The sequence below is a fragment of the Artibeus jamaicensis genome, unplaced genomic scaffold (assembly GCF_021234435.1).
Source record: "Artibeus jamaicensis isolate MK-2021 breed Jamaican fruit bat unplaced genomic scaffold, CSHL_Jam_final contig_354, whole genome shotgun sequence".
Taxonomy (NCBI): Eukaryota; Metazoa; Chordata; class Mammalia; order Chiroptera; family Phyllostomidae; genus Artibeus; species Artibeus jamaicensis.
Genome location: NW_026521803.1, coordinates 23,037,426 through 24,190,858, shown reverse-complemented (window position 1 = coordinate 24,190,858; position 1,153,433 = coordinate 23,037,426). Strand labels below are relative to the sequence as shown.

Here is a 1,153,433-nt window from a genome sequence, read left to right as displayed (position 1 = left end):
TCAGGCCAAAACGCAGTGTTGAAAGGTATTAAACTGTGAGGCTTTTTCTTTTCCACTGTTTATCTCCTCTGCTCACACATATGCTCCATTGCCCCATCAGATATAGTTATGAAACACAAGTTTGAAATAAGATGATTAAGAAAAATAATAAGAACATTAAAGTAATCATGGGGTCTTTCAGGATGTGGGACCCTGTGTGACTGCTCATAAAGCCTGATTGTAACCCTGGCCTCTCACTGATTTTAAAGATGTATAATGTACAGGAAGTCTGCAGATAACTCTGCTTATTAGGGAGAGTTGGGATGTGGCTAATTGAGGAAACAGGAGGCATTTACATCAAAACTAAACATATTAGTAGCTTGATCCTTTGGAATATCCTTGTAATAAGTTTCAAATCTCCACAGTTATTACCAGTTGGTCAATTTTTTAAAATTTCCTTGAAGCGGTCATTGGCTAGCCTTAAAATTCCCTAAGACTCTTAAGTGAGGCCTTTGAGGTCTTTGACACATGTGTAAAGAAAAATATGATACATTGTATATTGTATTTATGTTCTAATTAGAAAATACATGAATTCTATTGAAAGACATATAATCCCATTACTATAATGATACACGAGGGAGTTCTAATCAGTCAAAAGGATTTCTTGGTATATTTTCTAAACCCATTTGCAGTATTTTTGTTCATCTAAACACTTCCAGAGGGGAGGGTGACAGTCCTTTACCTCTCCCTCCCCTGTGCCCTCATTGCCACTGCCTATGAGGAACACTGAGAGGGTGCCTGTGCCAGAAGCCAGATGCCCCTCAACACATGTACTGTCTCGAATTCTAATTTTAGGTAGATATTTACTTTCCCAGATGATAAGTTCTTTTTAGGACAAACTGATTTAATTCTGTGTCCTGCCCTTGTGCTGGGTGTCTTCTACCAGACATGCTGGGCACACTTCTGTAGCAATGGTGACAATGAATGTTTGTGTACTCTAGGATTTTTTTAAAACCTTTTTTTATTTCATTCTTATTGTGGTTCTTTACTATCAATCCAGCAGTAAAAAAATGTCCCTATTTTGCCAATGAAGAAACAACCTAAGGGAGGTTACATGATTTGTCTAAGTGTCTTACATGTTAAGCGATGAAGCCAGGCTTTGAAATTGGTCTAATTCACTCTGCTACTTTGGAGAAATAGGCAGAGGCTTCAAAGACCTTTCAAGGTTTCCTCCTATTCCTTAATACCTGAAAAGTTGAAAAAGGACACAATTGCCAAAGTCTTATAAAACTCGCCTCCTAAATCCTCACAACTTTTCTTAATCCCAGTCAACAGGGCTGGTCACGGTGCTGCAAAAGTACACAGCATATGCGGCCTTCTATAGTGCTCCACCCTTACTCCTCAACTACTGAAGTTTGCCTTTCCTTCAAGGTTAGGCTCAAGTTTAGGGTCACATCTACAATGAAGACTTTCTGCAGTAGAAGTAATACTCACCTCCCGCCTCCATACAGACATACTTATGGCTTAGGTTTTGCTTAGGTACCTCCTGCCTGGACCTCATCCTCCATCCTACTGCAGCTATTTGTGCACCCAGGCCATTTTTCTTAATAGGTTATGAAGGCATCAAGACATCCCACATACCTAACACATAGCTTTGGCCCTACTAAGGGTCAATGAATGTTGATTGGCCACACTTTTGAATCACAGCCATGTCTTTCTGGTTGTTAGATTTCTGTCAGTCTTGTCTCTTTACTCATTTGCTATCTCTTTTAAGAGAGAAAAACATACCTTAAGCTCCCTTCTGTATTCCTTAACACAATTTAACACAGAGTAGGCGTGCTGTCCATACTTACTGAATGAGTCATTAACCTTGTGTTAGCCTATGCTTTTCTTGGGGACCAACTAAAGTCAACCATAGTTCAAATTAGGTGGCTCATTTTTCGCCATTCATTTATTTCCTTCCCTTAACCACTCGGTTACGTGCTCTCCTCAACTTGCTGTCTGACTCAACTTTCTGCTGGCCCTCTCTAGGCAGCACCCGTGGCTTCAGACCCTTCTCTTCAAGCATGGGCTCTCCATCCCATTCTCTCAGGGTCCTGCTTGGCCAGTGCTTTGGTGACCACTGTTTGATTCATGTGGTAGCCTTCCTAGAAATAGCAGCATTATACTGGAGTTTTCTGAAGATGAAATGCTTTACATTTTAGTGCTTTTAAAGCAGCTTTTTAATGGTGAAAATTTTAGACACCTTGATAGGCAAATGGCAGGGAGATCTCAAGGCACAAAAGTACTTTTTTTAGTTCTTGTAAACTGCACATCACAGGCATCTGCAGAAGTACGGATTTGGTCCTGTTGTCATTCCTGTTCTTCAAAGAAGAATAGGAGGGTGTAGAAGGAGGCACTCCCTGCAACTGAGCTCACTGTGGGAAATGGGGTTTTAATATTGAATAGAAGTCTTTTATGGGCATAGACTGCTTTTTACTTTATTTTTAAGTTAGCTGGATCTTAGGGGCATTTTCTCCCAGGAGGCAGTAAGGAGTAGGAAGAAATGAGGCTGCAACACCTGGGTGTGACTGTGTGATCCTGAATCTTTGTTTTGCCTAAGTGCTCTCTGCTCTGAAGTACATTATCTCTTTAAGGTTTTTAAGAGTCCCTGCCATTAACATTTTATGTAATTAGTTTAACAGGGGAAGTGGTGGCCAGAGAAGCTTGTGAATCTTGGTAAATCTTGTCCTTGGGAGTCTTAGCTTCATCATAAGAGGGGTTGGAGTTGATCTTTAAGACTTCTTCTGGCAATAAACTTATAGTGACTTGAAAATAGTTATTAATTGTCCTTCAGCTATTGCTGGATGAAAAAATATGAATTCCTCATTTCTCTCTTTAAAATATGTATAAAAATATTTTTAATTGGATACTTTCAAGCTACTAATGACTAAACTGAAGATGAAATATTTAGGCCTCTCAGATTTGACAATGTCTCTGCAAATTGCTTTTTTCTCCCATGGGGCTAGAGCCACATCTGTAAATGTCCAAGTTGTGCTGCCAGCCAGCCTTGCCTACAGCTACTTGATTCCGGGAGAGCCTTCCATAAAACTGATTATAGCATTTCCCTGCCTCACAGTGAAAAACAATGTCGTGGGATATGATAAAGCATGAACTGGATACAAGGAATATGAAAGTGTCTGTCATCAGATTGGAAGGGGCACAAAGAGTAGCACTCTTTTTTCTCTGGGGTGAGGTAGGGATGAGAATTGCATAGATATTCATTGAGATTAACTCCCTGGTCTTTCCTGAGAAATCACTTTGTTATCAGAGTTTTGCCCCTTTCAGCGACCAGTGAATATTGTCAGCTTCCTAGAAGTCAGAGTGTGTGTGTGCTGTATGCAATATGGGAAACAAAAATTGAAAGAGGTTTAGTATTTGCCAAGTATATACTCACTGATCATATATATATATATATATATATATATATATATATATACACATGTTAGTTGAGAGCCTCGTGTCCCCCTAAGTATCTGACACCTATTAAGTACTCAATTAAACTATTAGATGAATAAAAACATAGGTTTTAGTAAAACAAAACAGATATTTTATTCCAGGGTGAAATGACAACACATGCACTGGGTTTGAAGTTGTGTATATGGAATAAGCAAGGATTTTGGTTTCTCTCCTCGGGGATTATACCCCCATTGTATAAGGAGCTCGTATAAGGATTAATAACAATGTGAACCAGTGGTCAAAATTACAATAAGAGTGCTGTTTTAAGATAATCAATTGCGAATGTTGATTGAGTGGGTGGTGCAGTAAGGCAGGAATGCAGAGTAGAAAGCTTTACCTGGGACGGCTTTGAAGAGAGGAAAACAAAAACAGGATATACTTAAATAAAAGCATTTATTTAGCAGCTACTACAAGCCAAGTACTTTGTTAGGCCCTGGGCATAAAACAGTAAGATTTAGGCCATGGAAAGACTCAGATTTAAAATTAGTAGTTCCCAAGCTTTTATGGGCTTAATCCTCGCTGAGGATATGACGCAGACATCGGCCCGCAGTGTCCGAGGCGTTATGGATGAGACACGAGATGAATTCACACGGACCGAGTTCTGTGGAGGAAAAGGGGCGGCACTGCTACTCTCTCAAGGGGAAAGCACCTCAGAGCGGCCTGACTATTCTCCCAAGGGGAGAGAGTGCTGACCCTTGCCCTGACAGGGTTTTATTGGATTTCAATGTACACAGGAATACAGGTAAAGTTCATTAATCATTGTCAGGCAGTAAGGACCAAACAGTAGATAACATACAAAGAACTATTAGGGCTTCTTCTGAGTCAGGGTCTATCAGCTAAAAGGCTACAAAACTTTGGGAAACACACTCATTTCCTGCTCCCACCTTTATCATTTAACTAAGAGCATTCTTACCAAGCAGGCTTCACAGGATTTTGCATATCCTTTCTCAGGCTTGATCACCTGGAGAGCCTGCCCTTTCCAGCACAGGGCTGCACTGCCCTTTGTCATTGTTTTAGGCTTAAGTCAGGCAGAGGAAGTAAGGCAGCCAAGAGATTAGGAGATTTCCCACAGACACAATGAGGACTCAGGCTTTGTCAAAGCTGAGGGGCAAGGGTTCATCACCCCCTTTTTTCATAGCCCCCAAGTCCTTCTTTGGGGCCTCCTCATGATCATACCTGTCTTAGATCATTACCCCCTTAGGGAATCTTACCTGTCATTGGCTAACTGGTCAATCATTGGAGGTCAGTTATGAAAAAAGGAGCAGAAGCAGTGCTCCTGCCAGGGAGATAAGCTTTGTCTCCTTAGTGGCTTATGGTCCAGAGATCACACACTCAGCCTTAGCCGTGGGGGGGTTACAGGTCCTGAAACCAGGCAGGGCAGTTCCCAAAAAGGATACTTTGGACAATTCCTAGGACCCATTAAAGTAGAATCATACCAGCAAGTCTGGCATGGGGATTTAGGAAGCTGCATTGTGACAATTGCCTAAAATGACTGGTTATACAATAACTTGTCTGGGGGCTATGTGTCAGTGTTACTGAACAAAAATTTGAGTTCATTTGCCTGCTATGACAAAAGGCAAACTCTAGAGGCAGATGCTGGTGAGAAAGAAAAGGGATTTTTATCTGGGTACTGAATGTTCTGGGAGAATGGGGGCTCTCTGTTTCAAAGATCATGTCTAGAAAACCCAGACAAAACCCAGCTGTCCTCAGCAAGACCAAAACAAACTACAGTGCCCAGACTTCCTGATCCATTTTAAAGTACCACCCTTTGGAGCCTGAGGCAGTTGCTAAGGAACCACCCAGGTAGCTTAGCTTGTTCCCAGCTGCTGTCCAGCTTTAGGCTCCCTCCTGGAGGCTGTGTGTGAAGCTCATGCCACCATTGGACATGCAACTTCTAAGGCTGCAAGGTCCCATGCTCTTAGGCCAAGAGTGTGTGAATGCACCAGTGAAAGCTCCACCAGGTCAGCTAGAGAGATAGAGATAGAGGAGACAGAGATAGAGATAGATAGAGGTAGAGAGAGAGAGAGAGAGAGAGGGGTAGAGATAGGGATTGAGACTCCCTCCTGGAGGTCCTGGGTCACAAGACAGATAAGATCACGTCATTTATGGAGAGAACAGGTCACTGTACCACCTGGATAGTGAGCTACAAGCAAGAGTTTCTTTGTTCACCTGGGTTTATATTAGTTTTGGGTCCAGGATAGACCAGGTGCTTTCTCAGAATGATGAATTAACTTCCTAAACTTTTGTGTGTTTTGAGTCTGTCCACTTCCCAACCAATCCCTTTTCCCCCATGGCTAGATTGACAGGCCTCTTTCATCCAGAAGCTCCCCCTGTTGCCATTTTGACTTCTATTGTGTGTACACTTGCCTTCCTCTAGTCCTACCCCCAATCTGATACCAGAAGTTGGTAGGAGAGCTTTTTCCAATTACATCGCTAGCCTTGTGCATCCTCAGTGTTAAGAACCTCCCCTTACCACCATCCTGGCCAATGGGGGAGACTTCCATGGTACTCTGTCAACTCCATCCCTCCCATGCCCTAGTCCCCATTTGAACCAAGCTTTCCACACTCAGGGCCCACTGACATAGAGAGACGGGAACAAAAGTCTAACTAAAGGGACCCTGGAAACCCTGCATGGCCTCTCTGGCAGTGAGGACTGTCCCAGCAGGAGTGGGGTGGGGGCGGACACCTGCAGCCAGTAGCAGGACTTCTGCACCAGGGGTGGAGTGTCTGCAAAGACATGGTTGTCTGGCATTGCGTCCTTGCCTTGGCCCTGGGAAGTTTTTGAAGGCATCGACTTGCTGCACAGTGCACCCTCAGTGTTCAAACCTCTGACCTCCAACCCTGAGGGGTGCTCCAGTCCCATTCCATAGTGCACCTCCATCTCCCCCAGCAGCCCCTCTTATTCCCCACCCTCAGCCTGCTCCCAGCGATCTAGACAGGCTGTGTATTGGTATCATTGAGACACACTGTTATAGGATGGTATGCAAATTATAGACTCTACTGATATAGGAAAATGTTCAAATTAAAGATTCCAGATCAGCAGTGGCACCTAGGCATTCGTTAGTAATGCAAATTATTGGGATTAACCTATTAAGTCAGAATCTATGAGTTAGGTCCAACAATTTGTGATTTTGGTACATACGAACATATGAGAACTTCATCTTTGGGGGAACTGTGGATAAATTTCACCTCCTTCATAATATGTCTGGACACACCAGTGAGTAATGTTTATCCCTTGAATATGTTTTTTTTATTATTTAGTTCAATCCAAAGACATAACATATTGTCAAAAAGCCTACATGCCTTTTTTTGAGATTGAAATGCAGAGAACTGGCTTACATTAAAGAAAATAGGCTTAATTGGGAAGAACTTCCTAACATCAAGTGTGTGTTCACCTGTTGGTAAACAGCAGATCAGATGTTGACTGCAGCAGAGGAGAGCTCAGCCAGCAAGGAAAATCCTTTCTCCTTCTATTGTCTTGTGCATGTGCACTTCTGCCCATGTTTATGTGGTTTTTCTTCACCCCACTCTCAGAGGGACAGTCTCATGTGGGGCTAGCCCCAGGCCTCGAGTGGGGGTGCCTGAAGTTGATGGCCTCCATAGCTCTGTCACCCTTTGTGACTAACATAATTTATCTCAGCCCTAGTTTTCTCTTTAATGTATAAATAATGTGCATCCTAGCTACCTCAGAGGGTAGTTGTAAAGATGGTCATAGGAATAGCTAACATTTACTGAGGGCTTACTCGGTGCCAGACACTGTGCTAAATGCTTTACATGAATTGGCTCTTTTAATCTTCCCAAGAACCCCATTATCATTGTACAAATGAGGAAATTGAGGTTTGGCTAGATGAGCAAATTGCCTGAGGTCACACAGCTGGAAAGTGGAAGAGCCAGGGTTTCATTTAGACTGTCTGACTCAGAGCTCAAGCACACAACTGCCACACGCTGAATGAGAAAGTTTGGAAGGGGATAATGCATTAACTGTACAGTGCAATTCCCACTGAGGAGAAAGAAGGTATCCGAGGGCTTTACTTTATTTAATCATAATATCATCCAAAATGTTGTACATGTAAAAGGACCTCGATAAAAAGCAGTTGATAGATGACAATTAGGTGTTCTTTAACTTTTTTTGTCCTAAATAAAAGGTCAGGTCTTATTATGTTCTCAACGTTATATAATGGGCTACAAGTGATAATTAAATCAAGAAGCTTAGGACAGTTTCTAGGGTAACAGAGGCACAGAGGAAGTTCTCTGAAGTTTCTGTCCTGCTCTCGGATCCTAACATCTGCTCATGTCAGACAGATGGTACTTATGTAGCCTGGTTTTATCTCCTTATCATAATTACAGCTCTGTGGATTAATCTTTAAGATCTAGGCTTTCATATGTATTGAATAATCATCAGTAAATTGGTTAAGTAATAAACACCAGAACTGTGCTAAGGCTTGTAGGACATAAAAAGAAAAAACAAAGTTTACACCATGGAACTACCCAAGGACATTACTATCTATTGGGTACTTGAGGAAGGATTAAGCATGCAGAATGGAACAATAATTAATAATAGAGTCTATAATGGTATCTTATTGGACAAAATAAAGAATTAGGAGAACACAGTTACCAGAGCCATTGAAAATAATTCTAGGGAAGAGTCTATATATACTAGGAGCTTAATAATGTTCGTTGAGTGAATAAATGGAAGGGCAGCTAAGATTTGAAAGATTTGAAATCTAGTTAGTCCTTAGTATTGTTGGTGTGATTTAGAAAAAGTCACTTAATCTTTTCGGGTCTCAGTTCCCTTATTCACAGACTGGTAAAACAATGCCAATCCAAACATCTTCCAAAGTACATGATGATAATTAAATAATATAATGTACACAAAAATAATTTGCAACTGTTGAGTAAAATACAGTTTTAAATCACTGTTTTAAAATGTGCTAACAGTGCAATAAAGGTAAAAAACAAAACATATAAAAATAAAAGGAGTTAGAACTCTGCAGACATATACTCAAGTCGATGGGCTTTTTGACTGAGGGCGGATTTGAAGAAGGGGCAACAGTCCCCTTCATAGAGTTTGATTCCTGTTCTCTTGAGTGATAACTCAAAACTTAGGAAGCATTGAGATAATTCTCTCAGAGTCAGGAGTCCAGTATCTTTTGTCCAAGAGCAGTTCTTAAAATATTTTCTTTAGATGCAAAGCAAACAGAACCAATAACCAGCTATGCAAACGTTTTGTTTTAATTTTGGGAATTTAAAATATTACAGAAGGCTACATTGATTTCTTGTTTAATATAAATAATTACATAAGCAATTTGTGAATTTTAATTCTCCCTTTCAAAGAGAAAAATTAGGATAGTAAGATAAATTCACTGTCTTCACTGACCATCACTTTCAGTTCTGATCTTTCACCTTCCATACTGCATCACTTTGTGGGTGTGCTGTGTGTATCTTCAGTTCATTTTAAAAAGAACAGGTTTTGTACATCTTTAACATCCACATAAATAGTAAACAGTACATATTATTCTATTATTTTTTTCACCCACTGTTTTGTTTTATCAGTCAAAATAAAATAATTTAGCTAATTTCCCTTAACTAGAAAATGACCTATTAAAAATACATTTTAAAACCATGTCCGATTGGGTCCCCCCAACAGGCTCATTGCATTTAAGAAAAGAACACATTTAGCACAATTCTAGGATGTATCACATCCCATTTCCAATAGGACAGGCAGAGACTGACCAAAAAGGTGAAGAACTACTAAGGATGATTCCTAATCGATACTCTGAAAGGCAATTCAAACAATGGCCTGCTTCTGAAAGCCACTGTTCAGCTGACCTGGAAATAATCCCTCCTGCTGCTCCCTGCCTGTGCTGTGTTCTCTGCCCAGTTGTGCCCTCCCCAGGTTTTATGCGCTGAATCCAAATGAGTTGAGGTTGAGCTCTAGCTGCTCCCCCAAGAGTATGGTTATTTTCCCCCTTTCAACTTAAGGGTGCTAATTAATGTAGGAAAAGTTATATGCCAAGTTGACTTTGCCTGTGGTTTTTTTAGATTAAAGGCTACTGGCAACTCCAGCTCGGTCAAAAGGGCCAGTGCTGTACTCTTATCCCCTGAAGGAGGCTTCAGCTCTGCTGACTCAAGAAGACTTCAGCTTTTGATTCGGAGTTATTGGATATTGACCCGTCATTCACAGCAGAGTAATGGACCTGCTGCCCTGGATCCAGGAAACTGGGCTCCGGCTTTGCCTGCAGCATCCTCCACCCCTCCCTTTTCAGTTTCCGTTGAACCTAAGCTTGCAAATACCAATTTCATTTTCTAAAGGCCAGGCAGTTGTCAGTTATTCTAGGGGATTCAGGCATAAGGAGCTCAGGACAATGCCCTCAGCATCATTTTACAGTTTTACTACAGCTCTTCAAATGCAGCCCTTTTCTCCATCCTTCTCTGCCCCAGCCTCACCCAACCCATCACCATCTTCCCTTGACAAGGCAACTATCAGTAAACCAGCTATTCATTTGGCCCGACTACAGATATAACCAGTTTCAAATTACTCCAAAGTCTGGCAGATCTATCATGATACTACTTCAATACAAAGAAAGGTTTAATGAAAAGAAAACTAATTTGTTGGGGACAACTTCTTTGTAAGGGACTGCTCTTGATAAAAAAAAAATCCTAGTTGATTGGATAAGAAGATTTATCAGAAATGGTCATTATGATCATCTTAGGGTAAGGAAAACCCTTTTGAGTTCACAACTTCACAACTAGCCCACAGTTACTTCTCTTTAATTCTGATTGTGGCAAGGTGCCAGTTCATGATGAGCTTCACAATGAGCAAATACAGAACAACTGAATTTGAGAGCATGCCAGAAGAATTTCATGAAAGTTCAGTGGTCTCTTGGGAGAAAAGCCATGTTAAGGGACGAAGGAACCAGTTATAATGATTTTGACCCATTGATAAAGACTTGTGTTTGGAAGTAGTGCTGAGGGCCACAAATAAAGGACAGAAAAATTGGTTCCACCTGAATCTCTGTAAAACAGAAGGCACGAGCAACCTGGGTGTAAAACCCACCAATAGACTTTGACACAAAAATGAAATAGAAGTTCTAGACACCATTGGGCATGGCCTGATGATACTTGCAGGCTGTGGAGGGCTCATGGCAGACATTACTTAAAGGGACAGGAATGGGAGTGGAGGGCAATTCTGGAGACCACCCTACCAAGTGTAGTGGACACCTTTGGGGAATCTAGTTCACACTGTCCCTCTGTTCTCCAAATTTTGGTCACCAATGCCCACCCCCTTTTTTACTTTGTTTAATTTGTGCTGAGCATATGATCTAGGCCAGGCTAATTGGTCCCCATTATCTATGAATATACAGTTGGGCCCCAAGGAGTGATTTATTCTCTCCTGGTAGTTTGTTCTGTGTCCTGTACTCTCTGAACAGTGGTCACAGGGACTGATTAACAAGGTGGCCCACTGCAGAGAGATGGAGAATGAGGCAGGGGCATGGAGAGGAGCCCAGAACAATTCAAGGCTTGGGCTCTGTGAGGCCTCCTGTGTTCTTGTAGTGTATCATTGTAATTTTAATTTCACAAGGAAGATTGGGTTCGGATTTGTTACTTGCAACCATGGCAGTCTTACATTCTGGCAGATTTGAGGTCACATAGGAAAGAGTAAAGAGTTCCCAAAGCAGGAATGAAAGGTCCCTGGACATTAATGACAAAGAGCCCAGGAACCAAGAACAAAGCAGAATCCCCTCAGTAAAATCAAAGACATGGACTTGAACCTTAGCTAGGAGAGTGGAAACATTTAGAGTGCAAAGATAGATCAAACCTGGGTCAATCTGATGCAGACACCGGCCCGTAGTGTCTGCATCATTATGGATGAAATGAGACATTCACACAGACTACCGAGTCCTGTAGAGGAAAAGGGGCAGCGTGGCTTTTCTCTCAAGGGGAGCAAAAGCCGAAGCCTCCACCATGACACGCCTTTATTGGGTTTTCTCTACACATTACTGATGGTCCTCATTTAATATGCCCGGGTTGCTTTAGGTGGTTACCTTTTACAGAAAATAAAGGAGCCAATGCTGCTAATCACTTCACTGAAAAAGGATATTTGCAAATGAATAGGGGACAAGTGGTTGGACCTGTTACATTGGTCCTAGGAAGGTTTAGCATGGATTTTAGGAAGTTACTTTGCAGTAATGTTTGCCACCAATCCAGATGAGGGAATTTTTAGCAAAAAGCAAGACTCAAAGTGGCCTAGGCATATTGTAGGCCTACTTCCCCCGGGGGAGAACCTATCCAAGGGCATGGGTCCTGTGCATCCCCAAGTGGGAGCTGGGCCCATGCCACACAGAATGGTCTCCTACACAATCTTTCTAGCTCAAAAGCTGTTCTCTTCCTCCTATCCCAGGCTCTCCCTGTCCTCGTGGTTTTCTGCGGTGTCCAATGCCGAGTGAGGAAACTGACAGTTCTACCAATGGAGAGGATTCTCTTGAAAAGTCTGGGATGCTGGTGAAGTAGAACTGGAATTCAGTGGAGCAGAGCCATCTGAAAGAAGTGCCACGAGGTTTAAGTTTGTATAGGAAGCTGGAGCAGGGCATTGTAAAACAAGGTTTGTGAACAAATTTAGGAACTGAGAGGATACAGGGGTACCTCTGTGATGGTGACCTTAGGCTATGCCTGGATGGGGACAGAAGAGTTGTTAGCACTAAGCACTTACCCAGTTGTACAATTTTGGAGCCTGGAAAAGTTCCCTCCTGATCTAGGATCGGCTTAAGCCCTGAAGCATGAAATGTGAATACCTTTTGCTCAGCATCCATTAAATAAATGTTATTCTTCTCCCTGGCAGCAAACACAAATTTCTCTGCTCAGAGCTGTGGTTTAGCAGAAGGAACAGAATTTACAATATCCCTCTTTACGATAATGGCTCTCACCTTCCAAGGAAATGAGCTTAGAGGAAAGGAGCACCATTGAGTGCCCAGTGACAAGTCGACTGGGCTCGCTGCTGCTGCTAATTATCTGGCAGGGAGGGATGGCTGTGTCCCCGGAATGCGGAAAAGAGTTTGTGAACTTTGGAGAGTGGGCAAGGCACTTTGGTGTCTGCGTCATGCAAACTGGAGAAAGGCCCCCACCGGGTTGTGTCTGACCTTTACCTCCTCTCCACTGCTGAGAAGACATTTTTGCCAATTATGATCCCAACCACGCTGAAAAGTACCCTTGGCCACTGACAGTTTGCAAGGGAGAAACAATGCCTCTGGAATAATACCACTGCCAGGACAAAGAGGAAAGATAAACAAAGCATTACTATGTGTTGCAAATAGATGCCTTTGTTAAATACTGGAGAAATCCCCTCGGTGACCACCTTAACGCAGCTCTGAGAAAAAATGCATTTGCAACACGCTCAGTGTCAAGAAATCACATCTTACTGGGCCAAGGAGGTTAAGAGCATCTCCCCAAGTACAGAATAAAACTCATTAAAATTGTCTTTCCAGCACGAGAAGGCCCAGTTTCCTACTCTTTCCACACCCTTCTCTATTTTTTTTTAAACTAATGCATTGCAGAAATAGCGACATGGTCAAAAGAGTCTAATCCACATTTGTAGTAAAAATAATAAGCTTGGTGACGACGGGAAAAATTAATGGTAAACAGCATCAGAAAACAAAGCAGAGGCAGGAGTTAGCTTAACAGGACATACTTGACCGACAGGTAACACATGAAAATGCTATTTTGGCAGACAGAATTGATGGCAGACTTGCTGAAAGAAAATCCCCTCCGAGAAGCTGACAAATACAATCCTAATCCCTTTTTTTACTGCCACATGCTGCAGACTAGTGAAACCCAGGGGGAGATTCTTATTACAGCAAATGGGTGTGAGTTCAGAGGAAAAATTAAGTCAAGTTGACAATTTACACATTTTCTTTCAAGCATGACAGAGGACTGGAAACCAGGTTATTTTTTTCTAAAATCCCAAACCTGATGTTTGGTACCTGTCAACATGGCTGACTGAGAATAGAGGTATAGGTAGAGGCTTACAAATGCAGGAATTATCTCTTGGAAATAAAGCCAGAATGAAATAACTTTTGTCAGACAAGCAATATTAGAAAACCTAATTTAGGGAAGAGATGCTGTTCCTGCTGCCCAGTGGGGATGGGCAGACTGGCAGCTTGGGTTTAGTTATGGCACTGCTGATAATTAGAGGAAGAAGCACAGAGTTTCTGGACAGCTAACTATAGGACTGGCAGGGTCTGATAACAACCTCAAGGACACCTGTCTTCTTCTGGGGCCTGGTGTGGTCTCCGAGATTTACATGGGCTGCACAGCTGGTGTCTTTGCTCATCCGATGGAAAGGCACCTTTAACACATTACTGAACTCTCTGGATGAACTGAGTGTCACAGGTGTGATGAAGTTGGAGCCTCAAGCTGGGCCCTCAGGATGAAGGCTGGAGGCTGACGTTCTAGTATCCCACTTTGATATTTCTAGTCTATCTCTTTCCAATGTTAACTTTCATGATGTAGACAAGACCTTTTAACTAGGGTGGACATATATCCCTGTATGTCCTGGTTTATTTCTAACGTAACTGTCAGTGATCCCTCTTCACTCTCAACATATTCTGTTCAGGGTGAGATTATATGATCACTCTACTTGTAAACTCTCTGGGATTCAGTTACCATATTTGAAAATAAAGATATTGTTTTAAAAAATATTCAAACATACAGAGGCACTTCCTGTGTTCCACTCTGTTAAGTATGCTATTAATCACTCGTATAGTTGATAAGCATGAACCAGTACAGTGTGGTAGATTAGGATACTGTCCCTACAAAGGATATTTACCTTTTAATAGGGGACTTTTGAAAATAAGCTTTGTGTCATACATATAAGTTCTTTAGCTTCTCCATTTCCCATCCTGTTCTTAACCTGTCTGTTTGGCACAGAGTGGAGGGGAACCAAGGGGAGAAGGAAATGGGACAACTATAATAGCATAATCAATAAAATATATTAAAAAAGAAAATAAGTTTTTGTAACTCAAAATATGAAATGTTAAATGGTGAAATTATAGGAAATCTCAGTTTATATCAGCTATTGTGTCTTCTTTGAGGATCACTAAACACTGAACACTGAATCCACTGGTGATCTTCAGTGGATTACCCAGACAATCCTAAAAACCAGTGCTGGGTAGACTATATCCCGATAATCTGGGAAATAGAAACAAACACGTGTCCTTGGTCCCTAACCCTCAAGATTTAAATTGCCCCCTAGATATTTCTGATACACAGCTGACTTTGGAGACACAATTGAATCCCAGTATCTTTCAGGAAGCAGTAGCAATAACAATGAGTATGTGGTTATTTTGGTTTTTATTAAGTGCATCCGTGAACAGAACTTCCTTTAAGCCTTATCAGAGTTCCATGAAGTTTAAAATATGGGCCCATTTTTTCAGGGATAATATGAGACAAAATAAAGGAATCTGCTCTAAGTCACACAGCTAGTTAGTGGCAGAATCAGAATTGGTTTTCATGTCTCCCGATACCCATTCTGGATCTATTTCTGTCACCCCATAATGACAGGCTGTTTGGGAAAAGTGTGCACTCCTTGACTAAAGTGCTCAGCTCACTTTCTTTCCTTGTTTTCCAGAGAGATACACATTTAGAAGGTAGTTGTTTTCGTCCTGGTCTTTTTTTTTTTTCTTTGATGAACTGTTAATTCTGCTTTTCCCCCTCCCTGTGTGTGTAGTGGCCTGCCTGGCAGAGAAGGCAGGAGACGTTTTCATGGGCAATCAAGGACATAGATGCACTGGCTGCCAGCCTCAGGCAGGGAAACAGACTTGTCTCCCACCAGCAGAGCGATGATGCATTTCCCCAAAATGTTCCAAGAATGGCCTGGAATGTGACTAGACAAGGTCCATGCGGTCTCGTGAATGGCTTCACACTGCACCAGCCAGAAAACAAACACAACGGTAATTCTTGGATTACTATGAGAACACTTCCAAAGGGGGCTCGAAGACAGCCTTTTGTCCTTCTCATAAGAGGGAAGAGATGAGGTGTGACAAATGGCTTGTTGTATGGCCTTCTGTGCCAGGCAGAGGTCATTACAGAAGGGCGCCACAGATACAGTTTGATAGAGAAGAAATGGACTCAAAGCAGAAGGACAAAGAACATTTCGGAAAAGACAAGGTGGTGTCTGAAGAAGACAATTTAAATTGAAATGCAATAGTGAAGAAAGACAGCATGACTCACACATTTACAAAAAACACACTGTCTTTTGCACTGGGACCTGGTGTACGTAGTACATGAGGGTTTATAGTCAGAAGACATAGGTATCCCATCCTTAGCCAAGATGCTATGATGTTCTGGGCTTCAGTTTCACATCCATAAAATAAGGCTGATGATACCTACTTCGCCTGGTTGCTGTGAGGATTCAATGAGATCAGAGGTAGAAAGTCCGGAGGATGTGGATTGCTGAAGGACATATGTGCGGGAACACAAGCAATTTGCATTGATGTCTTTGTTTCCCAGTGACTAGATGATACAGGTCAAGTCATTTTGCCTCAATGGTCCCCAGATTTTTCAGACCTTTTAGGTTGTGTCTGTGGAACCAGAAGTTAACAAATTATTTCTTAAGCAAAATCCTAATATCTGAAACACATGTGGAGCTGTCCTGTGTGAAGCACTGGTGGGTTGGGAGGAGGTGTTTGGGTTTCTCCAAACCTTTTCTCTCCTTCTGTCATCTCTTCTTCCTCCCAGCAATGTCAGAGGCAGCTCTGTTTTCTAGTTCTAGGTAAATGAGCCAGCATGAACTGATAATTCTTTCAAAATTGCTCTCCAAATATTCTGAAATGTAAATAGAATGGCCAGACTTTGTCATCTTTTCTGGTGCTCATGGAAACAAATAGAGGAAGTAGCTCCAGGTGGATGAATGTTTAGGTAACAGAGTTAAACACCTCTGATTGACTTAGTGCTGCTTTCCAAGACATGGGGATTTAGAAAGCACCTCTGGATTCATACACAAGATCATTGTCATTGTCCAGCATGCTTATTTGTTTATTTTAGTAAAAAGAGGAGTAAGAATCTAAGTTTGACTCTCATAGCCAGGAAGTCTTTAGGTGTTGTAGTGACTGTGTAAGTGAGTAGTCCTGTCAATAGTGCCACATAAAATAATTGTGATTCCGACTTTATTAGAGCATGATCATGTGTGGCCCTTCTCTTATTTCATGTTGATATGTGCATATATACACATTTCTCCTTTTTCTCTCTCTCTCTTTCTCTCTCTCTCTCTCTCAAACCATCTATCAGCATCAGGAGCACCAGGACCGAGTCTTATGAAATCTGAATGAACCTGCCAGAAGTTCCCATAATGTTATGTTCTCTCAAAAGCATTTCCTTTGCATTTGCTTTAGGATCTACCTATGTCTTAATTTATGGAGGTTACATAAACCTGCAAAACTTTGAAGACAGACAAGGAGAATGATATATTTGAAGCCATTTCAAGAAAAATAAACAAAGGACCTCTTTGCATCATATAATATAAATATGTCTTAATTCTATGTCATGAACCCTGTTTCTATCATTATTTTACTGTGCAGTCTTGGGTAATCACTATGAACCTGTGACTCAGTTGTGCTCATCTGTAACAATGGGGGTAAATAATGTCTTCTGAGGATCAAATGAGACAATATATGTTTTGAAAAGTATGCAAATTTTAGTCAAATGTAATCTTTATGATTAAAAATATAATTGTTGTTACCTGGGTAATATATTTAATATTGTATTTATTTATTTTTAAACAGAGGGGAAGGGAGGGAGAAAGAGAAGGAGAGACACATCAGTGTGTGGTTGCCTCTTATGTACCCCCTACTGGGGGCCCACAACCCAGGCTTGTGCCCCGACTAGGAATAGAACTGGTGACCCATTGGTTTGCAGGCCAGCACTCAATCCACTGAACCGCACAAGCCAGAACTACCTGGGTAATATTTTCAAAATAAAGGTAATAATGGAGACCTGTTCCTCCTTGTGGTAATAACCAGAGCAGCATACTCTCATGACTGATAATAAACAGAGACATTGATATTCAGCACATGCAGGATTTTATTTTATGGAGGGTTTACACAAAGTGGCTCAGAATGTAAGCACAAGGTCTTCTTGGGCAATAGAGTTCTCTGAGACCTTGCTACTGGCAATTTCTGGTTGGATCAGGAGGACTCCGAGTTACTAAATTGGACTGTGTTCCGCAGCTATTGCCTTGTGACATCTGGTGGCAAGCCTTGGGCCTCCTCTCAAGCCTTGAGCTTTCAAGTCTTTTGAGGAGGTAAGAATGGAAACTATGCATAGAGTCAGCTCCAAACAAAAAAAGAACTGTATATTTGGGGTCCTGGGTTGAAATCCACCTTCAAGTTGCCTTCCTGTTGTTAGTATTTCTCTTCTCTGGGAGGAAAGCAGTCTGATAAATATATTTACACTGAAGGGTTTGCAACTGAATCTGTAAGGAGGATGCATGGAGCTGGCAGTGAAGCCAGATCTACTCCAAACTGAATGGTTGAGAATGGGAGACGAGAAAACTGGAGGCCTGCTAGGAACCGGAATGGCTGCTAGAAAGTCTCAAAATAGCAAATATTCATTCTCCCTTTTCCTTTTCCTTTTTTGTTCCTGCTAACAATTTGAGCTAGGTTTTCTGTTACAGCTTCTGTCATGGACAGAGCACTCGGCTGAATGAATCAGGAGATAGGGGCTTTGGTTCTCATAGGTCACTGATGAGCTAAATGACCTTGGACAGTACCGTTTTACCTCCCTGGTTCTGGCTTTCCCTTTTTGTAAAATGAGTTTGGACATGGGGACTTTTTCAGGTTGTCTTCCAGCTCTAAATACGGTAATTACTTAACTGTCTATCTGCTGAGTTTTGTAGAGGGTGAGCAGCTTAATTGTGATTTGTAGGTCACTACTCAAAGGAATGAGAGAGATGAAAAGCACCACAATGAAAGTTGGCCACTGTGTGGGTGTCCTTCACCTGGTTTCTTTTCACCCCCAACACAGGAGGGCAGGAGTGATGTATTCTCTGTGTGCTGCACAGATGAATCTCTGACATCTGATTCTTGATCATTGTAAGTGATGTTCGGATCAGGATAGCTAAGGTGAGCATAGGATATAACTGGGAGGGAAACGTTATTGCTCCAGCAGCAGTCTTCACTCTTTTAACTGCTGTGAAATGAAAAACTACTCCATTCCAGAAATGTAAATGGAGAAAGTTGACTGCTTTTCTTCTTGAATGGCTTAGATCGCAGCCTCAACCGGAGGCAAGAGGGTGCAAGAGTTGACCTCTGGGAGTCCTGTCTTAGCCCCTCCATTCTCCAAAATGCTGGCCTGAAGGAAAAGTGTCACAAGCCTTCCCACATGTCCTGTCTCACACTGAGTAATGTTGCCCCTGTGCCCCTGGCGGAGCATTTTAATGATAACGGCTGTCTTCGGGGACAGATAGTGGCTTGTCTTTTAAAGGAAGATGAAATCTATTAAGACAGTGAGGACAGAGAAGAAAAGCTATGTCCCTGAGAAGAAAGCTGTAAAGGAGACCACCATTACTCCCTTTCTTGTCTCCCTCCCCACCATCTCTTTCTCTCTTTGTTAGAAGAGTGCACCCTTCAACTGCTCTTCTTTGTGTCTGGATTATTGTGGTTGTTGGTGTATAAAATTGCTGGTAGAGTGTGTAATTTATAAGCTCTAAAATTATAAATAATCTTAAGTAAGAAGAGTTATTTGTGTTAAAGTCCTCAGGGTACTTTTGTAAAGGAATTTAACTTCTGGAGGGAAATTGTCTATAACATTCTGTGGAATATTAGTTAACTGGTTCATAGCTGGGATTTGTTTTTTTAATCTTCCTCTGCCCCCATTATTGGTTTAGATAGGACACCTGGGCAAGTGAAATTATACAGCAAAGTCTTGAGGAAATGGGAAGCTTAGAGAGGCTAGTTAATACTTTCCTTAGTTTTGTTTTAAACCTGTTGTTCAGATCCTTATGAAGTGTGTGTGTGTGTGCATGCTATAGTCCAGTGGTTCTCAACAAGGGGATATTTTGCCACCTACGAACATTTGGCAATGCCTGGAAACATATCTGATTGTTGTAACTAGGGGATGATAGTAGCATCTAGTGGGTAGAAGCTATGGGTGCTGCTCTACATCCTCTGATGCACAAAACCGCTCCCACACCACCAGTATCCCAGACCAACAAAGACTTATTAGACCTAAACTACTGATGTTGTCAAGGTTGAGCAGTCCTGATGTAGAAGGTAGGCTCCAGGGAACATCTGGAATATATTTCTCAAGAAAGAATGGCCAAGCATCAAAACTCATGACACTAAACTTGCACTGTGTGTAAAAATATAGAGATCAAGATTTAATGTTGGGCAAGGGTATTTCATAGTGGGTGTAGGAGCTCAGGTATAAAGATCACTCTGCCTAATACCCAACACTGTACTTTCCCCAGCATTGTACCTAGTGGTTATTACTGAGATTAATAGATTGACTGAAAATGCAATAAGCGCTTTCTGCATGTTAGTATTCACCTATACAAATATAAATAACCTTAAACTCCTTGGTTGGTGTTTAAGTCTTTCTACCATCTGATCTCAGCATACTTCTTTTTCACTCTCCGACTTGATCTTCTGCTCTAATTTTTTAGCAACTCTTATTACCCAGTGCCTCATACAACTCAGGTTGCATATTTATAGATGGTCATATACCCATACTGTTGCTTATAACCATCCCTTCTCCTACTAGCCATTAACATGTCAGCTACCCTCCAAAAGTAAGATTAAATTCTATCTTTGTGAACCAGCTAGCCAGAAATACTACTCCCTCCCTCCCCCTTTCCCTCTATTAAAAATTTTAGAAAGTACACAATGAGCTTGCACAAAAAGTGTGACAATGAGTGTCAAACTGACACTGACAAAACTTGTTTTCTAACCCAGAACATGTCACTTAAACTCTCCAACCCTCATTTTAAAGAATTTCATAAAATAGGCAGAATAATACTTATTCTACTTTTCTCTCAAGGCTGTTTTGGATCAAATGAGATAATGAACACAAAAAGCCCTTTTAAAAATATAAAGAACTACGAAATATAAGGCATTATTATTGTCGTCAATTCACAGAACCATAGTGAATCTCACAAAGTGCTAATGCTGTATATATTCTGCAAAGCACTTAGCTATGGTCTGCACTTAATAAATGAGAGCTCACACAAGTGAATTGTTTCCACAGTGAAGACAGACAGGCAGGAATAGCAGTTAGAGATGGAAGGCTGGGTAAGAGGTTACTACCTGTATTGATAGAGAAGCTATTAAAAACAGAATGTGATTTTTAACATCCCCAGGACCATGATAGAAATGAATAAAATTTTGTGCGCTTTATCATTTGTGACCCAGAAAAGAGAACCCTGAAGGCATAAAAAGCCTTAAAATAAATTATTTGGGTGCAAAAGGAGGCAACATATTCCACTGATTTGACAATTTTAGTTTCTCCATTAAAGATACAAATAGGAGATGGGGTCACTTAAGTAAAATGCTCCCTGATTTTTTAAAGCCTTTCTTCACTACAAATTCATAAGCCTGAATTTATTTTCATGGCTCCTATGTGGCTCAGTGCACAGACTTCTTTTTGGAAGTTGATTGGTGGGAAAAGGGTGGAACTGACTGAATAGGTCAGGGAGGGCGTGGTCTGGGAAGTGGGCAGAACTGGCCTTCAGTTGCTCAGCATGTAGCAAAGGAACAATTTCAGAGCCTGGGGCAGCTCCTGGGTGAAAAGTACAAGGGGGAGGGGAAACAAGACTAGAATCACCAATGATGGCTAATGGCTAGTGGGTGGTAGGGAGCTACCTCAAAGTCTGGCAGGTTAGATAGTAGATACTCCCTGAGGCAAAGTGGGAGGGAGTTTTCTAAATTGCCTGTGTCTTAACCTTTCTCAGTAGTTGGGAGGAAACTCTGAACTATTTCCAGCCGTAAGAACTTTAGGTGAACAATAGATTAATCAATTGCCTTGAAACTAGGTATGACTATATTTTTGCTATTTGAATAAAATATAAAAATAGGATGGTGAGTATAAAGAGTTTAGGCTCTAAGTCAGACTGCTTTTGGTCAGTTTCTGTCTCTGCCTTGGATTACCTAGTTGATGTGACCTTGAGCAAGTGACTCATCCCCTCCAGGCCCCAGTTTTCCCATCTGTAAAATGGGAATAATAGTCCCTACTTCAGAGTGAATCATAATCTGCATTTTAACAAGGGCTCTAGTGGGCCCTGCACCAATTAAAGCTTGAAAAGTACCCCTCTACAGCCATGACACCGTTTTTTGAAAGGAAATATAAAAGAGAAGCCATATATGTTGAGCAATTCGACATAGATTGGTCCTACCATATTTAATCAAAACACAAAAAAGTAAAGTGGTGGAATAAGAATGAGACGTAGCACAAGCACCATCACTGCTGTAGCATGTTGATAATAAGATTTGGTTAAGGTTGGGATCATACAGCAAGACCTAAGCAGAGCATGGCGTGTTAGACAACTGTGAGAGTTGTTCACCAAGTATCCATGTCCCTCTAGCAGGAATAAAGAAATAAAAGGAGTAAAAGAAAGGAATTAGGATCAGGTTGCTTATTAGGAAGAGAAAGAACTGATTAGAAGGGAAGTTTAGGGAAACTATAGAGGAGAGTATTATCAAATGATTGTCTTATACATGAATTTATTTCTTTAGGAGAGCCATGTGCCACATAATGATGTTTTGGTCAGTGACAGACCAATACTACAATGGAGCTGAAAAACTTCCACTGCCTAATGATGTCCTAGCTACAAAGCCATAGCACAACATATTGCTCACATATCTGTGGTGATATTGGTGTGAACAAACCAATGTGCTTCCAGTCATATAAAAGTTGGCACATACTATTATGTAGAGTACATAGTACTTGATAATGATAATACATGACTATATTACTGGCTTGTGTATTTAATGTACTATAGTATTTACCATTACTTTAACATGTTCTCTTACTACTTATAAAAGGAGTTTTGCTGTAAAACAGGATGCCATGTTATGCCTGCAGCAGCCTCATATATCTCATGTTTACAGCATCTCTTGATTGCATTATTTTCTCCTGTGCTTGATTTAATCTCTATGTTGTTTTGTTCATCATGGCCCCTGAGCATACAAAATCTACCATGAATGTTGCAAGTAAGAGGCCACATGGAGTGACTGACCTGAAAACAAAATTAAAATTGATTAAGGATTATCACTACAGAAAATCACCGATGGTTTTTGCCTGCCAGTTAGGCATATTCCACACCATCAGAGGTAGGATCTTCCATAACATGAACAAAGTGACAGAGTTGTTAAAGATTCAGCTTCAGTGAAGACAGTGAGACTAAGAACAATTTGAGAAGGTCCTGTATTAGACATGCAGAAACTTCTAATGACTTGGAAGACTGGGCACAGAAGTGTATCCCTCTCAGCACTATTGCAATCATGGCCAAAGTGAAAGTTTGTCGGGGACGTTGGAAGAAAAAGCTGGACTCCACTACGATGTTAAATTTATTGCCAGCTCTCAGTGGTTTCAATGACTCAGGAACAGTTATTCCATACCTAATGTGAAAATGAGTGGTGAGGCTGTGAGTGCCCATGTAAAGGCAACTGCAGAATTTCTGCAAAGTCTAAATTAGCTGATTGTGGAGGGAAATTACTTGCCAGAGCAAATATACAGTATGGGTGAAAACTCTCTATTCTGGAAACAGAAGCCTGAAAGAATTTTCATGCATATGGAGGCCAAAGCAATGTCAGGTCTCAAGGCTTTCAAGGACAGAATAACAGCCTTGATTGGGGTCAATGTTATAGGCTTCAAGTTAAAAATTGTTGTCATCTGCCATAGTGAGCACTCCAGGGCCTTCAAGTATATCAGCAAGCACACACTGCCAGTATACTACAGGAGCAATAAAAAAGCATGGATGGAAGCTCCTCTTCCGAGATCCCCTCCTGAATTGCTATGCCAAAGAAACAGTACTGTTTGGAGAAGAACATACCTTTCAAGATTTTGCTTAGTGTTGATAATGCTCCTGATTATTGTCCTTTATTGGTGATCTTCAACCCAATATCGAAGTGGTGTTTCTCCCTCCACCCACCACCTCCTTGATGCAACCAATGAATCAAGGAGTTATAGTAGATTTTAAGGTCTACTACTTGAGGAGGACCTTTGCCCAAGATATTACTGCAACTCAGGAAGACATTGAGAAGACACTGCTACAATTCTGGAAGAATTACAACATCTGTGACTACATCAAGAACTTTGTTTAGGCTTGAAGTGATGTCACCAAGGAGTGTATACATGGTACCTGGAAGAAGACATTCAATATGTTCTTCCATGACTTCAAAGGATTTGCCAAGGCTAAGGAGGTTGCAAAATTCAACAAGGCTGTGGATGAGATGGCAAAATACTATAACCTGGGTGTGGATAAGGATGACATTGAGGAGCTTTTGGAGGCTGTTCCTGAGGAATTTTTTTAATGAGGACTTGTTGGAACTGGAACAGGAACACAGAGCTGAAGAAGCAAGAGGAAAGAAAGCTATAACAGGAGAAAAAGAAGAACGTCCAAGGGAATTCACAATGAAGAGTTTAGCAGAAGTTTTTGCAAATCTCAACAAGCTCCTTTTAAGGTTTAAAAGGTCTTAAACTTTTTAAAGTTTTAAAATTATGGAGCCCAATGATGAACAGTTTTCATTAATGGAGAGGGATGCTCATGGGGCACTATCTGCTTATAAGCACATCTATGATGAAAAAAAGAAATAAACCAAGCAAATCACTATGGACATATTTCTGAAAAGAGTGATATGTCTTTAAGATTCTCAGGCAGGCCCTGGAGGGGGTATTCAAGAAGAAGGCATTGCTATCATAGATGACTCCTGCATGCATGTTATTGTCCCCGAAGACATTCCAGTAGAAGATGTGGAACTGAAAGACAGTGATATTGATGATCCTGTCCCTGTGTTGGGCTAGGTTAGTGTGTGTGTGCTTGTGTCTTACTTTTTAACAAAAAAGTTTAAGTTAAATTAAAGTAAAAATTAAATTAAAAAAAAATAAAAACAGAGAAAAACTCATACAGTAAGAATATAAAGAGCTGTATAATGTGTTCATGTTGTAAACTAGGTGTTATTGCAAAAGAGATAGAGAATAAAAAATTCGTTTATGAAGAAAAAGGGTTACAGTAAGCTAAGAATAATTTATTATTGAATAAAAACATTTAAAAATAAATTTAGTGTAGCCTAAGTTTATAGTGTTATAAAGTCTACAGTAGTGGACAGTGATGTCCGAGGTCTTCACTGTCACTCACCACTCACTCACTGACCCATCCAGAGCAACTTCCAGTTCTTCAAGCTCATTCATATTTATGTTCCTTACATAGGCATAGTGTTTTTCTTAATCTTCTATAAGGTCTATCCAGAAAAAAGTCCAGCTATTGTTAATATAATGAGAATGGTTTGCACAATATTAATATGACCTGGCAGCCAAGGAGAGTGGACTGGCATGCACATGGGTGAATAATGATGACTTTATTCTACGAGTCATGGGGACAGTAGATGCCGCTGAGTGAGCCTGTTTACTGTGTACCCATCACATTCAAAGTGACTGAGCAAGTAGAGCAATGAATCTGCATCAAACTTTGCATTAAGCTTGAATATCTCTCTTTGGAAACTATTAGGATGATTCAGAAAAGCTTTCTGAGGCAATGCAGTAAGTGCAGCGCGAACACTTCAAAGATGGTCAAGAATCTGTTGAAAGTGATCCAAGCTCTAGAAGGCAAAATTCTGGAATATTGTGCTGCAGTTGTTAATGGTTTGATTCGAACAGCTACCAATGAACCAGATTTCCTCAGGAAGGTCATTACTTTGAAGGGGACTGAGGTGTCATTGTCCTGTGTACACTGTTTCTTGTATCTTGTATCTTCTACAATAAATGTCTCTATTTTTCATATTACATGGCTGGATACCTTCTGCACAGACTTCATATACTGTATTTTTTCTGTACCTTTTTATGTTTAGATTATTTAGATAAATAAATACTTTTTTAAAAGTGGGGGAAGGAAATAGATAAAAGAATCGAAATGCCCCCCCCCCCACTTGTGACTCAGGTGGGCCCTTCTCTCTGACTTAAACTGCTTCTTATGTTCTACGTCCCTTGTTGGAACCTTCCTTTGTAGGTTAACTTCTTTCATCTTTCCTACTAATTGCTTTACCCTTCAGATTTGAACTTCTTTTTTCGTTTTTTAAAACAATGAAAATAAAACAACCATTATTATTATTATTTTGACTATCTAATTTACTCTCTAGCTAACTCAACAGATGCTATTCTGGGTAGAGAAGAGAAAGATTTCAGAATCTATATCATTTGATCATGAGATTTCTCAGTGTTGGAGACTGGGGCTAGGAGTTTTGGCCGAAATCATTAAAAAAATCCAATCAAAACAAAAACAGTATAGGAAAGCACAAATCTGAAGATCCAGGCTGAGGCCAGAGAGTCATCTGAACCAATGTGGACTAGAGCAAGTTTTATAGTCAGGGTATGTAGTTGAGAATTCCAAAATGAGATAAATAAGAAAATGCAAATGATGATCAGGGTAGAAGGGACAAGTAGACTCCAAGTAATTTGTAGAACATTCACTGTCTTTCCATAGTTCTTTTTTATTGTTGTTATGAGCAAGACAAAGGCAAGTTATGATCTTCTAGCTGAAAGGGCTCACAGTGGGATAGATTTTAGTCACCCTTCCTTTACTAGTAGAATACAGGTTTAAAAATGTTTATTTAAAGTCAGCTATGTACTAGAAGCTGTGTGAGACTTTTACCTTCTTTTAAACTTTTTAAAATACAAAATTAGGCATAGGTATTGTGAAAACCCCAAACAGAGATAAATAGATAGATAGAAAATTTTTATGTGTGTTTGTGTGTGTGTGCACACACAAGAGAGGGGGAGAGAGAGAGAGATAATAGAGACTGGGGGTGGGGAGGACAGAATTCTTCATCTCAGTGTGCTTCTACCCCAATCAGAGCCCCCTGTGTAAACGCTCCATTGTGAACAACAATGCCACTATTGCTAAGACTCAAAATATTCCATTCATTTGATATGAGAAGGGACACATTTCTTTCTCTTTTTTTTTCCTGATCACTAGAGGGAACTTGTCTTTTATTCTCTCATGAAATAATCTTCTCAAAGCTTCCTTTACTCATGACCTGTGTTTTCAGACCCCAGATGTACTCAGATTTAAATCTATGGACAGTCCTCAAGGGCCTTCTGTGCTATTTTGTTTGCTGAGACATTGAAGGCTTCTATATGGGCAGGACCAGGCTGTTTTGTGCTGTATTATTCACAACAGGAAATATTGGGGTCATGAAAAGTTGCCTTATAGGTCAGCCAAGCCATCGCATATAAGCCCTACTCTACTGATGCCTTATTATGAGTTACTGACATAGAATAAAAGAAGTGATTCTTTTAAATAAGATGAAATGCATGGTTCATTGAAGGAAGCAGAAATGTCACTTGTTACTTTCAAAATCGGAGCATTTGGTTGAATATTTGTGTTGCTTTATTGGCTGCTTTTCAAAAGACTTAGATAGGTATTACAAATTCTTAGGTGAACTGCAGAATGGAACCATAGAAATAGAAAGTAAAAAAAAGAGAGAAAACCAATTTTAAGAGGCAAACTTCTATCTCAAACTCTGTGATTTAAGAATGGTCAAGCAGGCCACATAGTGTGTGAAGGAACCTAGCAATAAATTGAGGCTTAGAGACAAAGAAGGGCTGACTGAGACAGAACTGCAGGCAGTGAGGTTGAGGTTCCATCTCTACATTCTTCAGGTACCATTCCCTGGTTTCTTCCCAGAGTTTTGTTAATGCCCAATCGGGAAACTTTGTACTCAGTATTCCCTGCATACAAACAAGAAGCTATGAATAATGTGACTGTATTCCTTCCCCTCCCCCTTTTTCCCCAGAGACGGAAGAAATGGGCACATTTCAGGTGAGTGAAACAGGTTGTGTAGGTTAAAAAGCTTCTCGAGGATAAGGACCTGATCTTTACTGATTTTGTGAATTCCCTACCACATTTAGCACAGTCCCTGGCACCAGACAGATAATTATATGCATTTTGTGTTTGCTTTCACTTGTTGTTGTTAAATATAAATAGAATTGATGGACAGTTTTATTCTGATTGGCATGGATTGAGAGCTATAAAAAAGATACATGTCACACTGAGATTGTTTAGGTGGGTGCTACATCAAGGCTGCAGAAAGAGCCAAATGACCATTCAAATTCTTCTCTCATCTAAGGAGTCCACTATTCAATCTAAATACATATGAAAAACTATGTAATAGGAGGAAACAATAAAAAAATGATCTTTTTCCAATTGCTTCAGAGACGAGCACATTAACACTTTGTCACAGACCCATTTATTTTAATTGTTCTCTCCTAGGTAATATCAGAAAGTCAACATGGGTAGAGGAAACAGGAAAAAAAAAACAATTTGTTCCTCATTAAATGTTAGAAAAGTCCAAGATAAACCTATTTAAAATTGATCTGATAAGCCCTGAGAACTGTGATGCACTGATGTGTTTTCCTTGGCTAATGGTCTTCAGCTAATATTTATCCATTGCTTTGAGTAACCATTAATCTCTTGCATTGAGAAACTCCACAAATGCAATTTCTGGGGCATTTAACCTTTCCACGTTTTCTGTATCCTGAGTTTGGGTGACTTGGTTGTGGTGTATACTCAATTTCATTTAGTTTTCTTGGGTCCCAATTGCCAAGATAATAGCACTGAGTCCATTTAAAATTAGTCTTTCTCTTTCCACGACACAGCGATATGTTCCGGAGGTGTAATGAAGTTAAATTTATTTCACCTTCCTACACTTACACTCTTATCCATTACTACCTTCTCTTCCCTGTAGTGCATTCCCTGCTATTTTTCTCCTCCATAATTTGACATCAGGAATGGCCACACAGGAAACAGCTAAGCAGTGTAAATGTGTTTCTAATGATCTCAAAGCTTCACTACAAGCTTAATAACATCAACATCCTTGGATCAATCTTTAGGTGGGTTTTTTATTTTTATTTTTTAATTTTGTTGCTGTTGAAAAAATTTCATGGCTTAAATGTGCAGCCAACTCAAGTTCACTTTTTAAACTGAAGAGTGTCATCTGCCTCCCCACCCCCCTTTTCTCTCTCCTGTTACCCCATTCTGGGGGCCTGACAAGTAAGGCTGTTGAAAAAATGACTACGGTTCTGAACAAAGCCTGTTGTTGCAGGTAATTGTCGAAATATCAAGGGTATTGCGTCCTCCATTACTTAAGCTCTCATTTGTGGTTCTCATGGTTTTGAGGAAGGTTTATGGCTGACAGTCCTTTCTTTACTGCTCTATCCTTCAAGCTCTGGCTGATACTGCTGAGAATGACCACTTGAGTGACTGATAAAATGTCAAGATGCCATTATTTCCAAGAGAGTGTTTGGGAGCAATAAGATCTGTTTCAATTTATCTCATCTACCTGAATTTAAGTTTTGAAGTTTAACTTCGTTGGTGGCTACAACCAAATTGTCTTCAGGTTTTGAGAGAACAGCCATTGTGAAATGCAAGAGGGTTATAATGATGGTCATGCCATGACATTTGTATTGTATTTCACTGTGCACATTGGTGCAATATTTTGGACTTAATTAATACACTCCAGGAACCTCAGTTTATGGATGCAATAACCATATTTTAGGTCATGTGAAATACTGCAACAAAAATTTAATTCATAAGGCAGATGGCAAAGCCTAGTTTGAAGAACAACAAAACAGGAAGATTTACAGTGAGTTTCAGAACTCTTCAACTGGAATCCAGCCGCTGCCAAAACTCTATTATTTCACTGGAGGGTAACAATCTGTGAGGGTCATTAGTGTCCTCATAAAAATGGAGATTAAAAAGTAGTCAAATAAAATGAATAAATAGTCAAGGCTTTGCCTATTCAATGAAAGTTTAAAAAGCAAAGTTTCCGACTGTTTAAAAAAATTATTCTGCAGTCATTTGTTCTCAACCTGGAATTTACTAAAGTAGTAATTTTTAATGAAATGAGAAGGCTCTTGTTATATTTTCAAGTGTGCAGCATATAAGAAAATGTTTCATAAGCAGGCATATTTTTTTCTCTCCTTCAGAGCTCAGAAAAGAACTCAATGTGGAAACAGTTATGATGGAGAAGAAAGCCTAATGAATAGAATGTTAATAACATCAGGGCCCTGTTGCCTTGTTTTTTTTGATTTAGGCACTGCCACAAGGACCTTCATATAAAAATGAAGTATGGTTCTAATAGGTTTTAATCTGATGAAGCATAAAGTTCGTAAATAGTTTAAATGTCTTTCGAGTTTTCCGAGACTAGCTAGGGAAGGCTACTGAGACTGAGCTCTGCCCACCATGGGCTCGGCAAGCACATCGTCTCTGCCTGACTGTTGAAGAAAATGGTACAGTGAAATAAAAAGTTTTAAAAATTGTAGTGAGTAAGAGGCTTTGAACATCATAGGATTTTAATTATTTCAGGATAGAGTTTCATGAGCGCTTGTGTGTATGTGCATAGAATTTGTAGCAGTTATTCATATTAATACTTTTTTTATTTAAAAAATCAGAATTTTGTCTAGTTAGCGTGGATGTTAGTGGATGTGGAGGGGAGAGTGGAATGAAGCAATGATTTAAATTTGCAATTTTGAAGGCTAGAGATCTTGGACGAATCTAAAAAGTAGAGCCGCTAAGTAGTTATGCAAAAGGCAACTGGAAATCTCTTAAGGAACTACCATGTGCATCCCACAAACCCTGCAAGGGACCAGCTTTCCTCTCAGCACTGTCCCCGATCAGTTGGCCAAGACAATACAATTACCTTATGAGTAGTGAGCAATTCAGATGCTACTCATGTAAATCTATTGTTTGAGTGTGTGGACTCTAGACCAGAGTTCCTCCTTGAAGTGCTTTTGGCCACACTGGGGTACTGTGAATGGGTTATACATGCCAAGATATTGATCCCAAGATAGTGGTGGCCGAGCAGGGCTGAGGGCAGCCAGTTTCCCCAGATGGTCATGAGCAGCCTTTATAGATCATCCCGTTGTGCCATTAGAATGTGTTCTCTTTCTATGTTGTTGTGACATGAACATGGTTGGGAAGTAATGCTCTAGTACTTCCTATGAAATGAGAGGATTGGGCAAGTTGATTCCCAAGGCCCATTCCATTCCTCTAATTCTATGAGCATATATCAGCCTGCTGTTACAACACCCAGACTCCCTGTTCCTTTAGCCATAGTTTTCTAAGCCACAGAGGCTCATAAAAACTGAATTGAAAAACATGGAAAAATATAGTAGAGTATATTTCATATACTGGAAGTCTACTACCTGATTTTTATTGGATTCTGTGCACAAAAGGCAGTCCTTGTTTTTGTGGTAGCAAAGGGGCCTGAAGAACTATAACATGATCTATTATTTAAAAATACTGTTATAATAAAGGCCTCTGTGACGTGTCTCTGTGATCTATCTAGGCCCCTGCCGCCTCTGTATGATTTGCCATTCCCAGGATGTCGGCTAGATGAGCTCCTAGATTCAATGCAGAGAAGGCCCTAAAAGGAGAAAAATAGTTACTGGCCCATTTGATTAGTCAACAAGGGTGTGTGTGTGGAGAAAGACAATGGAATTGGCTGACTCTTCCATGTTCAATAACATTCTCTTTCTAAGAAATCAAGTTCAGTTATTGGTTGAAAAGGAGAGAAAATCTTTTTGGGCTTCATTTTATTTTTAGTGGCCTTTCAGAATTCCATGTCAGGTTTGCAATCTTCTTCTAACATCTTCAAATCCTGCCGATTCCCTTGGCGAGTCATCGTTCTTCATAGAGCTCATAGACACAAAGGAAAAAGATATCATTTTCACTCTACAAAACATCACTTCAGCACACAATTTCTTCTGAACCCTTCCTTGACTGATTAGAATAAAGTCGGTGATTCATTCCTCAATATATAGCTTCAACAGTTTTTCAATTACTCCATGTTCCTTAATATATCTTTTGCTAAGATAAAAGCGATAATGGTTACGAAAAGACTATGTAAGCCATATGACACTTTATAAACATGACTATTATTATTACTATCATTTAGTTCATTAGAATATAAATACAATAAAATGCTATATTAACTTGTTCAATATTTTTCCCAATTTTTGCCATCATGCCTATTTCCTTTAAATGTTACTCTGTGATGATCTCGTGTGTGTGTGTGTGTGTGTGTGTGTTTTAACAAATGCATTGAAGGCAGAGGTAAGATCAAGACTTACAATCTGTCTGGTTAAGCATTTCTCTCTCTGTTCTATGTTCTCACTGTGTGCGAGGAAAAGGAGCAAGAAGTGAGTTCATTGCCCTTCTTACCCACAATGATACCATTTCACTGAGGAAACAAGATCAATATATATAGAACCATCACAAAATATTATGAGGAAAACATGAATACTGTTCTAAAGTGCCCTAGACACTTGATGTCATGGGATCGTGAGATGACATAGTAGCTCATAGATTGCTGTGACCTTGGAGGACCTGGGCAGGTCCTTCTAGAGTTGGTGCCAACCTGGTCCTTAGTGGAGAAATAGGATTCATATTTACAGAAGGGGGAAATGTATTTAAATCCTTTTCTTAAAATTACCGTGACAACTGTTTATACCAAAATGTCTACTCTTTAAATACCAATCACATCTTTTGAAATTGCTACACATTCATAAAACTTTTTGAAAAGATTATTAATAATAGGAATCGAACTCCATCTTCTCTTAGACTTGTCTTCCTCACCTCCACCCTCCATATGCGTACCAGGAAAATGAATTATAGCTCTAATGTGATGGTGGCATTCTCTTTACAATGTATGAGGGCCTCGTTAAGATTTCTGTGAAGGCAAAATCCCAGTTCTTTAACATGGTATAGAAAGCTTTTTGTAATCTATGTTCTTCCTCTTTAGTCTTCTCACCACTGCCCTGGATCACACTGAAATACCTGTCGTTTCCTGGAAGCACCGGGCTACCTCTCGCCTCTGGGAAATTTGTTGGTACCTATAGTTTCTTTAATAGGGAACGTTCTTCCTTGTCTCTTTGTGCTGGTCCCTCTAATTTCCTGGAGGCCCCCCTAACTCCTTCCCTTCCTGCCATCCCTTCTCAGGTTTTCTGTGAAGCTCACGTGCACCCCAGTCACCAAACCTCCATCATGTCTATATCTGTCACCCCTGCCAATCTGTAATTTATCTGGGTTCAGACACTGCACTGCATTCGCTTTTGCTTGGAACATAGAAGGCCCCTGATAAATATTTGGGAATGAATAAGTCCATGAGTGAACTGCCTATGTTGTATGTTTTACAATAGTGCTAACTCATAGAAGAGAGATATGGACAAATGATTACGGGCCTGGAAAGAAGAGAGAGGTTAGCACTGGCTAGAGGGGTTGAGTTAGTTAACTTCTGGTGAGTGAGTGAGATTTTAGAGGGTAGTAATAGGGAGGAATGTAGTTCTAAGCATTTAGCATAGAAATGAGAACAAAGACAGAGTCAGAAAACTTGGCTTATTTTAGATCATTTTCAAACTTAGTGGTGTTGAAGCCCTGGCTGGCGTAGCTCAGTGGATCGAGCGCGGGCTGCGAACTAAAGTGTTGCTGGTTCGATTCCCAGTCAGGGCACATGCCTGGGTTGCAGGCCAAGTCTCCACTTGGGGGGCGCACAAGAGGCAACCACGCATTGATGTTTCTCTTCTTCCCTTCCTTTCTCTCTAAATATAAATAAAAAAATAAAATCTTAAAAAAACACTTAGTGGTGTTGAAATAAATTTATTGGCTTGAGATGGAACCACACCTAACTGGAGTACACTGTCAGTAAACCAAACTTGGTAACTTTTTGTGTCCTTGTAAATGCTTTGTTTAGCCAGAAACATAGTATATCCTGTCATTCAATTCCCCAGCACCAAGCCAACTCTGGGCCCTCCATTTATTTCCTTGTTCCTTCTTACCCCAAACAAGCTTGACTCTGGCCCCAGACAATCAGATTTTTAAAAAGATTTTATTCGTTTGTTTTTTTAGAAAAAGGGGATCGGAGGGAGGAAAAGAGGGAGGGAAATGTCAATGTGTGGTTGCCTTTCACATGCCCCCTACTGGGGACCTGGCCCACAATCCAGGTATATGATGTAACTGGGAACTGAACTGGTGACCCTTTGATTTGCAGGTTGGCACTCAGTCCCCTGAGCCACACCAGCCAGGGCCAATCAGATATTTTCTATTTGTCACTCCACTGTTCTTCTTTGTAATAAAAGCTTCTTGCCTTATGTCCCATTTTGCAATTCTTTGAAAGAAAGATGTATACTTTAAGAAATATTAAAGTTGGTATCAACTAAATTATCTTTTTAAAATGATTGTTTTCAAACAATGGCTTTAAAGCAATTTATTATTTTCTGTCAGGACTCTAGGGGTGTCTGAAGCAGCTGGTTTCAGAGAACAGCTGGGGCTGGAGCATCTGAACGGGATGTCCAGGATGGCTGGCATTGCCCTCACACGGCTGGGGTCTTCGTGCTTCTGCAAGCCCCTCTCTATCAAGATTAGCATGGACTTCTGACACGAGCTCCAGAGGCAGGAGTTGGAAGATGCTAACTCAATGAATGATTATGTCAGGCAGGGTCACAGACTCTCTGTGCCCTGTTTTCTCAGTCAGGGCTGCTCTAGGGCCCATCCAGACTGAGGGGGGTGGGGAAATAGGTTCCTGTCATTGTACTGGGTTGGAACCACGCTGGAGAACACATGGGATAGAAGACATTGCTGCAGCTAGCTCCACGGACAATATGCTCTACGGCAGACTGCTTTTCTAGAAATAGGAAGGAGTGTGTGCAGGCTGAAGAGGAGGAAAAAGTGCTCTTACACAGTAAGGAAGGTTGAGCCCAGAGCACTGGGAGTGCACGATCTCACTGCAGATTTAGTAAAAGGTGTGCCATTCTATTAGTAGGCAGTTCCTGTGCTATTTCATTCTCCTGGAGTAGTTGCTCTCTTTCAACTCGATTGAAACTTTTTGTTTTAGTATAGGTTTGTTCTACATTGACCTATTTTGCTAAAATCGTGTACTTTATGATAGGATGTCAAGATGTCTATTTTTTATTTTTAACACAGTCATTCATCTTGAGACAAAATGCAAGCTGAGCAAACTTATCAAATAGGCATATCTTCTGTAATATTTGATAGATTTCAGTGAAATTTAGTAGGGGTTATAGAAATAACAGATTGCTCTGGGTGACGGCTACAGTTTACTGAACTGCTAGGATAGTTGTCGCTGAATACCTTCCGAAAAATGGCTCTCGGTAATTGATGCCCTGGGAGAAGATAGCGTATTGGCAGAGGGGATAGAGCTGCAAGGAAACGATGTAGTGATTTGGTTGATGACAGAGCCAGACTATATAAATTTAGACACAACTGCCATTTTAGTGAAGAAAAGTTATTTTTTCCCTGCCAAAGTTTTTAAATAATTATATTCCCACTTCAGGATACTCTGATAAGTACAGCTTCTGGGTCCAAGAAATCTTCGGAAGCTTTTCAAAAAGCCAGAGCACTGTAAGTAACACCCCATCTGTCCCCTAATTTTGAGTATTTTTTTAGAGAAAAATCTCTTCTGTTTTCATGCTTACCTCTAAGCTGCAATGCAAACGATGCTGCAGGCCACCCTGATAGGTGATGAATACATGTTACTTGCTATTTCCTCATCTCTTGTGCAGCTTATCTGGGCCAGTAACAGCAGCACCACAGAAAATGGTGTTACTATGTTGCACCTTGGTGCCATGTCAATAGCTACACTAAGAGACTTTTGAAGAAATAGCCCTATGAAATTTACGACTGCTTTCATAATGTAAAAATATTTATTTTTACAAAAAAAGACATTGTTCACTTCCTGAGAGCAACTCTTTCAAAGGGCTCTGCTCTTATTACCAAAAGAATCAACTACTGTGCACCTGTTTTTTCTTCCAACACTAAGTGATATGACTGCTAGCTTTCCTTTTTTATTGCAGTTGTCTTGGAAAGTTAAAGACAAATTCATGCTTCATTTCCAGCAAAGTTGCTGTATTATACTATGCATATTTTGAATTCTATTTTAAATTCTCATGTACAAAATAAGTAATCAATTATCCAATGAATTAATCTTAAATTTATTGGCCTAAGATCCACTTACCATAACAGGTGCTTAATCCTACATATGGATGTCAACATCATAGAGTACTGGGGGATTAGGAAGCTGCAATCCCGCTTCCTGTTTCATGCAAGTGTATTAATCTTTAAGATGAGCTAGAACACACATAGGTTGGTGGTTTACCCAAATAGTGTGCGGTTTTGGTGATGGGTTAGGAAACAGCCAACGGTTTGAAAAATCATGTGGTAATGTGGTTAGGGCTTCTGGCTTCCCCATATGGGGAATTTACTTCCAAATTGACTTCAGTTGGTAAATATTACAGAAAACTGAATTCCGGCAGGAGCTCTAAATTACTTTTCTGTTCATTGACAGAATATCTACACTAACCCCGCATTTTTTATGGATCGCCTCACCTATCTTTCCTGCCTAGGCTGTCAGGGAGCTGTGAGATGGGAAGCCGAGAGCAGTGTCCTCTACTAAATATGTGCCGGGGGAAGTTGGGGGAGGGTTTGGTGGCACATACAGTGACTTTTTGCTCCACTGACTGATATAAGTGAGGAAAAAGGCTAGATTAAAGGGAACAAATCCTCTGAATGAAATATCCCAACTTGGATACCAAAACATAGTACTCATTCCAGAGTGTTCATATCTTTAGTCGTACAGTGCATAAAGTATTCTTGTTGTTTAGCCTATGAGTTTCTGCACATTGTAAAACCAACAAATAACAATTCATGGTGAAAATAAACCATGTCTGTGGTTCACTACCACCCAAACACTGATGAGACTGACTCTCAATCTCTTTGACTCGGGACTCAAAACATAGTGACAAATGCTACCCAGCTGCCTGTCAGAAATAAATTTCTGGATTAAATCAACAGGGCTTCAGCTCTGTCCAGGAAAAATTGTGATGTTGATAGCTCAAGGGCGAGACTCTGAGGAACTCACCTGACATGCATCTTCAGCAGAGGCTCATGCAGTAACACTTCCAAGAACCAATACAACCCAAATGGGTTTGGGTTCGTCTGCTGGATAAGCAAGGGGATACACTCCCTTCCTTACCTCAAACCTTTGTTCCACAGTAGGGAATGCACATTGTTTCTCTGTGAAGAACATGAGAGATTTGAATCCATTGCTTAAGTGATGACTAAGCTGTAAATGCCTACCAGGGTATAATAAATATCTCGGTGGCAGACACAAATGTGTCTAAAACACTATTCTTCCCTTTGACCAGTTTAACATCCACTTTGGAAGGTGATCTATAGGGATAAAACACAAGCAAATTACAGACAAGTTGTATTAAGAGGAAGCCTCATGGAATTTTAAAAAGAGAGGAGAAGAACCTGATAAGGCAATTGGGTTATGTCTCTGAGAAGAGAAAGTGGATTTTTTTACACCCTTGTCATCTCTCCTTTGGTTTACTGGTGCTGAGGGACTATCTATCTCTGAACTTCTTGTGCAATAAGCAATCATGGTACCTTAAACGTCTGAGCCCCTTTCAGTCGGGTCTTTGTTACCTGCAGATAAAAATATCCTGCCATGTAAACCAGCTGTTCTAGACGTAATCTCATGAGAGTACTGACGTTTTTGGCTTGTGCAGAATTATCTAAGACATTCCCTTGGGATGCTGCCATTTTTCAAATATTTAGTGCTTTAACCCAGTTAGAGCATCTATTTACTAATTCATAAAATATACTTTTATTGAATTATATTCTAGGAGAGAGGCTCCCTGCTGGACACTGGAAATTTAAAGATTAATGAGATGTCCTTCCCCTCACAGAACTCATAATCTACTGGGTGTGGGGGGTGGGGACACAGAAACACCTAATTTCAGTGAATTATGCTGAGTTATGATAGAAATACTATAAGTAATGTGCTCCGAGATAACAAAAAAGAAAGAAGTGGCATGGAATGGGAACAGTGGGAATGGCTTCCCTGCAGAAAGTTTCCCCAGGATAGTTCAGGGAGTCCTTTAATGCTGAGAACTGTAGGCAGGATGAAGCCATTATGTGACAGCCATTTTTTTCTCTTGTCTAGAAATAATGCTTTGTGCAGGGCACATGGAAATATTTTCTGTTCAATAATGACAGAAAGATCTCTCCCAGGAGATGAGAAGAACACTGAATACAAAGTTATGAGCTACTGAGATCTGGTCCCATCTCTGCCATTCGTTTACTATTGAACTGTGGCAGTCACTTCCATTTTTTGAACTCTTTATGCCTCATTTCTAAAGTGAAGGTTATTAAGTCCGCTTTTGGACACAGGTATGAGTTTGGCTAGGAGGGAAGAAGGTGGGGAGGTGCATCAGAAAAGTTGTTTCTAGTGACAGAAGGAGGGCAACTTGGTGTTGGGCATAATAGTAGGCCTAAGAAAATTACAAGGGGAAGGAATAAACCAGCTACAATAATAGAAAAGGCCAATGGATTTTGCAGTATGCCAGGCGTTTACCTAAGTGCTTTACTTCTATTAACAAATGTTGTCCTCACAACATTAATGTCTTTTGAGGTAGACACTATTCATATCCTCATATTACTGATGAGTTAACAAAGGCCCAGGGTTGTTAAATGTCATACCCCAAGTGACACAGTATGTATTGTAACTCAACCAACCATATTGGCTTCAGAGCCTACACTCATAACATTTTCTGTATTATTGTGCATGGGTTGATTAATACAAGAAGTGAAACTGTGAATGAGATAAAAGATAAATTCATATCACAAAATTAAGGATAGAACACACTGTTGTGATGCTCTTGAGTATCTAGCTTCATTTTTAATCTGTAACCAATTTGAAGGTCAAAGTAAAGTCACTACATAGAACTGTAACATGTTTAGGTTGATAGAAATAATTTGGCTATAAGAAGAAATTAACGACTGCATTTTAGGTCTTAATTCTACTTTATTTTTTAAGGCTAAGTGTGAAATGGAGGAAATTGTTCAAATGAAAAAAGATGATAAAATGAATTAGGGTATCAGCAATGGGAATAGAAAGATATACATAGAGTTTACTTATAGAATAAAGGAAAACAAGGTGATTTGGTGATTGGTTAGGTAGGGGTGTGTAAAAGAAGAAAGAGAAGAAACAATTGGTGATGGTGACCGGGTTTCTATTCAGTGAGTGGTTAGATTGTCTTAACGTTCATAGAGATTAATAAAAAAGAGGTACGTGTTTGGGGGAGTGGAATTCTGAGTTCATTTTTTGACATGTTGAATTTGAGGTGCTCAAATGGAGGTTTTCACTGCATGGTATTTTAGTTCTGTAGCTTAGGAGGAAGATATGGCTGAAGATTGTGAAAATCATCAGTGCATAGGCACTTCTGAATCATGGAAGTAGATGAGTTCATCCAGGAAGACAAAGTAAAATGAGAGAGGGAATGAAAACAGAAACCAAATATTTAAGGTGTTGTAAAAGAAGATAAGCCCCTGAAGAAATGGCTAGAGAGGTAGAAGAAAAACCCAAAGACTGAGATTTCTGGGAAGCCAGGGAAAGAGTGCACAAGCATTTCAGTGAAGGAGTGGAAATGGTGCCCATTGCCCCGGACAAACCACATCACATGTGCCCAGTAAAACCCCCACTGGATTTAACAGTAGAGACCATTGCTGACCTTTGGCTAAATAGATTGTCTGGAGCTGTGCAGTGGAGAGGGCCTGGGAGGTGAGAGGCAGTGAGCACCATGATTGTGGACAACACTTTCAAGATACTGAGTGGTAAAGGTAAAGCAAGAGAGAGGGTGGTACATAGGTGGAACAGACTTGGGCTTATTAATGCTGGCTAAAAGATCCATAGAAAAGGAATGAGAACAGAGTGAGAGTATTCTGAGTCATGAGAAAACAAATATGAAGTAAACAGTAATGAGTAAAAACAAATTATTTTTATATATGGTTCTGCATCTGGACACCAATAGGATTTCCTGTCTAAAAGTGCTTCCCTGGTTTAGACATGGTACATTTGCCTGCTTTAGAGAACATACTTTTGCTCTCTGAACAGAATCAGAGGACCAGTAAGGCCCTCAACATACTCATAATCCTCTCTGAGGAAGTGAAGTGGTTTCATAGAGAATATCCCAGCACATGCTGTAGAGGTGAATGTACATCAGAAATAAAAGGTGGCTTCTGCAGTATGGGGAATGGTTCAGCACAAGGATCCTGGTAGCTGTTCCTTCAGTTCTTTCCCCAGAGCCACCGACCCTAGGCTCTCCTAAAGCATTTCTATTCCACTCTGTCTTCCCTCTGCTGGAGCCCAGGATAAGTGGCTGCAAACAAAATTTTGTGCATTGGCTGGCCTTTTAAGAGGCTCTCTGTCTCTAGCTGTCACTCCCTGGCAAGCAGAAACTCTGCTGCTTTCCACAGCTGGCTGTTATCTGGGGTCCTTTCTGGCTCTGGTGCTGTAGGTAGGGAGCTCAGCTTGGGATTTAGACCCAATGTTTCTCTGGGGAATACCCTGGTCACTGAAATATCCCTCCAGAACTTCAGCTGCCACCCATGGGCACACAGCCAGCCTTCTCACGCTTCCTCCTCACTCCCTACTAATCTTGTCATGGTGAAGTGGTTTCTTCTGTCTGTCTGTGGTTGTACGTCTTCTTTCCAGCTGTTGTCCAGTGGTTATTCAGGATAATTTCTCTACAATTTACTTGTAATTCCAGGTTGGTCGTGGGAGGAAGTTAGTGTAGCTTTCACTTACTCCTGTGCTACCTTGGGTCTCAATAAATAAAATATTAAAGAAAAAAGGAATGACAGGCCATCCCTGTGCACTGTGGCAACTATAATTTAAAAACGTTAGACAAGAAATGCAGAAAATTCCATATGATCTCACCTTTAACAAGAAGCTAAACAACAAAACAATCAAGCAAGCAGAATAAAAACAAAGACACTGAAATAGAGAACAAGGGGACAGTGACCAGAGGGGAGAGGGAAGGGAAGTTAAGGGGGAAAAGGGGGAGGGATTTGGAGGAACAAATAGGAAGGACACAGGGACGAGAACTAAGGGGGGTGGAAATGGGAGGGAGGTGGGGAGCACGGGGCAGGGGTGGGGGAGGCTGGGATGGGAGAAATAGACAAAAAACTGTACTTGAAAAATAACTAAATAAAATTTAAAAAAAAGAAATGCAAGATCTTTTCCTTAACTTGAAACTACCAAAATAAGTCTATTATAGTCATGCTTTTTCATAAAGGCATTTTTCCAGATTAAAAAAAAGTATCTTTTATCTTAATGAGGAGCTTTTATACCATTTACACTGGAGACAGGGAATAACACATCCAAACTGAGGAGTCCATGGTTAGTCATCAGCCTTGTTGCAATGTGTTTTGAAATATATGTTTTAAGATAAAAACAAGTTAAAAAGACTAGTAGTAGACTCATTCAGTAACACCTTTCTTTTTTTTTAAAGATTTTATTTATTTATCTTTAGAGGGGAAAAGGAGAGAGGGAGAGAAATATCAATGTATGGTTGCCTCTCATGTGTCCCCTGCTGTGAACTGGCCTATAACCCAGGCATGTGTCCTAACTGGGATTCAAACCATGATTCTTTGGTTCGCAGGCATGTGCTCAATCCACTGAGCTACACCTGCCAGGGCTCAGTAACACCTTTCCAAACCCCACTTCTGGAGATGGTGAAATATTTGGGTCGGGGTTGAAGAAAATGTAGATAAGAATTAGATGCAGGAAAGGAGGGGTGGTGATATTCAAGGGAAGTTCCCCTCCCAGCATCCAAAAATATATGTGCAAATAAAACAATATAATCATAGGGTATTAGTTTTAGAATTACTATCAGACGTCATATTATTTAACACTTATTTTATAGATTGGAAAACTGAAAGAGATTTGCCCATGTTTCAAGAGTTTATCAATGACAATGTAAGTTTGTGCTTTTTTTTTTGGATTCTAAGTCAAGTACTTTTTGTAAGCCAATGGAATAATTCTTGTGCTACTTACAATTGCCATAAAGTAAGACAAGTACCATTGTGGACAAAAGAAGTAGGGAACAGGTTACTATCTTAAAGACTTAACTTATTTGGATTTTGTAGAAAAAAATACAATACCTTAAGTACCCTTAAACAATGTGGGATTTAAGGGTGCAAACATTAGTCAAACATTAAGGGTCCCCACAGAGTCAAACATTTTCATATAACTTTTGACTGTACAGTCAGCCCTTTGCAGTTGAGGATTCAGCCAACCAAGGATTGAAAACAATATTTTCCATCTGTGGTTGTGAAACTGCAGTTGGGTATGTAAAAATACTATTTTTAATCAGCACTTGGTTTAATCTGCAGATGCGAAACTGTGAATACAAGGACGAAGACCACATGAATGTTTTAATTGTAAAAAAGTCTGTGTGTAAGTTGACCCTAAGTAGTACAAACCCTTGTTATTTAAGGCTCATCTGCATAGACTCAAGAGCTTGGTTGTGCTTTCACTTGGTAAATCAGGTGAATTCACTGAAGGCTGCTTTGGAAGGAGTGGAACTTGTGGAGGTGGGACCTGAGCTAGCTTTAGAGAAGGGGTGAGGTTTGAACTGGCAGGTGGTAACTGAGGGGGAGTGCTTTTCAGCCAATAAGGATTAGCATTGCCACAGGAGGAACCTGCAACTGCAGAGAACATTGATTTCATTCTTTACAATAGTTTTGATATTCTTAGTTTAATCTATGTGAATAATTTTGGAAGAGTTACTTAGCCACTCTTGTCCTCCAGGTTTTTTTTTAGAAGCAAGAAGGCAATAACAAAGCAGGACTGCATTACAGGGAAACCAGGAGGCATCCTGAATATGAAACATTATAAAGGGTTTTAGTCACATAAAGGGGCAGGAGAATATGCTCCACAAAATTCTACAGCCAGAATTTCAAAGCATCATTGTTGCCTAATGATGGTTTTAGCTTTGCTCTTGGTGGATGTATGGTTGGAGGTTTGCAACTGAAAAATATCTTTGTTATGTTTTGCCCGGATCAAAGCACACAGAAAGCCTGACAGAATGGGTAAAAAGGCGAATGACACAGGCGAATGACACAGGGGAATGCCTCAGCATGACAATGATCCACCTTCAAGTTTTTGCTAATGCCCCAACCAGTTAAAATGTTCTGAAAGCTTCATAAGTAAGGACTGAAAATCCAACGAAATTACCATATATCGTATCCAGAATGGGTGCCCATGCCTTACTGGAGATCAGAGTTGCTACAGATAGAAAAACAAACACTTTGAGCCCTTCTCTCAAAGAGCCCTTCTCTCTCTTTGAGCCCTACTCAAGTAGGGCATGAGGCCAGGTCCCCAAAGGAGAGATATTTGTTAGATGAAACTGCAAGAAGTTGGAAGATTGTAAGAAACAGTGAAGATAAAGAAATCTGTTTTAATAATAATGAGTCCATGTAACAAAATCCAGATTTTTCAGTTTTAGGTACACAATGAGGAATTTTCATGAACAAATGAAAGTATCTTATAAAAAAACATATCAATGATTTATATATAAGTGATATACTTATTTTTTATTATGTTTAAATATATTCTATTCATTATGCCATTACAGTTGTCCCATTTCCTCCCTTCATTCCCATCCACCCTGCACACCCCTCCCCCACCATTCCCCCCTTTAGTTCATGTCCATGTGTCACAAGTTCTTTAGCTTCTACATTTTCCATACTATTCTTGCCCTCCCCCTGTATATTTTCTACCTACTGTCTATGCTACTTATTCTCTGTACCTTCTCCCCCCCCTCCTCTTCCCACTCCCCTGTTGAGGACAAAAAAAGTAGGGAACCATTCTTTTGTGATGGTTCCCTACTTTACATGTGAAGGGAGGGTTCCCTAACCCTCCATGTGATCTCCATTTCTGTGGCTCTGCTCCTGATCTAGCTGTCCTCTTAGTTTGCTTTGTTTTAGGTGTGGTTGTTAATAACTGTGAGTTTGCTGTCCTTTCACTGTTCATCTTTTTTATCTTATTTTTCTTAGATAACTCCCTTTAACATTTCATATAATAAGGGCTTGGTGATAATGAACTCCTTGAATTTGGCCTTTTCTGAGAAGCATTTCATCTGCCCTTCTATTCTAAATGAGAGCTTTGCTGGATAGAGCAATCTTGGATGTAGGTCTCTGGATTTCATGACTTGGAATACCTCTTTCCAGCCCCTTCTTGCCTGTAAGGTCTCTTTTGAGAAATCAGCTGACAGTCTGATGGGAACTCTTGTAGGTGACTGTCCCCTTATCTCTTGCTGCTTCTAGAATTCTCTCCTTCATTTTAATCTTGGATAATATAATTATGATGTGCCTTGGTGTGTTCCTCCTTGGGTCCACCTTCTTTGGGACTCTTTAAGCTTCCTGAACTTCTTGGAAGTCTATTTCCTTTGCCAGATTGGGGAAGTTCTTCTTTATTATTTGTTCAAATAACTTTTCCACTTCTTGCTCTTCCTCTTGCCCTTCTGGTACCCCTATAATTCAGATGTTGGAACATTTAAAGATGTCCTGGAGGTTCCTAAGCCTCTCCTCATTTTTTTGAATTCTTGTTTCTTCATTCTTTTTTGTTCAGTTGTTTCTTTCTTCCTTCTGGTCCACTCCCTTGATTTGAGTCCCAGTTTCTTTTCCATCACTATTGGTTCCCTGTGCATTTTCTTCATTTCACTTAGTGTAGGCTTCATTTTTTTCATCTTATGTCTGACTAAAATTAACCAGTTCTGTGAGCATCCTGATCACCAGTGTTTTAAACTGTGCATCTGATAGGCTGGCTATCTCTTGGTCACTTAGAAGTATTGGCTCTGGGTCTTTGAGCTGTTCTTCTGCTTGAGCCATAATGTTTTGGTCTGTTTGCGCCTATTACATATGAGGGGTGGAGGCTTATGTGTTCACCAGGGTGGGTCAATCTAGTTGCTGGGTTGTGACTGGGGGCAGGGTCAGAGAGGTAGCAATGGTGTTTGTTCTCCCCTCTCTCAGATTCAGTCCCCTCTGCCACTTCCCATAAGCAAATTGGGCCATTCTGGTGCTGGTTCCCAGGTAGGTGGGCTTGTGTATGTTCTAGGACTCTGTGGGTCTCCTCAACAAACTCTCCTGTGAGGCTGGGAGCCTCTCCTGGGAGCTCACCCCAAAGTTTTTCCAACTGGTGCTTTTAGGCTTTATTTCCCATTGCTGGGGCCCTGGGTTGCACGGTCTGTCTCACTGACCATTTTTAAACCTACCTGGTTTATCTGCGTGCGAATGTGTGTCAGTCAGCATGTGAATGTCTGCAGTCAGCCAGCCACCTTGTGAGCCTTACTGGGCTTTTGTCCCACACCTTTTCCTGCCAGGACCCCTCTCCACGAGCCACCGACTCCACCCCTCTTATTGGTTTGGATGAATGGTTCATTGTTGTTGGACTTCAGAACAGTTCAATTTTCTGTTTGTTTTGGTTGTGTTTTTATTTCTAAATCTTTGTTGTCCTTAAATTTGCTTGTGCAAGGAGGTACAGTATTTCCACCTATGCCTTCATCTTGGCCAGATAAGTGATATTTTAAAATGAGAACTAGAGAAACCTTTCTTAAGATGAGTGAGATTAGTGTTTCTGTTAACACTGGGCAAAGGGACAACTTCCTGTTCTCCCAAGCTGCAGTTTCTAATGGCACTCATACACACTGACGATTATCTTTTACCGTAATTCCAGACAGAGAAATGAAAGCCAGAGCTGATACCATTAGTTCTGTAAATGCAACCAAACCTTGGAGAGTAGCATCAGGAGTGAGAATTCTTGATGCATACTGCTTGCATTATTGGCACCTTCTTCTTTAAAGAACTAATTAATGTCTAGTTCTTCTCTTTGACTTTCTGAGCTTTCTCTCTCCCTTTCTCAACAATATTCTCAAGATCTTCTAGCAATATCATGTTGTTTATTTTTTTCTTAAAGGATAATTCTTTAGGCTCCCAAAATCCCTTTGCTATGTATGGGCTATGTATAAGAACACAGGTGGGAAAGTAGAAATTTAGTTTAGAATATGGTTCTTGAACTCCAAAATTACAACACGTGCATACACACACACACACACACACACACACACACACACACACATCACTAATTTGACTGGCTTGTTCTTTCTTTCTGAAACAACTATTTATATAATAAAATTCAACTGCATTATAACATACCGAGGATAGACAAAATTTTCTTATGCTTTCCTTTTATTTGTACATCATTTCATTTCTACCCCACCACTTGAATATTTAGCATAAAGTCTTACCTTCAGGAAATTCTTAATAAATATGGGTTGACTGAATAGTTATTTTTTTAACTGAATTGACTTGTTTATTAAATTGCCATAGACATGGAATAGTTGGGGGCTTTTGTGGAGACACAAGAAGGCTCTCAGGGCCCTTGACATTTTTATCTTTATCTTCCTTCTATTCATTAACCTCATGCTCTGTGCTTCCTACAGGTAGATGCTTTATTTCTGTTTATTGAATAAAAATACTTTCTATTGTTGAGCAATAGCTCCTCAATTAAGTTCTGTTATGAGAACTTTTACCACCAGATTTAATTTAAAAACAAAACAAAATTGTTTCTGTATGACCTGACCTTTTAGTATTGAGAATCTAATGTAATAATAAAAGGTTATTTCCTTCAGGGGGTATTATCTCGCCAGCCAGATGCTCATTGTTACATATACAACAAGCTCCTTAGAGCTAAAGTGTTCTCTCTTATGTGGGTAGAGAGAAAAATGAAAACCACTTACCTGGTCAACATTATTTCATAGGGTGTTGAGGAATAAATCAGGCCTGGCATGACCTTCATTGAAATTTCAGATTTATTTACAGAGGTTGGTGCTGATCGCTTTATCTACTAGAGGCTTCGTTTCTTCTTGGTGACTCATAAGTAATGTGGTCCATGCAAACCTGTGTAAATATAGCTAATATTTCAAGGGAGGTCATGCTATACACTCTTCCCCTGAGAATAGATGATGGCTGACTACTGGGCTGATATGAAATTTATCTTGTGAGGGAGAAGAGGAATTGTGTGGCCCAGAGGGTTGTATCCTGCATGTGTGAGTCCTATGAGAGACGGAGGTACACTGGACTCTAAGGGTGTTTGTGTTGTGTGTTTCCACTTACAGGGAAAGATTAATAAAAGAAAACAAAATAACTCAGTCAAGTCAAGTCAAGTCTTCAGCAGTCTACAAAGTCATCATTGATTTCTCTCAATTTATTTGTGTATATATTTTTTCCCTTTGAACCACTAAATTGAGTGGTCTCTCAAGAAGAATTTGGACCCACCAATGAAATATATCTTTAAGCTGAGCTCCTCTGTCAGTTCCTCTTCTTTTCTTTCATCCTGCTTTCAGTCCCTCATTACATTTCTCTTTCCCTGCTCTCTAATGTATTTTGCTCAGCTTTCTTGCATATAAGTAGTCCCTTTACTCCATTTCTACTTAGGCCTCTACAGCAGCAGCCCTCACAATTAATCGCTTAGAGACTTCTCCGTATGTATCAGAGAAACACCCGCCCACCCACATGCATGCACAGGGTGAACGGAAGTCTCCTGAAAAAATAAAAGCAATTTTCTGTTGTTAAAATGATTGTGTAAAATATGAAATCCTGTGCTCTAGGCATTCTTATCTCTGCTTTATAATGTAATATATTAAATGTTATAAATATTATTGACTAAGATGTCTAAAAGGTAGCCAAATAGGTGTAGTAGAATTAATCAAGAAATACACATTGAGCACATTCCATGGCCTCAGTATGTTGCTGATTGATATGCAAGATACTGATCTTGACCTCATGTAATTTACAATATGTTTGGAAAGACAAGACTAATACTTTGCCAAAAAAAAAAAAACCACCGAAAAAAGCAAGTCTGTATAAAATTAGCTGTGTTGTATAAACTTCGGTAACGTTCAAAATACATATGTGGTCATGCCATTTTCCTTAAAGTCATCCTGGAGGATAAAGTCCAGCCTTCTTTAGAGCTCCTGGATCCATGAGAGCTTTGTGACCTGGCCGCAGCTCATCCAACAGTATCTCCTTCCTGCTCAAGAAACTTTATATTCCAGCTGTACTGGACACATCTAAATTATTATTATATTTATCTAGGGATAAGGAAGCTAAAGATAAATAACTTGTGTGTGATCATAAGGCCTATTAGTTATAGACTTTTCCAAATGTATTACCTTATTACTTTTATCTTCTCTTAGCTTGGAACATCCTCCACCACCATCTCTGACTGCGAAGTATCAGTGTCTCAATTCCTTTAAGAGCCTATTCAGTTTATCACCTTCCCTGTGCTCACATCTTGCCCTGGCTTCTACTCTGCTGCATTTTAAGTCATCTCTGTATCACACTTCCCCCACTAGACTATAAGCTTTTTGAGGGGGAAATACTGTGTTTTATTCACTGTGGATTCTCTAGTACCTAGCATCATAAACATGATCTCCTAAATGAGTAGAGAGTACCACCACCTCTTAAATACTCACACTAAAATATAATACACACTGTCTCTTCATCCTGTTTCTGTAGCAACAGAATCCACTCATCCTTCTTGGTGTTAAGGTTGCTATGGTCCTGTTCCTGGGACAAGCCACCACTACTTTTAGCATAGTATCTTGTGTTGTCATTATTTGCATCATCATCTTCAGCAACAGTAGCAAAGGCACATTTACTATGTCTCTGGGACCGTATCCCAGTCACTGTGTATAACCAGTCTCTGCCCTAATATAAGAGTAGAAAATAGAAAGAAATATTATGGAAGGGCACAGTTTTCCAGGGAATACTACTACTGTCTCAGGAAACTTTGAAAAGGGAGAGTTGTCTGGACAAATAAGGTGCAATATCCACTTTATAGAGATTTATTATGTACAATAACATGAAAAAAACTTTCTCATGATTTGTGATAAAGACATATTGATATAATTACATACAACAAAACATACAGAATTTAAGTATATAGTTTGATAAGCTTTAACAAATGAATACACTCTTGTAACAAAAGCTTAAATAATGCTTAGAATATTTCTATCAGTCTAGAAACTTTCCCATGATACTCGCTAGTCAGTCTTCTTCCCTTAGCCCGCCCTTCCCCCAGGTGACCACTGTTTTGATTTCCATCTCCATTGATAGAATGGTTTTCCCCTTCTTCACACTTAGTGGGCAATCCTTTTTTTTTTTTAAACACAATAGTTATTAATATTACACATTATTATACTGTGGAATATGCTTTGAAAAATACTGGGCTATCACTTTACAGCTTTCAATGGATTACCATAGCCATTATCTGATTTAATTCAAAATAATAATATAAGGATATTTTAAGTGCTAAATGAACGATTTATACAGTGGTTGCCATAGGAATTTAGATGAAAACATGTCATTTGGGGTTAGTTTGAATTGGGAAAGCTTCCCAGCTCTTGTAAATCAAATTTCAACTGGACTTTCAGGGTGAGTAGGATATAGACAAGAGGGGAGTAAGAGAGGGGAAGTTCTAAGACCTTGTAATGGGCTGGGTGAAGAGTTAGCAGTGGCGGTATGCACTGTGCACGCACTGGAGGAGCAACAGGGAGCCTAAATCAGTGGGAGTAAAGCTGCATTTCGCACTCTACAGTTCCTGCTCCCCCAGAAGGACCTACAGTTCCTGAGGGCCCTTCTGTGCACTGGAGAGCACTGTGGTTCAGGAGCCCTGGTGCGCATGCTTCCTGCACAGCCTTCTCGGTTGTGTTTGCTGCATGAGGGTACAATGCCTGGATCACAGTTCATGCTTAGTGGCTACTTCTTGGTTAAATAAATAAATATGGATCGAGCTCTTATATAGAGCCTGAATGTTCCAGTCACTTCCACAAAAAGACACAAGATAGAGCATAAGCACATTTCTGTTATTTAGGTTTTTTAAAAATTCTTTTGTTGTAATTGTTACAGGCAACTCTGGCTAACTAAAGCAAAAATGAAATTTAATAGAAGGGTATTGCTAACTCACAGGAAAGTCTAAGAACCAGGCTTGGAAAAGGGACTGAGACAGTTACCGAGGAACAGAAAGGGTAATGACTGAAGTGGTATCATAGCGGGGACAGCTGGGTCAGATGTCACTGTTATAATCAGTAAAATCACACATTTAAAATCTCTTTGTCACCAGGAACAAGTTTCACACACCAGGGAAGGATCACCAAATTAGCAAAGGTTGATTCTTCTCCTTGGCCTGTTGAGGAAAATGTAAGTTTCTCAAAAGAACTTCTTATTTGGTACAGGAATGACTGGTGAGTGACTGAGAGAGAAAAGCAAAATAAGACACATGTCTGCTCCACATATACACAGATGAACTGCCTCAAATCAGAGCTGTGGGTATACCTCTCACACAGGTGTACAATTTTGATAAGGTGTCTGCCCTCCCTATGAGGACATGAGCTTCTGAGGCTGCCCCATAGTTGGTATATGATAAGTATGTGTTGAATAAATGAAAGAATGAATGACATAAAAGTGAAGTGGTGATCATCAGAGACTGCTATCAGAGAGGAAGAGGGGGACAGAGATACTATAAAGTAGATGTGGACAATAATAACATTTAACGTCAGGTGTATATTCAGTTCTCAAATATATCTCAGGACACCTTGTAAAATAGGCAGGACAGTTATATTCCTGTTACTGATGAAGAAATTAGACTTAGGGAGATTAAGTCATTTACTCTGGGTCGCAAAAGCAATTATTTGTAAAGCTAGGATCACAATACAGGTCAGCTGTCTTCTGCACTCTAATGCCTGATATAATGGTTGAGTAATTTTATTTTCAGTTTTTTAATTCAAATGTTTGGTGATGGATGATAAGTCAGAGATGACTATGGGGTTTTTGCAAAGGAACAAAAGAAGCCTGAGGACATTTGAAAATAATGAACAGCCTTGGAAATGAAGCTAATGAGAAGTACTATGATTATGTGTGTACAGAGTGCGAGAGTGAAGGAGGGAGTGTGTGTGTGTGTGTGTGTGTGTTGAAAGTGGAATGTTTAGGTAGATATTTCCTTGGGAGTAGAACTCCAAGAGTGTAAGTAAAGAAATAAGAATGTTGTGGAGTCTTCTAAAAGTTCCATTTCATGGTTCCTATCCATGAGCATGTCTTTGTTGTTGTTACTGAATTATTATATTTTTAAGGACTTATGGAAACAGATGCCTTTACTGTTTATGTTATATAATATATCCCCTAACAACATCAACCACAACAAAAACAACAGAAAAGCAAATCAATTATTAAAAAGAAAAGTGTGTATTCTTGGAGAAACAGCTTATGAAAATAGAGAACTCAATTACACACACATGCAAGATATTTTAGGACGATTTCTCTTCAGTTTGGGTGTAATTCTGTTTGGTTCTGGGAGGAGGTTGGTGCAGCTTCCACTCACTTCCCCACCACCTTGGATTTCTAAGATATTTTAGATTGAGTAGTCATGCAGGATACAAGTATTGCTATGGGAAAAAAGCCCTTTAGAGAATATTTGTGAGTAACTAAAGACAGACTAAAGACCTTTGGAAGGGCAAGGAAAGTTTCTAATATTGCCCACAGCACACTTCATGATCCTATCACTGTCCTGGAAAGGGCAAAGTGGATCTTTGCTCCAGCAGCCCAGGTGGGTGGGTCAGCTCACCTCCTTCGTTGTAGACAGCATCTGCCATTGTGAAGGGATAATAGTAGGTGGGACCCTCTCAACTCCTTGCTTTGGCAGTTGAAACACAAAGCATCCTAGTTCTGAATTTTATTATCAAGCCAAATCACTCTCAAATCCCCATTCTGAGTTAGATTTGTTATCTTAAAGCAGTATTTTAATAATTTAGATTATTAGTCAAGCTCTCTGACTAATTTGCTCTTTCCTAACTTCTGTCTCTGGCTCCAATATGCATTTTGGTGAATTAACTTCTGAGTGTAAGAGAGAAAGGAAAAGAGATAGAAAGATGCAGAGCAATGCCTATGCTTAGCCCGGATTCTCAAAGATCAGAGGAAAGCAATATGGAGGTTTCTCTAAAAACTAAACACAGAGGTACTGTGTGATCTAGCAATTTCACTTCTGGGTATATATCCAAGGGCAATGAAATCAGTATCTTGAAGGTGTATCTGTACTCTCATGATCACTGCAGCATTATTCACAACAGTCAAGATACGCAAACAACCTAAGTGTGTGTCAATAAATGAATAGATACAGAAAATGTGATAATATCCATATAAAATAAAACATTACTTAGCCTTAAAAAATAAGGAAATCCTGCCATTTGTGTCAACACGAATGAGCCTGGAGGGCATTATGTTCAGTAAAATAAGCCAGACGCAGAAGGACAAATACTGCATGAGCTCATTTATATTCGGTGTTCAAAATAGGCAGACTCATAGACACATGGAGGAGAACGGTGGTGATCGGGGCTGGAATGCTGGTTAGATGTTGGTCCAAAAGGAGCACAGGTGCAGCTACATGGAATACGGAGTTATGGAGATCTACTGTACTTGTTGACAGTTAATAATGCTGTGTTGTATACCTGAAATTTTCTAAGAGAGCTGATTGTAAGCATTCTCACCACCCCAAAATATTGTAAGTACGTGAGGTGATGGATCCGTTAATCAGTTTGACTGTGTCACTTATTTCATAATGTATATGCCCATCAAAACATCACATTGTACACCTTAAATATACAGAATATTTATTTGTCAAGTATCCCTCAATAAAACCAGAAAAGAATAAAAATATTGAAGCAAGCTGATTCTCAGTGAACATATTTCTGGAAGCAAAAAGGGCAAGGAACAGGCAAGAAGGAAAGAGAGCAAGAGGCAAATGGTAATCTAGGCAAGAGGCAGACATGACCAGTAGGCAACTGCCCGTGATGGAAAAGAGACCCCAAATGATTTTTCAGCCAGAAAAGGTAAAGAAAGTTATTCAACTCCAGTTCCATTGGATGCTTGAGAAACTCACCCGCAAAGAGTACGCTATTCAAGGGTTCTGGCGGGGAGAGAGGCAGACGTGGAAAAAGAGTATGTCAGGATGTATTGTTTGCAGCATTTTTTAAAATTATTTATTTTAGACAGAGAGGAAGGGAGGCAGAAAGAGAGGAAGAGAATTATCAATGTGCAAGAGAGACATCAACACGTTGCACCTTGCACACCCTCAGCGGGGACCTGGCCCACAACCCAGGCATGTGCCCTGAGGGGAAGCAAACTGGCAACCTTTTGCTCTGTGGGACAACCCCCAAAGCACTGAACTATGCAGGTCATGATTGTTGGTCACGTTTAATATCAAAATAACTAGAACCATGGTTCTAGTCAGAGGTTTAGCAAAAAAAAAAAAAAATCTCTCATTTAACAGTTTGGAAGTTTGACAACTAGTGTAAAGAAGGAAAAGTCATTTAAAATTAGTGTCTTACCTTTTTTTCCTGAGTTCTCTTAGCTCCAGTTTTTGACGCAGAAGAAAAGGCACATATCCCCATAAAATTCTAACATTCTTGCAGGCTGGATGTATAAAGAGAAAAGGATTCCTGAGATGTATGTTTTGCCTTTCTATAGAGAGCAAAATTAGCATTCAGCCTCCTTGTTACAAGTCCCATATCTTTTTTTAATTAATTACCGGTGAAAAAAAGTAATGAAGAGCACTTTTAATTTAGCTGCGAAAATCCTACAAATGATAAAAAAGGCCGAGCTGACAGGTGCACTGACAATGGTCATGTCTCGCCTCTCGTTTTGAATCTAACTATAGCTAACAATGGTCTAGAATCATCCTTTGAACTTCTGGTGACATCTTTCATCTGGAGAGTTCAAAGCCCTATACAAACAAATTAAGTCTCACAAAAGGTCTCAAAGTAGGAACACAAACGTTACACTGTACCCATTTCACAGTTGAATAAATAGATGATTACAGGCCCAGACCTAGCCGTGGAAACAGTCTTCTCCGACTCTTCCGTCCTTGGCTGCTTGCTCTCACTTTGGGGGCCTCTCCACCTCTCACCTACCCCTAGGATAAGCCACCCTCCAAATTCTCACCTTTCCCCTGTGCCAAAGCCACTGCTTCAACCTCTCTTTCATGTGCTGTTTTTCATTCTGACCATCCCTCTCTTCTGCTTATTTCTTGTCATCTAAACATTGTCTCTGCTGCTTTATAAGAATTATTACATTTCTGGCATAACCTGCACTTAACAAATTACAATAGGGCTTCTGCTCTCTTTTAAAATACAATTAATGAATCAATAAGTATTTCTTTGATGTCCCCGTCTGTCTGCAGCAGTGGCCCCGGGCGCTGCAGGGGACACAGAGGAAGCAGGAACCAGCGATCCTTCCTCGGAGAAGCTGCAGCCAGGTGAGGTCGACAGGACCAGACCCAGGGGGTGCGAGGCGAGTAGCCAGGTCCTGCCTCAGAGGCTTCTTGTGTGTTGCCCCATTATCCTAGGGATACAGGAGTTTGGAAGGAAGGGTGTGGGGAGTTCAACAGGATTCTTGGATGAGCTTCGGCTTGGCGGAAATTTTGAAGACTGGGTGAGTAGAAGATACAGATGTTTTAGGTCCAGGGCCAAAAAAGTGCTCTGGGGTCAGGGGGACTTGGGTTGTTAGGGGGTGATGATGACAAATAAGTAAAGTCAGAGGGCATCTTTCTGTAGCATGCAGCTTAGGCCCTTGACTATGTTAGGTGCCCCAGAAAATGGGGGCTGTGACTGACACATGGCCTAGAAGGTACCGAGGTCAGCACAGCCGCTTTCACAGTGGTTGGATACTTGATCTAGTATCCTGCAGAAGAATTTTCTTCGGTTAAGCAAACTCAAGGTAATTTTCCCTTAATAAAATTTTTCATCCTTACTTGATTTTGATTTTAACCGCTCTTATGCAGGGGATCTTGAGGCTTGGTTCATGTGTCTGCGGGCAAAGGTAGGGCTCTGTTCCATAGCAGTGTCCATAAATAAGCAGTGTTTGTAAATATAAAGCATTCGAAGCCAGGGCACATATGTGAAGAGAAAGTTCCCTGTCAGGGGCTTAGTTCAGGGCTGGCTTCGGGGAGGAGATGGCACATGGGCGGAGCTTGGCTATGGGTTGATTGAGAGCAGGGTCCTGGCAGGGACAGAATGAGGACCCACAATGTTGCAGGAGGAGGTGGTCATACATAAAGTAGGTAGCACTTCACGGTTTTCAGAAACCTTTCTAGCTGCATTATTTCATTTGATCCCTGTGATTTCCTTGGGAAGTAGGCATGCCAGGTTTTATTACCCCATTTTAGAGAGGAGAAAGAAATGAGAGAAATGCAGTGTAGATCGCCCCTAACGATAATGTAGCTCTCTAGTGGCAATTTGGGTCCAGAATCTGAGACTTACCTAAACCCAGAGCCCTTCCTGCTCAGGAGCCGAGTCAGGCAACTCTGAGTTCGGGATGAGCAGGAAGGGGTGGTTGGAAACACCCTGGATGAGTCAGTCATCAGGAGACTGTTTCTGTTCCTGATTCTGGGAACGGAGAAGCCTCAAGATTCCAGGCAGGCAAGCCGGTCCAGGCTCTGTCTCGGGTTGAGCTAGTATTTTAGCAATGTTTCCCTGTGAGACAGGGAATTTAGTGCAGGCTATGCACACAGTAGGTGCTCCGTAAATATTTGTTGATGCTGGGGATGCAGTGTAACTGGCTCCCAGCAGGCCCACCAAACCTAAATTGCCTCCAAAAGGACTGGGAAAGAGATTGAAAATAAAAATTTCATCAATAATAGAATCTGTTGTTTTCCCTTCTCTGCCCAGGGAGACTTTGGTTCCTCAGTTGCCTTTCCAGTATTTTAAGATGGGAATAATTTTCACAGTGGCAGGTACAGCTGGAGAGCTGCTGTTCTAATACGAAGGAAAATGCTAGAATAGAATTTAAGAATATTAAGAAGGGATTTGGTTTCTGACAAATATTAGCTGTAAAGGCCGGTATGAAGATTTTAGAGAAATTTAATTAAAATTTAATCTTCTTTCTAATTAAAGTTTCCTTTAATTAAACTTAAAATTAAATTTGCTTTAATTGGAGGAATTTAAAGTGTATTACCTTTTGAGTGTCAATCATTTTGAAAAAAATTATGCTGCTTTGTCTAGTTTCAAATGAGGGTCGGTGTCAAATTTCCAGAAAAGTAATAAAAATATGGTATTTCAATATAAATCAGCCCTCCTTGGTGTTTGGTTTCCCATTTGCCCACTTCAAAAACACTTGGCTTAAATTGCAGTTTTTCTCTGTGTGGGAGAGCTCTGGAGAAGGTCAGTTTAAACCACCAAGGACCTTAATCTGAAAGTTCTGTGTTTCTTCATTATTCAGGCTCCTGGGGAGCTGTCTCCCTTTTGGCTTGATCACGCAAGGCTTTCTCATGCCTGTTTCAGAGAACCTGCTCAGTGGAAAAATCTGGGGAAATGGTTGCCTCCTGTCTTTCTTTGTGGCTCCAAGCCCGTTCATGCTAATTTTCTTTCTCAAAGCCTTTTCTATGTGATATATTCGAATCCTTTCAAGCCCCAGGTGCCATTACCTCAAAAGCTGAGGCTGAACATGAGTTCATTTCTTCTCCTAGGTTGGCTCCCTCTTCTGACTTCACCATTTCCTAAGACAGCATCTCAAAAGAGGTTCTTCACTCTTCCTTTATATCCCCATCCTTCAGGGTAGCCAACACAGCCACAGCTTGGTGTAGCTCCTGATCTCAACCCTCGATAAATGAAAGCAATCTCTTCTAATAGGTTCTGTCTGCTCCTCATCCTATCTCTGATCTATCCTGCATACCATCGGCAAATCATTAGTCTGAGAATACTGTTCCTTGTCTCCCGAATAAATTGCAAACCTCTAACCTTGGAATTCTAGGTCTCCACCAGTGTGGGCTTCAACTCACCCTTTCCACATTCTTCACCCTTGACTTTGCTGACACATTTTGTCTGTTCCAGACCTGCTATTTCTCATTGCTCCTTAAGCATACTATGAGCTTTTTGGTTTCGGCGCTGTGTGCCACACTATTCTTCCAGCCTAGAATGTTTTCTCTTTCTTCAAGATCCTGATGAAATTCCAAGTCATTCACAAAACAGCCTTTTATCAGTCTGTCCTGGCATTGTTCTCCTGCAGCCCCTTAGTGTTTGTTCTATACAATAATAATCTTTATTCACATGTATCCTGTATTTGACAATTTCTGAAGCTTGAGGAATGTATTATCTTTTCATTTGATCACTGGAGTCAGCTGTGGTGTACGTTGCAGAAGTATTAATATTCATATTTCATATTTGGCCAATATGAAGCTCCAAAGGGTTTTGGTTTCCTCAAGAGCTGACAGCTAGTGAATGATAGGATGAGAATTAGAACTCAGGCTCTCTTCTGGTTTATTTCTGCAGTTTCACTTTAGTTTCTCTCCTTTGGTAAGGTTTCCTGCAAAACTGGTTTTGGGCTGTTCTGTTTAAATAGTTTAAGTAATTCACCAGAGAGAAGGACAAAGACTGTTGAAGAACTCAGATTTGAAAACTATAGGGACTATCTTTATCATTATAAAGATAATCTTTTACTATTTTTATTCAAAGTAAGTATGATACAAATAAAGATCTTCTAAGGAGGATAAATGACTGTCTGCCTACTGACTTATCATCACTAATGGAGAAATATGTTTTCAAGGGCATCTCCTCTGTTTCCTCGCCCCCCCCCCATCCCTTCCTCTTTCCATCTTCTTTCTTTCTTTTGGAAAAGAACAACATTGCAGTAAAAGACACAGGTGCTTTGGGGAAAAGAAGTGGTTAAAGCAGCAGATAAAGTGGACTGGGCTTTTAGGGTGCAAAATTAGAATTCAGACCTGGAACTTGAATCTTCCTTTGGATACTTAGAGTCAGTGAGATACTTGGTGCAGCTACAAAGCCTAGAGCAGGGTAACCAGAGCACAGGCGCTGAGGTGGAGGCTCCCCTGAAGTCAAGGTGGGTCTATTGCTTGAGGTGGCCTGGGCCTTGGGCATCCTTTTTACTTGCACCCTGGGGAGGAAGGAATCCTTACAGTGCTTAGGGGCTATTGCTTTCCCATCTCCCTTCAAAGGAATGTGCCCTCAAGCAGTTCTTGTGTATTGGCTACAGCTTCTGCTCTGAGTGTTCCAGAACAACAGAACCTGATGGCCTGCCATTGTCTGGGCCATTGAATGGCCTCAACCAAGGGCAATGGTGGACAGGCTGGAATGTAGGGAGCTAGCTGCTGTACTTTGTGGAATAAGGCATGCTCCCTATTAGGTTGCAATAAATCTGTCCAACAGATAGTCTCTCTTGGGGAAGTGAGTGCTAGAAGCCAGAGGGCTGGTGGCTTCCCTGAGGTTGTGGTGAGTCCTGGGGTAGATGAATCGCTTTTCTTGAAGCTTGGAAGTCGGGGAACCCTGATTGAACCAGTGCCGTGCAGTTCCATTTCTATCTGTGAACTGAATAAATGATCATTATATAAGGCATCTGAGAATGTCTTTTCTTTGTACTCTTAAAAATCCTAGGATCCTGATTATGTAATTTTATGTCTCAAAATCTTTCAGTGTTCTAGATCTAGTATCTTTCAAATTGTGAATGATCAAGGTGGTGGGAAGGGGTGGGGAGAAAATACAGACAACTGTAATTGAACAACAATAACAATTTAAATTAAAAAAGCAAATTATGAATGACCAATCCTGTTTTTAAAGACTTCCTGTCACTTACCTACCTTTCTAAACATCCCTTTGTTAGTTCTCAAGATCACAAATCAGTAAGCTTTTTTTAAAAATAAAAGGTAAAACAGTGGTCATTTTAGGCTTTGTGGGTCCACAGTCTATGCTGTAACTACTCAGTTCTCTGAAAGTAGCCATAGACAATACAAAATGAATGAGCATGGCTGTCTTCCAATAGAACTTTATAAATGGATGATGAAATTCTATATGAGTTTATACATTTCATATAATTTTCACAGGCCATAAAATATTCTTTTGGGAAAATTTTTTCAACTTTTTAAAAATGTAAAAAGCACTCTTTCATCACCATCTGTACGAAAACACACAGTAGGCCAGTTTACGGCCTTGTACTTTCCGTAGCTGTCGCGCTTGCTTCTCTCTGGGTCACTGCTCTCCCCTGACGGTACCTCATTTTCTCATGTTCACATCTTTGTTGATGCTGTTAATCTCTTAAATTGGAAGATCTTATTCTCAGTCCAGGTTTGAAATTCTGCCTCATGCTCAAAATCTAGCTCAAATATAGAACTGAGGTTGAATCTCAGATTTCCTGACCTCAGACCATGCTAGGAATGGGGAGTGATTAGGACTTTGAAATTAGACTGCCTGTGTCTGAATCCTGGTCTCACTGCTTACTAACCTCGTCGTCTTGGGTAACTTAATCTTATTAAGCCTCATCTGAAAAATGGAGATAATAGCAATACTGTACTCAATTCACAGTTCAGAGGGCTATTGTAAGGATAAAACACTATAAGCAGGTAAAGAGCTTTAGCACAGTACCTGACCAGGATGGAGTAATCTGTCCATATTAGCAGTTGTCAGCTCTGTGTCTTGGGTCCTGTGCTAAACGGTATACTATCCCTCTGCAGTTTAGAGAAGAAACAATTTTGCAGTGAGGACAAAGTCAATGCCATATCTTTTGTTTTACCAGGCATCTTCATTCTTACACATACATTTTAATTTCTCCCACTTGGTTTAGAAATAGCTGAAAAGAACAAATGTATTTTTTCCTTTTTTCTTATTGATGCTCATTCCCCACAGAGGAAATGTAATTTTCTCTTTATTATCATTATATTTTAAAGTTTAGGTTTGTTGTATGTGGTGATAGAATTAATGTAGTTTCTCCCTCTAACAAAAATTTATGCTCTCAGAGTCTTATCCCTACCACCACATCTTGGTTGGAGTACTAGAGGCATCAATTTATATCTTCCCAGTTCCAGGAATAATGTTGGTTTATTAATTCTTTCTGTAGAGTACAGAAGCAGGGCCAGGAGATGCTGCAGAAAGAATTTATTTCCTTTCAGTTGCCTTTTGATAAAGTATAAAGAACAGCAGATAATTAGGAGTAGGAGGGCAAGATTTTATTTATTTATTTATTTCATTTAAACTCATCTTAAACCATGTCAGGTACAAGTTGGGAACCAGTTTACACTTTTAAATTCAAGGATAGTTTTTAATAATCAAAGGTATTTACCTTTTATGGTTACCTCATCTATCATTTCATTCATTCAGGGTGTTTAATGAACACTTAGAGATAACCTCAGCTAGGTTGTCTAGGAGAAGGAAGATAAGTGAGAAACAGTCATAATTACCTCAAGTAACTTCCAGGCTATAAGAGCACATAGCTACACAAACAATGAACTATACCATCAGGCAGCGTGGGATGCCCTGGGTTAGGCACACAGCCACTGTGTGGTAGGAGGCAGTGGCTAACAGTGGTGGTGCCAGGGGAAAAATCTCCAGAGCAGTTAGATTGGTCTGTGGATTGATGGAAGGACAACCCCCAACACCCTGCTTCATGGAGCAACTTGAGTGTAAAGGTGTATGGCAAGTTCAGGGGGAAAAAAACAGCAACACTGGTCTGTGTGACTGCAGCAAATAATGCATAGGGGGATATAATGAGGGATGGAACTGAGAAATCTATACCCACCTTTGCAAAGCTCATTGCAATGACCTAGCTACCTTGAAGAAGGCAAGGTAATTCAGTTAAAGATAATAGTCATCTTTCTAATTCAGAAAAATGTTAGAAAACATTATTCATAGACCCAGATATAGAAATGTGAAAATTCCTAATTTTTGAAGGTAAATTATAGAAACTGTCACCACCAAATGCAATTTCTAAGAATAAAGCAGGCGTCTTTTAGAAAGCATTGTCTAGTCATCTATCCAACTTCAAGCCAAAGAATCACAAAAGTTTTGAGTATGATGGAACCATAATAATCCTCTGATTTAATATTTCCAAATGCTTTTTTATGTGAGAATCCCTGAAAAATGACATAAAATTTTCCAGAGTCTTCATGTCATAGTTGTATTCTCTGTTTAAAAAACTCACAATTACACAAAAAGCAACTATGAGTTTAATGTCACTGTTAAGGGAATCTGAATCTTATTCATCTCTGCATCTACCGTGTGTTGAAGAAAAATCATCATAAAAATGTATGTGTACAATAAATGACTTGTTCAGGCATGGCCAATGCTAGTACCCAACAGATATGTGACTTTGTATAACTTGAAGAAGAGAGTGCCTCCCCATAGCCCAGTCCTGTCGCCTCACTGAGTTTCATAAGTGGCTTCTCACCTAGTGGTAGAGTCAGGACCAGACTCCAGAAATGTTCGGTTAAATTAAGCTTTCGTTGATCTAGTACTTCCTATGCATTTAATGCTGTGCTGAGACTCTGATGGGCACAGAGAGAGACAGAGGAGTTAGCGACTTGATTGTTGTTGCTCATTGGATATCCTTTCCATAGTATATTATTTTAATTCTTTGCTGTAAGAAGTCAATAGTAATGAATGATATAGGTTAACAAGTAAGAAACATTGAAAATAGGCTTTGTAGGTTTTTTAACCATGGACTCAGTTTGTAACAGGAACTTGCAAACACCCTGCCGAAGACTTCAGGAACAACTTCCTTCCAGCTCAACACCAATTCCTGTAAGCGATGTGCTGTCAATAGCGTTACTTCTTTTCTTTACCAAAGGTCATGTTCAGTGTATGTTGGAATTCAAAAAAGGTAGAGAAACAGTGTTAAGCTGTCTTGATGAGGTTGGCTGAAACTTGCGTGGACTTGGGATAGACAGTGAATGAAACTCAAAGGAGCACTTCTAAACAATTATGGAATCAGCAAATTATGCTGTAATGAAATGACATGGGGCCAGATGCCCGAGGACCTAGATTTTCTTCTTGAATTTTCAGTTCTTTCATCTGAAAGGTGAAGATCACAGGCACAGTACTGAGCCCAGGTGCAAACCCCAGCTCTGCTCCTTACTAGCTGTCTGGCCTGTTCTTTGATGTCTCTGTGTGTTGGTTCCTCATCTGTAAAATGGCTATAGTTCACATTGTAATAGTGTTTGCATCATGTGCTAGCTAACATACAGGAAGCACTTAGCCCAGTGTGCACTGCATAACATTTTAAAAAATTAGCTCCTATTATGTGCTATAAAATAATACAGTTTGGATTCTCTGACCTGTGGAGCTGGAACAGCATTATATGGGTTGGAATTCTGGCTCTGTCACTTGCTAACTGGGAAAATTTAGGTAAGTTTATATTTTTTAAATTTCTCTAAGCCCCAGTCTCTTCTGTGAGGACGATGATACCTAATGCATGGTTATAAAGATTATATGAATTTCTTAGTACACATACTCTCTAATACACAGTGCATGGTTCATGATTTATGCCCAGTTCTATGTATAATAGCATTTGGTGATTGTGATTTGGGGGCATATTTATGATTGGCTACCATGTAGAAAATTCAATACTAAAAGTTCTGAGGAATAAAGGGTCCTGGATCCTCAAAAAACTTACAAGCACACTAGGGAGCTAAGACATACAAATCACCAACAGTAGAAGTGTGAAAAGTATGTCATGCAATGGTGGTACAAGACAAAATATGATTAACTGTCAAAGGGCATACAAGTTCAAAGAAGGCAAAGACCCAGCAAACACCTATGATTCTGTGAAAAACGAAGACTTTATCATAGAAATGTATTTAGGAAAATTGCAGCTGGCCACCCCAGGTTCAGGGATTCTTCACCAAATCTACAGAAAATGAATAGCAGTTTTTTCTCCTGATCAAAGTCTGAGAATGACAGATGTCCAGACTGGGAAATCTGCCGTTACCATGTGCTGACAAAATTGGGCCCTTTGTGTAGAACATTAGTTACTCCTGCTTTATTTCAATCACTTTGTTGGGTTTGTCTTCGATGAACCTGCTACTGGAGTTCTTGCCATTTCTCCAGGGAAGCCATCCTGCAGTCTCACCGACTCTTGGTTAGGAACTCTTTGCTTGCAATAGGGCATATATTTACTTTCTCTCAATCTCTCATTTCATTGTTCTGACTAATACCCTCTTGGGTGACATAGAACTTTTTTTCCTCTTTGGGGACTTTTTCAGTACTTGCCTATGGTTCCCTCACACACACTACCCCCCCATCTCAATAGCTTAGCTCGGTTATTGTATAAATGTTCCCAATTTAAATGCTAAATCACTAGGGTATTTTTAAAGACTGTGTTGTGGGAGAAGTCAGGTGGGAACAAGAAAAGGCTGTTGATTTAGAGGAGCAGGTTGCAAGCTGTAGAGGTAAACGACTGTGTATGTCTGATGAACTACTTGCAGTGTTGCTTAGCTGGTGAAGAGGGAGAAAAATGGCAGGAATCAACAAGAGACCAATTAAAGCCTGACCTCCTTATCGGCGCAGGTCTTGGCTGCAGGTATCTGGGCCAGGCAGGTGGCCTCTAACTGCCTCTCAACCTATGCAACTAGTTTAGAAGCTTCTATTCTGAGGCTAGATAAAGGTGGGGGTGGAGGGGCATTCTGGAGACTGTAGCTTGAGAGTGGTTTTCAATAACATAGCCCCCCTTGGAAGCAGACTGTGAAGATGACTAAAACCTTCAGGGAAATAAGCAGAAGGAATTGGGAGGAAAATGTGCAATGGAGCAAACTGGGCATTGCCAATTTGTTTTAGAGAACAAGAGGAAAGAATTTTCAAGGACAAAGGGTGAGAAGCAAGAGGGGAAATGAAAATACACACACACTGTATTCAGGGGGTTTCTCTGATATTCCATGCAGCTGGACTGACAGGTTCTTGTCTGCAGTCTCTCTTTGTCATCCAGAATCTATCAAACAGGCAGTTTTGAGAAGGCACTTTTCTGGGATGACAGTGTTTAATGATTAAGGACCTTCTTGTTGAGTTTAGCTTTTCTGACAAACGGGTGTTATCATAATTAAATGCACAAACCTCCCTCCTATCCTTCAAATTACATTACATGTTTTTTTTTTTTTTTCTGTTTGCTTCGGTTGCTCCTGGCAACTCTCTCCTTGAACTCCTTCCTCCAAGAAACATTTTTGAAGAATATTTCTTTTTTTCTTAAAATGACCTCATTTCTTTAGTCCTGCTGAATAGAAGTTGGGTTGTTGAGTATCTCCAAATGTATTGTGCTAGATGTATTTCAGGCTGGCTGGAGCACCTCGTGTCGAAGGTGAACATTGCTCAAGGCTCCTACTAAATTTTCTGAAATCACATGCCGTGGCTCTGAGAGCTTCAACCTCACTATTAATTAGTCCTGCATTTTGACCCTAATTGAGCAGGCATGTTACAGCATAAATTGGTAAGATGATGGATGTTACAATTTTAAAACAAGAACTTTACCTTCTAGTTAATCCACTTTTCGACTTATTTCCAAGTACTTTCCAATATGCTCTTTTTGATAGTATGAGGATAGTTTCTTTGAAGTCTAAACATTTTGGGCTCCTTTGCTCATTATATTGCTCTGCTTTCACTAAGTGTACACCAACCGTACCACCCACTCAAGTTCCAAATCAAGGTCTGTCCCCTCCAGGAAGCCTTCTATGACTCTCTGCCGATTTTTATCCTAAATGAACTTCTACATCCCCATCTTTTAAATCATCTATCTATCTATCTATCTATCTATCTATCACATATCTATGTATCATCATATCTACTTATATAAATAGTTTATTGTTAGAAAAGTTTTAGGTTTATAATAGAATTGAGTGGAAGGTACCAAGAATTGCCACACACCCTTTATCCCCATACATGTACTCCATTTATTTTTCATTTATTTGGAATAATTATATATATACACACACACACACACACACACACACACACACACACACACACAGTGTGCACATGTGTCAATTTCATCTTCTTGTTGAGAAAGTAGGAGTCTTGTTTTCTCTTGGTATCCATGATGATGCTAATGGATAACAAGATAATAAATGCTCAAAAATGAGACATTGGTTGATAATGTCATTGTTCTTTTTCAGCTGTAGAAAAGGTTAACATTTACGGTACATTTTTTCCTTGTACCTTGCTTATCAATGTTGTATTGATGTTTTCATAATACATGAGAAATAATGAATGAATGGCTAAATGTTCATAATGTACAATGTCTCTATTCATGTTTAGTCTTAGGGCAGACACCAACCCTGCTCTAGGCTCATCATTTGAAGTAGAAGGCTATCACAAGAATACCTATTGCACAAGAAACTGTGTAGCTGGTTCTCTTCAGATATGTTCATACTTTCTCATTTGCTAGAAAAAGAACTTTAATTGATGTTCCAATTGTGTTAGAGGAATTCCTTTGTAAACAAATGACTATGCCAAATGAAATGAAAAATTTCAAAAATTCTTTGCTTCCTCACTAGAGCAGACAGCTTTAATCTATTTATGCACAGAGGAGAGGAAAAGTCACTCATCTAAGAGCCTATGACTGCAGCTAGTTATTGAAAGGCAACTCAAATACAATGCCCTCACAAGAGTAGGATCAGAAAAGAACTAATTTTTGAATCTTATGCCCCAAATGGGGTAAAAAAATCCCCTACCCAGACAGCTCTATTTTTTTTCATAACAGAAGTTCATGTTGGAAGTCCTTAAAAATCACATCTGTTCACCTTATGTGACGGGAAGGAGAGGCAACTTCTGAAGCAGTGATTGAAATGGAAATGCATTCAAATAAATGGACTCTGGAGCTCTACTTTGTTCTAAATAACCTCTGCTGTAAGTGATCAGCTTATTTGAAAGTATGATGGGTGGGCTATCGGGGCAAGACTGCGACTGACTTTTTTTTAATCATTAGTCTATCTTCCCTTTTTATTCAGCCTTTTGGAAGAAGGTCTTACACTCAGGGCAGAACAGGAATGGGGGAGCTGAGCCTTCAAAGGACACAGCTCATGTTTCTAATGGGTTTTCAAGTGCATTCTTCTCCCTTTGGACTCTGTCTTTTTCAGAACACCTAGATTTGAAATCTGCTGAATTACTGTTAGGTGGTCAGAAACCAAGATGCCATAAATACTGATTTGTATATAAGGGGCAAAGAAATTTGATTTTTTCCTTAATCAAGAAAGCCACGTGCTCATACCCTGTAACACTAACAATTATACCTTGCATGACACAAATAGGTATTATGGTTCAACACATCCGAGCTGCAAGGGAACAAAGGATTAGTTACAATAACATGTACATATTTGCATATGATTAGCTCATATTTTCCTTTATGAAACTCTGCCTACACCTTAAACGAGACTCATGTTTTATTTAGCTTGATCTGTATATTGTTCCTATCACTTGAATTACCTCTTCTACCCTTTTGCTCACTTGAATGCCCCCCTTTTTTTTTCCAAGCAGAAAAGTGAAGAGAACTTTTCCACTCATTGAAAACATGGTACGTTTTAGGCATTATATTTGGAGTTTTAAATATTGCATCTTATTTTATCCTTTTAGCAACCCTAAAAACAATAAAGTGGTATTTTACTCTTCATTTTATAGTCAGGAAATTGGTAGCTTAAAAAATGTTGAATGATTTTTCAAGTTTATAAAGCTCACAGGTGGTAGTGTCAGGATTCCTATTCTCTGTAAGTTTTAGTCATCTCCTCCTTTCCTCCTAACTTTGATCTAAATTTTATTTATTCATGAATTTAACTAGTTTTTTTAAGTTTTGGACTAAACCATTTGTCCTTTCTCTTTTCCTGCTTTCCCCCTTCCTCCTTCCCTCTTTCCTTTAAATTATATGCTGTTAGCACAAAATCTAAACAATATAGAAACTTGTAGAGCCCAAGTTTTAATTTTATTTTACCTTCTTGCCCCTATTCTTTCTCTTCTCTCTTGAGGTAACAATTTGCAACTGATCATGAGTGTTTCCAGACAATTGTCAGTGTACTTTGGGCTATACAAAAACACACAGACACATAGAGGTACATAGCAACACGCATATATTTTTACACTTATACATACATTTATAGTTTGGATTAATATTTTTTTATGAATGGGATTATACTGGATATATAATCATGAGACTTCATGTTAACCATGTAAAATATCTGTTCTAGTTATTTGGCTCCATAGTAAATTAGCCTAGAATTTAGGGGCAGAAAACAACCATTTCTTGTTTTCCTGGAATAGGTGGGTCAGAAATTTGGAAAGAATGCAGTGTGGAAGGTATGTCTTTAATTCCCAGGGTTGGGCTTGGAGGACTTGAGAGCTGGAAGCTGGGATCATGTGAATGTTAATCCCTCATGTGTCTAAAGAATGGTATGGCTCTGTTCCTCTCAATGTAGGCTTTTCCAGTTGGTCTCTTGTATGGAATAGTTTGGGCTCACCCACAGAATAGTGGTGGCTTCTTCCAGAGTAAATATACCTCGAAAGGGAGAGAGCCAGGTGTATGCTGCATCTTCTTTTATGACCTGGCCTTGGAGGTTGCATTGCTCCCACTACGCACTATTGGTCAGAATAGTTACAAGTGACCCAAATTCAAAGAGAGGGAACATAGCCCCATTTCTAGGTAGGAAGAAAGACAAAGTTCCATTGTGAGAAAAATGTGGGATCAGAGATATTCTTACCTTTATTTAGGAAAAAAACTGCTACCAAAGCTTAGATTGATTTCTAGGTCAGTATGGAGTCCTATATAGTATTCTATGTTACACATGGACTATAATTTATTTGACCTTCTGTCTATTAGTAGATATTTATTTATTTATTAAATATTTAAAATTATATTTTATTGATTTATGCTGTTACACTTGTCCCATTATTTTCATTTTATCCCCTTCTGCCCTGTACCCCCTTTCCCTCCTGCATTCCCCCCACTTTACCTCATGTCCATGGGTCATACATATAACTTCTTTGGCTTCTCCATTTTCTATATTATTGCAATATTTCTATATTATACCAACTTCTTTGGCATTCTCTGAGCTCCTGGGACTTATACGTCTACTTTCTTCACCAGATTGGGGAAGTTTTCTTTCATTATTTGTCAAATAAGTTTTCAGTTTCTTGCTCTTCCTCTTCTTCTTCTGGCACGCATGTGATTCGGATGTTGGAACATTTTAAAGTTGTCCTGGTGGTTTCTCAGCCTCTCCTCATTTTTTTGAATTATTTTTCTTCATTCTGTTCTGGTTGAATGTTTATTTCTTCCTTCTGTTCCAAATTGTTGATCTGAATTCTGTTTTTTTTCCCTTCTCTGTTGATTCCCTGTATATTTTTCTTCATTTCATTTTGTATGGCCTTCATTTCTTCCTCTGTTTTGTGTTTGTACTCAGTCATTTCATGAGCATCCTGATTACCAGTGTTTCAAACTCTGTATCTCATAGGTTGGCTATCTCCTTGTCACTTAGTTTTTTTTTAACTCGACTTTTCTTTTTCTTTTAAATTTCTTTTTTTATTGATTATGCCATTACAGTTGTTCTATTCCCCCCCTTCATTCCCCTCCACCCTACCCCCCATCCCCACCATTACCCCCCCTTTAGTTTATGACCATGTGTCTCAAGTTCTTTAGATTCTATATTTCCCATGCTATTCTTGCCCCCCCCATCAATTTTCTATCTACTGTCTATGCTACTTACTTTCTGTACCTTCTCCCCCCTTCTCCTCCTCCTACTCCCCTATTGCTAACCCTCCTTGAGATCTTCATTTCTATGTTTCTGCTCCTGATCTAGCTGTCCTTTTAGTTTGCTTTTGTTTTAGGTGTGGTTGTTAATAACTGTGAGTTTGCTGTCCTTTCACTGTTCATGCTTTTTTAACTTCTTTTTCTTAGATAAGTCCCTTTAACATTTCATATAATAAGAGCTTGGTGATGATGAACTCCTTGAATTTGATCTTATCTGAGAAGCACTTTATCTGTCCTTCCATTCTAAATGAAAGTTTTGCTGGATAGAGCAATCTTGGTTGTAGGTCTTTGGATTTCATGACTTGGAATACCTCTTTCCAGCCCCTTCTTGCCTGTAAGGTCTCTTTTGAGAAATCTGCTGACAGTCTGATAGGAACTCCTTTGTAGGTGACTGTCCCCTTAGCTCTTGCTGCTTCTAGGATTCTCTCCTTCATTTGAATCTTGGCTAATATAATGATGATGTGCCTTGGTGTGTTTCTTCTTGGGTCCAACTTCTTTGGGACTCTCTCAGCTTCCTGGACTTCCTGGAAGTCTATTTCCTTTGCCAGATTGGGGAAATTCTCCTTTATTATTTGTTCAAATAAGTTTTCCACTGGTGGCTGTTCCTTTCCCCCTTCTGGTACCCCTATAATTCGGATGTTGGAGCGTTTAAAGATGTCCTGGAGGTTCCTAAGCCTCTCCTCATTTTTTTGAATTCTTGCTTCTTCACTCTTTTCTGTTTGGCCATTATTTGCTTTCTTCTGGTCCAATCCATTGATTTGAGTCCCAGTTTCCTTTTCATCGCTATTGGTTTCCTGTGCAATTCCATTCATTTCAATTAGTTTCGCCTTCATATGTTTGTCTAATTTGTGGTTATAATCAACCAGTTCTGTGAGGATCCTGATCACAGTGTTTTAAACTGTGCGTCTGAGAGTTTTGCTATTTCTTCATCACTTAGATTTATAGGCTCTGGGGCTTTGAGATCTTCTTGAGCCATTTTTGGTCTGCTCTCGCCCGTTAAGTATGAGTAGCGGAGCCTCGGACTCTCAGGTCGCTGGGTTGTGACGCTGTATGTGGGGGCGTGGTCAGAGCGGGGAAATGGCGACCTCCTCTGCTGTTTCTAGCCATGGGGTGAGGAGCAGAGCCTTAGGTGGTTCACCAGGGTGGGGCCACTCAGGTCGCTGGGTTATGACGCTGTATGTAGAGGCGGGGTCAGAGCAGGGAAATGGCGGCGCCCTGTGCTGCCAGTCGTGTGGCCTGCTCAGTCCCGTAGTCTCACCGCCCGCTTCCTTGCTTGTCTATCCGGGCAGGAAAGTGTGACCACAGTCATCCCGCAGCCCTGCTCCCTCGCTGTTTCCACATGGTCGCTCGTTGAGTCGCTTACTAGGTCCAATCCTGCGCCTGGGAGTCCGTCTGACCGAGTTTTTCTGTGCAACCCCGCTCCAACAGCTGCTGGTTTCGTCCCTCTTACAGGTCAGGCTGAAGAATTTGTTGTTATCAGACTTCCGAAAAGTTCAATTTTCTGTATTCTGGCTATGTTTTCTGTTGCTAATATTAAGTTGTCTCTAAACTTGGTTGTGAGAGAAGGCACAGCCATTTCCACCTATGCCTCCATCTTGGCGCAAGTCTCAACTTTTCATCTGTTCTTTTATTTAGACCATATTTCTTTGTCTCACTGCAGCTGTTACATTGTAAGGGACAGAACCTTAGGTGTCCTCCAAGGCAGGGCAACCCACATTGCTGTGTTGTGGCACTGTATGTTAGGGAGGGGTCAGGAAGGGGACAAAGCTGCTTGCTGGGCTCTTGCCGTGCTTTCAGTCACTTCCCCCACTACCCACAAGTGAATTGTGCTCTTGTGCTGATTCCAAGGTGGGTGGGCTTGTGTATGTTCAAGGGCCCTATGGGCCCCTCCAACAATCTCTCTTGTGAGACTGGATGTTTCTCCTGCCACTGCAACCCTCACAGACAGCCCCAGGCTTTTGAAACTTTCTGTCTCACTCCCCAGTTGTTCCTCCTGGTTTATCTGCATGCTAATGTGGGACTGCCTGGTCCCCCAGCTGATTCCTTGCGGAGCTTCCTCTCTGCCCCAGCTGCCCATCTCCACTCCTCCTTGATGAATGTTTCTTCTTTAACTCCTAGGTTGTCCAACTTTTGTACAGTTCAATTTTCTAGGAGTCCTGGTTGTGTGTTTTTTTAAATTGTTTGTTATCCTTGATTTTGTTGTGTGAGGAAGCGAAGTATATCTACCTACACCCCCACCTTGGCTGGAATCTATATTAGTAGACATTTAGATGGTCTCATTTTATTTCTTAGTATAAAAATGTGCCAATAAATATCTTTGTTAATGTAATTTTGAGCACTTGTGTATTTCTCTAGATTTGCATCTTAGAAATAGAAATTCTGGGCCAAAAAATACATATATTAGATGGTGCAAAACTGCCCTCCTTAAATGATGTTTGAAACTACCCCACAGTGTATAGATGGCGTGTTTCCATACTTTCTTACAAGGAAACTATTTTTGATTTTTGTGTATATGAGTTGCAAAATAGATTCTAGTGGTTGTTTATAATTTTTGCCCCCCTGCTTGGTAGATAAATTGAGTATTTACCTTTGAGTTTATGCTTATTTTGTGAATTATCTATTAACATATTTTGGCTATTATAGGGTTACTTTTCTTTTTATAAATTGGAAAAAAGTTATATATTATAGATATTAACTTCTTTTGTTTTATATGTTGTCCAAGTATGTTTCTTGTCTCACTGTGTGTTTAGTGGTCTTATGAAATTTATAAGTTGTATGATGTGTACATTACAGTGTTCTCTTTTATGCTTTCTGGGTTTAGTTTTACATAGGAAGATCTTTCTTGGCTCAATTTTATTCTATATAGTCTTCCAATGTTATTTATGGCTTTGTTTATGTATACATATACACAAACAAAGTATATACATATACTTTGTATTTAATGCACATACATCATATATAAGTGGGAAAGTACATAATCAGAAAAGACCTCAAGCTTGTACCTATTGGTCCATGTTTTCTTTCATCTTACATCTAAAAACGTAAGTTGGACAACTGAGTTCATGCCATTTAATGCCTATTTTATTTTCCATGGAAATTAAATTTAATGGTTAGAATGGGAAATGCTTTTGCTGACGTCTTTGAAGTTTAAGAATGTTAGCATTCTTATTTAGAACATGTAGTTCTTTTTTAAAGATTTTATTTATTTATTTTTGGAGAGAGGGAAAGGGAGAGAGAAAGAGAAGGAGAGAAACATCAATGTGTGTTGCTTCTTGGTGCCCCCTACTGGGGCCCTGGCCTGCAACCCAGGCATGTGCCCAAACTGGGAATCAAACTGGTAACCCTTTGGTTCGCAGGCCAGTGCTCAATCCACTGAGCCACACCAGTCAGGGTGAGAACATGTAGTTCTCTATCAGAAGCTAGTAAGGAAGGTACTAGCATTATAGTAATACCTCTGCTCTTCAACCATATGCCCAGGTTTGGGTTATCTTTTACCTGATTTGTGCTAGAAGCAAAATATCCTAATTTCCACTCTGTAGTCCCATTCCACTGTTCTGAGTTAACCTTTCAGTTTTTCTGTTGACATCAATAGACTCTTGAGGGAATCATAAAGAATCTCTAGTAAGAGCTAAACTCTATTTACTTCTAGGATCCTTAAAATTGTTTTCAGTTTGAGAATCAAGAACTCTGTTTTGTTGTATGTGATGTCATTTTGAGAAGCATCTTCTCAAGAATGTCATTGCCTTTGCATCCTAGGAAAGGGGGTTCTACCTTCCATAGCCACACTTATTCCACAGTGAAGCCCAGACTGCTTCTTCTGGAGTAAGGTAGAAAGCTTCTGGGGGAAGGTAATTACAGCCATGGCTCTCTTAGTGTACACTGCATGCCTGATGTTTCACATGTACTTTCAACAGCTTGCTAAGATAGCCATTAATATCCACATTTTCAGGCCAACAATCAAGGCTCAGCAGGGTTAAGTAATGGGACATGAGTCATGTCAGTGGAAAGTACCTGAGATAAGACTCCAGGTCAGGTCTGTCTTACTCCAAATTCCACAGCTTCATACAGTGCCTCTTGTACTTGTGTGCTTGAAAATTGTTATCTCACATTAATAAAATAAAAACAAAATGTAATACTTACTTAACACACCATTTTAAGCTTTTACATACCATAATTCATTTAATCTTTATAAGATAACCACATGAGATAGTGATTCTCCATTTCCAGAGCAGAATCATAAATTAAGTAGGTACTCAAAATTTTTCTAGCTAATAATTGATGGATTGGGATTCCAGAGATAATAATGTCCAAAGCCATAAATTATTTTAAAGAGTTAATTCATGAATTATAGCTTTGTAACTATTGTTCCAGGGATGTTAATCTTGAGGCTACACTGTTACATCATGTAACTGCTACACCACCCCACCCCTCCAAAGGGCTACTCTTGGAGGAAGAGTTCTGACTTGGATGGAACCAGCATGTCAATGTATGCACTGTTCAGTTCTGAACGTAAGTAAACAGAGGAGTCTGGCTAACTCACCCACAAATCTGCTTCATCTTGAGCAACAGGATTCTCACCCCGCCTGAAGAATCTAATTAACCTGCCTAGCCTTCTCACTGTGGCCAGATGAACACCACCTTGGCAGAACAGAGAATGACCTCTGGCCTATTGGAATGTGAGGAAGAGGCTGGGCACCCTGGAAAGACCTCGTTTGGAGGTCAGCAGCATTATTAGCAAGCAATTTCTTTAACAGAGGGAGGGAATTTGGAATTGAAAAGTTTCTTCTTTCCAAGAGAACACATTACAAGGAGGTAATGTCCAGTTGGCGCTACTGGCTCAGATGCCCCATGGTAAGCCTCAGCATGGGCAAGGCTGTCAGTTCAATGTGTGAAAGAAGCTGTGGAGGAGCAGTTACAAGATGCTCCTACTGGGGAAATAGCTCTGACTCCAGACACTTGGCTTTCAAATGAGTGCCCACAGAAGAGGGAGTCAAGATAGTGGCAGGAACATGGTTCTGTGGCCTCAGCCCTGTTCTTAGCATCCCAGCTTTTCAAAGTTAGTGTGGTTATAGTCCAGAGTTCTCTATAACCCCCTCATTTTTTCCAAAGACAAATTAAAAATTAAAAAAATGACAATAGGATGTACAAGTTTGTATAACAGTTAGATGATAAAAGCGGACATGGAATCCAGTAGGTGCTCAATAAATACTTGACAAACTAGTGATTTTAATAAATGCATACTATAGGATAAACTCTGTTCTTCATCATTCTTCCATTGTTAAAAAGCAGAATCTAACTAATTATAACTCTACTAATTTTTAAAGTTATTGGTATTTAAAATCATAGCCCTGTGATAACAAGACTGTGAGGTATTATCTGATTTGTTAAAGATTAAGTTATATCCAGTAAAATCTATGGGTTAAATTGTATTATTTTTCTGAAGACTTTTAATCTCTAAACAACTCAAAATGATTCCATCAACCAGAAAATTTGATGAATTAATATAGCCCCTTTCAAGCAAATTGCACAAACAATGGAGTTCATTGAATTCTAAAGCTATATTTGGAACCCTTTGTCAGATGACATATGGACAAGATGGAGCCAGTATGGACACCTTGTGTCCATATATTCTTTTTTACACAAAGACCTTCTTAAGGTATAACCATTACTGTTAAGAAATTCATATGGCTTGATTGGTTTTGATAGAAATTTAATTCTAATAAGGGCCCCAAATATCATTGATTCAAAAATATAGATGTTAATATCTCTCTCACATGAAGGTTCAGGCTTGTCTGGAATTTTCAAATGCCCACAAAGCTATAAGGGGCCCAGAATGTTTGAGAAAAGTCCATGTAGTTGACAATGTTCTTGAGAAGTAATGTTTTTGTTGTCCCCTTATCCCCTAATGAGATGTCTTCTTCACCCACATATTTCAAGCTAGCTGTTTATATTTTTACTACTTCTATAGAAAGGGGCTTTATCCTTTTCTTAAGGGTACAATCCAAATTTGCCAGCATCAATTGAACTAATATTCCATTGATAAGGACTTAACCGTATGGTTGGAAAATGTGTTTCTAGCTGGATAGTCAATTGCCCAGCCAATAATTCAACTACCATGTAACAAAGAGAGGATGAATAATGAGGGATAATTGGAAGTCTTCCTCATAAAACTCTATATAAATAAGAGAGATGAGTAATTTCTTTCTTTTACTTTGTATCACAGACTGCTCCCAAGGATAGGCCTGATAGCTGCCTGGTATCATGGTATAGATATCTGTCCAACTGACCCTAATTCTGGCTCTATGCTATTGAGTTCAAAATGTACTTGGACCAGACTATACTGTCCTGGGGGGCTTATAGAGATACAGGAAAGCTGTTTGTGTTTGAGTGTCTACATTGTTCCACATTGCTCCCTATAGTCAAAGTGTGTAGGCATGGCCGAGGATTGCTGAGAGTATCTGACCCAGGTGATGTAGTCTCTGGGAGTATCCAGGCTCTTTAGATCAAACTGCTCCTACTGAGAGTCTGATTAGGCTCTCACTCACTCAGGTGTCACTACTCATAGTCCACTATCCTATCACTTAGCGGTCTGAAACCTTATACTTGCATTTTTCTGTTGGTGATCTGGGTCCCGAACATGATTACTTTCTTCTGTGTCATAGATAGATAGATGGATAGGTAGATAGAGAGACAGACAGACAGACAGCTAAATAGATTTTATGAGGGATTGGCTCACATGATTATGGAAACTGTGAAGTCCCATGATCTGCCATCTGTAAGCTGGATGGCCAGGGAAGCTGGTGAGATAGTTCCAGTCTAAACCTAAAGGCCTGAGGACTGGGGGAGACCATGGTGTAAGTCCTGGCTGATCCCAAATGCCTAAGGACCAGGAGTACAGCTGTCCAAGGGCAGAAAAAGATGGACGGCCCTATTCAAGCAGAGAGCAAATATTTGTTTTCTTTGCCTTTTTGTTGCTATTCAGGCCCTCAAAAAATTGGATGATACCTACCCACACAGGTGACTGCAACCTTTGCTCAGTCTACCCATTTGAATGCTAATCTCTTCTGGAGACACCCTCACACACAGACCTAGAGGTAACATTTCACTAGCCATCTGGGCATCCTTTAGCCCAGTCCAAGTGACACATATAACTAAATGCTACATTAAGTATATCTGGTTTGGCCCAAATGATGTCTGTCAAATACAGTCTCACTTATCAATATTCTTGATGTTCATCTGCACAGGTTTTTATTCTTATGAAAAGAGTTGGTGGGAGGGAGCTCACATGGTATAACTTGGTTAGGAACAGCTCCCAGATCAGATGATCCTAGGGGTAGCTCCCTGAGTGTCTTTATCCCAGGACTGGGACAAGCCTGCATGGCTTAGTCTCGGCATTTAATAAAGGATCTTCCACAAGTAGATGCACAATAAATAATTTTTATTAAATTTGGGGTACTCAAATACAAGAACATTATAGAGGCCACCCTGGAGCAATATTAATGACCCTTTAATATAACCTTTTATTTCTAAATCAGAATTTGACTTGAAAGACCATGCTATTTCTTTAATATGGATGTTGGATTTTTCACTTATTGGTCTAAACTTTGCTAGAAGCCTATTTATAGGGATATGACTTTTCCGTGTTTGTTCTTTGGAGAACAATGTGAATAACCCAGTGCTATTTTGACCCCAACATTTAGACAGTGATGATAGTTGAACTTTGTGTTAATAAATCAGAATTATACCAACAATAATGGATTCTAATCGATGAATTGTCATTGAAAAAGCCTTTTGAGAATGAACTCAAGCCAATTTAATGCCTTGTTCAATTTTCTACAGAGTGCAGTTAAAGCATTTACTATTTTGCCAATTCTATTTTATGTCATTAAAAATGTTTTCTTCAGAATAATTCATCATGCATAAAATTTATAATAATGATTTGATTCATCAATCATCTATAAAAATTCTTGCAATAATGCCCCTGCCAGTCTGAATTTTCTTTTATGGCAGTTAGTCCTACCAGGTCCAATTTTCCTGGATCAGATACTCCAGATCAAAATTTGGGCAAGAAAATTAGATTTTTCTGTCAATTTTTAGTTGATAACACTTTTTTTCACAGTACAGCTACAACCGCTGTCAGTTTGACTTTGCAATGATTATTTCTACTAAGTCTAATTTTCCTGGGTCAATTTTTGTGGTTTGGGAATGTATTAATGTGATGGGATTTTTCAGTCAATTTTTCTATTAATTTTGCTGTGTGCAGTGAAAAATCCTTTTTCAATTTAACTTTGTTGATTTTTTAAGAAATATTTAGTTATGTCTTGGAACAAAAATTCTTACTGGGTTGAAAGCCTTGCATGGTGGAACCAAATGATGGGTTAAACTGAGAGTTCTGGTTCACCTAGAAGTGTCTCCTTGAGGTTCTGACTGAGGGGCGAGAAGAGCCCTCCTTACACATGGTGCACAGCAATTCTTACTTTGTGAATTTGTACTTAATTTTCCCTGGAGACAGAGCTAAGACTAATAGGAATCAGGAGGCAGTATTGTTTCAAAGTTTAAAAAATAATCTATCAACTAAAATGGTGCACTTTAAAATCATGTTGGTGAGTTTCTACTTAGTACTCAAACAAATAGCACTCAAATGGGTAAAAATCTGTCAGAGATCCCACTGGGTTTTCTAAATTTATCTTTTACAAAGTCCACATCAATAATATTTTGTTTACCAATTGACATTGCATATCATTTCAAATTATCTTTTAAGGAAAAATTTGAGTTTTCCCTTCTTTCAAAAGCCTTTGTGTTTCTAAATTATAGAGAATTAATTGTTTTTTTGTCTTATTTTTATTTCTTTCACAATAGGCTCTTATTTTCTCTCCTGCTCCACTTTATCTTGCCCCAACCTGAACTCGTAGGTCCTGTTCTTGGGTCTGTGTGAATGCTACACCCTCTTTTTACTTTCACCCTGCCTTTCCCAAGCTCCTCTGGTCTTGACCTTTAGAATTCTGCTCACTTCTCAGTAGGTTGGAGAAGCCTGTGTGTGTTGGTCCCTCTGAAGGTTAGCTAGGTACTTCTTCAGTGTTTAGCAACAAGTGCATCGGAACATCTGTATGACTGATTGATTTTCAAAAGTTTTATTGTGAATACATATTGATGATGTACAGCCAGACCAGTGTAACATACTTGGTCAAAACTACACAAATAATTTTGCGTGGCTTAAGTGAGTCAGAGTATACAATCCTTCTCCAAGAGCTTCCATGCATGTTTAGGAATCAAAATATATCTTTGTAAACATTTAGAAAAATTACAGGACACTAACTAGCCATTATAGATAAAGTTTGCAATAGAAGTTTAGGAAATAAAGATTCATGTGGGCTGGTGCTCTCAGGGAAGGTCTAATGGAAGAGGTAAATTATTAATTATTTAAGAAAGCTTTGATATTTGTGTTGTATTTACTGCAAAGGTAATTATTCTTCAGGATATCCTGCCAGACTTTTGATTTAAAATTGGCTGTGAATCATAACAGGATAAGCTGTTAAGTGTTCAGCTGGCCTTTGGGGTGTGTGGTAATCACACATCCAAATCCTCACTTTACAGAAGAAATATTAGAAAATCTAGACTGTAAAGAAGGAAATGGAGAAACTCTTTGGCCAAAATTCTGGTCCATAGAGATGGTGGTTGAACCCTAAATTTCCTGGGAGGACTCCAAGAACAATAGTGGAGAGAGACCCCTGGTAGTGTGGGATGCATTCATTCCTGCCACAAATATTTACTGAGTATTTCTCATGTGTCAGATGCTGTCCTCAGTACTGGGGAGGCAGGGATGGACTACATCGAGGCAGCTGGGCTTTTTTCTCTCCTGCTTCTATCACCTACTAATAATACTTATTCTGCCTTTAACTCTACCTTGCATGTAAAACATTATTTTTTATGAAAGAGCAAGTGAAGTGGCCTAGGAAAAGGGAAATGAACCTAGTAACCTCTAGATGCCCCTTCCAGCTTGAGTGATCCATGAAGCTCTCCCGTTCTCCATGAGCTGTAGTTCTGGGGAGCTGGTCATCTTTCCCTGGTCTTCTCCATGTTTACCGTGGTGCTGGGGCTGTTCCCCTGAAAGGATTGAAATTAATCATCATTTAATAAAGCTCCTCTGTTCACTTTTAAAAATGAATCTGAAAACCCATAATGGGAATCATTCTCACTGTATATGTATGTGTTTTCCTTTGAAGGCAGTGAGATATAGAACAATAATTATAGCAAATTTTTTGCCTAACACTATATTTAACATTTTTTTCCAACATGAAATATGCATTTTTAAAAATTCTTGGCCCGGATCAATGGTGTCCTTTCAAATAGCTAAAGCATTGTTGACTTCTCCAGCACTATATATTATAGGTTTAATTAATTAGCCTCCCCCTGCTCATATATCTTAACAAAATGTTTCCCAGAGCAGCTAAATCTGGTGATCCGATGAGGACACTATTGGATTTAATGGGCCCCTTTCACGTTTCCCCTTCTAAACTATAGCTGTGGTGTCTGTGACACTCATCATCTCTCTCCTCTTCTCCTCCCCTCTTGCTCTCCTCCTTTACTTCTGCTCTTCATTTTCCTCTTTCTTCCTTCTTTCTTTCTCCTTTTGCTCTTCTTCCTCCTTCCTCTCTTCCAGGACACAGCAGACAGGGATTGCATCCTTGATTGTCTTTAATACATAAACCATGGTAAATAATTTGAATTCCCTGCTTCTTCTAATGGTCTGAAATTGGGTCAGTTCTTCCAAATTGCTACTGTGTCAGTACCCCTTTCACAAGGAGTTTGGGACCAAAGAGCATGTGTTTTCCCACCCTCTCCCTGATTTAATTCTAGTTCAGTTTCTACCATACTGCAGAATCATTCCCTTACCACTCTGAAAGGACTGGCATTCTCAAAATTTTGCAGCCCTGACTTCTCTGCTTTGCTTATTTGGTCCTTTTCATTTTCTGCACTGCATTATTCATCAACTTCCTCCTGAGTAAAATTTAATCTACCCAGGGAAGAAAAAGGGAAGATATTTCATGGTTTTGAACTTCTGTTATAATCCAGGTAGTGTTAGAAACTTCACATAGATTATCTTCTTTACTTCTGATAATAGCCCCATAATGTGGGTCTCATCCTTTTTCTAAGTTGAGAAAATTTAAAGTTCAGTAGAATTTGAGACATTTGGCTATTGCCATTTTGACTTGAACTGGGGTCTATGGACTCCAAAGGAAATGCTCTTATTTCTAAGTAAACTTGTTTCCAACCATGTTACATCCAGGTGGAGACTTTTCTTTTGAATTACTTACATTTAGGATAGCCTTTGCATTTAGGAAGTATCCAAACATTCTTATTGACTACTTCTGTGTTCCCCAATATCCCAGTTGTTTAAAAATGGGTGCTCTCCTCAAACAATTATTGGTTAATCCATTGATAGATTTTTACATACCTTCAAATATTCTCAGATATTATAAATTTTTAAGATGCATATACTAGCTATCCACAAAATCCACATATCCTGTTATTGATCACCAAAAAAATGTTTATAACCACTCTTCTTTCTGATTTTCAGGTAATCTCTTTAAATAGGTAACATATTTGCTTTCTTTGTTTCTATATTCTTAACTTTAGTCTTGTGCTTTATAACATCTAATTGCAGTCCTTATCAATGTTAGGGATTTCAGGATGAGGCTTTCATGCCTCATTTATTCTCTAAACTCACCTCCCTCTGGCATTACTATAGGGGACATATATACACAACTAACCACAGTGAAAAATGGAAGATAAAAAGAGTACCTGCTGATGTCTGGACTACTATATTTTAATTTGCAGTACGGTGCTCTAAGGAAAGCTGAATATGACTAGGGAAGTCCTTGCTTCTTCCATCCTCTCTGAATCTCAAATAGTCAAGCATTGCCAAGGTGGTTTTGGATCCAGAATGTTACCCAGTCTGTTCCTTCCTTGCTCGGCAGTGAAGGAAGCTAGAGAAGAATGGAAGAGCCATTTCTAGGATAGAGTCCCTGAATATATCTGCTTAGCTTATTAACCACGTAGACAGTTAGGAAGGCAAGTAAGATGCAGGGTGGCTGGATGGACTATAGAGGGACAGACCCCACCCTGGGAGTTAGCACTGGAGCAGGAATTGGGTTTGCTGCCTCCATACTTGGGCTTTGATGTGTAACACACAGTGACCTTGATCGCTAGTGAGAAAAATGAAAATGGCTTTACATCTCAGACTCATCAATCAGGTTGAAAGTGTCTCTTGTTGGAAATTAGGAAGGATGATAGGAAGATGTCTGGGTGAGGTTGCTTTGTTTTGTTTTGTTTTTGTTTTTTAAATAGTAAGCACGAATACCCAGTGCTCTCTCTGTAGTCACTGGAGACTCCATCCAAAAGTTGGGCACTGAAAAGGACATCTGGCTTTTCCCTGTTAACTTGCAGAGCAACCTGCATTTATTTCGCCTTTTACCGTTTGAGTAGGGGCAGGAGAGCAGCAGTTGTGTGCTGACCCTTCAGGTGCCGCAGCGCAGTGAGCTGCAACCACGCAGGTTTTCCTGTTCAGCATTGGCCAAATCACCCAGCATGCTGACCTTGAACATAGTCAAATAGACTAATCTTGTTTTTATGTCATTGTAATACTGCATTAACAGTGGTAGAGATGTTACTGGAAGTTCAGTTCTTCTCACTGATGCAGGGAAGAATTACACATCGGCGAGATGAAAATGGATGACTAAGAGTTTTATTAATGTGTCCTCAAGGGAGAGAATGGGCCTGCTGACAATGGTGAGAAACATTTAGCATGGAAGAAGCAACTGGAGTGCCTGGGCTGGGCTGCCTTAGCTCACCGGGAAGTTAGAGAAAAGGGATTTAGGGGTGGATTCAGGGGATTAGCCTGGAGCAAGCTGCCAGCTGCCCATTGCCTTAGAGTTCAGGACATGTGTTCCTGTGAAGAGAGAAGTAGGGGAAGAAGAAAAAGGAAGATGGTGCCAGCTATTCCCTGGAGGGAGAGCTCGTGGGCTTTGTCATTTGTCTTGAGATTTTTATCTCTTTCTTGCAGGAAGGACTCTTAGGGCAGGTCTTGGGGAAAGGTTTCAGCAGAATATTTATCAGTTTTCCAGGTGCTCCCTTTCAGAGTTGTGGTCTCCTTTGATTGGTCAGTGGTAGGGCAGTTGGTCCTGGACTTGCCCACTGGTTTTGCTGCTTTTCTGGGCCAGGAGCTGAAATACTACTGGGGCCTAGATGTTAGCTCCAGAGAGGCGACCTTTTTTTTTCTGGCTGTAAAGTGCTTGGCCATTGTGTTCAGTTATCCGTCTCAGTTTCCCTATTCTACTTGCCAAGGAATTTTTCCTCACTTCTTACTATTCTGTCTCAGAAAGATAGGTATTATTTCTTAATAGTGGGTTCAGCAGTGACTAGCCAACAGACAAAATCAGCCAGATAATCAAGGCAAGAAGGGGAGGTAGATTTGGAGTTGTGACTACCAGAATTTGAGGCAGGCCAGAGATCCAGGCCAGCTACTCCTGCCATTTCTCTTGTTCTCAGCCCTCGGGGTGTGTCGTTTTCCTGGTGCTCTGTCCTTCCTGCTGGCTGACTTCAGCTCTCCAGCCCACACCTTCTTCTGAGCCTTCCCAGAGCCTCTGCTCTGCTGCTTTCTGCCTTCTCCAGGCTGGGCTAGGGAGGTCCCTCGGGGTCCTCCTGAGGTCCTGTTCTCATCTCTAGCACTTTGTTTTGTGATGCATTTAATTGCATCTCCCCCGCCCCCACCTCCCTTGGCTGTGAGCCCCCTAGGGCAGCTCCTGGAACAGGGATTAAGGTTTACTGCGTATCTTCAACTTGCCAGACGTAGTACCAGGTCTTATCCATTATCTTAATAAATCTCTACAACTCTTCCCTGTGAGGGGGATTTTATTATCTTTATTTTATGGATGGGTAAATGGTGGCTTAGAGATATTAAGTAGCTTGCCCAAGGCCATTTATTAAGTAGTAGAGCTGGGATTTGAAACCAGTTTTCTCTTAACACACCAGCCCTTGCTTTCCTCCTGGTGTTGCCCTTCAGATTCTCTGGTACAGGTTATGGGCAGTCCTGACTTGCACATTCACTGCTGCCTCAATTAATACTGCTGTCTTCATTTCCCTTTTCTGACCTCCTAGCAGGGGCACCCCCAGCCACCGCTGAACCTGTCCACTTCTCCCCTTCCCGTTCCTGCTCCTAGGTTTCCGCTGCCGACTAGAAGATTTGCAACTGGACTGACAGAGAGTGACTGATATCATCCCCACTCATTTCACTGTCAAGGGTTGGGCCTGTCAGCAGTTGGTGAATAATATGCCAGTGATGGGCTGTGATCATAAATCGTTCCCCATTAGCTGTCACAGTCACATTCACCTCCCCAAGTCCTAGAGTTCCAGATGGGCCACTTCCTGTGCTTGTGCTTTAAAGAAAAATCTTCACTATTTGGCTATTTAATCTTTCACTGGCACAGGAGGATCTCTGATTCCCTAGTCGGTTTTCATTTTTGTATCGGAGAGGAAGATGCAGATAACTCATGATGGAGCACATATTTGTTTCTATGCTTAATGTCAGTTAACACTTATCAGATTAGAAATGCAATTAGCAGCTTTATTTTCTTCTCTTTAGATATGCAATCAGCACAGTGACTCTGTTTTTGTTTTTCTTGCTCTTCTCTGCTTCTTCCTTTTGACCATTGTCTTACCAAATCTACCATCACAATAATTTATACTCACTCAGTGTTTATGAGCTGTCAGGCTCTGGTCTAAGTGGATCACCTGGTATAGTCCTCAGACAGCCCATGGAGCAGGTACACTCCTCCAGGGCATCGTTAGCACAAATTCGGTGTGAACAACATCCCTGGATCTGTGTGGTGCTGCAGCCCTGGCACTGTTATCGCCTCCACTTTAAAGATGAGATGGAGAAGCAGAGAAGTTAAGTAACTTGCCCAGCCTCACACTGCTGTGGGTAGTGTGTGCTGGGATCCAAACTCAGGCAGCCTGGCTCAGAGTCCGGCTGCTTCTTCTACTCTCTTGTTTACGGTAGGGCCTGGGGAAGAGAAGGTTTTGTTTGGGTATGTATTTAGGGTAACTGAGAGTATTAAAACTTTTTTTCTGTTGTTTAAACAAATGGTCCTTAAAACGTTTCTAAAATGACTCTGTTGACTTCTGCTCTAATGAGTCAAGTCCTCAGTGAACTGTATTTTTTCTGTGTAAATGAGGGTTTCTGTGAGTACATGAGCCCACACTGAAATTCGACTTCCATCTCAGAGGAATTTCCTTGTAGATGGAGAAAAGAGGAGATTAGAGAAGTCTCCACAAAAAGGGCCTGATTCAGACTTCTGATTGAAAAATTTCTTATCTCCATATATGAGCTCCACTGAGTACCTTAAAATAGTAGGTTTCCTTATTTTGACATTACGCTAGGTTATAGCTGATCACCAAATGTACTTGATAGAACTTTACTTCAAATCACCTTTCAATGTGAGTATTGAAAGGTTAAATAAGCATATATACTCTGATAATGGGATAAAAGCATTTTTAACTATGCCTTGATTATAGTACTCCAGGAGACCTTGGATATCATGTAGTTCAATCGAATTTACAAATCACTTCACTGCTTGTGTAGATTTTAAAAATGAAATCTCTGCTTTGGTATCTTTATTCACAGGAATCTCACCAGTACGGAATATTGCTATGGTCCATTTAAAGGGCTTTCACTTAGATTAATTCTGGCCCAACCAAATCCTACCACTCTTGGGCAGAGAAACGGGGCTATGTGTTTCAGAGCAACCTACCAATCACAAACACATGCAACACAGTAAATTAACTTTAAAGTGGGTGCCTCTGTTTTGGGGTCTGGTAGCAGTAGCGTGATCCTTGACTCTGAGCAGCTGCTTTTACAACTAACACCATTCAGGCCACATGGAAAGTCCTGTCATCCATTCCCCTGTGCCCCTGTACATAGAGCACTCTTGAGTGCCATGAAAACTTGTAGGTTGAACACTGGATGCCAGAGGCAGACAGCGCTTTAGAATATGGGAAGGATTGGAGCAGAGAAAACATGTAGTTCAGATAAAAGACAAATTAATTAGCATGGCAAGTCGTTTCTCTCAGAAGGCATGGGGATAATCAATTTCTGCCATACAATTGGGGTCTATTTTATATTGCTGTAAGGTTCCACCTTGTGATTCTGGAGGTACTCGAAAGTTTTCATGGTGGCTGGAAACTTTTGCAATATTAAACAATTTATATTGTTTTCAAATTTGCAGGTAGATAGTTTTAGCTAGATATAACCTATGAAGAGTGATACTGATTATATTGACAATTAAATGAAAATTAGTACAGTAAATATTTTTGCAATGTTTAATATTATATTTTGAAATTATTAAATAGTTCAGTCTATAAAATAATTGCTTCAAAAATTTAATTCGCTAATTATAACTGATATTTTACTTTTAATTTTTGATATTTTAGAAGAAAATGAACTGGAAAATATGTAAGTAATTAAAAATTTTTACATTGTATTAATTTGCATTCTATCAAAATGCATTAAAATGTATTTACTTTGAATCCAATTACATTTAAAAATTCTAAATCATTATGTGCAATAGAATCCAAATTATGTAAAAATATTGGTAACAACATGGTAATTTTATTAAATGAAATCAAGAAGAGACATTTTATGGAATAAATATATAACATGAGTTGTGAATATGTTTTTAAATATTGTGAGCCCCATTCATAGGACATTCAGACTTAAAATAGTAATTATTAATAATAATTCAATTCAGTCATATTTTATATTTTGCTAACTTTTAGTCATTAAAAAGTACTTTTTTATATATTGTGGTTTGAAGGCACACTTTACAAGTAAGAGGCTTGGACATATTTAACTGTTTCTTGCTTAATATATAATTTTTAAGTGTATGTGGGTCTCCAGTTGTACTTGTGCCCTGGGTCCTGCCAATGTGTATCCTGGGACCACAGACTAATCTCTGTAGGGCTCAAACTCTTCAGCTATATGCTGAGCTCTCATGGTTGCAGTGAAAACTGATAATCCATATCAAAAAACTTGTAAATTACAAGGTACCATTCCAATATGTAAGTTATTGTACAGCACTATCTAAAAGCACTTTTGAAATGTTGAATAAAAATCTATTTCTTTGTAGCTTAAATAACAGTATCTTTAAGTTGAAGAAAACCCAATGTAATGTAGACCACTTCTCTTTTCTTTCCTTGACACTTTCTGAGACAACCCATTTTATTCTTTGATAGCTCAGTTTTTAGGGAGTTGAAATGTGTCCCTCCTTTCGTCTTTATAATATGCCTTCATCAGAGGCATCGTTACTGGTACAAATTGCTCTTGAATGTTATCTCTCGCCTACTTTTAAAATTGAGATAATTTTCAAAGACATAATACATTGGAATTTAAAAACATTTCCAACTCTTGTGAGCTTTATTCTTTTAAAAAAACACTCACCAGGGCACTGTATCTCTATTTTTCCTGACATTAAATTTTCCCCCAAAATACACATCTCCAAGTACTCCTCTCTTTTATTGTCATGAATTCCAGGCTGATATAATCACTTTCTCTTCTGTACTATTTCTAAATTATTAGTTTATTTTTCTCATTGGTCAGAATTAAGCCCAGAATAACAACTTCCCTCTTTACTTCTTCCTCCTTCTGAATAACCACATTTGTGAGTGAGACAAGCTCAGTGTACATCAAATACTATACCTTTAACATAGATGATTCCCTCTGAAGATGAGAACTGTGCATGTATAAGCAGCTTAGGTGAGGAAATTGCCAAAACGATGCATTGCTTTTCATTTCACATGACTGTGCAATCATTCTCACCCAAATCTAGCAGGTGTCCTGAACAAATACAATTGAACATAGTAGGAGCAAGTGGTGGGAGGCCCATGATGAGTTAGAGAGATTTTCAGATATTTGTTTTAGTAAAATTCTTGCCCAAACCTTGAAACACTTTGTTTCTTCCTCCCTGCAGAACATTGTATTCAAAGATCTACATGGATAAAGAAAAGCACAATTGTATTATAGAGCTGACAGTGTGTGTACATAATATTAACGGCGTGGGGTACCCTGGCAGCAGTTTAGAGGGAAGTTATGGAGGCTCACATCCTCCCCCTGCTGCCTCCCTTCTGCGTTATCAAGTGATGGCTCATTTGAAGTCAAAAGTAAACCCTGTTGAATTTCTATATCCAACTTAGGGTTGTACCAGAAATAATTATACCTTCTGCTATTTTGCAAAGGACTGTCACCAATAAATTCTAATAAACAGGAGTAGAAAGATTTTATTCATGCCATTCCAAGGGAATTAGAACATAGTGGTGTTACTTAGCAATGCAGATGTTATATTATTGTGTTGTTTGTATGAAAATGGATATGACATGGAGAGGTATATCAAATGAGTAGGACAGGGATGGGAGCTGGGCTCCTGCTTTGATTATGCATATTTATTCATAATGCTGAAGTCGCTTCATGGAACCTCTTCTCCTAAGATGGATTACTTATTTTTAGAAGCCTTATTCTATTTTTCCTTCATATTTAAATGTGTCAATACCACCCTGGTACAATATTTATGAGTGCCTTGTTTAAATTGTACCTTAATTGGTTTAGTCTCCAGAGTTGTAAGACATGATGCTAATACCTGGTACTGAGTGAGCAGGGAGATAATAATGTGTGCTGTCGGTTGGCTGCTGGGGAATGGTCCTTGGTGCATGTTCTGAAAACAATAATTGCACTGTGACTCTGATTTGTTGTTCCGGACATAGTGTTGTTTTACCAGTAGATCACCTCATTTTCTATTATGATTACTCTGTCAGGACCATAGTCCCATGCACATATTTTATTTTATGTACTCAATATCAGTTATGCAAAAAAAAATAGATTTTTTGTTAACCGACTGATTAAAGAATTAAAACAATTAGTTCAATGACCTCTATGCATACATACACAACACCATCTTTCACTCTTTCTCCCTTTTGTTGTGTGTGTTTCGTTTGTGTGTGTGTATGTATTTCTTACTTGAAATATTCATGGCATTTGTGGTCAAAGTGATTTAAGGAATACTTAGAGTTATCAGTACTGTAACCCAATATTTTGTCCCTTTCTTTAGTGGAATAATCACACCCAAGTAGTCTATTTGTTTCAACAAGAAAGATAGAGAGTAATAAATTATTATGGACTAAGAAGTTAATATCTTAGAAGTTAATCTCCTATCTGGGGCAGATTAGAAGGGTCAAGAGAAGGAAGGAATACCTTACAAGAACTTTGCAAATCATTTTCGACTTGGTACAATGACTACACCTGCCTTTGAAATTGGACCCTACAAACATCATAGGCCTTATACTGCCAAACTCGTTCCCACTTCATGTAACTTACTATCTTATCAAGCTCAGAACAGGGCATATCAGTTTCAAGCTTTTACTAGCTACATCCTACTTTGACCCGAACATGCTAATTCTTCCAAGCCTGCTCAGTCTACCTCTCCAGTCTACGACACCCTGCCTGTTCTCTGTGTTTATAAATCCCAAGAGGTATTTCATGGGTTCGAGATCCCTTTGCAGTTCTCCTACATGTCTCTTTTATAACCGGTTATACGTAGCAACAAGGTCAAACAAATATTGTATAACATATTTTTACATCAAAAGAATACATTTGCCCTGGCCGGATGGCTCAGTTGGTTGGAGTGTTGTTCTGTACACCAAAACATTGCATATTCAATCCCCAGTCAGGGCCCATACCTAGGTCATGGGTTCAACCCCTAGTTTGGGAGTGTATGAGAGGAAAACAATTAATATTTCTCTCCCACATAGATTTCTCTCTTTCCCTTTCTCTCTCTCTTAAATCAATAACCATACCCTCAGGTGAGGATTAACAAAACAATACACATTTGTTTTTCTTTCCACTTTCAACAATCTCTTAGCTAAGCAGGTAAGAGAAGGGAGGGACTTAGTTCAAAGGTCAACGCTGCAACTTCAACCCTTTGATGGTAGCTGTAATTCATCAAAACAAAGAAAAAGAACTAGCGGCTTTCCTACAATCTCCAGATTCTCTGAAGACTCTGGGATATTTTTTTCCCCTAAGTCTCTGGGTCATCTTCTTATAGGCAGGGGACCGGCTGCACTTCTCCCTGTGGTTGCAGTTACAAAGGCCCAGAGTCAAGCTGTCCTGAGGAGGAGCTGTAGCATCTGCCTATTTTTGAAGCTTCTTACGCAGTATCGGTGAGTTTTACAAATTACCAACAGATGTTCCCAGGTGCTTCACTTCTTTGACAACTAAGTCATTACAATTAAAAATTTAAGGCAACACTTGCTTCATTATAAAAATGTGATAGAAATTTTAAAATTTCTATAACTGAGTCTTCAATTAGTTTAACCAATGGTATAGTAAATTACACAATCTAAAAAGGATCTGATTACATTGTTAATACAAGACAAGAAAATGGAATAAAACTGAGGCCAGAGAGACTTTCCAGGATTTTTTTATGGCTTTTGTGGCTTCAGATCTTAATTCCATCTTCCATGGAAGCCCACACTGACCATTCCAGTGCATCAGTTTTAGTCTTTAAAAGCATGACTTTCTTACATGCTGAACATATTCCTACTTATTTAAATGATCTTTTGTAGTATCTTTGCTTTTTCCTCTCACTTAGGGTGGGAGCTACTTGAATGCAGGAGATGTAGAGCGGATTCTTTTTATTTGGGGTATTTATATTCTATAAAGTCACCAAACCCCTGAATTAGCAAATATTGAATCATGGTTCTTAGGGAAATTATATCAGAATTGTTAACTGACTTACCTGAGGCGACTCCAGTAACAGGTGCCAGAGTTGTGTTTCCACCCACTGGTCATCTTTGTATGATGATAAAACGATGGCAAAGCATCTTTTTATTTGACCTCAGCTGAGAAATGCAGGTGGGTAGGTAACTATGAGAATTTGCAAATATGAAATTCATAAATAATGAGGATCAATTGCATTAGTTATATTTCTTTGGATGTTCCAAACACTGAATACAGCTATTTGCCCATGGTGATTATTCAATAAAATTTTGTTCAGCGATGTGTTGAGTGAGTGAATAAGTCAACAGTGCAAAATCAAAGAGCAAGAGCTGGGTTTATTTTCTTTTTTTGTAGCATCCCTCCCACTGTGTTGAGAAACACACAGTGAAAGTGTTGAGAGCGTGGGCTCTGGAAATACAGGGTCTGGGTTAGAGTCCTGACTCCACTGTTTCATCTGCCTCAGCTCCTTCATTCATAAATTAAGGGTAATAATAGTAGTGACTCCAGGAGTTGTTATAAGGATTAATGTGTTAATATTTAAAAATAATTTAGAAAATACCTGACACACAGTACTGTATATAAGTGTTTGGTAAAATAAAGTAAAAACAAACAAACAAATAAACCAGAAACAAAACTAAAACCAACCATGTTCTGAATACCTAGCGTTGCAATCATCAATTTTCATTGTATTTCTAAGAACTAAAGTCTGTCACCTTTTTATCCTCGTGGAGATAAAAAAACATCAAACTTTGTCATTCCTAAGAAGACCAGGAGAGCACCAAAAAAGCTGAACTGAGTCATATCAACTTAAAGACATGCAAACTACTACTGGGTTCTTTCATATGCACGTTTGGCTTCTTCAAAATCAGGATGTGGTCTCTGGGGTCAGTCCTAGCACTGCTCTGAAACTTGCACTTTGCAGTTTACCCGGTACATGGACAGGTAGCAATTTTGTTGTGACTTTCTCACACGTAATGTCTCTGAAGAAGCTGACAGAGCTGCTCCACTGCCAGGAAATAACCATGTAGGGTGGAACCGTATACATTTCTTCCCTTTCCACCAATCAACAGGTTGTAACTTAAGATAGAAACGAGGGCCCTGAGTTCATGCTGTAAGTGGTGGGGGGGAGGGGAAGTAAGAAATGATAGGTTGTCAGCTTGCCTGAAAAGGTGCAAGGCATCAGAACTGAAAATAAAGACTTTATTGCTTTGCAAAGAAGGCTTGGTAGCATTCAGATATTACCTACATCTCCTTTAATGATTCCATTTAAGCTGTCATTTTCTGCATTTACCTTGCAGCATTCAAAAGCCACTCTACTTACACGTTCACAGCCAACGCATTGACAACATTACAAAAGTGGGGAGTGGGGGAGAAAATGGTATATGATGCATTTCAAACAACAGTTTACTTGCAGAAAATTAGCGGTAATTTTGAGGCCACTCTTAAAGGAAAGTTTCTTTAGAGATAAAAATGCTAACGTTGAACAAAAAATGGTAAGAGAGTGAGGCAGAATTCTCTCTCCTGTTTTTTTTTTTTTTTCCTCACCACCCATTTGCTATTTGCTGGCACACCTGGTCAAGCTTTTCTGTGGGGACTGCAAAGAAGCTAGCAAGGAGTCATCACACTTTGATCCCCAACATGACCAGTCCTGATGGGTAAAGCGATGACTTTCCCGGGGATTCACTTGGCTGCCTTTGGAATTGAGGCAGTGGCGGCTGTGGTTTCCAAAGGGGCTGTGAAAAATGTCCCAAGATTTTCTCAAAACTCCTTACAGTCTAGATATGCAAATCACTTTGATAATGACAACTTTAGAGTGGCTGATCAAATATCCTGATTCAAATGCTGTAATTTCTTCTTTAAATAGGCTTCATTTCTCAAGTTTCAGCTTAAATCCCACCAGCACTCTCTCCAACCCCCGCAACCTTTGAGAAGTCTCTTCTTTCTCTAGGTTCCTATGATTTTGCTCTGCCCTTTGAGTGCTGAGCTAGGGCATTTGTACACCTTCAGGTTTTTATACCCATGTTTACTTTCTTAGCTTTCTAACAAAAGTTTAATTTTGTGAATTCATAGTTGCACTTCTTGGAGTTACTCATGGCTCTTGCATGGTACATTGCAAAGAGTAGGTGTTTGAAACAATAATTGTCTGCTATTTTTTACTAGTGGTGAGCCCTAAATTCACACGGTGTACAAGACTATGTCTATTTACTTTTTAGATTCCTTTACCTAATTGTTTGGGCTGTTAGGGAGTTCTAGTTTTACTTTAAACATTCAAATGGTTTTTAACACATTATGTTAGTGCTCCAAACAAACTTGAGCTGACAATTCAGAGTAAGCAAACTTGGTTTAGTGAAAAGAACACTGGCTTATGACTAAGCAGACCTGGCCCATCTGCCTTTGATTCTCTACTATGGGACTATGCAGGACCAGGTAATGGTGTGGCCAACTTCATGGTCCTCCTTGGTGCTGAGAACATAGAGTGTTTGTGATTATACAAAGTGGGATTTTATACATCATTTTTTGATAAATGAATACATTAATGAATTAATATACAAATTCAGCATCCTTGAGCAATTTGCTTAGTTCCCTTTGATCTCCTGTAATTATGGGAATAGCACTTAGTGTTCTTTTAATCTCAGTGCATAATTCAACAGGTTTATATTCAATTCTCAGGAGAAATCATTTTCAGTCTTTTTTTTTTTGTTAGAAATGAATACTCTACCAATGAAGACAGTTCGTGATTTTAAAATAGTTGGTAGGGCCAAAGGCATAAGCAGAGGGGGAAAGGGGCAAAGCCATAAGCAGAGGGGACAATTTTTAAAAAATTAATGTTACTCTAATAGCATCTTATTTTCTAGAAGGTGAGGTAACTCTAGGAATGGTGGGCTAGAGTTGAGTTATGGATTTTAATTGTATTTCTCTCTGGACTGAAGTGAAGAAATCTTGTTTTACTTTGCTTTTGCATCCAAGTGTCAAGCATGATGTCTAGAATATGGTAGGTCTCCAACAAGTTCTTTTTGAATAAATAAGGAGGAAGCATTAGGAGAGAAGTGTCAAAAGGTAGGTCAGGTGGATGGAGGTAGACTATAGGCCGAATGCAAAACGTGTCTGTGTTTCTCTTTACCCAGATGCTCTTCCATGTGGGAGTAGGGAAAAGAAAGGAGTAGATTTTTGACTGCTGCCAATTTTCTCCCATATCTCTCTCAGCTCCTGGCTCTAATTCATTCTGTTCAGAATTCATCAGGGTGACTGTGTACCTCACCCCACCCCCAACCTCTCACATCTCCTCAGCTCTTTTCTTTTGTCCTGTTGGAGAGAATTTGAAGAACTAATTGGTATGGTAGCATTAATAATTGAATGTAGACTGTGTTATTTTAAAAAAGTATTTGGCTTTATCAGAAAACACATTCTGATACTGAATATCATGCTTAATAGAACTCAAGATATATAATATAATATATTATAATTAGTATAGTATTAATATAATCAGAGGGATTAATCATTAATTATATATATATATAGATATACATACAGGATGGGAGTAAAAGATAGAAAACTGTACTTTAACAACAATTAAGATAAAATTTAAAATATATATACACACATATTTTTTCTAGGTTCAAATACGTTTGAAAAGGGTGCTTAAACACAGTTAAACAGATTGGAATTTTCCATTTTTATTTTTAATATATGATATTCTATGTGAATCTCCACATCTCTCAAAAGTTATTTTCCCACAGGACTTTTTTTTTTTTAGCAGAATGTTTTGAGAGCTTAGCATTCTATGCAGAAATCTTTGAAAAAAATTGTAATAAGCCACCTCCTAGCGCTCATTCACAGAGTGAGGGCTATAAGCCTCAATCCTGAAAACAAGCTGAAATGGAATAATTTTCTGATTCATTTTTTTCTATTTCAGATTTCACACAGCATTATTCATCTCAAACTACAAGAATGTTGAACACCACTTCCCCTTCACCAAAACAAGAAAGGATATATTATAGGTGTGTGCAAGAAACTTTGAGGTATAATCACCTGCCCTGCATCATGACTGGTTTAGTTATTGGTAAGTTTGGGGACAATAACTCTCTGAACTGTATGCTGTAACATTTCTTATAAGCCACATCTTCAAGCCGCTTCAAAACAATCAGTGAAGAGTTGTATCTTGAATGCAATAACTTCCAAATAAAAAATACAGGTATCAGACCAAAAGGATAGAAGCTGATCAAAATGTAACATTTTTTTTCCCATAATCATGGGGAATCATTTGGTTAGTACTGAAATTTAACGTTAACTTTTTGCCGTTCAACCCAAGGAAATTTCAGTCCAATGTTGCAGACACTCTGGAGGCGCTGCTCACCATGGACGTTCCATCATCAGGGATGCTCTTGGGGAGCAGTGCCCACAGATGGCTGGCCAGGCCGGCGTCTGCGGGTGGGGAAAAGCTAGTAGTAGCGGGTAGGGAGAGGCAGGTTGGAAGAGCATCTAAATCTGGACAAGCTCCAGGAAAATCTCATCTCGAATTTCACACCTTTGCTATTTGCTGTGAGTCTTCCTCAGAAAGAGCCATTACCTTTCAGGGCTCCGCGGGGGTTGATGGGCAACCTTGAACGTTTCCCCTCGACTTCACTGCGTCATGAATGGACTTCATTAAAGCCCACACCACACTTCTCTTGGTTGAATGGGCATAAATATAGCTACCCAAAGAGGGGAAATACTCACCTATCTGTGAAGATATTTCATCTAAGAAACAAAAGGAAAACCTGCTAATTGAGAATCGCCCTTCAGTTTAATTACCCAGATGCTAAAATAATGTAACTGAAGCGCTTTAAAAATATAATTATCCACTATGCAATGCTTGAGAGCCTGTTTTATCTTTTTTGCCTTTAATGTGCATGATCAAGGAAGAGTCAACAAAAGAATCATTCCTGGGTAATTTGGGAAACTGGGACATGTTTGGGTTTGAAAGATATTTCAGAAAATGTCTCTCATTGGGAAAGAATCATCAAAGGTATTTTGTGAGTAACTATATATAAATCCTCCTTTACCTGTATGTTCTTCAAAGACATTGGAGATTAAAATAAATAACAAATTTTAGGGTAGCTCAAAGCAATAGCCAATTATCTCCTTCCATAAAGTAAAGAGTGAGGACTGCTATACATTTGGAAGGACATCCTGGATAAATGGTGGGACTTGAAGAAGATCTGGAAAGCGATCATGATTGGCTTGGCTAAGTATTCTTTCCAGCTTTCTTTCCCCAACCTTAAGCCTCACCCTGTTGAATTTATTGGTAATACAATGCTGACTTATTATGTATCTCTCCAAAAATTTGCATAGAATGCAAATATCTCAAGTCACTATTAAAAATAAACCCGATTATGCAATGCTTTCCAATGCTATGTACTTTTCACTTATATGTACTTTGTGTTTTTACATGTGTTTTATTCTCTTTGTAGATGCTGCCTATTTCTATAAAGTAGTGTTTGCTATGGATTATAGTAAACACTGGTTGACTGATGCTAATATTATGCATTTATGATTAACACGGTGGGCAGTGCATATTACTGCTGTCCTTCTAAGAAAAAGTCTCAGGCAAAAAATATAGAGACATTTAGCAAAGGGAGAGCTGATAAAGTCTACTTCTATATAGCAATGTAGAAGTGGTACTGAAAGAACTTCACAGACCTAATTCTAGCCTTCAAGAGGTCTCAAATCTTCTAGACACTGGAAAGAGATGGGTGTAGTCCTGAGAGGAGGAAGGAGGAAGCATGAAATGAAACACATGGAACTTCTTCAGGCCAACATGAAGAGGAGGACTATGGGTTAGGTCATGTGTCCACAGACCATCTTGTTAAAGCCTTAATGAATAGGCTGCAAAGGAGGGCATGTGGCAGAGAAGACTACAAAGAGCCCAGGCATCATTTAAGCTGAGGGACCTGTTGGTTTCTCCTGGTGCCCCTTGAAGACCTAGATTTGTGAAGGAGAGCAAGGCATGAAAGCTCAGGCTATGGATGCTAAACAACAGGACCCTAATCCTGTCTCCATCTGACATTAGGTGTGAAGCATAGGAAAAGTGACCCACCTGTCTAATCCTCAGTTTCTTCTTTTGCAAAATAAAGTTAATAATGGTGTCCACTCGGTTGAACTATTGTGATAATTAAATAAAGTACTCAAAATAATACATTTAGAAGAGTGCCTCTCCTGTTGCGATCACTCAGAAAAATTATACGGCATCAGTTTCCTGAAGCTCAGCCTGATTTTACTGTGCCGAACCATGTATACATTTCAAACACCTTATGTGTGAACACACAGAAAACGGCAGTCTGTAGCTTTCAGAACTCTGGAGAGGGAAGAAAACTCATAAAGTTTGAGGAATCTTGGATTTTAAATTCAGTGCCAAGCCGGTCTGTATGCTGCTACATCCTTGCTCAACTAGGAAAACAGCAGCATCATAGCTAAGAAATGGGGTTAGAACTGGACTGGACAGTTCCAGGTTGGATAGTCACAGATGTGTTTACATGCACATTGAGAAGGTACATGGCTCATTACTTCAGGGTGAGAGGCTACTGTATACATGTGCATCTGCTAATGAATCTGGAGCTGCCCCAGCAGACTGCCTAGGCAGTTACATTTTTTTGGATGATGTGTATGTTTTGAATGGAGTAAGAAAAGAAGAAAGAAAGGTATTTTGTTAAGTGCTAAACATCTTGAATACTCAATTTTTCTAGTTAGTATTCTCTCTTTTCTTAATGATAAAATTGTGATAACAGCCCAAATCTATAGAATGCTTTGTGTGTATTATCACTTTTATCATAAAAGAAATTAGGAACATTAATGGCATCTTTGTAAAGGTGAATTTGTAAGCTCATTTTAACAATGTTACTCTCATTATTTTGCCACTGTTTGACATAGTGTCTTGGTAAAGTTTTCTTGCCTACATTGGTTTGCACCCTTCTAGTCTTGAGTCAAATGAGAACTCACTCTAAAGAGGGAGGTGCTAAGTATGAAGAAATTTAGGAGTTAAGTGTAGCTGGGTTGAATCTTAGCTCCACCACTTATTAGCTGTGTGACCTTGAACAAAAGAGGTTCACCAAGTCTCTAATATGAAAATATTAACAATACCTACATTTGGGTCTCTGTAAGAGTTAGAACTAATTATTTAAAATGCCTGGAATATAGCAGGCCATAAAAATATTAGCTACTTGGTAGGTTTAGTTTCCATCTCTTATAATAGCACTCATGCTGGGCATAAGAATGCTGGTCAAGCCCCACCACACAATCCCTGAACTCCCAAAACTTCCTCTCCAGCAGCAAGTGCAGAGAACCAAGGCTATCGATGTTAATTCCGACTTTAAATGATATTGTAGACTTGTTTGCTTCTCTCCTTCTCCACTCTTCCACCCAATGCTTGGCCACCATCCCCTCTCCTTTCAGCTTCTACAGGAGCCTCCTCACTAGTCTCCCGCTTATACTTCAGTCATGTTCACTGTGTTCCCCACCAGTGTTCTGAATGTGAGTTTAACATTTAAACCAAAGTATATTGTTCCCTTGCTGAAGACCTATCTACAACTACCTGTTACACGTGGACACCTCGATTCTACTGGGAAGTACTTCCTGTTCTCACTTTTTTCACTGGTGAAATAAGTGAATTGGTCCAGGTAATTTCTAAGTGATTTTAGTTCCAAGATTCTAAAATTCCACTATGTTTTGTATTTTTAGGTACCAAAGTCACCTGCCTGAAGCAAAATTATGAAATTTTTTTATTAGTAAGTGTGACTAATGCTAGTTGCTATAACGAATACCTTCAGTTCTCAGAGAGTTAACCAGTGGTATGGCAGTAAATATTTAACAACTGACTATCCAAACAAAAAGGAGGAAAAAAGCCTGGATTTGTAGCATTTGCTATTTTTATGGAGCAAATACGCCCACCATGGCTGATGGGAAGATTTAAGTTAACAATATTATGCCACCGCATATGGGGCTGGGAAGAGATGCTAACTAACTACTGGTTTTTCTGAGCTGGTAGGAACCATCCTTCATGTACCATTGAGCTTAAAACAGTAAAGTTTATTTCTCATTTCTGTGTCAGTTCAGTGTGAGCAGTGGGATGCCCAGTGAGGCTCTGCTGCTTGCAATCAGTCAAGGGTCCTGGTTGACAGAGTCTCTGCTCTGTTCATTGTGTCGCTCTTTCGGCCATGGAGGGTGTTGACATCTGCTGCAAGGCACAGGGCAGAGAGAGCATAAACAATCACGGCACCTGTGGGCTGCCAAGCCTGGAATTTGCAACAATACTCCCATTTTTCTTTGACTAGAAGTCAATCACCTAACCACATAACTGCGGGGAGATTGGGGAATGTAGGCTAGCTGTGTGCGTAGCAGTAAAGAGATATAGAGCATTGTCCGTGACAGAGACTGGCCTCTGGTAACTCGTCTGCCCCCGTGTCTCCCTTTTCCTGCACTAAAACATACTTGGCCTTAAGAGGTAGGGGTAATCTGTCCAAGATGAATCCCCTGCCAGATGACTGTATTAGTGTCTTAGATCTACCACAACAAAGTACTGCGAACTGGGTGGCTTAAAATAAGAGAAATTTATTTTCTGACAGTTCTGAAGGCTAGAAGTCCAAAATAAAGTTGTTGGCTGGACTGTGCTCCCTCTTCAGTTTCTAGAAAAGAATTCTTCCTTGCCTTTTCCAGCATCGGGGGGTTGTTGACAGTTCTTAGTATTACTTACATTGTAGATGCATCACTCCAACCTCAGCCTTCATCTATACGTGGACTTACTTGTGTATCTTTGTCTCTGGGTCTAAATGTCCCTTTTCTTATAAGGGCACCAGTCATTGGATTAGGGCCCATCTTAATCCAGTATAACCTTATTTTAACTTGATTACATTTACAAATACCCTATTTTTTTAAATTCACATTTACAGGTACTCGGGGTGAGGATTTTAGCATATCTTTGGGGGGGGGGTGCACAGTTAAACCCATAACACTGGCCTCCCTGCAGAGGATTTGACTTCTTACAAATCTCTGTACACCCAATGCAATCAAACTTGGTAACTTCCAAGGCTTGAAACCCAGAACCATAATGACCCCAAGCAAGGCACTAGTGTTTTCCTAACCATCACTGCCAAGCTATCAGGAAAGGGATGGGGTTAAGTTTCCCTCATTTTCTATCGAAATTGTCTCCTATCTACTGATTGTGCTGGGGGAAGGTCTGGTGTTTCCCAGTGTCTGAGTTATGGTCCTTCTAGATCTCTGTGCATTTTTCTATACTGAAGGGACTACAGGGGACCTGCACACCTTGTACTGACTCTGTCTCTGGAAGTTTTCACTAGTCAGTGTTGTTTCAGGGTGCAGCTGTGGGAATTATCTGGCCTTGTGCCTGGTTTGCATGACACCTCTTTTTAAACAGGTAGCTCAGATGCCACCCAGTCACTGCAACCAGAGCTGACCAGCCAGTTATGCCGATTGAGCTTTGGTATGGCTCTTTTTGCTCTGCATGAAGAGAAAAAAAAATATCTGTGCACCTTTCACAGCAAAACCATACACAGTGGTTGAATAAGGACAGGGTTATGTTCATTAAAACTCCCATTTGGGAAAGGAAAAAAACCCCACAAAACACAGATTTTTATTGGTCCACAGTAAATTGAAATTCTTCAGGTCAAGAGTTGTGAAGTTTTCCATGGTGGTTGTGGGGAAGTTCCTGATGAGATTCCAGTTCTGTCTTCTGGGAGTGCTTCCATTGTTCATTGACCTGCCTGGCTCCTGGCACCACCCCTGGGGGAAGGGCTTCTTTCCATTTCTTATCTTCCCTGTAACACCTGAGATAGGTGTATCAGAGTTTTGCAGAGAAAGAAGAAATGAGATACAAAGGAGATTTATTATGAGGGATTGGCTCTTGCAGTTATGGAGCTGAGAAGTCCCATTATCTGCTCTCTGAAAGCTGGAGACCCTGAAAAACTGGTGGTGTAATTCAATCAGAGTCAGAAGGCCTGAAAACCGGGCAGTCGGTGATATACGAGTAAATTCCAGTCTGAGGGGAGAAGATGAGATATGTCCCAGCTCAAGCAAGGAGTCAGGAAAAAGAGCGGTGGGGGTTAACGGAGAAACTCCCCCTGCCTTAGCCCTTTTGTTCTCTTCAGGCCCTGCACAGACTGGATGAGGCCTAACCATTCAACTTGACTGAGTCCATTCAAATGCTAATCTCCAGAATCACTCTCATAGACACATCCAGAATTAACTCTTTGGAAAAGGTTTATTTACCTATTTAGGGAGAGGGAATGGAGGGAGAGAAACATTGATGTGCCAGAGAAACATCGATTGGTTGCCCCTTGCAGGTTTCCTGACAGGGGACTGAACAGGCAACTCAGGCATGTGCCCTGACCCGGAATTGAACTGGTGACTTTTCTCTTTGGTGGATGACACCCAACCAACTGAGCCACACCAGTCAGAGTCAGAAATAACTTTTAGCCAGCTGTCTGGGCATCCCCTGATCCGGTCAAGTTGACACATAAAGTATCAGTGTAAGCATTGGCATATATGTCCTTGGATTTGTGGATCTGTTGGAACCCATTGAGAAGGCAGAGGTCACAAGGATTGTTTTCAATCTTGGATGATCCAGGGGTTATTGTAGTCCTAGTTTATGGTTTCTCTAGCAACACAAGTCCCTTGAACATTTAGGCTGTTGATCTCTTTGCTTAAAGTCAGCCTGACATGCCAGTAACTGAGGCACTTGAAGTATCTCCCTAGGCAGAGTTCAGAACTGCATTATTTCTTTGTTTTCTCCATGTCATGCTTTCCTCTCACAGTTCAGTGGCAGCTCCCTTAATGCTATGGGGTTATCTTTAACCTTATATTTTCCACAAAGCTGGTCTTAGTGAGACTCTGTTGCTCAAATGCTTATTTGGTCTTTTTTCCTACTACTGGGGGCCCAAGAAGAGGTCAATTAATTTAAGTCCACGTATTTCTGGACTTGTTACTGAACTAAAGGGGTCTGTTTGCCTGAACACTTCAAAACCCAATCAAATGCAAACAGGAGTGTACATCCAACAAAGTAAAAGTTTATTAGTTGAAAAAATGGTACCAAACCTGGAGTCACAGGTTAGCTAGTGCTCAAAGACTTGGCTCCCTGAAGGCTTCCATGGGATGGGTTATATAGAGAAAGAATCATTAGTCATGATTGGCCACCATGTTGGAGTCCTGGGCCCTACTGACTGGTTGGGGCCAGGGCAGGGAGGGGTTGATCATTTGTGTCAGGTCCTGACGTCAGCCATGGCTGTTTTGTCTGGTTTCCTGAGGGTGTGGTCCGTAGGGTCATTTCTGCTTTCACTGGCCGGAAGCTGAAACGCTGCTGAACTCAATGTGCTATCTTTTGTTTGGCCTGAAAATGTTTCTGGGGTCAACAGACCTGAGGCTTTATTCTTGAGAGACTTTGATACTGACCAGAATCTGATGACTTAAGGGCTTAATGATTAAGGAAGGCAGTAGCTAGATAGAAAAGATAAAGGCTTGTGTTAAAGGGACTCTATTGTTTTACTTGCTTTCATAAACTGACCAATTTCTCTGGAACTCCTCATTTTATTATAATTGCTAGCCAAATTCAGCAGTAATGGCAAAATGTACAAATACCTACTGTCCTTTCAAGCACTTTCCTTAGAGCCACAGGCTCAGTAGGTATAAAATCTTCCTCCCAGGTTATTGCATGTGTGGCACTTGTATATCATGAATCACCATCTTTCCAGCTTCAACTTTACATTAATGCCAGCCACTTTATTTTTGTTTTAATAGCTCTTTATTTCAGAGTTCTAGTTTCCATACTAGTGTAACTAATCCTAGTTGTCGTAACAAAATTTCTCAATTCTCAGTGGATTAATACATTAAAAATTCATTCCTTACTCATGATTGGCAGGAAGAGGAGAGGAATCTGGCCCTGTTCCATATGGTTAATCAGGAACTCAAAACCCTTCCACCTTTTGTCACTACAATTTTCAGCAGGGGACCTCTAAGCTTACCAGTGAAGCAGGAGAGAAGACCCTTCTGCTCTAGCCATCTCAGTCTGCAAGTAACCATAAGTTTTCTTTACATTTCTCTGGCTCCAATGAGATCCCAAGAAACTGGGAAGTGCAGTTTAGCTCTATCTAGAAAGAGAAAATGTATTTGGTGAGCATCTACAATGGCCTCTGCCAGGGAGCTAATTGTTTATATCATTTATGATAAGAATAGTTTTGTCCCATTCATTTCTGAAGAGGGCAGCATGAGGAAAAACAAAATGTAGGATGAGAAGTATAGATTGAATAAAAAGAACCTAAATCAGAACCACCCATAATTCAACACAATCAACATTTACTGAGTACTCACTATGTCCCTAACTCTTGTCTGGGTAGTTTTGATTGTACTGAGCCTCTTCTAGTGCGATATCTCTAAATGTCAGTTTCAAACTAAATGTGCAAGATACCCCAAGATTGTGCCACTTGGTATTTATTCTCCTGTTTGGGGTATAGAAATAAATCTTAGCAAGGTGTTAGGATAATTTTTTATCACAAGGGACACTTGTCCATTGATTCTCTTTTCTCTAATTAACTACACTATTAACCCAAAATATAAGAGAAGAGGCAAATATTATTTCTTAATTAAATGCCTTTTAGGTCAATTATATCTATTTCTTGCCCTGAAAACATAGCCAGGTAATGCCCAGGTCCTGGGGCACCAAGATAACCAGATACTCCCTGACTGAAGCTGAGCTGAATAATGCATGAGCAGAGCTCACACTCCCTACCCTCCCTGCTCTCTTTGAGTGAAGTGCTTCGTTTTTCAAAACCTCCTTTGGGAGGCTCCACAAACAACTGCTATTTAGCTCATAGATTCCAAAGATGCTAAACAGAGGCTTTTTCCTGCAGGTATGGATATCTTCCTTTCTGATGATTGAAATCTGATTACTGGCATCCTCCCTGCAAATGACCCTGCCCAAAATCAAACAAAATCTGAGATATTCAAAACCAAATGAAAGAAGACTGAGAGTGTAGCAAAATTCAAATTAATGCTGACCTCTACTAGCAGAATACATAACATGGTATACTTATTAAGAGGTGTATTTGAGCCATTTGGGGTTGAGAATTATGCTTTGCTGATTTTCATAGAAGAAAAAAACATAAGAACTGAGACAGCTGCCCTAGTTTCTAGTTGAACACAAGAGTATTTACTCAGCACAGAGCCAATAGGCGCTAATGGTTCTGAGTGCCTCTAATGGGCCTCCCGGTTGGGTAGAGCCAACTTGGGCATGAACAGAGAGATGGTGATCTGAGAGTGGGCAGGTCTGCTCAGCTGTGGTCCACTGCCTACTCTCTCCTTGGGAGCTTCAAGATCCTCCCACAGAGCACGTGTGCATGCTTCCAAAGCTCAAGAGCTTGGATCAATACCTAAAAGTTTGGAGGTTTATGAAATCTTCCAAATTGGAATGAAAACATCTCCCTGGGTATTCTGCAGTGCTAGTAAATGGAAATGAAACATCTGAATGAAGGCAAAGCATTCCCCAGACCTTCATCTTATTTCCGCTCAGATGTAATCCAAAACTAACACTTGCTCCAGACACCCAGCCTATTAGCGCCAGGAACAATTCCTCAGCTTCAAAGAGGAGGGCAGCAGCTGGGGGCCTGGGTGAGTGGTGAGGGGCTCCCCCACTTGGAATTCTACCCTGGTAACCCAACAAGAGGCGCACATTAGCATTTAATTATAATGACAGAGCAGATGTGGTAACAAGGTTGTCTTCTCTGGCTCTGTTCCTGATGTCACCACAAGGGTTTCCAGTTGTTGCACTTTCTCATTTCGGGCTTGCTCATTAATCTCGGCTCCTCCAGCTGCCCCCTGCCCTCCTGCTCTCCTTGCTGACTTGTCTGATCACACTTTGCATGAGGTAATTGTAGCCTTTCAGAGAAGGGGTTGCATGGAGCTGGGTCTTCCGCTTAGTGTGGCTCCAGCCATCTGTGTTTCCTGCAGGCCACCTCACGCTCCTCTCCAAGCTGCCTGACTTTATCTTCACCAAATTGTTGTATTTAAAAAAAGAGATTTCAGACCAAGATTATTCCTTTGTGGCATCCGTGAAAGGACATTTTTTCCCAATTCTGTGACTTGTTATTTGTAATTTTCTCCTCATTAGACTCTTGACCACCCCCAAGCTCCCTTCTTGCTCTTTTGTCTGTTTTCCCAACTCCCAGCTTGAATAGGATATGATCATTTAATTTTGCCCAATGTTCAGGCTTACAAAGCCCCAAATTAGGAACGAATAAAATGGGTTCATCACTTTCTGATAAACTGGAATTCTACATCGCTTTCTGTAAGAGTGAAACCTGAGGATGAAGGTGATTTGGGTAAAGTCGTGGATAAGTAGTTCACTAAATTTATAGTGCTTGAGATTTTGAACACAGTCAGGCATAAGTATATTTTCAAGTTTTTAGTTTTCTAGTCCTTGTGGGGTAAACAGGTGGTGAGGTACAATAGCAAATATGAAATAATGGGTATATGTAAGCTCTTTGAAGAGAAAAAACATGTCTTTTTCTCTCTTGTGTTATTCCCAGCCTGACTTATGATAACCAATTCTTCAGTGAGTAATAATAAGCTCTTACTTTTTTTTTGGAGCAGTTTGCATATATCCAGTGGGGTGCTAAGCTTTTTATGTAGAGAATCTCATGACAGCTCTCTAGAGTCAGGACCACTATACTGTCGCCATTTTGCAGATATGGAAACTGAGGTGTTGGGGAGTTAGGACTTGACAAAGTTATTAGGAAAGTATTGTTGGAAACTGGCTGGAAACCCAGGCAGAGTATTCCTGTACCTGGTAATCATTCTACAATTTTGTTTTTCCTGGAAGAGTGGAATAGCTGTCATGATGAAGCATATAATCATAGAAGCAAATCTCAAGCTTAGTAACAGAAAAGCCTATATGTGATATGTGTGACCAAAACTATAAAGTTTCAGAGACACAAAAGGATGTATTTTTTGGTCTTTAGAGGTGGACACATGAGATCTGAGAAAGTACTTCAGGTATGGTAACACCTGTTGCAAACAAAGGGAAGGCCATTTGATTGCAGAGGGTGGGAATGGGGTCACCGTTCCCATGCCTCACCTGTGTTCTGCATGGGGAGTCACACACTCCTGTTCTTTTCTGAGGACATGTTGCAGCAATGGAAAGAGTGACAGATTTGAGGGCTGGATTCTTATTTAGAGAGTTTATTATTGCTGCTCATTTTGTAGCCAGCAGACTAACTTGTGCTATACTTGCAGTTAAAGTCTGAATGCAGAGGCATCTTTCATACTCCGGGGGTGAATTAAGGAGAGGAACTAGAATCCCTTGGCATTTGCAGGTGAGCTTTTCTTCTTTAAATCCTCTGCCTGCTCTTTAGGCTGGAGTTGTAGATGTACCCAGCAGGCACACTGGGCTGTAACACTGCTGATCTGAGGCCAGCTGTCTTCTTGATCGATCCCGACAAGATCAATGTGGAGTACTCATATCAGAGGTCATTCCTTAAAGCTGCAAGTTTAGTTCAAAGAAAAGGAAATATTATTGTACATAAAATGGAGAAGTTACAGATTTTTAGAAACAATGACATCATAGTAGAGTTGAAAATATGAAAAATTTCAAGGAGTGAAATGTATTTATAGATATATAAATCCTTAAGTAGTTAATATGAACTCTTTTTAACGAATCTTATCCAAAGGTGCAATCAATACTGATTGTAGATCAAGGTGGCTTGTAATTGTGTTCTTGAGTTGGGGACCCAGGTATTCAGGTATCAATGATTACAAATTCACTGAGCTGTATGGTTACAAGACTGTCTACAGAGAGATGTGGGGAGAGCCAGAAACAAAACCACTTAGCCCATTTCAAGTTTATTGTTGTTCCGGTGGTGTGGCTCTTGGTAATTTACGAGACTGTCTGTGGGGTTCAGCTCTTGAGACCTCCCGTCTAATAAAATAGCCGTGTCGTTTTTCCTGAGTGAAGGGACCGACATATATCAAGACCTGCAATTTGTTTGATATCCTTTTGTGCAGGAAGAGGAAAGGTTGCAGCATTTGTAGGTTAGTAAAAAGAAGGAGGAAGTTAAAGTGTATAGGTGTGTGAGAGAGACCTTGCAGTTGTAAGTACACAACAGCCCTTGTGTATTTAACATCTTGGGGGCATAGGACATTATACTAAGGATACTAAGGCTTCAAATAGTGAAGTTGGAGCCATCAGTTTAAAGATTTCAATGTAGCCCATTGCATATTCTTTTAGATGTTAAAGGCACCACAACATCTCTTTCTTTCTAATGATTGGTTAAGCTGCCCCTTACCTGAAGACACGGGTAAGGGGTAGCTTAAAAAGCTATCGCCCCGATTATGGAAGATGGCATTCCGACTAGTCCACATTCCCACTGAGCTGCCATTTTATAAATTACATTATAAATTACATTTTATAATGTAATTTCCCAAAGAAAGGTTTGTAATTACATATTGGGTCACAGGATACAAAGATTATGTCCTGAATGAGCAATTTGACTCAGCACTATCCCAGGAAGTGAATATCCACTTAGTCCGTTGTCGAAATTATAAAATTATTATTTTTACTGACAAAAAATAAACCTGTGCCACATAAATTAAAGATGTAAACATTGAATTTATCCTAGGCTAAATTATCCTAGGCAACAGATAGGCCTGGATTTGACACAGGGCATTTACTTAGAAGTATGTTTATATGCTTGTGGTGTGTGTATGTATATTTACATATGTGGATGCATGAATGAGATACTGACATTATAAGGCTGAGGGTAGAAGAGGGTACTGTTAGTACTGGGGTTCTCAGTGGGCACACGGAATTCTAAATAGGACAGTGAGATTTTCTGACCCAAAACTGTGAGTTTCTTTTTAAAAAAAATTATTGACTTGAGAGAGAGAAAATACATCGATTTGTTATTTCACTTACTTCTGCATTCATTAGTTGCTTCTTGCATGTGCCTCTACTGCAGACTGAGCCCACAACCTTGGTATAATGATATGACACTCTAGCCATTGAGCTACCTGGCCATGGCAAAATTGGGAATTTCTTGTGGGCAGGAGATAAATGTACAAATGAATGTGTGTTTGACCATGGACTTTTATAACAGCTCATTGATGGCAATGATGTCATATATCCCACACACACCTTTTCATGGCAGGGTAGAGGATAGCTTTCTTCTTCAAAAGGTATTTTTTCCCTGGCTAGTGCTTCCCTCAACAATGCTGGGAATGTGGTTAAGACACAGTTTGGAGCAAAGACATCTGGTTCTTAACAGCTCCTGTCTTTTCCAGTAGAAATCCTTTAGCCAATTCCTTCTGGGGTGGTCTCTACTAATAGCATCGTTGAGTCATTAGGGAGCGATTATGGGAAGAGCCCAACTGCATTCTTCTTGGGGATCCCTAAGAATGGGGATACCTGGCATTGGGCGAAGTACTAGCTAGTAACTCATGTGAAGCCCAGACAGCTTTGCAGTAATTCTTCCAACTGTCTGACTCAATAGCAGCCTATGGAAAGGTATTTTTTATCTATGACAGTTGCAGCTTTCAATCCTAGATTGGATCTCTTCCTGTCCTCCCAGAAGATGTTTTAGTGATGTACTGGCTTTAGCATATGATTGGTAAGGCCTTGAAATAAATCCCCAGCCAAAAGAGAGGCATGGTAGAGCATGGTGGGAATGGGCGTTCAAATTCACTAGTAAATCTAGTATCCTATAGTGCTATTTCTAAGAAAGGAGAAACTTCTTCATTTCTGCATTTCTGTGTTTCTTTCTAAGTTCCTTAACTCCTTTTCCCTCTTCTCTTTGTATTTTCATTCATCTGTAAAATGGTTTTATCAGATCAACTATCTGTAATTTGTGATATCTGGTTACTATGTGTGGGTTACATCTGAGGTGGTGTGTGGGACCAGTCAGTGACATGGTACTGAGTGTCTGTCCTCATTGGTACTAACTTTCTGCAGCCTTAAACAAATACCTTTCCTGTCAGAGCCTTAGTTTTCTTTACCCTAAAATACCTGGTGTTATTCATAAGCCACCTACCAAGTAGAAAGGAGATTGAAAGATCCAACTTGGAGACTGATGAATAGATGAGAAGACATTCAGTTAAAAAATAAAAATTACATTCAAAGCAATGGTCAATGAGTGGAATTTTTTAGAGAAAAGCAAAAGGAAAGGCAGAATAGGAAACACTATGAAAAGGGAGAAGTAAACAAAAAAAAAACTGCATCGAGACAAAGGAGAAAGAACAAGCTGATAGAAAGGAGATTTGGTAGATGTGCAGAGAGAGATGAAAAGCAAAAGTTTCTTTAGTAGGAAAGCTCTCTGGGGCTACAGAACCTCTCTTGGGCACAGAGTGCCTGCCTGGCCGACGTGCCACACACAGACAATGTCACTTTTTCTGGTGCCTGGCTTCTTCAGGACAATGTGTAGGTGAATGCCACCAGGCATTTCTACCTTTAAAGGGTGTCTTCCAAGGACCCCCCATAATTTCTGAAATTCTGAACAGAGTTATTAGATAAGAGCAGAAGCAATGTCTCCTGAAGATTCCTTAAAAATCCATGTTATCCTCTTGACATGAAGGGGCAGTTCCAACAATAAACCTAGCATAGTGAAGGTGAGGGGCCAAGTATGTGATGTGCCCTGTCTTTGCAGAGTTTCAGCCAGGGAAATACAAACCCAGACATATGACAAAGGTGGTAGAAATGTGCACATGTATGTGTGTTTGCGTTTAATTAAGTGACTTAAAAACTAAAGGGAAAGAACACTAACGACTTGAGAATCAAAGATATCTTCCGGGAAGAGGAGGAACATGAGAATAATATGGAAGATTTGAATAAATGGAGAGGCAAGTGGTGCAACATTTTCTGGTGATAAAAGTGAGAACATACCCAAAGGCATAAACAGTAATGGCATGTACAAGCGACAGTTAAGATACCCTGCTTATAGCAAAATAAAGTAAATAGATTCACATGAGGAAAGGCCTTAAATGTCAGGATAAAAGGTGGTACCCTGAGTACATAGGATAAAAATGGCCTGTGATTTGACAGTGTGAAAAGCTATGAAGCCTGTGTTTTCTTAGTACAGTTTGCTTTGAATTTTCCAAATAATTTTAAATTTGTTTCTGCTTTGAGTATAGAAAAAATTATTTTTTGGATGTATAGATTAATATTATGTGTTCAGTTTCATCAGTTTTGAGATCTGTAGGTGATGGCCACTCAGACTCCAAATTCTTATGAATTTTTTAGATTTAGTATATTATATTTTATCAATAAGGACTGCATTCAGCTGCAAGTTACACAAACTTGATTATAGCTGCTTATTATGCAAACATTATTATATTTTTCTCACACAACAAACATCCAGAGGTAAGCAGTTCCAGACATTGGGTCAGTGGTTTAGTGATGTTGAGACTAAATTCTCTGTGATCTCTTAGTTTTTCCCATATTATCTTAAGGGGTCTCCAGCCATTATATCCGCAATCCAGACAGAAAGACATTGTAAAGTAGAAGTCCACAATCAGGTCACCCAACCTCTCTCAGTCACAGAGAAGCTAGAGAAGGGAGTTCTTGGCTTTGCAGAAAATTCACTGAGGGGAAGAAATGGAGAAGAGGGGTGGAAATATTTTGTCATTACCACAAATGCTTATCTGGGTATTTGCTAATTATAATCTTTGCATATCTTTTAAATATGAAAACACCTGTACAAACAAAGCCTGTGGTGATTGGTAAGTGTTCAGATGTTAATATTATATACCAACCAACTGGATTTTTAAACTTTCATCCAAGGTTTGTTATTTGTAGTAGCTTTACACAGATTATTCACGAATTTTCTATTTTCCAATGCACAATTTTAATGCCAAATATAAGATTTCTTTCAAAACACTGACCAGTTCTTTAGCAGACTTTCTTTCCAAGAATTTTCTGCCTTAAGTCATGATCACGGTCGTCTTCATCTTCCTAGTTGTCAACATTTATTTTGTCCTTGATATGTGCGGTCTTTATATTCATTATTCTCGTGTTCATGATGCTTCAAAGTACTTATTGTTACCCTTATTTTTAAAAAATAAGGAAACTGAGGCTCAGATAAAAGCAAAGCGACTTGCTCAAAGACACATGGCTAGAAAGTGGCTCGATAAATTTAGAGGCAATTCTGCATGTTTCAATGTCTGCTTATTTGGTTGGTTTATTTTCAGAAAGCTGTTGCTGACTTCCCTGTGCCATTTGAGAGAATTTGTACTTTGTAATATCTACTTACCAGATCCCATCTGGGTTAAAACTATGAGGATGAATTCAGGATAATTTTTACTCTAACTCAACCTTGGGCTATAATTATCTGGAGTCAAAATGTAAAGTGCCAACTCCAAGAATTGTGAAAACAGGAGCTAGAATAGATATGTCTTGCTTCAACCACTAGGCAGAAGATAAAGATTGGGTTATTAATAACTTGAATGTCTCCTTGTCCTCCGGTGCTTCATTTTGAAGGTGTGGTTTTTGCTCTTGAGGAGATTCTCCATGTCAGCTTTTCATTCAGGACTTGTTTGAAAGGGACTGGTCAAATGTCTTCTTGTTAATGAACTTCCATGATGTGTTTGGAACAGGGTCCTCAACACACACATTAGAATCATGCTGGAAACCTGAAAAATATGAAAGCTTGTGCCAACCTCTGGAGAGTCTGGTTTAATTGGTGTGGAGTGGAGCCCAGACATCAGTATTTTATTTTGTTGTGTTTTGTTTTGTTTTTTGGCTCCCCAGGTGATTTTAATGCTCAGCGTGAGTAGAAAACTACTGGCCTAGATGATTAATAGTGGTACTAATGGAGAGGAGGGAAGAGAGAGCCCCAGAGTGAGTGGTTCTCAAACCTTTTGGTCTATGGACCATTTTATGGCATGTTGAAAGAAATAGGTCTCTTCAGAATTAGTAGAAATAATTGCCTGGCTTTTGATGAGACACCAATGAGTGAAAGGATAAGTAAATGACTAACAAGAGAGAAGTTATGTGTAGAGAGTAACTTTATTGTTTCCATGATGCTTTTTATAGTTTTTTAAGTAGCATCATCCAAGTTTACAAGTGAAAAGAAAAACCAAACACTTGGGGAATAAATGCATTAAACAGAATATAGTTTTAGTTAGCGGCAAAACTTGAATTAGAACTTTAGTCTGATAAGACTTGGTCCAGCTTCTGCTTCATTTATTCTGGAGATCCTCGGGGCCACCCCAATGGGGAGATCACCCTTCATGAACACCTCGGGGAGCTCTTGCTGAATGTCCAGATTTGTACTGGGGGAGAGAATAATAGATCTGATTTGGTACCCAGGTTTCATCTTACAGGAGCTCTGTCCTCAACAATTGTCTCCCAGTGATGACAGAGGCCTGCTGTGTGCTTTAACCCAACACTGTGTTGGTGTGGGTGCTTGCAGGGCTGTTTTCAATTTCCTGGGCCTAATGTATTTCCTTTTCGTTTGGTGTCAGATGCTTTGTTCTCCAAAGCCCATTTCTTACACTTTTTTTTTCTGTTCTAAAATTTGATTCATCTGAAATCTATACATTATTTCACAGACATCAGTGGCTTCTCTCCAGATTAAATTATTTAATGGCATTGTTTCACTGAAGTCTTCAGATTAGCTGCTGACACTTATCGGCAGAAAGAAACACGTTTTTACCATTGGGATAAAACATATTTTTTATTAGAGAAAAGAGCAACTAAATTGAATTTCTGTCTTTTAAATCTTAGCTGTGGAAAATGAAGACATCAGGTACTTTAAAATGACAATTTACCTCTGAATCAAAATTAAGCATCAGTCACCCAACCTGTATTTCCCCTCTTTCTCCCTCCTTCATCCATTTTGCTGTTTCTCCCTCTCAATTTTCTCCTCTTGACTTTCCTTCATTCCTTCACCCCTCTGTCTCCTATGTCCTTGATCACTCACTCTCCCCCCTGCTTTTCCTCCTCCCTTCTCTATCTCTCCCTCCACATCTCCACCCCTCCTGCGCTCATCTCATTCATTTTCTTCGCTCTCTGTCCTTGCTTCCCCCTCCTCTGCTTTTTCTAACTTACTCTATTCTGGTTGGCATATCTTCACATCTTTCTAGCCTTTATTCCTCTGGGTTTGGAGTTTTTAATTTCAAATGCCACTCATCTCGAGGAATAAATAAATCAGGGATCTGAGAGGAAACGGGGGGAAGAAATGAGGTCTGATTTCATTTCTTTCTTTTTATGTCAAGCACTATCCTTGGGAGTTTTATAGAAACAAATGAAAAGAACATAAACTTTGCTTGTTTCACTCTCCAGGTGAGGAAATGGGGGCATGGAGATCAGTGGCTATCTGAGCACTCCCTCCTGGAAGCCTGTACCTGCAATTAGGCATCTGGTTTTCAATCATTTCTAGAGAATTGCTCTATGTGCCTGGAGTTCCGTGTACTATATATGTTCGTGTATTTGCCAAAACAACTCCATAGCTGCAATCTGATATATATCATTACAATAACTTCCCTGTGTGGCATGTGCCCATTTAACGAATGAGGTCAGCAGCCTAAGCAAGCATTGGTAGGAAGAGTCCTCAGCTGTTTGAGAGGAAAGTAGTGTCTTATATTGCAGAGTCTGGAAACTGGAGTCAGACTTGGCCGCCTTGAATCACATCTTTCTGGATGCCAAATTCAAAAGGGGCTTCATGCGTTGAGGGAGAGTGCACCTGAGGGGGTCTGGAACATGCTGCTAAAGGAAGGAGGGAGCAGGAGCAGAAAGGAGAGGTCAGGAGGACTTTTCACAGATTAAGTTCACAATGCTGGAGGTTCCGAGAGCCCCCTGGAAGTATAAGAGGACAGCCTGGCAAAGGTGGTCCTGTAGTGGGATCTCTGTTCTCTGAATACAGGTACTTGGCAAGGGACTAAATGAGGCTGAACTCCCAGGCACTCTCAGATCTCTAGGGTGGACTATAGACCTGGAGAGAGAAAGGTCTTTATCTTGGCAGCTAAATCTCATAGGCTTACCTAACCAGGATCTACAACTTAAAATGTAAAAACAAACAAACAAACAAACAAACAAACACCCCCCAAATCTAAGTGGCAAGCTCTTCTCTTCAAAATGATTTAAGAAGACAACCTCAGAAATTTCTTTTAGTGAAGAATGTAGCAATCTCGTGGAGAGCAGGCATTTTCCATGCCTGATTTAATCAAACACTTTTCAGTCACACTGTGCTAAAGACAGCACTTGACTGCTATGCTACACGCTCTTAGTCTTAATGGTGCTGCCATCTCCGCTTCACTGGGATTCCTCAGAACTTGCTTAGCCATGGGTGTAGTAATTGGACTCAATTATTCATTCCCAATAAATGAGCCGAGTAACTGGGAGTACATAGGATAGAAGTGGGGGGGGGTGGTTATCACCTTGAAACTGACAGTCAAGAAAATAGCATGAAAGTCTTCTCGAATATAAGGAAAGTTAAGAGTATTTCGGGGGGGAGGATGTGTGGTCCTTGTTTGATCCTTCATTCCAGCTGAACTCAAAACAAAGAAGTGATGAGGGGTTGTCAAGATGGAAGGTTAGCACGATGGATTGTTGTCAGATTATCAGTTGAAAAAGAGTTAAAAACGCTGAGTCATTACAAATGCTGAGTTAAAATCTGGAATTAGGGGATCTGCAACCCACTAGCTGGGTCAACTCTGTAGATGTCAAGTTTCTCATCTGTAATATAATACGTAATATGTATGTGGCAAAACAGTGGTGTGGGGGGAATAACACCTATTCTGGCTGCATCACCAATCTAGCAAAAATGCATGCAAAAAAGCACATTGGACAATATAGCAAACTACTGTGCAATTAAAGACATTTTTATAATTTTTACATTTCTTATTTGTTCGTGGTCCCTTTTCTAAGCCCATTACTCCTATGCCTTCTCTCCTGCTTTCACCATTTCCCTCTTTATCTGCAGACTACAGCTGTCTGATTTGAGGAGTGACTCTTGTACAAACAGATCGCAGAGCTCTTATAAATGGCATGCTCAGCAGGAGAAGGAAAGTATGAATCCATGTGGACTACCTTCTTTAAAGTGAAGGACCATAGAAAATATTCACTGATTCATTAATATAGAAATTTATTCATTAGTTATGTATCTATAGAGGGTCCAGTGTATCATAGGCACTGTTCTAATACTTAGGATATGGCAACAAATAATACATAGTCATCCTTTTGAGGATGTCAGAATCTAGTACCTTCTTGGAGGTCTTCCTAGAAAAAATTTTATTATATGTTTTCTAAAAGAAGTCCAGAAGTTTGGAAGCCTGTATAGGGACCTTCTAAGTAGGGTGTGTGTGTGTTGTTTTAGAGGGATAGACTTTACCATACTACATACACGGTGGGGCAAAAGTAGTCTTACAGTTGATCTCAGAAATCTGTGAACAACTGTGAGCCTACATTTGCCCCACCCTGTATGTTGAGAGTGCCTTTTGTATTTACTGTTTCTTTCTTCCTCTTCCAGGAAGCAAAATACTGATAATCCATGTACCTAGGGAGTAAACCCATGATTTTTCCTATTTTCTGTATAAATCAAACAGCCACCGTATTGGGCCAAACTGGTGAGACACAAGTGTTGCCAGAGAGCTAACCAGGTTCCAACTGTTTAATCACATGGTCAAGACAAAAACAAAAGGGTGGAATAAACATAAAGTTGGCCATGAAGTTGGGTGAATGGAGTAAAGAAGGAGAAACTCTAATACAGCAGCACGTAAGGTAGAGACTTTCAGAAATAAAGTAGAGGACCATATGTTAGGATATGGGTGAATCTGCCATGGCTGAATTGATTCTTAAAAATTCCAAAGAATGGCATTTACTAAGTGCTTTCTGAGCTAAATCACACCATTTAGAGGAATTCAGAAAATGATTCCAGTATTCTCTATCAAAAGGAAGGGAACATTTTAATTTACTCCATCAGAATGTTTACCCAAATTTCTACCTCTTTTATAATCAATAACAAATTAATTCAACATATATTTACTAGGAGCCTCTCTGTATAGGAACCTTAGGGATTCAAATATACTAAGAGTGCATTTAGCTGAATGGAGAGTCTTCATTTCAGTGATTAATTGTATATTGCACTGTCCTAGAACCTGATATTTAATTATCCCAAATGCTTTATGAATATAGATTATGTGTCTCTAGGATCATATGAGTGGGTCAGGGATGTTTGTTGAGTGATCTTTTCTCTAATCAATGTAAATTTTTCCAGAGACAGGCAGTGACTTGTTCATTGTCTGACTTTGAGCTGTAGCTATATCTGAAGAAAAGGACATACCACCATAGGGCATCCTTTATCTCAGGCCACAGCTGGAATTTGGATGCCTACACCAGTTTCAGTGGACAATTCTGGCCTAGTTCCTTGTCAGTTAGGCATACATATGTACACACATCATTGGCAACATAAAACATAAAATAAGTTTTGGTTTTGTTTTGTGTTTTTCTTGTTTTTTTTTTTTTAATTTATTTATCTATTTTTTAGATGGGGCAACACCAAAGAAATTGCTTGCCATTTACTGGTTAAAAATCTTTGGGAAGAAATTCCTCTTTGTTAACATCACCACCATCACCCTCATCATCATGGCATTACTGTCAACTTCATCATAAACATTTTACTAAATGCACTGATGTATTTGGCTATTTTATTCTCTATAAAAGAGATATATCAGCATTCTTTATGGACAAGAGATGCCTTTGTTATCTCTATATCAATAGACTATTCTCTCAAGTAATAGATTCAGACCGTGCTCTTGGTCGAATGACTTTGCAATATGACTAACTGTGATATGGAGCTTAGCCTGAGGCCCCAAGATATAACACGTGTAAAGTTAGGACCTGAACTTCTTTATGGGTTAGATCTTATTCACTCTGTGCAGAATCCACTGGGCTAATTGCCTACAGGCAAATAAGACAGTGAGAGCTAATGTATTAGGTGCCTAGGAAGGCACTAAATGTCTTCTCAAAACAGCTGCTTCCCTCAAAACCTTTCTTCATATTTTTCCTCCTATGGGAAGTTCTTTGTGGCCTTTCTCAGCCATACATTAAATCAGTCTTAAAACTGGCACAGATACAAGCCCACATCTGGAAGATATTAGTCTTTCCAGAAGAACTTAGCTTTTAAACAGGTAGGAATTTAAATAAAATATCTGAAAATTAGATTTATTCCCTTGTACAGGTATTTATATTTTCCAGTTTAGCAGCCACATCCCTCAACATTGCTGAGTGTGAAAAGGGTGTGTGTGTGAAAATGTTGTGGGCTGACAGGTGTTTTGAACTTCTCTATCTCCCCAGCTGCACCAGATCTAACAGCCTGGAAGTGATTTCCCTTTATGACATTTCATACCACATTGCAAATCTAAATTGAGGCCTGTTTCTTAAATACATTTAAATATTAGCTGAATATAAAAATGTGAATACAGCCAACAATCCATGAATACGCAAATGCATTTTAAAACATTCTTCACCCTGAGAATCAGGAAATGGCATATCTGGGACAAGTGAAAATGGATACAAAAGACCAAAATGGAAACGTGCCTATCTGTGTATCTAAGCATTACTGTTGTGTCTATCACCAGAGTGCCTGGGCCTATTGTTGAGAAACATTTCTCCTTCTTAATGATGATAAACTCAGAAATATGCAGGAACAAAAGAGCTAATTTATAAACAACCTGAACCTCATCTGTAATGGCCAGTATTGGGAGGCCATTATGTAGATGCATCCAGATCATTAAGTGGCAAGGCTGGCAACACTACAAATTCTTTACCATGAGCAGAGGCCAGAAGAGAGAGGAGATGGGAAGAAGGAGTGAGAGGCAGGTGTTCTTTTTTTGTTTGGGGATCACCACTGTGATCTCCAGCCACAAATTTTAGCAAGGCTTGCCCCTGTCATGTATTGCTGCCCTTCACAACCAAGGTCTTGGTTTACAGATCTTCTTTGTGAAAATTATTTCTAGAAATGAAAGAGGCCGAGATGGATTCAATAAAAGGCATATTACTTATTTAAATGCCATGGCTTTGTTTTTACTGTGGTTTACATAAAATTTTCCATTTACATAGTTCCCAGTGATTCAACTAAATCTATGCTGATATGTTCTATCTGAAAGATGTAGAAATCCATCCTGACTGGTGACTTGACCAAGGCTGAGTCCAATGTTGTAGTATTCCCTTTAACTTTTTAATAGAAAACCTCTGTTCCCCATTTTTCCCCCTGCGGAGGCAGTTTTCGTTGTGCCCTACACAGAATAAGGATTTACTAATTAGCTTTTGGTATAGAGCAGATTCCAGAAATAAATATTTGTTAATGGAGTAATTTTTTTTTAAAGATTTTATTTATGTATTTATCTTTAGAGGGGAAAGAGAGAGGGAGAGAAACATCAATGTATGGTTGCCTTTCATGCATCCCCTGCTGGGAACTGGCTTGCAGGGAACTGGTCTGTAACCCAGGAATATGCTCTGACTGGGAATTGAACCGTGATCCTGTGGTTCCCAGGCTAATGGAGTAATTTTTTAATGGGCATGAACTCCTGTTTTTTTAATAATCACCCAAAGATCAAAAAAAATTATGAAATAAATCTTGTAACTTGAATTGTTTTTCATTTCATATTTCTATATAATTTTCTATTTTTATTTATACATTTCATTGGAGATTATTAACCACATAAAGATACACTCTAAGAGAACATATAATGTTCTTTTTTCTCTTTAAAGAGTGAACAAGGTGGTTTTTTTCTATCATACTGAAAATAACTTGTGGACACTCCCATTCTTCTTGCATTTGTCTAATGTGACCTGTACTTCTACAGGGTAGAAAGGAGCAGGCGTTCTTTATATTTGCAAAACCCAAAAGGAAAAGTGTCATTTGCCTTTGTGTAGATCCCCAGGTGCTATATCAAATTCTACAAATACAGTGAACAAATGACTGATTCTGGACCCTACTGTGCATAAAGTCTAGGGACAGTACTGTATTAGATGCTGAAAAGAGGATGACTTATTTAAAACATAGCTCTTGATCTTGAGGCTTTACATTTAGAAAGAGAGAAGAGGCCTATATGTGTAGATAATTAACCATGTAATGTAATGTGTGATGTGGTGGTAGAGATAGCAAGCACTATCGATACTCCTATGAAGGCATTTTATATTGAGACTTTCAAGGAAGACTCCTTGGGAGAGGTAGGGAATGACTTGGAGTTTGGGGCAGACTTTGATTGGTGGAGAGGTTTGCAGTGGCTGACAATTAGGGAACAATGTGGGGCAATGTGTGAAAGCACAGTTACGTAATGTGTATCCAGAAGGCATCGTATAGATCAATGTCATTAGAACAGATATATAGGAGGACAATGAGAAAAATTGGACCAATTTTTGGGCACGATGGTGAAGGGCTTTGAATAGCCTGTTAAGGAGTTTAACCATATAGGCCAGAGGAGTCCATTCAACTTTCTTTAAATAAAATAAATGGCTTCAGAATTATGTATCTAAGAGCTGGCAGGAATCTTGTGAGACCATCAGCTTCTAGCCCATGTTCTCATATAACAAACCTGGACAGGTAGTATTTCTTGTGGAACATTCTAACTCCCAAGTAGATCCCTATGTTCTTTCAGTTAAGATGTTGAGTCACTGCAATCCCAAGTGGACAAACTGATTTTCACAAATTTGAGCCTAGTCTTGTTCGTCTTGGACGCATTTATGGGATAACTTTGATTACCTCAGACACTTGAAAGCCTGTCATTTGTCAGAAGTCGGTGTACTGGTCACCCAGCCGAATTTCAGCACATTTTATAATTGTGATATATAGAGATGAAATGAAGTAATAACACTCTACTCCCTCACATGAAGATCCTTCTTACCCACCTGCTCTGATGTCTCTGTAACAATATTATGAAGTTGTATTTGACATGATGATCCAATGATGAGCAGGGTGATTCTCAGTGCAGCAATCTGAGTCTCATCTCTTGCATTCCTTTTTTACTTCCAGGCACTGTGTAAGTTAAAGCCAGGTAAGCATTATTTTCTTTTTTAAGTACAGTAAGGGTGGGCAGTGGGCAGCCAGGAGGATAAATTAATTGTCTGCTTAATGCAGCAGAGTGCATTATCTTACCCAGAAGTGGAAATCTTTAGCTCCCAGGTAGCAATATGATAGGAAAAACCAACCATCTACTTCTCAGGGATTGAAAATGTCACGAAGTGGGGCCGTCAGGGAGGCCTTGGACAAAAGCAAAACGTGTGCACTTGTCAAGATTGCGCATTGGTCATGTTCTGGGCTGTTCAGTATTTTCTTCTTTTTACTCTGATGGCTGTCCTCTGGCCATTTTCTGCCCTAGAAGTGGGCTGGCCTCATTGCTCTCAAGTACGCTTATTTCTGTTTCTCTGTGACCCTTAGAACTTACAGCCTGATTTCCTGCAGGAGCGCAGGATGCCTGCACCCATCTAGATACCTGCTCCTTTGTTCTCGCTCTATTTATCTCCCACCCATTCTTGAAGGTCCGCCATCTCCAGGACACTTCCTGTGTCTATACTAACCCTCACTCACATTGATTTCACCCCTCAGGTACACTGGGCCAAGGTCCACACGGCACCACCTGGGACTGCATTGCATATGCTTCTTCTCATTTCCGGTAGCTCAACAGAATCACCCATGCAAAGGATTTCTTTCTTCCTCTTTTAAAGTATTGAATCACTGGCTTTCACCTTGGCTCTGCATCAGAATTAGCAACGGAACTTTGCAAAAACAAAGAGGCTGCATCCAGAGATTATGATTCTGGGTGGCCTGATCCTCTGCATTTATATAAAGTCCTGTAGGTGATTCAGAGGCGTAGTTACGGTTCAGAAATTTTGATTTAAAGTTTTGCATAGCCTATTTTTGTTTTATGTGAGTAAATCTTTTCTTTGTAACTGAATTATGAGGCACTGCAGTTTCATTGGAGTATTTTATCTTGCAGCATTTGCATTGTCAATAGTATAGTATATTGCTTTGGTTAATTCACTTGGCAGAGAGATTGGGAGAAGACGTGGTTCTGGCCCAAGATCTTATTTTCTAGGGCAATTATTAAACAATTCTGATTACGATGCACGTACAAAGACCCCCATCCAGAAGAGCCCTCACAGAGCACACACACTTCAGAAGAACACTGTTTATTTTGCCAGGAACAGAGAAGCCTGAAGGCATTTTTAGATATTTTTGATTTAGAGTCCAGAATTTATATGAATAACAATAACCCCTGATGAAAATACAAATTTGGGATGATATGATAATGTATGCCTAACCCTGGCTGTTATAAAATTTACTTGAGGCCCTGCCTGGTGTGGCTCAGTGGACATTGAGTGCCAGCCTGCAAAATGAAAGGTTGCCAGTTCAATTCCCAGTCAGGGTACGTGCCTGGGTTGCAGGCCAGGTCCCCAGTTGGGGCTGTGTGAGAGGTGACCAACTGATGCATCTCTTGCACATCGATGCTTCTCCCCCTCTCTTTCTCCTTCCCTTCACCTCTCCCTAAAAATAAATAAATAAAATCTTTAAATTTTTTTTACTGGAGGAAAGGGTAGAGTTCCATAACCTCAATCAGAATCTCCAAAGAGACCAAAGCAAAGGAAAAAGAAGTAGGTATAGCCCCTCTCAAGTGCCTGTGCCCCTATGCATCCAAAATAAATGAAATTGGGTGTGGGGGAGGATTTCATCCCACCCCATTCCCACCCCACGGTCTTCCCTCTCTATTGCGGTGCGTATTTTATTCCGCAGTAGGAGAGCACCGCCATACATGATCTAGAAATTCACCAGTGTGGGGCATGATGATAAAAATGTACCCATCTCTGGGATAAGGACAGATGACCATCCTTATACCTTCTTCAATAGCCAGGCTGGTCAGACCTGACGTAGATAGGCTACCTGTGCTCAGAAAGCGGCACCCTTGTTTGCTTGTCACTGGACATTGCGCCTCATACCGAGCTGAACCACGTAAGTTTACGGTACTGCCTTCTGATGTGGCCTCCTCATCCGCCACCTCCACCTCCCATTTCAGCTCCACCGTGCGAGAATTTGTTGACGCTGGGCTCAGGGTACTGAGGGGTAAAGCAGCTGCCACTGAAAGGCCCCACTCTTGCCTGGCTTTTAGGTCATGGAGTCTGCTCGTCTCCTCTGTCTTAACTAGTTTTAGGTCCCCTTCTGTCTCCCCCCTCTGCACTGAGGGGAAGCCGATTTTCACATACGTGCTCAGACACGCAGAAGCGAACTCCGAAATGAATGAACTGGAATAGCTCTATTAATTTATGCCTCGACAATAATGACCTTAAGACACAGAAGAATTATATATTAATTTGTTTCTAGTGTATAGCACTGCTCAGTTAACACATTTAGGAGAAGACGCTTCCCTGTCTCCAGCTGTGAGGGTAAATGAGGCCGACGGAGGCTGCAGGCGGAGTTCAGGCAGCGCCCCGCTAGATGGCAGGGTGGCCTCAGGGATGGACGGGGCTGCCGGCGGCTGCAGAACACTTTGTTTGCAGACATTATTTGACACACTCAGAAATCGACAATTTTTCTCCCGTTGTTCATTTGGATATTATATTTAAGCTTATTTATTTATGTGGGCACATACATCAGATGTATATTTACAAACAAATATGCCTGCATTGTCCGAGATGAGCGCGTTGCGGAAAGAACGCCTCCCCTGCGCCAGCAGGCCGGCTTCTGCGAGATCTCCTGCCCTGCAGACGCCCCGCTGCGCTCCGCAGCATCGCGCACACACCGTCAGACCTTTTTGATGTTGGGAAGGGGAGAGATGTCTTTGAAAGTCAAAGGGCATAATCCCTTCCAGGAGGGAAACTGTTTTTAACACATGGCTTGGTCAGTTAGGGGCGCTTAGAAAAAAAAAAATGTGGAACAATCAGCATTTTACATTCAAACCTTCCCCGCAAAGAAGATTAAAAGTAAAACCAGATTAGAGATTTGAATTGTATTCAAATCCTTTCTCCCCTTTCCTCTCCCTGGTCCTCTAATCTCTTCAACTCTTTTACCTTCCCGTCTCTCCTCTCTTTGTCCCCGTTTCTATCAAATCTCCCTTCTCTTTCTTTTCCCTTTTTATTGCGTCTGAGTCGCCCCATCTCCCCTCTCTCAGTCCTTCCTTCTCTCAGAATTTGTTGCTGCTTAGATGCTCCTGAGCCGGCACCCCTTTATGCAGTCTTTTCCGGTTAGTGAATTGTTAACATTTCATAGGAAGAGGTAACTGCTCTTCTCTGCTCCTGGATGCGGCGGCTTGCAAACCGCTTTCGTGGGAGCAGGAGAGTCCCAGCTATGAGCCGCTACCCCTAGTCTGCAAATAGCTTTACAGGGTTTAGACATTTAGTATGCAGGAGGGTCTTTCATTATTTTGTTCCTCATCCAAGTTTAGGTCGGATTAAAATTTCAGTTAAAAAAAGGCTTCTGGAAAAGGGAGACTATCCACGGCAGAACGAGCAGAGTCTAGCAGCCTTCGAATAAGCCTGGCTTGTGCAGTTGTCTGCTGTGGGAGCATTTCAGGAAATTCGTGCAAGCTGGGGACCACTTTCCCTCCACTCCTGGAAGCGTCTCTGCCTCAGTTGTCCAAAAGGCAATTCTGTATCAGAAAGTTTAACTTTTACTAATTTTCTTTCCAGATAAAATTAAAGTCGCCTTCTTTATAGTCTTCCATCCAATTATTCACACAAGCTTCTGTAGTCCTGTATGCCTTTTGTCTTTGTGGCTGTAGGATAATTACCTTATGAATAAAGTGAGGGTAAAGAAAAATAGAACAAAAAATGATCAACAAATTTTGGTCTAGATTAGAAAGCGATGTTTCCCCCTTAAATACATACATGTGGAATATGTAGGCAGTTAGTTACATGCAATTCTTTGTGACAGGTACGAATATAGTTAAGACCTGCTTTGATATTTACATAGTGGTATATACCTTTCTGGAATTTGGTGTTGTCCTCACATCTCTGACCTACCACAAATTAAAAATTTCACAGCTGTGAACCACAGAAACAAATAGATATTATGAACTTGCTACTGCCTCCCACTTTATTACCTTGCAAAATTGTTGTTCATGGTAATTAATATACATTTAAGAGCTTGAAATTCTGAAGTTCTTTCAGAAGTTTTCAGAAAAAGTAATGTTTAATTGAAGTTTCTTTGTTAAACGTATTGTGCCGTATTTTTAGTAACAGGAAAGCTATGTCAAGGAGTCACAATACATTCAGTTGTAAGAAAATATTGCTAAACAGACCATCCATCTCTTAAACATATTGGGTATCAGTATTTACTCTCCTGGCTTTCCTTTTTTTTTTCCTTTTTTTCCCTTTCTTCTCCCCCTTTCTTTCTTTACAGCTTTCCTATATGTTATTGTGGTCATTAATTAGAAATTCACGTCAGCTGTTTGTAGATTTTTTGAAAAGCCACTGAATTGCCTTGTTCAAGTTAGCATTTTCTTCGACTACAGACGCTGACCATCTCCAAACCAGTAGGCACGTTATGGCATTTTATAAATGCATGTCCTTATTATAAATCTCAACCAAGTTCCCTAGATTATTTCAAGGAAATTTTTCTTCTCAGCCAATACTGGGCACATTTAGAAATGTAAGGAAAAAAATTGTTCTGCTCCTGGTGGGCTGTGGGAAGCTTCCTGTTGTTAGGTGAATAATTGAGCAGTTTACATTAATCAGGAGCTCTTTGCAGAGGAGGAGTCTGGAGAGGGTTAATTACTGAGGTAAAACAACTACAGAGTTCAGCTTACTGGGGTGCTAATTGGGTAACAGGTGAACATAAATAGTGAGGAGAAGCAGGAAATTAGAACATAGGAGGAAAAATGAAGATGTTAAGTCCACAACCCTTATAAATGTACTTAGGTCATTGGTATGGCAAACCGAGCAGCAAGCTCTTTTTACCCCTTTCAGAAATTTCAGGCTGCTGTGCTATGCCTGGGATTGGTTTGGGAGAGAAAGGCTTGTGGGTTTCCTGTGGAGTGAGTGACCTCAGCTGGACCAAACGCCTGCATTCTGGGCTTTTGGCACTATTGCTGTTTGTGGCAGGTCAAGGGAACTGTGGGTGAAGCCTGGCTTACTGCCAGTTATGGTCTAACCAGGAGGCTCCAGAATAGCCCTGTGTTCCTGTATCTACTCAATGCCTGTGTATCCTTTAATAAGATTAGACATTGTTCACCTTTCAAATAAACGTTAGGTTTAAATTATCAACAGTTCTGGAAGAAGAAATATGGTGATTTGTTTTCACTTTTAGGTGTGTTGAATTGAGATCATGTCTCTTCCCTAGAGCAGATTTGAAAGAAAGGACCAGCAATCCTCAACCTGGGCTGCAGGGGAGACCACCAGGAGGTGCTTAAAACTCCCCGCACCCAGGCTGCACCCCAGATGAGTTCAATGAGAACCTCAGCTGATGGGACTCACACATCAGTCAACGTTAGAACATCCCAGGTGATTCAGACAAGTCAAGATTAAGAGCCATAAACCAGAGAGAAAAGCAGAGTTTAGAAAACAGCAACTATCCTATGACATAGTGTAATTACTCTGTGTTTAATGTCAGACATTTGCACGTCTGTGAGGGATACAGGCAGATTGTGTGCTAGGGCTGCAGAGATAATTAAAAGGTGATATAATTCCTGTGCTAAATGCTTGGGGAAAGCGGTGGTATTTAAGACTAGAATTAAGAACTGGGGACCTGTAGAAATGGGAGCAGAGACTTTGTCTCTCTTGGTCCAGAGTGAGATGGATATAAAAAGCTAAGAATGTTCTAATTTCTAAACCACTGACCATCTCAATTTTCTAATCTCATCACTGGGTGATACCCTCTTCACCGTTTCTGCCCACTGGGGAAGCCACCTTGCCTAATGAATGTAAGCCTTAGACCAATCCGGAGAGGTGCATTTGAATTTTAGCAAATCTTTCAACCTCTCAGCATCTTTCATTTCCCCTTTGGTGATTAGTTATTATGAATAGTTTCCTGTGGCTACTGTCCTAAGTTATCACCAACTTGGTGGCTTAGAAATTTATTTTCTTACAATTCTGGAAACCAGAAGTCTAAAATCAGTGCTCGTGGACCAAAATCAAAGCATTGGGAGGGCCGTGCTCCTTCTGGCAGAGAATCCATTCCTTGTTTCTTCCAGCTTCCAGCGGCTGCTAGAGTTCCTTGGTTCACTACCTTCAAATCTTTCTCTCCTCCGTCTTCCCATCGCCTCCTTCTCTGGGTGTGTGTCAAATGTTCTTCTGTCTTCTTTGTATATAAGGACACATGTGAGTGTATTTAGGTCTGTCCGAGATAGAATAGTATTCCTATTTCAAGACCTTAGTTTAATCATATCTGTGAAGACTTTGCCATATAACATGTGTAGGTTCCAGGGGTTAGGACCTTTTTCCTCCAGCTCTGCCTAAAAGAGTGGAATGGGTAGTTGGGCAGCTGCTGAATTCCATTCGGCACTGGAGTCGTATCTATCCACAAAGAGAACAGTAGAGTGGCTGCAAACCCTCTTTTACCAGCAGTTTTAATCTCATTCCTTATAATCCTCTTCACTGGGGCTTCCTAACAGTATTAGTTAATTAATTTATTAATTAATCCGTCAAAGGCATTTATCAAGGACTGTGTTCAAGATGTTGTATAAGCACTGGAATACAGAGATTAATTTTGGAAACCCCAAATCCAGGGGACTGCAATAGTCGTAGTCGTTAGTATATTGTTAACTATTGTTCACAATTAGTGGTGCAAGTTTCCTTCCCACTCCCTTTCTCCCCCCGCCCCCACACCGCCTTCCCTAGGCTTTTCCTTCCTGTCCTTCCAATAAATTCTCTTCCCCCCATACCCACAGTGGAAGCTGTTTTCAGAGATGTAGCTTTGAGAGAACAGTGTGTTGTTGGTACCATGTAGATGGTATACTGAGACCGAACCTCATTAAGGCCTCTATATAAACTTTGAACATTCTGGCTGGTGGATATGGACATCTACATGTCTTGCAGTTGTCAAGACAAGCTTCTTATATAAGTTTTCTTGCTTATTAAAACTGCCACCTGTTGATCTGGAGTGACCTGCCTCTTTCTCTGGTCTCTCTTCACCTTCCTTGCTCAGTAAGGATCTGAGTGTTTCAGATCTCCGCCAGGAAGCTCCGAATTTGCTGATCAACAATGTGTTTAAGAATCAAGTGTCCTTAAACTTGGATGTATCCTTATGGACTACATATTGTTAATTCATATGTATATACAATTGTATTTTTTCAAAAACATTGTGCTATAGGACTGATAATGTTTCTTAATGCTTAAACTCAGCATTTTGGTTTTAATATCCATTCATTTTGATGTATGTACTTTGGTTGTAGCCATTGCTTCTAAGGACTATGTAATATTCCAAAATATTTATCAATCATATTTTACTTTTCCTTTCCTCCAGTAATGAATGCCTAACTTGTCTCTACCTCCCTGCTACAAGGCATATTCTTGTCCATGTCCTGGAGATTACGATGAATCACAGAGTATATGATTACTTAATTGGAACAGGTATTGCCAGATTGCTCTCAGAAATAGCTATTGCAGTCTGTCTTCCCATTAACAGTGAAAGAGGGTAATTATGTTTCTAACCAATACTTGGCATTTTCCGGTGTTTTAACTTTTGTTACTCAGATAACTGTAACATGGATCACTATTTTGATTTTCATTTCTCTGATTGTTTTTGAGCTTGGATACCTTTCATATATTTGAGAGGCAGTTGAGTTTCTATTTCCGTGAATTATCTGTCCATATCCTTTGGCCATTTTTATTTTGGTTTTCTGTCCTTTTCTTGTTGGTTTACAGGAATGTCTTTTACATTATAGAGTGATGCTGTCAAAATACAGAAGCAACTAGTCACTTAGGACTATTTGAATTTCAATTAACTAAAACTTAAAATTAAAATTCAGTGACTTGGTAAAATCTATATATCAAATGCTCAATAGTCACAGGTGTGTAACATACAGCTACTATATTTGACTATGCAGAAAATATTTCCATTATCACAGAAAGTTGTTTAGGACAGTGCCCTTCTAGAGATGTTAGTTTTGTGTCGGTTTTAAATATAGCTAAAAATCTACCAAAAAATCTTCAAATCTACATTGTTTTCTGTGACATGACAGATTAAAGATGGCTGGGCCATTCTTTGATACTTTTCTTCATGAGAAGTATAATCTATGTCCCTTCTCCTTGAATTCGGGACTCCTTTAGCCAACAGGATATGGTTTAAGGAGTGAAAGACTTTAAAAAACTGGCAGTTTCTAACTTCTGATTCTTGGAATACTCTCTCTGAAAGTCCTGAGCTCTGCGTAAAATATAGTGTAAAACACTGTCTGACCACTCTAAAAACTGCCAAGTTAGAGGTGTGTGGTGGTGCTCTGGTCAACAGTCCCAGCTGGCCCCAGCCTAGCAGCCCTGCCTCCCCAGGCAGGAGGCATTTAATGAAGCTGTCTTGCTGAGTGCTCTGCTAAGTACCACCAAGTGGGTTCAGTTAATGCAACATGAAATAGAATAATTCAGCAGAGCCCTTCCTGAACTCCAGACCTACAAAGTCATGAAATATTATAAACTGGGTTCCTTTAACCCACTATATTTCAGGGTAATTCATTATGCAGCTATAGATAACCAGATGGCCTTTTTTAAAAAAGAACAATTTCTTTTTAAAAAAAGAATCAAAATTGTAAACTGCATTGTAAACGAATGCAGTTTATAATATGTATGCTATTGCATAGCAGCTAAGAATGATAGAACCTTAGCAACGGTCAGACTGGAGTTTGGATTATGGCTCCGTCAGGCTGAATCCTGAATCATGGAGGGGGCTGTTCTAATGGAAGAATGTGCAGAGTATAGATATGGCACAAAGGATAGATGACTGACTCTGCTTGGCCGAATGAGGTGGGGCACAGTCCTCAGGCAAACATCCTCAGAATTAAAGGGTTAGCTGTATATCAGAGGTAGTACAGGAATTTATCGGACTAACTCGAGGAGGAGAAGGTATCCAAGGTAGAGCAGTTATGGTATGCTAAAGCAGACTCAAACTTTATTTTAAATCTGTATGTATATTTAATTTATATCTGTATATATTTAACACATCTATCCTCATATATTATGTACGTAAATATATAAGTGGTATATACACACACACACAGCAGGTCCTCAAAGAACATTGTTTTGTTTAGTGTCCTTTCATTATAATGTTGGTGAGATGCTATAGGAACTTAACTCTTGTTTATATCAATTAGCCTGTGGTAACATTGGTTTTGTTATACATTGTTTCACTGCAGTTTCAAGAAGTTATTGACTACATTAAGTGAGGACTTAATGCATACACATTACTGTTTTTTCATGAAAACACATGCCTAATTTTAAATATTTTTCTTTTGGTTTTGTTTTTGATGTCTTATTTTAAAAAGAAAAAGAAAACCTTACTTACCTAGAGGTATTTCTTTTTTTTAAAGAGTTTATTTATTTATTTTTTAGACAGAAGGGAAGGGAGGGAGAGAGAAAAACATTGATGTGTGAAAGAGACATTGTTCAGTTGCCTCTTGCCTGCCCCCAGCTTATGACCTGGCCTGCAACCCAGGCATGTACCCTGACTGGGAATCAAACCGATGACTTGCTGGTTTGCAGGCCAGCACTCAGTCCACTGAGCCATACCAGCCAGGGTGAGAGATACTTTCTTACAGATTCTTTTATAGTTTTTTGCCACTTAATGTATAAATTTTTAACACATACTGGAATTCTTTTTTTTTTTTTTTGGTGTGGTTTAAGGTAGGAATTTGATTTCACTTGGATAACCAAGTATCCTAGAACAACATATTAAATAGTTCATCCATTCCCATTGATTTGTAATGCTCATTATGCCATAAATCAAATTTCTAAATAGACATCATCTATTCTTTCTACTCTTCTGTATATTTATTGATATATTACTACCTACTGTACAGTGATCATGTCTTAAGATTTAATATGGCAAGATTTTTCCTCTCTTCTTGCCTTCCTTCCTTTCTATTAATGTTTTAAAATAACATTTAAAATGTTTTAAAATAACTGCATTTTAGAGCAATTGCAGCTTCACTGCATACTTGAAGGAAAGGTACAGAGATTTACCATGTAACTTCCACGCATGCACAGCATCCCCCGTTATCAATATCCCTGACCAGAGTGGAACATTCGTTACAACTGATGGACATAGATGTAACTCTGTTTTTATTTTCACATTTTGAAGTTTATTTAATTATGAAGGAAAACACTCATTGTATTGTTAAATGAATAAAATAGACACACAACAGCCAGATTTCATAATCTGTTAGAAATTATAGCTATTTGTATTATTAAATGGATAGAAGAAAATAGCTTAAAGTACTTACCATGATTATTTCTGGGTGATGAAATCACAGTTTATTTTCTTAACTATTTTCAAATTTTTTTGTGTTTTAAAATTTTTATGTGATGAGCATAATCACTTTTACAATCTGTAAAACCAACACATCTTGAAAGATAGAACATTTATTTTGGAAATATGTATGTGTAGGGGATTTCAGCCTTCACCCTGTGGGTGAGAGACATCTAGGGAGAGACACTGTGGCTTTTTCATGCCCCCAAACTCATGAGGAGAAGGAGGCAGCTGCTTATTCCAGTTATGAGGGGGATGGATTACAAGCCTGAGACTTCTTGTCTTCTACAGCTTGTAACCAGGCTTGGAAGGCAGTTTCTATAGAAGAGTTCAAAGTTGAAATAGGTAATTAGCCCCCTGAAGTAAATACTTTGAAGTGCAATACACATTTTTGCTTATGCTCTGGTATATCTGATAAGAGTCAATTAAATTATTTTTCTCCTCGAGGAAGATTGTCACATGACAACAAAGAGGAGAAAGAGCAAGAGCTCTGACAAAGAAGACAGAACTGAGGCTGGCTCTCACACTCGCTCGCTGTGTGGCTTTGATTTAAGCCTCAGTTTCCATTCCAGTAAAATGGAAACAATATCTACTGTGTCGGGTTATTCTAACATTTATTAGAAAACGCAGTGGTTGTTATAGATGAAATCCTAATATTTAAAAGATAATGAGTGACATTGGCAGTGCCTTTCTCAGTACTGGCAAACTATAAATAATTGCAGTATTGGTTCATGTGAGATCAACCGAGATCAATTGTTGATCATCTTCAAATAATTATTGATCAAAAGTAGGTTAAAGAAATTAATTTTCATTGATGATATCTTGAACTAAAATACAATGTTAAGGAGGAATAGATTCTCCTTCAAGAAAATTCTCAACCCATCTGCATCATCTACATATTTGATGATTGTTACTTTTCATTAATGTTGTACTATTGATGGCATTTTTATTTCCTGATTTTGGATTTTTGTAATTACTTTTCTTACAATAAAGTTGTGTATATATACATATTAAAAGAACATATTTGTGCAAAGAAGTCCCAAGTTAAGAAGGTGCTCTTTTTACTGAAATGCCTCACGGTTCTTCCCTTTCCTCTCATTCTTTCTTTTTCACACCTGTGTCCTAGGGCTGCCTTATTAGACACCTATGTAGCTAATATTTTTGATAATCTTAGCACAAAGGACAGATTGTTGCATAAAATAGTATCCCATCTAGCAAGCAGTTCTTCAGTTGCTCAAATCAGATTTGGGTTCATAAACTCAGTGGGACGAAGATAGAAATTGTAGAATTCTCTCTCAGGTCTTTGTCATCAATCTGCTCTCACTGAACCACCTCTGCCTATGCCGGGTGGTTACCTCATTTGAGTTGGATGTTGTTGGACTAGTTTTAAAAAATATTCCTATATAATTCTATTTACTCCTCTGTGTAGTCTCTGTTAACTTTTGTATTCCTACAAGAAGCAATACTACTTTTTAGTCTGATTTCTAAGTCAGTCTCCACTCTTGCTTCTTGTTCTGAGCAGAAATGTCTGTACTTGTGGGATCCAGAGGTCATCACATGTGTGTTGATGGCAATAGTGGTCAGCCTCCCCCTTGCATTCTAACTATTTGGCTCTGAGTCCCATTCTTAAAGAGACATTGTATTGATTGAGAAACCTCCACTATCAAACCAACCCTAATCTTAGGTCTTGGCTCACAGATGGAGCTGATAGGACTTCAGTGGGTGCCTGGTTCAATGCTCAGAGACAACTCCTGAAGGTCATTGCTTCTTAATTATGTTTGCATTTTGTCAAGTTCATCCACAACATCGAAATTCTGGATTCTGGAAAGATCATTGAGAATCACTGTGCTTTAGAAAGGTACTAAGCCAGATACTTGGAGGTTTCCATGTAATTTTCATTCTTTTACTGTCCTTTGGCCTATTGCCTATTCATATTGTATTTCTCACATTTGCAGATAAGACAGATTTATATACTTTGCAGGTTGTTGGGATGTCAATGATCCTCTGCTTGCTTTTTTTTTTACTTTCCATTTCATAAAAAATAAGGTCTTTGCACTAGAGCACTTCCTTTAAGGCTCTCAAAACCATGACTCCAGTGGTGCTTCTTTATACCTCCTTCCTTATACGCTCTGGGTTCATCACCAGGTTCATCACCACAACAATACTGTGTACACTTTCAGTCTTATTCTCATGTTGTTTGCTGAGTCCAAAATATCCTTCATGTTTCAAAATCTTAGAAGTCTTTCTTTTCTTTATCCATATCTCAAGCAAATTTCTCATTTTCATTGAATCCCTCCATCCACTGTAGTACTATTCCTGCAGACATTTAGGTAACTTACACAAGAAAGGGAAAAAAGGTACTTTTAGAAAGGCTTAGTTTAAAACAAACTTGGCTTAAAAAAAAACAACTTTTGTGTATATTGATGAGCCCATCAAGTTCTATATGGCAGGAAATGAATCAAACTACAAATATTGATCAAGAAACATGTTTATTGCTGATCAGAGATAACATTACTTGTAAAAATGTGCATTTCGGTCAATATTTATTCCTTCCTAAAATTACACAATTATGTTTTCTTCTGTTAAACTCAATTTGTCCAATTTGCCATAATGTAATTTCCTGTACCCATGTATAATTTATTTATATGATTAGTGTATCCTCTATGGGAACTTAAACTGATATAACCTCCTTTGAACAACATATCTGGGGCAGTTATGATGTGTTATCATCAGCTGAGGGAAATGTTTTGCTCATGAGTCACAAAAACAAATGTGAGCAAACAATTGCTTATAGTGATCAATTTTCAAGCAAGGGCAAGGGTGGACAAGATTTATGCTAGTCATATAACTAAATTCGCCCAATCTTAAACATAGTTAAATTTAATCTTTGGTAATAAGATAATAGTAGCTAACAAAGTAAAAGATTTTTAACTACCATTTATTACCTAAGGCACATTATAATCATTAACTGATTCATACAATGTATACATACTGTTTATGCAGGTAAAAGAGCTGCTAAATGAATAATCTGGTGACAGTGTAGACAGTGTTTCCTCAATGAGTATTTATAAGGTGTCTGGAGTATGCACAATGCTGTACTTGTTGCTGGTAGAAATATAAATAAGTTGATATGTCCCTGCAAGCTCATGGGGAGGTCAAGATTTACACCAATGAACATACAGAGTCTAAAAGAACCATATGGCATGTGATGTGCTTTAATTTCCTCACCTGAAAATGGTTAATGCATATTAGCTATTATCAATATTATCAACCATACGTAAAACAGAAATAAAAAGAAGTCCGGTCACTCTAGATCTAAGAAATAAAGGACATTTTTATAAAAGCAATTGAACTTGAGATGGTTTTGAAAGTGGGTAGTATTTGTATGTGTGGAGAGGCAGTGAAAGGACATAGTTGGGGAGCTGGGTGCTGCCTGAGCAAATTCAAGTTGCTAAACTGACAGTTGCATTTGAGCGTTAGGCCTACTGAAGGGAGACCAGGGTTGCTTATTAAAATAAATTAGAAATACTAGAAATATAGAGTGGGCTTAATTGGTGGACTATCATATGGTAGGGGACAAAATGGAAATTAATAGTGGATTAGTCAGAAGAAATGATTTTAATCACTTTCTGTGGATTTAAGCAAGTCATGTAGCTTTCTTGTCTCAATTTCTTCACCTGGAACACATTAATGTTGTAAGATAAATCTGTTTTTCTTAAGTATAATACAAGGTGGTTTGTGATCACCCCTATAATATGTAGCGACCTACATGGGAGCACAACACTGCTTAGTACTTTATACTTGTGCTTTGTAAATGTACTATAAATTCTATGTGTTGTATGAATATTTTATCATAACAATAATCACTATTATCATTATTGTTAATAACATTTGAAAGTTGAGAAATTGACTTAATTCCATAGGTGATAAAGAACAAATGGATTTGTTTTATAACAGATAAATGTCATAAGAAAAAAAACATTGAAGTAATTTCCACCCTGAAATTTATTAGCATGTCAGGTTGAGGAAATATTTATGACATAGAGACAAGAGTATTCTTATACTTCCTATATAAAAAGCTCCTATCTTTCCCAAGAAAATTGGACAAAAGACATAGAATAGGAAATTCATGAAGAATTTCAAGTGACTGATAAATTTATGCATTAATAAAAATTTTAATTTTTGTACAAAGAAATAGAATGAAAGAAATGTAGCATTTTAATCATCAGAAGGAAAAATAATAAAACTAAATTGTGACTTTGGTGAAAATATAGGGAAATGGTACTTTCATACATTGTGGTAAAGGTAAAATGTGGTACAACCATGGAAAAACAATTTGGCAATATTTGTCAGCACTCTTAGAATTTTTTTGCCCTTTAATCTTAAACTACCATTATAAAGAATTTAGTGTAAGGAATTATTTATAGATGCATATGTGAAGTTGAACTTCATGGACATCACCACTATATTACTTATAGGAAGAAAGTTGAAAACAACTTACATTTACAATATAAGGAGTTGTTTAGCCAAGCAATACTAAATCTATAGAAATAAATGTATTGCTGGCATTTAAGTTATATAATAACAATATATAATAATACCAAAATACTTATATGCATAATTAAACAAAAGCAGATTCAAATCTAACTCTATCATTTCTATTTATAATATATACACGTATAGGCATATACACAAAATATATATGCACGAAAGTAAGTGCATTATAACATTTATAGTGATCATTGTGAAATGCTGACTTATAGTATGTTATTTTCTTCTTTTGACCTATCTTTTTTGAGGTTTTCTTTACTAACCCTATATTCTGTAACTATAAATAATGAAAATTTTGTGGCATGGATGAGATCACAGGCTGAAACTTCCTGAAGAGAGAGAACCACATTGTCATGGTTAATCTTTCTCATTCTGGCTCACTGGTAGGATGCAGTGAAACTCTTGTGACTTCTAACCTATGGTAAACTCAGGTTTATTATGTATTGACCTGTATTTGATTTTCTGTCCTAATGGGGACTTCATCTGAATAGGAGTGATCAGTCAGTTAATTTGACTATCTCACCATGCCTAGTCAAAGACAGTTACATCACTGAGGTTTATTTTGTGACAGTTCCCTACACATTTCAAACTTCAGAAATAGCAAACAAAAATCTCAAAAGCACTAGGAGATAGGACTCTCAGCTTTTGAAAATCCTATACTAGAAATTAACTCAATGACAAAAATGACCTGGTTGATGTGTACTCATTTAATGTATTTGTTTATTTAAATGGTCAGTTCACACTGAGTCTTGGCCAGTTTGATCGAAGAATTAAGGTTAACACAGTTCTATTATTCCAAACAATTGACCTTGTGTCACAATTGTTAAAAGACTATGCATAAACACTAGCACAATTCATAAAAGCCCTTTTTCCATTGCATTATGGCACACAGAATAACAGAGATTTCAAGGGCAGCTGCCCGAGTCAACACCCAACATTCTATAATCTCCCAGGAATGATTAAAGTCGGTGGTGTGGGTAAATGTTTAACAAATGGTTATCCAAGGGTGGGTGGAGCGTTCTGATTTGCACATTTGCTTATTCCCCTGGTGTAAATATTCCCACCATTGTCAGTTTTGAGATCTCGATGGGAAGTCACTGAAAGCTGTTGGAAAGTGATGTGCACAGTCAGTTCTCTTGCCAGGGTGAGTGAGTTGTCCTGAAAGGACCTCTGACTGCGTGTAATGTGCCTGTATGGATGGCTGTGCAGACCACACTGGGTTCCTTATGCCTGTCTCCTCCATGTAATGAATTGTTCATTTGTGTTTCTCCAGTGCCTCACAAAATTCTGGGCACAAAATCTGTAAAGTTTATTTTTAAGAAAAGGTTTTGAGTAAAATTATGCCAGAGTTAGAGAATACATGGGGAGTATATGGGCTAAGAATAGATTGCAGAAATTAATTTATACTAGAAATATTTTGGCAGAGGATATTTTCTATATAACTATATAATTGTTGTATATAACATCAGCCTTACTTGAATAAATGCAGGGGGTACCAAATTTTATTTGATGAGTTAAGAACAATTAGTATTGTTATTAACTCTAAGGCATTCTATGTGGTAGAATTTGCCTTAGAAACAAAGAAAATGGGGTAAATATAAAAGCGCAGTATGAGAGTAAAAGAGAAATATTCTCTGACTAAAGCTAAATGCCTGGGAAAAAAAGCAATTCAGTTTCCCAATATTAATTATTGGGCTATATCCTACTATTGATCTATGCATGTAAAAATCAATGCAAAGATAAGGACCTTCATAATTGACAGGAGTAATTTTGAGGTATATACTCATTGACATTCACAGAGCCAGGAAACACTAAAGACATTATAGATGGGCAAACTTTGGATTTATCTGAAGTTTTAATTACTACTTTTCAAACTTTTAAAGAAAATGTGGGAGGGAGACATGAGAAGCATATTATTTTATTCCCTATTCCTCCCAGGTTTGCAAAAAAAAAAAAAAGAAAGAAAGAAAAATGTACAGCTGACAAGTTACAGAATACTGCATTCATAGAGCCTCTTTTAATTTTACAAAATTCTGTCTCATTCACATTCACATTTGATTTCATTTCAGCCTGTGGGTAGAGGCCAGGCAGGTGTTTTTCTCCATTTCTAACACATGGGGAATGAGACAGCGACCCTGAACTGTGACTCTTGCTGCTGTCTACTTTTTATTAGAATATATTTTCTCCCTGATGAGTGTGTTTGAATGAGTATATGGATTTTTTGCTTGGAAAGACAAGGGTGTGGAAAATTAATCAGGAGACCTTATTCAGCTTTTATTTTCTTCTGGGGAAAAAATTCTATTTTTTTCCTGCTCATTCCACTCGTATCCTCTCTGGTTCATGGCAGCTCTTGACTTGGCAATCTCATGGGAAGCGCTTAGTAAGAGAACAGCACAGTCAACCAGAAAAGAGAATCTAATCTTTTATTGTTTACTGGATTAATTTTTTCTTCTATTAGGTGTGGTGCACCCTAAGACTTCTTTTTGTAGCCCTCTGACTTTATGTTACTCCTCATCAAAACACTCAAACGGGTATCTTGATTGTTTTTATTTCTTTCAGGGATAAAGTAAACAAATCCCTCCACTTTATCTTTTCCTTCTTTTCATCAAGCTGTAGTTGCAAACACTTCCATTTCTTTATTATGAAAAGGAAATATTATACAATTATCATTCTTTTGCTTAATTTTAAGTACTGAATAAAAGTATTAAAATCAATACCACCATTTTTTAAAATCATACTCCTTTATTATTTTTTTCCTGTGCAAAGTTTTAGAAGCTGTGCTGGTGGAGAGTGGTTAAGACCCAGCTGGACTCTAAGAGAAGGGTGAGGAGAGCCTGCAGGTGTGTTTTAGTCAAGGCTCACTTTGCTCCGAGGGAAAAAAAGCCTGCCCACCAGGCTCAGATGAAAAGAGAGTTTATTAAAAGGACACCACAGGCACTATTGCAGTCAGGAAAGCTCCCCAAACTAAGATCTGCCTGGACATCCACAGCATGGTGAGGTTGGGCAAGGTGTGAACCGAGGATGCCCTGTCAACCACTCATTGGGCCACATGGTCTCTGGCTTCTGTGCCCCTTTTGTGCTTCAGCCATTTTTTTCCTTCTCTCAGCGGGTGTGTAAGACTCACTGATGGCCTGCCTGTTCCTCTTAACTTTTCTCTGCATTGGCCTTCCCTTTGCCTTGCTCCTTACTCCAGCTCTGACAACACAATCTCCCTTTTAAGAGCTAACTGTCTTCCAATTGACTATTGTCCAAATTCTGATGTGGTCCCCTATCAAGCATAGGTTAAATATTCACCATGAGGGCTAGAGCCATGAGTTACTCTTCACAGCCTCTGAGGGTATGGCAACTTCCTTAAGAAGGGGGTATCATAGGAGAGGCAGTAATTTGGAAATTTTAACACCCCAAGATTAAGAGGATGAAAGCCAAAAGTTAAAACTTTTTTGAAAAAATTCTTTGAAATTGTAATCATCTTTAGAATACTGAAGTCAAGGACACAGGTAGAGAAATAGTATCATTTAAGGATAAAGAAAATTGGGAAATTTACATTATTGTATTTCCCCCCCCTTGGTATTCAGGACACATTGATGGATTTTGGATCAGGAGAACTGTGTGCAGGAAACATCTCCTCATGATTTTGTGGGATAAGTTATATCCTGAGAGGGGTAAAGGTTTGGAACCATGGAGGAAGAGGTCACTACTCCATCAAAGGTGTACACGTGGTATAGCTATATATACAATGTTGATTTGTATTTCCTCATCTTGTGGCTTTTTAGTCATTGCTTCTTTTGTCTTCATATGGCAGAAGATCTCTCCCTCTCTCTTTCTCCATCAGACAGAAATTATTCAGTTCTCCTATATAGCTGTAAACTGTTTGAATCATATTACCGAATAGTACTATTACATAATTTTGCCCTATATTTATCCATATATTAACTGTATATCTTTTTCTCCAATAGCCTGCAAATTTCTTGAGGATATTGTGATGTATTTCTCACATTATTGTATCTTTCCCATCTTGCATTCAGAACAGTGCCTGACGCATATAAGACCCTCAGTAAATGACAATTCTCTTTTCTGTTCAGGGCATGTTTTGCTTCCATTAAAAAATGGTTTTCAACCTGGAAAAAGAAGACCACATCCTGATTAAGAGGAGATTAGACAGGAAGATAGCAAGAGGTGAGCCACATTCTGGAAGAACCAATAAGTATGATCACAACCCCCATCACAAGTACGGACCTTGGGGCATCTGTGGAGAATGTAAGAGGTGGTAAGGAATGACCTTGGGGAAGAGGTTGTCCTGAGGTCACGATTGAGAAAGATATAAACCTTTGCACTGGCTTTACTGCTCAAAATGACCAAGCTAGAACTTAGGAGGGTGAAGTTAAAGAAGGTGGATTTCAATATTAAGTAAGGAATAACATTTAGGAGGTAGAGGTACCCCAAATGCAATTCTTTCGAATAACTTTTATTAACAGAAAATGTTCAGACAGAGGCTAATTGCCTGAGAAAGAGGACATAGAGATTCTTTCACTGGACTGAAAGTTTTAGTAAATTCTAAGGAACTTGTAAATTTAGTGTTTTATGATGCTTTGTTTGTTGAATTGGATTGAAACAGTATGTGCCTTTAAGATGCAATCCACACATGTGGTGATGTCTATAGTCCTTTGAGGACACTCACTAATCAGATTGAATAACTACTTCTTTAATGCATTTACATGATTTTTTTCACATGAAAGTCAAGAAGAGACATAAAAAATAACATTTTAAATCATCTTGTACCTAGAGAAAAATATTTCAGAGAAGGAAGAAATGACAGGCTTGTTAAGAGTAAAGAAGGCTCCCAAGAAGATTAGCAAGTATGAATCATGTGTCTAGATCAGAAGGGTCAGTTCAATAAGGCAAGTTTTAAAAAGGTCCATTGGTTCGATCCCCAAAAGACAGGTTATGAAATGACTGATGCCAATCAAATCTTAACTTGAAGGCTCTGCGTGTGAGTGGGGGTGAGTATGTCTGTGTATTTCAACGGCTGAAATGTCAAACCCAAACCACCGTCAGTCAGCATGGCATCAGTGTGGTGGAGATGGCGTTGACATGTAGCAGGAGATTAGGGAAACTGAAAGGTCTCTCTAAATGTTGAGAATTCATGTTAAAGTATCAGCAAGCCAAAAAGGATGTAAGGCACAGTATATAATTCTAGGCACATTTATGACTGGAAAAGTTTCTACATTAATGATGGAAGGATATCTATTTATCATTATTGAACACCTTCCCATAGACAAACTCTAAAAAAGGCTTCTCATTTCTAGTTAATTTAACTCCAGCATTATTATCCCACCCTTCCATATTCTCCCCTACAACCCTTTCTCTGCAGTTTCCTAAGCTGACAGTTGTCATATTCTTACATGTGACTTATTTCATTTTTGAAATGTTCTTATACCTCCCTTCTAGTTATTCATTACAACTTAGAGTTAAAAAAATTAAAAATATGATATTAAAAAAATGACGACATAAAAAGTAAAATTATCATAGCATGTTCTATATATCACAGTATATCCAGACAGGTTTCATATGCATCCCAGAGCTATCCCCAACCATTCTTGGAACAGCTCTCCCTGTTCACTGACCTGGTACTGAAGGGAAATGCAACACCTTCAAGAAGAAGGAAAAATAACATAACAATTACTTTTTCTTTAGCATTTGTGTTGTGACATCAATAAGATACTATATCAGTTTTAAGTCTAGCATATTTCTTACAATTCTGTTGTACTTCTAACAAGATAATTTTACAACATACCACATGAAATTGATTTCAGTCATAAAACATATTTTAAAACCAACAAGGCTTTTGATATTAAAATATGCGGGTCAAGGTAAAGACTGAAAGTATCCACCCGTCTTCATCTTATTGAGTAGGTTTTGCCTATTTCATTGGGACATGAGATCATCAAGGTAGGAGCTGTGATTTATTTAGCTATTTTGGAATAGAACCTACCACAGGGGCCAGTGCATGAAAGGTATTTATCCATTTTGGAAATATTTTTGAGCCTTAACTATGGTGCGGATATTGTGCAAGACTCAGTGGAACAGCAATATAGAATAGGACAGCCTGATTTCTGCGACCCAAGACAGACAACATAGTACCCTGGTTGGAAACGATCTGAATTTGAACACTAGAGTAATTCTACCACTTAGAAAATGTACAATATAACCTGGAGAAAACTGCTCGAGCCTCCATTAAAAAAATCAGATAAAAGGGGAATCTCATTGGTGGGGAGACCTTGAGGATTCACTGAGTTAGTACAAAGTGCTTTGACCACCGTCTGACATTATACATGTTAATCCTTTTTAGGATCATGGAATTGATGTTCTAGATGAAGGATGGATTATTTAAAAATAACAGCATGAAAGTATGGGAAGGGTTTTAAGAAAGGAAATCTGGAGTACTATGGAGAGTCCCACAGAGGTTCACTGACGTAGTCTCAAGGGTAAGGGAAGTATTGGGGGAAAGTCAAGTTTGCTCTGAGACCTGTTCAGTTAATGCTATCTCAGTGAATGCCAACAGCAACTTTCCATTTCTTGAGGGGATATTACTGAGTTTGAGAGTTATTCTGTTTTTTTTTTTGTTTTTTTTTTCATTTTACTCACTAATTCCTCTTCTGCTAGCAGCAGTGGTGGCCATTGTGGCCTTTTGTACCCTTCAGAAGTTTCTGCTTAGCAGATGATATGCACAATCTCCTATGTATGTGTATTATTTACTTGTGTGTTTTTCTTCATTGATTTTCATTGATAGTTAGAGGGGTTATAATCAAATATGAGAGATTGTGCATTACATTTCACATGTGAGGGTAGAAGGGCTGGAAACCAGGGATGAGTAGTATAAATGGCCCAGATCAGGTCAGGGCTAAAGCAAAACTGTGAAATGGGTGGCACTCATCTTTAGTGCTCATTACTCCTCTCTGATGAGCATGTCAGTGTAACCAAAGACTTGTCGTCATCCTCTTTGTCTAGGGTCTCTTCTGTTACTAGGATAGCAAACTAATTGATTAAAAGTATAGTATTTATAGGGTGAGTGTAATTTATTATTTAATATGACTTTTAAGCATGAAAAGGGTTGCTATTAATTATTTCAGGACAATAGGCATAATCCAAGACTGTTTTGGGCAAATGAGGATGTATGGCCATCTTTAAATATTAAAAACTTTATATATTAGCCCTCTGGAGATCTTTTGGTGTCTACCTAACAAATGCTACCTTTTGCTTTGAGCAATTTTTACTTAGAAATAAAAAGGCCAAGTGAGAAGACAATGATTGACCCAAATTAATGCATTTTTAAGGATTCAATTTCAGATGTTTTAGCTCACAATGAGGAAGATATTTATTGGTAGATCACATTCTTCTCAGCTGTTGAGTTTATACTTCATAAGTGAATCCAAACTGGTTTATCATATTATCAAATACCCATAGACAAACTCTAATAAAGGCCTCTCATTTCTAATTAATATAACCTCAGTATTATTGTCCCCAGTGTTATTGGGGCATTTGTGTGTCCATGGAAATACACAGCCAGAAGAGTTGGCAATTCTTTTTTATTTCAGTTCATACACACCAAGATAACTTACAATTAGGACTGGGATCAAAGCTAAACTATATTCAGTGGTAAATAATTCATAACACTTCCTTTTCTCATCTCCCTTGCTTAACCCAAGCTGAGACCCATTTTGTGTTCCATTGCTCCTTTGAGAAATAATCACTCACCACCTCAGCCCTTTTCCCAATTTCTGTCTTTCTGACAATGTCCGCTGTTTCAAAATACCTCATTATCTTCACTCTCCCACTGAGCCTGAATGTGATGGCATTTGCCTTGCCTGAGGAATGAAGAGACAGTTTTTCCTCTTGCAATAATGCTGCACATCAAGATCTGACCAGCGCATTCTCACTGATTCCAAATGCATTCCCTGGAAAGGGGAGGGCGGACTTGCTCGTACCCATTGCCATCAAGTGGGAGAATGTTCTGCCAGGTCTCCTGACAGATTTCCTAGTCAAAGAGAAAAGCTCTGTAGTGCTTAGAAAACAAAGCTATTTCAGGTTGTTTGGCTGTGAGCTGATAAACAAGGCCTGGGGTGAGAAACACAACACACACACAAACACACCTGCCTCCGGTCAGTTGAAGACAGAACTGATGTACTTAGCAGTCAGGCCGCATTGCCTTCTTTCTGACCTGTTGGCTACATAGTCAGTTGATAGCTTCCCTCTACCTATCACAAAACAATAAAAATCTTTTGAGAAGACAGTCCAAATTGCTTTGATACCTTCTTTTAAAAGAACAAAAATGCAGAAAGTTAGCCTGTAGGGACTTTATTTTTCATAGATATGCAATTTGTGGTGTTTAAACATAAGCTTTTGATTTCAGGTTGAAATGATCTTGTCAAAAAGGTACATGAAAGACACTTAAACTGGGCTCCTTTCTACTTAGGGTGATAGCTGATCCTTCTCACGTAGACTTTCATCCCAGAACACTTGACTGGCACCTGACTTGACTTCACTTTGGTAGCTGATGTAGGGAAGTCTGTTTTCTGTTTTCCCCAATTTCCTTTTTTCTTTCCTTTTAATTTTTTTTATTTTTTTTATCATGAAGAGAGGTGGGTTCAGGGGTGGCAGTAGTGTGAGGTGAGTAAGGGCTGCTGGCCATAGCCCTTGTAAAGGAACACCTAAGAACACAGTACTTAAGATACTTTTTTAATGCAATCTTTTAAAAATAAAAATCAATGAAATAATTCATAATAAACAAAATATCAAAATTTTAAAATAAAACAGGATCTTTTTCTTCAACCTCAGGCTCCACTATAATCTGCTGGGTGGATTATAATGACAACAAACAGGAGAATAAGGTGGCCTTTCCGAAGTGAGTATCCTCTATTTCTTTGGTTTTACCAGGAGCACAGTGGCTGAGGGTGTCATGGATCAGAGTCAACTGAATCACAAGCATTCACTGAGCAACAATTCTCCTCTGCTCTTAGGTACTATAATCATGCACAATAGCCCTGAAGGTACAGTTCTGAAGACTAAAGAGAGAGATGGGGCAAAGGCAAACCAATTAAATAAGGGATTATACCTTTGAGTGGATTTGCTCTGTAGAAAAGTGGAAAGGGAGGAAGGAATAGGAAGTTGGAGTAGGGAAAGGGTCCCGCTGTTGTGGAAGGTTTAATGGTAAGTCACAGTTGTGAACCAGAGGGCGTCCCCAGTATTTTAGGCGATAGTTATGAAAAAGATGCTGGCATATGCATTGCAAACTATAAAACAACCTTGGACACATTGTTAACCTCTCTGAATCAGTATTTTTATCTGAAAAAGTGACACTTATGATATCAGCTAATTAAAAGCAAATGATGCAATATTCACATAACTAGTTATTGTTTTTAAATCTTCACACTTCCTATGGAGACAAAGGAATTGATTCGTAGCTGGGGTTTGTGAATCTCCTTCCTAGAACACCTCCCTCATTTTTTCTTTTTGTTGTTGTGGTAAAATATATATAACATGAATTTGCCATTTTAACCACTTATAAATGTGCAATCCCATGGTATTAAGTACATTCATATTATGCCACTATCACCATCATCCAACTCCAGAAAATTGCCATCTTTCCAGACTGAAACTGTGTTTGTTAGATACGACCTCCCTATTTCCTTCTCTTTCCCTCCTCCGGGAACCACCCTTCTGCTTGCTGTCTCTATGAAGTTGACTCCTCTACTAGCTCCTATAAGTAGAATCACACAGTGTTTGTCCTTTTGTGTCTGGCTTATTTCACCAGCATAATGTCTTCAGGTTCATCCACATCACAACATGTGTCACATTTGCTTCCCTTTTAAGACTGAATAATATTCCACACAATGGATATTCCACCTTTTATTTATTCAATCTTCCACTGGTGCACCCTTGGTTCGCTTCCACCTTTTAGATATTGCGAATAATGCTGCAGTGAACTTGTGTGTACAAATGCCTTTTTCAGTTTGGACTTTCAGTTCTTTTCAGTTCATACCCAGGAATGAAATTGCTGGGTCACATGAAGCTGCCGCAGTTTTTCACAGAGGCTGTATCATTTTACATTTCCACAAAGAGTACACAGGGATTTCAATTTTTCCATATCCTTACCTACACTTAATTATTTTCTACTTAAAAAAATTTTTGCCGTCCTAATGGGTGTGAAGCATCTCATGATTTGACATTTTTCTAATGATTTCTTATGCTGAGCATATTTTCAGCTATTTGTATATTTTTGGGAAAAATGCCTGTTCAAATCTTTGCCCATATTTAAATTGGGTTGTGTGTTTTTATCATTGTTTGGGGGTGTAGGAATTCTTTGTGTATTTCAGATATCAATACCTTATCAGGTATTTGATATGCAAATATTTTCTCCTGTTCAGTGGGTTGTCTTTTCCCTCTGTTGATGCACTAAAGTTTTCAGTTTTGATGACGACCAATTATCTATTTTTTATTGTTATTGCTGTTTGTGCTTTTGGTCTTATTCAAGAACTCATTTTTTCATGTATATATATCACCATTTACCCCTTCTCAATCTATTGCCTTCTGGCTGTTGCTCCCACCATTCACTGTGGCTAAGTTTGTCAAGCTCATTAAGTATCTTTCTGTTTCTAAATTTAGGAAGCCTTACCCCTCCTGACTTTTATCAACGTATCTTGAGATCATTAACTGCTTCTCAAGTCTCAGAATAGTCTTCCTTTTTTTCTTTGAAGTCCACACCCTCTAATTTATTCCTATGTCTTTAGCTTTTCCTTCCCAGTCTCCTTCTTGGGCTCATCTGACCATATTCTAGAATTCTTTCTTTTCTACTTAGTAGTTGATTTTAGGTGATCTAATGCAATCTCTTGATCTCAATGATTTTGTGAACTTAATTACCAAATTTAAAAATGTATTAAAAATGAAGCAGAAGTATAAAATTATAAAAGCACATGGAAATATCAAAGCTAAACAGGTATAACTTCAAGCAAAAGAGAGTTTAGCTTAGGCGTAAGAAAATATTTCCTTATTTGTAATGTTTTTATTTTTATTTTTTGACTTAGTAGAAAGAGCTTCTGAAGTTATTGTGGAATTTTCCTCCTGGGATATTTACCTGCTTGATATATATGTTGACTGAAGTCTGTGGAATTGTGTAGAATTCATTTAAAATACATTAATTACCTGAAACACCAATCCAAAAGAACCTATGCATCCCAATGTTCATAGCAGTATAATTTACAATAGCCAAGTGTTGGAAGCAACCTAGGTGCCCATCAGTAAATGAATGGATCAAAAACTATGGTACATTTACACAATGAAATTCTATGCAGCAGAAGGAAAGAAGGAGCTCCTACTCTTTGCAACAGCATGGATGGAGTTGGAAAGCATTATGCTGAGTGAAATAAGCCAGGCAGTGAAAGACAAATACCATATGATCTCACCTTTAAAAGGAACCTAAATAACAAAACAAACAAGCAAGCAAAATATAACCAAAGACACTGAAATAGAGAACAGGCTGACAGTGACCAGAGGGGAGAGGGGAGGGAATTTCAGAGGAAAGGGGGAAGGGTTTGTAGAAACAAGTATGAAGTGGTCAAAAACTAGCCGGGGGTGGAAATGGGAGGGAGGTGGAGAGCACTGGGGGGTTGGGCTGGGATGGGAGTAAAAGAGAACCATACTTGAACAACAATTAAAATAAATAAATCAATTTAAAAAATAAATGCATGAATTAAACCACCACCATATGAAACTTGGTTTTCCTTTTTTTTTCTTTTACTACATTTGGCATTGGTTCTAATATTCTTTGTGGGCAGCTAGGGTAGGTGTCCCAAACTATATCCATGACTGTGTGGGCAAATTACTCAGCCCTTTCTAGCCAGAGTCATTTCAGATTAATTGAGGTGATGACTATCTAATACTACACGGTTCCATGTCAGTACTAGAGAATATTTATATAGTGGGGCCTCATTTTTGTTCTTAGTGAAAATCCAGCTATACTTTTTTCAGGGAGATTTTACAAAGGGAGAGAACACCATCCTCCCCTTTGTCCATGGGAGAAGGAGGACAAACATGAGCAGACATGGGACTGATGGCCCTAATATACTCTCTTGAGAAGGAAAGATTTAACGTAGGGGGCTGCCTGGTATTCGAGTTCAGAGAGGAGATGAGGGGATATTGAAAGGGTCAGGTGCAACATCAGATTACCTTTTGAGCCAGGCCCCTCTGACCAAAATCAGAGTCCACCCTAAGGGACTTTAACTAATTATTAAGTCAGATAAAAAGATTTCAATTTGTAATGTTTCGTAAGGCTGAGCTACTCAGATAGCCCTGCTCGATGGCTTGATAACTGGAAGGATACACAGAAGTATTCTTCACAGCCTGCTCTTGTTACAGAACAACAAGAGGTCCGAGGGAGGGGCAATACAATATTTGGCCCACCTAGGGATGCCAAAAATTGTTACACAACAGGGGCCCTTCCCAAGGACAAAATACTAATATCTACTGGGCTCTTCTGTCCGCTGCCAATTGGAAAGACATCTCTCAATGCCAGAGATTTGTGAAAAGGAAACAAAATGTTTATTTAATGCTATTCAGGCCTAATGCCTCCACTAAAATATCAAAGTCCTTTAGGGTATACACCTACACCCACACAGCGCTCCCTTCTCCCACTGTCCCAACTCTGGGTACCGTAAATCAGGAAAAGAGCACACGTCTGTGTTATAGGCCGCTGGCACTGTCAGCTGTGTCACCATGCAGGCAGGATCTCTAGTTAATCCAAAGTACTGTGGTACCCTCTCATGGTCCACTGGCAAGAGTTCTTTGTACCCAGTTCCAGTCAAAGTCTCTCTTGTTTTCTAGGCCACATGGCCAAAGGAAGCACCCCAAAGCCGCGTGAGCCTCTTCTACCAAAGCTGCAGGAGTCCGCACTCCACCAAAAGCATGTGGCTTTCTTCTTCACCTGGCTGCAGGGATCTCCATTCTGGCAAAGCTGCATGGTTTTCCCTTTCACCTGGGCAGTTATCCCCTCATGTCCCGGAGCCAGTCTTTTCCAAGCTCCCACACACCGGCACTTCTCCCAGGAGCAGGCACCTCACTCAGGGGCACAGCCCCTAATTTCATCCTCGGTAGCAGCCACTCCCTTCTCCCTGGATCAAAACTTGGCCACAGCTATTTAACATGTCTATGAAACCAGTTAAAGGTTATAGATATGTTAAATAATCATTACAGAGGTTAGCTGCAAAACTATTGCTATGCAAAACAGCCCTCAATGGCCCTGGCTGTATTGGTCCCTTCCCCCTGGGGGGCGGTGAGGACATCTTATATGTCTCTCTAATATTCCTATACACTTTGAATTCTGGACACCATTCCAAATGGTTTTTTTTTGGGGGGGGAGCCCCCTTGGCTGCACCCTGTATCACTCTTTCTATTTCACTTACCCTGCATGAAAGCTATAGGTACACATTTCCACAGAAAAACCAAGGGAATTTAAGCATCGATAGGTAGATTCTTCCATTCATAGAGGCAGAAGCTGCATCAGGAAAATAGTCAGGACACGTACCTTGAGCCAGAGTGAGAGGGATTGGAGAGAAACTATGTCCTGGTAATTCTTTATTTTCTGTGTGGAGTTTTCCTGTTGTAGCAGGATCTCTCAGTGCATTAAAATGCCAGATTATGTGACCCAAACCACACAGATCACGGACTCCAACAAGAAAATGAACATGACTGTCCTCCTGCCCAGACTGCCAGCTCAGCACCTTCCTTTCTCTTTGGTCACCTGCCCAACTCACCACCTGGTCCATTAGGCTGGCTTTGAGTATCCTGGTCCCACATCTGCTGCATTTTGCTTGGGCCTGGTGGCCTTGTTTTTTTTTCTTTTTTCCATTTGGGATCAAAACTATACCTTTCCTTTGTTCTACAGTGTAACAAAAGCTCCTATGGAAATTTATTTTAAGCCAAGGTATTAAAGAGCTAATGCTTTATAGATTGTTATTCCCGTAGAAAATGTTTGTCTTTCGCTGGGGCCATTTAAGTTCTTGTCTTATAGCACCTAATGTTATGATGCAAGTGTTAACACTCGAGACAAGTGAGGTTGTGGTGAGATGCCTCCTAGAGTGGGTAATGGTTTGGGCTTCTTTGTCCTTATCAAGAAGTGAGATTTATTTTTTAGCTTGGAGCAATGGCTAGAGCAAAGCATCAGCCAAAGATCCAGCTAAACTGACTTTATTTGCTTTCCTGGGGGTTTGTATTGGGGAAAACTTGGAGAGTTAGGGGGTTGGTATTGCTTTGGATGTTTAGACTGATTCCCTCTTGATAGTTAAGAAATCACTCTGGCATAGCCATTTGCCGTGGTATTTTTCACATTTTATCTAGCATCCCATGTCTCTCTTGCCTGAGAACTGTATTTATATTTATACTGTGAAGCGTGAATATGCTGCTGTCCTTTGGGGAAAGGGATTCATCAAATAATCCTTTTGCTTGAGTATTATTAAGTGGACCATGGCACTTCTGCTTGTTTTTGCCTGGAGCCCTTGGGACATGTGAAGTGGCCTTGTCCAGTTCAATGGGTTTTAGCAGGGTGAGCCAGATTTAAAGAAACATAAATTCAGTTGAGAAAGAAGGTAACATGTCATAGCTAAAAAATGGACTTTAATAGGCAAACCAAATAGTTAAATGCAAGATGCTTGCTGCATGCTAAAACTTAAGGAATGCATATTCAATGCAATGCATTATTAAATACAACATTGAGCATATGGGTACCCACAATTAATGTATATAAATAGCTGATAAAATTGCTCAGTATTAGAAAGCTAGCGGCAAAAATGACCTCATATGTCAAGCAGACAAGTAGGCAGCTACCATTTTCTTTGTACACCTTACAGATGATAAATTAGTTTTATGGTCTGCATGGGGCCCTTATCACACTACAGCACCAAGTGCATGATAAAGAAAAAAAATGCCTCGGCTCAAAAATCGAACTGGAATTTGGAGTCCCAGCGGAGCTCATTTTTTAAATGTAAAGAATTTTATCCCGCTTCCTTTGGGGAAGATTTATTGTGGCCAAGAGAAATGTAGATCTTGGTTATGTGTTTTGATTAAAACTTGATTTTTGTTTTTATTGACACTGGGTACAATGTGAATCTGTCATAACTGGCTGCCTATTGATTGAAAGCAGTTTGGTCCAATGAACACGGGACAGGAAAAAGAAGGGGGAGTCCTGACTTTTATTTCCAGCTCTACTACTAATAGGCAGAGCTGACCTTGGATAAAACTTTGTAACTCTTTACTAGCTCTGCCTGCTCTGTTTAATTCTCCTCCACACTGGTGAATAAACACCATCGTTTGCTTTATCCTAAGTTCACAGGATCTAGGAGAGCTGTTACCCACTTTAGAATTAGAGGAGGATAGACTAAATTGTCCTGATATTATATGGGCCCTTTTTTACTCTTTTCACTGAGGTGATGTCTCTACAGTCTTAGCAAAGTTCTGGCATGAGTATACACTTTGAATCAGAGGGTTTTGTTTTTTTGGGGGGGTGCCTTTTTATAGTTATAGGAATGGTGTGTAGGGGAGTTGACTAGCTCCCTAAACTCTGAGCAAAGTCAATATTTCTTCTTGATTCTCAAAAATTTCTAGGATTTCCTATATGCCCCTGATATTTTATTCACCCATGCATATATTCAATCTGCATATATTTATTTAACAATCACTGTAGTAAGAGCCAGTGATGCAAAACCCTTCATGAGCCCATCTGTCTCTTCTGCAACCCCAGTTTCCCCCCTTTCTCACCAACGCCACCATTCCCTGTGAAAATGATTCCCTCCAGCTCTACAGTACGTCATCCAGCCCTTGAGTGTGTTGTGTGCTCTCTTGCATCTGAGCATCTGTACGTGATGTTTGTCTTGGCCCAAACTGGCTTGTCCCTCTTCTCCTCTCACTCATTCCTAGTCATTCTTTGGGTAACCAATTAATTCATGAACACTTTCTCCAGGAAGCCTTCCCTAGACCTCTTAGAGTAGGTCGGATGCTCCTCTATTATAATTAATCATTAATAAGATTGATTACTACAGTTCTTCAGTTGCATTTCATTTCCACTAGATTATGTGTTTTTTGAAAGTGGAGTCCATCCTTATCATTATATCATTATATCCCCAGCATCTACATAGACCCTGAGGCACAGACAACCCTGACTAAATACGTTTGAATAAATGAATGCAAACACAATGGTTCTGTTTCATAAGCTGCAGAAGGGCATAAAGCTGAAGTTTTAAGCTCTAAAGGAGCAGATATACCTCCTCCTGGATGGGTTGTTTGTGATGACAAAGATTCAGAAGACTAAGGAGTGTGAAGAAGCTTTTAGTTTACCAAATACTTTAAAGCACTGTTATTATTTGCAGGTTTCTGCTTAGAACTGATCCTGATATACATAATTACATGCTGATGTCATAAATATCATTCAGCACTAGTTTATTGGATGATGTATGTACAAGTTATTAAATCCTGGGAATAATGAAGAAGAAAGGCTATATGGCCCTCTTTCCTTGAACTGTTAAATCTGGGGAAAGCTCTATGATGCTGTATAGGAACTCTTGTCTAGATTGTTTACATGACTACTCACGTGGCTCCACATGGCAGTTGTCATTCTCTTTGGCTGGTGATAAACTTGTCATCACTTACAGGAAACTAATCTGGATAGGTAATGACAGGGATGAATAAAGTCATTTTGTAAATGTGCAACTGTGGTCATTAAAAATAAAGCAGACCCTCCTCAGGGGGCTGCTAACCTTGCCAACTAGTTGACATTGTTTAGATCAGAGGACACTCAGCCTGTGTCTGAACAGAGAAAAAAAACAGCAGGATTCCCAAACAAATGCTCACTCTTTTTTTTTTTTTAAGTTTTATTTGAATTTATTAGCAGCTGTGGAGCTAATTTAGAAGGGAAATGAAATGATGCCCACAAGTGGAGTCCAGCCTCCCAGTTGTTAGGGGCATAACGTGGGGCAGACATTCAACAGTCATATGCATCGAGATAACCTGATAAAATCTCTGCCCTTTATCTCAGTTAATCGCATTGGTCTGCCAACCTCCCCTCCTAGCAAGGATTTGGGCCCTGGAGATACTTACAGAAGGGACAAAATGCTTTGTCCTTGTTTGTTGGTAAAGTCACTCCAGAAAGTGCAGCTGACAAGAGGGTTACGGATTGGTTTCTTTTCACAGAGATTCCAAATGAGCACACAGACACACATGCAAAAAGTAGGATTTATGCCTCTGAATATGGCTTGTAAGGAGGGAGTAAACCTCCTGAATTTAGCAATCAAATTTGTTAAGGCTTCTCTAAAGCCTAAACTTCCAATTAACAAGCAAATCATCATCAGACAGCCAGTGAATGGCAAATTCATTCCATTCAACATCTTTTCAAAAGTGGATTTTGTGCACTTATCTCCATGAAAACCCAGCAGGAAGATTTTCCCTGGGAGTGCTCCTACATCTGCCTGGTTTTAATGACGGTAATGGCAAGCAATATTCTACAATTACTTGGGCGATCTCATTTCAAGCATGCAAATCATATTATTGAAGAGCCCAGCAAAAGCCATTTGTTCCTTGGAACCACCAGATAAGTTCTGTGGGGTGAGCAAATGCTGCCCAGAGAAGGCCAGGCCCTTCTGTCTCATAACCTCGACTGCACAGTGGTAGAATTCGCCTCCCAAGGTCAGAGAAGACGACCTAAGAATAGACATCAAAGGAGAAGTGAAACAAAATTTCATTCCTAAAGTGAAGGATTTCTTCTTTCTGTTTTGTTCATGAAAGAATAGCTTTGTGACTCATATGCTTAATTAAAAATAGCATCATTTAAATAAAAATAAAGAAAAAGGAAAAACACATGCTGTTGGTAAAATTCATGAAGTTAAAGCCAAGGACTTGCTCAATGGTCCTGTTGCCTTTTCCATTTTTTTCTTGCTTCTAGCTTACTCATCTGAGCTGTAATAGAGTCAGTCTTATTAGCCATGTATTTAGAGGCAGCACACATAGCTTAACTTTAGTTTTTCTTTATAAAGGCATTTCTACCTGCTCTCCCGAGACACTTGCTCACTTCCTGAATGTGGTGGACATGATGATGCTCTGAACCCCCTTCAAGAACAAAGGATTTTTCTGCTGAGAGTGCTGCTGGTGGACAGTATTCAGTTATCTGCCCCCTTTAAAAATGTGTTAACCTCTTCTTCCTGGGTGTCTTACATCAATGACTGATCAATGGAGGATCTTGCATCAGTGACTGATCAACTCATACAAACCTCTGAAGGGGCATCTCATCTTCAGAACTTTCTGAAGGAGAGGCCTTGTTTTGAGACTGCACTGAGGATCAAGTTTTTCTTCTGCCCAAACCTGCTTCCTTCTGGTGTCTTTCACAGGTGTCACTCTCAAGAGCACTCCCTAGTAAACCTCATGCACACTCATGCCCATCCCAGAGTCATCCCAACATGAGACCCTGGGTGAACCTGCCATTGTACCACAAGCACTTTATTCTTTTACTGTAAGATTTGGGCTGTGCTAAAATGCCAACACTTGGTGCTGTTTTTAAGCCATTTATACTTTAGTGTGAATGATTACCAGGTATTTTTTCCATAGGGAATTTCTTGAATACACAGAGTAGGAGACTATAGACATGTAGGCAGAGAAGAATGTGTCTGCATCAGGAGATGGAAAAAATTTAAGGCTGTTAGACATTGTCCCTAAACATCTGTCAAAGAACCAGATATTTAGGGACAATGTCTAACAGCCTTGAATTTTTTCCATGAATTTTAGTCCGATTTTTTTAGTAGCAAGTGACAAGTGCCCCTCATTCTCTTTCAATAATAGGGCAGGGAGCTTTGCTGTTTTAAGGAGGCTTTGGTGCACTAAAGGACATGGAACCTCATGCTCATTCAAGAAGATCCATTCCCAACAATGCCTCTATGAATTTGGAACTTGTGGATTGCAGGAATTCAGTAACAGGGGTTTCAGAATGTGAGGTTACCACTGTACTCTTAATGTGACGTAGGTCCTCTGCCTGACGTTGTCCTGTTTTACCAAAGGACTTCTCCTTCATAACACCTGCTTTCTCAGTGTCTGCTGCTTTATAATTTCATGCTGCTCTCTCCTGCAAGTGGCCCCATCTTTACACATTCTTTCTATGCAAACCTTTTGCTATAGTGCTCTCTGTTTACTGATTCTGTCTCCAACAGCAACTGAGAAGGAGAATCTGAATCCTAACCCCATGATTTGATTTTCTATAGGTTTCTAGTAAGCCCAGGAGTTGGCTGCTCTAGGGGCCAAATGCTATTCCAGGGCAGCCAATTGTCTGTACCTTGGTGGGTTGGGGAACAGTGATTCATCACTTGATGTAGGACATGTTGGCTTCAGATTTTTAAAATCTATAGTGTTGGCAGGCTGAGTTTCTCCTCCAAAGGTGGAACTATAAGTATAGCAGGTACCAGAGTCTGCTCATCTAGCACACTATCACTGACCTCGTGCTTAGAAGTTTTGGGCCCAGGAAATCTGATGGAGTAGTTTGCCGTAGACTGCTCTATTTGGCTGAAGCATTTCAGTGGAACCATCAAATTACCCTATTTAGAATCCATGTGTCCTAAAAACAGGATGTTGCAAAAATCTTAAATAATGAATGGTCCTTGTTCCCAAAGATTCTACATATTTCTGGCAAAATAAACTAGACATATATGCAAAGGAAATGATCCTAATGTAGTAGCATTTGTAAGAGATAAAATTCATCAAAAAATACCACATGCAAGGTTCAGTGGAGTAAAGGAAAAAACAAACAACAAGGCAAGTCCTCTTAACTGGCTCACAATTGTAAAATGGTGTGTGTACATGTGCCAGGAGTGTTCAACCCGTGTCCCGTCGGCCACATCCAGCCCTGGATGGTTGTGAATGTGGCCCAACATGAAATCGTATATTTACTTAAAACATGATTAGATTTTTTGTGTGTGATTATGTGTCACAATGTATTTAATGGGTGGCCCAAGATAACTCTTCTTCCAGTGTGGCCCAGAGACGCCAAAAGTTTGGACACACCTGCTAGACTGTGATGCTCAGGAATGATGTTATGCAAAGGTAGTAATTGAGTCTTAATAGAATGATACAATTTCAATAAGTGTTGAGGACCATGAGATAATATTCCAGACCTGAGAAACTGTGACCCATGTCAAAAGGTAGAGGGACCAGCTTATCTTTATAGAAGCGATGCAGAATATAAAAGGGAATAATGGCTGCAGGAAACACTGCAGAAGGAAAATAGAGGCCTAGGTGCAAGTTCATTGTTAGGGTTTCCACACTGTTAAGGGAAACTTTTGTAGTAGGTGTTCCCTATCCAATTTTATCCACTTTAGACACCAAGATCTAGGCTCCAGTCATAAGTTAGGATCCTACTCTTTCTAAAATCTCCTTTAACATCTGTTGGAAGGTTCTTTAACTTGGAACTTACTAAGAATACACATAAATTTGGCTAAGACTAACAAAACATACACATGATATATGTTCTCTCTTAATGTACCATTCATTTTAGTGAAGTAGGCGGAATATTACGGTCTGTATATGAATGTAACCTAACATAAACTTCCAGTTAGCTCTCCAGGAAGGAGTTAGTGAGAAGGTTCAGCCTATGATAATTGGGACTTTTCTCTTTGTTGGGAACCATAACCCCTGATTTCAGAAGCTGTAACTCCCCCAATGGCTAAGGCTGAGTAAAAAGATCTTGGGACCATAAACCACTAAGGAGATAAAGCCTATCTCCTTGACAGGGGCGCCAATTCTGCCCCTTTTTACTTTACCTTGCTTGGCCCTGAGCGGATGACCAATGATAGGTAAGATTACTCAAGGGAAGGATGACCTAAGGTAGGCATGGTCATGGAGGGGCCCTCAGGGAAAGACTTAGGGGGCTATAGAGAAAGGGGTGATGGACCCTCACCCCTCAGCTTTGACATAGCCTGAGTCTTCATTCTGTCTGTGAGAAGTCTCCTAATCTATTGGCTGACTGAGTCCCCCTGCCTGACTTAAACCTGAAACAGTGACAGAGGGTGGTGCAGCCCTGGGCTGGAAAAGGTGGGTTCCCCGAGGGGGTGATCAGGCCTAAGAAAGAATGCATAAAATTCTATGAAACCTACTTTGCTAATACCCTCATTTAAATGATAAAGGTCCAAGCACAAAATGAGTTTGTTTCCCAAAAGTTTTATGGCCCTTTAGCTATCTGACCCTGAGTCAGAATAAACCCTCATAGTCCTTTGAATGTTATCTATTGTCTGATCATGACTGCCTGACAATGACTGATGAGCTTTACATATACATCCTGTATTCCTATGCAAATAAACCCAGTAAAAGCTCATTGAGGAACAGGCTCCTTTGAGAGATCAGCTACCTTTCCTCTCCAAGTAGATCATGTCTTGTAGCCAGAGGCGGGGCATGGTGGTGGAGGTGGTGGTGTGAGGAGGCCCTGCAGGCAGAGCCCCCCACATCTCTTTAGATCCAGTGTGCATTTTTCAATATTCAAATGCTGCTTGCTAATCTTTTTTCTCTGTTTTTATTCCATGGCAGTTTATACTAGGTTGTAATTTCCTCGTATTGAGGCCCTTGCCATACAGGCAGGAAATCCTAATTGCAGTTTGTGAAAAAATGCTCAAAGTTACCTCCAAGCAAAGCAATGCCTAAGGGTGAAGTTAGACATTGGAAGGTCTCCTTTTGTTTCTGAGGTTCTGGGGCCCATTTGTGCTCTCTTCTGAGTGCATTTGATGCTCTTGGCAAAAGCTCAGTTAGTTTGTCTATGGGTGTAAGTGAAGGGGAGGGTGCTTATATTTGCCTTTTTATAAAAAGAGTAACTCAGAGATCAAGATCTCAGCTGATAACAAATTTTAAGTGTGCACAGCATCCTGCCTCCAACGAAACTCTGCTAAGAAACCTCCTTGGTTTAAGTAGTTTAGAACCACTTTTGTTCAATTTTTTTGAATCCCTCTTCCTTGAACAGAAGAGACCAGTAAATTTTTGTTGACCTGAATGGAGTTTTTATTTAAGGAATGGGAGGTTTCCCAGAAGACAATGGAGCACATTTCTGAGCACAGTATTATTTCATGAGGATTTATCTACAAGCACTTGGCAGAATGTAATAATAATATTAATAGCTAACACTTAATAGGCCCTGACCAGATAGCGTGGTTAGTTAGAGTGTTAGTCCAATATGCCAAGATTGCAGTTCAATCTCTGGGCAGGGCACATATAAGAATCAACCAATGAATGCATAAATAAGTGGAACAAGAAGTTGATTTTTTTCTTTCTCTCTCTCACACACACACTCTACCTTCCTCTCTCTCTAAAATCAATTAGAAAAAAAAAACACAATAATACCATGTTCCAGGGTCTGCTTTCAGTATGTTATCTATATAGTTTTACTTAATTCTTACAATAATTTTGTGAATAGATATTATTATTATTTCCTTTTATAACTGAAGAAGCCAAAACACAGCTAGATTACAGAGATAGATTAAGATCTTTCCAGATAGCACACAAATTCAAATTCAGGTTCTTTGGCCCCAGAATTCATGCTTTTTTTTTGTGTGTGTGTGTGGGTAAAAGACACGTCAGGAGCCATTGAAATGGTAATCATATGAAATGATTAAAGGCTCACATATTTGATTTTTTCTTAAGAATCTATGTGCCATAGCAAAATAACTTAGTAATTTTTGTAGAGACTTTGCTTTTAGGAGACAGGGGCTGCTGGTATTACTCTAAGGCACTGTGTCAGCATATCAACCTTTCTGACAGGTTGGTCACCATGGCTGTCCCCAGACACATTAGAATTGCTTATAGCATCTGTCTTCTTGGTCTTTGAGCACCTGAGTTACATTCTGAGTGGTCATAAAAGAGTCATAGAGTGAGTCCTTCAGTCATCACCCATAACTGAGCTGCCACAATTTCTTAAGTGTAGAGAGCCAGGAGAACTGTTGATTCTGTTCTCCTGAAAGCACGCTCACACAACTCACTGGCCTTTCCTACCTTCCCTTCCACTTCTTTCTTACATAAATTCTCATAGCAAGTCTCCAGTTCCTCTGAGGGTTTGAAATGAAACCTTTTGGTGATAGAAGGAAGGTAACTGTGAAAGTATAAGAACAAATATTCTTGTGTCACTTTCCCCTCCTTCTCAAGATTTAGAACCAAAGGCACCATCCTTTTCATTAGAAACTTCATCCTAGATGAGAAGACAAGAGTATCTGTAATGCTTAAGAGCTCTGTGCTCTAGAAGTCACTTCTTTTTGTCTGTAATGGGAGCCCATAAATCTTTTGAGTCAAAATGATAAAGACGAAGCACGCAACAGGCGGATGACCATAGACACATTGTTTGTTAACTCAGGCATGGGCTAATTAGGCTATAGAAGAAAGTGAGGTGTGGTTGGGTGGACAAGTGACCAAGCTCTCAGTACTAATCCAGCAAATACTTACTGATACTGAACATTTAATGGCTTAAAAAGTTCCAAGACAGTGACTTTGAGTTTCTACTCACTGATTATTTTAGGAAATAATCAGGTTGAAGGAACTGTTTCCCTTCCATCTCTAACTCTGAACTTTTGAATATTTGACATTGATTTTAACTTTGTTCATCCAGTGTCTTGATATATTGTGCATGTATTAATTGTGCTTTTCTCTTTACTCTGAAACCCCTTTTGTTTGGTAGGGATAGCCAGGGGTTGGGCTGCCTTTTGAACTCTATTAGGCTGGAAAATAAATGATAGTCTCTTATCTGGAGCTATGAAAGATGTGGAACTCAGGCAAGGGTGCAGAGTGGGAGGTCATGAGGGAACCCATTTTATTAAACCAGAATGGAGAGTTTGCATGAGTTTACAAACTGAGGGGATAGAAATAGATATTGGTGGCCAGAGTATAGGGTTATGGAGGCAAGCAAGTCTGAGAGTAGAGTTGGACAATGATCCATAAATGAATTTCTGTTTATAGCTGGCCTTTGCCTGAGTGCTGTGTGGTAAGGGGTAGTGGTTGTGCTGGTAATTTTATTTTATTTAAAAAATATATCTCATTGATTATGCTATTACAGTTGTCCTAGTGTTTCCTTCTTTCCCCTCTCCTCCACCCAGTAACCCACAATCCCTCTGGCAATCTCCCCCTTAGTTCATGTCCATGGATCATGCATATAAGTTCTTTGGCTACTCCATTTCCTATTCTGTTCTTAACATCCCCCTGTCTATTCTGCACTTGATCCATCCAACTTCCCCCCATTCTCCTCATTCTTCCAACTGATAACCCTCCAGATGCTCTCCATATCTATGATTCTGTTTCTCTTCTGCTTGTTTGCTTAGTTTGTCTTTTAGATTCAATTGTCAATAGTTGTGAATTTATTGCCATTTTAGTGTTTATAGTTTTGACTTTCTTTTTCTTAAATAAATGTCTCTAACATTTCATATAATAATGGCTTTGTGATGATGAATGAACTCCTTTAGCTTTACCTCACTTTACCTTACTTTCTTGGAAGCACTTACCTTATTTGCCCTTCGATTCTAAATGATAGCTTTGCTAGATAGAGTAATCTAGGTTGTAGGTTCTTGATTTTCATCACTTTAAACACTTCTTGCCAGTTCCCTTTAGCCTGCAAAGTTTCTTTTGAGAAATCAGCTGACAGTCTTATGGAAACTCCTTTGTAGGAAACTCTATGCTTTTCTCTTGCTGTTTTTAAGACTCCCTCTTTATTTTTAAACTTTTACATTTTAATTATGTGTCTTGGTATGGTCTTCTTTGTGTCCATCTTGTTTGGGATTCTCTGAGCTTCCTGGACTTGCATGTCTATTTTCTTCACCAAATTAGGGAAGTTTTCTTTCAGTATTTTTTCAAATAAGTTTTCAATTTCTTGCTCTTTCTTGTCTCCTCCTGGCACCCCTATGATTTGAATGTTGGTACATTTGAAGTTGTCCCAGAGGCCTCTTACCCCATCCTCATTTTTTGGAGTCTTTTTTTTTCTTGCTCTCTTGATTGAATGTTTTTTTTTCCTTCCTTGTGTTCCAAATCATTGATTTGATTCTCACCTTCATCCATCTCAATGTTGATTCCCTGCATTTTTTAAAATTTCACTTAGTGTACCCTTCATTTCTTCCTGGGTCTTTTTATGCTGCGGAAGTACCCAACGAGTTCCTTGAGCATCCTAATAACCAGTGTTTTGAACTCTGCATCTGATAGATTGCTTATCTCCATTTTATGCAGTTCTTATTTTGGAGTTTTGATCTGTTCTTTCATTTGGGCCATATTTTTTGTCTCCTCATTCTGGCAGCCTCCCTGTGCTTGTTTTTATGTATTAGGCAGAGCTGCATTAACTCCCTGTGTTAGTAGCCTGGTCTATTGTAGAAAAGGCACCTATAAATTGTGGGGCAGAGCCCTAGGTAATTGCCAGGGTAAGGCAACCCCTGTGAACCAGGTGGATGGAGTCTCAGATATGATGGCTCAGCTCTGTCTTTCTGTGTGGGGGAGAGCTCAGAAAAGGAACAGTGGTCACTGCCTGCCCTCTGGAGTTTTGTCCAGGAGGAAGTTGTCTCTTGGTACTTGCCCTGATGCCAGACACTACACTTTCTCCTGTATGCCATTGGTGCCATTGCAGCTCCTGTCTCAGTCCTGGAGCCCAGAGGGAGTGAGTCTGCATAAGTTCTAAGTACACTGAGGTCCATTCATGCTGATTTCTTAAGAGAAGATGACTGAGAATCCTGCAGTTTCTTCTGCTTCTTCAACCCCCCACCAGATTTTACAGCCAGACGTTATAGGGACTCAACTTCCTGGTATTGGAACCCTGGGCTGGGGGTCTAGTGTGGGGCTGGGATTACTTGCTCCTGAGGTATCCCTCCTAATTTTTATCTACTACACATGGGTGTTGGACTGCACTTTCTGTGTCTCCCATTTCTGTGTCTCTACACTTTCTATCCATTGGGATGAGTGTGACTTCTTTAATTTTTTTGGTTGTTGGATTTCCATACAGCTTGATTTTCTGATGATTCTGGGTGATAGTTGTTTTGTAGTTTAGTGGTAATTTTTGCTGTGGTTGTGCGAGGAGGTGAGCTGTGTTCACCTATGCCTCCATCTTGACCAGAAATTCAATTTTAAAAGACTAGGGAAAGGAGAGTATTTCTCTCAAAGTAGTCCTCTTTTCATACTTTGCCATATCCGATACTATTCTTTTGACTTTTATTATTTACTGCATTGTTTATAATTAATTACCTTTTATGTATGCATATCTTTGTGCTCAACTACATGGCAAGCCCTTGGAGGGCAGGAATCTTCTTTGTTTTTCATACATCATGGAGATCGTCTTGAACATTTCAAGAATTCAGTGAATATATATGATGGATTGATCAAGACAGGTCTTTAGGACTCACTGCTATGAGCTGTCTCTAACAGTTTTGAACAGATGGTGTTGGTTTTGCTGACTTCATGTGAACATAGTATGAGAACAGGAAACACCTCAGACATGGCTAGGAGCTGAGCCAGTAGAACTTGGACTCCGAGTTATAGTCAGCTTGGCTTACAGTGGTCCAGTCAAAAATGGGAAAGTATCTATTACTCTGGTAGCACTGAAAAGGCCCTCTGTGTTCATTATCATTATAATTTAATAATTATCACTATAATTTAATGAAATATCTTTAAATTTAAATACATTTACTTACTAATATTTATTGTGACTACCAAACAACTATTATATTGACACATATCAGACAAGCATCATAAAGTAAATAATTCAGGCCCCAAAGTCTATTATTTAAGTTTTCCAATGTATCCGTTATTATCTACTAACTAGATAACTGCCTTTACCTTCAAGGAGTTTTTGAAATCTGTACTAAATATAAATACTTCAGCCCATACTGGTCTCTCTCTGATCTGGTCTCATTTAATTCATATTACTTGAATCCCTCACTTTGGCATTGAATTATATGTAATTGCATCTACAGTATATTTTTATTTTGTATGCTCTAGTGGAGGCAAATACTACATCTTGTGTCTACTTCATATTCCCCGGATCACCTGCCACAAAGATTGAATACAATAAGTGTCCAATATTTAGTTTTTGAGTTAAAATAAACAGTAATGGGAAATAAGTTATGTGGATTTTTATATGTATTTCAAAGCTTACACAGAATTATTCGACTCTTCTTATTTGATTTCAAGCTCCTCAAGGGTTCTCTATCTATTCAAAATATAATATCCCTTAATTCCAAAGCAATGCCATTGAAGTGTTATTTGCTTGGTAAATATTCATAGTCTATGATGACTATGGCTTTTAAGATGAAGGAATATGTAAAGAGAAAAGACATTGAATGTAATAAATAAATAAATACATACATAAATAAATAAACAAACTAGTAGCCTCCAAGTAGGATGTCTTCGGCTCATTGCCCTTTAACATTAAGTTCAAAAATGGAGCAGCAGAGCTCAGGAAACAGTAATGGTCTTAGGGGCCTCTCACCAGTAGGTTGCCAATTCACAAGTATCAAGTCTTTTTCTTCTGATGGCAGTCTCATGGTATAAGAAAAAAGTTTTGTCTAACTTTTAGCTAGGGTGTATGTGTGTATGCAGGGGTGGGGTGGTATGTGCTATAGCCATCTTTTTAAAGCCAACTTCTCTTTTTTTAAATTGAATTTATTGGGATGACAGTTTTATGATAAATCACCAGTATATTGTACTGTGTGTTTACCCAGGTCAAGCCTCCTTCTGTCATCATTTATCCCCCTTTTATATACTTCTGCCTGCCCCCACCCTTTCTCCCCTCCAATAATAACCATTTTGTTGTCTGTGTCCATGACATTGTTTAATTTTTTTACTTAGTTTCTTCAGCCTTTTCACCAAGCCCCTTAACTCCTCTCCCCACTGACAGCTGACAGTATGTTCTCTGTATCTATGAATCTATTTCTATTTGTTAGATTATTTTGTTCATTAGATTCTACATATAAGTAAAATCATACTGTATTTGTCTTCCTCTGGTTGGCTTATTTCACTTAGTATGATATTTTCCAGATCCATTCATGCTGATTTCTTAAATATCACTGCTCAGTTGGTTGCCATTTAAAAAAATATTATATTTATGTATTTTTAGAGAGGGGAAAGGAGGGAGAAAGAGAGGGAAAGGAACATCAATGTGTGGTTGCCTCTCATGTATCCTCTTGTAGGGGACCAGTTTGTTTTGGTCTGGCAAATGTGACTCAGCTCTGTATGGAAAACCTGCAGAAGTGAAGTGGTGGGCAGGAGCCAAACCTTCAAACTGAGTTTTCCCGTGGGAATCAGGCCCAGAAAATGCACACAGACTGTTTTGGCTTGCTCTTGCCAAAACTCCATCACCCTAGTCTAAAACAGCAAATGTATATTGTCTATCTTCAAGGTAACTTCCAAAGCCTGTATGAGTTCTCCCAAGGACAGAGCTAATTGGTTCATCGCCTTTCCCTTCTGCATGTTATTTTCATTTTCTTGATTGTACCTAAAATGTAGACAATAGTATTCTATGTAATAGATACTATTCTCTGATGTAAGACTCGAGGAAAACAATAAAAGCCTGTCTAGGCAAGGGTCAGGTTGCTCCCCTCTTAAGGGAGTGGCCGGGGCACCACAGGCGCTCTCCCCTTGAGAGAGTAGTCGTGTCCGTTCCCTTTTTCCCCACAGGATTGTTGTCTCCTGTGCATTTATTCTCATTGTGAGCCACAACAGGTGGACTTTGCTGGCCAGGGTCTACCACATCCCCCTACTGGGGACATGGCCCACAACCCTAGGCATGTGCCCTGACTAGGAATCGAACTGGCGACCCTTTGGTTCACAGGCCAGCACTCAATCCACTGAGCCACATCAGCCATGGTGGTTGTCATTTTTCTGAATCCAGTAAGCGTTTCTAAGAAACTATTAATATGTAATACAAGTATGCATATTATTCTTTTCCATCTACTGACAAGTTGTTCTCAAATTACACATGTGAAATTCCTGAGTAGAGTCATTATGTCCTTTCTTCTACTTACCTAAGATGAAGTTTGTGCTCAGTAAATACAATGCCTTCCTGACTGCCTCATCTGCAAATGAATGATTTTATCAGAAATTCTGCTATGTGAAAGTGGTGAAAGTATCCATACAGGGAGCTCTCTGTCCTCTAATTTCTACTAAAGACACTCACTCATTTGTAGACTTCCTGACTAGCTTTTTCTCTCTCCCTAAAGTGTTTTGAGGCAATTATTAAAGGCAAGTGATTATTCTTAAAATCCAAACTTTTCTATATCTTCTAGAAGTGGGTTCAGAAAGTTTAATACTAAGGCATCAGGGCCAAGCTCCTCCCAAATATGGCCATCTTGTCTCTCAATTTCCCTAGAGTGAGGACCTTCAACTCTCCAAAGCTGTCAACCTGATACTTTTTAGCAATGTTGATGAAGGCCACCAAACAGCAATGACAATCCCCTAAAATAAATTCACAGGGTTTGTGGTGGCTAAGAGCTGGGTTTACTAAAAATAAAGCTGCTCCTGCTCCTTCCATCGCCCTTTTTCTGCTAGACTATAATTAAAGTCCACATCCGACATTCTTATTGAGTGGCAAAGTCCCATGAGTGATTGGTATCTGGCATCCAAAAATATTCCACAAAGAACAGTGTTCTCAGTGCCACGTCTGACAGGCTTGGCTCGCTTTCAGTGCTCCTGGCTTCCCAATGAGTGGCAAACCAATGGGTGAACAGGAAGATTGCTTCAGCCCAACATCAATCAATCAGTTGGTTCTTCCATCAATGACTTAAAGCAGTTTCCCAAGCCTACCCTCACTTACCCTACACTGGCACAGGAGAGCAGAGTGATAGGAGAAAAATTAGCCTCACTAATTGGAACACTTTTTGCCTTGCCAGTGCTGGGAAAGAGGAGCTCAGCTTGGTTGAGAAAATGTGGTTCCCTGGCGAGATAGAGAATTACACTTGCCTGCTGGTCCAAATAGCATTAGTTTTTGCATAGAAATTCCACCCAATTAAATGACTTTTATTTGAACCTGAGATTTGTAGTTTTTCTGGAAGGGAGAGATTAGTTTTAGGGAGAAGGGGAAAAGTCTTTTCCATCATCTTGTTTTACATGCTTTTGTCATTTGCATGAAAATGAGACAATGTGTGATTGTGCGTGTGTCACTCCTTGTAGTATCCTAAGTAAGAATGTGTTGAACAATGAGAGAGATTTTTTTTCTCCTTTGAGCAGTCAAATAAACTTAATCATATGAATATACAATGGAATAAAATATCAGTCTTGCACTGAAAGGTTCTGTGATTTTAAGTAGACTTGTGCTAAACTCTTATCATAATTGTAATTAGAAAGAGCAGGCCAGTTTCCTGCTGCTCTTGCTTGCATTTGACATATGAACAGTATGAGGTTAGAAGCCTGAGTAGAATTCTTGATTTTTCAGTAGTTTAGAGTTGCTGTTTTCTAGGTTGCATGTAGAGATCACAAAATAATGTTAACATTGCTGAAAACAAGTATATTATACTTATATATTTGCTAGAGACAGCTAGTGTTTCAACCTTTCATTGCATCAAACTGTTAGTATACATTAAATAATAGAATGTCCTAACTAAGGAGACTTAGCTATATAAGAATTATATTCTTAGGATAGAGACAGTTATCCCAATATTTTGAGATGTGTATAATTCACTTGAAGGGTAGGTGGCTAGGGGCATATATTTCTGCAATTGATAAAATCCATTACCTAGGTCTTAGTTTATCCCTGTGTGTCAAAGTGTGAGAAACAAAAATAATAGCATCAAACTTTTTAAAAAAGAGAGGAGGAAGAAACATAACAGTAGTTGTAATGGGGAAAGTATCACAGAAATGAGTTTAGAAGAAAGCAGGAATAGTGTGGAATGCCAGTTATAGACATTTTCTGCAGAAGTGACTGATAAACCAATACATATTGACAATTTATGCTTCACTTGCATCTTTTGGTGAGTTTCAAACAGCCTTTAAAGATGTTATTTAAGGAAGTACTTGACACAAATACCAAGGTCAGGTACTTGCCCATTATTGCAAAGCCCATTTCTCTCTACTTAGACTACTAGAAAGATGAATGCTGGAGGGGAAAAACTTCTTGAATATGCTGCTGTTCTTTTTTCTTCAGATGAAGGAGCTGTGACAAAATTAGATTAAGGGATAGATATAAAATTTCTATTGCTAATTATGAAAGATCTAAACTTGAATTTTGGTGACTTGAACACAATCCAAGTGCACTTTCTAGTTTGGATAATCATCAGAAGTATGACATTGAATAGAATACGAGAAAGGCAGGGATGTCTCAACCACTTTGCAATAGTACCACGAAGTACTACCATAGGTTCACTTGAAGCAGTGATGTGATGAAGCTGTTTTTGTCTTTGAATCTAAGCTTAGTAGAGCTGACTAATAAATCTTCAGGAATTTTGTTGATTAGATGATGTCATGTTGGAAACTGAACTCTGCCATAATGGGAAGTGCTAGAATCCACACCCTGGAGAAAAACATTTACCAGAATGTTGCTGGCTGTAGGTATTACTTAAGGAGTGAGGGATTTTTAAGTAATTAAGACCAATGCCTGAAATGACAAATGTAGTGTTTGCTTGTGTAAGTATACCAGGCTAACGCTATATGCCAAAGTCTTGCTCAATATGAAAGAAACAGTGACTTCCACTCCTTTAACATGTGCTCAGAAAAATGGCATCATTTATTGGAGACAGAATAAAGCACTGTTAATATTGAAGAGAATAACTCTGATCTGGAGATGAATGAAGAGAGATGATTCCTATTCTTCATATCCTAGGATGAACAAGTCAGTCTCTCTTAAAGCAGTCTAAGAAGGAATTCTGAGACAAACGTGGAAAGTTCAAATCTGTCTCTGGACAGCTGTTGCTTTTTTTGTCAATGGGAGTGATATTTACAGAATTAATCTATTTGAGGGCTGCCTGGAGAGACAAGATCTTAAGGTATTTTAAAACAGAGAAAATCACCCATCTTAAAGACAGTGGGATATTCACTGGCGATCTGGAGCTGACATGCACTGGCTCAGCAGCCTGCGTGTGCACATCTCCTCCCAGCTCTGCACTCTGTGAAATTACCTTGGGAGCTTGAAATCGGCCATGATGGAACTATTTATACCACGAAAACTGACAAACGCTATAAATCAGGGGATTTTTTTTTGTTTTCTACACAAAGATGGTTGTTAACTATTTACCAGGACATCAGTAGATATTATAGTGTCCTAATATTAAACCTACCAACAATAGTCAATATTTTATTCAGAAGGGTTTTTTCTTTCAATATTATTATTTTAGAAAAAAAATTAGCTAAATCTATAATTATGACCTAGAGACATGGTGAAGCCCTTATAGAAGAAATGAGAGAATTCTCTCATATGGAGATATAGGCAGGTGTATTGAAATGCATCGTTAAGACCAAACTAGAAAATTGGACTGATACCTAATGACACAATATAATGTAACATTTTATTTAAGAACCACACTACACCTAGAAATATGATAGTTGTTTCAGGGAATGCAAAAGATGTATAAATTTGATATTAGAGAGATTGGAATCTAACTAAATAAACTCCTTCCCAATAAAATATTGGAGAACAGTGACACAGAGTAAATAAGTAAAAATTGAGAGGAAAAAGAGCTTAATATTGGGTAGAATCATCAGACAAGAGTCCACACAGTAAAATTGAGACTGGAGAAGAATCTTAAAGGAAGAGCAGTATTCAAATAATGTTTGGGACCTGGAGAGGTGATTGAGAACACGATGAAGGAGCCATGTGAGCAAAGGGACTATTGGAGCAAGTACAGCATGTATAGGGTTGGTAGATAGACCTTCTTGGCAAGAGTGGAGGGTGTGGCTGGGAAATAGTAAAGACAGTGGGATATAGGAAAAGGAAGGAAGAAGGAAGAAAGGAGAGAGAAGAAAGACGAAAGGAGTTAGGTAAGAAGTAAAGCAAAGGAAGAGAAGCAGAAACGGACCTGTTACTCAGTGAAGGGCATTATGTGAAACAGCCCTCATGTGTATCACAAGTAGTTGTTAAAACATCACTGGGAGCAGGCACTGTCCTCATTTCCCAGATGAGGAAACCGAGGCTGAGCCAGGTGAACGCTCTAAAAATTGCAAAGCCTCACTGGGGTGGAGCTTGGTGTCTAGTTCAGCTCCTCTGCCTCTGGGACTAGGGCTCCTGCCACAATACCACATGCTGTGGCACTTCGTTCCTTGAAAACTTTAGCAGTTTCCTTGAAGTATTGCTTTAATTAAGTGCCAATTACAGAAGGAAATACATCCTATGAAGGTATACAGGAGGTTGAATCAGCTGTATTGCAGGCAAATAAACATTTAACAAGTGGTTTGATTATCAAAACATCCTGTCACGGTTGTGTGAAGGTTAAGGTTGACAAAAGGTCATGACTTCACATCTAGTGGAGAACACACCAAGGGTAAATAGTGATATATTATAGAAGGAAAGAGGTTGCAGTCATTGAAATGGAAAGAGACAGAAGATTCAACTAAAATGAAATACTGAATTCTGAGCATTTATTATACACTGTACCTCTAAATTTATCCCAAATGACAGAATTACTGCAAGTTAGCTCACCAGGGAACCAAGGATACTTTTGACAGAAGTACACAATCCCCTGGTAAAGATAAATGGGGTGTAATTTAAGTAGTCCCAAACTTTTCTGCAAGCTTCAAGATCACTGCACATTGTTGGATCTGTTCATAATGGCCTGGACGGTATCCCAAAAATACCAGTGGGAGAGACTCAAGCAGACTGGCCAGACTAGAAAAGGAAAATGAAGCCATTTGGACTTGGCTGAGGCTATGGATGATCTGACAGTTTGCAATTTATACTTTTTTTTAAGTCCTTTTAACATTCCTTATCTGCCTTTATTTGCTCAACAGCCCTTTGCTGAAGTTCACGCTCAGCTTACCACATTCGGTGAAGCACACAGCAGTGGACAGGGGAATTTAATCTAGAAATCAGCCTGACTTGTCTTTGCAATGTATTTTAGCTCCCAGGACTGTGCTATGAGGATGCATTAGCAAGAGCCCCGTCTAGGTCAGGTGGCCTGAGAGCCCTGCCAGCATCCCTAACAATGCCTTTTAGGCAGTGCTGTCAAGCAGACTACCATGTCCTTTACTGACAGCGATGGGCATTTTAATAAAATGGAGTTCTGGTTGTTTTGAAGCATGAAGCCTAGTAGAAAGGAGAATCTGATCAGCTTTCACCGTGCCTTTCATAATTGTGAATCCTTCCATCTGACTGCCAGTAATTTGCCTTCCCAGACATTCAGAAGAGATCATTCTCACTTCGAGCTGTCTCAGGCACATTGCTCAGGATTCTTTCAACCTGCCTCCTAGCTTTCAGGTGGGAAGGTGGCAGGCGTCCAGTCTCTCTGAAGAAAAAAGCCTCCATTGTTCATTGTGCCACTGTATCTCCCAACCCCTTTTGTTATATCCCGGAAACCTATTTGCTTTTTAACAGCTGCCACATACTGGGAAAACATCTTTATCAAGCCCTCCTCAATGCTTTGGCTTGAGTCCTTTTCATCAGGGGGCCTGTAAGTCCCTAGCTGAACTAAAAAGTCAGAATGTTTCTGTCCACCTGGTTATCTTTATGTCAAACCAATTTGAATGTCATCGGTCCTTGTGCTTCTTCTGTTGCTAAAATTTCCCTGGAATCTTCACCATCTTCCTGGGAGGCATAATTCAAAACCATTGGTAAATTTGCTCAAATTCCTCTGCTTCTAAATACAGTATCACATTAACCGTGTCCCACAGGAGGGTCTTTTCCAATATAACGAGAAAATTGTGGATCAAACATGCCACGCGAGTGGATACTTGTGCACATTGCCGGAAAAAAACGTGCAATCTCTCCCCTGTATTACCTCAAATCTTCTTTCCCCTTCAAGGCATAAAAAAGCATGATTTCTATGACTAGAGATTAATTTGGATTTTAAATATAATCTGACACTCAACATATATATTTTAAGTATTTGTTTTCAAAGTGAATACTGTTTTGATAAGATCAAGAAGGTATCAGTCATTCACACCTTAGATAAATTTAATTATATTGCTTCTCTCCTGATATAACCAGAGAAGAACTACCCTAAGGAATGTAGTTAATAATGTGTGGCAGAAAACAAAAACAGAAATTAGGAAGTAAGCAAAAAGTGCCTTTGAACAAGTAACTCTGAGGAAAGCATTTCTAAGAAAGACTAAACAGGTCTTGAGTGTCTGGAAAAGCATGGTGGTGAGTTTACAAGCTGGAGGGGGAGCTGTGTGGAAACATGTCATTCCAAAGCCACTTTTTAAATTTATCATTTTGGAGAAGGACTGCAGAAACTCATGATACCTTAAATTAATTGATCCAAGCAGTTAGTTTATGCCTGTTCTTTCTCCCTAGTTTCAGGAGAACATTGCCAGCTTGGCATACATACCACTCAGCCCCATTCTCTAGAGTCCTACCTGCCTCTTCTTTTGAACTCTGTTTTCCATGTTCTACGGCTACTCCCACTAGAGGGGAAATAGGCTCATTCTTACTGAATATGTATTATTTTGTAGATTCAACCTATCAACGTATATGCTACAAACAAAGTGCTACAAGGAGCTGAGTATGGGAGCAATCCTTGTGTGATTGCAACTACTAGAAGTCTTCGTGGAGAAGGGGAGCCAGTGCTCCTATGTTATTTCACTTACAGAGCAGCCACTGTGTCTGTATGCCTCTCCTGAACTTAACCAATTTAAGAGTTGACACCATATTTTTGCTTCTTTTGATTCTTAGAACAGTGCCTTGCACAAAGTGGTTATGATAAGAATGAATATTTTTTGTGTGATCGCTATATGTCAGACATGGGGCTGACCCTGTTGTGGGAATTACTTCATTTAATCATTACAATAGCCCTGTAACCTACAAGATGTTACCCCCATTTTGGCAGATACGAACACTGAGGCTGGGAACAATTAAGTGACCTGTCAAAAGTCTCATTTCTCTCGTATAAAGATCAGAATTAAGTTCACATTTGATAATGAGTACTACCTGGGTTTTTGAAGAAAATAATTCTCATCTTTAAGTGGAACCTAATCAACAAAACAAACAAGCAAGCAAAATATAACCAGAGAAATTGAAATTAAGAACAATCTGACAGTGACCAGAGGGGAGGTGGGAGAGCATAATGGGGGGAAGGAGGAAGGGTTCTCAGGAACAACTACAAAGGACACATGGACAAAACCAAGGGGGTTGGAAGCAGGGGGGGAAGATGGGGTGGGGAGTAAATGTAGACAACTGTACTTGAACAATAAATTAATTTTTTAAAAAAGAAAAGAATTCTATCAATTCCATAGACTGAGTTTTGGGGGAAATCAGAAATCCCTAAAATTCCACATTTGCAAGGCCACCATGATCTCTCCTTCCGAAAGATGACCAACACCTACCTGTTCAGTGTGTCTTCCCTTTTCCAAGTAGTTTCTCTGAGCCCATCCAGCTGATCTGGCATTGTTTTCCACAGCTTATTATTCTCCCCTTTGCCTCCCAGTCCTTTCTGCTCTTCAGGTCCTACTGAGGGTCTCTATGAGGGGTTAGGTAGAGGACTTGACTCTACTGGATCATAGTCCATGACAAACCTTCTATCTGCCTAGTTATGTGACCTTTTCTAACCTGCTTTCTTAATCTGAAAGTGAAGGTAATGATAGTATCTGCCTCCCAGGTGTCATGTGAGGATTAAATGATTTTAGGCACTTAAATAATTTGTTAATATATAGGTTATATAATAATTGTAATAATAATTATTATTACATCAGTAAATATTATCATTATAGTTGTGTATTTATGTCGACCATCTTCATAACTCTCTTCTTTGAACTTTCTCAGAAGCAGTGTTTAGTAGCACTTATGTTTGACATGTGTGCTATTTTATTCCATCTATGAGTGACACGGATCCGTTGATGACAAGGAGTGGTTGTATACAAAATCTCTGCCTTCACCTCAGTTCTAATCACAATGTTCCTGGGTGACAGCGCTCTGGTCCCCAGCTAGGGGAGAGCTTTTTCCAGATCCTGAGTCATCTACAAGTGAACAGAAAATATATATGACAATTGCCAGATGCCAAAGGGGAATCCTTTTTGCTTTAGGATTAAACTTGCTCTTATTTGTTATTAGTGTCAGTATTTTGCTTACTTGATTCCCAGGCTTCATGATATGCACTTACTGTAAGCACAAGGCCTGGTTATTCCTTCACACCTTTGAAGATGTGAATTGTGGCTTCCAGACCACTCACTTGCCCATGATAACGTATCTCAGCTGCCTGGCTGCAGATTTGCCTGGGAGTCCATTCACTGTGAAAAATTTCTGTAGCACCTACTAGAAGAACAAAACCCTCTGTTCAAGTTTTTTTGTGTGTGTGTGTGTGTGGTGGTGGTTATTGTTTTTAACAGCATGTGTCTGCTTTTAAGAAATTTCTAGTTGGATTATGTAAATACATGTCTTTGTGTAATAAATTTAATCTCTTCCTTAGCCTCTTGCTTCTGACAACTTGAAGTAAATACTTTGACTAAAAACACTGTGCCCTGAGTGCCTGGTAAACTAAGTTATCTCAGCCTAAAAGATGGATAGGGAGTCAGAAATTGTGTTTATTAAACAACTTCCTCCTTTTTATCTCCAGAACCTACAAACTGCAGAAATAGGGGAATTTCCATGGATACTATTAAATGTTGTTTACAGGGATGCTAATGAGGATATATAATCCATTTGACATTCAGTAAGTACCAGAAACTATAAGAACTGTTGCAGGCATATGTAGTGATATATTACATATCTTTTTTTATCCCAAGTTTAATACTAGTTTTATCTGTTGTAATTGAAATTGTGGACTCTGCTGGAGAAAATATTAAAAGAACTCAAAGTTTACCTTTCAGTATTTCAGTATAGTTGAGAGAAGGAGAGCATCATGAGTCCGAATTTTAAAAAGTAACTGCCAAAGGAAACCAAAGATAAGATGTGGGGAATTCAAGGTAAAGAAATTACTTTGAGTGGGAGAGAGCAAAGATAATAATATTTAAACACATACACACACACAAAATATAATTGCCTAGGTCTCCATTGAGACTTACCAGGGCAAGATTTATGAATGGAAGGACGTAATTTGTTTTCAAGAGACAGAGTATTGTTTTAATACACAGAGAAGAGAAAGTTGTACATTTTCGAAATGTCTATACTTGTGAAAAATCAATGAAAATGGAGTAGTGGATATGGTGGGAAGCATTTGAACTCAGATAAGAGGCATTAGTCACAGAATCAATGATGTAGCTAGAGTATGCTGCAGAACTCATGCAGAGGGAAAACATGGACAGTACTTTTCAAATGTGGATCCTAGAATGTCTGTATTAGGGATGGGTTACTCATATATATGGAAGAACTAATTTTGCTAAAATAAGAGCTACATATCAAATACAATCTACTCTCCATTTAATCATTATCAAATGCCGAAGGAAATTATATTTCAGATGATTTTTTATTTTAAAGGAAGTGACAAGAACCTTGGACAAAGTGATTACAGCATGCTAGAATTCATAATAAAGAGTAAGAAAAGACCATTCTAAACTAGAGGCGCCCACTGTGATGGAGCAAGGTGAAGGTAAAGATGCACGAGACCCCCTGGAGCACATTGTAAATTGCATATACATTCCTTACACATAATGGATAATGTATCTGAATCTCTAGGGTGTCAAGGCTTGGGGAAGAACCCTGGGTGGGGATGGGGGAAATGTCTCTTACAGAAGCCAAAATTTCAGATCTTCTTTGTCACTGACAGGACTCCCAGCAAGCTCTTGTCTGAGGGAATCCAGTTTCAGATTTCTTGTATGACCAAAGATAAATAAATGAGCAAACAAATAAATAAGAATGATAATGTCAGTAAGAGGCCTTATTAGACTTTGATTGGAAGTAAAAGTTGAGATGATCCACTTTGGATACTGTACATACTTCTGGCCTTTTTGTTTTAACCAGTCAGGAGGAGAACCTCAAGACCAAAATACTGAATGTCTCTTTCTGCAGGCGTGTTGAGTCTCTAGTCAGCTCTCTCCGTTTGACCATATTTGTGACCTGACTTTGTGGACCTGTTCAAGAGAAATATAACCCTGTAGAAAAGGAGCTAATTTGGATCAATATTGGTTAACTAGGTTCTGGGCTCATGGATTTTGAGTTGCTGGTGGGCCATCAAGTCAGAAATGGAATTGGATAATGTGCTAAGGAAGAAAGTCAAGAACAAGGATAGATTCAGAAAGAAGAGCTGTATTGTTGCTGGTGGTGGAGTATTAAGACAGTGGAAGCAGAGACAGAGAAAGGGAAAGAAAAAGAATAAGACTGCGAAGAAACCAGAAGAGTCTCTTCTTACTATGAATTAAACAGACACCATTAGATTAGTATTGAGGCAGATGCATGTCTAAAGAGTGGACAGGAGAGTCTGAAGAATAAATAAAGTTCAGCTTATACATTCAGTGCATGAAGAGTCAAGTAGAGAAAATTTGACTATGCTGGTTTTAATGTGAGATGGAGTCAAAGATTAGAAGGATGGAGGAGGAAACAATTACACACCTAAGAGTAAATGCAGAAGAGAACCATGGAACTATTTTTAAAAAGGGGGTTTTAAGAAGCTCAGAGTAATAATATTTTAAAATATAATACCAAGAATTTTTTATACTATGTACAAATCAAGAATAAGGAAAGACCTGGTGTAATGCTTGGGGACAAAAATGTAAAAGGAGCAGACAGCAAAAAGAAGGTCAACTTTTTTTTGCTCTGCTTCTATTTTACTTACACATTTTCTGACAAGCAGAATGATTATTACTTTTTAGGCTTAAGTCTTTGGTGTAGTGACACCGGTCATTGTCCTTTCTCTGCTGTAATTAATACCATTGTTATTTTATAAGTCTATATTTACATATTTTTTACTAGTAGAAATATGTTTGTGAGTATTTAGTATCTTTGGAGTGCATTTCATCAGGTCCTTTACAGATCAAAGTCAGTCAACTGATATAGCTCAAGGTCGTCAACACCTCAATAACTTGAGTATTGCTTTGCCCTTCATGAATATACATCACACTCATTTTGGGCCTAATTTTTCTTTCTTTTCTTTTTACATGTAAGAACTAAAACCCTAGGAAAAAATATGAGTTTCTTATTTTAGTGCGAATGTTATCTGAAGGTAGTTAACCTTGGAAAGAAGGTAGAAATGAAGACAAAGTTTCCTCTGGCCTCCTGATGCTTCTGTGTGAATTGATGGATCCCTCAAGGATGAATGCGACACCATGACAAGTGTGGAGGGAAAAGTGATGCTGAAGCTGACATTCACAGGGTATATTAATTATAAGTATTCATCTCCCTAGTGATCATGTACTCTTTTTCCCCAGGAAGCAAACCAACCAAGAATTTTACTTTTGATGGAAATGAAGAATGTTTGGAGTTCTTGTTAAGTTTCAATACCTTGAAGTTAAATTCATCTTCACAGTAAGTTTAGAGACCTGCAAATCTCAAACTTACGTATAAAAAGTGGAGGTGGAGGCAGGGTGGGAATGCCTATATTCTTTTTACACAGGCCAGCACAGAACTTGAATTGAACACCAAATTCAATGAATTTGAATGGGAAAATATTGGACTTTTTTGGAGGCTGAAAGGGACAAAAATTCTTTGTCTATAATCAAGAATTTTTTATTAAGTTTTGAGGTAACATTCCTTTGCTTAAATTGTGTATACTACATATATTCACAATCATGATGCCAAAAAAGAAGGTTCTGTGGAATTAGCACTTCTGTGAGGTGAAGCTTCATAAAAGATGTCGGGCTTTTCCACACCACCCAAGTAGGGGGATCACCTCCTACAGACTCAGAAGCCATGGTCAGCCACTTTCTAAAGGGGGAAAAATGTATTTGGGAAAACCAGTCACTTTGACTGACTGTCATATTTTTGGTGAAGACATAAAAAGAAAATGGTGTTGACAGTATGTTCACAGGAAAGTTCTATGGCAACAAACTATATATACCTTTATTTAATCTTCTCACACCATTTGCTGATATGCAGACACAGCTTTAGGCAGCCTGTCTGGCTAATTCAGGTCAAACTTGATGCATTTTCTCCACAGGTTCTTTTGCACAAGCCAACATTTCACTGGCACATGCATATTTTACTTCTCCTGATTTCCATATTTTCTGGGGGCTCTGAAATTATGTCATTTTCCTAAGTAGATCCTTTATTCCCTGAGTAGACTTTGTTGCTGCTTCTGTTACTGCTCTGTTATTTGTTTTTTTCCTCCTGCCATGTCCATAAAAGCAAAAGAGCAGGCTTTTAAAAAATTTGCACATAAGTTTTTTTTTCTTATATGAAACTTCTTTATAGCCCATTTTTGGGGGGCTATAGTTATCTTAAACTTTTAAGAAGTTTAAGATAATTGATTTCCATTTTAATGAAATCAATTATTTATCTTAAGTGAATAGGCATATGCAAAAATGTTTGAGAGATAGTCTACAAAGTTGTTTCTATCTTTTTAAACCAACCACTTCTCATGTGTTTTTAATTTATTGGAATAAACATATTAAACAGCATATATTTTTTCTGAAGTGGTTAATCACGTTTGTAAATTGTGTAGTGCCTATTCTCCACCACTTTATCTAAATGTCCATCATTTACTCATAGCACTTAATTTTCCTTCCTTTACAATATGAATTTTATAATGTTCAGAAGCATATGAGCTATTTTATTTTTGTCAAATGTTTTTCTGCTGGAAAATGTCACCATGTAGATAAGTCACAGTAAGATCAACTCATGAATATTCACAGAGCATATTCTGAATACTGTATTACCCATTTAAAGATCTTTGACTGGCTAGATCACCCTTATTCCTGATTACTTTCCCCCATTTAATCCTTAATTGTTATTTAAACCAAGAAATTTTTCATAGCAATTCCTGCCCAGTCTAGAGTTTGGGAATTGCCACTTGTTATTACATATGACATATAATTCCCTCTCATTCTTGAAATTTATGTGTGATTCATTTCTGGCTTTGCTTTTCAAGTCAGGATGTTTTAATTTTTTAAAATTCATTGGCCGTAATTTTCCAAAAGAGAGAACTTTTGAGCTGTCTTTGGAAAACAGAACCTAATATAGAAGTCCTGTAACATTCCCCATTCACATAAGAAGATTTGAGTTAGTATAATCACTCAAAACTCTTCATTTCTCAATTTAGAACAAAATATTTTGCAGTTGGATATTTTTTATACTTGGTGCTAGACATGTAGCTGCACCATTTTAAGTGGCTTTTCCTCTGTAGGAGGTCCTAGAAGCTAGTAAATGTCTCAGAATTTATATTTATCCCTGACCACTTACCTCTCCAGCTTTTGCTATATGGCTTCTTGCTAACTAGTTACCAAAGATATAAACACTCTTCATTAAATGTCTTCAGAAATACAATCTCATGTTTATCCTTTTTTTTTGTTTAGGTTTTGGCTAATGTTTTGGGGTGAGCCTGCAAATTTTGAGGAATCTTGGCTTTGTCTAGACAGGTAATATTTAGTAGAGTTGAACTTGAATGTAAACTTCCTGATAAACGGAAATTTTAATTTTTCTCATTAAGTTGAAAGATTGATCATATAGCATTTCCAATATCAATCTGTTTCTATTTATAAAAATATGTTTAAATTTTATATTTTGGCCTGCTTGGAATATATGAATATGAATTAGTGAACACAACACATATGATTGTGTTCACTTGAATAATTTAGGTAATTTTCTGTCTTCTACATGAATTTAACATATTCCATACTCTGTGTATCTGGTTTCAATTCTTACTTCTCAGTTTGAGTTCTGAGTGATAGTCTTTGTTTTATATTTGGCAGACTGGATCACTCCGGTGCAATGGACCAGTCACGCCTGATGTGCTCATTGTACTTGATGTGCTTGTTGTACTATAGTTCGCTAACTGCCTTATCTTATATTACAGTGAAAACACCCTGAAGACAGGTAATACATTACATAATGATATATTTCATTTTTAATTTTATGAGAATGGTTTTTTGGGGGGAAGATGAGGTCATTAGAATATAGCAATTTTGGAGTCAAACAGACTTGGGATTTGGCCCTGGTTCCCACTTTTTTGATACACGTCTCTGAGAGAGCTGATCAATTTTTCCATGCTTTTGTTTTCTCATCTGTTAAACTTGTATAGTAATACTTACAGATAAGGACTAATCTTTTCAAGCCTGATTACTTGTCAAGGAGTTGGCTGCCTTCAAAGCTCCATGGGTATCAGTGTTGGGCCAGTGCCCTGTGCCAAGGCTTAGATCCCAATCACCCAACCCTATCTATCACATGGTATGAGGAGCTGGTGCTTCCTTAACTGAGGGTGGAGACTCAATAGATCCTGCCATTGTCTTGACACATTACCTCATTGCAACTACAGAGCTTGGATTCTCGATCACTCCGGGGAGGAGGCTTGTTCTCTTTTAAATCAAGTCGTTAAGCACAAACATTCCAGAAAAGGGCTAAAGCTAATATGCTGCCATATATTATTTCTGTTTGTATCCTGCCTCCCAGTGATGGCAGCAGAGATTGATTACTATCATGTAGTTTATAAAAAACAACCCAAAAGTTGAGTCCCTGCTAGGTCTCTTGAGACAGCACTAAAATGTAATGAAGAAATGGAAATACACACACCTACTTCTGCTTCTGGCTCCATGACTTTTCCCCAAAGAAAGATGCTCCAGCAGTCTAGAACAAAATTTTAATTAAACAAAGTCACTTTCTTTAGTGTTTAAATTCATCAGATAATTGCTCAATTATCCACTTTGTTTGGTCTGTGTAGATATCCTGGCTCAAGTCCATTAACCAACTAATGTACACCAAAGATGAGAAAATTAGGAGACTTCGCCTCTGTTGATATTTCTGTTTTCAACCCAATGGTTTGTCTGTATCATTGATGTCTGCTGTCCTCATTAAGAGTTATCAAATCAAAGTATGTTTGCTGCAACCCACAAATAAGTTAAATTAGGTTATTTTCTCTTTGGCTGCCAGCTCAAAGAGGCATTGTTTTTATATTGGGAAAGAAAAGTAAAGGTTCCATTTAATGTTAGAAGGCATGTCAGATAAGAAAATCTCAAGGTAAAAAGGTAAGAATTTGAGCATTGCTACTGGTACCCAGAACAAATTGTATCTTAATTTTGGTTTCTAATGGACCACTATATCAGTCCCTCTCAGATGGAATACCTGATGCCTTTCCCTCATCAAGATCACCTCTACTTAATTCCTGAGATGGTCCAGACCAGCAGATGCCGGTGTCAGTGACTCCAGCTGATCAGTTGGTGGCACCTGATTTCCAGTGTGCTGATAACGCTAGTTAACCTATACGATAATGATCTCACTTTTGTTAGAGAGCCATCTTTTCCCTCTGGAGCTATAACTCTGTTTTGAACTTAAGCTTAGCTGGGATTGCCTGCCCAAGTACATGAGAGAATCTTGTGTTCAGCATGGCTTAATGGAAAGGTCATGGGCTTCAGAATCAGAATCCATAGAATACATAGTCTGCTTCTTTTAAGTTATTATAAGAGGATTCTGCTTTTTTGCATCTTGGGCAAGTTCTTTACCTTCCTTGATTATCATTCTCCTTATTTGTAAAAATATAATACTCATCTCACATTCTTTGTGGGCTAAATATGTTAATGTATAGGAAGGAGCAAGCACAGGGCTTGACATCTTTTGGCACTCTATTATTGACATGGTCTTATGGTAATAGATTTATTACTTGAAACCCTATCTGCCTACCTTGAAAATGACCTGGATTGCTGCCACAATGTCTACCCAGACTTGCCTGGCCTCTTTAGTAATTAAATGCTTCAGTCCTAGAGTAGTGCCTGCAACATATTGGAATATTGAACGAAGGGTGGGTGGATGGATGGTTGGATGAATAGATGGACAAATCTTTGGGCTACACCCAGTATTAATTTGTTTTTCCTTTAAAACACAGACCTCTGGACTTCTGACTTCCTCAGAGAGACCAGAACCTCCATTAGTTAATTTACCCATGACCCTCTCCTGCTTTTCCTTGTCCTGAGCCAGTGTGAATTATAACACACCGTGGGTGTTTTCTGGAGATTCAGGCAGCTCTTTATCTTTAAAATGCAATATAAGAGACTAACAATATGGATAAGTCATGATTAAATTGACTAGAGATTTTTCTTTAAATTAACCATTGTTAAAGCACACAGTATGTTTGACCAGCCAATGTCCCGAAGGAAAAACCTGAAGGGCAGGCCACAGGAGCAACTTCCTTTTAATATATGAGCAAATACTTGATAAGTCCTTCTTTGATAGCACAGAACAACACAGTATTCCCCTTGTAATACTTATAAGAAGAAAAAAGAATATAAACATAGAATATTCTAACATCTTTGTGTCTTGAACTGTGTTGTAATTTTCTCACTGTTTTGCAATCACTATAAAGGGATTTTATCATTCAGTGTTCATACAATAAAAATAACAATTGTGATTAGGTGCGAAGATTGTTACTTTTCTTAGTTATAACAATTGTGATAAATATCTTAAGAGACAGGCCATGTCGGAGGGCCTTAGCTTGGATGAGACTCTTTTCCCCAGTTGCCTAAAAAGGGACTGGTGGTAATAAATAGTTTGAAAGGGGTTCCACTTCTGGTTGTATCCATGAAATAGTAAACTTAGAAACCAGCATAAGTAATACTGTGATTATTTTTATTGAGATATAATTCACATACCATAAAATTCACCCATTTAAAGTATACAATTCAGTGGTTTTTAGTATTCTCATAGGCTGTGCAAAACACTATGTAATTACAGAACATTTTCATCACCTTGAAAAGAAACCCTGTATTCAATAACAGTCACTCTTCATTGTCCTCTCTGTACAGCGCCTAGTGGCCACTCATCTACATTCTGTCTCTAAGGACTTTCTTATTCTGAAGATTTCATGTAAATGTAACCATACATTATATGTAGTTTTGTGCTGGCTGTTTGTTTTCAACAGTATAATGCTTTCAAGAGTCACCCATATTGTAGCATGTATCAGTAATTAATTTATTTTTATTGCCAAATATCCCATTAGATGGTTATCATATTTTGTTTACTTATTCATCAATCAATAGAGGTTTGGGTTGTTTATACTTTTTGGCTATTGTGAATAACACCACTATGAACATTTATTCTGTAAACGTGTTTTCAGTTCTCTTGGATATTTACTTAGGAGTGGAATTCCTGGGTCATAAGCTTCCTCTGTGTTTACTTTTGTGAGTAACTGACAAATCAGTTTTCAAAGTGGATGCATCATTTTACAATTCCTCCAGCAAAGAATGAGAGTTTCAACTTCTCTGCATCCTCAATAATACTAGTTAGTGTCTTTCCTTTTGGTTATAGCCATTGTGCTTTGGGTTTGCATTTCCCTAATGATATCTTTTCGTGTGCTTATATGTCATTTGTATATCTTCTTTGGAAAAATGCTTTTTCAAGTATGTTGCCAAATTTTTTATTGTATTATTTGCTTGTCTTTTTATTGTTTAAGAGTTTGAAATGTTCTTTATTAGGAAATTAGGATATTAGAAAATTATTAGATATATGATTAGCAAATATTTTCTGTGATTTTTTTGGAGTGTATTTTTATTTTCCTTATAGTGTCCCTTGAAGCACAAATGTTTTTCACTTTGATGAAGTCCAATTTAACTATATTCTGTTTTGTTGCTTGTGTCTGGATGTCAAATCTAAAAAAAAAATCCCAGTTCACAAAGATTTACTCCTGTATTTTCTTTTAGGGCTTTTATAATTTTAGCTCTTACTTTTAGGTTTGTGGCCCCTTTGAGTTAATTTTTATATATGATTTAAGATAGGACATTCAAGATAATTTTGTTGTTGCTGTTATTATTGAAACCACTGTTCTTCCCCACTGAGTTATTTTGGAACATTTGTTGAAAATCATTGGACATAAATGTAAGAGTTTATTCTAGATTCTCAATTTTTTTCATTCATCTATCTGCCTAACCTATGGGCTTAACAATCATAGCTTTGCACCAAGTTTTTTTTTTATTGATTATGCCATTACAGTTGTTCTATTCCCCCCTTCATTCCCTTCCACCCTATCCCCCATCCCCACCATTACCCCCCCTTTTAGTTTATGACCATGTGTCTCAAGTTCTTTAGATTCTATATTTCCCATACTATTCTTGCCCCCCATCTATTTTCTATCTATTGTCTATGCTACTTATTTTCTGTACCTTCTCCCCACTTCTCCTCCTCCCACTCCCCTGTTGCTAACCCTCCTTGACATCTTCATTTCTATTTTTCCACTCCTGATCCAGCTGTCCTTTTAGTTTGCTTTTGTTTTAGGTGTGGTTCTTAATAACTGTGAGTTTGCTATCCTTTCACTGTTCATGCTTTTTTAACTTCTTTTTCTTAGGTAAGTCCCTTTAGCATTTCATATAATAAGGGCTTGGTGATGATGAACTCCTTGAATTTGATCTTATCTGAGAAGCACTTTATCTTTCCTTCCATTCTGAATGAAAGTTTTGCTGGATAGAGCAATCTTGGTTGTAGGTCTTTAGATTTTATGACTTGGAATACTTCTTTCCAGCCCCTTCTTGCCTGTAAGGTCTCTTTTGAGAAATCTGCTGACAGTCTGATGGGAACTCCTTTATAGGTGACTGTCCCCTTATCTCTTGCTGCTTCTAGGATTCTCTCCTTCATTTCTTGGCTATTGTAATGATGATGTGCCTTGGTGTGTTTCTTCTTGGGTCCAACTTCTTTGGGACTCTCTGAGCTTCCTGGATTTCCTGGAAGTCTATTTCCTCTGCCAGATTGGGGAAATTCTCCTTTATTATTTGTTCAAATAAGTTTTCCACTGGTAGCTGTTCCTTTCCCCCTTCTGGTACCCCTATAATTCAGATGTTGGAGCGTTTAAAGATGTCCTGGAGGTTCCTAAGACTCTCCTCATTTTTTTGAATTCTTGCTTCTTGACTCTTTTCTGTTTGGCCATTATTTGCTTTCTTCTGGTCCACTCCATTGATTTGAGTCCCAGTTTCCTTTTCATCACTAATGGTTTCCTGTGCAATTCCATTCATTTCAATTAGTTTCGCCTTCATATGTTTCTCTAATTTGTGGCTATAATCAACCAGTTCTGTGAGGATCCTGATCACCAGTGTTTTAAACTGTGCATCTGAGAGTTTTGCTATTTCTTCATTGCTTAGATTTATAGGCTCTGGGGCTTTGAGTTCTTCTTGAGCCATTTTTGGTCTGTTCGCTCCCGTTAAGTATGAAGAGTGGAGCCTTGGAGTCCCAGGTCGCTGGGTTGTGATGCTGTATGTGGGGGCGTGGTCAGAGCGGGAAATGGCGGTACCCTCTGCTGTTTTGCACAGCTGGGTGAGGAGCAGAGCCCTAGGTGGTTCACCAGGGCCAGGCCACTCAGAGTTGCTGGGTTATGACGCTGTATGTGGAGGTGGGGTCAGAGCGGGGAAATGGTGGCACCCTCTGCTGCTGCTTGCCGTGGGGACCCGCTGGGACCCAGTCCAATCGCCTGCACCCTCGCTTGTCTATCCGAGCACGAATGTGCGACCACAGTCAACCTGCAGCCCAGGTCTCTCCCTGTTTCCCTGCGGTCGCTGGGTCTCTCACTAGGTCCAACCCTGCGCCTGGATTGCGCGCGTGCCTGAGTCCGTCTGACCGAATTTTCCTGCGCTACCCCGCTTCGCCAGCTGCTGGTTTCGCCCCTTACTGGTCAGGCTGAAGAATTTGTTGTTAACAGACTTCCGAAAGGTTCAATTTTCTGTGTTCTGGCTGTGTTTTCTGTTGCTAATATTTAGTTGTCTCTAAACTTGGTTGTGTGAGAAGGCACGGCATCTCCACCTATGCCTCCATCTTGGTGGAAGTCCTCTGCACCAAGTTTTAAAATATCAAAATGTAAGTCTTCTGTCTTTGTTTTTTTCTAATAAAAAAAATCCTGTGGGTTATTTAAGGCCCTTTAGGGTTAGCTTATTAATTTCTGCAAAGAGGTCAGCTAGAATTTTGATGGATTACATTGAAACTGTAGATCAAGTTGGGTAGTACTGTTGTTTTAACAAAGATAGATGTTTCATTACATGAACATGGATGTCTTCCCATTTATTTAAGACTTCTTTCATTTATTTCAACAATATTTTATAGTTTTTGTTGTGCAAGTTTTCCATTTTCTTTGCTCCATTTATTACCCCAAATTTTTAATTCTAACTATTTAATGAAATTGTTTTCTTAATTTCTTTTTTGGATTATTCATTGTTAATATATAGAAATGCAATTGATTTTTGTATATTGATCTTGTATCTTTGAAAGTATCTTTCAACCTTGTTAACTTTTTTTATTAATCTAAGATTTTTAAAATGGATTTATGAAGAAATTGACCAAATTTATATGATTCTATAATCTGCAAATAGTTGTTTTTTTTTCTTTTCAGTCTGGATGACTTTTTTTTTCCTCTGGTTGTTAGCTCCAATACAATGTTAATCAGAATTATGAGAATAGGCATCCTTATCCTGTTGCTTATCTTAAGGGATAGCTGTCAGTATTTTACAATTAAGTATGATGTTGATTGTGTTATTCATAGACCACCTTTATCAGGTTGAGGAAATTTGCTTGTAGTCTTATTTGCTGAGTGTATTTATAATGAAGGGGTGATAGATTTTCTCAAGTTCTTTCTGTATTCACTGAGAATAGAGTGTGTTTTTTGTCTTTTACATGTGCTAATATGACCATATTACATTGATTGATTCTCTTGCAGTGAACTAATCTTACATTTTCGGAATAAATTCCACTGGGTCATGATGTTTAAGGCTCTTTTGTATTTGCTGGATTTGCTTTGTTAGTATTTTATTGAAGTTTTCATATCTGTTCATAATGAATATTGGCTTGTAGTTTTCTTTTCTTATGATGTCTTTGGTTTAGGTATTAGAGTAATACTGACCTCATAGAATGAGTAGGTATGTCCTTCCTCCTTTTCTGTGTTTGCAAGAGTGTGTGAAGGATTGCTGTTAATTCCTTAAGTTTGGTAGACTTCGCCATTGATACTATTTGGTCTTTGGTTTTTCTTTGCAGGAAGTTTTTTGATTAGTGATTTAATCTCTTTACTTGAGATAAATCTATTCTGGTTTTCTGTTCCTTCTTAAGTCAGTTTTAATCATTTATTTATTTCTAATAATTTGCCCATTTCATCTGGGTTAGGTAATTTTTTGGTATAAAGTTTTGCCTTATAATCTATTCTGTCATACAACCATTTTTATAGACTGGTTTTAATAACTCCTTCTTTTATTCTTTATTTTAGTGATTTTATTCTTCTCTATTTTTAATTGGTCAGTCTACCCACATTTTGTTTATTGTGCTTATTATTCTAAGTAAAAAATATAGGGCCTGTTCAATATCTCTTCTGACTGATTCTCAGGGTCTAAAAGGTGTACACATTGCCTTATAAAAGTAAATTAATTATCTTTAGCTGACTATTTTCTTAAAGCAGCTTATTACTCACTATGGTTGTATTCTCTGGGACTTAAGAAAAGTTTTCTAAAATTATAGTACAAAAATTATATTCCTTTTTGGGTTGCAACGATCAGGAAGTTCTATGAAGTGAATTTAACTCTACTTTTTGATAATATATGCTATGTCCATTTCAAAAGGCTAACAGTATGGACTCCTTGATTTTCTGTGTTCCTGACATCTGACATTTGCTTATCCAATGTAAAATTGACCTATTCATCATTTATATGATGGTTGTATTTCTTTCTGTTTTTGGATTGAAGCATCCCCTTTCTCCGAGTCTGTTCTTACACAGAAGATCCTTAATCTGTCTGTGTAATTATTTGGAACTTTTCTACTGTTATTATATCTCCCTCGAAGTAAAGTGCCCAGAATTACATGCTGTATTTCAGATATGTAGGCATCATGGCTTTGTAATAGTAGAGGATTTGTTTTATAGAAAGAAGAGTTCAGGCAATATGAGATGGCAATTTTGTGAATAGTTTACAGGATGGTGGATTTGAAGTGTTTGGAGAGAAGGAAGACAGGATTTTCTGTGTTCTCCCAGAAACAGATGCTTCAAATAAAGACAATGGAACACATCTTTCTCCAAATGGTTCTGGGACAAAAGTACATATTTTTTGTGGAAAGTTCCTATTGCCTACCAAAGCATTTTTCTGCTGTCTGAGATCAAAATCCAATTTGAAGTCTGAATGCTCCATCATTCATCTTAGCATTCTTGTTTGCACGACTTCTGCTGTTCAGTAGCCAAATGGAAGATTAATCACAGAATTAGCATTTCCAAATCACCAACAATCTCCTTTGCAGATGTGCAGTTATATTACTGAAGTCTGTTGTTTTGCCCTACTTTTATTGTTAATAATTAATGTACATTTCTGGGTGAAATTATGTGCTACCACCATCTGGTTAATTTAATAGAAATAGTCAAATCTAAAGCACTTTATTAAATATGTTGGAAATAATAATCATCATGTTTTTTCAATTAAAAAATGCCAAGAAATAGAACAGTTCACCGTATGCCAACTTATTACTGTTACTACAGACTTATTTTTTGAAAAATAATCTGCCTGTATTATGTAGTTGGTGTGCAAAGTTCATAGATTAAATAGTAGAATATAAATGGTTTATTAAATTTTCAGTAAAAAGCTTGGGTAATAAAAGTAAACTATATCTGATAGGTAAAGAGAAATTATTTTTTACCTCCTCATATTAGTCTTTATATTGAATAACAAATGAAAATTCTGGAGAGTAACAAGAATATAATTATTTGCCATTTTTGTTCTTGAAACTCTAAGGAAAACAAATGGTGTGAGGTAAGTGTTCCTTTCTGAATTTTAATGTGCTAATATAATGAAGAAAACATCATTTAGCCATTATACAGTGTGTCTTTCTTGATACCCTTATCTCTGAAGATTGAAACATAAAACACAACTAAGTTTTTAATATCATCTTATAGACACTTATGTCATGCTCAGTCTTTATGTCAGAGAAGTATAGGTGAGCTTTTAGAGATTCCCCACCCCATAATCAATATTGCCCTTATGTTAAAGACTGTGGCATTCCTTGAAACTTCTCTTTTCCATATTTTAAATGTGTTAGAGCACACCCTTTCCTTCCCATTGTTCCCCACTAAGGCCAGCAGCGGACAGAATGGTGAGGTTGCTTGGTATCTCATTTCCCTTTGTGATATGCCTGTTATCACTTATTTCCCAGGTACACATGTCTTGTCCTATACAATTCCCAGTTGATTTTTTCTGAGCTGTGAGTGGATAATGGTTTACAATGAGATTTGATTCTGTGGGGTTATGCATTTCTATATAGCCAAAGAAGGCCCTAACTGCTTTATAATTATAAATAGAGCATGCATTAGTTACATGATCTCATTTGTATGGTGAGAATAAGTACAAGGCACAGCCCATATCTTTGAGAGAAATGAAATAGAAAAGACTTTTGTTAATAATGCTAGCTCTCATTCATTGAGTTTTATGTATGTACTAGATGGTGTTTTAAGTACTTTTTATTGATCATCTCTTTGAGTCTTCTTAACAACCTTGTGAGAAAGGTGCCATTATTAACCCCATTTCACAGATTGGATGACTAAGCCTAGAGAGATTAATTTACTTGAGCACAAGTAAGTGGTGGAGCTTGGATCTGAATTTAGGCAGACTGACTGAATCAGTGTGGTTCTTACCATAAGCTGTCCATTAAAATCACCTAGACAGCTTTGAAATATTACCTATGGCCAGATTATTATCTGAGAATCTAATGAATGTGAGTAAAGCCATTGGATCGGCACTTTGTAAAATTTATTCAGGGACTCTACCACATGGCCAGAGAACTCAGACTCCAGAAGCTGCAATCTTAGAGGAGATTAATTGAGATTTAACCAGAAGCAGAGGTGTCTACACTGTGCAAGGTGCAGCGCTACGAGCTCTCCATGAAAGGGCTCTTCTACTTCTCGCTGCAGCCCCGTGAATGGCGATAGACATCATTGTCTCAATGATAATGAGAACTTCTCAGTGCAGCCCACCCTGAATATAAGCAGAGTTTCTTTAACTTCCAAATCTAGGTCTTTTTAAAGAATACCATAGTGCATATAAATGGACAAATATTTATTTAGTACCTCATATGTGAGGGGAAATGTGCTAATCGGTGTGATGGAAATACATGAAATGACAGAAAATACTATCAGAAAGTTTAGTACTGAGCAGAGTGCTGAGGAGTTCAGTGACTGATGGTGATTAATCAACCACCTATGTTTGGTTGCACAATTTGACTCAGAGAAAGAAAAGGAAATATTTATTTGCAAAGAGAATCAAACTTCAGAACTGGATCACTTAAAAAAAAAGAAAAGAAAAGAAAAACCAAGAATTTAAAAGATTTTAAAAAACAAGCAATATTAACCAAGATCATCACACTTACCTTAGATGATAGTGAAGAATTGTCAGTTGCCTCACTTGGTTACCATACACACCAAGACTATGACTTATCCTTACATATCAGTGGAGAAAAAGCAACAGTTTTTTTCTAGAGAATTATATTTATGGAAAATGTTGAGGATTTCTTTTCTTTTGGTGACCACAACGAGATGGATATGTTTCTGATTACGGTGTGTGGCATGCTAAGACAAATAGGATACAGAGTGACCTGTCAGTTTTTGCTTGCATGACTTCATGAATGAGATAGTTTTTTTCCCCTGAGCTTTAATATTTAGGGATTAAATTTAAGCCCCAATGGCATTCAGTTTAAGGATTCTTCTTGGGCTGGATGACATGCTTAACCTTCCTCAAATTATATCACTGATATCTTGACTAATAACTTGAGCCCCAATTTCCCTAGATTTTTTTGTGGAATTTACTGTAAAGTAGCCATTTTATTTTCAGGCTTAAATGAACATTTATTTAGTACAATTACTATTCTTACATAAATATGACAAATTTTATTGCTTATCTACTATGCGCCAGGCACTGTTTTAGGTATTCAAGATTAGCAGTGAACAAAATAAATTTCATGCTTATGTAGAGCTTACCTTCTGGTGGAATTGATGGGGAAAGAAAAATCATGAATAAGTAAATAGACAGTAAATTAGATCATGAAAGTGCAATGGAGATTAATGTATTATAAGAATAAGCATAATATTTTTTAGAGATAAGGGGAGAAATAAAGGAAAGAAGTGATGAACCATTTCTATAGCTGGAAGAAGATTCTTCTTGGCCAGAAAAATAGCAAGAGAAAAGGTTTTCAGACAGAAGTAAGTTAAGATATTTGAAAAATAGAAGGAAAAAAAAAAGCAGGGCTAGAGCACAGTGAAGAATGGGGAAAGGTTAGCAGACGCATGCAGTGAGGTAGTGGGAAACCAATTAGGTAAAACTCTATAGATTACAGGGAGACTTGCCTCTTACTCAGGTAAAATGGGAAGCAGAAGAATTTGAGTAGGGGAGAGTTATGATCAGGCATAAATTTTAAAATAATTATTTGAATTTCTGTAGGCAAAAGTAATGATACCAAATGAAATGCTATTTCAATGTTCTTGTGGAGGAATGATGGTAACTTGTACTAAAATACAGTTGTGGGTAGAAAAGTGGTTACACTCTGCTTCTGTTTTGAAAATTGAATCAGTGGGATCTATTTGGGAGTTGGTGGTAAGTTATGAGTTAAACAGAGGAATCAAGCTTTCAGACCTAAGCACATGACAAGATAAAACTACTGTTTACAGAGATCAAGAATGCATCAGAAGGAACAAGATTAAGGTAAAATCAAGAGGTTTTACTTTATATGAGTTAAAGTTTAATACCTATTACACATCCAATTGGAAATGTTGAAAAGACATTTGGTTATAATATAATAGAGTTCAGCTGAGACATCTGGATTGAGAACTGGTATCATTCAGATCTTTAGAGTCACAGCTTGGATGCAATGTGTGGATATAAAGAAGCTATTCGAACAATAAGTTCTGGAATAGCCAGATGTTTAGAGTGTGGTAAAATGAGGAGAAAGTGTAAATGGAATCTAGAAAGAAGCAGCCATTGTGCCAGGAGATGAATAAGGGAGCAGGGACCCAAAGGCCAAAAGAAGGAAAGACTTCAAGGAAGAAGGAGCGATTTACTTGTGTCAAATGCTGCTGGTGGGAGGGGCCATCTGAAGCCTTAAACTTTGATCATTGACTTTAGCAACATACAGGTTATTGTTGGCTTGAACAAGAGTTGTTTTAGTGGGTTTATCAAGGTTTTCCAAAGTTGAATTCTTACTTGTAAAGATATAAATGTTACTTTCTTAGATGGATAATTAAGGAAGAGATTCTCTTATGGGTTTTTCATTTCTGAATCCTATTGCTATCTTGATCCTATATAAGGAATTTTTTTTTCGAGTTTAGTAAGACACATGAACACATTTCCTTGTATGTGGAAAACTTCATTTTTATTTTTACTCTCACCTGAGGACATGTTTATTGATTTTAGAGGGAGAGGAAGGGGCAGAGAGAGAGAGAGAGACAGAGAGAGAGTGAGAGATATACCAACAGAGACATCGATCAGTTGCCTCCTGTGTGTACCCAAACTGTGGATCAAACCCACAAACTAGGTATGTGCCCTGAGTGGGGATGGAACCCACAACCATTTGGTACATGGGATGATACTCCAACCAGATGAGCCATCCACCCAGGGCTGTGAAAAACCTTTCAAATGAACAAAGTCAAATATAACGTGTTGAAAGATAGGATGCAATCAACCTGTAGTTTGGTCCATGTTACTCCAAACAACCAATTGAACTGCAAGTTTACCCACAATGATTCTAAGAAGCATCATCCAGAATCAAGATGAAGGCCTGAGGGACAGGGTTTATAAAATCTAAATACTTGATGTCACTCAACATTTTTGTAACAATTAAATAAGGGGGGGGGAACAATCTGAAAGGTCATTATTACAGAAATCTCTGGGAGTTTGCCCGCAGACATAATTAAGTCTGAACACTGATTATAATGGAGAGAGTTGCCAAAGTTAGCCAAACATAATGTATTGGTGAAGCTTTGGTGATGAGCAACTGGGACATCCATCAAGAGAAACAGTGTTTTGGTGGGGTTGACACTCATGTTGGTTTGGAGGTAAGCCTGTGATTCCATAGTCTGTGTTCCTAACTTTATGACATCTTACCTTTCTCTGTGTGCAGGGGATGATAAATGTCAGATAAGTGGTTTATTTTAAACCATATGAAGGTAACTAGCACAGTTCTGAATCAAATCTTAATTGGCCTGTGATTCAACACCTGTTTCCACTCCATCTTCTTTTCCCACACCTAAGGATGACCCTTTCCCTCATTTCTCCTTAAAGCCAGAGGCCCTCCATTATTGTTTATTTGATGTAAGTTTCTCTTATTCCAAGAATTTTGTGTTAGAAGGAGATATTTAATTTTTCTTAACCTTAGTTTCAGCTTTTTAAAGTAGAAGTTCAGGTTAGCTGATCTCTATGGTCCCTTCAGGTGCTGAAAAATTGTAAATAAATATCATGAGTATATGTGAATAAACATGAAATCATGCTGTTAGTTATGAAGAGTCACTTGAAGTGCTTTTTCCCCCATAAGGGCAAGAATAGCTCTATGATGGTGCTCAGTCACATTAGAAAAGTAGGAGAAAAGGTTACCAGTATCTCATAATCCTGAGATGTGCTGTGTAATTATCCATTTGCAAAGGCTTCCTTTATGTTCTATTTCACTGGGAAAGTTAGAGCAAAGTGAAAATAAAGTTCTGCAATTATGAAATCTGCTCACTTGGCTCTTTCTGCTCTTCAAAGTAAATTCTCTGTTAATAGAGAAAAGTTAGTTAGTGTAGCAGACCCCTAATTTGTTACCATTGTAATTATTTTTTTTTCAGACCCATTAACATTTGTGAATGAATCCAGTCCTCAGTAAAATGACGATCTCAGCTGTGGTCTGATGCAGGCATGGCATCAGCCTGCTGAGATAAGAACCTTTTAAATTGCTTTCAGTATATCTAATTTTCACTTAAAGAGTGTTCTCCTTTTAAACCTTTGGAGACTTGCATACCTGAGATTAAATGCTCTGTATATCACCAAGTAATCATTCACTCCATATTTATTAAGTAGTGTGTGTATGTGTTGTTTTAAGCACTAAGGATCAAGCAGAGAACAAGAGAGACCTTCCAGTCCTATGAAGAAGACAGTGCTTACGGCTGATCTGAGAGATGCAAACACTTTTCTTAAATATTGTTACATATATCAGGTGCATAGATTCAAGGTCATGACTAGCTCTGCATTTGTTCATGTAGGTGACTAATGTCAAGCCACAACATTGAAGCCATCGGTTGGGTTATCATACATGTTTCCAAGGGTGTGTGATATTTGATCTATGCTGTAATTTTTTGGACCACAGCCTTGTGCAGGGTTAAAAAAAACTACTGTGGAGTATGGTGCATATTATAATGCAGCAAATAAGATGCTATGGAAACAGGGTCTGCACTTAGTCTAAGGTCAGGAAGACTCTGGAGGAAGCAAGGTTTAAAGCTAAAATCTGAGGATGAAATGGAGCTCACTGTGTGAAGCATGTGTGTGTGCCTATGGGACTTTGAGTGGGAAGAGGTCAATAAGGATTCAAACAGTAAAAAAGTATGGACAAAGAGAATAAAACATGGCAATACATGGGAATCCAGTAGAGCTCAATATTAATGTAATGTTAAAATGGTAGAATGCAAGGGGAAAGAAAAGTATTGGGAAATGTGGTTGGGGGGGATGAGTAGGGGGAAAATGGGGGGAATCTTTGTAACATGGTAAGCGGCTTTGTACTTAATCCTGAAAGCAATGGTAAGAGGAAAGATACAATTAGTGAGAATTAAGAATCATCATATAGAGGCTAATGTTTATCTTGGATTGGAGGAGAGAAGTCAGAAAACCAGGGCCATCATCTGGGAGATAATGGAATCTGGGACTAGGGCACCAAAAGTCTTGAGAGTATTGGATGGCTTTAAGAGCTGTTGAAGAGACAAAACCACCAGGAGTTAAATGGATGTAAGAAGTGAAGGAGAAGAAAGAGCCAATGATGACTCCCAGATTTCTGGCTCAAGTAACTGAGTTGATGGTGTGGGGTTTGGTGTTGCCATTTACGAAGATGAGCAACTGAAGCCTGTTACTGATACATATAACTCAGGAGGACTGGGTGTGAAAGATACAGTATGGATTTAATTTTGGACTTTTGAAATTAAGAAGAGCATAAAACATCCAGCTGGAGGTTTCATGCAATAGGCAGCTGGATGTGTGAGTCTGGAATGCAGCAGCTAAATCGGGATGAAGTTTGACAGTCATTAGTATGTAGATGCTCTTTATTTGTGAAGCACTGTAATTGTCCCTCCTTTGTCATGGTGCTCACCTTTGAATAATGACATCAGTGAGTATTTCTCACCCTTCTACTCTAGAGAGGGTTCCTTAAGGACAGAAACTGCATTACCTTTCTTTTGTTTCTTTTTTTCTACCCCCATAGCATTTTACTCCATGACTACCTCCTACACGGAGCTGTCTTCTGTCATCACCTGACTTCCCAGTTGGGCTGGCCATGACCTAATGAGCCCAGCATCTTGGTTCTTATGCCTGTGCTGAAGGAGTTCTTTTTGATCTTGTACTTTAAATATTTTTTTCCCTCAGACGGTTCTTCATAGTCTAGATGAAAAATGTAATGTACAAAAGGACATTAAATTGGATGTAGGAGACACATGGAATGCTATCAGTCACTAGTCTTCTGAGTCGGGCTATCGTGAATGCATTGCATTATTTCTATGGGTCTCTGTTTACCCATCTGATAAAAAAATGGCATCTCAGATACCTTCCAACTCTGACAAACTCTAAGTCAAGTTTTTGTTCTTTTTATATAATTTCTTTAGTTTATTCCCTTAAGTCTTGGACTGTGCACATTGGAGTTTATGTTCTTAAATATATAGCTATGTATGTTATGGACTTTCTTTGTTCAGAGAGATTAAAAGCTTATAAACAGTTTTATTTGCTTGCACTCCATACAGCCTTTAGTCTAGGGCAGGAGTCCCCAACCCCTGGGCTGGAGACCGATGTAGGTCTGGGCCTGTTATGAACCAGGTAGCACAGCAGGAGATGAGCTTGAATGTAATGAGCTTGAATCATCCTGAAACCATCCCCACCCCCAGACTCCCCAAGTCTGTGGAAAAATTGTCTTCCACGAAACTGGTCCCTGGTGCCAAAAAGATTGGGGACCTCTGGTCTAGGGAAAGAAAACCACAGCGAGATGCTCAAGAAACATGTGCCGAATGGAACTGGATAGAGGAAAAGCATCACAGACATGCATATGATAAACCTGTGCTACTTGTCATGCCTTTGCCTCATGTGCAGCCCCAGCTCAACAAGGTATTATGTGGTAGGAGTTAAATTCTGTTGTTTCCCCCATACTTGCTCAAGGGAAAGTTAGATGATAATCTCTCCAGGATGCTATGTGAAGATTTCTCTAAGTTTTGTTTTAAGCAGTGGAGAGCTTTTCTTCCAAAACAATAATCTCAAATCATCTAATCCTTCCAAATATTTAAAAATTAAATGAGAGTGCATCTGGTTAAAATAGTGATGAAACCTTGTGCCCTGTTAACATAACTTCCCCTTTGTATGTCTCCTTCCTGGGCATTTTGGCAGAGTGGTTATATTTCTGTCAAGATTATGTAACCTTTTAGTTTCCAACTACTCAACTCCATAATTCTGACTGCCAGCTGATGGTATGAATCATCTCTGTTTCTCGTGTACCCAGGCTTGTGCTAAATGCTCTCGGGCATTTAGAAATGAAGCAGATGTAGTCACAGTCATCACTTAGAAAGAGAACCTGCCTCACATACATGAAACAAGTAAGGGACCCCATGTTAATAGCACTATATACTTTTTGTGTCCATGGAGTTCAAGCAGGTGATCCTCGAGGTCTCCTCCAGTTTTCACATACTATGATTGTGAGCCTTAATGATGGTGTGGCCATGTGCATTAAGTGCTTTGAGCTCAGGAGTAACACACTATATAAATTCAAGGACCATTACATGCATAATCACAGCTGCTAAGCAGGGACAAACTCCCTATTTGCGTGATATCCTCAAGAAATCCCAGGGGAAGCATTATTTGGGACCAAAACAGTATTATCTTTTTTTTTTTTAAAGAAGAAGAAAAATAGAAAGAAATGGAAGCCCCCTCTACTCCTTAAGCTTTTTCTCAACATGTTCTTGCAGGGAAATCATTCATTTGTCATTCAGGAAAATATCCCCAATAATATTTTCCCCTGATTCAAACAAAACTTCCAGCACTGGGCTGTGTTGCTTGCCAGAAGTGTGTCTGGGTTAATTGCACACCTGCATTTTATTTCAAGTAAATTGCATGGAGCCCCCCTTCTCTGCACCCCTCACAAAGCAGGAGCCCACCTGTCTGGAGGCTCTTTGGGCAATGAAGGGCTGCAGGAAAAAAAATTAGTCATTCTTTTTTCTTCCCCATGACTTCTTTGACCTTGAGACTTCTAATGGCATCTCAGACAAAATGAACATAATCTAATGGACAGCGGGGAAGAGGGAACGGCTGGGTACATCTGTCGTATTACTGGGCTGTCTGAACAGTCAATGAAGCAGGGCCGAACCATAAGAGGCCTGTTCAGTTTAGCTCCAGGGTCCGCAGAGAAAGGAGCACAATCATTTATCTTTATTTACTTAACTCTGCTTTCTGTTTAAGAAAAAAAATTGACAGGTTGACAAAAACCCGTGTTGGCGCTGCCCGCTGCCCAGAGATAAATGCTATTTGTGCTCTGGAGAGTCAAGGACAGCTCACAATGCCCTTTCCCTTGTTTCAGTGGGTGCCTATTATATGGAAACAAAAATGCCAAGGCACTTGGGTCCTCTTTCCCCACAAGAATCTCCACATCTTCTCATACCAGGATCCAGTAGATGGACCCACAAGAAAGAGGTCTAGCAAAGGTTGGGAGGCATGATTCCCCAAGGATGCAATCCCAATTGAAAGAATTTGGCCAAGAGACTCAGGACAAAGGCAATTAGGAATTCTTGGCTATCTCATAGGTTTATTTGTGATGAGATGGTGAAAGATCTATCCATAGCATCTATGAAAAAATACATTTCAACTTATATTAATAAAAGGGAGACACATATAATGCATATCCCAGGTGCAGAGAAAGCTTTTACTTTCAGCCATACTGCAAAAATTAAAAAAGTAGAATTTTAAAGTACTATCCATCTGTGTCTATTCTTTGCTGGCTGATGCTGGTCACGTCACTGACTCTTTTAATGTCACATCTACAGCTAGCTACACTCTTGTTAGAATGGTCCTCACTAAAGTGGCGTTACTGTGTCTCAGAGTATTACAAGACAGTCCACTGGGAGTGAGGAAAATATGAGTGCTTATTTATTTGCTTTCTTCTTTCTCTTTCATCTTGTCTTTTAAAATTTCCCTTTGTTGTAGATATTTTATAATATTCAGAATGTATTTATACAATAGTATATAGATATAATTTATACATATATAAAAGGAGATATATGTCCTTTAAAACTTTTTACAGATGGAAGGCACAATTAAACAAATCTGAGGCTGCCTTGGGACTTTGGAATTGCATTGTTCCTTTTTCGGCTAATTCCGCCAGCTAATTGCTCAGACTCAAGGTGCTCTATTGTGTATGGAGATATTTTTTTTTCCAGAAATTCTAGTAAACAGCCACCTTTTTATACCCTCTAGTTCTTGAAATAAAAAATGCTGCATACTGCAATTGTTAGAACATCACTCTTCTCCCCTCTGCTTTGGTAATCCATGTGTCTGTTAATATCACTGTAGTTAATTTTGGGGACAATTTCTGCCTTTGTCACTTGTCTCATGCCATTTACATATAGTCCCCCAGTTCCTTTATGGGAGAGAGGTTAGGGTTGGAGGCCAAGTGGTACAAATATAGGAAAGGCTTGGTGGCTCTGGTTTCCTGCATTTGGGCGTAGGAACTTATCTTAGCAGCAGAGACCCTGTGTGCCAGGGGAACCCTGCTTTGGGGCATCAACAAGGGCAGCTTAAGAGTTGGCCCATTTTTTTCATCCTCTTGACTAACTTCACTAGTCCACGTTTTAAGGATTGGTTTTAACTATCAGGTGTGAGGTGCAGGTGTGTGACTGTGAAGTCATGTTAGGAGATAGAACAAAGGTCTGAACAGAGGCAGAAGCTGTGCTCTGGGGCCCAGGCTGGTGCAGAGCAGCCCACTGCTGGCAGCAGGGTAGCACAGATGAGAGTCACTGCGCCTGTTCGGAGGGCTGGGATGGGTGGAGGCAGGGTGAGGGTGGAATCCAGTCAGTGCCCAAGAGGCCAAGCAAACTGTCTGCAGAGAAGGTGGAAGGGACACTACTGACAAATGTGATCTCATCACATGGGTGTTAATGAACCAGACATCTGGATATGGGCAGACCAGGAAGAGGGCACTCAGAGGGTGTGAGTGGAGTGAGGTTAAATAATAGTGACCTGGATTGAATTAGGTTAGGTTTGTTATAACCGATCCTTGAATTCTGAGCAGTAGGGCTTGGAGGAGGAGGCTGGTACATTCTGCAGAGACAACGCTGGCAGCTGTGGAGGCCAGCAGAGTGGGGAAGGTATGCCTCTGAAAGTCACTTTAATAGTCTGTGACCCGTGGTGCCTGCTGGCTTGTAACACGTCACTGTGTCAGGGTTTGTCATGTTTAGGGAACTCACTTTGACTGATGCAGCAGTATGGGGCCACCAGAACTTGACACTGCAAACCAAAGTCATTGAAGAAGTAATTTTATGAACACAGGGTTGAGTGCTGTGAAAGTCACAAAGCCCAGCAAGTCTGACTTCCCTTGCCCTGAGCTGTTTGCTAAAATTATTTACTAATATTTCCTAACCCCTTCAGGAAATAATCACCAGGGCTTTTTTGCATTGACTAAGAAAACAATAAATTTGTTCAAGTGTAGCTTATATATTTTATCCATTTACTTAATGATTTACATAAATAAAAACAATTTAGGAAGACCATTTTGAGTATTTTATGAAAATGTCTCAAATAATTGTCTTCTATTCACTTTGTTATAATTGAATAATTCAACTCATGCCTCTTCAGAATAATTATTTTAAGATATTAAACATAATTACCATTTTCTTTCTTGATGTTTGTTTTTTATATTATTGAACGGTTATTGTGCACTAGTATTTATGAATGGCTATATACTTTTTGTTCATTAAAATCAGTTCATATTGGTTTTTTCCTATTTAATTTAATAAGCGCTGAACATTTAGCTGTACGCATAGCACTCTGCTAGGTGCTGGAACAGAAGGTGTAGGTTTGGAGGGCGCTCAAACAGGACGCCCTAGGGCATACTTTGATATCTAAACCAACTGCAATGTCCCAGGTTTTTAACACAGGTTATTTCCTTTTCATTTGAGAGTCTAATGCAGGTCTTGGCAGTGTTCCTTGGAGACAAGTTCTCCAGTACTTGTCTAGGGTCTTTCCATTTTAAGACTTTGCTGTCTTCTACATGAAGCTCCCAAGGTTTCTATGGAGGGAAAGAAAATCAGAGGACTGCGCAGAATAGATTTCATGTGCAGACCTGGCAGTGGCTTCATTACTTCTGTGAACATACCGTTAGACTAGAAACAAATCGCCTTTCCAACACACACTGCTAAGTTTTCCAACCTTTTCTGGTTTGGTAAGCTCACCAGGCATGTGATCTGCTTTCTAAGTTATACTGCAGTTAACAGTCCTACCAAGAGTTTTTCCAGGGCATAAGACTCACAGGCATCATGCCTGCCTCTCACATTGGTTTTATTGACTGTCATTGCTTAGTTCCTACATCAGGGGTACACATTTTAGGTGTTAGAAGCACCCACTGCAAGGCACCTACTTCCATACTATTAAGTATAGCCATACTATGATTTAGCAACAAATAAAGTTTAGGACTAGATAGAGGAGAAGAGTGAGGTTAAAACTAGAAATGTCTGCAGGACCCAGACCACAGGAAAGACAATAATATATGAGGTAGGAATGGTAATCTGGCACGGGCGTAGAGGAATGCAACAAGGAGAAATTGAGGCAGAGTTACTAATTTGGAGATGACTGCTCTAACCTGAGAAAGGGTATCAAGGGTCTAAACCAAGGTTGTGTGGAAGAAAGAGGAATAAAAAAAGGAAGCATCTGAGAGATATCCTGAAGGAAGAACATCTGGCTTACTAGAAAAGTAGTCAATCAAAGTCAAAAGTTCTGGTTCTGGCTCCAATTACTCAGTTTACTGACTGCTTAATCCTTTATCCTTTGTTGCCTTACTCTAAAGACTCAGCTGATTAGCTCTGGCCTGTGGGTTTCTAAAGTTTATTTTGAGAATTGCATGATATTAAATAGATAAAAACATTATTTTGGGTTTTATTCTTTTTAAAAAATATATTTTTTCCATTTTCATTTAGTTCCCTTATACCCCTCTCACAATCACCATGCTCTTATCCATTCCATGAGTCCTTTTTCCTTTTTGCTCAGTCCCTCTACCTCCTAACTTCCCCCTACCTCTGCCACTAGCTGTCATCTGCTTTCTGTCTATGAGTCTGTCCCCATTTTCCTTGTTATTTCAGTTCGTTCATTAGATTCCCAGATGAGTAAAATCGTATGGTACTTGTCTTTCTCTAATTGGCTAATTTCACTTAGCATAATGTTTGCCAGATCCACCCACACTGTTGCAAAGGGTCCTTTTGTTTTTTAGTGGCTGAGTGGTATTCCATTGTGTAAATGTCCCAGAGTTGCATTATTCTCTCATCTACTGAGCTGCTTCCATATCTTGGCAGTTTTAAATAACACTGCAGTGAACATAGTGGTGCTTATGTTCTTTCAAATTAGTGTTCTGGGTTCCTTTGGATATATTCCCAGAAGTGGGATACACAGGTCAAAAGGCAGGTCTATTTAAAATTTTTTCCTTTTTTTTTTTTAACATTTTTTAACTGATTATGCCATTACATTTGTTCTATTCCCCCCCTCCACTCCCCTCTACCCTGCACACCCCTCCCCCACCATTCCCCCCCTTTAGTTCATGAACACGTGTCTCAAGTTCTTTAGATTCTGTATTTCCCCTACTATTCTTACCCTCCCCCTTATCTATTTTCTATCTACTGTCTATGCTACTTATTTTCTGTACCTTCTCACCCACTTCTCCTTCTCCCACTCCCCTGTTGCTAATCCTCCATGTGATCTTCATTTCTATGGTTCACTCCTGATCTAGCTGTCCTCTTAATTTGCTTTGTTTTAGGTGTGGTTGTTGATAACTGTGAGTTTGCTGTCCTTTCACTGTTCATCTTTTTTATCTTCTTTTTCTTAGGGAAGTCCCTTTAACATTTCATATAAGGGCTTGGTGATGATGAACTCCTTGAATTTGGTCTTATTTGAGAAGCACTTTATCTGTCCTTCCATTCTAAATGAAAACTTTGCTGGATAGAGCAATCTTGGTTGCAGGTCTTTGGTTTTCATGACTTGGAATACCTCTTTCCAGCCCCTTCTTGCCTGTAAGGTCTTTTTTGAGACATAGACTGACAGTCTGATGGGAACTCCTTTGTAGGTGACTGTCCCCTTATCTCTTGCTGCTTCTAGGATTCTCTCCTTCATTTTAATCTTGGCTAATATAATGATGATGTGCCTTGGTGTGTTCCTTCTTGGGTCCAACTTCTTTGGGACTCTCTGAGCTTCCTGGATTTCCTGGAAGTCTATTTTCTTTGCCAGAATGGGAAGTTTTCTTTTATTATTTGTTCAAATAAGTTTTCCACTCATGGCTGTTCCTCTTCCCCTTCTGGTACCCCTATAATTCGGATGTTGGAATGTTTAAAGATGTCCTGGAGGTTCCTAAGCCTCTCCTCATTTGTTTGGTCATTTTTTCCTTCCTTCTGGTCTACTCCCTTGATTTGAATCCCAGTTTCCTTTCCATTACTATTGGTTTCCTGTGCATTACCATTCATTTCAATTAGTTTAGCCTTCATATGTTTCTCTAATTTGTGACTAAAATCAACCAGTTCTGTGAGCATCCTGATCACCAGTGTTTTGAACTGTGCATCTGAAAGTCTAGCTATTTCTTCATTGCTTAGATTTATCGGCTCTGGGGCTCTGAGTTGTTCTTGAGTCTGTTTGCGCCCATTATGTATGAGGAGTGGGGCGTTAGTTGTTTACCAGGGTGGAGCCACCCAGGTCGCTAGTTTGTGACGCTGATGTGGGGGCGGGGTCAGAGAGGGAGCAATGGCGGTCCTCTCCACTAACCCAGTCCGTCCCACCACTTGCCCCCTCCTATTTATCTGAGCGGAAATGTGTGAGCCTGCTGCCCTGTGCTGTGCAGTCTCAATGCTTGCCTCTTCACTGGTTTATCTGCGTGCAAATGCTTGACTGACCGCAGACAGCCGTGCCTCTTCCCTGTGTCCACCCATAGCTAGCCTGCATCTGGGATCTGCGCCTTCGGCTGCTTGCGCACCACCCGGTAGGGGATCTTTTTGGCCAACCGGCTCCGCTGCTGGCTTTGCCCCTCTTACTGCTTTAGCTGAGCATGTCGTTGTTTTCAGACTCCGTATTGTTGATTTTCTGTGTGGTTTGGTTGCGTTTATTGTTGTTAAAACTTTATTGTTTTTAGATTTGGTTGTGCATGGATGCAAGGTGTTTCCACCTACGCTTCCATCTTGGCAGAAGTCCTATTTTAAATTTTTTGAGGTATCTCTATACTCCTTTACACAGTGGCTGCACCAGTCTGCATTCCCACCAACAGTGCAAAATGGTCCCCTTTTCTCTACATCCTTGCCAGTACTTGTTTGTTGATAGACTTGCCAGTACTTGTTATTGGTGATAGACATTCTGACTGGTGTGAGAAGGTAGCTCATTGGGGTTTTAATTTGCATTTCCCTGGTGATGAGTAATATTGAACCTCTTTTCATATGTCTATTGGCCATCTGTATGTCCTCTTTGGAGAAGTGTCTATTCAGGTCCTTTGCCCATTTTTAAATTGTATTGTTTGTTTTTTTTGGTGTTGAGTTTTGTAAGTTCTTTATAAATTTTGAATATTAACTACTTATCAGCTGTATCTGCAAATATGTTCTCCTTTTCTGTGGGTTGTCTTTTTATTTTGTTGTTGGTTTCTTTTGCTGTGCGAAATCTTTTTAGTTTGATATAGTCCCACTTGTTTATTTTTTTCTTCTGTTTCTTTTACCTGGAGAGATATATCCAATAAAATATGGCTACAAGCAATGTTCCAAATTTTGCTGCCTATGTTTTCTTCTATAGTTCTCATGGTTACAGTCTAACATTTAAGTTATTAATCCATTTTGAATTATTCTTGTGGTGAAAATGTTTTGTAAACTATACAGTGTAATACAACTCTTAATAAAGTCATTAAATAAAAAAAGAAATAATTCAAATAGCTCCAAAGCTCTGTGCCTGGGTAACTAGAATGTTTGTATTTCTAACAGGAATGATGGCTGGATGGGCACAACGATGCTTTGGCTTTGGCTTTGGCCACAATAAATTGGAGTTTTCATCTGGATCTTCAGGTGGGCACATCCAGCAACAATGTATCTTAGCTGGGATCCCTAGAAGGTCCTAACATGGTGAAATTGAATGCGAGTGATCTGTTAAGAAGGCTCTAGTAAGGAAGTGGGGAAAGCAGTTCAGGAAAAGAGAAGGACCCCAGAGGCTGAGATTTCTGAGAAGGAACCCAGAGCTGTTAACCTCAACCTGACCCAGGAAAATTTAAGTCATGCCTCAGGGTTCATCCCACTTGAGGCAAGGGTGGCAAGGCCTTCATATGTAGGTGTTGACTAAATGCCTAGAGACACAAATTTCTAGGCACTTTTTGTGCTTTGCTTGAGCTAGTAAATCACCTTTTGGAGGCAGGGGTAGAAATTCATCAGGTGTGGGCAGTTTGGACCAAGACAATGGGAGCTAGAAATAGCCAAAGGGATCCAATTGGATTTTAGGGAAGTTGCAAAAGGGTAGTTTTTGATTTTAAGAGAAAGAGTGAAATGAAAAATCTTTTTGTTTTGTTAGCATCTAATAAGCAATTGAAGTTAAGGGTTCTACATGTCAATGGGATTTTAAGTATCTTTTAATTATTATCTCTCTTGGAAAAAATGTTCAGTTTGTAGATTATTATTCTCTCTACCCCCATTTTCCTTTCTTATCCTTGGAGATCTGCAATGTAAGAATTGTGACTTAGGCAGTCAGTTATCTTTAATGCTCTACCAGACCTTTGGAAAGCCCCTCCACCACCTTCTCAGTTATCACAGGTATCCCACTAGTCCATGTCTTCCTGAATACCCCGGACACCCTGTCTTCTCCACCAGCAATATTCTGATCAAATTCACATGTGGTTATGGGCACCTAATAGAGACTAAGCTTTTCTTTTTATCATGTCCTGCTCTTTCTCCCTTCTCTTGAGCATTGAGGGATATCATCATTCAATAAAAGATTTATTTCTGATAGTGAAATTTTAGGTAATGCCAAAAGGCTATCAGGCAGATTTTAAAAATTCTTACATTTTTACTAGTTCACAATTTTTTACTAGTTCACAACTTTTTACTGAATATCAAGTTTGGAAGAGATTTAGCTTGATTCTAATTCCACACATCATTTGATATTTTTTTTTGATACATTTGATACTTAATGAGCAAATTACTTTTAGGAAAAGTTTTGTTATTCTCACGGTACTTTAGTACCATAGAGAATTAAATGAAAAGTCTGGTGACTTCTGAGAATCAGTGAGGATGTCGAGAAAGAAGATGCAGGGCTTGGACGTGAGGAAGTGAGGCACAGTTTGCAGGGACCCCTGGTTTTCTCATTTATGCATTGACTTCTTAGATGTATCTGGAAGGCGAATCTTCTTCCACAGGCTGCTCTCTGAGCTCTCAAATGAGGTTAAAAACTTTTTTTCTCTCCCTGGGAAGTGAGGATTTATGTGGCAGAATTTTTACTTAGTAATTAATTTGGACCCCAACAGCGTGGAGATAGTGAGAAAGGGACCCTATTAAGACTTGATATTAAGTTAATAGCAGGTGACAGTGACTTCATCAAAACCCCAGTGCAAAATATCAAGTAGATGAAAATTTCAGTTCTGGTACATTGCTCAGCTGAGTATCATCAGACCTGCTTACAAGGGTCATAAAGACTATTTGTACATTGAAGAAGGGCCTGTCCATCAAGCTCAGTAGGAAAGCAAAGCAGGAAAATTATCATCTCATCAAGTGCAAAAAATACCAGTGCAATTTTACTAATGAAACACTCAATAATTTGGAAAAATTTTTACTGTTTTTTTTACATTATTTCTTTAGATACGCGTGTGCCCATGTGTGCACTCACTTACACACACACACTTGCTGTAAGAATGAGTGAGGAAGAGACAGAACATATACCATTATCACTTCTGTGTCTTACGTGTCCACGTAAACCACCGCAGGAAGATGGGCATGGGAGGGACAGTGGGAAATATGGCCACTGTGATTTAGACAAAACCTGATAGCTAAATAGATGGAACGGCAAAGGTCACTGGATGAAATGGAGGCTTGCTAAGGCTAGGATAAATAGAAAGAAAAATCACAGCCTCTTCGAAATATTAACCCCTCTGGTTCATAGTTGTATAAGGTCATTGCTTAGAAATCAGACATCAAGAAAGAAAGCAATAACTGAAAATATCTGAATACAATGGTCACTAAAAGGACAGCATTTCCAATTGTATAAAAAATATAAAATGGTGATTTGATTATATGTTCAGGATACACAGGGACTTGGGAGGTCGGTCACAGGAGGCGCATTTCATTTTGAAAGCTCTGAACAATCATTTAGCAGGGAGGCTGAATTTTCTTCTCTCTGCTGAGAATCGAGCCCTCCATTTAGCAGCAGTTCTTATCTCCTGAAAAGGAAAATGGGAAGTTTTATGCAAGTGGTTTGCATCAGGAATATCTTTGTTTCTTACCTCTGTCCCTTGGTACCTTCTATAAGCCAAAAGGACATTTCTGATTAATATGGTAATTAGAAAGTTATTAAAAACAGTAATCATGTAGAAATTATTTGGTGCCATAAACCTCCCATACGGAGAAAATATTCGAACATTTAAAAGTTGAACATTACAATTGGCTTTGCATGCAAGAAGCCAAAGGGGACATAAAGAATTTTTAAGTTCCCAAGAAAGCACTCACATTAGAAACAAGTTGTCTTCTTGATCAGGTTGGAAGTTAGTGCCACACATCCAGTAGATTCCCCTTGTGACCAGTAGCAACGAACCAATTTCTATTAATGAAGAGCTCATGTTTATGGCTAATATAGAAGAAAATGTACTGAAGGGGGAGCTCAGTCACTCACTGGAGATAGCTTAATTCTGGTAATTTCCAATTTCCAAGCTTGTTTTAATTTGTTATCAAAGTAATCACTCATTCTGGCTGGAGTCAGAAATAGCTTTTTGTCATCTGTAGCCTGACAGATTATTCAGATGGAACCCCGTTTTTTAAAGCTCACCTGCTCAGCATCTGTGATATGCTCATAAGTTCCAAGAGGTATGGTTTGTAGCATCAGAGCCAGACTGAAAAGAACCGGGGCTGCTTTTGTGCAGTTGTCTGAGCCAGGGAGTACGTTTCATGACTAAATCCTGATCAAAATTTACATACAATGAACAGAATATCATGGGGAGCAGAGAGAAGAAGATGGAATATGTCCCGGACTTCATTATGCCTGCCAACATAATCCTACAAGCTTCCTTGTCCACCTTGCCACAGGGAAAGTTTATCTGGATTTTGCTGCAAACACAAGACTGCTCTCATGGGACTGACCTTGGCTTGTCTAGTACTAGTCCATGTTACCTTCCATCCACAGTGTCCAGAAAGTGGTCAACAAAATGTGTTTGACCAGCTGCATGGCAGCTTAGCAAATGATGCTGTGCAAATACTAAACACTACAGTGTTTAGAAACTGAACTTTGAGGTCCGTATTGGGTTATATAATTTACAAAGATGATTCCACAACTGGAAACTTGGGCATTACTCTGCATTGTTTTAAGAGGAACAAAATTATAAACCAAAGGTTCCTACTTAGTGTCCCACTTACTTCTATGGAAGTAGAGGGCACATGGGAAACATATGGAATTTTATTTCTGTACTGCATGGAAAGGACTCAGGGCCACTTCCACTGGAGATGCAACTATAGCCTTGCTTGATTGACTTGGACACATTTACACAGCTTGGCAAGGCCACAGTGAGGATTAGGACCCCAAGTCATAACCAATTGTCTTTATATGTATATATAAAAAGTTGAGACAGAGATGGCAGGAAAAGAGGAGATAAACAACAGAAGGTTGTCAAGGATGTGGTGGGAATTAAAAGGAAGGAAAGAACTAACTAAGGCAGAGGACTTATTTTTCTCAAAGTTTGTCAGCACTGCTGAACTGGTGGAAGCTCCAGTTTTTAAAAGCAAAGCAGGGGAGGAGGATGGTTCAGAGAGATGTAGCTGATAGGCACTGAAACCACAACTTCAGGACATGCTTTCTGAATACATACAGCAACACAAACAAACCCAAGCCACAGCTCCCTCACTGTCACTGAGTACCTTCCAGGGATGATAATAAAGAATTGTCTTCTCTTTATTGCTTTGGCTGATACTTGAGTCTGTAATGCCAAGAATTTGGATCTCCCAGAGCCAGCCAGTGGAAAAACAATACATTAGCATTAAATAATGGGCTCTCTGGTGCCTGGATTGTAACGGAGGAAGGGTTAACCAAGCTGGGGCTTTGTACAGCGGGAGCCTCCATCTATAATCTCTTGTTTTTCTAGGCAGGGAGGAGGAGAAAGGAGCCTTGGGGGAGGAAAACACAGAGTGCCCTAATCTTATGATAAAAATAATATGATTTCTATACCTGCTATCTCTCCCCACCAGGTTTCTGCTCCCTCTGCCGAACACTAGTAATGCCCATAAATGTCGGTTAAAATAAAAATTTCTGTTCCATTAAACATATGAAAAATATGTTACATTGAATACAGTTGGTTTGGGAGATCTGTTTTTATCCCTCCTAACCGATCGTCCATACTAACTGCAGCTGCCACGAGTGGAAGTGGGGTGGGCTGGGGCTGACCGGAGCAGGGCCAGGCTGTGTCCAGCGGGAGCCGTGTGAGTCTGCACACCAGACTCAACCTACTCAAGTTCTAAGGTCCACAATTTGGCCAGCCTGCTCTGAGGATTCATATTGTGGGTTTCTATTGTCAAGGGAAACATGGTCAGTCTGCTTCTGTTTACATTTTGAGAAGTTTGAACCACAGGGGGGCACCCTGAGCCTGGGTGGGATACTCATAGCACATGCCACTGGACTTCGAGGCCAGTACGTGCTGACTCCTTATCTGTGTGACGACAGCAATGGCTGTGCCCACTCACTCAAAATAGCAGGTGATGTAGGAACATTAGTCAACCAACCATTTAAGAAGTATCTCTTGTCTACCCACCATATGCAAAAGCCCTATCCTGGGGATGCTGTTAAGTTGCTAAGCATTTGCCCATGTGACCTACCTCACAGGGTAGTTGTTATCTTTTCCTCTATTTTTATAATAAGGAAACTGAGTTAGAAAAGATGCTCGGTTAGGGTCATGTCTTTTAATAAATGATGCCTCTCCAGTTGAATTCCTCACTTTCTGCCTCCATAAACTTGGCTCTTTGGTCATGGAAATTCCATGATCATATTCTTCTGCCTCTTCTGTGTGTGAGATACTTTCTTCCTGTGAAACTTCTTTCCATGTGCATCTTCTCCCTCTTTCTTTGCCTGCTGTTCACTCTTAAAGCTTATTTGATCAAAGGTAAACACTGAGCAATAAGGAAACTTACTTTTTTGGGGTTATTGCAGTAGGAATTACACTTCAGATCTGAAGATCAGGTTGCTCAGGAGGGTGGTGTTAACTCAGACTTTTATAGAAAGAGGTGGAAAAATTATGGGGTGGGGCTGATTTTACAGCTGGGATTGTTTTTGAAATCACAGGTCTTATCCGTCAGCTAAACAGGAAATATGATCTCACTGATTTCAGGAGGACAACTTTTAATCCGTTACTAATTCCTAACAGACAAAGAAAAGGCACTTGGGGGGTCTGTGTCTTTTCAGCAGTTTTAGGCAAAAGAGGTAAGATCTGTTTGGTTTAGTCACAGATGACATAGTCAGCTGCAAACCTTATGGGAAGTTGTGAGGAAGAGTAAGCTTGTGTGTCTTATCTAAGTCATAGGGGAAGTGTGATTCTTGGTGGTAAGCCATTTCCCAGAACACAAAAAGGGGTGTGTGTGTGTGTGTGTGTGTGTGTGTGTGTGTGTGTTGGGGAGATTTCTTAACCATTGCTGTTTTCATGCTGCTGGTGAGGTTCGAAACTTTCACAATTTTTAGGAATTATCACCCATTGCCCCCCGGTCTTGGCCAGGGGCTTCCACTCTCTCATCCCAGAGTATTCTGGGCCTGCATCTATTATCACATTTGTTACACTGTATTTACTAATGTGTTTCTTTGACTGGCTTTCCAGTTGCCATCAGCTTGAGGATGATTGTCTTCTTGCCTTTGTGTCCACACCCAGTTAAGTGGCTGGCCTACAGAGGGCACTGATTGTTTATGATGTAAAATTGATAGATACTGGTTAGTGGGGGGTGGGGTTGGGGTTTCAGGTAAGGAGAAAGTCTGAGCAAAAACACAGTGAATAAACCTGACTGTTGGCAAAGGTGACTGGTGAAAGGTGAGGCTGGGGAGCAAGCCCCATAGTTTCTGTACAGGCCTCCCAGTCCATTCCTGAGTCAGGGCAGAGGATGCTCTTCAACGCTTCGTGATTTTTCCTGGAGCTTGGTCTTGAGTGAGCCTTAAGAACTTGGTAGTCACGTTCATCCTTTCCCCCATGGCTGATTTTTCTGCAGTTCTGATGACACTGATGTCACAAAGTTTTTTCTTGCAGTTCAGCAAAGGGAAGCAGAGGGTGTTGTATTCCATCCAGTTACTGAGTAGCACATGAATCCCTTCTCTTCTCACTGTTTCCGCCCTACAAATATTTATAGATACCATTATGCCTCCCTTAGCTATCATTTATCCAAGCACTAACAGCACTGGTCTTTCCATCTTGCCCATAAATCAACCCCTCCAGCTCCTGTAATCATCTCTCTGCTCTTCTCTGAACTCTCCAGGGTCTGTGAACATCTTAATAAGGTACCCCAACTTGAAGGCTCCTTTCCACCAGTATACCAAAGCAACTACCTGCCCATTAGGGGGACTGCATATGCTAAGATGACACTTTGGCCTTATGGATGCCATCATGAAATTCAAGCTCATTCTTATGAGCAGCCCCTTCTCTCCTCCAGACTGTTTTTCTGTGCAATTGCTGCTAGTATGTTCCTTCTCTGCCTACTGCTGCTACCAGACAAAAATCAGAAGTAGGCAGGCTTTGCTCCCAGCCTCTTCCCCTCTCCTTCAGGACCCTCCCTTCCAAATTTCACCTTTACATTCTCTAGGCTTTTATCATAGCCCATCATGGGCCTCTAAGGTCTTCATTGTAGTGATCTGTCAAAACCTCAGGCTTTTCTTTCTCCCCGGTACCCTATCAAAGCATAGGGTTTTTTCCTTGTGATAAGAACTTTTAAGATCTACTCTCTTGGCAGTTTCAAAATACATAAAACATTATTGTTAAAGAATAAATTTGAATAATTGTTAACTAGGTAGAAGGTGGTAAACTACTAAAAGGGATAAATGAGAATTTTAAGGAATTAGAGAAGTAGCAACTACTACCTCTAAGACTGAAAATAATATGAACAAAATCCAACCCCCCCTTGTCCAGCTGAAAAAAAAAAACCAACAATGTCCTTTGAAGTATCCCAGCTCTAGCACCACAAAGTCAAACAACAAAATGTGGGTTTGAAGTTAAGTAGCAAAAATCAATAACTGGTAGATGTACAAATCTTACTGCTCTGAATTTTCATTGGCCAAGTTTTTACATTTCACCTTTTAAGTCATGAGACTGTGCTAAAATTCAAGACAAACTGAAGCCGGTATATTTGATTAAGGCTGAAACTACAGGCAGCCACAAGTTTGGCCCTGGATATTCTAGGTCTTGAAAGCCTCCACCAGGTATGATTCATTACTCTAAAAAGCTGCTAAATATGGAGTCTATCTTGATTGAATCGACAAGAGGAAATTCCCCTGTCTGTGGGCAGAATGCTGTAGTGGGAACTTAGAAAATTGCTTTCCTCCCCTCTTTGCTTATCTAAGTTGAATCCTTGCTTCAGGTTCCATTGAAGTCCCATACCTCTGCCCAGCTGACATCATTTCTCCCTCAACATGACTCTTTTTATGGTGTTTTTATCCTGTACCATTTGCTTGAAAAAAGCCTAGTCGTGTGTGTGTGTGTGTGTGTGTGTGTGTGTGTGTATAATAAGCCTTACTTACCTCAGCAATCTTGATTGTCAGTGCCTTGAGTGCCCTGAAAGGAAGCACCTTGTCTAACAATTGCCAAACTCAATGGGACAAGCAATCTGAGCCCTTTGAATTCTTCAAGTCTGAGAGAGGTTTATGCAAATGGTATAATACTTAAGCTCGACCACACCTTGCAGGTGATTTGAATTTTGGCAGATGGAAAGGAGCTTGTGCACATGTGAGTACATGCATATCAGCATGAGTGTGATGGGATTTGTTTTTACGTGTGTCTTGTTTATGGTGGGGGAGTGGGTTTTATTTCTAATTGATGGAAGCAGACTTTGTGATGGGGAATATAGGGACTTAACCACCTAGGCTGAAGATCAGTAAACAAATAGACAAGAAACAGACAGGAGACTGTGAGGCAAAAACCAAGACTTCGGGAAGTATTTTTGTCCTTTCTTCTGATCTCAAAACCCTGGTCCAGTACCTTTGCATATTGAACTCAAGAGAGCACATGGCATCTGCTTTGATTAGCAGTAGTCTCCTATCAGAAAATTGTTCTCATTCCCAGCATGTTGAGAAAACTTGGGCTCTTTGTACTGTTTGTCCTTGCTGAACAAGTGTGAGAGATGGATCTCTCAGGGCATCTCTTCACCATCTCTTTGGAGTTGCACTGTTCCCAGCATAATACAGTCTCCTTCCCTGCCTTTTGTCCATTCTGGTTTTTTATTTTGAGAGCAGAAGCTACCTGCACTTAGTTGGATAGATTGTTCCTGACTAAAACATCTAAGCATCAGGCCCTGCTTCTTTGTACTCACCCAGAATTTTAGTCTTTATTTTTCTGAGACTGGTTATGCACTTCCTCCAGTCATTATCTTTCCTATTATGGTTTTAGCTCAGGAATATTCTCTGAAAAGCAAATGGCAGTGATTGTCCCAGGTACTGTTCTAGCTCCCAATACCACTGCAACTTGGGGACATGGTGTGTTTAAAAATAAAATAAAAGAAAGCAAAGAACTCAGCTTATATAACCTTTTTTTTTGGCTCTCCAATCCCCATTTCCAAATAAATTGAAATACGCCTTTCCCTGTATCTTCCTCCCCTAAATATTTTCACTGTACCTCTATCAAGAAATTTATTCAAGAAACATATTAACTAGCCCTGGCTGTTGTGGCTCAGTGGATTAAGCGCCAGACTGCAAAGCAAAAGGTTGCCAGTTAGATTCCCAGTCAGGGCACATGCCTCACTTGTGGGCCAGGTCCCTAGTAGGGTGTGCATGAGAGACAACCAGACATTGATCTTTCTCTCCCTCTCTTTCTCCCACCCTTCCCCTCTCTCTAAAAATAAATAAATAATATCTTTAAAGTAAAAGAAACATATTAGTAAAAACAGGGATTATTATTTTTTTAAATAATTGCTATTTTCCAGGAGCTTTGTACATGTTATTTTTCACAACAACCAGGCCAAATAAGAATTACTTCCACTTTACAGATGAGCCTTAGAAAGTAAAATGTTTGGCCTGCAATCACAAAACTTTGAGAGGCTGAGCCAGACAAAAATGCAGGTCTCCCAAAGTGCATAGTTTCCACTCTTGTGTGGTCAGAGCTCACGTGTGGACAAGCACATGGTCACAGTGAAGCAAATGAATGCTGGAGGAACAGCACACCGGCACAGCACCAAGGACAGAGATGAGCTATGCATTCCTCCAAATCCTTTTCCCTTCATGGCTCCTCTTGGTGGTCTTTGTAACTCAACTTTTCTTTAGGGAAAACATTGGGAAGAGGGTTGTCCAATGGGGACAAGGTAGCTGGTTACAAACAGGGGCAGGCTATAAATTTGAAAGAAGGACAGGTCCTTTTCCTATATTTTCAGGGCACTAGACAAGACCAAAAAATGCCTGTTAGAGGAAGAATGACAGTGACTTAGAATCAGGAAGCTCATTATCTGATTAGAACTGCTCAGAAATGGAATTGGCAGGGGAGGTGCATCCAGCTTCTTGCCACAGGGAGTGCTGAGCAGGGCTCAGACTCCTGTGTCCCTTCCACCTCTAAGAGTCTGGGATAAATAATTTCATATTCTCCCTCAGGCTCCACGATTCAGCTCTCAATGGGCAGAAATCACTTCTTTTAGTGATCATTTATTTTTTTTAGCTTACGGTTGAAACCAAGAGTGTGAAACTCTAGGAGCCCCAGTTTCTAGACAGAGTTTGTATAGCTTGGTTGAAGAAAATCAATACACTAGCGTGTGTTCTCAGTAGAGCAGACACACAAGGAAAACACCACTGACGTGGTGTTTGTTAAGCAAGTTGGTCCTCTGCTGCTGGTTGTGTCTGTGTCAAGGTGGACAAAGAAAGTATGCAGAGTAAAAAAAATTAAACCCTGGAGTTGGGCTAACATCTGAGGATGTATCACTGTTTTATCGGCTCCTAAAGCAAAAGGAAAACAGTTTCTCACATAATCGCAAGCATTTTGAAATGCAGTCTTGAATTTTTTGAAGAATCAGTATTTTATGCTATTGCCTCAATGTACATTTAAATTTGAATTAGTTTACAAACATTGGCTTATTATAGCCAATCTAGAATTTAGTTCCAAATGTTTTAGTCATGAAAAAATATAATTCATAAGGAAGATTCTAGAGTGACATTTCTATCATTGCTGAGGCAAAAATGTTTTTTATTAATACTATTGGCTTTTGGTCATTTCTGACAGAAATAAATTTAACCAACTTAGGCTTAAAAGACTAAAAAAATGGTGGTTGTTTATTCCTTAAATTAACCCACCACTCTTCCTAGATTCCTTTCAACTCCATTTTCTGGGAAGTAGTCAAGGATTTATTCAAAATCATACAATGCCTAAAATAATCATTATTCCCTCTATTATAGGTGGTATTATATCCGGGGCCCTCTCACTTACAGGCATGTCTGTCAAAGGGACCATTTTTCAGGCTCACAGTTCCCAAGACTCTGTCACTTTCTTACTTACAGAGGCCCAAAATGGAAACTATTTTTCTTTTCATTATGAGCTGTCACTTTTTCATCTTGGCACTGCAATGATAGACTTTCATTCATCTTCTATATTACCTTTCCTGAAACCTCTGACACAGACTGACACAATGCAAAATGCAGGAGATCTTGGAGCATACGTTCGCAATTTTGAGGGAAGGCAGCAGCTTGTCTCGCTCCGTTATTTTAAATATATATTGAAAATGCCAAGATTCCCGATGTGGTAGACTGGAAATGCTAATGTTCCATGGTCTGTTTTTACCCGTCCTCATAATGTCTGCTCCCTGGCTCCAAATCAAAGTGAAGAATTGGCAGAGGGCAGCCTTTACCAGAGTGGAGGGTAAAAAGTTTGCTCTAAGTCCGTGAGGCCATGAGGCAGAAGAGAGGAACAAGTTACATTTTCTCAGTTCTTTCCAAGGTTACTGAGACCACTGATTCTTAGGTGTGTATAGGGATGCTCCACCACTAAATTAAGTCCCTAGGCAAGCCCACACCTCTCACAACCCCAGATATTGGGTAGAAAGCCAGTGACATCTTGGTATCCAACATTGGGACCCAGATGAACTTCTCTGTCTCTGTTCTCAATCGAGTGGTTCCTGAAGTATTTGTTCCACATGGCACAGGGGAGCCAGGTTAGAGAAGGATGCAGACACTGAAAGTCAAATCCGGTGTACTCCCACTGCTCTCAAACCACACTACCTTTTTATTTCACACCTTAGAAATATCAGTATTCAATGTATCATTGGATTCTTGTCATGTCTGGATTGTGTCAGAGGAAAAGGATTTCACATTTTCGATATTCACATTTCCAAGACATAGGGCTATAATTAAAATTGTGAAAAAGACAAAGTTTTGCATCACTTGTTACACTCCCAATTGAACCTACATATTTAGGGGATCAAAATGTTCATTGAGGTACATATTTCTGTAGCAAAATAAGCAGAACAGGATCACCCATCAGGAATGAGACAATGCCATCACAGCCCATGGTCTGAGAGTTGAGTCTCCCTCTGCTCTTTAATTCTGTGCTCTGTCACTCTGTTTGGCCAAGCCCCAGTAACATAAAACCTTAGCAATCATCTCTTCTGGAAGTCTCACTTTACTTTCTCAGACAGATACATGTTTTGTCCTCCAAATGATTTATAATTAAGCCTGTGTCTTATTCAACGTCATATCCTCAGCGTTTGACACACTTCTTGTACCGATTGGAAGTATGAATTGTAGAAGAGTCTGGTCAGACTCATTGCCCATTTATTTCCAATTCTGACCTTGGCTTTGGCCACCGGAGGTGTTTTCTTTTCACTGGTTTAAATCTTTGAGTTGGAGTGCCCTGAGGCTGGGCATGCCCTTTGCAGTTCTCCACCAGCCTCTTCATGTGTTGAGAACTGTCTGACTTAGTTGAACTTGAAGTTTGGACTCCCCCATTCCTTCTTGGACTGACATTCTAACACCCCAACATTCACAGTGGTTTTGATCTCTTCTTATGGCATACTTTGGGTACCTTTTTCTGAGCCTGACAAAGACCAAAGATGTTCTACTCATATAAACTTATATCAGATGCAGGCCTCCCCTCAGTTAGATGCCACTCAGCCACACGTCGGGAACCTAGCCTACTCGGTACCTGAATAAGCAACCATCTTCTGTATATATCTAAATTTAACTCTTAGAGTTGAATATTAAAGTATTATGGAAGCTGGAGGATGAGAAGATAAGAGAAATAAGTAACAGTGAAAGGAAAAATTGAAGAAAGCCAAGTTTTACCTGGAAAACTAAAAAAATCAACTGAAATTTATTTTAAAATATGAGGACATTATATGGTGAGTGAATGCCAAAATAATATACAGAAACAAACAATTTTTATATATTTGTCAAGAATCTATGTAATAACAAATTAGAATATATACTGGAAGAAAAACACATAATCATGATTTAAAAATAATTTTATTAAGGTGTAATTGGCATATAATAAAATGCACATGTTTAAAGTATATAATTTCATACATTTGACTTACGTGTACATGCATAAAAGCATCACCACAACCAAAATAATGAATGTATCTGTCACCCCCAGAAGTCTTACTATGAAAGTATTGATATAGTCAATGTAGTAAATAAAATGGCAAACAGCATTCTAACTAGAATTTCAATTTATATAATACATGAAAGGTATGTTATCAAATATATAAAGCATTTCTACAGATTAATAAGAAAAATATAAATAGTTCAATAAAAATATGGGAAAAGAGACTATTATACATTTCATAAAGAAGTAGCTTTTTAATAAACATGGTCAATATGACTGAAGCGGGGAAGTACAGAGTAAAGCCATGATGCTTACTATTTTCTACCTAAAAGATGAAAAATAATTTAACAGATAGATAAAACAGCATATTAATAATTATAAGGGAAAAACTTTCTCATCCTATTATGGTTAGAAGACATTGTGGGAATATTATTCAGTTAAAACAAATACATTCCATTGAAGCCAGATTAGGATTTCTAGGCATTTATTCTACAGATATTCTAGCACATGTGCTAAATGATACATGTGCAAACATATTTTTGTGACATTATCAAATAGCAAAAGATTAAACTTGAATGCCTTAACATATGGGACTTGTCACATAAATGACGGTCTATCAGAAACATAATCCCATGCAGGTCTTAATATAGGCTAATACATGCACATGGTACAAAATTCAAAACATATAAAATCATATACGATATAAAGGAAATCTCTCTCTTTCCTACCAAAATCACACAATTCTCCTCCCAAGACAACCATTGCAACTGATTATATCCGTTACTTAAAAAAATATACAGCACAATATTGTACAACTCATTAAAGGAATGATGTGGTTCTATATAGAATTCTAAAAAAAATATCTGCCATTAAAATTTAGTGAGAAAAGCGAGGTACAGAGCACTGTATACAGTGTGTGGAAACTTTCTATAATAATGCTGGTAACTGTAATCACATGTCTACTTCATATAGGGACACATTTTTGAGACCACAGTTAGATTTCATCACCAATCAGAATTACTCTTCTTCATATAAATCACATACACTGAACTATCAGTCTTTTCCTTGCTGACTCCTTAATTTAAATAAAACCTGTTCTTCATTATCATGACTTCAGCTTCCTCAATTCAGCTCTGGTTTTATGACTTTAACCCCTATTTCAATTTTGCTTCTTTAACGCTCCAGCTAGGATACCTGAACTTAGTTACGATGATGTCGCCTTTCAATCAACATCATCTGGAGCTAGACCACTGGCTCTCAATCTTGAGCATCAGAATCACTTGGAGGACTTGTTAAATCACAGATTGCTGGCCTCATCCCAAGAATTACCAATTCAGTGTATCTGGTTGAGGAGTATGTGAACTTGCTAGCAAGTTTAAGGTGATGCTGATGCTATTGGTTTGGCAATCATAGTTTGGCAATCACTGGTCTTGAGCATTGAACAGTCTTGAGCATTGAACAGTGACAGAATCCATCCCATACCCAGCCTCAGTTTAAATGTGTGCTCTACATGTGTAACCAAATTTGCATCTTCAACCCACCATACACATATTTAGGACTAATGGCTTCATCCATATGGGGGAAAAATGACATTTGGTGAAATTCTGTTATTCAGTGCAGTCCTCTTTTCAAGGAGCTAAAATTTATTCTGAAAAGGATAAATTCCCTTTGGGACACTGTTTAAAAGGTCCAAAGTGTGCATAGTATTAATTGCCCAGGCTCAACACTTTGCTTATTGTTAGGGATGGGCATTTGTGCCATTTTTTTTCTTTACAATTGAAAGAGACATTTGCAGTTACCTAAGAAGTAGCACATATGGGGTGGGTGTTTGGCAGCTCTGTTTTCCTGGACCTAGAAGGCTTCATTAACATAGATGTGAGTAAGGTAGACCTATGCCTTCTTTTTTTTTGTTTTTGTTTTTTTTCCTATGCCTTCTATAAATAAATTGAAAGACTTTTTATTCTGTGCTGTCTGTCCCTTTTGCCCCTCATAACAATCCAGTTTAAAATTTGCTGGCAGAGAGCAAAGTAGCAGAGATTAAGAATTCTGGCTTACGCAGTTCAACAGGAATGGCTTAGGACCCAGAGGCAAAGGAATTCCCCATGGTATTCTTTTTTCTCTTTGAAGTCACATCCTTTTACTAATAACAAGCTTATTTTCAATCTTGCCCTGTCTCATGCTGTTCTGGGGTTGGGGAGAGGATGACCCAAAACCAAAACCAAAGGCAAGTTTGCAAAATGGGAAAAAGGTGGTGGGAGTGTTGGAGTTGCAAGCTGGAATGTTAGCCATGGAGGTGTGCTGCTTAGATCTCACTTGAAGACAGAACTCACAATTTAGGTGCAAGAAGCACAGTTATCAGACATCATGCTGCTTCAATGTCTTCAGGACCTGCCTCAGCTTTTGAACGGATGTCACATTCCTGATGGGTAGTTCCTGGCTAAGGTCTGGACCCAGCAAGGATCCTAGTGCTTAGCTCTTTCCGTCCAGTGAAGAACTCCTCTAATGGGCCATCTTTGCTCTGAGGCTCCTCTCAGGTTGGCTGAGAATCTGTCAGATCTGTATCATGATCTGAGGCTCTCCCAGCCCCATCCTGCTTCCTCTACCCTTTTCCTTCTCAGGTGTCATATTTGCACAGACTCTGAAGTCATCCCCTGCCTCATTCTGTCTTTTCCCCTTGCTCTTTTATCTTTCACAGAAGTAGGTTCCCCAGTAATCATTTGTACTACTGACTCCATCTAAGGACCTGCTTCCCAGAAGACCCAATTGACACATCTGGAAATTAGGAACATATGCTTGTTTAAAGAAAGGAGATGTGATTTCTCAATGATAGCTGAGAAAAGAGATAAAAGTATTACATAAATAAGAGGGAAATTTCAAAGTGCAAATGAAAGCAATATTGACCACTAGTTTCCTCTGCAAAGGCTGCTAATGGCTCACTATCTCCAACAGGATGGGTACAAGCCCTGTTAAGTCTCCTCTATAATATCTTTCCATGTTTCTTTCTAAAATTTCTTTTCTCCTCTCCTATACTTTACAAACCAGCTGCTCTACTGACTTCTCCATGTAGACACAGACATAGAATTTTAAAGCTGGAAGAGGCATGGTTTACATTATGTCCTTCCTCATTTTATAGAGGAGGAAACAGATTCACAGAGAGCCAAATGGCCAAGCTTTCTGCCCTCTCTATACACAAACATATGCACATTTTCAATAGTCTAAGCCAGGGCTGCCCAATGGGAAAATTCTATGATGCTGGATGTGTTCTATATCTGCTCAGTCTGATATGGTTGCCACTAGCCATGTGTGGCTAAGTACTTGAAATGTGGGCAACGGATTGGCTACATGTGATTAGTGACTATGGTATTCAACAAGGCAAGTATAATATCTTGCTTATCCTCTTTCATCTATGATGTCTATTCTGACTGCTCTTTGTCTTTCTAAATTCAACCCATTCAATGTTCCTCTTAAGGTAGTCATTTTTCCTTAATGAGGACTCCCTGGACCATTTTAGCTTACTTGGAAAACTTGACATTCTCTATACTATTATCTTTGTTGGCATTGTTTATCATTCAACACATGTTTAATGAATACATACTATGTTCAAAGCTTTATATGAGATTCTTCTTTTAATCGATTCCCAGTCAGGGCACATGCCTGGGTTGCAGGCCAGTTCCCAGCAGGGGACGCATAAGAGGCAACCATACATTGCTATTTCTCTCCCACTCTTTCTCCTTCCCTTCCCCTCTCTCGAAAAATAAATAAATAAAATATTTTAAAAAAAGATTCTTCTTTTAAAAACAAAAAACTATAGTATTATTATATAACTTTAATTTTATTATATAATTTAATTTATAACTCTTAAATTATTACTGATTTTTGTTTTGAAGTGTAGTATATCTCATTCTTCTTTCCAACACTAGATTTTAAGTCCCATAAAGATGGAAGTTTGTCTAATGATTTCCTGATTTGCACAAAAACAGGCATCTAATAACTAAGCTAGTCAATTTGATTGATAAATTATGTCCTGGATACTACTAACTAATTTTAAAGTAATAAAACTGATTGTCTTTGATGAACCAAGACTCTAAGTTAAAATACTAACCTTTTTGTCATCTTATTTACTAGATAATGAGGAAGGAGTGCATTGGGATAAAGGAAAGAAATATAATATTTATTCACTTGTGGGGTTCAAGTTAAAATTCTATAGTAGATGGTCCAGAAGTCTAATTTGCTAAATTATTTTCCAGAGAAGCTTGGAAATATTAAAACATCTGCTTCTTTGAAGTAGATTATTACAGTTTCATACCACTATAGAAGAAAAAGAATTTTTTTGGTTGAATGTTATTAACATAAGTATAAGCATATCCACCATCTGTCTATCAGTTTTCTTTGCTCTGTAGCCTGGCATTGGGAATTGGTGACTCTGATGGCTGCTGGGCTGCTCTTTCCACAAGAGCTTTGTGGTTCTTTTAGGAGACGTGAGCAATCTCAGCACAGTAACACTTGTACATCAGTAGCACTTCAAGCTCTTTGACGTTGTGGACCAGGAACTTCTGGAAGTCACTGGGTAGCATGTGCTTTGTTTTCTTGTTGCTCCACTAACCAGGTGGCACCAGGTCAGGCCACCTGGATCTGGCCCTCGAATCTTCTGTGCATACTTTTGTTGATGCCTCTGGGTTTACAAAGCCACTTCTGCTTAATTTTGACATACCAGTCTGAGAAAGAATTATAGTTTCTTATTGACAATTTCTATTCATTTTAGAATCACCAAGGAAACATGATGTTCTTTTTGACTGTATAATGTGCCAGTCATGGTACCCCAGTGGAAAGAAGTGGGTGGTTTACATTCTGTGAAATGTCTAGAATCTGTCTGGGATCCACAAAATTGGAAAGGTCTAGTTAACTCAGTTCCTATGCCTTGCATTGTTCATATTTTTTCCCCTCAAACCTAAGCTCAAACATTCATTACAGGCTGATGAGTTTTAAGTGTTCAGCTCTATTTTTAAATTTAACACATGATTTGGTAGTTTGCACAGGGATTGACAGATGCCTTAAGTATATCAATAAAAATGTATTACATTTTAAGAAGGACTGGATTAATTTGACTGCAGTAAAAATGTCCTTTCTGAAGTATTGAGAGCCACTGTGAGATTGGGGATAAATAGTGATATAATTTAGCTGCTCACTGACAAAGACTAAATAGTCAGGATGTTTTGAATAAAAGAGGTCTGGATTTGCTTTTCTCATTTTCTGTCCTAACCCGAAGAGAAATCAATGTTGGGTAGGAAGCACTTTCTTTTCTTTGCCTTCTGTTCTTCCTTTCAAACCCACTCAAGTCTCACTTCTCTGGGAATTTCTACCTGTTTATTCATCTTATGCAAACTCTTCTTCCTCTAAACTCTTATATGTAATCCTCTCTGTATAACCAGGTACAGCCTTTCATTTTCTTTTTTTTTTTAATCTTTTATTTCTCTTCTCCTTCCTCCCTCCCTCCCTCCCTCCCTCCCTCCCTCCCTCCCTCCCTCCCTCCCTCCCTCCCTCCCTCCCTCCCTTCCTTCCTTCCTTCCTTCCTTCCTTCCTTCCTTCCTTCCTTCCTTCCTTCTCCTGTGTCAGAACTCCCAGCTTAGATGATATGCTCCCAGAGCAACATGAAAGAATGTGTCTGTTGTTTGCCTGACATGGGATGCATAAAGAAGAGGTACTTAAATATTTTGTGTTGATTTACTACACCGATTTTTCTTTGGAGCCTCTCAAATCTCTTGAGCATTCTATGCCTCACCCTACTCATGTATTTGCATAACTTCAAGTGAACACTCCTACTCCTATGGTGTGCACACTCCTATATTTACCTGAATCACAGGTAAGCAGATGAAGGCATTGCTTCCAGGTGTTTACCAGAGGAAATCACTGCTTCTGGAAATCATTGTCAGTAAGCCAGTGACAGATCGGTGATAATTTCTCAAAAGTAGTAAGTAATTAACTCTCAGGAATCTTGGTGATGTATTTTAGGAGAATAAATCTTTCTCGTCACTGTCTCCTGGGATAATATTTGTCTATGCACAAATAACACACAAACCCAAACCTCAGCTTTTTGGGACCTTCTCAGTTTATAACTACATTCATTACTTGGGTCACTGGCCAAAATAGTACATATGCAAATGTTTACTGGCAGAAACCAGGTTATCTGGACTTTACAACAATAAAAGCAAAAATAAATAAATGAAATGAAGCAATAAATGTTATGTGCAGCCCCTCTTTGGGATGCATCTGTAGAATCCAGTATTCTCTTTACAATGGGATTTTTGTAGGCAGGTACACGTAATATCTTCTCTGCAGAATGCCTGGTTGGAAGGGAACCCCAGGAGCATAAAGGGAACAGGCAACATCTGTCCCTCCAGGTAAATCAGTGGGACCAGTGCCAGGGCCACACACTGATCCACAGTATAGCTCCAGATCTCGGTGCTTTAACCACCTTTAACAGAGGTGACTAAAAAATAACTTCCAGTAAAATAATAATAATAGCAATGTTTTCATTTATAAAAGTCAACGAATATTTTTTTCATACTGATGTCTGCTGTGTACCTTGTACCTTGTACTGGCTGGTGAGGGTCCAGGTGGCAAACATTTTGTCTTCATGAATAAGATAAAACCACCATTATGAATGAATTAATGAAACCACAACTTAATTCATTGCTGATTTACACTGTAAGTTACAAAGTTTTACTATGGTTGGGTTAGTGGTGAGAGACTACCTATATCGTCAAGGATCCAGAAATTGGCCTGAGATAATGATCTTCACCCGTTAGTGTGATCAGATTTACCTGGGAGGGTCCCCAAAACAGACAGCAGGGTCACACCTCTGGGATCTCTGGTTCCTTAAGTCTGGGGTGGAGCCTGAGGGTTGGTTTGCATTTCTGACAAAGTCCCAGGCGGTACTGATTTCTGGTTCAGAGACTTCACTTGGAGAACAAATGACTGATATATAGCTGTGATTAACCATCCCATATGGCAGAAGTTATATGGCATCCATAAATATTCATTGATCACATTATTTCCAAAGTAGAATGAGTACAGCATGTTTTCTGTTCTCAATGGCCTTTTAATCTAATTGAGAAGAAACACTTTAAAAAGTGAAATTAAAAAAAAAAACACAACAGGATTCGAATTGCATGGTGCATGTCCTCCTGCTATATAAATGAGAGCACAGAGTTCCTGGAGTCCTGACCTGAAGCAGAGACAGACCGGGAACTCTTCGGGCAGGACAGGACACACGTCACCAGAGGAGTGGCAGATACAGTGAGTATTGACACTCAGATGTAGAGGACAAATAACAGTGAGAACTCTTTGAATACCAGCGCTCCATAGAGGACAAGGGCAAGTTTCTGTTTTAACTTCAAGAGAATCCAGGAGAGCAAAAGCAGTGACAGGGAAATCCAGTGGGCCTTTTGAAAATGGATAGCTATATTGCCCTGGACAAATAGTGTTTATCTTGCTTGAAAACAAAGTTTCACTTTCCAAAGATAACACTTTTTAATCAAAATGTCTTTAGAATATTAAATTTGTCCAATGGTTAGCCAGTCATTGCACTCTGCAGAGTGCAACTGGGTTCTGCCATTCAAAACCTCTGCGCCTCTTAATAAATCTATCCATGGACAAGGGCAAGCACCTGCTGGTTCTGGCTGCTGCTTCTTATCTATAGTTAGGTAGTGAAAATATGTGAGCGCTGAGGTCAGCAGAATGAAACACAGAGGGGCAGGCTGCTGAATTCTAACAGGTGAGCCACATTCCCTCAGAAAATAATTAGGAAAATGGGAATGCGATGTGTGGTTATTTATTTATCTAGACTATCAGAACTACAGGAAAACTAAAGGATGAGCTAGGCTGATACATTTCTTTTGCAAACCAGGGAAACAGAGTTCCAAATAAGTGAATGACTTGTCAATAACGGCTCATGCCTTAGAGGTCCAAGTTCTCGCCCTTGCCCTGAGCCTGAAACCAACCCCGGTGACGACCCTTTTCCAGTCATTATGTGAATCTCATTTACTCATGGCTAAGAAAAAAAGCGTGTGAGGGTGCTTGTATCATTGAGCAATGAAATGTTTGTTCACATTATGGCACTTGACTATAATTTTTTCACAAACATTCTTGAAGAGTCCAACAAACAAAGGCATTGTTGGTAGGCTGCTTTTGAAGCTGCACTTATTCACAGAGCTCAAATCACAAATTCATGCCGAAAGCCCCCATACTTATTAACTGACATGTTCAAGCAGAAAAGAATTCTGGGTCGCTGAGGCTCCTTGCCTGTTTATAGCTCCAGCTACAGCAGGACAGTCCTTGTAAATGTCACAGGAGATAATAATTACAATAGTAAAGAAAGAAAATGTTTAGAGCTTATGAGAAAAGATCAAAGCACTCCCAATCACAGGACTGCAGAGGTCAAAAAATTATCCCTTGGGCAAGAGGGATGAAACATCCCCATAGTCAAGAAATTAATGCTGACACCCAGTCAGCTAAGTAAAGTGCAGAGCAGAAAGACTCGGCCTGGCCGTGTTTTGGCTATGGATAGAGCTGTGTGTGTACAGTCCAAAGAGAAACAAGTGTAAAGATCATCTTATCACTGTAAATAAAAATCACCCTGTTGCCCAAGGGAACCAGAGCTCAGTTACAGTCTGGTCAGCTCCAGCCAGGCCGTCACTGTGTCATTATTGATGGTAATACAGGAAGAGGGTCATTTTCTCTGTGGAGAGGGAGGAGGTGGCTAGGGAGCTAATGTGCAATTACGTTAATGAACATGAAATTTGGCTCTGTGTGGGCATTTCTTCCCATGCTCTCAATTAGATTTTAGAGGATAAAATAAAAGATAATAAAAGTCCGGTCTTCAGCACCATTTTTCTTTGGCTATGGTTATAGGAATATGTGTGATAGAAACATAAGTATTTCAGTTTATTAAGCCCAAATGCACTCAATCTAGTGTTTAACACAGGCTGAAATTCTGGAAGGACAGAAGGTCACTCTTATCTCTGTCCTTTGGGGAGGTTATAAATAATTCAGAATCTGTTTACCTGAATTTGGGCTGCTTTTAGAAAGCCAGTGTGAAGAGCTCAGTGGGGTTCTAAAGGAGAAAAAAGCTCTGCAAAAATGTGTGATTAGACCTACCCTATCAAAGCCCACTCTCGACTGCCCTCAGGGAATTTCCCTCACTAGGTGAGGGACTGTGTTTGCCCCGTGGTGAGAGTTATTTCAAAGGCTGGGATGATATCTCTGAAGTCCATGACAATGTGGGCTGGCGTGGGGGGAGGAAATCGAAAACAAACAAAACAAAAAGCGAGGTCCAGTGACAATGCTGGACTGGGGGCAAGAAAAACACAGGAAACAAAACAAAAGAGTGTAGTAGGCAGGATAATGGTTCTCGAACAATTTTTCTACCTATTTCTTCACTAAACATTTATTTGTTAAGAGGCAACAAATAACTTTATCTGTGGAATCTGTAGACAGATTACATTTTAATATAATCACAGGGCATTAGATTGCAAAATGGATTTTGCACTAGGCAGACGTGATTAGGTTAAGGAATTTGTGGATGAGATTGTCCTGGATAATATGGGTGAACTCTTTGGAATCACAGGGACACTTATAAAGGAAGGAGAGAAGCAGAAGAATTAGAGAAGACACGATCACAAAAGGTTAATGTGATAGGTGTCATTGAAGAGAGACTAGACTGCCAGCCAAGAAATGGAAGCAGCATCCAGACGCTGGAAAAGGTAAACGATTCTCCCCTACATCCCCCAGAAGAAACCCAGTTGGCTCTCTGCCTACATTTTGATTTTAGCACTGAGACTTCTGACCTTCAAAACTATAAAATAATGTATTAGTAATGTTTAAACCACTATATTTATGGTACTTTGTTACAGAGAAATGGGAAAGTAATACACAATATGGAAGGAATGTGTGTCTAGACTCATGGCCTCACTTTGCCGCCATGTCATACAATCTTAATCTGAATTAATTAAAAAACTTTATGTTAATACTCCCTAAAGACTCTGGTGTCCTTACCCCTATATGGTTATCCTCTTCTCTTCAGCCAGAAATATGAAGCTAGAGTAGAGGGAGGGTTGGCTTCCTCATTCTTCTGACTCTGTTAAAAGTTGAGGAAGGATAATTTATCACAGGGATGAAGCTGCTACAGATGGTGTGCCTGGAATTGTACTGAGTCCTGACAACGTGAGGAAATGTGAGAGAAACAACTTTTCAGCCGTATCTGAACTTAAAATGCATTTGACCACAGCTTCGAAGCATGCACATGCACACGCACAGAAATTCGTGGAGCACTTTAATGTTTACAAGACATTGCTTTTAGATCATGCCGTTCGACCCCACTATCACTCCCTCATAGAGATGCCATAGCTCTCTCCACGTTACAGAGGAAGACATGGCTCAGAGCACCGAAAGCCTTGGGCACTGCCTTTCAGTCACTAAGAGCGGGAGGAAGATTTGGTGTGGTGAAAGTTCATGTTCTCTTCCCTCTTCCCCACTGTTTCAGGGTCTTCTAGTTCCATGGCAATGGACCTAAATGGTTCATAATGAGCACTTAATAAGTACTCTCATGCATAGCTGGATGTCCCTTTTCAGAAACCCTAAGGCCATGTCTTTCTAGAAAGGTTTAAGTCATTTATGTATTTGGGAAGAGGAAAATGAACCTTGAAGACAAAGATGACATTTGGAGCTCACCTGTTTCAATGAAGATGTATAATTACTAAGATTACAATTACAAGGAGAACATATTTGCATTCTCTTTCCCTGGTGAGCGTAAACCAACCACAAGTCACTCTATGGCCTCATTCTGCCTCTTCCTCAACCCCTCGACCCATTGCAGAATGACCTTATTATTCCTGTGTGAGGAAACATTCTGATTCTGCATGTGGAAGAGGAGACAATTTCACATACTTCAAGGATGCCCAAAGGTTCCGTCCTGCCTTCTCACCATGCAGATCATTTGCAGATCCCATAGCTTTCACATAGCTGCCCTGTGCCTAGCACGCGGGCCACACAGTGCAGCGACATGACAATGGTCCACCGATTCTTGATGTTTGCTGCCTGCCAGCACCTGGGAGCTATTTTTGCACATCATGCAGAACTCAATAATAAAACGAAACAAAACAAAACACCACATCCTCCTGATGAAAGCAGAAATCAGACCCAAAGCCACAGTTCCTGTTTTCTGTCATTTAGAATGTAACAACTAGGACTGTGATTTAGTCCAGTGAGTTGTGTCTAATTTCATCTGTCATCTAATCATGAGACAAAACAGCATAATGTTTTGTTCTTCAGGGTATAAGTTCTTCATTTATTTATTTAATAGATATTTATTTGTTGAGAAGCAATAGAGAAAACCAATGAAGAACATGGCCTATGTTCTTGTTCTGTTATCAAAAACTGTGTGACTTCAGTGAAGTTCTGAACTTAAGTGCTACATCTCAGTTCATCAGTTTTCAGTGAGGATTAAATGAACTTCTCTATATAAAGTATTTAGAACAAGGTCAGACACACAGGAAGTGCTCAATAAATGTAAATTATACATGTTATTTTTTATTGGACATCCGCTAAGTGCATCGGTCTCTACTGGATATTGAGGGGTACAACAATAAATGAGACAATCAGCTCACCTCTCCTGGCATGTCATCTCCATACTCAGATCCTTTGAATAGCTTTGTTGTAATGTATTCTAAACCCTTGTAGCACAGGCTTCATCTCTCAGGACTCTCTTGCAAAGTTATGCTCGGCTCAAGTTAGACAAATCCATCTGCTTGGCAACGCCCCTCACTTTCCTATTTCTACAGTGTTGTACATGCAGTGTACTTTAATAAAAATGTCTCCACCAGCTGCCCCTGTTGAAATCTGTCCAGACTGTCTGGCCCATTTCAAAGAATGCTTCCTCCATGATGTGTCTGCTCCATTGTCTGCACCCTTGGAGTTAGTCTCTTCCTTCCAGACTCCTTGGGTGGTTTTTATTTGCCTCCTTGTGGTATATTTTACTTTCTACTTGGAAGTAAGATTTTTGAGTCCTTAGTTTCCTTCTGCCCCTGTGTAGAGAAGAGTCTATGACTAATTCTTCTTTATAGCTTCCATAGCATCTAATTTGTGGTGCATCATAGGTGCTCAATGAATATATAATGAGTAAGTATTTGTTGAAATGATGAATGATGAAAATATTTGTGTTGCTAAATTCCTTCTCCATGTGTGAGCACCTCTGTGTAATGACACTAAATGATATGATGTTTTTTATGTATGGTTTCTGTAAATTCTACAATTGTGCATGCATATACACACATCAAGTGACAGAACGTATTTGAGAAATGGCTATGCACTACCTCCCTAACTGTACTTTCATGTTAGAAATCCTGTTAATGTTTTGCTTGCATCTTGTGTTCTGACCAATCTCTCAGAAGCCTATAGCCATTAAGAATGCCATAGTTATTGTATCACATGTTCAACAGACAATGTAATATACAAGGGAAGTATTCTAGAATTGTACACCTGAAACCTGTATAATCTTACTAACCGGTGTCACCCAAATGAATTCAATAACAAAGTAAATAAAACTTGGGCCAGCTGAGTTTACATTCCATGTGTAAAACTCATCTATTTACTTTGTTGTGATTTAATTACATGTTTTTACATCTTCACTCATATAATTTATACATGCCTGTGTTTAGCATTTACATAGTGATTTTTAAAAAAGATCACCATGGTTATAACATCTCAAGAAAAGGACATTGCTGCAGATACAGAGACCTCTCTGTGAGCCGGGGAAAAGAAGATAAATCTGTCCATGGTATAAATCAACACATAAATTAAGAGGGAACACTAGATGGACAGGGGCCAGTGAAGTGGAGAGTTTGCACTGGTCCCCAGCCTCTGTCAGTTGCCTGAGTTATTTTGTTTTGTTTATTCTTCAACAGTCATCAAGGTGCCAGCTTCTCCTCCTCAGTGGAAATAATTTTAGAAGATGAAATCTGTCCCCGAGACCTATTTCTGACACAGTTACCATAGCGTAATCAACAATACTGCAGCCTCTTGCAGCAACTTGGACTATTACTCATGTCACTGTAATGTCCCCACTTAGTCAGGATGGCAATTCATTTTAATACTTCGGTCTAAAAAGAAAAATGGTTTTGATTTTTCTGATCACACATGGGTTTGACTATGTATCAATTTATTTTTAAGTTCAATATTTGTATTTTTGATTTAAGTGCAAACGTGAAATCAAAGAGAGAGAAAAAATACCCAAGCAAAAGAACAAGATGCAAATAAAGGCAGAAATATAAAGCTCACAGTCTGGACAACTTATCTTTAGAGTTTGAGCAAATGAGGCAATGCAATGACTTAGAAAGGGCTAATAGTTGTAATATCGATTGCTGTGTGAACAGCCTTCACATTCTTCATGCCTTTTTTGCTGTCGTTGTTGCTGCTGGTGGCAGTTCTCTCTCTCTCTTTTCCCACCCCTTCTGTCTTATAGAATAGAAGTTTAAAATATGAAATAAAGGAGATCTGGAGGAGGACAATTCAGAACTGGAGTGGTAGGTCACTGAAGCTCACAGAGCCCGAGTTTTTCAGGTCACAATTCTGCTTTCCAGCGAGACCACAGAAAGACTCTCATTGTTCGATCAGTTTGCCATGGTGTTTGTGGATCGTTTTTTCACTCCTTCCCCACTTCTTTGTTGAATCGATCCTTTGATTATTGTGAAATGTTCCTCTTTATTGCTGATAATACTTTGTGTCTTGTAGTCTGCATTGATTGACATTGATATAGCAACACCTGCTTTATTATACTTTGTTGTTGATCTTTCTTCAGTCCTTGGAATGTCACCCTCTCTGTTTCAATGCACCTTTTATACACAGTTGTATGTATGGTCAAACTTTGTTTATCCAGCTTGACAATCCCTGTTTTTTAAATTAAATATTTGAAGTTGTAAGGCTTGCTAATATCTTTTATTAAATACTGAGTAAAGAAAAAGGGATACTCACAAAACATGTCTACAATGCAATGAATAGCAATAAAATGAAACACACAGGTTGGCCACCAGCCAGTTTAAAAATCATCACACACACGTTGAAATACACTAGTTGTCCTTCCTTTTATTCCGCTCTTGTTCCACCCGCCCAAGGTGGAACAAGATCACTAATCTGAAGTATGCACTTATGTCCCTGTTGCGTTTCTCTTTATTGTTTCACAACACTGACAGATACACCTCAAACAGCATATGGCTTGTTTTTATATTTTTATAACTATAATAATATTGTTTGTAATTCTGTGATTTGCCAGTTTTACTATGGTCTGAAATTTCATCCATGTTTTCCCATGTAAGTGTAGGTATTTCCCCCCCTTTTCTTTTAGATTTTATGTATTTACTTTTAGAGACAGGGGAATGGAGGAAGAAAGAGAGAGAGAGAAAAATCTATGCCCAAGAGATACATCAGTGGATTGCCTCTTACACGCCCCCAACTGAGGACCTGGCCCTCAACCCAGGCATGTGCCCTGACTGGAGACCTTTGAGTTCACAGGCTGGCACTCAACCCACTGAGCCACACCAGCCAGGGCTTTTCCCCCCATTTTTATTGCCATATGGCATTTAATTTAATCAAATATTATTTCTCTATTTTACCGTTGATGGCTATTTCTGTTGATTAGATTTTTGCTTGTACAGTTTTACTGTGAGCATTCCTTTTGAAAAAGTTCATGAGGTATAATTGGCATAAAATAAATACTTTAGGCACATTTGATACACTTTGAAATATGTATACAACTATAAAACAATCACCACAATTGACATTAGGAAGGTGTCCATCACTCTCAAATGTTTCCTTGTTGTCCTTGGCATAGAAATGTTACTCTTTTTTAAAAAATATATTTTATTGATTATGCCATTACAGGTGTCCTATTTCCCCCCTTCATTCCCCTCCACCCTGCACACCCCCTCCCCCACCATTCCCCCCCCTTTAGTTTATGACCACGTGTCTCAAGTTCTTTAGATTCTATATTTCCCATACTATTCTTGCCCTCCCCCCTATCTATTTTCTACCTACTGTTTATGCTACTTATTTTCTGTACCTTCTCCCCCTTCTCCTCCTCCCACTCCCCTGTTGCTAACTCTCCATGTGATCTCCATTTCTATGGTTCTGATCCTGATCTAGCTGTCCTCTTAGTTTGCTTTTGTTTTAGGTGTGGTTGTTAATAACTGTGAGTTTGCTGTCCTTTCACTGTTCATCTTTTTTATCTTCTTTTTCTTAGGTAAGTCCCTTTAACATTTCATATAATAAGGGCTTGGTGATGATGAACTCCTTAAATTTGATCCTATCTGAGAAGCACTTTCTCTGTCCTTCCATTATAAATGAAAGCTTTGCTGGATAGAACAATCTTGGATGTAGGTCTTTGGATTTCATGACTTGGAATATTTCTTTCCAGCCCCTTCTTGCCTTGTAAGATCTCTTTTGAGAAATCCGCTGACAGTCTGATGGGCACTCCTTTGTAGGTGACTGTCCCCTTAGCTCTTGCTGCTTCTAAGATTCTCTCCTTCATTTTAATCTTGGCTAATATAATTATGATGTGCCTTGGTGTGTTCCTCCTTGGGCCCAACTTCTTTGGGACTCTCTGAGCTTCCTGGATTACCTGGAAGTCTATTTCCTCTGCCAAAATGGGGAAATTCTCTTTTATTATTTGTTCAAGTAAGTTTTCCACTCGTGGCTGTTCCTCTTCCCCTTCTGGTACCCCTATAATTCGGATGTTGGAATGTTTAAAGATGTCCTGGAGTTTCCTAAGCCTCTCCTCATTGTTTTGAATTCTTGTTTCTTCATCCTTTTCTGTTTGGTCATTTTTTTTCTTCCTTCTGGTGCACTCCATTGATTTGAGTCCCAGTTTCTTTCCCATCACTATTGGTTCTCTGTGCATTTTGCTTCATTTCACTTAGTGTAGCCTTCATTTGTTCCTTTAATTTGTGACTAAAATCAACCAGTTATGTGAGGATCCCGATCACCAGTGTTTTGAACTGTGCATCTCATAGGTTAGCTATTTCTTGGTCACTTAAAAGTATTGGCTCTGGGGCTTTGAGCTGTTCTCCTTGAGCCATAATGTTTTGGTCTATTCCCACATGTTACGTATGAGGGGTGGAGCCTTATGTTTTCACCAGGGCGGGGCTACCCAGGTTGCTGGTTTGTGGGGGTGGGGTCAGAAAGGGAACAATGGCAATTGTTCTGTCCTCTCTCTCGGATTTTGGTCCCCTCTGCTGCTTCCTGCAAGCAAATTGGGCCCTTCTGGTACTGGTTCTTGGGTGTGTGGGCTCGTGCATCCTCCAGGACCCTGTGGGTCTCTCCAATGAACTCTCTGTGAGCCTGGGAGCTTCTCCCAGCACCTCAACCCCGAAAGTTTTTACAATTGGTGCTTTTGGGCTTTAATTCTTGTCGCCCGGGCCCTAGCTTTCCCTGTCTCACTGCTCACTCCTTCACCTGGTTTATTTGAGTGCGAATGTGTGACTGCATTCAGCCAGCTGCCTTGTACTCTCACTGGGTCTGCCTGTTGCCACCCCATGCCAGGGATCTGCCAACCTCCACCTGTGTGGCTGGGTCGATCCAGCCGCCTTTTTCCTGCCAGGACTCCGCTCCACCAGCTGCTGACTCCTCCCCTCTTACAGGTCTGGATGAAAGGTTCGTTGTTGTCGGACTCCCGTATAGTTCAACTTTCTGTGTTTTGGTTGCATTTTTGTTAGTAAAACTTTGTTGTCTTTAAACTTGGTTGTGTGAGGAGGTACAGTGTTTCCACCTATGCCTCCATCTTGGCCGGAGGAAATGTTTCTAATTATAAACATTGCAATAGAAGTGTAACAATAGCCCACTGTACTTCCTATTTGTGTTTCCTAATGACTAATGATGTTGGGCAACTTTTCATGTGATTTTTTTTTGGGGGGGGGCATCAATACAGTTTTGGTAAAGTGTTTGTTGAAATTATCTGCCTCTTTTTTATTTGGTTATTGTATTTCTCATTGAATTTTGAGAGTTCTTTACAAATTCTGGATTCAAATCTTTTATCAGATATATGGTTTGCAAATATTATCTTCCAGTTCATTTTGTTAATAGTGTCTTTCAAAGAGGAGGAAATTTGGATTTTGATGAAGTCAAATTTATCTACTTTTTAATGAACTTAATGTTATCAGCAAAAAATCTTTAAGCTGAGATCACAAAGAAAAATCTATGATTTCTTATAAAAGTTTTACAGCATTAGATTTTACATTTAGGTCCACGATTCATTTTTAGTTAAGTTTTGAACATGGTGAATGGTGGCAGGTTGGAAATGGACATCAAGTTGTTTTAATACCATTTATTGAGAAGATTCCATTGAGTTACCTTTGACACTTTGTCAAAAAATCAGTTAATTATATATGTGAGAGTTCACATTTTATTAAGTTATTGCTATGGTTCAATTATTTTCTATTTGTTCAGTCTATCATAGTTGGTGTTCCTTGGTTCTTTCTTTTCTGTCTTCTTTTAAGCCAAATAGAATATAATTTTAGTATATTTTTAATTTATCATCTTTTTAGTTATACCTCTTTTTATTTAAAAAATAAGGATTGGTGGGATTACAGTATGTTTCCTTAACTTGTCATAGTCTACTTAAAATTAATATTATACCACTGCAATAAAATGTAGGAAGTTACAGCAGTATTATTTCATTTATTCCAAACCCACTCCATGCTCTTCACTGTTACTGTCAAATATTTTATATCTACATGCATTGTAAATTTCACAATAAGACACTATCACTTTTACTGTAAACAGTCATCTTGTAAAGAAATTGAGGAACAAAAAAAATGATAAATTTTGTATTTACTCACATATTTACCATTCCCACTTTCTTTCTATGTATCTGTATTTCTGTCTGTTGTCATTTGCCTTCAGGATGAATAATTCCTCGGCATTTCTTCTTGTGAAGGTGTGCTAACAGCAAATTCTTTCATCTTGTATATATCTGAAGGTACCTTCATTTTTATCCTTATTTTTAATGGACATTTTTCACAAATGTACAATCCTAGATTGACTCTTTTGTTTGTTGTGTTTTTAAAGGACTTGAAAGATACCTTCTCATTGTCTTCTGGGTTTCATTGTTTCTGATAGAAATTAGCCTCCATTTTGTTTTGCTGTGCCTTTTTCATTGGCTGAATTAATGATTATTTTCAGTTCCAATAGTTTGATTTTGATGTACTCAGGTGTGGTTCTCTTTATATTTATCCTGCTTGGTATTCACATTAGATTCTTAGACCAGTAATTTGATGGTTTTTTTAAAAAAATTAATTTTGACATTTCTTCAAATATTTTTCTTCCCCATTCTCTTTATCTTTTTAAGTGACTTTAGTAACATGTAACTTAGCTCTCTTAATATGGACTCACAGATTTTAGAGTCTCTTTCCATTTATTTTAAAGTATTTTTGTCTCTGAATTTTTAGGTTTGTTTGTTTCTATTGATCTGTCTTCAAGTTTTCTAGCTCTTTGCTTTAAGTCTCCAAAACACTGTTGAATCCATCAGTGGTGTTATTATCACTTCACCATTTATATTCACCAGTTCCAGATTCACCTTTTGTTTTATTTCTCATTTCCTATCTAGTCAATAATGGCATCTACCACCCCCACTAACTAGTACAGTGAAGTTGGCATTGTTCATGCATGCATGTTCCAGTCCACTGTCCTTGGCTGCCAGGTGACATTGATGTTGTGCAAATCATTCTCATTATTTATTATACCATGTGTAGGGAACACTATGGAAAATTAGATTTTGCTTGTGCTATAGATAGCAAACAATAGAATGCAGAATCTTTAGTCAATTATCTGACTGATGCCCAGTGGTTTAATAATTTATTTTTATTAAACTCCATGTTGAGGTAAACTGAATAGATCCTTTATCTCAAATATGTTTAGACAAGAAAGAACAGTAAAGAGCAGGTTCCTTGGTTTGTAAAGTTAACTGACCCACTTTGGTGGTGACCAGTAGAGGCCCAGGTATGAGTGGTACAAGCTGGATATCTCTTGCTTCACCTTTTTATCAAGGTGTATGACTGAATCCTCATATAAGATTTATGTACTTCATTTATCTTTGAGTCTACAAACTTTGATGTAAAGGAACAAATTATGTTTTTCATTTAGGAAAATATGCAGAATTAGTTGCCACTAAATACCTAGAAAAAAGAGAAAAAATAATACTTATTTTTAAAAAAATTATCTTACCCACAGCATATAACCAATGAGCAAAACACCTTGCATATAGTCAATGCTCAAAAAATATCGGATGATTGAGACAGATTAAGCTTGAATTGCCTATAAAAATATTATAATAAATATTGTTTTCTTTATTCTGGCAGAAACTATTTAGCAGAAATTAAGTAACCAATATCTAAATAATATATTTAGAATACATTATATGAAATTATTGTCACATCCCCACAGACAGTGTAAATTTATTTTTTTATATATAGCACTGTGGTTAAGATCAGGTAGGACAAAATGAAATTTTGGAGTGTGAGGGCAAGTTATACCTGGTCCTACACTTCTATCCTTTATTGTTGCAAGCCAATTTGTAAAGGAAATTTTTTACAAGTTTTCAAGGGATATCGTGGCCAAATTTGGAGGGAACTGGGAGTGTCCAGGCAGAGTGGTCAGACTCTCAGAAAGATGTCACCATTTGTGGTGGTAGAAAGTTAGTGCCCCAAATGTCCTGGTCAGTGGACTCCTGCACAGGCTGAGAGAGAAAGGACAGGAACACTTTTATTCTTGAACAAATCTGAGCTAAGACTCACCCGAGGGCCTCCAGAAATAACTGAAAGATGATCAAAGACCTTCAGGTGTGGGTCAGGGGAATGAAAAATGAGAATCTCTATTTATTCAGGTGTGGCTACAGACCAGAAAAAATATATTATTAATATTAATGTGACCTCATTTTTACCCAAAGACTGCTGAGACTAGGAAATTCAGGTTACATATAGTATATTTATTTTTATAGCACTTTTGTCTAATCATATTCATATTCAAGTCTTATGATCAAGGCCATCTCTGGGGTATATGAATCCAAGGCCAAATCGTACTATCTAAGACATTTGTTCCCCATCATTTTAAAAAACAATCTGATTATAGTGAATATCAAGAGAATCCCTGAGAAGCATGTAAGTCACAATAGCCACATAATGGAAGAGCTGGGCTCCCACTCTTCCCTGCTTGTACACTGCTTGTAAATGGGGAGAAGATGCATATTGTGTGGGTAACAGGGAACTCAGTCTCAGCATGGGCTGTGTGTACTCCTGGGTTCAGACATGTTAAGTGTGATGAGAAACTGTGGAGGGGCCAACCAGTGAGTTTAATTTTATGAGGATATGAGGCTATTCCCATCATAAAATGTTACTTCATGTTATGTGCTAAATTGTGTGTCTCCTGCACATTCATATGTTGGAGTTCCAACCCCCAGTGCCTTAGACTATAACCATATTTGGATATGAGGTTATTAAAGGGATGATTGAGTTAGAATGAGGCTGTTAGGATGGGCCTCTCATCCAATATGACTGATGTCCTTACAAGAAGAAGAGAAGCCAGGTGTATACATACAACCGAGGGACAACTGCGTGAGAAGTCAGCAAGGTGGTGGTCATTACAAGACAAAGAGGAAGGCCTCAGAGGAGACCATCCGTATTAGCACTTTGATCTTAGACTTGCTGCTTTCAGAATTGTGGAAAAGTAAGTTTCCGTTGTTTAAGCCACTTAATCTATGGGATTTTCTTATGGAACTCCTGGAAAATTTATATAGTCCATAAAATGTATGTATTCATAATGAAAAAGACATTTTCTGTCCTACTTCCTGCTGTATTCCTGTTACCTAGAAAAGTTCTTGGCAGGCAGCTGGTGCCCAAGAACCCTTTGCTGAAGGAAGAAATGGGACACCTTTTCGGAGGTCTTTCATACCAATGGTACCTATATTAGTCCCAGGAGAAGAAGTCTGTTTTGGGTGCTTAATATCAAAGTTTAAACACTCCCCAATTCAAAACCTTCCATGTTCTGAATTTTCACTTTACAGTGTTAATATTCAGTGTTCTTGTCTTTGAGCCCTTCACATCAGTGGTTTGACCTATAGATTATTCCCAGCACAGAATGATTATCTCACCTGTGCCCAGGTCATTCTCCAGTCTTCCCTACACATGCCTATGCTTCTCCTCTATGGTCGAGCTAATGTTCTACCAGCAGCTTGGTGTCTTAGAGTCTCTTCTGACTGCCCTGTTTCTGCTCTGGAATCCTGTGTCACTTACCACCTATCTTGTTCACCTGAGAAACAGCATCTGCTTATGTATGTTGTTATTTACTTACTACATCACTCTATAGCTATTAGTATATATAAGACATAAATAAGCATGTAATAGGACTTAGATTCTGACATAATCATGATGATGACATAATTATGATGATGTTAGATTCTGAAGCAATTATGATGATGTTGGTGATGAAAAAGAAGAAAGGTCTCCCGATACTGCACTGAGCCACTGAGAACAAAGTAGTCCTGACCACTCCATTCCACCAAGTCAATTACAATAGGAGGTTGAGCTGAATTTTTCAATAGCAGCCATTGTGGCCATTTCCATCAAATGTCAATGGTAGTCTCTGTATCAGTTCTATATGCTGATCCAGCATCATTAATCATCTCCAGGCATCCCAAAGGAGTCAAACCACCATTTCTCTATCAAAAAGTCTCCTAAAAGCACTAAGTCAGGGGTTTAGGGGGAAATGGACCTCATTCTGCAATAGTCTAACAGTGAATATACAGAGCAGGACTTGCAGGCTATTACAATGATAATTGCTTATAGAATTGCTAAAGCATGGCATCTTTTCAAACAAGTCCACCTGAGAAATTCAACTCCAGTACACCTGAAGAGTGACTGAAATAAATTAGGAGATGGGAAAGATTCAGAACTGCATCAAGCTTAGACAAGTCAGGGGAAGTGAATCAGATAAATACATTAACACACACACACAGTGACGGATGAGGCAGATGACATTTTATGCTCCTTTAAACTGACTGATGAAGATCAGACAAATTAGAAATAGCTGTGGACAAGTTCAGGAATGTCTTTCTGGTGTGTACTGAAAAGGAATCTTAAGGAGCAGAGATGTGAAGTAGCCCTAGAAAATGAAAAATGAGGTAATGGAAAGAGTATTACAAGAGTCACATCCCTGTGCCCACTTGTTATAAACTTCAAGAAGATAGTTTTAAATGTAATCTTTTGAAATATGGTATATATTTTTAAAGGATGTCACAGCAAAAAAAATAATATTAAAAAACTAGAACCATTTTTATGTAACCTGAGCATTTTAGACACCAAGTAATAGTATATAACCGTACAGTTTTTTTTCTTTTCTTTTCTTTTCTAATCATAGAATATGAAGTTATTAATTTAAGCCATAATTTATATTATGAATACTATCCCATAGATACTGACTTTTAGTGTTTCTGTATCTAGTCTATGTTTTTAGTGTGGCTAAAGATGATTTGATGTCAGTATTTGCATAAAAAATGAAGTATATATTATTTACTTAGATTTCAATTACATATATGCAGATCATAGAGCACTCCTGATTTGAAGTTAAATTTTCTCCACCAGAAGACAAAGATTTGTAACCTGACTCTTTTTCAACCATGTAGGACTGGCCGAGTGTGTCTCTGCTTATGTTATTTTATCTTACACTGGAAGTTCACAAAGCTGAGAAATAAAATGTGGTAGCCAAAAATGAAAGAACTGGAGTTGAAATATGTGGCTGACGGCAGTCTGCATTTTGAAGGTGTATTAATTTTGGGAAACTAATATAAGTTAACCTTTGAGTGGAGAAGAAAAAATACAAAGGGCAGAGATTGTTGGCATTTTCTCTTCCCTGAGTTGCTATGCTGTGATGGCTAACCCCTTCCATTACTGAAGTCATAATGAATTTTTCCCTTACGGATGCTCAGATACAGCAGAGTCATTAGCTAATAAACATGCAGTTGGTACATGCTTAAACAACTGCACAGAGGTGGGAAAGTTAACTTTAAGGTCAAAGCTGGACAAAAGTGGAATGATAATTCATCTAGAATGTAGTGCCTTATTTGTATAAAAATATGAGGAGTCATTGCATAAGACAAAGAGGACAAAATCATGTTTCTGCTTTCTAAACTTAACATTATCATTTTACAACAAGAGCCCTCATTTTAATTAGATTGAATAAAATCCAAAATTCATCTCCTCCAGCCATACCTTCCCTCAGAAAGGCTACCAGAAAATGTGTCTGAATTTGTGATGGTGTCATTCTTTCATTCTGTAATGGCCAACTTCCTCTATTTCTTCCAGCTGCTCATTTTTTAAACATCGCCCATTTCATGTTTCATGTATGACACTTCATAATGTGCCCATTAACGTGGATTTCATCTTGGCTTCACTGTAAGATTTTTGGGGGCACATGCCGAGCTTTTTGGTTCTGGATTCTGTGATTTGCTTCCTGAAAGACGTTTATTAGAGAGAAAAAGTAATTATTTAATAAAAATTCAATGAGTTTTTGTCTATTTTTGGACTTTTAAACAAATATTTCTAAAATCTGGGATCTAAGAAAACATATTTGAGGTTTACATTCAGGAAACCTTTTATTGAGGATTTATTTCTTGAATTATAGATCCATGTGATATAGAAACTTCAACCTTGTACACAATACAGGCTTTTGGCATTTCTTACTGAAAACTCCATGATGTAATGTGCACTACCATTACTTGTCCAGAATAAACTCAGAGCATTCCAGGATGAAAGGAGAGTTTGACATGGCAGAGATGTGAGAAGGAGCATTGTAAGAGTAGGAGGTACTGTAGGGTGTTTAGGGGAATTAGAGCAGCAGTGGATCATGTAAATTTGGTGTCACCATCAGGGAGCTTTGAGTTATGAGATTGGACTGGTAGGCAGGAGGCCTGGCTCTCTTACTGAGTGGCAAATGTATGGTAGCCTGCAGTGGAGGAGGAGGTCAAGGTTAGGTGCATATTTTATGAAGACTACCACTCGCTATGGTAGAGACGTTTGACTCATTTTCTCATTTGGGGGTCTATAGCCATGACACTTAGTGATGAATTCATTTAGATATCAAAGTCCACCCACTTAGTCTGTTAGGGCTTGTGACTAGCATTACATGTCCTAGGCAGAACTCTTACTACATGAAAGAGAGGTGGGGTACAAGCATACTTCATTTTATTGTGCTTTGCCCATGTGCATCACAGATGTTGTGTTTTTTTTTTTTCCAAATTGAAGACTATGCCCTCCACCAACTAAAAGATTACAACTTGTTGTATTGTGATACTTACTTTACTGTGGTAATCTGACATCTAAATAGTGGTATCTCCAACATATGCCTGGATTCTCAAATAATTCAAATAGGTTGACTAAGTACTGAAGATTATCTTGATGTTTTATTCATCACAAGTGGGAGAAATGCAATAGATCTATCTAGGTGGGAAAACTGCTAAAACCATAGAAGAAACTAGTACGCCATTTGTATCAGAAGCTCATATTTTAAAGATGGAGACATACTGAGTTGTAAAACAAAGGGAAGAACAAAAACTCCTTCCCCTTTATTTATATACATTAGCAAACAAATAAACAAACAAAAAATAACTCCTCATTGCTTTTCTAATTAAAGGTTCATTTTGATTTCCCTAAATCCCTGTCATTGCTCTTTAAGACAGGAAGAATGTGTAGGAAATTTAAGATATTGACCAACGAAGGAAGATGTGGCAGCTGGCTTGGAAATAAATCAATTAGAACTTCCTAATTATCTAGCTAGTGACACCTGCCCTAAATCGCCTCAGTCCTCCGGATGTCAAAGTGGTAGATTGGGAGAAATAGTTGTAGTAACTTGCCATAGGGGTTTTCTTTTGTTGGTTGTCCAGAAAATCTATGGTGTCACTGTATGTGATACTAATGATTACAAAGTGTTTGGAAAAACAGGAAAGCACAAGAGAGATTTGAAATCCAATAAACCTGGTTCACTGACCCATGAACTGGAATTTGGGCTTGGGAAAATTTGAAGAGTACAGATGTGACTTTGCTCAAATGTCATATTGAAAATTTGGAGATTTGTCAACTGGGGAGACCATTAGAACCTCCCTTTATTGGACTGCTTTCATTTAGTCATGTAGTAGATAACCCACTTTACAGAATAGGGATGGTTGGTCATATTTTTGAAGTGCGGGCTTGGAAACAAGATCTATATTTTACCTACTGACCACCAGGATTGGTAATTGCTTTCAGAGGGGCCTGTTCTCCTCCAGTGAGTTGACAGGCAGCAACATCATTAGTCATCAGATACTTGTGTTCAAAGGTGAGTGAAACCATGGTATTCAAACCACTGTCCAATGTTTTGATGACAGATGGAGCCTCTTGTCTAGAAGTGATTTGGCGTATAGGATACAAGGTGGAAATCAAAGCTAGCCCAAACTCAGATTCCTTGGTGATAATAACCCGAGGGGCCATTTTGTCATCATAGTCCTATTGTACAGCGTTACATGACGTCTCAGCCTGGACACTAACAAATGCCAACTGATAAGTGTGGTAGGGGTGGTGTTCCCTGTTGATAGAGATTAGGAAACTTCAAGTTTCAAACACCAACTTTGCTAAGTTGTCTAGCTGGTATAAATACAGCAAATAGAAACTACTTGTAATGTGTTCACTTACTTATTCCCTCCTTCATTTAGGCAGGTGTCTTTGTTTTACTGGAATTCACACACTGCTGGATTTGAGAAGCCATTCATTGCTGGTCAACAAAATAATAAGAATAAAACCACTGACAGTCAACTTACATTATTCTAGTCATTCTACTTTGTCTTATTCATGTTTTTATCTTTGAGATAATTTCTATTCAACATGTAAAGTCTTATTGTTGAGGGGGGTGCTTTTTAACTGACAATTGGCTACACAACCTTGCTATCTTATTTCTCTCACTATTTTTCTTATTCCTCAAACAGTTGATTTTTCTGGTAGCATGGAGAAACATCTGAGTGGTGAAAGTCAGAGAGGAAAGATTGTTGCCTACAACATTAAAACAGACACATAATTTTTTAGTGTTCCGAGTGCCATGATACCCAAGACTTAGAATTGTGCATTTCAGTTGACATTTAAGTTGCATTTTCTTCCTTAATAAATTTCAGAATTTGTGGAACCAACTGGAATTACCTCACTACAGGTAGTAAGAGTCCACATTTTTTTGTTCCAATATTGGCCAAAACTTATTTGTGCAAAGAATTCTCCATAAGGGTACATACACTTCTTAATATCTTCTTGCTTCTGGGAAAAATCAGAGATGACACAGACACCCCACATACACATATCCTGCTGCCTTCCAGAGATGAGACAGACCAGGCACTCTGACAGTGATCTCTCTCTCTCTTTCTCTCTCACCCTCCTTCCCCTCTCTCTATTTTCCTCTTTCTCTCTCTTCTGCAATTGCTATGTGGTGACTATGTAAATTTTCATAGAACATACGAGTACGATGAACAAATGTATCTGTAGAACTGGGTGTCTGCATACTCTTCTGTCCTGTGCATATGATTTCTTAGAGCTCTGTGAGGAAGGCTTTCATATCCCCCGTTTGAATGCTGCATCCATCTTCCATAGAGAAGGATGACAATAGGAGACCAAATCTCCAGCTGTTTCAACAGAAAACTTAAATAATTATTTGTCTTGGTTTTACTATTTTTTGATTTTTGGAATGTGACATGAAGCTCCCAGGTTGACTTTTCATTTCAGATCTGTTTTTGTTGTCTCTTACTACCATTGTTTCATTTCTGTCTTACTCTATTAGGCCATGTTTTTCTTTTTGATTACATTTATTGGGGTGACATTGGTTAATAAGATTATATAGGTTTCAAGTTACATTTCTATGATACACGATCTGTATATTGCATTGTGTGCCCACCACCCAAAGTCTTTTGAGTATCTGGCCATATGCTTTTCTGGTTGAATTCACACTGTCAAATGTGCTAATGGGCAAAAACACACAGCGTGAGATGTTAGCCTTCTTGTCTTTCAGCATGTTCCCCTGAATATAATTTTTCTAATATTATTGCAACTGTACATTTGACTCACAAATTCTAAAGCCCTCCAGAAAGGGCAGTGGGATTTTTATCAGGGGCATGTTGTCTTTTTCTGTGGTTCCAGTTATCTTCTTTTTATGAGGTCACGCTCAGTCTGGAGACACAGAACTGGAAAAGAAGTCTGGCCACCTTATCCCCCCTTATTTCGTAGAGGAGATCACTCATATTCCATTTATGACCTTTGCTGCTAAACCTGGGCTGCCTCAGAAGGAGCCCGGACCTTGGCTTGGGTACCTTTTGTGCATGAGGCTATGTCCCTTTGCATCTCTCAAACCATCTCCCTGTGGCGTTGTTACTTCCCGCCTCTCTCTCCCTGGCACTGTCGCAAACCACCTTCGTTTTCTCTTTTCATTTCCATTCTTAAAGTCAAACTTTCTTTAAAGAGTGCAGGTTACCTGGAAGGTCAAGGGCAAATCTGGGCTGTGAGAAGTTCTAGGCCCTTCCTGTGTCTGTGGCAGACACCCTCTTTGGCCTTGTGCAGGTCATTCCCGTTTTCTCCACTTCTGCTTTCCCATCTGTTAAAAAGTGGATAATAATATTTGCCTCACTGGGGTGTATTTATGCTTAATTACTGTAATTGCTTGTAAACAATTTGCTATCCTGGGATAAAACATATGACTGAAGAACAAAAATTAGAGGAGACAATTTAATATCTCTTTATTTATTTTTAAAATTTATTACATGATTGCCTTTTCCCAGGCAATTTATTTTAACAGCATGCATAGCAGCCTCTCAAGGCAAGGGATAATGTGGCAATGTGAAAAAACACCTTGTTCTGAAAGTCAGGCTCCTTCTCTAGTTCCTGGCCTAAATTGCTGTGTGACTTTTAAACTTCTCTGGGCTTCAGACACTTATTTCAAAGGAGATAGTGGTACCTGCCCAATTTAGCCTACAGAGGTGTGAAGAGTATTGCAGGCAACAACAGATGAGAATGCTTTAGGAAATTAAAAGGCCTATTATAAACACTTTCACTCAACCATATAATAGCAAGATGAACCTTAGAACTGATGCATAAATGAGAAAATAGTTCTTGGGTATATGTCAGATACTTTATACAAAGATATTCTATATGTTCATGTGCTGTGTGACAGTGATTTTGTCAACAATGGGCCACATATATGATGGTAGTTGCACAACATTATAAAGGAGCTGAGAAAATCCCTATCACCTAGTGACACCTTAGCTGCTGTAATACCACAGTTCAGCACTTTACTCACATGTTTGTAGTGATTCCTGTGTAAACAAATACTTTATATGACTGGCTGTGCTGTCAGTCAGATAAAGTATAGCACATACAATTACAGTAGTAGTCTATACTATCTGGGACTGTGTAAATTTGTTCTATGATGAAAAATTTCTTAATGACAGATTTCTAAGAATATAGCCCTGTTAAATATTGCATGCCTCACTCACTTATTTCCAGGTCATTCAGAAGACTGCATGCATGCCATTGGACTCCATGGTACATATAAGTTGTGGGGTTTGGTTCCCTTGAATCTACCTTTCCCACCCATATAGCAGTAACTCTACATGAGAAGAGCAACGCATTTACTGTTGTTGAAAGATGCTGTGAGCCTTATCGAGAACCTCTAGTATGTTCCCTATTCACTTTGAATCTTTTAGAAAAGTCTGTCATCAGAAGTTTACTTCTTTCAGTCATTTCACAAAGGAAAATTAACCCTGAGACAGTTCATTGAAGTTACTATTGACTTGAAGATTCTTAACTTCAAAAGGCAGGAATGGTCTGGAATGAGTGAGGATCTACCTGGGAAAGTCTGAGAAAAGATGATGGAATGAAGATCCCAAAGGGAATATGGAGATAGGATGGGATAGGGAGGGATATTATTATGTAAAAGAAACAGAGAATGATAAAGTAGATAGGAGAGTCCTGCAAGGGAAGAAAATGCTAACACTCAAATCTGTGATGATAGCTAGCCAGCTAGATATACAAATAAATACAATAGAGCCATATATTTTTTATGATATATTACTGTTCTTATTCAAGTCAATGGGGTTTAACCTGGCTCTTCAAAGTCAGTTTGATTTATAAGCATGTCTAAGAAGAGGCCAGGTGGTGGCTTAAGGAACAAATATCTCCATGCTCATTAAAACATCTTTCTATATAAGAATCCCTTAACTCAGGATTGTATACAGGTGGAGACCCCACATTGGTAACTATATACACACTCCAGATGTTAAAATTTATTTTTCTCAGCTTTCACAATGGGCGGTATTAGATAATCTTGGGCCCATGAATTCTGTAGATCTGTTTCAGTAAAGTCAGCTATATCAAGTTTTGGGGCCCAGAATTGGAATGGTGCATCGATATATGGCTGTTGTGAGTTTGTCCTTAGGAGAGCAGAGAACCTTGGCAGTCGACTCTGAAAAGATTTTTTTGTCACTGTATCCAGCAGAGGAATTCAAAGGCTCATGGATCAAAAGAGGAAAGTAGCATACACATAAATGTGTGGTCTGTTTGTGCAAAAGGTGTTCAAAAATGCCCGCAGTGCTTATCTGCAACTAGGGGAAGAATTAGCATAACGACAGTGGGACTGCAGCCCAGGTGAGCTGTGTGAAAGCCAGCAGGGCTGAGTTGAGTACATATGAGTGGAGTTAATCTCCTATACCTATTATGTGTTTTATTGTATGACTGAAAGCCCCTGGACAGGTCCAGACAAAGCCACTATTGATTCCTCCGATCCCCTTCACGGGTTTGCATGCTCGTCCCCGAGACCATTATCTAAAACACTGTCTGCAATTAATCTTCAAGGCAGCATCTAATCAGCCAAAGGCTACAAGACTAGGGTTTCAAACAGTCACAAATGCTGAGATTTGGGACATGTGATGGGGTAGATTTGGTAGAGAGTTAACTAACTGGTCAAGCTTCCTTGGGCAAAGTAGATTATTATGAGTAATGAGTTGGGACATGAAAACATGAGGATATAGGATATGAATGAGTGTATTTCCTTATAGATGTATCTGTCTGTGGAGGTGGGGGAAGTCAGGGTGGGGGCCTGGAAGGTGAAAGTGTCCAGATGCTGGCGTGCAGTAAAGCATTCCTGGCTGTTAGTTCCAGTAGGTCATTACTGCATTCATTTGGTGCTTAATTAAATGCCTGTGCAACAGACCATTTATTTGTTATCTAATATTAGCTTTAGTTCTTATCAATTAAATGCTAGCTGAGGGCTTGATTCACTTACATTTTATGTCCCCTTATACTCTTTTCAGAAACAACATCCAAACCCAACAAGACCTCACTGTGCCTGCGAAGATTTATGTACACAGATTTTAGTTCGGGGAATACAATACACTGGTGTTATTAGGTGAGAGAAAGGGAAATAAAAAGAAGATGCCATTTTGTTTTGAGAAAGCAATTACCCAAATACATGGGCTGTGGCCTCCCTCCTTCCCTCCTCCCCCTGTCCTCCTTACAGTTGGAGATACTAAGGGCGAGGGGGGGAGTTGGATGGGGCATGCATTTCCCATCCTGTGTGGATATATTTTCTTCCCTGCCTTTATTCTGCCTTCCCCTATGCTGAAGGAAAAGGCTACTGACTTTCTCCTTGCTAAATTTCTCATTACTTTTAGTGAAACTTGTAGCACTACAATGAGATGCATGAATTCTAGGGGGTTGTGTACTTACTGTCAAGCTAATCAAGGTGTGCTTCTACTGTAATATTATTTTGGGCAGAAGAGAACAAATAGTCCAGGAAGGATGAAAGAAAGGAATTCTGTTGCACAGTGAAAATGCTGAGAATATAACCTAAGCCAGTGTTTGTTACCAGTCATTTGTGTATCACTGGCAACATCTTCTCTATGCCTACTGCTACATAACACCTGTCTATCATTTATTTACATTCTTCTTCAAACCTATTTTTTTATTAGAAGCTTATTTTTAAAGAAAAGTTGATTTCACTATCTCAAATACATTACTGGTCTTGCTTTTTCTGAGATGACAATAAGTAGGAAAATAGATAAAATACAACCAAACAATGTTATCAGTAAATGGGAACATACCATTGCCTGTCAAAGGCTTTGAGCTTCAAGCCTGCACTGTCTTTGTTAGAGAGAGAGAGACAGAGAGACACAGAGAGAGAGAGTGAAGTGTCTTCATCCTTGATGTCATCAGAAGGATGAAAAAAGAACTGAAAAGGGACTAACTTTCTCACTACATGATTCAATTTTATTTGCCAGACTGAGCATCACCTAACATTATCTGTAGTATTTCACACTTGGAGAAATACTGCTCTAAGCCATGGGAGTTCAGTTCTAAACTTCTAGGAAACACTCAAGAACATTTTGGGATGGAATAATCAGAGGGGAAAAATAGGACATGTTGGGAAACAATAGTTCTGTTTTAGAGAGCATGTCAGGCAAAGGGATATTGCCATGTGGACCTTCCAATGGTTATAGTTGTTCTGGTGGAAACCTAGTCCCACTCCTTCCACGCTTGGTCTTCCTTCCCCTTGTCCTGCTGCTCCATCAGGGATATAGCACTGTACATATAAGTTCTCCCTTATCATCTATCCATAGCTTTCAGTGCCTTACACAATGCTCCATTTAAACATCATTCCTTTCAGGACCCTTTCTGTGAAAACTTGTCAAATATTTTTAGTATCAGTAGTGTATCAAACCACAAGAAGTCATAAATTTTATTGTTTACAGCTGGGTGAGAAAATGTTTGTAACAGAACTAGTGTACTTTGAAGAAGGAAAACGTTGGAAAAGTCTGGAGAGTACAGGTGTGACCGGACATCTCAGTGAGCCCCACATAACAGAGTGAGTGTCCCAAAGCTTCCTGTACCTGGATCCCTCATGGGTCTTTTGTCAGATCTTAACCATTTCTCTCTCATGGCCAATCCTGCACTGGCACATTATTCTAAATGTGAATCATCATTCAATCATCTAGCAATAGCTTCTCGTTTTCATATCACATGATAAAGCTTGTGTTCAGGGGCTAAGAGGAATCAAAGAAGGAAGGACAGAAATCAGGTCCCCAGTTTCCACTGAGATTAAATAAGTGCAGTGAGAAACTCTACTATAGGTTTAGGGAGAACACCAGATACTAAAGAAATATGCCAGAAAGTTATAATCCAAGCATGTCAACTACTTTGGAGAGATTTAATGAAAAGATCTCAACAGGCAGGAAAAAAAAAAACGCTCACAACTTCGGAGAAGGACAAGCAGATGACATGCCAATTTAGGTGGACAAACTGACTGGCAGGCAGCCAGCATCACTAAAGCATTTCCTGGCAGTTAACAGATCCCCAGCCTTTGGGCTGGGGGTTCACATGGCTACTTCTGTGAGTGGAAGAGACTGTCCAGAGGCTGTGGTCCTAAAGGACTCAGAGAAATGGGTGTACGATCAAGACAGGAGTCCTAGGATTACATTGAGGCATAAGGCTTCATAGCAAAATTCAAATAGATCAGAGTTATTGCTAGATACTGGGGAGGGGCAGTGTTGGGGAATGAAGAGATGGGAATGTCAACACTGAGAATGTCAAGACCCCCATCAAACCCTCCCACTCCCGTGTTCACAGATCAGTTATTATGGTTTGGGGAAGCAATAACAACTTGTATTTAAGAGAACTATGACCAGGAGAGAGGTAAGTTCTAAAGTAGAGGAGGGAAGGGGAATGGTATCTATAAACCTTTGTTTTTTTAAGTTAGGGTTCAGACTGGAGGAGTAACTCTAATAAAGGAATCAGGAAAGAATAGGCTGGGCCAGTCCACTGCCGTAGCTTCCTCTCCTGTTCACAATGCATGGCTCAAATGATCCCCAAACAATGTGTTTTGTCTCCCTTTTTCTTATTAAACTCCTGCTCTTTTCTTTTCTCCATGCTGAGAGTCATATTATAGCTATTGTAGCTATTCATTCTTCCTTCCTCCACTTCACATTGAACATTCACCTTTCCTTGCATGTTTTGGGTGCTAGTACCTCACCACTGACTCACTGATGCCATTACTTACTCTTAGTTGGACCCCACAGCCTGGGTCTCATCTCCACACAAGTGAAACAGGTGTAATTATACCAGTTGTGCTCTTTTACGGGTTGCTCTGAAGATCCAGTGAAATACAGGTTGGGTAATACTTCGTGAAATTAAGAATGCTTTGTAATTCCAAGAAAATTCCTCCCTTAGAATTATTTAGTAAATCGACAAGTGTCTTCACTTTACTCTGCATATGTAGACCCAACTGTGGATGTTGGTGGTTCAGGCCCAGAGGGAGTTCTGGCTGCTCCGCAAGGCAGCTCCCCACCGCCGCCCGTACTGTTGACAGGGCCTCAGCGGCAGTGGTGGTAGCAGGTGGTGCTGTGATAACGTCAGCTCCAGTTGAGGTGCAGGGAAACAGAGAGGCTGCAGACTGAAATCTGAGTGATAACAGGAAATGGAAAATGAGGCAAAGTTATATCTTCTTCCTTCATAAAGGGTCCTGTGACAAATGGAATTGCAGGCATCACACAAACTGCCTTGCTGAGCTACTGGAGGCCAGAGCTATCTTGATGGCGTGTACTCATCCTCTGGTTATCTGTGAGGAAATAATAAGCAAATGGTGAGAGAGACACAGAGAGAGAGAGGGAGCCAGAGAGCACTTTGTAGTTATTCACCAAATATAACTAGTACCTATAGCGTGAAATAGCCATCTATACCTCTATGCTGAAATTTAAATATTTAATAAAATTTGTGGTCTTGTTGAAATGGTACTACTAGCACATGGCAACATTTGCTAAGTTGTTTTTCTGGGTTAAATACAAAATACGAGAGAGCGAATCCAACCAAAAGTAAGTAGCCCTAACAAACACACTTGTTTTCTGATGTCCGTGACTGAGGCTGTCATCCTGACTAAAGATGCTAAGATTTAGCCTTTTGAATAATGGTGTGAACATAGACTTCATTTATATGTTTTATAATTAGCACCAGGTTTGAAATTCATCTTTTCCATCCACATAATACTCATATCCATGCACAAATGTGCAGCCAAGAAAAAGCAATCTCTTTGACTTTTAACTTATTTGAAAGTAAGTCATAATGCAATATTGTGTGGGAAAGATGCTAGATGTTCAATGAAAGTGTATTAACTAAATGAATAAACATATTCTTAGAAGGGCATAGTACCAAAGTGAATTCACTCTGCGTCTTGCCACATTTGCATCCAGAAAAATCAAGTGAAAGTGAGTATTTAGAATTTTGAAAGAGAAGCAATTTACAAAATATCATCATGTATAAACAGAGTTGTTCTTGAGGGATTTAGAAAGGTACAGAAGAAAAGCCATGCCATATGTTTGCCCTGGGAATGGGGAGGGTTACCACCAGATCTCTTCAAGTACTAGCTAGTAAACTGCTTACCCAACTGGATGCAGACTCAAATTGCCATTGAGGAATCTGGGTTATGGAATACTTCCCAAATAGCCTATGTGGTGCATTGGTTTGCTATACCATGTAGGAGAACATATTTGGGTCTCTGCAGGAATAACACCACCCTCTGAAGAAACTGAAATACGTAGCTGTTCCGGCTTATCATGGCTCATTTTTTGCTCTTTGACTGTCTGCCTTGGAGGCCTATAACAACAGAACCATTGAGTGGACTGGCCAAATACACTGAAACAATTTAGAATACAGAATTTAGCTTAAATCAAATTCTGTCATCACTGGGAAGTTTAGCAAACTTGAAGGGTTTTCCTTCCAATGTAGTTAGTTTCTAATTTGTCTGAAACTATTTAAAAAGAAAAACCCAAACTGCTTGCTTTATTTTATATGTTTTTAATTTTTCAAGTCCCCCCCCTTTTTTTTTTGCTTTTTAAAAATAGACACACTATATATTTTAAAGATGCTAGATCAGTACCTTGCCTTAGACAGGATCATACTCCATTTTACTTTTCAGGGAAAAGTGTGGTTATTTCCAAAAAAATTAGGACAATATTTATCATAGTTTAAGTGAACCAGTGTAAATTTGTTGAAGACGGACACTTGAAAAGGCATGTGTTCTCTTACATAAGCAAATGAAAAAAAATTTGGCTGACTGATTCAGATAATATTCTCATTACCTAATGGCTCAAATTTATTGTTTTAGTCTTTGGAAGCTGTGTATCTTACATGTGTTTATTTAAAAGGGTCCCAGGACCTGGGGACTCACATTCTCTAGAAGAAACTGAATAAGACTTCACTATGTCTCCGAAGAAATAAAGTGCTGTAGTACCTGAAAGATGGGAGTCTTTTCAGGTTCTGCTTAGTATCCAAGTCTTTGCTTACATAAGAATGAGCTGAAACCTTTAGGCAGCATTGATTTAAAGCAGAAGACTAGACATCATTTCTAGAAATCTCTGTCTGATTCTGGCTTGCATTTGTCTTTTTAGTGCTGTCCATGAAGAGTGGTCTCTTGTCACTTATAGTAGAATCACCTGGGTATTTTTTATAATGCAGGTATCTGATGCAAAGCAGATAACTGTGGAGTTAGAATCTTTGGATGCAAGTTTACCAATTAAAACTTTAAATAAGCTCCCTAGACAGTACTTAAAAACAATGGAGTTTGAGAGCCACTTCTCTATTAGCTTCAGAAAGTGAATCTGGGTTGGTGGGGTCTGCAACTATTTCCAACAATGTGGAAAGTTGAGAAAAAGGGACATGTTGCCTCTCTGAGAGCCAATCCTTTACAAGGCAGATGGACCCACTTCTTCTAGTGGGCTGAGTGGTAACCTGAAAAAGATATGTCTATGTCCTAAATCTGGAATCCGTGAACAATGTCTCATGTGGCTGAGGATGTAATTAAGGTAAGGATCTTGAGAAGAAAGTATTATCTAGGTGGGCCCTAAATGCCATTATAAGAATTCTTAGTGAGGCAAAAGGAAATAACCTGTACACACAGAGGGAAAGACAATGTGAAGACAAAGCAGGAAAGATGTGCCCATAAGCCGAGGAATGTTGATAATGCCAGAAACTGTAAGAGGCAAGCAATGGGTTGTTTCCAGTGGAAGTGCAGCTCTGACAACACCTCAGTTTCAGACCCTAGACCTTGGCCTACAGAATGGAAAGAATAATTTTTTTTTTGTTAGCTACCCAATTAATTTATAGTATTTTCTTACAGAAGCCACAGGAAACTTAGGAACAACCTATGCTGCTTAAAGCAAACAAGGACTTCCTCAGAATTCACAGTTTAATAAAAAAGATCATTAAGCACCTTTCATGTACCAGGGATGTAGTAGACACATGGGTCTTAAGGCGTGTCCCTGGTCTCATGGAACACACTGATTTGTTGGATGCCGTCAGTCATTCCCACTCAGAAACAAGCACTGCAATGTGGAAGATCATGACTTTTTTACCTACCATAGGCCCTAACACATGGAAGTCCCTTACACGTTTTAGCTGTATGAATAAATGAAGCAAACAAGTTAATTCTTAGTTATACGTTATAAAATATAGGGAATAAAGGAGGAAACATTAATATACTACAGTGTTTAAGAGTTTGGCCCTAGATTTAGACTATCTGGTTTTGAATACTAGAGCCTCTGCTTATAAGCTGGGCTGTCCTTGAATAACTTATATCACATTTCTATGTCTTAATTTCCTCATATGATGCATTATTTTTAGGGTGTTAAAATATTATATAATGTAATTCACTTAAATCTTAGCTAAGCATCTGCAGCACAATATACACTTGTTTATATGTATAGAATTTATATTCTTGTATATGTACAACATATATTATATATTTGTATATTACATATTATGTGTAATGTGGTAGTGAGGGAAGGCCCCAAGGAGGTGATGGCTTTCTGATGGATGGAGAAAGCAGCATTATGGAAGCCTACCCCTGGTGTATAGCATGGCAAATGTGGAGACCTTAGGAGGGGAAGAGTTTTATATATTCAGGAAATTGGAAAGAGGGCTCAATACATAAAGCACTGCAAGTAAGTGGGTGGTAGCACGAGATGGGATGGAATAGTAAGAGGCCATTGGCCATGCCAGGGAGTTTGCATGTGATTCTAAGTGCAATAGGAAAGTACTGAATGCTTTGAGCTGGACAGGGGCATGCTACAGTTAACCTTTTTATTTTTATAACTCACTTAGACTTTGACTTTTGTGTGGAGAAAAGGCAGATTTGGAGCATAAGAAAGCAATTGGAAAACAAGAGAGGAAAAGTTTTTTGCAGTAACTGAGGGAGAAGTGATGGTGTCTAGGATTAGGATGTGAGTTCTAGGAATGGAGAGAGCTCAAAGCATTTGAGATATAGTTTGAAAGTAAAAGGGGTAGAATTTGCTCATGGATCAGATATAGTTTCAGAGAGAAGGGAGAAAAAGGGAATGTCACACTCTCAGGTTTCTAGTTTGAGAAAATGTATGGATGGTGATGCCATTTACTGAGATGGGAAGCCTGAGAGAAGGATCAAAAAGTTGTGGTACATATACACAATGGAATTCTATGCAGCAGAGAGAAAGAAGGAGCTCCTGCCCTTTGCAACAACATGGATGGAACTGGAAAGCATTATGCTGAGTGAAATAGGCCAGGTGTTGAAAGACAAATACCACATGATCTCACCTTTAACAGGAAGCTAAACAACGAAACAAACAAGCAAGCAGAAAAAAAAAATACAAAGACACCGAAATGGAGAACAAGGGGACAGCTACCAGAGGGGAGAGGGAAGGGAAGTTAAGGGAAAAAAAGGGGGAAGGATTTGGAGGAACAAATAGGAAGGACACAGGGATGAGAACTAAGGGGGGTGGAAATGGGAGGGAGGTGGGGAGCAAGGGGCGGGGGAGGCTGGGATGAAAGAAATAGACAAAAAAAACTGTACTTGAAAAATAACTAAATAAAATTTTTAAAAAAAGAAAGAAAAAAAAGATAAAAATCAAGAATTGTATTTGGACAAGCTGGTAGTTGGATATATGAATGTGAAACTCAGAGGAGTCCATGCTGAGAATGTAAATTTGGAAAAGTATTAAATATAAATGTCAAAGCTATGGGAATAGAGGAAGATAGTCTAGAAAAAAATGGGAAGGGAGGGGGAAGCCCCAAAGGATCTCCAACACTCACCTCTGAGGGACAGAAGGAGCAGCCAAGAAGGAAGGAGAGAAACAAGTGGGTAATGGTGTCCGGGAGGTCAAGACAGGAAAGAACACAGGAAGAAAGTTTATTGCTGCTGAAATGTGGAGCAGTTGCAGTGGAATGATGGGAAGGAAGCCAGGCTGTGGTGGGATGTTCAGTGAAAGGGAGCTCAGGAAGTAGAGTGTCAAAAATTTCTGGTACCAGAGAAGGAAAGCAGAGAGGTTGTATTGTAGCTGGTGGGAAACTATAAGGTATTGGGAGGCTGTATTATATTATATTATATTATATTATATTATATTATATTATATTATATTATGTTATGTTATGTTATGTTATGTTATGTTATGTTATGTTATGTTATGAGAGACACCATGTTTTTATGCTAATGTGAACACTTTGGTGGAAGGAAAGAGGTTGATGATTTAGAAAAGAAAAGGGACAACTGAGAATGTGAAGCCCTTGAGAAGGTGAAGGAATTTGTCATGCAGAGCACATGTGGAGAGTCCCCTTGACAGGGGAGAGATACTTAACCACCTGAGACAAAAGGAAGGAATGGGGAGAAGGTATTTACACAGGTAGGCTAAGGTATTTGGACATGGGAACACATGGAAGCTCCAGGCTGATGGCTCCCAATTTGCTCAAAGTGTAAGATCAGATATAAGTGGTGATGAGAAATAATTAAAAAAAAGATTACAAAACCATCTTTAACTGGAATCAAAGAGTAAGTATTGTAGAGAAAAGCAGTGAGACGGTCAGGCAAGGCTGGAATTCTGCTTGAAGTTGGTTATTATCAATTTATAGTAACTTGTCCTCAAGTTATGTGATCCATGAGAGCAAATAAGATTTTTGGGTTCTTCCAGCATTGGGGTTGGCACAAAAATGTAGACAATGGAAAGAGTAGTAGGAGAGTTGAAAATGTTTGCAAGGAGGTAAGTGTGATGAGAAACCATGAAATCTGTGAAAATTTGTAAAATCAGAGACAAGAGTAGGTGATGGGTAGAAAAAAGGCAAGAAACTAGGCAGCTGAACAAAACAGATTCTTTGTTTTTGCGAGATGCTTTAGCAAGTGAGACAGTTGGACAGAAGGTTATAGCTGGGGGGTGGGAAGTCCAGGTAGTGATGTAGATGGTTGCTGCCATTGTTGTGAATGACCAGGTCTAGGGATGGACCATGATGAGCCTGTGTGGTTGAGATGTAAAGAGAAAGGACACTGGAGATGAGGGGTCAAGGACTTGAGAGCAAGAGTTGGATGGGTCTTCCATGAGGAATTTGCAGCTTTAGAGAACGCCAGCAAGCACTGAGGTGAGAATTATCTAGGAGAATATAGACATCAATAATGGGGGCGGGCAAAAGGTTGTGCAGCTGGATGTTATAACTCAGTATAAGAAGGAGGAGCAGTAATTACCACGGGCAAAATTCCTTTCTGCTTCTGACTCTGAGGTACAGGGTGCACAGGGTATAAATGTCCTCTCCTTAGCAGGTCGTAAGTGTATGTAGTCCTTAGTTTTCAGAGGCACTAGAAGTGGTTTTGCTAGAGTGGTCTGGAAGACTTTTCACAGTGGAATGGGAAAGAGGGAAATCATGTGAAGGACTTCAGTGCGATTTGATCTAGTCAGGTGAGAAGTAGTGGACACAGCCCTGAAGGTGAGAGTGGGACAGTGTTTGATGAAATCCCCGTGGGTCAAGAAGGCAGGCTAAGTGATATGTGCACCTATATAAACCATCTGGTCCATGTATTTCCTACGGCAACCTTTTCATCAGGTTCAGGGCATAGCACCAGTAACAAGGGATGGGGAGAGCCTGATTAGATGGTGCTTCTGGCAGTTTGATCTTGGAGCTGATGATCATGAACACTTTGGTGGGATTATCTAAAGATCTCAAGCTGGATGGTGAAAGTGCCCTGCTCCAGGATGGCAAGTCTTTGGCTTGTCTCTGCTGCTCTGCCTTGTGTTCTCTATTTGCCTTCTCCTTAATGTCAAGGGCATTGTGACCCAAGTGAGTGAAGCCCTCTGAAGCCAGGTTATTTGGTTCTAATTCTGTCTTGCTACTTACTAGTTGTGTTGATACTTACTTTCCATATAAGTGGCTTCAGTAAAAGGGGGATAATATCACTTAGTTTATGAGGCATAAATAAATTATTAAATCTGAAAAGCTTGTAACAGAACATGGAATTAAGTACCATGGAGATATTTATTATTGTTGTTTATCCAGATTCATTCTGTAATTGAGACAGAAACTGTTGTCTGGACTTAATTATACCAGTAGTTTTCCAACTAAGTTTCTTAAAACATTAAGAAAGTACCTAAATGTTTAATTGAAAATATGTATCAAATTTACCTTAAGTACTTTTATAAAACTTGTAAAAAAATTAACATAAACTCAAATGTCCTATATATGAAATTTGATATATTAATACATTTATTAATTTTAGCTGATAGATAAACTTACTTTTGTGTAGATTTTGGAATAAACTGTTCCCATAATTTCTGTTTAATTAAAAATCATGCTTGGAGTTATAAGGCAAAATTTAAAACCTATTATATTTATTCAACTGATTTGATACCAATACAGAAAAAATAGTGAGGATGAGTCTAATATAAGACTGCAACCATATTTCTAATGTTTGTGGCATTAAAGTAGTTTTTCAGTGTTTTCATTAGTTGATTTCTAACTAAATGTTATATATTTATATTTATAAAATAAAATAACTCTAATAATATACCACTTTTTAAAGTTTTTACCTCTTGGATTCAATATAAGACTATTTTGAAACAAAAAGTTCTACTGCTTATACAAACGAACACAGTTTTTGAAGCCATGGGTTACATCATTGCTGTAGTTACCCTCTTAGGCAACTGAATGAGTTTTAACATACAGTATATGCTAAATTTATACTTAAAATACAGTCTCCTGGTGAAATTCAGACACAGTGGATCCCTGTGAGATATCTGACTTATTTTCTTGTTCTGGAATGTGTTTTTTTAAATTTAAATTTGGATCTTTGCAATAGAAGGGAAGAGCCTTCTGGATGAGAAGAATAATATTACTTGATGTTAGCTTCTGCCCCAAGTTGTTAGCTAGCCTAAACAGCATGGCCCCCATTTACAGCCTGAATGAACGGCCTGAATATTTGAACAAGAGCTCGTACTCTTGGTGGAGGTAGTGTTCCCCTTATAAACATGTTGACTTTTCTAACTGGAGGAATACCAGCAATTGCTTAGCACAGTATTGACTAGTGTGCCCCTTTTCCTAAGGCCCCATGATGCCATTCATTTCTGTTTCCTATAGATGCTGACAGTTGTTTGTTAGGGGCTTGTGGAGCATCTCTTCCTGTTTCCAAGAAGCCCCCTTAGAGCTCACTGTGCAGCCTCCAAAGGATTATCCCCAAGGGCCATCAATCAGGAGAATATCCCAGACTCACCGTTTCGGGAAAATGGAAAGGACACCAGATGAGCAGTCTACTGAGTAATAGGGACAAATTTGAAGGGGGACCAGCCAAACATAAAAATTCTATTTTTATGGCCATCTCATTCCACCATCAAACAAGTCGTTATCTGATCAGTGGGTGAATGTTGGAGGTATGTAGGAGTAGAGACAGTTTTGGTTGTACACAGTCATCATATTCTCTTTATCCACCCCCCCTTGATTGGCATGAGATTTGGCAGGTCGTTCCAGAAATAACCTGTCCGAGCCCTTCTTTCATCACCACTTCCTCACCTTTCCCTTAATTCTATGGCCTCCGAATCATGCTCTACACATCCAGTGATAGAGATGGAACCTGCAGATATTTTAAGAAGAGGGTCTAGCCCTGGCTGATGTGGCTCGGTGGATTGAGTGTTGGCCTGCAAACCAAGGGGTCACCGGTTTGATTCCCAGTCGAGGGCACATGCCTGGGTTGTGGGCCAGGTGTCCGGTGGGAGGTATGCAAGAGGCAACCCCACACTGATGTTCCTCTCCCACTCTCTCTCCATTTCCCTCTCTAAAAATAAATAAATAAAGTTTTTACAAAAACAGAAGAGGGTCTAATTATCCTGCCCCTAACCTCCCTCTCCATTAATTCAGAAGCAACCCATAGCTTAAGGTTAAATTCAATTTAGTCATATCAGAGAGGGAGGGAAGTGGCTTCTGATCAGAGGGCATATTCTAAATAAAGCAGAGATGTGAGGATAGGCAGATTTCATTTAAAAAAACTACAGGTATTTCAGAAGGTGGGATTTCAGATGGGGCAGTATGCAAAAAAGATTTAAGGCTAGTCTAAGGCAATTAGCTAGGGATAAATTTTATAAGATCTCATAAATCTCATAGAGATTTTGCAATTTATTCTAGGGGTGACAGGAAGCCCCTTGATTTTCTCACTAAAACTCACAGGAAAAGGTGAGAAAAAAATGTGTTACGGTGTTGCTTGATAATTTTACTTTTTAAGAAAGACAGCTCAAAACACTGATGAAGATTTTCAAATTTTGACCCAGTTGTAAAACTTCCTTTCCTCTCTTCCCTCTGTCCCTTCTTCCCCTCCTCCTCCTCCTTTTCTTCTTTCATTCCTTCCCTTTCTCCCTCTGGCTTTCCCTTTTTCTCTTTTATTTCTGTTCTTCTTTCACCTCATCTCATCACCCCTTCTTTCCTTTCATTAGTTTTCACTGCCAGCTACTAAATAAAAACCTGCCCGGCTCCCAGGTGTGTGTGAGCAGTGGCTGCTCTCTGCCCTCCCCATGGACTCAGTGTCCATCCCTCCTGCCCTGATGACTCAAGTGTGTATTTTATTGGCCCTGCTATTCTTGGCAAAGAGGCCAATAAAATGAAGATAATAAGTCCCAAATCCTAGTCTGCAGGGAAGCTTCACTGTGTCAATGAGAGATTAAAAAAAATAACGATTGGGGCCTTGGCAACAGGGGCTGCAGCCAACTTGAAAAAGTCCAGATCAGACCATCTGGGCTTTTTTTTTATTTTTAAGGCTTTTTTAAAAATCTAATCTTCCATAAGGTCTTGAATTTTCCTCATTAAGTTTTATGGTTTGGAAACGGAAAGGAAAAAGTAGGTATATGGTTCCTGACACCAGTTTTAATCATTGAAGAGTCCCCTTTGAGGTCATCAGGTTACAATTAGATTGCACTCTGTCAAAAGCGAATCAGATAGTTTTGCCTTTGGGTTCAAAAGCTGTGAGAGCTTTCTGTTCCCCAACTCTTGTCCAGGGGCTTGACAGAGGAGCCCACACTGTCTGGCCACCTTTCCCATGTGAATTTCAGTATCCCTGAACACCAGCTCTCAGGGTGAGCAATTTCTACTGGGCTGCTTGTGCTCTGGACAGGTGAATGCCATCTCCTGTTGTAAGTGCCCATGACCCTCCCTATTATGCAAGTGTTTAGAGGATGGTAAAGCCCAAAAACACATTTCCCCAAACACCTCTTTCTTTTCTGAATTCTTAAAGTTTCAGACTTTGAAAAGAAATGGTTGCATTCTTCATCAGGCTGTGTGTCAGCCAAACTCCTAGCCCTTGAAGTCTCCCCTTCTCCTATTATTGTCTCCATTCCACCCTGTACTCCATTTCAGTGCAATACTTTGTTCCCTGCCAGTTCCAAAGCTTGAAATGATGTGTTCTGCATGGTGTAACTGATTACCTCACAGAGGGAGGTAGATTTCAGGGGTCAAAGGACTCACTCACCAGATTAGGTGCCCTGAGTTAAGTGACTGATAATCAGAGAGAAAGACTCAGGGTAGAAATGTTGTGCTAAAACATCAGATCAAGGGAATGAAACATAAGATCAGACAAAGACACAGGTCAAGTTTGCGGGCAGGTCAAAGTGAAGGAGAGCATATCAAGCCATGTCACAGATCAGGATCCCAAATGGAGGAGCTGTGTGGACCTAACAGCCTTCATATAATCCCTGTGGTCATTTTCTAGTTGGCAAGTCTCTGAGGGGTTAGATGCATGTTTTGTTTCCTAGCTCCACCCACCTGGTCAAATAGCACCAGAGAAACCTGCCTGTATGGTGGACTCTTGCTCAGTGACTATTAACTGCTCAGATAATAACCTCAAAAGTTAAACATTCCACTTCATGGGGGAAAAAAACTTTGAACTGCCTCCAGTGAAATAGAAGGCTCTGCAAGATAGGCCTTCTTCATCTCCTATCACACTTCTTAATCACAGACCACTCTTACAGGTTGAGTTTCTGCTTGGTTCTGGAGACCATCAGCCACACAGCTGCCTCAGAGCCTTAGCAGGTGCTTCTCTCTGCTGGAGCTCACTTCTCCCTCTTTATTGCACCGTTGGTCTCTGTTAAAACCTCTAAAGTAAGTTAGAACCCTGGGTTTAACTAACTTAAACACCTGTCTCTGCCAAAGCCTTTTCTATTTCAACACCTTCCTTATGTTCATTAGGCAAATTGTACCTCAATTTGTAAATCTATACTTTTTTATTTGTATCATTTTTTCCTCTGTTACCACACTGGAATAGACACTCTGAGCACAGGTCTAGAATCTGTCTGTTTCATTAATGTATCCTCAGACTCTAGCCTCTCTCTGAGTTCTCATTTTTAATAAAAGAATAAATGAATGAATAATTTGATTTTCTTTTATTGAGAGCCTGGGAATATAGGAAGTGTGTCTGCTGGGAAGGCACAGAGGCACCATTCTGCTCTCATATCTTAACTGCCTTGCCTATGCTGCTCGCTAGCCCGTTTATGATGCACAAAGACCGTTAGCTGAAGGTATTACTTTGTTTAAGGAACACATCCAAGCAAGGCAGAATGCAAAGGGCATTTTTTTAAAAAAGTCAGTCTGAGAATAAAATAAATATTTCAGAGGAAATGGCAGCAAATGATCTAGATTTTCGACTTAAACTCTCCAGTTCCCTGAAGATCTTTTCCCCTCTGCTAATGGATTAACTCTAATGGCCTACCACAATGCAATAGCAGAAAGCTTGTTGGGTGGTAAATATCCAACCTTTTTTTTTTTAAGACACCGGGGGAAGAAAATCATGCTCTGAAATGGAGCCAGCAGTTGCACTTGCCGGGCTGAGAGTTACAAGGGCTGTCAGGCCTCCTGCTTTAGGGCAGAAGTTGGTCACCAGCTGGGCTCAGAAGAGATTGCTTCGAGCCCCCTGCCCTGACATCGCACAATTAGGTGCATTTTAGTAAGGACTTTTGCCTGTTTTTCATACTATTCCACACTAGCTACTCTCGGAGGCGAGATCCTGGGCTGGATGGACCATTGGGCCGGCTCCACTGGGGCAATTCCTGTGCTTTGATGGTTTTAAACAACCTTGCTGAGAGATAAATGGGATTCTAAGAGGATTTTGAGATAAATTCCCACAGTTCTAAAGACAAAAACATTTGACTCCAGTTTTGATATAAACAGCAGCCCCAACTACTTAAAGTTGTTTGCTTCATTTATTTTCTCCACCATCTCTGTGTGAAATGAAGGATACGCCTTCCTTGACCTGAGTAATTTCTCCACCTGGTCCTCAGAACACCTTCCCCAGGGCCCCTACAAGCCGATTCATTTGTAGAAATGGCCACACGTGAATTTTTAATGTAAATATTTTATCGTTTATGCTGTTACAGTTGTCCCCGTTTTTCCTCCTTTACCCCACTGTACCCTGGCTGTCGCCCTGCTCCTACAGTCAATCCCCACACCGTTGTCCATGTCCATGGGTCATTCATACATGTTCCTTGACTAGTCCCTTCCCCTTTCAACCAGTCCCCCCATGCTTCCCTCTTACAGCTGTCAGTCTGTTCCATGTTTTTATGCCTCCTGTTCTATTTTGCTCATTAGTTAATTTTGTTCATTAGATTCCACTGGGTGGAGTTTTTTTTGGGGGGGATGTTTATTCTGTCCATGATTCTGCTCTCTTCTCTAAACTGTGTATTTAAGTTCAAATATCCCTATCAACACATACTTTTCAGTTAGTGCTGTTTCATATGAATACTAGCATTGTTTAGTATGAATACTAGCTAGTATTCATATGAAAAAAGCAGTTTTTCACTGAGTGATCTTTCTTAGGCAGATAGGCCTATGTGACACTGGATTTTTCAGCCAAACCATAGATGGTAATCTGTTCCAGTTAACCTTGCTTCGTGATCCTAGGTTAATTGATTCAACTTAAAAATGGATGGGGTACCTACTATTCGCTGGTGCGGCAGTGCCTTCTTTCACAGAGAGATGACATTCTAATGTCAGAAGACCGCCATTCACTTCTAAGTCTATACCCAAGACAAATGAAAACATACACCTGTACAAAAATGTGTACACAGATGTTTGTAGCAGGATTTTATAGAATAACTCCCTCCAAAGAAAGGATACAACCCATATGTTCATCTACTGATGAATGGAACAGACACACTTTGACATATCCACACAATGGAGTATTACTTGATAGGGCAAAAGATATAAGTGCTAATACATACCACAATGTGATCAGTCTTGAAAACATTATGCTAAGTGAAGTAAATCATATGTAAAAGGCACATATGATATGATTCTATTTGTATGCAATGCCCAGAAGAGTCAAACCTAAAAATCTGAGGTAGGGACAGAAAGTAGGTTAATGGTTGCCTGCACTGTGGGAAGGAAGAATGGGGAAAGACTACTAAGGGGTACAGACTTTTTTTGGGGGGGGAGTAGAGAAAGGAGGGGTTGTTCTAGAATTTGTAGTAGTGACGCTAGTATAACTTTGTGAACATGCTAAAAATCACTGAATTGTATGCTTTGAATGGGTGAATTTTATGGTATGTGAATTATATCTCAATAAAACTGTTAAAAGATAACATACTAAGCAAGGAAGTAGAAAACAGAAATGTTAGGTAGTGAAATGAGTTCTATTTAACCAGTTGAAAAATGCCCTAGAGGGAGGTGCTATTTTTGATTAGGGGGTCAGAATGGCCTCTCAGAGATAACATTGAGTTGAGAAATAAAGGAGGAAAAGGACGCTGTTCTGTGGAGTTTCTGGGGGAGGTACATCCCAGGAAGGGGGAACAAGCTTAGCCTATTTAAAACCTTCAGGAAGGGCAGGGTGGCTGGAGCAGAGTGAACAGTGGAAAGAGAATGATTCAAAATTAATTCAGAGATATAGCAGAGGACAGTTCTGATAGAGCCTTGTAGAACATGGTATGGAGTGTTTATTTTACTTCAGTGGGAAACCAGTGGTGGGATATAATCTTATTTGCTCTTTATAAAGACAACCATTTCTGCGGTGTAGGGCATGGATTATAAATGCAGAAACTGGTGAGGAGTCATTGCAGTATTTTGCATCAGAGATAAGGTGGCTTAGACTGAGTTGGGAGCCGAGAAGCCAGAGGCAGTTACTTGGATTTAGAAATGTTTAGAGGTGGAGCTGATAGGACTGAAATAGATTCATGATTCAAAAATCTTTTATTGGTTGTAACAGAAAGCTAAACATTCATTTACAAATACATGCACAGATTTCATAACAGCACTATTGTTAATTGCCTTGAATGAGGAACTACCCAAATGTTCACCAACAGTAGCATGGCTAAACACATTATGTATTGTAGACACACAGTGCAATACTATATCAGCAATGAGAATGGGCATGTGTTAAAGGGAAGAGATAAGACACCAGAGTTTATCTGGCATTGTCCCACATGTACAAAGTTTGAAAACTGGCTTACATAATGTATAGTATTAGAAGTCAGAATAGTGTTTCGTTGCTGTTGCTGGGGTGGTGGCAGGTAGAAGGCACAATGGGGAGATCCTGGGGGTGTTAGTTCTGTTCCAGTTGTTTTTTTTATTTGCATGCTAGTTACATGGGTTGTTTTGTTGTTGAAAATTCATCAAGCTGGACACTTAATTTTTACTTTTGTGTGTGCATATTTTATATCAGTGTAAAGTTAAATAATGGACCCAAATTGGCATGTCAATATTTATTAGAATTTGTGGACATCTCTGCTTCTGGACTCAAAAAAACAAACCCAAATAAACACCTGGAGTTAGAGTGATTGGAATCCACAGCATGCAGAAACTATTTGAGGCTGACTACAGTCGTCATGTGATACCATGAGATGAGTGCTGATAGCAGCAAGTGTATGCAATTTGGGCTCTGTAAATAATGAAACATTAAGCCTTGAGGTTGTTCCTACATCTCCCAAGACACCCTTATCATTTTTCTTGGTACATATACTTTGAGGCTTAGGGACCTATTTGTGAATATTTTATAAAAGGCTCTTGATTTAGGAGTGAAGCCTTGAATTGTTTAATAACTTTAATAATCTATTCATTTATTTATCGCCTTTCATTTACTTAATACAATGGGTCTTGAGAATATACAGGTGCTATGTTGGTGCTATGGACACACAGATGATTAAGACATTGTCTGGAATCTCAGGAGTCCTAGTTTAATAAAGGCGAGACAGGTAACTGAGTAACTGTTACACACAACAGTGAAGAACAATGAAGTCTGGTGTCCATGATCATTTGAGATCACGGAGTAATGGTATCTAATGTCTTCTATGATTCTAGTATTTTACATTTGACTTACTCCTGTGTTGAAGGATTGGGTGAACTACCATCCTTCCCATTTTATAGATGGGAAACTTTTGGACAGAAAGTAAGGAATTGATCCAAGGTCACCAAGCACAGACCATGTTTTTTCTCAAGGATTTGTCTTGTGTCTTCACTGTTCCCAGGAGACCAGCAGGCCTTCCCAATAATCCTGAGCATGTTGTTATTTCCTTGGAAACAAAACACAAAAAGTCTCTATTGATTGTTTTATCAGTTTTTAGCAGATAAGAATTGGTGCTGACAGTCATTCAAAGTATTAGCTCTTTGTGAAGCAGTTTATTGTGCTTGTAACCAGGCAGTGTTTAGGGAGCCCCGAGATCCATCAGGTTTCATTGTAAACACTTGGAGTCAATGCAGTGACCTATTCTTGATTGGAGACAGATCAGGGCTGCAAGCATTGTAAATGACTGCACTCACTCTAAGTATGGTTTGAGAACCCAGTTCTGCTCATCAGTAAACAAAACAGGAAAGAAATTGTGAGTAAGACTGACAATAGTTCTGAGCTTTAAGGCCATTCGGGCCCAGGAGACTATACCTTAGAATATTACTACTTTTCTTACTAAAGTCATAGTGACCTTTTCATTTTTATCTGCAAGAGCAATATTTCTCAGACTCTTGGCTAAGAAACTCTCTGATCAAACAAAGTTATAGTATGAAGCAGAATCAGTAGCACTCTAGTACAGTGGAGGTGGGGTAGGGAATTAGGAGTTTGACTCCTTGAGTCTCTTCTTCCTCCAGTAGATGATTAGGTGGTAGGAATGGGGGTTCAGAGGCACTACTAGGTTTTTATGGATGTTAATTCATAAACCATTATAAAACTAATAAACAAGTTTTAAATTTTCTTAGAACCACAATCTTCTGTCTATATATTTCATTTGCTCAGTATTCTAGACTCCCAAAGCAGTTTTATCTATTTTGTACCATTAGCTACCATTCAAATGAGCATCTTGGTTAAATGCTTAATATACATTATCTCGTTTAATCCATCCCTGGTCTGTACTGCTAGGGTGGGAAGTGTGCTCTAAACCAGGCTGGGCTCAAGGCAAGCCACTGCTCTCAACTCTTTTGCCTCCTCTGTCCCCCTAAACCAGTCAGGGAAGAAGGTCAGGGCATCATCCAACAGGCCTCCCTCTGAATAAATCCCATCATGCCACCAAGTACATCTCCTCACGGTCAGCATAGTTTGTGCAGAAATGTAATAGGGGATTTCCATCCAGAGCCCCAAACGTGGACCAGGGCAGACATCGCCTGACTTCAGCATCATTCTCTTGGAATTATGAAGCTCGTTTCTTCCTTGGGGAGGACCCTAGTCAGGGGAAAGCCAAGCACAGAGCCTGCCCTGTAACTCTTCCTCTTCCCTTCTTTTTTGAAATTCCTACCTGCAAAGACACAGGCTGCTCTGGCCCCTCATCCATCCCTGTTCACCTTTCACAGGGCTCTATCCCTATACTCCTGGACCTGCTCTGTCAAATGAAAGCTGAGGCAATTTAGGAATTCCTATCAGGAGGTCTTTCTTTAGGTGGTTGCCCTGTGGCTGCTGTAGCCTCCTCCTCCCTCTCCTTTCTCTGTTCTACTGTCCTGGTGCTTCAGGAACCTAGTCAGTGATTCTGAAAATTTAATATGAAACAATGACTTCTGGGATCTGTTATATGTGCTGACAGCAGGGTGTCTCCATTGAGTTTAACTCCATAGGTCTGTGTTAGAGCCTAGAAATCTGCATCTTGAAGAAAGATGCTCCCTTTTCCCTCATGTCACTTTTCTAATCAGGTGATTCCTGTGTTTGACTTTACAGTCAAATTTTGAGAAGCACTGTTAGATCCAGGAGAGCCACTGTCATTACATCTATAAGGAGTTCTCCCTGTTTGGGGGAATTTTTATTAAATAATATTATGGGCATATAAGCAAGACAAGCACTTTAGTTCATCCAAGAAAAGAGTTGACTCCGTGAGGTGAATTTACATGGTGCCACTAGGCTTGCCATGTCCAATTTAGTGCTTGGATTGGGGAGTCCAGATAAATTGACAAAACCAATTAAATAATTCCCAGTCTCCTTTATTCATTTTTTGTGCTATGAATATGAATATCATATTTTGAAACAGGCTCAATTTATAGAGAATCTACATAGCAGCATCTAACAGCTCGTGGTTGACCTGCTCAAAGAAAGTCTTCACTCTGCACAGCAGGGGCAGCCTCAGCGTAAAACAGGAGCACAGAACAGGTTGTGATTGCTGAATGGAGGAAGACTCCAACCAGAAGCTAACCTTCTCCTCTGACCACTTCTTTCAAGTAGGACATAAGCCAGGGACATAGTACCTTACCTGGCAATTTGGTTAAATATGTTGACTTGACATCTGGCAATTTAAATAATTATGATTTTACCTCAACTTTCTTTTCTTCAGCCAAATAAGTGTGCTGGATCATGCAAGCCTACTCTACAAAAAATCATCATCGTTAAGAAAATGATATTTCTTAACTTTCTTGACATGTCTTTGTCAAAATAATGACGACCTGGAGTAAAACTCTAAAAGCAAGTGTGTTGGGGAGTATCTTGTTTCTCCATTGTCACCTTCAAAGACATTACCAGAAGGAAGTGTTCTCTGTAGCTCTTGGTTAGAGTGACTTCACTCTGCTAATAGCATAGAAGTATCAAACCTGCCACCTTAGATTGGAATTTACCCTGTGCTCACACTGTATGTTCTGTTGCCAGAAGTTGGAAAGGCTAAAGGTACCATAAGCTTAATGGGGATCATTTAATCCATTTCATTTATTGCAGATGGAATGTGTTGAAATCCTCTTCAAGGGATCCATAAGAAACTTCCATTGCAAAGGCGAGTTCTTCAGGTAAGAAACCCATGGTTGTTAAAGTCTGGGTGCAGGATAAGGCCTATCGTACCGTTCTGTACCTTAGCCAAATTGCCTGCATTTCAGTAAATAGGGTGGAGCTGGAAGTGCATCTCATGAGAAGTTAGATTTAGAAGTACCTCCTGCCACTTAGAAAGTATGACCTTGAGAAAAAAAAAGCTTCCACACTTTAACTCTTGTTTAGAAGAGCACATTTAAAAGTATTACATTTTCATTCAATAGAACTAGATGCAAGCCACAATTTCTGCCACTTACTTCCTATGTGATCTTGAGAAAATAGCAAAAGTAGCTCAGATTTTTAAAGCCGACATTTCCTGATTCATAAAATGGGAATAATAATTGTAGCTACCTTATAGTGCTGTTGAAATAACTAAATTAGCTACGTGTAAGTGTTTAGAAGAGTGCCTGATATAATTTTCAGCAAAAGTTAGCTAGTTGCTATTTCAGAGGTTATAGCATTCTCTGTAAACCTGGAATAATAGATCCCCTTGCTTCATTTCCTTTTTGGTTTTTATAAATAAGCAATTATATAAGTAAGTGTGTTTTGGAAACTGTAAAGAACTGCATCATTGCGCTTTTTTCTTTTCAGTGTTAGTATCGAGGCTTTTGGTAGAAGGAGCTTTGTTACAGATGCTCTGGGACCCCAAAAAGAGGAAAAACGATGTATTCACAATTCAGTTACACTGGGCCCCAAGACAGGAATGCAGGGACACCCAGAGAACAATGACAAGTGAGCGTCTGATGTGAGAATGGCATATAGGTTAATGCCTAGATGCCATACTTTTAAAGGAATTCACAGTGGCCTCCATGGTAATTAGAGTTATCTTCCTGGGATGGAGAAGAGGGGTGGGGGAGGGCTCAAGAAAACAAGGACCATGGCAAATGACTTATGTTACCGGTGCAGATTGCTGGTGTGGATCTTCTTGATCTACCCTGAGGTTGTACCAGCAAAATTGTGGCATCAGTACAGTCTCATTTTTCTTTTACCAACTTCCAGTTACTACTCTTATTCTCTCCTTTCAAAATCCTTCTCTTTAGTTCGTCCAGTTTCCCTGAACCCTCTTAATTTTAGGTTTAGAGAATGTTACCTTAGTGGGCATTAGTTCAGTGTTTCTGGGAGTATTTGCAATTTAAAAGCTTCTCCCTGGGTAAAAATTCCAAGGACTGAATTGATTATGGTAACATTTGAGAAAACAGTGACGAGCAGCCCTGAGTACTTGACTGAGCCTGCTCAAATTGTAGGTGTCCAGAGAAGTGTGTGCTATTTATGCTGAGGGCCAGCTTTTCTTAGCGTGGAGGGAAAATGAGAACAGGAAGCTTTAGCACTAAGTAGGACTTTGCTTTGGGGCCTTTTCTTATTACTGATTAATAAATAAGGTCAAAGTTCCTTGGTTAAAAAAGAGAAAACTCTCATGTAAATTTCAGTAAGCCTTTGGCTATGGGGCTCATTGCATTCTCCCTCGTTCAGGATTCATTTTCTTCCTTACCTATATTTGATTTCAATTAAAAAAAAAGACAGCTTGCTTAATCTTTGCCACAAACTGATACGGTATATACCTGAGTGAATGGGACAATTTTCCTTATAAATTATGCATAAAATCCTCAACTGCTGCCTCTCTCTTAGAGACTCAAAAGAAAATTCAATTTCTCTCAGCTTATTTTTTCATGGTTCTTGGGATATTCATTTCAGATTTTCCACTCATTTTTATAAATGTCTTATTTATTCAAGCTCTTCATAGAGGAAAGTAATGCTGCGCATTGCTGATTTCATTACTCTGGACAGGTTACAATATCTTCTCCAAAGCCAATACACTAATTGATTTTAAACTTCCTGTAAATGTTGGGAAGTCTTCTCGCCACACACTTAAGCAGGGGACGTGTGGCAGAGTGGGAGGCCCTGGTCCTACTAAGCAATGGGACAGACACCCTGATCCCAGTCTATCCTCCCTCCGTTCCTCACCCCGGAAATGGCTCTGGGCCTTAGCTATCTCCTCCTTAACTGCCCTAATGCAGTGAGAGCAGAGGGCGTTGGAGAAGAAGATTCCAGGGGCTTGTTTAGTCTTAACAGTGCAAGGTTTGTTCTAGAAAATTCTTCTGTGGTTCCTCTGGAACTCCTTTAGATGTCTGTCATGATTCTGCTCATAGCTTTGCTTGGAAGACATTGCTTCAGTGAGTTACTTCAGCCATGGAAGTGAGAGGGTAGCCAATTGATATCTTTTCCCTGGTAGGTATCCAATTGTCCTTTATCATGGTTCTAAGTCATGGAAGACTCTGGAGGAAGGAACTCAGGGTGGTGGGAAGGACTCTGTGGTGGATGTGAGGAGTGAGAGGTCACTGTTTACTGAACTGCCTTCATCTTGGTTTGTGGTCACAGCTGACTTTACTTCCATTTTCCTCATTGAAATACTTTGCTGTTTTAAATCTTTTTTCACTAACCACTCAAAACAAAATCCCCAAGTTTTAAGAATCTGGTAGTTTTCCTTTCTTTTCTCTTTGTGTGTGTGTGTGTGTATATATATATATATATATATATATATATATTTATTTATTTATGAGGTAGATTTTTATATGCTGCAGTTTATATATGCATTTTTATATGCATCCAGTTCCTTTGAAAAACATTTCCAGACCCACACATTTTTGGGGGGCAACCCCTACTATTTTAGGACCTTTCATGCTCATAACTGCGCAGCTGCTGAGACCCCAGCTCACTGGAGACGCTGTGCTCCATTCCTGTGTGATTTTCCGGTCTAGAGGTTCCAGAAAACCTGGCTGATCACCTTACCAAGCTGTGAACCCCCTCGCCTCATCCCTTACCTTCCTGCATACGCACATACACACAAAATAGAGTAGTAGACAAGGCATAGTCATGGAAGTTATAAGTCATAGACACAGGGCTATTTTAATTACTTGAGGCCAGTAGGGAATATCATGCATCTTTCCAGGGTGAATCTAGGAGACTTGGGACCACAGAAATGTGTCAAGTTAAAGTGCTGATTCACAAGCATCATAAGTCAAAAAAGTAAAAAAGAGAAGTCTAGGAAGGTGATGCTAGAATTGGAATTTAAGAATCATTAAGAGAGAAAAAAAAGAGAGACGAAGAAACAGGTTTTAAACCAATGTAAACAAACTTGAGTTTGAGCCTCAGAGAAAGTTAAAAATCTGTTCAGTGACATCAATAGCTTTGCTTTATTCCATGACTGTGTTTTGCCTTCTCATGCTAGACAATTCAAAATTACCTTAGCTTCTGGGCAAGTGTCCATTTAAACTGCGTGAAATAGAAAAGCAAAAGAAACTAGTCTGGAGTCTGTGTCACTGACCTTTTCCCACAGCTGGTGTGCTACAAGGGAGAGAGCGCTCACCACTGTGCAGAGGCCCCAGTTCTCTGGGGCACAGTCCCCACACAGGCAAAAGAAGGAAGCTGAATGGGGAGGGAGCCGTTCTCTGTAGTCCTTTGAATTCTGACGTTCTCTCATCCTTTTACCTTCTATGCTCACTGTGTGGAGAAAGTCTGCCATTGTATTCCTTAGATTCAGAAGTACTTTTCTACTTTCAAGTTTGCAAACATAAACAGAGCCATAAAAAAGAAATGGTTATTCTATTTCCCACGAATCAAGGGTGAGAAGGAACAATTTCAAGTTCAGTATGGAAGCAGTTAAGTCATTTTTTTAGGGAAGAGTTTCCTGACAGGATTCTGTGCTGTGAAATAGGGTTTTAGAAGGACAGTGGGAAAATGAGAATATATGGTTCATCTTCATGGGACATTTTAGATACAGACTTACTAGAAGTAGAAGATGGTATAGGGGATGGACATCCTGGTGAAATGCTAGTTATTTACAAGCCCAAGCAACAGCAAAATCCAAAACAAAAGCCAGCTTCTGAAATCGTTTCAGTTTTGAAGATGGGGACCCTGACTTCTATTCTGAGGTTCTACAACTACTTTATCAAGGTGATGACCTGTGCATCTAAGTATTTTTAAATGATTTGTTGAATTTGAATCTATTACCAGAAACAGCCAATGACAAGTTACTGCACTTTAAACAAAAACAAGCCCAGTGAGGCATGTTATTGATACTTGAGGCTCTCTGCGTGCCCACCTCGTGTTTACAGGGCCCTCTTCTGTATGGCAACTGGGGAAGACTCTATGCTTTACCATCCTCAGGCCATTTCCTCAAGGTTCAGATTCTATAGCCTCTCTGATGAATGCATTTGAACTGGGGCAGGAGGCTTAGCAGCATAATGGCGCTAACATTTTTCTGCCGCCTTTTAAGTCATAGCTCGGTGGTCTTGCCCTTTCCTATTTCATGGATTTGCTTTCTCCATTTGTTCTTAGTTGATTAGGAAACTGCTGAACACAGAACTTCTCCCTATCCATAAATATCACCCAAGTTACACAGCATGGGGAGAGAGCCGCTATTTGTTTGGTTCACTGACTTCGGGACTTTTTGCAAATTAAAGGATTTAAAAGGATCTAATATGGCCATATCACCAGATAAATCTTTAGGGTCATGTTTTCCCCTCAGGGTTTTCATTTAAGTTAGTGTAATAGAAGGTGTTCTTGGGCATCCAAGGACAGGAATTAGTCCTCCGTTAGTAACCAGATGCCACCGTGCTGGGGATGTGCCTCATTTCTGAGTGTGCAGCTTTGCTTTGTATTTCAGGATTTCAAATGGTTATGCTCCGCTGTGCAACATGGTTTCACTTCCTAGAAGAGTTTAGAAAAGTAATTGCTGTTTTTATTGGCACCGTGTCACGTGTTTCCTTACTGAAAGATAGCGGGCTTTGGAAATGTAGTTGGATTTTGTGGTGATATTCGGAATTTTAGTAAGTCTAATGAAAAATGTGTTGCTGGCTCTCTGTGCAGTCTCAGGTCTATTTGGGATTTTTCGAAGATGGAAAAAGTCTGTTTCTGAAGGGAAGTTAAAATTTAGTTAGAAACAAAATGATACACACAGGAAACCATAAAGAAGGCAGAAGCATCTACAGAAGTGCTTATCTCTGTGGTCACAGATGGGAGGGATCACAGAAACCCAAGAAGCACCGTGATTAGGCTCGGGAAGTGGCCCCCAAGGAATTCGTTATATTTTACACGTTTCCGGCTGATTGATAGACCATATATTATAGGAAAATAACACCCAAACTCTGCAAACTGTTTCTAATCGCAGCCTTGTAACGAGAACCACTTGACGTTTTCAAAAGGTTTATTTCCTCTGTGAAGCCTTTGCCTCGAAAAATCCAAACAACTCAGTTCTTCCCTGTTTCCTAAGAGTACTGTATTGTTTGTTTTTATACATTTAGGCTTTTGTTTCAACAAGATAATCTGTGCAAAGCGTCTTGGAAGAGTGTTTGACTCATACCAAATTTTTATAGTCTTCACTGCTGTAATGAACTAATTTCTACTTGGTACATAGTGGTTATGAAGTTGTTGATCAACACTATTAACTTAGCTTCTACTAAATGACACGCACTTTGCTAGTTTTAAAGAAGATCAGCAAGAGGGCAAAAGTGTACCCTCTGGTATCAAGGAGTTTCATGGGGAATGAAAAATAATGGATGTGGGTAACTAGAGTGAAAAGGGTTCTTGGAGACCACAGAATATAGTGAAAGATGGAATGATTATAGAATTAGAGAATTGGGGCTTTTAAATGTGGGTGGAATTTGGAAAGGCAGGACGGACGTGGTGTGTGACCCAGGTTTCAGATGAGCAGCTGAACCTGTCAGCAATACTTGTCAGGCGTCCAGGAGGCAAGTACCATAAAAAGAAAGAAAACAAGAAAAGCCAAAAGAGCAAACATTTACTATTTTATTTTAATTTTTGTAATTAGGAGTTGGGTGGAATTATTCCTGTTTTGTAGAAGCAACTGCAGCTCAGAAAGGACAGTGGCCAAGTTGGTTTTAGACCTGAATCTCTGTGCCTTCAAAACCCTCTTGTTGTGTGCCCCCATATTACCTCCCAACACATTTTGCCGCATCTCATGGACTATAACAGTAAGATGTGGTTTCAGATGCAGAGCGCCCTGTATTTATTCTACTTTGGGAGAAACGATGCAGATATGGAGAACTGCCACGCAAGGCAGCCCAGTGTGGTTGGAGTAGGAAGTCAGAGAGATTCATGGGCTCGGGGCATGGAGAGAGGTGGGAATGGGGTGGGGCACTGGGGGGATGGAGCTTACAGGATGACTTAGGACCAGACCATATTTTGACAGATTTTATAACAGCCTGAAATGGTGGCACACACAGGAATTTATGAGCTTTCGTAATCCATGTATCCTGTATAAAGGAGTCGGTCCATGTGCTGCTCCTGGTCTTTCAGGTATGAGTCTCAGATAATGCCAAACAAGCAACTTTAGATAGTATGGGAGAAGGGAGAAAAATGCATGTGCCCAGAAATCAGAAGCCTGGGAGCCTGTTTATCTCCCTAAACAGGTCTGGGAGAGGGAGGGGATTGCTGTAATGGAAATAAGTAGAAAAGGCAGTTTTATGTCCTAAGTATTTATATCATCTATTAAAGATATTGCTATAGTCCCTTTTCAGTGATTTGCTGGGCAGTTAAATTCAGACTTCAGTTCTGTTTAACACCATGAAGTGGTTGTTTTACATAATTTATGTCACCAGGATTTTTTTTTGAACTATAATCTGACCTTCACAGGGTGAGAAAGGCTGCAGTGTAAGACCCGCTTTGGTCCGTTCAGCAACCTCTATGCGAGCATCACCAGTCCTGGTTTCTTTATATAGACGGGTCAACCCCAGGCCTAGGAGCTGTTTTGTAAACACAGATTTACAAATCTGGAGTATTGAACTTGGAGTATTGAACTTGGTTATGTGTTAATCTGTCAGCATCTATTGTTAGACAGCTTTCTATGTGTATATGTCTTGTTTCCATAATTAGGCTATGAACTCCACAAAGGTGGGCATCAAATCTTGTGTCAAATCAACCAGGTTAGTTTTTGTGCTCATCAGGCCTTCAGCAAAGGTTTTCTGGTTCATCTTGTAGGGAGAATGATATACAACGGGTGTCAGAAAGAGGCAATAGAGTAAAATCCCTGCTCATACTTTCTTTTAAAATCAGTCTGTGTGTACTCACTATACCACAACCTCTTTCTCTTCTCAAATATACATACCATACTCCTCTCCCCATTTATAACTTTCTTAGTCCATTTGAGCTATTATAGAATTCCATGGGCTAGGTTGCTTTAAGAAAAAACAACAGAAATTAATTTCTTACAGTTCTGGAGGCTGAAAGTCCAAGATCAAGGTGTCAAGTAGGTTTGGCATCAGGTGATGCTTCTTTGTTTATAGATGACCATCTTCCTCCTGTGTCCTCACATGGAGGAAGGGCAAGGGCTGTCTCTGGGATTTTTTTGATAGGGCATTGATTTCATTCATGAGGATTCCACCCTCATGACCTAATCACCTCCCAGATTTCCCACATCCAAATATCATTACATTTGGGGATTAGGCTTCAACATGAAGTTGTGAGGAGTACAAACATTCAGTCTATGGTATAAATTTATTCATACATTATTTATATATTTTCCTAGCTTTCAACCTTTTCTTTTTTCTTTCCTTTTCTTGTTAATAATTTTTAATTTTAAATTCTAGTTGACATATAGTTTTTATTTAATTGTTTTTCAACTACAATATTCTGTCTTCTACTCCCATCCCAGTCCAACCTTTTCTTTCTGCCTACTCAAATTTCTTTCAGTTGTTTGAGCTTCATAGATATGCATTGTTTGCACTTGCCCAGTGCCCCCCCCTTTCTATTAGGTAATTGTCTCTTCCCCAGTGTATGGGTTTTGAGGAGATTGTCAGTCATATTGCTCCACTCACTGCTGGCCTCAGAGATGGGCATTGGGCCAGGCTGTGATGCCCCCACCCCTGTGCATGGCGCTCTGTCCACAAGGTGAACTTACAGCCAGGCAGAGCCCATAGGCATCCCTCCAAAGGTCTTGACAGGTGAAAATGGAAGATGGGAGGTGTCTTTGTATATAGAGTCACAAACAGCAAGAAATATGTTTGCTCTGAGCAGGGAGTGGCCCTCTTTTTGCAATGTGAGAATAGCTGCTGGAAAAAGAAAACAAATAGGAATTTAGTGCTGAGGCAGGGTGGAGATGAAGAGTATTTATAGAGTTTTGGTCAACCTAATTTCAGCTGGATTTCTATCATCAGTGACTAAAAGATTTCTGGCCATTTTTAAAGGTCAGTGTACAATTTCGTCTGCCTCCACCTTGCAGCCTTCCTCTATGTAGTGTCCAGCTCATAAGATCTACTGCCCACCTGCCTCACTATTATAATGCAATTCTTTCTGTTTGCATTGAATGTGTTGATGTTTTCTACAAAATCATTGAGTTCTGGGACAGTGTTTTTATCCACTGTCTGCAGTCTGATGCCTGGCATGGGGCAGGGCCCTATAACAGGTGTCCAATAAAGATCTGACTGATTCCTAAAAGGAGGCCTAGAATAGTGATGCTAGTTCCAGAGAGTGTGACTGTGATTCTCTTGCCAAAACCCACCCCCTATAAGCCCTGCAACATGGACTGTGTGAGGTTGGGTGATGATAATACCGGAGTCTTCCCTACCTTGTATCCTGCATTATTATGTCTCATTATCTCTCCCACACATTTGCTAATGGGGTTTGATCCTAACAACTTTACGGTGCTCCTAGATCAGAAGAGAACACTCTAGGCTATATGGCTAGAGTACATGCTAGAGTGAGCTCACACGAGGTCACAGCAAGCCAAGCTTCACACATGGGTTTTCTGAATCGAGGCCCATGTTTCACACTCAAATGAAATGATCCTAAAATTCAAATATGAATAAAACGAAAACTTATCCTGTAAATTTATTTATTTATACTTTAAGGAAAACAATTTCACAACACAAATATTTAGGAGAATGTTATAATCTATGTTTGGAGGGGAATAGAAGGCTATAATAAATAAAAACAGCGGCCAGAAGCCCTATAACAGTACAATCTGAAGGATGTAATTTATTTCTGGTTCACACATCATCTACTGTGTGTCTTGATCCATTTCTGTGTGGCCACAGCTTCAAGTAGATGGTGATCTGTAGATCGAAAGGTCCCTGTTTTAAGGCTTTTGTGCTCCCTACTGTCCCCTTGTCCCAGTAAACACACTGACTTCCTGGCACGGAGGTATGTACACACTGGGCAGGGGACAAGAGTATTTTTATTTTTAATTTGCATTTGTAAATTATTTAAAAGGATAGAGTCAATGTAAAATGGCTGAGTTCTGTAAATCATCTATCCCTCTCTGCCCCTCTTTTGGGTTCCTATATCATTTTGAATTCTCTTCTGAAGTAATAGGAAACATTGTAGGGCAAAGAGACTTCAGTTCACAGAAGGATGGATACCAACAACTCTTTCAACTCAGGTCCCAGGATCCCTTGAAGATGCACTCTAACCCTGTTCATTCTCCAGAGAAATGCTGATCCAATGAATGTCCAGAGGTCCTCCTGGATGATTCCAGCAAGGCTGAGTCAGTAGGATGCAAACCAACATTAAGAATCAGGGTGACATTAATCTTCTCCTGCATCACGTCCAGCCCAGAAACACCCTAATAGCTTAAATTCTATCTTTTACTCATTTAAACCTTGATGTTTGCTATTCTTTAAGTGCTAGATTTTAGAGGGTGGAGGCATCTCAGAAGCATAGTTGCCCAAGGTGGGTCTGAGGGTTAATAAGTGAGTTGATCTTTCATTTCTCTCTCTTTCGAAGAGGCTCTTGGAAATGACATTAAAATGGTGGACGAAAGTGTCTGTTCTTTTACCTACATCACTGATATGCAGTGAACAAAGAGCAGAGTGTTGTGATGCTTTGAAAGCATTTAAGAGCTTCAGAAATGCAGACAAGGCTATTCATGTAATTCACAGAACATTTTAAAAATATCTTCTAGATTAATTTTTAGTTAACACATTTTTTACTAATGGTGCATTTTATTTATAAAAGCTAACCACCGCTCAATCCTTCATGCAGTTATACATTTCAGTGATTTGTCTGAAACTTTACTCTTTCAGAGAGACTTTGAATATTTATGTGAATTACCAGTAACTGTTAGAAAGTTATTAAGTCATATGTTGATTAAGGCAAAAATAAAGAGGTAAGAGAGTAAGACAATTCTGCATAGCAATTAAGAAACTGGGCTCTAAGTGAAAGAAACCAGACACAAAAAAACCATATTTTATATGACTTTGTTTTAATGAAATATCCAGAGTAGACAACTCTGTAAAGATTGGTGGTTGCTGGGGACCGTGGGTGGGGAGTGACAGCTAATGGGCATGAAGACATTTGAGAGGCAATGAGATATTTTAAAATTATAATAATGGTTGCACAACTCTGTAAATATACTAAAAAACATTGAATTGTATACATTAAATAGGTAAAGTATATGGTATGTGTGCTAGGGTTGCTGTAACAAAGCATCACAGACTAAGTGGCTTAAATTCATTTTTTTACAGTTCAGGAGGGTAGAAGTCCAAGATCATGGTGTCAGCAGGGTTGCTTTCTTTTGAGGGTCATGAGGGTAAGATCACTCCTAAGCCTTTCTCCTTGGCTTATTTAAGGCTGTGTTATCTCTCTTTGTCTTCACATTATGCTCCCTCTGTACCTACCTATGTCCAAATTTCCTTTCTTATAAGAACAGCCATCATACTTGATTAGGGCCACCCTAATGACTGCATTTTAATTTAATCACCTCTATAAAGACTCTATCTCCAAATGTGATCACATTCTAACATCTTTGGAGTTAGGACTTGAATATATGAATGTCAGAGGAGCACATAATCAATCCTATAACAGTATGTGAATTATATTTCAATAAACCCCAGAAGGAAAGAAGGAAGGAAGGAAGGAAGGAAGGAAGGAAGGAAGGAAGGAAGGAAGGAAGGAAGGAAGGAAGGAAGGAAGGAAGGAAGCTGTGGAGTCAGATTTCCTGGGTTCAGGTCCTGATTCTCTCATGACTAGTGATGTTGAGCCTGTTAATAAGACTCCTTGTAACTTATTTTCTACATTTGTAAAATAATGATAATGATACGTTATGATTATTAGAAAGACTAAACAAGATCATACATATATGATGCATAGAGTAGTATTCATTTAATGTAAGTTAGCTGCAATTACTACAGGTAAGGGTATAGGTTAGTTGACTTATTTTATGAAGAGCAACATGAAAATGGAAATCTGATGGTTAGTACTGAGATTCCTATGCTTTTCTCCTGATGGTCAAAATTTCTTTAAGGAAAGCTACTTTTCTAAACCTATTCATGAAGTTTTGAAAATAAAATTTTCTAAGACTAATCTAGGAGTAGAATGCTTTGGTACTATCTGTTAATTTATTCAACCCATATTTATTATGGCTTACATTTATAAGAAGAGACAGTATACTATTAGTTTTATCTTCTGTTATTAATATTTTTTCAGGATTTACTATCTTCAGTTTTCAATGAAATACTTCAAATATTTTTTAAATTTTTTTATTTATTTTTCAAGTACAGTATTCTGTCTTTTACTCCCATCCCAGCCCATCCCCCCCATGCTCCCCACCTCCCTCCTATTTCCACCCCCCTTAGTTGTTGTCCATGTGTCCTTTATATTAGTTCCTGTTAATCCTTCCCCTTTTTCCCCTGAAATTCCCTTCCCTCTCCCCTCTGGTCACTGTCCACCTGTTCTCTATTTCAGTGTCATTGTTTTTATTTTGCTTGCTTGTTTGTTTTGTTGTTTAGCTTCTTGTTAAAGGTGAGATCATATGGTATTTGTCTTTCAATGCCTGGCTTATCAAAAAATTATGGTACATATACACAATGGAGTTCTATGCAGCAGAAAGAAAGCAGGAGCTCCTACCTTTTGCAACAGTTTGGATGGAACTGGAAAGCATTATGCTGAGTGAAATAAACCAGGCATTGAAATACTTCAAATATTTTTTAATGGAGAATATGCATAGGAGGAGCCATTTGTAGTTTTCTGTTAAAATACATTTCTCAATCAAAATTTAAAAATTTGTTTCTGATTCATGCTCAATGGTCATGTTCTCAATTCTACCAGGCTCCACTTCTCTCCTGAAGAAGAGTTATGAGGATTAACAGAAATGTCTGAGATACAAAAAGTCTCAAGGTAGACTATTTGAATATATATTCCTCAATTTCTTTCCCTGACAGCCAGGGTTATATAGTCCTCACTTTGTTCTGGAGCATATGACATTGAGGTCTCTTTTATAGATTCACTGGGTCCTCCTCATAGAAACCAGCCAAATCAGACTGATAAGCAGATTTCATTTCTTCTTACTTATTTTCATATACCTCTTCTACAAGCTTATTAAAAGATCTACCCTCTCTTCCTACCCTTCTTTTTTACCTCCCATTTTTGTTTCAAATGTGCTGTTATTTATGTTTTATATTATTCTCAAGACAGTTCTCACACATTAAAAACAATTGTTTTGAAGTTCGAAAATGTATTTGGCATGGCTAGATGAGCCTTCAAATTTGGTTTAAAGAGAACTTCAAGCTCGTGTTACTTCCATACCTCTTTTCCTTATGTGTATTATATTTTCATTCATTAGTAAATATTAACCAAGTGTCTAGTAGAGAGAGAAAGTAAAGATATATAAAACACTGTCCCAGTTCTTAGAGAGTTTACAATCTACTAGGGAAAATAAGAATAAATATAATGTATAATATAAGGCACATAGGAGAGGTGCCACAAATGAGATAAACACACTTTTCTTTGGAACAAAAGAGAAATCCTTATGCTGTACACAAGAATAAACACTTATTATGGACTGATCCATCTAATTGTAATCCTCAAAAAATCACTTCTACATCTTCTCTAATTTCCTATTATCTGGAGCATCATCGTGGAAGTAATAGGGATGTTAAACCAAACCGTAGGTCTAATGAGAATACAGACAAAATTATTCTTTGGGGTGAAATAAATAAACTAAAATAAACCCGTCTCCTATAAGAGAATGCCCCAGCAGGTAGCTTACTAATGAAAACAATGATTTCCAAGGGGTTGTGCTTTCGAAAAGTTTTGGCAAAATGCTCGTTTCTCAGAGGCTCTTCATCTGAAAAAGCAAACAGTGGGATTAGATGACTTCAGCCCTGCCTTCGCCATCTGAAATTGGAGGGAATGATGAGGACAATTACTCACTCCCCTCAGCACATCTCCTCAAAAGTGAAAACTTAGTTGGTCGGAGTGTGGCACAAGCTTGACATAACTAATTGGGGCAAATATTCAGCACAAGGCATGGGAAATTAACCACCGAAGTCTCATTAGCATTAATGGGAATTGCACAGCTAATTCCCTCCCCTTTGTGCACAGTATTTACTTCATAATGTTTTCCCTGACACTCTACAACTTCCAGCAGGAAGCAATGACTTAGGAGCATGGGGCACAAAGTTCTGCTGGGTCCCTCGTCAGATCCTTCTTACCCTAGCTGGTGGTCTCCAAGGATGACCTCTGGGTGCTCTCACTGGCTTGGTGGCATGGTAACCTCTTGCACCCCACAACCCTTTTCTCCCTAATCCTGCAGAGCTACAGATAGACACTACAGGAATACAGATAGAATTTACCTTGATGTTTTTTCCAGAAATCAAAGAATTCCAAACTCAAGACATGAGCTGTGAGGTATGATTGGCTCAGCTTGAATGCATGAAAAGGCACCTCTAGTATCATTTCTGCCCCTGTCTCTGCACTTCTCACAATACCCCTCCTGCACGGTCAGAATCCCTCGTGGCTACAACCTCCCTAGACAGTGCCAAGCTATCTTTTTCATTGCAAATGTGTTTTAGAGGCTCTGTAGAGCCATATTATCTACATTTTTTATATTCTAATATACTTTTTTGAAAAAGTGGGAAGAGTTTGGATTTTTTTTAAATTTAATTTACCCCCTCCTGCCTAAGAGTCTCTTGTCAACATGAAGTTTTGGGCCGCACCAATGTGGTTTACGCGAGCACTGTGGTCTACGGTGAACACCTGTTTCAGTGTGCCTGGGACTTTGGGCCATACTGAATCAATTTGACCTCGGTAGGGGCTGGAGACTGAGCAGTTAATGTTCATGCCCACAAGATTAACCCCAATAAAAACCCTGGACACATTTAGTGAAGAAGCCAGAAATGTATAATTCCAGTTACATAACATTCAAAACACAAATGAAACCAAACTGGAGTATTCAGAGATGGGTGTGGGGGGTACAAACTACAAATAAATACAAAAATATGATTATATATAAACAGGATACTGGTTACTAGAGGTGCAGGGCAGTGAGCAGGAGGGGCTGGAAGGTGCTTTCTGGACCTTGATTATTGCTATATATTCATTTTGTAATAAATCTTTGATAATTGGTCAAACCTGTACATTTATGTTTATTTCACTATCTATATATAGTGAATGCCTTGGTACGTAGACCTCTCCCTTTCTAGTTATTTTCTTTTTTTTTTTTGTTCTAGTTATTTTCTGATGACAATTTTATGAAACAGTTATTATCACCATGTTAATTTTTTAAACTGGATATATACCGTGCAGAGAAAACCTCACCATCTTTCTCCATGTTTCTTTGTTACTCCTACAAGAGATGATGGTGATAGGGACTGTTTAATGTTAAAATGATTATAAAAAAGAAAACTTGGTAAGTTGTAAATGACTGATTCAGTTTTAGAAAAGTTAGTGGCATGCAGTTTTGAGTGCTGCCTGGGAGGGTAACCACTGGCTGGACACCTCACCCTGCCTTGACTGAAGGAATCCTGTCTCTTAGTGATATGCTGCTTACCTCGATTCCTCTAAAAGATCGGTAGAGGGAAATTCAGTGGCGAGAGCTCTGCCAGAAGCATTTATTCTGAAATTGCAATATGAGTAACTGTGTCAACACACTGAAAGCCTGGACTGGAAAAAGCTCTTCTTATTAAAAAATCAGCTTCCAAATCTTGCTTGGGGGTTATCTAGTGGAAAATGTGGCCTTTCACCTGTCAGACCCTGGCTGAAACCTCCAGAAGGGGTTTACTGGGAGAGCAGCCATCGGCAATGCTGCTTTATTCAGTAGGCATCAGAGTAATAAGAATAATAATATTTATTATGCCCTGGCCTCATAAACTGTCTTCTTAAAAACAGTATAGGCATTTTAAATTCACTATCTCATCACGCCTCCCCTGGGCCCTCTGCGGCAAAACTGCTTGTTTACCTCATATTTACATATAAGCAGTGACACAGTGGCCGGGAGGCCTATGCAACAGTTTTGACCTTCACTTCCTGGTCTGTGTTGCACAGTCTCCTCAGATAACGGGTAGCTCATCTCTGACCTATTCATGAATATAAAAGTGTTGCTGAACTGTAGAAAAAGGAAAAGAAAAAAGAAAGCAGGGGGCATCAATATAGTGCCACTTTAGGTTTTGGAAATGAAAAAGTATTAAACAAATTAAAGATGAATGAGAATTCCCCACCCCTTGCCCCTTTTTTCCTGCTACAACATTTTCCAAATCAGCAAGGGCTCTGAGTTTTCCCTTGTCAGTCCCTGTGGTCACAATAATTAGGTTTCTGACCTTAAGTTGAGGCACTTCTACTTCATTGAATGCAATTTGCTTTTTTCAGGACACCACTGAACATTAGATGTTCTGCCCACAACCTGTAGATACCAAGAGAAGGATCAGAAGATGAGTTCAATTTATAAAAATCCCACTCTCTTGCCTTTCTCTTCCTAACTGTGTTTAGAAGAATCCAGTCTCAGTATTTGAGGCAATCTAAGACTTGTCTGCATTCCTGTCCTCCCTTCAAAGACGGTTCTGCAGCTGCTGGCTCAGACATGGCGCCGCCTCCTTTGTCCACATGAGGATACATGCTGCTTTATGAGCCACTAAAAGGATCAAAGTGACCCTGGGCTCACGGAAGATTTATATCATTCATGCACACATTTAATAAAGGCTGAGATTTGATAGTTCTCAACTATTCTAGATTGACTGTTGCATCAGGAATGTTTGGGCTGAAAGGAATAAAATGAAGAAAATGCAGTGTTAACCCTTGCATGGATGCATTTCTACTCTCTACAACTTCAGTCAATATATTACTCTTTGTGACATATATTAGGGGTTATTTTTCATTCTTTATCATCTCATACTTTTCTCAGATTTTACATTGATTGCTTTTTTTAAGATTTAAAAAATAATATTGTAATTACATTTGACATACAGTACTGACTTCTTTATTAAAAGCTACCTGTAGGTATGTATAGGTGTTCAAAATTAAACATGCAGAACTCTTGTTTATGGCATGCTAGAATCAAAAATTTGGAACCACATATTTTGAAACTAGGAGAACAAAATTGTTTCATTTTAAATAAACATTTATCTTGTAGGTAGTTAGTAGCAACTGCATTAACAATATTAGCTTTTATCTTACTGTTGAAGTGATGCACAATCATAGACGTATATGGTTAGTTATCTAGGACTAGGCTGTCCTCTTGCCGATGTTCTTGGTATTTTCCTAAGAACATTGGAACCGAAAACATATCAGATGACTGAACATCCCAGAGCTAAAACAAGTTCAGAAAGGGGAGAATCAGGCTCTTCTCAGTCAGTGTGTTACATTCCAACAATGGTCTGCTTACTAATTTCTAATCCTTCCAGCACCAGAAGCTATGTCCATGTGCAAGCCTTGGGAGCCAAACTCATTGGGTGGAATTTCTTCCCCAGATATCTTTTCTACAACTTCTCATATCTCCTGAGTGAATGAATATGCAAATCTGGGGTAGAACTTGGCCACCATTAGCAGCTCTTGCAAAGGGATCAGATCAGCCTGCCTGGAGGACTCTCTAATTAGATGTTTATGGTACTGCAATTGTTCCCCACCTGCGAGGCAGCTCTCAGCACTCCAAGCGTGCAGGATGAAAAGAAGCCAGGTTGATAGACAAGCCATCCCAACCCAAACTTGTTGGAATGGCCCAAAGTCAGCCCATCTGGTCTACCCCATAACTCCAAACTGGTGTGAATTCCTGTCAGTCCTGATGCAAGAGTCTGCAAGCTCAAGGGGCTTTGTTGTTTTCATGGAATGTTGGGCTCAAGATCTTTATTCAGGTAACAGAAATGACAAGTGAAAAAGGTGGCTCCCAATCAGGACCTGCTGAGGATGTAGCTTTACTTGAAATCACATAGGGTGTGAGGGTGGAGGAATTACTCAGGCCTATGGAGAAAGTCAGAACTGGAAATGATTGCACACGTGGAGGGAAGGGTTTGTGTCAGGGTTTTTGTCTCTGCTACTAGGTAGCTGTCAACCAGTTCACTGGGTCTCAGCTCAGTGCAGTTTCAAATATGAAATAGCCTTTGTTTTCCCAAATACTTCTTTCTATTTTTCTCAACTACCTTACAGCTGAGTAGCAGATCCCAAAACTTCATGATAACTTTTAATTGTTAAAATTAATCCAGTACAGTTTAAAATGTCACTCTGCTCTTCTTTTCTTACCCACTCACAGCATAGACTTGAACCATGGTCCTGAGAGTCTTCCAGTGAGTGGGGAACATCATCTCCCATTGCAGTCCTTGCTCAGTTCTGGGTTTCTCTCCTTTCCAGTGTAGAGCTGGAAGAGGAGGTTGGGGAGGCTGATCTCTTCTTCTGAACTGGGTCCCATAGTCAGAGGTGTGTAGACAACAGCATTCTCTGGTCTGCTCTGGATCTGGAAGGGGATGTTGGTCTCTTCAGGGAGGTGGCTTATGCATAGATGGTGTATGTGCTTTCCATTGAGAAGGGTCTAGGAGTAATACTTTCCTTTACTTATTTAACTATATTTTGTGAAACATTATGGAAAATTAAGTAACCTGTGTGTGTGTTTCTGTGTCACTCTTTCTGTATAATTATTGCCTAAGACTAAAAATGTAATTTTCCCCTTTCACTTTACAAGATGAGCAATATGCTCTGTCAGTTCTTGATTTCTGGGCTTCAGTGACCCAGGTAGCAGTCACCACATTTTTTCACTACAGGGCAGTAACTCCTCTTATTTCTGTTTTGGTGGCACAGGCTAATGATTGGGTTAATTCTTCTCCCTAGGGAGTGTTTGGAAAGTACTCTATGGCGGTTTTGACATTCAATGGGGGAGGTGCAGGAATGCTAAATATCTGGAAAGGAGCAAGACAATATTGCAAAATAAAAACTTGTTCTGTGTCCTGTATGACTTTCAAATACTCCCTCAATTAAAACAAAAATAAAACAAAATAAAGCAAAACTACGTAGAATCTAGAGCCACTTAAGCTTCAACTATAAATGCTAAGTGTATTTAGGTGCATGGAAAAGTTGACCTCTTATCTTTTTCTGGCAAACTGAACTTTTTCTTAATCTGACGAACTATCTTTGTTTTTGGTAAATACATTTTTTATTGTTGTTCAAGTACAATTGTCTCCATTTTCACCTCACCACCACACCCATCTTAACTGGAGTGTTTAGGTCATTTGTATGTAATGTAATTTTATATATATATATATATATATATATATATGTTTAAATCTATAAACTTACTCTTTGTTTTTTATTTTCTTGCCTATTATGTTTTTCCTTGCTTCCTTTTTTAAAGTCTTTCTTAAAAATGGCTAAGTCTACATATCGCTTTACTAAATTCTCATATAAATGAACATTTTATTCATTCCCAAGACAATTCAAGGACTTTAGAATAATTTTATTCCGATTACACCCTTCTCAGTATTCTGCTATTATTGTAATATAATTTAAAATTTCCCATAGTATAGTTCCATATATTTACATATATATTTACCCTGCCCAGTGTTCTTCATTTTTCTAAGTCGAACCATTTTTTTCTGCTTTTAGTATTTCTTTTGTGGTGAGTATGCCAGTGATGAACTATCAGATATTTATTCTCTATCAAGTTATTTACTTGACCTTCACTTTTGAAACATTACTTTTTCCTCGCTGGATATATGAGGAGGGCCCCCAAAATAGAATTTACTTATAAAATTGTATATTTATTCTTGTATGTTTAAACTTCAGTCACCCCTGTTGGGTACAAGACACCTATCTAGACATTTGTCCCTCTGCTCCAAACAGTTTATGAGCTAGCTCATTGATTTTGATGCCTTTTATTGCTTCTGCCATTTTTTGTTTCATTTTTTTTGCATTGACAAAATGTTTCACTTTGAGGACTTTTTTCAACCAAGGAAACAAAAAAGTTGCTCAGGTTGAGATCAGATAAATAGGGAGGGTGGGGCAGGGGGGGTCATGCCATTTTTGTTCAAAAAAAACTGCTGAACAGTGTGGGTAGGTGTGCTCATAAATCACCCATCATGAAATGACCAACCATGTTCAAAGAGTCTTCAAAAAAACTCACCAAAACCCAATTCAGCCTCTCACAACGACAGCTGGTACATGGATACAGATGGGTTCCTAGAATACTCCTCCAATGGGGGAAGCCTGGACTACAGGGGACCTGCTCTCCAGAAGATAATTCCATTTTGGGGAGGGAGGTGACCCCTCTTAGTTATGTTCTTTCACCACTTTTAAGATATACCTTCATTGTCTTCTGGCTTTTTTAAAAAAGGATTTGCTATCATTTTTGAAGGTAATAGGGTTTTCTGTCTATATGTTTTTAAGCTTTTTCTCTTTCTGTTTGGTTTTTAGCAGTGTAATATGATTTTTTTAAATTGTTTCCTTTAGGTGTCATTATCTGTCTTGAGGTTTGTAGTAATTTCTGAACTTGACTGATGCCTTTTAGTTCTAGTTTTGGGAAATTCTCAGCTATCATCTCTAAATACTGCTTCTTATCCATTTATTTCTTTTCTTTCTGGGATTCCAGTTGCAAACGTGCAGAGATATCACTATATCCCATATGTCTTTTTTTTTTTTTTTGCTATATTCTCTATTTTTCATTGTTTTATCTCTCTTTACTCTGGCCAGAATATTTTATTCTGAGATATCTTCCACTTCTCTAAATCTCTATTCAGCTAAGCCTAATCCTTCTTCACACCAATTTTCTAAGTTACTGATTAGTTTTTTTTATTTCTTCTTTTTACTTTTAACATTTCACTTTGATTCTATGTAATAGTTTTAGTTCTTTGCCAATATTATCTGTTTTTTCTTCTAATTTATGGGATATAGCAATCATAAACAATTTAAGTTCCTTTTTAGGTGAGTCTATTGTTTTCATCTCCTCTAAGTCTATTCTTATTTTCTTTCTTTTTCTCTTGGTTTGTGGTGACATTATATTTTCTATATAACTGACTATATTTTGTTGTGTGCCACAAGTTATGTATTAAAAAAGGTCAATTAAGGTGTGTCCCTAGTTTATGTTTGGTCACTTGAGGTGGTAGGGGTGGTGTTGGTGACGGGTAGCTATAATGCTCCCAGATTAACTTAAGTAGCAGTTGAAGATTGGACTGCACCAAGTCCTCACTGAATGTCATCAATGAGTTCTTGGAAACTGCAACTTTAAGTGGAACAACATGTAATAACAGCAACTTTACCATAGGCTTATTAATATAAATAAGAATTGAGCCCTGGCTGGTGTAGCTCAGTGGATTGAGCACGGGCCCGTGAACTAAGGGATCATGGTTTGATTCCCAGTCATGGCACATGCCTGGGTTGCAGGCCAGTTCCCAGCAGGGAACACATGAGAGGCAACCATACATTGATATTTCTCCTCCTCTTCCCCTCTAAAGATAAATGAATAAAATCTTTTTAAAAAAAGAATTGAGTTTCTATGGCATATTTCTGGCCATAAAAACACCAATCTTTTTGATAAAGACCTCAAACACTTATAATATTAATCATTGAAATAAATGTGAGCTATAAATACACTTAGAAAGATTAACAAAAACAAGTAAGATAATTATTTTCCAACCTGCTTATTTCAATTCAGGATCACAGATAAACAAGTTCATCTCTGCAGCTCTGGGAGCAAGGCCAAAGCCAGCCCTGGGCAGGACACCATACTTTCACAGGGTGTGCTCCGACTGGGGCAATTTAGACATGCCAGTTAACTTAATGCGTACGTCTTTGAGGTGTGGGGAGAAACCCATGCAGATGCGGGAGAACCTGAAAACTCCACACAGCAGCCTGGCCAAAAATCAAAAGTTTTTTCTTGTCAACATTGTAACCAAACAATTTTGAATGAAACGGTGTCATTCAAGGACCTGCTATCACTGGAATCTCATATATAGACACTGAGAAGGCTAAGTTATTTCTGATTCACTCCTATTACTAGGGTTTGCTTTTTGACATCCCTATGCCAAGGCTCCTCATCTTTGAGAGTTACTACTTCATTTATTTGCTCACTTCATGATGGGAGTTTACTGAAAGTTCTGCTTGGTTTCTCAGTTTTTCAACCTGTTTCTAAACTGGCAATTAAGTATCTTAAGGCATTTCTCCTTTTATAATATAAATAGGGCATTACCTTTTTTTGAAATCACGTGATAAGGTAGGGCATGAACTTTATATCAGGTTAACACATCATGTATTATCCAATATTGATTATAAAGTAGATGCTGTGGACCTGATCAGGTTGTGAAATAGTGACTAGCTATTTTAGGTAGGGATGGGTGTGGACTGGATCACTGGGGACTTGTTCAAGTGCACAGGGGAGTGCTTATCCCTAGAGACTGACTTTCTTAAGATTGAGAAAGAAACCTAAAATTTGTTGGTGCTGTTAGTGGTAGAGGCATGTGGCCTATTGCATGTAGCCCTTGCAGAGCCGAGGAAGTGCTGGACGGAAGATCCTTGGGCCCAGTGAATGAACATGGAATCTAGACACGAGTACTTCAGCCTTGAGAATGGCCTTGAGAAGAGTACTGCAGCCTCCTAACACTGGGGGTTACAGTTGGTAAGAGAGAGTGACCAGCCCTCAGTATTGTGGGCTGTGTTGGTGACCAGAGGCCTTGCCACCATTTCCTGGCCTTTTTATCCTTCCTAGTCCTGTCAGGACCTAAGAGTATAAAATCAGTGCATAGAATATCACCCTTAATAGATTTTTCCAAGCTTGGTAAATGGAAGCTTGAAGTAAGATTGACCTGAGTTGGAAAAATATGTCATTGTAAAATACTATTATGGAACTATGTGTGATTTTTATACATCCAACTTGGATACACTAGGGATGTCTACAGGAGGTATGTAAAATAGGCAGACGTTGATCCCTTCTCTCAATGGAACTTAATATCTGGTAGGATATGGGATTATATTATACATTCCCTACACCCCACCACACACACATACTGAACCTAGATGCAAACCAACATGGAACATAAGAAAAGTGTTGAATATGTGCTGGATACCAAAACAAAAGCAAAAAAGCAAAGAAATGAGACTCATGTTTGCAACCTGGAATTTATTGCTGTGTTACAATCCAACTTGGGAACTTCTAACATCTTTGTCATGGCAGAAGGTACAAATGGATCTGTTTTATACATCTTTGTATCTATCCCAACATATGTAGTATAGTAAACATCGACTGGAGGGATCATCTGACTACCTATGTTTATATGATCAAAGGAATTCTCCTTATGTTGTAATTTCCATTCATTACTTCAAAAAAAAAGGAAGAAAGAGAATAATCTAGAACCTATTTCTTGACTACAATCAAAGAAAAGTAAAGATATTTATTGTTGAGATAAATGAATAAAAACAATGTGGACAAAAACTGTTCCAGATGCCAGGGGAAAAAACAAATGAAAAGAAAAATCTTCCTCATTCATGAGGTTTTCTAGATGTCACACCTAGGCAAGCGATGCTACATAAAATATTAAGCAGCTCTAATGCTGACCAGAAAATTTATGGAGTCTGAAGTACCTGTCTTAAATCATATCCACAGCTTACCTCTGTTTCTCACTCTTAACCAAGCTTTTCTGAGGGCTTACATTGTGACTTTTTATGTCTTCAAGTTTTGCACAAAGGCTAAAATTTTCAAGAAATGAGGAACAGCAGGTAGAGTGTCTGAAACGCAGAGAAGAAGGTTATTTCCATGAGAGTATATGCTCGAGCTGCTGTTGTCTGGAACTGTTTACTTCATATGCTGAGCTTATTATCATATAAAAAGAAAGGTACTTTGTTCCTTCATTTCCTCCTAATCCATTCTTTCATTTATTCTTTCAACAATTATTTATGCAGCAACTGCTAGGTTGCAAATAATGTACTGAAAGCCATGAGAATGTATTCTTCACGCTTCAGAATCTTTCACTGTATTTGGAATAATAAATCTTGTACATAAACAACTAATAAGTTATAAGTAGGTTCTTGTTTAATTGAATTGAAGAGTCATTAGTGAGAAGGGAAGGAGAGTATTGTCTTTTATTCACAACTTTACTTTGTCATTCATCCACTATTCTTAAGAAAAATAAAAATTATTGAGCAACTGTTATGCCACAGCCTTTGTTTAGACAGTGAGGATTGGTGATGTACAAGAATTTGATTTTAGTGAAGAAAATTATAAACAGTTAATAAATAATATCACTTCAGATAATGATGAAGCTCTGAAAGAATTAAGCCAGGTGGGAAGTTTGAGGGTGATCATGAGGGAAATCATTTTACATGAAACAATCAGGGAAGGTGTCTCTGAGGAGGTAGCATTTGAATTGAAACCCCAGCCAAGTAAAATAAACAGCATGCACAACCTCCAAGAAGAACATTCCAGCAAGAGGGAAGGGCACCTACAATGAAGCTTCCCAAGCACGAGTAAACTTGGGAGCTCAAGGAGTGAGAGGGACGGAGGATGGTGAGAGGTCAAGCTGGCCATTCTGGAGAGGGAGGCAGAACCTGATCTTTTTGGATCTTGTAGACTAGAGGAAGGAATTTGAATTTGATCCCTAATGCAGTGGGAATTTGGATCAAATTCCCAATGGAAGGAATTCTAATGCAATGGAAGAAATTTAGGAAGAATGCAGGATTGGATTAGCACTTGAAAATGTTCGTTTTGCTAGTGGTCTAGCAAGTGATTTGGAGCAAACAGAGAAGAAGCAGAGAGATCAATTACTTCCTGAGACATGTTGGTTGTTTGGACAGAAATGGCTGTGCACAGTAGGAAGATTTCATGCACATTCTAGAACCAGGAAGAATCTGCAAGATTTGATGAAGGTTTTTAGGTGGAGGATAGCGAGAAGGGAAAAGACAACACGACCCCTGCTTTTGGCTTCAATAACTCAGTGGCTGGAGATATCGTTTAATCACTTCGGAGAAATTAAAGGAGGAGCTTACGTTCTGAGGTGCTAAGTTTTCAGATGTATGTGAGAAACTCAGTAAGAGCTTTAAGGTAGGGAGCTTGATGTATGTGTCCGGAATCTACCAAAAAGGTCTGGTTTGAGTTTAAAGAAACTTCCACAGGATATGTGGAGAAAAAATGGGGTTCTGTGGGAAGTCATCTCGGAAACTGACATGATCATAAATTCCTAACTGGGCACATCATGGTAGGTAGTCATGTCCCAGGCCTGTAACTTTTTCTTAAAAGGTTGATCTTTGCCTTCAGCAAGCCCTGTCCATTGCTTCTGCGCATTTAAGTTGGTACACCTTTGAAATAACAACCCTTGAGAGAGCGCATAATTTTGTTAACTTTCCTGTAATCCAATCCCTGCCTTGCTTTCTCCCACCTTCATCTAATCTTCATGTTCTCCCTTAATTCAGAATGCATAAAAGAAGCTGCAGACTGCTACTGTAGGGAGCATTTTTCTCAGTTTGTTGAGATCTTGCTTCTAGGCGTTATCCTCTGTTTGGCTCAAATAAATTTTATAAAAATTGTCTACAGGTTTGGACATGCTTATGTAAACCGGACCCACACCTCAATGATTATTTATTAAACTCCTCTGTTGTATTGCCTGGAGATGGCCTGGTAGCCCTGAGACCCTCACCTCCATACTTTCTCCCATGCACCTCTTCCATTTGATTGCTCCTGAACTGTATCCTTTGTAATGAACTGGTAATTTCACAAGGAAAGCAGTTTCCTGACTTCTACAAATCATGAACTGATGAGAGAGCCTAAGGAGGAAGTTTTGGGTACTCTGGAATTTGTAGTCAGCTGCTCTGAAGTGTGGGTCACCAGGGGACCCCAGTTGTACGTGGCATTTAAAGTGGGGATAATTGTATGGAACTAAGCCCTTTACCTTGGAGGATCAGGCAGATAGTGTCAGAAGTGAATTAAATTGTTGGGCACTCAGCTGGTGTCGGAGAACCAGTTCCAGGTATTGATAAAAACGTACATCAAGCTGTGGTACCTATATGCAATGGAATATTACTTGGCCATAAAAAGGATGAAATTTTACCATTTGCAACAGCATGGATGAACCTACAGGGTATTATGCTAAGTGAAATAAATTAAAGAAAGATAAATACTGTATGACTTCACATATATGTGGACTCTAAAGAACAAAATAAACAAAACTCAAACCAATTCATAGATGCAGAGAAAGAACTGGTGGTTATTGGAGGGGAGGGGTGGATCGGAAGACACTAAGAAGCACAAATTACTGCTTAAAAAATAGTCATAGAGAAGTAAGTAAGCACAGGGTCTATAGTCAATAATATTGTAATAAATATGGGTGATGCCAGTTGGGGTATGGAAGTATTGAGGGGAACAGTATGTAAAGTATATGATTGTCTAACCACTAAACAGTACACTTGAAACCAATACAAAATAAAATAAAATAAAATAAAATAAAATAAAATAAAATAAAATAAAACAGTCACAATTTCTTTCAGTTGGCAACAAAGTACCTTGGATTCCAAATGGTCACAGGGCCCATTTGCATGAGCTTTGCCCATGCCTCTTCCCAGTGGCTCTCAACATTTTCCAAGTAAGCAACCTGAGCCATCTGACAACGCTCCAATAATTTGGGTTGTGGTCCGGCCTCCACTGGACACTGCACGGTGCAGGGTCACCACTGCCCCATGGGCTTGCCACGCCATGGCACAGGAACCCCTGGGCAGTAATTGGAAGTTTGATAATGTGAAACACCTCGAGTGTTTTCTCTGTCCCTTCTTTCCCTCTTTCTTTGTAAACTGGAAGGATTTTAGCTAATGCTCCATAAAAACCGGCTTAATATACAATTATTACAAAGCTTCAGATTTTTGGCAGATTAAGTGCTATTAAATCAGCTTACTGTGAAGGCACTAAAAGGTCACAAGATGAATTAGTTCAGGCCATCTTCCCTCAGTCTTCAGCAACCAGCTCCTTTCAGACCTGCCTTTTCCCACCAAGAAAAAGAAGGAAGAATAAAATGAAAAGGAACTGGAAATTATGACCCTCTAAATGTCTTCAGGATGGGAGCGTGTGAAGAATGGCGCTGCCTTGTCATGGGAGGCAGATGGGTTTTTATCAGCTCGGAGGGCAATTTTCTACTTTATTCTTTTCCCCCTTTGGTTGACTGTGATCCATAATGTTGCATTTTGCCCTTTAGGAAGAATTTTCCACTTGACAGACTCGATAGCCATATCCTTCCCCAGTGCTTGGGAAGGGCAGGAGAAAGGACTTCAGCTGGATTCAATATTTTTAACAATACAGTCACAACTTTTTAGAATTTCTTTTCTTTCTGTGGTTATTGCTAGGAGAAATAAACCTCAAATTTATAGAGCAGATTGATACTCCCATAAATGCAGTTTTGAAGGTGCTGATAAAAAAATAAGGCAATGTATCCCATACATTAAAGATTACTGGTAAGAAGGAGGTGCATGGAACACTGTTACTGAAGCGTGGCAGGACCGATCAAGAATTACTAAGCGCTGTGGTAGTTGTTGTAATTTGAAAACAGTAGCAGTGTTTATTTTTCTGCCTTTTTACTTGCCTGAATAGCCCATTTACAGAAAAACCTCAGACAGGGAAAATATAAAAGCCAGTTTGAGAAAATAGGAACATTATTTCCTGCAACGGCAAATCTGAAAGTTGTTTTTATCTATGCAGGTGAAAATTATACAGAATTCTAGATTGTATCTCTGTCCTTACCTAACCTAGTTCCACGTCTCAGTCAGCCTGGATCCTGGGTAGCTCTGGCAGGGCTTCGTTAACACCCAGGGCCTTGGTCTCGGTCTAATGGTACAGTTGTACCGAAAGGGACCTGGGGACCCCTCAGCATATTCCAATTACACACACACACACACACACACACACACACACACACACACACACACACACACTGTATCATATTGATCTTTTCCCTTCCAGCTAATTTATTAAAAAATCCAGATCTTACCAGAAAAATCACAGCCTCTCACTCTTGTCCATATTCACACACACATACACACACATACTTACTTGCTTATTGTATCTCCTAATTTCATCTTTCTTTAATCTTAAGGTTTTAGAGGCTGTGGTTTTCTAACTGGGAAGAATTTCAACAGAAGACCCATTTAGAGTAGGATGGGCTGAACAATAATCATATGACTTGGGTGCAGATTTCACTAAGTGTAAACCTACATCAGGGAGAACGTAGTAGGTGGATGATAAGTTCTTTTGAAGAAAAAATAAAGGAAATAACATTTCATTCATGTTCCTCACCCTGAGCTCAGCCTGTCCTAGGTGCTCTCACTTAATGAGTCAGAAAAGCTCCGGGATCACCCATAGTCATGCGATAGCAGCAGCAACCCAGTTCCTGAACCCAGCTGTCTCCAACTCCAGAGCCCACTCTCTCTGCACAGCACCACCCTGCCCCTTGAGACATTGTTTACTTACTAAATGAGGAGTTTTACTTTTTTTACAATGTGCCAGGGATTGTGCCAGGAGATCTCATTGAATCCTCACAAGCACACAGTGCCCCCCATGAAATGGACTGTGGGCTGCAGTGTGCAGGTTGGTGGTGGCCAGGCTGCCCCCATATTACTGGTGAAAGAGCCATGGTCCTAAGAGGGTCCCAGGTAGGAAGTGGTGGGCTTAGGCCTGGGACCACAGCTTCTGATTCTTGATGCAGGATGTCGTTAGTTACTTTTGGCTGAATTGATTCAGGCGTTTCTTAATTTAAATGTCTTACTCTTAGTGTCCATGTGGTAGCTCTGTTTCTCTAACGTGACAGCAGGGGAAAATAAAGTGCCATATTTATTTATATGATTCCTTTTTTATTCTGATTATCTTATCAACGAAATAAGAGATGAGATGGTTTGAGCATTTTTTCAAAGTTAATTCCAGTGAAAACCTGTCCCACATGGTTAGTGATGCTTATAAACCTTGTCATTTTTATTCAAAGCATTGGTTTTGATGGTTCAATAAGAGAGGTTCAAGAGGCATGATCATAATTAACTCTTTCAGGTACTTTCAACCAAAGTGATTTGATGAAACTTAATATACTTACCCTTAATAGGTCTTACTGAACATTCAAATATTCAAGAATCATCAAAAAGAAACCGAAGAGAGGATAAAGGAAGAATGCAGAAAGCTGAAGAAATGTGTGTACAATTTAGGCTTAATATCAAACTCAACTTCATTATTGCCAGGTGCCATAATTGGCAAGCACACACTGCCCCGCATGCAATGGACTGAATAGAACCATGTGATAGAACCTAACACTGACCTAATACTAGGTAAGAAGAGGTTGAAACCTCTTCTTTTCCCTTCAGTGGAATCTGAGAAGCAGCATCTCCAGAACCAGCACAGTCCTCAGAGCTCACCCTTGTGGTTGGAGCTGAGAGAAGACCTGTGTTTGAACTTGCTCCTCTCTGAGCAGAAGCATCCATCTGGACTCCTGAGTGTTCACTCTTGGTGGGTCTCCATCACTGCCTCCCTTCTTTACCAACCCACCAAGGCCCTCACTCAGGTAAAAAGAAATGAGGGCTCTGCTGGGTTCTGTTCACTGGATAATATTCGCTACCAGCAGGAAGGAGGCCTGCTGCACACGTGCAAGCCTTTCTTCTTCCTCTCCCTTGTTCCTTCTTTCAGAAATACCCTTGGTCCAGGTCTCCTCTTACTAACTCTTATCAGTGTTCTAAATAAACTCAGATACTCCCTCCAGGACCCTTGTCTATGTGTTCTAGATATTTCCTGCATCCTACCTTTCTAATTTGACTGCCTTGTCTGTACTCAGTCTTCTGACTCCATGTGTAATACTTGATCCCGGTTTGTTGAATAGGTGAACAGATCACTGTGTTTATTCGTAGGCAGCATTTTGCAGTAGGGGAGGTTGTAGTGCATCTGAGTTTTAACTGGTTAGCCTTGTAACCCTTGAGAACTCACATTATTCTCCATGTGAAGAATAAGTCCTTAACTGAGAAAACACATTTACACATTCCCACACACCGGCTCACTTACACTTTCTTCATATCACCTTTCCCTCACATTTTAGCCCACATCCAAATTCTTCTACAAACCTATTCAGCCGTCCTTCCTGCAAACTATCACATCTTCATATTTTGGGTTACTCAGTGGGCATTTACATATAATGCTGTACTTACAGTATTTTTAAAAATGTCTTGTCTTCTCATTTGTACACTGAGCAACTGTGAAGTGGTTAGTTCTAAGACATACACCTAAGACATTTTCTTTGTTTTTGCCTATAGCACCTGGTGTTCCCAGGCATCTCCCATCCAAGTACTACCATACTCAGCTTCCGAGATCAGACGAGATCAGGCACAGTCAGGGTGGTATGGCTGTAGACCTAAGACAGACCTCTTGATGATAACAGGTGCAGGATAAATACTGTTTCTTGCTGTTAAAATTTACTTTTATCTTTGAAATCGACCAGATACTCCTTCCATTACAGTTCCCCTCAAGGAGACGATAATGCCTGTCCATTTCTGTACGCTGTTTCTCCAGCGGAGGGCTAGTCTGTCTCTCAGTGCACAGTGTGGTGCCCTGTCCACAGTAAGGGCTCAAAAAATACTTGCTAATGAACTGATCTCCCTGGACTTTTGTTTTGAGCATCAAACAACATAATGCTCATGAAAGCGATTTGCAACAAAAAAGTAAAATGTAAATGTGAGGGATTAATGCTGTGATTCAATGAACCTAGTCCCAGGCTTGCATGTGATTTAATGGTGATGATTTAAATCCCATGGGTCAATATGCAACAAATCCTTCTCAGATTCACTTCCCTTCAGAAGGCACAATATTATCCTGCTTTATAATCTCAAGTTTCCTGGTTAAAAAAGTACATTTCTAGCTGAGTGTGTGTCACGCTCTGGGGCCCTACACATCTAAATATTTAACAGGATTGCTTTATATGCTCTTATGCCGATGTTGCCGATATGAGATTTGGCTTTTGCCCAGTGGGTCCTAGAGCTTTTCATCATCCAGAGCATATATTGGCTGCAGAGCGCCTGGGCAGAAAGAATAGTGGGGTTGCTGAGGCATCGAATGCAATCAGAATGTTATTTAGAAAAGCTGGCTTTGGCAGCCAAGCCTTGCACACATCTTTTATTACACTGTATCTTTGTGACATATTATTTCTGCTTCACAAGGTCACCTGACCCTGAATGGGACCTGTGGTCCATTGATAACACGGCTGGATGACGGCTGTGGCATGAGTTAGCACTGGACACAGAGCAGGATGAGACTCCAAAAGTGCCAGCCCATCTTGGCTGAGTTCTCACATCTCTCTTCCACTCCTTGGTTCTCTCTTTTTCTCTGTTAGAATAAACAGACAATGGTTAAATCAAAAGCTTTTTTTCCATGACTGGGGAGGTGGGGACGAGGTGGGAAGCACAAAGAATAGGTAAAATTCATTACTTCCTGCATGTGAATTGAAATCTTTAGTTGAGAATCCATGCCCCAGCCTCTGGAGCAAGATTTCTTCCACTGGGTCTTTCTCTTTATCTTCATATGTTGGGTCCTTACCACTGGCCCTCTCTCTATCACAAGATCTGAATTCTACTATAAAGAATTTATATATTCTAAGTGTTTGGTTCACATCTAAGCAGAGAACAATTTGCTCTTTGACCAGTTTATTCAACTGCTATTTATTCCACATCTACTACAGCAACATGTTTCTAGTTGCCAAGGAGACAACGGGGTCAACAAGACAGTGGCGGCCCTTTCTTTCATGGAGTTTATGTTCTTGTAGGGACAGACAGACATAAACAAACAAATAAGCAAATCAACAATAAAATGCCAGTAATAACAAATGCTACGATGGAAATATAGTAAGGTGAATTGATCTAATTTTGATCAAAGGTGGTAGAAGAGGACCATCCTAAGAAAGGGTGGTTCACCCGAGATTTGACTGACAAGGTGTCAGCACTGCAAAGGGCCTGGGAGAGAGAGTTGTGGGAAAGGCCTGAAGGCACAGCAAGGCTGCTGTGCTCTTGGAACGGGCTGACGTCAGCGTGCGTGGAAGGCAGAGATGGAAGGAGATCCAGTCAGGGGGCTGGGCGGCGCCAGATCCCCACGCACCTGCGGGTCAGGTAGGCAGGGTTTATTTCGTATTCAACAACATGTTTCGGCTTACATTGTTTAAATAATCACTTCATTTCTTTCTCTTAATAGTTTTGTCACACATGTACATATCTCTAAAAATAGAGTTTTATTTTTAACTTTTATAAGTGGAATTGCAGTCTATGATTTTTTATATCTTGCTACTTGTATTCAATGTATGTTTGTGAGGAAAATAAAACGGGGAGGGTATTCTCTATGTCAGGATAATGGTTTCCTTTACTGGGTAGAGAAAGGGCCACCTGGGAGCTTCTGAGGTGCTGGAAGCCTTATTTCTTTAACCTGTGGAGTGCTTACACTGGTGTTCGTCTCAGACATAATCCTGTAGTAGTACAGCTTGGTATCTACATATTTCTAAACATATATTTCATATAAAAATTGTAAAAACAAATCTGGTTCAGCACCACATTTAATAAGCTTTTCCATCAAAGACTAAGCTTTTCCATAAAGTTAAAAACAATTTCCTGGGAAAGACTAATTATCCTTTCTCTTACCAGAGAAACAAAGAGGAAAGTCAGGGGAAGGGAGACGGTTTCTTACTGTGCGGCAGATGTGCAGAAAGTTTGTCAGTGCTGTGGGCAGAGGAGCTGGTCACAGTGACGGGCGTGCTGGGAAGCCAGGAGAGCCTGGACTCAGCCTTAGCCGGGTCACTAGCTGGCCTTGTGCTTTTTACTACCACATGTGCCCTCTCAACTTGGTTTCAGCATCTGTGAAGGGAGAGATGATTCATCCAATCGCTTGGCACGTGGTAGCTGATTCGGGCTTACTTATCTATCTGGATACCTTGGCTGTGATAGAACTAACACTAAGCTCCTCTCCACAAGGTGAGCCTCCAGATTTTTATGCTGCAGTCTAAGCTGGACTACCTCACTTGCATAGCATTTTGTTTCCACCTCAAGCATAGCAGTTATCACAATATGACTTGACAGCCTACTGTGTACACATGGCTGGAATTCCAAGAACCCAGCACAGTCCTGAGCTCATGCTTAGCAAATGATTTTTAATGCAAAGCCCTTCTTTTGTAAGAGTGAAGACTTTATAGGGGAGCTTAACTAAAGTAAGGTCAGTATCACTGACATACAATACATAGATTTATCATGAATTAGAGTCAGAACTGAGTTCAAATCCTGCTGATTGGTAGCTGAGCCACCTGGGTCAAGTTTGCCTCTGTGAAGATTTGATAGTGATAGTTTAAATCCTGTAGCTCAATATACCATAAATTCTTTTCAGATTTTTCTCTTTAACAGGAACAATATTGTACTGGTTTATAATGTCAAGTTATAACCAGACCACCAGTACCCACTTTGCAGCTCTTTGCTGGCTAATGAGTGCAGTATGGTGCAAGATATACGGTGGGCCCTCTGCCCACACTGGTCTCCTCCCTGATTTGCTTCACAGGTGTTCCGAAATCAAATCAGGTGTTACGAGTCGAGCAGCCGAACATCTTGACTGTCAGATCATTTTCATCATCAACATCATGGTGATAAACAACAGTGTCATTTGCACTTTGGGGTGGGATGCATGGGGAGGGTCAGTGCATAAAAATAATGATATGCCTTCCCTTTCAGAAAGAAATGTGCTGTTCCACTTGGTGACAGTACCCTGCTTCTTTCATAGCACTGGGCTAAAGTGTAATGCTATTTTTTTTCAAAAATATATTTTCCTGACCAAGTGGGTACATTCTGTCAGGTCGGGCAGCTGCTGACAGCTATGCAAGAAAAAGAGAGGAATTATGCAGACATTTGGCAGTGTAAATGTTAGAACAACTCAGCTGTATGTGTGTTCAGGAGAGTTCAGTAGCTTAGGTGAATGCAACTCCAAGAAATAAAATGACAGCTTCTCTTAACCATTATGCTAATGGATGGGTGGGAGGGGGTGTCTCTGTTAGAGCAAGCACTTGGGAGACAAGATTTCTGGGCTCAGATCCCACCCCCAACAACATTTCCCACTGTGATCTTGGGCAAGTTGCTGAACTTTACTGTACTTTAGCTCTATTTCTCCATCGACAAACTGAAGCTAATAATAGTTACCTCCGCTGCAGGGATGGTACAAAGATTAATGAATTAATGAGCAGAACGTGCTGTGGAGAGAAGGCAGCCTGTAGAAATGTGATCATTCCCACAAATCTCTGATTTGCACAGGGTCTGCCACAGCAGCTTTTCTGAATGTTATGCTCATTCTCCCCTTCTTCACTGATAATGAACTCGTGCATCCCATTTCTGCTCCTGTGAGATAGGGATGCTCTTGTCCAGGAAGTGATGAGCTCTTCCATGGCCCCCAAGCCTGGGCGCAGTGCACAAGTGATAAGGAGAGAGAGCTGGAGTCACAGAATGATGGCAAATGGAGAAAGATATGAGAGATGAAAGAGCCTTAGCTCTAAAATAAATATATAGCTTAACTACCTTCAAATTCTGTGGTTCTGTGTGGAAGAACAATAAGCAGTGATGAGTGGAAATGTTTTTTTAAATGAGTGTCAAAATGCAGAGAATATGAAAAAACTTAAATTAAATCTTATTTTCAAGTTTATTCATGATGTATTATACCAAGAAGCAGTATGGTGTATAAATAGGGTCCAGCAGAAGTAAGGCCTGCCAGAGTGTGGTTGGTAAGGTAATGATATGGGTGTAATAATTTATAGTTTTAATTTGAACATTTCACCTAAAATGTCATATGGTGTGCTTGAGTGTGATATTGTTATGTTACAGAATTATATGCATATGATTTTGTAATAAAAATCTAATTAAAAAGGGCATTATTTGTGCCAGTCTCTGTGTATTAAGGTGTGCGGTAAGATGGTTCCCCTATTATGGTGCTTTGTGTGGCGTCCTACTCCCAGAAGATGTCAGGATTTTTAAAAAAACAGCAACACAACTAATATCAGGTGTGGACGAAAGCATCAGGAACTCTAATATGGTTTTAGGTCTGGAGAAAAAAAGTTCAAACAATCAATAAAAATCCTGTTTTCAGATCAGGTATGGAAAAATTCTATCAAACAGTCTACTCATTTACTATTCTTCATCTTGGAAAGTAAATTTATAATAAATTTTAAAGACATTTTTTAAAGACAGAGAGACTGAGGTTCATAGATTAAATGATCTTGCCAAGAGTTACAAAGCTAGAGTGGCGAGCTGGGTTTTGAACCCAAGTCTCTGTGATGTCAACATCTATGTTTCAACTGACTTTCCCCAACTTTCTACAGAGAACAGGGCTTGTGGCTTAGGAGAAAAGACATTATCTGACAGATATTATATGTTTTCCATTGCAAATGCATTCAAGTGTTCATCCATTTTTCTAACTGTCCTCCAAGTATTTGACAAACACCATCAATACACTATGACCAGTGCTAGTTTACAAAGTTGAACCAAGGTAAAGAAGAATACATCCTTTCCCTGAGTCTAGCAGGGGAGACTCAATTAATTGCAATGGTAAAAGCATCAGCAAGTGCATCCAAATCCAGTGGAATTGGGATCTTACCCTAGAATTCAATTTCCTTGAACTTGGCTGGTGCAGTGTCCCTGGGATCTGAGACTCTCTTTAATTCCTGGAAGAAGAGAATTCTGGGGTAGAGGTGCTAGAATGATACTTGGGGAAAGGTATAAAATATATACTCTGAGTCTTTGTAACCATTTCCTTATCAAGAATGTGAGCAGTAAAAGAAACTGCAGTCTGAGGGGAAAAAGGACACCGAGGAAATTAGTTTACTCACACTCAACAAAATTCTTTCTAAATAATCTGACCAGTTTGCAACACTTTTTTTCTCTTGAGGTCGTATTACTTTTTGATTGCTCTACTTACCCGACACAATCAGATAGACTTTATTGTTTGTGTCTTTCTTCACTGTTAGTTTAGCTCCAGTTGTTATAAGAAAATACCGTAAACTGGGTGGCTTAAAAACAACAGAAATGTGTATCTCAGTTATGGGAAATGAAACTCTGAGATCAAGGTGCCAGCGTGGTCAGGTTCTCGTAGGAACCCTTTTCTGAATTGTAGACTCCTGACTTCTGCTTATATCATCACATGTTGGACAGAGAGCTCGCTGGCTTCTTGGCATTCCTTTAACAAGGTTACTAATTCCATTCATGAGGTCTCCCCCATATAACCTAATCACTTCCCAAAGGCCCCCAACTCCAACCACATACCTTCCCACTGGCAATTCTATTTGAACATATGAGCTTTGGAGGGAGCGGAAGCTTGGTGTCCAGAACAGTTGCTATTTAAATTTTGAATATTTTTATTCAACTTTTACACTGTTACACAATTTGCTGCATATTTATACCATAGGTCCCAAAGCAAACCATTTGGACTTTATGTTAGAAACTGAATCTTAAGTAACTTTGGTCTCCCTCTCTCCCCGGTATGCTGTATACCTTGAATATTTAAGCTTCTTAAAATATTTACTTATTAACTCATAAAATTAATGACTCTACCTGATGCTAAGGACTGGTTTGATGTGAACTTCTGATATAGTAAAGTTTATTTTTTGGTGTTCCTTGGTCTTGGTATCAAGAGATGATATTTCCTCACATAAGTCTTTTAACACAGGCCTGATTGCCAAGGTGCTATAACCAGGTCAGAGCTGTAAGATGTTCTGATCACTATCTTAGCATCTCTTTTACCAAAAGTTTTAGTAGTCCACTCATTTATCCATTCATTCATTCATTCATTCATTCAGTTGCTTATTTGTTTATAAACAATGTAACGGCTACTACTATGTGCTGGGCTAGTGCTAACTAGCTGGTTTAGCTACATCCTGGGGACTCAGTAGTTTGTAAAAAAGACAAGAACTGCTGCCCCAATTGAGCTTATGTTCTAGTGGCAGAGGCTGATACTATACATGTAAAATACCCATAAGACCATTCTAGAGGGCTGAGCATCATCGGCCAAATAGGGAGATAGAAATGAGACTGGGGAAGTAACGGCAGGTTTCTCGAGTGATCCAAGGGAACATCATCATCATTATCTGATCTCAGAATTGGGAAAAAAAAAAAAAAAGAAAAAGCAGGGATAGCCAAATTATAACCGATGAAAGGGTGTTGCAATAGGGCAGAGATTGTGTAAGCCAGCAGGAATCAGAGCATGTGAACCTTGCAGGAGCTGCTGAGGAGTTTTTATAATAAGGTCCAGAGAGAGCTAATAGAAAGGTTTAAGCAAAAGGATGAGAAGATTGAATTTAAAGCTTTAAAATTTTTTCTCTGGCTCCTGTTTCCATGGCATCATTTTTTCCTAAACTACCTTATGAGAACTAATGGGTTAATGGAAATTTTACTTTATAGAAATCATTTTAAGGCCAGATTTGTTAATCTAATATTTTGCAAAAAGTCAGAGAATCTTGTCAAAGAGACTATTTAGCTAGCTCACAGTAGGCCATATCGCAGATGCATGCACCTAGAATACCTGTCTGAATGCTATGCACATGCCTGACTTAAGTTTGCTGTTTGATGCTGAGCACATCACAAACTCTCTGGGCCTTAAAAACAAGGGAGTTTGAATGAGATAATGTCTAAGATGTCTTTCAGCTCTAATATTTTATGACCATGAAATTAGCGCATTAGAAACTGATTAAAATCTAAAAAGCTATAAAATATCCTTTCTCATCAATCTTGTGAGTGAAATGTATCAGAGATATGACTACTACCTCATGAATCAACATGCATGCAGCATCATTTTATAGTCTGCTAAAGACACACCCCTTGTGCCTTTTGAAATTATAGAATATTGAGAAGGAGCCATTATTATTATTTCTATTTTATAAGCGAGAAAATCGATGTTCAAAGGAACTGTTTCCTATAAAGAAAAGAAACAACTAGCTAGTGGAAGAACAAAGCCAGAAATTGACTGAACAGACAAATCAAAACAATTTTGCTTTTTGTTTCTTTTACAGATTTTGATGGTGATATAGGCTTATCTAGAAATTGACTTTCAACTTCCTTAGCACACAATTATACCTGGTTTATTTCTTTGCTCACTTATTAACAGTGATTCAGAGGGACATTAAGGTTAGAAATTCTGCCCTTTCTTATACTTTAAAACATAAGAAAGAATGAAATAAAGAATGTTTTATTAAACCCACAGATTTGGTTAAGGTCTAACATACATGTAATCTGTTGTTAAAGTCATTGATGCAATTATTTAGACAATGGCCAAGTTTTTACTATTTTGAGTTTTGGGGGGGAGGGGTTTGGTAGAGGGATAGCTTTTGAGTGTAGTAAACACATGCATAATATGCACAGAGATCTTCTTTGAAGTTTTCTTTCACTCCAGGGGCCCCCCTGGCTCCAGCTCAGTGACGTGTGCTGATAGGTATGTGCAGACACGCCCCTGCGCCACTGCCGTCTGAGCCTTTGAGCCTTTGTGAGCCTTTGTGAGCCGGAGTCAGTCTCTTCTGTGACAGAGTCACTGCTAACTGAGATCAGAGAGTTTATTTTACATGCTTTTCCTATCACGCCTTCTTGCTTCCAGGTATGCCCTTAAAATTTTGACTGCATTTCTTAGCTGCTTTTCAATACTAGAATGTTGTGTGTTAATTACTTCATATATGCCCATGTTTTAGTCTGTAGATGGCACATATCATTACATATAATGGACCCAAACTACCAGAAATCAAACAACCAAGTAGCCACGTATAAAATCATACCAGGACTGGGTCCAGATTATATTAGAAGACCCAGAAGAGTTTGGCAGTAGAAACATTTCAAAGACAAACCTGTTGAAATGGCTTACTTTTGACAGGCCTTTCTAGAGGTTCAGCAATTTCTTCCACTCCCCTCCCCACTCCCTTTTCTTCCTTCATGTCAGATTGGGCCATGTTTGAAATTCCTGAGCCCACCACACTCCTACAGCCTTAATATATACACTCATCTCTCCTGAGGAAAGATTTCAACTTCATGGCAAAACTGAAGAAAGCATGTCAGAGGGCTGTCGGAAAAAGAACCTTCTTTTCTACAACTGTTTTTGGATGCCAGCCAACGTTTCCCTTTCTGGCTTTTACTCTTGACACTGTCTCCCCACGGAGCAGAAGGGATATTTTAGCAACTGGCAGGTTTTAACAGTGGCCCTCAACGCCCGAATGGGCAGTCCAGAATTCAGAGCCCTGACTCTATCTATCTTCATGTCAATATTAAATGAGCATGCCGTTTAAAGACAACGCCAAGCAACTTTTCTTTTGAGGCTATCTGGGGAGATTTATTTTATATTATTTTATAAAGGGTTTTATATAAGACATCAAATAGTTATGAGGAACGTGGCTGTTCTTTTTATAACACAAGAAAGGTTAAGAGCAGAAATTTTTATAGACACTGTAAGAACTTTCAAGGGACTAAAAAGGTTCAGCAGACTCTGAAGACTGATTTCACCTTCAGGAAGAACATTCAAGTTCACCTGAGGAATCAGCAAGTTATAAAGGTTGGGATACCTGGCTAGGTCCCTGTTGTCGGTTGGGGTCTCCCTCTGAAATGTGCTTCGTGATTAATTGAAAGAGGGTTGTTTCATGTGAATAGATTTTGGAACAACACAGCGACAGGGGGCCGCTATCTGGAAATGGTCAAACAGTATGATTTGGGCTCTGGATTTGCTAGAAAGGAAGGCGTTGTCTTTTCTTGGTGGTCCTCAGTTGCCTAAGCCAAAGGAACCCCTGGTATGGGTGTACAAATGAGTGTTTCTTTGGAAGATGCTTTTTCTCTGGATCTTTTTCTTACCCTCTTGTACACTAGAGAGGACTTTTGTTTCACTGTGGGTCACGTGTAGATGACACATACTAGGCACATGAAATTCACTGAAGGAGGCAGAAGAACCAGGTACAGAGAAGACTGCAAAAGAAAGAATGGGCTGGGCATGAAGGTGAAATAGAAATGCAAGACACAGGGGGAATGGAAACTAAGAAATGTCGTATGAGAATAAAGATTGAGATCATTAATGATACACACTTCACTGGAATGCCTGTTTCAAGCAGAATATATTCTTAGAGAGTTACATGCTAATCATCTGACTCAAGCTCAGCCATCTGTATAGCAAGAATTCAATGATAAGGAATGTTTAGCCGAGACTTTGGCCAGATGAGTAAGTAGCCTGTGACTTTGGCCAAGACATAAAGCAAAGAATGAGTTAAATTAACTAAAGTGAAATTGTTGCCTAGTCTACCCTTGGATTTTTCATTTTAGAGGATGATCCATTTAGTGAGAGCTACCAGGGTCTCTGAACTAGAAGCCCAGGAGGCTGACACAATTTCTCTTCCACCATCCTTCCTAGATTCAAAAACACCCAGACTGGAAACCAGATGGCTAGATTGTTTACTGGAAGAAAGAGACTTGTAGAGAAGAGAAATTTTCTGCACATGTGTAAAAAACGGCTCTCTGCACACAAGCTTCTCTGCAGTGTTATCTTTTATTTGTTTGTTTGTTTGTTTTTTTGGTTTTCTCTTTATCAGTGATGTTTTCCAATTTCAAGTCTTTACCTTGTCTGCTTGTCAAACGCTCTTCAAGGACTTGGACAAGTGTTATTTCTACCAGAAGGCAGACCCCTGGACTTGGCACTCATATTGACGTCTCCCTCCTCAAGGTCCTCATATTCTAGTCCATGTGTAATTGTCCCTAGATGTTGAACTGTGGTAACATTTTTCACTTGACCCAGAAATTACCTGTTTGTATTGTACTTTGGCTTCAGCAACAGATATCCTATTAGTTTTGTTGGTAACCATGTTATTCTTTTGCTCCATTATTAAACAAACTGCCTATTCATATTTTAGATTTTTTATTAGTGATAACTTAGTGTTACAAATATGTGATTATCTAAGAACACTTGAGGAACACAAAACAAAATACAGATAAATAACATTAATTCATAACTGTATTTTCCAGATATAAATATGTTAAAACTTTAATATGTTTATTTCAAACTTATGTTTCTGCAAATGTGTTAGTTTAGCTGTATAGATAGAACCATACATATATTCTTAATAAAATCTAATCTGTAAATATAGCTTGTTCTTAAAGTATAAAGACATATTTTAACAAAAAAATTTATGTGTGAGATTATATCTCATTTTTTATTTATAGTTACATCAAATATATATTTGTAGCCTACATTTTCCTCTTGTTCACTAAACATCAAAAGTGTATCATTAAATATTATTCTGTAAGTGTGTATTTTTATTTAATTTGACCAATTTGCCCCTCATTGGCACATAGAACCCTCCCATTTTAGTCATTTGCTGATACATATTATGCTATGATGAACAGTCCTGTAGATATGTTTGATATGTATGGTATCTTTGAATTAAGTTTTATTTAATTATTACTGGTAAGTTTGAATATCATAATCTAGTTTTCCATTTATTTGAATTCTGCAAGGTTATTTTCTGTTCATGCTTTTTTTATTGTTTTCTTTTTTTAAATGTACATGTCTTTAACTTATTTTTTTTGCTATTTATAAAAACAGTTATATAAAACATTTTCTTTGTTATCATTTGTTTTTAATTTGGCTTCTAATATTTGTTGAATTTCAGAACTGTTATTTTTTGATACAAACACATTGATTGCTTCTCACACCCCCAAATGGCTTTCTTCCATAAATTTTATGCTTAGAAAAATCTTTCTTATCCTGGGAAAATATTGACATTTTCTGATACTTTCTTCTAACTTTCTCTTGTTTTTTATTAAGGAGAAAGGTTTAACACTTTTATATATCAATACTTTTCCTACACATTCTCAATGGCAGTTATAAAATAAAACAATCTACCCTTTTGCCATTGATTTTTGATGCTGTGTTTATTTTTCTTCAGTATTGCTATTATTGTTTCTGTGCCTTTTTTTTTCTGGGAGAAGTCTTTCTTAACACAAATACTTGTCAACCCCAGGGTATGACTATAGCCATTTGTCTCACCCTATCACCCTGAACAGAGGCATCTCTTTCTGAACCTGTAGCTGGGCTTCAGGTGCATGCTCCCAGCTCCTGCTCTGAGAGGTACACTGGCATCCAAAGCTCTTTGACCTTGCCCATTGCCTGTCTCGAACTCTGAGGTATGTGAAACTACACACTACTGGAAGTCTTGCTCCCAAGGCTTCTCGTTTTCTTTCCTTAGCTCATCCATCCATTTCAGCGTTCTGCTGTTAAGTGCACTAACTCTGTCCCTTACAGTGCCAGCTACCCCTGCTTGTACTTATCCCTGAAACCCTTCTCTAGCCTTCTCAGTTTTCCCTCGCTCCCCAGTTTTCTGGTTGGTCTGGATCCTTTATTTATGTACCAAAAGGACCAATAAGGCAAAGAATAGACGATGTATTGACACGCAACCATTTTAGCTCTTTCCCAAAGGACATGGTATAGAGCCGTGCTATCTATTATGCTGAACATTTAGCTCCATGGGACAACTGAGAGGTTGAATACAGTCTAAATTGAGAAGTGATTTAAGTGCAAAATATACACCGGGGTTATAAAAATGGAAACATCTCATTAATTCATTTTTATACAGTTTATATTATGAAATGATCATAGTTGGGGTGTGTCAATACTATAGACTGAATGTTTGTGTCCTCCTTACCCCCAAATTCATATATTGAAACCTAATCCCCAATGTAATGGTTTTTGGAGAAGGGGCCTCTGGAGCATGATTGGGTCATTAAGGTAGAGCTCTCATGAATAAGATTACTGCTCTCATAAAAGAGATGCTGGATAGCTCCCTTATACTTCCTGCCATGTGAGGACTCAGCCCTCTTTGAACTATGAAATAGAGCCTCACCAGGCATCGAAACTGCCAGGGTCTTATCCTGAACGTCCCAGCCTTCAGGACTGTGAGAAAGAAGTTTCTCTTGTTTAGGAGCCACTCAATCTGGGATACTTTGTATGAAAGCCTGAACTAAGACAATTAAGTTACTACCATTTTATTTTAAAAATTAGTTTTGTTTGTTTCTTTTTATGTTCTTAATATGGCCACTGAAAACTTGAAATTACATGTGACTCACATTTGTGGGTTACAGTTTTGTAAAGATTTCATCTATCTATCTATCTATCTATCTATCTATCTATCTATCTATCTATTTATTTATTGTTAGAGGGGAAGGGAGAAAGAAAGAGAGGGAGAGAAACATCAGTGTGTGTGATTGCCTCTTATGCACTCCTACTGGGGATCTGGGCAGCAAACCAGGCATGTGCCCCAACTGGGAATCAAACTGGTAAACCTTTGGTTCACAGGCCAGTATTCAATTCACTAAGCCACATCTTATGAGAAGTGGGATTGCATTATATTTTTATTGGACAACACTGTATAGGTGTTTTCACTATTTTTAATAATTTGACTATGTCTTTGCCATTAAGAGCAAAATCTTTCCATGTCCTGGAAGTATACTGACTGCTAATTTTTTCATGGCATATGTGTATGCCCTGAATGTTTATAAACTGATGCTTATATGACACTTGTTTCTCCTCTAGTGGTTTCTGTTGTGTTGGTTAAACAAAGTGGCTGTGTGATCTTGCTTCTCTCTGCCCCTAACTAGGTGCTCAGCCCTGTGCTTGTGTTTGTGTGTGTGTGTGCACTCATTCTTTCAGTAAAATTAGCAGTGGAGATTAGGACATTTTAAAAATCCTATTCAACTGAATGCTGACTATGTGAAAGAGTAGATTCCTTGATGCGATGTTTATGCTCAGTGTATTCTCTCCATCTGTATCATTAAGATGAGAACACAACACAGTCCTTGAAGCCAAAGAGTCCTGATATCCAACATGACACTATTAAGCTTTGTGGTCATCACGTAAATTACTTACTTTCTCCTGGCCTCAGTTAACCGATCTGCAATGGAGAACAATCATGATTTTCCTGAAGGGTTTCATTACTCTACTGCACCTGGCCAAGACCTCGCCCCTCTCTTTCCTTCTCTAATTTCATGCATTTAAACCAACCTGGCACAAAATGCATTGTGAGCAAACATCTATTCGATAAGCGACGCTGATGGCGGGGGTGTGAGTTACGGAGAAGGAGTGCCCCAGTGGCTATTAGACTAGGACCTAATTTCAAATGCAACTGTTAGAATTTTACATATTTTCATGCACTGGATTACAGAAAATAACGATTCAGCATGCCAACCTTGGCATCAGGAGTGCCTGGAGCCTGGGGGTAATGCCAAGCCCTTTAGGAGATATGAGGAATGGATTTACCTTAAGCTTCTTTCTTGAGAGAGGCCAAGAAATTTCAAAGCTTTTCATTTTTGCCAAGTAGAGCAAAGATGGTATGAGTCTCTTATATACCCTCATAAAAAATAAAATTTCAGCAAGACATTTGATGAATTATCATAAATGGGAGACCTGTAACTGCCTTGAACAAGAATGGTAGCCTCTCTGCCAAAGGTGCAATGTGTATGGGGATGATTGCAGGGCAGTGTGTGGCAGGTTGTCATGGCAACAGGCCATTTTGGAACGAGGAAATAAGTAATGACGGATGAATGGTGAAATGTTCTGACTGGGTGGATAATACCCCAGAAAGTCTAATATTCTTCTTTCCCATCTGAAGCCCAGTACTTTGAGTTCTGCCAAGTTTGTCTAGAAATCTCTGAGTTGACCATTTTGGGCTATTTATTAATGTCCATCAAGTTATAGAATGTCAGCAAAATGAAAAGAGTATGCGGTAGAAGGGAGTCTGTTCTTTATCTTGGACTAAGAAGAAAAAATGAATCATGTTGATTTTTAACTCTAAAAATCTCCTTTCTGATTAATACTTTAAAAGAGACAGAACTTTTAGTATTGGATGGTGCTAGTGCTTGGGCAGCTCCATTGGTTTCCAGTTTGGGTGTATTTACGTTTCTTTAGTTACCGTAGTTTATTATCTGCCTCTCTCTGTTTCAGGCCCTCAGGGTTAAATCCTGAACCAAACCCAAAGTCAATGGCATAGCAAGATAACCAATGTAGATTAGCCCAAGTGTAATACACAAGATTTTCACAGTGTGGAAGCAATAGAATATTAGGAAAAGGGGGAATTTTTTTGAGTCAGGGCTTAAATATGCTATGAAACAGCCCAACATTATCTTGTCTCAGGTGAATTATGAAGTTCATATGTGTACTCACTCAAGGACTTGTAATATTTACGTGCACCTACATGAACATGTGTATATACACCCTTCAACGGGGCCAGTCTTTTAAGGTGGTTTATGCAATTGCCAAATTGATATGATTTCAGGGCTCCTGATGGAGGGCTTTTTATTCCAAATAATATTCTCTGTTTATTTGTCATTGAGGTAAAAAAAAAAGTGCTTCTTTCAGAGCAGCAGGTCAGCACAGTGGAAGTGGCATGAGTTTCAGAGCTAAGGGAACTGGGTGTGAAACTAATCTGTGCCACTTACTAGCCGGCTGACCTTGAGCCTCAGTTCCCTCGTCTATAAAGTGGGGAAAGTAAGTGGCATAGCATGGTTCAATTTTAAACAATCCTTTGAATGTACTATGCCTACCATACCATATGCTCAGAAAAAAATGGTATTTAACAATACTGCCCACACTGATAAATTGCCAGCAGCTCAGTACAGGGTCCACTGAGCCCTGCCAGCCATGCATCATTTGTGGATAGTGGATAGATGTATTCAATTCCTTTAGTCTTCCATGTTGCTGAGCCGGAGTTTGGCCACGGAGTGCAAAAGAAGATAAAGAAAGGGCGTCAGACCTAGGAAAGCCATCACAGAGTTGGACACAGGACACTGGTTTCCATAAATCAGTGTGTGTGTTACCAGTGACTGGATTTCTGCACGTGCTCCTACCCTTCTCAGAAATCATATGTCTTTTACTTGTGGCTGCTCTGGGACCCAGCTGCAAAGAAGAGAGTGGTCATTGTCTTCAGTCTTCTCCTGTAGCTCCATCCCCACCCCTGTCTACCTTGCCCTGTCTCCTGAAATCTTTCTATATTGATTTCCTTTCCACCAGTCACATTTGCTTTATAAAAAAAAAAATCTGGGACCTCAATTTCCTCTTACAAGACATGAAAATTTTCAGTTTATAGAAGATGGTCTGTCCTGAATGTGGAATTTCAGACATGTTGGACATGCAGACCTTGTTGGGTTGCTGGAATCTTAACATTTTCCTCCATTGAGCTTCTGACATCTTCTAGCCCAATGTAGTTATTATAGGTACTGCCTTTATTAGTGGCAAACTTCCAACAGGCAATACCTTTTACCTAGATTTTTTACAGACATTTCGAAGGGCAGTTTTGAGCAGGCAAGAAGGAAGTGGATAAATGCAGAAATGGGCCGCATTTTATAGGAAGATCAGAACATTATAAAAGTAACTGTGAAAGGGACAAACAAAACTAATATACATATACATATACATATACATATATGTATATGTATGTAAATACATATATTACATGTATATTAGGGGGTTAGTTTTACTACAACAAGAGAAAAGTATAAATTAAATAATATACCTGTAAACTCTTACATCTTAAGAGTTTTCAGGTGTGACTAAGAATAATTGAGGAAAATTGTTATGCTGTGTTTTGTAGACCAAAATAGAATACATTAAAAGTATAGAGTTAGAGGAGCACATGTAAGGTAACAAGTTTCTCAGCCATATGTTAGTGCTATGAGAAAGTTAAAGGGAAAGAGACTTCATAGCATTGGCAGTCTTGTTCCAGTAAGAGAGTTAGGGCCTGGGGTGAGGTTTGGGGGGAATTTGAGACAAAGGTGACATATTAGGGGGAGCTTTTTAACTGTGAATGAAGTGAGTGCTTTGCATCTGTGCGTTCTTTGGGGTCACTTGCCTTTCATCTCTTCCACTGCCCTGGTCCCAGGCAGCATCCCTACATGCAGCATTCACGACTGCACGAGGCCTCTCTCTCCGCTCTCAAGGGGGAGGATTCTGGAAAATGTCGGCAGTTCTCTGAGGGCACCTGAACTGGTGAGGAACTTGTCCTGGTCAGTAAGGCATTCTTTGGAAAGATGAGATTGCCCCAGGTGAATGTTCGGTTTCTATGATTTGGAAGCAAAACTGCCTACATGAGAGCCAGGTGTGACCACCTCTGCTTGCCCACATCCAACTTGGCTCAAGTTATCATCTGCCTTGTCCCTGGGCTAGAGGACATATAGTCTAATAGTTTACTAAGGGTAAAAAAAAACAAACAACAATTCCTCATCCCTAATCCCTCTTCCCTCAAGATAATATATTTTTTAATTCTTCCAGCTATATCTTTAAAAAAATTTAGTTTTATGTTTATATACTATTTTTATTCACTTATATTTTCCAGAAAAATATAGTATCATCCTTCTTTCCCTTTGGAAAATGAATTTAGGCCTGTTACACGTGCTATCCTCTGCACACACACACACCTCAGCACAGACCATTCTTTTTCCCTACTCTCCCAAGATAAATAAACCATAAATTTGAGATTACTGCACAATATTTACTTTACCGTGAACCTGTAAGATTTATGCATAGCTAAGGCATGTGGAGTTTCTTTTCTTCAGCATGTTTTTTTTGTATTTAATATTTTTTACTTGTTAAAATTTTTCAAATTTATCAATCAATCAATAATCCTCAAATAACCTGACAGTTGATTAAAATGAATCAGATAGTGTAGTCTTTATTCTTCTCTTTACACTCTTCTGTCCTTCCCCACCCTCCATCCCCACCCTGCTCCCTCTGCTCTTCCTCCTTCCCTTCCTACTTTGCAGGACCTGAGCTCATGGTTCTCCACACCTGCTGTCGTTCTGGGATCTCCCTTTATGGGAGTTGACATGTGTTAAAAGTTTCTTTTTCTCCCCTTCACACTTGATCAATAATGTATTCTAGATTGAGAATCATGCCCTTCAAAATTTAGCAAAGGAATGTTATTGTTGGAAAGTTGGATGGCCTTACATGTCCCGAACCTTTGTATGTAATCGATGTGTTTCCTCTCAGCAGGAACATTCAGCATCATTGCTTTGTCCACAGTGCTGAGAAATTTCGCACTTGTATGCCCCCATGTGGGTCTTTCACATCCATCATGATTGACATTCAATAGACTGTCTTAAGTGCTTCCAGAAAACTGTATTATTTCTAGAGCATTTTAAGAAAATTTTAATATTTTATCTCTGAGGGTTTTTTTTTAGATATTTGTGCTTCTGAATTAATATTCTTAATTTTTCATTTGGTTATGATATTTTTAATTTTTAAGCTATCTTTCTGACCACTGTTGATGTTCCTTTTTAATAAGCCTTCCTTTCTGTTCAGTGATATGCACCGTGTACTCATTCATTGATTCACTCAATGCTCACTCCCTTCTTTGCTAACTGTGCAGTCAGGGAACTATTCCTAGAGAAACTAAATTTTAAGCAAAACCTTGACAGCAAATACCTGGGGAAACAAACACTGAGAAATGGATTTAGCAAAGGTCTTGAGATGAATGATAGGTGAGACTATTTGGATGGACTTATGCTCCTATTACAAACAACCAAATATTCTGGGAAAATATATTTTAAAATCTTAAAAAGCAATGAAGAACTATGATCTCAAAGTGCCATTTCCCGCTAGGAAAACAAAACAAAACAAAACAGAACACTTTGGAGAACTAAACAAATTCGGGCCTAAGGCTGGAAATGTGAAGATAGGCCTGGAACATCTCGTCAGGTCAGAAAGCAAAGTTGCCAAAACTTCCAAGCTGTGTTACAAGGACTCAGGAGCAAACTTGAAGAAGTTGTGAACATTGATAAGAACAGAATTTCATGATAGATTGTTGCATATCAATGATGTATAAGTATGGGTTTATAATGCATTTAAGGAAAAAAACTTGTCTTTGCAGGTGGATACAGAACTATCTTGCTGTGAAAAGCTAACAAGGTAAAAGTTAAGTGCTTATCATGCTCTTCCTATTTATATAAATGTATCTCAGGGAAATCAGATATTAGAGGAGAGGAGGTTTCACCTTATAGGTGTATCTAATAAAAAGAAGAATTATAGTATTAGGGTACTTTACAACCTTTAGTGAAATAAAACATTTAGTTATAGACAGTGATTTTTAAGCTTGAAATATTGCAAAAGACAGACAACCAGACATTATGCCTCTCCTAATGGAAATACATATCAAGTACACATGGAGAATTCTTGCCCAAATATTGAACCTAAGTTTGCCAAGTCTCTAAATCTAATTAGCCATAAATAGGGATTATCGGGGATAGAGAAACATGTTTAATAATACCAAAGGGATGCAATTAGCAAAACCTAGACTCTGAGATGCTCTCTAGGAAAATGAACCAATTTTTCAAAAATAAATTGCAAAATGGTTAAAAAGGGGGAGAAAGAAAGAGCAAGAAGAAGGGAACCCTACAGATTAAAGGAGGACTAAGCAACCTGGATGACGATCACAATGTTGAAATTTGGATCCTGATTTCAAGTAAAACTAAATACAAAATAAAATAAAGCAGTGAGACAACCAGATATTTCAAATCTGATTTTTGATGATATATTTTTTTGGTGTGATAATAGCATTGCAGGTATATTTTCTTAAAGAATAATTATCTTTTGAATGTATGTCCTGAAATACTTATGGGCAGCATATTATTAGTCCCATATTTTCTTCAAAATAATTTAGGGTGGATGGTGGGCAATGTTTTACAGATAAGCAATTAACCATAAATTAATAATTTTTAAGGCAACTCACAGGCACACAGGGTTCATTATATATATTATTCTGTCTACTTTGATATATTCCTCCAATTTTTCATTATTGCTGTTATTTACAGGAGGGTTAGACAATATTTTGTAACACTGAGAACATGCGTTATAATGAAGTTTTAGTTTTCTTCTCCTAACAAATTTTCTGTTTTTTTCTTCTTATTTGTTCCTGTTTGAATGTTTGTTTTGGCTCTCATCTTTTCCGCTGGAGGCTATGCTAGGCTATTTAGACATTTCAAGCTCTCTGCTCATATGCCGGAGCTGTTGAAACTCTGTATGTATAAATGGGACTTAATAGTGATGAGTTTCATTACAAAGCCCAGAGAAGCCCCAGAGCCTTAATGGCCAGAATCTACATATAATTTCTATTGGATTTGTGAATTTTCTCCCGAAGAGTATCTTCCAAACCTCTTCTGCCAAAGGGAATGTAAGTCTGGTTGCCATTGTTCTGGAAGCAGGATATAGGCCATAGTTTTTAATATATAGACTTTTCCCTACGTTTTTTATGACTTCCTTTTCAGGATGAATCCATGCTCTCAGCTGGGGCTAGAGTTCCTGAATACAAAGAAATAGTTTCTACCTCTTGCAGGTTACTTGCTACTTTTCTGCTGGGAGCTGGGAGTGTGATATCTCTGAATATTGTTTCTAACAAAGAAAATGCTCTTAGAATTTTTTAAACTTAGGACCAGAAATGCTTTTAAGTATAGTGGAGCAAGCCCTCTCATTATCTTTCTAACCATCTATAATACTAACTATAATATAATAACCAACTAACCAATATTTAACCAAATATAATAACCAAATAAGCAATTATAATATAAATATAGGCAGTGGTCCACAGTTAGCATTTAAGCACTATTTTTTATGTCTTCCTTTTTTTTCTTGCAAGCTAGCTTCTAGGTGCAGACTTTCCTAGCTTTTTCTTGTGTTTGCTCCTCCACAAGCAAATAAACAAATCTGAATAAATACTATATACACATTAAGAATTTATTAAATGATTATTTTTGCCTGAAACAGCAACTAGCTATTCTCTGTTCAGAACCCTGGCAGGGTGGACCTGAGCAAAGGTTGGTTCTTCATTACCCGCTGTTCCAAAGCCCCCCTGTTTTGGGCAGGAAGGAGTGCTTGCCCAGTAATTATCCTTTTAAAGCTCATCCTGTAGCTTTAAATTTGCCCTGAACCTCTGTCTTATGTCTTTGTAATGTTAAGTCTTTTGTATGCTTGCTAATTTGTGGTGCTCATTATGTAAGTCACCAGTTTTATTTCGTCAGTACATTTCTGCAATTTACCTGGGTGCACGGTTCACCTCCTGTGCACCATCAACTACTTCTCATCTTGGATCTGTGTCTCCGCGAGAGGATTGGCTGGTGTCTAGAAGACAGAACGCCAGCTCTTGTGATATCTCTTGAAAGCAGCCCTCCCAATGTGCCTCTTTTCTTTTCAAATATGTAACTTAATAATATGTGCCTTCTTTTTTTAATCTCTTTCACTGAAACGATACCTTTAGAACATAATTAAAACCTTAACATTGGTATGGCGCTTTGAGCTCTTCAAAGCACTAATTCTATTATTACCCTGTGTTTTATTTTTTGTAACATCCAGTGAGTAGGAGGAGCAGGCTATTGTTGTTCTCACTCAGAGATGCAAAAGTGAAGGTAGAGATAGGTAACATGATTTCCTGGAGGCTGTGCCGATGATGAGTGGTGAACCTGGGACAGGAACGCCACCTTTCTGACACCCTGCGTCACCCTCTCTTTTTCATCTGCTTCCAGTGCTCACTCTGTGCCTTTGGATCTGAGGCTGAGTGGCACGACCACTGCCACCCCAGAGCCCACTACCTTGTTGCTTTCCTGTTGAGTTATTTCTTCATTTATCATCCTGTTGTGGCACCTACTGTGACTCTAAACTCACATGTGGGAAGGAGACCTTTTAAACCTGCCATAAATCAGATACATTTTACCTTGCTGTTGTCTGTGGTCTTTGAAAAATCTATTTTTTAGTTAAGACATTTTTCTTAGGCAAGTAAAAGTCTCTTCTCACTTTAATGAAAACATCAAGTTCTGTTCGATGTCATCTGAGTTTTCTTATGGGATGAGGTCCGTCTGCAGGGTGAGTGATTCTGCCCAGATACGGATGAGGTGCATCAACTTCTATTGCTGGCACCACCTCCCTCAACTCTGACCCCCACCCTCTTTCCTTCTAAAATGTTACATTTCTCGAAATTTATGGAATCAGTGTGCATCAGTAATAAAGTACTGCATAGATTCATCAAAGCTCCCTTGGTATTTTTCTTCATCTATCTCCATCCCATTTACATGGAAGGAAAACAAGAGTCAACACATTGATTTGTCACCTCAATGAAAGAAAAATAACTGTATTTCCCAAGAGAAGGTCAGTTTGGCAGTAAGACAAATGCCTGGGATTTGGAAAGGGTGGAGCTTCCTCCGATACTCGTCTCTGTCCTTGGGCAGGTCGCACCACACTCTCTAGTGATACACAGTTTGGGTATTAGTGATATGGAACTTCTCAGGGAGCTTTGGTAGCTGTATCTAGGCCTTGAAGGGCAGCCTAGGGTGTGGGCCAAAGCTTTGCAAGAATGCAAGGTTCAGTCATGGAGACAATGTCCAGGTAATTCAGGTCTAAATGTTAGTTTGTTTGTATAGACAACCAATGTGTGAAGTACTGCTTTTCATTCTTTGGTTGCTTCCCTTCATGGTTTATCTTTTTTATTTTAGTTTTTAAATAATAGTTATATGCTATACCCTTAAAGGCAAGCAGGACAGTCAAATTCCTTGCTTGTTGAGGACAACAGGGAGTGAAGTCAGAACAACTGTGTGGTAAAATATTTCTTTTATAACTAACTTTGTGCCAGGAAATGTCAGTGGTATGGTAACAGTGAGCCTCTGCCTTGAAGGGCTTATAAGCAAGTTTTGAGACAAGAGACCCTACCTGTGTATAAATGCACCCACGTTTTTGGCCCAAACGTTTAGGAAAAACATCTTTTGTTTCAATTATTTAAATTCAATTATTTATTTACTTATATTTAGATAGTTGTTTTTTTGTATTAAAAAGAAATTTTAGCATTTATTTTGGAACATGTTATGGTACAAGACATTTTATGTATCAAATAATTACAAAACACAAGAGCAGATACAAGGAGTCTGGTACATTAAAACTGTGATATACTAGGGTATTATTTTGCATATGGATATCATTATTGCTTTCTAGAGTTACACTTTAAATGCATAGGCATAAATAAAATAATTAAAAACATTTATATAGATACAGAGTTAGTACCACCCATGTATAATGCACATCCTTATATTTCTCTAAAGATTTGGGGCAAAAAGTACGCAGCATACATGACAAAATATGGCAAAGAAGTATAGGGCAGGATGAGCAAACAGTACCCGAACCAGGGCCAGGCTAACCCAGGACTGGTTGTTGCAGGGTCCAAGTGCAGTCGGGTTACGGAGAACAGAGGGATGGTCTGCGGCGGAGGAGACAAGGCCGCTCCATTGTGAAGGTGCGGTAATGTTTCCTGTGAGGGGAAGTCGAATTTGGATAGACAGGGGGCGAGGAGAGGCCCAGTAAATGGCATGATCAAAGGCAGGGAACCGGAAGGACTGTGACATTGCAGGGGACCTGAGGGAAAATGGCTTGTGTGGGGAAGCAGTGGGCTCCTCTGAGACCTTAAAAACCTCTGGAAATGAAGCCTCTCAGGACCTTTTCAAAGATCTTTCCTTTAACTCCCAGTGGATGACAACCAATTCTTAGAGAGCCCTATTTTAGTGTCAAACTTGAAAAATGACATTCAGCTGACATTTAACAATTTGCACACATTTTGCAAGGGCTTTTTTTTTTTAATCTGTAAAACCAAACTGAGAGAAGACAAAATAATGTTGTATGGCAACAACCAATATGAGGTTAATGCTGAACATTGATTCTGCTTACACATTCTCCCATTTAAGGTTTCATGGGTAGGGGTTACCCCCGGAACCTAAGTCTCCTGACAGCGAGACTTCTAGCTAGGTACAATTGTTTTTTTTAGACAATAAAAATGTCTAGTGTTAGGTAGTTATTTAAATGGTATGGATTTACGGAGAATCCAAGGGTTTAAGAACAAGAAAGGAATTTAATTAGAGATGGCTCATTTCAGAACCCCAACCACACAGATAAGGAAGCCCCATCCTTATGGGGCTTCCCATGAAGGTGATGTGCTTCTCCAGTGTCACAGGTTGAAATGTGGAGCCAGGATCAAGATCAGGGCTGGCATTCTACCTTGTCATTCAGGGCACTTTCCAGAATGGGGACAGGGTGCAGGTGTGTTTGTGCATGCATATGCTTACATACAGACATACAAAATGACTCAAAATAAAATGCATCAAAATAACTTAAAAGAGTAGAACTTTCAAACCTCACATTTATCACGTGCCTGTAAAGGCCCACCAGGAATAGTTGCTGAGTAAGTCTGATGAAATTTTGCAAACAGTAAAGAGATAAACAATTTAAATACACTTAGAATGAAAAGGTTTCTTCCTGACTTTTAATTACATTATATTGATGTTCCTTTGGAGACATCATCTGTTGACTGTGATTATTTATCTTCCATTCTGTTTTATTTTCTTCTTTATTTAACCTGAAAAAAGTCATTATGCATATGCCTCCAAATCCATAATAAATACTGATTTAACCATGCTGAGGTAGCAGATAGTAACTTCCAGGCAGTTCTGATCTAGTTTACTGGTAATTGTTAAATAGTGTTTCTCCAATGTAGCTAATTGGCTTGGAGACAACACAGAGATTACATTTCTCCTATGTGTTAATTTATTTCACCTGAATGACATTTATTTCATTTAGCATAATGGCTTTTTCCTTCATGTTCAGAGAGTACACAATATAAGTTAGGTAAGGCACAGGACAGCCCATTCCTGGAAAAAACATTGCTTAAACTCCAACTTGTTGCAAGGGACTTACCAGATCCTTTTGAAGATTCAGATAAATAAGTAGCAATCCCTTTCCTTGAGCAATTCACAACATGTTGGGAAAGACAGACATATCCAGAAAGAACTTTACTAACAATCTCCTCAAGGCTCTTTTGAGTGAGATAAAAAAATTTATATGCCATAAATCTGTAACCAGGGCATAGTCGCGTGGGCCCCACCTGAAGAGACATTTGTTGTGACTGAGCTCTGGATGCCACTTCAAAAAAGAGATGTCCTTTAAGGCAGAATTTAAATAGTTGAACATGTGACAGAAGGGCATCTCAAGGGGAGGTGTCTGGGACAATGACATGGTAGTGTGCATGCCCAGTTATGAAAATGGCAAGAAGCCCCGTGAGCTGCCCAGGTGTGGCTTGTCCTGGATGGTTAGGTAAGGACTTGGAGCCATGGAGGGCCTTGGGTAAAGTACGCTGATTATGGATCTTAAATTGTATGTGTGTGGGGGTGTGTGTGGGATACACTGGATGATGGGGGGCTTAGAAGGATGGAACACTGGCATTGAGGTCAAACAAGCTCACACACCCTCTGAGGGGCATGTGGCAATTTCCTTCTCTTTATGTACCCTTTGCCTATACTCTTGCCTAACTTGTAGAAATAGGAGGACTTTTGCTTCTGTGCCAGGTGTGTTTTTCGGGGGGGTCTGTGTACCCCAGATTGAGCCCTGGCACTTGTTGCTTTTGTCACTGTTGACTGCTTCACTCCATGTCACACCAGGAAAGATAGCATTTTCTTTATCCAAAGACTGCAAAACACCTTACTTGTTCTCCTCCCTTTCTCCTTCAGCCCCTCCTTCCCTTCTTTGCTTCCTGTAATATTTATCAAATTGCTTCCACTTATAAAGCACTACAAAGACCCTAGAAAACAGGGGAAGAAGAGCTTGGATTTAGGATACTTTGGTTCTAGTTTCAATTCTATTACTAATTCACAATATAAACTTGGCTAATTTTCTTGGTTTTTCTGTGCTAAACTTCCATGCCTATAAAATGAAATATGTCAGTCATATGAATTTAGGGTCCTAATGTTAACAATCTTTGCAAAAAAAAATTTTTAGCATAGTCTTTATACTTGTACACCCTAAAATCATTTGCTTCTAGTGGCAACACTCACTGCTGTGAGAGGCCTCTTTATCTTCATCAATTTCATCTCTTTTCATCCATTTTGTAGATTGTTTCTCTATTGATCTGGCATAATCTCCTTTTGCTGGCTGTCAGGAACACCCTTTTGAAGGTGCTAAGAGATAAACCAATGACAGGTAAGTGTGAATGTAGGTGGTGGTTGCTCAGACCCAGAAGTAGGAGGACTCAAAACTTGAACATGATTTTCACAGAACCCTGAAGACCCAAACTGGCTGCAAATGGCGAAGGGGGAGGATCGCATACTTGGCTCTGTAAATAGGTAAATAAATGCGGGTGGGTGAGCCAGGCAGTACAGGTGAGCCAGTTTGACATCATTGCTGTGCATTGGTCTATGAGCTGGGCACATCTTTTGTTGTTTGATTTATTGAGTAGCTATTTGTTTAGACACTTTTTCAAAAGACGGATTTTGTTTATTCAAGCTGCAGCCAAACTGATAGTACCCTGAGATAAAAGCAAAGCATGGTAAAGTAATTTTTTAAGATTTTTAGTCACACTGTATGCTATTTGTTAAACTTAAATGTTTTCTCTGATGCCTCGTACATGCTGTGGAAGAAAGTTCAATTGAAGTATTGCAAGTTTTCTTTTATTTTTCTCTCCTAACTGACATGTCTGGGAAGCTTTAGGTTATAATCCATTACACTTAGCCCTTGTTTTGTATGCATGTTTGTGACACAATTAAAAAAAAAAGTGCCACTTAAGACTGGGATGGGAGACTGCGTTTTTCCAATCGACCTTCATGGGTCCTGAGTTTAGAGCTAAACTAGAGCCTGTCCATATTCCAGTCCAATTATGTCAGTGAAACGTGATTTCATTGTTCAAAATGAAATGGCTTTTTTTCTAAAGGCCGTCAGACATCAAATAATTTATTTTAAAAATAAATTGCAAATGAGTTGGGCCAATGCAGAATTAATTCTATGAAATATACTTGAGTTCTGCAATTAAAAAGGAAAAAAATCCTCAGCAAATTATGCAAAGAACTTAAGACATCAATAGCATTTATTGACTTCTTACAGCAGACTGTGCCCTGGCATAGCATTACCGGGGCAACGAGAGGGAGAGAAGCCTGTGTTCTTTCTCTGACTATCTACTGACCTTCATAGTTAGATTAATTTAAAAAAAATAAAGATATCACTCCACCTACTCCAAGATTCTTTATCTTGAGGATTCTATGAGCATAACTCTGAATAAGTACAAGGACATTCTGACATGGGTTGCCCAGTTTCAGGTATAAGGCATAATCTTAGTTTGGAATATTTTGATCTATCTCTCTCTGGAATAATCATTGGTAGGATGGGAACACAGGAAAACTGACTTCCAAGGAGGTTAGTAGCAAGTACCTGAAACTCAGTGAGAAAACTAGCCAGCGAATGGAAGTCTGGGGCTGAATTTATTCTCCAGTCTAGTAGGGTACAAGGTGCTGGAAATAAAAAAACACTAGAATGGCCTAAGGTAATGGCAGAGTGTAATATGGTCCAAGTGTTCCCTCTAAAAAAGTATATGTCTATGCAAGGTGTTTTAGTCTATGTTGGCTGGTATGAAAAGTACCATAAATGAGTACTTTTTAAAATTCGCATAGTTCTAGAGGTTTGGAAAGCCAAGATAAGGATGCTGGCATATTCAATGTCTGGTGAGGGGTTGCTTCCTGGTTCATAGACGGCCATCTTTTCCCTGTGTCCTCACCTGGTGAAGGGGTGAGGACGCTCTCTGGGTCTTCCTTCTAAGGGCATTAATTCCATTCATGAAGGCGCCACCCTCATGATCTAAACACCTCCCAAAGGTGCCACCTCCAAATCCAGTCATGTTATGGATTAGATGTCAACGTATAAAATTTAAAAGCAGTCTATAGCAGAAGGGCAAGGGAAAGAGAAGGGAACCAGAGAACCCGTTAAGGATCATTTTTCTCTTCCTCTTTACCTTCCAGATGAATCTAGACTCGGGCTCATAGACAATGTCAGACATCCAGGTCTCCACTTGAGCTACACTTAAAATAATGGGGAGACAGAATAAATTAGCAGTTAACTGAATGAACTCTGGAGCCTGGCTGCCTGCATTTGAATCCTAGATTTACATCATGCTAATTGCATGTCTTTGGGCCATTTACTTAACTGATCTCTATAAAGGAGGAAACAATATGATTTTTCTGTCAAGATATGTTAGAATCGAACTGGTTAGCTCATGAGAAATACCTTGAAGAGTGTCAAGAACAGAGTAGGCACTCAATAATACTATAAGGATTACTATTACCATGGTGTCCACTGGTTAGTGTAGTGTGAGAAAATTGCAATTACTGACATGTTGGATGAAGGAAATCTAGTAAATGATTTCAGAGATAAGAGGCTAGTTTTCCAAACAACATTCAAAGTCTCATCTTTACCAGATCATCAGTAATTTAGATCATTAATATGGGGACAGAACCCATCAAGTCATGACTCAGGAATGATTCAAAATTCAAATTATCTGTCATTATACCAGATAGTGAGCCATGGATAATATCTATGAACCTGGGTCAGATTTTGATAAAGTAAAAGCAGAAGATTACTTTTATGATAGTGAGCCTAGGAGAAAGGGGGGTTTGGAAAGGGGCCTACAGATCGAAGAAAGTAGTTCCATGGAAATGGAGAAGCAGCTGCCACTGCCAAGGCTAGAGGCAGTAACACAAACCTTGTTGACCTTGCACTTTTGCCATTGGGTGCTCTGAATCCAGGTATGACTATTAGTAATGCTTACAGTAGCACATAAAAAGGAATGGTTTTAAGAAATTGAAGGCTGGAAGTGTTCAAACAGAAATTGTTTTCCCCTTTTTGTCCTTCCTTAAGTCTTGAGTTTTTAAATATGTTTGGTAATTTTTCTTTTCATGCTGCTGTTGCTTTACATTTTGCCTGTGGTTTGTGCATGTGCTAAATATTTATAGAGAAACTCAATACACTATAGATCTTGTAAGTGCCTGGAGGGCAGGATCTGGGTTAATAAAGTCATAAAATTATTCATAACCATTCTGGGTGAGAGCTGTATAGTATTACAAAACTATATGAATGTTAATAAAAAACAGAAAAAACCCTAAATCACAGATCACTGAAGCCAAAATGGTGGTCATAGGAGGTTTTTGTGTTCAAATCAACCTGAAATCTTGTTTTAGGAAATAAAGTGGTTTGGGAGAATTTAAGAGCTTGCTTCCTAGCACATGTCATCACTTTGGTTCAAATAAACTCTTATAAAAATACTCTAAAAAGAAAAAAAAAGGAAGAAAATAAGATGGTTTTATACACTAGTTAGGCTAGGTTATTCTGTGGGTAGCAAAAATCCTAGTGGCTTAAAACAGGGTTAACTTTTTACTCATGTTAAATATCCATCTGCAACCAGCAGAAAGCTCTGCTCCACACCACCTTTGTTCTGGGACACAGGCTACAGGCAGTCCCCATCTGAAGCATGGCAAGTCACCAGGACAAAGCAAAATAAGTGATCATGAGTCCTGTACTTGTTCTTAAAGCTTCAACCAGGAAGTGACATGCATCACTTCCACTCATATTTCCCCAAGCAAGTCTTATAGTCAGGCTTAACTTAAAACGGGGTTGAAAAGTGCAATTCTATTAGTGTGCCTGAATAGTAGAGCTTGGAAACATTTGGAGAATTTCACTAGTGGCTACCACAGCTGAGGTCATAAATAAATATTGCACTGCCAGGATTATCTGTTTACTCAGGATAAGTAAACCTACATAGGTCAGATGTTAACAGCTCCATAAAGAACATACCATAAAATAAAGAACATTAACATTTATCTACTGAGTGTCTACCACATGCAAGAAGAAAAAAAGAGTCCTAACTACCATTGGTAAGCAAAATCTGTAAAATATTTCATGTAATAAACTTCCTGAGCATATGGTCAGTTAGGCATGCTCTCACTAAAGTGGCTGAAATTAGCAAAACAAGTTTCTTCACATAATAAGATGTCTGGAGATCAGCATTAGTTGTCAGTCATGCCGTCAAAGACTCATGCGTTTGCAGTGCTGCTGTTCTGTCATTCGTAGCATGTTAGCCCTTGGTTCTCACACTTTGTACTTCCAGGTCATAAGATAGTCATTGCAGGACAAGGTGTCCTTCCACTAAAAGCTGAAGGAAGAGAGAAGGTGCTAGTATTTGCTACAGCTGAGGGTTTGGAAGAAAATTTGTTCCATGCATCTTCCCCTGCTTCTGATGATTTACCAACAGTTGTTGGAGTTCCTTGGTTAATATCTGCATCATCCCATCTCTGCCTTCTTGTCTCATGGCTTTTTCCCTGTATGCATCTCTGTCTCCAACTTCCCCTCCTTATAACCACATCACTTATTTTGAATTGGGGCCACCTTAATGATCTCATTTGAGGTTGCCTTGTGAAGACCCCGTCTCCAAATACAGTTACATTCTCAGGTACTGGAAGCTAGCACTTAAGTAAATGAACTTTGGGAGAACACATTTTAATCCATAACAAGAGAGAAAGGCATAAACAAAGTCTCTGAGGAAAAAAACACAAACAAAAATATAAAAAAACTAATTTATGTAAAATTACCATCTATGTAGTATTAAAATATATGAGGAGAATAAGAAAGATGGGATAGATATCAAAGGATCTTAAAAACCAAATAGATCGATGCACCTGTGGGTTGGTTTACCTACTGGATGCAGTAGAAAATAGAAACCTGCACAGGGGAATAATCAGAGAAAGGAAGGAGAAAAGTGAGAGGGATCAGGTATTGGGGGATGTTTGGGTAGATGTCCAATGATGAGGACCTAGAGCAGCATTCATAGAAGGGAAATTAGGGACCAGCAACAGACATGAGAGGCACGTGCAAAGCCCATAACTAGTGTTTTGAGATGGTGACCACACACCGGAAACATGCAAGAGAAGAGTCAACAGTGTCACCAAGGAAACATACAAGACTATAGCCACGCTTACTTCCCATGGGAGTTTTGGATAGAAGTGGGAGGAGAGATTTTTCACATCTTTAAATTTCACATCTTTCTTAGTGCTTTAAAAAAAGCACAATGAATATCCAAATCTGTCTTAACTTTCAAGAAATTTGATGATTACTTTTTAAAAAGCTGAAAATGTTTGCATTGCACATACTGCATTGAGATAATTCTAAGGCATCTGAGTAGAGGTACCTGGTTGGAGATGAAAAGACTTGAGGTCACATAGGAATCATTCACACAGAAGTGATTGATGTAGTAAAAAATTAACAGCGGGGTGATGATAATTATTTAGATGCTTGAATAATAATAGTAATTATTGAGTGCCTACCAGGTGCCAGAAACTTTATGTATATTGTCTCATCTAATCCTCGCAATTACTCTATAAGATAGCTGCATTATTTCTGCTTTACAGATGAGAAACCTGAAGCTTTGAGACATTAAGCAATTTGCTAGGGATCATATAGCATGTAAGGGTTGGGGGAGCCAGCCTTTGAACCCATCCCTGTCAGACTTAAAAGTTTATGTGCTTCAACTCTACTCGACTTGAGGATAATGACTTCATCTGAGGATAATGAATTCCTTTCACAGGGCAATGTATTAGGGATCACATAGGAAATAAAACTTAGCAGTTTTCTACAGGTGGCTGGAAATTACATCTCCTCCTCTTTGTGTGACACAGGCCAGATGAGGGGCATGCAGAGTATGAGATGCCTGACAGGGGGAAATTATAACCCATTAAGCAACAAAGTTCTGCTCAAACTGAAGACGCAATTGCTCTTGAATGGTGAGGGGGACTTCCCCAGCAGAGAGAGCGAAGTTACTGGGCACAAACTCACAGTTCCCCGCACCAGATCTGCGTGTGGGATTCAGCATTTCCTCTAGGGGAGAAATCTCACATGATCCTATGCCAAAACTATTTTGAGCAAGAATTAGCCCTTTGAAATAGGCACGTAAACTTCTCATTTCAATAAAAATGCCATTGTTCCATAGAAAGAAATGGAGAGCTAGGCTAAATTTGCTACTCTTTTGAAATGGACACAGTAGGAAAAAACTAAAGAATTGCTGTTTTGGAGTCTCTACAGAGTGAATGAAGTAGAAATTCGACATTGTATCAACAAATGTGTACGTGTTGACAGCAAAATTGGAAGAGAAAATGGGACTTCAAATGCTCTGCAACTATAAATTTGAGTTTCTCTAATTATTTGGTAAAAACCAGTAAGCATTATTTTGAAAAAAATAATTGTAACCCATTCTTGACCACATTGATCAAATCATCTGACTTTTTTTTGTGATATACATCCATACCCATTGTGAATTGAAGGAAGGAGATGGCCCATATCTAACATTTTCAAGGCTGGAGAAAGAACACAGAAGGAGGCCTTCATGCCACCTGACTTAATATTCAAAAACTGTAAGGATGAAACAAATTTCTGTTAAGGACTGGAATGCAGTATTCTCAGACTTCTTGGATCCATGCAGCGTGTGATGGTGCAGGGAGACCTGGCCCCGGCCCTGGGGTGCTGAATCTGACCTGGGCCCTGTCCTTCCCACCCCCAGCTCCATTCTGCATTGTAAAGAACCTCATGCTTGTACATGCGGACACCTCATCCTTTATATCTGGCCTCCATCCACAGCACTGGACTGTCCCGGGCCAGGGAGGAGGTGGCATGCGCTCTGAGATTATGGTTGGCCCTGAGTGGAGAGACCTGAGAAAGAGGCACTTGCAGACTTAAGAAATGGGTTTGGGGCAAATTGGGCAAAGCATTTTGAGGGCCTGATTACCTGAGGGTAATATTAGAAGGAAATTTAGTAACATCAGGCTTAGAGCAAAATTCCCACTTTTCCTGACTTGAATGGTCCTTGACTTGTCTCCTTTAATCGTTCATGGAGAAGACCCTAAACAGAATTGTTGTTTCCACCAAACTATTGATACAAAGTGTAAGAAAAATATCATAGAAATTCACCTGAACACTCATCAAAAACAAAGCATTGCAAATATTTATGGGAAAGTGGGATTTGTTCTAGAACCTTTATAGCAGACAACATGTCTCAATTCTCAGTCTTGAGTGCAAGGACACACTGAAAATGACTTTTCTCTAGTTAGGCCTTTTACAAGGAAAGGGATGATACAATTGCAATGTTATTCTTTTCAAACTACCTGTTTATTTATGATTTGTAAAAAAAGAATGTGAATAAAATAACTTATTTATGCCCAGGTCTGATTGATTTTCTAGGCATGCTTTCCTCTGAAGTGAAAAACATGTTCCTGCTCTGCTGTGGCAAACATGCTATGTTCTTGCTGCTGGTGTCTAGGGAAGTTTTTGGAAGAACTTACTGATTTCATTGTTGCTCTGCCTTTGATTTACTACGTGACTTTTGGGAGATCATTTGCTTCTTTGTATCAGTCTCTTCATTTAAAAACGAGACTATTCAGCTTATTTTTACTTAAGTGGGGAGAATGCCAAGCAGGTACTAAACATAGCAGAGAACCTGGAACTGAACATGTGCTCTGAAGGCTCACAGGAGAGGAGTCAGTCTGGGGTGAGTTGAGAGATGGCAGGGTCATGGACACAGAGACTTTTTATATTACTGGGTAGGGGCCATATTCACTATACTGGTCCCTTCTGTTTTCTTGATAGATGTAGACAGAGGCAGAAGATCTTTTATAACAGGCATGAGGGAGTGATATTATCAGAAATGTGGTGCATGGAACTGAGGGGAATTAAAGGATAGATGTAGGAATCTGGGAATAAACTTGAAATGATTAAGATGAGAAATTCTCTTGAATGTGTGTGTATAGATTCATTAATGATTAAAATGTATTTTAGTGATTGTGACTACCAATAATTTAGTATTTCTTATCATATTTAATGCTTCTAAATCAAATAGAAGCTAGTACAGATGAGCATTAAACACATGTTATTAGAAATGTGTTTGGTGGAAGGAAGAATATTGACAAATTTAACCTGAATAGTTTCAGAGTTATCTACAGGGTGATAGACAATATGGTTCCTGACTCTAATAGCTGAAAAAAAAAACTTGATGCTTTTAAAAATAATGTGGAATTGCTTTGGACAGTCCTGTGATTTTGTTCAGTGTTGATTTGGGTCCTGTTGCATGTAGGCCAGATGGGACAAACTGATAAAGACTAAACAGCAGATGCTGGTAGATATCCTGGCAGCTGTTTGCTATCCAGCCACAGGAATTATCCAAATAAAGCCTCATCTATAGGGATTCTGGCAAAACTGAAAATATTTTGGAATTGTGCTACAACAGTGGATTCTGTTGTAAAAACGGTTTGAAGTTCAAGTTTCCTAGGGCAGAATATAGATTTATTTGGTGGGAAGTAAAAAAGAAAAATGAATCTTCAACCCTCCAATATGGTACTTCCTATAACTACAGTAAGAGTTTTATCTGGTTTCACTGAAGAGACACTTAGGCTTACTTTTCCCAACATAATGTTGTAATTCTAGAATTCACTGTAATTGGGGAGCTCTCTATAATTATTTTTCTGATAATTCTTACCTCCAAAAATTCTTAATAATACTGTTATGATGATCAAATTGATTTTTAAAGAAATAAATTTGGTGTTTTTTGCTATTTAATTTTTTTCTCTATAGCCACAAATATTATTATTTATATATGTAGAAAGGCAAACTTACAAGATATAATCCAAAACACTCAATAATTCTTACTCACTGTCCCCCCTACTTTCTATGATCCTTTCAAACAAATATTCTACGCCAGCAAGATGTACATTTCTGCTCTTCAAGCCCATCTTGATCACTGGGCCCCTGCTGTTCATATATCATTTCTTCTGTCAAGACAGTTATCACATCGATTATCTCCTGCTCATACCCCAGCATCCTTCAGAGATATGAAAGCTATTTCCCCACAGGCCACATTGGACCGCTTAGGCTCAGGAGCCCTTTGGATGGTTCGAACTTCCACAGGAGTACCAGCGAATTGAAGTCAACAGGAAACTGGCTTGCCAGGACCTATTTTGTGTATCTCTTCCAACCCAGTGTTTAGTGACCTCATGTCGGTAGCTTGAAATTAGCCAGTGTGAGAATATTTACAACATGGAAATTGGCAAATGCTACAAATCTGGTTATTTTCCCAGTTGGAAAGTCAGTTGTTAAATATTTGCCAGTAAACCATAAGACAGCAGGTAAACCAGGAATTTGGTGTTTATTATGCATTACCTTGAATTGTCATCTAACTGTTCATGTATACATGCGTTACTCTCATGCAAGATTGGTGGACATTGAGGACGGAATCCTTTCCTTACACTCTTTATATTTCTCAAAATGCCTTCTACAGGGTGAGCAAAAGTAGTTTTCTAGTTGTGAGTAGATGAAACACAGGATAATTCTTGCATTGTTATTTATTATTGTATTATTTTCCATACAAACAATTGTAAACCTGTGTTTGTCCCTCGCTGTATAGTGTTCTTGAGTGCTGAATATGCTTAATAAATATTAACTGATCAAGAAACTCTTAAACTTTAAAAAATCAGGGCTTTTGTTCTCAGTAGAATTAGATTAATCTTGCCATAGGTCCAGGAACCACAATTCGATTTCCTAAACCAGCAGTATGATTACCAGTCAACTCTTTAAATATGTATAAATAGGTGGCCCAAATAATTAACCAAAAAATAAAACATGAACTATACCAAAAACTGATAATAAATACTGCCCTTAATTCATCTTTTTACTCAATAGCATTATGCCAAGGTGCAAATACTAGTGTGCGTACACATAACAGACTTGAACAATGGAGAAGTTATTCCTAATTATGAATGCTAGAGAGAGGTCAGTTGTAAGGATGTGGCTACAAGAGATGCTTGAAATCAACTCCTTTGTTTTCTTGAGAATACAGATGCTCAAAGCAGAGATGTGCAAAACTGAGACTAATTCTCTTACTGCCACTAACCTTGTTTTCTTTCACTAATTCTACTTCAACCCTTCTGTAATCCCTCACTTTGCTACTTTATGAGTATGAGGGGAGTAATTTCTTTGGTCCACCAAACCTCTTCTTTCCCACTGCATTTCAGTATCACTGCCTTGATGATATCATCAACTAGAAGAATCATAAGCCTGTTTTCCCTAAATAAATAGCAAATTCTGCCAGTGTGATTTGGAATAGAGCATATCAGGTAGGAATTATGTCTTAAGTTCTAGACTCTTCCACTGATTGGTGTGAGCACCAGCCCCCATGTATGTATACATACAGTCCTATTTATCTGTGATGGTGATTGTGAGGATTAATCATATTAAATATAAAATTACTTTGAAAAATAAAATTAACAGTTCTACAATAGGGACTTTCCTTTGACTTCATAGGAAAACATAGGGATCTATAAATATTTATATTTTAGTCTTTGTATGCATTTAAACCTGACCTGTAGTTAAATAATAAACCCAATATTTAAAAATTTTTATTTATTTATTTTTAGAGAGAGGGGAAGGGAGGAAGAAAGAGGAGAGAAACATCAATGTGTGGTTGCCTGTTGCACACCTGCTACTGGGGACCTGGCCTGAAACCTGGGCTTGTGACCTGACTGGGAATTGAACCAGCTACCCTTTGTTTTGCAGGCTGGCATTCAATCCACTGAGCTACACCAGCCAGGGCCCAATATATATATATTTTTTAATTAAGAATATGGGATCCCTGTCTGGAATGCTCAGTGGTTTGCACACGGGCTGCAAACCAAGGGGTCACAGGTTCGATTCCTAGTCAGGGCACATCCCTGTGTGGCTGGCCAGGTCCCCATTGGGGGCTATGTGAAAGGCAATCACACATTGATGTTTCTCTCTCTCTCTTTCTCCCTTCTTTCCCCTCTCTAAATATAAATAAATAAAATGTTTTTTAAAACAAGAATATGGAATATGTCATGTCATGTATTAGGAAGGAAGGCTGTGGTTGCTCATCTTAATTTGCTTGACCTCTAGTTGGAGAGAAAACTGATGAGGCAAAATCAAGGAAAATATAATTAAAACAAAAATTGTACCATACAGATTACAAGAACTTTAGGAGTTTAAAGAAAGAGGGGTGAGTGAGGATAGCAGGGGGAGTGGGGACAAGTTTCTATGGACTAGGGATCTGACTGGAACCTTTGACATGGTGCCCACTGTTGATGTGTGAGTGAATGGCCATTGAAAAATGAAGAAATAAAACATTTTCACTACTCTGAGGAATCCTTTCACAAAAGACTTCCACTTAAAACCAAACTGTTATTTTGGAAACTTTACACTTGCTTTAATGAAAGCACTTTGGTTTCTGAATGATCCTGAATCAGCATCTGAGTCATTTATGGTTTATGCCTTTCTCAACAGGTCTTGCTGCCCATCTGTGTCAGAGGGAAATAAATAAACAGTGGAAGTAGTCTTTTGCCTTTAGCTAATTTCTTGGTTAAAATGATGCCATTGGAAACTTGGTAAAATAACCTCGCTCATCCTGAAATTGCAGAGGCCGCCAAAGCAAACCAAGATAGACAAAACAAAGGGCACATCTACATAATGTACATATTGTGGGGATTCTTGAAGGTCAGAGCATGATCTTTTACTTTTTAGTGACATATAATGCCAATATTTGTCAGATCTTTCTGAAGACTAAAGCTCAGGCAAAGAAAAAAATGCATTACATGACATTTGTTTTCTGTCATATAGCATTAAATATCCTATTGTTATAAACAACCTGCTTTGATGATTAAATGGTTGGGCTTTTTTTTCCATGAAGCACCATCCAGACACATTTATAATGAATTACAAGAAGACAGCCCAAAGTTCCAAACTGCAGTGAACATCCTTTCAAATTCCACTACTTAAAAATTAGATAAACATGTATGTTGTAGTTTTTTCTTTCATAATATCATACAGCACATGATCTAAAAAGACTGTCCTCCCCTTGTTTGGGAAGATGTGTTCTCTAGACCTCACAAATATCAAAGTTGCAGAATTCTAATACTGAGCACTTGCTCCTAAGTAAAAATGGAGTGTGCTGTGATTATTTGTAGGGGTGTGGCACTAGAACTGCAGCCCACCGGACAATCTAGAAGTTAAACATCCATATTCAGAAACAATTGAGGACTTGGGTTGTTTTTCAGCTGTTGTTTATATTTTAAAAAAATCAAAATTTGTGGATCAAATTGAATTGGGAATCTATAGGCAATGAGCCTATTCGCTCAGGACATTTTGTGTTTTTGGGTGCCATGCACTTGTTAACAAAACAGTGAATGTTAGGGATGCAGAGGATAAACTCATGCTTGCTGGGAGGAGCTGACAAAATCTGGTCATAGATCTACAGGGATGACTATGGTCAGTAATTACGGGAGCAACCAGGTTCCAACCAGTGAATGAAGAAGGGCTTTCTAATGCTCTCACTTCTGTGTTGCTTCTAGGCCTTGGTGACTTCAGTTAAATACCAAGAATTAAATATCGCTTACAGGCTATGGCCAGGAGCAGGTTTGTGCTGGTAGACTAATTTCCTCTCTCAGTAAAACAAATTGTGTTCACATAGCAACAACTCTGCTGATTATCTGCTGAAGAGGAGGGGCAGAGGGATATATAACACAAAAGTAAAATATTTCAAATTACCCCCTAAACAAAAAAGCATGTTGTTCTTTGAATTTGAAAATAAGAGATCAGCCTAAATATTTTAAAGCTACAAGGACCCTGCATTGTAGTGAAAGCTGTACAATCTAAGAAGATGTTTTCTCTTCGTCATTTGGTTTTCTTATTTACCTCTATACCATTGCTTATCCCCAAGACTCACTGCATATGCCAGTGTTGAAGGAAAACTCAAAAAATTTAAATTCAAGATCAGTTCTGAATAACTGAACACATGGCCTTACTCAAATTCAAGAGCTTTAGTAGTAGAAACTGACATACACATACGCACACAAAGCAGCTGTTCCCAGTGGTGGCGGGCCAGGAAGAATTCATACCCTTCCCAGGACAGGGTCTCTTCTACAGGGATTAAGAGTGAAACCATATGGTGGTGGTCATGTGGACCACCAGAAGGAACAATGCATTCTTAAGTTAACAGATAACAGCAGGCAGATATTACACTCTCTACATTCATTAACCTCCTTGCCGGGGGCACGACATCCATCTTTGGGTGGCATTCCTGTTTTCTGGATAGTCAGCCAAGCATGGGGTTACAGTGTGGAACAGTCGCAGGGAGTTCAACAGTCACTGAGAGTTCAGCATCTCCCAGGTGCCTTTGATGCTGGAGCCACATTGTGTCTCTAAAGTGAGTCCTGTTACACCCAGTTTGTAAAAACCGTACATTAATCACCTAGAGCTGATTTTTGTGTGAGGTATAAGATGCAAACCCAACTTTTTATTTCTCCTATATGGAAAAACATCTTTTTCCCAGAGCCTGAATTTCAATCAGCTGCCATCAGTTCCTGATGATAAAACTGTCTGTATGTGGGTGAATGCACACTTTTTATCATGAGCAAATGCTTCAGCTTCATATTCCCGGTGAGTTGATTAGACAGTGTGCAAATGTTAATATCTCCTTCACTTTTATTTATTTATTTTTGCCTAAGCTCTGTCTGATGACCCCCATCCTGGCCATTTGTCTTCCAATGGCAGAAGAACCTTTTAAAAAGTGATAGGCAGTTTTCAATATGCCTTTAAATAATTATGGCATGGGGGAGAAAACAGAGCAAAGACAATTCAAAAAGAGTCTTTAAGGAGAAACTGAATTACAAAGAAAAATATGTTTTATTTCTGAACTTGTCCTAGCAAGCATTGCATCTACCATATTGGCCTAATTTTGTAACCTTGACCAGTATCAGAGTTCTTTCTACCAGAAGGTGTAGCTGATGTAAGTGACCATGGCACTTCCTAGAAGGAAGGATGTGTGGAAAACACATTTGCAACCTGGAAAACAGTTGGAAAGTATTCAAGTGCACATCAATAGTCTTTGCCATAATTTAATGTCTGGTTTAAAGCAATTTATATAAGGAACGTAGAGTCTATTTTTTCAGCACAATTCTCCTTTCCTCCTGAGTGCAGGCTGCTGGGCGTCACTTTCCAATTCTTATGCATGAGTAATCTCACTGTATTCAGTAATGTATTCCTCTTATGAGAAAGTAATCAAGTACAATATAACTGATGACTTTCCTGATTCAGTAATCAGTAATTTGTGATCAATTTTACCTGATGGTGACAGCCTGGTGTATAAGTTAGTGCTAATGTATATTACTGAATTTCATTTCTGGGGAACCTGTCAGCTGAGTGAAGGGGGGGGCTGCAATGGAGGACTCCTCCCCCTCCATCCGTAAGTGGCACAGAACTGGCCCTCCTGGTGTTATTAAAGGAAAATTGGAAAAGTTTCCAGAAGATTAAGCAGAAAGCTTACAACTTGCACAAGACTCTCAATTTTCCAGTGGCTCTGACAGAAGAATAAATCTTGAGCTGTTTTAACTAAAATGTAAGCAAACCCAATGTCTAACTACAGTAAACAAAATTTATTATGATTCGGACGTGGCAGTGGTGTTTACATCTAGGTTGACAAAATTGCCAATGTGTGAGACCCTTAGTTAAGAAAAATGTAGCATGCTCTCTCGTATCCATCAGGCAAAGAGGAGGGGGGTTTGTGAGAGCTGTGGACATACAAAGTGACTTTGAACAGTACACTTTGATTATTTGTGCATATAAAACCTGGTCCAGCTTTAAGCAAAATTGAAGTATCTAATTATATAGCATGTGTTACATCCACCTCTGCTCTAAAGTAAATGATCGTCTAACAAACAACTAATGTATTATTTCTCTCCTTATCAGTCCTTAAATTATTACCAAGGTGTGGTTTATTAAGCCCTTATTGCCCTGGCTTGAAAATAGTTACTCATACATGCTTCGCTCACCAGAAAAAAAGGATCTTGAGAAGGTGGGTCGAAGGAGAGGTTGAAAACAAAGGTTAAAAAAACAGCACTCAGAACGCCAGGTTGTCTGGACCAGGTAGCTCTGCAGTGGGAGGCCTTTGGAGATTCAGGGAGTTCAGTATGGGGAATGATCGAGGTTGATCGGAAGGAAGATTTTCAATTGACTTCACATTTTGACTGACCGTACCAGTACTATTGGGTTAAATTTAAAAAAAACAAAACATGCTGGGCACAGCAAGCAAGACTGGGGTTCGGTAGTATTCACCGAAAATCAATCTTGAACCGTGGCAGCACTCACTGTCCAGCCACGTAGCCATTTCTGTTGTAGGGCTGAGCCTAGGTGAGCCCAGGGTTGACTGAGGGCAGATCTTCGATGTAGATCACATTTGACAATTTCATGGACAATGTAAAGCCTATATTCTTCCCTATAAAAATCTCAGCTTTCTGCTGATACATGAAATATTTTCATAAGAATAATTTTATTCTATAATTAGAAGAAAAAGATTAAAACTCCAAGTAGACAAAAAACTGTACTTGAAAAATAACTAAATAAAAAAATAAAACTAAATATAAAAAATTCCATTTGAGAACTATACCATGGTAATTTCAAATAATACTTCAGTATATTTTCTTAATGTCAGGAACTTTGCTAAGAAGCATTGGAAGGCAGATCACTAGGATTTGGAGAAAAGAAAGAAAAAAAAAACAGAAGTGGGTAGAAGAGAGAAAACAGGGAATAGATATTTCATTTTTTTCTCATCAGACCTTGGACTGACACTATTGGGAAATGGTCTGTAACTTTCCTAGATTTACTTTTGTTTCAGTTGGCACCAAGATTCTCATAAATAAAAAGTTTTGTTCACGGTGGAACTCTATGTCGGCCTGGCTCCAAGCTTTCACTCCTTAAAAGAAATTTCTCATCTGGGATTGGAAAGAGAGTATGTCTATAGACAATTAAAAGAAGTCTGACCATACACAGTGGAGAGCATATTATTATACCAAAGAGGATATAAAAAAGTATTCAACTTGTGCAATGTAGTAGCACACTCCACATGTTTTCTAGTTCTAAGGGTTCAGTCACGCACCAGGATGGGTACTTTCCAACCCTTTGATTTCTTGTTAATTATTTCAATGTTTATGTTACCATCCTGGGTACCAAAGCCATACATCCAGGGTTGGGTAATTTAGAACATGTACGTACTTACCCTAAGTCTAGTAACTGCTCAGTCAGGAGCATAATTTCACTAGAACCATAAATTCACTAGAATTTATTCAAAATTTTCATGAGTACCCTATTTTTATCTGGAATAAATTTCTTTCATCCTGTTTTAGATTTCTTTTTCTAAAATGTGTCTTATTCCAAGTATATAGACATTCCTCTTATTTTTGCCATAGAGTCAAGGTTTCTAATGAATTATCCAAACAACCATTGCATGTTGTATAGATTTGTGGGCTTTTTTCTTTCTTTTTTGCATTAATTTATACTTTATATTTTTCTTCACCCTTCCTTTCTTTTCCTTTTTCACTTAATTTTTTTTATTATTTTTTTAGAATACCACAATTCTATTTTGGTTCTTTCCCTTTACTTATTTACTTTGGTCGTTCACATCCCTTTGCTTATTTTCATAGACTCATTGTTCTGATTTCTACAATTTCTTCTTAATATTTTATGTACTAGTTATTGCACAGTGGCAATTTTGTTTTATTATAGAACTAAAATTTGCTCAAATATCTCTAAAACATTAATGACTTTAGTTACTTCCTTTGCCTCCTGTCTATTTCTCCCTCTCTACTAGGATTTGTTTTCCACTTTCATATTCATTATTTATGGAGCTTATTTAACTGATATTTTAGTTAACGTAAATTTTCTGAAATTTTAGACTTCACACATTTTTAACAGCCAACTAGTTTATTTTCTTATAACAATTATGAATTATACAACTATACAAGCTTTTCTTTTTCACAAATATTAGTTATTTTGCTTTATTTTCTAGATTTTTAAAATTTTACAAAAGAATGTATACCTCATAAACACATAAACATGAATCAAATAGTAGCTGTCCTTCACACAGCTAAATGGCTCCTGATAATTTCTTTCAGCCTTTTTATGCATAAAACACAAATGAAAATCTCCAGTACAAAAATTATTTTGAAGATTTTCTAATGGGTATAAACCTTGGTAGTTGGAAATGCTCCAGGTATATGTCATTCTCTTCACCTCCCAACACTGCATGTGGTTTATTAATTTCATCCCAACTTCTGTATGTATGTAGGTATATATTTTAAAATTATTCATACCACTGTTTCAATTCCCCCACAGTGTTCATGTCTAGGTAGTTTTATGTATTTAGAAGAAACAAAAGGAGACATTATAAAGGAGAATTAAAAAACGATGGCTCTTTATCTGCTTTTAGAAAGCACTGCTTATTTCTAGCACTAATAGACTTCACATTCTAGAATAGAGCATGTCTTTTACCATTTTGACCTGCTGGCAGTTACCTACATTGTTCATTTTCTTTAACTTTTTACTGACAATATTTTACCCATCTGAGACTTTGCTTAAATTTTCAAGATTTAAAATTAATAATAGCTTAAATATATATATATACCAAATACCCTCAAACCTAAGTTACCAATAATCATAAAACACACAATAATTTGATAACAACTTTTTGGGTAAACATAAACATACCTGCTATACTTGTTTCCTATGTAAATGTTCATATATACACATCCCATATATTCATATTCATATAGAAAATACATATTTATTCAAATAAATAACCTCTTCTTCGTTATCCCTCTGAAATTCTAAGCTTTCTTTGCATTCTGGTTCTAAAATTTTCCTGAAGCAGTTTTGACTAATATTGATTATTGATCCAAAAGGTGGGTATCAGTATGACATACTGATTTTCAAAGCCCAAACCTAAAATCTTAACCTTATTATTACCTTTTGAGACATATTAGACAATTTAATACACATTTACTATTTATCATATTACAATTTTTACTTTCAATTTTCTTTAATTAAAAAAATATTGCTTAAGGTTTAATAGATGCTCTTAAATGTCGCTGGGAAGTTACTGGCTGATAGACATTTACTACCTCAGGGATAGTTCTTTAAAGTATATTGTCAGTCACGCTTAGTTCTCCTAAGACTGAAAAACCTCTGATGTAAGACAAGCAATTTGGTTAATTTCTGTTGCCTGCAGATGAATTGGCTGTCAAGTACTATTTAATATCTTTTCATTTTAGTATTGCATCATTATGCAATTAATAAAAAGTAATGCAAACAACTCTATGTAACACAACTATTATACAACTAGTAATTCAACATTAAAATAAAATTTCATATGTTCTACATAAAAATATTTAGGTATTTTGGCTGTGTAGTTAAAACTCTAGGGTATACATCTAACTGACTTAAGTTCTAACTTATTTTCTCATAGGGATAATAGGGAGAGTGAGGGATATTCTATAGGGAATAAGCAAGAAAAATGAAATGTACTTTTAGCATGGTACTTGGTATAAAATAATAATTCACTAAATGATAGATTTGAAAAAATAATAATGCAAAAATAACATTTCATACTTGTAAATACTCGAAATTTATATACATTCATAGACACATACATATGTATATTTTAAGCTGCATTTGTTTCCAGTGTGTTATAGTAGCTCATCTCTATAGTAGCTGTGTGAGTTATGCAGGGGAAGTCTTGACCTCATTGAATAAAGCAGAAACTGATACTCACAGCATTACTGATTTACTCAGTTCTCCAGGGCTGGTATGTTGGGGACTGGGACCAGATGCCACGTCTCTGGCTGAGCTTCACTCTGCTCTGTTGTCTCTCTGGTCAGGAAGTGCTATGTGGAAGGAAAGCTCTTAGGACCCTAATTATATTAATAAGAACTGAGGAAATCTCCTTACTAAAGGGGAAACATAAACTGTTTAGAAACATAAACTGTACATCTAATTTTAGCTGGAACCGAGACGGATGGACCCACACTCATGCCAGTTTTTACTACTTTTAACTTGATGGGGAAGGTGAAGTTGTTGTTCATCACAAAGCTAAATGCACCTGGTCAGGAGGCAGAGAACTAAAGGTAGACCCAAGGGGAAGGGGGTGCAGTTTCAAGGCCCCTCTGCTACCCACATAAAGATGGGAGCCACCAAGTAAGTGACAGCATATACAAGCTACAAAGTGGCTGCTGCTTTACTTTTATCCTGTAAATATCAGGGGGGCAAAAAGTCTCTTTGGTAAAGGTAGTTCAGCCTAGCCAAGTTGACATATTACAAAGCTACAAAGGAGGTCATAGAAAACGGTGGATATTCATAAATGCTCATATGGCTACCAATACAATCATAAAACAGGAAATTGTGTACACAGAGACAAAATGTCGAATGCACTGAACTTAAGAAATGTCTCTCTGATTCATTCTTTTATTCATTCCACAACAGTTTCTTAGGCATCTACGTCATACAAGGTGCTGAACTAGTTAGAATTTATAAATTTATGATTTTAACAAATATTCAAGTGGTGACTATGTTCCAACTTTGCTCAGTGAAATGGGGATGGTGAGACAAGATACAGTTCTTTCCCTTCCTATGTGTTATGTTCACATGAGATGTATGGCACCATTATCTCCGCATCCCAGGTTACAAGACTGAAGTCTCGAAATGGTTAAATTACTTGCCCGAGATCATCCAACCAGTAGTGGTAATGTCAAAACTTGAGCCCAGTTCTGTCTGAAACCAAAGCTAGTATTGTTGGTATTTATGTGGTATGGCCTTCCTTTAATCATGTATGAACACTTCTGCCTTATCCACTATGTCTGAGGCCAATGAGTATGTCGCACATCATTTTATACTCTTTTTCCAGTTTCTGCTACAGTACAGTATATTTCCATCAAATCAACTTCTTTTGTATTACAACCATGAGACACTAATCCATTGGGAACTCTACTTCATAACATTCTAACAAGTATTTCTTGAGACCTTCCTACAGGTCCATCCCCATTTTAGGTGCTGTGATAGACATTATACAAGAACCTGGCATTTCTAGAGGTTCTTGTCCAGGAACCTCTAGAAATGCCAGAGAGAACAAAATTAACCCACCAGATTTCTTAGAGCCTTTCATATGCTAGTAAGCATTTGGGATTCTTTAAAAGGGACATAGTGTACAAGACTTTCTCAAATTGTCCGATCGAAAGACACGTTCCATTCTTTGATTACACTCTGAATTGTTAATGCCACTCTAAAGATGTGATTTCCAGAACTTTGTACAGAATCCATATTTTTAAAAATCTGGCAGAGAATATGGTGGGACCTTTATAAATAGAATAGTTGCCTAAATTTTTCACTGTGGCTCATATTTCCAACCCTGGTCCTCATGCCTGATTCTGGTAATAGTGTTTGTTCATAAATGATAACTTCTCTTTCAGATTCTAACACCCCAGTGGTACCTCAGTTCCTTAGTTTTTCAATCAGTTGCCCAATCAATCATTTAGCCAATGAAGGTAGAGCTGTAATACTTCCCACCACCAAAACAAAATATTTTCTGAGATCCAAGAAAACATACCTTAATAAATATTGTTAAAGCAACTTATGAGTAAGTTCCACTTCTAATATTACATGAGTAGCTGCTTACAGACAAGGCAAGTCTCCTGCAACACAAACCACTGGCTCACAGAACAGGGAACAGCTGGACATAGATGGTCCAGCTTTTCCCAGTGCAACAGCTGAAAAAACCACTGGGATAATGTTTACTGATGATGATGAACCAGAAAAATTATTACCATAAGGAATATCAAAGCTCATGGTTAAGAGAAGGCTTTGAGCCATACCAATAAAATCCTTACTTCTTATTAGGAGTATGACCTTGGGAAGATTTGTGGTCTCTCTGAACTACATTAAGTAACATAGTGTATATGAAGTATGAATGTGCAAGGGATAGTCCTTTGTAAGATAAAATGCTGATGATCACCCAAACAAGAGAGAGAGAGAGAGTCAACTCAAGTATCTATAACAGACATTTTTTGTGTGTGTACTTAATGCAAATTGAGCAACACAATAACATATTTTTCTTGGTAAATACTGAGATAGAATCCTAACTGTCTCTTTTTTTTTAATCTTTCTGTTGTTCATATCTATACATATATATAGAGAGATAATGACATTGATATATGTAATATAAGTAATGTAAGTGTCTCCATTTGGCAGATGAAGAGACAAATGCTAAAAGAGCTACCCATGATAACACAAGGAGTAAACAAAATAGACAAAACTGAAAACTGGACATAAGAACATAATTTATATTGTCCTCCCATTCTCTCCTCATTAACTAACATTAGTGACTCACCGTTCTTCCTTTCTCAGTTTCTTTTTCTGTTAGAGAATGGGCATCAACATGATTTCTACAGTGTCCTCTTCAGTTCTAATTCTTTGAAGACAAATATAATTCTCTTTAGTCACGGCACCTCCTGTGAGGCTGAAAAAATATTCATACCATCCATCAATTTACTGTCTCCATTTTTATTTTTTTCCCTATATGCCTAGGCCTCCTGGTTCCAGCACCTCTGTCTAACACGTCAACTTTTCAAGTGAAGTAATGCCTTTCATTACATTTTGGATGCCACACCAGTTTAATCCCATTGATAGAAGGCTATGCAATCAAGTTGACAGTTGGATGATGATTTGAATCGTCCCCGACTCATTACTTTGTGAAGGATTTGGCATGCCAATCAATGGGGAATGAGGTGCTATGCCTTGAAGAATGACAGTAATCCATTTTCCACCAGTTGACGTGATGAGTCCTTGACAGAATCACAAGTTATGGGGCCAAAGCCAAACATGACTTGGCACATGCCTCCCAGCACTGCCATTTTGCAGACCCTTAGGGTATTTATCAAAGCAGTAGCCTTCTTGTCTTCTGCTGTCATTAGCCACACATTCTCAGGAGGCAGGCCCATGTTAATAGGCTTTTGCAGGTGAGTAATGGGATGACTCTCTTGACCTCACCTGGTGTACTTACTCAAAGTGTTTCTGTGAAGAAATAAATTGGACCTCCTAATTAGTCCCACCCAAATTTATACATTTGAGTGAGAGCTGTCTTTCAAAGTAGTCATCATTTTGGGAGTAGAGGCTGTCAGCATTCAAAATGCATTTCAGAACTAGCCTTCAAGTTCTACTACTTCAAGTAACACCTTTTTGAGGTCAGAATTGTAGCCCTAACTTGATCCTCTTCCATGTTAATCTAATTTGCCTTTTGTCTATTTCTCCAAACAGTTTATCTTAGGGTATTGAGAATATTCATAAGAAGAACTTTGAGGCCAAGTAAAAATTCAAAAGGAGCTTCATAAATTTTTCTATTAATATCTGATCACTGTATTAAGAGTCCATGTTCTTAAAGTGGTTAATTTTAGAGCTTTGATATGACAGATTTTAATACATACATTCCCATATATTTCTTAAATATTAGTAACTCATTTCTGATAGAGGATATTAAGCACCATCAAATTGCTCAAATGATTATATAAGCTACACAGTTTCTCCATGCCATTGCCTCAATTACAGAATACTTCTGGAATATATTACCTTGTCACGAACTATCAAATCCATAAGCATTTTCTCCATATTTTCTTTTTAAAAATGACAGCTAATCCTGTATATTACAGAAAGATTTTAGTGCTTCTTCTAGATATATTGACTACCCCTGAGGAAAGGATTCCCCATAAGCAGCATCTGTGACCAAGTAGCCTAAAGAAGAGCTTCAAGAGAAGCCCACTATTTAAGCCATGTCCATATGTACTGGGCTTTCCATAACCATTTTAGTGACCTATGCTGAAATATGAACAAATGGCTAAGGACCACTTGACATTTGAGGAAAATGGACTTTAATGGCTAAATTTGTGTTTAGCAACATCTCTATAACCCCACTATCCTTTTTCGTCTGTAGAGTTCTTTTCATGGCATGTCTTTGTTGGATTTTGATATTCTTAGTACTTCTTGTGAAGAAGTCACTTCTTCCATTCCTTATATTCGCACCGTTCTGCTTTTTCTCATTTTTTTCCTGATCATTCGGGGCAGAAGTTAAATGAAACCAGTTTGGTTTCATTTATTTTTTTCTATTATTTTTTATTTCATTGCTTTTTTCACTCTGATCTTTCCTTATTATGTTTACTATGCATTTAATTTGCTCTCCTTTTCCTGGTTTCTTAAAGTGAAAGCTAGATTTATTGCTGTGAGACACTTTTCTTCTCATATAGACATTTATTGCTATAAATTTCCCCCTAAGTACTGCTTTAGTGGCATTCCACAAATTTCCATATCCTTTCATTTTTCATTCAATTAAAAATAATTTATAATTTCCCTTTTAATTTATTCTTGGAAACATGGGCTATTTAGTGTATATTAATTAGCTTTCAATTATTTAAAAAGATTGTCTAGACAGCTTTCTGTTACATAATCTTAATTTAATTCCATTTTAGCAGAGAACATACTTTGTGATTTATAGCCTTTTAAAAGTATTAGCTTTTACCCTGGCTGGTGTGGCTCAGTGGGCTGAGCACCTGCCTGCGAACCAAAGGGTCACTAGTTCAATTCCCTGTCAGGGTACATGCCTGGGTTACAGGCCAAGTCCCCAGTAGGGGGCATATGAAAGGCAACCACACATTGATGTTTCACTCCTTCTCTTTCTTCCTCCCATCCCCTCTGTCTAAAATAAATAAATAAAATCTTAAAAAAAATAAAAGTACTAACTTGTGCTCTGGCCAGCGTGGTTCAGTTGGCTGGAGCATGATCCCATAACTGAAGGGTTGTAGCTTCAGTCCCTGGTCTGGGCTTTTATGGGAGGCAACCAATCGATTCTTCTCTCTTGCACAGAGGTTTCTTTCTCCCCTTTGCTCTCGCCTTCTCTTTCTACAAGCAATGAAAGAAATGTCCTTGGGTGAAGATTTTTTTAAAAAGTATTAACTTGTTTTATGACCTATTTGGGTCAAGTGGGTTAATTATGTTGTTCAAGTTTTCTACATGCTTACTGATTTTCTGTTCACATGGTCTACTGATTACAACAGAAGGGTTTGAAAGTTTTGACTATGTGCATGGATTTTTATATTTCTCCTTGTGTGTGTATTCATTTTTGCTTGATGTATTTGAAGTTATGTCCTTAGGTACCTAAACATTTAGGATTGCTCTGTCTCTCTGATGACTTAATATTTTATCATTATAAAAACGACCTTCTATATCTCTGGTAATATTCTCCTCTCTGAAATCTACTTTGGTGTTGATATACCTACTCCAGTTTTCCTTTGATTAGTGTTAGCATGTTATCTTTTTTCCATCTCTTTACTGTTAACCTATCTGTTTCTTTTATGTAGAATTCACTTCCTACAGGCAGCATATAGATGGGACTTCCATTTTATCTAATCTTATCATCTCTGACTTCTAATTGAAGTGTTTGGAACATTTATAGGTGATGTGATTAGAAAACTCGAATCTTGCTTTTTTTGTTTTCTATTTGACTCATCTGCTCTTTGTCCTCTTTTTCCTCTGCTTTCTTTATCATGAATTCAGTATTTTCTTATTATTTCATTTAATGGCTTATTATCTATTATTCTTCACTTGTTATTTTGGTGGCTATGTTAGGGTTTACAGTAAGCATTTTTAACTTATCAAAGTTTATCTTCAAATAATATAGCACTTATTTATGTATAGCAAAAGAATACTGCAATAGCATTCTTCTTTTTCTATTGGCTTTTGTGCTATCTTGCATTTTACCTTATGTTATAAACCTGCTTTTGTGCTATGGTTGTGCAATTTACTTTATTTTATGTTATAATTATTTTTGTTTAAATATGCAATTATTTTGTAATACAATTTTTGAAAAATATGAAAGTAACTCTTATACATTAACCCACATAATTATCATTTCTGGTATTTTCCATTTCTATACATATGTTTGTATTTCTGTCTGATATTATTTTTCTTCTACCTGGAGACAGTCCTTTAAAATTTCTTGTAATAAAATTCTGATGGTGATAAATTCATTATGCTTTTATGTGTCTCAAAAGAGTCATCATTTGGCCTTTGTTTTTGAAAGATACTTTGGCTGGGTATAATTCTTCAGGGAAATAGTAAATATATTGCAGCCAAGAAACAAGGATAGTATGCTAAAAAAAAGAAAACTCCTGGAAATTAATATGAGAGCTGAACCTTTAAAATATCTTGGAAAGACTGAAAGAATAACTTGAAAAATTTATCAGGATGATCTAAATGCCGTGTGAGTAGAACCTAGAAAAAAATAAGAAATTAAATAGTCTAGGATATCTATAATTTCTGTAATTGAAATTTTACAAAAAGAGAAAATAAAAAATGAAGGGGAGAAATTTTTAAACATATTGTTTGGGTTTACATTGAATGAGTCCATTGAGTGCTTACTGTAGTAGATAAAAAAGTGACTACACTAAAAATAAAGAGAAGATTCCAGAAGCTTCCTGATTTAGGGAGAAAATACAGGGTGGAGAAAAGTAGGTTTATAGTTGTGCCTATGAAAAATAATACAATAATAAATAAATACCAAATTTTTTGGACTGTAAGATGCACCAAAACATAAGATGTACCTACATTTTAGAGGAGGAAAATAGGCAAAAAAATTGAAACAAAAAATGTGGTAAAATATTTAATAACATAAATAACATAGGCTGCTGCACCCCCCCCCCCACAGTGAGCCAGGTAAGCTACATTAGGACTGTAAGAGGCATCCCCATTTTCTTCCAAATTATCTGGAGGAGTATGTCTTATAGTCCACAAAATGTGGGTAAATAATAATCAAGAGTAAACTGTGTTCCACATACTCACCATTGTAAACCTACTTTTGCCTACCTCTATAGTTTTCACATAAAGAATCAGGAATCGAAATGATGCTGTGAAATATTCACTCTGAAAGCTAGAAGACAGGGGAGTCATGTCTTTGAAATGTTGTACCTAGCCAAATTATCAGTCTGGTGTAAGCATTCAGATAAGAGAATATTTTAGCCTTTACAGTCAAAACAGTCTTACATGCAGTTACCTGATTCTGCCATTTAATATGACAAGAGACAATAAGTAAACAGGAGGACATGGCTGCATTTCAATAAAAGTTATTTATACAAATTGGCGGGTGTTAAATGACCCCTAGAATAAAGATGCTCAGAGAAGCAAAATCATAGAAGAGAAATCTTGGTTTTTGGACTCTTTTCCAAATTTGTTGCGTAAATATACCCACCAAAATTTGGGTTTACAACAATAAGGAAGAAATAAGAACCATTAGACATGGGGGATCTGATTCAAGTGAGACACAAATCTCCCAGGTTAATAGCGAAGGGGTGTATCAGGATAATAGTGTTGTAACAGCCTAGAGAATAATCAGTTCAGACTAGAGCAGGGGGATGGAAAGCCCCAGGAGGGTTGTATCCAAATAAGAGATGAAACCAACAAAACAAAACAAAACAACAAAAAAAAGAGATGAAACCAACAGAATACCTGATATGTTTAAACATATTTAGACTAGATTTCAATTTTGGTGGGAGAGTTTGATGTGAATTACAGTTATATAGAACACTAAGCAACTGAAAATAACTAGGTAAATATTCTCCTGCAAAGTTCTATAAGAAAGGCAATCTAATTATACGCCAAAGGAGTTCAGTTGTGAGTTACGTTTATGTAGTCAGAATTATATAAACTGAACATTGCTTTCACTAAAAATTGTGACAAACTACTGGGAGGATGAGAAAAGTAGAAGTGTAGTGTGTTTCCGAATATGTGGAGAAATGAAGAAGAGAGCCAGATTTTTGCCTTCTGTAGCAGGAATTCAACACATAATAACAAAAACTGAAAGTGATAAAATAAGGAAGTTATCTAGATATATGGGATAGGGCAGGGGGTAAGAGGGCTCAGAAAAAATACAAAATAATGCAAAATAATTACTTCCAGAATTGGAGATTTAGAGCACAGATGGGTGAGGGTAAATTTATTTATTATTCTCATAAATTTTGAGAAAAGTGTTGCCTATTAAACTATATACACACACATAAAATTAAAGTAAGAACTAAACTTATGTGGAAAAAAAACAACCTGAAACTCTGAGTAGATCATTGTTTTTAAGAGATGAATATTTAATCTAAAAAATGTTATTCTTTCAGCCAATAAAATAATGAAAACCATATACTGATGATAATGACTAACATTTAAAAATTGTTTTTGAATTTTCAATTACAGTTGACATTCAATATTATTTTACATTAGTTTCAGGTGTACAGTATAGTTAGTACTTAGACGTTTATATAATTAACTAGGGCATCTCCCCAATAAGTCTAGTGCCCACCTGACGACACACCTAGTTATTAAGCTATTACTGGCTATTTTCTCACTGCTGTACTTTATGTCCTTGTGACTACTTTTAATAACATTTTTGAGCATGTACTAAGTGCTAGAGATGGTGCTAGGCAACTGCCTTACGTTACCTTAGTTCAAGTACTATGCTTTTATTGTCGTCATTTTTGTTGATAATAAGTACCCAGAGTCTTAGGGAGGATGAATTAAAAAACAAAAACAAAAACAGCTTCACAGAAAGAGCAGAGGCAGGGTGCAAGCCAGACCTCCCTGTTTCCATAGTGGGCACTTGAACCTGTGAGCTGACTTTTAGAAGCATTCATTTCAGTCACTCATCAAAACTGTGCCAGCTTCTTAAAAAAAACAGCTCATTTTTTTCCTTCTCTATCCTGGTGATGATTCTTTAAAATAATGCCACTAAATTGACTACGTATTTTCTCTTTAATTTAAAGAGACATCTCTTTAATCAAACCAGCAACCCGGGTATGTGCCCTGACCAGAACTTGAAGCCATGACCTTTCATTCTAGAGGGACCACACTTCAACCAACTGAGCCACACCATTCCAGGGCTAATGGGTGCCATATTATCACAACTTTTCTCCCAGGTTTGGTTTTAATATCCTGTTTTTACTTGGAGTTTTCTAAAAGTATTTGGAAGAAAATACAACTAAGTGGCTAAGCAAAGATATTCATTTTCCTTTGTCTGGATAAGAAAAGCATGAAGACTTATGAGGGCGACAGGAGAAGTGCCCGTGGGGCGGACGTGTGGAGAGGGACGTGAATAGAAGAGAGAACCCAATATGAAGACACAGAAAGGAGGAGACAAAAATAACAGGCAGAAAGACAAAGGAAAAAGAGCTGAAGGTGAGTGTCAGAAAAAAAGAGGCGTCCAAGTGATGGCAGGGACTCAAGGTCTGATGCCTTTCAAATATTTTAACTGAAAACAGCTCTACGCATATGCAATGTTACTAATTTTATGAAACAAGGAAACATTTGTTTTCTTGTTTTCCTGATCCGGAGTTGATTCTACAACTTCGTTTTGGGAGAGTGGTGGAAAGGGAACTATACAGTAGCTGTGGCTGCATACCTTGAACTGTTCAGCAAAGCAAATATAAGATTGCCCTTCCTTGTGCCATTTAAATATTATAAAATTCTTATGAATAAGAAGAATTGGGAATGACAGAGGAATCTACTAAAATCTTCACATAGCCAGTTAACCAGGCAAAGATCTGTCACTTGTCAAATTTTAGAGATTTATTAGTTCTTTTTTTTTTTTTTTCATATATCTCCCCCTCCTTCCCAAGGTCTGAATTGTAAAGGCTCATCTGGCACTATAATCTTCAAGGACAAGAGCCGCATACCTCCATCCCTTTATTAAAAAATTCTGGTGTTATATTTTTAACTGAATTTCATATAGTCTGGATGGAGCAGTCAGACCCTTTTATTGCTTTGCTCCTCTCCTGCATTATAGCCTCTGTGAAAAAGGCTCTTGTGTCCTAAACTGCTCTTCTTGAGATCCTGCATCAGAGACAACTCAAGATGTCTGATTTTATATAAAAGATAATAAATGGGTACACATAGATTGCAAGGTTATAAACCAATCAGGATTTTAAGATATACTGGGCCTGGGTGTATTACCAAGGTTTCATGTAATCAGCATGTGGATGGAATCCTGAAAGATTTAGCTCATCGAAGATTCACATATTATGTTATTGTTACCATGGAGGTTTCAAGAGGCCACATAATGTTATAGAAATACTAGCTGTAGGCCACATAAATATGCCTTGTGTCATCATCCACATACATGTAATCTGTCCAAGTCTCCAGTTTTGATTCTGGGAACCCACTTTCATCACATGATTAATTTGCTAAAAACTTTCCTTGAATTCCCTTTGTTTATAGTAAGTAAGTAAAACTCCCACACTTATGTCATCTCATTCACTGGTTACCCACTTTATTCTTCTCTTTTATTAACCTTCCCTTCCCAGTGAACTAGAATATTTACCACCCATCCTCTAAATCTAAAATCTTAAAACAGTATCAACAGGAACCACCACCAAAAAACCTGAACCGAAGCCCCTCTATACTCCTTTTCACGGCGTGTTTTCAAATTACCTTATCATTTCATCTGGTCTCATGCCCTTGTTACTGAACTCAAGGGGTTCACCACTTGGGGTACTCTATTCAAGTACAAGAGGAGATGTGATTGTACTAGCTGTTACAAGCTAGTTTTATTTACTTGTAGTAAGTGAAAAAGACGGGAGTTTCATATCCAAAACTCCGTCTCTCCTAAGGGAGGCCTCGCCATCGCTTATACACACTATTTGGTCAATTACACATTGATTTCTTCTTTGCAGTTGGCTACACTTACTAGGTTGGGTTCCTGTCAAGCTCATCCTTTTTACAGCAGGTCTGCAAAATACTGTGCTACATTTTAACATTTAGCAACAACAGCATTTGGTAAAAACGGCCCAGACGTTGAGACCCATGTCCTCATACACTGACGATAGCTTGAAATAGGGTGTCATCTGACTCATAAGTAAATTTTCTACAAAACTAATATCAGGGAGTTTTATGACCTATGAGGCGTCTTGGCCAATTTTCCTTGTCATTCAAAGGCTAGCGTTTTGAGACTGAAGGAGTGAGACACTCCTTCAGGTCTTAAGGATTCCTACCCCCCACTGGGGGCTGGGGCAGCCTGTCTTTCTGGGCAATACCAAGAGCCTCAGTCACCTCACTGGTGACAGTCCTCGGTAAGACTTCCCCTCCTTGACCTCCTAGACTAGGTATTTTCAGAGCCACTTATTTGATATTTGTCATGTATCAGCTTTTGGCTTTTGACAAAATTTTCACTAAAAAATATTTGTTGAAATTTTAGTATTTATATTTCCAACAGGCTTAATTTCAATTTCCCAACTACATTTTAAACACCTTGAGGATCTAGGCTACGTTAATTACAGGGCATTTTGAAGCATATGTTTTGATTTCAGGTTCCTTCTGATGCTCTTAAAAGCAAGCATTAAAGTACGGAGAGGAGGGTTGATGATAGAAGGTGGTCTGGGATTGAGATGAGGGACGATCAGTTTCAGAGATATAAGGTCCAAAATGGTATGAGGGATGGTGGGTGGCAGGGCTTAGGCATGGTGTGTGACATGCATGAGACAAGGATCATGAGTACATGTCATGTGCACAGTTAATGAGGTGTTAGCATGTTTTACTTTCTTTACTTGGCTGTTTAAATGGAATGCATAAAAACAGTGCCAATCACAATGTCCAGCTTTAGAGCATGTGTTAAGCTTTTTGAACTCCTCCAAATGGTTCTCCTAAAACTACGGAGCACATGGAGTATTACTGCCTGACTGTAGGGCCTTCTAGAAGAGGCAATTCTTCCATCACACCCATAGTTAAGGATTCATTACCTTGAATTACATTTGTATTCTGGCTGAATGGTGCAATTGCTCGGCTGTAGTTAATGCATTTCAGAATTGTTCATATACTGCACTTAAACTGCTCTGTGGCTGGGTGTGAAGGTGACAGCCCATGTGGAAATAATTAAGGAAACCCTAATGGACAAAGAGACCTAGGGAGCCACGTCCCTGAGACATCTTCTGGGAACAGGGCAACTATGTGTGCACCATGAGGGTGCTGTCTCTCTGCTGCGCGTGCAGGGTGGTGGGCCCACTCCTGGCTCCCCTCGTTCTCCTGACTTATTGTTTCAGAACATTCCCGTGTGGTTCTGTTTCCATCCTGATTCCCACTGCAGGTCAGGTCGAGTAAAAATGGTCTCACTGAAGGACTGAGACACAGCTTTGTTTCGCAGTGGCAGTGGGGCTAAGACCCAGAGAACTGGTCTTTTAGGAGTTAGGCAATTTGTCAGGTATAGTTGCTGTAGCTAATGGAAACTAGGTGAATCCGAGGTCCTTTGAGATTCAGCATGTAGGGGGCTTTTTGTGGACTTCTAAAATCACTCTACTCATGTCCTATAGCTTTATGGCCTCTGTGTGTGCCTGGCTGGGAGTGGGTAAGCCTTCCTAAATATAGGCAGGTGTCCCTTCCTTCTGATAGCTGCCTCCTTACAGCAGATGCACAGCTTGGTGAGCCGCCCTTTACTCTCTTGACTGTAACCCTGTATGACACATAACCTGTTATAACCATATTAGGGAAACACTATCTGGTCAGTACAATGTTATAGTCGTTAGCCACAGAACATTGGTAATTTGTTACTGTATGCAATGTGCGTGACTTGATTTACATAAACATATCTATTGTTTAGTCACATAATGCGTGTCTTTTCTTAATACACACCTCCAATCTTCTAGGAATACTTGTACCAGAGTTATAATTACTAGCTCCAGCAAGTAGGATAGAACATAAAACAAAGCAGCCTTCAGTGGTTCTATGGGGAAATACCACAACAACTAAAGGGAAGGGAAAAAAGCAACATATTTCTAAGTGGATTTATAGTGATAATCAAATGGGAATAGAAATTAGAGGCATAGTAGCAAGCACATGTCTTAGTATCTAATGTGCATTTCCTCTTTTTGAAGAAATCACTGCTCCCGGCAAACATAACTTCCGTGGTATGCTCCGTTATGTAAGTCACCAGTGTTTTCCCCACGTTCTAGCAACTACTTACCAGTAACCAGTGGGTCCCAGAGGAACATCTGAGTGACTGCTTAGTGTTGAGCAGCAAGTACCCAGAAGAAGTGGAAAATGGATCCCTCTTGTTGAAGAATTTATATCTGGTTGGGTTCATGACAGGACAACACAGGTCCTATTACACCTTATTTTTTTTATCTAGTTGATAGAAATTAGGGCTAAGTTTCTGGCCATCTGAGAGAGAATTTGAATGAATATTTGATTTATTTTTACTATTACTAGAGGCTGAAGAAAGTGCCGTCCTGGGGTTTCCCTCCGGGAATAGAGCAGCAAGAAAGGCTAGCTCATGCTGCCCCGGCTTCCTCAATGCTGGCAGCAACGGACTTCTCTCCGACAGAACCCAGGTGACAAGTGGCTAACAGCAGCCACCAGAAGAAGGGAAATCAACGTTTCCAGGGGTGTGAGCGTGTGTCCGTGCTTGTATGTGTGGTCGTCTTTATTGTGTAGTGGGAATATTGGACTTTATAAGCTGGAAGGTACCATAGAAACTGTAACATCTTATGCCATCATTTTAGAGATAAGGACACAAAGACCTTGAAGTGGCTAAGTGATTTGCCCAAGGTCACACATTTTAGCCTTCAGCTCGTGGGAGTTATTGTTACTTTTGGTAAAGCACAACTCAGCACTGTTCCAAGGGGCCAGAGCTCTGCTCCAAACTTTCCCTTTTCCAGTATCATCAGAATCTGCCACTCTGCACTGCGATGCCGCAGGAAGAGGCGAGGGAGTCTTAAAAACCACCCAGCTCTCTAGATTCAATTGGCAGGTTAATCGAAAACAATTTTTTTATGGCACAATAAAGGACCTGGGAACAGCGGAACATTAATATTTGTTTCCCAAAGAGTGGACCCTGAGAGAATAAAGCTGCATGCAGTTGAATTACAGTACCCAGAGTGTGGGGGATGCATTTTGTGTGGCTTCATTTTACATTGCCATTAATCAGGCAGCAGAGAGCCGAGGCTGCATCGCCAGCCGCTGCCAGGGCACCCCGAGAGAGGTGTCACCCCCAAGCCGGGGGAGGCAGTCAGCTTTCCTAAGTACCTTATGTGATTACAATATACTTTTCATGAGGCATTCTTAATAAAACAAAAGGTGGCCCTCTGACAGAAATGTCATCTGGTTTTTATAATGTAAAATACAGCAATTTTATCAGCATTAACACTGATTGGCTGCCATTAGCCTCTTGCCTTCTAATAAAATTTATGATACCTTTCAGGAGCCCAATTTGATAGAAAGTGAAGTGATTGCACCCTGCTTAGATATCTCTCTGGCATCTATTCCAACAATAATGCGGTAATTTTATGCATGAAATAGCACAATTGGCATAAATAGTTATAATACTGAGTGCTGTCTAAGGAAACTGGCTGGTGGAAAATTAGAGAGCGCTTCACACTTTTGAAACAGGTAATTAGGATTTTTCCTCGTGCTCATACAAGGCAGACTGGAGTTCCATTTTATATTTCATGTTTCATTAAAATATGGGTGTTAAAGATAAATGTTGAATTTAAAACTGCATATATTATGAAATTAAAGGTATAGTAGAGTGTAGGCAGTGCAAAGTTCAGCGTGATATTGGAATGTTGTATTTAGTTGCTGCGGGAATTTAAAAAAAATAGTGTGGAAAGGTAATGTAGTCTTATTTCAAGTGTGTTACTTTGGGGAAAAATGACTTAGGAAAAAGTTGCACCCAATTGTTAGGTCTTTAGCCCAAGAAGCCATGTGCTCCCTTGATTTAAACTCTAACTGAGGGTGAGCTCCTTCGTTTAATTGGCAGGTGAAGGCAGGCACGGGTCTGGGATTCACACTGAGCAGTTGTGAACTTTGCACTGGGCTCGGCAGCTCCCTGTCGATTCCACATTTCCATCTTGACCTTGGCTGCCCGTTCAGACCTGAGCCAAGCCCCAATGGAAACTTTTTGATTCTCTTGAACTGTGTTGTGGTTTTGGGAGGAGGGCAAGGGGTTGTAATGACACCATTGTATTAACCTCTACTTGTGACCCAGCTGAGTGCAGGCTTTTAAGTTTTCTCAGCTGTGTCATTCAATCTGTTGCTTCGGCCCCACTGACATGACACCATCACAATCCCAGCCACAGACTAATGACCACAGTTGTGAAGGCAGCGTGTTATAGAAGACAGTATACACGGTTAAGAGGCCAGAAAACTGGGCTTCTGTCTTGTTTTCTTGTAACTACCCATGTAGAATGAGGAAGGACACTGAATGTTTGTATGCCTCAGTTTCCTCATCTGTAAAATGGCAATTGTGCCCTTATTCCCTTTTTTAGAAGTTTGTTGCGAGGATACAGATCACAAAACAGGTTGAAAAAGAGATAAAGCAAATCCCAGGACTCCACAGAGGCAGAGTATTGCTACATTCTAATGAAAAAGTACACACAAAATGAAAAGAATAGTATTTTTGTATTATGAATATATTTTTTCCTTCAGTGTTTGGAGATATGAGAGCAAGCCGTGTCAGTGATTTAGAAAGATATTATAAACCGCTCTCATAATTTAAGATGTACAAGCATAATACCACAGAAAGAGCAACAGCATTTATTGTGACTAAGTAAAATTGTAGGGTCCTTGGCAGTTACTCTAGTTTTCAACAGAAGATCGTAAAGTAGGAAAGAAAAGCAGCATTGCTAATAATCTCCCTGTAAATTCTGTTTATTATTTCTATCATATTTTCTAGTGATTGCAGTGTAAAACTGTGGCCTGTTACTATAACAATGTGCTCACATTCTCAAGCAATTCTAGAAAAAAATATCGAGTCCACCAGAAAGTTGATCATGCAAAGGAAATTTGGGGCTGCATGCTATTTTCATTAACCTTTATCAATGACAGCAAGTTCTACACAGAAGTCACTTTATGCTACAGTCATTGTGCATCTGTAACTAAGACAACTTGTCCAGAGATTTTAAAGATAATCTTTTACAACAGGCATTGAAACTAACGTGTTCCTCTTCACTTTATTCTTCATTCTGCCAATAGGACAATATGTGTAATTCACAAGCCGATCACATTATTTTTTTCATGTTGTAGAGGGAAATTATATTCCCAAGGAAAGACTGTCATGGGAGAAACATGTCAGTCTTTTTCTCTACGTTCTCTCATGTATGACTCTGGATGGAGGAAGCCAATGATAGAGGAGATTTTAGAGAATAGCCTGTGTCCCAGCCCATTCGCTTTCCCTTTTTCAGATCTGACCAGCTGAAGAATGGGCATAATCTTACGAGCTTCTATCTCCCTGTAGTGAAAAACTTTGAGTAGAATGACTTTGTTTGGTTTACCATAGGAACAGTAGCATCAGGAATCTGACACATAGTAGCTGTACGGTCAATATATACTGGATGAATGAGTTAGTAAACACACCAGTGTGTAGGGCAGTGATCCCGGGGAAGTGCATCAAACCAGAAGATGCAAATTCCCCTTGGGGTAGGTTGTCTTGAGATCTATACCGAAAGTATAGGGAGTCTTACAATGGCATCCATCTGGGCCACATTCTCGGATACAATTTTGTCACATATAAATGGAATACTTGCTCATCTGCTTGACTAGTGTCTTTTTTTTCAAGTTGATTAAAAATTTGTCCAAGGGTAGACTGTGATATACTTTCATTTCCACACACAAACATTCATTCTTGCTTGGTACTAATTCTAATTATTTTATTACATAAAGAACAGATTTGTTAGGATGACCAAAGGACTTCCACAACTTCACACAGTTTCTGTATAGGAAGACAGTGGGGCCAGGTGGGTAACTGAGAAACTCAATCAGAGAAAACTGAATGAAGAGAAACTTATGAGGAAGACTAACAAGCTATATATATATATATATATATATATATATATATATATATATATATTTAGTAGAGAAGATATATCTCAACAAAGCACACATGCTAAAAATGTGCTGATCAAAAATATTTACATGACATAGGAAAATATTGACTAGTAATAGATGCTATTCTTACATATTTTAATAGATTCTGCACTTTTAAAAATCAATTTTAAATGTCATTACATCTGACATTCTTCTCTTTCAAGACAGTTCTGTTTAAGTTTAGATATCCAAGCCATGTGTTTGTATCTCTAATATGAACTTTGGCTTTCATCACAAAGAAACATATTATAATTCCAACAAAATAGTGCAGAATATGCCTTTAAAGAAATACTCACACCATTGGAAATTGCCTTTTAGATTATCTCAAACCCAGAAAGAATGTTACTGCAACCCCTCTAAAGTATAAATTAAGGAACATACTGGTTTACAAAACAGAGTCTATTTATCCCACCTAGGTATGTTCATCACACAGATTCAGTTTGAAAATTAGCAGTGTGCCTTATGTTCTAAAGAAAGAGAAATTGATCAGTAGAGAAGGAATTTCCACTGATAAAGATCAGTCATTCTTGCTACATAAATTTCAGAGAGAATGGCATATAGGATTTTGCTTAAGATTCACTTTTTTTCCAAAGAGTAAAGCTCCTATACATAAGACTGAAGAGCTAACACAAAACTGATTTTAGCCTCCAAAAGTTCCATTATTCATTAGTTCACTTATTTAATATATGCTTATTGGGAAGAACAGTGGGAACATGTAAAACATGCAAGCCGTGATGTGAAACAAACTTACTTTGATTTGTTTTGTTAATCGATTATTTCACACATTATTTACCCTTTTCAGGACTCATTTTCCCCCATTTTGTAAGCTAAGGATAATAATAGTGACTTCATTACGTTATTGTAACAATTAAATAATATATAAAAATCAAGTAGCCAGGACCCAGAAAATTATTCCTTTTTATACTCAACTCTTCCTCATCTCCCCATTCTAAACGTTGGAGAAACCGAGATGACCCAGATATTTCACTGCTCTCAAGAGTTGGTAGTCTAGCCCTGGCTGGTGTAGCTCAGTGGATTGAGTGCGGGCCTACAAACGAAAGGATGGAGGTTCAGTTCCCAGTTAGGGCACATGCCTGAGTTGCAGGCCAGTTCCTAGCAGGGGATTCAAGACAGGCAACCATACATTGATATTTCTCTCCCTTCCCTTCCCCTCTAAAGATAAATAAATCTTTTTAAGTTGGGAGGAGCACAGGTGTTGACTTTGAGAAAGAAATTACCTACCAAGAAGGCTAATTGAGCTCAGATCTTAAAACGGAGTCTAGAAGCTATTGTTAAATAAGAACCTCTCACACAAGCTACACTTCAGGGAGAATCCTGCACTAAATACCTGCTGCCTGTATTAAACTCCCTGCCTGCACTGTGCTCCTGCCATTTGAACTGTCTTTCTAAAGGAGTTCCTGGAACCATATTTCGACAAACAACCTAAGAGTTTCCTCGTCCTATAGGAGCTGTGCAGCTATAGCCTCATTAGCATCTTCACTCACCAATCAGATCTGCTCCTTTCCAAGTAATCGGAACAGTGCTCTTCGGACCAATCAAGTTGTGAAGATTTGGAGTGCTCATTTGCATGAAAACAGACCAATGCGGAGCCAGGGGTGGGACTTCTCTCCATTTAAGTCAGCTCCCCTCTGGCTCAGGAAACCTGCTTTCCCTTCTCACCAAAGACTGTGTGTACCCTGACTGGAACTGCTGAAGATGTTTGGCCAGACCAGAGTGGAGCTGTCCTGTGTCGGAGGGCTACGATGGAGCAGAGTCCTCTCAGCAGACCTGAGCAGACCTTCAAACAGAACTATCTAGTTGGAGAGCCACTGGGCTGCAGAACTGCCGAGCTGCCTTGCCCCAAGGGCCTCCCTGCTCCAGTTGCCATATAGCCATGCTGTTCCACAGCTGTGTGGTCTTATAATTAAGCTGTAACACAACTGAGCTGTTCCATGGCTGTGCTGTTTCACAGGTCAGCTGCTTTCACTCAGTAGTCTTCTCCTTCACCACATCCCAGATAGGGTATTACTGCTGGCATTGAATTGGAACCAACGACCACCCATTGACACAGGTAATTCAAGAACAAAATCATCAGTGTGGTAAGTGCTGTGTACAGGATTCTCTGTGAAACCCTAACTCTGCCCAAAGCTTCTAGAGAAAGCTTCATACAGGAGGTGTTACAGAGGCAATGGCATACATGAAGGCACTGGACAGACAGTCCGCTAAAGCCAAAAAACAATAAGTGGTCTAATACAACTAGAGAGTAAGGTATTCATGGAAGGGCAGTATAGGCCATGGAGCTGGGCGGATAGACTGAGCCAAGCCAAGTGATGACCTAGAGTGCCATGCTAGAAGCTGGGGAAGTTTTCTCTGTGAGTGATAGGGACTCTCAAAAGCTTTAAGCAGAAATTTGCTGGGTCAATTGCATTTTAGAGAGATCACTTGTGACCACATGGAAAGTAGAATAAACACTGATTAGGAGTAAACTGAATTTGTTCAGAAAATTTTCTTAACAAAAGAAATGCAGGTAAGGAAAAGCAGATTTGAAAGATGTAAAAGAAAGTTACATGGAATTGGAGATATTTTGAAGGGACAACACAAAGTATCCTCTTCCCCAAAGCAAACATGTAAGGAGTTTTGAGGACTGGATCCAGCTGGCAGAACACATTGGCATTGTACTTCAGTGCTCCACCTTCCAAGAATCACCCAAGTCACCGGGTTGACAGATACACTTCAGAGATGGTAGCTTCTACTGATCCAGGGGAAGCTGTGATATAATTATTCACAGCTTTATAAGTGACTTCTCTGGGAAATGTCATCATGCAAACCATAATCTTTTAAGTGAGGGGTATGGAAAGAACGGTTTCATGACTGTTCCCTGGTGATGTATAGTAGCAACCAATCCAACCCTTTGTGTATCAGAGAAAGTAGGTTTTGCACATGGTTTGCTTTCTTCTGCTAGTGTACTGGAGTCTAGATAATTATTTTATTCAGTGAAGTCTTCCTTAATAATATCCAGGGGGATTTACTGCTTCCCACATACACACTGACTTAGACAATAGTGATTCTCCTCCCCACATGATTGGACCCCCTGCTTCACTTCTCCCCTTTTAGGTCCTTCACCCTTGGTTATATTATCAGACCTTCCTTCCTCTCCTTCCTGGAGATTAGTTGAAAAGGTGCACTCAATATATCAAGGAGATGCTGAAATATTAGCTATGCAGAACAGACTTTTCCCTCCCCTTAGAACAAGTTCCAGTTGTTATTTTCTATAATCTCCAATGTTAAATCCATATATTTTTTTAATACCAGAATTCAATATCCTGGAAGTACTAATGAATCATGCAAATGCTGTTATTTAATGTTGCACTTCACTTAATCTTCTTTCCTTATCAGAATAATTTTTGTAGCATTGCCATCTTTAGTGCTTTTTATGGCCTCCAGGTGCATAAGCTTTGCCCCAGAACTGAATAAATGGAAAGCTATTTCAGATAATATTAGAGTGTTTCTAACTCTGGGATCAGAAATAATCAGAAGAAGCCCTTAGTGCTTTAGAAGCACTGTCCTTTAGTTTCAAAGTTCAGAACACAATGTAAGGAACTAAGAGAGATAGGGAAGTAGATATGGTCTCTGCCCTCAAAGGACTTTACCATTTATGTGGATAAAAATATATAAATTCATGTAAATGTGAACATATAAATAACAACACACACCACTATTTGATCAACTGCCAGATTATATGTTTATATGCTAAATAAAATTTTGTAGAGTGAAAATAAATACCCCTCAAACAATTATATAATAGCATGATGTTAAACTTGCAAAACAAAACTATTCAGAGATGGAAGGAAATCATTCATTCATTGTGAAAATCAATATTTACCACCACATGAGAGATACTAATTTATGTAATGAGGTATAGTTGTGATTGAGCTAGGAAAGGTTTCAGACCTAATGGGGTTTGGAGACTAGAAAGAAGGAAATAAACAGATAATTATGTAATATGTTTTGGGACAATGCTGTGAGATCAAGAAGCAAATGAAGAATAATCCTTAGGTTTGCAACTAACTGAACTGTGGGTCCATCAGTGAAGTTGGGGAATGACCAGATTTGTACAGGAGTGTGAAATGGTAGAGTCCTCAAGATTTCTGTATCCAGCTATATTGAGTTCCATGCTTATTCATCAATCAGTTCTAGGGTTAAAGAGGAAGGCCTGGGCTGGAGACATAAACATGGAGGTATTAGTGGGCAGATGATGCTCAAAGCCATGGACTGGGATGGATGCTGTGAGGTAGGGAGTAGTTATTGATAAGAGAAGACAGGAGACGAATCACAGGTTGGGAAGATGAGGAGAAGACTAACCAAGGTTACTAAGAAAGCAGCCAGTCATGGAAGTGAAAAATCAGGACAAGGTGTCCTAGAAGCCAAGTGACTACAGTGCTTTAAGGATGAGGGAGTGATTAACTGTGCCAATGCCTCTATAGAGTAGAGAAATATTAGAATTCAGAGCTGACTCATGATTTAGCAACAAGGAAGTGGTTGGTGACTAGAACCGTGTCATTGGAGTGACTAGATGAAAGGTTAATTGGCTTCAAGACAGAATTTAAACTGAAGAAATGGAAAGAATGAGTATAAATAACTTTTCCACAGGTTTTCCTACAAAGAGGAGGAAATGTGTATGTAGGAAATGTGAGGTCAGGGAAGAGGCATTACAACCAGTGTACAGAGTAATCAGCATAAAGTTACAGAGAGTGAGTGATGGTGCAGAAAAGAGAGAAGTAAAATTGCAGGGACAAAACCCTTTGAGTACTTTAGGGAGGATGGGATCCAGAGTGCGAGAAAAATAGCCTTCAAGGTAAAAGAGAACCATTGTAAAATGAGAGTTACAGGTATGTTGGCGACTTTGGAGATGGGAGATGAGGATTCCTTCTCTTATGAGTTCTGTTTTCCCACTAAAATGAAATCATCAACAGGGTGAGGAAGATGAGAACCAATGGCGACAATGTCCCAGAGGAAATTCCTTACAGTGGAGGATGTAGGGGAATATAGAAAGACGGAAGGGACATTCTGAGAACCCACAGGGGTTGGATGGTTATAAACTTAAAGTGACAGCAGTCTGCATTACCATGGTTTTCCCCAATTCACATTCCATAGCTGTAGTGTACACGTGGGATAGGTAAGGATGTTTCACCAAGGGGAGAGAGAAAGGCAAGTGAAGTGAGGGTACACAAAGCAGTGAGTGCTTGAGCCTGGAGTCTATCCTGGGGAAGGAGGGGAGAGAAGATTCAGAATGGGTTTTGGACAGGGAAAAGGTTAGGGACTACAGACTGGAGAACAGTATGGATGAGTTGTTGGCTTGGAGATAGTGGCACAAGTGTATGGGGTTTTATGAAGTGGGCTTATGGCTGAAATTCTGGAGGGAATGAAGTTACTGGTAGGGAAAAGTCTAGGATGTGATATGAGGTCAGTATAATCATGTGTAGCTTGAGAATGGTATTATTTGGAAAGGCAGATGTGAATAAGCACAGGAACCAATTGATTAAGAGGAAATATGAAAGAAGACAATTGAATGTGACCTTGATACCCACGTGTAATAACATTGGCAAACAAATAATGGTCATTTCTATTCTTAATCTCTTATTAAAATAAACAAAAGCACCTAGCATCAGGAAAATATACAAGCCCCATGAAATATATCCTAAAAAATTTCTCTGTTTTCTCCTGTGGTTGTCTAGTCTAATACTATTTTTTTAAGAATTAGAAAGCATTCAGTTTGCCATAATTTCTGTAAGTGAATCCACACTGATTTCTAGTAATTCTATCTTATCTTGAAGTCCTAGGGCCATTGCAAAATTATAAATAAAAATAATTACATGGTTTTTAAGAAGCTACAGCTAAGCCCTCCCTAAATTTAAAAGAAAAGTGTGTGGAAAGCAAAAGTGGCTGAAAATGGTTCAGGAATTAGTAAGAAAGATAATAGTTTTTATACCCAATTTCTTCTTTATATTTTAAATGTTGACATATTTAGTTATATTATTGAACAGTTCTTACTTAAGACAGAATTTTCATATAAAAATGTATCTTTCCCTCTTTTATTTATTCCCATTTTAAAATCTGAGACTCTCTGCCATAAGACCCCAACCACAGACCCTCGCCTCTGTCACCTGCCGTGTGGCAGTGGAAGGACGCAGGAATGTCAGACTTGTGTTCGTGACTTATAAAGTGAGGACAGGTAAAGTCACCCAGACGTGTGGCCTCTACTTGCCAGAGGCTGCTGATGACTGCTTTTCTCAGACTAGCCATAAGCACATTGCTATCAAAATAAGAACATGTGCTTGAGATAAAATTATATTCATTAATACAAGAAAAAATAGCTAATACAATTAAGTGCTATACCAAATAAGGTTTTTTTTACATGTAAGTTTTTTGTTTACTTACAAAAATTAATTTTCATTGTTTGAAAAACCCTAATGGGCCTAAAAGAGCTAGTTTGGCCTTTGGCTTAGAGACTTAATTATCCTGTCTTGTGAAGTGCCTGCCGAACAGACTTACTGTGTAGCAAATTGCATTGAGAAAGACTCCATTGATCTCAAAGGTGATGGTGGTCCAAGTGAGGACAGTTGATTATCTTTGTGTATATTACTGAAACTTTTTGATTTTTGCACAATTAGGCTAGCCTACTTATGGAATTAAACCCCCAGGAGCATCTCTTTTTAAATGAAGGGGCGTCTTGTTTCAAGGAAAGGGAGCTGTATCCAAAACCAGTTCCTTAGCCATCTGCTCTGTTCCTGGTTATAAATAGGATTATAAGACAAACACAATTTGTAGCTGCACTAAATATTTACATGTATTTGAAATTATCTATCTAAAGATTAGGTTTTTTGTTTTTGCAGAAAACTGCTAAGGAAAAAGAAGGGAGAAGTAAATGATTTTTTAGCACAGTCTGTGTGCCTGTCACTTATAGGCAGTGTTCACACATTATCTCATTTAGGACTCGGCTTCATATTTACTTGGTGCTGGAATTCAACAGAACTATTGGTCCCAATCCCCTTTTCTCCCATTCACTGTGGAATTTATAGTTATGACAGAATATAAGCAAACAAATTAACTTGAGAACAGTATAATAGTGTTAATAAAGTATAAGACTCCAGTATGGGCTGCAGGTTAGATATGTATGGCAGATATGATTGGGTTGGACTTGGTGCCTGAAAAAATGATTAGGATTACACTAGAGGAATGAATATACATTAAAGGAGTTATTGATGGATGTGTGGAACAAAGACACACACACAGAGAAGCACTCGGATAATCAGATTTTGAATGGGGGATTAGGAAAAGAGAGTAAAAAATCTATTTCACTTTCCCGAACTTCTGGGAAGCTCAGAAGAGCACTTCACTCTTTAGTCTTGTGATCAGCAGAGGTAAAAGTTGTTCTAGAATAATTCACAAGCTGATTAAGAATATGGGTCTTACACATGGGTAAAGTTTTACCTATGGGGATAATATTCCATTGGACACCATTTCTGTAGTTATTTTTGTTGTTGTTGATACAAATAACTTTGAGAGGAGCATCAAGTATTTCTGTAGTTTCTAAAATCAATTTTCTTCCTGGCGAAAATATAGCCACCTGAGTGAATTGGGCACGTGGGGCACGTGGTGGCCTCAGCGTCAAGTGGACCTGCCTGGCTTTCTGTCTTGGCTCTGCCGTTTCTGTACATCTGTGTCTCTGGGAAAATTCCTCAACCACTTTAAGCTAAGTTCCTTCAACTCTTTGAAGTCAAGTCAAAACTAATAATCAATTTTAGTTGTAGTTGTGAGGATTATAGTGGTACTCTATGGAAAGTAGTGTAGTTCCAGGTATGTAATAAGCAATATATAAATATTGACTATAATTAGTTTTTAAATATATTTTATTGATTATGCCATTACCATTGTCCCATTCCCCCCTATTAGTTTTTTCATCATGAGAAATGGTAGTGATCAAGAGGAAGAAAGAATAGTGAAGGTTATAAGGATTTTGGCATCAGAAATGTCCTGAGGACACTGAAGCAAACCAAAAAAAAAAGCAAAAACAAAAAAGGAAAAGGAAAGAATGCCTTGCCTAACTTTGTAATTTTTTATTGGACTGCCCTGCAGAGTAACTCAGAAAAGTGTTTTGTGAATGGGTCACGAGACTTCCCACCAATGTACCCTTTCACAACTTGGTAGCCATCACGACCTAAACCTGTGGTATTGCGGAATGCTTCCTATCCACTTTGGCTCTCTGAGGGTCTTTGGGAAGTAGTGCATCCAGTGCTTATTCTTACAGAACTAAAACCATCACTGCCTACTTATGGAATTAAAGGCTCACACACCACCCTGGGCCTGGGGACAGAGCGTTTGCTGACCATCTGTATGGTACTTGTTCAGTTATTTTCCCATGTAGAATTATCAGTCATAGGCTAGCAGATGACCCAGCTCTGCCAGAAGAAATCAGACCAATGTATTAGCAAAAGGAATGAAGCCAGAGCAAAGCTGATAGTATGGGCATTCTTCAGCTGCGTCAGGAATTTCAATGTATTGTGGTCGGGGCAATGTGGTCAGAGCAGCTTTTTGAGGCTAGCCTCGTCCTCAGTTCCACCAGATAAGCTGACACTAGAAAACATAGAACTATAGTTGTTCTCCCTGGTTACTCTGGTCCAGGCAGCAGGGTGCGTTCTCTCATTGCAGGGGTGTGGAAAATGCTGGAGGTGATTCTTTCCCTCCTCAGAATGAGACGCTCAAGCCAGTTTGAAATATCTATTAAAAACCCACAGCATTTCATTTTAAGATCATTGATTCAGAATGTTTCTAGCCATTTAGAATTTTTAAAAATCTTGTAAAATATCATAATAATGCTTCTAAAATATCTCATTTTTGAGCAGAAAACAATATTAAAAATTTAACAATCCTTTTAGGGCTATCATTCTAGATATAAAATTGTAGATGAGTTATTTGATCTCTCATGGCTTTGTTCACCTTTAAAAATGCTCAATCTATATTAATCTATCCAAATTTTAAGTTAAATCAGGTTCTAGGAGGTCCCTTGGTTTTGATGGGTTTCCAGACAGGTTAGAGAGAAAAGAATAACAACAACAATAATTAGAGAATTGAAGAGGAAAATTGTAATCTATTGCCAATTTGTGAAGCACTGAGGGTAATTAGGCTGGGAGGATTCAGGTGGGAGGGATTAATGCCAATTGAGTAGCCAGCTATGGTTTCACAGAGGGTGAGAAATTAAATTGGGCTTTGCCAGATGGACCCACTATAGATTGGTGTGGAGAACATAGGAGGGCACTAAATTTAGAGAGAACAGCATAAGCAAAGACACAGGGTTGGGAAGGATCACAGGGATAGTAATAATGATATTCACACATGCCATTAAGCAATATGGCTGAGACAACATTGTGACCAGGGGAACGTTCCATTGATCATAGTTCTAAATATTCCTCATGGGCTTTACAAAATACTTAAATATTGGGAGTTGGTATTGGCCAAAGCAGTGGTAACACTGGCATCACACAATTCTGGGCTTAAATTTTAGTTCTGCTACTTATTAGCTGTGTGATCATGGCCACAGCATTTCAATCTCTCTCTATTAGTTTGCTGATTTCTAAGATGGCAGTAATAATGTGCCTATGTGGTAGGAATTTCATGGGGAGTGAAAAAAAATGAAAGTGAGACACAGTGTTTGCTGTGAAGGAAATCCATGAGTGGTTGCTAGTATTATGATTGCCATTGCTGTCATAATTTTTAGTAGTAGTGGTAGTGTTCTGACCTTTACAATACGATTAGATTAATTTTAAGTAGCATGGGATAATGGTACATGCATACAGAAAGCAAGGTAGGGAGTTTATATCTAAGGTGCCCATATGCCCCTGTTTACTGAAGGCAGTCTTTATTTACACCTTTGGTCCTAATGTAAACATTAAAGTGCTTTTTTCACTCTCAAATATGTCTTGGTTTGGCCAACAAATTATGTGGTCATATCTCTTATAACCAACACAGGACAATAAAGAGCAATGTAGCTTTTTAGGCAGGAGGGATGACAGGATGGAAATAGTATTTAGGAAGATGTCTGTGGTTATGGCACGCAGGGGGCTTAGAGAGGGCGAGAGGCAGGAAGAAAAGCAAGGGAGCTCCTCTTACTGATCCCACCCTAGGTTCAGGCAACAATGGTAGCGACAAAAGAGGAGAGTTCAAGATATTTCACATGAATAAAAGCAAGGACCAAGAGAAATGGGGGCTCTTTCTTCTTCCTGCACTGACCCTGACCCCTCACATTCCTCAGGTAGTTCTCAGACCCCTCTTAGTACAATTGCTATGTGGAGTCAAAAGCCTTTATTGATGGAAACCCCAGGGTCAGACACTCAGCTCCTGTCTGTCCTAAGAGTAGAGTTGAAGCTCCTAATCCCTCTGACTTTACCTAAGACCCAGTGGCACGGACAACTCAGAACTATATAAGAAATTCATAATCCTTCTGCAATGACTCTGTGACGGGCAGGGAATATGATAGTTGTCCTCTCTTCGAAGCGCTCTGAACATTTATGCAGAATGTGTCATGCTCCAAACGGGCCTGTTCTATTTGATATTTCAGAGCATGCCAGTGTCAGAGGGAGCATAGTTCCCTGGTAAAGGTGGGCCAGTTTAAATGAAATAAAAACTCCTCTGATACAAAAGAAAAAAGGCAGAAGGTAGGAGGAGGAATTCTGGTGGTTGGAGAGCTCTTTCTTAGCTGAACACGGTGATGGGTGATAGGAAGGAGGTAGAAGCTAGATTGAACAGGACAGAATTTTCTGGATGATTTAGGGAGAGCAATAGAGACAGACTCCAAGAGGATGGAGACCAGAGAACAGAGGCTTGGCACTGCGTTGGGGAGAGCAGACAGGACAGGACCTGTGCCGTTTGGAGAAGGACTTGAGGGAAGATGCATCTCTGTGGTTGTGCATTATGGGGTACGTACCGAAAAACCTTCCATCATCTCCCAAAGACCATCGCTAGAACACACAGAACATTCCACATTGCTTCCTGGTGCTTTTGGTGCCTGGGCACTGTGGGAGGAGTGGGGTCTTGTGGCTGAGAGGGGCTGGTGAGGACATGGGTGAGCCTGTTCAGATCAGGCACAGCAGACTCGGAGCTGTACTTGTATGTACCAGACTGAGATGGAACCTGGGTCGGGAGAAAATGAGAAGAAAAATGCTGCTGTTGGGTGTTATGTTCCCAACATTTTGTGCACAGACTTTTAACCAATCAAGTCTGAAGGAGGACCATCTTGTCTGAATAAGGTGTTTCTTTGGGAGTGTTTTCCTGAAAGACCCAAACTAATTAAGCTTATAAACTTTTAAAATGCTGCAGAAGAGCTCTTAATTTAAAGAAAAGCTAAAGTGAACCCTCTGGTAAAGCATGGAATCCTTTTGTAATGCAAATAACCCCTCCCCTGTGCCACCGTGTTATCTTGTAAGTTTCTGAGTTGGGAAAATGCTGGGTCCACCTGTACTCCATTCACAGCACACTGAGAAAGAGGAGCATAATGAATGGTGAGCCCTAGGAATATTTCAACCCTAGCAGCATGGTTCACTGTTGTCTATGACATGTTGTTAAATTATTGATACCCAGCCAGGCTTTGGGATACGGGCTTTGTTGTTCTGAGCTAACAAAGCCACCCGAGAGAAAGCCATAATGAGAGAGCGGGGACTTAGCTGTGGTGGGGTGAGCTTCTGGGCAGCGAATTTTGCCCGTAACAGGAGAGGGCTACAAATTATTTTGGACTGACCACTCTTGCAAAAAGGAAGAGAAAATAGGTGCATTAATGAAATTCTTACAACAGATGGCAAACTGTCCTTGGATGCTCTGGTGGGGGAAAAGAGGAAAAAGAAACCCACAAAACTTTCAAAGAATATTTTATGTGAGTATATCACACAGACTCCACTTACTCTGAGGACTCACAGAGAGCTATCTAAGAGACATTCAGATAAATTATTTAACAGAAAATGACAGAAAAGAATTAGAGAAAGACATTTTCCCGTCTCAAGTTAAAACAACAATCCACTCTCTATCCACGGGTAAATCTCTGGGTCCAGATGGTTGCCCAACAGAATTTTAGCAAACATTTGGAGAGATAATAAGGCCTGTAACAGTAGATAATTACTCACTTATATATGGCTCAGTGCCCCCTCATCTCCATTAGTTTCTATAGCAGGTTTTTTGCCAAAAGAAAGGAAGCGGACCCCTGCTCTATTTTCTCATTTGTAATAATCTCTTGCTTCACTCTGCACAGATGCCAGGAACCATCCTCTTTATTTCAGTGTCCTTATGAAGACCTTTGAGCACAGTGGGAAGGTGACGAGACATTAAATATTACTGACATGGGGTATGAACACAGCCACTGGGAAGTCCTCCAGGAAAATAGGTAAAGGTCCATTTCAGTTGTTAAGAAGCATCATCCAATGAATATGTTTTGGAGAGGAAGCTCCCATTTACACTTGTTCCCACTTTCCCTCACTCATTTTCCCAAGAGACGGAGTAAACACTGGAATTTCAGGAGCACATAGTGTTGAATGTCCACCCCAGAGCATCCGGAGCAAAGGTCACAAACCATTTCGAGAGTAACTAGTTCACAGCTTTTTTTTTTTTTTTTGGCCAGGGGCTTAATGGAGGCTGATGAGTTTAGTTACAATCTGTGCTCTAAGGCTGAGAAGCAAGGGTGAGGCTCCAAACTGCAGGATTCACTGACCAGACTGGCTATAAATGTCTCCACAAATTATGGACACTTCCAGGAGACCATAATCCTTATCTCCTGTTTTCTCTGTCTGCAGAGCAGCTTACAGAGATGAACTAATTCATCCTCTTACTGACCCGATGATTTCAGAAAAAGTGATTTTTCCCATTTTATAGATGGAGAAACTGAATGTCAAGAGTCTCGCCTTTTAGCTGTCACCATGTTGAAGAAGAAACAAATTTGATACTGTCAGTAATTACTGAGTCATTTCAACCACAGGGAGGCCAATCTTTCTACCCATTTTCTAACTAGATTGTGACATGCATGAACAGAAAACACACTGATGTTTATTGATCAATACAATGATCCCAGTTATCATTTCTTGAGGGATTAACATGGGCTACACCATACATATGTTGGATTATTCCATCTTTACCATCCTTCAGAGCAGCAGGTCTCACCCTTGGCTGTGCATTACACTGGGGTTGGGGTGAGGTGGGTGGGCTTTAAAATCACCATGCCCACTTCCTAGATCAATAAAATCAGAATCTCTAGAGGCTGGTGACCAGCCATCAATAGTTCTTAAAGCTCCCCAAGTGATTTTAATGTACAAACCAAAGCGAAGAACATTTTCATTAAGAAAGCTAGAAGAGAAATAGAGAAATGGAAAGATGCTTGGAGTTAATAAAGTCATATTGTTTTGTCTTACTTTATTTTATTTTATCTTTTTTTAATTTTATTTTTGGTGAAAGAGACTTGAGTTATAGGATGAATAGCAAGAAACGTAAGAGAAGGGATCATTAATAGGACAAGTTTCTGGAAGAAAATAAGAGAAGGAGGATTAGCGACTTTATGTCTCTTCTGTGTATTTACAGATTTCTGTGGTAGCATCTATTATCCTAATTTTTTGTTTGCATGTCTGTTTTTTTCTCCAGACTATAAATTGTTTGAGGTGTGGAGCACTGGCCTAGTCATTTCTTATGTCTAGCACCTTGAGTAATGTCTGGGGTATAATAGGCTCTCAGATGCAGAATAAATGAAAGAATTAATTTGCGAACTTTAAAAATCTTTCCTTCGTGAGAAAGACTCTCCAACTCTCTCACACCAGGCTTGAAGAGCATACCATTCATCAGTCTTTTAGACTGAAGCTGTGATAACCTGAGTTAGGGATTGGTTGCAAGGACATTACAATGCATCGTACCACCTTCAGTCATTTATGCCTCTGCATAAATTGTTTTGACGGATTAGCCTATCAGTCACCAACCAGAAACCAAAGGGAATAAGGATCTGGACAGGCTGTCAACATTTGGTGGGGTGAAGCAGAGGACGGTAGAGCCCAGAGCATTGGGGTTTGCTCTCAAGCCTCTGGGAATCGACAAGAGGGAGGTCTGAAAAGTTATGACCAGGATGGCCAAGCCAAATGTATGGGTGAATCAGGGAGGTCAACTGCACCCAAGTACTGGTGTCTCAAAGGCTGTCTCTGGAGCCAGAACCACACATCAAGCAGCCATGCTATCTCTTAGCATCATTTGTGGTCCCCAGTTTTCTATGTATAGACTCCTCAGGAAATTGGTAATAGAAGACACCACTTTTCATGTAGATGGGATGATTCATCTCAGAGGAAACTTTTTTTCGGTGAATTGTCGTATATTCTTTGTAAATACAGAAAAACATCCCATATAATATTCCAGTTCATGACTGAAGCCCTCAGAAGCACTCACCCAATGCTCAAGTCTGTGACTGGTCAATATGCAAGGGGTAAATCCATCTTGGTCTCACACCACATTAAAAACTGTGCCATTCTGCCAAAATATTCTGTATTGCCTTATCTGTAACCTAAACCCATTCTTTTCTTTCTGGAATGTCTGCTCTATAATCAGCATATTTTTTCATAGTCTCAAATACTTTTGTAAATATTCTTTCCAGCTTCTTACCTTCATAGTGAAACAATTTCACTTTTAAGATCACTATTTAAATGAACTGATCTCTAACTTCAACATTTCTTATTTTTAGTTAAGTTAGTTGCTTCTTCAAGTGGCCCTAATGTGAATATTCAGACCTTCACTTTGCTCCTTATTTATTTGTTTAATCTGTTCATTCATTTATTCATTCATTCACTCATTTAGTTTTGCTACTCATGAGCTTTTAACCTTTCACTCTCCTTCCTCTTTAGCTCTGGTTGTTTGACCTATCATTAAGCCTTATACAAATAATAAATTCTGTTGCCCCTCTGTCCTTTGTTGCTGTCATCTGGGATGAACTCAAGTGTTGAATGAAATTATTTTGGGAAATAACATGTTTTGTGGGAGAAAAAAATCACATAACAGAATAGTGTAATTCCACCATGAATTTGTGATCATCGAGCTCAACTGAGTCCAAATAATAATTCTGTTATCAGGTTAATTTTTTTTCAATTTCTAAATTGCCTATTTCAAACCTCTTCCATTTTTATTTATCTTCTGGCTCCTCCTATCTGCTCCTGTTCATTTTCATCAAATAATTTTATTCTTCATTTAATAGGAAAAATCAAGCCATCGGATGGGCTTTCCTCTGACTTTCCATCCCCACGTCCATGTATACATGTTCTTCTCTCTTTATGTCGGTTCCTTGCTGCGTATTTAGGAACAGTATGTTCTTGGCAAATATTCCCTCGTTTGAACCTTCACTACATCCTTTTATAGAATTATTCCAATTAGCAGTTAAACAAGTACCAGTTTCTCATAAATAACATTTTGCTTTCAACTCCACTCTTACCTCCCAATACTACCCCATATCTCTCCCTAACTTAAAATGAAAATATTCAACAGATTTTCACGTTGTTTTTATTTATTTATTTCCCATGAACTCTTAAGCTTGTTTTGATTAGACTTTCATCAAAATCCCCACTACTTCACCAAATGCTCTGGCCACCGGGGTCTATCCTGTCCTGAAATTGATTGAACACTTGTTCCCGTGTGTGTGTGTGTGTGTGTGTGTGTGTGTGTGTGTGTGTGTTGTTTGATGTCTCAATAAAATCACACATTCCTAGCTTCTTCCCCTAGAAATTCTCTTTCTGTTGTTGACACCAACACCATACTCTCCTGAATTTACTCTTACTTCTTTAAAAATGTCTTTTCAGTTTTGCCTTTAAATATCATAATTATTTAATGTTTAGTCTTAAGTATTCCCCCCTCTTTTAACCTCACTTTCTATTCTCCCCGGCAATTATATTCAATCATAGAACTTTCTGATTTGTTCACTAATAATTTGAATTTGAATCCTTACCCTAGGGTTTTTAAATTTTATTTTTATTATTTTAAAATTTTATAGCCATATAGTATTCAACTCTTAGTGTTATTTCCAATACTGTATTTTATAGGTGCCTAAAAATGTTGTGCAAAGCTAATTCTATGATGTCCCACTGCCAATATGTCCACCCTCTATGGCACAGGTGGCAAACACAGGGCCCACAGGCCGAATCTGCCATCCACCTTGTTCTGTCTGGCCTGGCACTTTGTTTCGTTTAGCTGTTAAGGAGTAGTTATATTTCTACACTCCTAAAATTGCATTCAGCCCTTTGAAGGTAACTGCAAGGCTGACGTGGTCCCTGGCGAAAATGAGTTTGACATCCCTGTTATGTTTTTCTCTTTTATTCTTTTCCCTACATCTACTGCTTTTCTTGTTATTGCATAGTCTGGAACCTCATTTCTCCAATGAGCAGAAGCAGTGGTGGTAGACATTATTAACCTCTCCTGACTTTAACTGGAGAGCTTCTAAAATATCAAGTTGAATATGATGATGGTAATCCAGTAGCTGACACTAGTTACCTGTGCAATATCCATTACCCTCCTCCATCTTAATTGCTTTTTTAAAAAAGCAGCAATATGTACAAAATTTTTTTAAAAAATTGTTTTAAACTCCATTGTAGCTAAAACACAGTTTGTGATAATTCCATGTAAATTGAGGTTTCTGGGAAAGCTTTTTGAAATCTTGACATAGGCACTTCCGTTTTCCCCCACCACTTCCTTTTTCCTGTCTGGAGTGCAGCTATGATACATATGAGATTAGCAGCCTTTTGCCACCAAAGACTGTGTGGCAGAAAAGAAGAAAAATTCTTAATGTTCTGGACTGCTACTTTTAAACTTCTTATATTATGAAACAAATGAAAACTTCTTGTTTAAACCCATTTTGATAGGATTTTGATTATTTCCAGCTAAAAACAAACCTCCAACATATGGGTTTATTTATGGTAGACAGAATAATGGCCTCTCAAAGATGTCCACATCCTAAAGTTCAGGGTCTGTGAATATGTTACAATACAAGACAAATGGAATTAAGATTGCTGACTTTAAAGTTGTAAAAGGAGATTCTCCCAGAAGTTGAAGAGGATTGTAGAAAATAGGTCAGAGGGATGGAATGTGGGGAGGAGTTCACCCACTGCTGCCTTTAAAGATGGGAAATGGAGCCCCAAACTAATGAATGTGGGCAGGCTCTAGCACCTGGAAAAGGCAAGGAAATAGATTCTTTCCTAGAGCTTCCAGAAGGAATGCAACCCTGTTGACATATTAATGTTAACCTAGTGAAACCTGGGTCAAGTTCCTAACATACAGAACTGTAACATAATAAATGTATATGGTTTTGAATCATGTAGTCATCAGAATTTGTTACAGCAGCTCCGGAAAACTAATATAGTACTTTATATGAAGTTCAGGAAGTTTCCTGCTGTTTTTGTTCACTAAAACTTTGACCATGAACATATCTAAAATTTAATTAATTGCTTTTCTGGCTCTCCTAAGAAATAATTATTATGAGAATATCCTATTTTTCATTACTATAAAATTATTAATATGCAGTATAATATTGGGATTAGTTTAATAATAATTTAATAATAATTTCACAAACAATACAGGAACGTGCTGTTCACCTTGGTTTGCTAACATTTTAGTTAGAAATTTGCCATTATGCTCAGCCATCTAACTGGCCCGTAATTACCTTTTCTTATACTTACTCTTCTTTCATTTTAAGATAAGGTTAAATTAGCCTTGAAAAATGTCTAAGCCTTGGATGGGTTGCTCAGTTGGTTGGAGCATTGTCCTGAACACCCAGAGTCTGCAGGTTCAATCTGTTGCCAAGTGTGTACAGAAGGCAACTGATTAGTTTTCTCACATTGAAGTTTTCTCTCTCTCTCTCTCCTCTCTCTTCTTTCCTCTCTCTCTCTAAAACTAATAAAAACATATCCTTGGGTGAGGATTAAAAAAGAAAGATAGAGAAGCCCTAGCTAGTGTAGTTCAATGGACTGAGCACAGGCCTACGAACTAGAAGATTGTGGTTCAATTCCCCATCAGGGCACATGCCTAGGTTGCTGGCCAGTTCCCAGCAGGGGCCAGTTCCCAGCAGGGGATGTACCAGAAGCAACCATACATTGATTAAAAAAAAGAGAGAGAGAGAGAGAGAAATGGCTTATTAACATTTAAACTTAGTCACATTTCCTTTTGAATGTCTTTAAGAAATTCTGAAGACCATATGCATATATGGTTTTTTTCTTTTTAGAGTTTGGCAAAACTTGGCTCTATGTTCATCTGAGACTAGTTTCTTTATTAAAGAGTTTTATTGTAATTTATATTTCAATTGTTATTTAGTTTTTTAATTGAGTTATTTTGGTTACTTATACATTATTTACCAATATTTTATCTAAATTGTGTATGTATATGTTTTTCATATTACTCTTTGATTATTAAAATCCTTATTATAACTACATTTTGTTCCCTTTTTAAGTTCTTGTAAACATATGTCTTCTCTCTTTCTCACATTCACTATTTTTATGTTTCTCTCCTCTTTCTTTCCTTCCTTTATTTCATCAATCTCGATGAAAATTTGGCCAAAAATTGCTTTTAATTTCATTGTTGTTTTTCCCTCTAACTTTTGAAATGTACTGCTTTTATCTATATATTTTCTTTCTTTTTTTGGAGAATATTGCTTTTGATGCTAAATATAGCACTGGTCCTATGTTACTTATAACTCCAAAATTTATTTTGAGCATGGTGTAGTATCATTTAGTTCTAAATATTTTACAATTATCATTTCCCTGAGAAGCAGAATTCCTGGCCATCACCATTCTTAAATCTTGGGTGAGAAGACTTGTAGTTTTAACATCTTTCTTCATGTGTTCCATTTCTGGCCCATGGAAATAATTTATGTTATTTTTACCTAAGTTATATGTTTTTTGTTTTTCTCATTATGTGTTTTGTCCCAAATTACTACATGGCAAAGCAGAGGGGGTGATCAGAGTATGGACTCACAGAGCCATCTGGAACTGGAAGCACCTGGAATTCCCAGAAACTCCCGCCTGTGCAAATGACTCTACCACATACCCAACTGAGCAAACCAGACAACTGAGAGTTATTCTCAATATCACCATTGTCCTCAGCTTCCATGTATAATTAAGCACACATTTTATTGGTTCTTACTTTGTAATTGCCTCTCAACTGCTTTCATACTTTTCTACCTCCTGCCTCTACTTTGGTCCAAGCACCTGCCATCTCTCACCAGGTCTCCACTGCCGCTTCCTAAGTGGCCCTCCCTGTGTGCCTTCTCCTCTTCCCACTTAACCCCTTCCTCACAATGCAGTATGTTTTAATAGATATGTGTGTGTGTATACATACATACATTCTCTTGCTTTGAACATACTGTGGCTTTCATTGACCTGTTTATAAAGAAACAAAGCATGGGGGAGGGCTCTGTCTGTTGTCTACCTGATAAACCTCTTGTGGATTCCCTTCCCTCACTCTGTGTGTTCCATTCATGCCAATCACCTCTCAGTTAGTGCTTTTTAGGTGTTAATCTTTTTGCTTCTCTCTTTCCAGACTCACTTTCATATATAATTTCTCCTGGAACTTAGTAAAAAACCTTCAAGGAAACCTTCCCAGACTCCCCAAACTTCTTCAGGTCCTTATTATATGCTCTCATTACACTTTGTACACAGGGCAACCTTTAAATCTATTGTTGACTTTCTATCTTGCTTTCTTTGCTGATCACTATAGCTTTATAATTTGACAATACCATGTTCTCACTAAATACTTCTGTGTAAATGAATAAATAGCTACAAAAACACTTTATATTTTAGGAGAGTCGTTTAAGTGGTATGATTTGATGGATGCCAAGTGCTTTTCTACCTTTTAATATCTCACCTGCTGATCTCTGAAAGTATATCAGTCTTCACTGCTTTTGATTAACCACTGCCATGCCCAGAGTTCTCTTTTAAAAGGCAACTCCTTCTAGTGAAGCTAATGCATGATGTTCTTAACACCTTAGTGTGATGAGATTATTAGATTGCTCTCATTCCTGAGGGACAGACTGTCAGATGGCATAGATAACATTATAGGAACATTCCCAGGTTAAGCTCTTACAAAATTGGGATGGTCAGATAAAAGTGAAACTCTACTGCCTAGTTCTTTCCCTAATGCATGAAGTAGTTTTTATTGTGATGGCTTCACTCACATCTTAGACTAGTCAGCACAATCTATTATTGTGGAGTTGATTGACAACACTGTCTCTCTAGGCTTAAACATGAGCCTGCCAGTTGAGCCATGTATTTGGCACCTATGACCCCCAATAATTGGACTTATAACTTGGAAGAAAATTCTATTCTGCCAGCTGAAAGCCTTCTGAATAACCAGCGAGATTGTTTCACAGCATTTATTATGGCTTTTACATTTTCATTTATGTTTACAGTAAGCAGATATTGGAACAAGGAGCTTCTGACAATCATTATAATGCTGCAACCAAGGGGTTCTTCCTACTGAGGGAGTCGCGGAATATGGTGACATGGAAAATGTCAAGTGTACATTTAATTAACACCTAACATTAACTGAGTGTAGAATATATGCTAGGTGCTATAAATAGCTATTTGTATTGCATTACTGTATTTAATCCTCAGCTGTATCAGCTAGTTACTATTATTCTATTTGTTTTTTGAGAAAAATAATGATTTATTTCACAGGATCTATTTCAAATAATGGGAAAATTACAGTAATTGTTGTGAAGGAAAAGAAATCAATATAATTACTCTTAAAGAAAATAAATTTGACTAAGAATAAAATTCCAAAATTACTTGTATCCCTGTAGGATATTCTTCATTGTATCAATGAGTTCATAATAAATACCCCAAGTTACTCTATATCTCAAGACAAAACTCAGATGATTGTACAGAGGTAGTGTCTTGAGGTGCATGAGATTAGGCATATGAGAAAGTAGAATTTTTCACATCCTTGGGTAAGCCAAGTTTTCATTTAGACCAGGCCATGCACCCTGTAGTGCTGACTTTCACGTTCTTCACACTGTATTGGGGAGAAATGGAATGTTCTGAGAAAAAAAATCGAAGTCATAATCTTCAAGTACTTAGCTTCTTGAATTGCCTGTATTTAAGGCAAAAGAAATTTTAAAGAGAGGTTTTTGCTGGGTTATATAATAATACATATGTATACCACTTACATTGAGAATTTTAAGTCAAAACCCAAGCGAGCAAGGTTGGTTTTGCTGCAGATAACATCCATCATGTAAATGTTGCACAACTTTATACCTGCAGCTTGGTGTAAACTGGCCTGTGGGAAGGCTTTTTGGTTCACAGTTAAAGTGGTGTGTGAGGGAGAACTCAAAAAGAAAACCAAACAAACCAGAATATCTTCTGGAGGGCGGGCCCCTTGTAGTACAGGCTTCCACCACTAGGTGGGTGTTCTAGGAACATATATGTATCACTGCACCAGCTGGTTTTGTTGTGAGGGGCTGCATTCAGCTTCAATGAAATGTTTAAGACTCTCTCAACATATTTGCCCATTTCACGATGGGTAATTTACGAGCACACCTGCCCACACTATGCTGGGTATTCAGCAGTTTTTGGCCAACAATGGCATGACCCTCTGCCCCACTCCTCCTATTCACTCATTTTTGCCCTGAGAGACTTTTGTTTTGTTTCACCTGATGAAAAAAAGGCCTCAGAGGAAAATGTTTTGCCAATCTAAAAGAGGTGAAACAAAAAATGGCAGAAGCATTAAAAAGAATCAAATTCAACGAGTTCAAAAACTGTTTTGAGCTGTGTAAAAATGTCACGGTAGGTGTGTTGCATCAAATGAAGAGTACTTTGAAGGCGACTGAAGTTTAAACATCTATGAGTAAATACACAACTTTAAAAATAAATTCTAGGACTCTTTTGGTTCCCCCCTTGTATAATACCATGGGATGGTGCACAGATGCTTTTGCATGACTTTTTTTTAGCATTTTCTAAAATACTTTTTGCATGACTTCTATGTGTCCTAATGCAAAAAAGTTTTGATTTGCTGAGCCCTGTCTGGGAAGTTAGAAAATGCTATCAGCAGGGACATATATGATGTGTGGCATTCCCAAGGCATTATTCTTCTACTGTATAGATGAGGAAATTGAATACCAGAAAGGTTAAATAACTTAACCAAAGTCAACTTGCAAGTCAGAATTGAAACCTGTAGGGGACCGGTTTGTTTTAGTCTGGCAAATGTCTCAGCTCTGTATGGAAAACCTGCAGAAGTGAAGTGGTGGGCAGGAGCCAGACCTTTAAACTGAGTTTTCCCGTGGGAATCAGGCCTAGAAAATGCATACAGACTGTTATGGCTTGCTCTTCCTAAAATTCCCTCACCCTGGTCTAAAACAACAAATGTATATTGTCCATCCTCAAGGTAATTTCCAAAGCCTGTGTGAATTTTCCCAAGGACAGAGCTAATCAGCTTGTCGCCTTTCCCCTCTGCATGTTATTTTCATTTCCTTGATTGTACCTAAAATATAGACAATAATATTCTATATAATAAATAATAAATCTTTCTCTGATGTAAGGCTCGAGGAAAACAATAAAAGCTCATCTTGGCAAGGGTCGAGGTGCTCCCCTCTTGAGGGAGTGGCCGAGGCATTCATAGGCACTCTTCCCTTGAGAAAGTAGCTGTGCTGTTCCCTTTTTCTCCACAGGATTGTTGTCACCTGTGCATTGATTCTTGTCATCAGCCACAACAGGTGGACTCACAAAACCACAGAGTGATCTTCTCCCCAGGTGCAGACCAGAGTTCCAAGGGGCTTGGTATGTGCCAGTCACAGATGATTGTAAGTTGGCTGGCAGCCAGATTCACGCTTGCTGGGAAAGAAATTATTGAAGGGAAAAAAAGTCACCACAGCTACTTATATGGGTCAAGTGCCTGACTGGGAACAAAGGAAGCAAAGTGACATAAAAATTTAGGATTAACCATTTGTCGTAACTCCTCTGATCACAGCTGCCTGCTCCACAGAGTGGGGGAGATAGGTGGTCAGGGCGCTGGGTTTGGGCCCCATGTGGAGGAAACGAAACACTGTCTTTTGCTCTTTAGGAAATAGTATCTAGAGGACTTGAAAATAAGTTTAATTTCCTACATTGCAAAAGATACATATTAAAAATTTGAATTTAACCCAAGATCTAACCTCATGTCACTGTAGCATAGCTGAGGGATCTTGAATGCCAATGTGACTCCTTGCCTTCTCCAATGCCATGGGCCTGGAAGCTTCCTTTTCAAACTTTATTCATTTAGTCTTATGCTAAAACCTTTATTAAAATAGACATTTTCTTTAGAAGCTTCTCTTATACAGCCAGTGATTCTCAGGCTGTTTTTTTTTTAACCCAGCACATCTGAAAAAAATATCATACTCTTATCAGAAACGGTGGTTCACTCTGGCATTGATCGTTGCTGCTTCTGAGTACAGCAGATAGATATCTGGGCTTTAGGGGAAGTTGATGGAGAAGGAATAGAAAACTAAGCCCACGGTCAGGAGAGGAACTAAATGTGGATTTGCGTGTGGGAGAGAAGCATGGCAGTGCACCGTTGTGAAGGGAAAGAGCAGAGGAAAAGGAAAGTGATAGAAACCTTTTCAATGAGTTGTTGTGGCTTCACAGTTTACCAAAGATGTGTTGGCTAGGTAGAGTGAAGGAACAGTTTATAAGTTTCCTTAGTAGCACCTGTTGTCATCTAGTTGATGTCAAGTCCACTTGAAATATCACTCCAAGGTGCTAGCAATACTCTTATTAGGGAGGCTGTTGCTTGGGAAAGGGGGGTAGAGTTTGGAGGAAAACAGGTACTAGCTGGTTTCTGCATCATCATGGATTGGCTCAGCAGTCTGGGGTATATTATTGAATTTCTCAGGGAATGTTTCTACTATTATGTTTTGTATGGATCGCAGTATTTATATTGCAGAATTTTTGTGTTGTTCAAGTGAGGTACAGACTCCAGAGAATGCTTAAGAGAGTATGCCTGCTCAGAGTTCACATCTACCAGCTTCCTCCTGGCCTTACGACCTGCCTTTCCTCTCCTCACATCTCCTTGCTGCATCCTGGTGTTCTGAGAGCATCCCTTCGAGAGAACCACACACCTGAGATCATGCTTTATGTGTTTGCTGAACTTTCCAGCACCATGTTCTCTTATCTCAAGGAAGGTCCTGGGCACATAAATTCACACCAACATATTGATAACTAAAACCTAGTGAATGTTATTCTCTGACACATAGCTGGATTTTTATAAAAGTCAGCAAATGAAGAGTTAGAGTTTTAAGAAAAAGATTAAAAATGAATACGAGACATAAGTGACTGGTTGATTATTGGTGAGTATAGGCTGTATAACTTCCAAATGTTGGCCTCCAGGATTTTAGACTGGAAGGCTGATTTCAGCTTGAGCTGCAGGATACTTAGAGGAAAATTTTAGAGATGGGTTGCTGAGGGTTAAGCGCAGAATGCCAGACAGGCATTTAAGAGTCAGGAGATGAGGAAGGGGTCTGAGAAGGAGCAGCCAGCAAGGCTGGAGAAAAAGCAGATATTGATCCAGAGGTTTACTCCACTCACATGTTCCTACTTGCTCAGCTTGAAACTGCCCTCGGCCTTGCAGAAAGAAGGGAAATTGGCTCAGAGTTGTTATATGTTCTTACTCTTCTGTCTTCACCACAATCAAACACATCTCTGTTTCATTTCTTTACTGTGAGTCACCTGTTCAGTCCTCCATTAATTTTTCAACTTTGAATTGAAATAATTTCTTCTACTTAGTTGAAGCTGAAGTTAAAGATATTGCTATAATACTTTTGAACTTGTTTTCATGTTCCATTATAAATCCCTAACTCCTCTTCACAGGTTAATGATTAATGGTCGGGGTTTTAAATCAGGCAGGTGTGAGGTATAATTCTACTTTCATCACTGACTAGCTCTATATTATTTCACCCAAAGATAAGATTACTATTTTTTCCAAATTTCTGGAGGCGCCTCCTTATTTCTCTCTCTTCTCTAAGACATCATCAGAGATGCCCAGAGGTCAGTCTTCCATACAGTTCTGCTCAAAGGGTTTGGGGCCAGCATCTGGAGTGGGGAGAAGCTGGGGCCCCAGGAGGTCAGAGATTCTATAGCATAGATGATTGATGGCAGTTTTTTGTACTTTTAATGTTATCAGCAAAATATATATGATCCACGGGAAGAAGAAATAATGTTACATAAGTAGCAAAGCAGTCCATGGGTTGTAATTATGATTTCTGTAAAGAATGTCCAGCTCCAAAGCCATAGTATACTTTACCAGATATATCAAAGCTATTCAAGATGTTAATGCAAAGTGTTAAGACCAAGTCATGTACACAACTGAGAAAATTAATTACCCTGGGGAGGAGGTAACTTCAGGGAAAGTGGAAACTACTCCAAGCACTTTAGGAGCTATTGTGTGGAGGAGGAAGAAGGGAGGGCAGTATAGTTGGTATCAATTGGTAGAAAGTGAGTGAACTTTGGCTCAATGGAAAAAATAACTCTTATACTATGAGTTATTCAGCAATGGAACAGGCTACCCTATGAAGTAAAATTGGAATTTTATTGCCAGGGAAAATTCTGAAATCATTTCAGTTCCTCTTCTTAATTGACCTGTGAGATGTCCGAGGCCAGATTGGGGTCAGAGGCTTTCACAGAGTCACACAGAAGGGATATAGATTGGAACCCCTGACAAAAGTTTGTGCTCCTGAGAAGAGCTAGTCATAACATCTTATTCCCACACAGCTTTCAGTCATCCTGAGAGGAGCCAAGGACTTCAAGAGATGAGATCTCAGCCTCCTGCCTTTCATCAAAGGCATGACTAGAATGGCTTGGAGAAGCAACCAAGCAGGTGATGCTTTTATATCATAAGAATATTAGCATTATTCATTCACCTGTAATTAAAGCAAAGAACGTAAGTAGAAATAATATTACTTTCTCATGCATATCACTTATCAAGAGCTCATCATTAATAGTGAACGTCAAGTTGTGGCCTCCTCATATCAGAAACCGAGTGAAGGATAACTTTGACATTTATCACAGAGAGGAGATATAAAAATTACTAGATGTATATATAGATTTAGGCCTGAACATTTCTGTGCCATGCTTTGGGGAGCAGGGAAGGAACCCAAGGTGAGGACGGTGGTAGAGGAGGAGGGTTGCAGAATGTGGGGGTCGGAAGGCGAGGGTTGAACTTGTAGGGAGTCAATATGAAGACTAAATCCAGAGGCGTAGGGAGAGTCCATTCAACCTCCTGAGATTTTAGGCAGTCGAGTTGCTCCCTTTTTAATGCTAGGGAAAAATAAGGTCACTACAGCAGGAACATAATTCCATCATTTACTCAAGCTTGTGTGGCTTTGAACCTGACACAAATCTCTGGACATATGTATTCTGAAACCTTTTTTGGGCAAACTTCCCTGGTTTCCATAAAAGGAATAGGGATAGTCCCTTCTGCTTGGTTACCAATGACCACATCAGTGTGGATCACAAGACAGCAAGGGCTATTTATCCATGTGCTTGAGGCAGAGAAGGAGAGAGGACTCAGGATGTTTTACTTTTGTACCCTCTCATCCTACCCTCAATCCAAAGGGTAGAGTGAGAGAAACCATGAAGGACAGAAAGTCACAAAACTTAGGAGCCTAATTTTTTTCCTACTTAGGAAATTAATATCATGGCCACAGGCACTTTTTGTGTTGTTATTTTTAGACTCACATTGGATAATATGTGGCACCGCCATGATAACTTCTACCCATCTATGGGGTTATCCACATGGGAGGCAGCCAAAAAAAAAAATGATCTCGCTGTCTCTCGGGCCCAGGATGGAAATTATTGCATTGGGTGGCACATGGCAGATGTGTTTAAAGTTATACTCAAAACAATATATGGCATTTAAAATATTTTTTAAGGATGGGAAAACAAGGAAATCTGCTTGGTATAAGAATAAGAAAGAACCCAGGATTTGTAATTTAATGGTGTATTTTTTAAATTTTTGTTTTCTCATTCTTCTTTGGGTGACCATGGACAAATCTTCCTGAATCTCACATGATGTTAGCACTTCCACCCAACTGAGGGAGAAGTAAGCTGGTGGGGTTGAAAGTGTTTTCCTAACTGTAAAATGATATACTACTCTTCTTCAGAGCAAGGAAGGAGACTTAGAAAGCATCTATTAACTTACAATGTTATTAATGTAAAAAGTTTATCCATGAGATGTCAAAGACAGATGAATGAAGAGTAACTCATCAATTATCTCAACCAAGGCAGACTCAGCCAAGGTTGAATAAATATTAAATTCATGTTTTAGCTATACAGCTAATGGGTCAGGGAGAGAGTTTTATTTTACCGCTTTCCTTTCTACAAAGGTTGGGTTCAGACCTAAATACTTGTTACAACAATGTGACCCCAAAAAGTCTGCTATGCTAGGATTTAGGAGAAGAGATTCAAACATACTTTGGCTTGGGTATGAAAATGGAAGGAGAACTATGTGATGGTGAGGTGCCCTTTCAGACACTTCAGATTTCCAGGACAACCCCACTGATCCCTCACTCTCAATTCGGTGCACGGCTCTCTGAGGCAGTGGCTGCATCAGCTGCTCTTAGCCATGAACCAGAGCATCTCAGAGAGGATCTGCTAAGTGCCTCCTGGGTCTGTGGCATGGAAAACATGTCTGCAAATGTAATAGAGGGCTTCTGCTCCGGGGATTGAGAGATTTCAATTACTTGTATTGTCAGTGAGTGAAGATGATTAAGGCCATGGTGTGTCCTTGTCTGGGGAAAAAAAAGAGCAGAAACTTAAAAAAAAGAAAGAAAGAAAAACTTTGCTGCATAGGCGCCAGGTCCGGTTGTGAGCTGGTGCAGGTGTGTGAGCTGAGGAGCTGGACCGACTTCCTCTCGTGGAGGCCCTCCTGCAGGGCCATAGCACTCACTCACTACAGCTCCGCTGCTCAGAAACAGGAGGTTAATTAGCCCAGGGCTTGATGAGAGCATCTGAAGAACTGTGGAGAAAATAATAAAAAATAAATGAGATGGAGGAACGATGGAGAAAAGACAGAGGGTTGTGAGGTGCTCTGAAATGGCTGGTGGGAGAAATAATGCAGCTGAGGCAAATCGAGAGTGACTGTGCATCTGAGGCTGTGCCTCAGTGTCACTGGAGGGGTGCTGCTTTAACAGAAAAGTAACACAGAGATGGAGAAATTTGGGAAATTTGGCAGCCATAGAAAGATACATGAGTGTGTGTGTGTGTGTGTGTGTGTGTGTGCGTGTGCACTTAGGGGGTTGTGTGGAAAGGGGGAAAAGCTGTTTTTTCATTTTCAGGACTTGAGAATTATAAGACTACCATGGCAAAGAAATAATTGTCTTCAATTCCTAGAATCATTTTTACTGACTTCTTTTGATGCTTGGCACTTAGTCATTGACAATAAATATTTGTGGAATAATTGAAAGAATAGAAAAATAAATTAATTCCACTGTTAATGCCATGGTTTCATTAAAAAAAGAGAGACTAGACAGTTTTTAAACTATGCTCTGAGAAATCTAGAACTTTGATGGAGCTATGTCAGGAAATACCATAAAATTGTTGGCCAGATATATTGGATGAGTGTGTGGCTCTTTGGGGATATGCTACAAAGACCAGACACTCAGCAGGGTTTAATTTAGTGCTAAAGGTCTAACTGAGGTGGACTTTAGCATGGCTATCATAGCCTGAGATCATAGGGAAAGCTAGTAGCTGAGTTAAGGATTAAGTCAAGAACTTCTGACTTGAACTCCAGTGCTCTTTCCAGTTCACCATGTTTGAGGCTGACTAAATGTCAGAAGAATGAGCCAAAAATACATTTGATATTCATAAAAAATTGTCAGTGCCTTAGAAATGTGACAAGACTTAAGAGGGCAAAGTGAGAATTCAGTCAAATGTTCAAGCAAACGAATGTCTAGAAATGAGGATTTAGACAACATCAATGGGGTAAGGGCAGAAGACACAGTAAAAATGCACATATAAAAATAGCACTGGCACAAAGAGATCTTAAATTTTAGAAATCCTGCTTCTTAAAATTTGGACTACTATTCTAGGAGGTAAATAATATACCAGTATTAAAGGTGAGGAAACTGAGGCTCAGAGAGATGGAGTAACTCAACAAAAGTCACATTGCTAGGTTATGGCACATACATTATGGATTCAAGCTCAGGCCTGCCAAGCCCCAATGTCTGCATTGTCTCTAAGTGGAATGAATGAGCACGATCTAGAGGTAATTAATAAAGTTCCAAAACAAATGGGAAAAGTAATCAGAAAATTTAAGATTTATCTTCGTGCTGACAGAGACTATAGTGACAAATGAGAACTGAACCTGCACGTGTATGCTGGACTGAGAATAAAACGCACACATTACCCTCTGTACCAACATGGCTGTGCCATTCCTCTGTCTTTGTTAATGTGTCTTTGCTGTTACTCGGTCTTCATTAGTGTGACCTACTTCTTCCAAAAGTGTCCTGCCTAGGCAAGGATTTTCATGGTTTATTACAAGATTTTCCTGAAAGACTCAACTTTTCAATGAAAAACATCAACAGTCTATGTCTTAAAATTACTTGAGTCTCTCGACTCCAAATATTTACCTTCCTGTTTCCATCAATCCTATGATACAATCCTATTGTATCATAATCCTTATCCAGTCCCAATCAAACCCCAACTTTAAAAGACCTGCCTAAAATCAATAAATTTTTTTTTACCTTATCTTCTTCCCCAAGTTACTGTCAAAGATTTTGTAGGTGATGTTCCTAACAGCAATCAATTCAGGTTTGTTTTATCAAGAAGTTATGTTTGTAATATTTGCAGATCCAGCTTTTGACATAAAATTAGCTTTGAAAGGTTTTCAACTACCAAAACCTCTTTGCCCTTACTTCCTTGATAAAGAGTGAAGTGAGGAACCCAGACCTGGAGAAGAGAGCTTGCAAAAAAACTCCACTATGCTGCCAAGAAATTTAAGTTCAGAAGAAAGAAAGGGACAAGTGTTCTGTCTTCTGTACTACCCCTTTCCCTAAACCCAGTATATCCTTTTGCAGTCATAGTTGAAATCAGTGCTGTTGGTAGGGAGAGAGAGAGAGATGATATCACCTGGAGGAACTAGAGACTAAGGACAAAAGGAGGATGTCCACTTGTGCCAGAACCTGAAGATAAGAGGGTCTAATAGCATTGCTAGGGTTGCCATGCTGCTCACTGAGGCTTACTTAGGATGCTGCACTGGTGGAGAGGGAGGGATGGATGCAAAAGTCAGTTTCTGAGCAAAAGGCAAAGAATACAAGATATCTTTCCACCCAATCATTTCACACTTTAAAATTCTATACCAGACTAATTTATGGAAGTCAAAAGCCATCTTTAAAGGCATTATTATTCATCTATTTTCAGAGGCAAAGGTAGGAAATAGGAAAAGTCTAGGAATGTAAGGACACAGACTCAAGTTCTATGTGAGGGCAGGGCTCTTGGATGGGAGGCTGCTGCCTGTCTCCCTGCCATTTAGTTCCCACAGTCCTTGACACAGCTGAAATCACAAGACATACCTGATGGTGTTGCAACTGAAATTTCAGTGGAGATACAGGTGAAGTCGCTAAAGTTCTTTCCATGTTAATTGGCTTAATTTGATTATTTTACCCAATTGAGCATGGTTCATCTGATTATTCAAACTAGCTAGGGCTCTGAAGGTGGCTGAGTATAGTGTGAGATGCATAGTCCATGGGTCTGTTTACTGAATATTTAAAAGGAGTCACAACAGGCCAAGATCACTTTAGGCACTATAAGAGATGCTAAAATATTGGAGTGAGAAATCAAAAAGGGTGTGGAACATGCAGGCAAGTCCACCTGGTGCCAGGGAAACAAGCAGGGGGGCAGGAGGCAGACTATTCGATGCTCCGACTTTCTCTGAACCTGGGACTTCTTTAGCTTTTATAGAAACAAAAGGAAAAGTTCTATTCTTGTCCTTAATGGCTTCTATGTTCTCTCAAAGCAGGGCTGGGGGTATGTTCTGTCCTTTGGTGTCAGTTATACCTCCTCTGTTTGCTTTCCACCTTCTAGAAATTTATAGGTATTTTTTTAAACTGATGATTCTACTCCCATTGTATGTGCTGTTACTTTTTACATTTTATATTACTTTTACTGCTTTTTAAAAATATATACTTTATTAATTATGCCATTACAGTTGTTCTATTTCCCCCTTCATTCCCCTCCACCCTGCACATCCCCCACCACTCCTCCCCTTTAGTTTATGACCACATGTCTCAAGTTCTTTAGATTCTATATTTCCCATACTATTCTTGCCCTCCCCCTATCTATTTTCTACCTACCGTGTATGCTACTTATTTTCTGTACCTTCTCCCCCTTCTCTTCCTCCCACTCCCCTATTGCTAACACTGATCTAGCTGTCCTCTTAGTTTGCTTTTGTTTTAGGTGTGGTTCTTAATAACTGTGAGTTTGCTGTCCTTTCACTGTTCATCTTTTTTTATCTTCTTTTTCTTAGGTAAGTCCCTTTAACATTTCATATAATAAGGTCTTGGTGATGATGAACTCCTTGAATTTGATCTTACCTGAGAAGCACTTTATCTGCCCTTCAATTCTAAATGAAAGCTTTGCTGGATAGAGCAATCTTGGATGTAGGTCTTTGGATTTCATGACTTGGAATACTTCTTTCCAGCCCTTTCTTGCCTGTAAGGTCTCTTTAAAGAAATCTGCTGACAGTGTGATGGGAACTCCTTTGTAGGTGACCGTCCTCTTATCTCTTGCTGCTTCTAGGATTCTCCCTTTCATTTTAATCTTGGCTAATGTAATTATGATGTGCCTTGGTGTGTTCCTCCTTGGGTTCAAATTCTTTGGGACTCTCTGAGCTTCCTGGATTTCCTGGAAGTCTATTGCCTTTGCCAGTTTGGGGAAATTCTCCTTTATTATTTGTTAAAAAAAAGTTTTCCACTCGTGGGTGTTCCTCTTCCCCTGCTGGTACCCCTATAATTCGGATGTTGGAACATTTAAAGATGTCCTGGAGGTTCCTAAGCCTCTCCTCATTGTTTTGAATTCTTGTTTCTTCATTCTTTTCTGTTTGGTTATTTTGTTCCTCCTTCTGGTCCACTCCTTTGATTTGAGTTCCAGTTTCCTTTCCATTACTATTGGTTTCCTATGCATTTCCCTTCATTTCAATTAGTTTAGCCTTCGTATGTTTCTCTAATTTGTGACTAAAATCAACCAGTTCTGTGAGCATCCTGATCACCAGTGTTTTGAACTGTGCATCTGAAAGTTTGGCTCTTTTTTCATCACTTAGATTTATCAGCTCTGGGGCTCTGAGTTGTTCTTGGGACATGTTTTGATCTGCTCATGCCTATTATGTGTGAGGAGTGGAGCCTTAGTTGTTCACCAGGGCGGGGCCACTGAGGTGGCTGGTTTGTGAAGCTATATGTGGGGGCAGGGTCAGAGGTGGACAATGGCGGTTCCCTCTGCCACTTCTGGCTGCTGGGGCCTGTGCTGTCTGTCTCACTGCTTGCTCCTTCACTGGTTTATCTGCGTGCGAATGTGTGACCGCGATCAGCCCTCAGTGGGTCCGCCGCCTTGCACCCTCAGTGGGTCTGCCCGCTTCTCTAACCTGGGATCTGCCCATGGCCACTGGTGCACTTGGGTCACATACCCAGGTCAGTCTGGTGGATCCTTCCTTCCTGACCCTGCTCTGCTGCTGGCTCTGACCTTCTTACCAGTTTGGCTGAAGGGTTTGTTGTTGTCAGATTTCTGTGTAGTTCAATTTTCTGTGGTTTGGCTGCATTTTTGTTGCTAAAACTTAGTTGTTTTTAAACTTGATTGTGAGAGAAGGCATGGTGCTTCCACCTATGCCTCCATCTTGGCGGAAGTCTCTGCTTTTTAATTTTTAATGTTAAGAGATGTTGGGATGATATGAGCAAAGGAGATGAGCATGAGTATTGATCCATTGCCTTCTACTGAAAAACCTTGCTTATAAGAGCAAAAATTTTTAATTTGAATGAAGTTCACTTTATCAATCTTTTATCTTATAGTTCATGCTTTCAGTCTGTTGTCTTAAGGAGCTGTTTATATGGCATTATACTTAAAGTCTTTCCCTGAATATCTATAGGATATGCTGAATGGTATACAAGTAATATAAAGTTCTATAAGAGTTCAGGGGAAGGAGATATCACTTAGAAGTAGATAGCTTTACAATGATGCATAACAGTTTTCCAATAAGATGCTGCTGACTCCTGAATTTTCCAAGTATTGAGATATATTGTTAATGTTTCGAGATTTGGCATGAGCACATAATGTTTAAGCAATGTACATACTTGTGGCCAGTGAGTCCAAAACAAAATCGTTAGTGACGTAAAGAGCCACCCATGCTCCTGAACTCACAAGCCACGCCCAGCTTCTCTGCCCCTTACCAATCACGTATCCTTTTATTTCATATGACTTTCTTTAAAGTGTCATTGGACAACTTTGGTTTTATACATGTTCTTCCATGATTTACAAGAAACAAGTGATCTATGTGTTTTACTTCTTGCTGTGATCCTCTTCACTACACTGAGATCTTTAATTCTGTTTACTTTAAACTTACATTTGAGGTACTGATGCCTTGTCTAATGAAAAAAATATTTATTTTCTTAGTAAATGCTTTCATATGTACTTCAGGTTCTCAGCATTGGTATTGTCAGAATTCAGCACATAGTAGGTACTCAATAAATCATTGATGAGAGGAAGACTGATTGAACTCCTGACACAAATAGAAAAAGAGTTGAACAAAACTTTTACTCCTACACCTTTATGTCTATTCATATCAATATGTATATAAACACTAAACTAAAGCTGTTACAAATAATTGTCAGGATTAAAGAAATGTTTTTCCTTCCTGACACTGGCGAGGAAAAAAATCTAATGTTTCTCCAGTTGTAAAACAAAGGACATTTTTTTTCTTTTCATTACAATTACCAGTTTTATTTGAAATGCTGCTTTATTTAGCTGTTCTCATAAGGCTCACAAGAAATCTAGGTGTGGTAAAGAAAAAGAAGCCCCAGGCCATGGCCTCCATGCCCATCATTGGTCAGTTGGATGACACCAGCGCTGTAGTCCTTCCACTGAGGTGTCTGCACTGGAGCCTGGTCCTTGCCTCCTGATGGTCATTGTTGGCAATCTTGCTGGGGAAACGCAGAGCCCCGCCCACTCTTTTGCCCCCATCTTCCCACAGTACTCATAGCTAGCATATGTTCTATCTGAATGACCTGGCTCCATTCACAACTAAATCAGTACTAAAGCAGTTTGAATGATAGATAGCAGCTTATCAATAATTGAAAAGAAAGGCTCAGAGATGTCCCATTATCTGAATAATTAATGCTCCACTTGGGCTTTGTAATTCCTTAATAAAACTGACTGATTGATTTGCTTAATTAATTCCTCCTCTGACAGGCTTATTGCTTTCTTTGGAGACAGGGATGGGCAAAAAGAAAGAAAAAAGAAAAGATAATCCAAGCCAAGAGAAAAGATTTAAAATCTTCATAAACTTTAACCCCCACAGAGAATTATGAAAATAACTTTCCCATCAAACCTTCTCCCCCAGTCTATGCTGTCTTGTAAAAGAACCCCATACCCCTGTGAGCAGGCACCAGGAGTGTATTTGGCATTGCACCTGATGAAACATTATGCTCCGTGGTAAGGGCCCCAACCACATGTGTAGTAATAAACTCAACTCAACCTTAAACACTTTTGAATAAATCGATCTGAATGAACATTTTAAGCTGACTTCCATTTAAAGCAATGAGCTCTGAGCAAGACCATGGCAGCCATCACCATGCTGAGTGAGGGGACAATTTTGCCTGCACAAAGCATCCCTCTGGGTTTAGTGCACCTGCTCTGACTGAAGAACAGTGCCTGACACTAGAATTTGGTCCAATCCAACTCTGCCACCATCCTTCCTGTGATGGCTGGAGTTGACCAGAGAAGGGTCAAATCATCCCCAACAATTACATAAAGAAATGGAAAGAAACAGCTCATATGGGGTGAGGGCTGGAGGATGGAGACTGAGAAAAAGAAAAGTTTGAGTTAAATGACTGACTGTGAAGTAATACATGGCAGGGGAAAGAGAATTAAGACCATTTCTCTTAATTTTGGATCTCATACAATTTGCGGTTAGAAAAATAATACAATCATTCTAGGAAAAAGGTTGTAAAAGGACAAAAAATAGATGATAAATTACTCAGTTGGAAGAAGAGTCCAAGCCTTATTAGCAGAAATTCCAATGGTTATGTCAAGTTAAACAACCAGGATACACAATGGGATGAAGTTTTAGGGCTGGATTCTGTTCAGCCATCAGTAGTCCCATGGCATTGATCCCTACAGTTTTCTTAAGAACTTTGTGTTAGTCAGCCTGGGCTGCTATTACAGAACACCGTAGACTGGGTGGATTAAACAACAGGCATTTACTTCTCACAGCTCTGGAGGCTGGGAAGTCCAAGATTAAGGTCCTGGACTATTTGGTTTTGTAAGGCCCTGTTCCTAGTTTTCAGAAGGTCTGCTGCCTTCTTGCTATATCCTCATATGGGAGCAGAGTTTGGGGAAGGAGAGAGAGAAAGCCTTTTGGTTTCTTCTTCTAGGGGTACTAATCTCATCACAAGAACCTCACCATCTCATCTAAACCCTATCCCCTGCCAAAGTCCCCACCTCCTAATACCATCACATTGTTGGGTATTTGGTTGATAGTAAACTTACTAATGGAGACTTAGTGATAAAGGTGGATAGGGTGCCCTGACCTGGGGTGTCTGTGTAAAAACTCTGGCAAGTGTTTGTGCAGTAGTGAGAACTGGTTTCTTTCTCTCAGATTTCATAAAAAGTAGGCAGATTTAAGTGAAATAGATATCATGGAACGACACCACCCACTCTCATAATGTGGGTGCTCAGCTGACTATTCTCATCAGCAAATGGTGTTTGTGGTCTGCCTCACAAGGCAAGATGGAAAGCACATAACTGACATCTGACACAAAATGCACCACTTGATAAATGATGGGTATTAATGTTGTAGCAAATAGTTAGATGCAAGTTTTGCCTGTGAGGAAAATAAGAATGCCTACCAAGAGTTAAATGGCAAAATCCATACATTGTGGACTAGATCAAGAGATTAAGTCTTTCTGAAAGAGACTCTTTCCTAAGCTCACAACCATTGTCTGTGATCTGAAAGAACATAGAAATCACAAAGAATCGGGTCAGCCATGGAGGAATAAAGTTAAAAAAACAAGAACCACATGGACATACATCAGCAGTGCCTTTCAAGACACTGCTCAGAGGAGAAAGAACTTTAGATAAAAGGCTTTGGGTTTTTGGATGCTTTTGGCAAGTCAGTCCTGTGGAGACAGATCCCCAATGTGACACTCAATAGATGTCACGAGTTCTGGTCCTATTGACAAGCCCATTCTGATCTCAGACTGAAATTAATTTCATTTTTCTAAATTAAAAATTCACCAATTATGACTATTATCTGGTTTTCTACATATACCTTCTCCCTAAAACAATTGGTCCTGTAGACTTTTGCATGTTTCATTTCCTATGAGGTGGAATTTATTCTCCCAATAGAAGGTATTGTTTCCAGTAAATAAATAAGCTGACACCCTGGATTTATTGTTCAGTCTCACATTTGGTTAAAGTGAATATGTTGGAGAAAGATGGAGGCAGTCCCTAGGTGCTGACAGGGAAGGTCACTGAGGATGTAAGGGTAAGGGCCCAAAGCTGAGCCATTACAGAAAATTTACCAAGAAAATAAATAAATGCCACCCTGTGAAATATCTTGGAAGAGATGGTTTCCTAGAGGTCACGTGCATGAATCCTCAATGTCATCTGGAACTATCTTGTTTGAATTACTATAAATATTAATTTTGTACACTTTAGTTAAATCTCTACCATGTTCCTAGCATTTTGTTAGAATGAAGGTCTCTTAGATATGGTATCTGCCTCCAAAGACTTCTAGACCTCTTGTCAGTGAAGACATTCTGGAGACAAATCGCTACTGTAGAGAAGTATACATATTCAGAACTTAAAAAAAAACAGTTTTGAGGCAGAAAATGGTATGTCATATTCTCTGGAAGGCTCCACTTCCCACAAGTTGTTCAAGATCAAATAGTCCAAGTGGCAGTAGTGGAATTTTTCTTCTCTTGCTTCCCTCAGATTATTACCTCCCATACGTTTTAAATTATGATTTCAGATGTCTTAAAATTATTGAATTGATCTTGATTTCATATAACCAGGTTCCTTATTCCAATATATTATTAAAGTGCCTCAGAAATTATTACAACACTTCAAAAAATTGTGTGAACCCCCTACACAGAATGAAAAAATATATATATTTAGACTATGGTTTGATTTTTGTGCTTGAAAACAAAATCACCTACTTCATAGTGCCTACCACAATGTCAGCTACTTAATGGACATTCAAACTGAAAATGTCTGGGTTGATTTTTAATACAGCATGGCACTTTAAGATAATCTCACTAAAGACATGGAAGAATATTGGACTCTATCATATTCATTCTGTGTCTCAGAGTATGTTATTGGCATCTTGGCATGACCATCACAGACCTAATGTCTCATCTCATTGCTGATGTAAATCCAGAAGCTACATTTCCCAGAATCCCCTTTTCTGTATAGCACTAGATTTAGAGGCTAAAGAAAAACAGAGAATGAATGTTATTCTTGGGAAGTCATGGAAACCAAGCATAGTGGCTTCTCAGACTCCTGTGAGCCCACTCTGATGACATAGACTGGGACGGTGGCAGACCTTTTCTGTAAACTTGGGAACTGAAACAGTTTCTCAGCCAACCATTCTCTTCGGTACTACAGACTGATGTTATCAATGACAGTTTTGCCATCCTTGTGACTACAGCCATCTGGCCTTCTATTCTTCTTGCATACATGTAAGCTCCAATTCCTATATTATTTTCATCATCCCTGTAGTTCTTGGAGAGGCTGTGATTCCATGGCCAAACATGGACTCATTTATAGGGAATTACCGATATGACTCACATGCCTTTTCAGCTACTCCAGTAAAGCCAGCATGGGGTTGTAATTCCATTCTGATGGCCAGTTGTACACCAACCAGGCAACTTCCTCTGATGAAATCTCTTTGGAAATCTTAGGAAAGGCTAATATGCAAATATCTCTTGAGTAGGCCTTTCCTTAGAAAGGCTGAGGTCTAAGAAAACCCAAAGAAAGCCCAGGCAGGTTGGCTGTGAAATACCTATTTCATGGAGAACTTTTAATGCCCCAAATATTATTTTTTCTAGCACTCCTGAAAGAACTAAATTGCATAGAAAAGAACTTTTCCACAGAATTAAAATTTAACTTAGATGTCAAAATAAACCCCTAGAATTTAATTTATCATAAAAGCTATATTCTCGAATAGAGTCTAATGGACCAAAACAGATAAAGCAATTAAATGGGAAATGCTATGAATTAATCTTATTTAAAGAGGCAGTTCAGATGGAATTCATATTTTTAAAGATACAATAACCAGGAAAAAACTTTTCAGCTCAGCTAGTGGGGCCATAATTTAAAATAATAAAGCATTATAAGAACCCAATTTATTAATTTTCTGCAGGTGCTATTTGTTAGTTTTGACATTCCCCTCAGTTTTGATTGCTGGTGACTTTCCTCTCTTTGGGTTTTACTTTTTCAGTTATGTGCTAAATTTTAATGGTAACTCTGTGTGTGTGCCCTGTAAAGTGGAAAAGTACTGATATTCTGAAAAAATTCTCATGCTTAAATCCAGTACTTTCATATCATTCTCTCAGATAATCTGTCCATACCTTAGTTTCTCCTGCCAAGTGATGAGAACCTTACACAATAATATAGTGCAGAAAGCGGTCTTTAAAAGACTCTATATCATCTTGATTATCACTGTTATGTTATTAATAGAGTGACTGTGTTTTATTATCTTTCCTTTTATAGGAATTATATATAATTAAGGGGTACAACTTGGTGTTTTGATACAAGTATACATTGTGAAATAATTACCACAACCAAGCTAATTAACATACCCATCACCTCATATAAGTTACCGTTTCTTATGATGAGAACAATACAGTTTTGTTAACTGTAGTTTTAGAGGTGTGATGCATGTATAGCAGAGTTACGGTGTTTTGAGGTTTGGTGTTAGATTTCCTTTATTTTGCTTTTTTGGCTACATCGCCTGGTAGAGGCAGACTACCCAAATGCTCATCCTGATTCTGTCGGGTTCTAGCTCTAAGATTTACTACAAATTTATTCTCTCTGTGACTTTTTTCTCCACAGTCCTTGCCTTATAGAGGTTTTTGTGCTGATTAAAAAGATTTCACAGAGAAATAACTGAGAATATTAGCTGATACATAGTAAAAATTCAATAAAGGTTAACTATTATGATATTATTGTTTTACATAATGTTTCTTTGACTCAATTTTAATTATGTACTATAATTTCAAAGAATTATTTGTAAGTTTTATATTTTCCTTCAAGGTTATAAAGAGTACACAAGCAAAAATAAGGAAAACTAAAACCATTATCTTATCAGTAGATCTTAAAGTAAAAAAAAAACTCCCATTAACCCTAATGTTTATGAGATCTCATGGTAGATACTGTAATTTAAAACAAATCAAATAGTAAGACAGGGCACTTTGCTCCTCCCCATCCTCACAGTGGGAAGCTGACCTGCCCTCCTTTACCTACTTCACCCCACACAAAAGTCATGGTTATGAGGATGCAACCTCTAGTCATTGTTAGTTTAACTTTTTCTCTCTTTTCGTTCCTATGGTCTTTCTCCCTCCAGAATATTTTGCATATTGTCACCAGACTTGTCTTTCTAAAATGCTCCTCCTATGGTGGGGCCTCCGCTGTTCACATACAGAGTCTGGTCTTCAAAGCCCTCCACAGGCCGCCTGCGCTGCCAATTGACTGCTCCCCTGTTCAGCATCAGCGCAGTTCTTCCTATCGGCTCAGCACACTTCTGGTCACCTCCACTCACATGGGCCCCAGGCCCCACTGGGTTGCAGATCTCTAATCCTTGGACTTCCTGCTCCGCACACTTATCCAATCCTACCCACCTTTCGAGATGGCACCCAATTACCTAACACTTAACAAAGCCTCTTCTGTGCTGACTCAGAGGTTTCGTTTCTGAAACCTACAGTGATTATGAAGGGTGAACCTCTGGTTCACATTATTTCATCTCCCAAGCTATGTTTTAAGAGCCTTTGAGGACAATTCTATGAATCAAATATTTAACAACACAAACTTACTGGCTGATTTTTTTTACTGTATTAATTTGTTAATGGTGATTTTTGTTTTGTTTTTTATTACTTGAACTGTTCTCTGTTCCTTCTCCTCCGTATCCCGTCTTACTTTATGTATCTTTGGCAGATGATAATAGGGTTTCCTTCCACAAACCAAACTTTGTGTTTATTGAAATTAGCTCTTACACACTTTTACTATCAGCATATATTTTCTTAATAGTTACTCCTTAGAGTCGTATTAAGTTAATGGAATTTCAAAATTAACACTATGGATAAATAGCAGTATAGCTTAAGTCAAATTTGTTTATGTAACAAGTTTGGCTTCATAATTAGTTTTGCTAATGCTATATGATTTTAAATAGTTTTTTCACAATGAAGAATAAAAATAAGTACATTGATTATGATAAGAAAGCATTGACTCCATTTTTTCCCCAGAAAATGGACAGAAGTCTGTAAGATTCTATGAAGAATGAAAAAACATCAGCCAGTCATTGAAGAGACATTTCTAAGGTAAGGAGAAAATAGTAGAACTGCCTAGAATGATGAATGCTACCTGAGAATGACAGATGAATATTTGCCTGAAAAATAAAGAAAAAATTAACAGGAAGTTGTTGGTCAGATTGTTAGGCAATGTATTCTGAGTAGATTTGCCTGAGTTGAGTTATAGAAGACCCAACTCTGGATTAATTAGACAATTATGAAAAGAAGGCTTATGGGAATGAAAATAATTAGTTTAAAAAACCTCACAGCTGGCTATAAACAGAGATAAGATTAAAGTGAGGGCACATAGTAAAATCTATAAAATCTTGGTCAAATGAAGTAGAAACATATTTTATGAGATAGCAACAGTACAGAAAGAGTCTCATTTCATTTGCGACACATTAAAATTGCTAATTATGATAAAATTTTGTTTGGTTTCCATGTGTATCAGGTAGCCCCTCTGTTACAACTGGCCATTTAGAGTGTGTGGGTATGAGGGGGTAGCGTCTGAAGGTGGCAGTGTAGAGGAGGCAGTGTGATCAAGGTGCCCAGTAAGCACACGGGGTGGAGGGAGGTGGGCAGATTACAGGACTCAGACTTTAATGCAGGGGAACCTAAAAGACTCAAAGAAAGATGGGTGCTCCCTATAAAATAACACTGAACAAACCCGAGAGAATAAACAAAAAGGTAATATCAAATTTAGACCTATAGAATATAAAACAAAAGACTTTAAAAATATTTTTTATTGTGGTAAAATATACATAGCCTAAAATTAATGGTTCTAACCATTTTAAGTGTACAAGTCAGTGACATTTAGTATATTCATAATGTTATGCAAAGATCACCACTATCCATTTCCAGAACATTTTATCATGCCAAACTCTAAACCCGTTAAATAATAACTCCTCGTTCCCTCATCCTCCCAACCCCCAGTGACCTTTATTATGCTTTCTGTCTATAAAAGTCTGACTACGCTAGCTATGTCAAAAAGCAAAATCATAAAACATTAGCCCCTTGGTGCCTGGCTTATTTCACTTACATATTTTTAAGATTTAACCATTTTATAGCATATATATCAGAATTTTATTCATTTTAATGTCAATTAATGTTCCATTGCATGTACCACACTTTGTTTATCTGGCATTCTATTGACAGACATGTGGGTCACTTCCACCTTTAAGCTATTGGGAATAATGCTGGTCTATACCTGTGTCATCACTGGTATAGCGACCCTTGAGGAGTCATCACTTCCTATAATTAAGTAATCAGTGAATATCCATGCTATTTATTAATAAATGCCTACCACATGTCTCTTTTTGTAGCTAATTCAAAAGAAGTGTATTATCTGTGCATAGGTAGAATTTAGTTTGTGAATGCAAAGTTGATATAGCATAATACGACAACATATCATTAGGTGTTGGGATAATGTGGTACAAAGTCTAAGTGCTGCAGAAATTTCATAAAGGAAGATAAATAAATATGTGAGAAATGCTTCAAAGTAGAGTTAAGGATAAAGCAGAACCTTGAGAGATGGGAAGGTTTTCTTTAACTGGAGGAGGAAAAGATGAGCTTTCTGGTTGTGATGAAAACTGTGAACAAAGGCATAGAAATGGTGAAAGCAGTGCTTGTAGAACTTAGGAGATAAATTTAACAGAACTGAAATAGATACACTAGAAAGCTATGGAGAATACATAATAGCATAACAGGAAGTGGTTTATGTGGACTCTTTATTATGTTAAATGATATAGCAGCAAATAGGACATTTTAGCTGGTGGGACATTGGAGTATGATACCTCCCCAGTTAGCCTAGAATAATGATATTGAAGAGATCAGACACCTGTCTACTTTGTTCCTTGTAGGTTGAGTCAATAAAACCAATTTTTATTTACCTGGAAGTAGAATTACCTGGTGAGAATAATGAATAAGGTATTTATGGTGCAGTGCTTCTTGGTTGAAGAGTGGAGGTGGGAGTTGTCCATTCTGGGAGGCTTGTAGTTCAAGTTCTGAATGTAAAGCTGTGTTTCACTCTCATCCAGGCACTGAAGCATGCTTTGAATGTACAGTCTGCTTTTATGCAATAATGGTCTGCTTTTTCTCTTCATGAAAGAACAACCACTTTTGACACAGCTTTAGAGAAAAGTCAGTTTTCCAGAATTTCAGAAATACATTTTATTCACTTTAGAAGAGAATGATGAAATCTGGTGCTGGGGGCTAATGCTAATAATAAAACTGTAAGATACGGGCTGCTCTCCTTATTCTCTAAAGTCATTTTATATGACAATAATAGTGTAATTTGAGGAGTGCTCTAATGAAACTCAGTTACAGAAAAACTGATACTTGGGAGAAGAAATAGCACAATGCAGATTTTATTACACACAGACGTGCCTTCCTTCCCACACACCTCAGGTTGTTGAAAGGTGAACTGATGATGAGAATGCACATCAGTCAGCCCTTCACCTCAGAACCTGAGAGGAGAATTCAGAGAGCAGTGAGTACCCAGACATACAAATAATAGAAGTAATACTCCAGATATAGAAGAGAAAACTTGTAAGTGTATTTATTACAGCACATATTGATGCTAGATTCCCAGATGCCCTCTGACTACAAATTCATGTCTACATAATTTGAACATGAATCTCAATAAATAAAATAATAAAATTTATTTTTATTCTATACATAAATATGCAGCATTGCATGTATATTTATGTATAAGAAAAATAAATTATATTTTAAATAACAATTGACTATGCTCTTTCTGCAATCTTTCCCACTTACAAATATATTGTATACAACTATTTTAAATAAAGCAAAACAACAATAACAAATGTATTGTGGAAAGATCTTTGGGTCAGTAAATTAGAAGATCTCTGATTATTTTAACAGCTGCCTTATATTTGGTCTTGTGGTTTGTATTATGCCATGTTTGTCTTCATCATTTGCTATTACAAACATGGCAGCTGATATGCTTATTTGTGTGAATTTTTCTATCAGATAAATGTTAGAAGAGGGACTACTGGGTACACATACATTTCCATAATTTGATGGATACAGCCATCACTTTCCAGATAGATTTTATCAATCTATGATCCAGCAAAGAATATATAACAGTGATTATTTTCCTACACACTTGCAAAACTGGGTTGTTATTAAATAAAATTTTCCAGTTTGGTTTAAAAATCATTGCTCTTGTTCTAATTTGATTTTAACTTTCTCTGCACTTTTTCTCTAAGCTGCAGTGATACTAGCCTGCTGTGTCCTTTTCTACCCCAAGGTCTTCCCTGTTGCTAAACCCTTGACCTACAATGAGCTTCCTCAAGCTTTACATGCCTGATTCCTAGATATTTCTCCTTGAAAGTTTGTTCCATCATCCTGTTAAAATTTCCCACCATCCCTACCCTGGAGTATATTCTATATCCTTTTAGTTTCTTTCATTTTTGTAGAAATGCCTGAAATGATCTTATTTGCCAGTTTGTTTGTTTTTTCCCCATTAAGATATATGTTCCTAGAATAGGGCCTAGACTTAACTTTGCATTTTTCAAATATATAATTATCTTTCTCAATATCATTCATTGAATAATCCATCATTTCTCCTCTTACTTGAGTTGCTAACTTTTTCGTCCGCTGAATTTTCTTGAATTCCTGAGGCGGTTTCTTAATTCACTACTCTTTCTCACTGGTCATATTTGTGTTCTACAACAGAACCACATTTTTTGATTTATTGCACTTTTCAATAACTTTTGATATCTGATGAGAAAAGCCTTCCTTCATGTTATTTTTTCTACAAAATACCTTTGGCGAAACTCATGCATTTATATATTTAAATAAATTTTAACAATCATTATCAATAATGCAAATTGGGAATAGAGAAAAACACAAGTTATTTTTTTAAATTTAAAAATAGCTATAAGAAGAATTTAAAATTAAATTTTTACTTCCCAAATTATGAGATCAGGATATGGAGGTAAGATATAATTCATTTAGCCAAAAATAGAAAATCAAGGCCATCTCAAGGATGTATATAAGCACAAAGAGTAACAGTAGAAGACTGATATAAACTAAACATAACCATTTGGCCAATACAATTAATAAGACATTTATCTAATTTATTAGATTATAACTTTCAGTTAGGTAAAAATAAAAAAAATCTTTGATAAGATACATGGCTAAATAAGGACATTTGAAAGATACAAAAGTGCCAAGCATGAGTAAGTAATGAAAGAAAGGAGGGAGGAGAAAAAAGTAATGTTCTTTATGCAAATATCAGAATCTTAGACATCTGGAAGACTCATCCTGTGTGACAAAGAAGGTCACCCTTATACAATGAAGTGTACAAATTACCTTGCAATTATCTTTCTAATATAAAAATAAAGTATGTAAGGCAAAAATTAGTATAGCGGAAAATTTTAATGCAACTCTCTCAGTCTTTACAGATTAAAGAGATAAGATTATAAACTGATTTAATAAGTATCTGCCTAACTCTCTATCTTTGGGTAGAATAGCAAAAATAAGTTGTCTGGGTCTCATACTAAGATCCTCAAAAAAACACAGCTCAAAACAAAATTAAGACAGAGAACATGTAATGAAATGAAAATTTATAAAATATTTTTCTATATAATTCTTAAGTCAAATGATGCACATTTGAGTTTTTGGGGAAGATGGAAATAATGAAGCTAAAAATAAAAAGATTAAAAACTGGGAAGGCAGAAAAGGAGTAGAATTAATGTCAGTTTAGTTTCTTTGAAAAATTAAATAACCATGAGAGGGAAAATGTTTACTAACAAGCAATAAAAAAGAATATTAGTATTTAAATTAGCAAAATAAATAGACTATATACATATATATAGGTGCAATGGCAATAATATTGAACAATTATGTGTAATTATATTGGAATATATAAAGCAAATTGATTTTTGAGAAAACTATGGTTATGATAGGCTCAGAAGATCTTAGTAGTTGAAATTTGTTTCAAAAATTTAAAAACTATTAAATTATGTTTTAAATGTTGCCTGACCTACTAAATGTTTTGGTGAGTACATTATTTCTAGCGTTCACTGAAAGATAATTTCTTTGTGATACTGGAAGATGAAACATTTCTTAATTCATTTTAAGATGCTAATATAATGCTGACCATAGACCAGATAAATGAAAGATTAAAAAAGGAAAACTATAAATAAAATTTACTTTATAGATACAAATGATAAATAACCTAAGTTTAACATTAGCCAAAAAATGCTTAGTGAAATAAAAATAAACTATTTTCTAAATATGATACAGAATATTTATTTCAAACCAATGCTAAAATTAGATAATGGTGGTTGCTATTACCACCATTTAAAAAAGTATTCTTTGAAATGAGTACAATAAAAGTGGAAGGATAAAACAATAGGAAAGTAATGAAAAATTAGAAAGATGATGCGATTGTCCATTTAGAAAAGCAATTTTAGAACTATTAAAAATAGCAAACACACTATGTCTTCTATATCATATTATGTTATTAAAAATATAATAAACAGGATGGCTTGCTCAATGTCCCACACTCACCTGCCCTCTGTCAGATGCTGGACCACTCCTGCCTTCCTAAGATCTTTGGTGTCCATCAGTTACCTGGAGTGCTACTTCTCACTCCATTCATTTCCATTCATCCCTAACTCTTCAGTGTAAACAACTCATTCTTCAAGAGTCTCTTCCTGTATATTCTCTATAAAGTAGGCATTCTCATTACTTTCTCCCATGCTATCTTATTTGTTTACTTTTTATTTCTTTATTTGCTTGTATACTTATCTTATTCATTTCAGCTACATGAGGTCTAGGTACTTAGAAGGAACCAGTAAAGTCTTGCAGCAAGACAGGCTTTACTCTTCATCAGTTCTGCTGGAGATGCTGCTGGATGTGGGTGAACATCCACTGGAGGGATACCTGCCAGGGATGACCCAGGACCTCCTCTGCTCCAGGGAGAATCCAGTGGGCCCTTCCTAACATTTGAAGTGAGGAGGGCCAGCATCCATCCTCTCTGGGAAACACTGTTTGATCCCCAACTCACTTCTTCCACCATTCTCTGACCATTATCTTTTAGGAACATCCTTTCTTCTTACAGTGTTAAATTTTTCTTGAGTCCTGTGCTCTTGGAAAACAGAAAAAGTTCAGAAATCCTCCCCCTCTTTTGTACTCTGGAAATAGCTTACTGTTATGAACCACCTTTCCCCTTATCACAATGATTGTATGACTCCCAGGTGCTGCCCTTGTTGACCCATGAGAACGCCAGACACAGACCCTCCAAATTCCCATTCTTTGCTTCATAAATGATTATCTAAACTGTTTTGTCCCCACAGATCAATATAGTGCTTGTTAATCAAACTTCTGCTAAGAGTCTCTCCATGCCCCCAAATTCCTGACCTTTAACCCATCCTCAGCTTGAACTAGACTACAGCCCAGGATTCACTGTTCCAATGGAGAATACACTAGTTTCAGGGAAAAAAATGTTATTTGATTTTCTGTCCTATCACAGGACATCTTTTCATCCCTCTTTCCCACACTTGGTTCTTTTCAGCCTTATTTACTCCTCCTTATAAAATAAAAACTCTTTTGGCCTAACCCTAGAGATTCTTGCAAGCCTTTGATGAGAGAATTCTCCCTGTTGCTGTAGTCCAACTCTCCTTCCCAGGATAGCATCCACCCCCCACCTTGTGATACCCCTTTCAAAGGAAGTCGCTCTACAAAGACTTTTGTATTTTTCCTATTCAGCACTTCCCTCTTCCTCCCTCAAGGGCAATTGCTTACTCTGGCCTTCTCCTTAAAGCCTTTTCTTTTCTTACTCTTTCACGGTAGATTTCATTGTTCCTTAGAACCTAGATCCCAAGTCAATAGCAATTCCAATAGCATAGAAACAGTGACATCATCTTCTATCTTTGCAATGTGAAAGAAAAGATGTCTAGTACATTCTTTTACAACAGCAATAAGTTTTAAAAAATGCTGTTTTTAAATTTCGTCTTTGTTTTTATTAAAATATAAGTCTGTGTATTTCTCCTAGCTCTCATGCATGTATCTAAAGCTTTGAAAGGATACATTTCCTTTAATCCAATAATTCTGGTTATGAAAATTGTTCTAAGGAAATATGATATAACCAAAATTGTATACATATCCTTGTAGTGTTATTTATAGCAAGAAAACACTGAGGAAAAGAAACAAATGTAAAATCAAACAACTGTAAAAAAAACCTGGCACCTTCACAGAATAAAACAATCTTTAGTGGCTTATCTGTAAACAATATTTTTGACATGAAAAGATGTCTGTGATGTACCAATTATATACAAATACATTAAAATGTAAATAGTAAACATCTTAATTTTAGAAAGATTATTACATAATTCATAATTTTATTTTTAGTATTTACCCATATATTTTATATTTTATAAAATAAACATCAATTATTTTCTACATTTAAAGACTCCTTTGCTTGTTTTTGCTGAACTTCTGGTTCTTATGTAAGAGTTTAGTTCATCTCTATACAAAACATATTTACCTGCTATCACATAGAGCTTTTTGCCTTGTCTCACATGTAAGAAAAGTCATTCTCTCTCCTTGTCCCCACTCTGAGTTATCTACAAGAAGCCCCTTGTAGCTGTGAGAACACAGTTCCAAACAATGGTAATGGGTAGTAAGGAACCGTTAAAGACTCTTGAAATTATGTGAAGAAGGTTTTAGGTTGCTTGTCACGTGGATGAAAGAGGTGAAGGCACAAAAGGCCTTAGTGGTCACATTTGGATTCGTACAAACTTAAACCCATTTGGTTGATCCTGGAGTTGTCAAATTCTCTTCTCCACAGAAGAGAAAGTGAGTCTCTGCTACCTTCACTGTTCAGAAAAAACTACGTAAGCAGTTCTGCCTTCTTGTTGTAGTAGTTCTGGAGTAGGAGCTTTTGATATATGGAAAAGGTGGCATTACAGTACTAGAAAAACAACCAGATAAAAACCCAACAAAACAAAGTAAACCAAAAAGATGATCTGCTTCTTTGTAAATTCCTGAGGAGGCTGACACATTAGTAGTGAGATGAGTATGACGATCCAATATGAAATGCCGACTGTTGTGTAGCAGGTTGTCCAATAGAAACACAGTGTAAGCCACATGCATCCTTTACTTATTTTAGTAGTCATGTTAAAAAAGTAAAAAGAAGTGAGATTAATTCTAATAATATACTTTATTTAACCGGTATTTAAAAAAATTGTTCTAAATATTATTTTGATATAATCTATATAAAATTATTAGTGAGATATTTTACACTTTTAATGGTTCCTTTACTGTGTGTTTTACATTTGTAGTACATATTCCATTTGGAGTAGTCATAACACAGGCATTCCATTGCAATATGTGACTCGTGGCTACCGTAGTACACAGAACAGGCTTATGGCTTGGTTGCAACTAAAACATAATAGAGTAAAAAAATGGAAAGGTTTTTTTGGAGTTGGGGACCCTGGGAAATTTTCTTAGAGGGCATGGTGTTTCAGCAGTGACTGTAAGAGTGGGGTGACATGGTAGGAAAGGCATTAGAGGGAGTGGGCATAGCATAAGAGATGGGCAAGAGACAGAAATGCAGGATGTCCCTTGTGGCTGAAGTGGGCAGTTTGTGGGGTCTAGGAAGGCTTGTAGACGGTGAAAATGAATGTAGAATTTAAGTGAAAACTGGTGATTCATGATTGTATCCATATGCATTGTTATTTTGCTGAGGGTATTTTTGAATTATACCTTTGACTAGTGTGTAGCATCAACAGAAACTGACACAAACCAGCAGCAGGAAGGCCAAAGAGTGAGATCCTCAGCAGTGCCTGTCAGTGGAAATGAGGGTCGTGGCACAGGTGTTCTGGGTAAGAATGGAGGCAGCAATTGTGGGAGCATCACAGATGTGGACTTGGCAGGATGTGCTTCATAACCAGATAGAAGGGGAAGAAGTCCTGGTGTCCCTAGGTCAAGGGTTGAGCTGCACAGCGGAAGATGAGTCTCTTCCCACCTTCTGGATGGAGAAGCCAAGAAGTTATCTCTTGAACACAATGAGTTTGAGGTATATATCCAAAGGAACCTAAGATTTTACTTAGTAAGGCCTTAAAAAACACTGGAAAATTTACTTTATACCCTTACTTAAGATGGGAAAACCTAGACTAATATGTTTGTTTGGTGGTTTGGAAAAGGAATTGAATTCATAGTAAGAGGTCCAGTGTTTGAGTTTAAATTCATCACAATCAGAGGAGATTACACATTCTTGTAAAATTATATATCCAGGTTCTTGCACAATCTGGACCTCATATAAAATTAGGTTCTGATACTCCAAGTGCCCAAAACATTTCTGTTTATTTTGGCAAGTGGGCAGCAGCTAAGGTGTAGAATTTCCCTCCCTCCCTCCCTCCCGCCCTCCCTCCCTCTCTCCCTCTCTCCCTCCCCCTTTTCCTTCCTTCCTTTCTTCTCTTTCTTAGTTCTGTTGGCCCTTTTCCTAGGTTCTTCCAACCCCTCCTCCTGATCTGAAAAACTTTTTTTTTTCCTCTAAAGAGAGCCAGTCCCCGGTAGACTCACTCCCTTTAGAGTTTTCACCAGCCGCCTATGACCTCATTAACCGCTGATTTCCCACTGAGGCAGGTGTTGTGCAAGTCCCACAGGACCCCTCAGAGGGAAGCTCGCCTTCGGTTTGTCATGTCTGAAGAGCTGCAAGACGGTGCCCAGGGTCTCAGCATCTATCTCAGTGAGGGTGATTTATGAGTCCCCAGCAAGTCAGCCAGAGGAGGAGAGATCCCAGATAGGGGAACCTGCTAATTGTCCCTTTCAGTTCCTGGCAGCCACTGGTGAGAAGCTCCCTGGGCTCAGACTCCTATGTCCTTTTCAAAGGGCAGAGAAACAGATTAGCTCGACAAATTAAAGAAGAAGACAAGCAGGAAAAATTGCCCACTCTAGGGAGAGACTGTCATTGGCTTCACCCAGCTACATGGCCATCTCCTGACTACAGAGGAGCCATGCATCTGATACAGGCTTTTGTTTTGTGCAAGCCAAAAGAGAAACACATTTCCTGCTAGAGAGAGAGGAGTCAAGCCAATTGATTTAGACTCATGTGCATCTGATTCCCAAGTTCAGTAGCTATTTGGAGCTCAGGTGCAGCATGGGACAGCCCAGAAAGGGTAGTTGCTGGCACAATCAACTTTGTCTGCAGTTGGGGGGTACCACATGAGGAGCCAGAGCTAAGGGTACTCAGGTCCCCATAGGGAATTTCATGAGGACATGGCAAAACTTATAGAGGACTAGTAACACATTATAGCTGTGTCTTACCTGTGCCAGCCTCTAGTGGTTAACTGATGAAAACTGCCTTTATCCTAACTGCATGGCTAATCTCTATTTTCTTGCCACCTTAGCAACCCCCCCCCCCCCAGTATCTACTTATGTTGTTTAGTTGACCCAGTTTCAGCCACACACACACACAAAATGATGCCAACTGGGGCAGGTGGAGTGTGAGTGAATGTTTTTTCTGGAATGATTCATGCAGTTTGCTCCTAGAAGTGGCCTTTAGCTCAGGGAACCGTTGAGGGAGCTGTTCATTTGGGTAGAAACCAAAGGCTGACTGGACTAGCACCCTTTCCCAGAGTTTGAAACAGAATTCCAAGAGAGTTACCATTACAGGTATGATAAGAGGTGAAAATACTTGAATTTCTTTCAAAGACTTTTAAACCCACATTGGCTAGTGAGGATAAGAAAAGATATTAGAGATCTGTATTGATTGGGGTTATGAGACATACTCAGATTAAAATTGGTTTGGGCCAGTATGTAAGTCCCTTCGCAGAAGGAATCAATGATTTTCTTTCTGATGGCATTATGGTCACACAGTGCCGTATGTCGTGCTGGTGATGAGTCAAGAGCTACTGTTGTTGAACATAATACTGAACACAATCTCTTAACTTTGCCTAACATTATTATTATCATATATTGTTTTTATAAATCCTTTTGTTTCTCTGTTAATATCTTCACAACAAAGCTGAGAGAGAGTAATATTCATAACTATGATACCTAACATTTATTGTGTAACTACAGTGTGCCAAGCTTCGTGCTAACAAATTAATATCCATCTTTTACCTATAAAAGCCCTATGACTAATACATATTAATTCAACTTAATTTTGGAAGAAAGTTTGTAAATGTGTATGAAAAGACTTAGATTCTTGGCTCAAGCCTTAGCTAACTTAAGCAGCTGTGTGACTATGGGCTGGCCACCTAATAGTTCTAGGCCTCATTTTCATCCTCATAGACAATCATATTCCCTTGACCCATCAGAGCATAGTACAAGCTTTCACATGTGCCATGGCACTTTGTTACCCCAACTGTGTAAGGTCAGTGTGCATTGCACAGATGAGGAAATTGAGACCCAGAGAGGATAAGAAACATGTTCAAGACCACAGAGACAGCAAATCTGTATATCTGAACTTAAACTTCAGGATTCTGATGGCAGATGCTATGAAATTCCCTTCTTTAACATGCCCCCTTTGGTATCATCTTAAAAACTAGCAAGTTAGGGTTTCGCCAATATGATGTTTAGTGACAGAAGGAATACTTTGCAATTTTGGCAGGACCACATATAGTGAGGCAGTTTGGTTCTGAGAGCATGTGCCTCAGAGTTCTTCAGTGGGTTGAACATTCAAACTCCTGTGTTTCTCGCTAAAGCCAATAACCAAGCCATCAAAAGGGCCTCTTGCATGGGATTGTGGGGAAGATTCAATCTGAGGCCTTAGCTTCATGTCTAGTGTTATCAGAGCATTCAACCATTAGTTACTGTTCTTATGATAGAAGAGTCCTAGTTACTAGCCACATGGAATCTGCCTGCTTTGGAAATGTGACCCATCACTCAAGACCAGAGAAAACAGCTGAAGGTGCTTTGAGGACCACGGTTCCACAGGAGTTTGTTTCTCTCCCCTAACTAGACACCATTGCTTTGGAACACATCCTTTATAACCCAGCTGATAGTTTACCAGCAAGAGTTGAGATGTTGGCCAAATTAAATTAAATTATGCCTTTGCAGTATTAAGATGAGGCAAAAAAAGATTCTAATCACATCACTTCATGCCATTATAGAAACCACCAAGATGTCCATAAGTTACTCTGGCTGGAGGCTTATGTGACATTCGCATATTGATTGTTTTCTCTTAATTATTGACCAGGTGTCTCTAGCACATTGTAAAATGTCTACTCTTGTGCAGTGACATGGTGGGGGTCATCCTTTAAATCTTCTTAAACACTGGTCACATTCTCCCGGTCTTTGTATATCCAGAGATGTAATTTTAATAACAGTAGGAAGGGAGAAGGAAAAACAAAAACAAAAACAAAAACTAAGCTAGACACAGGCCAAGATCAAGATTCTCTTTTCTCACAATCTCCTTTGGAAATTTCTCCAAGTCTAAAATGCAATTAATCACTCCTGGGAGGAAATTTGGAATTGATCAATACATTTCATCATCGCTTTAATTATCCTTAAAGTTGTTTGGAGAAGAAAGTTTTCTGCTTTTGGAAAGTAAATGAATAAATAGTCTTCATTAAGACTCTACTCACTCTTCCTTTCACCCAAGGTAATGTTATGAACAAAGACACAATATAGATAGGGGTTATTTTTCTTCTTTCTTCCTTTCATTCCTGTCCAACACTCTTTCTTTCCTCTCCTATCCCACACCCCATCCCATCTTTCTAATGAGGAAACTAGAAGGTGGTTTTCTTTAGGTTCCTTAAGCAGTAAGTGACAGAGAACTGAGTGTAGAGACTAATTCTTGAATTCAGTGGGTGAGTAGAAAGGAAGAGGGGAAGATTGTGGAGGGGGTGAGGCAGTGGGATTAAGTTCCAGAATTTACCAAACTCATCATTCAGTACATTCATGGGGGATTTCAAGAGAAACACACAAGGTAGATTACAGTGGGCAGATGGTGCACCAGTGTGTGCTGAAATTTTAAAGTGTAGATCCTCTGTGTGGTGCCAAGACTTTTGTTTCCTTATGTTATCATTAAACAAAACAGATACAGCAACCCACACGTACATACACAAAAGCTTGACTTAGTTACCATAAGGCAATAATCTTGACTCACCACTCAGGTTATGGGATAAAACTTTGCCACCTATCCCATAAGTCCCTCTGTGGGTTGAGTACCAATACAACCTCTCCCTCCAAAAGTGACACCTTTTGTGATTTGCTTAGTAATTACTTCTTTGCATTGCTTTATGGTTTTATTATTTAAATGTGCATCTTCAGATTATTCTAATAGAGTTATCCTGCCTATTTTTTAACTTAGTATGTCTTATTTGATCTATATGTTCTCTCTTCATGCCTTTTTGTCTTTATAATTTGCCTTGAAAATCTGGCTCATTTGACCTGTTAAGTTTCCCATAGCCTTCATGCTAGTACTGCTGAGTGCATACACATGATGCAGTTAGACCTGTTCTTTTGTCTTAGAATCTCCTACCAACTAGCAGGTGGATCCAAAGAATGGATCAAACTTGAGTTTGAGCTTCTTGAATCAAGCTCCTTTTTCTGCATGTACTAAAAATTGAAGTAAACACATATGTGCTGTAACATATGGTCTTGCTTTACAGTTTTTATTTTAAATTACCTTGAGTTGGATATAGTGATGTTTGTTGTTCTCTTCAGCTCATGCCCTGCTAAAAACACAAATGAACCACTAAATAATTGACTCCTTTAGTCATTCAACAGCTACTTATTAAGCTTATGTTAGATGCTGTTCCTGCCCCCAAGAATAACACAGAATCCATGTTCTTGTGTATTTTATTTTTAGTTGGAGAGAGATAGGCCACAAACAAGTAAATGAATAAAGAAAATCATTGGAGATGTTAAGTAGACAATAAAACAAAGCAGGGTCAGAAAGATTGGGAGGGACAGTTTTAAGGGACTGCTATTTTATATAAGAAGGTCAGGGTAGACTTTTCTCATCAGGTGGCATTTGAGTAGAGACCTGCTCCAATGAGCCAGGCTCGTATTCATGGGAAGAGCCTTTCAGCAATAACAAAGCTCTGAGGGAGACTGTTCTTGAAGATCCGAGGAATGGCAAAGGGGTTCCATGGTAACTAGTAGTAAATATGGGTCTGATGAGGAAGAGACGAAGTCAGAAAGCTAATCGTTGGACAGATGATGAAACAAGTATTATCTATTCAAACTTCTTTTAGAGCTTCCAGATGTATGGAGAGTAATAACAGAGAATGCAGAGTTCTAGGAAGAGGGTTGGAGTATAGGGAAAAAATGAAACTTGTGTTCAGAGGTGTCCAAACTTTTGGTGTCTCTGTGCCACGCTGGAAGAAGAGTTATCTTAGGCCAACCATTAAGTACATTGCAACATGTGCCCTGGCTGATGTGGCTCAGTGGATTGAGCATGGGCCTGCGAACCAGAGGACTGCAGTTCGATTCCTAGTCAGGGCACATGCCTGGACTGCAGGCCAATTCCCAGCCGGGGACCCATGAGAGGCAACCATGCATTAACGTTCTCTCCCTCTCTCCTTCCATTCCCCTCTAAAGATAAATAAATAAAATCTAAAAAAAAAAAATTAAAAGTACATTGCAACATGTAATCATAAAAAACAGTCTCATAATGCTTTAAGTAAATTTATGATTTTGTGTTGGGCCACATTCACAGCCGTCCTGGGCTGCATGTGGCCTGTGGGCTGCAGGTGGGACACCCCTGACAACAGTCATTGGGATTTGAAAGCAGAGCTGATTGAGTCACTCTGGCATATTCCTACCTTACATAAAAATAATTACATAAAATACAATTCAAGGCAGCATGCAACTGGTGTTGCATCATTAAAGGTCCTTTAGAATTCAATAGATTATAACAATAATACAAAGCTTCCAGAAGAAGACAGCAGTTGACTTGGGCCTTGAAGTCAAGGGTAGGAGAGGGGATTAAAGAACTGCCATGAGCAAAGGTGCAAAAACAGGAAGACAGAGTGTATTCTAAGAAAATGGCCAAGAGATCCATTTGACAGGACTTGTCACAGACTGAAAAGGCAGGTTGAGTTAGACTGTGGATGGACTTAAATGCTAGGATAAATAAGTTTATGCTTTAGAAAGGGTAAACAATACGGAAAACATTCGAGCTAGTAAATGGCTTGATTAAAGCAGAGTAAGAGAGATTTGAGAGAAAAGAGGCAGTGTTGAAAAGAGGAATTCATAGGATATTGTCCAATCTAATGAACCAGTCCAGAGCTGAGGACCTCAAAAAGGGTAAGGGAAATTTGATTTAAAGAATGGACTACAGAGGTACCGAATTTCAACTGCAACTTCAGTCAGTTAAGAACAGGAGCTATGGACATGTGTTATTACCTCAGTTTTAAGAGCTGTACAACTGTACATGGGGGACTAAATCATGATGCAGATTATGTATACATGCATGTTATGGGGTAGATTATTTACATGTGCAATGTACTCATATATGTGTGTATGTATAGCATGTATTTAGAAATTCCTTGCTTTTTTCTTTCATTTTTCTGGTGTTCTTGACTCTGGAATTCCAGTGCCTTCTTTTTGTCTCTATATTCCTGAAACTTCGTAAGAGTATAATTTAATCTTACTCTGCCTTTCTAGATAAGTCCTTGCAGGGAATGAATTCTAGTGTTGCTTCTCCAGGCACATTTCAAAACTTACCCACTCTGATTCTTTCTTTTCCTCTAGAGCTTTGTTTTTTCAGAGTGGCAATTATTTATAATGATATATGTAACCGATAAGTTTAAATAGTACCTTTTTATGTAACATTTTTGAGTTATATATATCTCCATCTGCCCAATTAATTAGCCAAATTAAAAAAAAAAACTCTGCACAATCACTATGGCAAGATTTTCAAGCAGAAATGTTCAAGATGTGCCTACCCACAAACACATTCACACACAAACACAGTGGGGAAATGAGAGGATTTAATATATATGCTCCTGCTGACAGCACTGCCCAGATTCCCTGGAAGTTTCAAAAACTCATGAAATAAAGAAAGACGTCCTGGGCTTTTCTCTCTATTCAAATTGCACAGTGTACATGACCATCCCTGGCACAGCAACTCCACAGGGAGACGAGGCAGATTGGCAGTGAGGAGAGCAGCCCCGGAACCTTACCGCTCAGACTGCAATTCAACTTCTGTCGTTACTCATTGGTATTGGACACTTATCTCGAATCCCAGTTTTCCTCAGTCTGTAAAGTGGAATATGTGTTCTTCACATCATTTTCTGTATTGAGGATTACTTAAGGTTAATATATGAAAACAGAACTGAGATGGGCAGATCAAGCACTCAATAAATGTGAGCAGCTTTTGTTTTGTAAGTAATCCTTTTATTAAGTCTCACCCTTCATCACAAAACTCGTGCTCTTCACACCAAAAGCACTTTAGGATCCTATGAACTATGTATGGCCCTGGGTCTCCTAAAACCCATATTATTCACTGTGTTAAATGTACAAAATTAAGTTCAATCATAATCTTTGATTGGACTACCAATCTACTCCAGACACTGGGAAGCCCATCAGTGGTTTGCCTAAGGGCTGTTATGGGAGAGAGATTAGTGGACAGCTGCCAAGTTCTCGTTCTGTCACTAACAAAGTGGGCAACTGTGGAGCAGCCATTTCACTCACCCTGGACTTCAGGCTTTCCATCAGTACAATGAGAAAGTTGGATAAATCCTAGAAATTCTTTGGGATTGGCCTCTCTGTGTTTTTATCTTTAGACTAACTTTAGGGGATTCAGGAAAAAAATTAGCAAAATGAGTAGTTTGTCAAACCCCTCCCTTCAGTGGAGATATAAGCCCATGCACATGCATGCCGTGGAGTGTGTTTTCTTGATCACATTCCTTGTTGCAGGAAATTGAGGTTGTTTCCCGTTCATTCTGTGTTACTGTCAGGTGGCACCGATTGTACACATTTTGGTACACAGACTTTCTATCTCTTTGGCTTTTCACTTTGAATTAATGCAAGCCGGCATGGGAGCAGATTATATTTGTCATATTTGTTCTTGTATATATTCCTGGTCTGGAGGAACAACTGTAGGGCAAGAAAAATGCAGAATAATTTTCTATCCCTCGGGGGCAATGCTGAAAAAGTTGCGAGGTAGGACATACACAATGCTTTTATAAATAGGATAAGCATACGTGAAGCCTAAAACCAATAATAGATAAAACCAAACTGAGAATTTATCCCAAACATTATCTAAACAACTGCAGGAGGGAACAAATACCACCCCTTCCGTCTCTGATATCACAAAGACTTATGTGCTGCAGGTAATTGAGTCCTGCTAGCATTTATTCCCACCTGAGACATTCATTCAGACCTCGAATTTGGCAAATGCTATCTCTACCTAACAGTAGGATGAGTTATATCAGTGCTGGGCCTCTTCATGTTGAGCTATTTCTTTAAGAATCTTGAAATTAGGCTGAAATGGTGATAGAGTCATTGACCTTCAACTAAAGAGGGAGTGATTACCCCAGCCAACTTTATGAACCTATTTCCTTGCTGGTCTTCCAGGCTCCACTTCAGACACCCCGCATCTTAAACCATCTCATACCATGTAACCAAGAACTGCTTTTTAGAAGGTTTTTCTTCATCCTTGACTGAACTAAGACTCCATATAATTTCACACACCAGAACTAATAGAGCAAGAAATTTTTTTTTTTATATTGGATGGGATCTCATGTATCTGAAGCAGACTGACCTGGAGTTTTTTACTTTTCTTGATGCTAACTTTGAGGAGTCCCAGGGAGCAGGGCTAAAGAGAGCTTCTGTCATGTGGATGCAGGTCAGGAATTAGAGAGGGGACCAAAACCAGCATGTGCTGGAATAAGCTGTATCTCATAAAATGGACAACTTAATTCATGAAAATATTGTTTACTTGCTGTTTCTTATTGCACATTCTTTATACATGTGTTAATTAAATAGTTTTGCCTTCTCTCTTTTTGTACAGAGTACAGAAGGAGGTGATATGTCATTTGGGGGGATAGAGCATTACAAAGAGGGAACAAACATTAGATGGCATTGACTTTGCCATAATTCACTAGACACTTGGAGAGAAAAGGGAATGTCAGTGGGCATATTGCAGGAGGTGCAGACCATGTACCTCTCACCACTACCAAGAGCTGCTTCTCGTGCCAGCATCTTAGGTTATAATTTTTCTTTCTTTTTACTTAGACAATATTTTTTTCAAAAGGTAGTCTGGTGGAGGAGTACAATATTAGGAGCTAAAATATCCATCTCACCAATGAATTAGCCAAATAACTCTGGGTACTCACTATGGCAAGATTTTCAAGCAGGGATGTTCAAGATATACCTACACACAAACACAGTGGAGAAATTAGAGAATTCTTTACATCATTCAGTTGCCAACCTACCTGTCTGAAGGTAAGTTCACATACATTATCCTTCTCCTTTAAGTAAAAATCATTCTCACATTTTCTTGCCTAGTAATATGCCCATATCAGGGATAACTCAAAAGAGATAGAACAGATAAATTTGAGGGGAACTTGACAGATGACTGCTGAATCATATTTGCATATATTCCCTTTGGAGGGGTCCAGAGCCAGTCATTTGTATTAGCAAAAATAAGTTGCCTCCCATGCTTTGGATTTTAAATCTGTCCCCATTTTACTCTCTCCTTATATAACATTTCTTTACTTCCCAATTAATGATTGATTTATAATAATAAGGTCATATTTGCAAGTGTATATAACTCTGAGAAATATAAATATGTATAAATTGTTCATTTTTCTCCTATCATTTCATGGAAACAGTAGGAACAGAGGGTCAGAGAGAAAGCTAATGCTTCCTGTAAGAAATGCTACAGGGCCTCAGGGTGGATATCAGGGTGGCTGATGGAAGGCTCTAGGCATGTGGGCAAGGAGGAGTCTCAAGTTTGCTCAGGTGAAGGCCCTAGCACTGGTCCCCGCAGAGCCCCTTATAGTTCCGGAAAAGAGGCGAGGTGAGAGCCCCGCCATGTTCCCTTTTGTATTGCCTTCTCTCTACCAACCAGAGAGTACAAAGAATCCAGGGCTCTTGCAGGTGATTGAAAAGAAGAGATGACCTGTTAGCATTTTACTTTAAAACATACATTTCCTTCTGTTTACATCTGCATATATCTTCCCACTGATGTGGCAGCTTAAATGCTTTATTTACTTTTTAAAGCTCTACAATTGGCTTTTAAGTTGTGGTTACAGCTCCTGTCCTTTTCCAGATGCGATCCAATTGTACACAAACACATAAACAATTAAAATGGTGAGATGAGGTGGGGAGAAGGGCAATAAAAATGGTCAGAGTCAATTAAACCAGTGAAATAAAAAAAATTAAACCATGGAATGGTGTACACAATAACCCATATTTTACTATTTTCCCCTTACAACATTGTAAAAAATACATAAGCCTTTGATGTATGTACATTTCCTTGAGAAAGGTGCTCTATGGCTCAGAGGCGGATTGGCAGCATGTGATGTGGGCAGCTGTAAGGTAACAACATGTTTTCCCATAAAAAGCAGAGGAAATAGGCACATAAATTCCATATAAACTGTCAGTGTGTCAGCTATGCTAACACTAGGGGAGCTGGCGCCCTGGAGCTACGCTAACTTATGCACCTTCATTTTTCAAACACACTCTTCTTGAATTCACAAGGCTAAGCTGCAGTCAAGCTAATTTTTTCTCCTCCTCCTTCATTTTCTTCTTCATCTTCATCTTCTTCTTTTTCTTCTCCCATCTAGCCATTGCTCCTATCCCCGACTCTCCAGACAACTCTTGCTTTAAGAAAGCAAAGGCAGAGGGAAGAATAAAAAAGAGAAGCGGGTATCAGGGTGTGATCCTTACACGTGGTGGCCATCTTGGGTAAGCATAGCACTTTCTGGATCCTTTTTGTGAGCAACCAAACCCCACTGAAGTGAATCTACAGAGCATCATGGTGCTAAATCTATGGCTGAAGGTCAGGAGCACAGAGGGGACTAGGAGGTATTCCTCCTCCTTCTTTTTTGTTTTTCTGTTTATTGTTTTTTTGGAGATGACTTCTAGGATCTAAAATAAACTTAGTTTATTGGAAAATAGGGTGCAAGAGATAAAAAACACTTTCCTCTTGATGGTAACTCTATGTATAAAGATATTGACAGTTAATATCACAAATCTGAATTCACGGTAATAGGTCAAAGTGAAGGCAAATCTTCTGCCTCTTCCCTGGTATGGTCCAGGTTTTCCAGTGGGTGTGTGTATATGTGTGGGGTGTGTTTGAAGAGTGCTGTAGTGAGTCTGGGGTCCCAATTTTTTGAATCCCATTTTCCTATTTCTCTATTTGAAATGTTTTGACAGCTATGTTGTGAAAATGTAACATAAACTAATTATCCAAACTTAAAATTTCCCTTATATCATGGCAACTAACTGTGTTTAATTCAACAATGCAAGGTCTCAGTGCTCAAGACCTGTATTTTGTATGTAAAAGAGTTTCCTGACTAACCTGGGCTTTAATTTTTTTTATCAGCTCACAGGGACTCAGCATCTGTGCCTTATTGCATTGTAAGGCTATTGTGATTACCAAGCGAAATACTAAATGTGAATGGTACATAAGAAAAATTTTCATGGGATCTTCAGGTGCGAAGAATTATTGACAAATACTGAACTCAGGAATCTTAAGGCATCTGTAGACTATATTGAATCAAAATATACTTATTCTTAAACAGAAACAGACTCATAGATACAGAGAACAGACTGGTGGTTGCCAGATGGGAGGGGATTTGGGGGACTTAGTGAAAAAGGTGAAGGTTATTGAGAAGTACAGATTGGTAGTTACAAAATAGTTGTGGGGATGTAAAGTACACCACAGGAAAGACAGTCAATACTATTGTTAGGTATGGCACCAGCTAGCTACTGAAATATTGGGGGATCACTTTGTAAACTATATGATTGTATAAGCACTACACTGTATACCTGGAACTAATATAGAATACTATTGAATATATGTGGTAACTGAAAAATTAAAAATTAAAGAATAAAAAAAGAAGTGTAATAGCTACTTCTGGCTTCTATGAACCTTGTAGTTTAAAGGAGAAGCTAGAGCTTAAACTAGTAATTACTTATTTTGTTTGAGGAATAAATTATATATCTATATTTGTTAATAAATTATATACACACATATATATGTATATATATATATATATATATATATATATATTTGTTCTTTTTTCCTTAACTATAGAGTTCTAGGCTCCCACAATTTAAAATATGTCCAACACAATCTGTTGATTAGGCAAGGTTAAAATGACAAAGAGAAAGAAAATAAATTAAAAACAAAATAACAGATAAATAAAAATCATTTCAAAAGAACAAGTAGAATAAAATAAATAGGACGAGCTCCTGGTCATTATTTTTGTACATCAGCAATGCAGGGGTTTTCAAATGTGTCTTTTACATTAATATCTAAACACCTCTTGTCATATTCTATACATTGATTTAGTCCATATTCATTCTTATTTTGGTTTGGTCATTAAAATCCTATAATTTTTTATAGTAATTACCTGAATCAATCTCAGGCAGCAGTGGACTTCTAAGAAATATATATCTAAGACTACCAACAAAATCATTTAGATATGATGAAATCTAATCACTTATTAATCACTCTGTATCACAAGATCATGATTAACCTTTGCTTCATTATCATGCATACTGATAAAATGAGACATAAAGATATTATTGGACTCTTCATGGATATCTGGAAGAAGTAACTGTACCAGGATTTAAACTTTAATTTCAAACTATGGATAATTCTATCTATAGCTCATTTTGGTGTGACTCTCCAGTCTTTTATACTTCTAAGTTTTTCGTTCACAATTCTAAAACAGATCAAATTAGGAGGAAAGCAATGTGTTTACCATCATAATTTAGAATTAAATAACAGTAACCTTTGGAGTTGAAAAATAAAGCTGGAGAAGGATGCTTAGTGATTGGCTTCCCTTCTCTGCCTTGTTCAACTCTCCATTTCAATGTACTGTGTAACTGGAAAGCCAACTTCTTATTCGCAGTCAGCTTTGCATATGGGGCCTCTCATGTTCCCAGCAGGCATATCTTGCACTGCTGTTGGACCAAAATGCTTTAAGTTTAATTATCTAGATACATTGCTCTCTGCAGTAACCTCGCTATTGTTCTCACTGTAGTCTACCACATTATTAATGCCAGATTTTTCCTATTAGCTTTTAAACTGTTCTTTTACACTGAACATTTTGCCACCAAATTGTTACCAATAAAAATCCCCAAATGCCTAAAGGTTATTTTAAACACAGTGTGAGTACTGCTGGTTTCATTTCACCATTTATTTTGTGGAGTCATTATCGGTATGCATTGTGTGAACTTATTGTATGCATTTTTTATGCTGCTGGAGGAATGGCAGTATATTTTTAACAACCCCATTTTAATATGACTGTCCTAAAAAAAATCATTAAACCCAGGGTTTAACAAGGACTGTGCAAACTTCACCTATCGTCTCTCCCTGTGTCAAATATTGTTGAGTGATAACTTTGGAAAACCAATATATTTGGAAATCTGGGCTTCCATTTCTTTTAGAGCTATAATGCATACTAAAGGATGCTATAAAAGAACATTTTCCTTGCCGTAAGTGCTCTCTGCATCATATTCTCTAGTAGTCAGATAACCAAAAAGCTCAGGCGTAGAATAACCTTCTTTGTAAATGTCAGAAAAAATTTAGGCACATGGTACATGTTTTAAGAAAACTTTTAAGTCATTGAAAATCTGATTCAAGACCTATCTTAAAAACCAAAGTCATATTCAGAGCAGTATTTTTTCTTATGGATATACACTGTGGCCAGTGACTATGTCACTTTTAGCTAAAATCTCATCAGGTGTTAAAAATTAAAATTGAACTGGGATAATATAGAGGGATCTTAGTGGAAAAACAAAACAATTAGAACTGGGGTAAGAAAACATGTGGTTGAATGTTACCTAGAGAAATATGCTGTGTTACACATAAACTCACTTTCCTGGAAGATAAAGGTGAGCTAAAAGACTTGATATTTCCCCTAAGTTGACTAAAAATCTCCTAGTTCATAGATCTATCTATAGGTGTTTGGTCCAGGAAGTAGACTGGTTTGATGTGATATAACAGAACCCTAATTCTAAAGGGGGCTTTAGAGTTGTTACTCTTATCTTTAGGACAATGTGTGTGTGGTAGTGAGAAAAGAAGAGGGTAGTCCAGTCAGGAAGCATGTCACTCATTCATTCATTCATCCCTTCAGCCTTCCAACATTTACTCAATCAAATATTTATTGAGCACTTACTCTGTGCCATGCTCCATAGGTAGCTTTCAAGGTTTACTAGTAAACAAGACAGATGCACGCTATACACAGGAAACATAGTTTGCAAAGTGAATTTTTCTATTTGGTGGTTAATATAATTAGGCATAAACATGTCAAGGTTACAAGAATTCTTTCAGTCATGATATGATCACTGAATTTAGTAGTTAGAGGTTTGAAAACTGGAATCACTTATGATTCAGTTCTCAAACTTTGATAATGCATAAGAAAATTACAGCCCAACCAAGTGCTTCCAATCAGAATGGGATTGGTATGGGATAGGTAGTAGAGAGAGAAGCAGCAATTTTCCCTTATGGTTTTGATGGGCTATGTGAGAAGCAGTGCTCTACTTGGAGGGGCTGAGAGCTAGGAAGGCATATTTATCCTACTATAAAACTAAAGTTTCTGGCATGACCTCAGCAGGAGAAGAAGAGGAGTAAATTGGATGGGTGATAAAATGGATCTAAGACACTCATGCCACGGGTACTAGTTTGACAAGTGTACGGTAGTGGGGGTGGAGGGAATCACAAAGGGGTTACAGTGGAGGTATTATTACAGCTGTAAGTTCCTTTCAAGACATTCAGATGCTATGACATCCAGATGCTATGGCCATTTGTAGGAAGAAGTTATTAAATCTCACTTTTGGCTGTCCTTGCTGACCAATTCCTCTTTCACAACAATAGCTTGGAAACCTGGCTGGTTTGGGTTATACCTAAGGTGCTCCTGGTTGATAAAGTGCATGTGAAAAACAAAGACAGGAAGGATGAGGCTTCAGCAGACCACTCATTATTTTTACATCTTCACCATATCAGAGATGGCTCTCCAGTCTGTTGAAAGAGTTCAAACCATGGCAGCAGTTAAGAGAGCTATTTAGATGGCAACTATAGGGTCACAGACCTGGTTAAAATTCCAGCTCCAATACTGTGTAACTATGTGGCTTTGGTGAAAGTTACTTAATCTCACTAAGCCCTAGTCTCCTTATTTAAAAAAAATGGGCTAATTTTTATTTTACATGGATGCTGAGATTCTCTTATTTTTTAGAAGTAGCAAGGTCTATTTAATATATATTACAATAATTAATATACATTTTTCAAAATTCATTAAAAATTTTTTGTTTGTAATGTAATTTTTTACAAATTTTGTTTTGTGGTTGTCATTTATTTTAAGTATATTTTATTGATTATGCTATTACCATTCTCCCAATTTTTTTCTCCCCTTTATCACTCTTCTGCCCTGTACGTCCCTACCTTCCAGCATCCCCTCCCATTTTAGTTCATGTCCATGGGTTGTACATGTAGGTTCTTTGGCTTCTCTATTTCCTGTACTATTCTTAACCTCACCCTGTCTATTTTATGCCTACCAATTATCCTTCTGATTCCCTGTACCCTTTCCTTCCATTCTCCTCCTCCCCTTCACCACTGATAACCCTCCATGTGATCTCCATTTCTGTTATTCTGTTCCTGTTATAGTTTTTTGCTTAGTTTGTTTTTGTTTTTTAGGTTCAGTTTTTGATAGTTGTCAGTTTTTTATCATCTTATTGTTCATAGCTTTTGATCTTCTATATCTTACATAAGTTCCTTTAACATTTCATAGAATAAGGGCTTGGTGATGATGAACTTCTTTAACCTAACTTTATCTGGGAAGTACTTTATCTGCCCTTTTAAATGATAGCTTTGCTGGATAGAATAATCTTGGATGTAGGCCTTTGTCTTTCATGACTTCAAATTCTTTTTTCAAGCCCCTTCTTGCCTGGAAGGTTTCTTCTGAGAAATCATTTGATAGTCTTATGGGCATTCCTTTGTAGGTAACTCTCTCCTTTCCTCTCACTGCTTTTAAGATTCTCTCCCTATCTGTAATCTTGGGTAACTTAATTATGATGTGCCTTGGTGTGTTCCTCCTTGGGTCCAACTTCTTTGGGACTCTCCAGGCTTCCTGGACTTCCTGAAAGTCTTTTTCCTTTACCAGATTGGGGAAGTTTTTCTTCATTATGTTTTCAAATAAATTTTCAATTTCTTGCTCTTCCTCTTCTTCTTCTGGCACTCCTATGATTCAGATACTGGACCATTTAAAGTCGTCCCAGAGGTTTCTGGTTGCTGAGATTCTTAAAATATTTTTTTTTTTTTGTTTGGAAGAAAGTAAATGGTAACTATCACTAAGTCTTTTGCTCTTTCATTAACAATAAAGTACATTCTATATGTCAGTGCTATACAAAAATTAGTCCAATAAATTATTTGTGAGTTAAATAATTATGCTAACCTCTTTGCTTTTATATACTTTTACCAACCTATACAAATATAGTCACATTTCTGGTTGGCTGACAGGTAATAGAACATATAATTCAACCACCGTGGAAGTGGCTGTGTTTTGATAATACTGAAAAAAAAAATTGTCCTCTGGCAGAGCAGGTATCATCACCCTGTAAATAAATCATCAAAGAATGAAACAGGATTAAAGTTTGATGGGATTTTCATGGCATTTTCATACAGATTACAAGATAAAAAAGAGTTTGACTATATCTGGAAAAGGGTTTCAGGATTTACATAATGAATTAAAATAAAAAGGCAGACTTAGACCTGAATCCTTTAACCAATGTGCATCCATAGCAAAGTCAATGGTCTTCATTGAGTTCCTTCTGCATCGAAAAGACCTGCTGCATCTTGTTAATGGTATTAATGGTGGAGGAATATCCAAACTACCAAATACTACAAAAATCTCAACTTTTTGAAGGGCAGATAAATGGAAGGGACTCAGTAACTCAATTGTCTCTAAGTGCTATAAAATCTCAGACATCTTAGGTAAACTCTATAGACAGATCCTTGGTCAGACTGTCAAATTAAAAAAGAATTGATTCATTACAGTCCTAATCATTCTCTTTTAAAAATGCCTCACTTCCCAAATACCCATAGGGTGTTGTTATGAATCTTTCTCAATCTCCACTGTAGAACGTCCAAATAAGATCCTTACATCCCAGCTATTATTATCCTAATATTTATTCTTGTTATAATTTCTCTGATTTACAGAATAAATCTAACTATAGGTTTAATGTCAACCAGTAACTGAAGATGCTGATGCACATGGATGTCATTCTACAGGGAGAGTATTTGCATTTGAATGTAGGTCTTAGGTAGGGATGACTAATGCAGGCACTTCTGACTGCAGAGCACTACACTTTTACAGATCACTTAGGGATGTGGGTACTCCTCTGATTCCCCATATAGTACACAGCCACCTTCTTCCCATCCAATATGTAGAGCTAGACCTAGATATGAGATAGGACATGAGTTGGTAGGAACTCCTATCATTTATTTATCTATCCATCCATCCTTCTAACTGCACATATGGAGGAGGTAGCCAGGAGTGGTCTCTTCATCTCTTCATTGGTGAGATGATTTCTTTGGTAAAGTAATTGCTTCACCATGAGAACAGGGATGGCATTTCTACCTGGATGCAGGGCAAGCTGTCTTACATGGGCACATGTAATAAATACACTTGTTGAAGTTAGAAATGTCAAAACCTGTAGAGAAATTTTATAACAGTTTGTTTGAGCCAAAGTGACCACATGTGCTGGGAGACAAAATCTGAAATGCTCCAGAGAATAGCAGTTTTGCAGTTTCTCTTACACATTTGGAATTAAGGAGGGAACATAAGGACGATTACATGGAAATGGGAGAAAGCTAGATGATGATTGGATTCTAAGAAAGTTAAGATTTTGAGCCCTTTTGAGAGTGGTTAGGGCTTATTTCAAAAGTGAGCTAACTCAGATGCACAGAAACAATAGACAGGACTTGCTTAAGGCAAAGATAAACATTTTAATGAAAAGATGTATGCCTTGGGTGTGACTACTAATTTTTTATCAAATCTCCCTTTGGGGTTACATGATGTAGACCCCCTTTTTTCATCCATACACCTGAGATCCAGGAAAGAGTTCCACTCATTTGATTCCACTCAAAATGGTTACCCTGAACTTGAAAGGGAAATCAGAAGCAAAAGTTCATACTATTCAAAGTCCATATATTGCTATCTAATAGATCCAAATATCAGTAAGATGTCTCTCAGTAAATGAAAAAACTATGGACTTTGGAAAAAGATGAAGTTAGGGAGGGAAGAGGACAATAAGAGGACTTCCAAATGAGACCATGGGGTTGATTTCGCTGGATACAATTGTTCTTGATTTAGGGTGTGGTTCCTGAGTCGGGTAGTAGAACTAGACCACCTCTTTTCACTTCCGTGAATTGTTTCCTTTGTGATCTGATGAAGGTTACAGATAGTGCCTAAAGGAAAGTTTAACAGTCTCTTCACTTGTAGCTCATCAAGTAGATGTACAGTTCTTCAAATTTGGTTTTATGGTATTGTAATATATTGGTAAGAAACAGTCTAAGTATTTGATTCACAAATAAATTTGCATAGCTTATACATTTAACACTTTGACATTCCTAACAGGTATATAGAAACTTGCCTTTACACTTGGGAGGTAATTTGTTAAACGGGTTGAATTATTTAATATTTTCTGAGCTGTTACTTGCTGCATACTCATGAATTTCCTGTGTTTTTACTAGTGAACTGTTATTGCTCTTTTATTATTAATACAGCTTTCAAATGATTAACTCTAATCTCTGTAGAAAGATTTTAAGTATTTTGAAAGGGAAGCATAATTGTAAACTTCTTGTATCTACAAAGCACCAAATTGGTTCTTTTTATAGCATGTGTTCAATATATATTTGCTGTGAATATGCTGGTGCTCCATAGATATTTGTTGTAAATAACCAGTACTTAACATATAATTGTTCAGTGAGTGCCCAGTAAGAAAGGAACTTGGGTTCAAATCTTGCCTCTAGCAACAAAATTGTTCAAGGTAGTCTAGACCATAAATAGCACTGATTGTAGCTTGTGATTTAATTTTTAATTAGTTTAGTTAATGGATTCATAACTGATTCTCTTTGTTCTTTCATCAGAATTTTATTGAACAATACCTACTATATTATTAGCTCTCTACAGGAACTTATATACAAAAAATTTACAGTGAAAATATATTCTTTAAGATGTCAGGAGGTTTCATACCCTGCCCCTTTTTAATTTGGCTTTCTGTAGCTTCCAAATTACAATTCAGTCTTTACTTCTTGTGTTTGAGGACCTTCCTTAACTGACGCAAATTAATCTATTCAAATTTTACTCACTTACTTCCCAACATACATAGTCAGTTTAGCCACCATGGAGTCCTTAGCATTCTTTAAACACAGCATTTCTTCCATTGCCATATTATTGATCACATAGAAATAGTGTGATGTTTTGAAACAGCACTGACTTTAAAGTGAGATGAATCAATTCCAAGGTGTGTCAAATGTTTGGTAACCTAGGTTGATGAATATAGACTTTTAGGATTGTGATGATGATCAGAGATAAGATACAATATGTAGACCATGGGAGCCAAACCAAACTTAGCTTGATAAAAACGAGTCTATTGATGGGGACAGCAGGTAAGAAGTAAGGTCACAGTGAGGTAATTTAGGTGTGTGGCCACCTAAGGTAAAGGAACTGACTACACACACAGCCTCTCCTTTTCTCACACAATTTCTTTCCAGTTCAGCTCAAATTTCAAATCTTCTGAACCCAATGGCTCCCATAGTAGATGCTTATATTATTGATTTACATTGTTCTAACTAATAAAGTTAAACAAGAGCTCAAAGGTAATAATTGGTTTCACATAAAAGATTTTATTTGAATATTTGAATATTGATAAGAAAGATGATCTTGCAACACTTTGGCTGTTCCGAGAATCTAATCCACATATTTTCTATAAAAAGGGAGTTTGTCAAATGGTATAAATCAGGAAAACAAAAGGAAAAAAGGGGAACAAAATAAAGGGCTCATTTTGAGACTTTGGTAATCTTAATTCCATTAATCTAGCATCTAGTGTTTGTCAGATTTCCCTTCATTTCCTCCTACTTAGCTTTAGACCTTGGTTTCTCAAACAAAGTAGGAAATTTTGATCTGGTCAGTTATAGCAACGCAGAATGGAGCCCTAAGGTAATTTTCAGGTAAGTTTCAGCACGAAATAAAAAGCAGAACTCTCTGAAGTATATATTACTTTCTAAATAAATCATTTTTAGGGTCTAAAGTTTCTAGGTGGTGATCCCAATTCCCAACTAGACTGTGTGTAGAGACCCGTCCCGAGCCCAGGAATTCAAAAGCAGAAAATGAGGCTGCTGTAACTCATGACCTCCACCTCATCCTCTTCCCTTTTAGAGATGGTGCTGAGCCTCTTCAAATAGACTCTGGCCCAGAAGAGAAAGAATAATCAATGCCCCAACTACAAGAGGTTTCTCTGGGGTTAATCTTACTATTTATTGCAAGGCACCCAGGACAATTGCTATTCACTCTTTTCTTACGGGAGAGAAGAATCCATGTCTTGCCATTGTCTTGGAAAACAAACTGTAGTCAGTCGCAGTGCCATTTCACTACCATCTAAGTTTAGGGAGTTGGTGGGGTACAAAGAGAAGCAAGCAGGCAAACAAAATGTAAGGCAATCAAAGTCTTGTGTTGGAACACTTTGTGGCAAAATGATAGGTCATGTTACCCAGATTTCTTACATGCCTTACTATCACCGTATACTTTCCCTTTTAAATGCATTTTTCAGTGTTTTAATAAATAACTGAAAACCTGTAAGTTCATATATTATTTTAATTATTCATCTGCAATCCAGATGTTTATATAGATAGGCTCTAGTTAACAGCCAAGACAGGATTGCAAATGTCAATGGAATGCACATTATAGATTTTATTGTTTTTTATTTTAATAGTGTCTTACATTTGGTGAATAAAATAGATTTTATAAAGGAGAAAAGAACCCAGACAGACACATGTCTGTAATCATAGGCGTTTAAGATGAGCATAATTCCAACCCCATTCTTTAAGCGTAGAGTGTATTGTCCTGCTCATCAGACAGGTCATTTGTCTGTGAAGTCAAAGACAGAAATATTTAATTACTATCAGCAAACAGAAACCCAGTGAAGAGCATTTGTGTCAGTTAGATGCCAATGAAACTAAGCCTTTCCGAGATGGAGAAGATCGATTTAATTTTTTTTCCCTTCTCCAGATTTTTGCTATGACAGAATGACACTCTCTTCATTCAGTCACTCAAGCAAGAGAATGACCGACGATCCAAGGTCAAATAGTTTTCCAGCCAGCTGATGCTGTTTCTAGACTTAACTCTCTTCAACAAAATGGCTGGACCAAAAGTTTGGCTCTGGAGACCCTGAGAGCTACCCTTCCAAAGGCAACCTCCCCTCATATCCTATGTCCCCACACTATGCTCTTAATGAGAACTTTGCCATTGGGTGGTTTTACTTTCTCACACGGGTCCACCCTTTGTGTGCAGTCACAACATCTTGTGACTCTTTCATTCTCCTTTGCTGGCACTTTCTTGGTCTCACACGGTTGTTGGGCTCTGGCTTTATTTCTCATCAATGTCAGTGAGCCCCAGGGAATTAGTTTTTCTATTTCCCTGAATAAACAAATGTTTTCCCTAAATGACATCTGGAAATGTATGGCCGTTCTAACAAAGTCATAAGGGAGAACTCCCCAGGAGATGGGAACATTTACATAAAACACAATCTCAAAGGGACTAGAGTGCTTCATTTTAGAGCCAGGAGAGATTTTTTGTCTCTGACCTCTGATTCTTTAGATTGCATTTTTTTTTTTTTTTTTTCAGTATAGCTTCTCATTCTAGATAGCTACACTGAAGGGAGAAGGTCAGGGAGGAATCTACCAAATATTATGTAATGTGCAAAAATGTGACAAAGACTAATAAACATGTGAGTATAGTGGATCTTCACATTTTGAAGTATATAATCCTACACATTATTAGTTGAAATTTGTGGGTTCTTCAAGTTGTATTTTGTGTTGTCTCAGGAAGTCAGCGCCTGCCACAGCCAGCCTGCCTCTGCTCAAACCCCACTTTTTCACTTGGCCAGTAGGCCCCTCTCTAGCCTGTAATTTCTCTACCAGCCTCTTGGGAAGTATATCTTCTCTTTTTACCCTCCTATTTCCTGATTTAAAAATGTGAGGAATTAGTGGATTTCTTTAAAATGCCTGTCAAGGTAAAGCAAAGCAATGTGTTTTGTAATTAGTGAAAGCCCTCACACAGACATTAACTCGTTTAAGCCTTTGCTCTGTCTTTTACAGATTACAGCATTTCTTATAGCTGATGGATGAGGAAAAAGAAGCCCTGAGTGACTGCATTGTTTGTGTAGATTCACCTCATAAGTCACTGATAAACCAACAGTGTGGATAGAGCTTCTTAACTCCTTGTATGGGATTTTATTCTGCTGTGGGGTGGTTTTACCTCTCTCTTTTTTCAAGTCGAGTTAAGCACTGCTGATTGAAGAAGTCACTCATGTGAATGACTATTAAGTGCAGTTATACCCCCACTTAAGGATAAAGAGAGTCAGGTAGGAAACAATAGATTATACTGCACAAAAGCTACCAAGGGCAGAAATTCTGTAATTAGTAATTAGTAAATAATAACTCCACCACTTAAAAAAAGTAATGCAGCATTTAGTAACTGAGCTTACCAAATAACCTTAGCTTTCCTACTGAGTTGGAATTGATTGAATGTCAATAATACAATATATCCTTAAAGTGAAGGAAATGTTGAGTTTGATAGGAGGTAATTGTGCTGGTTGATTTGGGTTTTGGTGAATGTGCTACACATGCCAATAAACCTGTAGTGTCCTGCTGCTTCTGGTTGCAGGCGTGCCCCTGGGTCAGTGATCTCATGCCTTTTCGGGAGGCAGTGACATGATAGGTGTGCACACAGGCGTGGAGGTTGGTTTCACCTGTGCCATTTTTAAACAATGAAACTCTAAGTCAATTATGTCATCACTCTTAGCTTGTTTTCACATTTCTAAAATAAAGGGACAAAAACTTCTATGTCAGTGAGAAGATTAAGTTAAATAATCTACATATAGTACATAATGCTTAATAGATGCATGGTAGTATAATATTTTATCATTCCTGTGCGTTCCATTTTCCCACAAAGACATAGAAGATGAAGCAGCTAAAAATATCTCTAATATTAAATACCATTAATATTAGAGAACAGCCTTTATCAAGACTTGTCTTTGGATACAGTGACCTTATCTTAAATTTGGCTCAAATTGTAGGTTATTCAGTTTATTACTTACCCCATCATATCATGATGCAAAGTAGCTGAGAATGTAAAGGTCAGTACAGTTCCAGGTAATCTGTTGATTCAGGGGGAAATGTACTGTATTTTAAGGTAGGTGAACTCAGTCTAAACTAAATTTTACTTGAAAAAAATGAAAATCACAAAAAATGGGGCCTTGTTTTTCAGCAATGCTATAGTGTGTAGAATATAAGCGGAGGCTAAGAAGGAAAAGATGGGCTAGTTTTTGATGCTATAAAATACCTAAGACTCATTTTTATATGAGAATTTTGAATTTTGTCCCTGTCTCAAATCCCTGCAGTATATATTCATTGCATTGTTTTTGCTTTGCTTCTGCTCAAATCTCCTTTGTTTTGGAAATTGCCACATCTCACCTGTTACGTGACTGCCACTGGAACTGCCATGTGAGTGTAAATATGCAAATCCGAGTAACATCTTCCACATTGCCTTTATATAGTTTGTAATGTAAATGGCACCTCCTTCTGTAATTAAGCAAGCAGTGGCCCTGGTACAATATGATTCTGCCCTTAACTGCAATTGATTGATCCAGGAATTTACACAGGATTTGAAAATTAAAATATACAAAGAGAGGAGGTTCATTATCTGCAGCTGCTAAGACCCATTAATCCGACAGTTTTTTTTTTTCCTTCTTGAGGTTTGGATATTGAATATCTGTTTGGATATTCTGAGAAATCCTCATATCTTTCTGGTAGATTCTCTGTTGCTGCATAAAGTAGCAAGATTTAGTAATTCAATTTGAGTGAAGCAACAGAGAACCTTGGCTGATAAAAACCTCTCCAACCTCACCATGAACACCCTCACACATGGCAGACATATGGAACAGATGCAATGGCTACTTATTTTTCAAGACTTAGATCACTGAGATTGAGGATGTAGGCTAGGGGTTCTAATTTCCTGTACCCGAATTCTGATCTCGTCATGAACTCTAATGGCCTTGTGCAAAATACTTCATTTCAGCACCTCAGTTTTTTAATCTGTAAAATAGGCGTAATAGTACCAGAGGATTGTTGAGAGAATTAAAGGATTTGAACATAGCCCAGTTTGCTCTTTATGAGTCAACTGTAATTATTACTCTGTGATTATTACTCCCAGAAATTTTTCAAGTCCATTTGATATTATTTTTTGTTACTATTTTCTCCTGAACTCTCTGCCATTATATCTCTTACCATATTGCTTTACAAATATTTACTTATGTAAATAATCATGTACTTATACTAATAATCCACTTCCCTGTCCTATTTGTGATCTCTTATAGGGGCAAGGTCTGTGTCTAATTCAACGTTTACCATAATGCCCAGCTAAAACAATGTGTGTCAAATTATAGTGCTCAATAAATACATTTGAAAAAGAAAGTTAGCAAGATTACTGAAAAACTACCATACAAAATGCATTCTACCTTAGTAATTAGAAGTTTTTTCTCATTATTGATCCAAACATTTCTTCATTCTTCCATTTATTTATGGGCTTATTTGGCAAAATGTGGGTAGGAAATTATAGTATGTTCTGTGGAAATATAAAATGAATAACAATCTCTCTACTCTAAAGCAGTTTGCAACCCAAGAGGGGATAAAACAGGTACCCAAATTGCTGTAATATAAAGTGGAAGGTGATGGGTTTTATAATAGAGGCACTAGGAAATTGCCATAAAATCTAAAAGATGTAGAGATCATTTCAGGCTGCAAAGCTTGAAAAAGACTTCAAGGAGGAAGTGTATGTGAGGTTGTTTTTAGAGAAATGAGTATGCTTTCGATGGAATGATAAAATATTTCTTCAAATGGGAAAGGTCTGCAGGTTAATGAATTTTTACTAAATTTGACTGTTACTGACAGTTCCTGTCTGCCAAGTGGACTTTGAGGGACACAACCTCAGTCTTCAGCTTGGGTTGGACAAAAGGATGAGGTCAGGCTGAGAGATTCGTGTTTGCTTAGGCTTCTACTTTCCCAATGAGCCACTTTAACACTACCTAAATCTCTCACAGATTGAACAAATCAGTCTGTTCTAGTTTTGCTAGAACTAGGAATCGATATTGCCAAAATGATTTTGATATCAGTTATGAACAAAGATGATACGATCGACCCTTTGAGTTGTTTCCTCAATGAGCTTTACCTCTTTACAGGGAAAAAAATCACTCTGGAATTCTTCCTGAAAATAATATCATCTGATACATATTTACTGAGTGCCTACTATGTACTGGACATTGTGCTCTCCATTGGCTTGTTTGGGTCAAGAACATTTGACTGTTGTATAATCTATGTATAATGAAATGCACACATTTAAAGGAGTACAGTGTCATAAGTTTTGGCACATGCATGCCCCTGCATATTCCATGCCTTCATCCAGGTATAGACCATTTTTATGACCCCAGAACACGTCCTTCTTTGTAAATCCCTATCCCACTTCAAATACAACTACTTATCTGATTTCTTTTACCAGAGTCATCTTGCCTGTTTTAATATTTCTTGGAAATGGAATCATACTGTGTTCTTTTGTATTTTATTCTTTCAATCAATATAATTTTTTTGAGATTCATCTGTTGTAGACCGATCTGCCTGATTTTAGAAATTGTATCTCTACCCCTTGTAGCTAAGGGTGAGAGACAACCTTTGGAATGCCAGCTGCAGTAGACAAAGCCTGTCTCTGGTAGCAAACACTGCCTCAGTTCCTCTCCCTGCCCCCAGAGCTTGGTCGGAAGTCAATGACGGATAAGACCCCTCACAGTGGGGGGCAACCTAAGCCAGACTCAATCACCTGGGAAGGCTTCATGGAAGGACTCAGAGGGCTGGAACAGAGAGCAACGGACTCTCACCCCCCAGCTTTGTCAAAGCCTGAGTCCCCATGTCCTCTGGGAGAAGTGCTTCCTGGCTCTAATCCCCTTAAGCCTGAATACCTGATGGGGAGAGGTGCAGTTCCTTGCCTGGCCAGAGCTTGCCCTGGGGAAAAATCTGGCACCACAAAGACTTGCTGATAAACCTGTGAAATCTGCTCTGCTAAGAGTGCTTTTGTTTATATGATAAGGGTCCGAGAGGAAATGAATATGTCTCCCAAAGTTTCTGCAACTCTCTTCCTGACAGACACTGACTCAGACTGAAACCCTCAGACCTCTTTGTAATGTTATCTACTGTTTGATCCTTGCCGCCCTGTATTCCTGTGTATTACAACCCAATAAAAGGCCCTGGAGGAGGGTGCTCGAGGCCTCTTTCTCCCCAGAGAAACAGCCCACTCCCCCATCCCCAAACAAATCTCATCTTGTCTCAGCCATATTTATTCACTTACGCATGTCTGTGGCACTGGGGGACCTCGCGAAAGTAGTCGCCCCCACATTCATCCATCTTGCTTCATGTATGAGTTGTTTTTGTTGCAACATATTATTCCCTTGTGTGAATAAAACAGTGTACTTTTTATTTGTTCTACTGATGGGCTTTCAGGTTGTTTTTAGCTTTTAGCTATTATGACAAAAGTTCCTATGCACATTCTTGTACAAGTTATTGGTGGACATATTTCTTTTGGGTAAATATTCTATGGTGCAACTTTGCATCATATAATGTATGCATGTTTAATTTTATGAGAATTTGGCAGACCGGTGTTCAAAGTGTTTGAACAATTTTACTTTTCTACCAGCAATGTATGAGAGATATGTTTGCTTCATATTTTTACTCACAAATACCTGATGTTGTCAGTATTTTTAATTTTAGTCATGCGGTGAGTAATAGTCTTATGGGAATTTCATTTTACATTCCCCTGATAAGACATAATTTTTAGTGCTTTATCATGCTTATTATACATTTGCATGTCTTCATTTGTGAAGTGCCTATGAAGGTTTTTTGCATATTTTAGAAATCACCTTTTTGTCTTTTTATATGGACTTTTCTATATAAATTGTTATTCTGAACAAGTCTTTTGTCACATATATGTAAAACAATTATTTTCCCCAATACATGGTTACCTTTCATTTTCTTAACAATGTTTCTTCTTAATGAAAAGTTCTTTTTTAAAAAATTTTATTTAGTTATTTTTCAAGTACAGTTTTCTGTCTATTTCTCCCTTCCCAGCCTACCCCGCCCCGTGCTCCCCACCTCCCTCCCATTTTCACCCCCCTTAGTTCTTGTCCCTGTGTCCTTCATACTTGTTCCTCCAAATCCCTCCCCTTTTTTTCCCCTTAAATTCCCTTCCCTCTCCCCTCTGGTCACTGTCCCCTTGTTCTCTATTTCAGTGTCTTTGTTTTTATTCTGCTTGCTTGTTTGTTTTGTTTTTTAGCTTCCTGTTAAAGGTGAGATCATATGGTATTTGTCTTTCAACACCTGGCCTATTTCACTCAGCATAATGCTTTCCAGTTCCATCAATGTTGTTGCAAAGGGTAGTAGCTCCTTCTTTCTCTCTGCTGCATAGAATTCCATTGTGTATATGTACCACATTTTTTTGATCCATTCATTTACTGATGAGGAACAACAATGAAGACAGCCCAGGACAAGCAGAAGGAAGGAAATAACCAAGATCAGAGCAGAACTAAATGACATAGAGACTAAAAGCACAATCCTAAGGATCAATGAATCCAGGAATTGGTTCTTTGAAAAGATAAACAAAATAGACAAGCCTTTAAATAGGCTCATCAAGAAAAGAAGAGAGAGGACTCAAATAAACACAGTCATAAATAAAAGAGGAGAGATTACAACTGATACCATAGAAATAGAAGGGATTGTAAGAAATTACTATGAAGAACTGTATGCCGAGAAATTTGAAAACCTAGGGGAAATGCACAAATTTCTAGAAAAATATAATCTTCCAAAACTCAATGAAAAAGAAGCAGAAAATCTGAACACACCAATAACAGCAAAATAAATTGAAGCAGTCATCAAAAAACTCCCATCACACAAAAGCCCTGGACCAGATGGTTTCACAGGACAATTCTACAAAGCATTTAAGGAAGAGATAACCCCTATTCTTCACAGACTATTCCAAAAAATCCAGAAGGATGGAAAACTCCCAAATTCTTTTTATGAAGCCAGCATCATCCTAATTCCAAAACCAGACATAGACACAACAAAGAAAGAGAACTTCAGGCCAATATCGCTGATGAACATAGACCCTAAAATTCTCAATGAAAAGTTCTTAATTTTGATAAATTAGATTTACCAGCCTTTTAAATTATGGTTAATGCTTGCTATGTTCTAAGAAATCATTGCCTATCCTATGACCTCTTATGTTTTCTTCTAGATCTTTATAGCTTTAACTAATAGTAGAACTATTAGCCATCTAAAATGTAATTTTTGTGACATAGAGGATAAAGTTCTACCTGTTCGTCTCTCCCTCTGTGTCTCTATTTCTATGTCTCTCTTTTTGTGTCTCTTCTGTGTAGCTGTTTCTTAATACGTTTGGGGTGTTTCCCTTTCTCCATTGCATTGCTTTGAACAAATACTAGTGGGTCTATTTCTATAATTACTCTTCCCTTCCATTAATCTATTTGTGTTTTATTATGTAACACCACATTGCTTAGACTGATGCAGATTTATAATTGATCTAAAATATTGATATGTTTTTGAATGTTATTCAAACCCTGCATTTTTTTACTCAATTTCACTTGGCCACTATGTATTACTTTAAAAAAATATTTCTGGATTTAATCTGGTAATATATTGTTAGAAAAATTGTATTTAAGTTCATGAGGAATATTGGTCTCTAATTTTGTTTTCTGGTAATGATCTTATCTGGATTTAGTATCAAGGTTATGTTGACCACATAAAATGAGTTAGAAAATCTTTTCTTTTTCCTCTAGTTTCTGAAGTTTGAATGGTTTCTATTACCCTATCTTCAAGTTCACTGAGCTTTTCCCTCTTTGGTTTCTATTAACTTTTAAGCATATATATATATACTTTTTATTTCAGATATTACATTTCATTGTATATATTATATTTTTTAATTCTAGAATTTCCACCTGGGTACTTATATATGATTTCTTTTTCTCTATTTAGGTATTCCATTTTTTCCTCTATCATATTCATTTTTTCCTTTATGTTCTTGAGTATAATTGTAATAGCTCTCTTTAAAGCTCTAACCTGCCAGGTCCATGGCCTGTTTCTCCTGGCTTTTAATGTTTTTCTTCTTCTGGTTATAGATTATTATCTCCTGATTTTTCACATGTCTAGAAAGTTTTGATTGTATGTCAGGTATTATGATTACTATGTTGTTGAGTATCTGGGTATTGTTATTTTTTTTCTTTGAAGACTGTTGTATTATTCAAGCAGGAAGTTAGGTTACATGTAAATGAGCCTCCTTTAAAACTCTGTTATATGTTAGAATAGGCTTAATCTAGATTAGCCTTTACTGTAGAATCAAAGTTCTCCTCTCAAGGTTTGGTCTTTCTGGGATCTGTACTCAGTGCCTTAGCTGTTGAGTAATTTCTCTTTACTCTGGCAGTCAGAGTTCAACATATTCCAGTCCTGTGTGACACTTAGTAATGTTTTGTTCACAGCTTCCCCACCGCTAATTATTATTTTTATAGTAATGCTTTTGCTCAGCTTTATCAAGTTTCATTCCATACATGCCTTGATTAGCATTTATTTAAAGACTCTAGGGGTCCCTATCCAGGCTTGAGGAATTCTTTCCTCTCTGGAATCATGTCCTACAAATTTCACCCATCCTTTCAGCCCCAAATTCTGATTTTTGTCTTTTGCCTCATCCTGTAAGATCATCATGCTGTAGTCTGGAAAATGTGTCCAAGCATAAATAATGGACAATTATGGAGCTCTTTCATTGTTTAACTTTTGGGGGGATTGTAGTCATATACTACATTTGGTTCTTTATCTGAAAATTATATGTTTCATATGTTTTGCCCAAATTTATCATTGGGAAGGCTAGCCTGGTACTAATTATTCTCTTATAACTATAAGCAAAAATCTCCATAGAGTTTTATAAAATGTTTTGTCAAGAGTAGTGATGTGGTCTAGGGCTAAGAATTACAGTAAATAAACTAGTCAACACAAATAATCTTATGGCCTCAAAGGTAAACTTGTAACAGGTGGCTACAAGTTTAGCAGCAGCTGAAAATCACTATCACAAAATACAGCAGCTGAAATCACTATCACATAGGGTTATAAAGATCATATGCTGTTGGATTTGTTTTAACTCCAACATGGAAGAGCAATGTGAAGGTCTGAAGACAACATAGACTCAGGTATGTCATGTATGCTTTTTAGATGGCTCATCCCTCTAAAATTGGAAAGGTAGCTAGACCTATTGTATAGTCTGCCCTATTAACATTTAACATTGCAATAATTTTATTGTAGCATATCTCTTTAATTGTGCTTTTCATAAGAAGACCAGAGAGGCCTGACCTAGCAGTCATTTAGAGAAATAAAAGTTAAACACTCTGGTATTGGGAATATTTATTTCTCCCAGAGAAAAGCAATGGTCTAGTGTTCATGAGTTTAATTTTGCCAGCTATATTCCAAGCTTTACACCACAGAAATGTCCCTTTCTCATTGCTATTCCTCTACATGTACAAAAGGTTAAGAAGAGTTATTTCTAATGATATTTTTTTTGCAAATTGACTTCTGAGGCAGAAAGTATTCCCTTAAACATGACTATTGTATTTAAATATTCAGGTTTAGTATAAAACTCAGATTTTCAGGTGTGTTGTGAAAAATAGAGTAAATGATACAAAGCTTTGCTGTCAAATAGATCTAGAATCTAGTGTGGACATGTGATTTACATGTTTTGTGACTTGAGGACATTTATTTTACCTTACTCAGACTTAGTTTCTACATCTAAAAATTGGAGTCATGACAATACTTATTCTATAGGATTATTTTGAAAAATGAATGAGGTCATAAATGTAAAACATTTAGCAGAGTACCGGGTGCTTGCTAAGCCCTAAACAGATATGTACTGTATTTTTAATGCATTGATCAAATCCATACAATAAGATAATATGTGGTTAAGTCTATACAATAAGATAACTAGTGGTTAAAACCATATAATAAGATAACATGTGGTTAAATCTAGAAGTTATATATATATACACACACATGTCAAGAGCCAATCAAGTTTTGAACAATAACAAGTGTGTTGTCTAATTTTATTTTACAACTTGACTGGGTCACAGGGTCAAACTACATGTGTATGTGACAGTATTGATATTAATATTTGAATTCATTCACAGAATTATTCTGCTTATCCTCCCTAATGTGAGTGGACCTCATCTAATCATTGAGGACCTGAGAAAAACAAAAAAGTCAAAAAAGAGGGAATTTGTCTTGCATGACTTAATGAGATGGGGCTTCAGTCATTTGCTGCCTTCAGACTTGGACTGAAAAATTTATTCTCCTTTGGTCTCAAGCCTGTTGGCTTTCAAAGTGGAACTACAACATAGGCTCTCCTAAATCTCCAGCTACCTGAATCTCCAGCAGGTGTTGAGACTTCTCAGTCTCCCACTTGCATGAGCCAATTCCTTATAATAAATCTGTCTCTCTCTCTGTGCTTCTCTACTATATTCCAAACTTTATACCTCAGAAATGTCCCTTTCTCATTGCTATTCCTCTCTATGTGTGTGTATATATAACCTCCTATTGGTTTGGTTTCTGGAGAATCCTAACTAATATGCCAAGCCTTTGTAACTTTGGCTATTCAGCCAAGTTCTCATAGATCACAAGACAAGAGGGACTTTTTGCATTTCCAGGTACCAAAGATCTAGACCTATATCTTGTTTAAAGATTTTATTTATTTATTTTTAGAGAGAGAAGAAGGAGGGAGAAAGAGAAGGAGAGAAATATCAATGTATGGTTGCCTCTCATGTGGCCCCCACTGGGGACCTGGCCTGTAACCCAGGCATGTGCCCTGACTGGGAATCAAACTGGTGACCCTTTGATTCACAGCCTGCACTCAATCCACTGAGCTACACCAGCCAAGGCTAGCCCTTTATCTTGATGTTTGCTGCAGTTTTTACCTTATTACTGTTACTGTAAAAATAAAAACGATAATTACCTATTTATTTGCATATACTGAGCAGTCATGAAGTAAATAGCTTGGCCAGGTGGGTGGGTAGAGGGGAGATAAACTGCATCAAGAAGTAATTGTGTTTCTGTTCCAGATATAGACAAGATGAATATATAATATGAACAGTAAGGGGCCACCCATCTCTGACTTGACATGCATTTGTCTTGGATATTCATTCAGCCCTTTATGATATTAAAGTGTTTTAGTCCCTTCAAACAAAGCAGGGATCCTTTTAAAGGCATTAAGGTTGAAGGGCAGGTACAATTATTCCTCAGGCGCATTTAAACTGCCCCTTTGACTGGCAGTTAACACTTACTAGAGTGGCAGGAGTTACCAGAGAAAGAGCATACTGACTCTGATGCTGGAAAATAGAATTTGAAAGCAAACATGAAATGTCATGATAATAAATGACAACCCTCCCTTTAAATGATATTTTTGGGGGAATACACTATTCTGATGAAGAATATGATAAATGTAGTTGTCTGATATATTTCTCATAGCAAGTAATGATCTGGGTTCTGTATCTGAGCCCCAAAACTAGAAATAAGGTATGATGTACTCCAACTTAACATTCATCTTTTAGAGTGGAGCTCATGTATTTTCTCCTTACTTTAAAGCAACAAATAGTCATTGAGCTCCATCGATTTACAAAGCATTGTTTTAAGTATTTTAAGGATGTAAATGTGATCAAGATATAATTCACTCTTTCAAAGCAGCTTATAACTCACTGGAACATTTTAACGAGCATTTATTGATCACCCTCATGTGCCACATTGTGTTCCAGGTAAACTGGGTACATGGATGTAGAGGATGTATTTTTTGCTCTTGATAAATACCTATAGAGGAAGAGACATGCAAAATACATAATGTGAGTAAAATAGAGGTGTATACCAGGAGTCAAGGAGGAGTGAATAATTCAGTTTGGAAGAGGAGATAGACTTGGTTACAAATAAAATATAAATACGAGAAAGTGTGCAGATGTGTATTCATAAACTCAGCCCCTTTCTAGAACTCACATTTTTAAAAAAGTATACAGCATGCAGGAAAAAGCCATGTTGGTTAAACCCAATCCAAGCAAGGAAGATATCATCAATCCCCATGGGTCTGGCATGTCTGTTTTAATTCCAGACCTGGAAGATGTTTTTTTTTGAGCCCCTTCAGCATGGATGGACTTTTACGTACAATTGACCTCTAACAAAACACTTGTTTCACAGAGGGTTAGTCATAAGACTTTACAGCCTTACTCAGAATTAGCGGGCAGAGTCTATGAACTATATTTCTTCTGCAATCATCAAACTGTTTACACAAAATTAACAGGGTAGGTAAAAATCGAATAATGAAGACAGTCTTCCCTCCATGATATGACCATTGAAAGCTTGTCTTCCTCAGAGAAGACAAAAAGACCCCTTGGAGCGACATAGGAGGCACCAACCATGCTACGAAATGCCCTCAGAGCATTATCCATCTTGCTCCAAAGGTTTCTACAGTCCATTGTGATTATGTGTGTGACCAATAGAAACATAAAGGCCCAACTTAAGAAATAATTCACTGTTCAATAGCTAAGGAAAGAACATTTTCTTAGAACATAAGGAACATAGAATGCCTGCTAAGTGGAGAATACATAAACAATGATTTTTGTGTACCCATTATCTTTTAGTTAAATTAAAAAATAATAAAACACAGATAGGCCTAATAGGGAGAGATAGGCATCTACTGATACGTTGCTGGCCCAAGAGGTTGTTGGGAGTTATCAGAGTTCTTAAAGCTTAGTTTGCTTCTAGTAAAATAGGATGTATGAAAAATTATGAACAAAAAAAGATACTTTTATGAGATTTATACATACTTAAAGTAAATACAAAATTCATCTAAATATTGCTGGAAGATGTTAAGACAAGGTATAATATAAAAATTCTACCTACTTCTATAATAGGGACTCGCTAACTATAAAATAATATAGATTTAAAAGTAAAAGTGCCTGCTTTTCTGCAGGTTATACTTAGTTAATTATTGGTTCCTTAAATAATCAAAAAAGATGCCAGTGAGATGTATTTAAGTGCAAAAAAATCAGAACATTCATTTTACTGTCAATAAAACCAGTTGATAAATGTTTTTAAAAAATTCAACACCTCATATGTACAAAGCACTGTTCTGTCCCAAGGAAATTCAAATAAACATAAAAAGTGCCCTCAAACACCTTATAACACAGTTGCATTGAAAATATGATCTCACCTATAAGTGGAACCTAATAAACAAAACAAGCAAGCAAAATATAATCAGAGACATTAAAATTAAGAACAAACTGAAAGTAACCAGAGGGGAGGTGGGAGGGGGTAATGGGGGGAAAAGGGAGATGGGTTGTCAAGGAACATTCTAAAGGACACATGGACAAAACCAAAGGGGAGTAGGATCGAGGGTGGGAAGTAGGGATGGCTGGGGTGCGGGGGAGGGGAGAGGGAGAAAATGGAGACAGGTGTACTTGAACAACAATACAAACAAAGAAAGTATGAGACATAAATTGGCATCATCCCCTACAAAGTATACACCCTCAGTATTTAAATAATTATCCCCACAGATATACAAGAGGGAGTGGATGCTTTAGTGCGTGAGTTTGTCAGGGTTCACTCTACAAGGTGTAACACTGCAGGGGAATCTTAAGGAAGAATATTGTGGAAAAAGAAACTTAGAAAGGGCTTGGGGAAGAGGCATCAAATGCCTTCCCTCACTGGAAAGGATGGTCCCTGTATAAGATTACTGGGAAAGGAGCTTAGGGGCAGGTCTGCAAAAACCTCGGTGTAAGGGTTGAGAAATACGAATTTTAACTTGTGAGCAACGTGAAAAACTTTAAGGACTTTGAGCAATAAACTTTAAGAATATTTATAGAAGGCACTTTTGGATTTTAGAGCTGAGTGAACTATGCAATGTGATTTTCTGAGAAGAGATAGCACCTAGTGTGGATGATGAGAACTAACCCAAATCTGAGGCTCTGAAGGTCAGAATCAAGGGCTCCAAAGTCAAGTGCCTGACCTTGCCTGAATCCAGGAGTTAATCTGAGGCATTGGGATGTCTTTTCCATTCTATTTGCAATTCTTTTCTTTCTCTTTTTTTTTCAAAACTTCATAGATTTGATTATAAACATCTTCATTTTTATAGGACACAGAATTTTGAGAATGTATTTTTCACACTAAAAGACCCAAACCAATTTCCCTAGACAAAGATTTGCTTAGATGGTCAGTCCTGCTGACTGAGCTGTGGATTGTATATTCCTAGGATACTTCCCTAACTAAACCTTACACATCTAAAGATTGGGGTTTAGTCAACAGTTGAATTTAAGAAGTTTTTCTGTTTCTGACCATGTGCCCCCCCACCCACCATCTCCCCTGCTCCCCATTCCTGGGTAGCCAAGGTCATGCTTCCTGGGAGTGAGGTTGTATTTTTCTGGAAAGAATCCAAGACTGTTGAGCATTCAGAAGGAAATAGTATGAACTTTAGCAAAGTACATTCATTGCATTTAATTCTCATTTTAAAAAGAATAGGCTTAACAGGAATCCAACCCATTTCATAGCCTCTCATTCATTACGCTGGTATTAAAAAGCTATAGGAAAGCTGCATGGCTGAGGACGTCTAAGACAGGCCTGCAGGACCTCGGCAATCAGAGCCTCACACAGGCCTGCAGTCCAGGCAGGAGAGCAGCCAACAGAGAACAATCCCAGGAGCTGCTGCGTCTTCCTCTGACCAAAACAGAAAGCTGTTCCTTTTCCTTCCTTTATACCTTTTTCCTCTTTCCCTCTGTCCTGTCTCCTACTTCCCTGTTATCCTCCTTTTCTCCCTCCATTCTTTTTTGTCTTCACATCTCTGTTTTTGAATAAAATAATTTTATTTTTTAGTTTCAATGAACAAAAGGTTGAGGATGGCATATTTCTAGTTGTTGCCATTTTTCATATCCTTTAGAAAGGGAGGAAGAAAGGAAGGAAGGAAGGAAGGAAGGAAGGAAGGAAGGAAGGAAGGAAGGAAGGAAGGAAGGAAGGAAGGAAGGAAGGAAGGAAGGAAGAAAGGAAGGAAGAAAGGAAGGAAGAAAGGAAAAAAGAAAGAAAGGAAGGAAGGAAGAAAGAAACAAGAAAGAAAAGGGAAAAAAAAGACCTTTCCCTTTGGAAGCCCAAAGGTGGAGCTGTTGCAAAAGGAGAAAGGCAGATTAGCCAGACACACAGGCGGGGCCATCAATACACACATCTCAAACACATGCATGCTGGGTTTGCATGGAGCTGCGGATCCTGGAGGCTTTGCTTCCAAAATATAAACATTTCCTTTTTTTTCCCAAAGAGAAATAAAAATCCTGATTACAGCAGATGCATTACTGCCAAATTGTGCAAAATAGAACAAGTATTAAGTGTCTGCTTAACCCCCTTTAATTGTTAATTCCATGCACTTTAGTAGATTCCAGTATTATCAAAATAACTGCAGGGAGAAGGGATTGAAATTCATTTGGATTCATTAATACCATCATTTATCAGCATAATGTCCTATAGATAATGATTGGAGGGTCATTCTGTTTTCTCCATTTCTGCACTCTGTGTAGTGTGTGGAAATGCTATCGGCGTGGTTACATTTCTCTGGGAAAGACCTAGACACGGGCATCTTTTCAGCCTCGGAAAGGGGGCTTCTGCCTCTGCCTTTGGGGGCCTCTCACGAGGTTTTCCACAGAAGCAGCATTTACCTTTCAGGATCTGAACATATTTTGCTTTCACATCCTGAGAACAAGCAGCAGATTTTGAAACTCATTTTATGGAGAGAAATACACACAGTGCTTGCTGCATTGTTCTAGTTCCTCCAGAAGAATGGGATGAGTTATTACTATCCATTTCCGTAGTCTTAGCTCGTGGCTTTGTCTAATAGTTTTGACTCTTCTGCTCTAAAGACAGAACCCTCCCCCACCCAACTTGTTTACCTCTTCCTTTGTCTCTATCCCTAGAGCACAGGCCTTCAGATTGATATCTTGAAAGCTATCAAAGCAAACATTTCAGCTAATTTCAAAATGTCCTCGTTTCCACTCAAAATATGATTTCGCCCTCGTCACTTCAGTGTTTACTTTCAACTCAAGTTGCTGAAATAAACAGGGACGAAGTAACCTGAGATGTTTTATGCCACAGAGACAAAAAGGTATTGATCCGTTTTGCCTCTGGAAAAAAAGAGTTCTAATAATTTCCAGATATATTGTAGATTGCATTGCTATCTTTAATTAAAACATGACACAAGACAGAAACCAATTATTTACTTTTTTTAAACCATAGAACCTCCCTTGTCCTCATGAACTCTGATGTCCCATCTGCAAATTAGAGTGTGGTTTTCAGTACCACTGTGTGTGTGTGTGTGTGTGTGTGTGTGTGTGTGTAAGCATGCACACCTATGCTCCCACGCCCAAAGACAGACATGCTTGTGAATTTATTTCTGGCTTTGCTACTGGTGACATTTAAATGTGGGTTTATATCAGGTAGTTAAAAATATATAAAAGGCTGAGTTATACCAACACTGACTATCATGTGTGCCCCAAGATGACTGGAGAGGGAGTTTCCAAAGTGGTTTCATTTATGCAGTTTTGGTGCACTATGAAACAGGACTTAGGAAGCAGGGGCTAAAGCAAAGTGGAGTAAAAAGAAACATTCTGAAAGGGAACTGATTTCAGATACAGAAATAAAGCAACCTTATCCTATTACAAGAATACTTGAACTGGCTCCGTCTCTTCCTTATTTCTTATTCTCTCCCAGCTGTTTCAAAAGGCACATCTCATCCTACATCTCAGGGGCTTTTCCTGTGATCCCGATGTGGCCTGTGTTCTGTTCTTTCCTTTCAGACACTGCTGGTCTCCAAGACATCTCGGCAGCTTTTGCCATCTGGAGCTGTCTGACTTCAACTCTGCTGTGCAGACTCAGGCTCCTTGAAACTGTCATCTCAAAACATATTTATTACTTCCTCATGCCCGGGTTTCTTGGTGCCAGGTTACTTCTGCTCTTTGATTATGCAGGGGATAGGCAGTGTTATTTTACCATCTGAACTAGTGCTAAGGGTGTTGTTGGTGTGAAGAGCACAGACTCCGAAGGAGAGCAGGGCATGCTGGGGGCTGCCTCCCAACAGCCCAGGCTGCCTGTGTTAGGTGGTACCCCATGCAGCTTCCAGGCTGGCAAGCACAGCCACCTCTTCCTCACTCAGCTGCTAGTATCCATGCTGTACATTGCAACAGATGTGAAATGAATCTACTATGACTGTTTCTCCTTCTCAATAGTCTGGTAACATACCCAGATACCTTAGGTGGCAATGCTTTTTAGGTCATTGCCTCTATCACCCCCATCATGCACAAGAACAGACTCCCAGAAGGGGAAGTTGTTTTAGGGATCAGAGAACATGGGTGTTCTGAAAGCCCTTTCCCAACAAAATGGCAAACTTGCTGATATCTTACAGACAAGGCTGGTCTAATCCACCATTAACAAGGAAATACATTTGGGCATTTGTATTTGCAAAACTATCGTTGGGCCCCCATCTTATGACCTAGTTACAGTTAATTTTATGGTATTGTACGTTCTCTCTGTGCTTGCTTCTAGTAACAGAAATCACATTGCAGGGACTTATGGTAAATACATGGGACTGCAATTTGAGTGCATCCTCTAACACTGAGTCTTATCTCATAACATAGAATAATGATCGTAATAGACTTTACTTTTAAAAAAATTAAACTTCACTTGACTGCATATCTTCATTTATAGCACTGCTGCTTTGATTATGCTCACCCTTAACTGGTAATGTTAAATGAATGAGGGGGAAAGTGACCACAAAATGTGTCCCACTGCAATTTATGACAGATGCTCTGTATGAGGTGCTGTCATAATGGAAAAGGAAGGGAAGAGCTCTGAAAGGATCTCAGAGTTCAGCTTTGGCTCAAGCAGTATCATTAGTCACATGCTAGGAATATTAATATTTTCTTTTTATTCCAAAAAAAAAAAAAACTTCCAGAGCTGACATGGAAATACAATGGGATGAGAGGAAAGGAAGAAACTAAATTTTTGGAGGGATTAATAAATTTCAGGATCAATTCTAGTTTTTATGTCTATCAGGCTCACAAGATGGAACAACCATACAGGACATGTATTATCACCATTTTGCACATGAAGAAACTGAGACTTAGAGGACTAAGATCAAGGTGGTCTGCTCATAAAAACTTACACTGAGGGTGTGAATGTATCAGTAAAGCAGCTCTGCTGGTCTATCTTATCAGAGACCCTGGCCAAAAATCATAACTACATCATTAGAATCCCAAAAGAGCAAAGGATGAGAGATAGGAACCGTGAAGGACAATGAGTCAAAAAAAATAAGGTACACTTGGATTCTACTCAGCCCTCAGGGTTGCAGGACTAGAGAGGATGTATTACAACCCGTTGGATCTACTTGCTTACACCTCCCTACCGAGGGGTGGGCAGCGGACCAGGGCAGACTGGAGGAGCCTTCTTCCAGAGCACTCTCCAGGGGCCATTTCTGAAGTGGAATAAAGTTGTTTTGCCTGATTCTTGGCTGATTCTTTCTTAGCAAAGAAAGAATTTGTATTGGACAGAGAAATAAAAGGGTAAGTTACTAACACCCTCCTGACGTGAAGGATAGAATCAGGTTTCAAATGTTATTAAATTTTCACCGAAAACTGAGAGGAAGTGAGGGGCCTAATGTTGAGTTATTATGATTTTTTAATCTCTATTCTCATTCTTTATGCTCTTAAAAAAGAGATGTGCCAATGCTCTCAAAAGTAAGGGAAATAGAAAAAAGTGCAATGAGACACTCAGACAAATAAATAAAACATCAGGAAAATATAAATGGTGCTTTCTGAGCAATGGAAACCCAAATGACCCTTGTCGTCTTGAGATTTATAAGTCTGCGTATCACAGATGCCCTGTTGCTTTATTCATACAGTTAAGAAGGAAAGGCAGCCCCTAACCATCAGAACCCATCATTAAATCATTACGGAAGTTCTATTGTTAAAGAGACAGGGCTTTGCAAGAGACACACATACAACATTGTGCGGTTTTATTTTACTAGAATTTGGGGTATTTAGATACTCCTTGTATTGCCTGCCAACACAAAGAGCCTTCAAAGCCACTGTTTTAGAGAATTAAATATGCGCAGATCAAGTTCTGTATTTGTTTCTTTTCCAGTTGGATCATTGTTTGGAGACCTGGATCAAGGGCAGGTTTAAAATGGATTGAAGAGAGAAAGACGGATTGGAATAAGATGCATTTATTTTATACTGATGCTTTATTTTAAGGATGTTAAACTGACCACTACATATGCACCTGCTGACTATGCCAATTTTAAGAAGGACACAGGTCAAGAACACTGCCATATCCCATGAGTGCTGACCCCATTTCTGAGGCTTCTTCTCTGCTGGTTTGATTACACAGTCAGAGTTGCCTGGAGAAGCTGTTGAATTCAGCACCAATGTCTACCAAACATTCTAATGTCTCCTAAATCAAAGCAAGGACACCTAGTAAAGGTGTAATCTGCTTTTGGTGTCATCGTAGGTCTTAGCTTTTGAAAGTAAATACTATGTGCATGTGGTAAACAGTACAGAATTCCTTCTATATGTGTTTTATGGAAACACATATAAAATTCCTGGGTCTCTTGGCCTTCGTATTAATGGATATTCCCCACCCATTATGATCTTCCATTTTTATAAATTGGCATGTATAAGTTAATTTGGTTTACAACAAATTAGACACCAAGGCATAACTCAAACTTTACTTCTTGGGGAAAATTTCTTGATCAATCAGTCCCCAGAACCTGAACACCTCCACCTTGAATTCTTATAGCATCATTATATCTACTGTCTACTATCTTTTTGGACCTTGGCCTAAACTTAGATCTTAACCTAACTGGGCATATCTTTGAAACCTAAACTAAGTGTTAAGACCTAGTCTCAATGATGGAGACTAGGTCTTAAATTTTCCTTCAGTTTACCCCTGCGCCTACAAATTCCTAGCACCATGTTTCACAGCCTCATTTACTCATCTGTTCACTCAATTATTCATCCATCAAACATAACTGAGAACCTATTCTCCTTGCTTATTGAAAATGGAGAGATTACAGTTGCATCAAAGAGATATTTTAATCGATACAACTTTTATGAAAATAAAATGAATATATTGACAGAAAGAAGCAGAGTGTCCCCTAGTTAGGGCAGAACAAGGACAAAACTGGGGTAAAACTTTAAGGTAAAACTGTTTACCAAACAGTTTGTTATCATCCTGGCAGATATGAACAGAGTCCTCCGAACACTACAGAAGTTCCACATGAGATCTGTAACTGCCAAGACAGCCTCATTCGCAAATATATGCTGTTGGTTGAGGTTTGTAAAAAGCCCCGGAGGCTTGTGTTGTTTATCAGATGAACCTCTTTTATTCACTGGCTATTCCACTATTTCTATTGGACTTTAGGAACAAATTTAACATAGTTTTCAAGTGTTACTTTTTTTTTTCTTTTGGGGGGATGTCCTCCTAAAGGAGAGAAACCTTAGTCAAAAATTGGAAGTACATTTTATGTGTCTTTGACCAAAAGAAGAAATGAGTGAAAGAGTTCTACTGTGACATTTTGTATCACTTCACCCCATTCAGAGCCACTTTTGGTGGTGGTAGGAGGTGGAATGTCGGGCTGAGGTGCTAATGATTTTTTGATGAACGATGGGACTTGCTGAAAAGGGACCTTAGGTGCCAGGTGGCTGTGCCGCACAACCTGGAGGTGTCATTCCCGTCAGAGTCCATGTGAATGGCGCTTCCTGGAGCTGTGCAGTGGAGCCGTGCAGGACACAGCCTGCAAGGTCACCTTGCTGAGTCGCCTGGGTCTGATCTTAGGGTTGCTATCTGGGTGTCAGCACTTAGGACTATTTTGAGGTCCCATGTGTGACAGTTTCAATCCAGGGCAGTGGTGTCATGAGTGCTCAGAGAGAATATCTGTAGAAAAATTCACTCGCCTATCATTGCTCCAGAAAATTATGTTTCCTCTTTGAAAAATGTCACAGTTCATGTGCATATTCTTTGCTTTTTCTTTCCCTTGGGTGCCACATACTTAATGTGAGGCATTTTTCCCTTCCTTTTTGGCAATTAGAGTGCAAAGGTGCCCATGAGGACTGAGGCTTTGGCAGAATTTTACTAATGAACGCAGGGGTGCCTTCTGCTGGCAGACAGGACCACAACTTATTCTGAAAACATTCATTTGGGCTAAAAATGATAAATCTGTATTTATCTTCTTAAAATGCTCCCAAGGGGGAAGAAGAAGGAAAAGAGAGCTTGGATTCATAAAGCGTAGAGACCAGAGAAAAGAAGAAGGCGAAATTTGCTTTTCCCAACAATTTATCATCTTTGATACTTCCCAGTGGGCATAGGGTACATTTCCAGTCTGTATGTTGAAAGATAAAATAAATATTTTGTTTAACCAGCTGTATTCCAGAATATGTAACTAACCAAAGCTTCATTATGAAGGGACAGGAGAGACTGCTTTACTTATCATATATAAACCAGAAGAAAGTGTTATTTAAATAGGGAATGATAGATAACATTCCTGGGCATCACAATAGCTGGCACTTTTGATAGCAATAGTTTCCGATTCTTTCTGGTAAAGTTTGTCATGGTTTCTAATATGTTATACATATCACCTAAGGCCATTCCCCCCATGTTTATATATTTTATAAAGCAAAAGCTAATTAAGTATTTTGAAAGATTAATTAGAATGAATGAAGGAATTTTGGATGCTCATGGTAAAAGAGAAATGGTAGCTCAGTTATCCCAAAAATGAATGATAGATTGTTGAGAATTAGTACAGTTATAATACCATCATATTATAACATATCACTAGGTATATAAATAAATTTTGTTTCTATAACCTAAATGAAAAAAATAGTTTTGGTGCTTATCCAATACTAATGTGCCTAAGAATGAACTGGAAATATTGATCAAGAGGCATTCTGATTTGAGAGGCCCTCCCTAGGTGCCAGTGCTATTGGCCAGCAGGTCACACTTGTGGTCGTGAGGTTTCTCATCCCACCCCCAGGCATTTGCTTGGCAAATAATAGATACTCGATGCACTTGCAAACAGGTAAATGAATGGATCAGTCAATGAATCTCAGTCAAATTCTTACTTTCTAATTCCTTTTCATATTCTTTCCTAGAAGCATTAATTACTGAATTTAGCTTTACAAAAAAAGATTAGTAATTATACCAACCCAGCGAGTGCTAAAATGCCTAGTTTTTTTAAGCAGAAAGTAGTACTTTCTGTTGTAGAGGAAATGGAATTAGAGTATGTAATGCCATTGCTTTATTCAAAAGAGGAAAAGAGAACCAGAAAAGTCAAGTTCAAGAAGCCACATGATACAGTTAAAAATAACAGTTGGAAGAACAGGATGATTATGTAGGACACACCTAGGGTCGAACCTACATACTCACCTTGTGTGCTGTGTGGCTTTGGGAGATCATTTCACTAATTCTCGGGATTCTCCTCAAAAACTTGGGGAGAACATAGTCTTGACCTTAATTGTAATTCTATAGCGTAGATAGTTAGAAGTAGAATTGTGGCAAAAAATTCATTATACATTTAAAATATTGACATAGGTATTAAATTGTCCAGCAAAATAAGTTATTTTATTATGTTTGTATTTTGTTATTATGTGCATTAAGATTAAATAATATCAGCTGCTTACTCAGATGCCACTGCCTCCCCCATAACCCAAATCACCTCTGCTGAAAATAAACCTTTAACTGAGGTGCCTACCCCTCCACTTGCAACCTGTTTTTTAAAGAACATTGATCCCACCTGTTCCCCAGTTCAGGGACCTGGTTGACATAAACCGGTCAGCATATCATATCCTCCTGGCCATAATAATTATTCTTTTCCAAGGGTGTTTAGCCTTTTGGCTTCTCTGGGCTACAGTGGAAGAAGAAGAGTTGTCTTGCGCAACACATTAAATACATTGCAACACATAATCACCAAATCTCATAATGTTTTAAGTAAATTTACAATTTCTGTTGGGCCTCATTCACAGCCATCCTCAGCTGCATGTGGCCTGAGGGCTGTAGATTGGACACCCTGGTAGCAGCCTAATCAGAGTCAATTTCAGGACTCTAATTATGGATACCTGGGGAAAGTTCTCTTTATTTCCTTGAAGTTGGTATTGGTGTGGAGATGTGAGGTCTGGAAATGCAAAAACAAATTTGTCCTCACTGAGGAGCCCAGTCCCGGAGTGAGGCTGGTACTGTGAAAGCATGTGGGAAGGTAGAACTGAGCCAGTTCTGAAATAGTCAGGTCCTGAAGGTTGATCTGTGGCAGGACTTCCCCTTGCATTAAGCCAGTTGAAGTATGTTTTCTGACATACATCTTTACAATTCCTCTCTTTCATTCTGTTATTTCTTTCCCAATCATCATGGACAGAAAGATACCCAGGAAGAGAATCTTTAAAGCAACTCACCTTCCCAAATACCTCTAAAAGATTTGGTCACTTGAGTTTCTTTTTGGTCCTCATGTCCCATCTTCTATTGTGTTCAATTTTCTATGAAAATGCTTATCAATTGCTCAGGTATGGGGGATACTGTGCCAAATCTCCTTTTCATTTTGTTTTCCTTCATCCCCTTTAGAGGAGAGGCACCCCCCTTCGTTGTTGGTGTCAGTACAGCAGAGCTTGGTCACAGTCTGGCTCATGACTCAATCTGAACCCCAGCCAAAAGGAAAACTTCCTTTGTGTCTAAGTGATTCAGATGCTGTTGCTAATAAAATAAAACTTAGAAAGCCTGAAAACAAAGCTTGGCCTCTGAGTCATCACGGAGCCAGCCAGTCTCTCTCTTAAACATAAAGAGAGGAATTATTAAAGTCCAGGGAGCAGGATGACACTTAAAGTGCAGAGGGGGTGGAGAAGTTCTATTAGAAAATAGCACTTTAGTTTCTTGACATGGGTATGTCCAGGCTGGTCACTGCTCAGGCGAGACCAGAACATCCCACAAGCACCAGAGTTAACACAGCATAGGCACAGCCATTAGTGGATGAAACTTGGCCTAAGAAGTGGAATACAAAGGCCTGAAGGTATTCACCTGCTGAGGAACCACCTACCAGTGCTGTTTCAGTGGCTGCCCTGCAGGCCTCACTTCTGTGTAAAGCTGATCTTGGTGTGCCCGCCATTTATTTCCCTTCCTTTTCCTTCCCTCTTTCCCCATCCAGTGTGTTTTCAGACAAAATCCAGGGGCAACATGAATCCAAAGATATACTGTAGCTGGATTTGGGAACCTAATACAGTGCAGACGCTGTAATACAAAGCGTCTCTACCTGTTTTCAAATGAGGAAACATTTTTCAGGTGTCTGGAAACAATCTCCTTAAATATTTTTTGAATCTATCAATGTCTCTCAGTGCATTGTTTTACCTTGTTTGTTGCAGCAGCCAGATTCCTAGGTAGCCCAGATAATCCTCATGTCCTAGTATATTTGCACACAGGTGTAGCGTCCTTGCACACTGTAGGAGAGTGGATGGAGGACATCACTTTTGATGCCTGGCTTTTGGTTTCTCTAGAGGTGGGAAACCATGAAAGCATAGATTTATAACCAAGAAAGTAAGTCCAGAGCCACTTGAGATGAAATGATGGGAAGGAGGGGTCATCCTCTCACTACGGCCAAGCCTAAAGGAAATTTGTAGCCCCTCGCAAGGTTCACAACATGACTCACAATCCTAGAAAGTGGGGAAATGGGCATGAAATTAATTATATTGCAAGATCTTACATTTTAGCTCAACAAAAGAAATGAACTGTGTGAGAGATGGAAGAGTAGCTCTTGTGATTGAGATTCTATTGATATTTCTGTTTGTATGTGCATGCCGTCTAGTCCCACATGTGGCAGACCCCTTAGTGGATGGAGCTTCTTCAGGTAGCTTTGGAGAAGGAAGAAATGCTTCCTCATTATCTCTTGACATTTCCAGTAGGACAGGGGAAGGTGATGTATGCCATATAGCAAGATTTCAAGGTTTAAATTACCTGTTGGAATTTATAAAAATTTTCAGAGGTGGATATGTTACTCATACTAAAGAAAGGTTGTCTCTTGTACTGTAGAGAGGACACTATTATTTTAAGTTTTGTTTCATTTTAATTGGTTTTGAGAGAAAAAGAGAGAGAGGGAGAAACACTGATTTTTGTTCTGCTCATTTATGGTTGATTCTTGTATGTGCCCTGACTGGGAACCAACCCCACAACCTTGGTGGATTGAGATGACACTCAAACTAATTGAGCTACCCAGCCATGAAGGAAAGATATGTTAAGCAGGCATTGATTGAAGTGCTTATTTTGCCAATCATGCAAGGGTGGTTTTTGGTGTACTCTTGACTTTGAGACCCGGCTTTTGCATAAGGAAAGTGGGGCTCTTTCAAGAAATAGCTTGAAAGTTCTTGACTAGTTTGGATATCCTGAGATTCCATTTCTGTTATACCATGAGTCTTTCAGTTACACAACCTCTGTACACAATTACAAGAGAAATGCTCCCTCAGCCCCTACACATTATACCCTTAGCACATTGGGTTCTGATGGAGTGAACACAGCCTGGTGCAAGCAAGGTTCCAGGGTGATGCAAATGGTCAGGAAACACAGTATTTTATTCCCCTTAAGTCAGTAGTACAAGGTTATGTCAAGAGTTCCTGTGTTACCAAGGATAGTCAGAAATTGTAAGTGACTGGCCCTTAAAAGCATGCATGGCTGTTTCATCCAAGTGAAATGGATCCAAAGATGAAAGTCCTATCTTTTTAATAGTCACAAATCCAAATTAAGGAGAAGTGTCTGCAAAAGCCTTTGATTATAGATCATAAAATCTCTGGCTATGTCAGACACTGTAAAATTGCTCCATGACAAATGAAATGCCCAGGCACTAAATATATCTCTTAAGCACCTTGAAGTTTGGGTACGTGTATCTCTGAGATACAATAGTACGTCTCCAGGTCACAGGTACAAGGTCAGGAACGCTGGTTCTGCTGGTTTTGAATGTATCACGTAATGGCCCATTATTTGAGGACATAGGCAGAGGCTTCAAGCAAATACACAGACTATATTTCATGTGGAAACTTCAGAAGCCAATAGACCAGCCATATTTAGAAATAATGATAGACTAGACCCAGCATGGGCATGTATGGCTCAAAAACCACAGGGACCCAACGGGATTCAGCTTTGTAACAATAGCTTGCATCTGTGTAGTGTTTTGTAGTGTTTCAAAGAACTTTCACATATAGAACCTCATTTGATCTTCACAGCAACATTGTGAAGTTGGCAAGGCAGGAATTATTATCCTCGTTTTATAGAATAGGAAACTAGAATTCAGAGAGGTTAAGTGACTTGACCAAGGTCACCCAGATGGCATTCAATAGAGTCACAGGATTTGAATATACATCCTCTGATTTTAAGTTCAATATTTCTTCCATTACAACAAGCAAACAGCAGCTGATAATATTTATGCATCTACATTGGTGGCCACTTTTGGTTCCAAAAGTCTACAGTGTGGAGTCAGGCAAGAAAATGTAGTAGGCATTTGACAAAATTGTTTTTCTCTTCTCTTGCCATTTCCAAATGCCTAGAGGTAAAACAGGTATATTTTGACAAAAACAGTAGCAAAATATCTCAGTTGGATAGCTAATATGAGAGGTTTCCCCAAGAACATTTAGATCTACAAAAAGGAGAGAAAGCAGAGAACCACTGGACACTGAAATACGGGAATGACAGCAAGTGAGAAAGAGGAAGTTAATAGTAAATGGAAACTGAAATATCGAACACATACCTTTTGATGTTACATTGTAAGTCAGTGAACACTTGCTTCATCCTACTCCAGTCCCTTCTCCAACCATTTGTCATTTAGTGATGGTTTTCATGTACCTCTTTGCTGTTTTTTGGCTGTTGAGGACCCAAAGATATATTTCTCTTTCTTCTGACAAATGAGTTAAATTTTGCCCCACCTCTCTCCTGCTTCAAGTGGCCAGTCTTTTCTTACTCCCTGGAAGCCCTCCTGTATACACTGCTAGGCAAATGAGCCAGTCCACTGTAAATGTGATATATGAAAGAGTCTTCCAGGTCATGTGCAAATACCCTAAGGAAAAATGCCAAGTGGACGCTGACTATGGCAGATCACCATCATGGATACGGACCTTCTTACTCCTGGGGCATGCACTGTCAGTAAGCCCTAGAACTTTCTCTCCTCTGGAGCTCAGTCAGGGTACCAGATGACTTCTTTACTGGGTGTTTTAGATGACTTCTAAATAATCAGAAGAGACAAGAGGGATGGGACCTATGTAACTTTCTTTTTTGACCAAATATCTCGTGAGGGGCAGGTAGAAGATTTTTCCATAATCCCCTTCCCACCCAAATCCCAAACCACATGTTTGACCTAGGAGGCAGATTCTGTTGTAGGCTTTCATTTTCTTAGTATCATTCTAGTCCATCTTGGTTTAATGTATTCAGAAGCACTAAAGGAATACCTTGCAACCCATGAGTGAGAGTGAGAACTCTGAATCTTGTAAAAAATTAGGAGTCTATCAATCATTCAAATGAGTGTTTTGTTTTTAATACATTTTTTCTCCCAGTAATTCTAATTCATGTGATCTAAATCAAAATGCTAAGCAAGGCAGTAAAAGGGATAGCTAACTGTGTCAATTGGTGACTTCAGCCTTAATATCTCTCATTTTCTTAGATATTTTCCAGAAACCGAGAAAAACTCTTCCTTTAAATTTGGTTTGTTGGAGACTAATGAGAGGTTGTAGATGTGAGTGTTTGGTAATTTTTGCCTTCTCTGTGTAGGGAGAGGCATGGAGATGCTGCTCCGACTTTGCACAGTGAACCTCTGGCATTCCCTTTCTCACCTAGGAAGCTCAGAGGCCCAGATAATAAAGAAATTTGGTAGACATAATCAATAAAGGACTCCCAATTGCATCTTCCATCCAGGATGGCACTCTGTAAACGCATGCTCAGAGGGTATTGGAGGCAGAATTGGGCGAGATGCAGATTCTCCTGCCAGGACTGCTTGCATTACATCTCCAAAGAGACTTGGCTAGTGAGGGGCTTGCTCCTTCTAGGGGCTTTGTATTATGTTACGAACAGGTACCCAGGGAGGCAAGGAACAGAAATATAGAAGGAAATGCATTTAATAATAAAAAAAGGTGACTACATTCAATCGGAAAAGAACCTTGTAAGAAGTCTGCATTCTGATTTATGGTGACTTGTGAGGAACAGCAGGAAGGAAGCGAGGCTGGATTTGTAAGGCTTTATAATGAAAGGTTTCGATCGAGGCTGTGAATAAGCAAGAGAGGGCAGTGTTGGCACATCTAAAGCAAGTCAGGGAGGCTTATAGGCTGATCCACGAGAGACATTTTTTTGTTCAAAATTTATGAATTCTTATTGTTGTTTGTCTCACCCCCCCAAACTATACCCCTTTACACACATTTCTCTTGGAAGTTCTGCCTGACCCCCATCACAGAAGAAACCCTAAAGTAACATTAGCCAAAAATGTAGCAGAGATTTAACTGTAATGACGTAGTTAAGAGTGGAAAGCAAACCAAACCTGGAAAAGGAAAGAAAAACATGATAATTACTTGTAACTAAATGGAATCATTTCAATCAAAAGCATTTTTTAAATGAGTGAACTCGCTTCTTTGCTTGATTCTAGCTTTTGCAAGAAGATCAAAGAGATTTATGACCTGTGTCTCTTCAAGCCTGATGCCAGAAATGAACATGTTCTCATTAATAGTCATTTTCTCGTCAAAAGGAGGCTTTTATGCAGACAATGTGCATTGCTTCCATAGCTTGCACATTGGCAAAAATTTTTATTAGAAGCTTGATGGCTTGTCTGAGGGGGTGATGTGTTGTATGTTGGGGGCATTGAATTGCTTTCATCATTCATATGTATGTGGCCTGTATATATTTCAACTTTCAGAGTCCCGCCTATTTTGTTGATGTAGGAGATACACTGACATGGTGAAAAGTTCCCCAGACAAAGGTCAATCTCTAGTCGTTGGGGGGTTTTAAGTCTGCTGATGTCAGGGAATGACAATTCATGGGGGGATCCAATTGTGCACGTTTTAGTATGGTCAGCTTTAGGCGGAGACTCCACGGGGTGACTCTTATGGAGATTTTCACAATCGTCTGCTGAATTTAAGCTACAAAGTACAGAATGCTGAATAATGGAAAAGTGAAATAAAGAAATACAAATCTTTCTTACTCCTTCAGGAACAGGATGTTTTGTTCCTTCTCAGTGAGTGGTTTCTGTTGGCCTGTTTGTGGAGTACATCTGCCCCATCTGTGTTTGACTGTGTCCTTAGACACACAAAGAAGTTATCAAGTGGGGATGACTGGAAAGTTCAGCTACACAGCCAGCTTGAATTTTTGTCACAAAATTAACCAATGGACCAATTATATGGGATATTTTATAACCACCGGCAAAGTAACTGCATATATTTGGAGACATTTTTCAGTTTGACTTTAAAGCTAAGATGATACCAACACATAGAAACTATTGGCCTCAAGTCACTGCAGACTGGCTTACACACACACTTGTACATCAGGGGTGGCCTCCACCCATTGTAGCTTTTCAACGTTATGTTACTGGAGAGACCATTTTTCCAAATGGACTGTTTTCTTTCTCTTTAAACATTCTATTTTGTTTTGCTTTTATGATACTACACACTCCTAATTTCTTTCCAGTTTTCCGACTACTTTTGCTCACCCCTTTCTGTTCCTGCTTTATTTCTCCAGCATCTAAAAATTAGAATCCCATCAGTATTCCTCCTGGGTGCTTCTGTTCTGCAGTTCTGCCCAGGTGGTCTCATTTGCCTCCATACCATTAGACAGTGTTGGCAAGGTTCAGGACGTGCTACCCCAACATGTGGCACCTTGGCACATTAAATATTTAAAGTTGAAGGAGTTTGACAAATGGCAAATGCAAGGAGGACCTTTGACCTGCTCCATCTCCCCTGAAGCAGGTCATAAGACACTCAGGTAAAAAGCGCCCTTCCTATACCTGTAGGAAAGGAAGATCAGAAGATGGAAGGATGCCCAGAGGAATCGGAACGGATAGGACTTGTTAAGTTTCCTCCAGTTCACTACCCTTAGCTTATAACCTTTTCTCCTATCACGTTTTCTCACAACTTTCCACTCTCCGTCAAACTGGTTTTAGACTAGTGTCTATAACAGTGCTTACCTGATGACATAATGTGGATGGCTTGCAGACATCTCAAAATCGAGAGGACCCAAATGACATTCTCAATTTTTCTTTTCCCTATACTCTTTCCCCCAAACTTTATCTGGAAAGGCTACTGTTGTTTAGCTGCAGGCTCAACTAATTTCTCTCTCTCATCACACGACTCTCTTCATCTTCCTGTCCTCATGTGTGTCTGCATGTGTGTATTTCAAATTCATATAATAAGTAAATATATTTCACCACCATCATATTTCACTCAGACTGTTGCAAGATTCCTAACCATTCTCCCGGTTTCCAGCCTTAGTCCTTCCAATCCATTCATCATATAATAATCAGTCATCTTTTTAAATAGTTGCCTGATCGCTTTGCATCCCTGCTTATAATTGTTAGGCATTTGCCCTTTCAATTTGACTTATATTTTACCTACATACCGTGATCCATAAGATCCTTGCCTTTCTTTCCAACTCCAGCCCACGCCTCTGCTCCACATTCTCTATTCTCTAGCTCCTTGGATTTTCTTTGAACACACTTGCTGAATTCTTTTCTGACTCAGGGTGTCTGCAGATAGTATTCCCCTTTGCTCTTCCCAGAACTGGCTTCCTCTCAACCTCCATGTTTAACTTTAATATCAACTCCTCACCACCTCTGACCAGCAACATCACAACTGTTTTCCCCCTTAAACTTCTCTGTATTGTTGTATCGTACTTTGCTCTCACAATACAATGCAGGAGAACAGAGACAGATTTTTTTTCTCCAGGTGTTTACCCAGGGTCTAACAGTGCCTGAAACATATCGGACCCTCCATAAATATGTATTGAAGGAAGGGATTTAAAAAGAAAGGAGGGTTGGGGAAACCTTTCATAATGAGTGAAATGGCTACTTTTGAGGGTGGGCTTATAATTTTTCTTAATAATCTAGAAAGGCATCTTTTCCAGCCTCACACATAGCTTTATATAAAGAACAAAGTGCCTTTTGTGGTTTGTAGGCACTTTAACATATAAACTGTTCTCTCTCTGTCAGGTCTGAGACTATCTGCCTTGATATGGAGAAAGCAAATGTCACTTGAAGATACTATCTGTCCCAAAGATCATGGCAGTTTTTCTCTAATGCACTGAAAATTTCCGCCTGAAAACATTTAATGTGTTAGTGCAAATATTACATTTAGTTAATTCTACAATGAAGGTATTGATTAAAAACCACCTGTCTAAGGTGACAGGAACAATCATTTAAGATACATGTATGTGTACATGGTTGACAATGGACCCCTTGAAACTAAGGCATGCCCGCAATTTGCTGTAGCCCCCCCCCAACCTCGTGGGGTGGTCTCGCTCATTTATATAGTCAAATGTGTTTAAATGCCTCACTGATAGTGAGAAATTATCATATTTATGAAATAAAATGCAACAAAGAATAAAACCTAGAATTGGTCCAAAGAGTGAAGACTTTAGAATGAATCAGAAAATTTCAAAAGAAAAACAAGTTTGTGGGATGTTCTGTTTTGTGATTTGTGTGATACCACTCTGGACACTGATGTGCCCATCATTGTCTGGGTTGTCCTGTAGATTTTTTGCAAAACCTATAATATGTGCCTTTCCTATTTTCCTCTTATGGGAAACATGAACTTGTATTGGGAACAGCATATTAAGTAAATTTAACTTGAAAAATACATAGAGTACAGATTGAAAGAAATTGTGATGCCGAAGTTCCTAATCAAGTCAATTTTAAAAAAAGCTTTATTCTTAATTTCAGCATTACACACACAATGAATAAATAATACATTGAGAGAGCTTTTTCACATTATAACATCAGAACAATACAGGACACTGAAATAAACTGAAAAAATTGTATCAATCTGTGAAACCAGAATACATCGAAAATCAAAGTGTTAAAGTGTGATTAATTGGTGAGTCTTTACTGAAATTTGGGCCAGGCCTTGCTCTCTGGCAGGAGATGGGAAAGGATGTATAGTGTCAAAAATATGAGAGGAGGCAGAGAGCAAGAGACCAGTATGTGTGCTGCTCATACAGAACATTTCAGATCCGCAGATGCAAGGGAGTTTAAGAGTAAATGTCTGCCTGCCTTTTTCTATGTTAAGTGCACAATCCATAGATTGACATGGTAGGGCCAGCTCTCTAATTGGAACCCTCAGAGCTTTCCAATCTTATTTTCCACCACGCCTTTATACAAATTATGCCCTTCCTCCACGTCCTGGAGGCAGCCGCCCCTCCCCTCTGCTTTCACTCACACTTCCTCCCATCTTGGACATCTGGCTCTTCTTGCTATTGTTTATCCATATCAGACCCGTTCTCTGTGGCCCAGAGGACAACTCTTCTTTAATTAAATGTTTTCCTGGCATTTTATTTAGAAGGAAAATCTTTCTCTTTTGAATTTCTATAAAATAATTACATATACAGTTCAATTCAGTCAGGTAATGCCTTTTGACACGTCTTCCACTATTATCTTGAGCTCATATTTACATTCTGAGCTATTATTTTCATGTACTTTCCACAAATGTATGTTTTGATATTAAAGTTGGATTGTAGATTTAGATGCCGAAAGTCCATGACTGATATTTATTTTGAAATTTCCATAAAATTTATTACAGCATTTTGCAAGCATTCATTTACAACGTCAATTTTCCTTTTTTTTTTTTTTCCTTTCAATGCACCTCCTGGTCCTGTGAAATCTCCTGCAAAGAAATCCTATAGAAAGAGGATTTTGTGTCAGACTCTGTGAACTCTTTTGCCTCATGTGAAAAGAGATCAACTTTTTAAAATTTTATTTGGGGTCTGGCTTTTCAATTTGATTTTGGTACCCATTCACCACCCCTAAAATTCTAGCACTGGAGATTTTATTGCTGGAGGCAAACCAGTGGTGGTGATACCGGAAGGGAAATGACTCCGGAGGTGAGAATGTGCCAGATTCCTCCGCCTGCCTTGCAGGTTGTGCGGCAGTTGTCAGTTCTTCTTCTTCCCCGTTTGTTTACTTTTTCTGGCTGTCTTTATTTACTTGGGTTACAAAGCATGGATCTCATTGGCAGGAACAGGTTTTAGCTTTGCTCCTCTTATGGTCGTGTGTCTACACACAGTAGTGCAGGGAATACGCATGCTCTCCCAGGTGAGGTGTCTTATTGTCTCACTTCATGGGTGAGAAAGTAGGACCTAGAGAGGGTGTTCTCTAGGATGTCTTGAGTAAAATTGCAGGATTGGTGTTTTGCAATTTTGTTTTAAAAGACTATGGAATCTGTGACATACCGAACATGAAAAATAAACCCCTCTTTACAAAAACACGGCAAAGAAATAAACTGCTCTTAACAGAGACCAAGGTGGGGCGCTCCTTGGATCCCACTCTGGGGGCCCCCAGGTCTTCTCTCCTGACTCCAGTAAAAATGCCATTTCGACTGTCCTGCAGTTTTAGGAATTTAGGCATAAAAAGAACAAAAGGTGGCAGGTGGTGGGGCTTTACAAAGCACGGGGCTTCTGTGGGACGAGTTGGGGCTGTGTAATTTGAAGTTAAGCACCCTGGCCATAGTTTCTATCTCTGTTTTGTTTGTTTGTTGTTTTCAAGCCCTGCTACCACTGTTAGGCTCGTCTGGACAGGATTTGTGTGAGCAGTAGAATTTGACAGGTGTTGATCATCTGAGTTACAGAAAGGGAGCATGTGAAAGGATTTCTGTAATGACAAAAAATTACAGAGCAGCAATATTCAGTGTGATGCAGCACAAAATCCTCTCTGTGAGAGCTGAAAGTGTGCGTGAAGCCAAAGCTTTGCCGTTCTGTGTGGAGCGGGCACCGGCTACCTTTAGTGATAACGTTGCTAGGATATGAAACTCCAAACACATTGTTAGTGCGAAAGTGGGATTTCTTGTTTAGGGGAGAAAAGGGGGGGGTGGCAAAAAGGAAGAAAGAGAAGGAAAGAAAGCAAAGAAAAGTCAGGAAAACAGTCAGTCCCTGGTGCTTTTCCTGGGCATTAGAGGCACAGGGATGACATCACCAGCAGCCTATCAGAGCTCTTCTGCTTTGTTCAGGTTCTGAAGCCATGTCATCATCGCCGATGTAGCCCAGAAATGAAAATAGAACCATCTCTAAATATACAACAATGAGAGTCAAGCTCTGCTTTAAAAGGATGAGAGAACCAAGAAAAACTCCTTAAATCATAGAGTCTTTCTTTCAGAAAGTAGGCATAAATCTAGAATTTGGCTCCTGGAGCCACTAACCTTGATATTTAATTTAGCCTGCTTGACACTTTACAAACTGGCAGTGAAAGCTAATTAACACACAACTGAGACCAACACCCACTCATCCTGGTTTGCCCCTGGATGTGGGGCAGAGGCAGGCTGACTGGTCCATAAAGGCAGCAGCAGATAATGGTGCAGTGTCAAGGGGACAGTCTGCACGGTTTGGGGCTGACATGGGGATGTAGGGCTGCCCCGCAAGGTGGGTGTGTGGCTGTCATTGTTGATACGTTTCACTTAGCTAAAAGCACAGTTTACAATTGTTGAAGTTTGATTGATCTGTTGATAAACACTAATGTTTTCCAGTTGACAATTTCTCCATGTTAATTTCTTTAACGCTGGCAGACCTGCCTGGCAGGGCCCTATAAATAGTATCAGTGTCATCATCCTTTTTAAGTTATTAATGAGCCATCGTGTTTCAAGGGGCTGGGATCTGGGGACAGGTTGTGCTTGACTGCAGTTTCTGACATTGACATGTTAGCATTTAGAACTTGGTTGAGATGAGGACATGTTTCTTTAAAAAATTGCAGCACTGGCCAAATGCATCCATAATAAAAGAGAGTTGTTTATAATTAGTGACTAATTAAACTTTGAAGAGAGGCATAAACTGCCAAGCCCCTCCACGCAGCATGTCCTTGATGCCGGGGCTTTCGTACTGTCCCCACCTCAACTGCAGCTGCCCTCTGCTTTCTTTGCTTCCTCTCTCTACTCGTACCCTGTTATCACTGAGATAAATGAGTGCCTGACTCTGGAAATCAGCTCTGGCCCAGACTGTTCTGTCTGCCAACTGGTGACAGGGGACCAGAGCAGACTTCTCCAATTAGCAGAGTCCCCTATCAGGCAGCCAGACACACTGTGTTTATGTTTGCGGACAGCACGCGGCAGCAGCTGAGCCTCTGGCCGAGGTCTCCTGCACTGATAAATGTGAGTCTAAAAGCAAGACAGATAAACAGACAAGGTAGCATAGCACGATCCCGTTGATGACATTCTCTCAGTCTAACTCTCCTTTGCCCCTGTGAGGTGGTTCTAAAGAGCACCCAAGGCATCATGCAGTAATGATGGTAGAGATGACTTGCATCTCGGTGGTAGGAAGGCTGGTCAGGTGCACTGCTTCCTGATGGACGATCAGTATGAATGGGACCTGTGACCAAGTGAGTTTGTTATTGTGAAACTCAGGTATTTATCTAGTGTTGAGTTCTTGCATTGCACAGAGATGACTCTTTGCAGGACCAGAATTTTCTGTTTAAATTCTTGCCCTCAAATTTTCCTTCTAACTGTTCTATTTCCCTCACTCTGCACAATTACTTTCTAATTGCATTAATCTATTTTCTTCAGAATTGATTTTGAGTTCTTGACTCATGCATGAATACATATTCCTATTCAGGTTACAAAAGTTCCTATATATATTTTCAAAGTAATTTAATAAATTTGCTCCCACCCAACATATTACATTCAGAAGATTCTTCTCATATATCCTAATTTCAGGAATCACTGGGACTGATGCTCTGATGTTTCAACCCCAATAAATGTGGCCTGGCAGCCTAGGAGCATGGAAATACAGAAAAGAATTTACACATTTGGTGTCCACTAAGGAGATTTAGTTCAGCTGAACAAAAATTAAATAAGCTCTAAGTTTCCCTGCTGGGTATACCTACTTCGTACTTCTTTGCAAGGGAACTTGGCAAAAATAACTCAAGAAAATAAGCAAAGCTGATAAAACAACTTTTTTATGTGCCATCTGAAGAAATTATGGAATATTTGGGTTGGTTCCTTTTTGTAAACTAACAACATCCAGTATATTATCTTTAGTCATAAACTGGCACACACACACACACACACACACACACACACACAAACCCCAAATATGTGAGTTCAATGATCTTAATTATGTTTAGAAGCATTGAAACACACTTTTGAAAATAAAGGTTAATAATCTGTTCACCGTCATAATAAGAAATGGTATCATAAAACTGAGATTTGCTTCCTTATATAGGGATATAATTTGAGATATATAAGGAATAAAATCATATTAATGAAAGTTAGTAAATCCAAACATTATATGGGGCTTGATTAAAGTTGAGATGTGATTATAAAACAGTAGCAAAAGAAGAAGTGAAGAAGCAATTGCATTCATTTTTCTTGGGTGAATTCTGAAGTGGCTTCAACAATAAGAGCTGCCAAAATCTGCCTTATTGGGGTAGCTGCATGCCCTCCTGGGAAACAGATGTGAGGAGGAAATGCACCACACCAAACGTTTAAAAGAAAGTAGACATATTCACAGGTAGCCACTGTCTATTCCTTAAGACTACTATGAGAAAATTGTCCAAAGTAATCACTGGCAGAAGAAATTGTGGAAAGATGAAGAGGTGTCAAATAGTTATATTTATTTGGTCCAAAAAGCTAGCAACATGATTGTATATATGATTTTATGAAAATCTCTTAAGAGTTAGGGAAAGAAATAGCATGTTGCCATAATTCAAAATAACAAAAGTAATGTGGATATTAGATAATGTGTATGATTGCAAAGACAGAGATGCAATGACTTGTAGAGGTCAAATTTTCTGGATTTTTTTCATTGGTCATCTTCAAAATGGGAGACAAAATAAATGGCCTCTGTTATCATTGGTGACCTTGAGATTGTATTATTTCATATTTAAGTATTTAAGCATATATGAGGTCTGTCTGGGAAAAGTCCAGCCATTGTTAATATAATGATAACAGTTTGCACGATGTTGAAGTAACTGGACAGCCAAGGATAGTGGACTGGAATGTGTATGCATATACAATGACAACTTCACTGTACTCATCAGTGGGGGCAGTAGGTGCTGTTGAGTGACCATGTGTACTCTGTGACTGTCACATTCAAAATGGCTGAATGAGTAGAGCAATGAATCTGCATCAACTTTTGCATTAAGCTTAGCCAATCCTCCACAGAAACTATTTGGATGATTCAGAAGCCCGCAGCTATGGGCAACTGATGATTGCCAGCTTCGTCACGACAATGCAACCACTCATGTGCCACATCACCTGCAGAGTTTTTTGGTGAAACATCAGATCAGCCAAGGTGACTCTGCCCTGCTACAGCCAAGATTTGGTGCCCTAAAACCTCTGGCTTTTCCCCAAACTAAAATCTCCTTTGAGAGGGAAGAGATTTCTATTTGTCCATGAGATTCAGGAAAATATGATGGGGCAGCTGATGGTGATAGGGAGAACTGTATTAGGTCTGTCCATAAGGTGTCTAGCCATGTAATAGGAAAAAATCAAGACATTTATTGAAGAAGATACAAGATACAAGAAACACTGTACATAGGACAATGATGCCTCAGTCCCCTTCAAAGTAGTCACCTTGGGACTTCACACAGTTCTCCTAGTCACCATCAGCTGCCCCACCATATTTTCCTGAATCTCACTGATGGTCTGAAATGACCATAGCTGCGGGCTTCTGAATCATCTGAAGAGTTTTCCGTGGAGTATTGGCCAAGCTTAATGCAGAAGTTGATGCAGATTCATTGGTCTACTCACTCAGTCATTTTGAATCTGATGGCCACATAGTACAGATACTCACTCAATAGAGTCTTCCACCCCCACTGACAAGTATAGTGAAGTCATCATAGTTCATCAATGTGGATTCCAGTCCACTCTCCTTGACTGCCAGGTTAGATTGATGTCATGCAAACTGTTCTCATTATATTAACAATAACTGGACTTCTTCTGGACATACCTCATATATCTGTATATACATATATATATAACTTTGTACATAACTATCTAAATTATACCATGTATATGTGTATATACACAAATATATATACATAGATATATTCATGTGCATGAAAATGTATAAAGAAATGCATGAGTAATATGGTAAAAAATAACATCACTGTTGAAACCAAAGTATAACTAACCAGTCATAGCAATCATCTTCCTCTTTATAACTGTGGTTTTAATATGGCTTATGACAATCTGCAAAGGAAGTATACATTTTTATATTTCAGCATACATTCCTCCCCCAAATTCTCTTGATATTTTATTAAAATGTCTCTCATCATATGTAGTGTAATTTAAAACAATTGAGGCAAGCAAGAAAAATTTTGATTTAGGGAACTTCATTCTATGACCTCAGGTTCCATGATTCCAGGTAACAACAATATAGTGAAATAAGACTTAGGTAGGCTTTACTGAGGGGAAGTGGAGGAAGTCTGTGGTAGTAACCTCTCTTGGCCTTGATCTAGGGAAGACCCCTTTTTTGCTCAACAGAACCACATATAGTGTTAAAAAGAGGCCTGCTGTTTTCTTTTCTCTTCATTGAAACACAGACCAGCAATTTTAAATTGACACTAATCATACTCCTGCTTCTACGGGAAGAAACCTCAATTAAATTTTTTCCCTAAGAGTTCAATTTTAGAAAAAAAAAAAGCCCTAGCTGGTGTACCTCAGTGGATTGAGCGCGGGCCTGCGAACCAGACAATCGCGGTTTGATTCCCAGTCAGGGCACGTGCCTGGGTTGCAGGCCGGTTCCCTGCAGGTCAGTTCCCAGCAGGGGAGGCACGAAAGGCAACCATACATTGATGTTTCTCTCCCTCTCTCCTTCCCTTTCCCTCTAAAGATAAATAAATAAAATCTTAAAAAAAAAGAGTTCAATTTTAGGATAAAAAGGGACACGTTACAAATAAAGAGATACCATTAGGGATATAATTTTGTTTTGTTAAACACAATGCCTGGTTGTAGGCTTTGGTCAGACTCGTTCAGACTATTTTCTACGCCACATGTTTAAAACAACTGTCATATCATACATACCTGAGATAAAAATATATTGGTTGGCTGATGCCCACTCCCTGCTGTGATGAAGTCCTCCTCTGCTGCAATTGCCACCCAGAACACGGCTTCCGTCATAGGCTTCCATGACCATGACAGCAGGTGTGTTCCCCCGTCCCCTCCTCGCAGTGAGAGCACTATTTACAGATTCTGCCTCACCTGGTGAAGACACTGCGTGGACGTCTCAATCTCCCCTCGACTCAGACACTCCTCACACATCAATATTTCTAGTTCAGATATTATCCATTCCCTAGTAATCCCTACTTTTAAGTTGACAATGACAAATAGTGACTATGATGCACAGAATGAACCAATGATTACATCATCATCAAAGAATAATGCAATTACAGTCATACAATTGCCTGATTGAAACAGACCTAGCAGAGAGCATAGAATAGTTGGTCAAATGCAGCTATTTTTAAAGAGGGTCAATACTTCCAATGAACAATTGAAATGGAGAAAAAGAGGGTTTCAGTTTTACATTTTATTTGGTCAGAAATTAGATAAATCTCTTTAATCAAAGTTTTATAGTAGCTGCCATTTAATTCCAGTCTGAATTAGTCTGTCTGTTTTATCATCATTATAAATAAATATTTGTTAAGTATCTATCAGAAAAAAATATTTTGGAAGTTATAAATGTTAACAATACATACTGTATTTATAAGTGTAGGTGGTATTTTTTTTAAATATATATATTACTGATTATGATGTTATGGTTGCCCCAATTTCCCCCCTTTACCCCCATCTTATCTATCTACCCCCCCACTCCCTCAGCAACCTCCACGACATTGTCAATGTCCGTGGATCATGCATATGTGTTCTTTGTCTACTTTATTTCCTATGCTGTAATTTACCTTCTAATGGCTATTCTGTAACTACCAATGTGTACTTCTTAATTGCTTCACTTTTTTCAGCCATTCTCCTGACCCTGGTCTCATCTGATAACCATCAAAATATTCTCCGTGTTGATCAGACTCCCGGCCGAGATGGAGGAGTAGGTAGACACACTGTGCCTCTTTGCACAACCAAAATAAGGACAACAAAAATTTATAAACAACAAAAAAACAACCAGTACTGACAGAAAATTGAACTGTATGGAAGTTCAACACCAAGGAGTTAAAGAAGAAATATTCATCCAGACCAGTAGGAAGGGCGGAGTCAGGTGGCCGGTGGAGAGGACTCGCAGCGAAGCGGTGGCTGGCAGACCTGGGAGTGCAGGTGGCAATGGGCAGACCCAACGAGGTGGAGGATTATGGAGGGGTGTGGCACACAAGGCAGCTGGCAGGCCAGGTGGTCCCACATTGGTGCACAGATAAACCAGGTGAAACTGGGGAGTGAGACAGACTGCACAACCCAGGGTCCAGCTCAGGGAAATAAAGCCTCAAAACACTGAAAACACCTGTGGGGACTGAGGTGCTGGAAGAGACTCCAAGCCTCACAGGAGAGTTTATTAGAGAAACTCATAGGGTCCCAGGACATACACAAACCCACCCACCTGGAAATCAGCACCAGAAGGGCCCAGTTTGCTTGGGGGGAAACAGGAGGTGAATGAAATCTGGCAGAGAACAGAGCAAACGCCATTGTTCTCTCTTGGACCCTCCTCAACATACTGAGTTACAACCCAGTGACTGGGTTGCCTGGCCCTGGTGAACACCTAAGGCTCCTCCCCCCACTATGTAACAGGTGTGCCAAGACAAAAAATGGCCCAAATGAAAAAAACAGATCAAAGCTCCAGAACAAATACAACTAAGAGATAACGACAAAGAGATAACCAGCCTATCAGGTGCACACTTCAAAGCACTAGTGATTGGGATGCTCACAGAACTGGTTGAATCTGGTCACAAATTAGATAAACAAATAAAGGCTAAGTGAAATAAGGGAAAATGTACAGGGAACCAATAGTGATGGGAAGGAAACTGGGACTCAGATCAATGGAGTGCACCACAAGGAAGAAAAAACATCCAACCAGAAAAGAATGAAGAAATAAGAATTCAAAAAAAAAATGAGAAGAGGCTTAAGAACCTCTAGGATTATAGGGGTACCAGAAGGAGAAGAGGAAGAGAAACAAGTGGAAACGTTATTTGAACAAATAATAAAAAGGAGAACTTCCCCAATCTGGCAAAGGAAATAGACTTCCAGGAAGTCCAGGAAGCTCAGGGGGTCCCAAAGAAGTTGGACCCAAACAGGAATGGAACAAGACACATCATAATTATATTACCCAAGATTAAAATGAAGGAGAGAATCCTAGAAGCAGCAAGAGAAAAGGAGACAGTCACCTACAAAGAAGTACCCATAAGACTGTCAGCTGATTTCTCAAGAGACCTTACCGGCAGGAAGGGGCTGGAAAGAAGTATTCCAAGTCATGAAAGGCAAGGACCTACATCCAAGATTGCTCTATCCAGCAAAGCTTTAATTTAGAATGGAAGGGCAGAGAAAGTGCTTCTCAGATAAGGTCAAGTTAAAGGAGTTCATCATTACTAAACCCTTATTATATAAAATGACATAATAATTGTTTGGTGAAATTATATAATATCCCTTATTATATAAAGGGATATATACAGTAAAGGGATATATACAGTATTATATACAGTAAAATGACAGCAAACTCACAATTATTAACAACCACACCTAAAACAAAAAGAAAAACTAAGCAAACAACTAGAACAGGAACAGAACCACAGAAATGGAGATCACATGGAGGTTTATCAACAGAGGAGTGGGAGAAGGAGAGAGGGGGAAAAGTTACAGAGAATAAATAGCATAGATGGTAGGTAGAAAATAGACGGGGGGGGAATACTATGAGAAATGTAGAAACTAAAAAACTTTTAAGTATGACACAGGGCATGAACTAAAGGTGGGGAATGTGGGTGGGAGAGGGTGTGCTGGGTGGAGGGGAGTGAAGGGGTGGAAAATGGGACAACTGTAATAGTATAATCAATAAACTATATTAAAGTATTCTGTGTCTGTGGCTTAGTTTCTGTTTTGCTCATTTGTTTATTTTGTTTATTAGATTCAACTTTTTGATAGATCTATATCTGTTGTCATTTTATTCATATTTTTGTTGTTGTTCTTCTTGAAGAAGACCCTTTTACACTTCATACAATGCTGATTGCACTGTGATGTACTCCTTTAGCTTTTTGTTATCTGGGAAGCTCTTTATCTGTCCTTGATTCTAAAGGATAGCTTTCCGGGTAGAGTAATCTCACTTTTCATCACTTTGAATATTTCTTGTCAGTCTTTCCTGGTCTGAAAAGTTTCTTTTGAGAAATCAGCTGACAGTCTTATGGGGGTTCCCTTGTAGGTAACACTGCTTTCCTCTTGCTGTTTTTAAGACTCTTTCTTTGTCTTTAACCTTTGGCATTTTAATTACAATTTGGCTTGGAGTGGAACTTTTTTGGTTCATCTTGTTTGGGATTCTCTGTGCTTTCTAGACTTGTATGTCTATTTCCTCTACCAAGTTTGGGAAGTTTTCTTTCATTATTTTTTCAAATAGGTTTCCAATTTCTTGCCCTCTCTTTTTTTTTCAGCAAGCCCATGATGTGAATGAATGTTGGTACACTTGAAGTTTTCCCAGAGGCTCCTTATACCATCCAGTTTTTTTTTTTATTCCTTTTTATTCTTGCTGTTCTGATTAGATGTTTTTTGTTTTTTTTTTGCTTTCTTATATTCCAAATTACTGGTTTGATTCTCAGCTTCATCCACTCTACTGTTGACTCCGTATAAGATGTTTTTTAATTTTAATTAGCGTATACTTCACTTATGACTAGTTCTTTTCTGTGATTTCTGTGCCCATTTTTATGCTGTTGAAGTTTTCACTAAGTTTGCTGAGCATTCTTATAACCAGTGTTTTGAACTCTGCATCTAGTAGCTTGCTAGTTTCCATTATGTTTAGTTCTTTTTTTCTGAAGTATTCTTCTGTTCTTTTATTTGGGCTATGTTTCTTTGTCTCTTCATTTTGGCAGCTTCCCTGTGTTTGTTTCCATGTATTAGGTAGAGCTGCTATCTCCCAGGCTTAGTAGAGTTGCCTAATGTAGTAGGTGTCCTATAGGGTCCAGTGGCACAGCCTTTCCTATTATCCAAGCTGGGTATTCGACGTGCACCCACTGTTTGGGCTGTGTACACCCTCCTGTTGTAGTTGAGCCTTGATTGCTATTGGAATACCCAAAGTCAGCCACCACTTTGTGTTCTCTTTGGGGTCACACGCATGAGCCACATAGAGATCTGAAGATGGCTGCTACTTGTGCTGGGCTTGGAGAGTTTCAGGTGAAGTCAAGCTGTGAACCAAGGTTTGCTGCTTCTAGTGCTAGGCCTGGGGGTAACTTAATAAGAGGTATGGGGCTCACCAAAGCCAGTTGCTGCTTGTTTGAGGTAATTTAGTGTAATCTGAAACATGAGTCAAGATGAGCCATTTTATGGTAAAGTCACTGGAAACAGCTTGAGTGGTACCAAAAGTTGGGTGGGATGGAACCTCAGGAAATCACCAGGGTGGGGCAAACAGTGTGAGCCAGGTTGATGGAGCCTTATCTGCCAGCTCTGTAGCTCTGTGGGTTGAGGGCTCAGAAAAAGAACTGTGGCTTCTGCCAGCACTTCTGTCTGAGAGAAAGTTGTCCCCCACCAGCTCTTTCTCTGGTGCTATATAATTCAGTTCCTCCCCTAATGTCTCTGATGCTTTTTAATCTGCTTCCCCCATTCTGGAGCTCAAAGGGAGCGAGTCTGTGCACGTACCATTTAAGAGGACCTGCGAGGGAGTCCAGCAGTTTCTGTCTTCCCTGTCTTCAATCCCCTCTGGTTTTTATACCCAAAAATTATGGTGACTTTTCTTCCTGGCACTGGAACCCTGGGCTGGGGACTGGGTGTGGCCCTGGGATCCTTCACTCCTTAGATGTCCCTCCTAATTTTTAATTTGTCACACATGGGTGTGGGACCAGCCTGTTCTGTGTCTCTGCCCTTCCTTCCAGTCTCGATGTGGTTTCTTCTGTAAGTCTGTAGTTGTAGGACTTCCATTCAGCTTAACTTCGGGTAGTTCTGAATAATAGCTTTTCTATAGTTTAGTTGTAATTAATTTCTATGTGGTCGTGTCAAGATGTGAGTTGTGTTTACCTATGCTACCATCTTGACTAGAAGTCTCTAGGTAGTATTCAAGTGCGTAACAGAGACTGTTTTCAGAAATTTTACCTAAGTCTAGAAAAAGATTTGTGGTCAGCTCAATTATAAAATGATTGGCTAGTTCCTATTGCTTGTTTTAGCAATTAAGGCCTCTACACACACTGTGGAGGCCTAATGAATACCCTGCCAGGGTTTCAGTGCAATGCAGTTTGTATTAAAACCTTATAATGGAGTCCTGCAAAGGAAGGTCACTACCATTTGTTTTTCTTATGCGTATTGCAGAACACAAAGAAGAGAGAGGTGTTCTGATTTCTCATGTAGTAATTTTTCTGTGATTGTGGTGCATTAGCTCACATGGATGCCAGTTGTGGAACTAGCTAAGTTTCAACAGTGTGGCCATTGTGTATTATAGGAAATAGATGGATAGTAGACACTGTTGTGTGTTATTGCCTCTTCCATCCTGTGAGTAGCATATATTTAGAGAGACACTGCCAATGCCTCAGGATAAACACAGCCTTAAAACCTTCCACTCCAGAATATAAACTGCATGCTCCCTCAAGCTAAAGCCTTCCTGGAATACTCTATGCTGTATTGATTTTCTTCTTCTCTGAGCTCCCACAGCTCTTAGTGTTTGTATCACCCCATTAAGAATGCTTTCATATACCATCTTGTACTATTAACTAATTGTTTCATGTGTATTGGCCTTGCTCGATTTGATTGTTAGCACCTCTTGGGTAGAAATCCTTCTTCCTCTTTTTACCACCAATCACTGAGAATATCCTAGGAAAGTAACTGACACGAATAATCTATTGAATTACTGGTTGATGGATTAAAATATCTAAATTAAAAAATTATATCTTATATTTGTATTATGCTTCTGGTTTTGGCTGAATTTTGATAAGAAGGTGATATAACAAAGGGTCAAGAGTCAGGAACTAAAATAATACCTCAAATGTCAGCCAGCTGCCAGGTAGCCTATTCCCAAAGAACACAAAATTGGTATTTAAGAAAATTACTTTGTCTTCCCAGGGAAATTTTTTAGAACATGAACATAATTAAAGAAATGATTTCAAACTCAGAAAATTGCTTTTGAAGAAAATTAAAGATTTCAACCCAAATTACTAGATTCAGTATTTACCTCAATGCAAAATAACCCCGTAAATGTTGAACTCTTCAATGTCAGCTAAGATAGAGTCTCTGTCCTTAACCAGACACATAAATGAGTGCTTGTGGTTCTGCATCAGAAGCATAATGTTACATATAAGGTGTTATGCAAGCACAGGGTGTCAAGAGAAGGCAGAATATTATTGATGAAACTCAAAAGACATTTGAGTAAAGGAGGTGCTTACAAAAGTGTAGCTGGGGTTAATGGGACCAACAGGCATGTTAAAGTGTGCAGGTGCTAATGACTGTTAAAAAATAATACCATTTCTAGGCCTGAAGTATCAGGGCCAGGAAATAGTGTTACTAGACCACAATGAGAGCTGGAACAATGGAGTATGCGCCACCTAGATGACATGCAGTCATGGACAGAGGCAACCACTGACAGATACATGGTTTTGAAGCAGGAAGGAAGTGGAAAGGAAGCTGTCCCTCCTCCTACCTTTTGATGTCCTATTTTGGCCCTATTAACTTTCCAGTTCTGATTACATTTACTTGGCCAAAGTAAGTCACATGAATAAACATATTAAAAGGGCAGCAAAGCATAATCCTCACCCAGGTTAGGACAGGTAATTTTTGTGATTGATAGTAAAATTCAACGAGCTCACTGAGTCCAAATTTGGTGGAGTTGGAGGCAACTGCTGGAGTGATCTGGCTACTGGGGTCAGTGATGCAACAGATTGGTTATTCATTTAAGGACAGTTTTGTAGCTTCTTGACCTTGTAGGTTTCTGTGTCCCAGATGACTTCTCTGACTTTCCTGAATATTCAGGTGCCAAAGGGGTGAGTCGTCCCCTTCTCCTGCCATGTCATCTCCCTATATGACCTTGTACATCCATTTTCTGCACTTTTTCCCCTTGTCCTGTGACCCAGGAGAATGCTTCCCTGCCTTGCTTTGTCTTGCCTCCTTCTGGCTGGATTTAGCCAATGGGAAACTCTAGGAGGAAATCAGAGGGCAAGAGCAGCAAGATAATTAAGGCTATTTTTTCCAACCTTTCTACCCCCCTTTGGCATCTGGTGGTGGCCACATTCTCCCCAGCAGATGGAAGTCCTTTCTTTTTTTTTTTAATTTTTAAAAACATTTTTATTTAGTTATTTTTCAAGTACATTTTTTGTCTATTTCTCCCATCCCGCCCCTCCCGCCCCGTCTCCCCCCTCTCCCCCATTCCCCCCCCCAGTCCTCATCCCTGTGTCTTTCATACTTGTTCTTCTGTGCCACGTGTGCGTCATCTACACCTTTACATCTTAATAACTATCTGCATGCTGATGGGAGTGTTTCTAGTCATGCCCAACTGGGGAAGTTTTACTGCTGAAAAATTGTTTGTAGAAACTTGTTTGCTGGTGGAGGATGGAAAAATGTTTTCATGTTTTTGGTGAAGTATCAATTTTCCATATTTATAGCATGCATGGTATCATAAGCTGCCTGTTGTTATATTTGAACATTTGTTTCTTGAACACACTTATCCATATGTGATGAGATTCCTAGGGATAGATTCCTTTGAAAATCACATACCTGCTCGTACCACTGAATAAATACATTTCAGCCTGCCTTCCAGTGATGGTGGCACTATTCTGTTATTGCACACGATTCAAGACATCTTGTTCTTAGGTAGATTCATTGTATTTACTTATTTTGGTATATCTAACTTTTACTTTTGGTTTATTACCTAAGCAAAAAAAAATTAGACTTCTTGCAAAATATTTCTCAAGAAGTATGTTTGCTTTAGAGTTTCCTTAAAAATCAGTCACCTTTATATAGAGAATCTATGAATCTTTTTAGAGTTTGGAGAGATCAAACCTTTTGCTTTTACCAGTTACAACCAGAATTAATTGTCATACGAAATAATGATTCTTTAAGAGAAAAGGACTAGAATAATTGCTTGGAAAGGTGGTATTTTGCAGTGGGTATTTAAAAAAGGAAGAACAAAATAATACAGGAGAAACAGGAGGAGCCAAGGACCTGCTAGTTGTCATGCTACTTTGATGACAGGGTCCTATTAGAAACATCTAATGTCTAGGTAGCATTAGTTATCTAAGTAGAACAACCTTCAAAATTGCTAATGATTCCCCTATTAAATCATTCTTTTGAAAAGACAGATTTGATGCAGCATTTCTAACAGCTTCTTTATGAGCAGCTCTGTGGCCACTGCACATGTGTTGTTTTCTCCCTTAGTGTTCCTTGCTCTTCCCTCCAAGAAAACTTCCTTTTGCCTCTCTACCTTTAATAATTCTCACCATTTTTCAAGCCCCAGTCATGCATTATCCTCTCCAGTGAGCCTCTTCAATTCACCCCTGTCCAGATTAACCTCTTCTCTAAACTCTAAGACTTATTGCTTATAGGGTTGCTAGCTAATTAATCATGTACTACTTGCATTGCTAGTACTGTTTCCTTGTATTATTATTGAATATTTCGTGCATATGTATTATCTTTCTACCTAAGAAAGGTGTATAAAATGTAATATTACAAGGCCAATTCAATTTAATTCTCTGAAGATGGTACGGTGTTGTGTGGTAAGACACTATGTGGTTGAGTAATTGTGGCAGTTCTGCCTGTGAATAGAACTGCTCGTAGTACTCTGTGATCTGCAGTATCTTAAATGATGCTAAGATGGCCTTGTAATTTGATTTGTAAGTGTGGAAAATGCTTCTGATTTTTCTTATTTGTTTAGACTGATAAAGAGGAAGATAATTTTTTAACCTAATGAAAAACATAAAAATTATGGATGGAGAGTTGGTGATGCTATGTAAAGGAGGAGATCTAGGAAGGAACCAGTATTTGGAAGAAAGCTGGAGTCAAAAAAGGGTGGGACCTATGCAACTGAACAGTGCTCAAGAGGGCTTTGTAGGGCTTCCTAGATCTACCATGGCCTGTTAAAGAGGGTTGTTTGCAAGGCCTTCAATGCAGAAAACATTCAGGGAATAAGACACATTATAGACTTGTAAAAAGCTAAGGTTTCTGGTCCAAAGACATCAGTTAATTGACATCCTAAATTATAAAGGCTCAGGACCTGCTAGTTGTCATGCTAGTTGGGTGACAGGCTCCTCTTAGAAAGGTCTAATGTCTAGGTAGCATTAGTTATCTATGTAGGAGAACCTACATAGTGTCCCTTGCTCTTTCCTCCTAGAAAACTTCCTTTGGCCTCTCTATCTTGAGAGGTAAAATACAGAGCAAGAACATACCCTACATTGCAGAGAAGGATGAGGCAGTTTGTGATAAATCCCAAGAACATAATTTCTGATGGGCAAATAAGTCTTAATTGGAGAATTACTAGAGAATTACATGCAAATAAACCAAGGTCCTTAAATTGTTTATTGTCAAAATATTTTTTCTGCATAAAACATATATATGAATCTATTGGTAAATTATATTAAAAAGTACACTAATATACCTTTACTATTTATAATGATTTTTCCCTATAATAGGGCCTGTTTTTTAAGCATGTCTTACAAATGTGTTTTGCTTCAGCTCTTAATTTTTGATTTAAGCCTGCATCCTCACACCAAGGCCACTGCATAAAAGAAGGTCCTGGGCTCTCTTGCTGTTCACAGCCTTAGTTCTAAAATGTTCTTGACCCCATTTTTGTGTGTGTGTGTGTGTCTGCCACATTCCAGCCTGCCATGATCACCTCACCCTCAGCCCTGATTGCTTTTTCTCTCCTTTCTCCCATCACCTTGCCTCACTCTTTATTCTCAATGTGTCTCACTATCATTCCCAGTTTTCCTCATCCCCCACCATGACATTAATGCCACTGCCATGGGTAAATGGTCCTCCTCTTCTGATCAGGTCCCAGAAGCCCCTGAACATGTGCTGCTCCCTTCAGTCTCTTGTCACTTCTTCTGCCCCCTCTCTCCAGGAAACACACCATGCCCCATAATTACTTTATCCACTGTAGTACCTGTCTAAAGGCTGAACACAGGTGAAGAGCCTGAGATATGTGTCATAACATATGACCAACTAAACCTTAAGAACACAGAGAAAGATAGAATTGTAGAAAAGGAAAGTGGGTAAAAAGCAAACATTAGATTTTTGCAGTGTCGTATCTGTACAGGCTTTTCATTAACTGTGAGCAAACTGGCTTTAAGATATAAGAATGTGTCAGTGACAGTACATAATGAAGAGCAGAAGGTGTAGCAGGTGCCCATGGTCCAACATGTTCTGAGGCAGGTTCAGCCATGGTCCTTCTTGACCCTGACAGTGGAGCCACATTCAGATATCAAAGTCTCTTTGCTCAGCTCTGCTCTGCTCTTCCTACACTGGACCAACCTACTTACTGAGCCAGTTCAGAAAAGGCTCTCTTAGTTCTCCAGCATGAGGTTGTTGTCCTAAAAGTTTTGTTCACCAGCCAGGTTGAATGAGAAATGATCAATTACTCCATAATTGTATTACTAATTTTTTCTCACCTGAAGTAGAATGGCAGTTGCTACGGTATTCTTCATAGTCAACATCTTCAACATTGCTTTATATTTATCCAAAAAGCAGAAGAGGGAAAGTCACAAAACTTTGGAAGTTAGGGCAAGGGAAAATTACAAACCCAGACAGTCAAGACATAAATACTTTGCTGTCAAGTGCAACATTAAATTTTGCCACCTGTCCAGATTTGGAAGATACTCAGATAGGTGGGATGATGTTAGTCCACAAACTCAGCAGTATGGAAATAGTACATTTTTCCTCCTCAAAGTCAACTTGAGAATTCCAAGCCACCACCATTTTGTCATGCTGGTGAGAAATTGAATCTCAGTCATTCTGGGAGCTCCTTGCCCTAGGAGGCCATTACTTGTTGCACATGACAAAGATGACTTCTTGTCTTTGATCATTGTCCATTCAAGTTCTTACTTCAGTCCCAATGCCCTGTTAAAGGAAAAGGACATGAAGAAATAAGTAACTTAGAAATGAGTGAGGATGTGCCTCCAAATGTATTGGAGTCATTTTGGCAATATATTCAAACATATGTAACCTGCTATATATGACTTTTTTGTACTCCTACCTATGGCAAAAAGAGTAAGGACTATAGGAAGAGACTTGTGGTCAGAAAAATACAGCAATTGCCAATTTCTAAATCCTGTGATTCAGTTTTCTTTGTTAGTTTAACAAGGTAAAATAATTACTGATCAAGAAGTTCCTGCCATTGAGGGTATGGTTGTGAATTAGCTTAATATGTGTTTATATGTAGTTAAGAAATTTGCTAAAATTAAATTAGGATACTCATCTCCTTAGAAATATTTCCAACTCTTCTGAGAAGTACATACCTTGGCCATCATTTATATAGTTTCTTTAAACAGAAAGACAAGTTTTTGAGGAGAAAACTCATCATACCCTCAGGTTTTGGAATTCCTTCAGTAACCCAGAGCTGAGCCATAGTAAGGGTTCAGTTAATACGTAAGAAGTAGACTGAGTCAAAAACATTGTATGAAATGTGTTTTAGTCAGTTTGATTATTTTGTCACAACTTGTACTCAATTTGCATATTTACCCTAATTCAAACAAATCCAATGACAACACATTTGTAAACCCAATAGTATTATTTCACCATAGATATTTTACTTCATTTGCTTCTAAAATGTAAACTTGCTCATATTTTAAATTGCTTCATATCTCCTGATATGAAAAGATGCCTTTAAGGGGAAATATGGCTGCAAATACCACAAACTCTAATATCAAGGTGTCCATATGTGTCCTGAAGCCCTTTCTAGGCATTAGTTGAGGAGAGGTACACAGAGCTAGGAGATGCAAATAAGAATAGTACTTGGTTCAAAGTTTAGCTGACCAATAATCTCATAGATTAATGTAAGTACTCAGCCTATAGCAATAGTCATTTTATAAAACTTATTATTCTTATCCACATTTTGTGATAAGTGTGACTCAGAATCATGGTTCTGTGTCACACCAGGGAGCAGCCAGATAATTTAGAATGCACAGACTTGGGGGCCTGGGGTTTTGTCAACCTATGATCCCATAAGGAAATTGTACATTTGGCCATGGGACCCAGGACAGCACCCTTTACTGGATTGTCCTCCTGTGTCCTTGCTGGTGGCACCGTGTGAAAGTCAGTCAGCACAAGAAAGCGTGAAATCATGAGACCTAAAACTCTCAGACCTGGAAGCAGGTGAGTTCCTGAGAACTAGAGGTAAAGCAAGGACTAGGTGTGAATAAAGATGACTAAATCTCCAATCTAAGTTTAAACAGGACACATTTTGCAAACTTTATTTTGTCTCTCTTTCCATGTTTTATAGTTTAAGGCCGTGTTCCACATACACTGATCCTCAAAGAAGCCGTTCAGGTGTTTAAAAGCCTTGTGCAAGAGCCTTCCTGAGAACTGGGATTTGCCACTGTAAGAGAAAAAAGAGATAGAACTATATTAACATCATGCATTCACTCCCGCCCCCATCCTAGACCCTCAGAAAGTCAGTGTTAACCTAGAGGGAAGCCAAGTAAAGGACGAACATCAGAAGTGTGAGAAAAAAGCAATTTTGGACTGCATGAGCCCAAGCAGATAGAAGCAGAATGAGAGCTGTAGTCCAGAGGAAAATCAGAAATGAGATTTTCTTTTCCTAAAACAGGAAAGGAAGACAATGACTGTGGACCTGGTTGGCAGATTTGCTTTGAGATACTAATTCACGCTGAGCTGAGCCTCACTCCTCACCCTGAAGGGATGGTAGAGAAAACAGGATTGTTGCTAGAGGGGAAATCAGAGCCTTGTTTCGTTAATCCCGCAGGGCCACTCCCTGTGGAACTCCTTAATTCTGGGTTTGCTTTAGGCGGTCTATCCCACCAGTACACAGCCTGGGGCACAGCTCTGCTGGTAAGCTTTGGTCAGTGGACTGGAGTAGGAGGAAGAGTCCCCACAGGAAGGATGGGGGCCAGCAAATCTCTGCTTAGACCAGTATAGAAAACTGTTTTAAGAGACCTGAACAGGTATTTCCTGATATAACAGTTTAAATTCACTAAGAAGTAAAGGTAGAGTTTGGAAGAAAATCCAGATAGTTTTTTTTTTCCCCCAATTTATTTTGCTGCCTGTCAATATCTACCCACCTATGCAGTGGTTGGCTTTGATAGCATCCTCCCAGTCTTAGTATGGAGGGTCCTAATTTTCTAGGAAGGAACTCATAGACTTCTTTGAGAGTATATTTGAAGCTGTGAATTCTTGTGAGTGCAGAAAGCAAAGGATAAGTGACAGAATCAAATGCAAAGAGACTTGTGCATTCAGTTTTAATGGATTAATAAGGTATTTGAAACCCATCTTTCAATACCTTAAAATTTTTGGATATGAGGTTATGATCCTTGCTCTCAACATACACAAGCCAACTGATTGTGTGCACATGTTTAATGTAGACTCAGTCAACCAACATGTAACAATTATGGAGCAGAACAATCCAATGGTTAAGGGTATAGAACCAGCCGGTAAAGCAGGTGCATTACAGGATTTGGCAGTCACATTTTATTTGCACACTGGCAAGTCAGTAGCATCCTTGTGGCTATTGTTGGTTCATTTCTGTGACTCCTTAAAGAAGGAGAAAAGACTTGCGATACGTGGCTTCTGATGTCAAAGCATTTGTAGAGAAGGTGAGGGAGAAAATACCAATGGACAAATTAGATAACATAATAAGATAACAAGTGACTATTGAATGCAGTACAATGAATATGTGCAGAGAGAGAGGACACCTCTACTAATTGGAAAAGACTGAGACTTCAGTAGTTCCCTAGCTGAAAAGAGGGAAAAAAGAACATGAAAATTAGGAAAAGGTATGTGCAAAGATGCTAAGGTGGGAGCTAGTGAGTGGGTACTGTCAGATAAGGATGAGTAAACCTGATCTCTGAGAAAGTACAGAGATCCCTATTATTTTGTTGAACTGATTGTATAGAACCCTGAAAGCTAGCATGAGACTCTTGAACTATATCTGAAGGACATAGGAGAACTTTTTCATGTTCCCAAAAAGGACCAACTCGTTTAATCGACTGTGAAACTCATTACCAATAGATGATCACAAATCTAGGAAGATGTGGCCCCAGGAAATAAATGAGCAGTCTTTACCAGTCAGGAATAAAACCATGTCTCATTTAAGTCAGGAGCCATAGACACTTGGAAAGTTCAAACAAGAGTTTCAACATATTTCTTGTGCTTAAAATGATTAATCAGTAATAATATTAATAACTCAGGTTGTCAGCCTCCATGGAGAACTCTCACTGGAATGGAAGCTACATCCTGTAGCCTCACAATTGGGATGGAAATTGGACTCAATCACAGCAGAGGAAAGGAGAAATTAAATGTTATAAGCCTGATAGAAATGAGAGGGCATAGGCAATGAGAGTTGAAGAGCAAAAGGAAATTTAATAAGGGTAATGTAATAAGCTCTCTTGTCTGGCAGACATTGAGGGAAGATGACTCCCCCACCCAAAGGAGACAGGCTGACAAAGTTGTCTAGAGACACTTGTTCTTAAAGGGAAGTTCAGACTATGTCCTAGATGAGCTGGCTATAATGTCCAAAATGCCAGAGCTGGGTACTGATACTTACACAACTCTCCCAGTAGCTACTCTATCTGAACTGCATCTGTGTCTCTTGTTACACAGTTTTAATATTAACTCTGGTGGACAACTTGGTCCTTACCCTTGTCCCATCCAGGTCACTGTTCAACTAAAAAAAATATCTTAGACCCCTTACATATCTATCACTACATACTTTGGGGGGGGAATATTTTTATTCCTTGCCTTAATCTTTACAATAACTCTAGGAAGTTATTGAATCAGGAATTATTATCTATATTGTACAGATGAGGAAATTTAAATACAGTATGGTACATGAGTTTTCCGAGGTTAATTGTGAAGTAGGAACTTGAGATTCCTAGTTCAGGGTTCTGCTAGCACATGTTTCTGTTTTCTCTAACAGTGGCAAGGGGAACAATAAGTATTATTTTCCCTCATGCTCTCAATACAGGTCAGAGAGCAGGGCTCTGTGCTGCTAGCTATGTAGAATAAGTGCTGTCATAGTAAAATCTGATTCTGGCAAAAGCTCTACCGAGAGGCATTTTGCATAACAAAGTCATTCTTGTATCCCAGGGGGAATTTTTACAGTAACAGCATTTTGTTGATTTGGTCACAACAAATAATCTATAATTAATAACACTGTATAATAAATGTTTCCTCTCTTAGTTGTTCATAAAACATGCAGTTTCTAAAATAAAATACATGTTGGTTTATTGTTTAATTATAGCTTTTTTTTAGAACAAGCAATTAATGGAGGACTGTATTTTGTTATAACTGTAACTAAGAAGGCAGGATGTTCAGCTCCGTACCAGCCCAACACTTCCAAACTTAGCTTTTTCTCTGAAACATGACTAATGAATTCTTCTAATCTTATCCATCCTGTGTCTATAACCATTCAATTACCACTGTATCAAAAAATAAAATGCTATGCAAAGTCTACTTATAATAAACAGATAAGGCACACACTCTCTGCCATCTCCAGAAAGTCAGGCTCAAATTGTCTGCTGCTGCTGCTGTTGCCCCCAACTCCACCTCTGGGAGAGAACCCAAAGAAATGGTGTTTCCCAGCAAGAGATCTGCACTCTCTTATCAAAAATCAGACGAAGGAATCAAGATCTTTTGCTGACAGTGAGTGAGAGAGTGTGAGGAGGATGTGCAGGATAGCACTGAAGTTAGGGAGTTGTCATTGGGTAGAAGGAGCTAACCCAAAAGATTAAGACTCTCAGTGGACTGTTCAGTTGGTTATTAAAATATTTCAGCAACAGTGACCCCTGTGGGGTGATGGTAACAACATTCTCAGGATAACTAATTCCAGAAGATACCTCAACACTCACATATACAGTTTCTAGATTCTTACATTTTAGGGATTTCAAAGATGGTGGAAAAGTAAGTGGAAGCCACACTAACCATCTCCCAGGACCAATCTGGAATTACAATTAAACTGTAGAGAAATCATCTGGAATAGCCAACTAAATAATAGCTGGAGAAAAGCCTTGTAACCATGACAGACAGAAAAAACTACTTCATCACAATGTGACTAGCAGGGAGTACAGTGGCTGGGCTGTCGATGTACTGGAGGGAAATTTCAGTGACTAGGGGGTTCCGCTTGAGAAGTGTGGGGTCTAAACTCCAAGCTTCCCTCCCCAGCAGACAGCACCAGTGCCAGAAAGGAACTCAATTAAGATACAGCTGAGAAAAGCAGCAGGGTTTCTGTCTGCCAGGGAGAGATAGCTGGAGACTCAGAGAGCTTCTTAAAGGGCTAATGCATAAAATTTGATTTGCAGCCACTTACACTGGGCTCCAGTGAAGGCAGGGCAGAATGAATTACAGATGTTTGAGGAAAATCTGGGGATGGTGGCTTTGGGGAGAGAACTGGGAAAGCAGCTGCCAGGATCCTGGTGCTGAGTCATCCCCAATACTGGAGGAGCCACCTTGCTCAGGCAGACCACTTCCCTCCACAAAGCATCAGCTGGAGGGGAAGCAATAGCCCCACCTACAGGAATTGGTCTGTCCTGCCCTGTGGTGCTTAAGTCTGACTGCTGATTACACATTGACTAGATTAACAACTGAAGAAGACAGCCATAGCCTGTGGATCACTGGTTGTCTTGAACAGGCTGCCTAGGGCCAGATGAGGACACCATCTGATATCATCAAGGGCAGATCCAGAAAGAAAAAACAGTGGTAAAAATGAGATTCTACTGAGATGAATTCCACCACTGTCTTCTTCATGAATTGCATTATTTTCTTTCCTTCGTAGCTTTTTAACATTAATTTCTTATCCTTCTAGTTTGTGCCTATATTAAGTCACTTTTTTAATATAATAGTTTCTTTCAAATCTCATATTTTGCTCCTCCCTTTTATTATTCCATTTTACCTTCTTTTCTCTTCTTATTTTTGTTCTAAATTTTATTTTATTTCTTGCTATGACTGTTTCCTTTCTGCACTCTTACAATTTCTCCCTGCTCAAGCCTCTAAAAAACATTTTTGTAATTAATTATCTCACATCCTTTTTCCCATTCTTAAAAATACCCTTATTCTCTCTTCATCTTTATCAGTCTTTGTTCATTTGTTGTGCATATGGTGGTGACTGTTGCATTTCTTCCATTTTATCTCTAGACCTTTACTATTTTTTTGTATTTCACACTTCAAATTTCACAAGTCCCTTCTCCTACTCCATTTTTCCTTTCTCCTGCCACTTCTTTTTTCACTATAAATTTTAGTTTTCCCTGATTTAGCCTGATTTTCATGTTTTTCTCTTAGTATTTCTTTTCCCTCTGTCCTCTCAAAATTACTTCTCTTTCCTGCAGACATTTCTTAAGCTTTTATTTCTTTCTTTCCCCTCCTCTTATTCCCATCCCACCTATATTAATCTTTGTTCATTTTTTTGTTGATAATGCTGGGATGGATCTTTTTCTCCAAGTTGGTTCCTATTTATTTTCTCTCTCTCAATATATGTATTCTTTCAAAATTTCTGTTTAAACCTAATACTATGCACTTCCCTTCTCTTACTTCATTCCTCCTTCTTCCCTCTTTTTTAAGTTTGTGATGTAAATTTTACTTTCTTTTTCTCTTCACCTTGTCTCCATTCCCTACTCTTGCTATTGCTTCTCCTTCGACCCTCTTAAAATCATTTTTTCTTTCAGTTAGTCATCTCATATTTATTTTTCCTTTCTTACAATAGTCTTACTCTCTTTACACTTTTATTAATATTGGCTCATTTGCTGTTAATAGTGTGATTTTGGGGAGGGAATTACTTTGCAGGGGTGAGTTTGTTTCCTGGACTGTTTAGTTTTGTTCTGGCAGCACCTGTACAACAGCGTACAATATGTGGTAGGCAGAGTGACTCTCACTCAGCCAGCCAGAAGGAAGGACCCACCAAAGAATGACCCAACAACAACCAAAACCCAATTACTTTCAGAGAGCCCATGTAAATAGCATAAAGCCCATCCTAAGAGTATCCACCTAAGGAGATCAAGGACTGCACCCCTGAATCCCATAGGTCTCATACCACAGAAGGTCATACCATGAAGATAAGGAGTCAAAACAAATCAACCTAAAAAGCAGAAACAAACAAGAAGAGTCACCTAAAATGAACAATTTCCAGTTGGAAGAAAAAGAGGAACCCCCCAGAAAAAGTGCAAAATAAAATAGAGGCAGCCAAACTATCAGACAATAAATTCAAAATTATGGTTGTAAGGATGCTCAATGAGCTCAGTGGGAACTACAAAAAACTCCGGCGAGCTACAAGGAACTTACTGCAAACTACTCCAGCATGAAAAAGGACATAGAAACTATCAATAAGATCCAGGAGAAAATGAAGAATACAATATCTGAACTGCAGAACACAGTAGAAGGAATTGAAAGCAGACTAGATGAAGCAGAGGACTGAATAAGCAAGCGGGAGGACAAGGCAGAAAAAGTCTCCCAGAAAGAGCAAGAAAATGAAAAAAGACTCAAAAAGAGTGAAAAGGTTTAAAGGAGCTTCTGGACAACATGAAACATAATAAAATCTGTATCATAGGGATAGCAGAAGGTGAATAAAAGGAGCAAGGGATAGAAAACCTGTTCAAAAAAGTAATGACAGAAAACTTGCCTAACTTGACAAGAGAAAAAGTCATGTAGCTCCAGGAAGTACAGAGGGTACAAATCAAGATGAACCCAAAGAGGCCCACTCCAAGACACACCATAATTAAAATGGCAAAATTTAAAGACAAAGAATCTTAAAGACAGCTAGAGAGAAATAGCTAATAATATACAAGGGAGCTCCAATAAGGCTATCAGCTGATTTCACAACAGAAACAGTACAAGCCAGAATGAAATGGCAAGAAATATTCCAAGTAATGAAAAGCGAAGGCCTGTAACCAAGACTACTCTACCCAGCAAGACTCTCATTTAAAATGGAAGGTGAAATAAGAATTTTCCTAAACAAAAAAGCTAAAAGAATACATCTGCATCAAACCAGCATTGCAACAAATGCTAAAAGGACTGCTTTAACAAGATGAAGAAAAAGATAGAGAAAAGGAGGAACACAGATACAAAGGGAAAAAATGGCAATGAATAAGTACCTATCAGTAATAACCTTAACTGTAAATGGATTAAATGTTCCAATCAAAAGATATAGCATAGCTGGATGGGTAAAAAAAAAACAATATAGCATATATGCAGTCTACAAGAGATCCACCTAAAAATAAAAGATCTACACAGACTGAAAGTAAAGAGATGGAAAAAAATATTTCAAGGAAACAGACATGAAAAGAAAGCTGGGGTAGCAATACATATATCAGACAAAATAGATGTTAAAACAAAGGCCATAAAAAGAAATGAAGAAAGACACTACATAGTACTTAAGGAAATAATCCATCAAGAGGATATAACCCTTAAAACATATATGCACCCAACATAGAAGCACCCAAATATATAAGGAAAATCTAGGAGGACTTTGAGAAATATATAGATAGCAACATACTTATACTAGGGGATTTTAACATCCCACAGTCAACAATGGATAGATCTTCTAAACAAAATATCAACAAGGATACTGTGGCACTGAACGATGCACTAGATTAAATGGATTTGATTGATATATACAGAGCCTTTCACTACAAAGATCCAAAATATACATTCTTTTCAAATGCATATGTAACATTCTCAAAGATAGACTGCATGATAGCACAAAAAAATCCTCAAAAAATTCAAGAAAATTAAAATTATATCAAGCATATTCTGGGATCACAACAGCTTGAAACTAGAAACCCACCTCAAGGTAAAAACTCAAAAACATTCAAATTCATGGAGACTGAATAACATACTATTAAATAGTGAATGGGTTAAAATGAGGTAAGGAAGATATCAAAAAGTTTCTTGAAACAAATGAAAATGAACACACAATAGCCCAAAACCTGTGGGACCCAGCAAAACAGGCCTACCTAAAAAAAAAAAGAAAAATATCAAATATACAGCCTAATCCTACATCTACGAGAACTAGAGGAACAACAACAAACAAAGCCCAAAGTGAGTACAAGGAAGGAAAGTATCAAGATCAGAGAAGAATTAAATGACATAGAGACTAAAAGAACAATTCAAAGGAACAATAAATCCAGAAGATGGTTCTTTAAAAAGATAAACAAAATTAATGAACCTTTAACCAGACTCATCAAGAAAAAAGAGGGAGGACCCAAATAAATAAAATCAGAAACAAAAGAGGAGAAATTGCAACCAACAGTACAGAAATGAAAAGGATTGAAATTACTATGAACAACTATTTGCCAAGAAATTTGACAATATGAGCAAAATGGGCCAATTTCTAAAAGCATACAATCTGCCAAAATTGAATCAAGAAGAAGCAGAAAGCCTGAATAGATTGATAACAACTAGTGTTATTGAAGCAATAATTAAAAAAAACTCCTGGCACAGAAAAGCCCTGGACCAGATGGCTTCACAGGCAAATTTTACCAAACATTTAGGGAAGAACTAATTTCTATACTTCTCAAACTATTCCAACAAATTTAAGAAGAAGGAAGACCCCCCAAAAAACTTTTTAATGTGGCTAGTATTATCCTAATTGCAAAACCAGGTAAAGACACAACAAAGAAAGAGTACTATAGTACAATATCATTGATGAACATAGATGCTAAAATGTTTAACACAATACCAGCAAACTGGACCCAGCAATACATATGGAACATTCTCAAAGATAGACTGCAAGGTAGGACAAAAAAAAATCCTCAAAAAATTCAAGAAAATTAAAATTATATCAAGCATATAAAAAGATCATACACCATGATTATAATACAAAGGATGAAAGTGGGACCCAGGGATACAAAGATGCTATAATATCATGTATCAATAAATGTCATACACTGCATAAACAGAATGAAAGACAAAAATCACATGACAATATCAATAGATGCTGAAAAAGCATTTGATAAAGTATAGCATCCATTTATAATTAACGTTGAACAAAGTGGGAATAGAGGAAACATACCTCAACATAATAAAGACCATATATAGGAAACCTACAGCCAACATTATACTCAATGGGCAAAAACTAAAAGCTTTCCCCCTGAGATCAGGAACATGATAAAGGTGTCCGCTTTCACCACTTTTTATTCAACATAGTATTGGAAGTTCTAACCAAAGCTATTAGACAACAAAAAGTAATAAAAGGCGGCCAAACTGGAAAGGAGGAAGTAAAGCTGTCATTATTTGCAGATGATATGATAATGCACATATAAAACCTATAGGCTCCACCAAAAATTTACTTGACCTAATTAGTAAATTTGACAAAAATGGCGGGATACAGAGTCAAAAATCAGAAATTGAAGGGATTTTTGTACACCAACAATGAAATGTTAGAAACAAAAATCAGGAAAAAATCCCATTTGCTACAGCAACAAGAAAAATAAAGTACCTAGGAATAAACTTAACCAAGAAGTTAAAATACCTGTACTTGCAAAACTACAGAATGCTGAAGAAAGAAATTAAGGAAGATATGAATATACAGAAGCAGATACTGTGTTCATGGATTGGAATAATTAACATCATTAAAATGTCCATACTATCCAAAGCAATCTATAGATTCAATGCAATCCCTATTAAAATACCAATGGTATATTTCACAGATTTAGAATAAGTAGTTTGAAAACTTACGTGGAACTAAATATGACCCCTAATAGCCTCAGCAATCTTGAGAAAGAAAGAGTAGGAGGGATCACAATACCTGGTATCAAACTATAGTACAAGGCTACTATAATTAAAATAGTCTGGTACTGGCATGAAAACAGACACATAGATCAATGGAACAGAATAGAGAGCCCAGAAATAAATCCATTTCTCTATGGTCAATTAATATTTGACAAAGTGGGCAAGAAGAATAAAATGGAGTAAAAATAGACTCTTCAACAAATGGTGTTAAGTGAACTGTAATGGTACATGCAAAAAAATGAAGTGAGACCAACTTACACCATACATCTGAGTAAACTCAAAGTGGGTAAAAGGCTTAAACCCCAACACCTTAAAAATCCTAGAGGAAAACAAAGGCAGGGGAATTTCACATATTAGTGTGGCAATATTTTTGTTGATATATCTCTTAGGGCAAGAGAAATAGAGAAAAAAATTAAAAATGGGACTATATCAAGTATAAAGCTTCAGCATGGCTAAGGAAAACATTTAAATGAAAAGTGAACCAACCATATGGGAAAACATACTTGCCAATGATACCTCAGACAAGGTTTGATCTCCAAAATATATATAAAACTCATATGACTCTGCACCAGGAAGACAAACAATCCAATTAAAAAAATGGGCAAAGGACCTGAACAGACACTTCTCCAAGGAAGACATATTGAGGGCCCCTGGACATATGAAAGGTTGCTCAACATCACTAGCCTTCAGAGAAATGCAAATTAAAACCACAATGACATACCACTTTACACCAATCAAGAGTGGCCATATTAACAAATCAACAAACAAGTGTTGGCAAGGATGTGGAGAAAAGGGAACCCTTGTCTACTTTTGGTGGGAATAGAGACTGGTGCAGTCCCACAATTGTAGAAAACAGTTTGGAATTTTCTCAAAAAACTAAAAATTGAACTGCCTTTTGATTCAGCAATGGCACTGTTGGGATTATACCCTAAGAATCCTGAAACACCAATTCTGAAGAACCTATGTCCCCCAATGTTCATAGCAGCATTATTTACAGTAGTTAATTGTTTGAAACAGCCTAAGTGCCCATCACTACACGAGTGGATCAAAACACTGGGGTACATTTACACAATGGAATACTACAGAGCAGAAAGACAGAAGTAATTTCCAGACAGCACAAATGAAACCGGAGAATATTATGCTAGGTGAAATAAACCAGATGGTAAAAGACAAATACCATATGACCTCACCTATAAGAGGAAACTAATGAACAAAATAAACAAATGAGCAAAATAAAACCAGAGACATGGGAACAAGGAATAGACTGGCAGTGACCAGAGGAGAGGGAGATGGGGAAAAGTGGGAAGAAGGGGAGGTGTCTAGTCAAGAAACATGTATAAATGAGCCATGGACATGGACAACAGGGTGGGGATTGACTGTGGGAATGGGCAGGTAGGGTGAATGGGGCAGGGGAGAGCAATGGGGGGGAAATTGGGACAATTCTAATAGAACAACAATAAAAATAATTAATTTGGAGGTAAGAAGGAAATATAAAGTTAATCTTATCAGATGACATCTTTTCATTTGTGAAGTCACTTAAGAACATAAATATTCTATAAATGATGGATTTTTGTTTTGTTTTGTTAGCCCTAGATCATACCCAGAGTGAGTATGATTTACAGAAGAAAGGTCATTAGGGACTAAATAATTAATATTTTTTGTTTTATTTGTTATAATGAAGTATAATTGGTATATCTTTCCATGGTATACTTTCATTCAGATTTGAAAAATAGGTAGTTAATCCTATACATTTGCATACCTATAAATTTTTTGAATGCTGATTAATTTTTCTTTTAATAATCTTTCTCCAAAGTGCTTACTTCTTTGATCTTTATGTGTCTATTTATATTTGTCTATATTTATCTCCATGTATATGTATACATACATACATGTCTATGCATGTTTTTTGTTAATACATTGAGGTTGAAATAATAACAAAAAACAATTGAATAAGGGAGTTCCAGATTATAAAATTCAGTCATCTTTCATTCATTGGGAAGATTTTAATTGGTTTTGATTTGTTTTTAAAAGCAAGATTGTTATAGCCTCCATGTAGAAATGGTAATCCTAAACTGAAAGTCAGAATAATCATAATAATTAAGGCTACACTGACCTGGAGTGTTTAACCTGTGCCAAACCCTGAATGTCAAGAAGTGATAGTACAGTTGGGGAATCCCAATAGCTGACACTCAGTCACGAGTTTGATTGAGATGACACGCAATTTGAGTTTACACTTTTAACCATTAAACCACACAGGCTAGATTAGATGTCTCCTACTAAAGTTCCTCCAAACTCTACTACATTCTGGTTCTGTGAATTTTTATTCTGTCCAATTTGTTGCAGTACTATTGAACACTTTCTTGCATTCAGTGATAGTAAAAGTGAAGGTTTTTTTTTTTTTTCAGTGAATATATGGCGTAAAAGGGCAACAGGACATGACCTCATGACTACAAGGGGGTCACACAGTGGCTACTTTTTTAAAGTCCTTTTTAACTCCTCCTACCTTCACAGGCATGTTTCTCATGTTATTAACCCAATAATGATTGGCCATTAACTATCAACAAAAATTGGGAAGAGGAGAAAGAGAAAGGGGTTGGGGACAGAAAAGGAAGATAAAGAAATAACCACCAGAAAAAAGCATCACTTGGCAAAGAGATTTAAGAAAATTTGTAAGGAGACACACCAGCTAAACAAACAAACAGCTCCTGTATTTTCATGGATAAAAATTTAAGAGAACATTAATTTTGAAAAGATATTAAAAGTCTTAGTGGAACTGGTTATTTATAAGCATGTGAGTTTCTCATCATACCTAACTAGTGGCTGAAAAGTTAAGCTAATTGTTTGAATAGCTCCAATGGCTGAAATCCTCCCTTATTGATTTCCAAAGTTTCATATGAAATGGATTTATTGCCTTTTTCAGAATTACCTGATTCTAGTACTTGATTTAATAGTAAGAAGACCCCATGGTTTCTGCTTTCTCGGAGATTCTGGTCTAAAATATATCCTGTTGATATAAGAAAATCATATATAGGCAAAAGCATCTTTTCTATCTCAATAAAAAGCAGCTCAACATTAATAAAGTAGATTATTGAGCGGCTACCATATACCCTGCCCTGTGCAGAATGAAATATCAAGAGTCTTTGGGAGAATGCTATAAAGCAATCTTTTTCTATGAGGAAAAAAAAACTGCTTTTGGGGGGACAACATTTACTCTTTGCATGTGGCATGTGCACCAAAGGTGTGAACTGTGCCATTTGTACTAACCTGAGACAAAGCCAGAACAAAGTGCACTTGGATTTGTATAAACTTCTTTGCTCCTGCTTCTTCATTGAGGAGTGAAAGCCTCAGCTGGAATGAGCTACTCTAATTCCCAGCCCTTCAAACTAACCACCAGAGGATAACCACTCATAACAGGTATTGACTTTCCATGCATAAGGATTCATTTTATGTGCAAAACATTTCATAGTGTTCCAGGCACAGCTCACTGGTTGTTATTCCAGAAAGCATCTGTCTGAACCACTGATTGGCATTTCTTAAGCAAACTACATTAGGCATCTTTTACTTGCTTTTGAAAATTTAGAGAAAAGGTACAAGATTTGAAAAACTTCAGTACCATTATCAAGAATATTATCAAATATGCCCAGTATAATAAGGCATAAGGGTAGGGGTCTATTTTCTTCTGAGATTAATAGAGATTTCACGGAGGAAGATAAGTTTCTCAAAATGTATTCTTCCAAAACCTACAAAATAATCTTTGGTTAAATAATTCTGGGGAATAATACATATGCATATCTCTCAGATATTTGCAGACATGCCAACATACTGTTAAAGAAACTAGCTTCGTGACCTTGGGCTCAATGTTAGCTTTTAGACTTGGTTTACTTATCTGCCAGATTCAGGTAAGTATTTAGTATTGTCAGACAAGATACAGAATTTAGAGAAAAAGTGATTTTTCAGGATCTATGAAAGCATTTTAAAGTTTAGAAGCAATGTATGCATTGAAGTACTTTTATATCTCTGAATCTTGGCTTCTGACCAATTTTATACATATCACTGAAGCTTCTTTTGTTGTCTTTACACTCATCTTCATAACAAAACATTTCCTAAAACAATAGTTTACAGCTGGTTAGGTCCTTTAGACAGCATTGATGTTAGACAGGATCTTTTCTGCTTTTTCTCAAAACTTAGACTGCTATTGATGTCAGTAAATCTAGGAGGATAAACTGAATGTACATTCAGTTAAACATTGCATAAGATCCTCCCCAGGTAGTGGTGACTGATTACAATGTAGCTACTTTAGAATGATGATCTGGTGTGAGAATTTACTACCTTTAATTATGTAACTGTCTTATATCTATCTGACTTTTACAGTATATACCTCTGATGTTTAGGAGAAAAGAACAAGTTCTTGGCAAATCAAGATTCATGACATAACAGGCAGCTATATTATATCAAGTGACATAGGACTGTGAAAAGAAGAATATTGGCACATTCCCTTGTTTTCTTCAGATTTTTCCCTAAACATGCGTAATGATTGATGTTACCTGATAGATTCAGGTTGTAAGACCTCTATTCCAAATTACTTCGCCTGTTATTGGGTACGTTGTCAAAACAGGCCTATAGAAGTGACTGATTATGGTCCAAATACTTTGGATTCCAACTACTCAATCAACTCAAAGTTAATAAGCATTTCTTGTTAGTTGATCCTTGATGAAATCCAATCAACAACAACAAAAATCTAGCTTTAGCTACAACACATAAACATTTGCTAGACAATGTGTTAATGCAAACAATACACAAATAAATCATCATGTGCGTATGTTCTACTTTCTCATTAATCATTAATAAATAATTGTCCACTCCTACTTAATTTCACTGATTTACTCCAAGACTTGAATGAAATGATCTCCCTCTGAATTTGTAAAATTTCTGTGATTTCTCTGTGGTTTTATGATGCTCTGGCCCCTGGAGACCCCAGTGGAGAAATTTTTTTTTTCAGGTAAAGAAAACAAGGCCTAGAAAAAGTGATCTTCTCTAGGCAGCTCATTGGAGTCTGTCTTTCAAAGCAAGGTCGATTTGAGACCTTAGTTCCTGACCACTCTTTTTTACCAAACACCCCTATCAAACACCAGATTTATGTGAGGTAAATGGAGTTTATTAGTGGTAGTTATGCTATGTTTTACAGATGTCATGAAATATTTGTCATTTCTATTTTTAAATTTTCTTTTTTGATTTGGATCTACCTTGTTTTAGGTCTCAGGCATCATTAATGTAAGCCCACATGAACCTCACAGGTTTCCAGCTCTGTAACTACAGAACCTAAAGGATTGAAATCCTTGTTTCAAATACTCACATTTTTCTAAATATAGTAATCCCTACCACCCAAGCGATCTACTCTGCCCTACTCCCCCATCCTCAGCCAGTGTGTCTAGCAAAATCATCTATTTTTAGGGCCAAACTCAAGTCTCCAGCTCTGTACTTGAAATCTGAGAATCTACAACTGAATTTAATACAGTGTCACATTTTTCCATAATTGTTTTCTGGTGGTGCTCATTTCCTCTGGTTGCCTGTGAATTTTCTACATGAAAGAGCAGGATTTTATTTCTTCTTTCTCCCTGAAGAGATGGACACACACTCCAGGTGAAGGTATAGAACTTTAGGGTAGAGTCATGGATTAAAATATCTCCTGTGGTGTGGAAGAGCAGGTAGTGCAGTGTATGTCCAGAGAATGCATGCAGCCACGCTGGTCACTACTGTCCCTGAGTGCTCTCCTTTTCTTCACACGACCTAAGACACTAGCTATTAAAGAAATGCTGCACAAGGCTCCATGACTCACTTAGTTTTCCACAGTTTGCTATCCCCTAATCTAGGGGGTGTAGGAACTAGGACATACTGTTTAGGACATACTGGCCACAGAGTTGAGAAAGGGAGATTTGAGATAACCTGAGGAATATACTGGCTTCCCATCTGACCAGCATCTCAACAGCTGAATTCATTAACACTTAGTTTCCTATTGTTTCCAGTGGTCCAAAGGTGGTCTAGAGAGGTCTTGCTGCAGGGCGGGCTTGAGAGTGTGCACCACCAAAGGCCTACACTCCCTCTACGGCCTGTTAGACGTTTGCAGGCTTTTAGGAGGATTGGCTCCGATGGCATGCCTTCACAGCACAGTCCACATTTTACTCTACTCAGAGTGTTCTTGTTTGACCTCTACGGAACAACTGGGAAGCAAAAGGCTTGGTTTTACTTTGAATCTCTGGATTTAGCAGTATGCTGACTCTGGGATTTCCCTGGAATTTGGAATGCAATGGGATGATATTTTTGAATAGTAATTCATGACTTTTAGCTTGTGTGTAAAAGCACCAGCACCACACTTTTTCAGGTCACACACACATGCAAGTGTGTGTGCACCTGTACACTACAAACATAAATGCATGCTGTATGTACCACATATGAACATATGCCACACACACCATGCAAGCCCACACATGAGCAGCACATATGCTCACCACATACACTATATATGAGTACTTAGCACAAATACACACACACGGAGAGCTTCTGCTTCAGTACCAGCTCTGGAGTAGCAGGCATATTGCTGTATAGGTTGCTTCAGAGTAAGCAATGTGCAGGGGTTAAATCTGAATGCTGGATATACAAAAACAGCCCTGAATCCCATATATTTGCATTGGCATATCACTTTAGATCTTTTAAAGTCACGTACACTGTGTCATGTAAAAGTTTAAAACTACTCTGTCAGGGACAATCCCCACCATACAGACCAGAAAAGAAAATTAAGACATGGTTAGTGACTTAATCAAGCTCTAAAGGGAGTGAACTAGATATCCAAATTTTCAAACCAAGTCTCTTGTGCCTATTTTAGTGCTATTTCTAGTGTTTATTATTTTGCCATTAGAAATAGTGTCTTGTTGGCCAATATCACGTATTGTTGCTCCCCAGCCAGCCTTGCCTTTATTGTCCTCTCCTACCTTCCATTGGGGCCTCTTTCTCAGATGACTGTAGCTCACAGGATCTGTCATGGTTGAAGCCGGGGAAAGATCAGATAAGTTCACTGCATGAAAGGGTACAACAACGATGGAATGCAGTGTGCTTCTACTCCCAAGAGTTCGAACCACATGGGCTTTCTCCCCCCAGGATACTTAAAATGCTCAAAGATGGAAGCTTTCACAAATGCTCTTTCTCACTATGCCGCTGGTTTCCTGTGTTTCACCTGCATGTTTACGACTCTATTTGGGAGCTCAGCTCACATTGCACTTCCTCACATGGGCTTTTCTTCACTGAAAAAGCTGAGTTAGATGTCCCGGTTACTCCTCCCATAGCACTCTAGGAGATTTGGACTTACTAATTTCAAAGACCCTTCAGCATTCTGTATTTGTTTACTCGTTTTGTAAATGTCTACTCCCACTCGGGGGTAACTGAGCATAGGATCACACCTGGCTTTTGTTGTTGTTTCACCAACTTCTAGTATAATGCCAGATAAATGGTAGGATTTCAATCAAGATTTGAATACATTTTGGGAATAATAAGAGTTCTTCACTCAAGCTTCTTTGTCTAGTTTCCATTAAAACACTGCATGGAGAAGCATTGTCTTCTCCAAGTATCTAGGAGACACGTGGTTTTGTGGGTTTCAGTGAATTAAGTGATCAGTCTAGTCCAAGCTTTCATGTAAAAGATCTAAATCACCTTCATGAATAAACATAGCTGTGAAAGACAATGCGTCAGGGATTTTAAGAGGGGAGAGATCATGCATGTCGAGTGGCTCAAGAGGGACCATGAAGAGGACAGCATTCAATATGGGACTTGTGATGGGCATCTGTCTCTTAATTGTGGAACTTCTCCACCACATCACTTTTTCCCTGGAGAAACTATTTCTCTGCATGCTTAATTGTATTGTTATGTTGAGATATCTATTCCCATAACCCCTGCATTAATTTTATGATATATGTGCAGCCATTCATAGTGCCCTATTCTGCAGATCTGGCTGGAATTTTCAGTGTTCTTCTTTGGGAATTTTCAAAATTTAGAACTAGAAAATCAGAAGCCTTACTTCGGGGATGAAGGAGTTGAAAGGACCCTGGCTGATGTAGCTCAGTGGTTTGAGTGTGGGCCTGTGAACCAGAGTATTGCGGTTCAATTTCCAGTCAGGGCACATGCCTGGGTTGCAGGCCAGTTCCCAGCAGGGGACACATGAGAGACAACCATACATTGATATTTCTCTCCCTCTCTCCTTCCCTTCCCCTTTAAAGATAAATAAATAAAATATTTTAAAAAAAGAAGAAGTTGAAAGGAGGTAAAGCCTGAGCTGTTGGCAGGCTTGGAACCTACTGCCTTCTTCTAATGCTTTCTTTTAGTAAGAGTTGGTTAAATGAAGCAGAGATAAACCTGACAGAGACATGAATGAGAGGGCGTATCAGAAAGAGTGCGACAATGAACATGAGAGGAATGGGGTGCGATGATATCATCTGAGTTGGTGTAGACCCTAAGAGCCAGAGACTCGTACAAACTATATTTCTAGTTATGTAATTCACTAAATGTGCTTTGTTGTTTGTTTGACTTCATCGAAGCTAGTTTTAGTAGTGTTTCTATTAAGTTATACTTGAGTGATAAAGCTGTTGAAATATTTATCAATTGAAGTTACAAGGTATATAATAAAGGAAGCAAAGTAAAACAGCACCACAATTGAAGTAAAACAACTAAGCAACTGAAGTAAAACAATACAAAACAAAAAAAACAAAAACATGGAGTATGTTCAGGAAATAGAAGCAAGGTCAAGATCACAGCACTTTTCTGATCATCTAGTTGCAGTTTATTATCTTTCAAGTCTATGTCTTTCAGTTGTGTTGGAACAATGCCCTGAGTGTGTGAGGAACTTAATATATGATTGCTAAATGAATGGGTTCTGGAGATAAATAAAGAAATAGCGAGATAAAAGTTGGTTTTGTGAGACTGTTTTCAGATTCTGTTTTTGACAGCTAGGATGGAAGGATTTACAACAATAGAAAAAATACAAAGGCTTTAGAATTACACAGATGTGGGTTTATATTCTTTCCCCCTTAATTCGCTACTTCTATGAACTTGGATGGTTTCATTTGCTTCTTTTATAAAGTGAGCACAATAAAATCCAGACTCAAAGGGTTGAATAGTATGGGTTATATGAGATCATCTATGTAAAATGATTCTAGGAATGTCTGGCTCACAATAAGTATTCAAAAAGTCAGATGAAATTCTGTAGTTCTTGAGAAGTAGTCTTCCAATCATTTGGCAAGATAGGAATTCTTATGAGATCTCTGTTAGATGCTGACCATATCTCTGCTTAAATATATTTAGCACTCAATAGGCCCCTGTTTCTATTTCCATGTTTGGACTACTCAGGATGTCTTGTCCCATGTTTATCTGTGACTTAGAATCCTTCTAATTTTTGCCCAGCATTTGTATTCAGCTGTGGAGGCGCACAGCTACCAGTCATGACAATCTTTGTAGATGTTTGAGCTGGAGAGTGACAGGGCCAGGCATGGGTTTAAACAGATGAAGCAATGAACATTTTTGAGCATAGGTCTAGAGTGAATTTTTTCCTAAATTAGAAATATTAAAAATATGTTTATTTAATTTCAGTTTGGACTCAGAGTATAGGTATTTGAAATTATATTTTGTTATAAATGAGAAGGAAAAAATGCCACATATTTTATTTAGTTCAGTCGGTACTCTACAAATTAGTAGGGATGTTTTGAAGTTTTTTTCCCCCATAATTTGGATTTATAAACTGAAGTTAAGCTGATTTTATGAAAGAAAAATTCAAAGTTTTACACTGGCCTACAAAGTCCTACATGATCTATCCCCTCTCCTGACTCTGGCTGTCTCTGTCACCACACTTTTCTTTCTCACTGCCCTCCAGCACTGGTGTCTGACTCCTTCTCATTTCTTAGATATCACCTTTTCAACTAGTCTTCTTAGGATTATCATTTTAACATGCAACTCGCAGCCCTTTTTCTTCTCCCTGCTCATATTTTTCCCTTTGGTTTCCATTGAATGGCTCAATTCTACATGTTGTATAGGCCCTTTAGTGTGTTTCTTAGCAGTCTGTTTAGCAGTCTGTTTCCCTTTGTTTGAATGTCAACTGTATGAATCTGGAGCTCTTTACCCTTTTTATCCATCAATATAGTCCAAGAATCTAAAATGGTACCTGCGTAGAGCAGCTCTTGACAAGTGTTAGCTGAATGAATGAATGAGTAAATTAATGAATACACTCACACATCAAGGGAGGAGGAAAGAGAGAAAATCAACATTTTACTATGGGAGCAGTTCCCTTCTCTACATTGAGGGATGAACTTTGCCCATGCAGAGAGGTCAGTGAAGGGATCAGAAACAGACCTCTCAAGATGTGCCATTTTGGCATGTAGATTATTTTGAGCTGAAAACATTGAAGACCCTGAAGACTGACAAGAAACTTCTGCCTCTCCTTTAACTATCTAGAAGAATCTAAATTGTTAGTCTTGCCCATATCACCAGAAATAACTTCTTATGACCTATCTATGTGGCAGGGCAAACTTTTACTTACTACTCTTTTCATTGTCCTGGGAATGACCCTCCTCCCCTCTATATCCTTGGGACTCTTACCTTGTTTTTTTTAGCTCAGTGTGTTATATGTACCCCTTTCAACCTTCCTGTCTCTGAACCTCACATGTATGTGGGTCTCTGACTCTCTTGTGTATGTGGCATTCTCATACATATGTATGTAATTAAAATTGGCCATTTTCTGTTAATCTGTCTTATGTTGATTTAATTATTAAAGCAGAAGAAAGAACCTCAAATGATAGAGAAATTTTTTTCCTACCCCCACCACAGTACCATGAAAAAGAAAGAACCGAGGGTGGATATCTCAGAATATGAGTCCAGAAGACTTGAGCAGTGGAGAGATCAGGCCAGTCTTGATGAGCAGGAGGAGGGGAATGGTCAACAGGAATGCCCAGTTTCCTCATGGAAGTGTCAAAATATGCCTTCACTCTCAAATCAAACCCCCCACCTCATAAAAAAAATAAACCGCTAAACACAAAAATCAGCTCATGCACCTCATTTGCTTCCCCTGAGCAAAAACCTTTAGGATAGATCTTTGTCTGTGTTGGTATTGTTAAAGGCCTCCCAAGAAAATTACTTGCAGACATTTATTGGCAGCACTAGGGATTTCACACTTTGTACTCTGTATTGCAGACTACTCCACTTGCTGGTCCAAAAGTCTTTACTTCTATATTCACTTCTGTCTCATGTGTACAAGTCAGGTGCCTTTCTACTGAGAGTTCAAAAATTGCTAAAGACTAGACTTTATGCTTCTTTTATTCACCAAAACTTCTAACATGTTGTTGCTCCAAAGATAGAACTGGTCAGTTAACAATAATCAGTATTTTATAAGTGTATAACTGGCATTGTATTTAGTTTGTAGTGTGTCAGAGTGCTCATTCAGAAGATCACCAGAAAGAAAGACATATTTCCAGGGTACAAGTGGGCAAAAAAATCTAATGATTATTTTGCAGAGAGAGCGGGACTTTATATTTTGCCCTTGAATGTATAAATAAAGATGTATGGCATGGGACGGGGGTCCCAAGACTCTAAACTACGAGCCTTCCCATTCTCAGATATCAGTGAATCTCTAAGGGAGGCCATTCCCTCTCAGTTGTTCCTTCTATGCTCTTTCTTGCCATGTTCTTTAAACGAAAAGAAATAACCGAGACCTTTAAGAGTTGTGAACCTTGTGTTTGGCACTCAGTGCATTTTAGGAGGCCGACAGCAGCAGTCGTGTGAATTGACCAGTGCTTTGCCAAAAACTATTTTAGAAGAATCTCTGTCACTCTTTTCAGTCTTACCCTCAGCTGACTTCCAAACCTCAAACCATATACAAAAAAAAAAAAAAGATGGGTACCTTAAAAAACAAATGCAGTAGGTGAATCTACCACTTACTATTTCTCATGCCTAATTATCCAGAAATCTATAGTGGTGTCATGCACATTTGCTTCAGAAACTGCTCTTTCAGACTTCCCAATTGAAAAGCTGACTGTGTATTAGCATCCCCTTGTTCTCTCATGCTGCTGTTCTCAGGTTGTATCTCTTCTTCTTTTTAAATTTCATTTTCTTTTTTATGTATTATGCCTTTTTTACCACATAGTCTTCACTTTCTCCCCAAAGTTTGTGTGTGTGTGTGTGTGTGTGTGTGTGTGTGTGTGTGTGTGTGTGTGATTTTGCCTGTCTGGAAGGATCCTGCAAGTAACTTTGCAATTTAAGTTTAATAGAATTTCAAACTTGCCTTTGGAGATAGGAGCAGTTTTCCTGGCCAAAGAGGAAGAAATATAGCTTTAATGAAGCAGAGAGATAGTGCCAGTGAGAAATAAGATGCTTCAATTTATGAGTTTTCTAATATATATGTCCAAAATCTGTTCCCAAAATTATTTTCATCAATGCAACATATTCTATCATTGACCAAAGAGAAGCAAAACAGAGCAAAAACTTTCAAAATAATTAAGTGATTGGAATACATCTCAGGTTGGAGTTTTATTTTACTCATTCAAAGCACTAATATGAATCTTCAACAAAGGGGAATGGTCTGATGTTAATCCATTTTTAATAGTCTTCTTTATAGGGCTTCAAACAATTTAATAGCTGTTAAAAAGAAACCAGTGTTTTTATAAAATAACAAAGATGAAATTGTTGTGGAAAGGAAAAAGAAAAGAAATGCAAAGATCAATGAGAAATTACAAAGTCCTTCCTAAAAAATGATCTACAGTGTTTAGAATATTATAACAAAAGTTTTGTTCCTAGCACATGGCAGCTATTTAGTGAAAATTTGTTGAAAAAGGGGTGTGAGGAAGAAAGAATTGAAGGGAGGGAGTGGGGAGGGAGGGAGGGAGAGAAGAAAAACAGAAAGAATGGAAGAAGGGAAGAAGATGAAAGGCAGGGGAAAGGTGAAAGGGAATGAAAGGAAGGATTTTGTTTTTAATTCCTTTGAGCTCTTTCAATGTGTAAAGTAAAGCATTCTGTTGCTTCTGGATGAAAAACCTTCAAGAATTAAAAACAACAATAACAACAACAACTAAGCAAACAACTACAACAGAAACAGAATCACAGGAATGGAGATCACACATAGGGTTATAGGGAAGGGGGAGGAGGGGGAATGGGGGGAAAAGGTACAGGGATTAAGAAGCATAAATGGTAGTTATAAAATAGATAGGGGGAGTTAAAAATAGTATAGGAAGTGGTGAAGCCAAAGAACTTATATGTACAACCCATGGACATGAACTAAGGGGAGGAATGTGGGTAGGGGGGTATGCAAGGCAGAGGGGAATAAAGAGGGGAAAATGAGGTAGCTGTAATAGTGTAATTAATAAATTATATTAAAGAAAGAATAGTTGGTCAGTAAGAGAATCCTGAGACGTCAGCTCACTATAGTCCTCCAGAGTTCTTTATCCTGTCCCAAACACCTCAGCATCTGACCCACCAGCTGTAAAATTGGGACTCCAGCCAGGAGACTAAGCAAACAGTTAAAAGTGAGGTGTGTGATGTAACAGAAAAATCTGGGGTAAGATCTGCCCACATATTTCTTTCCCATTGGAGGACCCCATGGTTTTGTGGTCAGGACACCCTACAGTGGAAAAACATTCACTTTGGAGTCAATGAGTTTGACTGAGTTTGCATACAAAATCAGTTAGAGCAATATATTTACTTCATTAGCGTCAAAGTTTCATGTGAGAACAACTTTCTTGTCCTCTCTCCCTTACCTACTACTTAATGTTCTCTAAAAGATGTGTCCCTTGTCTATATGGTAAAATTGAGACTCATCTAGGTACACCCATCTCTGAATTCTCTGCTGCTCTCAGGACCCCTCACTCTCAGGAGTGTTCTAGGATGCTCTCAGACATGCAGAGGGGAGGGAGGACTGTGGTCATCCTGTGTGCCAGTGACCAAGTGGGGCAAAGCTATTTCATTAATGGAGTCCAGTATGAGTATACATCCAAGCCATTCTCTCCGATTGTACTGTTACAATCTCCACTGTAATTTACTGCTGGGGCCTGGAGTGAATCACTCATTTCTTCTGAAAAAACAATAAATCTGTTTTTAAATTATAAAATATTGTAAATAAAACAAAGGCAATGTCTACATAATGCCTAATTCAGTGCCTAATACATCATGCATCCTTTCTAAGTGTCTGCTGACCATTCTTTGTGTTATAACCATGACTCTTTTGTAGTAAGTGTTCAGTAAATATGAGTTAATTCACTACTGTCAAGTATGGTGCCCAAGATTAAATCAGGTAGAAAGCAAGATTTTAAAAAATGTCCTTCTAATCTTAATTACTTTTTAATGTAACTTACTCTCTAGTAACCCCACAAACCTGAAGCAATATAGGAAAAGCAAAGTGTTAATTTAGGCACTTTTTGGTGACGTTGATTAATGCAGAAAGATATTACTCACTAATTACAGACAGAACCTCCTCATTTGAACTCAATAAGAGTTTTAATTAAAATTCTTAGTATCCCAAAGCATGACTTCCTTAACCTGGTTTAATTATTTTGTGGGTCTTGCCTATGACCTTGCATTAATTTGCATGGTGCTACATGTTTCTCTATTTGTCTGGCTATGTGCTATTATAAGCGAATTTCACATTTTAGCTAAAATCAACATTAACCAAAGGTACCAGCTGATTAATTGGGCTTAAAGATATGTCACACATGCACTTAAAATGCAAATAAATGGTGAACTTTAATGGTGACTATTTAATAACAATGTGAAATATTTCAGCTTGGTCATCATTTTTAGTAAATGTAAATCTGTTACCTGCATTCTGCTTAAATTGAGCACTATCAGAAGGCAGTCTTCTTTTAAGGATTTTGCAACCTGTGTTATGTCAAGATGGTATACAAATGAGTTGCAAACTCATTTCAAACATACAAACAACTTCAGGAATTTACTCTGTATATATGTAAAACATGTACAAGAAAGTTTAACACAGAATTATCTGTAATAAAGAAAACCTAAAATTGCCCAAATGTCTATCAATAGTATGCATTTCTACAACAAGGCAAAATGAGCAAGTATATTCATGAGCTCGTGTTCATGGTATGCTGCAGCACCGCCAATGGGTTGCAGAGCTGAGAAGAGATCTGATGATTGTTATAAGGATGTAATCTCTTTGCCCAAGGATGCAGGACTCAAGGAAAATTAAGCGATAGCAGAGGGAAGGAAAAGGCACAGCTTGTCCTAGTGCCATTTGCCCCTTGCTCTGGGTTCCCTGTAAGAAAAGCCACTGATGATGATCGAGAAACTGAATTCTTGCTTTGCCCCTGAGTTTGTATATCCCAGTTTCTGTTGCCATTCTAGAAGAACTGAGACTATGAAGCTATGCCTTCCATTTAGGGTCATATTTACAACAGGGAGCCCTAGTGGTCTTGACCTGAACTTAACACCAGCTAGACCCCCTCCCATCAAAGGAACAAAGACAGACTCTTGTTGCCCAAATGACCTTATCCAGCCTTTGTGCATCTAGTTCTCTGGGGTACCAGAAAGACTGTCTCTCTTAAAAATCATTTAAATATAAAACTACAAAGAAAAAAAGCTTAAGTAAATGAAAAAAACAGTATTGATAGTATATACTAATTAATTTATATTCATTGCAGGAGCAGTAGAAGAAAATGTATGAAATCTCTGGCAAAGGTAGACTTCTGGATGGTGAGTTTATACTGTTATATTCCCTTTATTTAGCTTTTCTGTATAATTCAAAAATTTTAAATTGAATTAACATTAATACAGTTGATCAAAATCATTTTAGTCCTCCACAAATTTTCATGACTCAAAAATATTAAAATCATTGTTTCTTGTGAAAACAATAAAAATATCTCTACCCATGAAAATTCTATAATTGGCCTAAATCAATGTAGTGGACACTATACTTTGTCTGACTCAACACTATTCCCAATTCCCTTCTCCATTGCTTGTCTTTTCTAGAGAGTGTTTAATATTTGCTTCCCTCACCTCCTCATAATTAAGTAGTGTCTCCGTGACCCAGGACTGACCAGTGTGACCTAAGTGAAACTCTACTGGAGAGGATGTTGGGGGAACTTCAGCTTTCCTAAGAAAAGCAAGGGACTCTGTTTCTTTCTCTTTGTCCTCTTCTGTCCTGCCTTGAGTGAGGACTCAATGTCTGGACTGTGGTAACTAGTTTTTAATAGTTTGTAAGTCAAAGTGGTGAGGCAAAAAGTCATTAGCTTAGAATGAGGAAGGGAAAAGGTCATATGTACCTTAATCCCTGATGACATTTCTAGTCTATGGGAACAATGTCAGTGGCCAACGACTTCCAGACTCATTGAGTAAAATAAATAAATAAATAAGTACTTTCAGGACTAAGCTTTGGTCAGCTAGCTACTTTGTTGTGTACAACCAAATATGCTCTTCAGTCACTGTTCTTAAAATTGGACTGCTCAGAAGAATCGCAGGGTTTTTGTTCAAAATATACTCTCTTTGGTTTCTAGAAATTCCATGACAGTAGGTTTGGGCTGAGAGCTGGCATCTGTGTTTTTTACAAATATATCAGGTGATCCTTAGGTCGTACATGATGCATGAAGAGATACATTTGGTAAACAAAACATTGTCAATTATCTAGAAACTTGGCTTATCCTTCACTCAGTGTTTGTCAATTCAGCCCAAAGGTAAACCAGTACAAACACAGGGCTGAGAATTTTTCACAGGTGCTTCTAATTACCTTCCCTCCTCTGATGCCTGGGTCCCTGCCACCTTCACTTGCTCTCCCACACCACCATCCATCACCTCTCCCCTGCAGTCTTTCCTCTCGCCTGCTGGAATTATCACTTTCTCTGGAATATTTACCTCTCACGTGTCGGTTTCTCTCTTTACAACTCCCCTTCAATCCTTCCGTTCCTCTTTATTCTATGATTGACTCTCCCTGCGAAACCATTTGCAATCCCCTATTATGAAGAATTCCCTATAAAAATAAATTATATTGTGCTGTGTTTGGAAGATAAACTTGATGGGGGTGAACAGCTGTACAAAGCAGCTCTGTGCAAACAAGTTTAAAGCAAAATCCAACCAGCTGCTCTGCATGAACCCTCTGAGAGCTGAGATCAGCTGTTGTACTAACCAACAGTTGCCCTACAGAGAGCCAGGCTTGCTGGGAGCAAAATGAAAAAACAGTATTGCCAAGTGATCAAAGCAGAGGAAGTGAGTGAAATGCATACTGTCCAAAAAGGGATGCTACGATGATAGTTTTCTTTACTCACCTTGGCCTATTTTATCAGGAGCAAACCAAAATGATTTTGGGAACTGTTTTGCTTGAAGGAAGACATGCTACTGGTTGGCACTGGTGAGGCGTTTTGATACAGACACGTCCTACCTTTGGAATTAAACACCAGAGGCTGATAGTAGAAATTAAAATCGCGTCCCCTTTAGGAGGTCACAGGCGTATAAGTTTCTGATAAAACATCTTCAAATTCAACTTGGAGATTCCTAAAGTTTCATTTTCTTCCTGTAAAGATTGTGCATGTGTAGGTATGTGTGTGTGTTCATATTTAAGGTGAAAATTAATCTATATTTGATTAAAAATCAAATATCAAGGATTGGTTGGACCTTAGTAGTTTTCTAGTCCAGCCACTGTTGAATGTTCAGACCTTTCTACCATATATATTCAGGTGACTTTTAGGGAAAGAAAAACCTTTTGTCTACTGGCAGAGACCATGTCTGATAGTATATCTTTGCTGAGAGTTTCCTTACACTGATCTAAAACCTGCCTCTTTTTTACCTTTTACCCATCAGGTTTCTTGCAGTTAAACGGGATAAGTGAACCTTTGTTGGTACAGCTTTTACTCCTTTGTTTGAAGCAACTAATCTTCATGCCACAATATACCAGTCTCCTTTATTCCAAGCTAAACCTTGCCAATTGCTTTAATCGAATTTCCTAGGCCATGAATTCAGTTCCTTCCAGCATCCATCATTTGAACAAGTCCCATGTTATTTCATTTAAAATTTAGGCTCAGAATTATGTAACATATGCAAATTGAAGTCTGATAAGTAGAGAATAAAGTGTGATTATTATTATTCTTTATTTAATATTATACAGATGTTAGTCCCAACCTTTGTTGATTTATGATTTTGGAGATGTTTTATTATATTGTTGATTTATTTTTGGCATCTTAACTATTCTTAATAAGTACCTTTCCCCTAATATTACATATTATTCTACCAAAACTCTAACTTTTTATAGATTCATGGGACTGAATATTGACTCAAACTTTTAGGAATTACCATTAGTCCTGTTGAATTTTACATCATTATATTCAGCACATATATTCAGATTTCTATGAATCCTAATTCTGCCATCTGATATACTTTCTACTCTCCCACCTTCAAGCCATCAAAAACAAATTGCAAAATTATTCTATCAATTTCTCCATCACATTTTCAGTTCTTTGTTAAACTAGTCCATCATCATAAAGACACATATCAAAAAACACTTTATCCTTTTCTCGCCTTGCTCAGTGTACCTTACATGAGGACTCCTGAAGTTACTTCATAAAAATATAATTTAACCACCATTGGTAAAGGGATAGCTATGTGTTGAACACATGTTTTGCTAAGACAAGAAAACACAAAACACAAGCGTTGCTCGTTATGTTGTGCAAAGCCTCTGTATGCAGTTTGTTCTTTTCAACTGATTCTCTGAGTTGAGCAAAATGAAAAGCTAAGGGAAATGACATCATTTTTTTATTTTTTAATAACAAAAATGAGAACTATAGGCTCCATGAATGTTTCCCTTTTCTCACTACTAGAGACTCAGAATAAACATACTTAGTAATTACCTGTACTTTTTATTTGCATGGATGTTTTAATAGTTTTTTCTCTACATATCACCATTTATCATTTTGCTTTTCTTTTTAGTAGTATTAGTTGTGTGTCATATTTTAACCATATAAATATACCAATGAAATGAATGAGTTAGGATATTGGTGCAGTTGTTAAATGAGAAAGAAGTAAGATGTGACTGACTTTTGGCTGGTTAATCTTAGTCCATTAGCGTTCTTTAGATATCCATAGTCATCTGGTTACATATATTTAGTATAATGTAGCCCATACTTTTTGTTGCTGTTGTTGAATATGTCCATATTCACAATCTTCATTTCTCCACCTCACACTAACTCTTCAAATATCTCCAAGCCAGCTTTCTTCATAGGAACTCACTAAGTTATAATTGTAAAGACCACAAATGGACTCACAATTAAGTTCAATAATTACCTCTTAGTTTACATCCTACTCGACTTCTCTTTGAACACACAAGCACTTTATTTTCTTGGCCACTACACAAAGCTGATTCCCTTTTCCTAGATAGCATTTCTCTCTCAGCTTCACCCAACTGGTTCTTACTGTAATTTAAATCTCTAACCATATCTATTGGCTTTTTTCATCAAATAACTCATCAATATATATTATTTTTTCTTGGTGCCTGACAAAATTGTATGTTTCATGACACCAGGAAGTTGCCTTTGTTACTTCTATATTTTCAGTGTCTCAGACAGCCTCTGGAAGATAGTGGATACATCAATAAATCTATGCTGAAAGAATGAATAAATCAGAGTTTGAATTCACCAAAAAAACTTCAAGTGAACCTTATACAAATTGTATAACATTTACACATTGCCTTCTTTTTCTGTATACCAAAACAAGAAGCAAGAATTTCCCGTTATCTAGTTATGATGATGAATATATGTGGGAGCAACTTTGCCAGCAAGTCCTCCTGTCTACCATGGATGAAAATAACACTACCAAGACATGATCTGCTTGGGGAGGAGGGGTGGCCAATCTCTCAGAGGAGAAAGGCCAGGAGCCCCTTCCTCAATGGCTTTTATTGTGTTGTAATACACAGGAATACAGGCAGCAAGGATCAAACAGGAGATAACATTTCAAATAAATCTGAGGGCTTATCTGAGTCAGTGTTTGTCAAAAAAGGGGGTTGCAGAAATTTTGGGAGACATACTCGTTTCCTGCTTGGACCCTTATCATATGAGTGAAAGCACTCTTAGCAAAGCAGGCTTCACAGGACTTTTAGGAATTCTTTCTTATGCTCCATTACCCTAGATCCCACTGTAGCCTGGCAAGAGGCTGCACTGCCTCCCCCATCACAGATTTTCAGGCTTAAGTGGATTAGAGCCAGGAAGTGCTTCTCCCAGAGGTCAAGGGGACTTGGGCTATGTCACAATAGCCATGGTGGTGGGGGTGAAGGTCCATCACTCCCTCTTTGTTGCAGCCCTCTTGAGTCCTTCCATAATGGCCTTCCAAGTGATCATGTCTGGTTTAGGTTGCCCCTCCTCTGAGGGGTCTTATCCATCATCAACTATCCGGCCATGCATTGGGGGCAGGGAGATGAAGCAGAAGCAGTGTTTGCTACCAGAGACAAGCTTTGTTTCCTTAGTGGCTCATATTCTGGAGGTCGCTCACTCAGCCTTAACTATGGGGAGCAGTTACAACTCCTGAAACCAGGCAGAGTGGTTCCCAACAAATATGCATTTAGTTAAAAATGATGTTGGTGCTTTCAGCATCAGTATATAACTGGTTAATATATTTGAGTAGCATTAACAGCTTTCATAATCATATGACAGTCATAAGTTTTATTTCTCATATCAACTAATTTGAATCTAACATTAGCATAATAAAATAGCTGGATTAAGATGATCTTGATTTTTCAGATGAAAACAAAACAAAAACACTGACAGGAATAGTTAAATTATTTACCAAGAATATCCCTTGTCAAAACCTGCCATTTGTATTTTTGCTTAGTAATGCCAGGAAAATGCAGAAATATCTATCTTAAATGTGGTTATATTGTTAAACTAAATATGTGACTTAGGCAAGTCAATATAATTCACTGAACTTCAATTATATTATTTATCAAATTGGAACTAAAAGACCATCTTTCCCAGTTTTTTGGAGATTGTAAATTCATTTTTCATTTAGGGAAATGAATGTAAAACATATTTGACAAATAAAATCTATAGTAATATATAACTTCAGAGCAGAAGAAACTTTACAGATCAGTATATGAAGCCCCTTACTGTTAATAAAAGGGAACTGAGGTCTGGATGGTTAAATGAGTTTATAAGGGACACTGAGCTACTAAATCCTGGACCCTAAATTTTGGGGGGAATGGGTTCTTCCCACTATACCACCTTTGTCTTTTTTCAAACAGAGGTCTAATACCATATTTATAGGATAGGCACATTCCTTTTACTTCAACTTCCATACAACTTATTATTTTAAGTAATAATATTTTGATTTAATAAATTAAATAATACTATATGAGAACAGTGAATTCCAGATTGATTATCACACTGTCATAGTCTATTATAAAACTTGTTGTCAAAAAAGTTCACTCGTTTCTAACATAACAAGAATGGTTTGTGTGACGTAGATGTAACCTGGCAGCCAAGGAATGGGGACTGGAATGTACATATGTGAACTATGGCAACTTCATTGTACTAGTTCATGGATGCAGCAGATGCCACTGAGTGAGCATGTGTACTGGGTGGTTGTCACATTCAAAATGACTGAATGAGTAGAGTGATGGATCTGTATCAAATTCTGTGTTAAGATTGAATATTCTACAGAAACTACTCAGATGATTCAGAAGACTTTTGGGGACAGTGCAATGAGTGTAGCACAAATAAAGTGTGATACAAACACTTTAAAGATTGCCAAGAATTTGTTGAAAGTGATCCATGTTCTGGAAGGCCAGCAATAAACAGAACACCTGAGAATGTTGAATGTGTATGGCCTGCAATCAACAAAGATCAGAGACTGTGTGATGTCCCAAGGTGCCTTCTTTGAAGGGGACTGAGGTGTCATTGTCCTGTATACAATGTTTCTTGAACCTTATAGCTTCTTCAGTAAATGTCTCTATTTTTCACATTAGATGGCTGGATACTTTCTGGATAGACCTTATATATTTGCTCTATAGAACATGTTCATTCCCCAAATTAATAACTGATCATTTCTACATAGGGATGGAATTTAGCATAGAAACTTTTTTCCTATGCTAAAGAATTAAAATTGTAATAAGATGGCATATACATGTTACAGAAGAAAGAGAAAATAACATAAAAAGTTGGTTTGAAATTTCATGTAGTGAGGAATAAATATCTTTTAGGTTGGTTAAAGTTAAAACTCAGATCAGCAAATGGCTTAAAAGGTTTATATGACTTCTACCATGTCCTAGACAAGAAGCCTTTTATTGTCTTGGTATCCATGCCAACAGTCTAATTATCCTGAAACATAAGTTCTAGATCTTCATTTTCCATCATCTCTTCCCTGCAGATCATGTGAGCTTAATTGTTTTTAGTGGTTAATTGAAACACAACATAGAAATCATTCACATTTACTTATTAGGAGGTTTATTATTTACTATTCTCAAGAAAAATGGTAATATTTATAATAGATACTAGCAGAAATGGGATGTGCTTATGACGGCTTCAAACCATTACTATCCTACTTTTACTGTTCTCTTCAGGCCATTTTCTGAGAGCCATCAACAGTTCCAGTATTTGGTTTTTAGAATGTAGCAAAGAAAGAAAATTCAGAGGCAGCTTTTTTAATGGGGTGATGGGCCCCCAAATTATACCATTTGAGTCTCACAGTGAACTTCAATCACTTATTCAGTGGTCAGTGCAAATGTGTGATATAGGTAATTACCCAATAGATAGAGAGTAAAGGGAGGTGGGTATTGGTGGGGTCAACTCCTAACTGCAGGAAGTCTCACATCTGAGAAGGCTTGGGATAAAAATAGAAGATGAACAAAGAATAAAGAGATGTGGGGAAGAATTGAACTCTGTACTCTACTCTGAAGTTTTTCTTCAGTGTCTGTTTCAATGATTATCCTGATTACAAGGACATGATAAATGAGCCATTTTAGGCATTTATAAGGGTGATTGTATATAACGAGTGTGTTTAACAAACTATATGAAAAAATTCATACTCACTGACTTTCTTGGGGCCCAGGAACCCCTAAGAATGAATATTTATAACTATGATGGACTTGGGAGATAAGAGAAACTCTTTGGAAGGTAAGTCGTCCTGGAAAGGGAAAAACAGATTTGAACAAAAAGCAAAGTCCACATGATGAAAGCATGGTGGACCAGACGTTAGTATCAGGCCTTGGGTACAGGAGGACTAGTTATTCCCAGTAGAACTCAGAAGCTATCTCTGAACACTCTCTGACCCAGACACAAGTCAGCCACATATTCTGAGAAAGAAAAATCCGAGGTTAAAACTGACAAAGTGACTCCATAAAGATGAAGCTTGTAACAAAGCAGTATGTGAGGAAGACAAATTATTTTCTTATCAGAGTGCCAGATATCCAAAAACAGGTTTTAGTGGTACTTTAGGAAATGGTATTAGAAAAAAATTTTGATAGCCCAAAAGATTCTGGCTGCTCTTCAAGTTAGCATCACTGTGGTGGTGAGCTTAAGAAGAGCAGGTGAATTGGAAAGATATTCAAGTGGCAAGAAGAAGGAAAAGGGAAAGAAAAAAGACTTGCTACCTTGACATAAGAAGGTAAGGGTGACGGTAGCAGAGAAAACTGGTATGCCAGCTTGAGTTGGAGAATCAGACCCAGTGTCACCAGGTGGGCAGCTCTGCCAGAGAATCAGTAGTTTATACACCCTAGAGTGACCTCAAAGCCACGGCAGTCCAGAGGGAGAGAAATGGCAGCCAGAGCAGAAGGGTAATGCAACCCAGGCAGGGTGATATTGTCTTGCCTGCCCTGTCTGACCCATCTGCTGTTTGGGGAGCTATGAGGGAGATGTCAAGCTCCCACATTGCTGCCTAGGAACACTGACGCGGTCAGTTATTCAGGTGGATTTACCCATGATCCACAAACACACTTTTATCCGGATATGCAAATTTACTTTCCCATAGTTAGCTTGGCAGTCATATTTGCTTGATGTAGGGTATTTTGTGAATAATTGCTTATATCTCATTTCAGAAAAAAATAGCAGATTGCAATATAATTTCAAATTCCAAGAAAGCCAACTTAGTCATATAATTTTGTCATAAGTTCTTCTTACTAATATGTAAGATCACTTTTTCAAGGATGATCATCTTCAGGTGGAGGCCAGGGTGGTTTCCAGGAAATGAATGCATTGAGGGATATCGAGTACTGACTCATGTTTAATGCTGAAAAAAAATTGCAGTTTATACTTTTTGGGGAAGTGCCAGGGGGAACACTTGCATTTATGAATACTTCCTTTCTGCCTTGAGTAGGATGTTGAAAAATCAGAAATTAAAATAGTTCAGGGACTCTCATATTGCTTTGTCAAATGAATGAAGACAGGTAGGTACTTCCTGTATGACTAGGTCTGGACTAGTGGACCATGAGGTAGGAGTAATGGTGAGAACAGCAGGGCCTAGTTTTATTTACATTTAGTTTGGAGGGAACCAATAGCTCAGAGCCAGCATAAGGACGGTCATAATAAAAGTAAGACCTAAGAGCCATTTGATTTCTCCTATGGAAATGTTACTGTAACAATGTAGCAGTAACCATATAACTAACAATGACTAGTGGGAATATGCTCAAATTTCACAAACAGTAATAAGGCTAAATAGTAATGAATCCTGAACAAATGAGGTACTATTTTTTCTTCTCACATCTCTACACTCCCACCTGTCTAAAGCACTTATTCATAAAATATATCTAATACCTCTTATTATATTAGAGCTCTCCATTTATATTGTAATATGGACTAATCATACACATCATTTTGTGTAGGAGTCCAATTCCACACATACACTGAATTCCTTCAGGAAGAGGAAGTCTTCTAGCTACTTGCATGAATTTACTCATTTATTCATTTATCCATTCATTTATTCATTCAGTAGATAATTTTGAATACCCAGTATGTGCTAAATATTATATCTAGAACTTTAGCATAAAAACAGATGGATACAAGACCTGAAAAAGCCTGAAATTCTGAAAATGACAAATAAATAGCAAAGGATGAATATACAAGTCAATGAGGAAACTCTTAGTTTCAATGGGACTGTAGCACAGGAACCAAACTTTGTTCCACATACTCAAAGGTCCCCCAAGGAAGAAGATACAGGAAACTGAAGTGTGAGTGGAAGTTATTCAAATAAGTATTTGGGGAAGAAATATTTCAGAAAGAGGAAACGTCATGTGTGATGGCTCAGCAACAAGGGAGAGTAAGGTCTATTGTAGGATCTTAGATAAATGCATTGTGGCTGGTGGGTAGAAAGCAGGTGGGAATAGAGAAGGGAAAGATGGAATTGGAGAGAAAAGTGAGGAGTAGGGTAATCTAGGTTGTGAAAGTCCATGCAGAGCAATACAAACTCCTTACAATTTGTGGGACCTTGAACAAGTTATTGAACCTTTACTATCTCCATTTCTTCAACTCTGCAGCAGTGGATCACAGAGTTTCAATGGCATGCCTTCAGGTGATTGTCAAGGTTGCTCTCAGGACCTCTGGCATGAAAGGCCAAAGCTCTGTGTATGGTGCTATAGGTCTGTGCACTTATGAATAAATTAAATTATACATTATTTTCCTCAATATCTCTAGTATGTAAAATGTGGGTTTCATCTATATTTTTACTTTTGTCCAAAGAATGGTGATCGGAACAATCAGTTGAAAATGGGAAGGCTTAGGGGAAATATAACTTTTTCAAATCAGTGAAATCCTGTCACTGGAAGGTATAATAAGATTTTACTGCCCTTTAGGGTATAAGTAAAATATAAAGGTCAAATTTACAGATAAGTAGATTTCAGCTCAACTAAAGTTTTGAATAATTTGTAATATTCTCAGGTACAGTAAGTTGCTTTAAAGATAATAAGCTTTCCATACCAAAAAGAGGTTAGATGATCATCTGACAAACATGCAATAGGTAAATGTCAATTTGAACTAGACGACCCTCTGGTAGATAGATAGTGGAGTTACTTCCTTGACTAAGTTTCCCTCAGAGAATTTGCTTTTACTCACAATGCCAGCTGAGCCATCTAAAGGCTACATTATTGCCTTCATTCCTCATGACCCAAAGACATGTTTAGATCACAGATGACTGAAAAAGAAGTACCCAAAATGTACCAATCAGATTCACCCTGAAGAAATCAGACTAATAGATTATTATCACATGATGGTCCATGCTCAAAAAGAAAGTTTCTATGATGTTAGAACCAGAAAGTGAAAGTGTACCAAATATTACCAAAACAAGAAATATTAGAGGAGAACAGAAAGAACATACACAAACAGAAAAAAATGAACTCCAGAAGTAAGCAGGGATTGACATAGCTATACAATAGAATTCTAAGCAACCCAGTCAGAGACTGAGGAGGAGCTCTAGTTCCTGATATTTTGCATTTTTATCACATCCAATTCATTGTTAAAATCTTGCTAGTATAGAAGGAAGCTTAATTTAGAAGCTAGTGCCAGGTATATTGAAAACTAAATAGAAGTCATAATATATAGTTTGGTTCTTTTGCATTTTCTATTTCTTCCCCTTAACTCAGAAAAAAAATGAAGGAGAAAGGTGAGGAAAGAAAAACAGAGAAAAAAGAAGACATATAGTTATAATCCCTCAGGTTGGGAAGGGATGGTGGCCACTCTACTTGCAACAAATATTTGAACCACAGGAAGGTCCTTTACAATGGAAGGTAGCATTTCCAAGTAGAGCTGTCCCTCTTGGGTTGGCCTAACCATAGCTCTTAGCCTCTCCTGATTCAGGTCTAATCTTGCCTTAGGAAATTAATAGTCAGATGATAGACCCGTAATCTCAGTGCTCCTGAGGCTTCTATTCCTGTCCTGTTAGTATTTGGTCCCCAATATCGACAGATGGTTCTTATTCATTTCTACAGATACTTCCCTCTGGTTGACAAAGCACATACAATAAAATACAAGAAAACCTGTTGTTTAAGCAAAAATTTTTGTGGTTGAAGGATGAGAAGTAGTCAGCCAATACCAAGGCAAAGTATATCATTCCTGCTCAAACATTCCTATAATTTGTATTTCTAGTTTCGTTGTTTGCGTAGTCTACCTGCATTATACTTCTTGTTTTTGCATGTCAATGAGCTAGACTCCTCTGTCCTCTAAAATTTAGCGTTTAAAAAAAAACTTGTGTTTGTTTATGAGAGTTTCAATCCTTACAACAAAATTTTCCCTAATTGCACGATTTGAACATTCAGAAAGATCAACCTCAGAAACTTCCGGCATTGGAAAGATAATGTGATGCTTAAGAATGCCTGAAAAATCATAAAATAAGTCATGATGAGTGGGTATCATTTTAGTCATCTGAGTTACTGGATGAGTGTCCATCACTCGGTGGGGGCACTTACTAGAGGCAAGACTGTGGAAAGAACTGGACCTGTTTCTCAGAACAACCCAACACCTCTAGGCCTGCTGTTTTTTATACAATCTTCGAGCCACTACCCTAACGCCACTATTGTGACCTCTTTCCTTTGATTCTACTCAAGTACATGTTTATTACCCACCTGCCCTCCCCAATAATCGGTAATTATTGTGGAGTTTGAAACTCTCAGCCATGACTTATTCTTAACATTGCAGAGTCTATGAAGTACACCAAGTGAGAGTAATGGAGAAGGTGTAGGCAGAAATCCTACCAGTGCTACCAGCATTACCACTCATTTTGTTGTGCTCCAGTGATACCTGTCTTCCTTTCAAAATATAAATTTCATCCGTGTTCAAAGCTTTAAAGCAAGGTGTGGCTTAATATTGTGCCTCAAATATGTGAAGAACTGTCTGGAAGAAACATTTTACCTCTCCCCTGAACTGGAATGATCACAATGCAATGTGAGTTGCTGTAGTCAGACACATAGCATAAGAGGTATCACGCATACCTTCTTTTTTCTTTCCTTACCAGTCGTGCTGGATTTTTCAATAATTTCTTGTAGGTCAAGTTCAAAGTTTTCTGACTGGTTATCCGTGTGATGCAACCTACTTAGTTTTTTGGACCACTTTAAAATCTCTGAAAAGAGGAAAATGTAAGTTAGAAAGATGGGAGAGTTAGAGAGGAATGCCATCCTAAGGAAAGACAAAAAGCTTGAGAGAGAAGCATAAGCTGAGGGTTAATGACAAAGAGGTGAGTATTCCCCAGCATTGTAACAAATCTAAGGGCAAGTTAATAGAAGGACTGTGATAAGAAGCACGAGTGTGAAATCAGTTAAGGAGAACAAACACTGGTTTTTACATTCCTATTAATTTCAGAGATGTTAACATTTTTGACGGATTGGCTGTTAGGAAGTTTGCTCAATTATGATTCTTTTGTTTCCCTGTGTTTAAGTGTTAACCTGATATATTTCCAGTGTCTTGGATCGCAAGATATCATTGGGTTACCAAACTCTGCTCAAAAAGAGAGAAGTAAACACAGTCTAAAGTATGATACTTGTATTGCAGGTAAATGTGTTTTCCTTTCCTGCAGCATTCTCTAATTTAAACCAAAAGAAAATATTTCAGAGCTTCATATTTATAACTTATTTGACTATTTTTAAAACTCTATTTCAATTTGTTCCTTGAAGGCAATGCAATTCTAGAATTACTTAGATTTCCTGTATATTTCTCCTTCAATTCATATGACTGCTAATTAGGGCTTTTTCTCTTGAGTGCCCCCAGCACTTAGCTGACTAAATTGTATTTGGAAATATACATGAATACATAAGAGCTAAGGGTTTCTGTTAAATATTCATAGATTTTCTTTATATGAGAAATTCATTTTTGATATTTCAGTAAGTATTTCAGTTTAGAAACTTTGTTTTCATAACAGTAAATTAAGGAATTGTTGCTGTTTTCATTGTTTTTACAGTGACTTGATGTTCAAGCAAATACCAGGTAGAGAAATAGAAAGGTTGTCTTAGACTTTACTGGGCTGCCTCAAGTAAATATTTATACTTATTTTAGGGTGAACTGAAATTCCTTCTAAGGATGGTAGGTCAGTAGGAAACACAAGAACCATTTGACTCAAAGAGACATATTCTTCCCACTTCTCCTCTCTAGTCTGTCTGGTGTTAGAGGAGAGAACCAGTTTAACTCCAATTCCCTACGATCCAGCTCCATATTTTAGTACTCACACTGTCTTAGTGTGTGGTACAATTCTCTCTCCAATTCAGTGGAATTGGAAAGTAGCATTTTGGGGTTCTTTAAGATTATTATAGAGTCATTGCGTTAAACTCAAATAAATTTAACATTGTAGAGAGCAATACACATAATATTTTTGTGTCAAAATGAAAGCACCACCCAAACTATGTATGTTCTTGGAAAGGCCAAAATAAGATTTAGTAATATATGGCGAGGATGGAGTAGCATAAAAATAAATCATTTTGCTTTACATAGCATCCCACTTTACTCACAAAAAAATTCATGCTTACATATTGGAAATGTTACTAATAAACTTCTTCCTTGTTACTCACTACATACCCTTTGTTTTAGCAAGCTTTTACTCACAGAAATATATTGTCAAAAGTAATTAAATAACTTACTAAAATGTATGCATAGCCTGCCAAATTCATGTAACCTTTGCCCTCTATTTGTTTCCTTTAGTCATTATTTAGTAAAAGATGTTCATATTATACATGGAATGATCTCTACCTTCTAATATCATGTGAGGAAGCAAAGTGAAGTTTTTAGAACTTAGCTCTGTGGCCAGAATGCCTGGATTCAAATCCCAGTTCCATCAACTACCAGGTGTGTGACCTTGGGCAAGTTTATTTAACCTTTTTGAGTTTCAGTTTCATGTAAAATCAGAATAAAAATAGTATTTACTTTTTTGATTAAATTAGTTTATGTCCATAAAGTACTTAAAACAAAGCCTGGCTTATTGTGACTATAATAACAGTTATTATATTTTTAAAATCCGTTGCCGAATGCATGAATGAATGTGACTTCTAATATCTTCATTATGCAATTGTTGGGAAGAAACAAATTAAATTTCACTCTAACCTTCTAAGTTCTCTGCTGGAAACCCTGTAACAACATATAGATTAACAAGAGAAAAACAAACAAGTTTATTAATATGTATACCTCATATATACATGTGAGATACCCAGTGGAAAATCGGTAACTGCAAGAGGTGGCTTAGTATGCAGGCTTAAATACATTCTTCAGCCAATGGCAAAAGAGAAGAGTACTGAGTAGGCCATTTATGGGGAAGTAATCATGCTATTGGTCAAAGGTTTGTGAGCCAGAAGCTTTGAAAAGCCAAAACTCAAAATATTAGATTTTGGCGTAAAATGCCCTGGGCTCAGTTGGTTGGAGTATTGCTCCATAGACCAAAAGGTTGTGGGTTTCATCCCTGGTCAGGGCCCATACCTAGGTTATGGGTTTGAGCCCAGTTGGGGTGCATATGGGAGACAACTAACTGATATTTCTCTCTCACATCTCTCTCTCTCTCTTTTCCTCTTCCCCTTCCCTTCCGTCTCTCTAAAATTAATAAATATATCCTCAGGTGAAGATTACTGCAATACAATAAAAAAGTAGAGTTTGGACTAGGGAAAACTTAATTGATTGACAAGGCACCAACCAAATAGATGGGAGCCCTAGTGGTACCACAAATGCATCTTCCAAAAATACAGAGCTCATGTTTCTTTTCTGTTAAGGGAAGAGAAATGGGAGTGGGGGAAGGGCTGTTGTTGTAAAACTCAAGTCCTTCTTCTAATAATTAGCATGTCTATATGCAAGACTAAGGAGACACTATTACCTAAGGCCATGGTAACTTAGCAGATTTGGACAAGATGGAGACCCAGCATTTTACTCTATTACCATCAGGAAAATTACTGTAAACAAAAGTAAGTTTTTATTATACAGATTTAGGTCAATGGCATTGATAAGGGGTTCTTGTGATTTAGTCAACCTTGGGCAGGAGAAGGAGATGCCCTTATGAATGAAGAGTCTTTTTATAAACTTTCTAATGTAAGTTTACTTTAGAAAAATGTAACACTTTTCTCATCTAGAGCTTCTCCTGTGTTTGCTGTTTCTCAAAATAATCATATGAAAAAGATGTGGCATGTTTTGTCACTCTAGAAAATGATGGAATTTAGGAAATGGTATATTACTTAAAAGACCCTACTATTGAGTTCAACAAAACTGGAACTCTACCCTATGGGTCGGGATGTATGCTATATGATCAAAATGTGAATATATTTCTTGATCTTCAAACTGGTCCCTGGGTATATTGTTATTTTCTTTATTACATTCTATCTTGAGTTGCTTGAGGGTTTGTCTTGTCCCCTTACCATTTTTGGCCTATTTTAACCAATTTTCTATCCAAGGACACTTTTGACCTGATTCCTAGAGTCGTATGGAAGAGCCATGTAGGCTGGAAATTGATATTGACAACCTGCCCAAATGATTACTGTAAATCTAAAAGAGCAACTAATATTCAAGTTCTCAAACCTCCAAATATTAGGTGGCTGATCCCTACTATAACTGGGCAAACCATGGCTCGTTCATGTGGTGCCTTGATGCATGACCCACAGTTAGTGTTGAGTGGAATAGGTTTTTATTTCCATGATTCCAACCTTGGGTGGGTGGGGGGTGGAGCACTGCTGCTCCAGCATTTCCCTTGCTCTCCACCAGGCTATCAGCCAAAAACACGCCCAAGAGTTCCCCATATTCTTGTCTGTTCTTAAGGTGGCTGTGCAAATAGGTATCCATCCCTTCTGGAAGGTGTACTTGTGAGTTTCAGAGTTGCTGTCCTCTTGCAGCAGCTCTCTCCTTCAGGATCTGGGGTACATTGTCCTCAGCCTCCACGTAGTAGTCCAGGGAAACCTGTGCTGTGTTGCACTGGGACATGGTGGAGTCCTGACTCCAGGCCAGCATGGCCTCCACCTTCCACCCTGCACTCATGGTGGACCACTTCACTACAAACTGCATAGCTGCTTGCTGCTTCTACTCTCAGACCTCATGGCTGAATTTTCCCTTCTACTTCACTAAAGACCACATGGCTGGCTACCTCCTTCCTCATGGCTGCCTGCTCAGAGGAGCGGATGTAGCTCACTACAGGCAGCTTGACCAAAGCCCCTTCACTTTCAGCCAGCTCTTATTTTAAATGCTGACCTGGAACTTCCTACATGACCTCATATCTGCCCCTTCCCACAATGTGCTACTTTTGCCAGTTCCCCCATATCTTTTACCTTTCTTCAGCTGCTATCTTTAGACAGGGCAAGAGTCTCCCATGACACAGGGACATTGGACATCCCAGGTGGGCCACCTCCCCAGGCTATGTCACGAGTCCCTGAATGCTCCCAAAGTCATATATGCCTTTGCCCAGAGTGGCAGCACAGATTTTAACTTGTCATTTGTTGTACAAAGTATCCTTCCCTTCCCCCATCTCCTAACCATGGGCTTTGGGTAATATTTCAGGGGACCCTCACTCTGTACCCTGTTATACTACCACACCCCCCCAAGAACAATTAAAGAGGAAAAACTTTGATTAATTAGCAGCCAAATAAAGAATACTTGGGGCCCTAAAAATATAAATTAACTTGATGAAACCTCCCCTTTTATAGTTAAATTTATTGGGTATGCTAGCAATGGGCAAACAATAAAAGACAGCAATATAAAATGAATGATGGCCATAGGGACTGAGGGTGAAATGTTTCCCTGTTTGTATACAAACTGTATAAAGCAATGTGACTCACATGTAGTCAGTAATGGCACGAGATTCCTTCCCCTACTGTGAATTTATTGAATACACTAGAAAGATGTCTTCAAATTTTCAAGGTAGAAATAATCTTAGAGATCACCTGGAAAAAAAGCCTCTTTATTTTACACAGGAGCAGCTTGGGGTCTTTTAAAAGAATTCTATTGCTAATTTGGGAAAATCTAGGTCTCTATGATCCAGCTCACTTTTCAGAGTCCCTTCCTGTTAGGTAAGCAAATTATATGCATATTCCTCCCTATTTGAGTTTTGCAAGTGGGTACCCCTTAACTCTTTGTCAGCTCTATTAAACTGGGCTAACTTCCTGGGGCTAAACATACAACCATTTTTCATTTCTTGGCAATCTGTTCTATTATATTTGCATATTCAAATATGCAGCATTTATGTCTGATCTCTAAAAGAAAATTCACTAAATTCCTAGTAGAATTATTCTTTCTCTTTCTCTTTGGCTAGGGACAAAGATTTGAATAACAACTGAAAGAGAAAAAGCAGAAGTTAGGCAGTGCTTTCATAAATGAAATTAGCAAGTTTCTACAATTTAAAGGTTCTATTTGTAATTCTAAAAACCTTTTCCCTTTCTCCTTGCTTAGCTTCAGGCATGAATACAAGTGTTGGGGGGGAATGTTTGCTTTTCTTCCTTGTAATGGGTAAGAGATAACTAAATGCTGAGTTTACAAAATACTTTGCTAGTTCTGGATTTTATGCATAAGCACAAGATGAATATCATGGCTTGGATCTTAACTGAGTAATATCTGCAAAGTTACTTTGCTGTATATATGAAAAATCTACATTGTTTAACTTGACAATCTTCTCAAATGATATCCACAAGTATTTAGCATTAAAAAGCTCAGTTTAGAATTTGAATTGCTAATGTTGAGTTTCCAATTCAAGGTTCTACACTCCAAAGCAGGCTTGCAAAGGAAAAACAAAAAAGAACAAGCGTAATTGAAAGGAAACAGTAGCATTAGCTCCCACTTGGTTAAGTTGCTTGCAGCCAACCTAAGGGTTCCTCACTCTGTGTGACTTCCAATTGCCTTGCATTCTAAGAAGCGGTGGGGCAGAACATCCTAAAGAAAATGTTGATGTTATTGTTATCCAAGCTGAAAGGGAAAATTCACACACACATTAAACTAAGCAAAATTCCAACATGAATTTTAAGAAGGAAGAAACCAGTCAGCTCCTCACACAAATTTGCTGTTACCAACTTTGTTTCTCATCTTCTTCCTCTTGCACCCCCTGTTAGAGATAAACCTCCTGGGTTTCTATAGAGTTGTATGCAAAACAATGCAAGGTTGAAAAAAATTTTTGTGTTCTACATTTTCCTCCTTCTATATCAATCATCTTTCTGTGGACATAGTTCCTTCCTAGAATTTGCCTTGGAAAGAGGATCTTGTTTTAAGCTCATTGTTTATCTCTTTGAGGGTCATCATAGCACTTTAAAGTGTTAAGTTATTGTCACCAAATTTCTTATTGAAAATGACTCGTGAAACTCTGTAGCTAATTACATTAAAATATAAAAATGTCCATCAATGATTAGACAATATCTGAAATGAATTAGTCCTAAATTGAAAGCTAATTGGAAAATGATGGACTGCAGACTTACAAAACAGAGAAAGGTTGCATAGAAACCTTACTTTTTATTTCTTTATCTGTGTGAAAGGGTGATTTTCAAAAGAGTAAAATCATGAATTTCATAGTAATATAAAATGAATGGGCATCAAAGGTTTTATTCAACTCATTAATTAATGAAGGTACCAGCAAGGTGTTAGAACTAGTTCAAAGGAACATCTGAAGAACAACTACACATAGGCAGTCAAGAATACTCAACGTATTTCCTGATGAATGTAAGACAGCTTAACGTCTTCTCTGAAGGAAGTGACCAAGACTCTGTCCTTGACCAAACTTTAGTCAGCCTCCGCAAAACCCTCTTCTCAACCAGGCTTAAACATTGGTCTTCTACTTCGGTTGTTGTTGATCATGTGTCACCCAATTTTAGCAAGAATTCTTTAGAGTCAGTTTAGGGCAGATTCCCCAAACTAGATGCTAATCACCCTTCACTGTTTTTGTCATTTTCCACCCCGGTATCTGATCCCCACTGGCTGGTCTTCAAGGAGAATCCTATTCACTAGTTTTAGCTTGAGTCCCTTCTCACCTCTGATGTTTCCTCTTAGTTTTTTTGTTTTGCATATTACTCGAATCATTAAGCCTCTATTTCATAATTTGTGTACTGAGAAGAATAATGATGTCAACCTCACAGGCTTTTGTGAGGATTATATTTTTAAACACAATGCTTTTAAACTATTTTGTAAAGCGTATAGTGAGACAAAAATGTTACTAAATAAGTTAGTGAAAACTTGTCCTCATTCACAAAGTATATAATTGTCATGACTGCATCCATAATTTGCTGACTGTGTATTATTATCCTTTATATTACTTCTGCAGCTTACAACTTAAAACTCCTCTTAGAATTCCAATTGATTCTTATTATTCTAGAATGTGTAGAGCACCAAATCAGGGAGCTCCATTTGCAGTGCAGATTCCTAGAGGACACACAGCAGAGCTGTGGCTCCAAGTGGCATCAGGACAACAGCATTCCCCTCTACAGTAATCAGGAAACAAAGCATGAGTATCTTATCTTTAAGCTTCTGCCAGTTTCAAAGAGCAAAGCCAAATGATGAGTGACTTGGCAGGTATCTGGCCTAAACCAGAAAGATGACAAGAAAGGAGCCAAAATGTACTGTGATTATGCCGATTGGTTCCTTGATGTTAGGATGGGCACAGTGATGGGTGCCAGGCACATGAGACATTGTTCATTCCCTGGATGAGAAAAAATGAGAGATTTAAAGCTCCAAGCACCTGTGCTCTCCCAGCTTGACGTCAAAGATGGTGCTGAATGAAAATTCAATTGTGCTCTAGGTCTGAAGGAAAGGTAAATCGTTGAGCCAAGATTTCAGGCTCACACATGTGATAAACTGGTGGGCCTTCCTTCACTTTTGAAAAGAGTGTTAAAGTATGACACAAACATTTTCAAAATGCATCCTCAAAGTTATTTTATATTTTAAATATAAAATATATTTAATGACTCCCCAGAAGTTACTAGAAGTAACTCCCATTTGGAGAAGTTACTAGGAGTAGACTCTCATTGTCACTAGAAGTTAGGAAGCAGAGAATTTGGAGAGAAAAATGACTCCCAAGTTTGTGTAAAGGGGGCAATGATCAAAGGCAGATGAATTCCTGGGAAGCAGTCTGCTCTCAGCAAAACCAAACAGCAACATTCTGTTTTGCCTTGGCACAGCGCTCAACAGTAGAACAAATGACCTCTTCAGTGTAGAAAGAACAATGGCATGTTGATGTATATTTCAGAGATAAGAGCTGTAGAAGCTAGGGTCAGGGAAAGGTAAGTGTGGGTTCCTAGCAATGTTCATGCAACAAGACCCTGGGGGGTGGAGAAAGTCAAGTAGAGAGATCAAGAACTCTATAAGCACAGGGAAACTTGAAGGAAAATCTACAGAAAGGAACAAACATAACATTTGTAGGCAAGATTGACTAAAAGCTAGACAAAGCTATTAAGTCTTAGGAATTCTGATTGATGGCTCTGGATACTTTTCTGACATCTCTGTCCCCAGGTTCTACCTACTTCCTATAGTGACCAAAGATTCCATTTGGAAATTGATGGGATGGTGACATGGGCTGTGAGAGAATTCACAGAGAGAGGAAAGTATAGAGAATAAAGTTTTTATTCACTCTCCAAGAATAGAGAGGGTCGTGATATGCAGAGATACAGCAGCCTTGAGGGGTGGGGGCTTTGAGCTTTTACTGGATTATAATTAGATTTTTTAAAAGGGTTGGGGGGTTGCTGTTATGTGGCTCCTGGGTTCTTGGGGCATTGTAGCAGGAGGTTGAAGTTTGTTCCAATGTTATCTACTGCATGTGGCTGTAGGGAGTGCTTAGTCATGTTCTGTTCTTACTTTCCAGTAATTCCCAGTCCTGGGATATAAACTCAGAAGAGTAAAATGGCATCATTTTAACAAGGTCATAAGCCTCCTCGGCAAATGGCACCATGATAGCAAATGGCTCTGACTTTATCTCTTCAGAAATCACAACTTTTCTCTAGTTTGTGCTTTGAGGTTACCTTTTAAATAGATTATCTGACCCTCATTCCCTCTTTCTTCAGTCACTAGGTGTAGTGAGAAATCCAAAGTATGAGACCTGAGACCCCTGGTTTGAGTCCTGACTGCAACTTGTGTGTTGACTTCTCCAAACTTTACTTTTCCTCATCCATGAAATAAAAATGAGTATAAAAATACATTAAAATGTGTGATCCAGTTCTGCCATTTAAATTTCAGAGAAACTTAAGTGGGTTACTTTTATCTGTATTTAACTTTCTCCTCTTTATTTTGGAAAAGATAATATTGTCCAATGTATCTCCAAACTTGGTTATGATGATTAAATAAGATGATACAAATCAAAGTATTTTGAAAACAACATTTTAATTCATCCACTTAACACATTGTAGAATTGCATTGTTTTTTCATATCTTCAATTATTTTGTTCCTTCCTTAAAATACTGGTTGTCTCCATTACCAGCCTCTCTCTTACACACATGCCAAATCTCAGCTCAGTGAGAATCCCCTCTATGAAGCCTTCTGAAATAGCTCAGAAACCAGTGCTGTCTCTCAGACAGATACTTTCATGAGACCAGTTATCAGTCATCTTCTGTTAATTTTCAAAAAATAATGCTTTTCATCCTCTGTTTCTTAAAAGAGCTAGCCATTCTCTCCTTATGCTCACCTGAGTGTGTCACTCATTGGCCCCTTGCCCTACTGACCAGGTGGTCTGGGTAGCAGCTAATGGAATGTCTTAAATCTAAAAACAGATCCACCATGAGGTCAGGGAGGCAAACTTCAGACATTAGCAGGTAACATGCAAATATACCTCCTGCTCCTTCTTTGCTCAGGTAGATAAGACCATAGTGACTTGAGATGGAGTCCGTGGGGATTCAGATTTATGTTAAAATACCTACCTCTTTTATGCTTTTTGAAAACTGTCTTGTTTACAGATAACTTGATGTTAGTGAAATTTGAGCTCAGTTTGCTAACAATTTTGCTATTGTGTTTTTTCTAGTAACGACTCTATGATCACACTTGTTTGATAATAACAGAAAGTGACTTACTGGGTGTACCCAGGCCAGACAATGAATAAGAAGAAATGGTCATATTGACTTGCAGTTTACAATCACATGGAAAAATAAAACTAGACTTGCATAAACACTTTCTTACGAGATGCCAAGTTTAGAGAAAAACTTGTGTTGCTCAGCAGTCAGATACCTGACCTTTGATCCTTTCTCAAGCTATTGTCTAAAGAACTCATGAAAAATTACTTGGAGAACTGGCAGCAGTGGTGAAGTCTGAGTGTCCAACAAGTTCAAATTATTGACTAGCTGACCCCAAACATCACCCTTACTACAATTGACATATTGTGTCCCACTGGCGTTAGACTCGTTGTTGTTAAATAAATTCCTTTTTTTTCAAAGACCAAACAGTCTACAGTATTTGCAGAGGTAATCAGATAGACCTAAACTTAGAGTTGTGTCCCAGATTCATGAGCTGGCAGAGGACACTGTTGTCCTCCAGGATTGTATCTGTTAGAGATAAGTTAAGCACCCAAGTTACTCCCCAGCAACTGTACCTATATAGTGCATTCAAAGTAGAATAACCACGAGTCCCACTCTACTTGGGGCAGTCATGTTTACTACACCTGATGTCTTGGATTAATTATTAGTAGTGCCTCCTTTCACTATCAGAAATCTTCTGGTTTAGGAAATAAATGATGTATTCCCCCAATTCTAGGTGCCCATCTCAAGAGCAAAGATTAAGGAGAAAACTCTACACTGCTCTGAGAGCAGTCTCTTTATGTGGTTTTCTTAAGTTGTAACCATATATAATCAGCCTATAGAAAACCTGAACTTTGTTCATTTCTTTGGTGGGGGTGATCAATGGGTCAATGCAGGGGATGGGTAGCAATGGCTCAAAGTACTTCTCTTGTTCAGAACCTGTAAGAAACCTTAGAAATATATGTCACTTATTTTCAAATAATTTGTAAATGTGAGAGGAGAGACAGAGAAAGTTAGTGCATTGCAAATGTTGCAAGATGTTAACAATTAGAGGATTCTGGTAATGGTTATATAAGTACTCTTATCAGTCTTTCAGTCTTCCTGTGGAATTGGAAGTCTTTAATACAAAAAAAGAGGGTGAAGGGAGGGGAAGTAGCTTTGGGACTACAGTGGAACAATGGTACCAGGGCTTCCTTAAGTGGTTGATTTCACCTAGGGATATGTGTGTGATAACATTTGTATAAATTTATAGAAAGGAGCACACTTCCTTTCTCCTGTAGATTCCTCACAACTCTGATCGCAGAGTTGGTGATAATGTATTCTGAAATGACGATAAAATTGATTTCCAATGAACAGTGTTTTTGGCAATTCAACAATATCTGTGTGATTAAGTTCTGTTAACACAGCAATTTTATTGTTTTTAAAACTTTCCAAAATTCTAACTCTCAACTTTCCTAATTTCTACAATCATTATTTTCCTTACCAAACATGATGACATAAAGCTACCACCACTAACTATGGGAGGGGTGAATCCAATCACAATGCTGTATTATCAGCTATTAGCCTTCAAATAATTGAGGTAAATGGATTAGTTTTATTTAACCCAAAGAACTTAAATAGGTATTGAAGAGAGTTCATGTGAGGAACTGAGGGGGTGGGTCTGAATATAAATTGCAATTTACTAACCCTGTGAAAGAAATATTGCTGGCAGTCTTCCAAAATATTTGTTCATAGCAGGTTTGATATTAATGGATATACAAATTTAGATACACTTCATAGTTAGCATTTTATGAAGTGTCCCTTGAAGTAATTATCAGTCCAGCACCATGCCCAGCTAATAATCTTTAGTAACAATAATAATGCTTTGTGCTTGTGCCAAAGATCACAATGAGTTATCATGTAGTTCATTATCCTACAACAGCCTGGCCGCATGGAACTGTCTCCAGCACCTGATTTTGCAAATGGAGAAACTGAGACTCAAAGGTATATGAAGAACATTCTGGAAAGTCAAAATGTTTGGAGAACCTCACTGTATTTAAGATTTGCCAGTTAATTGGACCTGTTCAAATTAGAACTAAGGAAGATCAAAGAAAAGGACAGAAAGACTTCAAGTTTGTGCTATTTCAAACACTGAATACACTTGTGTTTTCTCTCTCTCTCTCTCCCCCAACCCCCACCCCCTCTCAGATGCACGGTATTTTTCCTTTGGTCCTTATGATTTTCCTACATTTGAAGCATAGACTTATCTATGATGGTCATGTGAATTAAATGTTCTTTGGTACGTGTGTGTGTTTTATAGTTATATGGTGGTATCATTGAAATATACTAAACTGCACATAAAGTGAACAATTTCTTCCATAGGCATACACCTGTGAAATCATCAACAAAATCAAGATAACAGATATAACCATCATCCCCCAGAGTTTTTCTGGACCCTTGTAATCCCTTCTTACTGCTTCTCCCTAGTCTCTCCCCTCAGGCACAACAACTGATCTGCTTTCTGTCACTATAGATAAGTTTCCATTCTCTAGAATTTTATGTAGATAAAAGTCATGCAGTGTGCACTTTTGTTGTTGTTTTTGTCACTTAGCATCACTCTTTTGAGATTTACTAATGTCTTTAGAGGTACCAATACTTCATTTACTTTATTTCTGGATAGTATATTAGATAACCACAATTTGGTTATCTATTCACCTAAAGATGAAACATTTGGGTTGACTTAGTTTTAGGGCTATCACAAATAAAATCATTATGGAGATTTACATATTTACTAGAAATAAAGCTACTAAAACCTAAAGTCTTTCTACAAATACATGTCTTCATTTTTCTGCAGTAAATACTTAGGAGTAGAATAGCTGAGTTCTATGGTAGGTGTCTCTTTAACATTTAAAGAAATTGCAGAACTGTTTTCTAATGATTTATTTTTTTCCAACAATTTATGAGCGTTCCAGGTGATTCAAATATTTGCAACACTTGATATGGTCAGTCTTTTCAATTTCAGCCTTCTTACACGTGAAGTAGTTTTCTAATTGTGATTTCTATTTACATTTCCCTAATGAATAAAAATGTTGAGCATATTTTATATGCTTATTTGTATATCTTGATGAGTGTTAAAATGTATTGCCGAAGTTTTCAGTGGGTTGTTTGCTTTCTTACTGAATTTTGAAAGTTCTTTATATAGTTTGGATGTAAGTCCTTTATCAGATATTTGATTTGCAAATATTTTCTCTAGTCTTGTCTTTTTATTCTCTTAAAAAGAACACAAAATCTTAGCATTACTGAAGTCTGTTTTATTATTTATTGTTATTATTATTTTATGAATCACGCATTTGGTGTTATATCTAAGAACTCTGCCTATATCAAGGTCACAAAGACTTTTCTCCCATGTGTTATTCTATAATTTTACAGTTTTAGATCTTGGCTTTTACATTTATATCTATTATGAAGTTTTTTTTTAATAGACTAAGGGAAAAATTTTATATTTTTATGTATGGGTATCCAATTGTACCAGCACCATTTTAAACACACCCGTTTGTCTATTGCTTTTGCATGAAAGTCAATGGCATATGTATATTTGCATATATATTCACACACATGTATTTGCATATATGCATATATACATGCTTACACATGTGTGCATATGTATATACACACATATGTTTGAATAGCTTTCTGTTAAATCATGAAGCCAGATAACTTTAGTCCTCCAATTTTGTTCTTCTTTTAAATTTTTTTGTTATTCTAAAATATTTGTATTTACATATGAATTTTAAAATCAACTTAACAATTTCTGAAATAAAGCCTGCTAGGATTTTGATTGGGATGGTATTGTATCTATAGATCAATTTAGGAAGAATTAAAGTTTTAACAATATAGAATACCTCATGAAAATGGTGCATTTCTCTATTGGGGTCCTCTTTAATTTATTTTAGCAATATATTGTATTATTAGTTTATCAGCCTTATACATATATTCATTTTTTCGAGGTTTAGATATTTTTGATGCTGTTTTAAATAGCATTATTAAAAATAATTCCCAGTTTATTGCTATCATATTAGAAACACTTGGAATTTTATCTTACAATATTGACAAAAGCATTTATTGGTGATAGAAACATTTTCTTTTTTTTTTTTTGGTAGATTCTGTGGAAATTCTACATAAACAATCATGTCAGCAGTAAATACATAAAGTTAATTTTATTTCTTTCTTTTCAATCTGGATGCTCTGTATTTCTTTTTTGTCTGTTTTTGTTACTCTTGCTAGAAACTCCAGAACAATTTTGAATAGGATTATGAGAACTCGTATCCTGGTCTTGTTTCTGATCTCAGTGGGAACTGTCTTCTACCAGTAAATAGAGTCCAAACTGTAGGTTTTTCAAAGGCCTGTTTTGGGGAAGTTCTATTCTTTTCCTAGTTGAAAGTTTTTATCATAAATAGGTATCCAATTTTGTGTGTATGTGTGTCTATGAAGATGATCTTTTATTCTACTAATGTAGCATATTACATTAATTGATTTGTTGATATTAAACTGTGGATTTCAAGATAAGTCTGACTATGGCCATGTGTATGATTCTTTTCATATACTGTAGAATTTGGTCTGATGATATTTTGCTGAGAGTATTTCATTTCCAAATCAATCTATCATTTTATTTTGTTCTCATGTTACATTTCAGGGTAATGTTAGCTTCATAGGATGAGCTGGGAAATCTTTTGTTTTTTTTCTCCTTCTTCCTTCTAATTCTAAAAGAGTTTGTTAAGATATACTAGTGAAGCCATGTGAGCCTGAGGTTTATATGGTGGGAAATTTTTACTCATTATTTTGATTTTTATTATTGTCATTACAGTTATATTAAGAATTTTTAATTTTTTGGGACAGTTTGGATTATTTTGTGATTTGCTTTCTATGTCTCATCTTAAAAAATGTTCTACTGTTTCTCCTTTAATACCTTCCTTTGTGTTAAATAAATGCTTAGCATAGTTTTAATTTTTTCTTCTCATTTTTTTTCTTTTGAGTTATTTTCTTAGCAGTTGCTTTAAGAAATACAGTGTGAATGTACATTTTGCCCACATTATCTAGATTCTTTTCATAAAGTTGGTCATAATTTTTCTTTAAATTAGGTTTAAGGACAATAGTTTTAAAAGTGATATTTCCTTTCTTTTCTCATTTTGGTAGTTCTATCTCCTTTTATTTTTTTGTTCAGTCAAGCTTAATGATGATCAACTTTGTTCATTGTTTATATTTTTATTTTTTTAAAATCTTATTTTTATTTATTTTTAGAGAGAGGGGAAGGAAGGGAGAAAGAGAAGGAGTGAAACATTAATGTGTGAGAGAAAGATGTGCATATATTGGTTGCCTTTTATATGCCTAAGATTGGGACCTGGCCTGCAACCCAGGCATGTGCCCTGCCTGGGAATTGAGCTGGCAGTGTTTCAATTTGCAAGCCAGCACTCAATCCACTGAGTCACATCAGCCAGGGTATTAACTGTTTCTACAGAATGAATTGTTGCTTTTGTTAAACTTCATTATTTTTCTTTTGAATCTTTGTAATTTCCTTATTATTTTTCTTCAGCCTGCTTTGATTTTGATTTGTTTTCAATTTTCTAGTTTCTCAAGGTAGATATTAAAACTATTAATCTGAGACTTTTCTTCTTTTACAATATAGTGATAAAAAGATAAATAATTTTCTCTAAGCACTGCTTAGACTACATCTTATAAATTTAGGGATAGTATATGTAGGTTTTGTTCTTTCTTTTTTTTATATAGTCTAATTTCTTTGGCTATTTCTTTTTTGACCCATTTGTTATTTAGAAGGGTGTGATTAATTTCTATACATTTGTAAATCTCCTTAAATTCCTCCTGCAGTTGATTCCTAATTTGATTTCCGTGTAGTTAGGGAATATACTTTATATGATGTCAATCCTTTTAAATTTATGGAAGTGGCTATATGGCATAACATATAATCTATTATGAGACTCTTTCATGCTCACTTGGGAAGAATGTGTATTCTGCTGCTGTTATGCAGACTGTTCTACAGATACCTAAGTCTTGTTTTAATAGTGCTATTCAAGTCCTCTTTGTAATTGCTAGTCTTCTGTATGGCTTTTATTATTGAGAGTGAGTTATTTAAATTTATAACTATATTTTTCAATTGTCTAAATTTATTTTCAATTCTGAAAATTTTTGCTTCATGTACTTTGGGGCACTATTTTTAAGCATATAAGTGTTTATAACTGTTACATCTTCCTGATGAACTGATACTTCTTATCATTATAAAATGTGTATTTTCTGCTCTAATACTATTTCTTATATTAAACCATTTTGTGATATATTAATACAGCCACTCCAGCTCTCACAGCGTTAACTTCATGGGGGGATAGAGAGAGAGCTGAAGTTAGGTATTTTTTTGAATGTCGAAGGTTAGAGAGGGTTGGGGTTAGGTCCTTCTCTTAAGTAGGTTAATCTCTGATAAAACCCCAGTAGATTTTATCCTGACAAAATCATTTTCCTGAGGAAGGCCCTGTTAGAAAAAACCAGAATGATATGAAATATTCCAAAATCTTGTCTTTCCCCCTCCTCATTCCAGAACTCTGGATTTTATCCCACTATTTCATGTTAGAAGCTGAGAGCGCTATAGAGGCATAACACACAAAGTGTGTGGGCTCTCTCGGACTGGGGTGCCCTGGGATCGTTACCATTCAGCTTGTCCACACTGAGCCTCCTGCTTTTTGTCAACTACAGTTCAGGGTTTCCTACCCTAGCATGGTTTCTTAGGAGATTTCTGTTACTGTGTTCTGCTTTGGTAAATTGTGATATTCTGTGTCTGTCTATTTCTCTAATGTTGGGGGAAGTGACTTACCCAGTGACCTCACTTCTCTGTCAGATCTAAGTAGAATTATTGATTTTTCAGTTTGTTCACCTTTTTAGTTGTTAGGACATAACAGTCACCAGATTGGAAACTGGAAGTCTTCATCATTTTTTTTTAATGTTACTATTTTTTATTTTTTACCTCTGGGTCTTCTTGGTTTTTGTTATTTTTATTTATTTATTTATTTGATTTCTAGAACCATATGGATTACCCTCTTCAAACATTTCTCATCCCTTCCAATAGGAATTTTCTCCTCTCAGATGAAAGAAAATACTGGGTTATTTAGTGCATAATGGTTGAAATATGCAATATTGTGAGTTGAGGTAAATAAATGCATAACTACATAACATATTTATCAAGATCTGAAGCCTGTAATTTTTATATTCTGAATTAAAGGATTAGTTTATTCATTCAACAATTAGTTATTGAGAACCTGATATGTATATTGTATTCTATGATTGATGCTTTGTATATCCTTCCTTTTTGATAACCCCACTTGTACCATATCTGTCACTAAATATATGCAAACTTAAGGCTGATTTGCTATTTGAAAAATGAAAATGATGCTTAGATATGAAAATGTAAAATCTCATATTTAAAAATAATAGCATACACATTCACATTTTCATTAGATATGAAAATATAAAATAGCATATTTAAAAATAATAGCATAGGCATGTCTAGCAATATACTTTTTTTTACTTTTATTCATTTTGTAACTTATTAAGAATTTATTTGGTCACTGATTTATTAAGATAAACATGGCATTATATAATATTTTAAATATGGTTTGGTCAAAATGAATTCTGGCAAGGCTTAATAGAAGAATATTTTGAAAGTCAATTTCATCAGATGGTTTTCTAACGCATACTAACTATGATGTCTCCCTATTCTAAATCACCATTTGAAAGTACTATCTGCAGTTTGATTTTCACATGCTTAATGCCTACTGGGCATATCCACTTTTCTAAATTCATCCTGTTTAAAAGTAAGCAGGTTGCCTTCATCCTCAACCCTGTTCTGCTTCTATTTCACTATTTTTTAATGGCACTAACATAACTCAGTCTCTCAGCACTGAAACCTCAGATTTATTATGGACTTAGTCTCTATGTCACAACTCCTAGATTCTAAGATTACTTCTCTTTTTTACTTAGGTCTTAGTTTTAAGCAACCAAAACTATAGTGGAGGAAAATATAGGAATCTGGGGAAGAATAGAAGGCAGTCTCCAGGCACTGGCACATTCCCAGCTAGATGCTCTTGAAGAAAAAGAAAAGATTATTTTAGGGTTTAGAGAAGTACTGTCCAATAAAAATATAATGTGAGTCACAAGTATGAGCTACATGTAAAAAGTTAAAAATTAAAAAATTTAATTTTTTAGCAGCTACATGAAAGAATTGAAAAGAAACAAGTAAAATTAATTTTAATATATATTTATGTACCCCAAATATAATCAAAATATAATTTTTATAACTAGTATATAGTTTCTAATGAGATATTTCAAACTATTTTCTTTATACTAAGTCTTAGAAATGTGTCATTTATACTTACAGGATATATCAGGTTTCACTAGTCACACTTTGAGTACCCAAATAGCCATGTCTGGTTAGTGGTTACCATATGGAGTAAATGCAGTGGGTTTCATCACCCTGCCATGCAATAAGCTGTTTAGAGCAAGGACTGAGAACAGAACATCAGAAAATGTGAAAATAGTAAGTCATTCTGGAGTTCCAGTTATATTCAGTGCCAGAACATGTGACATAATACCACGTGTTTGGAGCAGGTAAAACCTTGAAGACAGCTATCAAACCAAAGTGTAAAATCTACCTTTCTTCCCTTTAGAGACACCTCCCAGCTTTTTTAGGACAGTGCATCATACTTCTCTCTCTGGTGTCTAGAATCCTTTGACTGTATATCTGTGTGTCAGTCTGCATGTGTATAGGTAAATGTAAGTTCATAGTATTTTTTAAAATTAGTATTGTAGATTACCTACAGCTTTCTGACGTGCTTTTGTCACTTGGCAACACACATTGGACATCTTTCCATATTGCAACATATCTACCTTAATATATTTTTAAAAGATTTTATTTATTTATTTTTAGAGAGAGAGGAAGGGAAGGAAAGAGAGAGGAAGAGAGACATCAATGTGTGGTTGCCTCTTGCATGCCTCTTACTGGGGACCTGGTCCGCAACCCAGGCATGTGCCCTGACTGAGAATCGAACCTGCAACCTTTTGATTTGCAGGCCTGCACTCGATCCACTGAGCTACACCAGCCAGGGCTTACCTTAATATTTTTAATGGTGACATAAAATGATATATTTCTGCCATTTATTTAACTAATACCCTGTCAATAGGTATTTAAGTCACTTAGAGTTTCCAAAAACTAAATGAATTGTGGCTATACACATTCTTGTGCACATTATAATTATGCCATATATAATATGCATATTCTTAAAATGTAAGCTTCTGAATAAAAGCCTATGGGCAGGTAAGTTTTTGTTACACACTGACAAACTGCCTTCCAGACTAAATGAGTACATACTCTACCCACAGGGCAGCAGGTTTTCATTGCCGACACCACATTTGTGCCATGTGCTGCATTTATCCACCTGTAACTGGTGTTGTCAATCTAGTAGGCAAAAATAGCACTATTTTTACTGCTTCATAGAATAAACAAGTCTTTTTATATCTGTAGTGTACATCAATGTTCTCTTACTAAAAATTGTTCAGTTTTACATTGATTTTTAATTTCTTCAAAAATCTTTCAAGGATATTAATACTACGTGCTATAAATTTTATAAACATTTTATCCTAGCTTGTCATTTGTCTTTTATTTTGCTATGATATATTTTCTTGTAAGATCTTGGAAATTTGATGCATTTTATATTAATTTTTTATGGCCTTGGGATTTTAAAAGTAGTTTGGAAAGGCCCTTGCTACCCTGAGATTCAAAACACTTGTTTTCTAATATTTGTCCAACACTTCTATAGATTTTCATATTTAGATATTTGTTTTATTGAGAATTTGTTTTTAATATGATGCAGGGACATACTTTATTTTTTCCTATTGTACCTCCAGTTCTCCTGACACCCTTTAAGTTGCTTTGCATTATTCAATGATGTATTACATAACCTTATACACACCACATTTTGATTCCTTAGCGAGTTTTATGTGTTTCCTAGATGTTACATTTTTTCATGTTCTCCAGAGCTGAAATAGTACCTGGTTCATAGAAAATAATAAATATTTTCTCACTGACAAAATAACCAGGTTGATTAAATTCTGAATATTAATAATTGTAACACCTCTCATTTACATAGCCCTTTGTCATGCACAAAGCATTTACACATATATATTAATTCTCATAACAACCCTGTGAGTTAAATGGGGCAGGTATTACATTCTTCACTTTGCAAATGAGGAAACCAAGGCTGAGGAAATGAAGTGATTTGTTCAAGGTCACATTGCTTCTGTGGGATGAGTAATGATCCCCCAAACAATTCCATATCCAGTGCTTTTATTCCCTTTCCCAATCAAACCCACTCCAAGATCATTCACATTCAGTCATTTTCTTTTTTCTGCAATCATTAATTGAGGACTGGAGCAGAGATTCTTAGTTGCTAATCAGCATCAATCTTCTTTTCTCTCATTTCTAAGAGAATCTTTATTATGTTCACTTTACCTTTTCAAAGACATAGCTCAGAGGAAGAGTGAATTCTGATAGGATCATTCATCATGGTAACTCCATTCCCCTTCATGGTAACTGGTTTGGAACTCATATATGATTATTTTTGGTCAATGAGTTGTATGGGTAAGTGTTCTTGGGTGAAGGGGTTTCTGAGTCACTATCTTTACTCATAAGGAAGAGACACAAGATGTGGCAGCCCTTTGTCTCTTCCCAGAACAGACAAGTACGGGATGTAACACCGGGCACTGCTGTGGCCACCCTGCCACTGGGCCGAAAAGGAGATCACTGTGGAAGAGAGCAGAGCAAGAACTGCGGGAGGGCCACTGGCTCTTGTTCCACATATGAATTTCTAGGGATACCAAATACATTTCCCAATGGTCTTGCTGTCTGGACTGGGGCTATGATTTGCAGGTGGAAGCATCCTAACCGGCACCAAGGCCCAATGAGTGTGCAGAACAGAGAGACTGGGGATGCAAAAATCACTGATGCCATGTTTTCAGAGTCTACTGTTCATCTCAAGATGCTGAAGATCTTCTTGACAATTTCTGGTGCTGCCATCAAAATGCAGGCTTCTGGAACCTGAGGATATGTGAGGCTTTCTGTATCATTGATGGCAATCTATACATTATGCAGATGTGAGAAACTCTATTTTATACTACGTGTCTAACTGAAAAAAATTTTGTTTAATGGAAATCCAGGCCTTAATCTGAAGAATAAATAAACACTGTCTGCTATTAGTCAAAAGAGGGTTGAGACCCTCTGTGCTGTAGAAGACAAAGGTCCAGGTGTCAGAGAGGCTCCAGTGAAAATCTCAGATCTATGCACCAGCTGTGTGATCTTGGGCCTGTTCAATACTGTCTTTGAACTTCCATTTCCTTGGCTTAAAAACACAAGATAATAACAGTAACATGCAGGGGGTGCTGTAGACTTGGTTAAGACGTCATGGTTAAAGTGTCTGACAGAGACCGACCCATGGAAACCACCCAGAAAATGGGATTTCTCGGATTTCTCTCCATTTCTCCCTTTCCTTCAAATTTTAGGCAGTGGTCTGCTCTGCAGTTGACCTCCACTTTCTTTATTATTGTCACCAGACAGCACTTTTCTGAGGTCCCTGAGGGAAAGGATCAAGGCATATAGGGCATATATTTCCTGGGGCGATGATTGGTAACAGGCACCCAGACCCAAAGGCCGCATATTTGTGAGGTCCCAACTCCTGGTCGCCCAGGGCCCCACTACAGTCTTGGTTCTGCAGCAAGGGCAGTGAGGTTCTTTGCTCAATGCTTTTTCCCAGGTAAGTCATGCCCAGTGTTCTCACTGCTGTTGCATGTCACCTGCCTGATGTCCTCTCACCCCTTAAAACTGTCTCCTATTATTACCCTCCGACTACTCTTTCCCCTGATGATTGTTGGTGGATGCCCTCCACCTGCCCTCTCCCCCTGGCTAATTGCCGTCTGTTTCTCTCTCCCCATTGGTCACATGCCTGGTTCGCCCTCCTGTCACCCTTGTTACCTGCTAACCCTTGCTTGATTTGCTGCCTGGATGCAGGCAGCATGGGCCTTTCTGCCCTTCAGACTGCCTGCCGCCTGCTGATTTCCTGTGCTGCTGTCCCACCTGCTGCACGCCTGGGGTCACCTTCCTGCTGCCTGCTCCACCTGTCCCAGGGCTGTTTGATTTCGCCCCCTGAAATGCACAGATGGGATCTCTCCAGCTTCCCTGTGATTGTCTAATGGGGAAGTGGGATGCAAATGACTGTGTAGAATAAATGGGAAGGAAGAAAAAAGAAACCTAACCAAACCAAACAAAAAAAACCCTACAGACATTCAGATAGTTATTAAGAATCCATAGTGATTTTGCTAAATGAAGTTATATCTGTTTCAGAAGCCAGGATATAGATACGAGATGGAAAGAGAAAAAACATACTTGGAAATTGGTTAAAATAGACTCCTCACTGAATGGGAAGCAGCCACGTGTTGTAGTTAAATGCCCGGAGAGTAAACATTCCTCTTCCATGTCTAACCCTAAAAGTAAGAATCAAGGTTTCGTGATACATAGGTCCGTTTGTGGACAGCGATCGCATTTCAGTGCATGGTATCATTTAACTGAATATCGGGAGCCCTCAAATATTCAGCAGGAGCCCCTGCTGAATATTGCAACCAGTATCTGGCATTTAGCCTTCCATATCTATTTTAGATGCTCTATTGGCACTGTGAGCAGGAATCTCTTTTTTGGGTACATTTTCCTTTAATTTTCTCTAATTGTTTAAACTGGCACTAAACACTCACAATTGGGAGCAGTTGCAAGTTAATAGAATCTTTTATGGAGAACTTAAGTCTCCCAAACGGAGTTCCATGTAGAGCAGAGAAATTGCTCTTAGGCCCCCAAATTAATTGTGTCGTCCAGAATAGAGATATTTTTATATTCGGGCGGGAAGGTGGAACAGAGGTCAGGTATTGGGCCTCCTGTAATCTTGACAAAGAATGCAATGGCTTGTGAGATTGTGCAGGCAGGAAGGCTGGCTGCGGACGTGGTGACCGGCCTTTGTTTTTGCTCATCCTTTCTAAACCCAGGGACCAGTTCTTCACTTACAGAATGCTCAAGCAAGACAGATTTGAAGATGGATGCCCACATCCCCAGAGATGACATTCTTAGTTACTCTCTCTTTTTCCAAAAAGTTCTACTCTAAAATAAAATATATTTATTTTCTCCAACCAAAAATCATGTTGTCTTTCTTGTCAAAGTGGCAACCAGACCAACTAAGTGATTATCACATTGTTTAGTTCTTAAAGTGATGTATTTCTGCTAAAAACCAGCCCTTTGTATGGTACCCATGTTAATAACAACTGGGCCCCGGCAGCCCTGTCTTGGCCTCAGATTCCTCCTCACTTACAAAGTGCAACAGATGGCAGAGAAAACCAGACATTTTCAGGCAATTCTACTGAGCTTGAAAACGTTAGAATGATTTTGTGTCCTGAAACTTATGACACTTAACATTATCAAGTTATTTCTAAAATACACTCATGGACCTCATTGATAATGATTAGCTATCAGCTCCTACATTGGACAGATTTCCTGGTTCTCGTGTTTCTAGAATGTGAGGAGACAAGATTGTAGTGGGCCCAGGCAACTTCCCTGAATATGTGTATGCATAAAAACCAATTTCCAAGGATAAAGGACAGATGCAGGATCCGTCAGTATGAATCACAGAAAGTATGAGGTTAAGAGAGTCTCAGTGACAGCTAATCCTATTTCTTTATGGTGTGGATATGCTAACCAGGGTATGAAGAATGCAAGTGGCTTGCCTCATTGTTAGTGCTAGAATAGGACTAGAGCCTTTGCTTTCTAGTTTTGGTCCATATTCTTATCATAATTTCTTTATATGGATTTTTGTAGAACACTTCCTTTTATTTGATCCTTGCTATTTGGGCTGGTGTTGGTAATAATTATTGCAATAAATCAAAAAGTCTTGCTGACTTAGCAGATACAAAAAGAAAAAAAACATTTTGAATTTTATGACTTGGTTTAATTGAATAAATGTGATATCAGGTCACAGTCCGTATCACGTGAGAAATATGAGTGCTGATGTCCTCAAACTGATACAAGAATCATTTACCACCACCCATCTCACAGTAATTAAGCACATCGCCTCCACTGCTCAGCACAATTTCAATTTTCCACCACAGGTATTTTTAATTGTCTCTATCCTTAAGCCAAAGGAGAAAGAATTAAATAAGGAAGCCAATGCTTTATTCCAGTGAGTGACTCCAGCAAGAGAGAGAATGAGAAAGTGGGGGAGAGAAAGAGAGAGACCCTTAAGTGTCATAGTTTTCAATTCAAATTAAAGTCACCTAAATTTAAAGTTGCTATTAGAGGTTCTTGGTTCCACCTATTTTAGAAAAGATCACCATGACCACATATTCTTGGAACTCTTGTGCTGAAAATGGTGCTGGCTGTAGGCTTGCCAGAAAATCATCAGGAGGAATAAACAGTTCATCAAGGATTGCTAAGTTTATTATATTTTAATAAAGGAAAGTACCAACTTCATAGTGTTGCAAATAGAAAAATTAGGGTGAAATAATTATAGCGCCTTGAATGTGTCATTTTGAAGGTGGTCTTGCAAGGCAGACTGGCCAGGATTAGGCAGAAGTTATGATACACTAACTTTGGGTGGGTGGGCCCAGCGAGGTAAGTGTCTCTAAGTGAGTCTGGATGACAGGCTGCTTTAGTGAGTTTGCAGTTTTATCTTCCAGGGGTAAGTACAGTCGGCCCTCAGTGGTTGCAGGTTGAGTACTTGAGAATTTGCCTGCCACCTAAAGTTTTTCTGCAAACTGCTCACTAATATGTCTTGTACTCTAGGGGTCATTTGTGGATATGCACAGAGTGGCAACACATTTGATTTGCTCTTTGCACATATACATAGCTGGGTTGAACAAGGTTAAACTCTGCTTACTTATTTCTGCTCTCATACTATAAACAAGTGGTTTTTTTGTGTGTGTGGTTTATTTAGTGCGATGTTTTACACATTTCTGTATTTTCGTTGGTGATTTTACTGTTGTAAATGGCCCCCAAATATGATAGTGAAGTGTGGTCTACTGTTCCTAAGTGCAGCCAGGCTGTGATGCTCGGACATGACGTGTAATGCTGTTAATGTTAATGAATCAAATTGTATATACACACGCACATGTGTATATACACATGTGTGTGCGTGTGTATATGAGGTCTTTAAATATATAAGTACAAATGTCTTTAAAAAGGAGTACACATAAAGCTAGGTTATCTATTGGTCAAGCTGCAAAATATGTAGTGACCAGGGACTTGCAGGCACCTAACTATGTATTTCCCTTAGGAAAGATGGTTCAGTATTCTCTAATTCATTGCCTCTGAGTCTCTATAAAACATCTCTTTGGCAAATAATGACAATCATTTTTTTTGTTATTTTTTTAAAGTCTCATCTCAGTATTACTTAATACAGGGTCAGTTAATGATGTTTTTAATTCTCATGACTTTTTAACCATTCCATGAGGTACCAATTCCTTTCATCCCCAAGTGCTTGTTCAAGGCATGGGATGGCATTGATACTTTGGTCATTTTTGCAGGGAGCAGCCATATTTACAGCTTCTGGGGAAGTGACTTCAATGGGGTGGGGCTCAGAATGTGTGTCCCTCCATGTCTTAGATGTTGGGCTTTGTGATTAACAATGCATTTAGCACAACCAAACATGGGCTTTACCATGGGGGCACCTGCATTAGCACCTGCTTTCAGAGATGACCAAAGCCTCTGTCCGGTGACTACTAACAACAGGTGTGCTTGCAGAAAACTAGAGTTTCACTATTATTTTGAAATAAAACATATCTCATCATTATTTTGAATAAGATATATTTCAAAATAATGCTGAAGCTCTAATTTTCAGCAAGTGCATCTGTCAATTGTATTTTAATTCCATTTATATTTTCATTAAAAGTAATCCTCAAAACTATATTTGTCAATGGGAGAGATAACTATTTTAAAACATATAAACAGCTCAATGGATTGAGCACTGGCCTGTGAAGCAAAAGGTCGCTGGTTCGATTCCTAGTCAGGGCACATGCCTGGGTTGCAGGCCAGGTCCCCAGGAGCGGGCACATGAAAGGCAACCACACATTAATGTTTCCCACTCTTTCTCCTTCCCTTCCCCTCTCTCTCAAAATAAATAAATAAAATCTTTTAAAAAATCAAATAAAAATAAAAATAAAACATATAAACATAATTTCAAATTAAAATTATTTATACTTGTAAAAATATGATTTAATGTTTATATTATAGTTGCATAAGTTTCTCAAGGGTGACTAAATAATTTAAAAATATCACTAAAAAGTAATTATGTGTAATAGTTATTAGTATATAAACTAGTATAAAAAGCTATGTCCACAGAAGCAAACATAAGCTTCTCATTAAAAACATTATAGATAGAGATTTTATACAAATTCATTATTTAATGTTCCACCTAATCCTTTGTAATTAATTTTTTTACTTTAGTGGGTGTGTGTTTATCCCCCCTCTCCCAGCCCAGATTCCTGTTTCTGGTGAGGTATGTTGCCTGATACTGGGTCTCAGCTGAGTGCCTCCTTAAAAACTATCCCTTCCAGAGAGAGTTGCTTTGGCCAAGGTTATATCCTCTCCCAAGACAGAATTTATATCCAATAATTAGTGGATGTGGGGGTACAAAACCCTAGCCATCTTGCCAAAATTTGGGAAAACTCTGATGAGCTACTTTAGCTCTAAAGCTTTCCATAGCTAGGCTTATGCTAGACCACATCATGTTACTTTAACTTCTCCCTGCCCAGTTCTGCTTCCCTCGCTCCCTCATGGGTATCGCTCCTGAGAACATGCCCTGATAGACCTCCTACATGAAAATCTTTGCCTCACAGTCTGTTTCCCAGAGAACCTGACCTATGGACTCTGACCATAACATTTACTGCAGAGCAAATAGAGTAATTTTCTCAATTATAGTTGACATGCAATATTTTATTAATTTTAAGTGTATAACATAGTGGTTAGCATTTATGTAACTTACAAAGTGATCACCCCCATAAGTCTACAACTCATCTGACACTTCTATATATGGTTATTATAATGTACTGAACTTATTTTTACTAAGTCGCATGTGATCCCACGTTACCGTAATGTGCTCTTCAAATTTTATTATTTCATAGAAAATAAAGAAAATACTTCTCTAAGGGAAGGTAATCCAAAGAAACTTTATGTATTTTATAATATTTATTTAGTTTTATCAATACACTGCTCTGTGACCTCAGAATGTACATATCCCCCTCAATTTTCTCATAAGATATCCAGTGTAGATTTAAACCATATATCCAGTGTAGATTAAAAGCCCTTTTAATATCTCCCTGTCATTTCTCATATGATTCCTGAATGTAACATGTTTATGTGGAACTCTTGATTCTTTTCCCAGAACTTGATACCTCACCAGCTACCCAGCCCACCTGTTTTTTTCTCAAGAGTGAAACACCATCACCAGCTAGCTGCTACAGCTAGAAATCTAGACTTAATCTCGAATGCCTCCCTTTCTCTTATGTTCTCACTCAACCGATCAGCAGCCCTGTCTATGAAAAAAATGAAAACTTTTAATTTTATTTTATCTCTAGGTTACCATACATAGCTAGCTAAAGGACTATTTATTATAGCAGATTTCTCAATGCTCTCCATTCTTCTCATGCCTTTCTGACTTTCCTCTGTATGGCACAAATAGTTATTTTTTAAAATGTTAATTAGATTAAGCAAATCTTGTGCTTGGAATCTTAAAATAACTTCCCTTTGCTGTAGGTCCAACCCCTTATAATGACCTACAATTCCCTGCACATCTGGCGCCTCCCTGCCTCTCCCATTCAGCTTCTACCACTCTGCACCTCCCTTCCTCTTGCCACTGTATTTTTTCTGGGTTCTATGAACAAGGGAAGCTCCTCTCCTGCCCCTTCACACGTTTTTCTTTTTGTTTAATGTTTCTACCCAGTGCCCTGCATGTTTACATTTAATACACAATTCACTTGTTTATAGTCATTGGGGTTTCATTCAGCACAAAGAGCATTTGTTGTTTGGTTTTTCTCACTTATCAACTCTAGAGGTATTACTTATTATTTTTTTAGTCCGCTTTACTGCTTCCTTTATACACTTCATCATAATTTGAAACGATGTCTTTTGTTCATTTGTTCATCTGTCTCTCTGCTCTGTTGCAATATTAGTTCCAGGAGGGAGGAGCTTCATCTGATCTACTTGCTGCCATATCTCTAATGCCCAGCACAAGCATTGGCACAGAGTTGGAATAGAATAAATATATATTGGGTTAATGAATGATTAATGAAGTGGAGGATGCAATTTATATCTATATGAATAAACACTGACCTAAGTGGCCTGACTTTAACTAATCAGGACAAGACACTCTCAAACCTTAGCAATGATGTTTCTTATATAAAGTCACACTAATTTGATACCTTCTTTTAGCAAGAGGCAAAAAACCTTTGGAGAAAAATATGTTTCAAAATACAGAACTTAATAGCACTTCTGAGGAGTCAACTGAGCGTGATGTTTTCTCATAATTTAAACCTTGGTTGGGATTTGAATTTCAGTGAAGGGATTCAGTAAATAGCAGATTTCAGCCAAGCAAGAAAAATATAACAGAATATTAAGTAAAAATGGACTGATGAAGTACAGCTATAATTTCTAGTCAACTGTGTATTTTGACCATGATCAGCAAATCAGCTATTCAAGCACAGCCATTGGTTGATAAACACTTTCTAGGAACTACTACTACTTGAAAGTTGTTGAGTAAGTTATTGTAGATACCAACATGAAATACAAAGGGTCCCACTCTCTGTGAACTCAAACCTAAGTAACTACTCGTAGTCACCCTTAGACTTCATCAGGGAAATTTAGAAGATTCTTAATGTGATCCACATAATATGTTCAATGCAATATTAAGTCATGATTAAATCTTACTACATGCCAGGCACTATATTCAAGATGTTTCATTTTCACCTGAACCTGATATAGATGATGACATTCTGGACTATAAACTGATGCTGTAATGGGATGAGACTCTTGGAGACTTGGAAAATGTCAATGTTTATTTGCAAATGAGGGGCATGGATCCCTGGGCATCAAGCTCCAAGATGACCTCTCATGATTCCCATCTCCTGGTATTCAAGCCTTGCTCTTGAATACCAGGAGATGGGAATTGCTGCTCTTTACTATGCAATTCCTGCTGTTCAGTATGGGTGGTACCTTACTTTCTTTTAACAAATAGAATACATCAAAGGTGGTGGTATGTACACAATTATATGTATGTAATTATATGGTTTTCTTACATAAAATTATAGTTCCCGTGGTTTAATGGTCTGTCTCCTTCCTCTCTCTCTCTCTCTCTTTCTCTCTCTCTCTCTCAGTGGCTTGATGAAGCAAGGAGCTATGTTGGTGGCCCACATGGCAAAGAACTGAGGACATTGTCTAGGGGGTTCAGTGTAGCTTCTTGTTGACTGTGTAAAAATGAAGTCCTCAGACCTATAGCTAGAAACTGAATTCTTCCCATAATCACGTGAATGGGGAAGCAGATATTTCTAAAGTCTAGCCTTAGACAAGAACACCAATGCCTTGATTACATTTTTGTGAGTTTCTGAAACAAAGAAATCAGGTAAATCTTGATAAGATTCTTTAACCACAGAAATGGTAGGATAATAACTGTATGTTTTTTAAGCCATTTTATCTGTGATAATGTTGTATCATAGTAATAGATACTGACAGAGAACTACTCTGTATTCTCCTCAGATCTTTATTTTCTCTGACTCTTGGGCCAGCCATATTTGTGTTCTGCTCCATGAATAAGAGCTTTGATTTCTGCAGGATACCCTCATCACTGACGTCATAGTCAACAAGAGTAGAGACAGATTTAAGTCCATCCTTGTGGACTCCAGCTTATCCTCATTACTTTCCAGGTTTTCCATAATCTTCCATTCTCAACTGCCTGCCGTTTGGATTTTGAGCTCTAATATTAGACATAAAGATAACCTTGTAAAGACTGGTTAGAAGTTCCCTGTCCATAATGAGTAATCCAATTCCCTATAATAAATCATTCAATATCTATCTATCATCAATTCTTCTGGTTCTGTTTCTCTGGTTGAACTCCCAAGATAGAGGATTTGACAGACAGGGTTATATATTTGGGATTCAAATATTGATAAAATATGGTTCTTTGCCTTGATAAAAAGACCATTAGAAGAGACCAGTATACAAATAAAAAAATATCTAACACAATATAGTAAACCAAAGCAAATTGCAATATGATGTTTATATAGCTATACTGGAGAAATGGCCATAATGCCTTCTAAACTCAGGAAATGTTGCTCTTAATTCTTTATTTTTAATATTTTATTTTTATTTGTATTTAGAGAGAGGAAGGGAAGGAGAAAAACATCAATGTGTGGTTGCTTCTTGTGTGCCCCCAAGTGGGGACTTGGCCTGCAACCCAGGCATGTGCCCTGACTGGGAATTGAACCAGTGACACTTTGGTTCGAAGCCCACACTCAATTCACTGAGCTATGCCACCCAGGGCTTCTTAATTCTTTAAAAAATAATTTTATTTATTTATTTTTAGAGAGAGGAAAAGAGAGAGAGAGAAAGAGAGGCAGAGAGAGATCAATGTGTGATTGCCTATCATGTATCCTCCTATTGGGGACCTGGCCCACAATGCAGGCATGTACTCTGACTTGGAATTGGACAAGTGACCTTTTGGTTTATGGGCTGGCACTCAATTCACTGAGCTACAACAGCCAAGGTGATACTCTCGATTCTTACTGAGACATAGGGAAGGACTGACAGAAAAGGAAACGTTAATTAGTAGAGATTTTCCAACAAAACAATGAAGACAGTGTTGGGGGTGAGCACAGGGCTAGAAAGTCACTATTGAGATACTGCTTAAAATAGAGAGGAAGTGTCAGAACAGAAGTTTTCTGGTCCATGCTAATTTCCATGAAGTTGATTTATAGGATGGTAGGGTGTTATACAAGTCATTTATTTAGTAATGGAGTATACCCTGAGGTAAGACCTTGTTCCTAAAGTCAGGAGTTGTAATATTTTTCTGTTGATAACAAGAAACTTGTAAAAGTGCTTCAGGTAGGTAACTTGAAAAACAATATGGAAAAGCAATTAGAGTAAGAGTTTGGTGGCAGAGAAACAACCAAGTATGTTGTAAAAGTCAAGGGAAAAAAAGTTGCACCTTCAATTGAGAAAGGAACATGGGGATAGGGAAACAAGGACCAAAATATCTCTGAGATAGATTCTTACTATTAAATAACTAGGGTGGTAGCTATGAGAAACATGGAAATTGGGATGATTATTTGATAACTTATGCTATGAATGGCATGGATAATATTTAGTTTACTAAATCTAAAAATTGGCTCTTTAACCTTCAGTTCTAAACTCAGGACACAGGTCAGAATTTTCTCTTTTCTTCTTTCTAGTATTTAACCAGTGCTTAAAACTAACATGATGGTTGCATGAGTCTATAATTATATTACAAATCACTAAATCATATACTTTAAAAGATGAATGAGTTATGATATATGAGTTGTACAAGGGGGGACTTCTAAAAACCAAAATTATCTGGAATTAACAGTCTTCTCCTGCTAGGTGAGTGTTCTAGGACCCCGTCTGTAACAGTGTGCTAGCTGGCATTGTTGTGAGAGGCTGCATTCAGCTTCAATAAATTTTTTTTGGAAGACTCTTTTGCCCATTTCATAATAGGTCATTTGTGAGCACACCTGCCCACACTGAGCTGAGTGTTCAGCACTTTTTGACCAAAAATGGCATGACCCCTGTGCCCCACCCTATTCACCTGATCTCACCCTGAGAGACATTTTATTTCATTTCCCCAGATAAAAAAAGTCCTTAAAGGGAAACATTTTGTGGATGTGGGAGAGAGGAAACAAAACACAGCAGAAGCACTAAAAGGCATCAAAATTGATGAGTTCAAAAACAGTTTTGAGCAGTGGGAGAAAAATCTCTATAGGTATATTGCATCAAATGAAGAGTACTTGGATGGTAACTAAAGTTCAAACATGTAAGAATAAATACACAGTTTTTATACATAAATTCTATTTTTGTCCCCTGCTTGTATTTTAATAAAGCTGTTGTGTACATTAAGAAATGAGCAGATACATCAAAGAGTCCCCCATTTGATAGTCTCCATTTTCTTCTAAAGACAAATATCAAAATTTGCAATGATAAAAATTCTAAGAATTTTCATGGATTCTTGTCAATATGTGCATTAAAAATAATAATAAATATATTCTTTTCTTGCTAAATCTCAGTAAGAGAGAATGAACATTTGTGGAAGCTTTCCCTTCTAGTGTCAGGACTCTTGAAAATGTTATTCCTCCTTTGGATATATATGTGGATGATCTTTGAGAGTGCTGGAGAAACTGACCAGATGGACTGCAAGGCAATCCCTGAGTTTTTTTGAGGTCATGTTTCTCATGTCTATAAACTAGAGTCTGTGTTTCAAATGCTTCTCACATCTTTGACGTTGTCTACACATAGTAGTTTTATTCTACCACACATTTGAGATCAATTTTACCTGGGAAGTACAGTGATTTAAGTTAGCAAACAGGGTTGGGGGCAGCAAAATGGCTTCGGTGGTCAAAATGTAAAAAATTCCAGTTATAAAACTGTTCTGGGTACATAATGTATATCATGGTAACTGCATGTACAACTGTATATTGTATATTTCAAAATGGCCAGGAAGATAGATTTTAAAAGTTCTTATCACAAGAAAAAGTATAACTGTGTAGTAAAGGATGTTATTGGGTTAATCATTTTGCAATATATACATATATCAAATCATTACATTGTATGCCTAAAATGAATATAATATTATATGTGATTATATCTCAGTTTACATCTCAATTAATAGAAAAAGAAACTTAAAAAATAAAATAGCCAAGGTTCATTACACTCTGGGAATAAATTTTATTTTATTTCATATGTGTTAGATCTATCTAATTAATCTGTAAAAGGAATTGAGAGTATTTCTCTAATTTAGTGATGAGTCTCTAGCTCTTCTAATTTTGACATTGGTATGTTGTAAACTAACCAACCAACCTACAAGCATGGATCAGAATAATTAGAAAGCAGATCCAATTGTCTTATCACAGCTCTCAGATTTGATCCAAAATGTCTAACAGGATCACAATAGTTCACACTGTTCTTCAGATTCATTGGCAGGATGGATTCATGTTTGGAAGTCTAGGGGATGTAGAAGGATAAAAGCTAACTGTCCTAACCAAGAGAGAAGGAGAGAGAAAAAAATAAACTAACATTTTCTAAACACCAGGTGAGAACTAAAACAATTTATTTTCTAAGAATACCCTTTGCAATATTCTACCCTTGTGCTATTTTAACATGGCCATTAAACTAAGTGCTTGCCCTGTTTAGTCACCCAGAGAACAGCCTTCACGTGGCCTCCTCTGGGTACAGAGCAGTGTCATAATGAATCTCTTCTTTCCCATTAATGTCTTTTACTAAACATATAAAACATTTTACTCCTCATTAATGTCATTTATTCAGTTTAAAAAAAGACTGAATGCATATATTTCTATTAAAACAAGTGGACTCCTAAATTTACTAGAAAGCTTTTGCTAAGATATATGCTTCACATTGTTATCATGTACCTTAATCATAGCAAGGTAGAAATAGTTCCACTTGACAACAACAAGACAAATTGTGCAAAAGAGAAACCATACCACTACCAACAACAAAAACTGTTTGGGAGTTGAGTTCTGAGGGCTTCACGTTCCTTCCTCTACATCTGCTAGTGAGCAGAAGCCTGGCGAAGACCACCAGTGCCTGGAATTCTCAAACTGCCCCTTCACCAAGTTGAGTATAACAGGCTGCCTTAGTTCATGCATCTCCACACTAAAGGCTGCATGGATATATCATGAGTGTGTCAGAGTCTAGGCCCTGTTTCATATTTGTTTTTGGTCCAAATCACCTGGCACCTGCCCACTTTCCTTTTTTAAAGGTGGATAGATATGGAGCCTAACAACCATGTCCATAGGCCAAGATTTTTGTTAGCTCTAGGTCTTGACATCCTCTACTTTTCTTGGATTGGAATTATTATAATTATAATTACATGAATAATATTTACACTCTCAACTATAGGGTAAGCTCCAAGAACACAGTGCCAAGCCATATTTGCTCCAAATATCACCTAGCATGTCGAGATTCTCAGTACATACATGTTGACTTACTGAAATGGATGAGAAAAGCTAACTGGTTGTCCACCTGTACATTTTCCTCAAATTCACAACTGATTTGCATTGCCATAACTCCAGGATGGCCTTTTCCCACCGTGCCAAGGAGTAGAAGATTCTATCAGATAATGGAATCTGACTTCTAACCTTAAAAATGGGTGGTAACAAACACCCCATGTAGAGGCAGAATTCTAACTCCTACTATATAAGAGATTTAGACTTCATCCTCCCCACAGCTGTCTTTATGTATATTTTGTTACTTCTCTTACTAATTTTAGACCTGAATTGATTTGGGAATTTTTCTAAATGCTTCCGTGAGCATTTAGGAAACCCATAGTTCATGAAGGGCAGGCAGAAAAGGTGAATTTGATATCTCTAGCGGTGTATTGTATTCATGGCTTCTGACCGTAACCATGCCCCAACTCCAACTTTGATTAAATGAACAAGGTTCTCGTAAAGAATCGATGTTCTCTGGGAACTTGGCTTCATTTTTCAGTCACCTATAGACAGGTCTTATCAATTCCAGCTTGATGTGCACCCAAAATAAGACAATGAGCCACTTTTTATAGACTTATTTTCTGTCTTTAAAGGGTGTTTGGATTTGACAGCACTATAACTTTCAGAACAGTTTTCTTCCCCACTTTTTAAAAAATTTATCCTTAGAATTGAAAATTTTGCTGCATTTCAGACCTTCTTATAGTTGCATTGATTAGTCTTCAGGAAGCACAGCTGTGGCAATAATCCAGGCTCTGCATCTTTGCAAGCAGGAGGGAAGGCAGGAGATAAGAGTTGCCACAGGGAGTCTATATTTAATCTACAACTGGCTTATCCAAATGTCTTATTGCTCCCTGAGGGTCTTACCGCATGCATTATTGTGAGAAAAAAATGATAGAGAAGGAAGGAAAGAAAAGTTCACCCGGGATTGGTCTTCGGCTAATTAATTCATTTCAGAATTGGCACAGGAGAAGTTTTTGCTTTGCTAGTAATGCCGACTCTGAGAAAACTAGCCCTTCTCTACATCAGTACAGCTTACCTTTCTGACTTTGCCCTGTGGCTGCTATTTGGGGATGGCTGAGCTTTTTCTTGGCAACAATTGTTGAGGCTGCTGGGAGGCATCTGTAAACGGTAACTTCAGTAGCTCCATCAAGGAACCCCACCGATCTACGCTGCAGATTTTCATGGGCCTGCACACAGTGGAATAAAGTAGGATTCTGAGACAATTATGAAATCACTTATGAAATAAGTAAATATCCAAATCATTAAAACACAAAACAAAGTAAATAAACCTTCGGTCTCAAAGAGGGAAAGAGCAGAAAGCTACTCTTCTTTAAGTACAACTTTAAACACCAGATTTGTACCTGCCTGAGAATTTTTGTGTTACTACATTTTCTCAGAGTGGTCTTATTCATGTTTTGTATCTATTTGCATTTCTTGAAAACAAATACAAACACAATTCTTCCCTAAAACTTACATTAACTTATTACTACTTCTTTCCTTAAAAAATCTTTAGCATATATTATTTTTATATCGCTGAATTAGAATGGAATGGGTTGGGAGGTTGGTAACCAGTTAGGAAAAGACTAAGGTCAGTTAGGACTGTACAATTAATATGTTTGTCCTGATTCACCAGATGCTATCTGCATTGTTTATGAACAGCAAAGTTAAATGAGAAGATCTCAAGTTCTTTTCTTTTTTGTTATTGTTTTTCAGTTTCCATTGTCCCCATGAAAAAGGTGGGACACCTGCCCTGTACCCCTGCCCTGTACTCCTCTGCTCCAACCAGTCAATCCCTCCCCGCATTGCCCACGCCCATGAGTCTTCTATTCCTGTTCCTTGGCTTGCTCCTTCCCCTTCTTTCCCTGTTACCTTCTTCCCCTCTGGTCACTGTCAGTTTGTTCTTTATTTCCAAGTTTCTGGTTCTGTTTTGCTCATTTGTTTGTTTTGTTGATTAAGTTCCACTTATAAGTGAGATCATATGGTATTTGTCTTTCACTGCCTGGCTTAGCATAAGCATTTTGCTTTGCATAATGCTTTCCAGTTCCATCCTGTTCTCCAACAGTTGCAACCTACCTATTTTGTTAAGCTATGTTTATACTGTATTCCCCTGGAACAAAAGGTGAGACATCTTCAAAATCACTAAATATAACTTACGATAGAAACTGAAATTCACCACCGTCTTCGCTCAGTCCTAGGAGGCACTGCAGGGAAGAGAGACAATAAGGCTCTACTCTTGAACCAGCAGAAGCTAAGCAAAATAAACACTTCATACCTGAAGGTATAGAATTCACAAAATATTGGAAGAGACTAAGAAAATTTATCTCTCTTTGAAGTCATAAGAACCTCTCTATGGATTATTTTATAGGAAGGGATAGTGCGCATCTGAAAGAGGGACAGGTGTATCGGATGAAGCAAATCTGATAAGACTACTAAACAGAGGGATGAAAGAGTGGAATGCTTTTCTTTCTGGTATAGTGCAAAAGGGTCATGAAGTTTGGGCCAAAAGCTCAACACATGATACTCCCCACCTCACAGTAAGTATGGCTTTGGGACAATTGTTTGAAATTTTACTCTGTTCAGGGTAGTGAGTTAGGAAATCTGTCTGTAGACGACCAACCAGTAAAACATTAGTGAAAACTGAGCCTCTGTTGATCTTCTTTGGGAATAAGAAGGAAGGGTACACAAAGAGCCAGTATTTCCAGCTCTCTTAAACTAAACTAAACTAAACTAAACTAAACTAAACTAAACTAAACTAAACTAAACTAAACTAAACTAAACTAAAACTCTCTAAACTAAAAACGCCAAGGTGTTTGGTCAGTACTGTTTATTTGATCAACGCAGTGGAATTAAGGAAGCTGTGCTTTCTTCAAAAATCCCACGTTGTAGAATTTTGACCCAGATGTTTTCCCACCAAATTAAATATGAGCAGGTTTTGTCAGTTTCCAGAAGCAAATAAGAAAATATGTAGTGTTTTCTTATTTTAATTTTTCCATAAATTTTATTAAGTAATTGATGTCCATTTTAATTTGTCCTACTATAAAAATAACAAACTTCGAAACAGCTGATCATACTTACCTTTATATAACACATGTAATATCATCAGTTTCTAATTAATGACTCAGAAGATGGAAAAATAGTCACCAAAAAGAGCACCACAGACTTTGGCAAATGATCAGAGTTGACAATTAATGCCCACAAGTTTCATGGTCTCATTAGCTGAGCATTGTTTAGGGGCAGAGACTAGAATAGTCTGTGAATGTGCTTGTGTTCTCCTCCTTCTCTACAATAGTTCCAGAGCTTTGCGATATTGTTAAGTACTATTATTACCAAAATGAAAATTCATTTGACCATATACCATGTCTATCATGTAGAACAGCCGTTCTTGCTCTAATTTGGGTGTCCTAAAACTTCTGGTTCACTTTCCTTTGCTATAACTCCCTTGAATCATGTTTGTTCGTCTCTTTCAGGTACCTCACTTGTAGTTTGTTTTGTTTTATTTGAAAATAGTAATATAAAGACAATCCTCACCAAAGTGGCCTCTCCAAATTTACCCCCAGATCCTGTATTTTGGGATAAAGAAAATGTAGAACTAAATAAGAATAAAAACAGAGAGAGAGCACTTGCATGCATCATTGATGGAGTTGAGTGTTTCTGTGATCATCTTTTCACGTACACAATTTCACTTGCACAATTGGCCATTCTTTTACTGAAATACTCTCTCTATTGTTTTCTATAGGTTTATATTTATTTTATATATATATCTTTGGCTGTACTTCTTTGTTTTCCTTGCTCTTCTCTTTTACCCAAATTTTTCATACTGGAATTTCTTACCTCTTTCCCTAAGTTCCCTTCCCTTCTTATTATATACTCTCTTGTTAGATTATCATCTGCATTCTCCTGCCTGATAATACCACTTGTATTAATGGTACTCACTTTTATACATCTAGCCTTAGACCTTAGACTCAATCATATACAATAAGTATTTTCTGACTATGGGGTCAAATTAGGGTCTTCCTGTAATTCATTTATACCTATTGTTTACTTTTCCTTTGTAGCAAACAACATACTTAGGGATATTTAGTTATTTAAAAATGCAGAAAAAGCCCTGGTTGCTGTAGCTCAGTAGATTGAGTGCAGGCCTGCGAACCAAAGGATCACGGTTCAATTCTCAGTCGGGGCACATGCCTGGGTTGCAGTCCAGTCCCAGCAGGGAATGCATGAGAAACTACCATACATTGATATTTCTCTCCCTCTCTCCTTCCCTTCCCCTCTAAAGATAAATAAATAAAGTCTTTAAATATTTTTCTTCTAAAAATATAGAAAAAGAATTAATTAATGGATGGTTTCCTTTCACACACCAAAGTAAATTCCATTTTTGCTTGCTCATTGGCTTCTAAACTTAAGTTCTGCTGATTGGAGAATTTGGTGAAGTGGAGAATTGGGGAAGTAGGTGAAGCAAGCTTGATTTATATTGCAGAGGCCAGACCTACTCTAGGCAAAGGAAATAAAATTTATGGCTACCGAGAGCTAAGGAGGTACATTTCAAGGCAGGCTACTGGGTTGGAGATTGTTCTAGGGCCAGTATGAAATGGGAAGGAGGAGTGCCATTTTGAGGAGTTACTGAGAATAAGACAAAGTGGCTTCGCTTTCTTTGAGTCCCAATTTACTCACTTGTTTAATTACTTTCTTTTCCGCTCGACTAAAATATTACATAAATGGAGGAACAATGCTTATCCTTCCCGATGTTATATTACTAGTACCTATCAAGTTCTGAATTATTGGAGGTGCTTTAGCAGCATTTCTTGATTGATCGGTAACTATCTGTTCTTTTTTTTCTAAGTTACTCAAGAAGTTATAACTATGAGTTAGAGAAAGAGTTTTGACTCCTTGAGGCAAGGTTATACACATATAATCTAGCTAGATTTTGATGAGAGTTTAGATTGAATGACATTATTTTTAAAACTTTAAGAATTAAGTGAATTTTTATTCGGGTCATCAAAGAAGGCTTCTCAGAAATGATAAAGCATAAATCAGAAAGACCAAAATAAGTGGAATAGGAAAAAAAATTAAACTTATAAAACATTCTTTAGGGAGGAGAAGGCATTTTATGTATTATTTCAACATTTGTACTTCACTGAGTTCAACATTTTCACAATGCTGTGGGCTGAACCAAAGTTCAAACAGAATTGTTTTGTTTTAAATCACAAAGTGTGGGAAATAATAATAGGACTTTTAGAGTATTTGTGATTAGTGTATTCGTAGCTGTGATTTGTGCTTAATTTGATTTTGTTCAAATTAAATAATCTCTTTTGGCCTCATTTTTCTTTTGTGGAAGTGTGTATAACATGGTTTGCCAAGCTTTTTCTGCAAAGGGCTAGATGGTAAATAGGCAATTTATTTTTGAGTAAATTGTATAAAGTCTTTCCAGACCATATGGTCTCTGTTGCAGCTACTCACCTCTGCCATCGTAGTGTGAAAGCGGTTACAGACAATAGGTCAACAAGTTGGTGTGGCTGTGTAAACTTACAAACTATAATTACAAATACAAGTGATTGGTTAGATTTGCCCTTTGAGCTATAATGCTGACCTCCTGGTTTGTAACAATAAGTATTGAATGTATTGGTCCAATAAAGTAAGTGGGATAATAACTGAAAAATGCTCAGCATGATGCCACATCGGATAAGTACTGAATAAATCATAGCTGTTATGGCACATAGGATAAGTACTGAATAAATCATAGCAAAATGTGTTTTGGAAGACACATTTACTTATTAATGTAACTGTATGTTAATATTTTCTTAGTTTTAATTTTATGACTTATTTTTAAAAATAATTTCATTTATTTGTTTGTTTATTTATAGAGGAAAGGAAGGAGAAAGAGAGGGAGAGAAACGTCAATGTGTGGTTGCCCCTCATGCACCCCCAACTGAGGCCCTGGCTTGCAACCAAGGCATGTGCCCTCATTGGGAATCGAACCAGTGACATTTTAGTTTGCAGTGGATTGACCTGTGCTCAATGCACCGAGCTACACCAACCAGGGTTTTTATGACCCACTTCTATATAGTTAGATATAGATATGAAAAATCATATAAAAGAAAATGAATGCAGACAAATGTAATTGAACAACAATAAAATGCATTTAAAAAAAGAAAATGAAGTATATTAAATAAATCATGAAGGTGAAAACAGTAAAAAGAAAACTCTCCTCTGCCATGAAAGGAAAGCTGGTACTTTATTTGTCCAACCATTTTAAGCAACTAGAGAGCTGAGTACAATATAGGAAGCAGCTGCTTTCAGACATTGGCCTTTCATTTTTTTAGAGAAGTAAAGTGAATAAAGTGACCCCTGTGATAACCCTGACTTTCTTCTTTGGGGCATTTTTAAGACTTTTGTGCAAGGAGGGGAATCAAGAAAATAATGACCATCTCATCGAGTTGAATACACAAAGGGCGGAGGTTAAAGAGATGGAGTTGGTTTGGATTTACAGACAGCATGTTGGAAAGCAGGGAAGTATGCAAAGACAAGCCTCAGTGTACTGATCTTGATAAGGGTTCCCTGGAGATACTGGCTTTAAAAAAGGGAATAAAACCTAAACAACAACTGTCGAAGACCTGTAAGCTGTAATTTCAATGGTTCATAGAAAACTGTAAGGTTAGGGTCAAATTTCCCCTAAAGTACAATCTACTATGGTCTCACCCGAACAGATCTTAAAAACAAGCCTCAAAAAGAATAAACTTATTCCCTAACTTCATTGTGCCAAACATCAACACCATCTAAAAAATATAATCAAATTAAGGCATTGAAAGTATAATATCAGCAGGGGTGTGGGAGGGGGAGAGAGGTGGAAAAGGTACAGAGAATAAGTAGCGTAGATGGTAGGTAGAAAATAGACAGGGGGAGGGCAAGAATAGTATGGGAAATGTAGAAGCCAAAGAACATATGTATGACACATGAACATGAACTAAAATGAGGGAATTGGGTGGAAGAGGGTGTGCAGGGTAGAGGGGAATGAAGGGGGGAAATGGGACAACTGTAATACATAATCAATAAAATATATATTTTTACAAAGTAGAATATCTGCAGTGTCCAAAAATCCAGTGAAATATTACTGGATGGATATGCAAAGAAGCACAAAGTGTGGCTCCTAGCTGGAAGAAAAAAAAATCAGTCAATAGAAACATCCAACATTACAGAGATTATAGAATTAGCAGGAAATCACTTGAAAACAGCTATTCTATAAATGGTGGAAATTTAAAGAAAAACACAAACATAACGGGGATAAATGGAGGACATGAGTTTGGAACTGCTATATTAATAACAAATAAAATGAGCATCAAGACAAAGGGTATTAGTGGAGACAAAGAGGGGTTTTTCATAATGATTCATAAGCTAAATAGGATGATATGACAATCAATGACTGTAAACATCAATGACTGTATATTTAATAATAGAACTTCCATATACATGAAACCCACACTGAGAGAATTTACAAGAGGAATTGGCAAATCTGCAATTATTATTGGTGATTTAAACATTTCTCAACACTTGATAGCATAATTGGGAAAAATCAGTAAAGACACAGGTGATTTATTTGGACAACACTGTTAAGTAAAGTTACTTACTTGATATTTGTAGAAAAATACACCAACAAAGTGCAGAATGTGTATTGTTTCCATGTGCTCAGAGAATACTTATTAAGATAGCCCCCATGTTACACCCCTAGACATGTCTTGATGGATTTCAAAGAAATGAAATTATACAATGTAGATTTTCTGACAACAGAATTAAACCAAAATCAATAACAACTAGAGATGTGGAAACTCTCCAATTTTTTGGAAACTAATGCATAGTAAATAACAATTGGATCAAAACAGAAATTATAAGGGAAATTAGAAAATATTTGTTGGATGGAGGAATAAATTTGTTGGATGAACTAAAGTGGTTCTTAGAAGCATATTTATAGTTTTAAATTCCTCTTTTACTTGAAAGGGAAAAATTCTAAAGTCAAAGACCTAAACTTTCACTTTAATAAGGTAGAAAATGAATAGAATAAATCCAAAATTAGAAGAAAATAAACATAATAAAGGAATTCAGTACAAGAAGAAACTGATAAACAATAAAGTTAACAAAGTCAAAGTTTGTTCTTTCAAAAGTTTCCAAAATCCATAAAGTCCTAGCTAAAATAAATAAGAGAGAAAATATAAATGACAAGATACTATTACTAACAAAAGAGTGCTATCACAACAGATACTAAAAACATTAAAAGGACGAGAAGGGAATATTATAAACAGCTTTATGTCAACAAACTTACCACTAAGAATAAATATTTTTCTTTCACACTACTTTCTGTTAAACTAATTCTTCTTTCATTTATATCTAATCCAATTTATTTAAGGGAATATGGTATAATTAAACTCCCTACTCTGGGTAGGCTTTAAGGCTTTGTCTTCTGTTCCTCATGCCTTTCATAAAATGCACGGACTTTGAACTTAGATTGATTGGCTTCAGGTCTGTTTTGCTACTTACTAACCATGTGTCCTAGGTTAGACAAGTTAACAAAATGAACATTTCTGTGCCTCACTTGTCTCACCAGTAAGATTGAGGAAACTCTATCAATTGGATATAGTTGTTGCAATAAATGGGGGAACACAAGTAAAGTTTATAGAAAATTCTGTACCTATGAATAGGGATGCATTTAATTATAAATGGATCTAGCCTTTCACCTAAAGTAATTCATGGTGTAGCAGAATATTTGCAAGATATATAATGAAACTAATATGAGAGTTTAAAAGAAGAAAAGGATATTTCACCAAAAATATTACAAACACTTTCTATATTAAAAATTATAGAGACAAAACAGATTGTCCTTTCCCGAATCCAATATAATCAGCCCATAGATATAATAGAGATTTATAGGCAAATAGACCCTCACTCACATATATGCTCTAAATGGCTGCTCTGAATATCTTGTAATCTGCAGTGTGGTTATTTTGTAGACTTTGCATCAATGAAATACATAAATAGAAGAGCATTGATCTCTTTCTGCAAATGTGGAGAAAATTCAAACTTTAAGCTTGCAGGAAAGTCATAGACATCTACCCTTAAATATGGGGAGGGGGAAATCTTTGTCTTATTTTATTGTGATTATTGTTATTACTTTTGGTCACAGCCTTCAAACTGCCAAGGGATAGTCTTAATGCAGCTCTGGCCACAATGCCCGGGATGCCCTCCTCCTCCGGCATCTGCCTTTAATCACAGACAATATGGTTTGTGTTTAGAATCGAATGACTGTCATCATCTAGCACTAATGTTCTCTGTCACAGGGACTTAACAACCCATTAGGGGAACACTCTCAGAGACTTTCAAATTCAATATTCTCTCCAAACTCCTGGCTTTTTATTAACCACGCCATGTGGGTTTCCAAGCTGTGATGCCCAATGGTATTATTTTTCTAAAGAGGTCATGGAAGAGAAGTGTTTTTTTTTTTCTTTCAAGTGTATATTTCAGCACATTTAACATGCAAACCCACCATAGTCCCTATGTAGATGTCTGCATTCACAGATAGCTTACATTTAGGACTCAATCTCATTTTACAATAGAAAGTGCACATGCTTTTGGATTGCATAATATGCAATTACCCAGCACATGATTGAACTGAATTACAAACTGTTGTTGATTTTCTGCATGGAGCTTACTTGGCTCTTTGATATATATTTTCTCATTAGCTTTCCCTTGATTTATTTATGATATTGTTATGCATATAAAGGGCAGATTGCTGAAGTTCACATTGCAATGACCGAATTAGCAGTTGAAAAATTCACGGTTATGATGTGCAAATGATTCCCTGAGCCACTGAAGGTGGGCTCTAGTCTCTCTCCTGATTGTGAAGCTGTCAGTTATAACTTTACAACACCTCTCACATCTATCCTCTCTTTACCTTTCACATGACCACCAGTTCAGGACCTTGTCATCTCTTGCCTGGAAAATTGCAATATTTTTCAAATAATTTCCGTGCTAATCCCTTTGAAGTTCATGCTTCTTAGTGTTGCATGATTGATAGTCCCAAATCACTATCCTGGTTATGTTACTCCCAAATCCAAGGGGAAAGATAAAAAAAAAAGAAGATAAAAAGAAAAGGAGGTAGAAGAGGAAGGAAATAAAGAGAAAGATCAGAGAAGAGCAAGAAAGTTTTTGTAAAGAAAAATAGCAATGTAAATAGGGGAAGAAAGGGTAGGGCAAGAAAAGAGGCTGAGAGGAAGGTAAGTGTGCATGTGACAGTGGGAAAGCGGCAACTGTCTGCACAGCTGATTTCCGTCTGATACCGCCTTGCTTTAATAGGACTCATTTTTGTGCAATTGGAACATAGGCTGCTGATGGTTTCTGCCATTACACACTTCAGTGGAATGTTTCTATTTAATCTGCCTAACAAGGCACTTCTCCACTTGTGTATCTGCTCATCAAAGTGGAAGGCTATTGTCACCGCCTCCAAGCACAGGATGTTATAATTAGGCCAATTTCGAATATTTATGGGAAAAAGACAGGCGTCTTTCTCTGACCCCCTCTCAGCAGGGGCCATTATTGATTGGATGGTGATAAGTTAGGAAGACGTGTTGGGAAGATTGGTTGGGGGTGCAAAGGACATACTTGTTAGTGTCTATTATGCCACATGTATTTAAAATCTTAGGCATACATACAATGAGAGAAGAAAGTTGTTTAGCATCTTTAATTTTCCCACCTTCTTAGAAGTTGTTTGCATTAGGATATGAGAGGAAATAAAGAGGTCATTACACATTGGAAGTAGAAGTGATGATTCTTTCTTTGTTATGATTCTAAAGGCCAGTTTACAAAGAAAAACCATACAAGCAGCTTTAAAATTCTGAATTGTAAAATAAAGGTTTGGTGCCTCACAAAATCAAATCAGAAGAGTATAAATCTTATTAGCTACTTCTTTTAAAAATGAAGAAAATAAAAACTGAACATGTAATAGGAAGTTGGTAATATTCATAATTTTGAAGCTTATAAAATAATGGAATGTCTGAAAGGTGTCTAGAGTCAGCAGACTAAAGACTAACAGTCAGCAGACTGTTAGCCTCCTTTTTAAATAAAATTGATGGGTAACCTGTTCATTCATGTGGTTTTACATATCTTTTCATACAATCATATTCAAGTCCTATAAACTCAAGTGTAGAACAAGACTATAGAAAAGGATATACATTACTAATTAAAATAAGTATTGCTACCTTTATCATCTCCATTCATGACACAAATTCTTGAACATTAGGATTGAAAATATGTTTTTTCCACCAATATACCTCTATTAGCTTAGAGACAAGAATGTGCCAATTACTTATTCCTATTGCATGAACAAATGATTTCAATGTATTTGTGAGATGCACAGTCCACAGAATTCTTAGGGACAATGAATGATGTAATCAAGCATTACTGTTGTTTATAGTAGTGATTAGCTCAAAATCCCATTGTGTTTATTTAATACCTAAAATATATTTGAAAGTTAAAGAAGGAGTGATGTATGATTCTTACATAATTTTTTAAAAGAACATATTTTGGTATCAGGGTTGGACACCAGTAGATCTTATAAGGTAAATCTATTAATTATACTTTAAGATTAAAAGTGAGGACACAGCAGTCAAGGTGCCCTTCAGTAGGTGCATGAATAAACAAACCGTGGTACATTTATACAACGGCATATTATTCAGTGATAATAATAAATAAGCTCTCAAGCCATGAAAAAGGGATGGAGAAAACAAATTCATATTGCTAAGTGAAAGAAGCCAGTGTGAGAAGGCTACATACTATATTCTAACTATTTGACATTCTGGAAAGGCAAACCCAAGGAGACAATAACATGTGGTTGCCTTCTGACCGTGCTGCTCATGACCAGGAGGTGCGAAAACATATCTTTTCCCCTGGATGGGCACTGCATTACCAACCCACAGTCAGCGGAGTTTTTCTAAGGTCTGCTTACATCAGTTGTATCCCATTTTGCAAGGATTACAAAAGCACTGTCCAACGAATTGTGGGAGAGGTGCTATATAAATAAGAAAAGGAAAGAATTTAGGTACACATAAGTTTTCTCTTCACTTTTGAGAAATTAGTAGTTGTAATTGTCGAAAGTGAATAATGAGTTATATATTAAAAGAAAAAGATAGGACTCCAATCAGAAAACTCCCAATCCAGGAAAAGTCTTCGGTTATACATTGAGAAATTGGCAAACGAATGCCAGTGCATTTGCTTAAAGTTAAAATGCACAAAAATGCAAGTGTCTTTTCCAAAATTCCCAGATTTTCTCAACTTTTTCTATTATTTGACCAAATATAGACCTCAAACATATTTAGTAAGAACATTTACTACATGCTGGTATCTCAATGTTTTATTTTATAGAATAAAATCAAACAAAAAACCTCAACATGTGTGTGTGGGGAGGGGAGGGGACTTGGGTAGAATGCATTTCTTAATTTTCTCTTTTATTCCTGGGGAAAATGAAAACACGTAGATTGTGTTCCTTAACCAAAGATATTACCACTTGTTCAGTGACACATACTAAAATTGAAGGCAAATGACTAATAGGAAATAACTTCTGTTGATACAATAGATGTCAAGCTGTGGGCAACAAAATTTCAGGAAATCTTAGAGGCTTTCTTGGGAACAGCAGTGGAGACAAAGGAAGGAGAGCTGCCAATCACCTGACAGCTATCCTAAAAAAAACAGCTTCATTGACTTGTTTAATATTTTAGATGTAAGCGTATGGTTTTGTTCAAATAAATACTTTCTTGGCTAAAAAAAAAAGAATTAGAAAACTGATAGTGTAGAGATTATGCTTTGAAAATTCAACCTAATAAATTAGTGTCATATGTCACAAAATCAAGTATAGGAACAACCATGTAGAAAAATGGAAAGAGCAGTGTGAGATAATGCTAATAAAAGGGGGATAAAGGTGAAAAATGTTAAGTGGATTTTGCAAATGTATAGTGAAGAAAAAATATTGCAGAAAAACAGGTCCCCTAACAAATGAGAACACTCACTAAAAAGCCATCATTTTAAAATTGTCGATTTATTAGACTAATTTAAATAGATTTAATAATAACATAAAGTTAAATTTTACTCATTGGAAGGATCTTTTAAAATATATTTAATTACATACTGTAGAAATTTACACCTGTATGGTCTATGATATCATTTTTATATAAACTAATAAACTTTGTTGCATTTTAATAAATCCCTTAAAATCTGATTTATAGATTTTTTTTAATTTAAGGGAAACGAAAGGACATATTCTAGAATAAAGAAAAAATAGATTTGAAGTGTGTTCAGAGTGGTATTACTGTAATAGGCACTTACTAATAGCAAGAAATATAAGATGTATACTCAAGCTTTTAGACTCAAAAACATTTTAGATTAGGGTGAAGCAATATTGCATACATTCCTCATTGTCTTTTGGATCAAGTTCAAACTTCTTAGGCTCACATTCCATATTTTCCTTTAATTGATGCAACATTCATTCTCTGTTGTTACTAAGCAACAGTTATTAAATACTCACTATGTGCAGGCCAGTATGTGGAATAATAAAATGTTAATAATAATAATGTTGTTTAACTATTGCTTTCGTTTATAGTATTTATTTTTTTAGAATGTGTGCCACTTTCTCTTTTGTCTGAAATTCTATTAATTCTTTAAAACCAAACTCAGGTCTTATTCCATGGATCTCTCTCAGAAAACTCAGGCCCATACAAATTGTCCCTTCCTCTGAATTCCTAAAATAATTAAAATATGACTAATAAAATATATTCTTGACTATGGTATTTCAAGTATCTAGCAATTCCAACGGAGTTCTAAGTATCTGCTGAATGTTTAATGAATAAATATTTGTTGAATGTTGAGTGAATTATAATTCCTGAGATCAGTCTTTGTTTATTCTACTTCTTACAAAACTGGCTGTATAACTTGGCACTTACCTGATGACAAAAAAATGTGTGTTGATTTTTAAATAATTAGTGGATTGCAAGTTTTTAAAAAGGTTTTATTTATTTTTAGAGAGAGGGGAAGGGAGAGAGAAACATCAATATGTGGTTGCCTCTCATGTGGCCCCTACTGGGGACCTGGCCCACAGTCCAGGCATGTGCCCTGACTGGGAATCGAACCTACAACCCTTTGGTTTGCAGCTCGCGCTCAATCCAGTGCTGAGCTACACCAGCCTGGGCAGATTGCAAGTTTTTAAGTTAAAAATTATACTTTTAAAACCACTTTCTTGTCTGTTATTTTTAGTGGTATTATAAAAATTCTACTATTTGATACATGTAGGAAAAAAAGGGCTAAGTCCACTCAGCTCATCACTGTCAAGAAGGACCTGACCGGTGCCTGCAGATTCTGCTTCTCAGTGACTATAAAAGTCATTAGCACTTAAACTTTGGGAATTGTATACCTTTCTAAAAAATACAGCAAATGTTTTCTTTAAAATTTTCTTTTCTAATTTGTTTTTCTTCTTTGTTCTCACAGCTAAGTTAACATTCATTGCCAGAAAAGTGACTCTAAGCATACACATACAGTAAGAATTCCAGACATAACAGAGCTTCCTGCTGTTCCATTGCTAACCACAACTTCTTCTCAATTCTGATGATTCCATCATGGTCCACCTTTCTTTAGATTTTAATGTAGTCCATTGTGTGTGTTTTTACTTCCTCTGTTTGGGTTACAGCCCTTTTCAGGACAGCAACTGAGTGATACCCACTCCTGTGCCTACCGCTGCCTCCATCATAGTGTCGGCTGAAAGCAAAAAAAATGTGTGTTTGTGAGTTTGTGTACATGTATATGTTTATGTCTGTGTGTACAGAGGAACAACTGGATGGCCAATGATGATCTAAAAGGAAAAGGGATCTTTGCACCACGTGCCTGGCTAGGTCATCCAGATTGTGTTTCCAGTGCATCCTACTTCCACACTCATGGAACAGTAGGTCCATTGCTATCCAGTATGTTCACTTTATTCCACTGAAGCTCTTGGGGCAAATACCAGTAATGGCTTCATGTCACTAAATGCTGTGAAAATCTTCCAACTTTTAAATGTTTCTTCTAAACTTTCATAGTTCTATGATACTGACAATTACTCCTTGTTGGTGAAACTCTCTAAATGTTTTACTTCGGTGATGCACTTCATTTGTCTGACCCAGCTGTCAGAGGCCACAGTCAAGGCCTAAGCATTGTGCTAGGTGATGGGCCTACTAAGATGATAAAGAAAGACATGTTTCTTCCTGCATGGAACTTATATTGAAGTAGCTGGAAAAGACACAACATAAATTAAGTGAATGAATAGGCACTATCTTCCTTTTGTGATAAATCCTATGAAAGATAAACAAGGTATTGGAAGAAGAGTTGATAGGAGTGGACCAGCTTAGATCCAACAGGTGCAAGTCCTCTCCATGAGGGGAATGGTTATATATACGCTACCATAGTTTTCCTACCAGGTAAATAATATGGAGCAGAACTCACTTGGCCAAGAGTATATAGAGAATAGGTAAAGATGCAAAAACAAAAAATGAACCCAGTGACTGGCTGTGGGACAGGTAATGTAGAAAACTGTACTTGCGCAATGGAAAAAAAGGTAAAAAACATAAATTTGCAAAGCTCTGAAAAAAAGAAATACACGGAACCAGACTATGCAGGGTTTTGTGGGTTTGGGGAAGTGAGTAGCTGTTTATTATGGGTCATTGAAAGGTTGAAAGGTGTTAGGCAGAGGAATAACTTGATCCAGTGTTTATGAAAGATTACTCTGGCCGCTCTGGGAAGCATGATGGGAAAAAGGAAAGTGTGGCTGTCTCATGGCACCTCTCTCTGGTCTGTGATAACATTTTCAGCTATTTTGTTCATTCTTTCCACCTGACTCTTTTACAAGGGTTTCTCTCAGTTTTGTTTTCAAGCCAATGTCGTTCTTCTCTCTTCACGCACTATCGCTTGAAGATCCCATCTAGTGTCGTGGTTTTGATACACACTGATAGAATAATGCTTTCGAAATCTAAGTCTCCTGGACAGTCAACCTCCTGGCCTCTGTCATGTACATTTGCTTTCCACTGGGGCATACCCATTTGAATATCCATGGACAGCTAAAATGAAAAAATCCAGAATAGAATCATTTCATTTTCCTTACACTGACTCTTTTTTATTTATTTTCTATCACAATTCAGGTAACTGAAATGGGAATTGTCAGTCCAAATCCAAATATAAAATTTATATGGACCCCACCATATCTATTAAACTATAAATTCCAAAGTTTCTTTTAAATTATTCTTGAGTCTTTCAGCTTTTCTTCAACCTTGCCTTATCAGCTATAGATCAGGCACCCAGCAGCTCTCTTAGGTCTCAGCAGAATTTATATTTTATCCTAGTTCTTGTGCATCTAGACTCACCTTTCTCAGTTATACCCTTAACAAGCTTTTGAACTTTCAAGACTCATCTCTGGAAACAAAGCTAAAGCAGAAAAAAATCTACAAAGCGGTCCAAAAATATATATCAGAGGAAATGGAGGAGTATCCGTCTAGAAACAACAGCTCACAAGGAGATATCCTGAGCATCTCTGATAAGCCTTCTTCTCCCTGTTTCTGAAGGTGCTACCTGTGTGTAGCACCTTCTACCTCAAGTACTCTGGCCAGAGTTACCCAATATATATACTGGATTCATTCATCTCATTTCCAATTCACTCTCCATGTCTCTAGCGCACACATTTGTTACCATCATCAACCCTTAGGTTAAAGTTTTATTTAATGGTTTCTTTTTGTATATGGGACCAGGCTCAAAGACCTTAGCTTTTCTCCAGGACAAGCTTTAACTTATAGTCCTAGCCTTTGATTCTGACTTTCCTGTTTTCTTTTGTTTTCATCACTCAAACCACATCAGAGGCCCAGTGTTACCTGAACCCTCATTCTTGTGCACTTGTTTCTAAATGTGCATCTGTGTTCTCCTTCTATAGGTAAACTCACTGTAATATTCAAGAACAACTCAAATGTGACTTCCACTGTGGACTCTTCCTCTCACCCATGTCTGTACAGACTGCCATAGAGTTATACAGAAAGAAGCAACCCACACTAAACTGCATCACTCATCCTGCATTGCATTGTGGGATTATAAAGATCATGCTTAAAGGACAATGCTGCATCTTATTGGAACTTCTATACTGCGTAGTGCAGTATTTTACAATTTTGAAAGTATGTAGCGCATGTTTGTGGAATTGAATGAATATGGATGGAAAAATGAATGAATAAAGATGACTGTAATCATAGAATTAGGAGTACATTTAAATATTTCTTTATTAAAATAAATAGATAAGATAATGAGAATAGTAAAAATGAGATTCATTGTGTGGTAAATGGGATCAAGATAAAAGAAAAAAAACAGGACAAAAGGAATTCAATGCTTTCACCAAGTGAGATAAAATGGAGTGGGGAGGGTAGAGATATCACGTTGATCACGCAGAAAAGTTCTAACAGGTGACATATCAGCAGAAGTTACAAATGTATCAGAAAGAGGCAATGTGTAAGACTAGAGAAAGAAAAAGGGAATGGGGAGAAATATGCTAAGTTATAGGCACAAGGAAATTGCAGAGAAACAGACAAGGGAGACATAGTAAAGATATAAGAAGGACTGCTTTAAGCCTATTTTTGACACTTTTTGAAACTTGAGTTCAGGATGAGGGAAGGCACATCAGCATTGACAGGGAACACCCAAGGTACAGGAGTTTACGTTATGGCATTTTAAAAAGCATCAGAAGCCAATTTTGATTGAGATCTGTTCTCTGTCTCTGTAAGATGCAAATCCGTTTCTGAGTTTGTCACTCCTGTTTCTAAGCATGGCCTCTGGACAGTAAACACTGGTGTAATTAAAAAATAGTTTAAAATATCACACTACAGACAATTTTGTTATAATTTAAAAAGATATTTATTTTCTTAAATCTTTTGATAGTAAGTTGCTAACTTGATGCCTCACTTCCCCAAAGTCTTTCTTCTCCCATAGACAAGGATGTATTCCTTTAAAACCACATATTTTTAAAAATAAAATATTAGCATTGATATATTTTTGCCATCTATTTCTCAGACCCATTCAAATTTTGCCAATTGTCTCAGTAAATGTTTTGCCTGTCAGAAGGATCCATTAGTTGTCATATCTCTTTGGTCTGCTTCAGTCTGGAAGAGTTTTCTTTCTTTCTTTCTTTCTTTCTTTCTTTCTTTCTTTCTTTCTTTCTTTCTTTCTTTCTTTCTTTCTTTTCTTTCTTTCTTTTCAGGACTTGAGGTGTATGAAGATTATTTCTGAAATTATTTTGTAAGGTTTAGGTTGTATGGTGCTTTGTGGTTGGATTCAGGTTATGCTTCTCTATTCTTTAGCAAGAAAATCATATTGTTGCTGACTTCTCTTTGCAGCCTATCAAGTGTCATGTGGTTTTTATTTGTCTCATGACTGATGTCATGTTTATCGCTTGATTAAGGTTTCCCCAAATAAACTTTCTCTATTCTTTTTTATACTTAATAAGTATTTTGGGAGACAGTACTTTGTAACACTATAAATATACTTTCCTCATCAGGCTTCCCCATTATTTTTTACTTGTATGTGTATGAACACGTCGTTTATTATATTGTTGAATGGGGACCATTGACATTCACCTGAGAACTTGTTAGAGATACAAATTCCCAGGTCCTGTTCCATATTTGCTTAATTATGAACTTGGGGAAGGGGTCTGCTTTAACTGTTTCTCTAGGTAAGTGTGAGAAATACAGAGTTTCTATACCATTTGAATACTGAATCTCAATCCTGACTCTATATTAAAAATGGCCTGCAGGAACCATTAAAACTACTAAATCTTGGACCTCATCCCTAGAGACTAGACATAAGTTGCTCCTGGATGGGGGCCTCATCATCAATATTATTTGTTGTTTCCTAAAAAGATTCCAATGTGCAGCCAGTGTTTCAAATCATTGGAGGATTTTATCTGAGGCTGTGGTTCTCAAACTTGGCTCTGCATTGTAATCAGCAAGGAGAGCTTAAAACAAGTACTAAAGCCAAGGTCTCATCCATAGAGATTCTAATTTAATTAATCTGGAAGGCAGCATGAATATCATAATTTTAAAATATTATAATCACTAGAGAATTTTCAAACTTACTGATGCCCAGTTCAGGCCACCCTCTATACTAATTAAATCAGAAACTCTAGGAGTAAGTTCCAGCATCACTAGTTAATAAATTCTCTGGGTGATTGTAATGCACAGCAAGTTGGAGAACCAGGGCTCTAGGTCCTTCTGTACCTTGCAGTGTATTCCACAACAAGGCTACCCCCTTTTAATATTAAAATGATTCCTTACAAATCTAATGCATGCCAGCATGGCTCTAAGAGCTTTGCATTTAAATGTAATTATCACAATAACTCCCTGCAATTTATGGTATTTTCACACTATACATGTGAGGAAATTGAGCAAAGAATTGGTCAAATTCACACAACCAATAAGTGAAAAAGCGAGCATTCAAACTTAGCCTCTGTGACTCCAGAACATTTGCTGTTAACAGTTACACTCCATCTCCTTCATTCCTTATGTGTAAAGCTTGCCTTTTGGGGGCTCATTTATTTTCTTTTATCAAACTTGCCTTGATTATAATCGGCATTACTCTAGGTTTCAGACACACACAAATTAAAAGAAGAAAATAACAGGCATACAGATCTCAAGGTCCAAGGAGCTTCTCCTCAAATGGGAAGTGTTCTCGGTCAGGTGGCGTATTTTAAAGGTCTAACGCCATATTGTCACTCAGCAAGGAAGAGTGAAGTGAGTAGCTCAGGGTTTGGAGTCACGCAGAAACTGGCTGAATCCTGCCTTTGCCAACATCTCTGATTTTTTTTTCATCTGTAAAATGAGAAAATGATCATAGTTGTTCAGGATTTCTGTGAGACTTAAATGGTGAAAAATAGTAAATGCATCACTAAGATACATTTACATGCCTTCAAGGTTTCTTGCATGAAACATCTTTCTCCCATGTAGAAGGGAGATGGGTGGGGCAGGAGCAACAGAAATTTGGGTAAACTTAAATACTCTTTCCAGAGCAGCGGTATTGGTATCCCCTAAGAGATTGTAGGAATGTGTACTCTCGAGCTCTACCTTTGATTTTGTGTTTCAGTAAGAACCCAGGGGATTTGTATGTGCAATAAAGTTTAAGCCAGTGTCCTAGTAAATCCCTGATAGAACAAAACACATGTTGGTTAAACTTAATGAGACATGTGGGGAGGGTGGCATTTTGGGTGAGGAGGGGAGTAGGGAAGGGAGCTTTGAAAGGTTTTAGAATATGGCACGTGGGCCTCAGTTATACACAGTTCTCCTCCAAGCCAGCCCTCAGCCACCGTCTTCATTTCCATGGAATTTGACTACAGGTTTGAAGTTCCTATTCTTATGATTGTGAAGTTATGATGTTCTGTCTGTGATTATCTAGTGAATTGTGGTGACTAGTTGCTTAGGGTTTTCCTTACACTTCTAAATGAAGTTGATGTTTATTTTCATGCAAGGACTTTGCTATTTTCTGTTAAGATGAAATATTTGAGGGGAAATGAATGAGTCAAGTGTTTGAACTATCCCCTAAGGTGGGGATAGTGCAGTGGTAGCAGGATATATATACACACACACACATACATTCATGTATATATGTAATGTACAGTATATATAAATATATAAAATATCTGTACAATATATATTGTGTATACATATACTATATATGTGTGTGTATATATCTATATCATCTATATCTATCTATCTATCTATCTATGTATATATGAAGGGGTTGTATACCATTGTCCATGCCCTCAGGTAGAAAAGAGAATGTCATTCAATCTCATGATAACAACCGTCATAAACAAAGGAAATGAAACAGCAGGCACAATTAACCCACATTCTCTTCAGAATATTAAGTGGCTAAGGTTGCTTTATGTCTACAGCCTATCTTGTATACTTTCAAGGTACAATCTGCAGTGACTGTAATTACGGAATCCCTAGCATTGTGTTTGCGACTTGAAATTTTGATTGCTCTTGTTCCAATTACATTCATGGCATTGCGTGTGCTTTTTTTGTTGTTTTGCTTTTTCAAATGGCATTAAATGTTGTTTTTGGTAGAACATTTGTTGGGGGGAAAAGGTTGTGGGGTAGAAAATGTCATCAGAGGAGACCTGCAAAACAACACCATGAAAAGGACAGCATATTGCAAGAGGCGCCGCTATGGTAGATGGTCCTTATTCAATGAAGAGTGAATCTAGGCCTAACGACCAGATGGCAGAGCTGAACACAGAAACTCCATATGTGTGATGGCAGCGAGGGACAGCCATTGACATACTTGCTTTTCCAGCCAAATGCCTCGGCAGATGCAGAGTTTTACACTTTAACATTGCAATATGGCACTAAAACCCAGGAGAAGAGTTAGATGCAAGATTGAAAGCTGATTTAAAGTGGCAGAGTTTAAATCCGCTCCTGTCCTAGCAGGGTGAACACTGTGAACAGAACGTAAGGGGAGATTAGCCCTCTCTAGGATTGTGTTTTGGATCTGCTGGTCTTGTCACATTTTTAAAAGAGGAGCTAAGTGTGGTCGTATTAGTTATAGGCTTCTTCCTGTCCCCAAGCCTTTCTAAAAAAATAAAATAAAATAAAAATCAAGTCTCAGGAATGGATTATTAAAGGAAAGTAGCATTAATGTGCTCTGCCTGGAGTCTGAGAGCTCATAATGTGAGTTATTTTCCACTTTGAATAAACTGCGAGATGTACTTGAAAATTAGATTTTCATTTAATTGCATTTTTTCTATGTGAGGCGCTAGAGGCAGCCATCTTTGTGGAAAGGGGATCATGTCTGTGGTGTTTAGAAAGCCCTAGGAAAAATTTAGTTAAAAAAAAAAAACAAACTTAAGAACACCCAAGACTTCTGTTTTTAATACATATATTTTGGGGATATTGGAAAACATCAAAGTTTTTTTGAAATTATTAAGCTACAAACCAGAAAGTCATTTGCAGTCTCTTTGCTTAGGTCTCCGTTGTCTTCCATAAGGCAGATGACCTCCCAAAGCAGCAACAGCACATTCACTTTCCCACACATGTCCTAAGTGGAGCCAAGGAAGAATTCCTTCCACACTTTCACCTCACCTGTACTCTTGGTGTGATGTGCCCTTGAAGGCAATGGTGGGAGTCAGCTCTGGCTCTACCTCAAGTTGCTTCTGCAATGAGACCTGATGACCTGCTGAGAGTACAGAATGTCTCCAGTGACCACTGTTTCCCCTTGTCCAGTCTTCTGTTTTTCTGTGTGCATCTTGGGATTCAGGGGTACAAAATTTCTGCCCATTCGCTGGACATACTTGATTAGTTTCACATCATTGCATTTTTTCCTGGTATTCTACTACATGTTACCCCCAGTTTTTTTGTATTTTATTAGTTTCCAGTGCTTCCTTTTTTAAACATGAATAAATGTAATCATGGTTCCTTAGAGGACAGAAATAAAGACTTTAATTCTTATTTCCCCTTGGTGCCAGGGGCACTGATATTTAATTAGTATTTGTGAAATTGAATTAGTGATCACGAGACTTACTGTGTCCATATGTTGCACTGAACAAACCTGGGAGAGGAAAGGAAAATGGCAAGAAATAAAGTTATGTTAGTGTGGTTCATATGGTAGGGGGCATTGGGGTGGAGTCAAAAGGTACAGACATACTGCCGTCTGCAGTAGTCTTGATACCTACTAGGTAGCAAGGCAACCACCATACTCATTACATCGTGCCCAGTTCAAACTTCACCTCCTACAAAAACCATCTCTGATGACACTAATGAGCTATGATTTCTGTCTTTTATGAACTCCCAAAGTAAATGGTTTAAGAGATAACAAGCAACTGCAGTAAGTGTGCTCATAGTATAAATAGTAAAATTTTACAAGCATGTCCTACAAACCAGATACTGCATTAAGTATGCATTAACTTATTTAATCTTACCAATAATTCTACGCTGTAAGCATGATTATTTTCTTTATTTTTAGAGATTAAAAAAGCTTAGAGAAAGCTTACACTCTGAGGTTGAAATTTGGTAAGTGAAAGAACCTGGAATTCAAGCTTGTTCTACTTAACTTTATAACCCAAACCTTAATTGCTATATTATTTTTTCAAGATGTTATTTATTCATTTTTAGACAGAGGGGGAGGGGATGAGAGGAGAAAGGAAGTAGAGAAACATTGATGTGAGAGAAAGATGCATTGGTTGCCTCTCACATGTGCCCCATCTGGGGACTGGGCCCATGACATAGGCATGGGCCCTGTCTGGGAATCAAATCTGCCATCCTTTGCTTTGTGGAACAAGGACCAACCAACCAAGCCATGACGGCCAGGTGGGATATTTTTAGGTTCATATTCACAGCCTGTCTTAGTATTTAGGCTAATATTCAAGGTCTTTCAAGTCATATGAACATAATCAAACACTACTGTTTTATTAGCCCTAGAACATGGCCTTAGCATAATTCAGTGTGCATTTGTTTTCATAAGCTGCTTTCCTTACTAGAAATTATTTTATCTCCCTATACATTTGATTTTTGTATTTTCCTCAAGATTTTGGACAATTTTCATGTCCATAGAGAAATTTCTGCTGACCTCTTAAGCCCATAATGATAAATTTATTTGAAGTGGCTTCAATATTTGTCCACATCCCCTAACCTCCCAGCAACTGTTCTCATCCGTGTTACAATCATTTCTCACTTAGACCACGACACACACTCCATGATTGCACACCCTGTTTCCACACTCTCTCCCCTCACTCAGAGCTATTATCTCTTCTTTCCCCTGAATGATCTATTCAAACTAGGTCACCCACTCTACACCCATATTAGCTCAGCTTGAAGACAAAGATGTGTATCATTCACTTAGGCTATATCCCTTGGCTCCTGAGTATTTTCTTGGTTCAGATGACATGGACATAACCTTCTTTCCTTGGGTCTTTCCTGCTCTTAACCCAATTTTTTTTTCAGGCTGGGTTTTTCCCCCCTTGCCTTGTTCTACCTCTGTCTAGTTTACCCTTGATCATCCTTCTAATTCAGAACACTTTGAATTTGAAGAAGAACCAAAAATCTTTAAGTCATTTGCCAACTTATGGCTAAAGAATGAGAGCAATAGAAAAACTTAAAAAGTTTTTAGCTTGAGTTAAATTAATCATCACTTTTATTAAGTTGACTGATATTTTAGAGGGAGAGTGAGAATTAGCAGCCTTCTCCCTCCTTGGATGGATACATAGACACCAAGACTCATGGCATTAGAGTGGGCTATCTTATTTCTTATTCTCCATACCTACGCACCTATGGCATGTTTCCTACAAAAATATCTGGTATCTCAATAACTCTTCTTACCATGCAACCTTGTCTTCCTTCCATTCAGTGATAGGTGTCTATGTCTCATTTCACTGATGTCGGGCAGAATTTAATGAGTGCTTTAACCAGTAGAATATAGTAGAAGTGATGCTCTGTGACATAAAGTCAATCAAACACATATTTATTAGCTTCAAAACAAGGCCATAGCACATGAGTAAATGGAACACTCTTCTCTCTTGCTCTTTTTGGATTCTTATTCATGGAGCCCAGTTGTCATAGCTGTGAACAAGCCCATAGAGAAGTGGGCCACAAATAGGAGTTCCAGTTTTCAGTTCAGCTGAGGTCCCTGCTACCAGAGAGCATCAACCATCAGATACATGAGCAAGGATATTGTTAATTGATTCTATCTTCTAGCCACTGAGTTATCCCATCAGCATACTGAGGCCTGCCTGAATTCTTTACAAAATTTGGGAACATGATAAAGTAGTGGTTTTATATCAGTCATTTTTGGACTCATTTATTATGTAGTGATAATAACAGCACCTAATTTTAATGAAGATCCCTGAGTTCACTGTCGTCCTTCAAACAGGTCAAAGCCATAGACTCCCGAAGAACACAGTATGTGCCCAAATGTCGATGACAGTGATTTCAGTAGGAAATGTAGTTTGGGCAATTCCCTCTTCCAGGATCATGCTCTCCTTTGGTATCTTTATTTTCCTTTCCTCTTCAGTCTTTTCTATGTAGCTGCTGTGTTAATATAGACTCTGAGCCAAGTCCCACTTGGATGTCCTAGCAGGCCCATGTTGAGGTCCAGGATAAAGAGGCGTGGATTTGATATCTTAAGTCAGCTTAGCTTTAGACAAGAATACTGGTTATCCCCAGAAATCCATTTTTCTTTGTTCTCCATTTACCATAAAAATGGTTTATCTTTAAAGTCAGCTTTTTGTTAGGTAACTATAGTTAACTTGCTTTGGAGTTTAAAACAGAATTGTCATCCAGTCATGTCATAGTTTAGGCTGTTATAACAGTTCATAGACTGGTACTTATAAACTACAGAAATCTATTTCTCACAGTTCTGGATGCTGGGAGTCTGAGAATGGGGTGCCAGCACAGTCAGGTTCTGATGAGGACCCCCTTCTGGGTCTTTTCCTTGTACTATCACATGATGGAAGGACAATGAGGGAGCTCTCAGGTTCTTTGAAAGAGTGTAAGTCCCATTCATGATGGCTTCACCTTCATGTCCTAATTATTGCTGAAAGGCCCCACATCCTAATACGGTCACATTCAGGGTTAGAATGTTAACATGTAAATTGGGGGAGGCAGGATGGTGTACGAGCACTTGGTCTTGAACATATATCCAGACAAGGAGGAGAATATTTATTTATCTAGATTATCTTTCTTCAATAATAAACTCACCTGAAACCTGCAGCTGAGATGGACAGACAGAATTCTGCTGGTGTGGTTCACAGAGTCTGTTTTCTGACTTTTATGTAAAGATATTTAAGATGACCTCATTTCTTTAAATACTTTGTTTTTGCACACAGTCACCATCCTTGTTTAAGCTTTATTTATGTTTTCTGTCTAGGATACTGAAAATGAACAGACCTAAAAAAAAAATAAAGTAATTGATCTCAATGCATTTCATTCTATTTTGACAGAATTTAATATAGTATAAAATAATTACAAGAATGGGAATAAAAATTCTAGTTTTGCCTCTTATACAACCAGTGTTTTTTGCTGCTATGAACATTCTTTTACACACAAGTGTATACATGTAGCTACTATGTACATGTTTCCTAGCAATGAAATTGCTGAATATATATTTATATAATTAGTATCAGGCTTAAATTTTAAAATTTTAATAGAAAAAGTAATACATTTTATATGTAAAACTATCTTTTCCAGTTTTTTCCCTATGATAATTCTTAGAAGTTCATTGATTTCAGTATTTTAAACAAATAAAGACAGCTAATTAAGGTATGTCATCTAGCCAAAAAAGTGTTTAATAAAATCACATTTTTACATTAAAAAAAGGTAAATAACTTTGACCACATTTCTTAACCACACTGAGCCTAAACTCCATCATCCATACATGAACTGAATGAACTGAAATAGTGCCGATCTCATAGCATTGCTGGGATGAGTGGAAAAGCTCACACATGTAAATCAGAAGAGAATCTGACCCACAGTGAGAGCGGGCTAGCTATAGAGTAAAATTTAGGATGTGTGGAGGTCAAGAGATAGAAATACAAGAGAGTCATATATAAAAGATGAATAATTATGCCGCTATATATGAAGTACCTCCTGTAATCCAGGAACTGTGGTAAGAATATAAAAATTAATTATATAGTTTCCCTACCCATTAAGGTTCAGGAATTTCAGTCCTAAGAACACTCCATGGTGAAAATGTGAGAGAAATATGCAAAGGAAAGTGATTTTAGATTTGAACACTTTGATGGAGGTATCATTGATTCATCAAAGTAGAATTGTTAAGAATTAAAAATTCTCTCATTGATTATCTGCTACAGTTATTTTTTTCTTTTCACTGTAGCTAACATTTTAATTTAATTATGAAATATACATTGCATCAATTAAAATAATTTGTATTCTGTGCTTGATTCTTATCTTGGATTAGAAGCTATAGTAGCCCCTCCTTATCTGCTGGTGATATGTTCCAAGACACCCAGTGGTGGCCTGAAACCATGGATAGTCCTGACACTATATATGTTTTTTTCTTCTATATGCAAACCTATGACGAAGTTTAGTTTATAAATTAGGCACAGTAAGAGATTAACAATAATAACTACTAATAAAGTAGAACAATTGTAATAATATACTATAATGTAAAATTACATGAATGGTTTAGGGGCCATTGTGAAGTAAGGTCAGGATTACTGAACACTGTAATACCGCCACAGTGTATCTGATCACTGATTCAGCCGTTACATGACTAGTGGGCAGGAAGAACATACAGCGTGGATGTGCTGGACCGGGGGATGGTTCACATACTGGGTGGGCAAAGCATGATGATATGAAATATCATCACACTCTTCCGACTGGTGTTCAAGTTAAAACTTGAAAGTTGTCTATTTCTGGAATTTTCCATTTAATATTTTCCTTTTTAAGGAAATTTTTAAGTGTGAATATAATGAATTTGACCACAAATACTTTCCTTTTCTGTAATATAACATTTTAAGATAACAAGAATTACAAATAAGTATTGTATTATGACTTTGTAGACTCCTGGAGATTTTATCATACTTTCCAGTATATAATATCCATTGAATAATGATGATACTCATATATACACAAATGCGGCACTATAATTTCCTTAGTTGACAAAGCTTCCTGTGCAATTCAAGCATGTCAAATTGGCCTAATTAGTTCAAAACCTCCCCCTTGCAAGGAGAGAAAACAAATCCTATAAGGTATTCCAGGGGCTCACTGGAGCTACCCAAATTCATTAATAGGGGAAAAACAAGGTCTCCTATTAAAATTTGAACTCCGAAAAGTTTATCAAGCACACTTGATCAAAAAGATTATATAGCACTAAAAATATTAAATTACTTATTTATCTAACATGACAATAAGACCATATCAAGTAAAAATGCAGGCTAGCAAAAATTTATGGTAGTTCTTAGGATTCAGAAGATTGTTTTCTTAGGTAATCAAGGACCTGATCAAGACAATAGAAAAATATTTTAATACAACAGAATTTTGGCTTTCTGGGCATTCATTTAATATTTTCTTTTTTTTTTTTTTTATTAATTAAATTTATTTATTTTTTTGAATTGATTATGCTGTTACAGTTGTTCTATTCCCCCCTCCATTTCCCTCCACCCTGCCCCCCCAACCCCACCATTACCCCCCCTTTAGTTTATGTCCATGTGTCTCAAGTCCTTTAGGTTCTATATTTCCCAAACTATTCTTGCCCCCCCATCTATTTTCTATCTACTGTCTATGCTACCTGTTTTCTGTACCCTTCTCCCCCCTCTCCTCCTCCCATTCCCCCTGTTGCTAACCCTCCTTGAGATCTTCATTTCTGTTTCCACTCCTGCTCTAGCTGTCCTTTTAGTTTGCTTTCGTTTTAGGTGTGGTTGTTAATAACTGTGGGTTTGTTGTCCTTTCACTGTTCATGTTTCTTTATCTTCTTTTTCTTAGATAAGTCCCTTTAACATTTCATATAATAAGGGCTTGGTGATGATGAACTCCTTGAATTTGGTCTTATCTGAGAAGCACCTTATCTGTCCTTCCGTTCTAAATGAAAGTTTTGCTGGGTAGAGCAATCTTGGTTGTAGGTTTTTAGATTTCATGACTTGGAATATTTCTTTCCAGCCCCTTCTTGCCTGTAAGGTCTCTTTTGAGAAATCTGCTGACAGCCTGATGGGGACTCCTTTGTAGGTGACTGTCCCCTTAGCTCTTGCTGCTTCCAGGATTCTTTCCTTCATTTTAATTTTGGCTAATGTAATTATAATATGCCTTGGTGTGTTTCTTCTTGAGTCCAACTTTTTTTGGTACTCTCTGGGCTTCTTGGATTTCTTGGAAGTCTATTTCCTTTGCCAGATTGGGGAAATTTTCTTTTATTATTTGTTCAAATAGTTTTTCCACTGGTGGTTGTGTCTTTCCCCCTTCTGGTACCCCTATAATTCGGATATTGGAGCGTTTAAAGATGTCCTGGAGGTTCCTAAGACTCTCCTCATTTCTTTGAATTCTTGCTCCTTGACTCTTTTCTGCTTGTCCATTATTTGCTTTCTTCTGGACCTTTGCATTGATTTGAGTCCCAGTTTCCTTTTCATCTCTATGGGATTCCTGTGGAATTCCATTCATTTCCCTTAATTTAGCCTCCATATGTTTCTCTAATTTGTGGCTGTAATCCACCAAATCTGTGAGAAAGGTGATGACCAGTGTTTTAAACTGTGCATCTGAGAGTTTTGCTATTTCTTCGTCATTTAGATTTATCTCTGGGGCTTCGAGTTCTGCCTGCGACATTTTTGGTCTGTTCTGGCCCTTTAAGTGGGACAAGCGGCGCCTTGGAGTCCCAGGTCGCTGGGTTGTGACGCTGTATGTGGGGGTGTGGTCAGAGCGGGAAATGGCCGCCGCCGCCGGGCTGGTCCAACCGCTTACTCCCTCACTCGCGCGCAGCCAGAGTCAATTCGTTGCCACCGCCTCCCCACTGTGTCGCTCCCCCGGTGGGCTGCTCGGCGGCTCACCAGGTCCAATCCTGGGTTTGGAACCCGCGTAACTGGATTCGCGCCCCGATTCTGCGCCGGTCCGACCGAGCCCTCCTTTGTAAGTCCTCACTGGACACTGGTTTCGCACCTCACCGGTCAGGCTGAAGAATTTGTTGTTAGCGGACTTCCGAAAAGTTCAGTTTTCCGTGTTCTGGTTGTGTTTTGTGATGCTAATATTTAGTTGTCCCTAAACTTGGTTGTGTGAGGAGGCAGGCACATCCAGCTAAACCTCCATCTTGGCGGAAGTCTCATTTAATATTTTCAAGCCATGGTTGACTAGAGGTAACTGAAACCACTGAAAAAAAAAAACATAGATAATGGAGGGACTACTGTATTTTGAAAATTCCTACAGGTAAGATTATGCTTTTCTGTTGTATCTGCCAAGCACTTTAAATTTTGTAAATACTTGTGTCAGGAAAAGTCATCCAAAGCTTGGATTTAAGGCAAAAAAGAAAAGAGCTGGTGTTTTCAATGTTATTTTGAAGACATCATTTAACATGCTCACATAAGGATTATTTAATTCTCTAAGTAAATATACCTGCTTTGACTTTGCTTTTTGCCATTTAATTAAAGATCAAGCAATTTGCACTTATTTATTAATTGACAGTTTACTTTTGGTAGAAAAGAGAACTTTAAAGATTATTGCCTGTTTTTTTAACAATCATTCTTTTTTTAAAAAGAATTACTTATTTATTTTTAGAGAGGGAAAGGGAGGGAAACATCAATGTGCAGAAGAAACAACCATCAGTTGCCTTTCACATGCCCCCAGACACCTCACACACAACGGAGGCTTGTGCCCTGATGGGGAATCAAACCAGTGATCTTTCAGTTTGCAGGATGACACCCTACCTCCTCAGCCACACCACCCAGGGAGCACCCAAGGACTATTGCCTTGTGTGACATTAAACACTTTAGTATTTAGCAATTTTGCAATTTAAAATTGCTAAATATAGCAATTTTATTTCTAAAATTTATTTTTAAAATTTAGGCCCTTGGATGTTTTGGGGAACAACTTTATCAGCTAGCTGTAATCCTTATCAGTGACTTAAAAAACCTTTGACATATATTTATTTTATATTTATACTGAAAATTATATTCTGACGCTTGTTATCTTCACATGAACCAGGAGTTAAAAAGATAATGTAGATTATTAACTATAGCTATATACTTACATGTATAAATTTTCCTCTAAGTACATTTTTAGCTGCATCCCACCATTTCTGAGTAGTAGAATTTTCATTATTCACATATAAATATACTCTAATTTTTGTTTTGATTTCTTCAGTAGATCTATGAATTATTAAGAAGTACATTTCTTAATTTTCAAACATTAAATGATTCTATAGTTATTTTTTTTAATTTCTAGCTAAATTGTGGTATAATCATTACAGAATAAACTATGCATAATCTCAATCATTTTAATATTGATAGGACTAGCTTTGTAGCCAGATTATCTTTTAATTTTAGAATAACTTCATGTGTACATAAGAATGTATATCACAGCAGTGTGTCACAAATTCAAATTTTTACTATATTCTAGTGCGGTGTTGGTGGTATAGTGGTGAGCATAGCTGCCTTCCAAATTCTTACTATATTCTAAACTAAAAAAATGATCATTTTTTATTTTATTAGGTCTACATTTAGTACAATCTACCAGTTTCCTTGATCTCATTGGATGTGCAGCTCTCCACTTAGAATGAGTTTTCTTCTGCCTAAGAAAAGTTTTTAGTATTCCTTCTAAAATAATTCTGAGTGTGTATACACACACACATATATACTCTGATTATATATATATATATGTACATATATATGTGTGTGTGTATATATATATGTTTATAGTTTTAATTTTCTTTATTCTAAAAAATAGACTTTACTGTATTTAGAATTCTATTTTTAAAATTATTGTATTTTAGTTCTTTAAAGATACTTTGTTACATTTTGGTTTCTTTTGTGTGTGTGTGAGTGTGTGTTGAAGTCAGATGCCTACTTAATTAATACTGCTTGGGAAGTTATTTTCTCCTGCTGATTTTAATATTTTCTCTTTGTTTTTTGAATTTAGCAGTTACTACAGATAAGCTAAGATATAGATTTATATCTTGGTTAAGCTTTTTAGGGCTTCTTATATGTGTGGTTTGCTGTTTTTTGTCAGTTCTGGAAATTATTAGACATTATGTCCTACTCTTATATTACTTTTATATGTGATTGTATTACCTTTGCCTCATCCTCTCTTCTCTTCTAGAACATCAGGTACCAATAACTAACACTTTCTTGCTCATTCTTCCCTATTTTGTGCTATATTTTTAATCTATTTTTGTATATTTTTTTTAGATAATATCTTTCATTTTTGTTATTATCTCTTTAGCTGTGTTTAATCTATTGTTTAACTTATTTTCTGAGTTTATCTTCATTTACTGCATTTTTAAATTATAGAATGTATGATGTTTTTGTTAAATATCTAGTTCTATGACAACAAATTTTCTATTTTATCAAAGTAGAAATAGATATTTTAATTTTTATTTTTTAAATTTTATTGATTATGCCATTACAGTTGTTCTATTCCCCCTTCATTCCCCTTCATCCTGCACCCCCCTCCCCACCATTCCCTCCCTTTAGTTTATGACCATGTCTCAAGTTCTTTAGATTTTATATTTCCCCTACTATTCTTGTTCTCCCTTCTCTCTATTTTCTACCTACCATCTATGCTACTTATTTTCTGTACTTTCTCCCTCCTTCTCCTCCTCCCACTCCCCTGTTGCTAACTTTCCATGAGATCTTCATTTCTATGGTTCTGCTCCTGATCTAGCTGTCCACTTAGTTTGCTTTTGTTTTAGGTGTGGTTCTTAATAAATGTGAGTTTGCTGTCCTTTCACTGTTCATATTTTTTATCTTTTTTTAGATGAGTCCCTTTAACATATAATAAGGGCTTGGTGATGATGAACTCCTTGAATTTGGCCTTTTCTGAGAAGCACTTTATCTGCCCTTCTATTCTAAATGAGAGCTTTGCTGGATAGAGCAATCTTGGTTGTAGGTCTCTGGATTTCATGACTTGGAATACTTCTTTCCAGCCCCTTCTTGCCTGTAAGGTCTCTTTTGAGAAATCAGCTGACAGTCTGATGGGAACTCCTTTGTAGGTGACTGTCCCCTTATTTCTTGGTGCTTCTAGGATTCTCTCCTTCATTTTAATCTTGGCTAATGTAATGATGATGTGCCTTGGTGTGTTCCTTCTTGGTTCCAACTTCTTTGGGACTCTCTGGGCTTCCTGGATTTTCTGGAAGTCTATTGCTTTTGCCAGATTGAGGAAGTTCTCCTTTATTATTTGTTCAAATAATTTTTCCACTGGTGGCTGTTCCTCTTTCCCTTCTGCTACCTTAGGTGTTCACCAGGGCGGGGCCACCCAGGTCACTGGTTTGTGAAGCTGTATGTGGGGGCAGGGCCAGAGCAGGGCAATAGTGGTGCCCTCTGCTGCTTCCCACTGCTGGGGCCTGTGTGGTCTGTCTCACTGCTCACTCCTCCGCTGGTTTATCTGTGTGCAAATGTGTAACCCCAGTCAGTCTGCAGCCCCGTACCCTCACTGGGTCCGCCCTTCACAACCCCACACCTGGGGATTCGCCAACCACTGACCACATGCCTGGGTCGGTCTGACCGAGTTTTTCTGCCCAACCCCGCTCCACCAGCTGCTGACCCCACCCCTCTTACCTGTCTGGCTCATTGTTGTTGGACTTTGGTATAGTTCAATTTTCTGTATTTTGTTTGCACCTTTTTTTACTAAAACTTTGTTGTCTTTAAACTTGGTTGTGTGAAAAGGCATAGCGTTTCCATCTACGCCTCCATCTTGGTAGAAGTCCCCAAAGTAGGAATAGATATTTTAAAGGTCACAACTAATGACTTCAATATTTAGAGCACTTGGATGTGTTTTATTATAGTTTTTATTGTAGGATTTCTAAATTAAAAACTGCACATTTTATTTTTAAATCTCCAAGTGAGTCTTGCTGTTATTAATTATATGCTGGATATATAAATAGAAAAAGCATTTACAGATATATTTGATACTTAGAATAATGTTTTTCTCTTCAAAAATGATTCACCTTTCCTCTTGCTAGGCACCAGGGGCTTTGGAAATCTAGGGCCATTTTTGTCCAATTTTAGGATGCTAGGTACATAAAAATGAGCTGCAGTCTTTGAAAGGGCCTTTTTATTTTTTGGTTTACACTCATTTTTTGATGCTGTTCTTTTGTTAGATTCCAGTTTAAAAGAGGAGTCCTAACACCCTCCTAGGAGCACCCTGGATGTCAGTATCTATATTTCCACCTTTTCTGGGCTGTAGAAATTACTCCCCTACCTCCCAGTTTTCATCTCTAGAACCTATACCCACCTACAAGACAAGCAAACAGAAGTGCTAGAATCAAATTCCTCATGTGCTTCCATTTTCTCCGGGTACCAGGTAGGGAATTTCTTTCAATTTCGTTAGCTCTCTCATGCTTTGTGCTTTACACACCCCATTCAAACACACACACACACACCACATATGCACATCATGTGCATTTAAATTGTGTTCATTGTTGTAGTCAGAATATTGGTTTGCATTACCTAGTTTGATATCACTGAAAGAAAAGACTTCCTTCCTCACATTTCCAATAGTCTTTTATCTGATAAATTGCACTAAAAACCAGAAACTCAATCTAAAGTCTATAAACATCTAAAGTAAATATCACAAAGTATCTATAATCCTTTTATTTATAGTAGATAACCTCAGAACATAATGTCATTCAAAGATTATTCACTCTGATAGTATATACACGTATAACACATTTTCAATCTAGTTTCTTTTTTTAAGTTTATGAAACATTAGAACAGCAGATTTAGTAGGGGAATGAGGAGTGACTTTGCTAGAGGTGTACATATTGACTGCAGCTTGAAATAATGGTTGTCAAGGAAGAATTAGATAAAATTCAAAATAATATAAAAATAATGGGAAAAATAATCCCTCTGACTTCAATACGATCTAAGAGCATTAATGTACAATAGTGAATATTTATAAAAAAATGTCTCTATGCCCTGCAAAAAAATAATAATCAAATGCTGCTTAGTGAGATCTACCTTAAAAATGTTGTGACATTTGTGATCAATTTAGTATGAATTTCATTATCAATTTTTAAGCTTAGATTGGCAAATTTCTATTGTATTCCCTGTATGAACAACTCCTTTAATGACTGCCATTGAAAAAAGTTTCCTTTTCTTCCCCCAATTACTTTTTTATATTGCCAGTAGTAATTACTGTTTTTAAATCCATGTTTCTTTATTGCTTGTGATAAAACAATTTAATTTCTATTTACCATATGGCTATATTTTAAATCATTAGCTATTTTTGAAATCAGAATACACTTTTCAAGGACATTTTTCACTTTATATGAACTAGCACTGAGCTGTTTTCAGTATAGGGAGAGGGAACAAAATATTGCTGATGCAGATCTTTTTCTGCTGAGTCTTTTATCCATTTTGGCCAGTGGTACATATTGGAGTCTTTATTATTTTTCTGCTCATATATCCATGATGTATAACAAATGGGACATCAAGCTGAATGGATATACTTACTTACTAAACTTATTTATTTATTTTGATTTCTAAACTAAACCAATCTAGTACCTTATCTGACCTCAGCTAAACTCCTGGGAACTGATTTTATTTTGAAACAGATGGGAATTTGGCCAAGAAACACTCTTTGGTCTGCTCTGCCAAGCAAATGATATACATTTATAAATGGAAATGTAAAAGACAAAAGAAAGGCAAAAATGATATTTGCAAGCCCAGCATGTTTTGCTAGCATAGACTACTAGTCATTCATGCTTCAAGAAGTTGGCCTTGGCAATGGTGTGTCACCTTTTATTTCTTTTAGAAAAGGCCATTTGATACTTGAGACTGTCTAAAAACAGTTGCACAAATACTTGGAATAATGGTGTGTAATATAACTGTAATATTTTAAAAAGACCTTTGAGATTTGTGTTTTTCTCCTATTATGTTAAGTTTAGAAACACTTATTTTGAGAAACCTAAGCAAATCTACAATTCCAGTTAAAAATCTATGCATTATAAAAAATCTGATTGAATATATCTAGTCCCCATGTTAAACTCTTTAAATACTACATTGTTTAATAATATTCCTATATTTTAAGTTGGGAGGTTAGACAGTTTCAAATATCTGCTATGGGGAGTGATTGAACTTTTTTTCACTGTATTTAGTGTCCAGGCACCAAGGATGCTAGTTATCCTGAAATGTGTACAATAGTCTCTCATAAAAAAGAAAAAAATAAACTAATTCCCACAATACCAGGTGATGACACAAGGTTTTCGAAAGAAAGGAAAACATTTTAAAAATTCTAGAACATGGAATATATAAGGGGAAAAGTGTGGGCATTAAAACGTCTTCAACACTCAGAAGACAGAGCGAATGTGTTTGGGAATACTAAGATCAAACCAAAGTTGTGGAAATAGAACTCTGAGTTGTAAGGCCATTCAAGAGAAAACATTCCCCCAGTCTGGTTTTGCTTCCCAGAATATGGAGGAGCTTTAAGAGTAAAAATTTCTTGACCAAAAATAGAATTAAAGTTAGTGCGTGAGATCTAAGTGGAATTACTCCTTACCAACAATGGCTGTAAACATAATTTCTAATTCTGGATAAACTCTTGGGGAAGTTTCTGTCTTCAGATAATTAGTTTATTTTTTATTTTTTATTAGTTCCACTAATTAATTTTGTTATCCCAAAGGTAGAAGACCTGTATCTGGAGGTATTGAGTCTGGTACCTGGAATTCTTGGTACCAGAATTTCAGATGTCTTCTAAAGAGTACCTCTTTCAGCAATAGCAGACTAGATGTTTTGGTTTATGATTCCTGCTGGGAAGAACTAGAAACACTGAACAAATTATTAACGGTCAATCTGTATGAAGATGTCAGGGAACATTCAGATTGGTGACATTTTGGGTAACTAGTATCTTGGTGGAAAGTGAGAACCAGAATGGCAAACTCAGCTTTGACATCCTCTTTTCTCTCCAACCACTTTTTTATTCCTAAAGCTACAGCTGTGTGGACAAGGAAGCTCATGATACATATTTTCTGTAGACTCATGGAAACAAAACATAGAGTTCAGAAGTGTCCAAAAAGATATTTTTGAAATCTATCCCACTTTCTGATAATTATTTGACCTTTTTCTTTCAGTTGGATTGAAAGTATGTAAAATTATTGAATTTCAGATAGTTTCTTATTTAATCTTCTGTTGAAAAACTATTCTCATATAAATTCCCAAGAGGACAACATTTTTTGCAGACTGAGCAGCCCTATTCCTTTTAGTGTTTTCACTCTTTGGGTATTACCTATTTTTTTTTTTACTTAGTTTCCACTGTAATTTATGGTAACTAACAACTGTCCCAATGACCTCATAATATTCCTAAAGTTCTTCATTAATTTTCACTAAATGTTAAGCTAACGGAAGCCTCTAATATTGTGTTTTTTCGTAATGGGACTGTTGGCTGGTGTAAGACTGAATATAGTATATGTCATCATTAAATGTTTCTTTGATTTTTAAGTTGTTAATATTTTGCTTCTCTTGTATGCCCCATGCTATCTCCACTATTCATTCTAGAATTAATAGTAGAGATAGTAGAGACTCCAGATTTGTTACATCATTTCCTAAATTCTCTTACTGAATACACATTTATCAAATTCCTACTATATTTCACACACTGGGCAATTATCTGGGTTTAAAAAACACAAGAGACACAAACATTTTAATAAGCTCATAGCTGTGTGAGGCAATAAAATATATAAATATCACCTTGAAACACAATGTTGAATTACCTTGAATGAAATGAATATAAAAGTACCATTAAAATGTGGTAGAGATCAATGTAATGTGGTCTCTTAAGAATAGGACATAAAATCTGAAAAATAAATGCATTATTGGTAAAGACAAGGTGTCCATACCTGGCCCTAAATAAAGTACATCATCAAATCATCAAAGTCATACTATTTTGAATATGAGATTCTTTAAACCATTGAAAGAATTAGAAATTGTGGAACCTCCAAATAATGTTTCCCCACTCAAAATTGGCAGTTAAGGTTTAATAAGAAATACTTTGTGGGCAGCCAAATGTTAGGCTTGGAACATAGCCCAAAGAAAAATATGACATAATTTCTGTGGGCTTATTATCCTTTGGGAGAAATACAGATACTCATTTGAAAAAGATCTGTGGTACACCAAGCTCCACATAACCTTCGCCTCTCACCAGCCATCACATTCACTTAGTAGTCATGTTGAGTCTCTAGAAGTACTTCTCACATCCCACGATTTGGCCTCTGTACCTCTTTTGTATGGAACCTTTATCCTCATCTTTATTCCATTCCAAACCCCTTTGCTCAGCTTATTTTACATGTCAGTTGAAACTCAGATATCATCTCTGTGATTTTCTCCCCTTACCTATTAATATTGGGCACATATAGAATAGTTTCCTGTATTTGGATGATGGAATGGGGATGAGAGAGTGGCAAGAGACAAGCCTAGAATTATAGGAAGGGGCAAGATAATGGATAGCTGTTTAAGTCAATTTAACAAATTTGAACTTTATCTTGTGTAATTGGAGGACACTGAATAGTTTTAAGCAAAGCAGGGACATTCCAGCCAATTGTACTTCACCCTCCTCATACATTGTCATGATTGAGTTGAGATTTTCCTAAAATGCCAGCCAGAATATTTTGAAGGTTGGAGTGGAAAGCCTATTTAAATTAAGCTCAATTACATATTCTTATTGCTAATCTCTCTTTTGAATTTTAGTCTCTCATTTCTATCTGCTTGTGGGCAATTTCCATTTAAGTATTATTTTTACAACAAAATAGGTCTGTGTTATGTAAACTCATCAACAATGTCCTTGTCTGCCTCTATTTTAGTTAAAAGTGGTTCTCTATTCCTCCTATTCCAGGATTGAATTTTTGACATTGTTCTTGTGGAACTGTAGAGAAATCATAAAGTGAAAAGGAGAAAATCTCCCTCAAATTGTCGTCCTGCTACCCAGTAAAATTGTTTAGACTTTCTGAACTTCACTACTACCTACATATTGAAAAACTGGAATAGAAAACATATACCATGACTACTTAGAGTGTAAAATTTTTGATTCTGTAGCTACTACCTCTTCATCACCCTCATCCAACCCTCTCTGTGTTTTGAGTTCAGTCTATGTCTGATGAGCTTTCTTTTCTCTGTTACTGTTCCCTGCCTACAGGCCCAACTTCTGGTGATCCCACCTCTTATTAAAACTGAAACTTATTATTCCAACGTTGGGCTGGTGGACCTTATGTTCTTACTTTTGAGAAGATTCCTTTGCTTTTAAGATAAAATCAAAATCTATAAATTGGGCCCTGGCTGGTGTAGCTCAGTGAATTGAGTGCGGGCCTGCGAACCACATGATTGTGGTTCGATTCCCAGTCAGGGCACATGCCGGGGTTGCAGGCCAGTTCCCAGCAGGGGACTCACGAGAGGCAACCATGCATGGCTATTTCTCTCCCTCTCTCCTTCCCTTCCCCTCTAAAGATAAATAAATAAAATCTTTTTAAAAATCTATAAATTAGATTCAAAATTTTCTGTTCTGCACTGGCCCTGTCCATTTTCTTTGCAATGGTTCTTATAAAAATCTCTGTTCCAACCTTAAAGAAATTCAGAGGCTGTTACTTTTTATGAAGATATTCTCAATTCTTTTGGGAATATGAAGTATTTATCATAGATTAAGGCTCTGGCAATTCCTAAATCTCCAGGGAAGTCTTCACTGATGAAGAACCCTATCTGGGAAAATTATTTCAATCCTTAAGACTCTTATAATAGTGATTTTTTCCTCCTACCTTTACATTGTTAACCTATAGGAAACAATTGATGGCCAGCACCATCTCTGCACACGTAATGCTGACAGTGAATTCTGAGGGTTGATACATCATCAAATAGTCAATGTTTATTTTATGTCACAAGAGCACCTGATGGCATATGGCTTCATAGATTGCAAAAATATAGATTTCACTTAAACAATGCACTTTACCTGATATTAGATGTAGAAATTGAGCCCCAGAGAAGTTACATAGTTTGCCCAAGGATTCATGACTACAAAGGCAGAGCCATCCCTGGAACCCAGGTCCCCTGACATGTGCTCGGGGCTTTCACAGTAACCAGCACACATGTGCATGAAGGGACTTGCCATTTTGTATGAAAACAACCTTTGAGGCCGATGAGCATGCATCAGTCTTTGACAGGATTATAATATCTGCAAGCATTTCCAGTTGTTCACTGTTAGCATCTTTTGTCTTGGTGCCATGTCATCCTTGAGTATCAATGTCTTTTTTTAAACACCCAGGATTGTAAAGGTAAACCCAAGATGTCCCATCCTAAACCCCAGATTATTTTCTCCCTGTTGGCCACATCTCACCTGTGGATTGTTTTTTTAGAAAGCTGATATTAGCTACTTATATTGAAAAGGGACTGAACCCCAGCACCTAAAGTGGTAATCCCTGTTAAGCATATTGTGTTTCACTTTTCAGGAAAGTTTATAATTTAATTAGAAACAGTCCTGTAAACTAAAGAAAACAATTTCTAATGGAGTGATACTAAATAATTTGGTAAAGAGACAGAGATGTTTTTGAGTGAGATTCCTTTAATCACATTCATATCAATAGTTTCTATGTTAATTTTTTATCTGTTTTCAAATAATTGCCCCCATAATGTGCACAAAGATAAAGTGGTTTGAATTCTAAAAGTCTGAAGAAAGGGTCAGGCTGTTGTATTCTCAGGTAGTGGTATTCTTACATGATTTTAGCAGCAGCAGTCAGTAAGCCTGCACTCCCTGCTCAACTTTGCCTATTACCAGAGCATCCTTCAAATTCTTTACTGTCCTATATTAAAATACATAGCTATTTGGGAATGGTTGCATGTGTACACTCAGGTGAATTAGGTGTAGGCAGAGAATGTCTACATGTCAAGTAAAGTTTACCAATTATTTACACTTCAATACAAATGACATGATTACATCTTTTCTGTAGCAAAATTTGAGGAAGATGTTGCAATGCATTGGAAGAGACAGAAAGATGTGGGATAGAATAAAGAATTTAGGAAGAGAAAATGGGAGATGCTGAAAGAGAATCTTTGCATGTCTTGAGCTGGCAACATTTTACCACTGAGAATACAAAATAGTGCCATGAAATCAAGGGGATGGCCCAGATGAATCTTCTTGTGGAATAGTGTTTTTCCTGTTCAATGCATCACTTCTGGTTCTTTATTTTCTCTCAAAAAAATTCTCTCAGAGAAAACAAACATTCTAGAAAGTAAAATGTTCAAGCTGCAAAATGACATCTCAATTATGTGCACATTCAATCATTCTTACAAGTAAAACCAAATTGATCAGTAATGTTTGCTGTACTCTGCCCCATTCAGCAGCTTTCCTTCCTACTGTATCTCTACAAAGCTTTCTATCCCAGAGGACAAAGACTGAAAGAATAACAACAAATATTTTATCAAGGAGAAGGAGAATATATGGAATATTAAATCTATTTTATGCTAATCCTAATTTATCCCCTTTAAAGTTAAAAAAATAAAATTATGAGAAAATCTACTTCTCCCTCATGGCCTTACTTCTCACTCTGAAAGTTATCTTTTCTAAGATGCATTTGCAGAAAACCAGTTATTGCCTCAATATACCAGCTGTTCAACTTGATCTTGGTTTTTATGGTCTTTTTGTATTAATTTTGAGTTGTCATTTGACTGTTCCTTAATCTATATAATCTACAGTTTCCTTTTTACTTGCCCTTCTCCTGACTCCTTTTGCTGCAATTTTAGTTATGGTTTTGCATATGTATCAAAAAATAAATCTCAGAGACATTGAAATAAATAACAAACTGACTGTAATCAGAGAGGATGGGGAGGGCATGATGGGAGGAAAAGGGGAAGGGTTACCAAGGAACATTATAAAGGACACATGGACAAAGTCAAAGGGGAGTGGGATTAAGGGTGGGAGGTGGGGATGGGTGGAGTGGAGGAGTGGTGGGGGAAAAATGGAGACGATTGTACTTAACAACAATCAATCAACAAACAAACAAACGAATAAATAAGCATTGATAGATGCTTATTGATAGATGCTCAAGAAGGCTTTCCAAAAAGGTTGTAACTCTCTTATTTATTAAAATGTGTTGACTCTTTATGTCATTTTGAAATGCTCATTTCCCTCTAAGTCAACAGATCCACAGGGTCTAAGTGGCTGATCTTTTCACAGGATGATATTGCCATTTTTTCTCATTGTAAAAGAACAGTAATTTCTTAATAAAAATAAGTCTAACATTGGTAGATGATCCCAAAATATTTTTTCCATCCTTTCCCCTTTCCCTTCTCTTAATATTCTGTTCACACACAATGTATATTCTTTAATACAATTGTAAAAAGAAAACAATAACATCAAGAATGATCTTTTAATTGGTTTTATAACTCTAATAAAGAAAATGAGAGAATAAAATGATGTATCATGCATTTATTCTCACACCATTACTCTTCTGTTCTTTTTCTTTTTCACTGTTTCTTCTTCCTTTGTGACTGAGCCTCTAAAGGTCACTAACCCCAGTAGTTAGTGTACAGTATGTGCTTCAGAACTGATTGTTGAATTGGGAAATGCATGTTATATTGAAACAACCCATCTGTTCCTTTGTCATTGGTTTCTAACTCTTATTGATTTCTTATCTTGGCTGAAGTTTATAAGATCGATGATAACATTATATTCTGCATGATTTATATTTACTGGGTACTTATAATATGTCAGGTACTGAGGATATGGCAATTAACAAAACAATTGATTATCTTTGCTGTCTTATACTTTTACTCCGCTGAGAAAAGAGAGAAAATCAACAAAAGTAATAATTAAAATTTACATTATGCAAATTGGACATAAATATAAAGGATAGAGAAAATAGATAGAGATTACTGAAAGGTCTTCTGGTTTAAGGTGGTCCATGAGATCTTCACAAAGAAGGTGCCATTTACAAAATGGCTTAAAGAAGAAGATCGAAGGAGTTGTGTTGATAATGAGGGATAAGCACCCCCACTGGCCTGTGGCATGAACCCGAATGGCACACATAAGGAAAACCAAAGGGCTAACACGGCTGGAGTGAAGTAGTTCATCAGTGTGTTGCCCATGACTGTGGTCTCCTCAGTGATGAAGCCTGTTTCAGTTGGCTAGGGCTGACATAACAAATACCAGAGACTTAGTGGCTTAAATAGCAGAGCTTTCTCTCAAGTTTTGGAGGGTGGCCAGTTTGGTACAGGTGCTGGCTGTGTCTGATCCTGATGACAGCTCTCTTCCTGGTTTGCCACCTTTTCGCTGTGTCCTCCAGTGCAAAGAGTGAGAACTCTCTGGTGTCTTTCCCTATAAGGCCGCCGATCGTATCATATAAGGGGCCCACCTTTATGATTTTATTTCACTTTTCCAACTTATAGACCCTATTTCCAAATTCAGTCAAATTAGAGGTTAAGGTTTTAACGTGTGGATCTTGGGTTGACACAATTCAGCCTATATAGCAAAGCCAAAGGAGAAATGCAAGACCAGGAAGAGACTGCTGCACTATTTCCCTGGACTTCTCTGCCCTGCTCAAATAGCTACCGAATGGCTCCTGGAACTCCAAAGTCCAGGCAGACAGAGGGCAATTTGTGTCTGGTTTCAGTGATTTGTCAAGGGCATATTTGTCAGTGACTTGTATATGTGCCTATGCACGAACATACATGGATATTCACTAATGAATCTGCTACTCTCTGTTACTTATTAAAACACCTGTAGTGTCCTATACATCATATACCCATGTGTTATGCTTCTTAGAAGTGTGCATTGAGACTCCATGCTGAAGTGCACAATCTTTTAAAGTCATCTTTTGTTTTTTTCCCAACAACCCCAATGCCTAGGCCAGGGCTGAGTTCACAGTGCAAAGTTAATAAATGCCTTTAGCACAGGTATACTTTGTTTTCTTTCTTCATTAGGAAAGCTTTCACAGCCAGGATATAATTTAAAAATTCATAAGATACAATTAAAGCTCTCAAAGTGTTTTTAATGTCATATATGCATATTTGCTTGTGTATTTGTGTGTACATATAACACAACAACAGCTATGACAGAAGCAAACATTTATATATATGTTAATTTTGATGCCTATGATATGGCAATTGTTCCAAAATTGTGTTTTCCTAGGATAAGTTTGGTTAAATAAAAATTCTCCATGAATATTCAGCTGTGCTTTTGGATTGAGATTTCTGCTTTGAATAAATTCCAAGAGTATTTCTCCATTTAAGGTACTATTATATCTTGAAAAGCTGGCTCACTATAGAGAGTGAGAGAAGAGAGTTTGATTTGCTGATTCTTTCAAAGCAAGCCTGAGAGCTAAGTCAAAGATATCAGCTGGAGAAATAGTTGTCTTATAGGCATGTTTTATGCCTTTGAACAATTTGTACAAAGATCATTTTTTGACTCTTGACATGTGAAAAAAATCATTCGTATCATTTTTAGCAATAAAGCAGATATGGAATAAATCCATAAATATGTTTTATAATTTATACAGAGCATTAGATTCCCAACTGTAACAACAGTGGAAATAGCAAACTGGTTTCCAGAAGAAAATTATGTAAGTGATAACTAATTAATGTAGCCAAAGCTGCTTGAAATCATTTCACTTGAAAACAAATAGATTTAAGTTTTACCCTGTTAAAATCCTACCGAATGACTGAACAAGTCACTCCTCCATTTCCTTGAATTCTTAATCTGGATAGAAAGTGGAAACTTATATTTACTTAGTTATGATCTTGGGAATGAATAAAATAACATAATGTGTGAAATAACACTTAGTAAGCTGAATAACACTGTTCAAACTAAGGTATTTTCCAAATCATCTAAAGTATCTTTAATATCTTTGAAAAAGTTCACCCTCTTATTTTTGGAAAAGGTGATCATAATAATCTCTGAGTTAAATACAGATCCTAAAAATGAAAAGTTACACATAATAAAATGTAAATATTCAAGTTGTTCCTTATTGCTTTCAGATTACTGGTATAGAAAGTAGTCAATTGAAAAATTTTATATAAACTTTCCTTTTTACATTTTTGAACTTCCCTATAGTATAGTTTGATATCAGATGGTGTGATTCTTCCATATTCTTCTTTCTCAGATTGCTGTGGCTATTCAGTCTTTTGTGGTTCCATATACATTTTTGGAATATTTGTTCTAGGTCTGTGGGATATGCCATTGGTATCTTGATAGGAATTGTGTTGAATCTATAAGATTGTTTTGGGTTTTAGGGACATTTTAATGATGTTAATTCTTCCTATCCATGGACATCATATATGTTTCCAATTATTTGTAGTTTCTTCAAATTCTTTCTTCAGTGTTTTATAATTTTCCAAGTGCAAGTCTTTTACATCTTGGTTAAATTTATTCCTAGGGTATTTTTTTATGTAAACAGTCTCATTTATAAATGGGATTGTTTCCTTAAGTATCCGTTTATGATTGTTCACTATTGGTATATATGAATACAGCTGATTTCTGGATATTTAGTTTGTATTCTGCTACTTTACTGAATTCGTATATCAGTTCTAATAGTTTTCTGGTAGAATTTTAAGGGCTCCTTACATATGTTATCATGTCACTGGTTAAAAAAAAAAAGACAATTTTAGTTCTTTCTTTCCAATTTAAATGTCTTTTATTTCTTCTTGTCTAATGGCTGTATCATGAACTTCCAGCACCCTGTTGAACGAGAGTTAAGAAAGTGGACATCTCTGTTTTGTTCTCGATCTTAAGTGAAACATTTAGTTTTGCCCATTGGTGAAGATAGTTATTTAATAAATGGTCTTGGGAAAATTTGACAGAAACATGTAAAAACATGAAATGAAACCACTTTTTTATACCACACGCAAGAATAAGTTCAAAATGGAATAAAGACTTAAATGTTAGATTTGTAACCATAAAAGTCCTAAAAGAAAACATAGGCTGTAAAATCTCAGGCATTTCTTATAACGATATTTTTTTCTGATATATTTCCTCAGGCAAGAGAAACAAAAGAAAAAATAAATAACTGGGATAACACAAAGCAAAAATGTTTTTGCACAGAAAAGGAAATCATCAACAAAATAAAAGACAACCCACTTAATGGAGAACATATTTGCCAATGATACATCTGAAGAAGGGTCATTATCCAAAATTTATAAATACTCATGCAATTCAACACCAAAAAACAATCCAGTTAAAAATGGGCAAAGGACCTGAATAGATACTCCTTCAAAGAGGACATAGAGATGTCCAACAGATATGTGAAAAAATGCCCAGTGTCACTGATCATTAGAGAAGTGAAAATTAAAATTACAATGAGCGATCACCTCATATGTGCCAAAATGGCTACCATTAATAAATCTACAAACAAGAAGTTCTGGCCAAGATGCGGGGAAAAGGGAACCCTTATGCACTGTCTGTAGGAATGCATATTGGTGTAGTCACTGTGAAAAGCAGTATGGCGTTTTCTCAGAAAATTAAAAATGGAATTGCCATGTGAACCAGTGATTTTATTTTAGGAATATATCTGAAGAAACCCAGAACACTGATTTGAAAGAATATATGTTCTATGTTCACCTCTATGTTCATTGCAGCATTATTTACAATACCCAAGCTATGGAAGCAACTCAAGTGCCCATCAATAGGTTAGTGGATAAAGAAGCTGTGGTACATTTGCACAATGGAATACTACTCAGCCATAAAAAAGAAGGAATGCTTACCTTTTTTGACAGCATTGATGGACCTGAAAATTATTATGCTAAGGGAAATAAGCCATTCAGAGAAAGAGAAGTACCATTTAATGTCAGTTTATGTGGAGTATAATGAACAAAATAAGCTAATAATAATAGAGATATACTCATAGATCCAGAGAACAGACTGACAGCTGTCATAGTGGAGAGAAGTAGTGGGACTGGGTGAAAAAGGTTAAGGGATTACAAAGAGAGAGAGGAAGGAAGGAAGGGAGGAAGGAAGGAAAGAAAAGAGAGAGGAAACAAGAAGGAAAGAAAGAAAGAAATTCATAGACATAGACAACAATATGGAGATTATCAGAGGGAAAGGAGGATGGGGAGAAAGAGAAGAGACTGAAGTAGGGATAAATGGTTTCGGAAGGAAACTTGAATTTGGGTGATGAGCATACAATACCATATACAGATGGTGTATTATAGAATTGTACACCTGAAACCTATCTACTTTTATTAACTAATGTCACTCCTATAAATTCAAATTAAAAAAAATAATTTAATTAAAAACAATGCTTGAACTTCCACTGGGCAGTAGAAATGGGATTGGACAGACATCTGGAATGACCATTTTATTATCTTGACATCTCCCAGTATGATTCATATTAACATATCCCTGCAGCAGAAGTTATCATGTGCCTTCATAGAATAACTTGCATATTTTGGAAGGCATTTCCGCGAACAGATTTTTTCAACAAAGAACATGCCAAAGGCTTGACATGAAAAGTACTTATGCCTAATGTCTGTCATTCCCTTTCTGCCAGTTCATCTTTCCTGGGCTGGCCCTCTGCCACACTGGCACCTGAAATGCAGCAAACAATGTCGCTGGATGCTGAATGCGTGACTGTAAGTTGTGGTTATCTTCCAAGCAATTACCATATGGTGTGTAATTCAGCTCCTCAACTCCTTGTTCAGTGGGAGAATAATAACAATGACAATAATGCCGTTTAATAATATATTTTATCTTTATAGCCTATTTCTTCTATTTTTGTGTCTTTGAATAAATTGGTGTTATGGGTGAACTTAAGCAACAATTAAAGTTTATTTACCTCTCCAGAGTGGGAGGCTATTGTATATAAAACAATTCTAAAACAGGCTTGATGAAGAAACAAGAGAGATTAGCATATTGAAACAGGATTAGGGAGAAATTTAAAAAAATAAATTAGGAAGTGAAGTACACCTTTGCACAAAGCAGGCCCTGTGTTTAGGGTTCTTTTTTTCACTATCATTCCTGAAAAATATTTTTTGAGAAGTGTCTGTAGGATAAAATAGAGAAAGAAACATCTTCTGGAGATGAGATGTCCTTATAAATATGCACTGGGCTTTCTACCAGAACTCAGATTCAAAGTCAGCTACCATTAATTTTATAAACTGGAACACAATTTTTCCAAAATTACAAACTAGGCGATCATTGTATTCAACTCATAGGAGATTGAGTCAAGTCTGAGATGCCATTCAAAGTTTATTCAGCCAATAAACATTTACTGAATATCAATGTGTTGAAGATTTAATGGTTATATAAGTTTTAGTTGCTGCAATCAAAGAGTTGGCATTATCATGATGGAGACTGAAAGTTAAATCCAGGGGGTGATCCATCACAAAAAAGGCTATGGTAGAGCATATAGCAAGTGTGGGCATCTGTGACATCTTCCTGGAGATGATCAGTGTGCTGCACTGTGCAAGGAAAAATGAATTGACCATGTAAGAAAAGAGAGGAGAATAGATTTTTACTCACAGCAAACAATATGTACATAATTAAAAAGGCTTGATTGCTACTACATATTAAAGAAACTAAAATAATTAGATGGAATAAAATCTGTGATTTTTTAAGAAATATTTCATCTCCTGATTTTACAAGAACCCTATCAAGTGGAAAAGCACAGGCATTACTTTTCCCTTTTTATGGAAGAGGACATATAATCCCAGAGGCTGTTACCTGTCCAAGTTAAACTATAACGGTGAAGGAAACCTGGTCCTTGAAGAGTGGTCTTCATTTCCATTTAGCACTTTGTGTAGGCACCACCTTGCACGGATTCATATTTCACGGGGAAGATGGACTACGATAAAAGTAAGATAATTAGTTCATAAAATGGAAATAGACTTTTGAGAGTTCTCCAGAGAAGGATATACACCCACTGTCTCTGCTACAATCTGGTGAGAATTTCTTCCTTGCTCCACATCCACTGTTTACTTATACTTTCTTATTTATAGCATGAAAGTTAATTTCGATGAAGCCCTTAATATATTTAAGCACTGGTAACCAACACTAGAGCCTTCTCTCTCAAGTGACCCAAATTACACATTCAATACATTTTTAAAAAGTATTGAACAACTTATAGGTACAAAATATTTTGGAGTTAACAGGAAAAGTATGGGAGAAAGTATCAAATACAAGCATGGAACTATCCCTTCCTGTATGTAGCAGCTGGTAGGTAAGGAAAACTGATTCACAAGGAGCTTTAACTGAAGGCAGAATAGGTACAAACAGCATAGATATACTCTGGGGATTTGAGGAAAGACATTTCTAAATTTATCTTGAGTACATGAAACATATCTGGAATAAGAGAGAGAGTTTATGCTGAATCTGAGGGATATCCATGACTTTAATAGATGTTATGGGACCAGAATAAGGGGCAGAAAGAGGGTACAAAGTGAGGGAAAACAAAGAATCAAGAAATCTGGGACCAATTGTATAGAGTCAGGAGGACTGTATAGTGATAGAGCTACCTGGAAAGTTTAGAAATTATGGAGATATTTATATTCCAGGTAATTATTAGGAATTGAAATCTACAGTTGTATTAGAATTTACTTATATAGGTAAATATGTTGCATGTGTGTGTAGGTTAATATGTTTATATGTTTATACATATACTCACATAAAACATACAGTTGTAATCTGAATTCCTTCATTTATGGCTGAGTAAAGTGATATCTGAATAATTGTTATACAAACAAAATTATGCAGGTACCTAGCAACCAAAACAGGCTGTAAACCAAGTGTGAATTATCTAGCCTCTTGGATGGTTTCATGAACAGAAAAAAAAAAGTCTTTACAGTGGCACAAAAGTGCTCTCAAACTCATTTGAATCTACTTTTCTGGTCTCATCTCCTGTCAACACACTACCCCCTCTCCACACATTGAACTCTCAGTGTTCATAAGCTCCCAGGCCTCTTTCCAAAACTTTTAAGCCACTGTACCTACTGGTCCTTCTTCTGGGAAGCACTTCTTTTGCACGGAAATTCATGAACATCCACCCAGTTTGGTGAAGGAAAAGAACTGTATACCGAGAGAGCTGTGACCCTGACTCTGCAGAATGGGGTGGGTGAACCTTAAACTGGATGATGTCTGGGTACCACCATGAGATTTATTTACTTATGTAGTTGTAATTTATAACCTGCATACTTCCAGAAATGATTCAAGTCAGCTAGCTACAAGTTAAAATCCTGGCAAAAATCCTATTTGGAAGTTCTTTGATGTGAAAATTATACTGCACAAGGTGGCACACCAAGAGTTTCTTGTCTGATTTCTGCCTCCATGTCTGATCCATTTCAGCAGGGCAATTGCTTGATGATTTTTTTAAAGCAAATTTAACTGAACAATTCACATTTTCAGGAGTGCTTTGATTTTACTTTGGTTTGTGCTCAGGGCAAAGATTTTGGCTCTGGCTTTTCCCATCCACATTTGTGAATTTACTTGAAGGAAAATGCAAGCGGAAATCGATGTCCAGTGTCTTGGCTGAAAATGAAATAAAAACAAGCATTCAGGATGCACTAAGCATCCAAGTTTTTGAAACTAAACTTGATCAAAGGACCAAATGTGAGGAACCTGGGGGAGTCTATTTTTCTCCAATAGGATAGGCCCAAGGGCTGGTGCTTAGGAAGCTGGCATATTCTTTCTCTCCACTGCTGGCTCTAATGCTCTGTGTATAAGGTGAGAGATCTTTAGTTTACCTAAAAGTGTTTCTCTGCTTAGTAGTTGTTTTGTGATGGCTTAAAGCTCTCTTTTCATGCTTCTACCTCCTTCCTTACTCTTGAATTTAGATTAAGGTTACTGAAGGGCCCTCCTGAAAATAATACAGTGTTCTAGGGAAGGGGCTTATAATGTCTTATAATGAAGAAAATGAAAGCCTGGGTTAATTTTGATACCGAATTCTGTAACAATTTAGTTATTTAACATAAAAGACACTTTTTGTGGCATGGTTTTCAGATGTATCCAAAAGCTGCAATAATAAGTAATCTGTGGCTATTGTATTTAAAAAGAAAAGCACCCGATGAGGAGAGTTTTAGAGTGATTCTTTCATAGTAACATACCCAAAAGGAAAAGAAAAATAACGGATCACACTTGCAAAGTTAAAGGGCCATTGGGTTTTTTTGGGAGGTTTGTGAAAGGCAGAGGTGAAAACTCATTAAAATATTTTAGAGAAGACCTTAAGAGGCCAGGAGAGCAGAGACTGGAAGACTGGAAGGAGCTGTGAAAGCACCACTTGAATCTGAATGTCAGTTAAAATAGTCAATCCTGTTAATAAGCCTTTGGTTCTTGATTTCAGATTTTTTTTCAGCATGAAATAATCTTCTGAGTTTCTGCCTAATTTACCTGTGTATTCTGTCTTTCCCTGGGACAGGCAGTGGGGTTTAACTCCCTTCCCAGTCAAGCTACTAAAATATCGCTTTTCCTCTTCCATCTCCTAAAGAAAATTCTGGAAGAGAAAATGTAAAATACTTAGAAAAATCAGTGCTGGTTTGGATTAGAAAGACTAGAGAGGAGAAGCAAACTTGGACTAGTGTTGCAGAGGGAAGTAAGAGATTTAGATAAAGGTGGATTGTGAGAAGGTACAAGGAGAAAGGTGAAAAGGGTCTTTGGGTTATTTGTCCTGTGTCAGAGAATTTAAACCCTTTTTGAAGTGACCTTAAGAGACTTCCATATTTTTTGGAAGTCTAATTTTGTATTTCATTCCTGCTTCACGATATAGGTAAAAGAGCATATTTCTCCACTATCTGAAATTAGAGGTACAGATTATAATGACTACCCCTACAACTGTAGTAATGAAGTGTCATTAAAATTCTCCACACTTTATAGTCATTACCTCTATATGTTTACTACCATCCACATCTGTATTTTCTTTAAGGTCCTAGTAATTTGAGTAATATGTTCACAGAATAGAGTTAGAGAGACTGCATTTTCCTTATTCCTGAATCATATCTATTGTCCATGAATGTAGAAGTGTTACCGAACAAGAGGAGGTCCGAGGGAGGGGCAATACAATATTTGGCCCACCTAGGGATGCCCAAAACTGCTATACAACAGGGGCCCCTCCCAAAAACAGAATACTAAAATCTACTGGGCCCTTCTGTCTGCCGCCAATTGGAAAGACATCTCTCAATGCCAGAGATTTGTGAAAAGGAAACAAAATGTTTATTTAATGCTATTCAGGCCTAATGCCTCCACTAAAATATCAAAGTCCTTTAGGGTATACACCTACACCCACACAGCGCTCCCTTCTCCCACTGTCCCAACTCCGGGTACCGTAAATCAGGAAAAGAGTACACGTCTGTGTTGCAGGCTGCTGGCACCGTCAGCTGTGTCACTGTGCAGGATCTCGAGTTAATCCAAAGTACTGTGGTACCCTCTCATGGTCCACTGGCAAGAGTCCTTTGTACCCAGTTCCAGTCAAAGTCTCTCTTGCTTTTTCAGGCCCCGCGGCCAAAGGGGGCACCCCAAAGCCGCGTGGGCCTCTTCTACCAAAGCTGCAGGGATCTCCATTCTGGCAAAGCTGCGTGGTTTTTCCCCTTCACCTGGGAAAGAGGGGGTCTGCACCCTGCCAAAACCACGTGGCTCCCTCTTTCACCTCACCAAGAGGGGGTCCTCACTCTGCTGAAACCGCGTGGCTCTCTCTCCCAGGCCTTCCCACTCAGGAGCGCAGCCCCTCGTTACATCCTGAGTCCAAGCCCTTCTCACTCCGGAGCGCAGCCCTTAGTTCCCATCTTGAGTCCCTGCCACAACCTTCTCTCTCCTCCTTGGCTCCAAACTTGGCCACTGCTATTTAACATATCTATGAAACCAGTTAAAGGTTATAGATATGTTAAATAACCATTCCTCCAGAGGTTAGCTCCAAAACTGTTGCTATGCAAAATAGCTCTCAATGGCCCTGGCTCCATTCTTTCTTCCCCCTGTGGGGGGGGGGAGTGAGGACATCTTATATGTCTCTCCAATATTCCTATACACTTTGAATTCTGGACACCATTCCAAATCTTTTTTTGGGGCCCCCCCCGGCTGCACCCTGTATCAGAAGGATTGGAACATTTGAAGACAGACCATCTGGTTCAGCTCTCAAATTTTTATCTGTACTCCAAGCCTAAAACACCTACTTTAATCCATGATATTATCACTTAGATTTGTCCACAGCAATTAACTAAATTATTTACAGCATCGGAAAACAGATAATACATAAAAAATATCAAAAATTGTTCTTCCCTGTCACATATACAAACTCTGCATTTGACTGTCCCATTAGCTGTGACCTGATTCTTTACAACTGTGGTCTCAACCAGATGGCGCATGCTCCATAACATATGCTAACCGATAGTACTAGCCATGACCAGCACAGAAAACTCATTATACGCCAAGCTCTATTATAAGTATTTTCAATATATTTACTCATTAAATTTCTCCAATACCCTCTGAGGTAGTTTTATTGCCACCACTTTATAGATGGGGGAAAAGGAGGCAAAGAGCCTAATTGCTTACATATACTTGTATAGCTAATAGGAGACTCAGCTCGCAGACTCAGCCTTTGTGGCTCTGGTTTTTATGATTAAATGCATTCCCTTGTAATGCTTCCGTTGAACTTGGGATCCTTCTCATTCATGTTCTAAGAGGACACGCAGTCAGTTGGATTGATATGTGCTAATGGGGTTAATGGAGAATCTTGTTTATGGCCAGTCTCTTCCTCCTGAGCAACCATTTCTTTCCTCTTTATATTTGCATAGTGGCCTCTCAGAGACCATTTACAATAGGTTTAGAGTTGGTAAGAGAACCATAGTGTAATTTCCTTATTTGAATTCTCCTCACAATCACCTAGCGAAGTGCATACCAATACCTCTTTTTGTCAGAGTCGGGGTCTAAGTATTAGAAAGTTCACGGGATACCTTTGGTCACAGAGCTATCTATGCTATAATCCAGAATCAGACCTTTCCTTTTTTGTTTTCTTTCTTTTTTTTTCCTTCTTTGTAAATGTTTGGGTTCTCCTATGGTCTGAATGTTTATATCTCCTCCACAGTTCATATGTTGAAATTTTGGCCCCCAGAACTGAAATTTGGAGGTGAGGCCTTTGAGAAGTGATTAAGTCATGAGGGTGGAACCTCATGAATGGCATTATCGTCCTTATAGAGGAGACTCAAAAGAGCTCTGTAGCCCCTTCCAACCTTTGAAGTTTCAGCCAAAGATGGCTATCTGGGAAGTGGGCTCTTGCTGGACAAAACCAGCTTGGCTAGTACCTTGATCTTGGACTCCTTAGCCAGCAAAACTGTAAGCAATAAATTCCTGTTGTTTATAAGGCACTTAGTCTGTGGTATTTCGTTAGAGCAGCACAAATGGGCTGAGAGAGGTTCTTTCTGCCATGATCAAGAACTTAAAACCTGGGTAATATTCTGATTAAAAACATACCAGAAGACAAAAATAAAAATTACATGTCAAGCAAATGTAGGTAGAATTTAATTGTTTTTAGGAAGCTCAGCTCCAAATATCCAGCCATAAATGAGAATAGATTTCAACATGACATTGTATTTTCTCTTCACAAAGGAAGTTGGATACAATAATGAACTGAAGTAGGAATTATTTCAAATCAATTGACTAAATCAAATGTAGTAATGGGTAGTGATGAGTTGTAACGAGTTGATAACACTGAGCAGAGAAAATTTTACTAGGAACACCACCAGGAAAATTCACACTCCTAGCTACAAAGTATAAGCAACTAGATGAATGTTTGATAGGCAAACAACAGAAAACTTTTGTGAATACCTTTTTAGCTGAAAAAACACAAATTAGCATTGTATGATACATAGCGTCTTCACCTGTGACCATACTTCTTACAGAACCCAGAAGATTTTCAACTAAAAACATAACCTTGATGTTAAAGAAAGTGATGTGAGATTTTTTCATTCATTTACTCTTTGATAAAATTCTAAATAAATATTTTTATTTATATAGTGATTTTGAGGAACAAAGTTCATGATAAATTCTATCACATTTGCCAATGCCCCCAAACTTTTTTATTTTGCTTCTAGTAATAAAGAAATAGAGCTGGTTCCTTTATTGTCAAAATTGAAGAATTTAGCAGAACTTGAGATGTGAAAGGTATGTTACATTTCATGCTCAAATTTAACTGAAACAAACATAAGATTGAACTAATTCTCCATTTTGTTTTCAGTGTGTATGTGTGCAGATGCATGACTACTAAAATAATGATGTAATTAGGTTTGTGGTTTAGCATTTTTGAAGGATTGTATTTGATAGGTACCCATAAATATATACAAAAATGTTTTCAATAAATAAGAGTAAAAGAAAATCACAGCCACTGAGTTAAGCAAATCTATTTAAGCAAATATGGTACCAGATAAAAATTAAACACATGGTTTATCTGTAAGGAATTGGTCTGCACACTAATAGATTTCCTAACTCTCATATGAATTATTGATTGTTGTTTTATCTTAAAGTCAGAATGATGTTGTGACCTATTTTTTAAAAAGGAGGGAGTAAACATAGATTAGAAGTTAATATTTTATAAGGTTTAGTAGTTTGAAAAAGAAGAAATTTTAGTTATAGACCACAGAGAATAACTTTTGTGCTTAAGGACCGAATGGCTGAGATAGGACAAAGTTAACAAAACTTTTTTTTAAGAGCTGAGAAGTGTAATTAGTTGGAATATATAGTAGAAGCTGCTGAATAATTTTACTTACAAAAATGTATTAGCAGTGATACTCAAACACTAAGTAACTTACACATCACTACTTCATCTCACATTGAGTAAGCCTGGCTTCAAAGGCAATATTTTATTGGTTAAATGAAGCTTGCTAAAGAAAATAACAGTAATAAAGCTGCTTCTTAGGGTTTCAACGATAGAGGAGCAGAAAGAAAATTCCATAGGCTCATTTTTTTTCTACTGTATCTCATGCTGAACACAAAGTACGTGCACCTGCGGTCCTTTGCAGCTATTTGAAAATTGTGTTTGAACTTCATCCTGAGTCTTGCTCTTTAACCACTCACATACTTAATTCTGGTTAATTTGGAGAATTAATTGCAGGACTGGGGTGTGTGTGTGTGTGTGTGTGTGTGTGTGTGTGCGCGCGCGCGCACGCGTGCATGCGCACGCCCTGAAAGAGGGAAGAGGGTGGTGTGGGTAGAGGTTTGATGTGGTAACAAGAAAAATAGGAAGGGAAAAGAGGGTAAAGAGGCTCGATTGTCTGGGCTGTAGATAAAGCGGAGTTCTCCAGGTGTGCTGTGAATTGCAAGCCATCCAGAGGGACAAGAGAATAGGAACTCAAACTGGTGGCAAGGGCAGACAGAGGACATGGTGCCTCCAGCTGCGCCCTCTTAGTGCTGAGCAGTGGCAGCAGCCAAGGACCTCACCAACTGTGGCGTAACAAAGGATGGAAAGGTTGCATCAATCAGCAAAGTCAATACAACACGGGGTTATCTGACTTTTAAGACTACCTCACCTTGAACAAGTAATGTTTTAGCCGCAGTGACTGGTCATAACCATTAAAATTGGTAAACCAGCAGCAATGGTCACATTTTTCCAATGATTTGAAAGAGAATGTAGGTTTTCTATATGACAAATGAAATAATTATGAGTCTTGTTAAAAAGATGACAGAATTTTTATGTGACTCAATTTATACGAGTCTATTAAAGTTTGCTTTTATAGTGTGTGAAAGAAAGAAATACCCAGGTTTCTGATCAACGATGTTAGATCAGACTGTATTCCCAGGGACATAGCCTTCCCAGCTAGAAAAGCACAGTTATAGGAAAAACTATCTAAATGAAAAGGAATATTCATCTGATCTGTCAGTCATTTACAAATAATGATAAAAATCAGGAGCTCTTTCATATTTTGTTCAAATATGGGAGCAAGACTAGGTTTGTGGCCTCTCGCAGAACCCGGTGTGCAGAAGGGCCCGGTACTTGGTTTAATGTTCTGTTCTTGCTATTTTGAAATTCTTAATAATTTTTGAAAAAGGGACTCCATATTTTCATTTTGCCCTGGGCCCCACAAATTTCATAGTCAGTTTTGTAGGGGAATCTATTGGAAGGGCAGGAAAAGAGGATCTTGCTATTGAAATAATGCTTGACTTCACATTAGTTTCAAAAATAATGGAATTGGCTTCAAAATCTATACCACTCCCTCCCAGGCCTAATCACTTACTCTACTAATACAGGTCTTCTGATCTGTGTGTGGGGAAAAACAAAACAGGAATTATGAGTGTAAAACTCCATTGAAACCTTCCCCTTAAACTTTGTGCAGTAGCGGCTCTTTGTTTGGCAGAGTACCAGAGATAGAGGCACACAGCCTGGATGGTTCACATTCACTTTCCTTGTAGCAAGCAGGGGAACTACTGCATTTTCCAGGAGATTGAATTGTTATAATTACATTGCATGTTATAATGCTATTGAAATAGCTCCCAGAGTTTGGCAGGCGTTTATCTGCTTTTTAATTTTTTTCTCAAGGGTTTGTAGATGTTGTTCTGCCTATGAACACTTCAAGTAGCAAGATGTAGGAATGCTGAGGAGTCCTTGGGAAGGGTGGTTCCTTAGCCTGTTCAATACATCAGAAATCCTTCATTTAAAATAATAAGTGCAAGGACTCCATTTTCATAACTGTAAGAAAACACTTGTGTTGTCGACCTACAGATTGTGTCTTTATTAAATTTGAAGAGACTAGTTACGTACATTTTTCTCTGGGGTTGAGGGCAAAAACTAGAAATGCATTGAGTAGGGGACTTGGGATTTACCTTTTCTTTATCTGAACATCAATAGAATGTTTTTTTCCTTCTGCTCATTAAGAAACACCAACTATATTCTGTTGATTTTATTTCTGAAACGTCTCTTGATCTTTTTGTTCCTCTTTATTCCAACTGCCATCATCTTGGTTCAGGCCAGAATCACATCTGACCTACGCTGTTGGTTGGCATTGGGATTATTTGCCTTTAGTGTCCTTTCTCTCTAAATTATTCTTCACAGTATAGCACGCATAATCCTCTTAAGCCACAACTATGAGCAAGTGACCTCCCCACAAAGGTTAAACAATTAATGGCTTCCTGCTCTACTTGTAATAGAATCCAAATTCCCAGCACTCTATCTGGCCCATGTCCACTGCACCATTTCCGTCTTTTATCGTTGCTGGCTTCACATTCTTTTTTCCTGCCTTTCTGAAACTTACACTTTCCCAGCTCGGCCATGTATTGTCTCCTTGTTCACAAAAGATTCAAGTTTTTTGTCCAGGCTGTTTCTTTTGTCCACCTCACATTGTCAAATGTGGTTGATGGATCCTTTCTTCTCTTCAGTTCTAACATTCATGCATTCATTCAACTAATTTTAATTATGTCTTTCATTTCCTCAAATTGTGAAAGGCACTGGTTTTACAGTGGAAAAACAGAAAGCCTTTATTTCATAGAGCTTATATACTAGTTATTAGGAGGTTAGAATAATGGAGATAATATGTAATAATGTCTGGTAGTGATTTGTGAAATGACAAATCCAAGTCAATCAAAATGGGTGATATTTTAGATTGATGACTAAAATGGATTTTCTGAGCTGGAGGGCCACCTGAATCTATTACCATATTGGATCTATCAGGATCTAAAACCACAGACACCACACAGTCATGTGAACAGGTACATTTTAATATAAAGAATTATTAACTTATGGAATTAAAGAAATAAGAGTTTGGTTAGAAAGAATTAAGAAAATTATAATGAATATAGGAATAGCCAGTACAAGAAGTAGTATATTTTGTTTAAATATGGGAGCCAAGTAGGCTGTTATCGCTGAGATAGAACACCCAAGAAAGAAACCTTCCTTCCTTCTAGGACTCAGATCCAAACCTACTGGAGAATTCATGCCTTTGTCTCACTGTAAGTAAATAAATTGTAGGTAAATAAACAGAGAGTAAATAAATTGATAATGAAACATTATTCATTATCTTCTGACTGGCTTGGTTTCTGAACACAAGTAGGCTGTAAATCTGGCCTTGTCCCTCTGAATATGTTTCATTTTCCCCCTCTGGTGGTCTTCAGGATATTTCCTTTGTCTTTTGTTGTCAGCAATAAGTAAGATATGCCTATGAGATTTCTTTGGAGGCTGGGGTTGTTTTTTTATCTTATTCTGGTTGGTGCCAAAGTTCTCTTTGAACTTCTAAGATCTGTAGTTTGGTGTTTATTTTTAATTTCAAAAAATATTTCCTTCTAACCTATTTTCTCATTTTTTCTTCTGAGACTATAGTCACATGTATATTAGAGTATTTGATATTATCACACAATTCTTATATGCTCTTTTTTGCTTTTTAAAAGTTTCATTCTACTGTATTTTTTTGGTTCTAACACTTCCATTAATCTCTTTCTCATAGTTTCTAACTCATCTACTGAACTCACCCTGTTGATTTGCATATTTTCTAGCATTTCCATTAGAGTCTTTAACACATTAGTCATAGTTACATTAAATTTCTTGTCAGGTAGTTCTAATATCTGTGTCATATCTGAGTTTAGCTCTGATAATTTTTTTGTCTTCTCTAAATATGTGTTTTTGCTCTTTCTGTGCCTTGTAACTTTTTGTAGAAAGTTAGACATATTATGTAAAACAGTAGAGACTGATGTAGATGATATTTGTTCCTGGAAATGAGCACAAGTTCTGCTAGGCATGGAGGTAGACTGAGTTAGTCTACGGAGGAACTGGGCTCAGCCTGAGATTTGTTGTTGATATAGTTCACTATTAGGGGCTGCCGCAGGCTTCTGTTAGTGCGGGTGTTGGTTTATCAGAACAATATCTATTCAATTTTGTATTTTAGGTCTCCATTTTGTGCTGAGCATCATTGTTCATCCTTTTTCCTCTCTCGTTTCTCTTCCAGAGGTATTTTGGTGTTTTTGAAACCTGTTAACTTGGTGCTAGAGGCTAGCTAGGAAGACAATGCTTTCTGTTCTTTGGATTCAGCCTCAGATGGAGGCACACTGTGTCCTTGGATCTTTGGCCGTGACCTTCTCAGTTCTGTCCTTTGTAGTGGGTCCAGCTCACAGTCCGGCCTCTTACTTCCCAAACTCCTATTATTTTCTTCCAGCTGCAATGATTCTTCAACAATGTTCTTATGAGAACATCACCACTTGCTACGTTTCCCTTGCAGTGGAAGGCTTTTGCTCTGTAGTGGAAATAGAAGAATGCATCTGTCTGAGCAGCTTTTTGCCCTTGCTGCATGGCTGCTATTTACTTCCTCCAGCTCTGCATTACCACAGATACTTGTTAGGATCTTTGCTAACATTATGTTTGGCACGGAACAGTGCCATAATGTTCTTCCTTGTAAGAAGAGCCTATAAGAGGTTGGTTCTCCCAATTTCTGCCACAAGCAGAGTTAATGCTGTCCTGTCAACCCATACTTAATCTCTATCCAATTATCAACTCTTTCAGCTTAACTCTTTACAAACTCTTTGCATTTGCCCAGCATGAGAACATGCTTGCATCACTTCTTTCCCTGTAAACACCAACTATTTCTAGATTTTGGGGTATTTGTTTGCTCTTCAAAATTGGCTCCCCAAAGAGTTCACAAAATGCATGCATTTGAGGTTATTCCAGCTCTTCTTCCTTGCAAGGATTAAAGTGACTCTTCTTCCATTTCTGCAACCTGGGCCAGAAGTCCAGAATTCTGTGTGGCAGGTTTTAAAATAAACACTAAATGTATACCTATCCAGATGGGTAGGGTAGATCTCTAAATATATGTGAAAATTAAATTTGCTAAATAATACCTATAGTATGATAGATATTGTGTACTTTTTAAAACACAGAGAGCAATACATAATAGTTTATATATATATTCATGTATTAAAAATATAAAAGTAGACTGGAAGAGTCCACAGCAAATTTATGATAGTGATTACTCCTGAAAAGATAATAAAAGGAATTTCAAATTCATCAGTAATGTTCTATTTCTTTTATTAAAAAAAAACACTTTAATGCCCAATTAGCACAAGGAATGAAGTATCCCCAAGGCCAAAACCATCGTTTATTCCTTATGATGTGCCACTATGAGCTTAATTAGTAGCCCAGCTAAGGCAACCATTCTGCAGGCAGATGATAGACAGTTGTCTTTAATACTCCATAGTGTTGAAGCTCTTCCAGCTGAATACAGCACGGACCACATGTGAATTTCATATTTATTTATTTTTTAGATATAATCTCATGCTCATAATTAACCCAGTAAATCCCATAGTTTCTCAGGTTCTAGAAAGGGCAATAAGGGAACATTTTTTTCTTAAGTGCATGCCATAAGACTATAGGTATTATGTTAAATACAGTAGTCCCCTGTATCTGCAGTTTCACTTTCCACAGTTTCAGTTATTCATCATCAAGCACAGTTTGAAAATACTGGAAAATTCCGTAAACAAACAATTCATAAGTTTTAAGTTGTGTGACATGCTGAGTATTGTGATGAATTTCATGTTATTTCTGTTCCTTCCCACCCAGAACATGAATCATCCCTGTAGACACTGCCCGTTCATTAGTCATGTAGCAGCCCTCACAGTGGTCAGGCCAACCGTCATGCTATCACAGTGCTTGTGTTCAAGTCACCCATATCTTACTTAATGCTGGTCCCACAGAGTAAGAGTAGTGATGCTGGCATTCGAGTGTGCCAGGAAGAAGCTGAAAGTAGTTCCTTTAAATGAACAGGTGAGTCTGGCTTAATAGGATACTTTGAGAGAGAAATAGAGAAATGACATTTACATAACTTTCATTACAGTATGTTTCTATAATTGTTCTATTTTATTATTAATTATTGTTGTTAATCTCTTCCTGTGCCTAATTGATGTGTGTGGATGGGAAAAAGAAAGCATGGTGGATATATAGGACTCGGTACTATATGTGGTTTCAGGCATCCATCGGGGGTCTTGGAACATACCTCCTGTGGATGTGGGAAGGGAGGACTACTGTGCTAAAAAAGTAATCTTTTTTAATCTTCACAACAATCTTATATAAAAGATATAACTATTCTCATTTTCCTGACAAGCTGAATAAGATCCAGAGAAGATAATTAACTTGCCCAAACTCAAGCTATGAGAAAAGGTGGGATATGGAATTTATAAGACTCACAGGAGCCTGGAAGGCTAATTAATCCTGAGGAAAGGGAAGCGTCTTGAAATGACTAGAAAAAGGAGGAAGCATTTTCAGGGAGTTGGAGTGGTTACAAAGGAAGCGTAACTATGGCTCCAAGTTACATCAGTCTGATTCTCAACAACTGAGGCCGTGCATAAACATGAAAATGTCAAAGATTTGTTTGACAGTGGGATGCAGCGGCCCAGGTACATCTTCAGTGAGCTCTTCACTGGCTCTGCTGCTGGCAACGCCTTAGGGATCCACTCAGCTGCAGAGAGAGCCCCTTAAAACACAGAACTGTTGGAAATGGATAGATCTCAGAAAACTCAACTGAATTTGTAACTCCTTTTTCAAATGAATCTTAGTAAGCCCAGATTCATTCTGCTGTTCTTTTGAATGCTGAATTTATATGTTTAAGAGATGATGATAATGATAACATGAATGACAATAATAATAACAACACGTAGCAGAATCCAGCGAGAGAATTACTCAAATGCAGATTGCTGGGCCTCACCCCCAAAGCTGGCTTCATATATAACATATACCTCTTTATATGCTGTGATATATATTATGATTTATAATAAAAATTATGTATTTGGGCTTTGTCCCTATTTTCAGGACTGAGCTCCTAAAACCCTTGAACTTTTCAAAGTGGGAAACAACAAAAGTATCTTTTGTTATGTTAATGAGGTGACTTTTGGATCTTACCTAAGGATCAGGGTTGGTTGCTCAGAAAATCAACCAGGTGATTAAAGAGCTAGAACTTTCATTTCTCCCCCTCCACCTCCAGGGAGGGGAGAGGGTCCAGAGGCTGAGTCAGTTACCAATGACCATGGATTTAATCAATTATGGCTATTTAATGAAGCCTCCAAAAACAAACCCAAATGAAGGGGTTTGGAGAATTTCTGGTTTGGTGGTGAACCCATGGAGATTTGGGGACAGTGACATGTGTGGCGAGGGCATGGAAGCTCCACGCTCTTTCCCCACACCGTGTCCTGTGTGTTTCCTCCATTTGGCTATTCCCGAGTTATATCCTTTTATAATAACTAGTAATCTAGTAAGTAAAATGTTTCTTTGAGTTCTGCGAGCTGCTCTAGCAAATTAATTAAACTCAAGCATGGGTCACTGGAGCCTCTCTAACGCCATTTATTTGGTCAGAAACACAGCTGATAACCTGGGATTGTGACTGGCATCTGAGAGGAGGAGAAGAGACCCCTTACAGGACTGGACTCTTAACCTGTGGGACCTCGGGCTATTTCCGTTGTAGGACACCCTGCTGACATCTGGAGAACTGTTTGTTGGGGGAACTTCCCTCTCTCCCTGGAACTGAGTACCAGAATCACCTTTTAAATAGATATCAAGACAGAGTCAATATCAATCAATGTATTGAAATAATTTATTTCTGATGTTTTATCTAAGATATAAATAGAAGTGTTTTCCACAACTGCTTAATCATCTTGTGCATTCTCTGGGGTATATTTTTCCCACTTTGAAGCCCACATAATACAGATCTGTGGACCCTCGGCCTCCAGAAAGTACTGCACATGAAATCTTTCCCACAAGGACCTCTTTATTCTTGCCATATGCATTTTCTCTCTTTGAACCCCTCTCCCTCCCTGAAAATGCTGCCTTCTGTTTGTAGTCATTTGAGGATGGTTCTCTTTCTTCAGGATTAAATAGCTTCCCAGGCTACTCTGGGTCTTTTAAACTCCACGTTCTACCTGGGAAAATGAGTAGGTCTACTTTTGGTTCCTGGCTGAGGTGGGGACAAATGCCAGGGTCTCCACGCTAGGTCATTACTAAATATCAGATACATTTCAAAGAATTAGGATTAATTTCTGCTGAAAACTCACATAGTACCTTTGTAAGAAATTATTCCTAGCCTTAAATTTAACTTCACATAAAAACAAATTTATCCCCCCTGACACCAATGTGGGTTTCACTGCCAAACTCCCTTCCGTGACTGTGACAAGCAAGAGCACCATGCTCAATAGCTACTCTCTGGTCAGAGTCTACATTCTTGCTGGGGAGATAGAGATCACACATATAAACTCTCACAAAACCATAGGAAGCAAAACTGGTAGTATGTTGGAAGGAATGCATTAACCAGTAAGTAGTAAAAGTATTGTTGTTTTAGTCCACAACAAGCTCCAGAAGTAAGAAGAGGGATGCATGTGGGCAAGCAGGGCTCTGAGAGGGTCTTCAAAAGATGAAATATGGCACTTCAGCGGTTATCCTTGGGCTCTCTTCAAAGAAGAGGTAATAAGACCTTTTCCATCATTATTCTGAGTTACTTTTTTCAGAAGAATATGATTAAAGACATTAGGGCTGAATGATAATTAAGAAAGAGCAAACAATTTTTTGGTATAAAATTTTAAAAATAACTACTTTTTATAAATCCTTGTACTTTTATTTAGAAGATATTAAAATGATGCAATGACATCATAGAAGAATCCTAAGAATCAAGATTTAATAAATTATCATTAATTTTATCCAGATAAGTAAGATGAGTGTTAACACTGATTTACACTTGGAGACTCACCTTTTGCAGTGTTAGAAAGGGCAGTGCTTTCTTGTAGCTTTAATAAATTAAACAAATTGGTGTATTTTACAGTACTTTGAATATTTTTAAAACTAACGTAAGTAACTGTAAAACCAACTCTGCTTTACTTTGTGGCATATACCAAAGCAAATACCAAATATGTTAGGAATTGAGGGAAAACCGAAATAACCCTAACTCCTTATACTCCCTGGGGAAACAAATGGGGTAAAGGGCGGCATTTATTAGTGAAGGTTTTGCCTGTTACCCTCTTATTCAGCGGTGTGTGGGTCATAGCAAGATTCGGATGTCAATTGTGTTCTTTTTAACTATTTTGTTTCAGAACTTTATTACCAATTTTCTCAAAAAGTAACAATTAATAAAAAGGACAAAAAGGGAAGGAAATGGAAAATCCTGTGAAAACCCATCTTTCTTTGTTGAGCTCCCTGGGGGCACGTTTGTATGCAGGCCGCCCACGCTCCCTCCCCACGCTCCTGCTTGCCCTCGGAGTGCCTGCCATACCCCCACGCAGAAGTGGCAGCGTGTTAAGTGCTGCAGTGGGGGCTGCCTCACATCTCTGATGAATGTCAGGGCATCATTACTAGGAAACATAGGCAATAAAAAATCAAATCTGGATGATCTCACCTCTTTCCCATAGACCCGCCTTGCCCTCTGCCTGAAGAAACTCACTTTAGTGGGCTTCCCGCAGCTCTCTGCATACCGGCCAGTGCCAAGAGTGACAAGTCACCATGCTTGGCCCTGCTGGAAGGGGTGAGCTCCTATCTACAGCCAAGGCCATTAACATGTCTCAAGAGTTTTATTTTTGTGGAGAGTGGAGAATGAAATGTAATTAGAGAATCATTTTACGGTCAGCTTGAAACCACATTATGCTCTATGGAGGAAATGCACAATTAGGTGGAAGACAAAGAGAAAGGAGCAACAAAGAAAATTTATTGTTACTTAAATGTGGGAAATTGACAACAAAAAAGTACAATGTGCAATGTCAACACAATTAATTGTCTATAATGTCAGGGGAAGATTCCTTACTGGGCATAATAAAATGAATCTACTTTCTCTAGTGACCAATATGTCAGAGGAAAGGATAGTCCATGATTAAAGTAAGGTTGTTATTTTTGAATGCTATAGATTAAAAAAAATAAAAAATAATAATATAAGGCCAATTAACTTATAACACTCTCATTCTTGTCTTCACTAGTTAGGTAAGAATGATGAGATCATCTTTATTTGCATTATAATTTGTCGGTAGGTAACATGATATGGCTAATAGTCTTTGAGACCTCCGATAAAACTATTACTTGAATTTTGGAACATTAGTATTTAAAAAGTTTTTATATTAATATGCAACTCAGAACTTTTCCTTCCAAACAAAATTAAGTAATAAGGACTTGACATAGTCACCCCCCCGAAATAATAAAATATAAAAACAAAAAAAATACCAAAAGTTCTCAAGTTATTATACATTAAGCAATGAAGGTCAGTGATATTTAAGAGGTAACCCTTACTTTTGATGAATGTATCATAATAATTAAAATTTCAAAATTAGAAATATACTTGGGAACTCTTTGCACAATTTTTTTATAAAATTAAAATGACTCCAGATAAAATTTTATTTAAAACAAAACAAGCAAACAAACTCAAAACAAATGAAAACCTTAAACTGTGCTTTTGTGATTTGCCCATTTTTCTAAAGGTATGCTATATTTCAATTAAATGTTTACTTTAAAAATTCAACATCTAGCCCTGGCTAGTGTAGCTCAGTGAATTGAGCACGGGCTTGCAAACCAAAGGATCATGGTTCGATTCCCAGTCAGTGCCCATGCCTGGGTTGCAGGCCAGTTCCCAGCAGTGGACCCATGAGAGGCAACCATACATTTATATTATCTCCCTTTCTCCTTCCCTTCCTCTCTAAAAGTAAATAAATAAAATCTTTAAATTTTTTTCAACATCTATTTATGACTTAAAAAGCAACTACTTGCAAAGAAGAATAGAAATGAATGCATTGACTTGCAAAGGGTTTTATACCACAGGTTATAGCAAAATCGTGGAAGACACAATTTAAGATGCTCTCTAAGATTTGGAAAAGTATACAGATGATACTATCACCACTGTTTACTATATCTTTCATAAAATAGCATAAAACTATTAGTTATTTACAATTTATTCTAATCAACAACATATAGTAATTTTTATGTAGAAAAATATAATATCCCAATAAAAGACATCAAGATGATCAAAATTAATTATATGCTCCTGATAGATGATTTAATTTTTAAGGTACTTGTTCTAATAAATAATCTATATATTAAAAGCAATCTTAATTAAATTTCCAACAGGGTATTTTTTAAAAGCTTTATGAACTTATTGTGAAATTCATATGGAAGAATAAAATCAACTTTGAAAAAGTATAAATTAGTCCAGGGAGAGAGTACCTATCAGAAATCATGCCATACTGCAATGACATAGCAATTCAAATTAGAGTGGTATTAGCACAAAAAGTTACAAATTAACCAAGAGGATGAAGTAGAGAGTTTCGAGAGAGACCCCTTATGCATGGAACTTAATGCATAATAAAATTGTTACTTTAATCAATAGCAAAAATAAAGGATGTTTTTCTGCCTCACTATGTGGAGGTAAACCTAGCTATCTAATGAAGACCATTTATAAATGGATTCCAGATGAATTAAGCATGACTTACGCATGACTTATACATAAAAGGTAAAACTTTAATTAATGAGAGAAAATATACGAGAACACCTTTGTGATTTTGTTATAGGAAAACCTTATTAAAAATTCCCAAATCATAGAGTATAAAATTTTAAATATTGTGTTTTTTAAAAAATTCAATGAAAAACACCATGGGCAAAGCTTACAAATGAATAGTGAATTGGGAAAGATGTTTCTGTTTTTTAAAAAATAACAGGGAACTAATATCTAGACTATAAAGGATTTCTTGAAAATAAACAAGAAAAAAGTCAATAACTGTAAAAGAAAAATGGCCAGAGGACACAAGGCACAGTCAGGAAAGAGGAAATTCTAAAACCTAGCAGCTTGTGAAGAAATGCTCAAATTCATAGATAACCAGAGAAACACAATCTAAATGACCAAAGACTATCACTTGGCACCTGTGTGTAGCTATTAAGAAGTTGGCTTGTTTTCCAGTGTTTCCAGGTTTGACTGAGGGAGTGGAGAGACTGCACTGGTGCTCAGAGATGGCCTTATGATGGATGGCCTGGAGCCCAAGGGGAGCACTTGCTTTTGGCAATGGACTAGAGAAGCAAGGCATAACCAGAAACGACTTCTGGCCCTCCTGTCCTTATCCTGCACCTGGAAGGAACACAGTGGGTGGCTCAGCTGATTAGGTCTTTTCTTTGGGACAGGTCACCTTGCTCCCTGGTCTAGGAGCCCTGGGAGCCACCTCATCCTCACTGCTTTTCTGGTGTCAGTTCCTAAAAAGTAAGGGGACTCTGGCAGAGGAGGCCCCAACCCCAACGGGTGACAGTCAGGGAGCTGGAATTCCAGAGTCTCCATTCATGAGGAGCCCTGCTCCCAGGCATTTGAGATCAAGGGAGGCCAGAATGAGGTGGTACTGGAGTGGAAGTGTGCACAGGTGCCATTGTTCTGCACAGCATCTGGGCAGAAATTTCCCAATTAATTAGCTACACGCTTTATGAGCTAGCAGTTTACTCCCAAGGTACTTATTCCTAAGGACTTTTTACTCATTCCATAAGGGGCTACACAAGTGGAGCTGACCACAAGATTATTGTACGTGGTAGTGGGAAGTTGGAGAGCACCCACAGCCTGGGGAGAGACCAGGTGAAATGTGATGGGGGACTAGCAAAATGATGCCAACCAGACATTCACAATGCAACAGGGATGCCTGGTGACATGGGTAACAGATTGAGATCTATAGCAGAGTAAAGTATGGACTCATGGTCACATATAGACAGTGAATAGTTAGCATGAAAATTTACCAAAACAAAGGTGTACTTCAGTTATTAGATGGACCATGGGGAAAGGAGTGGGAGGACGGAATGATGATAACAGGGAAAAGCAAATTAAAACATAGACGTCTGGGGGAGGAAAACATCAAAAAAACAGCAGCTTTCTTTAAGAGAACAGTGACGATAGTAGTCGATGCTTCTACGTGTTATTGCAACAAATAACAATGTTTCTCTCTTTTGACCCCCATGGAACTGGCTGATGGTTAAGGATATATCATGCTGTGCATTTGCTTACTTCATCCCTAAATCCTTGAAAACCCCTGACTCACTGCAGGAGTCACGATGCAACTCCTCATTAAGCAGTTTAAGAAAGGAAGAACTTTTAATTAGGTGGTTTGATAAAAATTCCGACTCGCAATGGATTATGTAAGCTTTCTGCTCTGCAGTAATTTCTACTACTAAGTGAATCCATTGGGATTAGTTCTCTCTGATAGCCTAATAAATAAATGCATGTATCAGAGAAGCAGTTTTCCTTTTTATCCACTCCTCTAATTCATTTACTCAAATGTGACAACTCTGTGAACAGTTTTGCAGAAGCTTGACAAGTGCTGATTTATCTCCCTTTGATACTATTTTATGAACATAACAGGTATTTCCTCATCTTTCTATTTGTGAAAGTCTAAAATTCCTAATTAGATTTGCTTTTTTGATCGAAACTCTCAGAATTTTCATGTAACATATATTAGATTTTTTTATTAAAGAGATGTATGCTTATTAGAATGAATTGGTATACAGGTATAAGAGGCATAAATTGAAGTATCATAAATGAGTGGAATTTTTGTAGTTGTTTTTCTGTAATTTATCTAATCTCGTCTTTCATAGGCAATATATTCTATCTCATTTTAGGAGATTGAATCTGTCCAAGAAATTTTTTTCAGCAAAGTTCAAATATCAACTCAATTATTGGCAAACTTAAAGCCCTGTCACTTTGTGCCCCGGCCGGTATGGCTCACTTGGTTGGAGCATAGCTCCTTACACCTAAAGGTTCTGGGTTCAATTCCCAGTCAGGGCACGTACTGGGGTTGTGGGTACAGCCCTCTGTTGGTGAATGTGTAGGAGGCAACTGATGGGTGTTTCTCTCTCACATCAGTGCTTTCTCTCTCTCCCTCCCTCACCATCTCTCTAAATGAACGACAATTTTTAAAAGTTCCCTTAAAAAATAAAGTAAAATGGAGCATAGTCACTTTGCTTTTAAATACTCTTCTTTTGGAATTCCTACCCACCCCCACCAACCCTGCCCCAAATCTGAAATACTTTTCTTTGCCCTACTTTTCCTGGTGGTGTTAGGCTGGCATCACCGTCATGTTCTTTGAGGACGACTAGGCATAGCTTTGTTGTCCCAGCTGCCCACATGCCAGGTCTTTCCATGTGTATGTATGGTTTTCCACATCATATGCACATATGGAAACGCTTATAATTGTATAATGTCATTTAATAATATGAGTAATCAATTTTTTTCTTTTCATAGTGCACTTACCCATTTATCTTCCCACATGAATTTCATAATTAACATACGAACTTCCAAAAAATCTGGAAACTGCATTGTATTTGTAAATTCACTTGGGAGAATTCACATCTTTATAACATTTTACTTTAAACTTATTTAGGGCATATTTATATTGTTTGGTAAAGTCTAGTATTTTTTTAGATAACTCCTGTCTGCTTTCTTAAGTTTCTTCTTAATTATGCTTTTATGTGTATTTGCAAATATGATTTTTTGATTTTTTATTTGGTTATTTCTAATGTATATAAATGCAATTATATTTGTTGACTTTATTATAGTTTTTTTAATAGATTATTTTAGCTTTTCTGAAGGATAATTGTATCCTCTAATTGTAACATTTTTTCCTCTGATTATTGTATGCCAGTAGTTTTCTTGTCATCTATTAGAATTTCTAAAAGTTCAAAAAATAATGTTAGCAGAAGTAAGGCCTGTTTCAATGTGGTTGGTAGGGTAATGATATGGGTGCAATAATTTATAGCTTTAATTTGAACATTTCACCTAAAATGTCATCATCTGTTAGGTTTGAGTGTGATATTGTCATGTCACAGAATTACATGCTTATGATTGGTAATAAAACATTTTGTAATAGAAAAGGGACATTATTTGTGCCAGATCCTATATTTTGGTAATATATTTTAATGTAATTGGCTCTAAAGATTTACAATTCCATATAGTTTCAGGGTTTAAATCTAAGTGGTGATGCAGTGATCCTAATAACATTACCAAATTACTAAGGGCTTATGATTTTAATTTCCCCAAAGCTTCAGGAGTCACTGGGGGAGGGAAGGGGGTATATGGGAACTAACTGCCAGAGATGGGAACATATACATAAGGCTGTTTTGTTTGTTTGTGTTTTAATAAGAGTGGATCCCCATTAGATGTGTACTTCTTCAGAACCTTTAGCAAGCAGCCATAAGGAACTCTCTGGGGGGTCACTAATTCTATAGTTTGTTAGATAAACAGGGGGGGCTGCTAACTCTGGGCCAGTCATTATGGTGGACAACACAGCTGCTATCGGGAATGTGAAAGGTAAGTGTTGCCAGGTGCATTATTTATTCATCCCTCCTCCATACATACACACTTACACACACACACCCATGCTCACACACATCCCTCCTGAGAGGTATGTACTATATTGTCTTTTTGCAGAAAAGTGAGCCAAGAAACATTAAAGTAACTTGTATAGAGTTACTTAGCTATTAATACTGGTACTTGGATTCAAAATTCTGTCGCTTTCATTGTAAGCTAAAGTTCCGGCCACTGCACCACATTTGACTTACATGATAACGAGAATACAAACAGGGCTACAGTGACATCTGAGAGGAGGACAATAATGCCAGCTGAGGACATTCACAAGTGCTTTCTCTTTACAATTCAGGATACTGAAAAGGGTTTCAGCATCTAAATATACATTTAGATCGAGAGAATAAGGTTGTGTTTGAGAAGTCTGCATGGCATCTGTAAAATTTAATAAACAAACAGCCTAATAAGTGCTATAGATTTCTATAACTTCACTGCCCTTCTCTTAATATTTCTAAAGCAGGTTAATTTGTTTCGAATGCTGTTATACTAAGTAGTGAAACTGCTGTAGTTATACAGTAAATTCAAGACATGTACTGTTGTCCATAGCAAATTGTCCTTCTCCCTTTCTCTTCATATGTAGTGTAAGTGAGTGAATATGTGTGTGTGATGATAACAGAAATATGTAGAAGAACTTTGGCTGCATGAATAGAAATAAAAATATAGTGTCCTGGAAAAGGCTTGTATTCTTTCAACTCTCTTAGCTGGTGGCACAACATTTAGATTATTCAACTCTGGATGGTAAAATTCAAGAGTAATAGTGACAGACATTGGTGCATAGAGAAGATTCCCTTAGGATGGACATAAAACTTTGCCATTAAGTAGTTTAAAGAATCTGTTATCTTATATTTCTAAAATGTGAGAATCAAAGACATGGAATAGCTGTTTTGAAACATTTAAAGACTGTCACGGAGCAGGACAACATGGATTCTGTGTGACCCAGTAAGCATATTGAAAGCAAAGGCTAGAAGTTACAGTAAAGAAAGAGGATGCCAGGAACACCCGCAGAGGAAGGAGTGCAGGGAACACTCATCAGAGAGAGGGATTCTGGGAGCGGGTCATGTGAGATGCTGGGGACAGGTAGTCAGAGACAGGAATCCTGGGAGTGCGTGTCTGAGCAAGAGGTTCTGGGAATGGGACTTGAGAAAGAGAAAGACCGAGAGAGGGAGGGAGCTATGTTGGCCACACCTTCAGAGGAAGGGCGCCAGCAGCACCCACCTGAGAGATTCTGGGAACACATCATTAGAAAGAGGGGTCCTGGGGAACATGAGGTAAGAGAGAGGGACGCTGGGAACACCTATCAGAGAGAGGGGTGCTGGGGTCACACATCACAGACAGGGATACAGGGACACCCTCGGAGAGTGAGATCCCGGGAACATGAAGTGATAGAGAGGGACATTGGAAATACCTGTCAGAGAGAGGAATGGAGAAAAGTTACAGTGAAAAGAGTTCAAGGCGGTAACCCCTTGCTTTTTTCAGGAAAAAATATGTGGAACTTAGCAGACATTGTGTTTCTTGTTAACAGACCAAGCCATGACAGTAATACACTGGGGGATTCAGTCCTTCAGTGGAGGATGGGATTAGACACCTTCTGACACTTTATCTATCATGACATATACCTATATATGTATATATGTACACACACATATATGTGTATTTCCACTTATAACCAGTTTCCTGTTTTGGGGGATGATAATTTCAATCATGTTCTGCACTGATGCCAACTTCAAGGCTTTTGAAAGCAGAACCAACACCCCTTTCAAAATTCAAGAGTTTTCTTCCCTCTTTCATCCCCTTGGCTAACACAACTTCCTGTTTTGAAGAAGGGGGGAAAGAAGCCCAGAGGTATCCTACACATCAAAGAGCTCTTGAAATGTAACATTTTGATGAGTTAAGAAGTAAAGCAGTAAGAAATAAGTATGGATTAAATGTCTCAAAAAAATGGGTATTAAAAATTGATGGAATAGCACCTGGCAAAAGCATTGCAGATCTGGCCAAACCCCCAACATTTGAAATATTCTTTGTTACACTTGACAAAGTCAACCCTGCCGAGTGTCTCAAAAGATATTGCCACTACAGTTTGGCAAAGCAACTCATAAATACACAGTCCAAGCTTTCAGACAGTTTTTTCAGTTCAGAAACAAAATACAGTCCAATTTCTCCTGAGTGAATGAGGGTTTCCTGGACCACTTCCAACTGGAGGAAGTAAATATGGTTAAACTCAGTTATTGAAAATAGCATACTGATATAATTATTTTCCTGCTAATCAGTAAAAAACGCATGCTTTCATTTTGTATAGTGTATTCTTATGTACTTGGCTTTGAGTTTGTTGTTGTTTCACCCCAAGGATCTATTACTTGGTAGATATTGCTCTTTCTAAAATAATAGCATTGCTGTTACGGCCAGTATCTTGCTCCTTCTCTCGCTATCTTCTTTTCTCTCCCCTTTCTTGTTTTTTCCACACTCTCCTCTCTCCATAAACTGACCCCTTCCTATATTCTACACTGTCTCATCCACGAGGTGCATCTAGTTTCCCTTTCATTTTCCTTTTTTATTGCCTGAACCACAGGCAGGACAGCAGGCTCCTCAGCAGCCACGCTATACCATGAAGTGAACTTCAGGATTAAAGCCAAGCACTGAAAATGACAGAGGAGAAACCCTAGTTATTGGTGATGAGGGAGCTGCCTTGCCAGTCCCACACAGGCCCTTTTAAATTTCTTGTATTTGTGAGAATTATAGAACAATGTTTAAATAAAATTATTATTGGAGTTTTAGTCAACTATAGCGACATGCCCTTCTAATGGATCTATCAATAGGATCAGAGAATACACTAGAAACAATCTCTACATAGTTCTCAAATTCAACCCAAGTGACTTCTGATCTGGGAAATGTTCATTGATATCAGAAAACAAGTTATATTCTCCTTTCTTGGTTCTGCCTGTGACAACATGTACAGAAGTATTATGATCATTGGATTTTTTTGTCTTTCTCCCTTGTTGTGTAAGACCGCTATCCCCAGAAAATTACCGAAGTGACAGAGGCCCTAGAATACAGAAGTCAATCAGTATATGCCGAGTCAATTTATTAAGAGAAAAGTCCAAGAAAGTAGTCAAGCCAATAGTCCATAACAGAAAAATGTGGTAGCCAGTCATGCGAGTTAAACACAAGGCTGACAAAACAGTGCCAGCGACGAGATCGAGGACCCGCTAGGGACAGCCAGAACACCAAGGAGGCCGTGAAGGCAGCACAGTGGAAGGCAGAGAGGCAGACATCGGGGCAGACAGAGCCGTGGAGTAGACACCTGGTTACAAAGCCAGGGCAGAAGCATGTTTATGGGAATTAGTGTAGAAGGTTAGGCAGCCTTAGGAATTCTTTAATTCATCCAAGGGTTAGAATGTTGGAGTGTGATTTTCACAAAAGGAGGGCATTTAAGATAAGAAATACCAAAATATATATATTTTTAGTGTTGGTGTTTGCCTGCTCTAATGTCACTCTGCTTGCAGCAGTGATACAATGTAACAAAGGGTTTTTCCTAGTCCCTTCTCTAAACCATCAAAAACCAGCATTCTTCTTTACCTTTCTGAAATATTAGGGCACTTTAGAATTTTGCCCTAATTTGTTTTCACTTCATTCTTTATTCATGCTATATATACACACCCACATACATCCCATGACATCAGCTGCCATCCAGATCAGGGCAAATGAAAGCTGCATATATGCTTCTATTTCTACTTTTCTCTATGTGCATGCCAAACCTCACTAATCAATTAACACTTTTTTTTCTATCACCATGAAAGAATTTGGCCTCAACGTTATTTTTTTAACTCAGTGCCCTAGGAAAATGCGACATATTTCAGAGTAGAAACACCACATAAAAACTTTTTGTCATTCCTGTGCCACGCAGTAGAAGCCAACAAATCTGTATCTTCACGAGATCTCTTTTCTGAGCTCTATACACACAGTGCCGCATGCTGTGCACCCAGAATTAATGTCTGAAACTCAATTCAATCTTTCCCTTCTCACCCTGAACCTCTTCCCATGTTCTCTCTTGCCTCCACACAATATTACCATCCTTTCAGTTGTCTAAGCAAAAATCTCAGCATTAACTTCCATTCATCTTTTCCCCTCATTCCCACTTATAATCGATGATAAGATCTTGTCAGTTCCCATCTAAATATACATCTAAACCTTCCACTACTCTCCTGTTACTATTCTAATTCAGAGTTCTGTGATTGCTTGCCTAGATAACAGAGTGGATTCAAGTATTGGTCATCCTCAATTCATCTTCCATATGAAAACCAGAGTGATATTTCTATAGAAGACCCACTTCTCTGCCTTTTTGTTTAAATTTTCCCTTTGACCTTAGATGAAAGTCCAACTCCATAATAATGTTTATAACTATCTTCATGATCTTCTTACCTTCTTCTGCCCTTCCCATCGCTGTCTATCCCTATGCTCCAGACATTCTGATATATTGTGCACAGTATTCCTTCTACCTACTAACTCTTCATTTTTTGATGCAGAGTTTCTATGTCAGAGAACACTTTGGTGTCTACATGATCTTATTAATTTATTCTACAAACACCTTTGAGCATATATTAAATGTCTGGGCATTGTGCTGGTTAAGAAGAATAAGGACGATACAATTTGAATGTGTGCACAACTATGAACTGGAAAAACATCAATAATTGTACACATAATTATAGTAACTATAAAGTAAAATATAATTTTAAAACATTATACCAGTAACCTTTGTATCTACTGACCTTAGAGTAGATGTTCTTTACTAGGAGGAAAAATGAAAACACTCACTTATATAGGCTCCCGAAAGTAAATAAACCCAACGTCAGCAGGTACCTCCTTAGAGAAAACATATAAATGGATCTTCACTGTGTCTGTGTGTGTGTCCCTAAAAGGACCTCTGATCTTGGTACACAGAGATCAGGGGAAGGGTGGAAACATTTTTTTTCCAAGAAAATGGAGACACTGCTGAGAAGGAATGGAACTAAATATCAACCCCTTCTCTTTGGGAACCAAAATTTAACAAGCTTGTCAGAGTTCACTAGGTGCACCTGGCTAATGTTCACAGGCAGAGGCAAGTCTTTAAGGGAAGTCACTGTGCGGGGCAGAGTCTGAGTTGTTAAACTGGTGGCTAAACAACACTTACAACAGGCAAGAACATATATGATAGACTTGAAGCCTCTGTGTGCCCAGCCCTCCAGTCATAAAAAACTGGGCTTTGGGGAACCTGAGTGTAATCTTGTAGCTCAGACATGGGCTGACCCAGAAGGATATAACTGGCCCTCTGTGTATGCGCCATGTTTAACAGGGAGTCTAGCTGGCACAACCCACTTCATGCTATGAGAGCAGTGCTTGAACATCTCATTGTACCTTCTTTTCAGCCTGGCCTTTGGAATTACTCCTGGGGACTGAGTAACTCTTGGGGTAATTTAGAGCCAAGTGGTCTTAAGAGAAAGATAGGAAATGTCCTATAAAGAAAAGCATGTGAAAGAAATAATTGTGATATGACAGGTTTTTGTATTCCAAACTAGTGAAGTATAATATAGCAATTGAATTATGAATTGTGAAAATTCCTATAGAAAGGTACAAAGAACCACAGGGCAGTGCACATAAATTTTCCTCTAGGATTGGGGAGCCAGGGATGTGCTCAAATGGGGGATTTTTGTGATTAGACTTGCGTATAAGGTATATAATTCTGGCACGTGGGATGGATTTGCTAGGGATGAGACATCCGGGACTGTCCAGCATGGAAATGAATAGGGGAGGGTTATTTCTGTGGTCACAAGGTAAGACCATTTGCAGTAGTCTAATACCCTATCAAGAAAGCCACTTTCTGTTCTCTCTATAACACCTAATATCTAAAGCAGTTATAGAAAATAAGCAAAAAAGAATACAGCAAGCAAAAACAGAACAGAAACAAACAAACCTGGTACAACTTCAACAAACATGAGAATCATCCTAGGGATTATTTCTCTATGTCCGTCTGTTCTCACTCAATCTCAAAAAGTAGAGCTATGAAGAAGCTTACACACTTATAGAAGTTATTGGAGAATGTAAACTGAAAGAGACTGATAGAGTTCAACCAAACATCCAAGGTCATCTATTTCAAGTCTGTCATTTGCAAAATGAGAGATCCAAATGTTGGGAGAAAAAGTGGCAGATCCAGAACCAGATCCAAAATAATTTGATTCTCAGTAAAATCATCTTGCAAGGCATCCTTTTGAGGAGGCAGAGTATCTAGCAGAGAGTGAACCTGTGCAGACTGTGAAAGAAGAAAGTGCTGATCTTTTGTTTTCTCAGGGGCCAGCCTCCATAAACTGTAATTGGGCAGATTTGGAACTGCTCTCAATTTCTCTGCTGCTACTAAAGGCGTAGCAAGGCTACTGTGTTGACACTGATGATCAGAATACTAGCAGAGGGCAGCAAGAGGGGCCTCTCTACTCCTCTCCTGAGAAAAAAGCGTAACATGCCTTCCTGGGCACAAGGAAGGAAATCCAGCTCATTAAAAAAAGAAAGTTTTCTCTGACATTTTGCTCCCCTCCTCGCCCGTGTCCCCTCTTGTCTTCATTTCTCAGTCTGACCCTCTCGTCTCACCTTTGCCCAGCGGGTCAACATAACTTTATGGTTGACGCCGATTTTTCTAACAGCAGCAATTTTAACCCAGTAAAAAGTATACCCAAAGCACAAAAGGTATCAAATTAAAGTGTCTCTCCAACAACTTGATACCATGACTAATTCCCAAAGGCAAAACGTGAGAAACGTGTTGTTTCGTGCTTGACTTTGGCAGCCAAGTGGATGCTCACCTGCCCTGTTTCACCTCTTTGCTTTTGTGAATAATCACTTCTAAAATGTGATGTTTCTGAACCAAAGAGTCACATCTATGCATTTGTTCTATAACCTAATATCTGTCTTTGTATTTTTGCCACTGTAATTAACTTCCTAAATAATGCCATATAAAAATCAGATGTACTCAAGGTTCTACCTTTCTGCTTTAACTTATTTATTATTCCTTAAAGCTATCATGAGAAGTTTCAAGTATAATTAAAAGTAGAGAATTGTATAATTGATAGTCATTAATAATTTTGCCTACGTTCACTTTACTTCATTTCTTATCCAGTCCTATTTCATCTATACCACTCCCTCATCCTATATTATTTTGAACCAAATCCCAGATATCATATATTTCTATCTGTAAATATATTGACATATATCTATAAAAAGATAAGAAAGCTTAAAAATAAAAAAATAATCATACATCTAAGCTACCTAAAATATTAATTCCTTTCCATGATTTTATAGGTCAATTATCTTAATAAATATTTACAGTTTTATTTATTTACTTCAGGTTTTAGAAAGGTCTGTTGACTGGAATAGTTTATATGACTTTAATCCTTTTTCAATTTATAAAATGTTACTTCATTATATTTTTTCCATTGAAAATTATTTAAGAAACTGATTTTTGTTTTGTAGGTTTTCCCAGAGTATGAATTTTGATGATCACACTTCCCATGGATGATTTCATGTTTTCTTTCTATATATTATTTTCAAAAAATTAAACCAGTTTTTCATGAAGAGATTTAATCAGATTTAGGTTTGATCTTTTTGAACATTATACCTGTTTAGGTGGTATCACATACTTGAAAACACATAATATCTGGTCATCTTTCTTTTTAATCCTGTTTTTTATCCCCCAATATTGATTTTGTCCAAAATCTAGATTATTTAAATTGATTAATTAACATTAAATTTTTTATGACAAATCTTAACTGCTAATTTTACATAATGAATTTGATTGGGAAAGCTTCCTCTTTAGCAATAAAGTGATATCAATGATGGAGAGCAGAGGGGGAACAGTGGATTAAGTAGCTTGAAAAAAATCAATTCCTACTTCAAATCCTAACTCTTAAAAAATATAGATAAGCCACTCCACTGTAAAATCTACTGGTAATGCTGGGGCTGGTATTTGAGGTGCCTACATAGACCATGCTTGTTGGTCCAATGACAGTTTAGCTTGTGCTTGACCCTGTGTTGATATTAGAGATAGAAGTGTCCAACCATGTATAATTTTGAATATGTGAAAACAATACACACATATATACACAAACATCCATGCATGTAAATTAATGTATACTTTTTACTGAAGGATAACATACATGGACAAAAGCATACAATAACATGTGTTAGTTTTGCCAATTTTGTACTTTATATAAATGAAGTTGCACATTTTATACTTTTTTGTGTCCAGCTTCTTCTGCTCAACATTTTGCTTGTGAAAATATTTTATGATGTTACATGAAGTTGTGTAATATTGCTGTATATATGTTGTTCTGTTGTGTAATTGTATGACTATCTATTCTACTATAGATAGGTAATTGAATATTAAAGTTTTTGAGTTTTTAGATACCACAAATAGTGCTGTAATTCCTTTATGTGTCATTTGGTGAACGTGTGCATAGATTTCTTTTTGATATATAGGTGTCAGCAAAAGTAGGTTTACAGTTGTTTGTGTGGAAAAAGACATATAGGTTATAAATATTAAAATAGCTTTATTAACTCAAAATATCACAATGCAACTATATAATCACTATTGCCTACCCCTATATGTCCAGAAGTGAGATTTATGGCTTGTAAAATATGCGTACATTCAGGTTTGATAGATACTGTCAAAGAGTTTTGCAGAGCAATTACATCAATCTATGCTTCCACCAGCACTGTTTGAGAATGCCGGTTGATTCATATCTTTGCCTATAATTAGTAGGCTTATCTTATATTCTTGACATTCAGGCAAATTTTTAGTGCTTTCACATTTAGTGTATTTTGTTTATCTTGCCCCTGATGTCTAGCAAAGTTAAACACTTGTATTTATTTGCTGTTTAAATATCGACTTTTGTTAATTGCCTGTTCAAGTCTTTTGCTCATTTTTCTATTGGGTTGTCTTTTGATTTTATTGACTTTTTAAAGGCTCTCTTTAAGTGTTTGACTTCATTGTCTAGTCTAGAGGTAAAGAAATATGATATGTTAGAAGAAAGACTGAGTGTTAGTTCTGTAACTTTTATCAATTTTTACACTGCCAAATTTAGCTGAGCACAGCATCTCTTTCCAAAATTTCCCTGAAGCATTCTTCTTTAGTGATAAAGTTTTTTTGCTTAATTATGTGTATATAATAAATATTTATCCCTTATGGTTTTCTCTTCTGCAGTTTAATAATTCTGCTTTCTTCTTAGTCACACATTTGCAATTAAAAATGGTGATTAGGAGCTGGATTTTCCCTTTTTTTTGGCCATATCACTTTTGTTAGTTTATTTACTTACTTCTCCACTTAGAGATCAAACACCCAAGATTCTAGTTAGTTTTGATGCATAAAATTAGTTGATATAAATCATAAACTGTGAATTACATGCAAATCACTAGTTTGCTTTCTTAAGTAAGTTTACAGAACTTTTTTTCTAGTATATGAAAATAAATCAGACCAAAAGCAGAGGGAGAAAAAGGTAGGGAATTATATTTACTGCAAAAGCAAGCTAGTTGTGTGCCTGAAATATTCACTTTACTTTCCTGGCCCAATGCATTTGTATAAAAAAAAGATAATAATTCTCTCCTGACATAGTCTGAGAATGAGATAATATAACATATAAAATGTATTTTAATGAAAGTGACATTAAAATTTTAGGTGGAATTATTACTCTGGCAAATAATTCATAGACTTATGGAATGCTATAGCTATAATATACATTAATAGCAGATTAGTATAAAAAGAGGAAATTAAAGTTTAAGTTAGTCATTCAAGGTCTTATTTCTAGTTAGTTTCTGAATTATAAATCCTTTCCTCTTTCTTCCACTTGTAATTTACAAATATTGAATTGTAGCTATGTTCCCAAAACATAGAATGACTTATGATACTTTGTTACTTCCTAGTATAAATTTTATATGCCAGAATAAAATAAAGGTTAAAGATTGCTAAATTGCTAAAGCATCCCTTATGCCAGGATGTGGACCATTTAAACAGAAGCCTAAAGTTTTGCAGATGAAGTACAATTGTTTTTCTTCATTACTTCACAATCAAAGGAAATGGGGAAATTCTTGAGTAGAAAAACAAAGAACAAGGGAGAAATAATTTTGTCTTTTATTTGTTTGTATATAATTTATGTAAATAACATAAGCAGTTTGAGTTATGTAAGATCTTATTTCTTTTATAGATAAGAAAAAGAAGACAAAGAGAATTAAATATATTTGTTATTTGTTTAAACATTGTATGTTTAACATTAAACATATATTTACATTTTAAATCAGACTTATAAGGGAAGAACCCAAAGATTCCCTGAATTCTAGCCAATGGGCTTCTTTGTGAGGGTGACACTTTGAGTTAAAAGGCTGGAATAGGAGAGCCCTGCATTGGAATACACTCAGGGGGTAGTAGCTCCTATGAGACAACACTACAGTCAACAAGGTAAACAGGACACCATCATCTGGGATATCACAGATTGACAGATTACTTGACCAAATAATCCAACAGTTAACCTCTTAGAAAACATGATATTAAAGGCACCAAAACTATACAGCCATTCATCAAGGCTTAGAAGGAAAAAAAAGAAAAGCCTAAGCACATGCCCTGCCTTTAAAAGTAGTATAACCACAATTTATAATAGCCAAGTGTTGGAATCAACCTAAATGCCCATCGGGAAATGAGTAGATCAAAAAACTGTGGTACATTTACACAGTGGAATACTACACAGCAGAAAGAAAGAAGGAGCTCCTACCCTTCGCTGCAGCATGGATCGATTTGGAAAGCATTATGCTAAGTGAAATAAGTCAGTCAGTGAAAGACAAGTACTATATGATCTCACCTATAGTGGAACCTGATCAACAAAACAAACAAGCAAGCAAAATAGAACCAGATACACTGAAATAAAGAACAAACTGACAATAACCAGAGGAGGAGGGAGGGGGTAACAGCAGGGAAAAGGAGAAAGGCCATCAAGAAACATGTGTAAAGGACCTAGGGACAAAGCCAAAGGGAGGTAGGAATGAGGATGGAAAATGGGGATGAGTGGGGTTGGGGGGAGTGATGGGGAATATGGAGATACCTGTACTTGCACAATAATAAAAAAAATTAAATAAATAAAAAAATAAAGGTAGTGTAATCAAAAGCAAGAGTCACCAGACAATGTTATAAATATTAATACATGAAAAAATAACCCAATAATTTAGATAACAGAGAAATTAAACCAAGTGCTGATTAACTCAATAAATCAATACAAGTTAAAAGAGAAGAATCATAATTCTCTTGAAAACTCAGAATTATCTCATCAATGTGGCATTTTGTACTGATGTACAATTGTAGAGACTTGTAAGAAGAAAATGAAATAATAGCTACAGAAAAAAAGCAAGAGCAGCAAGAAGAGATGAGTCAGGAGAGATCTATTTATTATAAAAATGATGTACATAAATATTGTGGGATTCTAGAGAACTTTTAACACCAGAATTGCCTACAGAGATAGCCATCTCCAAAAATAACTCCATGGCCATCAGCGAGACTGAGCAGGGACCAGGGGGATAGAGACAGCTAGCGATGAGAACATCTCTTTATTTATCATGATTCCCAGTAAGGAGAAAAGATTACATATGAACTGATTCTGTGATACACAGTTTCCCATTAATTGCATATACAACTATTTTATTAGTTATGTATGGGTTTCATTTACCTTTTTTAACAGCAACAGGAATGTTACTTGTTTTGTTTTTTTAATGTTAGTTTATTTTTGACTTATTTGTCTACATCCTTGGGTACACATCTATATGTTAAAACGTCCCATTCAAATATTAGTAAATTTACATATTGGCTACCTATGTGTCTGCCAAAACACAAATTAAATTAATACTGTCTATAAACTGAATATCCAAAATGGTCAGCTGTTTTCAGTATTGCAAGGTAGTTATGCCCCCTCCTTCTTCTGTAAAATACAGCTTTGAATGGGTGAGTCAAGTTTTATATTAGTATATTACAATCATGTCTTAATGGGATATAAATCTTTTGGTTTTGAAATACCATTTTAAAGTTGTCATTAAAACATGATAGATTACCAGTTCTTAAGACATTTAATGACGCAGTGTGAAATTGACCCAGTTGCCTGGTTGATAAGGGAGCAACCTATTTATATCTCCTTAATGAACATTAAATGTCTCTCTGGAGTGATGAAGTAGGGGGTAGTAATACAAGAGGTCTGAAAATGGCAAAGGGAATTGGGCATTTCTGTAGGGGTCACCCCCTCCTCCAGGCTCCCACAAGGGGAACCATGTGAATTGATTATCTCTTTAGGGAAGATTAGGGTATATGCCAGAGTATAGGGAAAGTATCCCTAACTTCAGTTAGTCAACACCAGACTCCCCTCACCTGAATTTTCAACCTAGGCATTATTTTTTAATATTTTCTCTGCCTTATTTCTATATTCAGTGAACCCTTGAGTTCTATTTATACTACTGCCATGACATTGCTCCTCTTTATTTTCTTCTTTCCATTGCCACTGCCACCTGTCACAGGTTTTTAGCTCTACCCTATACCACTACTGCAGTCTTATTTCTTAACTGTCCTGTCTAATTTACATTTCTCCCTCATCCCATCCATTCTAAATAGAACAACCTGATAAGTCACTGACACTAATGCCTGACACTGACATTGATCACATTACTTATTGTGTAAAAACTTTAAATTGACTTCTCATTGTCTGAAAAGTAAAATTCAAATTCTTGACCATACATTTGAAGTGATTATCCCTCTCTAGCTTCATATCACTTCATTTTCTCATTCTAAGACCCAGATCAGTGTGTACAACTCTGTTATTGTTGTTTAAACACTCTTGAAGAATATGTGACTTCCATTTGTAATGGTGGCTCATCAAGATAGTGATTCACTAACAGAGAGGGGTGGGAAAAGAAGATGAGATCATAATTTCCAGAGAGCTGTATCTGTTCTGCAAACCTTATAGGTTCCTCTCTTTCCTCTTCCTTCAACTCTTCTCTCTTTCTTTAGACTTGCACTATTTATGCAGCCTACAATGACCTTTTGTCCATTTCTCTCCATCCAAATGTGAGACTCACCTCAAATGCTTCAATGAATGATAAATAGGAAATATAAAATAAAAATGTCTTAATAAAATGAAATTTTACAAATACTGTACTGTAAATCATATTACTGACAATTTAGTAGAGGACAATAGCTGTTCACAAAAATCTGCTCTCTATATTGGAGCCCATTTAAAAGGTATTTCCAAGCTTCTCCACCACTGCAGTACAGCAAGGTGACTAAGTCTCTTATCAGGAATATGATCAGATAATACTATGTGCCACTTCCAGATCCATAAAACCTTTCAGGTGTGTTCTTCTTGACCCACTCTTCCTGTGCTTTTCTCCTCAGCTAGTTAGAAGAGGAAGATGACAATGGCAGAGCCATTAGATGAAAGGAGGTGGGGGGGTTCAGTACCACTCAGGGTTTTCTAGAGAGACAGAACCAGTAGGACATGCAAATTAGGTCTAGATCCAGGAGGAGATATGCACACACATTGGCTGATGAGATTGTGGGGACTGGCAAGCTTGAAAGCAGCAGGACAGGCCCACAGGCTCAAGATTCAGTCAGGAACAGGTGCAGCAGTCTTGAGGCAGAATTTCTCCATTAGGGAAAACTCATTTTGCCCTTAAGGCCTTTCCACTGATGAGAAGAACCCTATCCACATTATGAAAGATAATTTCCTTTACATAAACCAATGATCGATGTTAACCACATCTACAAAGTATCTTCACAACACCACTGACATTAGTGCTTGATTGAATAACTGGGTATTATCACAGCCCAGCCGAGCTGACACAAACCTGTCACAGAGATCCTACATGGCTGGGCGGAAGTGGCCGCCCTTGTTCGTCTAACACCCATACAAACATGCTATGGAAGCAAAACCTGAAAGTTTATTGTTTAAAGTCACTAAAATTTTGAGATTTGTTATCCCTACCCAGCCTACCTTAAAGGATACACAAAATACTGCAGGATAAAGATCTTTCCGGGACGACTTCAAAGAACAGATAGAAGTAGCTTGTAATTAAACATTAAATGCGATATGTTAGTAAATTTTACTCTGAGACTGAAGTTGGTTTATCATCTTTAGCAAGTCAAACAGTTGTTAAAATGTGGATGATGCTTTAATTTGCCCAAGATGAGCACATTTTTCATGGCACTATTTAAAGGTGAATATCCACCAAGCTTCATTTTGGATTATCACCTCTTTGAAATGAGTGGAGTGAATTTTACGGAGGTTTTAAAAATGTTGTGCTTTTGGGTTAAATGTTTCCAGGAGGGAGATAGCTATTAGCTTAGCTCTAAACTCTTGATGTAGTTCTCAAGCCATTAAAAAGGCAAAGATGCAACAGTCACAAGGTTTTAGGATGTAAACCTCAAAATTGAGAAGGCAATTGCTTACTTGATTTGGTTGATATTCAGCCAAAATCTATGAGCTCATATGCACTGGTATTAACTATGTTTACTACTACTTCCAGAATGAAATTCAAATCAGTCAGTGTGTAGCCCTAATAATAATCCTATATGACTAGGGGCTGCTTCTTCAACATTATTTCCACCTAATTTATAATCAAGATGTTCAATTAATAATTTCAGCACTTTACGGAGTGTTAAGTCAGCTGAAAAATATGTGATTTTTCCACTTTTCATTTTTCACAATGCTGAGGAATGCATAATAACCTGACAAAACGGGGATGCCAGGAAGCAACGTTTATTAACAGACTAATGGGAAAAGGAAACGATTTTAAAAGAAAAGCTGGAAAGTTGATTGAGTTATGTAAAAGCATAAAGGCACAAAACTACAGCAAAAATAAAGCAGTCTTGTCTCCAACTTCTTTTTTAGTTATTAAACATTCCTTTGGAAAAGAAAATTGACCCAGAAATAGGAAAGACAGTTACCTTTTTGGGTGATTTCTTCATAGAATCTGCCCAAGATCTGCTGAAATGCCTGCATTAGTCTTGGTTTTTTGTTCATGTTTATTTGGACTATTGTTTCTTTCTCTATCCTCCCTATTGGTGCTATTTTCTATATTTTTAAGTTATCCCAATGAATTCAGGTTAGCTGAATTTATTATTAATTTGACTAATAATTTTATAAGTTATTTCTTCAGTGCTATATCTTTTCTTAGAGATATGAGGACAGCATGAGAGTTTTATGTTAAAGCTATAAAACTTACAGTTGATGGAGTGTCAGCCTTGTATGTATTGTCTCATACAGGAAATAATAAAAATTAATTTTCTTGGTATCTAAGAAGCCAGAAAATCCTTGCAAAGTAAAACAAGAAATACCAGTAAATTAATCTGTTGACTATACTTCAGTACTTAGTGTCCTGAAATGTTTAAACCTTTGATTGAGTAAGGAATGCTATGGATTCTTTTTATTAGAAGGAAAAACATTAACTTTTAAATAGACATCTCCAGAGGTAAAAATTCACTTTTATGTTCATATCTGTTTTTTAATTTTTATTGAATTTATTGGGGTGACTTTGGTTAATCAAATTATATAGGTTTCAGTTATATAAGTTTATAATACATCATCAATATGTTGTGTTCACCCCAAATCAAGTGTCATTCCATCACCATTTGTCCCCCTTTACCCCCTGCATCCCCCATTCTTTCTGTATCACCATACAGTTGTCTGTGTCTATGAGGTTTTTTATTTTATTTTATTTTTTGTTTTGCTTAACCCCTGTATCTTTTTCATCTAGCTTCCCCTCTGACATATACAGATGCAGGCTGTTCTCTGTGTCTATGTTTGTTTTTATTTTGTTTGTTAGTTTATTTTGTTTATTAGATTCTACATGTAAGTGAAACCATACAGCACTTGTCTTACTCTGACTGGCTTATTTCACTTAGCATAATACTCTCCAGGTCCATTTTAGGTAAACTCTGCTGAGCTGTTTGGGATTGGTTTTTGAAAGATGACCTCAATCATTTTCAAGGCCAGGTGAGAGTGAAAAATTGTTTCCCAATATTAATCATTTATAGTCTGTTAATAGACTGTTCAGGAAAACTTAGGGTACATACATATAAGGTAAAATTTGAGGGGTGCCAAAAGTCTTCAGCATTCTTTCCTGCCAATGTGAACATTGCTTGAGATGAAACCTGTCTACATTTTCACTTTGGATCTCAAAGTGCTTAGTCTTCCTGAACTGTCCTTTGAAGTACAAATGCTCCCTGTGAGTTAATACTTTCAGCCATATCAGTTAAAAATCCCAGGATTACTTAAGAATGAACTTGGAGTCTATAGCCACCTAAAGGAACAAAAATGGGAAATAGGGTACCAAAGGCAGGAAGAGAAATACTGAGAACTTGGGAGCTGGGGCTCTCACAAATGAACATGCAGGAGAGCAGCATTTTGCCTGGGGCTCATTCTGACCTCGGAAAGGACAATATGAGTGGGTGAGTACACCAGGGTGTGAGAATTTATTCACAACTGTCCTGAGCGGCATTAAATATCACAAGTGCTTTAAATTAACTTCTTCCCCTACAAAATATATTTAACAATTACTTATGTGTTATGTGCCTTCACACTTTGAAGGATTATTCAAAATCTTTTTGTATTTAGGTTAATGACTTCTAAAGCACTTACTATCTCATGTTAGTCAAATGCAAACACTTTATTCATCACTGAGGGGGTATTAAGTATTGAATATGTAAAACTCACAGGAAGGTGGTGACACACAATGGAGAAAGGAATACTGTTTGAAATTTAAGAACCCCACTCTCCAACTCTAATGATTCCTAAGGCAGGTGGATTGATGTACTGAATTTTAAGTGAGATCTCCTCTTTCTTAGTGCTGTGTATCTGTATCTGTATAGCTACATCTATATCTTTATCTATATCATATCTATATCTACATCTGTATCCATACCTGTCTCATCATGGTGTATGATGGCTACAGAGAGATGGATGATGGATTCATGCCACAGCAAGCAGAATTATTTTAATAAGGCCTTTCACATCCTCCTGCTCCTTTGCGCCCTGAGGTCTGGCTTTTGCCCCCATCACTCAACTGATGCAGGTTTCACAAAGATCACAAGTGACATTTTTAGGTACCAAATGTCTGTGGCCTGATTTTCTTCTTGTTTTCCTTGGTCTCTGATATTTACACTCACAGTCATCTACCATTTCCATAAACTCTTTTTTTTTTTGCCTTCATGGCAGGAAAGTATTCTAATACATTTACATTTCTCTACTTCTGTTCTTTATCTCTTTCACTTCCCTTTTGTGTCTTCTATATGTGGCTTTGTCCACAATGTTTGGGTCCAGAAACTTCTACTCATATGAGAAATCAAAAAATCTTAACCCTAAATTTGAAGTTAGAAAGGTATTACTTTATAAAGCAACTGATGTTAGAAGGGGAAAATTATATTTATTTATTTATAAATAAATATTTATTTACTTTCCAAATAGTATTTATTTGGAAAAATCTGAAACTATACTTAATATACAATAGCACATTAGTTTCCATTGTACAGCAGTGTTTCAACATTTATATATGTTACAATGTGATCACCGTGATGTCTAGTGACCATCTGTCACCATACAAAGTTATTACAGTATTACTGAATATATTTGCTGTGTTATGCTGTGCATGCTCATGACTTATTTACTTTATAACTGAAAGTTGATAATTTTTATTCCCTTTTGCCCATGTACCACCCAACCCCATGATTTCAACTATTACATTTATAATGACAAGTAATCCAAGAACTCTCTACCTAGGATTTCCTTTCTAACCACATCCAGGGAGCTTCTACTTTGGATATCCTAAAATGATATCAAAATTAAGATACCTTAAAATTTATTTTTTTACCCCAATCTTCTTTCAAGTGTCACAATTTTGCTTAATATAATCATACTTTCTTTCTAATTCTCCAATAAGCTCAACTCATTGGAATATCCTTTTCTTTTTTTGTTGCTACATTCATTCAGTGAATCTTTTCTTTCGTTTTTTTTTTAAAGATTTTATTTATTTATCTTTAGAGGGAAAGGGAAGGAGAGAGGGAGAGAAATATCAATGTGTGGTTGCCTCTCATGTGTCCCCCCACGGGGAACTGGCCTGCAACCCTGGCATGTGCCCCAACTGGAAATCAAATCACGATCCTTTGGTTTGCTCAATCCACTGAGTCATGCCAGCCAAGCCACTGAATCTTTTCAATGATTGATTTGTGAAGCTTCTTATAGCCATATTTTCTTCATTACAAAATAATAGTTCTAGCCCTTATATTTTTGTGTCTAAATCAATTTTGTAACAAATATTTATTATATACCTAAAACCTACAATTATAGTTCTAGTGATTGTGGGAAATTAACTGCTGTGTGGATGCAGATGTCATTGTCTACCGAACTCATGGATATTTGACTCTTTCTGCTCACCTTCTCTAATACACTTTACCTACTATGTCCTTGTTTATTTGATCCACAGACCTTTGGAATCATATTCCTTTCATGCATTAAAACCTTCAACATTTATCTATTTTAGAGAGGTCAACAACTATTTGGATTTTGAAGTTTTACTCAACATCTCTCTCTAATATTATCACCTCTTTTGCTTTTTATAAAATCTGTGGTCATCAGACTTTTCTATTCCTTGTCACTCAAACATGCCACAGAACTTTGTTTCTATAGCTCTTGTTTTATCTCATCACCTCTGGTGTGAGTCTAAATCTCTTGCCTCCTTCATGGAGTCCTTCCTCCTTCTGGTATACAACCTTAATGATTGTCTTTCCAGGGAGCTAGCCTTGCTCACTTGCCCCTGCCCAACCCCCAGTACTGAGCCTCCTATTTTATTGTTTTCTTTAGCAAATCACCACTTAAAAAGCAATACCTTTAATTATTTATCTTGTTTATGATATATCTCTCTATCAGGATGTGAATGCTAGGAGGGAAGGATTTTTTTTTCCATTTTGTTCAGTGCTAAGCATCAGTGCCTAACATAGCTTTTATGGTATACTAGGCACTCAATAAATTATTTTGGAATGAATGAATGAATTGATTATTCAATCATTCAGGTCTTTGATTTCCTAAACTGAAAAATCATTGTATATATATTTAAAGTATATATGATTTTGAATATATATATATATAATATAGGTACATTTTTCTTTGGTATTAATCAGAAATTATTAAATTAAATGGACTCTTTACATAAATCTAAAATCTAGTATCTTGTCTATCTGGGAGAGAAGGAGTTAAGGCTAAAATTTGTTTTAAGTTAGATGGTTTTCTCAGATTAGGGATTCTTAATCCATTAAAAAATTTTTCAGTATTTACCTCCTGAGGACACTATTTTAGACTCCTTTTCTATTTGCCTCCCTCCCTCATAAAATGTTAATACCACTGATATACTGTGTCTTTTTGTATATTCGTGGCCCTGTGGGGGTACTAACTATTGTAATATCTAAGATTTCCCCCCCTCCTCCCCCTCTCCTTCAAAACAAATTTTACTCCTTGGGGGCAATATTTCTTTTGTTGAGACTGTATATCTCAGATAGTATATGAAATATATTTAAAGATAAAAGCAAATAAAAATCAACTCTTGTGGTTAAAACGTCCCTAGGCTATAGTTTAGTGGTTCACTTACTTTAGTGTGTCACATAGAGAGTTTGTTAAAAACAGTTTGCTGGGCCCAACTCCCAAAGTTCTTTATTCACTGGCTCTGTACTGGGGCCAAGAACTTGAATTTCTCACAAGGTCCCAAGCAATGCTGATGTTGTTTAGGAGACCACATTTTGAGAATCACTGTTGTAGTTTATGGTTTTCAGAAAACAAAATGTTATTAAGTATTATATTTAAAATGTTCTGTTGTAATAGCTAACATTTTTTCACGGTTTAAATAGATGACTAAAAATCATGACTACATTTCTTACTTTATAAGACATTCAAACATTATGCTGGTGATGACATGGTAGATAGAATGACCTTCCAGCCCAGCGGCTTCCTAAATAAAAGACTTTTGTGGTGGAATTTCTGGCCAAGAGGCTCTTTCTGAAGACTTCCCACTTTTATTTCAAGGGTGGTGACTTCATTTGTATATGTAATAGTGACTCTGCTTACCTTTATCTTTCTAAATGAACTAGTTATTATCCTTTGAAGGAGATTTAGAGGAGTTTATGTGATGAAATGAAAAATTTCGTGATTTCTTCTAAGCCATTTGAATCCTAGGAATGCAAACAGATCATTACAGATTTCAGGCTATGGGATCCACCTTGACGGAACTGTATATAACCTGGAAAAGGCTATGATTTCTAAGATAAGATGTATAGAGAAACACATCAAGTCAGTCATAATGTTCTTTTTTTCTAGCTGGACTTGCCTGTGCTGAATGGGATAAAGTCTAAATAAAATGTGCTTAGTCTAGATGAATGTAATCAGTCAGTTGAAGGTAGTGTGTGGTATAGATAAGGTTCTTCTTTTCAGGATAGTATAAGCTAAAATGGAAATATTTTCAAAGTCTAAGCACATCTCCAGAGAATACAAAAAATCAGTTTCTATTTGATATTTAACAAGTGCTGTACAACTTAGTCTATCTCAAACTGTGCTTTTGTGTCTGGAAGGACCTGGCTACAAATTAGCACTGACTTGCCTTTATTAGGCCCAGGGGTATTTAGCCCAAACTAGATTGCATGGTCTTTTACTTGCATGAACACCTTTAGGAAGCAAAACAAAGTGAAAATTTAAGAATAGGGCTTCAAAGCCTAAATAACAAAGCAAACAAAGCCCATTTGATTTGGCCACTTCTCTATCTTAAGGATCATGCTATTGATCCATTGCACATAGTGCTCCAAGGCACTACCACTCATTGTCCAAGATAATGTTGTGTTTGCCTGCACGGCACTTTGCCTGGCTCCTTTTATAACAATACCGAGGAAATGAGGGAGGCTGTGGCCTGAGTCCTGGATGAAGAGAGACTCTTCTCTTTGTTTCTCAGACCTCACTGTCTTCTCAGCTTTTCCTCCCTTCTTTCATTTCTTGTGTGCCAAAGAAAAGAATTAATAGAGTGGAAGTTTCACATCTGAGGCAGGTTTTATTGGTATGAGAGCTTTTTCCCACCTATTCTTAGCTAAGTGGCGGGTCACTGGGAGACTGTCTATATGCTAAATTGCTCTTTTGCTGAAAGCGTTTCTGAGAGGGGAATTATATTTGCCAACTGCTGAAAAGCACACATTTTATGTGTCTTAACTTCAAAAACCCTCTAAAGCTGTTTATTTCCATGTTGGGATTGAACACAATTTTAAGAGCCCAGAAATATAAGTCATGCTCTGAAGGTATGGAGTAAGCAAGCTTCCTTGTACACTTCCCATCTGCAGCTCACTTGCAGTTCCTTCTTCCTTGTGTTTGTAGAATGGGCATCACTTTGCAATGTGCTTAGGAGGAGAACACACATATGCTATTAATCTTAACATGTTACTAGAGCTGTACAATTCTACCTGAATGTAATTAGGCATTCTGATCAGTGACCCCCTGAGTCTCCTCCTTAGTAGGAGAAGTCTATGAACTATAGTTGTTTCAAATCTTAAATGAGTAATTAGGTGAGCAAACAAACACAAGAATGTCAGAATATCTAATGTAAATTCAGTTTAATTCCTACTGAAGCTACAACCAAGAGATTTCTCATGCCCTGTTACTCACAAGGACGGTTTTCACATTTTTCAAAATTCCAAAGCAATGGTTCAATGCTGGTCATTGTCCAACAATCAACAGCTCTGGAGTCCTCTGTCCCGTACACCTTGTAAGTATTACACCCTCGTTATCCCATTGGATTAGTTCATGTAAAATGTAAATTGTGTCTTCTTTCCCACCTATTTGAAAATAACAGTTTTTAAATTTTACTTAAAGTTCCAGTTTTACAAAATTCTTTGAAGAGGAAGGTTTTACTTGATACTCACTTTCATTTGTCCTATCTATGTGTACTTTTCTATAGTATAAATCTACTACATGTACAGATAAATATTCTTTACATATACATAGATTCATACATTCATATGAATTACCACATAGATACATGTAGGTGATATTTACTTGCATGTGTATATAGGATATATTGTGTTTGAAATAATTTTTTTGAAATAATTAGAACATGATGCTTGAGTCACTTTCTCTTCTTTGTGGGATATTCCAAACTCAAGTAAAGTCTGGTAAAAATCAGGGTCAAATTTATATTTTCAGCTTGGGATTTGCAGATGTATTCAAATTGGTGAATGTATCACCAGCCAGGAATGTCTATTATGTCTACAGGATCAGAAACAAAGATCATTATTATCTGCAGATAATAATAAATCAACCTCGCATGGGAACATTTTACAACTCAAAGGAAACCCTGAGGTGGAGACCGAGCCTTCGTTCCCTTCATCCCCCGCCTCCTCATAGTCCTTCCTCTACTTCCTGTTGGACCACTGCCAAGTTCCCTGATTGCTCTTCACCATCCTAAAATTTCAGTTTTTCCCTTGAGGGCTACCCCAGTTATCTTTGTCATGCTTAACCTTTATTATGTCAAACTGTGTAGAAAGCTATATGCTTGCTTCTCAATATTTGAGGATAGAGTGAATATATCTTAAATATCACATGATGACTTTTTCAAACTGAATCCCCATTTTTCAGGCTAATTTACTTCTCTGTATTATATGTACTCTTTCTTTAGACTGCAATGAGAACTTTTTTTCACAGAGAATACCAGTCTTTCATATCTCCCTGACTGGTTACCTCTATTTAAATGTATCATTCTGCCATGTTTTCTCATCTTAGGTAACTCTATGAACTTTGTGAATTTTACACATTTTTATAACAAGCTATATGTTCATTTGTCTACTCCATTTGTCTAGACTCTGAAGACTAGCCCAGTGCTAGAATAATAAAAAGTGCATACCCTCAATGGGCTTACATTCTAGTGAGAGAAATAATGGTCAAACAAAAATATAGGTGATAAATTCAAATATTAGTAATAAATAATAGGAAAGTATATAGCAACTAGGATGGAATTAGCTATGTTTTCCCCCCATCTAGTCAGAATAGAGTAACATACAAAGTCAAATCAGAGTTAAGAGAAGGCAAACTTGCAAAGTGCCAGGGGCAAAACATTTCAGGTGAGGGTGGGAAGGAAGCAAATAAAATGATCCCAAAATAATTGTTTTAGGAACAAAAAGAAAGCCTTACTAGAGAACAGAGAACAAGGATAGTAGGTGATCAAGTTAGATAGGAGGACATTTTCCAGGTGTTATGGGACTTAATAGGCTATGTAGTCTATAGAAGAAAAATTTTAGTTTATTCTAATTGAAATAGTAAGCAATTAGAGGGTTTTAAGTATATGTATGTTGGGGAGAGGCTGATATACTCACTTGCATACTTTAAAATGCTGATTCTGGTTTTTGTGTAAAAGTGGAGAATGAACGAGAAATAGGGGCAAGAGGAGCCGTGTAAGAGGCAGCTTCAGTAATCCAGATGGCAGGTGGTAGTAGCTTGGATAAAGTTATAACAAGGCAGATGGTAAGAACTGAACAGACTCTAGATATATCCTCGAAGTAAGGTCAATGAGATGTGTTGACGGTGGAGGGGTTGTGAGGTGGCACAAGAAAGCACCCAACAATAAGTCCACCAGAAGGGTGTCTGGCAATGCTCTTGAGTTAGTGAACACTGACAGAAAAAGCAAACAAACAAATAAATAAAAAACTAGCTTTGGGAGTAAAATTAAAGAGTTCTAAACTAAATATACTGATTTTGGTAGGCTCATATCTGTGCAAAGTCACATAATAGTATATCTGATTGAGAGGGAATGGGAGGTGAGAACATGGAGTAAATAAAAACATTTTATTAGTTTCACTTTTATACAAATGAATGAGAAGAGAATGAACTTGAAGGAGGATTCTTAGAAAATTATATTAAAGCATGCTTTTTTATTTAAAGAAAAGATCCCATTTTAAGGGAGGAACTGATAATATGAAAGATAGGTGAGCAGAGAGTTGTAGAGTCAGTGTTTGGCCTTGAGTACTAGGAAGGTGATGAGGATTCATGGTACATCTGGAGGAGCTGGCTTTTGATAGAGACAGTGCCATTTACTTTATTGTAATGAAGGAGAACACAAAATAATCTGGGCAGAGATGTATGTGGAGTGATGGACCACTTGATGGATAGACAAGGTCATTTTTCTTTTTTCTATTTTCTTAATGAAAAATGAAATGATGTCATGTGTTGTGAGTGATGGACTAAAGATGGGGCTTTGGATATTTGAGAGGAAAGTAAAATGTGTAACAGTAGTTTTCTACAATGAGAAAGAAATTTATTAAAAAGGTATAGTAAGATTATCTTGACATGTTGATAAATCCAAAGTAAAATCATTCGACAGAGTTGAGTGATCTTCTATAATCATATTCAGCTTTTCAGATATACACACAAAGAAAGAAGTCAGCTAGATTCAACATGGATTGGACTTCTCAAGGAGGGCTTACAGAGCAGAGGACAGGAGTGTGAAGGGTACATACTAGTGCGTGTTTATATTGCTGGGCCACAGGACCTGTATGGGTTAAGAACAGAGATACACATGTAATTGGGATATCAGGGAACAGAAAAGTTGCAGAGACTACAGACTGAACATGAAGGACTAGAGTAATGATCTGCGATGACGGTCAGAAAGTAGTATATTAGGATTCACTCAGAGATATTGGTGATGGTAAGGTCAAGACTGCAACCATGGAAGTGAGTTACTCATATGATATGAATGAAAAGCTATTGGAAGTAGGGAGGTCAAGAAATAAAAAGGCTAAGATTTTGGATGCATAAGTGATTTCAGGGTATCTTTGAGGTTAAAGGTGACTATATGAGTAAGCAGCTTGGGATCTAGTATGAACATTAATAAGGGATGATCTCTCAATGGTATGAGCACCTTCTTCTTTGAAGTTGTCTTGGAAAACCAATGGCAAGTCTTAATTTATGTAAAACAAACAAAGAAAAAACAAAAACTCTCAATAATTCATAATAACCAAGAATGAATAAATGAATAAACAAATAAGTGGTAATCCTTAGCATCTTCAATATGAAAAGAGAGGAATATGCATTTCAGTGTACTCATTTATGGATAAAGTAACTGACGCTCCTAAAACAAATTACTCAGGATTATGTGGTTTATTAATGCATCATATAAAACTAGATGCACATACTAAGACCAATGTATTTTCTAAGAGAAAACACTTAAATACACGGTTAGTACTTAAATGTCAACATCATCAAAAATAGATGAAGAGGAAAGAATAGAGTTTGAATCAAGTTTCAGTGTCATGGGGAAAAGCTCGTGGGCACATTAAGTGTCAAGCACAACTTTGTCCCAGCCTTTTGAAACTTCACAATTCTACCATATTTCTGCCTGCTCATTTCTTTACTAACAAAGCAAACTTTGCATTAAAAATATCAGATAACTCTGTGATTGGCCTAAGTATAATGCAAGCTAGGGAATCTAAGAGTCAAATTGAAATGCTATTTTCACAATGGGATATGAAAATCCCTGGTCAAATGTAGTTGCTGGGTGAAGTAAGAAAGAACTTAGGCATATCAATAAAACATGAGACAATTTGAGGTACACAGTAGAATAGCTTATGGTGTCAGGACCTAGGGGATTTCACCAGTGGGAAGACCAAGCCAGCAGAGAGAAAGATGGGCAAATTTCTCTTGCATTCTTGTTTTTACCCACCCCATGATGTTAGTTGCCTTTGTCATTGCATTTGTCCCTACCAGAGTGTTGACCTGCATCAGAGCAAGTTGCAAACTCCAGGAATACAATTCCATTTCCAATGATTACAGCAAGGTCTTGCTCTTAATTTTTATTCAATTGTAAAGATGTATAAAGAATTTTTTCCTCTTCCCCTGTGCGTTTCAGCTTAAGAGTTCTCAAGTGTCCTCTGCATTCTAAAATTTAAAAGACTAGTCAATTACTATTGATAAATATTGTTTAGTTTTCACTTTTTAGTTTTTTGTTTAGTAATACTTGAAGTGTTTTTTGTCAAAAAATGAAAAAATAAAAAATAAAATGAAGATTAAAAGACAGAACAAGTGAAAAAACATTTTTGTTATTTGTTTATGTATATATTTTTCCTAAGGGGCAAATTCTGGTTTTGGAGAGTGTGGGAGTGTGCTGTGTGTACACTTGTGTGTTTATGTATGCGTGCATGTTAAAGAGGAGTATATTAATTTAACAGTTAGCCATGGCATTGGACTCAAACAAAAAAACAAACCAATGAATGTAGGCAAAATTGTAGTTAAGACATGTCTCTGGAAAATTTTAATAATGTGTTTAATAGAAAATATAAATATCTGACTGTTGAAATCAGATATTTAAGGGGGTAAATTCTATATCCAACACTTATTGCTCCCTTTAATTTTCTTTCACACAAAAAGAGAATATGTTATCTACCTTATAAGTGTGCCTGGCACAAAAGATGCTTAGTGAATATTGATTTCTTCCTTCATTTATCTAGCCCATAGAGCCGGCCTATTACAGAATCAAGTGTTCTAATAAACCACATGTTGCTGAGGTATCTATGAATTATTGCACTGAAAAAAATCTAAAAGTTGCACAGTATTAACTTGTCCCTAAATACTGAAAATTTAAGTGAAAAAGTTATGTGTTGAAAGAAGTAGTAATTATAGTTATTACAAATGATTAATGTCTCCAAAACACAGTTAGCATGTCAAACATTATACCTTAAAAGTTCAGATCCCTATGTGTATTAATGCATAGAGGATTGATGACAATAGAGATTAATATTATACTTACAAATTCTTAGACTTGGTGGGTCAAAGTGATTATTTAGTTTAATTCTTCCATTTAAAAATGAGGAGATAGAGACTCAGACACAATGTGATTGAAGTTGTACCATTAGTAAATATCAGAGCAAATAAATGACGAAAGAGCAGAAGCTGAATCCTTAGAAGTAAGGTCACCAAATTGCATTCACTGGAAGAATACGTGTTCCAATTCTGTTTAATTCATTGATAATTGCTTTGGTATACAAATATACCCCTTTGGCATAAGTAAAATTACCTTTCAAACTCATTCCATTTGATTGTGACATGAACATTAAAACCACTTAAAAAAACAGAGGGTAATATATCTTTGGTGTTGTATGAGAAAGAATGTTTCATCTTTAAAGCTAACTAATGAGATATATATTAACTGCCGTTAGCCCCTTTGGCTGGGATATTCCACAGATACAAAAGTTCAAAGACACTATTACTGGTTTCAAAAGGAACTACCAAATAGATGATTGCTTTAGACCAGGAGGAATACAGTATTTGACATCAAAGCTTAGTGTTATGTGGCTTCAGTTAATCAAAGCCTTTTTGGAAAAGGGATTAAAAGTAGAAATACGAGAAGATCTATAGAATAGGTGTCCTAGTTATTAAGATGAATTAGAAGCCAACCTCTATATTTCTATATATTAGCAAAAGCTAATTCTGTGTGTTACTGAGGAAGAAACAAGATAAGAATGGGCCTTCTCCAATAGGCAGTTTTAGTCACAAGTAGGTAGCTGTCATGTGAAATACAGAGTGATCTGAGAAGAAATAGTTCGCGTTACTCCTTTTCCCTCAACAACTCCTATATTTGCAAGTACTTCTTCTTTCTGGTCTCTAGGCCAGATCCCTATATCCTGAGAAAATGGAGTTCAAAACAATGTATGTAGGGAAAATAAGAAGCATCTCTACTCAGAATGGCATGTAACGAACATGTGTAACTCATAGCATGTGAAGTTGTCAGAAATACTAACAAATTCCAAAAGGGCTACATAAATGCATATGAATTTACTGCTGCCAGTGAAATCTAGGAAAGCTACAATATTCCTGGTCTCTAAAAGTATGTCAGGAAGCTCTGTGTCATATATATAATATATAGGCTTAATTCTGCCCTTATTTATGATAAAATGCAAAAGTAAAATACTATTCAGATGTTATTTAAGCATGTGTTTTATGGCTATTTTCAAGCATAGAATGCTCAGCTGAGTAAGATTTGCTTCTCACCTAATGCAACACCTCCTTCTTTATGAATCCCTTCTGTGATGCTTAAGTACAATTTAGTACTTACATATATAGTATCTTATTATCACTTGTTATTAAATCCCGTGGGTTAATCCTGTAACTTTAACTGGATTTTAAGCTTCTTAGTGACAGGGCTTATGTTCTATTTTTCTTCTTATTTTGTGGCCTTCATCGTGACTAAATCAGGCCTTGGAGATACAGTAGGGGCCTGAGGAACTTCTGTTTCTCTGAATTGAATAACATGGTTTTGCTTATACCTTATTCCAAAAGAGACAGAAAACTGGTGTTTTGGAGAATGGGAGGCCCTAATAACATATCACAACTAAAAACTGAAATGCATTTAAAAATCAAAAAGGATGACATGCCCCCTTAATTTACGGATAGCCTGCAGTGTGCAGGGCGGTTGCGCTTTCACAGAACTCTCTCTCCTTCCTTGACTCACAGGCTCCTTCCATGGGTTGGCGTCTTTCTATCTATGTGATTCTTAATACTGTAACAGGGTGCAGCCAAGAGGGGGACCCCAAATAGGGATTTGGAATGGGGTCCAAAACTCAAGGTGTCCAGGAAATATTAGAAAGATATATAGGATGTCCTTATCCCCCAACCCCTACAGGTATGAGTTAGGGGAAGGGCCACAGGGAGCAGGAAAATGGGGAGCTGTTTTGCATAGCAACGGCTTTGCAGCTAACCTCTGGCATGATAATTTAACATATCTATAACCTTTAACTGGTTGCATAGATATGTTAAATAGCCGTGGACATGCTTTGAGCCAGGACGATGGAAGCCAGCTAAGATGTAACTGAGAGGAAACTCCCCCTGGTTGCAGTGCCTGTGTGAGAGCTTGGAGAAGACTGGCTCCATGATATGGGGCCATGCCTGCCCAGACCAACTATGGCAGCCCAGCAAAGCTGGAAGGATATGGGAGTGCTGGCAAGTATAGCCAATAGTGGGAGGAGTCAGAAGTGGGGCTGTAGAGGAAGATTGGTGTGGGGATTTAAACCCAGACACAGCAGCCATTAAGAGGAGAACCACATGTCTTGATCCTAGCCCACAACACAGCTGGTGGTGTTGGGAGCCTGAATCTACTTCTTTTCCTGAGATATGTTACCCCAGTTTAGGGCAGAGGGAAAAGGAAGCACTGTGTGCGTCTATGGGTATCCTAAAGGACTTTGATATTTTAATGAAGACATTAGGTCACTACTTTAAGTCTGTATAGCTTTAAATAAACAGTCCCCTTCCTTTTCACCAATCTCTGCCATTGAGAGCTGTCTTTTCTCTGGTGGCAGACAATGCAAACCCAGTGCAGGTCCTTTTGGTAATAGTATATGGTACCCCTGCCCCTGGTCTGTTCTGTAACAATACTTTGAATAAATTTTGTGTTCTCACATTTCAGGGGTCCTTATTGTTACAGTTTTTAATCTCTTCAAATAGCCATTAACATTCTCACTTGATAGCTATTTCCTTAGCAAATGCCAAGTTTCTCCAGAAGAGATGCCTCCAAAATCTATCATCATAGCTGCAAATGCCATCATCATTTAGATAGTAAGTGATGTTTCCTTCTTTAATAACTCTATATAACTACAGAAAAGAATAATGTATGGTTTCTTTACTCTTTCACAATGGTTTCACATGCAGATGTTAGCTCTCTTTCAGGAAACTCCTAACAAAATCCTCCCTAAACCTTTTAATTGCAACCAGAAAATGTGTGAAGCACCTTCATGAAATAGAGCCCTTTAACTTTCCCAATCTTATAGCTGGATAAGATTTTGGAGCACTTAATTTTACAAAAGATGAAAAGGTAGCCAAGAAATGGAAAATGACTAAACCAAGGGCACATACTCAATCCTTCAAAATCTTAGTGGTTGTATGAGCACTTATGCAGAGTCAGTTGGGTCACCCTGGAGCAGTGGTTTTCAGCCAGGAGCGATTTTGCCTGTCAGGGGACATGTGGCAATATCTGGAGACGATTTGGGTCCTCACCACTTGGGGGAAGGGTTCTACTAGCAACCAGAAGACAGCAGCCAAACATGTGAATAAACTTCCTGTAATGCACAGAACAGGCCCACAGTAAAGAAGTGTGAGGCCTAATTTATCAATAGTACTAAAATTAAAAACCCTTTAATTGATAAAAAGAATAAAAACAAATAAAAAGTAAGTTCTGTGTTACTTAAATGATCTCTCTCTCTTAAATTAACTTTTATACTGTTTAACTCTGTACCTATGGCCAGGTGCTTGTCTATCAACTCCTATCCTCCCACAATTCATTCTCACACTCTTTCAATTGGGGGCAGTGATAAGCAAGGGTGGGATTTTTCTGCTAGGGACAAGGGTTGAGCTTCATGGCTGTGTCCAAATTCTATTACTTAAAGGAGGTTCAAAGAACCTTTAAATCCTGTTCATAATTATTTTCCCTTAGAAATCATGGACATATAAGCCAACTCAGTCCTGGGGAGACTTCTAGGAATATTAGGCCATTTTTCTATTAACATAAAACACCGACAAAAACTTAATAAAATCTAGGGCTTATATGGAAACATCAAAACACCTGCCTCAGGCTTCATGCTGACCTGTTCAATTTTCTAAGCCTTTGTATTGTGTATTCAACCTCTGTAGCCTATTTGTGTTGTTGATTGTTAGGGATATCATTTGTCCCAAAATAACACTTCTGGGCTCTTATCAAACTTAACACTTGATGGTTCATGAACACAAATCATGGATCCCTTGTGACTGCCTGTCATGAGAGGAGGCAATCCAAATTAAATGTATATAAACTTTTTTTCTGTATCTGATTTTGGTAACCCCAGGTCCTTAACTATGGTTTTATTTGTAATAGGGGGTGAAGATTCAGAACTAGGATCCATGTTCTCTGGTTTAATAACCATTTTTGTCACTGATCCTCATCACTCTGAAATTCTGTTTTCTTTCATCTTTTTTCTCTGCCATGTTTTGATGCATTAATGCCCTTGATTCTCTCCTTATAATTAATTCTGCCCTCAGGAAAGGGTCTCTCAGAGGTACTCATACATTGACATTAATGTAGTTTGATTTGTCATTTTTCCTGAGGATATATGTGTTTTGAGTGATGGATATGAAGATAAGGAAGGTGCTTCTAAAGAACAGTTAGTAATCTATCTTACCTATAGAGTTAATTTAAAGGTTCATTTGGTTGGAGGTTAGTTTTGGGAGAACAGCAGAAAAAATTTTATAGGTGAGGTAAAAGTAGATTATGGATTCTAAACAGGAGAGATTAAGCTTTGAAAGTAAGTGAGAGGGACATGACCAGGTCAAAATATGGTGAAATTGGATGACATGTGAGGTAAGTGACATTGGGTGAAGGGGTGAAGAAGAGATTATAGTCAAATAAATTATGGGTTAAGATACTTTTGGTCTCTGTTCTCTTACTGCGTTCCACATTTTCTCCAAAGCCCTTCCTCTCCCTTTCCTTCATTTATAACTTTCTTCCCTTAAATGTTCTCAACTTCTAGACCCATAATTTGAACCAGATATGCAGTAAAGCTGGTTTGATTGGCTGGTTACATCTTTTTCTTTCATCTGCACTGCAACCAAAAGGCTACCCTAGCAACTAAAGACCTGCTGCATTTACATCAGGTGATCAGGAACAATTCTGAGACACTGTAATTGGATAGCCTCTCCAAATCATTGCTGTCATCAGTAAACAGAAAACAGTAGACTAGAATCCAAAGTCACAGGTCCATCTGAAAGTCAACAGTCAGGTATAACACAAAGAGAAAAATAAGGAGGTATCTTATTTCTCTTTTCTTCATATCATCCATCGGATAAGTTCCACACAGCCTGATTTCTTTAACATCTCAGTCATTTTTCACTCAGTGTGCAATCACACTAAATAAAAGTTCCTTTTAAAAATACAGAAACTTGAAATTTTTCTTTTCTAACTTTAGATATAGTTGTGGATTCGATATTTCAGAATGTTTTTAGATTTCTAAGTTCTGACTAAAAAAGAGATACTTTAACAAGAAAAGTAAGTATATAATTGAAAATAAGGGGGAATGAGATAGATGTGGTAAACAAAATTTTGTTTCTCCTAATGGTATATATTTATATTAATTGAATTGAAAAAATTATGTGATAAAGTATTACAAACATGTAGAAGAGAACTCAAATAATTTTATTTATGCTTCCAGTTCTTTATAGTACATTACATCAGTTAATGGTAATTTGTATAATTTGTATAATGACATAAATTGCCACAGAGTTTTACTCAGTGAAGTGCTGTCAGAGTCATAAATCAGAAGTCAGAGACTGGGCTTTGGGAAGCACAGTCTACCAGCCTCAGGGTGAAAGCGGAATGGGTCAGGGTGGCAGTCATTCAGGGAGCAACTGTGCAGGGTTGAAAAGAAAAATGAATGGAATGGCTAGAGGAAGGCATGACTGAAGGAGACCTTGATGAGCTAATCCTCCACATCATGTGAAATAATGCTTTATGGTTACATGTTGTTTTTCTCAAGTTTGAACGTTACTTTCCAAGACTTATTAACTCATGATTACTTCTCTACAGGGGTCTAAGGACAATGTTGAGAATAAATTTCAAATCTTTTCAGAGACTTCCTACTGCAAGATACTTATTTTAAGTGAATATACATATAAAAATATATATTTATATAAAATGTATATTTTTATATATAGTCATGAATATAAATAAACATATCACACACACAATATGAACTGTCAGAGGTTTGAAATGTCATTTGACCATCAGGCTAAATTCAGCCTGCCATAATTTCTTGGATGCTGACCGAAGACATGAGACTTCTGAGTCAGAGACAAAGGACTTCTGACTTAAGGCGATATCATTAGCCAGATTATCAGCATTTCCTTGCCCCAGTTCCCAAGCCTCAATTTCCACAGCATGACACAGAGAACTAGATGGCACAAAGAGGACCAGGTGAGTTATATTATACTAGAGGAACACTGAGCATGGAGAATCCAAATCTTTTTAAATGGGTAGTAAACATGCCAACCCTTTGTTCCAGGGGGAGACTCTATTTTTATATTCCAAGCTTGCAAGGAAACCTGCTCTTGGCTTTGGAGGGGTACAATAGCTCTATCTTCCAAGGTTGAGTATATAAACATCCTTGAAAGATAATCCCAAAAAAAGGCAATCAGTGCCTTTTCTTGCAAGACAAGAAGCAGGAGATACCCATGGAAAACTGTCTTCCAATGCCTTTTAAGTGGAGAAATGCTCTGTTAAATCCCATGCCTTTGATTCCCCTTGGGGTGTGAATCTATGTTCTCTTTCTCTTGGAAAGATACTTCTCACCTCCCACCACCCCCATTCTTAGAACTAATGAACTTGAGCTACCGAGACAGTGGAAAATGAAACAAAACATTAACTTTGGTCTTTTAGCTTCAGCAGAGGGTCTAAAGCAATAATCCTTGGCATTTATCCCTTTACCTTTTATTATCTAAGCACTTTGTGAAATTATCTAGTTAGTTAATCTTCCTAACACCTTTGTGAGTGAGGTTAAATGATGCAGTTTCTAAAATAGATATATACAAATTATAACTTGATAGGTCTGGTGATATAAGTTTGGACTATAATTGTTCCTGGTGTTTGATGAGATTACCACCATTTGATGGGCCACTGATTGTAGTTTCTTCTACACGTCATCTGTTTTTATGGTCTTGCGTCCGAAGGAACAATCAAAAATGGCTCAGTGAAATTACTGTCCCTTCTGAGTGAGCCTATCTTATAATATATAATCTTTTAAATGTGTTTGTTTTCCCTACTATATCTGGTCTCGGTTGTAATTGTATTTCTAATTTTAGAAGTAATTATCTAAACAAAAGTTATAAAAATCTTTTTTTGATCATCTGTATAAAAATGATAAAATCTTAAAATTAGATAAGAACTTGAGGGATTATGTAAGTTTCCTTTCCTCAATGAGTAATTTCTTCAGAACAGGTTATTTTTTTGACATAGAGGGCAGTTTAAATAGGCTTTTTAGTCAATCAGGTAATAATATAATTTATGCTTCTTTAGCATTTTGTTAGTGTAACAAAATATTCTCCAGACATCACAAGATTGTACAAAAGGGACATGGTATCTCAAATTTCACGAGTTATGGGACTCTCATTGTTTTACTTTTCATTGATGAATCTCTACTACCTAAATCAAGAGTGCAGGTAGCATGCACTGTTAGTGTTTGTTGAATGAATGAAGCATAAGCTTTTAACTCTCTACACAATTGCTCTGACATGCCGACCAAGTTTACCTATAAATCCACATGTAAAAAGAGTCTACTTTTTTGAATGGCATTTCTTGGCCAAACATTCTCACTGTCTCCTTCATTCTCCACCTCATTCAGCAGTTGCTCCTGATAACACACATCCTGAACTCTGATGTTAGCAGATATGTGCTGGGTTCTTGGACAGGACAAAGAAGGATTCCCCCCTGCCCCATTGAATGACATATGAGTATTTTACTGCTCGTGGGCTCCAGCAAAAATGTTTGGATCTCTGACATCCGGATCTTTGTGACTTTAATTTCTTCAGCTCCAGTCTAAAACTCTGCTCTCAACAGCCTCAGCCCTCACTGATGCAGCCAAAATAAGTGTAGGATTCTTCGCTATCCTCCTTCACCAGCCCTTCTCTCTCCTCTCTGCGTACTGGTTCTACATAACACTATGGCCAGCAGGTTGTCTTACTCATGTGCAGATTAACTGCTGCATAAGAAACCTTTGTTCCTCAAATCAGTAATATAATATCTAAATTATAATTTAACTTAGTTGCAATATCATCTTAAATTAACAGATGTGCAATAACTTTCTTTCCAAAGGAACGCTTTCTCTGAAATCGTTACTGTGTACAAAGCGAAACATTTACTTCAGCTGTATTTAGTCAAAATCTTCCTGGAAATGAGACAATTTAATGCCCTGATAGTGAACCTAACTTTTTCATAAAACCTACTTAAGATCAGTTCTAGTGAAAAATGTTGTTAATTAAAATATATAACACAATCTTTTCTGCTTTGTTCCTTAGTTTAGTGACATCTTACAACCTCCTTTAAAAATATTGTTATAAACCCTTTTTTTAATTGTATCTGAATGATTAAATATATACAGCATTCATTTTATTTTCATTCATGTCGATGATTACATTATCTGCCTTATGTCAACTTTTAAAATACTTTACATAGCCATTTCTTTATATTTGCAGTTTCTCCCAGGCCAGCAAGCCCAGGTAAGTGATGATAACGTGATCCATCCCATCAACTAAATATAGGTGACTGTGACAGAAAGGTATGTGGCCTAAGAAATAAAAGTTCAGCCTGTTTTTGACATCAGTGTCAAGACGATCCAGGAGTTGCCCTTGCGACAGATAATTAGGGAAAACTGTCAAGCCTGCAGCTTAATCCTGTGTACTTCTGCTCAAAGTCAGCTCTGAAAACTGTGGGATCTAGGAAGACAATCTTTTGTAATTAGCCAAGGCCACTATAATCCATAAAAACATCTGATCAAATTGATTTCCAGTCCATCAAGTACTATCTGTCAACAGCAACCTCACCAATCATCCTGGTGCTGTGACGATTTCATGTAAATCTCTGAGGTCATTTAAAGGTTCCTTCGTCTTGTAAATATAAAATCACTTTCACTTTTTGACGGGCTGTCTTTTCATGCAGGGCAGTAGGGAAGAGGGGAAATAGGAAAAAAGATGCATGTCAGAAGCATTAACAAAGTATTAACATCGGGGAAACAGAAATCTACGAAATGTCTTCTGAAGATCAATGTTCTGCTAATGTGTAGCCAACAGCATGTGCAGTTTATGAGAAGAAAATATTATATTATGTCTGTGTCTGCACTTGACATCTTGACTTTGTTCTTATGATGTGTGTGTGGCTGAATATTGAATGCCTTGCCTATCTCGCTTGTTGCATGTGCAGCTTGCATTCCCCTATCCCACTGTTACTCTATCCAGACGTTAGTCTCTAGGCAATCTCGAATATAATCACTAAACCAATCTTCCCTGAACTCAGTTTTTAAGAGTGGATTGAGTCATACGACCTTTCTGCCTTTCTGCCTGCCATGTCCATTCTAACCTTTCTTTCCTCAGCCTGGTGTCCTATGCGCGTCATTCGTGTTCTAAGCTCAATGACTTTTTCCTTCCCCTTACTTTCTCTGTGGCCATACTTCATGACTCTTGCGTAAAATTCTTTATTCATTTTAAAAATCTGGTCTCAGATAAGTTGCAAAACTCCCTTGCTTCCTCCTGGTACTAATTTGGTATGCTCTTACCCTTCAGAGTGTGCAATAATGAAATAGCCCAACAGCTTGCTTCCCTGTTTTCTTGCACACCGACTCTGACAACTCCTCAGTATTTGCTATTATTTCTTCTTGCAACTTTCCTCTCTTTATCTTTGTGCTAAAGTGCTTTTCCGCCATCATTTTTACTTTCTCTTTTAGATTTCTTTGTAAGACCATCATCCCCTGAGTGAAGAATACTCCTGTAAAAATCCCAGCACTTAGTTTTCTGTTTTTGCTTTTCCCTCTGCATCATCCCCATGGCTTCTATTGCTTCTAAGTTGATGACTCTCATTTCTGTGTCTGTAGCAGCTTGAACTTTTGTCCCATCTGTTCAATTGCCTGAAGGCATCTCCACTTAAAAAACCTCATATTCGTGCAAATCTCAACATATTCAAACCTGAATTAATCTTCTTCCCACAACTGGATTTATTTTTCAAATGATGTACTTCATTCCATTACAACAATTTTCCAGGCTTCTTTCCTTTCCTTGCTCTATTTTCCGTTTGTCACCAAGTTGGTTTATTTTTCTTGCAAACTTTGCCATGTAATACTAACCCCCCCTTTTTTTTGCTGCTGTCACTCTAGTGAAGGTTTTCATTACCTTCTCCCCCAGGTTAGGAACATGCGTATTAGATTTCTTTATTGAAATATGGCTCATATACCATCAATTCACCATTTTAAAGTGTAAAATCTTGTTTTTGGTATAGTCATCACGTGGTGCAACGTTCTAATTCTAAATCTAAATGGTTTAGTTTGAGAACATGTTCATCACCCCCAAAAGAAACCCTGTACTAATTAATAGTCAAATAGTAATTCTTATATAAATAATTAAATGGAATTCTCTAAAAAGTTATACTTTCTCGACATGCAGATATTTAAAAAATTCACTTAGTTGCATATGTTAGCACCTCAAATTTGCATTATTTGTTTTCAGGCTTTTTCCATAAGTCCCATGGTGGCAGGAACTAGAGTTCTTGTTCACCCAACCCTTAGCTCAGTGCCTATAACATGATGCATCTTTAGGTCTGTCTTTACAGAAGGAATAAACAAGTCTCATGAATCAATATGTGTCTTAGTCCTCTCCCAAATTATCTTTTCAAATAATCATTTATATTTTAATGGCAATATGATGCTTTCTATTGTGTCAACTTTAGAATTCTTCTGCTTCTGAATTTACTTATTTAAAACATTTATTAGCTATTTCTCATGTGCCTGGCACACAGATTGGCCCTGGGTTTCATTAATTACAAAACAGGCAAGATTCTAGCCCTCATCAAACATAGGGTAGATTGTAGAATATAGACTTTAAATATATGCAATGAGAGTTATTGTAAATACTACATATCTGTTTTCCTTTATGATATTTTTCTCATATGGTATGTTACCACATATATTAATTAAAAAACTTCCTCTGCTGGCTTCTGGACATTATGGTGTTATATCCCAATGGGATATTTCTTTCTGTTCCTTTGTTCAACAAATTTAACTTCTTTTTTGAGGCATAGGTCAGACTATGCTAAATGTTGTCAAATTATGCAGGTGAATGGATGGTCTTTTTCTTCAATTATATTCTTACTTTCATCATATACATTTATACTCTCTATCTTGAGCTATCTTTAGCTGAAACTGAAAATTCTAGAAAGGAGGAATTAGAGCAAGCTCAGGCAACAGTGATCGCATGATGTTTTGCCTCTGTATGTACGTGTGTGCATCCCATGCAAGCTGGAGAGGGCTGGAAGTGACAGCTAGTGATGGTTTTCCTGCCCACAGGCTTCCTCCAGCGCTTGGGCTAAGACAACAGTTTTGTTTCTCCCCACTAGAGGCTTTCACTTGCCACCTCTAGGAGACCCTGGCCTCAGCAGCTGCTGAGAAAAGGACATAATTGTTAATGCTGAACACAATCCTGCTGTAGAGTAAGGGTCTGGAAGGAGAGGCTGAGTGAGGATTACTTGGAATGCTTAGAATGTAAGTGGTGATGAAAATCCTTTTTTACCTTGACATTCAGAGCAGTAATTCTTTCTAAATTTAGTTTAACTCAATTGTTGGGCATTTCAAGAGACTTCTCTTCTAACGGTTCATCTGGCTTTAATCTTACAGAGTATAAAATGAGCCGAAATTCTTTTCTTATTGCTTTGAAATCCTACTGATACATTGAAACTTATAAAAAATGGATCAGATCTTTTAAAAAAAGATTTTATTGTTATTTTAGAGAGGGGTAGAGAGAGAGAAATATCAATATGTGCTTGCCTCTTCTGTGCCCTGCACTGAGGACCTGACCCAGGCATGTTTCCTGACTGGGAATCGAACTGACCTTTTGGTTCACAGGCTGGTGCTCAATCTACTGAGCCACACCAGCTAGGGCTGGATCAGATCTTTCATATTTTAAAAGTTGGAAAAAGATACCATGATATAAGGCTTTCTTATATACTGATATATCTATGTGCTTTGTTAAAAAAGTCAAGAAACTATTATTAAAATTGATCTTTCTCTTATAAAGTGACTTCTGCTTATGTCCACTTACATGAACTGTACTATTACTTCAAGAGTATATTTATTCTATTTTTTAAAATTTTGTTTTCTTTTTTAATTTATTTATCTTTAGAGGGGAAGGAGAGGGGGAGAGAAACATCAATGTATGGTTGCCTCTAGTGCGTCCCCTGCTGGGAACTGGCCTGCAGGGAACTGGCTTGCAACCCAGGCATGTGCCCTGACTGGGAATCGAACCGAGATCCTCTGGTTTGCAGGTCTGTGCTCAATCCACTGAGCTATGCCAGCTAGGGCCTATATTTATTCTAATTTTATAGTTTCTGCTTGAACCTGCAGCAAAAAGTCTAGAAAGTATGCAAGTTGTGTTTGTTTAGGGATCTTAATGTGCAATTAGAGATTTGGGGTATGTTCTATTCTCCAGGACATTTATGAGATAAAAATATAATGGTTGATTTTTTCATACCATCTTTCCCTACTTTCACCTCAATTTCCCATCCTTCCTTCTTATTTCCCTTCAATATTTCTCCCTTCTTCCCTTTCTCCTCTTCCTTCCTTCCTTCCTTCCTTCCTTCCTTCCTTCCTTCCTTCCTTCCTCCCTTCCTCCCTTCCTCCCTTCCTCCCTTCCTTCCTTCTTTTGTATGGGCCAACCTCTATGAAACATATCATCGAAGTATACTGATTAGACCAAGCTGTTTTCTGTATTATTTTGTAGTTGACAATTTAGTTGGAAGTTTCAGATTTCTCAGGTCTACTGATTCTTTTTTTTTTTTTTTTTTTTTTTTGTTGCGGGATGGGTGGCCTTTGTTCGTTAGTCCCCTGGCTACTGATTCTCATCAGATATCATTGCACAGGGATCTACTATTTCTGTTTATGTGCTATGTTGAAGGGACCACAGCACAGGTGAAATAGTGACTTGCTCAACATAAAGAAAAAACTTTGGAAATAATATTAGTTTGTACTGATGATTTTTAAAGTTTTAAATAATCAGTTTTAAAGTTTTATGATTTAAAGTTTTAAAAATGATTTAATATGCAGTTTCTTTCATCGGCCCAGCAGCACCCTGGGTACACAAGATGTTATTACCACTTTTATTAGCAAAGCTGAGTCTACATTTTCCAGACTTCCCTGTGATGTTCAGTTATTATTAGAGTTGAAAGACAGGAGTGAAATAGCACTCATATTCCTTTAATGATCACAAGGTTTGTTCAGGGGCTTCTAGTAGTGTTTTAGCTAAAAGTGTTACTTACCTGCTGACTCACCTACTGGTATTGGGCAGCAGCCAGCTTGAAGCTCCTTCAACTACTGAGCAATCCTGCTTCACCTTTTCTGAGTCTCATGTCTAGTACATACTTAGTTCCATTACAAGGTACCAGCTTCTCTTGCAGCTAACCTGCATATCAAATTTGGAGACTTGGAGGTGGTAGTGAGACACCAACATGAGTTTTATTATATCCTGTAAGCCCAAGCTTATTATTGCATTTTACCATTTTATATATTTTCTTATCAACTTCTGAAATCAGACCACAGAACCATAGGCACAGATAACTAACTACCATACAGAAACTGGGTAACCAGCTCCCAAGTTGTGCAAATTTAAATTTCTATAATAAATTCCTTATTCTACATTACCCATAGTAGTACTGCTTCTCTGACTGAAATTTAACTGGCAGAGATAGGTATATCTAGGCTACAGTTATAGATGAGGAAATGGAATCTCAGAAAAACTTATATAATTAATTACAGAATTGAACCCAACCCAGGTCAATATAAGTCTATACTCTATAACTTAATAAATTAAGAAGTTAGGGTGGGTTGGAATAGACTGAGAACTTTCTTGAGATACTGAAGTCATTATTATATGTATTGTCAAATGTAGGATGAGGGGGGTCATATACATAAAGAAGAATAGGACCATGACTATAATTCTATATTTTAGAGCTGACATGTTTAGTATCTCCTGTCAATTTTTTCTTACATTGTTGCTACCATTTTTGCTTTTCTCTAATCATATTCTTGAAGTTGCATCCAGAGTCTATTAGGCTTTGCATTTGAAATTTTACTTTGAACAGCAATTCTTCCCTGTAATGTCTTTTCAGAAACAATTTTATTACTAATCTTTCTATATTTAATTATACTCAAATATATGATATTTATGTTTTTCTCTCTCTATCTCGCTTTAGTTTTAGATGATCAGTTTGGACATGGAACTCAAGGTTACGAAGTTTTATTAGATAAAAAAAGAATTACGAATTATGCAATTCTCATATTAAATGCTGGTAGGCAGAGTTTGCAAGGAAATGCCTCATTCTCATTTCAAGTAGGTCACATAGAGACAAAAGTAATTTCTCGAAAAGGGAGAAAGATAAGTGAATATATTTATTTGAGGACAATGCTTTTAAACTTTTTAATGTATTTTCTGTTCAATCTAATCCCAAGTCATTGGTCTTGAATAATAAATTATTCTAAATAGATTTTTAGTTTGACATATATTTAGCATTACTGGTTTGATTTAATTCCAGTTGCTAATTAAATATTATAAACATTAAAAAGCATTGAACAACAACCAATGGCCACCACAATTAACAAATATATTAATCAGAGTTTGATAACAGAATTTTATAAGGGGTAATCACTTATCTTGAACATAGTATAGCAATGCATAAAATACAAATTTAGGATTAAGACACCTTTTCTAAATAGGCAGATGTTCCTTTCTAAAAGCTAATTTTGCAGTAAACAAATTATTATCCTAGAAAAGACTGGCTGTGAGTTCTACACTTACTCACCTGGCAAACAATTTTGAGAGCATGCTCTGTGTCGGAAATTGCCTGGGACCCTGGAGATCCAGTGATGGGTCATAAATGGCCACTGTTCCTTGCCCCTGAAATAAGAGAGGGCCACCTAAACACATGTGTTGTTCAGTGAGTACAGGCTATGATTGATAGAGGTGTGCTCAGACAAAGTAAAGGGCTTGGGAATAAGCTGATCCATTCTTCCCAAATGGATGGAGGAAGATGAATAAGGATAAGTTTGTGCTGGACCTTGAGCCATAGAGATTAGTCCATGCCTCAAGCAAAGCAGGAGTAAACACAGGAAAATCCATCTATGAAGAGAAAGATAGAGAACTCTGCTTAGAAGTCAGAAGTGCATGAGAAAGAAAAGCAAAATGCAAATTTACATAAATGGGAGGGAGCTAAACGTGGTTTATTTCTTATAAAGTTATTTTCCTAAGTATTAGAAACGTAAATGATAATGAATCAGTCCTATTGACAAATTAATTCCTATTTTCCTCTTAACTTTTTATTTTTAACTGAATAAACCAGAATGTAGGACTTAAAACAATATCAGCATATTCCCATGAAATGCATTTGGTTTTTTGGAGAAAGAATGTTTTTAAAATTATCATTATTATCTACATATTTAAAGTCAAGCCAGGGAATTAATTTGTCTTTTGATTTTAAACCTAAAATACTAAATTTTGGAAAGGGTGTAGATGTCATATTTGAACAGTGATTACAGTTTTATAAGAAGATCCCCAGTCTCAATTTCTCAGAATCTCATGCAGTATGTGTTACAGTAGAACAGCAGTTCTAATGGTGGGAGGCAGTTCCGGAATCACATAGCTGGCAAGACGTCCTCGGTGAGTTTTAGCTCGCATTCCTAATTCTTCCACCTCTCACTCCCTACATCAGGGTGCCAAAGAGCATTGCTAAATGAGATCTAACTTACATGAAGCGAATCAGAGGGGAGTTAGTACATTCATCAAAAGAGAAGAAAATGAAACCTATGTCCCAGGGGACCCTACCATTCTGACAGTATGGGTTGTAAGCATATTGAATAGTAAGGATCCCTGGTTATTTATATATAATATACATATATTAGATAGATAGATAGATAGATAGATAGATAGATAGATAGATAGATAGATAGATAGATAGATAGATAGATTGATTTAAAATTCCCTATCTGTGGTAGTAGAGTCAATGCACAGTAATTCATTGGGATTCATTTTTCATCAGTGAGGATTTAGGCAACCAACACAGCACATCTCTCTTTAAATGTGAGTGCTCATGGTCACTTTCCTCCTCCCCAACTCACATTCTCATAACCATGAGCCACAATCTATTTAAATCTCTGGTTAGACACAGGAATTTCTTTAAAGTAAATAAATCTACCTTATGTACAGTCTTTCAGTCTCCTAGCTTTGCCACACTATAAGACAAAGAGAGGGAGAGAAGGAGAGAGACAGAGAATGAGAGAGAAAATCTTATTTTCTCTCTCACTCTTGCTGTTTGACCTTGTAGAGTTACAGAAGTTAAATGGAGCACAGGTTGGGAACATCCATTGTTCTCATCCCAGCTGCTCTGAACTCATAGAGCACATTGTCAGTGAAATGGAAAAGAAATTAGCAGCTCATTTTGTGCAACGTGAACTTTCTCTCTGTCTCTCTCATGCTTGATGGGCACACTCTCTTTGACAAATCAGTCTTTATGCCTTATTGCCATGCAAGAACTGGAAGTAAAACATGTCAACAGCACTCCCCTGCTTCCATTAGAACTAATCATGTTTTTCATGTGCCAAGCTAGTAGTTAATGTGTATTTAGTTAGATTCCCCCTGTTTGGGGGGATCAGGTTGAGCAGACGATTAGAAAGATAAGGGAGGAAAGATCAGTCAAATGCCCAAACTACTAGGCACTGAAGTAGTTATAGGCTATCAATGTTAGCAGTGACTGTGGTAAAAGGCTGATTCTGCACACTATTGTGAGGAGGCCATACCTCACTGCACATCTCTGGCCTCCTTGCACTCAGAGTTCAATTAGCAGTTAAGGATGAGTTCAAACAGATTTAAATAATTAGTCATTTTTGAGACCTTTATGGGGAAATTTAACTTGATCGTGTTTTCAGCCAGCCAAAAAAAAGAAAAGAAAAAGAAGGAAGAAAGTCAGCGGGAGCTAGCTGAATGTGCAGATGTGGCATCACTGGAGCATCTAGAGATGAGGGCAGGCTCAGTATCTGCTGAGTAGCCAGCAGTTCCAGGACAGTAGAGGCTGTTTTAAGGTCACAGGAATTACTGTTGAAAATACAGTGCATCGGCACTAACAAATATTCGGGGAAAATCAGTTCCCAACAAAGACTGAAGGTCAGCATATCTAGGAATTTTTCAGTGAATATGTTTCTTTATACATTTGCATTTCATGAATAATGCCTTGAAAAAGGTGACCTCCTCTGGCAATCCTGTATAGGGCCACTATGCTCAATCATTCTCTTTTGAGTCTCCAAGTACTCAGCCTTTTAAATGATAAGAAAGGGTGGGTTTTGTGCAGCTGTGCAACATCTGTTCTGAGCCTGTTGGCAAGAGAGTGGGTGTTTGGGAAAGAAATAAATGGTCTATTTGTTTGGATGACCCCAGAGCCTGAGAGATCTGGGATATCATGTAATTCAATTGTCCTTTACTATGTGTCGGTTCAGATAGTCCTGGAAAGGAGCTTGTTCATCATCAGCCACATCATAGACATCATTTGTATTAGTTAGAAATTGTATGTGGCTGTATGTAATAGAGACCTGAACAGAAAATCTAAAGTTATGTTTTAATACTAAGATACCATGAATCCAAACTCCATGTACCTTTATGTCCCACATTCCTTGGCATCCCTGTTTTTCCATTTGCAGACTCCAAGGATAACTGATCATATTCATATTCTAGACAAAAAGCAGGAAAAAGAGGAGACTGACATTTATGCACCCTTTTAAGGAGCCTAAGTTAGAATTTAACCCTATAACTTCTGGTTACATCTCATTAGCCATAATTTTACACATTGCCATACTAAGCTATAAGGGAGACTAAAAAGTATAGTCTTTACCAGGGCTCACAGCTCCTTCAATAAAATAAAAGTTCTTGGGATAGTGGATATTGGTTAATCAAGTCACAGTTTTGGCCATATCATGGATCATTTAAAAAAGAAAGTTCCTTGCTAAGAACTTAAAATATTACACCATTAGTGGAGATACTCATCATATTAAACAAATGAATATGAAAAAGCACCTGTATGTAAGTAAAGATATAAAACATTAGGAACAGAGCCAATATTAAATATTAATTAATATGTTAGTACCTAGCATAGAGTAAGTGATATTTATTAAATAAATATATCATCACAATTATGGATTAACTATTATGGAATGTCTGCTAAATGCCAGTAACAATGCTAATGCCCTTCTGAGAGAAAGACTCAAAGATTATTATGACAAAGTAAGATATTGATAATGATGAAAGTATTAATTAATCAGGAGGATATAATAATTATAAATAAACACAGTTAACAATATAATCCCAAAATTTAAGAAGGAAACACTGACAGAATTGAAGAGAGATATATGTTATTATATAATAATAGTTAGATAGCTTCATAAATAATTTTAAATAAACTAAAGAAAATTAACAGGCTTCTAGAAGACTTGAACAATATTATCAGTGAATAAGATGTATCTGACAGCTGTAGAATAATTCATCCATCAAAAAGGAAGTCCAAATTTCTTTAAGTGCACATGGAATATTCTCCAGGACAGAACATAACATAGATCATATAACAAATTTCAACAAATATCAAAGAATTGAAATCTTGTGAAGTATGTCTTACTACCAAAATAGAATCAAATTAGAAATTAATACCAAAAAGAAATTAAGAAACTCTCAAATATTTGGAAAAATAAATGAAGTGCCTCTACGTAACCAGAGGGTGAAATAAAAAATCACAAGAGAAATTAGTAAATGTTTTGAAGTGAGAGTATATGACATGGAATTACATTGTAATTTATGAGATTCAGACAAATCAATTCCTAAAAGAAAATTTAGATTTAAAGGTCTACAATAGAAAAAATAAAGATATAAAATTAGTTATAAAACATTTAGTTTGTTAAACCAGAAAAAGAAGAACAAATAAAATCTACAGAAAGAAGAGGGGCAAAAATAATAAAAATTTTTAAAAAGTAGATGAAATAGGAAACAAAAACACAACAGAGAAAAATTTTGAAATCATAAGTTGCTTCTTTGAACACATAAAATTGACAAAACTTTTGCTAGACCGAACAAGAGAAAAAGCACCAATTACAAAAATAAGTTGAAATGGGGATTATTACTAAGGATCCTATAGAAATTAAAGAATTTTAAGGAAATAACACAAACAACTTTGTGTCTAAAAGTTAGACAACTTGGATGAAATAGATAATTGCCTACAGATGCAATTTACAAAATTAAGTTAAGAAAAAATAGAAAATTGGAATAGACTGAAAACAAAGAAATTTGATTAGAAATTAAGTTTTTTCCACAGAGAAAAGCTGGACCTGTATCTAATAAGTTTTACCAGATATTAAAGAAAACTAATATCAATACCTCACAAACTTTTCCAGAAAATGGGGAATAAAAATTTTCCCAACATAATTTTTATAGTTTGTTTTTTTAAATTTTTTTTGTTCAATTACAGTTGTCCTCATTTGCCCCCCAATATCCTACCCAGCCCCCACATCACACATTCAATTCTCTCCAACCCATTGTCTTTGTCCATGGGTCCTTTCCTTTATACATGTTCCTTGACTTGACCCTTTCCCTTAAAGGTCTGTGTTATCGCCAACAAAAGCCATATAAAGAGTTTAAAAGACAACAACAAATCAATATGTTTAATGAATAGAAACACAAAGGCTTCAATGAAATATTAGCAAACTTGTGAAGTAGATTATACACTCTGACCAGATGTGATTTATACCAGGATTGCAAAGTTGGCTTAATACCTGAAAGTCAATGTGATAACATCATGTAGATAAACAAATCTCAAAAAGCACTCTATCACCTCTATTGATGCAGGAAAGGCATTTGAAAAAAATCCAGCACCCATTCATGATCAAAACTCTCAAAATCAGAAATAAAAAGAAATGTCCTTAAATTGTGAAAAGTAATTTATAAGAAACCTACAGCTAATTTTATACTTAATGATGAAAAATGGATGCTTTACTCTTAAATCAGGAACAATGCAAAAATGTCCTTTCTTGCCACTCTGTGTTATGGGCTGCTCTTGCCAGTGCTAGAGAAGAAATAATAATATATTCACAGGTAGTTGCAAAAATAGTATTGAGAGGTAACTTACCCAATGATAACACCCTACAATGTCAAAACTAGGAAATTGACATTAGTATAATCCACAGAAATGATTCAGTTTTCAGCAATTGTGTACTCAGATGCACGCTTATGTGTGTGTTTTTAGAAAATTCTGTCCTGCATAAATTTGTTTAGCCATGACCACTGTTAAGAAACAAAACTGTTCCCCTGCCATGAAGATCTCCCTTGTGCTATTCTTTCATAGTCAGATATACCCTCATCCCACTGTCCCAACATCCTAACTTCTGCTAGTATTGTTCTGTTCTTGATTTCTAAAATGTTGTCATTTGGATAATTTATATAAATGGAATTGCACAACATGTAACTTTGTTTTGTTTGTTCATTCAGCATAATTCTCTTAAGATATATTTAATTTGTTGTGTGTATCAGTAGTCTATTCCTTTTTTATTACTGCATCTTATTGCACAATAAGGTTGTAATACAATCTGTTTAATCACCCCTCCATTGAAGGACACTTGGGTAGTGTCTGATGTTTGGCTATTATAGATGAAGACTCATATACAGATTTTTTTGGTGACAAATGTCCAGGAGTGCAGTGTTTTGGGATATGCCATACAGACCATCATGTCAGCTGCAAATAGGGACTGCTTTATTTCTTTTTTTATAATCTGTGTATTTTGTTTCCTTTTATTTTAGTCTGTTAATAAATTGCATTGATTAACTTTTGATATTTAGTCAATCTTACATCCCTGAAACATAATTCACTTGGTTGTGATATATTACTGCATTAAATTTAATAATATTTTTAGGTTTTTTCCTCCATGCTTATGAAATATCCTGAGATATAATTGTCTTATTTTTAATTTTCTTTCTTTCATTTTGATATAAGAGTAATACTACCTACATTAAATTAAGTTGGTGATCTCTCCTCTTTCTTTTCTGGAAGAGATTGTATGCAATTGCAGCTAATTCTTCTTTAAAAGTCTGGTAGAATTTTCCAACAAAACATTCTGGGCTTTAAAATATCCCTTTTAAAAGTTTTTTAAAATTATGATTTCAATGTCATTAATGGTTATAGGATTATTCAAATTACCTATTTTATATTAGATGAGTTTGGTATTTTGTGTTTTTCATAGAATTGGTCTATTTTATTTAAGTTGTCAAATATATGTGTATGATCTTGTTTGTGTTATTTTTTATTATCCATTTTATGACTTTGTGGTTTATAGTGATGACTGTTATTACATTCCTCATATTGGTAATTTGTGTTGGCTTTCTTTTTTGTTAGTATTGCCAGAGGTTTGTCAATTTTGTTGATCTTTTCAAATAATACACTTTTTGTTTTATTTTCTTTATTTTGTGTTTTCAATTTCATCAATCTGTGCTCTTTACTATTTATTTTCTTGTGCCTGCTTAGGGTTCATTTTGCTCTTATATTTATTAATTTATTAATGAGAGAGCTTATATTACTGATTGGAGACTTTTCTTATTCTATAAATTAAGCAGTTTTATACCTTACCTTAGTAATGTTTTATCTGCATTATACATTTTTTGATTTTACATATGTCTTTATTTTCATTCAGTTTAATGTATTTTTTAAAAATATATACTTAAAAGTTTCTCTTTTATCCACAGATCATTTAGAAATATGCTATTTAATTTTCAAGTATTTGGATATTTTCCTCTTATTTTTCTGTTATTGATTTGCACTTTGATTTTATTGTGAAAAGAGAACACGGTGTGTATGATTTCAATTATTTTAAATATACTGAGGTTTGTTTTATGATCCAGGATGTGGAAAGACATATTCATTTAATAAATTTATAAATCATATATTATTAATATATCTAATATGAACCATAGTCATCAATTTAAGTAAGAAAACAAATGAACAATATACAGAATAATGTAAGGAATGTAAAGCAAACAAATGAATAATTTGTCTTTAAATTGAATCATAAAAATGTGACCTTCTTGATTGTTAATTCTGGCTGTAAATATCATAAATATTTTGGGCAAACTTTTCTGTATTACAAATATTGATGCAGAATGAAGGCTTAATTGCTCAAAGTTTTTAGTGGCATGCAGTCTTTCTTTGTCAACATGTTTCTTTTTCCCATTAGCATTCCACTTTTCCTGTTGGGACAATGTATGTCTGCCACTGTGTTATTTTTTCTTTACATGGAGTTCAACTGAAGTATAGTTTATTTTTATTTTTTAAACTATTTTATTGGTTATGCTATTACACTATTACAGTTGTCCCAATTTTCCACCTTTGCCTCCCTCCGCCCAGTCCCCCCATTCCCTCTGGTATTCCCCTCCCTTAGTTCACGTTTATAATGACATTTTAGTCATTTTGCCAGATAATTTCCATCGTGAGCAAATTCATGGAAAGATTAAAGAATAGCTGGAAACAATTCGTGTTCAAAGAATCTGTAGTTGATGCTTTTTTACCAGCCTATTCCAGTAGTTAGATAGTTGTCCTAATTGTCTCTCTGTAGTTCCAGTTCTAGCTTAATGTCCTTTCAGAATTTTCTGGTTCTTAACCATTTCAAAGAATGAACATTTAACATTCCTCCTATTTTGTGGACCTGGGCTCACACATCAGTGTTCTCTAACCAAAGTCCAATGTTTAAAAGGAAATAGTTTATAGTCGTTGCAGCCAAAATCTGGTTATGATGGTAAAGGAAGTTCTCTTATTTTGACTGGAGTTTTATCTAGAAAAATAGTGTATTTTTAGTGTTTAAAAGTTCACATTCTGATACATTTTACATGTGAATCCTTGGGAAAGTTACTTAGCCTTTTTATTTTTCTAATTGGGACTATTAATGTTGCATACTTCAATGAGCTGTTGTAAGGATAAAAAGTAATGTTGGTAAAGAGCTTGGAACAATGCCTAACTCTTTTTACACATCCAGACAATGTCCGAACTCCATTTCTCTCTGCTGTTTGTAAAAAGCCTCAGAAAAGATACCAACTTTCAGAAGTTTTCTGAATATTGGACAGGGTCAAAAGTCGTGTTGGGGGATGTTTTTAGTAAGAAAGGTGAAACATAGTCAGATCATCAAGAAATGGAAGTCCTTTGAAACACATATAGGAAACTGAGTTAAATTTGAAGGCAATCAGCTAGCCTCTTCATGTCATAAGAGAGTGATTCAGTGAAAATAGAAAAGCACAATTTTTACTTGTGATAACAAGGAAATACTGAAGGAGATCATGAAAATTTCCACACATCTGCCCTTAAGCATCATCAAAATCAAACTTAAGTCTGACTTTATTCTAGACCTTTTCCAACAACTCTACATTCTGTTTGACCTTATGTAGCACAATAAACCTGGCGATTGTTGTCTGCAGGAAATCATTGATGACTTTTGGTTCCCTTTGTCCTCTCCCCACACTTATTTACCACTGAATTATCTGTCCAATTTATTCTATTTTCTCTAATCCCATTACTACTCCTGTAATTTAGGCCCTTATCATTCTCATGTGGACTTTGCAATAGCTTCTTAATGCGTCTTCCCACTTGCACTTCAGGCCCCTATCCCAATGACCTATTTTCCTTTTCCAGTCTGTTCTGCAGTGAGTCACCGGGGGAAGGTGTTTTAAATGCATAATTGCCATCTTCACTCCAAAGCTTTTTCAGATCCAGCTACTAAACTATGTGCCCTCTTTAGCTACTTTAGCATTTGAACAAGACCTTTCACAAACTGAAAAATATTACTTTCCTACCATTTTTGACTTTTGTGAGTACCTAAAAGCAAAGAATATATTTTACCTCATTTGCATCCCTCATATCCTGGAACTGTATATTTCAAGTAGTCTATCACCTAAGTCCACTCTAAATTGAAATAAATTACCATCTAATTGGTACTCAGCTGTGTATCTTATCTACTTACTTTTTCTTTCTTGAAGTAGTAGATCAGAAAATATTTCCTCATTCCTTCCACAGCACCTAACAAAATACTATGCATAAAGACTCATTAAGTTGTTAAATTGAATAGAGTTGAATTGGAAATCTTAGGAGCTGGAAAAAAAGGCAGCTAAATTTCTTTTCTCAGATTTTGTTGCTTATTTATTGTAAAGCTTTGGGCAGTTCACCTAAATACATAATATTTCATTTTCCTCATCTTTTAAATGTCAATAATGATACTTTCTTTTTCCCGTGGGTGCATGTGGAAATAATTAATGTATTTTGTAGGGATTTGGAGAATGCTGGAGAAGAACACTATTAATCAGCAGCAGCAGCAGAAGAAGAAAAGACTTGCTAAATGTTGATATGTTCATGATTCTATGTAGAGCAAGATAAGTAGGCTACTTCCTTGTCTTCTGGGAGCCAACAATCAAAAATGAACAACACATCCAGATGTAGCATCTTTAAAGTAAAATATACTCAAGGGCACCCAAAGACAAGTGCCAAAACCAGATTGTGAACTTCCTGAAACTGACTATTAACACACAATGCATTTGAAAAATTAGTAAACCAATCATATCTTCAGCAAATCATTTCTTTATTGGCATATATTAGGTAGGCTTGGTACCAATTCATGCAGGTACCTTAGCAACAAGGGTCAAATGAAGATAGAATGTAGGTAGGGAAGAACAAAACACAAACAAAAAAGACTACAGATGCATCATGAATCCTGAAATGACTTGGCTGCTGTACTAGAATCATAATGGGGTATGTATGTGTATGTGTGTGTGTGCACAGAGGAGAGGTGAGGGGTGATGAAGAGGGCAAAATGTAGGAAAAAATGTCAGGAAAGAGTAGGTTGCCATTATATAAATGTGACTTATTAATAATTTTATTTTTAAAGATTACTAACCTTGTTTAAGGGGACAAGAATGCCCTAATGGGTTATAAGCATTGGCAGAAAAAAAAGTTTGTTTTTTTGTTAATAGTGATGGCATAAATGGTTTGAATTTGAACAAGACTGTAGAGTCAGCATAACAGGTAATATATTATTATTTCCTGTTAGCTAAAGAGGATGTCCGTTATCCTAGTTCAGTGCCTTGAGCAGATCCCTGACATCATTAGGAGAAAAAAGTCATCAAGAAACTGAGTTTTTCATTGACATTACTACATAATTAATTGATTGCATCACAGGAAAACAATAATGAAAGAAACCAGACTGAGGAGTTTGATAGATCATTCAGTTTCTGACCAGGCATGCTGGCCATGACATGTAGCCACAGCACTGGTTCCTATTAATCCTGGGTTTAGGATGGTCCACAATGGTGTTAGTCCTAGAAAAATTGAGTAGGACTACTTAGCCCCTGGCTGCAATGGGCAGCTCAGGTCCAAAGTGACTGCTTTTTGAGTTTGCATTCCAGGGGACTGGCAGGACCCCAGGCACTTCACAACTGAATCACTTTGACCCAAAGTCATTTGTTCAATCATGGTTGACAAAAGGTAACAGAGACTTTCTACTGTTCGGAAAACAAATGGATCTCTTGGCTGTTTTCATAAAGATCGACGGGACTTAAAATAGCCTGAGGTTAATATTATAAATCTTTCTAAAAGAGATTTTCAGAACATATTCTTTATCCCAGCATTGGATCAATCTCACAAAATGACATATTTTCAAACTACAATGAAACAAAACAACTTATTCTTCAAAAAAGTTGAGAATATTAAGAAAGGTTTTCCTTCCCTGGCTTTTTTTGTTTGTTTTATTTACTCTTTTATTTTTGAACATCAACAAAAGAAAGAACTCAAGCAAGAACGTGTGATGAATATGGATTGACCTTTTTGATAGCTTTGTACTTATTCACATAATCTTTATCAGTATCCAGAGAGTTTCTTGGATACCCAAAGTGGAATGACTCTAGAGTAGGCCAGCATGAGGTATGGGCTTTAACATTGTATGGGATAGAAAAAAGAAAAATAAAATTAGAACATAATAAAAGAATCCACTCTCTAATCCATGCAATTATAAAGACCTGCTAAAAAATTAAAATGCACTGGGAATGTTGACTAGTAAATATTTTTGGCAATGTCCTATGCATGATGATTGAAAAAGAAGAAAATTAATAATAAGAATTAACTTTGATCTTTGGTTGAAAGAATATTTTCAGCAGATATGAGAGAATCTAAATTAAAATAGAAACAGTGGTGATAAGAACAAGACCCAAGAAAAAGAATAAACTCTGTAGACAAAAAAGAGCAGACTGTATCATATTTATACCACTTTCTGATAGGTCTTACATTTTTATTTTATGAAATACTAAAAATTTATCCCCCTTTTCCCTCTTGTATAGTTTAATTAAATATTATATTGTTCTTCTACAGTTGTCCTATTTCCCCCCTTTGCCCTTTTCTGCCTGGCCCACGACCCACTTCCACAATCAATCCTTACTCTGTTGTCTATGTCCATGGGTCATTCATACATGTTCCTTGACTAGACCCTTCTCCTTCCTTCTACCCTTATCCCCCTCCTTCCTCCCTTCTGTCACTGTCTGTTCCTTGTTTCTATGCCTTTGGTTCTGTTTTACTAGCTTGTTTGTTTTGTTCATTAGCTTCCTATTATAGGTGAGATAATATGGTATTTGTCTTTCACTACCTGGCTTATTTCACTTAGCATAATGCTCAACAGTTCCATCCATGCTGTAGCAAGAGATAGGAGTTCCTTTTTTCTTTTTGCTGCATAGTATTCCATTGTGTAAATATACCACAGTTTTTTGATCCACTCATCTACCGGTGGGCATTTAGGTTGCTTCCAGCACTTGGCTATTGTAAATTGTGCTGCTATGAATATTGGGGTTCATAGGTTGTTTTGAATTGGTGTTTCAGGATTCTTAGTGTATATAATCCCAGCATTGGAATCTCTGGATCAAAAGGCAGTTCCATTTTTAGCTTTTGGGGGAAATTCCAAACTGTTTTCCATAGTGGTTGTACCAGTCTGCATTCCCACCAACAGTGCCTTAGGGTTTCCTTTTCTCCTACATCCTTGCCAGCACTTGTCATTTGTTGTATTATTAATGATCACAATTCTGACAGGCATGAGGCAGGATCACATTGTAGTTTTAATTTGCATCTCTGTGATGGCTAATGATGTTGAGCATCCTTTCATATGTCTATGGGCTCTCTGGATGTACTCCTTTGAGAAATGTTTGTTCAGGTCCTTTGCCCTTTTTTATTGGACCGTTTGTCTTCTGGTGTTGAGTTATATGAGTTCTTCATATGTTTTGGAGATCAAACCCTTGTCCAAAGTATCATTGACAAATATGTTTTCCCATGCGGTTGGATCCCTTTTCATTTTGATGATGTTTTCCTTAACCATGCAGAAGCTTTTTAATTTGATATAGTCTCATTTGTTTATTTTTTTCTTTTATTTCCCTTGCCCTAGGAGATGTACCAGCAAAAATATTGCTGCATGAGATATCTGAAATATTATTGCCTACGTTTTCCTCTAGGACTTTTATGGCTTCACAACTTATATTTAAGTCTTCTAACCATCTTGAGTTTATTATGGTGTATGGTGTAAGTTCATGGTCTCATTTCATTTTTTTTTTTGCATGTAGCTGTCCAGATCACCATCACCATTTGTTGAAGAGGCTATTTCCACTCTATTTTATGCTCCTGCCCCATTTGTCAAATATTAATGGACCATAGAGACATGGGTTTATTTCTGGGTCCTCTGTTCTGTTCCATTGATCTATGTGTCTGTTCTTCTGCCAGTACATTGATAATGGTGGCCTTGTAGTACAGTTTAATATCAGGTATTATGATCCCTCCTACTTTGTTCTTCTTTCTCAGGATTGCTTAGGCTATTTGGAGTCATTTTGGATTCCATATAAATTTTTGAAATACTTATTCTAGATCTGTGAAATATGCCATTGGTAATTTAATAGGGATTGTGTTCAATCTATAGTTTGCTTTAGATAGTGTGCACATTTTAATGATCTAATTCTTCCAATTCATTAACTCAATATGTGCTTTCATGTATTTTTACCTTTCTTAAATTCTTTCTTCAGTGTTCTGTAGTTTTCCAAGTATAGATCTTAAACCACCTTGGTGAAGTTTATTCCCAGGCACTTTATTTTTCTTGTTGCTATAGTAAATGGGATTTTTCCTAGTTTTCTTTCTCATATTCTATTTTTGGCATCCTTCTTGTATTTTTAATTAAAACTTGTTGACATCTCCTTTGCATTGGAAAGTTTTTCAGAGTGTAAGGACCTGGTATTTAGTTGTCACAGCACCACTTACTGGTATAGCCAAAATGATTTTTCTCTGACTACAGGAAGCCATATTGATGTCCTGACTCTGTTCCCCTGCATGCATGGCTTACAATCTCAATTTGCTTATTATTTGTGGTGTTGTGTGTTTGTGTGTGCATGTGTTAAAAAAATAAAACCTCACCAGAGCAAAAATTATTATCAAAGAAGAGGTAGTTTGATGGATGTTGAAAAGTCAATCTACCTATAGTATAAAATATGCATAGGATACTGTTGTATTACAATAAAAATGTAATTCAAGAAATATTTTAATGTCTTTTGTCTTATATTTATAGTCACTTAGGGTGTGAAGGGTTCCCTTAGATCTATAACACATTACATATTTTTATGGGGGAATTCCATTGAGAATAATATTATCCAATTTGAAGATTAAAGAAAGGTTTTCCTTTTCAAATAACTGTAGAGGTTGATATTTCTTTTCTTGCTATGACCTGCAACATTTTTATAATGTCTAGTACAAGATAAAATGAATGAGTTTTTCATCAAAATATTATTGGCTTTAACAGAGCTTGAGGAGAAGTTGCACCAATTCTCCTTCAATACTTGTGAACCAACCCTGTCTTTAGATCTTGATTTACAATTCTGGCTCTTTTCTTCCATTTACTAGGCTTTCTGAGCCTCCATTTTATAATCTGTAAAATGAGGTAATTGACTGTAATGGTCTCTAGAACTCATTTCTAATATTAAAAGAGGCAAAAAGGAGAAGAAGAAGGAGAAAGAGGTCACTTAGGAATGTTTGGATACCTTTGCTTCATGGTCTGGTGGAGAGAGACACCATTTGTCATCCACAGGTTATGCACCGCCAAAAACGCAGTGGCAAGGTAGCAAGTGCACCTCATAACTCTGAGGTCTAATGCACACTCATTGTTATGTAATTTTTCTTTGGTGCCAGGTGGGTGCACTGTTTGCCAGGAATTCATACTTCAAAACTACAACCGTGCACACCCAGACAAAGAGCTTGGTTGGGATGTCTTTGTTCAGGAAACAATTAAAATGTATTTGTACTGAGTGATAAAAAACCTTTCCCAAATTAAGGCACTGTGGCAAACACAATGTGTGGTTGCACTTCTTATGAAACAATGTAAATGTTATTCCCCTTTACTTGCCAGTTACCATGGAACTAAGCTAGTAAAATTTACAAAAAAGAAAAAGGGAAAGTATTAGAAGTCTTCATCAAGTGTCCAAATGTTAAGTATATTTCCATTTTTAACTCCAAATGTAATTAGAGACTTATCACACTTTGTCATATAAAAGGGAAGAAACATAAAGCTGATAATTTGGGGAAAGTTATTATTTTAGAAGACCCTTAGACAATCATTTTCCTCTGATGGAATACAAACTCTATTTCTTAATCAATTTCAAAAGAGACTTTACAAAACCAAGGTCTCTAGACAAGGATGGTTCTTTGACCACCTGTCTTATTTTCTTTGACAACTTTACTCCTTAGACACAAGGATGCACAGCCCCAGACCCCCAAAGCTAGTGAGAATAGAAGAAAGAACTGCATTTCCTACAGATGAATCACCCTGCTAACAGTGGCTAGGTTTCCTTCACCTTAGACTTTATACTAAATATTGGCCTATGATGTTTGAAGTTTTCTAGGACTTTCTCAGCTAAAGCAGCCTCAACATTAAAGGGTTTTAGAAGAACTTTGTTGGATCTACAAGACAAACCCTTCCAATATGATTTCTGTTTGTCAAAAGGCTGTACCTTGAGTGTAGCTTGAACTTTGTTCAATGTTTAAAAAATCTGAAGCACGGCAACATTTTGTTTCTTCATAGTAAATTTTGTAGCATCATTTGTGATTGAAGGCAGTGTGTGTTCATCCAAGCTAGATCATTTCTCATCCAGGAGGACAAAATCAATTTTAATTCTTGAAAGAAGAACAGCAAGGGGTATTTGTTATTTGTATTTAAACAACGGTCATTTTTTCTCTACCTACGGGTTTAAAGAAGGAATTTACAGGAAACAAATAGATATGGATTAGATTATATGTAAGGGCAGTTACTGTACAAATGTCCTTGACATTTTGAGAATAATCCTAAAATAAGGGTTGAAAATATAGGGAGAGTCTATCTGATTATGTACTGTTATTTTCATGGCAAATTTAGTAGGTCATACCACTTAACTGACATGTAGGTTGTAGCTTGTATTTATATGTAGCTAAGTTTTAGTTTTTGTACCATAGAAAATGTTATATTAGTTATACCATTTAACTATACCATTTAACTATTTAACTAATGTATATTAGTTAAATTCAGATACAGACAATAGTAGGAAGAAGGCACTTGATATCCATTTGTTTGAAAGAAGGAATGATTGCATAATGCATTCTTTGGGAAATGTGGGATCGTAAATACCTTATTTCTTGCTTAAGATAGCATATCTTTATTTTTTCAGCTTTAGTTTGACCTTCCATTCTTAATCTTACCCTTTCTTTTCCTGGAGAAGTATAAGCAAGAAGAATCAGAAAGTTTAAAATAACATCCCAGAAAGCACAGATGTTGGCCACCATAGGTTTGAGTTTCAATTTTAGATAGCACCAGGTTGATGCTCATGGCGCTGTGAGGGGGAGATCAGATTCACTCACTTCTAGGTTCTTTCCAGGTAGAAATTCTGTCTTCATGGCAAGAGGATAATGTGCTAATATAAGGAAATCATCAAGAGCTATAGTACTGTGTGAGGTCAGTTGAGGACAAGTAACTATCAGCTTGCTGTGTTAGAGAAGGTTGATGGAGGACATATGACCTGAAGCTCATTGTCTACAATGAGTGAGTGGGTAAATGGAAAGGCATGGGGAGAATTTAAACGAAGCAACAGGGTAAGGAAAGGCATAAAGCTGAAATGAACCTTGCTTCCAGAGATTCCACTGAGAATATTGGCCAGCCTAGCAAAGAGGGAAAGGATACAGGAGAGACTGAGTTTGCATATGACAGCCAAAAGGCAGATTACATATGTCTTGAAAGCCAGGCATATATAGTAATATAAATAGAAGGGGTTATTTTACAATGTACCACTGAAGCATCAATCATATTTGTTCAATAGACACTGAGAATGTTTTTCTTTCTTTTTTTTAAAGACCTCAAGGAATATTTCATCCCCAAATTCTGTCTTTACACGGACTTTAGGAGACTAAAATATGTGCAACATCATCAATTTCCAACTCTTTACACACACACGATTTCCGTTTTTGAAGCAGTAGGCTTGCTCTTATAACTTTGAGCAATTGAACAAGTGAGATCAGCCAAGGGAATTTAAGGTAAAATAAAAATAGAATGTCTGCAGTTCAAAAGAAATCATGGACTAAAGAGAAAGTAAGATTGCAGAAGGTCTCAGGCAAACAGGGGATGTGGAGAAGAAAGAACTGCAATAAAAGGCCAGAAAGAGCCAACAGGTGGCGGTGCCGGGAGCAGCTGAGGAGAACTCAGGAAAAGGTCAAAATGATTACTGCTCCAAAGCAAGGAGATATATTGATATTTTTTCTTTTTCTTAAATTTTCTTTAAGGTTGGAATCTCCCAGGTTTAATACAAGGAGAAAAAGCAGCCTGGTCTGACTTTTATGGATAAAGCTTTAGGTGTTAAATGGTGAAGATATTTTCTTCCATTGTTTTATGTTTTGAAAACTATAAAAATTCCTCTTTTTAAAGTATTCATTACCTTGTCCTTTCAAAGGGAAAAATAAGGTTTTTATAGACTGATTTTCAGAAAAATAGGTGATCAGCCCTAAAAGTAAACTCAAAAGGTTACTGTGTCCTGCAGAAGCAACATGGAAATCCCTACAATTTGTCTTTCTGCACACATAATTCAATTTTTTCCAGAGTACATATTAGCATCTGTTACTTGAACAACTGGTCTGTACCAAACATCTTACATAAAATTTAATTCTCACCATTGAATTCCAATGGGTATATGATGTTATTTAGCTTTAGAAAATTAATAAAGTAAAATAAACAGTTATAGTTTGTGGCAGAGCTTGAGCTTGGCCATAATGCCAGCAAACTTTCCACCTATTACTTTAATGCCACACAGTATGACCCAGCTCTTTTCTTCATTCATTAAAACTTGTGCTCTCATGTTCTTGTTGGGAACTGCCCTGCCTGGTTTCAGGAGCTGTAAACCCCCAATGGCTAAGGCTGAGTGACCTTCGGACCATAAGCCACTAAGGAGACAAAGCTTATCTCCCTGGCACTGGCCCCCAATGCTTGATCAGTTAGCCAATGACAGGTAAGATTCCCCAAGGGAGGAATGACCTAAGACAGGCATGATCACGTGGAGGCCCCAGGGAAGGACTTGGGGAGGGCTATAGATAAAAGAGGTGATGGACCCTTGCCCCTCAGCTTTGACAAAGCCTGGCTCCCCTGAGTCCTGGAGAAGTCTCTGAAATTTCCTTGGCTATCTGCCTTCTCTGCTTGACTTAAGCCTGAAACAAAGACAGAGGGCAGATTCCCTGGGTGATCAGGCCTGAGAGAGGATATATAAAATCCTGTGAAGCCTGCTTTGCTAAGAATGCTCTTAGTTAAATGATAAAGGTCCAAGCAGGAAATGGGTTTGTTTCCCAAAGCTTTGTAGCCTTTTAGCTGATAGACCCTGACTCAGAGGAAGCCCTAATAGTTCTTTATATGCTATTTACTATTTGATCCTTACTGCCTGACAATGATTAATAAGTTGTACCTGAACTCCTGCGAAAATTGAACCCAATAAAGCCTGTCTAGGCAAGGGTCGGCGCACTCCCCCTTGAGGGAGTAGCCGTGTTATCCCTTTTCCTCCACGGGACTCGGTAGTCTTTGTGAATTTGTCTTGAATCCCATCCATGATGCTGCAGGCACTGTGAGCCGGTACACGCATCATGTTCTGCCATTTCTATCCTTCCCAGATCTTCTCTCCTCTCTGGCAGGTGTGAAAGGCCCACAGTATGTACACTTCAGTGAGTGGTTACCTTCATGAATGTTACCTGTGCTTGAATGCTGTGAAATGGAAGACCCGACTCTCTGTTGGTTGGGGTTTATGATGTAACCTTAAAATTTTCTAAATCACTTCTATTCTGAAAGATCCTTGAGAACGGGTTTGCTATCTATTCCTTACTCACCTTTCCAGTGTTTAATTACTCTTCAGACTAAAGGTGACAAAGCTGTTTTTCACCCTGTCTGTTTGGAACCACAAGGGCTGTTGTTGCAGGCATCAGCCTATCCTTGAAGAGCTGTTGTCAGCTTATCCATCTGGCTGACAGTACCTTCAAGCTTGTACAGTTCCTGGGTCTGCTTTCTTTTGCTATCAAAATTACTTTCTATTTTTAGAGTTGACCTAGGAAATGTGGGTTGATCTTGTAAGTATTTGGTTTCCCTGTCTGCTTATCATGCCACAAATACAAAGCATTTACTACATTCCACAATGTTTGAAAGTTAGCACTTATTTGTTTGTTAGCTGATTAGTTGTTTACGTGCCTGGCAACACTATTTTCCCTCTTAAGATGCATGAACCCTGCCTATGTATTCAGGTAATGGCTAACTCCAGTGTACCGTCATCTTTTAATCCCATCCCATGAACTGTGGAAATTCCATTGACTTCACAACCTGGGGATTATGGTCCTACATTCTTCTTTTATTCCCTCTAGTTTTGATAATCTCATCTAAGTTAAATCACCATTTCCTTGTGGGTATGTTCTCTTTGCTTCTACCCTTTTCTAAGGTTAACCAACTGCATCACAGGCACGAGATACTTAGCTCTATAGTCAGACAAATGCTTCACAAATTTTGCATACATAGAAAGGGAATTAAGCCCGTGAGTAACAGAATATAGAGCATAAGGTTATATAATTCGAATCCTGTTTCTAAAGCTCCACCCCCTCACACCACTGAGAATCACTTCCTTTTTGTCTCCTTCTATGGAAATCTTTCATTTCTGCCATATCGTTCAAGCTTCAGATGCTTCCTTCACCTTAATTTCCTCAACTCTTCCTTCTTAATATTCCTTCACATGTAAAAACATCTCTCTTCTCTCAGGGCATTTTGCTTAAGAATACGTAAAATTTTTTAAAGTGATAATCATAAATATATGCATATATACACACAACAGAATTTGACAAAACTAATTATTTAGAATAATTTTCTTTCCTTTTTTTCACATTCCTGCCCTCACTAACTCTTTTTCAACTGGCCTACCACAAACAAAACAGTCTATTAAGGTGGCAGATAATTATGCCAGCTGTGAAAAGATTGTTTTTTTCTTCTTGTTTAGCACCATTAAAACAATAAAATTTAAAATCAAACTAAATGTACAATAAAATAAGAGTGGTTAAATAAATTCTAATATACCCTTATTATAAAATCTTACTCAACTATTAAAATCTGTTTTTTGTACACATATATTTCATATAAGTATATAGAAAAATTAAAATTTTAAGCAGAGTTAAGATTCAATTAAAGAAACATTTAAACTAATAATAACAGGATATGTGCAAGTAAGAAAAAGTATATCATTTTTCAACAGGAAATATGTACTATTTTTATGTCTATTTATATTATTTAAAATTAAACACTTTGTCAGACACTGAAATTGCTTTTTGTAACTTAACATTATAAATATTTGCCAAAGGAATTGGTGAAAATGGTTTGTTCTTATAACTTAATTTATACATTTTTGATTGCTAGTCAAAGATTATTCTGAAGATTGAATAATCTTTTAAGAATATTGAAAGTATATATTCATTCTTTTGTGTTTTGTCTGCTTTTTAACTATTTTAAGTAGCTATTCAAAAATTTTAATTGCTTACTTTAAGTTTTCTATATTTAAGAATATTAACACATTGGCAGCTGTGTGTATTATGCCCTGCTTGTATGTTAGTTTCCTGTCTGTGACATATAGTTAAATTTATCCAACTCTTTTAAAAAAATAAATATTGTGGTAATGATATTTACTGAGTGTTTTCTATGAGCCATGCACTGTGTTAAGTACTTTACCTTCATTTTCTCTTTTAGTCTTCCTAACAATTCAGTGATGAAGGTTCTAGTACTATCCCCAATTTACAATGGGGATATTATGGTTTAGAGAGGTTAAGTAACCTCCTAAATTTCATAGTCTGTCAGTAATAAAAACAAAATTAAAATGATCTGACCAATGGGGGTATATTTGTAAGTACTATACAATGCTGCCTTTACAGTATCTATTTTTGTTCATTGTTCAAATAAGGTCTCCTCATCCTAAGAGTGTATACATGATCATATACATTTCTTTCTTGTTTTCTATGGCTTACACTTTATATTTGGATATTTAAACTGTTTTATTTAGTTTGACGTATTTCCATTTGTTTATTTTTTCCTTTGTCCAAGGGGATATATTGGCAAAAATATTGCTATGAGAGATGTCTGAAATTTCACTGTTTATGTTTTCTTCTTATAACTTAATTTATACATTTTTTATTTTTATAGCTTTGCAACTTATGTTTAAATCTCTTATCCATTGAGTTTATTTTTGTGTATGGTGTAAGTTGGTGGTCTAGTTTCACTTTTTGCATGTATCTGTCCTATTTTCCCAACACCATTTTTTGAAGAGACTGTCTTTATTCCATTGTATGTCCTTGCCTCCTTTGTCAAATATTAATTAACCATAAGATCATAAATTTATTTCTGATCTCTCTGTTCTGTTCTGCTGCTCTATGTGCCTGTTTTTATGCCAGTACCAAGCTGTTTTGATGACAATAGTCTTGTAGTATGGTTTGTGATCAGATACTGTGATACTTCCAACTTTGTTTCTTTTTCTTTCTTTCTCAATATTGCTGAGGCTATTTGGAATACTTTTTGGCTCCACATAAATTTTTGGAATGTTTGCTGTAGATCTGAGAAATATGTCATTCATATTCTAATAGGATTTGCATTGAGTCTATAGATTGCTTTGGGTAGTATGGACATTTTACTGATGTTAATTCTTTCAGTACATGTATATGCTCCCACTTATTTGTATCTTCTTCAATTTCTTTGTTCAATGTCCTATAGTTTTCTGAGTCCAGTTCTTGTACCTCTTTGGTTAAATTTATTCCCTGGTACATTGTTTTTGTTGTTGTTGTTGTTGCCATAATAAATGGGATTCTTTACTCCATTTCTTGTTCTGATAAGTTCATTGTTGGTGTATAGAAATGCCACTCATTTCTGGATATTAATTTAGTACCTGCTACTTTGTTGAATTATTTTATTAGATCTAGTAGGGTTTTTTTTGATGGACTCTTTATGGCTTTCTATACACAATATAATGTCATTTGCAAACCAATGTCACTTCAAAAAATTCAATTAAAATAAATTATTTTATTCAATGTTGGTATAAATTGTGGAGTGTATAGTTTGGACAAACCAACCGACTTTCTAGAAGAGAAATGAATTTATTTTATGTGTATTAAAAAAGTGGGAATTTTGTAGAGACTTAAAAATGCATTAAAATAGAGATAGAGAGATGTGATAGGATACTTTGCAATTGGTGCTTGATAAAAGTTTTCAGCACATGATAAAAATGGTACTGTGCAATAAGAAAATTGGAAAAGGCAGCTTAAGTGATATGTAGAGTTGCACGTTAATGCTCAAAAGTGAAAATGGAACCTGGCCATGAATGTAGCCTTTCTATGGCACTCTACTGAATGCACACTTGCTACTTAGAGTGTGTGGAATAACTATTATTTCACACTTATGTATTCCTATAGCCCTAGAGCAAAGTTACAGTTAAATATAAAAATATCTCTGGCATCTTCTTTCTAAGGCACTCTAGGAGGTGCCTGATCCTGTTTGATTGGTCTCAAGTAGAAAATAGGCTGAAGAGCAACCTCCCAAAAGAAACAAGTTTTTTGGTATCATGAATGAAAACAACCACTACAACCACCACTACCATGTATAGTTTGAACAAAAATATTGGCCTAATGTCATTTTTTTCTTCCGGGAGATAAAAAATGTAATATGTATTCACATTATAGTTTATTTTTAACATTGCTTTTTATTTTTATTTTTTTCTCAAGAACCCTCTCAGCACAGTGCAATGTGGGAAGAAGCTTCTTCAGTTCTCTCTTCCTTTTCCTCCTCTTCTTTTCTAGACTAATAAATAAAGGCAATTTTGCTATCATGATACTGAAAAATTTGGTTGCTGGTTTAAGCCCTGAGCATACCTCCCAGTCAGAACCTAAATTATACCTCATTAATTCTAGAGGAATTCTTGGCTTAGGTTATATTTTTAAATATGTTCCTAAGTCACAGTTGGCCTTCCCAGATGCAGTGACAACTTACAAATTCATGACAACCATAAGAAACACAAATCTGTGTTCATGGCTATATGGACCAAGAAATGGGAACTAATCCAAGTCATAAATGACTCACTAAGGCGATTATTGTTAGATTGTTAATCACCATTTCTTGGGGAATTTTAAAATTTTACCTAATTACTATATTTCTACTCTAGTTTTTTTCTTTTAATAATTGACTCCAGATAGTAAGACAATTAATAGTAAAGCATTAAAATAATTCTGAACAACTTACTTACTGTGATGTATGATTTCAGAAACCCCTGCACTGTCATCTTTGTCTGCCCATGCATTATTGTCATAATCAACAGTGACAGCAAGTTTTATAATGACCATTGTTATCTCTCCTAGCAATTTAGAAACATTGCAAGGTGTGATAGCGCAACAGAAAGACAGTCTTCTAATTGAGAGAGAATGGATTAAATGAAAGAAAAAATGAAGGGATGTATGTATATCCATGTAAATAGATATACATACATATATATGTATACATCTATATATCTACATCTATATTTTTGTGTGTATATACATATACATATAAATATACATATACATATATCTATATACATATATCTATATACACACATATATAAATATACATGTATCTATATAGTGGGAAGATTCTTACTCATGAAAAATTCTTGGCTAAGAAATTTAAACTGGAAGTGTATAGACAATAGAGCGGAACCTTCTAATCTTAGCTCTGTTACATTAAGTTAGTATGAAAAAGGGCAGAAGTATGGAGTGTGGAGCTTAACTTTGAGTGTTTGTTAATATAACTGATTAACGAGGAGAGGGTGGACAGTCCTGAAAGGGTAAGCCCCTGAGCTCTATGAATGCACAGTGTCATTGCTTTAGAGAAATGTATTAATGTGCCTGCCATTCTGGCTTCAAAGGCAAGATTTTTTTTTCTAGGATCGAAAGTCTTCCAAGAAGAAAAATTTTAAAGTTACTTTATGCACAGAATTTTTGACATGGAATCATGAGAAATGAAATTCACTTTTGAACTAAATGCATAGCTTGATAAATAGATATTTACAGAAAAAAATTGGATTTGGAAGATAGTTATAATATCATACACCCTCTTCATGTTATCCTATATTTATGGGCAGTTATTTTCTGAAAGAATCTTTTAGATCTAGAAATTTCTGCTAGAAAATAAAATTTGGGTTTTAGACTTAAGGCTTTAACTAGTAATAAAACAAAGATCACTGATATTATAATGCTGATGTTATTCAGAGACATAACTGCTACCACAAGTAAAATTACAAAACTGGAATTGCTCTTAATCACCTAAGAGTGTTGCAGAATGGTTACAATCACACATAGTTCACAGTCAAACAAGTCTGGGTTCGGACGATGCCTTCCTCACTTATTTGCCACATGAACTCGGACAGGTTGCTTTATCCCCCGGTGCTCAGTGTTTTCAGCTATAATAAGACGATAAAATACCTCATGAAAACCAAAAGTGAAATAGCATATAAAACACTGATTGCAATGCTTACCCCAGAGCAAGTAACCCCAAATTATGACCATTTTATTAGCAATAATATAAAAATACATATTAAGAAGCATACAGTTTATATTTGATGCAGGCTGCAAATGAGATAAATAACCATGAGAACAAGTATTCCTTAATAAAACACACCTCAGACTAACACAGTGTTGATGTATCTACTGTCAGCCTCTTTCATTGGAGCTCAGCTTTGTGAGTTTTTATCATGAGAACTAGAGTGGCAGAGGACTGGAAGTTAAATTTCACGATAGAATTTCCAAAGATCACTGCTAACATGCTGGTTGTTCTCATTCCACTTGATTATATGATTTAATTAAGCCCAGACACTATGATACTTCATTTATATTGCTTATTTTTTCTCTCTGATTACTGATATCTCTCTCCCCGCAGTTCTGTTTCATGTATCTTGAGCTATAGAACGTAATTGATCAGGTAGTAGCTGGGCAATACAAATTGAGTAATTAATGGTATTCATCCTCTCTGTTTACGTAAGGAAGAACTCCCCAGTCTCTGGCACCCAGGGGAGAGTATTACCCATTCATATAACACAATATGAAGGACATCTGTTTGCTCTGTTATAATCATCCTACCTCTTAACTATCTTCAAATCCATACACACCTTTAAACAACTTCCCCAGCACTATCACATGGTAATGGAACAGCTCGCACACCTTCTGTTCTAATGTTGAAAACTGAATACTTTCCAGCCCTGGCTGGTGTGGCTCAGTGGACTGAGTGCTGGCCTGCAAACCAAAGGGTCATCTGCTTAATTGCCAGTCAGGGAACATGCCTATGTTGCCAGCCAGGTCCCCAGAAGGGAGCATCTGAGAAGCAACCACACATTGATGTTTCCCTCTTTTTCTGCCTCCCTTCTCTCTAAAAATAAATAAATAAAAATCTTTTAAAAAACAATAAAAAAATGCTAAATACTTTCCCTCTCCCCCCAAATATAGCAAAAACAGTGATAACAGACAAGCTCACATCTAACTATGACTCTCTTATAGATACAAGAGAAGGCCTTATAAGCCTGTCCTAAACTTCTCCCTCTAATCCAAACCATATTTACTAGAGATCCCAGACTCTGAGTTCACTCTCAGTAACTATGGTTGAATAGGCTGTTCCTAATCCCCAGTCTTCTAGAACTGAAATGGAGATGCTCTTATCTTTGATCTAGTTCATTGTTTTATACTTTGTTTCCACATTTAGTTTATCATTTAAAGCAGATCCAATTAGCAAGGGGACTAATTTTTGTCTCTCATATGCAGGTGAGAAACAGGAAGAGAAACATAAATACGCCCGACAGTCCCACAGCTTTTATTAAAACTTGTTTTTCCCAGACATTTTCTTGGAGTGTCTGGAGCCATACTGAAACAAAATAAACACATAAACTTAGGCTACTGTAACTAACAGAAATATAATTACAATAATAAAAACAGATGGAGTTCTAAAATAGAGGAGAAATCTGTGTTTTTTTTTTCTATTCTGAAGACCATTTTTATGTGAGTAAAGAAAAATTATAACCTCCATTGGCTGTGTCAGTAAAAAAAAAAAATGAGGCTTACTAATGGGTTTGAATCTCAGGAGCAGGCAAACCAGCATAGAGGGTATTCTGATAAAGTATGAAAAAGTCCTTTTATAGAGGCAATGAAGTGTTTTTCTTTTGAAGTTGAGAAGATGGTTTGCAGTGGACTTTTACAGTTAAGTAATCTAAGACTTGGAGTAGATAATGAAAAATGACCTGCTTACGCTGCAAGAGTAGCAATGAGATGTGTGTGTGTGTGTGTGTGTGTGTATCTTTTGGAGCTAGAAAAGGATTGGATGTCTAAAGAAAACATCTTAGCCTATTGAACAAAATTAATACATATTTTTATTGCTCTAAATTTCTAACAGATTACAAGAAATGACTGGGTGAAAAGCCAGTGCATCTCTAAAGAACGGGAAAAAAGCAATATTAGACCTGAGTGAATTATTAGATATGGTTGAGTAGAACTGATTTTTATACAGCCCTTAATATATACTCCTACGTTGCAAAATTTCTAGCAAATTCTATAAATGTAATACACAAAGCAAGCAAAGAATATTTGTTCAAAATAAGATAAGGTACAGGGTAGAAAATAATTAGATCTATTTGAAATTTAATTTAGATCAAACATATATTGTCTGGCTCCAAATAAAAAATATTAAATATAAACCCAGACAACAGTATTTTGCTGACAATTTCTATAGGTGATATTAGAATCTGTCTGTCACCTACCCTGCACTTACTGATACAGTTTTAGTCCAGTCACTGTGGCACTCTTACCTTCCCCTGTAGGTTTAACGTATAGTTTTTGAGTAGGGGAAAATGACTTCTTTTTCTTTAAGATTTTATTTATTTATTTTTAGACAGAGGAAGAAAGAGAGGGAGAGAAACGTCAATGTGTGGTTGCCTTCTGTGTGCCCCCTACTTGGGAACTGGCCCACAACCCAGGCACATGCCCTGACTGGAAATCAAACCAGCGACCCTTTGGATTGCAGGCCAGCAAACTCAATCCACTGAGCCACACCAGCTAGGGCAAAATGACTTATTCTTAAACTGTTTTTACTGAGCAAACTTCAAATACTTTCCTGACCACTCCTCATTCACATGCCTTGGCCAGACCGCTGGGACCTTAGCATTTCCTATCACAAAGAATAGATCAGATGACTCTATTCCTCTTTACTTTGAACCTTGAGACCTTTGTGTTTCTAAGTGCTGCCTGCCTGCTGTCCATGACTCTGTCTTAAATAAAATCCTAAGAACTCCTTGGGTGTGGCTTATTCTTACAGTTGGCCCATTCATTTTATTTTCATCTTTGCTTAGAAATCTTCAAGTGGCCATTGAGATCACACATATGCCACTTTCATAAAGTGAAATGTATCATTCTAGCTAAGTTGATATCCCATAATGGACACTCCCGATGTGCCGCTAATATTTATCTAAAACCCAGCATTATCATCCCATCTAATCTCTGGTTTATAGTGCTCCACCTACTTGAAACAATTCTCTTTGAATTTCCTTTGCATACCTAACTTCCTTATCTCTTTTTAGTTCTTTTCCTCCTGTTTTTGTCCCTTTCTTACTTCATTCTCCTCCCTCCCTTTTGGATATCTACTATGTTATGCCCCCTACTACCTCCTTCTACCTTAAGATGTGCCATCTGAAGCTATAGCAATATCTAGTGAGCCAGAGGTAGCAGCCACGGCGCTGACACCACCCCATGAAGGATGCAATGACTGATAGAGATGATCTGAGTCTCTGCTGGTACAGCTAGGCCCACCATTGGTTCTCATTATGAGAGAACAACAACAACAAAAAGCAAACAAACAAACAAAAAGCCCTGTTTATTTTAGTCAATCTTGAATTTTTGATTCATTTCAGCCAAATTTATTTCTAACTGATAACAGAAACAATAAATATTTATTTTCTAAGGCATACTGAAGGGGAATTAATGACCTATTATGAACAACAATAGGAAAAGCTAACATCTAAATGGTAAACAGCTTTATAAGTTTAGGATGGGATTATTTTGGGGTAATTTTAAATATTATTTCATTTGCACTTTACATGCAACATTACTTTGTATTAGTTTCAGGGGTACAGCATAGCAGTCAGGCAATCACATACTTTACGAAGCACTCTCCCCAACACTTCCAGTACCCACGTGGCACCGTACATAGTTATTACAACACTAGTGACCACATTTCCTAGGTTGTTCTTTGTATATCAGTCTGTGAAACCAGCAAAGCCAGTGTTCTTGCTCCCTGTCACCTATCAGATCCAATAAGCAGAGACAGGAATTGACTCTTTATGGGCACTTTATTCAGATGGCTGGAGATCTGAGAAGATGGAGGGTTTAAACCCTAACAGACTGTCTTAAATTCCATCTTGAACCAGCCCTTTTAATAAAGAGAGGAAAAATATAGGTAAGGGGTTTGGAATTCAGGAGAAAAGTTCAGCAGATAAAAGCTGCAGCATTCTTCCATCTGTGCCCCAGGGGGTGGTCTTTATCAGTGTCCTGGGGGGTGGGCATCTCACCCTGTAACACAATGGCATCTTGATTGCTAGAGGTCCTCCTGTAGCAAAAAGGTGCAACTGCCTAGGGTCCCCTGGAGTCAGGGTGGGTCAGGCCTTCAGTTCCTGAAACAATAGCTTTTTTACCTACATTGATTACTGAGCTTATCAGCTATTACCTGAAACTAAATTTTTCCAACATTTGAGTCCCCCATCATCTGCACCTCTCAACTCCTTCACCTGTTTCATCTGGCCCCGCTCTGGCAACCACCGGTTTGTTGCCTCTGGTAATCACCATACTGTTGTCTGTATTTGTGAGTTTTGCTGTCGTTGTTTGTTTTCCTTAATCCCATCAGCCTTTCCCCACCCAACCCTGAAACCCCCTCTTCTGTGACAGCCATTGGTGTGTTCTCTATGAATGAGTCTGCTTCTATATGTCTTAGTTCATTATGTTTGTTAGATTCCACATGCAGGTGAAATCTTATCGTACTTATCTTTCTCTGACCGACTTATTTCACTTAGTATAATCCTCTGCAGGTCCCTGTGCTATTGCAAAAGTTAAGGTTTCCTTCTCTTTTTTTTTTAAAGATTTTATTTATCTATCTTTAGAGGGGAAGGGAAGGAGAGAGGAAGAGAAACATCAATGTATGATTGCCTTTCATGCATCCCCTGCTGGGAACTGGCCTGCAACCCAGGCATGTGCCCTGACTGGGAATCAAACTGCAATTGTCTGGTTCGGAGGCCTGAGCTCAATCCACTGAGCTACACCAGCTAGGGCTAGGTTTCCTTCTTTTTGAATGGAGGAATAAATGAACAAATGTAGACTTCCCCAGTGCTAGTTTTAGTTACCAATAGTGTTTCCTTCACAAAGCCCATAAATATTTTTGCTTTATACCTTTTATGTAGAATTATTATTGGGTCTTTTATGTATATGTGCTACCTCATCAAAATGAATTATAGACTTTTCAGAGGCTGAGGATGTGACTTAACTTTTCTATTTCCAGTAGTTCAGTATGTAATAAGAACCTGTTAATTATGATGATAATGACAGTAATGAGGCTGATAAAGATAATATTAATAAAACACCTGCAGTGAAAAGAATTTAATTCTACTCTCAATTGCTCACATACTTTAAGGAATGACTGACTGTATTCTATTCTTTTCAAGCGAAGCACTATGATAAACATTGGCATTTGCCGGAACCATAACAACAATGGACTTAAACTTGCCACTGTTTCAATCTCATGTTGAAGAGATCTTCAGACAAGGTCTCCAATGGACACCTGTGTTGGCGCGACCTTCACATCCACGCATGTGGCCCTACAAGCTTCCAGATAGTCTGGTGACTCTAAGGGAGAACAAAAGTTAGTCTGAGCTAAATTTATTACCAGTACAGCCTGTTCTTTTCATTGAAGTTTCTTTTAATTAAAGCGTTTTTGCTCTCAGTTTGACTAGCAAAAACATGGTACCTTTTTAAAACTCTATTTAAGGTTATTCTGCTTTGCATAACAAAAAATAAATCATGATGGATCCAGAAATATAGAAAAATGAGAGAATTTCTTCACTAAAATGTGCCAGAACAGCCAGAATCTTTTACACTTGGTGCCTATCAAACACTGTAGAAGACTTCTCCATCATTCTCTCAGTCCTCCAAGATTATGTCACAGCCACTGCGCCTGAAAATAGTCCTTACCTAGGTTAGGGTCAAGAATTGGACAGCTTTCAGTGGGCACTCTTGAGGTGTGGCTTTTCACAAAAGTTACTTTACAAATATCAGTTCAGTACAAATAAAACCCACGCTCACTCCTGAAAGTGTGAGTCCCCTTTCACCTTTTCTTTTAGGTTTCCTCTGTACAGGATGCATTAGTTCTTGTTAACTCTGGACCAGAACAGTCATCGCAATTTCTGTTCTTGACCAGATAATTCTACTCCAAGTGACTTTTGTACTGGAAAAATAAAGCTATTTTAGGTTGGGTTGATTAGAACAGATTCAGAATGAGGTTTTGAAAGTTGGTCAATTTGGAGCAAGCTTTTATCTCTCTAATCAACTCAAACTGTTGAGCATGAAGCAGAGCTTTTTCTTCAGTGACTGCTTAACCACAGTTATACAGTCTAAACACAGGTGCAGTTTTTCTCCAGCTGCCAGAAGAACTTAGCTACCTTCTTTGGTACCCACTCTTCTATTTTCTTGCAACTTTTTTTTCATTTTTTTAAATTAAATTATTGGGGTGACGTTGGCTAGTAGGATCATACGCATACATTTGATGGGTATCAAGTATACATTTCTGTGATACAAGATCTGTATTCCCCACTGTTTGCCCACCACCAAAACCAAACCTTCTTCCATCACCGTATCTTAGTCCCCCACTCCCCAGCCTCCCTCTCTTCCCTCTGGTAACCACCATATTGCTGTCTGTGTCCATAAGTTTCCATTTTATATTCCACACATGAGTGAAATCATATGGTTCTTGGCTTTTTCTGGTTGACTTTATTTAGCATAATGTTCTAAATTATTCATCGTTTCTTGTGGCTGAGTATTATTCCGATGTACATATACACCACAACTTTTTTACCCAGGCTTCTACTGCAGGCCACTTTGGTTGCCTCCATGCCTTGGCCACCTCGAGTGAGGCCACAAGGAAAGTAGGGGTGAATCTACCTGTGCGAAAACATGTTGTTGAGTTTTTTGGGTAGATACCCAGGAGAGGAATTGCTGGGTCAATGGTAACTATTCTTAGTTTTTTGAAGAACTTCCAGACTGTTTTCTTTAGCAGCTGTACCAGTCTACACTCCCGCCAGCAGTTGAAGAAGTGGTCCGTTTTTCCACAACCTCTCCAACATGTGTTATTAAGTATCTTGCTGATAATAGCCATTCTAACAGGTGTGAGGTGCTATCTTATTGCAGTTTTGATTCACATTTCCCCAATATCCAGTGAAGTTGAATGTCTTTTCATACATCTGTTGGTCATTTCTATGTCTCCTTGAGAGAGGTGTCTGTTCAGGTCCTCCGCTAATTTTTTAATTGGATTGTTTCTTTGGTGTTGAGTTTTATGAGTTCTTTATATATTTTAGACATTACCTCTCTGTCAGAGCTGTTGTTTGCAACTTTTCAGAGATGTGCCTTTTCCATTTCCTGAAAATAAGACATTTCTGAGCTCTTGCAGCCTAAAGTTATATATTAAACTTTTAAGTGATCAAAAGACGTACAAATAAATCTAAGATATCATAAAGCAAAGCATATGTGCATTGATGGTAACAATGTTCTGTCTTTTAATAAGACCAAAATAAATAAATGAAACAGAAGAAAACCTTTTTTTATTGGCCTCCAAACAACTCTTGGGTGGTAGAGAACAAGAGCTATTCTGAGACATGTGATGACAAAACTGAGGTTCATAAGACTTTTTCAAAGCTTCACAAATATTAGGTGGTCCAGCTGCAACATCACCTTGATTCTTCTGATGCTGAAACCGCTGTCCCTCCCACACCTCAGCCTTCGGGAAACACTGGAGCATTTGCCTTCAAACACCTCGCAAATACCCACTGCATTTTGACTACTCTTTTAGGGTTTGTGAAATCTAGAATAGTCCTCTTTCAGCTCTTCACAAATAGCAGGTGTTGATAGTGTACAGCACTTCTAAAAACCTAGTAAGACACCTGTCCTAGTGTAGTTTGAGTATATATAATTATAGGCCACTGAGTTCAAGTTAATTACTAGATTTCCTATGGTAAATCATAGCGGTTTTACAGGATGCCCTTTTCTGTTTCTTCTGACTTTTTCCAGGCAAAAAAAAAAAAGGCCATACCAATTAAGAACTATCAATACGGTCATTTCCAGGGTGATAAACTAAGTAAAAGGGTAAGCCTTGATATATATATATATTTGTAATAATAAATCTTCCTTGTGTATGTGGGGGTGTGCATTCTTGTGTGCATATAACTTTATTTATATAGGCCAGGAATTTTTAAACCTTTTCATCTTATGGCACACATAAACTAATTACTAAAATTCTACAGTGTGCCAAAAATATTGTTTGCTAATCTGACAAAAATAGCTATAATTTTAATGCATTCACACAGATGGCTATTGTTGTGTTGGCTGTTATCATTTTTTTGACAGTCTAAGGGAAAAGATGTTGCCTTTGACTAAATAGTAAGATATTGCATGTTTTAAAAATTCTTGCAGTGCACCAGTTAAAAATTGCTGATGGTGGCGATGCTAATGATAATCTCTGCTTCATTACATTAATTTAAAATTTTTAATGATTAATAAATAAAGATAGAAGTTAATTTTTCAAAGAGAAAAGAATATATTAACTCTTTAAATACAAGTTTTATAAGTGTACAAATGGCTTAGCTGATGAATTATTATTAGATGCGGGCAGTTTTATTTTTTTCCCTAAAAAGCTAGTTTATTACAGTGCGTTAAAAAGAATAGATAAATGGTGGAATAAAAACACTGAGAGCAGAGGGCAATTTTCCGTTTTCCTTGTATCTGGGGTGCTTCCTCAGCACCTGTTCACAACAGGCATGCACTAGATTTATGTTCAATGCATGAGTAGAATAGTATAATTTTGTATTAAGAAGGACCATAATGGAGGAGGCTATGCATGTGACAGGAGCAGGAAGAATATAAGAAATATCTAGCCCTGGCTGGTGTAGCTCAGTGGAGTGAGTGCGGGCCTGTGAACCAAAGGATCGTGGTTCAGTTCCCAGTCAGGGCACATGCCTGGGTTGCAGGCCAGTTCCCAGCAGGGGGCCCAGGAGAGGCAACCATACATTGATATTTCTCTCCTTCTCTCCATCTCTCCTTCCCTTCCCCTCTAAAGATAAATAAATAAAATCTTTAAAAAATAAAAATAAAGATATTCAAATAAAAAAGAAATATCTGTACTCCTCAGTTTTGTTGTGAATCTTAAAATGCTCTAAATACAATAAAATCTTAATTTAAAAAATGGACCATGGAAATCTCATACAACCCATCACCCAGAGCAACATTTCTTTATAAATCTTTTTCCTTGTAAATATTTATCTTTGCCTGAATATCTCAGTAAGAAGAGTTCTGTGTTGTACAACACAGAAGACGAGTGCTTCAACTGTTGAAAACTCTCATTCGAGTCAAAACCAAAATCCTTGTAACTTCCTTGCAATGGTTTAAGTTTAGTGTAATATTAATGACCCATAGTTTTGCCTTCAGGCTAAATATAGCTAGTTTCTTTGATAGTTCCTAGGACAATATAATTTCTAGGTACTTTGCCATATTGATCAGCTTCCTCCTAATTCTGCTCTTCATTTTGCAAGTGCTTCCCTGAAAATGAGAGTTATTAGTGAAGCATGAGCTTCAGATGTGGGATGATCTATGCAAAATGTACCAGACCGATGACTCTCATTATGTCAGCAAAATCCACCCGTTCATGATATCTAAGTTTTCCTACATTACATTATGACTTCCTATTAATTGGAAATGAGCAAAAAAAAAAAAAACCCTATCTTTTTACATGATAGTTTTTAAGCCAGGTAATTTTTCTACTAATTATGAATCCCCATATCGACACTGTCATATAATTCACATATTTCCATCTAACATCCACAATGTTATATGAGATTTTGAGAGAAGTTAAACAAAAACAACTTAATTTAAATCTAAGGAATTTATGTGTTTTAACAAAGTATGTTCTATGTTTGCAGTAGAAGCTTTGGCATGACAAATCCAAACTGATTCATTACTTATTTATTTAAAATATAGAATTTTAACATAATAAAACAACAGAACTGTTCCTATAATTCTTAGAAGCCACTTTCTTGGTTCTTTACATTTTCTCTTAGTAGTGAATGGAAGGGACAGTACAAGCTCAAAGTAGGTGGCGTGGTTCTGTTTATTGTTCAACATTTTCTGTGTGTCATTTGTTAACCATTTTTTTAGAGAAAATTAACTTTTTCTTCAGGATTTAAAAAAATTGGCCAATCATTTTCCATTATAGTGTTTTCAATAGTTATTTTATTTATTAATTTGTAGTTTTTCAACTGATTGGATTCAGAAAGACTCCCCATATACTACCCTCACAGGTTTCCTGAAGTGTGAAATGTGTACAAATCCCCCTGGCTAGAGAGAGCGCTTTGGTTTTGCTTTCTCTCTAATGTCTTTGGAAGGTACCTTGTCTTCTTCACATATTAGCATTTGTCGTTAAGGTTTTTTTCTTCCCTCCTCTGTAAGCTTATTTGGCATTAACAAAATAACTAACCATAAAAACACCACCACTTCAACATTCATATGAGTTTATTGATTTTCACACTTATTTTATCATGGCTTGTTCAAAATGTTAAAAAATAAGTTCCTTAATCTTCTTTTGATAATCTTTGTTTTATATCTTATTATTTAAGCCTGAAATATGAAACAGGGTAAAAAAATATCCTCTGCAGCTTTAATGTTTATTTTTCTACCCATAGAAACAATAGTGGGAGTGAAAGAGCAAAATCACATGTCTACTTGCACAAATTAGGTGAATAGGATAATAAAGGGTGGTTACAAGATGTGAATGATGAGTGTGAACAGCGCTACTATGGATAGTGTTGAAGAGAGAGACCGATGAAAAGTCTCATTTGAATATCTATTCTCGGGTGGACAGTTCCTCTCTACTCTCTTTCCTGGTATTGTGATGAAGTAGAAGTTTACAGAAAAAGGAGCAGGGCTGTGGAGAAAAAAATAGAAGAGAATAAAAATGTCACAGTGAGTCACCGTGCCTCCACTTTCCAGTCATTACTAGGTTCAAGGTTGTGTTGTGGGGCCATCCAACCAAGCTTTCAGAGCCCAAACTCTAAACAAATTGCTGTGGTATGAAGGCAGAGCTTTGTTCTTTCAGTGTATCAGGACAGCATACAAAGAAAAGGTAGATGACTCACCCAACAGTTGTACAGATATGCAGCCAGAGCAGGAGGCCACAGCCTGCAAAGGGCAGAAAAAGTCATGTGGTGACCCGGAGAAAGAAGGACGACTGCACGGATCTAATTAAGAAGCAGGACTGAATGTCATCTACAACTCTATACAGCACTAATATTATGGGACTAGATTCATTTAGGGGTTAAAATTCTTGGCTTAATGTGAAACTTGGCTACATGTACTGGCATGGCAAATGGATTTATCTGTATTATTATTTTGATTTGAACTCATTCTTTCTTTTCACTGTGCTCCCCAAGAAAATTCACTTTCAGTTACACATATATCATAACACTTAAACATTAGTTTCACTTGCCTCTGGTTAATAACTCACCTTATATTCAAACATCCATCAACATAAAATCAGCATAACAATTTTTATGAATCCCTTTATCATCAGCACATTCTAAATGCTTATACAATTCACTCTCTGGATTCATATAGGAACTTGCTTAATAGCCCCTTAAGTTACTATAAACGTTGGTTGCTTTCAATCATAGGAATATTATTCATGTTTTCAGAGTGAGCACAGTTTTGGTAATTGTTAAAGTTTAAAACCACTGGGATATAGATGTAGTTATCTCTATAATAAAAAAAATTTTGAAATGGCTATAGAACCTTCAGGATTTTCAGCTGCCTTCTATCTACTAAGAACTCTTCATAATCATCTTGGTATAAGTTTGTGTATATATATATATATATATATATATATATATATATATATATATATATAGTGAGAGAGAGAGAGAGTTTTTAATGGAGAGCTTCTGAGTGTTCCCATCTTTGTTGCCGCAGGACAGTGGGACAGGTGGCTCTGTTTTGACTTGAGTGCACTCACAGCCTCATGTGGAGCCCACCTTGGTTGCTGCATAGTAAAGAGATGTTTAGGTGAATGGCATAACGGAGTGCTGAGCTGGTTTTCAGGGAGCCAAGAAGCACTGAACAGACCCTAGGTGTAAACAAAAGAATGTTTCTGGAAGGATTAAAGGCTCTTGAAAAGGGAAGACTGAAAGATGGCCAATGACATGTTTATTCTATTTCATTTATACCCAAGGCCATCGGGTATATTGAATGATGCTAGCTGTTTTCCCTGCAATTCAGCAATGATGCATATGGAAATGGTATAAGCTATTTAAAAATAATTACATGCGTTGAAAATGGCAATAAATATGACAACAATAAATAGAAACTAAATTTTAGATGTCATAATTTTTCTCCCTGCCACTAGCATTTACACTTTATCTAGATATTCAGAGTAAGAAGTAATTGAACAAAGTCTGATTCCTGTAATCAAGTTGTAATGTTTCATATTAAACTCAGTCCATATCTTCAGGACAGCATGTAGAAATTATTTTAGAAAGCGTAGAACAACATATAAGAAGATTGCATTTTTTCTTTCATTCTTTCAGCACAAACATAAAATAACCACTGTATGTCCACTGTATACCTGCTTGGACAAAGTACTATGGGAAAGTTGAGAGTCTCTGTGAAGGCTCTCATCCTTGAGTCCTTCGTAGTATAGCAAACAGCATGTAAACTAGATATTATCAAATCAAATATGTTTGCAGCATCGACCCAAATTACTGCGATGGCCTTGGGCTTCATGACTTAAGTCTGCTTTCAAGTTTTCTGTGTCTGTTTTCTTCCATACCTAATGTTGATGATACGTGCTATTATGTTCTAATAATAGAGTATTATTATTATTATTATTATTATTATTAGTTTCTGGAGATGAAAAGGAGATACTTAAAATACTTGCCTTTAGTTAGGAAGGCTGCCGTATTTTTAAGACCATAAGACACACCCAGGTTTTAAAGGAGGAAAATAGGAAAAAAGTTTTGAAACAAAAAATGTGGTAAAATATTTAATAACATAAATAATGTACCCCCCCCACACACACAGTGAACCAGGTAAGCTTCATTTGGACTATAAGACGCACTCCATACCCCCCCAAATTTGGGAGGAGTGCATCTTATAGTCCGAAAAAATATGGTATATGTTTTCTTCCTTTTATTTTTTATGCTAAAGTTTTCTTTTTGCTTTTATTTTAATGTAGAAAAACTGACATTCTTTGTGCGGGAAGGATTTTCTGAGTAACTAGAAGTTTTACTGCAAAATCAGTGGCTTTCACTGTTTAAAGATTATATTTTAACAGAAGGTTTTGTGACTCCATCCAGGCTGCCACTCTCTGAGACTCATGGTAAATGAAGCTGGCCTCTGCAGAGAAAGTGGAATTGTTTTGCCTAGAGTTTACTTCTCCTGAAGGTCTTCTAGGAATGAAGAATGTTGACTCCTAATGCCCACAGCATGAAATAGATCTAGCCAGTGTGAAGAAATGCCCTCCACCAAAGCCAACTAGATGGGAAAGACAATGAAGCTCTCTGATGTAAACTGATATGAAAATAGAAAACTTAATCTTAGATCTAAGTTTAAGATAGAGCTGTGGGAAGCACTGGGAGGAAAGCTGGCTTCAGTCAGGGAATGGTTGAGACTGGGTTTTATCTCTGAGCCAGTCCCTTTGGTATACTAAGCTCTCCAACATATGTAGTCAAGCAGGATCATTGAGAGTGATCTATTATTTGTGGTCATTTTGTAATAGAACAGGACACAATGACACGTAATATACAGGAGTCCAACCATAATACACTGTTGATGAAACATAGTCTTGAAGAAACAAGGTCCTTTTCCTTTAAGGAATCCCATTGCCTACCCAGGAATCTAAACCAGTCAGGGAGACATTAATATAAGACTCAGCTTTAAAGGGTCAGTCTTTCTCAGTTGCATCATATGACATCAAGAAGGAGTGTTGGAGGTAGTCTTATTAGACTCCTTCCTTCGCCTCCAGGCTTAAGTGATGAGGGAGCAGGGTGGCTGAGTCTCAAAAAGGGGATACACTTGTTTTAGGAACGCTTGAAGGAAATAAAATATTGACTAGAATATTAACGTCCCCTAACTGAGTTTGTGTTTCATGTTGTAAGCGGATCATAGTAGTTATAAAACTGGGTAACCAGACATATACAAATAGAATGAATGGACTGCCTAGAATTATTGCTTAAGAACTGAGTGAAATATAGATATTGAGTTCTGAAAACGCTCAGGGAAAGATCAGCTTTGTGTTGGCAGAAGGAAGAAGGCATCTTGATGAAACTGGAGTTTGGAAATGTGCTTGTCTTTGAAAGCTGGGAAGCATTCAGAAAAGCAGAGAAGATATGGAAGAATATGTCAGTCAGGGGAATGGCACAAAGTATAGAGAAAAGAATATGTAACATGTTTATGAATAATGAGAAGATAGTAAAATATAAAACACAGAGTCATTTTTTTGTATAATTGCCCAAAGGATAGAAGATAAAGGAATTTATGACAAAAATGATCACATCTAGAACTATCTCATTAAAATGGATATTTTGTTCCAAAATACTATAGCACATATAGCATTAATGTTATATATAGTATACGATTTACCATCAATGGGTCAGGGTATATCAATAGGTCAGGGTATCAATCTGGTACATTTTCATATATATATATGAATGAAAATGTACCAGATTAATAGCTATTTATATCACAGTACCATAGCAAGCCCCCCTCCATTTTGCATTTAAATGGAATAGTAACCATTGCTAATTTTAATAGTTTAGAAGACGACAAGCCGTATTTGGATCTATTGCTTCTCACACTTCCAGAGGTCGTCTCTCACTTTGGGTACTACACCTGTTGGTTGAGCACTGCCCAGTATGCATGTCAGGAGGTGGTAACCGTGACTGCACATCTCTTTCATGATGTGTGTGTGTATGAATGTCTGGGGTACCAAAGAAAGGTGTCTGGCATTTCTTGGACAGAGAACTTCTCTGGGCTTTTTGCAGATGTCATTCTACATCACCCTCACAAAATTCTTACTGGGTACATGCTATAACCCTCATTTAACAAATGAAAACCCTGAGATTTAATAATTTCTTAGCCATGGTCATACTTTTGTACTTGGTGAAAATAAAGTTAGACCTAGACCTGCCTTAATCCTTGATATGTCATGTGTGTGTGTGTGTGTGTGTGTGTGTGTTCTTAAAAGATGAATTGCAATTATTACATGCCTAATATTATGGTTTGAATCTATTCTAAATGATATAAAAATTTAACTTTTCCTCAAAGTGTTTACCTAGAGGAGCAAGGTAAACCAATAGCACATTTAAATTACAAGATGAGAGATTGAAAATACAATAAAAACCAAAAGCAATGCATGACTAATTAAGGAATAAACTTTATTAGCATTAATTGATGAGGCTATGTCTTCAAGAAGAAAGGCACTGTAGCATGATTCATCCATTTATTCATTTATCCAATCACTAATTTCTTAGGTATTACCCTGTTGTGCCTGGCTTGTCATATCAAGATGAAAAAAGGTATTACTTAAATAATTATTTTTGCTTGTTTTTGTTGCTTTTGATACAGAAGTTCATTCTTTCCTAAATCTTTTGCATGAGGGCATTTTGTGAAGGCTAGAAATCTCAGAGTAGAAATGACAGTGCAAAGTTCTTATTCTCCTGGGTCTTTATTTATTGTGTTCTTTTATTGTTGTTACTTCTTTCTTATAAATGTAATGTTCACATAGAGATCAGATATAGTTGTATAGAGTGTGTTTATAAATTGAATGATACATGCATCAGTCTGTGCTTATGACAATGAAATGTATCAGGCACTGGATGCTTATTTCATGTCTACTTCTTGCACTAAATTGTAAACTCTTTGAGGAAAGAGATTTTGCTGTATTCATTTTTTATCTTCATCACCTTTTACAGCAGTTACTAATAAGTATTGTCTTATTAAGTAAATGACTCAATTACATAAATGGTATTTTAGTAATTGCTTTTTACGCCACACATACTTCTTTCTTATTTTCCAAGGTATTGAATCAGCCACTTTTTATGAATTTCTAAAACTGTAAATTTGCACCACTAAATGTATTACGTAGTTATGTATTATTTTGCAGTGTTTTCTGATTGTTTCATGTGCATGCAATTCTCTTCTAATTTAAAAGCAAGTGTTGCAGGAAGCTGAGTCTGAGTGATAAAGTTTCCTTTATCACTTACCCTCCTACCCTACTGAGCCTTGTCCAATACTACACATATGGCAATTGATTAATTGATTGAGTCCCCTCCTCTGTGTCCCTGTCCTTGTCTGTCTTCCTCTTGCTATGTGTAAGTATATTACATACACACATATGTACCTATGTATATATGTATATATTTGTATATATTTTATACAACTTCAACACAAACTACATGAATTTTAACTCAGTCATGTGACAATTTCTCACAATCATCCGTGTGCCTTTTGAATTAAAAGAGAAGAGAGAAAGCAAATGAGCAATACTCTTATTTCAGTGTGATTTCCACAGGAAATAATTCTCCATAAACTGTTTGGAATTCTGGGTTTTCACAAACTTGCCTGGAAGATTTAGGGTTCTTTGATCCTGAGACCTATGAGTATAACAAATAAAATAAGCAATTTGGTGCACAGGACTGCTGACATAAATGTGATTTAGGACTTTGTGATGTGGGTAACACTGTGTCTTTATCCCCGTCATCATGTGCCAGAATCACCCTTTCTGATGATACACTCATCCAATCACTCTTGCAAGACACATCTTCCTAAATATCCTCTGGCCCAAAACAGAGAAATATTGTTATGATCAGATTTACTTCTCTAGTCTCCTTCAATGTAAACTTTTACTAACTTCAAAGAGAATTTGCCAAATGAATGGTACAGTAATTATTCATTTCTAGGCCACAGGCATTATTTCACTGAGACAGTACTTTTCCAGACTGATGGGCAATATTTTTATAGTTGTTCATAGAAAAATAAAATCACTTGCTGCAGTTTGATTTCTGATGATGCTGTGGTTCAATATAGGTTGGTGTCAGCCACCTTGCTTTTAGAATTTAACTAGACTGAAACAGTTCACAAAATGTGGTGTTCTTACAAAGAAAAAAATATATATATAAATACCAGGTCTGACTGTAGGGCAATCAAGACTAAATAACAACCACAGCATGAATACTGGAACCTGTTTTTATAAAGATAAGCTTACCAGCAAATATCTAATTTGACTTGGAGATACTATACTTTTCAAAGCTATTGTCTTAAAAACTCCCTTATCTGTCCATGCAATGCTTATTCCAGCTATAAAATTAGTCACTCCTGGCAATATAGGCTTAATAAAGTGAAGTGATGATATGATTTGGAAGGAGAAGGAAAACATTCTACAGTGTCAACAGAGACCTATGTCTTCATTTCAAGAAAAGGGCTCATTGAGAAAGGTTGTATGGCTTTGCTTACTCTTCCAGTTTTTGTCACGAAAACCTTTAGTGTGTGATGTCTATGACACAACATTGCTAATGAGTATACCATCAAGCATTATATTTTTATCCATATTAATATACTGTCTCTGCCTAGATTGAAAAAAACTTGAACTGTAGAATCAGAGTTTTGTAACTATGTGTGCTGGTCTTTGTAAAATAGGATTTCTCTGAGCATTAAATAAAATATTTATGTAAGATACTTGCAGTGCCAAGTTTATGATAGATTTTCAATAAATGCCTTATTTTTTTATGCCTATACCTCCTTGGGTGACTAGTAGGGAGATTGTGTAGTAGCAGAGCATTAAAATGATAGGTTCTGGAAGTACTACTTCTAGAACCCAGACTCAGATGCACCAGGCTGGGTGAAAAAAAAGAGAAAAATAAAAGAATAATAATTATTTGAAAATTTAATACCATAAGTCAGATGAAACTTAAAGTTGCCTCAGGTTTAGGAAAAAACAAAACACATACACACAGCACAGGAACAGAATAGGAGAGAAGGCCCGGAGTATGTCGTAAAACGGTTCAACTTTCCTTACCTAGGGTAATGTTAAAAGAAACCTAGATGGATATTCTTTAAAGGTTGATAGCCAGGGTAGTGTGGAAGATGTAGGACATTCAATATGCAAGATCTAGCAAGACCAAAAAGTGATGTGATATGGGAAGACATTAAGATTCAAGTCAAAGTCAAGTTACTTAATCTCTCTGCCTCCTCATCTTCCATAGCAAGAAACACAAGTCACCTTTTTTCCTCTGCCCCCTACAGATTATGCCAAGGACTTTTTTTCTGAACAAATGATGTGACAACTATATCATGGATGATTGTATGGGATCTTCTTCATGATGTGTGATTTTTCCATTTCTACAGGAGACTTTGATGGAAAGGGCAATTGTTGAAAACACAGAAGGATGCCCTTTTGATGGTGGACTTAAAAGCAGAATATTGCCATCCGGAACAAAGGTGGTCCTTCTGGTCTCAGTTGTGCTGTCTTTCCATGAAGACCAAGCCCCAACTCAAGCCACCTGCTCTTTCCTCTCACAGATTCCCTCTGTGTGACAGAAGAACATTTAGGTCACTTCAGCCCAGAACATTAAAACAAATGCTGATAGTTCAAGGTTAATAGATGCATAAAACAAAAGTAATTCCATGTCAATGCTGAGATGACAGGTGATTTGACTTGAGGCAGCCTTACAATCATTCTTTTACATGTGCTCTGTGCTGAGACCAGGCAAAGGCGCTATGTTTCTGACATTTACTTGTCAGGAACGTATGACAATAGAGATTGTTTCTATCTCTGCTGCTCCCAGATCTTAACCTTCCAGCTTTAGTTTGTAATTGGGGTTCTGTGGCGCTTTAACATTTTCTATTGATTCAATAGAAGCAATAACATTTCCAATCATAAGACGGCATTATAGAAATATCAGGCAATTCACATATCAGAATGTTTGATAGCTGGGCTCACCCCATTAATTTCTGTCACCTTTGCTAGGAACCCTTTATCCTATCCTCTTTTTAATACTGAAGGACACCTGGGAGTAGTTGCTGCCACTTTTATTGTTCAATAAAGTAGACAAAAGTTTCAATTAACAACCAAGGGGCCTCTAGGAAATTGTGAATGAGAATATATTTTACTCATTTTACTATATTTCTTTTTTCTAATGTGCCTTTTGTGACTTCAAGGCTGTACTTTACTCAGAAGGTGCACATACCACACACATTCACAGTTCTCCTAATCCAGTTTATGTTACACTAAAACATTCAGCCAAGGAAAGCCAAGGTGGAGCCAGTGAGACTATGGAGAGAAACTGCAAGTCGGAAAGTTTGGACAAGTGTGGCCAGAGGTTTGAAGGTCTCCATGTCCACAGGACTGAGGACAAAGAGATCCTGGACTCCATGTTCTTGCCCTTGACACTGAGACTGAAGTATCCAAGAATCCCCTTCCACTGTGTAACTAGTACCTCTTCAAGAAGAAAAAATTATCCTGAATCATTTATTCATCTAGATTCTCATTCTTTTAGTAAAGATTTGTATTATCAGTTTTCAAAACGTTAATTAACTGCATTTTGAGAATAGTTAATCACCAGGAAAGACATAGGCGTCTAGTAAGAGGAATTAAACAAGTGACAATATCATGATTTTTCCAATTGCCTTGTTTTGTCTTACTCCAACATAAACTTTACACCTCTTCATGAATAGCTCCTTGCAGGTTTCTATAGGCCATCTACATTTTGATTCTATACTTTTCCTTATTAGATTCCTTTCAATTTTAATTAATCTAAAAAAGTGCTATCACTTGTCCTTGTATCCATCTGTCCACCAACACCTGCACATAGACAAACTCCAGCCCACCTCTTTGAAGAAAGACTTCTCCACTCTCCCCTCTCTCTGTATATTTTGGACTTCATAAATAACAATTCTTAATTTTTAGAAGACAAAGACCCAGCTAAGATTCTGATACTTTTTTCTTATAAAATTATTTACTTGGTTTGGTGAATTAATATGTTGAAACTTTATTGTTGACCTTAAGATAAAGACTGTCAGACAAGAGTATTTATTGTTGTTAATGATACATGGGTCCAATATATGACTTGTCATTCTCCCTTGTTGATATTTTGCTATCTTACACAGCCCAGTGCTATATAAAACAAAGAGGCCAATGTCTTCCTTATTATAATTACTATCTAATAGATTAAGAAAATGTTAAATAAAAAGGAACAGGCATAATCCATTGATCTCATTTTAGAAAGTTCACCCAATATACCTTAATCAATTAACCAGTCTGAAACTAATACAGCTTTTAAAATAATAATTGCCAAGACAAATTTCTTTTCATTTCATTTCTGTTTTCTACATTTTGTTTTTAAATTCAATGAGAAAGACATTGTCAGCATCTTGAGAAAATCTGGACTTGCTCTGTCCACTGCCAAAGAAACTAAGCTATTGGAACATGACTGGTGTGCGGCCATGCTCAGGAGGTCCTGCTTTTGTGACTGCCTTATCTTAGGTACTCACAGGGTAAACCTTGAATAATTATTTTAGAATTGTGTTTGGAAGTTAGGTTATTCTTACTTGTCTGTCATTTGTAATCATATATTTGATTTCTCTTTTGGAAATACTAATGGCTCTTTTCATCTCCTGTTTTTGTATGAATGAATAAAGCCATACCTAAGAGAAAGTAAAATGATGTTATTGCACTTGAAGACTAGGGGTCTGATGTTGTCATCAATACACTGAGTAGAGCTCTGACTGTGATCAGACTTTGGGATTTTAGTAAAGGAAATGGGACACAGTTTCTACTTTGTAACGTTTACTTATTAGCTCATTATTTTGCCCCATTCATTAGGCTGGTGAAGATGTACACATGGTCCTTAAGTTCTTTGTAACATTTTCTTAGCTTCTCTGAGTATGCTCAGGGGCCTAGTGCCATTGACATCACTTGGGAGCTTGCTAGAAATGCAGACTTTTGGGTCCACCCTACGAATCCTGAAACAGACTTTGGATTTTATCAATATCCCCAAGAGATTCATATCTATATTAATGTTTGAGAAGCACTAGTGAAGATGGGCTGTCTTCAAACTTGTTACCTTCACTCTAAATATTCCTGCAACTGATCACATACCTATCATACCTTATCTGACAAACAAAAATGTTTGCATTGTATCATGGGTTTCATATATTGCCCAAACTATCCTCGCAAGAGCAAGTCATACTTCTGGATATAACATTTATCTCATAATTATTTTGATATTTGCCTCTTAGAAAAGCTCTTTTAATATCAAGTACATATCAGAAGATAAAGACATATTTTTTTTTGTTTTTTGTTTGTTTTGAATTGCTTAACTAGTTTTCCATGAGATAGTTCTTCAGAGGTTAATTGTACCACATTAGCCATTTAGAAATCCAGGTTATAGATTTTTAGGTTAAAACACATGTGAAAAAATGGTCAACATAATCAATGTTTGGACATTACATTAAAGGCAGATTAATCACATAATCATAAGTTGTGGGTGCTCAAAGGATCTTAAAAACAAACAAATTCTTTATAATGTTTTGTACAAAATTACATGCTCAATAACTATTTACGAAAAGAATCAGAAATCTGAGGGAGGTTTGGGGGTTTAACAGTGTAGCTAAGTCACAGCATTTCAGATGGAGAGACCATGTGGCCTTATTCCACTTGATAGTAAATATATAGACAAGGGCTTTTTTTTCTTTAAGGTTTATTCAGGTGGCTTCTTCCCTCACCTCCATGTCAGAGGGTCGGTCACGCAAGAGACAGATATTTCCCACAGGCACTGAGTAGAAGCCGTACACCCATTTTTTGGAACCAAACAAATATGAAATTTGTCAGTCTGCAGACAGAGTGTTTCTGCCTTCGGATTCAAATGGTTTTCATTTATTCATGTAAAAAAAAGAAGCATTTCAGTTAGAGTTGTAATATTTACTTATCTGGTTTCCTCATGATGGATAACAAATGTATCCAGAACTTCCATGCATCAAAAAGATGCCACTTCATAAAATGGCAATACAATTTCATATTACAATAAAAACAGATACAATTCAAAATGCCTCAAATAGTTCCAAAAGCAATTATGGCACTTCAGAAGTAAACATTACTTACAAATTCATAACCACCCATCAAAATTATTTCACTAGGGTAAGTTAAGGAAGCATCTGCTACAATTGATGCATTTTCAGTCTTTATTTTTCATAGCCAACAATGAAAAAAAATGCTGCCATCAAGTATTGCAGTCCAGAGTGAAGTCAAACAGTTTGCCATTTACGCAGGAACATAAACTCTTTTTTTTTTAAGTGGCAGTTCAACCCTTTTACTGTAATAAAGGTATAAAATTCACATTTTCATCCCAAAGAACTAGATCTGACCAGCACCATCTGCAGGGGAAGAGTGCCTAAGATTAGCAGTCTTATTTCTTTGCCTAAAAAAAGTAGCAGAATAAGCTCCTTTTAAAGGCTGAAAAGATTTGTTCTTCATATCCTGTCCAGAATAATGCTGAATTATTTCTCAAGTATAAGCAATGTTTCATAAATCATAAAAAAGAATAAATCTTATTAAATCAGTTGTAGATTACAAAAACCTAAAGGCCAAGGTCCATTCTCCAAAGGACAGTGCTGTCCTCACTGATTTTTTATCCTTTTACTTATTTAAGAGGAGACAGCTTCTTTGAGACCTGCTTTACTGAAATAAGAGCCTTATTTCCTTCTTTTTATAAGGAGTCAAGTGTCAAATAACCATGGTAGGCCAGTTTGTTTACTAAGTGTCTAAATGTTACAAATTTAATATTCTATACATATGTGTATAACTGACAGTGTATACATAATATATAACATGTGCAAATAGATAATTTTTACATTAGAAATTTGAAAATTGCCATATTTGTTATATTCTTTCAGAATATTAAAGGAACAATACAACTTGGTATAAAGTAAGCATGTTGAAAAACAAAAACATCTTTACAATTAACATCAAATAATATGCCAAAATTTATTCTTTAACAGTCAAAATATTTTGTATATTTAGCTCTTAATCTGATCCAGTATCATATTTACAAAGTGGTAGTTTTATATTTTAGAAAAAACAAACTCACTTTTCCCTGTCAGAGTACAACGTATGAATGCAAAACTTATGGTTCTTTTAGCACTGTGAACTTTGCACAGAACAGATAACACATTCAACAAGGTGGCTATTTTGTAGTCAGCCTAGTGAAGAAAAATTCCATATGCATATATTTATGTATTGAGTATATTTATAGCCAACACACCCACTGCCACTTGGCCTCCGTTCACTTTCATGCCCTTGAAAAAAACACATTCCACACATTAAAAAAATAAGAAAACCATGTAGAAGATTTAAAAGCATTTGCCAGTGTCACAAAGCACCAGTGCATGGTATGTGCATCCCTAATAAGTGAGCCTAGAAATATGGCACGCGAAATGTTGCAGTGGGATAGTTTGTGTTCTGAAATTCTTTCTAACTTTTTACCTCACTCTGTGGTGGGGGGGTGAGACTAGTTTCACGAATTTAGGGGCAGGTGGGTTTCAATTTGCTCCAACCTGGCACACATCTGGTGCTATTTCAACTGCAATTGAGAAGCTGGGTTTTACTGAGCATATTCTTCCATAATAGGAAATACTTTAAGGAATAAAGGAAAACTGAAGGGAGGAAGGAAGGATAAACTATGTTATATCAGTGGTTACTAAAGTGAGGGTCAAGGGTGATTTGACTAGTAAGAGGTAACCAGAGGATGTTTCTTTGTCATAATGGAAATGGCACACTGAAGTATTCTGATAGCAGTGATGTTTATACAAATCAGTCAAGTGATAACATTTCATGGAATTATGCATCCCACCCCCCAAAAAAACATGTGCATGTAAATTTTAGTGAACTCCAATTGAGATATGTGGTTTAGTTAATAGTGTACCCATATCAGTAACCTGATTTCAGTAATGTACTCTGGTTATTTGAGATGCTGTCATTGGGGGAAGCTAGGTAAAGAATGTGTGGGAACTCTCACTCATATTTTTGCAACATCATGTGAGTCTAAAATTATTTCAAAGTAAAAAGTGATTTTTTTTATGTGTGGAAGAGCATGGTTTGTCAGCTTACCACAGGCAGCTTTAAGTTGCCTCTCCCAGATCTTTTACTGGTGGCACTAACCAACTTCACCAAAGGAGGTCAAGGCTCACTGAATGGTGCTCTGCTGATGGGGAGTTGAAAGGAGGATCCAGAGTGTATGCCAGGTCTCTGACACCAGGTTTCAGTTAATAACCTTGACCCTGGTCCATGTTTGTCCATGCACCTCCTATTTATGTATGAGTTTTTAAGGGCAGAGGAAGAGGAACAGATTGGAATTTTCCCTAGTGGTCTAAATAATGGAAGAAGACATAGAAAGCTACTGAGGAACTTTATAGACAGGTTTGTAAATGTTTCTCATACATTAGAAAACCAAACAAAAGAATTGAGGCTGGATAGTAAGAAGCTAGGGGAACTCCTGGGAAAGTAGAATGGGGAAACTGAGACAAGAAAATTAAACAAGGCCGAATAGTTTGAGCAACTTAGCAGCCAGCTGGTGAATCACAAGAACTTATCATCTCCCCTAACCAAGGACACTTGAGAGTGAATGGTTTGTACCTCTCCTCCCTGACCACAGAATATGTAGCTTAAGTCTCCCTGGTCTGGGAGCTAGAGAACAGAGACTCAATGTCATTTTGCCAGCTAAACCCAAGGACAGATGAAGTCAGGAACAAATAACAAAAACCTATTAAAAGCCAGACAGACTCAAGATAAAAGTAAAAGCGTAGCAGACCAAAAAATATTCCCAAAGCTCCCTATGTGCTCATTTTGATGCATCACCACATTAAAAATGCACCTGGAAAACTGATGAATATTCTGCCAAAACCTTCCCCTAAGATTCTCACACAGAGAGAGAAAAAAAATAAAAAGCTCTCAGGACACACACTCAGTGCAGGCTTACTCTGGAGCATGTCCAGGCCCCTTCTTGGACATGAGCTTTTTACTCCCTCCTAAACTCTAAGGGTCCCAGGGAGGCTTGCAACCAGGGGAGCAGTGGGCAGTGACAACGCAACCTGGGTTTACCCCTGATTTTGTGTCCAGTGGTCACCCCCCCCTTTTTCTCTGGTTTCCTAGTGAGCTAAAAGCAGCCCCATCTCAGCTCATTCCTTCCTTATAACTTTTCTAGGGGCCCAAAGCTGGGTACTACCCAGGCTCTCTCCTTGCTGCTTCTATCCTAAGTCCTTCCTGTGTTTCACTGCCCCAGCCTTACCAAACCACTATCAAAATTACCTGAGCTCATGTTCTGAAATCTTTCCTACATGAAGTCAATAACCCACACACTACAGGCCAACCTGTGGCAAACCTGCTGCAGGCTGTGCCAGTCCAGGAATAGAATGATGCCATGGAAATGAAGCACTGCCTGTATCCTGATAGAAGTTGTGTGTGCACACTGAACCACGCAAACCGAGTTCATGTACTCAAAGAAACAGATTTTTGTGAAAAAAGCATTTCATTACAATAAGAACCAAATTATGTTATTGCTTTTTAAATACCCCATTATTTTTCTACATTTGAGGGCTTTTAATCCTCTTTAAAATATTTCCCATATACAAGTCAATAAAAAACTGGAAAACGAACACTCTTCCTCCTATTCTTTAAGGTTTGCCGGATGTCTGAGTTTATCCGGAGCAGAAAGAAGAGTGTGAGGCTGGTCCCATTGAACTAGACTGAGCTCATTGTGAGAGGCCATTGACCATCTAGTATCACCACTGTACAGCCAGTTCATTTTGATACTTGAAAGGCACAGAATGTAATATACTAATCATGTACCATAGAAATCTACACTTGAAACCTATGTAATGTTATTAACCAATATCACCCAGGAAATCTTATTGTTGGACATTAAAAAAAAACAACACTCGCATTTCAGTTTTGTTTCCGTTTTTTCCTTTGTCTTCTCTTTTTCTGTAGGTCCAGTCTTAAGAACTTCACAGTGAATTCCTTTTCATGGTGAGTAAGCTTACATAAATTTCTAGCATCACGGTAGAAATGCTAGCCTTTGTAACTCTGAATTCTAATTCATAGGAAATAACGTTCTAGTGTGTTGCCCCTATAATAATATAAATGCTAATCATTCTTTAAAACCAGTGAATCCCTTTATTTAGCCAAGAGTTCTATAGTGAGATTCCAAAGAAATAATAGAAATGCTAATTATTTTGATTAACACAAAGAGGAGATTCTATTAAAAGTTTCTGAAAATAGTTGCTTCTTTAATTTTATATGTTTTATGGCTTCTTTTCAGAACAAACTCAAGCTATATGCCAGGATTTTATTTTTTATGTAAATGGTTTTACTCAAAATTTCCTCCTGAGATCTTATTTTTAAATTGTCTCTGTGTGAGAGAATGAATCAATACCTATTTTGTATTTTAAATCTCCATAACTGTATTGAATAGACAGAACAGTTAGATGAGGTGATTGATGAATATTACTTTGGGAGAGGGACCTGACATTATCTGAAAATTTGTCTGATGTGTATGTGTGATATGCGATTGTTTAAAACACTTAAAATCAAAGCTTCATGGAGGTCAGCTTCTTTTCAAAGTATTTAGGATTTTTAAAAAAAATCTGCAGGCTAAGTGTATGTCTATACAGAGATAAATGTTCTAGCTCTAAGCAAATACAAAATAGCTTGTTAATTGTGTATTTTCAATAAAAATGAGGCTTTCGATGAAAATATAATTTAAGTAGTACTGGGAAGGGGGCTGTGGGTAGTTGAGATTGTTAATGTTTTATAAAGTAGCTGGTGTTAGGCAAAGCCTGAATCCCAGCTTCACCACTTTCTATCCATGTGATTGTGCACAGGTTTTATTTTTCTTTAAATCTCAAAGTTGCAGTTACCTTGTCTGTTGTCAAGATCAAATGGAATGCTTCATGTCTCCCACCCCCAATTCACACATCATCTGCTATACAGGAAGTGTTTAGCATTTGTGTTACTATTACTAATTATAGTCTTACTAATGTTTTGACAAATATGTTAATGGAAGTATTTTCAGAGAGCAATAATCCAGGTAGGGCAATGTATGTGCAAAGGCCAGGAGGTTTCCTACAGCTGGCCTTGTTTAAAGCATTTATCCTTGATGTTAATTATTGTGGAACAAAACATGCAAAATTATAAAACATGCATTTGGAGAGTTAGGATGGGACCAGGTTATAAAAGGAATCATAGGTTATGATGAAAGTCTTAGCTTTACTCGGTAAAAAATTAAAGCTGTTGCAAAGCTACAAGCGGGCCAGTGATGACCGTGCATGGCCCAATAGGAAATGGGCTGAAAGGTGTGTATCGGGGCAGGGGGCAGCTCTTTAAGTGGAGGGGCACAAAACTTATGAGACTATGACAAAAATCCTGGAAAAAAATGAAGAAGAGGATAACAGTGGAATGGTAGAGAAAGAATGGGGAGAAAAAAATTAAAGGATAATATAAATAGGCCATAAGAACTGACATAGCATTAGGGGTTTGAGAGCTTAAAACATGGAGTGGACACTGAGGCTGTCGGTCGCTAGCAGGGGAATAGGAGGGGAGGGGAGTTGCACAGGCAGGATCTGAGCGGCTAAAGCCCCTCCATTTTCCACGCTCTGTAGGCCTACACTGTATACTCGGAGGCCCGGAGAAAAGGTCTGGAGTAGACATCAGCTCTGAGATATCCCAGAACTGCACTGGGACAGAAGGGAGAGAAAGAGAAGAAAAGGAATGCAATTGAAACTGTTTTTTTTTTTTTAACCACAGAAGTGAGTAATGAAAAGAAAACTGAGGCAGCATGCAGGAGGGTCAACAAAGGCTAAACACAGAGTTTCTAGGTGAAGGGAGAGTCACATTCCACAATCAGGTCAGATGAGGTTACAGTGTGAAAAATGTCCATCTGTCTGGTAGTTCATGTGACCTTGATAAAGACCGTCTCTATAGAAAGACAGTGAGCTAAATCCAGATTGATTCATTAGTGCACGAGTGAAGAGGACTGAGGATGTTAGTAACTCCTGGACGTGAAGTTACAATTCAGTGTCAAGAATGGCCCTAACGGAGCTAACTTTGGCCAAAGCAACATGTCTGGTGTAGCAACTGCTGTGCTGAATCTCAGCTCACTTATCTTATTGGTCATCACAACAGCAAACTGTCAACAAGAGCATAGCTTTGCTGCATTTTCTGTTAGTAAGGGGACTAGAGAATGGAGGCAAGTGTTCCGACTTCCAGTATCAATCAACCGTTTGAGTCTCTGGTTACTTAACTATCAGCTGTCAACTTGAAAACGGTTGGTCTGGAAACATTTAGCCACAGTCCCAGTTGGAATGTTCACATCTGAATGAAGTTTGTCTTTCCAACTTTCCAAACTGTTTTGCTGGCCTAGAAGGGTAAAGTGCATTATCTCCTGCTATTTCATTTTTATTAAAACCGTTTGAACTTGGAAATGAGGCCTGATGGTCCCATTTTCAGAAGGCTGAAGGTCACTGGGTGTTTCTGTTCAAAAAGAGAAAACAATGTGTAACCCCTCTGGCACTATAATCGAAAGAAATAGTGTGGTGATTACAGCCCTGCATTGAGCCGGCGGCCGATACAAATACTGGAACCGAATTTGATAGGATCCTGTATTACCGTATAACAGAGTATCATTCCTTACAGTTCCAAGGTCAATGTCTCTTTCTCAAATAACGTTCTGGACCTATAATTGTTCATCTACATGCCAGCAATTATGGGGGAATTGATCAGCCAGTAATTAATGCCATGCTATTACACTTTTTAATTTGTAGATTATGCAGCTGCATGCGTTCTCACATTTTTAATTTGTATATTATACAGCGACAAATGTTTACAATGCCCTTTTTAATCTCCTTACACCACCACTGCCATTATTCACTATAGATTAATGATACCCTGGGTGCTGGGGTTTATTTCATTTACCACTCTTACCAGGAGAGCAGTTAACATTACTGTGCTCTATTACCTAATGTCTTACTGCAGCTGCTAGCAAGCATTGGTTACCCTTTAAAATATTACCAGCAGTTATTTTTTTCCTATTTTTTAGCACTCTTGCCATCAACAATATGACTCTATGGTAATATTATACTTTATTCCCAAATTTACTTCAAATGGTTCCATCAGAGATATTTAAATAATTCATTCTAAATAACATAAATGACCTGAACCCTTCCTTACCTGCTGTTGTCTATCTTAGATCCTAGTTGAGGTTATGTGACCAATACAATATTTCTTTTTTATTCCAACTCTTATTTCCCTATGCCAACAAGTCAAGTACATGAAAAGAAACTTTCAAATAGTACCCAACTCCTATACAATTAGCCAGAAATGGATATTCTCAATACTGACTGAGCATAGTAAGTTCTAACAGCTTATGGTGGTACTGCTGACTGTGGTTAGTGTTTTTGTAGAGCATACAGCTCCTTTGGTTTTCTTCAAGGCAATTTAAAGCTCCAGGGGGAGGGCTATATCTGTCTCCTTGAGTGACAGCTTTAACACAAACGCTACCTTAAGCCCCAAGTGTACACAACATCCACAAATCAGCAGAATTCTATGAAATAGATCATAAGTATAATAGTCTATTAGTTACTGGGAGGGATGCACAGAAGTAAGAGAGTGTCTATCATCAAAGCATTTATATTTTTCTGAATAGTGGAAATAAAGAAATTACGTAAAAATTAATAATAGTAATTTACACACAAGATCTGTCCAATAGTTATCCAGCCATGTAATCTGAAAAATAGAGACATGTATTGAAGGAGTTACAAAATACATGAAACATTGTACATAGGACAGTGACACCTCAGACTTCTTCAAAGTAGGCACCTTGGGACTTTACGTAGTTCCCCCAATTGCCGTTAGCTACCCTGAAATATTTTCCTGAATCTCTTTGACAATCTGAAATCTTTTCCCTTCCAAAAAATGATTTAGTTTTGGGAAAAGCCAGAAGTCACAAGGCACCAAGTCTGTAGGGGGACTGAGTCCCCTTGGTGATTTGATGTCTCACCAAAAAACTCTGTACAAGATGTGATGCATGAGCAGGTGCATTGTCCCAATGAAGCTGCCAATTACCTGTTGCCCATAGCTGCAGCCTTATGAATCATCCAAATAGTTTTCATGGAGGAATGTCCAAGTTTAATGCAAAATTTGATGCAGATCCATTGCTCTACTCACTTGGTCATTTTGAATGTGACAGCCATACAGTATACATGCTCACTCAGTGGCATCTAACTGCCCCACTGACTAGTACAGTGAAATTGTCCTTGTTCTGCATGCGCATTTCAGTTCACTCCCCTCGACTGCCAGGTTACATTGATGTCACAGAAACCATTCTTGTTATATTAACAATGGCTGAACTTTCTCCAGACAGACATTGTATGACAAACCCACAGCTAACATCATATTCAATAATGAAAAATTAAAGGCTTTTCCTTTAAGATCAAGAGCAGGATCAGAATACCCACCCTCACCACTTCTATTTTATTACATAGAACTGGAAGTCCTAGCCAGAGCAATTAGGTAAGAAAAATAAATAAAACGTACCTAAATTGGGAAGAAAGAATTAAAATTTTCTGTGTGCAGATAATATAATCTTATACATAGGAAAACTTTTCTAAATAATTAGTAAGTTTAGATACAATAAGAATCAAAGTCTTACATCTTGTTCAGTGTTACGGTTACTTAACTTTCCTAACTCAGCAGGCTAAGAGGAAGCTCTTTTTAATTAGAGAAGAGTGGCATAGTTGACATCTGCAGGACCCTGGCTTGCAAATAGCTCGTTCCTTTTTCAGTTAGCTATCTTTGACTTATGCTGATCCTTCCAGTATCAGAGCTAGCAAGGAAGGAGTAGAAATATGTGTAAAGTCCTTGCACGAGTAATAATGCGAGCTGGGTCCACTCTCTCTGGGCTGGCTGGGTTGGTGAAACTGACTTCCTTGATGTTGATTCACTGTCCTACAGCTTGTTGTTCAAAGCATCTTCTTTATCCCATAAGAATCCTCAACCCCTTTCTGAGAAGTTCTTTTTGTCATTTCTGGTAGAATTTGTGGGTGTCATTTAAAGGGACAACATGTGGCCTAAGGAAGGTGCTTCTTGTGAATTCTTGTTCTCTTCAAAGTCTAGGAGCATAGAATGCCCAAGGCAACCAGCTACGTTTTTTTTTCCTTATTACTTCACTCTCCGAACAGGTACCTAGTCTATCTCTCACACTTGAGATTCTCTCAGACAAAAAGTGTTCCTCACAGGACAATGGATACATCGTAACTCTTGAAGGTGATTCTGTGGGGCCCTCTGCTATAATCTGACATTATGAAGAAACATGTCCGTTCTCATCTAATGAAAAGGATGAGACTCAGAGCACACCAGCCACCTATACACTCAAACTTTCTATTTCACGGCCCTTTTCTAAACCTCCCAAACTTATTTTATACACTCGAATAACTTCACAAAGGTATCGAGTAGTTTTTGCTAACCTCCTTCTGTAATTCCTGTAGATAACCTTGTGCTCCACTTTAGGATATGGCATTTATTGTCTCAGAATCAGGTCCTATATATTTTCATGATACACACATAAACAAAGAAACAAGTTCAAATAGTAATAATTACTGTTAAGTAAATAGGAAAATGTATGGAAGAAAGAGATAAGGAGGCTAGCATTAGATGTTGTGGTCAGAGGAACATCATTGAAGGAATAGTATTTGGCAGGAACCTGACTGACTAGGAGAAAGCTATACAAAGATTAGGAGCAGGTACTTTTCAGGCAGGTAGAGAGTTAAAGGTCCTGATGACTGAATTGGGTTCACTGGTTCAAAGAGCGGGAAGAAATCCTGTGGGCTGGGGAAAACCCAGCAAGGGAAAGGAGGATGTGGGACAGTTATCCCAACTTCCAGCATGTATCAGAATCACCCAAAAGGCTTGTTAATGTGCTAAACCCTGGGCCTCATCGCAGAGATCCTGACCTGGAGTGATTCTGCTCCCAGGTGACCCTGCTTGTGGAGGGTGCAGTGCTATAGGACGTGAGATCAGAGCAACAGGAATGGGGCCAGAAAAGGGATTTTAGATTTTATCTTATATCATTGGAAAATGTAAGTCAGTAAGAAGCCATATCTAACTTGAGATTTCTAAAGATGACTCCTGCTGTTTCTGAACTAATATACTATAGGGAAGGCAGGCAGGTATGGGAGGAGATAGGACATTCAGGAGGCTATTTCTTTTGAAAGATAGTGGTTCAAATGATAGTGGTTTGAATGCATATGGCAGTGATGAAGTTGTAGACCAATAGTAGGAATGGAAATATATTCTGGAGATGACAGGAATTGATTATGGATTCACGTGAGTAGAGCATGGGAAGGAGGAATTGTCTATAAAACCTATACCGTTGACTACATTCTATTTCTTTAAGGATAATTAGCACATTTAACACTTCCTTTACTCCCCTATAGTGCCTGGCAGATGGTTTAGAATATAGTAGATACTTAGTATGTAAGAATATCAAATCACAAAAGACTCAAGTCATTCCTATATTAACAATTTATTACACATAGTGTTTGCAGTATTTTTAAATATCATTGAATAAAATTGAATAAATTTAGAAAACTTTGTGAACTAAATCCAAAATTAGTGAAGTAAATCAAGGAATTTGGGATTCATCATGGATGTTAGTAATGTGAATAAAGTAAATACAATGGAGTTTGGGAATGTACTAATTTTAGGAAATGTAAGAGTTTCATTTTCTCTATCTCCAAGGAGACTACTCTGGTAATAATTTTATTCCCACTACAGGAGGGAAAAAGTCTTAAAGCATTTTGCCTAGAGCAAACAGTACAGTAGGCTCACCCTTTACATTCTTCCCTTTTCCAACAGTATTCATTCTCATACTTTAGGTTAATGTGGGCATTAGGATCAGTGTTAGAACTTAATAAATAAAAGCAAAAAACTAAAATTACATAAAGACTATATGAACGTTTTTACTTTTGATGAGAGGTAAGAAGCAGATAGAGGAATCTGAAGAAAAGAATGATAGGTAGAGTATGCGCAGTATTCAGGGTCATAGGGCAGCTTTAGACATCCTTCCCCTTCTCTCTTGGTTCATGATTGCCAGCCTCTCGGGCTCTGGTGGAGTGTGGCATAATCGCCCTCATTGTGTCAGCCATTCAGGCTTTTCAGTAACATATTCTAGTACTGATCTAGTTAAGAAACAAGACCACATGCACATTAACCACCAGGAAAAGTTCTAGAACTTATTTTTTAAATTTTTGCTTACAAAATTCTAGGTAATTCCTTTATCCAAGACAGTTTGAGGGAATAACACAATTCTTTAAGGACACCTCTAAAATGGTAACAAGATTCTATTCCATTGCCAGTATGTCCTTCTCTTAAGGACTTCAACTTCTAAATCGAAGGTGTAAGATTGACGTAGATGATGGTATTTATTTTAAGCATACTAAAAGATGAAATTTCATTTTTAGCAACAAAAGGCTCAAAACCATGATTGTGAGGAAAAATACAGAAGTTGCCCCAATCACCAAGATTTTCATTTCTAAAATTGTATCCCATGAATAATCATAGAAAAATGGGTTATATATATTTTTTATTGACATATAATTTCCCTTCTGAAGGAATCACTAAAGTGTGTTCTCTAATTAAATCTTAGCCCAGAAAATATTAAGAACAAAAATAAGAGGTTGTAAAATTAAAGGAGTAAGTAGTCAACCTAACTCCTGCTGAAGTACTCACTATAGATGCTCTTAACTGTCCAAGAAATCACCAGATATCCCAGATCAACATGACAAACAGAGACAAGAAATCAGAGTTAATACAAACTGTTGAGTATGATAAGAAACCAATGTTACCTCAGTAAAACGGGGGGGGGGGGCAGAGAACAGTGTGTGTGGGTTGAAAGAGAAGTGGTACTTCAAGTGGGTGGTAGAAAACAAGTCATTGATTTTGAGCCTTAGACCTTACAAAGATAATGAAGCACCGCACACCGGGGCCAGACCCTGCATCCCAGAGACCTGAGTGACAGTATTTGGCGTGCAGGGCTGGAGGACCCTGATGTGCCCTGATGCTCACTCACCAGTCTCCTGGGTAAAACAGAGTAGGCATGGATTTCAATCTAGAAATAGTTCCTGGTGTCTCTGGTGCCTGGCCACGAGCTGGAAAAGGAATATGTTAGAGTGATTCTTAACCATATTCTTAGATATAAACAAAAAGGGGGTTTTCTGTCAGTGAAGACAAAACAGCAGCTTCAAATGCCAAGGGAAGGAAACACTGACAAATATTCTCAGTACCCAGCCTAGAAAGAAGACTTCTTTTTTTAGTGACCTGGTTGAAACATATCTCAGCTTCATAAATCTTCCTCTTTAAGAGTGGCTTTCCACATGGTCCAAGGGACTGATGAGTAATTAAATCTCCATGCATTTATGTAGTTCTTTTAAACACAGGAGAATGAGTTTGCTTTTACCTTCCGAGATTTTTTGTTCTGTTTTCAGTGTTAAGATACTGTTTGTTTTATGAAAAAGGCACTACAGTGCCTATAAGTTAAGAAGTAGCTTTGAATTATAAAGCACTTTCAATTTGTTTTTAAAATATTTTCATACTTATTCACAAAAGTATTATCTTATGAGCTAAAGAAGTGGGGACTGCTTTTCTCTTTTTTTCTAAATAGAGTCATAAGGAAAATATTTATGGAGAATGTGCATATATTTGTGTGTTTTTTGAGCTAGAGCCTAAAAAATAAGAGGAAGATAACCAGAAGTGAGGTAGAACATTCTAGGGAGCAGTGTCCTGACAAGTGACTGTGGCAAAGGGCTTTGCATGTTTAGGAGAAATGAGCATTCCAGCTTGTTTCTAGCACAGAGTTCGTGTGGGAAAGAAATGGGAAACAAAATGTAAGAATAAGGTAATGCCAAACCATGGATGACCTTGAATGTCAGGAAAATGATTCTGAGCTTTATTTTGGAAACAGCAGAAAGTATTCATGGCAATTCAGGGATGCCAATTTATAAAAGCAGAACTGGCAAATGAGAAGTGGGAATCTTCATTCATCCTTTCTTTTCTTTCTTTGCATGAAGGCGTGCAATGTCGCACAAACAAGATGACATTGTGGCTGAGCCAACTGAGCTCTGAACCTGGCTTGGAAAGGAAATCTGTCATTTTAAATGTACGACACGCACTGAGTTGATTTGTGGAAGTTCCCCACCAGCAAAGTACTAAATGGGATGATCCAAAATGTTCCTTAAGGATCACCATAATGCCTGTCCATTTCAGAGATAACACGCTCTGACATTAAATAATGTAAACTGTACCCCAAAATCACATTCAGTTTGGGATGTCCCCTTATTAACATGACCCTCAGCCCTTACATCTATCAGGCTGATCCAACATTTGTGTTGTATAACTTTGCTGGCTCCTTCTTGTGACAGTAAAATAAATTTAGCCCTTAGTGATGCCAGATATTGGAAAACATCGTTCGGTCCAGCTCGGGATTCACAGCAGGTCACTGTTCTGGTCACCAAAAGCAGTTTGTGGAGAAATGTTTTTACTCATCTTTCAGTTTCTAAGGTTTGAACATGTGAAATTTTCAATTATGATTCATACCAGGAGTGGGATTTTTGGAAAATCCCCAAACCCCTTAAATTGGTTTCCTTTTCACCCTCTCCCATCACCTCTTTTCCTATTGAGATTAAGGAATGTATAAAATACAACCTGTTACTGCCAGGAGGGATTACTACTATATATTATCACTCACAGCTCATTAACCTCGGAGCCCTGCTAACTAAGAAAATCCTCTCTAATGAGGTTTCCCTTGACTGCACTAAAGTACAAAAGGTCTAAAAGTTTTCCCTATTACCAATGTTCCTCAAATTATTGCACTGTAATTAAAATGTAACTTTGAGGCCAAATAAGGGAAAAAAAGGTTTAAATTTGGCTTAAACTTTAAAAAGACCTTGTAAAAAACTTCTGCTTTGTCCTTTGGTAGCAACTAAACCATAGGAAATGGTGCAGGTACAGGGAGGTGATTTCTCTTTAGTACACTTGAATTGTACCAGCATCACCCAAGGGAGTTAGACGTGAGTCTGTACAATTCAGACAGAAATACTTTTGTAATAAAGGAATTGTAAGTGCATTTCTCACCTCAGTGATCTAAACAGACTCCTTGCTTTTGTAAAATAGTAGTGTAAGGTGTGCAACTTGCACAGTCTACTTTCCTTAGCTGACAGAGCCCTAAAACCTAGAAGGGGCATTAGTAAATAGATGGGCCCTATTGATTTCTTATTGGGACCCCTAGAGTCAGGGTTATTTGTACAGTTGTATCACCAGCATCTTACGGAGTAGAGATATAGATAAAACAAACAGAAGGAGATGTGTTCCCAGGAGAAATTTATAATCTGGTGAAGTAGCTAGAATTAAGTATCCTCACCTCTGAGCTTTGAGTTTTTAAATGCCCAAAATGCAAATAATAATTACCTCTGGTAGCTTCCTGGGAAGCCTGATTTATGTGTCTAGCGTATCCGCAGAGGAATAGGCTAAAGCATTAGGGACTCTCAGTCTGGAAAACGAAGGCTGAGAGGGTAGAAAATAGCTGCCTCTAAAAGGGTGAAAGGATGGGGCTTGAGGGAATGCAGCCTTGACCACTGAATCCTGGAAGACTAATTAACAAGCGGAGGCTCTCTTGAAACTCAAACAGTTTCAATTTAAGACATGAAAGATAGGTCCTACTCCACACAGGAAGAGTAAACACCTGGCACGCATGAGGTGAAAAAATTTGCAATTTGAAGAGAAAGAAATTTTCCTAATGTGGAGCATACTTTCATAATATGATTCTAAGGGGTACTGAAATATTTCAGGCACACCCCTGAATTTAGCATTCAGGGCAAGCAGAAAAACTTATGGATCATCCTATAGGGCAGGAATAAAATTTGGGGTTATAAATAACACTAGATACATTCATGGTAGTATTATTCATGTCTTCCTTGCAACTGCAGAAATGGTCTGATGAGAGATAATGCTGAAGCAATACTATAACAGTATCTTTGCTGTGTGCCCACAAAGGGGAAAGGTGAAAAATAAAATAGGTGGTAGATATGCTAAACAGGAACCATCGTCTTCACACTCACGGGTTCATTAATTTAAAGAAAAATTTTCAAACTATAAATAAGCAATGAAAATTAAAACATATACATTCCTTGGTAAAAGACTTTACCTTTCTTAGCATTTAGTAAAAACCATGTGGATAGTGAACCCCAAAACATCCCTTCTAGTTTTAGCATTGGCACTAGTTTCTATCAACACGAGAAACTGATTTGTTCACACTGGGCTAAAGCATCTTTATCAACAGATAATTTCAAAGAGTAAGTACAGTAAACATCATGAAAGTACTTTGTAAAGACACTCTACAAACCTATGCACTTGCAAAGTATATTAATTAGTAACATTGTCATAATTCAGGAAGTTTCCCTTCACTTTACGTATGCAGGCATTTTATTAGAAGACGAGACAAACCAAGCCATGAGTACAGCAAGTGCAAAGACTTTTTGTGTCGTTCCTGTCCTTAGGACAACTTGAGCAGATGCTCATGGCAAATGTGGTCTTGGGACTCTAGGAACTGTGCAGCTGTTGGCCAGAATACTGAAATACTCTAGGTAAAGTCTAGGTTTAGGAGGAGAGCACGAGTGACTCTGTAGCCAGAATGAATAGAATAACAGCCATAATATATTCAGCCATGTTGGCATTAAAGCCCTGGTGCATGGTTTGAATACTGGGGATTTGATAGGCTTGGGCACCTCCATCACAAAGGGAAAGTGTGCCTTCACTGAGTGCAGACTGTTTTAGGTGCCTTCAGTGACTGTAAAATAGCGATCCAGGTCTCTGCCCTGTGGCTATTTCCTGCAGAAACAACCAGCCACCATAAAACAATAAGCATTCCATAAAAGAAAGCATACAGTTGAGTACTAGTTTTGTAAGACAAATTTTAAGAGATGAAGAAATTATGAGCTTTATTATTTGTGATAGAGAGTGGCAGATAAACCTAGCTAGCTGACCTCCGAATATTTATATTTCTCACTCCTGTTTTTCCTTTCATAGCGACTTGTGGCAGGAGGCAGGCACCCAGCTGGGGATATTTCCCAGACCCCTTGCATCCAAGGATGACAATGTGACTAAGAGCAGAATGGAGTCTTGTCTTCTTTCCAGCCTCTCACACCAACCAAAGGGCATTTAGCAGAGGACTCACAAATCCATAGGGAAGGTGGAGTCAAGGGGTATTAAAATCCTGGGTCTCTAGATCACAGCCAGAAAAAAGCTACCTGCAGACAAGGAACGCCTGCACCAATCTTTTACCTAAATAAGAGATAATCTTTTATTGTGTTAAAGTAGCACACTTAGGGGGTTGTTTGTATAGTAGGTAGGCTCCCCTAACTAATGCATTTATAGTTAAACACAAAGTAAATTGGAAATAAGTGTTTATTAAATAGAATTTCCAAAGTAAATTATTCCAATTAAATTTCACAGAACAACATATTATGAGCCAGTTGACAAAAATTGATTGTTTGAGGGAACTACAACTTCCATAAAACCAAGGTGTAGCTTGAGGGATTACCGTGATTCAGACAGTAAGTAACTGATCTGCAATCCAGAGCTGAATCCTTTTAACAACTTTCAGAATAGAGCATAGAGTAGAAAATTCTCAGTGAGCACGACAGCTCCTGTTCTAGGTCCTAGAAAACCTACCTCCTGCAATTGACTCCAGTATCTTTTTAAAAGGCTCTCTGAGTCCTGGAGAAAGGTGTAAGCAAGTTGCTGAATGAGTAGTTCTAGGGCACAAGCGAATGTAGAAAAACAGGTGATATAGGTCCTGTCCTCAAGGAATGCAAAAAAGACAAAAAAAAAAAGCACAACTTTTGAGTGGAACACTGTGTAATTTGCAGGGGATGTTGTTTTAGAAACGGTATTCCCAAGTTAAGAGCACTGCTTCCCCATTCTGTCAGAAGTAACGCTGAAAGGAAGTAAGGGTGGGTTTGAGCCCATTTAGTGTAGGACCCAAGAAAAGCACTTTCTGTCAGTCGTATCTCATAGAACCAGCTCTGCACTTGTCCTGACCCTCTTTATCTAGCACTGAAGGAGCCCTTGATTATTCCAGAGAGCTTTCTTATTTCTTGATCAGGATTAACCACAGGAATAATATCTGGATTAATAAACTATTGATAAAAAACAAACTAGTTATACACATGTATGCACATATTCATACATATACATGTACATTACCTATTTTTTCAGTTTAAAAACTTTTCTGACATTTCTTGTAAATGCTTAAACTGAAATCATGCTCTTTTGTTTTTGGTGTGTTTGAGCACACACACATATTATTAACTGAACATATTTAATCTCTAGGAAGCTACTCTAATTTGACATCACATGTTGAATATCTTACTAATTAGAACAAATTGCTGTTACTTTTCTTTGTCATAAATATTTGCTCAGTAACACAAAAATGTGTGAAAACAAATTCTGGGAAAACTAGAGAGAGTTCCCAGGTAGTTCTCTGTGATTTCATATAGTTGCCCAGTGAAGGGGCAGATATTTCAGCCTTATCTGCCTCAGTACTGGGTTAGTCTCAGGAGAAGAAATCATTTGTGGGTATATCAACTTCCCCCAGCCAGGCACCCTGCAGATGGTATGATTCTTTTAGTTCCCTGAAAAGTGGAAGGATAGATGCTTTCACCTAGGGGGAATGCAAAATTCTCAAATAAAATGACAATAATATACTTTCAGCTACACAGACACATACACACACACACAGAAGCATACTCATGACCATACTTATAGTCATTTCTTTTTGTAGATTTTTCCATTAAAGAGCAGGAGCTGGTTAGTGGGCAGAGGGAGGTTAGGAGGTGGAGGGATTAAGCAAAAAGTAAAAAAGGCTCATGAACAACAGTGTGGTGAGTGTTGGGAAGAGCAGGGTATAAGGGGACTAAAAGGTAATGTAAAAAGTACAATAAAGATTAAATTTAAAAAAAATTAAAAGCAGCAGAAACTACAAACATCTGTGAAGGAGGTGACTGCTCATATGTTGTAAAGACCTTAAAATATAATTTCACCTTCACCTTCAAGGTAATAGACACATGGTTCATTCTGTGATAAATACCTTAACCCTTTATTATTGTTGAGATCTTCTAAATGTGAAGATAGTATAGACATCATCTCCCCTCCCTTATCAATCTACCTTACAGCCTTGTTGTACTGATGAGATAACAGGTATAAACCCTTTTTAATTTTACTTTTAGAATCAGGACACATGACTGACTACTCTTGCCCAGGCAGAGAATATAGAGGACAACAAATCAAGATCTTAGAGTCTCAGTGATTGCTTTTATAGAAATGAAACCATGTAAATGTATATGAAAGAAGTAAAAATATTTGACAATAAAATATCTCAGAACTTAATGGCTTTAAAGAATATGCATGCATCCTTTCTCTTTCTATGGGTCAGGAAGAGATTAGCTGAACACTCTGCTGTGGGGTTCCTCATCAGCCCACAGTCAAGAGCTGGGGTCTTACCTGCAGAAGAATCTACTTCCAAGCTCACCGAACTGGCTGTTGGGAAGACTCAATTATTTACAGACTGTTGGACTGAGGGCCTCAGTTCATTGCTGGCTATTGGCTAGAGGCTGCTGTCAGTTCCTTCCCATGAGGCCTTCTGCAGCATGACAGCTTATTTTATTAGAGCCAGCAAGAGAACAATCTACCGGCAAAATGGAAATCACAGTCTTATCTAACTGAATCACAGAAGAGACATCACATCACTTTTATTATTCTCTGGTCATTAGAAGCAAGTCACCATGTCTGGCCCACACTCAAGAATTGCACAGGACGTGACTACTTAGAGTCAGGGGTCATTTGAAGTAGTGTCAAAAGCTGCTTGCTACAAATTTTACAAGGATATAATCACAATCATAATACTACATTTTTCTTTTTAAAGTTTATTTGTTGCTAAAATTAAGCAAAGGCAGTGTTGTATTTACTTTCGAACAAATGTAAATTTGAAACTATGGATTTTTCCTGCCCTGTGTGGAAATTCTGAACTCATGTATTTCATACATTAAATTAAAGTAGCAAATTATTCTAAGGTATTCGCTGGCAAAAAAAACCAGAATTAAATGTTGTAGGAAAGTTTAAGGCAGTGTCCTGACCCCAATCAATGTATAATTGAGAAAAGAATTGAATTTTTGTTATTTTAAATTAAATAATACCATAAAATGTTTACAAATCCTGAGTCAACAATGTAAATTAAACAAAAGAGTAAAGAAATATTAAATGATGTAACTTCAGGAGTAGAATAGTTTGGAAACTCACTGAAAGAGAGGAATTGTACAGCTAGATCATCAAGGCTATACAGTATTTTTGAACAAGAAGAGGGTAGAGAATATTCCAGGTAGAATATAAGGTATACGCTAAAGCAGCCAGGGTAAAATGTTCCCAGAGTATTTTTTCTATATAATAATACTATATGGTAAAAATTTGATTTATCTTACAATAGTAGGACTAATTTACTATTCTTAAATTTGTATGAGACTGGACTTAACATTACAACATTCTTTTCATAAGTAGTTAATGTACCAACTTATTACTCCGCTTTTTTTCTACTTAACAAACATCACCTTGATTTTATCTGGGTCCCTGGCAGTGCTATTTTCCAAGATTTTTTGGCAGGCTTCCCCTTCAAAATTGTTCGATGTCAGCTGAAAATTCCAAATAGGCACATTAGTGCCTAATTTCCACCTGGGCATCCTATGGACATCTTTGACAATAGGAAAATTATCTCAGAAAGCTAGGGTAATAACCTCAGTCCTGTAGACAATAAGAGAATTCGAAGGATCAAACACTGATGAATTAAGAACAGTTTGAGGAGGGAACTTCCCTGGAAATAGTAAAAAGTTACTTTCGAACAAAGAGAAAACATTTTGTTTATGACATTGGGTAAAAGCATTCTGTGCAAACAGGAGTTTTGTAACTTGGTAGAACAACATCTTGAAATCGGCAGATTCTGAAGTACTTTTTAAAAGTGAATATTATTGTTTTCCACCAACATTAATGTTTCTGGAAAATTTATGGCACAACTACTGACAACATTTCCTCTCCGCGAATTTGCAAGCCTCATTGACCCCTTCCTTCTAGTCAATGTATACAGATTCAAATGGAAACTTTATAGCAGTCTGCTCTGTATTTCAACTGTTTTTTCCATCTGATTAGCAAATATATCTATTCCAAAGTTACTGTCAGTAGAAGCTGTCCACAAAGTAAGTGCAAGAATTAGTTGTGTGTCTGAGAGTATATTCAACCCAGGTTCAATGGGGAATTTATCAAGTCCTCCCATTGTCTAAGTCAACAATGTGAATTACTTTCAGACAACTTTCAAGGGAAAAGAATAACTCGAACATGTATTCCAAGGGTCTGCAAAATTCTCTGCAAAGGACCAGGTAGTAAACATGCAAGTCTGGCTTTGTGGACAGCATGGATCAGTCCCCACTACACACCTCTGCTGTACCAACCAAAGGCAGCCATAGACCATAGGCGAATAAATGAGCATGGACTTGTTCAAAAATATGTTCATTTAGGAGTGGCAGTGAAACTTGAATTTCATGCAATTCCCCAGTTTTGTGAAATATTATTCTTCCTTTGATGTTTTGTCAACCATATAAAAATATTAAAAAGGAACATTCTTAGTGCGTAGGCTGCATGGAAACAGTCGGCAGGTTTGATTTGTGGGCTGTACATAGTTTGCCAACGTTCATTTTAAAGCAGGGTGTTAAGATTTCTTGCTGTAGCTTCTATAACAGCTGTAAAAATAAGAGTCAACTTGATCCCTTTGGACAATGAAACAGAAATATGCCAATGCACAAAAGTAACTTTTTAAGTAGAAATAAAGCTAAGGTTTAGAATACTGTACTGAAACTGACAAGGGCCTGAAGTAGTTCCCTCCACCAGGGTCCCACCTCCCCACAAACACAGCTGTCCAGGGACTGCAGCGACTTCCTCCAAAGGCCATTCATTGTCTTAGTAGCCCCTCAGAGAGAGAAGACAGTAATTCTCAGGTTCCAGAAGAAGGAAAATCTCTGTGGCATAATGAAAAGAGCACTTCTCTTGGCCTTGGTCTTGCTTAAAAAAATAAGACACCCTTTCATTTTCTGCAGGGTTCTTGTTTGGAGTCCAAACTAATAGCATTTCTTTTAGTTGGGTATTTTGTAAAATAAACGTATTGCTTGGTTTCCTTCTCATAAATTTTTTTTGTCATTTATAATCTATGCTATTTATTCAGTAAAGTCTGCCTCTAGTGCCCCACTGTAAATGGCAATAACATGCCTGCACAAGGTGGGGCACTGAGCAAATGCCAAACAAGTGTCTCCTAATTTCTATCCTGACAATAGCATTCAACAATGTGATTTCCTCTGCTTTAATGAATTTCTAATGATGGTGACTATGATGAAAACATTACCTATTTTTAACTTAACCATTTCAAGTGTGTGTATGTGATTACATTAGAGAAAAGAGTTGATATAAAATAGACTGGTGAACAGTGACTTTTCCTTTCCATTCTTATTATTGAGAATAATGAAAATTTTTTAAAGGGATTTTGACATTGACATTGTCTTTCTCTCTATCTCTCGTCCCACTCTCACAGCCTGGATAAAATATTCATAAACAGTTTATTCTAGTCCTTCGTAACATTACACTGATTGTAAAGGAATAACCTATAGATGATAAAAAGTGGACTCTCCATATCTGTAAAAAAATTATTTCATAGTCTTTCTGTTAGTGTTTTAGCATTTCTGTGTCTGCTCTTTACTTTTATTCTACAAATAGGGCAGAGTTCAGAGAAGGTCATAGTCTTATTTCCTTCTAAAGCATTTTGCCCAGTCTAAATATATTTCTGGATTACAGTGGGTCAAGAATTCCACACAATTCCTACATTTGATAAACTAAGGTTCAAGATAGGAAAGGAACCAATAACATCGGAAAATAAAGCTTTGGTCAGGCAAACTATTTTTTTAACAAGGAAAAATATAATTTTGTGCTTTGCAGTATTTTTTATCTATAGAGTTATCATGCTAGAGATGAGTGTAAAAGTTAATGGAGCCTTATTAGAAGATATTAGAAATAAAAAGAAATATGGGTTGTTTACTATACTATGAATGCAAATGCTATGGAATATGAAAGAGTTGGAAGAAATTGAAAAACTTATTCTGTCATCTTTTCAGGAATAAATATAGGTGAATCAAGAAAACCAATTAAGGTATAAAAACAACAGTCTTGATGGTTTCAAGGCAAGAGACGGCAGATTGAAAGTTTCTGGGAGAGACAGAAAGATGTCTTAGCTTGCAGCAAAGAATGAAGTTTGTCAGCCTTAGCAGAAACTAATAGGAGGTGAAAGCGTGAAAAATGAAATGATCAGAGAAAATGAATATCGACCTTCAGAACAGGAAGATTGGTAAAGTTTTCCTATAGTTAATGGAGAGCCACAAGGAGAAAGAGACAAAGAACAAAAGGCTTATTAGGGATAAAATTTTGGTGGATATCCAAGAACTGAATAAAATAGAAATTTCCAAGTGTCACTACCTAGGAGTTATGCTTTTTCTTTCCCCTCCAAACTGCATCAATTTTTTGAAAGGAAAAAAGGATCAAAATAGATTCTAAATTATTTCTGATAAAAAGATATGCATCTGTATAATGTAGACCACAACCTTTGTTTTTAGGCTTATGGCTGATTGTACAAGCTAAATCAACCCAAGTTGAAAAACCTATGCTCGAAATGATGTTGGTATTGGTATATTCCCTGTGGTAGACTGAAGATAGCCATAGACTTGGACACTGACCTTATTGAATCTGCCTTTGGATCTGGGCCATCTCCATGGCTGCTTCACCAAAAGAATCCAGCACAAGTGACATTGTGACAGTTTCTGAGTCCAGTCCTTAAACAACAGGTAGCTTCCTGTTTCTGAGAACACTCCATCTTAGAGTCCAGAACCACCAAGTGAGAAGCCCAACTGCCTCGCTGAAAAAAAAAGGCTTAGAGATGCCTTGAGACTACATACCTCTGGGTAGTCATGTCTTGGAAGAGAAGCTCAGGTCAGCCCATTCTTCTAGCTACCCTCACTCTTGTGCTAAGCATGGGAATGAAGCCATTAGTCCCCATCAGATCAGCCTGGCTGTCAGCTAAATGTCAACTGAGACCTGTGCTATTTCCTGAGCCACAGAATGACAAGATAAAATGAAATCATTGCAGTTTGAAGTCATTAACTTTTGGGATTGTTTCTTACTCAGCAATAGAAAACTGGAGCAGAATTGGTTCCTGAAATGGAGTGCCAATGTAACAAAAATCTAAAACATGTGGACCAGAGAAAAGAGGTTTGCCTTTATGAAGTGGTCAAACATTTGTCAACACCATTGCCTGTGACAATATGGGAAATAGAGAGAAGAGCTAATAAACTCATGGATTTCACTGGATAGACTTTCAAGACAGAATGTAGAAATTGCTGACTGACTTTTTCTAGAAGTATATGATAAAATATGAGAAGAGAATGGAAAGACCTGTTAAATTATTGAGCAGAATTTAGGGGGAATCTAAAGGAACCAGGACTTTAAGAGTTTGAAATAGGGATGTTTGTTATTTTTTAGCTCTACAGAAAAATAGATTTTTAAAGTAAGAAAAGGCTTTAGGGCAATCACCAAATCCTTGTGGGCTACCAGAATAGGAAGGCCTAATGCTAAATGTTTCTGTGACATGACTCTATGATCTAATATTTTAGACCTCAGAAAGATTTAAAGATTTACCTTAAGAGGGCTTGTAATATTCTTCAGAGTATTCCTTGTACTTAAGCAACAGGGTTTCTAAGAATATTAGTATTATCCCACAGTAGCTTCACTGGGGTCCAGAGTAAAGAAGCAGCAACCTTCAAGAGATTAGCATTGAATGGATTGTATTTGAGGGAGTGAATTATGATTTGGTCCATAGCAGTTCTGCCAATATTCTAAGTAAATGGCTAGAATGGCCAAAAAATACAATGAAAGGACAAATTTTTTGGTTAGTTTTTATTTTATAATCATAAACTTCACTCTGTAATCCAGGTGGACATGGAAGGGTTAAAGAAACTATGGAACCCAGTGAACTGCAGAGAGAGCTCAAAGATTAGGGAAAGCAGATGAGGATGAAGGGGTGTCATCCTGAGCTACAGAAGGAATGCTCTGGTGATTAAGATAAAACACAAGTCACATTTATGAGAGTTGTCCACAGTCAGAATGGTGATCTTCTTACTGGTCTTGCCATTGCCGGACCCATAGCATTCCATGACTGTCACAACATCCATACCATCTTTCACCTGGCCAAAGACCACATGCTTGCCATCCAGCCATTCAGTCTTGGCAGTGCAGATGATAAACTGGGAACCATTTGTGTTGGGTCCAGCATTTGCCATGGACAAGATGCCAGGACCTATGTGCTTCAGGATGAAATTCTCATGAAATTTCTCTCTGTAGATGGACATGCTGCCTGTGCCATTGTGCCGCGTGAAGTCACCACCCTGGCACATAAATCCTGGAATAATTCTGTGAAAGCAGGAATCTTTATAAGCAAACCCTTTCTCCTCAGTGCTCAGAGCATGAAAGTTTTCTGCTGTCTTTGGAACTCTGTCTGCAGACACCTGGAAGGAGACATGGCCCAAGGGCTCACCATCAGTAACGATGTCAAAGAATATGATGGAGTTGAACATGAAGTGTTGCAAGGAAGCTCCATCAGCCCAATGGAGAAGCTCATTTTTAAAAGAACCAAGACCTCCAGCCTAGCTCTTAGCTGACAGCCAACACCAACTTTCCAGGCAAGCAGGTGAACCATTTGGAAATGGAGACATCAGCCTCTTTCAAACAGCCCACCTGATGCCATGCAGAGCACAGATGACCCATCCCACTGAATTCTGCCCAAATTGCAGATTCAAAAACAAAACAATGTATTGGCATCATATTTAGCCATTTAGTTTGTCATATAATAATAAGTTACCTACACAGTTTTACAAGGTATAGGGTACAATGATTCCACCATCTCTTGGATTATAAGTAGACAGAACAAGAAAGATCATAAAAATGGACCAATTTTCTATACATGATACAAAAATGCAATTCTGGAAGAAAAAAAAAGTAGGCATTGATATCCATGCAGATTACAAGATACCTACCCATGGATATAATAGGTATAAGATGATTCAGAATTTTATAACATTAATTATAGATAAAAGCCATTACTATGACAAAAAAGAACTGCTACATGAAGTTGTTCTCATATATTTCTGAAGATCTGAGGACCTATAGACAATAGATTCTTTCAATATTGAATGCAGCTGAATAGACAAATTGTTCAGAATACATAGTTCTTACCAAAATGAAGGGGAAAAATGCATTTCCAAAAGAAAAGGTATTATAAGCAATTCTGCCATCAAAAAGCCTTTGGTTGTAGGTGGAGGAGATCACTCTTATCTTGAAGAATACCGTTTCTTTAGACAGATGATAAAATGGTCTAGGAGTAGAGATTATATAAAAGCTGCTGGTAAACAAGCTAGAGGCTTTTGAAATTCATGAAAAATGACAGTGGATTGGGTCTGTACCTCAGGACAATTTAAAATTGTATCTATGAGTTTAAAGAATAGACTCATTTTCTATACAGTATAGCTTCTGCCATTGTTTTTTTTATGAGTATGTCATTTGGAGGATTCAAAAATATAAGAAAACAAACTACAAAGTATATTAATCTGAAGATGTGAAATCTCTGATACAAAAATCTTCATGTTGATAATTATAACAGTAGAATTTCAGGGAAGAATGCCTTGCTCTTGATATCCACAGCTTTCTGGGGAACAGAAATGCCCTCTACTCTCTCCTGTACATCCTGTTGAGCAGCTGTCTTTTATTTTATTATATAACCTGCAGTATATCTGAAGTAAGTAGTGAGGAACATACTTTTGTAAGAAAAGTGGATAAGCACAATAAAGTGTCATGTGAAAAGTGAATTTAAAAACAAATGATGTGCTGTGGCAATAGTCACTTAGAACTCACTGGGCTCTTTTAGGAATAAAAGGCCATCCCAATATCCTCCAAGCACAATCCTTACCATGCATGTTTTTAATTTAAGAATAGGTGAAAAGGCACACAGTTAAATTGCAACAGAAGATTCAATGACTAAAAATAAAATAAATTACCTTTTCACTTATAAAATGACTCAAGGTCCTGATTTACATCATGTAAACTAGAAAAATCTAGATGCTCGTGTTTTTATGAATTTTAAAAATGTCACCAAAAATATATTAGAGGTAGCCTATGAGGGGGCATGAGTAAGTTAGAAGAAAAATGTTCTTTATCTCCTATCCTTTCTCGTACTCTCTATTCATTCAAGTTACCTGTGCACTCTGTCTCAAATATGCCCATGTTTCTTTCCCAGTAGCAGTGTTATATCTGGGATTCCCTTATGATCACCCTCTGTATCCCTGAGTTTTATCCACACACAAGACATAGTGAGTGTCACTCAGACTCTGAGAGGCCTGTTCTGGCCACTTGTCCTTTTGGGATTCTTTTTCTCTTCTAAAAACTTTGAACATTATTACCTATATTATTTATATATCATTATTACTTATGGTTTTGTGTATTCATTCTATTGTTTTGCATATGTATCATATTCTTACATATATACAGTAAGGAACACATTTTTCCGAGATGACTAAATGGCCAATGGATAGAAATGCACTATGATAATTGATCACTCAAAATAGTTATTGAAAATCTATGTGCAATTACTAGTTAGAACTTCTTTCTTGCCAGATTCTCTTCTATATTAATAAATACATGGTTCCTTAGTAGTGCAAATTTTCTTCAAGGCCTGAAGGATACTGAACATCATCCTTTCTTCTAAAGAACATCTGCTTGAAAGGTGTGTATTGGTGTTTAAATTCCCCCCTTTAATGATTGACAGGATAAAAATATTAATGTATTTACCAATATTCTCCATTTCACTTTGTAGAGGGAACAGCCTTTTGACTGTAGTGGGAACAGTTTTTTGACTGTAGTGGAGAGAAAATGAGAAAATACACCCTCCTCCTTTTCTTGTTTTTTCCCACACTCTAGGTTTTCACTAGATCTGGTTGACAAATGTGCTCCCCGAAGACTCACAACTCCTGTGACTGCTAGATTTTCCCATTTCTCTAAAAGCTCACTGTCCCCTGGGCCCTTTGCATTTGATACCCATATTGTGCAAGTTACCAGGTCTAGGAGAAAAAGATTGCTTCAAATTTAAAGTCAAATGAATGTACAGAAATTTTCTCTAGATAATCAAGTAAGTACTAGACAGTTTAAAAAACAATCTTCAATATTAGGGAGGGCAACAAAATCAAAATGTTAAATAGAGAATAAAAGACCTAAAAACAAGTTATAGTTTGAACATTTAAAGAGATGCTTAGAACTTGAATTTAGCATTGGAGATTTTGATTCTGGGCTAACAAGTTATAGTTTGAACCTTTAGAGAGATATAGTTTTAGTTTGAACATTTGGAGAGATGCTTAGACCTTGAATTTAGCGCTGGAGATTTTGATTCTAGGCTCACTTTGTGTAAAGAGTTGTGTGCATTAAAGCTTGCCCGAGTCTCCTCACAGGGTTGACTACAAGGATTCAATGAGAAAACATATGTGAACATAAACCTGCAGTCCCAAAACTTAAAAATATACTGGACATAATCAATGTTTGTATTAAATGATTACAGTAAAATTATGGAAATATAAGTTGGAAATAAAATGGATATGAAAATTTTTTACCTCAACTTTTTAATTATATATAATTAAATCTGCACAAATTGCAGATTCAAAGTTATAACAAGGTAATATAAGTTAAGTTAATTATAAGTTAAGAAACAGACACCAAAAGTTAAAAAAAACAAGCAGTCAGGTTTAACAGTCACACTTATTCTGGGCTGTTCTAAAGAAACACTGTCTTCTTTCACGTTTTTCAGTAAGAGAGAGGGAAATTCAATGGTACACTTAACACTTCTATGAAAGTTACATCCGTCGTGATTTTTAGCCTCCTACACCAAGGTTGTTAGTTTCATTTCTGAACTGTAAGAGAGGATGCGGCACGCTGTTTTCTTGGCAGAGCTGGGCCATGACTCATCTCCAGTTGCTGTTCTCTGGGAAGTGAGCCTGAAGGCCTTCCATAGAGCAGAATTACCTTAGTAAAGCCTATTGCCGTCTAGTCTTTGGGTTTCTGGAGAAGGTGTGTGCCATCCCTCTGCTCCACTCTCTATAGTCTGAACTAATAGTATTATTTGGGGAATATATTTGCTAATTAGCACTGAACACAAAAATGCTATTTGCATAAAGCAAATTTTCAATTGCTCTTGTGGGGGGAAATGTAGTCTAGTGTTGTTTTCTTTTTTGTCTAATATGATGGTGCTTAGCAGCCTCTAAGAGGAACACATGGTGGGAAGAGCTGGAATTGCTCAGCTTGAAAAGGAAAGGAACTCAAAAGTCAGATCAGGACAGCTCTGGGTACTCACAAATGCATGTTATATCAGTCATTTCTGCCCTGAAAAAAAGAGAAAGATAATCATAGTGGGGGCTTCCCCCAAAGAATTTATATCTTTAAGAATTTAAGGTGTTGGCACCCACTGCTTATGCCCCTGGGAAAATGATATTATGCAAAGAGACGACAGCAATGAAGGTGCCTGCCAAAGAAGGCACTGCAGAGAATATACCAGGAGAAAACCTAAATATATATAATTAGCTTTTGAATATGTTTCACAAGAAAATGATTTTTTGCATTCCAAAAGAAAACAGAGCAAAAGGAAATCAAACAGGAATGAGGGAGAGATCTCCAGGTTTAAAGTAAACGGTCTGTGATAAAAGTCAAAGATGCTATTAGAAGGCAAGATTCCTTCAATTCTGGAGCAGAATTATGTGGATTCTGTATAGGAAACTCTCTGCTTCACCTGGAAGACAAGTTGCGTGGTGTTGGGGAGTTACCCGCGGAAAACAGCATGGCCCAGATAAGGAAAAGCAGCCTGAAGGTGAGGCTCATCGCTGCTCAGGCAAAGGAGGGCTGCTCGGCTCCGAGAAGGCTTTCCTGTCTCCCGAGGCTTTTGGAGTGAAAACTGCTGAGCTGTCAGACAGAACTCTCCGTTTCAGACCACTCACTGACAATACTGTGCAGGTCGTTGTAAGCAGCAGTGCTGGAGATACACGGTGGTCAAGGCAGCAAAGATGAAGCCAGAGTCTTCATCCACTGGGTAGCTCCGCGGGCATCTGGCTCCAGGTATTTCAGCAAAACTTAGTCTTAACTTATATTTGAATGCAATTCAGAAAGACTGCCTTCACATTTCTTGGAGCTTGGGACGCATTTGAATTATTATTCTCACTAGTTTCCATTTTTGTTTTCAGTCTTTACTAGTAAGAGCTTAAATGAGTGTGTTTGTGTCAGAGACAGCAAGCTAAGAAAAATTCACCATTTTTATTGACACTTGAAGAAATTAGCTTATACTGAATATAAGGCAGCTGTGAGCTAGAACACATTCTTACCAGCTGGTAAGAAATGACTGTGCACAATTCTCCCAACTCCGAGTGTGTAGTCATGTTGGTAGCTTGAAATCGGCTATGCTAGGAATGTTTACACCTAAGATTGGGAAATGCTACACATCACTGCTTCACCCCAGGAGGTAGAAAGCCAGTAATTAAAGGTAGCTGATGATGGGTAATGATGTCTAGAAAACATCAGATCTATTCTAGCTAAAGACTGGGGTAAAATTGAGGCTACTAATGGAAAGATAGTGCAGGCCAATAATTTACATGAAGAATTCTTAATGAAGGAGACTATTCTTCTTCAAACATAGACAGATAGATTTACTGATTTACTTATAAGAAAAAAAAGCAATGCTTGCTATTAGATTGCATTGTATATCCCTATATAACAGTGTACAGAGCACAGGTCCACAATATCATCTTAGTGGCTATAAAAGTAGAATTTACTATTTTGAGTTATTGTTTTTTATATTTTACAGGTAAGGAAACTAAGGCTCAATGAGCTTAAATTCTCAAGGTCGAATAGCTTCTGAATGACAAAAGCAAGAGTGGCATTTTTTCCTATTGATTTTCATACTATTTGGTGCCAGAGAAAGACCCGTATATCGTGACTCAGATGTTTTCCTAGAAGGCAACTGTTACCATTCAATACCGTTCTTGGCTCATTTTATTTTCTTAGGTATGTGTGAGATGAGCCACAGCCCTGAGCTCATCCCTCGTCTACTGCACATGCTCAGCTTCATTGAGGTTCCACACTGGCTGTCCACCAGATGTTCAACGTTCTCTCCTTCCTGAAGGTTGTGACAAAGCCCCAGAGAATAAAATGATGGCAATCTGTCAACCAGTCATCATTATGTGTATTCTTCATTTTCCCATTACTTTCCACCTTATGTCACTGTTTTTAATGTGTGAAATGCTCATTGTTTATTTCTGCTCATTTCTTTCATCACTATTTTTAATTTTAATGACATTCTACTGCTAAGAATACTCTTCAGGGCAAAACTACACAGAATTCTTCAGTGAAGAGAAAGACAAGGACATATCTATTACCGTAAGAAATCTGAAGGTGCGGAATATTTTACCATCAGCAGCCTAGAGTGTGATGGATGCCTTGATTTACATTTTAATCCCTTCAGATTGTTGCTGAAAATTATGATAGAGTGGTTATTTACTCACTAAAACACTCACAATTTAACCAAAGGAAATTGAACTTGAATCATCCTGCAAGCAACCAGAATATTATTTAGGTACTTAGAAGTGTGAAATGTTAATTATGTCATTTTTTTTTGTTCTCTACTTGCCCCCTCTTTCTAAATCTAATTTAAAAATCAACAAACTTTATTAGCAAAATTAAATACCAGCTAATATGATAAGTACAGGCCGTACAAATATGAACATATCAATAAAGGTCCTACCCTTAAGGACTTTACGACTATGTTCCAAGAAAATTACAAAAAAGCTATCTATAATAAAATGTGATAACAAATACATTAGAGATAGGAACAGAAATGATGATGGGATAAAAAAGGAGGGAGTTTCGGCAGGAACTTGGTAAGTATTCACAGTATATAAGATATTTTATCTGGGCTTTGAAATATGAGAGCAATTTTTTATATATGTGAATTAAGAAGAGTGTTCTGTGTACTAAGTAAAATATGGCTAAAACTCACAGAGGATCTGATAAAATAGTATGCACTGGTTTTGGTACAATGGTTGGAGATAAGGATTAAAAATTTAGTAAAAGATAAATTGTAAAGAACTTTGAACGCTGGGTTAACTTTTCAAAAATTTATCTCATAGGTGTTGCCGGCCCCAGTGGAAGTTTTTAATCATTCCCTGTGTTTATGTATGAGCCCTGCAAAAGATTGCACTTTAATCTCATTCTGATTCATACTCTGAATGTTAACTAAAAACGGAACATATCCTTGGTTGAGTAGTTCTTGAATAAAAATTCTCAGTCCAATTAATTTATACTAAAAATATTTCCAGTACTTCCTGTGTACCTCAGATTCTGCTAGGAAATGAAATATAGAGGGGAGCAGTATAGACACAGTCTGTGACAGGCCAGGGTTATGCTTTGCAACATTTTAAAAACTGTTTAAAAGATTTTATTTACTCACTTCTACAGAGAGGAAGGGAGGAAAAAAGAGAGGGAGAGAAACATCAATGTGTGGTTGCCTCTCATGTGGGCCACACTGGGGACCTGGCCTGCAACCCAGGCATGTGCCCTGACTGGGAATCAAACTAGTGACCCTTTGGTTCACAGCCCGCACTCAATCCACCGAGCTACACCAGCTAGGGCCACATTCAAAAATTTTTATTCTGAGTATTCACCCGACTGTACAGAATAATTTCAGTTAAATATTCAAGATTAGGAAAAGTTCTGGGATTTTAAAAAAATGACCGTCATGATTGCCTACCTTGTTCTACTTGGAGTTTGTGGAACTAACTGCTTGTTGCTGAGTCACCAAGAAGTATGACTAATTTTCCAAACCCAATGGCCTGTAGCTATACTGTCGCCAAAATATATATTAGCGCACATAGGTGCCCATCCTTTATTGTATGACTGTTAGAAACCAGTCCCTGAACTTGTCTGTAATTTAGTTGATACAACCTTGTAAGCTCAGTAGTATTGTTACCTCTACTTTGTACATCAGGAACCCCAGGTTCTAAGGGATTTGGTAAATTGTCTGCTTTGTAATGTAGTATTTAATTCCTGCAAGTAAATCCAGACTCACACTTTTGTGGATCCTGGGATTTTATATATTTGTTTATTTGTTCATATATTACATAGGAACTGAAGAAGTCCTCAAGCGATAGGGATAGGTCTTTTCATTATGGAAAGTTATAGTCCAGTATATGGACTATAACTACAAATCCAACATACTGTTTGATTCTAGAAAGAAAACAAAGTTTCACATAAACATCTAAAAAATTTGTTTTTTAATAAAAAATAAGAGTTCTGACTATTAGAATGCACAGATTGATGGATAGATAGAAGGTAAATAAATATTGAAAAAGTAGAAGCCTAGCAATGAAAGTATCTAGGGATGGTTGTAATATTCTATTATCAACAGATATTTTTTCTAATAATCTTCATATTTGTTATAAATATTGGGCATTGTATAGGGCAGTGGTTGAAACTTTATTCACAATTGTTTCATCTGTCTCAGTTCCTGAGGCTTTGTAAACGTCAGAGCAATTCTGCTATTGCTGCTGATGATAAGAACTTGAAAATGGCGTTTTAATTGTAGATGCAAATAGAATCTGCCAGGGAAATTCTGTTTACCCATTCACTGCAGACAAGGTTTCCCTTGCCTGGGCATTGTGGTATTAAAAGATGGGAAGTGCATCTTTACCTGCAAACTTAGACCCATAGCACTATGATTTGAGATAAGTAAAAACACTAGAAACCCTAAAAATAAAAATCTCCCCACCAGACCCATAATCTCAATTTTTTGTTGGCTTTTTCCTGAATTTCCCATACCTGAGATTATATTTCATTGTGCTTTCTATTCATTAGGTGACTGTTAATAAGTGATAAACTGCTAAAAGACAAACTAAATATATAGATTTTAAAAAGGGCCCAGGTTTCTATCTTAAACAGTATTAAAATGAGAAACATACAAGAATCAATGGGTTCCAGTCTATGAGATGGAGACCTGACCTTGCATCTTGATTAGTTGCTAGTAGGTCTGCAGTGAGAGTTGCTTTCTTTTATCCCCAGAGATATCACTTGACCATGAAAATCAGGTTACTTTAATTCCATTTCATGATCTTCCTAGGAAAGGACACACTATCTTCTTCTCATTGCTGGACTCTTTCGATTCATTTGCATGCATTAACCTTCATGGTGTTTGTTGAGTTATTTGACTCTTTGTATATCATGAATAATTTCATTAAACATTAAGAATTTACCCACACTGTATCTTTGTGTATTTTTAAATATTTACAATTTGTAATACCAAATAAATATGTAATAGGTGGGGCAGGGTTTCTAGATTTTAATATTGCTTAAACCTGTCGTGTAGTATAACCTGTTGTAGCTTATATAATATTCAGCTCTTTAATTCAGCGTCAGAGCTGTTATCATATGTTGATGGGAAAATAACAGCCATGTTGGGGCTCTCCAGTCACTGATAATTCCTATTTTGATTTGATTAGCATATAAATGTTCTTAGATTTATGCAGTGTCAGGGGAAAATGTATTAAAAATACTCCTCCGGGTTCTCTCCTTCCCTCATTTTAATCAGGCAAGAGAGAAAGAATCTTGTCATGCATGATGCCGAACTTGCCTTTCTTAAAATTTGTTATTATGGAAGTTTCCAGAGCAAAAATTTGGTAAAAGATGACATCAAACTATATATTATTACACAGTTTTGAGTAGGAGCCATTGATCAAATAAACCTCTTCAGTTTAACTTTCCCAGGATGTCCAAAATATTGTGGAATGGTGAATAAAGATTCTGCTCACAAAGACATCTCAGCTAAGCCCTGGCCAGATCACCTCACAAACAGCAAAGCATCTTCTTGAAGAAATCCTAAATAATGAGAGCCCAGTCAACCAAAGTTATAAAATAGTTTCCTGCACATTTCTCTTTTTCTACACATTAAACAACCAAATCAATCTATTTTGACATATTAAGAGAACTCCTCAAATATGTGAACAAATAGAATTTTGGGATACCACAATAACACTATTATAGAAAAAAAAGACATGGCCCTTTAAAAATCTCAGCATTTATTGTGTTGGAAGGAAGTGAAAGTGGAAAGGAAGGGGCAATGCTAAAAGAAACCATAGATGAGTAGCAAAGCTTTGTGAGATTAAAACTATAAAGCGGAGGTAGAGCACACCTATCCTATAAGTTGCACACTGACTCCAGCACTGAGCCTTCACTTAAAAGGAATTTTCAAAGGAATAACTGAAGTTAAAACACATGAATGTAAATGATCAAATATAAATTAATATCTACCTGGGAAAGAATTGGTTATCTCTCAATAAATACACTGGATCAAAAAAATCTAACTGAAATGAAAAACGGGAGGCAAAAATAATCAAGGATTGAGATTAAAATAGGAAAATTTAGAAATATATGTTTTTAAAAAGTAATTTTAAAGTTATGGTTAAAAAAGATCAATTCAATGATTATCTCACCTTTATGTGATTAAATTTATATTTATCTGATCTGTTTTATCTTTTCATGTGTCTTTTTTGATGGCTGATTATTTCTTTAAACTGTTCTTATTCTGAACATGTTTTTAAAATCAAATTTTGAAGATCCAGCAATTTGCATCTCAAACTTTAATCTCATTTTTAGTTTAATCTTTTCAACACTATTTGGTGTACATTTTGAAACCATTTAGCCTCATATATCAGCATATGTCAGACAGATACAAGCTACCCCCTTATAAATTATCTTGGCTTTTTCTTTACCATATTAAGCATATATTCTTTTAAAATCTTAACTCTTTTTGCCAATGGAACATCATTGTCCTCATAGGCTTTTCCCAATTCCTTCTTCTACCCTGTGTGACTTAAAAAAGGAATCTTCTGGAGCATTTAATGGAACAATCATAAATTTGTCCATGAGAAATGTGTTGCTATTGTGAGGTTTTGTTTTTAATTAAAGACATGTAAAACTGCTATCTTATTTAATGATTTGCATTTTGCCTTTGTACGTCTAAGGTTAACTCTGTATTTCCTCCCTAGCTATCAGACTCTGAAATATGTCATGATCACCTTTTTCCCAAGGTTACTAGCATTTCCACTTCACCAACTTATTTCTCCACATTATTCATAATGACCACTAGAGCCGTAGTTCTCCTATCATTTTCTTGCCTTTCTGAAAGATGAAAGTGTCTACTAATGAATTAAGATCTTGTGAGATTAATTAGGGTATAGTCCCTAAATTGAATACCAGCTAGACATTTTACAAGTGTTTACTACATAAAAAATATGAAATGCCCAATGGCACAATTTTTATAATCAACAGGAAGTTACAGGACTTTACAAGTTATATGCTTAAAACTCTATGGGAATGAGTAAAGCTATGTATTATAGAACAACCTAGATTCATGAGTCTGGTTGCAAGTTGGCTAAATATGCAAGTTCACCCAATATGCAGGAAAAGGCAAAGGCATTTTGGCAGAGAAAGGATCATGTGTACATATAGGACAAAATGGTTAAGTGTTGGGGGGTCAGAAACAGAGAAGATGGGATTTGGTTAAAGAAAATAGCCTAGGTCTTGAAGGAATTTTCAGGACAATAAGAATAGTAAATACAAGATCAAAGCCAACAGACTTCATGCCTATATGCAGTAGAGACCATGAATATGAGGGGTCTAACAGTACACTGTCAGAGCTGGGGGTCTCATAGTGGTTGCAGTCAGGCTGACCAGGTCCAAAGTACAGTAGATTGCTGAGAGAAATGCAGTTTCAACAAGATTTTATGAGGTCTGCAAGAGCCTCGAGATATAGCAGTGGGGTCATGCCCTGTGCGATAAGATTCCCTGAAATGATTGAGAAGCCACGGACCTTAAAGGACCACCAATATAATAGCGTCTTCAATTCTTTCCCCAATATTTTATCACTCAAATAGGACCACTTGCCTTGCCAGTGGGTTTTGTTCTATGTGCCATGTAAATTGCACAAGGAGGAGGCTGACATTCTAGAAGGATTGCTTAAATGGGTGTATGAGCTCACACAGAGGAACCAAAAGATAGTCAAAAACAACAGATGCATTGAAATAGAAAGTTAAGAGAAAAATCCCACACCTAAGTAAAGGAGCCCGATGAGCAACCATGTGTGATTTTTTAATAGTAGAATATGTTTTACTGAGATATGTTGTAAAAGCACAGAGGAAAGGCATCTACAGCAGGGAACACTTCTGGGAAGGGGTAATAGAAGGTAGACCACTAGGATCCTTCCTTCCCCAGCAGTGAATGGCTCAACCCTCTTCCCCACCCTGGAAAGCCCCTCAACCATGACACAGAGTACTACAAGCTCAAAGAAGGAGTTCCATGAATGCTGAAATTAAGGAGGGACCAAGGTATAGGAGGCATCCTTTTCTGTAGAAACCCCAGACTGAGGCAAAAAGTACATGAAGAGAGACAGAAATGAGCAAGAAACCTTATAATCTCACCTGTTCCTCTCCCCAACACCAACCCACACAGTACATCCCCAGAACCCAGCCATTGCCAGCAACAGAGGGGAAAATGAACACCTCCCAGACCCCCAACACATTCAGTCCGGAGTCCAGTGGCCAAGTGAAAATAATAAGATAAGTAGGTATGATTAGGCTTTACTTGGGATCAGTCAGAGCTGGGCAGAGACCATGCTGGGGGAGCAGAGCCTGAACACAGGGCAATACTGGTCTTCAGGGCAGTGGTGTGAGCTCAGGGATTGAGCTCTGTAGGCCAGGAGTCTGGTTGCAGAGCAACCAGTGAGGGGATTGCCAGTCTCATTGGCTTTAGTGCAAGAGGATTAATGTGAGAAGGGTAGGGACATTGCTGAAGAAATTTGGGGAATGGCAACTATAGAGGGCCTGGATGAAAAGGGGGTTATGAGGCAGATAAGGGGCAAATGAGGCATCTGGTGAGGAGGTAGGAAGAGATGGTTGTTAAGAGAAGGAAGAAGAAAAGCAGATGTTTCTAAGAATGCAGAGATGTCCAGCTGTTCTCTGGCTTCCCATTGCCTGGACTTACAGGCCCTGCTTGTCCCATGTGGCAGCCTTTGAGTACATGCATGTTGGGAAGCAGTGTCTAGACTTCACGTAGGCAGAGGTCTTTTTCAGGCCCTCAAAGTGGACCAAGAAGTCTTTCAGGTTTGGGAACGCATCCAAACAGTAGGGCTTGAACATAGGTAGTACATTGAGGATGTCATGGGAAATCCACAGAGATGAGCTTGTCCCCTTCAAACAAAAACTTATCCCCCAGGAACAGTGAGAAGAACTTCATCTCTTCAGGGAAGACCTTCAGAAAACTTGGGGTTCAGTTTCTCAAAGTCAGGGTTCTGGCAGATCCTGATGTTGTATATTCGGATGTCCATAACCTCATTCTCCAAAATGTCCATAAGAATCTTCTCTTCCTTCTCCCCACAGAGGTTGTGCTTGTGAGCAATGGAAGGAAGGATGGCATTGCTCTGGGTGAGCTTGTGAGCTTCGTCAATTAAGAAGAGAAGGCTGGGGGAGTCCAGACCCAGACTGAATTTTTCACTCAGCCACTGGCTTCTGTCATAATCCAAGCATCCCCTCATTGTGTACTTCTCAGAGTTTTAATCTGTGTACTCCAAGAGCACACCAAATGCCCTAAGCCAGCCTGTGGATGTCCCTGTAACCCAAAGTCATGGCCATGGTGCTGTCTTTAGTGCTTTGAGTAGTGGGACTTTTTCAAGGCTGGGCTTGAAAATGATGGTTTGCCCCAGAGGAGGAGGGGGCAGGGTCCTGGTAAGATTTTAAAATGAATAAAATTTGGCATGAAATGTGGCAGATATACAGTGCAGTAATTCAGGTAAGAACATATATAAATCAAAGAAAAGTAATTTCAAATACAGTTAAATACCTTTTAATTATAATAAATACTATTATTGATGTTTAATAAAACCACCCTAAAAAGATGGGTTGAAGAGCACAACGGAATAGGTATAGTACAAGAAAAACAAGAAAAACCCAAATTATGTAGCTCGTAGACAAGATCAAAGGATACAACCAAAATGAATTAAGTAGAAATAGAGAAAAAGAAAATATATAGAAAAGAATTAAGGATATATGATTTAATGCCAATATTAATCTAGTTGATGCATAAAGAAAAAATAACAATAGAAAACTACCAGAAAATGAATTATGAGTTCACTGACAGAGACTTGCAAATGGCCTGTGATAAATGAAAAACACATTCAGCCATTTTAAAACCTTAAGGTCAAGAAAAAATAAAAATGGATCAGAATATATATATATATATATATACATATATATATATATATACACACACACACACACACACACAGTTACAATATTTCGCCTACATTTATTTATTTATTTGTTCATTTGTTTTTTATTATTGTTCAAGCACCATTGTCTCCACTTTGCTCCCCCCAGCCTTCTCCACCCCACTCACTCCTACCTTCCACCCTCAATTCCACCCCCCTCTGGCTTTGTCCAAGAGTCTTTTATACTTCTTCCCTGATGACCCGTCTCTTTCTTAGTAATGCCTAATATAAGAAGCTAGAGAAAAATTCTGTGTTTAAATAAAGATCTAAACCTAGACACTCACATCCCCTAAGTTATTTGTTCAATAGATAGATGTTATAACATTATTTAAAGGAAAAAAAAAACCCTGAAATGTTGGCATTGATCTCCACCCCTCATACTCTATAACTAATATTTTACTGTAGAAAAATAAAACTATAAGGGAAAAGCAAACAACAGAAATATTAGTATGACTTATATTTAAATAAATTTAGCCATTTTGTTTTTTTGAATAAAATCTGCAACTAAATTTGCAGATGACGTTAACATGAGATTCTAGTGGGGGAAGAGAATGGAAAAACAGAGGTGCCCAGGTTGTTGCATTGTATGATAAAAAGCTATAAACAAAATGTTCAACTAGCAATTTAGGAAGAAAAATAACTTTATGTATTAGTATTTTACATGTCAAATTCTGCTTCCAGTCTTGGTGGCATAAGTAATTTGGACCAATGTTTTCACTAGGGACTATAAAACTTGATAACATATTTTCAGAACATGCATTTAAAGGTGTAAGAGAACTGTCAAAAGAGTGAAGAATGAAGGGCCATGGTCTAGGAGACAAAAGAAATCTGGCAAGAAAACAGAAATGTTTGAAGTCACTGCTTTTGACGGTAATAGCCAATACCTAAGGGAAGAAAATTAAGGGTTGAGGGATTTGATGAGTTAGAGGGTCTGGGGGCCCAAAGCTAGAGTCCGGGGCCTCCACCGTGGAGTGAGAGGTTGTGGTCCTGTGTGGGAAGAATGAACACGGAGCAGAAATAATCCCTCCTGAGAACTGAAATGTAGGTTAGAAAAATATCTCTGAGTTTACTCAGGTTACCCAGCATTACAAAATTTCTTAGCCATCTGCAAGATGAAAAAAAATGTAAATGTAAATGCTCTGCAGATATCTAGAGAAAGGTATCTCACATCCGAAATTATCTCCAGGAGTTTTCATCAGTAATGCCTGGCTCTAAGTCAAAAGTAATCAGTGTTAGTAGACAAAATGAACAATGTTATCATAATCCAGGAGGGAGAAAAAAATAGAGAAATGAACAGTTATCTAAATAGTGGAGTTATTAGACTTGATTTTTAAGATGACTATGCTTAATATGAGCAAAAAAATAAAAGCCTAGACCAAGAATTATGTCAGAGAAATTGAGACCATAGAAAAGATAAAAATGAACAGTCTAGAACTAAAAAAAAAAAACTAAAACTAAATGTAGAAAGTATAACGATGATAGGATTAGTTGGGTATTAGATACAACAGAAGAGAGAATTAGTGAAGTGGAAGCTAGGTCAGCTATAACTATTCAAAATAAAGTACAGAGATGAACAATAACAACAATAACAACACTGTAATAAAGCATAAAATATACAGTGTAGAGGTTTAATGTGCATTCAAGTTCAATATGAGGAGGAAAGGCTATACAGCACAGCAATAAATGAAAACAGCTGAGAATTAAAAAAAATGAAACAGCTTCAAACCATAAATTGAGGTATTACAAAACCTAAGAGAATAAATGTATATAATAAAACTGCTGAAATCCTAAAGGAAAACAAAATCACAACAAAGTAGAACAAACAGAGGAAAAGACAGGACGATCAAAGTTACAGCAGTAAGATTTAAAGCTAACTTATCAAAAAAAAAACAATGAAAGAAAGAAAATAAAAGGATAGAATACTAAAATCAGTGACGCAGATGTTAACATCAAAGATACAATAATAAAAATTTAAACTGGTGTTAAAATGAAATATTCATATTAGAAAAGAAGATCTAAAATCAGTAGCATGTGCTATCACTTTAAGAGACTAGAGTAAGCAAAGTAAAATACACAAATGAATCAGAAAGAAGGAAATTAGCCTGATTATTATGTTTATTAGAGAAACTGAATTTATAATAATAATATTATCCCAAACTAAATTATAAAATCCAGATGGTTTAGCTGATGAGTTCTTGCGACTATTTAAGAAACAGTACCAATTCTAAGTGATCTCTTCCAGCAAATTAAAGAGAGAACCTCTCAGCACTCATTATTTGAGGCCAGCATTCCCCTGATACAAAATCCAGAAAAGAAAACAAGGAACAGTGCCCCTCACTGAAACATACCCAAAGATCCTCAACAAATTTAAAAATTGAGTCTAGCAATATATGTAAATTACGACTAAGCAAGCCTCGTTCCAGAAAGTAAGACTGCATAAATATTCAAAAATTAATAAAGTTCACCATAGTAATAGGCTAGGTAAGGAAAGCCAAATGAACATCTGATATCCTTATAACCAGAAGGATATAAATTAATTCAATATACATTGTGATTTTAAAAACTCTCAGAAAACTAGGTATAAAATGGGGCTTCCTGAACCTAATAAAGATTATTAAGGAAAAAATGAAACAAAAACTCTACATGTAACTTGCTAATATCAGTAACAGAACAAGAACTTTTGTCACAACTCAATTAAATATTCTAACAAAAGTGTTAGCCATGCAATTAGATGTCTGTAAGTAAAAACAATCAAACAAACAAACAAAAAGTCAATGGATGTATCTCAACTTAGACAAAATTCACTGAAAATTGTTCTTAGTTCTAAATGCAAAATATAAAGCATTCAGAAATAAGCATAGTAATGACCTTAGGTTTGTGGATGAATTGTAGATATGGTATCAAGAGCAGGATGCATGAAAGGAAGAAACCATAAATTGAAATGTATAGGAATAGAAGAAGTGTTTGAGTAGAAGTGGCGTACGTGACTTCAGGGCTGTTTCCAAGTGAGGAGGTACACCCTCCCATTTCCTCCCACCATCTATTACCCGCATCCAGACCATTCTGGACCATGCAGTTGCAGGCTACACCTGGGACCCTTCTACCACCTAGAAGTCATCATCCCCAAACTGCCTTCTTTTTAAGAGAAACATCTCTCTTATAAAAGCCATTGCCTTTTTTTAGGTCCTTTTACCTTGAATCTAAAATTAATTCTAACTGATGCACGTTACTTTATAATTGTTTCATATTTTCTTTTATTTTTTCTTCTTAACATTACTGAGAGCTCCTCAAGGGACTATTGTACCCCTTTGCAGAGGGACAAAACTCTATACCCAGTTCCATAGTAATAATCAATAAAAACTCATTAGACTAATTCATTGATCATTATTTTACTCCCAGATACCTAAGGACAAGATTCCAAACTGTGGCAGAATTGTGAAATAACCCTTATGGGCAAGTCTGTAAATCACTTAAGGTTTACATTTATCTGCCAAGTTTCACTGTACTGCTCCCTGTGCAAGTACAACGCCTCCTGCTTATCAAGGTATTTCAAATCCACAGAGCAAATATTTAACTCTATAATGAGTTCACTGTTAAGAACTGGAATAGCTATTTGTGTCTCTGTTCATATATTGATATGGCAGCATTTATTGATTTGTATGCTCTGCTTATCACTCTGACATTAATCCTTATTAACAATAATGCAGCTTACCATAAGTCTAATTAAGATTCACCAGGATAAAAATGAGATTGAGACAATTCCTATTTTTTGTTTAAACCAGCTTGTCCATTCCCATTTGTTGCACTTGTCCTATTCATCTGTTGGAAGTGCTACTCTTCATTAACTCTGCCAAATAACGTGCTGTTTTGATAGAATGGTGCCTGAGAAAATCAGACTGTATTTTAATAATTCATTTATGAAAATAGAGAAAAATGAGCATAGAAGGAGAATCAAATAGTATTATTAATGTGATTAATAACAGTAACTACTTTTGAGAATTTTTCTTCGTATCTTGGAGCTTTGTTAGCTCTGAATCTAACTGCTTGGTTGCTAAGTGGAGACCATCATAACTTTTACATAGTGGGGGAGGTGGGTTTGTGAGAGACTTTATGGATGGAGGGTCACTCAGTACACAATGTGAATTTTCCATTTAATGTTTTCAGACTTTAGTTGGCCACAGGTAACCGAAACTGAGGAAATCAAAACTGCAGATGATGGGACCCTACTGTACATGCATTCATTAAATTGCAGTTGTTATTGTTATTTAAAAACTCATCTAGGAGAATATATAAAGTTTCTTTGTATCTAGGTGGTGATTTTATATCCCATGTATATCTGTGGCTCGGGGCATTATTTATAGAACAGAAATATATGGCACCATATACTGTATGCTGGCAGATAAGTCAGGTCTTATCTTTAAAATATAAGAAAAGGAAAGTTTTGTGGGGAGCTGAACTGTCCATATTATTTATTGATATACATGCTACTGCTCTCTCAGATGCACCAACTAGTCTAGATATTGGGTTTATTTTCATAAGAACTTGATAAATAATTGAGTATGAGACTGCCCCTGCTATTCCATTCTTGGACTCTTGGGGCATTAAGAATTCATGCCTCTCTTGACCTGCAAGCTTCTACTCCTATTCCAGCAGCCCTGTGTGGTGTCTGAGACTTGTCGCTCAAGATGAATTGTATAGTGTTTCTCTGATGTGCAAAATGTTGACCCATGGGAAACCTCTGGACTCATTTTCATTAGTGATCTGAACACATTTGGAGAGTAGGGTAGGGGGTGGGCAACCAGTTATTTGCCTCTCAGCATGGCAAAGCCATCCTTATTGTCACTGCCCACAGGCTTAGAAGAAACCAGCCTCCTAAATCTGATTATTGCTTTTTCTACGTTTCAATGGGCTGATTTGTGCTGCTACTGGGTTCTTGGCAATCGTCAGTGAGGGCCAGATCTCCACTGATTAATCAAGCAAGACAGAGCCCCAAGGAATAGGGGCTGGTTCTTTGTGTTTGAGTCTTCATTTGCACCTGTCTTGAGCTGTGTGCAGAGTAAGAATGTCAGCTAGCTTTTAATAACATCAGATACAAGTTTGTGTTGACAAAGTTATCAGGTTTCTTGCTACAGAATTATTAGAATCTGTGAGTCTGCTATTAACACATCAGAAATTGGAAACCTGCTTCTCCCCTTTTTGGTGTTCAGGAATCATTGTTCTTTATTTTAAAGGCAGGGGTTAGGGCTCAGCTTGAGTCGAGCACCTTGACATGTGCATGGCATTGTTATAGCCTCCTCTAGTTTGAAGAAGAGCTGTGATGTTATGTATATTGTAGCCTACAGTTAAAAAGTAGTCGTGGAAGAGGTAAGCTCAGCAGGGATGACATTCCACAATGAAAAATGTCGCCTTGAATATTTAAAGGTGAGACAAAAGCAGCATCACTCCCAGAGAGAATGATTTAGATAGTTTCACATTATTTACAAAGGAGAAATCCAAACTTTTTTTCTCTCTCATATTCCAGAAAAGAATTTGGTTTTCTGTCTGCAGCAGTGTTTATCATTTGTCCCAGTCTTTCATCCATAAAGAATTTTTCCACTAAATAAATTTTTCAAAAAGCCCAAATAACACAATGGAACACAATTGTCTAAAGTTTATTGGAACACCAATCATATTAATTTCTAAATGTTCCAGGGCTTGCTGAAGATCAGGCTTCAGCTTTGGACAAGGCTGTTTAGCAAATGAGCCAAGCAACAGTGGGGACTCAGCCATTTGGTTCTTTTCTCAGGTCCTGCAGAGATGATCACTGGTCGTGGGCCTCCTGTTGGCCTCTGCTGCTGTTTTCCTGCACATCTCAAGCCCCCCACGTTCTCTTCCATTTTTTAAAAACCAAGACAGAAAATCTTTTATTCTAGCTCTCCTTGTTTTTGATGCGGCTGAGGTTTCATTTTGCTTGGGTGTGGCAGATTCCCTGGGCCCAATCCACATTTTGATGCAAAGTGGGCTGTCAAAGAATGTGCATTTTTAGCATCATTCAGTTTGATTCAGCAATTAGGAACACACTTGGAGCAACTCAGCTACAAGGGAAGGAAACATGTTTTTTGTATATTTTTTGCAATCCCTTGTTTTGTCAGGATAATAAAAGATCACTTATACTCTCATCACAAAGCCCCTGTGGGTTAGGTATTATTATTAATTGCATTTATCAGGTGAAAAAAAAAAGAAAAGTAAGGTTAAGGAACTTTAAGTACCTGCCCAAGGTTACACAGTTAGGGCACAACAGAGCTGGGATGAAAACTCATGTTTGTCTGGTTCGAAATCTACTGCATCATGCTGCCTCCCCAGGTGAGATGTTGCCAAGGTGCTTGCCAACCTTGAACCTGGCAATGTGCTTGCCAATGAACCTGGCAACCTCCCGCTCTGGCATCCTCCCTCTCTCCTCCCCACATCCTTCTGTGACTCCATAAGGACTAAATACCTATATATTTTCGGCTTTGTCCCAAATAATGTGGGCGAGGCCAAAGAAAATTGAGAATACAGTATCTGCTCTCCAGGATTATGGATTTTATTGGCCAAGACAGGTGTCACATATAACAGTATATGCAAAGAGTAACTGATAATAAATCTGACTGTGACTTGAGACTAACTTGTTTTTGAGATAGTGACCTTTTTTAAACTTCAAAAGTTGATGTTGTGGAGATTTACATTTTAACATAATGGCATGTCTCAAGGTCAAACTACAATTGTCTAATTTTGGTTTTAAAAAATGGTGTCTCCTAAGCATCATCAAGAGGCATATTACTTCTGAGGGAATCCTTTGTAAAAAGGGAAATGTGAATAGCATTTCACAATTGAAGTCAAAACGTATCAGCGGTAAACATTAGCAGGTTAAAGAAACATGGATCCTTTGGGTGGACTGAACTGATGAAAACAGGGACCCTCTCTGGCTAAAAATATAGCAAATGAGTCATAGGCAACAAATACAATCCATATCCAAAATAGTCAGTGATACAGATTCTGTAGAGCATAGTGAAGTTTTAAAACTCTAAACACAAAGTAATAAAATGATCTGAAAGACACTATAAAATAAGTATGAAAGAACAAATTTAGAGCTGAGCTCTTGAGAAAGAGAAATTCCGAGGTGTTAAAATTGAAGAGAGAAATCAAGCCAAAAGCATCATGAAGAGGCTGACACCCCTAAGATTTATAATAAACTATAAAAGTTAACACATACAGGCAAGGATTCTAACACTCTGAGACCAGGGCAAGAAGATGGGAGCTTTGACTGAGTAGAGTGATTAACTAAGAACTGAATCCCTTGCATAAATCCTGGGGCTCCAAATTCTCCCCATCATTTTAGGAAAATACTTTGTGGACTCTGCACTGGGTTACTGAGATCCTCTGACAAATAAGATTTATTTCCTCAGCTATAGCAGATACCCTCATCTATTAGTCTCCTTTGGGGATTATCTCAGCTGAAGAGAGAGACTTTTCCCAAACTTAAGCTCCCTTTCTAGGCTGATGCCTGTCTAATGGCTGGGCATAGGGGCATGAAGGCCTGGCTTTGTGACCCAACTCCGGGTCATGCCACCTCCAGAACCCCTCCCAGGAGGAGTCAAGTTGGCTGGGAGTGCACAGCTTGCATTCTCCTTCTCCCAAGTCTGCATTTCTCCCTTCCACTGGTGCGGTTCCAAAAGCACCCCTTATTAAACCTTTCCCAGGGAATACCATCGGCAGAATATTTCTATTAGAGAACTCTACACAAAATGATTCAAAAAGGCATGTGCAAATTTGAATTTTATTTCTTATCTTAGGCATTAATGTTAAAGGAGGAGGTAAAGGAGGAAAAAGAGGAAGGAAAAGGAGAAAAAAACTAAGATAAGAAATTAAGCCCCCAGGACATTGCACTGCATTACTTTGGGTTTGAATTCATACAAAAGGTTCAGCGAATAAACAAAAGCCAATATGTTAAAACCTAAATTGTTCTTTGGTGACTGAACCCCTGAACCCAAGTCGACTCCAGGTAGAAAACTTCTGAGTCACGCAACTTGAATGTGCCATGGTGTCCATGCTTTTTAAAAAATAACCTCAGCAAAGAAAGGCGCCCAATCAAAAATTTAATATTACATGAAGAAATAAAGAAAACTCTGACAATGTTGAATTTCAACTGACTCCTATTTCCAGAAAAGACCAACAGTCAAGGAGAATTTGCACTTTTTCTTTTCTTCTAAGAAATGGCTAGCTGTAAAGGACTGCCCCATTCTTACACAGTCAGAGATAAGACCTATCTCTATTTTTTCCTAATTCCCATAAGGACACCCTTTCTTTCCTTTGAAGAGTTTCTCATTAAAGAATATTCTCTCTATTATAATAGCCTGAATAAAATTATCTCCTTATTTGTCTGTTACAATGTCTTTCATTGATTTGGTGTCATGCCTCTGGTAGGCTTGGTCCTGGGCTGCAGATCACTGTTTACTGAGCCCAGGTCCTGAGGTATCTCGGCACCCCTTTTCTCTGTCCCTGACTGGTGATCTGGGGACTTCACTGGGAACCCAGCTCTTTATCCCATCTTCCTGACTTTTCTTCATCTGCTTCATGATAAGGAATTGATTTTGATTCCTTGTGATTACTCACTGGATTTACGGTACCAGCATCTTTTGTCCTCATCATCTGATCAGGTGGCAATCTCTGAAAGTAGACGGATGGTTTTAAAGATCTTTTATCTATTGGGAAAAAGAGAATCTGGTTTGTTAGCCTTTTCTGATATTCTGTTTGTTTATTTTGAGCTCAAATACATAGAAAATTTTATGCCCACCAAGAAGTGTATATTTGGATTAATAACTTAGTATTTGCATATTTATGCTTGACCCATGGCTAAATTTTAGAATGGAATTTGTAGCCCTTTTCTCTCTGTCTCTTTGTATGTTTATATATTTTGTAACTCAGCGATTTTACCTCTCATGGTGCGAGTGGATGATATTTTACTATTTCTAAAGGTATTCCCAAATTTTCGTATAGTCTTTTAAAGTAATCCTCTTCTAATTTGTGTAGAAGCAATTAGCACTGTTAGTTAAATATTCCTAAACATCCCAGAAAATAAATCAAACCTCTATTACTCTTAAATGTGTAAAGTAAAAGTTATTCTTATAATTCAGAAAAGTTTTAAGGGTTCAGGTAACAAGTTTGCCAAATTTTTGGCAAATCAGACTAGTTTAATATATTTGGCTTAATAGCAGTTGTATCTGCTCTGATTTTCAATGTTAAGTATAATATACAAAAAGACTTTTTAAAGTATGTTTTATTGATTGATTTTAGAAAGAGGCAGGAAAGGAAAGAGAGAGAGAGAGAAGAAGAGAGATTTGTTGTTCCACTTACTCATGCATTCATTGGTTAATTCTTGTATATGCTGTGACCAGGGATCAAAGCCACAAACTTGGTGTATCTGTATTGGGTCAATGCTCTATCCAACTGAGCTACCCAGCCAGGGCAAGAAACCTTCTGTTTTTACTGTGGATAATCTCTCTAAATTTATATAGGTTTGCTAATTGAATAAGCTAGGGTTACTTCTGTCAAATGTTTAAGATTATTAAAAATGTAAATTTAGGAACAAAATTAATCATCATTCTAATAAATTTTGTTTCATCAGCAATTATGTTTTGTAAAATATAGCTTGATGACAATTTTGAAGACTTTTAGGCAATTAAAACACTTGAACTGTTGCTAAATTTAGGTAATTAATGGAGTTCCAGTTTATACCTAAAATAATAGAGGATAGAATACTAAAACATTAATTTTAAAGCATAATTTTAAGTTCTATATGTTTTCCCTCATTTTTATTTGTTGAACAGTGGCTGCATTATGTGTCTATATATTTATTTAGGTCTTATAATGAATATTTTTACTTTGACACTTTGAAAGCTATATTATAAGGAATATATATAGACATAGAAAATCAAAATAGTTTTATCTCAAATATTACACTAGTGTAAAACTAGAATTTTTTCCCTGCTAAAATGAATAATTTTGGACTTGGTCTGTCATTAAAAGAGTCTGTAAAGGATCCTTTAAATTACCTGACTAGAGAACAAAAATTCTCTGTTTTATGAGAATAAATTCCCATGGTTTATATTTATTTTATTATATCCCTGATAATTTAATTAAACACAGATTTCTCACTCAGGAAAGACTAAAATTATTTAAAAATCACATGATCTCATTTTTAATAACTTATTGTCACTTTGGATAAATGGGTGGTAAAATATAATTACACAGCAACCCATGACTCTATATCAATTGTGTTCAAATCACCTGACAACTTTTGATATTTTGCTTTCCCAGGGAAAATTCTAAATGATATCTATTTCATCAAAAACTGTCTTTTAAATATCCCAGAAGGTTCTTGGAAAATCATAACAATTTTTTTAATCTTTTTAAAAATAGAGGTGCTAGAAATAATTAGTTTGATTTGATATATTACTACCCATGAAATGTATGAGAGGAGTTGTGAAATCAAAAGGCATACTTAGGCCTTACTACATTAAGTTTGTATGGGTGAAGTGGTGTTAATATACATAGTTCATAAATTGTGTATTGTGTGGGAAGTTCTTAGATATTTGTCAATGCCTTTAAGGGGATCGGGAAAGAAAAATAACTTTCCCTTATGCATGTGTATGCATATACATGCATAAGCAATGTATATGCATATCTGTATGGGGGTTCCATAAAAATATGAGGCCCTGTGACAAATCTGGCCATTGAGGTTTATAGGCCATTCTGGACTACGGACAGAGAGGCAGAAAGTTTAAAGCCAAAGTGTCAGTAGAGTCAATTTCTTCAAAGGCCCTTCTCCTTGGCCATAGAAGCAGAGAAAATTGGGACACAAAAGACACCAGGAACTTGTACACACAGAACAAAGACTATGTGAGGACAGAGCAAGGAAGCCATCTGCAAGCCAAGAAGACAGGTTTCCAGCAAAGCCAAATGTACCAACATCTTGATCTTGAACTTTTAGCCTCCCAAATTGTTTAAGCCAACCAGTCTGTGGCATTTTGTTATTGCAGTCTTAGAAAAAAGAAAAGGAAGGAAGGAAGGAGGGAAGATAATAGTAGTATCTCTGTCTTAATCCTCTTTTTTTACAAGAATACCAGTCATACTAGGTTAGGGTCTACCCATATTACCTCATTTTACCCTAAGTACCTTTTTAAAGACCATATCTCCAAACACAGTCACATTTTGAAGTAATGGAGTTGCATTTGAAGCAATGCAACATGGGAATTTGGCAGGGTTGGTCCATAATACTTCTTTGTCCAATCTCCTGACTCCTTCTGGGATCATTCTATGAGAGACCAGTTGCAATTTCCTCTTTGTCTCAGACTCTGCTTTTCAGAATTCTCTAAGTAAAGCAAATAGTTAAAAGATCTGGAAAAGAAAAATAGGAAGTTGAAGATATTCTAAAATATCTCATAGAACAGACTACGAAAGGTGTTTGAAATATAGTGGTTTACAATAAAAAAAACCTGAATAACAATATGGCTTTTCAGAATAAAGATCACATTGAATTCTGAGTAGAATAAATAAAATAATTCAGTTATAAAATCATTACTGAGAATAGATTAAATTATTCTATAAATAGATTCTAAAATATTGTGGCTTAAATTCTTTTGGATCTTATTTCTACCTCCCCAAACCATCCAAGACTGTTGCTATTGGTTTATGAGTGGCCCTCTTCTATGTTTATAGAACTGTATTTTTCCCATTTTGTAGCTCTACCTTTGGGAAGACTTATTGCCATCCATTACTAGCCAGTGGAATGGGAAAGGTCATGAGGAAGACATACACACTTTCTTAAAAGCTATTTTACTGTAGAGAAATTTGTCCCTTGGCCACATTTAACTGCAAGGGAGGCTGGGAAATAGGGACACCTATTCAGGTTCCCAGCCATAGTAGTATTGCTATAAAAGCAGGGCAGAATAGATTTTGGTGGATACCAAGTGTTTTTGCCTCATGTATCATAGTGGCATTATAGACTAAAAATTCAAAACAAAAATAAAAATAAAAATTCTGAAAACATATAATGTATAATAGAATTATAGGCAAAGAGACAGCAATTACATGTCAATAGAATTGGTATTAGAATCAAGCTTCAAATTTCTGAGTGACCTTCTCACTTTGAATTCTATACCTAAATAATCAATAGATTAAAGTGAGAATGAAGTAGTTACACTAAATAAGACATTATTATATCAAATGTACACTCAAATACAGAATGATGTCAAATTTGGAAGTGACTAAACAAGTTGTATCTGAAATAGTTGAAAAGAGTAAATATTCTTTTACATGTTAAGAACATTCTTGCTATATTGAGGGATGTGTTGTTTTACATGAAAGCATTTGGATTTTATCATATGGTTTTCTATATTTATTTTTTTAGTATATTTTATTGATTATGCTATTACAATTGTCCCATTTTTTCTCGCCTCTATCCCTCTCTGTCCTGCACCCCCCTCCCATCAACAGTCCCCCTGCCTCAGTTCATGTCCATGGGTCATACATATGAGATCTTTGGCTTCTCCATTTCCTATGGTTTTCTATATTTCTTGAAGTCATCTTAAAGTCACTTAAGACATTTAAGACAGAACAAAATAAAATCATTTGTTCTGTTTTAAAATCACTTAAGACAGAACAAAATAATAAAATGATTGAAAGAAGAAGGAATATAGTAATAAAAAAGCAGGGAAATTATGAGTGGAAACAATACAAAGCTTAGATTTGATAAATACATACAAAGATGACATTTAAAAATCAGTCAAATATAAAATTAGTTTAAATAATAAAAAGAAGAGGATATAGTAATTAAAAATAAGAAAACATCAAGTAACATACAAAAGTAGAGCTCAATAAAAAATGATCAGTAACTTTTTTGTACAACTCTATATATTTGAAAATCTAGCTGATGTGGATAACTTTCTAGAAAAATATGATTAAGGGAAAGTAACAGTACAAATTATCTGAACCTACAAACCTGCTCAGAAAACAATTTAAGGAATTATACTATAAAAGACATTGCTCACAAATAAGTTACAGAAACTTTCACAGGGCAATTCTATCAATTTTATAAATATCAGATAATGCAAAGAAAATAAAAAGTTTAATGAAAAATTCTAAATTATTCTATCAAACCAACAGCTATGGATGCAAAAGCATGATTGATAATGAACACAAAATAAAATGTATCATATTTGAAATATCAGTATCCCTGCAAAAATATTAAAGAAAATATAAGTAGAGATAATACCCATTAAAATATATGATAACAAACAGATCAATTCCAGGAATGTAATACCTTTTTTAGTATTATAAAATATATAATATAATTTAATATAATAGGTTTATGGAGAAAATAATATAATGATCATAATACATTCTTATGAAGTACTTGACAAAATTCAGCATATTTATAGATCTTAGCTCCAAAACATTTTAGTGAACATGAAGGAGAAAAGTTAACAGTAAATGTGCAAAATTCATAAAGAAAACTTTAACACTATTGCAACAAACTAAACTATATTTTAAAATAATGAAATGAAAGCTTGTCTTTGTATATTATCATTCAACTGTACCAAAAAAGGGCTTAATTATTTCTGAGTTGGTTTTTGTGGGGTTTAACTTGATCTCTATAAAGAAGTTGATTTTATATCTACATATTAGATTTTATGTATTTTATATTTATAGATTTTATATTTGATTTATATTATATATATTAGATTTATATATTTTATATATAGATTATATATATATTAGAGATAGTATATATATATATATATATATATATATATATATATGGGATATATGTGCACATATACATGTATATGTGCTCTCTCTATATAGCCAGATAATTCCTTAAAAATCAAGCACTATGTTCAGATGAAAATTAAATTGTATTGTAGAGCCTCCATAAAATAAAAAGTACAGTATTTGTTCACCTGTCAGTGGGTGGGTCAGGTAAATGGAATGAGTTTAGACATAGAAATAGACTTAAGTACCTTTAATAATTTGGAATATGATATAGTAACCATCTCAAATCAACAATTTAAAATAAAATAAAATAAATCTAAAATAAAATGAAATAAAATAATATCCAAACATCACACCATACACTAATATGTATTTTAAATAAGTCAGAAGTTCAAATGTAACGAAAAATAAAGGAAGTTTAGAAAAAATGAGAAAATTCTATCATGATTTGGGACACAGGAAAATATTATGACTCAGACAAAACAAGAAGGTGATAAAAAAGAGAGAGAGAGATTTGACTACCTTTTTGTAATGGAAAACTTTGTATGACTGAAACACCATGTACAAGTCCAAAAGAAAAAGACAAAAAGTATATTTGCAACTTGTATCACAATGGGCTTATACCTTTGTATACCAAAGTTTCTAAATATCAAATAAAAATGTGATCAACAATTTAAATTGGGAAAAAATATAAAAATAGTTCACTAAACAAGAAATAATAATTTTTCACATGGGAAACACTCAACCTCATATATAAGAAAAAAACATATTAAATCACATTGATAATACTTCATGTTCCCAAAAGGGCCAAAATCTAAAAGATTAAGAAAAATTTTATGGACAAGGCTATAGGGAAGTACTTATATACTTGATATATATACTGAAGCATATGTATTTATACCTATGAGAAGATCATAATTACGACACATTTAATGAGACAGCATGAGGAAAAAAATTAAGTTGCTCTCATTATAAAAGAAAAAGAGGACACCAGTACAAAGCCTATAAAACTAAGAGCACTATAAAGGAATGCTATGACCCAGTTTATGTTAAGAGTGTAGACAACTTAGATGAGCAAATTCTGGAAAGAAACAAATTAACAAATATTGAACCAAGAAGAATCAGGAAATCTGAACTGACTTAAACAAGTAGTGAAATTAAATAGTAATTTTAAATATTTTCACAAATAAAAGTCTAAGCACTGATGGTTTCACTAATGAATTTTGTCAAATATTTAAAAATGAAATAAAAGCCATCTTTCTGAAACTCTTCCAGAAAAAATTATGAGAAAACAACTTCAGATCTGTTCTATGAAGTCAATATTATTCTTATACCAAGGTCAAAAAAGTATTAAAATAAGAACCTGTATATCAAAATCTCTTCTTAATACAGATAAAGAAATCCTTAACATGATATTATAAAACTACGTGCAGCAATATAAAAGAAGGATTATATGCCATGGCCAAGAAAGATTTATTCCAGCAATGCAAAGTTTGTTTAACATATGGAAGTCACTTAATGTAAAGCAGCACATTAATAGTATAGAGAATAAAAATCACTCAGTAGATACAGGAAAAACATTTGATAAAGTCATAAAACCTCTCAACAAAATATTGAGGGCAGGAAACTTTCTCAACACAATAAAGGACATTTATAAAATACCTAAGGCTAACATAATTGATGATGAAAGACTGAATGTTTTTCTTGTGATACAGAAAACAAGGCAACGATGTTTGCTCTTACCACTTCTGTTTAATATTGTACTAGAGGTTATATAGCTTGCCAAGTCAAAAGACCAAAAGGAGTAAGAGATATTCCTTATTCAGATCTTATTCCTAAGATTAGAAAGGATTCGGGAAGCCGTAGAAGACATTATCCAGAATGTTGAAAATTCTAGGTAACCCACAACCCCCCCCAATAGAAAACAAAGACCCACATTATTAGAATTAATAAGTTCAGCAAGGATGCATATTATGTAATATAATAGTATTTCTATATCCAATCAACTACTATAAGAAAATGAAGTAAGTTATTTCATTTTTCAATAACATCAAACAGAATAAAAGACTTAGGAATAAATTTAATGAAATATGTGTAAAATTTGCACACTGAAAGCTATAAAACATTGCTGAATAAAATTAAAGTCTAAATGGGTGGAGAAACATTCTACATTCATGAATTTTACATTCTACATTCAAGACTCATTGTTAATAAATTGGCACATCTCCCAAAATTAATCTATAGATACAGTCAATCTTTTGTTTTGTTTCCTTTGTATTTTGGCAGAAATTGGCAAGTTGATCCTAAAATTACATGTACATACAAAGGACATAAATATAGTTAAAACAATACTAAAGAAGAACAAAGTTAAAAACATATTTTTCAATATGAAAACTTCCTATAAAAGTACAATAAGCATGATAGTGTGCCATTGGCATTCACATAGACCTATAGAGGACCTGAGATTGTGCAAAGTAAGTCTTACACTTACAGTTAATTGACCTTTGACATAGATACCAAAGCAATTCAATGGAGAAAGGATAGTCTTATTACCAAGTTTTGTTAGGTAAATGAGATATTCACATGCTAAATGAATTTAAATACTTAATTCACATTATAAACAAAGAATAAATTATAATGGATAATAGAATTAAATATAAGAGCTGATGCAATGAATGTTTTAAAAGAATACTTAGTAAAAATCTTCATGACCTTGTGTTAGAAAAAACTTCTTAACTACAACACCTAAAGCACCTAATTCATTAAAAATTAGACTCCATCGAAATTAAAAACTACATTTCAAAAGACATTATTAAGAAATTGAAAGCATGTTAGATTCAGAGAAAATATTTACAAATTGTAAATCCAATAAAGGACTGTGTACAGAATTTGAATTTGAATAGGCAATTGAGTAAACACTTCACAAAGGAAGATAGACAAAAGGCCCATAAGCTCAGGAAATAAATGTTCCATATAATTTGTCACTGGGAAATGTGAATTAAAATTACAATGATTGTGCCACTTTGTGTCTCCTAGAATAGCTAAAATAAAAAGACAGGCAACAAGTATTGAGGAGGATGTGGAGAAACTGTAACCTTCATATGTTCCTGGAAGGAATGTTAAATTGAACAGCCACGTTGAAATATAATTGCAGACTTTCTTAAAAAGTTAAATATGAATTATATTTTATATGACCATCAATTGGTCGTATTGCAATGACCATAATGATGGTCATTATCGTATGACCATCAATTCCATTCCTAGGTATCAATTCCAGAAAATAAAAACATAGGTCTACAAAAAGACACATATTCAAATGTTTTTAGCAGCATTATTCATAACGGTCAAGAACTGAAAACAGTCCCATGAAGTGATGAATGGATAAATAAAATGTGTTATGTTAGTATGATGGAAAATTATTCAAAAGCAATAAAGGTAAGTATTGAAACATACTACAATGTGATAAAACTAAAAACAAGTCAAATCTTGAGTAAGCAAAACTTTCTGAAGGGCCAGACAAAATCCATAAGTTGTTTGGGTTTAGCAGTCTATAAAATGTTTGTTGCGAATACTTAATTCTGACCTTGTAGTGGGAAAGTAGTCATAGATATTATGGGAATGAATAAGCAACAGAATTTTATTTACGAAATAGGGGTTCAAAAGGATTCACCTCTGGGCCAGTTTGCTGCTTTCTTTGTTAAGAGAAAAAGTAAAACACAAAAGGCCACTTAGTGTATGATGTCATATATGAGATGCCCAGATATAGCAAATCTGGGAATGGGGACTGACTGAAAGGCATTCAAGCAGTCTTTTGAGGATAATGAAAATATTATAAACTATTTAAGTTTAATAAAAAATTTCTGAGTTATAAAGTTACAATTGACCAATTATATGATGTACAAATTACATAACACAAATTAGCATTTGTTAAATATGTGTAGGGGACATATGATTGTAATACCATTTGGTGCACTTTTCTATATTCTTAGAATATTTCATAATTACAATGTGAAAAGGAAATTAGTTTATGTTCCAAGCCCTCATATTGTACAAAAATAAAATAAGACCCAGAAAAGTTACATTAGTCATTGAGAATTGCAGAACCTGTTAACACAGAGTTGAGATCAGATGCAGGCCTCCTTATGTTCACTTCTTTCACGTTCAATTTCATTGCTTTATTTATACAGAGGGTAAAACGACATGGGGCATCAGAGAGTGTCCTGTTCTTTGTTCTCTGTTTCTTTTCCTCATTTCTCCGTGGTAATCTGCTTCATAAGAAACTAGCTCACCAAAACAAGAGTAAACCAGGAGTTCAGAGGAGTAAACGTAAACATTAGATATGTAAATGCTAGCTTTTGGTGACATCTTTGTTCTCTGATAACTCTCTGAAAATGTTTTTTGGGTGTTGGATTTTGGGAAGACATTGTAATTGTAATAGCATCCTGGATCCATTCCTTCCTCCCTTCCTTCCTTTCTCTCTCTCTCTCTCTCTCTCTCTCATCTTTCTTCAAACACTTAGTGCAGCTTAGGTACTAATTCAATGAATAAACTTCACAGGGTGTGTGTGTAATTCTTTCATCTTTTAAACACCCACCCACCCCCCAGAGCACTTTAATTCATCTCTGTTTATACATATTTTGAAAGTTTTAGAAATATTTAAATGTTAGAATATGTCAGAACAGTAAAACAAAACTTTGATGGAAAGTTCAGTACCCATGACAGTTCTTTATTATTATTCATACGATTGCATTCTATTTATATGTTTGCCATTGACATTTATTTAAATTGGGAAAAGTCATTAGTGGCTTTTTTATGTTGTTTTGCATAGCTTGTTTCCTTGCTTGGTTATAAGATTCTAAGTTTTTTTTATCATGAAGAATATAACAAAGCACAAAATTTAGTAACCTGTATCAGAAAAGTTCAGTGCCCGAGTAATTTTTTTAAACTTCTGCAGGGGCAGCAGCCAGGCAGGTTAGGTTTGCAAAGGTTCTGGGTGTGTCACGGCCCTCAGGCAATCTGCACACACCTGCCCTTGTCCATGGAGCCCAAGAGGAAGGTCAGCTCCATCAAGGGGGTGGCAAAGGGGGAGGCAACAGGAGATCAGTGAGGCTGTCAGCTAAACCTTCCTATAAAAGGAAACCAAGCCAAAAAAGGCAGCAGGAGAGGATAAATATGCAGACAAAAATATGCAAAGAAAAGTGAGGAGGGGAGCAAAGGGAAAACAGGCCTAACTGGTGAGCCAGGAACCTAAGAAAGATCTACCTGCAGAAAACAGAGAAACTGAAAATGGGAAAAGTTCAGCCTCCGATGAAGCAGGAGAAGAAGAAGCCAAGTCCGATTAGTATCATGTAGCATGTCTTATCAGTGGTCCCTGTCTCCCTTCCTGCACAACCCAAAGGAAGATTTTTATCAACTATTTTGTAAATGCAAGTTTTTAGCAGCTCTAGAAACAGTTTTGAAGAAGGAGGGAATTCCACCTCATCCCATTTTTAAAAGTGTAAATGCTTTTTTCAAGAGGTGAATTTGTTTGCTGGTTGTTCATTATTTGGTACAACCAGAAAGTAGTGGGGTATTGAACACGGGAGGCTTTGATTGTCTTGGGTGTCAGCTTAGCATTCCACAGATAGGGGTAGTTTAGACATCCCATAATACAAAGCATGCTAAATGGCAACTTGAAGTCAGTCATGCATTTATCGCATCTTGAACATTTCAAATTACTTCTCATGTTTTTGGTAGAACTGTTTCCTAAGGAGAACCACTCCTTGATCTTGGCTCTCCTTGTCAGACTTCTGTACACTGTCCACATCTTTGTTGTGGTAGTCCAGCTTTCCTAGTAACTTTTCTAATGTGCTGTGAAAGATGGAACATCTGATTGTGTAGCATATATGATACTAAATTGTGACTAAGTCAGACTTTGATGTAATAGCATATCAGCATTTGCAGTCATTGGTACTTGATTAAGAAAATTAGTCTCCAAATTTTAAGATGGAAGGTCACTGGAATAACTTCAGAAAAGAATCACAACTACATGATTTTACATTGTTGTTACATAGGTTAAGAATTGTATACAAACTGAAACGTCTGTGTACACAAAACAACAAATAAAGTCTCACTTATGAAACATTTTTTGACGGAAAAGAATTGTGAGAGGTTTATTTGCCAGATTTTTATTTATTAGTCTTCGAAAAGGAAAGAGGAGGGTTTAGGGAAACTATGAATCGATTTCTGATCTCAGCAATTGTTTCTCCCAGTGCGTGGACTTAGAAGTCTGCAAAAGGAATGTGATTTGGGGCATTTTGGAGCAGTTTCCCATCTTGTAGTTCTCATCCCTCTCTATTAGAAAGTAAAAACACACAATGAAATGAAATGAACAAACAAACATGTTGAAATCAAACAGAGGCAAATCAGAGAAACGTGGGCAGGTGGTCAAGAGGAAGTATTTAAAATTTTGTAGAAGAGACCCATGCTTATTTAGCACGAAGCTGAGTTAATTGGGAGAAAATGCTCTTACTCAGGCTATTCTATTAGTTTGGATTTGAAGTTATTACTGCAGGAGATTAGGTCAGAGTATACCACAATGCCAGCCTAATTTCATCTAAGTTATTTTTAGTTCTGTCTTCTCACCATGTATGTACACATATATAAAATGCCTGACTGTTCATAAGATGTTACATTGGTTTTAAATTGCTCTTATTTGCTAAGGGTGTTTAGTAGCCTGGATAGGTGAAAATTTTATTCAGCCCTCTGGTCTAGTGATACTTTTTTAAAGATAGAGGACATCCTTTTGTCTCTCCTACACAGAATAGACACTCTGACTTTGGGTCTTCTTTTCATGGTGAATAAGCTTTAAAATATTGGGTCGGCTTAACTGTCAGTGTCTTTTCAAGAACAACAACCTGAATACCCCCCCAAACTTTTGTTTTCTGCCAAATTTTAAGGTTATTATTTATCTATGGGGAAATGTCATGCATGTTGAACACTCCATTAAGCCATTTCTAAATGAATTTGAAGGGCGTATCAGTGTAAATTTGTAAAGTTGGGAGGTACTCTCCCCCAGGCTGAAGAATTTCCCACCCTTGTAATGTACAAATTTTTTTTTATTCTTTTTTAAAAAAATTTATTTAGTTATTTTTCAAGTACAGTTTTTTTGTCTATTTCTCCCATCCCAGCCTCCCCTGCCCCGTGCTCCCCACCTCCCTCCCATTTCCACCCCCCTTAGTTCTCATCCCTGTGTCCTTCCTATTTGTTCCTCCAAATCCCTCCCCCTTTTCCCCCTTAACTTCTCTTATCACCTTTAACAGGAAGCTAAATAACTAAACAAACAAGCAAGCAGGAAAAAAAAGACACTGTAATGTACAAATTTGACAGAAGAGCCTCTGGATGAAAACAGTGGGGAAAGTGGTAGAGAATGATTCTTGCCATATAAATGCCAAAAGTTGGTCTCATGACATATGTCTCATTAACTGTATTGCACCCCAAAAAATGTATGGCTCAATTTAATTCCCTGCATTTTCAAAGTTTCAATATTGGCTAATTTTTAAAGAGTTTTATTTACTTGTTTTTACTCTATCACAGACACTATTTGATGCCTTTAATGTACAGGTATATCTCAGAGATATTGTGGGTTCAATTCCCAACCATCGCAACAAAGCAAGTCTCAAAATGTGTCAAAATAAAGTGATTCACAGTCTTTTTGCTGCTGGTCAGCTTTGCCTTCAACTTGTAAAACATGCAACATCCTTGAAGCTCAAAAAAGCAAAGCATGATAAAACGAGGTATGCCTGTTTGTTAATTTGTTTGACTCTCCCAATGATGTCTAGGAGATAAGGTACCATTTCATTCTAATTTTACAAATCATGAAATCAAGGCACACAGAAGTTAAGTGACTTGTCCAAATTCATCCCCTTCGTAAGAGACAGAGACAGGATAAACAAACATTTTCATTTAATTATACTTTTTATTAAAAATGTTGAAACATTTTGATGATAAGTGACATCTGAAGAGAATACATTACCAGCTCCGAAGGCTACAGTGCAACCATGTAGGCTCTTGAGAAGTGCACACGCTCTGTGGTCTACATTTTCTGAGGACAACATTCTAAATGCATAGGCCTCCTGTGCTTTCCAAAAACAAAAGCTGCACTACCTTTGCCATCCCCTTGAGTCTTGTAAAATTGTTTTTGTTCTCTGGGGGAGTATCCTTCACCACACTGTCCCTTTACCCTCCAGTCCTAGTACCACGCACACACACCCCAGTCCCGATGTCTGGGGGCAAGGAAGTGAGCAGTTACATGAGATTGTCATGCAAATGCAATTTGCCCAGGAAGACTTTTGTAAAAAACCTCACCTCCTTCCAGTCAGCAGATCTTGAGCCTGCAATTTGTCACTGGAGTTAAAGCCCATGGGGACATGGAGAGGGGCTTTTCCTAACTCAGGTCTGAAGATTGCTCTGCCCCTGCCATGGGCCAGATAGTCAGCATGTACAAGTCCAGGTTCTTTGACCCCTGGCTAATCAGAAAGGAAGCCTGGATAATGAGAGAAGATTAATGCAGATCTGGAAATAAGCCTGCATGGACACTGAGCTTCCCACTCGGGTCAAAAAGCAATAAGACTCTTTCATGGGTGGTGGGGTCAGTACTTACTGTTGATCTCCATAGCCCTTAGCTTCCAGCTCAAACCCATCATATTATATAAACACCATTATTCATATGAAGTTGCCAAGCCCTCCTTCAGCACAGCTCTGCAGTATTTGACTCTGTGACCTAATCTTCGAGTGACTCTTAGGGGTTGACTCCATGCTGTGTAAAGAGAACAATTTTTCCCCCTGTATTTGTTAAACTTATTTCAGTCATTAACCTCTTGCTGTAACCCTTTGATCTCTCCTTTCCACTGGTTCCGGCATCCAAGTGAGAAATAATTGACCTGTTGTCTGGAATCATCCTAATAGGAAACTGCACAGTGAAGCCAGTTTACAAGCAATTTCCCTAGTTGGGCATAAGCTCTCCTGACCAAAATCTGGCTTCAGTGTTCTTACTAGGAGTCAATTCAAGCGCCCCAACTGTCCAGCTACTGGGCGAGTCATTCCACAGTTACCCTCAGGGAAGGAGGTGGTCATGTATCCGGGGATCTGAGTCACATTCTCAGCTTTTAACAGAGTTTTCTGAACAAGTTTTTTGGAATAAAAAGGAAGGCCGGTGTTTTCAGAGAGAAACTTAAACAAAGTCTCTTTTCCCAGCCGAATTCCCTGCTTGGGAAGAAGGCATCTAAGAAAGAAGCCAGAGCAGGCAGGGCCCAGCCATGCCTCCTGGAAGATGGGTCAGTGGGAGGAGATTCGACTGCTGGGGCCAGTCACTGGGTGCCCAATTGTGCCTCCTTAACCTGAAAGTCCTCTGAACGTGACCATAAGGGCACTTGGCGAAAGCACAATATCCCCTCAAAATTCTGGACTGTCACTGTGCCTGCCACTCTCTGCTAATGGGACAGGTAGGAGGAACATTCCTTTGCAGTTGATAAATATTTGCAGACAAAATACTTGCATTCTGCAAATATTTAAATCTTTTCAGAACCTTTAAATATTTCTAGGCTTTAGTTAGTTCATTTGTCAAATTAGGGAGAGGGACTAGGACCAAGTGATTTTTAAAGGCTGGACCTAGAAAACAACAGCATCCACATCATCGAGAAACTTGTTGGAAATGCTCATTATTAGTGCTGCCCCCTCCACCTCATGATTTATTAAAGCAGAAACTTGAGGACTGCTTATTCCTTGACATATTTTGGGATATATTTCCTACTGGAAAATTACTGGATCTCATCCCCCTGTGTTGGTTCATTGTGTCTGCACCTCAGCTACTTTCAAAACAGCTCCCTGATGATCTGAGGTTGATAAAGCCTTTGGACATCTCTAGAGCCAAATACAAACCCCCAGATTCCAAGGATCCCTGAAGACTTGTGGTATGATCATAAAGGCTACTTGATGTGGAAGTGTATGGGTGTGTGTCTGTGTAGCGTGCCAGTGTATCTGTGGTGATGGTAAAGTTGAAGAATCTATTACATAGAAGATATTACATTGCACAGGTGACTGCCTACTCAGGTACTTAAGCCTACTTAGGTACTTAAAGGGAGATAATGGTGGAAAGGACTGGTCAAAGACCATGTATGAATGACCCACGGACACGGACAACAGTGTGGGGGTTGACAGTAGGAGCAGGGGTGGCCTGGGCAGAAGAGGGCAAACTGGGGGAAAATGGGGACAGCTGTAATAGAGGAACAAAAAAATAAAGGACTACTCTTTAAACCTGAAATGCCTTAACTCAAATGAATGCATTGATAATCACGCAATTCTATTTAGGGGCATGTTAGGGCAGGTGTCTTTTACAATCTCACAAATAACACCCATAGGTGAATTGAGTGCACTATTTAATGCTCAGTAACTCAACCAAATCCAGGCTTTTCCTCATCTGCATGGCAAACAAAGGCTAATTATGCTTGCTAAATGACTGCAATTTACGGAGAAATACATAACAAAAAGCCAAGTCACAAAAAATGGGTGTAGAGAGAAATAAAGAAGAAAGTACAAGTACACCAGGTCGATGCATCCAGATTTAGGCCTTACAGGTCTCATGTTCCTCGACCACCATGGTCTGCCCACAGCCTATGGTCTGAAGGCAGCTTGCCCAAAGGAAGCGCAAACCCTGTTAACTTGGCTTGACCTTCAATCACTTTCAATACAACCTCAATAACAGCAGCAATCTCACTAGCAGAAGCCATTTTTCCCTGCCCTCTTATGGCAGTGAACACAGAGGACAAATCTGTCATTAACTATTTGCAAATGATCAGTTACCCACTGCAGCTGTTGCTCACCAGATAGCCATGCCAAGCACAGCTGCTCAGATGCCCCAGGCCAGTTTGGATGGACCACTCACCACCCTCCCCCCTTGCCCCCCAACAGCCTCAGGAAGAACAGAGCAGGCCAAAGCCCAACTGGCAGGATGTACTGTGGCTTTCCACTTCAAAGGATCTCCACAATTTTCACTTCGCTGGGCCTTCTTGGACCACATGGCGAGAGTGACTAGGAGGTGCTGGACCGGCAAGCAGACTCACCTCCCATGATGCTGTTGGTCTGAAAACAGAGAGGTGATAGCTTTTCAGAGGCTACTGGCCAGTTCCTAAAAAAGGGCATCCTAACTGCTGCCTGGGTCCTTTGGCCACATTTTTAAAAGCAAGCGGCTTCACGGTTTCACTTATTAATTTTCTCCAGCTTCTAAAGGTCAATGACCTGGCAAGTGGAGATTCACAAATAACAGGTGCAGGGACTCTGCTGCCTGCCTCCATGGGACACCACTCTGTCACTTTTATTTACTGAATCAATCCACCAGTGTCCAGCAGGAGAACAACAGCTAAATGGCCATTAATTGCGGGCTGATGTGCAGATGAAACAAATCTCCAAAGGGACTGTAAACCTTTGTTCCTTCACCTCCTCCTGCTCTTTCTATGGGATTAGCAGTAAATCATTCAGCAGACTCATCTTCTTATTATAAATTTACCATTAGGGGAGTCTCCAGGGAGCTGGTGCTAACCTCTCCCTCTGTATCCTCTACCCTGTTCTTCCCTCCCTCCCTTCGTCCCTCCTTCATCTCCCTTTCTTCTCTTTTTTCTTTGTCTTAATATTTTTATCCCTCCTGTTTCTGGGGTTTTGTTTTTTTTTGTTTGTTTGTTTGTTTTTTGCTGTCACTCACACATATGCTCATCCCCAAATATAACAGCCTTTATTAAAGTTACCTTATTTCCCCAGGGAACATTTTTTCGCCCATGCTAATATCTATCTTCGACCCTTTTCCTACATGTGTATATATAGACAGAGAGCATGGATACAGCTGGGATTCGATGGGATAAAAGAAGGCAGGAAAAGTTTTCTTCAAAAGGAATTTTTTCTCTTCTCCTCCTCATTTCTGTCATTATTCTTTAGAAAAGCCCTTTAACTCCTCAGAGTCCAAAAGGAGCTTAATTAAACTGTAAAAGGGAATTTGAAAGTAAGCATTAGACAAAGAAGGAAAAACAATGAGCCCGAGCACTGTCAAAGAGCCTAGGGAATGTGTGTGAAGTATTTTATTATCTCCAGGACGGGCACAGCATGGATGTGGCCCCTGGCGGCTAACCACTGGTGCGGTTTGATTTGAGAGGCAGTAGGGAGGCAACCCTGAGCCTCAAAATGAATCCCAAACTGGTGCCTGTTCTGAGTCCAACTCAGAATAGATCTCAGTCTATTTTACATCTTTGTATTAACCATCATCTTTTCCACGTGTCCTTTAAAAATAATGTATGCGTTATGTCAATCAGTCACCTATACCCTGACAAAGAGATTTCTTTGTGTACTCATAGCAGAGTTTAGAGAGCAAGAGAATACAGGTGGGATGGAGGGGAGCAATGTGGTTTAGGCTCCAGAGAAGACCTGTCCTCAACAGAAACGGTGCAAAAAAGCAGGGAGGGAGAGGGTGCAAAAAGAGTAAACTTTCCATGGTTTATAACAGGGCTAAGAAATAGCTCAGAGAGTTCCAATAGCTCAGGGAGCTCCAATAAAGAGAGTGTCTGCTACTGGTCACTTGTATTAACCAAGTCCAGTGACTGCTCTGGCTGGTGCGGCTCAATAGATTGAGACAGCCTGCAAACCAAAGGGTAGCCTGTTCGATTCCCAGTCAGGGCACATGCCCAGATTGTGGGCCACGTCCCTAGTAGCGGGCCTGTGAGAGGCACCCACACATTGATGTTTCTTTCCCTCTCTTTCTCCCTCATTTCCCCTCTTTCTAAAAATAAATGAATGAAAAATTTCAAATAAAAAATAAGTAATTAAATAAAGTCCAATGACTGATGGACAGAAATACATGCCCAGTGAGTTATTCATGACACACATTTTTGAAGACACAGGGTAGAGCACATGGCCTGGAACACAGGAGAAATCAAAACCAACTCGGACAAGTGTAAATTGAGGGCTATACATATTCACAGATGGGATTTCCTGGTTATGCCAAATTCCAAAGTATCTGAAAGATAGCCATCCTTAAAAAAATTTTGTATTGAAACTGTATTTTATTGTTTCCCTGGTAATGTTGATAAATGTTTTTGGAGAGGAAACATAGGGCAGTTTTAAGTACATTGTTTCTAAATCTAGACATCCCTGGGTTTATAGTCCACCTCCTCCATGTATTCACTGGGGGGCCTGGGTATTTGGAGCCCAAGGTTTCTAGGTCTAAAACAGTACACAGAGCAGTCGCCCTGCCTCTATGAGACTAATGGCCTAAAGGAAAAGTTCCGACTCCATGACACACTAAGAGGTACGAGTTGTCCTAAAACAGGACGATTTGGTTTTTCACCTACTAGAAAGGGATGAGTAGTTAGCCATATTTCCTGCCTGCGCAGGGTGGGAGTACATTAGTTCCAGCTGTGCTCGGAGTTTGACCCCTTTGCCCTCAGTGTGCCTGGGTAGGACTCAGGCTGGATGGAGATCCAGAAACAATGGTCCCTACTCTGAGTAGCTCCTCATTTTACTTCAATGTTTTGTTTGTTTCTTCTTATCATTTTTCAGATATACCACAATATGAATGTGTTTGGGAACAACAGAGTTAATGAAAGAACCTTACTGAGAAACTGATTCTTACATTAAAATCTAATTGGTGACCAAGCATTGAGTAGCTCAGGAAATGCATTGAGGGTAAGTTCTAAGCAGGGCATGTTTGCTGGTCTGGGTGACAAGTGATGACGATTTCTTCCAATGACAGTGGAAAACCAGCATGACAGGAATACAACATGGAACAAGAGATAGGAGGAGGGTGAGAAGAGGTGGAGGCCTAAGGACACAGGGCTTGAGGACCACATTGGAGACTTTAGCCTTAGTGCAAGGGGAAGCATTGTGTCCAAGTGCATCTGGTTAAAGACTCATTGAACTTCCCACAGCTTCCTAACCAGTGGACATTGTGGGGCATTGAGTTCCAGCAGTGGCTTAGCTAGAAGTAACTTCGTGAACTTTAGTCAACTACATAGCATTTATGCTTTTCATTTTGGTCATCTCTAAAACCAGGTACTTTAAATACACTTTCTCTAATTTGTTTCTAGCTCTAAAATTCTGATCATCGAGTCTGTCCATAGAGATTCATCTGGGAGATGGTCCCACTTAACTCAGTACAGCAGCAAAAAAGAAGTACAATCTTCCTATAGCCCCACAATTTAATTATTAATTACAATATAAAAATTGTTAGGTGTAGTACAGGCTTTATCTGTAGATATGAAAAACTATACAATTTTTAAACTTCTTAAAATACAGAAATAAAGACAGAAATTCCAAATCTCTTTTTAATTTTTTATTGCCTCAATTATGGTAATCACATAATTGTAGGCAAACAAAAAAAGCTGGGACCATTATAAATCCTAAAAGAAAAATTTTAGCCTGCCTTCCATGAATACCAACCAACCTTTTGAACTTTTCATGTGTGCAGTAGAGCTGAGTTTTCTCCTCATATACCATGTTAGAAATAGCTACAGTTAATCAAAAAAACCTACCTAAATTATTCTGGATACCATTGACTTATTTAATATTTCATTTGTCAAGGAAAATTTAAGTACTTATCACACTTCATGTGTCTGATGCTGACAGACAGGATGGAGTTTCTGCCCTCATGAAGTTTAAAATCCGCCTGTGTACTAGGCATGGAGGCATGGACGACAGTGTATAAAAACAAGTCTTAACCTGCTCTCAGAAGGCAGGAAAACTCTCAGAAGCAATATATAAGTGTAGATCTGGAGTGAAAGCCCACGAACAATACATAGAACTTCATTAGGAAAAGTTTCAACTTCCTGGCAATTGGGGACCCAATCAATCCTGAAGTTTTGTCTTCATTTCAAGACACCATTCAAAATGCAAGCTTTACTGAGCTTCGACAATGCGTACTTCACTCACAGCACTTTTTAAAAATCTCCCAAGTATCTCCTCCACATGTATTTCGGCTTCAGCACCATTAAGGAATTGGGCATGAATATTCTTTAAACCTTTGATCACTTCAAGAGAGTAGGACAGGGTGGGAGGAATCTTTCATGCTGGAAATTCTTATGTCATTGTCCCATGTAATACATAACACACCTGTCATCTTCACAGGAAAAAGCCCAGTTGTCTTTTAAAAATTCAGCCCTAAGGGTCTCTCCTGTGATATGTGACCTAGAAGACAGATAACTAGGGGGATTCTTTGAGTGAAGGAATCTGGGGTTTTATTGCTTTCGGATTTAACCACCTCCAGAGCTATGGAATGAGTTGCTATTTAATTAGAGAGATTAAGCTAGAAATGTACCTTTTCTCCTAATAAATGAAAAAAAAACCTGGAGCTCATGGGAGTTCTGGGTTCCTATATCCTACCCAGAAGATAGGATTTTCTTCTTTGAAATGACTCACCCATATGTCTGCATCTGGGCTCTCTATATCTACCTCCTTTTATTCATAGTTATGAATGACTGTCCAGTGTCCAGGAAACAGAGGACACATTTACTCATCTGTCCTCACTTATGTGGTTCACCTTATAATAAAAAAGCCTCTAAATTTTTCAGTAGAAAAAAAAACATGATAGAAGCACCTGTTTATAATAAACCATGGTAGGAAAAATAACCACTTATTTTTGTGAGATGTGAGAAGGATTTTGATTTGTGAAATACATTTTTCCTTGACACTTATTTTTTTATCATTGAAAAAAGAAGCAATATATGGATTTAACATACACAGGGGCTATGGTTGAGAAAGAGACATTAAAAGTTTGGATGGGAGTAACTATGTCAAGGGATTGGCAAGGTACTCAGCAGTCTACAGAGATCATTTTTAATTGTGAGCAAGAGATTGCCATGTTCCAGCCTTTATTTCCATAAAATAACAATGATAAGATCTGATGCAAAATCCAATGCAATCAATTTGAGCACACTTCCATGTTGTTAATGTATGAATGGAACCTTATGCTGATTGAAATTTCAGAGTAGCCCAGATGGCCTGGAGGAAACTCAAATGAAAGGAAATATAGTAGCTGTAATGGCCACCATCTTGCTGTGTTAGACAGATTTGATACCTATTCCCTGTGACCAGTGCAGCTCCTAATCATGTGCAAATATTTCAACCCTTCATTTCAACTAAAAATCCAGTTTCCATGCTGTGTGATACCCCTCCCCAGGTGACCTCATCTTATCCCTTTAATGTTAGTTATGGCTTCTGCCCCTACTGTATCTGAGGGTCTGGTTCTGTTGAAGTGTGTGCTCTTGTTTTCATTCCCATACACTTTTAAATTTCCAGATCTTTGCACATAGTGGTACCTTCACTCAGAGTTCTGTTGTTGTTTTTCTTCTTCTTCATCTCTTACATTGTGAAATTCCAGCTTAACTTTAGAACTCAGTTCCAACACTGCTTCCATTTTAAAGAATACTTCCAGCTCTCTCATTTAGGCTTAGTACTTCCACTTCCACAAGATTATGTTTGTGTTTCTATTGTAGCACTTTATTTAAGAAATAATTATTTAGCAACTATTATGTGCCAGAGACACTCTTATACTCAAGGTACCCTGACAAGCATTATAATACTCTGGTAATTTTTTGGTATATGATTCTCCACTAGACTGTGAATACTTTTAAGTATATTTTATTGATTATGCTATTATAGTTGTCCCATTTTTTCCCCTTTATCCCTCTCTGCCCTGCACCCCCCCTCCCTCCACCATTACCACCAATGAACTTAGTTCATGTCCATGGGTCATATATTTAAGTTCTTTGGCTTCTTCATTTTCTATACTGTTCTTACCCCCCAATCTATTTTTGTGCCTACCAATTGTGCTTCTTAACCCTATACCTCTTTTCCTCATTCTTCCCCTCCTCACTGATAACTTTCCATGTGATCTCCATTTCTGTGATGTGGTTCCTATTGTAGTTGTTTAGTTAGTTTTTGTTTTTTAGGTTAGTTGTGAGTTTGTTGTCATTTTACTATTCATAGTTTTGAACATCTTCTTTTTCTTATGTAAGTCCCTGTAACATATCATGTAATAAGGGCTTGGTGATGATGAACTCCTTTAACTTGACCTTATCTGGGAAGTACTTTATTTGCCCTTCCATTCAAAATGATAGCTTTGCTGGACGGAGTAATTTTGGATGTAGGTCCTTGCCTTTCATGACTTTGATTACTTCTTTCCAGCCCCTTCTAGCCTGTAAAGTTTTTTTGTTTTTTAGAAATCAGCTGATAGTCTAATGGGAACTCCTTTGTAGGTAACCTTCTCCTTCTCTCTTGCTGCTTTTAAGAGTCTCTCTTTATCTTTAATGCTGGATAATTTAATTATGATGTGCCTTGGTATGTTTCTTCTTGGATTCAACTTCTTTGAGGCTCTGTGAGTATCCTGGACTTGCATGTCTAGTTCCTTTGCCAGATGAGGGAAGTTTTCCTTCATTATTTTTTCAAATAACTTTTCAATTTCTTGATCTTCTTCTTCTCCTTCTCGTACCCTTGTGATTTGGGTGTTGGAACCTTTAAAGTTGTCCTGGTGGTTCCTCAGCTCCTCTTCATTTTTTGGAATTCTTGTGTCTTCATTCTGTCCCAGTTGGATGTTTATTTCTTCCTTCTGTTCCAAGTCATTGATTTGAGTCCTGGTTTCCTTCCCTTCACTGTTGTTTCCTTACGTATTTTTCTTTATTTTATTTTGTATAGTGTTCATTTCTTCCTTTATTTTGCAACCATACTCAGTATTTTCTCTGAGCAACCCAATTACCAGTGTTTTGAATTGCACATCAGATAGGTTTTTTTATCTCCTTGTCATTTAGTTCTTTTTCTGTACTTTTGATCTATTCTTTCATTTGGGCCATATTATTTTGTGTCTTACACCTGTTACATAATAAGGGGAAGAGCCTTAGGTATTTGCCAGGGTGGGGCAGCCCATATCACTGCATTGTGGCTCTGTATTGGGGGAGATGTCTAAGAGGGGACAATGCCACTTGCTCAGGTCTCTGCTGGCTTTCAGTCACCTCCTCCCACAAGCAGATCGGGCCCTTTTGGAGCTGATTCCCAGGTGAGTTGTTTTGTATATGCTCCAGGGCCCTCTAGCCTCTCCAACTAACTCTCCTGTGAGGCTGGGAGTTTCTCCTGCCACTACAACCCCCACAGATTTTTACAGTCAGAATTTTTTAGGCTTTCCTCTCCTGCTCTGGAATCCTGGGTTGCACGGACTGTCTTGCTCCCTAGTTGTTCCTCCTGGCTTATCTGCACACAAATGTAGGATAAATCTGCGAGTTGCCCTGGACCTCCAGTTACCACCTTGTTGTGCCTCCTCTCCACCCCAGCCGCCTGTCTCCACCCCTCCTACCGGTCTGGGTAAATGTTTCTTCTTTAATTCCTTGGTTGTCAAACTTCCATACAGATTGATTTTCTGGAAGTTCTGGTTGTTTTTTGTTTTTAAATTTGTTGTTATCCTTCTTTAGGTAGTGTGAGGAGGCAAAGCATATCTATCTATGCCTCCATCTTGGCTGAAACTCTGAGACTCTGAATATCTTGATGATGAGCCCAGTTTTAATTATCAGTATATCCAAAGGACCTACCATGATTCCTGTTTTGATTTATAAATTGACTGAATAAGTATATTTTTACAATGTCCTGATTATGAACACATTAATATCACTAGCATCCCTTGTTATCAAACTAATGATCACTTAAGTACCTTATGTTTCAGGGAGTTTGTAAGATTATTTATTTAACCATTGATCAGGTAAATTTTGAGCACATGACCCAGAACTTTCCATTATATTCTCATTTCCTCATAATGTCTTACTTGGTCTTTATCCTCTGGGCCATTTCCTTAGGGGTTAGTCATAGTCATAGGGAATGACAATTCTATTTCTCCCCCTCAGTAAATGAAATTCCACTAAGGGGTTAAAGAAGGTCTTTTGAAAGTTACATATTTTCATTGTACTATGAAACTTCAAGGACGGGTGAATCGTACCATCGGACGTTTACATTTCAGTTTGAACTAGTTGGAGTTTATGGAATTGGGGGATTTTACAAGAAGAGATTTTGCAGATTACTTAATTCCACATCCTACCATAGGCTTTTTGTTCATCCCTGATAAGACTTCCACACTCTATTTGAATTCTTTCAATGAGGGAGACCACACTGTGTCTTAAGACACATTAAGCCGTTTTGATATTGTTAAAGTCATTTCTGTTGTTTTTATTTGATCAAAAGTCTGTCTTCTTATAACTTCCTGGTGCTAGGAAGTCATTAAAATAAGTAACAGTGTGTAATGAATTGCAAAATCTTTAAGGAAAATCCTCCCACCTTAGAAGAAGGTTGTTGAGGTGAATTTCAAAGTCAGTGTGGGGATGTCCAGGCTGAGCTCCTACCTTATTTTTGCCTCTATGTGACCCAAGTAAAAGGCAAGGGTTAAAAGTTCTTAAAGTAATCGGCTACTCTTTGCAAGTTTCTGCTCCATTGCACCACCAGGAGCTTCATCTCACCCCTCTGGGTAATTAACTTCTCTGTTGGATCCTGGCCATTGATACTTTTGCTTTTCTTTTCTTATTTTTTTTGTCAGTTAATCAACACTTACAGAGTGCCTACTGTGATAGGACTCTGTTCTAGGCTCAATGGAAACATTAACCAACGGTGGTCAAGGCTGCTTTATAGCTGGGGCTTGCATTAAAAAGAGAATAGGATCACAGCACTCAGCTTGTTATTCTTGGTCTTATTTCTATGACCTTTGTGGAAGCATCTTACTCAGGTCAACAGTGTATCTCTCCTGGAAATCTCTGGGTCCTAGGGTACAGATATTTTATCTAAAAGTCTTTTAAGATGCAGCCACACTATTGTTCCCCACCATTCATATGAATCTATGACTGCATGTTCTAACTCTATAGAGAAAAAGGCAGGTGTCTGACCATATTAGTCTCTGACCCTGAATTTGTCACTCAGCAGAGATCCTATCTAGCTACATAGAGTCCATAAGCCAAGAGCCACCGATCCATATTATGTCTACAAGTGGGCTTCATTCTTTAACCCTCCCAGAAATTGCATACAAATGAATGTGTATACTAAATTTTTTGAGAATGAGGGTATTCATGACTCATCAGAAAATAAATGCTAAGTAATATGAGCTTTACCAAACCATGAGACAAAAGATAAAACCATGTTTACAAAAGGTAAGCTTGCACATGCTCTACTTCCAAAAATCCTTTACCCAGGTAACTAGTTCTCTCTTTTTGTGGCTTTATTTATTTGTGTTCTGTACCCAAATTGCAGAACAAATCAAAACAATAAATTGAAAACGTAACATAAACGACAAAAATTGTTTATAGAGCTTTCTATTTATAGTACTATAAAAATTAATTGGAAACAAAAATTATTCTGGTTTTTAAAACAAATAAATATTTATTTGAGATTGAGTTCTAGATCACTATATATTCATGCATTGATCTTGCGGTGCCATATCATTACTATTTACCAGTAGAATCTATAGCTCTTTAAATGGAATGAAAAGTAGAAAAGAATAAAAACTGGAGTTGTGGTTAAAGATAGTGACCAAATAGGTCAACCATCAAAGGTTTACTTGATAGATTTTTTTTTCCCTGTGTTTCATTATTTCTCAGGCCTGTCAGTTGCTCTGGGGACAGAGAAACAGTGCGCTGTTACGAGTTTTCCCGAGGAGGGAAAAAAAAGGCAGTTAAAAGGCTTTTGAGTTCAACAAATGTGTCCTGAGAGCCAAATGGAACAGGGGTGAAATCCTAGCTAAAACCCGTGGGGAATAATTTGTTGTTAGCAGCATCTGGAAAGGAAGTGTGGCAAGCGCCATGGAGTTTTGTTTAGAGAACAAATGGAAGAAAAAGAGCTTTAAAGAGGTAGGTTTTGAAGACAGGAGGGGGGAGGGAGAAAGGGACGAGGCCTTACATGAGTTTGGGGATTTAGGAAGGAGATTTAATAGACTGAATAGCAGGTCACCAGTAAAGAAGTAAAAACCTGAGCGAGAAACATCAGTAAGAATGTGCTGTTAGTGCGCGGGCTGCGAACCTAAAAGCAAACTCAAATTAAATAGTTTATTATTCCTCTGGCTGCTCCTACTGCTAATATTGTGTTTTCCCTCAAGAACGGACTGTTTTGAAAATCTGTATTAATCATTTGAGACCAGTGTTTGCACTTATCCATGGGCGACCTATTGTTGAAGCCGTCAGAGTACTTCCCTTGCCTGCTTCCTGGGAGCAAGCTGGGAAGAGCCGGAGCTGAGGCCTGTGGGGCCGGACCAGCTGCAGGGGGCCCGCTGACCATGACCTGGCAGTGACTCTGGGCTCATGTAGGACAGAACCCTTCGCTCTCACGTAGACAATTTATTCCTCTGGTGGGGCACCCTGCCCTCGGCTCTTCCTTGTAGAAACAATATTTCAATGGCAGGACAAGGTGAACATAGAACCTATAAATACCGAGGCAGAAAATTTTCTGTTATAAATGGCCTAAATGGCTGTCCCACTATCCCCAAGGCTACATCTCAGGGCTGTAGTCAAGGTCGTGGGCTGCCAAACTGCAGTGTGCTTGGTGCCTGGTTCCTTAGGCCACTTCTATAAGGAGAATTATTTTGTCTCAATTTGAGAGGCTCTTGCTTACTTTCCAGTATATGGGGTAGAAGACTGGTAAAGAATGTGGGAATTAGAATTATGTCCAAGTTCACTTTTGGGACTTTGTGCCTCCTGATTCATTTCTGCTGAGCTCTGGAGAATTCTGCCAGCCCTTTCCTTCAGGTGTGTTATCTGCTTACTTCTCAGGGACTCCCCAGAATGCTTTACCTGAGCAGGCACGATGCCTCATATGAGTATTTAAATAAGCAGGAGATTCCACCTCAAAAAGACCATCACTTATTGGGAGGAAAATATAGTATAGTATTCATTGCCTACATGGACTCAAGTCTGAGAGCCTAGGTTTGATTGTGAATTACCCACTTGCCAGCTGTGGGACTTCAGGCAAATGACCAAACCTCCCTGCCCCTCCGTTCCCTTATGTGTAAAATGGATTGTTGCAGGGAATAAATGCACTACTATATGTACAGTGTTTCGACTAGAGCTAAAATTATAAGCCTCACTGCATGGGTGTTACATTTCACTGTTACTGATCACAGCATTATTGTCCTTCTAGCATCGCTGTTATATTCAGTGTTTATATATATATTATTTACTTTATCTAAATAATGTCATGTAGTATGCATGTCACTTATCACCCAGTTTATATATTAGTAAGTGATAGACCCAATGTTTGGGCATGGTTCTCTTTCCAGATTCTGTGCTTTCTTTACTATGCAAGTATTCAGTAACAAAGAAGATAAGTTATAATATCAAAATTTCTATCATGATGACAGCAACAGAAGATGTTTTAGATATCTGACAATATTTTATTTTTATTTTTTAAATATATTTTTATTTTATTGATTATGCCATTACATTTGTTCTATTCCCCCCTCCATTCCCCTCCACCCTGCACACCCCTCCCCCACCATCCCCCCTTTAGTTCATGAACACGTGTCTCAAGTTCTTTAGATTCTATATTTTCCCTACTATTCTTACCCTCCCCTCTATTTATTTTCTATCTACTGTCTATGCTACTTATTTTCTGTACCTTCTCCCCCCTTCTCCATCTCCCACTCACCTGTTGCTAACCTTCCATGTGATCTTCATTTCTATGGTTCACTCCTGATCTAGCTGTCCTCTTAATTTGTTTTTGTTTTAGGTGTGGTTGTTAATAACTGTGAGTTTGCTGTCCTTTCACTGTTCATATTTTTTATCTTCTTTTTCTTAAGTAAGTTCCTTTAACATTTCATATAATAAGGGCTCAGTGATGATGAACTCCTTGAATTTGATCTTATCTGAGAAGCACTTTATCTGTTCTTCCATTCTAAATGAAAGCTTTGCTGGATAGAGCAATCTTGGATGTAGGTCTTTGGATTTCATGACTTGGAATACTTCTTTCCAGCCTCTTCTTGCCTGTAAGGTCTCTTTTGTTAAATCCGCTGACAGTCTGATGGGAACTCCTTTGTAGGTGACTGTCCCCTTAGCTCTTGCTGCTTCTAGGATTCTTTCCTTCATTTTAATCTTGGCTAATCTAATGATGATGTGCCTTGGTGTGTTCCTTCTGGGTCCAACTTCTTTGGGACTCTCTGAGCTTCCTGGATTTCCTGGAAGTCTATTTCCTTTGCCAGAATGGGGAAGTTCTCTTTTATTATTTGTTCAAATAAGGTTTTCCACTCATGGCTGTTCCTTTTCCCCTTCTGGTACCCCTATAATTCGGATGTTGGAGTGTTTAAAGATGTCCTGGAGGTTCCTAAGCCTCTCCTCATTTTTTTGAATTCTTGTTTCTTTATATTTTTCTGTTTGGTCATTTTTTCCTTCCTTCTGGTCTACTCCCTTGATTTGAGTCCCAGTTTCCTTTCCATCACTATTGGTTTCCTGTGCATTTCCCTTCATTTCAATTAGTTTAGCTTTCATATGTTCCTCTAATTTGTGACTAAAATCAACCAGTTCTGTGAGCATCCTGACCACCAGTGTTTTGAACTGTGCATCTGATAGTTTAGCTATTTCTTCATCACTTAGATTTATTGGCTCTGGGGCTCTGAGTTGTTCTTGAGCCATGTTTTTATCTGTTTGTGCCTGTTACGTATGAGGAGAGGCGCCTTAGGCATTCACCAGGGCGGGGCCACCCTGGTCGCTGGTTTGTGACTCTGTATGTGGGGGCGGGGTCAGAGAGGGAGCAATGGCGGTCCTCTCTGCTGGCCAGGTCCGCCTCACCGCTTGCCCCCCGCCTGTTTATCTGAGTGCAAATGTGGGAGCCCGCCACCCTGTGCTGCGAGGTCTCAATGCTCGCCTCTTCACTGGTTTATCTGCACGCAAATGCTCCACCCACTGACCGTAGACAGCCGGCCGCGCCTCTTCCCTGTGTCAGCCCGTAGCTAGCCCGCACCTGGGATCCACGCCCTCGGCTGCCAGTGCACCGCCCAGGTCAGGGGATCTTCCCTGCCCACCCCACTCCACTGCTGGCTTCACCCCTCTCACCAGTTTAGCTGAGTGGTACGTTATTTTTGGACTCCATATTGTCAATTTTCTGTGTAGTTTGGTTGTGTTTATTGTTGTTAAAACTTTATTATTTTTAGGTTTGGTTGTGTGAGGATGCAGTGTTTCCACCTATACCTCCATCTTGGCGGAAGTCCTTAGATATCTGACGATATTTTAGATAATTGACAATATCTTTTACTTTTTATTTATTTTAATTAACCCAATGCCAAACACTTTTGAAACCATCTATATTATGTTATTTTTTAAAAGAATTCTATAAAGCATCTTTGATTATTATTCCCATCTGACAGGTGTTTAAGGTTTAATGAATCTTTTTTTAACCTACATACAGTTACAAAGCTAGTAAGTGATAAACTCTGTATTTACAACACTATCTAAAACCAAAAATCTTATCAAAGTGCCTCATGTAAAAAATGACAACCTCTGTATTTTCAAAAGACAACAGTTGAACAAGATGATACTTTGAAATGGCAGGTAGGGTTGCTGATGACTAGAAACCCGGAAGTTCATGGGCATTTATTTACATTCGATAAGACAACTTGTGAATCTGATGCTGAATAAAAAGGTACCATTTATAGGTTCAGAGCCAAGTCTTTTTCCTAAATTTTTGAAGCAACATTTTCACCATTGCAGGTGTCAACATCTTAACAATAACCTAAGGATCATTGCCCTTTATATATCCTGTATTTTTCTGTGTATAATGCATACTTTTTTCTCCAAATTTTTAAGGGAAAAATAAGAATGAACATTACACATGGGTAGTACAATTTCATATCTATGTAAATGTTTTAATTCTTTTATTTATGCTTATCCACTAAAAGTGTAACTCTAGAAAGCAATAATGACATCCATATGCAAAAATAATACCCTGGAGTACAAAAATTGGTTTTGTTTCTAAATATAAATAAATAAATAAATTGAATTACAAAATTTAAGTAAAATTTTTTCCTGAAAGTTTGGGCCAAAAACATGGGTGTGCATTATACACAGGAGTGCACTATACACAGCAAAATATAGTATCTAAATACCATCATGTACAATATAAAATTTCTCTTTTACTATTTATCTTTGAGATACTTAGTAATATTCCCATTTGAGATATAAGGAAACTGAGACACAGAAAGGATGAAAAGACCTGTTAAAACTAATGAAGATATGACCCAAATCTCTCACTGACTTGCTCCATTCTGTTAACATTTATGTTGCTCCACTTCTGAAAAACAGACAATACAAACAAAGCAACAAACATTTCTCTTCCCTACTCCTCCACCAGTGACTCCCAGTTTGTGAGATTTACAGTATGTATAGAGGGGTGTGAAAGGCAGGCTGTGTGGCGAAAGGATAATATAAGAAAAATCCTTTTTAATTATTCTCATTTATAATTTGAATGCTTTCATTTAGAAAACATACTTTGGCAATTATTCTTTATTAGCCAGGGTTTATTTACAGAAATAAATGGATATGATGGTCATGGCTTCTGATCATAAGGATTGGAATATCCATGAGTAATAGACACAGGTACAAATCACAATGACACAATATTGTAATAGGGATGTCAAACAGGGCTATGGAACTGGTGGGAATGACCAATGAATTCTGCGTCAGAAATATAAGGATCCTTCAGAGAGGAGAGCGTGTTAGATTTAGGACTTGGGAAATTACTGGTAAAGCACCAGGCAGAAGAGGATGTAAGGACATGTAGGTGACATTAGTAGTGTCACCTACTAATATAAAGAAAGGTGCAGGTACATGTGCTTTAGGTCATCTCTCCTGATTAGAAAAATTTCAGTGATAATTAGTGTCTAGAGCCACCAACTCTATTTTGTTACTTCATTTAATAAAACTGATTTGAGAATACAGGCTGCATGTCAAGAAAATATTAAGTTCCATATTCCTGACTTACCACTAATTGGCTACAGTGCCTTGGGGAAGCCATCAGGGAAGAACTCTGAGGACCTCAGTTTCTCCATATATAATACAGGGGAGTTGGTCTAAGGTCTACAAAATCATTTGGTATCAGTGGAAAATCCTCCAAACCATTTTCCCCCACTAGATTCGGCAGGCAAACCTATAATCATGGGACCCAGGATTTTTTGTAATTCTGATAAACTGAACACATGCTGAATGCTCAGTGGCCTTCAAAATTCTCCATGCCACCTGTGTGGTAGGCTACACTTCTAATAGTGGCAGAAGAAGCCACCCAGCCACTGCAGTGACCCACCTCCACTGCCTTAGGTATTTTAGACCCATCATTTTATGAAACATTAGTAGGCCAATACATTTCTCAGAGTAGAGAAAATATATATAATTTATGTCATGCATGTGTATCCTATGCATACACAAATGTTTTTGGAGTTACACATCTTGACTTCCTGTAGAAAGATTAATTGCTGTAGGGCAAGGAGGATCAAATTAAGACACAAAACTGATGAAATTTGCAAAGTCTTTGAAGTAAGAGAGTCACCCATGCCAAGAGAAGGAGGTGATGGCAGTTGGGGCAAATGAAAAACTAATAAAAAACACACTTAGGAAGATTTATAGTTGAAAATTAAGCTCTATTTACCTATTTCTAAAAGGAGGCTACATCTTAAATCTATGTTGTTGGGGTAACTGGCTGCTTAAGTTTATGGTATTCTACTATCATTCCCTGGGGCCTATTTGCTTTCGTTCTAGGCACAGTGGGAAAATGAATAGGGAGGTGTATTTATTTATGTGACAATTATTTGTTGAGAATTTAATCTGTACAAGTCACATCTTTTCCTATTTCAGCGTGCTTGTTACTTGAGGTTGTCATGAAATAACAAGAGAACCTCGAGATGAATACTGGAGGTATTAGTTACTTTAGAAGACCACTGCAATGTAAGAAAGCCCAGGAGATAAAATAAGTTTACAGGTGCTTTGAAGTAAAGTTCATCTCTCCCCTGTTCTCCATTCGCCCTTGCCCTCCATACCATTGCCATCACTGCCACCACCACCATCATCCTCACTAGCGAAAACGCTGGGAGAGATACGTACGTGCACATAAAGGACAAGTGTCACCAAACGCATGTGTATTGTTGTCTGGGGATTTGTCCCCAGGTCTTATTCAAGAGAAAAACTGCTCTTTTTGGTTAGGCTAGGTAGATCTAGATTTATGAAACTAGATCTACTCACAAGTGTAGGCTTAAAAATCTGAACTTTAAATAGTAATGGGGATAAACTTTAAATAGTAATAGTAAAGTACAGCTTAGAGAAGCTGGGGATGTAAAGTACAGCTATAGTGACCATTCACTATAACTCTGTATGTTGTGTGGTGGTTGCAAGATTTATAGGGGAATTTCTTTGTAAGTTCTGTAAATGTCTAATCACTATGCTGTACATTGGACATAACTATAATATAACTTAAATATTTTTAAAAAAACTGAAAAAGAGTCCTCTCACACATACTCCTATACATGAAGATTACAATATATATATATACTCTCAAATACTGCTGAAATCACACAAGTTCTCTTCTGTCACCTACCACCTAGCTAAAAAAATAGATTTTGTTAGTTTTAATTTGTGGTTTATATAATAAAATAAACAAATGAGAGCCCTGGATGGTGTAGCTCAGTGGATTGAGTGCGGGCCTGCGAACCAGAGTATTGTGTTTCGATTCCCAGTCAGGGCACATGCCTAGGTTGCAGGCCAGTTCCCACCAGGGGACACATGAGAGACAACCATACATTGATATTTATCTCTCTATCTCCTTCCCTTCCCCTCTAAAAATAAATAAATAAAATCTAAAACAAAACAAAAAAACACCCTTAACTTAAAAAAAAACAAATGATAAAAACGTCTACACTTCCTATTCCAATGAAAAGCTAGACTTGCATTTGAAATTTTACAACTGCCATTACAGAAAGTTACGTGTAGTCCATTCTCATGGGACACAAACAGCCTAGAAGAGACAAAATCTCTTACCACTGTAGCTATGTTAAACTGGCCTAGGCCACTTACAGACTTTTTAGAAGAGCCGTTAGTTCCCAAGGAGTAGGTAAGGAGTATTCAGGGAGATGGCTTGTGAGGAAAATCTGATGAATGAATAAGAGAGGATAGACGACTGGGAGCAGGTAGAATGTCAAGAGAAAGACGCAGAAAGGCCAGTGCCCTGGAGAATTCACAGGACACAGAAAAGAGTATATCAGAGGTAAAATAGAGCAGAGGTTACAGAAGCTCATGACACTTTTCAGCCAGGAGGAGCAAGACAGTTAATGTTCCCCATCAGGAAGATTATTAATAGGGAAGTGAAGGGTAAGATGCATAGGCAGCGTTTGGAAGTAGATATACCAGTCAAGAGGCCAGTGGAAGGATACAGTAAAAAGGAGATAGTGCGTACCACTTAGATAATTAAAATAAAAAGAAAGAAGATGAATAGGAGATAGTTTAGGAAGGCTAGAACAACTGTTGAAAATAAAGTCAGAATTATGGGCAAATAAAAGTACAAAAAATAATGATACAAGGATGAGAGTTCAAATCTGAGATTCTGGGAGGAATGTTATGTCATTGTACAGAAAGGGAATGAACAAGTAAAGTGGGTTTTCAGGTAAAATTATATATTCACTCTTAACTCTAATTAAGTTGAGTAAGTCTGTAGAACACCCCAGATAAGAGTTCCTGTGAGATATTAGAAATCTAGAAAAGTAGTTCCAGAGAGAGCTTAGGGTTGCAGTGTTTCTCTTAGAGATGGTTCTAAATTTATGTGGGTGGATTATACTTTTCACTCCATGGAAGTCTTTAGTAAAAGGCAAAAGATTTGGATTCTACTTTTTAGATAGTCAGTGTGGAAGGACAAGCACAGGGAAGTAGGCAGGCATTTATGAAACATATATATTTAATCATAGGAAGAAAGAGAGAAGGAAAACGAGAAGCTAACAAGAAAGCATGCCAGAATGAAAGAAAGAAAAACATATAAGTTGGTAGGTATTGAAGAACACAGAAACATTAAGGATGATGGAGATTTAGAGAACAGAGAAAAATGTATTTTATATCTAAAAGTAGTATAACTTTCTTTAAAAAACTGTGTGGTTTGAGTAGTGAAAGGGGGGAAAGCCAGTCTCTGAGAGATTAGGAAATAGTTTGTCAATAATCTATGCAATTCATAATTTGATCTGTCCCTTTACCTGGAAAGGTGCTAAGAGTCTGGAAATTAGAAATCACTCAGCTCTCATAGTTGGTGATTTTGTTCACTTGGTGCATCTGATTTGAAGTAAATTCAGGCCCATACTATTCTATAGTGATAGACAATAGCAGTGATGGCCAAAATTGGTTCCTAAAATACTGAAAATCTTACCTACAATAGTAGTGGCTATAAAATAAAATGTGTCACAGGCTTTATCTATAGGATACCAAGAGAGGTCAATTACCCCTATTAATTGGATCTCTGTGTTGATAGTATGTGAAACAATACATTTACTGGGTATTGTTGAGATAAAACAAGTTAATTTATTAAAGACTTTCTGTTTTCAAAATAGATTGCTCTTTTTCTTGCATACCTTACTGGTGATTTCAACAGCTGATTCTAACCAAATTCCAGTGCCTGTAGGATATGAATTGCTGAGCAAAGGTTATGAGGATAGTCATAACTGCTGCAATTTCAGGGGAACCCACCATGTTTCATTGATGAGATGGCTTACGGGTATTATTCTCACCTCCTACTTGGGGAGGAGGAAGGATGCTATGCTTTATCGTAGGACCACTTTATTCTGAGCTCATTAGCCATCAACAAACTTGACATTATAGTAATACTATTTAGCAATTTAGCTCCTATCTTCAGAGCACTTGGCAAATATTAGCTAATTAATTCTTCAAACACTCATGAGAGTTTTCTAAGTATATATTATTTTTCTCACTACTTTGTCACAAGGGTAGGCCAGCCATCTACATAACTTTTCCAAGGAAGTGCACTATTAGAAAAGCCGAAATTCTAACTCTGGAATATTTATGTTTCAATGCTGTCTCTGGCCTCAGGACCACATGACTCACTGTTCACTGTCTAAGGAAAATGTACCAGTATGATGTACTGGTCATTTGAATTTTAAAGAGTATATTTGAGATATAAGAACACAGCCACAATTTATTTCATAGGCACTTACAAAGCCTCCCCGCCCTCACCACATTCACAATGTACAATGTGGACATTATCTTCATAAGTTACATGATGGTTTGGTTTCCCTTACTGGTAGTTTAGACATTGCCAAGGCCTCATAGAAAAAACATTTCTCATCAGAGCCATGGCCCTCTCTTTTTACTGTCCTGTCCTTACTAGCTAGGTCTTGTCCCCACCACACTTCACCCACTTTTGATTAAATAAAGGATTCAGTATGGGAAAAGTGTACAATGAAGTGCACTGTGATTCTCAATCCCTGATAAACCTGATTTACTTTCATCTTGGACTATGTACAAGAGCTTCTGTGTAATGCTATGTAACTTTTAAGCTGCAGATAATTTTTTAGCATATCTGATCAAAATTAACTTTCTTCCTAAACTTTTCCAAATTTTTATCCCCATGTTAATTTCTTAAATTTTGTTCCCAGTGTTATTTTTATGACTTTCGATTTGGAATTAAATCCAACAGGACCAAAATCAAATTACTTATATTCTTCATATGTTATCTCTTCTTCTCAGCTTTCCTCTCTCTATGGTTCTAACTTTCTCCAGGTTTCCTGGGCTCCAAATGTTTAATTTGCTACTTTCTGTATATCACCTTAAACTCTCCCCCCCCAAATAATTAATATCAAATCTTCTCATGATACCTTGTAGAATGCTCTATTTTCCCTCCTTTTTTATTCCCATGGCTTATACACTCAGTATGAGCATGTTATAATAGGTTCCTGGGTTGCATTCACAATCTTTAATTACTTACAATGGGTAAGTAATCAAATCTTATCTATAACCCAATTGGAATAATCCTGTGGTACTCTAGCAGATATAGGTGGGGGTAAGGCGGAAGAGGCTAGAACTGACTGACTTTCTGAGGCAGCTAATCGAAACTTCATGGGTTCTATGAACTGGCCGGTAGAAGCTCCTGAGATTTCAACATCTCTCCCATGCCAGGGGATATACTCTCTACCATCATGGTGGACAGGTTCCTAGTCCAGATTGAGACTCCTAACAGCCAAGTGTGAAATAAAAATGAACAACAACAACAAAAAAACAGACAAAAAGCAACCCAAACAAGCCGCCACCACCACCAGAAACAAAGATGTCATGGAATCAGAAACACGGGGTTCTACTGTTCCAGGAGTTTTCCTGGCACTATGTGAGCAGGATCCAGCTCAGGAGAAAGGGGGTTCTCCAGAGTTAGGGATGGGTGGCAAGGAGGCATCCACTTCATGTGTGAGTTGATATCTGTTTTCTAGTATCATTTTTATCAAATTTATTATTTTTAATGTTTTCCTTGCTGGCTGTCCTTGTTTTGTTCATTTTGTTTTGGTTTGTTTGGGGTGGTGTTAATTATCTGTTTAAACTGGATTTCAACTGTTGTATTTTCTTCCTTAAAGAATCTGGTTCCACTGTGAGACTGGTAGACCAGTCTGCCTAGGGTAACTGAATCCTAGTTGATGAAAGACTCCACTGGGATTGGGGATTAGTGCTTATAACATCAGTTCACATCTCTACAGATTTAGATAGTAGCCAAGATTGGGCCAACTGTGTGCTCATACCAAAACATTATTTTCTTTTTATTTTATTTCTGAATATTGTTTGTCAGCTTCTTGTTTATTGATATTTTGTGGAAAAACAATGCCAAAGAGAGAATGGCAGTTACTTGGGAAATCTGCTTACCCTGGTTGCTTTATTATTAGCAGGGTGGTTGTGTGGGCATTCATAAGCATTCAATGTATTGGCTTCTCTGTTATATAGCTTTGTTCTATTTTATTAGTTCAGTGTCAGCTCTTGGAGTGTATGTTCTTCAAGGAATGACAAGTTAGTGCAGAATTTAGCACAACATTCATGCTAAATGGACCTGGACATCATTATAGGTTAGCAATAAATTCTTATGAAATGAATGCTTAATATTGTAGAGAAATCTATTATGTAAGCCTCAATTTTTCATCTAGTTCTATCCTCAGGAATCATAACAAATATAATATATAAAACAAGTACTTACATTTAGGAAATATTTGGGGGGAAGAAGAATGTGTATGTAAACTAGAAAATACTAAATAATTCCTGGAAAAGTACCTTGGTTGTGAACAGTGGAGCATATACCTGAAAATCTAAAGAAAAATAATTATGAGAGGATGAGAATAAAACATATGATCCAAGAAACTTAAATGAAAGTCTATTCCTTCTTCCTTCTCTTCCCTATTATTTCATCTCCCATAATATCCTGTGTTTATTCATATCGATCAGTTCAATATCTTCATAAGCATCCTCTTGTATTGCTATGATATGTAGATATGTGTGTTTCTAAGTAGGTTGTAAATTATATTCATTTCTTTAATACTAACCTAGAAGCAAAAAGGGCTGCTGTTATTGCAGGTTATTATTCCTGCCTAAGAGATGACAGGAGAGGCAGAAACTATTTGGAGCTCTGTCTGAACTGCGGTTTTAAGCACATCTGATGTACTACATGTCTGGAGGTGGCATTTCTAACCTTTTTATCAACTGGGTTCCATGGATCAGAATAAATGATAACAATAGCTCACCGCCTTCTGCTGGACAGATTTGCTACTTGAAAAACGATCAGGGCCCTATTAGGAGAAGCCACACCGCCCTAATGGGGAGCAGATCACAGGCCAGGTCTCGCTGCAGCTATATCTCTCTGTGTGAGGGGACATGACCTTGTCTGTCTTTTTCCCTGGGACCAGTTGAATGATAGACTTCTTTTCTTTCCCCGATTGTTACAGCAACAGGAGAAGAAGGACTGCAGATTTTTTTCTTTCCCTTCAGAAAAGAGACGTGGCCCATTTTAACATCCCCATTATCCCTGTGTCCGACCACAAAAGATCTATTTGAAAAGGCTCTATGGCTTCACAATGATGACAAGCCCTTTCTAATGCCACACTCACTGTCCACAGTGTACCTGGGGCTCCATTTTCATACTTGGAATGGCAATTCATTTACTAACTGCCCCCAAGCCTTTCTCACTCTGACCCACCCCTCAGATTTTGTTCGGGTCTCCCCTTTTGTGAATCATACCCGGTTCCTCCTTTTATGTCCACACATTATAGTTCTCCTTCAAGACATAATTCACATTCTGCATTCTCTCTGAAGCAATCCTTATACATTCTGACACACAATAGTATCTCCTTCTTTTGAGCTATGATATATTATTCTCAAGACTCAGTGTTTACACTGAAACTTATTATATTGTATTCATTTATGCTGCAAGAATGTGATACCTGATCTCATTATATTTTATTTGATTTTATGCCCTCCATCCTCTGTCCCCTCTTACCTCTCCTCTATAATTACCTAATTTTGTGTGTTTTATCTATTACATAAACATGTACATATCCGTTAAAATGTTAAGATATTATTTTATATGTGCATGAGTTTTTAAATAAGCAAATATATGTAAATAATACTGTACAACATTTATTTTTTCTTCCATATTTCTCAAGATTAAATCTATAGAAATTAGATAGCTCAATGATAAATAGATAGATAGCAAGAGACACTGAGAAAGAGAAGCATAGATGGATGGATATGTAGTAGATAGCAGAGAGTAGATAGATAAAAAAAACCACACATACCCATTTCAAAGCTTCAGTAGAAACAATGCGGGAGCAGAAAGTAGTCAAAACCAAACTGTCTTATTTACTATACAGTCCTCATTTTAAACTTCAAACAAAGAAACAAATGAAGACTCCCTGACCAGGAAAGATCAAGTGTTTCCAGGAAAGTTACATGACTCAAAAAAGAGTAAATGAGTTTTGCTTTTGGTTCTACTTGTACTTTAAGACAAAACCATTAGGCTGTCTTGGAGAGAACTCTTCTTGCCTATATTTGCGGAAACGTTGGCGTGCATGTCTGCGGAAACTCCAGGTGTGAGTGTGCAATGTTCACATCTGACCCTTCCTCTATCCCCGGCTGGAAAGACATATGCAAATTCTGAGAGGTTCAGAAGTGAGACTGCTTCAAATAATTTTTTTCATATAAAGGGTTGCATTAAGATTTTGCATGCTCTGAGTACTTCTGCCTTTGAGGCCCTCTTCCTCCATTTTATAAAAAACACAATCAACTAATAGTACTTATGTATCTAATAACTGTTAGCATAAGGTGCATATAAAAACCCAGGATGGCTTTGTTATTTTACATGTATTATTATTATATTCATTTTTATTCTGATTTTTAAAAAATTATAATTATACATTTTCTTGACTTCTAAAAATGTTTGAACCTTAGGCATGGTGCTTTGTGGATAAGCCAGCCATGAGTGAGGGAAAGGAAATGAATGGTCTATTGCTCCAACCATATGAACAATTCACAGCAACATTTCACAGTTTGTAAACCATTTAGACATTCTCTTATTCGATACTTATAAAAACTCCATTGTAGGGGTACTGATGGCCCCGTTTTAGAAATGCTGACATTAAATTTCTGCCACTCAACATGCAGGTCTATCACAGTTAGAAATCTGTAAGCAACTTCATGCCACAAGAGCTCATGTCTTAGTTCTTAAAGGGCCAGTGCAAATTTTTCCCAATTGTAAGATCAGAGTTAGATTCAATGTTGCTTCTGTTTTATACTTGACCATCTCAGCTTGTCACATTACATACTAATTTTGATATAAAACACAGGCTTCTTTTTCCCCTTCCTCATATTTGCTTTATCAGACATATAAATATACATATTTATAGCATATATGGGGGCAAAAATAAAGAACACTTTATGAGCCTAGCCTTTTGTTCTTAACAACTGACAGCTTCACGCCTCTGCCCTCCAAAAAAATAGAAGCAAAAATATTAACTTTCCTTAAGAGAATTTAATTTTGGAAAATTGGATGTACCATAAAACTTCGAGTTATGGTATTGGCCTAATAACATATGTGGTTTGTGGAAAACAAAAATTTATTTTTGTAAAATATCTGAACTCTATAAGTTTTGTTCCTAAGTGACATGCAGGTGACACAAGTTTGAATTTTTGTTGTTGTTGACACTATTACAGATGTCCTCATTTCTACCCCTTTGCCCACCTCCACCTACTCCTCACCTTCCTCGTGGCTGTCACCACACTGTTGTCTGTGGGTTATGCATATATGATCTTTGACTAATCCCTTCACCTTCTTTCATCCAGTCCCCTTTTCCTTCTCCTCTGACAGCTCTCAGTTTGTTCCATGAGTCTACTCCTGTGTTTCTATTTTGCTTGTCAGTTTATTTTGTTCATTAGATTCTGCATAAAAGTAAGATCATACAGTGTTTGTATTTCTCTGACTGGCTTATTTCACTTAGTATAATATTCTTCATGTCAATCTATGTCATCATAAAGGGTAAGATTTCCCCCTTTTCACTGCAGCATAGTATTCCATTGTGTAAATGAACCAGTTTTTCCTTTTTTCTAATCCACTCATCTGCTGGACATTCAGGCTATGTATTAATTTCCAAAATACATAAAGAACTTAGACAACTCAACACCAGGGAGACAATCCAATTAAATAACATGGAAATAACCTAAATAGACACTTCTTCAAAGAAGACATACAGATGGCAAACAGACCTATAAAAAAATTGCTGTGTAAAACTAATCATCAGACAGATGCAACTTAAAACTACAATAAGGTATTACCTCATGCCTGTCAGAATGGCTACCATCAATAAATCAACAAACAACAGGTGTTGGGGAACCCTAGTGTATTGCTGGTAGGAATGAAGATCGATGCAGCCACTGTGGAAAACAGTTTGGATTTTTCGCAAAAAATTAAAAATGGAACTTCCTTTTGACTCAGTGATTCCATTGCAGAGAATATATTCTAAGAACCCCAAAACAAGTTTGAATATTGTTAGGAGTGTGTATAAATGTGAGACCCCTTCTTCTGTCTGGGAGTAGTTCCCCTGTTTTTATGGAGGAAACTACATGTAGTACAGGCTCTGGCCTTCAGGAAAGCATGCACCATTCATTTGTCACGTTATTTCATTTGAAAATGAGGCAAAACCAAGAGTATGAAAAAGTAAATATATTAAGAATATTTATGTAGAAAAACTATCATTAAACACCTCCATTCACTCATATAATGAGATTGGCATCACGATAAAATTCTTGTCTTGTAAGATAATGATCTTATGGATTTTTCTGGCTCTTAAACCAAAGATAATTGGGTTAATCTCTGTGGGAAGTCCATCTGTTTCCAGTAAACCATTTTAATTGTGGATGACTTTATTTCAGAAATATGAAAAGGTCTTGCCACTCACTTCCTAATCTTGGGAGATGTAAGAATGGGTATCAAAATTGAAAATGTAGTTGTGTGGAAAATATGACTGCTGTAGTGGATTTGCCAGTCTGCAAGAAGTGCAACACTAGCACTGTTTTATAGTTGTTGAGTGCTTTTCATCAGGATTTAAATATTTAGTTTTTGGCATGAATACTTTGCAGTATTGCTGACACAAGTACAGAAAAGTGTATGAAGGTAGCATGCTATTATGCATAAGCAAAGTTATAAAACTAAGACTACACATTGTGTTTGCAAATCTTGCACCTATGGTGCCATGCATATGAAGTTTGGTCGTATATTACAGTATATCACGGGGTGTTCCAATTGTTTTATGTGTGAAAATACAGTTTTTCCAACTCTATTTTATAAGTTCTTTGAAGGTAGATACAAGTTATATGCTTTGTTCTTAGTTCACAGTTGTTAGGCATATATTAGGTGCTTAATCTGTTTTTTTTAATTTCAGAATAATTGATTAATTCATAATTGAGTTAGATAAGCAATCATTCCTTTAAAAATTAAATGGATTTACATTCTATGTTAGAAAAATTCTCAAACACATTTCCCTTGTTTATGTTTTTTTTTTTTAAGATTTTATTTATCTTTAGAGGGGAAGGGAAGGAGAGAGGCAGAGAAACACCAATGTATGGTTGCCTTTTGTGCGTCTCCTGCTGGGAACTGGCCTGCAGGGAACCAGCCTGCAACCCAGGCATGTGCCCTGACTGGGAATCAAACCACGATTGTTTGGTCCGCAGGCCTGCACTCAATCCACTGAGCTACACCAGCCAGGGCTATTTATTTATGGGTTTTTTTTTCACATATGCTAAAACATTGTTGGAGAAAGAGAAAAATTACTAGATTTAAAGATATATTTAAGAGGAAACAATTTATTGTCTCCAATGAGCTTATGATCTATTGAGAAACATGAAGCAAATATAAAGCATAATAATGCTAATTTATTATAATTATTAATAATTATAAGGGTTAAGTACAGATACTCTGAGTCAACAGATTATTGATTCAATAGAATTGTGACTGATGAGAAACATATCATTTAGATGGAAAAACCAGATATAAAGTATGTAAAAGTGAGAAAACAAGATAAGGCAGCATGAGCAAATGTTAAACCTTGGGACTGAGACAAGACCCATAATACATTAAGAACTTATGATAAGGGAAAAATGAATGAAAGATGGAGTAATCAGGGAAAGCTTCACAAAGGAGGAAGGACTGAGCTGAAACTGGTGAAGTGGTAGGATGTGGTTAAATGGAGAAAAAGAAAGAGCTCATCCAAGTAAAGACAAAGTCAGTGTTAGGAAAATGTCAAGTCAGTCCAAGACCACAATAAAACTTCAGAAATGGACGAGAACTTTTTCAAGGAAAAAGAAACAATGTTTCTTCATATATTTAGACAATAATAAATAATGCAAGAGCAGAAAATCAATTTAGTGAAAGACAATTCTCCTTTCATCTTATCCCCAGTACATCTTAAAATGATCGAGTTAGACACTCATTCGCCCTGAAATGACTCCATGGGGATTAGTGGAAATCTTTTAATTTGGAGCTGCATCCCCATTTCAATGGGAAGATGAGTTCCCATTTTCCAACTAAGCCTAATAATGTACTTGAAAGTCTAGAACAAATAGCCAGAAAATAAATGTTTTCTGTAGCATGCTGAAAAACTCAGACCTGACTGTCAAGGAGCTGAATCTACTTCACACTGTCAGGAAATTTTCATTAGTATCTGGAGTAGCTCATATCAGTAGGTGAAGGAGATCAGTAATGAGGCAGAAAAAGAACAAGACGAAGACTAGATGTACAAAGCAATCCATGGTGAGACGAGATATTGATTTAAAATTACAGTTGATTACACTGGAAGGATACAAAAAAAGGCCGTATTTTCTCAGATGTGAACAAGTGACATTTCAGATCACTTTTCCTGTGTTTGGACTCAGACCCCTCATTGGGTCCAGTGTCAACAGAGACAGAGAGAGAGGTCAGCTCCCTTCGTTTTGGAAAAGGCATATCATGGCTGGACTCTTCATCTGGGGCTTGAATGACAACAGATGAAAGTATATTATCATAAAAACACAACATTTTCATTTTGCTTTAACTGTAATTTCTCCACAACTTTATTGGTTTCATTGTAATATAAACTCTATTAATTAGTAAGTTAGAAATGACTTCCTCACTATATACTCGTGCCAACAAAATACGGGATCCGAGAAATCACTAAAGCCACCTCCAGAAGACTGAGCACAGAATATAGTATTATAAGTCAAATGAATGGTAAGAAAACAAGTGTTGTGGGACTTAAAAAGTCACTATGGAGTGATGGGATCACAGGTGTTATGGACCAGATGGACTATGAGCAGAATCTTGAATGGTGAACAGCTTCCTCTCAGGTACAAGGGGAAAACTGTGCATTGAGGAACAGTCTGTGAGCAAGGAAAGATGGACATTAGTGTTTCTGAGGGCCACTGAGAAGGAGGGTCCCTGGGGACCACACAGATCTTTCAGAGAAGAACAGAATGTGGCTCTGTGAAAGGTGGACATGTTGACCTTCATGCTAGACATGGAAGAAAAGGTGAGGTTTTAATAAGTTTGACTAATGGGAAAGAAGTAAGATGGAAGACAAGTTGAAGTCAAGGGACAAGGTTGAGACTCTTTGGCAATGGTTCAGGTGTGAAGGACTGACACCCTGGTTTATGGTAGGTCAAGTAGATTAGAGACAGGAGCAAAGAATGGTCAGCCTTCCCTCCCCTGGTGGAGCCAGGCTCTGACCTCAGAAAAGACAGGCACCATGGCCCATGAGAGACCTGCTAGGAGTTCAAATTAGAAAGTAAAACTTAAGAGGACTGTGTAGGAGGTAGGGGAAAAAAAGCCTACTACCCGAGCAGAATGTTTGGTATCGCACCATTTAATGGTATTCCTGGAGCTGTGTAAAGATGAGGCCCAGAAGACGGAGACAACAGGAAGTGGAGAGGTCAGGTGTGTGGTCAGCAGACCTAGGTCCATTCAGTGGTGGCAGAAGAGGGCAGAGCTGTAGTTAGATCAAGTACAACAGTCACAGTAGTTTCTCGGGGCTTAATTTGTGTCCCTGGAGGCTGCTTCCTCACGGGGCCATGCAACACCTCAGCAGCCCCCTCCATGAATTTGTCTTTCATTATTTAAGTGCCTACCCAATTAAGAGTGTCAATTCCACACAGATAGACATTGTTGTGTTTTAGGTCATGAAATTCTTTCCTGAAAGATAGTGCTGGTTCTCAGAAGGCCTGGACATTCAGGGAGGGCTCAAAATATGCTTGACCCCATACTGTGCTTTAGAACTACCCATAGGCTTTTATAGGATAGGATGGGGGCTCCCATGCCAATTAAATCAGAATCTTAGGGGGAGAGTGGAGAGAATTTCAGGGGAAAAGGGGAAGGATTCACAGGAACAAGTATAAAGGACACATGGACAAAAACTAAGGTGGGGGGATGGGAGGGAGGTGGGGAACACTGGGAGGTGGGCTGGGATGGGAGTAAAAGACAGAAAAGTGTACTTGAACAATAATTAAATAAATAAAAAAATCTTTGGGGTAATCAGCAGCAATATTTTTAAAGTTATTTTATTGCTCAATTATAGTTGTCTGCATTTCCCCACACCCCAGCCAAACCCCACTCCCTCCTTTGCTTCCACTCCCCCCTTGGTTTTGCCCATGTGTCCTTTGTAGTAGTTCCTGAAAACCCTACCCCTATTATTGCCTCCCATCTCCCCTCTGTTTACTGTTACATTGTTCTTAATTTCAGTGTCTCTGGTTATATTTTGCTTGCTTTTTTCTTTTGTTGATTATGTTACAGTTAAAGGTGATATCATATGGTATTTGTCCCTCACCACCTGGCTTATTTCACTTAGCACAGTGCATGTTTTTTAATGGCCCAGTTGATTTGAGGGGCTGACAAAGTATTTAGACTGATGTTTGTTTCAGCATGGATTACATGCAGCTCAACTGGGCAGATTCTTTCTGGTCTCTGGCAGTTGGCCATGATCTGCATTTCTGAGAGGCACTGTATTTTGAAAACTAGTAACCTAGAGGGGTGCTGCTGCCCTGGAAAATCCCTGGCTGATGAGTTCTAAGTAAGGTCTGGAGAAGGAGGTCCTTAAAATGAGATTTTTCTCTGAGTCTTTACTTTGGGATTCCGAAACAGCAAAGGCAATTTTAAAACTTTCCTCTGAAAGTGTGTAATGATATCACCCGGTCATGAGGTTACATCCTAAGTAAAGGCTGGTTCCTTCCGCTGCAGAAGAGTTTTTCCTAAAGCTGCCACATCTTTTAAATTAATGATGACTGAAATCCTTGTAGTCTTGAAGATATTAGTGTACTTAATCCTAAAGAGTTGTATCTGACAGCATTGTCACCTACAGACATCTACCGAGCATGTCCTTCATGTAGGGCACGGAGGAAGGCTCCGGAGACGCCACGTGTGTGAAACACAGCCATGTGCTAAGGGATATTAGAGTTATATTAGGAAGGAAAGCCAAATACAGAAAATACAAAACTGTACTGCTCACACTATATTTGAACATTTCAAATTTGGAAACAGAAATCAAGAGTTTGGTTTATTTAGCCCTGGCTGGTATAGCTCAGTGGATTGAGCGTGGGCCTGCAAACCAAAGGGTCGTTGGTTCATTTCCCAGTCAAGGCACATGCCTAGGTTGTGGGCCGGGACCCTAGTAGGGGGTGCATGAGTGGCAAGCACACACTGATGTTTCTCTCCCTCTCTTTATTGTTCCCTTCCCCCTCTCTAAAAACAAATAAAATCTTTTTTAAAAGAATTTGATTTATTTATTTATTTTATGTTATATAAGTGCCATTTTACTTATCACATGACCTAATATCCTCTACAAATATAACTTTTCTGTGGTTAAGACAACAAAATGTGGGGTCTCTTTGAATAATCATAGTTTTAAAAATGTATAATTTTATTGAATGAAGAGGTCCTAAGCTAATGATCCTCACTAGTAGAGTCAGAAGTCTCCGGGTGTACCCACCTTTATTAGCCAAAACACTGACTCCAGAATAGGCCCATACTTCCTTCCTTAGAATATTTTGAAATGTGTTGGCTTCATCATATGCAAATAATCAAGTTTTTTATACTTTTTTCTCCCACTATTTATATTCTAGGAGTAAAACCATTGCCTTATCATTGTCTGTTCTCATTTTCTTTCCTTGTACATTTTAGCATGCTTAAACAGTCCCCCTCCCACAGTTAGTAAACAACCTCCTATGTAGATGAAGCCACTTAACTATCAAATGTTTTATATTTACTGCCCACTGGAATCTAAATCATTATCATTATCATTAACCAACTGCTCTGAAGTACAAACCAGTCTAGTGCATATACCGAGCAGGGAAAACAGTTTCCAGCCCTGGGCAGTGGCCAGGGGCCAGATGAGCTCAGTATAAAGGAGGGCAAGGTGGTTGGATACCAGAGTAACAGCGACAAAGGAGTTAGTGTCAGCCTTTCTATTTGTGTCCTGAAGAAGTTGGTATAAATCTAACAGTTTACCCAGAACTTGGTTTAACTCATCACCAGAAAACACTGCCAATCATTTCTAGTTGATTTATCTAATCTATGGTGATTGCATAGCCTGTTAACAAATTTACCAGTCGAATAAACTTCCTATTCCTGAAATAAATAGGATGCCAACTTTCATTGCTCATTGTGAAATCTATTTGTATTATTAAGTGACCCAGATCAAAAATACTTGTGTTTGGTTTGTTTATTTTTTGTTTAGTTACTGCCATGAATCTCTCTCACATAAGTGACTGAGAGGAAAAGGTCTGAATAAGTATTAGACAGATCGAAACACTACAGGTTTTCTCTTCTCCCTCTTCCTCTCTCCTCTTTCATTCCTCTCTCTCCCTCTCTTCTTCCCACCTTCCCTCTTTTTTTCCCATCACACCCCTCAAATTCAGTTCTGTAGCTTTCTAAAAAATAAATACGCACGCAGAATTTTTAATGGGAAAGAACTTATCTCCATATAAAGCTGTATAGAGAGTTTTGTTTTTGTTTTGCATAACATATCCTCTTCAAGTTCGACAGAGACCTACTGCAACTAAAGCTAATCCCTGAGCTAGGTGATGAGAGTACTCACATCAACAGGATCTGTTTCATATGAACATCATATGAACAGAATTTAGGTAGCTACATGATTTCCCCTCTCCATATAATTTACATATCAGGCATATCACGTACATTTGATTTATTTATTTTTTTAATTTTATATAAGTGCCATTTTTACTTACTATCTTACTTTTCATATTGGAATTAGTACTGAGAAAGCAATACTATGTAATGGAAAGCCTAGGCATCAAAGACCAGATATTTACCTATTTGATCTTGGGCAAGTCATGCCTTCTGTTATTGTCAGTAGCCACTTTTGTTGAGTTTAATTGATTTGTCTATTTTATGGTGTTGTAGGTGAAGATCGACAAGAAAAAAGAGAAATACATCAAACTATTTTCAAACGAGCTAGGCTTTAAATAAATAAATAAATGCAGACGAAATATTTTAAATGATAAAAACTATAAAAGAGTGACTGTGGATAGAGGTATACTTTAGCAGGTGACAAATAAGCAATTTCAACCTCCATGCCGTGCATCTTTATTCTTATATACAAAGTTATTTTTATTACACTTCGAAATTGAGACTGTGCCTGTGCGGCAGGCAATTTGCATCCCATGGCGCTTCAGTTGATCACCAGTAGCTGAGTGCCGGCTGAAAGATTCAGAGGCCAAGCATAAGCTCAAGAGGGGGAGGAGGGTGTGCTGTCCAGTGCAGTGGGCAAGAAGTATCAAGATATTCTGACCATGGGCTGATTCCTGAGGAGGTCCCCAGTCCAAGGCATGGGCACCGAGATGGGTATCATAGTGAGAAGCTCACATTTTTTTTCCCTAGCTTTTCCTCATCCATGATGTGATCAACTTCAAAGAGAAGAGAAAAGCTATTTTAAGTATCTATTTTAGCAGTTGAGTTACCTGAGGAATCAAATGAATATCTGGCTAATACCCCTCTCCATGACTTGAGTTCCATCTTGCTTAAAAAAAGAAGAAGAAGGTGAAAGTCATTCAGTCATGCATTTAACAATTAAATATCCAACACTTACCAGTTTGCCCAGAGGTAGGGTAATGCAGGGTAGAATGAAGAAGGGGAGTGAGCTTTATAAGCTGCAGGTAAAAGACTCAAAACTTGAGTCACACTCCATCCAGAAGTTTAAATCCTATGGCTAAGAAGTCTGAAAATGTAATTATCACTATAAATCCATCAAAACCTTTAAATAACAGACAAAAAGTGCAGTTAACGTTAACTACTCATAATTTGATTAGCTATCAAAATTACCTGTCAGGTAATAGGCAATATACAGACTTTGAAGATGGCCAATTGTGAACTAGAGTGGTTAGGAAGTTTTAGAAAGCAGGTATATTAGACAGGGCTTGAAACGTGATTAGGATTTGACAAGGCCAAGAGGACAAGGAAATAATGTTTAGACAAAAAGCCATTCTCTGTTTCTACTAAAACATTTATTTTCTTTGGGTCTTTTTCTTAAAGATATAAGTATATATACACAGATACATAGAAAAATAATCAGCTTTGAACAAAGTTTATGATAAAATATAGGGCCCACTGTGCATGAAATGTTCAGACAGAGACAAAGAAAAGTATATTTTAACTTTTGAATGGAGTAGTTATTATTTTTCTGATTGCTTCCCTTTTCCCTTTGTTCATGTTCCCTTTGCACATTTGTTTGGCGATTCCCGCAGATAGGTGGGGAGGTGGGGAGGCATAGATGTCCAAACCGTAGAGCAGCTTTCCCTGGGGTCAAAGCAAATCACTGCATAAATCAACATACATGAGAATCTCACAGTTGCTCAGCCTCAGAGGGCCTTTTGAAAACTGAGACGCTGGAGCTTTTCAAGTCGCCTTTGTGTAATTTGCGGGGTATTTTCAGCACTATTCCCTCACTATTTCCTACAGAATTGTTAGAAAACTTCAGATGGCAGCTTTTGCCTTTGAAACTTTTAGATATTTTTCTTCCCAGAGCTTTGTTTTTGAACCTTGCCTGCCACAAGCAGCCTTATAAACTGGATTCCCAGAGCCCAGGGATAGTGCACCCCAAGTTGGCCAAATATGAAGGGAATTTTGCTGAAGAAATCTCCTGGTAGCCTCCCCCTACCCCGATATGAAGATTTGGAAAGGACTCAAAAGCCCTTCCCTGTTCTCTCAAAGTCTGGGCTAAAAGGGCCAAGAACAATTTGTAAAACACAACAAAGGGAATCAAGATGAAAAGCCCATGTACCCTCGGGCAGTATTTTGTGCATTTAGACCAAACTTCAGTGGGCATTTCGTAGTTCCACGGAGGGAGGACTGCGCTATGAGATGCTTTCCTAACTTTTGTTTGTTTGTGTGTTTACGTTTTGTTTCATTTTCTTTTTTGAGAAAGAAGCAAATCCATTATTTAGGTGTTAAACTGAGAGAAGTGCGTTTAAAGAAATCCTAGTGCAGTGTATTTTATAGCTTAGATCATCAGTGGGAGAGTGGTACGAAAGTAGTGATTGTGTCCAGGAGAAAGCAGGATTCCAGGATGTAATCAGCTTAGTGCCCTGTGGATGGGACTGAATGTGCTTCATGTCCCAAGTGAGAGTCCTGACTCTTGGGGACTAAAAACACTTGCAGTCTTTTCCTCTTACCTGAAGGACTGGCTACAGTCTTGCTAAAGGTTGTAGAACATGTATTTATTGTCACTTACTAGTTTCACTTACACATTGAATCAACTGTTTTTGTCACTGTTGCTGTTTTTGATGTTTGTCTTTAGGAAGCTCTAGTCTAGTGTGGAAAGTGAAGTTACGAGCAGTGATTATAAATAGTTTAATGCACACAGTGAGAAACTGGGCTTGGTGTGCATTTGGAGAGGTGGGAGAGAGTCTAGTAAGAAAGAAAATGTGTGAAATGGATGTGTCATTCACACGGGTCCATCAGAGAGAATATTGCTGAAAAATTCACAAGCAGTGGTATCATTCATGTTTTATGCATGAAATAGATATACACCCAAACCCCGCACAATATTTTAAAACAATGGACAATTAACTATGAAAGTAGTCATGCTAGAAAATAATAATATATTTCTATAGCATTTTATTATTTTAAAGCCCCTCTCAAAGGCCTTACATGACATTGCAGTTATTGATATTTTTGTTTCATGAGGAAATAACTGGATGCAATAAAATGATGTTAAGAGTACAATGTTTTGATTTCCAGTTTCCTGACTTTCAGATGAATACTCTTTTTAAACAATTTGGCTTCAGCTGGGAAAGATTTTATTGGATTAAAGACAAAAGAAGAGCCAAGGTAGAAGGTATAGATATGAGCCAGAGTTTGCTGAAAGAGATGTATATTTGAGTAATTAGATTAAGTAGGAATTTAGAAAAAAAAAAGCAATGGGCTAATCTTTACTTCTCAGTGATGAGAACATCAGGAATAGTTTCTAGTTAAGTGATAAAATATGCAAAGTCCGAATAAACAATGAAATAGAAATTGAAATAGTAATGTGCTAGAAAGCAAATTATGGGGTCATAAATTTTGAGTACCCTGACCAAAAGATCCAGTGGAGATGAAGAGATGTACAATGAATCACAAGGGGGACATTTTTAAAATAAAGAAGAAATGTACAGAGGAGGTAGGAATAATTGTGGGAGGTAGGAATCCTCTTTCTTCTCAGAAGTGGCAGGGACAGAAAGGGGCAAGGGTAACACATGTGCTAAGATTTTTAAGTGGAAAAAAAGGGAAATAAAAGAAGCTTATTTTAAATGGTATAAAAGAGCCTCAGAAAGTTTAGAAGGTGGCATATCTAACAGTAAATGTTTCAAAGATGAGGTGTAAGACTCAGAAGACTGGAGAAAGTTTGGAATATGTAATGTGAGAAATGGAACTAAAAGATGAATAAAATGATTGAGAAATAGATAAAGATCCAGCTCAGATTTGACTGCAAGGTAGATAATGGATCTGGTCAGTGAATTGGGTATCAACAATTATACGAGACCAGAAGCAGAGTATATGAGAATGGGAGATAAATGTCCTAGTTGGAGCATTGTTTCAGACTAATGTGAAAAATATTGGCTGGTGGTAAGAATGATGATAGGGAAATGAATGGATTTCTAAGAAGCAGATCTCAGCTATACGATGAAATGAAGTTAGATGTGATGGGTGCAAAGAAATTGTAATTTTTTTAAAGAAGTTAAGACAATAGAAGTTTTAGGAGTGAAAGAAATGAGTGTATTTTATAATAACCTTAACATTATAATAAAAGCACTAAATAATATAGCCCAGATAAAATGTCAGTAACGCATGGATGCAAAATATTTTAGAAATGTGAAGAAAATGGATAGAGCTGTGACCATAGTGAAACATTTAATTCATTTCTTATATAAGAATTTAAAAGACCTAAAAGAGAGAACATAACTGTGTGTATATAGAATTTTAATTGCAGAACCAATGCACTAAATCTATTAGATAAAACTACTTTGTAGTCAACAAAGAAATAAAGACATTATTTTTGTGCATATAAAAGATTTAAAATTCATTGTATATTAATACTTGGTTATATTGGCAATTTCAGTGCGTTCTTTTTCTTCAATACATTCTTGAAGGCAGAGAACTGACAGTCTGAATTCTCTGACCATGTTTCATAGCTAGAAATGAACAAAAAAGTAATCACCACATGACATTAAACACTCCTTTAAAAAAATTGAATTAGCCCTAGCTGGTGTAGCTCAGTGGATTGAGCACAGGCCTGCGAATCAAAGGACTGCTGTTCAATTCCCAGTCGGGGCACATGCAGGCCAGTTTCCAGTAGGGGGCACACGAGAGGCAACCATACATTGATGCTTCTCTCCCTCTCTCCTTCCCTTCCCCTCTAAAGATAAATAAATAAAATCTTTAAAAAAACTAAAATGATTTTTAAAGAACTATATAAAATCTTTATTAAATAATTTGCATTTAAACCACTCAATTACATTTATTGGGGTGACAATGGTCCCTTTGATCTCAATGGTCCCAATGATCTCTTCACCTTTTTCAACCAAATAATTGGCATTTTCATGGCACCAAACACAGAAAGATGTAGAATGAGTTTTAATTTTCTAAAATAATTTCTAAATTATTCCAGGGCACAGAAACGGTGAAAATATTTTATCCATTTGTTTCAGATAGCTTACAATTAATTAAACATATATATATATGCAACATAAAATATTTTATACACTCAAAAACACATACAAACACATATGTGCCATTCTTACTTATGAACTAGAAGGCACAAATCCTAGTAATAAGTACTACCATTGGGTTTGGGGTTTTTATTTTATTTTTTACTGTTCAATAACAGTTGTCCCCTTTTTTCTCCATAACATTGGATTTGTATCAATATAGAGCATTGCCCATTCTTCCACAAATATTTTTGATTCTTCATTTAGAGTTCACATTATATGTATAGCTATTATCATCCTCATTTAATAGATGGAGAAATAATTCAGAGAGATATAGTGACCTTTCCAATCTCTGACAGTAGACAAAAAGCAAAACTGGAAGCTCAGTAAAGTGATTTAGAATCTGCTTTGGTTTGTCATGGTGGGCATGGGGTGAATGCTGTAGCCTTTAGCTTCTCATGGCTGCTGTGATTGGCTGGGATGGATGCTTTCCTCTCACTGGTGACATCAGTCAAAATATTGCCTTCTGACATCAGTACTACTGCAGAAACCGGCTAGTATGTCTCTGATACTAGCTGATCAGAGGCCGAATTAGAAATGATGAAAGACAAGATGCAAGGGGAACCATGTCAGAGTGGGAGGGAGAGGGTTTGTTGGTAGTCATTTTACCACTGTGGTCCTGCAGTCTCCAGAGTTTTCACAAATGGGGGTTGGGGGTTGGAAACAGCCTGTGGGTATGGTGTATTGGTTTTCCTTAGGTGACAGTACAGTGTGGTGACAAAATAAACATTTGGATCACTACCTAGAAACTTTTATTATTTGATTTAAAATATACTTATTAAGTAACCATTATGCATTGCATTCTTTGCTATTAATGCATGAAATGCACATGCTTTTTGCACTTGTGGAACTTAACTGATAAGGGAAAATGAACTGTAAATATATAAAAATACCTAAGAAACTTTTGTTCTAGTATTAGCTGCTGTGCTAAGGCCAAGTAACACTTGGACACACTTTAGATCATGAGATTCCTGAGAGGGTGTTTAAATTTTCTGGCCTTACTTTTTCTTCTGCAGAATGGAAATAATCATATTAGCTGAGTGAGCTCCATTACAATCCTGATAACATAACATGTATGAAAGCATATTTAAAGCAAGTAGAATCTGTATTAATAAAAGTAATTATTATTAGCATTATTTTCTACATAATCAAAGATAAATAGGCCTAAAGAGTATAAATTGATATTTCAAAACCATGTGGTGATACTATTTTTATTTTTTTAATTTAAGGAATAAACCAATTACTATTAACATTGTAATATCACTGTGGAATCATTAGAAGGTAATTACAAAAATAAAGAAAGCATTGTTGAGCAAGCTACCTATGTGAAACAAATATTGAAATAAACAAATGGTTTTATTGTGGTCCCCTAGCAATTTTTATAATGATTATTTTAATTTCTGTTGCATCAAATTTTGGTTATCCAATAGGTAATTAATGTTTACATGAAGACAAGAGAAGATAAGGGGCTAGGTAGAGTATGAGGGTACAATTTAAACTAATTGTCAACTAATGTGTCCATGCAGTTCAAAATGATTGAAAACAGTCTTAAGAAATTCTCATTCTTGTCATCTAGCACTAATTGGGAGAAAACAATGCACACATGGAAATAAAATTAGAAACTCGTGGGGGGAAATGTCAAAGCTAAAATGAAAGCAAACTGCATGAACATTACTTACATTAATAATATATCAAAGAAGAAAAAGAAAACAGTACAAAGAAATGAAGCCACGGGACCAAAAGAAAAAAGACATTGATTTCTATCTGCATGTTTAAACATCATTTTCTTTTTCATAATATGTCTTATTGATTTTTTTAGGAGAGAGAGGTAAGGACACATTGATTGTTGTTCCACTTACTTGTACACTCATTGGTTCATTATTTTATGTGCCTTGACTGGGGATTGAACCCACAACCTGGGCATGTTGGTTTGGTCCTCTAACCAACTGAGACACTAGGCCAGGGTCTAAATTCCTTTTTCTTAGATGCAAATCTGAAGGCCTATCATTTGACCCATCTGAATATGCTCACTTCTCCTTTTCTATCAGTTTAATTGACTGTATCTTAAAAACAAGCATCACTTTTGTAAACAGTTTGATTAAAATAATAGTCTCATCACATAATTTATGAATATGCTGACGGCATCCTCTGATGAGAAAGTGTATATTACAATGAAAGCAAAAGGCAGAAAAAGGAGGATGTGGTGTCTGCTGTCCAGAGGGATATTCCTCATATATAGCTGAGCAAATTTCAAGCCATGAAATCTTAAAATTTGGAGATAATACTGTAAAATCGTTTCCTTAGAGACTAATTCATTTTTTTTGTCTCTACACAATATAAAAAGCCTTGCCTAATGATGAGGAAGATGGGCATTTCTGTTACTTTACCATCTAAGGATAAGGACATATTCCTAAAATTATTAATGTACAAAAAATAGCACATTGCATTCTCATCTCTACATATTATTATGCATAAGAGCACACTGTGTATGTTATTTTTTATTTTCAAAAGTATTTCTAAGCCTTAAGAAAAACTGTGAAATACACAAATTGGAAGTTAGTTTCCACAAACAAAACCAAATAATATCACAGACACTGCACTGATATCATTGCTTTTTCTACACTTGAGGTTTTGTTTATAAATTGATTTATGCTTTCAGCTATTTTCTCCTGATTCTTTTATAAATCTGCATTGTTTTCTAGAAAAACCTTAGTTATTAATACCAGTTAATGAAACATGTTTTTATTATTAATGGTATCCCAATTCCATTTTAAACTCAATGCCTTTTATTCCATCATAAATTAATATGTGCAAATTATTAAAATCTTGGAACTCTGAAAAGGATACAATGGACAAGACATCCTCCCTCCCACCCACAGCTTACACAGGGGAGGGATTACATTTTAAAGTATTGGTGTAATTACTCTTGGAATTTTTTCCTGTGCATGTTCGAACACTGGCTTATGCAGTGTTGGACATATGGAGTTCTTTCAAAATTATGTTCATTTGTCTTATAAAAGTTGTCCAATAGTCTTTTCAAATTTATAAATACAACACGAAAAAATGTAGGCCGGAAAGAAACTGTCAAACATTTTTCTCCTCACTTACCCCCAAGTTTTACTTCTATACTGAAGAATACATTTAAGGAGCCTAAATCTAATTGTACATCTGAATTTCATGTCTAACTTATATAAGGAGGACACCTTTGTTTGTTTAAAACATGACTTCCTACAATTTGAGTCCATAATAGTTACTTCCCACTTCCCCACTCATTTATCAAGAGCCTTGGTCATTAAACCGTGCACTATGGTGCTCAAGTGCCACAGCCAGCTCACAGGGACAGCTCAGTTATTGTATATTTTTTAGGCGACATCCAATATTGCACTGCAATTACGATTGCTCTGGAAATAAGAGTGGTGGTAGAATCAATCGGATTCTACTGTTGAAGAACTTATGCAGTGCCCAACATGTACCAACACCCCATTAATAAGTTAATGGTAGTTTTTTTTGGAGTGAAATAGCAATATTATTATGTCTTTTAATTCCAGTGTATGTTCTAGACAGCTGTAAATTTTAAAATTTAAATACTCAAGTTACTTGAATTTTATTTTGTACAAACAGAGCTACTGGGTATGTATTTTGTAAAAGTACTGTTAAAAATTGCTTAGATTATAAGGTGTCATTACTGGGAAAGATTGGGAACTTATGGTCCCAGGGGGGTCCAATCTTTTGGTGTCTCTGGGCCACACTGGAAGAAGAGTTGTCTTGGGACACACATTAAATATATCGTGACACATAATCACACAAAAAAATTTCACCATGTTTTAAGTAACTTTACGATTTTGTGTTGGGCCGCATTCACAGTCCTCCTGGACTGTACGCTGCCTGAGGACCTCAGGTTGGACACTCCTGGAACAGGTGTTCAGATAATTGTAAAGTTATGAATAGCTGATAATTATATAAGCCTTTATGTATTTACTATGCATTTGGATGGCTTTACTTAAGATTACTTCAGTTGGTTATAAAATATTCTCTCTAAAAATACTATATATTAATTGTTCCTGTTTTAAAACACTAAGTGAAGAGGTACATTCATTAGACAAAAGTATATTTAATCTTGAAAAATTGTTTAGTGTTGGTGAATGAATGTACATTTTTCTTGAAAGGAGCCACGGGTTTTATTAGTTTTTCTGTTGTGTTCCATCATCACCCTTACCTTTTACTACCATAGTTACTACCACCAAGTTCTATAGTTTTGCAGATGCTAAATCAACATGTGTACATTTTGGAATAACTGTATGTTGAACAAACTCCATTTTATGTCTGCATTTTCTTTTTTGAAACACTCTGTGTGATAAATGGAAGAAAAGGCATGTAAATTTTTCAATCCTTTGATTTTCTTACCATGTGAGAATAAACACAAGGAAACACATTTTTTTTCCTGGTAAATGAACATTGCTTTTCTTTGTATATGGCAAGGTAAGCAGCAATTTTGGAAAATCAGTGTTTCTGACCTCAGTGTTCAGTAGATAATGACCACAAAGGAGAAGCTTGAAAAAAAATCACAGTGAATACAGATCCTACAGACACATCTTGTTATAAGAAAAATAATTTGCTATTCTCCACCTGGTTAGCTGCCATCTTGACTAACTTCTAAAGAGTTTGTGGTTCTGGCAATGACGATGCTGCTAAAACTCGGCATGCTGAATTCATTGATATTCATTTAAATTACTCATTTGGGCTCCCAAGAGCATGTACTTCAGTTTCATTTTGACTTTCAGGCATCACTGAACCAAAAATAAAAAGCAAAGAACAGCCAAAACCATAGCATCTCATTTCATTTTGAGATTGAATTTGGGAATTTGCAAGAGAAATGATCTTGACATAGAGGAATGCCCAGTATTGGGAATTCTCTCAAAAGCCAAAGACCTTTTCAGGAATTGAGCCCGATGATTTGCTTGATAACATAGTAAAGAAACCAAGTAAATATCAGGTGATTATCACCTGGGTTGGGGTTTTGCTGCAAACATTTTGCAAAGCTTTAACTGTGATGTGCATTAGTCATGCTACTGGAGCAGAAAATCAATAAAACGAGGTTCCAAAAATAAAATATTCTTTGGAATATTGCTCTGAACTAATTAGCAATGAGTCATTTAAAAGGACTTACCTGTCATTAGGGGAAGAAAAAAGTATTTAGCAAAACCAGTGTTTATGACAAAACATTTTTTTGAGATTGAGGAAGAAAAAAAGATGAAAAACTTTGATTCACGAAGTGACTTTTATTTTGACAATAAATAACACAGAAGTCACATTGTGAAATGAGAAACTTAATCATTTTCCTGTCATGTTATTTGTCAAAATATAGAGAGGAAAAATGATAACTCATAAATAAAAGGTAACTTTATTTCTTTTTTGCTATTTGAAAGAGATAAGAAATAAAAAAAGCCTCATGTGTTAATGGTTTGGATCACATGCAAGCAGGATGAAGACAAATCGCAGTTGCTTTTGAATTTTATTTGAAGTTAAATTTTTAATTCACTAAGCTCTCCTAGTGATTAAAACTATTTTTAATTCAATAAATCTTGTATACTTCACTTGAAGCATAAATTTCAGTGCTGTAAATACATAATCTCCACATGGAGTAAGAGCTGTATTACTTATTACTTATATATAAGTGATTACTTATATATATTTACATATTTGAATGGGTATGAAATTTATATGCAGTTAATGATTTTAGTATTAAATACCACTTTATATAATTTTTAGATCACTTGTATTTGCTTCTCTCAATTTTTTCACTTTAGGGAACTGTCTTTAAAAATATGAAATTTTCATAGGTCTTAGAACTATTTGAAAAGAACAACATATTTCACCTCTAAATATTCCACTAAAAAAAGCATGGGGGCACAGATGCACAACATGTCTGATTATTTCATTTAAACAGAATTGAAATTGAGAAGTACTTTATACTTGCATTCAAAGAATGGTGGTGCTCCTAATATTCTGAGAAATTGCAAGTTTTCAAAACCAAATGACAATTAGCAACCAATCTGAGAAACTGTGATTCTTCAAGATAAACAAATACCTGCTCTTTATTATTTCATTTGATCTATCAGTCTGTATTTCCCACAGGTCATCTCTGAAACAGGTCAAAAAGTAAACAGCTTCATGTGATTTTCTCTCTGCATCTATCCTTCTCCCATGTCCTCTCTCTCCCTCATTTTCACTTCTTCCTTTGGCCATACATGCCTGTATTTCTCCAGGAAGGCTTCTGTTCTGATTCCTTATTCCAGATACTTGGAGCCTGCCCTTGCGGACTCCACCCACCCCATCTCCACCATCCCACTGAGTCTCACACAGCCATAGCCTGTGTGTGTGCACATCTGCCTGCATAGCCTGGGGGGAGGGGAATTAGTGAGGACTGAAAGGTGGAAAATGGCCTCAGAGCAATGAGGGCAGGTGGGCAATAGAGCGCGAGTGTGAACAAGTACAGCAGAGAAAATCCCGAACTCTGGAGATATTTCTGACAGAACAACTACGACTTCACACTTAGAAATTGTCAGGGACACTTATTAGGCCCGATTACCGGGGCAAGTATTTTGTTAAAAATTATTTAATTTAGAAGATAAGTAGGACACTGGACCCTAGGAAAGATATGCAGTTAGTTTACAGAAGAAAAAAAAGATTTATGGGCTTAACAGGGGGATTGTGAAATTTGATCTCATATATTTTTTCTTTTTTTTCTTTTATTGATTATGCCATTACAGTTGTTCTATTCCCCCCTTCATTCCCCTCCCCCCTGCACCCCCCCCCCCACCATCCCCCCTTTAGTTTATGACCATGTGTCTCAAGTTCTTTAGATTCTACATTTCCCATACTATTCTTGCCCCTCTATCTATTTTCTACCTACCGTCTATGCTACTTATTTTCTGTACCTTCTCCCCCCTTCTCCTTCTCCCACTCCCCTGTTGCTAACCCTCCATGAGATTTTCAGTTCTATGTTTCCGCTCCTGATCTAGCTGTCCTCTTAGTTTGCTTTTGTTTTAGGTGTGGTTGTTAATAACTGTGAGTTTGCTGTCCTTTCACTGTTCATATTTTTAATCTTCTTTTTCTTAGATAAGTCCCTTTAACATTTCATATAATAAGGGCTTGGTGATGATGAACTCCTTGAATTTGATCTTATCTGAGAAGCACTTTATCTGTCCTTCCATTCTAAATGAAAGTTTTGCTGGATAGAGTAATCTTGGTTGTAGGTCTTTGGTTTTCATGACTTGGAATACCTCTTTCTAGCCCCTTCTTGCCTGTAAGGTCTCTTTTGAGAAATCTGCTGACAGTCTGATGGGAACTCCTTCGTAGGTGACTGTCCCCTTATCACTTGCTGCTTCTAGGATTCTCTCCTTCATTTGAATCTTGGCTAATGTAATTATGATGTGTCTTGGTCTGTTTCTTCTTGGGTCCAACTTCTTTGGGACTCTCTGGGCTTCCTGGATTTCCTGGAAGTCTATTTCCTTTGCCAGATTGGGGAAATTCTCCTTTATTATTTATTCAAATAAGTTTTCCACTGGTGGCTGTTCCTTTTCCCCTTCTGGTACCCCTATAATTCAGATGCTGGAGCATTTAAAGATGTCCTGGAAGTTCCTAAGACTCTCCTCATTTTTTTGAATTCTTGTTTCTTCATATTTTTCTGTTTGGCCATTTTTTCTTCCTTCTGTTTCACTCCCTTGACTTGAATAATTTTCCTTATGTACTGAAACCCCACAATAAAAAGGGCCACCAACCTATGTGGGTACATTTAGTGGACTCAGTTTTTCAAATAAGCTTTAATTAGAATGAAAGAGAAGTTTTAAAAACATTTAAAAACAATTTTAAAAAATCTAAGCCTGATAAGTGACACATTAAAAAATTAGTATCCAATTTAATATAACAAAATGCAGCAAAGAGTCAGGGGACATGAAGGGGGAAAGCAGAAAGAATAATTTTATTATAAGCAAAGGGGATGAATACATGAAGCATGAATTATATCAGATGAAGGGTCAAAAATGAAATGATGAAATTAAAAAACTATATGAAATGTACTTTATTTTTAATTCATCATTTGATGTAGGATTTTATAAAAGTTTGCTTGTGAATTAGTTTAAAGCTATTCAGGATTTTTAAAAAATGTCACTTCAAACAAAAATTGACTGAGAAAGAAATGACAGACTAATGACAAAGGGTAATATATGCATTTGGGAAAGATGCCAATTTTAATCCTGCCTTATTTAATATTTTAATAAATTAGAAATACATAAGATTGTGGATCATATTAAGTTGAGGTGATGCTAATCCCACAGAGACTAGATAAATCTTCTCTGCTCACAAGTATGAGCTTTCCTAACGCCTTTTTTCTTAGTGCCTGTGACTCATTCCAAGTGGCTATGCCCAGAGTACAGGGGACGGGCAATGCTACATGGAAGGAAGAACTCAGGAAAATATGATTAACATGCATGATTTCTTCAGGGACCCTTTTCCTTATTAGTTTGTAATCTAATGAATCACTAAGATTGTATCATTATTTTCTTCTGTAAAGTAGTAGGGACAATATCTTTCTTATAAGTGTATTTTGTTTGAAGGGTAATTAGAGAAATGCTCAGGTCCATTTCTAAAAATTCCATCAAGTTAATAATGAGCAGTTTTTTTTCAATAAATATTAGTTTCTTTCTCTTCTTATTTTTATTTGTAACAGAGTTTATTTTTATTCATTTATTTTTAGAGAGAGAGGAAGGGAAGGAGAAAGAGAAGAAAACATCTATGTGTGGTTGACTCTCACAGGCCCACTACTAGGGACCTGGTCTGAAACTCAGGCACGTGCCCTGACTGAGAATTGAACCAGTGACCCTTTACTTTGCAGTCCAGTACCCAATCCACTGGGCCACACCAGCCAGGGGTCCCCTCTCCTCTTTTTAGAGTATGTGCTCCAACATTATTGTTTTTCAGACAGGGACAACTCAGGGAAATGAAGACAACTGCTGGGGTAAACATGCATAATTAGTTACAGAGACAAGTCCACAGTAAACAAACGATCCAACTTTGTGGCCAGCATCATTTCTACCTTACCATTCAATCTTTTGCTTTTACTTTTTACCATCCCCGCTTCCTAAATTTTGTGCTCCAAAAAGGTTTCAGTGATAAAAAAAGTATTGAGTTTTCTTTACCATAGTCACTTTTGAGATCCACAGGAAAGAGGCTCTATACCTCAGTTTTCTACTTCATCTACCTACAAGTCTTATCTACTTGAATGTTCTAAGGTCAAAATCATTGTTAAAAAATATCCTAGATATCTTTCCTTTGAAGTCTTGGCTGTCTCTCAAAACTTCTATCATTGTATTTATTACCCATTTTCCCCAGAAACAATTTTTTAAAGTTGTAAATTTATCTCTTTATCACAGCATTTTATGAGAAAATTTCATTCTATTTGTAGATACATTTTTTCCATTCATTACATTTCCATAATCACCACTGAATTCTAACCTGATCACATACTCACTTGTGTATTGGAAGTATTTTTATACAGTTCTTTTCATGTACTGTTTTGCCACCTCGTATTTCCATTAAAAAAAAACACTAATATTAGTATCCACTGGTGTAGAATAGGCCACCACAGAACATCACAAAAGTAAATGACCCAAGAAAGTTAATTTATGTACATTGAGCTTTAAAACCCAAATTGGAGGATAAATATTAGATTTTAAAGAATATTTGCTAAGCAAATTTATTTTATGTTTTTTGCCCTGAGAAAATGCACTTACTTTTCTGGAGTTGATAAGAAGACATGATTCTAATATAACAGGAATAGGGTTTTACTTTCACTATGGTGGCATCAGTTTTTAACAGACCACAGATGACAACCATAAACTTCAAAAATATATAAAAATCATTACCTGAAGACTTTGCAAAAGGAAAATAAAAAATAGAATAGTTTCGATGGTAATATTAGCTGCAGAGATGAGGACAGCAGGAAGAGGACTTTCCCTTGTTACAACTTGGACTTAAGTGCAGACCTCAAACCTAGCCCAGGCGGCTAAAATTCTCGTAGATAACTTGGTATTTTTATGTCCAAAGAAACAGAGGGAGGGGACCAAGGTCAACACAGCTACCAGAATACTAGGGTAGGGGGACAATATTAAAGGAAGAAGGCAGAAAAGCAAAACCCCAAAGTCTGTGTATACACTCTGTTCAAATAGTTGTCTAATTTCTGCACCAAGAATGAAGAAAGAAAATTAAAAAAAAAAGCTTTCATAGAATAGAGAGCATTCAACTGGTACTTGGGTTGTCCACTATAGGTAGGGCAGATATTGCTGTTTTAACTAACTCAGTTAATCACTTGAAAAAAATTAAAAGCATGAGTGTTTAGAAGAATTACAACAGAATACAGATTTGCTATATCTCAATACTCATAACATCCAGAATATGATCTACAATTACTCAAAACACAAAGAATAGAATAAGATGACCCATTCTCAAAGGCAAGGACAGTCAAGAGGCCAACTCTGAGATGGCTATAGCATCATCAGACAAGGAAGTGGCTATGATAAAATGCTAAATAAAATTTTAAAAAATACATTTTAAATAAATAAACACAGAAAAATCCCAGGTTAAAAACTGTTGGTAAAAGAAAAAAATACAAAATTCAAACCTATCTAGTTAGGCTCAATAATGTAACATAGATGAGAATGGAGTCAGTAACCTTGAAATTAGGTAAAAATATTAACTCTAAATAAAACCAGTGAAAAAAGGCTGAATAAATGAATAAGACCCTCAGGAACCTATGAGACAATATAATATAAAAATGTCTCACACAATTGAAGTTGGAGTTGTAGAAACGAGTAAAAGGTATTTAAAGAAATAATTGTTAAAAACTTGTTAGATTTGGTAATAGACATAAATTTGTAGATTAGAAAAGATCAGAGAAATCCAAACAGCATAAATAAAAATAAGGCCATGCCTAGTCACAACACATAACTAAATGGTTGCAAACCAATAATAAACATAAAATTTTGAAACTAGCTGGGAAGGAAATGACATGTTACCTAGTAAAAGTAAAGTGACTATGGATTTCTTATCAGAAACTATGGAGACCAAGAAGAAAATGAAATGTGAATTTTAGAGGTCTGTAACTACACACACATACACACACACACACACACACACACACACACGTGAATTCTATATCCAGAGAAAATATCCTTAAAGAATTGAAGCAAATGAAGATATTTTCAGGTGGAAGGAAACTAAGACAATTTGGTGACAGCAAACTGACCTAAAAGAAATACTTTTTAAAAAATCTCAGTGTGAAGAGAGTGTGAAGGAAAATGATTTCTATTAAATACAAATAACTAAAGAAAATATTATAATCTAGTGCTGTTTGAGATGTATTTAGAAATAATACATATGGGATATATATAGCAAACACTATGCAAAGTGAGCATTAAATGAAGCTGTGTTTCTAAAGTAATCCAAAACTTTCTACATTTTAAGTGAAGTGGTAAAATACTCTAAATAGTCTGTGAAATGTTATGGATGTGTATTGTAATCCTTGCAACAACCACTTAAAAATAATAAAAACAGAGCTAAAAAGGCAATAGCTGCATTAAAATGGAATCCTAAAATATATTAAAATAATCTGAAAGAAGACAGAAAAGGGGAAAGGAATGAACAAAAACAAAGGCAACAAACAAAAACAATGAAAAAAACAATAGACTTAAATCCAATCATATTAATAATTACATTATATGTTCTGGACTAAACACTTCGACTAAATGGAAGCATTTCTCGATTTAGAGGGGCAAACAAAGAAACACCCAGCAGGAAAGTTTCGAGTAAGGGAAATGAAACGGGGCAGGGAGGGACTGGTTATGGCATAGGGAATGGACAGCGGCTGCAAAGCTGGAGGACTGCTCTAAAACTGATCCTGGGTGGGGTAAAGTAGAGGGATCACTCAACCCATCAGTCAACTTTTAACTCATTAGATTCCTCTATTGTGTTTTGAAATAGAATATAAAGGAATACAGTTCCATTTAGGCAACTGATTGAGATAAACTGTTGCCAATGAAGAATAGAACAGGATTTAAGAATCAAACTGTGGAGTTTGACATTTTAATCTTTCCAAATTTTATTTTTCTATGTAAAATGGCAAAAATAACAATATACAAATATATTTTTCAGGGCTGTTATAAAAGTTTAATTAAATAAAATGCTTGTAAAGGACTTAATAGCTGATAAATAAAGACATTTAATAAATGTTCACTGTCATCATCATCACATTCACCACCAATTCTAATAACCAACATCATTAACGTGATCTTCGGGACCACCATTGATGTCACATGAAGTTTCTGTCTACTTCCAAAGTTGCAGGTTCAGAATCCATTAGTCTGAGTACTTGTCCTTGGTTTCTGTAAGAATACACCCCTCTCTTTCAAGAAAACCTCATTTTGTTGAAAAAGTTTGAATGGAGGTTGGTTTCTTGTGACCATATTAAAAAAACACTATGCTCTTCAACATGTGTTCTTAGATAAAATCAACAGGTCATTTATTCTAACTTCCTCAACGTTATATTCATTCTGATGTTTTCCTGCACTGAGTCCTTCCTTCTGATTGACCACAGCTCCCTCACTCACTTTCTATGTGAACAAATTCTACCCACGCTTGCTTTAGAAAAGTAACTGAGATGAGTTCTTATTCATTAATCCACCTCTAACCTGATCTGTGCTCGAAATCAACCAATTTTCTGAAACACTCCACCACTAACTATACCTGCCCCATAACCTAGTCATTTTACACGTACTTCCTTTTAGTTGTTCTTTAACTGTTGTCTCTTTGTCATGTCTTACACCCCGACAAGAATGAAAGTCCTTTAGAAGTCAGGTTGAAGTCTTTGAATTCTCTTTTGTCATTTACAGTGCATCAAACAGGTCCTGGAAAAAACAGTTTTGTAGTTACCCAAGAATTACTAACAAATTACAGAGACAGTGCCTCTTCTACAAGGTCTCAATACAATATGAGATGCACTTGTCAACTAGATGAAGCAACGATGGGGAAAAAATGAGGTCATGGATGCACAAATTTCAAAGGGAATGACTGTTAATTTATTCCCTTGCCTTTAGAAAGATGATTATTTAAATGTCTCCAAGCTGATTAAAATTGGTACCTTCCCCACAGGTATCCGTACCTATTCTTACTTATGTTTTTGTGTTTCTTTTAATAGATTAAAATGTAAGAAGTTGGTAGGAAAGGAATCTTTGGGATTTATTTCTTGTTTATTTATTAACCTGAAGCAATACATTTAAAAGATCATGTGAGTTATACTCAGAAACCCTGGATTTTATATAATCTTACTTGACCATTGAATTATTATGTAAATTTAGACAAACCGATTAATTTCACAGGGCCTCAGTTTTCACATCTGGGAAGAAAAAAGTTATAAAATTTACCTGGACACTTATCGTGCTTTTCAAGTATGTGTCCTGGAAAATGCAGTTAGATTCTAAGATAAGATCCTTTTCAGTTCAACTATTACATAAAAAGATCTATCATTTTTTAAATCATTTTATCATGGTACATCTATCAAATATTTGAATGAACTTAGTGTCTTAATTGGGGTTTTTTTTTTATATGTCAGAAAACACAAATTCGGTTCAGTTGTAAAAAGTATAAATAACAAATGTTTGCACTTACATGACATAATCTAAGAAGCTCACACTGTTCTGTGAGTTAATTAATGAAAACAAATCATATATTACCTATTTAAAAGAATGTATGAAAAATACACGGTGGGTTCTGGGATGGACAAATAACATTTCTTCATTTTGCCATTAAAAGTCTTTGATTTCTAAAATGCTGTGATTAATTTGACTATCAATAAAATCCAAGGAATCCCCTTTTAGGATTTTCATGGAATAGGCCTGCCCATTGTGGACTAATTTTTAGGTATGACAAGTTTTGTGATGGCTGGTAATTATGAGGCCTGTAGACTACAGAGTTTAGGTCTATAAGGAGGTTAAATGATTCACACAATATTTTCACACTTACAACTATAGCCTTCTTGACACAGTATATTAGTCTGTATAACATAAGCCACAGGTGTTCCAGCATTTATATATGTATGCCACTATAAACACATACATAGTGGCATACATATATAAATATATACACATATGTATGTATGTATGTATGTATACATAGTGACACATATAAATATATATACCTATATAAGCATCCTGTCCTTCTTATAGATATTGGAGATGGCTTTTTGAAGAGAAATACCATCCTGACAGATCACCAAATACAAACTGTTATGCTTTCTATGCATATCATTTCACTGAAAAATATATAAAAACAGGTAATATGTCAATTTTACTTATAAATAATTTTTAGCTAGATTAGATTACATCTATGCAACATATTTTGCACAATGTAACATATCTAACATTTATCACAATTGGTGAGACTCAATATACTTTCATATCCTTGCAAATTGGAGATTGATGGTTATTACACAGCAAGGCTGGATTATTTTTTTCCCTTGTTGTTACTGTTAAGGGAGGTTATTTACTGGTTTTGCCCAGTAGCCCTTCAGGATGCCACAACTTACTGATTTAAACATTTTTAGGTTTAATATTTTTTTGAGCGTGCCGGCCAAACATCTGAAGAATAGCCTCCACTCCTCTTTCTCATGAAGGACACTTTTAAATATCAACAAATACTTTCAGCTACATCTCAGAGATTTATGTTAACTCTGCCCGCATCTATTTATCTTTACTTCTACTGTGTCAGTTTAAAATATCAACAGTTTCCTCGGAATTCAAAATAAGCTAATATTTGGCCTCCTTAGTTGGCATCAGTCTCTCCTCTCTCACGGGTTTTGTGGTGTTTTGTTTGTTCCTCAGCCTCAGTCATTGCGCTCCTCTTTCCCTGTTGATAACCTCCAGGGGTCTCTCCCCACGGCGAACAAAACACAAAATCGTCCTGCAGCCACAATGGCTTGGCTCCTGGCTAGTGTTTCCTGTCACTTTCCCTTTATTTTGTTCTTCTTCAGCCACAGTTTTCTTACCATTCCTAGAACAAGCGTATTTCTAACTCTGGGCCTTTGCTTCTCTCTCCTCTCTCCATTTTTGCCGTATTTCATGTCATTCAGGTCTTTGTTTAACTATTGCTTTCCCAGGTCTCAGTCAGATCTTATTTGAAGTTTCTCTATTTTTTCCATCACTTTTCTTGCTTTATTTTTCTTCATAGCAATTTTTACTGCCTGAAATAATATTATATATATATATATATACACACACATATATATATGGATATAAATGTATCTCTGTATCCCATAAGTGCCACAAGGTTTAGGGAATGTTCTCTTTTGTTTGCCACTCTATCCTCAGTACCTAATTAACAGGTACACGGTATGTGTTTGTAGAATGAACAAATGAATGGCCTTCCGTATCATTTCCCAGTGACACTTCTGAAGGAACAAATCGAACATATAGAGCACATGTTATTTATATCAAACACATATTGGCAGACAACTTCCTGCCAAAATCGGCGAGGAAGGATTAGAAAACTAGATTAAGAATAGTAGTAGCTGCCTATGATACACTTGTGAAATAAAGTGTCTATGTCCACCAGTAAAACGATGTGGAGAATATGGAGAAATTCATATCTCACAAACTTGCTGTCCCCAGTAAATAAAGGCAAGATTTGTGCCAGACAGAAAAACTGGCAGGTGTTATCTCTGGCAATTGCTTTTCTGAATGCACATTGTGCTGCTCCTACCTTGCGGTCACCTTTTACTCTCTATGCAGAAAATGTAACTCCTTGAAAACCAACACAGGCAGCAGAGTGGGAAATGGAGATAAAATATGTCATCCCAGGAAACATGCAGTCCCATAAGTACAGTGTTAAATAAAATGCAGGGATGTAAAGAGCTTGATGTTACTGCATATAGGAGATACCATTTTTTTTTTGCATAACATTGATTTAGACTGCCACCGAAAATAAAAGTGTGTTTTAAATACAATATTCTGTCACCTCAATAAAACCACAGTTGGTGAATATTAGTCATGACTTGAATATCTGGTAAGCAATTGTACACAACATTTGTGCCAATTGGAAATTAAAAAAGGAACCTGACCAGAATCAAATTATCAATGAATCATCAGAGACTGAGGAGGGAGCCTGGACTTCCGCTCCCAGCTGTCATCTGTCATCAGTGAAATGGTGCCCCATTCCTCTACAAGAGCAATGTCAGAGTCAGCCTCCTAATATAGAAGGTTTAAATGAGACCCAGAGCCTTAGTAGACCATGGCTATATGATTTTATTAACCAATGTTGCTCCAATATATTCAATATAAATTTTTAAAAATGAAGTAAAGCAAAGAGAATCAGCAAGGATATAGAAAAAATGTCAACTCATAGTATCAAATTGGTATTTATATACCATCTCACCAAACCAGCTTAGAATACAAGTTCTTTTGAGGTTTTGACATGACATATATTAAGATAAACTACATTATAGGCCAAGAAATAAAGCTCAATAATCTTAAAAAGTCAACTTTGTGTATATTTAAAGGTAAAATAATTGAGTCAAGAGATAAATATATTTTAAATGGGAAAGTAAAATATTATACAAATAAATTTTTTTCCAATTATTTAAAAGTGAATTGAAATTGAAAACAAAGTTAAATAAGTTGTTTATTTGTTTCCTATTTAATAACTGTGATGAAGGACTCAGCATTTCATCTGGAAAATAAATGTGGTGGTCATTCATGTGCTTGTAAAAGCCATAGACTGTCTGTCACAGGAGTTTGATTAAGTCTGACTTCATAACATATTTCCAGTATTTTTGGAGACACTACGCTGTTCTAGATTTATTCTATATCATTTACATATGTGACATAATTATGTGTCATTTACCGTGAAATTGTGATGATTAAACATCTAAAGAAAGCACTCAGCATAATGTCTGGCCTATAGTTAGCACTCAACAAATAGTAAAATTTAGCTACTGAATTTTAAAAGGTAAAAAAAAAAGTTTGCCCTAAGACTGAAATTTGTAGTTGGCCCAGCCACACCCTGAAATGTGTATCATGAACTTTTCTTTCTTCCTTCCTTCCTTCCTTCCTTCCTTCCTTCCTTCCTTCCTTCCTTCCTTCCTTCCTTCCTTCCTTCCTTCCTTTCTTTTGTATTATGAACTTTTCGGTGCTCAAATGTAAAGCATGTTACAAAGATGTGATACCCCACTTTCACTTCAGAAAAAAATGTTAAGCGAACTATTTAAGTGTACCTTTTAGTAGAAGTATGCCTCAGAAATGTTTTTTTAATTTGAACCATGTGTCTTCAGACTGCCCTCTGCCTGTAAATGAGTATGTGTCACCTTGGGATGTTGTTGGACAAAGTACTACATGTGACTAGAGAGAGCAATGCATTATTTCACATCAGGATGGAAATAAGAGGCATGAAAAACAAATTGATTGAATCGGTACAATGTAGACAGGCTGAACTATATCACATAAGATTTGCTTTAAAATCGAACAACTTAGTTCTAGGTAATATGTTGTCAGAGGATTGTTAGGTGAGATCTTCCTTTACGCAGAAAGAGTCAATGCCAGGCCTGGTGATTTGGGCTTAAGGGAACAAGACATGCATGAGAGAGGAAAGAACTCTCTCAGTGTAGTGAAACTCAGAAGTGGAGAGACTTGGAGAATTTAGGAGGTTGAGCAAATGTGCTGGGGACTAGGGTGAAAGCAGAACAAGGATGAATCAGGAAACTGACCTAGCAAGGTGTGGCATCTATGTGGTAGCGTTTGGTTATTGCCTTCCATTGCTTCAAAAGCTTCTGTAAAGTATAGTGTTTCGATTGGTTTTCAACTGGTTTGTAAGAAGTCAGAGATTGGTGTAATACGCATCCCATGGTGAGTCTGTTAAGAATGATTTGGAAAATGTTCTCTCCTCAATTAAACACATGGTTTCAACTGGTGGTATGAACTCCCTTGCTCTGTCCTGACTCTGCACACAATTATTGATGAAAGCTTGGGTGTTCTGGGTGACTATTTCTCTATCCCTGCTCACAGATGATAGCTAGGAGAAAGGGCAAATAAATCAATATGAAGTGGCCGGAATTTGTCCACAAGTTATTTGATTTTGAGCCCTATTCCCTCTGGCACTCTTCAATAATGGCATGGCATAGGAACAGTCAGTGGGCAAGTTTATGTGACATAACCTAATATGAGATAATGAAGCTCACACCACAGCTCAGAGGGATGAGAGCATCTATTATACACTCTGGGCCCTAAACCAACTTGGTCAGCCCTGATGTAGAATCTATGTGAATAGCCCACATGATCTCCCCCTTATTTTGAGCTTTTATCTATTCCAAGTTAATAGTTCCTTGGTCCATCAGGTTGAGTCCTATTACATTTACTTCCAGTTAACAACAGATACAAAATGACATAAGCTGGTCATACATGAATGACCCTACTTCATGGCTGACATATTTTCCCTGGGGGAAAATATAAATAAACAAAGTAATGGCTGCCTTGTCTCCAGGATAGAATGTCACATCCTAATGATGGACCAAAAGGACACAAATATTTTTATTCATGGTTTATATAGCTCCATTTTTTAATTTTCCAGAAGATAAATTCTTATTTTTCTTGATTCTGACATCTGGGACAGGTAGACATGTCCCTGGATCTCCCAACCATTGCCAGGGTCCAGGAAATTAATCATAACTGAAATTTTTAGGTTATTTTAATTTAAAAATATTGGGAAATGATCTAATCAATGTCCTATCCAGTGTCTAGAGTGTATCTACCTAGATTTTTCCTTTGTATTGTTTAATGACAAAAACTTTACAATAATCAGGAGCAGGGGTATCTGTGGAGAAATTATTTTTATATCTAGTAGTCTCCAGAGATTAATATTCTTTTCCTGAAAGAGTGATAGCCCTTGATTCGGGTTTCTTGATTTATATACACCCCCCCCAAAATTTCTTAAGTCATAGCTACACCACCTAATATTGCCCTCTGCATATATTAATACAACATTTATTCTTACTTAAATACTTTAAAATATAGCTCCTTTGTTGGAATTGTAATGAATATATAAAATAATATATTGAATACACGGAGAAAACTTTGACATAATTTGTAATGGATAGAGCAGGCTGGAACTTAGCAGCTTTATTTTTAGTCTGTTTTATTTTAATTCTTACTGTCTCTAAACTGGAAACAATAAATAAAAAATGAATAGTGTAAAACTAAGATGTGTTCTCATTTGTTTCAAATTTGAATGAAAAATATGATATATATTTTAATTCCTTTCTAGGCTTGTTCATTTATTCTTGAAATAGAGGCACTTCTCCTCTTTCACCCCTTGCTTAGTTGCTAATGTAGGAATTGGTACAAGCAAAGTTATCAGTAATTTTGGACAATGGCACTTCTATTTGTTCACTTAGGAGATGCTGATTTATGTAGAAGTATTAGCCACCTTTGCCACAGCTTAGATGAAATAAATTGATATTCCCTACAAAATTAAACATTCTATTTAGGAGAGACTGTCTTACAAATACATTAAATTTTTTAGGGCAATTTCCAAAAGTAGAGTACTAATCGGCATCTACCAATAAATAAGATTTTTAAATTTATTCTTATTCATTTATTTGTCAGTGGAATTATTCATTACACAAAAACTATGTTGGGAAGTTAGTATGTTTCTTTTGATATGACAGTACACAAACAGACATGTCTCTGCCTTCATACAGCCTGTGGTCCAGTGGAAACTAATCAGTGATATTTTTGTGGACTAATTTCATTTCTTTCTTTCTTTCTTTCCTTACTAACTTTTGCTGAATCCCTTCACCAATTCATAAGATTAACTGTAGCAGAGAGACCAAAAGGTAGAGTTTGGTAAGGGAAAATGAGAGAACGAAGATAAAAGGGAGAGGGTATACATACATCTTTACTTTCCTAAGAAAACTAATTAGAAGAGAGACACATTTTTAGGCCATAGTCAACAGCATAATCAGGATTCACAAAGCAGAGGGACTGTTGGTGTCTACAGGACAGCTGTTCTACAGTGTGCTCTGAGAGGGGTCCCAACTCTGTTCTCTTCACTTTCCTTTCTGATTCAGTCCCTTGTTTCCCTCTGATGCTGGCACTAGGCTGATGCATTTAACTCAGGGCACCCTGAGAAAGCTCAGCTCCCTCATCACAGTCCATCAATTTGTCACTCTGTCTGTGACTTCTTTCTGTGATGCATTTAACACCTCTGTAACCCTTCTCACCTTCTTTAACTTGGACCAATTAGGGCAACTTTTTCCTTAATACAAAAGGACTGGGCTTGTTTTACAGCCTGGTTTCTGAGTGCTGGTGGCATATTTTTTTAATCATGTCAAACTAGTACGAAAAATAGTACTTTCTCCTCACATAGGTGTTAGGAGAATTAATTAATGTTTATGAAGCACCTCTGATCCTTAGATGAAAGGGCCCTGAAGAATTCTCTCATCTGAATGTGGCATTATTGCATCATTTGATCCTGTAGTGAAGCAGAAAGATAAAAATATTGCTCTCAGATACAGTAACCAGCTTTAACTCTGTGAAGATGGTATACTCTGTTCAGTGTTTAGGAAAAGGCATTTATTAAGTATTTTAAGGGAAAACTTGCCTCAGTGCAAATTTTTGGATTTTACAATGTTCTTTCACAAGAGAATTTCCCAATTCCATGCCCTTTCTTTTTTGGTGGAGACCCTCTGCCTTCCTTAAAAGTGAACCCAAAGGACGTGCTTTACTTTTTCTCCTTCAAATTTTGATAGCAAAATACATTAGTAGTTCATATACTAGTATCCTAAATACTTGGTAATGCTTAAACTGGTACTCTTAGACCAAGTGTTAGATCATATCATAAACTCCATAACCTAAAGGAATAAGTGAATAAATGAAAGGATTCTCAGATAAGGTTTCTGACCCTGGCTGGGTAGCTCAGTGGGTTAGAGCATCGTCTCAATGTGCCAAGGTTGTGGGTTTCATCTCCAGTCACAGCACATAAAAGAAGTAACCAATGAGTGCATAAATCAGTGAAATAATGAATTGATGCTTCTCTCTCTCTCCCTTTGTCTCTCTCTCCCTCCCTCTCTCTCTCTCAAATCAATAAAAAAGGAGATTAGAGAGTATTTTGATTGGTTAAGGTGGTCTTTCTTCCCTCCCTAATTTCAGAATACACAATCTCACATTATGTAAAAAAACAGGTCAGATCAAATTAATGGCAGAGAAACAATTAGATCTTAAAAATTTTCTCTCAAACAATTTTTGAGTATTCGAAGCAGCTCTTTGTTTTAAATCATAGTAGTAACATCTTCTTTAGACTAAGGAATTATATTTATCCACAATATTTTTTAAAGTAAAATAATAGAAGTGATTTTATCAATAACAATAAAAATTACAATAGCATTTATAAGCTAATTCTATCTCAGAGAGTTCTAAGCTCTTGATCTGTATTCTCTCATTCAATTCTCACACAAACCTGAGAAGCAGGTGCCATTATTTTTACTGCTTTACAAATGAAGAAATCAAGGCACAGAAAAGTGCAGCGACTGTCTGGACAAAGGTGGCCATCAGGTTTAAATCCAGGCCATTTATCTGCATAGTCTTGACAGGTTCAGAGCCTCCCTGTGAAGCTTCACGAAAGTCCATTTGATAACTAAGCTCTGAGTGAACTCTATGCACTCTGTAAAAAGATGACTCTTGAGAAGCACACATTTAAATAAATTGTGGGCAGAGAAAGTATATTATTTTCCTTTCTTTAGAGTGGTAAGTCTCTCTGCATTTGAAAAATATCGGTCCCCATGAAGTAGGAGCGTGGCGGTCAGCCAAATGAGAACTTCAGGAATACCAGCAGGACAGACTGTGAGCCTGCAGACAAAAGGGGACTGCTCATGCTTGTTTTCTATTTGGGCCTGTTCCATCTGAGCCAGACACAATTGTGTCCTTGGATTGCTGTCTGAAGAACTCGCAGTTGGCATTCTGTTATTGAGTGTCTGGAGAAGTTTGCTTATCTCTCCATGAGGAGTCCTAGGGCTGGACTCATGACCTTGTCACAGAAACTAAGCCTCGTGCTTCCCCGGAAAGAAAATAAACAGATGTGTCTCCCCTGGTTAAATGGGGTGTAAAACAGCACTTAGGCTTGTCACCGGTCCTTCCAGTATTCATCAGCCTCTCACCACTAAATAGTGTGCTCCCAACACAAGCAGCTGCCGTCAAGGTGGGAGGTGACAGGCTCTTGGATAGCAAGACGTGTTTTCAGATGTGGAGCAGTCAAGGCGCCGACATAAGTAACCTGGAGGGGGATTTAGACATGACAGTTTTATTTTCAGGGTAATGAGTCAAAGGGAAGGACCCACCTATGTCAACCGGCATCCAAGCGTGAGAGACTAACAGCGAGACTATGCCAAAATAAGTATTTTCTTGAGATATAGAAAATGTGCTTGTTTTCCTCATATACCTAATTATTAGATGCTAATGAATCAATACTTAAGAATGCTTGTTTGCATCATCGTTGAACACATGGATAGCAAGGCCACCAAAGCGATTATCAGCAGAATGGGGTGTTTGATCTCAGGTAGTCTCACCCCTTCGGCTGTCTCCCCACAAGTTTGGGGAGGATTACCTGCTGACTCTGTTTTGGGTAAAAGCCCACCGTGCCAAAGGGATACTGCCCTCTTTCCTGTGAGGTAGTGCCAGACTCGGAGAATAGAGACAACATTTTCTTTTGGTCCAAGTATTTTGCTATGTGGACCATCACTAAGCACAGCAGGTCCTCTACAGAATGTGATCAGTGCAAGCAATCCCTTCTCAAAATTCTTTGGCTTTCATACCTTGAAATAAATGCTCCTAGTATTTCTATTGAGTAATTTGCTAGAAAATGCTGATCTTTATTGTAGTATATGGTATATAGTGATAGGAATAAAATGCTAACTAGTGATAACATTTATTCAGTAGTTAAAATGTCAAGGTTGAAATTCTTATGTTCTCTGTGGGTATCCCACCCACATTCAAGCTTTGCCAATCATAGAGCAATCCCTCAAAATACCTATTCTCAGGCATGGTAGAAGCCTACCAGAAGAACAAATACAGAATATGATTGTTGAAATTACATTGTAGCTAGGGAGAAATTAATCAGTACTGATAGAAATAAGAAAGAAAACAAGAGAAAATAAAAGAGTATAAATGGTATTGATTCTAGGCCATAGAGCATAGCAGTTCAGAATTTAGACCCAAGCAATATTAGCCACATAGCAACAGAGAATTGCCACTTGCTAGCCATGTATCCTTATGCAAATTATTTCAAGCCAAAGGTTTTTCATCTCATCTATGTAGGGCAAAAAAAACAGCATCTACATCACAGGGTTAAATGTGAGGATTAAATGGAACAATGTAGGAAAGTGTTTAACAAAGCATTTGGCACATGGTACATATTTAAAATGTATAGATCTTATTGATATTAATGTTACTGTTATTATTTCTCTATAGAGGAATTATACATTCAATGGTCCTATAATACTAAGGATAAAATAATTCTTGAAAATCCTATTGCTTTATCTATGTGTTCAAAAACTCGGGTTCACATACTAACAAATTGTCTTTGCTAATTCTAACTTAATCTGCATACCTAATTTTAAGTCATGTCAATTTCTGCTCATATATAGCTAATTCAGACGGAGTCTAAAGTAGGCATCCACAGATACACCACACACTGAACAGTGAAATGTGGAGATGTAGAAATGTTAGCTGTCTTTTATTTACTTTTCCTACAATAAATGTGCATTAGTATCTTATTTATACAATGGTAAATAGGAAATAAAATATTGAATTGTGTTCCTTCCTCCCAGTCTCACTGCTAATGCCTTAGTTCATGATTTTTATAACTTTTCAGCTACATTAGTGTAATATCTTCTTTGGTGGTGATTTTCCATGTTGTGATTTTGCTGGGAACTCGCAGGTCAACTCTATAAAACTCTGCAGCCTTGTGGGGTGCAGACCACATGGTGCTCACTTTGTACACCCATCCCCACAACTCTAGCCCAGGATATTGTACCTGTCTCTGCCTCTCTGTCCACCCCCCCCCACTCGCTGAATGAAATAAATGCAAGTGGGAAGCATTTTCCCATTGAGTTACAATACTTTCCCAAAAGGCAACAGATGACAGGGCATGGGTAAATCCACAAACCCACAGTTAAATAGAATTTTATCTTCAAAGTTTGCATTTTTTAAGTTGAAAATTTCCACCCCATAGAAGGTGAATAGTAAAATTTACTTTTTTTTCTAACTGATTAAAACCATCTGAAAATAAAATGAAGTAAAACAATTTAAAAGAAGTTCTACGCCAGCAGCATCGAAGAAGGAAATGATCAGGATTTTGCTGTTTTTCCCTTCTGTAAACGGCCTGTTGTACTGCGGAGTGTCAGTGTCTGGAATGCCTTCCTGCCAAAATGCAGAACAGATGTAGGAGGGCACCTTGGGAGCCATACATTATGAAGTGTGGCTGAAGAACTGTTTTCCCACCTCTCCCAGCCCTGTCTTCACCTGTTTATGCAGGAAACAGACCTGTGGATTTTAGTCGATCTGGTTCCGTGCCAGTGGATTCCCAGTGGCTCCAGACAACTGCTTTCTCATTTGAAGTTCTGTTCTTTTCCTCCCAGTTTTTGGCTGACAGTTGCTCAGTTTTGGCTGCTGGCAGGATATCTGAGGCCTTTTTTTTTTGCCACAGGTTTCTTTAGTTTAAGGAGAAATTGGAAAAGGAACAGATTTCTAGGAATGAGAATAAGAAATGTGGGTGGCATTATTTTAAAGAAGAGGGAGAGTTGTCAGAAAGACAAGCAGAATTTTGGTTTTCCCTGGTTCCCACCTATTAGCACAAGCCTATGAACACATGGAGAAAAAGCTTAAACCCATAAACTGTAGGCATATGTCCATACCCATCAATTAACAAAACCACACAGTGTAACAACATCTAAACAAAGTCCTGTAACTAATGATTTTCATGTGATGTACTCAGCCAAATAATCAAATGCGCCAACAACCTCAGGTCATATGTGGTACTATAGTGGTTTTGTTGAAGTCTAATAATTTAAAAAGAATTAGCCATGAACTCCTTTGAGGCAGAAAACTCCAACTTTTATGCTTTGTGGATTAAAATAAAGGCTAGCAATCGGCTATAAAAAATTGCATGCCAAAATCCAACATTTTTATTCCCCACATCTTCCTTGGCATCAAGAACATTGCAGCTGCCTTTTCCAGGGTGTGGCGATTAGTGCCATACGGGCTCTGTGCATCTCACTTTTGGAATTTTATTCCAGAGAGGCTCACACAGGTGATGTGAACTTGGTTGGAAAAATGGCCTCATTCACTTTTACAGACTTGCTTTGGATGAAAGGATCTGAATGATGAGACATCTGTGTTTCCTTTCTCTTTTTTCATCCCAGTGAAGTTAGAATATCTATGAGGAAAAAAAACAAAAAAATAGCTGCTAGATATTTATAAATAAGGTTCTAGATGTGACTCTGGACTGTGTACCAGGCTATTGTATATGCACATGTTCAGGCTTTAAGGGGCATGGTGTGGGTGGGGGTTGAAAGAAAGAGGATAAGATGTCTTATAAAAGACTTGATTTTTTTTAATGTCATGTATGGAGACCAACCTTATGAAGCGTGAGTAGCTTTCAAAGATCAGGGACAAGATCAGTGATCTTCTCGAACCAAAGGTAGAGATTATACGCCATCTTGAAAAATGTTTTCATGCCCTTCTTTGCTTTATCACAAAGATATCTGATCAGGGAAAGTAGTTTGGGAAGTTATACTGATATTGGCACTTGTAACATTGCTGGGAAGCCTCCTCCCCACTATCCCATATCCAATTTGAGCCAGGATTGGATTTAAAACTGCCATATCCCCTGAATATTAGAGGCAATTCTCAACATAATAAGATGTTTCATATACTGTAGCTATAGAGGTGTCTGAGGGAATGGAGGTGTGGTGAGGTCCAGTTACACTTAAAATACATCTTCAGAACCACTTGGGTGCATATGGGTGGAACATTATGCTACTCACTGAAAGGATACTAAGCAGTCTAGACCAAAGACTAGCAAACATTTTTTTCTGTAAAGTGAAATAAATATTTTAGGTTTTTTGGGGGGCACATAGCCTCTGGGATACTTACTTAGCTCTGCTCTTATAGCAAAAAGCAGCCATAGATAATACTCTGAGTGGCTGTGTCTGAATTCCAGTAAAACTTTTTTTATAAAAGTAAGGGACCAATAGGAATTGGCTTGTGGTCTACATTTTCTTGATCCCTGGTCTATACTCCTGCCCACAGTGAGTTCACAGTCTAATCAGGCAAATGCTGAGGTATGTGAAGAGACATTTAAAGAAAATAATGTGAGAAAAAACAAATCATCAGTAGAGATTATATAATATAAAGAATTTCAGAGGAGCAAGTGATACCTGGGAGTAATAACTATACTTCACATGAACAACAGGTAGGATCACTGGTGTTTGTTTAAATTCTGTAATCCTAAAACTTATTGCCATTTTAAGCTCTTCTCTGTTAAGCAGCTCTTTCCAGGTGGGTAGCCCTTATTATCGGAGGAAGATACATTTTTATTTAGGAGAAGTAGGAGGAAAAGTCTGAAGAGGGCTATAGAAAATCAAGGACTCCTGAATTATAAGTTGATGATTGAATGGACTTGAAAGTATCATAATATAAAGTTTGTATAATTGTCATAATCTCTAATTTACACATCCCAGATCAGAACCTATGAGCCTTAGCGTTCAATGATTGTACATTTAAGAAAAACATATATAACAATTCTTGGAAATATTTTTTTTGTTTTTATTACAAACAAATATGGAGATTCTTTCAGATTAAAAATCAAACTTATAACCCCAAGCAAATATTATGGCTAGGCACATTTATTTTTGATAAAAACGAGTGTCAATTTAATTGCAAATGAGGCACTCTCCTTAGACCCTTTGCAAATTACAATCCTGGCCCTCAGTGCTGAAAGTTTGGTTTTTTTGTGCTGGATTTCCCTGACCTGGTTTAGAAAATAATGTTCTGAGTTTCACCCAGCAATATTTAAAACGGCATCCTGCGCAGATGGTTTTATGGAGATGTGAATGAAAATGAGTTAAAGACGTCTCAAAGCAGCTGTAGTCTCTCATTCAAAGCAACCAAAGACATCAGAGACACGGCATGAAAACGGAGGACTTGGCCATCCTCCTTATCAGGGAGCTAAGTTTCCTACCAAAGAAAAGAGCTGCTTTCTTTGAATGTGATCAAGATGGGTCTTAGGGTCAAAGTTGAAGTGCCTTATGGGAGAGATTAAAACCTACCTTCTGCCTGTCTGTATTTAACCTGACCACAAAAGATTAAGAATATTTTAGACTCCAGCGAGCTGACTCATTCTTATTCTCTCTCTCTCTCCCTCTCTCTCTCTCTCCATGAACACTGAATTTATCATTTAAATGTTAAAAAGGGAAACCAGATGCTATAGTTATTAACTTTTGGAATCAACTATAATCTTCCTATTAAATTCTTCCATCCAGGTACGGGCAATTATTTGCTTGATCTAAAGGTGCAGAAAATGCAGGCACACAGGGTTTTAGAAAGTCCAGTTTAATAAGACAGGTGGGTAACTAATAATGTGGAAAATTACCTGCAGATTGAGGATATTGGGAATGACTAATGGCCAAAACTAAGCGAGTAAATTAGTTGCAAAATGATACCATTTGCAGTAGTTGTGTGAACGGGGGACGGGAAAGCACAGTGGCATGTGGCAGTGCGCTGAGCAGAGCAGAGTTTGAATGTCGCCCAGACTCAGGAAAGCATTGCCATCAGCTTATGCCTCCTCCCAACCCCACCCCTGCCTTGTGGCTGCCTCGGGCCGTCGTTTATTTCATTATTTATTTTTGTTCATCTGTGCTGCAAGTGTAAGGTTTCATAGTGCAGGATCTGGAGTCTAAAACTCCGGAAATCTAAGACAGTTTGTGAAATCTACGACAATGTCATCACCAAGGTCAAAATCATTGGTTAAAAAACTTGAATTTGCTTTACAAACCCAGTAGATTTCAGACAATCAAATGTAGTCAATACTTATAGCAAAGGGCACAGGGTGGGTTTTGGAAAAATGAAAACTTAAGTTCAATCGTTGCTTACTGGTAATATGTTAGTATTATATTCCTAAACAAGGTAGCTGAGCAAGTATAACATGAAAAATGCTTCTTTAATTATATTTTGGAATTACAGGCAGTCTGAACATATATAGTGTCTCATGATGGATAGGTTTGTTTTATGTGTTGGCGTTTCTCTTTTCCTTGAAAAATTATTCATAAATTGATGATGGGTCTTAAATTCTGTGATGCCTTACAATAAATAAGGCACATATCTTACTGATATTAGATCCATTTCAGAACAGATTCACAGAGATACCTATATTCCTTCTCCTAGAATCTCTTAAGATTCCATCTAGTACTAGCAGTTCAAAGCTGGTGACACATAGCATTTCAACCCATTCTCTAAACTGGTCTCAATGACAATAGAGTGACAATTGAGGCAGCTTTAATCAATAAAATGTTATTATTATTATTATCTGTTTTATAAACTGTGTAAATACAAGTGGTTCTCAGATTTAATGTTCTCGCTACTAAAGTTGTAATAATCACAAAAGGAGGTTACTTGACTACTAACTCTATGTTCTCTAGCAAAAATTTAGTGGAAACTACCACATCCTGGCCCTGGTGTTAGTGGGGAGGGTACTACGAAGTATTTAAGAGAAGCACAAATTAAGATGTTAGCCCTCCAATTACTCATAGAACTAAGATGTTGAATTCTATAAAAAAGTGTATAATTAGGTGCTATAGTGTGTAATATTGTCCCCTAAATCGCATCATAGATTTAAAATCTTCATAGCTTAAGTGAAAATATGAAACACATAATTTACTTTCATTATATCCTCACTATCAAAGGACATGTTTTTAGTAGTTTATGCATGCAAGAAAGAAATTAACCTATATTCAGGACACAGAATATGTGCTCATATATTTTGGCTCTCTAATCTAACTGGTTTAACACATCCATGTATTGAGTTTACTAATAGGCACTTCCTCCTTCTTCAGGTCAGCTGGTCTATCTATTCAATATAATAAAAAAGTCACATATGACCAAATTATTCATGGACTTTTAAAAAGTGGCATGCAAGACCTTTCACCACTCCTCTAAGATCCATGGATTAATCCATTCTATAATTTTCCTTCATCAGTGGCTGGTGATAAAGGTAGGAAAAGAGACTGGTGATAAAGGTAGGAAAAGGAGCTGCTTTTTGCAGAAATCTGTCCTTTGATATTTTTTTAGGATTATAATGTGTCATGGTCCTAGAGGAGCAAAGCCTGCAGGGACAAAACCTACTATCTCTGCAGCAGATGGGCATGCAGATAGAATTTGGTAGGGCATTTTAACCACGATAACGAGCACTATATGAAGAAAACTGCAGCTTCATTAGCCATCACTAAAGAGAGCATAATACCTTTAGAATATACACCTATTTGTTGGGAAGTTAAATCTTTCCCTGTGTATCATATACACTGTGGTGATATGCAATATACTGTTAAAAAAGATGTAAAAATAACTCATATTACTTATAAAATGCTTTCGAGTTGTTAAAGGACTTTGAATCTATTATCGAACTTATCAGATTTTCCAATACCAGTGTTGAATTCATAACCTTCTATCCAAAACAGCCCCTTCCCCTGTTTTTTGTTTGTTTGTTTCATTCAGGCAGTCAAGCTTAAAACCTGGATGCCATCTTGATTAGTTATCAAGTTCTATTTATTCTATGTCCCTTACACCTAAAACTTGTTTTTATTTTTATTGTTATTATTCCTTCCATTACCATAAAATTTTCCTGACTATTCTTCCATCAATTCTACCTATTAAAATAATTCTCAAGAGGATAGAACTTATATGCAGCAGAGAGATTTTTCTACTAAAAAACGATGTACCCTTATTGTCTGCAAAACAAAGATAACTAGTCAATCACTCAAAAGTAGATGGAATCAAACTCTTAGGAATTATCCTTTTATCTTTGTCTATCTGTACCATATGATTCAGGGTTGGAATTAAATTAGAAGGCAGATGTACTCTTTTTTTTTTACCTCTCTCCACTACTTTTTCTCTTCTTGCAACACTTATGTTGTGGGGCTTTTTTGTAGTTTCTGAAGACCTAGTGACTGCCACTAGAATGGCCTCTTCCTCTACTTGACATTGGCTGGACTAAACATGTCCACGAATCATTCCCCCAATTACTAATAAGTAAGACAGGGTCAGAAGGTGCTGGTGTCTTGAATTGGCTTCTGATCTTGTGACTTCGTGGACATTGTAAACCAAATGCAGCTAAGGAAAATGTAATCAGCTTCAATGACATGTGTCCCGCAAGTGTGACACAGAACAGCACTCTGCCACTCTCCTTGCTTTTTACCTTCATTTCTTCACAATGAGAAGAGAGGATTTGTGCACAATAAAGCAAGAGATTATATTGCGAAAAATGATCACTTCTAGCCAAAATGGAGAGAAAAACGTTTTGTTCACCGTGAAGAATGTGAGATTTTAGGATGAATGGGACTAACTGGTTCAACTACAAAGGCCTCCGCATAATGAAATAGGGGGACTGTGAAGACTAAATAGAAAGTGAGAGAGACAGGCAGACCAAAGTAAGGAGGAAGGCCCTGAGTGCTCTGGGAGCAAACTCTAAATGAAATAAGAGTAGGCTGATGGGAAGAGTAATACATTTTTGAATTTCTTTTTTGCAGCATAATCTCTACTGTAAGAGATTTCTCTACCAATTTTGTCAGTTCTTGACTCTGGCAAGCCCGTTGTGACCACTTTATCTGAACGAGATGAAGCCCCACCCAAAATTTGCCTCAGCTGTGGAGGCTGGGGACAATGCATGCACACACGCACACACATGCACACAAAGAGAGTGTGAACAAGGTTTGTTTCTGATAGAATGAGGCTTTCTGGGGAGAGCATGATGACTCCCAAGAAGATATGAAAATTGATCGAGAGATTGAAAAAGAGAGAGAATGGTGTGTGCTTTGTATGCTGTTTAGGAGATGTGGCTGGGATGAGTTTCCATGCCTGCACAGAGGATTGGACAGTTTTACCTCCCAGCTGCACCAAAGAAGGGTGCACCTGGGCTTTCGCATCCATTTGCCCAAATGTGGGGTCTGAAGGGAAATGGAAGATTGAGTCTTAACAGCCATTAGCAGACAAACATCAAAGTATGAAGTCAGATTCTTTATTGTAGAGACATACCTGCCCAGCAGTGCTGTATCAAAGGTGGCAGGTGGTGTGGAAATGGTCCACTTTAATGGGGAGAAGCACTTTATCCCTGATATTATTTTAGGTTGCTGGTGCATGATAATAATAAAAATATATCCATTTTAACCAGGCTTTTATTGTTTTTTTTAAATTTCTGAGGAGTAACCGTTTATTGCCTGTACCCACAGTTGCAGGTCCGCTAGCATCCTCTCCCCACCACCACTTCTGGTGAGAGGAACACAGAGTGTCTGTGTCTTTCATTCTAAAAAAACAGTTTTCTTTATGTCTAAGGTTGGGCACTCAGAATAGACCCCTGAAGGGGTGTGGGTTTTTACAGGAGTGTTGCATAGGGTTGGGGTAAGCTTCTGCAACAGATGTTGCAGACTCCTACAAAAGCATGCATTTCCCATCGATGCAGAGGTGGTATATCTCCCCCTCACTTCCAAAGTCTGACAGAACCTTGATCTTATCTGTGGCAGTTGTCACTGCTTGCATTGAATTGTAGTTATTTTTGTGCTTTTATTTTTTCTGTTAACTTTTTATTTGGGGATGATGTTAAATTTCAAAAGAGTTGCAAAACCAGCACAGAAAGTTTCTGTGTAATCCTCACCTGATTTTCTCTAATGTTAATATTTAACATTACTATGGTAGTTTGTCAAAACTAGGGAACCATTACTGGTACATTATTTTAACTTCAGGCTTTATTTGATTTCACCAGTTTCTTTTCATTAAGGCCTTCCCTCCACCCCCCTTTAAGGATCCAGTTCATAACACTATATTGAATGTATTTATCCTGTTTCCTTAGTATCCTCTGGTCTGTGACAATTTCTCAGTCATTTATTATTTTTCATGACCTTGACAATTTGGGAAGACCAGTCTAATATTTTCTAGAATGCCTTTCACTTTGGGTTTGTCAGAGGTTTTTCTTGTGGTTAGACTGAAGTTATATACTTAGGGGGAGGGGGATGCAAAAACTATAAAATGCCTTTTCCTTCATTTCAAACCAGGTGATGCTAGTTTGTTATTTGCTTGGTGGTGGTGATTGTTGTTGTTTAATATCACTTTTGCAAGACTATACAGAAGCTCTTTCTTTGAGATGAGGGAGAATATCATTTTCATTTTTGTATCCTTCCATTCTGGTTAATAAAATGTTTTCTGGACAGTATGTATTCAAACATGTCTACTTAATTAATTTAAAATATCTGTAAGTCAAGAAAAGAAGGCTAAAGTTATAAAGTTGGTAATTAGCCCAGTTAAGACAAGAAAACAGGTTTTTGTGGCTTTCATATTTATGCTGAAATCAACAAATTGAACTGCTTTTTGTTGGTATGTGTCATTGTCTCATTTCTCAAATCCCAGAGTTTGTTTTAAGAAAGGAATTGATCAGTGTTCTGTTTGGGGAAAACCTCAAAAGTTGAAGGAAGCTAATCAATCCTCAGGGCACTTTGAAAAGCTAGGAAAACTAGTTTGTTAGCTGTTATGATATACTGCTCAGATACCCCCAGTTAAAATTGGACTTATGATATAACATTAAGTGCAGATTTGAAGATTTCTGCTGGTCCAGGAAGCGTAGATATTTGTGACTCCTGAGTCTTTGAACTTCTGGGGTGTGTATTAATTACACTGTAGTTAGCTGTTTCATCTGCCTGTGTATCATTTGCCCAAACTCAGGATTAATATTTAAGACACATCTGGTCTCCTGAGGGATTCAGATTTTGGGGGTTCAGCAATGACTTCTTTAGCATACCAGTTTTCCCTGCCAGCCAGACTTGTGTATAAATGTTCTCTGAACCTGTCTGATGTGAACCAGAACACTCAAATAAAAGCTTCTCATTCAAGAAGCAGACACACATACAAGGAATGTCATGAATGTGCATTTCTTGAAACACTTGCTGTAATTCCCTGAAGTCTTATAACCTTTCCTGACATCAGTGAAAATTATTAGTTTTGTTCTCCACTGTCATGTATCATGGTTACCTCTAATTGAAATGGAGGTGTTCCGAATAGCACAATCAGTTAAGAATCTTGCCAAGTGCCTCATTTGGATAATTTATAGTAAAATTCGAGGCTGATGAGTTCAGAACCCATGAGCCCCAAGAGTCCTTAATCTCTGATCATATTTTGTGGTGGGACAATGCTTGATGAAAGTGGAGTTTGAGGATAACTCTTCCTGCAAATGTATTTATCAAATACAAGTGTTCCCAGAAAAGTGATTTGAGATGAGGCGGGGGGGATTACCTATCACTGGAAATGAACCACAAGGAGTATCTTAATTTGAAGAAAGTAGAGGCCTGATACTTTTTAATAAATTCCTGATATTGAATAAAGCATGCCATAGCTCTCAAGTTTAAATGACTTTAAAAAATCATAGATGAGTAGAAATTGGTAAAGTGCTAAGAAAGAAATGAAGAAATTAACATTGGAAAAGATTCTGCTGAGAAGTGACAATGATGATAAAAAAATCTGTATTATGTCAGGGATGCATTCCAGGCTAGTGTTTCACGTGCCATGCCAGGAGTTTTCAAACTAGAGTACACCAGGCTAGGGAGTTTGCAGCAATAACCCATTAGAACATGAAAATAAATTATTAAAATCTGTTAACTTATTTTTATCTCACCCTATTTCTTGTGCATCTGTTTTTTAACACATGTAATATTTTATAGTAGGGCTTGTATAAATAAATAAATATGTATGTATTAAGAGTTCATATTACACTTTTTAAAATTTGATGTAGATGTGTGATGAGAAAATTTTGATGAACATTGTCAGGTCATCCCGGCATGATTTTAAATAGTATGAGACTGTTCTTTATAATAGGAATATATTTCTAAATGTTCATCTTTTTTTTAAAATTTATCTGGGGTTATTTACCATCTATTGCTTTCACTGAAAATTTTCTAAGTCTGTGTATTTAACTTATATTTCTTCTTAGACTGACCTATGTAGGCTTGTTAGACCCTAAAAAGTAGTATTTGCATTATTTATTATATGTTATTTCAAGATTTAGTTCACAAGATTGCTTCCTCTTATTCTAGTGCTCTGGTTTGATAAAATGTTTCAGGCCTTTCTTTTCTATTACTTTTATACTTTTATGAAAAGTGAGCATAAACACTTGTTAACATAATTAGTCCTCATAATCAATCATTATTTTCATTTGATCTTGGACACTTTTTCTGTTTGAATGTGCTTGAGGTATCTGGAGCAGAATGTTTTGCAGTGTTAGAAATATAGAAATAAATAAAATATTAGTTTGACAATGTAGGTCACTATTCACGTTTAGACAGTATGACATGTATTTATTCATTTTACATATATAGCAAGGATTCACTACATTCCTTAAATGTGCTAAGACCTGATTATTAACTTTATACAGGATATAAGTTAATATAGGAGAAATATGTCTTTCCTCTCATTAACTGTGGTAAGAGCTAGGGAGCTGAGATGCAAAAGAAAAACCTGATTTAGTTTAGGTGTTGAGAAAGTTTCTAATGGAAAGTCTTAAGCTAAGATGATAAAGATGGTGATGCTTAAAATTATGAATATGATGGTGATAAATATGATGCCTACTTATTGAGTATCAAGCATTCTTATGAGTACTTTCTGTGTATTAACCTATTTAATTCTTATATTAGCCCTAAGAACTGGTTAGTATTATTATCCTAATACTTCACATGAGGAGATTAAAGAACAAAAAGATAATAATTTGCCCATAGTTACCCAGCTATCAAGTAGTAAACCTGAAATTAGTCTAATTTCAGACCAAGTTTTTAATCACTATGATGGCTGTATTGACAAATAGAACTAAAAATGATCATTATAAATGATCATTTATAAACATAAAAGTGTTTATGTGAATAACATAAAATATTTCAATAATGAAGAAGGTAGCACACAGGATGAAGATATAAAGGGAGAATGCAGAAACTGAAATATGAAGAAACTGTAAGAGAGGCAAGAGTAGATTGTGAAGTGCCTGTGACATACATAAAGTATTGTGATTTATATTATGAAAATGATGAAATTCATTTAAGGGTTTTGTGAGGATGAGTATGCGTGTGGGTACATCTTGTTTGTACATGCTAAGGGTTCAGGTGTTTAAAAGGTTGATCTGGAGTACCTCTAGTCAAGATAGAGGCATACATCGACACATTTTTGCCTCATTGTGCAATTATACGAAGAATTACAACTAAACCTCAAGACAAATAACACCCAGAACTATCAGAAAATTGAGCTGTATGGAAGCCTGACAACCTAAGATTTAGAGAAGCCACATTTAATTGAGATGGATAGGAGGTGCAGAGTAACAGAGATGGGCAGAGAGGCATGGAGACATGGTGTGCTGTGAAGAGGCAGAGGCAGTGGCAGAACAGATGACCCCCACATTCACATGTGGTGGTTAAAAATTGGAAGGGGTAACATGGGAGTGAACAATCCCAGCCCTAGGCTACATAGCCCAGGGTTCCAAGGCCAAGAAGATAAATTCCAATAACTTCTGGCTGTAAAAACCAGTGGTGGTTGGGGCAGTGGAATAAATCACTGGATTTTCAGGAGACTCAGCTTAAGGGGACTGCATGGACTTAGAACATATGCAAACCTAACCATTCTGGGATTCCCCACCAGGGCAACAGCTGGAAGGGTGCCAGTCTCATATAGGAAGTGGGTGAAGTGACTGGAAACCAGGCAAGTGTGGGGCAAACCTCCAGAAACCAGGCAGCAGCACTGTCTCCTCTCCAAGCCCTCCCCCAACACAGAGCCACACAGAATGAAGCAGGTTGACCCACACTGGCTATTATCTAAGTCTCTGTCCCACACAATTTACAGGTGCCTTTTCTACAATAGGCCACACTATTAAGACGGGGAGTCCAAGCAGTTCCACCTAATACACAGAAACAAGCACAGGGAGGCTGCCAAATTGAGGAGACAAAGAAATAAGGCCAAAATGAAACAACAGAACAAAACCCCAGAAAAAGAACGAAACAAAACAAAGATAACCAACCTATCAGATGTGAAGTTCAAAACACTGGTGATCAAGATGCTCAAAAAACTTGTTGATTATAGTGACAACATAAAGGAAGAGATTATGGTTACAGTAAGTGAAATAAAGAAAAATCTATAGGGAACCATCAGTGGAGGGAATGAAGCTGGAATTCAAATCAATAATTTGGAACATAAGGAAGAAAGAAACATTCAACCAAACAGCAAGAAGAAAAAATAATATAAAAAAAAACAAGGATAGTATAAGGACCATCTGGGACATCTCCAAACATATCAGCATCTGAATCATAGGGATACCAAAAGGAAAAGAGGAAGAGCAAGACACTGAAAACTTGTTTGAAAGAAACAGTGAATGAAAATATTCATAACTTTGCAAAGAAAACAGACACACAAGTCCAGAAAACAGAGAGTCCCAAATAAGTTGCACCCAAAGAGGACCACACCAAGCACATCATGATTACAAAGCCAAAGGTTAAAGATAAAGAGAAAATATGAAAAGCAGCAAGAGAAAAGCAGTTAGTTACCTATGAGGGAGCTCTTATAAGACTGTTAGTAGATTTCTCAACAGAAATGTTTCAGTTAAGAAGGGACTGGCAAGAAGCATTAGAAGTCATGAAAAGCAAGGACCTACAACCAAGATTATTCTATCCAGAAAAGCTATCATTTAGAATGGAAGGGCAAGATAAAGTGCTTCCCAGACAAGGTAAATCTTAAGGAGTTCATCATTACCAAGCCCTTATTGTATGAAAGGTTAAAGGGACTTATTTAAGAAAACAAAGAGGGTCAAAACTGAACATTAAGATGGCAACAAATTCACAACTATCAACAACTGAATCTGAAAACAAGACAAAATTAGGCAAGCAACCAGAACAGAAATACAGTCAGAGAAATGGAGATCATTTTGAGGGTTATCGGCTGGGAGGGGGAAGTGGGAGACTGGGGGAAATGGTACAGAGATTAAGAAGCATAATTGGTAGGTACAAAATAGAGAGGAGGATGTTAAGAATAGTATAGGAAATGGAGAAGCCAAAGAACTTATGTGCATAACCTATGGACAGGAACTAAGTGGGGGATTGCCGGAGGGAAGAGGGGTACTGGATGGAGGAGAGTAAAGTGGGTAAATTGGGACAACTTTAATAGCATAATAAATAAAATATATTAAAAAAATTTAAATCAGTAAAAGATTATTCTGACCTTTATACTGGTAATGAAGGACTGAGACCAAAAATGGTAGTGGACCAATATCAATGAGATTCCATTAGTCATAAGAATATACTTTGGCAACTTGGAATAGGGTAGTGATGATGGAGTTAAAGAGATGAGAATCTGTTTATATGTTTTTTCAGGATCTAAACTGGATCCTGATGATCCACCAATCAACTGGATCAGTGTGAATTAGATAAGGGAAAAGAGGAAAATGGAACTGTAGAAAAAAAACACTAAATTTCTGCTATGTGTAATTGGATAGACCATGTTGCCATTGCCAAGTTCAAAACTACCAACAGACTAATAAGGCAAGAGTAATTAAGAGTGACAAAAGTTAGTGACAAGGCACTAACCCGAGCCTTGAAGAATGCCAACTTCCTGGTTGAGATATGGAGAAAACCATACCAAAACAAATTAGGACAAATAGTCAAATATATTGTGGGAAAATTAGAGAGTGTAATGAACAGAAGTTAGAGGAAAAGTTGATTTTAAGATGGAGGAAGTAATAATAGTCAGTTGACTAAATACGCTGGTCAGAAGTTAAGAGAGATGGTACCTAGACCTGTAGGTGGTGTACAGATGTCCTCAGAACACTTTTACTATTACTAATGTGTTGAGAATTCTAAACTTTCATTCAAGCACTAAGATATGTAAAAATTATATTCTGAAGCTTTTAGTTTATTTATTTGTAAAATAAGAAAGTAAGAGGAAAAGAGAATTAGAATACATAGTCTCTAAGTTATTTCTATTTTAAAAATTCTATGATCACAGTTAAACTGATTAATATGCAGAAAAAGAAAGCACAGATATCAAGAAGAGATTGATACTTACTGAATGATTCCTTTGAAATAGAGCCTACTCTTCTAGTAACCATTCTTCAATAATAACCCTGATTACATCTAAGTATGGAAGATAAAGTGGTCTGAGTGTTTCACCTGGAAAACTATGAAATGAACAAACTTCTAATACTTGCAGAGATAGCTTTTGTTTCAGTGATGTAGAGGAGAACAGTTCTGGAAAGAGCTGCAAAAGCTACACCTACAGGTGGGTTCTGTAGTAGTAACAGCTTTGGGGGAGTTCTGTGAAAACAATTGTTGGTGTGCGGAAGAGGTATAAAAATGGAATTGTAAATTACGTTAACTACCAGTTTGTTACCAAAGCAATCAGAAAGCTCAGACACTTTTTCCTGAGTCCACTGTGAACATTGATGCAATTTGCAGCTTCAAAGTCGTCTATTATTTCAAATGAGATACATTAATTCTGTTTATAAGGCACACTGCATTAGGAGATAAAGAATGATAATAAGAGGCTCACAAAAGTTATAGTATTAAGACACAATTAGTCCCCTCTATGCCTTACTTTCTTGACCTGCTCTATATATAATAGAATCATAAAAATATTTTTGAGGATTTATTTATTTTTACAGATTTTTTTGATGCTTATTTTGTGTTAAGTTTTCTCCTACATAATGGAACCTTCCTTCTAGAGCTTGCTTTTCAGTTGAGGAGTTTTGAATAAATATGTTTTACCAAAACAAAGTTAGGGAGCCCTACACAGGAGAGAAATCACAAGAATCTCCCCAGAGAAAGTGGATCTTAAAATAAATAGTCGGGAAGAGTATAGGGTGGGAGGGGGATAGAAGAATGATCTGAGAAAAGAACATGGAGTGGCCAAAGGCTTAGAAATGAGGAAAGCATATTGTGTCTGTGACCCTGCAAGACAGTGCGGGGAAAGTCAGAGCCCCATTTTCCTCGAGCTGGTGTGTCGTGCTCTTCACAGGTTTTGGCAGAGGACTGTCTTAATCAAATTTGAGTTTTCACGTTGTGAAGTCTGCCATAAAACCATTTTATGAAACCTAAAATGAAGGGAATCCAATGGCACTCCAGGTGGATGATGAAGGAGAACTGAATTAAAGGTTTGATCATAGAGATGGGGAGAGTTAGATACATTGTAGAGCTCCAAAGAGGTGTGGGGAACATGACTGTGATTGGTAGGTTCTGGGGGTAAGGAAGTCATCAGAGTTTTAGCTGGGACACCTGGATAGACAAATGGTCCATTCACTGAGATAGGGTCTTGGTCTGCTTTGGTTGCTATAGCAAACCACTATAGACTAGGAAGCTTATAAACAATAGATATTTATTTCTTACAGTTCTGGTACTGGATGTCTGAGACCAGCATACTAGCATGGTCAAGTTCTGGTGAGAGCCCTTTTCCAAATTGTAGACTGCCAACTTCTTGTTATATTTTCACATAGTGGAAAGCAGAGACTGTGAATCTAGCTCTCTATGACTCTTATAAAGGTACTAATCCCATTCATGAAGGTTCCACCCTTATTTAATTCTAATTATCCTCCAAAGGTCCCACCTTCTAATACTATCACATTAAGAAGTGTGGGAAGTAAAGGATTTCAACTTCTGAATTTAGGAAGAACACAATATTCAGTACATACACAGATGGGGAAAACAAAGGAGGAGGAAACTTCCTCCTCTTAAATGTAAGTGCTTTACATTTAGACTTAAGTAGAGTTTGAAGTGTTGTGGAACATTCAAGTGGATAGTTCAGTTGGAAGATGGGTATATATGTGATTGGACTTCAGAAGAGATATTTGGATAATAATAAATGTAAAAAATTGACTCAAAGGAAATAAAGTTGAGGTTGTCCAGGAAAAGGATTTAGAGTGAAAGGAAGAGAAGTCCTTTAGGAATATAACATCAAACAATAAGCAAATGAATAAAGAAAATGAAGGAAAGAGAAATAGGAACCAGAGAGATAAAGGGGAAAAAGATGAACACTTCAGAGACATAGATGCCAAAAGGAGAAAAATATTTCAATAAAAAGGGAGTTGTCAACAGTGTCAAATGTATAAAGAACACAATAAAAAGTCCATTGGATTCACTAAATATGAAGGTATTGAAAAATGTTGTGAAAGCATTTTTGTGGAGTTTTGGAGTTAAATGCCATGCTGTTTCGTTTTGAGCACATAAGTGGGACAGGAGGCAAAGAGTAAGGGAAGCTGTATTAGGTTACATGAGACATTTCACTGAGGGTGCCATGTGTCTATAGATAAGAAACTAGGAACACAGAGTGTGGGTTGCTACACAAGGGTTATATGAAGAAGAGTTAAAACTTCAGAAAGCAGTTTCTCTTTTTTTCCTGCAGAAAAGAAAGAGATACATATTTGGGTAAATTATATCCTAATAATTGACTAGCTTACATGGTAAAGCAGTGATACTGCATGCTTGGCTTGGCTTGAAAGTGATCATTTCTTTAAACTGCCTCAATAATTCATTTCTATAGGATTCTCAGCTTGAGGAATCATAGGGTATCAGAAAGAAAGTGTAAAGGCTGATAGGAAGGTAAACAGACACACACACTGTGAATAAAACACTGTTTATATAAATAAATACACAGTAGACCCATAATCCTGTATTTTTCTGAGCAGAGATATCAGCAGTGATGTACATATAAATAAGATGATCAAATATCCAAAGACAGTACACTGTTGCTCTTTACTTCAAGACAACCAATCTACTCAGTGTAAAAAATCCATTAACCTGTGTGTCTGGAAACTTATAGACATAGACAAATCATTTTGACAAACTTAGAATTTTTGCTTTGCATTTGATGGAGCTGTTGTCCTGTAGACTCAAATGAAAAGATTCATTTTATTAGACCAAGACTTCTTCCCAACTCCCATCATACAAATCTCCACATTTTTATTTTTCTCATGTTAAAACCTTCATAAAAATACAATTTATCAGTTCCCCAAGTAAGGGTGGTGGAAGCCATAGGGAAAGAGAATGTCTTTTGTTTTGGCATAAGTATGTTTTTGAATTCACAACAGTATGTGAGCACGCTTGCTGCATTTTCAATATAACATTAGAGTGTGAAAGAGAAAAGGCAGCAATCACCCTGAGAGAAATGCCATTGAGAATAACTAGAAAAAAAAGTCATCTTCTTCATGGTAAGATTCACAAAGTAATTCCATGGCAGAAAAGTCTAGGTAAATATTTACTCCAAGTTTCTTACAACCTGCAGGAGACTAAAACCGCCAGTGTTTCTATTTTAATATTTATCTCGTGCTTTTGTAAATTAGTTTCATGACCATCATTCCCGAAGGGTCACTATTTGAGGAAATTGCTGCATGAGGACTGTATTCTGAGGCTGAGATGGAATAGATCTTCCCTCGCCCCACCAATAAGGAGAAAAATATCACCATCAACCCTTGGAATAGAAGAAATCCAGCTCTTCTGTGTATTTCCTGGTGCTTTCACCCAGGGGTTGGGTCACCATATCACATGGGTAAACACACACTATTTAGCTATTTGGTTTGTGAAGGAAATAGTAGGTAATTCCGGGGAGGAAAACTTGAGAATGAAGGGGCAGTAGCTAACTGAAGAAGGAACTTGAATATTGCAAAATATTGTTTTTTTTTTTCAAGATCCAATGGCACAAAACTCCTGTGAGTGTTTGATTTCTTTTTCGGGAAGGGATTATAAAGAAATTATATGATTTTAGAAAACAATTGTTTTCACTTTCTATCATCTCTGCCACTGTTCTCAGCCCCAAGAACCTTATCTGAATCTATTATAATTGGAACTATATACATGTATTTGGGTATTATTTATTTTGAATGTATTTAAGAGTGCAGAAGTGTCAACTAGTTATCAGTATAGAATCCAAACAATGAGCTTATTGTGTACTAAGTCAAGAAGCTTTAAAATATATGTATAGGGGTGTGTGAGTATATGTAGAAGCTACTTTTTACCTTTCTTCCAATTCTTAAATCAATGTTAGATGCTGGCCATGTTTTAGAAAAGGAACAAATGAAGCAGGAAAGAGGAGTGAAGTTATCTGTAGCCTTTTTTTCTAAAGGAATCAGAGAAGATTATAGAGAAAAGAACCCTCAAAGACTGCTATAAGCAGCCTAAGGCCTTAAGACTGATTTTTGATACATTATTTATCTGGATTACAGTTGGTTACATCCTGGTTTTGAGGGAAAATTTTAAGATTACTGGTTAGATAAAGTCCAGGATTTGAATTGTGCCTTCATCTCTTAATATTAGTGTCATCTTGAGCAATGTACTTTAACTGAATGAACCATAGTTTCCTTATCAGTAAAACTGAGATGATAATATCTACCTTGTTGAGTTGTCAGGGTCAAATTAAATAAGGCTTGTAAAATTCTTAATAAATTATAAGAAATTATACAAGTATTATTCTTTACAAATATTCATTGCTTACAAATATTATTATTCCTTATAAATGTAAGGAATATTACATGTTTAAAAATATCCAAATAGCCCTGGCTGGTGTAGCTCAGTGGATTGAGTGTGGGTCTGTGAATCAAAGCATTGCAGGTTCATTTCCCAGTCAGGGCACATACATGGACTGTGGGCCAGGTCCCCAGTAAGGGGTGTTTGAGAGGCAACCACACATTAATGTTTCTCTCCCTTTCTTTCTCCCTCCCTTCCCCTGTCTCTAAAAATAAATAAATAAAATCTTAAAAAATATCCAAACATATGCATAGATAATCATAAAGATTCTTCCCACATTTTATTTATAAAAAAGATATATAGAGATGGCTCAATTCCCAACTACCTTATTGGGATAAAGTTCAGTGTTTTCCTGTTGACCACTAGACAACACCCCGGGGAACACATATAATGGGAGCTATGTTTGGTTTTCACTTTATAATTGGGAAAGAGATGAAGACCGAACAGTCCACTATGGTCAGAATGTCTTGCTTGTGACGTGATATTGTGGTTAAAAATTGATCTCACTACGTCTGCCATTGCTGATACCTCTCCGAGGTTGTCATGGTGTTTTAGGGTGGTAGGTCTTCCTCATGCTAAACTCTACCATGTGCTCTGAATACAGCCCTCTAATCTTCCCTTGACTTAATTTACATTTGCACTGCTGTGCCTTCAAGGACACAGACAGGCCCTAGGGGTTCCGTTCACTTTAGAACCACTGTCAACCACACCACAGACAGACCCGGAAAACCCCTCTTCTCCCTGCCTCTCAATTCATTCTCTTAAGAGCACAATTTCTCCTAAATCCTTGTACTATTTGTATGTACTTCCTTGTCCTTCCCTGGGAGGCTAATCTAAATGAATCTGAGTTTGTGGTAATTTACTTTTCTAAGTATGTGTTCTAAAATCATTTCGATGGATTTCATACCTACCTTTCAGGGAGATCTGCTTTTGGCCATCTCCAGAAGATTTTCTGCCACCTCTCACTCAAGAAAAGAAAAAAAAAAGATAAAACAAAATATAACTCTTAAATTTAATTGCAGAGCTCCACTAGGACACACAGTAAACTCAGTTTGCTGTAGGTTGAGGATTTTGAAGACCCCATATATTAGTTGGGTGATGCAAGATGCTATAAAAACAAACCCTCAAACTTCAGCAGTTTAACACGATAGACATTTCTTTCTTTCTTATGTAACTGTCCAATGTGACTCCAATGAAACAAACAAACAAAAAAAAGGAACCTGTGTTTTCCCCCAGTGAATTAGGGCAGACAGAGAAAACATATGGCTATTAACTTGCTTCAGAAGTTGTGGAACTTATGCTCATATTTTATTGACAAAAACCATTCATCCCCACCCCCTCAAAAGAGCTGTCGAAAGTGAGGGGACTGGGAAATGCAGTCCTTGGCTAGGTAACTGCTAACTAGCAGCATTACAATAACATATAAGAGAAGAACAAGATTTTATTTAGTAGATGGCAAAGTATCTCTGCCACATGATGTTTATGCTGTTGCCCTCTGAACTCTTTAAATTGTGTTCCAGACTAAAATCAACACCATCCTTGCAACTCACTTGGCCTCCTTTATTGATATTCCAAAAGTTAAACCCCTGATTCCAAATTCAGCTGATAGAAGTTAACACCAGCAGTGAAGCTTGAAGGGGACCCAGCTTCATGTAAGTCTGTAAGGAACTCTGGCATTTGAAGTTTGAATTTTAAGCTACATGACCTATGAAGGGAGGTGGTTACTAAAAGCCTGAGAGTCAGAGGGAAACTGAAACACTGATACCCCCCCAAAAAAACTCCAATGTTCCCATTTTTGTGAGAAACACTGAGAGGTATTGCAACTATTTTCTGTGAATTCATTTAAATTAGCATGTATTTATTGATATAATAAATTGGTTTAGACTTTAAGAGTTTGTGGGCTTTAAATAATCATTTTCTTCACTACAAATAAAGTTGGGTACATGATTTTAAAAACCATTACCAGATATTCCCCCCAAATTGGTGACGGAAAGGCAAACAATACATGGAGCTTAACAGAAGTTAGTCCAAATAATGAACAAAGGGCAATTTTGCATTTTGATGCTTGCATTCTACTTTTTATTTTGTTCAGTAAATGGAACACTTGACTCATTTGAAATATGATCTTGGAAAGAACACTGGACCACTGAGGTTTCAACTGGATGAACAAGTGGGTCCTGGAGCAAGTTAAATCTGAAACATTTGTGCTGGAGGCAAAAATGGCAAAACTAAAGCTGGCCTACTTTGGGCACATCGTGAGCAGTTGGGATTCTTTGGGAAAAAGAAAAAAACAATAATGCTGGGAACAATAGAAGGCAGCAGGAAAGGAAGGAAACCAAAGATGAGATGGACTGACTCTAGGGAAGAAGCCATGGGCGTGAGTCTGCAGGAGCTGAGCAGGACTATTGAGATCAGGACGTCATGGCCATCACTCATTCATAGGGTCCCCCAGAGTTGGAGCCAGCTCAACATCATGTAACTCACAAACAGGATACAACGTTTTCAGATTTATCTGATACCCTTTCCCTTTTCCTCTTTATGCATTCCACAGCTCCTCCAGGTGTCTAGCCTGCCTCCGTGCTAGCTGTCTCCTCTGCTGGACCTGCTCTTTTCCTGCCTCTTCATTGAGTTGACTCTTCATCTTTTAAGAGCCTCAAATTTCATCTCCATGATCCCACTATCTAAAGTCACATTTCCTCAACCCACCATTTATTCAGAGCTTTTCTACAGATGACATTCTATTTGTTTTTTCTTTGCATTTATATAAATATATAAATTGTATATGAAGTCATGAATCTCCGGTTATAGATTCACATATTCATTTGTTCCAGAAATGTAGATTTCTTTTTCTAACTCCAAACTGAATACCTGTTAAGAAACTTTTGAGTCTCCATTTCACTAGGGGACAGAACATTTATGTCAGTACAATAAGGGTCACCTCTTTTTCTTTCCTCACCTGACTGAACTGCAGCTAAATTTCAGAGGTTCACCAAATGCCAATGGATAGGTGGTTGGATGTAGTGCATGTGTGTGTACAAAATCTTACTATTTGTCATTTTCTGTGAAACTAAATGAAGCTTGAGCTTCTTGACCCCTTCCTTATATACAGTTTTGTATTCTTTGTATTAAAAGGAAAACCTCCCGATTGTATAAGCTTTAGGTCCCTTGAACCCTGAATCTGTTCCTGATCTCCTCACTGTAGAATCAAACACTGTATTTTACACCAGTTAAGCCATCACAAAAGTCTCATTTTCAGTTGGGGAGCTTCAAATTACAAGGCATATTGACAAATTGCTCTGATATTTCTGTTATTTGAGGGATGTTTGACATTTCTATGGCAATATTTTTCCCCAAAGAAAAGAAGCCTTTGCAACAGCATGGGTGGAACTGGAGAGCATTATGCTGAGTGAAATAAGTCAGGCACTGAGGGACAAATACCATGTGATCTCACCTTTAACAGGATGCTAAACAAACGAGCAAACAAGCAAGCAAAATATAACCAGAGACAATGAAATTAAGAACAATCTAACAATAAACATAGGGGAGGTGGGAGGGGCTAATGGGTGGAAGGTGGGAAGGGTTCTCAGGAACGACTGTAAACGACACCTGGACAAAACCCAGTGGGGGGTGGAATCAGGGGAGGGAAGTAGGGATGGCTAGGGTTGGGGGGAGAAGAAGGGAGGAAATGTAGACAACTGTACTTGAACAACAATTTTTTAAAAATGAAAAGAAGAACACATAGATTGAATTTAAAAAAAAGAAAAGAAGCCACATTAGTTATGTTTCAAAGACTGATAGATACTCCTATAAAAGTGGGGTGTAGTATATTTTGATAACTCCACAAGAAGGAATTAGGAAGAGGATCAAGGAAGGAGGCAGGGTTATTGGGGCCAGTTATGTGCCAGGTGCTTTACATTTTCTCATTAATTCTTATGAACATAAAAATACATGATAGATATTATTTATATCTTTTTAGAAAGTAAAAAAAATTCAGAAGGATTAAATCTTTTCTCCAAGCTCACTTACCTAGTAAGTGGTTAAATAGACTAACTCAGTTGTTAATCATTTCAATTCTTTGCAGGTACAATAGTCTGTGGAATGTGTCTCTGTTAGTATAATGTACTTAAGAACAGCATGAACATTACATTTATGTTTCTCATAATAAATATTGATATTCCTTAAATTTTCATGAACTGTATATTCTAGACATATATTGAGATATCCCATGTATTTTGACCATAGCAACCAAACAAATAGACAAATGAAATGGAAAGACAAATAAAGATATGTGTGCACATAAATTATCTTGTGTAGGAGAGAGTGGGAGAAACACTGCGTCTACTGCAATGCCACCTGTGGCCATAAGAAAGCTATTCTGAAAAAGAAGAGAGGGACTAAGACTGGGTTGTAGAATGTGTGTGGGAATGACAAGGGTGGAAATCATATGAGGAGAGGGGAAAAGAGCTGTTTCATAAAGAGGGATAAAGAGAACAATATAAAAAAACAACTCACAATGGAAGAAATCAAAATAAAATAAAACAAAGTTCCTCCATTATTTTGAGCATGCAAAACAACGACACCCTGTCAGAATGAAATTCTGAGTGTTCCCGTCAGAACTAAGTTACATGAAACAGGAGCAGTTCACGTGGCATTATGCTGCTGTCATTTCTCAGTAAATCCGTGTCATTAGCATTGATTTCTCGAGGAGAGATTAAAAGAGGTTTAGTTAGGAGAGTAAGGCAGGAGTGGATATTATCCAAGCCAATGCAGCTCTGGGTCTCAAAGATGACATTTTCCTCTCTGCTTCATTAACTTGCAGAGCTTGTTGAGCTTTGGCTGTTTCTAATTAATTCTTTTACTGGCTTTTTGAATGTGTATCACTGCTGGCAAACCATATAAAATGAAGAAATCTCTCTAAGGTTTTACCCTTTTAATTATTATTTTTATTGCTTAAATGAAGCTCCAGAATTGCAAATGTTGACATTTTGGTTTATTCTAGTCATTAGAGTGTTCAAAGGGGTTGGGCTGGGGGAGAGAAAAAAGAAAGAGAAGGGGGGAGGGAAAGGGTAAGGAGGAGAGGACGTGTGCAGAGCGGGGGGAATGAGGTGAGGTTGGGTCTTGATTGTGGAGACAAACACTGAGAAGTGAAAAACAAACGGGTTGGAGAAAAGTGACCTCCGTGATGGTATTGCTCTTTTAAAAAAGAACAGGAAGTAAAATATTGGTAGAGGTAATTCTTAGTGATCTTTTGCACCACATGAGCCAGTACTCGGATTACACGGGGCTTGCTGCTGCCCTGCCATTTGCTTGTATTTAAGTAATAGTTCCTGGAAAATATGGCACACAGCTTTTCGCATGTTCTTATTTGTTTAATATTAAAAATAAGGAGAATAATTTTGGGAAGAAGAAACTTCAATCAAAACAAATTAGTTAACAAAGACATTTGTTTTTAGTGATTCGGAGATCAATTTCTCAGAGTCAGCCCTAGCAGACTCAATAAGTCAGTGTCAACAAATATTAATTGAACATCTGTGTACAAAAATCCTATGTGGGAGTTGCGTACAAATGTCGGAGGATGTATGTCGGTGGAGTGTTATACAGAAATTCCAGAGAAAGCGACCTGTTAGTATTTTCATCGAGTTTGTGATATAAGGCACATTCAAATAACAATATAATACATGCTATTACCAATAGTTTCCTTCCCATGTATTGAAAAGACGTTTGATTTACAAGTCCATTTTTGAAGTTGGGAGGCACTTTTTCCCTATAGAAATGTGTTTTAGACACGGCGTTTTAGTTCCCAAACCACTCACAAAAGCCTATTTAAGTCATAATGTAGCTGAACTACAGTAATGTCCTAAAAACACTACAGAAACTAAATACAACGTATAGCAATGTTTCTATGGGACAACGCATTCAGAATTTAAATTTGCATCTCCAGGAACTGGTCTCTGCCTGCTGTAGTGGGAGGGAGTGGTCTTAGCTTCAAGACCGTAGGGCCCTTTTCTCTTGCACTCAGAGCTTCAGCCCAACCGGACCCCAGGGCATGTGGAAGTAGCTACAGTGGCACAGGGTGGAGGTGTCAGAGCATGACGGTCAGAGGCCTCAGAAACTGAGGCTTCAGTCTGTGCTGATCCCCGGGGCATGACTCGGCCTGGCCCTGGTGGCCAAGTTGTTTTTCGCTCATGTACCCCAGGAAAAGGATGGGTTTCTCTTCCTGTTGTCTCCCCAAGGCAAGTCTCAAAACGTCGTCTTTAAGAGTTTTTAAAATGTATTTGCCCTCTTTCTGTCTCTTTTAACTACTTATATAAAGGTGAGAAAGAGGTAGAAGAAAAGGCTCTTTCCTTTTCTACTTCATACCCATCTTCTCTCCCCGGCAGGGCCTTTTCTCATGTTGTACATTGGAGTCTACAGAAAAAGTCGGTATCTGTGCAGAATAGCTTGCATTTTAAAAAACAAACAGGGCCAGCCACGCTGTGTCTATCCATGAAAGAAAAGAATTGAGAGAACAACACATTGATTACAAAAGCATGTTTATTGATTACATACTATATGCCGAGTGGTGTTTCAGGTCATTTTCATGCTTTAACTCACTTAATCTTCAAAATAATCCTAAAAGGTAAGTACAATCATTCCCCTCTGTATAGAGATGAGAAAGGGGAGGCAGTACCCGAGGTCACAGAGCTTCATTGGTCATGAGGTGGTGACCGTTTCTTTAAAAGGGATGAAGCCCAAGAATGTGGCCGAGACCAGCGTTGAGACCAGTTCACCCTGAAGTCCCTGCGCCAAGAAAGGCCTTGTCAAGGTGGTGTTATTTCCATCCAGCCTTCTTTTTGCCCTGAACATCTGCCACAGTTGGTTCAGCCCCTATAGGCTTGAACTGACTCTAGAATCTACCTATATAGTGGGGTACCTTTCAGAGTCCCACCTCAGGTGTGTAAGAAATACCTTTTCTTATTCCTCTGTCACTCACCTTCATTTCCAAAAACGATTCCCCATTCCACCAGGTTGTGAAAAATTTAGTTTAGTTTTTCTTGGATTTTCCCTGAGGTGGCATAGAGTTCTAAAATCATATGTATAGGCTGAGGGTTTGGGGAGATGCTGGTTGTCCACAGAGATTATCTCGGAGGCACCCATGACTCCTGGGCATGTGGTCTGTTCAGGGTCCTAGAGAATATGCTGCATCAGAGCCATGGTTGGTCCTTGGGAATGTAGATTAAGCCTGGGAACTCTGTGCCCTGACCCCACACACTCCGCTGCCTTTCCCGTTGGGGTATCTTGCAATTAACCAGTGGTGCTGCTCAGATTCAAGGATGTCATTACTCTGGGCCCTCCAGAATGTTCTTCCCCAATTCCAAATCAGCTTGGGAAAACTTTTCATTATGGGGAAGGGTACAAGTTGATTCTTTTTTCACATTTCTTTTTAGCTCTTGTCTTAGATCGTATCTTTGCATGACTTGATCTTTGAAAACATTCTACTTTTCTGAAGGATTTAACTTTTTAAGAAAAATAAATTATAAACACCTAGAGGATACTCCAGCCTTCTACCCTGAGCATGATAACAATAGAATCAGAAAACTATTTGAATGAAGGGGAGGCAAAAGGGGCCCCTGAGGAAGACAGATAAGTAATAATGTTTTCTTAATATTTCAAAATATTTTTCAATCGCAACAAGAATTAGTTGACCCACCATTCAGATATTGGGCATAAAAGTTGTCATTTTTCTTACCCGGACATTATTTTCTTACTTAGAAATAAGCATACCGTATGCTGTTTTTATTTTCAAGGTGTTTATAATCTCAAGGTGAAAATTTCTCTTAGGAGTACACACTCAAGGAAGCAAAATACTGTTCTGACTTGATTTCTTAACTTTTCTGGCTTGATTTTAAATGTCACCCTTCTCTTCTTTTACTCCTAGCATGAGCCACAAAAGTTAGTTTCAGACTCCATTTCTCTCATTTTTCCTCTCTCCCATCTCCGTGAAATTAGTCCCAGTGAGACCGTGGCCATGAGCACTCGTGAGGAGCGCGTGCAGCCTGAGTGGCTGTATTGACGAAACAATTCTCTAAGAACAGGGGCATTAACGTAGAGTGTTTGTGTGTCTCTACACAGCACTCATTAATTTTCCAGGGTTACAGAAAGGCCCGACTCTAAAATGTTTACTTTCCCATCTCCCAGATGCCGGACTCCTTTGTTTAGCTCCCTCTTAACAAAACCCAAGAGCTCCAGGCTTCCAACAGCATCTGCCCTTTTCTCGGAAATTACATAGTCTCCTCCAAGTACCTACAGCTTTACAAGGAGAATTTTGTAATTTTTGTTTTTCAAAGAAATAAACAAGAGAGGAGGATTTTTAGCATCAATCAAAATTATTTCTTTTCAACAGATTTTGAGATTTGGTTTTATTATTTTCTGTCTAGTGGGAAACCGAGGAGAATGGCAAGGAAGACGAGTCTGTTTGCTCTTGGATCTGTCCTTACATAACCATCAGGTGTCCTGGCAAAGGATGACACTGAGTTTGAAGGAATGCTGGAAAGCAGTCATCCGGAAGAGAATAAATTGGAGATTTAAAAAGTCTGTTTTTTTTTTTTTTGCCATCGTGGTTGTTTGAGCCAAACACCTTTGACTTTCAGAAAGATCCCAATGAATAAATACAGTAAGGATTCGGATCCACGGTTTATGAGTGTCTGAGTTTTGGGGGAGGGAAGCAGTGAGGTAACGGAGGGGGAGGAATTTGCTGGTGAGTAAAACTTCTTCCAGGCAGGTGGCTAAATCTTGACAAACTGCCAAAGCACTGAGCAGCAGCCACCGTGGCCCGAGGCACTCTTCCATGCTTTTAATTTTTTCCAGACTGAAACACCTTGAGTAAAAGAAGCTGCCAACAACTGCCGTCGAGGGAGGGTTGTATAAATGACAGAGGGGTTGAGTGAGTGTCTGATCCAGGTGAGGCACTAGGTGGGCCTTCTGGTGGTGGAGAAATGGGAAGGAACAAGGTGACTGGGGGTACCCGCATGAAGGTGGGTGTTTGGGGAAACTGTGGGATCTGCTCTTCAATCTTCTTAGAGGACACAGAGAGTGAAATCCTAGTAATCTTGTGACTAGGATCCTGTCTGTTAGTCCACTGGCATGACTCCACTGTATGGCATATAGTTATGAATACTGAGTACTGAAAAGTCGAAATAGGATACAACTGGAATCAGAGTGGTACTAGCTAGGCACACATAAGCTGAATTAAACTGATGATAAGCTGTGATTAGTTTGAATCAGTCTTGAAAACTGGAGCACCGACCTGGAGGCCTGGCTTCTAGTGTTGCTTCTGTTTTTTTTTTTGGCTACGTGAGTTTGCACAGCCAGGTAGATTCTCCGGGCCTTAATATCTACTTGTTAAACAAAAATAACAACAAAGAATAATTGGATTACGTTTAATAGAACTTCTAGCATTGATAATAATAATGACCATTATTATTACTTTTTTTTCTAAGAGAGACGTTCACAATGGCAGATGCTCAGGGAGGGAAAACAGGCATGTATTAAAACGTGAATAAAATAATTCATAAATGCAGTCATTGAAACAGGAAATCCCAGCATCAATGAGGTTGCCTGTCCACATGAGGAAGTGAGGCATTACAGAACATAGCTCTGACCCTTCATTAACATTAACATAATCGAGGATTGATTATGGAGCTCAAGCAGGATATGGTTTCACCTGTAAATGTGCCATGATGAAATGAGTGCCGCAAGCAGAAGCAGCTTTGAGACAGTGTAATAGCTTTGGTTGCGTTTAGTAGGACTTACAGCTCTATTTGTTTGTTTCTTTAATACCTGGAATAAAATTCCCTGAGTTTCCCTTTCCTTCCTACTTTACTGGCCCACTCAGGAAGTCAGTGTGCATCAAACACGTATCCTTCTAGAACAACTAGGGAAAATCTCATTATACAACTTGGAACAGGGATTCATTCAAAATGAAATAATCAATACCTTCTTCTTCTGAAAGACTAAGAGAGTGTAGGGAAGAGCAAGCAGTTGGCCACCAGGGTGGTATGGCTGTGGGTATCTAAGGGAAGTGACCAGCCCTAGAATATACTCTGCTTCCTTTCTCAAAGAAACCGCTTTATGACGGGGCAGATATTTTCTTTTCAATGTCACATTCCAATAGCTTATATTCACACTGCTGTATAAAAATAGGATAGCCAACTACGAGTTGAGGTCAAGTTGAAGAGGGAGAGGTGAAGCAGTAGGTGCTGTCGTAAAGGTACTGGTGTTTGAGGCTGCTCAGTGTCACCGTAATTTGTCACAAGCTTGTTCTAAAATAAAAAGTCAAGAGGAATTAGTTAGATAATGCATTTACTTTGCTTTATTTTATTATTTTATTTTATTTTACTTTACTTTTGAATGTAATTTGAAAGGATTTATATATAATCCTAGCACAAAATATAGATCAATGGTATGATAAAATAGAAAAAAAGCACTATTTCTGGAATTAAGAGATTTAAATTATAGACTTTTGGCTTTGGGTAACTCAGGATTTCTGAATGTCTATGCTTTTATTTTGTTGTTATTGTTGTCTTTTTTGATTTGTAATATAAGGAGAAATATGACAGAAGTCTGCATGGACCTTTTTGATCCTAAATTTATCACTGCCTGAAATTAAGAATTAAATTATATGCACAACATTTGAAATTCAAACAGGACATCATTTCATAAGTGCAGGATGCACAGGGACAATAGAACATTTGAGACTGTAGATTAGAAGATGCAATTACATAGGTAGTGTTTGGTCAACCAACCAAACTGGGGTGATACTGGGGTGGTTTCACGGGGTGCACTTAATTTTATCCTCAAATAGTTAGCATACAGAGGACTTGTTGGGGAAGATGAACCTGAAAAGCTAAAGAAAATGTTAATTGTTTGAATAACCACGTTGTTTTACCAGTTTGGTTCCCAGACCACTCCCTGAGATAGGACTGTATTATAATTTCTATCTTACAGGTCAGAAACTATGGACTCACTCAGGGGAAATTCAGCTGTCATATCATACTCCTGTATGGGGAGGTCCACAAGGTGAAGGACTGAGGATTCCCTGACAATGGCTATGTACATGGCCCACCTGGGAAGCAGATCCTCAGGCCCTATTCAAGTTTTTGGATCATTATGTCAAGATAAGATCCAAAGCAAAACCAACTAGCTATGCTCCTTCCAAATTGCTGACCTATTGATTGTGAGATGATTAATTTTTATTGTTGTTTTAAGGTAAGTTCTTAGGTAATTTTTCACAAAGAGTCGATAACCTATACACCTGACTTTCTTCATAACATTTTCTTCTGAGCACCTTCCTTGTTTTCTGGATGCTCCTCAGTTTTTTTTATGTGTGTGTGTATCTTGCTGTCTGCATTTTTTAAAATCCTCACCCAAGGACATGTTTATTGATTCTAGAGAAAGGAAGGGAGAGAGATAGAAAGAGAGAAACATTGCTCAGTTGCCTGCCATATACACGCTGACTGTGGATAGAACTCCCAACATAGGTATGTGCCCTGAATGGGGATCGAACCTGCAGTCTTTTGGTGGATGGTACATTGTTGCAACCAATTGAGCCACCTGGGCACAGCTTGTGTTTTTAATGTTGGTGTTTACCAGGTCACCATTTTGGGATGTTTCACTTTTCATTTCATGATGAAAATCTCTTCCATTCTTATAAATTACCACCATTAATGTTGATGTTTTGCAAATCTATTTTTTCATCCATAATGTGTTCTCTGATTTATAGATCATATGCCCAAGTTCCCTCTGAATATGTCCACTTGGGGAACTCAAATGCATGCTTAAAGTCATTCTCTATGAACACCTTCCCCATCAAACATGCTTCTCCTTTAGTATTCTCTGTCTGGGTGGTTGCTTTATCATTTGACCTGTTATACAAATTGGAAATTAACTTCAAGTTCTATGACATACATGATAGATATCAGTCCTTTGGTTATTTCTTGCTTATTATGTCTTTTATACATATTCCAAGTTATTTATTCTCATAATTACTGAGGCATTTTCAACCTTTATGTGTCTAGTCTTAATTACTAAACCACCTCTTAACTGGTCTCCCTGACACTTGCCTTATTTTTTTTTCCAATTCAGTCTCTAATCTGGTGGTAAAATAATTGTACCAAAAAGGAAATCAGATCAAATCATTTCCTTGCTCAAACCCATAATGTTCTTGCCAAACTCTAAAATTATTGCCTAAGATTCTCAAAACTCTTCAGATCCTAGCCATCTTCCATTATGGATCAGCTACTTATTGTTGTAATACAGTCCACCTCCAAAACCTACTGCCTTAAAGCAAAGTCATTAGTCTTGCTCATGAAGTATATATATTTTTTTGTAGAAATGGACAGTGACTGATCATCTTTTTTTTCCGTCAGGCAGCGCAAAGGCTGAGGACTGGAATTATCTCAGGGTAGGTACACTCAACTTGCTTGCTGGTCAATGCTGGCTGTTGGTCGGGAAGACTCACAGGGTTGCAGCAGTCAGAACAGGTTTTCATGGACTTTTCAAGTCTCTCTGTGCCTTTCTTACTGCAAGGTGGGAAGGTTTCAAGAATAAAGAGAAAGCCAAGTGAACCTGTGGGGCTTTTTAATGACCAAGGCTCAGAAGGCATCTATGGTCACTCCCTCTATACTCTGTTAGTTGCAGGAGTCACAAGCCCTCTCAGCTTCAAACGGTGGGAAAAAGATTCCACTTCTTAAGGGGAGACTGGCAAGTTTCTGGAAGAGTATTGCTATTACTATTTTTGGAGAATCTAATCTAACACAGAGTTCCATTGTTTGACACAAGGGATACACACACACACACATGCACACACGTGCACATGGCATGTTTACATAATCTATATTATAACCCTTCTCAGTTAATTTCAGCTTCCAATAGCATGCTTGGTATACTTTCCTCTGTATATGTTTATCATTTGGGTGGAATATATGCCAATTACCCCTTCTTATCTCCTACCCATCCTTGGAGATTTGGTTTGGGGGCACTTTATCTTAAACTCTCTCCCTAAAGCCTTAGCCTCCATTAGGCTCCTTCCTCTGGGATCTTTTAACACTGTTTTCAATGATATCTTTTATCTGTTTGCCCTAACTTTGTATTGTTACTCACTTGTACTCATCTGTCTTTTCCACTAAACTTTGAGCAACTTGTGGCAACAGATAGGGTTACAACGTCTGCCAGTTAAATGTTTAATGAATTAGACTGTAAAGATATACATTCGGGTCCCATTGCCAAAGATCTTGAATGTCAGACTAGTGTTCAGGATATATCCTTGTCTTCACCAGTTAATGACTATTTTTATAAGATTAATCAAAGAAGAAATATAGAACTCATATGACAACAGAATAATACATAATAGGCCAAGAATGGGAGGTAGAGTATTTTCTGATCATCTGTCAAAGGGTGACAACACCTATGTGTCTTAGAAAGGTTTTACATGCATGTGGAGGAAAGATGCAAGCTTTTAAATTAATGGCAATGCTACAACACCACTAAACATTCTGTCTAAAGAGCTACTGTTTCATGGCAGGGACTTAATTTCTAAACTGAGCCATTTCTGACCTGGTTTTCCGAGAGCTGTGGAGACACACACACAGACTTAGAGGCTTACTGGTGTGGGTTATTTGTAATGCTCAGTGCTTGCAGTTTACATTAGCATGGCTTTGACAGATTCCTTTAACATGCATAATCTGACCCAATATTGAGATGGTCTTTTAAAATATAGAGAGATAAGAGGAAAAACATATATGAAGTGATTTTAGAAGATTTTCCAAGTGCTAGCAGACTAATTTGAAGGCCTTAACTGAATTTTGATCAGGAAGCTCTCCACATGTCTCTGTCACACCTGGATTTGGCCATCTGGCTCCTCTGTTTTAATATTTCCCAACCATGACTCAACAATGGGATGTCAGATTTAGGCTCAAAAACATGATTTAAGCCTAAATCATGTCTTTTCTTTAAGAAAAGACGTGGAGAATGAACTAGAGATCTGAGGCAAAGAGGAAGCAAGGCTTGATTTGTGTCTGGCTTGACTGACATTTCTTACCGAAGAATTAATGAAAACATATAATACATGAGTTTATGTGTGTAAAGAAATGATGCTTTTATTTCAAATAGCTATTTAGAATTCATATATAAGATATTGATAATGAAAAGTAATATTTAATTAGAACTTATTATGAGCTAAATAATATAGAGATATTAAGCAGGGGACATGGTTATTACCCTTTAGACACTAAAATGATTTGAAAGATGATACATGAGAAATAAGAATTCAAACCACTGCCTGATAACTGTGCATGGCACTACTATTATGATAATAACCTCAAATACATTTTGAAGATAGGAGAACTGAGGCTACTTAATGTTAAGCACTTACACACTTGTTTTATCTAACAATCACAATAATGTTTTAAGATTATTATTATGTTAATGTATCATTCCTATTTTCAGGTGAGGAAATTGAAGTCATGCATTGAAACAGAGCTCAGATTGGAACTGGGTTCGCTTCCAGAGATAGTTCGCAGTTTGTCATCCTGGCTCATTTATTTTTTAATGACAATATGAATGATATAGAAAATAAACATTTAGCAATTTCCGAGAATTAATTTGTAGACGAACTTGAATTAGTTTGACTTCATACCAGAAGTAAGAAATTAACCTGGTTTTGAAAGATGAGTAAGTTTGGAGGGGTGAAAATGAGATGGTTTAGTGGGGGAAAGGCATGATGAAACATGGAAGGAAATATAGAGTGATGAAAACGGGGTCAGTGGGAGTCCCCACTCTGGTCTGATCCATCGTTAGAAAGGAAGTTGCTGTCCATGAAGGACCCTGATATTTGGCCAAGGAGCTAGGACCTTAAAAAAGTGTATATTTTCTCTTGACAGTGGAACACAACTAACTTTCTGTTTTAGTAAAGGTTATTTCATAGTATATGAACTGGTGGATCTGTAAAGTACATGTATAAATCAAAAGGATTCATGAACTGGAGCCCAAGTACTACTTTTATAAATTATTTTAAATTCACATATTGCAATTAATGGTGGAAGCAAGGTGAAGAGCAAGTAAGAATGCAAAAAGCAGGATCAACTAAGCTCATGTCTGCTTCCCATGAGAGCTAAGCTTGTTCTTTGTAAGTCCTGGTAGAAGGGACCCTTTTCTCAAGCTATGCTTTTATGTCTCATTCTTGGAAGACATAACTGTGAAAAAAAAACATCTATGACAAAAGTAACTCACTGAAATATGGGATGAGGGCAGCAAAGGGAAAATGATTCCAAGTTTCCATTCTAGTTTTTCTCCTAACCACTTCCTACCAAATCCTGAGCCCCACAGTCCCAGGATGAAACTGTATCCAACCACCTGACTTGTCAGGTCATAAACACATAAGTCCTTTCAACTTTCATGTCATTTTCTGATATATGAAAATTTTTTATCTCTTGCATCAGAAAAACTCAACTCAGCTCAAATTTTAATAGCTTCAAGAATCTTTATTCCCTTAGTCTTTTACCTGGGCATCTCCTAATTGTCCATACCTGTTAAAGCCCTGATTGTATTGCATAACATTAATTTGTTTCTACTAGAATGTGAGTTTTCTAGAAACAGCTAATTTTATTATCTTTCTTTCCCTCCTAAGTTTTCCACTGATGTTTTAGAATAAATGGATACATGTGTTTGAATATGTCAATATCTCTTTATTTTCAATCATGGTGATTCAAAGAATAACCCTAACAGATAAAATTAAGTTAAAGAAAGGAAGGTTGTGGGTTGTTTGGGTTTTTTTGACTTTTGAATGGGAATCTTGCAAGAATGGACTTGAAACTTTGAACCCTAAAACATATTACAAACTATTTAACTGTACCTTTTAGGCAAAGTAAAAATGACAGCCACTGCTCATTGGAATATTTTTCCAATAGTTGGGTATGAGAAGGCAGTGAGAACAAGGAAAGAGATGTTGAAGGGAGTTCTAGCATAAAAGTGACGTATTTAGCTCAAACGAATGTACTGCATAAATGAACAGGAAGGTCTGACCATCCTGAATATGTTGCTCATGGAGGAGTTGGGTATAACCAGGAGCCTAAAGGCTGGTGCTTAGAAGCCACTGGATGTCCCTTAGCAGCCCTTTGATGATAACCCTAAAGGCACAACAGAGGGAACTTTATTATGTGGCTTCTGCCAAGAAGGATTCTAAGATGCCTGAATATAATTGACTCCAGTGCAAGGTGTTTCAGGCTTCCTTCTGGCTTCATAACAAAATGGCCTTTCCAGTGGTGGGAGTTTAGGGGACCAGACTGGCTGATAAGAAAATTAAAATAAGGCACACTATCTCCCTTCAGTGCTCTTTTCCATCACTCTCGTTTCCATACTATTTCACACTCCTGGTCTTAGGGTTGCTACCCTGTTCATCTCTTGCTCTTGAACAAGAGCTGGTCTGGGGGAAGAAATCTGGGTTTAGAAATAGGGTTCTGCCTTCTCCACAAACTGACTAATTCAAACTTTGTTTCCGTGTTCAAACTTAGATGTCTTTGGACCTACACATTTTTAAAACCTGAAAATTAAAAGGTTGATATTATATAGGAACTCTGAAGTTTATTTTGTAATATAATGTATTTACAGTATTAAAGACATTATGGTCTGTAGGGCTCCATTCAAAGTTATTCTGAATAGTCTAGACTGCCAAAAGGGTCTTCCGAACAAAAATAAATGATCAAGAACAGATATTAAAATATAGTATTGGTTATTAAAAACACAAATTAGGGTGAGATCTGATACATAACACCACTTATGTATATTAAAAATTCAAAATAACGCTTTTTTTTCACAATGGGTGCACACAGACATGCATGCATACACTAGAGAGAAAAGTAAAACGTAAGCACATATGCAGGCATGGAAGAGAGATTTAGGTAGATAGATCAGGAATAAGGAATAGACATAACAAAATTAAGACCTCACAAAGAGTCAATGATGATAGAATTTATGAAGGTGAAAAAAGAAAAATAAAGAACATTGGAAAGTTGCTTCCAGGCTCATCATTGCTACGAAGCCACCCTATCGCCAGGAGAGTCTGTGACAAATAGTCCTTTATCTCTGAATTCATAGATGTGACTACTTGCCTAAGATAAAAAGGTTTTCTTTCTTTTTCTTCTCCCTTCCTCCCTCCCTCCCTCTCTCTCTTCAACAGGAAGAGGTCTCACACATGTATTCTCTTGGAGTTTCTTATTTATTCTCATCTTTCGAGCCAAGAATTGTTTTCCTGAATGACCCGTGACTTTATCAGCCATTGAAAGCTCACAACAACTGCTTTTCTAAAATGCATGCAGCTTGTCTGCCCAACACAGTTGATTGGATTTAAAAAAAAAATTGTATGATTCAAATTTTATTCTTCTTGATCTTATTTGTAACTTTTAATTTTATATAATTACAAACTTATGGAAAACAAATGGATTTTTGAACAACTCCTTAAGCAAACAAGCCAATCATTGATCCTTTAGTGTGCTTGTACATTGAACCCGGGTATAAGTGTACACTGTTTTTAAATCAGATATTACATTTTTTATTTCATGTATATTCCCAACAGTCCTTCATTTCAATCTAGATCACATGGCCAAAACATGCTTACTAACTGAATATACTTTAGGACTGCTTGACAGCAAAGAAAACATAATTTTCCCTGTATAAATGGGGCTTTATTTACATCTTTGACTATGGAAAAGCTGTAGATGTTCTTTCATGCCTGTCAAGATTTCTTTTTGTGGGTTTAAATTAGTATACTATATTCTCATTATTCATCAGAAATGTACCCTTTTCTCATGTAAATTTAATTTCAGTAAAATTTCAAGCCATTTTCTTCATGTACTAGTTTGGTGGTCACTTTTTCTATAACTAGGCTGGTTACTCTGTATGGGTGTTTGCATAATGAGAAAGAAAGAGAATCCATAAGAAAATGGGATGCCCTTCTATATAAAATTCACTACCTTTAATTTACTATAATGTAAGTGCTGTTATGTCAGGATCGTTACTGTTGGTCATCTTATGTAGCCCCATTGGCTGGACCTCAATAAATGTTTGTTGAATTAGTTATATGAGCAATAAAAGGAGCATAAAGTGAAAAATCCTCCTAAACTGCTGTTTAGATCTCCTTGGGGCAGTCACCAACTTTTAGCCCTGAGACAGGTCGCCAGATGCCAGAGTTGTTACCTGAGCCTGTGACTCTGGTGACTGCAGCTTTCTTCCTAATGCTGATCCCTATTATTTTTCATTTCCCGTAATGGGGCTTTACCATATGATTTTTCGTTAAAAAGTTAAAAATGTAAGGTTACTCTTTTTTCCCTCATGGCTTCCTTGCTTATAGCCGAACAATTTTTTATAATGTTTAGTGATTATTTTTGAAACTTACTCAGAATCTGATTAAAGCAGAATAGTGGTACCATCTCTGTATTTTGTTCTAATTTTTTAGAAAAAACATTATTATGTTTTGTTACTTTAAATCACATATTTTATAATGCTAATTGAAAATATTAATTCCATTGAGAAAAAATGCAAATCTTTATTATAGTCTCCTGTCACTTATTTATTTACTTATTTTTCATACTTATGTTGAAATATTCACATGCTTAAATACATTTATAATATTTTATTCTCAAAATGTTTTCTTTATAGTTATTGAAACAAAAAAAGAGAGATGTGTTTTAACTAATTTTCATTATACATTGAATTCCAGATCTAGATTTTTCCAATATCTGTATTGGTAAGACAAATTTGCATCCTGAAAAGTGACCACATTACCCACTGCTGATATTATTCCCAGCAAGTGAGTTAGGTAAATTGTATGACTAATAAATAGTTGCAATGAAAGGTATATGAGTTCCAAAAAAATTATAACAATAACTTTCTAAGAATATTAAAGAAGCTAAATCTACATGTGTTTAAGGATAAAAATGTATGTAACCTATTTAAATTTTAAAGGGATTTGTGACAATGTTGAATTCATTCATTTAAAATGGAGGGAAAAAATGAGAAGAGAGAACAAAAGTGTACATTCAGACAGAGCAATGGGATCATTAAATTAAGAAAAAGTTAACAAAGAAGTTTTGTTGTAGGAGGGACAAAAATAGTGGCAAGAGACTCATGTTTATCAGGGTGGCCCATCATCGCTTGCCATTCTTATTTAAACTTGATCACTTTTCAGATTGGAAAGGTGAGTTTCTAATTACTCCTTTTTCATCAGTCAGGCTCAGTCTCTCTAAACAATCTCTGGGTAATGATCATATCCTCACTTTGATCAGCCTCAGGGAAATTGCAGAGCCAAATATTAAACAGGTGCTTATAAAATTGTACTCAACCACCTGTTCTCTTGACCTCTGGCTGACCCAGTTAGCAAATACCAGTGAACTAATTAGTGCAAGTAATAGCAAATATAATCAACCTCTAATCAACACTGGGCATTTTTCTCTCAACCTTCCGATCTGATTTTCTGAAATTAGTCTTCATTACTTTACATCTCAGTGAAAGATCACCAAGAACTTGTAAGTCAGCCCCCCAAAAGTGTAGGTATACTATTGACTACAACAACAAAGGCTATAGCCTTCCTCCAAGTGATTCGCATATTTAATTAATCTGCTTATATTTATTTGTTTTAGGGCTAAAACAATTGTGTAGATCTGTTAAATCGTTTTCTTTAAGTTAAAAAAAATTCAAGCTTTGGTGTCCAAAAGTATGTCCTAGAAATCAGTTAAAACTTTTTTTAGACCCCTAATTTCATGTCAGACCTGTGGAATGAGAATCTTCCAAGGATGGACCCTAGTTGTTTGTAGTTTCATCAAGTTCTACAGGTGATTCAGATGTAAATCAACAACAGAGGGCCGTAGGAATTAACTTTCATTTAGAGGACACCAACTTTGAGCAAAGCATCGCAACTTTTAGTTGAGTGGCTCTTTGTTACATAGTGGTGGGATTATTTCCTCACAAAGAGGAATTCCAGGAAAAGTAGGTGAAAAGTCAATAGGTGAAAAAAATGGGTACTTAAGCAGAGACAAGAATTATTCTGTATGTACTTTCTATGCCCACCTCAAATAAGTCCCATTCTTTTATTCATTATCAATAAAAAATCAAGTGTCTATCACTTGCCAGAAATTGAGATAGGTTAGAACAAAATTGGAAACAAGATAAATGCCATCTCTACATTATGGAGTCAGAATGTTGTCGTAGTTTAGGGTCTAAGTTCTGGAGTCCTACAGCCTGCGTTTGAAACCTGGCTCTGCAGTATAATGAGTTGGGTAAGTCTAGTCTAACTACTTACTGCTTTTTCATCTGGAAGATGGGATTATGGATAAATATTTAATAAGTTTGGCATAAAGATGCAATGCTTGCCTTATAAATATTTTTATTTATTGCCTCCATATGATTATTTACTGACAAATAATTCTATTCTCTAACAGAAAATTTTTCCTGTATATTACATTATATTTTTGAGGTTTAGCTTTATTTAGTCTAGTGTTTTACTTTTTAGTTCATAGTATTGCATCTTAAATATGCCATGTAAGTAAGCCTTCCTTCCTGTTAAAAAGAAATGTTTTCTTGTTGAGCATAGATAATATTTCTTAGATCTTCACCATAGCTACAGGAGGAGCAAAGGGTTGAAGCTGTATGTGCTCATTCAACATGTATTAGACTGATTTGTGTTATAAATTTAATATGTATATAATATGTGTATATTTGTGTTTATATCCATATGTATTATCTACTTGTATATAACAAATTTCCTCATAATTGAATGGCTTAAAACAACATATGCATTTATTATTTCACCATTTCTGTGAGTCAGGAACCTTGACATAGGGCAACCAGATCCTCTGCTTTAGGGCCCATCACCAGCTGTAACCCAGGTCTTGTACAAGGCTGCAGACCTTGTATGAAGGTCTACACATCTAAAGTCTAATTTGGAAAGGACTCATGTCTAAGCTCAGCCCACTCCAGTGGTTGTTGGTGGGATTCAGTTTCTCCCAAACTATTGGCCTGAGAGCTTCAGTTCCTCACTCATGATTGTCCAGAGGTTACCACCAGTTCCTCACCACATGTGACTCAACAGCTTGTTTCATCATAACAAGCAAGTGAGAATAGCCAGGGAGATAATTATATACTTTACAAAGTGCCTCTCTCCCAACTATTATGCTGTACACCTGAAACTAATACAAAATAATATTGAATGGAAACTGTGATTTAAAAACTTTTAAAAAGGAATGAAGTTAGAAAGGGCCACTAAAAAAAATCCAGAGAGAGAGTACTAGCACAATAAAAGTCAGGATCTGATGTGTGAGAATCATGCCCATGCACTATTGTAAGCAAGTGACAAGGTCCAGCTGATATGCAAGAGGACGGGACTATACAAGGGATTGCATACCAGGAACTGGCAATCACTGGGAGCCATGTCAGAAGTTGCCTACCCCTATAAATATTGGTGAGGCATACATAACACTTCTAAGTATCCATGGAATGCTTAATAGGTTTTATTTTGTAAAGATTCCCAAACTCAAGGCTGTATTCAAAATCACCTGGAACCCTCTCCAGAATTTCTCATTCAGCATTTCTGGTGTGGGACTTCTTAACAAGCCCTCAGGTGAACTGTTGCTGGTTTGGGGCCAAACTTTGAGAAATCCTGTTTAATGTCTTACTGGACAAGGATAACTAAGATTCCATCTTTGTGGAATCTCTTCTGTCAGCCAGTTTGGCAGTCCTCTTTTTCCCCATTTAGTGGGAGAGCTACTGATACCTGTTGCCATCTGTGGCCATTTCTAGAAAAGACATTATGAATGTTTTCCCTCTGCTGGGCGTTTTCTTCCCTAACTCCTTTACATAAGGATAGATCCATGGGGGTCCAGAGATTACTGAAAGTACAGAAAAATTATAGATAACTTGTCTAGATTTCTTAGAAACACAGGCACTTAAGTTGAATGAGGAAGAACAAAAGGATTTTGAGAGACAAAAGAAGAATCAGTGAGTGACCTAATAAAATTATTCTTGTCTTGCACATTCTTCACCTCCACATAAAGAAAAGAAACCTAACAGACCAATTAACACACTGGAAAGCACTTTGGAATTGCTTTCTAAACTTGGTGTAATGAAAACAAATGGACGTTTTGATTAAGTAGATATCGTTAGGATGACATGTTACGATCTCAACCCCTGGTTTAATGATCTAATTAAGACCACAAAAAATTCATTATGGACTCTCAGATCAAATAATTCATTTTACAGAGCCAGGAAAAAGAGTATCTATTTGTTTAGGATAGGAAGATAAGAAATTCAACCCTGGGAAGTTTATGTTTAAAAGGAGGGAAAGACACAAGCAAAGAAACTAGCAATGGAAAAAACAAGCTAATGGGAGGAAAGAGGCCTAGGTCCTGGAGTACTTCAGCCTCTAACCATCACTTGTATCCTCAGCTTGTCCATCACAGAAGGAGAGAGTTGGGTGGTAAGGTGAAGAGCTAGGATCACTGCATCCCTATAGTTTGTGAGGTGGGGGTGTGTGAGTGTATCATATTAAGGGGATTAAGAGAAAGCAGGAAATTATAAAGCAGGCAAAAAAGTGTAGGAAAAGGTGAGTTGCCTATAGGGGGTCAGGAAAAGCAGTGGTAAGAAACAGAGAGATAACAGCATGTGAAATGTGAGAGTTAACTTCATGTGTCAAATTGACGTGGCTGTCTAGATAGCTGGTAAAATATTATATTTTTAATGTGTCTGTGAGTGTTTCTGGATTACTTTAGTATTTGAGTCAGTAGACTGGGTTAAAGAGTTGCCATCACCAGTATGGGTGAGCATCATCCAACTCATTTAGAGTCTCAGTAGAACAAAATGCTGGAGAGCAAACTCATTTTCACTTTTCTGCTCTCAGACATTGGCGCTTCTAATGCTCAGGCCTTTGAACACCTGAAATTATCTCCTCAGGCCTTCAGCCATGGACTTGGGCCATCTGCTCCCTGGTTCTGCAACCTCTGGTCTTGGGCTGACGTTTTCCACTGGCATTCCTGGTTCTCCAGCGTGCAGAGGGGCTTATCATGGGACTTTCCAGCCTCTATAATTGAGTGAACCAATTCCCTAAGTAAATAATATATATGTATATATTCCCTTGTTCTACTTCTCTGGAGAACTCTAATACAGCAACTAAAATATCAAAAAGAAAGGGAGGAAATGGAACATACTAAAGTTAAATCATGGAGCATCCATTAGATTTCTATGGAATTCCACATGCAGTTTTTTGGAGATAGTGTTTTCCCCCCAAAAGCTGACTACTGTTGAAGCCTGTAGTCTAAGAACACATTACATTTACAAGGTTATTTGCATTTCTCTTGGCAGAAATCTTCACCTAAAAAGGGGTAAAAAACATAAGCAACTTTTAGATTATTGAGAAATTTTCATTTGGAAGCCTTTAGGAGCAATTCATTTAAAACTTTAAAAACAAAAATTTGACATTTCCCATGGCTTTGCCAATAGCAATCTGTCTCTTTATTACTGCCTTATATCGGGGACACTGTGGGGGGTTACAGCTAACTGCTATGGGTCTTCTTTCCTCTCCCCCGCAAACACAATACTTAAAGCCCATCTACATGACCCTGCTCTGTCTTTTAGGTTTGGCTGTGTGCAGTGTTAGGATTTCAACTACATAAGCAGGGAAAGAGGCATGAGGGTTGAATTGGACAGGAAAATGAATGGGAAGATTAGGCTAGTTATAGGTACAGCCCTTTGAGGGTAGCCAATTAGTTTGCAAATATAATGAATTCTGTTCGATTACATTAAGCGTTAATGTCTGAGATGGTTCAAGACAGAGTGAAGTCCAAATAGTAGACAATGCTCAAATTCAAGCCAATGGTGCAGCTGTAGATTCTGTTATGAGTATATAACTATTTTGTTCTGGGGGCTGGGCATGATCAAATATAACTTGGGACTTATAAAAATTAAGCAGAATGTCAAAACCTCTACTCTTAGAAGGATACACAAGAAAACAAGGGTAAAAACTGGATCAAAATAATTGGGTCATAGTGACAGGAAAGAATCAGAAGCGTTTGATTTATGTACTCACAGATGCCAAGATTTTACCCCTGGCACAGTGGATTAGCTGTACAGTTCATTGTTTGGGGAGCAGAGCTTGTCCAGTTCCCACTAGTTAAGAGGAAAAAAAATAATCCATCAGTATGACTGCAGAAAGGGGAAGGCAGGGGCTGACAGAACATACTACCACCCTGTAGAGGTCATTGCCTCTGCCTCTTTCTGCTGATGGAGCTGCCTCTTTGCTAGACTACATAGTCCCATGTGTTGTACAATTACTTCTTCCAGTCATCTGGACATAACCTTGTTACCACTTTCTTTAAAGCCAGAATGGAAACAGTTCTTATGTCTTTCTTAAAGACTGAACTTCAAAGCAATATTCCCATGAGGCTTTGGAGTAGAGTAGACAAAGCACAACTTTTGAAGTCAGTTAGAAATTGAGTTCAAATGCATAAAGGCTATTTGGGTCCTATGTGTAACCTGAGGCATTGTACCTCACCTGTGAACCAATATAGAATTATCTATCTCATGGTATTACTGAGATGATTAAATGAAAAATTAAAAAAAATAAACACCTAATTCACTTGATGGCCCTCAATAGTTGTGAATTTTCTCTACCCCATACCATGTTGTCTTTTTCTTCATCTTATTTAGGGTTTTATGACTCTCACCTTCTGTCTGTTCACATCTTCACCTTTGTGGCCCACTGTAGTCTCTTACCATCGATTCAAGTTCAACACATGCCACTGAGTTTATTTTATTTCAGTCTGCCCAAGTGTGTTCCACTTGTGGCTCATGTGGGGGGAAATCCTGTTCACACAAGGGTATTGTTACCAAACCAGACTGTTGAATATCTAAAATTAATTAGGCAGTTGTTGGAGACATGTAGACTTTAAGTCAGAGAGCTGACAAGTTAAGACAGCTTTGACAGTCTGTGTACAACTTGAACTTTGTATACAAGTATATCTTTGCAGGAGTAACATAAACTTTAATTCATGTCGTTTTCATCTTATTGTAGAGTTAATGCAAATTGAAACCCTATAAACCTGGAATCTCTATAATGATGCAAATATAATCCACCTATCTTTTCCCTTGCCACAGGGTGTTTCATTGCAGTTCAGTTTGATGTTTTATTTTGTGTTGCTTGGTGTTACCTTACAATTATAAGTGAAATTGGCTAAAATGTCTTGAAGATGAGAATACCAATAAAAAGGCCTGATATCTCTTGTAATTAAATGATATAATGGGTCAGAATCTTTGCACTTAGGATGCTATTTTGTTGTTCAAAATAATAATTTTACTGTTTTAGGCTATCTTTAAGGCATATATCAGATCTGAGAGCAAGTAATTTTTAACCATTTAAGACTATGTAAAAATCACATTACTGAGCTAGTCTATTCCAACTAAAACATATAAATGATGTTCCCAAATCTCTTTTGATAGGAGAAAAAACGTAGTTTAGCGCCATGTTCAGTTCAGTACCTATCAATCTGCATTAGTGACATTTTGAGTGTTCAGTAGCCCATGTGTCTTATGGCTACTCTATTAGCTCAGGTCTAGGGTATAAATGTTTTCCCTTGGATACTCAATGTCATTCAGTTCAGAGGTCTTCATTAAGAAAAATATAAAAAGCTGAGTATATCGGACACTTGGAAACAACCTGAAAATTTATCATGAGAAGAATGATTAAGTAAAAGATTGTACAGTATCTTAATTGGATAGTATATATATATATGTATTTTTACAAATTTTTATTTACAAAGAAGACAGATAATCTGATGTAGGGTGACCAACAATTCTAGTTTTCCTAAGACTAAAGGGTATCTCAAGACATGAAGCTCATTTCTAACTAACATAGTGAAAACCTTAGTTAATGGGAAAATCCTTGTAATAGTAGAAGTGTGTGTGTGTGTGTGTGTGTGTGTGTGTGTTGTATATGTCAAACATATATGCATATATACAGGGTTGGGCAAAAGTATATTTACAGTTGTGAGTATACAAAACAGTTTATTCTTATATTATTTATTTATTAATTATTGTATTATTTTAAAACAAACAACTATAAACCTACTTTTGCTCATCTCAGGTACATATGTGTATGTATATCCAAAATATGTACATTATAAGTATAGATATGTACAATTTATACATAGAATGCATATATTATGAAGGAAGAGAATTACAACCATATTCATAGAAAAGCATCCTAGAAACAATGCCATTGATAATCATTTGTCAAAATTAAAGATGATGTACACATGAAGAAAATTGAGCTTTGCAAAGCTGGAGCTGAGCAGAAGGAATTTTGGGGGTCAGGTTTTTCCATTGTAAAATTACAATTAGGTCCAGGTAATCTTTAACATCACTTTTGTACAGCCCAAAATTAATAAAGAAAATCAAGAAGTGATTTCAATATTGAGGAAAATATTTATAGAATATGGAAGACATAAATATGACTTTGAATGATAGGTGAATGTGACTTAGGTCAATGGAAGACTGGAGGTAATTCCAAGCAAATTAATAATAGTAAACTCCACAAGGCACAGTGACAAAAAATTGAGCTAAGGTTCTAGCAGGGAACACTTCAGGCCTGGGAATTATTTTAAAAGTATCTTATTGATCATCCTTAAAGTACTCCTCTCTCTATTAATAATTGAGCCCTTCATATTTTCCAAAAAGATTATAAACAAAATTTATGACTTTAAGATAATCACTTGTTTTAAAGCATTATTTTTATCTACATGGTATGTTATTTTAAACCTTTTTCTGATGTAAATACTAAGTAATAAATAGCTTGTGATACCAAGGAGGTGTAAAGTAGTAGGAAAGCTTGCCTTTCTTGATGTTCACTTCTAAAGGATCTTTCCTCTAATATATCATTGTCCAATCATAGCCCATGTTTACCTCTAAAAAAGGCATTTGATACCCATACATTCACAACACAGGATACATTGATATGTGGGCTAGTCATTATTTTATGGTTTCTATGAAGTGGTACTACTCAGTTACCTCTTCCAAAAGGGCAAAAAAAGTGGGGGTGGGAAGAGTGAAGGGACAGAGGGAGAGAAAAGAGAGAGTGAAGAGAGAGAAAAAGACTAACTTGAAATCATTTACCTCTGAAATCTGAGTAGGAGTTTCAGAGGCGGAGTGAGGAGCAGAACAATGAGCAATGTCTCAAACCTGGAATGAGCTTACACTGTGGATTGTAAAAAGACTGGCTTCTCTACAAAGTTGAAAATGTACAGTGGGACCATATTATAGAATGCCAGATCAATCCGAGTAGTTTGGAATTTATTTTATAGCTAATAAGAAAGACTTATACATAAAGTCACATGTAGGAAGTGAACCTTACTCTCAGGCTAGATGAGTACATTTGGTATTTTCCAAAGCAAAAACATTCTTCTCTTCATTATCCATTAGACTTTCCCAGAAAGTCATGCTTATAAAACATTCTCTTTTGACTGTCATTTTACCCTTGGATAAGAACTCTACTGTCAGTAAATGCTTCAGTTTTGGAATAAAATGGCTCAATTGACAGGAATATGTTTCATTTATTTTGCTTACAGTATTTTGACCATTTAGAGCACTTCAATGCATTAGAGTATTCTTTCATATGTAACAGGAAACAATGTATTCTTGACCTTGTAGGGTATAATTCACAAGAAACAACACAAACCCAAGCCATAATCATTGACAGAAAAAGTGTATTCAAGCTCATATGAAAATTCAATTAAACAGCCCAGATCACTACTTGCAATTTGGAGGCAATGGGTCTAGCTTCAGATACCAATAACAAGCAAACAAAAACCAATGAAGATAATAGCAGAAGACATTTTACTGCATCTCTTCTATATATTTAATATGTAAATGGAAACAAGTCAAAATTTAATTATCTACTTGTGTGAATGGCAATCCCTCCTGCAACAACATAAATTCTAAAAGTAAAAATGAAAGAATAGAATGGATTATCTTATGAAATAAAATAAAAGTAAATGCTATTAAATTCAAAGGGGAAAATATAAACAATGCATAGTTATTGTTGGATATAATAACTGCCAAAGAGGGGTTTTTTGTTGTTTTTTTTGTGTGTTTTAAAGATTTTATTTATTTATCTTTAGAGGGGAAGGAGAGAAGGAGAGAAACATCAATGTATGGTTGCCTTTCATGCATCCCTTGCTGGGAACTGGCCTGCAGGGAACCAGTCTGCAACCCAGGCATGTGCCCTGACTAGGAATCGAACTGCAGTTCTCTGGTTCGCAGACCTGTGCTTAATCCACTGAGCTACACTAGCCAGGGCCCCAAAGAGGTGTTTTTAATGTTATACTTAGAGAAGAGTCTTCTTCCAATTTCCTACAAAATCAAGGTTCAATATCTATATAATCACATATACTCATTCAGATGTTATTAACTATTTATTCAGACATTAATGATATATTATGTCAGGTATCATACAAAATGTGGGGATATAAAGATATAATACCATTAATCAGAAGTTTGACAACTTTGTAAACTGAATAATTAAATCCTATGAGCAGTGTCTAGATTTTTATATGTGACAAGAGGATGAGTAAATTGGATATATGGTATATATGAATATGATACATATATGTGCATATGTGCATATATATACATACATATATACATGCAATTTGGTCCTTAAGCTAGAGAAGAAGCAATTAAAAATTTATTTCCTTCTTGCCTTGATATTTATTGACCTAGCTTGAGAAAGAAGTAGCTGATAGTGATACCATTAGAATACCTATCCAATGCATTGTTTCTTTCTAAATTATTCTTTCTATTCCTTTCAACCCATAAAATAGTCATGTCTGTAACATATTACCATCCTTTCTTGGCCACATCTGATTGGACAGGAGGAATATACCTGATATAAGAAAAGCTATACCGTGGATAGGCTAAGCCAATCAGATTCTCTCTTCTGGGAACTTCTGTTGGGTCTGAGAAATAGTTCAATTAGCTGTGGCAATAGACTTATAAGAATAGTAGAGTTGAAAATGAAGTAATTGTGTTTGGATTATGGCAAAGTGTAAGAGCAAATAGCTTGCAGGAAGAGACAGCAAAAACAAAAAGGACTGGGTGGCATGATTTTACAAAGCCAAATTTCTGCTAGTCAGAATGGGCCCTAGTGATTGTTATTTGTCACTTTGAGCACACAAAGAGAGGTAGTTAAATATACAGTCAGTAGAAAAAGAATCTGATACTGGATGCTGTTGGTATAGCACTGTTATTACCTGTAGCCTATAAGCATTGTTATTGATGAACTTAAGCAGACTGTGAAAATAGTGCTTTTGGGGGCTTTCCCTTTTCTTTTTTGGCTAGACACAGTGAACTTTATTGATGGCACATGGAAAGGTAGGGCTCCTTAAGCCCTTCTCATTCTTCAGGGGTTCTGGGATGGAAACTGTAGAGGTTGGGAGATTCTCAGTGTGTTGGGGGTTCGATTAGGGGCAAGAACTTCACAGTAGCTGAGGGCCTCTTATCTTCTAGCTGGGGCTGGTGGTCAAGGGGGTTCTTACTTCTTGGAGGCCATGTGGACCACTAGGTCTACCACTCTGTTGCTGTAGCCAGATTCATTGTTATAGCAAAAAATGAGCTTAATAGAGGTTTTTCTTTTAATGAGGAATTTCCCACAATATCTCTTTAGGATCAAATCTCTTGGTTCACAATGTCATATTTTGTAGGTGGCAACGTCATCCTTAGCAAACAAAGATTTCAAACATGTACATGTATGTCAAATAGGTTTTGTACTGCTATAGCAGGGCAAGGAAAGAACAAAAATTTACTCAGAAGCAAACATTAACTCTTATTTGGAATGCTTCTAGAGTGAGATAATAGGTCTTCACTCTCTAGAGAAGGAAGTTGCTCTTAAACAAATCTGGGGTTCAGAAATCTAGGTGTGTTGGGTTTCCTTCACATGGTATGTGGTATCATCTACTCCAGGGTCAAAGAATTTTAACTGAGACAATTTATTTTCCACTTAAGAAGAAATGAGGGGGTGGTTTAAAAGTAGGCTGGATAATGTGATGACAGGCTGTGCAGTGATTTCAGTTCTTTCTGTGCTTAAGGGATTGATTTTGATGAGCTTGCCAAAGAACATAGACACTTTTCTTCCTCCAAACATCTGTGGGTGATCACTCCTCCCACCCCTCCACTGCTAAAGACAGTGTCTGACGTCCTGCTCGCTGTCTAGAGAGCTAGTATGCCAGGCTCTCACAGCTGTGGGGCACAGCTGACTACACATTTTTCAAACATACTATATGCCAGTTGTTTTTGGATTGAGGTAGCTTGGAAAAGTTACTTCTTAGGAAGAAAACTTTATCTGAGAACTGATCTTCTCATAAAGAGTGTATTTTTGCTTTTTCCTCAATTCATTCAGATAAAGGGGGTGTGAGATAAGAAATTCTCTTTGTAAGATAATGGCCTTGCCTTGGGAAGCTCTTTCTATTGGCTTTTAGCAGCATGACTGAGTCACATACTGAGAGCTTTGCTGAGCATTTGCTACCCTCAGCAAAGGTCATCCTTATTTTCCAATGCATGTTGGCAGCAAGACAGTTTGAACATTAGAATGATCTCTCATAAAAATCTCCCCTGCTTTTGCTCATGGGAAAAACATGAAATAATAGAAATTTACTTATGCCAATAAGTAAAACCTAGGTAACCGTTCATTTAAGTTACTAATTTTTATTTAAAATTCTTTCTTATATTTTAAGAAAAGTTCCAAATACTTATATTTTAAATATTAATATAAATATGATTAAAATTTATTTAGCTAAATGTGTCCTAAGGTAATCCAGCCAATAACAGAAATGTACATGTGGATAGCTATAGAATATATAGGATCTGGCAGAAGTGACATCTGCTTGAGTGAAGTTGGTAGGGTAATAATATGGGCATAATAACTTAGTTTTAATGTAAACATTTCATCTAAAATGTCATATGGTGTACTTGAGTGTGGTATTGTTATGTTACAGACTTACATGCTTATTATGATTTTGTAATCGAACATTTTTAATAAAAATGGGGTGTCATTTGTGCTGCACCCTGTATATATACACAAATGCATGTATACATATATACACATATACATATTAAAACATGCAGCACAATGTATAGGCATATAGGTATGTAAACTCACATGTGACCTCTGTCATCACCTATAAAATGACATTTTATTAAGTAAAATAACAGAATGTTATTTAATTATATTATTTAGAATAGAATTATATAGAACAGAATGTTCTAATTGTATTATTTGAGGGTTTTATAAAGATCTATTACAATATAGTTGTGACCCACATTTAGCCTAGATAGGTGGATGCAGAAGGGCAGATAGCATGGCTCTGATGTGATTTTAATACCTTTAAGTATGGGTAAATTCAGTCGACAGATGCATTGATTCACAAGTCTCTCAAGTTGAGAATATTAATGGATTACACCTAAGGAAGGCTAATTACTTTTCCACCCAACAAATGAACCTTCTCTGAGCCAAGAGTGCTTTAGATTTACCTAGTAAATATGGTTTCTCTGGCTCATATTTCATATCGTCTACAAATGGGTCTCTGGTGTCTAGTACACATTTATCAATAACATAAAAAATTCAATAAGACTTGTAATAAAATAAGCATTTTATATTATGATGTAGATTTTTTAAAATTAGAAAAGCCATTATATATAAATTACTCAGCATAGTCCCTGGCACAGAATAAGAGTTCAATGAATGTTATTGCTTTATTAATATTATAAGACACCACCACAGCCATGTCAAGAAAGCCAAATGTAAATGTTTTGCTTTCTCTGCTGTAGGGAAAATGATGAGCAGAGAAGGACTGAGTTAAAACTGAGTGTGCTCCATAGAGGAACCCATCAGATGACTGTGTAAGGAGCCAAAAGATTCACCTTGGAAATGTAAATTGGGAAAAAGACCAGATTCTGGAGGACAGAATAATAGGCAAATGCATTGTTTTCTGATAGATATGTCTGGAAATTGCTAGTTCAAGAGATAGAATAAAAAAGAGGTCATTGATAATAACTGATTTAAAAAAATGTAGTCATTTTCCTCATCTAGCTAGTATCATTGCTTTGGTAGTTGAATCTTTAAAAATAAAGGCCGTGTTTTAATATATAAAACCTACATTTGCTAAAAAACCTGCAATTTGTTTATACTTTGAAGTTTTTTTAAAAGATTTATTTATTTATCTTTAGAGGGGAAGGGAAGGAGAGAAATATCAATGTATGGTTGCCTCTCATGTGTCCCCTCCTAGGACCTGGCCTGCAACCCAGGCATGTGCCCTGACTGGGAATCAAACCCTGATCATGTGGTTCGCAGGCCTGCGCTCAATCCACTGAGCTACACCAGCCAGGGCTATACTTTGAAGTTTTTAATGAGAGATTATTTGAATCATTGCACTGTTGGTAATATCTGAAAGATCACAAAAAGCTAGTGTATGTGTAAAAATCTAATTACTGTAATAGAAATAGGTACACATAGGATGTGAGATCAGAGTAAGGTGAGGCAGTAGAGCTAGAGAACATGTCAACCTCTGTGTTTCACACAGACCAGGCTGATCAAGTCTAAGGTGAAAGAGAAGACTGTCTAAAAATTATTATATAAATAATATATAAATATAAATATTTTTATTTTAAAAATACATTGGCAGTGTGGGTCTGTTTAAAGGAATACTTTAGGGACTAGCTCTAGTAGATTTGCTAAGGAAAATAATTGTTAATAGTCATGAGTTAATAAAGAGATTTCAAAGTAATTCTATATATATATATATTTACTGGAAAATACACACACACACACACACACACACATACAAAAGAACCAACGCCACAATAGGTAAAATATTTATAAGTAAATAAACTTTGGATAGGAAAGTGCAACTATAGAAAATGTACATAGTTGACTGGAGTTTGCAGAACAAGTTGCTTTCAAAAGACATCTAAAGAAGTCCTCAGGAGCTGGAAAGAGGCAGCTATTTCCCCAGGGTCATCTCCCATCAGAAGTGGAGAGTTCTGCTTTACTCCAAACCACTTTGGCAATGCCTGATTAATGTACACCTTTTCCCACTTCAGTCAACTTTTCCAGATAGCATCTGTCAAAAGTGGCCTTGGGCAAAGCTCAGAAGGAAATGTGTATGCAAATCATTTTCTTTGGAGAAGAGAGAAAGGGAGGGGAGATGTTTGTCTTGGGTGTCTCCTTTCTCAGAATAACTCAGTCTCAGTTTTGAGCTCCCCACTGAACGATGAGGGATATGATCTGAAAGAAAGCTTTTCCCTCTTTGGTTGACCTACAAAGCAACAGTCACTACAGCAAACTCCCAGTGAAAGGACAGTGTCCTTTTCTTTTTGACTGATAAGAGTTCACAGGATTTTCAGAATAAGCAGTGATTCTTTATTGTCTTTGTTAAGAGTATGATGAATGTGCATAGGCAATAAAGAGAGGGATAAGCAGAAGAGACAGGGCCACAGGGACTTGCTTAGCAGAGAAACCGGCTGTCATTTGGGAAGAGGAAAATGGTTACAAAGGGCCTTCTCTGCAGAAATCGATCCTACTTTAGTATGTTGATAAACTTTACTATTCTAAGAGCTGTTTTACCTGTTTAGCAGTTTATTTCCTATAATCATCTCTGGTGGAACAGCTGATCCACACAGTTACCACAGGTATTATCTAAGCTATCTAAGCACAGAATGAATTACTTTTATACTACCACTAAATGTAAAAATGAATGAATGAATGAATAAATAAGAGAAAGAATTCAAAAACTTTATTTTCAACATAATTTTATTTCCTTATTCCTGTTTGGAATAGTAACTACTTATTTTGGCACTGTTTAACTGCCTTCTGACTAATGTACTAAATATAAGATTTAAACACTTAGAGAGAATTGGAAGGTGCCATTGAGCAGAGCTGCACTCATTATCTAACCCAAAGAAAAGAACTTTTGAAGAAAAACAAAATCACAAATGGCAAGACTTTGAAAAATCTACTTGTTATCTTTTCCACTCCGGTGATTTTAGACTTCCCCACCAATTTGAAGCACCATTTTCTGAACAATAATATAATACATTTTTGACATCACAAAAGAAAGCTTTTAAGGCATAAAAAATGCATTTCCCTTATGTAATCAAAAACAAAAACCCTATAAATTATCATGCAATGAACAATCCAATTCCTCTATTGAATGTATTTAAATGATATGTGCTGCTTAAGCTCTTAGCCATTTGTGTTAACTGTCTAGTGAAAGGTTTTCCAATCTGTTTTAACCCATGTTAAATACCCTAGTGGTGGCTCAAAAAGAGAAGGGGAAAATTAGTCTTAGCCTCTGTTCCCTTATATGTTTTAGTAAATGTTGCTACACATTTCTAACACATTTATGTCTTACACAGAATGCCAAATGGTTTGACTCTTTCAACAGAAAAGACAAGAACAAATTTACACATTAAAATGTAAAGCAATTCAACAATGCAAGCAGTGTTTTTCAGAACGTGATGTGTTTCCTGTTTTTTAAATAACTCTTCATAGTCATTTCAGCTTTATATATAAGTTTTGCTAAAAGTTGCAGAATCTCTCTCTCTCTCATTGTTACCCTTTGTATTGCTAGGAATATTTAAGGAATATTTTGTGTATCCATATATTAATAGGCTCTACCTCTTTAACATAATAACTTGCAGATTGACAGGGACATTTGCTAGATTTTGCTATGAAACCTTTTTATATACAGAAAAAAAATAAAGTAAGTAGAGAAGACCCCATAATATTATGAGCAGAGATAAACTTAAATAACAAAATACCACAAGGCATTGCAATAGTCCATGAAGTGGTCATTTCTGGCACATTTTTACATTGGGACAAATTAAGGGAAGTTAACAACTAAAAATAATAAAAGGAAAATAAAAGGTTGTGCCTCCAGATGGTACAACATCCAGCTTACTAGCTACCAGCACTCTTGTTTAACAAAAGCAATGGAAGGACAACTATAAAATAGGTTCGGTTCCCATACATAAAAAAGTAACCATTACTAGGAAACAAAAGTACAGCCAGCCCAGCTAATTATGGTCCAATAAGTCTTCTGAGATAGAAAATGAATTAGGGGCTGCTCTCAGTGATAGATGCCTTGCTGCATCAAAGGTAGTAAAAGTGAAAATGAGTCATAGAATAAAGTAGAAAATTAGAAGGAAAAGCAGACAGAGAAAATTAGGACCAAGCTCATGGGCTCTGAGAAGGCACAGATTTTTAATATGAGACACAGTCTAGGTCTGATATTTGGGGTTTTTTGGTAGTATTACATAACCATGATGATCTCTTTCAGTATAGGACCTTGTGTGTGGGAAAAGTAATCATGCCCTTTGCTCAGCCGCCAAGTAAAAACCGAGGTCCTTTCTTGAATGAAGCCCCAGTCCCACTGTAGGAGTCCAAGTCTTGGCTTGGAGAACCACAGTTCCAACCTCATAGAACGATGATGTTTTTCAAATTGACTACTATGACATAACCTTTCTTTCTCCATTTTAGAAACCTTTTGTCTATCTATATAGTTTTTCAGTCCAGATTGGAACATTAAAATAAGTCTATTATTTTAATAATTTAGATGACTCTGGAGCAGGTAATATTTCTTACCCCCCCTCACTTACTCATTCTTTGGGGATCATAACATGTTCTGTGTGTCGTTTCTTTCCCCAGTTCCGCCAGTCTTCCCAGTTTTGATATCTGAACTTAAAAGTCAAATGTGGCAGGTATTTAAAAAGAAATCCTACTGCACCAAGTGGGCCATCACCTCCTGTTTTGTGTGTTAGAGCTGTCTGTTATTAGTAGTAGTACAGTAGACCCTCCTCATCTGTGGTTTTGCTTTCTGTGGTTTGGTACCCACAGCCAACCATGGTCCAAAAATATTAAGTGGAAAATTCTAGAAATAAACAATTTATAAGATTTAAATTGCATGCCATTCTGTGGAGTGTGAATAAATCTTATACCATCCTGTACATAAATCATCCCTTTTTCAGCCTATCCGTGATGTGTACACTCCCTTCCTGTTAGTCACTTGGTAGCCATTACAAATATCAGATCAATTGTGCTGTGTTCAGGCAACCTTTATTTTATTTAATAGTGGTCCCAAAGAGTAAGAGTAGTGATGCTGGTAATGTGGACATGTCAAAGAGAAGCCACATAGTGCTTTTTTATGTGAAGAGTTACACATGTGTAAGAAGAAATAGTATGTATAAGTTTCAGTACTATCCTTGGTTTCGGGCACCCAATAGCAACTGGGAGTGTATCCCTCTTGAATAAGAGGAGATTGAGGTATAAGAGAGCTGATTATTCTCCTTATGAGTGACTAGAACTAAAACAGGGCATTTAAGAAAAATAAGAATGAAAGTGTAAGAAATAAATCAGTGACATTGAGCATAGGTTAAATTAATGGCTTGCTGTTGTAATAACACAAAACTAGTACTTTGATTATCATCTACTGAACATGCATCGTCTCTGTGAAGAGCATGGGATCTGAAGCCCGGCCGCCTGTGTAGGAGTCCTCACTCTGCCACTTAGTAACCTTCAGTTGTCTTCTCTGTTTTATGTTCTATTTACAGTATGGAAAGTGTGTGTGTATAAAAATAATCATATAGACCACATAGGCTTGTTAGGAATATGAAATGCCATGATATATACTCTTCCAAAGATAATTTCTACACAGACTTACTCTGCTTATATATATTTCTTCAGTAGAGAGTTTCGAGGAATTCTCCCAATGAATCCTTATTAAACTTATTTAAGATGAATACAAATCACCGTGCATACCAATAATGAGAAAACAAAATTGTAGACATGTTAGATGTTCAAAGTCATAAAGTTAGTGAGTAGGAAAGTGAGACTACATAAATTGTTTAAGGTCACTTTCGTGTCAGTATAACATGATAAAAATGACATGACCAGAAGTTTACACATCAAGAAAATACATGGATTGTGAGTAATTTCCAGAAAGTGTCAGGAAAGTCTATAGTATGAACAACACTGGAAAGGGCTTTATTCCCACCCATTACACAGACAATTTGGGGGGGGCCTTAATAAGTCACTTGATCTTTCAAGGCCTCTATTTCTTTTATGAAAAGTGAGCCATATAATTTTCAAAGTTCATTTCAGATCTAAAATTGTATGCCATATTTTAGTACTTTCCCAGCTATCCCTTGCTTATGTTAACTGTATTTTAATTTCTTATATAAGATTCATAGGATCTAGCATGAAGACTTCATAAAAAGTTATCAAGATAGAATTTGATTAATTGGTCCATGATTTTTAATAGCAAATATGATCATGGACAATTTAATAGTGTAACTATATGACACTGTATTTAGGCAATTGCAGCATTAAAAATTTAATTTGCTCAAATTAAAGATGTGCAAATAATTACAATAATTTATACTAGCATATGAGATATGTTCTCTTTTTTCTAGTTATGTCATTTGTGACCCTCAAAAATGTCATTAGTTCCTCCATAATTCAGTTCCAGCATCCATCTGCTCCAACCTAGAAATACTTTCATGTCTGAAATCCTATCAGGCAGCAAAAGCCTTACCTTTTAAAAGTGCTGCTACCTTATTCAGCCTCAATGTGAATAAAACACAAATCAGAAAATAAAGGAGTTAGAACTATATGTGTATGTCAGTTCATTGCTGATGAAAACCATGGACTCATCTGGAACTTTCTGATGTGTATCATTTTGACTAAAGGACAGACCATCAGACAAATCTATTTGTTTGTTTTCTTACTTCATATGCAGTTTACAACAAGAATGGGGAAGGAATGAAACAAATACCGATGATAATAAAATCAACAATTTTCCCAGACAGTTCAAAAGGAAAAGCAACTTCAAATAAATTGAAAAGTGACAGCAAAGAATCTCAATGTACTAGTCCCTCCCTGCCCTGCCACACTCCTCTGTCTTCACAAGGTTCCTTCCAATTTTGTGCAGCTACAGCAAAGATAATTGGCCAGGGACTTATGAACACTAATGAATGGGCAATTCCCACTTTTAGAGGGAATTTTAATTTGTTGGATAGATAGGCAAACATAAATATAAGGAATTGAGGAAAAATAGCCTGTATAGTTATTGCCATGCAATCACTTATTTGTGACTCAACTTGGGTAGGTCAGATGTTCCTTCGACAGTAAATGAGTCCCTAATTGATCAGCCCACTTCAGAGGTTGCTGTAAGTCTCAAATGATGTTAGGTATATAAACAATTTGGAACACTTGAACGTATTTGTTTCTATTGTTAGCTTTAGAAATTATGTAAATCCCACTTAGGTAATAGCACTCAAACAATGGTAAAAAATAATAACAGAATGCTTTATTAATGCAACAGAAATTTTTAGGTAGGAGAAAATAAACATTATGTTACCATTAGTTCCTCATCTGGAAGATTTTCTTCGGAGGACCGATGTTTAAAGCAGAGTGGCCTGCCTTTTGTTCTCCCTCCAGTCTGAACATTCAGTTAGAGAGCAGGGGCCATCTGTGGCCTCCCACTGAGCCACTGGGAGACTTTCATCAGATCATAAGCTAAGGGTTCTGCAGATTTCTTCAGATCATGAATCTTTTTTTGTTATTTCTTTTTTTTCTTTATTTATTTGGAAAAAAAAGTAATGACAACCAATGGTTAAATGGTTACTTCTTTCTGGGAAATTTAATTCACCTGAATAATATCGGAACTCACCTTGAACATGACAATGTAGTATGAAATCATCAGTGAAACTAGCATTAAAAGTAGAAACTTTACTAAAGACATTATCATCTTATAATAGGAAAACCAACCAATACCACCTGAAGAAATGTTATAAACTTAAAAATTAATATATAATAATTTTTATTTTGGAATCTGTTTTTGTATGAAAGTTGCACTCTGTATTTTGTAAAATTTTAACATTATTCAGAATAATGCTTTTTTCATATATGGCCAGACACAAAATGTCACAAATAAGTATTTTACTTAGAAATATGACTCAGGAGCTAGAGCTAGAAGAAAAAAATCTTTATCACTTTAGAAGCAAAATTTAAAAGCATCTTGATCTTTTATTTGGTGGTACAATTTACTTGTTAATGTAAGTTACATTTAGAAATTTAAGTGAAAAAGTAATACATTATTCCTCCTGATAAAAACTAAAATATATTTTATTATAGATTATGTACATCATGAAAAAGCAGAAAAAATCAAATCAACTATATTCTCACCATTTAGAAATAAATACATTTAGCCTTGGCTGGTGTAGTAGATTGAGTGCAAGCCTGCAAACCAAACAACCGTGGTTCAATTCCCAGTCAGGGCACAAGCGTGGGTTGCAAGCCAGTTCCTGGCAGTGGATGCCCAAGAGGCAACCATACATTGATATTTCTCTCCCCCTCTCCTTCCCTTCCCCTCTAAATATAAATAAATAAAATCTTAAAAAAATAGAAATAAATACATTTTGTGTATGTAGCATTCTAGGAGTTTTTCTATGTTTATTTATTAAATATATATATTTTAATTATTTTTATTAAGATATAATTGACATAAAACATTAGTTTCAGATATATAACATAATGATTCAGCATATGTATCTATTGCAAAATGATCATTATAATAAGTCCAGTTAACATTCATTACCACACAGTTACATATTTATATTTATTTATATCCAGTTATTTTAAGATCTAATTTCTTAACCACTTTCAAATATAAAATACAGAATTACTTTTTTATTTGTTAGAGAGAGTGCTATTTTACTTTATTTTTAGTTTTTTAAAGACTTTATTTATTTATTTTTAGAGAGAGGGGAAGGAATGGAGAGAGAGAGAGAAATATCAATGTGTGGTTGCCTCTCATGTGTCTCCTACTAGGGACCTGGCCTGCAACCCAGGCATGTGCCCTGGCTGGGAATTGAACTGGCAACCCTTTGGTTCATAGGCTGGCACTCAATCCACTGAGTCACACCAGCCAGGGCCTATTATTATTATTATTAACTATACTCACCATGCTCTATATTTTTATGTTTTATTTATTTTATAAGTCGAAATTCATACTCTTTGCCCAACTTGATCCACTTCTCCCATCACCACCATTTCTGGCCACCACCAGTCTATTCATTGCAGCTATAAGCTCAGGCTTTTGTTTTTAGATTCCACACATAAAGAAGATGTACAGTCTTGTCTTCTGACATTTACTAAAATGAATGCCCTCAAGGGCATTCATTTCACAAATAGCAGATTTCTTTCTTTTTAATGGTTGAATAATATTCCATTGTGCATGTTTGTGTGTGTGTGTGTACACATGCACATACATATGCAACACATTACCCACTCATTCATCAATGGGCACCTTGGTTTTGTCCATGTTTTCACTATCGTAAAACATGCTGCAGTAAACACTGAGGATGCAGACGACTTATCAAGATAGCAACTTTGTTTTTTTTGAATAAATCCCAAGGAGTAGAGTTGAATCATATGGTAGTTTTATTTTTAATTTTTTGAGTAATGTCCATAGTGACTGCACCAATTTTCAACCCCAGTAACTGTGTACAGGGGTTTGTTTTCCTCCACATTCTTACTTGCTTTGCCAGGCAGAATATTCTTGGTTGGGACTCTTTCTTTCAGCATTCTGAATACATAGTGCTTCTCCCTTCTGGCCTGAAATAGCAAACAAGAAATCCTACAAAAGCCTAGGAATATAAGAATTTTATTGTTTCCCTTTTTTAATAAATAGGGAAATGCAATAGCTGTGTTCATTGGTGGAAGTTTTATAGTTCTCCTTTGGTTAGGTGGTGCTTTCTCTCTCTCTGTCTCTCTCTATTAGAAAATATGAACTTAGGAGAAGCCAATTTCATGTACAGTTAATTTAATTCTCAACAATAAAACCTTACTTCTACTGATGGAAAATGAAATAACCCTTTCTATACCATTTTTATCTGCCAATTAAATGCAACATTTTCCATGCCAAACCCAACCCTGCATGTTATTTGGCATATATCCCCATCTCTCCGCAAATTAAAAATAGAAGGTAATTCACCACGTAAATCTAGCGAATCCTGTCACTAAAAGTTGTTGGCACAATGACCCTGAAAGCCACTGTATCAAGCAAGGTTCCTACCTCCAAGGAGATGATCATTTTTATGGAGATGTGTGGATACTTTTAATAATGCCAGCTATCTCCTGCTATTACCTCCTAATGGGCAGAGGCCAGGGGTGCTGCTAAACATCTTCTAGTACATAAGACAGCCCCACAGCAAAGAATTATGTGGCTCAAATATCAACAGTACCAAGAAACTTCACAAACCACTTTTGATACATTTGATCAGAGTACCTTCTCTATACACTGCACAATTTTTTTTGAATTTCAGTTGTGTTTTTACCTTTCTTGAAATGATAAAGCATAGTACACTGAAAATGTTCATTTTATTCCATCTTCAACATTAAGATGGGTGTACAGAAATTCATCAATTTTGATGTTTATTTTTAAATGCACACTGATATGACAGCTGTCACAATACAATCTAACAAAATTGTTTCAAATGAAGTTAAAGACAACTAAGCACTACTAGAGTCATTGTACAGAAAAAAAAAACAGTAAATGAACTTTTTTGCCTTGCCCAATAAATTCAAGGAGAAAAAACATAAATAGTATATTCCAAAAAAAATTCCATGACCTTCATCAATCATTCCTCATTAAAACATTAATAAACAAACAAACAAAAACTTCAATCAAAGAGGAACAAAAGAAAATCATGTTGGTTTTTCTAAATCATTTTTATTTATAATTTAAATGAAAGAACTCTACCATTTTCATTAGATTAGGAAGAAAAAGGAAAGGCCCTTCATTTCATGATGATATTTAATCATCCTGTTTTTAGCACTTCTAAGATCATTTATTCAGTCAACAAGTACTAATTGCATACTCGATATGTACCAAGCACAGAAGATACAGAAATGATAAGGGACACAACCTTAGTTCTTATGAAGTTTTCTCTTCTAGTGGGAGGAGACATGGAAAATAAGTAAAGGACACAGGACATAAGATGATGACAGGTGCTAAGAAGAAATTCAATACAGTAAATGCAATCTTGCATTATTTCTTAAAATTATATACAAATACACTTCAACCTAGATATCCATTTCTAGAAATCTATTTTCTAAAAATATAAGTTCCATTACTGACAAACTATTCATAATGAAATGAATCCTTACAAAATTTTTTAAAATGTGGTGAATTCTTAACAAGGGGTATTTAATCAGTTAAATTTAAATGGATGAAATCTCCTTGCTTAATCATTTTACAAGGAGATTTCAACCAGTTGAGAGACTATTTTATATTTTTTTATTAAGAAGAAATAAGTAGGAGATACCATTTTGGTAGAACAAACAGTAACAAAGAACAATTTCTGTGTATGTGTACATGTTAATCAATCTGCACACATAAATCAACATCTAAAAATTATATGGAGGACATATAATGTTAAATAATGGTTACAGGCAGGTGAAGATAGCTGTAAAGATGGAAAGAGCCAACTAATTCAAACAATAACTGTATATAATATCTCATTTGTATAGTTCATGAGGCTGTGTGAATGCATGGTTATGAAAATGTCATGGTGACACTCAGCACAGAAGAATTGTAGGTAGTTTTTGTCTTAGTGAACTATTATTTTAATAATAAAATGATAATAATAACACTAATCTGTGAAGATGATGCCAATGAGAATCTGATTTTCATGTAGAGTTTCCAAGAACACAACTTGTTACTTAAGACTTCCTTCCTATAAACAATGAGCAAAAGCAAAAGTCTATGCCACCAAAGAGCAGACTCTAAGAAACACGCATTTTTCACATGCCTTGAACATACAATGAGATTCCAGTGTGGAACCTCAGAGAGATGAATGTGTTTTATCCATACCTGATATCATACCTTTTCTTCATTCCCTATCAAGACCAACTTAACCAGCATAGCTTTTTAAGATGAAACATCAACTTGCTTTTGCATCCCTTTAAGGCCTTCCAAGCATGAATTTGTTACAGGTTTTGTTACTCCAGAAATGGCTAAAGTAAATCATGCTGTTTAAGATGAAAAATGTAGCATGCACATTAGCCTTGCTCTCCCTGCTCACCTTCAGTCCAGATTTGTTTTTCTTATCAAAATGCAAAATACAGTTTGAAAAAGTAAGCTGGGCCCTGAGTGTTTATCATGAAGTTTATTTGTATTGTCAGCTCTCAGATGCATCAGGCAGTTGGGCTAGTCCAGGCAGACATCTGAGTGTTTGTAGATTACCTACCACCTGGGAAGTGGGCAGGAATATGCCAGACTTACCCTGCTTGGGAAGGTCCATGAATACCTATAGCAGTTTCCTACTCCTGACTAATATGTAGATGATTTCAAATTCTAAGTATGATAACAATGATCTATTCAAATTTTACATATTATATGGGCTGGTGGTTCTTCAGCCCAACATACTTGTGTTCACCTACCCTATTCATAGGGAAGGACCATGAACATTTCTATCTCCAGTTCAGCCCCAGGAATGGTTTCACTTTATCTTCAGATAAGGATCCTAAGTGAGAAAATCCAATAGGATACCATGCAATGTAATGTGATACAATACAGTACAACACAGCACAACACAATACAATACTTTTTCCTAGAAAAATTCAATGAGAAAACTCTTTTTTTTAATGTTACTTTTCTTCAATGTTACTATTCGTTAGGGCCAGTGGATTATGAGAAAATTGTCATAAAAATGTCCAAGGAGAAGAACTGAACAATGATGACACCTTTGAGAATACTTAGAATCAAACTTTTTCTTAAAGTGGTGTGGGGGTCTGGCAAGCTACAAGAGGGCTCCATAGACAACTCTAAAGCCCACCACAGGTGTTTCTAGATACCTTACCTAGTTCCCTTTGTCGCAATGTTACTCAGTGCAGGTTTTCAGTGCGCTCATGATGATGGTGAAGTGCTGGAGCGGAAGTCCTCTCGCTATGTCATTCACAGTTAATCACAAAAGATAATTGCACCTGGAATTCTAATATATATACATATTTAACATTTGGAAATGTGTCTGCCACTTCTAAATTTGCTTTTGGTCTTTAAACTTGATCCAGTTCTTTCAAAGTTCCTAATTAGAGTTTTCTTTTCAAACACATATTACATAGCCTTTAAATAAATTAATATATTACTGGTGGCAAAAGCACTTTTGGAGACCAACACAAATTCATTTGGTTAAGAGTAAAACCCACCTAGTGAGATCAGAAGGTCAGAGAGTATTAGAAGCAGAGAAGCCCACTGACCATTGTAATTCTGCAGTTGATGGGCATGGTTCTATAAGTTTGATGGGAATGAGAAGTTAAGTACTGGTTAATTCTGAAGGTGGAATCCACTTATGAAAGCACCTAATGTAATAATAAAAGTCAATAATACCAGGTGATGTTTCTTGAGTATGTGGTAGGAACTAGAAACCATGCTTGTTTTTTTACACAAATTCCTTTTCTACCCTGGAACAAACTCTACGCAGTTCAATATCTACTTTTAATTCCCAGGAGTGCCTTTTGTCTATATACTATTCACTACCACTCAAACGAACTCATTTATATCCAGTTATAAACATTTTCCTCTTCATGAAAACCTTGTGTTTGCTTGCTGTTTCAGTTATAATTTTAGTGGACAGTGTACTGCAGTGTTACATCTTACTTCTCAATCAGCAGAGTTGAAGAATGATCTAAGCCAGAAAGCAGGTGCTGACATTTGGAACAAGAAAAGATACAAATTTCTTGAACATGTTGATTGAAGAACTCAAGTTAGGACACAGATTTCTATGTTGACTTTAATTAGTCATAATAAGCTTTATTCTCACAAGGCAGAATATCATTCATACCCTTAATATTTCTTACATAAGTGTAAGATGCCCAAATAAAGTTGTTCTAATATTTGTAGAGCTCACCAAGAAGAAATGAACTTCTGGTAAAGCAGATACGATATTGACAGAAGGCAAAGATAGAACGCCAGCTGAGAGTACAGGTTAGCATTGGAGAGTCTAACAAGTGAACTAGGTGTTTTAGATGATAAATACCTTCCACAGTGCCAATATCATGTCCACACACTAACTTCCACCCTAAAACATTTTGAATGACACAATGCTGAAGTGAATAATGATATAATAAGAAAGCAAGTTAGAATTAACCAGATGTCATAGCTGTTTTCTCTATGGGCCACTGCTACAAAGTAAAGAAGACCAGAGGGTTTAAAGAAGAAGATGGGAGAAAATCCTTGAGGTGGAAGATCTGGGACTCCGGGGATGTGTCTCAGGGCTTTTGGCGTACACTTGTTTTAGAGTACTCCACGTTTGTGGAGATTAGTCCCTCACTCTCTACTTTCAACAGAGAAACTCAGTTTCCTCTTCCTTTTTCTTATAGAGAAGGATTTCTCTTGTGACTACACTAAAAATAAAATAATAAAAACAAAACAAATCACAACTACTACTTAAACAGAATAAACAGCATCTTCTTGTTTTTCCCATCTATCAATCTGTAGAATGAAAAAGCCAACTCTTTTGGTTATTTTGGTTCATGATATTACCTAACCCAACCAGTAGGGGGTACCCTATTGCTTGCCGCCTACCTGGCACATTTCTAAAGATGTAGTTTGGTGGAAAAGAAGGGAATCTTTGATTTAATGACAAGTTTCTGCCTAAAATGTCTGGGTAAAAAAAGTAAGGGGAAAGGCAAAGTCAGAGTATGCCATCGAAAATAGCTGTTTAAATATCTGTCATTACAACTACTACATAGGTTCAAGTACTGCAAATGAAACAAGAACAAAAATCTGTGTACCGAGCTGACTGTCATCACCAAGGTCTTTGGAAATAATGGCCAGCTCCTGCCTGAAAACCTGTCTCCTCTAAGACACCCAAAGAAGTATCACCCTGTCACCCTCTGCCAGCTCAATTTAAATTTGTGCCAGGAACCCCTTCTCCCACCCAAAAGTATCATAAATGTAGGCGGCTTAGCTGGTCTGCACTCACTGTCCAACTTCCAGCATCTTTTGGAGTCTGTGCCAACAGGCCTCGGCTCACATGCCAGGACCGGCCACCAGGCCTGCTGCTGACTATTGACATGGGGCGCCCCCTACGGGGGGACGGGAAAGAACCGGCTGACTTTCTGCTTCTTTGTGCACTCCTTTTAAAACCTCCCAGAATCCCATGAGTGCTGAAAACCAGTGGAAGTGTCCAGTCTTCCAGCAAATGAGGGCCAGTGTTGTCCCTCTTCCTGCTGTCATGTTTAGCAAGGGGGCAACGTCTCCAGTCACACGTGATCTGTACAAGCTCCCTTTTTTAGTGCCCCACCCTTCCCTTCACAGGGAGGGCAGGCTTCTCTCACCTTCAGTTCAGGTTTGGGGTTTTCTCCCTGCTCCCTGCCCTCTCTCTCTGCGATTTGGCCTGGCCCCTCTGGTACAATAGCTCTGAGGCTGAGGTCCAAGTGTATGTTTTGCTATTGTTCTTTGGTGTAGATAAACTCCAGGGTTGACATTGATGAAGATAATCTTAGAGTATAGTTTGAGAAATACTTCTTTGGAAGATTTTTTTTCCCGATTACTCTGATACTTACCTTCTAACACTCCCAACACACCTTATGTCCTAGAGCTCACCCTTATCTGGTACACATTTTTCTTGCCTTCTTGGGACATTTGGGGACTTCCTTTCAGTCATTCTAATCTCAGTATTGATTCCTGCCTTTTTACCAATATAAGAAATCTAGCTTCTTGAAATCTGGTGGGTGTTTTTGTGTCATTATGATGTGAAAGAGATTTGGCTTATGAATATTTTAGAATTCTGATTTGTATTAATTGAGATTGGACCTATACCATTTTTAAATGAATATATAGTATTTCATAATGATCATATCCACATTGCTATGATGATTTTGAAAGAATCAATGTTTTTCTCTGTTTCAAATTATACATTTTTCTAAGTAAGACAGTGCTTTCTTAACTTTTGTTTAACATGGTAACTTTAATACAAAATTTAACTTTGAACCTCAATATGTTAAATAATATGTAAATTCCATATATACTTTAATTTTTGGTTGTTGAAAGGAAAAAATGGTTTTTATGGGTACACTAAGGTGCCTGTACTGGGGCCTAAGTTTCTGGGTAAGATGGACTGGAAACTTTACTTCATCTGTGTAGGATCTTTGTTCTGTATAAAAAAATGGGCTTTTCTGGTGCTTTTTTTTTTTACACAGATTTTTCAGAGACATTCAATTGAGCTATGTATAAATGCCAAGAATTTCTAGTGAGCCTGGAAAAAAGTAACCAATGAACATTTCTCTTTTAGTCAGTGTAAATTATAAACTTAAATTCTCTCTTGCTCACTTTGCCCACCCTCTTTTGGTTTATTATGTCCACATGTGTGAGTTGGGAGAAACATATAAAGTGGACTGTTCATTAAGAAAAGAAAACTGCAGCCTGTAAATCATGAATTTATGCAATTTTTAACTGTTTTTAACAAGCACAAAATGGTTCATGGGAATTATGCAAGTATATATCATTTTAATTTGAATCATTGTGGAATCATAAAAGACTCAGTCCTTTAATTTTGTGCCTTCAAGTCAGCCACTTTGATTAAAAAATAATAAAGCATGAGAGCCGTGGGGTCCTCACAGATTCTCGGCGCTATCGTGGCTCCCTGATCTTCCGTGCTAATTATCCTCATTAATATTAATAAAAGGCTGATAGGCCATTGCAAAGCATGATATGAAAAGCAGGCAATTAATTGCTTGTAGTATTTTTATGCTTATTTTGCACAATGAAAATAATGCCTCGGGACTGACTATCAGCTAATCAATAATATCAACTGTGTTGAAAATGAGCACCTTTGGTTTTCTTTTTTGTAAATCTCCCTTAAACCTGAGAAACATGAAAATCCAGTAAATGTTCTTGAAATCAACAAGGTAGAATAGAAATTGTTTTATTTTAGCTGGGACTTTCCTGGAGAGAAGAAAGCCATATGCAATCGACCCTTAAACAATGTGGGGATTCAAGGGGAAAACTCCTGTGCAATTGAAAATCCGTATAAAACTTTTGGTTACCCGAAAACATTGCTGTCCCTCAGTATCCACGCAGGTTGGATTCTAGCACCTTCGACAGATACCAAAACCTGGGGACACTCAAGTTTTCTATATATAATGGCATAGATCAGTGCAAACAGTAAGTCCTCTGCAACCAAGACTCTGAAGGACGATTGGAATATAAATATTTTTCCATCGCCATTTATCTTCTCTTTACCCTTTCCTATCTCCACTGCCACCATCCCTCCCTTGTAATAACCATACTGTTGTCTATGAGGATTTTTTCTTAATTCCTTTACCTTTTTCACACAGTCACCCTCCCACCTCCTCTCTGATAGTTATGTGTCTGTTTCTATTTTGTTTGTAAGTTCATTTTATTCATTAGATTTCACATATAAGTGAAATCACATGGTATTTGTCTTTCTCTTACTGACTTCTTTAACTTAGCATAAGACTGGGGTTGGTAAACATGTAATACAATATACAGATGATATATTTGCGAATTGTACACTTTAAACCTATCTAATTTTATTAACCATTGTAACCCCAATACATTAAATTTAAAAAATATAAGTGTTTATTGAAAAAAATCTGCTCATACGTAGACCCATATGGTTCAAACCCATGTTATTCAAGCATCACCTGTATGTGAGCATATGCATTTCGGCCTCTCAGAATGTCCAATCATTTCAATTAGTACAATCTAGATGGTTTTGCCTTTTTTGTGGGTGAAATTGAAATTTGATAAATAGAATCTACTGTAGGTTACATTTTTGGAATTCAATATCAACCCTTTCGTTTTATTTTATAAATCAACCAGTTTTCCTGATTCTGAAAAATATTTTCACTAATCAACCTTCTGATATTTTAAGGCCGCATTTATTACATGTGGTTTGAACCTTAAAAGTTCAATTCAGGTTAAAAATTGTGCGGTTAGAGACTTTCTTTCTTCTTGCTGAAGTCTGGTCTTCCTGTCCTACTTGCACAAAGTATAGAAGCTCTACTATAATCTTATCACTAAAAGGCCACGTCCCCTGTATGAAATGATAAGTTTAACCCGACTTTGTCCCTAGTGTAGCCATGCTTACTTCCTCTTGTATTTCCTTTAGTGTCAAGACACTGATGGCTTTGCCACAGCAAACGAGGCCACTCGCCAGGTGCTTAGTAAGTCCAGCTGCCTGTATACATGTGCACACAGACCATCTAAATGAAAGCATATTATAAAAATGATTTTCAGGAAAGAAATATTTCCTAAGAAAGCTAGCTTTAAAGCACCTTAGGTGTTTTTTTTACAAAATGATTAAAACAACAAATGGGCACAGACAACAGAATTTGTATAAATAGGGTATTCAAAATAATTTGACCCCAAATTTTGACCACTCGACAGGTAATGAAATAAGAATTCTAATACAGCAAAATAATCTTATTACCATGAAAAATTAAAATAAATAAAATGCAGACACAAGTTCAGCATAACGACTAGCAGTAGAAGCTGCTAGTCCTCTTTGCACATGTTGACTTCGATTCTCAACCAAATAATGGAATAGAACCACAGAGTGGAAGGTAATACAGTGTGCTAAAAAGGGCTGTTTGCAAGGGCCAGGGACTATAGCAAATACCAAATGTTTCCATCGTCAAAATGGCTTGGATTTACAAAATGTTCATCTGAAGATTATCTTTCATTTTGAACTCTATACTTGTGAGAAACTACTATCAGTATATTCATGGCACTATAGATTTAGAGTTTTGACATGCCTTGGGAGACAAATGGTTTTGAATAAGATAGTAAATTTTGAATAAGATCCTTTATAAAAATGTAACTTTATTAGCACATTAGACAACTCATCTTAATAAAAAATTGTAAAACTTAGAAAGTTGTAGAAAGCAATGCTAGAGATGTGACAATTTTTTATTCAATCTTTTTGTATAACCAATTATTAAGCATTAACTAATTTATTGATATTTATGCATGTCCCATAAACACTGAGAAGTTTTAAAGCTAAACAACATAGGAAGTAAAAAATGTATATACACTTATAATGTAAAATTTCTTTCCAGAAGTAAAAGAAATCTCTTGAGAACTGGTTCTTAGTGTCATTGGAAGCTTCCTTCTGCCATAAAATTTGCAAGATCTAATCTAATTTTGGAGTTTCTTGGAAACTAAAGTAAAAATGGGAGCACATTATGATGCATATCTTCCATTTTTTAATAAAGTACAATTTGCAAATTAGTCCCCAGGAATAATTTTTTCCTCCCAGAAACTGAACTCAACTAAATTGACTAATCTTAGCTTACACTACTTCTCAGAAGGAATTTTAGAGAATGTAGAAAACATCTGTCCTTTGTCACAGACTAAAATTATTTTAAACCTGAAAGTGATTTTGGTGTCCATCTATGTAAGCCTGATATCTAATAAACAGTTAGACTGAGTCTATGAACATAGACACTTATTTTTCTAAGAATATTCCACTGATTAGTAGTAGCAGCTCATTTGGAAACCACTGTCCTCAGATCTCCATTAGATCCTACTTTATCCTCACTTATTTGGTCTCAAAACTCAGTTCAGCTCAGCCTCTCCCTCTATCAAGCCAATTCTGGTTAACAAATCCTCCCGGATGATTTTATCTAACTCTTTCCCTTATTAGATTGTGGCATAATTGTCCTATCCCTCTGCTAACCAGTCTCAATTAAGCTTCCCACAGAGCTATTTTTAAGGTTTTTTTTTTCCTATTTTAAAGCCTGCCTCTTTCTGTCTTCTTTCAGTAAAGCACACTAGCTAGACACCTGCTAGACAGCCCACCTTCTACACACCCCACCGCCACCACTGTGGCATTGTTTGAGTAGATAAAACCCTTTCTTAGCCAATCAGGGCCAGTCTAGATTAGGGATACCTCACTTCTGTGAACAGGGTAGTGTCATATCTTTTTTAAAAATGCAGTTGAATAAAATTTTAGGATAATTAAATAATACTGCCTGCTCAAAATGCTCAAAATGTTGCAGTCATCTTTTATTCTTTCTCAACTATGACACAGATGGGCACCTAGAGTATACTCACATCGTTTTGGCCTTTGCTGATGGTTGTATGCTTTGTCTTAATATACTGAGGCCCAAGGGGCTCAAGGCTAACACTGCTCATTCAGTCAGGCACGTGACCTAGCAGTTACCGTGAAATACTGAGTCTCCACAAGGACCACCAGAGGATCTCATGGATTCCAGGGGACCACATAGAGACAGGAAAAGCATTCTTGACTCTGCCATTATCTCTGATGGAACTATCTAATGATAAATTTTTGCAACATGTTTTAACTTGTTCTAATATTGAAAATAAGTATCTCTTTAATATTCATAAAAATATGATAGTCAATAAAGCAAAACTGTAAGCAAGGGGCTTAAAAGAAGCTGATTTGCAAGTGTGTTTCTCCTTCTCCCTATGGCTGCCACCCTTCCACACAGGTCCTTGGTACTGGGGAGGGGGCACTTTTGCATATGTTGGGTTTCCTCCTTCTTTATGACAAGTCATTCAAAGGTGTCAAGAGAGTATAAATGGGTAAGTGAAAGGATGGAAAAAATGCAGAGAGGCAAAACATTGATAGCTTTTCTACTCTCCTACCGGCACTATAGGCTAGTCCTATGTACCCTATGCAATATTGTATATCCAAAGCAAAAAAGAAAGTTTCATTCAAGGAAGAATTTCATGAATCAATTTGGAAATGTTTTTGGTGGTGGTACCTCAACCAATTTAGATGAAAAAGATAATAATAAGGGTCATAAATTCCAAACAAAGGCACAAGTGCTTGTCTTTTAAGAAAATGCACTGTTGTCTTAACTCTGCTTCCTTCAGTGACATTTTCTTGGGAAGGTCTTTGTAAATTTTGTTTACAGTGAATGCTTCAGCATCAGGTTTTTCCTGCATAGTTTTCCTTCCCAAGATGTTCACGTTGACCTCAACATCATTCAGGTGATAACACTACTCCCTTGACATCTATAAAAGAGAGGTTATATGTGGCTACACAGTTAACTCATACTGAGGTTTGGCAGTGTCAAGCCTTAAAGTGTTACAGACAAAAACATTCTGGATATTATGTGTCTATGAAAAGTGGGTGGATTTCACACTTCTTTTTTACTTCAAGTCTGATCCTCTTTAGGAAAAAAACAGGTATTTGAACAAACAAAACACCAAAAATTTTAAATGTTCAAATACAGTATTGTTCAAATATTGTCTCTGATGCATAGAATTTGTTTTACTGAGTCTTAACTGTTCAAAAATATATATAATTTATTCAGAGGACTTCCTATTTTTAGAATGACATAATACTGTACAACATCACTTTAAGGTTGCTGTGACTAAAAGAAAGATACCATATAATGGCAAAATCACCCAGCCCTAACGGTACAGTAAGTCACCAATTGTGACCTAATGTGGTCTATAACCTCTAATACTCCAAAGCTAATTATTTTGTGAATAGTTTTTAATCCAGGAAAACTTTGATTAATGTCAGCACTTTGCCCATAAACTATGTGTACTTTGGAATAGCTATTACCAAAAAGATTTTTAAAAAAATCACTACCTCTCAATTTCCCACCACAAGGAAAAGAATATTTAGTTCATATAGAAAATATGCAAGAGCACAGTGGTGCTACAATTACAACCCATGTCATTCTTGGCAAATCTACTGGGTATTCCATCTGTTTGGCAGTAACATTTTTGAGATAGGACATTACAGTAAAAAACATAAAGCTTCTATAGTTCCATCATTACTGTGGGTCAGCACGAAAAGCTCTTTCAACTCAGCTCTTAACATTCGGTGGGGAAGGAGTGGAATGTGAAAGGTGAAAGTCATCTAAGGGACTCATTTCTTGGAACAACTTGCCAGAGGTCCACAATTACTTTGTAGGAGACCAAATTAGCACCAGCATATTCACATGGAAGCAGGAAGAGATTCAATTAGAAGATACATTAAAATATCCTCTTAATGAAAGATGTACATGTGTAAAAATTATAGATTAAAGCTTGAAATTATATTTAAGAAAAGACTGTCACTCATATCTCAGTGCGAAGTTCAGTATCTCAGTGTGAAGTCGTATTTTAGGAAAGGCATGGGAATGGTAGAGTTATTTTAACTGGGATGACTCAGGGGGCCCAGGTGGAAAAGAAAATTTGTGTGAACCTAGAATGGAGATGAAAAAAGCCTGGCCAGGTAGCTCAGGTGGTTAAAGAGTCATCCTGATATGCCACAGTTGCAGGTTTGATTCCCAGTCAGGGCACATACAAGAATCAAGGAGTGAATGCATAAATAAGTGGAACAACAAATCAGTGTCTCTTTCCATCTCCCTCTCCCTCTCCCCCTTTTTCTCTCTTCCCCCCTCTCTCTTCCTTCCTCTCTCTCTCCAGTCAATAGATAAAAAGAAAAATTTAAGAAGCTGCTATTTTCTGTGGAAATGTAAATTGTCCAAGCAAGATTATCCAGAGCATCTATTATGATGACAAGCAAGAGAGACATAAAAAGTTGCTTTGGAATGATGGTGGAGAGCTGATTAATTGGGTGCATTCACATTTTTTGATAAAAAATAATTTCTTCGCTGCTTTAGGAAGATAAATGGTTAAGCTAGCTTAAAAGAGAAGACAGGGCACTATTGCAGTCTTTTATTTGAGACCGCATTTGATTTGTACCAAAGTACTGGTGACAGAAATTGAGAAAAGAAAAAGAAGACAAATTTTAGAGTAATAATGATTAGCAGACTATGGAAGGCACAGGGAGAGGTCAGATTTGTAAATGAATAAACTATAAAGAAATTTGAAAGCCTGTGTGGAAAAAATGTACTTTTATGGCACACAGTTGAATTATGGTTTAGAGAAGAATTAAGAAGCCAATATACACATGTCTGTCATGGGGAGTAAATGTTTGGGGCTAAATATAAATTCTGTCTTTGATGCCCTTATTTTTAAACACAATGAAAATGGAACAATCTCTGTACTGAGAAAAGAAACATTTTTTTTGAGATTTATTGTTTGTTTATTTAATGTGTGGAAATATGCTCTCAGTTCAGGACTTCACTGTGTTAACTGCAGTGTAAGAAAGTGTATCTTCAGCATTAAGAAATCTCTGAATAACTGTAAGATCCGGGCAGTTTATAAGAGTAATAATTAAAGTAATTGGGAGATTAGATAGAGGAGGTGGCTATGTTCCTGAAGAAAGAACAGACTGATGAGAATTATAATAAATGTTTTGAATTGGCAATGCTTTAAGTTATCTAGATGAAAATGTGCTCTATCATATTGAATATAGATTTTAATTCTATTATTACATTTTTCATTTCCTTGCAATTCTCTCTTATCTTATCCACTTTTGCTTACATCTAATTTTGTATTTTTAATTTATCTTTTTCTTTGCTACTTCCAAAAGCAGCATCCATGCAAGAGTCCGGAATTCTTAACTTGGGATCAATAGGACCCCTAGGGTCCATTAGCTTCAGGGTACATACATATGAAATGCACACAATATTTTCTGGGTGTTTGGTTTTCTGAGTGGAGTTTTCTGAAGGTTTTCAAAACACTCTTCAGTGTGATGCACTGATGCATATTTGTCCATATACTAACTTGCAAAATAAAAATGGGTTTTATCTGTTGTATGGTCAGTGAGGCTGCATCTGCAAATAGTTAAATATCATTGGCAGTAAATCCTATTATGGCTTCTATAAGTGGAACAGCTAATGCTTAAAGGCCTCCTTCCACATTTCCCCTTCTAAAGGTAGGTCCAGTCCTGTACACAGAGTTGCTGGCTGCCCTCTTATTTAACATTCTGTCTTCTAAATCTCTCTCTCTCTCACTAGCCTGGCTCATCGTGTTAAATATCCTGTGAATTAGATAACTGGGGCAGAAGTTAAGAAGTTCCTTATGACAATGTCTACTGCTCCCATGGAAAGGGTATGAGCTCGTCCCTCTGGGTAATTTCTAGAAAGGCTTTTACCATTTCTATTTGAGCAGATCGAGACAATAAATTACAGAAAGGCAGGCAGGTAGGTTTGTATGCTTCTTTCACTGCTGTTTGCCAAGCACTCAGGATAGTGCTCCAGACACAGTATATGTTCAGAACCTATGTTGAAGGAATGAACATCTGTGTATTTGAGGCCCTTGGCACTGATGAAAACAGTCACTTTCAGATGGATTTCCTCCTTTCACTAACCTTGACTTCCACACCTGCCCTCCGTCCTCCTCAGCATCTTAGTTCTATCAGGAACTCTTGTTATTTTCTGGAGCTTTTATCTCTCCCTCTTTGCCAGCTTCTTAACATAAGCATTTACATGTCCTCAGGTATCACTTGTAAAAATACGAAAAAATTGAATCCCTCTCTTGACTCATACACTTTCCTTTAAAAAGATTTTTCATCTCCATTTTAAAGCCAAAATTCCCCAACTGTCAAGAACTGTCCTCCTCATTTCCTAATCTTCATTTCCTCTATTCCATTGAAAGTTTATTCTGTTACATCTGTCCCTTCTAAGATCACCAGGTATTACTCGCTGTTAAATTACGTGGGCAAGGATTTCAGTTCTAATATGACTGTGTTTCTGGGTAGCATTTGGCACTTCTGATGCTCTTCTTCCCTTTTCAAATACTTTATTCCTTTAGCTCTGTGACATGACTGACTTTTGTCCCACTACTGCATATGATTTAATGTGTAGGCTCCTCTTCCTCTGGATAGTCTTAAAGCCATTGTATTCTTCAAGGATGAGCCCTGGTCCACCTGACTCTTACTTTGCATACTTTCCTTTGACATTTTCAGCAATGGCTACAACTGTTTTCTAGACACACATACCTCAACTCCACATGACTCCAATTAAAGCCATCCTCCATCTCCACAAACATGCCCCTGCTCTCACATTTACGTTGTCAGTAAATAAAAAAATAATACAGTAAATAATGCAACTCCCCTAACTCCACTGCCATTGCCATTTCGACACCTTCCTTGTCTCACTGTTCCTTGTTGTGTGTGTGTGTGTGTGTGTGTGTGTGTGTGTGTGTGTAGTGGTAGTAGTAGTACGTATTTTCCTATACATATCACTTGAGTGATCTTCCTCTAAAATGCAAATGTAGTCCTATCACAACCATGACTGAAAGCCTATAATGTCTCAGTATTAAGTTGAAACTAGCAATATGTGAAACCTTTCCTGGTGTGGCCCTTCCTTACCTCTCCAGCCTCATCTCTTACTCCAGCCCCTTTGAATCAGACAATTTAACCAAACTGATATTTCATGGCACATTGTGTACATTGCCACTCTGTACATTTCATAAGATTGTAATGCTTACTGGGTCACTAATTTTCCTTTTCATACTTTGTACTGCAGCTTTAATTTTATTTTCTCTGGGAGGCCTATCAGACATTCTAATCTGTACATGCGGGATTCCTGTGTGCTCTGAAAGAACGTAGTGGTTTGCCCATCACCATACCCAGGTACTTAGAACACATCACCCTGCATAGTAATCACCTATATACTTCTTAACAGCCCACAACAGAGTCCGAGTTCAATTTGATAACACCCACCTTGTCTTGTTTCTCTCTGTATTTATAGTCTCTCGTACGATGCCCAGAATATAATGAGAATGAGTAAAAGGAAGCATGTTATTTTTCTTAGTGTTGCTATTGTTGAATATATACTTAATGTGAACTTGGTTTTTCCAACTACTCTCATTCTGAATTCTTGAATGACATGAGATCTGAAGAAAGTTCACTGCTTAGGAAACAAATTGTGTTGTTATCATGTCCCCCATTCCAAGTCATTCACAATTCTCTGGGCATTATGTTCTCACAAAGAAATGTCTTTAATCAAATACCTTCTGTGCATGAGACACAGCTAGTCAATATATAGTAAACAAGTTAGTTTCCATATAAAGTGGGGACACTGTTTCAGAGAAATGCATTGATCTCAAATGGCAGTTAGTCTTCTTTTTGTGCGAAGAATCTTTCAAATAAAGCTATTTGAGTGTTTGAAGGTGTCAACACTTTGATATTTCAAAGCCTCAATTATGCAGGTACCACAGAGCTGAGTATTGTACGTCTGCTAATGTCATATTTAAAAAGCTCAGATGGCTGAGATGCCATGTTCTGTTCAAGGCTTCTGATATTTGAAATTAAGAGAGGCGCTCTTTCATTTCAGCAACTCCTAGGGCTCTCCCAGTCTTCGTGCTTTGCTCTGAAACTCAGCATTCATTAAATGCTTGCTTGCAGTTTGAGGACATTGTTAATGGAGTGAACAGCTTCTGAGGTTTAAAGTTCAATTTATAGTCTGGGGCTGGGGAAAACTTTTGATATCTCTGATTGAGTTTGGTTATTGAATCAAGGCCTAGTTGGGGGCCAGAGATGTATTAGACAAATTATCTGAGAGGACTGAATAAAATACTTTTATCTTGTGGAGCATCTGCCCACGCTACAACTGTATTACAGCATATGGCATTCAAAAAATATGTTCTCCTCTTTTCTCAAGGAATCAAGTGTAAACACTGTGATTTTATATCAAAATTATAAAACACTGAAGTTGTCATCATAAACCCAAGGGTGATACCACCATTCATTTGTCAAACAAATACTTGCCTTTATATATGTATGTATGCATGTATGTAGTATGTATGTATGTATTTCTTAGAGTCATAAAAAAGATTTATTGAATTTTGACAAAAGACTGAAGTGGCACCTACTAATATCATCAATGATGATCTTTTGACAAATACTTGCATTTAAATGCCTAGTGCAATTTACTTCAAAGGTAGACTTCCTGAGCCTCAAAAAATCTGCCATTTGCATTGGTGTGAAATTGTCTGGAAATGAGACTTAGATTCAATAACCCTTTTGGTAAAAGTGAATCTTAAATATTTGGGAGAAATAATGTATGAAACACATAAAAGATGTCACCAATAATACTGACAAATGAAGTTATAACCTCCACTTTTCCATCTAGTTCATGTAAAATACAGCTTCTTCTAGATACTCACTCAGTAGATAATTGTTTAATAAAGAAGGGAAAAGAAGTATTCATTTTACACATTACTCTCATGTGATTCCTTTTAAAGTACCATTTTCAAAAATGGCTGAATAACACAAACTCCCTGGCAACACTACCCTTTCCTCTTTTTTTGTTACCACATTGTCCTTTTTTCTACTCTCAGGGTGCTCTCTTACCTTTAAGACTCTGCTCACTATAATGCCCAACTCCACAGCAGCCTCTGCCTGTAATACACCTGATCTAATCTACCCTTTGAGAGTCTGCTAGACAGACTCTTCTATGAACAATTTTCTTACTATTCCAACCTAGAATAAGCTCACCTGCCTCACATTCATATTACTTACCATCCACCCCATTTATTTGGCATTAAGGCATCATTGCCTTGTGACATCTGTTCTATTTTCGGCTGATATTGCTATTGACCTTTTTATGTACATATCTTGTCTCCTTAACTGGATGGAATGCTCCTTGAGGACAGGGTCATGAATCGAGTCCGATTTTTATACCTAGAAGAAACTTGAGAGCTCAAATAGTCTCACACCTCACTTTGTAATTAAGAAGAAAGGAGTCTGGTAGAAGTTAAATAACTGATTTAAGGTCAGACAATAATTTATTTAGAAGGCCAGAAATAGAGTTCCTGGCTTGAAATACACTGCACATTAACAGGGCATTCCACTGTAGCTTTGATAACATTTTGGAGTTAAAATGAGCATTAGTACTCCAACCTCCAGAATTTATAGGGTGGGAAGCTGAAGGCCAGGGAGGCTGTGAAATTGTTGCCAATGTCATATATTGAGTTAATTCTAGCAGTCCTAGGACTACAACTCAGACTTCCTCATTGCTTTGCCCACTGGCCTGAACTTTCTTCATTTTTCTGTATTCCACAAAGTTCTGTGTGCAGAGTAAATACCTATTAAGCATCTGTTAAACTTCCTACGTAAAAATATATAAATGTCTTCAGTACAAACTCTTGGAATCTGATATTTCCATGGAAATTGAGAAGTAATAAATGTTAAAGTTTAACTTTGGCCTCTTACTTTTAGTCTTTTTATGACACTTTATCTCATCTTAGGAGACCCAAGTTTTGTATAAAAATTGGTAAATTTAAGGAGGTGTCTACTGCTGAAAAAATATGCCTGTTTCCCTGTAAGGATTTTTGGAGTTAAATCTTCACTTTCCTTTTTTTTTTTTTTTAATGTGAGATCTATTTTCCACACAATTCTCAATGTGTTTAGAATTGAGTTGAGATTTCAATTTATCTTGCCTGATGGTTTCTCCTTAAATGTGAAAAATTCTTTTTTTGTATCTCACATAAAAAAATTATACAAAAATATTATAATCCTTTGCTCACTGATGTCCGTGGCAGTCCTTCAACTGTCTTTAGCATGGCAATGCATTTGGTAGCCAGAATACTTAAGCTTTTCAGATTTTTCAATACTTATACAATAAAGTAAAAAAATCACTGTAACTCCCAAAGATCTAGAGATCTTCTCACTTTTGCTTGATTCGTGACTTTTGCTTAAGTTGATCTGTCTAATAAAACTGGGTATGGATTCAGCAATTTCCAGTGGTCACGAGAAGACACTGTCTCGTGGGAGTAAGTGGGGCCACTGGTTAACTGGGTGGTTCTCTCCAAGTCACGAATGCCTCTGGGGGCACCCCTGCATTGGGCAGAAACAAAGGAACAAACAAATGCTCTTTGCCCCTTTTTCCTCTTAATAAGTGGATCAAGTTATTTGAAAATATGAATTTTCCTTCCCCACTGCTGAAATCCTTGACAATTATAGAAAAGCTATGTTATCGATCTAACTTTTCAGGAATGAGATTAGCCATCAGAGTGCCAGGAGATTTTAGGAGTAGTGGGAAAATTCCAGGTAGTGTTTGTTGAAGGCTTACAATGTGCTATGAACTTCATCAGTATTGACTTAGTCATTCTGCCCAATACTTTGGTGAGGCAAACAGAATCGTTGTCATTTTACAGGTGATGAATCTGAAGCACTGGGTTTAAAGTAGCATGTCCCACAATTTATAGCAAGTTAGTCACAGGTTGTGCTTTGCAACCAAATTTAGGATTCAAGAGCCTGTGATCCAAACATTGCTTTCTACCGTTCTCTCAGGAGCAGTCTCCAGAGAGCCCAGGTGTTCATGCTAGAGAAAGGAGATCAGAGAGACCTACAAACTTTCACATCCATAGACAAAACAGACAAACAAACACACAAACAATTGCAAACTCAAATATGTCTGGACTGCTCTAGATGGTGGCTCAGTTGGCTGGAGCATTATCTGTAACCCAAATGATTGCAGGTTCAATTCCTGGTCTGGGCCCATACAGGAGGCAACCTATTGGTGTTTCTCACATCAATGCTTCTATCTATCTATCTATCTATCTATCTATCTATCTATCTATCTATCTCTCATCTATCTTTATCTCCCTCTTCCCCTTCTTCCCTCCCTTCCTCTCTCTCTAGAATCTTTAAGTGTATCTTGTGTGAGTGTTAAAAATAATAAATAAAATAAACTATGTGCTGACTGACAAGTATAAGAGCTAAAAGGTGAGTTAGAGGTGGAAGGTTGTGATACAAAGTATTTGGGTAAAAATCAGATTAATTGATTTGAAAAATATCTACTTGGAATACCAGGACACTACACCAGAACCTGAGTGTTTATTTTTTAATGACCATATTCATCCTCTTTATTTGCTTATCAATTGGCATTTTGTTTGCTGTTGGGTACGTCCTGGCACAAGCTGATCTGTCTCTTAGTGTCTTCTATCTTTCTATATCTTATTCACTGAAGAGAAATTGAGGATTCTATTGTATGCCCATCACTGTACTTGTTACTAGTAATGATAAACACAAAGTAAATAGGAGACAAGTGCTTAAGAAACTCACATATTTTATGATATTTATTGGAAGTGATTGCATTATGGAATGAACACTTCAGTGTAATCTCATTGTAAACACTGTGATTGTAATAGTGACCCAAATGACATCTGGTCCTATCTCTGATGTTAAGATACACCTCACCAGCTGAGTCTCAATTCCTTTATTTGTAGAATGAGAGTTGGACTGATTGGTCACTAAGATATCTTCCTGGTATAAAAATCCATGTCTTCCCACTTTGGTTAGACCTTGGGGGCTCCTATCTTGTCTCCCATCTTCAGTCCTATTACTTGTATAGCTATGGTAATTGATGTTTAAATATTCTTGGTGGAGCCTGTAGAGTGGAACCTATAACCCTTGGAATAAATGAGTGGAAGTTGAGAGTTTATCTTCCTAAAAGTAAACACCAGCATTGACAGCTGCCCCACCTGAAGACTGTGCTGTATCTTGCCTGCTTATTTTTGTCTCCATTATATTCATATTTTATCTATTTTATTTTGGCCCTAAATGTCTTATTCCTTGGTTTCTTCATCTTCATTCCTGATGCCATTCTCTCTCTATTTAAACAAGTATTTTTAAAGCATTCTTAAATCTTAGTTATTGCTCTGGCAGTGTTCAAAAGATCTTGAGCAGAAATCTGTTCTTTCATTGTTAATTGTCCATGCTCAAGGTGCCTGCTGCCTTTCTTCCATGTATTTTTTTATTTATATGTGTATTGTTATTTTTTTTAAATGACTGATCTTGAATTCTTAGTTTTAACATTACAGGTTTTAATTTCGAGGTTTACCTGTGGTAAGTGCCTGTCTCGTGTTACTCTAAATTCAGACTCATGAACATGATGTGTAGTACATTGTAACCAGATTAAAGACTTGGTGAAGATAATTTTGTGCAATTTGGTTTACTCGGAATGACAGGAAAGGGATATTTGAAGTAAAAATTTCATCTCACAACAATAAAATAAATCCCTGGGAATCACAATTATTAAGTATATTTCTGCACAGTTGATTAGCTCAATCAGGCAGTGAAATCAACATAGCTACTAAGAGATTCCCCAAACAATCTATGTCTAGGGATATAAAATCATGACTTGCTATTTTCAGAGATAATTTAATATTTAGGTTTGAATTCCTAACCATGAAAATATGAACATAAGAGACATTATAAATGCTTTTGGTCAACTCTCTTGCATTCCAATTTATTGAATCCACACTTCTGTGTACTTTGATGCCTAATTTGTCTAAACTAAGTGCCCTTTACAAATGTACTCCAAAATAATTTAAATAGAGAATAGAGATATTTGTGATTTATTACATTCCCTCTGGGGAAAAAATCTTAATTAAAAAAGCTTCAGGTCACCATATATTTTAATTAATTTTAGCTGTAATTGTAGATTGTTAAAAAGGCTGGGGAAGGTGGGGAAATAGTACAGCCAGCAACCAAGGTGGAGCCGCTTTAATTCTCCTGCTTTATTAAAACCTATTCAAGTCTTTGATGGCCTATGAAATCATGGTGTTCTATCAATTATGATCTGCAAAGATTTCTGAAACATTTTTTAAGCGAGAAGTAAGTAAATTATGGGTTTGTCTTTTAAAATGTGTTTTATTATGTCATTACTTCAAATAATGTCAGTAACTCAGTACCAGTTTGAATGGTTATGGAACATTTGTAATTCAAGGGGGTGTGATTATCATTGTATATTCTGGTATAAAAAAGACTTTAGCCAGATTACTTTTTATCGGCTCATGAATTTAGATGCAGTTCTTTTAGTTCCATAATGCAGCTGTCTAGGGGTAGATATATATGCAACTCTCCAGATTGGCTGCCATTGAAAACTTGCAGTCTGAAACTTGATAGTTTGGGGTGGGGAGGATTGCTGGCTCTCGTGGGGAAAACATTTTGAGACAAATAGCTACGGCAATGACTAAAAAATGAGACTCGGGTTAGCTCTTTCCCAGGCGATATTTTTGTTCCACATCTATACGTATAATGGAGGGTGGAGGGAAGCTGCCCTCTTTGGGTTCATTTCTAATGCCCATCTGTATGTGATAAATGTCAATTTTTCCATTCACCCCACAAAATAAGGCCTCCCTGCCACTAAGAATCATTCACTTAACTTCCAAATGCATTCTCTCCATTTAATGTGGCTTTATTAACAACATTTGCCATCAGCAATTTTCAGTCCATCAGCCAATGAAGAATGATGCATTCTCCTTTCATTAATGCTCACTTAAGGAAATAATTCCTACTCTTCAAAGGCTGAATAGGCATACTGCGTATGCTTTTTAAAAAGGTATACATAAGTAAGAAAAAAGTAATTTATGCAGACTTGTTCAAAACCTTTGAGTGACAACAAGGTACTGACAGGATGTTGGAAGGCCTGGATTCATATTTCATACAGATTTCTGTGTCTGTTTATTTCAATAAGTTTAAGGCAGTATTCTCAATAATGAGCAATGTACAGTGCATCAATGAGGAGTCAGAAATATGTGAAATATTGATACCGTAAACTCAGTGTATGTTAGAAAGCAAATCCGGGGTGTCTATGGAAAGGCTTCTCTCTCACATCAACATTTTTCTCTCTCCCTTCCTCTCTCTAAAAACCAATGGGAAAAAAATGTCCTCAGTTGAGAATAATAAAAAGAAACAACAACACCACACTTTAATAAAAATGTGATATTCAATATATGGTTTTTAGGCTCTGAAATCCTCTCTCTGAGACTACTTTGGCCTCCTTTCCCCACTCTTCCCCATCTTACAGAATTTAATAACCTAAATTAGATGAAGGACACCTAACTAAGCCCATAGGATGAGAGAGGGAGTCCAGGATGAATAAGACCGGCTATTTATCCTGAAGGGCACAGGAATTTGATGGATAAAAGTGGTTGAGAAATGAAAGGGCAAGCACTAAAGTCAAAGGAGAGAGCCTGAATATTGAAAAGGACATAAAAACCACACATGTTATAAAGAGAAGATTAAGCCCCAGTGGCTACAGGGGAGGGAAAACATTCTTCCTTTACCATCTCTTAGGTTCAGTGTGTGGGGCCCATGAATCAAACTGATAAAAGGCAGACTAACAAGAGAAAAGGATTTAGTGCACCTGTGGGAGCTTCACAGAAAAGACGTGAAGACCCAAAGAGGTAGATAGACCCAGAGGCTTAAATATTTTAGCAACGTGTAGAGAAGGAGCTTTGTGTTTTAGTGGGGGAGGAGGGTAGGCAGATTGTGGGAATATGTCTAAGAAATGTGCCATAAATAGAATTACTCAGCAAGGTTTCTTAGACAGATGTGAGTTATCTCATCTCCAGTGATGAAAGTTGTCTCCTAACCATTCTCCTTTTCCTGGTTCAAGAGGACATCTCTGCAAATGGAAATTTCCTTTATGAAAGGGAATTACGTGCCCTGGTTTTAGACAGTTAGGAGGAGGGTGGAGAGCTTTTCTTGTGTGTGTCTGGTGTTTCATTTTTCTTTTTTGCATTCATGGATTCTGTGATATTTATTAATAATATATAAGTTTCTACTGTTTCTCAGTAGCTTTCAGCTCAAAAATAATCCCATGACAAAGTGGAATATTTTGGGATCGCATATTCTGGTCTTCTTCACAGTATAAAGTGTACATAAAATCAAGAGGACAATGCATAGTTGGTAGGAATGTGTACAGTTTTGGAAACAAACTATCTTGATTGTGTATATTTTTGTTGGCTCATTAATCTTTCACTATTAGTAAGGGACGTTCTGTTCAGGGTTATAATATGTTGTCTCATATCAGCCTTGATACAGACCCTTTGGATTTTTGTGGAATTTGTCCTGTTTTAAAAGAAAGAGTAACCAGTTCACAGAAGAGAAACTACTTTTTGAAGGCTCACAGACCATCAGCGTCAGACAAGCAACTTGAATCTAAAGCCCAGCACTGTGTTCTTTCTCCAGGTGTGGGAACTGCAAGGAGAAAAAGTACAAGCACAAGCAGAGAAAACTTCTTGAGAGGCTAGAATGCTTACATAAAACAAAGTATAACCACAGGAAATGCATTTAGCTAAAATACAAATATAAAGTACAAAAGCACATCACAAATGTGAAAGGCTTAAAAGTCAATGTGTCCAAAGAAAAGTAAGCCACTTTAGTTTACCACTTGCCCGGTGGGTACCAAATGTGTGATATGCCTCCCAAAATATGCTTCTCAAAAATATATCTACACCTATTGTAATGGCCAAAATCTGGACCAATGAACACAAATGTTAACAAAGATGTGGAGCCATAAAAATTCTCACTCATTGCAGGATGGGCTGCAAGATGGTACAGCCACTTTGGAAGACATTTTGGTAATTTTTCACAAAACTAAACATTCTCTTAACATAATATATGCAATCAAGGTCCTTGCCATTTACCCAAAGGAGTTGAAATCTTGTGTCCTCCCAGAAACCTGTATGTGCTTATTTATTGCACTTTTATTCATAAATATTAAAATTTGGAAGGAAACAAGATGTCCTTTAATAGGTGAAAGAATACATAAAATCCTATAAATAGGCAATGAAATATTATTCAGAATTAAAAAGAAATGGGCTGACAGTGACCAGAGAGGACAGGGGAGGGAATTTCAGGGGAAAAGGGGAAGGATTTACAGAAACTAGTATAAAGGACACATGGACAAAATCTAAGGGGGATAGAAATGGAAGGGAAGTGGGGAGCACTGGGGGGGTGGATTGGGATGGAAATAAAAGTCAGAAAACCACTTGAACAACAATTAAAATAATTTTTTTAAAAAAGAAATGGGCTATCAAATTACGCAAAAACATGCAGAAACCTTAAATGCATATTGCTAAATGAAAGAAGTGAATCTAAAAGGCTACAAACTATATGATTCTACCTCATAACATTCTGGAAAAGGCAAAACTATCAAGAAAGTAAAAAGATCAGTGATTCCAAGGGCTTGAGATGAAGAGGCAGAGCACAGAGGAGGATTTTTAGTGCAATGGAAATATTCTGTATGATTCTATAGTGATTAATACATTCCCCTATGCATTTCTCCAAACTTATAGCATATACAACACCAAGCATGAACCATAATGCAAACTGGACTCTGGTGGTTTATAACAGGTCTATGTAGGCTCATCCTTGGTAACAGATAAGAGGTTTTGATATTGGACAAAGGCATGTATGTATGGAGGCATGGTGAAAACAGAAAATCTCAGTACCTTCCTCTTAATTTTGCTACGAACCTAAAATTGCTCTAAGAAAATAAAGTCTCTTTAAAAAGTGTATACTGCTTTCTGGAGTCACCTGCGAGACATTCTGCTTGTGTCCAAGCTTAAATCTAAGAGAATGAATCATGGGAGGATGGGGAAGTAGTTAAGACCTGGCATAGTACCTGACTCCTGAGGCAAGATAGTTTTGTAGAAAATGACTTAAATGTAGAGGCTAGCTGTGGCAACACATTTGGGCAGGGGTGTTGTAAGGAAAAGACATTGCAAGGCATGGTTCAAGATAAAGAACATGTAGCTTTCTAATCAGATGTGACAAAAATCTAGGCAGAACCTTGGATTTAGGAGACTGAAGAGTAGACAGCCATCTTTTTGGTGATATGATGCATCCCTTGTCTTCAAGCTTACAGAATGGGCAAATGAAAAAGCCTTTCATCCAGCATGATGGGTAGCATAAAGTGGATGGCAGATATCCTTATCACTCGGTGGTAGTTGTGGTAGACTTCCAGTTTTTGACACCACTTAGGATCCCTGGCTGAGTATATGTGTATTAGTGCTTACAGGCATTTCTATAAATGGTGTCAACCCTGGGGAGAAAGCAATGTGACTATTCCAGGAAACATGGGGCTTACCACTCATACCAGTTGGCATAGGAAATTATCCATAACACCACCCATAAAAGTGTGTCGATGAATTTTAAGTGAAACACTAAAGAACCCAGCATTCAAAAAGAATGGACTATGATATGTACGCGTGAGAATAAAATATGTATATGTGTCTTTATGTCCTAAAGAAGACTCAGAGAACAATGTGAAAGTCCATGATTATATTTGATTCTAGATGTAAAAGAAGGATGACATTAAGTCTTATTTGGTAAATGAGAATAAGAGGGGAAGCAACTGAAAGTGTTGCCTCAAACACCATTGTCTTGGGAACTGGAATAGAATCACACTTTATTTGGGCCATTAGTGAAAATTGGAGGGCCAGGTAATTACAGTGGCAAAGGAACAAGAGGGAGGAGGAGAAATCTGATCTTAGGCTATAGTAACAGAACTGTAACACCTGGAACAAGAGAGCTGTCCTGCCTTGCTCACAGTGGTGAAATCACATCTTGGTTGTATTAATTATAAGGCACTATGTTCATTCCCACTCTTTACAATGTCGTCAGCCTTGTGTGTTAGGGTTTGTTGGGCCTATTTTCTATTGCTATAAAGAACCACCTTCTAATTGTTAGACACATATGTTGCTTGTTCATCTCTGTCTCAGAGGCACACTGTGGTGAATTGGACCTCCCACCACATTTGGTCATAATCTTTGGTGCTGATGCCTACGTATGTATGTATGACTGCAGCTCAAGTATATTGCTCCCCATTTTCTTCCAGGTATTGGGAGATTATGATACGTACTCCAAAACTAAGGGAAGAGTAACATTATGGTGTATTTTTCTCTGATCTGTTTGTATTTTTTAGGAGTACATTAGAGAAAAGTTAATGATTAACTGAAAGACAAAATAGTAAATTTTTAGACTCTATGACATGTTGTTGAGTATAGTCCTTCAAAATGACCCTGAAATGACCTCACAGGGGTACCTAGTTCCTTTTATTTCATATAAAAATGGCACTAATAGAAACTAACCTTGTATTATAAAACAAATTAGGCTGACTTTTAATAAAGAACATGTCTTGATTAATCTAAATGTTCATTCCATCAAAATGAAAAGAATGTTAATCTAAGTGCTATTCTCCTGACACTTAGAAGCCCTGATTCAGTCTATTAAGATTCTTTTGCACTATTTCAGTGCCTTAAGATAATAGAGAAGCTATGTTTATGTTTAAACAAACAGGGGAATTTTTCTGGATGCAATCCTTATTGGAAATGTTCCAATGTACTTATAAAATAAAAGGAAAATTCTCAATACAGTAGAGCATTGGATAGTCCGCATTGTACAATTTAGGCTCTTGACTAGTGAAAAAATGTTCTCTTCTTAATTTGTTAAATATAGTTATTTAATGAATAACTAAGACTAAGAATTGTGTGCTTAATATTTTGCTAGATTCTGAATAGTTCTCCCCTTCAGAGAACATCAGTCCTACTTGAGGAGAATAGATATTATAATATAGTTGGTTAAATTATCATATAAAACAATGTAAGAACAAATATTTTAGGTTAATAGTTGTGCAGAGAAATGAATAACCTAATATTTGTGGGGCTCAGGACAACTGTACAAATGAAAACCCATATATCATTTATCCCAGTATTTAAAAGTTATAAGCATTTATAATAAACTGGAAGGCTGAATTTGAATTTGAGATTCTCATAGCCCCTGTGGTTGTGCTAGAATATTGGGTTCAGAGGGAGCCCACTGCCAGTCCATATGTTACAGCAGCCTGCTTCTTTTTTTGTACCCTTGGCTCCAGACTATGCATTAAGTGACACTTCTTCTTAAAGCATAGAGTTGCTGTAGCCTGCATGTCCAAGTTCTACCTACAGTCTCCACAAACAGGTACTCTTTGGTCAATGCACACACAGGTAATGTGTACACACACTACATCTTGGAAGATGGATGTGGAAAAGGTGCCAGTTTTCTGGCTGAACTTGATGTTGAATCAGGCTTCAAATGATGGGTAGGATTTGATTGTTTGCTGAGAAGTCCATGTTAAATAAGGCAAAGAATATGATCAGCACCATGGAGAAAAAAATGCAAGTATATTAGATGTTGGAGTTGTAGGTGGTATTTTTTTAATTGATGGCATTTTATGATCAGGGAGTTCATATTAGAAAAAAGTGGCAATTTCAGACAAAAATTATCTTTATTGATGCTTCCCATTAGCTGCACAGTTATGAATTGAAGGCAAAATTCTCAGCCTAATGCAAGTACCTTTTTGTCCTTAGTTTGTTGTATTCCAATTACATTTTTTCTGACCAAAGAACATGATATTGACTAGCTAATGAAATTTAGCACTTAAAACTACAATGGCTTAGATATAGTATATGATCAATATAAATATGTTCCACATATACCTATCATATCAGTTTAGCTTACATAAATTTCACATGTCTCACTCACATAAATTCTGGCTTCCACATTTAAAGTTATTACGTTTTTGTAGGTCAAATACACACACACACACACACACCATGCACTATTGAGCAAGACCTTTCAAACCTTTATAGTTCATTTCAAATATGACTAGCCATGCCTTATATGCATTTACTAAAGCACTTATCGTAGTCCCTGATATATTGTAAATACTCAGTTAATAATTGGTCAATAAATAAGTATAAGAACCTTTAAATTTAATGTTGGTACAATAAGTAATAGGCAGGAACTTTCAAGTAAATAAGCCTTTTGGAACATATAAAGGTCATAGAGTACTTGCTTTATAAATCAACTTTCTTAAAATGCCAAGAGAATAGTTCACCTCAGCAACTGATGCCAAAACATTCTTACCCCGAGAACTTTGCCTTAGTACAGTTCCAGTGCAGATGAGGTTTGAGGGAAATCCCACTGAATTTTCCGGTGTTTTCTCTAGCTTCAGTCCCATTGATCACTAGATCCCACCTTATTTAAGAAGAAGCACTGACAAACTGAAATTTCTCCTGTAGCTCTCTTCCAAAGTTCACAAAGCTTCAGTCATGGCTGCAAACTTCAATGAGCTCCATAAAGTGATTGGCATTGCCCATCAGTCAATGAAGGAGAGGTTTTTCTTTATAGGAGATACACTAGAGATAGACTAGTGTTCTATAGTAGATGATACTATACATGATCACCTCAGGTAGATTTATCTGTAAATGTCATGCCTCGACTCTTTGAACACAAATGAATTCCCCTTATTATTTACTTTTTTTTCCTTTTGATATTGGTTTGCTCCATGAAAGATAAAATAGGAAAGGGCATTACCAGGTATGGGCCAGAAGGTAAGAACCCTGATCATGATCCTGAAGGGAATGTGTTCAATATGTCCTAATTATACATTTAAGGTTAATTGGCCTTTTTTTCCTGAATTGCTTATGAAAATTTGTGATAGGTTTGAAACACTGTAATGTAACAATTTTTATATCCAACTGTTAGTTTCTGTTGAGTTCCCCACATGGTGCCTTTTTGGGTAAGCCATTGCCTTTCAATGATTTATATTACTTTTCCTTCTGGTTGAGATGGAGGTTTTCAAAGAGTAGTTAAATTTCCTTTCTCATGAGTCTATAGCATTTTTAGGAAATAAACTAATTGGAAATCTAGTTTAATAGCCAGTACAAACTGTGGCTTCATAATACAAAAATCACAATTAAAATATTTACTGAAAGGATACTTGGATCTATAAATAACTGTGTATCTGTGTTTGAAGTGTGTGTTCTCTATGTAAGAAACATCCAAACCTGTAGGAATTTTCGTGAGTTAATTTGATTTGAATTGAAAATAATTGCCAGAAAGCAAAATCTCAAGGGACTGAGAAAATTCTCCAGAGAACAGCAGTTTTGAACCTTATTATATGCATTATAATCACAGGAGAAGACAGAAGAGGGTTACAGGAAATCCACTGGTGGTAGGTTTGGGAGGTGAGAGAACACAAAAGGGGAAAACCTCTGGGATTGGATAAAAAGTCAAATGAATAGACACGTACTTCTTTTACGTAGGTGTGGACAAGCTAGTTGACAGTTAACAATGAACAGGATAACAATAACAGTGAAGGGCTCTGTGGTCTCCTGCTCTGGTGGGAGATTGTGCCTGAAGAATGTGGAAAAAGAAAATAACCCTGACAAAGGTCTTTTATCGGAACATGCAAACAGACAATAGAGAGGGTCAGTTGAGGTGAAGAGTGACCTTTGTCGGGGAAGATACTGGCTTAGAATGTGACTACTTACCATGACTGGCTTTTAGTTAGAAACTTTTAATTTCAGACCATCCTATGTGGTTAATTTGGCCTCTGAGTTTGTAGGGGCTGCTGTGCAAGTCTCCCCTGTGCTTGTCAGGTTTAACATGTGGCCCCTTTTCATTCATGGTGTTTTAAATTTAATGCATAAACCAGATCTTCAGCATTGTGGAGACAAAATATGAGGCACAGAGAAAAGGATAAACTTTTTCTTTTAATATAGTCGGTTTTAAAGCAAAGTTAATGACTAATTAAGTTTCTGAAGTCATGCTGTTACTGAACAAAGAAAAGGGGGTTTAGCTGCCCCAATTGTCACAAAAGCCAAACATGTGAGGCAGATGCCGGTTTAAAAGGACAGAGTGCTGCATGATCTGGGAAAAATGGTGGACTCCCCATCCCAAAGCCCATCTCCTCAGCAAAACCAGAGAAAAGCCAATGTCCAGAGTTCCTCCTCCAGTTTAAAGCGTAGTACCTTGAAGCCTGCAGGTGGCTGCTAAGTGGTCATCCAGGTCACTTAGCTTGTTCCCGGCTTGTGGAGCTGAGTGGCCATGGGCCATGCAGCTGTTAGGGCTGCAAGATAGCATACTCATGGTCAGGAGAGCATGAAAATGCACCAGCAAATGCATCACCAGTGGGCAAGAGAGAGAGAGAGAGACACCTTCCATGTGGTTGCTTAAGACCGCATGGTCCATGGAAAGAGCAGGCCTGGGTGCTGTACCAGCACAAGCCATGAGCCAGTGAACTGCGAGCAAGACAGACAGTTTCTTTGTTCCACTGGGACTACACTAGCTGGGGTATGGGAAGGCCCAGGTGCTTTCTCACACTGTAGGTGGCTCCACCCCCCAACCAATCCCTTCTTTCTCCAGGCTTGAGTGGCGGGCATCTTTGGTCCAACACCTACCCCTGCCACCCTTTTGACTTCTGTGGTGCATGTGCCTGACATCCCCTGGCCTCACCTCAAATCTGGTAGCGAAGAGGGGAGGAGAGCTTTTTCCCGTGTCCAATTAACTTGCTAGCTTTTTATGCTCAGTGTAAGAACTTCCCTCCACTATCTTGGCTGATGGTGTAGACTACCCTGGCAGTCTGTCAGCTCCATGCCCCCCATGCTCTAGTTCCCACATGTGGTCAGTTGTCTGCAATCAGAGCACAAGGATGGACAGTAACAAAGCCAAGGCCTATACAAAGGAAAACCCTCATGGCTTCTCGGACAGCACCAGGTGTGGCCCCAGCAGGAGGGGTGGGGTGTCCACACTGGGACGCAGAGCATCTGCAAGGAACACACTAGGTTACCTGGTCAGTGTGGCTTCACACCCCATGAGAGTGCAAGCTGGCACTGTGCTGTGCAATTTTGTGTCCTTGCAACGACCCCAGTGGTTCACAAAGGCATTCTTTGATGGGCTGCATACCCTCAGTACTCAAGTCTCTGAGCTCCATCCCCAAGAAGCGTGGCTCAGTACACAAGCTGCTCCCAGATCCCATTCCCATGGCCTAGCTCTGTCCCCATAGCTGTCCTTCCCATCTGCCCCCTTCAGCCCACTCCCAGTGGCAGTTCCTCCTACCAGTGACAGTACGTCCAGTTACAACCAAAAGTAGTGTTAGGTTCTGGATAAGTTGACCTCAGTGGTGTCCAGATTTGCATTTTGCATTAAAAAAGATTTCCCTGTCAGTGCCCATATTTAAAGAAACTTGTATGAGCCCAATGAAGTAACCACAATTTAGTTCTCTTTCAAGAATACAAACCACACTCTACCTCTAGACACTGAGCTTGTGAATGAAAGAGGTTACACAGTAAGTTGAGAATATGTAGATGAAAGAGTCAGTCTGTCCTCACTAGTGGACAAAGTTCTCAAAGTCCATATACATTTGCTACTGGTTCAGTCATTTCCACTTCCTATTCATATACCACAAAGTATATAATTTAAACCCCTCATTGCTGTTTATCCTTATTTGGCCAAATCTACACACCTCTTTAGTTTCTATCTATGACTAATAAAGAAAACTCTTAGTAAAAACATATACATTTTTTAAAGCTAAAAGTGCTTTTCACCTTTAGACTCTTTCAGGACTTTACTTCAAACCTGTGTGTGCGGCACATGAATGAAAATCAGTGAAAAGTGCAAGGTCATTAGGCCATGGCAGAAAACAAAACCGTATCTGGGAGATGAAAGATCCCAAAGCAAAAGCAGCTCTGCTTTCCTTAGATAAACAGTCCCTCTCCATTCTCTTCTTCTCCATTACTGTGACTGACAGGCATTGCACGATCTCAAAGAGAGGATAGAGATAAGCAACCAGGGAGCAGGTGTTTTGAGAAGATTTTAGTACTTGGCTGTGTGGTGTCCAGCCTGTTCAAATAAGAACACAAGAAGGGTGGCAGGAAAAAGGCTATATGTGTCTTTTTGGTAGTAAGAACTCTTTATTTGAACACAGACCCCACAAACCCTTTACTTGTTCTCTAAATTGATATTGAAAAGGTATCCATGTTCTGGTTTTAGCCTGGAGGAGTAAATAGTTGGGGAGAGCCCCACTCCCGGCATTATAAGAAAGAAGGCCTAAAGAACTGTGAAGAAATGGCTGTTCTGGAATCTGTCAGAGAAGCCGAGTGGCAGGGAAGCTAACTCACCCTAAATCTGGGGAAAGACAGGTGTCTCCAAAGAGAAACAGATCATAAGCATTTGCTTCCCTGGGACAGATGCCAGGGGCCAAATGAACCAGGAAAGGGAATTCAGCTAAAATTTGTTAATGAATTGCTAAAGACTGAGTATGAAACAGAATGAGAGTATGAGGTCCCTGTGAACCACATGAGATGAGGGACCCTCCCAGTCAAAAAAAAAAAGGAATTATCCTCTTGAGGATGGGCCCCTTGTAGTACAGGCTTCCCCTGCTAGGTGAGTGTTCTAGGAACCTGTCTGTATCAATTGTACCAGCTGGCATTGTTGTGAGAGGTGGCATTCAGCTTCAGTAAATTTTTTTGAAGATTCAACACATTGCCCATTTTGTTTGGTGATTTACGAGTGCACCTGCCTACACCACACTGAATGTTCAGCAGTTTTTGGCCAAAAACAGCATGAACCCCATGCCTCACCACCCCTCTTAACTCGATTTCACCCTAAGTGACTTTTGTTTTTATTTCCCTGGATGAAAGAAGTCCTAAAAAAAAAAAAAAAAAACGTTTTGCCAATGTGGAAGAGATGAAACAAAAAACAGCAGGACTAAAAGGTATCAAAATTGATGAGTTCAAAAGCTATTTTGAGGAGTGGAAAAAACATCTTGATAGGTGTATTGCATCAAACAAAGAATACTTTGAAGGTGACTAAAGTTTAGACAGGTAAGAATAAGTACACAACTTTTTACAACTAAGTTACAAGTTATTTTGGTCCACCTTCCTATATAGGTGCATTTGTAACCCTTTGAACACTTATTCTTCCATAGATTTCACCAGAAATGTACAGGAAAGATTGGACAGGATACTGAAACAGCTCCCACTTGGGTACCTGGGGCTGGTCGGGAAACAGAAACAGCATCCACCAAAGAGAAACTGCATGGGCCATCATTTCTTTCTCTCTTATAGGATAAAAGCAGTAGGACACTGGTGGAAACCCCAAGAGCTGTAGAAGAGGAACAGGGGAAAACTGTCTTGGAAGATGCACAGGGATAGCTACTGGCATAGCTCCACATGGGATGGAGCATCACAGGAAAACTCGTGAGGATCTCATCTCGAGCCCCAGGATACAGTGTTTGAGACCAAGGCTTAATCAGAACATCAGAAAAAAAATCCCCCTCTCCCACTCTTCACTCTTAGAATGAAAACAGCAGTGGAATACAGCTGGGAGAGACACAGGAGACAGATTGTCTAGGGAACAAAGCACAGACGAGAAGGCACAAAGCCAAGAGTGTGTGGGAGGCAGACATTGAGGAAATCACCCTTGGGATTGCAGCCAACACCCTAAACATGTGTAATTGCTAAAGGACTATATAATCAGTGGTGCCCTCGAAGTAACAATTGGGCCAGCAAAGCTCAAACACAGCCTAATGCCTGACTGTATTGAAAGAAACACACACACTAACAATGTAGCCATAGGGAGTCTGTGCTCATCTCCAAGCATTAGAAAAGAATGTTACCTGAGTATCTATTGACTTACATAAGATGTTTACTTCTAATACAAACACGATCAGCCACACACATGAAGCAGAAAATAAACAGAATCTCAAGAGAAAATAAACAGGAGAGCCAGAATCAGAATTGTCACAGTCATCAGCATAACCATACAGAAAATTTAAAATAAATATTGTGAAAATGTTGAAGAGTTCTAACGCTAAAAATAAATAAATACATTAGGTAGATGACTGCAGCAGCGAGGTGGACACTAGAAGAAAAAATCCAATGAAAGTGCTAACAATGAAAAACATAATAAGAGACAAAGAACATTTCTGGTGCCCACATTAGTAGATGCAACACAGCTAATGAAATTAATGAATTTGAAGAAAAGGCAAAATAAATTATCCAAACTGAAATGTGGGTGCAGGTAGAATGGGAGAGTGTAAATAAACATAGAGATGAAACCACCCCACGATTGTGGAGCAATGTCAAATGACCTAATATACCTATAGCTGGGATTCTTTACGAAGAGGTAGAACAGAGAAGAAATATTTGAAGAAACAATATCCAAGAACTTTCCAATGCTAATGTCTAAACCACACCACAGATACAAGGACCCAAAGGTCTAGAGCAGAATAAATGTTCCCATTCCTTTCCTCAGACAGATAGGCTTGTCCTGTTGAATCTGCTGACAGCAAACATGAAAATAAAGTCCTCAAACAAAACATGTAAAAGGGCACATTATAGAGAAACAAAAGAAAGAATCATAACTTGTTTTTCATCATAAACCATGCAAATAGGAAGACAATGAAGTCACACATTAAAACGCTGAAAAGAAAAGACAACAAAATCCCTGGCAACCCAGAACTCTCTATCCAGCAAAAATATCCATCAAAAGTCAAGAACAAATAAAAACTTGTTCAAATAAAAACTGATGAAATTTATTGTTGTGAGTCTTACTCTACAAAAAAATTTACAGGAAGTGCTTCAAGAAAAACTATGATAGAAAGAGGACTATGGGAAGGGATAAAGAGCACTGGAAATGAAATAATGGTAAAATAAAATTCACTTTCTTATATAAGTGCCCTAAAATATAATTGTCTAAATCAAAAATAATAACTCAATGTTATTAGCTTATGTAAAAGTAAACTATGCATCAATGATAACTAAATATAAGGGGAGGATTTGGAATACACTTTTTGTGAAATCCTTACATTTGAAGCAGTATATGATTTGAAAGTAATTTTTGCCCTGGCTGGGTAAGTTCAGTTGGTCAGACCATTGTCCCAAGGTTGTGGGTAGCCTGAGGCTGTGGGTTTAATCCCCAGTTAAGTCACATACAAGAAGCCAGCAGTGAATGCATGAATAAATGGAATAACAAATTAATCTCTCCCTCTCAAAAAAAATCAATTAACAAATAAGAAAGTAAAATTGGATTAATTAAAAATGTGTAAGCCTTAGAGTGACCACTAAAATGCATACATAAAAAAAGATAAATTAAATAATAAAAATGCTTAGTTGACCTAGAAAAATAGAAAAGAAATTAAAAAGAAACAGAGATGTAATAAAGAACATCTACCAAAATGATATATTTTAAGGACCCATTCAGATAAATATAGACAAGATGCTTTTTGAAAAAAAAAAGCTTTAAGGATAATTTACCTCCCAGGAGTTCTAAAATTTTATTTTATTTATCCTAATCTTAATTTTTTTCAACCAAGTTATAGCAATGACTATTTTCTATTTCCTGTCAGGTCAGATAACATGAGGATGCATGTTTTCTTATATAACATTGAGACAGAGAATTTCACTACATACATATTATATTACTTTAAATACCATGGATTATATCAAAATTATCCTTATGATAGTGTAGTGTTTGATATAGCTGTGGCGTGATGCGATATTTGAGTTCAGATGCTGGTTTAGCACTTTCTTTGCTATGTGATATTGAAGAAATTTCTTTACATTTCTTAGCCTATTTTCTCAGAGTTAAAAATAGAGATCGCAGTATGTATAGTACTTATCAGGATGCTTTTCAAGATTAAATGAGATCAATTATCTGAAAATGTCTCTTACAAGTGGTAGGATCAACAAACTTCTGGTGAGGCGGAGTTTAATTTTTTTGGAAATTTCTTCAATAGTACGTGATCCAGTCTATGGGGGAGCTGTTTTGGGCTAGTGTACTGAAGCAAGCCTCCCCCACAACCTTGTTTTGTTCATCAACAAATTGCACAGCTAATATAAAAGTTATGCTTTTTTAAAACTACCTGTATTTTTGGTGTTTAATTTTGCATTGCTTATTTTTTGTTATTCACTGAATCATAAACATTAAACTTTTTAAAAAGTTTGTCATTTTTTAAAACTTTGTTTTTATTGTTGACACTATTACAAAGGTCCCCATTTTCCACCCCTTTTCCACTTCCACCCAGCCCATGGCTGCCTTTCCCTCTGTCCATCACCTACTATTGTCTGTGTCTATGGGTTATACATACATGTTCTTTGACTAATATCTTCACCTTCTTTCATCCAGGGCCCTTTACCACTCACCTTCACATGTTCTGAGGTTAAGATGTCAACATATGGTTTTTGGGGGGATGGAAACAATTCAATCCATAATAGTAAGAATGTGGATGTTGCCAAGTGATGCTCCTTCCTTCTGATGCTCATTGTTCAACCAGCTTCCAAAAACATTTTATTTTCCAGTATAAGGAGGAAGGCAGATTTTCTCCATGTTTCCTTCTCTAGGTCCTTATCATTAATACCACCCCCTGGCATTCCTTCATGAAAACCATAAGAATTCCTTTTTTTAATAGGGGATCAAAAATATGAAGCCCTCCTGTCCTATAGCACTCAATGTATTTTAGCTTCCTGCCCGATTTGACCTCGCTATGCTATTCTGTCTATTCCAAACCAGTTTACTACCATGCGACTATGTTTACTGAGGTTTTCCTGGAACTGAAAAATAGCCCTCATTATGGTGTCTGGCAGGTACACCTCACATTGTAAACATCCTAGTTGATTCAGCTGCTCACTTTGTGAAATATCAGAGTCAATGCTAAAGAAACGATATATTCACGTGGCTTCCAGGGAATCCTGACCTCAAATCTCCTTCTACCATTTTCTCACCTAAAGGGAATTCATTTACTGTCTGTAAATATATCCCTCAAATACATTATTTTAAGATCTATTATTTACTATATTGGTTAGCAAGCTTTTATCTCTCCTTTATGATTAGGTAAGTTTGAATTGGAAATGGGTTGGAAGTCATCCAAGCTGAATGGGTGCCGAGTTCCCTGTCATAAACGGATCTTACAAACACCTGCTTGTTGTGTGAAGTTATGCAAAATCATCCTTGAGCTGTTGCTTTTTTCTTTCCTTTCATTTTTCAACTTTTGAAGCACTGTGGAACTTGCCAATTAAATCAAGAAAATATAAATAAATCTGTGCATACAAAAGGGGTGGAAGAATCTTTGTTTAAAGCATAGTTCTCTTGACTAAAATTATAATTCATTAATTTCATGTGTTATGAAAGTTTTTATTTTTAACCACAATGTGCTTGACTGAAATAATGTTGTTAATCTTGTTTTAATAAATGAAAGAGAACAAGTTGAAGCCCCATGACTTAAAGGTAAGAAGACACATACAGGGATATTAAATTTAAATATATTATACATATTTTTAAATGCCTATGGTCTAAAGTTCATATTTTTTAGGACACGTTCAGAGAAAATGCTTTTCTCCTTTAGTCTATAATATCATTATGGACAGGTTACTTCCAGTTCCTCAATATGCTTTTGGAAGCAGGGAGTATATGCTTTGTAGTGAGAGATTTCTGCAAAGCCAAATGAGGAAGTCTAATTGATATTTGACTCTTCTTTATTCAACATGTTTTGGTGACTATATGTAGCTATTTTATTTTATTCCAAAAACAGTGTAACTGGAGACAATCTGAATTTCAGTGTTGAAATAGTCACTCTTTGCAGACACATTCGACTCTCAATTACATGCGCTAATAGAGAGGAACAGTTGTATGATTGATTCAAAGAAAAAGAGATTATTCACAAACGTCTTTAGCTTTTATTGGATCACTTCTTCTTCAGCAGAATTGCCTTTCTCTTTCTGTCTTGTTCCAGTCACTCAGTGAATTTACACTGTTTTCATGGTAAGGTGGGAGGCTGTCGGGGTGGTTCTCCCTGGGGGCCAGTAGCTGGAATTTAAACATATCCCACAAATAAACCTGGGTTATTATGACCATACAATAAAATACTTAAAATTTTACCTTTCCTCCAGGTCATTTCTAAAATAGTAGAACAATGGTCCTGGTGAGTGGCCTGTATTCTTGGTTTTGCTCTTCTATAAGCTGAATTTTCCCTTTGCCCCTGAGACGGCTAAAATTTCTCATGGAAATTCAGGCAGAATGACAGGTTGCGACAAGTAATGGGCCTTTTTCAGGGGCACAGTTGCAACTATTCAAATATTCCTTGGATATTGCCTGTGGATCTTCTGACAAGTGGCTTTGATCTCTTGTCTATTTTTTGATCTGTAAAATGAAAATAAAATTCTTCCCTGGTAGTTGCTCAGGGCTGCGTTAAATCAAATGAATTAAGGGCTTTGTCAAATATAACCCAAAGTATAAAAGTAAAAATAATTACATAAAAATACATTGTATCAGTATGAGAACACAGGTCTGAAATGAAGACCCTTAGGTTCTACCTACCATGCTGCTGTACATGCAAGTACGTGACCACTGGGTCAAGTGCACTAACACACCCCCATGAGAATCTCCATGACTTTGGAGGCTGAAATTTAAGAAACCGTATCTTTCTTCATATCATAGTAATCTGTGATAGTCACTAATTTTTACTTGTTAAACTCCCGTCCTTGGGTCATTTTAGCAGTGTCTTTTATGTAAACATTGCCCCATAGTGATTCCTATTTATAAAAGGTAAAAAATACACTTTGGTTTCTCTTCAGATCACTTAAATCTTTTGCCTTTAAAAAAGGTAAATAAATATGGTGTTGTACATTTTAAGTCAGAGAGAGAATTGATAATGTTCTGTCAGGAATTTACTTATTGTGGACTTTATAGAGGACTTTACAAAAGAATTTAAATCCATCAGTTCCCTTATTTATTAACACATTTATTCACTGAATTTATAAATATATCACATATGTTTATGAAATTAAAAATTTTGAATGTAATGTATTATGCTACACATGCTAAAATATGCAATGTGATATTATACTGATATGGTTTATTTAGAAAAATAGTAAAATCAAATACACGACAACCCAAGGCATTAAAACAGGAGATAGAACAAAAGGGAATATAAGTTGGCTGTCATTGGCAAGCTGTTGTAACTGCTCTTGTGAATTCAGGTGAGAAGACTGCAAATGGATGTGATTGGAAATAGAATTTGAAAGGCAAGCTGGGAGTGTGAGTCTGAAAGGCCTCTTATAACAGGTTCAGGAGGATGGAATCATCCTATTGTTATTAGTGAACCATCACTGCTTTGGGAGTAGTATAGTATTTTCTTCAGCTAAAGATGTGAATTTGGTGAAAAACACCAAACTGACTGAAGAATTTTTTAGTGAACATAGTAGAGAAAAGTATATATAATCTAATGGACAGAAGAAAATGCTTGATGCCTATAACATAACCAATAATTCTGTTGATGGAAGGATTGATTAAAAATTGAGTGACATAATCTGAAAAGAAGTGGAGCAAGTACTTGAAACCATTTTGCTATCAAGGAAATTCATGTTTGAAGGCTCTAGACTTTTAATTCTTCTTTAGTTATTATTTCTTATTCATTACTCCTTCCCTTTATCTTTATCCTCATCTTTCATAACTCACTGTGTAAATAAAATGGTAGCTTATGTTTATTAGAATATTAGTTATACAAGCTAGGTTATGCCTTGATGATAGTTTAAATAGATTAGTAACCTGGCTTTAAAAATTCAGTTTGTTGTGGGACTGTGTAACTCTCCAGGGTAGCCAACCCCCAGGTCCTGAGTCAGAATCCCAGGCTACTTTGATCTTATGGCATAGAACATGCCAACATATATTCCAATGACTGCTATGAAGAAATAGATTCTTGCATGGGCTCTAAGATATGTCTGCTAGTAAAAGACTCATGTCACTTGAGTTTGTATTTCATTAGTCAAGAAAGGTATGCAGCGACAGCTAAATTCATGGAGAGGTAAGAATAGTCCTATTAGTTATGCTGAAAAGAGAAAAAGTAGAAATTCTAGGAGACAGGGTCAATGTTCACCATCAATACTTTCTGTGTGTTAGATGAGTTCTAAGACATTTATATAAATTATTTATAAACACATGTGTTCATGAGCACAATCATTCTATCACATGGACACAAATCGTGTACCCCCTCTTTGCAGAGAAGGAAACTTTGAGAGACATTAAATAAGGTTTCACTTGCACAAAGAGAAGATGGGCTTGCAGAGTGTATCCCTTTACTGCAAAGTTGTGTTTTCTGTTAACCCATCACATCTCCAAGTAGCATTTGTATTTTAAAAGGAAAGAAAACCTTAAGCGTAACAGAGATGTTTAGCTGGTATGCTGTGGCACACTGGTGCACTACAAGAATTTTTAAAGCATGCAGTACTTAACTACTTAGTCAGGGGCACTGACCTCTTTCCCCTTAAATTGCCAAGTAGAAAAGTTGACAACAGCCAACACAACAATAGTCACCTGGTCTGAATGAATCAAAATTGTACTTATTTTTCTTTGTCAGACTGATAAAAATATTGGTGTGCCACAGCATTTTAGTAATTAGTTTGTGTGTGCCATGAGATGAAAAAAGTTGAAAATCACTATAGGAATGAAGCACTAACAAGTAGAAATTTGGTGTTGTCTATGAGGAAAAAAATAAGTATAAACATTTGACCAGCTTCAATAAAATCCTGTCTCAGAGTCAGATTTTGTTCGCCTTGCTTAGAAAATTTGTTTCCTGGAAAATAAAATAGACAAACAGAATTCAACCATGAATATGTAAAAAACATGATGTCATTAAATATTTAAAGTAAGGGTAAAGTTAATAATTTGATTTCTCAGGTTGAATAAGGGGAGATGACAATGATTACATCAAGTTAATATGGAAGAAAATAGTAGTGGAAAGTTCAGATAACATTATTTTTCTCATACATTGTTGTTTGCCAAGGATAGGTGCTTTTATGTTAAACATTGTGAGAGGAAATGGTTTAACAAGTCTCAGTTTATTTAGAAAAAATAAAGATTTATGAAATGATAATAAATGTAAAAAATGTTATGAATAAATCATGCTGTGACATTGTACTTGGGGGCTTCATCATTCAGGAAAGGCATATGCTGTCCAAGAAATATAGCCTCCAGAGTACATCATTTTAAGATGGAGTATTTAGTGAGCACATTAGCAAAGCCTAGTCTCTTATTTATGATCAGGTTCATTTTAATTGGAAGGAGGCTGGAAGGCATCCAGTGTCTATGGCCATTGGATTTCTCAGAATTCAGTAATATTGCTCTTTGAGAAGTCTGTACAAACTCCTAGGATATAGGCAAAATCTAATCAGTTATCCTGAAAAGCAGATTGGCATCTTCTTATCATATAAAAACTAATGCAAAGGAAGACTTTAATTTACAGAGGATGTGACAAGTTTATCAGACTGAAAGAAGGAAAGAGCCAAATGAGGAGAAATCTGTGTGTTTCAATTACCCTTTGTGAAGGAATTGATATTCAGGATGTTGATTTCTCCTCTGTGACTGTATACAACATTACAGTAATAGCTTATTAAGAAACTACCCAGTATCATAAACACCATAAAGATAATTGTAGCAGTGCAAAAAATCACACCATTAACCCCTATTCCAGGAAACAGTTGGCCACAGAAAATCCTTTGCCTTAACACCGAACAATCTTCATCTTTTGAAGATGAAAAAAGACCCTCAACTGATTGCTTGCCTCTTGCAGCCAACCAAGGACAACCACATGTTCCTGAAGACCAATCAAAATAACTCTCACTTCTAAAAACCCCACTGCAATAGAACACTTGCTAATCAGAGACTGTGCTAGCATTTCCTTTTATTTGATTTATCAAACATTCCCTTCTAACACCTTTGAACTTCTCCTGAAACAAAAGTGATGGAAGACAGGTACCCTGGCAATAAATTTATGAATGTATAGCCTTTGTTAATTTTGTCATTGACTTAGTTTTGTCTTCAACATCTATTCTGATGCCACATATGGATCCTGCCACATCTACCTGTGATTCAGACTTTGTCTCTTGAACAGTAATAGTACCTGCCCATGCCCCTTGAACTTCAACTGCTGTTTCAGTTGCTCAGAACACTGTCTTTTTGACTGGGTGTATTCTCTTTGTCTAAGAGTTCTGCTGTTTTACTAATTTATTCATTCCTGCATTGGTTGCAAAAGTTTCATTTTCAGGTATATCCATCCTTGGAGATTTGCCACAAATTGTTGTGCCTTTAAATGTTTAGTCATAAGGAGCAGAGTCTCAAGGTACAAGTCTGCTGTGGCAGCCAGCTTTCTGGACTGGGCAGTGTGTGGTTTTCTCCAGACCTGTGTGCTCTCAGGGCAATAAACTTTGTTGCTGGTCACAAATGAAAGTGGATGAGAGTCCCCCCCCGACTATTCATTCTGAGAGTTTGGTATCATACACAGAGTTTTACCAATGCTACTTGGAGAATGTCTGTGAAGTGAGTCTCCAATGCCACTTTGGGGAGCAGTTGATTTAGCAAAAAATTGTACATTTGAGAGATAGCAGGAAAAGGGGGGATAAAATTGCTTAGGCTCAATAGGTAAAATTTCAATTGGTATATTGAAGCTTCTAAGTGAAATTCTGACTCCCCGTTAGCTTCTCTAAAAGACTCTTGGACTGAAGTTAGAAAAGATTTAGGTGATACTAAACAACCAGCAGCCTTCCCCATTCAAACCACACCTTCCCGTATGCTTCGCGCTTCCTTATGCCCTGCCTTTCTGCTCACTATACCTCCTACCCTCAGGATGACCTTTACCTCTGTCCTCTGAAACTATTCCTCACAAGCTTCCTTCCAGGACTCTCTGCCAATTCCCCTTAAGGATGTATCCAGCTCTTAAGCCTGGTTGAATTTAAAACTTGGCCCTAGGAGTAATTAAGAGCCATCATTAAGGATTTTCTTAAGTCTCATGAAAACAGACAACCAGTCAGTGAAAATCTTAGAATCTTCCTCAGGGTCTACAGCTATGGCTTCCTGAACTTTATTAATTAATCCATACATTAGTAAGCTAAGGCCAAACTCTGGAGAAGCTAATGCATTTCTGTGCTGAAAAGCTACAGCCTTCATCATTGCTAAAATCACCTTTATTTTGTGATTCCATCTTTGGTCAAACATTTGTATTAGCTAATGGAGGCACACACCAATCAGGGATTATTATAAAAGAAATCTGTAAATTGTTACCTCTTATGCAACAACTACCTTGTGCTTACCACCCACAACCTTCTAGAAAGATTAAAAAAAATACAGTGACATTCTTAAGCTGTAACTGGTTGGCCACAGAAAACTCTCCATCCTAATGTTGAACATTCTTCCTCTTTAACATGTCCTTGAAATGCTTACTTGTCCTCTTGCAGTCAACCAAGCAGGCCAAATATACCCACAGATCAATTAGAAAGACTTTCAGCCTTCATTTTGTCTTTCTTGATTTGTCTTTGAAAATATGCCAAATGGATATGTAGACAGCTCCTACTTACCACTCACCACTACCAGGCATTGAGCTTTTTCCGCATTTCTTATGTGATATTCACAATAATTTTGCAGGTTAGTTGTTATCCCAGCTTCAGAGTCAGGACACTTCAGCTTTTGGGAGTTTCAAGATGGTGGTGGTTGCGTAGGAAACCAGAAATCCCTCAGAGGTTTGCTGATTCAATGGCAAATTGGAAGTAGAGCCAACGTCATGTGTTAAGAATTGTGATTAGTAATTGAGTTTCTTGCTTTGTGACACTAAAGACATTTTAATTTCTGGATCCTCGTTGTCTTCTTTTAGGACATACATTATTTTACACTCCTGTTATGGGCGGTCTAAAAAAATAAAACAGAACTTGGCCCACAATTTATTTCTTGGGCTAAGCTTTGTAATTCACAAAGTCAGACAGGGGAAATTACTTGAGAAAAGGTAAGGGGCTAAAGAAAAGATGCAAAAAAGATGCAAAGGTGTTAGAGAATGTGAAAAGTTGTTCTATAAAGTCAGACAAGGAAGATGGTTATCTTGAGTCTTCGGAGAAGTAATTTTGTTTTTCACAGCTTGGGATCAATATTCAAAGTCTAATGAAACATGAGAACTCCCCAGTAAAACAGAAACAAATTTATATTACCTACTGGTAAATAATTTATGATACATACATAGACACACATAATGTTAAACTTTTTTCACTGGAAATTTAGTTCAAATAAATGCAAATTATTGGAATTACTTTAAACTTAAAAGTTTAAAAAACATTGCAGAAGGTTATAGAAAGTTCAATATATGGCTTCCCAGTTTCTGCTAAGATGAATACCTTCCAAAACTATTACATAATTCTCAAAATCAGTAAATGAGAATTGGGATAATGCTGTTAACTAAAGTACCAAAGTTATTAAATCTTACCAGTTTTTCTGCTACTAATTTTTTTCTGTTCCAAGAACCTATGGAGGATTTCCTATCACATTTATCAATCTTTCTCTTTAAATTCCTCTAGTCTCTAATGGTTCCTTAGTCTTTCTTTGTCTTGCATGATCTTAACACTTTAAAGAATAGAACATTTTGTAGAATGTTCCTAAAACTGGGTTTATCTGATGTTTTATCATAATTGGGATACGGTCATGTATTTTTAGCAGCAATACTCCAGAAATTGTTGTGTCTTTTTCAATATATCATGTCAATGGAGTTCATGATGTTGTTATCTCTTGTTACTGGTGATGTTAACTGTGATCATTTAATTAAGGTGGTGTCTTCTGAGTTGCTACACTGTAAGGTTATCCTTTTCCTCACTGTAGGTAATAAATACATTGGAGAAAATACTGTGAGAATTGTGTATACCTTTCGACCTTAAACTTTTAACCGCTGATTTTAGGATCCTTTAGTGAAAATTGTCTGTGTCAATATTTACTGTGGGGTTGTTTTTTAATAGTGATTTTTATATTTCCTTTTATCCTTTTACATTTATTTGTGGGATTTACAAAGAATAATTGTCTCTTATTTCTCATTTGTTTAAAGATTATGAATGATTATCAGCATTTATGATGTATGAATATAAACTATAATACATGTCTATGCTGCAAATACTAGTTTTCCTAAGTTTTGTTTTTGTATATATGTATGTGCTCTCTCACAATCATTTTTTTCAAAATTTTTAAAGATTTTATTTATTTATTTATTTATCTTTAGAGGGGAAGGGAAGGAGAGAGGAAGAGAAACATTAATGTATGGTTGCCTCTCATGCGTCCCCTGCTGGGAACTGGCCTTCAACCCAGGTATGTGGCCTGAGTGGGAATCGAACTGTGATGCTCTGGTTCTCAGGCCCGTGCTCAATCCACTGAGCTGCACCATCCAGGGCTGTCATTTTTCTTTTCAAAAATAATCTTTTTAAAGGCATATAACAAAATTATACAAATAAAATAAAAGCTCAGATTCAATTATACTACAAATGAATTTCTATTAAGTTAAAATTTGCCTGAATAACAAAGAAAGATTTTGTGCGATCTTTGACATACACACAAACTGACATATTATCTTAGTCCACCAATGATAACCTTACCTTTGATGGCAGCAAATGTTGATGAATCCAACCTATGTAAGTCCAAGATTTACAAAAGTAAGGCAACTACTAGCAAATGGAATAAGCCCTCTCTTACTGCATTTTGCAAAATGAGGGTAGCTCTGGGTCAGAGAGCACCATTATGATCCTCTGAAATAGTTCTTCAGTGTTCACTGGTGTCTCTGGATTTCATCCCTACAAAGAAATCAATAAAAAGAAATACTTTTCTTGGGCAGTTCCAGTAGAAATTCCACCTCCAATATATTCTTTCAGTAAAGCATCTTTTTCAAAATGAAATTGGCATTTTTCTCTTAGGACATTTGTGGTGGGGAATAGAGCATGTGAATAGAAACCGCCTGAGCCCACAATAGTTTTATACTGTTACAAGATGAAGGCAAATGGCATGTTTGACAATTTCTCCAAGATTTGCTTTGAAAAAATTGAAATAAATGAATTCTGTGGAGTGGAAGATATCATGTGGCAGAGGCCTTGCTTACTTTGTCTTCCTCTGCCTTGGGCCACAGACCAGCTTGATCATTTTCAGGCTCCATATTTTCACCAAGATTGTTCAAAAAATTTTATGGTACCATATCTTGCCAATAAGATTAGCAGACTGAGATGCTGCACAAGAAGGTTTTGCTTTGTTTTGGGTAAATTCAAGTTTATGTAAATAAAGATTTTAGAAATCAAAACTTACCCTCCCACCAAACAACCACACACACAGTCTAGTGTGTTGGAAAGATGAAGATAAGCACACTTATTACTACGTGTTTTCTTCAGAATGGGTGTTGCAACCCAGAAGTACTTAAGAATTGCATCAACTAAGTGATTTTTAATGTCAACATGCACCCCATTTTCTGGCATTTTGTAATATCATCAGAGCTGGATAGAGACCAAAACTGACATCCATAATCACAATATGTCCCCATTCCCAGTAATTCTTCCTATCATTGTGATTTAGTGGTGATGACCAGCATGGATAACATTCTAGCCTTGTCGTATTTGAAACAATACATTAATAACGTAATCTGAACGAAGTTTGATCTTGAATATTTTTCCCACTTCAGTTTTTTGAAAGTATATAAACAGTGGTGTGTGTGTGTGTGTGTGTGTGTTAAGTTTTTGTTTCCTATTCTGCATCATCTAAATATACTAATACCCCTGATTCTTGGTTTAAAAAAGTCCTGCCTTGGAAACAGGGTCCTCCTTACTTGTATGGTAACTTGATACTTCTTAGACTTAGTGCTATGAAGGATACAAAGGATGAATTCTCTTTTGCTCTTTTGTAAATCATGTATATAACATATAGATAATATATACACACAATACATATATAAATTGAGATCTTGTTTTACAATAGCTACCTTGAAAATAGACGCTGGTGGCTTACATAGAGAAGGTAGTCAGTAGGTATCGCTTATGCACACCTTTGATCATAATTAAGAAAACCTCAGATGAGTGAAGGCTGAGCTGAATTTTAGGGGCAAGGGAGCTCCACTGAGGGAAATCGATATAAGGGAAGGCATGCAGAGAGAAGGTGAAAACCTCGTGGCAAATGTTCAATAAGCATGTTGCATGGGAAGGCAGGAAAAGGGGATAAGCTCATCCCAGTGGGACAGGAGACAGATCGTCAGGAGAAAGAATAGAAAGCAGACTAGCCTGTCCCAAACAGGATACATTTTCTGTTTCTGTTTTTTTCTTCAGAGATATTGGAAATATTTTCTAACTAAAAGGAAAAGACTACATTTCACTATTCCTTTAAATATATCCCTTACTTTATTTGTATAAGGTAACTAGGAGCAAAATGTGGTTTAAAAACAGATGGAAGCATTTCAGGGAGTTTGATTTGAAAAAAATATCCACAAGAAATACCAACATATTCTTTCCCCATAAATTATATCTTCAGTTTACTTTTACATAAAAGACACACCCCAAAATCAAGGACTTAAAGTTCTGTCATGATTTTTCTTGCCATGGTCCACATCTCCATCTTTATTACCGAGTCAATAAAATTATAAGGTTCCTAATTCATGTACAGATCCTTGTAAAGCTCTGCATTCAAGCTCATTGTCCAGACAATAAAATGTCTTAAATTCTCCATGTTACTTACACTGCAGTAGGTTTCAAAACAGCCAGTGTGGAAGTTTGTGGGGGAGGAGGAACATTTTTATGGCTGTGCTGATTTAGTTCAAGCTGGAGACACCAAAGGCTTTGAAATGCGACAAACTTTCCTGAAAGAGAAAGCTTTAAATACCATTCTGCCCTTACTCCCCTCTCATGATGTAGATAAAAAATAATTTCCAGGGTTTAATGGTGATCCCCTTAGGAACTCGGTGAGCCATAAAGCATTTTGTTTCTGCTGTAACAGAATAGAACTACATCCTCCTTCTTCCAGCCAGGCAAGCTCCTCAATACCTCCAACAATTTCGGAAATTTAACGCATCCTTCAGTACTTTTTTCAGTCCTTAAAGAATGTAGTAGGATGGTACTTTGCTTGATGCACTAAAGATTTTAAAAATATATTTGTGGCACCTAAGAAGATGAATACACCATGTAAGATTAATATGCATAAGATTTTGCCAGGTGCCTACTATAGCCTGAGAAAAATGCATGTAAATCATTTAAGTGGCTCATGCAAGGAACAAAACAAAGTCTGTCCAGGGGCAAGGTCACTGCCTTAAATTGTTCAGTGCTGTCCCTGTCTCAGGATATCCTGATTATGGTCCAACTTGTATATATAAGACTGTAAGATACTGAGGGATATATAAGACTTGATACTGAGGGGTAGACTCACACCCCTTAATCTTCAGCAGTTCATGAAAATGGAGATTATCTTTAACTCTCTCTAGAGAAGTTAAACAAATACCTTTTTTTAGGTCAGTTATTACAATAAAGGTGTTTGTGTTTCTCTTCCCCAGTTGTTTGGAAATGAATCTTTTAAAGTAAGATGAGTAAATCTGTGCCTGCTAGGCTGCTGGATAAAGTGGCTATATTTGCTTCAGCATCTTTCCTGGGAACTCCATTCAGAAAAGCTGGACCAAGCCTGCACCATTTGCAATAATGTTAGATTGCAAAGGGTATACAAAAAATTAAGTTGGAAAATATCTCCTATCCTTTCATTCAAAGATGCCACGAGATGAAGAAGAGATAACTGATCTCCAAGATGAATATTTCGGAAAGTAGGATGCATGGGGAAGACTGATTATGGGTAAGATAAGGAAGGATGAATGGCTACGCTGTGCTACATAAGGACAGGAGACATGGTTCAAATCCACACTCCTTTCAGAGGAGGGTTGTGTATCTGGGAAATCCTGGTATTACATTCTCTTTGAAAAGATTCTCCCATAAGAGAGACAAATCCCAGACACTTGGTGAATGTTTATGCACTTTTATTTATAATATTGGTTAAATCTATTAATTTACCTAAACTACTTCTGTGCCTACTTATACTTTCAACATGTTTATTAAATTTAGGCCATCTAAATTTATATTAATGATTGCAGGTTCACACTGTACTTTCAAAATTCTTCCTGTTATTGATGCTAAGATAATTTTCACTACACATTTTTGAGAAGATTGTAAGCCTACTAATCTAGAAGCTGATATGCAAAACCTCATTAATGTCAGTGAATTAGCCAAATTCTATAACACAATTCTACCTATTTGAGATGTTAAATTGTTATTTTTGAAATTTTAAAATATAAAATAAATTGATATTTTAATTATGGTAGAATTATAATGTTATATTCCTATTCATTAATGCCTTCATCTGAATCTGGTTTCCAGTATTACTGGACATATCCTTTTATTCACACATATGAAAATGTACACGGAACACATGGTCGATGTCAGTCATTGTGCACACTTCTAGAGACACCTAGATAAAAACCATAAATTCTCTTCCCTAATGGAATCCACAGCTTGTGAACAAATAATTATAATGAAATATATTGAGCACCGTAAATAATATATTGTACATAGTGTCATGTAATCGATCACCAGGGCTCACCGGGCCTCAGTTTGGTTGTCCTCGGTATCATCAATTTATAAATGTGTCCAGGAGAGCAGCAAAGGTGAGGTGCAGACTAAGTGGCATTAAGAAGCCTGTGAAGTCACAGCGGATAGGTATTCGAACCTCCAGCAATTTGTAGTCGGGCTAATCAGCCACAATGTTCCTAGACCTGCCACTTGAAAGTCTATGAAACATGTTTCTTCTAGTTTTCACTGATATCTATGGTATGGCTTTGTATTCTACATATAATTATAATGATGCACCTCATTTGGGGAATTATGGGAATTCCCATAATTCTATTGGGGATTATGTACAGAGGTGGCAGCACGTTATTAAACATTTCATTCTCATCTTACCCCTATCTTCCAGAGAGAGAGAGAAAGAGAGAGAGAGAGAGAGACAGAGAGAAAAGGAAAACACTTCAGGTTGCTAAAGAAATGGGGGATTCTATCTTACTGAAATAACTAGAATATCTGCTAGGGAAAAAACACTTTGTACAGGTTGTCTTCATTTGAATTTATAACTCTACCAATAACCTAAAATGTTACTGGGATACCCATTACCAGTTACGTATGAACCCAGCCTTTTGTAGATAGGTAATGTATCTAGTTAGATATCCACTAGGTATCAGAAACATAACTTAGGTAAGATAAAACTTATACTCTCTAGACCCTCATACCACTTACCTTTATCTCAATGAGTGGTACTATTTTTAATGTAGTTGCTTAAGTGAACCTTCACACCCCCACCACCTCCCATAGCAAAGCAATGAACAAATAATAGAGGCTCATTTCCCCCAGTACACACACTGAATCTGTTCACTATCATCAGTTACACAGTTTTGATACAAGTCGCCATCACCTCCCTCCACGTACTGAACAACTCAGTTTAGCTATTAGCTTCCTAACTGATGTCTTCGCTTCCATTCTTCACCCTCTGAGCTACTATTTTCCACACAGTAGCTGGAGGAGTTGTTTAAAAATATATATTAGATCATTATGTTAAGTGAAATAAACTAGGCATTGAAAGACAAATACCATGTGATCTCACCTATAAGTGGAACCTAATCGACAAAACAAACAAGCAAAATATAACCAGAGACATTGAAATTAAAAGCAAATTGACAGTAGCCAGAGGGTAGTGGGAGGGGAAAATGGGGGGAAAGGGGGAAGGGTTTTCAGGAACATCTATAAAAGACACATGGACAAAACTGGGGGAGATGTAGGATCAAGGTTGGGAAGTGGGGATGGCTGGTGCGAGAGCAGTGGTGGTGGTGGGGGGATGGCAACAGCTGTCCTTGAACAACCATAACAATAAATAAATAAATAAATTTTGAAAAAATATATAATATAATTGCAATACCATGCCCCAAAGTTGTCATGGTTTTCCACAAGGTAAATGACAAACATGGCTCCCAGAAGGATCTGGCCCTGTCCACCGACCAGTGCCATCTGCTCGTGCCCTCAGCCACGCTCTTCGTGGTCAGGCCATCCCAGCTTTCCAGCAGATTGCTTCTCAGGTAGATCAAGCTCCATCCTGCTTTTCTATCTTTGCTCTTCCCTCTGGTTAGTAGTCTGGTCCCGAGATACGTTGCAGGATTTATTCACTCACTGTTTTCATGTTTTTGCTGAATTTTCACCTTCTAATCAAGGGTCCATTGATTAGATGATCAATAATAATCATTTTGTAACACTCAAACTCCTTACCTTGCTTATTTTTTCTTGCATAGACATTTTTGCTGCTTAACATATAATTATGCATTATTGTTGCTGTTGGTTTTCTATAAGTGGGATCAGAACATAAATCATATGATACCAACATGGTTTTCCCAGGGTACAGGATTGTGTAACACATAGTAGATACTCAACAAATATTTAATGCCTGAATGGGTCAATAGTTTGAATGTACTTATATACAAACCACTGTGAAGTCTGAAAACTGGAATTCTACTTCATACCCCTCCTTGTCTACTAGGTGACAATTTTAGAAGTTACTCCATCCCTCCAGATCCCATTCCCTTATCTTCAAGTAGTGTGGGTTTCTTGGGCTACAACAGTAGGGGAATTGGTGTAGATTTCAACAGTCTTCACACAGCCCTCACAGAACCAGCCTATGGTCACCCTGCTATTTTTCACTTCTCCCACGCTGGGTGCATCCCCACTGATGCATAAAGTGACTGTACTTTAGAATCACCCACCAAGGGGGATTGATATCCCCAGCACCAGGGGGAAGGTCTAATGCCTTCAGGGCTATAGTTATCAACCTTGCAGCACTTCTTACTGAAAATGCCCCAAAGGAAACCTAGTCAAATATACCTTTGTAATTATCCCTACTCTCCTATAATAGCCCATTTACCCCACAATTCTGAGAAGCTGAGAAACAGACATTATGTTGTGGCCCCTACTTTCCCTTACCAATACTGTCTATCCCCTTGTATTTCCTCCATATGGGAGGATGAGTCCAGAGTTGCTCAGTATGGCATGCATCTGACAAAATCCTAAAACCTAGGGTGTACATAATTGAGGCTGAAGTTGAGAATCCTGCAAAAATATGGTGGATGAGAGCTATAGCTCTCAAAATGTTTAAAACTTGTAATGGGAATCCAGCAAGTCTGCTGTGTTTCTCTCATTATAATTTATCAATGCAAGTTTAGGTAGTTGCATATTTGCATTGCTAATAGTCTTCCCTCAAAATATGTTGACGTTATCACTTTTTCTGGTTTTGCTGTTGCTGTTTCTCCCTTGCTAGTATGGATGATCCTTCACAAAGAGGCTAACTTTTTAATATGGGTTTCAACACCCACATAGTTGTTTTCTTTTTTTCACGATACCTTAAAAATCTCAGGGCTTTGATATTATCCCTACTTATTTATTTATTTAATTGTAGAACAAAATTCTTTGGCAAGTGTGATACTAAACTTTCTGGAAGCCACTGGAGGCAAGCACCTGCTTATTTCTCACATTTGCTTTTCTTTTACCCTGCCTGGAGAAAGAACATCCTTCCAGAGGAAAACTAGAGGTTTCTGTCAGTCAAGATAGTGAAAGAGCCTTCAACAGCCAGGGGGCCTCCCTCTCCTCTCCCTCTGCCAGCTGGTCAGGGCCTTCCCCTGAACTCTCTCCGAGGCCCTGAAAGTTCAAGAGTACACTTTCGTCACCAGTCCCCCTCCCAAAAAGGAACAAGAAAAATGCATAATGTATAATAATGGTCAAACTAGTAAAAATTAAAGTAAATGGTGTGATATAAAAAGAGTTTCAAACAGGATTAATAATTCTACAATTTGTTATACAAAGTCAATTTTTCCCAGTTGCAGAGCAAAGTTGCCCAGTGGGTTTATTGGTTCACTCATTATTAGGTATATATCACTTTTATTGTTTTACATTTTTATAGTTTATTAAAAAAAGACATCATTCATGAATAAAACATTTTGGCTCCAGGCTCCCATACACTGAGGTTGGTCAGAGAGATTATACCATCCCTGATTTAAAATAATAACTATGCACACGAAGTAGAAGCAGCATGTTATTAGATAACACAGCAACATATAGGGCTAGTCTCCCATACAAAGAGAAGTTGTATCTCTGGTCAATTTCTCAGCATCAGTCCTCTTGTTTTCCTTGTCCACCCTCTGGACAGGACCTCTCTCAAGAGTTGCATCTATTTTTTCCAGGTCTTTCAGTCGCAATGCCACCTTTGTGTACATTGGTTTATTATAGCTTCTCTCCCCCTTACCCTTCTTCATACAGAGTGATGATGCATAGGAGGGCAGTCCTCACTTACTGCTCTGAATGAAGGCACATAGCCCTATGGACATATTTAATTTTAGCTCCTTTCTATCACTCTGCAGAGTTGAGAGGTCATAGCTAAGAACCATCAAGAGACAACTAAAACTGTGTGAGTAACCCTTCTATGTACTCACATATTCATTTGTTTGGCATGCACAGTATGCTCATCTTGTCCCAGACAGCTCTGCGGATGTCACCAGGAAAGGTTCTTGATGTTGTCTAGGGCCCTGAGGCTATATCAGGAGAAACAGATCAGTGCGTGTTACACCAATTTCCCAGAAACTATTTTTTAGTTTAGTGTGTCTGCGCCAGGAGCTGGACTAACCACATGGCACTAACTTAGCATTGTCCACTGCTGTAAAAACCTTTGTGAAATTATGATCTCACCACAGGCACAGGAGTCTTTGGAGGAAGGCAGAAAAAAAATGGTGAGGCTGAAGATAACTTCCCAACTTACTGCCTTCTAAGCTTTACACCTATGTTTTTTATTTAGAATTCATTTTCTATTCCTTCCATGAAAATAAAAGAAAATTACTATTTTTTAAATCAATAAAACTTAGTAAACTTACTTATTCTCCATGATTTGGTGAATTTCAGTGAACATACTGCTCTTACTTGGAAGAAACCAGGGGCAGAGCAGAGAAGGGGATGCATCCTTGACCACAGTTGCTGCTTTCCATACTGACAATTTTTCCTGACACCCCCTTTATTTATACTCTCTCTTTATGCAGTTCTTTTAGCTTTTAGGCTGGAAATAACCACAGCATTAGTTTATGTTAGTAAATTAGAAAACTAAACAATTCATTCAAAATTAAAGACCAATATATGGACACGTGCAGGACCATAAGTTAGCATGGTATTTCCTCTCATTTTACCAATTCCTTATTTTAAGTCAGTAGGTCATTTAAACTTTTTTTTGATTAATAGTTTATTTAATTGTCTATATTTGAACATGGCTTTGGTGTTGTTGATTGTTGGAACTATGGTGACATATGTAAAAATCCTTGGAAAATTGGTAAATTAAAAGGCTCTCTAGGACTGTAGAATGTATTTTTAGTAAGAAGTCAGAATTATATTGGACAGACAGCCATGATTTCTTATAAGATGCTAATATTATTTTATCCCCCTTTAGAGCTGAAGCTCAGAGGTCCCATATCTCAATTTAATTTGTGCCAGAGGCAATGGATTCTGGTTTTAATTGGATTAATTTTAATTTTTAAAAGAACTAGTCAGTCAGTCAGTCAGTGAAGTAATAATCAATTCAATCAATCATTTTGACCACTGCCACTCACTGGATTCATATGATATTTAACTGAAATGTCATGGAAATATCTAATTTTCTATTGCTCAGTATGTGATATAAAAATCTAATCACCAAGATAGTACTTGTTCATTTTAGGATCTTACTCACATATCCAAAGCAGTCAATTAAAAAAGATATGATTCATTGGAGAGGGTAGGATTAGGTACCCTGGGAAGGCTTTCACTTAAGAGTGAAAAAAGAAAAAACACAATTTCCCCTAACACTAGATGCTACCCACACTCACTGCAGAGCCATTGGGATCAATTGGGCCACGCTGGAGAGACTGTTTTCAGTACTTATGAGAAAGAAGACGCTTAACCAGAACATAACGTAAGGGAGCCACAACACTTTGCGTAGCTTATTCCTGATGAAGTAAAGCCTGCAGCTGGCCTTGGAGGAGAGGCAAATGGACATCATACACAGAGGCAACTACTAGCATCAGCAACGTGTTATAAATGTGATCTGTCACATCCTCCCCAAAGAGGCAAAACTTAAAGACCTAACAGATTCTCAAATGTCTAGAAAAATGATTTTTTGTTGCAATTTCAAAATAATCCCTTGACTTCTTCGGAGAGAGTGTATAGATTCCCCTCGAAGCACTATTCCTCTAGTGCAGTATAAAACATATATTTTAGCTAGATGGGGTTCTTTTATATCCTTTTCTTGACATTTAAGTTCTTCATTTACTTCACAGTTATGTTGAGTCATGTATAATTAGGCTAATATTGATATATTGATAAACAAAGGCTGTTACTGATGAAACATTGTGAAAAGCATAAAACTGATGTATCATCTCATATATAACTCAATGGAGTCTTTGGAAAATAAACATTTCTGGGTCATTGTGCAATGAACACATAATATATTGTCTATGTCTTTTCATTTGCAAGGCTTTTAGGTTAGAATTACATTTATAAAGTTTAGGGAGTGATGTCTAAAAACTTTAGGTTTATATTAAGTACATGTAGGAAATATAAGAAAGACATTGTGTTTTTTGAGAATATAGATGAAAAACAAAACTATTATTTTCTATTTCCATTTTTTATGTGTGAATAAAATAAAACTTCATAGAAAAAAAGGAAGTGGAAATAGTATTGAAAATTGGTCTATGAAAAGAAAATTTCCATTTCTGTTGGTAATAAAATATAGGAATTTATGATGGAGATAAATAGGGGCTATAAAGAAATGTCGTCTATTGTTCCAATATTCAGACTTTGGCAAATTTCTATCTAAATGATAAACAGCAGGTGAGCTGGACTCTGGTGAATTACATGCTGCAACTTGCTCTCAGAAATACCAAAAAGATGCAACTTATCAAAATTTCTCACTAATCATATGTCACTTAAAAATCAGAAAATTCAAACAAACTCAAGTAATGAGATTGATCTTTTTTTCCCCAAGTTAGAAATGTGAAGTTTATTGCAAAAGTTCATGTGTGTGTGTAAGAGAAAGTGTATTTGTACTTCAATATCAGACACACAGAAATTACTGATAACTCAAATGTTTTCACAAGTATATGTTCTTATAAAATGTATCAAAGAATATTATTTTATTATTATGTATTACAAAAATTAGAAACAACCTGAATACCCATAATTAAAGGAGAAGAAACAGGGAGGTGAATGATAGCAACAAAATCAGATAATATGTTTCATCAAACTCATCCTTCATCAAAAAAATATGAGAAAAACCCAAACAAATAATTCAAAATAAAAGAGGAGACATGACAACTAACAAATACAAAGGATTATTTTTTTAAATGCAACAATTATATGCCAACAATTTGTACAATCTGGAAAAAGATGGATAAATTCCTATAAACATATACTCTTATAAGGTTGAATCAAAAAGAAATAGAAAACTTGAATGAACGGATTAAAATCAGTGAAATAGATTTAGTATTGAAAAAGCTTCCAACAAACAGAAGTTCTGAATCAAATGGCTTCACAGGTTAATTTTACCAAACATTCAAAGATAAATTAATACCAATCCTTCTCAAACTATTCCAAAAATTTCAAGATGAGGGATGGATCCCAATCTCATTTTATAAGACCAGAACTATCTTGATTTCAAAGGGAAAAAAGATTAAAAGTTATAGAATAATATGAACATAGATGCAAAAAAATCTCAACAAAATATTGGCAAATCAGATTCGGCAATACATTAAAAAGATCAGGTGAAATTTAACCTGAAATGCAAGGTTTGTTCAATACCTGCAAATCAATTAACCTTATACACCACATAAATAAAATGAAGTATAAAAATTATGTTATATGAATAGATGCATAAAAACATTTAATAAAATCTAGTACTCCATTATGATAAAAACCCTCAACAAAATAGAAATAAGGAAAACATACCTCAACATAATTAAGGCCTTATATGACAAAGTCACAACTAACATCATACTCAACAGGAGAAAGTTAAAAGTGCTTTCCTTAAGATGAGAAACAGAACAGAAATACCTATTTTTACTACTCTTATTCAGCATAGTACTGGAAGTCCTAGCCATAGCAATTAGACAAGAAGAAGAAATAAAAATAATCTAAAATGAAAAGAAAGAAGCAAAATTGTTATTATTTGTAGATGAAAGGGTGCTATATAGAGAGAACCATAAATATTCCATAAAAAAATTACTAGAACTGATAAATAAGTTTAGCATGTAGCAGGACAAAAAGTAAATATTCAGAGATCAGTTTCATTTTTATACACTAATAATGAGCTATCCAAAATAAAAACTAAGAAAACAATCTCATTATTCCCAGTAAAATATCTAGGAATAATTTTAACTAAGGAAGTAAAAACTGTACTCTGAAAATTATTAGATATTGAAGAAAGAAATTGAAGAAGATACAAATAAATGAAAGCTTATAATGTATTCATGAACAGGAAGAATTTATATCATTAAAATATCTATACTACCCAAGGCAATCTAGAGTTTCAATTCAATGACTATCAAAATACCAAATGGTATTTTTCACAGAATAAGAACAAACAATTGATAAATTTGTATGGAACACGAAAGACTCCAAACAACCACAGCAACCTGGAATAATAAGAACAAAGTTGGAGGTATGCTACCTGATACCAAATTATACTACAAGGCTATAGTAATTAAAATATAATGGTACAGGAATAAAAACAAACACATGGATCAAAGAAACAAAATAGAGAACCCCAAAATAAACCCATGTCTATATGATCAATTAATATATGACTAAGTCAAGAACACACAACGGGGTAAAGATACTCTATTCAAAAAATTGTATTGGAAAAATTAGACAGATACATGCAGAAAATGAAACTTGGCCAACTTCTTATACCATACATAAGATTAAAGACTTAAATATAAGAATCAAAACCACAAAACCAGATGAAAACACAGTAAACTCTCTGAAATTTCTCTTAATAATATTTTTCCTGATATAACTCCTTCAGCAAAACAAACAAACAAACAAAAAAAACCAAATGGGATTACATCAAACTAAACAGTTTTTGCCTGGCAAAGGAAAACATGAACAAAATGAAAATACAACCTACTGAATGGAAGGATATATTCACTAGTGGTACATAGCTGACAAGGGATTAATACCCCAAATTTATAAATAACTTGAACAACTCAACCCCCAAAACCCCAAACAATCCGATTAAAAAGTGGACAGAGGACCTAAATAGACACTTCTTCAGAGCACATTTAGGTGGCCAACGGGCATATGAAAAGGTGCTCATCATAACTAATCATCAGAGAAATGTAAATTAAAACTTCAATAAGATATCACTTCACAACTGTCAGAATGGCTATCATCAATACCTCAACAAACAGCAAGTGTTGGTGAGGATGTGGAGAAAAGGCACTGAGTGTGGAATGGAAAAATTATGAAGGGCTGTTAGAAATTTAAAAATTAAACTGCCTTATGGATCAGCAGCTCCACTTCTGGGTATATATCTGAAGAAAACTAAAACACTAATTCAAAACAATATATGCACCCCTGCATTCACTGTAGCATTATTTACAATAGCCAAGATATAAAAGCAACCCAAGTGCCTAACAGTAGATGAGTGGATAGAAACATGTTCGTACCTATATAAATGGAATATTACTTGGCCATAAAAAGAATAAAATCTTACCATTTGCGACAACGTGGATGGACCCAGATGTTATTATGCTAAGTGAAATAAGTCAGAGAAAAACAAATATCATATGATTTAACTTACATGTGGAATCTAAAGAACAGAATGGGGACGTGTGGTGCTGCATGGGAAGTATAGTCGGCAATATAGTTAACAACTGTGTGTGGTGTCAGATAGGGGTGGGGATGAAGGGGAAGTGCTTTCTGAAGTGTGTGATTGTTTGGCTTCTTCACTGTGTCCTGAAGCTAATATAGAATATTGTTGAATGCAAACTTTAATTGAAAAAAAAGTCAAAAGAAGAATAAGATCAAAATTTCTTACACTGACAGAAGGAAAGAACAAAATGAAGGAACAAATATAACAGAAGTAGGCTCATAGATGCAGAGAAGATGGTTAGCAGAGGAGAGGAGAGGGTTAGGGGATGGGTGGAAATGTGAAGGGATTAAGATGTACAGATCAGTAGTTACAGAATAGTTACAGGGATGTTAAGTTCAACATAGGGAATATGGTCAATAATATTGTAATAACTATGTATGGTGCCTGGTGAGTACTTTAATTATTCAGGGATCACTTTGTAAATTATAATTGTTTAACCACTATGTTGTACACCTGAAATTAACACAAAATAATATTGAATGTCAACTTTAATTGAAAAATAATATCTAAAGAAAACCACATACTTAGTTCAATGAATACATAATACAAGGTACTGCTCATGTTATAAACTTTCATGGAAAAAACATAACTAAAATCTATGGAGTGAGACAACTTTTAATAAACAAATGCATTAAAATGAATAACAAATACAGGACACTTAGGCCATTGTTTTAAGTAATTCTCTAGAATCATGAAATTACAGTGTTCTTACTCCTAGTTCTCCTAAATTTTAAAATTTTCAAAATTCCTTTCCACAAACAAGGATCATATTTTCACCTATAAAAACTATTTTAAATACACAATGTATAGTTAATTATGCAAAAGTCAAACACAAAAGTGGGTGTGCAGTGGATGGATCATGCAGTTCCGCTCTTCACTTTTAGAAGAACAAGTCAGAGGTCATTTTTTATTGCCATTTGCATAGTGGCAGCATTTTTATGAGGGGTGGAATATTAGCTCTACCTCTATCTTAATTATCTCTATGATCTTTTGACTTAAAACATTTCACAATTAATTTTGATTTAAGAATTTATGTATCATCTCCTATGTGTTAAATACTCTGCTTGGAACTAAAGATATGGTTGTTAGACAAAATTCTAGGTTTTGTGTTGTAGACCTCTCTGCCTAGTTTTAGGAATTGTATTTCAATCCCTTGTGGCTAAGGAGGAGAGGGACAACCTCTGGAATGGGAGCCGTAGGAGACAAAGCCTGTCTCTGGTAGCAAATGCTGCCTCAGTTCCTCTCCCTGTCCCCAAAGCTTGGTTGGAAGTCAATGATGGGTAAGACTCCTCACAGCTGGGGGCAACCTAAGCCAGACTCAATCACTTGGGAGGCCTTCATGGAAGGCCTCAGGGGGCTGCAACAAAGAGCAATGGACTCTCACCCCTGGGCTTTGACATAGCCCAAGTCCCCATGTCCTCTAGGAGAAGCTCTTCCTGGCTCTAATCCCCTTAAGCCTGAATATCTGTTGGGTAGAGGTGCAGCTCCTTGCCTTGCTAGAGCATGTCCTGGGGGAAAAATCTGGCCTCACAAAGACTTGCTGATAAACCTGTGAAATCTGCTCTGCTAAGAGTGCTTTCATTCATCTGATAAGGGTCCCAGAGGAAATGAGTATGTCTTCCAAAGTTTCTGCAACTCTCTTCCTGACAGACACTGACTCAGACTCTGAAGCCCTCAGATTTCTTTGAAATGTTATCTAATGTTTGATCCTTTTCACCCTGTATTCCTGTGTATTACAACCCAATAAAAGGCTACAAAAGAGGGCACTTGGGGCCTTTTTCTCCTTGGAGAAATTGGCCCCTGCTGGACTTTGTCTCCCTGGAAAAACCGGCCACAGCACACTTCTCCTCCCCTAAGCAGATCACGTCATGTCTCGGCCATGTTCATTCTCATGTCCATGTCACTTGGAGGGACTCGCGAAGAAGTTGCTCCCACAGTTTTGTAGAATTTGTATTCTAGTAGGAGTCTGAAAAGACACTGGTTTAAAAAATCCCCAAATTATATTTATATCTATATCAATTTATGTCTATATTCATGCATATTTATATTTATTCATTTATCTGTCATTTCAAGAGATAAATGATGTGAAAAAATATTAAAAAATTAAGTGATGGACTATGATAGGGTGAAGATGGATGGGGTCAGGTAGGCTAGACAATAACAATATCTCTAATATGTTAGAGATAACATTTGAAATAAAACTGGATGAAGAAGGGAGTAAGAGATAAAACAGGATAGGACAAGAGTATCTCAAGCAGTGGGGACAGAAGTAAAGGTGCTAAGGCTGATATCAGTTTAACATTTTTAAAAACAGACAAACAAAGAACAAAAAAACAAGAGGACATTATGGTTTTGCAGAGTCCAGAGGTGAATAAAAAGGGCATATTAGAAAAATAGTTCAGGACAAAATTATGAGTGTCTTCTAGACCATGCTAAGAAATTAGGGCTAAATTAGTCAAAGAACATTCATGTAGGGCCCATGGACATGGACAACGATGAGGGGAGTGACTATGGAAGTGGGGGTCAGGCTGGGTGGAGGAGGCAAAATGAGAAAAAGTGGGACAACTGTAATAGCATAAAAAATAAAATTTAAAAATATGGGAAATAAATAGTGGGACTTTAATAAGTGGGATTGTGATATGATTTATATGTAGTACAGATCATTGGTTGCTTATAGAAAACTATAAAAGAGGAAGTTTCAAAGACAAGAAGAAAATTAAAAGATGGAGGAATCAGGAATGCAGAAGGTACTGGCTTGAGCAAAGGAAGCGGAGGTGGCAAAATTCCTTGGGTGTGGAACATATTTGACTATGTGTTTTATGTGAGAATGAGGGAATAAATAGTGGAATCAAGAATAACTTGTGGAGTTTTGTCTAAGTATCAGGATTAATAACATATTTACTGTGATCAAACAGACTGGGAAGAATGGGTTGGAGTTGGTTAGGAAGAATACAGAATTTTACATATGTTCATTTTGATGTGTCTATTATTTGTTTATGTGGAAGGCAATGAGAAAATATTGGAATATTTCAGTTTGGAACTCAGGAAAGATTGGGGTTGAAAGACATAGATTTGGGAGTAAGAAACATGTAAGTGGAACTTAGAAAACTTGCTGAAAATAAACACTTAAAGATATTTACCACCAAAGGTGAATATTGCTATAGAGAGAGGAAACTCTGCAACTTGGCCATTCAGTGATGTTTTCAAAACAATGTCAGTTTAGTAACAAGAAATATCTGTAGCTGTGATAAAAGAAAAGTATTTTAAACTAATCTTAAGTTTTCAACACCTGAAAACCAAATTACACAGGTTAACTCTAAAGTGAAGTCACAACCTAGCATAAGCGTATATTTTACCCCCAAAATGCAATTATTCTAATTACATGGCAATTACAGCATATCTACAGAGTAAATTACCTTGTTATTGGCATCCTGTGGAAAAAACTAATCTAGCAATTTGCTCTCAATGATGACATTATAGTGCAGGTTTTTAGAGCAACATAATTTTTTTATCAGACATTGGTCCCCAACCCTTCAAATTCTTATTTGACATCTTTAGTCTTTCATCCTCTTCCCAAATTAACAAACAGAAATTTATAGATAAGTATGACTTGATTTCTGTTTCTTGACAAATCTTAAATATTCATTTTATTATGAATTATTGCACATATTAAAATGAAGCCATAGAAAAAGACTGAAGACAGTCTTTTTTATATATATTTTTATTTTTAAGTATATTTTAGTGATTCTGCTATTATAGTGGTCCCATTTTTTTCTCCCCTTTATCTCCCTCCACCCTTCACTCCTACCTTCCACCAACACTCCTTCCACACTTAGTTCTTGTCCTGGGTTGTACATACAATTTCTTTGGCTTCTCCATTTCCTATACAATTCTAAACCTCCCCCTGTCTATTTTGTGCCTATCAATTATGCTTCTTATTCCCTGTACCTTTCCCCCCATCCTCCCTCCTCCCCCTCCCCACTGATAACTCTCCATGTGATCTCCATTTCTGTGAATCATCCTGTTCTAATTGTTTATTTAGTTCATTTTTGTTTTTATTTATTTAGGTTCTGTTGATAGTTGTGGGTTGGTTGTCATTTTACTGTTTGTATTTTTCATCTTCTTCCTTTTCTTAAATAAGTCCCTTTAACCTTTCATGTAGTAAGGGCTTGGTGATGATGAACTCCATTAACTTGACCTTATCTGGGAAGCACTTTATCTGCCCTTCCATTATAAATAATAGCTTTACTGGATGGAGTAATCTTGCATGTAGGTCCTTGCCTTTTATGACTTTGAGTACTTTCTTTCCAGCCCCTTCTTGCCTGTATGGTTTCTTTTGAGAAATCAGCTGATAGTCTTATGGGAACACCTTTGTAGGTAACTCTCTCTGAAATAGACTTCCAGGAAGTCCAGGTAGCTCAGAGGGTCCCAAAGAAATTGGACCCAAGGAGGAACACACCAAGAAACATCATAATTATATTACCCAGGATTAAAGATATGGAGACAGTATTTTAATATACTCAATCTTCCTGATATAGCCATGTCAATACCCAACATCTCTCAAAGAATGGTCAGATATAATCTGTATTTTCTTGATCAGAATTATGTAGTTATTAATTTAGACTATACCAAGGTATTTGACAACAATATTTTACGTCTTATTGGATAAATGAGATTCAATCACATAGCCAGACTCTTAAAGGTATAAGGCATTAAGAAATAAAATTCAGGGGTATCAGAGACCTGAAAATTGAGGGGGAAATCCTAGAATAGAAGTAGCTGCAGAGAGAGGTTCCCAAAATTGTACAAAACTGTGCCTAATCTCACAAGTGACTTTTTATTTATAGATCCACAGAGAATAATCCAGAGGCTTAACAGAAAATAACAGTTAAAAATAAGTGAGTAAGGACTTTAGTTAATAAACACCACCAGGACAACAGAATTTGAAGTTCAGGTATAGTTGAGTTAAACACCTGCTAAAATAAAACTTCACATTTTTCAGGAAAAGAAATCAGAATCCAGCATCTCTAAAACATCCATCATAATTTTCAATGTCAAAGTTTCTAAACATATGAAAAAATATTACTAATTGTGAAGAGAAAGAGCAATTATTCGAATTTATGTGAGATGACTGTGATACTGAAATTAGTGAGCTGGCATATTAAAGCTGCTATTATAGGCGTGCTCAAGAACTTAAATTAAAACCCAGTCATAATAAGTAATCAGATGGGGAGTTTCAGAGAAAGAGAGATAGAAACTATAAAAAAAGAAAACCAAAGAAATAGTCCTAGAACTGAAAAGTACAAGGTCTAGGAATTTTTTTACTGGATAAACTTTGCATACTCATAAAAGCAGAAGAAAATATCAAGTGAATTTGTATAGAAAACTCAATACAAAGATATAATATGAAGAAAATATAGTAAATAATTATCAAATACATTGTATTGTTTCATATTTATGTGCATATTTGCCTTTGCTAGTGTCTTTTTTTTGTATTTTTGCATCTTCAAGTTTTCAACTGATGTTTCTTTTCAGCTTAAAGAACATAGGTTAATGCAATACCATTGTAAGTTTCTTACAATATATAAAGATTTAAAATATTTACTTTAAATTATGTTTTATTTCTTAAGAATACACTTTAGAATTTTCAGAGCAACTACTAAAGAATGCAATGAGTTGTAGCTAAAATCCAGTGAACAAATTAAAATAGAACATGAAAGCAATACTTGTTTAACTCAAAAGAAACATAAAGGATAAATACAAAAAAATTAGTAAAATATAGCAAAGCAGGAGAACTAACTCCAACAATGTCAATAATTATATTTTCTGTAATTGAGGTAAAATTTTCAGTTATAAGGTAGATGTCAAAATAGATGCAAATCAAGGTTCATCTATGTGCATTCTCAAATATGACACAGTATAAAAATAAAAGGATAAAAGAGGACATAACATAAAAAAGTAAGCATAAGAAGACTGGTCAATTAATATCTTACCATGGCTGCAACAAATTATCACAAATTCAGTGGCTTAAAACAATACAAATGCATTATCTTACAGTCCTGGAGGTCAGAAGTCCAAAATCAGTCTCACAGGGCTAAATTCAAGATGTAGACAGGGAAAAGGAAAACAACTGGTCATTCTGGAAAAACAGAGTATAGTAACATTCCCTGTATTATTTTTGAAAGTTTTCTCTAAGTATAAATAAAATAAAAATAAAATGTTACATGCAATAAAGCTTTGTCCTAAGGCTATTGCTACTTTATTGGGTTGAAGCACACACATTAAAACTCAAGGAAAATTGGTCATTCTGAAACCAAATATTACAGAATTATATAGGTTGATTTTCTCTTTTTAAGAGGCACAGATACAGCTTTCATGAGTGTGATTGACAAGTCTTGGAAATGAATTTCTTTTTCTCCAGAGGACAATTGTACTAGCCCTGCACCTCCTCCGTTAATCTGCCTCAACCTTGGCCCTAGTCACCACTAAAAATGAGAAGATAGTTTTGCCTTTGGGGCCTATTCCATCCTTATATCCTCCGCATAGACTGACAACTAGAAGGGCAAGTGAATGTGTTTTGTGATCTGTACACTTGTCTATTGGGAACAGAATTGAAACTCTGATACGTTTCACATGCCTCCCAGAAATAGGCCTGGGAAGGTAATGATTCTACGGTACAATTCATCTATTTTGAGACTGAACCTGAATATGAATGCTTGGAGGAGAATTACAGTGTTTTAACTGCTTGGTTGTGGCTTGTCTCAATACACATTTGTTGAGTGCCTTCTTTCTCCCTCGCTCTATGCCAAGTACAGTTGGGAATAAGAAGTAAAGACTGTGTGGTAGCTTCATACATACAGTTTGGGGAGAACAAAAGGAATATGACTGAAATAATAATGAATGAACTATGGAATTATATGTTCAAAATGTACAGTCACAGTTCTATTTCTAAACGACTGGTGAAACCATAAATTTAACTTTCTCCCTCTTATATTTTTATTTAAATTATCAAAAAATAAAATTTGAAATACACAAAACAATGAGAGTTAGAAAACAGAGATGAATGTCATAAACTAAACCCAAGGAATAACCATTGCTAGTACTTATTGAGAAATTTCTATGCATCAGACAGTATGCTGCATGCTTTACATTCATTGTTTTATTTGATTAAGAATTAGTATTATTAAATTTACCTGAGAATCATGAAACATTGAATAACATACCCCAAATCATACATGTTATAGAGTTCTTTTTCAATCACCATGTAATAACTCAGCATCATAGGAAGGAGAGGGAGATTATAATTTGTATATTTGTACATTCACAGGAGGTATGTGATATACATCTACATTAAATGAGTATAAAAAAAGCTCTTCAACTAAATGAACAACAAACTCTGAGAAATTAAAAAATATGTCATTGATTAATCGGCAGGTTTTTCAAAATTTTTATTTTTGATTGACTTTAGAGAGAGGAAGAAAGAGAGAGAGAGATCAATTTGCTGTTCCACTTATTTATGCATTTTTTGGTTAATTTTTGTATGTGCCCTGACCTGGGATTGAACCCACAACCTTGGCATATTGAGATGACACTCTTAATCAATTGAGCCACTTAGCCATAGACAGGTGTCTGTTCTTAGATACATAAAATAATGATGTGTCTCACAATTAACGGTAACTCAGGTTTAATAAAATTTAAGAAGTATAATGTCTTAAGAGTTTAATATCCACTAGAGAAATGGAGGGGAAGTGGTCAAGGTAAGACCCCCACAGGTATCACAGATTCAGATGGAATCACAGGTTTATGTTTCTGAATTATGATCACTTTAAAAATAATAAATAATATTCATGTAATCAAACTTCTTCAGATCTTAGAAAAAATATGAAATAGTCCCAGTTTATTAAAATATTTAAGCAACTCTTAGATAGTAAATGAATTGGATAAAAGGATCACAAATTCTACGAAGATACAAGTTAAAAAATGAAGTCTGCGGGGTATATGCAAAAATCATAAATAAAATATTGTCAAATAAATTAATCACTGTAGATAATATACCATGACCAAGGAGACTTTAATTTCAATTAGCAGAAGGGAACTGTATTAATAAAATTTATCATTTTAATATGCCTAAGAAGAAAAAACATAGTATCTTCTCAAAGAAGTTCCAAAAGGCAATTGATAAAATTTACATATACTCCCAATAAAAACTCCAAGAATAATATGTCTACCCAACCATTATATTTAATGAAGAAATATTATAGTCTCTACTATTAAAAATAAGAACCAGAAAATATTCGCCTAAAACACTTTTATATAACACTTTGAAGTCACATTCAAAACAACATAATAAAAGTACATATATCAATAGTGAGGAGTTCATGCAAACTATTATTTTAGACTATATCGTGTCGTACCTGAAAATCTGAAGAAAATCAAAACATTTCCTAGAACAAATAAATATTTAAGTTGTTTCTTCATGAAGTATATGTGACATCTCTATATAACAATTTGTTAGACAATTCCATGAAAAATGTCCCAAATCTCAAATGCAATAGCAAATGTGACCTCTTGATGACAGTTTTGCCCTGTTTAATTTTTAAGTTTATACAAACTTTTCACAAGCAATTCTCTTTCTGTTTCTCTCTCTCTTATTTTTCCAACATGTTCCACAAAGTAGCACTATGTTTTTCTATTGTATGGCCAATAACAGCAATATTGTTTTATCTTTTGTGATGCCTTTGGTTACAGGAACACTGGTTTTATTTTGAAAATGATAGTGTTTATGAAAATTGGCAGACAGCCTATTGGAATAGTCACAAGCGGTCCTGGTTTCTAGATTTTGTGGGTGTTTGTAATCAGTTAACACACTGCAATATTAGAATTATAGGGCACATGAGGGATTGTTTTTAGAGTTATACAGTCCTGTGTTTTGGGGTGAGGCTATGTGGTTTCAATGTCAAGGACTTTGGTAAACAGAATAATCCCCTCCAACATGTTTACACCCTCATCTCTGGAACCTGAGAACATGTTTCACCACATGGCAAAGGGAGTTGGCAGATGTAAGGGTAGCTCTAAAGTAATTATAGGAATCCATGAAAGCAAAGAGTTTTTTCTAGCTGTAGGTAAGAGAGGCAAGGCAGAAGAGTTCAGGAAGACTCAAAGTGTGAAAAGAACTCCACCCACTATTGATGGGTTTGAAGGTGGGAAGCTGGGAGCCAGGTAAAGTGGGCATAGGAAAAGGGGGAGGTCAGGCAGCCTCTAGAAGCTAAGATCAATCACTGTGAGATCTGATTAAAGGTGACCTCGGTCCCACCACCATAAGGAAATGAATTCCGACAACAACCTGAAGGAGCCTGGGAATGGATTCTTCTTCTGGGGCTCTAGTAAGCACAGGCTAGGCAGCACCTTGATAGCAACTCATGAGTCTCTACGGGAGTCAGCTTGGCTAGCTGACTCCACCAGTCTTCCGACCACAGAATTTTTAGATAATAAATTTACATACTTTTAAGCCACTAAGTTTTGGTAATTTGTTATAACACCAATATCAAGACAATTCAAGGGCAAATCAGTAACAGCATAGAATTTATTTCTAAATGAAATCAGCATTAGTGCTGGGCAAGGAAAGGATAATAGAGAAAATAAAATTAAGCAATTCAAAAACAAATAAACCCAAAGAATGGAAAAGAGAAAATAGACAGATGAAAGCAAGAAATATTGAAATTAAAAAAAATCCTCAAATAGCAGCTGATAAATAAAAACAAAGCCCTCTAGTAAATAATAAACACTCAATTAAAATTAATTAAAAATACTTGGTTCTTTTTAAATATTAATAAAATGGACTGTGTTAAGCAACATAGCTGGGTATAATGTGAAGTGGAAAATAAAATCTATGGTAGTTCATCATTTCATTGCAGTGTTGTCTACTGTAGTGAATGCTTATAAAAATCACTTTGGATGCTTCTTCAAAATACAAAAGATCAGATTTCTCTCCTGGAAACCCAATTCCTGATTCAGGGCTTGGAGGCAGATGTATATACAAGGGGGAACCCCCAAAATCCAGAAATTTATTTATAAAAATTATATATTTATTCTTACATGTTTAAACTTTAGTCACCTTCAAAGTACTCTCTATTTGGTGTAATACACCTATCTGTAAAAGACCTTTTTTCCACTGCTCAAAACAGTTTTTAACTTTTCAGTTTTGATGTCTTTTAGTGCTTCTGCTGTTTGTTATTTCACTTCTTTCACATTGGCAAAATGTTTCCCTTTGAGGACTTTTTTTCCATCTGGGGAAACAAAAAAGTCACTCGGGTCAAGATCGGGTGAATAGGGAGGGTGGAGCACAGGGGTCAGGCCGTTTTTTGTTCAAAAACTGCTAAACACTCTGCATAGTGTGGGCAGGTGCATTTGTAAATCACCCATCTTGAAATGGGCAAAAATGTTGAAAGAGTCTTCAAAAAATTCACTGAAGCCAAATGCAACCTCTCACAACGCCAGCTGGTAAACTTATACAGACAGGTCCCTAGGACACTCACCTAGTAGGGGAAGCCTATACCACAAGGTGCCTGTCCTCTGGAAGATAATTCCTGATTTTTGGGTCCCCCCTCAATAATGAATATTTTTCCAGGGCATTGTGATACACACTACTGTATATTGGTGATTTTCAACCTGTGCGCTCCAAGAATTTTTAAAATATGCAATACTTGACTGTTTAATCAGGGGCACTGACCTCTTTACCTTTGGAGTTTCACATAAAAAAAATAAGTCCACATAACAGTAACTGCCCAGTGTAAATGAATCAAAAGTATACCTATTTTTGTCAGACTGGCAAAATAAACTATATTTTTGGTGTGCTGCAGACTTTTAGTAATTAGTTTGTGTGTGCCATGAGGTGAAATAGGTTGAAACTCAGTACTATATATATTATTAGAACCAGCAACACCAGTAATCCTACTAAAGCATTTCAGGGGGTCCTGTTAGTGACATCACAAACAAAACAATCCAATCGTAAATCTGCTATTCTTACCAGTTCCAGTTCAGCAAATAGAAACAATAATATAGCCAAGTTTTGCTTGGATCTCTATGAAGCTTTGTCTGGTAATTTTCTGTACCCCTTTCTTTGAGAGGAGCAGAAACAACCCTACAAACCACTGGCCTAACTAGTCAATTCACTGGAGGTAAGAGAAAAGATGCGGTAATATGGAAGCACATTATAGGTTCACCAAAAATAATAGCGAGAGAGAGAGCCCTCATCGAGAGGGAGAAGCTCTAACAGATGTGATGAATACTATTCTATTATACATTTAGTCAATTGTTTACCACACACCGTTGTGATTTTATGAGACATCAGGTGTTAAATTATAAGTAGATGTAAAATGACAAGTAACACAGTCCAGATCCATACTGTTAAGGATATTAGTCAACAAAAGAGAAAGCAAAGAATGTATTATTTATGATTTGGATAGATGCTTTGAGATGAAGTAAACAAGCTATAGAAAAGATGATTAAACAGGAGTACCTGTAGATAGTGTGCTCCTGATTTCATAATGATACAAGAGAAGGAGATGGAATACTCTTCCATAAGTAGTTTTCTTTGTAAAGTTTTCCTTTTCCTTGAATACAAGGTAGCAACAATGAGTCTGACTCAATCTACCACCACAGTACATCCTGATTAGGCCAAGTGGGATTCGGGGTGGGGCTAAGGAGAAAACGGTCAATCAAACATGGAGCCGTTAGTCTGGAAAAGAGGTTTCACCCGGTCTCACCGGCTTTCACTCCACACGGACTTGGCAGGATACGCTTTTAGGGTTTGGAACACCAACCAGAAGTAAAGCAGGATCCTTTCCTCAGTATATTTGAGCTGTAGTCATTTTCAGTTCCTTTGCTGGCTCTGAGTATCCATGGAAAATTCAGAAAATTGAGAGCCTTCCCGCCCCCACTTTTTTAGAGAACTTACTACCAATTAGTAAACAAAAGGCAATTAACAGCAAGCAGTACATTAGACGACAGAGTATAACTTCGTAAGGTTTGAGTGGACTTTATATCCATGTAAGACAACATGGACAAGGTGGAGCATTTAATGAGTCTTGGAGGAGCAATGGATTAGAGAGTAGAGTTAATGAAGCTAAATCAATTAGTTTTTATAGATAAAAGATGGTTGTCAGCTCAAGAGTGTCTTTAGTCAAGAAAAAGAATAAAAGATAAAAGAAAAATGAGTAACTGTGGGTAATTTAGTGAAAACTTTCTCTCCTATAGAAAGAAGTTCAAAGAGCATGTCTTATTGACAATATATCAGTGGTATCATTTTCCTATATGAAATATGGCCCATTGAATTTTTCTTACTTCTTCTTTTTTTTTTTTGGACCATTGATTTTTTAGGTTGAAATGAGCTCATTTTTCCGCCTATGGGGAATGCATTTTCCTGGAACAAAAAGAAAAATGATTCCTCTTTACCTAGTAATAAAAGTTTCTAGCAGTTTTGCATCTGTCAAACCTTGTCAGTTTATTCTAAAAGTGGAACTATAGAAACTTACATGTAAAGAAACAATCAGTTCTTTAGAAACAATGATTACTGTTTTCCTACAATTCTACTGTGACTTTCTAAAAAAAAAGTCCTCTACTTCTTCATATGCAGTTGTATCATCAAAATGCAAGGTCAGTTCTTTGAATTGACAATCCTAATGCACTAGATAAATGGTCAGATGGCAAAGTGCAGATAATAGATGACCTTGGGGGCCAGGGTCTTGAAACTATCAAGGAAACAATTATGAATGCTTTATATCACGGCAGTAAGTCACTGCCCGAAGTTTAATCTGCAAGCATGTGTTGTTTTGCCAATAATGCAAGGAGAAAATGGAGGAACTGACAATTGCGTACATGCTTACCCATAATCCACACCAAGAAGAACACAAATAATCAACAGAAGATTTTTTTAATGGCATCTTTCTTTACTTTTGTAACTGTACCAAAATAAATCTGGGGAGGAAGTTTGGCTTGAATAATGACAATAGAATTGCAGCATCATATAAAACTACCCACCTCATGATTGTTGACTTTTTTCTAGTCAGCTGCACACGATGCAGCTGTGAAAGAAAAGACATTTTACTAAGGAAAGGATCTGGAATTATGAGCACAACAACCAAAATTATATATATTATATATATATACATACACACATTATGTATATTCAATAAACATTCAATATATATTCAATATATATATTAATTCAATATATATTGAATATGTATTCATATATATTCAATATATATTCATTCTCAGCTTCTGCCTTTCTCTCTGTGTCTGTGTGTCTTCCTCCCCCCTCTTCAAATACACACAGGATAAAAATTATGTTAACCTCATTTTTATGCTGTGCCAGTTTTGTAGGTCACAAATCATGAGTTTTTGGAGTAATTATTTAGTTTTTCTAAAATTTGGCTTCTTCAATATTAAGAGCACATAATAGCAGGTTGTCTTCCTAAACTAACAGACTGTCATTTTCCTCTGTCAGGCTGGGACCAGGGTCCAATCAGACTCACTATGTATGCCGGGAGGCCCTCTGAAGACTCCAAAGCGTGCCTGGGCACGGGGAATTTTAAAGGAATTAACTGCCAGATCCTCAGATTCCAAACTTTTCCCTTCTTACAACCAAGCTGCAACCATTTTGCTTTGTTGATTTTTTTCTTTCACATTCATACCTTTCCCAAATTATAAAAGAAAGCGTCACCTTTTATTCATCCCACACCTAATAATTATACTTCTGATTTGTCTGCTTTAGAGGAATGTGAGAGTATTCGTCTTATGAAAGGGGCAGTGAGCCAAATATTTAGTGGCCAAAATAATAAACTGTGGTAATCAGTACAGCAACTCACCAAGAATTTCTGGAGTCCCACCTTTCAAGTACATAGTAGAATTGCATGTCTTGCCAATGCTTTCGGAGTCAAAGTGGCGAATGTCATTTCTGGTCTGGGGTATGCAAGTGTTGCACTATCTCTTCCTCTTCCATGTGATTGGCAACTTTCAAGATGGCAGCTGCTCCGACAGCCTGAATACTGGATGCAGCCGGCATGGACCAGAGCCCACAACTGAGTTTCCCTGAGTGTACAGAGGATGAGAGATATAGACAGTTTTGTTTGTTTGTCTACTTGATTCCTTTAGCCACTGAAGTTGAGGTTGCTAATTACCTCTTGAGAGCCTGGTTCTTGTGTTTCTGTATAGTACACACATAAAACCCAAAAGACATAAAAAAAGTGATGGCAAAGAAATACCTGTCATGGGAAGCAGTCTCATCATCTCGTTAGGATATTTAAATAACTTTTCACTTTTAACTGTCATGTTAATCAATGGAAACTTTTAGTACATGTTAACATTGTGAAAATTTTTATATTACTATTATGATAACTCATTTGAAATCTATTGTATAGCACTTAGAACCATATAGTCATAGAAAAGTTTAAAATTAAATTTCCATTTATGTATTATTTATAATGTGTACAAGAATGTGCAGCAATGTAACAAATAATAGGCTTCCCAGTATAAATCGCATATGTATGATACAGAATATTTTGTTTATAAAATTATGAGGTGAGTATAGCATATGAAAATGGAAGAAAAGATGTAAAATTTCTAAATCTTGAAGAGTTTTGATGTATTTTTAAATAATTGGCAGTGGGCATAATAACAATGTCTAGACACCATTTGGATAAATTAAATATATGTAATATATTATTTTAAATTGTCAAAATTGACAACCAGTTGAAACTTAAGGTAAAACATTTTAGATGTCACTGCAATAATGTGGGAGGAGATGTATTTGTATTGAACATTATTTTAATGGGTGTGCAAGCCAAATATGTGAAGATCACCGAGTTATAAAATGGGATATGAGGCTTAACAGATTCAAGAAATGGTGCTTCTAAAGCAGAAACTTAAGGTCTGAACTGTTTAGACTCATAACAGTCCACAGGCTGTGGCAATTCTAGTCCTATATGTTTTTATCATTTATCTACTGATAAAATATAGGGATGGAGACCGCAATAGCACAACAAAACAACTACCTGAGAGCTACTAAATATTGGTCAGAGAGGTGATAAATTATGATTTGTTATTTGTCAGCCTTTGGGTGATGAGGATGGACCTCTGTGTGAGAGAATAGAGCAGGGACCTAGTCCCAGAGTCAAAGCTGGTGAACACAATGTTGACATAGAGAAGATTCAGTGAGTTGAAGGTGGACAAACCAGAAACAATCTCCTCCTTATCAACTGTCCTTTGATCTGGCTCTCAGAGTATGGTAATGAAATAACTACAGGGTTTTTAAAAGTTAAAGGCTTTCACTTGACACTCCACAGCTGTACTGATCTCCTCATTTAATGCAGCGTATTAGTTTTCTAGGAATGTTCCAACTGATGGCTGCAAATGGAGTATCTGAAAAAATAAAAATTTGTTTTTTGTAGCTCTAGAGGCCAGAAATCCAAAATTAAGGTGTTGATAGGACCACCCTTTCTCTGAAGGTTCTAAGGAAGATTTCATTCTTTACATCTTCCAGCTTTTGATGATTCTAACCCGCCTTGGCTTATGGTTATTTTACACCAATCTTTGTCCCAGGGTCACCTTGCCTTCTCTTAGTGTCTTGTAATCTTTCATTTCAAATCTCCTTCTGTCTTTCTCCTATAAGGATAATCCAGGATGATCTCCTCAATTCAATATCATATTTAATGACATTTTCAAAGACCTTTTCTCCTTCCCTCGTATATGGAAACATTCTCTGGTTCCAGGGATTAGGACACGAATATTTGGGAGGCCGCCATTCAACCTACTATAGGTAGCAAAGATAGGTAGTTGTCTTCTGCACCTACGAATAGGTGGCCATGTCTGGAGATGAGGTTAGGCAACAAAAATCACAGCAGTCAGGTAGAGTAGCTTCTAAAATCACCCCTATTAAAGGGCTTAGAAGAGGCTTCTCAATGACCTTTTTCCTTTCCCATGATTATTCACTCTTCCACAATCATTAGAACATCTGAGGAACAGTTTATTCACAAAGACATTGATAGAAGCCTAGAAGCAGTTATAGGAGAATTAAAGGAGGTAAGCTTCAGAACTTCCTGGATGCAGACACTCTTAGAGATAGATCTTTTCCAACAACGAGGAATGGGGCCAGGGACCCTGCTACTTGAGAACCCTGAGCAAAGCTCACCTGGATTGTTTGGTTTGGCTCTTCTGTAGGCATTGTGAGTGACCCTCATCACCTGGCTTTGTTTTATTACTAGTGTGGTAAATCAAATAGGCCAAAACAGACCATTAAATGTCGTCTCTTGACTGTTCTTTAGTTCTAGGTGGGAGCTTCTCAGATTTTAGCATGTATCAAATTCACATGCAGGTTTGTTAGAACCCATATTGCTAGATTCCACTTCCAGAGTTTCTGATCCAGCAGTTCTAGTGTGGGGCAAGGAATCTGCTTTTTAATCAAGTTTCCAGGGGTGTAGATTCTACTGGTGCAAGTCCCACACTTTGAGAACCAGTGGTCTAGGCTTTAGGCCTATTTTCAGCTTTTTCGTGGAGTCCTGATGGGGATTATTTATCTGTCTTCACTGGCAAATGTTTTAAAATTTATTATGTAAATCTCATAAGAATAGAGCAGTGTTTTTTTTTTTAATTTAATGAGTAAATCAATCATCTGAAAACTTGGTTAAAACTCAGAACCCTGCTTGGATGCCTGAGTCTCTGATTGACCAGGTCTGTGGTAGGCCTGTATTACAGAGAGCCCATGATTACCATTTGACCCTAGAGTTGGCCCCAGGCAATAGGAGGCTTTTCTTCTTTGAACTTGCCTGCCACCCACCTTGCCCACAGCTGGAGCCATTTGGAGGATACAAGGAAAGAGGACTAAGAACCATTAAGGCTGCTATATAACCTCCTAAGATTCTGGCAGCAGGGTTCGGAGAGGTACTGGTCTCCCAGTTGCTGAGATGAGTCTCATCTTAAACTACCACCCATCTAGCTGGAGCCGCCTGCCTCTTTCTGCCATCTCTCTTTGTTCTCCTTGTATGGGTCCAGTTTTGAATCTCACCTGGGAATCCCCAAGGTAGGGACCAACAGCCTGCAATTCTGCATTTCTAATAAACTCCCAGAAAACACCAATGCTGTTGGTTCCAAGACCACACTTTCCCTACGAAGAAAAGAAGAACATTCATTTGCCTGACTTTGTCCTGTGTGCACAGTCCTTCCTGGACCTGAAGCAGAGGACCTCTGAGATGCTGACAGTAAGTACTGATTTAAAGGTGTCATTTCTGCAATGTGATTAAAATGCTATTCGGCCTCCAGAAGGGGCAGGAAGACCTCTACTTTCCACACCTTTTTAACTACCACTCCCATTCTCTGCTTATTTCTCCCACCCTCACAAAGAGGCAGGATCAAGGATTGTATGTTTTATTTTGTTACAATGTTAGAGGTGAAACTTTAATTAAAATATCAAAGGCCTAGGGTCTATGGGAACTCTTTGGCTTTTCCGTGCATGGAACTTAGGTGGGTAAAATAATGTTCAGAATTTCTTGTACCTGGAAGCTTCCCAGTTGTTGCCATAGGTGTTTTAACAGACTAATTTCCCTCGGCAGTTTGGTCTTGCATGCCTTGAGAACACTTTTCTTTAGATTGACAGATTTTGCCTATTGATTAGACTAGTAAAAATAAGTGGTCAGAGATTCTTAGGTGAAACTAAGAGAAAAGAGGAAAGAGGTCTGCGGTGGTGTTTTTTTAGCTGTTTTTGTTGTTTGTGTTGCTACCATTCAAGGCTGGGCAGGTTCCCTCGAGATTCAGGCAAACAGAAGAAAATTCACTGAGGCGTGGAAATGCCTGGCATGCTTTTATTCACAGGGGTGGTTCAGACACTCATACTGCAAGTGGAGTGTCCATCACCAGCAGGGAGTCCCAACTGCCTTATATACTAAGTGCCCACAAAGCTGGCAGGGTGCCGAGACATGGCGTGACAAAACGTGATTCTGTGCATGCAGGCCCACTCTCAAGTTAGGGGAATACTGCTTATTGGCCGGTGAGGCAGCCTGACCGACTCCAGTTCCCCTACCTTGTTGCTGCTGTTGTTGATTGAAGCAATCTAAGGATTGCTTCATAAGGTTCAGCTGAGGAGCTTCGGTTTTGCTTTAGGGTGGAAACTATGGCTAGGAGTCCATTATTCTTTTTCTAGCCTTATTCTGAAGACATCCCTCCTCTGAAACACCATAATAGGGGTGGGGTGGGGTGGAGGGCAGCAAGAATGAGTGTGCAGGGACGACGGTGGCAATAGAGGCTGCTGGGATCGGGACACCATTTCCCTGCTATCTCACAATCTCCATTCATCTTGAATACCATTAATATCGAACACTCAGAAGGCAGGTTTGTAAACTGAGAAAATACTCTGTGCACAACATAGAAAGAGCTGTGGAGGAGAAAAAGGGAATGGGGAAAGAACAAATAATTTGAGAACCTTTGGTTCCTGGGAGTTATCTCAGGCGTTGTGTGTGTGTATGTGACAATTTAAACCTTAAGACACCTCAAGACACCAGTGTGGTTGAGCACTGTTATCTCCACTGAAGAGGTGAGATAAAGGGATATTGATGTGTTAAATAACTTGCTCAAGCTCACAAAATGTGTAAGTCTTCTGGCTGAAATTTGAACCCAGGTAGGTCTTTCACAGAAATGATTTTATGGGTCCAAAACTTCATTAATGTTAACAGATACCTAGATGTCACTTCGAACTTTTGGTATACCACATAGTTCTAGAAAGCAAGATAGGTTTTAGATAGCATGTATGATTAAGGAAAACACTCTCCATATTTAGGGTACCCTCAAATTAACCTGATGAGGGGTAGTTGTGTGTCGGTAGAGCACCCATTACCTGTCCCCATAGAAGGCAGCAGGGAGTTCTCTCCTTGTTCTTCTATTCTGGCCTTTTTATTTTTTCTTCCTAGAATTGAATATTATAGAAAAAGTCCTTCAGATAAAAGTTTGTTCTAAATTCCTACTAATTCCTCTGGCACTTCCAAAAATAATGGATCTTTAGAGAGCAAATTCCAGGTTGTAACTTACACTTAGTTCATCCAAACCACAAATCCAAATAGATTTTTTAAAATGGATCATCAGTGGGAACTACACAATTTCTTTCCTGGCTTCCTGCTCAACTTCGTGACCACCCACCAGTCTGGGAGTTCACAGTATGCAGTTTTATTTTAGATTTCCTGAAATACAAAGTGACATGCAAACCAGGCCCTTTATACAATGAATTTAAAGACCAATTAGAAAGCATGAACAACAATAGTAACTAATAGCAATGTAAAAATCTCTACCAATATGAACAATTAAACATTGATGTTGTATCATTTTAAAACAACTGGAGCCCGGGCTGGTGAGGTTCAATGAATTGAATACCGGCCTGTGAACCAAAAGACTGACAGTCTGATTCCCAGTCAGGGTACATGCTGGGGTTGCAGGCCAAGTCCCCAGTTGTGGGTGCACAAAAGGCAATTAATCCATATTTCCCCCCTCTTTCTCCTTCCCATTCCCTCTCTCTAAGTATAAATAACTAAGAATCTTTAAAAAATAAAACAACTAGAAATTTATACTACAGTAGTAATAGTAGCTAACATTTACAGAGTGCTTACTGTGTGCCAGGCATTCTTCCAAGATTTTTGTCTATCTTTTCTATTTAACCTATGTGCTAACTTCTAGTGATATTTTTACTTGAAAGATGGGAAGAATGAAAGAGAAAGGGTATGTAACTTGGGTATGCAGGGTCACACAGAAATAGATAAGAATGTTCCATAGAGCATAGAGCCATGCTTACAGATTTAAAGTTCTAGGCACAATCAGACTTCATGTGTACATGTATGTGTACATGTAGTCGTGTACATAGATATTCGCTCTTCCAAAGTATCTAATTTTGTTTTGAATGGTCCAAATCAGTGGACCTCTATATTATAGCTGTAGTTATTCCAGCTAGTAATAAGACAATATTTAGATAAACCCATAACAATGTAAGTATAGCAGCATCTTTATCTGCAAGTAACATGGTGAAATATTATTAGTTTTTATGTCTATAAGTTTTACTGCTTTATCTCTGACAAAGTCTGAAATAGTACACTGGTGACATTTTTAAAAATTAGTCTTCCACATTTAAAGACCCACTCACTATTGTCATCTATCATTGTTCTGGAAATGTCACATTGATTTTATCCTCCTTGCAATAAATGGTAACATCCAAAAAAACAAATAATGCTGTGGCACTTCAAAATCAGCTGCCAGTCTTGGGCAAAGCAGAAAATGAACAAAAAGGCAATTGTACTTGAAGGACAGGGAAAGAGACTGAAAAAGAGAGAGAATAATTCTCTGTCAGACACTGACAATATTGACAATGGCCCAAAGTAACCTGAATTATAATATTTTGTCTTTTCCATTTAAAAGATGTCATATAAGTGACTAATGTAGCATGACATATCCTAGTGCTATTAAAATTTTCAAATCATGGTAAATTTCTTAAGTAGATTTAGATATAAAACTATAGCAAAGATTGAAAATTGCAAAATCAATGTACATGGAAAGCAGATTACTTCCAGATAACATATTCTGGAATTCTCACAGATCATATTAAATTAATGGTGTCTAATCAAAGAAAGGGTATCAGAATTATTTGGAACTGGATTAAAAGTTACTGATGTGAATAAAGTGAATCTGATGCATTGTATGTTCTGAGTGAATTGAGTATATTAGAAATGAGCATTGAACAAGGAGTACAGAACTTTGGATTTTATCCCTTATTCTCTGTGATAATTGTTGGTTTTGAACAGATAACTTGAATTATTTGCAACACAGTTTCTTCATTTGACAGTGGTCCTAAAAATTTGGTGCCTTGACTACTTGACTACAGGTGTAAAATTTATTTAGTATTGGTGCATGGATCAACAACTAGCATATTTTCAAAATCTCTAGATTCATCTGATAATCAGCTGCAGACAGATGGGGATGGAGAACATCAAATTTACACTTGGTGTTTTTATCTGAGTGGATACAAACTCAAGTTCAATAGCAGTCAAAGAAGTGTGTAGGAAAGACATCCATTCTGTTTTGCTTTCTGCAGAAAGATTCTCTAACACCTATTTTGATGGCTTGGTGTAGAGGAGTGTGTGGTGGTGGGTAACACAGTGAGAGAAGTGGAGTGAGCTTTTTATTCTTTCTCCCGTTGTGAAGAAAAGTTTATATCAGAGAACCAGTAGTCTACTAAATCTTAACTATTTTCAATCACGGTCTTCTATCCCACCCAAAAGAGAATTCACCATGAAAATTACTACAGCAGTTTGGGGGGAAAAAGCCATAAGTTTTAAGTAACTTTCTTTAAGCAATACAGTCAGTTCCTCCGCTTTTGAATCTAGGCAGGCTTTGCGAATGGCTTTGGTCAATGAAATGCAACAGAAAAAAAATGTGTGATTTTAATCCTGAGCTTCAAGAGGATTTGTGTGCTTTCTTCATGGACCTGTGCTACCACTGTGAATATTTTGAGCCATCTCACTGGAAGATGAGAGACCAGGTGAAAGAGATGGAAAAGGTCTTACCTGATGTCCCCTCTAGATCAACCTGGAAACTGGTTAAATCTGAAAGGGTGTAAAGAGATTAAGTTAATAATATAAGAGAGTTCATGGAGTTCATGTGGCTTGATAATCTATTCCCCTTCAGATGATACTGCAAATGACAAAAAAAGGGAATGCCTAAAAATTATGGGCTGGTTTTATACAGCAGTAGTGATACTACTGGGTGCCTGAAGTTGCCATATCTAGTCTGAGTCAATCAAGGAAGAAAAACTCCTATAAGATAACAGGGTAAGTGATTTATTATAGGAATAAGATACTACAGATATGTAGAAAGAGCTGGAAAAGTGAAGGCTCAGGAAAGACAATACAGCATCAGAGAGGTTAACCTTCAGAGAGTAATGGCTGATTTTTCACTTCCACCTTCCATATTTCATATGATTCCCTTTTTTGGCTGACTCTGACACTACTCAGGGAAAGGGTTTCTGGGAGATCCAGCTCCAACTAAACCAGTTTGATGTGGTTCAACTACCACAGTTGCTATGTATTAGGTTGAATATTATGTCCAGTTAGTTAAAATCATGTTCCTGAATTTTGTTCACTTAAACTCATACTTTGAAGACAACTGTTAATAGAATTGATCGTGGGAGATACAGAGCTCATTTTTGACATAGTTCTGTATATGAATCAAGAAGAGCAGATACTAAAGGCATTAACTGGATATACTGAATAATAAACTTATTCACCTACATTATTAAAGTTGTTTAGGAGGAAATTATGGGAGATGAATTTGCCTTAACTTTGTAGTCTACTTTGAATAAACTCATACAAAACATGAACAATCTTTTGATGTAAGTTCTTAAAAAATGGGTTACTAACATAATTTTCTATGTAGACACTTTTTGAATCTACTTTTAGACAATTTCTGACACGCGAGATCTAAACTTTTTTTCAATTTTATTGTGTGTATACCGTCATGTAGTGACCAGCAGTATCATATATATAATTTTCCAGAACTCACCTCAAATTTCCTGGAACCCATTTGTAGCCTTCCTCTCCTCACTTTCAGCCTTAGTTATCATGGGCCAGTTTTCAGCCATTACAGTTTTATCTTTTTGTGAATTTCACATAAATGCAAGGAAGTGCTCCATCCTTTGTGTCTGACTTCTTTCAGCCATGTATGAACAATCTGCTCCTTTTAATTGCTAAGTAACCTTTCATTTAACATATGTGCCATATTTTAATAACATTCAACAGTAGATGAATATTGTATTTCCAGTTTTGGGCTACCCTAAATAAAAATATTATGACAACTTAGTATACATCTTTACATGGACACATATTTTTGTTTTACTTGGAAAATACCTAAAAGTGGGATTGTTGGATCACACAGAACGTATTTGATTTTGTGAGAAATTATCAAGCAGTTTCCTAAAATGACTTATAAATTTGCATTCTTACATACTAATTAACATATTAGAGATTCAGTGGTTCCACATTTTAACAAACACCTGGTATTTCATATCCCTTTGTTTTAAAAAAATAGGGCATTCTCATGGCTTTAATTTTCACTTTCTTAATGGCTAATGATGTTAAGTATTTCTCAATGCCTATTTGCCAATCAAATATTTTGTTTATATTAGTGCTTATTCAAATATTTTACTAATTTTTAAATCAATGTCTTATTATTATTGACTTGTAGAAATAATTCATAGATTCTGAAAACAAATCCTTAAGTATGTATTTTTTGCAAATATCTTCTCTGAGTTTGTGGCTTAGTTTCACATTCTTTTAAGTGTCTTTTGAATAACAGAACTGTAAGATTGATAACTTCCAATTTGTTTTGTCTTCTAAACAAGATATTGGTAAGTCATTTGGTAAATATTACTTCATAAGAAACTTAAAGGATAATTTATGGTTTTCGGTGCTTAGAAAAGGAAATTTTAAATTATTTGAGGTAAGTACCCAGCTAAAGAAATTTAAACAAGAACAGCAAAATAAACACAAAGAAAATAGAAGAAATTAAACAGTAAAAAATGGATCATGTTAATAGAAAATATTTATCGTATTGCAGAGTCTTAATAAAACCCAAAGCTGTTCTTTTAGTAGACTAATAAGATTCATAACCTGAAGGTAAAACTGATTAACAGGGCCAAAAACTTATTTAACCTAATTTAGGGATGATAAAAGAAGCATTACTATAGATCTTGTGGACATTAAACAACTATAATTATTATGAACAATTTTATGAACACATTTATGTTAATAAATTTACAAATATTAAGTAGAGAAAATAATTACTTATCAAAGCTTACTCAGGCAGAAATAGAATACTTAAATAGTCTTAGAATTATTAAAGAAATTGAGTTTATAATTAAAACTCCCATTAAGAAAAAAATAAAGGGGAAAAAAACCCTCTGGTTTTGGATGGTTACTTTCTTAAATTCTACTAAATATTTAAAGTAAAAATAATTCCAATATTATGGCAATTGTTTCAGATAGTAGGGGAAAATATGGTACATTCCAGAATATATTTTAGACAACTATCCTGAACTTGATACCAAAACTTTGAGCATTGGGAAAAACATTTTCAGGCCAATATTTCTCATAAATGAAAAATGTCATTAACAAAATATTAGAAAACTGTAATCTCAATATATGAAATGATCAAGGGTCTCATTACCAAGTTGAGTTCATTTCAGAATGTAAAGTCAGTTTAACATTTTAAATAAATCAATGTAATTTGTCATTTACAGAATTAAAGAGAAATATCAGATGACCATTTAAGTAGATATGGGATAAATTCAACACTTCACTCACAGCAAATTAAGATTAGAAGAAAACTATTTTGAATGAAACTGTCTTTATCTGGTAAAGGAACTCTATTTTAAAAAACCTAACAAACCAATACCAATAGAGCATGTAATTAATGAAGACCATAGACCAAGAGACAATATAATTAATGAAGAAACAAAACATTTTCTGTGAAAGGAATAATTAGATAAGAATAGTAGTTGCTATCAACACTTCTATTCAATATAATGTGGAAAGTCTAAGATAGTAGAATAATCTACCTACATATACACACTGTTCTGTATTCTTTGATGTGATAGTCATTCAGGTTTAACTATGAGAAAATACACAGGAGAAACCCAAGAAAACAAAGCTGATTATACTCACAGTTCCTTGAAACAGGAGCCACAGGGGGAAGCATCAGCGTCTGTCAGGGGCAGAAGGAGCAGGGGCAAAGGGAGAACTCAGGCCGTGACCTTTATTGGAGTTGCTGTGAGAAAGGCAAGGCAGGGCAGGGTAAACAGTTTAGGATTAGCTAGTTCAAACAGGTTTAGCAGTCTCTAAAGTACACGGGAAATCCTTGGTAACCTGGGAACTGGCCCTGGGATGAGTAAAACAGAGAGATATATTGCCTCCTAAGGTGTTTAGGGTCTCAGAGAGAGGGTGTGTTTCTAGATTGCTTAATTTGCATATCAAAGGCATGCTCTTGGTTGAGCCTTTTGCCATCTCTAAAAATTGCCTTGCCCTGGAAGCGACAGTCTCTTCCTTACCAGAGAAGTTTTTAAGATGTCAAATATTGTAGTAGACTAAAAAAATTTTTTAAAGAACATACATATGTATAAAATGCATAACTACATAAAATACATAAGAAATGATATATAAGGAAGTGAAAAGAAATAAAGCTGTTATTTGAAGATGATACAATTGTACAGAAAGCCCAAAGGAATCTACAGAAAAACATTCTTTCTTTAAAAAAATTTATTTAATTATTGCTCAAGTACAGTTTTCTGTTTTTCACTCCCATCCCAGCCCATCCCCCCAGTGCTCCCCACCTCCCTCCCATTTCCACTCCCCTTAGTTGTTGTCCATGTGTCCTTTATACTAGTTCCTGTAAATACTTCCCCCTTTTCCCCGGAAATTCCCTCCCTTCTCCCCTCTGGTCACTCCCCCCCCTTCTCTATTTCAGTGTCTTTGTTTTTTGTTGTTTTTTTTTCTGCTTGCTTTGTTTGTTTTGTTGTTTAGCTTCCTGTTAAAGGTGAGATCATATGGTATTTGTCTTTCAACACCTGGCCTATTTCACTCAGCATAATGCTTTCCTGTTCCATCCATGTCGTTGCAAAGGGTAGTAGCTCCTTCTTTCTCTCTGCAGCATAGAATTCCATTGTGTATATGTACCACAATTTTTTGATCCATTCATTTACTGACGGGCACCTAGGTTGCTTCCAGCTCTTGGCTATTGTAAATTGTGCTGCTATGAACATTGGGGTGCATAGGTTCTTTTGAATTGGTGTTTTAGGGTTCTTAGGATATAATTCCAGCAGTGGAATTGCTGGATCAAAAGGAAGGTCCATTTTTAGTTTTTTTTTTTAGAAAATTCCATACTGTTCTCCACAGTGGTTGTACCAGTCTGTAATCCCACCAACAATGGATTAGGGTCCCCTCTTCTCCACAACCTCTCCAACACTTGTTGTTTGTTGCTATGTTTATGATGGCCATTCTGACTTGTGAAAGTGGTATCTCATTGTGCTTTTAATTTGCATCTCTTTGATAGCTAGTCATATTGAGCATCTTTTCATGTGTCTATGGATGTTCTGTATGTCCTCCTTGGAGAAATGTCTGTTCCAGTCCTTTGCCCACTTTTTAATTGGGTTGCTTGTCTTCTTAGAGTGGAGTCGTGTAAATTCTTTGTGTATTTTGGAGATTGAACCCTTGTCTGAGGTATCATTGGCAAATATGTTTTCCCATACAGTTGGATCTCTTCTTGTTTTAATACTGTTTTCTTTAGCCGTGCAAAAGCTTTTGATTTTGATGAGATCCCATTTGTTTATTCTTTCCTTTATATCCTTTGCTCTGGGAGACATAGCAGTAAAAAAGTTGCTGTGTGAAATATCTGAGATTTTCTTGCCAATGTTCTCTTCTAGGACTTTACATTCTTAATAAAATAGTTCAATAAGTTTATTAATATTCAGAAATTATTATATTTTACATACTGGCAAGAAACAGCACACAAATGCAACTTAAAGATATTATTTAAAATAACATGAATATTAAATTTTTATTACAAATATATCTAATAAAGCCCATGCTATCCCTCCATAGAGAAAACCAAAGAAAATTACTGAGGTACTCAACATGATCTAAGAGTAATATAGTATTCATTATGGATCAGAAAATTCAACATTTTACAGATGTCAGTTATCCTTAATTTATAGATGCTATGAAATGCTACACAAAGCACAAATATTTTACTAGTATTATTATTAAATGACATTTAAGAGGCTGAATTTACAATGTATGTGAGAAGGCAAAGTGTGAAGAATAACCTAGGCATTCTTCAAGAAAGACACAACAGCTCATCTCATACTACCATAAAATACTAAATCATATTATAATTTTACAGTAATTAAGAAAGTGTGCTTATTGCTCAAAGCTAACTACAAAACCAGTGGAACAAAATAGAAAGCTCAGACTGAATCATCTACTGTAGACATTTGACACTTGACAACTGACTTATGACAAAGGTAACAGTGAAGAGCTCTGACAGTGATCTCATTTACATAACATCCCCAACCAGGCAGAACTAATTTATATTACTTAGAAATGTGGAATTATTTGGTAAAAACATAAGTAGAAGCAAAGGATTTGATATCATGTTTTGTGATGGCTGTATCATGTCTGTGGATGGAGAATGCTTACTGTAAGTGGGGAAGGCATTAGGGATGCTGGATACATGCAACACTATATTTTCAATCAGATGATGGTGAAACGGGCTGCCTTGTTCAAATAATCAAGCTCTATATTACTGGGTTATGAAATGTGTCATATATGTACAGTGTGTATTTTTAATTTTTCTACGAATTATAAGGTTTGTATGCAAAAAAAAAAACCCTCAAAAAGCAAGGTGCTTTAAGTTCGGATAGAATCGTGCATGATTTCAGCTGTTCTACATTTTCCCTGTATGACCTTAGACAATTGCTTAATCACCCCTAATGCTTAAGTATCTTATTCTGGGAAATGGTGATAACATCTATTTTGCATAGTTGTTATGAGGATTCAAGATGCCGAGCTACACAGAAATGCTATAGCTAACAATGACTGAGCATTTGTGATTGCCACAGTGTCCAAAGTACTTTACATGCATTAACTCTTGGAATACCCACACTTAGCCTTTCAGATAGGCACTGTTAGTACAAAATTTACATATAATTGTGACCCATTCATTTAGAGTATAAATTTTGTGAGGGCCAAGACCTATCTATATTGTTTTTTATTAAGTCCAGTACCTGGCTGAACATGTTTAAATTTTGACCTCAGGATTGGCTTATAACCAGTGACAGACCTGGGTCACCATAAACTGCCTGTCTAGGCTGACCATTAGTTTGTTTAAGACAGAACAATTATACTTTAATGGAGGGGAGGAAAGGATTCTCTAGGAATGGCATAAGATGAATGCAGTTTCATTCTTACCACCTCATAAATTATTCTGAGGTGGTACACAGATTTTTTTGTAGGTATAAAATTCTAATGAGATCAGGTAAGTCCTTGTATAGAACTTTAAAGTTGAGCTTGGGTCCAGCTTTTGAGAAAGGGATTAAAAAGATTCTATAGGAGGCACTAAAAATGATACATTTGCTTTTGAGAAGGTAGAGAGAAGAATGAATATAAAAATTGAAGGGAGAATGAGATGATAGGAGGGAAAGAAGGAAGGGGATTTTTTAAAAAGTAACTGGAGCTCACAAAATTCTCAGTGTGGTGACTGCGTATTTTTGTGGAAAACATTTGAAGAGCTGAGATTTATGCTTTTGTTGATACAGGCAACACAGAGTGTGGTTATAGAAGCATGAGACACAGTACATCATTAGAAAGCAAGAGTTCCAATTTGCAGCTATCTTGGGGAGGGATTTGGTCCAGTATCCACAATGGAATTAGGACCCTGAGCTAAGATCACCCAGAAATCTAAATGATGGGGGGTTCTGAATTCACAGCTGGGTTTGAGAATAATAAAAGCAAAATGCTGGTTGTAAGAATATGGTGGGCTGGACAACCTAGCAACTAAGTGGACTTTTGAAAAGCCTACATAGACACTCCAAACTCTAATTGGAATATCCCATTTTATATGGAAAACACTTGAAAACATTGGCTTTACTTGGATGTGGTAGAGGACTTTCATGAGGAACCTGAAATAAGTCCCCTACAACACTGACATTCACTGTAGTAGGCCCTCGAAAGTGACGGAAGGTTGTAGGATGCTGAACCCACCTCTCCCACTCAGCAGCAGCCCCGAGACTTCCTTTGGAGGTCACACACAACACTTGGCTTGGAGCTTCCAGAATTATTGATGGCAGCAGCCAGCAGAATAAAAATTCCATAGGTAGGCAGTAAATATTTGAAAAGACCTTTCGGTTTGGGGAATGGTTTATATTGTTGCTTAAAAATGTAGTTTGAGAGCCATGGGAACCTACAATTGGGCGCGGCATGGTTTACAAATGATACCCATTTGTCCTGAGAGAGAAACATTCCACCCTGTAAATGTCAGTTTCACAGTGACCAGATATGATGAATGAATCCTCTGGCCACCATTAATACGGAGGTCACCCATTTAGAAAAAAAAAATTGGAGACCATCGCAAAATTAATTTCCCCTCTCAGTATGCCTAAAACGATAGGAAAGGAAATGGTGAGGGCAAGTTTGCAAAAATATAAAACATCAAGTTTCTTTCTGAGCCTCCAACTTCATAAAGAAATTATCTTAATCATATTGAAAAAAATGAGAGAGCTTGAAATACGATCTCAGATGGAAACTCCGACACAGGGAAGTACAGCATAAATTTCTAGGCACTCAAGCTCAGGATATTGCAGGCATGATTCCATAGCTCAACCCCTGAAAGGAATAATAATTACTATTTGGCTATTTGTCAAGGTGAGGGTTCCACTAGAGGGAACGTCTTACTCAATTTGGGAGCTGAAATTACACAACTGGTGAGATATTAAATAACAGCACAACGCTGGCAAGGGAAAGAAGGTGAGCGAGAAGCTGCATTGTAAGTGAGGAGTAAGCAGTACAAAATGTGAGGCGGGCCTGAAGAACAGGGTGGTTGGCTTCTCCCATGCTAATTTTGGGCTTAATCTGATTATACTCAAATTCACATGATTTTTGGTAATCCATTTATGTGTCATTAATGACAAATGATGGCACTTTGCAATTAGCAGTGTAGTAAATCGATTAATCAACCAACAAATATTTATTAAGAGTCTAATATATTCAAAGTCAGTGCCAAGTGTTGTAGAGGATACAAGTATAAATTATAGTATTTATCTTCCAATTTACTTGACAAATAAGACTATATATGCAAAATCTAGCAATACAAAGCAAAATGTAACACTCCATAAATAAATGGTTATTTATGTCATAGACTTTTGCAGAGGGAAAACATTCTACCCTTTTAGGTAAAAATTAAATCTACCTTTTTAGGGGATGGGACAAAGACAGATATTTGCTTCACATTTGAGCTTCAAGATCAATTTGCATTTCTTTTTTTTGAACATGCAATTAACAAATATGTTTAATATGTGTTTTTGACATTCTAGGAATGGTGCCACATATGAAACACACAAAACAGGTTGAGTCCCTTTGTAGTCCATCGTTATTATGTTAATTAGGTGAAGCATGTTCCATTGCTTGGTTTGAAAGGGTCAGGACTATCAGTTTCTGCTTTAGACAAGAATCACATTCCCTGGGGTCAAATTGCTCCCAGGTATTGCGGCATGTTCTTTGGTGCCCCAGCTTTACATTCAGCCCATAGTAAACTAAAAAAAAAAAAAAAAAAAAAAAAGGCAATTTATAGCAAATCTGTGTTAGATATTGAAGTGTTTTATTTGAAAATTGGTGTGTGAGGTCAGGGGCTGGTATTCAGTCTCTGGTGTACTTAAAGAAAAGACTGGTGTACATATGACTTATTACAGAAATATTTAGGCATCACCATGCTTTATGAAGGAAGCCCCTGAAGCCCTTGGGTAGGTGTTAGAGCAAGGACAGGCATTTTCTCTTGATAAAGGTATTAAGGTATCCATTATAACCTTCTGACCATCAAATTACTCTCTGTTTGTCATACTGTTTTAAATTTACATGATACCAGGGCCTTAAATGTCAGGATTCCTATTATAACTTAGACTCTAGTGTCTTTAATTAATGCTTCATGTTCCTGTTATAGTTATTTAAAATTTGCTGAAATCCCTAGAGCCATAAATTTCTCTTACAGGTCTTTGCGGTATGAACTTTAACAAAACAGCTATAAAGGGGTAATAGGCAAGAGCAGTATATCACAGAGTTGCAGTGGCAGAATAGGAGCAAGGAGGGAATATTTTGCAAACAGATTAAAAGATTTTGTTTTTGTCAAGGGGTTTGGGACTGGAACAAATTGGACATAAAACTTAGGCAAGAAAGCATAATCTCCTTTAATGTTTTTAGTAGGTATAAGTTGCCCCTCTTCATAAGATAGACAGTTTCATGTAAAGCTTATAAATTCAAGTCAGTTTAGTGCAAAGGAATGCTTTTATTTTTAAATGCCTACTGTGTGTGCCTAGTATATTTTTGTTGCTATAGGAGTTACACAGGAAGGAAAAGCAAGATCATGTCTCATTAATCTTCAAAAACTAGTTTTGGAGGTGAGGTTAGCATATATGAAGCAATTACAGACCATTACCAGACAAAACATAAATCTGCCAAAGTGCACAGAATAATCTGTGACTTTTGAGTGCTACTGCAGCTCACGGGAAAAGATCAGTGGGAACTAAAATTATCATGGGATCCAGCATAAAGCAGGAAACATGAAGTGTTTCTTGTAAAATGGATGGCCATTGGAATGTGGAAACACAGGGGGAGGCCATTCTAGAAGAGAAAATTCATGACAGTGAAATAAAAAAGACTGTATTCTGCAGTAGATAAGAAAATGCTTTTATTTTCTGGTGGTCGTAGTTTTGAATTATTACTGCATTATATTATTTGTTTAAGGGAGATAGTACTAGTTGGGCAAAAATACAGTGTTTGGGACTTGGAGCATGCATATTTTAGGCATTTCAAGAATAAATACTTACATAGAGGAATTCAAATCTCCATTGTGAGTTACTTTAAATATAAACTGCTTATGTAAAATTGGACACCAGATTAATATGCTAAAGCACTTTTAAAGTATGATGGTTCTCTTTGAAATTCTGATAGATCCTTTATTTTCTGGAAGAATGAGACCTACGGGAAAAGGAGAGGTAGAGAAGAACATGGGAATTCATATTTATTTTTAAACATGAAAGCCTCGAAGTAATGTTAAAAAGGGAAATTAAAAACTTTAAATTGTATCCTGAAATCAATGCACATAGCTGTGCTGATCATTGGTCTTGATTATCTCCTCTATCTAGAAATGTTTAGCATGATGCTAATAAGAGACAAGTTATGAAAGTAGATGTTCAGCATATCAAGACATTTTAGAGATCATTGCTTCCATTTATCATGATAAATGCCAATTATCTGGTGCCTTAAAACTGATTCTTTCACTGTTCATATTTTTTATCTTCTTCACCACACCTAAAACAAAAGCAAGCTAAGAGGACAGCTAGATCAGGAGCAGAACCATAGAAATGAAGATCACATGGAGAGTTAGCAACAGGGGAGTGGGAGAAGGTACAGAGAATAAGTAGCATAGATGGTAGATAGAAAATAGGGGGAGGGCAAGAAAAGTAGGGGAAATACAGAATCTAAAGAACTTGAGACACGTGATCACAAACTAAAGGGGGGGGAATAGTAGGGGAGGAGGTGTGCAGGGTGGAGGGGAATGAAGGGGGGAATAGAACAACTGTAATGACATAATCAATAAAATCTATTTTTTTAAAAACTGATTCTTGATGGAGACATAGTCTTGTAGGTATTATGGTAAAGTTGGATTTATTCATCCTATAAAGATTTGTTAAATATTATATCACTTAAATCGGGGCAGTCTGGGTTATGAGGCAATAACAACTAACTAAAACCGCACCACCTTAAAACACCTATTTACCTTTTCCCCAGCTACATACCCATTCTTAGATGTTCTGTTCAAGTGGTCCTTCTTCAGGAAATATCACTGATGGAATCGGCACAATCTGGGAAGATCTTTGGTTTCTGTGGCAAGAGAAGAAAACATGGCAAAATGTACGCAGATGTTTAAAGACTTCTTTCTCAAAGAGAAAATTCAATTTGAGTCACATGGCCATGCCTAATTTGATGCTGGGTGGTCAGAGGGTGTGGCCATGTGCAACACTAACCTGGGGCAGAGAAAAAGTGGACTGGAAATGTAGATGAACATTAATGACTCCAACAATTAATGCTGAGACTTCAGAAGAGAAAAACACGCAAAACCCCTGACCCAAATGGTGCTCCTGTATTTGTTAGGGACAGAGATAAGAAACATGCAAATAAATGACACCATAATATTCAGTAGTGGTAAATGCTATAAAGAAAAAAAAAGGGTAATGAACAATAGAGCAATAGGGAAAGAGAATGCCTTAGGTATGGTTGTTGAGAAATAACTCTGCAGTATTGAAAAGAGATCTAAAGACTAAATAATGTGCAATGTCATAAAATCTGGAGAAGAATGTATTTTGAGAAAGATATAGAGGTCAACTCTGTCAAATGACACCAACAAGTTAGAAAATTAACTTTTGGAATTGCAGTCCTTCCCAGGTTGTTCTGGAGATTAAACCCTGATTAAATAGAATTCAAGAAGGAAATAGAGGTGAGAAATTAGATACTGAGAAAAAAAAGAGCCCTTACAATCAGTTTTACCATTAAGGTAGCTGGGTAATAAATGAGGTTTTAGTCAGAGGAATATTTATATTCTGGTAATAATCATCCAATGGAACAAGTAAAATGCTGATTTCAGAGAGGCATTGTGGAATAGGTAAAAGTGAATGAGATATAAAGTTTCTGTAAGGAGTTGCCATTAGACAGAAGAGAGCCAAGTTCTTCATTACAGAAGAAAAGGCAAATTTGAGGATCTAGATTCCGGTATGGGATATGTTTTCTCATGAGAAAATGAGTTACTGCTCTACTAACTACATCTATTTTCTGAATGCAATATGAGATGAGGTCAGCAGATCAGCTGAAAGCAGTAAGATAAGAGGCATGAAGAGAAAAGAAATAGTATGAAATAATCACCTTGTAAGATAGGAATGTGTCTGTTCTTAGGAAATGTATTAGGTTTGTCTTGACTTTATTGAATTCATTTGAGATTTGTGACCATCCTGGGGTCTATTTGATTAATGAGTAAAATAAATTGTTTGAGGACCACAAACACATTTAATGGCAAATGACTGAAGTTATTAATTGTGGTTTTAAATGTTTGAATAAAGTGAACATGAAAATGATCAAATTACTATTCAATTGCAATGTTTCATGTGGACCATCAGAGCCCCAAGTAAAGTTTTAGTCTGAATAACCTGTTCTTAGTCTTAAAGAAGACTGTGGTAAAGGCATATTCAAATGCATTCATCTGGATATCCATTGACATATCTATAGACTTTCTACTTTAAACCAATCATGGGGGAAGATATACTAATAAATAAAAATGGACATCACTTTTTCTAGTCACCTAATGAATCTATTTTAGAGAAAAACTCAATGTTAAGTTATAGTCTTAATCTTTCTGTGATAATTTATAAAATTATTCTCAAATGTTGTCTTTACAAATTAGAATATTAAAGTGAATAATGATATCAGTGTGATCCCTAAACAACTCTTTCTTTTTTGGCTTAGAATTGGTTTTAAGGGAAGTAGGTCAAAAGTAATGATTTGGAAATATGGAAATCATAAAGGAGTAAATCATATCATACACTATACCACTTGGAGGAATACTTTTTAAGAAGAAAAGGACTAAATCCATACTTAGATTTTATTTAATAATTTAGCATGAAAGAAGAAGCAGATTACTTTTTCCCTAAATATAAAATGAGCAGGAAATTCTAAGAATGATTCTGGAAAGCAAACTAGTTTGTAGACTCAAGATGCTCAGGTCATTTAGACTTAAACACTAATGTTGACTTTATAGAAATATGATCAACTTCAGTAAAGAAAAGGAATAAAAGATGATTTATGCAAACTTGGAAAATACTATACTAAAAGAAAGTTATTTGACTGAAAATATTCCTTTTATGAAAACATATGGGACTTCACTTTGACAACTTTGTCAATCACAATAAAAAATTTCAAATTATTTTTTTCTTTTATTTTTTATTATATTTTTACCATGTCCATTTAGTCCCGTATACCCCTCACCCCTGCAATCACCACACTGTTTCCATGCCCATGAGCCCTTTTGCCTTTTTGCTCAGTCCCTCCCCCGTCCCCCACTTAGCTGTCATCCTGCTTGCTATCTGTGAATCAAATTATTCTTATTGAGAAAAGTGTAGTGCAAAATGTGCAACAATTCATTTTTCTCCATTACAATCAGTAGGAGAATCAAAGTTTAGTAGTCAGGATGCTTAATTATAAACATACAAAGTTTGTATTAGAATTTTAGTTTAATTTAATAAGATAAATTGGAAATTTGACAAATGTAAGTGTCTGTTGGCTATATCTGTTCCCTGCTGTGAAGATAAACAAATACAGTTGATTAATATCAAAAGTTAATACTGTGAGTCCCAATTTTTCAATGCAAATTTATCAATATATCACATGACTAGTATAGTCATTGGGTTTAAAAAAAAAAGTTAAAGATAGGCTGTGTATGCAATTTCTTTGCAACCCAGTGGAGAAGAAGTGCATGTAAACACACTTGAAATATAAGATAAAAGTTTTATCTCAATAGCAGTCAGGGAAGGAAATAGGCAGGTTCAAAACAGAAAAATAAACTATCTAGAATTACAGGAAGTGAAGACTGGGAAATTAATGGACGAATTATATTTCTGACCACCAGGAAGCAGATGCGGTAGACATTGATACTCTCAAATGAATAAAAGTCTACTGGAGTTTCAGGGGATCAGAGTTATTTGTTTTTACTCTTTAAATTTTATAAACATTATTTTAAAATTTTTATTCAGAATTTTACACATGTGTGCCAAAGTAGAGATTGTGATACATTAAAACATTTATTGCTCTATAACCCAACTTCAACAATTATTAAAACACGGCCAATTTTATTCCATCTAGACCCTTATATAAATTTTACAATTGCTTTCATTGAGGGCATAGTTCAATAAGGGAAATATTAAATATGTTTGTTAAGAATATGCTTTGCCACTGTCCCACTTTATATGCTACTCAGCATTAATAGTAATCTAGAAATGTAGATAATGCCACTGGCATTTTACAGTTAAGCTTAACTGTAGATCCTCCTAGATTTATAGGTCTTCGTTAAGACAGTTGCCTCAGCTTTGTCTCAGCTGGGTATGGGTTTCCACACAGGTGCCACTTCACAGTTCCTTACTCCATGCCCATGTCTCAGACTTTTGTCTCTTTCCCATGCTTCCCTACTGATGTCTTTTCAAATCTTAACTAGAGCCTAAGCATTCACTATCAGGAAAGGCAGGGCCCAATTTTTGGCCAATAAGAGATATAAAACAGATAATCTTCCCCTCTTTCTTCCCTTTGATGAATAGTCTTGAGATGCTGTTGATTTTGCTGCCCGGGGAACAATTCCATATGACTTGGCAACTGGTTTCGCTTAATGGCAACCACCTTAATAATGTATCTTCCTTGTGGCTTTTCCCTGAATCACCATCCTCATCCATCACTCTTGTCATGTGGAATAGCAATCCATGATGAAATAATAGAATATAAGCCCCTCTGTCTTAGGCTCTACTCTTTGCAAAACTCAGGCTAAAGCACCAGCTGAATAATTTAAGAAGTTTGCCCAAGTTAACTCATCTATTACATGTCAGAATTAAGATTCAAACTAAAAGTGTTCTTAATCCAAAGTCCTTGCTCTTTGTTTAGAATGCTTAGGATCATGAGTGAAAATCTACTCTGTGTCTGTATAAGATTGATACAGATAATGACCTACTTACCTGAAAAGGTCACTGAATCTTAGAAAATTTTTAAATTTACGATAAAGGAAAATGGGAGTTATTCAGTTTGGGGCCATGTTTGAGGATTTAAAAAATACTAGGTGGTCCTTGGATGTCCATTGCTGTTCGAGAGTGGTAATGAATCACCAATTAGAAGCTGATTTATGTGATGGGGTCTTGTTGACTGATGGGCTTCACCAACGTGTGATCTGGAAGGGACCCAGATGCATACCCAGAGGGCTCCAAACATTAGTGCCTGCAGGGTATCCCAGGGACATTTCACTGGTTTAGTTCTAGAGTCTCTCTGTTCATTCCCGATTTTCCTAAAGTATCTGTTTCAGTATAAACCTCAATCTCACTCTGAATTTCCTTTGCTTGGCGCACCGAAGAGACTAGAGGCAATCTAGTTTAATTTTTCTAGAAAATAAACCTCTTGTCTCATGTGAGTTTTTGAAAAGGCTGCTGCTTAACTGCTTGGAATGATGGAGGTTTCACTGAAGTGTAATATCTCATGAAATACACTTTTAATCCACTGCTTTTAGTTCTGTGTTTCTCTCACACCGGTTAAGGTGACTGGAGTTTTCCATTCCTGATTTGTCTCTGAGTTGCTCTATTTTGTGAACACCTCCTGCTCATACAGACAGTTGTACTCCTCTATGTCCTGCCAAATATATTAGGAATGCTCCATCCATTTTCATCTTCCAAAAATTAACTGGTGTCTCTCATCCACTTTTATTTATCTTGTACTTGTGATATCAGACCTCTTTATTCACCTACAGTTTTTATATGATAGCTTGAGATAGATCAGAAATAAAAACTTGTACTTCATCTGTCACAGTTGACTCAACATTATATTTCTGTGGTATATATTTTTGCTTTCTTTTAAAGCTACCATTCTCACATTTCCCCCTGTATTTTTTCAAGGTCCAGAAAAAGATATTTTTAATTATATAGCTGATGCTATATAGTCTATGTTCTGTCATAGGACAATTACAAAATTTGACTTATGGGAAATGCTGTAGAAGGGGATTATGCATTTGGTAACAGTTTGGGATAAAATAATTCATTCAATGAATCAATTAATATGCACCAAATCTATACTAGGTACTGGGCTTTAGGTGTGCAAGGGTGAAAAAAATGAGGATCCTTGTGTGTTAGAGAGATTTAAGGAGTATAGTGTGACTCCAGAAATTTCAGTTCAAGGTAAGCAATAAGGCAAAAATCAGAGCAAAATGAGATTAACTTCTTGTAAGCTAAACATTTTTTATTATATAGTAGAAAATATTAAACCTTTAACCAGGGCAATAAGAGTTAAGATCCTTAATTAAGTAATAAGTGCAGTTATGGAGAATGGATTTGAGCTATTGAGGCAGGATACCCCCAAATCACTTAGGCTGTTATCATAATGGTCTAGATAACAGATGGCTGAGATTTGGGAAAAGAATGGCAGCTGAAAAAAAGTGGCAGTTGAAAAAATGTGTGATTTTGGTTGTATTTAAAAATGGGTTGTATAGAATTTGTTATGGATGAGTACAAGGGGTGAAGGACATAATTATTCCAGTAATGACTCAGTGTTTTGCCTTTCATGGAGCATTATGGAATTTTCTGTGATAGGGAAGAGTGGCAAAAGTTCTGAGATAGGTGTTGGCAAGATTAAAAAAGTAGAAAAGTTTTATTACTTTGGGGCATGTTAAATTTGTGATTACCTTGAGACATTCACAGAGTGATGTTGGGAAGACATTTGGATATTTAAGTTAGAGGCAAGCAGTAAATACCCAGAGATATCAGTACATTTATAAACTCCAATATATAGAAATTGGTTAGATTTTTTTAAGAGAGAGAGGTACAGGGTATTTGGATTGTTTATATTTTCTAAGAGAGTCCAGGGAGAAAAGAGGGTTGCAATTTTTAGAGTTCTGGAGAAACTCTAAAAAAGTCTTTGTGACTAGTGATTCACAAAGACTTTTGAGGACGAGGAGTAAGAAAAAATAAAAACATATAGTATATAAGAGAGAGTGTCTCAAGATGAAGAGAATGGTCAATGTTGCTTAGTGGTGTTGAAAGATTTAGAAAGATAAGGACCAGATACTCCTATGGGAACCTTAGCAAGAGTATGTGAGGAGAATGGTAGGAGCAGGTGGTAGACTTAAAAAGGTTGACAATAATAAGAGAAAATGATTTGAGATATTGGTGTAGAAAGCAATTTCAGGAAATGTGTATTCTTTTTAAAGATGTGAGGTACTACAGTTTGTCAGTGGGGATTATCCAGGTGACAGAGAGAGATAAGGATGCTACAATGGAAGTAACTGAAGAAAAACTGGGATGAGAAAGCAAGGTCCACATTTGAAGAAACCAACCTTTGATGAGAGCATGGTTGCTTTCTCTGCTCTAAAAAGGAGACAAAAGGAGGAATTAAACACAGGTAGTACTGCTAGGATGACCATAGTTTATATTTTGTCAGGAAAGCCCTTCATATCAGTTATCCAACTTTTCAGGTTGGAGGAAGTAGGAAAATACAAAAGCATTACGGACGATGAGAGAATACTTTTAGAAAATACAGCTGTGTATAGTTATGTGCCCATTTGAAGTTGATTATAATGAATTATTAGGGAAAGAATCCCATATGCCTGAATGATCTATAATCTCAAGTTGTGCTCCTCTGAGCACATGTGCAGAGACCAAAATAGGCGGGTAGTTAATTTTGTACACGTGTGGTTTTATCCGGTAAGATAAATGAATGGAGAGAGGGTCATGGAAGTTGATTGTATTAAGTATATTATATACAGGAATAATAGTAAGAGATAAAAACAAGGTAGTAGGGAGACAATAGATATAAAAATGAGTAAAATGAAATTTTTAATAAGTCAAAGGAAAATCCCAGACCAGATCCTTGATCCAGTAGGTTAGAAAAATAGAAATAGCTCTAGAAGAATGAAAGGATGAGGTCCTGATTTTAAAGTGTGGTTTCTGGTGCTGAGAAAGTGTAGGGTGTGGCCATGAGAGTAAGTAAATAAAATGTAATGGAAGAAAGGCTCATGGTAGAAGAGGTCAAAGAAGTAAATCTAGGTGTTCGCTTCATATAGACGTCAAATGCACTAGCATGATGGTGGGCATGGGTGAAGAGGAGGGCAATGAGGTTGGTCTAAATAACTATGATCATTGTCCTGGCTGGTGTGGCTCAGTGGATTGAGTACCAGCCTGCAAACCAAAGGGTCACCAGTTTGATTCCCAGTCAGGGCACATTCCTGGGTTGCAGGCCAGGTCCCCAGTAGGGGATGTACAAGAAGAATTCACACATTGATGTTTCTCTCCCTCCCTCCTCTCTCTCTAAAAATAAATAAATAATAAAGTTAAAAAAATAAATAACTTTACGATCATTTTAAATTATGAGATCATCTTGAACTCAAAGTAATTCTTAATAAAAGGATGCTTATGATTAAAGGCAGTTCTTCTCTGAAGATCATGACCAGCAGCTTCTTATTTCCCTCCTAAAACTTTAGCTGCAAATTTAAGGAGGAAAATTATCTTAAGTTGCAAAGAGTCATCATGAGAATTCTACAAGGAGGATGGTGTCTCATTATTAAATACTTGATATCATGCATAGTACATATAAATAGGAATCATTACCTTTGATGTTCATCTTTCTGTTGGAATTGTCATATTTTTGAGAAATAAAATTTATATTGTGTTACATACACTCAGAAGATAAGGAATATGTACTACTTTTAATTCACTATTTTCTTATACTGCTCAATATACAGGGTGTCAGAAAAAGAAAGATGGTGCACAGGATTTGGCTTAAAGAAAAAGAAGGATTTGGCTTAAAGAAAAAGAAGCAAACGAAAGGCTCTTTATTGCAGATTCTACATTATAAGGCAATGTAGTTGATCCACCTGCTGCAGATGAAGTTTCTAGCTGGAACATCACTGTTATTGAAAAAAAATACTTTAACTCATTTAGTTTTTGTAGATACTTGAATGTGTAGAGTTATTAAGAAAAATATGGGTCAAATAGCTTAAATGATCTCTTGAGTTATAGTTTTGTCTATATACATATATGTATATGGTATCCATCTATATCTATATATGTATATATGTTTAGTTATATGAAAATATGTAATTAATAAATGGTAGGCAAATGAATTTCTGCAAGGCAAAAGAAAACTGGAGGAATCGGTTTTTTGCTTGTTTGTTTATTAATCCAGATGTTATGAAGGCATACACATCCCAACTTTATTTTCAAAAGTTATTATACCCAGTTGTGGTCATACTGTATGTACCTGAGCTCTCTAATTCTCTATTCTCAGGTAATTAAAATAATCTATTAAAAGATGTGGATGCATGTATGAATACCATTGTGTGGCAAAAATGTGTGTACTTACTTTTATAATTTTAAAGCCTAAATTTGCTAAAGATTATAAATATGTGACTAAAAGGGCTTTCAAAACAACTTTTCAATGCAAGGAACAGGGTCAGACAGAATCACCAACAACAAAGGTAAAGTGGAAGTACATCCCTATCACATGGTTTGCTTCAATGGTTTGCTTCACATATGTTTTGTGGGTTCAAATTGCCTACACAAGAGTTATCACTGTTTCAGTGGTTCTACCTGCTCACTAAAGAAGGGCCCTCTTACTCTCACTGCCTTTCTCGAGTGTGGATATCATCTGGGCCAGCTAATGCCACTGTGTGTACTGGGTACCACTGCTTCTGCCAAACCTACCAGGCAAGAAGAGGCTGAGCTAGAGACCAGGTCTATTGTATTCAACAGTGTGTACCCAGAGGCTATCAGAGTGCCTGCAGCAATACCATGCTTTCCATTTTTTTCTCACTGATATATGCACTATTCCAATATACAAGTGAACAGAAAATGACAGTGAAAATAAGGACTTCTGGTGTAACCAAGCATTAGAGCCTGCTGTGACAGGAGCTTACTGCAAGCTAGTCACAGACATTCAGAGACTCAAAAGGCTTTCATAAAACAGTGGTTTACAGTGGCATCTCTAAGGAAGTGTTTGATTTTTTTCTGCCATCTTTTACTGGTTTCATCTGACTCATTTTTTAGAAGGGGAAGGGACTGTTGTTCATTTGCCTCGCTCATCCCATTTATCCATTGACTGAGGAAGCTCCTTCATCTTGAACCCCATGTATCCTCTTTTTCTTGCCCTGGCATCTGAGTCCTATGATGCCAGGGAGGCAGAACCTGAGGGCCTATAGGGGCCAGGCAGTAAGGAATCAATGACAGCAGAATCTGGGAATGCTGTGGTGAATAAGAGATTCCATGCTCTATGTCAAGAAACACTTGTCCTCAACTAAGTGGACTTGTGCCCCTAGAAATGCTAGTTCAGTGTTGCTAGATCTTTTGCATTTCAAGAGTCCATATATATAAACTTCCAACTCAGAAATAATTGTGCAGCATTAGAAACCAAATAGAACACATCTGTGACACAGACCAGACCATGGTCACCCTTTGGAGATGCTTTTTCGTCCCTTTTGGTAGCTCTTCTCCAGGTTGACATCTCTTCTTGTGATGATTTTCAATCTGTAAAGTACAGTTACCTGACAAATGCTATCCAGTTATCTTAAATGGGGAGCACAGGAAGGTCTTCACTGTGATCTGAACTGTTGTGGTACCTGTGAAATAATTATGCCTTCTATCTGGCCAAGTAGTAATTGTAATTATCTCTCCTGGTCACTGTGTTTCTAGAATCATAATTTATCTCATTCATTTATTGCTCATGATTTCCTTCTAGAGGAGGGAAGAAGAAGAAAGAAGAGTAATTCTGCTTATCCTGTTAAATGAAGGTTTGTGGGACAAAATGACTGGATAGCCGACAGACAAGTGAGGGAAAACATTGACCAGGAGACTCATGTTTTCTGCAAGCTAGTCTAGTTCCTAATCCTGTTGTGTTCTAGCAGACAAAGCACTCGTTGCCAAGGTTGTCATTTTAAGATAACTTGGATGGGACTTGAATTAGAACTACCAAATTTCTTAGACTCCTTCTAACTCAAATTTTATAAAACAAAAATATCAGTTCTTCTCTTGTTGTTCTGATTCTAGAGCTTTCTTTAATCAGCTTTTGAACATCAAAGTTTTAACTTCTTGAACTACAGGAGTCTGAAGGAATTTGTTATTGTCTTCTGTTTATGGATGGTATTTTCATCATGACTGTGCAGTGGAGGATACTAAACACATAGTTGGTGATCAATAAACACTTGCAAAATCAAATTCGATTCATACCTGCAGGTCTCAGCCTACCACAGTACACATATGGCCTTAATTTATGTTGGAGTCAGAATATTTAAGAAGTGATTAAATTAAAGTACCACCTGTCAACTCCCTTAAACCAAGGGAAAAACAGATTCACAGAATAATTCATACAGAGCATGAGAAAGTAAGCACAGAGGACAAAGACCAGATTTTATTCAATTCATTTTAACTCTACAGATATTAACAAACATCTCATCTGTGGAGACTCCATGCTAGGTGCCATGGTGATGTGAAGATGGTTGTGCAGAGCTCTGGCCTGAATAATTAAGGCATCTATTATCTACCCTTTGTTCTTGTGATCCCAGAAACTATGAATGCAAGAGGTGTATGAAAACATCAAAACCACTAGGTTCACGTTTAACACATTTAAACACAAATAGTCATAAAAGCTGTCTTTCGGGGATACGGGTATTTTACCACTAATCCATTTACCAGCATAGAATTGAATTCAATGCAGAACCCTGGGGCATGTGAAGTCTGTGGACCAAATGGAAGGGCAGAGGTGGTGGTAATCACACCAGAGCATCCTGAGAAGCCACATGACCCAAGGCTTCAAAAGCAGTCCACTCCTAAAGAGTGAAGCTTGATCAGATGTACCCTTATATCATAGCAACCTAGAAACATGACTTTGTCATATATAGAGAGGAAATCATCGCTTCCTATATACAAGTGGGACAATCATTCTTAAAACTGTGTTGAAAGGGCGAATTATTATCCTAACCCATGACCGCGAGTGGTGTGGAAATCTAACAGGAGGGCAAGGCCCATTGTGTAGGAAGCCCTGGAATGAGAGAAAGTTTTTAGTGCTACTAGAGGTGTTGCTATGGGCACTGATGCATAGGAGCCAGATACAGTGGAAGGAAAATAATGAAAAACGCTGATTAGGAGCTCAGAGGAAGGGATGGTACATTTGTGCTCAACAATAAAATGTAATGCTCTGTTAATCTAGTTCTTGGCTGTCCTTACTCTGTAGGTTTTTAAAATACACTTTTGTTCCTCATTCAGTTCCTTATACTATATTTCCTTCTTTCTCATCACTTTTCCTATTTTTGACACTGACTTTAATTGTGAATAGATTCAACCAACTCAGCAAGGGTTTGGATATAAAATATAATGTCAGCATCAAAAGAAGCAATGCCTTTTGCTCTATATGAAATCAAGAATGCTAGATATGGATGGTGCTTGTTACAACCTTTCCTGGTAGAGGCTCAGGAAAGGCTCGCTGTTAAAGCCTTGCACAGAGTTCACCTGAAATTCTGGGGTAATTTAGAGAAAGTTAAATATTCATGACACAGATTTAAAAATGAATCTATAGATGGGGGTGAACAAAAGTAGGCTTTCAGTTGTTTATATGGAAACTGATACAATAATTAATAAATAATTTAAGGACAAATAGTGTTTCGCATGCTCACACCTATAAACCTACTTTTGCCCACAGTCTCAGCTCTAAAGTAGATTCTACAGGAGAGATGTTAGGCCTGAACGACTTTGTTAGCTATTTTTTCATGATGCTTTAGTTAGCTTATGAACAGAATTTCTCTGTTTCAATTATACAAATAAAGAGAAATTTAAGTGTTTTCCCCAATCTAGTCATATTATTTTGTTTACTTATCACCTGAAAACCCTCCAGCCTGCAACATCCTGCCATTCTACTATCTACTTTCTTGCCTCTCCCCCATGTTACTTCCTTATAATGGAAAAACTTGAGGCTGTAGTCCATCATCCCGACTCAAGTTCAAATATCCACTCTCCTTTTCTGTTTCTACTCTGTTCCCATCATCCTACAAGTGGTTATATTTGATTTCATGTGTTTTTGCCCTTTATTCTTTATAAAAATGACATTTAAAAAGTGTGTTAACATCAACACCTTTCGTGTTTCTTTGGATATTCAATTTATTTACATTTTGCAGTTTTAGGATATCCAGTTCTCCAAATGTCATCGCCACTCTTGCAGACTGAAAAAGTCTGCCTGTTATTGGTAAGATGCCGACAATTTTGATCTCACTGCGAGTGAAATCCAGATTAGGAAGTAAGCAGCATACGTTAGCTAAAGGGGCAATGCAAACTGCGGGGGCGGCATGAGCAGCCGAAAGACTACTCTAAAAGCTTTTTCAGAAAGCAACCTGTTTTTGGTTTTCAGTGTGCAAAGGACCAAAATAGAACACGTAAGCTTCGACTACCCAGGACATGAGCCTCCACCTCCAGCAATCCTCAGAGGAAATAAAGAAATGAGTCCAGGCAGGGAGTATATGTGGCCAGATGCCACAGGGGCCATTGCTGTCAGGTGGCACAGACTTAATCTCCAGGCGCAGAGTGGCTGATTTGATTTAGGAGAGCAGTTGTTAAGAGCAGAAGGAGCTGCTGGCACAAATGGTGGCCCTCTCGGCCAAGCGTGCTTTCCAACTGTCTTGGATTTAGGAGGAAGAAAAAAAAGAGCCACAAGAGGGTGAGAGGGAGGGAGTGAGAGTGGTAGCAGACCTATTGAAGAGTTGGGCTGTAGCTCACTCAGAGGAATTCCATTAAATGAACTCATCCGTCATCTTGCCTTTTATTGATGAGTGGCATTGCTTGGTGGCAAGTGACATAGCAGAACAAATAGCATCAGAGTCCTGGCTCCCATTCCAAGGCACACACAGACGCGGGACCCAAAACAATGAGTCATTACTTATTACATCCATTATTAACTCAGCTCAGCCTCATTAGGCTTAGAAATTGAGGAGACAAAAAAAAATCAGAAGCTAAGTAACACCAAGTAGTCACATTGAGCCGGGTGGGGGTGGTGTGGGAGAGACAGTGAAAAAGTTGAAGGGCAGTTAAAACCAGCAACTCAGCAATTGTGACGTTTTCAAATCCTGAGGGTCACAGATAGTTGATTGTGTTTTCCCTTTTCTGACATGATTGCATTGAGGACTACCTTTTAAAGTGGTAGGGCTGACGTTGAAGTATATAGGAAGTATATCATTAGCTAACACCAGCGCTTCAAGATCAAGCTTATTAGGTGTTGCTTTATTAATGAACGCTCAGAGGTTGTGATGTGCTGAAGCCCATGTGTATGATCACATTTTCTGAAGGGATGTCTGGAAGCAACGGACCACCTGCTTCTGCAATAAAGCAGTATTACTGCTGGCAGTGCTGCGAGAACACAGGGGGATCATTCTTCCTTTTGTCCCTCTTACATCTACCTATGTTTTCTCAAATTTGGCTTCTGCACCCCAAAGTGCACACTTTCTCTGGAGTGCCCGTGCTCTCATACAGAATTTGGATAATTAGAGAGAATATCACTTCTGTATTTTAGCAATGTGGCACAATGATGGAAATAATATTAAGAAGAATGAAAACTAGTCATTTGGAGATTATTTTCTCTGGGGCTAGATACAGATTCATGTTTAGAACATCTTATGGAAACAGCTCTCCTTTTATTGTTAACCATGAGGAAAAATAATGTTTCATATGACTCCTTATGAGACTAACTGATCAACTCTTGTCGGCTAAGTTTCTGAGTTAATTAAGTCAAAATGTTGGCTGTATGTTTGTCCCTGAATGTTAATAAAATACTTAATTATATTCCCCTTGGGGTCATGACTTCCTGACTCTGAATACATAATCTGTATGTTTCCTAGGCTTTCAGATATGTTTTTCTTCAATACAACCTTTAAAGATTTCAGTCTTTTAAGACAATATACAAATAGATTCTGGGTAGTATTTGCTGTCATTCGGGCTGCTAAAACACTTATTTTTCTATAAGGCATTTGAAACTTATAGTAATGTTTATCATGCATCCTATATATAGTAGGTGGTTCAGTCAAATTTTGTTACAAATTTTGTTAGGTTGTAAGGTTACCAAAAGAAGGAATGAAATTGGTCAGATATACAATGATATGCTCCCAAAAAAGTGAAATTATCTTCTGGAGAGCAGGCCCCTTATAGTACAGGCTTTGCCCACTAGGTGAGTGTTCTAGGAACCCATCTGTATCAGTGTACCAGCTGGTGTTGTTGTGAGAGGTTGTCTTTGCATCAGGGAATTTTTTAAAGACTGTTTCAGTGCATTTGCCTAATTCATGATGGGTGATTCATGAGCACACCTGCCCACACCATGTTTAGTGTTCAGCAGTTTTGCCCCGCCCTCCCTATGTATCTAATCTTACCCTGAGCAACTCTTTTGTGTTTGCTCAGATGAAAAAAGTCCTCAGAAGGAAGTGTTTTGCTGATGTGGAAGAGGTGAAACAAAAAACAGCAGAAGCACTAAAAGGCATCAAAATTGACAAGTTCAAAACTGTTTTGAGCAGTGGAAAAAACATCTCTGTAGGTGTATTGCATTAAATTGAGAGTACTTTGAAGGTGGCTGAAGTTTAATTATGTAAGAAAAATAATCTGTTTTTTATAAATAAATTCCAGTGGGGTTTGGGGGCTTCTCTTGTACAGGTAAATCAATGAATGCATGCCAGTCTGAATTTTCCCTTGTGGCTTTCTTGTCTACATTTAATTATATCATTGGAGGAAATAATTAAATATCTTTAAAATGCAGATATTAGCAATCTGCTAATATAAAATACATATATCAGCAGATTGCAGGATACTGAATTTGATTCTACATATATTTAAGATATATTTAACATCTCATAAAATTGATTTCTTCAATGATGTGTCTAGGTATCCAATACAGCCTTATTTCATGTCCATTATGATGATTAAATTATGAACAGTAAAACCAAACTATAACTCTCATCTTACCCTAAAATGAGTGATGTTCTTCTCCTGGCACTGGTATGAAATAAGAAAAAGGAGGAGAAAAAGATAGAGGAAGAGGAGGAAGAGAACACATTCATGTTATAGTTCGTCCTGCTATTTTAAAATCTGTTCCTAATTATAAAACTTTTAGAAAATCAGCAGACTTATTTTATTTTATTCTCCTTTATTCTCTGATGGCTGCAGTGGTTTGGATGAAGTAATCTAGCTGAGAAAAATGGATAAATGATATCCACATTTTGGTTTTGTTCTTGAGAAACTTCTAGTTCAAAAGTGTTCATAGTTATTCGCTTATTAGGATTTTAACACTTTTAGAGGTAGAAACTCTAAGTCTGTCAGTTCTATAAATCTAGAAATTTTCATTGTGATAATGGTGTCCCTAGAAATAAGAGAATAAATCAATCTTTTCTGTAAAACATCCTTACAGTGACTCAAAGGTAATTGTTAACCCCTCTTAGCATGTCTCTGTATGTACGCTCACTCGGTTCCTTGAACTGTGCAGTATGGAAGAATCATTTCAGTCCAAGTCAGCACAGGCAGCATGGACATTTCTCTGTAGTAGGAACATAGTGGTCACTTGGCAACATGTCACTCTCCCCCACGCCCTCTTCCTAGGCAATGCAGTTTGCACAGGAGGCTCTTTCTTCATCTCTCTCTCCTAGTTCAGAGGAGATAGATGCATAGGATAGTTTGTAAAACATTTTCTTAATGCATGGTTGTTTTCTCAGAGGTCAGGTGCCCTCAAAACTACCACAAAAACTGACAAAATTTTACTGCCACAGCTGGCGATTTCTCTACTGAAGAACCCAACTTTTATCCAATCCATCTTATTTTCCACTAAAAATTGCCACCGTGTTTTTCCCGGTCCAGAAGCTTTTCTAGGAGTTACTGAAGAGAAATGCCCTTCTCCCACTAAGCGTGCCTTATGCTACAGAGCAGAACTGACATGTGTTCTCAGTTTTCACATATAAACTCTAGTAGTATAGATTTTTACCTGATTTTCTCTCTTAGATCATTCTATTCTTCAGACCCACCCTGACCAGAAGAATGCTGAGACACAAGAAAATGTGACTGACATTTTACAACCATGTAACCAATAATTCTCCACTTCTGACTCTTGTCTCCCATCAAGTTAAAATGCAAATCTTTTTCTTGAAGGTGAACTTGTCTCCCAACCAGTATACTGCTGAGGATGCCATAGTTGTTCACATTTCTTATGGACCATGGACCTCAGACTCTGTGAATTTTCCAAGAAAATATACTTTTAGTGAAACTTGCCTGCCATGCTTCCATAAAAAACTTTAACACTTCTGAATATTCAAGGAATATACAAGTTAAATTTTTTCTCTCTGAAATATTACATATCTGACAAGATTTACAAACCATTTGGCCTCAGATATTCTTATGAACCCTTTTGGCAATAGCGTTCAATGATGCTCTTAACATGTATTGTACACTTTCAGGCAGAGCTTCTCCGGGTCTGTGGTGTGCACAGTGCGGGCCTGGCATCTGGATGTAATGGGAGGCTCATCCTTCGTGGCTAATCTAGTTAGGCTACCTTTTAATGCATTTCACTGTCTGATCTGTTATATAAATTGCCTGCTGAACCAATGTCACTTCTGCTGGACAAAATTATCAGCTTTTCCTTTTAAATTTATTTAGTCTTTTACTTATAGATATAACGCATAGATATTTTGATGTTCAGTAGAGCAAAGCTCAAGCCCCCTTGTTTTCCCCATAGGTAACTGCCTATGGAAAAACAGAAGCATTTATTTATTAAAGCAGAGAGAGCCAGGGGAGCATATGGCAAAGAGATTCAATGCTGTGACTGAGTGGGTTTTTGAATGGGACTTAAATGCCCTACAGGATTAGCCACAGGCTAGAGCTGAGTAAGTGCCTGTCTGGTGGTATAATTGAGGGGTGACAGGTAATCTCACTGCCCAAATGTATGCATATCCCCTAAACTGCCATGCTGATATTAGAGAATCATTCCTTTGGGTATTATTTCTAAAATGACTGTGTAAAAATGCAAATATTTTACCTAGAAGTAATGAGACATTAAGCCATTTATAGTCATTTAAACTTTAGGAAGGCTTATGACATTGACACAGAGCTAAGGTAAATCCAGGAAAACAGGATCTGTATAAGAATTATTGATTCAGGAGACAGAAAATATGATCTCAAAGAAGGGAACGGAAAGTTGAGGGTGGGGGAGAACTGCACGCTGGAGACAAGGGTGCGCTGGTAGGGACAGTTCAAGGATCAGCAGGTGCAGAGGGTAAGTGAAGCAGCATCAAAAAATACCTGTTCAAAATTGACCAATTCATCAAGGTATGATGCTGAGACTGGAAGCTAAACCAAACTCATCACTTTGAGCATTTAGGTCATATTAGGCATGGTTGATAGTTGACTGAAAAGAGCCTAGGGACCAGGAATCTGAAACCTTAAATTTGCCCTTGGGACTCTGACAGTATAATGAGTTTCTTTTATTTAGTGGCTATAATTGGCAGATATTTCCCTGAAATGTCTTCATATTTGCATTCCCTTCATTACCCTATGGAGTGTAAAAGAAATATTAAACCAGATGGAAGAAAACAGACTTTGCTTAAGACTACTGTAATGTGAGGGTGAGATTAAACTCAATACCCTGAAAGAAAAGGGGGAGGCTGTTTAAATGCTGGAGTGAGCAAATGCTGAAGTACTTGGCAGACCTTGGGTCCAGAAGGACTGGTCAGTGCAGTTAGGTCCGGTGTGCCTGATAATTGTTCTTTACTGAGGTGAGGATCAACCCTCACACTGTGATGGGGAGTTAAAAGATGCCACCTCCTTCAGTGATTGCATTTCATAGGGATGGTACCCAGATGATTGAGAAAAACATTTTTGTATTTGGGAGGATTTGTGCCTCAAAGGGACAAAGAAAGAATTTACAATTTCAACTTGTCTAAAATAAGTTTTCTAAGAAAAGGGAGAACCTTCTGCTTAGGAAGAAAGTCTCCCTAACGTTCAGTCAAGCTCTGAACAGTGTGACTCAGTGAGTGGAGCATAATCTCACAAAGGGAAAGACCACCAGTTCAATTCCCGGCCAGGCACGTGCCTGGGCTTTGGGTTTGGTCCTCTACTGGGGCACGTACAAAAGGCAACCAATTGAGGTTTCTCTCTCACATTGATGTTTCTCTCTGTCTCCTCCTCTCTTCCCCACTCCCTAAAAATAAATAAATAAAATCTTTTAGAAAAATGTTCAGTCAAGTTGAGGGGAGAATATTAAGGCCATCATGATAAAGTGATAACTCCAAGGTGATTGTTTATTATGCATATTTTTCTACAATGTGATCTCAATCTGCTCTCTCAGATCCCCCCTTTATCCTGGATATATATTTAAGTACATGTACACACATGCAGCAGCGATATTTGATTCTATTTTGTTAATATTTTTCTCTGTATATATAATACCTTACATTTATGAAGAATTTCCACTTTTTAGAATCCGCTATATCATTTAACTTGATTTTTTTGTTACAGTCCTAAACAAAACAGGCACTGTGGCTGTTTTACAGCTGGTGCCACAGAATTTTATATGTGGTCACATGAGTTAGCTCATGTCTCAGGCCACGCAAGGCCATGCTGCCATTGTCACCCCCAAGGGACTCAGTATTTGTTTAGCCTTGTCCCCCTCATTTTTTAAATTTGGTGTGGAAACATTATCTTCCTTCCAAACCCAAGGACATCCTGAGGTCCATGGAGAAAGTAGGACCAATAAAAACAGGCCTGAGAAAGATGGGTTGTGAAGGGGTGGGTGTTCCCATGTTGTCCTCTGAGGAGTCGGCTTGCAAGTTTTTCTTGGCAAGTCAGTGAGCATGTGTGTGTCTCACAGTGCTAATTAATTCTGAAAAGAAAAGTAGGAGAAAGTGGAATTGCCTGACAGCTGCCCTACACATTAAAATGTCAATGCCAGTTAACAGATGCCACCGATCCGCTGCTTTCAACTTGTTTTCATAAGTCTATCAGCAGCATGGCAGGGCGTTTTTATGATTTCTTTCATTGGTGTAGACTCAAGCAAAACAACACTGTCTATTCAATATTTTATAATTCCTGGGATATTATTGCCTTTATAGGTAATTTCCATGAACTCCTGACTATCACCAGTAGAAGCTACAAAATTGTATTGGGTCTTTACTCTACACAAATCTATAATGACAGTTCAGTATTATCAAAAGATATAGGCAAAGATTTTACTCTCAAGGGGCTCAACTCTGGGAAAAACAATAGTGCCACCTCACCCCAAAAAATAAGGTAACACTTAGCACCAATGTAATATTTAAGCCAAGAATTACTGAAGTTATTTAAAAATAACTCTGGTATACTTTTACAATTTCAATTATTTTTATTTTCCTTTTGCCTAATTTTTTTTTGGTCTCTGTAAAATATTCCAATATGCCTCTTAAAGCTAGAGAGCCTCCTATAGGAGTCATTAATTGTTGTTAATTAATGAAGCTTCATTCTTGCCCTTAAGCAAAGAGAGTTGATTTTGAATTAACGTGCCTGATGTGGGAAGTAACTAGGCTGATTGAGTAGTTCTGACAGCTTATGTCAGAAGTCTACTCATTTTCAGAATTTTAGTAATAGTCTAATAATATAAATAATACTATACTAACAGCATCTTTTATTTTTATTATATTTTATAGTTTATAAAACTTGCCTATAGCCACACAGTCATGTGATTCTTATTGAAATATTATGAGTTAGTCAGAATCTGGCACTTCCTTTTGGATATTAGGAATCTGAAACTCTAGATTAAGGTTGTATGGTTGGAGCTAAAGCTCAGAATCGATGGTGTTTCCACTCTGAACATTGGTTGTCATACTATTATTACATTGTATCTAAAATACCAGGACTCGAGGCATATTTACTCAAGAATGAATTCTAAGCTCTTATGAATTGTGATCTAGACAAGACCAGTTTGAGACAGAATTGTAAAGATGAAACAGTATTTCCAGCTGCCCCTCTTTCCTATTCTACAGGTTCCCATTCTTCTCACCCTTGATATTTCACCGTATTTCTCCATTCCCACTGTCACCCCCCTCCAGGTGGAAGGTTTTTATTGCTCCATCTTTCTTGGCTGAGACAAGGTAGAAGACTAGATGTATGGCCTGGAGCAAGTGCCTGATAGTGGCACTTTCTGTATGTTTCTACATAATCCCTCTGGTGCAGGGAGACAAAAAGGACTTTGCGAAGGTTAATGTTCAGGGACTCAGTAGCAAGTTCTGTTTGTCCTTTGCTGCTTCACTAGTTACCTCTTCTTGGGAATGTCTCAGACACACCTAGCAAGGGCAGGCCTATCTTCCTCTATGCTTTTGAATCACCCCATAGTTATCTTTACGTCAGCACAATGTGTTATTTACTATTAAATGTTTTACTTTAATCGTCTCCTCACTAAATATGAGAACTTTGAGGAAAGGACTCTATCCTCTTTACCTTTGTCATAAGAATCACACCAGGTGTGTTGTAAGTACACAGGAGATATTTTCCAAATAATAGAATAAATAAAATCCAAAGCATAAAGGAATAATAAAATAATATTGGGTTTGTCTATATATCTAATTCCCACCATTTCTTGTAACAGCTAAATCAGAATACTATTGTGTCAATAAGAAAACACACGTGCATTCTCATTCCTGAAAACAATCCTTGGCAAATCACTGTTTAAGGTATAATATAAAAAACAAACAAACAATCCAACAGAGACTCAAAATTACAAAAGAAAATTTTTGTCCATGATTCAAAATTCCCAAATCAAAGAGGATGTGAGAATATTCATTATTTATCCTAACCACTCTGGAGGGTGCCGGGAACGAATACAGATGAACTGGTAAGGTGCAGATACGTAGCTGCACTTAGAACTGTTATTTTAAGATCTCTCAGTATAAAATGATCTAGATGCACTGGCGAGTTATTAATAGGCTACTTTTATAAGCCCAACACAAGGTGAAAACTATTGGTAGAGGGAAGCTATAAACCAAGGAGATCAAAGAATGTGATTTGATTAGCCCCCTCCCAAGCGCCTTTCAGCTTTTTGCCCCCTTAAATCAAGGAGCTTTTACTTGCAATTACAATCAACTGATTTGAAGTAGTGTTCAAACAACCTGGAAGCAGGCAACGTGTCACTGGTTAAAGCCCCGAGTACATCTAATTTGGTTCTACTTATCTGAGTGATGGGACATATTTGCCTGAGATTTATTTTAGGTTCCCTAAGACCCATGCCCCACCCCAGCAATTGGAAGCCAATTTAAAATCAACTGGATCCTACTTTGAAATGTGATTAAGTACACCAGTAACAATGAGTAGGTAATTGACACTTTTTTGTCTTTTCTTTCCCAACTCAACAAATCTCAGACTTGGAAAAAAAATCTTCTAAGACCCTGAGACATAGCTTAGTGATTAAAGAATCAGGAAAGTTTTGCTTTACAGAAAAGAAAATGTATGGTATTTTTTGTATTTATAGGTCATTTTACATTAGTATTTTTTTAGTAAATAAGCTGCCCTAATTGTCCTCACAGCAGCCTTGGAAAATAATACATTCATTACCATCCTTATTTTCTATCTGAGGAACTTAAAAATTATGGGGATATGTATCAGCCATCCATAAAAGAAGCTACCTAGGAACAAACAGAAGAGTAGATGTTTATTTCTTGGGCTAAGAGAAATAATCAGAAATGATTAGTTAGGTTTAGGGGCACAATGTCAGAGGAACCTTGAGACAGGTATTTACTGGAATTGTAGAATGAGGTTTTAGGCAGAATGCAACATATTTGTGGATTTATAACAGCATGCAGAATATTCTCCAACTGCATCACTCAGGGTTCAGTAAGAAAAATGGAACCACTAAAAATGATGCATACATATATGGGTGTATAGAGAGAGATTTAATAGGGAATTGAACATACTCAATTTTGAGGATGGAGGCAACGCTGTTTTCTTTGCATTTGAGCCTGAAATCATTGGGCAGGGAGTCTGGAAGGGATGACAAATAGTGGAGGACAAGAAAGCAAGAAGACCCTGGAAACTAAGGATGAACTAGATGAACTACTACTCACAGGATGCACTAGAACCCAAGTTTATCTCTCACTACTTCCAATTTTCAGACTTCTGTGATGCTGATGAGGTATAGAAGTTAGAAAAGCTAAAGAAGAGCCGGTGGGAACCAAAGAAGCTTTAGGCCCAAGGCTGCTTCCCTTACACCAGGATAAGTGACACATCAGTAAGTGACAGTGTGCATGAGTTACAATAGTCCTTGGGACTTCCTGCACTAAGTTTCCTAACTAAAATTTCAGTTTAACTTATATTGATATTTTCCAAATCTCAAAATGTTTGTTCAAGTCCATGCAATTTCATAACTATGCAGAGAAGGGAAATCTGGAAAATGTCATTCCAGTTTAGCTATATTAAACTAATATAAATTTACACTACCCTTGTGTGTATGTATAAAATGAATGCAAAAATTATGGAGAAGATATCCGAGCATATCTAATTCATAAATATTAAAAGCTAACAAAAACACTATCAAAGAAATGTATTCTCTGTACTATTTAATGGATAAGTACAGTAAGTGCTGTGATAAAGTTGAACATATGTAAGTATTCAAGAGTCTAACATTGTATTCAGCAGACTAATACTTTTAGATATAGGAAGATTCGTGATAAGATGGAGAAAAAATTACATGTAAGGTAATATCTGAGACTAGGTTGAATCAGTAAGATGTGGGCAAAGAGGGCTGATTTCTCTAAGCAATGGATTCGGCTTCTAGCTTCACCAGGTGACTTAACAAAATGACCAACTTTTTGAGGAGATTGTCTTCTAAGAAATGTGGATAACTCCAGATTATGGGGGGATGAAAATAATGAAAACCATAGAATGGTGGGGGGGATGAAAAAACAATAAAAAATAATAAAGCCTAGACAACCAGCTATGCCCAATAGTTAAATACTGATCAAATGGAAGCAGTGTTGGTAGGTAAGCTTTGATATTTTCCTCTTGAGAAAAATTATTGCTTTAAAAAAACAGATATGGTTTACCAGATTGAGAGTGCATTCTGTTCTAAGTTAGTAAAAATTATATTCATAAAATAATTTTGAATTTCATAAAAATGTTCCCCACATATATTTTTCTTGAAAGTTTATTTGCTATCTTCTATAAAACTGTCTGGAACTAATGTTTCTTTCTGGCAATTAAAAAACACTCATTTAAATTATTTAATAGATTTAGGACTATTTAGGGTTTCTATTTCTTCTTGGTTCTATTCATATATATTTATTTTTCTAAAAATGTGTCTATTTGCTTTAGCCTTCAAATTGTTTGGCATATAAGTATACTAATTATTATTAAAATCTTTGCTCTATCTATAGTTCTGTACTATTTTACTTTCATAATATTATTTATCTGTCTCTTTTGTGTTTTATGTTTCTATTTCTTTTTTTAAATTTTTATTAATATCAGTGAGGTTTTTAAATTTTTATTTACTTATTTTTAGAGGGGAAGGGAAGGAGAGAGGGAGAGAAACATCAATGTATGGTTGCCTCTCGTGCATCCCCCACTGGGAATTGGCCTGCAACCCAGGCATGTGCCCTGACTGGGAATTGAACCATGATCCTTTGGTTTGCAGGCCTGTACTCAATCCACTGAGCTATGCCAGCCAGGGCCATGTTTCTATTTCTATTCAATTTAATTTTCTGTTAGTGTTTTCTGTATTTTAATTTCCTCTTTCTTAGTACTTTGCTTGTAATTGTTCCTTTTCAAGTGCTTAAATTGAATGTTTATTTTTAACACACCTGTGATACATATTTATTTTGTTATTCTTGAAAGAGAATTTTGATGGAAATATATTTCTAAGTTGACAGTTATTTTCTCTCAACATATTGAATGTTTTATTTTCCCATTGTTTTCTGTCCACACTTTTTTAATATTGAAAATGTCTTTGTGATTGAGCTGTATTTTCTCCTGTGACTATTTTTAAGATAATTTCTTGTTTATCATGTTCTTCTATTATGGTATATATTTTCTTCATAATTACCCAGGTTGGGATATATTATACTTTCTTCATCTATGTAATCATGCTTTTATTCAACTCTGAAATATTCTGTGATGTTTTTTTTTCATTTTCTCCTGTATATCCAATTTAAAAAATTTTTGAATCTCTTTCTTCCATTTTCTATAATCTCTTACATATTTCTTATTTCCCTTCTATAGTTCTGTATTTTATTCTTATTAATTTTATCGTGAGCACTATTGTTTTTGCTTCTTCTGACACTCATGCATTATGGCTTCTCTATTTTTGTGCATGTTACTCTTTGTGGATTGATTCGATAATAGTAAACCACATAAACCTTGAATGCATGCATTTGGGATGTTTTCCTCCAGATTAGGTTTGCATATGCCCCTTCTGGGCACCAGAGAAAGTTAATGACACCAATTCAGTCTCCACCTTCGGGTTCTACCCAAATATAGATACTTTGGGGCTTAATTCCCAAACCTCACTAGCTGACAATAGCTTAGTGTCAAGACCTCAATGATGTTCTTGCCATCCACTTTCAGAGAAGCCAACCCAACATCTGTGCACTTTTTCTTATGACTAATTCTCTCAGTTTCATCTCTGGACACAGTTCATTTTTTTTCTCTTCATTTCTTTTTTCCCTTTTCTTTTCCTTTATTTTTCTTGTCCCTCCCCATTCCCTTTCCTCTCCTTTACTTTTTCCTTTACTTTCTGCTTTACTCTCCTTTACTTTCTCCTTTACTTTCTGCTAGCTAACAGACATTCTCTAATACAGTCCCAGTAATAAAGTAATTGATTATTTCCCTGGATTAAAAAGTCCTCAAAGGGAAACATTTTATGAATGTTGAAGAGATAAAACAAGAAACAGCAGAAGCACTAAAAGGCAACAAAGTGGATGAGTTCAAAACTGTTTTGAGCAGTGGAAAAAAATGTCTCAGTAGGTTTATGGCATCCAATGGAGAGGACTTGGAAGGTGATTGAAGTTTAAACATGTAAGAATAAATACACATTTTTTATAAATAAATTCCATTTGGGGGCTTCCCCCTTGTAAAATTACGATCAGCACTGATGAGTTTATTAATTCTTCTCTTATAAATTAATTGATTCTTATACTTCAAACTCGTCTTCTTGGTACTGAAATTCATTTACTTTGCCTCTTGATGTGTAAACATCATAGTCACATTTGAAATCACACCCTATCAACATTTTCTTCTTTGCATCTGTAGGCTCATTTATTTATCTCCACATTCACTGTGTTAGTCACCCCTGATTCACCCAGACAATTGCAAAATGGTTTGCCTGCCTCTCACCCAAAGAAATTACTTGTATAACTTTTGCCAAAAATTTCCCTCCAGTTCAACTCTGATCTTGCCCCTTTCTTACTTGTTATTTTGACGTTGTCTACTGGTATTTTTACCATTAGCTTTGTCTTACTCCTCCTCCTGTGCTCTTCTCTTGTACTTCCTCACCACACTAGATGTACCTATTTCCCAAAATTCCATATTTGATTTATATGTATCACAGACTTTATTAAAATTTTGCAAGGTCACAATGAAGAGATTAGATCATAGGGCAGCATAGAAAATAATTTGTATCATATGATGAAAACCCATCTTTCAAAACACCAGACTTTGCCCTGAGATTTTTTCCCTTTTGTAATCAAATCAGTCAGTCAAAGGACTTATTTGAACAAAGAGTCATCTGCCCTGGAAAGCATTCTTACTTTTCTCTTAGAGATCAGAGCACAGTTTCCAGCAATACTTTTCCCCCTCTGGTGTTATACAGCATAGGAGGTGTCTTCTCTGCTGCGTCCTTTCTCCATCCTCAAATACTGCACCAACCATCATATAATTATTCCTTTGCTTATATAAAAGGTGCCTATGGGCTGAACACCTTCATTGCTGTTCCCAGTCTTGTGAAACTCAATGGAAGTTCCATGTGCAGTACCTCTCTCATCAACCCTCCACAGTGTTACTGCCTTAAATTGTTTATTACCATCTTTGTAACACTGAATGGATACTTGTCTCTTTCTCATAAATACCCAGTTTTTTAGATAAGATACTTTTAAAAGATAAGTATTACTTCCTGGTACCAATCAATACAGTAGCTGGAACAAAATATGTATTTTATACACTTTTGGAATAAATGATCTTGTGTCCCTTAAAAACCTCCAAATATATCTCAATCAAATAAATGCTGTCTTCAAAATAACAAGGGAAGAATCCCTTTATTAGTATAATAAAATTTATGAAATCACAAGAAAGTACTGTAAAATAATAATCACTAGCACAAGAACACTAAAATGTTTATAAATGCCAAGCACTTTACAATTATTATCACTAACCTTCACAATAACTCTGGAAAGTAGACACTAATATCCTGATTTTGTAGAGAAGGAAATTAGTCTCAGACCTGTTAAATAAAGTGAAAAATATGAACTACTTAAAATTTATATTAGTATATGTCCCCCTAGGAGAGGATCTTTTGAGTCACAAGTCATACATTTTTAAAAAAATTTTAGATTTGTATATCATTGTATAAGTAATGCCTTTTACCCACCATGTCTAACTGAAACTTTTAAGAAATGCTGGGACTCTCAAGGGTTATCATAGGAATTTTGGTTAATGGCACAGGGTTTGAATACTAGTATCTGACTAAACCTCAGGGAAAGAAAGCAACAATGAGGCAGAGAAACCGTTTTCAAAAGATGAGAAGGGAAATCAGGTCACCTAAGCCCCCGTTTCCGGCGCTGAGTGTTGGATCCCAGGTCTCCGGCTACACATTCTTCTCTGCCTGATGCTCCTTCATGTCTTGGCAAATCAGGTGTGTAAATGTGCAAAGGAACAGATGCCGTCACCTCTTCAGTGGAAACATTTCACAGTCTGAGAGATGTACAAGACTAAGACTTTTTAGAATTGTACAAAACTGTCATTTTTCTCCCTCTATACTTTCATCCTACCTCATTCAAACTTCTTCCATCTTAATTGCTTAGAAAATTTACTGTTTAGAAGGGACAAAGGAAAATTTCAGTTAATACATACCTTTGTCTCAAATCATATATGCCTCTCAGAGAATGAAAGTACTGGCAAGCCCGAGGAGCACGAAGTTAGGGGAAAAGTGGGCAGGTATTTTTAACATATGTAACAAGTACAGACTAATCTACTTTATACACTATTCAGATACTATCTAAGGTCTTGAGAGAATAATAGCACAAATGAAGAGAGGGCATTATTCCTGCTCTGTGTGAGTATATGAGACATAAACAGAGCCTCACAGGTCATTAAAATACAAGTTTAAAGTTACCCTGTGAGTAAGGCAGGTGGGAGAGAGATGTCTGTGGCTTCCACTGCAACTGCCCTTCCCTAGATTTGGAGGATCCAGGATGTCTCCCAAGAGAAAGCGCCTTTTCCCCTGAGCAACTCGGCAGAGAATCACAAAGGAAGAGCATTGTAGGAGGAGGGAAGCATATGAAAAGGTTAATAATAAGAAATCATGTCAATTTCAGAAAAAACGGAGACGTGACTGGGAAAGAACTGTGGTCTAAATCAATACGCAAACAAAGAATGGATCAGAGGAGTAAAGGAGAGTGTTAGAAACGTCCCCCTGTAGAAAAAATTAAAAAACTTCAATACTTACTGCATCCTAACACTATATACCATTTTGAGCTTTATTTCTTTGAGTCTTTTGTTACCTGTTATCTCCCATTAAAATGCAAATGTAGTTGGAAGGTGTATTAATCAAAGCCTCTTTACAAGCTAGGAACTTGGTGAATGTTAGAATAGCTGAGAAGTGTAGGTAGAAAATTGCAAAAGGAAACTTCACCCATTCTACAGTTTTGCTGCAGGCCACCAGCACTTGTAATTATCATAACCCCTCCTATTCCCTGGGAGGAACTGGATTAATGCTTCAGTGCCAAGACCTTAAGGCAGGGGTTTCCAGGCTGGCTGGAAACAAACAGTAGAGAAAATGTCACAAGCACATCAATAGATTTCCACCAATGTCTGTAGACTCTAGATGTGATTCCAAAGTTTTCTGGGTAAGCATCCAATTCTGGCCTCATGAGATTCACCCATCACTAGTCTTTAATCCTTTCAAATGTTTGAAAATGGTAATCATATTCATCTTCCCTTGAGCTGTAAAGATTGCATTTTACTTGGTTCTTGGTAAATCAATCCTTCCTGACACATAGGCGATGCCTTAGCAGCAGACAGATTTACAATTGCATTGTTAATTTAGGACAACATCAGTATATTTCCACATATACATTACTTAAAAAAAAAAAACTAAACTAAAGGGACGACAGGAAGAACAAGTGTGTCATATCTAAATACAAAACCATTGATTCCTGATATCTATATTGCTCATTCATCTCTTAACCTCAGAGACATAATAGGAAACCATTAGGATGGGATGTGTAATTAATATGACTGCCTCAGTATCCACAGTATTCTTTATTTCATGGTTTTTATCAGCTTTCTCAGCTGCCTATATGGAATTCTGAGCCTAAAAACAAATAGTTTTTCAGAAAGAAAGAAAAGCTTAGGACTTAACAGACAGGTAATAGAAGAAGGTGGTGTGGATGAAAGGATGGGGAAGAAAGATGGTAAGTGGGTGGCTTCTGCCAATGTCTTTAAACAGTACCCTTAAGGACAGCATGAGCACCGAACTTCAGTATAAGTCACTTCCTTCCTTCCTTCCTTCCTTCCTTCCTTCCTTCCTTCCTTCCTTCCTTCCTTCCTTCCTTCCTTCCTTCCTTCCTTCCTTCCTTCCTTCCTTCCTTATGTGTTATGCTGATATGATTAATGAATTAAACAAGACAATTTGGGGAGAGATCTAAAACATCTATTTTTATAAGATTTAGACAAGGCTGAGTTTTAGTCTTTAGATGGCAATTTTATTTCCCTCAAACTGGAAATGTATGTCCAGGATAATAGATGAATAATTGAAATAATAAGAGCAGAATTGATTATATGTACTTTACTTATTTGAAATATATAGTATTGTAGAAGAGATTATTAAGACCCACTGTACTTAATACAATATAATACAATAAAATATAGTATTCTATTTTGTAAAAGTGAAATAATTTCAGTATCCATTTTTAGACATATAGAGACTAAAATGATCAAATGCATGTAATTTTGACTCTTCCCCCATTCTCCTTTCTAAAACCCTTTTTGCCAGACTAGATATTTGCCTTTGGCTGTTGACTTGATGAAATGAACGAGGTAATTGCCAAATTTTACTTTATTATGTGCCCATGTAGGCACAGTCTAATTTGACCATATAATGAAATGTTTAAATATATCCATACATTTTGCACGAAATGAAACCCCAAACCAATCCTCCTCCCAGAACTTGGTCACTGGGGTATTTAAGGATGCACAACCACAGCTGATGCAGAAGTTCTTTCCCAGATGTTCAATTTGACCTGGGGCAGCTCAATCAAAGTTTGTAAGGTTTCCAACATTCCTAGTGGGAATTTCAGAAAAGGAAGCATATGGATTATCCTGGCAAGTGGATTGCAGACAGAAACTCATGTGCAATGACTCCAGAACTTGAAATCTCCCTGAGAGCAAGTCAAATAATAACACTATTTGTAACAATAATATTAATAAATAATGAAAAGCCGTGCTAATTCTTTTCAAGGAAATGAATCAACAACCCATAAAGCAACGAGAGTGAAGGAAGTGAGGTTTCCTGCTGAGAGCCAACACAGAGAAACAGGAGAAAAATAAAAATAATTTAAGAAAACAAAGGAGGCTAAAGCCTTATGCGTTACAACTATATGTTAAGAGAGGTAGGCAGGCAGAGGTTTAGAGGCTACTCTCCTCTCAGAGGTTATTTCCCACACCCAAGTCAGTCATCTTTCATACCATGTCTTTAGGCCAAGGTGTCCAAGCCACGAGGAAAACAACTTTTATTTTGGAGCTATTAAATCCAAACCAACAGTTACACTTTGAAGTTTATCATGTGTTTGACAGTCTCCAGAACCCTCAGGGAAAAGGAGTTGAGGGCTTTACTCCCAGTTCTAATTTATTTTTGTTTGTTTATGCAAGTCATTTGGGTTTTAACCTTATTTTGTTCATCTATAAAAATGATGCAATTAAACTTCTGTATTTATTTTTTTCTTTGATAGAATATAGTCCCTTTTCTCTCTCTCTCTCTTTCTTTCTCCCCTCAACTCCAGAAGGATAACAAACCTAGTTGAAGGTTAAAATATGTATAAACATTAAATTTTAGCAAAAACAATGAACCTGTGAACATTTTTGTGGATGTGAAGCAGGGAGTGCAGTTATTCTAAGAAAGGGAACTTCAGTGATGATAGAAGAGGATTATGGATTTCAAGAAGGGTAAAGATGGACCTGATCCTGAAAGATGTGATTAGCTAGGGCGGATCTCAGAATCTTCCCAACATTCAAAACAGCACAACACAAATTAATGTACTAGAAGAATTACCACATAGACCTGGATCAGAGGGGAACTGTGCTAAGTATGAAGACTACAGTAATAAATACATAACTTCATGAGGGAGGCAGAGCTAAGAAATTAAACATATCAACAATGTTTAGGATTTGCTCCTCCCCATTTCATTTTGTTCTTGGCATTCATTGTGCTGATTCTTTATTTCACTTTGACCTCCGTACATCGACTCCGCCTCTCTTCCACATACTTCCATTATTACCTCTCCCCACTCTCTGGAGATCACATAGATCTGTGCACCTGTGGGTGCTCCATCATGGTGACTTGATTTGTGTTACAAAAGACCCTGCTTCTTTCTCCTCAGAGAAGGCCGTGTCAGGGTACGTTTGTAGGTACTTGTGCAAGGCAGAGAGTGGTGGTTATCTGGAATGTTAGTAAGAGGATGAACAGAATGTGTGTTTGAGAACCATCTATGCTTCAAATCTGAAAAAAAAAATCTATCACCCAGTCTACAGAGCATAAAAAACCCTGAAAATGGAATCAAAGTTAAAAAAATAGCAGTGACACTGGTGCGGGTTCAAGAACTGGAAAAGCAAAAAGGAGGCTTCCGATACATGTGTCACTGATTAATTAAAAAACTTAGATAACCTGTCTTTTTAGGAACCAGCCATGTATTCAAGGGAGGAATTTTCCTGAATGGCATGTGGTATGCATACTTGATTTTTAGAAAGTATTCACACATTCTCATGTTCTTGAACTCTTCTCTTTGCAGCAATGAGGTCATATTTTTATTTTTCTTAATCTCCTTAATCAATAGTGTATGTTTTCTTTTCTGGGCCCTCTTTCTTTTATGTTTCTCAAGTCCTAGTATTCTAAAGGCTAAAATGGAGGAATTGCAAAGAAATAAGCTACTTTATTCATATCCATGCTTTTCAAAAAAGTATCATTCTTTATCCCTTGTGGTCTCATTTTATGAAGTGCAAGGATCTTGTCTGTGCCATCACACTCTGTTTGCAAGCAAGTATTTCAGTGCATATCTGCACTCCTCAACTCTGAACTCCTTGAAGTCATGGGCCATTGTTGACAGAAAGAATGAATATATCAATGGATTGTGAACGCATGCAAAAATAAAGGCTTGTTCCACCCATATGGTGCGGAGATGTCTTTCAAAGAAATATCTGAGACATAGTTCAGTAGCTTAATTCTCTTTATACTTGCCTTTTTATCTCATTTATCTATTCACATGAATCATCTCAGCTTTCATCCTGTTACAGGCCCCGTCATCTCTTGTCAAAACATCTGAAATTGTTCTCTCTGCATCTATTATTGATCGAATCCAATCCATTCTGACAATGTGGATGGAGACATTGTTTTAAAAACAAATCTGATTCTGCCAAACTCGCACCCCACCCTCATATTAAAATCTTCAGTTAATCTCCATTGTTCTTAGAATGAAATTAAAAATTGTCACCATAATTTAAATAGTATTTTAATTATTTGGAAAACAACCCATTAGTGAATAATAGTGTAATATTTTATAGAAACTGGACAAAAATAGAAAATGCCAAATAATACCATCCATATTTAGAGATGTTTTAAAGACACACACACACATATGGTCATGGGCTTTCCATGTAAAATGTAATTTTTACTGTAGAGTATAGTTTAATGATCATGCAAACTCTGCAACTCTGCCGATCTTGCCATTTCATTGTCTACAATTCTGTTTTCTGCCAGCTACACTGATCTTCCCTTACCAGGTAGCCCTTGCATCTCTTCTATCTCAGAGTCTTTGTACATCATCCTTAAAACTTCCCTTCTATCTCTTTTCCTGCCTAAATTATTCTCTATTCATAATCTAAAGAACAGTTCAGGGAAATTTTCTCAACCCTAAGTTGAGATTTGTTATGTCTTTTGTATATTGTATTAATGCCCTAAGTTTTTGACACATTTTCATACAATGGATTCTTTGTCCTCATCTGTTATTTATTCAACAATATTACATAATTATTGTGAAACCATTATTAGCATCAGGTTTTAGTCATGCAGATTTAGTATTAAAAATGACTTAACCTTCATATGTGAGAAATTACAGGATACATCTTTCATCATCTTGGTTGCTTCCCATATGGGGCAAAAATGTTTTCGAGAATTCAAGCTGTGGATTAATTTCCTCCATTTTATCTAAATAGCAGTTTCTAGCACAGGCTGTTTTATTTCCTCCAGTTTTAATAAGTCAACTTCTTACAACTAATGCTAAGCCTATCTATTTTCTTCTTTAAGCCTCCCTGGAAACTCAGCATTTCCTTTTGTTTCTTTAGACACAATCTCAGTATTCAGTCTCTGACTACTTTAATTCATGGATCCATCTATGAAAACATCTATCTCGCTATTCAAAAACAAGTATTCATTACACATTAGGTATAACAATTTTAACAAAAAAAAATTGGTGATCAAAAAAAGGTTAATTTCTCTTTTGTAACAGTTCAAGGTGAGGATTTCAGGATGTCAGTGACTCACTACAAGGGAGACTGAAGCTAACGTGAATTCTATTTTTAATACCAACTCACTGTCTGTGTTGGCTTACCCACTACTAGCACAATGGAAAAAGAAAGTTCAGGACATGAAAAGTAATCTTAAAGGGGAGTTCATGTATTATATTTGCTCATATTCCACTGAGAAGAATTTGCTCACATGGGCAAAACTAGCTGGAAGAGAGGCTGGGAATCATAGCCCCAGAGACAGTTGCCAAGTTCCATCTTTACCTCTGTTACTATGGAAGAAAGGGGAAACAGATTTAGAGAGACAATGATCACTTTCCATTATATCAAGATGAGAAAGGAGTCATGTGCAATGTAGAAAAAAATAAATATTGGATTCTGTTATTATGATACTTAAATGTAGTTTGAGAGGACAAAAGAATATAGAAATAGCTATAATACTGTACAAAACTCAGTTGTTTCTAAGAGTCATAAATGTTACAGAAATACACAGAAAGAAAAAATTGCACATTGTGTGACTGAAAATATCAGGACATTGATGAGAAGTAAGCTAAGTCTTGAAGAATGAATGAAGGTGTAGTGGGTAAAAGTATTTGTCAGGAAATCCCCACCCCTCAAGCTCTCTGTTGCTTGATTATTCTCTTTCCTAAACATGTATGTCTTATCTACTTTAAAATATAAAGCTACATACACAAGAGCATCATATTTACATAAATGGTTATTTATTTATCATAGCTACCCAGTGTCCTCTATTTTAAGTTTTGTGAGAAACACACATTTTTATGGAATTGAATTCATTGAAAAGCACCCCTTCTGAGACTCTAAAATATTTTTATTACATAGTGGGGAAAATATAGGCTCATCTTGGGGATATAATTCCATCTATGTGGAATTACTGGATCAATGGCCCTAAACAAGTTGGCATGTGAGTTGAGTCTAAAGCTGCTCATGGGCCCTGAGCCCACAAATATTAGTCAAAATCAGAAGGAGGTGAGAAGGCTGCAGGAGAAACCTGCTGTTCATTATGGCCTGGTCAGGGATGATGCCATTACCGCATATTGCCGCCAAGGTGACATAGAAAATGTCCACTTTGTCATGCACTTGTTCAGGGTTAAACATAATGCAGTGCTCATGGTAGTGGGTATTCCCAGCCTTATGTGCAAAGCTGTGCATGATTAATCAATATATGTAGAAATGAGAAACTAAGTGCCACTGTCACATTATCTATCATAAGAATGTTTTTTTCTTTCTACTGCTTCAAACAACTAGATGTTTATTACTCTCCTACAGGATATTTTACAGTTATTTTTTTTTTACTTCCCACAGAAATTCTAACAACAAAGAAGACCAACAGATTGAATTCTACTTCTTATCATCTAAACAGGCCTAAACTTCCAGGGGTCTGAGATGCTACCTGGCTCAGCTGGGATTCTGCCAATCTTTCTTGCCCATCTGCTGCCCCTCCGACCCAATCCTTCACCCCCAACTGTTAATACAAAGGCATAATGTTTTCAAATTCTCACCAATTTTTGAAATGACCACAGTGGGTAGGAGTATACCACCTGGTTCCTGACTCAACAGAAGGTCAGGAGACGTTGCTGTGAGCTGCTCCACAAGGAGTGGTGACATTAACATTGAGGCACAGTTCCGATGCTTTCTTTCCACTCTCATGGCCTCAATTACCTCTCAAAGCAGCTCACAGCTTTTGATAATGGTGTGGATTTTAGTAGCATAATCCTAGTCTCTTCCTCATGACCTCTTGACTTCTCTCATCTTTGTTTTGTCCTTACTATTTTTTACTTCCAAATAGAATTGTGTGACTACTCAATATTTGATTCAGTCCAGTACCTGTGTGCCATATGCAGGTGTATTTATCCTTTGGTCTTCAGTGAATAACAGCGCACTCTCTTACTAACACACATGAACATCTGTATCCTGTTACGTTCACTGATAAGTTAAGCAAGCATTTAATATATTAAATGTTTAATATTAAATAGTTTAATATTTAATAGTTTAATAATAGTTCAATATTTAATGGTTTAATATTAAACTATTCATAGCAGTCGGGGTATGAACTAAAGTTTGCGAGAAAAAAGAAAGAAAGATAGGGACCCAATGTCTGAAACAGAAGTTTATTTACCACATAGTAAACGTGGTAAAGTAAATTTACCAAGTTTTATTCCGGAAGGTCAGGGCTGGCTGCAGCCCTGCCTTTGTTAACAAGTACTTTGTACCTGTGGAAGTTCTCCTGTTCTCACCATTTTTGAGCAGCTGGTAGGAGAAAGGAACCAGGGACTCACACAGACACTTTTTGCTATTGTTGCTCTTTAAGTTCTCTTTGGCTCCTTTGCTAGAACTTGGTCACATGACCACAACTGGCGGGAAAGAAGCCTGGGAAATGTAGTTTTTCTTTATTTATTAGTTAGATGGCTATCTGCTTGGCTAAAATATTATTATTACAAATTAAGTACAGAATATATATTAGGCTACAGCTAGTCATTTTCCATACTTTGTATGTGTCGTGGAAATGTCTGAGAGCCAGGATTTTACCAGTGCTACCTGCATCCTTCATTGCAGATGCAAAAAAGTCCAGTTTGTCAAGAAGTAAATGCTTATTGAGTCAGGAGTACTCTGAACTGAGGTCAGAGACTTCTGCCAGGAATACGTGTTGCTATAAGGTGTAGCTAGCTCATCAAACCATCTCCAGATGAAGCAATGTGCCATCAAAATTAAGCTGTAAATTATACATATTTTCAGGTATGTTACATCTTAGCAATACTTACTAGAAATATTTTAAAAAATAAGCATAATAGTGCATCTTTTTAATTTAAAGTTTACCCATTTATCCCAATATTTGTATTTTTATTAAAATGTAATATCTCCTTTTTCTTTAAACCCCCCTGAGTGATATTTAATGTGAATTCTTCTTTCCATCCTGCCGAGTTAACCTGCAATAATCTGCACACGGTTTTTTAAAGCCCCATTTTACCTGAGGATTTTTGATATAACAAAGGATAAATAAGCTAGCTTTAATTGGCATTTGTTATGTATTGAAACGTCTACCATCATAACAAACATAGTTTTAGTTTTCATAATCCAAGTGTTTAATATAGAGAAAAATGTAAAGGGTATTTAAAAACTTGGTTTGGTAATTAAGCAGAAAGCAAGAAAAAACTTTTAAAGCCTCACCTTAAGGGATATTAAGACAAAAAAGTCCCTCATAATACAGTTGGCTTTATAAAATATATGAAGTTCACCTTCTTTAAACTGTTAATGTAAACATATGATTAAGGGGCAAATATTTGGTTGCAGGCAATAAATGCTTTTAGGTATTAATAAAAGAGGAACTTATATAAAGCAAACTCTGTCCTGCTCCTCCATATTCTGCCTTGTTCTTCATAGTTAAAAAATAAAAATAAATGTTTGCTGAATGCATCAGAACTTTCTAACCTGATCTGGGCCATTAAAATTTGTTGGTCATAGGTTGAATGAAGACAAAAGTAGAAAGGATCAGATTCAGTGAAGAAAGTACTATGAAAGAGAAGAGCAACCTTAAATGAGAGATTAGAAGAACTCAATTAGGTCAGACTGATTTAAGATTTTCTTTGAACATTTTTCATATAGTTATATCTTATTTTACCTATGTTTTCAGGGATGCCAAATTCTCCACGAGATGGTCTTTGGTCTAGATTAAGAGTTGAAGACAGGGTTAAGGCATTTCTTCCCAAAATGCACACTACCTTATAATAGTATATGTGCGGTCACTGGTGCATTCTAACACCTCTGCATGGTAGGAAATTTCCATAGGTCTATGGAAGGAAGTTACTAAATTTGGGGCTAAAAGAGTTTGATCTACTTGGCTTCTGAGTGCCCTGTCAGTAGAACACATTAACTTTTCGCAGTGCACTCAATTGCCCTGTCCTTCACAAATGCTGAAAAATGTAATTTTCATAGAAATGTTCCAATTTTGCAGCATACAGACTTTTGAAGGGAAAAATATTATTTTTGCACTTAAACTGCTCCTCAAATTGCTCACTTTAAAAGTTAAAATTGTCTCTGAATATAATGACATTGGACGAACACGTGTCGAGACGTTTTTAACCCTTTCATCTTTGGTTAGCTCTGCTCTTCTTGGCTTGTCTACTTCAGGTCAAACACCCAAATCAGAGTGAAATGAAGCTCTTTAAACTTCTAGTTTTGCCAAACTTCTCCTGAAAAAAATTCCAAGTACCTGATATTAAGAAATGCTTAGATTTCACTTTTTAGTCTTTATTTGGCTACAGCAGATGAATAAGCCTTTTGTTACTGACTTCTACACGTTCAGATTACACAGGACTATGGAATTCTTCTTATGAAGGAGAGGCTGCTTTTAGCTCAGTATCCTTCCTTAAACTCCCTCTTGCTTCCCATCTCTCTTCACCAGTGCAAGTACACACACACACGGACACATGCACCATGAGTCCTGACTTGGTTTTTATGCAGTCTACTGGTTTACAAGTCCTTTATAAAAAAGCTTTCCTTTCTGTGGTTTAAAGACTAGGATAAGGAAGATTTTAGTCATACATATTAAAAAGTGAATTTGCAAGAGTCTTCACATCAAAAGATAAGGCTTTATATTTATCTTTTAAAAATCATTGAGTGGTTTTTGAAGTTCTCTTTGACAACTTATCTATCATAGTTTCAATATTGAATATTCTAACACTGTCTCTATTTAATCTTCTGATGTAAATAAAAGTTTAGTTTTTTACATCTCCTTCAGTATCTGACAAAAATGTGAGACTGAATGTCGATTTGTCTTTGAAAAGCAACTATGCAAAGCAATGAAAATACCCCCAAGAAGCAAAATACTCACAGCATGATGGATCTTTCTTTTCTTATCTCTGTGGCTCTTTCTTTCCATCTCGATCAATTTAGCAAATACTTATTTAATAGTCACTATAAATAGACTCATTGTTTGGCACTGTCAGGAGAAAAAAAAGTTTAAAAATCTATTAGCAGATGAAATGCACCATCTCCTGTTATTCTAGGATAAAAAATGCTGTATTTCTCTTCATCATTCCTATCTCTATTTCCATCAATAAACATTGATTCAACATTGACCATTTGCACGACTCTATATTTTTTGCTAGTAGTGCTGAAAAAGAATACTATATACAGTCCTTGTCCTTAAGTAGTTTGCATTTAAATGGGAGAGAAAAAGCAGCTAATGATATAACTCAGGAACAATAAGCAAGCAAGCAAAAAAAAAAAAAAGATTGTATATTTAGTTGAGATTCCCAAACTTCGGATCATAAGAATTTCATGGTGTGCTTTCTCAACATAGTTTTCTGAACCCTTCTGAGCTGGAAGGTACTTCTCACTTTAAGGCTTAGGTAAAGCTGCTGGTTTATGCACTAACTTTGGGTACTAAGACATGAGGACATACTCAACCTGATTGTGTGGTGAAAGGATCCGATAAACTTTTTTTTATGAGGGCCCCAGGTTTGATTATACTAGGTCCTGTAACTCCGACCTCATTTCTATACATTAGCTAATCAGCATTCTCAAAACTAGTTATAGAACAAGGTAATTTAAAAAAAAAACAACATTACTTTTTCTTCCTGAGTAACAGCCTCATGGGAGGAGGCCTGGGCTTTGCACTTTTGAAAAGCTGCTCGGATGCTTGTTATGCATAGTTGGGTTTAGGCAACTCTGCTCTAGGACTTGTCCACATTAACTATACAGCAAGTTAGAGGTCGAGTTCACATCTTTTTTTTTCTGTATCAAGAGGTAGGCTGTTAGTGATTGGAGCCCATGGAGTGAAGTGTGAATCTGGATTATCACTCAAGTTAATAAGTTCCACTAACTATGGTAGTCACTAGTGCTATTCTCCTTCCAGGCACAGAACAGAATTGCATTTCCTGGCCCTGTATTGTTGGGTTGAGCCAAATTACATGTTCCTTTTATAGGAGGAAGCGAAAGGTGAAAGTGAAATGTCAAAGCCTTTTTCTAGTACATGTGTGTGCCTGAGGGGGGAGATTTAGTGTATATCAACCCCTTTACCTAGCATGTTAATAAACTGTTGGATACAAAAAATGTGGGTACAGCAGTTTATTTGAAAGCAGAGCACTAAACTGTTCTGCATGATGAAAGAAGAGAGGCTGATTTGGGAAGTAACAGTTGTGAACCAAAGAAGGGGGGTTTCATAAACCTGACAAGTACAAATATGAGATAAGAGAAGAGTCCAAGGGTGGAGGAGTTGAGGTAGGTAGTGGGAAAGGAGCATCTGGTAAATAGATAGGAAATACACATAAAGATCTGAACTACAGAGAGATAAAAATGGTGATATTGAAGAAGAGGATGGTTAATATCTATTTTTAGTAATTTATGTATCTGCTGTATTACTTTTACTAAAGGTGCATTAACTGTGTATGTGTGGTGTGTCTGTGTGTGCACTTATATTTAATAGATATGTGTTAGAAACTTGAGCCTAAGAAAATGAGATCTAAGAATTTGTAGACATTAATAAGGATTTATAACTTAGTCTAACTAAGGTCTTTGCAAATTGAAGAAAGTAAAAATTGCCTTTATACGTGTTCATTCCCTCTATAAACTCTATTATCACCTAGACAGACAGGATCTTTCCTCTTCTGCCATTCTCAGGATAAATATCTATACTTCTGTTCTGAGGGATTCTTTTTTTGTTGTTAATATACTTAATTTCCTATCGATCTCAATGCATCTTGTTTGGACTGTTGATGGTGTTACTCCTCCAAGGGTATTTTCATATTGGAAATTTATAAACCAACAAATATTTATAGGATATGGACTTTAGAGTTGACAATCCCTGGAGGGTCTGTGACAGGTAAGACAGATTGATACTTTGGCCTAGGAAAATGCAATACAAGGATATGTAATAAAAATGACCATGATGAATGAACTATTTGAAGGGTCAATACTAGAATACTTGAAAGAGGAAGAAAATGCTCTCTTTGATATATTTGTAGAGGTTATCCACATAAACTTCTCAACCACCTGTGATCCTGTGAATTAGGTATTTTATCACCAACTTGTATGTGAAAACCAATAAATCAACAACAAATGAAAGTGAGAAGTAAGAAATTTGTTTACACTACATGCTTTTAATAGATAAATGGTGGGACCCAGACCTAACTCATGGAAGAAATATTCAAGATCAGCCATTTTTTATTCTAACTCAACCCATGGAAATCTTTAGCCTGTCTTACACCAGAAGGAAGATGTAAACATAAGGGTGAAATTTTAAAAGATAAATATTCTATGAAAACTTTTTTTAGACATAAGGCTAACAATGGCATAAAGTTGCCTCAGAAGTAGTTGCATCTGCCGTTCTGAAAGTGCTCAAAGGGAAGATGGATGACAATCAGCCTGCAGTATTGTAGAAAGGACGCCTTCTCTTGCCTGAAATTGAATTAGATGGCAGCTACAATCCATTCTAAAGCCCCAATTCTGTTTCTCTAGGGTCCTAAACGCTTGTTAGTGTGGTGCAGAATATAAATGAAATAAGTTAAGAGAAGTGGTCAACAAACAGATATTTATTAAATTCCAACAATGTACAAGTCACCAGACTTCATGGAATGGGTTCTCATCTCATTCTGTGAAGATAGCTGCATTTCCTGCTTGCTCTCTGATCTCTGAAAGGGTGAATCAGGCTGGACATCAGGAAGAAAGTGACTAAGAGAAAAAGCTTTCAGAAAAAGAGCCAGGAAAAACAAGCCAAATGTTAACTTCTCACCATTTGCTCAAGTCTGCCTCTTCCTTGAGCATCTTCTTAAGGTTCTATGTTGACTTCTTCCTCTCTCCTGGGAGAATGTGTGGGCAGAACCCCCACTGATTGAATCATGAAACGCATCACCAAAAGCTCTCTATTTTGACAGTTAAAAACCTAGAAGCAATTGTACTTAGAGGTTTATTGCATTTTGATCATTGCTTCTCCCTTGAACTGTAGAGTTTTAAAATATAATTTTTGACTATAAAAAGGAAAAAAATCCATATAACTTTAAGAGCATTTTCAAAGCTCTTAAAGTTTTTACTAAACTGAAGCAGCCCAAAGTTACTTTGTTGAGTTGTTTCAAGTTAGCATCATAGTCATTTATTTTCAAATAAAATTTATTTTCACCTCTAGGTGCCTCCGACTTTTGAGGCACCTAGAGGGGGAAAGAAAAACACAAGAAAAGGAAACATCAAATAGCTTGTCAATGAGCCAGGTGGGGGTCTTTATACAAGTAGACAATGAATCTGAAGTTCTCAAACTGTAGACTCAGTAGTTAGTTAATCCATGTCAATGAAATGAGTGGATATGTTTTCTTATGAACAGTCATTTTCCAAGTGTTAATATCCATGTGGACTGTTAGTCAATGGTCTGTGCTGGTTTATAAACATTATGATAACAATAACTCACACTCTTTTGGATACAAAATATTTTACAAGCAATCCCATATAAACTCTCTATATTTGGGGAATATTTGCTTTATGTAGATCCAGAAAGATAACCAGGCTAATGGTAGTTTAAAACACTACATACCATTCTAAGTAGTTTCCTGGGATTGCTATTTAATTTTTCCACTTCCGTCTAGCTGTGTTTGTACAGACTTAGATTTAATTAAATTAGCTAGTTGTTGGTTTCAACACAGCAACACTTCACAAGTGTTAGTTAGCAAACCATCTGAAAAATCAAAAGAACAATCATCTACTTCTCTATAATAATGTATACTCAGTCATCTGTGTTCACGCTTTATTTATTTGATTATCATAACAGCCTTTGATAGTATTATAACTTCTGTTTTATGAAAGAGATCACCAAGTTGACACAAAGATTTGTGATTTTCCAAGATCCAAAAGGTAGGTAGTAATAAAGCCATAGTAGACATCAGTTGGTTAATTGAAGATTTAAATTAGAAGCATCCATCCTGACACCAGTGAGGCAAATTATCTTCCAACAGAGTTGACTTTCTTCATCTCCATCAGTAAATATGTGATATCGTGAATTTATAGAGGAAAGAGGAAAGAGCAAATGCAGTGGGATAGGAGAGATTTTTTCATAAGCAACTTATATTCAAGTGAAATAGAAATTACTTCAAGGGGAGGCTTTCACAGAGGGCTCTCACTTTGGAAAGGTGTTTCCTTTACTAGTGCAACCAATCTCCAGTTTATTATTCCATGTAGGCAATAAGTTGATGGATGATGGATTCATAATGGGTGATAAAGGGGAATTAAGTTAACAACAATAACTCACTTATTTAATATTGTATACAATACTTTTTAAAGTGCTTTCAGTTATAAAGGGTGTTGGATGAAGCACCCTAGTGAAATTGACAAGGCAGAGATTTGTAGTGTTTGGCAATAGCACTTGTTAAATGACACAATCATTTTGTAAATTTGAAAGCCTTATGAATGACATACACCCTATGTACATCAAAGTCCTAGAAAAGTAATAATAACTCAGTAGTTCAAAACAACAACAAATGAACTCTTCATTTGAACTATGGTACTTGCACACATATGCAAAGTGTGTCATCTTCAACTTAAAGATGATTAGACGAAAACAGAAAAGCAGACTTGGTCACTCTGGCAGTTAGTGCAGAACCAGCATTAGATTGATTGAGGCTTTGAAAGCAATATAACAAGGGGCAACCACATTTATTTTTATAGTGTCTCCTACTGTCTCTGCTGCAGGCCCACACTTTGCTAGATGGGCCCTGAGTCCGATCATGGTGATGTTTCTTGTGACATGAAAACATATCCTGGTGCTGTAAGTATACAATGCTTTCTTTCTCCATGAGTTTTGTAGAAGCTTTTCTCCTCTTTGCATCACAAAGTTGTTCAATATTGTATTGGGAAGCACTTTGAACTCCTAGGAAGATAAGTGCTATTTAATTGCAAGGGGTTATTAGTCCTGTAACTGTCATTAAGTGCACCAGCACAACTTTACAATTAATTCATCTCAATATTACTGCTGTTGACATCCTTCACTTTTTTAAAACTGGCTCAGTGATAGAATTGGAAGTCTGAAGGGACTGATTATTGGAAATTGGATTCAGTCTCTTGCTTCTAGGTCTTTAATATCCAATGTGCTGCTCTATTACCCCATGGTGAATGGTATTTTAGTAGCATCAATACTGTCCTTACACAGAACTCACAATCCTGCAACATTATGCCTCAGGCCCACTTGATGGGTACAGATCAATTTGCAGAGAAATGTGGTTATTATACAGGCTTAATGATTTTAACATTTCTACCTGAAAAAAATAGCTTATTTCACTAATTGTATCCTATTTTTCTTTTCTTTATAAAAGAGACATTTTCAGTTAGAGTGTTTAATCTCTACTTGCTAAGATATAATCTCATAGGGTGTATTCTTATAGATTCCTTCTTCTCTCCATAATTCTGCCTACAACTATTTGCAAAGGTTTATGTCCTACTGAGACACCGATATTCATTGCTGGTTTCTCATCTCTTGATAAAAAAAAATGACATATATGAAATATATCAGGTGTTCTTTTCCAACTCAATTCTTTTTCATACTACAAATTTTCTTACTTCTATTACTTATATCCCACTCCATCTTGTTGAAAATTATGCCTGGAATTATCAAATTCCCTATTTGCCACCAGACACTTGGGTTGGCTATTTAAATGGTTGACAGAATGGAATTTGTGATATTGTCAGGGAAGGAGGTAGAACTTTTGTATAGAAAGAATATATGTATCAACTGAACATAATATCAAATGAGTTAGAGAAGTAAATATTTCCACTCTTAAAATAAAACCACATGAGAACCACCTTTTATTCTTTATATTCATTTGTTTTTTTCTTTCTGTGAAAATGGCTGCAAAAATTAGAAATATAATATATTCTATAAAATGGAAACATGATATGTGATGAAAAAATAAGCTTTGCAGTTTAAAAGAGTTATGGTATGTGGTTTTCTTATTGGAATTTTATACTAAAGTTTTGTTCTTTAAGTATTAGTGTATATTTAATACAATTTGATTTTGTTTGTTTAAATTCATTGAGTGTTCAATTGTCAGTCATTGAATATATGTATATATCACAGTTCTTTCTATATGTGCTTTCTATTGAGAACTTGCAAATATCACTGAGTAAATAAAGACTATATATGTATATAAATAAAAAGGCAAGTGATATGGGTTAGTAGACTCTGTAGCTTAAGGCACTCTGATAAAATAGCATTATGCAATTTAAATCAGCATTATTATCATGAAATAATAAATTATGCAGTGGAAGCAAGCTGTATTTTAGGGAATCACAAAGGAGGCCCCAAAGTAATTTAGATGAGGGCAGAATGGCTTGAAGGGGAAAAAACATTTTGAATGCCACTTCAAAGGCAATGGTGGAATTGGATGATCAGAAAGAGGAAGTTGATCTTCATCTTAGGTTTGATTCCCTTAGATGTGAACGCTGAGACAGGATTAAAGTGCAGAGGGTTTATTTGCATGATGCTGGAATGGGGAATAATGCAGGGAAGGGAAGCTATTAAGCCCAGGAAATGACTAGAACTTAATTCTACTAGGAAACTCAGTGAAATATGCTTTAGGAGTATATCCCGTCCAAAAGACAAGGGAGCTCAGTCATTTGTAGACTAATTGTAAAGAATCATTGGTTGGAGATGGCTGGAGAGGGTGTTAATTTCCGAACCATACACGGAGTAGCCTTCCAGAGTTCCAGAAAAACCCCCTCACACACAGAGATTTCTTTTTTTTTTTTATGGGGGGCAGGGGATGTGGGGCTTTTTTTTTTTTTTTTAAGATTTTATTTATTTATCTTTAGAGGGGAAGGGAAGGAGAGGGAGAGAAACATCAATGTATGGTTGCCTTTCATGCGTCCCCTGCTGGGAACTGGCCTGCAGGGAACCTGCCTGCAACCCCGGTATGTGCCCTGACTGGGATCGAACCGCAATTGTCTGGTTCGCAGGCCCGCGCTCAATCCACTGAGCTACACCAGCCAGGGCAGAGATTTCTTACATAAAACATAAACAAACCTCATGATAGAAGATAATAATTAATTAGACAACTAAAAGAAAACTTCTCTATTTAGGACTACCATGAATAATGAGGAAAATGAAACTTAGGATAACTAATCCAGGGTCCTCAGTAGGTCATACAAATGTCTCCTCAAATAAATGGCTCCATAGTTCTTTCTCATGATTAAGAAATGAGAAAAAGGGGAGGCGATATTTCTATTGATGGGATTGGTTAAGAATGCCATATTTAATATAAAATTATGTTTAATAACATGAGCTTTGACCTCATCTAGGCCAGGGATGATGTTCTGGTTCTACTACTTCCTAGCTGTTGAGGGCTTGAAAAATTGACTACATCAATTTCTCAAATAAAAGTGGAAACACGTCTACCATAAACTGTAATCTTTAAATATGTAGTATTATCAATATCTATAATAGTATACAATTTACAAATAAGGTAATTCAGTGTCTGGCATATATTGTTAGTTTACAAGTTTTATCCCCCCCCCCCCCCGCCTACCCCATCTTTCATTATTCTCTTTCTCTATTTTTCCCTCCTTCTTTCTTTCAGTCTGCTGGTCACCGTGCCTGGAAACTGAGTACAGTAGAGGATGACTTCCTTGAGGCATTTAAGTGTAAACTTTTGAACAGAAATTTAACACTACTACTACTAATAATAAATAGGTAATCGAAAATAGTATTCAAGAAATTCTATTTTGGCAAAAATAATACCAAACAGATGTAGGAAATATGAACTCCACAGATTTAAAAAGAACAGTTAAAATAACTTTCCAAACCCATAATTTTGCTGATGGCAATGAAATTCAAAGTAAACTCAGTCATTTCTGTTTAATAGCAATCTCTTTGAGGCAAACTCAATGGATTGTGGAGGATTTTCTCCATCCCCTTTCTCATTCTCTTCTTTCTGGGAATGAAATAAATTTCAAGGGCATTAGGTTAGATATGAATTATCACAACAGTCTAATCTTTCCAACTTGGCTGTGTTTGTGATATAAGAATAACAACAAACAGTAATAACAAACACAATAAAATTATACAATAATTACATTATTTTATTTAAAATTACAGTATTAACTAATGCTTACTGATCATCTATTATATTTCAGTTGCAATATAAATAATTTACAAGTATTCACTTTCACTTTAGTGCAGTGAGGTAGATACTGTAATTACCCATTTTATTGAAGAAGAATCCCCACTGGTCATCAACTGCTATGCTAATTGCTTCCATGTGGAATGTCTATGTCTCTCTCAGCTTCCCAGGCATCAAGCCCACACTGTCCTTCTCCGTCCTTTTCACTCTAGCCCTGAGGACTTTCAGCTGACCTGCTCTCAAACACTTCTGCATTCTCCAAAAGATAATTTTGGGTGTTACCCCACATCACACTGATCTATACGAGACTAACTGAGCCAACTGCCAGCCATCATACTATGTAATTGTTTCTCTCCCTGAAAGCATCATGCCAGCATCAGGATGTATGAGTTAGTGACAATTTCTAATTTCTGCAAGGAGCTTACTATCATATTCCCACAGTGACAAGTCTGACATTAGGAATCTACATATATGAGGGCTTAGTAACTGGGAGATGGACATTCAAATAGAAAGACACTCCTCCTGTCTGCCTATCCCTGATAAGAATGGCTGTTCTTTTCTGAAGATAAAAGTCTGTAGCTCTCTAGATCAGGACCCTTTCTCCTTAACTTCTGAGAGTACAGGCCAGGAACATCTGCAGGAGGGGTCCGCACTGTCTTTTCTCAAAGCAATTGTACTTCCTGAAGGAGAACTAAAGGCAGAGAGCTGGGCCCCAAAGAATGATTTTTGAATTGGCAATGCAGGGGAGAAAAAATTATTCATTGGATTAAAAATTCAGTGGAAATGTGAATTGGGAATGGGTTTTGTAAAGGAGAGACTGTCAGTTACACTAAGAAACTAATAAGCTGATTTCCATCCACTGGGACAAAGGAGAAGGAAAGTAGAATGAATCACCATTTTCCACTATAACAATGACAGTTGGAAGACCGTTATGACTCTTCCGATGATAATAATTTCCATTTCGATAGGCTCCTTTTCCAAGAGGTCTAAAGTATTTTACAAGTGATTTTTGCCATCCATCCTCATGTTTCAAAGAGGAGAGATACAAATACTTGCATCCACGTTTCATAAGGAGCAGATGTGTTGGAAGGTTTCTGAATACACTGCTGTTTCAAAGAAATGTTTAATAAGTTGTGCTGTGGAAAGTGAAGCATTCAGTCAAATCTAGGAAGAAAAAGAAAGGAAGACAGACGTATAATATCTTAGATACAAAATCCTCTACAAGTTTTCATTATTTTCTTTTAACCCATATTTTAAAAAGAAGAAAATTAAAGGATAAAATAATATTTATGTACAGATTATAGGGTAGCCTTTGATTAGTTCCAATATCAGTCCTATAACATTTACTCTTCATGTACTTTTCTGAATCAGATATTCTCCTTTTCTCCTTCATTTTATAATACTTATCTTCGCTTTTATCTATACCAATATCTAGGATTGAATAAGCATGTAGTATGTGCTCTGTAGACTTTTATTTACTTGCTGAGTGTACATAATCTCAGGTGTGAAATAAAGGTTTATAAAAAATCATTCAGGGCAAGAAAGGAACAGAATAAAATACCCATTAAGAAGAAGGAGATATCCTATAAATGCAGACAATTTCCAAGACTCTTTGGCTTTCTTAGGATTTAATACATAATTGCATTATGGTCTCACCTTTCACTTGCAGTTCTTTACTCATTAAAAAAAAGAGGGTTTCCAGTAATTATGCATTTCATACAGAGTGATAGCTACCCAAAGATGTACATGTCCAGACTCCTATAATCTCTGAAAATGTCATGTTATGTGAAAAGGAGGAATTAAGGTTGCAGATTAAGTTAGGGTTGCTAATCAGTTGACCTTAAATACAGAGAATATCCTGCATTATTTGGGTGGGCTGAATATAATTTAAAAGTTTCTTTAAATATAGAAGAAGTCAGAAGAGTCAGTATGAGTAATGTGATGTGAAAAAGACGGGACTGGCCATTGTTAGTTTTGGCATGGACCAAGAAATGAGGGCAGCCTCTAGAAGCTGGAAAAGGCATGAAAATGTATTCTTCCCTAGAGCCTCAGAATGCAGCCCTGCCTACACCTTAATTTTAGCCCTATGAGACCCATTTCCGACTCTGACTTCTAGAACTGTGACGTTATAAATGTGTGTTGTTATAAGCAAGTAAATTTGTGGCAAACACTTACTGTAGCAGCAATAGGGAACTAACTTGGTATACAAAACATGTTTAAATGGATGAATCAATTTAAGTAAGTAAAATCCCATTACTTACCTTCCATAATCTGAAAATAAGGTGGGAGAACTAGTGTTTTTAAAAGGGTTTCAAAACATAGTTAAAAATCATGATAATAGCAATGCCCATCTATATCATTTTAAACTAGCTTCATTAATTCATTTGTATCTGTGAGGAAGAACATGGATAAGTAATCAGTTGTTACTGTATATGAGATATGCCAAGGAAATTTGTAAGTGCCCCAATTCTACAGTAACAGCTATGCTAACATAGTGCTGACCATGTGCTCTGTTCTGAGTAATTTATTAATATGTGTATATTTAGCTTAGTCCTCACAAAGATTCTATGAGGAAGCTCCTTACCTTATCTCCATTTTATGTGTGGATAATATAAACAGAAACAGAGAGATAAAGAAGCTTGTTCAATCTCACCCAGCTAGAACTGTCAGAGTCAAGACTTGAACTCTTTATCATTGAAATGTTTTCCATCTTAAAATAATCCCTCCACTTCTCAGTGTCCGATCTGGTGTATGTGGGGCTTTTTTGGTTTGTTTGTTTGTTTTTGGTGCACATGAAGGTTAGGGCTAAAGAGATTTTAGAGGAAATAGTATAAGAACGAGGGCCAAGTAAAGGTCTGAGAAGTGGTTTACCTTGGTTTTTGTTTAAGGACCATGAAAAACATAGTGAAAAAAATAGGAAATTGGAAGAGTTTTTTGGGCCAGATTTTGAAGGAGTCTTAGCTCTGGCATAAAAGATTACAACCATCAATAGAAAATATTAATTTGTTAATTATCATTGTGGTGGTTGTTTGCTGGTGATTTTTGTTTGTTCTTGCACAGAGATGAAGCAATCAGAGTTTCTATGTTAGGAAGGTTAAGGCATATTGGCCCATGCCAAGTTGATGAGAGTTAAGGCAGTGAGGCATGGAGCTCAATGGGAAGACCATTATAGTCTCACAAATGAACACTAGTAAGGATCTAAAGAAGGGAAGTGACTACTGTAACAGAACAGATGGGTTCATATATTAAAAAATCTAGGGAGATAGAACTGACTTGCCAGTCTTTTCAAAAAGATTTTATTTATTTATATTTAGAGAGAAGGAAAGGGAGGGGGAAAGGGAAGGAAAGAAACATCAAGGTGTGGTTGCCTCTTGAGTGCCCCCTCTTGGGGACCTGGCTGTAACCTACACATGTGCCCTGACTGGGAATCAAACTGGGAACCCTTTGGTTCATAGGCCAGGACTCCAGTCACTGAGCCACACCAGCCAGGACTGACTTGCCAGTCTTTGGAAAGTGGGAGAAACAAGTCTGGATGTCTATGAGCATTTGGGACTGCATGACAGGGAGACTGGAGTAGGGAACAAGCTCAGGGAGACATGCCAGTTTATTTCTGAGAGCAGAGGTAATGAATTTGGTTGGTGGGAGCACCACTGAAATGGAAAGAATTATATACATCTGAGGTATTTAGCCCCATGAGTAATAAATGCCTAATTTGTGATTGGTTTTCAGATGTTTGCAAACTTCTTCAATGAGGCTTTCACTTTGAAGCTACTAATTTAAATTCCATGGATTGTAACAATACTTAGATTACATTAAAGCATCCCAGGGCTTCACTTTCCTTCTCAGATATCCTATCAATAATTCCTAGGTCCTGCTGCTGTACTACGTGTTCAAACCCTCAGTTTTAGTTTGATGATTGCTGTACCCACTGAGATGAGAACCTCCTGGTATAAATAGGCAAGGTGGAAATTATAACCATCCCTACTGTGTAATTAGATGCAACTACAAAATATGCACTAGGTCTAGAATTCTCTACCACCCTTGGAGAGCTTCAGGGGCCCTGGAGTTCAATGTGCCAACTGGGCTACAGCGACAATAATCCTTAACGCTCTGCTGCAGATGTATCAGGCCCACTAGGCCATTGCAATACTACTCTTCCTACCACCCTAATATTAAAATCTATAGACCTACAGTGTTTTTCTCTGGGGAGGCGGGTGCTTTAAACAAAGAATGGGCGTAGTGGGGCTACACCCACTGGCTCAGCCTCTGTACTGTCCTACTGCAACCTGCTTCTTTGTTTCTGATATCAAAGCCCTAAGTCGTGAAAATCTGTAATGCTGCCCGGAAATCTCCTTTCAATTGACTGTCCTATTTCTATGTAGTTTAAAAATTCATCATACTTGGAAGTCATAATGGATGTGTAAATTCTCATTTTTGTGAGAATCCATCATAATGCCTCATAATGTATTGCAACAATTACATTCAATCATTATAGAAAAGCTCTCACCAAGTTTATTACAATAATGTTAAATACAGCTTCTCCAATGGTCTTTAGACAAAGCAATTTTTTATTGCTTTGTCTAAAGAAATACAGTTTTATGAAGCTTGTTGAATGCCAACTTTCTTTTTAGATCAAGGAAATTTCTGAATGAATGTTTGGTTATTTGAATCTTTCTTGATCCTACTTGCCCCATCTCCAGCTGAATTATTCTCTCTCTTCTTCCTCCACTAAATCTTGTACATCCTTTTACTCTTATACTTAAAATGCCTAGATTTTGATTTCTGCACATCTTTAATACTCCCACTGAAGTAAAAAATTGGAGGGTGATTTGGTCCATGGATATTAGAATCAGAAAAAGCTGGTTTTGTATTCAGGTTCCATCCGATCTCTACTCCAATGCTAATGTTCCTCATTTGCAATTTGGAACTGATGACATTGTTCCATTTCTTACATACCTCAAGCGGTGTTATGCAAATCAAATGAGAATCCTTGGCAAGCTGATGGTGTTCTGATTTTCACCGGCCAGCTTATTCACCCTCCTTCATCCAGACTTCTTGGCTGATCCAGCCCTATTGGTGACCAATGTTAACATGATATGCATTTCTAATATAAAACAAAAGAGGTCAAACACATATATTTGTGTTTTTAGATGACACACACAGACAGCCGTACCAATAACAACAACTATCTATATTGTTCTCCTTAAATAGGAAGAAGAATAATGTAAATAGCTTCTGTATGCAAGTGCAGCTATCCAAACCACTGCCAGGCTCTTCCCAAAGTCCACTGGGAAATTAGACCTGATCAGTGTCAAGCATCAATTCACAGTCACCACAACAAAGTGGCAGAAGTTGCTACAGTGACACGCTCCGCTGCTGAGGCCAAGACTCTGTCACAAGAAAAAATGAAGAAGGGCAATTACCTTGAGATTTAAGTCTGTGTAGACAGCCACCTTATATTATTCAGGGCCGAAATTTTCACATCGTTAAGAGCTCCCCAATGACCGTCCCCAACTACTGCCATATCACTCCCTATAGTCCCTGCTGCTTTATACAGAGTAAACTGGGTCTGAACTTGGAATCTAAAGAGTGGTGGAGAAGGGCCACCACCAAATTGTACTTGGTAAGTCTTGACAGCTTCAGGCAACCGGAGAAGCCTGGAGCTGTAGTCTCCCTGGGGCCCTCCTCAAAAATGACATATGTATCTCATGAAGATATCCTAGCCGGTAGCATTCAAAAATAAATAAATAAGTCTCGCTGTAGAGCACTCTCAGGTAATAAGTATCGAGTGGCTTCAGCAACTAAAGACATCAGCCTCTTGGGGATATGTTAATCTGCCTGTGTCTGCTGTGAGGAAGGGTGAACTGGCAGATGAAAGTCTGAGGCTGTCACTGCCTACAGGGAAGTGCTGGGTGAACATCAAACTTCAATTCACATGAACATCTCTGCCTGGGTAGGAATCGCACAGTCAGAATCCGCTGATTGGGAGGGGTCCAAAGAGGAGGAAACACACCAACAGAATCATGATCCACACACCTCACCTGGCACACGACTTTAAGGGTGGATTTTTACAGAGGGAAATTGGAAAAAAAATAGGTGCTGAGTTCAGAGCGCCGTATGTGATAGGCTCTCAATAAATGTTGTTGACAGCAGGGAAGATGCTTCAGATGAGTCCCGTGAGAATTCTGGCTACAAGTTAGTGCAGTGCACTGGCAAATAACGATGCCTCTGAGACAGGTACACTTAGAAGCCAGGGGAAAACATTCGAATTTAAGCTAGATGCATGTCCCGACGTGATGTTTAATATTCCGGGTAAGTGAGGTCAGACTGTGATGGCACCGTTATTGGAACGAACCCCACTTTACTGAGCGGTCCAGGCAAGAACTTTACCTCTCTACTCTGTTTCTTGAAATATTGTTCTAATGTTCAGTAATGTGGTTGTGTCACTTCCACATTTTACAAATTAAAATTTTAAAGAAAATGGTAACAAGTAGAGAGGGTTTTAATTTTCCACATGACTCTGAACAGTAGAATGATTTAGAGATTTAAATACTTGAGCACTCACTTCTTGACCTTGTCTGTTCACAGTCAGATTGCCTGCCAGGTACAGAGCTTTCTACTATAACCACCACAAAAGTAACAGTACACATCTCTGGTATGTTTCTCTGTTCCAGCCCTTAGGTCCTGCAATTCAAATGGGTTATGTTGTCTAATCCTTCCATTGACCTTATAAAGTCAGTGTTGCTATTTCCATTCTATAGATAAGTAAACCGAGGCGTGGAGTGTCTAAATAGCATAAGCAGGATTATATAGCAAGTCATTGGTAGAACAAGAATGTGAACCAAGTAATCAAAAATCAGAGTGTCCATTTTGCAGACATTATGTCACTGTCCTCTTATTTAATGGGTGTGATCAAACCTAGTCCTAGTTTATGTGCATTCTAGCATTGCAATAGGATGCACATCAACTGGCCCTGGAGTATAATAATGGGCATCAGACCTTCCTTCAAACAACATACAATCCAACAAAACTATTGATTAGAAAGATTCAAAAACAAACTACACAGCAGAGGCAACCTAAAGAGCTTCAGTTATAAAAATTATTGTGGTAAAACTCAAAAGCTATATTATTGCATTTTTTTTCTTAATTTGACACAGCAGTACAAAATGTGTTTCACTGAAAAACTACAGCCATCCGAAGAAAGGCCATGTTGTAGACACATCACTCACAGGCGCAGACTGCTACGTATTTCCTGATTTTTCCAAGGTGGACCCAATTTCACATAGGTAGATGTCCATTTGATCCTATTCCCATCCCACTGTGTATCCCTAAGGTTTACTACAGCATTTTTATATTATGTATTTATTTTACAAAATGCAAATCATTGCATTTTTAAGAATAGAGATATTTTTAATTTATTTTTTATTGATTATGCCCTTACAGTTGTTCTATTCCCCCCTTCATTCCCCTCCACCCTACCCCCCCATCCCCACCATTACCCCCCCTTTAGTTTATGACCATGTGTCTCAAGTTCTTTAGATTCTATATTTCCCATACTATTCTTGCCCCCCATCTATTTTCTATCTACTGTCTATGCTACTTATTTCTTATTTAATAAATTAAACTTAGCTCTGTTTGTGCATCTCTAATTGAACAATATTTATGTGTATGTACAAGAATATTGGAGGTATACATGCCTATGATTAAAGTTGTGTGCAGTAAATTTTAGTTTTCTACTGAGTTCTATTATAAAAATAAGCATGTGTTTTTTGAGAAGTAAACAAAACTCAATTTAATCTTAAGACAATATAATAAGGCTTAAGAATGCAGCAAATTCCTTAAGCACATACATTGAAAAGAAATTCAGTCTTATAATAAAATGTTAATGATACTAGAAATATGTCTTATGTTATAAATGTAAATTAGTTTGCACTCATTTTTCTGTTTGGGAAAAATGTGCTGAATGTCCATAGGGAAGAGAAGCCTGACAGCGTAAGGAAGAGAACACACCAGAGTGTAAGTTTCTTCAGCATTTGAAAAGCCCAGGTCCCCAAAATTTCCTCAGAAGAGGACATGTTACTGTCTTTCTTCCATTCTTTGCCTAGCACTTCATGGCAGTTGCTGCTGTTAAGACTTTAAACATATCGATCTGAGCTGCTGGAGAGCGTCAGTGTCTCTCCCCACACCTCCCTGTGAGTCCCTTGCCCCTCTCTCCTTCCCTCTCCTTCCCGCCCAACCTCCAGACACAAGTCTACACATACATGTACATACCCCTTGTCCTGTACTTTTTTAAAGGTAAAACAAACAAACACTTCTTCATCTTGATCTTTTTAAAAAGTATGAGTTCATGGTATACGATCTGGAACATGCATGGAAATAGAATAGAAATCATCAAACATAGCCCATAATCCAAAATCTAAAGAAATTAATTGGAAAAGCTTCTCTTTCTCTGTATGTATGTATTTGCTTACAATGTATTTACATTATTATATCATGATCATTTTCCCCCATACACATGTTTTTAAATCCCATCCTGGTGTGTTTAATAGAATTTTGAATTTCTAAGATAGAAGAGAGGAAGAAATTGCTTTTTTGTAGGGGAGATGAGATTAGTGCAGGGCAAACAGTAAAGGGCAGGTGGAGGAAGGAGCAGTAGAACAGCCTGGCGTTCTGCAGCAGAGATGCTGCTAAAAACAACAGAAGTGAGAAGGAGCTAGGAGCTCTGAACTTGGCTGGCCTGGGGACAATTTGCTGAAAGAACCAATGCTTTTCTCTGTCCTGAGGAGTTGTAATTAAAGTTAAACAATGTTTAAATTCTCAGAGGGAGAAACAGCCCGAGTGTGAGAAGAACACACACAAGAAAGAAAACAACTGTATGAATTTAGATAACAATAGAGTTAAAACACAATAACAAACTTAATTAAATTGTATGTAGGAGTTTCTTCTATTGTGTGATTGGACTAATATATGTAAATCAGTATCTCCTTGATAATTTAGTTATGTTAATTTAAATGTAATATTTTACATGTTTAAATGCTGAATGTATTAATATATCTACGCTCTTGTTAGTTCCCAAACATAAATTAGTATGTTTTGGGGGGCCATAGATGTTATCCCCAAGAACATTAAAATAAGGGAAGTAGAATGGTCTCCAGGTCCTACATTATAAAATAAATACATAATGCACAATAAAAAATATGCACAGACACATTAAAGCATTAGAATAAGTCCAGAGATAGTAGAGAGAATCATGGTCTGACTGAAGACTAATTTATGAAGAGAACATGAAAAGGATTAAGCAGCAATCAGCAAGCAATAGGACTTAGGTAAAGTGGAGGAGGGGGATAATTAGAAATGTTCATCGAAATCTACCCCTGGGGTGCAGGGTGCCCTGCTTAAGGGGTGTGACCAACTCTTCCTCATGTCAGGAATATTGACATTTTCTGTCCCCACGTTACCTAATTAAATTTCTGATTATACTTTGACTTCTCATGCAGCACTGCATAATCAGAGTCTGAGGTGGTCAGAACACATATTTAGCCAAGCTGTTTAGCAATTATTTTTACTGTCAATTAATACATTAACAGGAGATCAGAGACTATGCACATGAACACTTGGGTGTGTTCAACCCAGGGATGCTGTGTGGGTCAAGTTTCCTTCAAAGAAACTTTCCCTTTCAAAGGTGACTGGAGTTTTGAGGAAAGCCAGAAGTCACAGGGCCCCAAATCTGGGCTGTAGGGCGGCTGAGTCACCTGGGTGATTTGACATTTCACCAGAAAGCTCTACAGACGTGATGTGTGAGTGGGCACCTTGTCATTGTGAAGCTGCCCATCACCAGTTACCCAAAACTGTGGCTCTCCGAGTCACCCAAATAGTTTCCATGGAGGAATGTGTAGGCTTAATGCAAAATTTGATGCAGATCTGTTGCTCCGCTTGCTCGGTCATTTTGAATGTGATGGCCACACAATGCACTTGCTCACTCAATGGCGTCTACTACCCACACTAGTACAGTGAAGTTGTCGTTGTTCACACATACGCATTCCAGTGCACTCTCCTTGTCTGTCAGGTTTTATTGATGTTGTGCAAACCATTCTTGTTATATTAAAAAAAAAGCCTGGGCTTTTTTCAGACAGATTCCATACATACACACATGCATATATACATGTACACACATATATTCATGCATATATACATATATGTACATATACACATGTGTGTGGGTGTATATATGTGTATATCTATAATGAGGTTCAGGAAAATACATGGGGGCAGCTTATGGCAATTGGGAGAACTCTGTGAGGTCCCAAGGCGACCGCTTTGGAGGGGGCCGAGGCGTCACTATCCTATGTATAATGTTTCTAGTATCTTCTTCAATGAATGTCTCTATTTTTCATATTACATGGCTGGATACCTTCTGGACAGTTGTATATATCTTGCCTAACAGTGTATAATATGTGGCCCACAGCTTGGCACTCAAAAATGGACATCTCTGTGGGAATACCACAGACTTCCTGTACCCCTCCAGCAGCAGGTCCATACAGATATGTTCCAGTGCTACTGTTTTCAGCCTGGGTTCTATGACTTAGGCAGATAAAATGAAAATAAGATAAAACTGAACTCAGCTCAGACTGGAATATCAGTGGATAAGACTCATGTAGGCCAGTGGTTCTCAATATTTTTTGTACCAGGGACCACCTTCGTGGAAGGCAATTTTTCCACGGACTGGGGAATGGGGTGGTTTTGGGGTGGTTCAAGTGTATTACATTCAAGCTCACCTCTGTTGTGCAGCCTGGTTCCTAAGAGGCACAAACCACTCCCCATCTCCAGCCACAAGGTTGGGGATGCCTGATGTAGAAGGTATTAACCAAAGCCCGGGAAGACAAACAATGAAAGATTAGATGCATGTGACCGCAAGGCCATATGAGATTCATGCTATTCACATTGCACCACCAGAGAACTAGCGATTCTACATCTGCTGGAGAGAAAGGGAAGAAAATGTCAAACATACACACATCACTGAAATTTTGGACAAACACTAATGATCGTTTTGGGCAGTGAGGATAGTGTCTTAAGGAAAAAGTTTCCCTTATATCCCTGATTTTCAAAGACCTTTTGAACCTTCTAATTAGATGATGCTTCATTATGCTCAACATACTATTTTATATAATTTAATTGAGTATAATATGTGGATCCTAATTCATTAACAGCATTCCTCTGGCAATTTTATATCCTATTATTATTCAAGCACAATGCAATTTTTTAATCAGAAAAATTTTAGGATAATTTACCAATATCTCTTTCTCTATAAAACCTATTTTCACATAATGGTGTGTGTTACTGTCCATATTATAAAGCTTTGCTAACTTTACTGAGTCATTTATCACTTAACAGGTATTTATGTAACTCCTGCTGCGTGCATAGGCAGCATCACCCTGATGCACAATTCCTGGGGTACCATCCGCACCTCAGAGTGTTACCTGGTAGAGATTAAAACCTGATAGCCACACATAGCAGCATGTACCCTGGTTCTGATGAGAGCTCTGGGCAGGAAAAGACCTGGGGGGCCTGATTCCTTATAATAGCTCTCAAACCTCCATGAAAGGTTATTTTAATATGTCCTCCCCAAATTGATGTGTCGATATCCTAAGCCCTAAGGGGAAGGCTTTGGGATATGATTAAGTCATGGTGGTAGAACCTTCATGAGTAGAATTGGTGTCTTTACCATAAGCAGACCCCAGAGAGCTCTCCTGCTCCTTCCACCACGTGAGGACATAGTAAAAAGATGGTCATCTAAAACTAGGAAGTGGACTCTCACTAGACACCGAGTATGCCCCACCTTAATCTTAGGCTTCCCAGCTCCCAGGACTGTGAGAAATAAGTGTTTGTTGTTTATAAACCATCTAGCCTATGGTATTCTTGTTATCTCAGCCTGGACTAAGACAGTTCGGAAGGGCCAATGCTGACAGTCTGACTGGAGAGAGAAGGAAGTGATACCACTCTTCTCTATGGCATATGAACAGCAGCTAACTAAAGAACCTAATGTTCTAAGAGATTTATAACTGTCATAGGAATGCTCTGAATTTCTTGCATTGTAAGTGGCACAACTTTTCAGTGGGTAAGAATTTGGCCTTTATCCATAATCGTAGTTCAGATAGACCCAGACTTGAGTGATGAATTGGAGCACACTAAAGGACACTGGGGGGTGCACTAGAATAAAGATTCTGTGTAAAAGTCTGAGTCAGGGAGAAGCTGGCTGAGGCTCAGAGGCAGCCGTGTAGCCAGGGAGCACTGGAGCAGCAGCCCTAGAAGTCCTTACAAGGGACAGGGACAAGTGACCATCCATTTGGAAGCAGAGGCCAGGCTGTCACTTCAGAGCACCTGACTTTTCATATTAAGAACAGTACTTTTATCTGGAATAAATGTTTCTCAGGTGTTCTTTAGCAGTGCAGACACTGAGATCATGGCTGGAAAACCCTGCTTTTTCCAGGCCTTGGTATCACCAGAAAAAGAATGATGCAGCATTAGAAAGAAAGTGAGCCTGCACAGAACCTGCTGGGACACCATCTGGAGCCTAGAGTACCACTGAGTCACACTTTCATGCAGCTCCTGTGCCTGCTGGTTCTCAGATGTACCTGTCTACATCCTTCGCCTCCTGTTGTCAGGAGTGGCGCCTCCAGCAGACTTGGCTTTCCAGACTCTCCTGGCACCTGAACTCCAGCTGGATTTGGGCAGTGGGAACAAAAGTGAAAGGTTGGAGTGCCAGAGAAGGGGACCAGTCTGAGGTTTTCTTCCTCTTTTTATTTGAATTAAATGGCATTGGTGGAGCTGCCATTTCCTCTTTGCATCTCCTCTTTGATCCATGTCCACTAGGTGGGCTTCTGTGTTTCAGTAACACTCTTTCTCTCTTGCTCCAGCAGATGGGTGATAGCTTCTTTATGATGTAATTAATCTGGGCCACTCTACCATGTTTACTTGGAATCTGAAAGATGCCAATATCTTTGTAATAAATTCCCTGAATTAAATTCTCTCTGTTTATTAAGTACTGAGACATTTCTGTTTGTCTGGTTAGGCCCTAAATTGATGCTATTTGAGATAACTTTTTAATAGAGGCAAGTGAAGCCTCAACACTAAAATTTGGGGAATTTTCATACAGTTGAAAACTTAGATGGCAAGTGAAACCTGGTGCATTCCAGTTGAAGCCCTGTTTAATTCAGAGCAAGGGACATTCATGATTCCTGTAAGTAGATATCCCAGCTCTTTCGGGATGTTGAGAATTTAGGTGTATTGCCAAGTCAGGATCTTCAGTGCTATTCCTTTTGTCATTGTTTTGTTTGTATTTTGGCTCTTCTGATTTGTGGGTTTTGATGTCTTGAGTTTTGAGACATTAAAGCAGTCTTGAGAGGTTTTGGAAACTAATGAAAATTCCATTTTAGTATCCCCCATTTTTGTTTATGATGGTGACTAAAACAATAATTTGTCTTAACTTAGTAGTCTTCTGTTTCATGAAAACATGAGAATTTGCTATAATCTGCTGTTAGATTATAAAGCAATACTCTATTAGTAGAGATGAACAGGTACTGTATTTACACAACTACAAGGTGTTCGGTTACAGTAGAGGCACTCTGATAGCTAACACACTTTATTTTTTTTCCATTTTTATTTTTATTTTTTAAATAATTTTATTTAGTTATTTTTCAAGTACAGTTTTTTGTCTATTTCTCCCATCCCAGCCCACCCCTGCTAGGTGCTCCCCACCTCCCTCCCATTTCCACCCCCCTTAGTTCTCATCCCTGTGTCCTTCATATTTGTTCCTCCAAATCCCTCCCCTTTTTTCCCCTTAAATTCCCTTCCCTCTCCCCTCTGGTCACTGTCCCCTTGTTCTCTATTTCAGTGTCTTTGTTTTTATTCTGCTTGCTTTTTTGTTTTGTTGTTTAGCTTCCTGTTAAAGGTGAGATCATATGGTATTTGTCTTTCAACACCTGGCCTATTTCACTCAGCATAATGCTTTCCAGTTCCATCCATGTTGTTGCAAGGGGTAGTAGCTCCTTCTTTCTCTCTGCTGCATAGAATTCCATTGTGTATATGTACCACAATTTTTTGATTCATTCATTTACTTACGGGCACCTAGGTTGCTTCCAACTCTTGGCTATTGTAAATTGTGCTGCTATGAACATTGTGGTGCATAGGTTCTTTGAAATTGATGTTTTAGGATTCTTAGGATATAATTCTAGCAGTGGAATTGCTGGTCAAAAGGCAGGTCGATTTTTATTTTTCTGAGAAAATTCCATACTGTATTCCATAATGGTTGTACCAGTCTGCAATCCCACCAACAGTGAACTAAGAACCCCTTTTCCCCACACCCTCTCCAACATTTGTTGTTTGTTGCTTTGTTTATGATAGCCATCCTGACCAGTGTAAAGTGGTATCTAACTGTGGTTTTAATTTGCATCTCTGATAGCTAATGATATTGAGTATCTCTTCATGTGTCTCTGGATATTCTGTATGTCCTCCTTGGAGAAATGTCTGTTCAAGTCCTTTGCCCAGTTTTTAATTGGGTTAGATGTCTTCTTAGAGTGGAGTCGTGTAAGTTCTTTGTATATTTTGGAGATTAAACCTTTGTCTGAGGTATCATTGACAAATATGTTTTCCCATACAGTTGGTTGTCTTTTTAATTTAATACTGTTTTCTTTAGCCATGCAGAAACACAATTTAATCCTTTTTAATATGACTTATGTAGATATGAATTAAACCATTATTAGGAAAAATGTGATGTTTGTTAATTATGAGAATATCTTTCTCAACTTAAATGGAAATGTCAAATTTGTTTGACTGCTTTCTCTGTTCCTTGACTGTTTTTTAAACATCAAACATATTCAAGAGTTATAACATCAGTAATTGACTTTTTACTGGGGAAATACATTGCAAACAGCTCAATTTTATGATGCTTCTACAACTTTAGAAATATTAGGTACTCAGCTTCAAAGAAATAATGGTTAAAAATAAATTTCCTAGGGAGGCTACCTTATTGATGGGCAGAGTTCTAAAGTTTTTAAGGTTCAGTTTAGTGAAGTATCCACATGTTAGAATAACCTCTAACTTGTCAGAATTTGTTGCAACTGTAAACTGAATCTGAAAATATCCTCAGGAAATTCTTTATTTTGAAATATGTCTACTTCTAGACTATCTTCAAATTTAAAGGGACAGGACTATCACTCTCCTATAATTTGTATGTTCTGATGAGGTCACCCTGCACAATTTAAACCACGTATTACTAAGCTTGGTGCTTAGGAATATGATTCATGCTGCCATAACTAGATGGACAGTGTTTAGAGAGGCAGGAAGGAGTCTAAATATCCAGCAAGGCCCAGATATGTGGCATTAATTAAATATTACATTCTAAGAGATGAAGGAAAAAGCAGAATGGCAGGACAGGTAATAGGAATTTAGGGGGAAAAGCTTTGCATCTGAATTGTTTTGCTATAATGTACTTCGTATTTTATTTTGTAGCAAGTCGTATGCAGGTATGTCTAGAAGGGAAAGGAAATCAGAAAGGGATCTTAAATTTCTGCTCATTTTTAAAAAATATATACAACTATATTTTTATAAAACGAAGAAGACAAGAAAATACAAGCTGTATGTTCAATTAACCATAAAAAATTGAAAGGATTGTAGATTTTACTATCAGGTCTTCTGATCATGTTTACAAAAAATATTTTTAATCTTGAGGGATTATTAGATCTCTGACAAGTCATTGGAAAGAAAACATGTTCTGTCTTAGAGAATCACAGGTTTTGTAAATTTTCATATAAAGCAAGACTGCTTCTGGAGATTTAAAGAATTACAGATGCTCGTATCAAAACTTTCAAATCTGTGTTTTAAAATTATGGTAATTTAAGCAATTCTACGCTAATAGCAAGTAAATACCTAAAAGTTATTGAGAAGTAAAAGCAAGTGATCTGCTTTGGCAAACAGAATGGCAAGTATAGAGTATGTTATTTTAAAATAAAGATAGGTTAGGAAGCGATCAGAAGAATACACATTGCTTTACATTTAAGGATTTACGATGTGGAATGGTTGCAGGGGTACTGAGGAATAAATAAACAAAATCCCAGTCTTAACCAAGGAATTTCCTCAAAAAAGATCATATCATGTGATCTCTATTTACCATTTAGAAAAGAAAAGGAATACAGAAAATATATATTTTTCATCAAAATAATATTTAGAAACTTTTTCAATAAGAAACAAAACATTTGGCTATGTGGCATATTTCTCTGGGCAAAGAAAACAAAGATAAAGATGAATTGTAGGGAAAAAAGCTAGAGGATTTAACAGACATTTTTATCATAAGCTTTGGAAATTACCTAGAAGTGGACTATATATTACTGAGATTTTTTAAATCAAAAGGTTGGAAGACGTAATAGATAATTTGTCACATAATTTGTTAATTACTTTAAAATGGACCATATACCCTTTGCTTTCAGGAGAATGAAGTATGTGGAAGGGAAAACCTTGTTCTTTAAAAGGAGCAGGCAGCATAACTCTTCACAGTTCTGTTTCCTGCAGAATCTGGGCTCCATCACTAACTGTTAGTGAAAATCCTAGCTCAATCATGCTTCATATGTACTACAACTTCTTCCTTTTCACTCAAAAGAAGAGTTTTTTTCCAGCCAACATTATCAGAATTGATGCAAGGCACCTAAAACCGAGCTTTGCTATTTGCTGAGCAAGGTTACCTGTGCCAATGCTTGCCTGTGTGGGGCTCTTTGCAAGTGATTGAAATTTACCCCTCTGGAAGGAGAAGCTGTGCTCACAGGTCCCCAGCTGGGTCATACGACTGGGGCCAGATTTCAATCCCCACTTTGCCCCTCAGCTGAACTCTCTTGTGCAAAACACAATGGCAACAACTAAGTGTGGGATCCAGAGTGACACAGTAAGTAAACTCCCAGAATAGGGCCACAGTAAATATATCCTTTTGGGTAGGAAATGAGTAACTGAGGAGTAGACTAATGGATCATTTACCAAGGCATGGGTAAGGGCTAAGAGAAATCAATAGGAGGGGGCAAGCATTCAGAGGCTCAGCACAAAGGAGCAAAGGGAGAACCGTTATCAAAAACCAGAAAGGATTGTAGAAATAGCTGTTGCTGTAGTTGTGGGGACCCCCTAGGTAGTAAGCACAACCATTCAGGAGAGGTGACCTTCTAGAAGAACACAGCCCCTGCCAACACGGACCCTGAAAGAAGGATAGGTAAATAAATTCCCAGACTTTGGCACCGTCTCTCCAATCTGTCCCCTGCAAACAGAAGCCAGAGAACAACGGAGTCTGGTTGATACAGTCAGGGCTGTCCAACCCATGGCCCTTGGGCTGCGTGTGGTCCGGGATGGCTCTGAATGTGGCCCAGCACAAAATCATAAATTGACTTAAAGCCTTTCTTTTGCTCATCAGTTTTCATTAGTGTTTGTATATTTAATGTGTGGTCCTAGACAACTCTTTTTCCATTGGACACCCTTGGATGGGTCAGACTCTGGAGGCAAAGAATAGGGTAGAGGTGGGTAGAAAGATATGGCCAGGCAAATGGAAAATATTCGGCAAGTAAAACCATTCATTCAAAGCCATGTATCAGATCAGGCCTTGAGACAAATCAACCACCACTTGCCTATCTAAAATAATTTATTCTCTGCCGTTCCCTATTATTGAGACATGTTCTGCCCCCAGTTATACCTTGAGGTCTCATTCAGAACCTGGAGGTACTCGTATGTTCATTCCTTCTCTGTTTTCAATGGGACAGAGGAAATAGGCCGTCTTCTGCTCTCAGTGACGTTCCTTTCTACTGTGTTTTTTGTCCCTCCTGAACACACATGGGAGACTTTCTGGGAAAATATATGAGCAAATCAAACCTCTTACGGTAAATGAGAATAGCAACATTTATTCCCAATCTTTCTCAAGCATGTGACTTTCATAGCTTCCCTCTCCTCTGTGTGTGAGAATCAACGTGTACCTTGAGATGAGCAATCCAACAGGACACTTGATCTTGCTGAGCAGAGATTTAGATTTTGGTATCTCCTACTGGGATTATGACATCACATCTGTTATCTAACCATCTTAATCACTTATAGTCACAGGTTTAAGGCCAAAAGTAAAAAAGCAAACAAACAACAATGCAACTATTAATTATGTTAATAATGGACGGTGAGACTTTACCACAAACAGTGGTGGCCTAGAACAGAAGATAGTTTGCTACAGAGGTGGCAAACCTGTCTTCATCCTTTCATGGATTCAAGCATTCTGGCCTGCTGAAGGTAAATGAGTTTGGAAATATCTAGAGATCACACCCTTTGCTTAGAAATATATGTTCTCTCAAAAATTACTATCATCATTGCCAGCATAATGGTTCTTTCAAAGTGGGGAGATATCAGTCCCTGATACCTGGGACATAATATGTGAGATGCATCTGGTAGATTGGTTTTTGAGCACAACTTGGACCCTGTTAGAAGTCCATTGTTATATATTAACTTACTGCTACGACTGAGGGAGTATTCAGATTCATTTTAATTTGGTCATAATATGACTTCACTAAGCATTCACAGATGGCCTAGTCCAAAAGATACTGAGTTACAGTTGTCTAGTGGGAAATACGATGATAACTTAGAAATTAACAATGATTGCTGAATTCAAGACACAGCCCTCCACACAGCCCTTGAAAAGAACTAATCTTGTTACTAACTGCACCATCTCTGGGGTAACGTTAGCATGGCTAATTGCTCTGGATCACAGCAGTGGGTAGAGTTGGAAGAGTGAGGAGAAGATGACTTTTATCTCAATGTATTAGGTAGGCAGTTTGGGGAAAAATGAACAAAAGTGGTTCTGACCAATAATATGCAAAAAACAGAACATATTGAATGTAATCAGGCTTTAACTTCCTTACCTATTATTGCTAAAATTAAAGGGAAATAGCAACTCTTATTATATAGAATTTTCCTACAAAGGACTAGGGATTTTACCCTTACTATTTAATTTCCACACAAACCTCCAAATAAATTTACTCTATTGCTTTTTGCAAAAAAAAAAAAAAAAAAAAAAGAAACCTGGAACATAGTGAATTCATTCACCAAATTTATAGAGTAAATATCAAGCATCAGGATTTGAACCCAAGATTTACTGACTTTCCTTTTATTCTTTCTTCACCTTCAGTTCCTGTACCCTAAATGTTGTCATTTGAAAACTATCCTTCCTTTTTCTGTTTAATCTAGACATTTATATTACAGTCCAGAAGAATTCTGAGTGAATCACACTCCATTTCAAATGCCTCAAGAAGTCCTTGTACCTAAAATCACTTGTAGGGTTAATCATGCATAAATCAATTGGAATTAATTTCAAAATTAACAAGTAGGTGTTTAGAAGGGAAAGACCTCCCAGTACTCAGGGTCTAGAGTTTCTTACTTCTAGAAAAGTGTTTGGCTTTAACCAGAAATTTGCTATTGAAATGTGAGAATTCTTCTGTGACCCAATTTCTCCCTCTTCACCTCAGACATTCATTGAGCATCAACTATCATCTACTATAGTACAAGGTTTAAGGCAAAAACCAAAACAAAAAAACCCCAACTCCTCCTAATTATGTTCATGGTGTATATGATATTCTCTTTGGAATTTTAAAAAAACGCAGTAATATCCTCTGGAATCCAATTCGACCCTCTGCAAATATTAAATCTGCTCCCTGCTGTATCTATGGAAAGGAAGTGAAAAGGCAAGCCCTGGCATCAGGCTACCCTGACATTCTATCAAAGATTAAAATGCCAGCAAATTTTTGAAAGCAATATCTATCGTTGATTTTCACGAGGTAGGCAAGTTGCACTAGTCCTGATCATCAACATTATCTACCACACTACACAAAACCTAGAATTGCAGTAACACAGTGTTTTACACTTCCCTCCCCCCACACGCGATTGTGGGGAGGATAGTTCTCCACCCTGCAGTTACGCCATCCAGAGCTTGTATTTTCCTAGATTACTGTGGCGATTAAGAGCGAGATGGAAGTTGTACACTTATTCTTGAATGTCTTGGTCCAAAGTGATCCACATCAATTTCTCTCAGTTCATTGACCAGGAATAGTCACGTGGCCTCTACCTGAATGCAAGGTATTCTGAGAAATGCAACGAAGCAGTTGGAATATTTAAATTACTGTGTCTTCAACCAAGATTGCTAAGAATGTGTTCACAATGAAATTTGTTTGGGGAAGTAGTAGTTGACAGTGTGTTAAGAAATCCATCCTTTCAGGAATAAGAAGGCAATTCTATTTTAGATTTTAATTCTGTCATGGAGGCAATCCTTTCAGTGCATACAAGGATAGCAGTGGAACAGAAGACCTGGGTGAAAAAGAAAAGTTTTGCCTACCACTTTGACAGAATGCCTGTTTGAAATTTCTGGACTTTATTTATAGTCTAACCAAACTGCCCTACAAGTCATTTCTCAAACATAATATTCTAAGCATAATTTTGTTCAAGTAGCAATTTTCAAAAAAACATATGATAGATTTTGTTTTAACAGAGAGGCAGTTATCTACTTTAAGGAGTAGATAATCAAAGCCATCCAAGTGTCCTTGAAGAAACGAATGGACACGTGGACGTGAACATGGTTTGCTAGCTCTGCGGAAGTCAGGATGAAGCCAGCACTATATAATTCAGCACGATGTGATTTCTCCCCAAATTGAGGAGGCATATGGCTTTCCATTACATTTCCACCACCACGTCAAATCTTGAGATCTAATTGTAGCTTACACTCCCTCTTTTGAAATGGTTGACTTGGGCAAGCAACCAAGAACAGAAAAGCATCAGGCAGGTGTTCCTGAATCGTCTGCTGGTTTCCATTTGGTTATTCTTGCAGAGCCTTTGGCAAGGCTGCCTGCTGATAAATTCAAACCTGTTCATTGTTTGAAATTCATGGATCAGGAAACAAATACGTTCAAGTAAATAGTTTCATGTACAGCTGAAACCCAAGGACTTCCCTACTTATCGGTGAGAGTGTGGGGGGCACCATTGGACTATGAAACATATGCTGAAAGAGCAGGTTGTGGACTAAATTCAAACAAAAATAGACCATTTGGCATGGACATATTGACAGACAAGAGCAAACTATGTTCCCAGATGATATTTAGTTTACAAATGGACTGACTGAAATTCTGAGGGTTGTCCTGGGGAGTCAAAATGGGCCAAAGTTATACTGAGAGGTGGTAAATTATCATGAAAGTGTGTGATGCCAAGCAAGACTTGAGAGCTATCTTTTTCTCAGTGGAATCAAATCCCCCAGGTCTGATCAGCATTAGTCTCCAGATGTGGGTCAAAATAACTTGGGTAAAACCTGTTTTGTCAGTTTTAAAAGAACTTGTTAGTTCATTTTGTTCATTCGATTCCACATGTGGGTGAGATCCTATGGTGCTTATCTTCCTCTGACTAACTTGTTTCAAATGAAGGAAGATGCAATATAGGGGCAAACTCAAGTAGAGAGCAGGCTGAGACCTGGGGGGGGGGGAAAGTTGGGTGGTGGTGGTGGTAAAGGGATCAAGCCAAAAAGAGAGAGAGAGAAAAATTGTGGACATGTGTAACAGTGTGGCGATTGCTGAGGCAGGAGGAAATGGAAGTGGGTCATAGATGGAGACCTGACTTGGGGTGGTAAACATACAGTAAAGTGTACAGATAATGTTTTGTAGAATTGTGTGCCTGAAACATGTATAATTTTTTAACCAGGTGTCACCCCAATAAATTCAATAAAAAAGGAAAAAGGAGAAAATAACTTCCAATAAAATATTTAGGGATTCGATAGGAATACAATCCTTAGCCTATTCTCAGTCTGTTAGCTTAAATTATTTCATGGGTGACGATTTGTCAGTGTGTATAGGATTCAGGGTAAAGAAGAAGCCTGTGCTATTATTCAAAAGATGAAAAATCACCCTCTTTTTCAAATAGATTGGGCTCCATTGAGTGACTCTCAATCTTGTTTGTACTTTGCAGCCATTTGGGGAGCTGTTTAAGGTTCTGATGCCTGAGTCCCACTGCCCATCTTGGGTTTAATTGGCCTGAGGTTTGGGATAAACACTAGGATTTTAAAGTTCCCCAAATGGTTCTTACATACAGTTGTGGTTGAGAACCACAGTTCAAACACTTCTTATTGGCAATTCCCCCTTTTAGGTTAATAAACAATATTTAAAAAATAATGTGCTACTAAGAGTAGGAGTGCTTGATAGATTGTCTGACATGTGATATAATAGCATTTTCTTATGAATGTGAATGAGCAACTAGAAAAGAAGGAGAAGTGAAGAGGGCATAGGCAATAAAGACCCCTGTACCAAAATTGGGTCTGATCAATTTCATATTTGGGATTTAATCATTCTGACAAGGAAAGTTTGCATAAGTTTTTTAAAAAGTGTCATTCTGGGTGCCTTGGAAAGGACACAGAGCAAAAGACATGCCAGGTTACATTGATTTCCTTGAGGTTTAATTTCCTCAATTTAGAAATAGGTTAATAAATACGAATGCCATGAAATTGCCTTCTAGGTTCAATATGGGTGGTTCAAAGGTCATTTTTGTAGTCCCTCCTTCTTTCTTTTAACCAAGCAGAGCTCTTGCAAAATTCATTTATTTAACACTTTTATATGAAGTCCACTATGAGTCCAGGGAAATGCAAAGTTTAAATATATTGTGGCCTGTAAGAAGTTTGCATACAAGGTATAGTCGGAGCCTTTGCACAAAGAAGGACACACCTGGAAATAAGCACCTGCTATAACAGGTGATGCTTCAAAGTGGCCTCAGTTAGAACCTATCTGGGTAGGAACTACATCGGCCCAGTGAGGCAGAAAGTATCTTTCAGATCAGATAATTGATTAATTACCAAAAAAGTTCAGTGTGTGTATGGGGCTGGGGGTCAGATGGGAACTAGATATCAAAAACAATTTAATCCCTATACGATAGTGGGGACTTTTATTATGAAGCCAGAATTAGCCAAAGAAAAGTAAAAACCAATAAAGTGAAAAAGGCATGTGCCATAAAAGTTATAGGAATGTGAAAATTATATGAAATTCACTTTCAGTTCATAAATTTCTGTTTGAAGACCCTCTTTGTGGCATGTTTGATTAACATGTAATTTGTTCCAAGTTCTGATACTTTGTAAAGCATTTTCACAATAGGCATTCACTATACTTTTGTTTTCTTAAAGAAGAGTAAGCGGTTCACCATTAGTTAGGTGATAAATACATATGATAAAGTAATGAAATAATGAAATTAAATTCCAATCTTAGAATTCAAGAGCTAAATCCTTGCTTTTGAAAAAAATCTTATTTATTTTTAGAGGGGAAGGGAAGGAGAGAGGGAGAGAAGTATCAGTGTATGGTTGCCTCTCATGCGTCCCCTACTGGGAACTGGCCTGCAACCCAGGCATGGGGCCTGACTGGGAATCAAACCATGATCCTTTGGTCTGCAGGCTCATGCTCAACCCACTGAGCTATGCCAGCCAGGGCTAGATCCTTGCTTTTTATGAGACTCCTAATGCCTTTACCTGTTGGATTTTGGTCCTGGTCTCACTCAACTAGTTACTTACAGCAAGGAGGGCTTGAGTTCAGTCCCCTCTTCTCACCAGTATTTTATGTTTCTTTCACTTAGACAAAAGTCTATAAATGCTCAGGGGTAGTGCTACCCATAAAACTCAATACTGTTTTAGAACAGTCTCCCCTAGAAGCTTCCTTTAAGAGCCCCCAAACACTGAAAGGTTCTTATAACATGATATCATCACAGTGTTCCAAACAACTTTGGAGACATTAAGACCCATGTAGCCCAGCAGATTTTGGGCAACTTATTCTGGAGTAGCTAGGGCATTATTTTGGAGCACGTATATGTGACAGATAGCTGAATGGTATCTGTAACTGAGCTGGTAACATGAACAGATCTGAACCTATGTTGTCCAAGCAAGTATTCATAGACAGCATCGTTAAGTGACGGATTCCATACCGCACAAAGGTACAGTACTTTTACCCTAGCTATCTCGGAGATCCAGGAAGTGGAATAGTACTTTAAGTCAGACACAGTTCTAAGTAATCTTTCCTTTTCAAAACCTGACCTGACATTTACTCATCTCTCATCTTCTCAACGTATATTATTTAAGTAATAGAATAATGAAAAATAAATGTAGATGACATTGTAGAGTTCATTTACTCCATTCCCTAAAATTTGGGGACACATTATGACCAAGGTCCCAGGCTTAATTTCTTCTCAGAGATTTAACAGCATCCAGCTTTTTCTCACAATCGACCTATTTTTTCCAGTTTAGTATCGATGGATACAGCCCAGCCTCTAAAAAGTACTCAGTGCCTGCTTTAGTAGTTTACATTTAGAACATGTACTATTACCTGTTCTACAAGACTGTATTTGTTTAGGCAAGAACTGTCTTCTTTGGCATTACTCACAACTTAGACACCCTGTAAACCTCAGGAGGCATGTAAACACCACCATTGGCCAATCTAATTCAGTCAATCAAATATCGGATCCATAAAGAAAATCCCAAGTTATTTTGGGCTGAATAATATATGTTTTGGCCTCTGACGCCTTCCCACCCCTGAGTTATTCAGTGTCACAGCTGCTTTTGAGCTAACCTGAGAATGACTCTCGCAAGCCAAATGTAGGGAAGGCAGTATTTAGCCCAGGTGTTTTGAGAAGTGAGGGGGTGTTGGGTTTGTGGGCAGGTTCCAATTTGGGTTTTAATGATGGCATTCCCAAGCAATTAGCTGAACACACAGGAGGAAATTAAGGAGGAGGTGGAGAAAGAACAGCAATTTATGAACAGCAGCATAACAGGCAGCTAAATGGGACTCAATTTTGTTCATCCTGAGGTGAGACTCACAAGAAAATTAGGCTAAAATATTGCCTTTCTTTAGTGAGTAAAGGATGGTGACATAATCTCTTACAGATCTTGTAAGAAGATCTTTTCTTTGTTGGACTGTGAACATTGAAGCACACTTACCTTACTTACCTCTGTGCTCTTCCAGTGAACTACCATGTGCCTGCTTTCTGTTTCTTTGTTTTTTGCCTACAGTCAGTAAACATCAACAGAATAATTTGTGTATATTTCTTTAAACTCTTTGGTGGAAGTTTTTGCAGGAATAGGACCGCAATTTCCTGTTTTCATGCTGAAAGTTTGCCCCTGCTGAAATAGACAGGATTTGACCATTAAATTAATTCAATTTGTGTTCTAAATGTGTGCAGAGAAACCATTGAATAACTTGCATTGACTATTGCAGTAGACTGTTTGCAGAAAGGCAATTGTATAAAACAAGAAATTTGGGGAAGGGAGAGGTAAAATAAAAGAATCTGTCGTTGTGTGTTTATTTCTTCATGATTGCATGTCAGAAGCGCTGGCTGTATTTGGGGATGTGGATGGAAGTTTAGGGTATACATTTGTCAAGAAAGATTAGGACCTCCTCTTCCGATCCTGAAAGGACTGAAAAGGATATTGCCTTACAAATCTATCTCTCTAATTCTGGAATGGATTTTTCAATTGTCCATTTAGAGAATCAGACTTTTAGTATGATAATTAGCTAGTTTACTAAGCTGAGAAGCAAATATCTCTGATCACTGGGCTGACAGAAAGAGAGCAGAAGAACTAATCTCTATTCTAATGACTGCAGATGGCAACACCATCATACATCTCATCTGTTTCTAGGTAGAAATTTTCTTAAATTTCCAAACTTATGTCCATTGCAGATTGGTGTTTTTCTTTCCTTCTTTCTTTAATGTTACTACTCATTTTCCACTGGCATTGGCAATTAAAAACTCTCCAGAGTACATCATTGTTAATCTGTTTGTCCTTCTCTCCGGAGCTTTATAAAGTTACAGTATTTATGGGTATATATACTGCCTCATGTTTATCTGAAAGCACACTGCTTTTTATTTTAATCCAGAGACATAGCACATGCATATAAAGAGGCTTAGCAAGGTAGCATATATTGGTGAATTACAGCTGAAGAAAAAGAAAAACAAAAACAAAAAGCAGTATCCATAGAGGGTGGCCATTTTGACAAGTAGTTGTAAAGTGAACTGCAATAGCAATAATAACAGTATTAGGTTGCCAAAGTCTTCATTTGGCTTAGAAACATTGCTTATGGCTGTTCACTTTTGATAGGCACCTTTGTATTAAGAAACCTATTGAAAATTTGGGTAATTGAAGCCTAGCTCCTATCCGCATTAAAAAAAAAAAAAGAAGAAGCAATCAGGCTGCCTGAACCATATCACTGATCCATTTGCTGCCTGATTTGATGTTCTGATATGATGATATATGTTTTTGGATTAATTCAATAATGGACATCCTAAGTTCAGTTGTCTTGATTTTTAAGGCTAAATTAATTGTGGATAAAAATATAAAGAAATATTGGTTGTCTAAAATATATATAAAAAAGGAGAGAAGTCAGATTTACTCTAAGGAGATTCTTGTTGCATTTCTCTAGATCTAATACCTCAATATTTTTATTTTCTTTTGTTTTAAACACTTTAATTAACATATAAGAATGTGATCGTTTTGAAAGTGCAAGGTGAGTTCCAATATGGTGGATTTTACATAGCTGTCAATATACCTTTCCCTTAATGGGACTTGGAGAAGTTGGGTCCCTGATTTAAAAAGGCAAGCAGTGAATGACTGCCTTCTTCCGTGTTCCTCTTTACACAGAAGGACTCTACTAACCTCACCTCTCTATTTTCAAGAGCACGTTAAATAGAGAAGGAGTCTTTTGATTCTTTTTAGAAGGGAAGGGGTTAGTCCCATTTTCTCCCATAAACCCAAGGCCAAACAACCTTGAAAATTGCAAATGGCACTGTGTTTTCACATCCAAACTGCAAGCACAAAATTTATTTTCATCAGTTAAATTATAAGGTGTTTATATTTAGGCAAGATGATCTAGAGCCTATGATCGAGCTGCTCATTTTGCGTTTTTAGAGAGAGATTTGTGTTGAGGATCATGAATTGCACTCTAGACGGCACCAAAATGGATCAGTAGATTCATCATAAAGCATTCTCATGGAATTAGTTGAGCATCCTGTGTAGTACTTAGGGGATCTCCCAATTTGGCTCAAAAGGGGCTATCTTGGTTGGAGGGTATTTGTCATTCAGTTCAGCTAAATAACTAATTTTATGAAATCCTCTTCCACCAAACTTACCTTTAAAGTTAAAAAAAGGGGGAAAAAGTAGCATAATCCAATTGATTTTTTTCAGTCCATATAACATATCTTAAGTAGTTTCTTAAGAGTTGAATCAAAGAAAAGTGATTAAACTAAAGTGAGATAATTATTGTCAGCATAAATTTATAACCAATGTCAAAAGCACTCATTGAACATGCTGTTACAAGGCAATTCATAGAACACAAAATATAATAATTATCTGTCCTGGGAGACTTTACATTTTAAATGTCACCAGAAACTTAATCTAATTATTTAAAGTTATCTTTTGAGATACTTGACAAGATTTATTTTCCACTAAACCAATGTCTTAGCCTACTATCGTTTTTTTCACCTTGCGGAATTTTCCTGTGAGCTAATATTTTCAAATAGTGACTATTTTGTATCTTTATCCACATAGTAGTACTATGTATGTAGGTAACTAACAAAATTAAGAAAAACAAGATTTTTGTACTCCTTTTCCTGGAGAAATATTGTAAGACTAATTTGAAGGTAGATATGATTCTATTGTGGTAGTTCAGTTTCTTCTACTCAACACTGACTTTCATGTTAATCCAAGTTTATTCTGTTAAACTATCAGGCAAATAACTACAAAGAATACCAGACCCTCTGCTTCTAAGGACAACAGCCAAAAAGGGCCTTAAAATAACAATTAAACAACACCTAAGGGAAAAAGGGATCCAGAAGTTTCATTTAAAACTGATACTCAGAAGTAGGTCTAATTAGAAAAAAGCAGAGAGGAGAAAAAATAGTCATCTTATCTTACAGGTATACAGATTATTACAAAATTATTTTATAGCATTCTCATATTAAAAATTTTTAGGTATCTTTGGAAATACCATTAACATGTGATATGGTATGCTAATCCAATTTACTAAGTGTGTAACACAAGTAAAGTGAGTACTATTAAAGTTAAAATTGCAGGTGAGGAAACCAAGTCACATAGTGAGTAACTTTCTTGCCCAAGGTCTCAGGGACTATACACAGAAAACCAGGACTGGAATTCACATCTGTCTGTTCCAAGGGCTTGTGTGTGTGTGTGTGTGTGTGTGTGTGTGTTTCTTTGTTTTTCTTCAAGGAGCTAACACTTCCTCAAATCAATAAGTTGGTGTTAATGGACCATTAGCAAAGTGAAAATAATCTTAGAGTCCCCTTTAAGAATCTGTGATGGTCTGACACTGAAATCCAATGGGTTGAACATTAAGACATCACAGGGAAAACTCCTTGTGATATTGATGTTCACTTCTCAACCTTTTACTTCTTAGTGACATTTGGTTGTAAGATTGAGATGCCGAAAGAGCACAAGATGCAGCTATTCTCTGAGGAGAAGAGCTTTTGAACAAAGTGAACTAACGAGCAAAATAGAGACAGACTCATAAATAGGGAGTGATTAGGCTGATAGCTCTGGTGGGTGGGGATGGAGGGATGGAGCAAAAATGAGAAAGGACGTACGGATACAGAAAGCAGTGTGGTGATGGAAACAGAAGGAGGGTAAAAGAGGGTGTGGAAGTGGAAGAGGGCATAAGGGGTAATGGAAAAAATAAAATACAATTAAAAAATAAACTACTTAAAAAAAAAGACCCCATGCAGCTTAAATGTTATCATAGCACGGTTCACAAGCTTCAGCATGCTTAGGGCTTATCCCAGGAGCTTTTCAAAAGGAAGGCTGATTCTGGAGCAGGACCCAGAAATCCGAATGTTAAACAGGTACTCAAAGTGAAAGTGATGGAGTTGATCCAGAGACCTCATTGTATGAAATGCTGATCAAAATACATTATACATTAGTTTAGACTATTGATTTAGATAAAAGAATATGGCAAACGAGGTAGGGACATGATCAGTCACCATTTCAGATAAACAACATTTTTTTTCTTTTATCCACAAAATAGGTTCTGTTAGAACAGACAGTCATTCTCCCACGTGACCAGAGCAGCTAGCCTGGTTGCTGACCTAAAGGGATGGCTTTTAGATGAAGGTTGTAGCTAAATTTTCATGGCCCATTTATTTCTTGGCCTCTCTGCTTTGCCTGCCAACAAAGGGGCCAATTAGTGAAGATGGTTTTGGTGCTTTTTTCAGAGACAAATCCCTTTTCACTCAGATGTTATAAAAGCCCACCAATGTACTTTGCATAACATGAAAAATCAATCCTAGGAGGGGCTCCAGCTTCTGATTGTGGCCTGGAGGAAAACAAAGCCATTAATCTTTTGTAGATGAGTGAAAGGTTGGTCCATGTGGGTAGGGTCTTGGACATGGTGGAATCAAACTTCTGAAAGGTGATCTCCCAGAGAAGACAACCCTGTCTGTATGTGTTAACTGAAATGTTAATACCGAATTTATATACATCCTTTTACTATGCCTTCAAATAACATCATATATATTTATTCAGGGCTGTTATGAGAACAACACAAAATGAAGAAACCTAGCTGCATAAAGGGAGAAATAAAATGTTATCTTTTATCCTGAATTTTCATAGCAGTACCTTACAAAATCTTCCTGTTATAAGAAGCTTTTAATCTCTCATCCAACTCCTGAGTTTCCATGGAATTATATTTTTCAATGTATTTCAATGAAAATATATTTTTATTGAATTGCATTTAAATTATTTAGCCATTTTTATGGGCATAAGATAATCAGATACATTATGTATCACACAGTTCTCCAAATGTCCCTGATGGATGCTGTCTTTTTACTAATTAAATTTATGGTACTATTAGCAAGGGAGACAGAGTCATTTTTTTCTTTCTTTCTCTCTCTTTCTTATTTATTTATTTTTGTTTCTTTCTTAATTATGCTTAGTTCTTTTTCTTTAAAAGGAAAATTAAAGGTCAGCTGTTAATTAGCTACTTTTGAAAATATCCATTAATATTACATTAATTACTGCCTACAAACCCAATTAAATTCTTAGGTCATTTTGAAACTAAATAGATGATTTAATTTTCAGGGCACATTATGAAATTAGGTCTGTAGAAGAAATCAATACAGACACAGTGAAAGACTAGGTTATAAGTGTGTGTGTGTGTATGTGTGTGTGTGTGTGTGTCTATAAATTTCTCCATATTCTTTGGAGTGCTAAGTTCTAGTGTGATTGAAGGGAGGTACTCTACCTTTTTGTCTTTATAGATTTGTATATTCTGGACATTTTATATACATGGTGCATACGATATATATCCTTTTGCATCAGGCTTCTTTCACTTAGCATAACATATTTGAGACTCATTCATGTGCTAGCATGTATTGTTTTATTTATGAATAAAATTCCCTTGTAAGAACATATGAAATTTTGTTTATAATCACTTGTCAATTGATGAATGTTTGGGTTGTTTTCACTTTTGGCATCAGGAATAATACTGTTATGAACATTCATGTACCAGTTTCTGTATGGACACATGTTTTCAATTTTGAGGAATAGATTTCTACAACAAAAAATGCAGAGCTGTATGACAAAATGTTGCTTAACATTTTTAAGAACTCTCAAAGTATTTTTTAGGTTGGCTGAACCATTTTACATTCACACCAGCAATATATGAGTTGTCCAATTTCTCCACATCCTCCCCAATACTTGTTATTATTTCTATTATAGCCGTTTTCATGGATAGAAAGTGATATTTCATTGTGGTTTTAATTTTGATTTTTCAAATTCATAATGATGTTGAATGTTTTTTTAACTTTTTAAAAAAGTATCTGTATATATCCTTCAGGGAAACTTGTATTCAAATCATACCCCTTTAAAAAATCAAGTATTTGCATTTTTATTACTGAGCTGCAAGTGTTATTTATTTTTCAAATTCTGGTTACAAATCATTTATCAGATATATGTTTTGCAAATATATTCTCTCTATGTGTAGGGTAGCTTGTTCTTTCATTTTCTTAGTTGTGACTTTTGAAATACAAAGCACTTAATATTGAAGATGTGCAATCTGCTATTTCTTTTTTTATGAACCCTGTTAGTTTTTTGTATACTCAAACAAAGGTGTAAATATGTTCTCTTATGTTGTCTACTAAAACTTTTCTAATCTGAGCTAAGCCTTTTTCTACTTAGATGTGTAATCTCTTTTGAGTTAATATTTATATATGGTGTGAGACAAAGATCTGAATTCATCATTTTAAGTGCGTATAGCCAGTTGTCTTAGCACAATAAATTTAAAAGATTGTTTCCCTCATAGAATTATTTTGACACCTTAATCAACAATCAATTCATCATACACAAGTTATTTTTAAATTCTCACTTCTGTTGCATTAGTTTTTCTCTCTTATGTCAGTAACACATGCTCTTGGATAATGTGGCTTTATAGTATATTTTTAAGTTGGAAAGTATTATTCCTTCAAATTTGATTTTTTTCAAGATGCTTTGGCCATTCTGGGCCCTTTGCATTTTCTTGTAAATTATGATCAGCTGACCAATTTCTTCACAAGAGCCTGCTGAGATTTTGGTAAGGATTGCACTGAACCTGTAGATCAGTTTGGGAAGAATTGGTGTCTTAATGCTAGTGAGTCTTCCAATCAATGCACATAGAAGACCATTTCATTTATTTAGATCCTCTTTAATTTCTCTTAACAATGTTTCATAATTTTTAGTGTATAAGGCTTGATTTTTTATGTCTTTTTTAAAAATATTTTATTTATTTAATTTTAGAGAGAGGGGAAGGGAAGGAGAAAGAGTGGGAGAGAAACAGCAATGTGTGGTTGCCTCTTGTGAGTCCCCTTACTGGGGACCTGGTCTGCAACCCAGGCATGTGCTCTGACTAGGAGTCGAACCAGTGACCCTTCGCTTCACAGGCTCATGCTCAATCCACTGAGCTATACCAGCAAGGGCTGTGATTTTTTTATATCTTAAATTAATCCTAAGTGTTTAATGTTTACTATTTTGAATTAATTTTCTTAATTTCTTATTTGGATTGCTTATTGCCATTATAAAGAAATACAATATATTAAAAATATTTATCTTGTAGTCTGCATCCTTAGTGAAATTATTTCCTTTTCTTTTTTTTTTTGTGAGAGAGAGATACATGAGAATTTTTATCAGTACAAGGCTATATCATCTGTGAACACAGTTACACTTTTTTTTCTTTTCCTGATCCTGTTTCATTATGTTGCCTGATTGCACTGGCTGGTTTGTCTAGGACACTGTGAAAAAAAAAAAGTTATGAGAACTGAAGTCCTTGCCATGTCACTGATTTGGGGGAAATATTCACTTTTTGACCAGTAAGTATAATTGTGACTGTAGAGAATTTGTGAATGTCTTTTTATCAGGTGGAGAACCAAATATCTATCCTTAGTTTGTGGAGGGTTTTTATTTTTAATGATTGTTAATTTTTGTCGTTCTTTTTCCACTTCTATTGAAATGATCATGCAGTTCATATATTTTATTCTATTTCAATGTCATGAACCTGGAGTACATATGGGAGAATTATCCGGCTAAGACAGAGCAGATCTTCTCTCTTTCTAAAACTCAAGACTTGCCCTTGAATAAAGGCTTTTAGATTCATGGTTTGCCCTTTGTCAGTGTCCAGAGTCCAGAAGTTGTCGTTTTGGATGTTTATCTTCTTAGGTGTATCATCGCTTTTTAGAGCAAAGATTTGCTGTGTTCATCATCCAGTGACTTCAGAAATCATTCCCTCCCACCAGTAGGCATTATTCTTGATCCAATTATTTAATTTTAGCCTTAAATTTTCCACTTCTGTAAAATAGAATTACTAACCCTCCATTGGGTTTTGGGGGAAGATTAAATATGCAATATATTCGAAAGTGCTCATTGAAGCATCTTATATATAGTATATTCAATAAATATTAATTGCATTTGAAGTTCAAGTGGATGTAATAAGATCATTAAAAGGTAACTGTAAAGTGTGGGTTTCAGTATAACTTGAGGAGCTTTATGGACTCAGTTATACCAAGAGAGTAAAGATTCAAATCAATAACTGCAGTTGCATCTTATATCTTTATTCTCTTAGATAGACACGTTTAAATCCCCTTACCTTCTCCTTCCTTGTTAAATCAGGGCTACCTTGTAGAAATTGGCCTTTCTTATCCTCTGAGGACATTTTACTTTCAGCTTCTTCTTAGTTAATAAGAATAGGAATAAGTGTAAGTTAATTATACTTAATTAATAAGTATAGTAAGTTAATAAGTATAGGGATAATTTTAGTATATATGTTTCATTGAGACCCCTTGAAAAGGCTATTGGAAATATCCTAGGTGCCAACTCACCATGATAGGAGAAATCCACTTAATAAAAAAATGTTTCTGTTTATGGGAAGTTTCTATATATCACAAATATCTAATATCAATAAGCAGGAGCTAAAGACACTGATAAGTTCAGATAAAACAAAATGTTCTGCCTTCAAGTTTGTTATTGCATCTTTTCCCTTAAGATTTCGGTTGCTTGCTGTGGGATATGAGTGTTATGGTAGAGTGTATTGGAATAGTGGTGAACTTTTAGGGAATTAGGTGCCAAGGAAGGAAATAAACCTCTATATGAAATTTTTATATGAGTCAATCTAAGATTCAGCCCTATCTAGCAAGATTCTACAATTTTAACTGACCCTTAGGGATCAATACAATATTCTGGAGTTCTCCAAAGTAGACTGTCCTTCTGCCTTTTTGACTTAAATTATTCACTAGTAAAATTCATTACCCATTAGAGATGACTTCTAGTGGGGAAGAGGTTACCCTGGTGATGACACTACATAATTATATATATAATTAAAAATACCCCAGCAGAAAAAATGATAAGCAAATGGGTAGATATGCAATACAGTGATAGTGACACTTGGCCTTGGCTCTTTTGACCCGGCATGTGTATCTTGATCTACTCTGTTGCCTTTTCTCTGTTTCTTCTTATTCCTACTTTTCTCCTGCACCCACGCCCCTCTATTTCTTTTCCACAAAATGCCTCGCTTACACTTGTTTCTCTTTGTCTTTTCTATACCATTCCAAATACGTCTAAGCATATTGGGAGCAGTTTACATCCTGAAATAATCCGCTCGAGGAAACCGTTAATGTTATCTTCCTAATAAACAATTCCAATCACCATAACCATAAATATCTCAAAGATGATTCTCTCTATATTTTCATTAAAGCCAGGGCTTTGTTTGGTGTTTTGGTTTTAAACAAACACTTGTCCCAGCAGTGCAGCTCACCAATATAGAACAGAATTACAATGTACTTCCAGCCAAATTCAGTTTATTGTCAATTTCAGTAGTGTTTCTTATGGTAGCAATTATTCTCTGTAAGCCTGCAAGCAAGCAGCAGAAAACTGAAATCATCAAAGAGTTTTTATCTGCAGCAATTCCAGAAATGGCAGGTAGCTGATAGTTTAAACTTTAGTTCTCTGCAGTGGAATAGTGCAAATAAGAGAATGCCATCTGCCTGCTCCTGGAGGCTTTCTGAAAAATATACCCAAGTTAATAAAGTTTGGGGTGATCATCAGTGACTTTGGTTATTATCACACCGAATGCTATGGTGTATCTATGACCCTTGCTGCTGTCCTAGATACCTACTGAGACAGATTTCACAAGGGGCAGTGGCATTGCTTTTTTAAATATATGAATCGGGTATTTGGATGTTCTTCTCAATTTTCTAATTACCTGAAGGAGATGTTGTAAATGTAATTTTCTTGACTTAGCCTGGAAAATGGGATTATTGCTGGGAGACACCTGAGCAGGAGCAAATATATAAATGAGCAACAGGCTTTGGATTTATTCTTAAGAGAATTCTTAGGCGATTCGATCAAGGGATGACTGTAATATGTCACCCGGTCAATTCTTCCTGTTCAGGCTATTTTATTTAACGTATACTAGACAGCAAGGTGGACTGATGTTTTCTATAAGTGTTCGGAAAAGAGATTTTTTCTTATTTCTTTAATCATTAACTCAACACACATATATTGATCTTATTGGCCATGCATTGGGAATACAGGGGTAGGAAAAGTCCTGAGGTAAAAACAGTGAACAAGACAGAAATGCTTGCTCGTAGCTTTTTATTCTAGTATAGAAGAAGAGTATCAATGGCACAACTGCTGAAGTGCAATGGTAATAAATATGCGAAGGAGCCAAGCAGAGTGCTGTGAGGACATAAGACAAGGCCATATGGTCTGAATATTTGTGTCCCCTTCAAAATTCACATGTTGAAATCCTAACAACCAGCGTGATGGCTTTCAGAGATGGAGCCTTTGGTAGACGACAGGTCATCAAGGCAGGGCTCTTGTAAGTGGACCTCAGAAAAGAGGCCCAAGAGGAGCCTTTACCCTCCCATCATGTGAGGACACAGTGGGAAGGGAACAGTCTGCAAACCTTTCCCAGAACCTACCTGTGCCAGCACCCCTTTCTGACTTCCAACCTCTAGAGCTGTGAAAAAGCAATTCCTGTTGTTTGTAAGTTACATGGCCTGTGGTCTTTTGTTATCACCATTGAAGTGGACTAAAACACAAAGGGATCTGCTTTTGTCATTAAAGACTTCCCGAAGGAATTCGATGAATCATCAAAGATGATTGGGAAACAATCTAGTAAATGAGGAAGGACCGTGGAAGATCAGCACGGGCAGAGTTGACAGAACAAGCAAAGTTCCTAAAGGAGAAAAGAACACAATATTTGGAGACCAGGGAGGAAGCTAATAGTTAGAGCACAAGAAAGAAGGGAAGAGTTGCTCAAGTGAGGTTGGTGAGGTACATAGGGTGAGATCGTGCAGAGATTTGTAAGTTAGTCGAATATTTTGATCTGCATTTTAAGAACAATGAAAATTTATTTTAGTATTTTAATCAGGGTATAGTATGTTTTATTCTTTCAAAATAGCTCAATCTGCAATGCAGAGAGAGGGTCAGTCTTTGAGACCAAGAGTGAGTATTGGGAGTCCAGTCCTAACCCAAAGTGGTAGTAGAGATGAGAAGATGTGGGAGTTTTTGAGTATTTTAGGTGGCGAAGTGAATGAATCAGAGAGTAGAAGAGACCAAGACTGATTCCCATGGATCTGACATGTAATCCGACATAGCCAGGTCCAGAATTAGTAGAGATATTAAGCAAACATTTGGAAATACATACATTTTAAAGAATAAGGAAATCTAGGCTGGAGCAAATACTGGAGATGATTGAAACATATGTGGAAATTCAGGCTATCATTGAAATCACCTAAAGAAAGAATACAAAATACAAGCAGGAGACCTAGGTTCTAGGCTATTACAATTCCAATATTTGCAGTTTAGCTAGAGAATGAAGAACAGCAAAGGCTATATTGGCAGAGATGTTTGGAGGGAGGAAAGGAAGGCTTGATTGCCAGGAAGTCAAGAAACACACTGATCTATGAACAAAGAGAGGATTGATATACTACCAAGAAGTCCAACCACCTCCCTGTGTGAAGGGTATTTGATTCTAATCAATCTTTTTTCATTACTCAAGCCTGGAAATAAAGGGGACACAGAAACTTCTCATTTTCTTGATTAACCATGGGCATTTTATCTCCTTTAGGTTATAAATGCTGTAGGACTACTGTCTTGTTATAAGGAGAACCCCTCCTTTCCATAAACAGAATCTTTAAGTTTAAATAGAGTGTTCAGGTGGGCAGGAACAGTGTAGCTGGACTGGGGATCTTCAATTCTGCCTGTCTTTTATTACATATCACTTGAAACTTTTCCCCCGTAAATATTATGGAAAGAATAAAGATCACACTAATCATCAAGGATCTTATTGGCAATGCTCCTATAAGATAGAAAAAAAATTCTTAGAGTTTTAGGGATCAACACTTCATCTTAAGAAATTTATAGTAAAAAGGATTGTTACAATATATTAATATTAATGAAATATATGTGAGGTAGCCTAACACTCACAGTGCTTGAACCAGTACTGTTTTTCTTTTAACAATTATTTCTTTTTAATAATATTTTTTTCTTCTTGTCACTACCACCACTAGTGTCTCTATTCTTGCTCTCTTACCTCCTTGTAGCACTTTATACTTACACAAATTTTTATAATAGTTGTGGCTTTTTATTCTTACTTATTAAAGCCCTGTGAAATGCCGGAGGCATCTCCCATTCAATTTAATTAACAGATAAGGTAACTGAGATGCAAAAAAAAAAAAAAAATGAGGCAAAGTTCTGAAGCTGTCTTTGAGCTATGTTATCAGAACCTGGACCCCAAATTCCCTGGATCTCCAGCCTCTAATCACTGCATGATTTCCTTCTTTGGGTTCATAAACCTCATTCCAAGGTCTAATTCAGCAGGATGTTTGGGCACATGCTACAGGCTTAGCACTGTTCTGAGGATGGTCAGTACAGAGAACAGATGCTTCTACTGAACAAGTGTGTAAACTAAGTATGAACCATACAGTCTCTCTGCAAAGCATCTAGAATGCATGACATAGAGTGTTCTTTTGAAGGCTTACTGGAAACGGTGATTCTTATTCAGGTTTATTGGAAGTAAGAAACATGGATTTGGAAGCAGCAGTATTGAAACGTATCACATGGGGAATGGCTTCGTGTAGACTTTGAGATTAATGAAAGAAACCTTTAATTTTCAATTTTCTTGTTCAACTCAGTGTCTCTGTGTTCCTTACCGAGTGCTCCTTCCAGTTCTATGGGAACGTAGAGGAAGGTCTATGGAAATACAAAGCTCTATGGAATCATAAAGGAAGAATAAACATAAAATTTACATTTAGAGAGTATATGCTTTTCTCAGTATGTCTATATATCATAACTACAAAAACCCAGCCATAAGTCTGTTTCTATGTCCCAGCTAAATTAACGTTTGAGACTTGATGCAATCATAGCCCAAAGGTAATGTGTTTTTATAATGACAGGGCTGATTGAATTTCCTCCCAACCTTGAATGATACTCTTTTTCATTTACTAACAATCTGGGTAAGTGTTGAGACCAAATGTGCCACCCGCCTAATAGTAACAAGACAATAAAACCACATTTATAATATTGTTGTTTTCCTTCCTCACTGCTGGCAGCCAAAGTGAAAAGAGATATCCAGGCCAAACCCATTTTCTCTACATTATGCCTTTGAAACGTCTCTCTAGTATAATAAGTAACGATGGCTTGCAAACAATTCCTTTCCTCAAAATAAGGGGCGATCTGCTCTGCCACAGTGAGAATGAGATGAGGGATCACTCAGCTATTTTAGCCACAAAGTGCCCATAAAGGGAAGCCACAAAGTTGGATTTGAGCAACCTTGACCCAGTTAGAATAATTTGAATTCAAATTTCTCTCTGCTCTCCAATTTGTTCTCCCTTTTCCTCTGTCTCCCTCTTCTCTTTACTCCTCGCCTTTCTGCATCTTTTCTATTAACACAGTTCTGGTTATGGGATAGGCATTGTACTATATTAAGAGATGTATTATAAATTATCTCCACCCTTAAATTATAAGTACTGGAATTAAGATGGAACCATGAAGAGGAAGACAAGGTTAGAGGAATTTAAGGATGGGGAGACAGAAAAAAAAAACTAACAAATAAAACCAAGTTCTGATTTTACAGACTTAAGTACATATGATTCTGTCACTCATCTTTCATGTCTTGATAAAGCTTATTTCTAGGGCATAAGGGATTTGCAAATATCCCCCAGTGAATTCACAAGCACTTGTTACATCTCCCTAAGAATCATTCTCCATCTCCAAGAATATCTTTTATTATCCAGTGATCAGGACTATAGTTAAAAACATAGCTGTAAAGGCATTTTCCCAGAATTGTTTGGGTTTGAGCAAGTTTTCTAGCATATCTATTTTCGCACATTGTTAAGCAAACCTGGTGCTATTTTTAGACTGTTAAATCATATTGTGCATACATAAATTGCTTAGATTAACATTATCTAACCGATAAAAATTAGTACTAGTATTTACTTCAAACTAGCACATTGGATAATGTGAGGATAAAGTGTACCAATCCATAGTTCAGTAGTGCGGTAGACACGACCAGAGATGAACACAATTTTAGGTCTCTACTTCTGAGTATACCTCTCCTTGGCTTTAGTAATGGTTATAGGAATTGCTTTGGTCAATAAGGATGAGCATAAGTGACTCATGTTATTTCTGGGTAACCGCATTTCAGAGGCAATGTGCCATTATCTATTTTTCTCCCCTTAACCGGGAGAGATGTGTTAATGTGTAGACCCCACAGGATTCTAGGAAATGATGTAGATCCACAGCCTAGAGTGTGGCTCTATCACAAGAAGGACGTCTGTCTCCACGAACTGCCCCATCCTCTCAGTGAGTACTGGCAGAGCGAGAGTTCAACTTTTATCATTATAGGCCACTAATATACAGATGATGTGTAGATATAGGTATTTATAGATCTATATAGATCTTGCTATATATACATAGCTATGTATAAAATATAGAGAGATCTATATAGCTATGGATCACTACATAACATAGCTTAGTCTGACATGAGTATATTATTGCTTTGCTTTATGCTCATGATATGCTTGTTTCTACCTCTTTAATATTCGTGACATTATTTCAACTACTTTATATGTTCTACTTGTTTCTCTCTAATTAGAAATATCTATTCTTGGATTCTATAGTCTTTTAACCCTTTTCTTCTTTAATTAACTTTATATGAAATAACATCTTTTCTAACTATATAATTTGTAAATTCTCGGGGATATTCATGATATATTAAAATAATTTTATTTCAAGTTACCCAGCCCAATTTTGTATCTATGATCCATTTTCAATAATTATTTCTGAAATAAAATATGTTCTAAATTAAAAGAATAAATTTAGGTCCTTCTTTATACCAATTTTTTTAAAAAAGAATCCAATAAGTGAAATACTAGCAATATTAAAATATAATGTATACATTTTTCCATTTCACAGAATAATATACAAATATGCTGCATGGCAGCCGTGATAATATTTTTAAAATGTGCAGTTTAGAGCAAAAATAAATTATTTTGATTAAATGGTCCTTTAAAATAATAATAATAAAAAGCAAGTTATGCTCATTTATTTGGCCATTCATTCTCTGGCGTCAAAAAAAATACTGAATGGTTTCAGTCTGTACCCCAGGGCTGTAGCACATGTTTTATAACAGATGTCCTATTGCCTGGCACTTTGCAAAGCTCATCCATCCAAAATACTATAACATGCCCCCCAACCCCAACTACTACTGAAAATAAAACAGCAAGGATTATAAAGCAACCCAGAAACAAACCCAAAGAAAGTCATTCTGGAGCTTAGGAATTCTTGTTCTCAACTTTCTCCACATGATGTGCTTTTCTTTCTTAATTAAACTTTGTTCTTAAAAAAAAAAAAACAACGAGTACTGTGCAGTTTTGTTCTGTTTTGCCTTCACACCAATGAGTCCTGCTCATCAGAAATCATGAGTGTGGATAATGTTACTCAAACAGTATCCTTTCTTTGACCTTTGCAAAGAGTTTAAGACTTACCAAAATCTTTCCAAGAATTCTTAACATAGTTGCAAAAGTTGGAGACCAGGGAGCAAAAACCTATTCTATTTTATTATACAATTTTAAGACTAATTCTTACCCCACCTCTGCCTGCCTGCTAGTGTTAACCCACGTTTTCTAAGGATAAAAGCTTTAAGTGTCCAGAAAACAAGGTAACCAGTCTATGTATAGTGGAATGGTGCTTAGGAACACAGTAACAATACCGTGGATAACAAATAAAACTGCATTCAAATAACACTCTGCTAGAAGAAAACTCAAGCTTCTGTTTACCAGTTGGCATTCTCCATTTAACTAATACCCAGTTCAACAAGATATTGCTTGTATCTGATTTATAGAAAGATTCCTAGTGAGAAGAATAGTTTTATCTAAAATCTTTTGGTTTGCGGTAATTCTGTAAAATATGTAAAATGCCTTGAAATGTGCCAACACTTAACTCCAAAGCCTCTATCCTTGCATCCATTCCTTCATGCCCTTTCTTTCAACCACAGGTCATATATAATGAACCCACAAACAGTAGCTATTTCCTTTTCTCCATCTCTGCACTAGTATGTCTAAATATTAGTCTCTTTTCCAAAAGTCTGCAAATGAAAAGAAGTTCTAAGTTTCTATGATCTTCATTGTACATTTTATGAACATTATTGTCATCTAAAAACAAATGGAAGACATGCTATGAGCAATAATTCATTGCACATTTTCTTTTAGGACAGATTAATAAAGCAAACCACATTTATTATCTTGGAGAAGGTCAAATGAGGCCCATCTATTTTTTAAAATAGTGACTGAATATTCCCTTCTCAATATTTGCTCCACCTTTTAAAGCAAGAGATTGGGAAAGGAAGAGAGAAACACAGTAGCCACTGTGCTGTTTTGTTTTCAAATATTGGGCAGGGATGGAAAAACAGTTTTGTGTTTAAGTTCTAAGAGTCTTGATCTTTAGTCTACAGTTGTAGGTATTAATATTCTAGGAGCAAATGGCCTCACAAGGAATGTTCAAATAGTGCCCATTGGTCTGAAAGCTGTTCCCATAAATTAGACAGTTTCAGAGCATTTGAAGTTGTCCCTGTCTCAATATGTGCTTTATGTTTGGCCCAAATCCCCAGTGAGAACTTCTGGTATAATGCATATTGTCTCCAGTCAGTAACAGTGTCCTACATGAGGAAACCTGGTAACTCTTTGTCTGCTCCAGCTTTATCAAACAGACTACTTAATCATACCAGATCATTGAGATGGAGCCTTCTTGTTTTGAAATATGAGAGTTGCTAAACTCTAGTTGATGGTAGAACCTTCTAGTTTCTTCTGGATACCTGGAGGCAATGAGTGGGTTATAGTGGGGGTGGGGGTAGAGGATACTGATCATAAAGTACTTAATTTCCTTTGAAGAGGACATTAAACATTAGGGGGATTGGGGTCCTCACACTGTATAAAATGAGTGATCATCCACAAAGCACTCCTATAAAAGACCTGGAGTATAAAATAGATCTTATAATTCCTTTTTGGGGACCTTTTGTGAGTCTGGAAATTTCCCACCATGGTCCAACTCTACAAGAGCATAAAATTTCTCCAGTATGCATTTGATTTTATGGATAAGTCAAGATTTGAGAAGTACCCATAGCAAGTATGAGACTATGAGAAATTCACCATTAATCATATTCACTTAATTTTAAGTTCAGATGTAACAGAATCATAAAGCCCTAAAAGTTAGTCTTCTTCCTTTCTCCTGCCTCAGTTGGCCTCAGCCCCCCTAAATCCCAGTTTAATCCCCCCATAAACTGGGATTATGTGCATTCTCCACATTAGAATGAGATCATGTTAGATGCACCAGAACTATGCCCTGGGTCCATGAAGCCTCAAACGCCACTAGCCCTGAATCCCTTCTACCTTAATTCTTTACTAATCTTACAGAATTGTTAGTTCTAAGGGGGAAGATAATTTGCTGGAGAACCCCAAGATTCCAGCTTATCTATCTTCCCTCATTGACAAAGAGACCAAAACAATGCTGCAATTATAAAAGCTATTCTATAGTACTGGCTAATGAGAGGCCGAGAAAGCAATACTAGTTTTAAGAGGTTGTAGATACAAAGAAATGAAAATGGGTTATGGGGCTGGGCGGGGGGTGCGTGACTGAGACAGGCTCAGAGAAGGGCTTTGTTTGTAAATTTCCTAATCATGGGTTGGTATGGCTGTACTGGATACAAGGCTAAGCTGGGCTCTAGATGGAGGCTGGTGTGAGGGAAGGGTTGGTGGAATATGTCGTCAATCCTAATTATTCACAGAATCTGTACTTGTGGATTCTGAATGTATGCATTTGCCTACTCACTAGAATACATTTGTAACCTCCCAATTGACACATGCTGCACTATTTTTTTTGACATTTGTGGGCATGTTCAGAGCGGCAAACATGTTGGGTCAGTCTATCAGCTCGTTCCCGGGTAAGGTGCAACAGGGAAGGCAAGGCTTTGCTTTTGTGTTTCAGCTCGTACGCTTGAAACAAGTGTCCTTTTCATGGTGTAATTAGTGCCACTTTTTTTTCATTTTTTGTATCTTTTGTTGGTGATTTCTATGTTTAAAATGGCTCCAAGTGTAGTGCAGAAATGCTGTCTAGAGTTCCAAAGTGCAAGAAAGATGTGATGTGCCTCATAGAGAAAATACAGGGGCCAGATCACCTTCACTGAGACGTGAGCTACAGTGCAGTCGGCTCTGAATTCAGTGTTAATGAATTCAATATACGTATTAAATAAAGACACTTTGACATATATTTGGCGTGTTTCTCTGTAAATACGCTTTATTTAATATGTAATATACAAAGATAGATACTTTATATAAAGACACTCTTTGCAGAAAATCACATTTTATATAAAATAAAGTGTCTTTACAGAGAAACAAAAAAAAACCCCACAAAGTTATGCATTCATTGATTGATGAAAAAACGTTGGCACCAGAGGCTCACAGGGGTCTAACTATGTGTGGTTCAGCATTCAGCGTTTGAGGCAACTTTATGCAACGCAAGTCTCACTAATGGGATCAACTGCGATTTGCTGTTTAACTTCTGCATTTGGGTTCTTTGGGGCTCGGCACAGAATAAATATCACTGTGGAGCGCTAGGCCCGTGAGAATTGTCCTACGGGCAGAGTTATCAGGGCTCTGCTTGCGCTGTACATGCCTCACTCACAAGAACATGCAGCGCCTTGACCTTGGTTTGCAGGCAGCCACACAGCCCCTTTGTGAGAAAGGAAGGTGCAGTGTGTTCCCGACTCTTATACCTCGGTGGTGGGCAGCTCTGAGGCCCACCAGCTCTAGAGATATATTTAACACTGCAGGAGGGAAGCCAGCTCATAGCTCAAGGTGGTTCTTTTTCTTTTTCTTCCTTCTGCCCTTTAAGGAAGAGTTGAGATGCTCTCAGGATGAGGTTCTTTCTTGCGTGTGATACGCCTGAGCTAGGGGGGTAAGCACTGCACACACAGGGGTTCTCCCCTCATCTCTCCCTTTTCTCTTCTGGCAGGTGTAAGATGTCATGTGAAAAGAACCAATATTTCATCACTGCTTTTTGCTGACTTTGAACTTGGTCTGATTTCAGGAGAGAGAGAGAAATTTGGAGTTAGTACCGAGCTCAATAAGAATAGGTTTGAAAATCCATCTATGTAATTCACCCTTCCTTCCAGAGGCCCTGGCTGGCCAGGATTCTGACACAAAGCCTTGTAATAAAGCTACAAAATATCCACTTGGAATCTGGGAGTTACTAATTCATTGTTATAACATGATTCTCATAAAATTATGTAAAAGTCTCATTTTATGCTTGTCAGGGGAAATGACTCCCCAGATAAGTAGGCACGAAAGTACCATAACAACAGCACAGAAAGCCAATTTGAAAATTGGACCCTAACCCCAGTTTCCTAATTGGCCTATTACAGTGTCACAGGAATGAAAAGTTCAGTGAGCAACAGTTTGGGGTTTAGTCCATTGTTCTGTAAGAGAGTGCTATGTGCGTTGTTTAGAAATTGTGCTGTATTTTGCTATAGTATTGAACATTTTGGGCATTAATTCCTATGAGAGTTTGAAGCACCTAGGCCAAATGGCAAGAATTTCTGTGGTTTAATCTTATAAGTAGTTCTAGCACTTATTTTATATAATGATCACTTTTCACTAGTGAAGCAAATATCATGGTTTAGAATCTTTTTAAATGTGAGTTTTCACTTTGCCAGGCTTCTTAGCATTCAATCCTATATTCTCAAAGAAATAACTTCTTTTGATGTGGAAAGACAGTAGTAGTGCTTCTGGCTTCTCGGAGTCTGAAAAGTGTGTGAGTGCCTGTGAGCAATTGCAGTCAGGATATAAATTATCTTATTAAATGGTATGGATGTTCATGAACATTTTCATGTATATATGATATATATATGTATATAATAAAATGTAATATTAAAGTTAGAATAAAGAGAAATCATTATGTGTATTGAAGTGCCTGTATGAGGTGAGACCCCCACAAAAACAGAATTATCTTCTGGAGGACAGGCCACTTGCGGTACAGGCTCCCACACTAGGTGAGTTCCCCGGAAACCATCTGTTATCAGTGTCCCAGCTGGTGTTGGGAGAGACTGCGTTCGACTTCAGTGAAGTGATTTATGATCACACACACTGAACTGAGTGTTCAGCAATTTTTGACCCAAACCAGTATGACCCTGTGCCCCACTCTCCCCATTTACCAGATCTCACCCTGAGTGACTTTTTTTTGTTTGTTTCCCTGGATGAAAAAAACGTCCTCAAAGGGATATATTTTACTGATGTGGAAGAGACCAAACCAACCAACCAACAAACAAAAAATGGCAGAAGCACTGAAAAGCATTAAAATGGTTGAGTTCAAAAACTGTTTTGCACAGTGGAAAAATGTCTCAATAGGTATATTACACCAAATGGAGAGTCCTTTGAAGCTGACTGATGTTTAATCATGTAAGAATAAATGCACATTGCTTTATAATAAAATCCAGTTTTGGGGGGGTCCCCTCCATATATACACAGCAATGAACACACAGTGGAACCTCAAATATAATCTCATAAACCAGTGTTTTCTCAGGGAATCACCCCCCCCCATGATCTTTCTCTAGAACATGAGGATGTGTTTCCTATTTCCCAGGAATCCTATGATCCGGAGAGAATGTTCGGTCTTTTTTTCTCCTCAAGAGCATTCATATGACAAATATTTTACTAAAAAGATTGATTGGCCTAAGGCAGTGAGTGATTTTCAACCTTTTTATCTATGGCACACATAAACTAATTACTAAATTTTTTGACATACTAAAAAGTATTGTTTTTTTTTTGCTGATCTGACAAAAACAAAAAAGTTGTAGTTTTGATTCATTCGCTCTTGATGGCTATTGTTGTGTTGGCTGTTGTCTTTTGTTTTGTTTTGTTTTTTGGTTTTGACAATTTAAGGGAAAAAAGCACACTGCCTCTGCTGACTAGAGTCAGGTATTGCATGCTATAAAAATTTGTGAGGCACATGGGTTGGAAATCGCTGGCCTAAAGAGATGTTGGTGACAATTCAAAATTTGGCAGAAAAAATATAAATGTCCGTCTATTTGTCTGATCCACAATGAACGAGGTAGGACTCAACAGTAGCTGGTCAGATGGTAAACTGTGTTTTAAATTACATAGATATGAAAAAATATTCCTAAACAAACAAAAAAAGGGGGTCGTGATGATTTGGAATGACTTTATGTTGATGACTGTATGAATGCTAAATCTCTCTGTCATTCAGCATGTCTTGCTTATGTCTAGTCTGGAAAATGTAGAAAAATTCGGTGTACATCATTAATGTTTTCAAGTATTTAATGTCATAGTGAATTCTCAGCATGTTCTTAGCAGTGTAGGGAACACATTCTGCATTCTCTCTTCTCAGGAGAAATTTGAGGTGAACGAGCAGGGAGAGAGTGGGGGGGGTGAGCTGGTGGGCCCACAGCTCAGTCAGGACAGCTCATCTGAGGACAATAGATGCAGCCGGAACCTTTATTTATTTATTTTAATTACTTTTCTCTTCCTCCTATTAAATGTCTTCTCCTTTGTTCTTAATTTGAAAGCTTCCCATCCCCATTTAATTACTGCGCTTTTGATTGACAAGAGCAAAGGACAACAAAAAAAGAAAGCTGTCTCCTTCATGTCCTATTTGACACAATATAATGAATGTGTGATGGCTAGTTTATTTTTCCCTTCACAAGTTAAATATTTGAAGATGAAATGTGGAATTTAAGAGCATAATGCCAGAGAGCAGAGGGAGAGAAGAGAAAGAAAAAAAAAAGGAATTTAATTGGACCAGGAACAAAATATAATGCTCATTTGTGCATTTGCCTAATAGTTTAATAACTGCCAATTTGGTGCAGGAATTCTGTGTAATTGTAATAAGAATTTCGTCTTCAGCTATTCCCAGGCAAAGAATCGTCAGTAAATAGACTGTGTCCACTGGATGCCCTGGTTCTGTGTTTTATTATGTTTACTTTATAATCCCATCATCCCCACGCCACCAGCATGCTTGAGGGGTAGTGAAGGCAGCGGCGGCTGCTCCCTCTCGGCTCCCTGTCTTTCAGAGCTACCCTAAGGTACTTAAGAATGACAGTATAAAGAATATCTGTGCAGATGAGCCTGTAGATTTGGGGAATTGGCTGCTTATGGACAGGGATTCTTTTGGTAGACTTAATTCCTTTAGCAAGGGTGAAGTACCATCTGTGGGGATTCCTGTCATGTATAAAGAAGTTAGTCATGCTCTCTATGGAGTTGAGTTTCTTGAATTTTAATGAAGCCCATGTCAATCTGTCTCCTCTATACCCTAGTGTTGAAATCAGTGGTCAGCTACTCAACAATCACAGCAGTAAATCACAGTAGATAAACCAACCAGGACAGCTCTGAAGAATTTAAGGTTGTGTGCCCACCTTACCCCCCTTTACCACTGGGACACTAAGAGAATACATAACGAAGTGGTGGCATTTCTGTGCTAAAGGGACAGGCTTGTGTTCACACCAGGAATATAGATCGTTAATGTGTGCTTCTTCATTGGGAAGTGTTCCTTTTTTTTTTGTTATTGTGTTTATTTCTTTTAATAGATCAGTCATGGAATCTGGGGCTTTTGTACAGGTTATATATGGTAAAACTGTCCTTCTACAAAATGTGCAGAGAAAAATGCTGATTCTAACCAAAGAAAATGAACTGTTACGCAGAAATTAAGAGAAAATGATGTGTGTGCCACCTGAATACAAATTAACTGTGAATGATGTAACGCAGGGAAGCAGGTGGCAGTTCTATATGAGATATTTACAATTAGCTGTGTGCATCACTCTGAGAGCACAGCATAGAAAATATCTTACCCAGATTGGATTGGCTCCCAACGGGTTATAATAGCATTACAGACCTCAGTGTAACTTCCTAATTCTTCTACAATGTGTCACCAGCATCTCAAAGACAAGGTCATTGGAACATAACTTTCATTGTCACTTGGTTTGCATGTGCAAGCCAAAAAATGTTTCTATGGGGAGGACTGACAGAGCAAGTTGGAACTGAAAGTTCTTTTTGGCAGAACTGTTCTGGCACAAAATGGAACTCTAACAGGTTCCTTAATGGTAAAAGCTACAACCTCCATCTATCTTCTTGTTTGAGCTAGTGGTTGGAATTACTGGCTGGCTGTTTCCACAGACCTATCCGTCTCTATCCAATGTTGTGCTTCTCTTTGCTTTCTTATTCTTCTTGTTGGTAAAGGTATGTGCCGCTATAGCACGCTGGCCACTTCTATATTGTGGATCTAAATAGACACTCCATCATTTAAGTTAATGCATATTTCCTTCTCAACTACTTACTTGATTTAAAGGCATTAATATGTCAGTGCATGTGCTAACCCATAGTATATCTCCATTTAAAATATTGTCTATCTTGTTTTCAAATTGACATGGGTGTGTGTGAAGGTTTCTTTGCCATTTTTCATGGCTTTTTCTCTTACCTACCATTTGACATTTAAGTGTGTCACCAATTACATTGATGCAAATGTCTTCCTACATGGAAAAAGAGCAATATTGAGAGAAATATGTTACTCTCAAGAAATAAAAAATGATGTCTTTGTTTTCTTAAGGAAAAAAATCATATCATATTTAGCCCTTAGTGTTTCTTGGTAGATCATGTCGTACACCATTTTAATTTACTCAGTGGAGGGCATATAGTAGGTACTCCACAATGTATTTGGCTAATAATTACATAACAGCTAATACACACAAATGCAATCTTTTATATTTATTTCTTTGCAAACTTGGTTTTATGGAAATCCTATACTTTCCATCTTGGTAGCCTGCAGTTCACCAACTCTATGTATTCATTGGCCATCTGTTTCTTTATTTACTTAGTCATTTATTTTAATAAATATTTAGTGAAAGTCCACTGTGTGCTAAGTACAAATCTAAGCCCTGGCAGGATGTGGGAGACAAAAGAGATATGTCTTTCCTCTCTCAAGGAGTTACCATCTAGGAATTGTGTGTGTTACATGCTATTGATCCGGCTCTGGCTGCTGGCTACCTTCCGAAGGAGTGATGTCTATGAAGTCATGTCCTCAGCAGCCCTGCTTGGCTCCTGCAAACTCATACCTGTGGCTTTGTTCATGAATTTCTACATCTCATATTTGTTCTCCTTCTTCTGCTGCCCTCTATTTTCCCCAGTATTATGTTTTTTTTCCAAAAAATCCTGCCTTCTCATGCTGTGTACAAAGTAGGACAGTTTCAGATTTTTTATATATTTTTTTATTTTGCCTCCAGAGATGTTTCAGGCTTAATTTGCTCTGGGACCCACTTGCCCATCTTTCTGGCACACCAGGATATTTATAGAGCTCTCCTCAAACAGTATATTCCAACTGAATCCATTTTTCTTTCCTATCAGTTTTCTTCATTGTCCAACTTTTTCCTCCATACATAGTAATTGGGAATCTGAGAGACATGCCATCCATAAATAATCGAAGTGGTTCCATGCCACTCATGTAGACATCAGTAATCTATCCAACCGTTACCCATACCTCCCTTTTGGAACTTATCCCTCCATGTATCAGAACTGGTAGCATTGATTATTCACATTTGTATTCTTTTCAGAAATCTTCCTCCATTAAAGTGAGCTTCCTTCAGTTTCACATTTCTTCCTTGGGACATCCATCATCCACTGAATGGTGGGCTTCAAAGTCCTGGATTTTTTTTTTCCCCCAAGTTAGGACACTTCTTATGGGCCAACCATTTCCAGAGCTCCCAGGAGATTAGCTGAGGCCTGTGTTGCAACAGGCATCACAGCTCATTTTGTTTTTCTGCCTAATGTTACTTCCCTTACCCCAGTAAAACAGAAATCCCCATACAGCCCTCCCCAACAAACCTTGTGCATGTAAATTTCCACCTCAAATTTTGTTTCATGTGGAAGCCAAACTAAGTTAAGGTCTTGGCAGCTACCAGTGATAAGGTGTAGTAAATGAGTTCCTAAGGGATTGGGGGTTTGAAGATTGAATTTAAATAAGTGGTATTTGGAATATGAAAAGCCCCAAATTTGGTCCCTTTTTATTCTCAAATCTGAGGGAATGTACCTCAGTTTTCTCCTTTAAAAAGTTTTTCTCTTAAAATGCCCACACTAAGGATCGGCAGGAAGTCTAAACTGACCTTACAAAGAAAGTTCTCTCCTTAACTTCTATTGCTTATTCAAATATTCCCTAGCTCATAGTAATTTAAACTATCTTTAAAATACTAAAACATTTATAATCTCTGACAATTAACCTTTGATTTTTATACTGTATTGTGTAGTGTTTCTATTGTACGCGCAGATGCTTGTCTTCCAAATTAGATTTTTTGCAGCCTCTGGGAGGAAAGGTGCTATATTTCAACTTTCATGTCCCTTTACACTACCCACTGTTCCCAGCTGCAAAGTGTTGGAAGCAGCAAAAACAGCACCATGTGTTCCACCGGTGGAGTCAGACCAAACCTAGGTACTTCAGTTCTGGCTAAGAAAGAATTCAAAGCAAAGACTCAAGCTATAAGAGAAAGTTTATTTAGAAAATCTCAGAGGTAGGTGAAGTGAGTGGTAGAAGAAATGGGCTCAGAAAACAAGTTATATGGGCAAAATAAAGGGCCCTTGGAGATTCACAGGGAGAAAGGTTAAGGTAATGTGCCTGGTGAAGAGTAGAGGAGGATGGTAAAGATGCATGCATGCTCCAGAAAGGGAGAACACTCTGGATCCTCCATCCTAAGGGCTTTTAAGGGTGGGGGTTTCAGGGGAGGTCCCAAAGGAGGATCCCAAAAGAATATTCATCAGCTTTCAGGTGTGTCCTTTCAGGATTGTGGTCTCCACTGATCTGAGGGTGCCAGGGCAGGGGGTTATTAGTCATTACAGATGGTCCTGATTTCAGCCATGGTGTCCCTTGTCTGGTTTTGCCACTTTTCTGATCCTGCAGCTGAAACACAACTGATGTCTAGATGTTACCCCTCGGGGTCAATCCTTATGGGAGTGGTCATGCAAGAATCCAAATGGGAGTGGCATGAGGCTACTCTTCAGCCCCTTGCTCCTCCTCTATGGGGGGCCACCACACAATAAGTAATATTCCGGGGCAGGAAAGGTCATGGGAGGGTCCAAACAACACGACTAGTGATGTGAAAGGCCAGGAGGTCTAAAGCACATGTCCAGTGAAATGCTAGGAGAGAAAAGATTACCCTAATAGTGAGGTCCTTGTTTTCCCAGTTTTGCCTGTTGCTAAGCACCCAAGGCTTTCCATCCTGGGGACCTTCTGTACCTGGCCCCTCATCCTTGCTATGCTCATGTCTGTCTAGTCTGTCTGACTGTCTACCAGGAAAGTATAGAGGGATGTCTTAACATTTGATGGTTATTAAAGGAGAGAAGTGGGTTTAATTCATTGTTTTTTAGAAGATTTGAAAATTACTTGGAAAATTGAAAACAGCAAGTCTATTAAAGATTGAACGTGATCTATTCCTCTATTCTTGCCTTACATTTGGCTGTATATACTTTCAGAATGCAGCCTGGCAATTATGAGTTATGCATCTGAGTTCTAATATTGTCTACTAATAACTATATTGAAATATCAAAAATAAAAATAGAAAATCAAAGATGAATCAAAGCCATAGAAGAGCACCACACCTAATTTATTAGTGTAGTATATTATAGACTGCAATTGCTTATAAAACAAAAATAATACAAACATTTCATTGCCTTTATAAAATGTGACAATGCCATCTACTTGAAGTTAATAATAACATTGAAAACAGTATTTTGTATGTATATTTTTCTCACTGCAGCTTCTGGTTGTTCAAAATCTGGGGCTCTGTGCCTTGTCACCTCCACACAGTGTTTTTGTCATTACTGTTGCTGTGAGATTCTTCATTCATTATTTTTACTATTATTCTTTTCACCAATAGTGTAAGGAGGCCAGACTGTGCCATTTAAGATGCATAAGTTGTCCTCACCTTTAGGAAATATATTTGCTTCCTGTGAGAAACCCATTTCTGGAGTTGGATGGCATGTCATTTGATCAGTTAGATGCAGTCAAATATTATCAAGATCTCTTTCTCCTCCCTGATATAATGAATGGGGTGATTTCTTTCTCATTTTATTTTGGAAATCTCAGTAAAAGTTAATCAATCATGTTTTACTAAACCCCAGTTGATAAGCCTTACAATTGGTATTTCCATTGCCAATGCTTAGAAGAATGGCTTGGGGAAGGGTAACAATAGTATTCATTCCTTTCCATGACTGCACATACATAGACTGTAAGAATTTCAGTTATGATATTTGCACCCATGTCTTTATTTTAAGGTCAAATTTGGTGCCCTGTGAGTGTTTACTTATTATTTAGAAAGTATGTGTTACTTTAATTTTAGACATTAATGTTCTTCTCAGCAATGAAGATATCACATCCAAACCACTTTACCTGTTGTTATGGACATCCTTGAGGGACTGCTTCTCAATGTTTTAGGTTTTAACTTTTTTTTGAAAACTATAGTGTCAAGCCAAAAGAATAAAAATATCATTTTACTAAAAATATAGAAAAAATCAGTGCTACTTCATTAATTAGAATATTTGCACATGAGATATTATAAAGGAAAGGAATATAACACAGCTAAAAAGAACTGGTAATGTATATCAAAATGCATTTGATGCAATTCATGAGGAAAATATACATATATATTATGTATATATATACACATATAGTGTACATATATATACATACTCTATGTTATATATCTTTTCCATTCTAAATAATAGCTTTATAAAATTTCCACCAAGACCCAAATCAAATCTTACTTTTTACGATTCTCATTCAAATTGACAATCATTATTAATTCCTCAGTGTGGACAATTAAACTCAATTTCTACTTTGTGTACATCTTCAGGATCTAATTACTATACTATTAAGCCTTCAGCAGCCACTCTATAAATACCAATTATTAATAAATGAATAATGTAAATATTAAATGGTATTATGATATGCCATCACAGTATATAAAATAGATACCTAAATATATTTTATATATTAATAATACATTAATATATAAAATCATAATATTTAAAAATATCATATCTAAAAATAGAAAAAATGTAGGTTAAATCTATCACCACTTCCTCTTGTTTTCCTGCAAGTTTCCCACTCTTTTCTTTGCAGTTCCCATTCTTCACTCAACCTTGAGTAAGAAATATGAACCAATAGGGTCAGATGAATCAGCAATGTCAATTGAGTATTATGTGGAACAAAAATTTTAATAGCCACATGTAAAAACTACTTTCTTAACCAAAAACAAATACAGAATAAGACACAGTAGTCATTGCTGTGGTACAGTATAGAAATGAGAAGCCAAGCTTCCTGATTCCAGAGGTTTATCATCTCAACAGGAGATGGCCTTCTCACTCTAATATGTGCTAAAATTGAGATGTAAAGTTTTGTATGCTATTACCTAATAAAGGAGTAACCATTCCTGTAGAATTTATAATCCAAGATAGAAGATTGCTTACATAAAAAATATTCTACATATCTGTCACATGCTGTCTAATATAAACTGAAAGTTTTCTGCCTTAATTATTTTCTCTACCTAATGAGCAGTATAAGGTCAACAATTCACTAAGCACTCTTTCCTGATGGGACCTTGGAGATATAAACTTTTTCCTGCACTAAAAAACATATTCAAGTCAGCAACCCATATTAAACAAATAAACAATTTGTGGTATCCTTCAATATATCTCAGAAAGAAATTAGGAACTTAAGTGGCATCAGACATGTCAGCATTCTTCTAACACTTCTGTACAAAATAGGTATTTCTCCAGCTTATTTACTGTGCTTTTTGAAGTCTTACCTCAATCACAACAGGCTTTCACCCTCAAAGCTTAGTTTTTGACTACAGTGTATTGAATAAGGGAGTCAGCTTTCACCTCAAGAGATTATGCTAGGGGAAAACATCATTTGCTCTTATTTGGAGTAATTTTGTTACTGAACAGATCCAGGAGGCGGGGTAAACAATATACTATTACTAAAAAGACCCCCCTGTTTTTTGGGGTTTCTCCCACCCCATACTAGGTTTTCTTTGCCTGCTGCCAGGGAAAAGATGTCTCTCAATGACAGAAATTGATGAAAAGGAAAATAATTATTTACTTAAAAGTTATACAGACTTAGAGTAATGACTTAATGTCTTCATTAAATCCCTGAAGTCCTTTAGAATACCCACAAACACACATAGTTCTTTTTTCTCCCTCTACCCAGTCAGGGGTACAATATCGCAGGAAAAGAAGTGGAAGTCCATGATTCAGACTCCCAGCACCAACACTTGTGTCTCCGCCACGATCCCCAGTTAATTCAAAGCCATGTGGCACCTTCTCATGGCCCACAAGCAAGAGTCCTTTCACCCCTTTTATTTCCAGGCAAAGTCTCTCCTACTTTCTAAGCCATGTGGCAAAAGGGAGCATCCCAAAGCCCTGTGGTGCTAACTCTTGCCCAAGCTGCAGGCTCCCCACTCTGCCAAAGCTGGGTGATTCCCCCCGGCATGGCTGCTTGTCTGGTTTTAAATCCCAGTGCTAATCTTCTTCTGAAGCCCCATTTGGGAGTCCTGACTCCTCCTACAATCAGTTACACCTGCCAGTATTCCTGTATTCTTCCAGCTTTACTGGGCTGCCATAGTAAGTCTGGGCAGGTATGGCCCCATGGCATGGAGCCAACCATCTCCAAGCTTTCGTGCAGGCATGATGTAACCAGGGGCAGTTGCCTCCCAGTTACTTCTTGGGTGGAGGTCAGTCACTTCCATCCCCCTGGTTCAAAGTATAGCCATAGCTATTTAACATATCTATGTAACCAGTTAAAGGTTATGTATATGTTAAATGATCATGTCTGAGTTTAGCTAAAAAGCTGTTGCTATAGAAAACAGCCCTCAATGGCCTTGCTCTATGTGTCCCATCCCCCGGCTCAGGTTTCTGGAAGTGAGGACATCATATATATATATATATATATATATATATATATATATATACACACACACACACACATATTTTTTTTCCAAATATTTCCTGGGCATCCTGAATTCTGGACCCCATTATAAATCCTTATTTAGGGAACCCATCTCAGCTGCACCCTGTTACAATTTCTTTCCAAATTTGTTTCTCTTTTAAAACTTCTCTTTATTTATTTCTCAACAAATCAAAAAATACACATTATTCTTAAAGCCTCAGGGTAGTCTACTGAACTTAGTTTTCTATTCTGTTTGGGTCTTCTTCAGGATCTACAGGGCTAGGCCTACAGAAGATAGTCTGTGAATCTTAGGTGTAATTGGATTAATAAGCACTCAGTAGTTATCTGAAATAAAAACAGGGAGGGGGAAGATAGAGAGGTAAGCATCTTAATGTAGATTTTGTGTCGCTAAATTCCAACCACCAAGGCCAGCGTGTCTGAAATTTAACAACTCTCATTACCAATATTGACTTTGTTTCCTTTTTACTGAAGAGGTTAATGGTGTTGTTTTGTCTTTATCAAAACCTCCCTGAATTTCTGATTGTCTTAATTTCAATTTTTTTAAAAAAGCTAACAAATTAAAATTTCCCTTTGGCCATCAGACCAAGTTAAAAATAAGCCAAATAAAACCACTAAAAACAAAACAAAACCATAAAGTGCCAAAGAACAATGTTTATAAGTTTTCAGACAGAAGCTGAACAACACCAATAAAGTTTGGATTTAGCTCAGATGTGCCATCAACCTCAGGCAGCTCGCTCCCGCCCCTACCCCTCTTTAATGGTCCATTTGTCTAGTCCCCCTGGAAGATCTATAGAGAAAATTACCAGGGCAGAATGTAGATCCAATTGCACATCCTGCTACAGGAGAAACGATTCCTGTTCTCATCATTGGGATCAATAATTTGCTAACACAGTATTAGCAAGAGCAACAACTCCACCAGGTTAAAGGAGTTTTACACTGAATAATGACAGCCTAGGAAAGGGAAAAGCTGAGCGAGTAAATTCTGGCAGCCTTTTACTATTGAGAGAGCACATGCCAGTGAATCAATAGTGGCTCTGGTGAGTCTGAGCTGTAAAGATGCTTTATTGTTCTGCCTAAATACATTGGCAGAGAGGCTCCTCTTGATATCTGTACACAGGAGCCACTGGGGTCCAGGGCTGCCCTATTAATGAAAGCATTTCCTATTAGAAGAATGGACTTTTCTTCCAGGGACCGAGAGCATGTTTGCATAGTAACTCTAAGGAAAAGGAAAGAATGGGGGATAGGGAGAGTGATAAGGGAAGTCCTAAAGGAGTGTGGAAAGGGACCTAGAGCTGGAGGATGTCACTTCACATCCAAAGACTGCAAAAAACAATCAAGACCTTTTCTCCTGTATGTCATTTTCAGTATTTTTAGAAGCAGGGACTATTAAAACCAATGTGTTTCTTGATTTTGCTCTAGGACAAATAAGTAATCTTTTGATAAGAAAAACAAATTTGGAACAACATCTTCAAAGATGGAAGAAGACTTGAGGCATGATGGAATGTCCTGTACCAGTCGCAAGGCTGGAGTGGTCTTCTCATTACTTCCAGTGATAATCTAGAATTGGTATCCCCTTGGATATTCTTATAAGTCTTCTCTTGCCAAATATTTAAAGAAGAAAATTTACTCAGCATATATTTCTCGCTTTCTACTTTTTCAGGTGCATAGGGAAATTGTACTCTCTGTGCCCATTGTGGCTAGAGAAGCCATAGGGCAGTTTCTGTTAATGAACCATATGAACAGGTACCCTTCTTATACTGGGACAGCTACTGGTCCATTAAATGCTTGGAGTGAATAACATGGCTAGGAGAAAGGAGAGTGGCATGTGTCTCACCCATGGAAGCCTGACAGATTTAGTATAACCCACATAAAACTATCTTTAGAAGGAAATGTTATTTTACTACTTATTCCTCAAAGTGATTTTTCATTTTTATGTCCTGAGATTGAAAACCTAAATAACCATACAGACTTGTGCAAATTGTGACACCTTTCTGCAGTTAAGAGTAGTTATTCCTATGTTCCTATTATAATTGTTCTGCACAATATATAGAAGGCTTAATGATGGACTCTTCAAATGCCTCCAGAAGCATTATAGATATTTTCAACCAGCCACCAAAATGGTTTCTGTAACATGCATTAGGTTGTAAAGAGCACTACCAGCTGGAAATATTCCCGTATAGCTCATCACATCCTTTGAATGATATTCTTAAAAAGTATTTCCTCAGATTGCCTTCTCTAATTTTAGCTGCATGTTTATAAAATGGCATCCAGACCTTGGCCACTTGAAATGCTTTAAGGCTTGAGTATTTGATTATTTCCTCAATGTGGGGACTGGATTTATAGGATCTTTATTTTATGTAGGTGTTCAGACTTTATTTCATGAATAAAGGACTATTTGGAGATCTACCACCAGCATTGAATACTAAGGGCTAGCATTTTCTGGAAAGAGGAACTACAATTGTAAAGGTAATGACCCTTCATATTGGTAGCCAGGTAAGAATTATGTCAAGTCCTTCTCCTATCTGTTCTTCTAATGTGCCTGTATTATGCCATTGCCTGAGAAAAGTGGTTATTTGGAACTGTATTTTCCAAAGTAATCTACTTTCATCAGAACACACCACCTGCACCATTCAGAAACATTTAGAGGAACATTAACTATATTCAATAGTACATAGCTCTTTAGAGTCCAGCCAAATGAAGGAAGTATCTGGCAAAAACAGCTCTGTTCTCAAATGAAACTCATGGCAGCATTCAACACTCAGGTTAATTATTACTGCAGAAAAGTTCATGGGGGACTGTTTTCTCTATCAATGCTTTGTTCCTTATCTGCAGGAATAATTTACTGTAAGTGAAGTAGTAAAGTACTCCAAACTGTTCCTGAAATCCACTGAAACATGCAGAAACTGATCATTATCATTGGGTCAAGGAATGAAGCAGAGTGGATTTCCCAAGTGAAGATACATTCAGCCTGACGGAATAAAAGAATAGAGGTAGAGGATATTCCAAATACCATCCTATCATTTTAGAGCAGAGGAAACTGAGGTCTAGGAATACAAAGTACTTCTCAATTTCAGAGATAATTAGCAGAAGAGGCGCTATTGGTGTCAAAGGATACTGACTCCCCCTCTAATGTTCCACTTGTTAGCAAGTCCACTGACATTCTATGTCTAAAATAGTCGGTAATATCATACCATATTATGACTTGGCTCAACAGATCTCCCTATAAGAAGTATGCACAGTGCTAAAATAAATAAATCCAATTCATAATTATTTCAATGCTATAGCTCAGTGGTCTTCCACATGGGTATTTAAATTCCAAGGTTCCCCTCAGGTATCTCACAGGGACGCTGGTGGTATAATAATTTATTGTCCAAAATAGGTCACTGCTGAGTGAAATAGGGCACAATTTATATATTTACCATGGCTGCAAGTATGGAAACCAGAGCCATAGTGGGAAAATTGGTTTATATAGTCACTTCACTCATTGTCAGCCAAAGTAAAGGAGACTGACCCTGTGCACAGAGTTGGCAGCAGGGGGATTATGTGTACCCCTACTCAAATGGAGATCTGCTTTTCAAGCTTCTACAGCTGCAATGTATAACATTGTTGAAAAAATTTCATAATAATAACAAAATATTTTTAAAAACACTGTTTTGGATGAAGCACAATCATTTGCATACCCAAAATAGTTATAAAATTAACAAATGCCCATCTGTGAGTTTCTCATAAACCATGTTTTCTTATATGAAATAGAAAATAAAAAATTAGGTATTTCCGGGTACCCATCCACATACCTCAGGCCTTAAACTCTGTATGTCATTTTCTTCCTCCAAGATTGGTACCACCTCAGACCTGCATAGTTAGTCTTATATGGGATGGAAAGTGAAAGATAAGGACAGGAAAAGAAGGTCAACCTCCTCTTCATTTCCTCCTTAATGACATTTAAACCAGCATCACCAAAAAATCAAAATAAAAGAAGGATAGGAGACAAAAATTGAAATTGACCTAAAAGTAACAGGTTTTCCATTTTTAATTGTGTGAACAATATTTTTTGAATGCCAAAAAGAACAGGTTATCATTTGTGCCCAAAATGACTACCTCAGAGGTCACACTTTATTTGTGAACTCAGGAGGAGGCAGAATTTTTCTGAAGGACTTAAAGAGGAGAAGAGGAGATATACTGTTAAGTTTTGTTTTCCAGTCTTCCAGTGGAAGGTCAAGACCAACAAAAGACATAATAAAGATCAGAGCAGAAAGAAATGAGAGTCTAAAATCAACTAACCAACCAACAAACAACAATACAAAGGATCAATGAAACCAAGAGCTGGTTCTTTGAAAAGATAAATAAGATTGAAAAACCTTTACCTAGATTCATCAAGGAAAAAAGGGAAAGGATCCAAATCAATAACATCAGAAATAAAAGAGAAAAAATAACAATTGATTCTACAGAAATACAGGGATTATAAGAAAATATTATGAACAAATATATGTGAAGAAATTGTACAATCTGGACAAAATGGATACGTTCCTAGAAATATACAACCTCCAAAACTAAATCAGGAAGATTCAGAAAATCTCAATAGATCCATTACAACTAATGAGATTAAAGCAGTAATAAAAAAAACTCCAAACAAACAAAAAGTCCTGGATTGGAGGTCTCACAAGTGAATTTTACCCAACTTTCAAAGAAGAATGAACACTTATTTTTCTCAAACTATTCCAAAAATTCAAGAGGAAGGAAAACTCTCCCAAGACCATTTTATGAGGCCAGCATCATGCTAATTCCAAGACCAGATAAAAACACTACAAAGAAAAAAAATTATAGACAATATCCCTGATGAAAATAAATACTAAAGTCTTGAACAAAGTATTAGCAAAACAGATCCAGCAATACATTACGAAGATTATACACTATGATTAAGTGGTTTTTATTCCTGGGATGCAAAGTTGGTATATAAGATATTTGCAGATCAATAAACATATACCACATAAAAAATAAAGGATAAAAATCATATGACCATATCAATAGGTGCAGAAAAAGCATTTGATAAAATCCAGCAGTCATGTATGATAAAAACTTTTAGCAAAGTGGGAGTAGAGGGAACATATCTCAACACAGTAAAGGCCGTATATGAGAAACCCAAAGCCAACATTACATTCAAAAGCTGTTTTCCTTAAGATCAGGAACAAAACAGGGATGTCCTCTTCTACCACTCTTATTCAACATAGTCTGAAAATCTAGCCACAGCAATCAGACAAGAATGAGAAATAAAAGGTATCCAAATTGGAAAAAAATAAATAAAAGAAAACTGTCATTATTTGCATCATCATAGTGTATATAGAAAACCTTAATGATTTCACACACACACACACACACACACACACACACAAACTACTAGTACTGATAAATGAGTTAAGTACTAGTAAATGAATTCATCTGGATACAAAGTAAATGTCCAAAAATCTGCTGTATTTTTATATACCAATGATGAACTATCAGAATGCGCAACTAAGAGAACAATCCCATTCACAACTGCATAAAAATACCTTGAAATAAATGTAACCAAGGATGTAAACAAGAAAATAAACTGTGCTTGGAAAATTATAAGACACTGAAGAGAGAACTGTAGAAGATACAAATAAATTGAAGCATATACCATGTTCATGGATAGAAAGAATTATCCTCATTAAAATGTCTGCATTACCCAAAGCAATTGATAGATTCAACACAACTTCTATCAAGATACCAATGGCTTATTTCATAAAACTAGAATATTATGAAGATTTATATGGAACCACAAAAAAATCCAAATAGCTTCATCAATCTTGAGAAAAAAACAAAGTTGGAAGAATCGTGCTATCTAATATTAAACTATACTGCAAGGCCATAGTAATCAAAGCAGCATGGTATTGGTATAAAAACAGACATGTAAATCAGTGGAACAGAATAGAGAGCCCAGAAATAAACTCATGTCTCTATGGTCAATTAATATTCAACAAAGGAGGTGAGAACATATAATAAAGTAAAGATAGTCCCTCCAGTAAAAGGTGTTGTGAATACTGGACAAAAACATGCAAAAAACTAGACCACCTTCTTATACCACAACAAGAATAAATTCAAACTGGATCAAAGAGTTAAATGTAAGCCTCAAAACTAATTCACCAGTAATACATCTGATAAGGGGTTAATATAAAAAATTTATAAAGAACTCATACAACTCAACTTCCTCCAAAACAATCTAATTAAAAAATGGGCAAAGAACCTGCATAGACACTTCTGCAGAGAGGACATACAGATGACCAATATCATATGAAAAGATGCTCAACATGACTAATCATCAGAAAACTGCAAATTAAAATAACAATGAGATATCACCTTACACCTGTCAAAATGGCTAGAATCAATAATCAACAAACAATAAGTGTTGGTGAGGATGTGGAGAAAAGGAAACCTTCATGCACAGTTGATGGGAATGCAGATTGGTGCAGTCACTGTGGAAAACAGCATGGAGCTTCCTCAAAAAATTAAAAATAGAACTGCCTTATGACCCAGCAATTTTACTACTGGGAATATATCCAAGGTTGCCTGAAACACTGATTCAAAAGAATATACATGCTCTTACATTCATTACTGTGTTAACATTTAAAAGCAGCCCAAGTGCCCATCAATAGATTAGCACATAAAATAGCTGTGGTGCATTTATACAATGGAACACTACACAGCAGGAAATAAGAAGAAAATTTTACTTTTTGTGACAGCATAGCTGGGACTGAAGAGTATTATGCTAAGTGAAATAACTCAGAGAATGACAAATACCATATGATTTCATAAATATATGAAATCTAATGAACAAAACATACAAACAAAATACAAGCATACTCGTAGATACAGGAAACAGACTGATAGCTGTTGGACTGTAGGAGGTTTGGGAGGTTGGCTGAAATAGATGAAGGGATTAAGCAAAACCCCAAAACCAAATATAACAACAACAATCATAGACACAGACAATAGTGTGGTGATTACCAGAGTGAAAGGGAGGTTGGGAAGAGGTGGAGGAGGGGAAAAAAAAAACTTAGTGTGATTTGCTGCAGGACAGAGGATGAGTTTGTATTATTATTTTTTTATTCTACTGAACATCAATACTTTTTGGTGGATAATAAGTGTATTCTATGAACTGGTATTAGCATGCCTGTGTATTCTCGAAATACTATTTCTTTGCTTCAATGTGCTTTTAGTAACAAAATATTTTAAACTCTAGTTTTTTAAATCTTTTTGATGCAATTGCAAATGAGATTAAAAAGTTTTTTCTTCTAGTAGTTCATCATCAATGTATAGAAACACAACATTTTTTGTGTATTAATTTTATATCCTGCAGCTTTACTAAGTTTGTTTATTAGTTTTAACAGTGTTTTGATGAAGTGTTTAAGGTGTCATATATAATATTATACATCTGAAAATAGTGATAGTTTTATTTTTTCCTTTCAATTTGGATACTTTTGACTTCTTTTTCTTGCCTAATTGCTCTGGCTAGGACATCCAATACTGTTTTGCAGAAAAATGATGATAGTAGGCATCTTTGTCTTATTCCTGATTTGAGAGAAAAAGCTTTGAGGTTTCACCATTTGGCATGTTATCTATGGGCTTGTCATATATGGCCTTTATTATGTTATGATACATTCTTTCTATAAATATTTTGTTGAAAATTTTTTATCATTAATCGATGCTGAAGTTCTTCAAATGCTATCTATTTCTGTACCTATTGAGATGAAAATATAATTTGTATTCTTCATTTTGTTAGTCATTTATTACATTAAGTGACTTGCAGATGTTGAACCATCTTTGTATCCCTGAAATAAATTCCATTTGATCATGTTGTATGATCCATTTAATATATCATTAAATTGGGTTTGCTAAAATTTTGTTGAGGATTTGTTTAATCTATGTTTATCATAGATATTAGCCTATAATTTCCTTTCTTTTTGGAGTCCTTGTTTGGTTTTGGTGACAGAGTAATGAGTGTCTCATAAAATGAGTTTGAAAGAGTGTCCTCCTTTTCTATTTTTTAGAAGAATTTTAGAAGGAGTAGTGTTAATTCTTTTAGGATATTTGGTCAAATTCCCCAGTGAAGTTTATTCATACTTTTAAAATTATTTTAATGTAATATAAAATATATGTGTCTATTGTGAAGCAAGCAAACAAACAAAAACACAGAATAAAAGTGGAACTCCTCTTCTTACCCCCCCACCTGCCTTGGCCCCCTGAAACATTACATTACTCTTCTCTACATAGGAAGCACTATTTTCAATTAATTGTGTGTACTTCTGGACTTTTTCATTGTGCATATACAGCTACATATTTCCCAAATAGATATTATTGAAAAAAAGGATTTTTGTTACTACATTTTGTTTTTGTATGTTCACTTGTTTTAAAGTTAATAGGGTCATTTTATTCATATATATTTTTTACTTTTTAAAATTAATTTACCTTGTAGATCTTCATGTCAGTACACTTACCTACCTCACACATTTTAGTGATTGAATCATACTTCATAGCCTATTAGGCAGGATGGGTCAGGCTATGCTACATTAACAAAAAAATCTTAGTGACTTGGAATAGCAAAGCTGTGTTTTTTAACCATGATACATTTATATTTTCACCAAGTGGGAGGTCTGCTCCATGATGCCCTTGCTCTGGGGCTGAGCTAATAGAGGAAACATCATTGGATTATTTATTTTCACAACGGCATAAGAAGAGAACATGGCTAATCATACATTGTCTCATAGTTTTCCACCCAGAAGCAACACAGATTACGACCATCTGTATTTTTTTCAGTCGAAGTAAGCCACGTGGTCCTGGCTAATTTCAATAGATTAGAGGAATTTGTTCCTACCATTTGTCCTGAAGAAAATAAAGTGAAAAGATTCACTTTCTCTTTGACTCTCATAGCCTTTCCCTAATTGATATAATGTAGTGAATTTTGCATCTTCAGGAAATACCTTTAATTCAGATCCATTGTCCAGTAATCCTTGGAAACTCTGGGAGTTTTCTTTTTCTCAGTGCAGTTATCCTTGCCAATAGTCACAAGTCTTTTTAGGGAAAACAAAGAAATCATTTTAAGTTGTGGCAGCATTGTGGGTTATTTTTTTTTTAATTTTGGTCAAGGAGATTATTTTATCTCCTCATTTAAAAATTTCTAGACTGGTGAATAAACTCAGGATTTGAGATTGGATGAGAGGTTGTGGAAATATGACTCTATTCATGGCCCATGTAGGCTCAGTTAGATAGATAAACTAGGAATTCAAATGGCTTCCCATTTACTTTGGTTCCAAAACAGAACAGTCAGGTAATTCCATGAAAAGATCTCTGTGGTTTACCCATTTTGAATTATGCTCTAGTCCTACTTCCCATCACAGCACCCAGACCCTCCTTGGTCTCTGCTGCCAGTGGACTCTGAATTTTAGAGTGTGGGAAATTAGGAAGTCTGCTTCAGTGGTGACATCTCTTATTAACCACTGTAGCTTTCAGAAGCCAGCCTCCACAGAGGTGCTTTGCCCTCCTAACCAGTGCATCCCTCAGTGTTGTGGCAAATGGTACACATTCTTGGTCTTTACCACATTTGTACAATATAGGGGATGAATAAGCAAGCTATATGTGCTAAATATAACCAACACCCCTGTCCAAGAGCATTTCAGATTATTTTGCCATAGTATAAAAAGGAGGTGCTGGCATCTCAACTGTAATTAATATAGAGATTATGTGTCTAGATTTTAATAAACCAACTAAGCGAAATGTTTTTAAAACTTTGCATTTCTTAAATTCCTGAATCCAGAATCTCTGGTAAATGTACCCAATTACAATACATTTTATCTGTTCTTTATCCTTGGTCATATACCATTAGGTTCAATTCCCACACATATTTGTCAAGGTTCTACCAATGTAAACAGAAATAAATCTTGCATTTCTTCCCATGGGAATCATGCTTCTTTGTGGGTCAAACTTAGTATGCATTTTAATACATAGAGGTTTACACAAACATTGAAAGAGCTGAGGGATTGAACATCAAGTAAACTGCTGTAAATGCTACAAGTTTTCAACACCACAGTGATTACAAGTTTGTCCTGAAGCCAGAGCATGTGTAGCTGATTCTCCTAGGAACTGAGTCAAGTTTGCAGTATGATAGAAATAAGATGCGAAGGGTCTTGAGAAGAATTAACACTGTGAGGCAGTTTTCTCAGCTCCTGGTAATAAATGGCTTTAGGCAAAGGATTACCTCAAACCAGAAAGGAGAGGCTGTGTTACTGGCAAAATAGGCAGCCCCACAGAATTTTGGGTTTTTAAGTACACAAACTCAGTGGACTCTCTCCAAATTTCCTATTCTAATTCTCAGCATCCTACAATTTCTTTATTATTGATATACTTTTAACTTAAGTTATATGGTATATCTTTGACTTCAACATATGCTATAAGTAAGACTAAACATTGAGTATGAGGTTCAGAAACATTAACCTTGAAGTTTCCGGAAACAGGGGATCATGTCAGATCAAAGACAAGCTCTCTGCCCTTTTGACCAGGCTTTGGCCTGATTATTTCAACCCCCACAATCAGCACGTTTTTTTCTGCAATCTTCCCAATGCGTCTGCTCCACAGTCCTTATACTCACATGTAGCTCTATTTCCATGAATTTTTCTATTTCAATAGACATTGTTTCCCAGTGTATTGCCTTCTATAGGTTCTTAATTCCAGGTCATGGAAATTGATTCATCATTGTCTTCAGTTGACCACAGTATCACATTTTACAAAGGCAAATTGGCACCTCAGTTTTAAAATCTAATCTGATCAGTGCATTTATTCATGATCTTCATCTTCTAGATTCTGTTTTCCAGAAAAGGTTCCCATTTTATATGCTGTGTCAGTCCAAAGGTATTCAGTTCTTGCAGTTGTTTTTAGATGCCAAAAATGAGAGTTTTAAATAACATTTTGATGAATTAGGGGATATCAAGGAAGTTGTTACCAATAATATAAATCTGCAGCATCCAGACAACAATCCCCAGTGGTTTAGTGGGAAATCATAGGTACATACACAAACTCTAGGAAGCCTCTGCTGAATTACATATCATGGGTCAGATTACGTTCATTTGAAATTGCATTAGATGTTACCAGTTGTCACTTCATAAATGATTTTCCAATGTATATTCTCCCAATAACCATGTGAGTTTCTATTCTCCTACAGTGTTATCAAAAATAATAATCTTTTAAAAATGTGCCAATATTATAGAAGTAAAAGAAGGTCTCACTGTTAAAACCTACTTTCCAACAATTTGAATAAATTGTTATTTTCTATCCAAAAACCTATAGTGCTAGTTGCATTTTTCTATCAGTTTAGACACTTTTAGAATCCTTCATATCAGCCTTTGCTATGGATAACTTTCTCTTGGGTTTAGGATCTAATCTCAGACAGCATCTGAGGAAGCAAATAGAAAATGGAGAGAGACATATGCATTTTCGTTTGTGATGATTGATTTGGTGCCAACTCCATGAGTTGAACATCATCCACCATCACCGTTGCCAGTTACATACATAAAATATCATGCAGGCAGTGGATTTGAAAGGACCTGCCAAGTACGGTGTTGAAAACCCTAGAGATATTGATTTTACAGTTTCTCCAGTGATTCTACATCATGCTCCTTTACTTTCTGGCAATCTTTATAACTTTTATACTGACATAAATTGCCATAAAATAAGCATCCAGTACACCCCTCCCTTTCCTCCTCTATAAATGGTTAAGGACGCTCCATTATTCTATTAACATGTTTAACCATTAATTCAGCTGATCTCCCTGGGAATGACGAGGTGACTTTAAACTTGGAGGGCAACTTGTACTGCCCAGCAGATTTATTATTATCCTCTTTAGTGAAAAGCACATGAATTCATCTAAACATTTATTTCCCTTAGTGTGTGCACCACTATTTTTCTTTTTATGTTTTTTAAAGTAGATTTAGTGGCAGAATATTAGCAGCTGTGGGTACCAGAGTTGTCTGTGCAGCAAGGCGGGTAGCTCAGTTCTCTGAACGTGGCCTCGGACACTGAGACTTTGCCTTGACTGTAGTGAGGGAAAGGCATATGGAAAAAAGAAAGTGCAGTGTAGTGTTCCTTACCTGGCTGGAAATGAGCAAATCTTTACATGTACCATGGGATTCTACATCATAAAGACAACACACAGATGAGACCCCTGCTCAGCCTAAAATACTGCTATATTACTTTTCTAATCCTTCTATTAAAAATTACCATAAACTTCATGAATTAAAACAGCACCAGTTGATGATCTTATATCACAGGTCTCAATTTAAGTCAAAGTGGTAACAGAGCTGTGGTCCATTCTGGCAATTCTAAAGTAAAATCCAGTTCCTTGTCGTTTCCAGCTTCTAGAGCCATTGGCATTCCGTGGCTTGTTGCTCCTTCCTCATCTTCCATCATGATGGTGGTTTGAGTCCTTTTCACACTGTATTTCTTTGATCCTCTTTTCTGCCTTCTCTTCTACTTTGAAGCCTCATGGGATTAGACTGAGCCCACTTGTTTAATCCAGGATAACCTCTCCATTTTAGGGTCAGCTGATTAGGAACCTTAATTGAACCTACCATGTTAATTTCCTATTGCCATATAAAATAGAATATTTACAGTTTCTGGAGGTTAGGATGTTGAAATCTTTGGGGGTTTCACTGTTCTGTCTACCATATCTGGTACTATGATACTGGGTTTTAACTAATTGTAAACATAAATAAACTGAGTACTTCACAATTAAAAGGATGAGTAAGAGTCACCCTCGGCTTCACAGGTCTAAAGGAAATGGAGCAACATCCTGAACATGCTTAATTAGGATTTTTAAAAACATACTGGGATATGGGAAAAATTGATCAACTGATTATTACAAGGACACCAAAAAGAATCAGTGGAATTAAGAATAGTTTCAGAAAATTATTTTCTAACTTGAACACGCCAAAGAAGTTGAATTCTTTCCTTAGACAACACACACACACACACACACACACACACACACTGAATCACAGACCTCATTGTAAGAGCTAGAACTACAAAGGTTACTAGAAGACAACAGAGGGATAAATATTCATGAATTAAGTAATGTCTTCTTAGAATACCAAAGGCATATAAGGCAATAGGAAAAAAGTATATAAATTGTACTATACCAAGAAGTATATAAATTGTACTACTATACCAAAATTACAGTGCTTTGTGCTACAAACAGTAACATCAATAAAGGGAAAAGATAAATGATGGAATTGGAGAAAATATTTGCAAATATATTTGCTAAGGGACTTGTATCAAGAATATATATTTTAAAAACTTTTACAACTTAATCATAAAAAGATAAAAATCAAACTTAAATATGAGCCAAGGATCTGCACATCGAAATAGATATCTCTCCAAAAAAAAAGATAGCCTAATGAACACACAAAAATGTTCAATATCAGTAGTCATTAGAAAAATACACATCAAAACCACCATAATATATGACCTTACACTCACTAGAGTGGCTATATATATTTTTTCAAATGGGCAATAACAAGTGTTAGTGAGAATATAGAGGTATTGGAGTCCTCCTGTATTGCTGATGGGACTGTAAAATAGTGCATCTAATTTAGAAAACAGCTTGGCAGTTTCTTAAAAGTTTAAACATAGAATTATCATATGACCAAGAAATTCCACTCCTGCTTGTATAGCCAAGACAAATAAAAATAGATGCCCATGCAAAAATTTGTATGTGGATGATAATGGCAGCTTTTTTCCTGACAGCCAAAAGGTAGAAAGAGCCTAAGTGTTCATGAAATGATATATTAAATGCAGCATTACCCATGCAATGAAATAGTATTTGCCTGTAAAACAGAATAAAGTATTGACATGTACTACTACACCAATTAACCTTGAAACCGTTATGCTAAGTGGAAGACATCAATCACAAATATATAATTCTGTTTATATGAAATGTATGATTGTATGATTCACATGAAAGGTCCAGAATGGGCAAAGAAGGTAGATTAGATTTAAAGAGTAGAGGCAGGGGGAATTGGGAGAGACTGCTAATAGATATGGAATTGGGGGGGAGGCTAAAAACATGGAATTAGATTGGGTTGACAGTTGTACAACTCTGTGAATGTCCTAAAATTAATTGAATTCCACATTCTACATGGGTGATAGTTATGGTATTTGAATGATATTTCTATAAAGCTGCTAAAAAAAAAAAAACGTGTAACATGGCTAGTAGTTTGATGGTGGCATATAGATACCTAAGAAGCCACTGTGACTGTGCTGTGATGACCAGTTACAGGTGATTCCTGACACTCACATGAGCAGCAGAAATTATTTTAGAATGCATCGATAGTTATCTACTAATTTTTTATATCATTTAAAATTTTTTTCAATTATAATTGACATATGATATTATATTAGTTCCAGGTATACTCCCCAGTGGTTAGGCATTATAGAACTTGCTAAGTGATCATCCTATATACATCTTGTAGCCCTCTGACACCATACATAGTTATTAGAATATTATTGACTATATGCCCTGTGTTGTACATTATATCCCCGCCACTCCTCTAAAATTACCAATTTATACTTCCTAATTCTTTTACCTTTTTCACCCATACCTCCAACACCCCTTCTAATTGGCAAATGTCACAATGTTCTCTGAATCTGAGTTGGGTTCTGTTCTGCTTGTTCACTTATTTTGTTTCTTAAATATAATTGTTGATATATATTTATTGCCATTTTATTCTTCATAAATTTTATCTTTTTTTCTTAAAGAAGGCCCTTTTACACTTCTTGTAATATTGGTGTGGTAGTAAGAAAAGCTCTTTAAGTGTCCTTCTAAGTGAAAGCCTTTCTGGGTAATGTACTCTTGGTCCTAGTCCCTTACTTTTCACCGCTCGGAATACTTCCTGCCAATCTCTTCTGGCCTGCAAAATTTCTGTTGAGAAATCATTTGATGGCCTTATGGGAGCTCCCTTTTAGGTAACTAATTATTCATCTACTAACATTAATGTTTGCCATGAAATATAACCTCCACTGTCACATGTATTTGATCACAATTAGAAGAATCTGGCTTTAATATCATTTTGGTACATCAGGCTGCCTGTTATTAGGCTGCAGCAATTATGAACAACAGGACTTATCACTTTAAATAATTACATGTGTATTTTCGCATATTTAAATTGCATATGAGGACATTTTTTCACATGTTAGATAGAAGGAAATTGCACACAAGTGCTCTGCACGAAGTGTGGCACCTGGGGGTTGCTCAGTAACCCAGAAGGCATCAAAAAGCAGAGTGTAGGTCCTCCACGTGCAGCTGGCTGCAGTGCCTTATTTTACCTGCTTCTGGGACGTTTCATCTGGTTCTCCTGAGTGCATTTCAAACTCAGTGTGTCCTGAACATATCTCTTTTCCCCAAGATCATACCTCAGTTATCCTAGGCCCTTCCCCATTTTCTCCACTCCCATCCCACCTCAGCCTTGACTTAGCCAGCCACTGAGTTTTAGTGATTATTCTTCCCCAGTGACTGTTGATTCTCTGGTTTGGCCCTTATGGCTCACTTACATAAAATTCTATACACCTCTGATTGATCTTCCTCTTTTAATCTCTCATGTATTCCACATCCCAACACTCTCTAAGCCATGCTTATTAATTGTTCAAAAATATATGTTAAAAACAGTATATACGGAAATTTCATTTCTCCTACCCTTTCATTTCTCCTGCCCAGTTATTGAACATTTATACAAACAGGAAAAGATTGTTACTTTGTGTGGATATTCTTCTAGAGAATATTTATGCAAATAACAGTAATACAAAGATATCTATATGTATGTATATATACACACACACACTAAATATGTGTGTTACCTAAATATGAAAGCACATGTTTTCACATATATATGAATATTTATATATATAATATAAGCACATGTTTGTACACATATATATTATGTGTATTTGCACATATGTATAAATATTTAAGCACATACATTTGCACAAATGTATATATGTATGTGTTTAAATTTATGTACAAATGATAACATGTCTTACACACTGGTTAGCACTTTCTTATTTTCAGTTCATCTATCCTTGGTATATTTTTCACACTAGAACCTTTTTGTTCTTCTTCTTTTTTTTTTTATAACTCCATGATATTTCATCTTGGGGATGGGCCACAGTTTATTTCACCAGTCTACCACTGATGGTCACTCAGGTTTTTTTCAACCCTTTTGGCAGGATTTGTTATTCCAGGATACAGAGAAAATTGGGAGAAAATCATAAACTTCCTGAAATATTTTTAAAAACCCGTGTTTATGGATATATTTCTTTTCTGCTGCACAATTCTATAGTTTTCATGACATTCTGAAAGATATCTCTCAATTTTTTTAAAAAGCATAAAAGCCTTTCATTTTTTATAGTAATCATCATAATTAACTGGGAAGCTTTTTTCCAAAATAGTTAAGGTACAATTTATGAACAATAAAATGCACACATTTTAGGTAAACAGTTTAATGATTCTTGATGAATATATATATATATATCCAGGTAATCAACACCTAAATCAAGATATGAAACAATTACATCAATCAGAGCAGCCCTTTTAAAAGTAAAGCCTCCCGTGTTCCACCATTGGAAACCCAAATTCAGTAAACTTTAGGCCTCGGATTATTGAGAGAGACATTTGAAATCTGAAGTGGGATATTTTTACAGTAACCCACGCATGTGGAGTTGCAAAACTGGATTGGTGTCCGTGGGAATCTCTGGGGAAAAATAAAAGGTATGAGGTGAATCAATAAATAAGAAGAAGACAGGCAGAATTTTGTGAACTGAAGGTAACAAACAAGTTGAGAGAATGGAAGTCCATGGGAAACCAATGGGCACACTTCCTGCGGTAAAAGATTTTCAAAGGAAAGACTGTATATTTCCTTTCTGCATTTCCAGAGCCCAGCATAATACCTGAGTTCTGCCAAACTAAGATTTCCAAAATGGCTGAGACTGGATGAAAGGAATGAACGAATGAAACTCAGTGTGCATGGGTTTTATTCTAATGTTTCGATTATTGCTTAATCTAGTACTCACACCCAAAATAATATCACTAAAATGACCAGGAAGGTGAATTAAACCTCTGGAGTTATAAGAGAGTGATTTTAAAACAGGGCCAAAGGACTTCAAATGACTTAGCAACATTTCTGACTCTATCCCAAACTGACCTTGAGAGTGAAAAGTGTTGCTCTGGAGACTTCGAAATGAATGGTCAGACAATGGATATCAGTGCGAAGGAGACAGAAAATACAAGAGCTTCCCATGCTTGAACAAAATCCGTAGCTCATGTAATTAATGGCACACTTGGCGAGAACACCCCTGGCAAAACCAGATTCCTCCTCTTAAGTAAATGAAAGAGTATCTACTGAAAGAATTGTGGAGCAGGGCCCGGAGCACTTGCCTAGGATCTGGTACTGAAGTTATGATATTTAGGAATGTGGCAACCTTGAGCATTATTTTAGGGAAAAAAATTTTCCAGGGCAATGTCTACTGAGAGTGAATGTACAGCATGGAGAAATGAGGCTGCTGAGAAGTCCCCAGCATAAGAAACCACGGCAACAGTGTAAAGCATGTGGGAATTTTGAAACACCGTGAAAGATGAATCCAGACCCTGGTTCTGGTCTGGTCTCTGCCACTATCTAGTTTCATTACCTCAAATGAATCATTTAAATGACAAGAACCTCAGTTTTCTTGTCTGTAAAATACATTTATGACTGAAGATAATTGTTGAGATTCCTTCATGTTTTAGAATTCTGTAAATCAACTAGAAAATCGATGAACATCTTATCCATGTGGCTGCTTTTAATGTTGTGTTTATGTATGACTCTAAAGAAGGGCTAAAATTATCCTCAAACCAGCGAATCAAACAACAAAGAAAACACCAAAATCCAAAGGTCTTTTCTGAATATGAGAATTAATCACAAAAAAACAAATTTGAAAAAACTACCCAACTTGAAATTTTTACACATTTTTATTATTTTTTATCTTTTAAAGATTATATTTATTTATCTTTAGAGGGGAAGGGAGGAGAGAGGGAGAGAAATATCAATGTACGGTTGCCTCTTGGGCATCCCCTGCTGGGAACTGGCCTGCAACCCAGGCATGTGCCCTGACTGGTAATTGAACCTTGATACTTTGGTTCCCAGGCCTGTGCTCAATCCACTGAGCTAAACCAGCCAGGGCACATTTTTAAATAAGAAAGGAAAAAGAACTATATGCTGACCAATTTTCTTTTCAACAATTCACGTAGCTTAGTAAGGGATTATTACCTAATCTGAATAATTTTGTTCTAAAGAAAAAGAAATAAACATTTCCCATGCCTTGGTTTATGTGTAACTATTCTTATTACAGTTACTCAAACTATATCTAAAATTTTTGTATTACACAAATTTATAAGAATTTTTGTAATTTTACAATTCTGGATATTTATTTCTTTGCCTTTGTTTTCTCATGTTTAAAATATTTAATAATAAAAACTGCCCCTAGGGTACAACAGATACTACCACATTGCCCTATGTAATGAAATGACATAGTTTGGTGGGATGCAATGCTATGGGGAATGTGTCCAACAGCAATAATGGCAGACATAGAGATCAGGAATCTATCTGAGAAGAGAAGTCATGTGAATTGTGTTTTTTCTAGGTTCTAAGGGATATTAAATCTTGGAAGAGAACAATAGTCTCATCCTCTACCCAATTATTTGTTCAGTTTTCAGCTAATGAAGCAACAAACATTGACTATTTTGAGAAAGCGATGGTCATGTTCATCAGTGTTCCTCAGCTGTGGTTCCTGGCACTGAGTAATTGTTCTGGTATGAGCATTTACTTGTTGCTCAGGGCTTGTTGCTCAGTGGTGACATTCAAGGTCTGTCTGGAGAAAGTCCAGCCATTGTTAATATAATGAAATCAGTTTGCTTGACATTGATGTAAACTGGCAGCCAAGGAGAGTAGACTGGAATTCCCATATGTGAACAATGATGACTTCACTGTACTAGTCATCCAGTGGGGGCAGTAGACACCATTGAGTGAGCCTGTGTACTGCATGGTGGTCACATTCAAAATGACTGAGCGAGTAGATCAACAAATCTGCATCAAATTTTGCTTCACGCTCGAACCTTCCTCTGTGGAAACTACTGAGATGATTCTGAAGCCTGCAGCTATGGACAATGGGTGATTGGCAGCTTTGTCACAACTACACACCCGCTGGTGCATCACAACTCATGCACAGTTTTTTGAAGAAACATCAAATCACTCAGATGACTCAGCCCCCTAGAGTCCAGATTTGGTGCCCTGCACCTTCTGGCTTTTCCCAAAACTAAAATCATCTTTCAAAGGGAAGAGATTTCAGACTGTCAGTGACATTCAGAAACATACAATGGGGCAGCTGATGGCATTTGGGAGAACTGTGTGAGGTCCTAAGGTGCCTACTTTGTAGGGGACTGAGGTTTCATTGTCCTGTGTACAATGTTTCTTGTATCTTCTTCAATAAAGGTATCTTTTTTGTATTACATGGCTGGATACCTTCTGAGCAGACCTCTCATGATCTGTTTATAGAAGGCTCAGCAAGAGTTTTCAAAGTAGAGCAGAGGGGGCCAAAACATTTTGGTAGAATCACAAAGAAAGTGGTATTTAGTAGAAGTGGGGCGTAGCCATCTGGGACATGCCAGCAGGTTGGTGTGACTTCAGTTAGACTGAGGGGTAGAATGGTCAGTTGGAGAGGTGTGTGGGGACACAATGTGAGGGTACACACCTGTGTACTACACTAACACGTTGTGTCGTCTTCCAGAGTTTCAACTCTCCCGGGTTTTATCTGCCAATAGCCAGCCTGCCCCCATTCTGTGTGGAGGAAAACTTACTGTGACAATGTGTATATGCAGGTGGCATTCTTTTTATTATAAGGACATTCAGTACCAACAAGGCTTTCATTCCTACTCACCTTCTTCTATTTCCTCCAACATGACTGCCTGTATTCTTCCTTTATTGCTGTACTGGCACCTGAAGCCACACACATTCTCAGGGTTAGTTAGTTTCAGCAGTTGACAGGAATTGAAATGCTAATCTTTTTCCCCCTGAATTCTTATAAAGATACAAATGAGTCACACAGCTGCAAATCATCTGATGACAGGAGGAATCTCTGACAGCTTCATTTGAAGTTTCAAAGTTCCTGCTTTATGGCTTGTTTAATGTTTGGTAAAAGATAGGCTGTTTAAACTAGAGAAATCTCGTGGTAGAATATATTGTCTCATGGTGAGTGACAAGCTTTTCCAAAGAAGATTTCAAAAAGAGAAGAAAATACTCAATTTTGTAAGCCTGCGAAAAACAAAGTAGCCTGTCCTTTTCTGTCCTTGTGTGTGTGTGTATCTATTTACAGACTGTGACGTACTGTACAACACAAACATTTTCTGCCAGTTGGTCCATCAGTTCAGGTCTTCTTCCAGCTGTACTCAAAACTGTCTCCTGTATATGGAAAACACAGTTCAACCAAGATTAGACAAATGTTCATACATTGGAAGAGCATAGAGAGTACACCAGGATAACCCTAAATTTACACTGAGAGATGGAAAAATTGGGATGGGCAGTCCCAGTTGTTCCTTAATGGTGAGTGGAGGTCCGCTGGGTAGGGTATGCATGGAGTGCTAAGGCTTGTAATCAGAGTGGTTTTAGCCCCATTTCTCGTGAACCTCACGTTCCCTTTTGTTGTTTTTCTCACTTATCTGACGTCACGAAGGCTCTAAGTCTACTGCTAAAGATTGGTGAGTCCAGGGTTGCTCACTCTGAGTCTTTGTTTTTTTCACTTGGAGAGTCACGAAACTGCTTTCTCCTCCTGAGACACTGCCATACTTGGCGGTGGGCAAAGTCTGCTGTTGTATAGATTAGGAACTTGAAGTTTAAAGAGGGTGTATGCCATGGTCCTGGAATGATGGCTCTCAAGTACAGACAATTTTACCTGCTAAGGAACATCTGGCAATTGCTGGATATATTTTGGTTGTCACAACATGGTGACAGGAAGGAAGGCTGGTACTGACATCCCATGGGTAGAGGCCAAGTGCGCTATTAAACATACTGCAATGCACAGGACACCTTGACAAAGCACATCCAATCCGAAATGCCAATAGTACTGAGACAGAGAAGCCCTTTTCTGGGAGCCACAAGATTCCAGTCTAGAAACCAGGTCTATTCAATTCTAGAATCTGAACTCAAGCATTGCAGTAATTTCCTTAATAATAATAATAATAATGATAATGAAATCATGATTCCTCTAGGAAACTTAAAAGTGAAATGTACCTTGGGAAGACAGATATGGGGAGATATTAATTGTCTCATGTATACTTGAAAGCACATTTCAATTTATCCTCATAAGCAGTGGAGAACTTCACCTATTTGCAATGGCAGTTTTATAATTAGCCATTTGTTTCCTGATTTGATTATAGAAGTTCATTTTTATGTTTGTCAGGAAGTCTATGTCTACCTTTCAAGACTGCTTTCAAATCACTTCACATTTCTCTTCCTTTTTATCTTATATCTGTCCCCTATCTTTTCTCTGGATTGATACTAGTCAGCTTGTACACTCTAATGTTGTAATTTCCTAGAAATCTGCAGATGGGTTAAATTTAAGCAGAAGACAAAACCTCTGAAAAAAGTAGTCTTATCCCCTATAGGTCTCATTGATATGGGCTAAAACCTAAAGTGTAGGCTCCGGCTCCTAAGTATCAGTAATATAAGTGGGCCCCAAACAAGCTGAACTGTCAGTGAGAAGTGTCTGTGTGTATTTGTTATCCAGGGCTTGTAATTGTGGAAGAAGTTAATGGAATTGTCAGACCATTGATAAGAGTGGATCCTGAAGAACAAGAGGTAGATTTAATGAGCAGCTCACATCTGTCTTCACAATGCAATATGCTTGCTATCCTGGTCTTGACACCCCTTTGTTCCAACCTTCTCTAACACGTCTGACTTACCAAAGAGAAAATGGTCAGTTTTCCCTATAATTGCTCTCAAACTTATGTCTCTGATAAGTGATTTCATTTAGCTTGTTCTACAAATCGCCCCTTTAAGGCTCCTTCTAAATATGCTTCTTGAAATATGTACAATGATTAGATTGAATGTGCTGCTTGAGGTGAGGTCTAACAAAACACACTGCATTTTTTTTTCAGTAATAATAGACCTGAATAATCTTTAATATGGGTTTTTATTAAAGTAACTCATATCTCTCTCCAGGTCAATATGCTGTAGTACCTTCCCATTAAGGAGATATTATGTTCTTTTATTACATTCTACCAGACTCATTATTCTGCATTTATCTGCATTGAATTTCCTATCTATTAGCCCAAGTATTTAAGTGAGCTAATTCTTTTACTACCTGAGGATTGTTTTTCAGTGATGACCTTTCCTCCCAATTTAGCATCTTCTGCAAACCAGAACACAGTAGTGTAAGTAATGTGCTTGGAGTCAGTTATTTAAGATCCTTAATAGTAGGATATCCAATATCATTTTTGGACCAAAGTAGCTTTGCCTTGAGTAGCTTAACTGTGATTATATTCTTTATCTTCTGTTTCATAATATAGAAGGCTTGATTGGAATAAAAGCAAGAAAAAATATCTTGATTAAAACAAAATCTCATTTTAAGTAGAAGTTTCTTCTGCTTGAATTCTTTGTAATGCAGTGTCCTCTAAGATGAATCTACAGAGCACCTCTCATGTCCTGGCAGGTAACTATTCACTTTACAGCCCTGGGTCACCAAGATAGACATCACTTAGACCCAGAAAATTGATGCAATTAATTCCAGGCTTCTACTTCAGGAGTCCCTGAACTGGTAACTGTGGGTCAGTGACTCAGGGAGGGAGGTGGGAGGAAAAGAAATCAAAGCTCAGTTATTCATCTGCAAGGATTTCCTCAGTTAAAACTGGAAATTGTTTCAGAATGCACACATCAAGTAAGGAGAGACCATGCACTGTGAAATCTTTTCACCTTCAATCATACATTTAATGTCATCTGAATAACATGGTGGTGACAACATGAATTTTCAGAGTGAATCTTTCCTGCTCTGAAAACAATCTTTGAACCACACTCTCCTGACAGAAAAGCCCAGGCCAATATTTAAGGGATCTTGGAACATTACAGTATCTTAGAGTAAGAAAAGTTAGCAAACATGGAAATAAATAAATGCAAATTGTCCATGTCAACTGTATGCATAAAGGTAATGATTGCATCTTATTTTATTAGAGGACTAAATTATCTACTGCTCTGCTAACAAATTACCAGAAATTTGGGGGCTTAAAACAATGCAAATTTATTATCTTGCAGTTCTGTAGGTGAAAAGTCTAGAACAGATCTTATCAGGCTAACATCAAGGTGACAGCATTGCTGTGTTCCTTTCTGAAGCCTCTGCAGGCAAATTCATTTTCTTGTTCATTCAGATTATTGATCCAATTTAGTTCCTTGCAATTTTAGGACTGAGGTGCCATGTCCTTGCTGGGTGCCAGCTTACCAATTTTCCCAGCTTCTAGAGATCTCCACACCTTCTACCTTGTGCCCTCTTCATCCATCGTCAATGTCAACAATAGTGGGTCAAGTCCTTCCCACACTTGAAATTTCTCCTACCTACCACTTTCTTCACCACATCTCTAGGACTTCAATGAGGAAAAGTTCTCTACTCTTAAGATATGAGGTCACTGGATTGAGCCTATTGGTTCATCCAGGATAATCCCTTCATCTCAACATTCATAACCTTAATTGCATCCGCAAAGTCCCTCTTGCAGTGTAAAGTAATGTATTTCCAGGTCTTAGGAATTAGGGCATAGGCCTCTTTGAGAGCCATTATTCAGCCTACCACAGGGCCTTTGTGTATTTGATTAGGATTGGACTTAACAATTTACAGAGCTTTAATTTTATTGTCTCTTGAACTAGTCTTGGCTGATTAGTTTATTTTTGTGGCCATGTTTGAACTCGGTATGCTAGATTTCTAATTGTAGCCATAGAACACCAATTTGGGATTTGTTGCTGTGCTAGTAATATTATCCTTATATATAGGATAGTGTGCCCTGTGCATTCATTCATTTATACACATTCACTGATTTCTTTCTACATCATAGGTACCATTTTTAACATCACTGCCAACCCATCTACCTTGAATCACCTTAACTAGGTCAGTCCAAATGTACTGTTATGTTTTAGTATATTTTAGATATATGCCTTTTTATCTGTATAGTCCTGGGACAGAGAGCTAGAGACCCACTTACAGTGGCTAATTTATATGTCATAAATTAGGGTGACAGGGTCAGGAGCCAAAAATTTGATCTCCCTAGGAGCCAAAAACTTTGATCTCTCCAGGAACAATGTTTTAGGAAGCCTCTGGGTTAGAATAATTCTCCTCTCTTATCATTGCTCCTCTTCCAAGTCCTCACAGTTTGCACTGATTACAGGTTCTCCAGAGTCTCAGTGAACCTGATAGGCCGTCTAACCACTGGGAGGAGAGTGAAGGCATGGCCTTCAGCCAGATGATACCTGCACCAACCGCCCAGGGTCACAGCAAGGACTCTAGTGTCAAAGCACTCTTTTGGGTGGGGCCCAATTGCCCAGGTAACCCAGCACCTGCTCTTCTGCCCCCAGGGAAGATGGCAATAGAAGGAAGTTCTTACACTGAGCACACAGAGGAATAGCAAGATAATTGGATAAGAGGGAAAAGTCTTCCTGCCCCCTTTCAGTACCAGATTGGGGTGGAACTACAGGAAGGCAGGCACATAGTTAAAATGATGGCAGGGCAGGTGCTGGATCAAAGAGGTCTGTCAGTCTAGCCTGGGGAGAAAAGGGATTGTTTGGGAAATGAACCCACTCAAAGCAATGAAGGTTTAGGAAGTTAACTGGTCATTCTGAGAAAGCAACTCATCCATTCCAGACCTGAAACTAAACTAAACCCAGGGGAACAAAGAAATCTTTCTCTTGATTGTGGCTAATATTGGGGAGCTGCACACCAACAGTATATTGCAGTCGCATGGCCCCCAGCCTCCAGGAGGGAGTCTCTCTCTCTTCCTGACCGGGTGAAGCATTCGCTGGTACTATCAGGCACTCTCTGGCATGGGAGCATGGCCCTAAAAGCTGCATGGCCAGTGGCGGTGCCTACTCCACACATAACATCCAGGGAGGAAGCCTGAATTCAAACAGTAGCTGAGAACCAGCTAAACTACCTAGATGAGCACTTAGCAGCCACCTCAGGTTCAAAAGGATGGTACCTTAAAGATGAAGCAGGAACTCTGGGCACTGCCTTTAGTTTTGGTCTGGCTGAAGACAGCTGGGGTTTGTCTGGGTTTTGTCTGGGTTTTGCAGAAGAGATGGGCTGTGAGATGGGGAGTCCCTCATTCTCCCAGATTGTTGAGCATTCAAATAAAACACTGTTTCCTCTAGAGTTTGCCTTTTGGTGGTGGCCAGCAGCCAAACCCCACTTTGGTTCAGTAACATCAGTGTCATTAAATGTAATCATCCCACAGCCATTGCAGTTTCTATGACACCAAGGGCATGACTGTGATAATCCTGTTAAATGTAATTTGGGCCAGTTACTGGTTTCCTGGGTTGTCTACAGAGAGACAAGACTTTTTTCCCCTTGTCTGGATGCTCTTGGGTTCATAGGCAGCTATAGGCATTATTTCTGCCTACCACATAACCTATAACCTATTATAGGTTATGTGGTAGGCAGAAATAATCATCATCTCTAAAAATATCTGCATACCAAGTTCCATTACCTATGAATATGTTATATTATGGCAAAAGAAAATTAAGGTTACAGGTTTAAATGAAGTTACTAGTCAGTTGACCTTGAAATTGAGAGATTATCCTGAATTATCCAATGTTATCACAAGTTTCCTCATAAGTGAAACTGTGAGTCAGGGTTGGCAGTGTCATAGTGATGAAATATGAGAAAGATTCAAGTAGCCATTACTGGCTTTGAACATTGAAGGGGCTTACTAGCCAAGATTGGAATCAGTCTTTAGATTTTGGGTTTATTGCTTTGTGTGGGAAAATCGTTCTTTGTATCCAACTCAATGTACTCCTTATTCTTAAGCACATGAGTTGATGGCCCTTAGGCATCCCCCCCTCCATGCTGGGCTTATCGCATTGCAGACCCCAAGAGGAGGAGAGAGTGATGGCTCTAATGCAGCAGAAGTGGGATGCATGCAGCTCTATTTCTTTTGTTTCTTCCATGGATGAATCTTACTTCCCTTTAACCTGGCTGCCCAGCCTGGCCATCCAGTGAAACGTGAGAGTGAATTAACAATACAAGACATAGTTGCTAATTATAACCCAATTTGTGATGATAAATATACTTTTTCTGATCTCTTGGGGGAAAAGTTATAGTTGAATTTGCCATTATATTATTCTGTATGCCACAGTGTCTTTATAAAGTTGGGAGGATCAGGTTATACGCTCTCTTGAATTTTATTTAACTACCAATCAAAAGACTATGGTTCTGGATGATGCATGCTGGCAAAAATGTATCTCTTATTTCTCTAACCTCCCCCCACCCCAAATGCACTGCGTGTTGTTTCTAATGGTATTTCCAATACGACTTCCCAAACTTCGGTGTTAGAGTATTGTATTCATTTTAGTGATCATTTTAACACAAGTTAAAATATGCCATGTTCTAACAGCAGTTCTTAAATCTTCCAGACAGAGATAAATGCCTATAGCTGCAGTGAACTGCATACATCTTTTCGCCTCTGCATTGTTTGCAATAAGGTTGAACTTATAGCTTAGAGCAGTGATTTTCAATATTTTTCATTTCAGGGCACACATAAACTAATTACTAAAATTCTGCAGCACACCAAAATACGTATTTTTTGCCAGTCTGCCAAAAAAAGGTATAAGTTTCATTCATTCATTCCAGATGGCTATTGTGTTGGCTGTCATTTATTTTTATTTGACCATCTAAGGGAAAAGAGGCCAGTGCCCCTGACTAAATAGTCAGGTATTGCATGTTTCAAAAATTCTTGTAGCACGCCAGTTGGAAGTTGCCATCCTAGAAGATGGACAATGGACTCTGAAGTCTGGCTGCCCGCATTGAACTCCTTTCTCTGTAAGTCATCATCAGAAATTTAATCTAGTGGGCAAAATATGCTCAGGTGCATGGCTGGTGTATGGACTAAGTAATATAAATCAAGTAAAAGCATTTAGAATAATTTTTGGCACATAATAAGTACACAATCAGTGTTTGCTTCTAAAATTTTTCAGACTTTCTGGTTAGTGCATATTTTAGTGACACATTTAGCATTTTGCAGTTATTATTCTTACTATATACAGAGGTGTTTAAAGTGGATGGAATTATTTTAAAGTACCCAGTTAATACATGGACCACTACTACATCTTTGCCTTGTTGACCTTGTTAAATTGTTGGGGACATTCTACACACTGAAAACTAAAACTAAGCTCTTTAGTTTCTGACTGTATGCTTAATTCTTTACAATATGAAGCTCATATATTTGTTGGCTTCTCAACCCTACATTTTCAACAGAATACAAAGCATACTTTCAAAATAATAAATTATAGCTATTATTATAATTCTCAGTTGTCCTGAGATCTCTGTTAATAAATGTTGCCACATTCTTCTCCCTTTCTGGGCGTCCATGACTCAAAAGTAAGAATATCATTCTTCTCTCAGAACACTGATAATAGTAACAAGTGAGGTCACTGGTTGCTCTTTGCTCCATGCCTGGGAAGCAATAATGAAGAAAGAATGCAAATGCCTACAATTTAACTTAATCCTCCCTGCAACCCTACAATAAGCAACCAATTTACCCTACTTTATAGATGAGAAGACCAGGGCCCAAGTGACATTAAATAACCTAGCAAGGTCATTAGGCTAGAAGTTGGAAGAGCTAGGATTAAGGTTTAGGTCTCCTTTCTCCAAAGCCCAACAGCTTTCCAAAAGACACCCAGCCTCTTTTGTATGATATATGTATTGTATAGTTTAATATGGGTAACTCAACTTTGTCAGGCCCAATTCTGTGTGTTAGAACACCACATCAAATTTTAAGCCAGAATGTAATTTTATGTGATATTTTCATCAAGTCATTTAAGTATGCTGAATTTTGGTTTCCTCTCCTAAAATATGGAAATACTTTTCTATTAAACCAATAGAGTATAACTAGTACTTCAGTATCATGTGAAAATTTGTGTATTTGTTTTTTAAGACTGTAACTTATGTAGGGAATTTAGCACCCTAAACTTTATAAAGACCATTGCACATTCTTAACTTTCTTATTAAGTATGGATTCATTCCTCCACTTTGATAGCAGTTTCTGGAACAACTGCTTCTGTAAAGTCTTGTAGCTAAGAAAATACCACTTTGTTGATGACTAAAGCACCTCTAAATTAATTACAACCTGAATGTCTTGATCAGAATAGGACTGAACCCTTGAATTAGACTTTAGGTGCTAAGGAGATGTATGCAGTAAAAGATTAGCTTTTTGCTAATCATTTACCAGGACTCACTCTGAGTTTCTTCAACCTGAGGACCACATGCCTTAATTACCTGGTTATCATTAAACACGAGCTACATGAAGCTATCTCGTTGATAGAAAGGCCCAATGTCATTGCTTTCATGTGACCGTGAGGGAATGAGTCAACCATTTGGCACTACCTGAGACCTGCTATGCAAGTATCAGTGCCTCCATAGCAGATAAGCTAATGCTCAGTTTCTTTGGGACTTGCAGCCTGTTGTACTGACTTCATCACCGTGGTGTTATTGTCAATTTGGTTAGGTAGCTGAGAAAATGTTATGCTTCACTCTGTTCTTTGAGGAAGTGTCTCCTGTCTTCTTTTCTGAGTTTTAGGAGAACAGGAGAGGGTACTCAAGTTCTCTTGTGTTTTGGTGCTCACATGATGACTCTGTCTCTGTAAAAAGCCCACCCATTTTGACGATTAAGCACTTGTTTCCCTACCCTCCACTGATACCGTGTTTTTAGCCTTTACAAAGATTAATACAGCCCCATGGGGGTTAGATGGTTTCAATCTCTTCTGTGTCATAGACAAATGGCTGCTCTCAGACATGTGGAGCTGCAAGGCTAAAATATGCTGTTCCGGATGTAAAAACAACCACTTGTTTCCCACTGGTGCTAAGATTAGAATCCTCTCTGTTTATGAATTTTATGTGGGGTGTTTTTTGTGCTTTCTCAGACTTTTAATTTTTTAAAAATTCTATGTAATATAGTTGCTCTCTCTTTAGAGAATTGTCAAAATTCAAAAATTTTAAACATTGGGGCAGTTCTTTTCCACTTTCCTTAAAACATTTTCTTTAGTACTCACCCCCCCCAAAAAAAAACTATATCCATCTTTAATAATGCCCCAAGAAGAAAAAAGAAACAGAACCCAATATTTGGCATTGCAAAATTAAGGTGAATTTAAGATATAAAGATTGTCTACAATTTGCTTGACTTTGTGTTGGGAACCTTACACCTGGCTTCTAGCTAAAAACATTGCATTGATTACAGGAACCTGTGCGCTCCACAAAGCCAATCGGCTACAGGTAAATGAGGTGTGCATGCACTCCCCAAGCCAATCAGCTACAGGTACATGAGGTGTCCACGAGTACCAGTTGCACCCAAGTAATCAATAAGCGGGTCCTTCTTTGTCTCAAGCTAGCCAATAGCAAGCAACCTAATCTCCTTCCTCTCCCTCCCCCCCTATATATATACCCAGTTCGGAAAAATAAAGTTTGCAGCTTGATCAGAATCTTTTGTCTTGCTGCCATTCTTGGCGCCTCTTGTCCCCCCAACTCATTTGTTCTAGGTAGGTGGTCGAGCCCCAGTTGATCGCTCCGCGGGCCGGAGCAACTTTGTGATAGCTACTTATAATATGTCATCATGACACTTATAACTAGGCAAAATGCAGCAAAAAGTAAATAAAAAAGCAATAACACAATGCAGAATAACCTTAGTTATCTGAATCTAACATTAAAGATCAAAAGTAAGATTTAAAGGTAGGGAAACAAAGAATAAGAGAAATAGGTAAATGAAATCATTTGCAGATGGGTTTCCTCTAAAAGCAGATGAATAAAATTTCTTTCTAGGGTCTTAAGTAATTTAAATGATATCAAACACATATTTCCCCAGTAACAGGCTTACACAATTTTTATAACACTGTAAGTTTTTCCTTTTTTTGGCTTTTGCTTTTCTGTACTCCCTTAGGATGTTCTCCGATGATTACTTCATTCTGTCTTTATTCTCTTTCTTTCTTTCTTTTTTTTTTCAACTCCCCTCCGGTTCTCTCAGAAAGTGTGCGGCCATAATGCTGAAGCTCTGCTAAATGCAATAAGGCAAAAATCATCAAAGTTTGATGGCACTGGAGTGCCAATGCTTTGGATAAGGAATTATTCCACTAACACAGCATGAACCAGCCAAAAGGAAAAAGAAGAAAACAACCCACAAACTCCTGGAGTATTTATTTTTATGATCCTCAAAATCCTTATTTAAAAAAGATAAAATGGGAATCATTGGATGAATATATTTGAATACAGAAATCTCACAGGCAATTGGGACCGGTTTTGTTCTCAGCATGGGGTTTTCTGAGCTCGGAAGGAAATACACAATGTCCACCAACTTCAATCTGAAATGAGAGGTCCCTTGTTTGATTTTCTCCTTGTAACAAAAGGTGTAATTTAAAATGTAGATTTCTCTAATTAGAAATGTGAAAGAATTCAAGAGTTGAATAAATTCTAGGTTTTAAATATAAAGCAGAAAAATAATGTTTTCTCTTGAAGTCTCAATAACTGAGGTTATTACAAATATTAAATTAAGTATATTCTATATATCTATACATAAAAACCTATGCCTTTACTTAGTGTTACCTATTATCTTTCTTATTTCCCTACTTATATCACTTTTACTTTTCACAAATTATAAACATTCATGCCGGGACTTGGATATTCTCTCTTTCTCTTCTCAAATTCAGATGAATGATTTTATCATCGTGGACTAAGGCATTCACTATTATGACATGCATAAATATACCAGGGACACCCAGATTCACTTAGCGTGGGCATGGTTAAGATTTTCCTTGCTTTCATCATAAATTATCCTGAATCCAAATGCAAATATTGCTTGTTCAGGTTTTAGATTGTCAACTCTTTTTTGAAATTATTGGATTTCTTTTTTGGTATATAGATGAAGACATTGATATATTCAGAGGTCGTCTTCATTCTGTTTTCCTACCTAATATATTCCTTAAATGTACTGAGATAGCCAGCAAGCAGAATGTCTATTGTGGTAGACATCCTGAGGGCACTATTGTGACTGCAGACGTTTTCACAGCAAGATTTGAGATTGCAATCCCAATTCCTAGTGCCACATTTCACCAAGAAATTGCAAAGGATTCTGCATGTATAAAAAGGCCCCTTTCGGTTATTTTACTTCTGAATGTTGTGTTTATCTCCTAATAGGATTTTAATGATGATATTACTAACTATGATAGGCAGCAAGGCCTGCAAAGCAGCCCCGTAAAGAATTTCACTTTCTTTGTTTTATTTCACTGCTCTCCAGATTGCTTCTTTCCAGATTTCTAATGTGTTTTTTTTTGCTTTTTTTCTTTTAAAATCCCACTTAAGGATGGTGCTGTTTGCCAGATGGAGTCACTGAAGAAAAATTAGTAACTTAAACAAAAATTTTAAAGGGATTTTTCAAATTTAGTGCTCTGTAGTCAGAACTCAAAAGCCAAGTAAATGGAGGCATTAGAAGGCCCTTATTTTCTGTGTTGTTTTTCCATGATGATGTCACAAGTTAATGGGAGGAAAAGACTTTAAGTCAAGTTGTTATTTACTGTGCTTATCTTTAGTCATTCATTTTCTAGCAGCAAATGCTCAAGCAATGCTTTCTGTGGAACACTGTTCATCAATAGTTTTGTGGCCCCTCAGGTGGCACACCAAAGACGTTTCACCAGAGCTTCATTAGCATAATGTGTGGTGCTTGATAAACACTCAGTTAGTGTAGGGAAAAGCAAAGAAAACAAAGTTGAAACAAATAATCATATTTGATGTTAAAGTGATAAATCCTATAAGAGACAGATTGTTGTGGGAAGTCAGAGGCACAGAAATCATTTCTGGCTCTGAGGATCAGCTGGGTGACCTTGGGCTTCTGTCCTTTGCGACTTACTCTCCAACCCCCATATTTTCCTTCAGTGACCTCATCTCTTCTATTACCACAGATGGATGCCAGTTAGTACTGAGTGGGCTTCCTCCTCTTTGAATCTTCTCCATATCTAACTCAGATGCTTAATGGAAGATTTCAAATTTTATGAGGCCCAAACTGAGTTCATCACACCTTCCTTTTCCACACTCCTGTGTCCCCTCATTCCTACACTTCCCTTTCCCACAATCATGTCTATACCTCCGTGTTTTTCTTACCCTTTTATCTCCCTCTCTCTCAACCCTTTCACAATCCACCCCTAAGTCTTGAGTAGCTTATCTTCCCGATGTTGCTCCATTCCTTTCGAGCCCACCTACACAAATTGCAGACAATCCATCTCTCACATAGGTTACTAGGTACTTTCTCTGCCTTTGGCCTTTCTCCATCATGCCATTCTCATCACAGTGGCCATTTCCCCCCTGTTTTTGAAATACACATCTAGTCATCTGGCTCCATTTTTCAAGAATTTGGATAACTCCCCATTTTTAAGTGAGCACAGTCTCCTCAGCATAGCCTAGAATGCCCTAGACCTTATCAATTCTCTGACATTTTAACATTTCCTCTTGCTACTTTCTCTACAGCAGTCATAGTATGCATCTGTCCACTTTCCACTCATGAATAATACACTCTCTCATCTCTGGAACTTAGCACGTGCTATTCCATCTGCCTGACATAGTTTTTCATCTTACCCACCTGTGATACTGTGATTTATGGTGAGAAATGTATATTTCACCTTTGTCCCCAGTTCATAGCTGACAGCTTGCCAAACCTTTGGAATTTCTTGAGTGATAAGAGCAATAGGAACATCTTTTGTCATAATATTGTGTCCCTTGCCCAGTTGCTGAAAATCACTCCAGAGCCATAAGAATAAAATGGGTGTCTTGATATTCATATAAGGCCCTTTTATACTCCAACTGGGTTTGTGGTAATGAGGTGACTTTTGAAAATCTCCTAAGGAGGGGTGCTAATTGCCAAAAGAACAAATCATGAGATCAGAGATTTAGAACATTCAGTTCCATCCTCAACACCCAGAAAAGAAGAGGAGCTGGCAATTAAGTTCCATCATCAATGGCCAACAATTTAATCAATCATGTCTATAAAATGAAACTTTCATAAAAACCCCAAAGGACAAGGTTCAGAGAACTTTCAGGGTGATGAACACTTGGAGATTTAGGAAGAACTGTATGCCTAGAATTCATGGAAGATGACCTTTCCTTTTACCTTGCTCTAGGCATCTTTTCCATCTGGATCTTCCTGAGTTATATCGATTTTTATAAAAAAGGAGTAATCTAGTGAGTAAATGTTTTTTTGTGAATTCTGTGAGCTACACTAAGAATGCAAGAAGGAGGTTGTTGGAACATCCAATCTGTAGCTGGTTGGTCAGAAGCACAGGTGACAACCTGAGTTTGTAACAGGTGCCTGAATTAGAGGGCAGCCATGTATGGACTGAATCTTTAACCTTGGAACCTAATGCTATCTCCAGGTCAATAGTGTCTGAATTGAATTGGACTGTAAGACATCCATCTGGTTTCAGAGAATTGCCTGAAAAAAATTCAGCTAGATCTTACCTATTCTTCAGAACTATCTTCTGTATCATTTCTTCTAGGAACCACTGTGATCCACTATCTATCCCTCAGTCTTGTATAAGTACCGAAGTGCTCCATCTTTACCCTTACACAACCGTCGATGAAGTAAACTGTGGTTGTTTTACTTTTCAAACTATATGGTTGTCTGCCCTCACCTGATGGTAAGAGCCACAAGGGAGGATTAGATATAATATGTTTCATCTTTGCTTCCTCAGAAACTATCCAGTGAAATAAAACATCAATCATGTTTTAAACAACCATGGATAGCTTCATGATTTGTCATTTGAACTGAAGCTTGGAAGATAGGAGGTTATAAAAACTACAGCTAAGGGATAGTGGAAGATATTCTCCTGTGAGAAAAAAAAAAACACAGGCAAAGTCCCACAAGTAGAAACATGTACAACGGTTGTGTGGACTGCGATAAAGTCCAGTGTGGCCATCTGTGGCCCCTGACATAGGTCTTAAAGGGAGCAAACAACAGCTGCTTTCTGACTGTCACAAATGTACTATCCTGTAGGAAAAAAAGTCTCATTCTAGGAGTAATTCTTCCAGACTACAGAGTAAAATCCATAGTTCTAGAGAAGCAGCTTCATGTTCAGCTCTAGTGGTTGGGATGGGCCCTCAGGAGGAGGCCTGAAAGCAGTCGGATAGCCCTGGGAATCTCCCCAGGAGCCACCATTTCCTTCTCCTTCACCCACACGCACGGGTAACTTCCTCCTAATTCTGGCTGGTCCCCAGCTGCTCTAGCCTCATGTGGACAGCCTTGATCTACAATGGAGAACAAGGGCCTGGCAGCTGCTACTTCATAGCTCTCTACTACCCCCAGCAGCTGAGTGTGACCAGCCTTGCAATAGCATATGGAGGTCCTTTCTGGGGATATTTTTTTGTGGCAGCAGCTGGAAATTTATCAGTTTGGAGAGATTAGTACTGAAAGGAGAGGACTGGTCAACACAGCTCAGGGGACAGCAGATAGGTTCTTTGTTATTCCCCTCCTCCTTTTCCCAGTATAAAAGCTCAAAGAAAATGCATTTACATGATTTCTTATTGTAGAGAAAAGTGTCTTCCAAAACAATGATGTTAGTGATTCCTTAAACAAATCCCCTAGACCACATCCTTTTCTTTAAACACACAGTATGCTCATTTCTAGGGCTCAATACCATCGTGGATTCCCCTGGTTCCGAAGGAGCAGTAGGAGGAGAACAAAACTGAGAGAACATTTTTGGGAGGACACTTCATGATTGAGGCAGTGTGATGTTTTCAGCATCCAGTAGATACAGGGTTCTGTCTGTGATAAAGGCACCAGGGAACATCTTTTTATTAAGAAACCTGAAAATGCCTTTTGTACTATAAACAATGAAATTGCAGTCTTTTGTGCTATAAACTACTGACTGTTCTCTGGCTTCCTACTACTTCCTCTTAGGAATTTTGCATTCACATATTTATTAATTATTTTTTATTCTTTGCATTTTGTATTATTCCAGGTCATGAGGTTTTTTTTTAAATTTAAGGATTTATTTATTTTTAGAGAGAGGTGAAGGGAGGGAGACAGAGGGAGAAAGTGAGGGAGAGAAACATCAATGTGTGGTTGCTTATTGTGGGCCCCTTACTGGGGACCTGGCCTGCAACTCAGTCATGTGTCCTGGAACTGAACTGGCAACTCTTTGGTTCATAGGCCAGCACTCAATCCACTGAGCCACACCATCCAGGGCCAGGTTATGGGGTTTTAATTTATTCTGTGAATTTCCAGAATTGAGTAAAAAAATCTGTGTTTCTTTATCTTCATGATCGCATTAGTATGAATTTTCTTTCCTTTAAAAATGTATGTAACCAGGAGCTCTCCAGTGGTGCAGTTTATCTGTAACATGAAATACCTGTACGGTAGTATGTATGTGGGTGATTCTTAGGTTGTACATTTAGGCCTCACCTGGGGACTTGCTTAGGGCAGAACCTTAATGACTGTCCATAGTTGCATGTTCTGTATTGAATTCCCAAATAAATGCTTTAAAAACTTCATGTAACCCTTGTAGATCATCTCACATTCTAAGTCTCCAATTCTAAGATCATCCCAAGTTCTAAGACAGCATAGTTTTTCCAGGGTAATAAAATAGAAGGGCTGTTATTGTAGCAGTCCCATCTTAAACTCTAGTCATGCAATGTTTCTTAAACTGTCTTATGTTAGGAACTCTTTTGAATATGGGAGAGCAGTTGAAGCTCTTCCCTCTTTCCAGAAAAGTTAAACCAAGATTTTTGATAGATTCACAGGCAGGCCACTCACGGGCTCGCTGGTGATGCAGCAGGCAACTTCCTGGAGGTTGTGTATATGGAGATCCAATGTGAAAGGCACCCCACTTCACAGATTATTCACACCCCACCTTTAGACACCCCAGGGTTTCTCCATAAAAATTCCTAAGCAATGACTTTCCACCTTAGTCATAGATCCCTGGGCCAGGGCTGAGCCGAGGAAGAGGTTTTACCACTTTCCTTAGCAAGCCACCTGGCCTCTTCACAATACCTCCCACCACCAGAGATTACATAGCATCTAAACTAAATACTAGGCACCTCAGGATTTGGTCCTTATCACTTTCTAACCTCCTATTTTTTTGTCTATGCTCGCTCTCTGATTTTGCCCACTATTACTCACAAAATTACATTTCAATAGTACCCAACCACTAATCATTTACACGTATATCATATTGTTTCAATCCTCTGCATGGCTATTTTTGTCCTATACACTACTCAACTTATAAATACTGTTATTTATAGGTTTTATTTATTTACTTTTAGAGAGGGGGGAAGGGAATGAGAAAGAGCAGGAGAGAAACATCAATGAGTGGTTTCCTCTCATGTACTACCCTGCCCCCCCACACCAAGGGCCTGTCCCACAACCCAGGCATCTGCCCTGGCTGGGAATTGAATGGGCAACCCTTTGGTTTGCAGTCCAGGGCATAAATACTGTTGTCAAGTTGAAGCTCAAGTATTCCCTCTACTCTAAAACCATTCTTATTTTTTTTAATAGCCAGATATTTATTTATTTATTTATTTATTTATTTATTTATTTATTTATTGTTCAAGTACAGTTTTCTGTCTTTTACTCCCATCCCACCTCAGCCCCCCAGTGCTCCTCACCTCCCTCCCATTTCCACCCCCCTTGATTGTTGCCCATGTGCCCTTTATACTAGTTCCTGTAAATCCTTCCCCTTTTCCCCTGAAATTCCCTCCCCTCTCCCCTTTGGTCACTTTCCCCCTGTTCTCTATTTCAGTGTCTTTGTTTTTATTTTGCTTGCTTGTTTGTTTTGTTGTTAACTTCCTGTTAAAGATGAGATCATATGGTATGTGTCTTTCTTTTTTTTTTTAATTTTATTATTTCGTAGTTTTTTTCTCTTGCTCCATCTGTTTTTTTCCTCAAATCCTCTCCCTTTTTTTTTCCCTTCCTTCTCCCCTCTGGTATATCCCCTTTTCTCTTTCAGTGTCTTTGTTTTTTGGGTGTTTTTTTTTCTGCTTACTTGTTTGTTTTGTTTAGCTTCTTAATGGATATTGTATTGTCTTTCATCCTGGCTTACTTCACTCAGCATAATGTTTTCCATTTCCATCCATGCTGTTGCAAATGGTAGGAGCTCCTTCTTTCTTTCTGCTGCATAGAATTTCATTGTGTATATGTACCATAGTTTTTGATCCATTCATTTACTGATGGGCACCTAGGTTGCTTCCAGCTCTTGGCTATTATAAATTGTGCTGCTATAACATTGGGGTGCATAGGTTCTTTTGGATTGGAGTTTTAGGGTTCTTAGGATATAATCCTAGCAGTGGAATTGCTGAGTCAAAAGGCAGGTCCATTTTCAGTTTTCTGAGGAAATTCCATACTGTTTTCCATAGTGGTTGTACCAGTCTGCAGTCCCACCAACAATAGATTAGGGTCCCCTTTTCCCCACAACCTCTCCAACACTTGTTTGTTGCTTTGTTTAAGATGGCCATTCTGACTGGTGTAAGGTGGTATCTCATTGTGGTTTTAATTTGCATCTCTCTGATAGCTAGTGATATTGAGCACCTTTTCATGTGTCTCTGGATCTTCTGTATGTCCTTCTTGGAGAAACAGTTTGGGTAATTTTGTTCTATTATTTTTTAGGTTTTCTTTCTTTCTTTTTTTGCACATGCTTCATTGTTTATTACTTACATTTTTTAAAGTAAATTTTAAGGTATCTATCTGTATCTCTGTTTCTATCTTTATCTCTATCTCTTCTAGGAGAATAAAATTTCATTGAGGGAAGAGTCAAATATGTTTACCACTTTTTCCCCAACATTTTGTACAGTGAGTCCACAAAAATGTATGCTGGATCACCATATGAAGAGATGCATTAGAAAATATGAGTGAGCAGTAAACATGAGTCATTTTTGATAAGAATAATCTTCTGAGAAACTACACCACAGTAGTGGTGTAGATCATCTTAAAGAATTGCTAAATAATCCAACTAATGTAAAACAGAGGTTACAAAAGATTCTTTAGATAAAACATCTCCACTAGTAAGACATGTCAATCATAAGACACCCATATTCTATCCCTTTTGGATCACTAAGGAAACATTAGGGAAATTCCTTCATTTCTCTTAATTATCTAGGTAATATAAATAATATTTTTGCCAGTTTTTTTTGCATAGTGACTGCTACAATGTGGGTTCTATATAATGACCACGACTATGCATTTCACCTGTATATGCCCTAATGAAAAGAATAAATGAGTGAACATTCTGTGTGTAATTTTAAGGTACTTTGTGTCCAATTTAGTCTGTAGCATTGATGAGTCAATCAGCTGAGCCACAAGGCAGCTGCAAATCTGGATAAATGCACAAAACGCTCAATTTGTTGGCCATATGTAGGCATAGACTCCGTGATGAACAAGCACGACTAACCAAGCCTCTTCTTCTATGGAGGATGTGCATGCATGTTGATGAGCCATAAGACCCTCTGCTGACTCAGGAAAGCAGGGAGGAAACACACAAAAAATCCATCTTTTAGGGGAAAAAAAGCATACTAACTTTTACTAAGTTTCATTTGCCTTGAGGTTTAATTTATTCATACCTGTTAAGGACACAAAAGCCATTCTGTCTATTGACTTCTAGAATCAGTAAATTTATTACTAAAGATTTGTACATGGAAAATGTGGTCAATGGAGACAATTCACTACTGCAGAAGGTCAATTGGACACATTAATTGGACACATGGCCGATTCTCTAAAGCATGAAGGATCATTTTAGAGACAGCATTACTACTTGTAGTTAAATAGACAGGTAAATGTTAAAAGGGCAAACAAATTTCATTCCCCCAGGCATTAGCTAACAGCCAGGAGACCAGGAAGTTAGCTCATATTTCCTACTCATCTGTCCCAAGCCCTTCTATTGCTGTTCTGGGGAAGTAAAGTTGTTTCTCATTGCCCTCTAGCAGTCTTTGGTCTCGGTGGCCTTGGTCCTGGCCTGGCCCAGTGAATGCCAGGCCTGCTGTGAACAGCTGTGCTCCAGCTGTATCATGGCTGGGAGGAGAGCCTCTTGTACAGATTCTAGGCCATATTTCAAAATGTGAAAAATATGTCTTTAATGTCCTTTTAACCTTAATTCTTCCTTCATCTTTGTTCCTGTCAGTATTTCACAGTGCCTTTCTCCCTCACGACTCCATCACTTCACTACCGAATTTCACCTAAGACAAGCCTTCCAAAGTAGCGTCATGAGCATGTGACCCTTGTCTGCATCTGTCCATCAAAACTGCCCTGTCCTTTGAGCTCTTGCCTGTGGCATTTCCAATCTGTGAGAACTAATTTGACAAAGTGTATCAGATAAGTGTGGTTAGAATGACCCCCGATTATTCAAATCTGAAAAAGAGATATTTAGGGAAATTGTAGGTGGTGTGGCAGGATAGGGATAAATATATTTGATAAAGGAAAATTTGGAGACTGCAAATCATACCATTTTTATGACTGTGTTAATTTAGCTCTGAAATTTGCCATTATCACAAAAAAACAAAACAAAACAAAACTTAACACCATATAATTTTCTAACAAACCTCAATTCTTACTTTCTCTGGAAAGTGTTCCCTGAATACGTCAATTCACAGAGATTCTGATCTAGAGATTGAAAAGTAAATGGTAAATACCATAATCCTCATATGTGAGATTCCTCATGTTTCAGTGGACCTGAGAATTTATAATAAATGCACGTGCTCACTCACAAAGTTTTCTGCCCATGTTGGATACTCAGAATATTTTTCATACATAACTCCATATAACTAGGAGTCATTTTTCTGCCCTGTGCTCTGCTTTCAATGGGGTCATTTGAAAAAAAGTACGGAAACGGCATTCTAAGCTCCCAAATGCATCTTGGTTTGCAGAAGGCCAGAGACTGGCTTCAGGGCTTGGAAATATGATGGAGGGTGTTTCACCTCAGCATTCCTGAATCTTAGCCAGCTTGGGTTAATAGTGCCCAAAAGTCATTTACTGGCCTCTTCGCATGGTGGGAAGGGGATGGCGTGATGGTGGCAATTTCAGACATCCACCTCCCAGATGAGCATGGCCATATGGATGCAGAGCTGGAAGGGAGAACATGATGAGTTTGGAGGCAGCAGATATGAATGGATAAGGAAGCAATTTGAGCCCAAATGCCAGTAAGAGCTGGGCACAAGAGAGGACAAATTGTTTTGCGAACACAGCTTATGTGTAGGGATCAGGATCCCCGAGTTTTTGTTTTTTTTTTTTGGCTTTACCTCCATTTATCTAAGCAACCTTGGAAAAACTATTCTATCTAGAAGTTTATGAATTCTGTGTGTGTATAGGTGGAAGAAGATAAATTTGATTGTTTATTCCTACTGTTTGTTAAACCTCCACAATTCTAAGGGAGAAATTCTTGAATAATATTTTGTTATCAAATGTATTATACTCTGTAAATCAGTTAACATATCTACATCTCAGTTTTATTTGTTTATATGTGAAATAAAAAGTATCCATAACTGCTATACAAGTTCCTCAAGATAATCTGTTTACTAATTCAATTAGTCAGATATTAGATATATGTATATTATATGTGCATTTTTATATATGTTCTCACTCAGTTTTATCAACAATACTGTGAAGTATTACTATTCCCTTTAATGGATGAGAAAACTAAAGGTCAGAGAACATAACATGCCACACAGCAGTGAGACTTCAGGATGTTCTGACATGAAGGCCAAGGTTTTTTACGGCAATGCACCAATCCAAATGTATGTCGAAGTTCCATCATAGACACAAAAATGGCACAGTGCCTTCTCTTTATAAGGCTGATGAAGTATTCATGGAATTAACATACACACAGCACATACTACAACATCAAGATGAAAGATATTAAGAAAAATATGTGTCATACAAAAAGCTCAGTTGGATATAATAGTAACAAAATATATTAAACAACAAAGTGTCATTGAGAATCATGATTTAGGGAGAGAGAATAAAAATACTTACTGTTTATCGAGCACCTACTATATGTAGGTGTTTCTCTGTATATGTTCCTCTGATTAGTACAATGAATGGAGTTTTAATTTAGATATACATATACTCACACATCCTAAACTATGTATTAAGTACTGCTGTCTTTTTCCACATGATAAATTAAAGTTCAGAAATGTGAACTGACTTGCAGAGCACTCACAAAGCTGTAGAGCTAGGATTTAAATTATGATCAATATACTCCACAGTTCCTGATTTTTTCATCAGGGGTCAGCTCTATTTAAAAATAACTCTGAGACCATGATAAAAGAGGGGTGGGAAGCTTTCCACGTGGAAGCGATAGTATAAGAAAATGCGCAAAACTTAAAATCTATCTAAGGAAGAAAATCTAGAATTACTTGCCTCTCAGAAGACTTGTGTTGAAATAAGGGGAATCATAAACACAAAAGGCTAATCTTTCTAAAGAAAATGGAGCTAGTTATGAACCAAAATCATAAAAGGCTGATGAAAGAAATAAAATACCTAAATAAATGGAGACATATTCTGAAATTATGGATCAGGTGATTCAGCCTGGAAAAGGTGTCAATTCCCCCTAAATTAACCTATGGCTTTAGTGCACATTCTATCAAAATCCTAGCAAGATTTTTTGTTGACATAGACAAATTGATTCTAAATTTATGTGGAAAGACATAGACCCTAAGGGGCAAAATGTTTTTAATAAGATGGGAGGGATCACTCTTCTGAATATTAGGGCTTACTATAAATTTATGACAATAAATACAATGGGATATTGATGGAGGGATAAGCACATAGATCAACGGAACAGAATCGATAACCCAGAAAATGGCTCCCACAAATATGCCAAACTGATATTTGACAAAGGTGCAAAAGTATAGGAGGAGGGATAGCTCTGATAACAAACAGTAACAATAATAGCAACTAAATTTCAAAAGAAAAAATAAATATATACATAATAGTACCTTGGTGTAAGCCTAATACCTTCCTAAAAATATCTCAAAATCAGAATGACTTAAATATAAACATAAAACTATAAAACTTTTAGAACAAAGTTGATCTTGAGGATCCATGGCTAAACAAAGGATTCTTAGACTTAATGTGCTTCTGTTTATCTGAAAAAAGAAGACATGATCCATTAAAAAAAAGGATTGATAAGCTGAATCTTAACAAAATTAAAATCATTTGCTCTGGGAAAGAGCCTGTTAAGAGGATGAAAGATGGCATTTTGTAGAAGGGGTAAAGCCATTAGATATTTGCCTTTGAGAGTCCCTACTTTCCACTCAAAGACAAGTTGTTTTGCTTTGTCCAGCAGGTTGTTCTCTTTTTGAGACCCTTTGCAGCCACAGGCATCAGACTATCTGGACCGACCCCACTTGTTTTGCCATAGAATAGGTCGACAAACTTCATTTTTGGTCAATTCATTACATTTTTTCTATACCAAGCATATTAAGTATTCTATCCTCTTTTATCCCAAAGCAGAGGTGGGTGGGAGAGTTTGACCCTGTGAAATAGTTTGTTTTCTCTCATCAAGCACCTCTTCTTCATGTTCCTATATAGACCAGCAATGACCCACTGCCTTCCCTCTCATTGCAAAAATAGGGCCTCAGAGATTTGTACATACATCTCAAATGTTACATATTAGAATTGATTACACCAACACAATTATTAGGCTTTAAAAGACATAATGTGTTAAGCCTAGTCAATGAAAACACTATAGTGTATGCACAATTAAACCTCTCTAAGGGGATTAGGTAGAAACATTTTAATTTATTCATTCTGGAGTGTTGTGCTACAAAGATGAAAACAAAGAAACTGCTGAGTGACCATTTTTTAAATCCATCAAACTGCTGAGTTGATTGCATTGGAAAAAAATAAGAATAATACCACATTTCAACTACCTCATATATTTTTTAAAAATGCCATACCCTCTTCTAAACAAGGTCCTGACTGAGTCTTGCTTACATGAACTAGAAGCTATAGAGGACTTGTGTGTTTAATTCATGTGTTGATTCTCCTCATCTTTATCAAGACTGCTTTCAACAACAAGCCTCCTAATAAAGCCCCATGTAACAACAGCAGGGCTCTGCCTAATGACCGAAACTCAGCTTGTTGAATGACACTTTTATGAATTTATCACTGTTGATAGTGTTGAATGCCCACTATCATTTTTGATTGGGCATGGAAAACTTTATAAAAGTGTATAAAAACTGTTGCATAATTAAACAGGACACACTCTGATCTATACATTTAATGGCATCATTTTTTCAGTCTCCCCAGTAAGAATGTAGGCTGGAAGTATGGATATGCCTTCCAAGTTAAGGTTGTTTTTTTGGTCTCCTTCAATAATTGAGACAGTAAGTCTGAGGACAAGGGATAAGGTACACACAAAACTTCAAGGAGGATTTGACATATCACATATGATGTCTGCCAGTCTTTCTTAAAACCTACCTCTTAATTAGAGGGAAGATGTAAAAATACTCAAAAAATAAAATGAACGATATATCAAGTATTATTCACTATTAAAATGTCTGCAGAACTGTATAAGTGGGATACCATTATTTGTGATATAAAGGTTTTCTGGGAAATATCATAGAAATATGAGTCTCGACACTTGTAGTGGATTTTTGCAAACAAAGCTGACATGCAATGTCAATATTTACTGTTTTCTATGCCTTTTTATTCCTTTTAAGCATTTATCTATACCCCACCATAGGCATCCTTCATGTCCATCAAACTTGAAAATAATGTTGTATTGAAATATAGTCACACTCATTGTTTATGTGTTTTCTGTGGCTGTTTTTATGTTGTATGGGCAGTGTTCAATGGTTGTGGCAGAGACCGTGTGGCCCACATTATTTGCTACCTCAACTTTCTGTGGAAAACGATTGCTGGTCCTTGTCATGGGGAGAGGTAATGCAAACTGTCAAGCTGGCACCATCAGGTCCTATGAACTTCAGAGTCATTGCCAGTGCAGCCAGATTACGCTGAGATGAGAGAGAGATTTTTTAGTTTAATTTAGCTTTGAATTTTAAGGCTGCCATAAAATGAGAAAACTCTAGCCTTTCACCTATTAAAAAATCTGGACCTGGAGGTTGTCCAAAGTGATGAATTCATGAAAGGAATTTAACAATGTCATTATGGCTGAACAATACCATGACGGAGCTTCTGATTTCCTTCATCTCTCTGCTTCACCATCTTACCCTTGGCACCTTAGCTACGCTCACTGCTCATGGTCCTAAGACAGTGGGCAAATCTGGAACAATGTATGTTCACACAACAAGATCTAGGATCATCATAAAGATGTATTATCTTTCCTCATTTAAAAAAATTAGTGGATAAATCTTTCTCAGAGACCCATTGGCAAACTTTCCCTTAAATATTGTTGGCTAGGTTTCAACTTCTCTCCTCTTGTCCTTGAACATTAAAAAACCATGTGAAACAATTAAAATTTTTGAAGAAATTTTCTTGGTAAAAAAGAAATGAGAAGAATTCATGAGATAACAATGCCTCCAATGTTGTGTATGGTGTGTAGCATATGGACTTAGAAACAGAGAAAAATATCCTGGCTAGTTCTCTCCATCCATGACTAAATTCATTTTCTCCATCCATAGATTCTCAGAAGGATTCACCCTAAGTGGGGTTTCCACTTTTTTTTGTGATATTGAATAAATGTCTTCATCGAGCAGGTGTATTCGAACAATTAAATCTGTTCAGATAGCATGTGTAAATGCCGTATTCATTCCAGGCTTGTTCTTCACTGGACCTCTACTTGCCAAGAACAAGGGAAAATGTGTTTTTAATGGTCGTCAAATGGCAATAAGTAAATTAGGCATTTCTTCAAGTGGTCATTTATAAATTCTCTTCTATACCTGTATTTTTTGAACTGCAGTAATTATTTTAATATAATTTCAGAGAATAATATTCAGAGGTCTCAGAAGAAAAATTTCTTATCTAGAGACATGTAGAAAAAAACCTCTAGAATGAATTTGTACATATTTTAGCTTAGCTTATTATAGTTTTATGTTGGGCTTATGAATAAAAATAATTAAAGCCAAGGCATATGATCACTTTGATTTTGAAGGCCATTAAAAAAGCTCAAATGACTGTAAAATGTTTGGTGGCTTTTGATTTACATACAACTAAGGTTTCATCACAGGCAGCCAGCTATATGTAATTCATATAGGATAAATTTTATAAAATATATAATTGTAATCCTGTATTATGCATACACATGCTATGCACACATATACATAAAACTCTTTTATGTATATTGTATTTAAAATGTTATTCTGTTAACTTTGCAAGAAGGCAATTTTTTATTTCAATAAGAAATTAGGGGAATTGGCATGGGTAATTTTCTTAAGATTTTTTTCAGATTTTGATAGTAGGATTAGGTAGATAAAAATAAAATGAATTGCAAAAGATAATTCCTTCCTTTGAATTCCGAAAAAGTTTGTAGAAACTTTTTTTTTTTTTATCCCTTAAATGTTGGGTAGAATCCACCAATGAGAACATCTGGGCTGCTCTTTTCTTTGAGGGAGATTTTAAATGAAGTTATTTAATAGATATGTTATTCATATTTTCTATTTCTTCTACTGAATTTGGAAATTTGTGTGTTCTGTTAAATTTCCTGCCCCACATCAGTTGTTAAATGGGACCTAAATTTTGTACACGTGTCCCTCTGTTCTATTTTCAATGATTATGTAAGTGATATCACTGTTCTTTTTGTGCTGTCTGTATTGGCCCTGTATTCTTTTTCTTTTTTCATTTTTATGATCATAGTAGCTGGAGGTTTATCAATTTTATTGTTTAAAAAAACAACTTTGGCTTTATAATTCACTACTTGTTTATTTTCTGGTTTATTCCTTTTCTTTATTTTATTAACATCCTTTTAGGTTTACATCCTTTGTTAACATCCTTTTGGGTTTAATTTTTTCTAATTTCTTGAGGTGGAAGCTGAGAACATTAATTTTACGCATTTTTTTCTGGCATATGCATATAAAGCTGTACATTTCCCTCTAAGCACTGCTTTAACTCCATCCCACACATTTGCTTACAGCTTTATTAGAATATAATAATATACTGTGAACAACACACACATAAACTGTACAATTTAAAAAGCTTTGACCTGGTATACTCCTGGGAAACCATCACTACAGTCAAAATAATGAACATGATGGTCACTCCCCCATGTTTCCTGATGCTCTTTTGAAATCAGCCCTCTTTACTTGTGATGCATCCTGTCACCAGGCAACCACTGATCTATTTCTGTTTTCAGTTTAGTTTTCACATTCCAATATTTTACATATGTGGAATCACACAATATATACTTCTTGATTGGTACATTTCAATTAGCACAGCCTTATACTTGTTTTTAAATGTACCATGTCAATGTGTGTAACACCAATTTATTCCTTTTTCTTGTTGAGTAGCATTCCATTGTATGGATATGCTACAAAGTGTCTATTCATTAATCTGTTGATGGACATCTGAGTGTCTCCAGTTTGAGACTACTATAAAGTAAACTGCTGTATTAATTAGGATAAAGAGTACTTATATGAAAATATGTCCATAAATATTAATCTTGGGAAATACATGGGATTAAATGACTACAGCTTTGCTATACTCACTTGAGAGTTTTAATTACTTTTCTGTATAGTTAAAGATTGGTAGATTTTTTCTGTTGGGGAAAGATAACTTTCTTAAGTTTTGTAGGGCCCATAACATCTTTGTCTCCTCTTCTCCTCCTCCTCTCCTTCATCCTTCTCTTCTCTTTTTTCTTCTTCTCATCTTTAATAATAAACATTCTTAGCTCTGGTCCGTGTAGCTCAGTTAATTGGAGCATTATTCCATAAACTGAAAGATCACAGGTTCAAGTTTTAGTCAGGGCACATGTCTAGGTTGCAGTCTTGGACCACAGTCAGGATGTATATGAGGGAACTGATCAATGTTTACCTCACATCGATCTTTCTCTCTCTCCCTGTCCCCTCCCCTTTCTCTCTGGAAGCAGCAGATATATCTTTGGTTAAAAAATAATTAATAATAATAATAATAATAATAATAAACATCCTTAGCTTTAAGGCCACACAATAAATAACCTTTTTTTTAACCGAGATGATTATGCCATTTGAGATTAACGATAGTTGTATTTACTTCTCAATCTGGATGATTTATACTTGTTTTCCTCTTCTTATTCCTCTTGAATTTCTAATACAATGTTGAGTACTGGTGTTAACACTGGAAATTCTTGACTTGGTCTTGGTCTTAGGGACAAAATATTCAGTGCTTTTCACAGTCTCTTCTATCAGATTGAATGTTCTTTACCAAAGTAAACTTAAAAAGATAGAAATCAATGTAAATGTTATATTTCCTTCTGGTGCTAAAATAAATTTTATTGCACAATGCTCTTTAATGACAATATGATTAGAAAATTAAGGGGCCACAATATAAATGTCATGTGATATTCACTTGAGAAGTTAAATTTTACATATGGTAGGTCATCATTTATATGAGAAAAAATATCAATAGGGCCACATTTCCCTAGACTAAATTTCACATATTTTATTCAAGGGCTTGAGTTATGACCTTTCATTCACCAAAAGACCTTAAAATATCATGAGGTCTTTAACTGCAATAAGATAAATAAAGTGAATAAAAATATTGTCAGTTTCACAATGCTTACAACTTCTGAGTTAAAATGGTGCAGTTGATACATACAGGTGTGTTTTATCAAATTCTCTGCCAGGCAATCTGATCTTGTTCCAGCCTGGTCAGTTAGTGTGCTGTGAAAATGCATGAGCAAATTTGTTTCATTAGTTATCATTGTCAGAGATGAATAATCATGTCTCCACTCTCATCACGCTACACTGAAAGGTTAGGCACTTTCATACCTTCTTGTTGTTTCTTTTGACCACAGTGTCTTCATTCTCTATCATATTTGGTGAAGTCAAACTCACTTTTTAAAACATACATCATATAGAGTGACCCTGGATTGGATCTACCCATCTAACCCAGGCACAGTACATTGCTAGCTTTTTCATTGTCCTGGAAGTACCTTTTCTAAAGTCGATTACACTGAATTAAATGATGTGTTCATGTGTCTACTCACCACGGCTAAATCCTATGCTCTTTGTTGCAATAAGGCCTGAAAACAGACACTTGATTTCTTGATGCCCAGTATAGTGCACATAAAAATCAGTGATGTTTTTCAGTAGTGATGTTTTTAATTAAAAAAAAAATTAGTGAATGCTGAATTTTGTCATAGGAGATGTCGAACTTCCTGATTTTTCAGAGAAACCAGACAGTTGAATTTAATCAGAAATCTTCTTTGCTCCTTTTCAACTTTACTTGAAGAGAAACTCTAAAGAGTAAATAAAAATCTATAGCCACTCTGCAAAGCTGTCAGTGACCTTGAACAGGACACCTAGATAAGAGATAAGAATCTGAAAATCAGTGGGACAAAACTGAGAATTGACAAAGGACTGGCAGGAAAGCTTTGGCCTTGGACCAGAAAGAACAGAGTAGAGCTCCGAATGAAGGACTGTGGGAGAATAAAGAGTTTCCTGCTTGGCTGAGCTTGTGGGGAAAGAGAGTCTGGGGACAAGGTATCTGAGTGGGTTGGAAAGAGAAGAAAATAGACATTGTCAACTTTTTGTTGCTTTTTCTTTACTTTGCTAACTTAAACATGCCATTATTCACATCAGTCAGAGAACAAAACTTGAAAAAACTTAGTGTTAAACTGTTTTAAACCCTGTGACTTGAGTGTATTATCTCTTTATTTTATTGTTATACTCATATGATGAGGAGAAATATTCAATGTAAAACAGATTCAGCTCTGAGTACCCAGTAACTCTTAACACACACACACACGCACACACACACATTTTGGTTAGAAATGAAATAATTCAATCACAAACAGCTCCTGTTTTTTGACAGGTCAATTCAATTTGCCCCTCGGCCTGACGGTAGGGATATGACTGAAGAGGCCACATTTCCCGCAAAGTACCCATAGCTCTAAAACACCCCTTACTTTATAACACTAAAAGAGGAAATGTGACCAACCAGGAAAGATGCCCCATTGGCAACCTTACTAAGTTATTGGGAGAAAAAGCAAACTTATATGTTTGTTCCTTGAATACTTTATGCAAATGTGCTGATGTATATGCACATGTTGGTGGGAAAATGAATGCAAAAAGATGGAAGTTCCAATGAATGAATATGTTGAATTGCTAAAAGCAACATATTGCAACTTATGTTCTGAGAGCTCTTTGCTCACCATGAAATCCCCAAGCTGAACGTATTCAGAAGAAATGCAATAAGGTATGGAATACTTCCAGGTTCAGATATGAGCACAGATACAAACACAGTGAATACCAGAATGTGTATTTAATGCTGTTGTGCAATGTTGAGGAAATAAATTGGATGTTGTTCATGTTGCTAATGCAAAAAACACAATGAATGCTAAAATGAAGTTATCTGCTGATTTTGGAATCTCATTTATCCCCTGCTGATTCATATCATCTGTTTTGGTGATACACGTGATGCAAACATTCATTTTGCGAATCCCACTCCTGAGTCTTCAACAACTTTACCCCAGCTTTTGAAAATTAGCACTAGTTCAAATACCAAGAGACTGAAGTAATTGATTTCAAGCTGGTTTAAGGAAATAATTTCTGGGTTTGATGCTCTGTGAAAATCAACATTTTTACTTTTTTTGAAGAGAATGTTGCTTCTTGCACATAGTAGGCATGCCAAAATATTTGCTTACTAAAACAAACAAACAGACACACTCTGTTTCTGTTCTAAAGAAGTTTAAAACACAATTGTAAGAGACAAGGACTACATCTTTTTGACAGCATTAAATTAGATTACAAAACCAAAACAGTCATCACAGTATAAAGCAATATGTATTTAGATGTCAAGCTCAGTAATAATCTATTGCTATAGGAATTTAAAGAATGGAAGTGTCATGGACTTCATATTATGGTGAAGGTTCTTGAAGGATTTTTATAGTCAGGCACTGAATTACAGCATAAGAAGAAAATATAACTAACCTATGAGTACAAAGTATGTCAATTCTGCTGGATTGATCCCAACAAAGATGTAAAGATGAGAATATACTCAATATACATGGGAAAGTAAGGAAATATTTTATATCAAAGTCTCCCTTTATTTTGTGTTTATGGTTTACATATGGAATTCTGAGCCTGGGATTCTGAGTACAAACTCTACATATGGATTACATTAGTTGCTTGAGGATATTTATACTTTCCTTTTGCCTACAGTCTACAATTACATAGTTAAAATCTAACCCACTTGTTTTATTCTTGACTTTAAAATAAGTTGATCCTTTAATAGAGTTAAAAAGATCCTTTCTTCTATGAAATTTACTCACTGTAGAATTAAGTTGAGAGAATCTATGCTGTGATGATTGTTGGCATACACAGCCTCTAAATTTAGGATGTTTTTGAGTCTGAAATTTAGTTGTTTAACACTTTTTTAAAATTTTCATTGACTAGAACATTTTAATTGAATTTTACAAGTTAAAAAACCTGTCCCTGGTGGTCCAGAGAATAGATAATAGAGTTTATTACAAGCAAAAGGGCATCAGATTGACAATTTGCAGAACCAGATACAAATTTGAGGGGCAGGGAATCATGTTTGATTAGCTTTTGTTTATACCTCATGACATCATATCTAAGAGACCATCTTCTGTGGCAAGTGAGTTTTGTTGAGGCAATCATCCATGTAAGGCTAAATATGGTGATTTCCAAACCATGAATATATTCTCACATATAAAGGCGGCACCAAGCCTTGTTACTGGGGAAGACAAAAATCTCCCTTCTGCTCCAAACACAAAGAAATTCTGAATAAAATATGACAAAGGGGTTCCAAGTGGATACTGGAGCCTGAGGGAGATTAGAATTGTAAAATTGAACTTAAAATGCATTTAGGAAGTGAGGTCTTTACATTTCTATGGGTTCTGGGACAAAGCCTAGGCCCATGCATGGCATGGGTAGGAACTGAATCTCCTGAATCAAATGCAGCATGGAGGTCTGTATATATATTCTGTTGTTTCTTTTGTTTTCATTCATTTATTAGACAAATAGTGATTGAAGATCTACTGTGTACAGCCACTGGTAATATAGAAGGAAACAAAATTCTGTGCCTTTGTAAAGTCTGCATTCAAGTCGGGCAGAAAAGAGCAGACAAAAATTAGGAAGTATGAATTCAATTCTGATAGATGGCATAAAAAAACAAGTAAGAGATATAAAGAATGTGGGCATTTCTCAAGTCTAAATGCAGTCATTTGAGGAGCACTTTTTATTAAAGAAAATGTTGTATAAAGACTGGGAGGAGGTGAGTCAAGAATTGCAAAACATCCATGGTTATGTCCATGCAGAAGAAACCAGAACTACAAAAGCCCTCAGTCCAGAGCCTTCCAAAAAAATTCAAGAATGGTAAGGTGACCACTGTGGTCAGAAGAGAGGGAAAAAATATAAGAAAACCAGCTCAGAGTGTTAATGAACATCCAGATCACGTGATACTTCTAAAAGAGGTAGGAGTAAAAATGAGAAGATTTATTTTTAGAGTATGGTAATCATTCAAGTAGAAGATGGTAGTGGGTCGAACCAGCCTGGCACCAGTAGAGGTGATAAAAATGCTAATCTTCTAGATATTATCGTAAGATGAATTCACTGTGATTTGCTGACAGATTGAATGTGAGTGAGATAGTTAAAGAAGGCTCAGAGGTAATACCAACATTCTTGTCTTGGTACAGGAAGGATGAGGTCATTGATTGAGATGAGGAAGACTGTTGAAAATGCCATTTTTGTCAGAAAAACCAGAACTCAGTTGTAAGATATGCTAAGGTTGAGATGGTTATAAGAAAATTAAAGTAAGTAGTTGTCAAGTGAACAGTTGGCTGTATGAGCCTGGATTTGTTGGTAGATGTCTGGGTTAAAGATGTAAATTTGGAATTTATCTGTGTATAGAGGATATTTAAAGCCACTAGGCAGTATGAAACCACATATAAAATAAGTATAGATAGATTCATTGTTATTAAATCATGTTATGGCCAGGAGATATGACTCTATCTCCTGGCCAGGGTAGGAGCAGATGAAGCAGATGCCCAGGGCTAGCACTAGGGAATGATTCATGCATTTGTGGTTAGAAAGGGTGGGGCCTAAATACATACCACTCATGTACAGCAAAAGGCTTACTGAGAAATTAATAAGTCTGGCCAAGGTTCAGTGTTACCTGTGAATGTCCAGAGAGAGAAATAAAGATACGAACCTTAAAATGCTTCCTGAGGTCAGGCTTATGTGTCTCCATAAAACACCATAGCCATCGAAGGTGACAGAGCCATCAGCATTTACTAACCAAAATAAGGTATCAGCAAGTCTAGTACTTAAAAAAGGCAAAATGGACACTCAAAGAACAACATTAAGTAGAGCATATAAAAATAAATAGGTGCCATATCTGAAAATTGCCATTTATAAAACTTTTAAAAATTATTTTCTAAAAATTGATAGATGTATTAAAAAGTAGATTATTCATACATGAAACAGGATATAGTACTGTAGAAGATATATATGAAGAAGTTATCCTTAATGCCTCTCAGGAAGATAAAGAGAATGAATATATAAAGAACAAATGAAGAGAAATAGAGAAAAGAACCAACTTAAATTAATGAATAATAAGCATAGAGTGAGAAAAATAAAATGATAAAAATATAATTGCAGGAATTTTCTGGAATGGAGGAAAGTTGTAAGTCTTCAGCTTGAAAGAGAATCCAAGTGCATTAAGCACTGTAAATAAAACTAAATCCACACCTAAACACATCATGGTAAAATTAGAAAACATCAAAGAAAAAGAGAGTATCTAAAATATAACCAAAGAATATTTAATAAGAAAAATAACTACCCAGGGCTAACAACTGTATAGATCTTAGACTTTCTCAACAGTGACGATGAATGCAAGAAAGTGAAATAGAGTACTGTATTTTTCAGACTCTAAGATGCAACCCCCTCCCCGAAAATTTGGGAGGAATAAAGGTTGTTAATGCTGCTGTTGAGTTCTGTTTACATTTACATTGATGAAATATTATGTTATTTAGGTTATTAAATATTTTACCATATTTTTTGCTTCAAAATTTTTTTCTTATTTTCCTCCTCTAAAACCTAGGCATGTCTTTTGGTCCAAAAAATATGGTATTTATGAAGCAGAGAAAACCTCTGCCAATTTACAATTACTGGTAGTCTATAATAATATAGGCAGTTACACTATTATTCAGGAGGGCTAGGGAAATAAAAATATCCTCAGGCAAAAACTGAAACAGTTTATCATACACTGAAGTTCCCTGAAGATCTAATAAGAGTCTGGACTTCAGATTTTTGCAATTTTTGCATTTTTTCATTTCTGTGTGTATTTTATTTTTCAAAGACTACAGTAAATTTTTTTGGGAAATCTAATCAGTTATTTCCCTATTTAGGAAATAGAGAGAAAGGGAAATAAAATTATTTATGTATTTTTGATGCATTTGGCTTCAAAGAGCATACACATTGAAATGTATTAAATTATTATAAGAAAACCTATGGAGTAGAAATTAAGAGCTAAGATAGGCTCTAGGTTAGGAAACCAGTAACTAACTGCTACTGATGAGGGCCCAATGTATTGTTTTGACATCAGGTACAACCTGATTTTGACTGCAAACCATCTTCAGAGCCATGAATTAACTATAGCAGTTCCACAGATGGTATCTAGAAATTTAGCAGCCTCAGAAGAATAAACAAATTTATTCTGTATGTACTTTCTTATCAGAAAAAGAAGTGAAAAATTTTTTTTTCTGAAAGCCTCAGATAGTCCTTCCATGATGGTCCATTAACCAAGATTAGAACACATAACCATTTCCATAGAGAAGAATTACGATTTGCTCAGATCTGTTCATTGGGGTGATTTAATGTTGAGGAATCAATTATAAGGAACAGAAAAGGACCAGGTAGGTAGAATTCTAAGTCCTTGTCTCCATCCAATGAAAGATGAATAGATTCATATATTTATTTATACTTAAATTAGGTATAACCTATAAATAGTAACAAACAAAGATGAGGAATAATATTAAGATTACAGGTAACACACAAAATCACATTTAAAGCAGAGAGTATTACAAATACAAAATAGGTATGACTTAATGAATAAACTACCAAGAAGACATTATAATCATGCACCTTTATGCAAAGAACACAGTTTCAAAGTACAGGAAGCAACTGACAGGGATATCATAGATTTATTACTTAAAATTTCATGTCCATTTAGATTTTTCCCAAGTAAATGCAATAATTTGCTAATAAATGTCCTTAACTCTTCTCTATTTTGCCCCTACCAATTTGGGACTTGGTCCAAGAGCCAAGGGAACCAAATATTTGTAAATGTTCAATTTAACAGAAGTGCCTATTGGTGCAAGTGCCCCAGTAATAATATTGTCCACTATTTACTAAGTCAGTGATATGTTATTTTTTTTTAATCTCGCAGAGTCATGAAAGTCACATGTCCAATAGAGAAAAGTAATCAAAAGGCAACTTGCTGGAAAAATGCTCCATCTGCCCTTGCTCTTTTGTTAACTAACTTTTGTTGAGAATTTTGAGTAGGAATGGCAGGGGGGCAGGGAGGTGATGGCTCAACTCCATAACTAGAAGGCAACCACCTCACCCACACCTCTGCTACAGCCCTAACACCCAAACAGACATGTATAAAATCTACAAGGACTGTCAGGAAAAAGTCCAGCCATTGTTAATATAACAATGATTTGGCAACATCGATATAACCTAGCAGCCAAGGAGAGTGGACTGGAATGTGCATGTGTGAACAATGACGACTTCACTGTACTAGTCAGTGGGGGCAGTAGACACCACTGAGTGAGCCTGTGTACTGCATGGTGGTCACATTCAAAATGACTGAGCGAGTAGAGCAACAAGTCTGCATCAAATTTTACATGAAGCTTGAACATTCCTCCATGGAAGATACTCAGAGGATTCAAAAGACCGCAACTATGGGTGACTGATGATTGGCAGCTTCATCACAACAATGAATCTGCTCATGCATCATATCTTGTGCAGAGTGTTTGGCAAAACATTAAATCAGATTTGGTGCCCTGCGACTTCTGGCTTTTCCCAAAATTAAAATCACCCTTGAAAGGGAAGAGGTTATAGACCATTGATGAGATTCAGGAAAATACGACAGCAGCTGATAGCATTTGGGGAACTGTGTGAGGTCCCAAAGTGCCTACTTTGAAGGGGACAGAGGCATCATTTTCCTATGTCCAATGTTTCTTATATCTTCTTCAGTAAATGTGTCTATTTTTTGTAGTACATGACTATATACTTTCTGGACAGACCCAATGTCTTCTCTCTATTTTTTTAAAATATTTTATTGATTATGCCATTACAGTTGTTTTATTTCCCCCCTTCATTCCTCTCCACCTGCACACCCCCTCCCCCCATTCCCCCCTTTAGTTTATGACCACGTGTCTCAAGTTCTTTAGATTTTATATTTCCCATATTACTTTTGCCCTCCCTCTATCTATTTTCTACTTACTGTCTATGCTACTTATTTCTCCCCCCTTCTCCTTCTCCCACTCCCCTGTTGCTAACCCTCCATGTGATCTTCATTTCTATGGTTCTGCTCCTGATCTAGCTGTCCTCTTAGTTTGCTTTTGTTTTAGGTGTGGTTGTTAATAACTGTGAGTTTGCTGTCCTTTCACTGTTCATCTTTTTTATCTTCTTTTTCTTAGGTAAGTCCCTTTAACATTTCATATAATAAGGGCTTGGTGATGATGACTCCTTGAATTTGATCTTATCTGAGAAGCACTTTATCTGTTCTTCCATTCTAAATGAAAGCTTTGCTGGATAGAGCAATCTTGGATGTAGGTCTTTGGTTTTCATGACTTGGAATACTTCTTTCTAGCCCCTTCTTGCCTGTAAGGTCTCTTTTGAGAAGTCTGCTGACCGTCTGATGGGAACTCCTTTGTAGGTGACTGTCCCCTTATCTCTTGCTGCTTCTAGGATTCTCTCCTTTATTTTAATCTTGGGTAATGTAATGATGATGTGCCTTGGTGTGTTCCTTCTTGGGTCCAACTTCTTTGGGACTCTCTGAGCTTCCTGGATATCCTGGAAGGCTATTGCCTTTGTCAGATTGGGGAAATTCTCCTTTATTATTTGTTCAAATAGGTTTTCCACTTGTGGCTATTCCTTTTCCCCTTCTGGTACCCCTATGATTTGGTTGTTGGAACTTTGAAAGATGTCCTGAAGGTTCCTAAGCCTCTCCTCATTTTTTTGAATTCTTGTTTCCTCATCTTTTTCTGTTTGGTCATATTTTTCCTCTTTCTGGTCCACTCCTTTGATTTGAGTCCCAATTTCCTTTCCATTACTATTGGTTTCCTGTGCATTTCTATTCATTTCAATTAGTTTAGCCTTCATATGTTCCTTTAATTTGTGACTAAAACCAACCAGTTCTGTGAGCATCCTGATCACCAGTGTTTTGAACCGTGCATCTGAAAGTTTGGCTATTTCTTCATTGCTTAGATTTATAGGCTCTGGGGCTCTGAGTTCTTCTCGAGCCATGTTTTTATCTGTTTGTGCCTGTTACATATGAGGAGTGGAGTCTTAGGTGTTCACCAGGGTGGGGCCACCCAGGTCGCTGGTTTGTGATGCTGTATGTAGGGGCATGGTCAGAGAGGGACAATAGTGATACCCTCTGCCGCTTCCCACCACTGGGGCCTGCAAGGTCTGTCTCACTGCTTGCTCCTTCACTGGTTTATCTGCGCTCAAATGTGTGACCGAGGTCAGCCCTCAGTGGGTCCACCCGCTACTCCACACCTGGGATTCACCCACAGCTGCTGGCGTGCCTGAGTTGCGGGCCCAGGTGGGTCTGGTGGATCTTTCCTTCCCGACCCCACTCTGCTGCTGGCTCTGCCCCTCTTACTGGTTTGGCTGAAGGGTTCATTGTTGTCAGACTTCCATGTAGTTCAATGTTCTGTAGTTTGGCTACATTTTTGTTGCTAAAACTTTATTGTTTTTAAACTTGGTTGTGCGAGAATGTGCAGTGCTTCCACCTACACCTCCATCTTGGCGGAAGCCCTCTCTATTTTCTAATGGATGTAAATTCACTGCTTCTTTGTTAATTCAGGGACATACATTTTTGCAGTTTGAGTATGGGAACAGCCTTGGTAAGTTTTCAGGGAGTGTTCCAAGGCTGACTGGTGCCTCTACACTTTGTTGAAATGCTATAATGTTCACTAGGCTTCAATATTGTCCATCACTAGGGGAAATCATTTAGGAACTAAATTGATTGCTTAGATAACCTCAAAATAAGTGAAAGGGCTAGAGTTTCTGGGGAAATAAATCAGAATAAAGAATTTTAGGGTATGTATTTAGATATAATAGAACTGTAGGGCTAGAGAGAGTCAAGAGGACATGGTGAAGAAGTGTAAGATGTAAAAGTTCCTGCTGCATAACTATTTTGCTAAGGGCCAGCTTAAATTATAAAAGATAACCCAGTCAGGTCACAGAGGAAGCAGATTTGCAAACTGGGGTTGAATAGCAATATGGTGTTATAGCTGCAGAAATCCAAATATTTATTTCCGAATTTTAGATTTTTATTGCACAACAGTTAAATTCATTTCCAGTCTTGTTACCAAGACTTTTACAGAAACAAATAATTGATGTCTCTGAATTGTTACCGCATGGAACTATAAAAGGTGAAAGTGTAATTAAGTAAACATGTTCAATAGCTAGTATACCTATTAGTTAGTGCTTCAAGTGTCAGCAGGTTGATGAATGTATAAATTGTTCATAAAGTATTTAAATGTCTCCCTGACAGGCATTTGTCCCCAGATGTACATAGTTATCAGTGCTAAGATATGAAATTAACATATTCCAAACAAAATTGTTATTGTAAAATATATCACATGCTAAAAGGACACAACACATAAAGTTATAGACTAATAAATTTTTATGATGCAAATGCCCATTCGAGTAAGAAATGCAAAGTTGCCAGCACTTCAGAATCCCCATATGACTTCCTAATAACAAATTTTTGCCCTATTGCACCTCCCCTTAACTGTAAAGTCAAAAGTGATTTTAGTTTTTATGGTAATTGTTTTCTCATTTCCTTTTAGTGTTCTTCCACTTTAGTACACATCTCTAAACTCTCTAGGTTAGGTTTGCCTGGATGAAGGGAGCTCCCCATGTTGAGTTATGTTACTACAGTACATTCATTTTTATTCTATAGCGTTCTACTATATGACTGTAACACCACTTACGCAGTTATATGTCTATCTGGACAACTGTATCATTTGGGGCTATTTCAAACAATGATCTGATGAGAATTGTGTGTGTGACCACCTGTACATATGTACACACATTTTGGGGAGAATATACCTAGGAGTGACATGTTCATTTACTGTATATCTGTTATATGTGTATGTTCAACTGTACTAGATAAAGCCACAGATTTTTCTATGTTGTTGTAAAATTTAAATTCCCATAAACAGTATATAAGAATTGTGTTATGTTTGCCAACACTTTATTTATCAATTTTTTATTTTAGTCATTCTGGTTGATATTAATTTTAATTATTCCGATTATTAATGAGGTTAGTAACTTTTTAGCATTTTTTTTGTCTTAGAGATTTGTTTTTGTTTTAAAGGACTTGTTAAATTTCTTGCCCATTTTTAAGATGGGAATAGCTACCTTTGCCTTATTGATTTATAAAGGTCCTCTCTCTCATTCTCTCTCCCTCTATTTATCTCTATCACATCTCTCTCTCACATGCTATCTTATATATGACATGATCTCTTTGTTGATTATATGTGTGGCCCAATCTTTTTCCACTCTTTATGGTGTCCCTTTAATGCAAAGATGTCCTTATTTATTTTATTTATTATAGTGTTTTCTATAACCTGTTCAGGAATTTTTTACTATTACCTTCTAGAAGCTTGATTTATTTTTATTTTTTGATGTTTACATTCATTCCTACAACCCACTTGGAATTGGTTTTAGTTACATTGAGAGATACAGATGAAATTTCATTGTCTTCCAAATGAAAACTCATTTGTCCCAACATCATTAAATGCAATAACCTTTATTTCTTCCTTTACTCTTTAGAGTTTCATCTTTGTCATCAATCACATGTCCTTGTAAGCCTGAGTCCCTTTCTGGTCCATTGGTATATTAGAATACTTTTATGGTAATATCATACTCTTCTACTTACTTACCTAAATAATTTGGTTTCATTTCAGGAGAGCAAGTCCTTCTAAGGAGATATGTTCTTTATCTTTTATCATGAAAATGTATGGGATGCTCTCAGACTTAAAGGACAAACATTAAAACTTACCATAATGAGATCTTGATTATTATGAGACTCACTGGTGCCTTCATCCAGCATTCCTCACCTCTCGGAGGTGCTGTACTAACCAAGGCATCTGCCATGTGGAATGGCTTGAAATTTAATGAAATTTGCACTGGATAGAAACTGTACTAAATGCAACCTAGAAAATAAGAACCAGAGGGATTAACTAAGCATTAACTCAAAGCAGAAGGCCACATTTTAATACTGGAAAGACCAAGTTGAAACACAGTTTCTTCTGAGCCAAGATTGAGGTTATAGAAGCAGAAGTTTATTTTATATATTTATCGGATCAGACAGGAATGATTTGGAATGGAGAAAGGTGACTTCTAAGGTGATTGCTGGAAATATTGCTGCATTTCTCTGCCTGCATTATTGGTGACAAAAGTAAAAACCAAAGGGCATTTGAGGTTTCTGTTGTTTAAAGACAATTAGTGGAACTTTTTCCCGTAAAGGATTTGATTTTTCTAACATGGCATTTTAGTACTAGTCTAATGGTAAAATTAGAAACTTGGCCTTCTAAATTTTAAATTCTCTGGAAACACATTGAATGAAAATGGTCTGAAACAGACCAGAGAATGGAAACAAAGATCTATGCAGCAACCTCACTCATCTCCCGAGTTTTGTCGTTGCTTTATCTTCTTTCTTAAATGCTTTCACATACATGTCTAAATCCCTGAATTCCTCAGTGCTCATCAAATTTTCTCTTTTGTAAAGTAGGTCTGAAGATCCATAAAGTCATATTTATCAATTTCAGGTGCAACAATCTGTCTTTACAATAAAATAATTTAAAAACTGAAAATGATCATACACTACCTGACATGTCATCTCACTGTACCAGCGTTCCTCCATGAGTATTATTTATTGTAACATAGTGATTAATTTTCACATTATTTGTTTATATCAATGTTTTTAATACATGTGATTGATTGGCTAGTACGATAGCCCTACCACTGATAATTCTCTTAACATGATAATGACAAAAAGGAAAAATGACAGCAACCTAAAAGGAAGAAACTTTCAAATACACAAATTTGAAAAATAGCATTGAAGTTATAATTTTGACTACACAGTGATTCACTAAAGGTCAGTGTAAGATAAAACCAACCAAAAGTTTACCCTGTTCTTGCTCCATTGTGATCATAATTGCTACAATGGAGGGTCTGTGGTATTTAGGAGAAATGGAGATAAGGTTTGCATAAAATCCATTACCATAAAATTAGGTTATTTTTCCCTTTGGGTGCTATAAAATGTTGTTCTTTTATGGAATTGAAGATATCTGGCTTTTCTGTAAGTGTCCTGGGAAGCCTATGTTCACAAAACAGAATCAGTATTTTCCATATTGATGTGAAGGTATTTTTTCACACTCTTGTAATTTTCCTCTCAGGCATTCCCACATGTACCAACACTGTCTCCACGGCTTTCCCTAGAAAATTGTATTCTTTTAGAGAATTCCTTGACCCATGAATGCATATTATCTCTCATCTTGAAAAATGCCAATAAAAAAGCAAATTATATTTGTTCTCTAAGATGTTTGCTGCAAACCATGACTGATTGTTGTTATATGTGACATCCACAGGAACAGTAATCAAGGTTATGTTTGCATTGATTTTTGCAGAGGGAAAGTCCCTTTGATGTATTACTCCATCAACACCTGCAATGACAAAATTTGCACATGAAATTAATCCCAATTAATTATAGTGTTTGTAGATAGTCCTGGCTTTTTTATGTTGCAAAATAAATATTAATTTAGTGACTTTTTTCACCTTGTGGGGCTTATTTAGTTAAAGGAGGGGGGAATCTATTGATCAGTCTTGTGAATATAAAAGAAAGGTTAGACAGCTGAAGGAGCCTGGAAAGCTAACCTAGTCAGTAGGGAGCTACCCAAGTCTGAAGGCATGGTAGCACTATTTGATTTTCCTTTTTACTACTTTAGCTTTGCATTCAGGTTTTGGAGAAAAAAGTGCTCAATCCTATATGACCTATATTTAATATTGACTTTTACCCACATATGAATTTATTATTGTTCTTCATATACCATTTGGCTTGACCACTGTGTCTAATGGTCTTAGCCTCCTCTATTATAAGAAAGAGAAAGAAGAAAAGTGAGAAATTTTTGGACCACAAAATGGCAAACAAACTGGGTAGTACGTTTGTTGAACACCTTTTCTGAGGTTTCTTTAGTCTTTTAAAAAATTCCTGTGAGAACTGGGCCCAGGAAGTAGGAAAGTTTCTTTATGTTTTTAGTAGTTTAGGAGAGCAATCAAAAAGTACATTTCTAAGATAAAGAAGTTTATTCTTTAATCCTGAATGGTTTAGATCAATGAAACATTCTTGCATTGCACAGTTCTCTAAGTGGGGATTGGGGAGCTATGTTTTATTTATATGTATCATAATTATGTGTATGAACATAATGCACTTTAGGGGTGTTTTCAGAACTATTTGTCCTTATATCCCTAAATAGCCTCAGTGATCTTTATTTTTCCAGAATTTTCATTGGGTCCTTAAGTTTCATAACTTCTCATTACAGATTCTGATATACTGACTAATTTCTCACTTACTTTCCTATTTGAAAGAGTACGCCCTGTATTTTACAAAGACTTATACATGTGTATAGTTACATATCTGTGCACTTAGAGGTCAACCCTATCATCTGGATAGGTGATCACATCTAGATGATTGAGTTAATTGGGAGTCTGGCCCTCGGAATTACCATCAACACCCTTCCTGAGGACTGATTTGAATATACCATTCTTATGTTTAAATAACCACAGTTCCCTAATTTACCTAACTCAAACTTTTCAGTAGACATGATTTGACTTATGGCATTGACATTGAGACTGTCAAGCCATGAACTACGCGATTATAGCGAATTCTAATTATTCTTAATTTTTTATTAGTCCCACTCTCAAAAGGCAATAATTTCTATTGTTTTAGCTAAGATAATTAATCATGAATGCCCTATAATATTAAAAAGGCTTTCCATGTAAATGCATGTTCACATTTGGGCAATTGTCAAACAGCTAGCTGTGAGGTGTCATCTGCTCAGTGATTTAATGTGGTGAAGGAGTCACATGACACAGTATACAGGGATTAGGCTATGGAACCACATACTGTATTTATATCCATTGCTTATAATTACTGGCTGCATGACTTTAAGCTAGTTATTATACTAAATTCCTTTATAATTCATTTATACTTTTAAAATAATCTCCAAAGCAGAGCCTAATAAATTATTTCTGTCATTACATATATTAACAGAACTCAGAATGTTAATAAGGTGTCACTTATGGTTAGATGGCACATTTAGTCATCTCTAATGACCCTGCAAGGTGAACCCATTTCACCACCTGTATTGTAAAGTGGAAACCTTGTTTGGGAGGAATTTCATGCAGGGTCCATTCCCTGTAAAGCAGTTGTTCTATTAGCCCTCAGAGCAGGCACTGCCCACAGGAAAAGCAAACCCATACCCAGAAGAGAGAAAAATTATATAGAAACAAATTTCTATTCCACCAAAGTTCAGGGGAGTCTGAGGGAATCAACTTGTCCCCTGGTTTTCTGGTCTTCTCAAGGGAAGTTACCATGACCAGATGTCAGCTCTCTCCACTGAGGAGAGCACAGCAGCAATGGCAGGCAGATCAGCTTGCTGAGGTGGAGCCTGAATGTAGATTCACGTAGTCTATGTCTTTGCTAGTCCATTGCTAGTCCATTTGAGAGTCTACTGTTCAGATGTTATAGTGCCTGAAAGTAGTTCTAACAAACAGAAGCCATTTTGTTCACCTGGAGGTTGCAAGATACTTTCTGTTGGGCCATGAAGTGAGATGAAAAGATTAGCGTACAACATGCTCAGTTCCATAAGTTTTATCCACATGTGTCTTCCCAAGATCCTATTCTCTCTGATCTTTTGATCTTACATCTTCCAGACCCCAATTGATAGGCTAATTCATATGCCACTGCCCAGGAGTGTCTGTGTTTATTTCCTTCAGCCATCATCTCATGCCATAGAAACTTTCCCAATTATAATGCTTGAATTTCTGCCCCCTGAAAGGATTTCCTTCACCACTGTCCTTTGGAATCCTCCCATGAGTGACCATGGTACAGTTTGCACCAACCTCAGGCCTAGATTTTTCCTTCTCTATCAGCTAGTTTTGGGAAAACTGTCAAAAGGTCCTAAGTTTGAGATAAAGGGGAGATGACAAGTGCAGTAGAGAGTCTGGACATAGCATTTGAGTAACCAACTTGTTCCCTCTGGATAGTTTTTTATCACATGATATTTGCTCCAAGTCTTACTCAACCTTACAACATGGTAGATGTGACAATACCCAACTCATAAGGGGGACCTCCTGTCCCAATGCTTTGGGGGTGACCATTAGATACCCATTCTCCACTAGAGAATCATTCCTGCACTGGGGCTGCTTTTTGGTGTCCCGTGGAGTTTTTTTGTCACAGAAGATAGGATCGCTGTGGCTTCAGCCAAAGTAGAGATGGATGTAATTCAGGCATCCAACAGAATCTGATTTCAAAAAGTTTCTCTCTTCTTTGGGCAATGATATAGGGATATTTGTAGTAATTTGGAATAATTTGCTATGCAATAATCATCAATTAAACAAAATATTTACAAACACCTTACTATACCAAACATTCTCCTTGGTACCACGAAAACACTGAAGAGCTCAGACTACAAACTTCAGCAGTTTGCATTAAAGCAAAGCCAAAACAAAACAGAGATAAAGGATTCAAGAAAAGCCACATTAGGCAGTAGTAATCTGCATGATGCCAGTGAGGAGATAAGAGAGGGGCTGTTAGAGAGTTGACTTTGCAGTGTACACAGTGACTTAAAAATTAGGACTTACACCTCAGACTTTACCCCGGGAAGCAAGAATGCTTGTGTTCACTGGTTAGGTCAAACCTGAGAGCTGCAGTTACGGAGTCTAATGCAGGGTCAAGAGACCACAACATTTTATTTTCATTTTTAAATTTATTGGGATGACATTGGCTCATAAAGTTATATTGGTTTCAAGATACAAGTCTATAATACATAATCTGTATATTGTAGAGACTACTGATGGGTCAGAAACTTCACTCCCCTTGCAGGCAGTGTTTTGAACTGAAGGAGCAAACTGTGGTTCTAGTATCACCAATGCCAGGCTTCCAGCAAGTGGAAGGACAGTGGGCAGCTAGTTTTATGTCTCTAGAGTTACTTCTTTTCCTGATTTAAAAGGCCATTGAGCTTACTTCTTGATCCTAAATTCCTTCTAGAGCTTGGAAATTAGACAGGATATTGGGTGCAAAATATCCCTGGCTTTTCCTTTCTAGTTCATATGATTCTCTCTCACTTTTATATAATATTCTCTAATATCTGTGGCAAACATAACTATTTAAAATAATTCTGTTTATATGAAAGTGGACTTTTTAACATTCATGAAAATACGTTTATAAATATGGCTTGACTTTTGTCACTGCTTCTGTTACTCATTTTTAAGTAAAGCAAATGGTAAATAATATGACAATGCACCCAAATATTTATTAAATAGATTATTTTGTGAAGAAACTCAATTAGGAATTATGAGAACCAAACAAGAGAGTTATTAGATATTGCTTGTCCTGTCTTTAAAATTGAAATGGGTAACTACGCTGTGTATAAATTGTACACAAGTGCACACCTGTCTGTACACACATTCCCCCAAGGAGATAACAAATAAGAGTGAGAAGAGTAACCACTAAATTATAAAAGATGCATCCAGTTAAAACATATAACAGTGACCATGGAGTAGAATAGTAGGGGTTGAGGGGGAGACTCAGTGGGAAATGTGCCGTTTGTAAACAGTGAGGGCCCTGAGAAAGGGGGATTGATGTGGCTCTTGAAAAATGGTAAGAACACAGCTAAGAAAAGAGAGGATAATAACACATAGGTACAATGAGAATATAAGAAGTAAGAAGGGTTCTGAATTCGGAGGACTGAAGCATATTGAGTTGTTGAAGGAAAGGGCTTCATTGGAACCACAGTGATGAGCTGAGGCTGAATTATGAAGGGACGTTATTACCCGAATGGGAAGTTACAATTGCATTTATTAGTCAGAACTAAGAAGAGGAGTTCTCCATTTTAATGCAATAATTGAGTTCATAGGCCTCAGACCATGAGTGTTTTTACTTTCTGCTTTCAACATTGTGTTTTTATTTATTAAGTGTGGATGCATAAATTCTACTGACCCCTAAATAAGGCCTATTAACCAGAAGTGGGGGGATACTGACAACGGGGTTGTCTTTACTCTTTTGTTTCTGATGTCGGGACAGAAAATACCTCTTAAGAAATCTAGTTGAATCTCTGCATACAATGTCTGCCAGTGCATCTCAGCCACATTGTAACATTTAACACTTCCTGGGGACCTTATAAAATCCACTGGTCTGCAGTGCACCCGTTCACTGTGCATGTCTTTTACACAGCCAGATATGCCAGTGCCAAATACAATGCTTCTTCCTCGATACATATTAGTATGTTCAAAGAATCCTGGCCTCCCCATTTGCATATGAATGTGAAATAATTCTATGAATGTGCGTGTGGGATTTAATTGTTTTTTAAACAATATACTCTTATCTTTCTGGAAGCGATTCAGGCCATCAAAGGGTTGTCAGTGATGAGCTCGCTAATTACTTTTCAATACTTAGCCTTGTATTTCCCCTTCATTACTGGTGCTCTGTTCCCTCTAGTATTACATGACTATTAAAAAAGTTCATTTAGAATCCAGTCAATCTTTCAGTGCCAATTCTGCACTTTCAATTTGTTATTCAACAAGGACACAATGGGAATATTTGTAGCTGCTAAGGAGCTACTCATAAACTTTTTCCTGCATTGTTGTTACAAAATTTCATGGAAAATTTAATTTTAAAAAAAGCAATACAAAATAGGTTACAGCTATAGAGTACTCGGGACAGAAACTGAAGACAAATAAAGACAAGTTAAATCAGTGTATTAAATTTGTATTTTTCAATGACACAGATGCTGATCATGTTTTATCTACTTCTTCTTTTGCTTTTTAGCCATCAAACGTAGCCAATAGATCAAAAAGAATCTACTCAGATGATTTTCTGTCTAGTAGAATCTTTCAGCAGCAACTACAGAACTGATGTATCTTACAGATTTTCTTTGCTTTTGGCGGTGGTG

General features: G+C 37.5%; 3 pseudogenes; 1 reads left to right on the top strand and 2 right to left on the bottom strand.

Moving 5' to 3' along the window:
- Positions 1–733,591: 733,591 nt before the first annotated feature.
- Positions 733,592–734,085, bottom strand: LOC119040506 (peptidyl-prolyl cis-trans isomerase A-like; annotated as a pseudogene).
- Positions 734,086–746,616: 12,531 nt separating this feature from the next.
- Positions 746,617–747,267, bottom strand: LOC119040503 (glutathione S-transferase Mu 1-like; annotated as a pseudogene).
- Positions 747,268–766,731: 19,464 nt separating this feature from the next.
- On the top strand, positions 766,732–767,035 carry LOC119040504 (non-histone chromosomal protein HMG-14-like; annotated as a pseudogene).
- Positions 767,036–1,153,433: the final 386,398 nt, after the last annotated feature.